This window comes from Ambystoma mexicanum, chromosome 4q (genome assembly GCF_040938575.1).
Source record: "Ambystoma mexicanum isolate Mex_15411 chromosome 4q, UKY_AmexF1_1, whole genome shotgun sequence".
In the NCBI taxonomy this organism is placed as follows: domain Eukaryota; kingdom Metazoa; phylum Chordata; class Amphibia; order Caudata; family Ambystomatidae; genus Ambystoma; species Ambystoma mexicanum.
In genome coordinates this window covers 417,462,647-418,616,079 of record NC_090928.1, presented here as the reverse complement: position 1 = coordinate 418,616,079, position 1,153,433 = coordinate 417,462,647, and the positions used below count along the sequence as shown (strand labels likewise).

The 1,153,433-nt window shown below is 47.3% G+C and overlaps 1 protein-coding gene across 1 annotated transcript; it reads left to right on the top strand.

Moving 5' to 3' along the window:
* Positions 1 to 245,590: 245,590 nt before the first annotated feature.
* Positions 245,591 to 1,097,268, top strand: CNST (consortin, connexin sorting protein). Its single transcript, XM_069608001.1, has 12 exons — positions 245,591 to 245,763; positions 352,316 to 352,423; positions 590,958 to 591,370; positions 723,965 to 724,155; positions 736,037 to 736,067; positions 803,948 to 804,034; positions 805,273 to 805,384; positions 897,170 to 897,191; positions 925,061 to 925,145; positions 952,144 to 952,982; positions 1,059,160 to 1,059,295; positions 1,094,757 to 1,097,268. Exons 3-12 carry the CDS (start codon positions 590,992 to 590,994, stop codon positions 1,094,960 to 1,094,962), a joined length of 2,088 nt encoding a protein of 695 aa, XP_069464102.1. The 5' UTR covers positions 245,591 to 245,763; positions 352,316 to 352,423; positions 590,958 to 590,991; the 3' UTR covers positions 1,094,963 to 1,097,268.
* Positions 1,097,269 to 1,153,433: the final 56,165 nt, after the last annotated feature.

The following is a 1,153,433-nucleotide window of genomic DNA, read 5'->3' as shown; positions in this document are numbered from 1 at the left end:
GCAACAAACAATGGTTAGAACAAATACACAAAACAGACGCCCTTGTGCTGTGTGGACCCTAAAGGATGATTCCAAAACAAGTGCGCTTTAAAGGATAGTCTCCTATTTTCCCAGGGCACTGTTTTGTCAGTTCTGAGATTCATGGCGTGTTTCCTCACACATGGCGTGTTTCACATATGGCATGTATCCTACACATGGCGTGTTACATCCCACACTCCCTGCTGTGTTCGTATCATAAATTGACAAGCGAAAATAAGTATACTTTAACACCGAAACATGAACACTGTTGTAGAACACTTAACTGATGGTCCGGATGCCTCACGAGGACATCCGGACCCTGAAGTTCGATGCCCAACACTTGGCCCGCGACTGCTTTTTCTCTTGTTTAGGCTGCTAATCACCATCGCGGCCCGGGGAAAGCTCCAAAAGTCCTTCGGCGTCCAAAACGTTCCCGCATGCTCTTGCTTCTTCAGCTGCCGTCGCCCGTGCTGATAATCTGTAATTACCTGCACCGAGGCACGGGCGGCGGCGAGTTTTCAACAGTTACTGCTAATGAGCAGCTGGCGTACCGCGGGAAAGAGGAACTACACGCATCCCAACGCCTGATAGGAAATGTAGTTTATCGCCTCTTGGGAAACAAGAAGCGCCGTCCTCTACCCCAAATCAGATTCCTGACAGTACCTCCTCTCTCAGGGCCCCTTCCAAGTTTTGCCTTCTCTGGATGCTGCAAATGAAACTATCGCACGAATCTAGGTGCATGAACCGCACTAGCCGGTTCCCTTGAACAATCCTCAGCGCCATATCCTACCCACTGGATGAGATACCACAATTGATTCTGTCTCCGTCCTGAGTCCAGTATCTTCTTTACTTCATATTCTGTTTGCCCATCCTTGATAATTGCTGGTGGTCTCTGCACTTGCGACATGGAACACTGGATGTATCTTTAAAGTTTGAGGCAACTTTAATTTGCATGCCACCATAGATATACATTTCACAATTTCGTAGGGTCCAATAAACTTAGGGGCAAATTTACGGGGTCCTTTCAAAGGCAAATTGTGTGTCGAAAGCCAGACCTTATCCCCCACTTTATACTGAGGAGCCTCTCTCCCATTCCTGTCTGCATATCTTTTATACTGTTCCTTAGCCTGGTCTAAATTGGCTCGTGCTTTCTGTCTGAGGTGTAGAAGTAACTTTTTTCTATCCTGAAGCATAGGAATATTCTCCATATCAGGTAAATGCTCTGGTAACATATTCTGTTTTTGACCATACAAACATACATTCGGAGACATACCCAAAGAGACATGTTCAGTGTTATTATAAGTGAACTCAGCCAACCATAAAGACTGTACCCAAGATTCACGACCATCACTTAAATAACAGCGTAAATATTGTTCAAGCATCTGATTGACTCTCTCTGTTTGTCCATCCGTTTGTGGGTGATAACTGGTGGACAAAGCACACTCCATTCCTAACATTTTACAAAAAGCACGCCAAAATTTGGAAGTAAATTGAGGACCTCTATCGGATACAATACTCTGAGGTAGACCATGTAATCTGACCACATGTTGCAAAAACAATTCTGCCAATTTCCCTGCTTCCGGAATACCTTTACAAGGTACAAAATGGGCTTGTTTAGATAGATAATCAACCACCACCCAGATTGTATCATACTGATCATCCGGAGGCAAATCAGTAATGAAATACATGGATATATGTGTCCAAACCTTCTCCGGAGTAGGTAGGGGCTGGAGTAACCCTGCTTTCTCAGTATGGTCTAACTTACTGCGTACACATGTTTCACACTCTTGAATGTATTTAATAGCATCCTGTCTTAATCCTGGCCACCAAAAATATTTCTCCAACAAACCTTGTGTCTTTTTACTTCCTGAATGTCCTGCTAAAGGTGAATTATGACACCAATGCAACGCCTTTTGTTGCAAAGCGAGCGTCGGTAAAAACAATTTCCCTGCATAGTAGGGAAGACCATTGTGGAATGTTTCTGCAGGATTCGTCTCTCCCCATTTCAATTTGACCTTTCCTTTCATTTCTTGTTTTACTTGTCTCAGTAACCTGAGTCATTACCGCTCCTACTACCTTGTCCGCAGGAATGATAGTCTTAACTTCGGTTACACTGCTTTCCAAATTTTGCTGCCTAGATAGAGCGTCAGCTTTTCCATTATTTTTTCCTGGCCTAAAAGTGACTACAAAACTAAACTCATTAAAGTACTGTGACCATCTTAACTGCCTTGGACTCAATGTATGAGCTGTCTTGAAGTATTGCAAGTTCTTATGATCAGTGACCACGGTACCCTGATATTTGGCCCCCAACAAATAATGTCGCCACTCCAAGAATGCTGCTCTAATTGCCAATAACTCTTTATCGGTAATTGAATAATTTTGTTCACAGCTAGTAAGCTTACGAGAGTAGAAAGCTACTGGATGCCACACTCCTTCCTCATCCTTCTGAGACAATACTGCTCCAACAAACACATTGGAAGCATCAGTTTCCAATTGGAAAGGTTTCTCTGGATTAGGGTGTCTCAGTACAGGAGCTGACGTAAATGTTTTCTTTAACTCTTGAAAAGCTACTTCTGCCTCAGAGTTCCAATCAAATTTAGTGGCCTTCCTTAATAATTTGGTAATGGGTGTAACGATTTGTGAAAAATTTGAAATAAAGCGCCTATAAAAATTTGCAAAACCCAAAAAGGACTGGATATCCTTGATGCATTGAGGCGCTGGCCATTCCGTGACTGCTTGCACTTTCTTCTTGTCCATCACAATACCAGAGGGAGTCAAAATAAAACCAAGGAATTCCACTTGAGTGGTATGAAAGGCACATTGTTCTAGTCTTACATACAACTGATAGTCTTGTAGTTTTTTCAACACTGCTCTCACATGACCTATATGTTGCTCTTCGAAAGATGAATAAATCAAAATGTCATCAATATATACTATGAAAAACTGATCTAGAAACTCACGCAACACCTCCTGCATAAAGTATTGAAATGCTGCAGGAGCATTGCATAAACCAAAAGGCATCACAAGATATTCAAATTAACCAAACTTAGTCCTGAAGGCTGTCTTCCACTCATCCCCTTCTTTAACACGGATCAAATGGTAAGCCCCTCTCAGATCTAATTTGGTGTAAACCACTGCTGTTTTTACTTGGTCCAATAACACTGAAATCAAAGGCAAGGGGTACCTGTTTTTCACTGTCACCTTATTCAATGCTCTATAATCAATACATGTCCTAAGAGTTCCCTCTTTCTTTGGAACAAAGAATAAAGGTGATGAAACAGGTGAGGTGGAATGTCTACTATATCCCTTATTTAGCATGTCATCCAGATATTCTCATAAATGCTGGTTTTCTGTTTCAGTCAAAGCGTAGATTCTGTAACTTAGCCCCTGGTTCCAACTCAATCACGCAATCATAGGATCTATGGGGTGGTAAACTGTCTGCTCCCCCTTTGTCAAATACTTTGGCTAAATCTTGGTGCTGATTCGGGATACTCACAGCCATTGCTCCCACCATTTGTGGTTCAGCCACCTGATCTGCCAAATATAATGCAGGTCTCACCTCCTCCTCCATGTGACCCTCACATTCCACTCCTGCAAATACCACCTCCCGCTTAATCCAATCAATTCTGGGATTGTGCTTAAGTAACCAAGGCATGCCCAAAATTAGTCCGAACTGAGGTGCCGCTATTAAATCAAATAGAATTTCCTCTATATGTCCAGACTCACACCTCATTAGAATGGGCTTAGTTTGTTGACAAATGGGCCCTGAAACCAATGGTGATCCATCCACCGATTGCACCCCCTCAACCTGAGATTTTTCCCTTAACGGTAAACACAACCTTTTCGCCAATCGAATGTCAATGAAATTACCGGTGGCGCCAGAATCCACCATTGCAGATACTAGCTGCTTAGTACAGGCAAAAAATAAAGTCACCAGAATGTACAAATGTGAATTTCTTTTCCCTGTCGTATTTGCACTCCAATTGGGGAACCTAGTTGTTTCTAGGCCTGTCGCGTGAGTTCCCACTAAGGCCGGCCCAATCCTTTTCCCGCCTCAACCTTGTTCCTATCCACACCTGCTCCTTTCTTGGGAGTATTCGGGCAGGTCCTAATAAAATGTCCTGGTTGTCCACAATAAAGGCACAACTTATTAGCCTTAAGTTGCTCCTTCTCTGCAACAGACAATGGCCCCCTTATTCCACCATTCTGCATAGGTTCACCTTCTGTATTCCTGTTTCCCTTACCCCGATCCAACCTGGCAAAGGGCAACACTTCTGGTCTTTTCTTCTCTCCCCTGCGCTCTCCAATACGATGATCCAATCTTAGTGCTAAATCAATCATGGCCGTACATGTACCAGGTTGAGGTTCTACTTGAGCGATAGCATCCTTCAATTCCTCTTTGAGCCCTTGGTAAAACAACACAGTCTGTTTATTCTCAGGCCAATCTGTTTCAATCACTAACCTGTTAAATTGGGTAACATATGAAACCAAGTTGCGTGTTCCTTGTCTTAAAGCTAACAATTCTTTGTCTTGGGCCAAGGAAACTTCCCGGCGATCAAACAATCTTCCAAACTCCACTAGAAAACCATCCCAATTATATGATAAAGGATCATCCTTTTGCACCAACGGCATTGCCCATGCTGCCGCATCTCCAGTTAAATAGGAAATAACAAATGTTGTTCTAGCCTGTACTGTCTCAAAAGCCTTAGGTTTACACAAAAAATGAAGTCGGCACTGTGTTAAAAAGGTCATATATTTCTTAGGGTCTCCTGTGAACCTTTCTGTGGAGGCTAATGGCACACTACTAGGGTACTGCACAATCACGGTAGACGTGGTTTTACCAGTTTGCCCTCCAGTAGAGGTTCCAGCCCCATCCAGCGGGGTGCCTTGTGCGACCAAACCCTGTACCTGGGCTTTCAATATACTGGATTCCTGTCTAGCCTGCACCAACTCTACTTGTATGTCTTGTAGTGCTTTTAGCACATCCACTAAAGAGGGAGGATTTGAATCCATTTGGCCTGGGTGGTTCAATTACCCTGAAATCGGGGGCAGGTAATTCTGTCAAACTTATGAAGGAATAGGGGTCTCGATACCCTCTTCCGAACCACAGAAGCCAAATAGATTGACCCCTCCCACCGTGGTTGGCACGGGCACCTGAAAATGATATCACAGGTAGCCACGTGGCAGCCAATGGGGGGAAGATGGAGTTAGGGAAAGGGGATGGAGTGACAAAGGAAAGGAAGGGAACATAAACAAGCAAGTACATACAATATACACAATACTCCTATACCTGTACCTCTACTTGCTGAACACCTAGCCTGACCTCCTATACATGTAATGCATCTGCTACACACCCGCAGTAGTGTACCTCATTAGTGGCCCTATGTGACTCCACTTTGCACACCTCAAAACATAGGATTATAAACCTGAACATAGAACTTGAACATTACATAACATGCGTCTTGGGCCGTATACTTTCTGAAAACACATAGGGTTGCCTACAAGCAACATGGTACAAACAAAAGGGCTTGTCCAGAAGATACAAGATTCATGGCCCACTGGGCCCACTGAAGCAACAAACAATGGTTAGAACAAATACACAAAACACACGCCCTTGTGCTGTGTGGACCCTAAAGGATGATTCAAAAACAAGTGCGCTTTAAAGGATAGTCTCCTATTTTCCCAGGGCACTGTTTTTTCAGTTCTGAGATTCATGGCGTGTTTCCTCACACATGGCGTGTTTCACATATGGCGTGTATCCTACTCATGGCGTGTTACATCACACACTCCCTGCTGTGTTCGTATCATAAATCGACAAGCGAAAATAAGTATACTTTAACACAGAAACATGAACACTGTTGTAGAACACTTAACTGATGGCCCGGATGCCTCACGAGGACATCTGGACCCTGAGGTTCGAGGCCCAACACTTGGGAAGGCGCCGGATTCACCGCCGTGGCCCGCGACTGCTTTTTCTCCTGTTTAGGCTGCTAATCACCGTCGCGGCCCGGGGAAAGCTCCAAAAGTCCTTCGGCGTCCAAAACGTTCCCACATGCTCTTGCTTCTTCAGCTGACATCGCCCGTGCTGATAATCTGTAATTACCTGTACCGAGGCACGGGCGGCGGCGAGTTTTCAACAGTTACTGATAATGAGCTGTTGTGAACCGCGGGAAAGAGGAACTACACGCATCCCAACGCCTGATAGGAAATGTAGTTTATCGCCTCTTGGGAAACAAGAAGCGCCGTCCTCCACCCCAAATCAGATTCCTGACATCCTTGAAGAGATTCGTATGCAAACTCAGACTTCGGAGCTTTTAAAAGGAATTTCAGAAAGGAATCAATGGAACTTGAGAGCCAAGGTAGGATATGTGTTCAAAGATACCAATCTGGTTATCCCTACTCAAAAATTACAACAAAGAATAATACATCTCTGCCATGATACTCTTCATTCCGGACATCATGGTATTTCCAACACCCTCCATCTAATACAAAGACAATTTTGGTGGCCCAAGATGAAGACCTATGTACAACTGTATATTCAGTCTTGCTCCGTCTGTAATCAGAACAAACATGATAACCAGAAACCAGCAGGTCTCTTATTACAGCCTACACCACCAACCAGACCTTGGGAGATCATTGCTACAGACTTCATTGTGGAATTGCCGCCTTCTAGAGGTTATACCACTATCATGGTCACCATTGATCTATTCACTCATATGGCTCACTTTACCCCTCTGTATAAATTACCATCCTCCTCAGAACTTGCTGGTATTTTCCTGGAACATGTCTTCCGACTGCATGGACTCCCTTCCAAGATCATATCGGACAGAGGACAACAGTATATATCTCAATTCTGGAAACACCTCTGCAGGATACTAGGGATTCAACAAGCTCTCTCTTCGGGATATCATCCCCAAACCAACGGTGTCACAGAACGGGTAAACCAAACCCTTGAACAATATCTTCGTTGTTTCTCTACTAAAGTCCAGGATGATTGGTCACTTTTAGTACCAGTAGCCGAATTCGCTTACAATAATTCAGACCATTTGGCTGTTAAGATTTCATCCTTCGGTCTTACCCTCTGTTCTTCCACACCCTACACCGGTTCCTACTGTCGATTCCTGGATCGAAACACTCATAAATGTGCAGAGAGAAGCCAAGGAACATCTCGAAAGAGCGTGAATCCAAACCAAACACTATGCAGATTCAAGGTGAAGACCAGGGCCTTCATACTCCATTGGGGATAAAGTATGGCTATCCTCGAAACTTCTACCCTGACATCTCAGACCGAATAAGTTGGCTCCCCGGTATTATGGACCCTTCTCTATAAAAGAGATCATCAATCCTGTGGCCTTTTGACTTCAACTCCCGGATTCCTGGAAGAAGATACATCCAGTTTTTCACAAATCCCTGTTGAAGCCCTTCATCCAAACTACCCGGACTACTCTTAGACCTAGTCCTGTGCTTGTCAATGACCAGCTGGAATACAAAGTTTCTCGTATTTGTGATTCCCGATATAGATGAGGCAAACTTCAATACCTGGTGGAATGGAAAGGTTATCCACCCAGCGAACGTACCTGGGAACCAGTCTCGAATTTGAACTCCCCCAGATTGCTCAGAAGGTTCCACCGAATTCATCCAGGTAAACCCGGTGGAACGAGTTTTAGAAGGGGGCATGCTGTCATAATCCGTTGATCACGCCCTTTCTGGTCTTCCTGGTCCCTGGCACATCGGGGGTTACTCGCTGCAGAACACCCAACATGGCCGTATACACGGAACGCGGTCTATCGACCTTTACCTCCTATGCAGCACGTTCTATAAATTAGCCACTCCCCTGCGGTTCCACGCGTCTCAACGCTACCGATAGCTGTGGCCTGACGTGCTCCGTAGTTCGTTCTCCTGAACTGTGTTGTTTCCCAGTTCCCGGACCTTCCTCCTTCTCCTTTCCTTCTACCTTCCTGGATCCTGTTCTTCCGCGTTCCGTGCAGACCGCCTCCGCGTGCTGCCTCCATTCCTAGTTTCCTGGAGTTTCCTAGATCCCGGACGAAGAAGCTGAACGAATCCTGGAATCCGAAGACGGCCGAGCGGGCTTGTACAAGACCCGAACTGCTCGGAAGAAAACCCCGACAAAGGACTCCGCAAAACAGAGAAAACAGGTGAGAAAAGGGGAAACCTGTGACATAAGGAAGGTCTGAACGAGGATGTCGCAGGATTGGAGCGGAGGTAAACCTTTGTTTAAGTTCCTGAAAGGCTTGTTCTGCTTCTTCGGTCCAAGCAAACTTTTTATTGTTTTTTCGTAATAGTACTGTGATTGGGTGCACAACCTGAGAGAAGTCTGGGATGAACCGGCGGTGGAGGTTCGCAAAGCCCAGCATGCTTTGTACCCCTTTCAGAGATGTCGGTGAAGGCCATTTCAGAATGGCATCTACCTTGTGCACATCCATTCTGATGCCTCCTGGAGTAGGGATAAAACCAAGAAATTCTACTTCAGTGATGTGAAAAAAGCATTTTTCAAGCTTTATAACCAAGCGATGTTGACAGAGCTTGGTGAGGACTGAACGAACGTGCCTGACATGATTTTGTTCTGAGGCTGAGTATACTAAGATGTCGTCTATGTACACTAAGACGCACACATCAATTAACTCCCTTAAGACGTCATTCATGAAATACTGGAATGCAGTAGGAGCGTTGCATAACCCGAAGGGCATGACTTGATATTCAAACAAGCCGTACTTAGTACGGAAGGCGGTTTTCCATTCATCTCCTTTTCTGACTTGGACCAGGTGGTACGCTCCTCGAAGGTCCAATTTGGTATAAATCTGGGCATCTTTAACTTGGTCTAGCATCTCAGAGATAAGTGGCTAGGGGTAGCGGTTCTTCACGGTGATCTGGTTCAATGCGCGGTAGTCAATACAGGTTCTCAAGTCTGCTTCCTTTTTCGGCATGAAGAACAAAGGACTGGCTGCGGGGTACTTCGAAGGACGTATAATTCTGTTTGCAAGGTACTGGTCTAAATAGGATTTCAAATGAAGGTTTTCTGGTTCTGTGAGAGCGTAGATCCTGCCGCAAGGGATTTGTGCACCAGGAACAAGGTCGATCTGACAGTCATAGGGCCTGTGCGGCAGCAATGTATTGGCTTGGTCCTTTCGGAAAACATCCTGGAAATCATGATATTCACTTGGCAAGGTATTAGTTGCTCCCAGGGTTGATAATATTGCTCCAGGAGTCATGGCGATACAGACGTCGGGTTTCTCCTCTTGGTAATAACAGGCAGGGGAGCAGTCACTGGGGAAGGTTAATTTTCGTGCCCGCCAGTCTATCAAAGGGTTGTGAGCAACCAACCATGGCATCCCTAGTATTAGCCTGAACTGAGGTGCCTTGATGAGATCGAATGAAATAGACTGTCGATGTCCGTCATGGCACAGCAAGGTTACCCTGGCTGTGCACTGGGTAACTGGGCCGGAAGCGATTTCTGTCCCATCCACGGTGGTTACCTTGTCCATAGTTGGCTTAGAACACAAAGGAAGCCCCATCTCTGCTGCCAGTTCTTGATCAATATAATTTCCAACTGCTCCGCTATCAATGTATGCTTCAACGGCATGCATTCTTGACGACTGTTAGTGGTTAATTAAGATCACTGTTATTGCAAAGTGCGAGGTCAGCAACTCTTTCTTCTCACTCGACAAACTGACCTCTACGTTTGTCGAGCTTGGTAGTTTTCCGATTCCTTAGCTTCATCCTTCTCTGTGGCCCAACTGTTCTTCTTGGGGGTTTTACTGGACAGTCCTTCAGGAAATGTCCTGGTTTCCCACAATACAAACAAAGCTGTTGTTGTCTTCTTTTGTCCCGTTCTTATTTTGTTAATGGAGGCTGTATCCCTCCAATCTGCATGGGTCTACAGCATTTTCAGGTGCACAGTGTTATGCATGCATGTTTTCGAAACGGTCGGCATATGTTTCTTGTAACCAACAAACACGGAAGAATCAAGAAAACAAGAGCCATTGGACTGCGGGGTAGATTATCTCGAAACTTTGCATTCCGAGGCGACTGGAGGTTGCCATGGAAGTTAGGTAATATGTTGCTAAGGAGACGCAACGTTCATACCGGATCACGCAGGTGATCATGTGATCTTAGCTACTTAACCCCGCCTCCCTGGTTGCTCGGTGCTTCTGATTAAGCACTATTCTTTCTCTGGAGCTACTCTTTTCTTGACTCTGGTTTTTTGTGGCTATTTGATAACTTCGACCCTGGAATTGGACCCGACCTTGTTTTTGGATCTTCCTTGTCTTTTCAGGTAACTTTGTGCTCTTTCTGGCTTTTCTTGAACTCCTGCTTTTGCCCGTGGATTGCTATCTTGCCTGCTGATACTGCCTTGTCTTTGTCCGTGTAAACTCCGACCCGGTTTGTTTTAAGGAATCCCTTGGATTTTGTTGAAGTCAAGTAACTTTTGGAAGTTTGTTAGTACTTTCTTTGTACTTGGGAAACAGCCTCATCTGCACCATGAAACAGCCTCCGCTGCGTTGCGGGACAGCATCCGCTGCGCCGTGGGAAAAACATCCGCTGCACCGCGAGACAGCCTCCGCTGCACCGTGGGACAGCCTCCGCTGTGCCGCGGGACAGCATCCGCTGCATCGTGGGAAGGCATCCACTGCGTCGCGCAACAGCCTCCGCTGCACCGTGGGATAGCAGCCGCCGCACCACGAGACAGCCTCCGCTGTGCCGAGGGACAGCATCCGCTGCACCGCGGGAGTTGAAACAACCATTAATGCATCGCGGAGATTCCTACTTACCTACGTTTGTTTGTTTTAGAACCAAACAGAGGTTCTGGTTTCCTTGCTTCATCTGTGTTCCTTGCAATTAGTCAATTGAACAACAACTCCTTCTTTTTTTGTATCCCGCTATATTGGAATTCCCCGGGTAAGCTTTACTCTGCATTTACGCATTTTTCTTGACAATATATTTTTGTACATAGCGAATTGTAAAACATAGGGGTTGTTTGTCTTGCAAAATATTTCTACAACGTACGGCCCTTATTCAGATCGTGGTAGACCTCCTTAGGAGCAGTTCTATCACTGGTCAGGTTAGTTTGGGAGTTGTACTAGTACATGCTTGAAGCCTAAAAGTATATTGGATACTAATTGTGCTTCTTTCTTTCTACAGTCATGTTGGTCTCGGAGGGAAGTCCAATCATCTTCCAATTAATGGATCCCTCTGCATGTGCATTTGCATCATTCAGAGGGGTACATTGGTGGGAAGAATTCTTCTTCTACACTACGGGGTCAAACCAGTGAAGAGAAATTCTGACACACGGGGTGTGTTTTCCCTTGGTTGAACATACACGGTCCGAGAGTCCGTCTTAGACCGGTCTGCCTTTCAGTCCTGCAACCGGTGCTCTAGCTGCACGACCAGATTTATTAATTCTGCACAGTCTCTGGGTGGATCAACCACCTGGGCTAAGACGTCCTTTAATTCGCCTCATAAGCCTCGATGGAATAACGTGGTTCTTTTGTTTTCTGGCCACCTAGCTTTGGCAACCAGTCTATTGAAGGTAGCAATGTACGTTAACAATTCCTGATTACCCTGTCGGAGGGACAAGAGTTCATTGTCTACTGCTTGTTCCTGGGTATGGTGAGCAAAAATGTTTTCCATTTCTATCTGGAACCCCCCAAAGTATGTAATAGAGGATCGTCATGGATTACCAATGGCACCGACCGATCTGCTGCACTACCACTCAGGTATGATAAGACAAAAGCTACCCGAGCTTGGTCGTTTGGAAATGCTCCAGGCCTACAAAGAAAATTAAGGCGGCACTAATTGATGAATGCCGTATACTTCCGTGGGTCGCCTGAGAACCTTTCTGGTGGTGCCAGAGGCACTGTTCCAGGTAACGTGATCTGTACCGGAGTGGGTGGTATGGTGGGGCTTTGCATCGTTGGATTGCTTCCAAGTAGAGGCGTCTGTTGTTACGCTCATCTGGTGTCCACGGGGGCGTCGGCCTGAACTGGGCTGTTGTTATCTCTGCCAGCGACACCCGGGGCGCAGAAATGATGGACTGGACCGGACCACCCAGCTTAGCTTGTTTTGCCCGTATGAATATTCTTCTGTAATGGAGAAAAGGGAATTAGCCACCTGCGGGGACTGGGCGCCAACCCCACCTTCCCCGACTCCTGCGATCTCTTCCCACAAATTACTTCCGAACTCTTGCTATGTTCTCACCTGATAGTTTGGAACGATGAGCTCTCCATCCTGCCTCGAGCGCAGGGGCGCGTAGATGACCAGTTACTTCACTGGTGTGGGATGTTGGAGAGTTGCAGAACGGTATTGACTCTGTAAGGAAATAGTTTGAAAAAGAGTTCAAAAACGTCTGGCCTTCACTCTCTCCAAATTCCCTAGGTTGCCTTAATAGTTCTTGAGAAGAGTTCCAAGTGGCAACCAGTAAGATGCAGGTAAGTGTTTATGGATTCTGTTCAGTTCGATAATGAGGACCTGGTCTAACCTGTGACCCTTTCCTTTTGCAGGCGCTGAATTGGTGGAGGTCCGGTGATTGCGGCCTCAGGCAGTAACCAGGTAAGTCTGTAGCGGAATTCGGTTTCCCCTACTTGCGCTTTTGTAATGCTTTTGTTTCCCCTTTGGGGCGGGGGTATGGCGGAGAAGCTGTGGAGGCCGCGCCGACCCGAGATGAGGTAAGTACCCCCTGTGGTATCATGTAAGTCCTGGGGATTGCCTTTATTGTCTGGGAATGCTCCCTTGCTCACCTTATTGTCTTTATTTCCACAGGTGTTGGAAAGCGGCCGCTGGATGCTGAAAAGCGCGATGGAATGCTGAGGATTGCTTCAAGTGAGTTCCCGCGCGGCGCTGCAGGATGCGAAGCAGCGCGCGTCTGATGATTTCTTCCTTCTAGGTCAGAGCCAAGAAGATTCAGGATTCAGGTAAGGATTGCAGGTAAAAACTCTGGTTCTAACCTTCCCTCTGCTTTCTTTCAGGTTTTCAGGAGTTCCGGCATCCAGGCGGGCGTGGCTGAAGACTGGAAGCTGCTGCAGGCATGGTGAGCGTTACGCTGCAGGTGCAGAATAACGCGAAGCATGGGTTGCTGTCAGGGCGTGGTTTAAATAGCCTTGGAAGTAGTTCCAGGTAAGTATCCTTCCGCGGCCCCACCCGAGTAAAAAAATAGTTCCTAGGGAAAAATAGTCCCTCCGAGGCCTCATTTGACTTCTGGTCACTGGCAGCATGGTCTGCCTCAGGTAAGTTAGCAGCATGGTCTGCTTCAGGTAAGTCCTTGACCATGAGCCTGGCGCCCATGGCGCCAGGACTGATTCTGAACTTATGAGCCTGGCGCCATAGGTGCCAGGACTGCACCCAAATAGCCCCTAATTGGGGTTCATGGGCTTGCATTAAATGTCATGATGCCTGCTTCCGGGGTAGCTGGGCCAAACCTGGTTTCCCAGGGGCAGGCATCGTGACAGCACTCCCCCTCAAGGCCCCTCCTAAAGTCGTTCTTCCTCTGGGCCTTGGTTTGTTAGGGAACCCCCGGTGGAATTTCTTCACCAATTGGGGTGTGTGCACATGGTCACTACTTTCCCAGGACCTTTCTTGGGGTCCGTATCCTTTCCAATCGATTAGGTAAAAGAGTTTTAACCTAACCCTCTTGGAGTCCAAGATGTCTTTAACTTCAAATTCAGGTTCCCCGTCAATGAGGATGGGATCTGGTGGTTTGGTTAATCTAGTTCCTGGCTGGACTGGTTTCAAGAGAGAGACATGGAAGACGGGATGAATTCGCATATGGGCGGGCAGGTCCAACTTGACGGCCACTGGGTTGATAATGGTCTTGATCGAGTAGGGTCCCAAATATCTAGGATTAAAGGTTTGTGTTCCCTTGAGTGGGATGTGTTTAGTAGATAGCCATACTTGGTCTCCTATCTGGTATTGTGGTGCTTCTCTCCTAAGTTGATCAGCGTTTTTCTTGTATTTATCCTTAGCTCTCTGTAAATGTTCTGTTGCTTCCTTGAAGGTTTGTGTAATGACAGTGTGGAGATGGTCTACTGCAGGCATCTCCAAACGTTGGGGCGAATCCAAGTCCGAGGTTTGAGGATGATGTCCATATATAGTATAAAAGGGGATGTGTCCAGTTCCTGAGTGTACTGAATTATTGTACGCATATTCAGCGATCCATAAGATTTCTTTCCAATTGCTTTCAGACTGATGTAGCATACAACGCAGGTACTGTTCAAGAGTCTGATTGGTCCTCTCAGTTTGACCATCGGTCTGGGGGTGGTGACTAGTTGAAAGCCTAACATCTATTTGTGCCAGTTGGCAACATTTTCTCCAGAAGTGTGAGATGAATTGACTCCCTCGGTCGGAAATTAACACGGATGGGAAGCCGTGTAGGCGAACAATGTTTTCAAGGAACTCCTTGGCCAGGGCTGCAGCTGAAGGTATCCCTTTTAATGGAATAAAGTGGGCCATTTTAGAAAAAAGATCCACAATAACTAGGATAGTGTTGAAACCATAGCACGGGGGTAAGTCCGTGATAAAGTCTAATGACAAGGTGTGCCAAGGAATTGGTGGGATGTCCATAGGTTGTAGTAGACCAGCTGGTCTTCTTTTTTGACTGTTGTTTTGGGCACAAATGCCACAAGATAGGACAAACGACTTAATGTCCTTTCGCCAGGTGGGCCACCAAAATTGTTTCTTGATTTTAGCTTCCGTTTTTGTAATACCAGGATGCCCCTCCATTAACGTATCATGGTAACGAGAGACGACTAGCTCTTGTAGTTCCTTTTGTGGCAGAAATAGACGTCCTCTGTAATATGGTAGCTCATTGGTGACGGAGAAGTCTGGGCTTTTCTTAGCCCAGTCTTGTAAGGCAAGAGGATCAAAGAGTTGTCGGATAATTACTTGAATGTCTTCCAGCGTCTGTACAGATGTTATGCCAAGAATTTGCTGTTCACGAATTATAGGTATGGGTTCCAGGGTCACTTCTGCTTCTCCCATCCCTATTCGGGATAAGGTGTCTGCTTTACCATTCTTACAACCGGGCCGATAGGTTATTACAAAATCGAATTCGGCGAAGAATAGTGCCCAACGGTGTTGGCGAGAAGACTGGGCCTTAGCTGTCTTTAGATATTGTAAATTTCGGTGATCGGTGATGACTGTAATGGTATGTCTAGCTCCGAGTAGATAATGCCGCCAAGCCTTGAAGGCGGACTTGATAGCTAACAGCTCCTTATCAGTAATGGCATAGTTTAATTCAGGAATCGAGAACTTTTTTGACCAAAAGGCCACAGGGTGAATCTGGTTAGTTTCGGGGTCCTTTTGAGAGAGGACAGCTCCCATTGCCACGCTGGATGCATCAGTCTCCACAATGTACGGGGGTTCAGGACGTGGGTGCCTTAGGACTGGTGCAGATGTGAATTTAGCCTTTAACTCTTGAAAGGCGCTTTCCGCTTCGTCTGTCCACATAAAGCGTTTGTTTTTTCGTAAGAGCGCCGTAATGGGATGAACAATACGTGAAAAGTCTGGGATAAACCTGCGGTAAAAGTTGGCAAAGCCGAGCATGCTTTGCACTCCTTTGACAGAACTTGACGAAGGCCATTTGAGAATTGCATCCACCTTTCGTGTATCCATCCTGATTCCTCTCGGGGTTAGGATAAATCCTAGGAATTCCACTTCGGTGGTGTGAAAAACGCATTTTTCCAATTTGGCATAAAGTTTGTGCTGGCGTAATTTTTCTAAAACTGCTCGGACGTGTTTGATATGATCAGATTCTGATGAAGAATATACTAGGATGTCATCAATATAAACGACAACGCAAACATCGATGAGTTCTCTAAGGACATCGTTCATGAAGAACTGGAAGGCTGCTGGTGCATTGCACAGTCCGAAAGGCATCACCTGGTACTCAAATAGTCCGTACTTAGTGCGAAAAGCTGTTTTCCATTCGTCGCCCTCTTTGACACGTACCAAATGATATGCCCCCCGTTGGTCGAGTTTAGTATAAATGCAAGCTTCTTTCACTTGGTCTAGTAATTCTGGGATCAAAGGCAACGGGTACCGATTTTTAATGGTTATCTGGTTCAGTGCGCGATAGTCTATGCATGTTCTGGGGTCACCTTCTTTTTTGGGCACGAAGAACAAAGCGGATGATGCAGGGGACTTAGACGGGCGAATAAAACCATTAGCAAGGTGCTGGTCCAGGTATCGGCGTAGGTGAAGGTTTTCGGGCTCCGTAAGGGCATAGATTCTGCTGCAAGGGGGTTGTGCGCCTGGGATGAGATCTATTTGGCAATCATCCGATCTGTGCGGAGCTAAGGTGTTTGCCTGTTCTTTTTGGAAGATATCTTGAAACTCTTGATATTCCACAGGTAATTGCATGGCAGCTGGGGTTACAGAAGCCAGGGCTGTGTTCTGAGATTTCCTGGGGTAACAGGTGTGCGCACATTCTGGAAAGGTGATTCTCTTCTCTCGCCAATCATTGCAGGGATTATGTTTTTCCAACCAAGGTATCCCTAGTATTACTTGGAACTGCGCAGCCTTGATTAAATCAAACAGTACAAAAAAGAAGGTGGGTGAGGCACGCACTCCCGGTCCTGGTCAATTGAACCTGTTGTAAAAAATAAGTAGCTGGGTCAAATCCCAAAATGGACAAAAAATCACAGGGTTAGATCCCTTCTTCTGCAATTCAGGTACTTAGTAATAACAGGGTTAGATCCCTTGCTGCAAATCAGGTACTCAGTAATAACAGGGTTAGATCCCTCGGCTGCATTTCTGTGGTCTGTAGTTGTTCTCCTCCTAGCGCTTTCTTATCTCAAATAATCAAGGGATCTAACCCTGTTAATACTGAGTACCTGATTTACAGCAGAAGGCATCTAACCCTGTGAATATTTGTCCATTTTGGGATCTGACCCAGCTACTTATTTTTTGCAACAGGTTTAATTGACCAGGACCGGGAGTGCGCGCCTCACCCACCTTCTTTTTTGTATTGAATGCTATGGGAGTCCCGGGCTCCAGAGGCAGCGCCACGGGGTGCCCGTGCCCCACTTTGGAGAATCATAAAGATGGTTCTCTCCCCTCCCCCAAATTTGGGAAGGACTTGTGCTTTGGAGGGGTGTCGGTTGCTGGTCACCTGAACTGAAAGAATCTTTTTCACTACAGCTACCAGAATCCTTTGAGTCTAATTAGACACACATGCTCAACAGCCTCCCTGATGATTATTTGAGATAAGAAAGCGCTAGGAGGAGAACAACTACAGACCACAGAACTGCAGCTGAGGGATCTAACCCTGTTATTACTGAGTACCTGATTTGCAGCAAGGGATCTAACCCTGTTAATACTGAGTACCTGATTTACAGCAGAAGGGATCTAACCCAGTGAATATTTGTCCATTTTGGGATCTGACCCAGCTACTTATTTTTTGCAACAGGTTTAATTGACCAGGACCGGGAGTGCGCGCCTCACCCACCTTCTTTTTTGTATTGAATGCTATGGGAGTCCCGGGCTCCAGAGGCAGCGCCACGGGGTGCCCGTGACCCACTTTGGAGAATCATAAAGATGGCTCTCTCCCCTCCCCCAAATTTGGGAAGGACTTGTGCTTTGGAGGGGTGTCGGTTGCTGGTCACCTGAACTGAAAGAATCTTTTTCACTACAGCTACCAGAATCCTTTGAGTCTAATTAGACACACATGCTCAACAGCCTCCCTGATGATTATTTGAGATAAGAAAGCGCTAGGAGGAGAACAACTACAGACCACAGAACTGCAGCTGAGGGATTTAACCCTGTTAATCCTGAGTACCTGATTTGCAGCAAGGGATCGAACCCTGTTAATACTGAGTACCTGATTTGCAGCAGAAGGGATCTAACCTAGTGAATATTTGTCCATTTTGGGATCTGACCCAGCTTCTTATTTTTTGCAACAGGTTTAATTGACCAGGACCGGGAGTGCGCGCCTCACCCACCTACTTTTTTGATTAAATCAAACACCAAAGCCTCTCGGTGCCCATCCTGCGCCAGCAATGTCATCTCTGTTGTGGAGTGAGTTACGGGACCAGAGGCAATTTCCGTTCCATCAACTGTGTTGATGACATCTAAGGTGTTTTTTTGGGCGAGAGGTAGGTTCATCCTGGAAGCCAATTCACGGTCCACGTAGTTTCCTATGGCTCCGCTATCAACGTATGCTTTTACCGCATGCATCTGAGATGGCTGTTCTGGATCTACGAGGACCATTGGAATGATGAAATGCGAGGTCTGAGTGTCCTTCTTTAAGCTCGGCAAGCGGACCTCTACGCTTGCCGGGCGAGATCGTTTCCCGAGTCAGAGTTTTTATCTGCTGCCCCCACGACCTTCTTAGGCAGTTTTATAGGACAGTTCTGCAGAAAATGGCCAGTATTCCCGCAATATAAGCATAGCTGCATTTGCCGTCTCCTTTCTCTCTCTTTTTGAGTCAAGGGTCCTCTCACCCCACCGATTTGCATAGGTTCTGAGGCTTCTGCTCCCTTGGAACTGACGTGGGTCTTGACCAACACTCGGTTCTCAAACTTGGCTCGATCGGCCTTCCTATTTTGAAGTCTGTGATCTAGTTGGACCACTAGGTTGATGTATTCCGCACAATCTTGAGGCGGGTTCACAATTTGGGCCAAGACATCTTTGAGTTCTCCTCGAAGCCCTCGATGGAACAATGTGATTCATTTAACTTCAGGCCATTCGGTTTCTATTATTAGTCTATTAAAGGTTGCAATGTAAGAAAGAAGATCCTGATTCCCCTGTCGTAGGGACAAAAGTTCGTTATCCAGGGCCTGACCCTGGGAGTGTCGGGCAAAAAGTCTTTCAATGCTTGTTTGAAACACCTGGAAATCCCGAAGAATTGGGTCATCCTGATTAACTAGAGGAATGGACCAATCTGCTGCACTGTCGCTGAGATAGGACAGTACAAAGGCTACCTTGGCTTGATCACTTGGGAATGCTGCAGGTCTGCATAAAAAGTGTAAGCGGCACTGATTCATGAATACGGCAAACCTTTTAGGGTCTCCGGCAAAACGGTCGGGCGGAGCCAATGGAACAGTTCCTGGCAAATTTATTTGTACTGGGTTACTTGATGGTAGAGGAGCTGGACTAACCCCGAGTCCAGGTAGGTGTGTTTACCCCACCTGGTTTTGCAATAACTGTCTGGCCAAATCATCTGTCCGTTCCTTTGAAACTATCAGTTCCCTTCTAAGGGAAATAGTTTCTTGGCGGGCGGAGTGCACTTCGGCTCTTAGCTCCCCTAATAATTGGGCTAACTGATCCGTCTCTGAGGTCTCCATAACGCCCAGGTGGCCTTTTGTGGGTAGGCTTCGCATTCTGTTACGCTCACCAACTCTTGCTATGTTCTCACCTGATAGTTTGGAAAGATTAGCTCTCCATCCTGCCTCAAGCGCAGGGGCGCGTAGATGACCAGTTACTTCACTGGTGTGGGATGTTGGAGAGTTGCAGAACGGTATTGACTCCGTAAGGAAATAGTTTGAAAAAGAGTTCAAAAACGTCTGGCCTTCACTCTGTCCAAATTCCCTAGGTTGCCTTAATAGTTCTTGAGAAGAGTTCCAAGTGGCAACCAGTAAGATGCAGGTAAGTGTTTATGGATTCTGTTCAGTTCGATAATAAGGACCTGGTCTAACCTGTGACCATTTCCTTTTGCAGGCGCTGAATCGGTGGCGGTCCGGTGATTGTGGCCTCAGGCAGTAACTAGGTAAGTCTGTAGCGGAATTCGGTTTCCCCTACTTGCGCTTTTGTGTTGCTTTTGTTTCCCCTTTGGGGCCGGGGTACGGCCGAGAAGCTGTGGAGGCCGCGCCGACCCGAGATGAGGTAAGTACCCCCTGTGGTATCAGGTAAGTCCTGGGGATTGCCTTTATTGTCTGGGAATGCTCCCTTGCTCACCTTATTGTCTTTATTTCCACAGGTGTTGGAGAGCGGCCGCTGGATGCTGAAAAGCGCGATGGAATGCGGAGGATTGCTTCAGGTGAGTTCCCGCACGGCGCTGCAGGATGCGAAGCGGCGCGCGTCTGATGATTTCTTCCTTCTAGGTCAGAGCCAAGAAGATTCAGGATTCAGGTAAGGATTGCAGGTAAAAACTCTGGTTCTAACCTTCCCTCTGCTTTCTTTCAGGTTTTCAGGAGCTCCGGCATCCAGGCGGGCGTGGCTGAAGACTGGAAGCTGCTGCAGGCACGGTGAGCGTTACGCTGCAGGTGCAGAATAACGCGAAGCATGGGTTGCTGTCAGGGCGTGGTTTAAATAGCCTTGGAAGTAGTTCCAGGTAAGTATCCTTCCGCGGCCCCACCCGAGTAAAAAAATAGTTCCTAGGGAAAAATAGTCCCTCCTAGGCCTCATTTGACTTCTGGTCACTGGCAGCATGGTCTGCCTCAGGTAAGTTAGCAGCATGGTCTGCTTCAGGTAAGTCCTTGACCATGTGCCTGGCGCCCATGGCGCCAGGACTGATTCTGAACTTATGAGCCTGGCGCCATAGGTGCCAGGACTGCACCCAAATAGCCCCTAATTGGGGTTCATGGGCTTGCATTAAATGTCATGATGCCTGCTTCCGGGGTAGCTGGGCCAAACCTGGTTTCCCGGGGGCAGGCATCGTGACATCTGTCCTGCCTGTGATTGCAAGTATTGCCTGCTAATCTCTTCAGTGCGTTCTTTGGTCACTATTAGGTCTCTCCGGAGGGCATTAGTCTCTTGTCGGGCAGAATGAACCTCAGCACGAAGCTCTCCTAGTAATTGGGTCAATTGGTCCATTTTTGATGTCTCCATGGCGCCCAGGTGGATTTGTTATGGTAGGCTTCGCGTTCTGTTACGCTCACCTGGTATCCACAGGGAGGCCACCCAGCCGGGTTACTCGCTGGTATGCTTCTCAGCTTTGCCCTGATGTGGTCTGCAGGGAAGGTTCATCCTGAAAATACAGGAGGACTGTGTTCAAGACTGACCGACTGGGCTAAGTATCCTCCCTCCACCCCCCGTATGATTTCAGTCCCTCTGGTGCCCTCTTCTCACCTTGTGGTAGAATTAGGCATGCTCTCCGTCCTGCCTTCTTTGCAGGGGCGCGTTGTCTTTCATGAGCGAGTGCGGTCCAGTTACTTCACTGACGCCGGCCGTTTGATATTGTTCAGGTAGGTCTTATTGCTATTCTTTAGTTTTGTTGCTATGCTGCATGCCTTTCTTTGTTTAAATGTCTCTTTTTTCTCCCTTAGGTATGCAGAGCTTCAGCGCGGCGAACTGGCTTGGTTGTGCCCCGCTGGTAAATGATGACACATTAAGAGCACTATGATGCGGTAAGTAAGCGCTATGCGCAGCGCTGCGAAGTCTTCCCTTTGCTAACCTGTGTTTTCCTTCCTTGTAGGTTGCGGTGTTCTTCAGCGCAAGTGGAATGTCCGGAGTGGTGCCAGCCGAGAGGCGACCAGCCAGGTAAGCCTTTTGAGCAGTTCGTAATTTGTAAATGTCTCTACTGCTTTCTTTAATGTTGCCTCTATCTTCCTCTTTCAGGTCGTTCTGTCCGGGAGGCGTGCAGATTCGAAGAAGCTGTTCTCAGTAGCTGTGAGTGTTTAAAGATGAAGACTGCAGGTAGGATGCTGCTGCTAATGATATTCCTTTTGTCTCCTTGCAGGTTCTGCTTCACCGAGGTTCGAGGGAATAGCTGGACACGGTGAGCATCACGTTGCAAGCTGCAAAGTAACGTGTAGCGTGTTGTCTTGCTCGGGTGTGGTTTAAATAGCCCCAACAAAATAGTCCACGTAAAGTAGTCCCTAGGCTACCACACCCATAACACTAGACCACATAGCTTGGTTCTTATGAACCAAGCTATGTGGATGCCTCCATGTTGGCTGACAATACAATAAAGTAGTTCCCAAGCACATTGTTTTTCATGGTGTATGAGCCTGGTGCCATAGGCGCCAGGACTAGCCCCATGAGGGCTTTTGAAGAGGATGCCAGGCTCTAGAGGCCGAGTCCTGACTCCCCCTGGCCAATGGGTTTGCCAGAGGGGGTTTTGGGCGAGGGTCGTGACAGCACCAAGGTATTAGGGTTAGAGTGGTCCGGCACTGCGTGAGTACACATTTGAAAGACTCTAACAAATGCCCCGCTCCTGAACAAGGAGGATGTGTTGAACTGAGAAAACTACAAGAACCAAGAGGCCCCAGGGGAGGCCAGCGACAGATGTCAAAGTGGTCAAACACGGGTTGAGTCAAAATCCCTTGTACAGTTGTATTGCTCGCCAAGAGTGCATGGATAGTTATTTATCACCAGTACATTTGCAGAGCAGAGCAAATACTTTGAACGCAGGTAGACGGAACAATTACTCACAACCAGACATGCAGTTAGCAAAATAATAAGCACTTATACCCCTACTTATTCATAGTTAAGCATACATAAGCGACAAGTGATAACACAGAAATAAATCACAGAAATGATAGTGAATTAAAGAGAATACATCACCATGGGCGTAACTGAATCCCTCATCTAGCCAGAACCGGCTGGAAGACCCCGGTAACAGCCAGGCCGAGAGCACAACAGCCCACAGGAAGGTCAGAACAAGACGTCCCCCCTCCGACTGAGGTCTTTGTGTTTTTTCCACCTGACCTTTCCAGAGCTCCGCATATATGCCCTCCTCAAAAAGGGGTGGCAATTTCTCAAACCTTCTGGCATTAGCGCTTGCGCATTGATAAGTGACCGTTGGTTGCCAGCCGGGCCAACCGACAGTAACCCCAAGGAGCAAAGCTTCCCTCTTCTAAAGCACCACAGAAAACAATTCCATAACTCATCTTCAACCTTGGCACGGAAATTATCTTCTTATCGGGTACCAGCTGGCACCTGTGAATCCCAGCAGCTTTCCCAGGACAGTGTCCTTGACTGAGGCCTGCATACCAGGCTCAGCAACGAATAACATTGAAAGCATGTTTTTTAGCAAAGCAAGTGCAGTTTTCACTGAGGCATGGAGTAAATATCCATTCTGGCTCTGAGTGCCCCCAGAATGCACTGCGCATCAGAGCCATGTTTTAGCTCAAGCATCACAATCCACCCTTGGATATTTACCTTCCATAGCCCAGTGGTAGAGGAGCCGGTCTCTGAAACCGACGAAACATCAGAACTAAGTTGGGAATACATTGAATACAAGAAAAACTAATTATTATTATAATAGGCAAAATAATACAGATGCAAGCAAAGGCGTAACACAGTGTACCCCCAATGTCAGGAATCCATGAAAATAACCAATCCCACCAATTCCCAGTATGATCTTGAGACACTTGGGAAATTAGGTCCCTTAAACCTCTAATTTGAGTTTCAATGGATCGTGAATGGTCACTTAGATTGAAACAACACATACCTTCAACTGCGTTACAGCCCAAATTATGTTTCAGCAAGAGATAATCAACGGCAGCCCTGTTTTACAGAGTTGCTTTTCTAATAACTTTGCTATCAAGGAGCAACTCTTCTAATGCTTGAGAAGCATGACTAAGTCCTTTCACCACTAAACATGCTAGTTTAATCAAAGATTTATAACCCCCAGCGGCTAAACCCCAAACTCTTACTAATGAAAGGGCTAATGCTAGAACCTCAGTCTCTGATAGCAAATGTACATGTGAATCACAATCTGGGGATAGACCCACAGATTCAAAAGTTGATCTTTTGCTTCAAGACATTGCTGGGTGTAAAGGGAACATCATTAGCCGTAATCGAGTTAAGGCACATGGACCTCCGGAAATGTTAGCTGGAATGTAAGTGTATGTGATGTTGCCACATGAGAAGAGCCATCCTGTTGGAAGTTTCACATGATTCAGATGACTGGCAGCTATCACTGTATGATTGCAAGACATAAATTATTCACACTGGTACATGTGCTTAGAACTCGTGAACACAACCTTTTCTCAAACGCAGTTTGATTTTCCTGTTTGGTTAAATTCAACTGCTGGCATTTGCCAATTTCTTTTACCTTGCAGGTCATAAAGTAACACACATCGCCTTGAGTTCTATTGTATGTTATAATACGTGTCAAGTTTCTCCACTTGCGATCTGTTTCCTGGCAAAACCTACAGTACTCATAGACTGAAAAGGATTGTCTGATATCGGAATCTTGAACTGCAGAATCATTGTTCATGACGCCGAAAATGTGCTTTATAACCGGAACTGCCGTCGGCACCGCTACTAAACAAGTAGTCAGCAAAGCTTCTGCATGTTGCATCTAAGTAAGGCAAAAGTGCGTAATGTTGAGTACTTGCTGTGCCACATATGTCCACATATTCTCTGTTTGGGTAATCATCGGGGAATATTTTCGCCGTCCTAAAGTTGTATAGCTGGCATCAACGTTGTTTGCGTTTGCACCTGACATGTTTGCCGCATTCCACAAATCCATTTCTTCGGTCTGGCCGGCTTTTCAGCATTGGCATAGGGCTGCTTTTGGACATCATTGATCATCATTATCGGTTTCCCATGAATAGCTGGCACAGATGTGACATCCCTCACGGACAGCAGCATGCCGTTTGACTCTCCCAGTCAATTTAGTCCCACAATTACACCAGCCAGACACAGGATCTACCAGGCAAACCCAGGAAAGAGATATCAGTGTTGAAAATCACTCTCTTAGGTAAAATTTGTCTGCGGGCAGATGCTGCAATTTATTTCTACTGGGCTCCATTACTAAAACTACCTGGTCTTTGCCTGATGCAATAACATCTGCGGGCACTGGTGGGCCACTTGGTCTTTCAACCCACACCTTCGCACCCAGTACCATACTGTCTGAAGAGCCAAAACCACGATCCCCACGGGTAGTTAACACTGTGGGAGCCACCCCCTTTTTAATCATGGACAACTTAACAGGAACAATAATCAACTGGGCCACCCGATCGCCCTTATGGATTGGTAACACTTGGTCCCCACTATTCATCAAGATGGCTTTGATCTCGCCTTGGTAATCGGCGTCAATGACCCCTCGCAGCACCTGAACTCCCTTCAACACTAGGCCAGATCTAGGGGCAATCCATCCCATATGCTCTGGAGGAATTTGTACCCCAATCCCTGTTTCAATCACAACAATCCCTCTCGGGTCTAATCTTATTTCCTCATGAGAATGCAAGTCTACCCCTGCTGACTCTGGAGTCGCCCGATAGGGAGCTAAAGAACCCGGGGTAATTTCCCAGTACAATAGGGTCTCTCTAACTGAGTTGGGTTGAATCTGTAAAGCAGGAGTCATTAGTCATAATAATGGAGTTTCATGATTATTCACAGGCCTATTGTTTAGCACTTGCACCGCATCAAACACATGATCACGCCAGCCTGCTAAACTGCCATCTCCAGATTTACGCAGCTGTTCTTTCAAAAAACCAATGATATTTTCAATTAATCCTGAAGCTGCGGGGTGATAGGGCACGTGGTAGAGCCACTCAATACTCTTTTCCTGACAATATTCCTGAATTAATTTGCCTTTGAACTGTGACCCATTGTCACTTTGAATCTGCAAAGGCACCCCGTAATGCAATGTGATCTGATCCAACAACTTAATGGTGTTCAGTTGTGTGGAATGTTTGCACGACAAAACCATCATATATCCAGAGTATGTATCCACAATGGTGCATGCATACTGACAGCCTTTACTGATTGGCAGAGTACCGATGTAATCAATCTGCCAAATTTGACCTGGTAATTTTCCTCTTCGCAACGTACCCTGGACAATCTGAGGGATAGGCCTGTGCTGTTGGTGTTGGCACACTGGACATTGCAAAATGATTGTTTTCACTACCTCTAAAGGAATACTGATTCCTCAAGCTTGTGCCCACCTGGTAGTAGCCTTTTCTCCAAGGTGCCCACATTTCTGGTGAGCCCACTTGGCCAAACCCTCCAAATCGTCTTCCTGAGCCTCCGCGTCCTCAGATGAAATGTTGGTGTGTTCATCTGCAACATAATTAAACCAATGTACTAATGTATCTGTAGCACAATGCGCATCCACATGATACACAGTAACTTCACTTTGTGATAACATTTCCGCAATATCTTGCCACAGTCCTTTTCACCACAACTCTTTTGAATGAATCTTCCACCCATTCTTTTGCCAGGTTGGCAGCCACACCGCCAATCCATTCGCCACTGACCATGAATCTGTGTACAAATAACATCGACCAGGGGTCTCTTGTTTCAATGCTTGGTAAACTGCATAAAGTTCTGCAAACTGACTGCTCTTCCCTTTCCCTGACGTTGTTAAAATATTTTTAGCCAGGGCTACCAGCGGGGGCCTTCTCTATTTGCCGAAACTCTCACCATTGTTCACTCCTGGGATTCCCCTGACTGGTGAGGTTTGTTATGTGGCTATGATGAAGCGGTTGGGTGTTACCACATGGGGAGAGTTGTTCCCCGATGGGAGGTTCGTCTCCGTTGATCAAATGAAGGAAAAGGGAGATATGTCGGTACTGGATGTGTTTCTGTACTATAGGTTGAGGGTAACGATACAGAGGCTGTTCCCTTCCTTCCCTGAACCACCAGGGGTTGCCGTGTTGCTCGATAAAGTGATTGGGGAGACATAGAGAGGCGTATACTCTCTGAATTGTATGGATTGGCTCTAAAAGGCCGGTCTAGTGCTGTGTTGTCCTCGAGGGCGGGAAATACCAGTTGATATCTGGGAATACTGTTGCATGATGATTAGGAAAGGGGTGGTGAATTCGAATTATAAGTTGATTCATTTCAAATTTCTACATCAAGGTTATTATTCCCCAGCTCAACTAAAGGGCTACTTTCCTCAGAGGTCGGGGACATGCTTCCGATGTGGCCAGGAGATGGCGAGCTTTCTACATGTGGCTTGGTAGTGCGTGGAGTTGGAGCACTTTTGGAAACGGGTGTTTGGGGTAATTGGGGATATTGTGGGGCAGCAACTCGCACCGGATCCTGTAGTAGCCCTGTTGGGATATACAAAACAGATACCTGAGGAAACTAGGAAATTGGTGGGTCTCCTCTTGATTTTAGCGAAACAGCGGGTGGCTATGGGGTGGGGTCGGAGGCAGAGCCCAACAGCTGAACAATGGTCGCGAGATATACTGTATTGTAACGATATGGAGACACGTTGGGGTGCACTGCGGGGAGAGCATCAGGGTGATAGCCAGATGTGGGATGTGTATACCATGTAACTTCTCAACCAGTCGGAAGTGAGGACCCCGCATCTCCTGTTACGCAAGGATCCCCCATGTGGCTTGGCCCCAGGGAGAGATCCCAGACAGATTTCGGAAATCAGAGATGTGGACTGGACAGCGTGAACGCTACACCTCCGTAGGTGTGGAGGTCAAATTGGAGGGGTTATATTTAGAACAACAGCTTTATGGTCCACCCAATCTTCCTGACTCTTTCGGACTAAGATATATATATCTTTTTAGTCTTGGGATTGTATGACACCGCTTTCCAGTATCGCTCGGTTCCCACATATCAGGCTGAGCCATCTGTAAACCAGGCATGCTCTGTCTGCTCTATGGTCAGATCGCCATAAGGTACTCCCCATTTCACGGGAGACTCGTGTTTCTCAGTTACTTTCGGTGGTATGTAATCTGAGGGTGGTATGTTGGCTACTTGCTCATGTAATTTTGCAACACCACCCTTCCCTGATTTAGCTCTGTCTTGAATGTACCATTTCCATTTGATTATGCTGGCTTCTTCAGCGTGTCCTACTCTGTGTTTTAGGAGAGCTCAGCACCCATTGCATAATCGGGATTTCAGGCCTTATCAACACATCATGCCCCACTGTCATTTGCTCAGTATCGACCAGGGCCCAATAACATGCCAGCAACTGCTTCTCGAACGGAGTGTATGAGTTACCAGCATCGGGCAACTTACGACTCCAGAACCCCAATGGGACACGTTTCCTGTCCTGTTTCTGCCACACACTCCAGTTAGCGTAATTGTCTTGCACAGACACATTCAATTCCACTTCGCCCTCCTTCAATGGCCATAGATCAAGCACCTGCTGCACGGTGTCTTTCGCCAAATCAAATGCTTTTTGCTGCTCCTCCCCCCACTGAAACTCATATTTCTTTCGTGTCACTTTGTAGAGCGGAGCCAGTATATGCCCTAAATGGGGAATGTGCTGTCTCCAAAACCCAAACAGCCCTATGAACTGCTGAGCTTGCTTTTTGTTCATTGGAGTGGTGAACTCAAGGATTTTCTGTCGGGCCTTCGGCACCATCTCTCGATGCCCATTATGCCACTGAATCCCTAGGAATATCACTGTCTCAGCAGGGCCTTGAATTTTGTTCGGGTTAATCTCCCACCCTTCCTTCTTCAATCCTTCCATAATGACTTCTAACTGGTTTTGCACACTGCGCTCATCCTAACCCTGAATCAAAATATCATCAATGTAGTGAGAGATCTGTATGTCAGGTTTACACGGTATCTTGTCTAAGTGCTCTGCCACCAGCCAGTGACAGATAGTCAGGCTATGTATGTACCCCATAGGTAACCTTGTGAAGGTGTACTGACGCCCGCTCCAAGAAAATGCAAACTGCTCTTGGCACTCTTCAGCAATTGTCACAGAGAAAAATGAATTGGCTAAATCTACCAGTGCATACCAGGTCCCCTCAAACTTTTGGACATCCTCAAACAGGGTAATGACATCTGGGACAACGGGCACCAAGGGAGGAGTGTGTTTAGTTAACTTGCGGTAATCTAAGGTTATCCTCCAATCACCGTCCCCTTTTTTGACAGGCCAGAGTGGGTTGTTCCACGCGGTAGTAATAGGGCGTAACACACCCGCCTCTACGTACTCTTTGATGGTGTCTGAAATTTCCATGTGCTCCCCGCACTGGCGTAACAGGGGCCCCCGCAGCCCACAGGGTGTGGGGGGCCACGCCAGCACATGTCCTGGGAGAGGGCCAAACTGGACAAAGAAAATAAAAATTCAAAAATATTTTTCTTTCTTTTTGAATTCAGTCTTCGTTCATGAAGAAATTATTTCTGTCACAGAAATAATTTCTTTATGAAGGCAGTGTGACTACAAAAAGAAAATGTCTTTTGAAGTCCGAGGGCTCCGCCCTCCCCATGGCATGGAAGACGCTAGACTTGAGGCCTCCATGTCATGGGTTGGGGGAGCCCTATGATTTCAAAAAGAAATAGGGCCTCATTACAAGGCAGGCGGAATGGGTTTAACGGCGCCGGTAAAGGTGCCGGTGCCGTTAATCCCATTCCGCCCTATTACGAGGTTCCCTCGCGGGACCCGCTCTGGACATCTGGTCAGACCAGACGTCCTTTGTGGGTCCCGCAAGGGGACCAGGGAGCTAACAACGGACCTGTTATTAACGGGCCCGTTGTTAGCTCTCTCCCCATTCCCATTGAGCCCTATGGGGGCTGTAATGGGAATGGGGACGTATTCCCTGAATGGAGAAATGCCGGGGCCTCCAAGGCTGGAATGGCCCAGTATTTCCCCATTCAGGGACCACAGACCCGGACCCGAGTTTGGAGGCAGCGGCCTCCAAACTCGTAATGAGGCCCATAGTTTATTTTTGAAGTCACTCTGCTTCACAAAGAAATTATTTCTGTTATGGTTTGGTCCATAACGGAAATCATTTCTTTATGAAGTCAGAGTGACTTCAAGAAGAAACAATAGACTTCCTTACGGGTTTGGCGGTAACCGTGCCGGTGCTACCGGCAGGTTGGCGCCGGACCCGTAATGATTTACTGGTGCCCAACTTCCCGGTAACACCAGGGGATTACAACCACGGCGGTCCGGGAAGTCAGGCGCCGGCAAATGGTAAGACCCAATTTCCATAGAGTCCTATTGGACTCTATGGGAATGGGGACCACGGAAGCACCGGCACCGTTTATAACGGTGCCGGTGCTCCCATGAAAACTGCGGGTGGGTGCCATTCTGCCCGGCAGGTCTGACCTGCTGGGTGGGACGGCAACCGCCCGCAGAGCTGTAATATGCCGGTCCAGAAACAACAGCGCTGGTAAGCTTACCGGCACCGTTGTTTCCAGACTGGCATATTTGTAATGAGGCCCAATTTCATTTTTAAGTATTAGGGCTCCCCTTAACCCCATGATGTGTGCGCGTGTGAAAGTATGGTGAACGGGTGCACACTTAAATGCACGGGTGGCTGCCTGGATGTGAATGTATGGTGAAAGGGTGCACACTTAAATGTATGGATGGCTGGGTGTGCGTGTGTCTATATGGTGATTGGTGTGTGTGCTTGCATTCAGGGGCGCAACAAAACCTACATTTCAGGGGGCTAACCTTTCAAATGTTGGGATAGGCGCTAACTTCATGGGCGGTGGGGGAGGGGCAAACCTATTTGTTTGGGGGCATCTAATTTCTTTACTCATTTTAATAAGACTATTCTAGTGCAGCTTCAATGTTAAAAGCAGTTAACTCTCTCCTTCAAGGTTGAAAGCACCCACTTGTGGACTGCTGTGAGAATGAGTGGTCTCTTGTTCCCTCTCTACCCTTCCAATCACTCCCCTGGCATTCAAGTATTAAACCCACATCACGATTTCAATTGCATAAAACGTTTGCCATTTGAAAGCAGGTACTAACAGTGAAATGCTTTATGTTAGTATTAGCTGGGCTCTTGTTAACAGCGAAACCCAGATGCCATTTAACATCTGTGCCCTGTTCTGTCTGGCAACTGCTCTAAAGGTCAGCCAGGTCGAGTCAACAAACATAGCCCAAAGTTTCAGGGGGATTGCTGAATCCCAGTCAACTCAATGGTGTTGCACCAATACTTGTGTTTAATGGGCCTCATTACGACCCTGGCAGATGGACCATGGTGCTAATAGCACCATGGTCCATGCCGGTAACTTTCCGACTCCGCCATGGCGGAATGGGGAATTACCACCCCATTCCGAGGTTGGCGGAGTGGTAATTCCCCATGCCGCCATGGCCCTTCCCCATTCCCATTTTTGCCCCATAGGGCATAATGGGAATGGGGAAGGCGCTAAGTACGGTGCCGCAAATTGCGGCACCGTACTTAGCACCAAGGTCCCTTTGCGGCATGGTTTTTAACGCCTGCAAAAAGCAGGCGTTAAAATCATCATCCCGCAAAGGGACCTTGTAATCAGGCGTTAAGGGTCTGCGCCGTTTACGGCGCCGTAAAACCCTTAACGCCTGACTCGTAATGAGGCCCAATGTCTTGATTACTCATTACTACTAGCCCTATTCTTCCTCGTCCCAGTGTGCATGAGAAAGTACTTGTGTATAAGGCACTCTGCCTCATACACAAGTACTGGGATGAGGTAGAGGTACATGGAGGTAATGCCTGACTTAGCTACCTGTACTCTTCATAACTCCTAATCCCACGCTTCCTCATCCCAGTACTTACCTATGAGGCAAAGAGCCTCATACGTAAACTCTGGGACAAGGAAGAGTGACATGGAGGTAATTCCGAGCCAAGGAGCTGATTTTGGAGGTTGGGGTAGGGGTGGTAGGGAGAGCGGATGTGTGGGGGGGAGGCAGGATTGTACAACAAATCATAATGCTGTCCATGTCCAGGTTAAGCAGGCATGATATGTGGTATTAGTGGCTAGAGGCATTTTGGTGCAGCCAGTCTAGTCAATCCTCAGTTTGGTATGACTTTTTTTTAACTGGGCATTTCTGATAAAGCAGTCCTGCTAAGTGAATTACCTGGCTAGACTGCCATTTGGGTGCTACCAGTCTAGCCGTTTCTTAATGCGGCATTGTATATTTTTCTGGGCATCTGTGATCAAATGATATGATATAAGTCATTTAAAATGCACCGGTACACAAGTATTTCTAGGCGCGACAAGACAAGGGAGGGAAGATAGAGGTAGGACAAGACAAACGATCTTACTAAGCCTTGTGTCATTCAGATTGTGCAAGTGCGAGAACGAGAAGTGCAAGGGGAAAGGGAGGGGGGAAGTGCAAGGGAGAGAGGAGGGAAAACAGGGCAGCAATGCTCTGAGTAAGTGCAGCCACAACAGCGTGGCTCTGGGTATTGCAAGGCGAACAAGGGACTGTAGGGTTACAGTTACAGCCCCTAGGTGCTTGGTAGGCCCAGAGGCAGTGCAAGGGTGACTGATCAAGAAAGAGTCTGGACTCAGTGAGACTCTGAGGGTAGCCAAGCAACCAGTCGGTACAGCGGACAGGTAGGTCAGGTAGGCCAGCAGGGGAGGGAGAGCGAGAAAGCAGAGGAGAAGAGTAAAGTTTTGAGCTGCTTCCGGAACTTCAGGTGGTCCAGCTCAAGTTTGAGAGGGCCAGGGAGGCTATTCCAGAGCGAGGCACCTGCAGAGGAGAGAGATCTACCCCCACTCTCGCCCTGGAGAAGTGTCTAACCCTTAGAGAGTTGTAGGTAGCTGAGCGAAGGGCTTGAGAAGGAAGATATTTTGGAAGAGAGTGTTGGATGTAGTGAGGGCCCCAGGCCCAGAAAGCCTTGTGGACAATGCAAAGGTTGTTGAACTTGATCCTTGCAGCAACTGGGAGCCAGTGGAGAGATTCCAGGGCTGGAGAGATAAGATCCCTGGGCTTGAGGCCAAGGATAAGTCTTACAGTCCTGTTCTGGATTAGTTGCAGAGGGTGGAGAGTAGAGGAAGGCAAATTGAGAAAGAGGCTGTTGCAGTAGTCCAGCCTAGAGAGAACCAGGGCCCTGGAGACAGTGAGCTTCTGGTGGAAAATGAGAAAGGGAAGAGTTCCTTTGAGGAGGAGCAGCTGGTAGTGGGACTTCTTGGTGACGTCCAAGATGTGAGGAGAGAAAGAGAAAGAGAGAGTGGATTCAAAGATAACACCAAGGTGGTTTGCCTCACAGGAAGGGCCGAAGGCGGGCAGCCAGAGTGAGAGAGGGAAAGCAGGGGCAGGAGTCCAAATGAGAGAGGATCGCCATCTTACTGACATTAAGGCAGACATCGTTGGAGGCACACCAATCCTGAATCGCAGATAGACAGTCAGGAATGAGCGAAGGAGTAGAGGAGTCTGAAGAGAGCCTGAAGGAAAGTGGAGTGTCAGCTGAATAACACTGAAAGTTAGAGGAGAAGGTAGAGTTCAGGTGGGCCAAAGGGGCCAAGTAGAGGTTGAAAAACCATGGTGAGAGGATGGAGTGGAGAGAAAGGACCTGATCTGTGATGCCTAGGTTCTCATGGAGTCGATTGATCAGGATTGATCAGGATGGCGTGGTTGACCATGTCGAAAGCAGAGGAAAGATCAAGGAGGAAGAGGACAGAAGGAATCCCGGAATCAAGGTTAGAGAGTAGATCTTTACAGGTGTTCAGGAGAGCAGTTTCTGTGCCTGTGGCAGCTCTGAAGCCAGACTGAAGGCCATGGAGACAACCAACAGATTCTGTGTGGAGAGTAAGCTGGGAGATGGCCAGCTTTTCCAACAGTTTGCCCACGAAAGGTGTGATAGAGATTGGGCGATAGTTTGCCGGGCAGGCAAGATAGGCAGATGGCATCTTGAGGAGTGGGTGCATAAGGGAGTGGTTAAGGGGAGAAGGGAACGTTCCAGTGGCAAAAGAGTGATTACAGAATTGGCCAAGGCTGGAGTGAGGGTGTCAATATGGTCCTTGATGGTTTTTATGGAGCAGGGGAGCACCTGTTTGGAGGACACTTTCATAGATCGGACTTGTCTAGAAACCTCGTCAGGTGTTGTCAGAGCGAAAGAGGAGAAAGGAGGAAGAGAGGTAGAGATGGCCAAAGGGGGGCTGTGAGAGGAAGAGGGAGAGGAAGAGGATATGAAGGACAGGAGTTTTAGCAGAGAAGTGAGATGACAGAGCCATACATAGGGCCTGGGAGGGAACAGGAGAGGTAAAGACCGCAACAGGGTTGATCAGTTCCTTGCAGATTTTAAAGAGTTTGGCTGTGTTGTTAGAGGCCACAGGCTTGAATATGTGTTCTCTTCTTGATGAGTGTTAATGCTTGGACTGGCATTTTGGCGCAACCAGTCTAGGTATGTCTAAATGTGGCCTGGCATGCTTTACTGTAGCAATATTATGTGTCGACACTGGTCTACATTGTGTAGCCAGTTGGACATGTTTGCATTGTGGCATGGCATTTTTAATAGCAAAGTATTAATGTTCCTGTGCACTGTCGGTGACTTGCATCAATGGGATTGGTGTTACCCTACAAAACAATTGCAAACACTTTGGCTTTTTAGGCAATTTTTCTCAGAAAGTGTGCTGTATATTGCATTAAAACACATATTTATATCTTCGCCTAGTGCAGTGTGTGGCATATCCCTTCAGCAGCACCTCCGTGCGTATTTCGCAAGCGTGATAATCTATGCCAGCCCAGAGTTCAGCTTGACCAGTGATTTGTTGCTGAGTTGGGGGGGCCTCAGCATGGCTCGCAGGGGGGCCCCCACATTTTGTGTTACGCCACTGGCTCCCCGGGAATGTAGTATTGCTTCATCTCTACCCGCTTGGTCGCCACAGGCACCTGCACGGGGGGCATGTTCAATTTACCTACGGTAATGGGTGTGCAGGTCAATACACTCACCCCAAACTGATACTTTTTACCTCCAAGTCCCAAAGTCAATCCTTCTAGAATGTCAAAGCCAATTATGTACTCAGGTATCGGGACAATCAACACTTGGTATTTCTGCCTAGTCAAATTGCCTATTTTCATATCCACTTCTGTTTGTACTGCGGAGGTCTCCTTCCCCCCAGCCCTGTAATGTTAAAGTGTCTGCCTTTGAATCGTGTTGGATTTCCATGAATCAGAGAGGCTTCCGCCCCTGTGTCTATCAATGCTCGCACCCCTTGCGTATTTCCCGGCCCCCAAAAAATTTTAACATTAAAATGGGGCTGCCGATCAACTTTTATGCGAGCGGACGCTGCCGAAGCTTGGCCGTAACCCTAGTCAAATTTTGAATTAGTGTAACCTGACTCTGCCTCTAACATCGCACTCACCACCTTCCTCAAATCAGCATATGTTGGCTGGTACGGGGAAGGTGTCCCCATAGACCCTTCTTCCTGTTCTTCCTCAGGAGGGGCGGAAGGTGAGGTGTCCCTCTGTGGCTTAGTCACCACCTGTTTCTTAACCTGTTTATAGTGCTCTTTGTCTGCAAGCCCTCTCTTTTTGTACAGTTCATACATTACCCTAGTTTCAATGCCATCAATTTCTTCTCGTGGCACACCATCCTTTAACAAAGTCAAAAACATGTCCTTTCTGGACATTCGGGAGTCTCTACTATCTTGCCTCCTGCCTTCAGTTCTTCTCTCACTACGCCCCTCTCTCTCCCGCAGCTTGTCATCACTCTTGTCCCACTCCCCTAAGTCTGCCAATTGCCGAATGGCATCCACTACTTCATCAGTGGGTTTGCCCGTCATACCTACGAGCAAAGTCATAATGACACTTTTGTATGCGGGCGCAGCAGTTCTGATCACCATATTCCTGGTCGAAACTGAGAGCGGGACGGCCCCCATGTGTCTGTTGCATCTACATGAATTGCCTCCTTCATAGCATGCTCTCTGACCTTTTGAATCGCCTCTTTCAAAGTGTAGCACTTCTTTCCTCGCTAGGCCAATCTGTGGTAATAGGATACTTACGATTACATGCCTGGGCCGCTAGGTGCAACAAAGACACCTGTGAATCTTGCCAATTTTCATCAGGGGGCGGCCCTGCCCTTAAGACCTCCTGTACATTGGTGTCAGTTGACAAAGGCAAAAAGCGCGGTGAGTCTGTGGAATCTACCAACAACCCTGCAGCGCCCCCATCTAGCAATCTCACCATTCATGTCAGTAAAGGTTCCCCTGACTTTTGCCTCAAACGAGTAATGATTTCCCCAACCTCCTGCTGGGTGTAATCTTCCAGCGTGGTTAAATCCACAACCCCGCCTGCAGGATTCTGTGGGTGGGGTCCGGCACGCCGTCTCCTAACCGGCTTCACTGCCACTGTCTTTTGCTTCAGTTCTGCATTAGAATCTGACTCATTTGCCGAGCTACTCTCTGGGCTTGTTGAGTCAAAAATGTCTCCATCCCACTTATCAGGGTCCCAATCCACACATGCAGTAGCGATTACAGTTGCCACTTTCCTTTGGTTGACCCCCTCACCTCTTTTTATACTTATTACGAGCTACCCTAACCGTGGCCCGCTCTGCCACAGCCTGATATTTATCAGCCTTGTCTTTAAAAAGTTTAATCTGAATTTCCTGCATCAAAGCTATCTGTTGCTTGGCAGCTAACTCTTTTTCTAATTGAAAAATATGCTCTTTCATTTCTACATTTTTTTAATGTATTTTCCTATAGGCATGGAGGAGGACCCACCCCCGCCTGCCCAACGCAATGCATTCCCTTCCCCTCTCTACTGAAATCTGCTGTAAACAAAGCATTACTTCTGACAGAGCAGCTTCTTCCAAACTACTGTCCCATGTTTCACTCAGACCAGCTCCGCACGCCGACACCTGGGCTAACTTATCATATGGGCTTTTAGCCCACCCTGGAATCATAACCTCGGGACATTCACCGCCAACGGGAACACCCTTTTTCCTGAACAAACTATTCATCATTACAGTAATTTGCAAAACCTCTTTTTTTTCTTGTTTCTACCCTGCAGTCACTCACGCAAGCACGCACACACACAAAAATAAAACAGATTAATACAGTCCAACACTCACTGCCAAATGAAAACAAACTTTTGCTTGCAATGTAAGCAAAGCCTATCTGCGTTCAAACAGATTCTTTAATATTTGGTGCAATTCATCACAAATATCCCATCCTCGTCGCCAAAAATGTATTGCTCGCCAAGAGTGCACAGACAAATATTTATCACCAGTACATTTGCAGAGCAGAGCAAATACTTTGAACACAGGTAGACGGGACAATAACTCACAACCAGACAGGCAGTTAGCGAAATAATGAGCACTTATACAGCTATTTATTCATAGTTAAGCATACATATGTGACAAGTGATAACACAGAAATAAATCACAGAAAAGATAGTGAATTAAAGAGAATACATCACCATGGGCGTAACTGAATCCCTCATCTCGCCAGAAACAGATGGAAGACCCCGGTAACAGCCAGGCCGAGAGCACAACAGCCCACAGGAAGGTCGGAACAAGGCGTCCCCCCTCCGACTGAGATCTTTGTGTTTTTCCACCTGACCTTTCCAGAGCTCTGCATATATGCCCTCCTCAAAAAGGGGTGGCAATTTCTCTAACCTTCTGGCATTAGCGCTTGCGCATTGATGAGTGACCGTTGGTTGCCGGCCGGGCCAACCGACAATAACCCCAAGTTGCAAAGCTTCCCTCTTCTAAAGCACCAGGTATCACATGAGTTCTCCACACCCTCCAAGTCCAGTTCTATCCCCTCCTCCTCACCTGAACCCTGAGGGGTTTCTTGAGTCTTCTTTTCCTTCTTCCTTCCGATGGCTCCTTTTTTTTGTAGCGATAAGGCCTGCTCCAAAAGGTAGCCACCGTGGTAGTTGATAGACCACAGCGTACCACTGGCTGCTCTCTCGGGACAAGCCCTCAGAAGGGGAAAAAAGCTGGAAGGCTAAAAAAAACCCTATAGAGATCCTGGGTTTTGGAGTGGATCCTGTTCTGCAGTGGACTGTAGAGAACTGAAGACTGCACTGGTAGCAGTTCTGGCAGCAGGTGTATATGTGATCAGACAGGTAGGGGGCTGAACTCCAGAAGATCAATGGAAGCACTTGGAAGACAGGACAGATCAGCAAGGAAGAGTAGACCGAGACAAGGAAGGACAGGGGGAACACGGGAAGGAAAGGGGAAAGGAGGGAGCTGCCAGGAAAAAAGAACGGGAAAAAGAGGGAAACAGAAAAGGAACTGGAGGGCGGCTAAGTAAGGATGAAGCAGCTCGGAAGGAACAAAGCAAGGGGTGGAATGGAGAAGAACACGAACGGGGCTCACAGGGCAGCGTCAAGCCAGGATACAGAAATACGCAGTTGCAACGCAACGGCCGCTGGCAACAACAGGAAGTTAATTCTCTGGCGGCCGCACGTCGCAACCACTAGACCGAGGACGAGCACTGGGCTTCCGAATGTAATGGAACGCTCAATGGCGTCTAAGCCGCCAGCGATTCCACAAGCGTTGGGAAGCCCAGCACATGACAGTATGCCCCCGTCCAAAGTCCGCTCCTCCGGGTTTAGCCGGGTGAGCTCGGTGAAACTTTCTAACTAACCTAGGGGCATGGACAAACGACTTGGGCTCCCAAGAGCCTTCCAAAGATGGGTAACCTTTCCAATGTATGAGATATTCTAAACGCCCCTTGCGGTAGCGCGAATCACATATCTGAGACACTTCATATTCCTCAGGCAAAGGATGTAGAGGACCGGGACCCTCCTGTCTAGGTAGGGAAGTTGAGCCTGGGGCCACAGATTTAAGGAGAGAGGAGTGGAATACAGGAGGAATGCGTGACAGACTTTTAGGCAGTTTTAGGCGATAGGCAACTGGGTTAATCTTGGCAAGTATTTCCAAAGGCCCCAAATACCTAGGAGAAAGTTTGGACGGAGGTACCCACCGGGGTAAGTACTTAGTTGACAGCCATACTCTAGAACCAACCTTCCACTCAGGGCATGCTCTACGGAAGCAATCCGCCTGGGCCTTGTATCGGTTGCAAGCCTCAGCTAGGGCTTTAGTAGCTATCTGATGAGCAACCGCTATGTTCTTGAGGGTGGCTTCTATCGTGGGAATGTTAGTATGGATGGGAGTGTCTAAGGGTAAAGCTCGAGGATGCAGACCATAAATACAATAGAAAGGACTAATGCCTAAGGCCAAGTGCACTGAGTTGTCATACGCGAACTCGGCTGTGGGTAGGAGTGACACCCAATTGTCTCGAAACTGATTAGAATAACAGCAAAGATACTGTTCTAGCATGGCGTTGAGGCGTTCAGTTTGCCCATTGGTTTTGGGATGAAAACATGAAGAAAGTGCCCTATCTATCCCCAGGGAATTACAGAGGGCTGTCCAAAAACGTGAGGTGTACTGACTGCCTCTGTCGGAAATAATCGTCTCGGGTAGACCGTGTAGGCGAAAAACGTCCCGAATTAATGTTTCTGCCATCTTGGAAGCAGAGGGTACCCCTGCCAAGGGGGAGTAATGTGCCAGCTTAGAGTACGAGTCCACAGTGACCATTATACAAGTACACCCCTAGGATTCTGGGAGATCAACGATGAAATCCGTGGATATCTGCGACCAGGGCTAGAGGGGGGCCGGAGCTGGATGAAGTAGGCCATAGGGTCTCTGCGTACTGTACTTGTTTCTGGCACATACTGCATAAGCCTTACAGAATCTGTCAATATCACTACCCATCTTGGGCCAATAAAAGGAGCGGGAAATTAACTTGAGTGTGTTCTTTACCCTTCAATGCCCGGCTGTCTTGCTGTCATGGCACCATAGCATTACCTTCCGTTGAAGAAGAGGAGTGGGTACGTACACCTTCCGGTCAATGAACAAAATACCATCTCTTTGTACAACCTGGTGAGAACCCCTAGGCAAAACAGTTTGTGTGGTGGCTGTTGCGGCCTTTAGGTCTTGCAGAAAAGAGGACACCAGGTAGACAATCTTGTTTCGGGGAAACATAGGGTTAGAAGGTTGTTCAGTGAGACAGTCAGAGGACTCTCTGCGAGAGAGAGCATCCGCCAACACGTTCTGGCTGTCGGGGATATAGGTCACAGTGAACTCATAGTGGCTAAAGAAATGTGCCCCTCTGACCTGCCTGGAGTTGACACACTCCAAATTCTGCAGAACCATAAGATTTTTATGGTCGGTGCGGATGAGGAAAGGGCGAACACCCCCTTGGAGGAGGTGTCTCCACTCTTCGCAAGCTGTTTTGATAGCCAATAGTTCCCTTTCGATGACTGAATAATTCCGTTGGCTAGCCATGAAAGTCCTCAACAAATAGGCTATTGGATGTTCCACCCCATTCCATTCTTGAAGAAGGACTGCCCCTGAGGCCCCGGCGGAAGCGTCCATCTCAACGATGAAGTCTTTGGATTGATCAGGTTGGCATAATATAGGAGCTGAACAAAAGAGTTCTTTGAGCTTCCGGAATGCCCGTTCAGCTTCTCCGGTCCATTGAAAGGGATGGCTTCCTTTCTTCAAGAGTCCTGTGATGGGTAACACAACTTCCGAAAACCTAACGATGAACTTCCGGTTGAAGTTGGCCAAACCTAGGAATCTCTGAATGTCCTTAACGGAAGAAGGAGTAGGCCAATCCAGAAGGGCTGCTACCTTTGCAGGATCCATCTTAATCCCTTGTTGAGTTAGAATATATCCCAGATAGGGTACCGTGGAGGCTTTGAAAACACATTTTTCTGGCTTGACTAATAATTTGTTTTCCAAAAGTCGGTGTAGTACTGCCTGCAGATGCTGGTCATGTTCTTGAGAATCTCGGGTGAAAACCAGGATATCATCCAAATACACTATGGTATTCAGGTATAAAAAAATCAGAAAACAGACGGTCCATAAAACGTTGGAAGATGGCCGGTGCATTCACAAGGCCAAAGGGCATAACTCTGTATTCACACAGGCCGTAGGGAGTACGGAAGGCCGTCTTCCATTCATCGCCGCTCCGGATCCGGAGCAGATGGTACGCACTTCTAAGATCCAGCTTGGAGAATATTGATGCTCCCTGCACGTCTTCCAGTATATCGGAAATCAGGGGCATGGGATATCGATCCCTTATGGTGACCTTATTAAGGCCCTGGTAATCTATACAAGGTCTGAGATCCGAGGAATTTTGTTTAGGAATAAAGAATAAAGAAGTACCAGCGGGTGATCTGGATGGCTGAATAAGGCCGTTCTGTAGGTGGGCATCTAAATATTCCTTGAGAGATTTTGACCTGTTCTTGATTCTCTTCCAACCCTCTTTCCTCTCCACTCTCCTCACCTGATTCAATGTCTTCGAAGCATAGGTGTCGATGGGCCAGGTGATCCTTTCCCCTTTTGTGCGTGGTATGCCTGTCTTGAGAGGAAGCCACAGTGACTGCTATTGTGGTCAGCAGTCCTGGGGCCCCTCTCCCGTGATCAGGCTGTGTAGAAGGGAAAAAGCCTTTGCAGGCGGAAAAAACCCTTCTGTCGTAGAGCAGAGTGACAGTGCCTGTTGCTGGTGTTTGTCCAAGAGCAGGAAGTAGATCGGACTCCGAAAAGTAGATGCGCCGGAAGAAGCAGGCTGGCGCTAGTAGGTGAGCATAACGAGAACTGCAGTCCACTGAATGATTGCAGGGAGTCACACTGATACAGGCGGCCACAGAGCAAGGCGGGTAGAAGCTGGAAAGTGAGCAGAATGGGAACCGCTAACCTCAAAAGAAAATCAGAGAGCCACACAGAGTAAGAGCCAGAGGCGGAAAGGCGAACTGAGGAGGAGAAAGGAACCCGCGGCGGCGGAGAGACGCCGAGCGCGGATGAAAGGGAGAGGGGAGGCACCAGAGGAAGGAGCAGCTGGCAGTAGAAAGACGAGGTGAGAATCGGAACGCAGGAGAGGCGATCCTAAAGGAAAGAAACAGGCATGAAAAGCCCAAGCAAGCAACACTAGCGTCAAAAACCCAAACAGAGCGAGAGCGCCAAGAAGGGGTTGCAACGCGACGACCACTGGTAGTGAGAAGGCTAAGTACCTCCCAGCAGTCGCCATGTTGGAAACCACTAGACCCATACCCTGCATTTGGAAAATGCGTGACAGAACTATCCGCTCCGTCTTCTGCCGAGGAGCCGCCAATGCGAAAGCAATCGCCACGCACGTTGGCGGATGACAGCTTTCTTCTCTACCAGAGATAGAGCAAACATCCGACCAAAAGGAACCAAGGCGTTGGGGACCAGGTCGATGGCGCAGTCCTCAGGATGGTGGGGAGGTAAATCGAGAATGGTCTTATTCACAAATACCTCCCGATATCTATTCATTTCTGATGGAATGCAACAGATCCCCTTGCATAGATCTTTGCAGGTTGGCAGCACTTCTGCAGTGTCCTTGGGTTTAGGAGAAAAACAATTACATTGGCAGTACAAGGAAAGGAAAGCCAGGGAGTTCTTGCTCCAATCGATAGTCGGGTTGTGCTTCCTGAGCCAAGACACCCCTAGGATAACCGTAAAATGGGCTTCTGGTATGATATCAAAGGCTAGGCTCTCACTATGTTGTCCCACTGTTATCTGCAGCGATTCTGTGGTGTGGGTAATGGGGCCAGAGATGAGGGGCGTGCCATCCACGCCTTCTACCTTTTGGTATTCATTGCGCCTAAGGCAATGCAATTTCATTTAATCCACCCAAAAAGTATCAATAAAGTTGCCAGCCACTCCACAGTCTATCAAAGCGAGGGCCTCAATTTTCCTTTCCTGAGTATGTGGTTGAAGTTTGACTACCATCAAACGGGAGTCCTCCGAGTCATTAGGAGGTACCACAGATAGGGTCACAAAGGGACTGTTAGAAAAACCTCGGTAGCCCATCCCTACTAGGTCCGAGGTCGTCCGTTTCCCGATCTCTGGGGAGGAACCTCCAGGCAGTTCTGAAGCAAAATGTTTATCTGAGCCACAGTACATACATAAACCGGCATCTCTTCTATGACTCCGCTCTTCCTGAGACAAAGGTCCCCTGGCGGCTCCTATCTGCATCGGTTCTTCTTTAGGCGTTCTGTTCAAGGTGGGAGGAGGTACATAGGGTGATGGGCCAGAAGCGGACAAGGCTCGATTCTTCTTTTTCTCCGATCTTCATTCCCCAAGCCGGTAGTCGATCTGTAACACCGTTCACAGGAAATCGGATAAAGTTGCGGGTCCAGGGATTCGGGCCAACTCATCCTTTATCTCTTCTTTAAGTCCCCTCCGGAAGATCACATACTGCGCCTGTTCCGCCCAACCGGCCTCGGATGCCAGCCTTTTAAATGTGGAGATGTAGGTAAGTAAGTCCATAGCGCCTTGATGGATGTCCAATAATTCTTCACAAGCTCCATATGATATTTCTAGACGCTCAAATGTTTGCTTAAATAGGATCAGAAACCCTCGTAGTCATGAAGTATTGGTTCTTTGGCTGTAACCAAATTAGTGGCCCAGGGTAGTGCGTTACCAGTCATATTCGACAACATATAGCCCACCCGGGCCTGTTCAGAAGCATAGGCATAGGGTCGAAAGGCAAAATGGATCGTACATGCCTCAATGAACTCCTTTAATTTCTTTGGAGACCCATCATATTTGCTAGAAGAGAGGGCCAGTGGGGGCAAATCAGTAGGGGGTGGCTCTCTGGCGGTAACCATCTGGCGGAGTACAGTGTTTTCAGACTTTAGGTTCTGAACTTCCAGAGTCAGGCCCTGAACAGCGGCTACTAACTCTTGAATCGGTTCAGCGGTAGACATTGCAATATTCTGGCGTTGCAAACTATCACGTGAGCTCTCCACACCTTACAAGTCCAGTTCTATTCCCTCCTCCTCACCTGAACCCTGAGGTGTTTCTTGAGTCTTCTTTTCCTTCTTCCTTCCGATGGCTCCTTTTTTTTGTAGAGATAAGGCCTGCTCGAAGAGGTAGCCACAGTGGTAGTTGATAGACCACAGCATACCACTGGCTGCTCTCTCAGGACATGCCCACAGAAGGGGAAAAAAGCTGGAAGGCTAAAAAAAAAACCTATAGAGATCCAGGGTTTTGGAGTGGGTCCTGTTCTGCGGTGGACTGTAGAGAACTGAAGACTGCACTGGTAGCAGTTCTGGCAGCAGGTGTATATGTGATCAGACTGGCAGGGGGCTGAACTCCAGAGGAGCAATGGAAGCACTTGGAAGCCAGGAGGGATCAGCAAGGAAGAGTAGAACGGGACAAGGAAGGACAGGGGGAATATGGGAAGGAAAGGGGAAAGGAGGGAGCTGCCAGGAAAGAAGAACGGGAAAAAGAGGGAAACAGAAAAGGAACTGGAGGGCGGCTAAGTAAGGATGAAGCAGCTCGGGAGGAACAGAGCAAGGGGCGGAATGGAGAAGCACACGAACCGGGCACACAGGGCAGCGTCAAACCAGGACACGGAAATACGCGGTTGCGACGCAACAGCTGCCGGCAACAACAGGAAGTTAAAACCTCCGGCGGCCGCACGTCACAACCACTAGACTGAGGACGAGCGCTGGGCTTCCGAACGTAATAAAGATTGCCCACGCTAATAGCTCAGGAAGTCTTCATTCTATTAAAGACAAGGAGGCGAGCATTATGCCTTTTCTTTCTTTATTTACTGCCATGTCGGCACTTTAAAACTTTCAACTTTAATACTGAACATTTCTGTTTTTCTTAGAAACAAAGTTTGGAAAACAAAATGCAGAAGTTTAAAGATCCTCTAGTCCATAGTCTTATTCGATCAATCTGCATCGGGGAACTACAAGCCCCATGAGTCTTAGGTCTGAGGTAGTCCTGACCTTTCCCCTCTGCCCCTATCCAAGGTTAGCCCTCTCCATAAGAACCCCTCTGACCAGGTCCTTTCCTCTTTCTTTATGTCTGTCGACTGAACCACTTCATTTTTGCAAACCAAAACATCCCTTATCATTGAACAGAGAGTTGTTTCTTGAAATTGGGAACTCTTGCGGCCCAACATGACCAACTTGAACAGGTTTCCATCCACTGCTAGGTAGTGTTTCATCTTTTGCTCTTCTCCTGTAAATAATGGAGAGCAAATCATGAGGGTGGGAATGAGCAAAGGAGGTATATCATAACAAATATAGCAATGCAGACAACAATCTTGTCATTCTGGGTGGGATATCATGCTCGCCTCCTTGTCTTTAATAGAATGAAGACTTCCTGAGCTATTAGCGTGGGCAATCTTTATTCTATTACAAGACAGGAGGCTCGCATTATGCTTGTTCAACGCTTTCTACCACCACATCCGTAATCTCAGAAACAGGCTTAAAATAGAGTGTCTTAAAGGTTGATTCGGCAGACCAATCTGCTGATTTCATAATGTCCTGAAGAGACACTCCTGTCGCAAAAGCCTTGGAAGCCATCGCTCCCCTAGCAAAGTGCACCCCAAAAAGTGATGAATCAATTCCAGCCCATTGCATAATCTCTCTCAACCATCTAGCAATGGTTGCAGATGCTACAGCATGATAAGGATTCCTGCGCGCTATAAGCAGCTGGGACACCCCTCGCGGCCTAAGATGCGCTGTTGCTTTTTCATAATCTTTAATACACTGTGCCACGCAAAGCTTTTTATTACTTGTGAAGTATGGGTAGTCTATTACTCTCGAATCTGTCTTAGTTCTCTTGGAAATGGTGAATGATACCCCGTCTGGATAGAATATTTTCCTATCAACTTCAAGCGCTTTGACATCAGAAACTCTCCTACAGGAAGTAAGGCAGAGCAGCATAGCTAGCTTTCCTGATAGCTGAGATCGGGATAAATTTTCGTTATCTGGCCATCTGAGGAAAAGACGAAATACGTCTCTCACATCCCATAACACTTTGTATTTGGGTTCCGGTGGCTTCTTAAGCTTCATCCCTCTCAGCAATCTCACGACCGCTGGGTGCTCTCCCACCGTGTTACCTTCCACTTTTTCGTGACCCGCTGAGATAGCGGACCTATAGACACCCACTGTTCTGAATGCGCCGCCTTCTTGAAATTTAAAAGCTAAGAAGTTGAGAACCTCTACTACAGGGGCTGAAACTGGATCCACACTGTGGTCTGAACACCAGGTACGCCACCCGTTCCAAGCCGCACCATAGCTCCGAAGGGTGGAAGGCGCCCAGGAATCTCTGAAACACTCTGCAGCGAGCTGTGAAATTCCTGGCAATTCACATCTTTTCCTGAAACTCTGCAGGCTATCAATTGCAGCGTGCCGGCTGCTATGAGTGGGTGAGCCTGCCCTGATGGGTCGAGTAGAAGGTCCAGCCGAATGGGAACTATCCTCGGAAAATCCGTAGAAAGTTCCATCGCTACCGGAAACCAGGGCTGAGCCTTCCACAAGGGTAGGACTATTACGAGCTCCGCGTGATCCCTGCGAATCTTCGCTAGCGCTCTCGTTATCCTAATGAATGGCGGGAAGGCATAATGCACTGCTCCTGTCCATGATTGCAAGAAGGCGTCTGTGCCCGCTGTATCCGGGTCTATCCTCCAGCTGAATTATACTGGCATCTGAGCATTCAGTCTGGACGCAAACATATCTATGTGGAGGGGACCCCAGAGTTCCTGCAATTGTTGGAAGACTAGGGGGTGAAGCTTCCAATCGCTGGAGTCCGCAAGATAACATAAATTCCAGTCTGCCACTTCGTTCAGAGTCCCTGGCAAATATTCCGCTGATACGGAAATTCTGTGCTGGAGACAGTAATGCCAGAAGCTCTTCGCCAATTCTGCCAGCATTTTGGATCTTGTTCCGCCCAGTTTGTTTATATACCTTACTGCGGAGATATTGTCCATTTTGAGTAGGACGCAGCACTTTACTCTCTCTTTCGTGAAGGCGCGAACTGCGAAAGAGCCTGCCAGAAGCTCGAGGCAATTTATATGGAGCCGCAACTCTTCTTCTGACCATTTGCCTCCTGTCTGCATGTGTTCGCACCTGGCTCCCCAACCTGATCTGCTCGCATCTGATTCTATTACCAGATCTGGGGAGTCGCCGAAAAAGGCGCGACCGTTCCAAGCGTCCATATTCTGTAACCACCAATGGATCTCTGTGAGGGCTTTGTGGTCTAGAGCTACTAGTTGATGGTAGCAAAGGCCTCCTTGCAGATGTTTTATTTTGAGCTGCTGTAGAGCTCGATAATGAAGTGGACCCGGAAAAATGGCTTGCAGACCAACTACTGTGGCTAGATTGCGAACCGAGATAACCCTTTTCGCTATCACAGCTCTGAGCTCCTTCTTGATCGCTCTCACTTTGTACCCTGGGAGCTCGAGAGATGCCTTCACAGAATCTATTGTGAAACCTAGGAATTCTATTCTCTGGACCGGAATCAGCTGAGATTTCTCCAGGTTCACTAAAAACCTGAGCGAAGTCAGAAGTGAGAACACCCACTGGACGCTCTTTGTCAGTGATAATTTGTCTGGGCCCAAGACGAGGATGTCGACTAGATAGATAATGATACGAATTCCTCTCTCTCTGATGGCGGCTGCTACTGGTTTAATGAGCTTGGTGAAAGCCCACGGAGCTGAGGAGAGGCCGAACGGGAGGCAGGAGAAACGCCATACTTCTCCGTTCCATAGGAAGCGTAGATACTTCCGAAATGCTGCTGCTATCGGAATCGTAAGGTATGCGTCTTTGAGATCTAGGCGGGCCAGCCAATCTCTGGTACGCAACAGATCTCGAAGCAGATGAATTCCCTCCATCTTGAAATGGTTGTATACCACCCATTCGTTTAGATCTTTCAAATTTATTACAGGCCTTATTTTGTCCCCTCTGTGAACTAGGAACATGGTGCTGAGGAAACCGGGAACCTGTTGGTACTCGCGCTCTATCGCTCCTTTGCTTTCTAATTTTGTCAGCTCGCAGTGCAGGAGAGCTGCATCCGCTTGTGTCATGTGAATGGGGCGAGGCTCTGCTGTCTGCACGGGTGTTCCTATGAACTCTAAACGTAGCCCCACTACTGCTTGTAATACCCAAGCATCGCTTGATAAGGCTTGCCATTCGTTCAGGTAGTGGAGAGTTCTCCCTCCCACATGCCAGCTTGCGGTACTCACCCGCTGACTGCCCCGGATGCCGGTGCGATCCTCTTCCTCTTCAACCTCTTGGGAATCTTGTTCTGGCAGGGAAGAAGGTATCCTGCTGTCTAGACTCCCAGTAATTTGATTGTTGACCTTGGGGTTTTCGCTGGAAGGTATAGCGACCGGACGAGCGACCCCTATGTCGCCTGGTCCCGGCAAAAACTCGCCCGGGCAAGATCTTCCTGATGGAACTCTGAGCTCTCTCTAGAGCAGTATATGTGCCCACAAATTGAGACATCTCTATAGCGAAAGTTTCGCTGAACAACATTCCCTTGGCGCCTTGACCTGCCTCGTAGCTGGCGAGATCACTCAATTTGTTATCTATTTTTAACAGTACTCCTCTTCGTCTTTCTGAAGAGATGGCAGAGTTGGCGTTGCCTAGTAGGCATACCGCTCGCTGCGCCCAGTTACCTAGGACAGTCATGTCTACTGGAATGCCGGTATCTTTTGATTTCTCCGCTAGATCCATGATCTTGGCTAGGGGCCCTGAGATGTCTAGGAGCTTGTCTTGACACCCCCTCCAGGCATGGTCTACTCCTTTCCTTATATCGCGAGCTGCTTTGGGTACAAAGGTGACCATCTTGGGGTCTAGCTCTGGAGTATCTGCAAGTTTATTCGGCAGCTCTGGTCTGGGGCACTCCGACCTCATGTGTGACCTCACTTCCCTTTCTAGGGGTTTTCTAATGTGCTGGGCCATGTATGCTGCCACTCTGGGTGACGGCTCCCAATTCGACGACTTGGATGCCGAATGGCCTCTGGATCGAACATGTCTGTTGTATCGTCGATACCGTGGGGGCCTTCAACATCTTTATCGATGTAATCTTCCTCCTCACCCCCTTCATCGTCGGGCGAATAGCCCTCGTCTTCGTCCCCTAGATTGTACACCCCTGGGGCAGGGGTGTGTCCTGACTTTCTTTCTTCTTTGCCAGGAAGGCTTCTTTAAGCCTGGCGACAGGGTCACCTTCCAATTGGGGAACAGAGTTAACCCTTTCATCGATACCCGGGGGGGTCAAAGAGTGCTTGCTCTTCCGGGCTACTTTACACCCCTTCTTTTCAACCCCTTTCTGGGGGTGTCCTGCCGACGTTCCTTCCTCAGGGCTGCTAGCCCGTCTTTTCCTGGCTGTAAGCTGTTTCTGCCATAATCATTTCTAGAGTCTCCAGAATTTTCGTAATAGGTTGCACCCCCCGTGAGACCGCTTGAATTAAGGAATCTCCCAGTACCTTCTTAAAACTTAATGATAAGTCAGAATCTTGTTGGGAAGGGTCTTCCACCCACTCTTCCTGGCTCCATTCTGGGGAAGAGGAAGGAGTATTAGTGGGGATGCCAAATGAAGCCATATCCTAGATGTTGGCAGAGCCAACTGTGAGGAAGTCAGCAGTTGGAAATGCTTCTGCACACTTCTGAACACGTGCTAGCAGCGTGTGTGTGAAAGCAGCTTCCCTTTTTTTTTTTTTTCAAAATCTGACTGGAGCTCTATCAAACCAACTTCCTTCGTTCTCTGTTCGTGCGCAATGCGCGCGGAAGCCGGATTCCCAGGGTACGCTGGGAACTGTGGAAGGTTCCAGCTCCTCTGGGTCCTAACGGCCGCCGTGTTTGCCGGCGCCGAAATACTGAGAGAGAGAGAGAGCGGGGCGCGGTAGTCTAACGCGGGCTAAATATGCACGCGACTTCGGCCCCAGCTCGCTCACATCACCCTTCTTACCCGCGATGTGCGGGAAACTCGCTGCGCTCGCGCTGCTCTAATGATACACGCCACGGTAAGAAACACGCTCGCGGTCTGAGGCGACTACAAAATCATTGTAAATGCGTTTTGCGTTCCTGCGCGAGGCATTGAAAATGAGTAATAAGCATTACTAAGTGAATCACAACAATATTCGAGCATTTAATCTCATATACAAGTGATATAAAGTTCATCTATCTCTTCTACAGAAGAAACAATAAATCATGTCACTTATCTGTTGGCAGCAGAAAGAAAGAGGAAAGGACCTGGTCAGAGGGGTTCTTATGGAGAGGGCTGCCCTCGGATAGGGGCAGAGGGGAAAGGTCAGGAATACCTCAGACCTAAGACTCATGGGGCTTGTAGTTCCCCGATTCAGATTGATCGAATAAGACTATGGACTAGAGGATCTTTAAACTTCTGCATTTTGTTTTCCAAACTTTGTTTCTAAGAAAAACAGAAATGTTCAGTATTAAAGTTGAAAGTTTTAAAGTGCTGACATGGCAGTAAATAAAGAAAGAAATAGCATAATGCGAGCCTCCTGTCTTGTCATAGAATGGAACGCTCAATGGCATCTAAGCCGCCATCGATTACACAAGCGTTGGGAAGCCCAGCGCGTGACACCACGGAAAACAATTCCATAACTCATCTTCAACCTTGGCAAGGAAATTACCTTCTTATCGGGTTCCAGCGGGCACCTGTGAATCCCAGCAGCTTTCCCAGCACAGTGTCCTTGACTGAGGCCTGCATACCAGGCTCAGCAACAAATAACATTGAAAGCATGTTTTCTAGCAATGCAAGTGCAGTTTTCACTGAGGCATTGAGTAAATATCCATTCTGGCTCTGAGTGCCCCCAGAATGCACTGAGCATCAGCGCCATGTTATAGCTCAAGCATCACAACAGTCGCAAGTCTTTGAAACGTGGTGAATTGAAAAGCTAACTGAACTGCATTGTGGTAACAACGTGAACCTGACTCAGGGATGTCCACAGTGAGTTGTTGATCTGAGCCCGATTGAGGGAGGCTGACATTGTGGAAGGGATCGGAGCCCGGCTGAAGGCGATTCTCGGTTGAAGAGTAATCACCCGATGTGAAGTTAAACAGAAGGAACTTTAATTTTTGTTTGTGATGCATCAGGCCCTCTGAAGCAAGAGACTTTGCATAAAGAGACTTGGGCGCTGTAACGCTCACCTGGTATCCACGGGGGCGTCACTCAGCCTGTTCTGACCTCTTACAACCTCGAACCCTTCCCTGGAGTCTACTCGACTGGAGACTGGGCCTGAAACACAGGATTGGCAGAGTTTAGCTCCCTATTGTCTCTGTGTGCTTGAACCCCTTCTTCCCCGGGGTCCAACCCCTACATTTGATCCACAGCTCACCTTGTTATCTTGGAAAGTGTGCTCTCCGTCCTGCTTTCAGCGCAGGGGCACGTTGATTGATGCAGGCTCGTTGCTGCCTAGTTACTTCACTGGCAAGAGTCCGACAGGTAAGTATAATGAGTCTTTTGAACAATTCTCTAACTTCGTTCCTTTCCTTCCTTAGATGATGGCCCGCGTCCGGGGATGGCGACGTGCTGCTGAGATGAGTAGCGCTGAAGGTGAGTGAGAGCGCGATGCGCGATGCGACCCTTTCGTATTTGTATTGAACTGAGTTCTTTTTCTGTGTCTTTTAGTTGCCGCGAAGTCTTCAGCGTGGATGCCGGTTATGAAAAAGAAATGCGGTGAGTAAGCGCGGTATGCGGCACCTCTAGATGTTTCCACGCTAACCTGGAGTGTCTTTTCCCTCTTGCAAATGGATGAGAAGTTCCAGAGACAGAGTTCCCCCAGAGCGGCTGGGATTCAGGTAAGCGTTTGAAGCTAATACAGTCTTTATAAAATAAGCGAAGATTTGCTGAATGCTTATTAATGCCTTTTTTCTGTTCTTTTCCCTTTTCCGTAGGAAGCGGCGTGCCAGGATGGGAATGACACCGCCGAAGATGCCCGCAGAACAGAAGATGCGATGAATGCTGGGCAGAAGCGCCGCAAGGTAAGGCTGTTCCTAACTGTGTTCTTGTTCTTGCAGGAGCTGAGCGCAGAAGAAAGATGCAGGCCTACTGGAGACCAATCCGAACACGGTGGGTGTCACGCTGCAGGTGCAGAAAACACAAAGCATGTTTCTCAGCCTGGGCGTGGCTTAAATAGTCTCTGGGTATCCCAGGTGTCTCTGGGCTGAACCACACCCAAAAGACTAGACTGCACATGCAGTTCTGGGAACCAAAATATGTGGGGGCATCCATCTTGTCCCCATCAATGCACTACAAGTCCTATCTCCAATGTTAGCCTATGAGAGTGAGTGAGTCTGGTGCCACAAGCGCCAAGTCTGACTCCAAGTGGGTCTTTGGATGGATGGAGAGGCCCTTGAGGGCCATGTAGGTGATCGTGGCCTGGCACCAGCCTGACATCTTGGAGGGCTGGGGACATGAGGGGCAGGAATCATGACAGCACTCCCCCCCAAGGCCCCTCTCAAGGTGGCTCTTCTGTCTGGTCCTGGTTTGTTTGGATGGTTTTGATGAAATCGTCTAAGCAAGCAAGGTGCATGGCTGTACTCACAATGCACCCATGTCCTGTTTTGTGGACCATACCCCTTCCAGTCTACTAGGTAGTATAATTTGGATCTGACGTACTTTGAATCCAGGATGTCCTTGACTTCGAATTCTGGCTCCCCGGCGACTACTACTGACTGCGGTGGCGTTGCTACCCGGGTCGCAGGTTGAACAGGTTTAAGGAGAGACACGTGGAACACAGGATGAATCTGCATGTTTGACGACAAAGCTAGTCTGACCGCCACAGGATTTATCACGGAGGTGACGGTGAATGGACCCAGGAATCTTGGACGGAAAGTTTGGGTTCCTTTAATGGACATGTGTTTAGACGCCAGCCAGACTTTGTCTCCCACTTGGTAGTTGGGGGCATTTGCTCGGTGTTGATCAGCAAACTTTTTTTGGCGATTCTTAGCTTGAAGTAGGTGCTCAGCTGCCCTTTTAAAGGTTTGAGAAATGGTCGTGTGCAAGGTTTTGACTGCTGGCATTTCCAGGGTTGTAGGAACGTCCAACTCAGAAGTACGTGGGTGCCTGCCATAGATGGTATAAAAGGGTGTCTGCCCAGTGCTGGTGTGTAGGGAATTATTATAAGCATATTCAGCTATCCATAATAGGTCGAACCAGCTTCCTTCAGCTTGGTGTAACATGCAACGCAAATACTGTTCAAGCGTCTGATTTGTCCTCTCATTTCGACCATCCGTTTGGGGATGGTGACTGGTGGATAGCCGGATGACGATCTGGGCCATAGAGCAGGATTTTCTCCAGAAGTTAGATACAAATTGAGTACCTCGGTCTGAGACCAAAACTGAAGGAAACCCATGGAGCTGTACGATGCCTTCAAGAAATACCTTTGCCAGAGTGGAAGCATTTGGGAGCCCCTTAAGAGGAATGAAATGTGCCATTTTTGAAAATAGGTCCACGACCAATAGAATAGTGTTAAACCCTTGACTGGGTGGTAAATCAATAATAAAAATCGAGGAACAATGTATGCCAGGGTGCTAGTGGGATTTCCAATGGTTGTAATAGCCCAGCCGGTTTCTGCTTGGATGACTTGTTTTGAGCACACACTCCACAAGATAGGATGAATTGGATAATGTCTTTACGCCACGTGGGCCACCAATAATTTTGTTTTACCTTGGCTAGGGTTTTAGTGATTCCGGGGTGGCCCTCGATCAAGGAATCATGATAACCGGACATGACTTGTTTTCGTAGTTCTTGGTTTGGTAAGAATAAACGATTCCTGAAGTAGGGCAACTGATCTTTTATCATGTAATGTTCTGCTTGTGCACTCCACGCTTGTAAATGCTCCGGACACATCAGGTTTTGGATTTCTTCATGTAATTATTTCTGAGTTATGGTTGCTGTGATTCCTAGGAGCTTGTCACTCGGGATGATTGCTATTGGGTCAGGGATCTGATACCCTTGCTCTTCCACCCCCATACGGGAAAGGCCATCTGCCTTCCCGTTTTTCACCCCTGGTCGAAATGTAATCACGTAGTCATATTCAGCAAAATAAAGAGCCCAACGTAGTTGTCGTGAGGATTGGGCCTTTGCCGTTTTTAGGTACTGGAGGTTCCGGTGGTCAGTTATTACGGTGATTGTGTGTCTGGCGCCCAAGAGGTAGTGCCACCATGCCTTAAAGGCTGACTTAATGGCCAGGAGTTCTTTGTCTGTGATAGCATAATTGAGTTCAGGGGGTGTGAATTTACGCGACCAGAAGGCAACAGGGTGTAACTGGCCCGTTTCGGGGATCTTTTGTGAGAGGACGGCTCCCATAGCCATGCTTGAGGCATCCGTTTCCACCAGGGATGGGAGATCAGGGCGAGGGTGGCGTAAGATTGGGGCAGATGTGAATCTTGCTTTGAGTTCCTGGAAAGCTTCCTCAGCTTCTGTTGTCCACTGGAACATTTTGTTGCTTTTCCTTAGCAATGACGTGATGGGATGCACGATTTGCGAAAATCCTGGGATGAACCGTCGGTAGAAGTTTGCAAAACCCAGCATACTTTGAACCCCCTTGAATGAATTTGGGGATGGCCATTTCAGGATAGCATCTAACTTGTGTACATCCATTCAGATTCCATTCGGGCTGAGAATAAAGCCCAGGAATTCCACCTCAGAGATGTGGAATGAGCACTTTTCAAGCTTGGCGTAGAGCTGGTGTTGACAGAGTTTCTCCAATACGGATCAGACCTGTTTAACGTGGTCCTGCTTTGATGCAGAATATACTAGAATATCGTCGATGTACACTAAAGCACAGACATCAATCAATTCCCGTAGGACATCGTTCATGAAGTATTGAAATGCTGCAGCCGCGTTGCAAAGGCCAAAGGGCATTAATTGATATTCATACAAGCCGTATTTGGTGCAAAAAGCGGTTTTCCATTCATCCCCCTGTTTAATGCGAACAAGGTGATATGCCCCCCTCAGGTCTTGTTTTGTGTAGATTTGGGCATCTTTGACTTGATCAAGCAATTCAGGGATCAGTGGCAGGGGGTAGCTTTTCTGTTACGGTAATCTGGTTCAGTGCACGATGGTCGATGCACATTCTCAAGTCCCCTTCCTTTTTCGGTACGAAGAATAGAGGACTGGCTGCTGGAGACTTCGAGGGACGGATGGCCACGCACTCCACTCGTCCCTCTGGGGGTCCCATTCCTCATCCCCGTGCCCCGAACACCCCTCGCCCTCTTGCCCGGTTCCGGGACTCACAGGTTCTCTCTTCGCCCCAGTTGCCACGGCGCCGATTGCTACAAAGCTTGGGTCGGCATGCTGTGTGCCCACGGAGACGTCTACCCCTTTGGCGTCTTCCGTGGCGGCTGCTAGACTGGCTTCTTCCGCGTCACATGACAGCCGCCTTCCGCTCACGTGTTTCTGGACTACACTCACGTGATGCGCTCGCGGGTCATGTGACCGGGAGGAAATAGCAGCGCCAGTATTTAAACGGCTGTGTTGCGGTGCTTCACAGCTGTTTCTTCGGATTCCTGTACGGCGCTACTTACCTTTTGTCTCACCTTTTTGGATCTTGACCTCGGGTTTGTTTCACGGACTGGCAACGGATAACCCTTGGCTTTGGTACTTGCTTTTGGATCATTGTTACGACCACGGACTGCCTCACGGACTCCTACTACGTTCCGCCCTTCTTGTGCGGATTCTGGCATCAGGTGGGCCTGGCACTTGCAACGTTGCTGGGATCACTACATACTGAAAGAACAGCCTTGCTGCATCTCGGAACCTTCCCCATAGGTACAACCGCTACTCCACAGACGCCTCTTGGTAAGACCGTTCCACTTACTTGTTGATTGGTTGTTGATTCTGTTTTGGCTTGACACTTAACCGGTGTTTCCTTTACAGTGGTTTGGGGTTCCACGAGTACTGCAGTTCCGGAAGAACATCTCCCACCTGTGGCCTCAAAGGGCTGTACAGAGAGTGACTTTGATTCTCTCTGTGCAGCACTTGTGGACAGAGGACTCTTCGGCTACACGACAGTCAAGACACAACAGATGAACCCATTGGCCAGGTATTGGTCAAGATAGGCCTTCAAGTGCTGGTTTTCTGGTTCTGTGAGTGCGTAAAATTCACCCACAAGGGATTTGTGCACCGGGTATCAGGTCGATTTGGCAATCGTATAGTCTATGCGGTGGCAGGGTATTAGCCTGTTCTTTCTGAAAGACATCATGAAAGTACTGGTATTCACTTGGTAGGGTGCCGATTGCCACAGTCGCAAGCGTGGAGTTTCTGTTGTCTATTGGTTGTTTCTCTTGGCGATAACATGTGTGGGCGCAAGTCTCGGGAAAGGCCAATTCTTTTGCTCACCAATCGATTAGAGGATTGTGAGCTACCAACCATGGCATTCCCAAAATCAACCGGAAATGTGGTGGCTTAATGAGGTTGAAAACGATAGATTCTTGGTGTCCATCCTGGCACAGAAGGGTTAAACTGCAGTGCATTGGGATAATGGACCAGAAGCTATTTCCGTGCCGTCGACAGTGGTAACAGTGTCGGTGGTTGATTTAGGGCGTAACGGAAACCCCATCTTTGCTGCAAGATCCTGGTCGATGTAATTCCCAACGGCTCCACTGTCAATGTACGCTCTTACTGCGTGCATCCGAGATGGTTGTTGATGATTGATCAAGACCACAGATAGAGCAAAATGGGAGGTCTGTAGTTCACTTTCTTCGCTCCACAAGTGGACCCCTACACTTGCCAGGTTGGGGAGTTTTCCGATTCCTTGATGGTATCTTCCTTGTCCGTCTATTTGTCATCATCGGAACTACAATCCCCAGTAGCCCTAGGGATCAGCTCTGCTCCCACCAGCACAGGAACAGAGAGGGAGGAGGCAGATTGTATGCAGGTGTGCTGATCCAGGTGCGACCAATTAGCCTGCCTCTGTGATGGGCAGGGCGGTATAAAAGCTGCTTTCTGCTGGGGCTCCGTCTCTTGCATTAAGAGTCCTTCCAGCACCTTTTTGCTTCGAGCTACGGATCTTTGTGTGCGGTTCCTCCTTACTCCTGCTTTGATTCCAGTGCCCTGCCGGGCTCTCTGCATTGCAGCCGATCACGCTCCGCTGCTATCTTCCGTCCTTGCCTTCCAGAGTCCAGCCTTGCAGCCGATCACGCTCAGCTGCTACCTTCCGCCCTTGCCTTCCAGGCTCCAGCCTAGCAGCCGATCACGCTCCGCTGCTACCTTCTGCCCTTGCCTTCCAGGCTCCTGTCTTGCAGCCGATCACGCTCCGCTGCTACCTTCCGCACTTGCCTTCCAGGCTCCTGCCTTGCAGCCGATCACGCTCCGCTGCTACGTTCCGCCCTTGCATTCCAGGCTCTTGCCTTGCAGCCGATTACGCTCCGCTGCTACCTTCCGCCCTTGCCTTCCAGGCTCCTGCCTTGCAGCCGATCACGCTCCGCTGCTACCTTCCGCCCTTGCCTTCCAGGCTCCTGCCTTGCAGCCGGTCCCGCTCCGCTGCCTTCAACCTACAGTCTTCGTCCGCTGGGCTTCCAGTCTAGCAGCCTTCTACAGTCCTCTGCAGCCTTCTACAGTCAGCGGCCCTGTTGCTCTGGGCTCACTCCTTGCTGCCTGGCCCTTCTGGGCTCCTTGCCGTGCAGCCTGCTTCACTCCGCTGCCCTAAGCCCTTTCCCTCTGGGCTTCCTTCCTTACAGCCCTGCTCCTTTTGGGCTTGCTCATTGCTTCCCTGCTTCTCTGAGCTTTCAACCTTGTACCCTACCGTCCTCTGCTATCCACAACAGTTTACCTACATTATTTACTTTCAGTTATTGCAGTCCCCCTGTTTCCTGACTGCTGCTCCCTTGCTTTCTTCCTTGTTTTCAACCCTCTGTTCTTTATCCCTATCCAATCCTGTTATACGGCTTTTCCTTCATTTCCTTCTGCTAGTTTGCTTATCGACTTCCTTTTTCCTGGATTTGTCTGTTAGTGTCTTCTCTTGTACTGTTTGTAGACCCTTATGTACAGAGCTTGTCTGTTGGTTTCCATCAGGCAATCTCTGCCCCTTCCCTTGTCTCGTTTCTGCATTACAGACACCCATAGCTGTTGTTCCAAGCCATGAGCAAACAGCGTGGGCCTCTGTTATAGCAAACTGTGCAGAAGGCTAGAGTTTTCCTAAGGTCAGTGGAATACTCTTTTCCTATATCTGCATACACCCCAAGAGGGAATCCATTCTGTACCTTATTTCCTTGCTACACTTGCCAACTCTTCATTCTCTTTTCTTTCAGCTGTGTGTGTACTTATCTGTCCACCTTACTTCGGCACAACCACCCAAACCCTTCCTGGGTGTCCTCTGCCACTCTTAACAGAGTGCCATCCGTAACAGAATGCAAGAGCAAACATTTCTTGTTCCATTGGCAGGAAAGGCACACACAGACCAAAGATGCTTTCCTTTCGGGGTAAGAAACCTTTGCAAAAATCTATAGTTTCCCTAAAGACAGCAAACAAAAACCTTAGTCTAAAAGATAGTCTTGCCTTAGTTAACAAAGATTTACAAGCACGGTACTACGCTCATTGGCTTGCTGACCCTTCTTCCATGTATAATTATTATGACATTTGCGACTATGATCCGCATTCCTTATCTGTTGAAGAGCTACAGCAAGATAATGAATTCTTACAGAGCTTGTTAGCCCAAACAGTGAAAAACACTCCTGTGTCTTCGGACAATTTTTCTAACACTGCTACAGCCAAGGATATAGCACTCATTGTGGGAGACTCTAAACCAGAGTACGCTGTTGCTAGAGTGATATGTTCAAGATCAGCTTGGCAAGCTCCCCAGAGTGCTGGAAACCCTCATTTGACAGGACACGGCATTAAGTATCCTGAGGTTAGTCCACCTAGTCCTTGGTACAAAAGACCAATACTGACCATCGTTTGTCTTAATACTTCCCCAGTATCTACTAACCATAATGACCTGAAGGTCAGTCTTCCTATTGCTACAACCAAATGTTCTACTACACCAGATTCTGAAGCTTTAGATCAGGCTAATGAAACATACCTGCTTAAAGAACAACTCCTACGCCTTAAGAGAGAGACCGAAGATCTCTATGATGACTTTGTTTATTTACATAGTAAAAATTTAATGAAGGGACACAATATTCCAGACCTTCTGACACTATGTCCTACACCCGATATTCTGTCTTTAGAGATCGACATGATAAGGCCTGGAATTGCCACGCAGAAAAGGATACAGACTTATACCAAGCAGATGGAAGACCTAAAATTAACATATGCTGTCATGATGCCTACCCCCGGGCATCAGGACCAAGGCCCTCAGCTCCGGGAGCAGGCATCCAGACATTTGTTTAAACCTCAGCAGCCCTGGCTAGGGGCTGTCTGGGTTCAGTCCTGGCGCCTTAGGCGCCAGGCTCATCATAGAAATCAGTCCTGGCGCCATGGGCGCCAGGCTCATAGACTTTACTTACCTGATGCAGACCATGCTGCAAAAGAGTCCAAGCCTACATGAGGCCTGGATGGGACTATTTTGTTACAGGGACTATTTTTTACTTGGGCGTGGCTCTAGGGAACTTCTTACCTGGAACTACTTTGGAGGCTATTTAAACAACACCCGAACAGCAGCACATGCTTCGCGTTATTCTGCATCCAGCAGCGTGACACTCACCGTGCCTGCAGCCAGCATCCAGTCTTCTGCCACGCCCGTGTGCCTGCAGCCAGCATCCAGTCTTCTGCCACGCCCGACTCGAATCCGGAGCTCCTAGAATAAAGAAGAAGAAAAGGACAAGGTTAGAAAACAAACTTATTTCATATTCCTCACCTAATTCCGGAACCATTTCATCTCCGGACTTGGAAAGTACATCAGTACTGCACGCGTCGCTTCGCCAGCTCCAGCACGGTGCTATACTCACCAGTTCTCACAGCATCTTTCGATTCGGCACTGTCTCCATCATTTCTTCGCCATAATCCAGCACCTACGGGACACAAGAAAAAACAAGGTGAGCCAAGGGAATCAACAAATACAACCTCTTACCACCATAGACTTACCTGATTTACCACCGGCGGAATTATTCCATAACTCTCCACATTTTCATATGCCGCATCTGTAAAGAGGGAGAAAAACAACACGTGCATGCAATAGTTACCAGACAGCGTTGGGTAACACAGACTATTACCTGAACGCCAGCAGCAGCTACGAGACCTTCTTCTTACAAACTCAGTTGCAACTTAAGGAAGGAAGGGGACAAGAGTGAACATCAGGCACATTGAACTCTTTGAACTTGATACTTACCAATCCTGCCAGGGACTTCAGAGTCAATACTTACCGGAACTCTCCCAACGCCTTCAAACCAGTGAAGTAACTGGTATCTACGCGCCCCTGCAAGACACGCAGGATGGAGAGCTCATCTTTTACGAACATAAGGTGAGGTTACTAAGGGGATATCGGAGGTGATTAGTGGGGGAGAGAGAGAACAGTTGGGAGGCCATCATTAAAACCCACAGGTGGTAAATCCCTGTCCCCACTTGCAGGAAAATACTTCTTCGGGTCCTGCAGACAAGACTAGGCGGGCCAGTCCAGACAGTCATCTCTGCACTACGCATCAGGTTGAAGGAGACCGCAGCTGTCCGGGTCCGATCGACACCCCTTTGGGGTCCAGGTGAGCGTAACAGAACGCGAAGCGTCTCTACATATACCCACCCGGGTGTTATGGAAACCTCGGAAACCGACCGACTGGCCCAATTATTGGGGGAACTTAGGGCTGAAGTACATGCCGCTCGCCAAGAGACTAATGCCCTCAGGAGAGAACTGATTGTCTCAAAGGAGCGCACGGATGATCTGGCTAGGCAACTACTGCAAAACCAAGCTGGGCAAACGCCCCTACCTGGATATGGGGGAAACCCAACCCCCGTTTCATCAAGCAATCCTGTGCAAGTGGTTTTACCAGGAAATATTCCGTTAGCTCCATCCGAACGCTTTGCTGGGGACCCCAAAAGGTTTGCCGTGTTTATGAACCAATGCCGCTTGCACTTTTTATGCAGACCGGGAGCCTTTCCAAATGACCAAGCCAAAGTAGCCTTTGTATTGTCATATCTTAGTGGCAGCGCAGCGGATTGGTCCATTCCATTAGTCAACCAGGATGATCCTCTTCTCCGGGATTTTCCGGGTTTCAAAGGAGCATGGAAAAACGATTCGCCAGACACTCACAGGGTCAAGCCCTGGACAACAAACTTTTATCCTTACGACAAGGTAACCAGGATCTGCTAACCTATATTGCAACCTTCAATAGGTTGGTGGTGGAAACCGGGTGGCCGGAGGAAAAACGAATTACATTGTTTCATCGTGGACTTCGGGGAGAACTCAAAGATGTCTTGGCTCAAGTTGTGAACCCACCTCAGGATTGCACAGAATTTATAGACTTAGTGGTCCAACTAGACCACCGACTTCAGAACCGAAGTTCGAGAACTGGGTATTGGTTAAACCCAACGTTGCCCCCAAAGGAACAGATGCATCTGAACCTATGCAGATCGGGGGGGGTTAAAGGACCCTTAACTCAAAAGGAAAGAGAAAGAAGACGACAGATGCAGTTGTGTCTGTACAGTGGAACCTCAGGACATTTTCTACGGGATTGCCCTACAAAACCACCCAAGAAGGTGGTAGGAGTTGCTGATAAAAGCCACATAGAGCCTGATTCGGGAAACGATCACGCTCGATAAGCGTAGAGGTCCGCTTGCCGAGCTTAAAGAAGGACACTCATACCTCGCATCTGATCATCCCAATGGTCCTACTTGATCCCAGGCAGCCATCACGTATGCACGCAGTAAGGGCATACATAGATAGCGGGGCCGTAGGAAACTATATGGAACACGAATTGGTGTCAAGGATGATTCTACCTCTTTGCAAAAAGACCACTTTGGATGTCATAACCACAGTTGATGGAACTGAGATTGCCTCCGGGCCTGTAACTCATTCCACTACAGAGATGACACTGTTGAGTCAAGATGGGCATCAAGAGACTATTGTGTTTGATCTAATCAAAGCCCCACAGTTCCAGATAATACTGGGGATGCCATGGTTGGAAACACATAATCCTTGTATAGGTTGGCGAGAGAAGAGAATAACCTTCCCGGATTGCGCACACACCTGTTACCCGGAGAAAACTTTGAACAAAGGCCTGGCTACAGTCGTTAACCCAATCGTGCAGTTACCTCAGGAATACCAAGAATTTCAGGATGTTTTTCAAAAAGAACAGGCCAATACATTACCTCCTCACACATCTTACGATTGTCAAATCGACCTCCCCCATGCAGTAGAATCTACGCCTTCACGGAACCTGAAAATCGTCACCTACGGCAATACTTGGACCAATACCTTGCTAATGGCTTTATTCGTCCTTCCAAGTCTCCTGTATCCTCAGCTTTATTCTTCGTGCCAAAAAAGGAAGGTGACCTTAGAACGTGCATAGATTACCGCGCATTAAATCAGATTACGGTAAAAAACCGATACCCATTGCCTCTGATCCCCAAATTACTAGACCAAGTAAAGGATGCTTGTATCTACACTAAGTTAGATCTCCGAGGGGCATATCATCTGGTACGTGTCAAGAAAGGCGACGAATGGAAAACTGCCTTTCGCACCAAGTACGGATTATTCGAATATCAGGTGATACCTTTCGGGTTGTGCAATGCACCAGCAGCCTTCCAGTATTTTATGAACAATGTCCTTCGTGAACTCATTGACGTCTGTGTCGTCGTACACATAGATGATATTCTAGTGTACTCCTGTCATACACTCCGGGAAGAATCCTTCCTCACTCATAGCTTTACATGCCCCTTCTGGAGATAGTGACGCCAAGACGCATAGGGACACCCAGGCACCTAGCATAGCCCAAATGCCCTCTACACAATCGCCTCCTCATTATGCCCTGTTACCTGTGGTGCATAGGAAACGTCGGCCTCCATGGTCTAGTGTTAGCCACAGGAAGCGGCTTAGTTCGTTTCCTCGTTTTCCTCGTTTTCGCTGGCAGCTGCCATGGAGAATACGAACGGGCTGGGGCAGCCAATCGCGCCCGCTTCCTGGTTTCGCGTCGGCATCCCGATCACGTGTCACAAAACCAAATCACGTGATCGGATGTCGACAGACATAAAATCTGGGCGATTCAAACGCTCCTCGCTTCACAGCTGTTTTCTACACTGTTAGGCGTTTACGTTATGGATATTCTTGTTCAAGACCTCGGCTCACGACACTCGGACTGCTTTTCTTGCTCCTCGAACTTTTCCTTGGATTTGCTCGAACTTTGATACTTGGACTTTGGCTAAACGGAAACGGACTGGTTTTGGATCTTCCCTTTCTGATTTGTTTAACCTGGATCTTGATCTTCAGAACATTTTTGCTTACTGTTTTTGGATTCCTTGAACTACATTGTGTCACAGTACTTCGAAAGACTCCAGTCTCTCAGGTGGTTCTTCCAGAGTCGGTGTTTCTTCATCTGGCTTTCAGGATCGCTGGCATTCCCTCGCACCACAGCTTTGAACACCACAGCCCTTGACTTTGAGTTTAGGTAAGCCTTATTCTAGTACTTATCATTGACTCAAGGTATTGTTATTGCTTGTGTTAACCTTGCCTTCTTTCCAACAGCTTTGGGGTTCTCGACGCTGCGGATCCTGTGAAACACCACCCACCTGTGGTTCCAAGGCTCGCACAGAGAGTTCATTCTACCTCTCTGTGGGGAACTTGGGAACGGAGGTCCATACTCTCTTCACTACGTGGCAAGTCACGACAACTCCTCCTCAGAATCAGACCATGTTAAGCACATGCGTGCAGTCCTTGAGAAACTACGCCAGCAAAAGTTATATGCAAAATTGGAAAAATGTGTTTTTCATGCTACGGAAGTTGAATTTCTTGGATTTATCCTGACTCCAAAAGGAGTCCGAATGGACTCTCGAAAGGTGGACGCAATTCTCAAGTGGCCATCACCGAGTTCAGTCAAAGGGGTACAAAGCATGCTCGGATTTGCTAATTTCTACCGCAGATTAATTCCTGACTTTTCCCATGTTGTACACCCCATCACAGCACTTTTGTGAAAAAACAAACGCTTCTTGTGGACCGAAGAGGCTGAAAAGGCCTTCCAAGAGCTGAAAGCGAAATTCACATCAGCACCTGTCTTAAAGCATCCACGCCCTGAGCTTCCATACATAGTAGAAACTGATGCATCCAGTTTAGCCATGGGAGCTGTCCTGTCCCAGAAGAATCCTGAAACCGGTCAACTTCACCCAGTAGCGTTTTGGTCCAGAAAGTTCTCAGCACCTGAGTTAAACTATGCGCTTACCGATAAAGAGCTATTAGCCATCAAATCCGCCTTTAAGGCTTGGCGGCACTATCTTCTTGGTGCCATGCATACTATTACCGTAATCACCGATCACCGGAACCTGCAGTATTTAAAAACAGCCAAAGCCCAATCATCGCAACAACTTCGATGGGCATTGTTCTTTGCCGAATTCGATTTTGTGATCACTTATCGACCAGGCTGCAAAAATGGCAAAGCAGATGCCTTATCCCGAATAGGGATGGGAGAAGCATATGCAAACCCGGAACCGGTGCCAATAATTCCCGAGCAAATAATTCTTGGCATAACTACTCTACAGACACTAGAAGATATTCATTCAAAAATCCAACAACTCTTCGATCCAGCAACCCTGCAGGACTGGGTAAAGAAAGGCCCGGACTACTCAGTCATCAGTGACCTACCTTACTATCAAGGACGACTATTTCTACCACACAAGGAAATACAAGAACTAGTCATCTCCAATTACCATGACACCCTGATGGAAGGGCACCCAGTTATCGCAAAAACTGAAGCGAAAATTAAGATACAGTTCTGGTGGCCCACTTGGCGAAAAGATGTAAAGTCATTTGTGATGTCTTGTGGCATTTGCGCCCAAAACAAAAGCCAGAAGAAAAAACCCGCTGGCCTTTTACAACCTTTGGATATTCCACCTACACCATGGCACACCTTGCCTTTAGACTTTATTACAGATCTACCTCCATGTAATGGATTTAACACCATCCTAGTTATTGCGGATCTTTTTTCCAAGATGGCCCACTTTATTCCTTTAAAGGGGTTACCTTCTGCTTCAATTCTGGCCAAGGAGTTCCTCGAAAACATTGTTCGATTACACAGATTCCCTTCCATATTGGTTTTTGACCGAGGTAGTCAATGTATCTCGCATTTTTGGAAGAAATGTTGTCAACTAGCACAAATCGACGTGAGGCTATCAACAAGTGACCATCCCCAGACCGATGGTCAGATGGAAAGGACCAACCAGACCCTTGAACAGTACCTACGCTGCATGCTACACCAGACCGAAAGCAATTGGAAAGATATTTTATGGATTTCCAAGTACACATACAATAACTCTGTACATTCAGGAACCAGACAAAGCCCTTTTTATACCATTTATGGACATCACCCTCGAACCTCAGAACTCGATTCGCCTCAGCACTTAGAAATGCCCACAGTTAGTCATTTGCACTCTACTATTACACAAGCCTTTAAGGAAGCCACAGAACATTTGAAACAAGCAAAAGAGAAATACAAGAAAAATGCTGATCAACATAGAAGTGAAACTCCACAATACCAGATTGGGGATCAAGTTTGGCTGGCTACAAAACATATACCTCTGAAGGGAACTCAGACTTTTAATCCTAGATATTTGGGACCTTACACCATTAAGGCCATTAACAACCCGGTGGCCGTCAAATTGGAATTACCCTCTAATATGCTAATTCATCCTGTCTTTCATGTTTCACTTCTAAAACCAGTTCAACCAGGGACAAGATTAACCAAACCACCTGACCCCATCTTGATAGATGGAGAACCTAAATTCGAGGTAAAAAATATCCTGGACTCCAAGATGATTAAATCAAAACTTTTTTATTTGATCGATTGCAAGGGCTACAGACCACAAGAAGGATCATGGGAGCCTAGTGACCACGTTCATGCACCTCGGTTGGTGAAAAGATTCCATCGGAACTTCCCAGACAAACCGGGGCCAGGGGGAAGAATAACTTTAGGAGGGGCCTTGGGGGTGGAGTGCTGTCATGATGCCTACCCCCGGGCATCAGGACCAAGGCCCTCAGCTCCAGGAGCAGGCATCCAGACATTTGTTTAAACCTCAGCAGCCCCGGCTAGGGGCTGTCTGGGTGCAGTCCTGGTGCCAGGCTCATCATAGAAATCAGTCCTGGCGCCATAGGCGCCAGGCTCATAGACTTTACTTACCTGATGCAGACCATGCTGCAAAAGAGTCCAAGCCTACATGAGGCCTGGATGGGTCTATTTTGTTACAGGGACTATTTTTTACTCGGGCGTGGCTCTAGGGAACTTCTTACCTGGAACTACTTTGGAGGCTATTTAAACCACACCCGAACAGCAGCACATGCTTCGCATTATTCTGCATCCAGCAGCGTGACGCTCACCGTGCCTGCAGCCAGCATCCAGTCTTCTGCCATGCCCGCGTGCCTGCAGCCAGCATCCAGTCTTCTGCCACGCCCGCCTCGAATCCGGAGCTCCTAGAATAAAGAAGAAGAAAAGGACAAGGTTAGAAAATGAATTTATTTCAAATTCCTCACCTAATTCCGGAACCATTTCATCTCCGGACCTGGAAAGTACATCTGTCCTGCACGCGTCACTTCGCCAGCTCCAGCATCGCGCCATACTCACCAGTTCTCACAGCATCTTTCGATCCGGCACTGTCTCCATCATTTCTTCGCCGTAATCCGGCACCTAGGGGACACAAGAAAAAACAAGGTGAGCCAAGGGAATCAACAAATACAACCTCTTACCACCATAGACTTACCTGATTTACCACCAGTGGTATTATTCCATAACTCTCCACATTTTCATATGAGAAAAACAACACTTTAACGCATGCAATAGTTGCCGGACAGCGTTGGGTAACACAGACTCTTACCTGAACGCCAGCAGCAGCTATGAGACCTTCTTCTCACAAACTCAGTTGCAACTTAAGGAAGGAAGGGGACAAGAGTGAACATCGGGCACATTGAACTCTTTGAACTTGATACTTACCAATCCCGCCAGGGACTTCAGAGTCAATACTTACCGGAACTCTCCCAACGCCTTCAAACCAGTGAAGTAACTGGTATCTACGCACCCCTGCAAGACACGCAGGATGGAGAGCTCATCTTTAACGAACATAAGGTGAGGTTACTAAGGGGATATCAGAGGTGATTAGTGGGGGAGAGCGAGAACAGTTGGGAGGCCATCACTAAAACCCACAGGTGGTTAATCCCTGTCTCCACTTGCAGGAAAATACTTCTTCGGGTCCTGCAGACAAGACTAGGCGGGCGAGTCCAGACAGTCATCTCTGCACTATGCATCACGTTGAAGGAGACCGCAGCTGTCTGGGTCCGATCGACACCCCTGTGGGGTCCAGGTGAGCATAACAGAGCATCCCTTCTAAAGTCTGACACAGCTCTTTCACTTTCCAGCCACAGTAACTCAGGTTGTTGTACTGACAGTAAAGAATGAACTCCTTCGGTGGGCCAAATCACTCACACTGCCATTACACCACAAGACAAGTGTAATCTTCTGATTAGAGATCCTTCTGAGTCAAAGGATTGTCCGCTCTAACCCCTGACTACTGTCCTTTATTCACACTTACAGCCTCTTCTGAAGTGATCAAATCAGAAATGTACTCTGCTTCTAAGGGTTTTTGTACACCAGACCACGATTCAAATTCTGAACAATACCCAGTACCTGTCCGGAATCCAGCCTTTTCATCAGTCAATACCCCAGACCCACCTAGCAATCCAGACTTTGAGGATCAGCCTTCAGAACGCCAACCCTATCCTGACCCCACATCTATCATACTACCTATTACTGTATCTGCTAGCCCAATCTCTGCTGCTCCTCCTGCTAATACTTCTAAATCTGCTACTGTTGCAGCATCTCACATCACTCTTTCTGCAGTAGAAGCACCACCTTCCTCTCTGCCTGCAAGGACGGAACCTGTTGCTAAGTCAGATAACAACTTTTCTTTTAGGATTACAGCTCCGGTTGTTCCTTCTGGTGCCTCTGCAGCACTAGAACTACCAGACTCTACTCTATCAGTCTCAGGTGCGTCACTGGCCGCTGGTTCTTCTATCGCACCCACACTCCCAGTTGCTACAGCATCAGAACTATCTACAGCCATTCATGATCCCCTGCTGCGGTGGCTTCTGAACTTCCTACAAATCTTGGAGAACCCGCCACTGTGACTCCTGAATTTTCTGCGGCTATCTTGACTTTGCCATTGCTGCGTCTGATGCCTTGGAAAACCTTCCTAGAGCAACCAGCTCTGCTGTACCTCTGGCTCCACCTTTCAACACCTTATTGTTGCCTTTCAAAGCAAGATTTGCCATGGAGCTTGCAGCAGACATTCACACTGTTGGGTTTTGTGCTCCAAAGACTTTGTCTTTTCTGAATTCTACCTCAAAGGTTCAGAACATTGATACTGTCTCTGTCCTTCAAGACTCCCACCTAGCAACCTTAAACAGTTTATGGTGCCTCATGATGTGCCGTTTTGTAATAAGACAGACATTCTTCTTGTTGGTCAACCTTCAGGGAGCCTGGAGAGGGGCTTGGAGAGGGGCATACTGTCATGTCTGCACCATGGGCGCATACATTGGCGATCAATATGGACCTTATTTCCCATTTGCGAGACTTTGGTGCTTTTCTATTTTTTCCAACAAACTACACTTACCACAATGCACCTGGCTATAACCATCTATTCCTGGCTATTCCTATTTGTCATCATCGGAACTACAAGGGAGCAGCAGTCAGGAAACAGGGGGACTGCAATAACTGAAAGTAAATAATGTAGGTAAACTGTTGTGGATAGCAGAGGACGGTAGGGTACAAGGTTGAAAGCTCAGAGAAGCAGGGAAGCAATGAGCAAGCCCAAAAGGAGCAGGGCTGTAAGGAAGGAAGCCTAGAGGGAAAGGGCTTAGGGCAGCGGAGTGAAACAGGCTGCGCGGCAAGGAGCCAGAAGGGCTGGTAGCAAGGAGTAAGCCCAGAGGAGCAGGGCCGCTGACTGTAGAAGGCTGCAAAGGACTGTAGAGGGCTGCTAGGCTGGAAGCCCAGCGGACGAAGACTGTAGATTGAAGGCAGCGGAGCGTGATCGGCTGCAAGGCAGGAGCCTGGAAGACAAGGGCGGAAGGTAGCAGCGGAGCGTGATCGGCTGCAAGGCAGGAGCCTGGAAGACAAGGGCGGAAGATGGCAGCTGAGCGTGATCGGCTGCAAGGCAGGAGCCCGGAAGGGCAAAGGCGGAGGCTGGAAAGCAGCAGAGTGTGATCGGCTGCAATGCAGAGAGCCCGGCAGGGCACTGGATCCAAAGCAGGAGTAAGGAGGAGCCGCACACAAAGATCCGTAGCTCGAAGCAAAAAGGTGCTGGAAAGATTCTTAATGCAAGAGACTGAGCCCCTGCAGGCAGCAGCTTTTATACCGCCCTGCCCAGCACAGAGGCAGGCTAATTGGTAGCACCTGGATCAGCACACCTGCGTACAATCCGCCTCCTCCCTCTCTGTTCCTGAGCTGGTGGAAGCAGAGCTGATCCCTAGGGCTTCTGGGGATTGTAGTTCCGATGATGACAAATAGAAATAGCCAGGAATAGATAGTTATAGCCAAGTGCATTGTGGTAAGTGTAGTTTATTGGGAAAAATAAAAAAGCACCAAAGTCTCACAAATGGGAAACAAAGTCCAAAAAGAGAACAACGGTTGATCCAAGAGTTCTCCGCAGATAAATGAATAACAATTAGTCCATATTGATTGCCAATGTATGCGCCCATGGCGCAGGCATGACAACATGTGGTAATAGTCGGAGCCTGGCTGCCGGCATCTCCAGCACCGTGTGTCTGCACCCGGATACATCTTAGCCAGTAGGGCCAGAGTGTGGTGCCAGCGGTGTATGATCTTAAGTACCTGCATCCTATACTGGAGTGAGGCTGAGGATTGTATTGTATTGTATTGTATTGTATTTAATTTTTGTATAGCGCCGGTAGCCCACGGGCATCAGGGCGCTTGTACATAAAACACTGATACTGCGAGACGGACGACAAATACGAATAGCTACTGCCTTATGAGTGCCCCTGAGAAAAGGCCATCACCCGAATTCTCATCTAAAAAGGTGTGTCTTCAGCAGCTTCTTAAACGCGGAGTGATTAACTTCCGACCTCAGGGATTCGGGGACACTGTTCCACAATTTAGGAGCCAGCACAAGAAAAGATCTGCCCAGCCCGGTTTTTAGCTTGAACTTGGGCACGATCAAGAGGCATTTTCCCCCCGAGCGTAGATTTCTACTGGGATTGTAGGGCACTACACTCGTTTTCAGGTAGGCAGGCGCTGTGCCAAAAAGGCACAAGAAAGATTGTGTGACCCTTCTACACATGGTTAGGCACAGATGGTCTGTCTTATCCCTTTGTGCGTCTTTCGCCCATCTTTCCCTGGCCACTGGGCCCTGTGGAGGGTCTACCTTCAGTAGTACCCTATACAGGCATGAAGCCCTTTTTAGCTCTATTTTATATGAGTGCTAATTCAAAATATGTGATGGCTCTATGCAAGTTGTTTCCCTATCGTGCATCATTCAGAGCTCACTTCAACTGCAAGTAGCGGAATGGAGACAGTTGGTGGACCTGCAGGAGGTTCTCCAGTTTCCCCATTGATAAGAACTCCCCCCTGTCGCACATCTGCCCCCGCTCTACTCAGACCCGCCTCTTACCATTTTTGGAGCTGCAGGGGTAACGCTATCAGGTTTCTCACAGGAGGGCCCAGATGCAACTCAGTTGGGAGGGCCATGTTGTGATCTACCTCGTGCTATTCCCTTCTTTCCAGAACACCTCTAGGATGGGGTGTTGTGGGATTCTACATGGTATGTCTCTCTGGGGCACCCATAACCATTCCCCCAGGGAGACCGGGTCGAAGATCGAGTTGACGATGGCCACCCAATGCTTTTCTGACTGCAGCTCTAGGTGGTCTATAAGATGCTTAACTGTGTCGCTTTATAATAGATCTCAAGGTCCGGGAGCCCATCCCTGCCCAAAGGAATTTCAGAAGCCTTCGTTTAACCATGTCAAAAAAGTGTGCAGAGGTTATTACTGGGAGCATCTGGAACATGAATAGAAATTTGGGGAGGACTGGCATCTTCAGACAGTTGTGCCTATTCATCCATGAGATGTTAAGCCTGGTCCAACACTCTAGGTCTGTCTTGACTTTTTCCCATAAGGGGGGATATTTTTTGTTGAACAGATATCTGAGGTCCCTCAGGATCTCCACTCCTAAATAGCGGAACCCATCTCCCCCTACATTGAAACACAGCCCCCTCATGTAGGCACTGTTCTGCTCCCTCCATGGCCCAATTGGGTGTGTCACTCATTTTCTTCAGTTTACCTTGAACCCTGATAAATGTCTGTATACTTTCAACCTTTCTAGCAATATTGGGAGGGAGGCTTGGGGTCAGGTGATATATAAGAGTGTGTCATCTGCAAAAAGGCTGAGTTTGTATTCCACCTTTCCCACCTGACCCCTCTAATGTCGCTCTGTGCCCTCACATCTGTTGTCCAGAGTTCCATCACGAAGGCATATAAGAGCAATGATAGGGGGCAGCCCTGCCTCGTTCCCCTTCATAGTATAAAAGGTTGTGACTCTTCCCCATTCGCTGCCACCCTTGCTCGGGGTTCAGAGTACAAAGCAGACACCCAACTTGCCCATCTCTTTCCCATTCCCACCTCTGCCATGACTCCCTGCAAAAATGACCAGCTAACCCGGTCGAAGGCCTTTTTGGTGTGTAGAGATAAAATTAGTACTCTCTGTTCTTTGGCCTCTGGTGAATGGAGTATGTCTAGGGTTATCTGCCCCTTGTCTGTTTCTGATGAAGACCGTCTGGTCGGAATGGATCAACCTTAGTAGCTACCATTCCAACTGTGTTGCCAGCATCCATGTGAAGAGTTTAGAGTCAACATTAAGAAGTGATATGGGTCTGTATGCTTGGCAGCATATGGGGTCCTTGCCAGGTTTTGGAATCACTACTATCTTTGCCTCCAGAAAGGAGGGGGGAACCTTGCCACTATTGCTAATAGCATTCAACACCTTTGCTAGTGGGCCAGCCAATAGCTTCTGAAACTGTTTATAAAACTCCCCTGGTGCTTTCCCGCTCTTTAGTTTCCATATGGCTGTCACTATCTCTTTTGTCGTAACTTTGGCCTCCAGGACTTCTAATGCGTCCGCGGGGAGTTTCGGGATGGCCAAGCCTTCCAACTATGTTTTAACCACGATATCCTCTGGTCCCGGTGCCTCTCTGTACAGTTCTTCATAGTACTCCACAAAACGGCTGGGGATCCCTTCCTTCGGGTCTACCAGCTCCCCATTTTGACAGTTTAATAAACACCCTTGAACTGTGATCACTTGTGTCTGTCTTGCTTTGATACCATGCCTTCCTTACATTCTCTGTTGCTGTTTGACTGTTTGCCGCCGCACTGCTCCATCTGAAGCGCATTGTATTGCTCAAGCCCCCTTTCGAAGCACCATCTTCTTCATTGCTGCTCCTGTAAGTCAATCACCCGACCCTGGTGTCCCCCAAACAGCGACCCCTGAGCCTTGGCATTGAATCGACTTGCCTGTGCATCACAGTACCAGCTGAACTGCTGTCGAACCTCAACTGCTGGCCACATTTTTTGACTAACCGATCTGCATGCCGTCGATCCTACAAGACATTTGCAAAGGTATTCTTTACTAATATCTGCCACCCTGGTCCATTTTTGGGAGACTGGATAGGCCATTTTAATCCCTTTTGCAACCCCAAGAACATATCCTTTGTGGTATTTAATTACCTCCTCCCATGTCACATTACCCAGCGTGCTGCATCTATTCTATCTTTGCATATTCTGTGTTCCTTCTTGTCAAGACTTGAATGGAAGGGTATCAATACCCACTTCCTAACCACAGAAGCCGAATGAGTTTGTGTCATGCGACCCTTTTTTGTCGGTCATTGGCACCGATGGAGGCTCTGTCGCCATGGAATGTCCCGCCACGTTTGAGACGCATTCCGAGAGCGGTCTAGTCTTTTTCCAATATGGCCGCCTCCAGCATATTGTCCTCTCTCCTGTGGTTTCTCCCTTAGTGCAGTGTCTCTTCTTTGGCATCCCGTTTTGCCTGCTGCTCCTCTGTTGTCTTCTGCCAGTACTCTTCGCCCCTCGTATCTTATACCCTCGCCAACTTCCGGGGTTTTATTACTCACCGGACATCGTAGTCTGCTGGAATCGTCTCTTGGCGAGTCCTCCAGGGGTTTTTTGTCTTTTCGGCTTTTTCCCCTCCGGATATCACGGATCCGGGGCCACTGGTTCCCGGAAACTCCGGCAACCATTGTGGCGTCGTTCCGTGGTAGACCATATCTCCTAAAAAAGAAATCCGCCGCCAGAGAAAGAAGAAGGAAGCTCTCCAAAGACATTTCCTCAGGTGAGGAGGAGGGGGAGGTGAGAGAAGTAGGGAGCGACTTGGATATATCTGATATTTGTGACAGTTTGACTCTCCCACCGTGGTTGGCACAGGTTCCTGATCGTAGAAATTACAGGTGACCACGTGGCAGCCAGTGGGGGAAGGAGGGATTAGGGAGAGATTGTGGATGGGATGGGGGAATTAGGAAAAACCAGAAAGAGGAGTACGGTAACAAATTTGAATAGGTTGAGGGAAGTTAGGGAAAAACACCTTAATGGACTTGCATACCCACCTAGCGACCTGACCTGTCCTAATAGTAACCAACCCTGCCTGGAAAATGTCCTACTGCCTCTCAAAGTCTGTACCAACATACATTCCTCAGACCCCCTTGTACCTAAGCATTAGGTACCAAAGCATTAGACATGATACATCCCCCTTAATGGTAGTTGAGGCAACAGAATGAACATGGCAACATAAAACAAACAGCACAGAGCTTGTCAGAATCCCGGTAGTTGAACTCGAAGTGTAGCCGAAGAGTTCTTCATACAAATGTACTCCTCTGAATGGAACACTGTAATGGAACAAGGAACAAGTCACTTGGATATACTGGTTTCACACAATACGGATGAAAACATAAATATTCTATGGCTAACTTGTGTATGAAAATAGATTCCTCTCTAGGTGAGTGATGTTGGCCTCTATAGATTAGGTAACAACTGTCTGCCGTGCAGTTTCAGGTACCACCTATGAGACAGAACACACTGCTATAACATGGACTAAATACGGGGAAAGCAGTATGTGAAACACAGAGAGGAAACTTACCGTATATGAAAATTGTCGACTCAAAGTCCAGAAAATGCACCCAATGTATTCCATCAAACCATACCTAACCATGACGGCACGAGGACACCTAGCACAGTTAGTGGTAAAGTCTCCCATTCCAGGTAACGACCTGTCACGACGAAACGAGGATGCCTAATGACAGCAAGCGTCAGGGGTGGAAGTCTCTAGTGGGATGCAACAAGAGGTGTAGTTCAGTGAATTCTTCGAGTTAGTGTTGAGCTGGGACTTCTGGAGGCAAGACAGGAAGAATGTGAGCAGTCCGTGGGTGTGGTCTGGGTCGAGGCCGTGCAGGTGTAGGCAAAGATCAATTGAGCAAGAATGAGCCGGGTCCATGAGCGTTCCGCGATTCATTTTCCGTGCAGGCAAAAGCAATGGCAAAATGAGCAAGAATGATACGTGTCTGTAAGCGTTCCAAGTTTCGTTTTCAGGTAATCACAAGGGTCGAGGTACAGAAGGGTTAGACAAGAGGACTAATTTGGACGTAAGCAAGGACCTGGATTCAAGGTAAGACAAGAGTAGCACAATGAGATAAACCGCGATTAGGAACCAGAAGCTTAAGTAGCGAAGCGCGTTATAGTGGGTGTGTAAAGGACGCCATAATCGCCATGGAAACCCCCAACAATAACGCCCATGTGGCAGGGCGCGTTTGGAAACAACAGATTTCGGAGACACCTTGAAAAATGGCATATGTGATGATTTGTACACATGCCTTGATACCGGAGGACATGACTTGGGAGTTGCTAATGAGTTGCTAATGAGAAAAGGTCACGCCCATTAGGTCGCTTTATGTACGTAGCTCACGACCTAATCCTGACAGTACCCTCACACAAAGATGCCCTCACCCTCCTGGTGGACCAGAAATCTGAAAGCAGAGCCCGGCATGGATATTCGTAGATGGCTCCTGCATCCTGTCCTCTGAACCATAGCTTTTCCAATCCATGAGGTACAAATGAATACCCTTACGAACCTTGGTGTACAGAATATGGCTAACCTCGTACTCATCCAATCCCTGAACAGCGACTGGAGGAGGACCGGATGGCAATCTTGTGGACGGATGGAAAGACTTGACAAGGGATACATAGAAGACAGGGTGGATCTTCCAAGAAACCGATAGAGCCAGGTGCACAGCTACACAGTTTATAACAGCAGTGACCGGATATGGACCCACAAAACGAGGTAAGAGAGTTCTGCGGCCAGGGAACCATAGGTTACGGGTGGACAATCATACTTTGGACCCTACTGAATACTGGGGAGCCAATGTTCTGTGTACAACCGCAAACTCTTTATCACGAGCCTTGGCCCTACGCAACTGGTAGGAGATTGCATCTTGTATCTTAGTCAGGTTGCATACAAACACATCGGCAGCCAGACTGGTTTGTGAAGGCACCGGATGCAAAGGGAGAGTACGGGGATGTCTGCCATACATAGCGAAGAAGAGTGAAGAACCTGTGGACATATGTATTGAGTTATTATAGGCGAATTCTACAATGACTAAGACTGACAACCAGGTATCGTGATGTTGAAGAACAAAACAACGCAGGAACTGTTTGAGAGTAGCCTTCAAACGTTCAGTTTGGCCGTCCGTTTGTGGATAATAGGCTCTCGAGAACCGCTCATCAATACCCAAGGAATGTGTGAGAGCCCTCCAGAAATGAGAAGTGAATTGGGACTCTCAATCAGAAATGATAATGTGTGGTAGACCAAAGAACCTGAAAACATGTTGTAAAAACAGATCCGCCAAGACGGGGGCAGTGTGAAGACCCTTACAAGGAACGAACAAGGCCATCTTGGAAAAGGAATCAATCACCACCCATATTGTATCATAGCCGTTGGTTTCGAGTAATTCTACTATGAAATCCACAGATAACATGACCCATGGTTGCTCAGGAATGGGTAACAGGTGTAAGAGTCCCATGGGTTTAGTAGGTGCATTCTTCCATTTGGGTGCAAATAGCACATGTTGTTATGTATTCGGGTACGTACTTGCACATGGATGGCCACCAGCACCAGCGACGAAACAAGTCAAATGTTTTCCTTCAAACTTGGAATCATGACACCACTGTATGGCGGTTCTGCGAGAGGAACTGTCAGGAAGGTAGATCAAACCATGATGATAAGGAAGGCCTTGGACAACATACAGACCATTGTCCTTGACCTCTTGTGGATGCAAACGTACCCATTTCAATAGTGAAGCACGCAAAGGAGGTTGTATGGTGCAACCCCAAACTACTTGATAAGGGAGTAGGAGAGAACTGCCACTATCGGCACGAGTAGGTGCACCATGGATGCGGGACAAAGCATCTGCTTTTGAGTGTCTTGAACCGGTCCGACAAGTGATCACAAAATGGTACATCGAAAAGAAATTGTGCCAACGAGCATGGCAGGCTTTGGTACACTTCCCTGATTGTAAGGCCAATAGATTGCGATGATCCATGTAGACATGTACAGGCAGAGCGGTTCACATGAGATAATGTCTCTACACAAGAAAGGCATCTTATACTGCAAGCAATTCTCTTTCGGTGATAGTGTAATTAGCTTCACCGGGTGTCAGTTTTCTGGATTGAAAAGCCACCTTATGTAGGTCATTAGTATCCCCACATTTGTGGGAAAGGATTGCCCCAATGTCCACATCAGAGGCATCCATCTCAACAACATAGGCTAGGGCAGGGTTCGGATGTAGCAGAACAGGGGCTTTTGTGAATGCAGCTTTGAATACATCACATGCTTCTTGGGCTGCCTGGTCCCAAATGAAAGTTTTCTTAGAACTCATAACAGAGGTCAAAGGACCGACCATATTTGAAAAAGACCTGATAAAGCGTTGATAGAAATTTGCAAAGCCGAGCAACGATTGCAATGTTTTCAAGTTAGTCAGTACCGGCCAATCTAAGATCGCCTTTACCTTGGAAGTACTCATCTGAATTCCCCTGTCAGTAATATCGTAACCCAGGAATTCTACCTTGGTGACATGAAAAATGCACTTTTCCAACTTTGCATACAGAAGGTTGTCCCGGAGATGTTGCAAGACTCGAGTCACATGAGTGATATGGGACTCGTAGGTGGGAGAATAGATAAGTATATCATCGAGGTGGGGGCGTAGCTATCTGGCCATGGAATAGGACGTGCTGCGTGAGGAGCTCCTGATGACCCGACTTTATTTTTGCTAAAGTTACCCGTTTAAACTGTAACGAGCGCCTAGAACTTTGGGGATCAGGCGTCGGAAGCTGCACGCCAAGTGGAGTTTGTTGGAGAAGTTCATGGTCTCGGGGAATCGTGAGACATGCATGTTTTTGTTGGTACGGCTGTGGGGCCGCTTCGGCACCAAGATGGTGGCTAACAAAGAAGAGGCCTCTGAGGAGCAACGAAACGGATTCCCCGGAACTGCGGGACATGGCTGCGGAAGATTGCCTGGAGGAATAGTACAATAGGGAAATATGGCAGAGTGTTCGAGCACCGTGAGAGCGCCCGGCCTGGCATACGCTAATGGAGCCTCGGCGATCTGACTGCAGGAGGAGATAACATTGGATGCTTGGGCGACAAGGCCTACGGAAGTTGAATGAGGAGTGTGAGGCCAATGCCCACCCTTAAGACAATTCGAAGTGCCATCTTGAATGTGAGTCAGGAGACCTGGGAGCCAGACTATTGTCGGACCAAGGACAGTGCAGCAGCTGCACCAAGGCGGAGTCGTACAGAAGTGGAGGGCAGCGCCATGTCGGCAAAAGGGTTGAGAGTCAAGACTAAGCAACCCTCGATGGAGGCTTTCACGAAAACGCAGCAGACCCCCTCAACATCGGTGCAGAGCATGGTCGTGATCCCCGCGGAAGACGCCCCCGAAGGGGATAAGAACCAGATCCTGGAGGCTATAACGGGACTGAGTGCTAAATGGGACTTGGCAATGGCGGACCTACGCACAGCTCTAGAGAATAAGATTGATGCTGTAGGTACGGAACTCACCCTTCTACGTCAAGATGTCAGGGCGCTTGCAGAAAGGACCAGTGGATTGGAAAGTGGGGTGAAGATTAATACCGATGTTAACACGAGCAATGCGAAGGAGATTCATGTCTTAAAACAACAGGTCGCCAACCTGGAAAATCGTGTGGAAGAGGCGGAAGGAAGGGTGAGGAGGAACAACATTTGCGTGGTTGGCCTTCCGGAGGGGGAAGAAGGCCAAGACCCCACAAACTATGTGGAAAACATGATCCTACAAGGGATCAGAGCAGGGAATCTTTCGCAAGGATTTACGGTGGAGAGGGCGCACCGCGCCCTAATGAGGAAGCCCCGGCCGGGGCCCCGCCAAGACCGATCATCGCGAGGATCCTGAATTACAGGGACAGAAAAAAGATCCTCGAATATTTTCGTAAGGGCGGCACGATAGAGAGAGCATCCACCAACATCACAGCATACCCGGACTATACGATACTGGTGCAAAGCCAGAGGTATGGTAACGTCGCCATCAAAAGAAGGCTGAGGGCGGCGGGAGTGAAATATATGCTGCTGTATCCGGCACGATTGAAGGTGCTGCATAAGAACAAAGCGCTATTTTTTGATACCCCGGAGGATGTTGTCACGTGGCTGGACATGCACGGCTTCCCGGAAAAAGAAGGGGATCGTGATCGGCAGGATCATACCGAATGAAGATTTTGTAATACGGACATTGTGAGTGTGAGTGTGAGGAGGACCCTGATTGTACAGAGAAACTGTAACTGGCTGAACTTTGAGCTAAATCTGAGCCTGGTGCTCGACTTGGACTGGAATATAGTGAGTGTAACTGTAATTGGTAACTATCCAGCATCTGGATGCGTAATGGTTCTTAAAAGGAGCAACAGAACGTGGACGACCTACCCCAATAGATTATTAGTTTCAGCGGCCATTAGGGCGGCTTTATCTACCGAGCCCTGAGTAGAAGCTTGTGCTAGGCAGGGCTAGATGTGGGGGTGCCTGAGATCCAGGAATGGAGCTGGGCAACGGTTGGGGAGGGTATTGTTAGGGGAGGGATGGGTGGGAAGAAGGTGGGGGGATGGGAAGTTGAGTCTGTGTGTGGTTATGGGGAGTTTAAGTTTTGTTTCGAACCTATTTGGAGGAATCAGCATGTTGCACTTGCGGTGCATGAGGGGACGGTATCGGCGGAAGATCGGGGGGGGGTGCTTACCAACGACCTATGGGGGACCTCAGGATAATAACGTGGAATGTGAGGGGCCTTAACAGTTATCTGAAAAGAAATAAAATCATGATGTATCTGAAAAGGCAGAAAATAGATATTGCACTACTACAGGAGATGTACTTGACGCGAGAGAAGTTGGACCTGGTTAAGAGAAAGTGGAGAGGGACTGTAGTGGGCTCGCCATACTCTGCATCGCCCGGGGTGTGTTAATCTGGGTGCCACCGCATGTCCCGTTCAAATTGATACAAGAGGTAGTTGAAACTGATGGAAGGATGGCTATATTGCGAGGGCTGGTGGAGAGCAGGGAGGTATGCATAGTAAATACGTATGCCCCCAACCAAAACACAGCAGCGTATTTCAGAGCCTTGTGTACCAACCTTAGTACGTGTATAGGGAGGGCGGTGATCTGGGGTGGGGACTTTAATTGTGTGTTGAATCTCCTCTGGTGGACAGATCTGATGGCGGGGTGGGTAAGCCTAGCCCGGCGGCGAGAGCGTTGCAGACACTGCTAGTTGATTTTGGCTTTACAGATGCGTGGAGGATAAAACATCCCACTGAGAGGCAATACTCGCACTTTTCAGCCCCGCATCAACTGCACACTAGGCTCGATTACGTCTTTGCTACAGCAGATGTGATGTCTGAGATTACTCAAATCGAATATAAGGCTAGGGTCCTCTCAGATCACTCGCCCCTGATCCTCGGAAGGCAATATTGGCCTTGGCCCTACGCAACTGGTAGGAGATTGCATCTTGTATCTTAGTCAGGTTGCATACAAACACATCGGCAGCCAGACTGGTTTGTGAAGGCACCGGATGCAAAGGGAGAGTACGGGGATGTCTGCCATACATAGCGAAGAAGAGTGAAGAACCTGTGGACATATGTATTGAGTTATTATAGGCGAATTCTACAATGACTAAGACTGACAACCAGGTATCGTGATGTTGAAGAACAAAACAACGCAGGAACTGTTTGAGAGTAGCCTTCAAACGTTCAGTTTGGCCGTCCGTTTGTGGATAATAGGCTCTCGAGAACCGCTCATCAATACCCAAGGAATGTGTGAGAGCCCTCCAGAAATGAGAAGTGAATTGGGACTCTCAATCAGAAATGATAATGTGTGGTAGACCAAAGAACCTGAAAACATGTTGTAAAAACAGATCCGCCAAGACGGGGGCAGTGTGAAGACCCTTACAAGGAACGAACAAGGCCATCTTGGAAAAGGAATCAATCACCACCCATATTGTATCATAGCCGTTGGTTTCGAGTAATTCTACTATGAAATCCACAGATAACATGACCCATGGTTGCTCAGGAATGGGTAACAGGTGTAAGAGTCCCATGGGTTTAGTAGGTGCATTCTTCCATTTGGGTGCAAATAGCACATGTTGTTATGTATTCGGGTACGTACTTGCACATGGATGGCCACCAGCACCAGCGACGAAACAAGTCAAATGTTTTCCTTCAAACTTGGAATCATGACACCACTGTATGGCGGTTCTGCGAGAGGAACTGTCAGGAAGGTAGATCAAACCATGATGATAAGGAAGGCCTTGGACAACATACAGACCATTGTCCTTGACCTCTTGTGGATGCAAACGTACCCATTTCAATAGTGAAGCACGCAAAGGAGGTTGTATGGTGCAACCCCAAACTACTTGATAAGGGAGTAGGAGAGAACTGCCACTATCGGCACGAGTAGGTGCACCATGGATGCGGGACAAAGCATCTGCTTTTGAGTGTCTTGAACCGGTCCGACAAGTGATCACAAAATGGTACATCGAAAAGAAATTGTGCCAACGAGCATGGCAGGCTTTGGTACACTTCCCTGATTGTAAGGCCAATAGATTGCGATGATCCATGTAGACATGTACAGGCAGAGCGGTTCACATGAGATAATGTCTCTACACAAGAAAGGCATCTTATACTGCAAGCAATTCTCTTTCGGTGATAGTGTAATTAGCTTCACCGGGTGTCAGTTTTCTGGATTGAAAAGCCACCTTATGTAGGTCATTAGTATCCCCACATTTGTGGGAAAGGATTGCCCCAATGTCCACATCAGAGGCATCCATCTCAACAACATAGGCTAGGGCAGGGTTCGGATGTAGCAGAACAGGGGCTTTTGTGAATGCAGCTTTGAATACATCACATGCTTCTTGGGCTGCCTGGTCCCAAATGAAAGTTTTCTTAGAACTCATAACAGAGGTCAAAGGACCGACCATATTTGAAAAAGACCTGATAAAGCGTTGATAGAAATTTGCAAAGCCGAGCAACGATTGCAATGTTTTCAAGTTAGTCAGTACCGGCCAATCTAAGATCGCCTTTACCTTGGAAGTACTCATCTGAATTCCCCTGTCAGTAATATCGTAACCCAGGAATTCTACCTTGGTGACATGAAAAATGCACTTTTCCAACTTTGCATACAGAAGGTTGTCCCGGAGATGTTGCAAGACTCGAGTCACATGAGTGATATGGGACTCGTAGGTGGGAGAATAGATAAGTATATCATCGAGGTGGGGGCGTAGCTATCTGGCCATGGAATAGGACGTGCTGCGTGAGGAGCTCCTGATGACCCGACTTTATTTTTGCTAAAGTTACCCGTTTAAACTGTAACGAGCGCCTAGAACTTTGGGGATCAGGCGTCGGAAGCTGCACGCCAAGTGGAGTTTGTTGGAGAAGTTCATGGTCTCGGGGAATCGTGAGACATGCATGTTTTTGTTGGTACGGCTGTGGGGCCGCTTCGGCACCAAGATGGTGGCTAACAAAGAAGAGGCCTCTGAGGAGCAACGAAACGGATTCCCCGGAACTGCGGGACATGGCTGCGGAAGATTGCCTGGAGGAATAGTACAATAGGGAAATATGGCAGAGTGTTCGAGCACCGTGAGAGCGCCCGGCCTGGCATACGCTAATGGAGCCTCGGCGATCTGACTGCAGGAGGAGATAACATTGGATGCTTGGGCGACAAGGCCTACGGAAGTTGAATGAGGAGTGTGAGGCCAATGCCCACCCTTAAGACAATTCGAAGTGCCATCTTGAATGTGAGTCAGGAGACCTGGGAGCCAGACTATTGTCGGACCAAGGACAGTGCAGCAGCTGCACCAAGGCGGAGTCGTACAGAAGTGGAGGGCAGCGCCATGTCGGCAAAAGGGTTGAGAGTCAAGACTAAGCAACCCTCGATGGAGGCTTTCACGAAAACGCAGCAGACCCCCTCAACATCGGTGCAGAGCATGGTCGTGATCCCCGCGGAAGACGCCCCCGAAGGGGATAAGAACCAGATCCTGGAGGCTATAACGGGACTGAGTGCTAAATGGGACTTGGCAATGGCGGACCTACGCACAGCTCTAGAGAATAAGATTGATGCTGTAGGTACGGAACTCACCCTTCTACGTCAAGATGTCAGGGCGCTTGCAGAAAGGACCAGTGGATTGGAAAGTGGGGTGAAGATTAATACCGATGTTAACACGAGCAATGCGAAGGAGATTCATGTCTTAAAACAACAGGTCGCCAACCTGGAAAATCGTGTGGAAGAGGCGGAAGGAAGGGTGAGGAGGAACAACATTTGCGTGGTTGGCCTTCCGGAGGGGGAAGAAGGCCAAGACCCCACAAACTATGTGGAAAACATGATCCTACAAGGGATCGGAGCAGGGAATCTTTCGCAAGGATTTACGGTGGAGAGGGCGCACCGCGCCCTAATGAGGAAGCCCCGGCCGGGGCCCCGCCAAGACCGATCATCGCGAGGATCCTGAATTACAGGGACAGAAAAAAGATCCTCGAATATTTTCGTAAGGGCGGCACGATAGAGAGAGCATCCACCAACATCACAGCATACCCGGACTATACGATACTGGTGCAAAGCCAGAGGTATGGTAACGTCGCCATCAAAAGAAGGCTGAGGGCGGCGGGAGTGAAATATATGCTGCTGTATCCGGCACGATTGAAGGTGCTGCATAAGAACAAAGCGCTATTTTTTGATACCCCGGAGGATGTTGTCACGTGGCTGGACATGCACGGCTTCCCGGAAAAAGAAGGGGATCGTGATCGGCAGGATCATACCGAATGAAGATTTTGTAATACGGACATTGTGAGTGTGAGTGTGAGGAGGACCCTGATTGTACAGAGAAACTGTAACTGGCTGAACTTTGAGCTAAATCTGAGCCTGGTGCTCGACTTGGACTGGAATATAGTGAGTGTAACTGTAATTGGTAACTATCCAGCATCTGGATGCGTAATGGTTCTTAAAAGGAGCAACAGAACGTGGACGACCTACCCCAATAGATTATTAGTTTCAGCGGCCATTAGGGCGGCTTTATCTACCGAGCCCTGAGTAGAAGCTTGTGCTAGGCAGGGCTAGATGTGGGGGTGCCTGAGATCCAGGAATGGAGCTGGGCAACGGTTGGGGAGGGTATTGTTAGGGGAGGGATGGGTGGGAAGAAGGTGGGGGGATGGGAAGTTGAGTCTGTGTGTGGTTATGGGGAGTTTAAGTTTTGTTTCGAACCTATTTGGAGGAATCAGCATGTTGCACTTGCGGTGCATGAGGGGACGGTATCGGCGGAAGATCGGGGGGGGTGCTTACCAACGACCTATGGGGGACCTCAGGATAATAACGTGGAATGTGAGGGGCCTTAACAGTTATCTGAAAAGAAATAAAATCATGATGTATCTGAAAAGGCAGAAAATAGATATTGCACTACTACAGGAGATGTACTTGACGCGAGAGAAGTTGGACCTGGTTAAGAGAAAGTGGAGAGGGACTGTAGTGGGCTCGCCATACTCTGCATCGCCCGGGGTGTGTTAATCTGGGTGCCACCGCATGTCCCGTTCAAATTGATACAAGAGGTAGTTGAAACTGATGGAAGGATGGCTATATTGCGAGGGCTGGTGGAGAGCAGGGAGGTATGCATAGTAAATACGTATGCCCCCAACCAAAACACAGCAGCGTATTTCAGAGCCTTGTGTACCAACCTTAGTACGTGTATAGGGAGGGCGGTGATCTGGGGTGGGGACTTTAATTGTGTGTTGAATCTCCTCTGGTGGACAGATCTGATGGCGGGGTGGGTAAGCCTAGCCCGGCGGCGAGAGCGTTGCAGACACTGCTAGTTGATTTTGGCTTTACAGATGCGTGGAGGATAAAACATCCCACTGAGAGGCAATACTCGCACTTTTCAGCCCCGCATCAACTGCACACTAGGCTCGATTACGTCTTTGCTACAGCAGATGTGATGTCTGAGATTACTCAAATCGAATATAAGGCTAGGGTCCTCTCAGATCACTCGCCCCTGATCCTCGGAAGGCAATATTGCCCCCCGAGGGCGAAGATCCCTACATGGCGCCTCTGAGCAGAGGCGCTTAAAGATCCAATCTTTAGGGAAGATATAAGGGAAGAGATAACTAACTTCTTTGAGGAGAATACTGGGAGTGTTGATTCCGCGGGCACATTATGGGAAGCCTTTAAGGTGGTGATGCGGGGGGCTGCTATTGCTCATTCAAGACGGTTACAGGGTGGGGTCTTGGTTGACCTGCAGAGGACGGAAACTGAGCTAGAAACAGAATTGAAGAGCGGTGACGTAGACACGGAGCAGGTACTCCAACTACAGCAACAATATGCAGGACATTGGGAAAGACTCTGCAATCTCAATTATAGGAAATATGTTGAGAGGCAGCACGCGGGGGGAGATAAGACAGGCCGCCTTTTGGCCTGGCTATACAAAAGTGAGACCCCTAGGCCTCCGATTAGGACCATTATTAGGGAGGACGGGGATGAGGTGGCCACGCAAGAGGGGGTTAACAAAGAATTATCGGATTATTACAGAGTGCTGTACGGAGATGATGAGATGGGTGACCAACGCAAGATAATTGAAACGATAGAAGACATAGGGCTGCCCAAGATAAGTGAAGAAGAGAGGGAGGAGTTAGATGAGCCAATCACGTTAGAGGAGTAGGAGGCAGTTGTGAAGCAGTTGCCTACCTGTAAGACCCCAGGAGCAGATGGGTTCCCCAGCGAATTCTATAAAGTATACAGAGAGGAAATCCTCCCCCCAATGCTGGACATGCTTAATGAAGCGTTTCAGATAGGACGGTTGCCTGAGTAGCGATCATAACACCGCTGCCCAAGCCAAATAAACCGGAGCATAGATGTAGTTCCTACAGGCCTTTGTCGATGCTAAATCAGGACAGCAAGATTCTAACGGCTGTCCTAGCAAATCGATTGCAGAAGGTGATTGGTAGATTCATACATCCTGATCAAACGGGTTATGTCCCGAACAGGAACATAACACACAACCATAAACGAATTCACCGGGTGGTCGAATGGGGTAGTAAGAAGGAGGGTGAGATGGCGATAGTGTCTCTAGATGCAGTTAAAGCATTTGATTCGGTCAAGTGGTCATGGCTATTGGCTGCTCTGGAAGGGTATGGAATGGGGCCGGGCTATATCAGGTGGGCGAAGATGTTGGATAGTGAGCCGCTTGCCAGGGTCCGAACTGGAGCGGTGATATCCGAGAGATGGCAACTTGGTAGAGGCACCAGACAAGGGTGCCCCTGGTCCCCGATGCTTTACATCTTAGCCCTGGAGTCTCTGGCAATATGCCTTAGGGCACAGTATGATGCGATAGGCATTGAGGTAGGAGGGGAAAGACACTTGATATCCTTGTACGCAGATGATTTGTTATTGTACTTGCAATACCCAGAAGAAAATCTCTTATACATACTTGAAGTGATGGAAAGGTATGCAGAGTTGTCGGGCATATCGGTGAACCCCCAAAAGTCTGTCATATTCCCGCTAGGTAGCTATAAGGGGACCCCTGTAGATAGACTACCGGTGCTAGAGGTACCATGGGCAACCATCTCTTTTCGTTACTTGGGCGTAGATGTATACCACACGGTGGAAGAAGAACACAGACATAATACGGAAGTAGCCGTGGAGAAAATTAGGAACAGCATGCAGTTTTGGGCAAGGCTGCCCCTGGCGATGATGGGGCGGGGGGCTATGCTCAAGATGGTAGTTCTACCCAGGCTCCTGCATTACTTTAGTAATATCCCATACATGATACCCAAGAAGTTTTTCAGTAAATTGAACAGCATGTGTAGGGACTTCCTGTGGCACGGTACCCGAAATAGAGTGGCGTTTTGGAAACTGCAGAACTTTTATGAAAACGGAGGTATCAGACTGCCTCATTTTGAGGTGTACTATTTGGCGGGACAGCTACGGTATGTGGCTAAGTGGCTTTCTGATGAAGTGACCCCTGAGCACAGAGTGCTTGGACAGGACTGCGCCCAGTTTTATTTGAAAGAAATTATTTGGCTGCCTGAAACCGAAATAAGGGGGTGTCCTGCGATGTTGAGGCTTGGATGGAAAATTTGGCGTAGAGCTTGTCGTTTGATGGAAGTCCAATGCCAGTGCCTCCCGCAGATACCTCTGGTTGCTTTGACAGGAGGGGATAATCAGCTGAGGGTGATTATTAGGACCTACTGGGAATCAGTGGAGCTGGCAACGCTAGGCGATGTTTGGCAAGAGGGGTCCATTAAGGAGTTTATTGAACTCAACGAAGAGGCGGGGCTGCACACGGGCCAATATGTCACCTACATTAGGTTGGTGCGGATGATTAAGAACACCTGGCCAGAGACAGTTTTGATAGAAGAACCAGATGCAGTTTTGGGAGCAATATATGATATATCCGAAGGAGGGCATGAGATCTCGAGACTGTATGAGATGGTGATGGCTAAGGTGGGGAAAGATTTGACACATCTGAGACTGGACTGGGAGGCAGAAGTGGGGGCCCCGATGGAGGATGGGGTGTGGGAGCGTGCCCTGGGCTGGCGTCTCGTGAGCTGTGCTCTGTCCCAGACTACAGTGCAGATTTTTTCGTGAGGGCGCTGCTTTTGCCTTTGGACCGGGTGGGGCGTTTTCACGTCTTGAATTATAAGGTAGTACCTTAGGAAACTTGACACATCCTGCCCTGAAGATGGATTCATCGGAATCCGAAACGCGTTGGCACCTTTAGGAGTGTTTTAGGACAAAACATAGAGCAGAAGGAATTACACTGCTCGTGCAAATACATATGTTATGTTGTTAAAATTGTTAAAATTATGAACTGATTGATTTGTTTAATGCCTCTATAGATTCGGAAACAATCGTCTGCCATGCAGTTCCAGGTAGCACCTATGAGAAAGAACACACTACTAAAACATGGACTAAATATGGGGAAAGCAGTATGTGAAACACAGAGAGGAAACTTACTGTATATGAAATTTGTCGACTCGAAGTCCAGAAAATGCACCCAGTGCATTCCACCAAACCATACCTAACCACAATGGCACGAGGACGTCTAGCACGGTTAGTGGTAAAGTCTCCAGATCCAGGTAACCACCTGTCACGACGAAATGAGGACGCCTAATGACAAGCGCCAGGGGTGGAAGTCTCTAGTCTGTGTGCTGGGTTTGGCAAGAAACAGTTGGGATGCAAGAAGAGATGTAGTTCAGTGAATTCTTCGAGTTAGTGTTGAGCTGGGACTTCTGGAGGCAAGACAGGAAGAATGTGAGCAGTCCGTGGGTGTAGTCTGGGTCGAGGCCTTGTGGGTGTAGGCAAATATCAATTGAGCAAGAATGACCTGGGTCCATAAGCGTTCCGAGATTCGTTTTCCGTGCAGGCAAATACAAAGACAAAATCAGCAAGAATGATACGTGTCCGTAATCGTTCCGAGCTTCGTTTTCAGGTAATCACAAGGGTCGAGGTACAGAAGGGTTAGACAAGAGGAGTAACGTGGACGTAAGGAAGGACCTGGATTCAAGGTAAGACAAGAGTAGCAGAAGTTTAAGTAGCTCTCCCGCGAACCTTCCTGATTCCGCCCCTCGCACGGGGCGTGTTGTAGTGGGTGTGTAAAGGACTGAGACACTCGAACAAGCCCGGACACAACCCAGAGCTCTTCACCTTCCCGCAGCGGACTACCACGCTTCTCTCCATAGCCCTTTTGGAGGAGTTTCTACCGCACGAATTAACAGTTCAACTTGGCATGGATTGACTTGGATCCCACGCAGCTATACAGATTCATTTCCGAAGCAGCCATACTACAGCCCATTTCCATGCTGGATCTCCAGCTCTTCCAGCGGACTTCCCGCATATACCAGACTTTATTCAGAATGCCAGATTAGGGTTGCTCACGCATACTGCGACTGGATCCCAACCAACACGTTCCAGTCTATGTTTGACTCCTACTCTTCCCTTCCCAGCCCGGACATATCAAAGGCTATCGCAATCCTATTGGCCAGAAGAAGGCTGTCCACCTTACAAGCCGAAATGTCACTGCTGCAGGCATCTACCTGCCATCAGTTGAACATCAGGGAATTTTATCTCCCGACGTAGACCAAGGATTGGCCACCACCCCACTAATGTGCAAGATCTTACCACAAACAATAGAACTTTGCCTTACTAAACAGACCAAAAGAGTTAGGCCTTGTACTCTTTAAGAACAATGCATTTGAGATGCCTTTTTTGTTTAACCATAATGCCTTATCTATAGTCACCAAACGGCATTTATAGAACAGGATGCACTGGATCTTGGTTATCATGTTTGTTTGGTATTATTGTATCATAATTCATTGTGTTAACACTGGATGTATCACAATCTAGTCATGTTTTTGTTAGAAGACTACAGCATCAGTAAAAATTGCCTATGCTCACTTTATCTTCGGTTTGAATATTAGGAACCAATTGTCTTTGAGAATGACTTCCATGAAGAAAGCAAGTTCCTGTTAAACCCAGTATTGCTTTTCATTCTTTTTTCAGAACCTATATTTTGTCTCAGATGTGGGTAAACCTGGTTCTAAATATTGTCTTCATTCCTTGATTACACACAATAACAATGATTTTTTCTTGTGTATATATGTTGTTCATTTGATTTTCACTTTGTAACACATGTAAATAAATACATGCCCCCTGAATACAGGGGTTTATAACAATTGTTAAGATCTATTCCAATATATTCTGTTACTCCTTTCAAATGTGAGTATTATCTCAAATACTTGGATGCTGGGAATGGGGTGATTATTATTAACACCACTACAGTTCCCTGGAAACTACATAACATTCTATAATTTGAGAATGGTTTAATTTTTTCGGCCGCTACCCCCCCCCCCAGTTATATATGCCTACAGCTGTTGACCCGCAGTGCCCGGGGCCGCTAGCGCTGTCGGAGAGAGAACCCACACTGCCACGTGGGAACCTTGCTTGCCGCTATGTGCCCCTAGCGGAACTGGACATTGTTGTAGCCGGCTCCCAACCGAAGGTGAAGTCTGTCGAGGAGTATCAAAAGAAGGAATCAACTGGCTGACACCCTGTTGCGGCAGGAAGAGCGGACCTTGACAGTTGCCCGGTAGCTGGTGTGGGCTCCCCGGGGCTGGTGAGCCTGGCACAATCATTGTCGCGAATGAAACTGCTCTGGCCAGATGCATGAACATTACTAGCATCCTGGCATTGCCCTAACAACAGAGCCCTGTGGGCGGTAGACTCAGGATGAAAATGGTTTCTGCAGGGACCATAGGTATGGCCTGACACTCAAGACCAGGAACCTTAAATTGCAGCAGTTACCTGCTGGCGAACCAGGCACGAATCACAGGGCATCCCCTTGGATGCACAGCAGAGTTGGAGAGGGGATCCACATGGTTACGTGGGAGGGCACAATTCATTCCTGCGATCAAGAGCTAGGCTTTGGACGCTCTTAGGGCGGCCCCCTTGAACTAGGGTGACAACAGCAGTCTGCTCCCGCTGGGACTGAAGACCACAAGTGGTGGGGCTGACCTACGACCTATAGTTGCAGCACCATGTCCAACAAACCTCCAAGACTGAAGGGCAAGCAGCCTACGCTAGATGAATACGCCAGGACGCCGCCCGGCCCGGAAGGAGCCAGGAGCAAAGACAGGGCCCCCGCTGGGAGCATGGCCGTCATGGGCATGAATCAGGAGGTCCTTGCAGCAATCGCTGACCTGAAGGTGGCTTGGGAGACCAAGCTTGAACTGGCTGTGACTGAACTGAAAACAGCGCTGGAGCTCAAGGTTGGGGCGGTGCAAGAGGATGTGAATCTTTTCCTGGCAGGATGTAAGGTCACTGGCAGAGCGCACTGAGAACCTTGAGAAAGAGGTGGGCCTGAACACGGCGGACTGTGCTTCACACAGGTCGGAACTTCAAGCTCCAGTGCAGCGCGTGGGCAACTTGGAGAACAGGGCGGAGGAGGTGGAAGGACGCGCCCGGAGGAATAATATCTGCATTGTTGGCTTGCTGGAGGGAGCAGAGGGCCATAACCCCACAGAGTTTATTGAATCTATGCTGTTGCAGGAGATACCCGGAGGAGTTTTGTCCCAGGGGTTCGCGGTGGAAAGGGCGCATAGGGCTCTAACGAGGAAGCCGCTACCGGGCAATCCACCTAGGCCGCTGATCGCCAAGATCCTTAACTACCGGGATCGAGAAAGGATCCTGGAACACTTCTGTAAAGGTGGAACAATACAAAGAGGGAAGGCAAACATAACGGCCTACCCAGATTATACCCTGATGGTGCAGCAGAGCCGAATGAACTTTGGGACTGTCAAGAGAAGATTACGAGAAGCGGGCCATAAGTACATGTTGCTTTACCCAGCAAAGTTAAACGTTTTCCACAAAAACAGAACTTTGTTTTTTGAAACCCCGGAAGATGCTATGGGGTGGCTCGACACGCAAGGCTGCACCCAGGAGTCGGACATCCAGATGGAAAACGAGAAGGAGGAGATAAGTAATGCGCAGTGGGGGCACCTGGGGGTGTCGCGGCTTAAGACTATGGGACTTGATTATAGTAACTGATGTAGCTGTCACGCCCCCTGCAGTCCCGCTCCCGGCAGCCCCGTTCAGTACCCAACACACACCTCAGGATCCCAAACAGATTGAGTCCCACGTACCCAGACAGGTCTGCTGACGGTGAGTGGATAACGACAGTTGGCATCAACGGAACCTGTGCCAACCACTGTCTCCCTTTTTGCACTGGCGAATGCCTTGGCGACTTGCCTCCAGGCTCCGGCAGCGCCAACGCCATGGGGCTTGTTGCGCAGGTCATCGTGCGACCTCTGGGGTTCATGTTCGGAACAACAAGGCACAGAGCTTACATCACGCACGAAGGACTGCACGAAAATGAACAAATCACGTGCCTTGGAGAGCGGTCACGTGACCAGAAGTGCGGTCACGTGACTAGTCACATGAGTGTTTGTAGAAATCAAGACCCGGACCAGGTTTGGGTTGCTGAAATTATACTTTATTCTTGTGACTTTAAACCAAAGAAAGTATAGTCCATGAACTCCTTGAGAGTTACTTCACTCTTAGGCAGCCTTCCAGGGACGTGACTTAACCCTCCTAAGCCTCCTTGGTGTCCGGATAGGCTCACCAGTTGTTCCTTCTCTCCTCGTCCTCTTCGTATGACTAGGAAAATCAACAACAAACGGTGGATTAGTTCCCGGGCTTTTATGTGATGTGAGTGACTTGCTTCCCCCCCAATGGAAACCTCCCCTGTCAATCTGGCTTCCCATTGGCTGGTATTGCCATGTCCCGCCTCCTTTAAAGGCTGCCGTTGCTTTCCAAAGTGCCTGATTCCGCTCCCTGCCAGAAGAGACCCGCTCCCAGGCAACTCCATCCCGTGAGTCCCCCCCCCTTTGGAAGTCTCTCCCTCCCGCCATGTGGGCTCGTGTATCCGGCCGCTCCAGAGCGGCCCGCCTCGCCGAGCAAGCCGTCTCTCCCTCCTCTCCCTTCTCGGCGGTGAGAGACGCTCGGCGGGCCGTGTGGGCCGGCTTTCCGCGATCACCGTGTTTCCTGCGGGTTCGCCGCCACCAACCCGGATCTCGGGCTGCAAGCCCCGGCGTCACCCTTGGCGGGTTCAGGTAAGGCTGGGTGGGAAGGGGCCGCGCTTTCGGTCTCGCGGCCCGTTGCCACGATCCTGTGGAGTCCCGGGGAGGACAGGTGGGAGGGGGCTGCGCTCTCCACATCGTGGCCCGCTGCTGCCGTGACACAGCGGAGTCCCGCTACCCCTCCCGGCACCCCCTCCACTCCGGGTCCCACCTCACATCTCCCCATCACAAACCCTGGCCGATTGGGCAAGGGAGCATTCCTGGACAGATAGTCAGCCACCAGCTGGAAACCCGCAGGTCTGAGTAAGGTAAGGAAATCGAACGGTTGTAGAGACAGGAACCATCTAAGCACCCGCTGGTTGGTATCCTTATGTCTTGCGAGCCACTTTAAGGGGGCATGGTCGGTATATAACGTAAAGCAGCGACCCAAGAGATAATACCTGAGGGTCTCCACTGCCCACTTGATGGCCAAACACTCCTTCTCAATAGTGGAATAGGCCTCCTCGTGAGGTACGAGCTTCCTGCTCACGAAACAGACGGGTTGAAGTTCGCCCTCCTGTTCCTGCGAAAGTACTGCACCCAGTCCCTGATTCGACACGTCCGTCTGAAGAAATAATTGGCTATGGAAGTCGGGGCACCGAAGTACTGGATTTGAAGTGATCCTCTGCTTTAGGACATCGATAGCTTCCAAAGCAGCGGTGTTGTTGGTCAAATCGGGAGACCCTTTGTTCCTCAAAGCGTCAGTTAGTGGAGCTGCCACCGAGGAGAAATCTGGGATAAATCTACGGTAGTAGCCTATGAAACCCAAAAAGGCACGGATCTGTTTCTTCGTGGATGGAGTAGGAATCTCGTGAATGGCCTTGATTTTTCGAGAATTGGGGTCGTAACGTGCCTCCGCCTACCAAGTGTCCCAGATATTTCATCTCGTGTGCCCCTATCACTGTTTTCTTCGGATTAATGTGTAGGCCTGCCTTAAACAACTCAGACACCACCTGTTCCAAGTGGTGTACATGGTCTGTCCAGGTCGTGCTATACACGACAATGTCGTCTAAGTAATCCCCAGCATAATTCTCATGGGGACGTAGTATGACATCCATCAGTCTCTGGAAGGTGGCTGGTGCACCGTGTAGCCCGAATGGCAAAACCTTGAATTGATATAGACCTTGGGGAGTTGTAAAGGCAGTCTTTTCCCGGTCCGTGGATTTCAAGGGGATCTGCCAGTAACCTTTAGTTAGGTCAAGCGTACTTAGGAAGTTGGCGGATCCTAGCCTTTCCAACAGCTCGTCCATTCGTGGCATAGGATATGCTTCGTAGTTGGAAATCGTATTTAATTGTCAGTAATCCATACAAAACCTAATTGTACCGTCGGGCTTTGGTACCAACACTATCGGGGATGACCATGGGCTGATTGATGGTTCGATTATATCCATGCGGAGCATATCTTCTACTTCGTTTCGGATAACCAGCCTTCGTGCTTCTGGAATACGATAGGGCCTTAGCCTAACAATCTGTCCGGGATCGGTTTTTGTCTCATGTTCGATTAAATCTGTCCTCCCTGGTAAGGCCGAGAACGCGTCTCCAAAGGTAGACAGTCTGGTCAAAAGTTCTGACTTCATGGAAGGAGACAAGATGGTTCCCCATTGCACATCTTCTAGCTTGCCCTGTTCACGATTCACATTTTGTTCTGATGTATCCTCACTGGTATCCATTGTGGCTACCAATACAGGCGCGGTCCATGCCTTTAGCAGGTTCACATGGTATACCTTGTCTGGTGTGGCTCGATCGGGTTGGTGGATCCGATACGTCACAGGGCTGAGTACCTCCTTAACTTCATAAGGACCTCTCCATCTGGCCAATAGTTTGTTAGTACTGGTGGGTAGTAGGATTAGTACTTGGTCTCCTATTCGGAAGGTTCTCATCCGACTTCCTTTGTTATAGTTTTTCTCCTGGGTTGTCTGTGCATGTCCCAGATTTGTCTCGGCCATCGAGCGGAGTGCTGTCAGATGTTCCTTCAACTCTTCGGTGTACTCTGTTAAAGAGATCTCATCCGAAGTCTCCCATTCTTCTTTTACAAGATCCAAGATGGTTCGGGGTTGTCTTCCGAAAAGGAGCTCAAATGGAGAAAAGCCGGTAGACGACTGTGGGGTGTCGCGTAATACCATCAAGACCAAGGGCAATATGCGGTCCCAGTTCTTCCCATCTGACCCGGTCACTCTCTGTATCATTTTCTTGATCGTCTTGTTGTACCTTTCGACAAGGCCATCAGTCTGGGGATAGTATACCGAGGTGCGTAACTGATGTATCTGCAGTCTTTCGCATACCTGCCGAAGTAAGGTGGACATAAAATTGGTCCCTTGGTCGGTGATAACTTCCGAGGGTAACCCCACTCTTGCGAAGAAGGGAATGAGCTGATCGCATAGTTGTCGGGCTGATGTTCCCTTCAAGGGAAATGCCTCCGGATACCGCGTAGCATAGTCAACAATGACTAGTAGATACTTGTATCCACGGGATGCGGGTTCTATTGGTCCAACGATGTCCATGCCTATCCGCTGAAAAGGAACATTAATAAGGGGCATCTTCTGCAAAGGGGCTTTTGCTGGTAAGACGCCACTTGTTATCTGGCAAGTGGGGCACGCTTTACAGAACTGGGCTACTTCACCGTATATGCCTGGCCAGTAGAACCGTCTCAGGATGTTCTGCTGCGTTTTCAGGGAGGCCATATGTCCGCCACAGGGGTGGTTGTGTGCCAGTTGCATTATGACCATTCTATGGGGTTTTGGTAATACCAATTGTTCCTTTACAGTCCCATCGTCCGCCTTATATTTTCGGTACAATAGTCCGTGACGGAACAGAAAGCCAGGTCCTTTTGTTACGTCTGGATCTTTCTCATTGGCCGCTCTCTCACGGGCTACCCGAAGGGTGGGATCAGTTAGGGTTTCCCCCCTCAGGGAGTCCTCATGATCCTCGGGTTTCCAGTTAATGGGTCGGGTCATGTAACTGGCTTGGCACCACTCTAGTCTGTTCCGTCTTTTATGTCCGGGAGGGTTTCTAGAGACACCTATGTTCGTGGTTCTGTTACTCTTCGCTCTTTCTTCATCTAGTGCTTTACCAAAGTGAGGCAGGTCTGTTCCCAGGACCACTGGGGTGGGTAGGGTAGGAAGGACGACAGCCTTTAACTGAGTGGTTTCATGATTCACCTCTATCTTTACCTCCCTCATCGGGTATGTTTTAATGTCCCCATGTATACACTTTATCGGTATAGAAATGTTAGGTAAATTAGGGGTATTACTCACGGTGGGATATATGGCTGTTTGTCGACTCCCGCTATCCAGCAGCGCCCGAGTCGGTCGTCCATCCACCCTTATATCCACGATGTATGGACCAGGACTACGTACTTCCGGATGTGGCTTCATGTAGCCAATTTCCATAGGCTCTGTGATCTTCCTTCTGGGACAGAATCGGGCAATGTGACCCCATTCACTGCACTCAAAGCACTGGGGTTGTCGAACTCCCGGGATTATGGGTGACTGTTTCTCCTCGTATCCAGTCTTCCTTTCTTCTGGTTTCCTGAAAACCTCCTCCGGTTGCCTCCATCTGGTGTGTGCCACTTTTGGACATTTTTGTACCTGATGTTCAATGCTTGGCGATGTCATCCTTCCTGGTACACTTGTTGAGGGGAAGCGACTATACCCGGCCTTTTGGTAAGCCGACGCAATGTCCACGGCTTCCGCTAATGTAGGCCTGTGGTGTTGCCTAACCCATCTTTGCATTGGGCCCGGCAAGGCTTCTATGAACTGTTCCAGTATTATCTTATCCAGGAGGGGTTGGTTGGCTGGTGTGGGGGACTGCATCCACTTCTCCGTCAGATCTTTAATGCGGTAATTTAACTGCCTGGGACTCTCTCCGTTTCTTAACTTGGTGTCCCTTAGCTGAAGGCGATAGGCCTCCTCATCCAGGCCTAGACGGTCCAGTACGGCTGCTTTAATTTCCCCATATGGAGTGTTACCATTGGGGTTCACGGCCTGATATGCACCCTGCATTACCCCAGATAACAGGGGAGAAACATACTGTCCCCAGCGCTCAGGCGGCCATTGCGCATTTCTTGCAATCCTCTCAAAACCTGTGAAAAAAAGGCTGGATCCTCTCCCTCCTTATACTTCTGGAGCAGGGTGGACGGCACCATGGGTTGGTTCCTCGTGCTGGCCACTGCATCTGTGAGCCTGATAATATTCTCATGTTGTTTGTCCTGGGCAGTGGTCTGTAGGTTGCCCTGTAATTGGATGGCTTTCTGGAACGCTTGGCGGTCAGCCACTGCCAGTTGCGTTTGCAGCTGTATTAATTGCTGGAACTGCTGTTGGCCATCCGTCAGGGTTTTAATTAGGGTCTCCATCGCGTTGTCGCAAATCCCACCTTCGTCGCCAATGTAGAAATCAAGACCAGGACCAGGTTTGGGTTGCTGAAATTATACTTTATTCTTGTGACTTTAAACCAAAGAAAGTATAGTCCATGAACTCCTTGAGAGTTACTTCACTTTTAGGCTGCCTTCCAGGGACGTGACTTAACCCTCCTAAGCCTCCTTGGTGTCCGGATAGGCCCACCAGTTGTTCCTTCTCTCCTCGTCCTCTTCGTATGACTAGGAAAATCAACAACAAACGGTGGATTAGTTCCCGGGCTTTTATGTGATGTGAGTGACTTGCTTCCCCCCCAATGGAAACCTCCCCTGTCAATCTGGCTTCCCATTGGCTGGTATTGCCATGTCCCGCCTCCTTTAAAGGCTGCCGTTGCTTTCCAAAGTGCCTGATTCCGCTGCCTGCCAGAAGAGAACCGCTCCCAGGCAACTCCATCCCGTGAGTCCCCCCACCTTTGGAAGTCTCTCCCTCCCGCCATGTGGGCTCGTGTATCCGGCCGCTCCAGAGCGGACCACATACAAAGGAAAGAGGGGGGATTTGTCCCATCAGCAGAAAGGGAGGGGACAAGAGACCAAACTAGCACAAAAAATCCCTTCCTACTGTGTACCAAAGTAACTGTAATTAAATTTATTCAAGAAAGTACCAAAAACTGGTATCATACACTTTAGTGGAATTCTCTGAAAACAAAGAGGGCAAGTTTGTAGAAAATTTTTGAGATATTTATTTCCCAGAGAAAAATTCCCAATAACATAAAAGTTAGCAATAACAGAAAAAAATAACAGAAAATTAAACACACAGAATTATAATTCTCAATAGAACATTAGAATTTGTTTGAAAAACAGGAAAAATCAATTATTCTTATTATAGAACAGAAAAAATCAATTATTCTTTTCATAGGATCAAGAGAGGGGAAATAGAAATAAAAATAAAAATAAATATAAAAAAGAAGGAATGGAGTACTTGTGGAGAATAGAGACACGGACGGCTCTTAAGGAAAAATTCTTCCTTTTCTACAAAGAACAGCCGTGTCCACACTAGCTTTAACTCCAGTATTCCTAGTGACAGGTCCGCGGACCGCCTCGCCGAGCAAGCCATCTCTCCCTCCTCTCCCTTCTCGGCGGTGAGAGACGCTCGGCGGGCCGTGTGGGCCGGCTTTCCGCAATCACCCGTGTTTCCTGCGGGTTCGCCGCCACCAACCCGGATCTCGGGCTGCAAGCCCCTGCGTCACCCTTGGCGAGTTCAGGTAAGGCTGGGTGGGAGAGGGCTGCGCTTTCCGTCTCGCGGCCCGTTGCCGCGATGCTGTGGAGTCCCAGGAAGGACAGGTGGGAGGGGGCTGCGCTCTCCGCATCGTGGCGCGCTGCTGCCGTGACCCCGCGGAGTCCCGCTACCCCTCCCGGCACCCCCTCCACTCCGGGTCCCACCTCACAGCGTTTTTCGTATTTAAAGAACACGCTGACCCTCTCTCAGCGCTTCACAGCTGACTCTGTTCGCACTGTCTGGCGTTTCTACGGATATTATTGCTCTTGTTTTCCCGACCACAGACTGCCCCTTGGAACTCTTCTTCGCTCTCCATTGGTACCTTTGCCTCCATTGTGTGTGCTCCTCTGTTTTGACCACGGCCATTCCTCTGGGACTGTTTTTGGATTGCCCTTTACGTTCACACAGATTCTTGGCTTTTCGACCTCGGATTGTTCATTGGATTGATTCTGGACTCCCTGCTTGTTTTGGTTCTTGACCTTGCATCTCTTGCATCAGGTGTTATCATCATACAACCCGAGTGCCATCCAGGTTACCAACTGTCGCCTACCACCGTCGACTACCGCATACCCCTGTCATTTACATCTTTCACAGGGCTCCCTGCCATCTGTATTAGGTAAGGTTCCTGTAGCTATATGATCTGATTTAGATTGGAACTGTGTGCATTGCCTAACCTGGTTGTTTGCCTTACAGTGGTCAGGGGATCCTTCTGACGTTCCTGGTTCCGGGTGACGGCACTCAACACCTGTGGCCTCAAAGATTACACAAGCAGTTATATTGCTATTTTTGCTCGTGTGGTACTTGGGGACGGAGGTTTCATCGTCTACACGGTCATCAAGTCTTGACAGACTGTGAAGCCCCCCTTGGTCGTTTGGATGATGGAGCCCTCTACCGGGGACCCCGTGGCCGCTCGAATGCAAGCCGTGGCCGCCCTTAGAACAGATATGGCAGCTGCCACAACTGCCATTCACCATCGCCTAGACTCCCTACAAAGCACCCGCCACCCGTTACCGGCAGACTCCGAATTCGGAGACCCCACACCACCAAGTCAGGGCCCCTCCACATCTCCCACACCACTGACTCCTGTGGTACTCCCTACCCTATTCCCTCTAGCAGCCCCAGAAAAGTACCAGGGTGATCCCAGGAAATACCGCACGTTCATTAATCATTGCAAGCTTCACTTTCTTTGCCGACCCCAGGTGTTCCATGATTCAACTACCAAAGCCGCCTTTTTACTTTCCCATCTGACGGGAATAGCAGCTACCTGGGCAAATCCTTTCCTGGAGAACGATCACCAGGCTCTCTATGATTTCGACATCCTGGTGAATGAAATGGCCAAAGAATTTGATACCAGGTATAAAGCTCAGTCTCGGGATCTGGAATTATTGGATTTAGCCCAAGGTAAACAAACCCTGATAGAATACATCACGCGGTTTAACCAGTTATCCGCAAACATCTTGGCCCAAGAACAAAAAAGCCGTGGTGTTCTATAGGGGTCTGTGCAGTACTATGAAGGATGCCCTCTCAGTTGTCCCTTCCCTCCCGGCCTCTTACTCCGACCTGGTAGACCTAGCACTTCAGGTAGACACCCGGAGAACTGAACGCAGGGCAGAAACAGGTCTTTCAGTCAACCAATCCCTTCCTACCCCAGATGCCAGTGAACCCATGCAAATAGGAGGGTTACAAAGCCCCATCACCCAAACCAAATGAGAGCGTAGAAGAATAGACAATGCCTGCTTCTATTGCGGCCTCAACGGGCACCTCGTCAAAGAGTGCCCTCGACGCCCAAAGAACAGGAACTCGGGTTTTCAGAAAGCTCGTCCTTGAGAACGGGGGACAAGGCGAGCTTGTTACATAACCCCCGGAAGATACCTACCTTTGGTCCTATTAGACCAGTCATAGTCCAGGCCATACTACATCCTACCAGGGACTGTTCACATTCAGTACACATTGTTATAGATTCAGGAGCTACCGGTTGTTTCATAGACATCACGATGGCCAAGTCGATGAACCTCCCATTGGTAACCAAATCGCATCCCGAACCAGTCCAGGCTGTTGATGGCTCCTCCCTCGTTTACAGTCCTATTAAACAACAAACCGCTCCGATGGAGGTGATCATCCAGGGTAACCACAAGGAGTCGTTGTCCTTCGATCTTATCTCGACCCGACAGTTCGGAATAATATTGGGCATTCCCTGGTTGAGAAAACATAATCTGCATATAGACTGGGGTACAGGACAGGTTTTTTTTCGAATCAGAGGTCTGTCAGCACTTTTGTTTGGTGGAGGAGGAAGGTGTTACCAACCCTGCGAGAGTCCTTGGGGGGTTGGATATGTTGACCATAGGGGAGGTTAACCCTTCCGAGACATCACATACGGTGTGAGCCACTTTGTCCGAGGGTGCCCTCGGTTTATCATGACTTCCAAATGGTATTTGATAAAGCATCTGCTGAGGTTTTGCCCCCTCACAGGCCGTACGACTGCCCCATTGACCTGGTTCCTGGGGCATCGATTCCCAAAGGCCGTATCTATTCACTGTCCCCATCGGAAGAATTAGCTTTGAAGGAGTATATCCAACACGCCCTGCACCTAGGCCATATCAGACCCTCCTCCTCACCCGCGGCCAGCCCCATTTTTTTTGTTCCCACGAAGGAGGGTGATCTTCGTCCCTGTGTGGACTACAGGCGGCTAAATGCAGTCACCATAAAGAACCGCTACCCCATCCCACTCATCTCGACTTTAGTAGACAAACTGACCAACGCTTCGATCTATACTAAATTGGATCTACGGGGAGTGTACAATCTGATTCGCATGCGCCCTGGGGACGAGTGCAAAACAGCTTTCTGCACTCGCCAGGCACTGTTTGAATGTACGGTAATGCCCTTCGGCTTATGCAACGCCCTGGCTACCTTCCAGCGTTTTGTAAACGATGTGTTTAGCGACATCATGGACAGGTATTTAGTGGTATACTTAGATAATATACTGGTGTTCTCCCCTACACTTGAGGAACACATTGTTCATGTCAGGGAAGTATTAACACGACTCAAAGAGAACGCCTTATATGTGAAACCTGAAAAGTGTATGTTTCACACAAAAGAGGTTGAATTCCTGGGATTTCACATCCCACTCGGGGGGTTCACGATGAACAAATCTAAAGTGCGAGCCATCACTGACTGGCCGGTCCCTGTTACACTCAAGCAACTACAATCCTTTTTAGGGTTTGCAAATTTTTATAAGCGCTTCATTGCTAACTTCTCCTCCATTGTGGCGCTGCTAACTGCCTTGACCAGCCCTCTGGTATCTTTTTGTTGGTCCCCGGAACACCAGGTGGCCTTTGAAGCTCTAAAAACCTCTTTCACCACAGCTCCGGTTCTGCAGCATTCGGATCCAGAGCTCCCTTTTATCGTGGAGGCAGATGCGTCTTCATTTGCACTGGGTGCAGTGCTGTCCCAGCCTTGTCCGACCACCAGTCTAATGCATCCGGTGGCTTACCATTCAAGGAAGTTCACGCCAACCGAAACACATTACACGGTCAGCGAAAAGGAGCTTCTTGCCATTAGAGACGCCTTCCAAGTCTGGAGACACCATCTCCTAGGAGCTAAACATCAGACAGTCGTTTACACCGACCACAAGAATCTGCAAGACCTGGCATCACTTAAATGCGTTAACAGGAGACAAGTCCGTTGGCATCTCTTCTTTGCAGCATATGATTTCATAGTCAAACACAGGCCTGGGGTAGTTCATGGTAAGGCAGACGCCTTGTCCCGTTCGCCTGGGGGGGGTTCCTCTTCCATCCTTCACTGATACACTGTTGGGCAAGGGACACGTAGTATGCGCTTGCACTCCCTCGCAACCTATGCTATCAGCTATCCGTCAATGGGTAGTACACCATCCCCAAGCATTAACTGAGTGGGATCCGGTTTTTCAGGATGGGTTGACTTTTGTTCAAGGGAAACTGTATTTGTGTCAAAAACATCATAGGGGAGAAAAGTGTCATCACTCTCCCCCGAACCTCAGAAGCCAAATGAAGTCAACCCTCCATCCGTGGTTGGCACAGATACCTGATATTCAAAACACAGGATACCACGTGGCAGCCAATGGGGGGAAGAGGGTTAGGGAGAGGTTGTGGACAGGGAAGGGGAGGTTAAGGAAAACCGGATAGAGGGTTAGGAAAAAACCTACAGTGGATAGGATAGGGGAATAAACAGGGAAAAACCCTACACTGTCTAATATGGTAAACCATGAAACATAACACACACATAGATCACCAATATGCCCCCTTAATACAGGCTGATAAGGACCTTAGATAGTGTAACCATTCTCTCTAATAGCCTCTTGATACAGGCACATGTAGTTATTACTAGGACATGGAATACATATAAGCAAGCGTGAATGAAACAAACTCAGGGGCTATGATGCCCAACATGAAGAACATGACACATGGCCCTTTTGGGCAAGCAAAAGCAACATAAACACTCATAAAACATGTAGGACCAACACCCACATAGAATGAACTCCAACACATATATATATAAGGAGGTAGCAGGCCCCTAATGATAAACTGTACGTGGTACAGCGTGACCGCTGATTGCCTCCTTAGTGTCAAACATTCAGTAATTCCCAGAACTAGTCTAATCAAGAGTTCGACTCATATGATATGCTCAAAGAAGCCCTGCAAACATTGCCCTATGTTAATTCATGAAAAGCAACAAAAGCATTGAGCACTTATCTGTGCGTCTGGGAGACTTGCAAGCCGTCCCAGACGAGAAAAGATGACGCCTTGATGGAAATGAGAGCGACCCCGCTCGCCCTGTCCGCGCCGGGAGAAGGGCGGAGCTTTAATGGAGTAGCGCGAGTCTTCTTGCTTCATGTGCTTATCCACGCGTACTTTCTAGGACCGCATAGTTCTCCATGTGCTGCCAAGATTCCTGAATCCTGCTGTAAGCGTGCGCTGAACCGAACGAACCTCCGGCATGGCTTTGCCTCGTGGAAACAATAAGCCACACCTGCCGTGCGCCGTTGGCCCTTGATAGGCTGTTGTTAATTACAGACAGCTGGTCAACGCACACGGCAAGGACTACGATATGACAAAGGGCTGCTGGGAAATGTAGTTTTTTCCAGCCCAGATACCAATACTAAACTCTTTTCAGCTTTACACACCACATTCGCCTCCACCATCCCATATTCCTGACATTACCTCCTCTCTCAGGGCCCTTCCAAGGGCTCAGTCTATCAGGATGTTGCTGATAAAATTGCCTGACCAATTATGGAGCATGTACCTCAGCTGCGGGTTCCCAAGAACAATCTTCTGGTCCATACCCTTTCCACTGAATGAGGTACCAAAATTGTTGATTCCTTTTCTTTACATCCAGAATACTCTGCACTTCGTATTCTTCTTGACCATCGTTCATGATTACTGGGTGTCGTTTCATAGTCATGCCTGGAGCTGCAGGTTTAAGTAAAGAGACATGGAACACTGGGTGGATATGTAAAGATGCAGGCAAATTCAATTTCATGGCAGCTTGTTTTGACAGAAAATCTACCACTACCCATATGGTGTCATATTGCTTATCCGGTGGCAGATCAGTAATAAAATCCATAGAAATGTGTGTCCATGGTTGCTCAGGTGTAGGTAAAGGCTGTAGCAACCCTTTTTTTAACATGCTCTGCTTTATTCCTTGCACAATTCTCACATAATTCCACATATTTCTCCATGTCTTGTTTCAGAGAAGGCCACCAAAAATATTTTTCCAACATGGTCTGCATCTTTCTCAACCCTGCATGTCCTGCTAAAGGAGAGTGATGACACCAAAATAGCACCTTGTCTTGTAACTCTTTTGTTGGTAAATACAATCTCTTCTGATGATACGGCAACCCCTCTCGTATAATGCGTGCCGGATGACTGTTCCGCCACTGTACCATCTGTCTTGATGTTAACGCTTTCTTGACTAAGTCTGTGACTTGTGTTGTAATGGGCCCAACAATTTTATCTGGTGATATAACAGTTTTGACCTCCCCTACTGGATGTTCTAAATTTTGTTGTCTAGAAAGTGCATCTGCCTTCCCATTTTTGTTACCCGGTCTAAAAGTAACCACAAAATCAAATTCATTAAAGAATTGAGACCATCGCAATTGTCTTGGACTAAGTGTGTGTGCTGTCTTGAAATATTGCAAATTTTTGTGGTCAGTTACCACCACCACCTGATGTCTAGCACCCAACAAGTAGTGTCGCCACTCAAGGAATGCTGCTCGAATCGCCAACAACTCCTTATCAGTTATAGAATAATTTTGTTCACACCCTGACAGCTTTCTGGAAAAAAATGCAACCGGGTGCCAAGTTTCTTTTTCGTCTTTTTGTGACAGAATAGCTCCTATTGCCACATTGCTTGCATCTTTCTCAACTTGAAATACTCTCCGTGTTCGGATGTTGTAACACCGGAGCAGTAGTGAAGGCTACTTTCAACTTCTGAAAGGTGTTTTCCGCTTCCTCACTCCAAGTAAATTTCACTGCCTTTTTTAACAAATGCGTGATGGGAGTGACTATGTTAGAGAAATTGCTGATAAATCGCCTATAAAAGTTGGCAAAGCCTAGAAAGGATTGAATATCTTTGATGTATGGTGGCGAAGGCCAGTCTCTCACTGCTTGCACTTTCTTAGGGTCCATCACAATACCTGTATTTGCCAAAATAAATCCCAAAAATTCCACTTGTGTCACATTAAAGGCACATTTCTCCACTTTGACACATAATTGACAATCCTGTAAGCGTTGCAATACTGTTTTTACATTTTTACATGTCGCACATGCGGCTCTGGGGACTCAGAATAAATCAAGATATCGTCTATATAAACAATAACAAAAACATCAATGAATTCCTGTAAGACTTCTTGCATAAAGAACTGAAAGGCAGCAGGGGCATTACATAAACCAAAAGGCATTACAAGGTATTCAAACAAACCAAACTTAGTTCTAAAAGCCGTCTTCCACTCATCCCCCTCCTTAACCCATTTCAAATGATAAGCTCCTCTCAAATCCAACTTAGTGTAAATCTTAGCGGACCTCATTTGGTCCAACAAAACTGAAATCAATGGCAAGGGAAATCTATTCTTGATAGTTACCTTATTTAAAGCTTGGTAGTCAATACAAGTACGTAAAGTTCCTTCTTTTTTGCGAACAAAAAATAAAGGTGAGGAGACCGGAGAGGCGGAATGCCTAATGAATCCCTTGGACAACATTTCATCTAAATATTCCCTCAAATACTGATTTTCCTTTTCTGTAAGGGCATAAATTCTGCTGCAAGGTAATTTTGCTCCTTCCTCCAACTCTATTACACAATCATACGGTCTATGCGGAGGTAATTGCTCAGCCAGTCTCTTGTCAAACACCTCACTAAACTCTCTCTATGGTGCAAGAATTTCCTCCCACACTGCTCGCACAATTTGATCTTCGGATCTTTTTTCAACTAACCATGTCACTGGTTCTGTGTCCGAAAAGATATGCTCCTGATATTGCTCCTTCTCAAACCACACTGTCCGTCTTACCCAATCTATTCTGGGGTTATGAAGTACCAACCAGGGTATTCCCAAAATTAATCCAAATTGAGGGGCTGATACCAAATCAAACGAAATGTCCTCCCTATGCCCGTGTCCACAAATCATTTCCAATGTTGCTGTCTGCTTCCTTATAAGGCCTGATACCAAAGGAGACACATCCACTGACTGTACTCCTTCTGCCTTGCTTTTGTCACACAGAGGCAATCCTAACTGTTCCGCCAAAGTAATATCCACGAAATTACCAGTAGCCCCTGAATCCACCATAGCCAGAACCTCCTGTTTTGTCAGAGCAAAACATAATGTCACCAATATATATAAGTGAGAAGTCTTACCCCCCACTGTGTTTGCAACCCATCTGGGGAACTTGATCTCCATGGGGCCTGTCACCTGTGTTCCCCTTAAGGCCGGCCCATCTCTTTTCCCGCTTCCTTGGTAATTTTCACACTGTTCCCACTTTTCTGTGGAGTATTGAGACATGTACGTATGAAATGTCCTGCTTGCCCACAATAAGGACACAGTTTATTCACCTTTTGTTGTTCTTTCTCTGCTGCTAACAAGGGTCCTCTTACACTACCAATCTGCATTGGTTCCACTTCACTTGTCCTTCCTCCTCTACTTCTGTCTAATCGCACAAAAGGGCCCATTTCCGGTTTCTTTTTATCACCTTTCCTTTCATTCATGCGATGATCCAATCTAAGAGCTAAATCAATCATAGCCGTGCAAGTGGTGGGTTGTGGTTCCAATTGAGCAATGGCATCCTTCAATTCCTCACGTAATCCCTGATAGAATAACACCGTCTGTTTTGCCACCGGCCACTCGGTCTCAATGACCAACCTGTTAAACTGGGTAACATATGTGACTAAATCCCAACCTCCGTGTCTTAATCCCAACAGTTCCTTGTCTTGAGATAATGACATCTCTCTGCGATCAAATAGCCCGCCAAATTCTCCTAGAAAACCATCCCATGTATAATAAGGGATCATCCTTCTGTACCAAAGGCATTGCCCATGCAGCCGCATCTCCTGTCAGATATGAAATTACGAATGCCATCCTAGCCTGAATAGATTTGAACGCAGTAGGTTTATGTCATGATCTCTGCTTCCAAAAGATCAGAACTTGCCCGACTCCCTTGGAAGCAGACCCATAACCCCGGTTCCGAGTGCCAGCTAGTCCCAATTGGGACCTTTTGGACCCTGTCCTGGCGCCAGTGGCACCAGGCTCATAAAGATGCCCAGTCCCAGCGCTGGAAGCGCCGGGCTCATAATGCTTGGGTGGACTTACCTGCAGCAGACCATGCTGCTTACTTACCTGTCAGTTGAACCCCTGATCCTCTTCTGTTTGGGACTACTTTTCCTGTTGGGTGGGGCAGGAGCCACTCCCTAGGTTCAGAACACTGGAACTCTTCTGGAAAGCAGGAACTCTTTTCTTACCTAGGCGTGGCTGTGGAAGGAGACACCTAAGCACTACAGGAGGCTATTTAAACCACACCCGATGGATGAATCTTGCTTTGTGTTATTCTGCATTCTCTGCAGCAGAACGCTCATCGTGTCTTCTGCTTCTGATCCTGGGCCTAAGGGAACAAAGGCTTACCATCCTGGAATCCAGTCTTCAGCAGCACCTGTAAAGACAAAGAAAGAACAGGTTAGCACTACGGTCTTCAGTGGCAGCGCATCTCTTACCTGGTCCATCGGCTGTCACCAACGCCTCGCGCTGCATTCCGGCATCTGAAAGACAAAGGCTTACCTACTCTTCGCATGCTCCGGAGGTCTTCGCATTGCATTCCGGCATCTGAAAGACAAAAGCTTACCAGCTCTTCGCACGCTCCGGAGGCCTTCGGCGCTGCATCCCGCATCTGAAAGACAAAAGAAGGTGCGTTTAAAGACATTGGGCAACTTTATTACTCACGTGCCATTACTCCTTCCCACGCCGAATCCAGTGGGTATTCCAGCACCCTTCAGCTTCTCTAAAGCTCCGAACTTGTACCTGCAAGATAAAAGGGACAGTTAGTGCGCATCGTGAAGCAGGCTACAAGCGCTTACTTACGTGCTTCCAGGCGCTTCTATTCCTCACGCGGGTTCGATCCTCAACTCTCATCAGCCCGCCATCCGCCATCGCCGGAACCCTGCAAAACAAGAGATATCATTACAAAAGACTTTTAAGACATTTGAAGTGCCCAGAACTTACCGTTCGTGCAGTTAACGACGGACAGCAGTCCTCTGAGGTCAAGAGGCCTGCACCCTTATCCAGTGAAGAAACTGGTTACGGCACCCTGCCCCGAGGCAGATGGAGAGCTCGGCGTTCACTTACCTAAGACATCTTACTCTTCGAGTCAGACATACAGTGCACAGAGGTCCAGCCCAAAGAGCCAACCGTGTGTTACACATCACCTTTGAAGATACGCATTCACCCAGACAAGACCGGCGCCTCTGCGGGAATCAGGTGAGCGTTACAGTTTACACAAAAAATGAAGACGGCATTGGGTCAGGAATGTCATATACTTTCTAGGATCACCAGCAAAATGCTCTGGTGCTGCTAACGGGACACTACTGGAGGGTTGAACAATAACCGTGGGATTCTGACTCTGGGACCCCCTAGCCACATTAGCTCCTTCCAACAATGTCCGCTGAGCTACCAAACCCTGTACCTGGGGCCTTAACGTATCAGAATCCTGTTTTGCTTGTACTAACTCTACGTGAATATCCTGAAGCGCCTTGAGCACATCTGCCAAGGCCAGAGCGGTCGCCTCCATTTGGCTCGGGAGGTTGTAAGTATCCCAATTTGGGGGTGGCTTATTATGTCAAAAACATCATAGGGGAGAAAAGTGTCAACACTCTCCCCCGAAACCCCAGAAGCCAAATAAAGTCGACCCTCCACCCGTGGTTGGCACAGATACCTGATATTCAAAACACAGGATACCACGTGGCAGCCAATGGGGGGAAGAGGGTTAGGGAGAGGTTGTGGACGGGGAAGGGGAGGTTAAGGAAAACCGAATAGAGGGTTTGGAAAAAACCTACAGTGGATAGGATAGGGGAATAAACAGGGAAAAACCCTACACTGTCTAATATGGTAAACCATGAAACATAACACACACATAGATCACCAATATGCCCCCTTAATACAGGCTGATAAGGACCTTAGATAGTGTAACCATTCTCTCTAATAGCCTCTTGATACAGGCACATGTAGTTATTACTAGGACATGGAATACATATAAGCAAGCGTGAATGAAACAAACTCAGGGGCTATGACTGCTATGACTGCCCAACATGAAGAACATGACACATGACCCTTTTGGGCAAGCAAAAGCAACATAAACACTCATAAAACATGTAGGACCAACACCCACATAGAATGAACTCCAACACATATATATATAAGGAGGTAGCAGGCTCCTAATGCTAAACTGTATGTGGTACAGCGTGACCGCTGATTGCCTCCTTAGTGTCAAACATTCAGTAATTCCCAGACTTGGTCTAATCAAGAGTTCGACTCATATGATATGCTCAAAGAAGTCCTGCAAACATTGCCCTACGTTAATTCACGAAAAGCAACAAAAGCATTGAGCACTTATCTGTGTGTCTGGGAGACTCGCAAGCCGTCCCAGACGAGAAAAGATGACTCCTTGATGGAAATGAGAGCGACCCCGCTCGCCCTGTCCGCGCCAGGAGAAGAGCGGAGCTTTAATGGAGTAGCGCAAGTCTTCTTGCTTCATGTGCTTACCCACGCGTACTTTCTAGGACCGCATAGTTCTCCATGTGCTGCCAAGATTCCTGAATCCTGCTGTAAGCGTGCGCTGGATCGCACAAACCTCCGGCATGGCTTAGCCTCGTGGAAACAATAAGCCACACCTGCCGTGCGCCATTGGCCCTTGATAAGCTGTTGTTAATTACAGACAGCTGGTCAACGCACACGGCAAGGACTACGATATGACAAAGGGCTGCTGGGAAATGTAGTTTTTTCCAGCCCAGGTACCAATACAAAGCTCTTTTCAGCTTTACACACCTCTTTTGCCTCCACCATCCCATATTCCTGACAATTTGCCCACTAGCGACACCCGCAATCAAGCTTTGGATTGGTCCCACAATGCGCTCATCAATGGCCATCCAGGGCAGCGACGCACCTTGGATCTGCTGAAACACTGGTGCTGGTGGCCTTCAATGCGGCGAGACGTAGAAGCATACGTGAACACTTGCTCGGTATGTGCACAGTGTAAGACTCGAAGGGGTCGAACACTAGGGTTATTACAACCTCTAACCATCTCTCCAAGGCCTTGGCATACGGTCTCAATGGACCTGATCACGGACTTACCTCGTCTGCAAGGCTATGATACAATATGGGTTGTGGTAGACTCTTACACCAAGATGGCCCGTTTCGTACCCTGCAAAGATGTTCCTTCTGCCCCTTCCCTGGCTCGGATGTTCTTTAGGTCCGTCTTTTGTCTATTTGGCTTACCCCAAGTCATTGTGTCAGACCGTGGTTCACAATTCACGTCCCGTTTCTGGGAGGCCCTTACCAAGCTCTTGGGCATTGATGCACACTTCTCCTCTGCCTCCCATCCGGAGAGTGACGGTCAGACTGAGAGGGTCAACCAGGCACTGGAGCAGTACTTGCGCTGTCTAACCCTTCAATTCCAATACAGCTGGCTTAACTCACTCCATCTTGCGGAATTTGCATACAACAACGCCCTTAATTCGTCCAGGGGTTTTTCCCCGTTCTACTTACTATGGCCAGCACCCACGTACATTACCATTTCCCGATTTCACTCTCACTAGTACTCCTGCTGCTAATGCATGTGCCCGGGATCTTACCTCAGTCCATGCCCAAACCCTCACCCATCTCCAAGAAGCCCAAGCCTCTATGAGAACGGCCGCTAACAGGAAGAGAACAGAGGCCCCTACCCATAAAGTAAAAGTAGGAGATCGGGTTTGGCTATCTACACGCCATTTGCACATATTTGGGTGCCGCAAGTTGCTACCCCATTTTGTTGGCCCGTATAGGGTCTCTAAGGTCTTGAATCCGGTGGCCTCTCGCCTCGCTGTTCCTACCAACTGGAGATTTCATCCGGTTTTTCATACCTCGCTGCTCAAACCATGCCCTGACCCGACCCGCATTGTCTCCCCTCCTGCTCCTGTGTCAGTGGTTTCCCAAGACGAGTACGAGATTAGCAAAGAAAAATAGAGTGGAATAACTCTATTAAGACTGGTGCTCTCAGTTTGCCCTTATAGTAGGGACCTTCCCATTCCGTGCTGTAATTACTGTGTTTACGTAAAAATTCAATTTAGACATAATCTGTCGTTTTCTCAAAAATATAATATTTATTTTGCATCTATTAATGTTCTTATCACTCCTGAATATTCATTCTCATATTCAAAGTGAATGGGCTTAAAGATACTGGCTATAATATTGTGTACGTTAGCCAATGCATTTCGGTTATTTTAACCTTCGTCAGGGCCGTACAATGATATTAACTTGCCCAATTTTTGTAGATTTACATACTTGTTGTAAACTCTTTGATTCATGTCACAGGTACTAGGTTTTCCCTTAATGCACAGAACGTTTATAACCCTACACTACTTTAACAAGCGTCTAGTAGTCATGGTGACAGTCCCGCCTCCTGTGCTAGCACAGGGGCGGGACCCAAGGCGTACGTGCATCCACGCAACGCCTTGGTATCACCATGGCAACCAATAAATACCGCCCTTGTCATTCGCGCTCGCACTCTTGCGGCAGCATCTGACATTGAAGGAGCGTTTCTGCTGAGTAACGGTAAGCGGATTCTTCGCGCTCGAAATCAGAACATATTTAAAGATTGACTGCATTCTGATACCTTTTTCACATAACCTTAACAGGTTTGATCACTCAGGCTGGACTGGTCCATAACGAACATTAGTGTCCTATGGATTATAAGGTCATTTGATTGATTACACATATTTTTATTCGCTACACTAAGGACAACTAAAACAGTCCTATTGCATATCTTTGATTATGTTTCTTGTTTCTTTTTCTTTCCACTCTGACAACCACTACTATACCGTTGGAACACGTTAACACATCTTGGAAATGGTATGTGTGGCTATATACGTTTGATTTTGAATTGATTGTGTAATGGCTGTTCCTGCATTATGTTGAATCGTTGTTTTGTAACGGCGACAGATTGGGCATGTTAATATCATTGTACGGCCCAGACGAAGGTTAAAATAACCGAAATGCATTGGCTAACATACACAATATTATAGCCAGTATCTTTAAGCCCATTCACTTTGAATATGAGAATGAATATTCACGAGTGATAAGAACATTAATAGATGCGCAATAAATATGATATTTTTGAGAAAACGACAGACTATGTCTAAATTGAATTTTTACGTAAATACAGTAATTACAGCACGGAATGGGAAGGTCCCTACCATAAGGGCAAACTGAGAGCACCAGTCTTAATAGAGTCATTCCACTCTATTTTTCTTTGTTCATATATTTTGGTCATTATGCCATAGGACCTTCATTAGTCTGGTTGCCACAGGCTAAAACTTGATCAATGAACACAAAGCGAATTACGATTGATTAAAACTACAGAAACAGGATGTGGTGCCCACCTTCAACCTCTTTGTGAATACAAGACTAGTGCCATTCTGGGTTCCCGTCTCTGTAGGGGTCGCTTACAGTATCTAGTGGACTGGCTGGGTTATGGTCCAGAAGAACGTTCTTGGGTTCCCTCTTCCGATGTTCATGCCCCACAGTTAGTGGCCCGTTTCCATAGGGACTACCCTTCCAGCCCACGTGGATGTGGGCCTTTGAGGGGGGGGGGCTCTGTCACGCCCCCAGCAGTCCCGTTCCTGGCAGCCCCGTTCAGTACCCAACACACACCTCAGGATCCCAAACGGATTGAGTCCCACGTACCCAGACAGGTTTGCCGACGGCGAGTGGATAATGACAGTTGGCATCAACGGAACCTGCACCAACCACGGTCTCCCTTTTTGCACTGGCGAATGCCTTGCCGACTTGCCTCCAGGCTCCAGCAGCGCCGACGCCGTGGGGCTTCGTTCGACCACTGGATTTCATGTTCGGAACAACAAGGCACAGAGCTTACATCACGCACTGAGGACTGCACGAAAATGAACAAATCACGTGCCTTGGAGAGCGGTCACGTGACCAGAAGTGCGGTCATGTGACTAGTCACATGAGCGTTTTTTCGTATTTAAAGAACGCGCTGACCCTCTCTCAGCGCTTCACAGCTGACTCAGTTCGCACTGTCTGGCGTTTCTACGGATATTATTGCTCTTGTTTTCCCGACCACGGACTGCCTCTTGGAACTCTTCTTCGCTCTCCATTGGTACCTTTGCCTCCATTGTGTGTGCTCCTCGGTTTTGACCACGGCCATTCCTCTGGGACTGTTTTTGGATTGCCCTTTACGTTCACACGGATTCTTGGCTTTTCAACCTCGGATTGTTCATTGGATTGATTCTGGACTCCCCTGCTTGTTTTGGTTCTTGACCTTGCATCTCCTGTTATCATCATACAACCCGAGTGCCATCCAGGTTACCAACTGTCGCCTACCACCGTCGACCACCGCATACCCCTGTCATTTACATCTTTCACAGGGTTCCCTGCCATCTGTATTAGGTAAGGTTCCTGTAGCTATATGATCTGGTTTAGATTGGAACGGTGTGCATTGCCTAACCTGGTTGTTTGCCTTACAGTGGTCAGGGGCTCCTTCCGGCGTTCCTGGTTCCGGCTGACGGCACTCAACACCTGTGGCCTCAAAGATTACACAAGCAGTTATATTGCTATTTTTGCTCGTGTGGTACTTGGGGACGGAGGTTTCATCGTCTACATGGCCATCAAGTCTTGACAGTAGCTTATGGGCTGGTATGACCAGGTTGGAAAAGAACATGATCCGTGAGCACTGTGACTATTGCTTCACTAGGGAGCCTTGCAGAGCTAATCTCTATACCCCCATCTAGACTTTAGTTAGGTCACCGATAGTGCGGTGACACCCTGCTGGGGTCTTGGCCTGGAGTACCCCAAATGCCATGTCCATTCACCAAGTTGCATGGAAATAACTTTTCATGGGAGTCAACTTAGAAGAACAAAGGCTGTGCATGCTCTCAACAATAACTCATAAGGAAATTAGACACATTTATGCAGCGTAAACTTAACTGAAGTTCGGGTGCCTCGCGAGGACACCCAGATGCCGTAGGACTCACCATAGTTTACCAGAGCCAGCATGGTCACCTCCGCGTAGCCCGGGTCCGTCCCACTGCTTCTCTGGTTCCTGCTACCTTTCTCCAGCTGGTGTCATGTCCCTCACGCCGCATCCGCCCGTGCCGTTATCCTCATTAATAATCTGCACCTGGCACGGGAGGAACAGCGGTTTTTAATCCAGCAATGCCTGCATGACTTGCGCGGAGCCACGCAAGCCCAAGGATCGCTGGGGGTTGTAGTTCACTGCCGGCAGAGCCGTGTAATCACTGCCACTTGTACCAGCCCCCAACCTTTTTCCTGAGAGTACCTCCTCTTCCAGGAGTCCTCCCCAGGCCTGGTTTTCCCTGATTTTTCATATTAAATTGTCTCACCAATCTTGGCGCATGCAATGCCTCCTCTGGTTCTCATGTTCACTCCTACAAACCAAACCCCAACCATTCCACTAAATACCACAGACGTTGCTGTCTCCTTCTGGAATCCATAATTCATCTCACTTCATATTCAGCTTGTCCCTCCTTTATGATGGCTGGTGGTCTTTTGGTAGTGACCCCTGGAGCTGCAGGTTTAAGCAAAGACACATGGAACACTTGATGTAACTTCAAATTGTCAGACAATTTTAAATGCATCGCTGTTTGCGACACACATTTCTCAATCTCATACGGACCAATAAACCAAGGTACAAACTTGCGAGGCCCCAACAGTTGTAAGTTCTGACTGGACAACCACACTCTATCCCACACCTTGTATCTGGGAGCAACTTTACGTCTCTTGTCTGCTTTACCTTGTATGCAGCCTTAGCCTTCTTTAGATTATGCCGTTCCTTTCGACTAATGTGAAGAAGCAGTTGTTTACGTTCCTGAAGGGCTGGAACCTGAGTTACTTCAGGTAAGATTTCTGGAATCATGTTTTGCTCTTGCCCGTAAAGACACTCATTGGAAACCATACCTAATGATGCATGTTCTGTGTTATTATAAGTAAACTCCGCCAGCCGGAGGCCACCAGGGGGCGCAGGCAAGATGGCTACCTGAGAGCCGAGCTCCGTCCCTGCCTTGGTATACAGAGGATATATTGTGAACTGCGGCACCCGACACCCTGCTGAAACAACTTTGCAAGCGTCAGAAATCATTGTGCTCCGGTAGTGCTGAAAAGTAAAAAGTGCTGCCCTCCCTGCAGCCAACAATTCAGGTAGACATAAACGCGGGGACGGGCTTTGGTGGGTCCACACCAGACTATCCTGACCTTTCAGCAGGCACGCACCTTGAGGTGGAGCCACTACCAGCCGAGGCTAACAAGTGTACGACCCTGGGTTCCCGGCGAGTCACCAGGCCACATCGCCATGGCCACAGCAGATTGGAGGATCACCCGCACCGCAGCCTGGGCGGGCCGGCAGCTGACGCACCACCCATTAGGCATTGACCATTTAGGTGACAGCGGAGTGCAGAGCCAAGAGGGGCTGATGCCCCTTCCTGCGTCACCCCGGGAGACCTGCACCATGTTCAAATACACTGTGGAGCGATAACTGACTATAGCGGAGGGACCACCCCCCCTGGTCACCCAATCCATGCATCCTTGATGTTGCTCCTGAGAGGGAACAGTCACCCCTGCTACTGACACGCTGAGAGAACGAGCCTGATGCACAGGGACAGAGAGTTCCTGAGGGCCTAGGGAAGACCAACCAGAACGTAGGTGCAGCAGAGACAAGGAGTGCACCACCCCCAAGACAGTAAATGGCCCCTCCCCTGTCACCCCACCTATGCTCTTTTGGAGGAGGGGGGTACCAACACACGGCCACGCGTGGCCTAGACACTGGGAGGCCCTCCTGTGAGGTGCAAGAAAGGGGAGGTGGCCTGGACCCAGGGAAGGACTCTTAAATCCAGGGCCAAGGGACGACGCAAACCACCACACAGACGGGCTGGAGGTACAACCCACCCGAGGTGGAATTGGGCCAAGGAGGGATGCCTACCTGGGGAGACTGATCCAGGACCCGGGAGATCCAGCACCTGATACACAGAGGGCTCTTGCTGTGGCCCCAGCCCACTAATGCACAGGGGCTGGGAGACCACCACCGATACTAGCTGCAAATTATCCCTGAGAAGCTTGGCACACAGGGGGGTGTGGCTAGATGGCCATGTGAGCGGGCGTGCTCGTGGAGAAGCTCCAGATGATCCTACATTAATCCGGTGAAACAGTGCAGAAGCACCAGCCCTTGCAAGACAAAAAGAAGGTGCCAGTGTACGAAGACACTGGGCACAGATGCCGATGGAGTAGAGCCTGTATACAGTGAGGAGTTGCCAGGTATGAGAGGGTAAAGTTCCTGGAGATGGAGACCCGCGGAGGCAAGATGGCGGAGGCCTCGGGAAGCTCCAATACAAAGGAACTTACGTGCGGACCCGCTATAGCACCTACTGAAGGAGCCATCGCGATGTGGGCTGTGTGATGGGAAGCAATACCAGCAGAGCGACACGGATGTGCATATCATGCTCCTGACAGCCGGATCGCGAAAGGAATAAGCATCGGAGGCGAAGGGGCGGCCGGCGCTAGGACCATGTGGGTGGCGCAGCAGGAGCCGTGGTATCTTTCGGCTGCAACGTGGCAGTGCCCCAGGCATCTCGGGGCAGGACGAGGCAAGCGCACGAACCCCAGCCTGACAGCAACTGGCCTGTGGAGCCGGCGACAGGAGCGCCGGACTGGCGGCAACGTGCGCGGCACCTGGGGGGTGCCGCGCATATGTGCACTTGGACACCGAGACTGCGCAAGAAGCTGGGCATGGGCGGCGGGTGCCCGCGGCCCGAGCGCTGAAGTGGCCCTGGCATCCTGCAACTGGGGAAGCGGAGCAGCGACCTGACCCACAGCTGATTGCTGAGAGCTACGGCGGTAGCGGCCAGCTGGAGAGCGCTCAACAGATACATTGAGATGCTGGCAGTACGGACCTCTGTGAGGTGAGCGACAGGGGGTGGACTGGTGTGCATCCCAAACCCAACATCCAGCATCCAGAGGGCAGGGTATAAAATCCTAAGCACAAACTCAATCCGTCAGTGTTCCCTTCGCTCGTGTCAGTTTGTTGGTCTGCGGACACAGAGATTCAGACATTCTCTCTCCTGGTGGTGAAACAGAGATAAATGGCCAGCTGATAAGCCGCAGGATGGAGGCAGGCCCAGAGCGTAGAAGAGCACTGGGGTGAATAAAGACACTGCAGCACAGGGGACACAAACACCCCGAACAGATCAAATCACCCTGCAGGCATTGGGAAGGAGTGGGGGCAGGGAGTGGGATACAGGAGGAGTGCGGGTGGACCTGCGACCCTGGACATAGGTTGCCTACAGCTGTTGACCCGCAGTGCCCAGGGCCGCTAGCGCTGTCGGAGAGAGGACCCACACTGCCACGTGGGAAGTTTGCTTGCCGCTATTTGCCCCTAGCGGCACTTGACATTGTTGTAGCCGGCTCCCAACTGAAGGTGAAGTCGGTCGAGGAGTATCAAAAAAAGGAATCAACTGGCTGACACCCTGTTGCAGCAGGAAGAGCGGACCTTGACAGTTGCCCGGTAGCTGGGCTCCCCGGGGTTGGTGAGCCCGGCACAATCATTTTTGCGAATGAAACTGCTCTGGCCAGATGCATGAATATTACTAGCATCCTGGCACTGCCCTAACAACAGAGCCCTGTGGGCGGTAGACTCAGGATGAAAATGGATGCTGCAGGGACCATAGGTATGACACTTGAGACCAGGAACCTTAAATTGCAGCAGTTACCCGCTGGCGATCCAGGCACGAATCACAGGACATCCCCTTGGATGCACAGCAGAGTTAGAGAGGGGATCCACACGGTTACGTGGGAGGGCACAATTCATTCCTGCGATCAAGAGCTTGGCTTTGGATGCTCTTAGGGCAGCCCCCTTGAGTGCGGGCGACAACAGCAGTCTGCTCCCGCTGGGACTAAAGCCCACAAGTTATGGGGCTGACCTACGACCTATAGCTGCAGCGCCATTTCCAACAAACCTCCAAGACTGAAGGGCAAGCGGACTACGCTAGACGAATACCCCAGGACGCCGCCCGGCCCGGAAGGAGCCAGGAGCAAGGACAGGGCCCCCGCTGGGAGCATGGCCATCATGGGCATGAACCAGGAGGTCCTTGCTGCGATCGCTGACCTGAAGGTGGCTTGCAAGCTTGAACTGGCTGTGACTGAACTGAAAACAGCGCTGGACCTCAAGGTTGGGGCGGTGCAAGAGGATGTGAATCTTCTCCGGCAGGATATCAGGTCACTGGCGAAGTGCACTGAGAACCTTGAGAAAGAGGCGGGCCCGAACACGGCGGACTATGCTTCACACAGGTCGGAACTTCACGCCCTAGTGCAGCGCGTGGTCAACTTGGATAACAGGGCGGAGGATGCGGAAGGACGCGCCCGGAGGAATAATATCCGCATTGTTGGCTTGCTGGAGGGAGCAGAGGGCCACAACCCCACAGAGTTTATTGAATCTATGCTATTGCAGGAGATACCCGGAGGAGTTTTGCCCCAGGGGTTCGCAGTGGAAAGGGCGCATAGGGCTCTAACGAGGAAGCCGCCGCCGGGCAATTCACCTAGGCCAGTGATCGCCAAGATCCTTAACTACCCGGATTATACCCTGATGGTGCAGCGGAGCCGAATGAACTTTGGGACTGTCAAGAGAAGATTACGAGAAGCGGGCCATAAGTGCGAAGTTAAAGGTTTTCCACAAAAACAGAACTTTGTTTTTTGAAACTCCGGAAGATGCTATGGGGTGGCTCGACACGCAAGGCTGCCCCCAGGAGTCGGACATCCAGATGGGAAAAGGAGAAGGCGGAAATAAGTAATGCGCAGTGGGGGCACCTGGGGTGTCACGGCTTAAGACTATGGGACTTGATTATAGTAACTAATGTAGCTTATGGGCTGGTATGACCAGGTTGGAAAAGAACATGATCCGTGAGGACTGTGACTATTGTTTTGCTAGAGAGCCTTGCAGAGCTAATCTATATACCCCCATCTAGTGTTTAGTTAGGGCACCGATAGTGCAGTGACACCCTGCTGGGGTCTTGGCCTGGGTGTTCCAGGGTAGGTCCAAACGCGGGGGAGCCTGAGATCCAGGGATGGAGCTGGGCACTTGTTGGGGTTGGGGTAAGATGGGGAGGGGTTGTGTGCAGTGGTTTGTTGGAGTTGGGGAGGGTGTACAGTTGGGGTATGAGCCTACACCCCGGGGGAAACGAGATGCACCATGGAAGACCTTATGATAGTTACTTGGAACGTCAGGGGGCTCAACAGTTATTTGAAAAGAAACAAGATTATGATGTACCTGCGCAGATAGAAAGTGGACATAGCCTTGTTCCAAGAAACTCATTTAATGCAGGAAAAACTGGAAGTGTTACGGAAGAAGTGGAAAGGAACTGTAGTAGGGGCAGCATACTCAGCATACGGAAGAGGGGTAATTACATGGGGGGCCCCACATGTCCTGTTCCAGTTGTTACATTCTGCTGCAGAGCCAGACGATAGAATGGTGGATATGAAAGGACTGGTGGAAAATAGGGAGATATGTATAGTAAATACTCATGCCCCGAATAAGGATACGGCTACATACTTCAGAACCCTGTATGGTAAACTCGGTGGGAGTGTGGGGGGGGGCTGTGCTGTGGGGGGGATTTCAATTCTGTGTTAAACCCAAACATAGATAGATCAGACACTAAGATAGACAGACCCACTTCGGCTGCAAAGGCACTGCAGTCATTATTGGCAGATTTTGGGCTGGACGATGCATGGAGGGCTCGCCATCCACAAGATAGACAATATTCACACTATGCGGCCCCTCAAGGCCTATATACTAGATTAGACTATTGACCTCATTACGACCCTGGCGCTAAGTGAAAAACGATGGCGGTAAATGATTACCGCCATCATTTTCCGCCAGGTCAGATTCTGACCCGTGACCGTTAACTACGATGCCATTAGCGGCATCGTAGTTAACGCTGCCGCTAACTGCTCCAAGGACGCGCGCACGCGACCTCCCACACCGTAATTACCGGCATGGCGGAAAGGCACGCGAATGCCGACCCAAGCGGACATGCACCTAACGCCATCACCCAGCCCGTTAAGTTCCTTACCGCCATGGTGCTAATTACGCCATCACGAACCAACCGTAAATGGCCATGTAAAGTGAATCCAGCTGCCACAGGTGCGCAGGAACAGCACAGGTGGAGGCAATACAGACTCAGGAAGTACAAAAAGAGCACACCCCACCCCTTCCCACACACAATCACACTCCACAATGATACCAATAGGACTAGCAATGTTGGGGCTGGAGGACCTGATAGCAATGCAAGTGCTACAACAACAACAACAACAACAGGCAGCACAGAGGAGACGCAGGAGGAGAAGGAGGGCAAGGCAGGGCCAGCAAGCACAGCCAGTGCCACCACGCAGGCAGCCCCCAATCCCACGCATCAGAGCCAGTCCATTCAACCTCACTGCTGAGCAGATCCACACCCTGTACCGTTTGGACCGGGACACCATCTCCGCCATAGTAGACATGACACACAACGACATCGTCAGCATGATAGAAACACCAACCGCCATCCCACCCCTACTGAAGGTAGTGTCTGTACTCCACTTCCTGGCCACAGGCACCTACCAGCACACAGTGGGGCACTTGCATGGGATTTCACAACCATTATTCTCACGTACGCTTATCCAAGTGCTCGATGCCCTCCTCAAGCACACAGACAACCACATCTCATTACCACGGACTGCCCAGGAGATTGCAAACACCAAAGTGGGTTTCCATGCACTAGCCGGCATACCTGGTTGCATTGGTGCCATCGACTGCACCCATGTTGAATTGGTGGTTCCACATGCCATGGAGGTACCGTACCGCAACCGGAAACAATTCCACTCAATCAACGTGCAAATGGTCTGTGACTCCAACAAGTTCATCACACATTGTTGTGCCCGATTCCCCGGATCAACCCATGATTCAATGGTCCTGAGGAACTCCACAATACCACGCTACATGGAGCAACATGCAGGCCCACGATCCTGGCTACTCGGTGAGTCTAATGTCATGACCATGGAAATGTGAAGTGGGTAGGTGAACGACGTACCAATGCATACTCCACCTGGCTGAAAGGGAGGGGGATGATGCATACTCCACCTGGCTGAAAGGGGGGGGGGAATGATGCATACTCCACCTGGCTGAAAGGGGGGGGAATGATGCATACTCCACCTGGCTGAAAGGGGGGGGTGATGCATACTCCACCTGGCTGAAAGGGGGGGGAATGATGCATACTCCACCTGGCTGAAAGGGGGGGTGATGCATACTCCACCTGGCTGAAAGGGGGGGGTGGTGCATACTCCACCTGGCTGAAAGGGGGGGAATGATGCATACTCCACCTGGCTGAAATGGGGGGGAATGATGCATACTCCACCTGGCTGAAAGGGGGGAGGATGATGCATACTCCACCTGGCTGAAAGGGGGGGGGGGTGATGCATACTCCACCTGGCGGAAAGAGGGGGGGATGCATACTCCACCTGGCTGAAAGGGGGGGGAATGATGCATACTCCACCTGGCTGTGAGTAGCAGAGACAACTGAGCCAGATCATACCCTAAAGCAACCCAAACTACACCCAACACCAGTAAACCCAATACCTGATGTATGCAGCCCTACCATATGAATGAGTTTGTGTCCCAACCATGACACAACCATCTGCAAGTGCATTGTACCAATTCAGACCACATTGACTTCAACGAAATGCACCTACCTGCACGTCAACAAACACCATCAACCGAAAGGCCTGTCCCCCATAACTGCGCACGAAGGAGGCACATGACGGACAGAAACATCAACACACCATTACACAGACAGCAGGGCGCCCAAAATGTCCCTATCAACATCAGTATTGCTCACTGGGGTCATGATGAGGCCGACAGCAATGTTGCAATGATGTGAGCATTGACATCACAGGACACGTGCCAGGCCACCAAAACAAACGGCATGAACGAACACAGTGGATGGGCACTCACAAGGCACTCGAGCCCTCTGCATACATTGGTTGATGGCATGCAAAACAGGCCATGAGAGCCATGAGCATATACGGGTCGCATAGTGTGAATCAATTAGTACATTTAGAAGTGGTTCAAAGTAATATTTGGATGCAAGCCATGGTGGCACATCATGTTCTGAATTAAACGTCATGACTCACACATACATTCTCGCCCACATACAGGTGATGCAGGCTATCCCCTGAAGAGGTGGCTCCTTACACCAGTCCGGAACCCACAGAACCAGCACGAGGAGGACTTCAACCGTGCACATACACGTACCCATGTGGTCATTGAGCAGGCATTCGGCCTATTGAAGGCACGGTTTCGCTGCCTCAGCAGGTCTGGTGGTGCACTCCTGTACCGCCATGAGAAGGTGGCAAAGATGGTCATGGCATGTGTCATGCTACACAATATGTGCGTCACACGAAATGTGCCCCTGCCCCCTGACGCAGAAATGCAACCACCTGACGATGAGGATGAAGAGGGTGCAGATGGGGCCGCACCTCATGGAGGAGGCGATGCACAGGAGGGGCGTGAAATGCGTCAAGATATCATCAACCAATGCTTCTAGCACACACGGCTGGTGTGTATCACATGGAGACGGCACTTGGGGCACTGTGTGTCTCTGGGACATGCACACTGTGGACTGTACACCAATAAAGTACACATACGCAATGAAAATGTCCACACATTTGATTTGGGAAAAAGGAAAATGTGTATTTCAATTGTAAATTGTTGTGCAACACCCCCTCCCCCCTCCCCCCTGAACACCCCAACACACCCCCTCCCCCCTCAACACCCCAACACACCCCCTCCCCTCTCCCCCCTTCCCTCTGAACACCCCAACACACCCCTTCCCCCCTCCCCCCTGAACACCCCAACACACACCCTGTTAGTGGCTAAAGATGCCTGTGACAGTGGGCACACGCTATTGCATGCCCCCTCTCCCGGCCCCCGGGGCACCCCTGCCTGTAGAGCGCAGGTTCCGTCCTGATCGTCGGACAGGGCTGCTCTGGGCAGAACTTGCAGCGGAGGATGTCCCTGGCTGCTCACGGGCACACATGTCCTGAAGGGTGTGGGACAGCTCTGTGAGCACACGGCGCATGGCGGCAAGTTCCCCGCAAATGTCCCTTGAGGTGGACTCCATTGCAGCCCTCAGGGTCTCCGTACTCCTCTCTATTTCGGCCCTTAGGGTCTCCGTAGATTGTTCTATGGCTGCCCTAGCCCCCCCCCACATTCCGCAGCATGCTCATTGAGCAGCGTGGACAGTTGTTGCTGACGTAAAACAATCTTCTCAAGGTAAAGTTCACTCTGCTGGGCCATGCCCATTCCAGATGGTGTCGCGAAGGGGCTGCTCACCTCCTGCAGACTTTCTGCAGGGCATGGGGTTGGAGGCCAGTCCTCTTCTCCTGGATGCCCCTGTGTGGGATCCTCATGGGGGCTGCCCCGGGACAGACAGGGGGAATGAAGCTGCTCAGTGGGGCGTCCTACATCGGGCTCATCAGTGTCAGTGTCTGAGCATGCTGCTATGGCAGCAGTTTCCCCTATGCTGCTGCTCCCTGCAGAAACGGTGCCTTCAGTGGCCAATATTGTGGGGATGTGTGGTGCTGCAGGTGCTGGCATGCTGCCTGCTGGGGTGCCTGTCGGTGGCCCGTCCTGTGTGCTGGCAGATGATTCTGCCTGCTGCGATGTCTTCCTCACTGCAGCTGAGGTGGAGGGTTTATGCATGGTGGTCCTGGCCCTCTTGGCTGCTTTTGTGGCAGGGGTGGCCTCATCCTCGTGGTTGGATTCGGAGCCTGTGGTGGGGCAAAGGAGGGATAGCGTTATTGATGGGTCTGCGGACATTGGAATGGCAATGATTCACCAGATTTTGGTTACTAGATGAAGCACATTTGAGGCAGGGGCATGCAGGTTGTCTCCTTTCTGTGTGGATGACGGATGGAGGTATGTGGGTGTCTGCAGTTAGGGTGTGCATGCTACATGTGTACAGGGTGGAGGTCGCATGTGGCTGTGGGCAGTGTCCAGCTGATGCGTTGCATTTACACTCTAGGGCAACATTGTGCTACACATTAATGGACGTCAGCGACTATAGCGTGTCTTGATTTGGGGCACCTACCTTCATCGCCTGATGTCGGCGCTCCTCTTTCCATCCCTCCTACACCTTCGATGCTTTCCATGCCTATTGTGCTGGCACATATTTCCTCCCATGGTTGGAGTTTTATTGGGGAGTCAGATCCTCCCCCGGTAGCCTGGGCCAGGTTGCGATTGGCGGAGATGATGCTTCGGACGCGGAGCCTCAGGTCATCCCACCGCTTCCTGCACTGCTGTGGGTTGCGGGGTACGGTCCCCACCGCGCTGACCCGCTGTGCCACCAGTGCCCATATGGCTTTCTTTTTTGCAATCGCCGCCCTGGTCATTTCGGTGGAGAACACCACTGCCGCATTGTCCTGGAGTGTCTCCGCCAGCATGCTTAGTTCCTCACGGGAGAAGCGTTCCTGGCGCTGCCGATCGCATGCCCTTCTTCACGACTTTGGGCATTTTTAGGTAGGTATTTGGGTGTGTGATGGGTTTGGATGGGTCTCAGGGTCAGATGTGGTATGGTTGGGGAGGATGGCAATGGATTGTGTTTTTAAAGATGGCCGCCATGCTCTTTCCCGTTCCGCCGCAATGACGCTATTTCCGCTTCCGCTTATTTCCGGGGCCCGCTAATTGCGGTCACCGCTATTTGCGGTCACCGCTAATTGCGGTCACCGCTAAAATGGGTGGCAGTAGTGCACCTTGCGCAGCGTATGATGCCGGTAGGGTCCGTTTTGGGGTCTTTTACGCCATCGCGTTCTCGTGCGCGATGGGTCGGAATGAGCCGCATTTTACGGCATCCGGCCATGGCGTAAACGTTAATTACGCCATGGCGGTAATGTTCGGTACTTACCGCCAGGGTCGTAATGAGGCCCTATGTGTTTGCCACGCATGAATTAATGCCCGAAATAACGCATGCAGAATATAAAGCAAGGGTCCTCTCGGACCACTCACCACTGATGGTAGTGTGGCAAAACCGACCCCTGCGGGGAAGGATACCCAGATGGCGCTTGCGCGCAGAGGCGTTGAAAGATAATGTATTCAGGGAGGATATGCAAGAGGAAATAATAAGTTATTTTGAGATAAACACTGGCAGTGTTAAGACAGCAGGCACACTCTGCAAGCCTTCAAGGTGGTGGTGAGGGGAATCGCCATAGCCAAGTCCAAGGGACTGCAGAATGGGATGCTGACCGAGTTGCAGGAAGCCGAAAAGGAGCTAGAAAGGGTGTCAGAAAAGGGTAGTATGACTAAGGAATGCACAGAAAAGGTACTCGACCTGCAACACAAATGTGCAGTATACTGGGAAAGATTATGCAACCTCAATTATAAAAAGTATATAGAGAGACAACATGCAGAAGGGAACAAACCAGGGAGAGTCCTGGCATGGCTATATAAAAATGAGACCTCTAGGACCCCAATTAGAACGGTAGTGAAAGAAGATGGGAGCGTAGCAGACACACAAGAGGGGGTTAATCAGGAATTTGCAGAGTATTATAGACGCCTATATGGGGATGAGGCAGGAAGCAATTGAGAAGAGATAGGAGACACATTGGAAGATATTGAACTACCCCAGATCAGTGCAGAGGAGAGGGAGGAGCTAGAAGAGGTAGTGAGGCACTTGCACCACGTGCAAAACCCCGGGAACTGATGGACTCCCAAGTGAATTCTATAAAGCATACAAAACAGAGGTATTCCCCCCGCTGCTAGAGGTGCTTAATGAAGCGTATGAAGCTGGGAAATTACCGGAATCCTTACGTGAAGCGGTTATTATACAGCTTCCCAAACCCAATAAGCTTGGTAATGACTGTGGCTCGTACAGGCCCTTGTCGATGTTAAACCTGGACAGCAAGATTCTAACAGCGGTCCTAGCAAATAGACTGAAGAAGGTCATTAATAAGTTAATACACCCCGATCAGACGGGATATGTCCCGAATAGAAACATCTCGAATAACCTTAGGCGACTCCACCGAGTCATTGAACACGCTAATGGAGATGCCGGCGAGATGGCGATAGTATCATTAGATGCTATGGTATTGGACCAGGATATCTCAAATGGGTTAAACTGTTATACAGTGCGCCACTAGCTAGAGTGAAAACAGGAGCAGTGGTTTCTGAAAGATGGCAACTCAGTAGGGGTACTAAACAAGGGTGCCCATGGTCACCCATGCTGTATATCCTAGCCTTGGAACCCCTGGTGATCTATCTAAGGCAGCAATATGATGCAATAGGTATTGTCGTGGGGGAGACACCACATTTAATTTCATTGTACGCAGATGACATGTTACTGTATTTGCGCTACCCAGAAGAGAACCTTCAATATATATTGGAAGTGATGATGAGGTTTGCAGAACTATCAGGCATAGCAGTGAACCCCAGTAAGTCCTGTATGTTCCCGCTGGGTAGATATAAAGGGCTCCCGCTAGAGCATTTGCCGATCCTACATATACCATTGGAAGTTGCCACATTCAGATATCTGGGGGTAGACATATATCACACTGTAGAAGTTGAACATAGGCATAACACGGAAAGAACAGTTAAGAAACTGGAGAGTAGCATGAAGTTTTGGGAGAAGCTCCCCTTGGCAATGATGGGACGAGGGGCGAGGCTCAAGATGGTGGCGCTACCCAGATTGTTGCATTGCTTCGCGAATATCCCATACGCAATACCCAGGAAATTCTTTACTAGGCTGGACAGCATATGCAGGGAATTCTTATGGCACGGGATGAGGAACAGAGTAGCCCTATGGAAATTACAAAATCCATACGAGAAAGGAGGCATTCAATTAGCAAACTGGGAAGTCTATTATGTAGCGGGTGAATTACAATGCGTGGCTAAATGGCTCTCAGAAGAACCTAACTTAGAACACAGGGTGTCTCAGAGGGACTGCGCCCCATATTTCCTACAATAGATGGTTGGTTGCCTAGGTCGGAGTTGGAAGGTCTCCCGGGGATGATGGGCCTTGGGTGGGAGATGTGGCAAAGAGCGTGCCGGTTAATGGGGAAGCCATCTCCATGCTCCCCACAGATCCCATTGTTCACGGTGGTGGGAAGAGAAAAACAACTGAAGTTAATGATTAGGAAGCACTGGGAATTGGTTTGGATAGTAACAATGGGGGATGTATGGCAGGAGGGGAAGATATTGGAATTTGGGAGCTGGTGGAATTAATGGGGCTGAGTGTTGGCCAATATATCACGTATCACGGGGTGGTGCAACGAATTAAAGACACCTGGTCGGAAGTGGCACTGGCAGAGGAACCGGATGCCACTATAGATACGATATATGACATAGCAGAAGGGGGACACGAAACATCTAGGTTATATGAAATGATAATGTCCCAAGTGGGCAAGGAGGTGGTGCAACTTAGACCGGACTGGGAAGAAGTAGTAGGGGCCCCGATGAGTGATGGGATGTGGGAAAGAGCACAAGGATATCATAAAAAAGTATTGAGAAATGCTAGGCTACAGCAGATACAGTTGTATATAACACACTGAGCATACCTGACGCCTCAAAAGATAGCTAAATTTAAAAACGCCGGACGTCAAGTGTGCCCTAAATGTAATGAGGAAAATGTGGGAATGGTGCATATGTTCTGGGCGTGCCCACTGATAGAGAGATACTGGGGAGAAATAGCACAGAAAATGGAAGACAAAGGGCTCCACATGAAGGTGGATACGGCGTGGGCTTGTTTGATAGGAGGGTTTCCCAGACCACGCAAGCTTAAACACGTAAGCAAATTGAAAGATCTAGCATATGCCTTGGCAAAAAGAAGGATTGCGATGGGTTGGAAGGCATGCCATAGACCCCAAGTGGAAACGTGGTGGAGGGATCTGCAGAGGTGGGCGGAGGCGGAAACAGTGGTATGGCAGGAAGCGTGTAAAGGGGAGATGGAAGAAGAAGCCGGAACCCTGCAGGGTTGTAGGCAACTGATAGCCAAATTATTTGGGCCCTCACAGGAGGGGACAGGGTCTTCTCAGATATGTTGTTCCTTTTTCTTATTGTATTCCTGGATGATATACTGATTTATTCTAAAGATCCCCAGATCCATGAAGAGCACGTTAAGGCAGTTCTGCAACAATTACGTGAAAACAAACTCCTGGCCAAGCCTGAAAAGTGATGGAGACCCAACAAGTTCTGTCGAAGAGGAATCCCCGCCTCAAGAGGTAGAGACTGGAAATGAGAGGGAGTAGGCTAGGGAGGGGGGAGGGAAGGGAAGATACAGTGGGCCGAAATACAGCAATCTGTGTTTATTTGTGATTGACATTATGTATCCACTGTAAATTTGTTGTTTTTTTTTTGTTTTTTAAATAAAATCAATAAAATTGTTTAAAAAAAAATTACAAAAAAAAAGCTTTGCACACAGCCTGGAGGCGCAGGAGTGGACACTGGAGGCCTGGCCACACCTGGAAAATTGCTCGGCAGCTACAGTTGGAGTTGGGTCCATTAACTTGCGATCATCCCCCGGGGCACTAGAGGAGACGACCCGGAGCACCTATGAGCTGGAGAGGTGCCCTAGCCCGATTTCGGTATCAAAGTCCCAGGCAGATGCAGAGGCTAAGGGAGACAGGGGACCCCTTCAACCCCACATCAGCAGAGCTCGGATCCATCAAAAACGATATACAACTGTCCTGGAGGAGATCAGAGGGATGAGGACAGATATGGGGGCTAAACTAGCAGACCTCTCGGCTAGGGTGGTCACCCTCAAGGAAATAATAGGGATGGTCCTAGGTTCCAAGGACGGAGAGATGGTCACCATAGACAGAGTGCACCGCGCTGGGAGAGGGACCCGTGGCCTGCGCTCAGTCCTGGCGCGCATGCACTACTATGGGGTTAAGATTAGGATCCTCGAAAATGCGAGACGTATGAAGGAGATTGACTACAGCAACTCAAGAGTAGCTATTTTTCAAGACCTGTCAGCGCATATATTGTCGAGGCGCAAGAAGTGTGGGGCTCTTACTAGATTGCTCCAGGAGAAGGGGGTGAAATACCGGTGGGGTTACCCCTTTGCACTTGTATTTTGAATAGGGGGAGGGCGACACCATCTGGTGGCGGAGGAAGAGATACAACATGTCACAGATGTTAATGTTTAAGGATATTTGTACCGCACACTATCACCACCGGAGTGGTCCCCTGGCGCTCTGGCGGATCTCAAACAAAGGGGTAGGTTAGGCGTGTTAGTAGGACAAAGTTTGTTAAAGAGCAAGGGAGCTGTGAAGTACTGTTAAGTTTCATCCCGATAAGTCTCATCTCTCTGTCATTATGCTAAGTTATCTATTTTCGTGTTTACATCTTTGTATTCGGTCTTCCCTTTTATCCCAGTTTGTCTTTGCTGTAACCTAGTTTTCTTGGCTTGATTTACTTGTGAGCTACACCCATACCCTATGTCCTTTCAGAGTGGGTAAGGTTGTTGGTAGTGTTGGGCATGTATGCTAATTACTGTCATCATGGGGTTGTCGCGTGTGTTCTATTCCACCTAGCGTCGTCTCTCTTGTTCTTGTAGGAGTTTCCCTTAGTCGTTTCTGGGTGTTGTCTGTGCCATTCTGTGTTCTGTTAATCTGTTCTTTGTGTTTCCTGTTTGATTGTTTTAGTTGTTTCAATTTGATTCCGAGGTGTTGAAGAACCAGGTTTTTAACAGTTTTCAAAATGTTAGGTGGTCTTTGGTGTTTCTTATTTCTTTCGGGAGGTTATTCCAGGTTTTTGCGGCTAGGTGGGAGAAAGACATATGGTTTTGGTTACAGGTGGATTTCATTGCTTAATCTGAGGAGTCTGGTGGCTTGTAGATTGTTATTTTCTTATGTAGGAATTCTGTCCGCTGATTGCCCTGTGTGTTATGCACATTGTTTTGCACGTGATACAATGTTTGATTGGGAGCCAATGCAGCATTTTTAGTGCTGGAGTGATGTAGTTTCTTCTGGATAGTTTGAGGAGGGGTCTGGCTGCTGCATTTTGGATGTGTTGTAATTTCTTCAGGAGGTATTCTGGCATCCCGAGGTAGAGACCATTTGTGTAGTCGATTCTGGACACGATGAGGGCGATGATTGTCAGTGTTTTGTGGGTGAAGGAGATGAAAGGTAGGATTCTTCTTGATGTGTGAAGGAAGGAGGAAGGAGCATTTCTTAATTATTGCGTTTACCTGTGGTTCTAAGGTTAGGGCGTTGTCCATTAGGACACCCAGGTTTTTTACTACCTTAGATGGTGTGGGTGCGTTTCCCATTTCCGTAGGCCAGGGAATGTAGGTGTTGTTCTCTTGGTTTTTGGATATAATCATGATTTCTGTCTTTCCTGGGTCGATTTTCAAGTTGTTGGCGTTCATCCAGTCAAAGATTTCTTTAAGACAGTCTATTAGGATTGAGTGATTGTCATCAGTAGCCGAATTCGACCCTTCTGGACTTCATGGTCCATGATGCACCGCGGCATAAACACTGCAATCCATCCAAGATGGCCGACAAGTCAGAACCGTTGCGGTCTAGCCTTTGCGTGCAGTCGCCAGCTTCCTAGAAAACCGGCACACCCCGCGGCTCCGCGCATCTCAACTCTACCCCTACGAGTTACTAGACTTTGTTCGAGTTTGCTCTCTACGTTGCCGTGTATTTCTATCTTCCTTCTTTGTTCCTGGAACCCTCTCCCTTCCAATCCTTACCTTCCTATACTTTCCTTCCTGGATTCATTGACATTTGTTCATGGAATTCGAACGCCACCGGCTTGGCAGCCAGCTTCCACGCTGGAACCCGAGGACTTGCGCTCCAGCCTGTCGAAGTCACGGTCGGTGAAAAAGAAAGAAGCCTCATCCCGGAAGAACACAAGCAAGGAGAAAAAGGTGAGAAAGAAAGAAGCTTTTGACAGATTGAGACAACAAGAACCTGATACGAAAACAGATATGGAAGCGGCAGTCCAAGATCTCATGCGAGGTATGCAAGAATTAACTACCGAGGTTCAAAATCTCAAAGCCGAAAATGCAGCTTTAAAACAGCTGGTCTTATCCCGTGATTCCGCAGTCAAAGAAAGCATTTTGGTAGGAGGTGTTGTGGACAAGCATGATGGATCCTCTAGGTCCCTGCGATCATTCCTAGATTCATGCTTAGTGAACTTCACTTTCAAACCCTACTATTTTTCTACACCACGAGCAAAGGTCGGATTCATGATTTCACACTTAACAGGCAATGCCTTAACCTTGGCAACTCTTTTAGTTAATTCGGGAGATCAGCTCTTGGATGACTACGAAGGATTTGTGGATGCCCTAAAGGCTATGTTCGATCGACCAGAGCTTGTCTACAGTGCACAAGAAAGACTTCTTAAATTTAAACAACGGAGTCAGGATATGGTCACTTATGTGACTCGCTTCAAGCAGCTAGCTAAGGAAGCAGATTGGTCACAAGAAGCCAGTTTCACTCTCTTCACAAGGGGGTTAAATGATGAAGTAAAGGATGAGCTAGCCAGAATAGCACGTCCAGGAACCTTCCAGGCCCTTATGGATCTTTCCTTGCAGATAGATTTTAGGATCCAGGAGAGAAAGGCTGAGAAAAGAAAGATGAAAACATTCCCAAAGACAACTACTGAATACCCAAGTACCAAAGAGAGCGCCGCTCCACGTACCCCGGATCCCGAACCCATGCAACTAGGCGCCTTCAGGGGTCCAATTTCTCCACAAGAAAGGCTCTGTAGAATCGATACGGGACTCTGCATGTACTGTGCCTCTGACAAACATCTAGTCAGAGAATGCCCTATAGCACCACCCCGGCGTTCGGAAAACGCCAGCTCCCGATCCTAAGCGGAGCAGAGCTTCGGGAGAAAGATGCCTGCTCCGCATCCATTCCTTCCTTGAATACTCTGGGACAGAATACCTTAGTGATTATACAAACTGTCCTGACATCCATCGAGAATGAATCTTTTCCCATCCTGGCTCTCGTGGACTGCGGTGCCATGGGGATTTTCATTGATCACGAATGGGCCACCACTCATAACATCCCTAAAGAGAGCTCAAAGAAGTGATACAACCAGTGGAAGGAATCGACGGTAGACCGTTGTCTTCAGGCCCCATTACTCATCAAACAAAAGAATTGCAACTATCTATAAACAACCACCAGGAAAGGATACGATTTGACATCATAAAGGCTGCCCACTATCCCATGGTGTTAGGCATGCCCTGGTTACAGAATCACAACCCATACATCAATTGGACAGCAGGTTCCTGGTTCCTTGGCTCAGAGTTTTCTATGTCTCACTGTCTATGTCAGAACATGTCCCGGATTCTTCCAGTAAACTTCCAGAACCACAAACCATCCTCCTTGAGCGTGTCCAACATTATCCATGTACCAGAATCATACCAGACATACTACGACGTATTTTCAACAGATATTGTTCAAGCTCTTCCACCCCACAGACCTGAGGACTGCACCATAGAAACGGAGTCTTCGGCCATGATTCCATTTGGGAGAATGTTCATATTATCTGAACCTGAAAAGAGGGCTCTACGTGATTACGTGGATACCAACTTGGCAAATGGAACTATCCGGCCTTCAAAGTCTCCCGCCAGTGCCTCCTTGTTTTTTGTTCCAAAGAAAAAAACAAAAGAGCTACGACCCTTTTTGGACTACCGTGGTCTTAAGCAATGTACCCTCAAGGACTGCTATCGGTTACCACTCATTTCTGATATTTTGGAAGCTGTGCGAGGAACTGTTATTTTCGCCAAGATCGACCTCAGGGGTGCTTACCATCTCATTCGAATTAAGGAGGGTGGTGAATGGAAGACTGCCTTTAGAACCCCTTTTGGCCACTTCGAATATTTGGTCATGCCCTTCGGTCTTTCCAATGCTCCCGCGGTATTTCAACGATTCATGGACAGGGTCTTCTCAGATATGTTGTTCCTTTTTGTTATCGTATACCTGGATGATATACTGATTTATTCTAAAGATCCCCAGATCCATGAAGAGCATGTTAAGGCATTTCTGCAACGATTACGTGAAAACAAACTCCTTGGCAAGCCTGAAAAGTGTCTATTTCATGCTCAGACCGTTCATTACCTTGGATTTGTGCTCAGCCCTAATGGAATAGGAATGGATCCGAGCAAGATAGATTCCATACTTTCTTGGCCTGTGCCTAACACTGTGAAACAGATACAATCCTTCCTGGGACTTGCACATTTTTACAGAAAATTAATTCCGACATTTTCTGAAATTGTACATCCCATCGTGGCACTTCTAAAGAAGGATACACCGTTTATTTGGTCAACAGAACAAGAGAAGGCTTTTCAACAACTGAAACGAAAATTCACTGAAGGTCCAATCCTGGCTCAACCCGATACAGATCGAACTTTCCTGGTAGAAACAGATGCTTCTGACTATGCCATCGGGGCAGTCTTAAAACAAGAATTTGAGGACAAGATGGAACATCCTATTGCTTACCTATCCCGCACCTTGACACCTAGTGAATGCCATTATTCAGTCCTGGAAAAGGATCTACTGGCCATCCAACAAGCATTCACTGACTGGCGTAATTTACTCCTGGGAGCTAAATATCCAGTGCAAGTATGCACAGATCATCGGACCTTGCAAGTACTACAATCCCTGGAATGCAGAAACAGTCGGCTTCTTTTTCGCTCAGTACCAGTTTCAAATTAACCACCTTCCTGGAATCAATAACATCGTTGCAGATGCCTTATCCAGACGTCCTGACTACGAATTTGTCGAGGACAGGGCATTTCCCAAGATCTTTCCTAAAACCGTGTTTGTGGCACAAGCTCAATTTCTCCTGGAAGACATCCATGCTCATATCCCTTCCTCTGATCTCTGGGAAGGTTACACCCAGAACAATCAATGGAACTTGAACACTAAGGATGGTTATCTCTTCAAGGACAAATGACTAGTCATCCCTACACAAGAACTGAGAAACAAGATCATGACTCTCTGTCATGACACCTTTCATCAGGACATTGAGGCATTACCACTACCCTTCATCTCATACAGAGGCAATTCTGGTGGCCTAAAATGATTACTGACATAAAAACCTACATCCAATCCTGTGCTGTGTGCAATCAAAACAAACATGACAATAGAAAACCTGCCGGTCTTCTGCATCAACCTACATTACCGACACGTCCTTGGGAGATCATAACCACAGATATTATTGTGGAATTACCCCCATCCCAGGGATATACGACTATTATGGTTACCATTGACTTGTTTACCCATACAGAACATTTCACACCGCTGTTTAAATTACCATCCTCACTTGATCTTGCAGGGATATCTATCGAACACATATTTAGGCTCCATGGATTACCTTCCAAGATCATCTCTGATAGAGATCCACAGTATGTTTCCCAGTTCTGGAAACAACTATGCCGAATACTAGGCCATCAGCGGGCATTATCTTCAGGTTACCATCCCCAAACCAACAGGATCACCGAAAGAGTTAACCAGACTCTTGAACAGTATCTCTGCTGTTTTGCGAGCAAGGTCCAGGATGATTGGTCACTATTGATTCCTGTGGCCGAATTAGCTTACAACAATTCAGACCTTTCGGCCATCAAGACAAGTCCATTCTTCTGCAGTCAAGGATTCCATCCTTCAGTTTTACCATCAGTTTTACCACATCCAACCCCGGTCCCTGCAGTTGATTGCTGGATTGAAACATTGGTAAACGTTCACAGGGATGCCAAGGAACATCTGTAAAAGGCCAGGATAGCTGTTAAACGATATGCAGATGCCAAGCGGAGACCTAGCACTTTTTATTCAATAGGGGATGAAGTCTGGCTATCCTCCAAACTCTTTCCTCGACATCTATGGCCCAGTAATGTGGCTCCCAATTACTACGGACCTTTCACCATCAAAGAAATCATTAACCCAGTGGCATATCGACTGCAGCTCCCAGAATCCTGGAAAATAATTCATCCGGTCTTTCACACCTCCTTATTGAAGCCATATATACAATCCAATCAGACTATTCTTAGACCTAATCCTGTGCTCATCAATGATCAGGTTGATTTCAAAGTCTCCAGGATATGTGATTCCAGATATAGACGAGGCCAACTACAATATTTGGTAGAGTGGAAAGGTTATCCCCCCAGCGAGCATACATGGGAACCAGTCTCTAATATGAATGCTCCTCGTCTACTGCAAAAGTTTCATCAAATACACCCGAGCAAACCAGGTGGGTCTCGGCTCAGGAGGAGGCATACTGTCATGAGTAGCCAAATTCGACCCTTCTGGACTTCATGGTCCATGATGCACCGCGGCATAAACACTGCAATTCATCCAAGATGGGCGACAAGTCAGAACCGTTGCGGTCTAGCCTTTGCGTGCAGTCGCCAGCTTCCTAGAAAACCGGCACACCCCCGCTGCTCCGCGCGTCTCAACTCTACCCCTACGAGTTACTAGACTTTGTTCGAGTTTGCTCTCTGCGTTGCCGTGTATTTCTATCTTCCTTCTTTGTTCCTGGAACCCTCTCCCTTCCAATCCTTACCTTCCTATACTTTCCTTCCTGGATTCATAGACATTTGTTCCTGGAATTCAAACGCTACCAGCTTGGCAGCCGGCTTCCACGCTGGAACCCAAGGACTCGCGTTGCAGACTGTACAAGTCACGGTCGGTGAAAAAGAAAGAAGCCTCATCCCAGAAGAACACAAGCAAGGAGAAAAAGGTGAGAAAGAAAGAGGCATTTGACAGTGATCGGCTTGAGTATCTTCGATTTTGTAGATGATTTGAGTGTCGTCTGCATAGTTGTAGCATGTAATGTTGTATTTTCTGAACATCCTGATTACTGGAGTCTGGTAGATGTTGAAGTATAGTGGTGATAGTGAGGATCCTTGTGGTACTCACATTCGTTAACTCGTGGAGTAGATTTGAAGGGTTTTATCCATATGGTTTCTGTTCTGTCTGCTAGGAATGATTTAATCCAGAGTAGTGACATGTCCATTATAACTATATCTTCCAATCTTTTGATTAGGGTGTCATGGCTTACTGTGTCGAAGGCTGCGGAGAGGTCGAGTAAAATCAGAGCCGAGGATGTGTTGGAGTCTCTGTTTGTTTTTAGGTCATCCCAGATGGATAATAGTGCCGATTCTGTTCCTCTTGCTGGTCTGAAGCCCACTTGTGCTTGGTCTAGCAAGTGGTGTTTTTCTACATGTTCTTGGGTTAATTTGTATATGTATATTTCTAGGAGTTTTGCCGGATAGGGATTGTTTGAGGTCTGTAGTTGGAGAGGTCTTCCACGTCGCCACTTGTGTTTTTTAAAATTGGCTTAATGTATGCCGATTTGAAGGATTGTGGTACAGATCCTGTTGTGAGCAACAGATTTAACAGGTTTCTGTAGTATTCTAAAGGCGTTCCTTGTGCTAGGATTGATTTGAAGATCTCAGGGGGGAGCAGGGATACATGGGTGATTTCTTGCTGTGCTTTACCAACTTGGCGAATGTCTCTACTGATATTTCCGGGAAGTTTTGGAGTTTGTGCTGTGGCTCCTTGTCAGGTCCGGTTGGTTGAGTGTTAGGGCTGGTTGATCTGCTTTGTATGATTTGTCGGATGTTTTTGATTTTGTTTTTTAAATGGTCTGCCAAGTCATTGCATAGTTTCTCTGAAGGGGTTGGAGTGTTGTCGCAACCAGGTGGGTTTCCCATTTCTTTTATGATGTTAAACATTTCTTTTTGTGTGTTGGTGGCATTGGTGATTCTGTCATTATAATGCTTTCTCTTTGCCTTTTGAATTTTCTTCTTATATGATCGGATTTGTTTCTGGAACTGTGTTTTCTTATCTTGGTTGTATTCTTTCCTCCATTCCAATTCCAGCTTCTTGTTCTTTTTCATTGTGCTTAGTAGTGGGTGATCCATTTTGCCATTGCTCTTTACTTTGAGGGAGTAAAAGGTTTTTCCGGGGTGATGTTTTCGATTGTATCAGTAGCTCCACTTTCCCGTTTAGGTCTGGCTTCTCCAGTTCTGCTGTTCAAGGTTTGGTTGTCTCCAGTTGTTCTATTAGGTTGCTTGCTTTGATGGTTTTCCAGTTTCTTGTTGTGGTAGTTGGGATCTTGAGGGGCTGGATGCTGACTTGAGTTGGTAGTGTGATCACAAATGGAATGATGAGATGGTTGCTCCAAAGTATTTGTATTGGTGGTGCTGTGGTGATTAGTTTTTCTTGGTGAAGATTGTGTCAAAGGTATGTCCTGCCGAGTGTGTTGCCTCTTTGACCAACTCTTGTAGTTTCATGGTTGTTAGCTGCCCAATTAGTGAGTTTGAGAGTTGGCTTGTTTTTCTTCGAACCAAATGTTGAAGTCCCCCAGGATTATTAGATGTTTGTGTTCGATGGCTATGTTGGTGATGGCTTCTATGAAGTAGTCGCCGAAGGTTGCATCGTATGTCGGTGGTCTGTAGACCAGTTTGAATTTGATGTTTGTTTTTTGGGTTTGCCGATAGGTGTATGACCATGGTTTCGCAGTTGATGATGTTAAGAGGTTCGTCTGTTTTTAGTTTCAGGTGTTCTTTGAATGCTATTGCGAGACCTCCTCCTTTTTTATTTTTCCTGTTTAATCGAAGACATTTGAAGCTAGTGGGGAGGCAGCTTTGGATGTGTGATTTCGTAGTTGTCATCCAGCCAAGTTTCTATGATGAATAGGATGTTGATGCCGTTGTCACAGAGAAGGTTGAAGATCTCAGTTGAGTGTTTTGACATGGATCTTGCATTTATTAGGTTGCAGTGGATTTTAAAGGTATAGTTTGGTTTGTGCTTTATTGACGGCATTGTTTTCTGACTGGTGTTAATGTTTCCTTCAAGGTAGATCTCTATTTGAGGTGTTGGTACAGTTGTGTCTGTGTTGTCAAAAAGCTCTTTTAGGTTCAGTCTTGGGTTTTTGTTTTCATCAGGTCCCTCTTCCTAAATTTTGTGGCTGTCTAGCGGAGGGTCCTCTTGTTTTGGTGATGTAAGGAGTTAGGGCATCGATTATGTTCTTGTTATTCCTAGCTTTGTCCGTTCTTCTTATGCATGGTTGTGTTTGGTTGTTGGTCGTTCTTGATTTGTACGGTGGGTCGGTTCATTCCTGTGAGTGGTTATTTGCAAGGTGTCGAGTTAGGTAAAGGGATTTCTCTCTTCTCTGTGCAATGGTTCTGTTGTTGTTCTTGTCTGTGGGAGTGGGTACTGGAGTTGTGAGTTTTCGGTGGTGTTCAGTTTGGTTTGTTCTTTCTGCCCTTTTGTCTTTCCTTTGTTCCAATTTGTTTGCGCAGCATTGTAACGCTCACCTGATTCCCGTAGAGTCGCCGGTCTTGACTGGGCGTATACCGTATCTGCAAAGGTGATGTGTAACACACGGCTGGCTCTGTGCACTGTATGTCTGACTTGAAGGGTAAGATGTCTTAGGTAAGTGAACGCCGTGCTCTCCATCTGCCTCGGGGCAGGGTGCTGTAACCAGTTTCTTCACTGGATAAGGGGAGCAGGCCTCTTGACTTCAGAGGACTGCTGTCCGTCGTTTACTGCACGAACGGTAAGTTTTGAGTAATTCTAATGTCTTTAAAGTCTTTAGTAATGATGTTTCTTGTTTTGCAGGGTTCCGGCGATGGCAGATGACGGGCTGAAGTGAGTTGAAGATGGAGCCCGTGTGATGAATAGAAGCGCCTGGAAGCACGTAAGTAAGCGTTTGTTGCCTGCTTCACGATGCGCTCTAACTGTCTTTTTATTTTGCAGGTACAAGTTCGGAGCGGTTGCAGGGTGCCGGAATACCCACTGGGTTAGATGTGGAAAGGAGTAATGGCACGTGAGTATTAAAGTTCCCCAATGTCTTTAAACGCACCTTGTTTTGTCTTTCAGATGCGGGATGCAGCGCCGAAGGCCTCCGGAGCGTGCAAAGAGTTGGTAAGCTTTTGTCTTTCAGATGCCGGAATGCAGCGCGAGGCGTTGGTGACAGCCAATGGACCAGGTAAGTGAAGAGCTGTCACTGAAGACCGTAATGCTAACCTGTTCTTTCTTGTCTTTATAGGTGTTGCTGAAGACTGGATTCAGGATGGTAAGCCTTTTTCCTTAGGCCCAGGATCAGATGCAGAAGACACGATGAGCGTTCTGCTGCAGAGGATGCAGAATAACGCACAGCAAGATTCATCCATCGGGTGTGGTTTAAATAGCCTCCTGTAGTGCTTAGGTGTCTCCTTCCACAGCCACGCCTAGGTAACAAAAGAGTTCCTGCTTTCCAGAAGAGTTCCAGTGTTCTGAATCTAGGGAGTGGCTCCTGCCCCAACCAACAGGAAAAGTAGTTCCAAACAGAAGAGGATCAGAGGCTCAACTGGCAGGCAAGTAAGCAGCATGGTCTGCTGCAGGTAAATCCACCCAAGCATTATGAGCCCGGCGCTTCCAGCGCTGGGACTGGGCATATTTATGAGCCTGTGTCAAGAAAGGAAGAAGGCCTTGACTATGGCAAGGGGTAAAGTGCACAGAATTGCACAGGGAACAACTTTGGATCTAACAACGTGCATAAAATACCCAAGGCTTGTGTATGTATAAACCCAGGAGTGCAAATAAAGTATTTACCAATATACGAAAAAGGAATGTAGGGTAAGCACTTAAGACCTCCTTATAACTGAAAGGAAAGTCAGCAAACTCTTTACCCACTATGCTCTTACAGATACTGACGGCGCTAAACCCACGTAGCGGGCAAGCAAGTACAGATTCTGTGAACTGACACTCTGTAAAATACTGAATAAGTAACATTCAAACAGTACTCACGAGGACCGGAAAGACCACTAGAATGTCAGTAAATTCACGAACCCTGTAGATCAAACAGGAACCCAGAAGGCTGTAAAAGCAAAGTGTTAAAGATAACAAAATACATTAACCCTAGTCAGGGGCAAGTAAGAATTGTGATATTAACTTGTGAGGAAAACAAAAGGGGATACACACTGGAACATGTTACAACAACACCCACACCTAATATGCGATGGAAAGTAAATGCTGAAGTGCAATGGAAAATATGGAATGGAATCTGAATAAAGTAGGATCAGGAGCTGGGGAAACGCTATTACAAAGAAAACCTTTCCCACCCAACCAAGGGAAAAAGGCAGTAAACTAATACTACAAAAGTAAGGTTAATGCATCAAGTCTTCAGTAACCAGAACAGCATAAAGAGACAGAACGCTCCGGCAACCTGGGCTGCATCAAATAGTAAAGCACAGAGAAAGGCTGTCTGCAGACAGAGGAAGATAGAAAGGGAAATGCAGAAAGCATAAATCAATTAAGCACATTAATCCGAAATCCAGGACAGAGGAACAAGATACAGGAGCTAAGAACTGGGCACAAAAGCTAGGAACTGGAACTAGGTACAAGGCACAGAAACCAGGAACAAGGAACAGGAGACTAGTCACAACAGGAACACTGCTACAATGACCAGCACCGGACTGAAGCAAACTGAGGCTTTTTAAAGCTGCTAAACGAGCACACCCCTCAGGCGTGCCGCCTGCTGCACCTCCAGCCACAGGTGTTGCCTATCCTCCACCCAGCCTTGTCCTGCAAGGGAGGAGATGAAGCAGTGAGCCAGGCATTCTGGGAAGCAGGAGGTGAAGCAGTGAGCCAAGGCATTCTGGGAAGCATAGTCATTTGATTTAAGTAGCATGCTGGCTGCCAAAAACCTGGAATGGATCCGGAAGGGAAGAAACTTGGAAAATAAGTTTGTAACGGTCCCAATTCATCAGAACACTGTAGCATAAGATTCGAAGGAAATGTCCAGTAGGGAATAAACCCCAAAACATGCGCCCAAGTGGCGGGAACGGGAACGAAGGGAGCGAGAACGGGAGCGAAGGGAGCGGGCCGTGACAGTATACCCCCTCCCACGGCTGACTCCAGGCGGCCGTTACTCGCACAAAACATCTTCCTACCATGATGGAAGCGTCTTGATTTTGGAGGCGGCACTGACGAAAACGATGATCCACGGGTAGTAGCAGAAGGTCTGGAATGAATAGAATCAGGCTGCAGTCTATAAGAGCCATAGGCAGGTTTTTGGCGAGGATTAGACTCATGGGTTGAAGAAAAGCATGAAGGATTTGCAGGACCCGAAGCAGAGTTGGAAGGTCCATGAAACACAGTCTCTGGGAGCGAACACTCATACATCATTGAGGAGGAAGGCTGGCTGGTGCAACATGCTTTGGCTGAGGATAGATGCTCTGGTAGCCCCCTTGCTGAAGGCTTACACACAAGAGGCGAGAAAACTGCAGGTTTCAGGAAATGTTCATGTTCAGACAAAGAAGGTGGTGGCCGAGATAGAGGTTCGGATCTTCTCTCATCATCTATCTGATTCAAGACCTGAGGTTGAGGGTGACCAAGATTAGATTGCATCTGTTCAACACCTTGGGGGCCTGGAAGTCCAATGGGTTGTACAAGGCTGGCATTCCTGGTGTTAGTCATATAGCCACCTTGTTGCACGTGGGATACAGCCGCAGGGACATTTGGCATATCGATAAGAGTGATAGACGCAGTACTTGGTACATCAAGCACACTCGCAGCAGGAGCAATAACAGGCACATCATGAACCGCAGCAGTCAAGTCCTCCCTTTGACTACTAACACCCGAATGGTGCAGCAGTTGGAGGGCCGTGCCCGTCCCTTCCCTCAGGCTCATGTGGGATCCGGCAACAAAAGAGCTGTCAAGCGGCTGATCCAAACCGGCCCCCAAATGTGAACCGTCCAGCCCGTTATCCTGGTTGGCTACTTGATCGATGTCTAGGCCATGGCGGATGGTATCCGTCTCCCTCTTGCAAAACTCCAGGCAAGACCAAGGGCCTTGCATGTAAGGCCCTCCCGAGTTGTGAACCAGCTTGATGTTTTTGGCAGAAGTCTCAGACTCAGATGTAGCATATGCGGGGGGTGCTACTTCTACAGTCAAGCAGTTGGAAGAATTAGCTTGTGTAAAAGGCAGGCCTTCTGGTGATCCTCCTGAAGCATAAGATGGGCAGATGGGACGTTCATCCGTAATAATTGGTGGAGATTTAGGAGGTAGCTCTGAAGTAGATGAATCTGCAACATGATCAAACAAAGCAGACAAGTGCTCCTCCGATATTGACAGCGAGGCTGAGCAGGATACAGGTCTTTCATGAGCTGAAGCCGTCTCGTTTGCTGAAGACAAACTTGTCGAAGTCTTTGGCTCTGACCATGTACATGGTGAAGGCTCTTGAGTAACTGGCTGGCATAGCAATTGTTCATTGATTGAAAACACGTGTGTCAACGATGAGTGTTGAGCCGTGGACTGGGACATTGAGGAGTCCAAGGTTGTAGGAGGACAGACCGGAGTTCCAGAATTTGACAGACATAATTGTGGCTCAGGAATGGAAAGCATCTTTAGGGCGGTTGACTCCATGACACCATTAACCAAAGACTGAGCAGGACCCATGCCGTACCTCTCCTTAGTGGATGACACAGAGTCATTTCGGATTTCGTCAAGTGTCCATTCCTTTGTCTTAACTTCTGAAGGCGGCTGATTTTCAATCAACAGTTCAGGAATCGCCTGCCGGGTCTTTGTTTTAGTACACTGTGGAATGAGTCCATCAAAACAAGAGTTTGATTGTTCATTGTGACCAAAAGTGGCAGAAGAAGGAGTGAACACAGAGGTAGCATCGTTCTCCACATAAGCTTGAATGTTTACTTCAGTCTCAGCAGCTAGATCAAGGGCAGAACCTAAGCCTACGGTAGTGACTGATTCTGTGTACGCCACCATTGTGGATAATGTTTGGGAATCAGAAGCATGTATGTGTTCAAACTCTGAATTATGACTGACTGCTACAGAGGAAACCTTAGGTAAAGGAGTGGCTTGTAAATCCTCAACTAACAGCAATTCCTGACAGACAGTAGAACAATTGTCAGAATCAGTGCTCTGAATAAGTGCTGTGCAAGAAAGAGGACTTTCACTCCCAATAGATGTTTCATATTGACAAGTATCATGGCCTACTAAAACCTCCTCACTCAGAGATTGAACAGTCTTCACTTCATCAACGGATAAAGTTTGAAGCGTAGTCAGAGAAAATCGTAAAGTTTTGTTCTCCTCTAGTAAACTGATGTATTCTCGTTTTAACTCCTCAAATTCAGCTCTTAACATGCCCAGGCTTACCTGTACATCCCTATCAGTAGGCACAAGGGAAGGCATGGTGGCATCAGGACTGGATCCTACCCTAGTCATCCGGACGTTTACTGATGGTACATTGTCATTTACTGCTTGCAAGTCTTGTGTTCTATACTCTCTCTTACCGACTTGATCTGTGTTACCCCTAAGTAAACTACTGACATCAGACCTCTTGACGTCAGAAACTACAGTAAGTACTTGTGCAGAGGAGTAAGCAGTTGACTGAGGGCTGAAAACAGAAGTTATGTACTGAACCCCTTCATTCTTTATGTTTGAATCATGAAACTGTTCAATCTGAGGTAAAGCACAACCGGAATCATGGGATTCAACAACAGATGTACTCGTATTTAGTAAACCTAACAGTGTTTTATTTTCCGCTGCTAAGGCTTGTGCGGACATATCTGGATCAAAATTAAAGACAGAATTAGGATCAGGCAATGTATGATGGGCCAGGCTGTGGGAAAAATATTTTGCACGTAAATACCCATTTGTGTCAAGGAGTTCGTTTAAGTCAGGATCAGTGATTTGATTATTACAGACAAACGGAATCAAAGCTTTCAGTACACATTTTTTAGTAACCTTGCTGCCTTTCTTTCTGGCCATATTCAAACGGGAATAGCGGCTGGTCATTCTGTCAAGAAAGGAAGAAGGCCTTGACTATGGCAAGGGGTAAAGTGCACAGAATTGCACAGGGAACAACTTTGGATCTAACAACGTGCATAAAATACCCAAGGCTTGTGTATGTATAAACCCAGGAGTGCAAATAAAGTATTTACCAATATACGAAAAAGGAATGTAGGGTAAGCACTTAAGACCTCCTTATAACTGAAAGGAAAGTCAGCAAACTCTTTACCCACTATGCTCTTACAGATACTGACGGCGCTAAACCCACGTAGCGGGCAAGCAAGTACAGATTCTGTGAACTGACACTCTGTAAAATACTGAATAAGTAACATTCAAACAGTACTCACGAGGACCGGAAAGACCACTAGAATGTCAGTAAATTCACGAACCCTGTAGATCAAACAGGAACCCAGAAGGCTGTAAAAGCAAAGTGTTAAAGATAACAAAATACATTAACCCTAGTCAGGGGCAAGTAAGAATTGTGATATTAACTTGTGAGGAAAACAAAAGGGGATACACACTGGAACATGTTACAACAACACCCACACCTAATATGCGATGGAAAGTAAATGCTGAAGTGCAATGGAAAATATGGAATGGAATCTGAATAAAGTAGGATCAGGAGCTGGGGAAACGCTATTACAAAGAAAACCTTTCCCACCCAACCAAGGGAAAAAGGCAGTAAACTAATACTACAAAAGTAAGGTTAATGCATCAAGTCTTCAGTAACCAGAACAGCATAAAGAGACAGAACGCTCCGGCAACCTGGGCTGCATCAAATAGTAAAGCACAGAGAAAGGCTGTCTGCAGACAGAGGAAGATAGAAAGGGAAATGCAGAAAGCATAAATCAATTAAGCACATTAATCCAAAATCCAGGACAGAGGAACAAGATACAGGAGCTAAGAACTGGGCACAAAAGCTAGGAACTGGAACTAGGTACAAGGCACAGAAACCAGGAACAAGGAACAAGGAACAGGAGACTAGTCACAACAGGAACACTGCTACAATGACCAGCGCCGGACTGAAGCAAACTGAGGCTTTTTAAAGCTGCTAAACGAGCACACCCCTCAGGCGTGCCGCCTGCTGCACCTGCAGCCACAGGTGTTGCCTATCCTCCACCCAGCCTTGTCCTGCAAGGGAGGAGATGAAGCAGTGAGCCAGGCATTCTGGGAAGCAGGAGGTGAAGCACTGAGCCAAGGCATTCTGGGAAGCATAGTCATTTGATTTAAGTAGCATGCTGGCTGCCAAAAACCTGGAATGGATCCGGAAGGGAAGAAACTTGGAAAATAAGTTTGTAACGGTCCCAATTCATCAGAACACTGTAGCATAAGATTCGAAGGAAATGTCCAGTAGGGAATAAACCCCAAAACATGCCCCCAAGTGGCGGGAACGGGAACGAAGGGAGCGAGAACGGGAGCGAAGGGAGCGGGCCGTGACAGCCTGGTGCCACTGGCGCCAGGACTGGGTCCAAAAGGTCCCAATTGGGACTGGTTGGCACTCGGAACCTGGGTTATGGATCTGCTTCCAAGGGAGTTGGGAAAACCCTGACCTTTTGGAAGCAGAGATCATGACAGTATCCCCCTCAAGGCCCCTCCCAAACCGGGCTTCTCCGGGGGTTTTGGCTTGTCAGGAAATGTTCGGTGAAATCTTTTGATTAGGCGAGGAGCATGGACATATTCAGCAGGTTCCCAGGATCACTCTTGGGGGCCGTAGCCTATCCAGTCAATTAGGTAAAATAGTTTAGATTTGGAGATCTTGGAGTCCAGAATGCTTTTGACTTCAAACTCGAGTTCTCCATCAACTAGGATAGGTTTTGGAGATTTAGTTAGTCGGGTTTGAGGTTGCACGGGTTTTAATGGAGAGACGTGGAAGACCGGATGTATCTTCATGTGCGGGGGCAAGTCCAACTTGACCGCTACTGGGTTTACTATGGTAGTGATGGAATTGGGACCAAGGTATCCTGGGTGGAATGTGCGTGGCCCTTTTAGAGGTAGATATTTGGTGGATAACCAGACTTGATCCCCTACTTGATATTGAGGGGCTTCCTTCCGATGTTGATCTGCTCCTTTCTTGTATTGTTCTTTAGCCCTTTGAAGGTGAGAAACAGCTTCCTTAAAGGCTTGGGTGATTGTAGAATGCAGGTAGTCTACTGCTGGTGTTTCAAGATCTTGGAGGGGATCCAACTCCGAGGTTCGAGGGTGACTGCCGTACAAAAGAAAAAACAGGGTTTTCCCAGTTCCCGAATGGACAGAGTTATTGTAGGCATATTCGGCTATCCAAAGGATGTCTTTCCAAGTTTTTTCAGTTTGTTGCAGCATGCAGCGTAAATACTGTTCGAGAGTTTGATTGGTCCTCTCGGTTTGTCCGTCGGTCTGAGGGTGGTGACTGGTCGATAGTCTCACATCAATTTGAGCCGACCGACAGCAACTTCGCCAAAAATGAGAAATAAATTGACTACCTCGATCCGAAATTAGAACCGAAGGAAAACCGTGCAGTCGGACGATGTTTTCGAGAAATTCTCGGGCCAGAGTTGCTGCTGTTGGCAAGCCTTTGAGCGGAATGAAATGCGCCATCTTGGAGAATAAGTCCACGATTACTAGAATCGTATTGTATCCGGAGCATGGAGGTAGATCGGTGATGAAGTCCATAGAAAGCGTATGCCAAGGGCGAGGTGGGATGTCAATAGGGCGTAAGAGGCCTGCTGGTCTTTCCTTTTGACTCTTGTTTTGGGCGCATACTCCACAGGACATTATAAAGTCTCTGATATCTTTTTTCCAAGACGGCCACCAGAAGTAGCGCTTGATCTTTTCTGAGGTCTTGGCCATACCGGGATGTCCTTCCATTAAAGAATCGTGATAACAAGAGATTACTTTTTTCTGTAAATCTGTGCTGGGTAGGTATAATCGTTCTTGGAAATACAATAAGTTGTCCTTTACTGCAAAGTCCTTTCCCTGCAGATGCCAATTCTGTATGTCTGCTGGAGTTACAAGTTGCCTGGACTTATCCTTAACTTCCTCTATGGATTCTGTGGCGATTACACCCAGAATCCTTTGTTCGGGAATGATTGGTACAGGTTTAGGGTTGATCAAGTGTTCTTCCACTCCCATCCGAGAAAGGGCATCACCTTTACCGTTCTTTGTACCAGGTCGATAGGTAATTATGAAGTCAAACTTGGCAAAGAATAATGCCCAACGGAGTTGTCTAGAGGATTGGGCTTTTGCGGTTTTCAAATATTGCAGGTTTCGGTGATCCGTAATCACAGTAACGGTGTGTCGGGCCCCCAGCAGATAATGCCACCAAGCCTTAAAGGCAGACTTGATAGCCAGAAGTTCCTTGTCAGTAATCGTGTAATTGATTTCAGGAGGCGAGAATTTGCGGGACCAAAATGCCACGGGATGCAACTGATTGGTTACCGGGTCCTTTTGTGATAGAACTGCCCCCATGGCAAGGCTTGAAGCATCAGTTTCCACGATGTAGGGGAGTTTGGGGCGAGGGTGTTTTAAGATTGGTGCAGAGATAAATTTAGTCTTCAAATCCTGGAAAGCTTGTTCCGCCTCGGTAGACCATTCAAAACGTTTGTTTTTCTTTAACAAGGCAGTGATGGGCTGGACTATTCGAGAGAATTCGGGGATAAACCTGCGGTAAAAGTTAGCGAAGCCTAACATGCTTTGCACACCTTTTACGGAGGATGGTGATGGCCATTTGAGAACTGCATCGACCTTCTTTGAATCCATACGCACTCCGCCAGGTGATAATATGAATCCCAAGAATTCAACTTCAGTCACGTTGAAAACACATTTTTCCAACTTAGCGAAAAGTTTGTGTTGACGCAATCTTTCGAGGACCATTTTCACGTGTTTCCGATGTTCAGATTCCGATGAAGAATAAACGAGGATGTTGTCAATGTAAACAACAACACACACATCTATGAGCTCTCTGAGGACATCGTTCATAAAATATTGAAAGGCGGCCGGGGCATTGCAAAGTCCGAAGGGCATGACCTGATATTCAAATAGCCCATACTTGGTGCGGAAGGCCGTCTTCCATTCATCGCCCTCTTTTACTCGTACCAAGTGGTAAGCTCCTCTAAGATCCAGCTTTGTATATATGCATGCTTTTCTGACTTGGTCCAGGAGTTCAGGGATCAAAGGTAACGGATATCTATTCTTAACAGTGATCTGGTTCAGGGAGCGATAATCTATACAAGTTCTAAGGTCTCCTTCCTTTTTTGGAACGAAGAACAAAGCTGAAGAAGCAGGGGACTTGGAAGGACGAATAAACCCATTTGCCAGGTATTGATCCAGGTATTGTCGAAGGTGAAGGTTCTCAGGCTCGGTGAGGGCATAAATTCTACTACAAGGAGGAGTAGATCCAGGTATCAGGTCTATCTGGCAGTCATAAGACCTATGAGGAGGTAGAGAGTTAGCCTGATCCTTCCGGAAAACATCTTGGTATTCTAGGTATTCGGGAGGTAACTGGGGAGTCTCTGAAGAAATTGCTGCCAGTGCAACACCAGGTGGAGGGTGACAAGTAGAGACACATTCTGGAAACTGGACCGTTCTTGCTCGCCAATCGATCAGAGGATTGTGTTTCTCTAACCAAGGTATTCCTAGAATAATCTGAAACTGAGGGGCCTTGATCACATTGAACACGATCTTCTCATGGTGTCCATCTTGACTTACTAGCGTCACCTCTTGAGTGGTATGCGTTACTGGCCCGGAGGCTATCTCCGTACCATCCACCGTAGTAATGACGTCCTTTACAGCCTTGGGACAAAGAGTTAGATTCATCCTCAAAACCATTTCATGATCCACATAATTGCCGATGGCACCGCTGTCGACGTAAGCTTCAATTGCATGTAATCGATCCGGATTATCAGGGCTAATGAGGACCATAGGTATCACGAAATGCGAGGTCACGGAACTGGTTTTCACGCTCGGCAGGAGGACCTCTATTCTTGTCGGGCGAGGTCGTTTCCCTGCTCAGAGTTTGTAACTTTGGTAACTGCAGCTCCTACTGCCTTCTTGGCAGGTTTCACCGGACAGTCTCGAAGAAAGTGCCCTGAGTTTCCGCAATAGAGGCATAATTGCAACTGTTTTCTCCTTTCCCGCTCCTTTTGTGTTAGAGGACCTTTCAGACCCCCTATTTGCATGGGTTCCCCAGAGTCTACTCCTTTGGAAGTAGTTGGCGGTTTGGAAAATACTCGAGCATCAAACTTGGAACGATCGGCCTTCCTGTTCTGCAGTCTGTGATCTATTTGAACGACTAAGTCTATATAGTCCGAACAATCTTGTGGGGGATTCACTACTTGGGCTAACACATCTTTGAGCTCTCCACGTAGACCTCTATAAAACAGTGTAATCCTTTTGTCCTCAGGCCATTGAGTTTCCACTATCAGTCTGTTGAAAGACGCAATATAAGCCAAAAGGTCTTGATTACCTTGTCGCAACGAAAGAAGCTCATTGTCCAAGGCCTGCCCCTGTGAATGTCTTGCGAACAGTTTTTCCATACTGAGCTGAAAAGCTTGAAAATCATGGAGGACCGGATCATCTTGATTTACTAGAGGGATCGACCAGTCTGCCGCATTGCAACTAAGGTACGAAAGCACGAAAGCTACTTTAGCTTGATCAGTTGGAAAGGCTGCTGGCCGGCATAAGAAATGCAACCGGCACTGATTGATAAATACTGCAAACCTCTTTGGGTCACCAGAAAATCGTTCGGGCGGAGCCAGAGGTACATTCCCAGGTAGGTTGATCTGCACTGGATTCATAGAGGATGTAGAAGGAAGATTTCCCCCAGATGCGGGTAACGGGGTCTGTCCGGCTTGTGACTGTAGCAATTGTCTAGCGAGATCATCTGTTCGCTCCTTGGAAATAATCAGTTCCCTTCTTAGAGCGTTCGTTTCCTGACGGGCTGCATGCACTTCTGCCCTTAGTTCCCCAAGTAACTGGGCTAGCTGGTCGGTATCCGAGGTTTCCATAGCGCCTGGACGGGAGTTTTGTGGTAGGCTTTGCGTTCTGTAACGCTCACCTGATTCCCGTAGAGGCGCCGGTCTTGACTGGGCGTATACCGTATCTGCAAAGGTGATGTGTAACACACGGCTGGCTCTTTGGGCTGGACCTCTGTGCACTGTATGTCTGACTTGAAGGGTAAGATGTCTTAGGTAAGTGAACGCCGTGCTCTCCATCTGCCTCGGGGCAGGGTGCTGTAACCAGTTTGTTCACTGGATAAGGGGAGCAGGCCTCTTGACTTCAGAGGACTGCTGTCCGTCGTTTACTGCACGAACGGTAAGTTTCGAGTAATTCTAATGTCTTTAAAGTCTTTAGTAATGATGTTTCTTGTTTTGCAGGGTTCCGGCGATGGCGGATGACGGGCTGAAGTGAGTTGAAGATGGAGTCCGTGTGATGAATAGAAGCGCCTGGAAGCACGTAAGTAAGCGCTTGTTGCCTGCTTCACGATGCGCTCTAACTGTCTTTTTATTTTGTAGGTACAAGTTCGGAGCGGTTGCAGGGTGCCGGAATACCCACTGGGTTAGATGTGGAAAGGAGTAATGGCACGTGAGTATTAAAGTTCCCCAATGTCTTTAAACGCACCTTGTTTTGTCTTTCAGATGCGGGATGCAGCGCCGAAGGCCTCCGGAGCGTGCAAAGAGTTGGTAAGCTTTTGTCTTTCAGATGCCGGAATGCAGCGCGAGGCGTTGGTGACAGCCGATGGACCAGGTAAGTGAAGAGCTGTCACTGAAGACCGTAATGCTAACCTGTTCTTTCTTGTCTTTATAGGTGTTGCTGAAGACTGGATTCAGGATGGTAAGCCTTTTTCCTTAGGCCCAGGATCAGATGCAGAAGACACAATGAGCGTTCTGCTGCAGAGGATGCAGAATAACGCACAGCAAGATTCATCCATCGAGTGTGGTTTAAATAGCCTCCTGTAGTGCTTAGATGTCTCCTTCCACAGCCACGCCTAGGTAAGAAAAGAGTTCCTGCTTTCCAGAAGAGTTCCAGTGTTCTGAATCTAGGGGGTGGCTCCTGCCCCACCCAACAGGAAAAGTAGTTCCAAACAGAAGAGGATCAGAGGCTCAACTGGCAGGCAAGTAAGCAGCATGGTCTGCTGCAGGTAAGTCCACCCAAGCATTATGAGCCCGGCGCTTCCAGCGCTGGGACTGGGCATATTTATGAGCCTGGTGCCACTGGCGCCAGGACTGGGTCCAAAAGGTCCCAATTGGGACTGGTTGGCACTCGGAACCTGGGTTATGGATCTGCTTCCAAGGGAGTTGGGAAAACCCTGACCTTTTGGAAGCAGAGATCATGACAGCATTTTCGTTTTGGCGCGTTTTTGGTAGGTTTTTCCCTCGGTTCGTTGTTGTAGAGTTGGTCTTTGTGCTTTTGGTCCAGCTGTCTTGTGGTGTTGGACCGGGTGTGGGGGGTTGTCCAGTACAAGCTTGGGCTCGGTCTGTAGGGGTGGTCTAGTGAGGTGATGTCACTGAGGTAGTTGAGTCGCTGTTTCTCGAGTTTTGGCTGTCTCGGTTGGGGAGGTCTACTAGGGTTATATCGCTAGGGTATTCCAGAGACTGTCTATAATGTGATTCTTTCTGGGAGAGACTTACAGTAACAAACAAATCTCTGTGGTTTGGAGCACGGTACTGATCACAGAACCGTCTCAGAGTGTCAGGGCCAATTATCGCAATTCCATCTAGGCGCAGTAGGACTAATACTTACAGCGTTGTCCCCTTGTGGCACCCTCTGGAAGTGGTTTAAAGGCTTTCTTGCCAGTTCTCTAATGGTGTGACCTAGGCCAGAATTCACAGAGCTATCCCAGTGTGGTCCAGGCTAATAGTGACGGTACTATCCCAGTGTTAATAATCACAGTATTTTCTTAGGAAGGAAAAAAACAAAAAAAAATAATCACCACATTACTATTCTGTTGCGGTGCTTTCTAGATGTGATTGAAGTCAGAATGTGGTAGACTCCAAGAGTGCAGCACAGTCTAATAGTCAAAGTACCGTCCCAAAAGGCTCAAGCTAATAGCTGCAGTACTATCCCAGAAGATAAGGCAATAATCACAGTACTATTTTATAGGGTTCCTTCTAGATATGATTCAGGTCAATAAATGTTAATCACTAAGAGTGGGGTGCAGTCTGACAATCACAGTACCATCCCAGAGGGCACAAGATAATAATCACAGTAGTATCCTAGCGGGCAAAAGCTAATAATCACAGTACTATTCTATAGTGGTGCTTTCTATATATGAATCTGGTCAATGTGTGCTAATCTAAGTGTAGTGTGCAGTCTAACAGTCTGTTACGCTCACCTTAGCTCTGCAGGAACACCTGGGACCCTTCTCTCTCGGGAATCGGTGTCGGGCCTCTGGTGTTGGGCTCTCTGGTGGAAATCTGGAGCCTCAGGTGTGATTCTAAAAGAGATGTGTAAGAACTGTGTTATGGAAAGGTGTTGGCAGGGTCCTTCCTTCCACCCCGTACCTTCCCTGGCTCCCAACCCCCCGTGGGCTGTGGTCGCCTTGTTGAAATGGAAGTGAAGCTCTCCATCCTGCTATCTCTCTAGCAGGGGCGCAGTAACGTGGAACCAGTTGCGTCACTGGTTGAAGGATCTGTACCCTGCCCAGACCTGCTGGGCGTGGATTTATGTCTTTTGAATGAAGAGTACAGTTTCGGCTCAATTGCTGCAAAGTCTATTGTGTGCGTTTCAGTAGTCCGTTGCTTTGCACCCACTGTCCTTCTCGTGCTTTGTATCTGTTTAAAGTCTATGCTGTGCAATGCTGCCTCTCTGTGCGCATTGCTATTTCAGAGGCGTTGCTTCCTTGGGACAAGTGTACTGACCGCATGTGTTGCTGTAGAATGCTGACCTTATTGCATACGTTAGGTTTGTGCTTTCCGGAATTCTTTAAGCGCTGCCTTCCCTGTGTGCGCTGATGGATCCACTTACTGAGCTTTCTTGTTTGTTTCTCCAACAGGATTGGGTAGGTTGCGGCGACGAGGGAGCCCATGCGACGACGAGGAAGTCCACAAACTGTTGCTGAACAGGATTCTCACAGGATCACAGCAAGGTTAGTGTTGCAGGGGTCATGGGTTGGGTCCTTTGTAAAAGTATTCCAAGTAATTGCTGTTTTCTTGTTTCTTCCTTGAAGGTCACAGGAGCGATGCCGGTGAGCGTTACGCTGCATGAGCAGAATAACACGAAGCAGAGATTGCCTGCCTGGGTGTGGCTTATATAGGCAGCCACACCCAGCCACACTCAGCCACACCCATAAAGCAGGACTGCAGCATGCTAATGCTGCTTAGTCTAGTCCTCCTCCATGTTGGAGGAACAGGAAGTAGCTGAGCTCCTATTAATCCAATGGGAGATGAATGTGGCGCCAGGCTCGCCAAGCTTGAACCCAACTCCGCTTCTTGCTCTTTCTTAGAGTGGCACAGGGCACCCAGTGATGTTTTAGGGATACATGTGGTCGAGGAGGCCCTGGGCTGTGTGTCCCTGTGTATGCTGCTGGATTGAAACAGGGGCATGAAGTAAGGCCAGTAGTGGTGGCCAGTAGTGGTAAGGCCAGTAGTCGTGACACAGTCACAGTACTATCCTAGAAGGTGTACGCTAATAATTACAGTACTAACCTAGAAGGTGCAAGCTAATAATTAAAGTACTAACCAAGAAGGTGCAAGTTAATAATCACAGTACTATCCTCGAAGGTACAAGCTAACAATCACAGTGCTATTCTTTAGTGGTGCTTTCTAGATGTGAATCTGGTCAATGTGTGCTAATGTCTAAGAGCAGTGTGCAGTCTAACAAACACAGTATTTGTCATGACCCACAGAACACGCCCCTTTTGGACCTCATGGTCCTTGTCACAACAGGGCTTGTACTCTTTGATACTCCCAACATGGCCATCTAACGTGCAACATCTTCCTTGTCCTTATGTCAGACGCAGCGTATTTACAAATAGGCCGCCCCCCCCCGCGGGCCGGCGTGTCTCAATGCTACTGCAAGCAGCAACTAGATGTGTGCTCCGTAGTTCGCTACACTGTTGCCCTTGTTCCTGGAACTCCTAATTCCATTCCCTTTACCCTCTTCCTTCCTCCTTGTTTCCCGGACTCGTTTGCTGTGTGCTTACCTTCTTCATTCCTGTATCCCAGAGTGTCTGAATCCTGGAGCTTTGAATGCACGCTGGAGCCAGAAGAGGCTTGCGTGGGTTTATACAAGACCAGGTCCGTGCGTAAGAAGACACCACCCAAGAAATCCTGCAAGGATCACTCCCAGGTGAGAAAGGGGGAATTCCATGACAGTTTGAGACGCCAAACGACCGAAGTCGAAGCCGACATGGAAGCGGCTGTTCAGGATCTCATGCGTGGCATGCAAGAACTAACGACCGAGGTACAAAATTTAAAGGCGGAAAACGCCGCTCTCAAACAATTAGTTCTATCCCGTGATTCTGCCACAAAGGAAAGCGTATTGCTGGGCGGCATTGTTCACAAATACGATGGGTCGGCAAAAACCCTTCGTGGATTCCTTGATTCTTGTTTGGTCCACTTTACTTTTAAGCCCTACTACTTTTCAACCCCTAGGGCTAAGGCTGGCTTCATAATTTCACACCTTTCCGGAAATGCTCTAACCTGGGCTACGCCCTTAGTCAATTCTGGTGATGCCCTCCTGGATGACTATGATGGTTTCATACACGCCATTAAAAACATGTTTGATCGCCCTGAGCAGGTCTATAGTGCCCAGGAGCGCCTGCTAGACTTTCAACAAGGATCCCAGGATATGCTTACGTATGTAACCCGATTCAAGCAATTGACCAAGGAAGCTGACTGGTCTCCTGAAGCAAGTTTTACACTTTTCAGAAGGGGACTGAATGAGGAGATCAAAGATGAGTTGGCCAGAGTGGCTCGCCCAAGCTCGTTCCAGGCCCTTCTGGACCTTGCCATGCAAATAGATTTTCGTATCCAGGAAAGAAAGGCAGAAAAAAGGAAATCCAAAGTAACCCCCCTGAAGGCATCCTTCGAGATCACCTCCAAGACTGACACAAATCCAGGGTCAGCTGCTGAACCAGAACCTATGCAGATAGGAGCCTTCCGTGGACCCATATCCCCGCAAGAAAGTATGAGAAGGATTCATACGGGGTTATGCATGTACTGTGCCTCGGATAAACACCTGGTTAGAGAATGCCCTCTAGCCCCTCCTCGGCGTTTGGGAAACGCCAGCTCCCGATCCTAGATGGAGCAAGGCTTCGGGAGAGAGATGTTTACTCCACGTCAATTCTATCCTTGAACTCTCCTGGACAAAACAGCCTAGTGATTGTACAGGCCCTTCTATCGCCATCCAAGAATAAGACCTACTTCATTTTGGCCTTGGTTGACTGCGGAGCTATGGGAGTATTCATTGATCAAGATTGGGTTACGTATCACCACATTCCATACGAGACACAAAGTACCATACAACCGGTGGAAGCGATCGATGGAAGACCCCTCCCTTCAGGGCCTATAAGCCTCCAGACTAAAGAGATCCAACTTTCAATAAACCATCACCAAGAGCTGATCAGATTTGACATCATTAAGTCTGCTCATTATCCCATGGTCCTGGGTATGCCTTGGTTACAGAAGCATAATCCTTATATCAACTGGGCAGCAGGATCCTTATTTCTTGGATCTGAGTTTTGTATGTCTCACTGTCTATTCCTGGAATCATCCGTGACACCTTCCAAAGAACAATCAATAGATCAGCAAGTTCCACTCATGGTTTCCAATATCGTATCGGTTCTAAAGGCCTATCAGAATTATGCTGATGTGTTCTTAACTGCCATAGTTCAGGCTCTACTCCCTCAAAGACCTGAAGACTGCGCCATAGACACAGAACCCTCAGCAGTGATTCCCTTTGGGAGGATGTTCATCCTATCTGAACCTGAAAAGAGAGCCCTACGAGAATACTTGGATACCAAATGTCATGCCGCGAGGTGGGTGGCGCTTGTGGAACCGCTGGCGGTGCGGGAGATGATTATCTTCCCGTCGCGCTGTGGTTGCCTGCCCGTCACGATCTTTCTATCACCGGCCTAGTTGTTGCATGTAGGCGCGGCCCGGAGTATTTATTCCACCTCTTCCGGGTTGCGGATGCGTCGCAACGCTTCCGGTTCCTCCGCTTGTTGCTATCGCTCCCTGTGTTCATTGTTTCCCGTCCAGCCCGCCCACTCTGTTTACAGTGCCTTTTCTTTGTTCCTGCTTTGTTCGGTTCTTCTTCACTTGCATTCCTTTATTGTACCTCTGTACCTTTCCTTTCTTCTTGCCTTACCTCTCTTCCTGGTTTTTCTCCCTGTCCTCTTCCTTTTTACCGCCTTTGCCCATGTTAGAATCTGCTTCCTGCTTCTCGTGGGTTTTCTTTTCTCTGTTACTGCTCACACGTGTACCAGATCCTGGCCTGCCTATTGGATTGCATTATTCTGCACGTTCTACTTGCTCGTTGCCTGTTACCCCATGTACTGGGTCATAGTTGCCTCTCTGGACTTCACCCCTCCAGGATCCTAACCGCCATCTCTTCTTGGATTGATTCACCCTGCCCTGCATTTGTCTCAAGAGTGTTCCGCTTGCGCATCCCTCCAGCTGACACCGAGGTCTCTCTATTTTTTTTGTTGTGTCTTCGGGCTTTTTCCCCCTCTTGGCGCTCCCAGGGGGTGGGGGCCCTTGGTCACCTCATCTGGTGGCACGGTGGCTTCCTTCCGTGGTCGTCCTTATCTCCACAAAAAAAAGGAGAGTACCAGAAGAAAGGAGAGGAAGGGTTCCAGGAAGGAGGACGAAGGTGAGGAGCTAGGGGAGGGAGGAGATTCAGAGTCTACTTTTTCCGACGAGGATATCACTGATTCTGGTGACACCAACCTTGAAAATGGCACCATAAAACCATCGAAATTCCCAGCTGGAGCCTCACTGTTTTTCGTTCCCAGGAAGGACACCAAGGAACTTAGACCTTGCCTCGATTATCGTGGACTAAATCAATGCACCCTCAAGGACCGCTACCCTTTACCCTTGATCTCGTATATCCTGGAAGCGGTGAGAGGAGCTGTAATCTTCACGAAACTGGATCTCAGGGGTGCCTATCATCTGATCCGTATCAGGGAAGGAGACGAATGGAAAACAGCCTTTTGAACACCCTTTGGACACTTCGAGTATCTGGTAATGCCCTTTGGACTTGCTAATGCCCCTGCCGTCTTTCAACGTTTCGTGGATAGGGTGTTCTCCGATGTGCTGTTCATATTCGTCATCGTCTACCTGGACGATATCCTGATCTATTCCAAGGACCTTCTAAGGCATGAAGAACATGTTAAGGCTGTCTTACAACGACTACATGAACATAGACTCCTAGCCAAACCCGAGAAATGCCTCTTTAATGTGACCTCAGTTCATTACCTAGGATTTGTCCTGGGTCCAGAAGGAATTGGTATGGATCAGTCAAAGGTAAAAGCCATATTATCCTGGCCAGCTCCCACTTCTGTGAAACAAGTTCAATCCTTCCTGGGGCTAGCCAATTTCTACCGGAAGTTCATACCTGCCTTTTCAGAGATTGTTCAGCCGATCATTGCACTCTTGAAGAAAGACACTCCCTTTCTCTGGTCTACACCTCAAGACAAGGCATTACAATGTTTAAAGGCAGAGTTTACTCAAGCCCCCATCCTAGCCCAACCCGACATAAATCGACCATTCATAGTGGAGACGGATGCCTCTAACTACGCCATAGGAGCAGTGCTGAAGCAAGAGTTCGAGGACAAGATGGAACACCCCATTACTTATCTTTCAAGAACTCCGACTCCCAGTGAGACACATTAATCTGTCCTGGAAAAGGAACTGTTAGCCATCCGTCAAGCCTTCACCGAATGGCGACACCTACTCCTGGGAATGAGACATCCAGTCCAGGTCCGCACGGACCATCGGAATCTTCAAATTCTACAATCCTTGGAGTGTAGGAACAGTCGTCAGGGCCGTTGGGCCTTCTTCTTTGCCCAGTACCAGTTCCACATCCATCATGTCCCCGGATCACAGAACATAATTGCTGATGCCTTATCCCGACGTCCTGACTACGAAAAAATTGAAGACCGGACCTACCCCAAGATGTTTCCCCACACGATTTTTGTAGCTGAAGCAGTCAGTCTCCTTGAAGAAATTCGGATACAAACCCAATGCTCTGAGCTCTGGAAGGATGTTTCAAGGAAGAATCAATGGAATCTAATAATCAAGGATGGATACTTGTTCAAGGATAATACTCTAGTCATCCCCACACAGAAATTACAACAAAGGATAATCAACCTCTACCACAATACCCTTCATACTGGACATTGTGGCGTCACCTACACCCTCCGTCTTCTACAAAGACAATTTTTGCGGCCTAGAATGAAGACAGACGTACAACTGTACATCCAAGCCTGTTCTATTTGTAGTCAGAACAAACACGATAACAAGAGACCAGCAGGTCTCCTACTACAACCTACTCTACCAACAAGACCATGGGAATTTATCGCTACAGACTTCATTGTGGAATTGCCACCTTCCAGGGGATACATGACTATCATGGTTACCATTGACTTGTTCACTCACATGGCTCACTTTACACCCCTGCATAAACTACCGTCCTCATCAGAGCTAGCTGGAATCTTCCTGGAGCACATTTTCCGCCTACATGGACTTCCTTCCAAGATCATATCAGACCGAGGACCTCAATACGTCTCACAATTCTGGAAACATCTCTGTCGCATTCTGGGAATCCAACACGCTCTCTCATCAGGTTATCATCCACAAACCAATGGAGCTATGGAACGTGTAAACCAGACCCTGGAACAGTACCTTCGCTGTTTCGCCACTAAGGTTCAGGACGACTGGTCGCTCCTAATACCCGTGGCTGTGTTCGCGTACAACAATTCCGATCATTCGGCAATCAACACCAGCTCCTTTTATTGTAGTCAAGGATTCCATCCATCAGTGTTACCTTCTGTTCTTCCACATCCCACACCTGTTCCTACCGTTGACTTCTGGATGGAAACACTCATCAATGTACACAAGGAAGCCAAGGAACACTTAGAGAAGGCCAGAATACAAACTAAACAAAATGCTGATTCTAAAAGAAGACAAGGGCCTTGATATGCAGTTGGTGATCAAGTCTGGTTGTCCTCGAAGCTACTACCCCGATACTTACAGCCAAACAAACGGGCCCCCCGGTACTATGGTCCATTTCCCGTCAAGGAAATCATAAATCCTGTCTCCTACCGACTCAAGCTACCCGACTCCTGGAAGAAGATACACCCAGTTTTTCACACTTCTTTATTAAAACCCTACATCCGATCTTCCCGGAAATCTTGCAGACCCCCTCCGTGGTGGTGGACGACCAAGTGGAATATGAAGTGTCCCGAATATCCGATTCCAGGTATAAACTGGGTCAGCTTCAATACCTGGTTGAATGGAAAGGATATCCTCCAAGTGAAAGAACCTGGGAACCAGCTTCTAACCTGAATACCCCTCGATTGCTGAGAAGATATCATCTCATACACCCAGGCAAACCCGGTGGAACGAGTCTTCAGAGGGGGCATGCTGTCATGACCCACAGAACACGCCGCTTTTGGACCTCATGGTCCTAGTCACAACGGGGCTTGTACTCCTTGATACTCCCAACATGGCCGTCTAACATGCAACATCTTCCTTGTCCCTATGTCAGACGCAGCGTATTTACAAATAGGCCGCGCCCCTGCGGGCCTGCGCATCTCAATGCTATTGCAAGCAGCAACTAGACGTGTGCTCCGTAGTTCGCTACGCTGTTGCCCTTGCTCCTGGACCTCCTAATTCCATTCCCATTACCCTCTTCCTTCCTCCTTGTTTCCCGGACTCGTTTGCTGTGTGCTTACCTTCTTCTTTCCTGGATCCCAGAGTGTCTGAATCCTGGAGCTTTGAACGCACGCTGAAGCCAAAAGAGGCTCGCGGGGGCTTGTACAAGACCAGGTCCGTGCATAAGAATACACCGCCCAAGAACTCCTGCAAGGATCGCTCCCAGGTGAGAAAGGGGGAATTCCCTTTCTTAGGAGTATTATCCTAAGGACTAAGCCAATAATCACAGTACTATCCTGGGAGGTGCAAGCTGATAACCACAGTACTATTTTAGGGGTCACAAGCTGATAATCACAGTACTATCCTGTAGGGCACAAGCTAATAATCACAGTATTATCCTAGAGGGCACAAGCAAATCATCACAGTACTATTCTAGATGGTGCAAGCTAATAATCAAAGTACTATCCTAGAGGGCACAAGCTAATATTCACAGTACTATCCTAGTAGGTGCAAGCTACTAATCACAGTACTATCCTGGAAGGTGCAATCTAATAATCCAAGTACTATCCTAGAAGGTGCAAGCTAATAATCACAGTACTATCCTAGAGGGCACAAGCTAATAATCACAGTACTATCTTCGAAGGTGCAAGCTAATAATCACAGTACTATCCTGGAAGGTGCAATCTAATAATCACAGTACTATCCTGGAAGGTGCAAGCTAAAATCAAAGTACTATCCTTGAAGGTGCAAGCTAATAATCACAGTGATATCCTAGAGGGCACAAGCTAATTATCAGCGTACTATCCTAGAGGGCACAGGCTAATAATAACCGTACTATCCTAGAGGGCACAGGCTACTAATCACAGTACTATCCTAAAAGATGCAAGCTAATAATCACAGTAATATCCTAGAAGGTGCAAGCTAATAATCACAGTACTATCCTAGAAGGTGCCCGCTAATAATCACAATACTAACCTAGAAGGTGCAAGCTAATAATTACAGTACTAATCTAAAAGGTGCAAGCTAATAATTACAGTACAAACCTAGAAGGTGCAAGCTAGTAATCACAGTACTAACCCAGAGGTGCGAGCTAATAAACACTGTACCATCCTAGAAGGTGCAAGCTAATAATCACATTACTATCCTAGAAGGTGCAAGCTAATAATCACAGTACTAACCTAGAAGGTGCAAGCTAATGATCACAGTACTATCCTGAAAGGTGCAATCTAATAATCACAGTACTAACCTAGAGGGTACAAGCTAATAATCACAGTACTATCCTGGAAGGTGCAAGCTAATAATCACAGTGATATCCTAGAGGGCACAAGCTAATAATCACAGTGATATCCTAGAGGGCACAAGCTAATTATCAGCGTACTATCCTAGAGGGCGCAGGCTAATAATAACCATACTATCCTAGAGGGCACAGTCTAATAATCACAGTACTATCCTAGAAGGTGCAAACTAATAATCACAGTACTATCCCAGAAGGTGCACGCTAATAATCACAATACTAACTTAGAAGGTGCAAGCTAATAATCACAGCACTAATCTAAAAGGTGCAAGCTAATAATCACAATACTAACCTAGAAGGTGCAAGCTAATAATCACAGTACTTTCCCAGAAGGTGCACGCTAATAATCACAATACTAACTTAGAAGGTGCGAGCTAATAATCACAGTACTATCCCAGAAGGTGCACGCTAATAATCACAATACTAACTTAGAAGGTGCAAGCTAATAATCACAGTACTATCCCAGAAGGTGCACGCTAATAATCACAATACTAATCTAGAAGGTGCAAGCTAGAAATCACAGTACTAACCCAGAGGTGTGAGCTAATAATCACCATACCGTCCTAGAAGGTGCAAGCTAATAATCACATTACTATCCTAGAAGGTGCAAGCTAATAATCACAGTACTAACCTAGAAGGTGCAAGCTAATAATCACAGTGCTATTCTATAGTGGTGCTCTCTAGATGTGAATCTGGTCAATTTGTGCTAATCTCTAAGGGTAGTGTGCAGTCAGATAATCACAGGACCATCACAGAAGGTACAAGATAATAATCACAGTAATATCCTAGTGGGCACAAGCTAATAATCACAGTGCTATTCTATAGTGGTACTTTCTAAATGTGAATCTGGTCAATGTGTGCTAATCTCTAAGGGCAGTGTACAGTCTAACAATCACAGTATTATCCTAAGGAGTAAGCCAATAATCACAGTACTATCCTGGGAGGCGCAAGCTCATAATCACAGTACTATTTTAGGGGTCACAAGCTGATAGTCACAGTACTATCCTGTAGGGCACAAGCTAATAATCACAGTATTATGCTAGAGGGAACAAGCTAATAACCACAGTATTATCCTAGAGGACACAAGCTAATCATCACAGTACTATCCTAGATGGTGCAAGCTAATAATCACAGTACTATCCTATAGGGCACAAGCTAATAATCACAGTACTATCCTAGAAGGTGCAAGCTAATAATCGCAGTACGATCTTCGAAGGTGCATTCTAATAATCACAGTACTATCCTATAAGGTGCGAGCTAATAATCACAGTACTATCCTAGAGGGCACAAGCTAATAATCACAGTACTAACCTAGAGGGCACAAGCTCATAAGCACAGTTCTATCCTGGAAGGTGCAAGCTAAAATCACAGTACTATTGTCAGAACACTGATCCTTTCAATACTGGTGGATTATTGAACTCGTCGTGAAGTAAGCGAGTTCTTCCCACCATTGTAACAATCAGGGGTACAAAAGGACAGACTAAGCGTTTAATTGGTTGAAAGATGGCTGGACACACCGGAACCTCGATGGCTGCAAGGAAAGCACGTGGTTAACACAAGGGTATGGAAACGGTACAAGATTTCATAAACAATAACCTTGGTAACTGACCTGATAGTAAACAAGAGTATGTATGGCATATGCAGTACAGGTCAGACAACCACTGAAGGGGATAGCAACTCTGAAGATCAGAAATAGGAAGCAGAATTAGAGAAACAAAACTACTAAGACACTAGCAGTTATTATGAAAAAAACAGTAGTCTCTTCTTAGCAGTGTATCCAGATAACTGATTCTACGACAGGAGAGCGTCTCTAGATGTGGAGTACCAGGGTCCAGGACACCCAGGCATAATGATGGAAATCCGCCTCACACAGCCGAAACGAGGAGGCCTAATGTCCCAGAAGTGCTGTAGGTAGTCTCTAGTCCAGCACAACAGGTTCCTATCCCCGCCGGCACGAGGACGCCTAACAAAGTCCTGTTTGTAGAAGCAGTACTTGATGTAGAATCTTGGGACAAGATGATGCGTAGATAACCAGGAGAAACGTGAGTGTCCATGAAGCACACAATCCGTAGACGGTCCGAGTCAGTAATCATAAGCAAGGCAGCAGAATCAAATAGCAAGGGAAGCCAGGGACAGTCCAAGGTCGTAAACAGGTAAGCAGAGCAGAAATCAAGGGCAAGGCAAACGAAGATCCGTGAAACAAGCCAGGGTAAAAAAACGAGATATCCAATGTAATCCAGACACCACTGTCGAGTTCAAAACTGCAATCGGAAGCGCTGAACAGCATTCGGGGTGGGGCTTTATCGAGGCACCCTACCAACACGGGGTACACGTGAACGGAACAACAGGGAAACACGTGACTGAAGACGCGTCATGTGCCACCGTCACCATGCCAACCCCCAACGCATCTGGTACGATATGCTGCGGCGAGAAATGCCTGAATGGATTTTACTTTGCACGGCTCCCCGTCTGCCTGATCTAGATCTACGTGAAATGGAGCCACATGAAACGGTATTTCCATTCACGATCACAGGTTTACACGACTGTGGTGTCGGTCGCCGTATTCTGACAACTATCCTTGAAGGTGCAAGCTAATAATCACAGTGATATCCTAGAGGGGACAAGCTAATTATCCGCGTACTATCCTAGAGGGTGCAAGCTAATATGAACCGTACTATCCTAGAGGGCACAGGCTAATAATCAAAGTACTATCCTAGAAGGTGCAAGCTAATAATCACAGTAATATCCTAAAAGGTGCAAGCTAATAATCACAGTACTATCCTAGAAGGTGCACGCTAATAATCGCAATACTAACCTAGAAGGTACAAACTAATAAATACAGTACTAATCTAAAAGGTGCAAGCTAATAATGACAGTACAAACCTAGAAGGTGCAAGCTAGTAATCACAGTACTAACCCAGAGGTGCGAGCTAATAATCACTGTACCATCCTAGAAGGTGCAAGCTAATAATCACAGTACTATCCCAGAAGGTGCACGCTAATAATCACAATACTAATTTAGAAGGTGCAAGCTAATAATCACAGTACTAATTTAAAGGTGCAAGCTAATAATCACAGTACAAACCTAGAAGGTGCAAGCTAGTAATCACAGTACTAACCCAGTGGTGCGAGCTAATAATCACCATACCATCCTAGAAGGTGCAAGCTAATAACCACATTACTATCCTAGAAGGTGCAAGCTAATAATCACAGTACTAACCTAGAAGGTGCAAGCTAATAATCACAGTGCTATTCTTTAGTGGTGCTCTCTAGATGTGAATCTGGTCAATTTGTGCTATTCTCTAAGGGTAGTGTGCAGTCAGACAATCACAGGACCATCACAGAGGGCACAAGATAATAATCACAGTAATATCCTAGTGGGCACAAGCTAATAATCACAGTGCTATTCTATAGTGGTACTTTCTAAATGTGAATCTGGTCAATGTGTGCTAATCTCTAAGGGCAGTGTACAGTCTAACAATCACAGTATTATGCTAGAGGGAACAAGCTAATAATCACAGTATAACCCTAGAGGGCACAAGCTAATCATCACAGTACTATCCTAGATGGTGCAGGCTAATGATCACAGTACTATCCTAGAGGGCACAAGCTAATAATCACAGTACGATCTTGGAAGGTGCAATCTAATAATCACAGTACTATCCTATAAGGTGCGAGCTAATAATCACTGTACTATCCTAGAGGGCACAAGCTAATAATCACAGTACTAGACTAGAGGACACAAGCTCATAATCACAGTACTATCCTGGAAGGTGCAAGCTAAAATAACAGTACTATTGTCAGAACACTGATCCTTTCAATACTGGTGGATTATTGAACTTGTCGAAGCGAGTTCTTCCCACCAAAGTAACACTCAGGGGTACAAAAGGACAGACTAAGCTTTCAATTTGTTGAAAGATGGCTGGACACACCGGAACCTCGATGGCTGCAAGGAAAACACGTGGTTAACACAAGTGTATGGAAACGGTACAAGATTTCATAAACAGTAACCTTGGTAACTGACCTGATAGTAAACAAGAGTATGTATGGCATATGCAGTACAGGTCAGACAACCACTGAAGGGGATAGCGACTCTGAAGATCAGAAATAGGAAGCAGAATTAGAGAAACAAAACTACTAAAACACTAGCAGTTATTATGAAAAGAACACTAGTCTCTTTTTACCAGTGTGTCCGGATAACTGATTCTACGACAGGAGAGCGTCTCTAGATGTGGAGTAGCAGGTTCCAGGACACCCAGGCGTAATGATGGAAATCCGCCTCACACAGCTGAAATGAGGACGCCTAATGTCCCAGAAGTGCTGTAGGTAGTCTCTAGTCCAGCACAACAGGTTCCTATCCCCGCCGCCACAAGGACGCCTAACAAAGTCCTGTTTGTAGAAGCCGTACTTGATGTAGAATCTTGGGACAAGATGATGCGTAGATAACCAGGAGAAATGTGAGTGTCAGTGAAGCACACAATCCGTAGACGGTCCGAGTCAGTAATCATAAGCAAGGCAACAGAATCAAAGAGCAAGGGAAGCAAGGGACAGTCCAAGGTTGTAAACAGGTAAGCAGAGCAGAAATCAAGGGCAAGGCAAATGAAGATCCGTGAAACAAGCCAGGGTAAAAAAACGAGATATCCAATGTAATCCAGACGCCACTGCCGAGTTCAAAACTGCAATCAGAAGTGCTGAACAGCATTCGGGGCGGGGCTTTATCGAGGCACCCTAGCAACGCGGGGTACACGTGAACGGAACAATGAGGAAACACGTGACTGAAGACGCGTCATGTGTCACCATCGCCATGCCAACCCCCAACGCATCTGGTACGATATGCTGCGGCGAGAAATGCCTGAATGGATTTTACTTTGCACGGCTCCCCGTCTGCCTGATCTAGATCTACGTGAAATGGAGCCCGATGAAACGGTATTTGCATTCACGATCACAGGTTTACACGACCGTGGTGTCGGCCGCCGTATTCTGACAACTATCCTTGAAGGTGCAAGCTAATAATCACAGTGATATCCTAGAGGGCACAAGCTAATTATCAGCGTACTATCCTAGAGGGTGCAGGCTCATAATAACCGTACTATCCTAGAGGGCACAGGCTAATAATCAAAGTACTATCCTAGAAGGTGCAAGCTAATAATCACAGTAATATCCTAGAAGGTGCAAGCTAATAATCACAGTACTATCCTAGAAGGTGCAAGCTAATAATCACAGTACTAACCTAGAAGGTGCAAGCTAATACTCACAGTACTAACCTATAAGGTGCAAGTTAATAATGACAGTACAAAGCTTGTAGGTGCAAGCTAGTAATCACAGTACTAACCCAGAGGTGCGAGCTAATAATCACTGTACCATCCTAGAAGATGCAAGCTAATAATCACATTAGTATCCTAGAAGGTGCACGCTAATAATCACAGTGCTGTTAGTGGTGCTCTCTAGATGTGAATCTGGTCAATGTGTGCTAATCTCTAAGGGTAGTGTGCAGTCAAACAATCACAGTACTGTCCTAGAAGGTGCAAACTAACAATCACAGTACTAACCTAGAAGGTGCAGGCTAATAATAACCGTACTATCTTAAAGGGCACAGGCTAAAAATCACAGTACTATCCTAGAAGGTGCAAGCTAATAATCACAGTAATATCCTAGAAGGTGCAAGCTAATAATTACAGTATTAACCAAGAAGGTGCAAGCTAATTGTTACAAATCGGCAGACGAAAACTACCCTGCGGCGTACGTCCCATTCACAGGCTTCTTTGTGGAGCAGGTACAGGTTGCCATGCCGCCTGTACAAGCTACGGCGGAGTGAAGGACGTACAACAAGGCACGTCCCCCTTACGGGTTTAAAACCAGCGTCTTCCAGCGGGCTTGTTGCTGCTAATTAGTGTTTCTTCCTATTTGCGGTTACGCCCGTTTTCCTTCGTGAAATCCTGTCACGAAATCTCCACTTGATCTCCTGGTTTCGACCCAAGCCTGAACTTTTGGATTGTTACCTCTTCTATTCCATTTACACTTCAAAGACCACTACGGTATCGACCCGGACTGCCCCTGGACTGCCTTCTCTACGCCCTTACCATTGTTATGATCTTCTGATATTTGACACGGAACGTTACTTGGATTATTCTTCCCTGCTCCTGCTGTCTTTGCAACACCTTCGACAGCAGTTATTCAGAACACTTCAGTTGCTCCAACTATCATTTGGGAAGTCTGTGTTTCAGGTAACCAACTATATTGATTTTCTTCTATTTCTGCCAGCGCCATCTTTGACTACTACTGCTCTGCTGGTATTCCTCACTACTGGATTTGGGACATTTATTGAACTGCAACTCTCAAAGAACTTAGGGTCAACTGCGGAGGGAGGTGGATAAGGACTAGATCCTAACCGGGGCCCCCAGGACCCGGAATCACTGTGAGGAAAGTGTGGTGCAAAAGGGGGCTGGAAGTTCCCAAAGCTTATTACCCCACAACCATGAAATTATGACACTTGGGAACGGCCTAAGGATTTCCTCGTCTCTCCTTTTTTTTTTTCGGGGGGCATACCCGGACCCTTTACGGGAAACCCATTGGTGTTGAGAGGGTTGGACTGGAGGGAAGATATGGCTGCTGGTTGCGCTGTTAGATTTCTGGTTACAGAAAATGAGTTGCGGGGTGGGTGGGTAGGGAGGAGTGGAGGGGGTACCTAGTGGTTTGAGGGCGGATCCGAGCATTGGGACAGTTGGTTCTCTGTCGGATTAAGAGGCGAGTATGGGTAATGTTCGAGCTACGGGGTGAAAGAGGGGTTGAAGGGGTTGCCTGGCATGACAACCAAGGCAGGGGTCGCATCCCTGTTGGTTGGTGGATGCTCCCAATATGGTTGGGGCACGTGATCGAACACATCCGAATGGGATACGGAGGGGAGGGAGAGGTGGAAGGGAGGGAGGATGGAAGGATGGGGGAGGGTAACAAGAAACAGATCCTCATGCAGTGGAGCTCATATGCAACAAGGGATGAGTACTGTTCAGGAAATGCAAGGCGCAACCAGCGAACAGTGAAGAAGGGTTATGGATGAGGTTAGAGTAGGCACGCTGAACGTGAAGGGACTGAACTCCCAGAACAAGAGATCCTTAACTAGCAACATGTTCCACAAGTAGAAACTGGGGATCCTCTTCCTACAGGAGACTCAGTATAGACAGGGGGCGGAATCCGCAATAAAGGGCAGGGAGATTGGCACAAACTTCTGGGCCTCTCACAGGAACTCCAAGAAAGTGGGGGTGGGGATCCTACTTGGTATGTCATTTGGACTGACGGAGATCCAGATTAAGAGGGGCTTTGGGGCCGGTTACTGGGAATAAAAGGAGTCCATGAGGGGACGCAGCTCACGCTCACCACCCTGTATGCACCCAATGTCGGGCCGTTGGAATGTCTACGTCAGGTATTAGAATGATGGATGGCTGGGCTGAGGGTACCATGATCTTGGGTGAGAATTTCATCCTGGTGGTGGACCTCGCACTGGACTGGTGGTGGGTGAAGGGGATAGGTCCCAAAGCGACGGGCAACGAAAACCTGGCTTTCCGAGACCTCCTGCACGATCGCTATTGGGCGGATGTTTGGCGTTGTCACAACCCAGCCGCAGGGGGCTATACATTTTGCTCCCCCCGCACTAGACTTATACGAGAATAGATCTCCTGCTAATCCCAAAAGAACAGGAGGGTGAGGTAAGGGCGCTCAGACCATGACCTGGTGGTGGCAAATTGGCACTATCTGCACCTCAACTGTGTTTTAGATGGAGGTGTAATGATACCTTGCTGAGGGATCGCTTGTCGCAGGATTTCCTGGGGAAGGAGATACAGGCTTATTTTCGGGATCAACGACAATGGGGAGACGCGTATGGCGATGGTATGGGAGGCAGCCAAGGCCACTTTCAGGGACCTACTTATTGCTGAGGGGTCTCGCAAGAAGAGGGAAAGGGGGCTTATCGAGGAGAGGCTTCGGGAAGAGCTGAAAACGCTATTGTCGCAGCTGACCTAGTGGGACACAGATAGGGCGGGGCTCTTAGCTGAGATGAGGACAGGAACTCCACACGGTACTGATAGGGGAGGTGGTAAAGAGGATGAGGTTCACCCGGCAGAGGTACTACGAACAGGGAGACACAATGGGGACTCACTTAGCTAATAGAGTGAGGGGCTGTAGGGTGGAGAGGAGAATAGCTTGAGTACGGGACACCACGGGTCACATCATGGAGGTGATATCTCTGCTCATTTTCCGGCTGACTATACAGAGTTATACACCAGCCCGGTGGAGCAAGAAATCGGGGAAGTGCAGAAGTACCTGGCGGAGAAGCAGCTCCCCAAGCTCAAAAGGGTAGAAGGTGAGGCCCTAGAGGGAGAGATAGCTTGGGAAGAGGTATTGGGGGCCATTGTCATGATCTCTGCTTTCAAAAGGTCAGGGTTTTCCCAACTCCCTTGGAAGCAGATCCATAACCCAGGTTCCGAGTGCCAACCAGTCCCAATTGGGACCTTTTGGACCCAGTCCTGGCGCCAGTGGCACCAGGCTCATAAATATGCCCAGTCCCAGCGCTGGAAGCGCCGGGCTCATAATGCTTGGGTGGATTTACCTGCAGCAGACCATGCTGCCTACTTGCCTGCCAGTTGAGCCTCTGATCCTCTTCTGTTTGGAACTACTTTTCCTGTTGGGTGGGGCAGGAGCCACTCCCTAGATTCAGAACACTGGAACTCTTCTGGAAAGCAGGAACTCTTTTCTTACCTAGGCGTGGCTGTGGAAGGAGACACCTAAGCACTACAGGAGGCTATTTAAACCACACCCGATGGATGAATCTTGCTTTGCGTTATTCTGCATCCTCTGCAGCAGAACGCTCATCGTGTCTTCTGCATCTGATCCTGGGCCTAAGGAAAAAGGCTTACCATCCTGAATCCAGTCTTCAGCAACACCTATAAAGACAAGAAAGAACAGGTTAGCATTACGGTCTTCAGTGACAGCTCTTCACTTACCTGGTCCATCGGCTGTCACCAACGCCTCGCGCTGCATTCCGCCATCTGAAAGACAAAGGCTTACCTACTCTTCGTGCGCTCCGGAGGTCTTCACACTGCATTCCGGCATCTGAAAGACAAAAGCTTACCAACTCTTCGCACGCTCCGGAGGCCTTCGGCGCTGCATCCCGCATCTGAAAGACAAAAAAAGGTGCGTTTAAAGACATTGGGGAACTTTAATACTCACGTGCCATTACTCCTTTCCACATCTAACCCAGTGGGTATTCCGGCACCCTGCAGCCGCTCCGAACTTGTACCTGCAAAATAAAAAGACAGTTAGAGCGCATCGTAAAGCAGGCAACAAGCGCTTACTTACGTGCTTCCAGGCGCTTCTATTCATCACACGGGCTCCATCTTCAACTCACTTCAGCCCGTCATCCGCCATCGCCGGACCCTGCAAAACAAGAAACATCATTACTAAAGACTTTAAAGACATTAGAATTACTCGAAACTTACCGTTCGTGCAGTAAACGACGGACAGCAGTCCTCTGAAGTCAAGAGGCCTGCCCCCCTTATCCAGTGAAGAAACTGGTTACAACACCCTGCCCCGAGGCAGATGGAGAGCACGGCGTTCACTTACCTAAGGTGAGAGCGTTAACCTTTGGGGTTCTACAGGAGAAGAGAAAGGGAAGAAGAGAGAGACATTCAATAACCCAGTTCCTTAATCCCATATTTTCTATCTGCAGACATCTTACCCTTCGAGTCAGACATACAGTGCACAGAGGTCCAGCCCAAAGAGCCAGCCGTGTGTTACACATCACCTTTGAAGATATGGTATACGCCCAGTCAAGACCGGTGCCTCTACGGGAATCAGGTGAGCGTTACAGAACGCACAGCCTACCACAAAACTCCCGTCCAGGCGCTATGGAAACCTCGGATACCGACCAGCTAGCCCAGTTACTTGGGGAACTAAGGGCAGAAGTGCATGCAGCCCGTCAGGAAACGAACGCTCTAAGAAGGGAACTGATTATTTCCAAGGAGCGAACAGATGATCTCGCTAGACAATTGCTACAGTCACAAGCCGGACAGACCCCGTTACCCGCATCTGGGGGAAATCTTCCTTCTACATCCTCTATGAATCCAGTGCAGATCAACCTACCTGGGAATGTACCTCTGGCTCCGCCCGAACGATTTTCTGGTGACCCAAAGAGGTTTGCAGTATTTATCAATCAGTGCCGGTTGCATTTTTTATGCCGGCCAGCAGCCTTTCCAACTGATCAAGCTAAAGTAGCTTTCGTGCTTTCGTACCTTAGTGGCAATGCGGCAGACTGGTCGATCCCTCTGGTAAATCAAGATGATCCGGTCCTCCATGATTTTCAAGCTTTTCAGCTCAGGATGGAAAAACTGTTCTCAAGACATTCACAGGGGCAGGCCTTGGACAATGAGCTTCTTTCGTTGCGACAAGGTAATCAAGACCTTTTGGCTTATATTGCGTCTTTCAACAGACTGATAGTGGAAACTCAATGGCCTGAGGACAAAAGGATTACGCTGTTTTATAGAGGTCTACGTGGAGAGCTCAAAGATGTGTTAGCCCAAGTAGTGAATCCCCCACAAGATTGTTCGGACTATATAGACTTAGTCGTTCAAATAGATCACAGACTGCAGAACAGGAAGGCCGATCGTTCCAAGTTTGATGCTCGAGTATTTTCCAAACCGCCAACTCCTTCCAAAGGAGTAGACTCCGGGGAACCCATGCAAATAGGGGGTCTGAAAGGTCCTCTAACACAAAAGGAGCGGGAAAGGAGAAAACAGTTGCAATTATGCCTCTATTGCGGAAACTCAGGGCACTTTCTTCGAGACTGTCCGGTGAAACCTGCCAAGAAGGCAGTAGGAGCTGCAGTTACCAAAGTTACAAACTCTGAGCAGGGAAACGACCTCGCCCGACAAGAATAGAGGTCCTCTTGCCGAGCGTGAAAACCAGTTCCGTGACCTCGCATTTCGTGATACCTATGGTCCTCATTAGCCCTGATAATCCGGATCGATTACATGCAATTGAAGCTTACGTCGACAGCGGTGCCATCGGCAATTATGTGGATCATGAAATGGTTTTGAGGATGAATCTAACTCTTTGTCCCAAGGCTGTAAAGGACGTCATTACTACGGTGGATGGTACGGAGATAGCCTCCGGGCCAGTAACGCATACCACTCAAGAGGTGACGCTAGTAAGTCAAGATGGACACCATGAGAAGATCGTGTTCGATGTGATCAAGGCCCCTCAGTTTCAGATTATTCTAGGAATACCTTGGTTAGAGAAACACAATCCTCTGATCGATTGGCGAGCAAGAACGGTCCAGTTTCCAGAATGTGTCTCTACTTGTCACCCTCCACCTGGTGTTGCACTGGCAGCAATTTCTTCAGAGACTCCCCAGTTACCTCCCGAATACCTAGAATACCAAGATGTTTTTCGGAAGGATCAGGCTAACTCTCTACCTCCTCATAGGTCTTATGACTGCCAGATAGACCTGATACCTGGATCTACTCCTCCTTGTAGTAGAATTTATGCCCTCACCGAGCCTGAGAACCTTCACCTTCGACAATACCTAGATCAATACCTGGCAAATGGGTTTATTCGTCCTTCCAAGTCCCCTGCTTCTTCAGCTTTGTTCTTCGTTCCAAAAAAGGAAGGAGACCTTAGAACTTGTATAGATTATCGCTCCCTGAACCAGATCACTGTTAAGAATAGATATCCGTTACCTTTGATCCCTGAACTCCTGGACCAAGTCAGAAAAGCATGCATATATACAAAGCTGGATCTTAGAGGAGCTTACCACTTGGTACGAGTAAAAGAGGGCGATGAATGGAAGACGGCCTTCCGCACCAAGTATGGGCTATTTGAATATCAGGTCATGCCCTTCGGACTTTGCAATGCCCCGGCCGCCTTTCAATATTTTATGAACGATGTCCTCAGAGAGCTCATAGATGTGTGTGTTGTTGTTTACATTGACGACATCCTCGTTTATTCTTCATCGGAATCTGAACATCGGAAACACGTGAAAATGGTCCTCGAAAGATTGCGTCAACACAAACTTTTCGCTAAGTTGGAAAAATGTGTTTTCAACGTGACTGAAGTTGAATTCTTGGGATTCATATTATCACCTGGCGGAGTGCGTATGGATTCAAAGAAGGTCGATGCAGTTCTCAAATGGCCATCACCATCCTCCGTAAAAGGTGTGTAAAGCATGTTAGGCTTCGCTAACTTTTACCGCAGGTTTATCCCCGAATTCTCTCGAATAGTCCAGCCCATCACTGCCTTGTTAAAGAAAAACAAACGTTTTGAATGGTCTACCGAGGCGGAACAAGCTTTCCAGGATTTGAAGACTAAATTTATCTCTGCACCAATCTTAAAACACCCTCGCCCCGAACTCCCCTACATCGTGGAAACTGATGCTTCAAGCCTTGCCATGGGGGCAGTTCTATCACAAAAGGACCCGGTAACCAATCAGTTGCATCCCGTGGCATTTTGGTCCCGCAAATTCTCGCCTCCTGAAATCAATTACACGATTACTGACAAGGAACTTCTGGCTATCAAGTCTGCCTTTAAGGCTTGGCGGCATTATCTGCTGGGGGCCCGACACACCGTTACTGTGATTACGGATCACCGAAACCTGCAATATTTGAAAACCGCAAAAGCCCAATCCTCTAGACAACTCCTTTGGGCATTATTCTTTGCCGAGTTTGACTTCATAATTACCTATCGACCTGGTACAAAGAACGGTAAAGCTGATGCCCTTTCTCGGATGGGAGTGGAAGAACACTTGATCAACCCTAAACCTGTACCAATCATTCCCGAACAAAGAATTCTGGGTGTAATCGCCACAGAATCCATAGAGGAAGTTAAGGATAAAGCCAGGCAACTTGTAACTCCAGCAGACATACAGAATTGGCATCTGCAGGGAAAGGACTTTGCAGTAAAGGACAACTTATTGTATTTCCAAGAACGATTATACCTTCCCAGCACAGATTTACAGAAAAAAGTAATCTCTTGTTATCACGATTCTTTAATGGAAGGACATCCCGGTATGGCTAAGACCTCAGAAAAGATCAAGCGCTACTTCTGGTGGCCGTCTTGGAAAAAAGATATCAGAGACTTTATAATGTCCTGTGGAGTATGCGCCCAAAACAAGAGTCAAAAGGAAAGACCAGCAGGCCTCTTACGCCCTATTGACATCCCACCTCGCCCTTGGCATACGCTTTCTATGGACTTCATCACCGATCTACCTCCATGCTCCGGATACAATACGATTCTAGTAATCGTGGACTTATTCTCCAAGATGGCGCATTTCATTCCGCTCAAAGGCTTGCCAACAGCAGCAACTCTGGCCCGAGAATTTCTCGAAAACATCGTCCGACTGCACGGTTTTCCTTCGGTTCTAATTTCGGATCGAGGTAGTCAATTTATTTCTCATTTTTGGCGAAGTTGCTGTCGGTCGGCTCAAATTGATGTGAGACTATCGACCAGTCACCACCCTCAGACCGACGGACAAACCGAGAGGACCAATCAAACTCTCGAACAGTATTTACGCTGCATGCTGCAACAAACTGAAAAAACTTGGAAAGACATCCTTTGGATAGCCGAATATGCCTACAATAACTCTGTCCATTCGGGAACTGGGAAAACCCCGTTTTTTCTTTTGTACGGCAGTCACCCTCGAACCTCGGAGTTGGATCCCCTCCAAGATCTTGAAACACCAGCAGTAGACTACCTGCATTCTACAATCACCCAAGCCTTTAAGGAAGCTGTTTCTCACCTTCAAAGGGCTAAAGAACAATACAAGAAAGGAGCAGATCAACATCGGAAGGAAGCCCCTCAATATCAAGTAGGGGATCAAGTCTGGTTATCCACCAAATATCTACCTCTAAAAGGGCCACGCACATTCAACCCAAGATACCTTGGTCCCTATTCCATCACTACCATAGTAAACCCAGTAGCGGTCAAGTTGGACTTGCCCCCGCACATGAAGATACATCCGGTCTTCCACGTCTCTCTATTAAAACCCGTGCAACCTCAAACCCGACTAACTAAATCTCCAAAACCTATCCTAGTTGAGGGAGAACTCGAGTTTGAAGTCAAAAGCATTCTGGACTCCAAGATCTCCAAATCTAAACTATTTTACCTAATTGACTGGAAAGGCTACGGCCCCCAAGAGAGATCCTGGGAACCTGCTGAATATGTCCACGCTCCTCGCCTAATCAAAAGATTTCACCGAACATTTCCTGACAAGCCAAAACCCCCGGAGAAGCCCGGTTTGGGAGGGGCCTTGAGGGGGGGTACTGTCATGATCTCTGCTTCCAAAAGGTAAGGGTTTTCCCAACTCCCTTGGAAGCAGATCCATAACCCAGGTTCCGAGTGCCAACCAGTCCCAATTGGGACCTTTTGGACCCAGTCCTGGCGCCAGTGGCACCAGGCTCATAAATATGCCCAGTCCCAGCGCTGGAAGCGCCGGGCTCATAATGCTTGGGTGGACTTACCTGCAGCAGACCATGCTGCCTACTTGCCTGCCAGTTGAGCCTCTGATCCTCTTCTGTTTGGACCTACTTTTCCTGTTGGGTGGGGCAGGAGCCACTCCCTAGATTCAGAACACTGGAACTCTTCTGGAAAGCAGGAACTCTTTTCTTACCTAGGCGTGGCTGTGGAAGGAGACACCTAAGCACTACAGGAGGCTATTTAAACCACACCCGATGGATGAATCTTGCTTTGCGTTATTCTGCATCCTCTGCAGCAGAACGCTCATCGTGTCTTCTGCATCTGATCCTGGGCCTAAGGAAAAAGGCTTACCATCCTGAATCCAGTCTTCAGCAACACCTATAAAGACAAGAAAGAACAGGTTAGCATTACGGTCTTCAGTGACAGCTCTTCACTTACCTGGTCCATCGGCTGTCACCAACGCCTCGCGCTGCAATCCGGCATCTGAAAGACAAAGGCTTACCTACTCTTCGTGCGCTCCGGAGGTCTTCACACTGCATTCCGGCATCTGAAAGACAAAAGCTTACCAACTCTTCGCACGCTCCGGAGGCCTTCGGCGCTGCATCCCGCATCTGAAAGACAAAACAAGGTGCGTTTAAAGACATTGGGGAACTTTAATACTCACGTGCCATTACTCCTTTCCACATCTAACCCAGTGGGTATTCCGGCACCCTGCAGCCGCTCCGAACTTGTACCTGCAAAATAAAAAGACAGTTAGAGCGCATCGTGAAGCAGGCAACAAGCGCTTACTTACGTGCTTCCAGGCGCTTCTATTCATCACACGGGCTCCATCTTCAACTCACTTCAGCCCGTCATCCGCCATCGCCGGAACCCTGCAAAACAAGAAACATTATTACTAAAGACTTTAAAGACATTAGAATTACTTGAAACTTACCGTTCGTGCAGTAAACGACAGACAGCAGTCCTCTGAAGTCAAGAGGCCTGCTCCCCTTATCCAGTGAAGAAACTGGTTACAGCACCCTGCCCCGAGGCAGATGGAGAGCACGGCGTTCACTTACCTAAGGTGAGAGCGTTAACCTTTGGGGTTCTACAGGAGAAGAGAAAGGGAAGAAGAGAGAGACATTCAATAACCCAGTTCCTTAATCCCATATTTTCTATCTGCAGACATCTTACCCTTCGAGTCAGACATACAGTGCACAGAGGTCCAGCCCAAAGAGCCAGCCGTGTGTTACACATCACCTTTGAAGATACGGTATACGCCCAGTCAAGACCGGCGCCTCTACGGGAATCAGGTGAGCGTTACAGCCATCCAGAGACGGAAAATAGGAAAAGCCCTGGGGCACGACGGCTTCACTGTTGATTTTTACAAACAATACCAAGTCCCATGCGGTACCCCTAGATAAATTGTTTAATTCTATTGTGGGGGTGGGCACGATACCGCCAACGTTTCTTCAGGCCATAATAGCAGTTATCCCAAAGCCGGGGAAGGACCCAACTGACTGTGCTTCAAATATCTCCCTCGTCAACGTTGATGCTAAGATCTTCGCCAGAATTCTCGCATCACACCTGGAATCTTGCCTCTCTCGACTGATCCACCGTGGCCAGGTGGGCTTTGTATTTAACAGGCAGGGGCAGACAACATGCGAAAGACGCTTCATGTCTTTAGTGTGCCGGCGGTGAAGAAGGAGGGGGTATTGCTGCTGGCCCTGGACGCAGAGAAGGCGTTCGATCGGGTGAGTTTGTCACGCACATAGCACACCGGGGTACCTCCACACAACATCCCACACAGCAGCAGCATAGCGGACAGGTGGCACGCTGCTGCAGTCTTCCATCAGCCAGAGAAGCTGCGTTCCTTCTATTACGGCATACATGGCAGCGTTGGCAATGGCAGTTGCCATGGAGACTGAGAAACACAATCACGGTACGGCGTCCTGCTCACGTGATGCAGACCCGCTCATGTGTTCGCCCATGTGACACAGCAACATCAGCAACGGGATAAAATAACGCCGGCTGTTCGGAGTGGCGCTTCTCAGCTGTGTCAATTCCAGCGAGTGGTGTTCCACGAATCTGACTATTGCTTCCTGGAATCTTAACTTCGTTTTTGTTTTCCGGATCTTCTTTTGCCTTGCCCCTGGTTATGACAACACAGTACGCCTAATTACGCGAACTGCTTGAATTCAGATACAGCTACACAGACTTCCTCACGCATAATGTTTTGGCCACAACGCCACTCCTGTTTGCTTTCTTGGACTTTTCGACCTCGGATTCTGTACCTGGGCTGTTTTTTGAACCCCCTCCTTTGTGTCACGCTGTGCCCCATCTGTTTACCCTTGCGACCCTTCTCCAGCTCTGAATTACGGTGGCATTCTATCAAGTGCCTGACTGGGACCTCGCTGCTGCTGGTCCTTCCCTGCCTGTTACACTGCACCGCCTTGCAGCTGCTGGTTCTACATTACAACACTGCACCATATAGGGGAGGGAGAACAAGCAAGGGTTTCTGTTTCATCTCCTCCCTACATCCTCTCCCCAGCTGGTCTACGGGTAGGTTCCCTGTTTTCTTACATATCCTACTGATGGTTCTAGTATCACACTGCATTGGGTCTAACACTCATTTGCCTGTTTTCCATTGCAGCCAACTGGGGTTCCGGTGCTCTTGTTCCTGCCACCTGTGGCCCCAATAACTGATTTTTTCTTACCTCTTTGACTGGTGCTTGGGGACGGAGATATACATAGTCTACACGGAGTTGTGTTCTTGACAGAGTTGGACCTCTTTGGGGGAGGTTTTCGCGTCCCTAGGGATGGGCCCAAGGTGGACGGGCTGGATGGTGACCTTATATTCAAAACCGACGGTCAGGGTGGTGGTCAACAGGACTGAGTCACAGGTATTCCCCCTACAACGGGGCACGCGCCAAGGATGTCGGCTCACCCCGCCGATTTGTGCATTGGTTATAGAACCGTGGGCAGCGACGGTCAGGAGTAACGAGAGGATCAGAGGTGTCATGGTGGGCAGAGTGAACTGTAAGATTAGCCTTTTTGCTGATGATGCCCTGCTTTATATCACCAAACCATCCCCAATCACTTCCCCTCTTGATGGAAACCCTGGTGAAATAAGGGAGGCTGTCAGGTTTTAAAGTTAATCTGGGAAAGTCAGTGGCCTATGCAGTGGGAGGGCTGCTGGCTTTGCAGAAGGAATACGTTGTGAGGCTACCTTTTCAGCAGCAGGAGGATGCCTTTCGATACCCGAGGATACAGGTGATGCATTGTTTCGAGGACCTCTTTCCTAGTAACTTTCTGCCTTTGTGGCTGACTATAAAGCGAGACATAGAGAGATGGTCAAGATCATGTCTGTCGTGGATGGCACGGTTAAACTGTATAAAGATGATGTTACTTCCCAACTTCATGTTCCTATTCCAGATGTTACCAGTGCAGATCCCCTTGTCGTTCTTTGCTGAGGTTAAGGTGGCTATGTTGAGATTTCTCTGGGCAGGGGCCAGGCACAGGGACGCTTACAAAACACTGATCCTGCCAAAGGAGGCGGGAGGGTGGGATTCCTGGTCCTAGCAACATATCACAGGATGGCCCAGCTTTGAGCCATTGGGGGATCACCTGAACCCATTCTCGGACAAACAATGGGTAGCGATGGACAATGCAGTACTAGCCCCGGTCACATTGGGTGAATGGTTGTGGGTCCCTAGAGCCAGCGTTCCAAAGAGGGTGCTGTGTCACCCGTCCTGGAGGTTCTGTGGTCCATATGGAGGAAGGGTGGGGACAACAGATTGCCCACAACATGGCCGTCACACCTGAGTTGTATCTGTGTCCCCCATTGAGGGACGGGATTGAGGCGCCATTGGCATTCCAGCTCTGGCACGAGGCGGGACTAAGTAGGGCGGGACAACTGTGGGAAGTGGGCGCCTTTGTCTCCTTGAGTGGGTATTAGGCTAATGCCTGCAGCCCCTAATGCAATTACATTGCCTGTGCCTGCAATGACTATGCCTATGCCTGCAGTCTCTAATGCAATTACAAGGCCTGTGCCTGCCATGACTATGCCTATGCCTGCAGCCCCTAATGCAACTACAATGCCTGTGCCTGCCATAACTATGCCTATGCCTGCAGCCCCTAATGCAATTACAATGCCTGTGCCTGCCATGACTATGCCTATGCATGAAGCCCCTAATGCAATTACAATGCCTGTGCCTGCCATGACAATGCCCATACCTGCAGCCCCTTATGCAATTACAATGGTTGTACCTGCTATGACTATGCCTATGCCTGAAGCTCCTCCTGTTCCCACCATGCCTATGCTTGCAGATGGTTTGGTCAATGCACGGTCTGTCCCAGCTTATGCCTTGGACATTCATGATCTCATCCTAAAGAATACAATGGACCTCCTCATTATTACGGAAACCTGGATCAATGAAACCTCTGGCCCAGCCCTCTCACTTGCCTTACCAGATGGATATACCATCTACAGGCAAGAACGTACCCTCTCAAGGGGCGGGGGAGTAGCCCTCATCGCTAAAGGCACCCTTGCCATTAGGAGGACAGAAGGTGACCTTGGTCACAGCTGTGACTACCTTCCACTAAAAATCAACCTTTCCCCTAACCTCACTCTCGCTCTTCACATCGTCTATCGACCCCCGGGCTCGATCTCTGAATTCCACGATTCCATCATCCACTCTCTCTCAAGCAACCTGAAAAAGACCTCCAAGGTCCTTCTCACAGGTGATTTCAATTTAGACCTCAACGATCCTAATGACGCTCACGCAGCCACCTTGAACAAAGCCCTATCCACTTTAGGGGTCTCGCAAACCATTTCCAATCCAACTCATTCCAAAGGCCGCCTACTAGACTGGGTTTCCCAACACAACTGTTCAGTGCTTATCACAGAGAATTCACCTATCCCTTGGTCGGATCATCACTACATCCAATTTGACCTAGACACCTCTAAAGGTCTACCCAAGCCCACCATCCCGCTGTCACGACCCTCGCCCAAAACCCCATCTGGCAAACCCATTGGCCAGGTGGAATCAGGACTCGCGCCTCTAGAGCCGGGCATTGTCAGACTTGCTGTGTCGTGAAGAATATTAGGGCCTCTATCCCCAAGTTCCCCACAGAGAGATACAAGAACACTCTCTGTGCGAGCCTTGAAGCCACAGGTGTTGGTGTTGTTTCACAGGAACCAGGTGCCGCCGAAGACCCCAAGGCTGTTGGAAGGAAGACAAATATTAGCACAAACAGGCACAGTAACTGAACTCGCAAGCGAAATCAAATACCAAAAAGTGCTTACCTAAACCCAATAAGTAGGGGCATAGGATCGGGAGTTGTGGTGCAAGGGGCACGCAAACAGTCCCTGAAGCCTGGCACCAGATGGTAGTACCGGCTGAAAAACACCTGGATGATTCGTGGAAGATTTGTGGCACTTGGTAAAACGTGGAGCACTTGAAAGCAACTGTAACAGTTCAGGGAAAAACCGAAGGCAGGTCCAAAAGCAGTCCAAGGGTCGATTTCGGGTAACCGTGATAAAGTTGACAAACCAGGGAGTAGTTCAGAGGCAGTCCAGAATTCGTTATCCAAAGGTCAGAAATCCGAGTATCCGTGCAGACCAAAATAACAGTACCAAGGAATGAGAGATAGCAATCCGTAGTCCGTGAGCCCGCCAGAACCGAGATGTGAACTGAGGCCCCCTGTCAGAGATGATCACAGTGGGTATCCCAAAAAGACAGAAAACAGACTTGAAGAAAAGGTTGGCTAACACAGGGGGAATGCCCGAACAGGGAACAATGCGAGCCAATTTGGAAAAAGAATCCACCACCACCCATATCGTGTCGAAGCCCTTGATCCGTGGGAGGTATGTCACGAAATCCATCGTTATCGTGTGCCAGGGCCTAGGGGGTACAGGCAATGGATGTAGGAGTCCTACAGGGCGCCCGCAGCGATGTTTGCACTGAGCACAGATCGCACATGTGTTCACATAGCATTCAACATCCTGTTTCATGGACGGCCACCAACACCATCGCTTGAGAAGTGCTAGTGTCTGTTGCGGGTTTCCGTTGTGGGTAACAGCAGTCTATTTTGGATAAATGGCAACCCATCATGAATCACCGGATCCCACTCGGAGATTTGTTCAGGGTGTTGTGATACCCATGTACGGATTGACGAGAGAAGCGGCAGTGGTGGGGTACAGAGACAGATGACATGTTGATCCAGTAAGGTTTCGGGGAAAACGGGCAAGGATACCCCCCCAGGGGAATGAGATAGTGCATCCTCTTTTCCATGGGATAAACCTGATCGATGTCTGATTTGGAAATCGTAAGCTGCAAAGAACAAATGCCACCGCACCTGACGACTATTGAGACACTTAAGTGAAGCCAAGTCCTGGAGATTCCAATGGTCTGTGAATACCGTGACTTGGTGTTTTGCCCCTAATAGGTGATGCCACCAGACTTGAAAGGCATCCTTGATAGCAAATAGTTCTTTCTCTGTCACGGTGTAATGGCTTTCAGCAGGGGAGAACTTCAGAGAATGAAACGCCACTGGATGGAGCAGTCCAGAGGAAGGCCAATGCAAACGAGGAACCCAATGAGGGCGACCACCGCCCCTGCCTCAAAACAAGGACCGTTCACGCCTCCCTCGCACCACAGGTAACCTAAGACCATGAACTGGGTGTACCTTGGAAAGCCTAGCGGTGCTACGTGTCGGGGAGTCCCCGGGAGTGGGAGTGCTGGTATCACTACCTCTATTGGCCTGAGTATTAAGCATGATGGGGTGCATGTTGGTACCCTTTCCGTGCATGACAGGCATCCTCTTCAAAAGCCCTCATGGGGCCAGTCCTGGCGCCTTTGGCGCCAGGCTCATAACCCATGAACACAAATGTGCTTGGGAACTACTTTATTGTATTGTCAGCCAACATGGAGGCATCCACATAGCTTGGTACCTAAGAACCAAGCTATGCGGTCTAGTGTTTTGGGTGTGGTAGCCTAGGGACTACTTTACCTGGACTATTTTGTTGGGGCTATTTAAACCACACCCGAGCAAGACAACACGCTTCGCGTTACTTTGCAGCTTGCAACGTGACGCTCACCGTGTCTAGCTGTTCGCTCGAACCTCGGAGAAGCAGAACCTGCAAGGAGACAAAAGGAACATCATTAGCAGCAGCATCTTACCTGCAGTCTTCATCTTTAAACACTTGCAGCTACTGAGAACAACTTCCTCGAATCTGCACGCCTCCCGGACAGAACGACCTGAAAGAGGTAGTAGAGAACACATTAAAGGAAGCAGTAGAGACATTTACAAATTACGAACTGGTCAAAAGACTTACCTGGCTGGTCGCCTCTCGACTGGCACCACTCCGGACATTCCACTCGCGCTGAAGAACACCGCGACCTACAAGGAAGGAAAACACAGGTTAGCAAAGGCAAGACTTTGCAGCGCTGCGCATAGAGCTTACTTACCGCATCATAGCGCTCTTAATGCGCCATCATTTACCAGCGGGGCTCAACCAAGCCAGTTCACAGCGCTGAAGCTCCGCATACCTAAGTGAGAAAAAAGAGACATTTTAAACAAAGAAAGGCATGCAGGATAGCAACAAAACTAAAGAACAGCAATAAGACCTACCTGAACAATATCAAACGGGCCGGCGTCAGTGAAGTAACTGGACCACACTCGCCCATGAAAGACAAAGAGCCCCTGCAAAGAAGGCAGGACGGAGAGCACGCCTAATTCTACCACAGGGTGAGGAGAGGGAGCCAGAGGCACTGAAATCATACAGGGGTGGAGGGAGGATACTTACCCTAGTCGGTCAGTCTTGAACACAGTCCTCCTGTATTTTCAGGCACAACCTTCTCCACAGACCACATCAGGGCAAAGCTGAGAAGCATATCAGCGAGTAACCCGGTTGGGTGGCGTCCCTGTGGATACCAGGTGAGCGTAACAGAACGCAAAGCCTACCATAACAAATCCACCTGAGTGCCATGGAGACATCAGAAATGGACCACTGTCAAGCTTCCACAGGTCGGGTGCAGGAGCGTTGGCACCCTTCCCCTCTGCAAACTCAGAAAGGCCCACAGGCCTGGCCATACGTGCTCCCGGGTTCCTGGCGTCCCTCCAAGGGGTGTCCAGAGAAGGCCCCGGTCTCCCACGACGAGTTTGGACAGGGTGTGAGGCCCCTGCCAGGTGACGGTGGGGCGTGTGCCCGCCCCCCGCAAAATACAACAACCCCTGTTGGAGGCTGCCCGGGGTCAGTCCGCTCCAGTGAGAAGTCCCTTAGCTTCGGCACCCCCTCCCCGGATGCCCCCCCTGGTCACCCCAGGAAGACGGACATACTCCGAGCCGAGGGGGCTCCCCTCCCCCCACCAGGGACACTGAGGTCTGGACCGCGGACCACGGGGAGGCACCTGATGAGTTGGAGGGAGTCCTTGCAGGGATATCGCTTCCAGGAGGGCGAAAGGGGTGACAAAGGTACGAGTCTGAAAAGAACCATGGCCCAGTCGGAAGACGGGGCTCCTTCCTCTTCGGCTATGGAAAGGGGCTTCGCCTCGATTTTACAGGAAATCAGGGACATGCGTTCCGACATTGCACAGAAGTTTGAAAAAATGGACCAAAGAGTGGACAAGATTGAAGACAGACTGCTTCAGGTCGAAACTAATCAATCGGCCTCGGCACCCCAATTAAACATGAGGCTAGAGGCCCTGAAAAAGAGGGAAGAGGAGAGAGCCCGCCAGATGGATGATTTCGAAAACAGGGAGAGGAGGAACAACCTCAGAATCTTTGGGGTGCCCGAAATGGAGGGGGAAACGGAGAGGGACGTCACTAGAGCGGTGCGGGACATCATTACCCTCCTGTTTGCGGAGGAGATGACTACGGAGCTCACATTAGACAGAGTGCACAGGGCGGGGGGCAGAGTGGGGGGCCCCCAGTCGATCTTGGTCCGGTTCCACTACTACTCTGAAAAGACAAAAGTGCTGGAGGAGGCCAGAAAGGCCCGAGAAATCACCTACAACAATGCCCAGGTCTCAATATACCAGGACCTCTCTGCCTACACTCTGGCCAAGCGGAGAATGTGCCGTCCCCTCACGCAGTTGCTAAAGGAAAAAGGGGTACGCTATAGATGGGGCTACCCCTTCTCCTTGACCTTTGAATACATGGGCCAACGTTCGACCCTGATCACGGAAGAGGACATACGTGGTGCGATTCAGGAGTATGTGGTGGACACGAACCCCCGGAGGGGTCCTTCGGGGCCGTAGAGGGACAGACCTGGTGGTCCCGGCCCGTCGGGAGACAGGAGAAGTTGAACCGGTACGCGGAAATTCAGGAAAATTAACACTCCATCACCAGTGAAGGAAGGCGAACGGAACGACTCCGAAGACTGAGAACGGGGTCGACCCGTCAAGACCTAAATGGCCTTATGTGGACTGGGAGGCTCTACCATTATCAGCGTTTCCACAAACAGCAAGTACACGGGGTTCAAAGATGGAACGCAGCTGTGGGGGAATATAAGGGGCTCAAGATGAACAGCTTCTAATGTGATTAGCCTGGTCGCGGAGGGCAGGCTGGTGGTTCGGCCAAAAGCCAGTGTTGGCGGAACTAATTGGCTGGACGCCGGGGGGGGGTGAACACGAACGTTGGGTTTGTTCAGTTTGGACTTCGGAAAGGGGGGAAGTTGGGGTTTTGTTTCATGCCCACCCGGGGGGTAGGGGTAGGGGGAGAAGGGGAGTACAAAGCAAAACTAAAGGAGCACGCAGGGAAGAGCAATGTGAAGGCGTTGACCGTGAGGGAGGGATACCTGGATTATGGCTGAGAGTCTGCCTGCCCTGGGTGTGGGTTCCCTCAATGTACGGGGCTTAAACTCCCCCACAAAAAGATCCCTGGTTAGTAGGGAGTTTAGAAGGGCCAATCTCGACCTTCTCTTCTTGCAGGAGACCCACTGGCCTCAGGGGAAGGAACCCAAATTGCGGGGTGGAGGGATTGGGGAGGTCTTCAGTGCTTCCCACAAGGGAAAGAAATGAGGGGTGGCTGTCTTGTTAGCGAGGAACGTTAACTTCGAAAAAGAAGCCATATTGAAGGACCCGGGGGGCCACTATTTGCTAGTTCGGGGATCCCTGCAGGGGGCCCCACTCACCCTGGCCGCCATCTACAGCCCAAATGAAGGCCAAGCTCAGTTCTGGGAGGAGATGAGGGATAAACTCAAGTTCTTTGTTCACGGCACGGTGGTGGTGGGCGGGGATTTTAATATGGTCCTGGACCCAACCCGGGACAGGAACGAGCAGGCCCCCAGACCCCCAGGGCAGCAGATGAGATCATGGCTCGGACCTTCCAAAGGGTCAACTCGGAACTGGGCCTGGTGGACACGGTCCCTACCCCCAGAACCGATGCCCCCTCCTTCACATATTACTCAGCGATCCACATGTCGTTTTCCAGAATAGACTACATCTTGGTGGACGAATCCCTGTACCCATTCATAACTGGTCACACGGTTGACCCAGTCCCCTGGTCGGACCACGATCTGGTCAGAGTTACTATAGCTAGGGAAGGGCTAAGCGACCGCAGCGGGAGATGGAAGTGTAATGACTTTCTGCTGAAGGACAAGGTCCTCGCACAGGAGGTGCTCGAAGCCATCACTGAATTCTTTGAGCTCAATGACAATGGGGAGGTGGGTTTGCACACTCTTTGGGACGCCTTCAAGGTTACCCTGCGGGGAGTCCTGATCAAAATGGGAGCCTGGGAAAAAAGGGAAAGGACTGCCCATGAAAGCTACCTGAGCGCGAAAATCGCTCAACTCCAGCCGGTGGGGCCCGTCTATGGAGCCCTTAGACCACGACCAGGTAGCCGCCCTGGACGATTATAGGCTCCGGTTGAAGGATCTCCTCCTTCACAAAACTGAGAGAAGTCTCCAACTGGTTAAGCAGAGGTATTATGAGAAGGGGGACAGGGTGGACATGATTCTGGCCTGGAAACTGAGGGAGGTACAGAGAAGTAAAATGGTGAGAGCAGTAAAGGACGAGGTGGGGGAGTTGGGCCATGACACATCCCATATAGGGGAGGCTTTCCGCTGCTACTATGAAAAATGATATTCGTCTGAATATAACGGGGACGAGGAGGAGATCGAGGGGTTCCTGGACTCTATACAGATCCCAGCCATGACCAGGGAGGTGGCGGGGGGGTTGGAGGGCCCGGTGGCCGAGGATGAGGTGGTGCGAGTGATCAGCGGAATGAAGGTGGGCACTTCCCCGGGAGAGGATGGCTACACAGTCTTCTTCTATAAAAGGTTTCGTTCTACCCTGGCTCCACATTTGGTTAAGGTGTTCAACGCGGTGTTGGAGGGGGGTCTCTCCCGGACTCCATGGTGGAGGCAATTATAGTGGTGCTCTCCAAGGACGGTAGGGAACCCTCGGAGTGTGCCTCCTACCGCCCGATATCTTTGTTGAATATTGATGTAGAGATCCTGGCTAAGGTGATTGGGAGGCGGATGGAGGGTATCCTGCCGAAACTGGTCCACGGAGACCAGGTGGGGTACATAGGGCTCGGATAACATCCGAAAAACCATACATTTGTTCCACCATGCCCATGTGTCGGAACTTGACGCGAGCGTCCTGTCCCTGGACTCGGAAAAGGCATTCTACAGGGTCGAATGGGAATTCATGGAACTCACCCTCCAGAGAATGGGCTTTGGGACACATATCCGGGACTGGGTGGCTGCGCTATACAGGGCCCTGAGGGCCAGGGTTCAAGTGAACGGCAGGCTATCCGATCCGTTCTCCCTCTCGCGGGGAACCAGGCAGGGATGTCCACTTTCCCCCCTAATTTGCGTCCTTACAATGGAACCCCTGGCCATCGCAGTCAGAGCTCATAGAGATATCAAGGGGATTAGGAGAGGTGATGTGGAATTTAAGCTATATATGTTTGCGGATGATATCCTGGCCTACCTGGTGGACCCGCAGTCCTCGCTTACCCCCCTCCTGTCACTGATGGCCACATTCGGGCGCTTCTCGGGGCTTAAGATTAACGCCTCTAAATCAGTCCTGCTCCCCATGAGAATACGTGACCCGGGCTTAGACTCCCTAGACAAGCTGGAAGGGATAACAGTGGGGAAGGTCTCTATCCGATACCTGGGTGTCCTCCTCCCCAGGGACCTGTCCAACCTCGCCCCCATGAATTACGACCCCGTTATGGCAGGGAATACAGCAGACCCAAGGAGATGGGGCTCAATGATTCTGTCCTGGTATGGCCAAATGACGGCAGTAAAGATGAACATAGTCCCGCTAGTTATTGTACCTCTTTACCTCTCTCCCCACTATCGTCCCCGACCAAACCTTCAGAGTCCTTCAAAACGCCGTCTGGGAGTTTATTTGGCAGGGTAGGACCCCGAGGACCGCAAAGGCTGTCCTGAATTTACCTAGGGAGGAGGGAGGGTTCGGGCTGCCAGACTTTCAGCTTTATTACCGCGCTGCCCAGCTGCGCGTCCTCCTGGAGCTCATGAAAGAGGGGTTGGGCACATACTGGTCATACCTGGAAGACATGGATGCCTACCCACTAAAAGTTCGGGACCTTCTATGGGCCCCACGCAAGTTCATTCCGGATAGATTAAAGTCCCACCATACACTGGGAGTTCTCTGGGCGATTTGGCGGGAGGGCCCCCAGACGGCATACTTAACGTCATGGCCGTCCCCAATGTCCTCACTATGGGGCCACCCCCTCAAACTGGGAAGTAGGTGATTCTGTTGCACACAGTCTTGGTCCGACTCGGGGATGGAGTGGGCGGGGCAGATGTTTAAGGAAGGGGAATTCCTACCATACGAAGAATTGAGGGAAGCTCTCGGACAGGGGTCACTCTCCATATTTGAATACCTCCGTTTGAAGGGTATCCTATGTGACCAGGCATGGGGCCAAGATTTGAGGAGACAGCTGACTTCCTTTGAGAAGCTACTTGACACAGCATCCTCTAGGAGGGGGGCGGTATCAGGGATGTATAAAATCCTGAACACTGTTAACTTGGGGGAGAGGAGGCGTTTCCGTTCTTTTTGGAACGATTTGGCAGGGGAAGAGATTTCGGAGGACGCATGGTCCAGGATATTCAAAATAGCTTTCCATGGGAACTTATTTACTGCGGACATGGAACACAACTTCCTTCAGGGATGGCACAGAGACCCCACAAGGTTGTCAAAAATGTTCCCGGGAGTGTCCCCCGCATGCCCAAGGGGTTGTGACCAGGCTGGATCGAGGGCACACATGTGGTGGCACTGCCCAAAAGTACAGACATATTGGGAGAAGGTAAGGGGCTGGATCGCTGAAGTCTCTGAGGAATTACTCCCCCTGAATCCTCTGACTATGTTGTCGGGCCTCCCCCCAGAGGACACGGACATACTGACGTACCCTAGAATGTGGGAAACAATGTTGCGGGCGGGGAGGGTTGCCCTGGCCCAGAAGTGGAAGAGCCCAGAGACCCCCTCGAAGGAGGACTGGTTACAGAAGGTTAAAAATATGTTTTTGATGGACAAATTAACGGCAATGGTGAACAATGACTCTGCCTCATTTCAAGCGAATTGGTACGGGGTGCAACAGACTTGGGGATGGGATGTCCACTGATCCTCTGGGTGGAGACAGGGATGGATTTGGCGCCTGCGGCCCAGGAAACGGCAGACGAAATATAGCCATACAGGAAGTCAACGCTCACTCTCATTCCCAAGCTCCGGACTAACAGAGCTTGCAACGCAACTCCCCAATAAGGGGGATCGATGGGGACTAAGATGTTGTGGGGGAGGGGTCGTATTGGGGTGGTGGGGGTTGGAGGGGCAGGGGCCATTGGGCCTGTCATCTGTACAATCATTTGAATATGCATAGTGCCCTACTGTTTGTTTAAGAAAATGTCAATAAAACCAAAGTTTAAAAAAAGAAATGGACCAATTGGCCCAATTACTAGGAGAGCTTCGTGCTGAGGTTCATTCTGCCCGACAAGAGACTAATGCCCTCCGGAGAGACCTAATAGTGACCAAAGAACGCACTGAAGAGATTAGCAGGCAATACTTGCAATCACAGGCAGGACAGACGCCTCTACCTGGAGGCAATCCAACAATGCAAAAACCCGCCACACCACCCACTCCGGTACAGATCACGTTACCTGGAACAGTGCCCCTGGCACCACCAGAAAGGTTCTCAGGCAACCCCCGGAAGTATGCGGCATTCATCAATCAGTGCCGCTTTCATTTTCTTTGTAGCCCTGGAGCATTTCCAAACGACCAAGCTCGGGTAGCTTTTGTCTTATCATACCTGAGTGGTAGTGCAGCAGATTGGTCGGTGCCGTTGGTAACCCATGACGATCCTCTATTACATGACTTTGGGGGGTTCCAGAGAGAAATGGAAAAACTTTTTGCTCGCCATACCCAGGAACAAGCAGTAGACAATGAACTCTTGTCCCTCCGACAGGGGAATCAGGACTTGTTAACGTACATTGCTACCTTCAACAGACTGGTTGCCGAAGCTAGGTGGCCAGAAAACAAAAGAACCACGTTATTCCATCGAGGCTTACGAGGCAAATTAAAGGACGTCTTAGCCCAGGTGGTTGATTCACCCAGAGACTGTGCAGAATTCATATATCTGGTCGTGCAGCTAGACCACCGGTTGCAGGACCGAAAGGCAGACCGGTCTAAGATGGACCATCAGACCGTGTATGTTTGACCAAGGGAAAACACACCCCATGTACCTGAAAATGCTGTAGAACCCATGCAGATTGGAGGGATACGGCCTCCATTAACAAAACAAGAGCGGGACAAAAGAAGACAACAACAGCTTTGTTTGTATTGTGGGAAACCAGGACATTTCCTGAAGGACTGTCCAGTAAAACCCCCAAGAAGAACAGTCGGGCCACAGAGAAGGATGAAGCTAAGGAATTGGAAAACTACCAAGCTCGACAAACGTAGAGGTCAGTTTGTCGAGTGGGAAGAAAGAGTTGCTGACCTCGCACTTTGCAATACCAGTGATCTTAATTAACCACCAACAGTCATCAAGAATGCATGCCGTTGAAGCATCAATAGCAGAGCAGTTAGAAATTATATTGATCAAGAACTGGCAACAGAGATGGGCTTTGTTTGTGTTCTAAGCCAACTATGGACAAAGTAACCACCGTGGATGGGACAGAAATCGCTTCCGGACCAGTAACCCAGTGCACAGCCAGGGTAACCTTGCTGTGCCAGGAAGGACATCGGGAGTCTATTTCATTCAATCTCATGAAAGCACCCCAGTTCAGGCTAATACTAGGGATGCCATGGTTGGTTGCTCACAACCCTTTGATACACTGCCGGGCACGAAAATTAACCTTCCCCGGTGACTGCTCCCCTGCCTGCTATTACCAAGAGGAGAAACCTGACGACTGTATCCCCATGACTCCCGGAGCGACAGTATCAACCCTGGGAGCAACTAATCCCTTGCCAAGTGAATACCATGATTTCCAGGATGTTTTCCGAAAGGACCAAGCCAATACATTGCTGCCACACAGGCCCTATGACTGCCAGATCGACCTTGTTCCTGGTGCACAAATCCCTTGCGGCAGGATCTATGCTCTCACAGAACCAGAAAACCTTCATTTGAAATCCTATTTAGACCAGTACCTTGCAAACGAATGTATCCGTCCTTTGAAGTCCCCCGCAGCCAGTCCCTTGTTCTTCGTACCGAAAAAGGAAGGAGACTTGAGAACCTGTATTGACTACCGCGCATTGAACCAGATCACCGTGAAGAAACACTATCCCTTGCCACGTATCCCTGAGATGCTAGACCAAGTTAAAGATGCCCAGATTTATACCAAATTGGACCTTCGAGGAGCGTACCACCTGGTCCAAGTCAGAAAAGGAGATGAATGGAAAACCACCTTCCGTATTAAGTACGGCTTGTTTGAATATCAAGTCATGCCCTTCGGATTATGCAACGCTCCTGCGGCATTCCAGTATTTCATGAAAGACGTCTTAAGGGAGTTAATTGATTTGTGCGCCTTAGTGTACATAGACGACATCTTAGTATACTCAGCCTCGGAACAAGATCATGTCAGGCACGTTCGTTTAGTCCTCACTAAGCTCTGTCAACATCACTTGTTTGCAAAGCTTGAAAAATGCTTTTTTCACGTCACCGAAGTAGAATTTCTTGGTTTTATCCTTACTCCAGGAGGCATCAGAATGGACGTGCACAAGGTAGATGTCATTCTCAAATGGCCTTCACCGATGTCTCTGAAAGGGGTACAAAGCATGCTGGGCTTTGCGAACTTCTACCGCCGGTTCATCCCAGACTTCTCTCAGGTTGTGCACCCAATCACAGTACTATTACGAAAAAATAATAAAAAGTTTGCTTGGACCGAAGAAACAGAAGAAGCCTTTCAGGACCTTAAACAATGGTTTACCTCCACTCCAATCCTGCGACATCCTTGTCCAGACCTCCCTTATGTCGTTGAAACTGATGCTTCCAGTCTCGCAATGGGGGCTGTCCTTTCCCAGAGAGACCAGGAAACCGGCCAGCTACATCCTGTAGCCTTCTGGTCGAAAAAGTTCTCACCTCCAGAGATTAATTATGCCATCACGGACAAGGAACTCCTGGCTATCAAATCCGCCTTTAAAGCCTGGAGGCACTACCTTCTGGGGGCCACACACACCATTACAGTCATCGCAGACCACCGAAACCTGCAATATCTCAAAACAGCCAAGGCCCAGTCCTTGCGCCAATTACGGTGGGCCCTTTTCTTCACCGAATATGATTATGTAATCACATTTCGACCAGAATTCGGAAACGGAAAGGCAGATGCCTTATCTCGCATGGGCATAGATGAAACAGTATATACAACTCCAGACCCAGTACCTAGTATACCTGAAGGCAAACTCTTGGGTATCATGACAGCCTTACCACAAGCAGAACTACAAAAAGAAATCCAACGGACAATGAATCCTGATGCCTACCTCGCATGGCAAACTCAAGGAGTACAATATACTATCAAGGACCATCTACCCTTTTTTAGGGATCGCCTCTATGTACCCAAGAAGGAATTACAACAGCATATTTTTTCAAACTATCACGATTCACTGATCGAAGGGCATCCTGGGATCACCAAAACCCTAGCTAAACTGAAAGATAACTTTTGGTGGCCTACCTGGCTTAAGGCAACATTCAGTATATTCAGTCCTGTGGTGTCTGCGCACAAAATAAAATCACAGAAACAAAAACCATCTGGTCTACAACCATTGGACATTCCTCCAGTTCCATGGCACACTCTTTCCCTTGATTTCATCACTGATCTACCTCCAAGCCAAGGGTTCAACACCATCCTTGTAGTTGTGGACTTATTGTCGAAGATGGCCCATTTTATTCCTCTGAAAGGCCTCCCAGACGTAGCCACTTTAGCAAAAGTGTTCCTAGAGGGCGTGGTTAAGCTACATGGCTTCCCTTCGGTTCTGGTCTCTGATCGAGGCAGCCAGTTTGTTTCAAACTTCTGGAAAAAATGTTGTGCAATGGCGCAGATTGACGTTTGGCTATCTACCAGTCACAATCCCCAAACGGACAGCCAAACCGAGAGAACCAATCAGACACTTGAGCAATATTTACGGTGCATGCTGCAGCACGAACAAAGGAATTGGAAAGACCTACTATGGATAGCCGAATATGCATATAACAATTCTTTGCATTCAAGCACGGGACAAACGCCCTTCTATACCCTTTATGGTAGACATGCATGTACCTCTGAACTAGACCTTCCAGCCAGCTTGGAAATGCCAGCGGTAAAGACTCTACACACAACCATTACTCAGGCTTTCAAAAGGGCAAAGGAACACCTTATTCATGCCAAAGAAAAACAAAAGAGATTCGCCGACCAACACCGGAAAAAGCCACCTGATTATCAAGTAGGAGACAAAGTTTGGTTAGCTGCTAAATTTGTACCCATCAAGGGAACCCGGACCTTTCATCCCAGATTCTTAGGACCCTATACCATTAAGGCAATTATCAACCCAGCAGCTGTGAAACTGGATTTACCACCTCATCTACACATCCACCCGGTATTCCATGTGTCCCTTCTGAAACCAATGCAACCCGGCACACGGATTGAGACACCACCTAAGCCCATACTTGTTGACGGAGAACCAGAATTCGAAGTCAAAGATATCTTGGACTCTAAATACTCTAGGACAAAGCTATATTATCTCGTTGATTGGAAAGGATTTGGACCACAAGATAGATCCTGGGAGCCCAGTGAGAATATCCACGCACCACGTCTAATCAGGAAATTCCATCGGAACTTCCCAACCAAACCTGGGCCAGACAGAAGGAACACCATGGGAGGGGCCTTAGGGGAGTGCTGTCATGACCCTCGCCCAAAACCCCCTCTGGCAAACCCATTGGCCAGGTGGAGTCAGGACTCGGGCCTCTAGAGCCTGGCATCCTCTTCAAAAGCCCTCATGGGGCCAGTCCTGGCGCCTATGGCGCCAGGCTCATACACCATGAAAAACAATGTGCTTGGGAACTACTTTATTGTATTGTCAGCCAACATGGAGGCATCCACATAGCTTGGTTCCTAAGAACCAAGCTATGCGGTCTAGTGTTTTGGGTGTGGTAGCCTAGGGACTACTTTACCTGGACTATTTTGTTGGGGCTATTTAAACCACACACAAGCAAGACAACACGCTTCGCGTTACTTTGCAGCTTGCAACGTGACGCTCACTGTGTCCAGCTGTTCCCTCGAACCTCGGAGAAGCAGAACCTGCAAGGAGACAAAAGGAACATCATTAGCAGCAGCCTCTTACCTGCAGTCTTCATCTTTTTTTTTTTTTATAACAAATTTTATTTGGTTTGTTCATACATTCAAAACATTCAATATCCAAACAAACAAAATAAAATAACTGTGCATACATATGAAAGAGCATTGTGTACAAAGGCTATGTGCGTATATATATATATGTATATACGCGAGAAGGGAGTATACATGTATGAGGCCAGCTACGGCACATTCTTGCTTTTCACGACCGGGTGTCAACAGGTAGTTATATTGTGTCCTGGAGTGATGGCGAGGGTACATGTTAAAGTACATTCGGACAGTCTCTGTATGATCATGATATTTGTTTCCATTTCCCCCATATTTTATCTGCCTTGCCTGGGCAGCCACGTGCTTGATATATTCGACGTTCCATTAGGATGATGGCATCTACGTCCGTAGTCCACTGATCATAATTTGGGGTTGTGTCTGACCCCCAGAGTTGTGCAATGTTTCTTTTGGCAATTCCTGTAGACGTTGAGAGTAGCAGTTTTTCAAAACGAGACAGATCTCCTTCCTCCTCGATCCCCACGAGGAGAAGTTTGGGGTCGGTTGGTATCGGACGGCCCATGACTCTCGAGAGTCTTTCACTGCATTGTCGCCAAAATTGCTCTATATGCGTGCGTTGCCATAGGATGTGGTAAAAGGTCCCTTCTTCCTGTTTACAGCGTAGACAGTTGGGGTCAAACGTTTTTCCCCAATTGTACCGTGCTACTCACGGGTAGTATATCCTGTGGAGGATCTTTAGTTGAATAAGCCTGATTCTGGCCGACATTGCAGTATCTCTAGGATACATTAGGGTTGAAATCCATTCTTCGGGTAGTATTGGGCCTACATCTCTTTCCCATTTCAGCTTCAGGCCTGGCAGTTCTGGCGTGGCAAACGAGGTGATGGCATTATACATGGTGGATGTGACTTTGTTGTCTACACTATCTATGACTATATTTCTTTCTATCGGTGTGCATTCCGACATGTCTGTCATTTGGTCCCTTTGTACTGAGAGTGTGTGATGCAGCTGTCCGTAATGATAGCTCTCGGCAGCCATACGTAACAGAGATCTCGGCAAATGGTATAAGCTGGTTGTTCACATATATTTGTTGTAAAGTTTGTATACCGGGTGCTGTCCAGCTAGGCCATTTGGGGAGTTGACTAAGGCCTGTGAGGTGGGCGTTAATCCAGATGGGCTGGACTGGGGTGATTCTATTATCCCAACCAATATGTTTGTGTGCTTCTTTCCAGATTTGGACAGTCTGTGCCACTATCGAGCACTCAGGAGGGTGACATTTCTTTCTGTAAAGGCTTTCGATCGGGGACATGTCGTGTCATGCAGCTATTTCCGCCTGTATGTGAGGGAATTTGGGATTGCCATGGAGTATGTCATTTACTGTCGCCATTTGGGTCGCCCAGTAGTAGACTTGGATGTTGGGGAGACCTATACCCCCCTCCCAGATTGATCGTTGGAGGGTTTTAAGCGCTATCCTCTGGTGTTTCCCTCCCCACAGCAGTTTGCGTGTCGTTTTGTCTATTTTACGAAATTCCTCCGCAGGGATGTGGAGAGGGGCGTTTTGCAGGATGTACAAGAACCGGGGTAAAGCCAACATCTTGAAGAGCGCTGCACTGCCTAGTAGTCTCAGCGGTAATGCTTCCCAGTGGATCACATCTTGTGCATATTTCTTAACTAGAGGGTATAGATTTTGCAATGTGTAAGTATCGAGTGTATTGGTGATTATGATGCCTAGATACTGGAATTGTATAAGTTCGATTTGGTATGGGGAGCCCTGTGGTGGTATGCAGTTCAGACCCTTCACTGGGAAGATGTTCTATCTTGATGGTCGTGCAGATATAAGATACCTCCGTCTCCAAGTACCGCACGGGTAAAAGTAAAAACTCACTACCCTTGCAATCTTTGAGGCCACAGGTGTAGAGTGTCACCAGCCTGGAACCGTGAACACCGGAAGGACCCCCTGAGCGCTGCAAGGCAAGAAGGTTAGGTTATACAGTGACAGAGAGAGTACTTTCTCTTGACAAGGATTAGCCCCAGGAGCTTACCTAATGAGAACAGGGAGGAGTCCTAAAGATGGAAGCAGGAGGGTAACCAGCAGCAGCAGCAGGCTGGTGAAGGTTTTGTGGCACTCTGAGAACACACCTGAGGCGAGTGGTGATCAGGATACGTGATGTGTGAGCAATCCAAAACAGTCCGAGGTCGTAACCAGAAAATCAAGCCAAGACCAGGGAGAACCAGTTCAAGATCCAGTAAACAAGCCCGAGGTCGTAGTCCATAAGATCAGGGATAATGCTGAGGTAGAGGATAATCCAAAGACAGTCCAAGAAACGTTCCGTAGTCGAGAATAACACCAGGAAGCAAGAAAAACCAGATGCCAAACAGTCCTCCAAAGGAGCAGCTGTGAAGCGTTGCTTCCGTGTCTGTTCGAGCCTTTTGAAACGCGAGGGTGTCACATGACGCGGGTCTCATGACCGTGGGCAGCGTGTCACGTGACCCGCGACGAGGAAAAGGACTGGGTATGTCCTACATGATGTTGCTGTCGTCTTCTGGTCACGTGACCGGAGGGTTTCCAAGGGGCCGTGTAGCGCCGCTTCGCGTGGAGTCGCCACGGCAACCGCCAACACGGAAATGGTCGCAGGGATCCCGGGCCAACAGTTGGGAAACCCCACCTCCGGCTGTACTGCTGCCGCTGGGTACGTGAGAAGGACTGAGGAATCGGGCTGGATGGGTGAGTGTGGAGGGACTGAGAAGTGGGGTTGGATGGGTGAGTGTGTTGGGACATGACAGAAGAGCACCACTAAAGATTTGGGCCAGTTCACCCTGAGACCACTAAAGACTCTGTACTTTATTAGGATTTCAGTAACTATGGGGCCTGAGATTGCTGGATCACCTAGATATATTAGGAGGTCATCCGCATATAGGGATATCCGATCTTCCCATTCCGAGTTCCAGCAGAAACCTGTCCATGTGGTTGCATCTCGTAGAATGACTGCCAGTGGTTCAATTATTAGGGCAAACAACATTGCCGAGAGGGGACAGCCTTGCCAGTTACCTTTCCCCAATTGAAAGGTGCACGAGAGCCAGCCATTCACTCTCACCTCTTCCAGCAGGTTGTTGTATAGAAGCTGGACCCATTTTATGAATGGTTCACCGAAGTTCATTCTTCTCATGATTGTCCATAAAGCCTCCCAATACACTGAATCAAAGGCCTTTTCAAAGTCTATGGCTAACAATGCTGCGGATTGATGTAAGGTGGGCGCTCTCTCTAGTGTCAGATGCAGTCTGCGAATTTTCATTCTTCTTCATCTTTGGGGCATAAAGCCGCACTGGTCCGGGTGGATCAGCGCCATGATGACCGTTTGGAGTCTATTCGCTAACATTTTGGCCAGTATTTTCGCTTCGCTGTTGATCAATGATATGGGCCTGTAGGAACAACATTCATCCTGTTTTTTTTTTTTTTGGGAATCACTATTATTGTGGCTTTGCAAAGATCTAGCGGGAGCTCGCCTTTTGCTAGGGAAAATTCGAATAGGTTGAGTCGGTGGGTAGGTAAGTCTAGATGGCTTAGTCTTTTCCAAATGTCGATTGGGAAACCATTAGGACCTGGGGTCTTGCCTGCTTGGAGTTGTGCAATGGCTGTTGAGATCTCTTCTTCTGTTATTTTGCAATCTAGCGCTTCAGCTTGTTCCATGGTGAGGAATGGAAGATTGGTGTTGTCCAATACGAGATCATCCACTGTGTCAATGGGAGGCGCATAGAGTTCTTCGTAGAAATCAGCAAAGCGTTCTGCTATTTCCGCATCGGTGAAGACTATTTTGGTCTCTCGTGTCTTAATATTTTTCACTGTACGCTGTCCCTCATCACGTTTTTCCAACCATGCGAGCATCTTGCCTGCTTTTTCCACGGTTTCGTATAGCCGTGTTTTCATGGCACTGTGGGCTCTTTGGCACACTCTAATGACACATTATGTAGCTTTTTCTGCGCTAACATTAAGACTCTGTGTGTCTGGGGGGTATCGCCGGAGATATGTTCCTTTTCTTTGGTCACAACTTCCTTTTCGGCTTCAGTAATCATTTCACGTTATGTCTTTCTCTTGGCAGAGGTCCATGATATGATCTCGCCTCGTAGGACTGGCTTGTATGCTTCCCATAGAATAGAGGGATCATCTGTCGAGCCTGTGTTTATCTCAAAGTAGTTGGAGGTGGCCGCTTCTATTTTCTTCTGTAGGTCCGGGAACCCCAGATAGTAGGAGTTAAGACGCCAAGTGGGCAGTGGGCGTGGTGTCTCTGTTTCCAGTTCTAGTATTAGTGGAGAGTGGTCAGATATGCCTCTTGGAAGGAAGGATGCAGTCCAGGCTTTGTGAATGCTCTTGGATGGAAGAAAGAGGTAATCTATCCTGGACATTGAGGCATGTGCTCCTGAGTGGAAGGAGTATTCACGTTCTTCTCCGTGCAGCTCTCGCCACGTGTCTCGGAGCCCCAGTGCAGATGCAAAGGCGGCAAGTCTGGTGACAGTGGTGGGGTTTCTGGACCTCAGATGCGTGCGGTCCAGGGCATTATTCATTACTTCATTGAAGTCCCCTCCTATCACACATATGTCTGCAATACTTGTTGCTAGGATGGGGGTGGAGAGTACATTGCCATAACCGTCAGGGTTTGGTTCCATAGTGTAGCCTGCAACTGAACGTAACGTCCACCACTGTCTTGCTTTATGTGGTTGATCTCAAGTGGAAGTCTCTTATGGATCAGTATCAATACTCCTCTCGCCCCCATGGAGAAACCCGCGTCTATCGCTGTGCGATAGTTGGATCTCTGGAATAATTTACATGTGGTTCCCGCCAGGTGCGTTTCTGTTAGGAGGGCTATATCCGGGGAGTGTCTGTTTATGTATTGCAGAACGAGTCTTCTTTTAATGCTGGAGCCCAGCCCATTCACATTCCATGTCAGGAGCTTTAGGCGTTTGTTATTTGGAGTCGACACAGGTGCCATCAGGTCTTTCGTTGTGAGGTACTCGGATGCATTTTGTAGGTTGTATTCGTGCTGGAGACAACACGGCAGGTTTTAGTGCAGCAATTGCCTCATATAGTAAGCTCATAGTGTCTTTGTATGCTAAACATTGAATAACTTTATTAGTCCCAACTGCCCCCTCCCCATACTTCGCCCACAACTGAAGCATCTGTCGGCCCAACGTAAACTTATAAACAGTTAAGCTTTAGCTTGCGTATGCCCGGTTTGCCGTAGCCGGGCTTTCCAATTCTGGAAACAATTTAAGACTGAGTGGTATAGTGCCTTTGTCGGCGCTATAAGTTTTGCTTCGCCTAGGGGGGATGGCAGCCGGATGGCCGCCAGCCTTTGTGTGCTTCGTGGTTGAGATATAATGCAGGATACGGGTTCCTTGGTTTGCAATTGCTGCATTACAGTTTATTTGGGTGGTATCCGGACTCATTATTCGTTTTCCTGTTGCGGGATTTCAGGTAGTGGATGCTGCTGGGGTATTTGCTCTGGTGGTCGCTCAGGGTGTGGTCTGTTGTGTTCTCTTCTCCTTCTTCCCTCGGCATTCCAGTCACCGTCTATGTGTGTCTCAGCCCAGTTCCATGCCTCTTTCGGATCAGTGAAATGTACTGTCGTACCTTTGTGGAAGATTTTGAGCTGAGCAGGGAAGATTAACCCATATTTAACTCACAGTGAGTGTAAACGTCTTTTGAGTGGGTCAAAGGACTGGCGCGCTCTCTGGACCTCTCTGGTGAAGTCAGGGAAGAAAGCGATTTTTGATCCATTGTACGTGACTGTCCCCTTTGACCTTGCTAATTGTAGCACAGTGTTCCTAAACCTGTAATTCAGTAATCTCACAATAATTGTGCGTGGTGGTTTGCCAGGTACGACTCTGCCAGTTGGTATGCGGTGCGCCCGTTCGATGGAGAAGAATCTAGAGAAGGATTCTGCATCATACGTGCTTGTCAGCCATTCTTCAAGGAACAATTCCATGCAGTCCCCCTCTGCCTTCTGGGGAAGACCAAGAATGTGAATGTTGTTCCGTCGGGATCTGGCCTCACTGTCGTCTGCTCTTGCTTCCAGGGTTTTAATACGGGCTAGCATGTTAGACATTTGACGGTTTACTCCACGCATGTTGTTCTCAGCTTCCGAGATCCGTGCCTCTGCTTCACCCGTGCGTGAGGTTAGTTTTTGCAGATCGTGTCTTAGCAGGGACACATCCGCACCAATGCTGTCTATTTTCTTTTCCATCGACGTTCGGGAGCTGGCGATGGCGTTCATTATGTCTCTGAGAGAGATATCGTCTTCAGCGTAGTCCACTTCCGTCAATGACAGCCTCTCCGGGGAGCGAGACACGGATGTTGTTACGTATTGCTCAATCCTACTTTGCGTCAATGTTTTCCTAGGTTTATCTTTCCCCATTTTGCTTGTTTGGCAAGGCGACGTTGGGGCTGGAGGTCTCGTCTGGAGGGAGGGGGGGAGGCAGCGATGGCTCAGGTAAGCAGCTGATTCTATGGCAATGGGCAGTTGCTTCTGGGCCCTCCTGTAGTATAATGTCGATCTTGTGGACCAGAAGCCTGCAGGACACCTGTGCTCCCTCTTTTCTTTGTGCGTGGAGTAGGCACCAGCCAGAGGGCTCCGTTTGGGATTGCGGCAGTCACAGGTGTGTGGTCACACTTGTTCTGATTGTGGCATTTGGATGACTCGCCTAGAGGTGTGGTGCGTTACCCAGAATGGGAGCAGGGCGCATGCGGGATAGGCTGCAGCGTGGTTGAAGTTGTTTCCTGTCCTCCGCGTTGCAGTGTGCAGCGATTCCTATTTGTCTTGTGTTTATGTTGAGGCCCCAGTGGCCCAGTTACAATGCCTCAGGGGGCCATCACCCTTTTTTTAAAAAGGAAAGTGCCACATAGTTTTCTGAAGGAGAGGTGCCTATGTGTCTATACTAGCAGAGGACCAGTGTCCCGATCTCGTCGCACCAAGGCAGGGGCTGCCGGGGGCTGTGGGTGCTCTGCAGCAGTACTGGTTTGATCAGGTGATGGACAGGGACCTGGACCCCCCGCCACCTCCGGGGGATATCGCCGCTGTGTTGAGAGGTTGGCGGGCGCTCTACGCGAAGCGGAACACCCGCTTCTTGTGTCGCGGGGGAGCAGAGGGGGCCGCACTCCCGTTCTCCGGTCCTCTCGGGCCCTGGGGGCGTAGATGTTGTTTGCGCGCTCTCGAGTACCCGGAGCGTGTCCTTTCTCTGCTGCTGTGTGGCGGTGAGGGAAAGGACCCCCTCGGTTCAGACTCTGTCCCCCGGAGCCGAGCAGCACGCGTAGGATGATCCGCCTCAGGTCCACCCCAGGGGCCGGCGGGCGCAGTCCGGCACCGTTCTCCCACGCACACCGCCCGGCCCAGCGAGGCGGAGGGGGAGGCAAATGCAGAGGCTGCTTTTCCCCGCTCACGATGGCAGCGCCGCAAGGGACAGCACTGTTTCAGCACCAGCTGACTCCCTCGTCGCGTCGCTGCAGCCCGCTCCTATGCACGGGTCTCGGCGGCCATCTTGGATGGTCCTTCCAAGGGCAGACGTCCGTAGTTTTACACGGTGTGTCTCCTAATTTATACACCGTTTGTGATCCGCAATGCTGCGCTTTGCTGGAGCAGGATGTCACGCTTCGTTGAGGCGTCTTTAGGTGTCTCCCATAGCGTTTTGGGGCAGGATGGACACAGGATCAGGCTGGTGGCCCAGGAGCGACGAGGGATCTCTTCTGCATCGCTTGTCCGTCGGCCATGCCCCCGCAGTCTTCATCTTTAAACACTCGCAGCTACTGAGAAAAGTTTCCTCGAATCTGCACGCCTCCCAGACAGAACGACCTGAAAGAGGAAGATAGAGGCAACATTAAAGAAAGCAGTAGAGACGTTGAAAAATTACGAACTGCTGAATAGGCTTACCTGGCTGGTCGCCTCTCGGCTGGCACCACTCCGGATATTCCACTTGCGCTGAAGAACACTGCAACCTACAAGGAAGGAAAACACAGGTTAGCAAAGGCAAGACTTCGCAGCGCTGCGCATAACGCTTACTTACCGCATCATAGCGCTCTTAATGTGCCATCATTTACCAGCGGGGCTCAACCAAGCCAGTTCGCCGCGCTGAAGCTCCGCATACCTAAGGGAGAAAAAGAGACATTTTAAACAAAGAAAAGCATGCAGGATAGCAACAAAACCAAAGAACAGCAAGACCTACCTGAACAATATCAAACGGGCCGGCGTCAGTGAAGTAACTGGACCGCACTCGCCCATGAAAGACAACGCGCCCCTGCAAAGAAGGCAGGACGGAGAGCACGCCTAATTCTACCACAAGGTGAGGAGAGGGCGCCAGAGGCACTGAAATCATACGGGGGTGGAGGGAGGATACTTACCCCAGTCGGTCAGTCTTGAACACAGTCCTCCTGTATTTTCAGGCAGAACCTTCCCTGCAGACCACATCAGGGCAAAGCTGAGAAGCATACCAGCGAGTAACCCGGCTGTGTGGCATCCCTGTGGATACCAGGTGAGCGTAACACCCACTCCCTCCAGCCCTCTCTAGAAGTTCATGTCAACTCACGGCCGAAAAGCTCACTCCACTCCTCAAGGTGCCTGCCTCCATGCCCCCTTCTCAAAGGACCCTGAAACTCTGGCCAGCACCTTTAAACGGGATATCACCCAAGCTGTTGACTCTATTGCGCCTCTCACCCTCAGAAAAGCCAAGAAAACTAGGGCACACGAATGCATGGTTCACTCAGGAACTGTTCCAATTATGTGCAAAAAAGCGAGCTGCCCTTGCGGCTTGGAAAAACAAACCTAATGATACAACCAAATTAGCCTTCAAGGCTATCTCCAAAGACTATAAAACGGACATAATCCAAGCTAAAGCGAACTCATTCAACACTAGGATAGCTAATACAAAATCAGGCACCAAAGAAATCTTCACCATCCTCAGGGAGCTGGAATCTCCGTCCACCCCACCACCTACACTCCTCAAGGATGAAAAAGGGTGCAATAATATCCAATCGGCCATGCTTGACAAACTAAATACTCTGCAAACCAAAATCCTAGCTCACCAAAAAGCCTTGACCCTCCAAATTGCGAATCAGAACAGTAACCAGAACAAAAAGTCTAAAATTAACTCATCCCCATTATTCAACTTCAAGGATATGACTGAGGGAGAAGTCATCTCTCTCCTAAAAACCATCAAGCCTTCTAACTGCAAGGGGGACGTCTGTCCTGCTCAGCTCATCAAAGACTGCGGCCCGACCCTTGCACCGTTTTTAACAGCCTTCATTAATGCTTCCTTCCAGTCTGGACATGTCCCATCTGACCTTAAGGAAACCTGGGTACGTCCGCTCCTCAAGAAACCCTCCCTCGACCCATTGGTACCGGGGAATTACAGGCCAATCACCACTGTTCCTTTCCTGTTGAAAATACTGATCAAAGCAGCCTACCTGCAAGTCCAAAAATTCCTTGAGGACCACCGTCTTCTGGGCCTTCGGCAGTCAGGCTTTAGACCACGACATGGGACCGAAACAGCCCTCATCGATCTAAAAAATCAAATGAATGACATTAGAGATGCCGGCAAACCTGCGCTCCTTCTACTCCTCGATTTATCGGGCGCGTTTGACCTCGTCGACCATAACACCCTATGCTATCACCTCTCCATTGCAGCCAACTTCTCCCCCAGAGCTTGTGCATAGATCACGTCATTTCTCCAGGAAAGGGCTATGAAAGTCTTTTCCGACTCAGCGTGTGCCACTCCCAGTCTCATCAAATGTGGGGTGCCTCAGGGCTCCTGCATTGCACCTACCCTCTGTAACCTCTTCACAAGGCCTCTCTTCAACCTGCTCGATACCCTGGGCATCTCATACACCAACTATGCTGATGACACCCAGGTTCTCATCCCGCTTACAGGTGACTATGAGGCAGACAGAATCACCCTTAACTCCATTTACTGCACCATCCAAGCCTGGATGGCAGAAAATTGGCTGTGCCTTAACAGTGAGAAAACCGAGCTTCTACAAATCGGCTCACCAACTATTCTGGGTAACCTGGATAAGAACTACCGCGCCTTCACCATTGATAATATATCCATCTCAGTATCCCAAGCAGTCAAGACCTTGGGAGTCTACCTCGACTCTAATCTCACAATGAACAAGCAGGTAAATGCCGTTGCCTCTTCCTCTGCCTACTACTCTAAACTGCTCAATGCAGCAAGACCTTTCCTAACCACACAGAACTGCCTTACCATTGCTAGGGCTACGATTGGTTCAAGACTGGATTACTGCAATGCTCTCCTTGGTGGGACTTCTAACAAAAACATTGCTAAACTCCAACTAGTGCAGAACAACGCCCTAAGGGCTGCCACAGGTTTCTCAAAAAAGGATCACATCTCCGACCTGAGAAGACAGGTCCGCTGGCTAGCCGTTAAGGAGAGAATCATCTTCAAAATCCTCTCCCTCACTCACAAATGCATCCATGATCTTGCACCCCCCTACTTAGCCCAGCGCATAATCATACCAACATCCTTTAGGCCGTCCAGATTGGCTTACACCAACTTGATCTCCACGCCCAAAACCCGTAGAGCGCATACACGTGGCTCCAGCTTCCCAGCCATCGCTGCCACACACTGGAACGCCCTACCCACGCACCTCAGGAGAATAGATTCTCACCTAGCCTTCCGCAAAGCCATCAAAACCAGGCTATTTGTCTGACCTGTTCAACCTTAGTACACATTGTAATTCACCTAACTGAATTGTGTAACTCAGCACCTCTCATCTCCACACTGTAACCAAATAACTACATATTGTAACCGCAATCTTCACTATGTACACTTCCTCTTTGTAACTAAATAATTTCAGCCTGTAACCGTAATCTTGACTATGCACACTTTCATGTAAAAGCGCCTCAATGCCTTTGGGCTGCAATGCGCTATACAAATGTAAAAATAAATAAAATAAATAGTAAAGGCCGCAGAGAGGTCTAGGAGCAGGAGGAGCGCCGGTTTGCCTGTGTCTCTCAGGCCATCTATTTGATTTTTTAGGTCAAGTAGAGCCGTTTCAGTGCCATGACGAGGACGAAAGACGGACTGGCGTAGTCCAAGAAGGTTGTTGTCCTCAATACATTTTTGAACTTGCAGGTAAGCTGCTTTGTCCAAAATCTTTAGCAGGAAGGGGACAGTTGTAATTGGGCTGTAGTTCCCTGGGATCAATGGGTCAAGCGACATTTTTTTAGGAGTGGTCAGACCCAGGCTTCTTTGAGGGAAGTGGGTGCATGTGACGATTGGAAGGACGAGTAGATGAAGGCAGCGATGAACGGGGCAAGGGCTGGTCCACAGTCTTTGATGATATGAGCCGAGCAAGCGTCACCCTTACAGTTGGATGGCTTAATAGACTTTATGAGGGCAATGACTTCAGACTCGCTCATGTCAGAGAATTCAAATTTTGGTACCCGGTTAGAGGTGTTAAAGGTTGGAGGTGCCACGGGACAGGCTAATAGAGATGATGGAGCTCTTTGGTGAACTAAAATTGTGGTATACAAGGAATCGAGTTTGTCTAGCATAGCTGCTTGAATTTGGTTGCACCAGGTCTCGTCCTTGATAAGCGTGGATGGGGGAGCTGAGGGTGACTCCAGTTCCCTGAAAATCGCAAAGTTTTCCTTTGTACCTGAATTGGCGTTGTTAATCCTCGTGTTGTAGGATTCAGCTTTAGCATGTGTGATGGCTGTTTTATATTCTCTAGCAATGGTCTTAAGGGCAGTTTCGTTGGATTCTGTAGGGTTTCTTTTCCATGTGGCAAGCGATACTCTCTTTTTGGTGCGAAGATCCACGTGTTCTTGAGAGAACCCAGCATTGGAGTGCTTAGTTTTCTTTGCTTTTTTGGCAGTGAGGGGGGCGATGGTATCTACTGCCGTAGTTATGACCTGGTTAAAAGTGTTAGCTAGGAGGACAGGATCATTGGGGAATGGTGGTTGCAGAGCTGGAACAAGCAGGAGAGGTAGGAGAGTATATTTCGTCAGCTTCTTGGAGCTCCTTGAGAGTGCGGCAGGGAGAAGGATGGTGGGTTTAGATGGTCCCATGGAAGTGTCGATGAATGGGGCAGTTATGTTGTGCAACCCCGTCAAGGGTCTGCCCTTTAATGTGGGTAGGCTTGGTGATGGCTTGGACAAACCTTGGTGTGGCTCACACTTTTTGTAGGGTGGAGGCATTGGCATTGTTGGTGTTGTCTAGCCCTAGATTTAGGTCACCCAATAACACTACTTTGGTGGGGTTTTTCAGGTTGTCTGAGAGGGAGTGGACGAGGACTTCTTGGAAGTCAGTGGTTGGGCTTGGTGGGGGCGATACACAAGATGGAATGCAATGGTAGAGTTGGGTGAGGTTTTGAGTTTGATGAGGAGGTATTATGAGTTGTGTCCTAGTTCACCCTGAATTCTTCTGATGTCAAGTGTGTCCTTAGCTATAATGGCCACACCTCCCCCCCTTTGGCCTACCCGATCCTACCTAAATATGGTATAGCCAGAAGGAACGGCCAGGGAGAGGGCAGGTCTAGAGGTGTTTTGCAGCTAGGTCTCACAGAGAAAGAGAAGGTCGAGCTTATCCCTAGTGATAAGATCATGCACATCAAGAGGGTGCCCTGGGATAGAGTGGGCTTTCACCAGGGCGCAGGTAAGGAGTGTAGAAGAGGGGTTGGCTGAAGAGGGTTGTGTGGGCCTTTGGTTAATGACTGTGGCGGGTGGGGCAACAGGCAGTGTAGAATCAATAGTTTCAGCAACATCATGGATTAACATAGTAACATGGGCATCATTGGCCAACATAACCTCAGGGGCATCAGTGACCAGCATAGCATCAGGGGCATCAGTGACCAAGATAGCATCAGGGGCATCAGTGCCCAACATAACATCATTGGCATCAGTGACCAACATAGCATCAAGGGCAATAGTGATTAGCATAGCATCAGGGGCATCAGTGACCAACATAACATTAGGAGCATCATTGACCAACATAACATTAGGGGCATCAGTGACCAACAACATGGCATCAGGCAGTGGGATGACATTAGTACAGATATAACTTACATGTTGTGCTGTAGTCAGTGATTCAGCACGTATATCATTGGGATTTGCGTAGCATGTAACTCCTTGGATGGCTGTTGATACGCGCAAAGGGGTAGGTAGTGGGACAGACTCATGCGGGAACGTGCACAGTAGTGACTTTTCAAGTGTCTGGAGGTCTGTGACTATGCGCTCTACGGCCTCAGGTCACGCAGTTACGTTATGGTTCGGGAGGATCGTGCTTGGCTTACAGGAGCGCTCCGATGTTGCTGTAAGTAAAGTGTTTGAGTCATCTAGACTCGTAGCATCTAAGCGTGCAAGACGATTCTGACGGGGGTGGCCCCTTTGGTTAGCAACTCTCACTCAACTTCTGGACGAGTCCAGGTTTGATATTAAAGGCCTGTGGCTCCCCTTTTTTGAGAAATATGGGAGGTGACAGGGTGGAGGTGAGGAATGTGAGGGGGAAAGATGGGGATAGGCCACTAATGGAGGAGGCCAACATCTCCTAATCTGGGGAGTTGTGCAACGGAATGGACCATGAGGGGCTGTTCCTCGATACACGGATAGACGGGCCTTTGAGGTGCCCGGTTGGCAATGAGGTACTATCCTTTGTTTGGATTTTGTGGAGACAATCAAACTTTGCTGCATGGGGGAAGGCAAGGATACGGGAGACCCAATTGAGTTGGTTATAGGTGAATGCATTTATGCTGACATGTGATGTTCTCAATATAACACAATAAAGTTCAATTTGCCACAGGGCTCGCACCCAGAATGCTATACCATCCCCTAAATAGCACCAAATGTATTGCTCCAATGTCTGATTTACTCTCTCCGTCTGCCCATCCATTTGGGGATGATAACTGGTTGACAACGCACAACTGAATCCCAACATACTGCAAAAGGCACGCCAGAACCCCCAAAGTGAACTGTGGTCCTCTGTCCGATACAATACTTATCGGCAAACCATGTAATTATACAATAATTTGCAAAAACGATTCCACCAATTGACTAGCACTAGGAATTCCTACGCAGAGAATGAAGTGAGCCTGTTTGGAAAAGTAATCTACCACCACCAGTACTGTATCATATATTCGTTATCCCTTGGAAGATCTGTAATAAAATCCATGGAGATGTGCATCCATGAATTCTTGGGAGTAGGCAAAGGTTGCAACAATCCCATTCTTTTGGAATGATCTGCCTTACTACGCATACAAGTCTCACATTCTTGAATATACTTATGAAGATCTTTCTGCATATCGGGCCACCAAAAGGGTTTCTACAACATACACTTGGTCTTTCGCTCCCCATCAGAACAGTTTTTCCTCTTGTATTGCCTTACTCAGCGAGTATAACCACCCTGAATGATATGGAAGACCCTCCCGCACTGTCCGGGCAACATGACCGGCCACCCAATTCTGCAACTCTTGTCTGCTCCTGCTCTTGCGTACTTGTCCTAGCAATTCCTCAGTTACTGCCCCAATGATCTTTTCAGGAGGAAGAATAGCCTTCTCCTCTGGAATCACTATCTCCAAATGTTGCTGCCTGGTCAAGGCATCTGCCTTCCCATTTTTCCTTCTGGGGCGGAACGTTACCACAAAATAAAATTCATTAAAGTACCGTGACCATCTCAATTGCCTTGGGGTGAGTGTTTGAGCTGTTCGAAAATACTGCAAATTCTTGTGATCTTTCACAACCGTTACTTGATGTCGGGCCCCCAGCAAATCTCAAGAAAATCTGCCCTAATTGCCAACAGTTCTTTGTCTGTGATAGAATAGTTCTGTTCACAGCCAATGAGTTTTCTAGAGTAATATGCCACCGGATGTCATACACCCCTTCATCTTTCTGGGACAGTACTGCAGCTAACACCACATTGGATGTGTCTGTCTCTACCTGAAATGGTGTCATGATCCACGGAACGCACCCCTTTTGGACTTCCTGGTCCTTGTCACAACGGGGCTTGCACTCTTTGATACTCCCAACATGGCCATCTAACGTGGTACGCCTTGCACCAGCTTCCACGTCGGACGTAGCACATTCTACAAATAGCCACGCCCCCGCGGCCCCGCGCATCTCAACGCTATCGCTGGTAGTGAGTAGACGTGTGCTCCATAGTTCGCTGAACTATTCTCCTGTCCTTGGTTCCCAGACCCTCTAATTTCCCAATTCATTCCTCCTTCATCTCTTACCTTGTTTCCCAGATTTCGTGTACACTTCCTCGCTTCCTGGACGTCCTGGGCATCTGAGTATCCTGGAACGCTGAACGCATGCTGGAGTCAGAGGAGACTTGCACGGGCTTGTACAAAACCAGATCCGTGCGCAACAAGACTTCCTTCAAGAAATCCTGCAAGGAGCGATCTCAGGTGAGAAGGGGGGAATTCCGTGACAGTTTGAGACGCCAAACGACTGAAGTTGAAACCAACATGGAAAAGGCTGTTCAGGATCTCATGCGTGGCATGCAAGAATTAACGACGGAGGTGCAGAATTTAAAGGCGGAAAACGCTGCATTGAAACAACTAGTTTTGTCCCGCGATTCTGCCACAAAGGAAAGCGTGCTACTGGGTGGCATTGTAGACAAATATGATGGGTCTGCAAAAACCCTTCATGGATTCCTTGACTCTTGTTTAGTCCACTTTACCTTTAAGCCCTACTATTTTTCAACTCCCAGGGTGAAGGTGGGCTTTATAATCTCGCACCTCTCCGGGAATGCACTGACTTGGGCTACTCCTTTAGTCAATTCTGGAGATGCCCTCCTGGATGATTACGGAGGATTCATACAGGCCCTTAAGACCATGTTTGATCACCCAGAACAGGTCTATAGTGCCCAGGAACATCTACGTGACTTTCGGCAAGGATCCCAGGACATGCTTACCTATGTCACACGATTCAAACAATTGGCCAAGGAAACGGATTGGTCTTCAGAAGCAAGCTTTACTCTTTTCCGAAGGGGGCTAAATGAAGAGATAAAAGACGAATTAGCCAGAGTGGCTTGTCCAAGTTCATTATGCCATGCAGATAGACTTTCGTATCCAGGAAAGGAAGGCAGAGAGGAAAAAGACGAAGATGCCTTTCCAGAAGGTTTCCCTTAAGACCTCATTGAAACCCGACCCTACTCCAGTCTCTGGTTGCGATCCAGAACCCATGCAAATAGGGGCCTTCCGTGGACCCATAACCCCACAAGAAAGGATGAGAAGGATCCACACGGGCTCAAGCATGTATTGTGCCTCTGATAAACACCTAGTTAGAGAATGTCCTCAAGCCCCTCCACGGCGTTCGGGAAATACCAGCTCCCGATCCTAGATGGAGCAAGGTGTCATGCGCCGCATTCTCAGCTGGCCCCTTTAGCCCCGTTGCCGTTTACGGGGTTCCTGATTCCCGTCACGCTTGACGCTGTGTTCACTAAGCGGTCTAGTCTTTCTCCGCTTGGTTGACCGTAACGTTATTTAGCCACTCCTCTCCCTTGGTTCAGCGCGTTGCAACCTTCCACGGTCAGCTGCTTTTCCTCGCTGCCGCGGTCTTGTTACACGCTGTTACCTCTTGCTCCTCCACCCTTTCCCTTCGTTTTTCCTTTCCTTTCCCGGTTTTTCTCCGGTTCCCCCCTTCAGTACTCTTCCTCCTTCCTTCGTTCTCTCCCTTGTTCCCGGCTTTCTGCTTCTCATTTGTTTACTATTCATTTCCGGTGTTGCTGGAGTTTTCGTATCCCGGTGCTTCATGTTGCTGCCTTCTTCCATCTCTCGTCTGTTTTCCACGAGCCCAGCTGCCATCAGGATACCTGCCGGTCCTAGGTTTCTTTTTGCCTATTCTGGCTTTTTTTCCCCTTTTTGTCCCTCCTGGGAGGGGGACACGGTCAGGGCGTATTTACACGCTCTCACTGTGGCTTCCTCTTGTGGGAGACACGCTCAGCCTCGAAAAAAAGAGAAGGACTACAAGGCACACCAAGCGCTCAGCCCAGTAGAGGAGGATTCCGACTCCACAGGTGAGGAGGTTGAAGAGATAAAGAGGGGAACTGAAATTGTATCAGAAGCCAGTGCTGACAGTTTGCAACGCCATCAAACTACAACCATGGCAACTCCTGAGCAAGTGCAGGAACTAATAGCTGCAGTGCAAAGCCTCTCCCTCGAAATGCAAAATATGAAAGCCGAAAACAACCTGTTAAAACAAATGGTGGCAGTGAGAGAGCCCCCTAACACAGACTTGCCTCCCATGTCATTGTCCTCGGGGAAGTACGATGGTTCCCCCAAAACCTTAAAAGAATTCCTTGACGCTTCCAGGGTGTATTTTTCCTTCAGTACCCGCACCTATGCCTCTGATCATGCCAAGGTTGGATTCTTGGTGTCCAATATGACAGGGAACACTCTTGCTTGGGCCACTCCCCTAGTCACCGGAAATGACCCAGTCCTTCAGAATTTCGATGTCTTTGTTGACTTTGTCAAACGAACCTTTGAAAGACCCAAAATTTCAATGGCAGCTGGGGAAGACTTGATGGACATTCGTCAAGGACAAGTTGATGTGCTGTCTTACATCTCCTCGTTTAAAAGATTGGCCCTGGAGACGGGTTGGTCTGAGCAATCCCATTTTATCCTGTTCCGCTGAGGCCTTAGGGAAGAACTAAAAGACGAAATGGCTCACTTCCCTCGTCCTACTTCCCTGCAGGATCTGATGACTGCTGCCCTTCAGACGGAGTTCAGGATGCAAGAAAGACGTCAAGAGAGAAGAAAGACACGCACTTCCTTTTCAAGGACCTCCTCACCTCCTTCAACAGCGCTCAAACCTCACGAAGAGCCCATGCAAATCGGCACTACTCGTCGTTCTCTAACGCCTGAAGAAAGAAAGAGGAGAAGGGAACAGGGCCTATGCGCCTATTGTGCCTCTGATCGCCACACGGTGCATAATTGTACTGAACTAACCGAGAAACCGGCGGAAAACGCAAACCCTCGAGCCTAGTTGGGACGGGTTATCGAGGGCAGTCTTCCAGTCCCTACGTGACTATGTCAATTGATTCCTCTGACCCTTCTGAGGATTCCCGCCTTATGGTTATAACTGTTAAGGTTACTGTCCATGGCAGCCCAGTAGAGACGCTGGCTCTCTTGGATTGCGGTGCCGCCGGGAACTTCGCTGACACCCTTTGGGTAGACAAGGTCTGTGCTTCACGGATAGATCGCAGACACGGCCAGAAGGTAGAAGGAGTTGACGGTACGCCTTTGAGTTCAGGACTCATCGTTCAGACGACCGAACCCCTTCCTCTCACTATTTTCCAGCATTCAGAAGTCATTATTTTTGACATCATTCGAGCAGCCCATTTTCCCCTAATCTTGGGGATCACCTGGCTGCGACAACATAATCCCCATGTCGACTGGAGATCAAATTGTTTGCATTTTAATTCCAGCTATTGCCAAACACACTGTTTCCAAGAAGCACACTACCAGGAGGTAAAGATCTCTCCCACTGTTCTCCACACGACTGTTGGGGTGCATTCCATTGACAAGGTATTGGAAGAATACCCTATGATGTTTGCGGAATCCGCCCCCACAGCATTACCACCCCACAGACCGGAGGACTGCTCCATCGAGCTGATACCTAATGCCCTGGTGCCATTCGGCAGGATGTTCGCATTATCCAAGACTGAAAAGGACGCCCTACGAAAGTATTTGGATGACAACTTATGCAACAGTCTCATCAGACCCTCTAAGTTCCCGGCGGGTGCTCCTTTGTTCTTTATCCCAAAGAGGGGTTCTAAAGACCTCAGGCCATGCATCGACTACAGGGGACTCAATAAGGTGACTCGCAAGGACAGGTACCCCATGCCCCTCATTCCTGACATCTTGGAATCGGTACAAGGCGCAACGGTTTTCTCCAAACTGGATCTGCGCAATGCATATCACTTACTCAGAGTAAGTCCCGGAGATGAATGGAAGATGGCCTTCAGGACGCCTTTTGGCTTGTACGAATACTACGTGATGCCCTTTGGACTAGTCAATGCTCCTGCTATTTTTCAAAGGTTCATAGACTGGATTTTTTCAGATTTATTGTTTATTTCAGTGGTGGTTTACCTCGACGACATACTTGTTTTTTCACAGACTATTTCGGAGCATCTGTTGCATCTTACAGAGGTCTTGGAGCGCCTTAAAAGACATCATCTATTGGCCAAACGTGAAAAGTGCGTATTTGGGGCGTCTTCGGTACCTTACTTGGGGTTTCTCCTCTCACCACAAGGAGTACAAACGGATCAAAAAAAGGTAGAGGCTATTCTCCATTGGCAGGCTCCTTCCTCAGTCAAAGAGGTGCAGAGATTCCTGGGCCTGGCTAATTTTTATAGGCGTTTTTTGCCAGGGTTTTCCAATACGGTTCTACCGATTACCAATTACTAAAGAAGACATCTGTGCCTTTCATCTGGAGCCCTCAGCCTGAAGAGAGCTTTCAACTCTTGAAGAAAAGCTTCTGCAGCGCTCCCATCCTACGCCAGCCAGACCAAAACAAGCCTTTTATCGTTGAGACAGATGCCTCTGCCGCGGCTATAGGAGCTGTTCTACTACAAGAGCATGATAACGCGGAACGCCAAATAGCCTATTTGTCAAAAACTCTCACTATGAGTCAACGGAATTATTCCGTAATTGAACGTGAACTTCTGGCCATGAAAAAAGCCTGTGAAGTCTGGAGACACCTACTGCAGGGGTGCAGTCACCCTTTTATAATCCGGACCGACCATAAGAATTTACAGGTTCTACAGTCTATTTAGTGCATCAATTCCAGACAAGCCCGATGGGCGCATTATGGATTTTATCCCTGAGCCATCATTCCCCTTTTTCCCTGCAAACCTGCACTTCCGGCAGTAGAAGAGGTACTAGTCCGAATAAGGGAAACCCAGGACAAAGCTAAGTTGAACCTCAGAGACAGCCTCCAGGCCTACAAGAAGCAAGCCGACCGGCACCGGCAGGTAGCACCTGACTGGAAGGCGGGCTCCAAAGTGTGGTTATCCACTAAATAACTTCCTAGATGGTCTCGGCCATCTAAGCTGTCCCCCAGGTTTATTGGTCCCTATCCCATTACTGCTAAAATCAATCCAGTGGCCTTCCGCCTAAAGCTGCCACATTCTCTTAGGCGGATTCACCCAGTGTTTCACGCATCACTTTTGAAGAGTGCCGAACAGTCACAAAGGGCTCGTCCTTTCCCAACTCTCTCTCACTCACCTGATACACCTGAGTATGAAGTATCCAGGTTGCTGGACTCCAGATACCGCAAAGGGCGCCTGGAATACCTGGTGCACTGGAAAGGTTCTTCCCATGCGGAGGACTCCTGGGAACCCAACGCACACATTCACGCCCCTGTCCTTCTCCGGAAGTTTCACCGATTACATCCCGGTAAACCGGGAGGTCTGGGCCTTGGCGGGGGGCATACTGTCATGCGCCGCATTCTCAGCTGGCACCTTTGGCCCCGTTGCCGTTTACGGGCTTCCTGATTCCCCTCACGCTTGACGCTGTGTTCACTAAGCGGTCTAGTCTTTCTCCGCTTGGGTGACCGTAACGTTATTTAGCCACTCCTCTCCCTTGGTTCAGCGCGTTGCAACCTTCCACGGTCAGCTGCTTTTCCTCGCTGCCGCGGTCTTGCTACACGCTGTTACCTCTTGCTCCGCGACCCTTTCCCTTCGTTTTTCCTTTCCTTTCCCGGTTTTTCTCCAGTTCTCCCCTTCTGTACTCTTCCTCCTTCCTTCGTTCTCTCCCTTGTTCCCGGCTTTCTGCTTCTCGTTTGTTTACTATTCATTTCCGGTGTTGCTGGAGTTTTCGTATCCCAGTGCTTCCTGTTGCTGCCTTCTTCCATCTCTCGTCTGTTTTCCACGAGCCCAGCTGCCATCAGGATACCTGCCGGTCCTAGGGTTTTTTTGCCTATTCTGGCTTTTTTTCCCCTTTTTGTCCCTCCTGGGAGGGGGACACGGTCAGGGCGTATTTACACGCTCTCACTGTGGCTTCCTCTTGTGGGAGACAAGCTCAGCCTCGAAAAAAAGAGAAGGACTACAAGGCACACCGAGCGCTCAGCCCAGTAGAGGAGGATTCCGACTCCACAGGTGAGGAGGTTGAAGAGATAAAGAGGGGAACTGAAATTGTATCAGAAGCCAGTGCTGACACAAGGCTTCGGGAGAGAGATGTTTGCTCCACATCTATTCCCTCCTTGAACTCTCCTGGACAGAACAATCTAGTGATTCTACAAGCCTTCCTGTCGTCATCCAAGAATGAGACCTACCCCATTTTGGCCTTTGTGGATTGTGGGGCTATCGGAATATTCATTGATCAAGATTGGGTCTTTAAACACCACATTCCATATGAAACACGAAGTATCATGCAACCTGTGGAGCCGATCGACGGAAGACCTCTCACTTCAGGTCCTATATCCTTGCAGACCAAAGAAATCCAACTCTCAATAAACCATCACCAAGTGTTGATCACATTTTACATCATCAAGTCAGCCCATTACCCCATGGTACTGGGTATGCCCTGGTTGCAGAAACACAATCCTTACATCAATTGGGCAGCAGGATCCTTGTTTCTTGGTTCTGAGCTTTGCATGTCTCACTGTCTATTCCCGGATTCCTCCTTGACAACTTCCGAAAGCACGCCAACAGACCAGCAAGGCCCACTCATGGTTTCAAATGACATACAGGTTCCTAGGGCCTATCAGGAATACGCTGATGTGTTTTCAACTGCTATAGTCCAGGCCCTACCCCTGTTACTCACCGGACGGGAAGTAAACCAATCGGTGGCCGGAAGACACAGGACTGCACTATTGATTGAAGAGCTAGGTCGGGGCCTCCAACCTAGCCTCCTCTCTGTGAGGGCACAAGACCTTTTTAACGATATGACCCTCTGCTGGGTAGGACCAGGCAGATGGACTGATCGCTCAAAAGGGCGGGGAGGACACGCCGCCATGAACCCAGCTGTAAAGGAAAAAACAAGAGGTGAGCAATTGGAACTGTAAGAAGAATCCTTTCCCTTGATACTTCTTTCTAGTAGTACCTGAGCTATGCCCTCCCCTTGTTTAAGGCAACCGGAACCACCTATAAGTAAGAAAGGAGAATGTAACCTATACTAATGATAGTGGTCGATTAGCTACGAGGTATGGAATCATAAAATTAGAAAACCCTTACCACGGCTGTGCTGTTGAGTCTGAGTTGTCCCAAAGAGTTCAAAAACGGAAGTGCAAAATAAGAAATTGGTAGGTTAGTTAAGGAACTAAACCCTGGCGGAACGAGGGCCGCGCTAGAGTCGAGTGGGTGCACTATCTGCAAGGCGTCCCTGTGCACTACTGAAGAATGTCCAACGGAAGTCTGATTGTGGAGATGATGGGAACAGCAACCATAAGAGGCACAATTGAATTGGAGAATTGTAGGTGATGGTTTCGGTGGCAGGCAAAGGCAGTCCGTGAAGGAGAAAACAGGTCTGGTACACAGGTAAGTAGTTTTCCAAAAGCGGCAGGCAAAGGCAGTCCGTGAAGGAGAAAACAGGTCTGGTACACAGGTAAGTATAGTAGGATCGAAGACGGAACTTCTAAACACCGGGATGCAACTTTAATCAGAAGCAGCGTCTTTCCCGGTTGTGAGGTTTAAATCGGGAAGGAGAAAGGCGGAACCGGACGAAACCGAGGTTCACGCATCATCGCCCATCTGCTGAGAGCGGGAGGCGGAAGGCTGGGAATCGTAGTCCAACTTGCCGCAGGGCGCTGCGGAGTGAGCCGAAGCCACTATTTTCCAGGGCAGTTGCCAGTGGGCGTAGAATGGATTTGCAATGTGACGCATGCCCTTCCGAAGGGCAATAATCCTCCTCCGTGCCTGCCGAGGCGTAACAGCATCCACCCCCAAAGGCGGCACCACCCCCCTACGGGCATGAAAGCGGCAAAGCAGGGTCGGAGCATGAATATTAGATAAAGGCTCCCAAGATCTATCCTCAGGGCCGAAACCTTTCCAGTCAACCAGGTAAAAAGGACGACCCCTCCGAAGTCGGAAATCCAGGATATCGGCCACCTCGTACTCATCATTGCCATCCACCCGCACCGGGGTTGGGCGTATCGGCAATCGCATGTTGGCCGGACAAGGCTTCAGCAAGCTGACATGAAACACAGGATGCTGTTTCCAGGATGAGGGCAGTGAAAGACGTACAGCAACTGGATTCAAAACCTCAGTGACAGGAAAGGGTCCCACGAACTTGGATAAGAGCATCCGTTTTCCAGGCATTCTCAGGTTGCGTGATGACAGCCAAACCTTCATACCTACACGGTAGTCGGGTGCCTGTGCCCGATGCTTGTCAGCGAATTTCTTAGCCTTGGCCTGAGCATGCAGCAGGTGTTGACGAACGACCTCATGAATGGACTTGAGGTCCCGAACACACGCATGAGCCGCTGGATTGTCAATTGGAAGATCAGGATCCAGGGGCAAGGACCGGAGATGGTGTCCGTATAGTGCAAAAAAGGGAGATACACCAGAAGCGGCATGCAGAGAATTGTTATAAGCGAATTCAGCAGGTGGTAACAACGCCAACCAAGATGACTGGAAACGAAGTGTGAGGCAGCGCAGGTATTGCTCGAGAGTAGCGTTGAGCCGTTCAGTCTGCCCATCAGTTTGTGGATGGAAGGCAGAGCTGAACCTGTCATCAATGCCCAGAGATGCCGTCAGAGCCCTCCAGAAACGTGATGTAAACTGCAGTCCGCGATCCGAAACCACAATAGAGGGCAGACCAAAGAAACGAAATACGTTCCTAAGGAACAATGAGGCCAAAGTCGGAGCAGAGGGCAAACCCACACAAGGAACGAAGAGCGCCATTTTTGTGAAATAATCAATCACCACCCAGATGGTATCAAAACCGTCCACCGGTGGCAGGTCCACGATGAAATCCATAGAGACCATGTACCATGGCTTGTGAGGAACCGGGAGTGACTGTAACAAACCCATAGGTTTAGACCGGGAGACCTTACATTGAGCACACACAGAACAGGAGGCCAGATAGCGAACCACGTCCTGTGACATAGATGGCCACCAGGCCCAACGCCGAAGCAAGTCCAGAGTCTTCTTTTGGCCTGGATGAGCTGCTATCAAGGAGTCATGGGATAAAGCAAGGGCTTGGAGACGTGCTTTCCCCGGGGGGACAAACAGGCGGCCCTGAATATAAGGAAGTCCTCGTACCACATCAAGGTTTAGGACTACACATTCCTCTTTATGTGTATTCACCCAGTCCGAGATTAAAGAACGGAGCAAAGGACGTGGAGTACACGCACATACGACCCTAGAAGGCAGCAGAAGAGGGCATTCGGGTTTGCTTCGCTCCGAGTGAGAGGGCAGGCGAGACAAGGCGTCGGCACAAACGTTGAGACGGGCTGGCCTATACGTGATGGTGAAATTGAACTGGGAAAAGAAGAGGTGCCAACGGGCCTGCCGGGCAGTGAGACACTTCATTGATTTGAATGCCAATAGACTCCGATGGTCAGAGAAGACAGTAACCGGATGACGGGCCCCCAATAGATGATGTCGCCATTCGGAGAAAGCGTCCTTGACTGCCAGCAATTCTCTTTCCTTGATAGGATAGTTGCGTTCGTATGGTGTCAGTTTCCTCGAAAAGAACGCCACCGGATGGATCTCACCCGAATCCTGACAGGGTTGCGACAGAATAGCCCTGATGGCCATCCCAGAAGCATCAGCTTCCACAAAAAATGGCAGGAGCGGATCGGGATGTTGCAGCACTGGCGCTGAAGAAAAAGCCGCTTTTAAGGCCTCGAAGGCGGATTGCGCTTCTGGTGTCCATCGGTATGGCTTTTTTGAGCTAGTTAAAGCCGTCAAAGGAGCTGAGATGGTAGAAAATGAAAAGATAAAGCGCCTGTAAAAGTTCGAGAACCCCAGGAATGACTGTAGGGCTTTGGTTGTAGCAGGGACAGGCCATTCCAAAACGGCCTTAACCTTGGACTGGCTCATCCGGATACCCCGGTTGGTAAGGTCATAACCTAGAAACTCAACCTCCGATGAATTGAAGATACACTTCTCGGCTTTGACGAAGAGATGGTTCTCTCTCAGCCTTTGTAAGACGAATCTCACATGTCGGGTGTGTTCACTCTTGGATGAGGAGTAAATCAGTATATCGTCTAGATAGACCACAACAAACCGGTCCAGATAATCGTGAAAGACATCATTCATGAAGGCCTGAAAGGTGGCCGGGGCGTTGCACAACCCGAAGGGCATCACTAGGTATTCAAATAACCCATACCGGGTCTTGAAGGCGGTTTTCCACTCGTCCCCTTCTCTTATGCGAACTAGGTTGTAAGCACCCCGCAGATCACGTTTGGTAAAGATCACAGAGGAACCCAGCTGATCCAAGAGTACAGAGATCAGGGGAAGAGGGTACTGGTTCTTGACTGTGATGGCGTTTAATGCCCTATAATCAATACAAGGGCGAAGGTCACCCTCTTTTTTAGGAACAAAAAACAGTAGAGACGCTGCCGGTGATCTCGATGGTCTGATGAACCCTGTAGCCAATGCCTTGTCAATATACTCTTTTAGCACTTTGTCTTCTGGCAGTGTGAGCGAATAAACCCTGCTGGCAGGTATTTTAGCCCCCGGTACAAGGTCGATAGGACAATCATACGGCCTATGTGGGGGCAACTGTTCTGCTCCACCTTTATCGAAGACGTCCCGAAAAGAAGCGTATTCCACAGGGATGCTAGGCTCAAGGGCATTGGTAATGGCACCTATCAAGGCCATTGAGGCCACCAGGGCTTGACAGGAAGTGCCGGAAATGCTACTAGTCTGAAAACAGCTTTCGTTACAGACAGAGGAAGGAAACTGTATCACCTTCCTGGCCCAGTCAATGTCAGGATTGTGATGTTGTAACCACGGAATGCCCAAAATTACACGAAGCTGGGGGGCCTTAATTAGGTCGAATGTGAGTGTTTCGGTATGCCCATCGTCCGTCTGCATACGGACGAGGGACGTACTTTGAGTAACCAGACCCGAGACCAGAGAAGAGCCGTCTACCGCATGTACGGCTTCAGGTTGTGGTTTAGAAACCACAGGAACGTTATTGCTCAGGGCATAATCATAATCCATATAATTCCCAGTAGCACCGGAATCAATTATAGCCTGAGAAGAGAAAGAACAGTCAGTTGAAGTGGTAAATACCACTGGCAGACTAACAGGTACGGTAACTGCCATATTCGAGTCCAAAGATAATACCCCCGGCATAGGGACTCCTGCTATCGCCGGGTTCTGGCGTTTCCCGCCTTCTTAACGGGTCTTTTTGGACAATCCTTGAGGTGGTGCTCATACGAACCACAGTACATGCATAAATTGTTGGATCGACGGTGTTCACGTTGTGCAGGAGACAACGGACCACGTACCGCCCCTATCTGCATAGGCTCAGAAGAAGCAGAGGAACAGAATCAAGGGGAAGGGGAACTGGAGTCATATTTTTCCGTTCTCCCTTCCGTTCAGATCTTCTAGCATCTATTTGTAGTACCAAATCAAGTAACTCCCCGAATGTAGTAGGAATCACCGGCACAGTAGCAAGGATGTCTTTTAACTCCTCAGACAATCCTTTGTAGAATACCGCAGATTTCTTTTCTTCCGGCCAATCCGTCTCGGCTGCCAACTGATTGAACCTAGTGAGGTATGTAAACAAGGAAGACGTACCCTGGCGTAAATTTAAGAATTCTAGATCCGTGGCTTGTGACTTGTACCGAGTATCGAATACCCTATTCATGGCTGTAATAAGAGCATCACAGTCATACAAAACATAGCTATTGGATTCAAGCAAGGGATTAGCCCAAGCTGCCGCCGTCCCTCCGAGGTGCGAAAGGATAAAGGCCGCCTTCGTGGTGGGATTGGGAAAGGCCGAAGGGCGGCAAAGAAAATGCAATTTGCATTGATTGATAAATGTCCGGTACTGCTTTGGGTCACCCGTAAAGCGTTCCGGAGGAGCCAATGAGAATTGGGTGGCCATCAGAACGGGGCCCGAGGTAAACCCAGAGGCGGAGGCTGAATGGGCTCCAGAACCTGAGGCAGTAGCACCGGACGGATCAATTCCCAGTGTCTGGGGTGCAGGAAAGGGCCTTATGTTGTCAATCCGTTGGTGTAAGGCATCATGTGCGGCAGACATGTCTGCCCGTAGTTCGGATACCAAATGAACTAGAGTGGCCAACGGATCCGCTTCTTCCATGGCTTCTGATTTTGTTACTCACCGGATGGGAAGTAAACCAATCGGTGGCCAGAAGACACAGGACTGCACTATTGATTGAAGAGCTAGGTCGGGGCCTCCAACCTAGCCTCCTCTCTGTGAGGGCACAAGACCTTTTTAACGATATGACCCTCTGCTGGGTAGGACCAGGCAGATGGACTGATCGCTCAAAAGGGCGGGGAGGACACGCCGCCAAGAACCCAGCTGTAAAGGAAAAAACAAGAGGTGAGCAATTGGAACTGTAAGAAGAATCCTTTCCCTTGATACTTCTTTCTAGTAGTACCTGAGCTATGCCCTCCCCTTGTTTAAGGCAACCGGAACCACCTATAAGTAAGAAAGGAGAATGTAACCTATACTAATGATAGTGGTCGATTAGCTACGAGGTATGGAATCATAAAATTAGAAAACCCTTACCACGGCTGTGCTGTTGAGTCTGAGTTGTCCCAAAGAGTTCAAAAACGGAAGTGCAAAATAAGAAATCGGTAGGTTAGTTAGGGAACTAAACCCGGGCGGAACGAGGGCCGCGCTAGAGTCGAGTGGGTGCACTATCTGCAAGGCGTCCCTGTGCACTACTGAAGAATGTCCAACGGAAGTCTGATTGTGGAGATGATGGGAACAGCAACCATAAGAGGCACAATTGAATTGGAGAATTGTAGGTGATGGTTTCGGTGGCAGGCAAAGGCAGTCCGTGAAGGAGAAAACAGGTCTGGTACACAGGTAAGTAGTTTTCCAAAAGCGGCAGGCAAAGGCAGTCCGTGAAGGAGAAAACAGGTCTGGTACACAGGTAAGTACAGTAGGATCGAAGACGGAACTTCTAAACACCGGGATGCAACTTTAATCAGAAGCAGCGTCTTTCCCGGTTGTGAGGTTTTGTCACGACTCGCTCCCTTCGCTCCCGTTCCCACCATTTGGGGGCATGATTTGGGGTTTATTCCCTACTGGACTTTTCCTCCGAACTTTATGCTACAGTGCTGTGATGATTTGGGAGCGCTAAATCCCTATTTTCCCAGCTACTTCCCTTCCGGATCCATTCCAGGTTTTTGGCAGCCAGCATGCTTCTTTAACCCAATGACTATGCTTCCCAGAATGCCTGGCCCACTGCTCCACCTCCACCCTTGCAACACAAGGTTGGGTGGAGGATAGGTAACAGCTGTGGCGGCAGGTGCAGCAATCAGCACACCCGAGGCGTGTGCTCGTTAAGCAGCTTTAAAAGCCTCAGTCTTACTTCAGTCCAGCGCTGGTCATCGTTTGCAGTGTTCCTGTTTTTGACTAGTCCCTGGTTCCTGGTTCCTTGCCTTTGTACCTACTTCCTTGTTCCTGTTTTCTTGTTTCCTCCGCCCTGAATTTCGGATTCATGCGCTAATTGATTTCTGCTCCCTTGATTTCCCTTTTTGTCTTCCTCTGTTTGCAGGCAGCAATTCTCAGTGCTTTCCCCTTTTAGATGCAGCCCAGTTTGTCTGTGTTCTATATTTCTTTGACTCTGTCCTTTGCTGCTGTTACCCATTTGCCTTAGCCTTCCTCTTAGTTTAGTTTCCTGTCTTTTCCTTGGAGGGGTAGGGAGAAGTTTGCATAGGTTATTTCGTTTTTTCCCTGCTCCTGATCCTTACTTTCTAGAGGATCCATTCCATGTTTTCCACTGCACTTCTGCATTTATTTTCCCTTTGATTATTAGGTGTGGTGTGCGGTAGTAGCTAGCTCCTGTGTGAATGCTTATGTTTTCCTCACTATTTCGTAAACACTATTCCCACTTAGGTATTTAGTTATCCTTCCATTGCTGTTCTAGCCTTTCGGGGTCCCAGTTTCTTCAACAGGATTCGTGGGCTAGCTGACATTCAAGAGGGTTATCTCGTCCTCGTGAGTACAGTTCTTAAGTTCCCTTATGTAATACCATCAAGAGTGTTAGTACACAGATCCTGTCATTGCTTGCCCTCCACGTGGGTTTAGCGCTGTCAGTACCTGTAACAGCAATTGGGGGTAAGGCACTTGCTGACTTTCCTCGCGGTCAGGTGCTTACCCCACATCCCTTTTCATATATTGGTTTTGATGTCACACTCTATTTGCACTCCTGGGTTCTAGCATACCTGAGTCGTAGTTCCTGGGTGCACATTTCCCTTGCCATATTCGCTGCCTTTGTACTCGCCTGACTAATCTTGACAGTATGACCAGCCTAAAATTCCCATTGAATATGGCAAGTTTAAGAAAGAAAGGCAGCAAGGCCTCTAACAAGTTTGTACAGAAAGCTTCCCCTACATTTACCTGTGACAATCAAATCACTAGTCCTGACTCCAATGAACTCCTTGTCACGAATGGGCATTTACGTGCAAAGTATTTTTCCCATAGGATGGCACATCCTACATGGCCTGATCCTAGTTCTATCTTTGGTTTTGATCCCGATTCTATGTCAGCACAAGCCTTAGCCGCAGAAAACAACACACTGTTAGACTTATTATACGAGAGTACCTCTGTTGTTGAACCCCATGTTTCCAGTTGTGCTTCACCTCAGATAGAACAGTTTCATGATACCAACATAAAGAATGGAGGGGTTTCTTGCATAACTTCTGTTTTCTACCCTCAGTCTAACGCATACTCCGTTGCACAGGTACATACTGTAATCCCTAATGCCAAGAGGTCTAATGTCAATAGTTTGTTTAAGGGAAACACAGACCAAGTTGGAAAGATAAACTATAAATCACAGAACCTGCAAGCAGTAGAGGACAATGTACAATCGATGCACATCCAGATTGCTAGTGCAGGATCCAGCCCTGATGCCACTATGCTTCCCCCTGTGCCTACTGATAGCGATGTACAGTTAATGCAGGGCATGCTAAGAGCTAAACTTGAGGAGTTAAGACAAGAACTCATTTCTGCACAAGAGGAAAATAAAACCTTACACTCTTTACTGAATACACCTCAGACTTTATCTGTTGATGTGGAGGAAGTGAACACTGTTCAGCCCCTGAGTGCAGAGACTTTGGTAAACCATGATATTTGTCGATATGTTAGATCTATTAGGAGTGAAGATCTTTCGTCTAGCACAGCGCTTAATCTAGGCACAGGTTCTAACAATTGTTCTGCTGTTTATCAGGGATTGCAGTTAGCTGAAGAGTTACAAGCCACTCCTTTACCAAAAATACCCTGTGTAGCAGTTTGTCATAATTCTGAGCTAGCATACATACAAGCTTCTGATTTCCAAACACAATCCACAATGGTGGCATACACAGATTCAGTCACTACCGTAGGCTTAGGGCCTGCTCTTGATACAGCTGCTGAGACTGAAGTAGATGTTAAAGCTGATGTGGAAAACAATGTTACCTCTGGGTTCACTCTTCCTTCTGCCACTTCTGATCAATACGAACAGTCAGAGACAGTACAGATTTCATGTTCTGATGGACTCATTCCACAGTATACTGAACCAAAGAACCGTCAGGCGGTTCCTGAACTGTTGATTGATAATCTGCCTCTTTCAGAAGCTAAAACAGAGGAATGGACAATAGACGAAATCCTGATTAACAGAGACTTTACTATGGTGATTCCACTGATTGATTTTGACTTCTACAAAGAAAAAGACTCTGTGTCACCCACTAAAGAAAGGGACTGCAAGGGTACAGCTCGGTCTTTGGTTACTGGTGCCAAGGAGTCTACTGCCCTAAAGGTGCCCTTCATTCCTGAGCCACCGATGGGTCTGTCAACTTCTGAGACTTCTGTCTGTCCTCCTACAACCATTGACTCTTCTACGATTCAATCCACAGCCCTGCAGTCATCTTTGGCACACCTGTCTTCAACCAATGAACCGCTGCCATGTCTGCCATTTACTCAAGAGCCAGTCCCAAAGACCTGGACATGTTTGTATCCAGCAACCGAGATTGCTCCAGCTTGCATGCCTTCAGCCTCAAGGTTTCCCCTGACCTGCCTGTCTTCAGCTACAGTGACTCATCCTGCAGATCATCCTTCAGCTTTAGAGCCACCGGTAGTCCATCAAAAGAGCATGTCTTCAGTCCCGGAGTATACTGAGTATTTGCCTTCAGTTCATGAGACACCTGTATCCTGCATAGCCTCGCTGCCAATATTAGAGGTATACCTGTCTACCCCATCAGATTCTGCTGTATTTTCTTCTGCTCCAGCGATTCCTCCTGAATCCCAACCCTTTACAGTCGATGAACGTCTAGCCTGCCTTTCTTTTGCTTCAGGAGGAGCACCAGAATGCCTGCCTTTTCCACAAGACGATTCTCCCAACTGCTTCACTTTAGCATCAGAGCCTCCTAAAGATGCAGCCTCAGAGTTTGAGACTTTTGCCAGCTCCCGCTTCAGAGTCATCAAGCTGGACCAAGTGGTGAGTCAGAACCACTCACTTGGGTGTGCACAAGGGGTGGTGCAGACCGGCGTATTACCTACAGGACTTGTGCAACAGAATTCCGCCAAGAAGCACCAGTCGGGTGCTAGTAGCCAAAGGAAGGGAATCACTGCTGCAGTTCAAGATGTGTCTGTTATTGCTCCTTCTGCGAGTCTGCCTGAAATACCAAGTACTGCATCTATCACTCCTATCAGGATGCCAAACATCCCTGCTGTGGTATCCCACGTGAAACAAAGTGGCTACACGACTGTCACCAGGAGTACAAGCCTTGTACAACCCATTGGACTTTCAGGTCTCCAAGGCGTAGAACATGTGCAGTCAAACCTTAGTCACTTTCAACCACAAGCCTTTTCCCAGATGGATGACAGAAGGAAATCTGAACCTCTACCTCAGCCACCACCTTCTCTAATGGCTGAGCATAAACCTTTCCTGAAGCCAGCATTTTCCTCACCTCCCGCATGTCCACTCTCGGCAGAAAGGCTAACAGAGCTTCTACCATTGCCTAAGGCATGTTGCACCAGCGTGCCTCCCTCCTCAAAGACTTATAAGGGTCCACTCCCAGTGACTGAGCTTCCTGGACCTTCCAACTCTGCTTCTGGTCCTGCAAGTCCTTCATGCCTTTCTTCGAACCATGAGTCTCTTCCTCACCAGAAGCCACCGTTTCCATCAGTACCACCTCCAAAGACAAAGCACTCCTATCATGGAAGTCCATCTGCCTTTGCCCACAGGCCACCATTTCCATCAGTGCCACCTCCAAAGAAAAAGCACTCCCATCATGGAAAGAAGATGCCTCGTGCGGGTGGCGGGCACCCGAAGCCGGCCGTAGGAGGGGGTATACTGTCACGACTCGCTCCCTTCGCTCCCGTTCCCACCATTTGGGGGCATGATTTGGGGTTTATTCCCTACTGGACTTTTCCTCCGAACTTTATGCTACAGTGCTGTGATGATTTGGGAGCGCTAAATCCCTATTTTTCCTGCTACTTCCCTTCCGGATCCATTCCAGGTTTTTGGCAGCCAGCATGCTTCTTTAACCCAATGACTATGCTTCCCAGAATGCCTGGCCCACTGCTCCACCTCCACCCTTGCAACACAAGGTTGGGTGGAGGATAGGTAACAGCTGTGGCGGCAGGTGCAGCAATCAGCACACCCGAGGCGTGTGCTCGTTAAGCAGCTTTAAAAGCCTCAGTCTTACTTCAGTCCAGCGCTGGTCATCGTTTGCAGTGTTCCTGTTTTTGACTAGTCCCTGGTTCCTGGTTCCTTGCCTTTGTACCTACTTCCTTGTTCCTGTTTTCTTGTTTCCTCCGCCCTGAATTTCGGATTCATGTGCTAATTGATTTCTGCTCCCTTGATTTCCCTTTTTGTCTTCCTCTGTTTGCAGGCAGCAATTCTCAGTGCTTTCCCCTTTTAGATGCAGCCCAGTTTGTCTGTGTTCTATATTTCTTTGACTCTGTCCTTTGCTGCTGTTACCCATTTGCCTTAGCCTTCCTCTTAGTTTAGTTTCCTGTCTTTTCCTTGGAGGGGTAGGGAGAAGTTTGCATAGGTTATTTCGTTTTTTCCCTACTCCTGATCCTTACTTTCTAGAGGATCCATTCCATGTTTTCCACTGCACTTCTGCATTTATTTTCCCTTTGATTATTAGGTGTGGTGTGCGGTAGTAGCTAGCTCCTGTGTGAATGCTTATGTTTTCCTCACTATTTTGTAAACACTATTCCCACTTAGGTATTTAGTTATCCTTCCATTGCTGTTCTAGCCTTTCGGGGTCCCAGTTTCTTCAACAGGATTCGTGGGCTAGCTGACATTCAAGAGGTTTATCTCGTCCTCGTGAGTACAGTTCTTAAGTTCCCTTATGTAATACCATCAAGAGTGTTAGTACACAGATCCTGTCATTGCTTGCCCTCCACGTGGGTTTAGCGCTGTCAGTACCTGTAACAGCAATTGGGGGTAAGGCGCTTGCCGACTTTCCTCGCGGTCAGGTGCTTACCCCACATCCCTTTTCATATATTGGTTTTGATGTCACACTCTATTTGCACTCCTGGGTTCTAGCATACCTGAGTCGTAGTTCCTGGGTGCACATTTCCCTTGCCATATTCGCTGCCTTTGTACTCGCCTGACTAATCTTGACAGGTTTAAATCGGGAAGGAGAAAGGCGGAACCGGACGAAACCGAGGTTCACGCATCATCGCCCATCTGCTGAGAGCGGGAGGCGGAAGGCTGGGAATCGTAGTCCAACTTGCCGCAGGGCGCTGCGGAGTGAGCCGAAGCCACTATTTTCCAGGGCAGTTGCCAGTGGGCGTAGAATGGATTTGCAATGTGACGCATGCCCTTCCGAAGGGCAATAATCCTCCTCCGTGCCTGCCGAGGCGTAACAACCCCCTCACAGACCTGAAGATTGCGCTATAGATACAGAACCTTCAGCAGTGATTCCATTTGGTAGGATGTTCATTCTATCCGAACCGGGAAAAAAGGCCCTTAGAGAATACTTGGATACCAACCTTAAAAATGGCACCATAAGACCATCTAAATCTCCAGCTGGAGCTTCGCTGTTTTTTGTTCCCAAGAAAGACACTAAAGAGCTTAGACCTTGTCTTGATTATTGTGGATTGAATCAGTGCACCCTCAAGGACCGCTATCCCTTGCCCTTAATCTCTGAAATCCTGGAAGCGGTGAGAGGAGCTGTAATGTTCATGAAGTTGGATCACACGGGTGCCTACCATCTGATCCGTATCAGGGAAGGAGACAAATGGAAAACAGCCTTTAGAACACCCTTGGTCAATTTGAGCACTTGGTCATGCCCTTCGGGCTTGCAAATGCCCCGCAGTCTTCCAATGCTTCATGGATAGGGTGTGGATAGGGTGTTTTCTGACATGTTGTTCCTCTTCGTCATCTTTTACCTGGATGATATTTTAATTTATTCCAAGGATCCTCAAAAGCATGAAGAGCATGTAAAGGCAGTTTTGCAACAGCTACGTGAACACAAACTCCTAGCTAATCCCGAGAAATGCCTTTTTCATGTCACTTCTGTTCATTATCTAGGATTTGTCCTTAGTCCATAAGGAATAGGAATGGACCATTCAAAAGTAAAAGCTATACTATCTTGGTCTGTTCCCACTTCTGTGAAACAGATTCAATCCTTCCTGGGGCTTGCCAATTTCTACCGGAAATTCATACCATCCTTTTCTGAGATAGTTCAACCGATCATTACATTATTGAAAAAAGACACCCCCTTCCGCTGGAGCCCAGGACAAGGCATTCCAACTATTAAAAACGGAGTTTACTCAAGCCCCTATCCTTGCTCAACCCAATATTAATCGACCATTCCTAGTGGAGACAGATGCCTCTAACTACGCCATAGGAGCAGTGTTAAAGCAAGAATTTGAGGATAAATTAGAGCACCCCATTGCTTACCTCTCACGAACTCTGACTTCCAGCGAGACTCATTACTCCGTCTTGGAAAAGGAACTGTTGGCCATCCGTCAAGCCTTCACCGAATGGCGGCATCTACTTCTGGGAGCTAAACATCCTGTCCAGGTCTGTACGGACCATCGAAATTTTCAAGTTCTGCAATCTAAGGAATGTAGGAATAGCCGTCAAGCCCGTTGGGCCTTCTTCTTCGCCCAGTACCAGTTCCACATCCATCATGTCCCCGGATCACAGAACATAATTGCTGACATCCTGATTACGAAACTCTTCCCTACACAATTTTTGTAGCTCAAGCAGTCACTCTCCTGGAAGACATTTTAATGCAAACCCAGTCCTCTGAAATCTTGAAAGAATTCACAGGAAAGAATCGATGGAGTCTAAAAACTAGAGATGGATATTTGTTCAAGTACAATGCTTAGTCATTCCCACACAGAGACTGCAACTACGGATTATTAACCTCTGTCATGACACTCTTCACTCCGGGCATCGTGGTGTCACCAACACCCTTCGTCTCGTACAAAGACAATTTTGGTGGCCCAAAATGAAAACTGACATTCAACGGTACATTCAAGCCTACGCAGTCTGCAATCAAAACAAACATGATAACAAGAAACCGGCAGGTCTCCTTCTTCAGCCTACACTTCCTTCAAGGCCCTGGGAGTTCATCGCTACGGACTTTATCGCGGAATTACCACCATCTAGGGGCTATACGACAATCATGGTCACCATTGATTTATTCACCCACATGGCCCATTTTACACCATTGTACAAATTGCCATCTTCCTCAGAACTCGCTGGCATTTTCCTGGAACATATATTTCGTCTTCATGGACTCCCTTCCAAGATCATATTAGATAGAGGACCTCAATACATCTCTAAATTCTGGAAACATCTATGTCGTATTCTAGGAATCCAACGTGCTCTCTCATCGGGTTATCACCCACAGACTAACGGAGCTACGGAACGTGTGAACCAGACCCTGGAACAATACCTTTGTTGTTTCGCCACTAAGGTACAGGACGACTGGTCACTCCTTATACCCGTGGCTGAATTCGCTTACAACAACTCTGACCATTCGGCAGTCAAGACCAGCCCTTTTCATTGCAGCCAAGGATTCCACCCGTCAGTTCTACCTTCCATTCTCCCACATCCGACACCTGTACCAACAGTTGACTCCTGGATTGAAACTCTCATCAATGTTCACAAGGAAGCCAAAGAACATTTAGAAAAGGCCCGGACTCACGCTAAACATTATGCGGATACCAAAAGAAGACCAGGGCATTCTTATGCCGTCGGTGATCAGGTCTGGCTGTCCTCAAAACTACTGCCTCGACATTTACGACCAAACAAACAAACCCCCGTTACTATCGACCTTTTTCCATAAAGGAAATCATAAACCCAGTCTCATTCCAGCTCAAGTTACCAGACTCCTGGAAGAAGATTCATCCAGTTTTTCACACTTCCTTATTAAAACCTTACATCCGATCCTCCCGGAAATCCTGCAGACCCAACCCCGTCGTTGTGGACAATCAGCTGGAATATGAAGTATCCAGAATATGCGACTCCAGGTATAAATGGGGTCAACTTCAATATTTGGTCAAGTGGAAAGGATATCCTTACAGTGAAAGAACCTGGGAACCACTTTCTAATCTGAATACCCCTCGATTGCTCAGAAGGTATCATCTCATACACCCGGGCAAACCTGGTGGAACAAGTTTTCTGAGGAGGCATGCTGTCATGATCCACAGAACGCGCCCCTTTTGGACTTCCTGGTCCTTGTCACAATGGGGCTTGCACTCTTTGATACTCCCAACATGGCCGTCTAATGTGGTACGCCTTGCACCAGCTTCCACGTCGGACGTAGCACATTCTACAAATAGATCATGCCCCCGCGGCCCCGCGCGTCTCAACGCTATTGCTGGTAGTGACTAGAAGTGTGCTCCATAGTTCGCTGAACTATTCTCCTGTCCTTGGTTCCCGGACCCTCTAATTTCCCAATTCATTCCTCCTTCATCTCTTACCTTGTTTCCCGGATTTCGTGTACCTCCTTCGTGTACACTTCCTCGCTTCCTGGACGTCCTGAGCATCTGAGTATCCTGGAACGCTGAACGCACGCTGGAGTCAGAGGAGACTCGCACGGGCTTGTACAAAACCCGATCCGTGCTCAAGAAGACTTCCTCCAAGAAATCCTGCAAGGGGCGATCTCAGGTGAGAAGGGGGGAATTCTGTGACAAATGGACTCTCTAACCCTGGATGTCTCAACACGGGTGCATTCGTAAATGCATGCTTTAATTCCTGAAAGGCTTTCTCCGCCCCTTCATCCCACACAAACTGTGTGGATTTCCTGACCAACCGTGTTATGGGTGTCACAATGTGAGATAAATTACTGATAAATATCCTATAAAAGTTGGCAAACCCCAAGAAGGACTGGAAATCTTTTACACACTGGGGCAAGGGCCACTCAGTTATGGCCTGACCTTCTTACTATCCATGATAATGCCTGCTGGTGTCAAGATAAATCCCAAAAACTCCACCCTTTCTGTCTGAAATACACATTTGTCCTGCTTAGCATAAAGCTGGTACGCCTGTAACTTCTGCAGTACTAATCAACAAAAATGGACCAACGGAACAGGGAACAGCCTCTCAATACATTTATCTCTTCATAAATACCAATAAATGTTCAATTGTCAATGTCTAAAAAAATGTATTTGCATATCAAAAATTCATATAAAATACTAATAAAACATTTGGACAAACAAATATCTATAAGTTCCACTCATACTGATTCACTCCTACCATTCATTCTACTTTTTACTTTTTTACCAAATCCTTGGCATATATATCTTTTGGCCTACTGCATGGACAGCCTCTAATTCTATTTATACAGTGAAAAAAGTCCTCTATCCAATCCTCTGATGGTTCCGTCTGTGTGTTCCTAATCACACCGACATACGTCTACACGTGTTTCGGTTGTCTTTTCGGGACGTCAACATTCGTCGCCCCTTAGTTCTTGCAACCTTCTTCAGGACAAATTTTAGGGAGTTTCCTTATTCCCGTAAGCATCAAGTAGGGTGAGTATCACCACCTAAAATACAATACACAATATCAAAACACACTAAAAAGACTAATATATTTTTAATCTACTAACATAGGCTATTCCCCCTGATTTTTTACCACACTTAATGTGAAGAAATGCTTCTAAACAGTAATCATTGTATCAATATCTATGAGTGATAATTCTTGCCACCCATTTTCATTGCTTGCTGGATTAATCCTGTCTGCATCTATGCATGGTGTACACCTCTATCTGCCCACCTCAAAGATGCAAACAAACATGTATAATATTATACTTACTCAAATTAATTATCTCAGTGTGCACATTTATTGCAGACCATTCAGACTCTTTCTTCAAGAGAGGTCCTTCACAACACAATTCAAGGGGAACTGTTAGTCCTGAGTAACTCCTAAAAAGAAGAAGGGGACTCCTTCGATAGGGGTTTCTTTGGATAGGGGAATCTATTTGATAGGGGAGCTGTCAAGATACTTACATCCGTCTCTGATCATATTTTACATAGAATCTTTTCTTAATTACCGCAGCGCCAATATTCAGCCGTGGAGATAATTCTTATGCTGGATCGGTAGATAGATTAGGGGACAAACTGAGACCTAGCCCTCTAAACTCGCATTGTTGTCAATGAACGTTTGCTATTAATGATACCATTCAATTGATATACACCTATACGTTCTACCATTTACAACCCTCTTGTCTGCCTGCTCTTTTCTATTCCACACGTATAATTGCTGCCGTCTCAGTATATACCCCAGCATACACATCTAATTTGTTTCAAATGCATCTTATCTGTTTACCCATCTGCAACATATTTCCCACTTATCCTTGTTTCTGAAAACACTATGTCTGATCTATTTCCTACTCGCTTCCCGTTCGATTTCAAAAGTCGTCTTCCAGACAACCATCCGTTCTTGTTGTTCAAGAACCCGCCTCAGTGCCGTCTTGCATGGTGGTCAGTCATTTTTTCGAAAAAAATGTCAAAAGACACTTTTTTCGAAAAAATAATGTTGAAAAAAAAAGTCAAATTCCTTTTTTTAAAATTATATATTTATTTTGGGGTCCGGGAATAAAAAAAAATGGGTAAAACAAAAAAAAAATTAAAAAAGGGGGGTTGAGAGGGGAACCCCCCCATTTCGAATAAAAAACGTATTAAAAAAAATGCAACTTTTTTTTTCAACATGATTTTTTCGAAAAAATGACGACATTTTTGAATTCGAAAAAATGACTATGAACTATGACGAATGCAAGACTTGTCTTCTGGCGCCGTTTCCATTAAAGCGCTGCATGTTTATTTAAGCTTGCGAGTGAGTCGAGAACGAAAGGGGACTACCCTAAGATGTTCCGGTAGTGTACACAATAAAGGGACTACTCACCTCTTTTCAACAATTCTCTCGTTCCTACGCCGCGTGTTAATTTAAACTTGCGCGTTCTATGAGAACAAAAGAGGAAAAAGGCTGCCTAAAATGTTCCGTTCGTGAACATAATAACAGGAGTACTGACCTGTATACTTACCCGGCTAGGCTAGCACAGCGTTCCTCACCGCCACCAACTTGGCCCTGAACACAGTCACAAAATTACACAAAGTACATGTGTGTACTATAAAAAATGGTCTCCAACAAAACAAATGTGTCATAGCGACCACAAATCAATAGCTGGAAAATGCTCAATCTCCCAAACTCCCACAAGGTCGGAAGATTCGATATATATATGTATTCACCATTATTCTATTTTCTGGGCATATAATGAGCACGTGGTTTGATCTCATATTCATAGATATAGAGTGAGCCTGATGCACACATATCTCTCTCTAGTGTGTAATCGGTGCTCCCCATTCTACCAAAATGTTCAAGCCATTCCTCGCCGTGTCTAGGCGATATATCCATTGCTGCTCCAATTTGTGGAACATAGTTGATATATCCCCACCTCTTTTAGGTGTTTTTATGGTTTGTAACACAAACCATCTCAGGTCGGTATCCTTATGTTGTTTAAGGCTAAAATGGTCTACCAAAGGTTTCTCAACTACTTTGTTCCGGATACAACTGCGGTGTTCCCCTATGCGCTGCCTCACCTCTCTTGTCGTTTTGCCCACATAAAGAAGATTGCAGGGACATTTAATAATATAAATAGCATTTTTGGTGCGACAATTAGTGTGTGTATTCATTTTCCATTTTATAGCCCCATGATTAAACTCCTGTCTTGTCTCTGTCAATGGACTCGACACACAGTTTCCACATTTATGGTGGCCTGTAACTGGGGGTAAACCGCATTGATTAAGTACAGTTTGTTCAAAATTCAAATCTCTATAGGTGTGCACTAAGCGTTGTCTAAGATTTTGATTCTTTTTAAAAGCAAAAATCGGTTTCTTCGAGAGGCTTCCTGGTTGTTTAATTAAATCCCAGTTCCGATTCACAATCTTTTTGATTTCATTACTTACTGGATTGAAAGTAGTGACGCACACTAATCTATCTTGTTTCTTTTTTTCTTTGGGTACAAGGCATTCATCTCTATTCCTATTCAATGCTCTTTTCAGATTATCCTTGACTAATTTGTGTGGATAACCTCTATTTAATAGCATTCCTTTCAGATCCTCTGCATGTTTTTTATATTCATCCTTTTCGGTACAGTTTCTCCGTATCCGTAAAAACTGACCATAGGGTAAATTCTGGCGAAGACCCACTGGGTGGAAACTGGAATAGTGTAATAGTGTGTTTTTGTCAGTTGTCTTACGGAAAAGGGTGGTAAGCAAATGCTGATGTGACTTCTTGATGAGCAGATCTAGAAATCTTACCTGGGTTTTATGCCATTCCATAGTGAATTTTATATTGTTGTCACATGTGTTCAACCACTGATGAAATTGCTTTAGTGTTTCACTTGTTCCCCTCCAGATCATGAACACATCGTTGATATATCTGTACCAGGCATGAAGGCCCTGGCACAGATCACCTTGTTGTTTAAGACGACTATGCTCACCCAGGATGTATTTCTCTTCATAGTCAGCCATGAACAAATTCGCCACATCTGGGGCAAATGTTGCCCCCATACTGACTCCCTTTTTCTGCTTAAAAAGGGTTTGTTTAAACAGAAAAAAATTCTCAGTCATCGCAATGCGTACACATTCTTGTATAAACTCTGTAGGTGGAGTATAAGGTTCTGGTCTTGTATTCAAAATTTTGCCCAACACCTCCAGACATTCTGTCTGGGGGATAGAAGTGAAGAGTGACGCTACATCCATTGTGACTAAGATGCCATTAGCCTCTATCACCTGGTTCTGTGTTATTCTAATCATGTCCCCTGAGTCCTTAACATACGATGGCATCTTTACCACAAATGGTTTAAGAAACAATTCTACATAAACAGAGAGAGGTTCAAGTAAAGAGTCTATCGCTGCCACTATTGGTCTACCTGGCGGGTTCGTCATCCTTTTGTGAATTTTAGGGAGAATGTAAAAAGCTGCCTTTTTGGCGTGGCTTTTTCTAAGGAAACGACCTTCTTCACTGCTGATCCACAATTCGCTTTCCGCATGGTTGGTCAAACCCTTAATTTCCTCTTCTAATCTAGATGTCGGATCTTGAGGTAGCTTTTGATAAGCGTTTTCATCACTGAGATGTGTTTTCAGAAACAAGGATAAGTGGGAAATATGTTGCAGATGGGTAAACAGATAAGATGCATTTCAAACAAATTAGATGTGTATGCTGGGGTATATGCTGAGACGGCAGCAATTATACATGTGGAATAGAAAAGAGCAGACAGAAAAGAGGGTTGTAAATGGTAGAACGTATAGGTGTATATCAATTGAATGGTATCATTAATAGCAAACGTTCATTGACAACAATGCGAGTTTAGAGGGCTAGGTCTCAGTTTGGCCCCTAATCTATCTACAGATCCAGCATAAGAATTATCTCCACGGCTGAATATTGGAGCTGCAGTAATTAAGAAAAGAGTCTATGTAAAATATGATCAGAGACAGATGTAAGTATCTTGACAGCTCCCCTATGAAATAGATTCCCCTACCTAAAGAAACCCCTATCTAAGGAGTCCCCTTCTTCTTTTTAGGAGTTACTCAGGACTAACAGTTCCCCTTGAATTGTGTTGTGAAGAACCTCTCTTGAAGAAAGAGTCTGAATGGTCTGCAATAAATTTGCACACTGAGATATTTAATTTGAGTAAGTATAATATTATACATGTTTGTTTGCATCTTTGAGGTGGGCAGAGAGAGGTGTACACTATGCATAGATGCAGACAGGATTAATCCAGCAAGCAATGAAAATGGGTGTCAAGAATTATCACTCATAGACATTGATACAATGATTACTGTTTAGAATCATTTCTTCACATTAAGTGTGGTAAAAAATCAGAGGGAATAGCCTATGTTAGTAGATTAAAAATATATTAGTCTTTTTAGTGTGTTTTGATATTGTGTATTGTATTTTAGGTGGTGATACTCTCCCTACTTGATGCTTACGGGAATAAGGAAACTCCCTAACATTTGTCCTGAAGAAGGTTGCAAGAACTAAGGGGCGACGAATGTTGACGTCCCGAAAAGACAACGAAACACGTGTAGACGTATGTCGGTGTGATTAGGAACAGACAGACGGAACCATCAGAGGATTAGATAGAGGACTTTTTTTCACGGTATAAATAGAATTAGAGGCGGTCCATGCAGGAGGCCAAAACATATATATGCCAAGGATTTGGTAAAAAAGTAAAAAGTAGAATGAATGGTAGGAGTGAATCAGTATGACTGGAACTTAGAGATATTTGTTTGTCCAAATGTTTTATTAGTATTTTATAGGAATTTTTGATATGCAAATAAAAGTTTTTAGAAATTGACAATTGAACATTTATTGGTATTTATGAAGAGATAAATCTATTGAGAGGCTATTCCCTGCTCCGTTGGTCCATTTTTGTTGATTAATATATTATGCCTGGAGGACCAGGGACTGTAATCAGGCACCCCTTTTGTTTATACTTCTGCAGTACTGCCTTCACATGACCCACAGGTTGTTCCTTGGAGTCTGAATAAATCAAAATGTTGTATATATTTACAATAACAAAGACATCAATGAACTCCCTCTAAACCTCCTGCATGAAGTGTTGAAAAGGCGCGTTACACAAACCAAACAGCATCACTAGATATTCAAAAATTCCGAACTTTGTTCTATAAGCTGTTTTCCACTCATCACCCTCCTTCACGGTAATCAAATGATAAGCCCCACGTAAATCTAATTTTGTGTAGATTACGGCTGATTTAACTTGATCTAAAAGTACTGAGATTATAGGCAAAGGAACCGATTCTTAATCGTCACCTTATTCAGGGCTCGATAGCCAATGCATGTCCTAAGTGTGCCCTCCTTCTTTTGCACAAAAAATAGTGGTGAAGATACAGGTGAGGTAGAATGCTGTATAAAACCTCTCTCTAGCATGTCGTCCATATATTACTTCAAATGTTGGTTCTCAACCTCAGTGAGAGCATACATTTAACTACACAGCAATCTAGCCCCTGGCTCCAAGTCTATGACACAATCATATGTCCGATGTGGGGGCAATTTCTCAGCCCCCCCCTTTGTCAAATACATCTGAATACATCCTATACTGAGGAGGAAGAACTGTTTCCACCGCCCCTACCATTTGTGACAACTGAGCAACCTCAGCCAAGAATGTAGCAGTTCCCATCAATTCCGGAGTATGTGATTTACACCCCAGCAAATTTAAATTCACTTCTTGTCTTGCCCAGTCAATCATGGGATTATGCGTCACTAACCAGGGCATTCCCAAAATCAGCCCGAACTGAGAGGCGTATATTAGATCAAATGTAATCTCCTCCTCATGTCCGGAGGAACACACCAACCGTAATGGTTGAGTCTGATGTGTAATAGGGCCTGATGTTAATGGAGATCCGTCAACAGATTGTACCCCCTCTTCCTGATGCTTATCCTGTAAAGGTAGACCCAACCATTCTGCTAATGCAATGTCTACAAAGTTACCCGTGGCACCTGAGTCCACAATTGCTGACACCACCTGTTTTGTTAATGCAAAGAACAATGTCACCATAATATACAGGGGGGACTTCTTCCTCTGCAAAGTATTTGTGGCCCAACTTGGGAACATTGATTTAATTTGGCCCAATACCCCCGTTCCCCCTAAGGTTTAGCCTGTCCTTTTTCCGCCGCCATCTTGTTCCAGTCAGACCATGTACTTCGCTGTGGGGTATTAGGACAAGTTTGAATAAAGTGTCCAGATTGACCACAATACAAACAAAGATTATTTGCCTTTCTCTTCTGCTTTTCGTCAGTGGACCGAGGCCCCCTTACACTCCCAATTTGCATGGGTTCAACCTCCGAGGGCCTGAATCCCAGACTCTTGCCTAAGGGACTGCATCTGGCTTCTTCCTTTTCCCTTTCCGTTCATTAACTCAATGGGCTAATCACAAGGCCAAATCAATCATGGTAGTGCAAGTAGTAGGATGAGGTTCCACTTGCGCTATTGTGTCTTTGAGTTCCTCCTGCAAACCTTGATAAAAGAGCACTGTTTGCTTGGTTTCAGGCCAAACCGTCTCAATCACTAGCCTATTAAACTGGATGACATAAGTAACCAAATCTCATGACCCTTGTCGTAATGCCAAAGGTTCCTTATCCTGGACTAATAACACTTCACGTCTATCAAACAACCTCCCAAATTCTGCCAAAAACGTGTTCCAATCATATGAGAAGGGTCATCCTTTTAAACAAGTGGCATGGCCCATGCTGCTGCATCCCCAGTCAAATATGAAATAACAAAGGCTGTGTGAGCCTGCATGCTTTCAAAAGCTGCAGGTTTACATAAGAAATGCTATCAACGCTGTGTCAAGAAGGTCATGCATTTCCGTGGATCCCCAGCAAACTTTTCCGGGGAGGCCAGCTGTACTTTTACTCTAGGTGGCCGCCCTACTGTAACAGAGTTACTTGTGCTACCAGACCCTGTACCTGGGCCTTCAAAACCGTGGTTTCCTGCCTAGCGTGCACTATTTCCACCTGAATCTCCAGCAAGGCTTTTAGTACCTCTGTTAAAAGGGGAGCGGTCACGCCGATTTGGCTTGGGTGGTACTATAACCCTGTATATGGGGGCGGATTATTGTATCAAGACTTGAAGGGAAGGGTATTGACACCCACTCCCTAACCACAGAAGCCACCTGATGAAAGATCCCCGGGTACTAGCTAGGGAGACAACTTCAAGTTAGTCACATGCCCTTCCTCCATGTGATGTAGCCACATTTGCTTCACAGGGGGACTGGGAAAGAAAATCCACGTTTCCCTTGTCTTTTCCCTTCCGGTGTTCTACTGTGAAACAATAGGGTTGTAGTTCTATAAGCCATTGCATGACCCGAGGGTTGGACTCTTTACGTTGGCTAATCCAAACTAAGGTTGAGTGGTCGGTAACCAGTTTAAACTTTTGCCCCAATAGGTAGTATCTAAGATGGATAATGGCCAACTTGATGGCTAGTGACTCTAGTTCTGCCACAGAGTAGTTATTTTCATGTGGGAATCACTTGAGACTGGTGTATAGTATGGGGTGTTCTAGTCTATTTGGGTAAAGATGGCGCCTAACCCTATAACAGAAGCATCCGTTTGAAGCACAAACTCTTTCTACAACTTTTAGGATTGGGTTTTGGCACAATGTCTGTTTAAAGACGTTACAGAATATGTCATCGTCATCGTTCCAATGGAGTTTCTGGGGTTCGGTATTTTCATGTTTATCCATTAGCCGGGCTGGTTTATCTGAATAGTTAGGGATAAACCTACGGTAACACCCTATTAGACCAAGGAAAGCTCTAGGATCTCTTTTGGTCTCGGGAGTTGGAGTATCCAAGACGGATTTACCTTTTCATGTTGGGGTTGTAAATTCCCTTTCCCTACGAGAAAGCCAAGGTATTTCATGGCTAATTGAATTAGCAGCTAGGCCAGCATTCCTGAGGACTTTCATGTTGGTATAAAGATGGAAGAGATGGTGGTCCTCCCAGGTTTTACTATAAATGACAATATCATCAATGTAGGCTCCACAGAAATCGGAGTAGGGCTGTAGGATGTTATCCATAAGGGGTTGGAACGTGGATTGTGCACCGTGTAGGTTAAAAGGGAAGACTTTAAACTGGTATAATCCCAGTGGCATTGAAAATGCTGTTTTCTCCTTATCCGGCCCATATAAGGGGACTTGCCAATACCCCTTTGTTAAATCTAGGGTGGATAAAAAGGTGTCCAAGTTTATCAATTAGATCATCAATGCATGGCATGGGATAGGCATCAAAGTCTGATATGGCATTAACTTGTCAGACGTTTATGCAGAATCTCCAGGAACGGTTGGGTTTAGTGACTAATACGATAGGAGAGGAAAATGGACTTGAGGGCTCAATGATATTAGCCTTCAACATCTTGTTGACTTCCTCGATCACTATCTGTTTTCGTGCCTTAGGTAGACGATAGGGTTTTAAATGAACTACCTTGCCTTTGGAGGTTCGAATATAATGGCTTGTACCTTTTACTCTTCCTGGTTTTTCTGAGAACACATCAGGGAATGAGACCACTACATCTTTTAGATCTGCTCATTGTTGGATAGATAACTCAGAAGGAATTAATTCAAAGTTATCTATATCTTCGGGAACCAGGCAGGCTAGTATTTTGACATGGGTGGCTGATGGGTTCACCTTCCACTCTTTTAAGAGGTTGATGTGATATAAGTGGACTTTTTGTTTTCGGTCTGGTTGGGCTATTCTATATGTGCACGTTTCCGTGCGTTCTATTACCTCGTAAGGTCCATGTCACTTGGAAACAAGTTTGTTCTTGGAGATGGGCAAAAGGACTAGTACTTTCTGCCCAATAGAGAAAGATCTTAAATGTACCTTTTTATCATAATTGGCCATTTGTTGACTCAGGGCCTTTTCAATATGAGTACAAACTAAGTCCCGAACCAACTTCATGTGTTCTCGCATTCTAGTGGCGGTTTGTGATATTCGAATAGGAGCCTCCTCTCGTTCTTCCCAGGTTTCACGGAGCATGTCCAGGACATCTCTTGGTTCTCTTCCATAGAGTAACTCAAAGGGAGAGAAACCTGTGGAAACTTGGCAGGTTTTCCTCACTGCAAATAGTTCCCACAGGATCATTCGATCCCAGTCCTTCCTGTCTCTGTCTACCAGTTTCTGTAGAATTAGATTCAAGGTCTTATTTAGACCATTGGTTTGAGGATGGTACACAGATGTTCGCAAGGTGGTAATGTGGAGTAGTTCTTTGACTTCAGCCATAAGCGTACTCATAAAATTCGAACCTTGGTCGGATAGTATTTCTTTGGGAACACCGATCCTAGAGAAATACGGTAGAAGATGTTTTAGGATCTGCTGAGTGGTATTATTTCGCATGGGGAATGCCTCAGGATATCGGGTTGCATAATCTACGATCACCAGGACATACCTGTTGCCCAATTTGGATGTTTCTAGATGTCCTATTATGTCCATACCAATTCTAGAAAAGGGGACTTCTATGATTAGCAACGGGTTCAGAGGGGTAGGTAGTGGGATGTGGGGGCTGGTCTTCAGACAAATTTCGGAGGTTTGTATGAAAGTTTTCATATCGGTGTGGATACCTGGCCAGTAAAACTTTCCACTAATATGCGCCTGGGTTTAAACGTGTCCCAAATGCCCTCCTGTGAGATGGAAATATGCTATCTCTAACACAACCTTTCAATGGCTTTTCGGTATTACCCCTGGGGTTTTTATAAAACCTTCTGGGGAGGTTTCTCCTCTGTAAAGTAACCCAGGTTTTAAGAAGAAAAAAGGACTTCCCTTCTCTATGCTACAGATATCAAACCCTATTGATTCCTTGGTGGCGATGGAAGGCTTAGAGGCTCTCTGACTAAGGTTTTGAAATTGTAGGGTCCCCCAATTTGTTTCAATTGAGTCACATCCCAATCCTGACACCATATGCGAAGAACTCATGGTGAAAACAGTAAAGACATACACAAGTGATCACAGTTCAAGGGTGTTTATTAAACTGTATGCAGGTTGGAAAAATGCCTAATCTAAACCTAAATCTAAGATGGGAGCAAGCGTCAACCATAAAATGATAAGAAGGCAGTCCTAGTGGTGTTGTGTCAAAATAAAAAGGACCTATACTAACAAACCTATTGCCAAACCTTACAACTAATACAAAAAGGGTGTGTGATGATTTTCACCTAAAGAAAGAAGTATTCTTAAATAATATGTCAGGATGCAGTTGTCATATACTACAGAAGGAGATGGTCATTGTGGCACCGTTGGTCCCAATCACGGGTGGCGGCCATTGTTTCTCCCAAGATGGTGGCGTCTTCCGATTGCAGTATTCCAGCCTTGCAAGGGATGCTTGCAACTATGGCTCCACCCCCTCAGCAAGGATCCGGTTATCTTGCAGCAGGCACAACGCTCGAGTGCGTTGCTACTCTCCCCAGTCAGCGCTTCGTAAATTCGCCCCTAGGCTTATACACTTACTTAATTTCTCATTGTATTTTGCTAATACCTTTCTCTTTTAGAAGCTTTCTTGTCGTACTCCAAGGGCAGAGACTCCGCCTCCTAACCTCTGTTTTCGAGCGCGAGAACGGCTCGGAACAGATCCTTATCATTCCACCTGTAACCGCTTCCAATCGTACCAGTCTGAACACTTTGCATACATTGATTCGATTCACTCTGTCCTTCAGTGCAAACTTACCATTCTCTAATCTTTACTTTCGTTATTTTCTTTGTGGTATTTGCATTCAGTCACCTGGAACTGTGCCAGATACTCGACCCAACCTGCGTAACAGAGAAGACGTACAACAGCTGAGGCGGTCAGGGTTTTCTTCCCCAGAGGGTTTCCCTGGGGAGTTCATTCCTTCCTGGTGCAATCAATCACGGGATAGGAAGAGATTCCCCCGGGGGGGCTTCTCATATTCAACACATTCGAGCTTCTGGATCAGGTCAGTGCGTGCATGTTTATAGGGAACCATTATTATTCCTGGAAATTCTAATGCAAGAACAGTAATATTACAGCAGTAGATTAGATCTCCCTTCCCCACGTTTTGCACACAGTTAAGATGGGAGCTTGGAGCACAGTACACACTCGAGCCTCTCTCAGCATGAGTCTACAGTTCTGTTCCAGCTTATCAGGAACCTTGTTGGCCAAGTCTCGTTTCGCATGAAAGTCTCTTGCCTTCGAGGGCCTGAGGTAAATAACAAATAAACGTTCCTTCAAAAAAAAGAAAGTTTGTTTCTTGGTTTCACTTTGGGTGAGGACTTCTCACCCCCTGAATCCCCCTCTTTTGGGCGCTGACCCTTTTTTACTTTCAGCCTCCCTTTTTTGGGTTCACTACGGCTTTTCCTTCGCTCATGAATCTTACTGTCTTTGTAAATAGTTTGCATGGATATCCCTGGGACTTTAGACTTGCCCCTCCTGTCAGCATCCCTGGTCGGGCTCACTCTTGCCAACTTCACTTCACTTATCTTTTTGGGATTTACTTCCCTCACTTTCTCTTAAACAGCGGGATTCACTTCCCTTGCTTTCACACCATTTGTAGATCAAAGTCTTTTGATTGTATGGGGATTTCACTAGACCTCCTGTATGACCACTTTGACCTCTTTTGTCGGCTGTCCTACAGCCTTTTGGTATTTGTAGTTTCGCTTAGATGGGGATCGACCAAAGTCTCTTGAGTTAGAACCCTCGTGGGGCTGGTTTCCCTCTGTAGCTGGTCTCCCCTTACCACATTTCACAGTTCATTGAACTTGCTTCAAAACCTGCCACTTTGCGATTCTCATTCAACACAGCCCGGTTCTCATCGGCTCTCCCCTCGACTCACTGGCTGTGATGAACCGCTTGGCTTTCGGCTTCACTGGAGTCAAGGCCGGTACCACTTTCACGGTCACGGGAGCTTCCCTCGCTCCTGGTTATCGGCATAGGCTTGCCCCGTGTGCCGTTGACATCTGCTGCAGGACACATTTTTTTGTGTTTTGTTTTGATTGGTTTTTGCAAAAACATAGAATAAATCATTTACATCACTTCCACATGCAGTGTATTACTATAGACTCATCAGAACACCACATAAACTACCCCCACAACAAACCTCCCTCCCCTCTTCCTACTCCTTCCCCCCCTTTTGCCTGAAATAGCACTGTGCTGACAACTCACATGATTGTAACGCCACTTATTTCTCTAGGGCAGCAGTATTCAAACTGTGGGGCGCACCCTAGCAGGGGGCCGCGGCTGCATCCCTGGGGGGACGTGAGAGCCCAGAAGGAAATGTAAAAAAATATATATATATTTTTTTTAATCATTTTTTTTTTAGATTGGAAGAAATGTGCAGGGGCGGCTCACATGGTCGGGCTGAAGCATGAAACTGTCTCAGGGACCAATGAAAAAGTGGCCAGCAGTTGTAAATGGATATTCATTCCTTTAGTTACAGACTGTTTGAATAGTTCCTAAGGGGGTATGTTGTGTTAAAATGTAAGTAAATTGTGATATTTAAAGAATATTTATTCAGCAACAATGATGGTCAAAATGACTAACTGCATAGTGAAGTAACTCATCAAACTGGCCCACATTGGCCCATTTTGACTGGCCCACATTAGCATTCTGCATTTTTGGTACAGGCATTGCGATATTGCCCTATAGGCCAGTCTGAGCCTGGCGGCTCATCCATAATGCGAGGGGGTGCCCACCCAGTGGCTCCCTCACCCATTATGGAGGAGCTAAGGAGCCAGCCCAGTGAAACAATGAGCACTCCCTCCGCTGCTTTTTCCAGCTGAGGGAGTGCTCCTGTGCTGGCTGAACTGTCAAAGGGAGAAGGAGGGTGAGACAGGCCCAGCAAGCCCCACCAGTGCAGCCAGTGGTACCACGCAGGCAGCCCCCCTATCCCTCGCATCAGAGCCAGTCCATTCAACCTAACCCCTGAGCAGATCAACACCCTGTACCGTCTGGACCGGAACACCATCACCACCATTGTGGACATGATACACGACGACATTGTCAGCCTGATTAAAATACGCACTGCCATCCCACCTCTACTGAAGGTAGTGTCTGTGCTGCACTTCCTGGTCACAGGCACCTACCAGCACACAGTGGGGCACATGCATGGCATTTCACAACCCTTATTTTCTCGCATGCTGAACCAAGTGCTGCATGCCCTCCTGAAGCACTCAAAGAACTACGTATCCCTACCACGGACTGGCCAGGAGATCTTTGACACAAAAGTTGGCTTCCATGCACTGGCATGCATGCCAAATTGTATTGGTGCACTTGCCTGCACACATGTTGATTTGGTGGTCCCGCATGCCACGGAGGTGGTGTACCGCAATCGTAAGCTATTTCACTCCATCAATGTACAGATGGTATGTGACTCCAGCAAGATAATCACACATTGTTGTGCCCGATTTCCCGGATCAACTCATGACTCAATGGTCCTGCGCAACTCCACGCTACCACGCTACATGGAGCGACATGCAGGACGACGTGCCTGGCTGCTTGGTAAGTCGCATGACAGGCACATGGCAGTGTAATGGGGGAGAGATGCACACACCACCATGGCGTCATTGTTGTGGTGACAGCACAATGTCCACATCGCAAAACAATGTGCCCCAAAGCATCCCAAACTGAACATGATAACCAATCCCCATAGCAATGATGGAAGCTGCACAACATGCCTAGTATCATAGCTCTCAACTCACACGCTTTTGGCGGGTGTCACCCACCTTGTAAAGGGCTGACTCACCTGCCAAGCCTCCTGCACGCCCATTCATTCCGATGGGCGTCTCAGCCGCCAAAAACAAAATTGTGTGATATCGCCCACCTTTGCGACACAAATGGTTGAGAGCTATGCTAGTATTGCCTCCATGCCGGTAAAAACTGTTTTTTACCGCAAATCTCGTAATGATCCCAAAGAAAACAAAAACAGCTGGGAAGTGAATCAGGCGTCATTTCAGAACAGGAACTGTTACCAACTAATACTAAGCTAGTGCCCTAGCCAAAGAAGAAGACTGCTGTAGTACCCCAGCCATTCTGTTCTCAACAGCAACGTGTCAGGGTGTATAGATTTTTAAACAGTGATGGTGTACCTTTTAAATGTAAAAATCCATTACATGTGTTGTCGCATGATATTAACAGGGACGCGGATTTATGGGTGAGACGTTGACGTCATGGACAAAGTCTATTTACACTGAAAGGTAACTGACCCAGTTCCAAGATGTCCGCCTCAGCTGTCTTCAGGGGCGGGCATCTGTTTTCCTGGTAAACGGCAATCACCGCTCTGCGCCACGCCCCCTTCTAACAGCAAGATTGCGTCACATGAGGGACTGGAGGCGCCAGCACAGCTCTGGTTATCTGCAGCTGCCATGTTCCAGCGGGTGCAGTATAGGTTCCGCTGCCTACAAACCCCTTGATATCCCGAGAGAGAAGCATCCATAAAACTGTAAATCCACCTTCAGCATCGAGGTGAGGCGCGGGTCAGGCGAGGTGGACCGATCAAGAGAGGAAGCTAGTGATAGCCAGGTGAGCAAAGAGGACGGGACGGTGCAGTGGATTTAAAACCACTTTCCATCTACTGTTCTATGATTGCTGTGCCTTTCTATCCATGCTCGGGTACACTGATCCGATGTTTTCCAACACAGACCTGCTCCACCACACACTTGTACAGTATATGGTGCTGTTCCACCACCACACACATGTATTTTGCAGCTGCTCCCCCACATACTGGGCAATGATACCGCTCCACATACGTACATGCTACTCCACCAACACGCCCTGCCATATTATGGTGTCCCCACACTCTAACATGATCTACCACACACCCACTGACAACAATGTGCCCTCCCGGGCTGCCATAATGCAAACAAACCCCTCTTTGCCCTTCCTTACGTACCTTTTCGTTCTGACTGACAGGTACAGCTGATCGAATTGACATCGTTTAGCACCTTTTGCTTGACAGTTACATTATTTAAGGATATACGAAATGCTAAATGTGCAGAAAAATAGTTTATAAATCTCTCGATCAGTACAGTTATTTTCAGTCGAAACCAGGCTTAAGCAATAAGATGCTTAGACTTGTTTTTTCTTCAGAGGTAAGGGCCAGTTTTAATGGTGTCCCTATTGTCAATGTTTGTTTTTCAGTCCTTATTAGAAATCAGATTTGTAAAACCCATCCTCACTTCGTTTTCGTGTGGCTAATTACAATGAGGCGCATATCTGTATGCAAAGTACATCAAAATGTACTTGTAACCATATCCTTAAGTTCCTCACAGTGCCTAGCTGCCTCTGGGCTTTGTGCGCTTTATAAATGAATACATAAATAAATGGGAAAAATGGCTCTTAACCCACCCCTTACCGATCTGCAACCTCCCCACTGGTTCAGAGATCACCTTGGTGTGATGCACTGGAAAAAGGGTAGTTCAGGAAGGTAAGGTGGTTACCAGGGTAAACCAAAATTCCTATGATATGATTGGTTATTTATAATGCGCATAATACCCAGAGGTTTCTAAGCGCGGACCCGGGGATCGAATCTGTTTAGCTCTGTTTCCTTTTGCTTCCAAGGCGAGCACGTTGCCCCTGAGCGATCCTCCCGAGATGGGAAGAAATACTTGGTTACAATATGTTCAAGTTGACACAAGGATAGACAGATTGCTATAATGTACGAGAGAACAGTGCGCTGTGGCAAATTGATGGAATTCTTCCCTTTTCCCCCCAAGGGGCTGCCCCAGTGAGGCTAAGGGGGGGTAAGCCTGCTCTGCAACACCCTCCCTGGGGGTCGAGGAAAGTGGGACCTCAGAGATCAAGAGAGAGAGAGAGAGACTCCCTGTTGGGGACAAGGACTCCCATTCCCGTATGGAGCTCCCCTATAATAACTCAGAAGTTTATCACTCTCATGAAGATAACCTGAATCTATATGGTCAAGAAGTTGAGGATGTCCCTTTTTAAATGGGTCTCCAATGGAGTGTACCGAGGAGGCTGAAAAGGGATTAGGAATCAAAGACAGGCCCACAACCCAAGAGAGAACCGAAGGATGAGAGAAGCAATGGGAATACCCCGTGCATAGTGGAATGGAAGAAGGCAGGACTGTTGCCAAAATCAGAGCCCGCATAAACCAGATCAGCTCTGACGCAGAGCAGAAATGCTGGGAGGCCGGCGTGTGAAACCAGAGGACATTTTGACCCAGTGGAATAGAGGTCTGTGATGGCGTGACTCTGAAGGCGACTTGGGCAAATCGCTCACGAAACTACGCTGATCGCACCGGCACGAGTAAGCAACTCCAGACTCTAGTCATGGCATCAGTGACCTCAACCGAGAGAGCGATAAGGACATAGAGTCCAAAGTGTAGCATGTACTGATGACGTTACCCCTGAAGAGTTAAGGTAATACGGGGAATGGAAATATATAAACATCTGCAGAGACTCATTATAAGTTAAATGAAACTCGTCCCAGTATTAATGAGAAAAGAATTGGAGACAATTTGTTGAACCAGAGTTGTATGGAGGAGATAACGAGAAATAAGCAAAGCACAGAGTGGGAGAGAAACAAAATTGAAAGTTTGTCATCCAGGGAAAATTAGAAAGTCACCACATATCCAGGGGATAAAAAGGGACTATACCAGAGAAATAAGTTTGGGGAGTATCAATCTGCGAGTGCTGGAAGAGGAGACTTGTTAATGAAACAGTACGCTGGGAGTCGGTGAATTGTAATTGGAAGCTAAGCAACCAAGACCTCCTTGAGGAGAGTGATATAATAGAGGGTTTGAAACCCAGCAGGAGAGAAAGAAGGAACCTAAGCAAAACTAAAATAATCCCCAAAGAAAAGACAAGGGGAAGCTATCAGCCCCCCTAGAAGAATTACAGAACTTGATCTAGCGGATCACCAAAGATTATCTGCGCGTAGCTTATTGAGTGGACTGTAATAATCGAGAGAATCCCTCTGACAACAATCAGGAGAAGGGAGTCATTCTCCTAGCCTTAGTTATACTAGTGGTTGGGTCAGATAAGTTAGATTTGGGCAGCAGACAGACTTGTTTTTGTCCATTAACATGGACTGATGAGCATCGTAGTTAGAAAATAGGCAGGGAACACCACATAATTAAAGGGACATATGGGTTTTATTTTCTGTTAAGTAAACGATTAGTCAAAATGTCTATACAGCATCCATTGCCCCATGTCCCTCTTCCTCGTCACAGTACTTGTGAGTAATCCGACTCTTTGACAGGAACCCTATTATGCTTTTTGTAACCTTTTGTTTGTTTTTTACCAGTTGCTAGTTTCCTCACTTGTGACAGGAGATCTAGGTATGCTGATAGGCAGAATGTGCTACGATAATCCTATTGCTGCTGGGCATCTGAGGAGAAATGTTTGCTGTTCCTGGTTGAGGAACTGGTTTTGTTGGGCAGCTGGTTGTCTGCTTCCAGGTTGAGATGGTACCCGGGCCTGCCTGCTGGGTGAAGAGATAGTATTGCCATTAATTTTACCATTGAAACCGGCAGAGGGTAACAACATGTAAAATCTTGCTGTAAAGCGAAGCTGAAGTTAAGCATCGCCTTCCCTAAGTGGAAATGAGGAGGATCGAGTGCAGTGGGCCGTGGCAATACTGAGGTCTATTTTGCTGCTTTAATGTTAAAGAGACTTCGTGAGATATCATGCTTCTTTAATTGTGGTTCCTCCATGGATGTATGGCAGCATGGAGTATTGATTGCAGGCGGTAAATGAAAAGCGCACTGTAATGCATGCGAAAATATTGCAAGTGGAATGGGACACAGTAACCCGTATGGCAGTGGCCATTTTGCTTTGGGGAAAAGGGTGCAGGCAAGAAAGCATGTGCTACGGGTGTGTGTGTTTGAACCAACCTTTGCTAAAGACCTACACTAGGTGGACCTTTACCCAGGCTTTAGGTTGGGATCTTTTGTTTGATAGAGTACATTCTGCATCTTATAAAGAAAAGCAATAATGCTCATGCCCCTGGCCTGGGCGGGTTGTTAACTCGATCCTTAAAAAATGTGCGGAGCTTTGGACTGACTTTCTATATACTACATTCAAGCACGTGGTGAAAGATAAGGGTGCCAAAGTAAGACTCTGACACATTGTTGTCCTTCTGTTTTGCATAAACCTTTATCAAAAATGGAAAAATAAAACCCTATCTTGCCCTAGCTCTAAAAGGGGTTTCCACACCTCAACCAAAATGACTAATGCTACAGTCGGGATGTCCAAAAGCAAGAGGCCAGTCCTATCTCAGATTCCTAGCTTTGTCCCTCACACCCTATGTTAAACTAAATAAAAAGGATATTCTTAGTCCTGAGGAGTGTCTCCCTTCCCCTGGATAAAAAGGCAGTTCTTAGTTTGCAAGTTTTCTCAAGTGTTGGGGGGGCATGTCTCCCTTCCTCAGCTTTCTTCAGACTGCTGGTACAGTTCATCAACTGCTAGGGGGATGTCTACCTTCCTTATGTTTTTAACACAGTTCAACAATTTGTGGGGAAATGGCTCCCTTCCGCAACCAGCCCTTCCCAGGCTTCTTCTGTCTCTGGTGTCCCAGACCCTGGTTGGCAGACCAGGTTTCCTTTTCTATCGGGTCTCTTAGTCCCAAACACAAACCTGGTTTACTCGCCTGCCAAGTACTGCATTTGTATGTCTTATTCTTTGGCACTCCTCTAAAATGGTTCTCATCTTTCTCTCGAATCATACTCTTAACTGTCTCGGTACCCCCTTTCCTGTCTTCTCCTGTTGCTTTGGACTCGTGGAGTTCTGCAGAGATCGGCTCTTTCGCCTCTTTTGTTCAATTTATATATGTTGGCTCTAGCAAAATTGATCGACCGTCACAGCATCGATTTCTTTTCATATGCTGATGACACCCACATTTTGTTTCGTTTTAACGCCTCCTCATAAGCTTAAGAATTGTTTTCTGGCAGTTTCTGAATGGATGTCAACCAACTGGCTTAAGCTTAATGGCGACAAGACCGAGGTATTATGGGTTGGCTCTTCCTGTGCCATGAAACCTATTACGACATTCAAAAGTCTGGGCATAGAAATCATGTCCTCTGGAATCTAGATCTGCCCAAGTTTCGACTATCTGTCAAACCGGGTTTGCCAAACTTAAAAACATTGAAAAAGGTTCTCCTCTTTCTCCCACTTGAATCAAGATTCAAAATTGTCATATCCTACATTATGGGGTCTATTGACTACTGAAAATGGGATCTATCTTGGCCAGCCCGAATATCTGATTGAGCGTCTACAGACTCTACAGAATTCAGCAGCTCGTCTGGCCTCGATGGCGCCTAAACTGGCTCATTCTCAGGCGCTCCTGTGTCAACTTCATTGGCTTCCTGAACGCAGCCGCATTAAATTTAAGGTTCTATGCCTTGTTTATCGAGCAACTCGCAAAGGGGGCGGAATTTCTACAATCCAAATTGATTCCTTATCAACCCTGTAGAGCTCTTTGGTCGGCTAACCTTCTCTGCTCTGTATTCCACGAGTTTGTTGAGCCCGGACTGGGGCACGCTCTTTCTTCGCTTGCATCGACCTTATGGAATGCCCTTCTGGTGGAGATCAGATCTGTCCCGCAATTTCTCTCTTTCCGCAAGCAGTTGAACACTTTTTTGTCCCGAGTACTATGTATAGGCTCTATCCTCTTGCTTCTCCCTCAGCGCCTTGATGCCCTCACCGGTCTTGCCTGTGCTTTATCAAATTTCCTTACATTACTTTACATTTTCTCAGTTTTCTTCACAATCTCGTGACAACCCTGGGTTGCCTTCCCTCCAAGTACTGTCTCGAAGAAGATTAGGTGTTCTTGTTACTAGATATGACCTTCTCTTGTAAATGTCCCAGACACTATTCCCCTCATAACAGTGTAAACGGTGTAGTGATAATGTTTCTCTTAGTGTCCCATATGGGGTTTCCTCTTTACCCCACTTTCATACACTGTTGGTTGTAGGGTTTCCTGTACCCCCAACCATAGGTCCAGCTACCCAAATGCATCTAGGGCCTTGGCTGCAGCCCTGCCATCAGTTGCAGGCTTCCCTGTGCCTTTCTCTGCCTTGCTGGCACTCTGGTGCTCTTCTTGGCTTGCTGCAGGGGCTCTGCAACCTCTGACCCTGTTCGGTGTGTCTCTCCCAGCTGACCTGGGATGTGCATTTGGTTTAGAATTGTTTCCTTATGTATTAGTCACGGGGTATGGGCATATACAGAATTTGTTATTTATTAGCTAGATGGGGTCAGCAGTACAGGAGTAGGACTGCATTTATTAATTGGATTGACCTAGAGCTTCAGCTTCCGTGTATGTGCAAAATACCTCACTGTCACCTACCCATAACATATGGGATTTGTTCTCTGACATTCTGCTGACAAATATGCATAAATGTGTATGCTTGCAATTTGGCTTTAACGTGGAATGTTAGGTCTGGGGTATAGTTTACAAATGTGAATTTATGGCTTTTGATTAATTTTACAGCTATACCATTGTTGTATCTGTATAATTAAAAACAGATCAAATATATGTTTTATGGTCTATGTTGTAGGACTGATGGCCTACTAAATACATTTATTTTGTATATATAATGGTGTGCAGTCTTTTAGACTAAATTTGAAGTCTATCTACTGTGGCCAGGCCGTAGCGAGGGCCAGGCCTTCGAATCATCCATGTAAGTGGTTCATTTAGCGGGCTCCCCTGTGTGTGTTAATCTCCTAGCTGGACTTCGTGGCCCTGTAGTGCTGCGCTGCTTTTCCCCAGCCAGCCCCTTGGTTCTCTCAGCGTGTCCGGTGGAGATCGCCACTTCAGCCTCTTCACGCCTGGGTCTGCTCCTGCTGCTTTCCTCGCCGAGCATTGGTCCTTCTCGCATTTCCTCTCCACGACATTCGGGTGTGTTTTGTCGTCGGTTTTCATATCTGTATTCAGTAAAGCGTGTAGTTGAAGACTAGACCATTCATGCAAGTTCATCTGCGTGATCCCTGTTGTTTCTTGGCTTGGATCTTCATGATGGCCACCTCTATTCTTTCTCGTGTCAGTCTGCCTTTTCTACTTCTGCAATCTTAAAGAAGTACATGGTATAGTAGAGTAGGGGTGAAGGAAAGGTGATGGTGTTGGATGGATACTGAATTCTCCTACAATAGTTATCACTGGTCCCTTAGGGAGCTACCCCTTCCATGAGATCCACCCGTTGTAGCAGCCTCACCTCCCTGGCCTCATGGGAAGGGGCTCCTCCTACAGAAGCAGTGACGACATCCTGAGATTTGTCACAGTATCTGCCTCCTGGAAATCAGCAATTATGGTTCCAATACTTATAAAGGGAGATCGGGCTAATCCTAAAATCCAACTATCGGCTGATTGCGCTACTTATTGCGCATGGAATTATTTGCCTCCTTAGTTCTTTCTCAACTGAATGATTGATTGGTCTAGAAAGATTTCCAAATTTGATATTCACCAGGCAGGATTTGTTAAAGGCTTAGGTACAACTCTTAATGACTTTATTTTAAACCTTAAGAAAAGAGCCCTGTTAGACGGCCCAGTGGTCTTTATAGACTTCGCTCTTGCGTTTGATAGCTTCTGTGGAACAAACTGGGGTTGTCCAGCCGATTTGGTAGAAATCCTGATCGAACTTTTATAGTTCGACATCTGTGGGTCAGATTAAACCAAAACGGTAATTTATCCAAGTAATTCCAACGTTTAGAGGATTAAAACAAGGTTGTATCCTTGCTGCTCCTTTGTTTAATACTTTTTATAATCGATCGTAGTGAGACATTATGTGAGGGGAGATCCTTCACCTCTGCATATAAATGGACATCTTATTAATTGTATATTATGTTACTCGACCAAACTCGAATAGTCTTTCAGCAGCAATTTCACATGTTACAGCTTTATGCTACTCAAAACGATCTGTCTGTTAATGTAGCAGCAAAGTCCAATGTGATTGTGCTGCGGTCTGTAAACAGAATGTTGTTTGTAACTGGCACCAATGTACCTTTTTTTTTTTATAATTTATTTATTTATTTTTTTATTAGTTGAATTTAATGAACCATTAAAACAAGCAATAAGCAACATTTCAAAATCACAAGAATTAGACATATATCACCATTTGCATAGTTTTCTTACATGAAAATAATTTACATAATTACAATAAAAATAAGAATGATAAAATAAATCCCTAATACTAATATTATTTCACTTTCAGTCATCTAAGCTATCAACATGATTATCTAATATGGTTGCTAATTGTTACCATCATTCAGTTTCTCACTACTAAAAGTTTCTATTCGTAGGTTTTTCAATAAATGTACTGTTGCTATTTGAAAGGGCAAATATGAACAGTCTAAAATCAATGCCCAGCTTTGATGCCAGTCTAGGCTACCAAGAAATTTACAATGCCTAGCATAGTGTATTTGTCTACATGCCCTTAATTCACTACATTGAGTAATCAAATGTTCCAAAGTTTCTCTTTCTCCTACGTTATTACAAAAGCAACAGATGTTATCGTGTGGCAGCAATAATTTACGTTTTACCTGCACATCTTTAGTTAGCCAGATATTAAAACGCAAGCGCAATATTGCACTGCGATACATGGGAGAAGGAGCTTTAACCAGATAAACAGGCAATGATAGCAATTTTTTGGGTGGAAATCTGACATGGTCCCCATCAACATACTGTAAGCACAATTCCTGAGTCTGAATACAGTCAGCATTATATATTTTCCCTTTTGCTTGTCTGGATTCATGATCAACATCTCGATAGATATATCTGTGTTTTACTAAATATTTGATACAAGTTATTTAGCCAACCAACCATGAAATGATGCTGAGTTGTAAACATGTATTCAGATAGTGTTCTTAATGTCATTCAAATTGGAAGACAATAAGCGTTTCCTAAATATGGCACATAATCGCCAACTAAACAATGTGCGGAGTGAAACCAGACCCAGCTCATACCTGAGCCATGAACAAGGGATGCATTTGGGAAGATGAAGAATTTGTCAAATTGGAAATTGGATGTATTTGCTAGGGTTTCCAGGCCGTATATTATACATGGTAGTGCTTTTTGTCTCCAAAAAAACCATGCTGGTTTAATAGAACATTTCCCATATTTATAGATAATCAATTTCGTTTGGGATATCACTGTATCTAGTTTCTTCTCCACGCGTTCCAGTTGAGCCTTGGCATACATCTCCCCTTCAAAAATCATGCCTAAGTACATATATTGTGGTACTATTTTTAGCGGGATCTGGTTAAGATTCCACAAAAATCGTTTATGGCCTGTTTTGTTAGGGGAATATACCACAATCTGGGTTTTGTTGGTGTTTACGTTCAGAGTAATCTTGAAAAGCTGCTAAAAGATTTTGTAGGCCTAACTGAGTTTTGGCAATTAGTACAAGATCATCTGCATACATTAACATTTTTATTTGCTGGCTCTGAAATTTGGGTGAATCAGAATTTACATGCTCAAATGTTTTTCTGATATTGTGTATGAAATAGTTGAAAACTGCAGAAGCTAATAAACAAACTTGCTTTAGGCCACATGCTGTTTTAATAGGTTTGGATAGCAAGCCATCCAAGGATAATCGAACGCGTTCAGCTGTTCCAGAATGCAGTGCGTAGATGATGTCATAAAGCGTTGATGGACATTGATCTCTAATTTCTCAAATAGTATTACACGAGAAATGGAATCGAACGCAGTGTGTAAGTCGACAAAGGCAAAATACACCGCTTGTTTTGTCATCTGGCATTGGGCCTTGATTGCATTTAAACACATTTAAATTAATGTGAGTGCCCATGCCAGGGACAAATCCTGTTTGTCGAGGATCTCGAAAAGCATTACCCAATGTCCACTTGTTTTCTCGAAGAACTATTTTCGTGAAAATGTTGCCAGGTGAATCCAACAACGCAATGGGCCATTAGTTGTGGGGGAGTGATCGATCCCCTTTTTTGTAAATTGGATTGACTACTGAGGTCTTCCATGATGGGGGGACCGATCGCCTCCTCACCACCAATTGAAGTATGTTATTTAATTACGGGGCCCATTCTGTTATGTTAGTCTTCAACATGGCATTGCTGATGCCAGCTGGCCCTGCGGCTCTGGATGAACTCGCAGTTTTTATTAGGTCTTTAATCATCCTAGATTAAAAATCTAAAGACCACATTCCTGATATTGGCTGGGTGTTTTGTAATTTATCAAATCGCGTATCAGAATACAATTTATAGTTGGAGTAGTGATCAACCCATTGTTGTTCATTTACAGCACCTAGTTGTGAATTCGCTTGTAATTTCAGTGACTGATAAGTGAGTAAATGCCACATCTCGGCCGAGTTTTTTATTAGCCATGGCTCTGCCCATTTCCTCACTGTCGTGCTGATATATAATTAATTTTCTACTCTTCAGGCAATTTTTATATTGGCATTTTAGCTTTTTCCGATCTTGCCAGCAACCGGCAGCACCTGTTCTTAGTGTATGTCTTCTCATTCGTCTGTACTCTGCTCGTCTAATTAGAATATCTCAGTCAAAGACATGTTTGTGTTTTATTTGACTATGATGTGGAATGGTGATCGTTTTAACAAAAGGGGCCAATAAATCTGTATATGGGACTGGTGTACATGTTCTCCCATTATTTTCAGCAGGTTGTCTAAAGGCCACAAGGTTCGCATCGGCCCATTTTAGTCTATTCTTTGCAGAGTTGATCATCAATCCTTGGGCACTAATCTGATGCCTGTGTTGAAAGGAAACCCCTGAAATAGACAATGATAGTAGCTTGTGGTTGCTATAGGCTTGTTCAAAGATTTCTAGTTTTTAGACACGCTGCAATAGACTCATTTCAAGATACATGTAATTAAGAATGCTTGCGCTAGTGTTACGGAACCAAGTTGTTTTAGCTGGAATATCTCCTGATACGGCACCGTTAACCATATAGAAGTGTCTTTCTGCCATCAATGAGGTCCATATGTGGGTTTCATTACTTATATTGGACAGAGTAAAACAGTCTGAATTCAAATCACCCACTATGATGACTTGGGTGATGTGCGATGTGGTATTGACTAGATCTAAGATTCTGACCATGCCCAAATAGAAGTCAGAATCAAACCATCCCGCTGGATTTCGGTATAGATTCACCAGAGCTATTGTTAGGTCAGTTATGGTGATTTTGACCAGTTGTATGTAGGCATTTTCAGAGTCGCATGCTGAAATAGAGGCCCATTTTTAAATTAACAGCAACTAATAGCCCTGAAGAGGGTCTACCTCCACTCGGTCGGGCTGGTAATAAAGTTATATCGTATCCATCCAACGCTGGCTTAGTCATTAGCCATGTTTCCTGTAGGGCTAAAATATGATAGGTTTTTTGAAGATTTTTAATTGAAAATTGGAGATGCGAATGTGCCCTCGTAGTCCAACTAGCAATATTAAAAATGGATGGGAACTTCACATTTGATGGTTATTTCTGCACTAAGGTAACAGGCCTTTCACTCCTTATAGATTTTATCATGGAACTTTGATAAATAGTTGGTGTGGAAATGATCGTGTGACTGCTCTGGCATTTGTTCGGGATCTTGGGCCAGAAGAAATCCCATATCAAATAATGTCATTTTTGTTCGCCAAATGAGGTTTGCTACTAAGCCAGATGGTAGCCGTAGTCTAAATATCGCATGTGAATGATCTGATATAAATTCTTCTTGTTCTATATCTCGCGAGGAAATATCTTGAAGTTCCTCCACATCGCTAAAGATGTTCAACACACGTCTTCTATTCAGTACATATGTTGGAAAATGTCCCTCTCTACATTTCAGAATCAGGGAATAGTAGGGCATTTTCCAAGAATGTCTTTGTTTCACAAGTGAGGATGAATTGTGTGCTTTATTGGAACTATTGAGGAGTGTTTTTTGTTCACTCGGTTTGTCATTATGGTACACTTCACTTTCCTTAAAGAGACCGGATTGTCCTTGTGGGATAATTCATGGCAGAATTTCATTGTTCCCTTGATGGATTGGTAAGTTTTGAATGTCACATTTAGAGGCATGATTGGCGTCTTTTGTCAAGAGTGGTAGGCGTTCCACAAGGTAGGCATCCACCACTTTGATCGCGACAGCCTCTTGTGACTGATCTCTACGAGTGAATAATGGCATGGTTTGCACATCTTGGAAGGATACTCCTTTCCTCCCTGTTGACTCGAGAGTCATGCTAGGTCTAACAGGGTCTGTTGTGTCATTACATTGCACAAGTTTATTCAATGGTGAATAAGAAAGTGGAGATTGCTGCACACTAGCAATCTCTTCATTAGTATGCACCATGGTGGAACGATTTCAGGGTTGACACATATTCAAATCCTGGACACATTGCTGTCTTAAATTTGGGTTAGACTGTGCTGTGACTAATGGCACTGTGCCGCCAATAGCTTGGAAAAAGGCTTTCAAAGGGTTTTTCGCCCCTCTATTTTGGATTTTCTTGCTCCCAGCCGAATACCCTTCAATTGATACTGCGGGCCTTTAATCTTGTTTGGATTGCAACCCGTCTGGGGGATCTGATGAGATGCTATATCAGCTAGGACACAGTCTCCAGTCGGCACCCGAGGGGTTGGAAGGATGAAAGAGGGTAGTGTGGAGGAATCTTGTGGGGTGGAGGAGTAGAATACTTCAGGGGATTGACCAGTTGTTATAATTTCCTCAAAAATAGAGACCGGTGATTCGCACTGGCTAGCATAGATTGATATACCAGAGCTATCTCTATTATGAACTGGAAATGCAATTGGTGATACTACCAACGATAAGCCCAAATCATGTTGTTCTCTTCTTGTTTTGACCGAGTTTAAGATGGTCAGGTCAGATACAGTGCATAGATTGGTATGAGTAGCTACTGGTATGAGTAGCTACTGGTGATGCTTCATTAATCCGACTGACACTCAGGAACAAAAAAACGGGAGGGCATGTTAGTGCAAGGCGTATGAAAAGTGCTTGCACTGCTTAATGATTTTAAGGAGTTACACACCTTATGAGGTGAAGTAAGCAGCGCAGCACAGGGAGGAACACTTGATGTTATTTCACAAATAGTTTCAATGTTCTGTTGTTTGCAGCAAAACAAAATCAATCAACAACATACAATGGTACCTGTGAATTAGTTACTTAGACTGATATGCAAATGGATATTTCCCATCTGTGAAAGGCACAGTGAGTAAAAGCAGTGGCTGCGAACTCTCAAGTGGTTAATAACCACTGAACAGGTTATCAGGCTTTGTTCTGTCGAGAGAGGGGCGCCTGCTACCTAACTAAATTTCAAGGAACCTGGGATTGGTAACCCTAGGTCTCCTGGGGGCAACCAGACGTGGTCTCCCTCTCACTGTGCTTAGAGAGGCATCAGCTTCACCTCACTGATGATCCCCAACAAGGTGCCCCTGGGCAGGACAAAGACTGATATGCAAATAGATATTTCCCATCTGTGAAAGGCACAGTGAGTAAAAGCAGTGGCTGCGAACTCTCAAGTGGTTAATAACCACTGAACAGGTTATCAGGCTTTGTTCTGTCGAGAGAGGGGCGCCCGCTACCTTTGCAAACCGTACCTGTGAATTAGTTGAAGCAGTTCTAGCCACTCGCTACGCCACAGCGGCAAAGTAGTACTTGCGAGTACTTGCTTGTGTGCGCGCGCGCGATAGATAGCAAACAGACCTGGGGGCCAATCCCCAGCAATCCAAGGCGAAAAAAAATTGTCAATCAATGTTCATTCACTATGGCAAAGAAAGCACAAATGGGCGTCGGAAAAAAGTGTCAGCAGCGACAGCTGAAGATCACAGTATCAGAAGCAGCTTCCAATAGGGCGACCACAGTGCAGTGCATAAGCCAAGTCACCTTGTAAATACTGGAAATCGGGAACGGAGCTTCACGAACACAACACGTTGCGGCAACGCAGTACTTGCTGCTGTGCGCGTGCGTGCACAATATATAGGAAACAGACCTGGGAGCCAATCCCCAGCAATCCAAGGCGGAACAAACAAGTGTCAAATCAGTGTTCACTTGTAAACACTGGAAATCGGGACAGAGCACCACGAATACAACACATTGCGGCAAAGCGGTACTTGCTTGTACCTTTTTAGTTAGGGTGGACTCCTTCCTATATTTAGGCATTTGAGCGGAAGTGCACATGATGTACCTTATCTTAACATGCTCAACCATAAGGTCGCGTTTTTGGCTGCCCAAAGGATTGTTTAATTGGGCATTTCGGGCAATTTTCTCTTTATTTAACAGGCCACTGATTCCACCCGCTATTAATGTTGCTGCACTCAGTAACACGTTGGGACTAGTTATTCCTGGCTGCACGCAAAGGTTTAGCTGCAGTCGGTCAGAACCACAGATCTAATCTAGCTTTTTTTTACATTTATTTTTTAATCTTTATTTATAATTCGGTGCATCAACACGTAATAAGCTAATACATTTTTTTTTTAACTTCTTTTTATTGATTTTACAACAAGAGGTAAAGTGCATTCCCAACTCCCCCCACTCCCCTCCCTCCCCTTGAAGGCAATTGCTTATGTCCGTGGTCCATTATCGCCATGGGCCACTCGCCAAAGGTTATTAAGTTCATAACAGAGAAACCATCGTCCCGGCCACCCCCTCTCTCCCCTGGGAGTGGCCTCTCCTTGTCCGTGAACACATGTGTTGGCACCTTGGAGTTGTGTCTATATTGTCCATTGTTTGCTCCGGCCCCGGCCAGGCCGCCTCCTCCCCACTCACTGTGTTCCCTCTGGTCTATGTTCCGCCCCCGGGCATAGGCGGGCCAGCCTGTCCTCCTTCCGAGTCGTCTGAGTCACTCCTGTTGTTTTCCACCCCGTCTCCGAACAGGTCCTGCACCAGGGTGTTCCACGCCAGTGTTCTGGCTCCGCTATTGCCTTCTCCCCTCTGTGTGGCTCTCGTAAAGACAGTCGTTTCAGCTATCGCCCATTTTTGTAGATCTGCCCACCAGCCCTCTGCCAAGGGTCCTTCACTCGTGGTCCATGCCATTGCTATGCGGCGCTTCGCCAGTATTGTCATCAGGTCTTTCATTTTTGCCACGTGTGCCATCTGCCTGTCCCCCCTCGGGAACAGGCCCAGTATATAAGACCTAGGTGACCAGGCTTGCATATGGATTCCTGCCGTCCTCGCTTTATCCTTCACCATATTCCAGAACTCTGTTATTTTGGGGCACGACCAGAACATGTGCACCATGTCTGCTTGTTCTTCCCGACAGCGTGGGCAGCTGGGAGTTTGTCCTTTTCTCATCTTCGTTATTCTTTTGGGAGTTAGGTATGCTCTATGGACTATGTAGATTTGCAGCTGTCTGAACCTGGCATTCCTAGAAACTTTTTTCGTGTATTGGAGGGTTCTATTCCATTCTCCATCCTGGAAGGGCTGCTGGAGCTCCTCTTCCCACTTTGCCCGCACGTTCAGTGTCTTCCTATTAGTGGAACCCAGTAGTTGCTCGTAGAGCCTGGACACGGTGTGTCCTCCTTCAGAAATGTCATACCAGGTATCCAGCGCACCCCCAGTATCCTCTGCCTCCGCCTCTGGCAGGGTTTCCCACCTCTTCTTTATTGCTTGTACTAAGCTGTTATACAGGATGAACTGGCACTTGTGCACCTCCTGCTCCTCCACCAGGGACTGGAATCCAACCCACTGTCCTTCTTGCCACAGGTCCCCTATTTGGGCTACCCCCTTGTCCTCCCATTGTGCCCTGTACGTGGCCAGGCTTGTTATGCGGTTATCTACCAGACCCGCCAAGGGGATATGTCTCGAGCAGGGGTCCTGCATGCCTTGCGTCTTCCAGGCTCTTTCCCATAGCGTTCGGCCCAGCTGGGCCATGTTAGGAAGAGCCCTAGCCTGGGCAGCTGGCATCCACAGGAGTTCCCTCAGGTAATATTGCCTGAGTGCTGGTCGGAGAAGAATTGCGTCAATGGAAATATCCTCCCCCAGCCATCTCACCAAAAATTGGAGTTGTGCCGCTAGGAAGTAATGCAAAAAGTCTGGGAGTTTGATGCCCCCCCACTCGTGGCTCCTCTGTAATGTAGTCAGTGCTACCCTGTTTCTCCCCCCCTCCCCACAGGAAGGTCCTCACCAAGGTGTGCAAGCGTTTAAAGAAAGCTCCCGGAATGTTGTAAGGGATATTGGTAAAATAATATAGGAGCCGGGGCAGGACAGTCATCTTCAGTAAGGCCGCTCGACCTATCATCCCCAGTGGTAGGGTCTTCCAGAACTGCATGGCGTGCTCAATTTTGTTCAGGGCCGCCTGCATGTTGGCTATGTGTGTGTCCGTGGTATCATGGTAAATGTCCACCCCCAGGTATCTTAAGGTGGTCGGGGTCCATGTGAGGCCCAGGTGCGGCAGTTGATCTGGTGGCACTTTTCGCAGGCCCGCCAGGGGGAACAGTGAGGATTTCTCCCTGTTAACAGTGATTCCCGATAGTCTACCGAATGCCCCTAGTGCCTCGAGTAAATCTCGCAGATGGGTGCGTGGGTTCTGGACGTAGAGCAGTATGTCGTCTGCGTAGATCGATATCTGGTGTGTCACCCCGTCAATCGCTATGCCCGTATCCATATAATCCATTCTTAGGAAAACTGCAAATGGCTCCAAAGCTAGAATATATAACATTGGTGACAGCGGGCACCCTTGTTTCGTACTTCGCCCTATGCTCCATTCCCCGGAGACAAGCCTACCCGTCTTGACCCTTGCTCTCGGGTCTTTGTAGAGCAACTTTATCCATCGAAGGAACCCCTGCCCTATCCCAAAGTGGGCGAGTGCTCCCAAAACCCAGTCCCAGCTCACCGAATCAAATGCTTTTATCGCATCTAGTGAAGCTACTGCGCACTCCCCCTCTACTTGGTTAGTCCTATCAATGACGTAATGGAGTCTCCGGAGATTCCATGTCGTGTTCCGTTCAGGTACATACCCTGTCTGGTCAGTGTGGATCAGGGTGGGTATCACTCTCTTGAGCCGGTTAGCTAATGCCGCTGTCGGGATCTTGGAGTCCTGGTTTATCAGGGAAATTGGTCTATAAGACCCGCACTCGAGGGGTGGTTTCCCTGGTTTAAGTATTGGCACTATAATGGATTCCGACATGCTATTCGGGAGCCTCCCCGTTTCATATGCCTCCTCCAATGTTTCCAGCAATCTAGGGGCTAAACTGTCTCTGTACTTCTTATAGAATTCCCCCGGTAGCCCATCCGGCCCCGGGGTCTTCCCTGTCGGCAGTTGAGTGATTACTTCCGCCAGTTCCTCCACTGTGAGGGGAGCATCCAGCATTTGGGCCTGCTCCTCGGTGAGTTGCGGGAGCCTGATTTCCGCGAAGGCATCCTCCAGGTCCCCCTCCTCCCACTCTTGGACTTTTGTGTACAGCTTTAATTGCGAGAACACCGCGTTTATACCCTCCTGGGACCTTACCACCTCCCCTTGACTATTCTGTATTGCATTAATTGGTTCTCGCTTGGCCTCCTTTTTGGTTAGCCAGGCCAGGAGCCTGCCGTGCTTATCCCCCTCTGCGTGCAGCCTCTGTATGTACTTCCCATAATCTAGGCGCCCTAGTCTTTCCCAAGTCACCATGCACTGTTGCCGCAGGGTGGTAAGATCATCCTGCTCTCCTCCGTTCTCCCCCGCCCGTTTCTCGGCCCTCTCAATCTTCCTTTCTAACGCATCCAGTTGTGTTAGGGTTTCCCTCCTGAGTCCTCCCGTCTTCCCCATTGCCGCACCTCTGACCACCACCTTAAGGGCCTCCCAGATCGTCACCGTGCTGTCCACGCTACCCGAGTTATACTCAAAGTAGTCTTCTATCGTGCTTTGGATATGTTCCTGGAATTCCTCGTCCAGCAGTGCTTCTGCCCTTAGTTTCCAAGTGGGCGTGGGGGCCCCCCTGTGTGTATGTGCCCATGTGACTCTCGGGGGCGTGATCAGACAGGGTTCGTGCATGTATATGTGCCCCAGTGAATTTGCCTAGTGTTTCCCTTCCCGTGAAAAGGTAATCAATCCACGTGAATGTCCCATGCGGAGCACTGTAATGTGTGTATCCCCTTTCCCCCTCATGTACCTTCCTCCAGATGTCTTCCAGTTCCAGCTGATCCAGTATCTTCTGTAACCTCCGTGCTGGTGGCGCTGGTCATCTATGCTTGTCGTCCGACCTGTCTAGTCGGGGCTCCAGTGTGCAATTGTGGTCTCCAGCCCAGATGATCGTAGCATTCCTGTACGGGGCCAGCCGGGGCGTGAGTGACTCAAAGAAGGCTGTGCGTCATGATTGGGGGGCATAGGTGTTCACCAGGCACACCTCCCGGTTTTCCAGCATTCCGTGGACGATCAGGACCCTACCCTCAGTGTCTTTTTCCTGGTTGATGAGCTGGAATGGGGTGCTCGGAGCGATCCAAGTTATCACCCCCCTTGCGTAGTTAGAGTACGTTGAGCTGTACATCTGACCTCCCCATTTCTTGGCCACCTTGGTTTGTTTTCCGGCCGTCAGGTGCGTCTCTTGCAGCATTGCAATGTGGGCTCTCGTTTTATTTAACCAGGTGTAGACCCTCAGCCTCTTGACGTATGCATTTAGCCCTCTAACATTCCATGTGACGATGTTTAGGTCATCTCGGTTCTTGTGGGGCAGGCGTTAGTGGCCCCCTCCGTCCCATGGGCCCGTATACTTTCATGTCCTCTTGGCGTGCCTCTTCTGGGGGTCCTCGTCCCGCATCTCTCCTGTGATACTTTGTGTCTTTCACACGTCCTCCTTCCCCTGCGTTTCCCCGGGGTTTAGCTGTTCTTGCGGTTCTCAGATTCGTTTTTTTATTGGTGTTTTCCTTCAGTGCGCTTCGCTGACCCCTGGCGCCTGGGGTCTGACCCGCGTGTCCACCTTCCGTGCCTTCGCCGTGGTTTCTTTGTCTGCCATGTCCTTTTTTCCTCATGCCTTCACCCCGCAAACTTAGCCTCCTAACAACTGTAACTAGAAACAACAACAACAAACGCCCAGCCTCCCTCCCCCTGCTCGGGCCCCACCGCTCTCCAGGTGCCGCCTTCTTTCCCTCAGGCGCACTTGTCACGGCGTAGTGCCTTAGAACTGGCACTATAAACATTGTCTCTGCTTGGGGTTCCTACTGTGGGTCTTGGCGGTCCAGTTCCAGAAGTCTTGTACTCCCAGTATAATTCTTTGGTTTAGGCCTTGAACTCGTGAGCTGTTGGTTATCCTGCTCTTTCACTTTTCCACAGGGAGTATCCCTGTCTTCATTCCCGTTTTGTCTTTAAATTAGTTGCAGTGAGGTGGTGTAGCAACCTGCGGCTCGCTGCAGTGTTCCTCAGATTTTGTCTCGCCCAGTTTTGCCGGGCGCCTGGGTCTTGCGTTCCATCTTCAATCTCCTTCTCTGCCACGTCGGGGCGCCTCTTTGTTCCGTCTGTTCCCCCCTTCCGGCTGCGGGAACCCTTGTTGGTCCATCCACAGTTGGGCGTCCGCTGTGGTCTCAAAGATCTGTGTCCTTCCGTTATGTAGCACTTTGAGCTTAGCCGGGTATAGTAGCATGACCTTCACGCCCGCAGCCCGAAGGCGGTCTTTGGTCGGCCAGAACTGAGCTCTCTGCCTTTGCACGAGCGCCGTGTAGTCTGGGTAGATGGTTATCCTGGCTCCATTCCGGGTTATGACTCCACCATCTCTCGAACGCCAGGATTTTTTCCCTGTCTTTAAAGTTCATGATCTTTGCGATCATAGGCCTCGGTGGTGCCCCCGGGCGTGGTTTCTTAGTTAATGCTCTATGTGCCCTTTCCACAACGAAACCCTGGGACAGGGTCCCGGCTCCCACCGCTTGGATCAGTAAGTTCTTGATGTAGTTCGTGGGATCTCTGCCTTCCTCCCCCTCCGGCAGCCCCACTATGCGTACATTGTAGCGTCTAGCCCTGCTTTCCGCGTCTTCGGCTCTGCGTTCTAGCGTACTGATGCGTTCCAGTGCCTCTGACATTTGTGATTGGGAGATGGTCATATCCGCTGTATTACTCTGTACCTGTTGTTCTACCGTTGTCACTCTCTCCGCCAGGTTTCTCGTGTCTTGCCGAAGCAGCCCCACGTCTACGATTACTGCATCCAGCTTGCCTTCTATCGAAGTCTTCAGTGCTTCTATGGCCTACAGGATACTTCCTTCCACCTGTTTGATCTCTCCGTGCGCCACTTGTGACGTTGCCGTGTCCATTTCAGCTGCCTCGGGCTGCTGATCTTCATTCCTGCGGGCAAATGACTCCATGACCGTCTGCCTCCCCCTGCCACCTCTTGGTTTATCTGGCATGTTGGTTTCGGTTGCTGTATGCCAGTATGCGGATCCTGCTCCTGCAGTTTCGTAGTGGTAGCCTATCGTTGTTGCGTTGTGCCGGGGTCTTTACTGTGGTCTTCCTCTTGTGCGGATAGCCTCACCCTGTCTTCCGTGGGGTGGTGTGCCCCATGCCATTTCTTCCGTGCAGGTTTGTGTGGGAGTAGGCCCGCCAGTTGTGTGGTTCGTGGCACTTCCAGGGTCTCTGTCAAGACTGTTTAAGTGGGCTGTGTCCTCCCACGTATGTCCTATGATCCCCAGGGCGGGCCCGGGGTCGGGCGTTCGACCAACCTCTCTGGTGTGGCCCTGCTGTCTGTCGCCGTCCCAGTGTGTGTGTTGGCGGAAACTGGCCTCTGTGTGTTGGCGGAAACTGGCCTCCCGCGGGGGCCTGTCAGACGTATCACTATCCGTTGCGTCCGCTGTCAGCCCAGGCACCTCTTCAAGGGAGTGTCCAACGGTCCCCAGGTCGGGGCCAGACGCTCCGTTCACCCCCTTCGTCCTCTGGCCTTGGGGTCTCTTTTCTTTTCCCCGGCTGTGGCTCCCGGTGCCCCGACTACCAGCCTCTGCTCGGGCTCTGCCACCCGTGCCTATTGTCGGGGGGGCCGTGGGCACTCGCGCCCCTGTCTGCCTACCCTGGCACGGCGCTGCAGCACGTCTTCGGGGCTCCTTTCTTCTGCAGTGACTGTTCCGTCTCCCGCGGCGGCCAGTCCTCCAAGGGGTTCCCGGCTGGAGCCCTCGGCGTCCTCACCTCCAGCCCCCCTTGCTGACTGTCAGGGGGGGCGCACCCTCCAGGCCTCCGCCGCCGCCGCTGCCCGCCTGGTCTCTTCCCGCTCTGCCGCGGCCTGTGCTACGGTCTGTGGGCGTTCGCGCCTCCTCCGTCTATCTCGGCACAGCGCTGCGGCGCGTATCTCGGTCTTCTTCCTTCTCCCGGGCGGCTCAGTGGTCTTCACTGGGCTGGTTGTCCGCCGGCGGCGCCCCCGGGTCCTGTCTTCCTTCCTCCTGCACCCGCCTTCTCCGTGGCGAGCGGCCTTTTCAGCGAGGCGCGCCCGCCATTTTGCGTGGTGTTACCGCGTATCTCGCGCTCTCCGTTTCAGCCTTCTCAGTCACCGATTTTCCTCGAACTTTCTTCTGCGTGTTCTCTGGGCTTTCCGATGCCTTCCCCAACTTTTTCTCTATCGTTTTCCTTCTGTTTATGGCCTTTTTCAGGATCTGTCTCCGGATCGAGTGGGAGCTCTCCAAGACTAGCTCACGCTCGCATGGCCGCCAAGCCACGCCCCCCGTAATAAGCTAATACATGTTCATTCACTAGTTTACATAAATCAGAAAAGCAAATTCTTCAGGAATGTCCTTCTATGGTGCACAGAATACTTTTGTTTTATTAATATTGAATAAACCGTGAAACCAACAAATGTCTCAACAATTATTAACAACATAAGGAAGTAACTATCCCTCCTTCCATCCCCTCTTCCCCCTTTGACATGACAAGCAAATAAGTTTGGCTCAGGACACTTTTGGACACTTTTCCTGTCTGATAGTCACATGCTTCAATGTTTATGGTATGTAGGGCACCTGCTCTGTCATTTCAAAGCACATTTATGTTCTTAAGCGGTTGTGGTTTATGAAAACGGTGCTCTTTATCCCTGGCGTACTCGTGAAAGGGAAGCCAGATCTTTAGGAATTTCTGATATGTCCCAGCTTTAAGAGCACACAGTTTCTCCATTGCTAACACGCCCCAGATCTTAACCCACCAACATGCAACAATAGGGCCATCTGGTGTTTTCCAATTCTGAGCCAGGGTCATGCGGGCTGCGGTTAGTGGGTGTGTAATGAGTGCTGCATTCGCCCCAGTTGCTGCATAGATCCCTTCCACCTCCTCCCCCAGGAGTATCACTGCTGGCAATTTCGGTAAGTGTGCCCCTGTAATCTTTTTTTTAATATGGGCTAGGATTTCTTTCCAAAATATTTTGACCTTAGGGCATGTCCACCAGACGTGACCCAGAGTTCCTATTTCCCCACATTGCCTCCAACACAGGGTCTTTGTTTACCGCATTCAACCTCTGTGGGGTCAGATACCATCTGTGACAGATTTTATATGGCAATACCTTTATTGCTGTGCATTTAGACGATTTATGAGCCTTCCTCCAGATCTGTCCCATTTCTCTTCTGTGATAGTGACCCCCAGGTCTTTACCCCATTTGGTCATATATGGCAGGTTGTCTGTGTATTGCGTTCCATCTAGTAACCTATACATTCTCGAGATCCCCTTTGTGGTTATCCCTTCGCGCATACTTAGCTCCAGTCAGTGTTCGTGTACCCACTCTCTTTACTTCCATCCGAGAAATCCAATGTCTGATCTGAATATATTTATATCGCTCTCCCTCCCCTATGTGGAATTTGCGCTTGCATTCCTCGAAGTGCAGAGGGTTGCCATCCTGAAGTCTTCGAGCTTCAATTTATCGCTTCCCTCCCATCTTTCTTCTTTTTTCCAGTTTCCTTTTGATGGACCCAATCATTCCCGTAATATCGTCCAGCTTACTCTGAATAGCAGAGAAACCCTCCTGCATACAGGTCATCATTCGTTGCAGTTCAGTGGGTTCATTCGATTCAGAGGTGTCACTCACAGGAACGGTGTTACTCGAAGCGAGCGCCGGCTTAGAGGCAGCTTTGGCAAACAGATTAATGGAGCTTTCTTTCCTTCCTTCCAGCCCCTTTAGTCATTTCAGCTTCCAATGCTGAAATGACTAAGGTGGTCCCCAAAATGGAGTGGCAGAGACTGGGAGTCCATGAGGGATGGCACCCCGAGGGAACAAAGATGGAAGCTCTATCTCCAAAAAAGAGCAGCGTAAGGCAGGATTCCAATGGCAGTGTAAATGGGTGCTGCCTTACTGTCCACAAAACGCCAGCCACGGACCACTAGGTGTACCGGGGGAAGGCCACAGTCTCTTCGGTGCTACAGCCTATGCTTATCAGTCGGCAGCCCTGCATACACAGCGCTCAGTAGTGGTTTAGGAAGAGCGGGCCGTGTACTCGGACCAGCTGCGCCCTTAAGGCATAGTGTGTTGGGGTCCACTCTAGAGAGCCACTGGGGTGGAGGGCCCCCACCTTCTTATTATTTAGCCGAGCGGGGTAGCGGTAATCTCTGGCACCCTTGCACACTAGTAACAGATTAAGCAATATATGGCTTCTTAATGCCCCGTTGAGGGAGAGCTATTATATGCCAGCCAGCCCTATGCACACTCTGCTCTTCCTGCAGTAGCCAAAAGAGCCAATCCAGAGTGGGTGTAAATGTTGCTTCCAACTCACCAACTCACAGCTCAGGCATCAATCTCGGGCGTCTCCTCAGTGCTGTATTCTTTTATAGTGGAAGACGAGGCAGCCCTGAAGATCTGCGCAGCTTATCAATGCACGTCGGCCCGCCAGAGCCTCGATTAGCTGGCTCTCCAACGCCCGCTCTTCCATCCTGGCATCTATCATGTGGCAGGGCGCTGACCTGTAAGCGATGTATGTATAGCTACGCTGTAGGTCTCTGGTAGCTCACCCCACAGTGTTCTGAAGCATAGCTCAGGGGGCCACCAGGCCACCGCCATGGCAGGGGGACCCACCTAACTGCATGGCACCGTCGTGTCCGCCATTTTCTTGCGGGCTGGGCCATCAAGCTTCAAGGCTTTGAATGTATGACAAAAAAATGCTCCCCACCTACGGAGGACTTAAAGTCTTTGTGCTTAGCTACTTGAAACATCACCCCGGCGTACAGAAACGGTTGAACTAGCTCTGGGTTACTGGAGCACACAGACTATGCAACCATCTTGCTTTGTGTGCAACGGAGCCCCCCCACCTTTTAAAGATGGCAACAAATATCAGTTGCTACATTGAAGTCTTGGGATGGGAACCCTGAGACCTGAGGGACTACAAACGCTGTCTTGAGGACAGAGCCTTTTCTTTTGAACTGTGCTGCTTGGAACCTGGGGAAGGGAACCCGAGGATTGTGCAGAACTCTTTTTCCTTTTACTTGAGAAAGGTCCTCTTGAGACTTTTGTGGAACTTTCTTGAACTTTGGGAAGGGGAGCTGAAGAGGAAGCTAAGAGCTAGAAGAAGCTCAGACTGTGTGTTGAGCACCATTTCTTTGATTATTGACACCCCTCCATACTTTAGTTGTGAGGGCAAGGATAGGTTTTGGATACAGACAGACTTTTAAGTTGAGCTCTTTGACTCAGACTTTCCTTAGTTTTGTTCAAGTAGGGAAATCCCACCTTAGTATAGGGCACGTTAGGTCTTCCATCATCCTGACTTTTGCTTTAATAAACCATTTTGTTTTGAACTTTGAATCTATTGTCTGTGTCTTGCTTCATGATGCCTCCACAGTCCCCATATAATATAATCAACTTCTTTTCTTTTGTCTTTCTCTGCTTCTTTCTAGTTCTCGTCTTTCTTTGCCCCCCTCTTCCTCCTTTTTGCTTTTTTTTTGTCTGCATTTCTTTCACTCTGTCTTTCTTCTCTTCTCCCGTTCTCTGTCTGCCTCTGGCTTCTTTTCTCTATCTCTTTCTTCTTCAGGCCTACTTTATTTCTGTACTCTTTCCCATTGTGTTTTCTTTTTCTTTCTCCTGCCTTTCCGACTTCCCTTTTCTTTAAAATCATCCATGCCTTTTCCTTCTAATTTAAGCATTATCTGTCCTCCTACCGATTCATTCCGCACATACCACAACAACAAACTAACACATAAACCGCACCAACAGCACACGAGGTCTCGCATTGGTCTGATATTCACACCAAAGCTCAGCGCACTGTAAAAACCGAACTGAACGTGTCAACAGCACACCACTTCCTCACTTTCCTACTCCCTCTTCACCCGACTAACCCCTCTTGTGTGCAGATCTGCCTGAGCGCCTGGGGACCAATTCCGTTGGTGACGGTGCGCATTACAAAAATACCTTTTAACATGCTGTCTCGTCCATATTGCCCTGCCTTCCTCTCTGTGGGCCTCCTCCTCGGCTTCTTGTAGATCATGGCGCTGTTATATTACACATGTGTGGGCGCTGTCATATTACACATGTGTGGACACTGATCTTTGCTTGTTTATTTTTTCACCACTTATAATTTCTTCACTACTGTATGCGGGTGGTGCACACGTGGGATTTGTGTACCCTGCTGCTGCTGCTGCTGCTGGTAATGCTCGTAACGGATATAATCCCTGTGCTTTGGGAGTCGAATCACTGCTCTGGAGAGGAAGAGGGGGAGCCATGGGTGCTTTGCTCCGTCATGCTGATTAAGTATCCATTCTTTCACGGGTGGCTCCTCTATCTGTTCATACATTTTCCACAGTTCCAGAATGGCTAGTCGATTCTATAACTGTTTTCCTTTTATATGTGGCATGTAAATATGTGCACATGTGTTGCAGTACTGACTTTGAATGAGTGTCCTCCTGCGGCCAGAGCATAAACATTTTGCCCCGTGTCCTGCACCCACTGAGCGTGGTACTTAAGGATTTTGTCCTTGTACCGGGCTAATGCTTTGCATAGTGAATGATCGGAGTGTACAGTTCAGCTCACCAATACTTAACACATATTATTTCAATTCTCACTCACTCTTTTACCTCCCTTTCGCCAACAATTCTTCTCTTGCACCTAATACTTTTGCATCTCCCTTCCAAGACCACGCCTCCTGTGTAACCCAAGGTTTCAGCGGATTCCAACAGCCACACTGTGCTGCTCCCACACCAGACCGCACACCTCGGTCCACACCACAATTTTACGTCCTTTGCTCTATACGGCAATATACCCAAAAAGTTTAATTTTTTTTTTTTCATAACATTTTATTGATCTTACAAGATAAGAGTATTTCATACAACAATGCAATATATGTCACTTTGAACATTAATCAGTGCCTTTATAGTCTCTTGTGAGTTGGAGGGTGAAGGAGATGGTGGGCGGTTCATGGTTGTAGCGGTTAGGCGGGAAAGTTCTGGGTGAATGTTCCGGTGTGTTCGGGGTCCAGACGAGGGTTAATAAAGGGGGCTACATTGGAGCCATCTTGTGAGTGGAGGCCTCCTGGTGAGAGTTGGGTATCTGGCCGCATAGTCTAAGAATGGGTCCCAAATATTCAGGCTTCTATTCAGAGAGTCTGAGCGAATTGCTGTGATTTTTTTTTCTGATACAGCGATCTCCCAGCATTTGGCCCACCATAGGGCGATCGAGGGGCCGTTTTTGTCTTTCCATAATCGAGCCATTGCAATCTTCGCGGCTAGTAGTAGGTGGTTGCATATACGGGAGATATGGCCTGAAATCAGGAATGCTCCATCGCCGGTTTCGCCCAGAAGGTCAATTCCTGGGTCCCATGGGATTGAGAGGCCAGAGATTTCTTTAATGTGTTTCAGCACTTCTTTCCAATATATCTCTGCTTTTGGGCAGGTCCATACTAAGTGAAAAAGGGATCCGGGGGCTTGGCAGCCTCGCCAACATGTGGCGGGAAAGTCCGGGTTGGCTTTATGGATTTGGGTGGGGGTGATGTAGTATCTGTAGCACAGTTTATAGCCTCCTTCCTTATTCGTGCGCATTGTGAGCTTTTATGTAATCTGGACCATACTTGCTCCCAGTTTTCTACTGGTATTTCCCGACCAATATCCTTTTCCAATTCCGTCATATATCTTTCTTTCTTTGCTGGGTCCGATCTGTCCAGGAGCTGGTATATGGTGGATATTCTGCCTTTGTTGGTCGGGGATGTTAAAGTGAGCTCCAGGGCTGTTGGATCTCTCGAGCATTTGTCCCAAGTCCTTCTGTGTGACATCCAGTGCCTAATTTGCGAGTATCGGAATCTTTCCTGTTACCCCACTCTGAATTTTGTTTTGCATCTCTCGAAGGTGATGGGAGAGCATTCTTCCATGAAATCGCCAGTTTTCGCCAGGCCCCCTGCTATCCAGGCGTGGAAGTCTCGTGGTGGGTTTCCACGTGTGAATTCCGGGTTGTTCCAGATGGGAGACATGGATCCCAGGGAGCCGCGGATTCCCCATTTCCGCGCTGCGGTTTTCCAGCATTGGGTTGTGATAGTTGTAGCAGATAGTGGCCCGGAGTTGGCTTGTGGTTTAAGTAGTGGCAGGTGTGGGAGGTCATGTAGTGGGACCGGACACCAGGACTCTTCGATTTGACGCCATAACGGGGGGGGGTCTACTTCCTGCACCCAGGCAAATGCATGAGATAGTTGAGCCTCTAGCGAGTATCCGGCTAGGTCAGGGACACCCATTCCTTCTAGTGGTTTTCCTTTCATCATGATTCGTTTGTTGATCCTAGGCCTCTTCCCTCCCCAGACAAATTCCATTACTTTCTTCTGCAGTGCTCGTATGGCCGGGGATGGGATTTGTAGTGGCAGAGAAGCACATTCGTATAGCCATCTGGGTATCGGGTTCATTTTCACGGCTGAAATTCGTCCGAACCATGAGATTTCTTGTTGTTTCCATCTCGAGGTCATTCTGCAGAGCACTGAGTAATTGTGGGATGTTATGTGGGTAGAGGCGCGTTGGATTTCTGGTGATCTGGACTCCGAGGTACTCTATGGCCTCTTTGGCCCAGGGAATTGGTGCGAGCGCGTCCTGGTCCAGGTGGGATAGATTGATGGGTAATGCTGAAGATTTGGTTAAGTTAACTTTGAATCCCAATAGGGCACCGAACGCCTCGATCTCCTTCCATAGTATCCCCAGGGAGGATGGAAGGTTCGTCATGGTTAACATCACGTCATCGGCATAGAGTGCGATTTTGTACTCGTGGTTTCCCACCTGAATTCCTTTTATGGCTTCACTTCGTCTGAATCTGGCGGCGAAGGGCTCCATGGACAGAGCAAAGACCAGGGGCGAGAGTGGGCAGCCCTGTCTAGTGCCTCTTGTGATATGGATGTGTTCAGACCTCGTACAATTAACTCGGAGTTGTGTAGTGGGGATTTGATAGTTGGCCATGACCCATGTCGTGAAGTTGGGGCCGAAGCCAAAGCGTTGGAGGACCTCGCAGGTGTATCCACAGTCCACCCGATCAAAGGTTTTGTGGGCATCTAATGAGATTACTGCCATTTCTGTTATTGATTTGTGAGCGCATTCAATTAGGTTTAGTACTCGCCGAATGTTGTTGTGGGTCCCTCTGCCAGGGATAAATCCTGTCTGGTCACGGTCGATTAGGCTTGGAAGAGTCGGGCCCAGTCTTCTGGCTAACACTTTGGCAAAGATCTTCCCGTCATTGTTCAGGAGCGATATGGGCCGGTAGGAATCTGGCAGTTTGGGGTCCTTTCCGGATTTGTGAAGCATGATGGTGATTGATTCGCCCATGGACGGCTCTCGTGGATAGGAAAGAGTTGAATAAGGCGGATAGTTGTGGGGCAAGCACTCTGGCGAATCTTTTGTAGAAGATTGCGGTTAGGCCATCTGGGCCTGGAGCGGAGGGTTTGAGGTCTTTGATGGCTTCGATAATTTCTTCCTCTCTAATGGGAACCTCCAGATGTTCCAGTTGGGCGGGGTTGCGGGGCGGCAGTGCGCTCAAGTATTCTGGTAGATCTTCTAGCTTTAACGGATCGCTGGACATTATAGATGTGTGGTGTCTCAATAGTTAGTTTATTTTCTCCGACTGGGAGAAGAGCAGTTTTCCATTTCCCCCTCGCAGTTTGAGTCTGTTGTTCCGACTACGGAGCGTTCTCAGCTTCTGTACTAATATCCTGTTTGCTTTGTTTCCTTTGGCATAGTAAAACTGCTTTGTATACGCTAAGGACTTGGCTGTCTGGTCGGCGCAGTGCATTTCCAGGGCTGTTTTTGCCTTTCTCAGGGCCCATTCGGTTTTCTTTGAATATTGAGTTATTAGCTGTGATTCATGGAGGGATACTTCTTTTTCTAATTTGGAAGTGGCTATGTTTGAGATCCTCTGCTGTTCCGCCCCGGCCCCTATTAGCACACCCCTAACCACTGCTTTCATTGCGTCCCAGATTATACTTATGGGGGATGTTTGTGTGGTGTTCTCTTTGAAGTAGTTGATCAATGAGTCCTCCACTTCGGCCCTTATACTAATGTCTAGAAGGAGTGAATCATTCAATTTCCAGTACCTTTGAGGGGGGGGGGATTTCTGGCCTGAGATGGCTAGGTTCACAGAGATCGGAGAGTGGTCGGAGATCATGCATGTGGATTGCAGTGTTATTGACACAAGGGTAAAGGATGCCGGGGATTAAAATTAAGTCAATTCTTGAGTATCCCTTATGGACGTTGGAGAAATGTGTGTAGTCTCTTGAGGTGCCATTTTGTATTCTCCATGCATCTACTGTCTCCTTTTCTCTGAACAGCTTGAGTAAGGCAAGTGCCTGCGCATGATCATTATTCGTGGTGGGAAGAGTTTTGTCTAGCAGTGGGTTAGGGATGGCTTTGAAATCTCCGCCAATGAATAGGTGGCCTTCCCGGAATGATAGAATAGTTGGTAGGATGTCATTTAGGAACTTGCTTTGGGAGGTATTGGGGCTGTAAATTGATACCAATGTGATGGAAAGTTCTTCGAAGATGCCTTTGAGAAGCAGGAAGCGGCCCTCTGGGTCTCTCCTTATTGTGATGTTGAGTAGTGGAATTTTGTCGCTGAGAAGAATTGCCACCCCTCTTTTCTTTGAGCCAGAAGTGGCGAAGAAGGACTGTTTGTATCTCTTGAATTTTATGCGATGTTCGTCCTCTGCGAGTAGATGCGTTTCTTGTAGTAGGACGATGTCTCTGGAAAGATGACCCAGGCGGTGTTCTACCGATCTGCGTTTTCTTGGTGAGTTCATCCCCTGTATATTCTAGGAGAGGAATCTTAATTCGGTTGTATTAGCCATCTCTGGTGGTGTGGTGACGAGGTTGTCTCATGGGATTTATCCCTGGGCTGATCTGTGGGTTTTGCATAAGGTCTGTTGAATGTAATGAGTTGAGGGTTTGATTTCGGATGCTGTTGCATGTTGTGCTGAAGAGTCCTTGGATGACTCTAGTGACGGTGAGTGACCGTGATGGATAAGGCATTCTTGTAAGTTTCAAATTTCTCTCTGTATCCTTCCTCCTTTCCCAACGTTGAACTGGTAGAGGGAACGTCTACCTACTGCCACTGGGGAACTTGTGGCACCAATGCGCTCGGTGTGGCCAACTGGGCCGTCGAGATGAACCGTGTGGGAGCTCGCCGGAAGTCGCGCTTCTGCGCAGTTGCATAGGGGTTGCTTGCGATATTTCCAGAAGGGCTTCATTTGGGCTTGGGTGGACCCTGTGTGTGTGTGGTCAGCTGGGTCTGGGATCATGGAACTGTAGCTGCGTGCTCAAACCCCGCCGCCATCTTTTTTCGGGGGGCCCCTGAGTCTGCGTCGTCTGTTGGGTTTGGACCACGACCCTCCTGGGGAGTCGTCCCGGTGAGGGCGAGCTGATTCTTCAGGTTCGGTGCTGGGGTCAGTATCAGCTATGCCCATGAGTTTCTCCGCCTCTTTCAATGAATGTATTTGCCTCTGAGATCCCTCCCATTTGAATTTTACTGATGTGGGAAAGCCCCAGTGGTATGGGATTTTCTTGTCTTGTAGCGAGGCTGTCAAGGGTCGCATTTCTTTTCGCTTCAGGAGAGTTGCATTCGCTAGGTCTTGATAAAGTGAGAACGAGGAGCCTCGAAATGTAATCTGTCGCATTTGTCTTGCTTCTCGCATAATGGAGGTCGGATATGTGAGCTTTCAGGTCCGATTCCGGGATAGAGGTTGGAATGCCTCGGATTCTGATGTTGTTTCTCCTAGATCGGTTTTCCAGGTCCTCCTGCTTGATCTCCAGGGTGTTGGATCTTGCTTCCAGGGCGGATATCCTGTCCTTGTCCTGTTCATTTTCAAATCGCTGGTCACAGACTTCAGACTCTAATTCAGCGGTTCGGTGCTCCACTTCCCCCATTCTTTTGTCTAGGGAGGTTATTTTCTTAGTATTTACCTCAGAGCTTTTCTGGATTTCCCTGGTCAGGGCCACTAGTAGATCCTGGAGATCAGCTATGGTTGCGGCTTGTGTCATGATGGAATCTGATTCTGTGCGTGCCGGGACATTATTCTTGGTGTAGTCCTCCGGAGAACCGCCCTTCTTGGCCCTGTCAACGGCCGCAGAGTTCATTAGGGCGACAATATCACCTTGTTTAGGTGTCTTCCCGCTTTTGGACATTGTAGTGGGTGCCCGGAGGTGTGTGACGGCAACTTGGGGTGGACGAGGCAAAGGAAGTTCTGTGCTGTCAGGGAGTTACTGGTTCTGGGACACTGAGTCCGGTGGCGGGTATCGCTTGCGCTAGATAGTGGAGGCTGAGGCTTTGGGGGAGTTCCGAAGGTGTGGGGACTTTGATTGGGGTGGTGGTTAAGATGGCACCCCAGGAAGTTCCAGTGGGGACAGATGAAATGGGCTCAGGGGCGTGTGCCACTGAGACTGTTGGTGGCCCCCCACCGATGCGCGCCCGGGGCTAGTAGGATGCCCTCCCAGCTCGCCCGAATCCTTACCTCCCGGCGCCGATGTAGGCGCGTTGTTGTGTTGCTGTGCTGGTTTCGGGGTCAACCCGCGATCCTAGGGCAGCCCGGATTGTGGAGCGGTAGAAGGGTCGGTAGGTGGGCTAAAGATGTGGTGAGGCGGCTTGAGGCAGGCAGTCGAGGACCGGGTGCTGGTTCGCAAGATGGCCGACTGGACTGGACCCAGAATATGCAGGGGCTGAGGCGAGAGTTTTTGGGGGTGTTGAAGTTCTAGAGTAGTCTGGGCAGGCAGCGGCTGGGAGTGTATACCGATCCAATGGAATACTTGGGCCGGTGCCTCTGAGGATATTGCGCAGACCCTGTCCGCACCTCTGGTTGGACTGGCACTCGGATGTTGTTGAAGCCTCTGCTCCCGGGCGGCGTTGTCTGGTGGTCAATGGGCCCCTGTCGTGGGCCGTGTGTCAGAAGATGTGTTGGGAGTGCATGGGGGCGGTGGTGCCCCGCCTTATCACGGAGCACTGTGGGGCAGCCCCAGATTAGCGGCAGCGTCCCGGGAGGGAGGGAGAGGCGGAGATCCGGTGAGTCCTTCGCTCACTGCGAAGCGGATGGCTGCTTTTGGTGGAATCAGGAGACTTTGGCCGACTGGCCACCCGAGGTCGAGCGGCGTTGTTAGCTCTCCGTCAGTTGTTTGTAGTCGGATGGGCCCAGGAATTATGTTCGTGGGCTCGAGAGGCCGTCCTCGGGGCTCGGCGGAGCAGGGGCGGGCCAGCGGCCGCGTACTGGGAGGCAGGTAGAGGCGGAGAGCCGGGGGTCTCACCACCCCGGGCGCAGCTCTGCTCCGGGCGTCGCCAGCGAAAGGAGCCGGTCGCTGGGTACAAAGGCATTGTGGCACATCAGCGGGTGGCGAGCAGGAAAACATGGTCCACTTTACACGGCTTCAGATCGGCAGGCTGTTGTAACTGTTCTGCCCCCTCCTGGGCGGTCTCTGGGAGTCGGAGCTGTGGCGGCCATTTCTCTGCCGAGTGGGTCCCTGGGTCCCTGGGCGATAGAGGTGTCGGTCAATCCTGGGGTAAAACCGTGACCCACTCGGACGGAGGGTGCAGGGGGGGTTCCCCCACCGATGGGTTCAATCCCGGGCTCAAACAGAGGAGGAATATGGGTTTTATTTAAATGGGCGCATTGGGCCGAGCGGGAGCTCTCTGGAAAGCATTCCAGACGAGTCGGCTCCAGGCCACGCCCCCCCCCAAAAGTTTACTTTTAACAAATCTTAAGCTGCCTTACAACACGAGGCTTCCGTCAGCAACTACTACACAAATTAATACACTACGACAGTCTTCTCAACTCCTGGTGAGGTTATCCTTCTCTTATTATTGCTCCATAACGAGGTGTACCATGTGATCATTCCCAACCCGCGTCAGAAGATATCTCTCATCTTTGTCTTCACAATCTCCCAATGTACAAAACGAGCCCCTCCCATGTTTTGGTCACCTATGTAGTCTTCGGGCCACGGCACGGATCCCTCGACAATCCAAGGACTCTAGCGACATCACCTCTGCTACCATCTGTTAAGACGGCCTGGGAAACCCCAGTTCACGCAGAGGTTTTGGAGCTAGATTAAATCAAACTCAATAACGGGAATAGACAAAATGAACCTACCTTTATTAACATCCAAATAAAGTAGGAACAGCATATAAGCATAACAAGAACGTGCTTTTAATACAGATGTCATTAACAACGTCATAACATAATATCAGTTTACAACACCGGGATAAAAGTATTGACTACTGTGGAGGAATTATTTATTTATAGTGCGTCAAAAGTCTGCAGGCATCACGGAACATGAAGTAAGACACAAGCAACAGATTCAACTTTCTAAGTAAAAGCTTTATTTTACGTAAACGTCAGGATGGAGTAAGGCCTAACTTGCCCTATGCCAAGGTGGGATTTCCCTACCTAAAGGAAACTAAGGATAGTCTGTGTCAGTAAATTCAAATCAAGTTTGTCTGTGTCCAAAGTCTATACTTGCCCTCACAACTAATTATTTACAATGTGTAGTGATGTCGGCAGTAAAATAAATAGTGTTCTGACCTTTGGCTTATACTCTGCTTCTCCTTCCTCAAGTTCAGAATAGTTCCACAAGGTCTTGGGTGTCCCTTCCCCAAGAATTCAGTTCTTCCAGCTTTCAAAACCAGTTCAAATCTTCTATCTTTCAAAACCGTACCAGTTCAAATCCTTGGTCATCCAGGCTTTTCAATAATTCACATAGATTGCTCTGTTTCTGCATTTACCATTCACTTCAGCAACTGCATACAAGCTTCTTTATGTTTACTTTCCTTGGCTCTTTCCAAGAGGGGTCACTGGGTCTAGGCCCAGTTGTTGGACCACACAGTCCACCCATTAGTGGTCACACAACCGAAAACCCTATGCATTTTGTTAAGCTTCTGTATTCTTCAGGTTTTGGCAGGCACATGTTTTCTCTCTTAACCTGTAGTTCCTTGAGCTCCTGTATCTTTGGCCAATGCTTATTTTGGCTTTGCCACAACTTGTATCTCACACAACTCACTCAGAGATGTTCACCCCTTTGCATCACCTTGCTTACTCTTCATTCGTAAATGTTCATGATTTGCTTTTTGTCTTGTGCTGTATTCAAATATGCCCATCATATCTTTTAGTTAAATCGGTATTCAGTAATGCTTGTTGCAATTTTCAAAAGTACTTGAAATATCTTGCAGCTTGTTCGGTATTCAGAACCGCTTAGTTTGAGTTTATTCGGCATTCAGACATGCTTGTTCCCAGCCCCCGGAGTGCCCCGGTAATATTGTTTCCTTCTTTGCACTCACCGGTGTACAGTCGCCCATTCGGGCTTCCCGCTTATGCTTCCCGTCTTCTGTTTGCTCTGACTTTGCAAGAGTTACAGTGAGCAGTGCTCACCGTCCTCTGCAGCGCGTAGCTCCGCTCTTCCCCAGTGGGAGCTACTGAGAGCACCTCTCGCTCTCTGAGAGCTGCAGTGATCGAGAGGCTTCATCATCCAACAGCTACTGCTGCGGACACTGGTCAGGGAGGATTTGTTTACCTTCTCATGGCCAGCTTTGGCCCCAGCGTCTCCCTCATAATCCTGCTCAGCGCGGTTTCCCTCAAGCCGGTTCCTACCCAGCCCGCCCTGCTTCTACGAGCTGCTTCCTTCTCTCCAGGCCGTCTCTCTCGATCTGCTAGGCGGTCACCATTCTTATACACCGGGGACTTGCTAAATGACTGAAGGAGCGAGACCTTCACTTTAATTGCCTGACCATGGTGAAACCTATTAGCTGGATATTACAATGGAACTCCTACAAAGCCCTCTTCCTCGTCTCAGTACCAGTGGTTTGAATGAATGGAAGTGTGCATAACTCCTGGTTGATTCCTCCTCCCAGCCTTGAGGTGAAATGGCTGGGGGCAGTTTGGGCGGAAGAAAGCAACAAAGACTGATAATAGCCTACAAAGGTAGGGAAAAAAAGGATTCACTTTGAAAAGGGAAAGGGGGATACCATGTCTCACCCAAAGAAGCCCTCTGCCTACTCCCCAAGTTCCCTCCACCCAGGTCATCCTCCCTCGCATATCCACTCTCAGGGTCTGGATCCAAAAGCGATGGCCACCTGAGCAGAGGATGCCGGGGGAAAAGAAGTGAGGACGCCCTCAGATTCCTCACACTACGTATATATTCTTTAGTGGTTATACCTCTAATTGGGTAACAGTCTGATGGTTCCTTCTGAGACCACCTGTAAATTGATAATAATAAAAAGACATTTCTACAATAGATTATTGGTTGGCATAATACGTACTTGGTGGCCTAACATTGGGGGTTTTGATTAGTTGGCTTTCTACTGACCATCCTTGGGCAACTGACGTCGTCATGAAATGAGACAGACAGGAGTAGGGGGTGAGAGGTCCATGGACTGTTTTCCCCTTTCAATTTAAGAAAATACCATCCCTTATTCCTAGGTCATGAGCCAGAATAATTTGTATTCGCCCTTGTGTGGCACGTGTCTGGGAATATGCGTGAGGAGTGAAGCAGGTGTCATATCTGTTTTTGTTGCTAATTAATACTGTGTTCTTCAATTATGGGTCACGTGTGATGTGAACGCATTTGGAATTATTTCATCCTGCGTTTATTGAGATTTTAGCTAATATTGGTACGAGTGTTATGGTACCTTTACCACTGGGGACACTCTTGGGTTATTCTTCATGGAGTCTTTGGCTTATTATTGTCCTGCACCTGGCTTACAAAGAATGGTTTTTCTTTTAATTAATCTAAGAATATATGGCTTGTGTCTTGGGAGTCGTTATCCGATGCTTTCACTGTAACGTTCGCACCCTTGAAGTTCTCAGTAACCTTGTCGTTGGGTTGCTAGGTACCATCTGAGGTCTACATGGATCTGTAATTTGTTATTTCAGCATTTTCAGTCCACGTGAAGTCTTGATGCCTTTTATTTACCTAGAAGCGTGCTGCGGCTTCCATTTTGGAAAAGATGGCCGCCCATTACGCTCACGTTTCTATGTCAGTGAGCTATATTTGTGTATTGTTAATGCTGCATTCAGATTATGCATTGCTTAGATTAGTGTTCTTCATGTCTTATGGATGCCATGTTAATATTCATGTATAAAGGCATATTATCTAGTGTTTACATTCTTCATGTTGAATGCACATTTGCTTCGTGTCTAATGCATTGTCGATTTTGTTTATTTTCGCCATGTTTAGCTTAGATCGTGTCCATTTCCTGCTTTACCTTCCTTAGATAGGGGCGGTACAGTAGCCTTACTGAGTAACACTTACCACCTATGCGGTATTGGGTCAGGGGAGGGAACGTGTCTATGTGTAATGTAACCATCTGCCTCCCAACAAGATGAATGTGGGGCCAATGCCATGCCAAACGAGCGATTGAAAAATGAATTGCCAAGAAACGCGGTCAAAAGCTTTTTTAGCATCTAACAGCAGAATCGCTGGCTGTATGTGATTTGTAGTCTGGTGAATAATATGGCATAGTAATCGAGAATTGGAACCATCTTGTCTGTTTTTGTTTACTCCAACTTTGTCACAGTGTTTTAAAAATGCTATAAGGTTCATAGACGATGGGCTTCAAATTGATTTGGTACGTTGAGTTCTAGGTATGCTGCTAATAATGTACCTGATTTATTTTATCTGTGGTATCATTTGGATTTAATCCTTAGCTGTGTGTTACTAGAATGTTTAGTAATATGTTTATTATATTCAATTATTTTATTAATTGGATGGAACAACGTTGCTTTATTCGAATAGTTCATATAGGAATTTTCTGATTGCTTAATTTCCGATAATAGATTATTAGCAAAATGTGTTCTCCTTTTTGTAGCAGATGTGACAAATCTGAACTAATTGCCCCTTTTCCCTAGAGGGGAGCCACCCCCTTTGAGGGTAGGGCGGTGAGCCCGCTCAGCAATACCCTCAGTAGGGGTCCAGGGACCCAGGCAAGTGGGACCTCACTGGGTCCCACTTTGGTGGGGGTAGGAATGACTCCCATTCCACTAAGGAACTCTTAGTCCAGAACACGCTATCCACCTACATGGTCATCGGAAAGACTGTTGTTAACTGTTTTGGATTCGCTGAATAGTGGCAGTTCTTCAATCTCTTTGGCTTCAGGTGATGCTGGATACCCCCAGAACACCACAGTCAAAGAAGCAAGACACCCCTTTGGTTTGTGATGACATACATAAAACCACAAGGAATCTTGAATGGAGGAGAGCGAGTCCTACTCGGAGGAGCGCCTCTGCCGGTAAGACGTCTTGGCGGGGCAGAGACATGTTAGACTGCAGAGCCAGTGGTAGCGTGGAGTGCGAACAACGTGTTCGCAAGACGCCAGAAAACTGGTGTCCTGACAGGAAAAGAGACCTGGGTCAAGGAGATGGGCAGGGTAAAGCAACCGTCTCGCCTGGTGGCACCATCACACTGAAGTCGTGTTGGGCCTGGGACTTAACTGATGCTGAGACCAAACTGCATGGGAGAGACGAGCTGCCTGATATCTGCACAGGAAGTGCATTAACTGCCGAGCAGCAGAAGGGAGGTGAACAATTGCAAAGAGGTAACGCGGTTGAGAAGGGTGAACAGTGATAATCGAAGCTGGGAGTGCCACAACGATTACGAGAATCAGATAAACCTGAATAGAGATAAAGTAAGCCTATCTGAAGGCCAGAGGGCTTTGGAGAGCCATGAGAATGAGACACAGTAATATTCAAGTCTGGGAAAGACACCAGGTTTACGGGGGCCAAGAAAAAGAGAACCTGGAAGGTTCCAGTCATCAAGTACCAGACTGAGTATTGTAAAGCACCAACTAAAGAAATTGTGATATCTTATTAAGAAAACCTTTTATTCCTGGAAAGAGGGAACTGTGTGAAATTAAGATTTGTCACGCAACACCTAAAGGGAGGTTACGAACTGTATTGAACTGGGTGGTGAAAAATGTATGAACGTTTAAAAACTAACTGGAAAAAGAGATCCAAGTGATTGAGCCCGGCAAGAAGCCCAAAGACAGAGGCTATTGTTCCGGTCTCCTTTTTGATACGAACACGCTAGTATCTTAGTTTGTCCCTCATGTCAGTAGGGTTAGCTTGGCTTTTTCTTTTAACAAACATCCTTAACCTGCCACTTTGAGGCGAACAAGAAATAGAACTCAAAATATTGAATACTATAACCACTGTGACGAGTCCCATGATATCGTCACTGCTTCTGATGGGGGAGCCCCTTCCCATGAGGGGGCGGGAGGTGAGGTCTCTACCGGATAGTCCCCGTGGGGGTGGTACTCGGCGGGTGGATTTCATGGGTGGGGAAACCCTGTGAAGGAGCAGTGACTAATTTGGGCGAACGCGCTATCCCTAGAATATCCCCACCTCTCCTTTTTAAAACCATCCTTTCCACCCCTACCCTCTGATCTCCTGTTTTTCTGCAGTCCCACAGAAACCGGAACATCTGGTATGAAGGAGATCCCTAAGGAGTTGAGCCATCTTGGCTAGATAACTACAGGGGACGAGGAGGAGGCCACGAGTAATGAAGATCACCTTTAAGAAACACAAGGAACGGTCTAGTGGTTGCTGGCTCACAATTGGTCTATCTACAGTAGAAATAGAGGAAAATCGGGAAATGTTGTCAGGCTCTCCCTAGAGGAGCAAGAAGAAGGGAGCTAATGTTGAAGGAGACAAGGCTGTGGACGATGGAATCTGCCAGGAAGAAGGGGAACCCTGGCATGCTGGTAAAGTGCTAAGGATAGCGAGAGGCCCTGGGGAACCCCTTTCCAAAGGGCTTGAAGGCTCTAGTCCTCCCTGGAGAAGTCTGCCCATAAGTGCCCAGCCCTGTAGGAAAACGGATGCAAGACTTTGTTCTTGGTCCGGTGTAGACCACAAGAGGCTTCAGGTACGCAGAGCCCGGCCAAAGGGAGAAGAACATTGCAATGAACTCATTTTCAAGATCTTTACTATTACTACAGTTGCACTTGGCTCATCCTATTTCTCCTTTAGAGATATTTCTATTCCCGCGCAATTTGTGTCCGCTGCGTGTATGTAGAACTTAACTTCAGTATCTTTCCTGTAGGTTTTGGTAACTATATGATTATTGACGATCCTTTTAGCTCATATGTTACCATAACACAACACGTTGTGAAAAAGAGGCAAATGCCTCCTGGACCCTTTCTGCTGTCCCCTCCCTCTCTCCGAGACCCATCTCTCTGCCCGTTTTCCCCTTCACCTTGCAGCAAAAAGGGTGTCTGACCTTACCACCCTTTTCATAAAATTTCTGCTTCAGGAACTCAGCAGCCTCAATTTCTCTCTCAAGCCCCTAGCCTCCATAATATGTTCCTCCCTCCCACTAGTGGACACCTGAGCAAGTGTTTCCCAAGCAATTTATTTTTATATGGGCCCCGTCTCTAATCAACCTGCCCCTCCAAGTGGCCTTATCAGTATCCCATAAAATTTCCTTTGACACCTCCTGTGTGTTATTCGTGAGGAAAAATTCTTTGATTCCATTTTCCATTTCCTCCTTAAACACAAGGTCTTTCTATGGGGACTCATTACACCTCCACTTAGAGTTCTGAGAGCATAGACCACTCCATCCAATGTCTACTGACACCATGTCATGATCGACCAGCTTACTGGGTGAATTCCGACCCTTAAGCCAAGTCGCACAAGTCCCTTGAGACGTATAGATAGTCAATTCCCGTTGAGGTGCCATGAGCGGTGAAATAGAAGGTAAAAACCCCTTTCTTGTGGGAGGAAGTCTCGCCATATGTCTCTCAGCCCATAAAGATCTAAAGCTGAGCTGACCTCCATACCTTCATGCTTCTGGGATTCCTGTTCCCCCTGAGTACTTGGCCTGTCTGTCCAAACCGACGTCCATCCACTCATTGAGATCTCCCAAGAGTATAAGCTGGCCCTGCCCCTCAGTCATTATGTTCTCTAGGGTTCTCTGAAGGAATCTCCCTTGACCCTGATTCAGGGCATAAATTGCAACAAATGTGAACCTTATTTTTCAGATTCAACTTGAGATCAGTAGAGCCGTTCCCTCTGAGACTGACCACTCCTTAATAACTTACATCCTTAGTTCTTTCTGGACCAGAATCCCGTCTCCTACCTTTTCTCGTTACCCCTGATCCCCAAATTGCCTTTCCCAATCAGGCCCCAGGGAATCCTACGTTCCTCACCTCTACGATACTTGGTCTCCTGAAGAAATAAGACATCAATCCCGGACCTCCTAAATTCCCTAGCGATCAACGCCCTCTTTGTTGGGGTGTTGAGCCCCTTCACATTCACTGTACACATCCTCACCTGTCTTCCCTTGCCCCCTCGCCTAAGTCAGCCATAATGCATTTTTTCACCCAATTCGTTTGATTCTCTGGGCCCAAGTCAAATCCCAACCACAGTGTGTCCCACTGGGTCCTCGAGTGAATGTTGCAAGAGCCATGTCAAAACTTCGAAAACCCTTTGTCCTTCCCCACCTGGCATCCGGTCGCTCCGAGTTACCATCACTAGGCGAGTGCCGAAACACCAGACAGACCCGAAACCCAAGTCCCAGCTCCTTTCACCTCAATATCCGGTGCCCCACACCACCCCCTCGACTCCTGGCAATGTAAACCAACCAAATAATCACAAACTGCTTTTGAACCTCTTAGAACTACATGCCTCGGCCAACCTAAACAGTTTCATTGTGTTAGAGACTTTCACCTATAACTTCTCCCATTTCAGACCTGAGAGAAAACTCAAACCCATTGCGAACCACCACTGTACCATTCAGGGTCCTAAATGAAAGCCTGTTTAGGACGTGCTGGCCGTGGAAGTATTCAGCTTCCTGAATTTCCTCGAGGCGGGGATTCTTCTCCTATGGGGCCCCTCGATGTGCCAAATCTCCGTCCTTGTCACCTTGTGAGCCAGAGGCCAATTCCTCTTCCCCCAAGCAGCTCTCCCGAGACACAACCGGTACTCATGTCCTTCCAGTTGAAAAGATAACGAGAACGGGAATCCCCATCTATATTGGACTCCTTTTTACATTGAGCCATGTCGGGGGCGAACACAGTCTCCTCTTTGCGAGCGTAAGGGATGACAAATCCTGAAAGCCAGTGATTCTTGCTGTGCCCAACTGACCCAGCACTATCAAAGTTCATCCGCCCACCGCTCGGGCCGGTGTTCTCCTAAGGCCTGTGTTGCGGCAAAAGTACTTTAATTTCTCGCGGTGGCATCGGCTCTCCAGATCTCCTTTTTTCTTTTCTCAATTCTTCCTGTATTTCAGTCCAGTCCACGTTTATCACTGTTTGCTCATCCGTCCCTTAATCAGAGTGATTCCAGTCACAGGGCGGAGTGAGTGGTGGGCTCATTCACTTTTCTAGGTCTGGGTGATGGAGGAGCATGTTCAGGCTACCTCCATCTGCCCGCCCCCTGGTGGCCGTCTCTGGGTTCGTTTCTAATTGTGAACTGCTCTTGCAGTGGTTGCAGGGTTTGCAGAGATGAGTTTAACTCATGCGAGCACTAGATGCCTGCTTATCGGTCTCAGATGCACCAACATATTGACCGCTGTGATGACACTAGCAGCATTGAGGAGGGAGGTGCCTCTGATGGCTGCACTGAATATGCCTGTTCTGATTGAATGGAAATGTGGGTAAATTGAAGTGCAGATGATGTTTTGTAGGAGATGAGGGCAACTATAACATTTTTCTACAAGCAATAGGTAGGCTGGGTTGTGCCTAAACCTGATTACCCAGGGAGTGCAGTGGAACTCTGCAGAATTCCCCATGCACCACCACAGAGTAGCTCGTAACATAACCGGTGAGCATTCATGGTCCCCAGAAACTCTCTTGTTCCCATAGTAGGATTGCCCATGCTATCTGACGTCACAACGGATCTGTAAATGTATAAGTACATTGATTGTAGTGGGGATTGATTCAGGAGACTGGGGTTGAAATGTGCTTGTTTAGTGTCAGGCCCCTTTTACAAGTATCAGTTGGATTTTCAGAGCCAACTCGAATACCGGCATCTGAGGAGTTCAGTGTACAAGGATATTGGCAAAAGAAGGGGCTTCTGGCCGAGAAAAGTTATTTCTGTCTGGAGTTGAGCAGAAGGCAGCACAATTTCACAGCATAACCCTGCGGAACAAACTAGCTGTGCTCCCTTTTGTAACCTGGGGTTATTTTTGGGAGGTTTTGGATTTAGAAAATCTGCTTCAGTTTAATTGATGGATTTGTTGGTAAGGCATGCTGTTTTAAATTGTAGTCTCTTGTTGACTTTTAATCCTTGGTGGGAAGATTAGACTGAATTGTCAATCTGCATCGGGAGCTCTGCTGCTTTACTTGGAGTAAAGGGAAGACCTTGTTGATTATGTAACGTTGTAGATGGGCCTCGAAATACCACGTATGCAGTTGTATTAGTGGCCTGGGAGTAAAGGGTAACCGGGAACCATTTTGCACACTTTCTGTTGCGACATGAGGGATGCGTCTAAAAAGGAAATGCCAAGGGTTGCTTTTGAGGATTTCTGCTAGCTGCGCAACCACCAGACCAGAAAACGTGTTGTCTGCAAGAGCTCTCGAAACCCTGATATCTCTGAAGTAGGTAACTGGCTCGTTATTTTTTATTTTTATGTTTTATTATGGATCAGCCAAGTCTGCACTTGCCTCTATGGAACTTACCTATGCATATGACGTGGCATGACATTCAACTGTTGCACGATCCCAAATAAAATCTGACATATAATGCCCAATCATATTGGAAATTCATTCACCACACTAGCTAGATTCAAGTTCCTTGAACACATTGCTCTTTTGTTCCGTTAGCAGGGACAAGGATCTTGTTCAGAGCAGACAGTGGTTGAGGACTAAGGGACCAAGAAATCTTCCAGTCACATCAAACCGTGTTTCCCAAATGCTTTCATTCTTGAAACAACATTTCAGGTAGAGCCAACGCAGTAGACCAAACGTTTTACAAAATGTGGAATAAAGTTTTTGATCTCGGTTTTAGAAAGGTTAGATGGTGATTTATAACTCCAGTGCCCCTCCTTAAGATGCCTCAAATACATATGAAGGGGTCACTGTAAGTGCTGAACAGCCTGCTGTAGATTGAAGGTGACAAATAACAGAATAATATCAAGTGAAACTCCAGGACTTCAGAATTCTTGCCTGATGAAATAATCATGCAAGGCCTTTCTTGTGCTGAAATGATCTTGGACTTTAACTTGCCAGCTACTCTGGTGCACAGCGCACCAAGAAGCAAATCTCACTTGCCGATGGTTTGAACCATGTGGAACATTTAAGTCCAGCACAATGTTTCCTTCTGGAGTGTCTTGTTTCATTGTGTTTTGCTAGTGACATTATATTTTATAAAGTATTGTAGTTCAGTCGATGTGACTTGCATTTCGAACAGAGAATAGTTGGTGTTCAGAATCTATGAAATACTCCAGGAGTAAAACCATGTCGAAATATTCAAGGTCAGGAAGCCAATTACGTTAAGGTTAAGAGTCCTCTACGTTTGCCCAACCACCTGGCCTGCTCCAGAACCTTGTCAAACTGTCCTGTGGGGCTGTTGAAAGAAGTAAACGGAATAGAAAAATATGAATTGCGGAGCGTGGGGTTAGGGGTGCGGTTCTGGCCCTGCCTTAAATTGGCTTGGATAAAGTTGAGTGGCATCATGGGGTATGCCAGGCAGGGCAGGCATGTCCTTCCTTGGTGTTTGTAGAGAAGGGAGAGTATGCCAGGCATAGGTTGGGAGGGTGGGAATGGGAGTTTTTGTTGTTAAACTGTGAGGATTGCAGCCTTTTGAAGAGGTTGTCGGTTCTCAGTAAGTAAATGGACGTTTTAGTATTTAGAGGAACCCTGAAAATGAGGATTTTTTTAATTTATTTTTTTAATGGTTGTGAAGAGTTTTTCACTGGAATATCTGGAATATTGTTAACCACTTTGTGTAGTTAAGCAGCTATGGCTGTAATCGGAACTGGAGAAGGTTGTTATAATTCTGAGACTTGTTCGTTCTGACGCTTGTGTGTGTATTCTGCCATCGGGAGCTAGTGTGATGACTAATTGTAATGTCCCGGTGTGTGTGTGTGATGGACCTACTCAATGGTGTGCGTTACAAAGCAAAACATTCCAGTGATGCTTCATATTTCTTGGGTGTGATTGTTAACCAAGATTTTTATTTTATTTGTGTCCCTTCGTTTCCATAGTAATGTGCAATCTTTGTGAAGTGTCTGCTGAAACACGCATGTATTAGTTCCTTGGATACCCTTTCTGTGCTCTGAAGCAGTCCGCTGCAATATGGTGCTTTACAAGCAGTTTCGTTTGTACTAAAAACGCGCTCGTTAAACGGTGTACAGACCTCGTTGGGCAAATGTGATGGTGGCTGCAGTGAGCTGTGTACAAATGGCAGTGATGATTGGATTCCATAAAGCAATGCTGTTCAATTGTACACCCTCTTTCTGTTTATAATGCCTAAAGGCACCAGAGGACATGATGACTTATTGAGCGTCTTTCACTAATAACCATTTTCTATTCGTTCCTTTCTAACAGGTAATGGGGTCCTGGTAATTTGGGAAGTCTTGAACTGACCAGTGGGTTGTTCCTTTAGTGCATCAGGGGAGCATCCACCTCCTATTTATTTATTTATTAGCTTTCACTGTGTGCATTTCCGTTCAGTGCCCTATGATTACAAACGCAGAATAAAGAAATCCTGGTTGAGTTTGTTAATGAAAAAATTGCTCCCCATCTAGGAGCAACATTTTTTGCCTTCCATGCTGAATATGGTGCTAAATCAACACCTGAGAACGTGCCTTGCAATTTCACATGCGTTTCTTATAGAACATAGATACTCGGATGAAACCGATGTGCTTACGTTTTGTTAGCCGTTAATGGGTGTCTTGCAGCCTTGACCTCTCCTACCTTAAATCGTACCCACCTCTCCCACCTTAAATCTTACCCACCTCATCAGTGCTTTTTTTGTTGGATGTAAGAGCCGATTGGGTTAAGAAGCATAGTTTTAAATAGATCCAAAAAGATGTTTGTGTTAATGATTGAAAACAGTCATCTGAGACAACGAAGATCAAAATGAACATTGGATAAGCAGCAGCTAAACCAGTTCCCGGGTATCCAGCATTAACCACTGACCAGGAGCTACCACTGGGAAGCGAGGAGCTACCAAATAGTGTTCCACAATTCTACATCCCACATTATTTGGGACCCCTTATGCGTTTAATGTCATTGAGCTGTGTCCTAATATTTATTTATAGATTGTCATGAATGCACGGACTTAAATTCATATAGGTGTATTTGTTTATCATTAGTTCGCATGGGGAGCCAAAAGTAGCACCTAGTTGGTGTCAAGCTAACCAGGCTCTTCTTGGTGAGAAGCAGGAGCTAAATAGCTCCCAGCTACCCTCATCCTCACCTCTTACTCCTGCTCTTCCTTACCCTCTCCATCCTCTCTACCCCCTTCTGCTCCACCTCTGCCCCACATCTAGTCTTACTCTTTCCTCTATTCTTCCTCACACCGTCTTGCCTTCCCTTTTACTTCTGCTCTTACCTCACTAATACCTACCATTTCCTCGCACACCTCTGTCCCTCTCTACTCCCTCCTCACATCAGCAATATTGTAAATTGTTCATTATACTGAGTTGTGATTCAATTGCCATCTTATGCTTGTTGTATTTTTGCTTGTTCTTATGTAAAGCACTTTGGATTAAAGGGCTATATAAATTCAATAAAATAGAAAAATACAAATGCATGGCTCTACTCTGCATTCTACAGAAAGCCCTGCCTGTTGAAAGCCATATTTTCAAAATCTACTGCGGTTGCCCTCAATGCATATGTTCAAAGTCACCCCACCCACCAAAAAAGCTGGAAAACATCTTCTGCAAATTTTGGGGAGTTTCTAGGAAGGTGTGGAATTACAATGCCTTCATGCCACATATCTTGCATATTCAATGTCTCTGGTCTGTTTTGTGTATGTCAGTCTCTTTATGCTTTTCACAACGTGTTGAATGGCCCTAGCATATTTTGATTTGTTTAGAGAGCAGTTGTTACAAAATAAAGTGCTTGCACCATTTTAATTCTGCAGTTTAAGGACCAGCCTTGTGCTCTTCGCAATGCTCGCTTTTGAAGCACAGATCAATCTTTCCATTTCTATGTTAGTTTTCATATTGGTATTTTTTAGATTAATATTCAAATGGAACCGGAATCGGAATGTTCACTTGCACTTTTCTCACACATTAAAACTTTGAGATACCACAAAAGCTACCTTTTTTTTTTTTTAAGTACGCTTGGTTCCCAGTGCCCTTTGGGTCCCCTCACCCACTATTAATTTTAACAAAACCATGTCTTAGGCAGGGTTGGGTCATAAAACGCTGCCGAAATTGGGGGGGGCAGGGGCCTACATAAAAAGCATGTATTTTACTTAAAGGGAACATAGCTTATACTAAAATATAACGCAGTTCCTTTCGCTTGACATGTTATCTTTTGCCAATACCCTGGCAGATACCTTTCCCATCTATCTATTTTTTGAAACCTTTTTATACACGTTTTTCTTACTTGGATTGTCCTCCGTTTTGTGAAGGGCCTGAAATCTCTGAAATGGAAGTGACATGAAGTTTACAGATTTATTCTAGCAGCTGTAGCTGATGGATCAGACCATGCAACACCAAAGATACATTTGACCTCCTACATTTGTCTAACAAAAGGTACATGGTGGTTTAATGCTTTGACTAGGGTTAAATCTGAAACGGAACAAGAATACCCTTACTGGGTCTGGTCTTCAGGGTGGGATAAACTATATGCTGGTCGGGTTTTCCTTATGGTGGTGTTTTATTTATGGTGGGGATGCTGGACTTCTCCAGTTTATCTGCAAGGCTTAAAATAAGCGGTGTCGTGTAGCAATTTGCTATTGAATTCTGTAGCTGTTCTAATTAAATTGACACTTAAGTAACACAGCTGGGGATTTAAATTACCCAGTTCAATCAAAGCACAACTCACACTGCCCTCCAGGTTCTTCCCACCTTTTTTTCCATTTACAGCAAGTTCAAAGTGGCTAATAGAGAGGGAGTGTTCAGCATCATCTCCTCGACTCTTACAAATGCCAAAGGCCTTTGTGTAAGTGTTAGCCAAGAACAGTTCTTTCTATTTCAAATTCCTAACCAGATGTATTCAAGATGATACTTTAATTCATCCCACTATATTCTGTTTAGCAACAACCAGTACGTGTTAATTTTATTTTGTTTTAAAAGACAGTCCTGAAGTCCCATTCCTAAAAATGTAATTTACATCAGGATGCAAAAGGTGTACTTGCTACTAGCTATTGGCTAGTGATATTTGACTCTTGGCAAGTAAGAAATGGTGCACTGTGCATATGTGTAGAATTGAGGTGGTGAGTGAGTTTCATGACTGGCTAGTAATATCGGGAAGGATCACTCTGGCCTTGTAAACAATCCTACATTGAGCAACAAGGAGTATCCAGTCCTGGTACTCTGCTTAGAGGCTGCAGTTTGAATGAAGCGCAATATAAAAAACCAATAACATTTCTTTTTTTTTTTTGGTAGCTTTCAACTTGAATTTTTGCCTCTCGAGTTACAGAATTCATAATTACAGTATTTATACTGTAATACGCTGCATTGCCTTTTATATTTTTCAGTAAAGCTTGGGTTGGTGTACCAAGCTCTCATAGTGGTGTCAAGGCATCATGAAGCAAGATACATACAACCGATTCAAAGTTCAAACAGAAATAATGCATTCACTCAAATGTCAGGATGGTTGAAGGCCTAACATGCGCTATGCTAAGATGGTATTTCACTACCTGGTATGAGTCAAGAGTTCATTACATGTACATAACAATAACGGTTATCCGAAAACACAAATATAACTCATGTAAATGTGAAAAACCCTTCTCAATGCCTTAGGGTCGTATGAAATTATAGCGGCCCTATAGGTTGGTCAATTGAGCAGGGTTAAAATTGGACCCTGCTATTTCATAAAGTTGTCAACACTACCCTGTTCTATCCTGCAGAGCAATTGAGGGGCGCCCTTATTTTAAATTACTTTTTATTCAAGTTCTCCTCAACAATAAGTTGAGAATAACAGCATTACTACCGCCCTAACCCACCCCAAAACAGGTGCTGGATACATATGCAAATATTCTACAAATTCAAGCAGAATACAGAAGAGAAGCTAGAACATGTATGGTTGTGTTAGTAGGGCATCATTTGCTATACATGTCACTGGGAGGAATCACTTCAGAGGGGTAGTTTTACAATGAAAGTACTAGTACTTCCGGTTTACCTTCTGATTGCCCAAGCATGCCTGGTCATCCAGACTGAGTCAAGGTGAGAAGGGATCTTCTTTCTTAAGGATATATGACTGAAAAGGAACACAGTAGTCAACTGGGATAACTCCGGGAGGAAGGGAGGACAGATACTATGATTCGCAGGATTTACAGATATTTAACATGTGGATCCACTCCTTCACCACAGGTGGTCTTGTCCTTTTCCATGTTTTAGCTAATAAAGCCCTGGCAATTACAGAGGCCATGGCCAGGAGTTTCCTTTCGATTTTAATGGGGATATCAAAAAATGCAAGTAACCAAGCCACCAGGGAATCACATGGACAGTCTGGGACCATTTTGCCCATGGGTCCGTACACTTCCTCCTAGAAGGACTGTAAATTACAGCAATTCCAAATCATATGCATGTAATCAGCCGGGTCAACATTACATTGTAGACAGGTAGCCGCTCTCTCAGGGTAGTATTTATGAAGTTGTGCAGGGCAATCGTAGGGGAATGGTAGGACTAATGTAGGTATTTGAACTGTATAAGGCGGAACCTGGAATTCAGGGTTATCTTCCGGATCATTCTACAAATCACCTGCCATTGGGTCTCAGGCAGAGGTGTGTCCAATGCCCCATCCCACCTTGCCCTAAATTAGACTTGGGTGACTGGACAAAGAGATTTGATAAGTTTGTATAGTGCCAAAACCACGCCACTGAGTTTAGGGGGGTTGGTCACAAACTGGGTTAAGGAAGTGGAGCCCGCGGGAACTTGTCCCACACCTCCCCCCCAAAGAGTTTCTCGTAGCCTGAAAAATAGTATGGAAACTGCATTCCAGGGGCCTCATCTCTTAAGGAAGTCCCATTGAAGAAACCGTCCTGTACCATATCACCCAGGGAGTGGACATCCAATTTCTCGAATTGTGTTCTAAATACCCCTTCATGAGTGAGAAGAATTCCAAAAACCGACTACAGTGCAAAGTCTGCATGATAGTTACTTCTCGTGCCAGCTCCAGAGCTGGCCTGATCCCACGGCCACCAGCGTGTTACACCGATAGGCTGCATCTCCCCCCTGGGAATACGTTTGGGTGTTCCCCACAACATGCCTTTCAGGTCGTCTGGTCGAGCGGTTGCTCTTTCGAGTTTGATGTGTGGCAGGTCCTCGGAAGGGTGCACCCACCAAATAGCATACTGGATATGAGAGGTGAGAAAATATGCATATATGTCGGAGTAGTCCAGACCTCCAGCACCATATGGGAGTGCCAGGGTGTCCAGTGCGATCCTTGCTTGTCCCCCCACTCATATCACTCATACCAATCTAGACAGCAATGACTGGGTACGCTTCCAGTACCAAGAAGGCGGGATCAGTGGAACATTGTTGTAAAGCATCTTAGGAACCACAACCATATTGGCCAAGGGGAGTCGTGTGGCCTGGGATAGAGGAAGGCGGAGCCAGATAGTTTGCCTGCAAAAAGCTGAGATGGGGAGGTGGAAACCACTTTATCTAGATATCTCATTCCCCCAGGACACCAACGGAAACCTGTGCCAACATCCGATGGGAGTAGCATCAAGGTTGGAGGTAGAATTTCTGATCTAGACCAGTTGATAGAATCCGCCAAATAATGATATTTCCTGTACCAATGGTTGTAGGTTGTTTTGGGGTTCTTGACGTACAATAGCATAACATCGGCATAGATGGAGATGGTTGAAATAAATATGTGAGTAGTTCTTAACCCCCCTATATGAGTGAAATGCCCTTGTAGTGCATGCAGGGGGAGTGCAGGGATCTGTCCCCGTGCTGTCGAGGCTGCGCAAAGCGTATGCCCCAGGGATTGCCAGACAGCGTATTCAGATGCAGTGCGGGGGATAGGCACAGGGCCTGAGGCAGCAACAAAGTCTGGGTTGAGGGATGAAGCCTTATGCTTAAGGATGCCAGACTCTGCAGTCCCACAGAGCACAGCCGAGCTCCGAGCAGGGTCTGCAGCAGCAGCAGCAGAGCTCTAATTGAGGGAAGGTAAGGAGGCTGCGGTACGCCTCGGAGCTCAACTCCCCACCTCCCCCTGCAGCCCCACTGGGCACAGTCCAACCGGAAGCGGGGCGCAGGGTAGCCATCGACAGGCGGCCTGGGGGGGCAACAGCAAAACTTGCCAACGGTACTGGCTGGGTGCCGCCTGATTGTACTCACACGGTCCGGAGGTTGACTGCCAGATCTCATTCCACAGGAGTGTGCTCCAAGTCAGAGCTCCTGGGGCTGATGGTAGAGTTCAAAGCACGTCCCGTGTCCACCCAGGCTGGAGCTTTCGTCGCTAATGGTGCGCCGGCCCAGATGAAAGCCACAGGGCACAAATATCACTGGATGCTGATCAGACAAGCAGCAAGGGGAAGGGGTTCAGGCGGTGCATCACGATATTGCCAACCCAATGCCGGTTTCTACACTTCTCAAAAGCCACGGTAGAGAAGGATGATACAGGATGTTTAGTGTTGCTGGATGCAAGCTCTCTCAGGCAGCAGCCTTCTTGCAGCCGCGCAACAGCGTCCCCCAGGGGCGCTCTTATGTCAACGGCCTTCATGAGGACAAACAAAGATTTCCATATCCCATTCAAAGAGGATTCCTGTGGTGACGGAGCTAAAACGTAAGAACTGTGTAAATCTAAGTTAGAAGAGGGGTGGGCAATGGGTTTATCCGGTAGCATTTAAGACAAGCGTTGATGCCTAATTATTTCTTAAAATTCCCACAATGGGACACTTACCATGCACAGAGGTTTCATGCACGCCAGGGGAGTAAATTAGAATGGTTCTCCATGGTTCTGTCTGTAAGATTGACACAAAGATTAAGGTTATGCACCCAATAGTGAGTGAGGGGGGCATGTGGGATGAGAACATAAATTTACCTTATCGATGGAGAGTCCAGTTATATTAAAGAAATCTTGCAATTGCTAGTCCGTTACGGGGGGGGGGTCAAGGATGGCTGAATTGAGGCTCCTCGTCCCAATGGTGGATGAGCCATATCTCATATCGAACATGCACACTCAGTGTGTCTTAGGCCACCATGTGAAATATGCAACACGGCCCCCTGGGCTGCATGCAAGGTGCGCCTCTCAAAAGGCAAGCATGAAAGACGGAAATGGTGCAGTGTCTCAGTTCGAGACACTGTACCAATGTACCAATCTTGTTAAGTCATGCTAAGTAGCTGTGGATGAGGGTGCAATGGTACCTGCCTGAGTAACTGTAAGGCAGAGCCAAATTCCGTGGGGTGGAAACGCAGGATTTATCAGTCCCTGAGGAACGGAATCGGATATGGTGCTAGTTAGGAGCAGTACACGGAGTGGATCTGAACGACATGTTTAATGATCCCGGCGATATGGGCGACCCTGAGTTTATAAATATTGCTGAATGGTTCTTTTGAAATAAACACTCCTCTGAAAACCATAAAGGGCAAATGTGTCTAAAACCTATCCTTGCCCTCACAACACAGCTAAACCACGTGCAGGGATGTCCATCAAAGAAATGCTGTTCAACAGAAAGTCTGAGCTTCTTCCAGCTTCTAGCTTCCTTTTCAGCTCACCTTTCCCAAGTTCAAGAAAGTTTAATAAAAGTGTCAAGATTGCCTTTCCCAAGTTCAAGGCAATCTAGTTCCACACAATTCTCAGGGTTCTCTTCTTCCAAGTTCAATGCAACACAGTTCAAACGAAAGGGTCTTGAGGCTCCATTCTCAAGACATTTGCAGTTCCTCAAGTCTTGTGGTTCCCTTCCCCAAGACTTTAATTCAGCCACTTTTACTTGTTTTAGTCTTTTCAAAAGGATCCACACAACTCTAGGTCAACCTGACCCTTCTTCTTGATTGCATCATCAGTTAGCTCACAGTGCTTCCCCTTGGCATGTTTCACAATGTCTTTGGTTTTCATAATTTAGGGCTCACTGGTCTAGGCACAGTTATCAGACCACATGGTCCACCCATCACAGGTCGGGCATCCAGGATCCCTAGGCTATTCAGCCCACACAGGTTCTTCTGTACTTGCCAGAGTCACATTTACTTAGCTGCTCTTTGTCAGCCCCTTGGTTCTATATGCAGTTTTACACTCTTCTGGCTTTTCCTAGTTAGCCTCTTGTCTTTGCTGCAACGTGTCACACACCTCTTGCCAGTCTTTGACCTTGCTGCACTGCATCTGTTCTATAAAGTTCACTTTCTGGTGGTCTTATTTATGCCCCCCTTTCTATGGCACTCTTTCAAACTTGCGCTCTTTTCCTTTTGGCTGTCATCTGCTATTTGCTTTGCCCACAAAGTTATAATCAATTTAGTATTCAATATGCTTAATTTCAAGTTTTCATTCAGTTCGGCATTCAATATGCATAATTCTACTTTAAGTGTTCATTCAATACGATACTTTGTTTCCCATCCGCAGCCCTCTAGGAGCACCCCGGCTTTGAGTGGCTTACCCCGACACTCGTCGGTTCTCGGCGTTCCTCCCCGGCGGCTCCTGTTGCTCCCTTCTGCTTCTCCAGTCAGTAGGCTGGCCTCTGCGTGCCCTGCTCACACGCCGGATGCAGACTTGCACACTCCGGCAACTCCACTGACTATGCAGGGAGGCGGATGGCAAACCTCTCCTCTGTCCTGCTTCTTCGCAGCTCCAGCTGCTTGTTCTCGCACACTGAGGGTCCCACCTATGACAGCCTAACGGCCACCCTCCATTTGGACTGCACAGTTCCTCTCGGATGTCGGCCAGCATCCTGACTCATTCTCTGGTCCCACCAGGGCTTCCTCCTTCCTGGTCTCCTCCACACCGGCCTCCCAGTTGCTCTCTGGTTCTCCATTTTTATACACCTGCAACCACTTGACAGGTTGCAGGTGTGGGTTCTCAATTGGGCTTGCCTGACTATAATTAAAGGGACATGCCTGACCCTCACAGTACTCTGTCGCCTCTTCCTCGTCCCAGTACTGTCAGATGTAAAATATGGGAAAATGAGGGGAGCTGGCTTACAGTAGTCTATAAAGGCTGGGGTAGGGTTAGGTTGATCTTCAATAGGGAAAGGGGAATACCATGTCTCTCCTGTGGGTACCGCATTCCCAATCCCCAAGGACCCTCCACCCAGGTGATCCTCCCTTGCTTCTCCACCCCCAGGATCAGGATCCAAATGCGATGGCCTTTTCTTGGCCACTTAAGAGGACCCAGGGGGGTAGGAGTGAGGATACCCTCAGGGTTCTCACAGTGGTTACTACATTTCATTTTGTAGTTGAAGGTGCATTGCATTCATCAGTGAGTTTTGAAAATGTACATGAATACACAACCTAATGCTTGTCATCGAAATCCTAATTCTGTTACCTGCTGCTTGCATACATGTGCAACTAGTACTCTATGCATGAACGCAATTTTATTTTTACTTTCTACTTCATCAACCTGTTGCTTTACCTATCTACCCTGAATGACAGATGTAATCAAACTACAATATTCCTCCTAATTCGCCCAGCTCTTTGACTTCTAAGCCACCCACTCAAGCCTATCTCTTTTCTCTTACATAATGAATACAAAAAGCGCACTAGATGCTTACACAAAGTATAGATAAATGGTTCCATCAACTCTATACATCTACAGACCTACTGCAATACCATAAACTGTAATTAGTCTTCACAGCTCCCTTTGCCCTACAATTATGATTGCATTGTATATTAGCACCTTGGGGAGATCAATGGTCAATCAGTAGGCCAAGGACGTAAGCAGAGTTTGCATGTAGCTGCAGGAATTTCATGCCGGCCTACTGCTTCTCTGCCTGGCCTCCGCCTTGTCCTCTTGTGGTGGTTTGCCAGACCAAGTCTACACTGTAGTTCCTCACCTAGGCCCTCTTGTCCCACCAGAGTCCACCAGCCAGCCCCCCTGTCCACTCGGGATTGCACCGCCTGGCTCACGTCCAGGAAATAACAATTTCCAATCGTGGATACGCGAGTAATTTCTTTTAAATGGAAGCATGAATTGCGCAAAGCCTGGTTCCCTTAAAAGCCAACAAAAATAGGTACCAGCATTCCAGATGTCGTCTAAGAGTGCCAGTATCGATAAATACCCTGTTTGTGGGTGCTTGGGCTGGAATGCTGTGCTTGGGCCATTACCAACCCTGCGATTCCCTGAAAATGGTATTTAATGATATATTGAAAAGAGTTTATATCTGTGACCTCAAAGGCCATCTTGTTGACCTGAAGTTCACGTTTATTTTTCTATACAGGGAAGAACAATGCTCTAAAATAAAAAAAAAAAAACAATGCTCTTTTGATCACAAAGGAACTTCCAATAGATAAGAAATCCAATTTGACGGGAAGCAGTGAGCTTCTTACAATGGAGTGGGTTTGAGTGACATTCGGACCAAGTTGTGGGGGGCGCATGGGGTAAATGGGACAGCCATCTGGGTCAATCCATGGGTGGACACATACAGATTAAGTATACAACCAACATGAGACATTTTTAAGTGTAGGTAGGCGGTACGGCCGACTGTGTTGGATGTGACCATGTTGGATGAAATCCTACCATGGAGGCAGTAGAAAGTGAGGGACAGATGCAGGGTGGAGGCGAGGGGAAAAATGTTAGCTACAAGGCAGATGAGGTGTAGGTTAAGAGGGTAACTAGAAGGCGAGGAGGTAGGCTTTTATCTGGTTTTTAACAGATCGGTGTGGACTGTTTCTCGGATGTCCGGGGGAAGAGATTTCCATGCAAGTGGAGCAAGAAGAGAATGAGCGGAACCCAGAGGAAGCACAGTGATGGGTAGTCCAGGGTAGTCAAGGAGGCAGAGCAGAGATTACACAGAATGACCCTGCCTGCTGCAACACCATACTAGGTACTTGGTCTCCAGGCATGAGTTGCCTTTAACATTGGGAACCTTTTGATTTCTGAAACTTCTGAACATCTCCTCACACAGCAAATGATGGGGCAAGCATAGAGTGCATAGGACACTGCCATGTGTAATACTGACTTCACCCAGCTGCACAGAGCGTTGCACTGAAAACTGTTTTCAGAGCCTTTTTTATCATATCTATTTATTTGTGTTCATTCGTTCAGCTAAACTTTACATCTTACAGACCCTCATTTCACTAATGTCTTACTACAGAGGTAGGCACAAATGCTGTATTGTTGCTCATTATGTCTTGGGTACAAATTACTTATGGTGACATCAATTTTGTACTGATATTTTTTATTAAATCAGTTTGTTTGCTAACCAATCAAATTGTAATTGGCAAACTCTACTAATCAATTTCTGAAAACTAATTTTGTTTACATTTAATCGAGGCATACGTTTCAAACCTCCCCATACTCGCCAGTAAGGTCGTGTACAATGCAAATGGTACTAGCCTTATATAAAAATCTTCCTGCCAGTGCGAGTGGGCTAGTAGATTTTGTGAGCCCTAATAAAGAGTGTCCCCTTTAAAGGCTGCACTGATAGTATAGTGTGTGTTAAGGATTTACAAGGCGCTAGTGTGATGCTATGTTCAATTTGCCAGGGTTGCAGTGTTCAGTAAACTTCCTAACAAAGGCATGCTTTCATCATAGTTCTAGTGGCGAGACAAGGCTGCAAGGCCCTCAGACCTGCTGCTGCCGAAAAGGGAGACATGGCTGCACCGGCCCAGATTGAAATAAGGCTATACAAATTTGATAATCGTACATGTTGGATTGCTAATCAAAATATCTTTTGGGTGCAAAATTGATTAGTTGAGATTGCTAAACTGATTTATAACTTGCAGGTCTTATTTACAGGGATGCATCTCCCGGCTTGATTGTAATCCACACTAGATAGATGGAATCAATACACTGCTTCCTGATTCAGGTTTTTACGGCTGCAGTTCAATGTGATTGTCAGGGTTTTCTTCCTTCTTTATAAATGTAACGCTCTGTCTCTCATTCGCACTTGGTCTCTTAAGAGATTTAGTGTCCGTTCCACAACACAGGATGCCTCTCGTCCTAGTTCTAAGGCTTGGTGTTCTAAATCGTGACGGGTAAGGTGTCCTTCGCACATGTGCAGAGTCATGCTTCTGTATTATAGGGAGACCTAGTTATTGTGGTCTTTTCTCCAGGCTCAGCCCTGTTGAGGATGCAGTCTCTTGCAGATGCACCCCATGCTCTTCCAATGTGTCACACGTTTCTAGGCTTATTGTCTGGTGCTAATTGTGAAATAGCCAATCTCCTGATCTTATCAATACGGGGTGGTGGTGGGCCCGAATCATACCCCTTCCCTCCATGCTGGTATGAACAGAGGCTGTACCTTCCCATTCCCAACCTTAATTTGTGTCAGTAGTGGTGGGCTCCGCGACGATGCCTGTAACCAGTGGGGACACGGACGAGCTGATGCAGGAGCAGGGCCATCCGAGCGAGGCACCACAGAAGCGAACCGGCTCAACGGAAGGCGGGCACAGCCAGGCCGTGAGAAGGACCACCTGCCGCTCCCAAGTAGGAGCTGGCTATTGAGGAAGCCAGACAGCACCCCACAGCGCTGCCAGTCTGGCAGATCTGTGCCCATGATCACGGGCGGGGCACTTTTAACCCACCTGAGACATGTAGTAATAAAAAAAGGAGACTGCAACCAGGTAAGTCTATCCCCACAGACTGCTCTTGCCCAGACTGATCACCGCGATCCCATGTCGAAAGTAAAGGGTGGGGCTTAAGGCCCTTGTGAAATTGTCCTTGCCCTCCCCACACACCCCTGTGGAAATAGATGAGGATGATTGGCCAGGGGGAGGCAGAAAAGAGATTTTAAGGAGGAACATTAAAGGGTTTAGTGTGGGTTAGAATGGTGAGGTCAGAGGTGGCGGGAGGAGAACCAAGCTAGAAAGCAGGAGGGTAGGAAGGAGTGCCGAGGCTGTTATGAAAGAGAGGGTAGTGCGATGTGGAAGTGAGGCACGGGAGGTAGGAATGAGATATTAGCAGTAGAGTAGTAGTAATACCAGTAGAGGAGTGGTAGTACTAGAGAGGCGGTAGTTTTAAGAGACGTGGAAAGTTGATACTAGCGGTAGTAGGAGAGGTGTAATGGCAGTAAGAGAAAACGGAGGAGAAATGGTAGTAGGTGGAAAAGAAAATAACATTTGAGGGTGGCGGTCGGAAGGCAGAGGGAAAGGCTGGAAGACGGAACGGGGAGAAGGGAAGAGAACAAGGAAGAGTAGAAGGATACACCAAGCTTCCTGCTAGTGGGCATGATCCTGCGCTGCTTGCATGCAAGGAGCTTTTGGGGATTTCTTTTTTTTTTTTTTACATCTCTCTCAAATGTAGACTTGCCAATATCTGAGAGCTTCTAACTTTCGGGCTGTTCGGGCCCCTTGATTCCCACAATGGCTGCACGCCTGTTAAAATGCAGTTGTCACAGGCCCGAGTCGGTAGGTCTGTGCTTGGACCTCCTTTTTTCCCCTTTCATCTCAGCAATAATGGAATGCCCAGCTATTAAACGGGTAATATGCTTCTCCGCTGTAGAGCGGATATCACACAAATCGGGCACATACCCTTTGATGGAGAAGTTGGGGCCTCTGCAGCATTTCCTATATCTCACCTTCAAGGAGGCTCGGAGGTTCTGGGTCCTGATAAGCTAGCTATCCCTGTCTGGCCCGGTGCCGAAGGTGATGCTTAGACTTTGCCATTCTGTCTGGATCTGTCTACCTCAGATGTTTCTATCTATCGTGTCTATTCCTCTGATCATCACTTGCTCCTTTTCTCTAACCCGCCTGTCCCTGATACTTTGCTGTCTTCCTTCTGTTGCTACCCCTTCTTTTTTCCGTTTTGATCTTCATACTTTTAATACACTTCCTTTTGTATCTTCTTGTATTACCACTCTTGCAGCTCATCCTACTTTTCTATCCCTTTAAATGGATGAAGATATCCTCAGCACTCTCCACTTCACTTTTTACTTCTCTTGATACTCTATATCCTCTCTGAATGTTTTCCCTCTCGTAAACCCTCCCAGCCATGGCTTACTCCTCACCTTCGCTCTGTGCGAAGGGTACTTTGTTGTTGGGAGAATAGCTGGCATAAATCTCAGTCTGTGTCCGATGGTGTGTCATTCTGTTTTTATCATACTTTATATGATAACGGACTTCTCTCTTCTAAATGTCTCTACTATTCTGATCTCTTACACTCTCAATTATACCATCCCCGGCACCTCTTCCAATCGCTCTCGCTTTAACGGACTCCCCTTCATCTGAACATTCTCTTTTGTCGACGCTTACGGAGTCTGACTTTGCTAACTTTTTCACTTCTAAAGTGGATTCTTTGTTCTGCCATTTCTCATATTTCTCCATCTTCCTCTCACTCTACTTCCCTACCTTCCTCTACAAGGGTTCTTTCTTCCTTCTCACTTATTTCTAATTCAGATACCTCATTGCTCATCTCACAGGCTCATCCTACTGCTTCTCCCAAAGATCTGTCCCTTCTATTCTTATTCCTCTCTAAATTTCTATTTTACTAGTCTTTTTAATATATTTCTACTTTACCTCTTTTATTTAAACATGCCATTATTCTTCCTATTTTGAGAAAACCCTTCTGGGACCAAGCTATTCGTTCTAATTTTCATCCTATGTCTCTCCTTTCCCACCTTTCCAATTGTTGGAATTCTAACTTTGTCACCCTTAATTCTATTTTACCTCATTTTCAATCTGGTTTACGACCTCTCCACTCCACTGAAACTGTTCTTCATATTGTCTTGACTCTGTCCGCTTTGCTAAACACTCCTCTATTTTATACTTTTGGATCTATCCGCTGCCTTCGACACAGTGGATCACTTACTAATTCTCCAATCTCTTTCCTATTTTGGGCTTTTTGATTCTGTACTTGCATGGTTTCAATCCTATCCATCTAACCGCACCTAGTCGGTGTCTTGGGCTGGTGCTTGTTCTGATCCCCTTCCTCTTTTGCACAGTGCTCCACAAGGGTCCATTCTTGGCCCATTTCCATTTCTCTTTTCTCTTTATACTTCTCCATTGGCTAATATCTCTTCTTTTGGGTTGTCTCATTTTTATGCTGATGACACTCAACTATTTCTATCTTTTCTTTCACACCTAGTATTCACATCAATCTCTCTGCCGGCCTCTCTGCTATCGAAACCTGAATGTCTGAACACTTTCTTGTCCTCGATCCCTCAAAAACTGAAGTTCTCTTTTCTCAGCTAATACGATCCCTCTGCCTGTTCCTCCTCCCTTTGTCTTATTCTCCTTCCCATCTGCCCATTTCTCTTATTGCCCGCAATCTCTGCCTTCATCTTGACACTAATCTCTCGTTTGCTTATCACATTTCCATCCCATCCCTCTCCTGTCATTTCCCTCTTTTTAACATTCGGAAAGTTAGACCTCACCTAACATTTAATGCCGCTAAGCTTTTAATCTCCTCCTTAATTTTCTTACGGCTATTCTACTGCTCTGTACTTCTCTTTGGTCTTGCCTAGCTCCTCTAAAGTCTGTTTTTAATTCCTCTGTTCATCTGTAGAATTCTCTGCCTATTCATGACTCCATTTCTACCTCTGAGCTCTCTTCGATGGCTAGCTTTTCATTCTCAACTGAAATTCAATTTTCTCTGTATTGTATTCAAGTCCCTCTATGCACTTGCAACTATTTATCTTACATCTCGTTTCCTTTTATGTTCCCTCTCATGCTCTTTGCTCTCAATCCCACTTAATTCTAACTGTACCCCATCCTCCATGTGCATCTTCACGGTTCTGCTCTTTTCTTTGATGGCTCCTCTACTGGAAGGCTCTTCCGCTCTCTTACGGTCTATTCACTCTTATCCTACTTTCTGTGCTGCCCTGAAACATTCTTACTTCAATCTTAATTGTATTTTAGTCTCATTGTAGTTTTTAATTCTTATCCATTGTAATATTATCTTCACTTGTACTGTAATAAAAATCTTTTTCGTTTACTTAGTTTGTAATTCTGTCTCAATAATAATAATAGCACCAGTGATGGAAGAACAATGATAAATTGTACTACTGCTATATCTAGGACTATCCATGGCCCTCCTTTTCCACAATGGTTGCATGCCTGTTGTAATGGGGGTCGTGTTACAGACTAATGAGTACTAGTACCGGTAGGACCATCGTAGTAGTAGTGATGGTAGTGCTATAACTGACAGTATTATTGGTTGTGCTAATAGTACTACTGCTAATACTAGAATTAGTCACAATAGTAGTACTCTTAGCACCACTCCCATAATCAGTGGTGACACATCAATAATGGGTGATGGACCTTCACTTTTGGGGAGGTGATAACTGCTGTCATGCAGTTTTCTCAGTCTGTAGGTAGGCTTTATTTGAATGCTTTTGTGGATTCCTATGAACCGAGCAGAGGCCAGAGTCTGAGAGGGAGGTATTTGTTGCTCCCCACAAGGGTTCGAAATTAAGATTCAACGAACAGGATCTAAAACCTGCTCCTGGTTATCTGGCATCAACAATTGGGCAGGAGCTACTGCTATGGAACCAAGAGCAGGTACACAGCACACCTCAAATCTAACTTCCACTTGAAAGGCAAACTAATGAACCATTATTATTTAAATGTGTACTAGAGGTATCTTAACTCTTCTTTAACTGTAAGGTACCAGATGTAAGCAGACCGACAGAAGGTTGTTTGTTTCACAATAATGGTTTTACTTGGAGAATATAAGGATTGGGGAAAAAGGCCTTACTATCCCTAACTCTGAGTGGTTTTCCTACCTCAAGAAAACAAACTATTGGGCCAGTTGTTGTCAGGATGTCCAACCAAAATAATGTCCACTGTCCTGTTTCCAAAACCTTTTCTGACCCTCACACTTAAACGCTGCAAAAATCTACTACCGGGAAAAATATGTCTCTTGGTTGCTCCTTTGCAGCCTTCTAAAGTTCCAAAATAGACAAACTAAAACACAAAAATGTTCCCAACCTAAAGCTCCAAGTAGGTTCTTCCTACTTATGCTAGCACCCACTATTTGAGAAGTGATTTCTTCCAAGTGGATTTGATATGCCATGGGGGTACAATTCGCATCCCTTGGTCTTTCCTCAGATTCCTTACAAGCAATATTGTCTCGTGTAGATTTGGTTTATTTTACTGCCCATTTTATGTCCCCATCTTCTGAGTCGGGGAAGAGTAGGTAAACCATAGGAGAGTTTTCTTGATTGGGCTTTTTCTCCCAAGGACAATTTACATGTCACAATGATTACTTTCACTTTATAGTTTGCCCACTACGCCTTCTCATTCACAGCCCTATTTTACCCGAGACAAGTACCTGCTCTGTTGTCTTGTCTCATCTCTCTGGCTTGCTTCAGGAGTCCGTAGTCTGTCTGACTCAATCATACTCTTCTGGCTTGCTAGCTACTCCAGAGAAGGCAGTGTGGCTCTCCTGCCTTCTTCAGCTTTTCTCCTGCTTGATCCTGCTGTCACACACAGAACATCTGATTGGCCATGTTTCTTTCAAGCACTCGCGTCTGTTACTCCTCCAGGTTTGCTGACTCAAATGGATTGCTTGCTTTATCTCTGAGAGGCTCCACTGTCAACATGCCCGTAGCACTCTGCGCTCCCACTTCATATTGGCAGTGTCTTTGTTTAGGGTATTCCCTCCTAGGAGCTGGCTCCGGTTTCCTCAATGGTCCCTGCAGGGATAGTCCGGTGATTGATCTTTTTACACTCTTTTTCCACTCGCACCTGTTTCCTGCTCTGTGATCTGCCACTGGTGCTTTCAGGGTTTTCTATTAGATTCTTCAGGTATTGTAGTGATGACAACACCAGTCATTCCAGGAGCCTTATCGGTAAGCGTTCATATCTCGTCTCCAGCTCTGTTTCTACCCCACCACGCAGGATACTTTTAACTTCCTCCCATCAGTACTGGCACCATTTATCAAAGTTCATTTGTCGGCTTCCTTTTCTTCTAGACTCTGTTTTGACAACGGCTTTATCTGACTCCACCTGCAGGAGTCTAAGACTGTTCTTTCTGTCGGATCTGGACATTGTGCCTCTTTTTGCCAGTGCCTCGAGGTGAGGCCAGCTCCCTGCAAACTTATTTCCCCCACTTCTCAGAAAACTGCATCGCCACGGGACTCTGAATTTAGTTGGCAGTCCCCTGCTTTGCACCTCGCTCTTCTGTTCCTGCTGCCACTTAAGGAAACGCCACCCATGGCATTCAGCTCCTGGGCTCCGAGGATAGGTAGCATCTGCGTGCCAAGTTGCAACTTTTTCACAGCGGGGTCTACAATTCATGCCTTTCCCAATTTCCACGCAATTTAGAACTCCTGTAGCCACGGCTACTGCCTCTGTCACCACAAGTTCTGCTACTACTACTACAATGTCTTGGTATTTGGCCGCCTCTGTTTTTATGCCCAAGTCGGCTTCCCTTATATGGAAACAACTAGCACGCTGCCAGCAGTTCAGACCATCCTTCAGTGGCCTCCTCGTCCCAGTACTACTGGTTTTTAACATTGAATTCATTTTATTCAAACTTATCGCCTGATGTTGCAAATTAGTCTTCAGAGTAGGGAAAGTGTTTGAACATCAAGGGACGTGATCCTTGGGTTCATCACATAACATTCTCAAATGCTCAATGTTAATGTCACTTATGTATGTTTGTAAGGCACCAGTTTGTCTGGGGAGCTAAAAGCAGCTTCTGGTAGCTGTTTATTTCAAGCTAACATGACACTCCTACGCTTAGAAGCAGTAGCTAAGTAGCTCCCAGCAATTTCGAACCCGGCACTCCCTACTCGCAGGGTATCGGCTGGACAGTATGGAAGCACAAGCCACATGGTGTACAAAGGTACGTTTTTAAAGAAGAAATATGTGTGTATGTGTGAGCACGCATGTGTGGAGAGGAAATGCTGTTGTGGGGCAGTGAGCGTGACATGGGGCAGTGAGGGTGACATGAGGCAGACTTTTCACAGGGAGAGCGAAAAACCTAAACTCTGGGAACCACATTGGGGCAGAAAATTATCAGAGCCACGTTGGGCCAGAACATGCAGACAGACCCACATTTGGGCATAACTGTGGCAGTATGTGTGGCATGTGGTAGAACTCCTGTAGGGAGCATCACATGGAGGGGGACTGAGGCAGGGAGCATCAGGAGCTACCTAGAGGAGTGAGGTTCACTTGTAGCAGAACGGGGCCAGGGAGAGTTTTCTTTGGATAAACTGGGGTGAGCAAAGGCATGTCTTATTAGAGCACTACTGGCATACGCTGCTTAGACAATCCTCATGTTTTTCTCAGCACAATCCACATGAAAGGGTGCGAAAATGTGTTCAGAGATGCTCCTGTGTACTGTTGGGGAAATTGGCTTCTGTTGAAGTGTTCTATGTTTTTCCCTGTAGAACAGATTATGCATTCTATTGAATTGTACCCATTATTTCTGGGATTTGTGCTGGCAAATGAACCTTTATTTTAAAATGTCTCTGCCCACAAACTGCAAGAGTTGGTTTGGGTTCTCTTCTTGGCTGACTTGGCCAATTCGGTAATACCTTTCGTGTCCATCACATGGAGTATTGCAGAGGTCACTAGTTTTTGCTTTTGCAGTTGTTCCTTGCATTAATGGGCGTAAACTTGTGTTGGCCCCATAAGGGACGGTCCAAATCAAAGAGCATGCAATCTGAATGGCCAGCCATCATGTGACTGTTATTACATGAGCGGCTAGCCTCTTTTGGCAGCTTTAATACTGCTGTTAACGTTTTTAATAGGCAGCTGATGCATAAAGCCTTCAGCTTGCACAGCCAATCCTGGGCTGCCATGTGCTGAACACTGAAATAAACTGGGTGAACGCTACATGTCTGGTGCTTCTTAGCTGTTGCTGAATTGCCGCTTGTTTCTTTTGCTCCTGCTTCCTTGGATATCTCCTAGGCTGAAATTGTGTTTTTGAACTGCTTCTTGTATTCCCTTGGACTTGGTGATCTGGAACTTGGTGGATTTTCCATTGTTGATCTGGAACTGTGTTTTGGATTGTCTTTGATTTGGTTGGGATTATCCTTTTGGGTTTTGCATCTGTTGCTCTGTATTTGACCTTTGGACCCCACCTGCTGCTGCCCTGGTCCTTTCGGCCTTTTTAGGATGATGGTGGGCTTATGCTTCCCGATTACAAATGATATGTTTTGTCTGTGCAACTGCATTTGTGGTCGGTTACAGGAAGGCATGAATGGGAAGCTGTTTGGGGAATCTTGGGGAAGGTGTGAGAAACCTGAAGGTACTCTAACAACCACTCCCCATGGATCTACTGCCCATGTGGCGAGTGAAGGGCCATCGCCTTTGAATCCCGACACTGCGGGCAAACAAGCGAGGGTCTCAATCCCCGGCGTGGAAGTTTCTTGGGCATTGAGGAGAGTGTGCCGGAATGGTGAGACATGCATCCCCCCGCTTCCCTCATACTGACTTGCCTCCCTTCCCTCAACCTTCAAGGGCTAGTTCCATTCGGATCGCTACGACCCCCAGACTTCGGACGGGCGAAAATGCGACTTTAATAAAAAAATTAAAACATTTTTTTTAACCCCTTTACACCACATACATATGCACGTGTAGACCCCCCCCCCCACCTCCTGCAGCCCCTCATACTATTATATCCCATCCCCCCCCACCCCCCACATATATATGTGGTGTCGGAAAAAAAAGTCTGAATTTCCAGAGTCTGAATTCTGAGGGTGACATTTTGGGCCATTAACTTTCCATTCATGCCCCATTTTTACCTGTGAGCACCCAATAAAGTACTGAGAAGAGGAAGAAGCAACTAGGAATAATGCACACTTCCTATTACAAACACCACTCTAGTACTGGGATGAAGAAGAGGGGTATGCAGGCATCCACTACTGAAGGTCAGGCATGTCCCACTAATTGGGTTAATTATGGTCAGGCAAGGCAATCCAACAACTCACACCCGAAGTCCCTTAATAGGGCTCAGGTGTGTAAAGGGAGGAGACCCAAACCAGCAAAAAGGAGAAAATCGCTTTGGTGGAATGAGATCGGGAGGTCTGAAGGCTGGCAATGATCCCGGAGGACCTGCAGGACCCGGCCCATGCTAGCGAGCCACGTGGTGGTGTCAGGACCGGGAGCCTTCATATCAGAAGTCCGTCAGCTGGAGCTGCCGACCAGCTGAGAAGCAGAAGGGACGCGATCCGCATCATTCAAGATGCCGGCGTGTGCAGTGAAGTGAGCGGGAGCAGCAGGAACCGCTGTTGTGGAGACGCAAAGAGCCGGTGAGTGTTAGAAGACACAAGCAGAATGGAGCACTTCAAGGGGACCGCAGGCAAGTAACAGTCGACGAACTCAACGCATATGGACTGTATTGAATCCCGTAATGAAGGGAATGTGCGGTTTGAACAAAACCACCCTATATTGAACTGAAAGGAAAGTGTTGTTTGAACAAAACCAAGGCATATGGAATACCGAACGAACATTGGAAGTTAAACCGACATAATGAATGTCAGGCTGCATGCAAGCAGAATTGTGAGCAGAAAAAAAGCACATTGAAAATTGAACAGTCACTTGGAAATGTTAACAAAGCAATGTGAGAAAGAACTAGAAGTCTATGGAAAAGCAAAACACTGATGCACAAAAGTGTTACACTGACCAGAGAGAATATGTCTGTGAAAAGTCAGAAGCCTGAAGGAGACGAGGCTGTGAAGGAATTAAATAAGGCCAAGGGGAATCTATGGTTGCGGACCATGTAGCCTGACAACTGCGCCTAGACCAGGGAGCCCTAAATAGTGTCGAGCCAAAGTCATTGTGAATAAACCACAGAGAACTGTGAATTGAATACTAAAACAAGCCTGAAGATGGGTCATGTGGACTGATTGGTCTTCTTGTATTGAACATTTGGAATTGGTACAAGTGCTACAGTGAAATCTTGGGGAAGGGAATCCTGAGCACTGAGAAACACCGTCTTGGGGAAGGGAACCTGAAGACCTGCCTTTTGTGTTAACTGCGCTAGATTGAACTTGGGGAGGTGAACCTCAAGACTTGGCGGATCATTGGTAAGGTAAGCACCTATTGGCACTGTATTGAACTTGTGCTGAGAACTGAGACTTTATTTTTTAACTCTCTTTTTTTTGCCTAAGAAGAACCCCACACCATGTTTATTTCTAGATGTGGGCGCAAGCATAGGTTTTGACACAGACTTTTGAGTTGAACTAACAGACACAGACTTCCCTTAGTTTTCTTTAGGTAGGGAAACTCCCACCATAGTTATCCGGCAAGTTGGGCATTACACCATCTTGATCCTTAATAAAGACTTTATTGTTGAATTGAAATAATTTGTATGTGCCATCTCTTCATACCATGCCTGTCTCACAAAGGGCAGGTACTACTTTCGGAGCCGGGAGTGCAGCTTCCTGTATTGTAACGTTAGTCAAACAAGTATGGAGGCGTATGTGCATCTGACTTCTATTATGTATGGTGTATATCCCTGACATCCTAAAGACATGGGGGGGGAGGGGGTTCGGGAGTTGACATTGTTGTGTGACCTGTCGAAGGCGGTCATTTTATGGCCTTTGCTGACGGAGTCGGAAATATGTAATGCCACAAGGACAGTTCCCGAAGTATGCTAGGCTTTTTTGCGATACTAGCATCCAAGTGGGAATCGATCCCTGAAGAGCCTCTGATCTCACAGCTATTTCAGTTGTTACTGAACATGGGTGCCGGGGCGTGAACGGGCATGAAGTTTCTCGCTTGTAACAGAGTTTGCAAAATGTTGTCGAGATGCAGCGGTTTAAAGTGAAAGATCCGTGGGAGACAGATATTGGTGAATCATTAGCGAAGACAGAGAGTGGCTTAAAGCATTTAGGTTAGGACGATTTCGCAAAACGCTAGGCATATGTTACTCAGGTTCAACGTGTAAATGACCCCAAAAAGGAGGCACTTGTGATATGATATAATAAGGCATTTATAACGCACCTATACACAAGTGTTTCAAGGCGCGACGAGGCAAGGGAGGGGAACAGAGGGAAGACGGAACGATTTTACTAGGCCAGGCGACATTGAGATCGTGCAAGTGCAGGGCGGGGGAGGGGGCAGTGCAGTGCATAGGATCAACAGTAATAATTAAGTAGAATAGATACAACAATGGGTAAAAGGTGCAGACATCAAGTGTCAGGAGCTGGTGGGGATACAGAAATCGCCTCCAAGTGCAGGGGTTGCCCGGGAGGCAGTGCAGGTGTGCAGCTGGTGGGGGAGGGGACATGGGCCCAAGAACAGAGGGTAGCCAGGTGACCAGTGCAGTTTCAGTCAGGAGTTCAGCAGGGGAGAGGAGGAGAGCAAGCAGAAGCAAAGAGGAAGGTCTTGAGGTGCTGCTGGAACCGGAGCTGGTTGTCCTCATTTTCTGGGAGGCTGTTCCAGAGTGAGGCCCCACCCGAAGAAAGAGATCTACCACCAACTTGTTGCTTGGCAAAGCGACTGACCCCGAGGGAGTTGGAGGTGGATGAGCGAAGAGCTTGAGAGGGAAGATATTTAGGAAGAGAGAGTTGGAGGTAATGAAGCCCCAGAAGGCCTCAATCAAGGAGTCTCTCAGAAGTGCCCAAGCTTTCAAAAGGACAGTGGAGATTTTCAGCATATGTTGTGGGACTAACTGGTAATGTGCAATTGGCAAAGGGTAATGGAGAGAGTGAATGCTTTAGTGCAGGTGAGCTTCGACTGTGTTCCTAAGGTGTACCTGGTAGGTGTATTGCTTGGGGGGACGGGGGAAGAAGCCTATGCAGATAATCAATGGGTTCCTATTGCTAGACTAGCTATCTCATTAAGTCAAGTGAGAGAGGAGAACAAGGGAGCATGATCATGTACTGGGGATACTCCTGAATGAATTTCATCCTCCCTGGATGATAAAACACTGTGAATTAGAATCCCCCAATGCCATGCCCCCACTCCCTCGAGTCGGAGGGGGAATGTGGAGAATTTTTTTTTAAACAATTTTTATGGGTTTTTACAACAATCAACTTTCAACAAAACCAGCAGTACTTATGTAATACTGTGAGTTGAGGCTTCTAGGAATGGAACCTGCCTGTGCTGAGCTTCAATTGCATTTTGATTGTGAGTTTGGCAAGATCACAGGAGCGTTTTTTTGGGGTTTAGCCTGAGCCCCAGTTTGGTAGATAAGAAAAAGAGGTTTTTTGCTCCCGGATATCTTATTTATAAGATCCGAAAAAGATATTCTTAACTCTGGTTAGTACGAAATGATTCGTTTATTTACGATAATTTTCTTGAGTGGTTCATTCCATAGATATTTTTTGTGTTTTGAGAAACACTGTTAGAAACTTGGTGTGCAAGTTTGGTCAGCCGACACGTGTTTCGACCCATAGGGTCTCAAGGCTGAACAATATTCAATGGTACCAGGTGTTATGTGACTTGTGACAATTGTGTGACAAGTTAAATTACATTCAATTTTGGTGTTAAGGTGATGTGCAGTATAATGACCAATAATGACATGACATCAAAAAACATTGATGTGTTAAATTATATAATTGATGGATCAATGGAGGGAAAAGAAAGGGGGGAGGAAGAATAGAAAGAGGTTAGCAAGTGGTTAGTTGAAAAGAACTGGGTAATGTGTGATGAGGTGGATTCCTCTTACCAAGTAATCAGTGGGGTTCTGTTGTATTTGGGACTGTCCTTGCGGCAGTCCTGGCTTCTATTGGGCCGTGTGAGGAAGAAAACCAATGAGGATGAATGAAATTGCACTGTGGTACAATGTACCGGATTGGTGTGCTGGCTGGGGCCATTTGGGCATGTGCGCTGTGGTTCTTGTGTGTTCCCAGCAAGTAAGTGTTGCTAGCGGCATCGAAATCACATCACGTGCATTGGTCAGAGCTCGTGTGTGTTTCTTAGCCGTGTGGGTCGTTCCTAGTGGGATTCTAGGGTTCAGTTGTGGAGCCCCAGGCAGTTGCCGTGAGCTAGTGTGGAATTGTCATCAAGGGCTCTTGGAATCGAGCTCTTGTGTGTTTCCAGCCACGTGAACCTACTGGTGTTGATCTGGGTCGCTCGAGTGGGGAGCTAGTGAGTTAAAAAAAACCCTGATGATTAGATAATCATGCTATCCATTTGGGCGGGCGGGGAGGCTTACCTGTGTGCTCTATCTGCGTCCCTGGGCATTGATCTGCTACTCTCCTCACCGCGCTGGGGGCCGCCATTAAAAGCGCTAGTCATCTTGCTGAATCACGTTGTGTGATGAGTGTGCATGCTCAAAAGTGTAGCGTCATGGCGCTTGTCCCAGCGCATGCGCGTATTAGGTTGCGTCTGCGCATACGTTGTGGATCAACGCATAGCACTATAGTGTTAAAAAATGTGAAAAGATGATATGAAAGTGTGGGGGCCAAATGGCCCAACCCTAATTGGCTGTATGGATGGAAAGGGGCGGTGGAATTGGCGTTGGAAGAGGCAAGGGTGATAAATCTATTGTATGAAGAGCCTGTGGAAAACCTGAGGCCTGGTTGGGAATTAAGTCCCAGAGTGTGTGAGCAGAGTACAGTGTTGGCCCCTGGGCCATACAATGAGTGTATTAGTCAAAGATGGTCAGGAATAATGTAGGGAAGAATTTGGGTCACCATTAAGGTAAGTGTGGCATGGGCGTGAGCTGGGCAGAAAGTTGCCCCAAAATAGGAGAGATGGGAGAGAAGATGAGAGGTTTACAAGAAGACATTCAGATCATGATTTCCATTCAGGCCATTTTTAACGCATCTGAAGTGACAAATTAGCCGTGCTTCTGCTAGTCTCAGTCTCCTCCTCTTGGGCCCAGCCCGACCGTCTTGAGTCCGATGAACCTAATGTCACTCTTGTTGTCCATTTGGTGATTCTTCTGCCAGTGGTTTGCCAATGGTAATTTAGGATCTTGTGAATGCATACTATTAATGTGCTCTCTAATCCTGAAACGTGTCTCACTGATCGAGCTGCCTATATATATTTTATTGCAAACACAGATTATTGCATATATCACATATTTGCTTTTGCAGTTGATGTGCTCAGTGATATTGAAGATTGGGCAGCCTGAAAATTTGGCACATTTGGTCTGGGTTGCATACTTGCACATTGCGCATGTCCCACATTTCGTAAAACCAATTGGTGTGAGTTTGCTGAGCCAATCCTGTGCTGTAATGTTTTTGTCTGACAGGAAGGAGGGGCTCAGTAAGGTCCTTAGAGTTGGTGCTCTGCTGTATGACATACTGGGATATGTTTCCAGTTGCGGCTTGATGTGTTCATCCATGCGGAGTAATCCCCTCTTGACTGCTTCATGCAATGTTGCTGTTTCGGCTTCGGTCCATTTCTGGAGATCACTCCACCAAATTTCTACCTTCGGTCTGTTGCATGCTTTCCACCCCACGGCAATTCTGCGCTTGGCAAGTATATATGCCAAGTCCTTAAGCTTGCTCACATGTTTAAGTTGGCGCGGCCTAGGGAACCCCCCCACCACACATGCCCACACTGATTCAACGTTTAGCTTAATCACTTTCTCGTTTAATAGGTGGCCTACTTCTCCCCAGAACTTCCCAATTTCTGGACATGCCCAAAACATGTGTCATCCCTGCGTTTTCTTGCCCGCATTTGGGGCACGTTTGTCGTTCAGCATTCTTAAACCGAGCTATCCTCTGGTGGGGGGAGGGGGTCATGTAGTCATGTATGACCTGTGGGTTCCATTTAGCAGAATTTGTTGTACCCTCGCGTTCCTAGACACTTTTTTATGCTACCCTTGAGCCCGTTCCCATAGCCCGTCACTCATGAGTTCCCCGGCTTCCTCTTCCCAGTCTTGTCTTAATTGGGCCACTTCCTTTCCCACCCTGGACATCAGCAGCTTATAGATTCAAGAAACCTTGTGCCCTCCCTCTGCTATGTCATATATCGTTTCTATGGCCGTATCAGGTTGATAGTCCAGTATTATTTCAAACCACGTCTCTCTGATCCGCCGTACCATTCTAGTATTGGTAATATACTGCCCTACATTTAAACCGGTTTCCTCTGCCAGCACTCCGAAATCCTTTACTTCCCCCTCCTGCCATATGTCTCCCATTGTTGCGATCCCCACCGGTTCCTAGTGCTTAGGAATCGTCTTCCTTAGTTGCACATCTCCTCCGGTCAATGCCACTAGCGGCACTTGCGGAGAACACAGGGTCGGGTTCTCCATGACCTGCCAAGCCTTACGCCATATCTTCCATCCCAGTTCCAACATCCACGGGTGCCCTTTTAGCTCAGGTTTGGGCAGCCATATCACTTCTTTAAAAAAATGGGGTACACTCAGATCTCAACAGTCTCGACTATAGATCTAATAGATCTCAAAATTAGGCAGTTTTATACCCCCTTTATCATGCATATTTTGTAATTTCCATAGGGCAAAATGTGGAGAAGGATTTCTTCTTCCCTTGATCTACTGTCAATACCACATGGGAAGTGCTAGGTTGGAAGGTTGAGCATAGATGGGAAATGCTGGATGTTTGCCCCACATCAACTTTAAGCAATGGGAGTCCCGTTCGCATGTTGTTGTGCTGAGTTTGACACACCTGGTGCTATAACCGAGCTTAGTGGTTCATTTGACCAATCTCACTTTGATGGGTGGGTGGGACGGAAAATGCATTTGTTTGAATGTTAAATATATGATGTGACGCAATAAAAACATGTAATTGAGAATATCTGATTGGATTAAGGCCATATTCCCATGTCTTAGTGAATATCATATGAGCAGTATTCCTGCCGTACCTCCGGGCAATTGAAGCAGCTGCCCTACTGAATTTCTTAACTATGTTTTACACTTCATACAGAGCTTAACGTCCATGTATATCTCAAAACACTACAAACAAGTGAGGACCCCATTTGCCAAATGTACAATAACCACACACAGATCCATGTGCAGTCTTGGTGGTTGGTTGTTTCAGCACAGAGCAAAATAATTCTCATCGATATCACATGTTATGTTTCAGCATTAGCACCCTTGAAATCTCAATCTATCATTTAATTTTGTCTTCCCCTTCTCCTGTGTCATTTCCACTACTAGAACCACACCCTACAGTGAGAAGAAAAAGAGAAAGGGGGAGATGCACAATGGGACAAATGAAGGAAGAGAAGTTTAATGGAGTAATATTGGGGTGGCGGGGTGCTGTGATTGGCACACAGACTGATTAGACCGAAGAAGACAGACTGGAATAAAGAAGACTGATGGTCAATGGTGAAGGACTTGGACAAAGGAGAAGTATAAGAGCTAGGATGAAGGACTATAACTCAGGGCTATGATGAAGGAGAAGGATTGGAATAAAAGACTATAATGGATGGTGTGAGGAGTCAGGAATGGGACACAAGTGAGTCATGTTGGATAAAGACTTACATTGGAAAAAAGGGGTGGGAAATGCCTCTGTCCCTGCTCCAGAGGCGCTTCCCTGCTTAAAAGCAAAACTAAGGATTTGTCGATTGTCGGAATGTCCAAAGTTCTATTCGGACTCTTGCATTCCAAAACATTAAACCCAAAGTGAAAAGAGGTTATGTCTTTGTCCTTGAGCTGTGCATAAGTGTTCAAAAGAAAATATCTAACTCCAGAGCAAAAGTTCCATAAAGTGAGAGTTCCGGGTTTTCAGAGGGTGGCTCCCTTCCGCTGGATTTCTCTGTACCCCGCTTTATGCTCAAGGATATCAGTTCCTTAGGTTTATCGTGTACAATAATACAACTAGTATAAACAATGCTTTGTCTGCTGCTCTTTGACTTGTCAGGATACCTGGTGTACTCTCCCACCAGGTTTTGTTTCTCTCACAATATAGTTGCACAGACTTTTGCTAATCCTGATGTATATGCTTCTCAGGACTTCCTTGGCTGCCTTGTACACACTGTCTAAAAGAACACTGCTTGGTATGCTTTCCTGCCAGGGCTTTCTGGTAAGAAAAACCTTGCAATTTGCATTCACCTGGTATACTCTTGCCAGGGGTTTTCTCGAGTGTACTTCTGTCTCTCAATACTCTCCTGCTGGGACTTTTCCAATGTGTGCTCTGTGCACACCCGCAACGTCAGTTTTTTATACTGGTCTGTTACCTAACTTGCCTGGTGCACTATCCTGTCGGGGTTTCTCACACAAATGTAATTCATACATTCACAAACTTGGTAGCTTCTTTTGAATACTTTGGTATACTTTCTCAGGGGTCCCTTGCTCGTCCTTTCTCATTTGCTTTAATTATGTTGGTTGCACTTTGACAGGCATTCTGACACACCACGTGGTCGCTGTGTTCCTTGGGTGGACTCACTGGCTTTGGTTGGCGTGTGTCTTTGCCTTCTCTCGCTGCCTCTGCACTACAGCTTCTCACGGCTCCTGCCATTCAGTTCCATGTTTTCCAGGCTTCGGTTTAGTGAAGGTTGCTTTGCAGTACCGGCATACACCCTACACCCAGAAGTGCTTTATCTGCTTTTGGCGTCCCTGCTGCTTACTACAATCTGCTTTCCTTCCACTTTTTGGAAAGCCTCTTCGCTCCAAGGACACCGCCCCAGCCCTGCTGTCTCTTGCTCCGTATCGAGAGAGTTCACGTTCTCCAGCCAGCGCGGTTGACTGCGTCTCAGCAGTTTTGCTGGTTTAAATCTCATGGCTTCGGGTTGACTTACCAAAACACTAGAGCACAGTGTGTGCTTTGGGCTCTCAGTAATCCGCATTTCTTTATATTTTACATTTGTAGAGCGCACTTAGCCCTCTAGGCGTTTGAATTAAGGTTACGGTTATAGAATTAGGTGAGGTTGCTTAGTTACAATTCCAGCTACACTTGAGGTTGCGGTTACAAAATTGCTCTAGTTGCATAGAAAAAAGCGAATAGGCGTACGATTATAGCAGCATGTAGAGAAAGCATTATCAGACAGGCCACATCTTGTGTAGTAAAGGGCTACATCTGGTAAGCATACGTACAAAAGTTAGATCAGGTATGTGCATTAGGAGGAGCCACGCTGTCACGATCCATGCCCCTGACCTCCTCGGGTATAACTGCCCCCTGGCAGCAGTGGGGCTAAAGCCCTTCACACTAGCCCCAAGGGCCTTAAAACTCCATCAGAAACAAACGTGGAGTCCGTCCTGGCGCCTTTGCCGCCAGGCTCATTATCAGGAGTAAAGCAGTTCTGGACCTTAATCCAACATGGAGGCCCATTACACAGCTCAGTTTTTCAGAACTAAGCCATGCGGTCTATTGTTTTGGGCGTGGTTGGACCTGGAACTACTTGGCCTGGAACTACTTTACCAGGGCTATTTAAACCACACCCGCACAGCAAAACGCGCTTCGTGTTATTCTGCACTCCTGCAGCGGAACGCTCACTGTGTCCAGCTCCTGCTCATCTGCTTCTCCGGCGGTCCGACCCTGAAGCCCTAGATCCGGATTCCATTAATAAACTGGAAGAACAAGAAAAGCATTAGCAAGCAAGAAGACTTACCTGTGAAGTAACCGGTCTTGAATCCATCCTGCGCTTCGCTTACCTCGCCCATCTCCGGAGTTCGCCGCAACCTGCAAAGGTAAAGAAACAAGGACAGCATTAATAGCAATTCTTACCTGGGCAAGCAGCGAGTCCTGGCAGCACCTTGCACTTCTCTTGCCTCGGCCAGCCATCTCCGGGTTTCGCCGCAACCTGCAAGGGAGAAGGAACAAGGTCAGCATTAAAAAGCACTTACCTGGGCAAGCAGCGCTTCGATCGCTCATCACTCCGGAACATCACTGCAATCTGTACAAAGAAGAGAACACAGGTTAGCAATTAACACCAATAAACAGCGCACCGCTCCTCGCATCATAAATCACTGTGTTCTTCGCCATCGGCGCGGTAACACCGAGATCGCAACCATCCCTGTGAAAACAAAAAAGAGACATTGTTAGAGAACAGCGTAGTGGAGCAAGCTGCTGAGAAGACAGAGAAAACGGAGGGAAAGAAAGAGACAGAATAAAGATGGAAAAGACATAACTCACCTGGAAGACAGTAAGCAGAGTTGGAGTCACAGCCGGTCTGGACCCGACATAAGGGCACACGGACCAGTGAAGCAACTAGGTCCATGGAACGCCCGCACCAACCACGCGCCCCTGCACAGAGACACAGGACAGAGAGTTCAGTGCACAAAAACCTAAGGTGAGCAATAACCCCAAGGGAGGGGATTTGGCCCAGAGGGAGGTGGGAGTCCACCCATCACAGAACCAGTATCTTAACCCTCCATTCTCCTGTTATAGGCGCTACCCAATGTCTGGCACATAACCAAGCGGAGAGGGGTGCGGGATATCGCTTAGACCTCCATCCAGTATCGTGTGGCGCCCCCGTGGATACCAGGTGAGCGTAACGCACGCCTCATGTTGCGGGGGGTTGACTCCGGAATGCAAGTGTGTAAGCGTCAGATTATTTATTTATTTATTTTTTTTTTATTTAAAATGTAAACTTTTAAGTGTTTGGTGAGTCCCAAGAGTGTGGTCCTGGGGTTGGGCTCTTTGGGTACGCTTATGATTGTGGCTGTCTTTTCGAGTATTGTTTTCCAGAAGTGTTGGATGGTTGGACAGAACCAGGCGAGGTGGACAAAGTCCGCCGACTGGGCGCCGCAGCGACCGCATGACGGGGGAGTTGAGGGGTGGTAGTGATGGATTCTGGCGGGGGTATGGTACGCTTGTTGGATGAATTTTAGGTGTATTAGTTTATATCTTGTGTTTAGTGATACCTTTTGGGTTCGTGCTAGGATGTAGTCCCATTCTTCATCTGGAAATACCACCTGGAGGGTCCTTTCCCATCTCACCTTAAGTGTTATCGTGTTCGGGGGTGTTTCTGTTAGCAGTGTTTTGTACAGTATCGACACTAGTTTACCTTCCCCCTGTGACTGGATAACTCTGTGTAGTAGTTGCCAAGTAGCAGGTTGTTGTGGGAACAAGGTAGCTCGGAGGGCACCTCTGAGGCAGAAATAGATAAATGTGTTGAGGGCGGTGGTAGCTCTGCAGGTTTTGGCCTGTTGGGGAGTGAGAAAGATCCCTTAGATGAAAAGGTTGCCCATGGTTTTTTGTTTTTGTTTGTTGACCCAGTTTAAATACACTTTCTCTGTAGTAAGGGGAATTCCAGGAATTAATTTTATCGGCAGGAGAGAAGAGAACCTAGTCTGTCACATTTTTGCGCAATTTGTTTCCATATTGCTATGGTGGAGAGGACTATGTTTAGAATGTTGTGCGGAAGATAACTGCCCTGAGTAGGAAAGGAGATGCGAGAGCCCGCTCTAGCTGGACGTGGGGCCGTACGAAATGTGTGGCGTACCAATGGCCCAAAAATTGGCCTTGGGCTGCCCACTAATAACGTTCAAAGTCGGGGAGTGCCATGCCGCCCTTCTTTACTGGTTGGATTAGTGATTTGTATGCGATTCTGGCTGGTTTGCCTGCCCATAGAAGTTCTAAGACTAGGCTCCGCAAGCGTTGGAGATGTTCCTGGGGTACTAGTAGGGGAGTTTTGGAGGATCACCATCTTCACTAACGACACTCGTCCCCAGAGGGTGAGTGGTAGTGATTTCCATCTGTCTATTTTCCCCTGGAGTTATTGGATTACTCTAACCATAGTTGTCTTGAAAAAGGGTTTGGTGGTCCCTGGCCATTTGGATGCCGAAGTAACAGACGTTTGTGTGTTCCCATTTTAAGCCGTAGTCATCGGGGAATTCTTGGGGGTTAGGGGTTAGGGGGAATATAATTGACTTGCTATGGTTGATTTTTAGGCCGGAGAAGTTGCAGAATTTGATTGTAACGCGTATTACTGGGTTCAGGTTTGTTGCCGGGTCTCGAATGTAGAGAACAATGTCGTCGGCATACAGGGAAATTATTAGTTTCTGGGGGCCGAAGGTGAACCTCTGTGTATGTGTGTCATGATTCCTGCCCCTCATGTCCCCAACCCTCCAAGATGTCAGGCTGGAGCCAGGCCACGATCACCTACATGGCCCTCAAGGGCCTCTCCATCCCTTCGAAGGCCCACTTGGAGTCAGACTTGGCGCTTGTGGCACCAGACTCACTCACTCCCATAGGATAACATTGGGGATTGGACTTGATGAGGACAAGATGGATGCCCCCACATATTTTGGTTCCCAGAACTGCATGTGCGGTCTAGTCTTTTGGGTGTGGTTCAGCCCAGAGACAACTGGGATACCCAGAGATTATTTAAGCCACACCCAGGCTGAGAAACATGCTTTGCGTTTTCTGCACCTGCAGCGTGACACTCAGTGTTCGGATCGGTCTCCAGTAGGCCTGCATCTTTCTTTTGCGCTCAGCTCCTGCAAGAACAAGAACACTGTTACGAACAGCCTTACCTGGCGGCGCTTCTGCCCATTAGTCATCGCTCCTTCTGTTCTGCGGGCATCTTCGGCGGTGTCATTCCCATCCTGGCACGCCGCCTCCTAAGGAAAAGGGAAAAGAACAGAAAAAAGGCATTAGTAAGCATTCTGCAAATCTTCGCTTATTTTTAACTACTGTACAAGCTTCAAACGCTTACCTGAATCCCAGCCGCTCTGGGGGAACTCCCTCTCCAGTACTTCCCATCCATCTGCAAGAGGGAAAAGACACTCCAGGTTAGCATGGAAATATCTAGAGGCGCTGCATACCGCGCTTACCCACCGCATTTGTTCTTCATAACTGGCATCCACGCCGAAAACGTTGCGGCACCTAAAAGACACAGAAAAAGAACTCTGTCCAATGCCAATACAAAAGGGGTGCATTGCGCATCGTGCTCTCACTCGCCTTCAGCGCTACTCATCTCAGCAGCATGCCGCCATCCCCGGACGCTGGCCATCATCTAAGGAAGGAAAGGAACGAAGTTAGAGAACTGTTCAAAAGACTCATTATACTTACCTGTCAGACTCTTGCCAGTGAAGTAACTAGGCAGCAACGAGCCTGCATCAATCAACGCGCCCCTGCGCTGAAAGCAGGACGGAGAGCACACTATCCAAGAAAACAAGGTGAGCTGTGGATCAAAGGGAAGGGGGATGGACCCCGGGGAAGAAGGGGTTCAAGCACACAGAGACAACAGGGAGTTAAACTCTACCAATCCTGTGTTTCAGGCCCAGTCTCCAGGCGCATAGCCTCCAGGGAAGGGTTGGAGGTCAGAAGAGGTCGGAACAGGCTGAGTGACGTCCCCGTGGATACCAGGTGAGCGTTACAATGTGTCTGGCTCGAAGTTCTGAGGCGAGGGGCTCCATTACTAGCGCGAAGAGAACGGCAGATAGAGGGCACCCTTGCCTGGTTCCTCGCTGAATGTCAATTGCTGTCGATCTGTTTTTTTCCTGGAGTTATGTAAAATTTGGGTTGGTTATACAGGAGGGCAGTCGACTGGATGAATCGTTTGCCTAGACCCATTCGTTGGAGGACCTCAAAGAGAAAGGGCCATTCAATGGAGTCAAATGCCTTTTCAGCGTCTAGGAGGACCGCTGCTGCTTGTTGCGAGGAATCTAGTGGTTCCATGACTCCAAACATACGTCGGATGCCGAATGTTCTATTGCGGCCTGGTACAAATCCGGCTTGGTCTGCGAGTACCAGCGCGAGCATCAGGGGAATAAGCCTGGGTGCCAGGATCTTAGCTAGTATTTTATTGTCGAGGTTGATCAATGAGATTGGTCTGTAGGAGCCGCACTCTTGGGGGGGGTTTGTTAGCTTTGTGGAGTAGGATCAAATTCACTTTGCGGTGGGTCGGGGGTAGTGAACCAATCTCAGTTGCCTCCTCGAAGACCTGCAGCAGCAGCAGTGGTGTGAGGATTGGTGCAAATGATTTATAGAACTCGCCCGTTAGCTTGTGGGGCCAGGTGCTTTGGTGCTTGGTAGGTCTTTGATGGTCTGGAGGATTTCTTCTTGTGTGATGGGTAGGTTTAGGGTTCTCTCAGCGTTGCGTCTACCCAGTACAGTTCTATGTCTGCCAGATATTTCTGTAGTTCCTCTTAAGTGGCAGTGAAGTTGGTCTTGTGTAAGTTTTGATGGAAGGCGCGGAATGTTTCAGCTATTTCCATGTCTGTATGCACTAGGGTGCCCTGAGGGTTTCGGATTTGCTCCATCTGTGTTGGTTTACGATCCGCTGCTATCAATCTCGCGAGGAGGGCACCTGGTTTCTGCCCGCCCTTCTCTGTATTGGCGGATGCAGTGACGATGTTATAGAAATTTTAGTTCACGGTCCGCAGTCGCTCTGAAGTTGTCGAGCTCTTTCTTCAGTGATGCCAACACGTGTGGTTCTGGTGCTGTGGTCTGTTTCAAACTCCTTTAGTCTGGCCTCGCTTGATGCCAGTTCGCTATTTATGAGTTTGAGAATGCCCTGTTCTGTGCAGATCCCTCTGACGTAGCATTTCAAGGATTCCAACAGGGTTCCGGCCAATGCCACCGAGCCTTGGTTGAGTTCGAGGAAGGAGATAATCTCAGAGCGGAGTTCATCGGCGAATACCTGGTTGTAAGGATCCGGGTTTGAATCTCCAGTATCTTCTCCCCTCTGGGTCTGGCGGGGTACATTCGACTGTGACTGCCGAGTGGTCGGGTATTGCTCTAGGCCAGGGGTGCACAACTAATTTTGACAGAGGGACAAAAGTACCTTACGTGAGGGCTATAGTGGGCCGAAAGGTAAATGTGGGTGGGGTGGAAGGCGGGGTGTGGCAGGAGGCTTTTTCAACCCCCAATTTGTATTAAACACATGGAAAAAGAATATGTTTTCGGCATCAAGCCTTACTGGCCACGCCAGCCGAAGTGCTGGCCCTCCATTGGTGCAGCACACATGCACTGCGTGGCTCGTAGGCGCGACGTGGTGCATGTGTGCTGAGCCAATGACGACCAGTGTTTTGTCCGGCCCAGAAGACAACAAAGACTTTCCTAATGGAGGGCGGCCGATGCTGCTTGCGTGCCTCCCTCCATTAGGAAAGTGTTTGTGCCTCGCGGGCCGGACAAAACAGCATTGCGGGCCGCATCTGGCCCGCGGGCCGTATGTTGTGCACCCATGCTCTAGGCAGTATTTGGCTGTCTGACCATTGGACTTGGCTGTGTGCAGAGACCAGTATGTTGTCAAGGCGGGAACTTGTCTTGTGGTCCCAGGAGTGGAAGGAGTAGTCTTGGGTCTCACCGTGTTGGCGTCTCCATATGTCTACTAAGTCGTATGCTTACTGATTTCAGTCGCCTGGAGGGCAGCTTTAGGGACGGTTGTGGACGAGTGGGACCTGTCCCAGTGAGGGTCTAGTGTGGTGTTCATGTTGCCTGCCCATATGATTGTTTCGGACCTCGCTTCTCCAAGGTGCGTCATTACCCAGTCGAAGTTGTTGGCTCCGTCCGTGTTTGGCCTGTAGGAGTTTATGATGATGAATTCTGTGTTTTCCAGGGTCGCATGTACCAGGAGCGTCCTTCCTTCGTCATTTTTGACTGAGATTAGTTTGAATTTTAGGGATCTTTGTATGAGGATTGCCACCACTCTAGCGTACGAAGAATACGAGGCAAAGTAACTATGACGGCCCCAGGCCCAGTGGTTCTCTGTGCCGGGAAGAAGGTGGGTTTCCTGAATCGGAGCAAATATCTACTTTGTGTCTCCGGAGGTACTGTGACATCTTTCTCATCTTGGTTGGATTATTGCCCCCTTTAATGTTTCAGGTAGCCAACTTGAATGTTATTGATGATGGACTGTTTGGTCGTCTTTGGAACAAAGAGGCAGTTGATTGTATCAGGCCAGGTTGCTGCGGTGTTGTGCCCAGGTTTCTGCCCTCTTTTTGGAGAGTCAATTTCAGTGCATCCGCTAGGTGATCTTGGGTGTAAACGGGGGTGGGCAAGCACACTTCCATAACATTGAACATAATCCCTCCCGGTCACAAGCAACCCCCAACTTGCCCATCAAATTTCCCCACCCAATTTCCCAACATAACTGAGCTGCACCTAGGGTGCTAGGGAACTTCCAAGGTCGGGCGCACCTTAAAATTCAACGTGGTTGTAGAGTCCAGGGGTTCTTTTGAGTGGCGAAAGGCGGCCTAGGTATGGGCGAGAAAGGGCATCACGGCGGGTCTCTGTCAACTGTCTCTTCTTTGGGGTCTCGGATTGCTACTGGTTTGTTTGCACCCCAGCTTGTCGAGGAATAGATTCGCCTCTTTGGGTGTGTTTAAAGAACTGTGATTTGCCATTGCGTTGAATTCGTAACTTGGCTGGATATAGCATGGAATAGAGCAGTTTGTTGTCCTGTAGCCGACGCTTCACTCCGGTAAATGTTCTGCGTTGCGCTTGGACTGACAGGGAGAAGTCGGGGAAGAATTGAATGTCGTCTCCGTCGTGTTGTAGCTTCCCCTTCTCCCTTGAAAGGCAGAGGATCGTGTCCTGGTCCTTGAAGTTGAGTAGTTTAGCTATTATTGGGCGAGGAGCGGACCCTGGGATAGACCTACTGGTCGGGACCCTGTGGGCTCTTTCCACTACGAATATGTTGGAAAGCGTGGGGCTGCCAAATACCTCTTTGCGTAAGGTCAACACAAAATCTTCTATTTTCTTTGTGTTTTGCTGTTCTCTCATCCCTAGGATCCTAATGTTGTTCCGGCGGGAGCACCCTTCGAGGTCCTCGTTTTTAGCCAAGACGGCTTTCATTTGGGTTTCTAGTGTTGTTTCCTTGGTGGATATGGAGGCCACGTTATCTTCGGCAGCGGAGATTCGTTGTTCTGCGGTGTCCAGCCTATCTCCATGCTTATCCAGACGATGTTGTAGCTGGTCAACTTTTGTAGATGGGGAATCCAGTTTGCTGTCGATATTTCCGATGTCGGCCTTTAATTCAAGAAGGATCTCTCTGTCTGTAGTCTGAGCGGGGTCTTCATCTTGAGACATGAACCCCTCGGGGCTCCCTAGTCGATGGTTTGCTTTTGGAGTTTTGACTATGGCTCCTGCCTTGAATGTCAACTTCCTTTGTGATTTGTCAGACTTCCCCATCTTGGCGGCTTTGTTGTTCCCAGGTTATGTGTGGTGCACTGTCCGTGGGTTTCCCCCCTTGTCACTTTTGCCTCAGGAAGGTGCCTGGCAGTAGTTGCGGTTTGTGGGTTCGCCAGGGGTTCTTTAGCCATATGGGATATCTCTGGGATGGGCGGCTATAGTGGGGGGGGGGGCCCGCCGTTGGTCTGCGAGTACTCGCCTCTTTGTTATCTTGCGATTGGGGGGGTGGGGGATGGAGTCTTGATTGGGGGGGGCGGGAGTCCCGCCATTAGCCGTCTTTTTCCTCCCTCAGGTAGGGGTTTGCTAGTTGTTGCTTGCCTGGCACTGGGCCGGGACCCCTGGGCCGGCCAGTCTGCTGGTGTTCAGTTGGGGCTTAGGCTGCCCCCATTAACTACCCCCGCTTGAATGTTGGGCAGGATACCGCCTCAGGCAATGGTGACTTTGCCCAGCAGCTTGTTGAGCTCCTCATCATTGCGGATGGCAAGCTGCAGGTGTCTGGGGATGATGGGGACCTTCTTGTTGTCCCAGACGGCGTTACCAGCCAGGTACCCGAGCACGGCAGCCAGGTAGACTGGGGCCCCGGCTCCCACCCGCCCACCGCAGCTCCCCCTTCACAGCAGCCCGTGCACACGGCCTACTGGGAACTGCAAGCCTGCCCAGGAGGAGCGAGTCCTTGCCTTAGCACGGGCCTTCCTTCCCTGCTTTCCTCGTGGGGGCTGTATGATTGGGGTGGGGTAACCCCCTCCCCTGGCGGTGGCCCATGCTGTCCCCGTGCCCGGAGCTCTATATGTCTGCTTTTCGGTTTGCTGGGGGGATAGCCAGCTCACCTGATGTGTCAGTTGCTAACGCCGCCACTCCGCAACGGTGTCCGGGCCTCCGGGCAGCGGGGCGAACCGGGAAGCCGCCAGCTCGGTAGATGGCCTCAGGGTAGGCCACGGTCCATGCGCCTTGGGGTCCACTTATCAGGTGCGTCTGCCGCAGCCTCAATGTCCTGACTGCCCCGCTGGGTTGATGCGGGCTGCCGCAGGGGACGCGGGTCGCTGGGTCCGTCCCTGGACCTGCGTGTGGTTCTTCCGGGTGGCCGCCGTGGCTCCTGCGGGGGCGGGGGGGCCCAAGGATGTCACAGGTCCTCGTAACCAGGATCTTGGGTGCTCTTTGCCGCACGGGCAGCACCAGCGCTCCACCCCGCGCCACTGCCATGCCCTGGATGTTGCCGCGGGAGCCGCTCTGGTTTGCCCCACTCCACACAGGCCCCAAGCCCACCAGATGGCCACGGGAAACTCTGCTGCTGCCGATGGACCACGGGCCAGCATGTCTCGCCAAGGGACATCAGCCTTGTCTTTGGGGGGGGTCGGATGGCCCCTGGAAACGTTATTTTATAAGAATTGATTTGGTGCGCCACCGGAGCTCGCACAAGAGCCGCCATCTTGGTCGTGCTCTAGCGTCCTCTATGGTAAGCATCAGATCAGGTAAGTACATAGTAAGGCGGAACCATGCCTCATGTTGTGGGGGGCTGCATCCAGCATGCATCAAGTTGAGTCAGGTGAGTACATAGATAGGAAGAGCCACACCTTGTGTTGCAGGGCCTACATCCGGAGTCAAATAAGGTAGGTACAGAGTTAGGAGCCACTCCTCATGTTGCGGGGGGGCCTGCAACCGATGGGCACCAATGCTAGAGTCTGGACAGGTAGGTATAAAAATTAGGAGTTTTGCTTCGTGTTGCGGGGTGCTACATCCGGGATACATAGAAGCAGGAGCCAAATCCGGTTGGAAGATAGATGGGACAAGCCACGCCTCAAATAACACGGGGCTGCATCCGGGATGCATGGAAGCAGGCGACAAATCAGTTATCAGCATAGATTACAGGAGCGACACCTCTTGTTGAGGGGGCTGCAAATGGTATACCCAAGTACAAAAGTCAAATCGGGTAGATCTTGATACTGGAAGCCAGGTGCACCTGCTTTGGCACGCAGATAAATAGTCTCATATCTTTATGCTTGTCAATATTCGCTATTCATGTGAGCAGAGCCTATGATCTTCTGGTCAGATAAAGCTCACCGGTATTCTCGCCATTATGCTAGTGTCTGAACGCAGCTAGAAGGATCCAGGTTCCAGTGGAGGAGGCGCCAAGATGCTGTTGACTGTTTTAGTACAGCCCTTCAGCCGTCCTGCTTTGCCACGCTCTGCTTCAAGGTTAACCCCTCTTTTCATGAAGTAGGCAGCCATACGAGGATGATTTCCTCTGAGAAACAAAGGATTGCAATGTGTAAAATTCCTCTATGTGCAATTATGCCCTTCTGCCCATGCATGAGATGGGAGTCATCGTCATCTCATGTCCATGTTATGTAAATTATCTTCCTCCCAGCCTCTTGGAGATGATGGTATAGACTAGCTGAGGGTGGTGGTGAAAGATGATATAACCGGCAGGATGCTTCTCATCCCAGATATGTAGTAAATGGGGAGTGAAGCTGTTTAGTAAGCAGTTCAATGGGTTTCCCCTGTGTAGGGGGTGGGGAGAAAGTCAGGCTGTACAAAGGCCTTGAAGCTGTCCGGGCAGGGCCTGCTGATGCTGGAGGAGAATAGATTATCGCACAATAACAGCCCGGCCTCTGCATCTTTCTCTTCCCAGTATTCTTGGGTTTATGGCACTGGTAGTTTGGTTATGACAGTTTGGACTCAAAGTCTGATAGTGTTTCTAATGGTGGGGAAAAAGGTCCATCCACATATGCTGAATGTCAAAGAATGTTCTCAGTGTCTTTCCTAGGTGGGCGAGGGGAGATAAGACGACATGCCATCAATGCATGGGGTATTCTCAGAAGAGACGGGGGGGGGAGGGGATACCATCCCGGATCACCTCAAACCCTATCATACCCAACCCCAGAAAAAAACCCTATTTGTACTATTACATGTGGAGCCCTGATTAACGCCAGATCCATAGTGGCCCACGCTATAGAAATAGCTGACATCTTACTGACTAACAACCTTGACTTTCTAGCTGTCACGCAGTCCTGGCTGCACGAAGCGGCAGGCCCAGCGCTTTCACTTGCCATACCTAATAATAATTACCAACTAATCAGAGCGGACAGACCTAGCGGCAGAGGAGGTGGGCTAGCCATTATAGCTAAAGCTAACCTTGCTCTAGGACCTACAATCGTATCCCCTCTAAAATCCTGCAAACTACTCACTGCCAAATTGCCTATTTTTAACTGTTGCATCCTATCCATATACCTAATATACAGGCTACCAGGCCCCATTGCTACCTTTTTAGGAGGACCTATCCAGCCTGTTAGTTAACACAAAAGACTCATCCCAACTACTTATACTAGGTGACTTCAACCTAGGTCTTAATGATCCAGAGGACAAACGTGCCCAAACCATAGCAACTATGCTTGAGGAACATGGCCTAACGCAAAATGTCCTCACCCCAACACACACCAAAGGACTGACCCTAGATTGGGTCGCCAGTTTGAATTGCCCTACCAAAATCGCCAATAACACCCCCCCAACTATGGACGGGCCACCACTTAATCAACTTTTCCTTAACCTTAGAAAAACCAGTATCTGAAGACAGTTATGGCACCCCCTCTCCCTACCAGAGCCAAAAACAACATCACACCTGATAGTCTTTTACCACTCCTCCTTCCTACCCTCAATGCTCTTCCGAATAACACCAACCCAGATTTCCTGGTGGAGATCTACAATAAAACTATGACCAATGCTCTGGACTCCATTGCCCCTCTTAATCTACGCAAGAGCAAATACACACCAACGCCTGGTTCACCCCTCACCTTAAGAAATAAGATTACAAAAAACGAAACTGGAATCCCTTTGGCGACACTCCCCATCCGACAAAAACAAAATGCAAGTCAAACAATTTGCCAACAACTATAAAAAAGAAATCGTACGTACAAAAAAAAATCTATACATCGAAAGAATATCTAATGCCAGTTCTAATACCAAGGAACTGTTTACTATCCTTAGGGAATTGGAATCCTCGATACCTCCCCCAGACAACATCCCCAAAGACAAACAATGGTGTACTAGTATTCAGAATGCCCTAGCTAACAAAATAACACTTCCCCAACTTAAAATTGCCACCTAGCCTCCTAGTGAGACACCACCTATCAGCCCAACTGAATACACGCCTCGCCCTGCTGCTTTTAAATTTACCAAAGTATCCGTCCAGGAAACGGAAAAAACTATTGCATCCCTAAAGCCATCCAACTGCAAGGGAGACAGTTGCCCAGCCCAACTTATTAAAGACGTTGCAAGGGACTTATCTCCCTTCATTACAGAACTAATCAACGCGTCCTGCTCTACTAATACTGTACCTAGTACGCTAAAAGAGTCATGGGTTCTGCCTCTCCTTAAGAAACAAACCCTTGACCCTTCTATCCCCACCAACTACAGGCCTATCACTACGGTACCCTTCCTCCTCAAGATAGCCTATTCACAAATCCAGCATTATATTGAAACTAATCATCTCCTAGGCTCCCGGCAATCTGGTTGTATCCTACAACACGGTACAGAGACGGCCTTAATAGATCTTAAAACACAAATCGATGAGCTTAACGACAAGGGAAATACTGCCATGTTGCTCCTCCTTGACTTCGGCAGCCTTCGACCTGGTAGACCATGCAGTCCTGTGCGAAAACCTGGTATCGGCAGCCAACTTCTCAAAGGAGGCCACAGCTTGGGTCCAGTCATTTCTAGACAATAGAACAGAGTTTTCTCCACTTCAGCAGCAGCGGATCCCATTATAACAGCTTGCGGTGTGCCCTAGGGTTCTTGCGTCTCGCCAATCATGTATAATATCTTTACTAAGCCCCTATTTGACAAATCGGACAGACTGGGTGTCACCTACACTAACTATGCAGATGACACTCTGATCCTCATTCCCCTTTCGGGCAATTCTGCTTCAGATACAGCCTTGGTAAACAAAATATACCTTATCATTCAGGCATGGATGGCAACCCATGGCCTATGCCTGAATGATAAGAAAACAAAGATCTTGCTCCTCGGATCCGCCGCTAACCTAAAAAAAACTCAACCCGGGCTACTCTGCCTTTTTAACATTGACGGCAGCACAATTACAGTAGCGAAAGAAGAAAAGACGCTAGGCTTTTACCTTGACTCCACTCTAACATTGAAGAAACAGGTAAACGCTCTAGCGTCATCAACCGCTTACACATGCAAACTTATTAGAGCATGTAGAGCTTTCCTAACTCAAGCTAGTTGCATTATCCTTGTTAATGCCCTTATACTTTCCAGATTAGATTATTGCAATTCCCTTTAGGAGCTAATAAATATATCACTGATAAAATTCAGATACTACAGAATAACGCCCCGCGAACGACCTTGAACCTTCCCATTAGAGACCATATATCTGATATGAGAAAAGAATATCACTGGCTAAAAATTAGTGATAGAATTGCACTCAAAACAGCCTCTTACCTTCAAGTGCCTTAATAATGCAGCCCCACTTTATCTGATGGAAAGTATAGTTAGAAGAATATCAACTCGTCCTACCAGATCTGCCAACTCTTACTGCCTCCTAATACCTAGATTTAGACTAAAACAATCGGGTGGAAGGAGCTTCCCGGTCAAGGCTGCCCAGTACTGGAACACACTCCCACTTGACCTCAGAAAAGATCAATCGTACTACAACTTCAGACGTAACATCCTCATTTGGCTACGCTCTAACGACTGCTTTGTCTGACAATACATATTGTACATGCAATCTTTGATTCCTGCTCCCTTCTGAACCCTACGTATATTTATGTACCCTTTTGTATATCCATTAGCTAGACTCGTTGACTATGTATTTTCTCCATATTTGTATATATCCTCACTCTGTAACCAAACTTAAGTAACCTTGTATGCTGTGGCGCCCAGTTACCTAAGGGTCCGGCGCGCCTGATAAATAAGCAAACAAACAAACAAACCATGTATCATCCGATTAAGTCATGACTCCCTCCCGAGCAGTGCTACAGATAAGATTCTGAAGTGAAAGTATTTACTCCCTAAGGTGCGAGTAAAATGTTTTTTGAGGGAGTAAAAATGGAAATTAATTTCCCAATGAGAATATTTTGTGAGCAGTTTTAAAATGTTTTAACTGCAAAATGTTTTTGTAATAATTATTCCTTTGCACCTAGTAATTCATATACGTTAAAAAGATGTTTACTGCTTCCAATCCGGCAGTAATAATAGAAGTTTCTTCCTGTGGTACAATGTTCACTATTGGTCCAAACAGATCCATGGAGCTGTGTGGTTGAAAGCAGCAGCACACAGTCCTATGTCTGTTTCCCATTTTTTTGGGGGGAGTATTTTTACTCCCTATTTTTATTTTTGGGGAGTATTTGTTTATTTCTAGGGAGTAAAAGTGGCCGATACTCACCTTATCTGTAGGGCTGCTCTTGAGGACTGAAACCCCTAGCCCCCCCCCCCCAACATGATCCTCGCTCATATAGCCACCGCCAGGGTCAGGATCAGGTAGCGGCTGCTGTCCCCATGCCACTGGGGAGAGGTTAACACTGGGAGAGAAGTGATGACCCCATCAGATGCATCACAAGGCAAGGGGCGCGGGTGTTGCTCTGCCGCTCCTGCATCTCCTGATTTATGGCCCAGGAGGGCTGCCATGCCGGGATCACCTTGGACCATGCCCCCAACTCCTTCTTCTGCTTCAACCCGGGCCTGCCAGGGTGGAGCCTGTGGGATAAGGGCGTGGGTGTTGCGTTCCCACTGGTTGTTCCATGCCAGATGGGTGGGAGGTGCTCACAACTACTGAGGCGCATAAGTCCTGGTGCACTGGAGAAGTTCAGAAAAACAACACAGGAAGGTCATAACCAGGTGAGAGGACAAGGCTGAGCATGGGGGGGGGGGCATTGACCTGTGACTGCAACTGTACGGTTGTTGTCCATGTGCCCTGAAGTCAGCTCAATCAAAAACCAAGCCCTCTTCCAACATATCCTAATACCTCTCAACACCTTGTATATCCATCAATCCTCACTTCCCACCATGCAAGACTGCATGGAGACCAGACGCAAAATATTGACTGTGTGATGGGGGTGAGAGGGGTCCCGTCCCAAAGAATCATGCAGAGTTTTGACGAAAAGTCCAAGGGTGTTTATTACAATACAAAATTGTCATAATGGTTTGTGATCTCAAGTTCATTGGACTTTCCAGGTCCTTTGGGGTTGGCGCTATGGCAGGCCCTTTCCTCTCTCGCCTTCCCTGGGCCTGGCTCCTGCCTACCAACCCCAGATGTCCCTACCAGGCTGTTAGTAGTGTGAGAAACCTGAGGGCGTCTTCACATCTACTTCCCTTAGATCCTCTGCGCAGGTGTCCAGGGAAGGACCATCGCTATTGGATCCGGACCATGGGGGTGGAGAAGTGAGGGAGGATCACCTGGGTGGAGGTTTCTTGGGGAAGAGGAATGACATATCCTCAGGTGAGCTCTATACCAAAGGGGTTTTCCTGCAACACAATCCCTGGTCCTTCAGGAAAAATACATAGAAAAAAACAGGGCCTGGACCAGTCGATCAGGATGACACAACTCACTATCTCAATTAGTACACATTTTGTTATATAATTCACAGATAAACAAACATCTGTTTGTATCCTTTAAAAAACATTTTCATTTTTACAAATCAGTCACAACTCGATACTCTCCATCCCTCAGTCATACATACGTACATAAAACCATAACTGCCTATTATACATAGTGTAACAATACCCAAATATTACACACGTGTTTGTTACGCTCACCTGGTCTCTGCGGGGATGTTGGGGCACGGTTGCAGCCCTCCCTGGAAGTGGATCACCCCTGTCAGGCTTCTTCCCCTGCACATATGCTGTGGGCTGCGACAATTGGTGACACTGCTCCTGCGTGGATATGAGAGATTGTGAGAATGCTGCTATGTGACTGTTGTCTCTCTCGAACCCTTCTTCCCAAAGTGTGGTGAGTATGCGCCGACCCATATAGGCGCACCTGTTGATTAATGATGATGAGCGCTCTGTCCTGCTTCTCACTGCAGGGGCGCTTCTTGATGGACCGAGTTCCTTCACTTGTCCATTGTACGTGGCAGCCCAGACCAGCTGTGGCTTAGCCACTCCTGATGGTAAGTGTCTTATGGCTTTAAAATATTGTGATGGTAGTTCCTGATTATTGTTTGTGTCTTTTAATGATGTCGCTCTTCTGCTTTCTTCCAACAGGTGAAATTGCGGCCCTGCGGTAGTTGCGGTGATTGAAGCGAGGCCAAAATGGAAGAGAAAGGAGCCCACAATGCTCTGACAGCAGGTGAGTGTTGGTTTAATGTTGAGCGCAAAGATTTGTCAAAAGCGCGACCTTAAACTTAATGTCTTTGTAATTTCTAACGTTGTCTTTATCTTTTTCTCTTGCAGGTGCCGTCTTCGGATGACCTGCTCGCCGTGATGTCGGGATTGAAGTGCGGCTTTCCGGAGGTCTGGAGATGGATTATGAATGCCATAGTCAGCGGTGATGAGTGCCGGCTGGTAGCTGGAATCAAAGGTAAGATGCGCTCAGGTTGCGGTGAGTGTTACGCTGCCGTAAGTGCAGAATAACGCGAAGCGCTTGCATGAAGGCTGGGCTAGACTTATATAGTATTGCTCTGGGCACGCCCATTAGCCTTGGCTTACCGGCCCCACCCTGCCACTCCTAGTGGATGCTGCACGTGCAATCCAGTTTTCCCCACCAGCCACGCCCGAATAAATGCATGTGGAAGTTCCTGCAAGTGAAATAAAGTACTTTTTCACCAAATAAAGTGTGTCCGCTTACATTTGTTCATGAGCCTGGCGCCAAAGGCCCCAGGACTGAGTCCAGCTGGGCCCTATATGCTTTATTGTCCCAAAGGGACAATTAAAAGTGGTTACCCCTTACCCTTGTCCCCTGATGGTGCGAGGGTCTGTGTTTTCGGGCCAGTGGCCATGACAGTGTTATCTTTTCAACATCTACTTTCTCTGACGCTGTCCTTATTACTGATGTCATATACAGTTTGTTAATAATTTCCAAACCATTTGTGTGGTCGTCGACACATGTTTCGGTCTAGTGGACAACAATGCTGTCCTTTCTTCTTAAGACCTTCCTCAGGATGTGAGGCAAAATCTAATGGTCCTGCCTCTCATGGACTGGAGTAAGCCATTTAAAATCCCCATAACACAACTCCGGAGATACAGATAGATGTGGTGGAGTAAATCCTTCACTGGTCCCTGGTATCCTGTTTAACTGGGTCAAATACAGACTCACAGCCAAGTGGTCTCTGGATCGGTGTCTTTTAATCACCTCCAATAACAGACATGCAACCTCTGTCTCTGTCTTCCCCCAAGCGAATCCCAGCCGGGTAGGTAGTACTTCTAGTGTGTGACTTCCTTCAGTCACTATATATCATCAATGCCATTAATTGTTTGCCTTCTTATAACTTGTTCTGCATTCTTGAACCTTAGTACTCCCAAGGCGTTTCCTCTTTCCTCAGACACTCTAACCTCCGAAAGGTTTCGTATCGCGTCTCCATCCAACTCCAAAGCCAAGAGCTGAGGACAGACGCAACGCCTTGGGAGTACTAAGGATCAAGAATGCAGAAGAAGGTAAAGAATTAGTGACTTAAGGAAGTCGCACACTAGAAGTACTAACTAGGAGGAAGAAGAGGCAACTAAGTGCAATGAAGACTTGGCTCTTTTACCACTGTAGTACTGGGACGAGGAAGATGCCTGCTAAAAGCAGTTAAGGTCAGGCATGTCCCTTTAATTGTGGTCAGGCAAGGCTGCACCATCATTCTCACCTGCAGCCTGTTAAAGGACTGCTGGTGTATAAATGGAGCCCAATCCAGTGATTAAGGTGGGAACAACAGAAGCACCAGGAGGCCGGTGCAAGAAGCAGAGTACCCTCCAACCTTGTGCTTGTTCCTAAGTGGTGGAGAGCCACCCCAGGAGTGTCTGAGGGGCGGGAACTGGAGCCTTGACACTAAAGAGAGGATCTGTGTGATCCGCAATGCAGAATCAACTTTCAAAGTCACCAGTGTGTTTCTGCAAATGGAGAATCCCGCTGCGTGGGTAAACTTGAACGATTCTTGAAATACTTTGTATCGGAGTAGTCGAGTTTGGCGAGATGCACGTTTTCGAACATCGAATGGCTCATTAAAGGTAAACTAATAACTATACTTGTTAATTATTTAACAGAAGGAAATTGTTTGTATCGGAGTGGTTCCGTGTTGCAAAGCCCACGTTTTCAAAAGTCTCTGAATGCTGAACAAATCATTAGAGTGAAAGGGACACTTATATATTTGAACTATTAAATAAAGTGGAATATTTTGCATTGGAGTGATTGCGTGTGGCAAACACGTTTTCAAAGATCTCCAAACATTGAACTATTTAGTTAAAGTGAAACGAACAATTATTAAATCGCAAAATGAAGGGAAAAGGAACCCTAAGCTTAAGATTTCATTATTGAATACCGAATTAAACTTCACAACTAATCAGATGAACGCCAATAAGAGAGAATGTTTAAATCCATACAAACCATCATACATTAAAGTGCTAAAATGAACATAATTGTAAAACAGCCACAGTATGCTGAAGTATAATGTGATTTGTAAAGAACAGACAGCCAAAAGATATTGAAACCTTCTATACAGTGACATTTTTTCAACACGTGTGGAAGCTACAAAATCATCCAAACTGTGTATTTGACAACAACGTTTAACTAAACTGTGGAAGACATTTTCTGTTTCTTTTTGAAGTGTGGCACTTAGAGCCTGGGCATGGGAACTCTGAGTTCTTCTGAAAGGAAGCTTTTCACTTAAATTCTGTTTGAATTATATGACTTGGAACTTGGGGAAGGGCACCCCGAGCCTTAGCTTGGGGTAGTAGACGCAGAGATCTGAAAAGACTCATTGCTTTCTAACTTTAAGAAATGGGATTTTGAGACTTTGCTTTGTTGAAATGTTTTATACTTGGTGAAGGGAGCTATAGGAAGCTACGAGCTGGAAGAAGCTCAGGACTTTGTTAAATACTGTTTTTGTCTTGTTTTCATTGATGACATCCCTACACATTGTATGGTTTACAGTTGTGAGGGCAAGCATAGTTTTGGGACACAGACAGATTCCTAAATTGAACTCTTTGTCTCTGACTTTTCTTAGTTTTATTTAGGTAGGGAAATCCCACCTTAGTATAGTGCACGTTAGGCCTTTCTCCATGCTGACTTTTAAGCTAATAAAGTTGATTATTTTGATTATAGAATCTGTTGTCTGTGTCCTCCTTCATGATGCCTTCACAGTAGCTGAACGATCGGCAACCCCCATCTGTCTTTCACTTCTCTACACACCAGGTGTTTACCTTAAGACGTTGGCTACCTGACTCCCTAGGGAACCTCTAGCTTTCCCTCTCCTGGCCCTGCTTGGTAGTCTTAGGAAAGGAGGAATGGTGCCTTCTTTCACCGAGCGTCACTCTCACACCTGACTTTTCGCTATACTGGTCCCTTACGCTGTTCTCCTTCCACCCCATCACTGTCCCTTCAAACTCTCACTCTGCCTTTCTGCCTCCACCCTTCAATCCTACTTCCTTTCTCATTCCTATTACTACTTGTTTCCGCAACTGTTGTATACCTCTGTCACTCCTTCTCCCTCCTTCTCTCTCTTACTCTCCTTACTCTGCTACTACCACCACCTCTTAACTACTACTGTCCTCCTCAAGGGATATGGTGCCCTGCTTGCTCCTCTTTTACCGACTACCACTCTACGAGTTCTGTCCTTCTCTTACCACTCTCGCCACCTTGTATCTTTACTCCCAACTACTACACTAACTCTGCCACTGCTGCACGCCACTACCCCTACTCCTACTCTTACTCCCACTCTTCTCTCTCACACACAAACACTCCACAGACCCCCTCTCGCCAATAGTTTCTGCACTGCTTTCTACTTTCACCTCCACTGGTCTCTTGGACGTGCTTCTCCACCGCTGGTCCTCACCCAACTAACCCACACTTACACACTCATACACACTTCCTTAAATACCCCACACCTCCCAGGATTGGCTACTCGCCCTGTACAATCACTTGGCTCGCTCAAGGTGGTGCAGAAGGGGGCGTGCTTAAGGAGGCTTCAAAAAGGGCTTGTACGCCCGCCCCCTTTTCTGTTTGCATCTCTGGCAAAGAAAGTGAGAGTTTCTGAGGAACTGGACTTCTTGTTTTGTAAGGCTTTCTGATGGGTCTTTCAATCTTAATGTCTCTGTTAAGCTGGTCGGAGCCTCATTGATAAAGCTTCCTTCTCTGAATGGCGTGGAGATCCCTGAAAACTTCCCTTTCTCACGTGGCCCTTTCTCAATGCTTTTTACTTGCTTTCACTGTATTCGAAAATGCACATCATTAATCTCACTTGTGCGGTACTTTCATGTACTTTGCATACCTTTTCCTTAGTTCGGTATGCAAGCATTATTCAATGCGTATAGCCTCACAGGGCTTTGTACAAAAACAAGGACAGCATAAAACACATGAATTAGTACATCAACATCAAAAGAGAAGAGAAATTATAAAACTTAGCTACAACTGAAACATTTTCTGGCAACATCTGTTATCTTTCACCTATAGTTAATCGGATTGTATAAAAATATTATGCAGATTTTTAAAATACTAGAAGTCAGAGCACTTATGTCAAATCCTACAACTTCCCCTTTCTCTGTGCCCAAATCCTCCTCACCTGAGTCTCCGGTGGAGCTAGTAGAAGTTGCCCAATCCTGTCTTCTTCTGTACTTCCCTGGTTCCTTTTTTTTTGGTTCTCCTTTGGCGTAAATAACGACGTGGCTCCTCGGAGGCCACCGTGACCGGATGGGAACCAAATCCAGTGATCTCCCAGGAGCCAGTCCCAAAGCTCCAGGGGAAAAAAAGCCGTTGTCTAAAAAAAAAACCTGTGTGGTAGATGTTTTTGAGAGTACTGCCGGAATGGATAGTAACAATAGGAACGTTCCAAGCATGAAGTCCAATCTGTTAACTGTGGTTCCCGCTTGTGGTGAAAAGAGGGCTTGGAGTAGTAGATCTGCTGAAGTAAGTTATGCGATCAGATGACAAGAATCGACTTTGGAGTAGGGAAGGAACTGCAGGTTCCAGCATGCACCGCAGAAGGTAGATGTTGTCGAAGGAAACTGCAATCCAGCTAGTACCGCAGGCGGTATGTTGGACCAGCGGCTCCGTAGGAAACCGGCGGCACCAAGAACCTCGGTACCGAGATAAATGGTAAACGGGAAATGTGAACGCTGGTAGGAGAACTGGAAGCAAACAGAGCCTATGAAACACGGAAGACAGAACACGAAAGGAATAAGAAAAGGCTAAGTAGAAATGGCAGAATCGGGAAGTAGGAAAAGGATAGAAGGGTGTAGAATGGAAAAAACTAGTAATACACAAGTAGAAACGAAAGAAGATGGGATAGGAACCGAAGGAGAGATAGAAGGAAACTCCTGTGATCTTACCAGAAAATACCGCTGAACAAGAAATACACCTGGAAGAGATGACACTGCGGGTGATTGCAGAAAGGGAAAAAGGCCGAAGGCAAGGAAGCAGTAAGGTTATCTGTTAAACAGAGTAATACGAGCAAAGGGGCAACAAACAAAGTTAATTGTTAACAATGATACAACGCACCGTTGTTACTGTGCGTGATGCGTATATACGCTCCGGCCGCCATCTTGGTGGAAGACTAGACTGTAACCGGACGTTGAAGGCATCTAGGTTAGGTGTATCTCCACCTATACCATAACTTCCATGGCTGGTGCATAACAGTATGCCCCCTTCTATGCCGGAACCCTCCTGGTTTACTGGGATATAGTCTGTGAAACTTCTCTATTAGTTCCGAGGCATGTATATGCGACCTAGGTTCCCAAGTTCTTTCGGAAACGGGGTAACCCTTCCAATGAACTAGGTGTTGCAATGTTCCTTATTTGTAACGTGAATCGGTCAACCTGGCTACTTCATACTCCTCTGGAATTGGGGACGTACGTCTTGATGTCTTTCTTTCTGGTTCTTCTGTGGAATGGATCCTCGATATGTTCGATCAACAAGGAGATATGGAATACTGGGTGTATTCTACTGAAACAAGCCGGTAGCTTTAATTTGTATGCCACAGGATTGATCTTAGCCTCTATACGAAAGGGACCAATATATCTCGGGGTGAATTTGCCTAACCTCGCCCACCTGGGTAAGTACCTGCTGGAAAGCCAGACTAGTGATCCTGGACCCCATTGAGGTACTAGTCTTCTCTTGGTGTCAGCGTATCTCTTGGAATTCATCCTGCTTTCTTCCAAGGTATGTAGAGCGGAGGCATGTATCTGTTGGATTTCAGCCAATGTTTTATCCATAGACAGTGCTTTGGTATCGCTAAAGCCAATCTTGGGAAAGAAGTGAGGGTGATAGCCGTAAGTACACAGAAATGGGCTCATACCAATAGATGTGTGGCAAGTATTGTTGTATACAAACTCTGCCATGGGGATCAAGGAATCCCAATTGTCTTGTTCCTTATTACAGAAACAACGGAGGTACTCTTCAAGAGTGGCGTTGAGTCTCTCCGTCTGTCCATATGACTGCGGGTGATAACCTGATGACATTGCTCTATGGATTCCTAGCTCCTTACAAAGTATGGAACAGAACTTTGAAGTGAACTGAACGCCCCTGTCAGAAATGATCACTCGGGGTAGTCCGTGTAGCCTTACTATGTCTCTAAGAAACACTGAGGCTGTTTCTGCTGCCGAGGGTACTCCCTTTAGAGAAGAGAAATGGGCTTGTTTGGAAAACGAGTCAACCGTTACCATTATTGCTGTCTTTCCCTGAGAGGAAGGAAGGTCCACAATAAAATCCATGGAGATGTTTTCCCAAGGGCGAGTGGGCAGATCAGGTTGCTGTAATAGACCGATAGGTTTCTGCCTAGACACCTTAGCACTGGCACAAACATGACGTGAGTTATGACATTCCATCTGCTGGAGGACCCTTAGGTTTCTATGGTCGGTTCTTATGAGGAATGGATTGGTTGCTCCTTGTAAGAGGTGTCTCCGCTCTTCACAAGCCATTCTCATGGCCAGCAATTCTCGCTCAAGTACAGAATAATTCCGCTCGCTGATGGTGAGGGTTCGTGAGCAATAAGCGATAGGGTGTTCCTGACCTTCTCTGTCCGCCTGTAAAAGCACAGCTCCCAGAGCGCCGCCGGAGGCGTCAGTCTCAACTATGAAAGGTTTTGACTGGTCTGGTTGTATAAGAACAGGAGCTGTGGTGAATAGTTCCTTTAGTGTGGCAAATGCTTTCTGGGCAGCTGGATTCCAGGAAAAAAGAACTCCCTTCTTAAGGAGTGAGGTTAGAGGTAACACTATCTCAGAAAAATGCAGAATGAAGCGGCGGTAGAAATTCGCCAATCCGAGAAAGCGTTGGACCTCCTTGACCGATGAGAGTTCAGGCCATCTGAGAATGGCCTTAACCTTATCTGGATCCATCTGTATGCCTGTAGAAGAGATTATGAATCCAAGATAGGGTATCTCTGAAACTTCAAATGAACACTTCTCAGGCTTGGCAAACAGATTGTTCTCCCTTAGCCTACGAAGAACCTCCTTAACCTGAATACGGTGTTCCTGTAGTGAGCTGGAGAATACCAGGATATCATCCAGATATACTACAACAGATATGTTGAGCATGTCCGAAAACACCCGGTCCATGAATCTCTGGAACACCGCTGGGGCATTAACTAGACCGAAAGGCATTACGCAGTACTCCAACAACCCCAGCGGTGTTCGGAAGGCGGTCTTCCATTCATCGCCATGACGTATCCTTAGCAAATGATAGGCACCTCGTAAATCAATCTTAGTGAAGAATTGTGAGTCCTTAACAGCTTCTAGGATATCCCTGATGAGGGGCATGGGGTATCTGTCCCGAACAGTAATACTGTTCAATCCACGGTAATCGATACAAGGACAGAGTTCTTTGGTACCCTTCTTTGCTACAAAAAACAAAGACGCACCGCCTGAGGACTTCGAACTTCTGATCAGCCCATTGCTGAGATTGGAATCGAGATTCCTTAAGCGCAGTCCGTTCCAGTTGGGATAATGGATACATCCTTCCGAAGGGCAAGGGTACGTCCTCCTTGAGCTCGATGCTGCAGTCCTCAGGGCGAGGAGGTGGAAGGAGTTTGGGCAGAACATCTTCAAATACGTCCTCGTATTCCTTGTATTGCACTGGAATAGCAGAATTGTCAACTGTGGTTGGGCTACCTGGTAGGCGGATTGTACCTCAGGTTGTGGTACCTTGATACAGTTATTACCGCAGTATTCGGAATCAAAACTCAATCGATTGGCACTCCAGTTGATGCACGGGTTGTGAAGTCTCAACCATCGTATTCCCAATATGAGAGGGAAGTGTGCTGCTCTAATCGCATCAAAAACGACCTTTTCGTGATGGTTACCCATTGATATCTGCATGGGTAGTGTTTCCATGGTGATGGGTCCAGAGGATAAAGGACGGCCGTCTACTCCCTCTACTGGTATTACCTTCTTCTTGGGTTGGAGAATGATCATGTTGTACTTAGCCCAGGAGATATCTATAAAGTTGCCTGCTGCTCCGCAGTCCAACATGGCTAGAACCGGAATACATCTTCCTGTTGTTGTGGTTAATGATACTTGAAAAATCATTAAACTGTTCTCCTCTGCTCCTTCTCCTGATCCTGTGGGGTTGCAAGGAATTGAGCTACTCTCCCCGTTGCCTCCCTTGCAGAGGGACAAGGTTGAGCGTTTCACGAACGCCGGAAGGGAATCTCAGTACAGTCTTTTAGTTGATGTTTGGAGGACCCGCAGTACATGCATAAGTTTAGCTTGCGCCTGCGTCTTCTTTCTTCTGAGGTCAGAGGTCCACGAGTAGCTCCGATCTGCATCGGTTCCTCAGTGGAGGATCTATCCTTTGGCAATGGAGGAGGGTTGTAGTTCGGCTGACCTCCTCGGACTCTCTTCCTCTCATGGCGTCTCTCGTTTATTCTGAATTCGATCCGTAGAACCAAGGTTACTAGCTCAGCAAAAGTGTCAGGCCTGGCTACTTGAGCTAATTCGTCCTTTATCTCCTCTTGGAGTCCTCTACGGAATATGGTCTGCTGAGCGGTATCCGGCCATCCAGCCAAGGTAGCCAACCCTTGAAATTGAGATATGTAGGATTGCACATTTTTGGTTTCCCTGTCTAACGTCCAACAGTGCCTCATATGTTGAGTACTGAACTTCTGGCCTCTCAAACCCTATCTGTAAATTGCGAATAAACAAGGCATAGTCGTTCACGGATGGATCCTCAGCCGTCACCAAAGGTGTTGCCCATCTCAAGGCATTACCTGTCGGGTTGGATACCAAGAACCCTACTCAGGCTCTTCCAGACTCGAAGGCCCTCTTTCTGAAGGAAAAGTATACTGAACATGCATAAAGAAAATCCTTTATACCCTTTGGATTTCCATTGTACTTGGGCATGGAGAAAGGCATTGCCGGTAATTCACCTCTTCTTCTCTGGTTGCGGCTCGGTTCCGCAATGCTTGGTTTTCAGCCTGGAGTGCTTGCATGTCGACTTGCAGGCCTTGAATGGCATTGCACATCTCCTGTATCTGTTCTGACGTAGCCATTGGAGTCTTCTCTGGGCGTTGTATACTGTCAAATCCTACAACTTCCCCTTTCTCTGTGCCCAAATCCTCCTCATCTGAGTCTCCGGTGGAGCTAGTAGAAGTTGCCCAATCCTGTCTTCTTCTGTACTTCCCTGGTTCCTTTTTTTTTTTTTGGTTCTCCTTTGGCGTAAATAACGACGTGGCTCCTCGGAGGCCACCGTGACCGGATGGGAACCAAATCCACTGATCTCCCAGGAGCCAGTCCCAAAGATCCAGGGGAAAAAAAAAGCTGTTGTCTAAAAAAAACCTGTGTGGTAGATGTTTTTGAGAGTACTGCCGGAATGGATAGTAACAATAGGAACGTTCCAAGGATGAAGTCCAATCTGTTAACTGTGGTTCCCGCTTGTGGTGAAAAGAGGGCTTGGAGTAGTAGATCTGCTGAAGTAAGTTATGCGATCAGATGACAAGAATCGACTTTGGAGTAGGGAAGGAACTGCAGGTTCCAGCATGCACCGCAGAAGGTAGATGTTGTCGAAGGAAACTGCAATCCAGCTAGTACCGCAGGAGGCAGGCGGTATGTTGGACCAGCGGCTCCTTAGGCAACGGCTCCGTAGGAAACCGGCGGCACCAAGAACCTCGGTAACGAGATAAATGGTAAACAGGAAATGTGAACGCTGGTAGGAGAACTGGAAGCAAACAGAGCCTATGAAACACGGAAGACAGAACACGAAAGGAATAAGAAAAGGGTAAGTAGAAATGGCAGAATAGGGAAGTAAGAAAAGGGTAGAAGGGTGTAGAACGGAAAAAACTAGTAATACACAAGTAGAAACGAAAGAAGATGGGATAGGAACCGAAGGAGGGATAGAAGGAAACTCCTGTGATCTTACCAGAAAATACCTCTGAACAAGAAATGCACCTGGAAGAGATGACACCGCGGGTGATTGCAGAAAGGGAAAAAGGCCAAAGGCAAGGAAGCAGTAAGGTTATCTGTTAAACAGAGTAATACGATCAAAGGGGCAACGAACAAAGTTAATTTTTAACGATGATACAACGCACCGTTGTTACTGTGCGTGATGCGTATATACTCTCCAGCCGCCATCTTGGTGCAAGACTAGACCGTAACCGGACGTTGAAGGCATCCACGTTAGGTGCATCTCCACCTATACCATAACTTCCATGGCTGGTGCATAACGACTTATTTGAATATGCTCGCAATGTGAAAATTCTTACTGTGCTCAAACTTTGGCATCTGCACAAAATATGTTCAATTGATTCTTTTTCATTGTTACCACATAGTCAACAGTACGTTCTTCTCGATTTCTATATGTAATTACACACCCATTATTTACATCACTTCAGCTCGATTTGCACAACAAATAATTTTGCATGCTTTCACTGTTGATGTAGGCATTAAGGTAAGTACCTTGATCTGATCTTTCTAGCCAGTGGGAAATGAAAGGTGCACTATTTACCATAGATGCTAAATTCACCATATCTCGTTCTCGGTAATGGTATTCAATAATGCATGTAACACTTTGCAGCTCATTTGGTATTCTCAAATCTTTCCTTTGGTCTCCCGACCCTTTTATCATAAGGTTTCATCTGATTGCATCACCTTGTGCCCAAACCCAGCCCCTGGAGCGCCTCGGCGTGACTGTACCTTCTACGTCACTCACTGGTAAACCGCAGCTCTCCTTTCACTCTCCAGGAGCTCTGATGAGCAGCGCTTGTCTCTTTGGAACCTTCCTGCTGCATTTGATGGCTCACTGGAGTCTTCACACACAGCACTGGATTCTGCAGGGCTCCTGACGTTCTCACAGCCCGTTCAGACTGCTGCATCTTTCTCGATCTCCTGCAATGCACATTGTCCTTTTCACCGGCCCCTCTCCAGCCTGCTCCATACTGGGTTGCGTCTTTCTCCCCAAGCGGGTTTCTCCCTCCAGGCGACTCTCTCCTTAGTTCTTGCTTGTTTCTCCTTAAATACACCTATAACCTTTCAACTGGCTGCAGGTGTTGGTCCTTTGCCTGACCCCAATTTGTGGGACGTGCCTGACCATGGTAGTGGTGTTTCACAGTCGTCATCTTCGTCTCAGTATCAGAGTGGTGTGCACAAATGGAAGTGTGCATTACTACTCATTGCCTCTTCTTTGCTTTTCACAGTCTTAAAGGCACATGAGTGTGTGCGGACTGATAACCTACAAAGGTAGGGGGATGGCAGGGTGTATTCTGAAACGCAAAGGGGGGGTACCATGTCTCTTCTAAAGACATCCTCTCCCCACTCCCCAAGGTCCCTCTACCCATGTGATCAACCCTTGCATATCCACCCCCAGGGCCAGGATCAACAAGCAATGGCCTTTCCGTCGCCACTTGAGAAGTGGATCCAAGGGGAGTAATTGGAAGGATCCCCTCGGGTTCCTCGCACTGTCTGCTGCGGCAAAGTGTGAACTGCTGCTACGTGGTGGCTTCCCTCTGCTGCTTCCCTCTGTGGCTTTCCCCCGTCAGGGTTCACCATCATCATAAGTAAGGTGGGGTGGCGGGAAGGGGTATCTGTACACACTTGCGTGAGCACCAGGGAATGTTTGGGGTGGACTCCCTTCCATGACACAGCCTGTAAGCAGGCCTTGTCACAACTTGGAGACAGAAACTGGCAATGTGACCCCTCCCACATAGCGCTGATATTGATACTGCTTTAAAGAAAAAAGTCCACACTCCCATCAAGTTCACTGCAGATAAAGGAAAATCCACCAGTTCCTCTGGACCTACCAGGATGACTGGGTGGGAAGAGGGGGTGCCAACTAGTAACTTAAGAGAAAAGGAACACGCCAACTGTGATAGCAGAGTGGCCACTTGTAGTCCGGGGCATTTAGACAGACATTCTAGCAGAAACCTCAACTGCCAATAAACCACCCAACCAACCAATGTATGTGGATCTGCACAGCACTTCAGGCAGACACAACTGCTGTAATGTGGGTTGTGGAGCCGTAATGGAACTTCTTGGACCACTCCGGCCTTTGAGGTCTTGTCATCAGATAAGCCCGCAGCCATGTGCCGTGCTTCAACCAGTGGGGATGTTCCTCCAATTTCACCGGACCTGAATAGACACAAAGTGGAGCTAGGGGCCTGTGCTAGTGGTGGGAAACAAAGGTCCAACCCTCACTACTAGTCAACCTTCAACTTGGATACTGGGTTGGGAAGAGTTAACCAAGAAAAGTCCAATGAGCAATTGCAAGGACTGTGAGATCCCGAACCTACTGGGTCTCAATTCAGAAGCTGAGAACCTGGCATTGCCTGTGGAGACTAATGGACTCTGCAATCTATGGAATGGACGGAACTTGAGGCTGTGGATGTGGCCCCTGAAAATATGCCCCCTCTCACTGGCATTGTAAGGAACAAGAATGTGTCGTATACGTGCCCTGGGAGCAGCCCCCTGCCTAACCTTACTCTCCTGAGTGCCCCTGGTCCACCTAGCCTATGCACTCTGCTCATCGCTGAGCTTGCCTTCAAGGAAGCACCAATGGATCATGGATGTAAAAGCAAGCAAGCAAGTACTGTCCGAACTCGTAGATATAAAGAGGTTGCTTTTGGTCTTGATGGAAACCAAGGAAGAGGGCGAGGGAGAGACGCAGGAGGGTGGGGAGGTTACCCTCTGACCTTGTAAATGCTATGGGGTACTACAAACTACCAGAGGAGTCAGAAAAACATACCGCCAAAGACCCCCTAACTACAATGAGTACCAGCATGATGGGGTGGTGGTTTATATGTGAGCCTGAAGAAAACATTGGTCCCTACAGTGCCAAGATCAACAAAGTGCTTCAGGTCCCTATCCACTGCGATGTAGGCGTGCCAATGGTAAGGACACGGAACTGAGACTAGCAATCTAACCAGCAGCCCATACTCAAGCAAGCCGTTAAACAGCCAGCACAAGTACAACTAATGCAATATTGGATGGCAAAGTTGCTAATACAGTAGGAAACCATGTCCCCAAAGCTGCCCACCCTGGGGTCTGCAGACCACACACCAGGGAGGGCACGACTAACAGCAAGGCGAATGGGGGCTCTAAGAGGGGCACGGTATTCCGGCATAAGGTCCCCAAACTATCTCCCAACGAGAACCGAGGGATGCGCTAATCAATCCATAAATGCATGCATTGGCTCTGCACTGGTAGGGGCTGTCTTTTATTTATTTTTTTATCCCGGGAGGCAGAGGGTGAAAGTACATATGATTTTATGCAGATGGAATTTAGGCACCAGAGAGTGGTCAGCGGTATTCTGTGTACTAACACGAACCACAGTAGAACATCAAATAGTTCGATTTGTATTCAGCCCCTATCTTGACCACAGCATCGTTCACCCCCCCCCGTCCTATTCCCCCCCTCCCCCTAAACTAACCCTCATTACTCTGTGCTATCTGGTGCCAACATTATGCCGTTGGGGAAATGGACTATGGGCAACTGCAGCGGAGCAGTGGCTGATGGTCCCTTAATAGACCAGTGAATAAGGTGACTGAGCCTCGGTCTCGGTTGTTAACTAGTGGGACTCGTAGCAAACGTCACTCTCCTTTATGGAAGGCTGTATTGTTATTGTAAATTAATTGATTTTGGTAATGTTGGGATGCACTTTGATTGACCGATGGCCGAATAAAGTTATTTGGTGATGAGGGCTAAGACGAGATATAAGATAAAGAATTGTGATGATGAAAGAGTACCGGGATAAAGCGAAGGACTTTGATTAAGGACTTTAATAGAGGAAAACCAAGCAGATTAATGCATAAGAAGGACTTTAATGATGATTAAAGCCTAGAAGAAAGCAGTATTTGACACAGCCAATACATGCTAGTAGACATGCCTGCTCCAATATTCATCTTCTCAAAACTGTTTCTCGCTTCTCTCTACTGTCTTTAGCAAGGTTTTGGACCCACGATGGGACTAAAACTCCACCATATGTGTCGAAACCAAAAATGATTTTGCTGCCACTGACTTCTGCTACTGGACATCTTTCTGCTCTACTGCCATTATTAGTCCTATAGTAATACTACCAGTGATACTGGCAGAAGCAGTGCTACTTCTGCTATTGCAAAATAAGACTGCGATTGGCAGAACAAGTTAACTAAATATGTAAAGTTCTTACTGGAAGTATAAGAAAAGGCAATCTTCTTACTGTGCTTCTTGGCTACTATAAGGGTTCTACAGACTGCTCTTCCTCAATGTTGCTTCCTGTTAAATGAATAAAAGGACGCAATCCAGTAGTGTGCTTGCAGAGGAAGGGACAACGTTTGTATGCTCTCTAAGTGGACTGTGCGATGTATTTCGTTCCAATTTTGTGTGCATCAATTTTTATTTTGCACTTGACGACCACTTCGCCCCATTAATGGCGTTCCTGATTCCCCTCCCCACCCACTGCCTTCAGCATTCCATTAGACTCTTTCATTATACATGAACAGCACCTATTTTCTAATCATTCTGAGAAAGACCGAAGAGGTGACTTTTAGAGAGTCTGAAGTTTCCGATCGAAGGTCATTCGGCATGCTTAACTTTCTTTTTTGATGTTTCAGAAGATTTTGGTGAAGTGCACACTGTAGTAAATGTTGGTTGATAATGAGGGGGAAAAATCCACTTTCGCCCAGAGGTTCTGTACACTCAAGTGGCCGCAATAGAGCGAGGAGAGGGATTTCTATGTGTATTAAACATTTCACATATCCTTTCAATAAAATTAGAAAGGCGCGCATTCCGGTTTGTTTTTTTTCAGATGGCGCAGTCCTATCATCTGTCGTCCACCCCCCCCTCCACCCCCACCACCCCATAACATTATCTACAACACCAATGGGACTGCGTTCTGCCCTCTCCATGTTTGCAGAGGAGTGCAGTAAATTGAGCCTGGAGAATAATACCATTAAAAACTGAGGCCATGTTTTTTCTGCAAAAAGGACTGGGATAAAACCCCTGAACCTAGAGGTGGGTGGTCAAATCCTTGAGCAGGTGGCCTGGTATGATTACATGGGAATACGGTTTACAAGTTCAAAGCTAATAAAACGTTACAGAAAAACAGTGGGGCATTAAAGGCATACCACACAAGACATGGTAGGCGTGAAATGGGACCGGTTCTTAAGCTGCATCAGGCACAGGCTAAGGCGACAGTGATGTGTACGGGGCTGAGATGTGGGGTTATACTGATGCAACATCCCTAACAGTCTCTGAAAAGAAATGTTTGAAAGTTGTTCTGCTGCTTCCGCAAAGTACCCCAAACATTACCCCCCGCGCCCCCCCATATGAAGTGTGATCTCTGCCCTATTGGTGAAGAAATAGGGATTTGACCAGTATACTATTGGGTTTGGGTATGGGCAGCCAGGAGCTGAAGAAATATTGTGAGGCCTGGAGCATGTAATGTCGCTGGGGGGTTGGCATAGGATTCACTGGCTAGCTCATGTAAAAAAGTGGCTTGCTCTATTGGGTCTGCCCACCTGCTGGTATAATCCACGAACCATGGAGGGTAATATGAAGGATAGGGTGAAGGTTGCCTTCCAGAGTTATAAGCGGACTCTGGTAATGGTAACGTCAGTAAACCTAACCTCTGGGCCTAGCTATGTAGATGTTAAGCAGATGCAGGGATTTGAAAATGACCTGAATGTGATTGAGCCAGCGTATGTTAGGGGCCCTGTTTGAGGTTGCGCTTAGGTTGTTTACCAGTCTGAGAAAACGCAATCGGGATGGGACAGGGAGCTCTGTTTGCCCACTGTTTGCCCACTGTGTGGCCATGGTGCAGAAACCATTGCCCATGTTGCAGTTTTGTGAAATGACTGCGGACTTGAAAGGGGTCTATTTTTGTTTCGGAGTACCTCCACAAGGTATGGCTGAAGAGAACAAATGTATTGAATCAGAGTGGGACGTACATTGCTCTAAGGAACATGTATAATCCTTAACATTTGTACCTGCGAGCACTATTAAGTAACGCGATAGAAAGAGATTCTTGAGTGTTCTCGCCTAGAGATATGTTTGGTTAATTGTACTGTGGGTTTGTGAATTTTTTTGTTTGTTTTGTGTTTCTTTTTTTTACTGTAATACGTGTTTGTAAGCGACTGAAGCGAATTTTAACCGTTTTTATTCAATCACTTGTAATGGGGTTTTATGGTTTTATTAATTGTTCTAAGTGTATTTACCTGTATCCTGTTTGATGTACCTAAAAGGAGTATGCCGAATAAAGATTTGCAAAAACTAATGGGTTGTTTTATTTTACAGGTGGAACCACGTGTTGCCAGATTGTGACCTTCAGACCAGAGATGTTAAGTACATCGCTCATACATCTGTTTACAACATGGCAGTTGTACAGTGAAATGTGATGAGATGGTGAGTGATCTGTGTTCTCAAGCAGCATGTGTTTGTTTTGTGTTAAGTCATTACTTGCCTTGTATGGATAACGAGGCCCTCGTAAAATTGTCAAAAAAAAAAAAATATATATATATATTGAGCAGGGGGGGAGGGGTTTGGGGTATACATGTGTCTGTAGTATGTCATTCTGAAATAATAGGCTAACCTATTTGCAGTAATAGTCCATATGTACTTGAAATTAGAAGTAGGGTCAGACGAGTAGGATTCAGAATGTGTGGTTCTGCATGTTCTAATAAGACATTTCTATAATACTTCATGCTGGATGCCTATCGCTTCTAAGTGCTGTAATCATGAGGCCCTTCACTTGGGCTGCGGACCATTACCGATAGGGTGTGCCTGTCGTCCTGCTTATAATCTCAGTAGCAGTGCAAAGCTGTTTTTTTTTTGTTATATGACCAAACAAGGAAAACTTGAGTATGGCGTTCGGTTCTGCTGAAGTCTGTATGTTTATTTTACTTTTTGTTCTTTGAATGAGATAGGAGCCTTCACCGCCTATATCTTTGGATTGCAGGCGTTAAAGCTATTTGGGTGGATGCTGAGGTGTTATTTGGGGAGCTCTGTAATGGTGGCAAGATACAGGGATGTGCTGAGCTCCCACTACTGAGAATGTAGGCCTGTAGCGGTGAATGCAGCCAGTGTTTAGATGGACCTGGTTCGCTGTGCACCCTGTCCAGTGTGTTCATGGCTGTTCTTACCCATTGCAATGGTACTCCATTTAACGTCATTGGAAGGATGAAAGGCTGAATTGTCCATGCTGGGTTCCGAACTTTAGAAGTGAACACTGGGCACATGGCAGAGGCTATGGCCAAACTTGTGAGCGCACAATCCAGAAACATTAGATTACGTAATTAAATCGAATATCCATGGGTGCTTTGGAGATGTAGCCCCTCCTTGTGGAGAGGCTCTATCGTTTAAATTGAAAGGCAATCTGTTGCCCCTATATAGACTTCTAAAGTTTCACAATTCCAGGCCTACCTAGGTTATCCAGCCCCGTTATTTTTTTTCAAAACTTTGTTGTCATTCTGGATCTTTCAGTTTGGTTTTCCCCGTTTTAAAATGCAGGATGTCGAGTCCAAGAATGTAAAGAAACCAATCTGACTGAATGAACTACTCACGCATGGAATGGAGAGGCGTTAATTCTGCCCGCAGTGCTCCCATTTCTGCTAATCATGGACCCATTCGGACATTGCAATATCTCTGTAACACGGCTGCCTTGGAGCACTGTTTCTAGGAAGCAATTTTGTTTTACTTGTCTTAGAAAGTTGTGTTCGAGTGCCTTTGCGTATTTAAAGTATAACATGAGTTTCATCTGCTTAAAAGATGGTTAAGCCAGGCCTAGTGGAGTCGCCTTCACCCATTTCAAATTGGAAGAAGGAACTGTAGAAGTCTTCCATTTCTCGAGAATGTTTAACCATAGGACTATAGTTCTAGAGAAAATGATGGAATCCCGGTTTATGGAAAGAAAAATCAACTCAATAAAAAAAAGAATGGGTGTGCAGAGCCTGCAGCAACATGGTTTCCGAAGGCAAAAGTCATGGCATAAGGCCAGGGTTCAAGTCACAGTAGTTAAATATATATATATTCAGTTCGCAGCAAGTATTAATAAAAAGGTTAAGTGCCTCGTTCGTCCTCTGTCCTCACCTTTGCACCTCAGCAAATTATTTTCCTCCAAGCTTGGTTGCAGTTGGTTGGGCATCCCCTTTTCTTTATTAATAGTAACCAGTGCTTAAAGTGGGCCGAGGCCAGCCGGGACCGGGCCCCGGCAGTCTCCAGAAATGACTTCCGAGTCGGTGCCCTGCCAGGGCCCACCCTGACTAGCCCCAGCCGGCCTACACCTCAGGCAGCTCGTGTATAGGCTGCACTGTTATACGAGCTGCCTGCGGGTGTCAGCACCTCGGTTTAGAAAAAGAAAAGGCATCACCTTTTAGTTTTTTTCTCAACCGAAGTGCTGACACCTGCAAGTAGCAGGCGTAGCCATGCAGTGTGGGCTGCCTCCAAACAGGAGGAGGTCTGGACTGTCCAGCTTCCCTTTTGTTTCGAGTAGCTAACTAGTCAGCACCCATCATGATGCTGAGTGATGACTAGTTAATCGAAAACAAAAGGAGAGACTGAGCCCTCCCCCTGTTTGAAGTACAGACTTTTCATTCAAGGAGCAAGTGGTTAAAGCTGGCTCCTTGAAGGAAAGGGCTGCATGCGAGCTGGGCCACACTGGTGTCACACCTTTTGGTGCGCCCAGCCCTTCTTTTGTTTAAAAGGAGGGGCTGGGCGCAACAAAGGTAACCCCCCCCCCTTTAATCGGGGGGAGGGGGCTCTCGTTGGGGGGCGTGGCCTTGGGCCACACCCCCATACACCCGCCCTCCCCCCACCCCACCCCCATTTCCAATCCCACTTACAGCACTGTTAGTAACCATGTGCAACTTTGTGGTGTGGGCAGGACGGACAGATCAGGAATCTCTTTGCAGACGTGATCGATTAGCAATCTGTAATGTAAATGAGTTTACTGTAGAGGGCGTCTTGCTTAATAATCGGGACTTTCGGGGCACAGGCTGACTAGGTGACAAAAATAGAAGTAATGTTGAGTTGAGGCACGGTACCGGCAGCAACATGGGTTACTCTGAGAAGGCACCAAGGGCTGGCCCACTACACCCATTCTAGAGAAGTCGAGCAAGCCAACCCATTGAAAACAAGAAGCACTCTCTCGGCTCCATCAAGCTACTGAAGAGGCCCTGCTGGGCTGACTTTGTTACTGTAGGCCTCCAGTACTCCAATTGTTCATTAGCAATTGGCCACACAAGGCCAAGTTTGTTTTGCTTCCCTGGCTTTGCACGACCCACTAGGCTTGCATGCTGGGGGTCCTGCAGGCTCAAATGTGAATAGGGAGTACTCTTATTCCTTTTCGGAAGTGTAGAGATGTGTTTTTGGGAGACTTTAGAGTTTGATTTTAGCGACAGCATGCCTACGAAAATTAATAACACTAACCTCTATTTCTTTCTTTGTTTATCAGAGGGTGGGGCAGGTCGAGGGACCCGTTTATCCCCTTTCCTACCAACTTTCAGAGGTGCTCTGCTCAGTGTGGCTTGCTGGGGCTTTCTCCTCAGGGAAACAAATGCTGGTTGGCCCTAATATCTCGACAATAGTGTGTCACATGATCTGGGTAGCGGACAGAATCCTTGGCTGGTTATCCTAGAAGTCAATCACAGTATATCAATTGGGCCTCAAGACCCCCTCACATGACACACGCTGGTCAAAAAGAGTTTCCACTCGCTTGATGTTGAGGCTAGCCTGTAACCTTGGTTTCAGAATGTTGCTGATACCCTGCGGGGCCTTCTTCATGGGGAGGTTGATGAGATGAGGCACAGCAAAGATAATGGGGAGGAGTGGGGACTACTTGCTGTGTCATGCCATAGGGTGCATTGGCTCTTGGCCTAACGGCGGTGTCCCTGCTTCAGTAGGAAGGGGTGCATGCCGACAATTAAATGAAGGGCAGAGGGGGTGGCATGTGTGCATGGCTGTCTGTGAACATTTGGCCATATTGGTTATAAAGCTTAACGTTGTTATTCTTCGATCAAAGACTTGCACATTGTCACCTTTGTCATCTCGAACATTTTGGTATATATTTCTCCTTTCTAAAAGCTCTTGACCTTTTTTTTAAAAAATATATTACTGTCCCTTCCCTCCTCCTTTTACAGGCAACTGTTAGACCGTTCTAGTTTTCTGCATTTACTTGAACCTTGCTCTGTTACATTGAACTTATTGAAAAGGATACCACTGTATTAAATTGAGATGGGGGTTTGCGGGGTCAGTAATGCGAGGCAGACAGCTGCTTGTAGATTTCTCAAAATATGCCATTTTATTAAAGAAAATATAATAAGAAAATAACTTGCTTGGCCTAGTCAACAGAGGAATTTCTTACCTAGCCCAAAGGCTAAGGGAACATTCTCTAGCATTGGAAAACCGACCCTCACACTAAACAGGAAATTATATAACAACACTATCTAATAAACAATATTAACACAATGTCTGAATGGCCTTCTCCTGTCCTGGGTAAGGTGCCTCTGACTACCACAAAAACGTGCTTCTGCCCATTACTCTCTTCTAGCTTCAGCATTCTTTTGCACCACAAGTTGTATTTTACTTCAAAGATCTCTTCACAAGCATTGGATTCCCCTTCCCCAACTTTGCTCCCACCTTTCTGCCAGTTATCCGCCAAGTAATTACCCAGAAGCTTATGTGCCACTCTTTCAGCTTCAGGTAACAATGGTGTACTTGCTTCTTATACCACTTGACTGTAACAACTTCACAGTGTATTTAGAATGCTCTTAAACTCTTGGCAAGACTGGTTTCACTATGAAAAGGATGGGCCTATTGTCTTGGGTAATGCTAATCTATATGATCTTCAGTGCTTCAAATTCTCTATACTTCTTTGAAATAGAAGAAATGTCACTTCTAGATTCAGTATAAAGTTCAGTCTTTCAAATGAAAACACAATAGGGCACACACGACCTCTCAAGTAGATTTTAAAGTTGAATAAAACTTGTATTCCCTTGTAACGGTAAAGGATGAAGTTCTGACTTACTTTGGGAATGACAATTGGTTACATGCGATCTCCTTTGATGTAGTTTTCACTCTCTAACTTGTAACTTGTATATAGATATTGTTAGGTATTTAGTAATGGTTTAAGGAACGTTCCCTTGTGTTAATTAGGGACACGCAACCACTACATTATACAGCCACAGTCTTAACATGCTTCAACAATGGTTTTCAAGCACTCCAACTTCTTACATGAGTATGGATTTCTAACGTTCTACGCAAGTGCTACAATTCCATTGTTAGTAAGACTTCTGAGATTATGAACAGCTTTTTCTCGCATTTAACAATATGCGAGTCAGTTAGGAGCTGGCTACAGTTACCAGCAAGGCTTGTGCAGTGTATTTGAACAGTGGGCTTCACTCACCAGCTTCATAGATACTGTTTATCGTGGGTTGCACTGCATTCCCGGCTTCCTCCGCTTCTTCTACTACTTCTGGCTCGCTGGGGTCCCACACCCTTCTCCAGCATGGGTATCTTCGGTCCGGCCACTTGATTTGGGAGTTCAAATTTCTCCTCGGTTTGCCTTCTGCTTCTGGCCTTAGTCTGCTGCACTTTCACGTCCCTGCAATCATAGCAACAAGGTTCACATGGGGACAACTGAGCCTCATGCAAGTCTTCTGTTGCGCAGCATCTGCATTTAAGAGTTTGGAGGAAAAGGACTCTCTCAGAGCTTGCAGATGAAATCTGCTGTCTCCCAGCTCTGGCGTCCCTTCTGTTCTTCCACTTTCTTGTGATTTGCCAGCCTTGTGCTTCTCTGCTACTACTGCTACAGCCAGCATTCCAGTTCTCCTTCTAGCTCTTTCAACTCTGCCTTTCCTGCTGGGGCATTGTTTGCCTTAATGATCGACTTCAAGTGTAGGCTATTAGCCTTAATTGCCTGACTACTACAATGGCTACTAGGCTTTATTGCCTGATTACTACATCTGTATGCCTCTTCACCCCCCTTCCTCATCTCAGTACCTCTAGGATTCTGGGACTTCTAGTTTATGCCACTAAAGTTAGGTTTTTCAACTTCTACATTATTTAGAAGGGTCGATTGAATTCCCTTAAGGCTTTTAACAGAGGGGCTATGAAATGTAGCTATTACAGAGGAAGATGTGAAGACATTTCCATAATCCTTTACATTGGGTTTGAGAAAGGTGTTTAGCCTGGGATTCCAAGAATGATTTTTCTTTCTGTATAGTTTATTCTGATTTTATATCCTTGGGGTTCACAAACTTTCATCTCGTATAAGATTGAGAGACAATAAAATGACAAAGCCATAACCTCTTTAGGTACAGAGGAAGAATGCTGTGTCTCATCCCACTGAGTCTCCTCACCACCCTGGGCCCGGTCTCCTCCCAGGCGATCCTCCCTCAGTACACCACCACCAGGATTGGGGATCAGGAAGCATCTGTCTTGCCCTGGCCACTTGGGAGGAGACTTAAGCCACGGGTTCAGTGAGGGATTCGTTGGGTTCTTCACAGGTGCCTTGAAAGAATTGAAACTTAAATTGTAAGCACATTTATCATCCACGGTGTCCATGAGTTCAACATGGGAGTACATTGCTGTGTGATCTATTCAGTGAGAATATTGCTGTTCTTCTCGTGTATATCGGCAGATGTATGAGAACCATGTTGCTGTCAGTTAAAAGAAAAGCTGGATTTGCAGCCCTCTGCCTCTTAGGACATTAGAATGAATTGAATGCATATTCACGAATGCGGAATGGGGAACACATTACAGCTATAGTTTACCACAGTGTACAAGCAAACACCAGTTGGAGGAAGAAACTGGCTCATGGACTGATTTCAACCCAGATGTTGTTCATGCACCCAGAATCAACATAAGCCTTTCTTAATTAAGTGAGTTTCAGGACCTCACTCTGTGCAGGGTCTTTGATGAAAACATTTTAGTAATTGCTCGCAGGCGAGACTGTCACTTGAATTCCACAGATGGCTGTTTGAAAGCAGGTAAAAGGTGACAAGGGCATTACCTAGTGCATTGACCTCTGAAAAGGTGGGTATGAGAATTGGGCCCTTTGAACATTAATTTGATGCAAATAACTGTCATGGCTGCTTCACTTGATGTTGTGAAGTAACCTCCTTTGCAACTTCCCTAGTTTTGGAATGCGTAGAGTTACAATTCTAGAATCGACCAATTTGTAGTTTTAGCCCTTTGCTGGTATTTGCACCATCAAAAAGGTAACTAAGGGTGTATTTCCAGCATTTGTGGAGAAGTAATGTGCCTTAGTTTACAAAAATAATATCCGTCTTAATAGAGATTCTATGTTTCACAACACCTAGCCATGTAGGGGAGAGATCTAGGGCGCCATGCCCCTCTTACGCCATAATGATTTATACAGCAAGTGTTAATGCTTTCCCTAAACCATGCAAAATTTCAAAATACTTGATGCATATCAAAAACAGATTTATTAGTTCATGGGACAAAGAAACCGCTAAAGACATATTAGGAAACCAAGCATGTGTTTACAAAGATTATACAGTACATATGAAGAGTAAACCTTGAACAAACTGCAAAAGTGCTCTCATACAGAAAAAACTTCTAAAGTGTCAGTGCTTGTATCCAGCATAGATACAAAAACCAACAACCTCTAAACATTGGCACAATTTATGGTCGGAAACAATGTTTTCCCAAAGCAATTTAACATGAATCATGCATAGCCCCTAATTAGGTTCTGAATTCCCTAGACAGGTGGCATAATTGGTCTAAATCACATTGACGTTGCTTCTTTTTGTCAGCCTTTTTCAGGACCCATCAAAACCTCTTGTATGTGTTCACTCATACAACGGATGCCTAAATTAGGGGAGACCTTTCGATCATTAGTCCCTCGCACCTATAATTTATATTTTTTTTAAAATGTGTATGACTCCGGCTGCCCAACCAAAAAAATAAAAAATATGAGGGGGAAGACCAGTCCTGTCGCAATGCTGGAGAGGTACCACGCACAACACTGGTATGTGCTATCTAGACAAATCCCCCCCTAGATGAGCATTTCTGTGTAGAGAACAGAAAACATCCAAAAGTCAGGCATGTGTGGAAATCGTGTCTCTCTTTTTATGGGAACGAGTACATTTGACAATATATCTTGGGGTTAGTGTAAAACATGTGCAATGGGTCCCTCTCTTGTTTGTAGTGCTGTCCCAACAAAAGAGAATGGGTATTCTTTCATACCAGGAACGGCCTCAGGTGAGAACAGTGATGCAGACCCCCTGGCTCAACATTGCAGTTTTGAAGTTCAGATGTATTGGAACCTCACAGAAATGAAGCTTCAAGGTTGGCACCTGCAATTTATATATTTGTAAGTGGTTCCCTTTTGAGGTTTAAGTTCTGTGAAATAAACAACAACTCTGGAAGTGTATTTCATAATAATTAGGAATGGATTGCATTTGAGCATCAGGTGTTCACTTAACAGGAGTTCTTTACATTTATCTTTGTTTTGTTAGTGCTTCCATGTTAGGTGAGCAATTGTTGCACTAAAATGCCCATACCAGGAACAGCTTCAGAGGAGAACCTCCCTTCTCCCTTCCCTCCCTCCTTTACTTTTTTCTATGCACTTACTCTTATCAGAATCGTCCCTGGACCTAGTATGATAGCAATACATGTTTGTCTCCTCCCCTCTACCCTCCCTTTACTGGTCCCCCCTCCACCCTCCCAGCACTATCTGAAATGCTGTCAGGCCTAGTACGATAGTTGCTTGTTTTGTTCTCTTCCCCCCCTTTCTCCTCCGCCCTCCCTCACCTCTTGTTAATTTCAGGCTCTACCACAAATGCCGTCGGGCATTGTACGGTAGTCGCCTGTCTGTTTCCCATTTCCTTCCCATCTGTGTTTTAGCTCTTGCACTATCTGAAATGTCGTAGGCTGAGTACGATGGTTAATTTCACATTCTTGTTGTTCATGGCCTGTAAGAATGTAATATTTTCCCTTGTTCCCTCCCTTGCCTTGAAGCGCTTTAAAACACATTATGCGCTACATAAATAAACTATCATATCATATGCCCCTCCTTTAAGGAAAACAATATTTCGGATGGATTGTGTTCTCCCACGTATTCCTCATCTTTATATAGATAGACATCCTTCCAGCTTCATCAGAATTTTTTTTTTTAGGCAGAGGACTCTGCGTCTGTGCGGTCGACTAGATGTCTCTCAAGGGTTTCCATCCCAGGATCGACGTCATCGTCGGTGTATATATAGAACGCGAAGGGCTCGTTGGCTTCAGTTCTGTTTTTCCACGAGAGTGAACACTTCCAGAAATTCTGTGCGCTTTGGCTCTTGTCAGAACTGCGATCGAGTTTAATGACTTTGTCTCAAATTCCACCAACCGCGAAGACCGGGTTAAAAAAATGTCTAAAGAGCGACTACAGTGCCAAGATGTCCCTCACGGATCTTCACTGGGTGTGTCTGTGGTGCCATGGCGTCCAGCATAGGATGGCGGACTGGGATGCCTACCAGTCCATGACCGGTAAGGCTCTGAAAGAGTGTACAGGGAAATTAGCGGTGGGTAGGCCCCCAACTAAATCCCCCTCGATGACTCCATCGAAGAAACGATCATCCAGTGAGTTGAGAGATGTCTCTCTGCGAAGAAAAAGATAGAAGAAAAGTTAACATTACAGGAGCGGGTCGCACCATTCTTCATCCTCATCAAGGAAATTGAAGAAAAGGTGCTATAGATGGCCTCCTCCTTCGACTTCTGAATCTTCTCCCGAGAGAAGTATAACCTGTCTGGGGTGAAGGTGTTAAAGGGAAGGGGATGCCGTGTCACACCATCCGGTGTCCCACTCCCGGAAGACCCCTCATCCAGGTGAACCTCACGCATGGGTCCACCGCCAGGGTCTGGATCCAAAGGTGATGGCCGCGCCCTGGCCACCTGAGGGAGAGATCCACAGGGACTGGCTGGTTCTGGCTTCTCCCACTCCCAGGCTGAGGGGCTCAGGGGCCCTACCAGGCTGGCCTCGGAAGGGCAAGCAAGTTCGTCCTCTTCTTCTACCCCAGGGGGTAAGGGATCGAGTCCACCTCCAAGGCTCTGCCCTCGGCATGATCCAACATGGCTACGAGCACAGGTGCCGAGGGCGTCCAGCGTACTGGAGCTTGTTCCGAGGTCGTGAGTCAGGGCTTTGCAACTACTGAAGACCCAAGCTGCATCCTCCCTAGTCTGAGACATCTCTTGGCACAGGGCCTCCACGCACTCCCATCCCAAGGTGTGGCGCAAGGCTTCAAAATGGCAGGGAGGCATGTGGCGGAGTCTGCCGGGCCGGTGGCCATCTTGGATCTAGTGCAGGGCCCACCAGGGCTTTGCAAGATGATCCCAGCCCCCTGCAGCAGATCCAATGGTGCAGGCTTCTGGTCTCCTCTGGGATACATCCAATCCACACATCACAGCCTTAAGGCTACACGCACCAGGCGCCTCGGTGCAGGAGCGGAGGCCCAGTGCCTCGGAAGGCCGGGCCCCTAGGGACCTGGTGGCTAGTGAGGACCACTCCTTCGAGTGCTTCCTCTTCCGCATGCGTTCTCCCTCAGATGAAGGGGCTCCTGAAGGACATTGTGAAGGTCATCCCACAGGTGGCGCTGCCCTGGCCCCCTCCTGTGTTCTCCCCCCCCCCCCCCCATTCCTACAGCACTAGCGGTTCCAGTGCCAGTCCCTTCTTGGGTCCAGGCCCTACTCGCTGACCCCTTCACCTCCTCCTGTACCACCAACTCCTCCCCCTCAACAGCCGTTGGCCCTTTCGGCAGCTCCTAACCTGGGGGTGGGGCACCCCGCTGGCACCTGTGTCCCAGGCCCTGGATTCCCCTCGGTCTGTGAAAAAGGGAGGGGTGGACGATTACTATGAAGAGAACGATGAACCCTCTGTCACGGCTCGGGGAGCCTGGAAGCTCTGGAATAGGTGGAAGCGGCGTACGGGTGTTCCGATCACGCTTCCTCTACCCAGTGCAGCGGTCTAGTCTTTTCTGCAACGTATCCCGACACAGGATATAGCCCGCCCCTTCCTGTGTTCGGGTGCGTTGCAACGCTCCAGTTTTGGCTGCTGCGTGTTTTCTCCGTGCTAGTGTCCCTGCTACCGTATTGTTTGTTACAGTTACCTTCCGGAGCTCGCTCCGATTCTGGTTTCCTCCCTCTCCCCCTTTCCTCGCTCCCGTTCTCCATTCCCTTCCCGTCCTACCACCTTTACTACGTCCTCCTATTGCTTCTTTCCCGTGTTCCTTACCTCCCCTTCCGCCCGCCTTTGTTTACTATTATTGCCTTTTCCGCCTTGTCTACCCTTCCACCTTTCTTACTTACCTTCCTCCACTCGCCCTCTCTTGTTATCGGCTCCTTCTGTGTACAGCCCCCAGGAATACACTACGGGTTTGCCTTGCCTAGCCCGCTTACCTTGTTGCTGACACTTTGGACTTCCGAATTCCTACCGGTCTCAGCGTTTCCTCCTTGGAGACCTGTTTGTCAAATTTTGGAAAGGAGTGTGCCTTCTCCAGCAGTTTACTCAGCCCTGCAAGTGTCAAGTGCTTCCTACTACCGACGCATCTTCTACAGACCTCTGGGGTTTTTTCAGCCTCTGGCTTTTTCCCCTCACTCCGCGGCCGCGGAGGGTCACCACCGATCACCCTTGGGGTGTCACGGTGGCGGCCTCCTTCGGCCGTTCTCATCTACAAAAAAAAGGGAAGGCCAAGCCTAAGGAAAACCGGACCCTGAATCTACGCCGGGGAATACGAGGTGAGGAGGAAAGGGAAGTAAGGGAGGCCGAGATCCTACAGGATCAAGAGGAGATTCACGATACCCTTGACAGTTTGCAACGCCACGATACCGCCATGGCCTCTCCTCAACAGATCCAAGAACTGATAGCAGCAGTTCAAAACCTCAACCTAGAGGTGCAAAATCTAAAAGGGGCCAATGCTACTCTCCAACAACGGATCGCAGAACGGGATCTTCCGTCCACCGACCTGCCTCCCTTACCTCTTGTGTCGGGAAAGTTTGATGGAACCCCCAAGAAACTCCAGGAATTTTTGGATGCATGTCATCTGCATTTTACATTCCGTACACATACTTTCGCCTCTGGCCATGCTAAGGTGGGGTTCATGATTACCCATATGTGCAGTAACGCCTTGGCCTGGGCCACTCCTCTAGTGAACAGATCTGATCCCGTCCTCCTAGATTACGAGGCCTTCAAGACTTTGATGAAACAGACGTTTCTACGTACCGAGAGTACCTACTTGGCATCCGAAGATCTGCTAGACATCAGACAAGGAAACAATGATGTTATGTCATATATCACCTCCTTTAGGCAAATCGCTGCAGAAGCAGGATGGCAAGAACAAGCACAGTATGCCATCTTTAGAAGGGGACTGCGTGAGGAGTTGAAGGATGAACTAGCCAGGATAGAACGTCCCCTTACCTTTGCTGACCTGATCTCGGCTACTCTCCGGATAGATTTCCGACTGGCAGAACGTCGAGCAGAACGCCGCAAGACTAAGAGCAGTACATCAATACCCCCTGGCCCTTCTCTTTCCTTCCCCCCTACCGCCACTCGTCTCACAAGAGAAGAGCCTATGCAGATCGGAAGCACACGTTCCCCTCTCACCGCAGAGGAACGTAGAAGAAGACGAGAAGGGAACCTGTGCATGTATTGCGGATCGCCGCTTCACCTACTCAGAGATTGCCCCGACGTTCCACCCAGGCGTTCGGGAAACGAACACCCTCGGTAAAGCTGGGGACGCACTACCGAGGGAGCGAAGCTAGTCCCTTTGTCACCCTTTCTGTTACTTCTCCAGAGTGCACCGAAGACCACCGTCTTATGGTTATGGCGGTCACCTTGATCATCAACAAGACTACCATTCAGACACAAGCCCTGTTGGACTGCGGAGCCGCAGGCAACTTCATGGACATTCTCTGGGCCGAAAGGCAAGGCATTTCCCGTATTGCCAAGGCCGAAGATCAAAAGGTAGAAGGTGTTGACGGAAGGCCTTTGAGCTCTGGTCTCATTACGCACACTACCGAAGCCCTTGTCTTACACATCATGCAACACTCTGAACGTTTGTCTTTCGACTTGATCAGGGCTGCGCACTTCCCATTAATCCTCGGGATTGGGTGGTTAAGAAGACACAATCCTACCATTCTCTGGTCCGAGAACGTTCTGAGTTTCCAATCCTCCTTTTGCAAGACCAATTGTCTACCCCAAACAGAATTCTCTACAGTACACACCTTTTGTGGTGAAGATCCCAAAACAATCCATTGTTTGCCTGCTTATCTCGCTGAGTACACCGATGTAGTTACCGAGAAGATCCCCCTGGATCTTCCTCCGCATAGGCCAGAAGACTGTGCCATTGACCTTCATCCAGGGTCCTTGGTTCCGTTCGGTCGCCTGTACCCGCTAACCCTCCAGGAAAGACATCATTTGAAGGAATACCTGGACAAGAACTTAGCCAACGAACTCATTAGACCTTCTAAATCCCCTGCCGGTGCATCATTGTTTTTCATCCCCAAGAAGGACACCAAAGAACTACGTCCTTGTATTGACTACAGGGGTCTTAACAAGGTCACCATCAAAGATCGCTATCCTATGCCCCTCATTTCCGAGATCATTCAGGCCGTACATTCTGCCACCGTCTTTACTAAACTGGACCTGCGCAATGCGTATCACTTGCTCAGGGTACAAACAGGAGACGAGTGGAAAACGGCTTTTCGGACACCTTTTGGGTTGTACGAGTACCAGGTGATGCCGTTTGGGTTAGTCAACGCTCCATCTATCTTCCAGCGCTTTATGGATAGACTCTTCTCGGATCTCCTAGGCAACTCGGTCATCGTCTATCTCGATGATATATTGGTTTACTCTCGCACCCAAGAAGAACACTGTCTACACGTAGTGGAAGTTTTTCACAGACTACAGGACCATCAACTCTCAGTTAAGCTGGAGAAATGTGTTTTCTCAGCATCAACTATACCCTATTTGGGTTACATTCTTTCTTCGGCAGGGATAGCCGTTGATCCTCGCAAAGTCAGTTCTATTTTGGAGTGGCCATCTCCTGCTTCTGTGAAGGACATTCAGAGATTCTTAGGACTCTCGAACTTTTATCGGAAGTTCGTTCCGAACTTCTCCCAATTGGTGCTTCCGATGACCTCTCTCCTCAAAAAGACCTCTTCGCCATTCCGGTGGACTACCGAAGCAGAAAAGAACTTCCAGCTGCTAAAACGATCCTTCTGTGTGACTCCTATATTACGTCAACCCAATCAAAGCCTTCCCTTTGTGGTGGAAACTGATGCCTCTTCAGCCGCTGTAGGAGCCGTCCTACTTCAGGAGTACCAAGGAAAGGAACACCCGGTATCATACTATTCCAAGACTTTGAATCCCAGTCAACGTAACTACTCTGTTATTGAGAAAGAACTGCTGGCAATGAAACTGGCCTGTGTAGAGTGGCGTCATCTACTCCAAGGGGGAATGCATCCGTTCACACTCCGAACGGACCATAAGAATCTCCAGGTGTTACGCCAGTTTGAATGCTACAACACCAGACAAGCAAGATGGGCGCACTTCTTCGCGCAGTTTGACTTTAACATCACATACATTCCGGGCAACCAGAATGTAGTAGCCGATGCCCTATCACGACGGAGTGATTATTTTATGGAACTGGAGACCAAGCCTGAGCTAATGTTTCCTGAGTCCCGTACCATAGGAACGTTGTCCGCGTTCCTACAACAAGTCAAGGAAGACTCTACCGGAAGGTTTGAGGCCGAGACCGGTCTAAAGAAGAAAATGGATTATGTTATCCAAGACGGTCTATACATTGTGGACAAGAGATTGTATCTACCAACCCCTTCTCTCCGGGAAAAGGCTCTATCCTGGTGCCACGACGCCAAGGTGGCAGGTCATCGTGGCATCTATAACACTCAGGAACTCCTATTACGCTATTTCTTCTGGCCTCGAATAAGGGAAGAAGCCAGGTTATACGTCCAGTCATGTATTACCTGCCTCCGCAATAAAGCCTCCACTCAAAGACCTTTAGGTCTGCTTGAACCGGATTCTATCCCTACCGGTCCATGGACCACTGTCTCTACCGATTTCATCGTAGAGTTACCTGAATCCAGTGGTTGTACCTGTATCATGGTTGTCGTTGACTCATTCACCAAAATGGCCCATTTTTCCCCCTTACCAGGCATACCAACCGCGTCAAGTATGGCCGAGGTGTTCCTAAGAGACATCTTCAAACTGCACGGGATTCCTACTAAGATCATCTCTGATCGTGGCAGCCAGTATACTTCCCGATTTTGGTCCTCTCTCTGCGAAAGACTAGGCATCGAGAGGGCTTTAACATCCGGGTACCATCCCCAATCGAACGGCCAGACTGAACGTCTAAATGGTACACTTGAGCAATACCTAAGGTGTTTCGTCAATCAACGCCAAGATAACTGGGTTCAACTGTTGCCGACGGCCGAATTCTCGTACAACAACTCTTGTCATTCAGCCCTCGGTATGAGTCCCTTTTACTGCACCTACGGTTACCATCCCCGTGCCTTATATCCTTTGACCGGCATTGAATCCACAGTCCCTTCTGTAGAATCTATTGCGGAAAGCCTCCAAGAAGCTCATCGTAAGGCCAAACTAGGGCTCCAAGAAGCTCAAAACAGACACCGTTACCAGGCGAACAAACATCGGAGATCAGTTCCTGAATGGAACGTGGATTCCAAGGTCCTGCTATCGACCAAGTATTTACCAAGGTGGGTGCGCCCTTCCAAGTTGTCTCCCAGATACATAGGGCCCTATAAGATAACCCAGAAAATTAATCCAGTGGCCTTCCGCTTGCAATTACCCTCTCAATTACAACGTATACATCCCGTTTTTCACTCTTCTCAGCTTAAAGACTTTCATGAGGACAAATGGTCTCGTAGGAAGACTGCCGCTCCTGTGCCAAAAGGTCCAAAGACCGACATCTTCGAAGTCTCTCAGATATGCGATTCACGTTACCATAAGGGTCGTCTAGAGTATCTGGTCCACTGGAAAGGATACCCACGATCAGAAGACTCCTGGGAACCTAAAGGACATCTGGACTCGCCCCTCTTGCTACGCAAATACCATCGTAGTCACCCTGGCAAGCCAGGAGGGGTGGACCTTAGGAGGGGGCATACTGTCACGGCTCGGGGAGCCTGGAAGCTCTGGAATAGGTGGAAGCGGCGTACGGGTGTTCCGATCACGCTTCCTCTACCCAGTGCAGCGGTCTAGTCTTTTCTGCAACGTATCCCGACACAGGATATAGCCCGCCCCTTCCTGTGTTCGGGTGCGTTGCAACGCTCCAGTTTTGGCTGCTGCTTGTTTTCTCCGTGCTAGTGTCCCTGCTACCGTATTGTTTGTTACAGTTACCTTCCGGAGCTCGCTCCGATTCTGGTTTCCTCCCTCTCCCCCTTTCCTCGCTCCCGTTCTCCATTCCCTTCCCGTCCTACCACCTTTACTACGTCCTCCTATTGCTTCTTTCCCGTGTTCCTTACCTCCCCTTCCGCCCGCCTTTGTTTACTATTATTGCCTTTTCCGCCTTGTCTACCCTTCCACCTTTCTTACTTACCTTCCTCCACTCGCCCTCTCTTGTTATCGGCTCCTTCTGTGTACAGCCCCCAGGAATACACTACGGGTTTGCCTTGCCTAGCCCGCTTACCTTGTTGCTGACACTTTGGACTTCCGAATTCCTACCGGTCTCAGCGTTTCCTCCTTGGAGACCTGTTTGTCAAATTTTGGAAAGGAGTGTGCCTTCTCCAGCAGTTTACTCAGCCCTGCAAGTGTCAAGTGCTTCCTACTACCGACGCATCTTCTACAGACCTCTGGGGTTTTTTCAGCCTCTGGCTTTTTCCCCTCACTCCGCGGCCGCGGAGGGTCACCACCGATCACCCTTGGGGTGTCACGGTGGCGGCCTCCTTCGGCCGTTCTCATCTACAAAAAAAAGGGAAGGCCAAGCCTAAGGAAAACCGGACCCTGAATCTACGCCGGGGAATACGAGGTGAGGAGGAAAGGGAAGTAAGGGAGGCCGAGATCCTACAGGATCAAGAGGAGATTCACGATACCCTTGACACCCTCGTCATCCGTTGAGGCCTTTCACAACTGCTTTCAGAGCCTGGTGGAGTTTTTGGGGGTCGTTCTGCCTGAGGAAGCCCCCCCCCCCCCCCCAGTAGTTGGGAGTGCTAGCAGGGGTCTTGGGAAAGCTCACCACGATCCAGTCTGGCATCCCTCTCTAGAGGGATGTTCTGCAGGTTGCCTGTAAGGTGTCTGGGAGAAGCCATGGGCCACTCCCAGATGAACAAGAAGTTGGACAGCAGGTTTAGGCTGACGGATGGGGAGCCAATTCTCATCGCCTCCCACCTGCAGCTGCATTCCTCAGTGGTGACTGCGCCCTCCTTTAATTCTAAACCATCGTCTTCCTCCACCTTCAGTTGCCTCTCCAAGGAGGACAAGGTCCTCGAGTCTTTGGGAAAGCGCTGTTATTCAATCTCAGGACTGCATCTGCCCTCTTGGCTGCGGTTAACCATAAGCTGTGGTGCTCGCTTGGGGATTTTCTGCCCAACCTCCCTTCGGGCAAGCAAGTGTCCTTCGAGGCCATGCTGGAAGATGCCCAGGCCATTGTGCAGGACCTCCATGGAGTCTTCGGTCTCCCATATCGACACAGCCAGAAGATGGCTGTGCCTTTGTGTCAAGATGAGGAGGACGGTGTGGATGCACACCACTAAGTTTTCATCTGACGTGTAGGAGCGGATCCCGGATCTGCCCTTCGAGGACGTAGACCTTTTTCATTCGTAAACTGATGATGAGTTGACAAAGAAGAAAACCTACACACCAACCCCTTGGCCATCATGACAAAATGAGGTCTGAAATCCATCCCTCTGTCCCAGGGTAGGACCGAGTTTAAGCCCCGCGACTTCTCCAGCTTCAAGAAGTTCGGAACCGGTGTACCTGGAGGCCTGACGGGTCACCCAGTGACAGCAGGAGGAAGCAGCAGAGGACGTTGCACTTGTTTTCTGCACCCCCTCCTCTGCCCCCGCCTCTAGAGCCAAGAAGCAGTGACTTCACGGTTGGGGAACACAGTTTGCCTATTGTGGGCTGTTTGGCTCTGTTCCAGGACACCTGGAAGCGTCTTTTCAGTGACCTGTGGATCCTATCCGTAGTCTCCACAGGCTTCAGTCTTCCTCTGCCTCTACCATCCTCTTCTCCTTTAATCAGATTGGGTCCCCGGCTCTTTTATAGGAGGTCCTTTCACTCTTGGAGATGCAGGCGATGGAACCGGTTCCTCTTGTAGACAGGGGCTCCGGGTACTATTCCAGGAATTTTGCGCTACCCAAGAACAACCAGGCTGGCCTGAGGGTTGTCTTGGACGGGTCCTTTCTAAATCTGTGTTTACCGCTGGAACGCTTCAAGGTGATTACTTCCGTGCACATAACCGAGTCTCTGTGTGCAGGGGACTGAATGTGTTCCCTGGAACTCGAGGATGCGTACCTGCATGTTCCCATCTATCAACCGCATCAGAAGTTTCTGTGGTTCACGATTGTCATACCACTTTCAATGCACAAAGGTGCTGCCCTTTGGCCTGAACTCGGCTCCTCATGTCTTCACAAAGTTGATGAATGCAGTGGCGGTCCTTCTCCGCTTGGAGGGCCATCATCTGTACCCTTATTTGGATGACTGGCTGGTGAGGACGGGGTCACCTGCAGGGGTGATGTGGGATACATCGACCGCCCAGCAGAACTAACTCCCCTACATCACCAAACCACATCTCAGCAGTCACCGGCAGAATGGCTGCGCTGGCGCTGTTGAGCACTATCGCCTTGCCTTAAAAACTGCATTTTGCAGTCACCAAGATAATGGCTGTGTTGTCTGACCCCAGCCACACATGGGGCGAGATAAAACGCCAAATACCCCGAGAATTGCTGCCAATATTTTCTTCAGTGGCACCAGAGAAAAGTTAATTTGCACCAAAAAGAAAAGAATTCAAAGGCAGCGCTGCTAGGCTGTCAGCCCAAAACTTCTCTGAAAAATAAATTATTTTGCCTTTTTAAAATGACTGCGCTCTGATGCTCTTTCATCTGTTCAACAGTACACAGTTATAATCCAGTCAGACCCAGCTATGTCCACCAATATTCAGGTTGTGCTCCAGCAAAAGGGGGCATTTCCCACTGAATGACAGGCTGTGTCAGGCAAGATCTGTGAAATCACAAAGCACTTCATTCCAAGCCATATGGAAAAACGCTTTACTTTGCAACAAAATATCATAGCTAAATTCTTTATAAAAAAAACCCTCTTCCCTCTCCTAGCTCATGTCAGTTTCAAGGGATCTTTATTTGGACAGATGCCTGTGCATTAGAAACATGACTGGGGCTTTGGAAAATTAATGTGAGAAGGCTGCATTGTCCAGTGACGGCCAAGGAAAATTTACCATGTGTCAAATGGTGCTTTTACAAACGAGAAACGCTTAAAAGTGAAATATTGTATTAAGGCCCAGTCATTGCATAGAATGTGATGGGGTTTTATTAGAAAACATATATAGGATGTTTTATTCCAACAGACTTGCTTCTGGTTCAGAAAAAGAATAAATAAATACATTAATGCATTTACTGTGAAACCAGCAGGACAGGTTTTTCCAGGCCCTGGCTTCAAAGGACATGTGCTTCCTGGGAACAGGACCTGCCTCCCCCGAAGGGGACCAGCATCTGGAAACTTTGAACGGGCCAAGGGGGAGACCTTGCGCCCCATTCAGACTATGTGGCTGTGCTCCAGCCTAGCACAATAGATTTCTGGGACACATAGATGTCTTTTTAGCAGCACCTCCCCACTCCAACTGGAGAGCTTCAAAGACAAACTCCATGGCAACACTGGGCTGAACTGACATTTGACTGTTGCCTGGAAAGGAATGACCATATTTGGAAGACAAAAGCCGGCCCACCTGGTTCGAAAGACTATTTTATTAAATAAACGTAAGACTTTTATTTCTGCAACCGGACCACGCAAGAATGCGAAAGTTTAACAGTTTTGATGTTATCTTTGTGTCATTAAAACAAGACCTAGCAGTTGTCCCTATTATGTAGGGAACGCAAATGGCAGGAAAATGTAAATTATGGGAAAAGTATACATGGTAGAACGTTGAAAATGAATGCAAACATGCTCTGTGATGAAAGGTACACATATAAAATTGTAGGATTTTAGGTGAAGTATTTCCTACTGAAAATCACGAAAGACGATTAGGAGGTCTAAATGACACAGTACAAACCGGTTAGTTGGACTGCCATGCTCTTTATGAAATATGTCATTTATCTGTGTGATTTACAAAAGTGCCACAACAGTAAAAATTTGCAATTTATGTCATAACTGATTGTTGGCAAAAATAACAGTGGGAGGCATGGGCTTTGTAAGCACACCCCATAAAACTGATGTCATGTCGCTGAAGTCCGACCAGATGACAGGAAGGCGGTAACAGTAACTCCTGACCAATCCAGTTGCTAAAGGCATGTCGAGCCAATGGTCTGCCCCCATCGTAAATCCTGTGATGTCACCCATCTTATAAAAGGTAGAGGCTCATAGAAACCGGACACGCTCTCTTCTGAATTTTCCAGCTCCTTCGTATCCAGATATTACATATTCATCCTAAGATTCCAGATTCCACTGCCAGGCCAGAGCAAAGCTGGCCCTACCTAGGCAGGACCATTGACCCAGCAAAACCCCAGTAAAGAATCCCAATAACTCGGGGAGAAAAAGGAAGAAGCTGTGGTTCCCTCTTTGAGAGTATCCTGTGGCCAGACTGGCTTTTTGCCCACTACCTGCATGCCAGCTGTACCCTCGCTATCCATTGACCAGACAGGCCCAGCTGTTTCTTCTAGGTGAGCCCCGCTGCGGTAACCAGTGACCAGATATTGCCTTGGTGTTCATAATCCTGGTCCGCTGTCCAAAATACCCCATTCAAGTGCTTGTTGTGAGTATCTCCCTCCCCCAACAACCACAAACTGCACCCTTTGCTCTGTTACCTTGTATGAGGTCCAATCCCATAGAAATCCCATAAGTGCCTTAGTAGAAATCCTTAACACTGTCAGAATCTCTGTGCATCCTGTCCTTGATCTCTAAGTGTTGGCGCCATTCTTCGATTCATTTCTGTCCTTGTTTAAGTCCTTAGTGCTATTTTGATTAAATAAATTAATTCTCCCTAAAAAGAGGAACAATCCGTGAAGGGTTACAACTGCAGTGTAACCTTTCTATTCACGGTTGGCGTTTTGCTTTTCTAGCCACTAAAATCTAGTTTAAGTGAAACCTGCCTTTTTCTTTCCAAACAGATTTTCTCTATCAACTGCTTTTATTTAAACCGAATTTCCTTTCCCATTGAGAATCTCATCCGGTGTTAGGCAGAAACCTGTGCAGTTCCCTTAGGGACCACTGCAAAAGATTTAGGACTACAGGTGGTTGGCAGTAAACCCAATTGGTAGCAGTCTGTACCACCCATATTTACCTGGTAGCTGTGGGTGAGCAGTCAGACTTCTCTCAAGATGAGTTAGGCAGTATATAGAGTATACACAATAGATACAGAGATACAGTAGCACAAGCAAACACTGACCAGAGCTTTGGTGTAAAAGTATATAATTATTTATTTAAAGACACACTTGTAAATTACACTAGCACAAAGAGAGGTAAATAAATCCAACACACAGTCACTATTATATATATACACAACCCTAAGTACTTATTAGACAAGTCTTAATGAGAAACGCCACTTATTTTCAGACAGAGGTGAGCGCTTAACATAAGATGGCACTCTAATAAGGTATTAAAAAGGGAGGGGAAAAAGACAGAGCTATGAAAGCACACAAATTTCAATACTTTTCAAAGAACTACAGTGAGGCAGGTTGGGCAAAGTCTACTGGAGAGCAAGGAAGTTCAAATGCCAGGCCCACTCTTAGAGAGAGCAAGCTAAATGTGTCCAGGATCCCACAGTGGGGATATGCCCAAAAAGTCTTTGTAAATAGTTCGCAAAAAGGTTGAGATCAAGTCAGGAAAAGTTAGTTAACAGGTCCCAGGCTAACCCAGGATAAAAAGTCGAGGATTTACTGTCGCCGCGAACGATCTGTCGCAAGGGAAGCCAGGCGGGACACAGTACCTGAAAGTGGGAAGAACGCTCCAGCGGGGGCAGTTGTTCCTGGCAGCGGGTGCAAGTTGGTGTTTCGTCCAGAGGAAGAGGAGGTCTCGACGTGGAGGAAAGCTGAAGGTCGTTGCGCTGCCAGGGAAGAAACCAGCCGCGGAGTTTCCCCATTACAAGGTACCACCCTTTTATTCGCGGTAGTGGTAAACTGTGGCACAGGCAAGGCAGCCACGAGATGGTCCAGGAAGGCGAAAAGATGGACAAACTGGTTATCCCCACCAGTCAAAGGAAGAAGACTCTCCGGACTGGAGATCTCTGTGTCGTCGGGAAAAGTGATGAGACGGTTCAGTAGGGCTCCACCGGTGGTGTCGTCGTTGCAGGTCGGCTCGGCTTCTCCCTCCTTGGATTCTTTAGGTCCTGTGGCGACTTCTGAAGTTCCAGTCCCCAAAGCCCTGCTTTTATGCAGAAAACCCCCATTCATTCAGCCTAGCTGTCACTCAAACATGCTAAGTGGTGAGCCGGGCGGCTCACCACTTGGGCCAATCACACAAGAGTATGACTTGAGTTACCGAGGCAACTCAGTCCAGGGTGCCTAAACCCCCTCCCACACCCCTTGTGGTACCCAGACAGAGTGGCACCACTTTTGGAGGCTTCTGTGGAGAAGCCCGCCAAAAAGTGGAGCAAAGGGCTTGACTTGGGTTGGAGTCACAGAAGCGAACACAAACGCCATTTTGGAACCAAGTTTCGGCAAAAAAATACCAACCAGTGAATTTATATTAATTTAATAAACCGGCGGTATGTTCGAGGCTATTTTTAAAAAGTGGTAGCCTCGAACAATGGGAAAATCCCATAGGAATATATTCGCGGTCGAATATAAAAAGTAGTATCCACTGCCACCAGCCAAAACTCGGTCGGGGGGGGACTGGACAGTGCCCCCTCGAACAACAGACCCCGGGGCAATCGAATTGCCCCGACCAGTACATCCACAATAGGATGGTTTGTACTGGTTCTGTTCACAATTTGAGACTAGTAAAGCCAATGGTGACTTTGCATGCCCTGGGAGACAGTAGTCAGTCCCAGGGTATGGAGTCTATGTTTGGGTTTGCTACGACACCCCTGGGTTACGGGACTGAGGGTGCTGTGTAACCCCTACACCAAAAACACATGAAGCCCTATGGGGTAAAGGACCCCATAGCCCATAAAACACATACAAAGTCAAAGGAACACCTCAAATCATGTCTAAGAGTGGGAGGAAAAGAGTCTCACTCTTAGCAGGAGAAAAAATAAACCCCAAAAATGCAGCAAAGCTGCTGGGGGACTCACTAGGTTTGGGAAATGAGGCTTTACAGAGAATTCTCCCTAACATCTGATTATTAATTTACTCACTCTTTCCCTTGCATATTATCCCTGTGATGTGCATCTGTCATTCAGCATAAAAACCACATTCCGATTCTGTCTATTTCACCCGTTTTTCAAACCGTTTTTGACATTTAAACCTTTGTAAATTAGCAAATGCAATTTCTATGCGTGTGATTTGGCTGCACTGTGTTGTCACTTCAAAGTTGATTTTTGAACTGTATGCCCCTTGTTGATACCTTGCCTTGTAGTTGCTAGTGTTCTTACATCCCTGATACTGTTATAACTCATATTTACCTCATTCATTCAACCGCACATTTAAATTAAAGGGATAGCCCAGTAAAAAAATGCTGGGGGAGCACCGGAGACCCAAAGTGATCGCACAGCAGGCATAAACACAACGCGGTTGTGTTTGAAAACGCTGCGGTTTTTCTTTCCGAGTTTCTCAGGCTCCTCTGAGCCGGGAAAACATAGAAAAAAAAAACCGCAGCTAGTGCTTATTTTTTAAAAAAAAATAAATAACACTTAACGAGATTCCGCTGCAGCTTTCCTGCTCTGGTCTCCGGTCCGCGTCCTCCTAGGCCCGGCACCAATGAAGGAAAAGCCACCCAGCGGTAGCTTTTGTTTACTACAGCTGGCTGGCTTTTCCTTCATTGGTGCCGCAAAAGCAAAAGCCAGCACAGGCGGGCATCCATTCCACAAAATGGATGCGCCCATGTGCTTGCTTTCGCGAATTTTGAGCTTGAATAGCTCAAAATTTCCCATAGGAAGTTTAAAAAAAAATAGTGCTAGTATTATTTTTTTTTATATTGCCTATCTATTTTGTAAAAAATTTTTTTTACTGGACTATCCCTTTAAATGTTTAGTAACTCCGAGTGCTATTTTATGCAATTGCAAAGGTTTATTTTAATTCTGTTTGCTGCTTAGTATACCTAACTCCTTGCCGCTCCTTTCTATCCACTCAAAATTCGATTAATGGGGGTTTGAGGGAGCATTGCAGGGGGAAATCTTAACTCGGGTGCTATCTACCCGAACAGTAAAATTGCTCCCAGTCATTTGTGCTTTGGATATGTTATAGTCGAAGGTCAGACTAAGTGTATTTCATCAATGTACCTTGTAATTATCACCCCATTGGTAATTGCTGCCCAATATTAAATTTGTTTGATTTTCTTTGAATTAAAAATAAATAAATATTGTATTACCACCCACTGGCCTGGTTCATGGTCCATTGTGACCTGGGGTATTTGTGAAAGGGGGTGTGAGGCAGGTTGGGTGCCAGGTCAATCCGAATTCTAGGAAATTAAGTGTTTTAATTGTGTGCTGCATCCTAGGCTAGTGGCAAGAATCCTGGTCTGGTGTGTGACGCCCGATTAGAATCTGTAACAGTGGTGCACTCCTGCCAGAAATTGGCGTATAGCCTTCCTCAGCTGGGGGTCTCCTTCAACCTGAGAAAGTCTGTTGTGCCCATCTCAGTAACTGGTCTTCCTAGGGGTGGGTTGGAACACTACCGTTCAGCTGGTGTTTCCTACGCCCGAGAGGCTTCTGGCCCTCCGCAAGGCGGTGGGGCACTCTCAGAAACTGATGAACTTCTCACTTGATCAATGCCCTCAATTGCCCCCCCCCCTCCCCCCCACCCCCCTCCTCCTCACCTGTTCTGGTTTCTTCAGTGGAACTCTCCGTGGATATTGTTCTTCTTTCCCTCCAGGTGGTGTCCTGTCTTTTTTTTTGTGTGTGAGTTTAGGACGAGCTCCACTGGAGGCCACCTTGCCAACTAGCTAACTGCCAGGCAAAGGGACCCTCGGGGAGCCTGCCCCCAAAACCAGGGAAAAGCATAGCTAAAAAACCCTGAGGACTGGGAAGTTGACAGTACTGTAGATGTCTTGGAAGGAAGGCGTGAAGGTGTTGCCTGCAGAGAGAACTCCAGCTCCCAGAATGCACTTCAGGAATCCAAAGGTTGTAGTACCAAAGAGGACGTAAGGATGCAGGGCAGATGGAGGCCCCCGGAGCCAGGGACAACAAGGAAAAGGAATCTGAGGAAGGGGTGCAGACAGAGGATCGGGCGCTGCTAAGCAGAAGGCGGGCGGAACCCTGGACAACAGGAAGGTAGGCATGGAATGGAGGCTCCCGTGCCGAGCCGAAAGAAACGAGGCTCGTAACACACGGGAAACACAAAGACAACGGGCGGGTGGAGGGTAGGCAAACAGAGGGTAAAAAAAAAGGAAAACCGAAGCGGATAGGAAACGCTCAATTCGGGGAAACCGAAGGAGGGTGTATCACAGCGTGTTAACCCGTAGAGGAAGCAGGGTTGCAACGCACCGGCACTACTGATTGACACTTACTTGTACGCGTCTCTCCGTGCGCGCGTAGAAAGACCAGACCTCTGCCTGCGGAACCAAGTCAGCCCTTCTTCCATTGCCTCCACAGTTTCCATGGTGTGCGCGTCATGACAGGCACTTTCTAGCCAGCACAACCACCTCGGCATGGTGTTTCTAGCACATTCTGGGCCTGATGGCCTCCTGCACACTCACTGTGCAGTACACTTGCTTCAAGATGGGGGGCCTCCAGCTCCACTGGGCGGCCAATTGGGATCAGCCCGCTCTTCGCTGGTGGCTAATGGATAGCAATGTTTCAGTGGGAGCCCCCTTCACCCGACTGTACCCCACCGTGGTGGTGACGGAGGACTCTTCTCTTTCGGGCTTGGGAGGCTATTGCGATTCATGGAGCATGGCCCAGGACAGACGCTTGTGTGCATATCAATCTGCTCAAGCTCAGGGCAGTGGGCCTGGCCTCAAGGCATATTTGCCTCTGAAGTAGTATGTAGGAGAGTAGTGATCACGATCTATAAAGACTGATATGGAATGATCTGTATGAGAAAGACGTAAACAAATTGCCTGTAAGGATGGAGGTGTAGAGCCAAATAAGATCAGGCTGCTTATAAACCGGGAAGCGGATACAATTAACAGATAGTTTTAAAGAAAGGGTGTAGGCACATAAGAGCACCACTGATTACCTACCGTTGTTGGCAACCTTAAAGGATAATAAGGGGAGATCTAAGAATAGTAGTTATAGGTTCACGCATGCATATGATAGTGAGATGGGTAAACGGACAACTGCTAAGGAAGGATCTGAGGGAAATTAAAAAGTTGCCGGCTGTAATAAAACACAAGTGCTGTCAACACGTAAACAAAAAATACAAAAACCAGCTCATCTCCCATAAAGTATAATGATGCAAGCTGATGCTGAGTTGATCTTGAGAGTAATTTGTAATACTAGAGAATTGTGGAAGTTGTTAAACAAAGGTGATCAAAAGCAGCAGATTATCAAAATGTATCCGGTGTCGGAAACTAGGTGGGTTGAATACTTCACAGAAATATTCAAAAACATGAAAGGTGAGGTAACAAACTAGACACCAGTGATTGAATTTTCGAAAAGGAAAAATTGCTTGAGTTGATTAGAAAGGCCAGTAGCTCTCGTGCTTGGGGCCTAGGCGGATTAGCAAATGCTGTGCTTAAATCAGCACCAGAGCAGTGGGCTAATTTTGCAATGACGCTCTTTACACAGGTGGTTAGAACTAAGACGATCACCTCAATCTTGGAAAAAGGCAGTGGTGGTGCGTATTTTTAAAAAGGGCAATGGAGAAGAGGCGCGACACATTATCGGCCGATAGCATTGTTGGATGTGTTGGGAAAACTCTTTGTGGCTGTATTGTTACGAAGATTACTGGAGTGGCTAACCAAAGTGGGACAAATAGATGAACGACGGGCAGGATTCTGCAAAGGTGTGGGGGATGTTTTAACCCACTAGTCCAGGCCCTGCAACATTCCTGTGCTTTGCTTGCATCAGGAACATCAGAATGGCCGCTGGAAAGCATTATGCACGTTAAAATCACACAGAAATGCGCAGGAAAAACCTGAAAAATAGGCTGCCAATCCACTTTTGCCAAACCTGCATGACCCTTTAGATGCACCTCCCTTGACTCCCACCCTTTGCTCCTGGAGCTTACTCACTATGTGATTGAAGTTCAGAGCGCATCTCATCACTGTGACACTTGAGCCACTTGACCTGATATGACACACTGTATATTATAACCCTATGACTATGTAGGTAACATGCACCCTATTACCTCTTTGTTCCTTGACCCTGCCTTGTACATACCTGCCTACTGTAACATCGTTGATGTCTGTATTTTCCCACCTATCGTGTACTTGTAACTAAGTTGAGCATATTCTTGTCTGTTTGCGCCCTGATGCCCCAGGGCATGGTGCGCTATATAAATAATAAACTAAACTATGTCAGTGGTAACACAGGAGACCACTGCCAAAACCCACCATAGGGCTTCCCACAGAGTAGCCTGAAACTACTTGAAAAAGGAAGGCTGATTGCAAAAGAAACACAGAGCTGTTTGGAAATCCGTTTTTCGTGGTTGTCAAATTTGCAAAAATCATGGTTCACAAACCACACAAAAGATCCAACCTCCTTGTTGGATGTTAAACATCATTGTACCTCAAGGATCCACATAAATATAATGTCAGCAGAAGTACATATATCAGAAGAAAATCCACATTTAAAGATGCTTGCTTGGGAAAAATATGTTTTAAATGGGCGCAATACCGCTACTCGCCTCTGTCAGAAGCTGGCGATCTCTAAACCTGTCATGTCAAACTTGTGCCTCAAAATCTAAGTGTAAATACTAATGGGGAAAGAAGAGACTTCCAACAAAGGCAATATAGTGTGCCACTATTGATTTTCATTTTGAAAAAGACTGAAATTGAAGATATGTTTGCGTATTTTAAAATTGTAACTTTAATTTTCACAAGGAACAATGTCACAATTTACTGTAAGGTAACCTGATTCAGCTAAAACTTCAGAGGTTTTCCCCCACTGAGAACACACCACCCTTTTCCTTCCCACCAAAAGGAGAGGATATCTCCTTTGCATGCTAATGAGAAGAGGAGGAGACTTGCTCTGCTGCTCTGGTAAAGAGACAATGGGCTTCTTGAACTGAAAGAAAATGCTAATTCGGGTGTGAACAGAAACCAACTGACCAGGAAGACAAGCCCATGTGACTCTCTGGCCCAGCCAAGACCTTGGAGGCGGAGACAAACCGTTTGTGGATTCAGAAAGCACAGAAAATATGTTTGAGAAAAAGACTTGTAGCAAATTGTACTGAACTGATAAAAATATGGAATTTATAGGTTAGTAAAATGAAAAATTCACTCACAGTTTAAAACTAATCTGGAATCTGTGCGATATTCAGAGACAACTATATTCTAGCTATTGTGATTATGTTAGGAATATGAACATTTACAGGGATATGCCCAGATGGTGTGTGCATGTATGGAAAACAATTGGTACAGAACTGACACTGAGTATCCGTCTAAAAGCGCGAAAAACTCATTTGTGAACCAAAACCCATAGGAAGATGAGGCTTTGACAGAAATGTACCTTAGTTCATCTGTAATGTAAATATATATTATTAACAAGTTGGGCATATTGGAAATATGTTTTGTAGGAAAAATAGATCTTCTGGGTAGAAACAAAGGGGGGTGGTTTCTCTGGACCATAAACACAGCGTCACTCTGACACATGACATATCATGACACATCATGACACACTGTTCCCTTCTCAAATCAGGGGAGAGGGAATTCCCTGACCTATCAGATTCTTAGAGGGTTGGGCATAGTATAATCAGCCTCCCCACCCACTTGGAAACTATATAAATGGGGACTGCTGAGGTAAGACACACGCACATTCACCCATCATGATCTACCGGCGAAGCGCTCTTCAAGAAGAACACATATCCAGACTCCAGAACACATATCCAGACTCCAGAACCCTGAAGCAAGGGCCCAATCCAAAAAGCTGAACCCTTCTCAGCGGGCCTTTAAAATCTTGCAACCTGATTTTAACCCCTAAACTTCCACGGGGCCTAACCAATTCAACAGCCTGGTTGTGCTGTTTTGGCTGCTTCTGGCCAAGAACCCTTGCTAGAACCCCGAGAGCCAGATCAGTAGAGCAGAGCTGTACCTAGAACCCAACTGTCAGATCCAGTCCAAGAGGTCGTGCAGACCAGAGTGCCTTGCTGAGAGCAGAACCAAGCGCCTGAGACCTGTCTGTTGGCGAGCGAATTCTAGCCAAACCTTTGACCAGATCTCTGATGGGCCCATTCCAAACCATAGTTGTGAGTATTTGGCGTAGAACTGTCCATAACCAACCTCTTAGTTTAAGTAATCCAATCCAACCCATTCCAACATATCCATAACTGTAGAATCTCTTGTGTCTATCCTGAATCCTTCTCTCATCCATATAATCCTGTGATAATTGTAGTGATAATCATCTGTACGCTGATATTTTTCAGAAGAAAGTCAAGTGTCCTGGCGGACAAAAGTCAGAGCGGAGGCACCGCTGCTCTTGTGACTGGCTGTTGGGTATCTGGCATCTTCATAGCCCCTTAGTATAAGCCCATCCTTGTTGGTAAATCTTCAAAAGCGCAATCTCATTTGTAAAATCTTGACCCTTTTTGAGAAAAATCAACCTTTACCAAAACCTCTAACTTCTGAACCGTACATGCTAGGAACGAAATTTAAATGTCATTTTGAAGCCAACATCCCCAGCTTTCAAACTCCTTATAGTTTTCCTATAATCGCGTTTTTCGTACGCTGAAAAGTTTGCAGCGATTTCGCATTTGGCTCAATTTCACCACATGTAACAATAGCTATTTCTTGCTTTCAACTTCTGAATTTCGTTTTCAATCTGATGATCATTCAACAATCATTGCTAGTGTTTACCTGAACCTATCCAAAACAACTCTCACTAGTTCTGAATCAATTTAGCAAATTAAAGTCATTTTTTGCATTTTTCCCATTCATTTAAAACCACATTTAAAAGCATTTGACCTGTTTAAAAATCATTCCTGTTCTCTCTAAGCTTGCTGCGGGGAATCGGGATTGAAACTGCAAATGTTGATTGTTATTCCTGACACCTGTGTGCCCTCATTCCATCTCTTCATATTGCACATTGGGGGGGGGGTGAGTAGTATCAGGGGGAAAGAGTGATTACATTGTCTTTGATTGAATTCATATCGAGTTTATTCTGCGCTGTATTAATTTCATCTCATTGCATTTCATTGAACCCACACAGTTATATTCTGCTACCTTATTCTTCCTATTCCTACTCCTAATTGATTAAAGAGATTGTTGATTATTGTAATACTACCCATTGCTGATCATTGGATAAGTAGTAATAAGTGTGACATCTAGATATTATTCAGATTCATAAAAGTGTGACATATATATATTGTTCAATTCATCAAATACATTTTTTTACTTGCAAAACAAACCTACTCCTTGGTTCAGTGAGACCGGGGGGATTCAAAGAGAAGGGCATTATATAAGGGTACATCATCCAGAGTTAAAAGAACTTTTGACATAAAAATATATAAATAAGGGTTCCAGCTGGGCATCTCACGCTAGGCATTGACTTGGGTGGAGTGCTGGGTTGAAACCTCTTACAGGTGTGGGTTGTTCGCTTAATTTATTTTTGATTAATCTATTAAAAGCAAAGGCACTGCGGGAGGGGAAAACATGTAACCTTGCTTTTATTGACATGGAGCAGGTCTTTGATAGAATAGATCGAGAACTACTTTGGAGTAAGTTAACATCGTGAGGTTGCCTAATAGTCTATATTCAAACACATCGGTTCAGGTTAGGCTAAGCCAGTCAGGGCTAATGATCAAAGATATCGGCACTGCAAGAGGCCTAAAACAGGGATGCCGTCTTGCACCGGCTCTATTCAGTTTATTATTTTTCTCTGATATAAAAGAGGCTATGGAACAATCTAAGATCTTTCCACCTGGAATAGCAGGGACGCCTTTGGATGGCTGCTATACGCAGGTGATTTTGTTATAGTGGGCCAGACCAAAATCTTGTTACAGCAGAAATTAGGAATTTTGCAGAAGTATATAGATCTAAATGGTCTAAAAATAAATGCAGTAAAGACAGAGAACTTAGTCTTTCAAACGGCTGGGGTAAAGAAGAATGGAGCATTGAGATGGACCCTGGGAGAGGCTATAGTTAGACTATTAGAATCTATAAAGTACCTGGGAATGAATATTAATAGCTATGGAAATGAATGGACTAGAATTAGGGAGCTTAAAACTAAAACAAAGTTTAGCAGCCCAAGTCAGGAAAATTCATTGGAAATTTGGTAGTTTCTCCATGACACCATTCATATGCAGGCAGAAAGCTCCTCCAATAATTCTTTATGGTGCAGAGGCATCGTTGGGTGTTCCTTGGGAGACGTGGGAAACACGATAGGGAATATTTTGGAGGAGAGCCTGAAGACTTCCAAATCGTTAGCTGATAGCTGTTATTAGATACGAGCTAGGGCTGGTGTCTATGTATGCGAGAAGGAACCTTATCACTGTTCACGAAAATGATCTGTGAGGACAGCAAAATTCAATTTGATGTTTTGAAGGCGGGTAGGGAAACTGATGGAACATTAAGACTATGGTGTAATGCATGCAAGAAGATGTTAACAAAACTGGGAGTGTCGGAAGATTAATTAAAAACAAATCCAGATTCAGTGAAAAGAGTTTTGTGGGCAGAAGATTGGAGAGAAACATGCGATAAAAAGAATAAGTATAGATGTTCACTTTGCGTGAGAAATAGAATTTCACGATTTATGCTAGGTCTCCTGTCTTTACAGATAAACCCATGCTATCCTGCTGTATTTTTGTGAGTTGTTTGGACGGGATAGGAATTGGTAGATATAAATTTAAATGTAGGAGTCTTTGCATTTATATTCCTTTTTACACCCATTGTTCTTCCTATGCAGGAGATAATCGTAGGCTTGCATGATCCGAATTTCTCCTTCATGGTGCTAAAAAGAGGGAGTAAAGGTTTTCTATTTTTCTAGTTGTGAACACTCGCAGATGGTTTCTTTTTGTGGGTGCTATTTTCCAGAGGGACCTCAAAGCTATTTCTTAAAAACTCAGAAATTCAATGTCAAATTCATTATCTCGGATTTATCGAAATTGACTTTTTTGATATTTATAAAGTATGCATATTAAAATTGGAATAGAGTTCCCTCCATAATGAACGCCCCTTAAGTATTTTTCATCCCATAATAGCCAGCGCGGGCACCTTCTCTACCAGTGCAAAGAGTGGGGTTACTGGCGACATCCCTGCCTAATGCCCAGAGTTAGAGGGAAGTTCTCTTATCTTAATCAGTTAACCCTTGCCTTTGCTGTATGATTACTATAAATCGGGGTGCAAAATGTGCAATCGCCCCTAGCAAGTGATAATTGAATCTTGGCGAGGAAGAAATGGTGTGCTGTGTATATGTATCAAATTAAGGTGCGAATGACTATTTATGGCCAGCTAATAGTTTGCTACTTGACATTTGCACCCCTTTTATAAATGGTTGTTACTGCTCTTATGATTTTCCAATCCCGCCGGCCTTCTCCTGGACCTTAGTTAGAAATGGCCATTCCACTCTATCAAAGTCATTTTTTTACTTTTAATGATGTAAGAGCTGCTGGGATTTTACAACGATATGCTACATCTGTAAGATCAATCATATTTTGAAAATCGGCTCCTTGCCTCCCATGAATCCCATGAATCCACGTTGATCCTCCCTAATTGGCGATGGTAGGAACCTCTCCAATCTATTTGTGAGCACCTGTACATACATTTTCCCTTTACATTTAACATGGCTAGGGCAATGGGGCTGTACGAACTGCATAGGGGATGAGACCAGACTGTCATGAACCATCGGACACGCCCTTTCTGGACCTCCTGGTCCTTTACACGGCGGGGCTTACAATCTGTTGTACTTCCAACATGGCTGTAAGCACAGAATGCTGTCCGATGCAGCATGTTCTATAAATTAGCCACGCCCCCGCGGCCCTGCGCGTCTCACAGCTACTTTTAGCTGTGGCTAGACATGTGCTACGTAGTTCGCCTACACAGAACTCTGGTGTTTCCTGATTCCCGGATCCTTTGCTTTCCCCTACTATCCTTTCTCCTTCTTATTCAGCCTTCTTCCCGGATTCCGTGCACCCGCCTCCGTGTGCACCTTCTCTTTATCCTGGATTTCCTGGAGTTTCCTATTGATCCCAGACATCGAAGCTGAACGAACACTGGAAGCCGAAGACGGCCGAGCGGGCTTGTACAAGACCCGTACCGTACGGAAGAAAACTCCTCCTAAAGAGTCCAGCAAGCAGCGAAAACAGGTGAGAAAGGCGGAAACCTGTGACACGGACCTCGTTTAGGAAGTATTCTAATCACTGCTTGCCCCATTGACATTGTTACTGCTTGTGATGAATCCTATGGACTCCTCGCTAAATCCCTGCCTAAAGTCTATCCGCCCAGGTGGCCAAGGAAAGGAAAACGTTTCCTGGTCCTGACCTTGGGGGTCGTGTTCTCCAGGAAGATCACCTGGGAGGAGAAAGGGCCAAGGGGAATGAGAGGACTCCGTGAGGTGAGACACAGTATTTATCTAAGGACGCCATTTACTTCATACCAAAATCTGTAATGGCTTGCAGTTGTAACAATTTATTTGCTCCACAAACAAAACCTCTAAATGTGAGTAAAACCAATCATAAATCCCTATGCATTGGAAGAAATAAAACCCCTTCCAAAACCTTGAATACCTATAGAGCTAAAAACTCCTCTGCCTCTAAAAGTTAGTGAAAGGAAATCTACAAATAATGAGTTAAATTCCAAAGAACGTTATTCCTCTTTACAATTAAATCTAGTGAATGATCCTTATATTTCTTTAAAGAATATTATGAGGTACAGAAATGGGTTTAAGAATGAAAAACAAGCCAGAAAAACTAACTTTGCCATTAGGGACTTCAAATCCCATAATACCCTATGTACTCCGATGACGAAGAGGGCTAAAGAACAATGCTGCAGGAGTGGTGGGAAGATGAATTCAAATGACCCACACCTCAGGGAGACTGGAAGGCTTAAAAGGCCCTCTCGGGTGCAGGCCATGAGAGTGCAGAACGAGCAGGAAGAGCAGTGCGAGCCATGAATGCAGCCGATGCAGAATCTGGAGGAGCGAGCAGACGCCGGGACCACTTTTGGGCAGAAAACGGTAGCCAGTCCTGGAAGCGTCTGTCTTCCATTAAGCCTGAAGTGTAGATGTCATGCTGCGGGAAACTTGCAGGAGGGTAGCTTGGCCTTGGGGGACCTATTTTGCAGAGGCTGCGCGGCGAGAAGCAAAAGCGAGGGAAACCTTCCTTCCCAAGAGGCTGTCTCTGGTGGCTGGGGTGCACCAGAGATCCTCTGAAGCAAGGGCAGCTCCTTTTCCAAGTGCTGCGGGCGACGGCGGAGCAGGAGAAGCAGTCTGCCGGCTCGCTAGGAGCCACAGAAGCAGAACACCTGCGAGCAGCGTGGGGATCAGACGAGCACACCTTACCTGGTGAGTTCACAAGGTGATAGTGATCCCGGAGCACTCCGAACCTGCTTGCATGCTCACGGCAAGCGTTTTGTCTACTGACAAACACTCGTATGAGTGGAAGTGATTTTGCAAGTGACTTTGAACACCAAACTATCATAAAGCAGCTAAAGCAATATTTGCTAACACCAAATCACTGTAAATTTAAGCGTTTGAGTATGTTGAGAACCCAGCAACCCGATGGGGCAAGATTATTAAAAGCCGCTGCATACAACCATTGCCCAAGCCAAGAGAAACCAAAACCCAGGCAATTCAAAGCCAACAGATACTGCCCAAAGCAGAAGGGCACTAATGGAAGGTCCAAAGGTTGTGAAGCTTGTTGCCCATTTTTTAAAAAAAAATGTATTTGTTTATTTATAACTCAGCACATTGGAGAACATGTACATTAACATATCTTAACTTTTGAATAGGACCCCTTAAAATGCACCCCAGGATGACCCTCCTCTGGTCCCACCCCCTTTGTCCGTGTCCCCGGCTGGGTCTTGTCTTTCAGTCCCATTGAGTCGAGCCCGACTCTGCACCTTCACCGGATGAGTGAAGGGCTCTCGCGATCAGGTGTGGCTTGTGGGTCAGGGCAGGATAGTTCTGGTCATAGTCTAGCAGCGGTGTCCAGATGTTCATAAAGCGGTGGAGTAAACCTGCTTTGGCCGCAGTGACCTTTTCAGCTATGAGAATGTCCCAGATTTTGATCCACCACAGGGTCGTCAGGGGGTCCGCCTCAGTTTTCCAGGTGCGTACTATCCTGATTTTGGCCGCTAGCAGTAGTTGAGTGATCAGTGCTGCCCTCTGACCTGTTCTTGGGTAGGCGTCTGGGATTGGGATCCCCAGTAGGACCTGTTCGGGGGCCAATGGTATTACTGTTTGTATTTGTATTTATTGATTTATTAAGCGCCTTACGCCACGGCGCTGTACAATTGAACAACATAATACATAAACAACATAACAGCTGAAGCAAATACATAGTGAATCATTCAACAAAAACAGGGAAAAGAGCAATTAATTGAGGGGGATAGGTAGGGAAGGGGAGAGGGAGAGGATGGGAGTAGAGTGGTGATGAATGGTAGGAGGAGGGAAGGGGGAAGGGTGAGAGGGGGAGGTAGGAGTGGGGGGGTGAGGGGAAGGAATGAAGAGGGGGGAATCAGTAGGGGGGAGGAGCTTCAAGGAGGGGAATGGAGGAGGAGAGATTTAAGGGAAGTGTGGAATGAGGTGAGGGTGGGGGAAGAGCGGATAACAAGAGGGAGGGAGTTCCAGTGTAGAGGTGCTAGGAGTTGGAAGGAGCGGAAACTGGAGGAGGCACAAGGGGAGGGAGGTACAGTGAGAAGGAAACGGTCAGCAGACCGAAGGGGACGGGAGGGAGAGTAGAAGGGAGGAGGGAGAAGGGGGAGCGAGACCATGGAGAGTTTTGAAGACAAGGCAGAGAAATAGAAATTTAAGCTGGGAGTGAAAAGGAAGCCAACCAAGAGAAGAGAGAGAGGTAGAGATGGAGTCACGAGTGGTAAGAAGACAAAGTGTACGGACAGCAGAGTTGTAGATAGATTTAAGAGGGGCAAGATGAGACGTAGGAAGTCTAAAGAGTAGGGAGGAGCAATAGAAGAGGCGGGAGAAGATAAGGGAGGAGATTAGGAGTTTAGTAGCGTGGAAAGTGAGAGAAGGGCGGATTTTGCGAATATTGAAGAGGTGGTAGCGGGAAGTGAGGGAAATATGTTGGGAGAATGAGAGGAGTCCAGGAGAACTCCTAAATTACGAGCCTGAGGAGAGATAGGAAGATTGGAGGGAGGAAAGTGAATGAATGGGGGAGGAGAGGAAGGGGGAATAGAGTTAGAGGGAAAGAATATAACTTCAGTTTTGTCAGTGTTGAGAGGGAGAAATCGGGAGGACATCCAGTTCTTAATGGCAGTAAGGCAGGAGGAGAGTTTTTGGTGAAGGTCAGATGAGAAGGAGGAGAAACAGAGTAAGAGTTGAGTGTCCTCGGCATAGAAGTGGTGGGAGATGCCAAACGAGGAGATTACAGGGGCAATGAGGGAGGTGTAAAGAGAGAAGATGAAAGGACCAAGTACCGACCCTTGGGGTACGGCGTATTCAAGAGGATAGGTAGGAGAGGACCGGCCACCCCAGGAGACCGTAAAGGAGCGGGAAGAGGGGTAAGAGGATAGCCAGTTGAGGACAGAGCCTTTGAAGCCAAAGGAAGAAAGAGTGTGAATGAGGAGGGGATGATCGACCGTGTCAAAGGCTGCAGAGAGGTCGAGGAGAATAAGGATAGAGGATTGTTTGGCGTGGCGAGCAGAGAGAAGGGAGTTGAGAATAGAGGTGAGAGCAGTTTCTGTGCAATGTTTGGGACGGAAGCCTGTTTGGTAGGGTGGTGTTCTTTATTGTAGCGAGGCATTGGAACCAGAACTCTTTTATCTTGGGGCAAGTCCACCACATATGGAAGTAAGTTCCTGGCTGGCCGCAACAGTGCCAGCATAATGGGTCAAACGCCTGTTGAAAGTGGTGAAGGCAGAGAGGAGGGAAGTACCAGCGCAGAAGCAGTTTGTGGGCACATACCCGATTAGTGACGCACGGGGATGCCGTGCGCGTCCTGGACCAGATGACCATCCAGGTATGGTCCTCCATGTCGTGACCCAGGTCTGCCTCCCATTGTGCCATATACGAGGGCCTGGCGCGGAGGGGGTCATCCTGTAGTAGTCTGTAGAGAGCCGTGATCTTCCCTCTGGCTGGCAGGTCGTTTGTCAATTCCAGCGGGGCAGGGGTTCGGGTAGCTGCCTCTCGGGTTAGCGGATGGGAGCACGAGTGCCTCAGCTGGGCATAGGTGAACCTGTCTGTTTCTGCCAATTGGAAGGTTTGTTAGCATTGTTCGAAGGTGAGGGGGAGGCCTCCCTCAAATAGCTGTCCCAATGACTCAAGGCCGCCCGCCACCCAGTTTCGAAAGTTTCTTGGATGAATGCCCAGGGAGAAGGCTGGGTTAAGAAAGACTGGGGGGAAAGTGGACTCCGGTTCCCTGGAATATTTTTTGGGCCTGCGGGCCCAATCCCAGGCCTTGATAGAATGTTTGGTGGAGGACAGCAGATCTGGCCAAGCCTGGCGTAGGGCGGGGGGGATGAATGGTAGAAAGCGGAGGGGAAGAGGAGGCGGGATTGTTTTTTTTCTACCCACTTTGGGCACCCCTGGGCAATTCCCCACACCTGAAGGTGGGCCAGCTGTGCTGCGATTTGGTATTTGCAAAGGTCCAGCACACCTAGACCGCCCAGTTTCACACTGCCCATCATTGTCCTTCGCGGGATGCATGCTTTCCTGCTCTTCCAAACAAAGTCAGTTATCTTCCGTTGCAGCCGCTGTAGTGGGGCGAGCGGGATCGAGACCGGAAGAGCTGAGCATGCATAGAGGAATCTTGGGAGAAGGTTCATCTTGCATGCAGTGATGCGGCCCACGAGAGAGATTTCCTGCGCCTGCCAGCGGTTGAGGTCCTTTTCCATTTCTACAAAGGGGGTTGGGGGGAAGGAGTTCGTATGGAACGTTTTTGCTGGGTGGGCGGGGATCTGAACCCCCAGATATGGGATAGATTCTGTATTCCATTGGAGTGGGCTTCATTGCTCTACGGTCTCCCTCTGCTTTGGGCTCAGTCCCACCCCCAGAGCCACCGATTTCCCCAAAGTTAATCCCGAACCCTGCCACTCTCGCAAAGTTCTGGATCTCAATGAGGGCCATCTGCATGGAAGCTGCGATATCCGTGACCATCAGTAGCACAACATCTGCGTAAAGCGCAATTTTATGTTGGTTGGGGCCCACCTGTAGGCCTCTAATCTGGGGGCTTCGGCGGATCTGCTGGGCCATGGGCTCCATGGCTAAAGCAAAGAGCAGAGGAGACGGGGGGTGGGGGGGCAGCCTTGTCTTGTTCCACGTGTCAGCGGGATCGGGTCTGATAGGGGGCCATTGACTCTAAGCCAGGTCCTAGGTGTTTGGTAATTTGCTAGAACCATTCTGCGGAAGGTTGGGCCAAAGCCAAAGGCTTCAAGGGTGAGGCGTAGGTAACTGCAGTCCACCTTGTCAAAGGCCTTAGTTGCATCTAGAGCCAGCAGGGCGAGTGGTTGGTTTCTTGGTTGGCAATCTCTATCAAGTCCAAGGCCCTCTGGATGTTGTCTTTTGTCGCTCTGTGCAATATAAATCCTGTTTGGTCTGGGTCTATGATGTTAGGGAGGATAGGCGCTAGGCGGTTGGCCAGGACCTTGGAGTATATATTAGCGTCCAGATTTAATAAAGCGATGGGTCTATATGAGCTAGTGTCCTCAGGATCTTTCCCTGGTTTGAGAATGAGGACTGGACTCCTGCATGGTCGGAGTGATGGTCCTGCTTGTGGCAAATGATTGAAATAGTTGTGTTAATGGCGCCACCAATTGTGGTCGAAATAGCTTGTAAAAGCGGGTGGAAAATCCATCTGGGCCCGGGGCCCTGGGTTTCAGGCATTTGATGGCTTTGTCGACTTCTTCGCCTGTGATGGGGACTTCAAGTCCTTCGCTTGTCGTGGGTGCGAGGAGTGGGAGAGCTGCCCCTTTGATGTAGGCCTGTTGTTCGCCTAAATCCCTTGAGGTCGCCGTCATTATTTCCCATTGGTGGGCGACTGCCAGGTGCAATTTCTCGCGTTCCGCGAATTGGGTCACCCCTTGCAAGTCGCGGCGGCCCAAGATGGCCTTTCGTCTCTTGACTTTGGCCAGTTTGCTAACCAACAGCTTGTTGGTATTGTTGTTCATTTAGTGCCATTGTGTTGTCCTGGTCAATAAGTTTGCAGTGGCGTCGGCATAGTGCGCTTCCTCCAATCTTTTCCTTGCCACCTGTAGGGCCCTGTATATTCTGGGGGACCAGCCCTTTCGTTTGTGGGTGGCTTCTGCCTCCTGAACCTCTGCCTCCAGAGTCGCACGGGTCACCTGGTTTCGTCTATGGAAGGCCGCGCCTTGAGCGATCAATTCCCCTCAATCGATTTGGCAATGGAGTCTCTCACTGCCATATCTATCAGGATGGGGTCGTAAAGGTTCCATTGGCGGCGGGAAGGGGGGTCCGGATTATGGGCTTGCATACTCAGTGAGACTGGGGCGTGGTCTGAGGATCCGGGAGCCGATGGCGACCTTGTCCGTAAAGGTTAGACGCTGGGGGGAAGCCAGTAGTAAGTCAATCCGAGAGAAAGTGCGGTGCACATATGAATAGAAGGAGAAACCCTCCAGGTGTAGACAATGTTTAGCGTCCGAAATAGATGAAGCAATCCGATTGCTAGTGTTAAGTCCCGGTGAGGGGGGGCTGTTATCTATCTTTGAGGGTCTGGTACTCCGTTAAAGTCTCCCCCAATGACGATCTGTCCCTCGATGAATGGAAGGAGGGCCTCCTCTAAATCCTGATAAAATCCTTCCTGATGGTTGTTCGGAGCATAGGTTGAGATGAGAGTGTAAAGTTGGACAAAAATTATGCACTTGATTGCAACAAAACGACCCTCCTGACATCGTAGCTTGTCTAGGATCTGCGGATTCAGGTCCTTGGCAAAGAGAATGGCTGTACCACCCTTCTTGGTGCCATTTGACGCTAGTAATTGTAAAGGGAAGAGTCTGCTGCGTAGGTGGGTGAAGTCTGCTGGTATCAGGTGGGTCTCTTGCAAGAACGCCACGGAGGAACCCTCGTCCTGCAACATTTGTAGGATAATTTCCTCTTTGTGGGGGAATTAAGGCCTCTGACATTTAGAGTGGTACACTTCCAACTTCCAATGTGGAGGTAGGTTCCCTATGCTGTCCATCCGTGAGAGGTGGCTCGGGGGTTTGGGGGGGGGGCTCATCAGACATGATCATGGGGGGGTGTGGTGCGTTGGGTTCTCCTGAGGCTGAGGGTTTTTGCCTCCCAACGGCAGGAGCAAACTACTAACTCAGGCCCCCAACGAGGGGCCAACATTGTGGCGTGAGGGACCGATTTTGAACGATCAGTGAGGCTTCACGGCATCAGGCTAATGATAGCCAATCCAGTTGGCATTCTCTCCAAGGGTAACATGATGACTTCCACTTTGGAGGAGGATGTGGACCGCATGGGGTCCGCTGCAAGCTTCAGCAAGCGTCAATGATTCCGTCACCATACAGGTTTCAAAGGCAGCATTTTAGGGGGTCATTTTGGTTTGCGGTTTCTCTGCACTCTCGTATAAGGGGCGCGTTTCGGCTTGGGGGAAATTGCACCAGGGTCGGAATTTGCTCTGCCAGGGGGGGACGACCCCGCGGCCCCAGGGGAGCCTGGGTGCAAAATTGATGCTGCATCGTCCAGGTGGCTGATGGTGCGTGGGGTGCCTTTATGCGAGAATTGTAGCGCTGTGGGAAATAGCCACCGATAGCAGAGTTGCTGGTCTCGGAGGAAGAGTGTGAGTGGGTGCAGCCTTCTGAGTTTCTGCAAGGTTAGAGGGGAGAGATCCTGAAAAATTTGAAGTGGGGAGCCCTGAAAGGATAATTAGTTGCGTGAGCAACCAATCTCCGAGATAGCTTCCTTGGTGGTGTAAAAATTGACTCTTGTGATTACGTCTGGTGGGGAGTCAGTCGGTCCCTCGACAGGGGCGAAGCCTATGAGTGCGAACCAGCAGAAGCTGGGAGTCGTCCAGATTCGGCAACAATGATTGGAAGAAGTTGCCCACATACTCGGGGAGCTCCTTGTGTGAGATTGATGTGGGCACCCCTTGGATGCGTAGGTTATTGTGCCGGGAGCGATTTTTCCATATCCTTCTGTTTAAATTCTAAGATCTCGGTTCTGTCATTAGAGTCTGGATGGTGCATTGGATCTCCGCTAAGGAGTGGAGTGCTCTAGGGTCACTTCATCGGACTCCCCCATCCTGTGCTCGATGTTGCGAACTCTTGGCTCCGTCTGCTCTAGTTTCGCGGTGAGTTCCCTCATGCAGGATCTAAATTCCGACTTGATGTCGGACATGAAAGCCAGAAGATCATCTTTGGTTGCGAGGGACCCTCTGTCTTCTATAGCCTTCTGTGGTGTGAGTTTGGGGGATTCTGGTTTCTTTCCCTTTTCCGTTGCCTGCAACATGGTGGAGATATCCGTGGATTTTGACGGTTTCAGCGCTTTGGCCATGGTTCCAGGTTGGGGGGGGCGGCTTGCAATGACTGAGCCCAAGGTTGACATATAGGTTGACGGATGAGGTGCTGGTTGATCTGCTGGTAACCTCTGGGAGTCCGTGAGGCCAGCAGCTTCAAGGGGAGCGGCAGCCGATGGGGGACACAGTGGGACGGGGCGCCCCCGGGACAAGCAGGCAATGTGGACTTCCCAGCCACAGAGGGATAGTGGCAACACCAATAGGATGGGGTGAGAGGCGGACACAAGGCTCGCAATGGTGCGATGATGGTATGCTTTCAACTCACCGCCTGCCGCAAGAGTCCAGGTGGAAGATGGGGGGAGTTTGGGTATCCCCGACAGCTGTAAGAAGCAGGGGCGCCCCAGGAAGCCGAGGGAGGCGTCGGTGCAGGCCGAAAGCAAACCTCAGCGGATGGGCCGTGTGGTCTGGGACCCCTGGAGGGTCTGTTGGAGTTCAGGTAGGTGAGGAGCCGTTGTTGTGGGCTCCAAGGATGCCGCTGCACCCCTCTCAACCGGTGCGTCGGTAGGGCAGCAGATGGTAATTGGGATGCAGTCACCGAGGCATATCCAAGGCTTAAAGTGGAGAGGTGGTAGGCCTTCGACTCCCCCCACCCCCTGCCGCCGGAGTCCGAGTAGAAGATGGAGGGGTTTGGGTCCCCCCAACAGCTATGGACCGGAGGTGGGCAGGGGCGCCCCAGGAAGCCAAAGGAGGCGTCAGTGCAGGATGGCAGTAAGCAGTGGTGGAGGGTCCGGGAGGACCGTGGCCCCCAGCGGGGCCACTGGAAATCGGGTAGGTGAGGGGGCGCCGCCACCCAGGCAACCCCGATATGGGTCCAGTAGAGGGTGTCGGAGCCGATGGGGCCCGGAGGTTGGCCTTATGCGTCCTCAGTGATGGACGACGGCGTCTGAGGACTCACCCCAGCATCGTTGTTCTCCCCAGCCGGTGGTTGGGGGACCCCCTCCAGGAGGATACCCCGCGATCGTGGGAATGCTGCATCCGCTCCCCACGGAGTACACGATGGTACTGTGCCGGCGGAGAGCGGGCGGAAGCAGGTACGGGCTCCGCTCCAGGTCCCCGGAGCCCCCATCATCCAGAGTCCTGGCAAAGAGGAGCCGGAGCGCTCCAGCGCTGGCGAGGGGCGACTCGCAGAGGCAAGTCCGGTGGGCGGGGCTAGCTGGGGATAACAGTGCCGGAGCGCTGTCTCAGGGGGACCCCCGCACCCGGCCACAGTACAGGCGGGGCCCCTGGGGCGCCCCCACCCGTGTATCCGCCACTGCCGGCAGGCAATGACGATCAGACTCCGTGAGCAGGCCCCGGGGGCACCCCGCCTCCCGAAGCATCACAGAAGCTGGTAGGGGCCGCCCGCTGTCAGCTGAAAGAGGGCCGTGGAGATGCGGCCGCCATTTTAGGCCGAAGCTACGGACTCGGGTGGGAGCCTTCCTCACTGCGTCTTGGCTGTTCGCGAGAGCGTTAAGCTCTCAAAATACTGTCCTCCGTGCCCCATGTACTCCGGAGACGATACCCCGCCGATATATCTGAGGAACCTGACTGGAATCGGAGATATCAGGTCTTAGCCGCAGGCCCATGTGGAGGCCATCAAAGGAGCTGCCTCATCGCCGGCGCTCCAGGCCACGCTTGTTGTCCATGTTTTAAAAAGCATATAACGGCTGGTATAAACTTGCATTGCCAAGGAGGAAGTAGAATAAGATCCTTACCTTGTCAGTATTTGGTTACTTATGCAGTAGAGAAACAAGAGTGGCAAGATGGCTGTTATGTTAGTTATGTAGGGAGGTATCTTGGCACTAGAGAGCAGGCATACAGCCATAACCAGAAAACCACTCCGCCTAAAACAGGAATGTCTTTGCAGCTTTTCTAAAAGCCAGATGGTTGGGTAGTTTTTTTTTTTATGGGCAGCGGAAGCTCATTCCATAGTATAGCTGCTGCTATGGAAAAAGCACAACCTGCAAACCGCATACACCTGCAGGATGGTACAACAAGCAGGTCAGCAGATGCGGAACGCAATCAGCGATTGGGATGGTAGCGGATAAACTCTGCTCTGAGGAATTCTACACCTTGGTAGTGCAGTGCCCGATGGACGATGCATAGAGCCTTGAACCTAATGCGTTGAATCACCGGGGGCCAGTGAAGGGCCCGTAGTACTGGGCAGATGTGGACTCCATAGGGCGTACCTGTTGCCACACGAGCTGCTAAATTTTGTAGACGTTGCAGTCGCTGAATCAGCCCCTTAGGCTGCGCCAGATAGAGAGAATTACAGTAGTCCCCCGGGATAGTACCATGGCTGCCACCATCGTCGGACGAAGAGGAGCAGACCTCATGGGGAGCACTTTCCTGAGTACTTTGAGCTGAAAGTGACCGGCTTGGCAAACAGCTGTTTCTTGGCTGTCCAAGGATAGAGAAGCCGACAGGACTACACCCAAGTTTTTCACCTTCCCTGCCGGGGCAGGAAGGGGACCAAGAGAAGAAGGCCAGAAAGAGGATACCTTAAGTGAGCGATCAGGAGGGCAGCCCACCACCAACACCTCCATCTTGTCTCTGTTCCGTTGAAGCACGTTGTGGTTCATCCAATCCCCCACGGCTGCCAGGCACCCCCGTAGGCACATCTCAGTCTGATCAGGATCTGAGTGTCGTCGGCATAAGAGTAGAACCTGATGCCGAAGGAGCGGATGACAAGTTCCCAGATGTAAATATTAAATGGAATCGGAGGAACCCTGCAGCACGCCACAACTGAGATGACAAGGGGCAGAAAGAAAGGGGGGCATAGAGAGAGTCTGAGTACAGTCCGCCAGGAACGAAGTGAACCAGGCCAGTACCTGCCCAGGTATACCCATCTGGGCAAGACGAGACAACCGGATGGGGTGGTCGATGGCGTCGAACGCCGCTGACAGATCTAATAAAATCAGGGCACCCACACCACCTGCGTCCACCAGCCTGGCCATGTCCTGGACAGGGACCAGAACACGCTGTGCCTCTGCCAGGTCTAAAGCCAGACTGAGCAGGGTCCAGGAGAAGAGAAGATTCAAGAAATGTAGAAAGTAAGGGTGACAGGATTCAAGAAGCTTTGTGAGGAAAGGGAGCAGGTAAATAGGGCGAAGATTAGCCAGAACAGCGGGGTCCAGTGATGGCTTCTTCAAAAGAGGGATAACCCTGACAGCTTTTAACTCTTGCAGGACCAGCCCTGACTGACAAGAATTGTTGATAGCAACAGTGATCTCCGCAAGGAGATCTGGAGAGAGCTTTTTCATGACGGCCAAAGGGGCATCATCAGAGGGGGAGCAAGACTTGATCTTTTGAATGGCAGCCAGTACCGTTTTTTCAGAGAATCTCAGAAAAGACGACCACCTCGTTGGACCAACAGGGTCCACGGTTTGAAGTGAGTTATTTTCACACTGGAGGAAGTGTTTGCTGCATTCGAAATATTCCGGTAAATATTCATGCTCTCCGTAATAAAATATTAAGATAAAGCGTCACACAGTTCCTGGGTAGGTCTAACATTAGGGGTCAGTTTAGCTGATAAAGTGAGGGATTTGACTACCGAATGAAGAGCCGATAAAGTGAGGGATTTGACTACCGAATGAAGAGCCTTTGGTTGGCATAAGGACGACTCAGTTTTCTCGGTTAGATACAGTATTTTGACCTTGTATAATACTCTAAGAGTAGGATCATAGGATTTGCGCCATTTACGCCCTGCCTGTCTCAATTTATGCCGTGCAGCCTTAAGAAGATCTGAAAACCAAGGCTCGGAAGGCAGTCTGCAAGGTTGAATAGGTCGCAGCAGGGCTACCATATCTGCTGCCTCGTGCAATGCTTGAGAGAGTAGAGAAAGGGAGGCAACCAGAGCCGTCTTACATGCAAGTCTTTTCCTTCTGGAAAAGGTTATTCAGAAGGAGAGAAGCATCATTTTCAGATGGGGCGAGATTATTATTTGATATCAAATATCTTCCCTTCTTATCCCCTCATCTGTGAGATTCTTCTTCTTGAGAGCAGTTTTCCCACCCAGTTTATTTTTGCGGCACCAGATGCATAGCATTGTATGGCATTTGTTGATATTCTTTTCAAGTCTTTATTTAGCAGATGCGTTTCTTGAACACAGGGTATGCCAAGTACGCGCATCCTTTTAAAAGGGGCATTTAGTTCCCTCACATAAAGGGACGTCACCTTGAGCAGAGGATTCATAACCGCTTAGATGAGTCGGTTTCTTTTTTATTTTCCCCCTCCTGCTAAGAGATTTTGGTGCCAGGTATCTCTCACAAGCTCCCCACCCCATTACCATACATCAGGCTACCCCAGAACCGATGTTTTCCGTTCGGAATCAGACATCCTGGTCTTTTGATGATGGCGATATTATTCTATTTTTCCATTTTCCTTGAATTTCATCGCTGTACTTTAATTGTTCCTTTAAATTCCTTATCTTTGTTAATTTAGCAAGCCATAGGTGTGCATTAGTTCTTTCGACCAATCGGGCGCTATCCTTTGCTTCTCTCCAACTTGTAACCTGTATTCTTTGTTTTTCCACATGAAGGCTAATCGAAATAGAAAGTTCCATACTAAAACATATACCTCATTTCTGAGTTTCTCTGTGGCGCAGCGTGAAATGTCAGTCTGGTTTGTAAAGAGATGGCAGCTAAATCCTGAAGATCATGGTATTCCCTTGCAATGTTATTTTGTTGATTTCTAAGATTTATTTTATATAGTTATTTTTTAAAGTATCTGTCCCTTCAAAGTATAAGAATGAAACTTCATGACTGTCTCTTTTCCCCCAGTCTTTTTTTTTTTCTTCTTCAAAGCAGTCTGACTCGTATTGGGTCCAGCACTATCTTTGTAGTGTCTATCTACAGTAGGGACGACATGTATAGGCAGTGCTTTGGCCCATTCCTCTAGATCTGATCCCTCTGCTCCTTCGTCTAGACATTTCACCCGTAAGGTTTCTCTTCTTTGTCTGTTCATGTCTTCGAGCTTGTATAAGGTCTATTCTAGCCTTGCTTAGTTTTCTTTTCTACTTTTCTCTGTTTGCCAAACAAAACTTTGATATATTTTTCGCTCTCATTAACCCTGTGAACAATATCTGGCTCCTGATCTGTTATGCAGTTGTATTTTGACCTGACCTGCTTTCTGAATTTCCTCAGTGAACTTGTTTCCTATATCTTATTTGAGGTTCCGACATAAGGAGGTCTTCTGTAAGCAGTGTTTTACCTCATGAGTCCTGCATGTTTGTTTCATCTTCTTATGCTCTCTCTGTCCCTTGTCTGTTGCCCATAGACCCTTCCTCAGGGGTTTTTGTTTGTTCTAATGGCTTGTTCCACAGTCGTGCTATGGAGTCATTCGGTACTACAGGATGAAACACAGGATCTGGCCCCTATCGTTTGTGCCTGCAAGCAAGTGTCTTATTTTGGGGGGGTATATTTATCCTTGAAGCTATCTTTAACTCTCTTGAGGGTTGCGCTGAGGCAGGGCAGCTTTCTTGTTTCTCTGAGTGGAGTTTTGTTTGGCCGATCAGGCGGGTAGGTTGACCCCTCTTGAAATGTTCGTGTTATATGTAGCTCTAGCTAGTTATGAACAGCAGAGAATCCCCGTCTTGTGTCCCTGCAATAAATCCCAAGGCCGCTGTAGGTGATCTGTTCTTGATTGGGTCCTCGTAAAGGGTGGCAGGTGAGTAAAAAAAGGCCTCTGCGGACGCGTCCTCAGTCATGGGATTCTTCAGGATTCAGAGGCTGCACGCCCATCGAGTACCTCCACTCAGTTGTCCTGAATGACTGTGGGGCCGCCCCCGTCCCCCGATGCCATCAGCGCCTGCTCCATGTCCTCCAAGCCAATTAGTTATTGAGCAGGTTCTTGGACTCCCAACTCGTTGGGGGATGGGTGACCTCTCCCTGCACATCCTTAGCCAGGCCAGCTCTGTGTGGGGCGGTGGGTGGACCGACAAGGCTTCAAAGGCTATGTCTCCACTGAGGAATATCCCAGAGCCACGGAAGAACCACAGCCCAGCTATGGCCCATCTTCCTCCCACTCGTATCAGCTTGACTATTCAGGATGGCCGGCACACCCACCTCTCTTGAATCCTCTTGCTTAGCTCTACACACTTCGTCCTCATTACTCTGACCTCTGGTCTGATTTATAATCTTTCCACATGCGTTTCTTTACTCCACCACCTTCTCGGGTTAGCAGGATAGGTTAATTTACATAGCTTTAGTTTCCAGGGAGAGATTGGGCCAGCAGCGCTCCAGGGCTATACTGCCTTAATAATCTGCATTAGCCAGGCCACCCCTTTTTAAAATAATTAAAAAAAAGAATCATAGTGCAGCATTCTGTGCACCATGCAGCCGATAAAATTGTTCAGTAGGTAGACCAGCATACAATACATGTCATAGTTCATCTTCAAATTAGAGTACCAACTATCTCCAGATCATCGTCTTTAGGAATAAGCTGCAGGATCTACTTTAACAATGTAATTCTGCAAAACCACATTTTCAATAGAGAATTCATTTGTAGGGTCATTTTGCCAAATAAAACCTAGATACTTAATTTAGTCTTTATGATATCTAGGCAAACCGAACATTAATGGAGGACTAGGAATTCACACACTATTTAAGTATGCCTGGGACCCGGAATAGTTATCAAGTCTTTGCTGAATTCAGTTGGAGTCCAATTACCATCATCCAGTTTCTCTCATCGCCATGCAAGTAGTACGTTCTCTCATGTTAATGGCCGAATGTGTTACTTTAAACTTCAGCATAGGAGTGATTACTTAGATGACATTTTCTGAATATGAACATTTAAAAAGCAAATGGAACAGAGACCGCTAGGGGGCGCGGGACAGGATGGCCACATAAGCATGCAGCTCTGGCTTCCTCCAGCATGAAGAGATGAGAATGTGAACCTCCACCCAGAGATTATAAAGATACAGACGGATGATAGTTAGAGGTGGTGTACGGAAGGTGAACAACAGCAACAGGAAGAGTGACAGCGAGTTACGGAGTGGATTAGTGTCGATAGGTGACTGCGGGGCAGAAGGAGAGCCGGAGCTGCAACCGAGTGCGAGACGGAAAGGAGAAGGTGAGAGCGGCCCCAACCTGTGATGGGGGGGCCCCTCCCAGGGAAGAGTGCAGAGAGCTAGGGAGGCTCGGGAGCCTTCTCTAAGGGGGGGGGGAGACCAGCGGGAGCGGGGACAACCACCACCCGCAGCCAGTGGCAGGCCTGGCTCCCACGCCACGAATCCGCCCCACCTCCAACCAACGACACAAGAGCGGAGGGGACGATAGAGGAGTGGGACGGCAGCCACGAGGAATTGAGGTGGTGGGACCCCCACTGGAGTCACAAACCCCCCCAAAGTCACGTAGAACACTGAGGAGAGGCTGGGGCTCCCGTGGGGGTGCCGTAACACCCCATTAGACAATCGAGGAGACCAGCCGAGAGTGGGATAACCACCAGGCGCAGCCCACGGCGGGCCCGACCCCCAACGCCGCTGATCCGCCCCATCTCCAACCAACAACATATGAACGGAGGGGTTGACAGAGGTGCGGGACGGCAGCCACGAAGAATTGAGGTGGTGGGACACCCACCGGGGGGTCACAAAACCCTTGCAAATACCCCAAAGCCACATGGACCACCGACAGGCTGGGGCTCCCCTGCAGGTTCCGCAGCACCCCGTTGGACAATTGGGGTGCTCAATGTTTTGTCTTGTAAGGCTTTCTCCACAACAGCCCAGGGAGGGAGAACGGAGAGGGTGTGACAGAGGCCCTGCAGAGAGTGAAGAGGCGGACAGAGGAATGGCGGGACAAGGAGGGATCACGGCGGCTGGGCTCCAAAGTGTCCAGGTAGGCGGGAAAGGAGCCCCTGAAGGGGGGGAAAGCTTGGCGAGGATCCCCCGGTTGCTCCCCCCCCCCACCCCATACCCTCAGGAGGCGCACAAGGCTACGACAGAAGCAGGCCACAGGGGAAGAGAGGAGGAGGCTCAAGGAAGAGAGGAAGAAGGATCACCAGAAAAGAGCGGAGAGAGCCCCTGGAACAGAACAGAAAAGGGATTAAGATGGACACTGCAATGCCACAACAGGAAAACAGGAGGGACAATCAAGAAGGCACTGGGGATGAAAAAGATGGCAGAGATAGACCTGTCCCAATTCTCGACCAAGGAGGACTCGGGTCATGCGGAAATGAAGGCCATGAGATATACAGGCCTCACTGACTGACCTAACTAGCAGAATGACAATAGTGGGGAGCTTTGAGCATAACTAATTGAATGTAGATATAGTTGAAATGATGCTTGACGCCAGACTGACAGAGCTGGAGCTCTGGGAAGAGGAAGTGATGTTGAAAATGGATGACTTAGAAAACAGAGAAAGACGGAAAAACATAAGGATACTGGGCCTGAAAGAAACTGCAAGAGAAACCCTGAGGCAAGTGGCGGAGAAGGTGCAGGCTCTGGTGCACCACCTGAGACAGATGGGGGGGGGGGGGGGGGGGAAAGCGGAACAGGTGCAACTTGAAAGGGCACACAGAGGAGGTGAACCATACAGGAGTGGTCTGCGCTCCATAGTAGCAAATTTCTTGAGCTACAAGGACAAAACGGGGGTGCTGATTAGGGCAAAGCAACAAAGGGAATTGGACTTTGAAGGCTCCAATGTGATGATTTACCAGAACTTGTCCAACCTTACACTCTCAAGACAAAGGGACGGTAGGCTCCTCACAAAATGGCTCCAAGAGAAAGGCATCAGATACACCTCTGCGTAAGAGGCAGAGCAATCCCTAGGTCACCTCATAGGAGAAGCAGAGATGGAATTAAGGGGCCCCGAAGGACTGAATACGAGTAAGGAAAGACCAGGCTCGGCGTCGGGCCCACAGAGGAAGAGGAGAGGACAAACGGGAGAAAATACATGCGGCTGAATGGACCATCGCCACACAAGACACCTAGAATGCCGGAGCAGCCGCAGGAGTATAATTCAAGAGAAAAGACAGTGTGAAAGAAGACGCAGGGATTACAGTTCCGGGTGGAAGGTACAAGTGTGAAAATTGATTGCTGGAGGGAGGTGCATATCTCTGGTCCAAGGTGGCCCTCTGTGGGAGAGAGGGTGTCTCTATGACCTTTAAAGTTACAGTTGCAAATAGTTATGAAGCTGTTGGGGGTTGATTGTAATTGGTATGGCTCCGGGGGCCAAAATAACGGCCGCAATGAAAATAGCCTCCAAGACAAGGGGTAGAGTAACTGGTAGAGTCGCAGGCTAGATTAAAGAGGGATGGGTGGGCAAGGTGGTGCGTTCGCAATGGGGAGAGGTGAAGCCAACAGGGGTCTGGTCATTGGTACGCTGTTTGTAAAAGGTCTAAACTCCCTGACAAAGAGGTCTTTGGTTGCCAGAGAATTTCGTAAAGCCTCCCTAGATGTGATTTTTCTGCAAGAAACTTGCTTAATACAAGGGGAAGAGAGGGCATTAAGAGGAGCTGGGATAGGACCGGTCCACTGGGCATCAGGAAAGTCCAATAGGGGTGGGGTTGGTATTGTACTGCACAAACAATGTAAACTATGGGATTGTGTGGCCAACAACCTGCTCGGGTGGTTACTGATACTGCGAGGCACCATTGAAGGGGCAAGAGTGTAACTGGCAGTGGTGTACGCGCCCAACCAAGGGCAAGCGCAATTTATAACGAGTGCACTCAATGCGATACTGGGGCTGGAGGCCGACATATACATCATAGGGAGGACTTTAACTCCTGGGCAAATGAATCCGGGGACAGAAAGGCTGGGGGACAGGAAGTTCCGGGGTGAGGAGAGGATAGACTGGGGTACTTAGAGCGGGCAATTGAGACACGTGGCCTTGTTGATGTGTGGAGAGAGCAGCACCCGCAGGAGAAAGGGTACACCTTTTTCTCAGCCCCACACAAAACGTACACCAGGATCGACCTTGTGCTCCTAAACCGGGACCAGGGGACAAGGTTGATGGGTTGTGAAATCAGACCGGTGGGCTGGACCGACCACGACATGGTACCTGTGACTCCAGACATAAGAGTACATGCCGGATAGCAGCTGGCGCAGTAACTAGACGCTCTGGAAGGACCCCCTTTTTGCGGACCAACTCACCAAAGCAATTGCTGAATATTTTGAGCTAAACGACACTGGGGAAGTTCACACAGAGGTGGTCTGGTATGCTCTGGAGGCAATCTGGAGGGAACTGCTGATCAAAGCAGGGGCGAGGAGAAAAAGGGGAAAAAAAGCTGAGGGAGGAGAGATTGAGGAAGGAGAGAGTGGAAGGGGAGGAAAGGATGCACGCTACAGAGGGGAACATAGATGAGATTAGGGTGGCGATGCTCGCCAAGAGAGCAGAGCTGAAAGCGCTGGGGATGGGGGAGACCATGCGGAAATTGAGGTATCTCAAACAGAAATATTATGAAAAAGGGGACCAGGCAGATGCACTCCTGGCCGCGAGGCTCAGGGCGCAGAGAGCAGAAAGGTGGGTATCCAGTCTCGGAGAATCCATAGGAGACGCTCGGGTTGCACCAAAAGAAATAGCAGAAGGTTTCACCCAGTATTAAGAGAAGCTGTATAAATCTGAAGCTCCCAGTGAGCAAACCGTTGTGGGAGAATATCTAAGGGAGGTGGACATGAATAAGTTCACAAGCTTGGAGGCGGAGCAATTGGAGAGCCCAATAACACTTGATATTGCACCTCCCAAATGGAAAGGCGCCGGGGGAGGACGGGTATGCTATCTGGTACTATAAGGTATGCTGGGTCCTAAATCAACACATGGTAAAGTTGTATAAACTCATCCTAGAAACGGGGGTGGCTGCACCCATGTTAAGCAAGGCATTATATCCGTAATCCGAAGGAAGGGAGCGACCCGACCCAATGTTCTTCCTACCGCCCCATCTTGCTCCTGAATGTGGACGACATCATATTCACCTGAATCGTGCCAACGCGTTTCAAAGAGAAACTGCCCTGAATCATCCATCCACATCATATGGGATTTACAGCAGGTAGGCAGGGCCCGGATGCAATTAGAAAGACACTAGACCATATGCAACATGTCGTGGGGGCGGGGGTGGGACTCAGGGACCACGCTCTACTGAGGTTAGACGCAAACAAAGCCTTTGACCGAGTGAAATGTTTTTTTTTATTTGCAGTGCTAAGAAAAATAGGAGTGGGGGAGAGAATGCGCAGAGCCATCAGGAGAATTTACTCAGGACCCACAGCGAGGATGATCGGAAATGGGACAAAGTCAAGGGAATTTGGACTCAGCAGGGGTACTAGACGGGGGTGTGCACTGTCGCCACTCTTCCCCCCTGACGACGGAGCCACTATGGGAGAAAATGCACAGGGATTACCAGATTAGAGGCATTAGGGTAGGGGACGATGCCCATAAAATAAGTATGTACGTGGACAATGTCCTGCTGTATCTCACAGTGGTGGTGGTGGTGGGGGGGGAACAGCGCCGAGGGTGCTCCGAATACTGGAAGATATGGAAGTGTACTGGGGTTTTAAATAAGTCTGTGCTCCTCCCACTAAGAGGGGTCAGCGAGGAAGATAGAGCAGAATGGGGAGCACTGGGGATACCAGTGGAAGAAGACAGTATAAAGTACCCGGGCCTGAGAATACCCAGAGAACTGGGCAACCTATATGAGAAGAACTTTCCCCCACTATTGAATGTGCTCTTTGGGGAATTGGGTGCCTGGATGAAACTCACCATTTTGTGGTTAGGACGGCTGAATGCGCTAAAGATGGTGCTTCTGCCCAGGGTGCTATATCTATACCAGGCACTGCCAATAGAATTACATGACCTACATTTTATGGAACTAAAAAGAATAGTGTGATTTCTGTGGCAGGGGAAGAAGCAAAGGGTAGCCTACAGAGTACTAGTACAGCCCAAAGAGAAGTGAAGGGAAGGGTGAGTCTGCCCGAAATGCGCACCTACTACAGAGCAGCCCAATTCAGAGCCCTGGTTCCTCACATGCGGGGAGATAAATAAGAGCAGTGGGTGGGCATCGAGAATTACATGTGCAGACCAGTCACGCTAGAGGAGTGGCTCTGTGCGCTGCAGGAAGCTGCCCAGAGAAGGGTAAAGGAACATAAGATCCTGGGTCCGCTTTGGAGACTATGGAGGGTTTACAGGGAAATGACGGGTGACAACATGGCCCTCGCATCTGAGCCATAGTTGGGTCCCACCTATTAGAGCTTGTATCCCAGAACACAAGGGGTTCCAAGATTGTTTTGAGGCCAGAGTGGAAAGAGTGGGTCAAATCTTAAAGAAGGATGTGTTTATAGACTTGGGGGAGCTGGAAGGGATACTGGGTGAGGGTAGAGTCTCTGTGTTCAAATACCTGCAGCTTAAATGGGTGTTGATGTCGGTGATTGGATGGAGGTGCTACAGAGGGAACTGACTGGTATGGAGAGGTTGCTGGACACTGGACTAAAGATGAGAGGCCTAATATCCAAACTGTATCAAGCCCTACTAGAGGCGCAGGGAGGGGAGATCGGATTACATGAACAGAAATGGGAGAAGGACATGGGGGATGGAAATGGAGATGGAACAGTGGCAAAGGTTGTGCATAAATGCACACCGCACATCAGTGGCAGGTCAATATAAACTGCATGGGATTAAACTTCTATATAGGTGGCAGTGGGATCCAACAAGGTTATCAAAGATGTATCCTGGAGCTGATCCCCACTGTTGGAGGAGGTGTGGGCTGAGGGCAGACTATTGGCACATGTGGTGGGCGTGCAAGAAAGTACAGAAATACTGGAAGGAAATCCTGGAGTGGATAAGTAGCCTAGACGGAGTAGATAGATGTTTGGACTCCCTTCTTGTATTGTTTGGGATGGAAGAAATTGAGGGACTGGGTCAAACTCTCACACATGCCACACTATCTGCTGCTTGCTGCTAGGGCTTGTTTAGCAATTGGTTGAAAGAGAGAGGAACTTCCCAGTGACAGACAATGGGCCTCTAAAGCTTTGGACATATATACAATGTAACAACTCGCTAGACAGTTGCATGACCAAACTCCAGGGCTCTGGAGTGGGCAGCCTTCCTTGAGTAGTACGACCCGGAGAGGCCTAAACTAGAAGCAAGATATGGGAACACGGAGTCCACAGAGGGCCCCGGGGTGGGTTGGGGGTCGAGTGACCTGACTCAGGAGGCAAGAGCAGAAAGGGGAAGGAGAGGTGAAATTGGCTATGGCAGGTGTATGGGGGAAGGGAAAAGAGCCAAAGTGGCGGACCTTAACCTAGACCCCACAGAGATGATGTTGAAAACATTAGCGAAAGCGGAAGAAGGACTTGAATTTAAGAGTGGGGCGAACAATGGCTGGAGCTTGCCGAAAGCAGGCTCAAACTAAACAGCCGCTGCGATAACCTGGGGGCCAAGTAACGATGGAAGGGGGGGGGGTGGTTTGGGAGTTGAAGTAGGGGGGGGTTGGGATAGAAGTTGAATGTTGGAAGGGGGGGATTTTAAAAAACTCTGTACAGTGAACCTCGTAATATGTATATGAGACTATGTGCTATTTAAGTTCTGCCTCTGACAATTCACTAATAAAGCTCATTTGAAAAAGAAATAATGGAACAGGGGACCTTTGCAGGACTCTGCTATATCCAAGTACAGAGTTGGAGAAAAACAAACCCTGCTTTACTCATTGCCATCTATTTGAGAGAGAACAGAGTGCAACCATCATAGGCAACATCCGATAGACCAACCAGTGTTTTAAGGCGAGATATAAAATCTTGGAGTAGACCATGTCAAAGTTTTGGCAGAACTCCTTTTTCTAATATTTTAGCTATCCAATGTAAGCCAGCAATTGGATGATAGTTTAACAAAACTGCTGGATCCAGTGAAAGTTTCTTTGACAGTGCAGTCACAATAGACTGTTTGTTTGACTCAGAAGGAACAGTGCCCTGGAGAAGTGATAGAGGGATTAGGTCAGAAATGGGCAGTGGTATGCAGTAGGCATGATGGCATGCAACAAAAGCAGGCACAATACATTCCTCTTTACACATGGGCTTTAGCATCCACATAAAGGAGTCCATTTCCTCCACAGATGTAGTCTAAAACTGTAACAACTTATTTGGAGGGTTAACTAAATCCTCTGAAAAGTGTGGGTGTAGGATGGTAGTATTATCCAATTCGCTACACCTTCTTGGATATCCCTAATCTTAGATGTAAAGCAGTTGTTGAAATCATTTGCTGTCTTTACTGAAGGTTCGATGTGTGTTTGCAAACAATGAGGGTTTGTGCTTGGAAGTAACTGCTCTAAAGAGTTAATTTGGTCGATTGCTGGCTGAATTTATTTTCTCATGAATGAAGGCAGCCTTTGTATTGAAAATCCTAGGTTTATAACACTGAAGTACTTGTTTGTATAGCACAAGCTGGTCTTGGGAGTCCAGACACTCTTGGTAGCTCTGTCTGTTTCAGGTTAACAAGTCCTTTCTAGGAGGCTGCAGCTAAATAGATTCCAGCAAATTTGAACTGCTTTTCATTACGTTCTCCCCAATACCTCCCCTGGGTCTAGGAATGGGGAAATCCAAAGTCTCCCTCTTGAGTTTTCTCAAATGCAGCTGTATGTTTTGGGGTTCATGCTGGTTGCTTCAGAAGATTAGGGCTCATAGAAAAAGGTGTAGTTCTGCTTGTGCAGCATTTACCTGCCAGGGACAAGGAGGCTGGATGTCAGGTGGCAGCAGTTGTGTGGGGGAGAAAGTCAACACGCGCTGCAGTGCCACATGTCAGTCCCATTGCTGCAGACACAGAGAAGGTATTAGCACATCACAAGGACACCCTGTTGGGGAAACCACCCATGCTAAGCACCTCAGGCACAAGACAGAGTACAGAAAGAAAATGGGGCCCGCTTATTACAAAGAACCAGTTATACCCAGCAGAATCCCTTTGATCCTTCTGCATGTATGTTGATAATACAACATTACTATTGTTATGTGTATGATGCAGCCCTTCTGCGGTGGGAGTCTGTCAGTGTGCTATTACAAGTCCCAACTGGTGAACTCCAGAGTCCAGAACACATCCTGTGTGCTGACCTAGTCTTTGAGAATTGAAAAGACTGGTCAACTCTAAAAAGACGGACTGGGAAAACACAGCGACAATTGAGATGTTAACAGCCCCTCTGCTGTGAAAATTAAAGTTGAAAGCTTGTGTGAATACTCTTTACCAATGTGCCCCTCTACCGAGGGAAAGGAAACAAACACGGACACAGTTTTTAAATATATGAAGCATTGTTCTTTCCCTGACCAGTGTTGGGAGAGATGTAAGGTTACCATTTTCATATCCCAAAGACTTGGTAGAATAGAAGACACAAACATATATGACACTTCCCAAGGCTTACCAGAGGGCTTCTTCAGACGAAAAGCACATGCTGGGCTCACAAAGGCACTTGGAGCTGCAAGCGACTTGGAAGAGTTTTCCATGGGAAGTGGATAAAGGCTCTATGCAGCAGAGACCAGTATGAAATACAAAATGCTCCCGACTCTTATATAGCTTTAGGCCAGTTCCCCAAAGGCTGCCCAACTCAAGTTAGATGGGCCAATGCGAGAATAGCACAACCCACAATTCAGTGGTGCAGTTTATCACCCTGGAGTCCACCAAAGGTGCAGAGCATTCACCAGATGAAGAACTGTCTTTCAGTCCCAGGAAGAGCATTTTGGAATAAGGCAGATCATGAGAGAGCCCAAGCAGGAGGCCTTTTCAAGAAGAGGAAGACCGACCTAATGAGAGCTGGCAAGATGGGAGCAGCAGTTCTTGGGAAACCTGGAGCATCGAGGATCCCAAGAAGAGAATGCAATGGGAAGTGTGTGCGGGAAGGACGCCTTGGTGTGTGACAAGTTAGAAGAAGCAAGGAGCAGTATAGATAGCGGGTCCGTTAGAAGTAAGGTGTGAGATCGACATACCACACCGATTCGATATTATTGAGAAGGTATTTTGTTGGAAAGGCTATTTGCTAGACGTTCTTGCTTCACCCCTTCATCTTCTGCATATCCTCTTCTTGTACTCCCTTTTGAGGTAAGGTATTTCTTCAGCGCTTTTCCTCTTCTTCTTATAGGCCCACCACCGGCCTGCTCCTTCCTCTGGGTTCTGGACTCCCTGGATGCATAAAAACAAGTCAACATTAAGTTTCTACCGTCTTCTTTTATAGGTGTCTGCTGCACTCCCATCCAAACCCAGGATATGTTCTAAATGGGTCTGCCTGTCCCTTTAATTGTTTTAGCCATGCCCACGTACCACCGACAACCGTGGCCCCCTTGATCATGCTGCCACAGTCCCAGCACTACACAAGACCGACGTCTGCTTCTTGGCCCCTCTCTCCTTCCGTGCTGCATTACAAGGGTGTTCCGCATCCACTCGCCAGGCAAGTCCTGGTTTCTTCCACCCGCCGTCGCTACCGGCAGTGACAGCACTGGGGTGCCGAGCTGCGGCTGCTCCCCCTCGCCATCTCGCAACACCGGGGCTGGCTGCCCGGCCTCCACCCGTCAAAGCAGGGTGAGTGTGTCCGTAAGGAAGTGAACTTCTGAACCAAGAACAGGACCTACAGACTGGGTCGGGTTGGTTGCTCCCTCCCCCCGTCTGCCTGGCTTCTATGGGACCTTGCCGCACAGAAGGGTACAGAGTAAAGAGGGGATCAGCTTGGTGAGGGAAACCAGGGTGCCATTTGGGAAATTATGGGAATGTGGAACAGAGCTATAGAAAGAAGGAGATCGTCTTGGAAGAGAGAGTGAAAGGATACCACCTTGGAGAAGGAAGCAAGAGGCACCAGCTCGGAATTAGTAGGACGGGAGCGTGGGGTTACACCACATAGAGATTGTTGGAAAGGTGACCGTGGAGAATAATGTGAAGCTGAAGGGGAAAGTGGCTGACTGGGGAGAAGACCTCGGGAAAACGAGAATGGCTGGAAAGAGGAGACTGACTGAGACTGTTAAGGGAGAGAGTATTTGGGACAGAAAGGAGGATGGATATCGGCGGAGAAGTGAGGTGGAAACCAATGAGCAGTGGAGAGTGATGGAGTATTCAGCTCCAAGAGTTAAAGGGGAAGAGAATACCAGAAGTAATAAAAGGGAGCCAGATCGACATATCTGTAAATCCAGTATACAGAGGCTAACACATTATATAGGGACTTGAATCGTACCATGTCTATTAACTCCTTCAAGGGCTGGATGCATGATGCGCTAATCTTAATTGGGATCTCGGAAGAGGAGTTAATATATGGACCAGGTGTCGCAAAAAGAAGACTGTTTCAATGAGTTTGATTGGGTGGAGACGGTGGACAGCATCGGCAAATATTCCTCATATACTGAATATGCATATTTGATTCATAAAAAAGACCCTGTCCTCCAGTATCCACGATGTTCACTTTGTGGAATGGTCTGGGCTACATATCTACGCTTCCGGTTAAACCAATTCCACTATACGGAAAGGGGAAAATGCTGGAATAATTCTCATGCACCTAGCACTTCAGCCCATTGTAGATTTTGCAATAGCGTGGATATGATAGAAAGTTTGAAGTATTGGGTTATTGATTGCATGTCTTTTAACAAAATTAAGATGAGTTGTTTTAAGGATAAAGGCTGTGGTGACTCAGAATTTGCAAAGAATTTGTTTTGGTGTAGACTAATGTGAGGAGAAAATGTCACTGATTTTAGCATTGAATAAGGGTTTAGTATATGTATTGTACCAATTAACAGGAACTTTTTGAATGTGTACTTTTCCCTTTTTACTATGTATATATAATGACTGATCTCATATCTTTTCTATTTGTGATGTTGAGATTTAAATGTCTGTGTTTGTCATTGTGTAAGGATTTTCTATTTTAAAACCGTAATCTCAATAAAAAATGTTTTTTAAAAAAAAGGAAGCCAGAAGGTTTAATAGGAAGAGCCAGGAAAAGAAAGGAAGGCCCAGAAGAAAAGAAGTGAGCATTTTGTAGCACTGTCTAGGGCCGGGTGCCATACTCGCTTCTTTACGTTGTCTGTGTGTGCTGTGCAGGTCCAGATCAGTAAGGTTGGAGTTAAGGGTCTACACAAACATACATGCCGGCACAGCGGAATGGGTTAAAAATTGGGTCCCCAGCGGATGCCTTCTCCTCAGGGACAGGGCTGTCTCTGGATTGTTTTGTTACAGGCCTTCCCCTCTTGTCAGGGCCAGTTTTAAATTTTACCCTGTCTTCTGAGGCATTCCTCTGCAGTCATTTTTAAGTCTGTTTTGTACTTGTTCCAATTTGTCAGGTCCATTGCTGGACAATGACTCTGTCTAACCTCTTGTGGCATAATGACCCTCATGACCTGATTTATATCAGCCTATGCAGGATTGTTACATTGGATGACAGTCTGGAGCTCTTCAACTGATCTCTGGAATTCCTTGGTTTGGAAATTCCTTGTCCAAGTTACTTATGTCTAGAGTCCATGGAACATGTACCAACACCAGTTCGTTTCCACCCCCTCTGTGCCTTGTCATTCCATTTATCAGGTACTTGTATCAGAGGCGCTTGAAATGTCAGAGGGTCTTTTCCATGATTCATACCGCCTCTCAACAGATGCTGTAAACTGGGATGGGATGTGATGTGTATCCCTAAGAACCTTTGGGCAGCCAACTCCCAAGGAGTTGGTGTTGGGGGCATAGGCTGGCGCTAAACCCCTACCTCCCCCTTGCTATGAGTGTTTGGAATGTCATGGAGCCTTGGAGGTAATTGCTGAGAGGCTGATTGGTCTTTGGTAAGAAATTGAATAATTCTTTGGTTGAACATGGACTGGCAGACAGTCCCTCAGACTGCTTATGTCCTACTATCTGAAGGTGTGGGAGTTGTAGTAACGATCTTCCACATGCCCTGTTGAACAGTGTTAGTACACTGGTGAAAACGTCTGTTGTATCCTAGGCAGTGTCCTCATCCATCTTATCTGTTACCAAATGAGGGTAAAAGAAGAATCCGTGCCAGCCCTATACGCCCTTTATTCGCTATGTTTTTAACTTGGTCCCTTAGCATTTCGGTTGAGTTTTTTAGTCCCCTATTTTTTTATGCATTTTGTAGTTTGGATGCTGCCCCCCCCTCTTACCCTCTTCCCTCCATATTCTCGTTCCCTTCCTTGAGTCTAATGTGCACTTTAGATTAGTTACCTGGTCTAACTGAAGGACGTCTTCGAACGAGAACTGGTTATGATAATTCTCCTGTGTCTCCATAGTTGCACGTTCCATCCACTATTTATGAACCTAAAATGAGCCTCTGTTGCCTTAATTGGTATGGGAATTTGCTTCGACTGTTGACGTATTTATCCAAGATTTTAGTTCCTTAAACACAGTTCTTAGATTGCTCATGGTGCAAGCACACAGTGACTCTATTTGTGCGGCCCTGAAAGTGAGTGGTTTTGGTCACCTGAGACACTGCTTAGTGGTCCTGAGAGTGATAAATACACCTGCACTACCATAGTTCACACCCCAGATAAGAACTCGCTGCCTGGTGCAATTTTAACAGAATGGGCCCATTCACAGTTCTGATTACTTGCACAAATAAATTTGATGGTTTCTTTAAAAATATTAATTTTTGGAACATAATATAAACCAGCCACAGACTAGTCTACAACTTTTTTTGAAAGCACATATATATCACAATAGTAAAAGGTGGGGGGAGGCAGAAACAAATAAAGGATATAGACACTAGTTTCCAAATACAAATGAATTGCATTGAATTTTAACAACCAAACTAATTTGTTGCAAAAACAGCTTCTCCTCACTAGATAAACTTTCGAAAACAAAATCAATGTGTTGCTGATTAAATACTGATTAAATACTCAACATGTTTCGGTTCTTAACCCTTGTCAATCGAACCTTCCCCAGGAGAAACAACTTTTAACCAAAGCAAAAACGTTCTCAGTGACATGCACTTCCACACCAAGTTATACTAAAATATATAAAGGACAATCTCATTCTTTTTTTGTTTAACAGTTCTTCAGATCGCTCTATTCTTCGTATCAGACCTGTGAGTAATATAAAAACAGAAACCTAGGTGTTAGGGAGAATTCACTTTTAAGGTTAATTTCCCAAACCTAGTGAGTCCCCAAGCAGCTTTGCTGGATTTTTGAGGTTTATTTTTTTCTCCTGCTAAGAGTGAGACTCTTTTTCTCCCACTCTTAGACATGATTTGAGATATCCTTTGACTTTGAATGTGTTTTATTGTTATTGTTATTTTGCATTTATATAGCGCCTCATATACCATTGGTATGGTCTGAAGGCGCTGGTAGGTTGAACGCCCTTGGGAACAGAAGTTCGGGTCAGTAGAGAGAGTCCAAAAAGTTCGTGTGCGCACCAGGTATGTGTGCAGCTGGTGCGGAATTAAAGTGGTAGCTGCTTCTTAGCGGTAGGCGTGGTGGTTGACAGATCAGGAGTATGTGTTCGCTCTGGCCGGCTTTATCCAGATCGAGTGTGGCTGCGTTAGGCCTGAGGAGAACGCCTGGCTGGGGGGTGCGAAACCAGCAATGTTTACTTAGAGTGATGGGGAGTGAGCGGGAGATGTTGATGAACAGTTATACCAAATGGTGTCATAGTATCTCTGTGTTCTAGTTGAGTGGTGGTGTAAGGTGGTGAACAGGTCCGTTCTATTCATTTTTGTTCATTTTAGGCGTTCAAGATTGTCCTACACATTCATGTCTGCTCGACATATTCAAGCACTCTGGTTCACCCTGCGTGTTCTAGTCTATTCTTCATTCTCCAGTGTGCCTCACGCATGCTCTCATGTGTTCCATACGTATGCACTCCTGTCCTTCTTGCGCATGCACTCCAGTCTACCCCGCGCACGTACTTCTGTCTGCCTACACACTCATCCGCTCTGTATACTCATCCGCTCTGTATACTCATCAGCTCTGTATACCCATCCGTTCAGTACTCTCATCTGGTCTACACACTCATCTGGTCTACACACTCATCCGCTCAACATACTATTCATCAACTCTACGGACTCATCCATTCAGCATACTGCTCCGTTCAGCATACTCATCTGCTCTATAAATCCATCCGCTCCATGCGTTCATCCGCTCCACACCTTCATCTGCTCCGTACACTCATCTGCTTCAGAAACACTCATCAGCACCACAATACATTCATCCGCTCCATATACACTCATTCACTCCACATACACCCATTCGTTCCATACACACTCGTCCGTTCCACACACTCCACATACACTTGTCCGCTCCGCACACCACTCGTCCGCTCCGCACACCACTCGTCCGCTCCGCACACCACTCGTCCGCTCCGCACACCACTCGTCGGCACAACATACTACTCGGGCTATGGGGTCTTTTACTCCAAAGGGCTTCATGTGTTTTGGTATGTGTGTTACACAGCACCCTCCGTGCCGTAACACAGGGGTGTCATAGTGACCCCCAAACATAGACTCCATACCCTGGGACGGACTACGGTCTCCCAGGGCATGTAAAGTCACCATTGGCTTTACTAGTCCTAAATTGTGAACAGAACCAGTACAAACCATCATACTGTGGGCGTACTGGTAGGGGCAATTCGATTGCCCCTGGGTCTGTTGTTCGAGGGGGCACTGTCCAGTCCCCTCTGAGCGAGTTTTGGCTGGTGGCAGTGAATACTACTTTATATTCAACTGCGAATATATTCCTATGGGATTTTCCCATTGTTTGAGGCAAATACTTTTTAACATAGCCTCAAACACACCGCCGGTTTATTTATTTAATATTAATTCACCGGTTGGTATTTTTTGCCAGAACTCAGTTCCAAAATGGCGTTTGTGTTCGCTTCTGTGACTCCAACCCAAGTCGAGCCCTTTGTTCCACGTTTTGGCAGGCTTCTCCACAGAAGCCTCCAAAAGTGGTGCCACTCTGTCTGGGTACCACAGGATGTGTGGGAGGGGGAATAGGCACCCTGGACTGAGTTGCCTCGGTAACTCAAGTCGCACTCTTGTGTGATTGGCCCAGTGGTGAGCCGCCCGGCTCACCACTTAGCATGTTTGAGTGACAGCTAGGACTGATGAATGGGGGTTTTCTGCATAAAAGCAGGGTTTTGGGGACTGGGACTTCAGACGTCGCCACAGGACCAAAGAATCCGAAGAGGGAGAAGCTGAGCCGACCTGCAACGACGACACCACCGGTGGAGCCCTGCTGAACCGACTCACCACTTCTTCCAACGACAGAGGAGATCTTAATCCCGAAGAGTCTTCTTCCTTTGACTGGTGGGGATAACCAGTTTGCCTGTTTTTTTGCCTTCCCGTATCATCTTGTGGCCGCCTTGCCTGTGCCAAGCACCCTGGCAACCGGGATACCACGTTTTTCCACTATCGCAAATAAAGGGTAGTACCTTTTTACCGGAGCACTCCGCGGCTGGTTTCTTCCCTGGCAATGCAACAACCTTCAGCTTTCCTCCATGTCGAGATCATCTCTTCCTCTGGACGACGCCGCGACTTGCACCCGCTACCAGGAACAACTGCCCCCGCTGGAGGATCCTCTCCACTTTAAAGGTACTGTGTCCGCCTGGCCTCCCTCGCAACGGTCTGTGTGGGGTGACTCTTAAAGCCTCAATTTACCACTTGGGTTGGCCCTAGGCTGGCTAACTGAACTTTTCTAAACTGAACTAATTCCTCTCTGAACTCTCTGCAAGACTCTCCAAGCCTTTTAAACTGTGTGATCTTGGGCGCATTGGTGTTCTACTCTCTCCAAGAGGGAGCCTGGCCTCTGAACTTTTTGCTCACAAGTAGACTTTGACTTTCCTGCCTTGCTGAGTGCTTCTAAAGGATTGTGTTGTGTGCTGTTCCTAATTTCTGCCTTTTCCCTCCCTTTTTCTTAAACTTATTGGAGTGCCATCTTTAGTTAAGCGCTCACCTCTGTCTGAAATAAGTGGTGTTAACTAAGACTTGTCTAATAAGGAATAAGGGATGTATATATAATAATAGTGACTGTGTTTTTGAACTTACTTATAATATTCGTGCTAGAGTGTTTCTAAGTGGGTCTTTAAATAAATAATTATATACTTGATACCAAAGCTCTGGTCAGTGTTTGCTTGTGCTACTGTATTTTGGTACCTATCTTGTATACTCTATATACTGTCTAACTCTTCTTGAGAGAAGTCTGGCTGCTCAGCCACAGCTACCGGGTAAATCTGGGTGGTACAGGCTGCTACCAATTGGCTTTACTGCCAACACCTGTAGTCTTAAGCGTTTTGCAGTGGTCCCTAAGGGAACTGCACAGGTTTCTGCCTAACACTAGTTATCAGTATATACCTAGTGTCTAAACCACTCAAGACAGATGTGGCGTTATTGAATATTATACTATACCTTTTCTTGTCATTATACAAGGCTTGTACTGGATACAAGTCTTCTTAGTGCACCAAATCAAAGGACAAAAAATCTGCAAAGAAATCCAGTTATGGTCCAATCAACGCTAAACGGGCACTACCTGGAGGGGCAAAACCGAATCACCCATGCTACCATCACCCACTGAAATGGCAAAACACGTACCTTCACTCAAATCTGTTTTTATTCACACAATCGTGAGTAATCTGTCAAAAACAAATTCATTTTGGAAAATTCACGTTCGATATAGTCGCTAGTGTGCTAGGACAGAGCCTACTGCTTCTCCGATTATAAATGACAAAGCATCGAAGTGGTTTTATGTGAGCAAACATTGCTTACTTGTCTTGTGAACTTCTAGTACTCGTTCCATTCGGGGGCAGTTTTATTTAACGTGTGCTGTATAGTTAAGTTTCACTGAGGGCCTGCAGAGAAAGGATTTAGCATATTTTAGTCCCTTATTTGGTATTGTTGTAAGGCAATCTCTGTTAACTAATAGCAGCGATGCTTGGGCCTAAAGCACCAGGGTGCTCACGTAAACAGAAAAAACGTACTTGTTTTTTGAGATTCACAGAGCACAAGGTAGTGCACATTCAAAGCACGGCTTGTTTGCGCATTCTATTTTTCCTTCAGACGCTCTCAACTGACACATTCTTTGTGCAAAGGTAAAACCGTGAGCCATCCGCAGAATTATATAACTCTGCCTTGTAATCTATGCATAGACGCTATATATATATATATATATATATATCTTCTGCTGCGTGTGGAAACGTTCGAGCCTCTTTGACAGTGGTGCCATTGAGAGCCGATCTAGAATTGCTGGTATATATAGAGAAGGAAAGCCGATGTTCCATGCGAAATGTGTTTCTTATCCATTACACACTATAGCCTGTAAATATTTTCACTCCAATGTGCGGATGCACCAAAGAAAGCTGCTCTGCCTTGATGTAAGTGCATATCTTGATTTAGTATTTTACACATTTTGAGCAGACATTCAAGCAATGGTGCATGGTGTCTCCTCTAAATGAGTATCATCTTAAGGACAGGCTGCTAGACTACAGATGCAGCTGGCTTGTTCAGGCATTTTACAATTGGTGTAAATAAGAATGTTGGTAAACAATGTATTTCTGTATTTTATATCCCTACCCTGATGAGGATTTCCCTCCCTAAAATAAACTAAGAACATTCCAGCAAAAGGGTTCTACCTCTTACACTTAAACATATACCAATTTAACAAGGTAATATATGGCTTTTCAACAGTAACCAATGTAATAGTTAAATTCACATCATAATCCGTGTTCCTCCTTCTGATATGGGTGAATTCCCCTTGCTCGAGATTCAAGCAGGATTTTGTTCAATAGTTCCAAACAAAAGTTCAGGAAATCTTGTCTCGTAACAAACTTCCAGTTCAGTTATTTTTGTTCCACCCTGATAACAAAAGTTCCAAGATTGTATTCAACAAAGTTTCCTCTTTCTACTTGTGACAAAGATCTTGAAACAACTTCTCTTCAGCACAGAATCATTTTATGCTTAAGTGGTTTCAGCAGAAAGGTTTTTGTGTGGATATTTCTGCAATAGTTCATAAAACCCCTTGGTTGACAATATTAAAAACTTGCAGCCGTTCAGACAACCCTTGCTTTAAAGATTTTACTTTTGTCAGGATGATTTTACATCGACCCACAAAACATTTGAGTGGTTCTCAACTTCTTTAAGATTATTAATCGCACCATAGCATTTTTAACCTCCGGAAATACTTTGGTGACTTCTTCAACTTCAAGATTGGTAACCACAGCACAGCACAGTACTTTGAATGACTTCCACTTGGTCCACTCACCTGTCAGGCATAATACAATAAGGTTCCCTGCACTGGTGTACTCTCCTGCCAGCACAGTTCAAAAAGCTACAACTTTCTCTGACCTGGTGTACTCTACTGCCAGGCCAAATTAACCTACTACTTGTAATGACTTCAGTGGGGTAGGTCACACAGGTTAGCAATGTCCTTTGCTACACAACATCAACTATCAGAGACGCTTTAAGGAAATTAATACAGTTTGTTACATCTGTGTGTTTGCTACAATCCCTGCAGGTTATGCTCCTCTCTGCCTCTCTGTCACTCTTGTTTCTCTCCTTTCCCATCAACCAACTGCTGATAGGAATTCTGCTTTACTTTCACACTTCATTAGGCTTTGGCAATGTGGGTTTAAACCATTTTCTTTTCGGACCTCTTTTCCATAAGGGCAACAGTCTTTATTATTGCTCAAGTTCTTAACTGCCTTCTTTTCTCGTGGGCAATGCTTGTTCTTTCGTAATTGCCTAGGCGTATTTTTCTTTTGGCTTTGGCAATGGCAGTGCAGATATTCTTTAGGCCCAAATGTCGAACTGGGCCTAAAGAATATCAGCACTGCCTGTTTCCTTCCCTTCTAGGTTGTCGATATAGTTCATGCATTTAACCCTTTAGACCCCAATGGTCTTGTATATACATTGTATTGATAGAGATGTGTTGGTTTACTTAGTGTTACTGTGATTCTTTTGCTATGGTCTATGTTACAAAGGCCTTGTAATAAATGTCTATATTTTTGATCTAACACCTGTCTGGAGTAACTTGTAAGTGTCCTTGCTTTGTGTGCTCATTGAGGTCCTTCAGTCACCTTCACCCCTCCTGAGACTTAGTCTTGACCGCCTGCCATAGCTACCCTGATTGGTCTGGCTTGTCCAGAGTTTACCCTGTTCCAAGAAACTAGGCTGGCCTTCTGAACCTCTGCCTCTCCAGGTCAGAGTTCAGAAATCCATCTTAACAATCTTCAAGGAGGAGACCGATTTCAGAGGAGGGTTTAACAGCAGAGTGAGAATTGAGGGTAGCTAAGTGAAGCTGGTGGCCCCCTATAACGGTTTTCCAGTGGGGGGGGAGCATACAGGAGTGAGGGAGAAGGAGAGGGGATGGAAGACGGTGTAGCAGCAGTACTAGAGAGGCAGTTGGAAACAGGCGGTGAACGCCTGTCAAGGAGGAGGAGGTTGGACTGAGCGCCCATTGCCATGCTAGTGCTATTACGATAGACCTTGATGATGCCTATGGATAAGTGTGCAAAGAGCACTTCACATCTGGGACCACCATGAATGGGTGAGGAAGAGAAAGGGGAGAGAAAAAAACCATATGGGGAGTCCATAGGTCGGGGGACAGAACAACGAAGAGAATGTCAGTGATAGTCTGCCTGGAGGAAGCATTGACCTAGATTTTGGCTATGGGCAGACCAGGGTTGGAGACCAGGAGAGCCGCCTTAAATGTTTTCCTTCAGGTTTCGAGAGCGAGGGGTGGGGATAGGTGATGGAGAAGCAGTTAGAATAGATGGGTGTGAGAAACCAAAGGGTGTATCACCTACTAGTGCCCGGGGGATCGATCTTTCTCAGGTGGCCAGGGCTCGGCAATCGCCTTTTGGATCCAGGCCCTGGGGGTGGACCAGTGCGGGAAAGATCACCTGGGTGAGGGTTCTTCGGAGAGTGGGGATGAGGCGACCGATGGTAAGACTCAGTATTCCCCCCCCAGCCCCCTTTTCCTGTACCCATGACTTCTCCTATTTCATAGGATTGTCCAATGTCCAACTCCCCCCACCCCCTTTTTCTACGCAAACACTGGGCCGAGGTAGAGGGTGACTGAGAGTAACCAGGCTAACCCTTACATATTTCTTTGGACATGTCCCACTAATCTGGTCAGGCAAAGTCAGGCACCTGGCTTTAATCACATACATCTGATACCCATTGGCTCTCCCTACACGGATAAAAGGTGGAACATAGAGACACACTGAGCAAGGTGGAATATGAAAAGCAGCAGAACCTCCGGGGCGAAGGTGAACCTATTGGAGCAGAGTGACGGATAGAGGGACGAGAATCAAGGGTAAAGAAACCCTGGAGTTCCCTGTCTCCAGAGAATCGTAAGAGATTCATGGAGAAGGCTGAATCCCATAAAGGAAGACTGCATTGTGTTTCCAAGGTGCCGTGACCCTCCCGGGTGAACGACGGAGTGGGGGAGGTGAGGCCAAGCCTGTGGTATTTACCTTAACTCGTGAATTAAAATGGCAAAAACAAGGAAGGAATGCACACAGTAAGTGAGTTGGCGAGCAACATGAAAGACTGGTGTGTGTTAAAGAAAAGATTGAAGTGACAACAATATATCTTACAATTGAAGGCTGCAACCGTGTGGATGAGATGCGAAGAAAGGCAGAACTGTGGCGAACTTTAAATTACAGATAACTGTGAACCCAGTGATGCAGAGTAACGGAGTTGTCCGGCGAATGGAAGTAGCCCACTCAAGTCTCTGCGAAAGGTGAAATGTTTTGGTTATAAAGCAACAAAGTGAATTAACTTTAAAAAGCGTGATGATCAAGATTGACCCCCGCAAAAGGGGAAGGGGAAGTGGAAAGTGAATATTGAACTCTCATGCTTATAATATTGAACTGCATAGACCAAGAAACCCTTGGGTAAATAACACAAGTGCGAGCTGAAGGGAAAGTCGAAATGGTCCTGCGGAGGTCTATAGTTAAAGCTGCACACATTCGAAAGTCTTTCATCAGGAAAAGGTCCGAGCCCGACTGAGGGAGATCGGAAGTGTAATAAGTTGGGGGAAGGGAACCCATAACGAATGTGAATAAAGCTTAGGGGAAGGAAACTCCTACAAGTGTTGTGATTGAGAGCTCTGAGCCCGATCGAAGGAGACCTGCATGAAACTTTGGTTTAACTGTGAACCCTTTTGTTGAACTGTGAAAGAGCTTTTGGAACACTGGAAAGGTGACTTTAATGTGGCCAGGTGGGCCTCGACCCACGTTTTGAACTGCTTTGTTTTGACAACCTGAGACAGTGTGTCATCCTGTCTCCATTCCCATGGTCCAGCGAGAGGGCAGGAGCCCGTCTCCCTCATAGTTTACATCAGCTGATTTCAGCTGCACAACCTGACTTCCTCCACGACTGCTTTGTGGCATCGTAGCTGAGCCCCCATTTGCTCTTTCTCATCTAAATGCTGAATTATATCTACAGCATCCTTCCAGGCTTATGAAGTAAGTCTTTGCTGACCAACCTTTGTAATAGCTGCATTTACATCATCCGAAAAGGCATACATCCACCCCGACGAGTGCTGCCTTGCCCAAAATGGCGGGCGCATCGCGACACGAAAGCGAGGCTGCCTTTGGTTGCTAAGCAACCAGCCCGCTTTTTGCCCAATCCGCTGCACCCGCAGGTGGAAACCAGCAGCAGGAGAAGGTCAGGGAAAAGGCTGTGTTTGCTTCCTGTTCGCCTATGCTGTGAGCCGCCACCCACTCTAACGGGGTAAGTGCTCTGGCAAGTAATATCTCCATATCCCCATATTTCCTCGTTCTAGCGTTCCTTGTCCTGCCACACGTGCTCTACCACCTCTAAGAACCAGACTTTGACTTTGTCCTTATATATCCGTCACACTCGCTAGACGCTGCATCCCCCTGTACCTGCTACTTTCAAGCCTCGACTTCACCTGCCATATTTAAATGCTCACTGATGCATGCTCCACCCACGGGCCGCTGTACCGCCGAACCGGACCACTGTATTCTGCTTGTGCCTCCACAATGTGCAGAAACCTGCATTTGGCGAGTGCGCATGCACAGATCTAGTCCATGGTAATCGCAGTAACTTTACCCTTGTTTTATCCCTTGTTAGCATGCCCAATGCTTAAAAAAAAATACACACTACGCATGTCCTAATCTGGCCTTTGATCTCAAACCAAACTAGCCTACTGCATTGCAAGTGATCTAGCCTACTGCATTGCAAGTGACCTAGCCTACTGCATTGCAAGTGAACTAGCCTACTGCATTACAGGTGAACTAGTCTACTGTACGCCCAGAGAGCTAGCGCCTGCAGTTTGATCCTAGACCCATCCTACGACTTATGTGCGAGACTATCCCTCTCCTCTTCCACAGTGCATTCATTTCCCTACACCAATCTGCCCCACTGTCGAACTAGCATTCTGAGTCACCGCCGCCTATATGGCGGGCCTTTACAGTGTCATCCAAACTATGGCAATTGTTCTCCCGCTCCTCAATGCGTTCTTACCACCTGACGTCCTCCCTCCTCTGCAACCATATTCCTTGCGACAACCACCACATACCCATGGAGAGTCATCAATTCACAACAACTGCAAAACAGACTACCTACCCAACTCCACCCTCAGCCCGATTAATGGATCCATCGCTTTGCATCACTACCTATACCTTGGACCACCTGTCCGGTGAAGGCAAGGAACCTAAGGCTATGCTCTCGGATCACACAACGCAATACCCCTCATAAGAGTCCACCAACTCTGCCCACCTAAATCTACACTCACCTGTCCAACTCCATGCCCACCCATCACGCTTAAAGCAACTGAAATAACTAGCCCAGCTAAACATCCTATCATTAGATGTGCACTTATTAATGCCCGATCTCTGGTCGCCCATTGTCAAGACCGGAGGGGGGTCTGTACTTGCGCTCTCTATTTGGTAGAGGAGAGGCGCAGAGACCCCTACCAAGATTCTCTATTGTGGTAGCAATGGACGAACAATCAAGGCCTAGCTTCTCAGGAGGTGATGCGAGCTGGTTCTTAAGTACAGTGTAGTCCCCAAGCACCCACAAAGGTATGTCCACACACTGTATCGATCAAAATACAGTCTTTATATAATTAATATTCAAAGGTATGTACACTATCGCTATAACTCATTTTGTACGCAGAAATCAATGGCAAATATGTACAGTTCTAAAGTGGTACCACTAACGTTATCCGATCTCATTAATGTGCATACGGTCAGAATGACACACAGATCAAAATAAAGAGGAAACGGGCAGTAGAGAGAGGAAGGAAAGCAAGATGGTCGAACAATTGGCAGAATACTGGTAACTACCATTAAACACAGCTCTGTGTGGAGATCCCCCCCCCCCCCCAACCTGGGCAACCTGTAGAAGAAAGATACAAGCCCAGTCCATATATTGTTCACACTAGACTTTCCAATAGTTCTGCAACCCCAAAGTACCTTGGCGTTGTGGCGTTCCGCGTCGGGGAATCGACGGCCCTTCTCGAGTGTCCTCCCTTTCAGGCAGGAGTCACGGGTCGTCGAACGTCCGGTGGAGAACAGGTTGAGCTACGACGGTGAAGTGGCCGCATCGTTCCTAGCGGTGCTCGTTGACAGGGAAGCGTAAATGTCCTGCCAGGAAGAGGTGTATGGGGCACCTCGATGTCAATAGTTCTGGACCGCAAAGAGTTGAAGAACTGTGGCCCAGCAAGGGCGTCGAGTCGTCGGCGTCTCTGTGGTCTTTGGGTTGCGGGAAACCCACCGGTGGATGCTCCTCGGCGTGTCAACGGTCTGGCCTTCACCAGCAGGATACAGCGGTGACGATGCGGACGAGAGCGTCCTTGGATCAATGAAGTTATTCGGCAACGGAAGCACGGCGGCTCCAGTCGGCGACGGCGGTCGTCGACAGTGGCGGACAACAGTCCGGGCGCTTCTCCTTGGAGTTCCGCAGCAGTTCCCGTATCGGGTCGGCAGCCTGTAGAAGGTCTGTCTACCAGGGAGCTTAGGCAAAGATCAGCTGTGCACGATGGTCCCTCGTAGCTCGGGAAGAGGGCGCCTTACCAGGTCCTCTCTGGGTCAGTCCTTGAGGCACAACAGCCTTCAGATTGCTAAGGAGAGCAACAGCAATTCTTCTCATCCAGCAGAGCTCAAGGTTAAGCTTCAGTTACTTGTCGTAGTGGACTTAAGCTTCCGAACACGATTCCTAGCAGTGACTGGTCCCCAGATATACTGTTGATCTCCCATTCAGTCCGTTGGGTCACACTCAAGCATCCAATCACGACTAAGGGCATTCATGCAGGCAGCCAATCGGGCACACAGTGCATTCAGGACATTCACTTCTCTCCAGACACTCACAATAAGTTATGTGTATCGGGACAAGTACCGAGCCATTCAACACTCCAAGCTGCATTCATACCGGTTTCGGGCAGGGCTGTCTCAACCATTGTGTCAACCACCAGATACTAGACAGCCACAACATAGAATACATATTCGTCACACACTCCATTCACCCAGGTCCCACCCACAGGCGTACCCACAACATACGGTTGTTGAGAAGGCTCCAGCCAGTCTCGTCGGCACTTCCCCCACACTACCATATACGGAACTTCCACCCAACAGCCAGTCGGGGGGAAGGGACAGTGGCAGGGCTTCCCGGGACTTCAGGAAGATCAAGGTAACAGGTGATGGAAGGCCACGGGGGCCATTTTGTCTCCATCCGGAATCTACCGATTCCAATGACAGGGCCTGGGCATCCCAAAATGGAGGACGCTCAGGGCACCAGTCATTTCAACACGGAGCTGCCACCAACCCGTACCCTGCTCTGGGGGGGTCAAACACAGGTGCCCAAAAACATACACTAGGGGCACAGGGTTGTACTCCTACCCATGGGTGCCATAAGGGAATCTCACGGGTCTGTTCACCAAACCAAAAGAGAGAGCTGCACCGCCAGGAGTCCCACCTGAACTCCTGTGCGGAAAACACGACAGAACGCACAATAAAAAGCAGTAAAGGACATGGATACGGAGGCCCTGTCCCTCCGATGCATTTCCAGCATCACACCCATGTGCTTGACATTGCTGATTTAATTTCTAGCAATGACCTCCACTTCCTGCCAATTACCGACACCTGTCTGCATCAGGCAGGATGCCCACCATTATCACTAGCCATCCCAGATGGCTACTCAATAATAAGGAAAGATAGAGAGGGTAGCAAAGTAGGCAGAGTAGCTTTCATTGCTAAAACATCCCTTGGCCTCAGAGCCACCACTCCTGCTGCCAGCCCTACCTCAGCAGAGCTACGTTCAGTCAAGATCCCCCTATCAGCAACCCAAACTATCCTCATGCACCTCATCTACTGCCCCCCAGGTCACATCTCCTCCTTCGAGGAAGATATCTCTGATCTACTGACCAATAACACTAAACCAGGATCACAAATAATCCTTCTTGGCAACTTTAACTTGGGTCTCTGTGATCCCAATGACTTCCATGCCTCACCCCTGGAAAACGCTATTTCCCAGCTCAGCTTTAACAACCGTGTCACGACCCCGACGCACAATAAAGGAAAAACACTGGATTGGATGGCAGACCTCAACTGCTCTACCACCATCCTCTAAAATGCTCCCACTGCTTGGTCTGACTTTCATTTCCTTCTCCATCCAGGGGAATGCACCGACCATACCTACCCCCACATTGCCCCGCAAGTCCTCGCCAGAAACAACTGAAACGTAACGCTCCAAAGCCTACGCCCTTTGATCCAGAACATCCTAGACCCGGCCAACTTCAAGGACTTGGACTGAAACAAGCTAGTTAACCTATACAATAACACACTGGAGGTTGCTGTGAATAAATTGACCAAAGCCAAACCAATTGCCCACCTTAACAAATGGTTTACGCCCAAACTAAAAATCCTCTGGAATGTCAAGAGCAGCAGAATCCATTTGGAGAAAATCGCCTAACCCCACGCACAAGGCACTATTCACCTCAGCCACCGCGTCTTACAAATCTGCTATCCTCCACGCAAAAAAGGAAACCTATGATAACCGTATTCCCAATGCCAAATCCAAGACTAAAGAGCTTTTCAGTATAACTTGGTGAACTTGAGTCCCCAGCACCACCATCGTAAACATAAAATATACAGAAAGCACTTGCAGACAAAATTGCTATGCTCCAATCTAAAATAGAGCAAAAAAGAACATCTTGGCCAAGAATGCTAACCTCACCTCCGTCAGAAGCTCCCTTCTTTCTCACCTTTTTATCCTTGTTGGCGTACTTCCGGGACGTGGCTTCTTTCTTTTTCACCGACCGTGACTTCTATAAGCTGGAACGCGAGTCCTCGGGTTCCAGAGTGGAAGCCGGCTGCCAAGCCTGTAGCGTTGGAATATCCAGGAACTAGTCAATTAGTCCAGGAAGGAAAATAACGAAAGCTAAGGAATAGAAAGGGGGGGGGGGTTCCAGGAGTGAAGGAAAGTAGAATGCACGATACAGCAAACTTGAACACGTCTAGTAACTCGTAGGGGTAGAGTTGAGCCGCGGGGGCGTGCCGGTTTTCTAGGAAGCTGGCGAGGGCACGCAAAGGCTAGACCGCCAAAGTTCTGTGTTGGCGGCCATTTTGGATGGGTTGTATGGTTAATGCCGCGGTGCATTAAGGACCACGAAGTCCAGAAGGGTCAAACCCGGCCATTAATGACAACCTACCCTCTGCATATCAGTACCCTCCTAGTGCCTGACTGCCCACCCTTCTCCTTCTCACTGGTCTCGGCCAATGAAGTGGAAAAGATCATCAAAAGCCTCAAACCTTCCAGATGCCAAGGAGATCTTTCCCTAGCGGCAATCATTCAGGAAGGGGCTAAGGATTTGGCCCCCTTCATCTCGGCATTAATTCCTCCTTCGAGACTAGCACGGTACCCAACAACCTTAAGGAGGCTTGGGTCATACCCCTCTTAACAAAACCCAACCTAGATCCTAATATCCTGACCAATTACAGGCCCATCACCACCATTCCCTACATCCTAAAGATCCTAGACAGTGGCCTACCTTCAATTAAAGAAACACCTGGAGGATTCCAATCTAATGGGTCTTAGACAATTGGGCTTCAGGCCAAGACATGGAATGGAAACAGCCCTCCTGGACCTTAAAATCCAAATGGATGAGGCTAAGGACAATGGTAAGCTTGCCATGCTCCTGCTGTTAGACTTATTGGCAGCATTCGATCTCGTCGATCATCAGATCCTCACTGATCACTTGTCTCCAGCAGCTGCCTTTTCCAGCAACGCCTCTGCCTGGATACAATAATTCCTGTCCAATCGCACCACAAGGGTCTTCGCTCCATCTGCCTCAGCTGACCCAATTCCCATCCACTGCGGCGTACCGCAAGGCTCGTGCGTCTCGCCAATGCTCTACAACGTCTTTATTAAGCTCCTCTTTGACAGTCTTGATAATCCAGGTGTCACATACACAAACTACGCTGACAACACCCAGGTTCTCATCACACTCTCAGGGCGCTATGAAGATGATTGTAAAAGGATTAACAAGATTTACCTGGAAATCCAGGCGTGGATGGCAGATCACTGCCTCTGTTTCAACTACGAAAAAACAGGGCTCTTGATCGTCTGCTCCCAAACCCGCCTGAACAAATTAGAAACTTGCTATGCCTCCATGAACATCGATGGAAACCCAAAGTGGCCAAAGAAATCAAAACCCTGGGAGTATACCTAGGCTCCACACTTTCCCTCAGGAGGTAAGTGAATGCTACAGCCTCCTACAAGGCCTACACTAACAGACTAATTAACGCTTGCAAGTCATTCCTTTCGCCTAGTAGTTGCATTACCTTAGCCAGGGCACTAGTGTTATCCAAGATTGACTATTGTAACACCCTCTATTTAGGCACTTCCGAAAGGGACCTCAACAAACTCCAGGTCCTTCAAAACAATGCCTGAAGAGCAGCTTTAAGCATACTGAGACCCACTTGCATCACTAGTTGCAGGGGGGACGCCCATTGGCTTCCGGTGCGAGATAGAATTGCCCTTCGCACGCTCTTCATCACCCACAAACGCCTCTCAAATATCGCCCCCAAATACCTGGCTCATAGTCAACAAATGTCAACTAACTAGACCAACTAGAGCCGTGCACTCACACTGCCTGACCGTTACTAGATTTCTTCTGAAAAGAGCAGGGGGAGCAAGGTTCCCGGTGTTAGCTGCCAACCAGTGGAATACCCTAACACTTAGCCTTAGGTCGGAACCCTCATTCTGGACCTTTAGAGCCAAAGTAGAGGGTTGGCTCTTCGATAAGTAACAGGAGTGATCAGCTACCTCACCCTGTCTACACTGTGCCCGATTATTTTCTTCTTTACCTCTTGCAACACTAACTGCTTGACATTGTAACTGATTCTCTCATCTCTCGACCCCCATGTAACCTTGGTCGACCTGCACTTATTTCTGCTGATTGTTTTTCTTTTTGTTGTTGTCTAAAATGTCTGGAACTTTTTGTATAAGCTTAAGCGCCCAGTTACCTCAGGGTTTGGTGCGCGGAATAAATAAACTAAACTAAACTGTCTATGGGGACCGCCTTACTCCGTGCTGTCCAATGCGGGGAGGAGAGCTGACTCAGCCACTTTGATTCTTTATATTCTAACATTCTAACACTGATTTTCCTTTGCATACCGATTCCCCATTGCACACTTTTTGTATAAGAGATAGGGAAGGCATTAGGTTTTGTTAGTATAGGCCATTTTGATTTGACGGACACTGACTAGGACTGTTTTGTTTATTATTTGATGGTAGAGACTACTCTCATTTTAGCTATAGGGAAAAGTACTTTTTCCAAACCCAGAGAATTGAATAAAGGTATTACAAATTGTACCTTTTTTGTCTGTCATACTTTTGATACCATGCCTCCCTTACATAGGGGAGAAGGAGAGTACCATAGAGATGGGGGGAGAGAAAGTGTCACAGTGCGTGACAGAACTCTCCAGGCAGCCTAGCAGTCAAACAGGAACAGATGAAACAGGTACTTTAAACAAGGTTTCTGTGAGGGCAGCAGAGTTAAAAGTAAAATAATGGAAGGTTCAAACATACACGAGGAATGCCAGGGCAGGGCAACACATTTTACATACCCAAATAAGGAATCCCAAGAGAAGCAGGGAAAGGAAACAGCCCTACGGTGCAGACAACTGGTAAAGCGGTGCATAGATTAGAGTGACAAAACGGTCACTGACACCCTGAGCACAGTGATGTGCCCAGATTAAAAAATCATGATACACAGTAATATGCCCACAGTCGGAGAACACAGTTAAGATTTATTTTTTTATTTGTATTTGTAAAGCGCACTAGCAGTCCAAGGCGATCGAGGCGCTGTTGCATGAGATTGTCTTAGTTTCAAGAAATTGTCTTAGTTACATAGTGATACTTGGCTCTTATAGCCATAAATGATGAGGTACAAGAGTCAGGGAGACACAGTAGGTTAGCAAAAGGTTTAGATTGCAGCCGTACAGTAGAAGGGTAGACTTCAGAAGGGATTACAGCCTATAGTCGGGGTGGCTGGGCAGGAGGAAGCCTCAAGCACAAGGCTCTACTATCTATACCTAGTAGACCTACTGAAAGGGTTCATTTTCACCAAAGCATGTGCAGTGACATGAGGACACTCTGATGTATGCGGAAAAAAACAGTACCTGTGAAGTTAACTTCTATTGTGTTCCAGTCAGTTTCAGGTATAGTGAAGATTTATCAAAGTCTCAAGCACAAGGAGGAAGCGGCAGCGTTGCCGGTGATAACAGAGCGGAAACGGGGCCATAAAGGCAACTGGAGTCAACGATCACCTTATGACGAATGACCCAGAGGGCCACGTGTGGTGGCAACAAATGAAGCAGCAAGCGGGAAACCGCATGCTGTGGTCTGGCGGTCTGGGCCAGACAGGAGCCTTGTCTGGGTCTTGGGGTGTGGCCCGGCTCGCCTGCCAGCTCCCCAATGGCTGAGGAGATGGTGTTGGCGTCAGTTGCATGGAGGCGCAAGCTGCCTCACAAGTGCGGCTTCAGTAGAGGCCACACAAAGGCGGCGGCCATCTTAAGAATGAGTATAGATTAATGAAGGATGAGAAGAGCCCAAGTGGGCCTACCTGTAGTCATCTGAGGGCTCTGGTGCGGGCCGATAGAAAAGCTTCCTCCATGGTCTTCTGATGTCACAATCCCACTCCTGATATAATCATCAAGTTCTTAATTTGCTCTCTGCGCCGTCTTAAATCCGCTTAGTTCACATTAGAAGTAAGAATCTGCTTTACATTTGTTCGATATTCAAAAGGAGGTTTCTTCCGCTTTAACGCTACTTTGGTAATCTCAATTGTGAGATTCAATTGCCTGAACTTGCCCAGCGGCAGTTACAGAGTGCTCTGGGGTCACAATGTAACAGTGAATTCAGTGGGTTTGGCATGCGCGTCTTTTCGCCTCGCTGCCTCCAGGTCTTCTGCTTTGGTTTCCCTGCGCGGCCCGGCAACTTGCTCTGCTTTACGCAGCCCACGTCTGTCAGTTTCCCAGCTCTCCTGGCTCCCGCAGCAACTCTGAGCTCCTTTGCCCCTGCTGCTTGTCTGACAGTGGGAAAAGCTGCAAAATGGTAGGCCTTCTGCTGCGCGACCTTTGCAGCTGCAAACTCAAGCCTGCAAGACTCTCTCTGGACCGGCATCACAATCGTGCACCTGTGTGGTTCCGGCGTCTCTGCTCACGTCTTTCTTCTGCTTGTGCTGCCATGTGGAGGTTGAAAAACGTATCCCTCTACTACTGCTCTATCCTATGACCTGCACCTGAGGGGGCTTGTTATGCCTCCCAGTCCTGCTCAGGTGTAGGTTACTCCTCGTAATATACTGCAATCTGCAGTCCTGCGACTCTACAGTCCTCTTCCTCGTGCCAGTACTCTGGGGATTATGGGACTTGATGTTCCCAAGGTCAAATACAGTTTTCACAGTGAAATTATCATCACTAAGTTTATTACTGTCCTCATACATATTCTGCAAGGGAGTCCCATAATGATTCCTTGAAGTGTGTGGCTTTACAAAAGAATGAGATTTCTCAGGGTTTAGATTGGTGACAATTAGATTCCTCTTCCTTATTTCTCTGGGACTCATAAAACTCACATTTCTATACACCTTATAAGGTTTTTCTTATTCATAACACCCGACTGGTTATCATGGTCTTCACCCTCAGTCTGACAGTCAGATTGACAAAATAAAGGTTCTTGCTGACAACAAGACATTTACATATTCCGTTATTAAGGGCATTCCCTTCCTTAAGGAAGACAAATAACATGTCTCATCCCACAACGTCGTCCTGTTCCTCATGGGCCCTTCTCCTCCCAGATGATCCACATGGATAATACCGCCCCCAGGGCCAGGATCAGGAAGTGTCTGTCTTTCCCTGGCCACCTGGGTGGAGACTTTAGGCAGGGTTTTGTGAGGACTCTGCAGGATTTATCACATTTATTTGTCTTTCAAGACAAAAGACCAGATCAATCTTCACAGCATTGGAACAGACCACAACAACCTGGCCTGCCCTCCACACCCTCAATCTAGGCCTACACTGCAGGAAGACGGCCCACTACCACATCAGGTTAGTTAGAAACCTCTCTCCAACAGCCTGTAGTCAATCCAGGTGACCATTGGACATATCACATGACCAGTTCCTCTATATGCTCCAGCCGAAGGGGCTTACCAGCCTTGCCTCTCATGACCCATTCTTGTATTCAGTCACTTAGTCCCTTTGTGCCATCTGGTTCTTGCCAGTTGCTTGAGTCACATGCTAACCAATGTCCTTGGCCCAGAAAAGTGCTAGGCAGCACTTTTTGAGTTCTACTCCGTACAGGGCAAATTTAGCAAGATCAAAATGAGCAAGCATTGTCTAAGCCAAATTCTTAGATGGCACTGAATGCAAATGAATGAATGAGTCCACAAGGAAAGGAGGCTTTTAGTAAGAGAGAGACATATTGCAATGTTGTGATATTTCATTCTGTTCTAAAGTAAGACATATATGCAAACCATCGGCACCCACGCTATTTTTTTTTGTTTTCCTGCATTGTAGCTCATTTTAGTTATGACCTTCTTTTAAGGGCCAGATGCTTTATTAGGGTCAAAGTGGCATGTCCCAGACCCATGAACCAGATGTTTTAGGTGGTGACCATAGGATCCTCCCCATGCTAACCCCAGATCCTACCTCAAGTAGTGGGTGGCAGCCCCAGCCACCATGGTCAAGACCACACATACAACAGGGATCCGGCAAGAGACTTCATGCAAGTCATGCTTGTCAGCTCTAGAGCCGAGTGCCACATTTAAGGACATTGGGAGGGTCTTCTCTGCAGATATCATCTGCTCTCTTTGTAAAGGCTGTCCCTGCATTCCACCACTTATGATTTTTCTTTAGGATGTGCCCGGGAGCTGAAGAAATTCTGTCTGGCTTTTTTTTTCCTTTCACACATCCTGCGCACTGCGAATATTAGCACCAAAAATCTCTAAGAAATGTGTTGGGTCAGACAGTCAACAGCTCTCCACTCTTAGTATATTCACTGCTCCCGCTCTTACTGGGGACTGCTCGAGAGATCCTTCAAACCTAGACTTGTTTGTGCCATGTGTGCCTCGCACACATGGACAAGGTAAGACTCCAGAGCTGGTTTAATTTCTTTTTTTTTTTTTAGATGAAATGCTCCCTTGTGACAATTGTACATGGGCCATTTCTGCTGACAGGCCAAGTTGCGGACCTTGTTATGTAACAGTTCTCTGTAAATACCTGTTTCCACTATCTCTGCCTCCCTCACAAGGCTCTAACCCTGTATGCTGTGACGAATCAAGGGGATGCAGGGCGGAGCCTTTCCAAAGTGAGGCTAGGGAGGTGCGTCTGCTACGTAATACCCTCTCTAGAGGTAGAGGCAAGTGGGACCTCGCTGTCTTACTATGTTTTATGTCTGGTGCAGTGACAAAGAAAACCATTGGAGTCTTAATGAATATGAGTGTGGCACAGAAGGACTTGCACGAGACACTGGGGAAGCCCTAGAGACTAAGTCCGAGGGAAACCCGGGAGTTTCACACCAGTTGCGTGAGGGACGTCTGTGGACACTTGGAAACTCTGCTTCCTAAGCTGGGGAAGAGCTACAGAAAACCAGTGCCCAAGTAGCTCTGTTCGAGGGGCAGGCTAGGGAGAGCCTACCAGGTTGTTTCTAGTCGCAGGAGGGACACATTAGGAAGACGTAGTGGCCGAGACAGGGAGAGAAAGAAAACCCCAACCGGAGCAGATACCGCTTACCGAGAAGCACGCCGGAAAGTGTGGAAGGAAGAAAATAAACCGAGAGTGAGAGCCGTCCTACCAATAACAGCGCACAGACGAATAAAGACGCCAACTCGTTGACGCAGCCCCCTTACAAGGCAAGTAACAGGGAGAGCAGGAGACCCATGCAGAGAGACAGTCATAAGTGGCATAGTCATATTCGTACAAGAGAGAGAAACTAATGGAATGATTGGGGCACTCACACTCGTTCAAGTGAAACAGATGAAAGGAACAAGTCCATACCTATATTCGCATAAATAGCAAAGACTAATGTAACTTTTTGCACACTCGTACCCGTACCAGTGTGGGAATGTGTGACCAAGAGAATGAGAATCATTACTGGGCTCCTCATACTCGTCCTAGTAAAAGAACGAGTGACCAAGAGTGTGACGATTCACAGGATCTTGTCACTTCTCCCCAGAGGGGTGCTCTTCCCTATGGGAGTAGGGAGGTCAGACTGCTACCGAATTGTTCCCCTAGGGGTGGTAAAAAGCAGGAGGACCTCCTAGGGAGAGACTCCCCTCATGGGGATAAGGACTCCCATCCCGTGAAAGACATTCCTAAACCCTTGTTCCCAGAAGCTATGGCCCTGTTGACTCCTTCTCCCTCCCAACCTGAAACTACTACTGTGTGTTATTGTGAAGTTGCATCAGTTGCATCTGCAAGACCAGATAGGACTAAGAGGAAGAAGAACCAAAGAAACATACAGAATAGTAGAAGGGATTACCCAAGAAATGTGGCGAGGTGTCCTCTAGGATGCATGAAGATGACTTCAAAAGCCTTGACAATAAACATTGACGAAACACTGGGGCTGGCCGAGCAGTATAAAGTAAAGACTGAGGAATGAGACTGGGTGTTTCGGGAGCAGAAAGCGCAGCGAGGTAAGATGGTGTCCGTCTTGCAGGGTCCAGGCAATTCAAACCTACGCTGCCCAAAGCATCGAGAGACAGTCTGTCTTTGAAGAAGAGGTTGAAAGGAGTTGTGTGTCAGGAGGGAACTCAACTTGCTGCAGAAGCAGGAAGAATCCAGCGGTGGTGTGGCCCCTCTGAGGTGGGCCATGATGTCCATAAAACCTGCTGAGACCCCGGCAGCAAAAGCTCTGCGCAGATGCACTGGCAAGGCAGGTGGAGAGCAAGAAGACGCACGGAGCGCGTGCTGAACCAACCACGACCTGAGACCCTGGAGAGAACCAATAGCACTCTCCAGTGAAGATGCAGGTAACAAGAGTTGCGTGAAAGCTGGATCTGGACCAGGGAGCCCAAATAATCAAATATTCCTCGGGAGTGAACTCCCTAGTCGCAGTGGGAAACCCTACATATGTGGAAAATATCAAAAGGACCAAAAACTGTCAGTGTAATCACCCCAATAGACAAGATATAAAAGTGTTGACAAAGCTCCAGCAATAAGAAGAGTTTATAAAGTCTTAACGCTGTTGTCCACAAACTAAAGAGACTTCTAAAGACTTTTTGAAAGGGCTATCAAGGAGAACGGTCTCCATAAGGAGCCATTCCCCTGGTCTAGGCATATTTGATTAATCAGACCCTATTGCAAGAGACTGTTAACACAACTTAAGACTGGATTGTTTCACAAGGAGAAGGGAACCATTTTCCTATTGGCTTGGATCAGAAGTTCACTGAACCCTTTTCTTCTTGGTTTATTTGTTCGTGATAGGGATGGAGTAGTTGGTTTGGACGAAGGACGGTTTATTGGTTTCTTTTGACTTGCATCCTGATGTGCACCCTAGTTATTCTATGTTGAGTTAGGGAAAACCCCTCTAGAAATGGGGGAGAGACAGGTTCTTCTCTTTATTTGAATAAAGGTCTATAGCCAAAATGATGCCATCATGTCAGCCTCCTTACTCCATCACGCCACAAGAGTGGGAACCATTGCTGGACTCATCGTACTCGTCCCAGTAAGAGAGCAAGTGGCCAAGAATGTGAGAATCATTACTCTGATAATCATACTCACCTCAGACTGACTATAGGCAACCAGAAGAATGGAATTTATTTCTGGAACCTTCATAATCTCCCCTGTGGCAAACAAAGTTTATAGGAACTGTGGTAATAAGATTAGTTAAGATTCTCAAGAGATAAGTTGGATATTGGAGAAAGAAAGCCTTTTAAATCTAGCTGAGGAAGGTTAAGTGAGAGAAACTGAAAGACAAGAGACGCTGGGAAAGAGGATCTGGCAAACTCAAGAGAAGGGGAATCAAGCAAGTTATAAAAGTCCCCAAAGTGAACTGCACAAATTAATGCAACCGATGGCCACGAATGGTCTGGATTATATTGGATTATAGGTGCAAGAAAGCCACACCAGGAGAAGAAAGTTATTCTCCTGGACTTTAGGTGTTTTGGTAAGAGTGGTGGTGTCAGCGCAGCTAAGCTTTTGGACAGAGGACAGACTTTACTTTGGACTTCACTACTGATAACGAGCACCCTAGTTAGTTGCGTTAGGTAGGGAAATGTAAAGCTCAGGACGAGCAAGGCATTTTCTTTATAATAAAAATATTGTTGAGAATGACATGTCTCCTCCTAACCCTTTACAATGCCCGCTGTAGACCTTCTGGGCAAGCCACTAAGGCAATTGCATAGGGTGTGAGGAGGATCAGTCGCTTCCTTTCCCCTGGATGGCTCCAGGATTTTTTCCTGCCCAGCACAGTGGAGCTGCAACATGAATCTAAAATAAAAGCTGCCATTGTGGGCCCTGTTTGGCTTAGCCCGTCTTGAGTTTGATATGTGGTTGTTTCTGGACCCCTGGGGTCTCCCTTATACAAGATGAAGAGGATGTCTTCAGTGACTAGGATCCTGACTGTCCTGGTGCTGCTACATGCTCTGAAGCCAGATTGACAGTGATGCAGCAGATCATGCTTGTTGAGCCTGTCCTGTGGTAGTATGGTAATGGTGGAAGCAATTATTTTTTCCTATGTCAAGAAAATGGGTGTTAGGTTTATAGTTTGAGAGGTCATCCGGTTTGAATGTGAGTTGTTTGATTAGAGGGGAAGATCTGTCCTGTTGGATTCGTATAGGAAGATTCTTCAGGTGAGTGGGGCGTTGAGGTTAAGTATAGGTAATTGGGATTTGGCAGGAAGTAATTTTATGAGTGATAACTAGAGGAGCTCATCTTCATAGGGGGTAGCTTTGAGGGTGTCCAGAATTGTTGGTCCATGAAGCTGATATTACAAGTTGTCCATCTGAGGGTGTCGCGGGGCACAATCTGTGGAGTGATGATTGTTTTCTGGGTCTTGCCGAGGGGAGTCTGTTTGTAACCATTTGGAACTGGTTGATGTTGTGTTAGACTGTGGAGGGTGGGCATGGTGGGTTCTGATAGTGGATTGATGCAATGCTTGACATCTTTGAAGAGTACTCACCCCTTTTTGCTGTATTCTAAAACTGTATATTAATAGGTGGATTGATAGCAGGTGGATTTGTCTGGTGATGGTGAGGATTTTGCATATTCACCATAGGGTTTTCAATGTTGGGGTCTACTGATGGTTCTCTTTTGTTGGTGGCGCATGATGTATTTGCTGTGTGTAAGATCTTGCGTGTGCCCGACTTGGAGGGTTTTCGTTTGTTGGTTATTTTTCTTCTTAGCAGAGTATGGTGGGTTGTTGATGTTGGTTGGTGTTTAGTACAGAGAGTCCTTAAGTTTGTTAACACTTTAAAGCACCTTTAATTGAAACGACCATGTGGAAATGCATTTGAAATCAGAAGTATGGTAAAATGAGGCCCAACTAATTATGAATGAGGAGTGAAACTAGACATGCCACTTCTGAATCTGCTTAGAATATTGCAGAAGATCGAAGGGGGACGTCGACATGAGCGTAACTGTAACACTATTCCCAACGTGACGTATAGTATACCCCAAATCCCTCCCGCATCGAGGTCCCTCAGATTGTTTTTGTTCTGCCCAACTAGTTGGTCGCCTTATGAGGAGCTTGCAAAAGTTAATATTGCTCAATATTGTTTCATTGTCCCACGACCAATGGTTGTCTAGTCCTTAGACTACTTCTCTCCAACTACTTTGTGGACCCCTGGCGACGAAGACATCCACTACTGCTCGGTGACTGGTGTATTGATCGACGTCTGTCGACCGCATGGCCACGGCCCTCCGGCCAGGTCCTCACAGTAGGGTGAGTGGGGCCCAGGGTTTATTCTTTTTCAAGAATGCATATAATTTTCCCTTCTTTCCCGGTTTGGTCTGGCTGTCATCTCCCTCTGCTATGGAGAGGATGCCCTTTAAATTTTGTCTGTCGTGTATCGTCAAATTCCTGTGGAAGGACACCCATCAACATTGCAATAGGTGTCTGTTTCGAGACCACCGCAAGCATTCTTGCAAGTCCTGCAAGCTCTTTCGTCCAAAGATGTTGAAGGACAGGTAGACAAAGCGGTGGACGGCTTACGCGATGCAGGCCGAGAGTCATTCCCCCGTTGGTGCCATCGCTTTGGATGACGAGGATTCCAGAGGCAACCATGGCTGCGACATGGAAGCCATACACCTTTTGGCGGAACCCTTTGATTCCCTGATGCCGTCCCTGGCAGACAGACCACCGGCTGTGTTATGCAGAGTTCACACTCTGGCGACAAGGGCACACACGCACCACCTAAACCAAAACCCACAACCCCTAGGGCCTCCTCGACGGACACGTAGAAGAAGCGCCAAAAACCAACCGCCTGCCAAAAACGTCAGTGTCTGCCAAACCTCACAGTCCGGCGCCTTCCCTGCAACCCTCTTCTCGGCATGCGACTCTGCTTTCCTCTCATAAGGGTGTTCCCACAAAAAAAGCACATGGTTACTGACACGTCGTCCAAGGGCGCGCAAGCACCTGTGTCGATACCCAGCATTCAGCCGTAGAAATTACCCACGACTGTTGCGGCTATTATTTGGGCAGCAGAAGAAAACTGGGGCACCGCCTGTCATCGAGAGGAGTATTCTGAAGCCTCCAGCCTCTCTCGGTTTTTGTCAGGAAAATCTCCCCCTTCTGAACAGCCTTTTCCTCCTCCAGACCCCTCTGCTTCATCCCAGTGGACTAGGCAGTGATTTGAGAATTATATGGACAAGATCGCCCAATTCATAGACTTCGCTGATAAATATTACTCCCAAGAGACCTAGGGAGGAAGACTCCTGCCCCATTCCACCAAAGCTGAAGAAGCTTCCCATTCCGTCACAAATCCATCAAGAAGAGGTATTATTCAGAACAAGAAGAAACATACGAGGACAATCCTTTTGATCAGGACACAGCTGACCAGGACCTGGATTGGGATCAAGATCAGCCAGCAGATCAGGGGCCTTGGCTATCACCCACTCATACCCAAGACCTAGACATTATTTGTCTAGACCCACCTTAAACACCTCAACAGAGGCAGTCATCACCAATAGATGACCAAATGTTATTTAATGCCATCCAAAAGAGAGCCGCAAATCATTTTCAGATTGCTACACAGGAGGCTGGCCAGGACTCTGACTTCGTTGAGGACATCCACATAGAAAAATCTCCCACTAGTCCAGCTATTCCACCACTCAACTCGAACACCTAGCTCCTTCTTTGTCTCCATCCCCCACAAGGGCAGTCAACCCTGTATATTCAAGGTGATGCCACACCGTCTCTCTGGTTGTTACAACTACTGTTACAACTACCAGAAAGAGGGCAGGGGTGTCACTTTCCACGGCAGAGGCACCCCCCGGATAACGATTGCAAAAAACTCTATGCCCTCTGGAAATGTATTACCACATCTGCAGCCTATATAACCAGGAACGCAATTAATACAACCCTTCTCGCTAGTTATAGCGACGTACAATGGGACCTGCTCCAAGAAGGCACCCAAGAGGTCCCAGAGCGCACGCGATCACGCCTGCTGGCAGTCGTGACTGAGGGCAGACAGGTGACCCATAATATATTAAAGAACACTCTAGACGCTGCTGAAACTGTGGCACGCACTCTAGCAAACCAGAGACTCAGGCCTCCCTGACAAATAAACCAGTTGTAGAGTCCCATTTATTTGGTAAGGCTGTCGATGACGCCTTGGTGATAGCTAGAAAAGAACATGAGACGCTGAAATCGTTCAGCCAGATTACGGGCAATCCCTTCCAACAGCGAGGAGGCTCAAACTCTTGTCGTTCCTTTCGAGGTTAATCATGCTCCCGGTCTCACCATGGTCAATATGGCGTGGAGGTACCCCATGGTCGTCCAGGCAAGGCTCATCTGGCAACAGCCAGTATCGGCAAAGAGGGCAGCGCAAGAAAAGAAATTCATCCACGGTTATTGCATCGAGTTCCACCGGCAACCTCGATACCTCCCACCAAAGAGCAGATGCCCATCACCAGCATACCTGCAAATCCTGCTGGAAGAGGTGCAAATCCTCCTGGAAAAGGGCGCTGTAGAAGTCGTCCCCATTCACCAGATGAAATAGGGCATTTATTCAGTGTACTTCCTTGTACCGAAAAAGGATCTCGCCATGAGCCTTGTGTTAGACCTGCGCCCAGCGAACGCATATGTCAAGCAGCAAAAATGCTGAATGGCAAAATTGCAGGAGGTAATCCCACTTCTGGTGCAGGGGATTACATGGCCACATTGGATACGAAAGATGTATACTTTCATATTTCAAGGTTGCCAGCACACAGAGAGAACCTAAGGTTCATGATAGAGGGGACACACTAGCAGTTCAAGGTTCTTCCCTTCGGAATCGCCTCCGCTCCAGAGGTGTTCACGAAGGTACTGGCGGTAGTAGCTGCTCACCTGCGCAGGCAGTCCATTCCAGTCTATCCTTACCTCGACTACGGCCTCATAACAGGGGATTTGTACGGAACATGCCCATCAAATACCTAGAAGATGGTAGATCTCCTCTTCAGCCTAGGCCTCTGGATAAACGAGAAAAAGTCCAGTTTAGACCCCAACCAAGTAAAACAGTTTTTGGTGGCTCTAATTCGGACCAAAGACTGCCTCGTCTTTGCCTCAGAGAGGGTTCAAAACATGCGGTTCCAGATCCCTCACTATGTAGCCAGTCACAAGGTGACCGTACGCAAGGCCATGCAACTGTTAGGAATTATGGCCTTCTGCATTTACCTAGTTCCACACGCTCGCTTGCGCATGCGTTCATGCAAGAGTTGCTCTCGAGCCAATTGTCAGACCAGCGTACAGTGGGATGATCTAGTGGTTGTCTCGACAGCCCTCGTTCAGTCTCTGCAGTGGTGATCAAGGGAAAACTTTCTGCAGGGGAAAACATTCACCACCCCCGTAGTAGAAGCCACTCTTACCACAGACTCATCTCTGACGGGGTGGGGGGCTCACCTCCTTCAACAGACGGTGCACGGCGTGTGGTACCCAGCTGTAGCATCCAATCACATAAACTTGTTGGAATTGATAGCAGTGTTCAAGGCCCTAAGGGCTTTCCAAACACACCTCCAGGGGAAAACAGTTCTAGTCCTCACGGACAGTACTACGGCCAAGTATTGCACAAATATGGCAGCAGTCTCTCTAGGGCTGTCCAAACTGTCCCAGAACATATGGAAATGGGCACTCAAACACAAGATGTTCCTTGTGTCGCAACACGTTCCAGGGGAACTCGATCTTCTGGCGGAAGTATTGAGCAGAGAATTCCCCCTTCCTGTAGAGTACGATTGGCAACTACACGAGGACATTGTACTCAACGCCTTCGCAGGCTGGGGCTTCCTAGAAAGCGGCTTATATTTGCAACTCTGGAGAACACACAATGCCCCGATTACGCCTCCAGGTACCCTCAGAACCGAACCAAGGGGACCGATCTCTGGATAACATATCTACGCTCCCACCCCACCCCCCTGATTCCCCTGCTCAACAGAATAGTGCACATGATGCACCAAGAGCCAGTCAGGATTATTCTGGTGGCCCTGATGTGGGCCTGCCAACCTTGGTTCTCCCATCTCATGGCAATGTCAGTCTCCCCTCCAAGGAAGCTACCATGCCCTTACAACATGCTATCTCAAGACAAGGGAGAGACACTACATCCATGCCCTCAAACTCTCAATTTAGCAACCTGGCTCCTGAGGTCATAGTTCGGGCACCTCCAACTCCCTCAAAGATGTATGGACATACTCGGGGAAGCAAGGAAACCTAATACCAGACATTGCTACTCCAGCAAATGGAAACGCTTTGTCATCTGGTGTAATGGCAAGGCCATCAATCCTGTTGATTGCATTCCAAAACATATTGTCCTTTACCTAACTTACCTGTTGGAATTGGGTCTGGTTTTCAATTCCCTAAACGCTTTCATTGTACACCACGTCTCAAAACGAGGTTTTGTGGTGGAAAATTCCAGTAATTAAAGCATTTGTGGAAGGGGTAAAGGGGATCCATCCCCCTATTTCAAATCCAACTCCCGGGTGGGACCTATGGGGCCTCCCTTTCAACCAATGCACAAGGCTAGCCTTAAAGCATTCACCCACAAGACCGCCTTCCTGGTGGCGATCACCTCAATAAGGAGAGTTGGTGAACTGCAGGCCCTTTTCAGTTCAGGACCCATTCATCATGATTCACAAAGATAAGGTAGTCCTCGGCACTCACCCACGAATTTGCGCCTATATTTATATCAAAGTTCCATGTAAACCAGTCCATAGAACTACCTACCTTTTTCCAAACCCCCCCCTAACGTGGCAGAAAGAAACCTCCACACACTAGATTTGAAGAGAGCGGTTATCTATTATCTGGAAAAGATAAAGCCACTAAGAAAAAAACAAGCCAGTTCTTAATTTCAGTGGCAGCTGGTAGAGAAGGGGACCCTGTCTCTAAATGAGCTATCTCAAAGTGGATCGGGAACTGCATCACACTGTGTTGCAATCTTGCCAAGAGAGATCTGCCCTTCACGCCTAGAGTACTCTACTTGGGGCACAGGGGCTACCATAGCATTCACTGCAAATGTTCCTCTTGGGTCCATTTGTAAAGCAGCAACCTGGAGTTCTGTACACACCTTTACACAACACCACTGCTTAGATACACACTCTAGGTCTGATTCTCAGGTGGGACAAGAAGTGGTAAGACATCTCTTTGCTACTGTTCCTTCACACATATCCAACCACCATTTCTGGGTTCTGCTCGCCAGTCTATGCAGAGCATGTGATTCTAAGCATATTCACAAGCATCAGAAGACATGCATTACTTACCATAATAGCATTTCTGATGATTGCATCTGCTTAGATTCACATGCGCCCACCCTTCCTCCTTTTGTGGAGTAGGAGGAACATGAACCTCTTACACCTACTCTCTTCTGTACTCGCTCACGCTGACTATAAGGCTCCCTTACTGCAGAAAAAACACAACCAGAGGGACCTCGACGTGTGAGGGATTTTGGGTACACTACATATCATGTTAGGGATAGCGTTAGTCACGCCTATGTCGACATCCCCTTTCGATCTTCGAAAGAAAGTTGCAATACTCTGCGATTACTACTAGATGACTGACTATATGCACAGCATGTGAATCTAAGCAGATACACTCATTAGAAATGCTATTATGCTAAGTAATGCATGTCATATGGAACCAATAAATAAGAATGTATTTGTATTCTTGGGTTCTATTAAATGGGCGGAACATAAGTGTGTACAGCGTGTTTTGGAGAAAATATTTATAAAATTCACATGAAATTCCTGTGCGATTTTAAAATTATATTAAAGCCCTTGACCTTGTGCGGCTGGAAGCAAGTGCTTGAGAGCTCTTTAAAACAGAAATAAAGAAGGAAAGGGAAAAAAGCGACAGTGAAGGATAGTTCAATTGAAAGACCTTATGTCGAATTTAATAGGACAGATGTAGCAAAAATTATTTTTTTAAGGTACTGCTTTGCCTAAAAGTTACAGAAAGCATTCCAATAAGGCTTTGTATGGGAAGGAACACCCTAGGTCATATACGGACTATTGACAGGGAAGTAATATGTTTGCGGCTTCTTACTCGCCAACGGTATCAAAATTGTGCGCTAGTGCAAATTTGAATCAAGCCAGTGCACTTCTAGCAAACAAAGGTAAAAGCCAAAAAATGGTGTTTGCTCAACCCTGCGCACTACTTGAATTGTTTGCTCGTGTGAGGGAGTATGAACACAACAGAAACCCAGCCAGGTAAGCTTTTAGAGAAGGAACAGGCAGTTTGATTGTCTTGCAAGAAAACCAACATCCCATCCTAACCATGTGTACCCTGCTAACCAGCTCTGCTCCCCCAAGTCTCTTGCCCTTGTACCGCTCAAGATGCTTGACCCATATCTTCATAGGCCTTCCGTCACAATATTTCCGCCTTACTGAAACAATAGGCAACCTTTTATCCGTCCCAAAGTGTGTCAACTATCTTTGCAGCCCTCATGCGTCACGTGATGTAATCGTTTGTGGTTCAGGTAGGCTCGCTTGTCAACTGTCCTTCTCAGGCAAGGGGGGTAGGCTTGTCAGCTGTCCTTCTCAGGCGAGGGGGGGGGGGGTAAGCCCCTGCCCTATGACGTATGTCCAGTTCCAATCACAGTTCTATTGTTACAGCCGGTAAAACAGATATTCCAAACATAACTTATCTCAAACATCCTGGAACTGTTATGCTCCATAACTTTATGGTGCATGGCCAGCTTACGGTCATTCTCAAGCAATGAGGCAACCCTCAACCAAAGAAGGAAAATAATTGATAGGGGGGGCAAGTGACATATAAGCGTGGCAAAGGCATTCATTGAGGGGCAGTACCGTGTATAAATTTACAAACCCTACCATCATCGTAATTTGCCACCCAGCACTGATGATTATTAGAAGTTTTAAAAGAAAACTTTAAAGGGAATATTTTTGTTGTTGTACATTGTGACGTGTGTTTAAAAATAAAAACCTGCTACCTTTCAAAGCTTATATAGATTGAAAATTGTTTTATTTCTGCAGGTTTAGTTCTTGCGTTATTTAAACTGGGTGAAGCCGAATTGATGCAAGTTTAGGTGTTGTGTAGCGTTTTTTTTGTTATTGCGGGGTTCCGTGAGAAGAAAGAGCGTGGGTGTTGATCGTGTAGTGGCTCTAAGCGAGTATTTGTAACCTCGCGTATAGGACACACTTACAGTGGGTGCAGGAAGTGGCCCAAGAAGCCGTGTGTGAATGAAACTCTTATTTGTATGTGTATAATCTGAATGGATTGATCAGCTAGGCTTGGGCATGACTAACTAAGCGGTGCTGGGCCGTCTCCACTTGGAGCTTTGTCTGTCCAGATGATGTATGTGTAGCTGCATTTTTGGGAGTGCAAAATAAATTCCAACACCTTTTCTCAATCCTCGCAGTATTTTATTTCTATTTTTAATGATGTACACTTCTCTTAGAACGGGCTGTGAATTGGTTTATAAATGGCTTTTTGTGAGCTACTGTACTGGACCGTATCGGTATTAGAACTACTGTATCGGCCTTTTAAATGAATGCTCACCAGGTGGGGTCTGGGCGGGGGTCAAGGGGAAGATTTTAGATCTGTCGAAGCCCAGGAATGCCAGCCAAGTCGTGACATTGCGGAGTTTATTTAGGAAAGCTCTCAAAACGTATTAAATAACAATGTCTGCTATTTTATTATTCCCAGGACATTGTAGAGCTGCATGCAGTGTTGTACTGGTCTGTTCATTAAAATATCGCGTGGGTTTCATACGGTCAGGCCTGTGTTGACCTCTCCCTCTCATATTAGTGTTGATGTCCAGGGGTGCTCCCTCATGTATGTGTGCTGCTTTTGCTTCATACGATCGCCCAGGGCGCGGGACTCCGTGCACCTTAGCTGGAACAGGGTTTATGCGCTTTGAGACTAGTACGCTGGTGATCTGGCTCCGCGTAAAACAGCCAATCATAATAAACCTTGCGTGTATTGGCAAAGCACAGTTCCAGGCGTTGGCTTTGGAAAACCACGAACATCGCAATTGAATCTTCGTTGTATTTTCAATAGCATAACAGCCTACCCACCAGTAACCTCGGTTCACACCCAGCCTTGCACGCTCGGCGTGCTGCTGACGGTGGTTTCCTAGCAAAGCCCTTTTCCCCAGGGGAGAACGCTGTAGTGTTATTTTAGTCCCATGTAGATGTCGAAGGCTACACCTTGTTGAGTGTTTCATAAGATGGTTGCAATGTTTATAGTGCTACAGCTTTGTTTTTTGTTTATCCGTTTTCAAAAATAGATGACTCAATTTCTCGAAATGTAAGAAACTGCAGTGATGGTGAGCATGAAACCCAATATATACTGCACTAAAAAATGAAATGCATCCAGTGGGACATTTGCTGCGTCTTACAACGTGTCATTATAAGCCACATTAAACTATTTATATACATCTATTCCAAAATAATGTCCCAGGTATTTCGTTGGTGATGATGCAGTTATTGCATTAGGTACATATTGTTTTAGTGCCTTCTCCGTTTCTGGGATGGAGTAAAGGCAGTCTGTTTAAAGAAAAAGCCCTGATTCATGGAATTCTCTGCGCGTAAAACGCAGATTTGCGCGCCATTCTGCCCGAAAATCCCCATACCCCAAACAGGGATTTTCGGGCAGAATGGCGCGCAAATCTGCGTTTTACGTGCAAATAATTACATGAATCAGGCTGAAAAGATCAAATTAAGGGCTTTTTTACATGTATGTTCTGACATGAACAATAGCTTTTGCACACGGGAAATTGAAACTTGGAGACCAAACCGACTGAGAAAGTTTTTTTTGTTTGTTTGCTTCTCAAGGCAATTTTTTTTTCTTTTCCTGCACAATTTGCTTCATGAAAATATTTGAATGTTAGATGACTACCTGATATTCTACAAAGGTGCTTGCTCACTACAAGGCGCTCCATGTACGCATGCAATTATCACAATATTCCCATGCCCTAACCACTGTCTAAAAGGTGGTGGGTGGACCTGAATACAGTTGTCAATGTTTTATTTATCTAGCTCCCATTCCAAGATGGGACATGATCGCCTTCTGTACTCCTCTAACAATTCTGTCTCTACCAACATTCTTTGGCCACGGACTCGAGCAGCAGTGGATGGTATTTAAATTTTCCTGCGAGACCCCTCTAGACCCTCGCCCTCATGCCTGCTCAAAAGCTCTTGTAACTCACTTCGCAGGTGTAACTCCCCATTAGTTCTCTCTCCTCCTATCCACTTACCATAACGATGCAGTCTAGACCTGGGGCCCAACCGGAAATGGTTTCTTCTTTTTGCGTTCAAAACTTTAAACATTGTCATGGCACCAGTGGCTCACCAGTGGCCTTTGTTCATTCTTGCACGTGCTGTCTTCAGGGTATCATCCCAGAAATAGTGCTTCCGTAGGATAAAACAGCGTTTCTGAAAAGTACCTGTTGTGTTTCTTCCCTATTCAGCTTTTAGCGATTTAATAGTAGCAATGTAACCGATGCAGTGACATTGTTGGAGCAGTGCACAGACCTACGTATTACAACTGAAATCCCTCTAGCACACATATACTGTGAAATTTTAGATTTGTGTTTCTTTGTATGAGGATTGTAGTCTTGTGTTGTGATTTTATTATTCTTTCATGCCTTTGGGACCAAGTTGTAGGAGGGAGTTTTACACTACATTGAGCAGTGAGCAAGTTGTAGGAGGGAGTTTTACACTACATTGAGCAGTGAGATGTGGTGGTTGTGAAGGAGGCTAGAAAGAGGTTTTATTTCTCGATAATGCCTGACCTGATAGTTCAAAGCACCGGGTGGGGGGGTTGAGGGTGGCGGGTAGTACACCGGCAAGGGCTTAACATTTAAAGACCTAGGCTGTACATCAGTGGCAGCTGGCAATTATTATTTATTGGCGCAGCGTAATGTCCCGTAAATTGATGGGAGCAGCCGAATATAGCTGAGGTACCTTGAACGCTAACATGTGAGTGGGAGCTTCTCTCCCTATCCGCCCCATACAACATTTTCTAAATCTTGAGTTAAAATGGTGGATTTTCATAGCACACTGGCAGAAGTACCCGTTCTCCGACCCGGTTCTATAGACAGACATAACACTAATCCTGTAGGTTGCTGTCCCGATACACTTATCACTTGATGTGCTTTTCACCCTGAAGTAAACTGAGAATGGGTGTATGTGGCTGGCTGGCATACCCCGGAGCAGACATTGGGGGGGGGGGGTGAGAGTTGGTGTGCTGCTGCATACTCGGACCTTCTGTGTTCTCTCCCTACCTGTCGCCTCATTCTGACGTGATGCAGTTCGTTGGGGTGCATTGCAGTGCAAATATCTTGGGGCACCGTGCATCCTAGGGCCTGGACCTCAAATTGTGTTCCTCATGTCGGGACCGGTCCTTTTACGACCACATTGATGTTTCACCGATTTTAGGCAACCTTCTAATGTGTGAAGGTTCTGAAATCCAGGGAAAGGTGTTAGGCAGAATCCTGTGCAGTTCCCTTGGGGAACACTGCAAAAAGATTAAGACTACAGGAGTAAGCAGTAAACCCAATTGGTAGCAGTCTGCACCACCCAGATTTACCTGGTAGCTGTGGCTGAGCAGTCAGACCTCTCTCAAGAAGAGTAGGGCAGTATATAGGGTATACACAATAGGGCCAAAAACACAGTAGAGCAAACAAGCACTGACCAGAGCTTTGTATAAAAAGTATATTATTATTTATTTAAAACACACTTTAGGTATAATACTAGCACTCTAAATCAAAAGCAAGTTAAAACACAGTCAGGTAAAGTATACACACCTCCCTTAATAACTATTAGACAAGTCAGAATTAAAACCCCACGATTTGTTAAACGGAGGTGAGCGCATAACCTGATGGCACTCCAATAGTTCAGTTAAAGGGAGAGAAAAAGGCCGAGCATAGAAATAAAACAGGTCCTAACACTTTTAGGAGTTCTCAGCAAGGGAATAAAGGCAGTACAGACTGTAGAGCCAAAGTTCATAGGCCAGGCCCACTTAAAAGGGAGCAAAGCGAAATGTGCCCAGGATCACAGTTTAAAAATGCACTAAAAGTCTTTGCAGAATGTTCAAAAGAGGTTGGGGCGATTCAAGAAGGTAAAGTTAGGAGGTCTGGGGTCAACCCAGTTGGCAAGCCAAGGATTTAAGGGTCACCTTGGGCAAACTGAAGAAAGGGAGGCCAGGCAGGACACAGTACCTTAAATGGAGAGGAGACTCCAGTGGTGGCAGTTGTTCCTGGCAGTGGTTGCAGTTCATTGTTTTGACCAGGGGAAGAGAGGATCTCGTTGAGGAGGAAACGTGGAGTCGTTGCACTGCACAGGGATGAAATCAGCCGCGGAGTTCGTCGGTTAAAAGGTGCATTCCTTTTATTCGCGGTCAAAGTGGTGAAGCTTGGCTATCTGGCCGCCGGGGTGCTTGGCACAGGCGATTCGACCAAGAGACGTCTTTGGAAGGCAAAAGGGTGAACTGGTTGGTCCCACCAGCTCAGAAGAAGACTCGTCCAGCAGAAGATCATCTTCTCTTTTCGTTGGGAAAGTGGTGAGGTAGTTGCAGCAGGGCTTCTCCGGTGGCGTCGTTGTTGCAGATGGCTCAGCTTCTTCCCTCTTCTGATTCTTAGGTCCTGTGGCGACTTCTGAAGTTCCAGTCCAAAAGGCCCTGCTTTTATGCATTCGTCAGCCTAGCTGTCAATCGCACATGCAAAGTGGTGACCCGGGCGGCTCACCTCTGGGCCAATCAGAGTAGAGTGCGACTTGGGTTGCCGAGGCAACGCAGTCCAGGGTGCCAATTCCCCCCCCTCCACCCCTCCTGTGGAACCCAGGCAGAGTGGCACCATTTGGAGGGCTTCTGTGGAGAAGCCCGCCAAAATAGTGCAACAAAGGGCTCGACCTTGGTCAGAGTTACAGAGACGGACACAAACGCCATTTTAGAAAAGAGTTCTGGCAAAAAGACCCAACCAGGGATTTAATATTAAATAAATAAACCAGCGGTATCTTTAACATTGCACCAAAAAGTGATGCGTTTAAAATCAATGGGAAAATCCCATAGAGAATATTCCGGTGGAATATTTCGTGTGGTAACCACTGTCACCAGCCAGAAACTCGGCAAGGGGGGACTGGACAGTGCCCCCTTGAAAACAGACGTAGGGGCAATATAATTAACCCCTTCCAGTACTTCCACAATATGATGGTTTGTACTGGTTCTATTCACAATTTAGGACTAGTAAAGTCAATGGTGACTTTACATGCCCTGGGAGACAGTAGTCAGTCCCAGGGTATGGAGTCTATGTTTGGGGGTCACAATGACACCCCTGTGTTACTGCACTGAGGGTGCTGTGTAACACACGCATAAAAAATAGATGATACCCTATGGAGTAGACAGAAAACCCCATAGCCCATAAGCACACAAGGAGTCAAAGACACTCAAATCATGTCTAAGAGTGGGAGGACAAGAGTCTCACTCTTAGCAGGAGAAAAAAACCAACCCCAAAAATCCAGCAAAGCTGCTGGGGGACTCGCTAGGTTTGGGAAATTAGCCTTATAAGAGAATTCTCCCTAACAAACGGGTTGGTGGTGTCCAAATGTCATGTAGCCAGTAATGCCTGGAGGGTCCTAACAGGCAACTATGTAACATTTGGTACAGATTGGTGAAACGGTGTGGAATGGTATAGGGAATATATGCGAAGCCGCAAACCCACAACCACATTTTCACTTTTGCTGACATCGGGGAAAAGGGGTGGGGTGTCCAGAGATCATGTAGCTAGTAATGTCTGAAGGGTTCCAAGAAGTGACTGTGCACAATTTGGTGCAGATTGGTGAAACGGTGTGGAATTGGAAAGCAAAGTCACAAACCCGCAAAATTTCGCACATATATATATTTCTGATGCTTGTTAATCTGCTTAGAATCACATGCTGTGCATATGGTCTGACATCCAGTGGTAACTGCGGAGTATTGCCTCTTGTCTTTCGGGGGACCGAAAGGGGACGTCGGCATAGGCGTGTCTGAAACACTATCCCTATCATGACGTGTGTAGTACCCAAAATCCCTCACGCGCCGAGGTCCCTCAGATTTATTTTTCCACCCAGATAACTGGTCGCCCTATAGCGGAGCTCTTCATGAGACATTGTTTATCTTACCGAATTGTCGGTTTATTCCCCGTTAAGTCACTTCGTCTATCAAGAACATCTTCGACAAAGACTACGGGGGAACCGTCTACGGCTGTGGATTCCGGCGTTCGGACCTCCATGTGGTCGGGCCTTCTGGCCGGCCTACACAGTAGGGAGAGTGGGCTCGGGGTTTGCCATACTGCTATGATGTCTTTCCTCTTTTCCACTGCGTTCCTTTTTGGTCTGGTCACCCTTCCCTTCTGCTATGGAAAGGACTCCAATTAGATTCTGCCCTCTGTGAAGGGTCAGAAATCTGTGGAAAGACGAGCACACTAGAGCACTAAAGCGGTGTTCGCCGTATAAACTCCTAAACCTAATCCCTTAAGGAGTGCCGGTTGAAGCGGTGGGCCGCATACGGTATGTCACGCGTGGAGCCTCCCTCCCCTGCCGCGACACCAGCCGAGAGTGACGGGGGTACATCGGATGACCAAACGTCCAACGCGGACATTGTAGACCTTGAGGCGGACGATTCTAGAGCCGCCACGCCGTCCCCGACCCTTCCAGGCTCGACTCCGGTCTTGCTACAGGGACCACACCCAGTTGCAGGGGCGTACAATCGCACCACACAAAACACACAACCCAAGCGCACTCCTCGACGACGTCGAAGAAGGCGCAAGCTCCATCGGATCGATCTGATCCGAAGCCTTCCCCGCATCCGCAGCAGCGCCTGACGACTGGGCATAATAAACTTAACAAAGGCGCTACTCCCCAAACTACACAGGCCGAAGTTTCTGAACAAGAAACTTCGACGACTTTCAAGGTTTCCAAGGCCCGTGCTGGCCCGAAAAGTACGAGTAGGCCTCTAACTAGGCCTCTACCCGGGAAGCCATCATCGGAGGCGTTGTCCCCCGAAGATTCGGTAACTATCAGTAAGAGCATCAACAGGATTGCTACGCCGGTGGGCCTAGTACCGGTTTCGGCCACAGTTATGGGCCAATCTGCAGAAAGGCTTTCCACTGTTTTGGAAGAAGATCCTGAGGACTCTTAAGAAGAGAGCCAGGTACCCCTCTCAAGCACCCTGAGGAGATCCTCTGAACGCCTTAGGGCGGAGGACCCGGTTCCTGCTCAGATGGGTCCATTTGAGTCATCCAAGTGGACCACGGAGCAATTTGAGGGGTATATGGATCGGCTGCAGCAGGTTTTCAGTGCTTCTGATCAACCTCCGCCGAAAAAAGCTCGGGTAGACCCTAACCCTCATACACAAGTTGCCCAACACCTAGATGTTCAACACTATGTTGATTATCAAGAAGATTTCCAGAAGGGCATGTATAGAGACATCTATACAGAAGAAGAGGAGACTTCTTTTCTGGACAATTATGGGGAAGATCAAGGCGCAACAGACAACTGGGAGGACACCCAGCAGGACGATCACAATTCTGATATAGTTTGCCTCGACTCTCCCCCATCCACACTGGTTAGGCAGGCTCCCTCGGTGGATGATCAAATGGCTTTCAACAACACGTTGAAAAAAGCAGCAGAATTCTTTAAAATTGCCACGATTGAGGCATTGCCTGAACAGGATTTCGCGGAAAACATTATTAATGACAAGCCTCCGGCTAGCCAGTCTATCCCTCTCTTGAGCTCTGTAAAGAGACGGCTGGCCCCTTCTTTACTCACACCCGCTCAGACGAGGGCTGTGAACCCAAGGGTCGAAAAACTCTTCCGGCCCTCCCCCACCGACCCACTTTACATCAAAGGGCACGCAATCCCAGACTCTCTGGTGGTGACCAACACTCGCAAGAGAGCAGGGGTTCCCCTTGCCACGGGAGAGTCACCCCCGGACAAGGAGTCCAAAAGGCTGTATGCCTTAGGCAAACGGGTCACGTCGGCGGCTGCTTATATCGGATTGCCAATAACGCAACCTTACTGGCAAGCTACGTCGACGCCCAATTGAACCTACTCCAGGAAGGTCTCCAGGAGGTTCCGGAACCAACCAGAGCCAAGCTTCTCGCCATTGTCTCGGAGGGTAAACTTGCCAATCAAAATGTTGTAAAGAATACCCTGGACTCCGCAGAGACAGCAGGCAGGTCTCTCGCACAGGGTACTCTCCTAAAGAGACACGTGTGGCTGCGCACGTCGGGTTTCAGGCCTGAGACCCAGGCATCCATCATCAATAAACCCATAGAAGAGGCCAACCTCTTCGGGAAGGCGGTAGATGATGCGTTGGAGACAGCCAAGAGGGAGCATGAGACTATTAAGTCGCTGCACCAAATTTCCCAAAAACCCTCTTCACAGAGGGGCAGCAATTCTCGGTGGTTCTTTGGAGGACAAGCCCGCGCAGCTCAAAATAATTTCGGCACGGGCAACTTCAACGCAAGTCAACCGGCTGCAAGCCCCACTTACTACCCCCAGAGGGGTCAGAAGCGCGGAAAGACTAGAGGCAGAGGCTCCAATTCCAGAGGTCCGTTAACCTCGGGTCAGAAATGACCACCAAGTTCAGGTCCCCTCCCATGTCTCCCCGGTCGGGGGGGCGATTAACATCTTTCCTCAAGGCATGGGAGGGGATATCTTCAGACCAGTGGGTATTAAAGACGGTCGCCCACGGTTATTGCGCGGAATTCGCCCGACCTCCATAGTTCGACGCCTTTCACCGGAACATTTGCAGATCCTGGTCTAAGAGGTGGAGGCGCTGAAGCCGTCCCGATTCTTCAGGTAAACGAGGGTATTTATTCAATGTACTTCCTTGTACCCAAAAAGGATCTCACCATGCGTCCTGTTCTAGACCTGCGCCCAGCGAACAAGTTCATAAAGCCCCAGAAGTTTCGCATGGTAACACTTCAAGAGGTGATCCCATTGCTAAAACAAGGGGACTTCATGACAACATTGGATATGAAAGATGCATACTTTCATATTTCAATGCTGCCAGCGCACAGAAAATTCCTAAGGTTCGTGATGCAGGACAAACGCTACCAGTTCAAGGTACTCCCCTTCGGCATAGCCTCGGCGCCATGGGTGTTTACCAAGGTCCTGGCAGTGGCAGCAGCACACCTGCGCAGACTTTCAGTTCCAGTTTACCCTTACCTCGACGATTGGCTCATCACGGGGGACTCGTTCGACAGTAGACCTACTGTTCAGCCTAGGATTTTCTATCTACGAAAAGAAATCCAGCTTAGTCCCCAGCCAAGTAAAACAGTTCCCGTGGGCTCTAATTCGCACGGAAGACAGTCTAGTCTTCCCTTCCAGCGAGAGGGTTCAGAACATGCTCTCTCAAGTTCCTCAGTATGTAGCCAGTCGGAAGGTGACGGCTATGCGTTTGCTAGGGATGATGGCGTCATGCATATACTTGGTCCCCCACGCGCGGCTGGAGTGCAGGAGTGGCTGAACAGCCAGTGGTGTCAGGCCAGCGGACAATGGGAAGATCTGTTAGTTGTCTCGCTAGCCCTCGTTCTCTCTCTGCAGTGGTGGTCGAGGGAGAACCTCTTGAAGGGGAAAACCCTCACCACCCCTGCAGTGCAGTGGAAGCCGCTCTCACGACAGACTCATCTCTCACAGGGTGGGGGGCTCACCTGCTTCAGCAGACAGCGCACGGAGTGTGGTCCCCTCAGGTAGCGTCCAACCATATAAACCTACTGGAGCTACTAGCAGTGTTCAAAGCATTGAAGGCCTTTCAGGAGCAACTGGAAGGGAAGACGGTGCTGGTCCTAACCGACAGCACAACAACAATGTATTATCTGAACAAGCAGGGGGGCACTCACTCTCCAGGGCTATCCAAGCTGTCTCAAAACATCAAACACAAGATGTTCCTGATATCCCAATATGTTCCAGGGGAACTCTATCTTCTGGCAGGCGTAATCAGCAGAGATTTTCCTCTGCCAGAAGAATACGAATGGCATCTGCACGAAGACATTGTATCCAACGTCTTTGCAGAATGGGGGTTTTCAGAGGTCGACTTGTTTGCTACTCAGGAGAACGCCCAATGCCCAGATTACGCCTCCAGGTACCCCCAGAACCGATCCAAGGGGAACGGTCTCTGGAAACCCTGACTCCCCTTCTGAACAAGATAGTGCACAAGATGCACCAGGAACCAGTCATCATGATTCTGGTGGCTCCCATGTGGGCCCGCCAACCCTGGTTCGCGCACCTGATGGAAATGTCCCTCTCAACACCAGTCAAGCTGCCCTGCCCGTACAACATGTTGTCTCAGGACAGGGGGGAGACTCTGCACCCATGCCCACAAACTCTGAATTTAGCAGCCTGGCTCCTGAAGTCATAGAGTTTGGACATCTGCAACTCCCTCAAAGATGCCTGGACATACTGAGGGAGGCAAGAAAGCCTAACACACGTTATTGCTATGCCAGCTAATGGAAACGTTTTGTCATTTGGTGCAGTTCCAAAGGCGTCAATCCCACCGATTGTTCACCTTCACACATTGTGTTCTATCTAACCCATCTGTTGGACTCTGGGTTAGTCTTCAATTCCTTAAAGGTTCACCTAGCGGCGGCGTCAGCCTACACCACCTCACAGCAGGTAGTGTTGTGGTGGAAAATACCTGTTATTAAAGCCTTTATGGAAGGGGTGGGGTTAAAAGAATGTATCCCCCCCATCACTCACCCAGCCCCTGGGTGGGATCTAAATGCGGTTTTATCTAGGTTCATGGGACCCCCTTTTGAGCCTATGCATAAAGCTAGTCTGAAAGACCTGATTTACAAGACAGCCTTTCTAGTAGCTATCACTTCTATCAGAAGAGTTAGCGAACTACAGGCCCTCTCGGTCTTGGACCCCTTTGTTACAGTCCACAAAGATAAAGTAGTTCTGAGCACTCATCCCAGATTTGCGCCGAAATTTATTTGGAAGTTCCATGTGCACCAGTCAATCGAACTACCCACGTTCTTCCAGAGACCTACTAACCTACGCGAAAGAAGCCTTCACACACTAGATGTGCGCAGGGCAGTCATGTTCTACTTGGATAGTACTAAACCACTGAGGAAAACTAAACAATTTTTTGTTTCAGTGGCAGCTGGTAGAGAAGGGGATCCTGTCTCTAAATCAGCAATATCAAGGTGGATTGTCAAATGCATCACACTATGTTACACTCTTGCAAAGAGAGAACTGCCCTTCAAGCCTAGAGCACATTCTACTCGAGGCACGGGGGCATCCATAGCATTCATTGCAAATGTTCCCCTAGAGTCCTCTCACCTCTCTCTCTCTCTCTCTCTCTCTCTCTCTCTCTCTCTCTCTCTCTCTCTCTCTCTCTCTCTCTCTCTCTCTCTCTCTCTCTCTCTCTCTCTCTCTCTCTCTCTCTCTCTCTCTCTCTCTCTCTCTCTCTCTCTCTCTCTCTCTCTCTCTCTCTCTCTCTCTCTCTCTCTCTCTCTCTCTCTCTCTCTCTCTCTCTCTCTCTCTCTCTCTCTCTCTCTCTCTCTCTCTCTCTCTCTCTCTCTCTCTCTCTCTCTCTCTCTCTCTCTCTCTCTCTCTCTCTCTCTCTCTCTCTCTCTCTCTCTCTCTCTCTCTCTCTCTCTCTCTCTCTCTCTCTCTCTCTCTCTCTCTCTCTCTCTCTCTCTCTCTCTCTCTCTTTCCCCCCCCCCCCTCCCCTCAGCACCCTACATATGCAACAGCACCGTGCATTTGGTGCCCCCAGCAGTGAAGAGGACAGCCTTCTGCTACTGAGGAGGCTCGGAACACAGGATTTGCCATGAGGGGAAAGCCCCCTGTTTCAAGCTTCCTGACTGGCTTAGGGGTCCTCAACTATAAGGCCCTGTGACTGTGCCCGTCGCAGCAGAAAAAGAGGAGAAAGAGAGAAATGGGGATGAAACATTACTTTTGTCATGTCAGTCACATTCCTTTATGCAGGCAACAAACCAGGTGTTCCCTAGGCTAGTGAAGGTCAGAGAATCTGTAGTACAGGATCAAGGTGGATGGTTATGTGGTCTTTTAGGAAGTACCCTTTCCTTCTTGCCTGTAGCTTCCGTCACCCCTGGGCACCAGGTCTTTCGAACCGGTTCTAAAAATGTCTATAGATTCTAAGGGATGATAAAACAGAAAGTAGGAAAATTCTTAGCAAACTGTGTTAGGATACAGGAGTAACTCTTAAGTCAGTGAAAAGAGATCCGAAGCTAACGGTTCCCAGTCCAATTGATCTGTACTCTAAACCTCACATTTCCGGGCATTCCTGCTCCCAAGAAATTGTCCTCCAATTCACTCTGTCTGTATGATTGTAAGTCCTCTTGTAGGGCGGCTTTGGCCATTTTATTTACAGAGCCTGCTATTGGCTCCCATTATAGGCTCGTTTTCACATGTCAATACTACTCTGGTGGCTTTGCAGCAGATCATTGGCACCTGGAATAGTGCACCCAGCAAGTGTTTCTCCTACTCCCTTCTCAGAGTTGAGCTCTCTCCCAGGGTGGCTTACTTAGCTTGGTTATCTTCAATTCCTCAGCTCTACCACTGGCTGCCTCTGGGATTGGTCACCTGCACTGCTTTGGCGCCAGGTTTGCTTTGGGATCAAGGTCCACAGCAGTCTCTTTGTTGTATGCTTCGTTGTAATGTGTAGCCCAGCCACGGTGTGGCTTCTCTGGTCTAGCCACCCCCGATTTCTTAGCTTTCTCAACATATGGCATATCTGGTTTGGCAACTCCTTCTGCTTCTCCTGTTCCTTTTTGCTCCTTTTCCACCAGCTCTCAAATGCAAAGTGGTGGTTTCTGCCTTTGCTTTTATAAGTTTGGACAGTATTTGTTTAAATGATATTGCACATTTGTGTATCATTTTCATTGTTGCATTAATAATAATCTGGGAATAAACATTTCAACTTGCAAGCTAATAACCCAGCATAAAAAGCACTTGCAGCATCAGTTCTCCACATGCATATAGCATACCACTTCTTACATCCCAAGATTCACTTAACACTTGCTAACTGCTAGTGGTGAATGCACATTTTGAGACCTGGTTATGTGATTGGTTCATATCTAATGGTTCCATCTCCGCCCATACATAGGTGCTGTTCTCCCCCTGTATGCTGGTGTGTTTTGATTGTTCTAATGATGAAATGTTGCCAATAGCCAGCCCATACATCTCCAGGAGGTTTGAATACTGACAGACATCTCCACCTCTCCAAAGTCCTCGTCCTTTCTTTTTCTGGCATTGGAGATGTGGGAATGGACAGTTGAGTCAGGGAATTTCTGTCCAAGCTCTCCACCTTCTGGACATATCGAATGAGGATGCAGACTCCTTGTGCAGCCTTACAACAATGAATCGTGTAGGACAATGCCACCACAAAATCATGGGTGTTCCTAGTAGGCCTGCACCTTGTGTCAACAATATCCCTCTGTGCCGCCAAAAGGTGGATGCTGACTAAGCTTGCTGGGGATGCTTGGAGATCTAGTGAGTGGGGATGACTACTTATGCCTCCTCACACCCTCTTATTCACTGGACAGCCCAAAAATGTCAGCTCACACAGCGTTGCTCTATTATCCTCCTAGTTCTTGGTTGCTGGCCAGTTTCTGGTTTTCAGTCTACTGTCCCAGTCAGTTTGTCGTCCAGTTCACATTTCCTTGACTAGGAACCTCCTGACCTGTGGAGGGTGAAGGAAATTCTCTATTCCTCCCCTATGATGATGTCCTTGGCGGCCTGGTCCCTGGGCATCACATCTTGGACCTCCAGGGATTGCTAGCGGAAAACCTTCAAAGCATTGACGCAGCTAGAAAAGACCCCATTTGTGATAAATAGAAAAAATTATAAGGTACTCACCGTAGTGACTAACGTACTCTTAGTCCATAGTGCCCTTTCCTCCATACTGCATGGGCGTCCCTCGCGAGGGACGGGAGACGGAACCCTTTACACCAGAAAAATCTTCTTCCCCTCTAAATCTAGAGGCCCAGCCCTGGGAGCATGCGTTGCCCTGACTCTGCCCTCCGGCGCCATACCTCAGTCCCCAAAGACACATCGACAATAGATTTACCATTGCCTAATAACACCAGATTATTAGTGGGGAGGATGGTGGGATTTATGGAGGAAAGGGGACTATGGACTAAGAGTATGTTAGTCACTACAGTGAGTAACTTATAATTACTCTTACGTCCCGTCCCCTTTCCTCCATACTGCATGGAAGATTACAACTGAAAGTAGCCCCAGGGTGGAGAGGAGACCCTCCTTAAGCAAACTGGTTCCGGAGAACTGCCTGTCCGAAAGCCGCATCTGACCTGGAGCCGGCATCCAAACAGTAATACTTGCAGAAAGCCGATGGAGTGGGTTATGTGGCCGCCCTGCATATGACCTGCCAGGGGACATGGCGTTGAAAAGCGATGGCCGTTGCCTTGGCCCTGACCCCGTGGGCATACATGTTCGCCTGAAGGGGTCTATGCTGGCCCTCGTACGTTTCCGTGATGGCAGAGACCATCCAGCGGGAAATGGAGGCTTTTGAGGCCTGATAGCCTGGCGCCTCCAAAAGTGATGAATAGGGCATCTGACTTGCAGAAGCCCTTGGTCCTGTCCAGGTAGAATTTCATTTCACGCCCGACATCTAGGCAGTGCAGAACTCTCTGAGGCTCGTCCTTCGGGTCCGCAAAGAATGTGGGAAGGACAATCTCCTTGTTTAGGTGAAAGGCTGATGGCACTTGTGGTAGAAATGCCGGATGGGTCCGGACCACCTTATCCTTGTGAAAGGTAGTGTATGGCTCTGAGGCCACAAAGGCCTGGATCTCGCTGACCCTGCGTGCCGAAGTCAGGTAGACTAGTGGGGCCGTTTTGATGGTGACAAGCCTGATGTCCGCGGACGACATAGGCTCAAGCGGCTTGTGCACGAGGGCGTCCAAGACTAGGTTCAGATCCCACACAGGGTGTGGCTTCCTGATGGGCGGGTGGAGTCTAGCGAGTCCGGCCAGGTGTCTTCTGACAATCGGTTTGAAGGAGGAGAAGACCCCTTCCTCTGAATTCCTGTAGGCCCCAATGGCTGAGAGAATGACAGTACATCGTCCAGCGAACAAGCCAGCGGGTCGATATCCTTGGAGTGTGCCCAGTGGCAGAATCTGGTCCATTTACTTTTATACTTGGCTCTGGTAGCCTTGCTCCTAGCCCCTTGTATGATTTCAAGATTGGCCTGTGAGAGGTTGAGGTGACTGAGCGTCACCTGCTCAGGTACCACGCTGTGAGGGCCAGATTTAGAAGGGAAGAAGATTTTTCTAGTGAAAAAGGTTCTGTCTCCTGTCCCTCGCGAGGGACGCTCATGCAGTATGGAGGAAAGGGGACGGGATGTAAGAGTACAAATGGGCCATGTTCTGCTATTGGTTTCTTGAGAGCGGGGTGGGCAGGAATCCAGTTTGTTTTTTGGATGATGTGTTGTCTTCTATTTCTCCGTTGTCTTAATCTGATCCATCAACCTTTTCGTTCTTCCATTGTAACTAGTTGCTATTCTGACCCCCCCCCCATCCCCTTCTGTTTCAAGTGGCATTTCGAAGGCCTTCTTTATATATTCTTCTGCAAGAGTGGTAATGACTACATCCTTTCACCACTTTAGTACTGGGACGAGGAAGATGCCTGCCTGCAGAGAGCTGTGATGGTCAGGCATGTACCTTTTAATCATGGTGAGGCAGGGCTAGTCAAGCATCCACATCTGCAGCCTGTCAAGGGGCTACAGTTGTCTAAAGGGAGACCAGCCAAGCAGAGAAGAGAGCAACAGGGATACCTGTGGGGGTAGGACCAGCAGGACGACCTTGAGAGGAGGCAGCTGTGGTGGGACCAGCGAAAGAACAAGCATGCCGGCAATCATCCCAGAGTACTTGTTGGACCCAAAACGAGGGGGCTGTGTATTTGCCACAGGTCTGGGAGCCTCCATAACGCAGAACAGTCTGTAGGAGCTGCTAATGAGCCCAGAGTGCAGACGCCACCCACGTCTGGGAAGAAGCCTGGCAAGTGCTGCCGCATAGAGCGAAACGCACGGAAGGCTTGTGTGGCTCTCACCAGGAGTTTCCCGCCTTCATCGGCGGGAGGAGTAACTGGATCCACCGGGAAGAGACACTGAAGGCTGGCAAGTGTCGATAGGGCGCTCAAGCACCGGGCCGCTCTGTAAGGGACTCATGGTGACAACAGTAAAGACAGACACAAGTGATCACAGTTCAAGGGTGTTTATTAAACTGTATGCAGGTTGAAAAAAATGCCTAATCTAAACCTAAATCTAAGATGGGAGCATGCATTGACCATCAAATGAAAATAAGGCAGTCCTTGTGACATCTTGTCAAAATAAATGGCCTATACTAAGAAAAACATATTGCCAAATCCTTACAACTAAATATGAAAGACTGTGGGATAGGGTTTTCAAAAGAAAGTGTTCACAAATAAGATGTCAGGATGTGATTGCCAGGGGTCTCCCTTCCCCAAGTTTTGCGCATGGGACAAGGTGACTCTCCTCAGCACAGCACACGCTCAAGCTTTCCCCAGCACGAGGCGACAGTTCGGTATAAGCTATCGGGTTCTTCGATGGGGAAGTCCCTTTCTCTAAAGGTCCCTTTCCTTCTGGGCACGATGTACTCAACAAAGTTCTGTTCCACATATACATTGGGTGATGGCTTCACCCCTGTGCCCCCCCCTTTTCAGGCGTTGACCCCTCAAACTGTTCTAATCAATATCGGAACCTTCAATTCCACTTCTACTGCATGCCATCAACACACTCAACCTCTGACGTGGCCCTGCCAGATCTGGTACCCAGAGCTGCTCTGCCTGTCGGCTCCAGCCATCCGTCTGCCTCCTCTTCCCAACCTACTCTCCAGAGAAGGGGTGTCCATTTTGCATCACGACCCGGCATCATTGAACCTGAAGGCTTGGCTCCTGCAGCCCTAGATTTTGGCCACTATGATCTTCTTATGGAATGTAAGACAGTTCTTGCTAAGGCTAGGGCATCATATACACTATCCTGGTATGGGCACAAGTGGAAGCGATTCACGGTGTGGTGCAGGTTCCAGAAGATCACGCCTCTGCGCATTACAGCCCCACAGCTCCCCACAGCCGTACCTACTGTCGTTAGCCAAGGCTGGATAGGCACACGCCTCCATCAAGGTGCAACTGGCAGCTATATCATCATGGTACACCCGCTTGCCGGTAAAACCATCCTTGTGGTCCCACAGGCTCCTCAAGGAATTCATGAAGGGGCCTCTTTAGATCCTTTCCTCCAGTGAAGGCCTCTACCCCAGTGTGGGAGCTCAATGTCGTCCTCACCAGGCTCATGAGGTACACCATTCGAGCAGTTGCATCAGGCCACCCTGAAGTTTCTTTCTTGGAAAACTGAGTTCCTGGTAGCAATCGCCTCAGCTAGGCGGGTTGGGGAGATTCAAGCTCTCTCCTGCAAACGCCCATACCTGTCGTTTCATGCTGCAAGGGTGGTGCTTCGGACCCACCCTTCCTTTATGCCTACGGTTCTGTCTACATTCCACATTCATGAACCCTTGGTGCTTCCAGTCTTCTTACTGAATCCTGCTTCGGGTGCTGAACGGTCACTGCATACTTTATACGTTGCTTGGGCCTTGAAGTTTTATGTAGCTCACATAAAGGATTTTCGAAAGACTTCTCAACTGTTTGTGGTCCTTGGTCCTGTGAATCAGGGAAATGCCCTGTCAAAGGCTTTCATATCGAGCTGGCTCTCCGAATGCATCATGCACAGTCATTGTCTGGCCAACAGACCACTCCCGGGCCGGCCTAGAGCTCATTCCACCAGAGCCCTCACTGCAACGATGGCGTTTCTCTCTGGGGTTCCCCTGCTGGACATCTGCGGCACTGCTGCGTGTGCTACGCACACCTCCTCAAGGTTCTACTGTGTCGACCGGGATTTCGGGGAGGACTGTTCTTCGGTATGGGTCTGGCATGGATTCACATGCATACCCTCCCTCCTTCCCTGTTGTGCTCTTCTGGGTTCATACTCGCACCTCCTATGCTTTGAATCTGAAGATGGCCGCTGGGCGGCGGGACTCTGGGAGATGGTCGTTATTGGATGGGTGCAGTATGACCCAGTCTCCAGTGATTGAATAACGGGAGAAAGGTCGTTTTCAATCTTTTAAAGCAAGACTGCTTTCTTTTCTTACTGAGAATTCCCAGCCTGACGGCAGGGAATATTCCTGAGCATGTGAATCCATGCCAGAGCCACACTGAAGAACAACAGTTACAGGTAAGTAACGTGTTCTTCTAGAACAGGTGCTCCTCCTATTGTCAGACTATTCCTGAAAATATTTTTGGTTGACCATTTAACGGACATCCCTTCCCCCCCCCCTCAACTGGTTGCATTGCTTGGGAAGTTTACATACATATGGAAGAAACTGAACAGGAGGTTGGAGTAAGAAAGGGTTACTTACTGTACAGACTCCAGTGCTCCAAGTCCATAGTCTTCTTTCCATCATACACTCTTCTTCTTTTCCTTTTAAAATGTTTCCAGCCACCTAGGTCATGTCTAACTGATGGTTAAGGACTGAGGTATAAAGCCTGCTATTGGGCTTGAGAAGGTGGGTAGAGGCCTCGCATTTGCCAGACTTCTCTGTTCTTTACCCCATAGGACAGGGGGTAATACTGTACAAATCCCCATGGGGAGTTACTTCTCTTTTTTTTTTTTTCTTATTTCTAGCACCTGTGCTCACAATGCTGCAGTTGAAAGCAAACATATTTCTACTAAGGGGAATTTCTCCAGATATTTCTATTAATGTTTTTTTTTTATATTTGCTGCAAGTTTCCATATAGAAATGTCCCACGCTACATATATATTGTTTTTTAACTTCGTGTTCGGTAAATAAGATTAACATTGTGGAATCTGCCTGCGTTCCATGTTTGATTTATAGCGTGAAATTTGCCTATACTAGGAATAGAAAATATGTGCCCCAATATGTAGACTCCAGCAGGGGAGGGAATGTGAGAAACCTGAGGCGTTTCTCCCATGCTATTCCCGGGGAATCCCTTACTCAGGTGGCCAGGGCACGTCCATCGCTCTTGGAGCCCAACCTTGGACAGACGAGCGAGGGAGGATAACCTGGGAAAGGGACCCTTGGAAACTGTGGGAGGAATGCCCTCGGGTGAGACATGGTATCCCCCCGTTCCAATACATCCCTATCCGACATCCCCATAGTCATTATGGGATATTATCCCCCAAAACACATTCACCCACAACAATATATCTGCCCCCTTCACCATGACAAAAACTTAGTTTATCCCTCATCCCTAAGAAAAACTACAACTCCCACAATCCCTTCATCGACTATTAAAACCATCAAGCCCAATCCACCTTTAGAAAATATGGGCAGTGACATTCCATGTCCCCCTCCAAATATTCGAACAGTACTAGGAAGAAGAGGCAACCTGGAGGGATGAAGATTACCAGTGAAAAGCCCACTAAAACACAGAGGACAGACTACAACACTGTCCCCGTAACGAGGACAGGCAAGGTCAGGCAGACCCAACCCTGACCACACACACCTGCAGACAACATTACACAGGTGCATAAAAGGGAACTGCAGAGGGAGAGAAGTGTCATGATGCCTACCCCCGGAGCACCAGGCCAGGCCCAGCACCCCCGGAAGCAGGCATCATGCCCTCGGGTAAAAGCCCAGCGGCCCCTTATAGGGGCTCTTTGGACTCGGTCCTGGCGCCTTTGGTGCCAGGCTCATAAAGGGAGGTGTTTTGTGCACTTACCTGATGCAGACCATGCTGCATGCTTCAGGCCTCCCTGAGACCTGAAAGGGACTATTTTTTCATAGGGACTATTTTTTCACTCGAGCGTGGCCAGGGAAGGATACATAGCTAGTTGGGGGAAGGATACATACCTGGGACTTCTTTGGAGGCTATTTAAGCCACGCCCAGACAGCAGCTCATGCTTCGCGTTGTTCTGCTTCCTGCAGCTTAACGCTCACCGTGTCTGCTCCTGCTCCTGGACTCCAGCCACGCCCGCCTCAAACCTGGAAGACCTGCAAGGAAGGAGGAGAAGAGAAAGGTGAAAACCAAGGACTATTTCAAACTTCTTACCTGCATCCAGAATCTTCTCGCCAGCATCCCTGAAGAAAGACTTCAATTTAAAAGCATTGCGTTGCTCGCTGCAGCACCACGCTTTACTCACCTGTCCTCGAGACATCTCCCGGCTCCTTCGCGGCTGTCAGCATCGGACGCCACATCTCTGCACCTAGGGGAGAGAGGAAGAAACAAAAGGTGAGCAGAAGGAACACAGAAGGAAAGCCTGATTAACAGCCATAATACTTACCAGCTTTTCTTCCACATTTCGGGTCGGCGCCGCCCCGTTGGCAGGTACCGTACCCCGGCCCCTATGGGGAAAGGACAAGAGACATTTCTGGGGAATAAGGACATTTAGAGGGATCGCCCTCATCACTACTTACCTCGGCAGTTTAACCCTTTGACGCATCGCCTTCATTCTGCACCTGAAATAAAGGACAGATCACAGGTTAGAAAGACAACATAAAGGGGGCCTCACTTGAACTTTGAACTTTCATACTTACGGCGCATCGCTCAGGAAAGTCAAGTGGATTTTGCCAGCGCCATTCTGAAAACCAGTGAAGTAACTGGACGAACGCGCGCCCCTGCACCAGAAGCAGGATGGAGAGTTCATCCTTCCAAACCATAAGGTGAGCTTAAACCGGGGTTTGGAGGAAGTTAGAGAGGAACGAAGAGGGAAAGGGGGGAGCTAGCACACTATTCTGCAGACTGTTGATCCCCTTTCTCATCTGCAGAAGGATATTCCTACGGGCCAGGCAAGCACGATTTGGAGGTCCTGTCCAATCGGTGTTCCGGGTCCTGCGCATCACGCTAGAAGAGGCCACAGCAATCCAGACTAGACCAGCGCCCCCGTGGGAACCAGGTGAGCGTTACAGAACGCGAAGCCTTCCTACAAATTCCCACCCAGGCGCTATGGAAACTTCAGAAACTGACCAGTTGGCCCAATTACTGGGGGAATTACGGGCCGAAGTACACGCCGGTCGTCAAGAGACTAGTGCCCTCAGTAGGGAAGTGATTGTAATAAAGGATAGAGCTGATGACCTGGCTAGACAGCTTTTGCAAGGTCAAGCTGGACAAACTCCTTTACCCGGTTCCGGGGGGAACCCCGCTCCTGTGGTTTCCAGTAAACCGGTGCAGATTAATCTACCTGGAAACATGCCGCTGGCCCCACCTGAACGCTTTGCTGGGGACCCCAAACGATTCGCCGTATTCATGAATCAGTGTCGTTTGCACTTCCTATGCACACCTGGGCCTTTCCTAATTATCAGACCAAGGTAGCCTTTGTGTTGTCATATCTCAGCGGCTGTGCTGCCGATTGGTCAGTCCCACTGGTAACTCAAGATGACCCGATTCTTCGTGATTTTCAAGGATTTCAAACAAGCATGGAAAGGTTATTTGCTCGACACTCCCAGGGACAGGCTCTGGATGACGAACTTCTATCTCTGCGACAGGGCAATCAAGACCTGCTATCCTACATTGCAACCTTCAATAGACTAATTGTGGAAACTGGTTGGCCAGAGGATAAAAGAATCACGTTTTTCTATCGAGGTCTACGCGGAGAACTGAAAGATGTCCTGGCACAAGTTGTAAATCCGCCCCAAGAATGCACTCAATATATAGACTTAGTGGTCCAATTGGATCACAGGCTGCAAAACAGAAAAGCAGATCGGTCCAAGTTTGAAACCCAGGTGTTGGCCAAGACCCACGCTAACCCCAAGGGGGCTGTTACCTCGGAGCCTATGCAAATCGGAGGGGTTAAAGGACCCCTAACTCAAAAAGAACGGGAAAGAAGACGACAGATGCAATAATGTCTTTATTGTGGGTCCTCTGGACACTTTCTACGAGATTGCCCGGTTAAGCCGCCCAAGAATGTGGTAGGAGCCGCTGATAAAATCCATGGAAACTCTGTATCGGGAAACGACCACGCCCGGCAAGCGTAGGGGTCCGCTTGCCGAGCTTGAAAACTAACTCTCAGACCTCGCATTTCATTGTGCCAATGGTCCTCGTAGATCCGGAACAGCCTAAACGGTTGCATGCTATAAAGGCATACATCGATAGCGGGGCTATAGGAAACTATGTGGATCGAGAATTGGTCTCTAGGATAAACCTCCCTCTGCGTCCTAAAACCAACAAAGATGTCATCACCACAGTAGATGGAACCGAAATTGCCTCTGGACCGGTAACACATTCCACAGCTGAGGTGACACTTGTAGGTCCGGATGGCCATCGGGAGGCAGTTGTGTTTGATGTAATCAAGGCTCCACAGTTTCAGCTTATTCTCGGAATCGCTTGGTTAGAGACACATAATCCTCGAATTGATTGGCGAGCGAAGAGAATAACCTTCCCGGATTGTGCACAAACCTGCTACCCAGAAAATCCAAAGATTAATCTAGCATCAGTTACCTCTGTCCCCGTGCAACTACCTCCAGAGTACCAAGACTTTCAGGACGTCTTCCAAAAGGAACAGGCCAACACGTTACCTCCCCACAGATCGTACGATTGCCAAATCGATCTGGTGCCCGGTGCACAACCCCCTTGTAGCAGGATTTACGCCCTTACTGAACCAGAGAATCTGCATTTGAGACAATATTTAGATCAATACCTCGCCAGTGGTTTCATTCGCCCGTCAAAGTCCCCGGCATCCTCAGCTTTGTTCTTCGTGCCTAAAAAAGAAGGCAACCTTAGAACTTGTATCGATTACCGCGCATTGAACCAGATAACTGTTAAAAATCGTTACCCTCTGCCTCTGATCCCTGAACTCCTTGACCAGGTGAAGGACGCTTGCATATACACCAAGTTAGATCTCCGGGAGGCTTATCATCTGGTACGAGTAAAAGAAGGCGACGAATGGAAAACGGCCTTCCGTACAAAATATGGACTATTCGAATACCAGGTGATGCCTTTCGGGTTGTGCAACGAGCCTGCAGCCTTCCAATTCTTCATGAACGATGTCCTTCGGGAACTCATCGATGTCTGTGTTGTCGTGTATATCAATGATATTCTTGTGTGCTCCTCTTCGGAATCTGATCACAGAAAGCATGTCAGGGCCGTCCTAGAGAAACTGCACCAGCACAAACTGTTTGCCAAGCTGGAAAAATGTGTTTTCCATACCACCGAGGTTGAGTTTCTCGGATTCATCCTGACACCTAAAGGGGTCCGAATGGATTCACGGAAAGTGGATGCCATCCTCAAATGGCCATCACCTAGTTCGGTGAAAGGTGTCCAAAGCATGCTTGGTTTTGCCAACTTTTATCGCAGGTTTATCCCGGAGTTTTCACGTGTGGTGCAACCCATCACTGCACTCTTGCGAAAAAATAAACGTTTTGAATGGACCGAGGAAGCCGAACAGGCCTTTCAGGAGTTGAAAGCTAAGTTCACGTCCGCACCTATTTTGAAGCACCCGCGTCCCGATCTCCCATATATAGTCGAAACCGACGCATCCAGCTTAGCCATGGGGGCTGTCCTGTCTCAGAGAGACCCTGAAACCAAGCAACTGCACCCCGTAGCATTTTGGTCCAGAAAGTTCTCGCCGCCGGAGATAAATTATGCGATCACCGATAAGGAACTATTAGCCATTAAGTCCGCCTTTAAGGCTTGGCGGCATTATCTCCTCGGCGCCCGGCCTACCATCACCGTGATCACTGATCACCGAAATTTACAATATTTAAAAATTGCCAAGGCTCAATCGTCTCGACAGTTCTTTGCTGAGTTCGATTTTGTAATCACCTACCGCCCCGGCTATAAGAATGGTAAGGCGGACGCTCTATCACGAATTGGAATGGAAGAAATAGACACAAACTCAGAACCTGTGCCGATAATTCCCAAACAAAGAATTTTGGGGATAACCACTTTACAAACCCTTGAAGACATTCAAGTACGAGTGAAACAATTCCTGTACTCTTCAGCCTTGCAGGATTGGATCAAAAGGGGGTCTAACTTTTCAGTCAAGGATGGCTTACCTTACTTCCAAGGACGCTTATTTTTGCCAGAAAAGGAATTGCAAGAACTGGTTATTTCCCGTCATCATGATACCCTGATGGAAGGACATCCTGGCATTGCCAAAACAGAGGAAAAGGTTAAACGACAATTCTGGTGGCCTTCCTGGCGAAAGGATATTAAATCTTTCGTGATGTCCTGTGGAGTTTGTGCCCAAAACAAAGGTCAAAAGACAAGACCCGTCAGTCTTCTTCAGCCCTTAGACATTCCACCAGCACCTTGGCACACCCTGTCACTAGATTTTATCGCAGAACTGCCCTCTTGTAATGGTTACAATACTATTCTGGTCGTGGTGGATTTATTTTCCAAAATGGCCCACTTTATTCCGTTGAAAGGATTACCTTCAGCCTTTGTTCTTGCCAAGGAATTCCTCGAAAATATCATCCGTTTGCATGGATTCCCGTCCACACTAGTCTCCAATCGGGGAAGCCAGTTTATTTCTCATTTTTGGAAAAAGTGTTGTCAACTTGCACAAATCGACGTAAGACTCTCGACCAGCCACCACCCACAGACCGATGGTCAGACGGAGAGAACGAACCAGACCCTTGAACAATATCTACGATGTATGTTGCACCAATCGGAGGGTAATTGGAAGGATGTTTTATGGGTGGCTGAATATGCATACAATAACTTGATACACTCTGGAACTGGTCAGAGCCCCTTTTATACCCTATATGGACATCACCCGCGTACTTCAGACTTGGACTCACCTCTGAGCCTTGAAATGCCCGCAGTGGACCATTTGCATTCTACGATTACTCAAGCCTTCAAGGATGCAACTGCACATTTGCAACATGCGAAAGGGAAATACAAAAAGAATGCGGATCTGCATCGAAGAGAGGCGCCTCCATACCAAATAGGGGATCAAGTATGGTTGGCTACCAAACGCCTATCACTCAAGGGGCCTCGAACTTTTAATCCAAGGTATTTAGGCCCTTACTCGATCAAAGCTATAATCAACCCAGTGGCAGTCAAGCTCGATCTACCAGCTAACATGCGGATTCACCCCGTTTTTCATGTGTCACTTTTGAAACCAGTGCACCCAGGAACCAGATTAACAAAGCCACCAGAACCGATTCAGATAGATGGGGAGCCTGAATTCGAGGTGAAGAACATTTTGGATTCTAAGATCTCAAAATGAAAACTTTTTTCTATCTAATTGATTGGAAAGGGTACGGGCCTCAGGAAAGGTCTTGGGAACCCAGTGATCACGTACATGCACCTCGGCTGGTAAAAAGGTTCCATCGGAATTTCCCAAACAAACCGAAACCTCCAGAAGGAACGACCTTGGGAGGGGCCTTGGGGGGGGGGGGGGGAGTACTGTCATGATGCTTACCCCGGAGCACCAGGCCAGGCCCAGCACCCCCGGAAGCAGGCATCATGCCCTCGGGTAAAAGCCCAGCGGCCCCTTATAGGGGCTCTTTGGACTCAGTCCTGGCACCTTTGGTGCCAGGCTCATAAAGGGAGGTGTTTTGTGCACTTACCTGATGCAGACCATGCTGCACGCTTCAGGCCTCCCTGAGACCTGAAAGGGACTATTTTTTCATAGGGACTATTTTTTCACTCGGGCGTGGCCAGGGAAAGATACATACCTAGTTGGGGAAGGATACATACCTGGGACTTCTTTGGAGGCTATTTAAGCCACGCCCAGACAGCAGCTCATGCTTCGCGTTGTTCTGCTTCCTGCAGCTTAACGCTCACCGTGTCTGCTCCTGCTCTTGGACTCCAGCCACGCCCGCCTCGAACCTGGAAGACCTGCAAGGAAGGGAAGAGAAGAGAAAGGTGAAAACCAAGGACTATTTCAAACTTCTTACCTGCATCCGGAATATTCTCGCCAGCATCCCTGAAGAAAGACTTCCATTTAAAAGCATCGCGTTGCTCGCTGCAGCACCACGCTTTACTCACCTGTCCTCGAGACATCTCCCAGCTCCATCGCGGCTGTCAGCATCGGACGCCACATCTCTGCACCTAGGGGAGAGAGGAAGAAACAAAAGGTGAGCAGAAGGAACACAGAAGGAAAGCCTGATTAACAGCCATAATACTTACCAGCTTTTCTTCCACATTTCGGGTCGGCGCCGCCCCGTTGGCAGGTACCGTACCCCGGCCCCTATGGGGAAAGGACAAGAGACATTTCTGGGGAATGATGAGGACATTTAGAGGGATCGCCCTCATCACTACTCACCTCGGCAGTTTAACCCCTCGACGCATCGCCTTCATTCTGCACCTGAAATAAAGGACAGATCACAGGTTAGAAAGACAACATAAAGGGGGCCTCACTTGAACTTTGAACTTTCATACTTACGGTGCATCGCTCAGGAAAGTCAAGTGGATTTTGCCAGCGCCATTCTGAAAACCATTGAAGTAACTGGACGAACGCGCGCCCCTGCACCAGAAGCAGGATGGAGAGTTCATCCTTCCAAACCATAAGGTGAGCTTAAACCGGGGTTTGGAGGAAGTTGGAGAGCTAGCACACTATTCTGCAGACTGTTAATCCCCTTTCTCATCTGCAGACGGATATTCCTACGGGCCAGGCAAGCACGATTTGGAGGTCCTGTCCAATCGGTGTTCCGGGTCCTGTGCATCACGCTAGAAGAGGCCACAGCAATCCAGACTAGACCAGCGCCCCCGTGGGAACCAGGTGAGCGTTACAAGAAGTCAGTTGCTCTTGGCGAGCCAGGATGGAGGCTGCAAGGCTGAGTCCAGCAGATGATCCCAACCTAAGTCCCAAGCACTCTAGCGAGCTGGGGATGCTTTCCAGACCGGAGGAGCCCAGAAGTAGAAGGAAGCTGTAGCTACAGGCAAGAGGAGAGTGGCTGGCAGATATGCTGGGCCAGTGCGTGTTAAGGGCTGCAGCGTGGTGAGGGAGCCATGTCTCCAGGAAGCCGGAATTGTGCAGTTTACCTTCTGTTGGCCAGGTTCGGGACATTGCTCGTTGTCTTGGGGCCAGTGTCGATCCCCAATGGTGCCTGAGGGGCAGGTGATGAGATCCTGACCTCAGGAAAAATCCCATTTAAAGCCTGCAGCTCCAAAACCGACCGGAATGCTGTTTTAGGGGAGCTGGCACAGTTGGAGTGAAATGAGAACGCTGCATTGTGGGACCTGAAGTCCACAGACATCTTTTTATTGTGCGAACAGCTAAGTGGGGCTGGAGGTACAAAGAGGTTGTCTTTTCTCCTCCTGGGTGAAAATCAGAGTTGGAGAGTGTAAGTATCAAAGTAAGACATACACAAACGATCACAGTTTAAGGGTGTATATTAAACTGTAAAATGGGTGAGATAAACGCCTGATCTATACCTAAATCTAAGATGGGAACAAGTTACGACCATCAAATAATACAGCCCAGTCAAATAAAAAAGGGCATATACTAAAAAAAACTATTGCCAATCCTTACAGCTATGCTACAAAATGTGTGGGATAATGTTCACAAGAAAAGAAAGAAGTGTTCACAAAATGATAAGTCAGGCTGTTATGGCCCGGGTCTCCATTCCCCACGTTTTTTAGCATGGGATAAGGCAGGACTCTTGAGCACAGCACACTCCTGGGCTTCTCTGGCATGAGCTTGCAGTAACTTTTCACTATATGGGGGCCTTCTGTGCTCAAGTCTCTTCTCATGCAAAGCCTCTTGCTTCAGAGGGCCTGATATGCCAAAAACAACATGTTCCTTCTTCTAATCTCCACGTCTGGAGATTACCCTTCACCCTTGGATCCCCTCAACTGGTCTCCGATCCTTCTCTGTCGTCAAACTCCCTCAGTCGGGCTCAGACCAACCACTCACTGTGGACATCCCTCAGTCGGGTTCACACTTGTCATCACAAAGTAGTTCACTTAGCTTCTTCACAATGTGGGATTCACTTACCTTAGCTTTTCTCTTGACGTCCCTCAGTCGGGCTCACTATCGCCTTTCAATCACAATCTCCTCAGTTGTAATGTTCGAAAGTCTCAATGTCTTTTTATACAACCAACTGGTGTCAGTTAGGTTTCCCTCATCCAGGCTCAGACCTCTCAAAGCACTTGCCAATTTTAGACAGACCTCCGAATGGCTATCATGTTCCGCCGGATCACTCTGTTAGCCTAGGGCAATTACGGGCTTCACAAAATTAGTTTGCACAGCGTTCCCCTCAGCCAGCCTCAAAGGTTTGTTTCACAATTTCCTCCGTCGGGTTCACAATCATCAAAACATGTGCAATATGTCAAAGACTAGATTGTGCAGGGGGTTTGGCTTGACCCTTATATGACCACCATGACACCTTACGCCGGCCTTCCTTATGGCCTCTTGGTCTTGTAGTTTCAATACTTTTGTAATTCCACATTTTCTTTGTTCAGGAGAGGGGAACCAGCTAGAGACCTTCGAATGAGCACCCAGGTGGTGCCAGGCCACTCCATCTATGGTACCAAGTTAGTTCACAAATGGACCTCTGTCTATTAGTCTTCTTAATGTTGCCAGTGCAACCTTGAGCCTGACACAGTCCGGTCCACTATCAGGTTTTTCGACTCACCGGCTGCACTAACCTCATTGGCGTTTCTTTTGCCGCTGGAGTCCAGGACGGTACTACGATGGCAACTGCGTCTCCCCGCCCTGGCTATCAGTGTGGGAGGGTTCCATGTACCACTGACATCCATGACACCTTTAGCCAGCTGTGATTCTCAGTCTTATGCTTCCTTTGTAGGAGGCTTCACGGATCTGGGTTGAAAAAGGTCAAGGGCAACTCCTTCCTTGACGTCCTTTCATGTCTTGCTGCCTTTCTCCTCAGTTTGAACTGCCGCCCTGGAATAGCTGCTTTCTCGTGCGTTCGGCCTTGCTAATGCTTTGCCTTTTATCCCTATGGGGAAAGGGAAAGGACAGTCTGGTGTGTGTGTAGTCAGAAATTTTTTGACTCTGCCTGACCCTTGTGTTGGGACATGTCAGGTAAACGGTTCTGGTATTAGTCTGTTGGCGCTCACGGTGTGAGAAAGGGTTCGTGTTGGAAAGGGGGGGTAGAGTTTCTAAGTATCCTACTGGGGGGGGATTGGGGAAAAGGTGTCATAAGTAAGGGTACACTGCACCTCGCCCCTCAGTGTCCCACCTCCACTCCCCGAAGACCCCTCATCCAGGTGATCCTCCCGCACTGGTCCACCTCCAGAAACTGGATCCAACAGCAATGGCTGTGACCTGGCCACCTGAATGACAGATCCCTGGGGACTAGTGAGTGAGACATCTTCAGGTTTCTCTCAGGAAGCACAGAGGAGTCTTTGAAGGCCTTAACATCAGAGTACAAGGCAAAGGAACCGTGAGCGAGAGATTAATACAACCGGTGAGTGAAAGAAAGCAAAAGTCTGGTTTGTGTTAAATGATCAAAGTTCAAAGTAAGACTATCACAGTAGCAGAGTGGTCCGGCAAAAGGAAATGGCCTACTTGAAAGTCTCTGCAAAATGTTTTCTTGTTATAACGTGAATAAACATTTGAAATGCTCAAAGGCCAAGATGAACGACGACAAAAGGGGAAGTGAAAATGTGAATGCTTTAAGAGAAATAATTCTTTGAACTTTTGTGCTTGTGGTACGGAACTACCAAGACCAAGAGGCTCTGGTGCAAATAACACAAAGGGAGAGCTGAAGTGAAAGTCTAAGTGGTCTTGCAGAGGTCTGTAGTAAAAGCCTCGCACATTCGAAAGTCTTCGACATCTGTGCAACATCCGAGCCTGACTGAGGGGGACTTGGAATATGAAATAAGTTAAGGGAAGGGAACCCTTGACGAATGTGAATGAAGCTTGGGGACGGGAACCTCTTTAAGTGCTGAGATTGCGAGGTCCGAGCCTGGCTGAGGGAGACCTATGTGAACTTTTGTTTAACTGTGAAAGAACGTTTGAAACTGGAATAAGTGACTTTAACGTGGCAAGCCAAGCGGTCCTCGTCCCATGTTTTGAACTGCATTTTATTTTGATAACCTGACCCAGAGTATGTCATCATGCCTAGGGGGGGGGCCGCCTTACTCCATGCTGTCGAACGTAGGGAGGATCCCCCCTTATCTTTTATTTTATAACTCTGACTTTCCTTTGCATACACATTCCCCTTTGCACACTTTGTATAAGATATAGTGCAGGCATTAGGTGGTGTTAGTAATGGCCATTTCGAATGGATTGTGTCCTCCCATATATTCCTCATCTCATGATAATATAATAATGTATCTCTCCAGCTTCGCTGCTTCTGAATTGTATTTTCAACAGAGGGCGCTGTATGCAGTGTCGATGTCCCTCGAGGACCTTTGTCGACGTCATCATCAGCATAAATAGCGCATGCATCGCCTGTTGAATTCAGTTCTGTTTTTCTGAGCTTACCCTTCGAGTACTTGTGGCACGCTTCAGTGAGAATTTTGTGAGAAAATGTCTTCATCTACTCATTCGACGCCCAAGTTGAATTTTAAAAAATGCCACGAGTGCGGGTCGAAAATGTCGACTACGGATCCTCACTGCGTCTGCCTGTGGTGTCTGGGCTCGGGCACCGTACCGACGACTGCGGGACCTGTCAGGCCATGACCGAGAAAGCTCTCAGGGAGCGAAGAGGTAAAGTGGCAGTGGGGATGTTAGCATCAAAGTCATCTTCAAAGCGGGAGAAAGACTGGTGGGTTGAGACTCTTCCCGGCGCAAAAAAGTCCAAAAGGTCCCAATCGAGGGTTCTGTCGTAGCAATCTTCGTCTTCCTCTAAGAAGTCAAAGAAGAGACGCCATAGGTCTCCTTCAACCTGAAGTGATTCCTCCACAGAAGTAATCAGATACCCTATAAAGTCCAATTTCCCTGGCAAAGTGGGACGCATTTCATAAAGAGATGTTGCAAATTTTCGAGAATGCAGCCTTTGACCCACCTTCGAAAGAAACGCAAAAGAGCCATCCCATGGTCGCTCCGAGGGATGACAAAGTTAAGTCAAAGGCTACAACTTCGAAGCCGGGCTCAAAGCTGCCGTTGCATCGAGAAAGTACTCGATCCGACGAGAAGTTGTCAGAGTGTCGACGATTTGAGAGCCAAGTCCTACTTTGGTTCCAACGAAAAAGCACAAAGTGTTGAAGGCCTCAACGACTTTGCTGACTCTGTCAGAGGCAGAGCTGTCGACACTGAAGTCGACCTCTAGTAAACCGGTGCCATTTTCGAAGCTGTTTTTGACGACTACTTAGACATTGTCGAAGCCATTGGTTCAAGACAAGGTTTATAAACCTGTACCTAAAAAAGACTACTTTAAGTCTGTCTGCAGTTTAGGATGAGGACCAACCCTCTGATGAAAGTTCACCACCTTTTGGTCTGCAGTTTATCACCCTCAATGTGCCAGAAGAACTTATTTCAGACAAATCAAGACTGAGAGATTTGTATGACAATCTCCAGTCAGTCAGTTTCTTGGATACGTCGCCAGAACCAGAGTTTGGCAGGCCTGACCCCTCTGAACACGCAGACTCCTCCTACAGAAAGCTGATGGGAAAGGCCATTGAGTTTATGGGATGGAGTAGGCCTACTCCCATTATACGAGCAAGATGACATGATGTATATCTTGGACCAGGGTCCTCAGAAAGCCCCGATTTTTACCATTCCACGTGGCCCTGCAGAAAAAGTCTCTGCTATTTGAGAGACCCTGGAAGCTGCGGCTGCAGTTAACAAAAACTTTGCAAGGAAGTACAGGTCTTTCAGCAGTGACCCAGAATACCTTACCTAGCATCCCACTCCTGAAAGCTTGGTAGTTCAGACAGCTACGTCAACCAGACAATCAGCTTATCCTTCCATGAAAAGAGGGTAGATGTCTGGGCACGTAAAGTTTTCACTGTAGGCAGTATGGCCTTAAAATCCATTAATGCGACTTGCACACTGTCTAGATTCACGTTTACCCTGTAGGACTGTGTTGCTATGGCGGCTGAACACATCCCGGAAGGCGAAGAAAGAGACTGCTTCTTGGCGATCATTAAAGATAATAGAGAGGCAATGAGTGAAAGTCTCCAGTCAGGTTTGGATACTGCAGACAGCATCAGCATATCCATGGCTGCTAGCACAGTATTACTCAGATTTGCATGGTTGAGGAAGTCGGGGTTTGCACCAGATGTGCAGGCAATACTGCTCGACATGCTCTTTGACGGCTCGGGGTTGTTTGGCAGCAAGGCGGATGAAAGTTTGGAGAAGCTGCAGACCTCAAAGCTGGCGGCAAAATCCCTTAGCGCTGCCATTAGACAACCTCAACAACCCTATTTGGGCTCATCTTCCCGGAGGGCTAAGTCCTTTCGTTTCTACTCCCCAATTGGAAGAGGAAGGGTACAAGCCGGACAGAGGGGCCAGAGAAGATTCCCTCATGGTGGATGAGGAAGGGGTGCTAAATCAGCCCCAGCAGCGGCATTCTTAACCTCAGCCACCACTGCTGCAGCTGCCTCTAAGCCACAAGACCCCAGTGGGAGGCACACTTACTCAGTATCTGAACGAATGGCTGGATATTAGTTCAGATGCATGGGCACTGGAAACGATAACCCAAGGTTAGTGCCTTTCTTTTCAAAAAAGACCTCGGGATCATACACCGGGATACAACTCTGTCAAAATTCCAGATCCTCTTCTTGTGCAGGAAATTCTGACCCTGCTAGAGAAAGGTGCAATAGAACATGCACCTGTAGCTGAGAGGAACAAGGGTTGGTACTCCCCGTATTTTCTAATCCCCAAAAAGGACGGAGGATTGACACCCATCTTGGACTTGAGAATATGTTACAAGTTCCTCAGGAAGGTCCAGTTCAAGATGGTTACCCTTTATCAGATCCCTGAGGCTCTCCAACTCCAAGACTGGTTGGTATCACTGGACCTTCAGGATGCTTACTTTCATGTGTCAGTCCATCTCAAGTACAAAGTACCTGAGGTTCGCGGTTGGCGATTCTCATGATCAGTTTTGAGTTCTGCTATTCGGGCTGATCTCGGCCCAAGGGTTTTCACCAAGTTGATGGTGGTGGTGGCAGCGAGTCTCAGGAGAGGGGGGATTCACATCGACTCTTACCTGGACGATTGGCTGATCAGGCCGTGTTCACCCGAGCAAGCCTGTGAAGTTCTCAGCATAACCTGCCGCTCGCTCTACAGACTGCGCTTCTGCCTCAATTACAAGAAGTCCCATACTATACCATCCCAAGGACTCCAATTTATTGGAGCAGTCCTGGATACTTCCTCAGGAAAAGCCTCGCCACCCGAGGTGAGAGCTCAACACATTCTGCAGATGGTAACAAAATTCCAGAATAGCATCTTCCGGCCTTCGATTTTGGTCTCATGGCATCCTGCATTTTCCTGGTGCCAGTGGCACGCTTGGGAATGAGATCCCTTCAATGGGCTTTCAGGACTCAATAGTCCCAATTCTCAGGAAAGATGTCGGAACTGCAAGTTCCGAGCAGAGTTGCTCAGAATCTTCTGTGGTGGGCTTGCAGAGACAATCTCCTCGAGGGAGAATCTTTTTGGCAACCATGGCTGGGGAAATCACAGTAGTGACGGACGCCACACTCATGGTGTGGGGGAGCCCACACCAACGATCTGACAATTAGTGGTCGTTTGTCTCCATCGGAGTCCAAACTACATATCAACCTTTTGGAGCTGAGGGCAATCGGACTAGCGCTGAAGGACTTCCTGCCGTCTGTACGGGGGGAAGATTGTCCTGATGATGACAGTACATGGCTACTGTGTTGTCCATCTCAAAAAGAGAGGAGGTGTAGGGTCACTACCATTGTGCAGCAAGGCAATGCTGCTCTGGTTCTGGGCAATTCAAGAAGGAATCTTTCTGTCAGCAGTTCACCTAGCCGGAGAGCAGAACACAGCGTCGGACACTCTGAGCAGGCAGAGCACCTTCTCCCACGCGAGGGAACTAGCTCAGGAAGTCCTTCAAGAGAACTTCACCCTTTGAGGAACCCCTCAAGTGGATCTGTTGGCGACAGGTGTTAACCCGGAAGTGCAAATAGTATTGCTCCAGGGAATTTCCCCCAAGAGGAGCTTTAGGAGACATGTTTGTGGTGGACTGGGAGTTTCCACTCCTGTATGCGTTTCCTCCAGTCCCGGATCATTCCTCATGTGATAAGGAGGTTGAGAAAGTTCAGGAAATCCATGATCCCTAATTGCTCCAAATTGGGCCAGAAGGACGTGTTACCCGGACCTTCTGAACTTGTCCATCTGCCCTCCAATACGTCTTCCACAGAGGGAGGATCTTCTCTCGCAAGAGGAAGGTTGGGTTCTCCATTCATAGGTCAAAACCCTCAGCCTTCACGCATGGTTTCTGAAAGGCTGAAATACAATGATTGGTACCTCCTGGATGCCGTAATGGATATCTTGCTTTCGGCCAGAAGGCCAACAACTAAATCTTTGTACTTTTGTTGTTGGAATTAGTTCAGCAACTGGTGCAAGCGTAAGAATGTGTATCCATTTCTATGTGACCGACCTATGGGGCTCTCCTTTCTGTTACATTTAGCCAATCTGGGGCTCCAGATTGGAACCATTAAGGGCTACCTAGAAGTGATTTCCATTTTCAAGCACTTATCGGAGGAGGATTCGTATTTTATGATCCCTGTCTTTGTCCAATTTTTGAAGGGCCTTACTAATGTATACCCACCAGTTCCATTTAATGTACCTGTTTGGGACCTCAATCTTGTATTAATGTTTTTGACATGTATTCCATTTGAGCCTTTACATTCATGCCCTTTAAGGCTCTTGACATTAAAAACTGATTTGCTTATCGCAATAACCTCAGCCCGCAGGGTAAGCGAGTTGCAGGCTCTTTCTTGCAAACCTCCTCATACCATTTTCTATAAAGACAAAGTCACTCTCAGGGTAAAACCTTCTTTCTCCAGCATGGGGTCTGGCATGGATTCACATGCTCATGAATATTCCCCGTCAGGCTGGGAATCCTCGGTAAAGAAAAAACCAGTATCCGTTTCGTTTCTGATCTGTCTTTCGTAGTAATAACCAATCACTGATCTCTGCGTCATACTGACCACAGCCAATGACTGCCCTCTACCTAAGCCCCGCCTCTGGCAGCCATCTTCAGATTTTTACCGCACGTTCATGTGTTGGGATCCTCGTGCTATTGCTCTCGAGCGTTAGTGCTATTTTTTTCACGTTTTTTTCTCAAAAACTTTGTTTTTTCGGTCAAAAGAGCCTCAAGCTCCACCGACTCTCCATCCGATCAACGGGGACCCGTGTCGGATTCGTCTGCGCCCCTCAAGGGTGAAGATTTCGTCGAGCTACGCTTTTGGAGGACTCCAGAAGTTTCTCAGGCCTGGTCATGGCCCAGGAGAAGGGAAGCTCGACGCCCGGAAAGCTGTTCAGGGCCTGCCCTGGATGCCAGCTGCAGAACGTCTTCAAGGAGGACGAACACTCTTTTTGTCTTTACTGCCTACATGAGGACAAGACGCACGTGGAGAAGGACTGTGCGTTTTGCGGCAACATGTCGGAGCGGACCATGAAGGACCGCCATCAACGTCTCGCCAACTGGCTAGAAGGGAAGAGCCCGTCCGGCGAGAAGAAGAGGAAGAAATCCGAGCAGTCTTCTAAGACCTTTGAGGACGCCCCGGCGACAGGGGTCCAACATAAGGCCAAGCACCGCGAGTCCGCTGGCACCGGGAGCGCCGAACGGTCGGGCTCTACGGGCGCCAGGCAGGGCGCACCCTCCCCGGCACCATCAACCACGAGCCAACGCTCTGGTTCGGGTAAGAGGAAGGCCGAGCACCCGGCGAAGCTCCTGGAGAGGCCCCGGTCGAGCTCGAAGGCGGAGGGGGAGCGAGGCAGTGTCCCCCCCTTCAAGGATAAGGCGGTGAGCGCACCTAAGGTGGTGAAGGCCTTAATCCATCCGGCCAAGCCCTCTATCGAAACTGTTGCGGCTGCCCTGGCTCAGCCTGTGGAGGTTACACCAGTGGTGGCGACCTCGGGGCTCAGAGTCTCCCTGCCACCTCGGAGGGAGTCCTCTTTTGTGCCCATCGATAGGACCCCCGTGAAATCCCCCGAGGGGAAGAAAAAGGAGGGGCAGGGCGTCGTCGTAGATTCGGCTTCAACCTCGGAGGAGGAGCTGGTCGAGGTCTTAAGCCACGGCCTCGGCGTGGAAGAAGACCGGCCCGTCGGGATGGATCCCGACGCAGGTGACAACGACATCGTCGAGGGTACCGACGGGGCCCCTGATCGCCCGTCGGATTCCCCTCTGCCAGCGCCGCAAGACAACTCGGCGGCCATTTTGTTGGCTATACAGTCCTTATGCTCAGAGATAAGGACGAGACTACCGTTGCCGACGGAGGAACCTCTCCCGTCGGGGGACCCAGAACCGGGACCTTCTGGTGTTCCCCCTACCAAGAAAAGAAGGATCCACCCTCCACCTCCTTTTCAGCCGTCGCGCCCCGTCCAGCCCTCCTCCCCGTCCACCTGAGGGGATGATACGGGGACTGACACGGCAGCGACGGGTACGGACGACGAGGTATACGACGAGGATGTACCGTCGTCACCTCCCACCAGGGCTTCTCCGCCCGATGAGATTGGATCGTTCCACTCCATGATCACCAGGGCATCCGAGCTTTTCCAACTCTGCCCTGAGGAGAAGAAGAAGGAAGGTTTACTTTATCAGCGGCGCGAGGCCAAGAGGAAGACGGTCCTCGCAGTGCCTCTATTGGACGACATTTGGGATGAGGGCCTCACCCTCCTCAAGAACCCTTCCACGACGCCAGCTAGAAGAGACCGGTACGAGAAGAAGTACCGGGTCCCGGACACGGCCCCCCTGTGCCTCCGGGCGCAGCCTACCCCGGACTCCGTCGTCTCCGCGGTGGCCAGGAAGAAAGCGGGGGGGGTGCGGCCTCCACATCGACTTCCCCACCGGACGGCGAGGGAAAGAAATTGGACGCTATGGGACGCAGAGTCATCTCGTCTGCAGCGACGACGATTAAAGCGGCCAACGCCTTGGCTATCGTGGCCCGCTACGACAGGGAGCTCTGGTACAAACTGGCTCCCCTGCTGGACTTCCTGCCGGACGACAAGAGGGCAGAGGCCCTGGAGATCCTGCAGGAAGGTGAGGTGGCTTCGGACCACGCCATTACCGTTGCGACGGACATCGCCGACACTGGGTTCCGCCATTTGAGCAACGGCGTTTGCCTTAGGCGGCGTGGATGGCTCAAGGCTACGGACTTCCGTCAAGACGTTCAGACCAGAGTCCTGGACATGCCCTTCGATGGGAACAACCTGTTTGGGAAAACAGTGGACGATTCCCTTCAGGCCATTAAAGCGGACACTGAGACGGCCCGGGCCCTTGGAGTTCTGCAACAACGACGGACGCCCTTTCGGAGCAGCGGAGGCAAGGGCGCCTCCAAAGGTTCCGGCGGCGGTTTCTCCACCTACCGTCAAGCGGCCCGCTCGTCGTCTCAGGAGGCCTACAGAGGACGAGGCAAGTCTGGCGGACCCCGCCGTCGTCGCCAAGGAGGTCAAGGCAGCAAAGCCTCGTCGAAGCAGGATTGAACCGGCCGTGGGGTCGGGCCCCCACCGAAGCACCCCGGTGGGAGGCCGGCTGGCGAGCTTCGTCAGCGTGTGGGAGTCCAACTCCACCGACCGTTGGGTGCTGGATGCCTTGGCCCGGGGCCACGCGCTCTTGTTTCAAAGAAGGTGTCTGCGCGTCCCCCCCGTGGCCAGGAAAGATCTTCACGTCCCTCAACTTCTCCTGGAGGTAAAGGCGATGCTCAGGAAGGGCGCCATCGAACTCGTCCCAAAGAGGCTTCGGGGCTCCGGAGTTTACTCGAGATACTTCCTCGTGAAGAAGAAGACGGGGGGATGGCGCCCCATCCTGGACCTGCGACGTCTGAACAAGTTCATCAAGGCGCAGAAGTTCCGGATGGTCACCCTCCAGCACGTCCTGGGTCAGCTGGAGGAAGGAGACTTCCTGTCGTCGTTGGATTTGGAGGATGCCTACTTCCATATTCCCATCCTAAAGGGGCACCGAAAATTCCTCAGGTTTGTGGTCCAAGGGCGTCATTACCAGTTCAAAGCCCTCCCCTTCGGACTACGGTCGGCACCCAGGGTATTCACCAAGTGCCTCGCACCGGTGGCGGCGCAGCTGCGCCGCGAGGGGGTCCACGTCTACCCCTACCTGGACGACTGGCTCATCCGAGCCAAGACGAGGGAGCTCGCCGTGGTTCACACGGCAAGGACCGTCCAACTTCTCACGGACCTGGGATTCTCCGTGAACTACGCCAAATCCCACCTGGTACCCGCGCAAGACGCTCTGTTTCTGGGAGCGAGGCTCAACACAGTGTCCCTTCTGGCCTCCCCGTCGGAGGAGAGGACCAGGACCATCCTGGGCAAGGTGCAGCGGATGTTGGTGGCCGACGCGGCCAAGGTGAGGTCCATCAAGTCCCTCCTCGGAATGATGTCTTCCTGCATCTACCTCATTCCCATGTGCAGGCTCCGGATGCGCCCGTTGCAGGAGTTCCTGGACGTGCGCTGGATCCAAACGACGGGCAGCTTCGAGGAAAGGATCACACTCGACGAGAGTTTCCGACGAGCGATCCGGTGGTGGGGCACCCGCGCGCATCTGACGGCGGGCATGGACTTCCAGACCCCAGCCCACCAGGAGACAGTGACCACGGATGCCTCCCTGGAAGGGTGGGGAGCGCACACCGAAAATCTGCACGCAAGAGGCCTTTGGCTCCCGACGGAGAAATCCCTACATATCAACGTCCTGGAGCTCCGTGCAGTGTTTTGGGCCCTCAGGTCCTTCCTTCCGTCCCTCAAGGGCAAGGTGGTGAGGATCTTCACCGACAACACCACCACCATGTTTTACATCAGGAAACAGGGCGGAACCAGGTCCCCAGCACTGTCCAAGGAGGCGCAGGACCTGTGGCATTGGGCCGTCGCCCAAAGGATATTTCTGGTGCCGTTTCATATGGCAGGGATAAAAAAACACCATCGCCGACTCACTCAGCAGGGAGCTGCGCTCGTGCCACGAGTGGGAGCTACGGCAGGATCTAGTGGATCGCCTCTTCCAATGGTGGGGCACACCCCAGATCGACCTGTTCGCGACGGCGACGAACTCCAAGTGCCGGAGGTTCGCCAGCAGGTTTCCCCAGGCGAAGAGCATGGGCGATGCTTTCTCGTTCCCCTGGGAGGGCCTGTTCCTCTACGCGTTCCCTCCTTTGCCACTGCTAATCCGGCTCGTCAACCAGCTCAAGAGGTCACGGTGCAGGATGATCCTCGTCGCACCTGCGTGGCCGAGGCAGATATGGTTCCCGGACCTTCTGGACTTGTCAGCATCCCCGCCAATCAAGCTGCCGGTGGACGCGGATCTACTCTCCAGGGAAGGAGGCGCCATCCTCCACCACGACCCGAAATCTCTGAACTTGCAGGCCTGGCTCCTGCAGCGCTAGAGTTTGAAGGATACGACATACCGGCCGACTGCAGAGAGGTTCTTGCAAAGGCCAGGGCGTCCTCGACTCTTAAATGCTACGGACACAAATGGAAGAGGTTCTCTGTCTGGTGCCAAGCACAGAAGATTAACCCTCTACGGATTACGGCTCCCCAAGTACTGCCGTACCTGCTGACGCTGGCCAAAGCTGGACTGGCACACGCGTCCATCAAGATTCATCTTGCTGCGATCTCCCGATACACCAGAACCACGGGGCGGACGTCCTTGTGGTCTCATCGTCTGGTGAAAGAGTTCATGAAGGGACTGTTCAGATCGTTCCCGCCGGTGAAGGCTCCGGCCCCGGCCCCGGCGTGGGAGCTCAACGTGGTGCTGACCAAGCTCATGGGACCTCCGTTCGAGCCTCTGCACTCGGCTCCGTTGAAATTTCTGTCGTGGAAAACAGCGTTTCTTGTGGCCATCACCTCTGCACGACGAGTGGGAGAGATCCAGGCCCTTTCCTGCAAGGCCCCGTACTTGACTTTTCACGACACGAGGGTAGTGCTCAGGACGCACCCCTCCTTCATGCCCAAGGTACCGTCGGACTTCCATCTCAACGAACCCTTGGTGTTGCCTGTGTTCTTCCCGTCGCCTTCGTCGCCGGCTGAGAGGACTTTGCACTCGCTGGATGTGGCTAGAGCGCTGAAGTTCTACGTAGACCGCACGAAGTGTTTTCGGAAGACGTCACAACTCTTTGTGAACTTTGGACCTGTCAATCAGGGGAAGGCTCTCTCGAAGGCTTCCATTTCCAGATGGCTCTCCGGCTCTATCATGTACTGTCACCGGTTGGCAAACCGACCGCTGCCTGGCCGTCCGAGAGCCCATTCCACCAGAGCGATCGCAGCTACCACGGCGTTCCTATCTGGTGTGCCCCTGCTGGTCATAAGCAGGGCTGCTACGTGGAGGTCGACGCACACCTTCACGAAATTCTACTGCGTCGACCGGGATTCCAGGGAGGAGTCCAGGGTCGGCCAAGCAGTGCTGCGCAACCTGTTCGCCTGAGGTGAGCCTGGTGAGGAGGTAAGATGCTTAATGTTGAGTTTGATGTAATGCTTAATGTTGAGCCTTTGCCACCTCCCGTGGTTGTGCATGTGTGTACTGCTATGTATTCTTTATTCATGAGCATGTGAATCCATGCCAGACCCCATGCTGGAGAAGGAACAAGTTACTTACCTGTAACTGTTGTTCTCCAGCATGGGTCTGGCATGGATTCACATGCGAATCCTCCCGCCTACCCCTCTGCGGCTCTTCACTTGGTCATACTGCCACTTCACGTGCTTCCAAATCTGAAGATGGCTGCCAGAGGCGGGGCTTAGGTAGAGGGCAGTCATTGGCTGTGGTCAGTATGACGCAGAGATCAGTGATTGGTTATTACTACGAAAGACAGATCAGAAACGAAACTGATACTGGTTTTTTCTTTACCGAGGATTCCCAGCCTGACGACGGGGAATATTCATGAGCATGTGAATCCATGCCAGACCCATGCTGGAGAACAACAGTTACAGGTAAGTAACTTGTTCCTTTTTACTGAAGGTAGTCTTCGACTTCCACTTGTCATAGAAAATTACCTTGCCAACATTCTTTTTTTAAATTTTTATGTTTTTATTAAATCATTGGTTGAAACAAACCAACCTTTAATTCATAATCAAAGAAAATAACACCAATTCACTTCATACATAAACCTTTAAAATTATAAGAACAGTAAAAAGTCATAATTTTTCTTTGAATAAAAAGGAAGAACAAAAGATACTGTAAAATCTCAAATACACAAAGTATCTAAATTCAATGCATCAATAAAACCTGAGATCGCTATCATAGAAGAGGTGATACGCCCCGCAAGTAGAAGCAACCATATAAGAGTATTTCCATCGGCACAAATCATTTAATGGAATTCATAAGATTTGTTAAAATATTTGACACTTGCATGACCGAGGGCGCTACAATCAAGGACCCAATGTCGTAATGTCTCCATATCGTTTGTGCAAAATATACAACTTGCTTTATCCAACGAGATCAAACCAAATCGAACAAGAAGACTTAGTCCGTATAATATTCCCCCGAAAACGCAGGAAGCACAGCGGAGTACCTCTATCCGGGTAAATACTAAATTGTGCTAATATACCCAGATCTTTATGTTCACCATGCAGTTGTTGAAGCAAACTATATATGTTCATAGGGATTCCAGTGTTTTAATCCAATCCCAGCGGAACAGTCTATATTTAGTTTTCATGGGATTATTACAGAATTCCTCGGTTGTGCTTCCTATGTCCTCCAAAATACCCCCACACAGAGTGTGATTTCCTTCGAATGTACCACTCCCTGATTTATACAGATCTCGTTTAGATCCACAAAAAGGGAGTTCCCCGGGGGAACCTAAAAGCTTTCTTGCTACCGAAAGAATATTCCAGTATGCTCACGTCTTAAGGGAAACAATCTCCAGCTCATACCTTTTTAGTGGCAGTGGAATGGACTTTGGCGTTTGCAATATACTTTTCCATACTTTCCCTTCTAAAATAGGAAAAAGCTCCAAAATCCTCGTTTGGTACACCTCAACTCAATATAACAATTTCGGGACTACTTTTGCTTCGTAATAACTAACTGCTGGTTTAAGAGAACATTTCCTGAATTTAGCATCCACTCTAGTCAATTGGTTCGCCAAGGCAGAAGCTCTGGATTTAAACCAGGCGGATATACTAGAGATATTGGGACCAGCGTTCACCATGAATCCCAGATGTTAGTGAGTTGACATACTGGATTTCTGTTTTTTCAATGAATCATCAATGCTTAAATCGTTTCGATGACTTTGTCAGATGGATGATTTTGGTCTTTTCAGGGTTAACTATTGGTGACAGATCCTTCACGTATTTAACAAATGCATCAATTAGTCTCTGTAAACCAAATGCGGTCACATCGAACAATAGAAAATCGTCCGCTTAGGTCAGCCATTTTAATTCTACGCCCTAATAATTTGGGAGAGACTAAGCCTGCAGATGATATATAAGATTGCTGTGCCCTGCGTATCCCTTCTACCTTATCCAAATTAGAAATCAAAGATGTTTTTTATAATATCTAATTGTTTTCCTCATTCATTTATTGCAGGCCACTACATCTTCACTGTACACATGAAAACAATGGATGTCTGTCTTCCCGATATCCACTCTTCAAATGTCTACCCTCTGTTAGCATTAGGGTTACACATTTACCAAAGTTTGCTGGTCTAAGGACATGATAGCTCCATTCTTCTGAATTCATGTTCAGATAGCTGGATAATAAATGGTTAAACCTCATCACAGAACCCCCATTCCAAGAGATCCTATTCCCACTGTTATTAACAAGCTCATTAGAAACTGCTAACCTGGGCTGCACTTGCCCCTGCATAAACTCAATCTGAAAGACCCTTTCCACCATAGCGTGTTCAGTATGGGTGGTAAAATGAGTTTCAAAACATATGCATCTGAGAGACAGCCAATCATCTGTAAAAACATAATCCAAAACTGACAAAGAGAGACCATTGGTCCATGTAGGAGTGGTGGTTGGTCCCCAATCATTTAGAGATAAACAACATTCTACCCACCTCCTTATCCAGGAAAGGAGGAGGAGAGGCTACTTAGACTAGACCCAAAAAGCGCTCTGTTTTTATATATCCAGGATGGCTATATTTTGCCAGGTTGATCAACCTTTTATTGGATATACTGGTCCTAAATTGGGTCTTCCAGTCACCAAACAATATCCAGATGGATTATCCTGGCCAATTTGCAAATGCTACAGACTAGTGGGAAATGACCCGCCGGAGGCCCTAAGGGCTCATTCCACAAGGGGCATGGCAACCTCTGCGGCTCTTCAAAGGGGTGGCCGACTAAATATTTGTTCAGCAGCCACTTGGTCATCTATTCATACTTTTGTGAAACACTACCTGTCTAGATTCTTCCTCTAGTCAGGGAGGACTTTTTACAAAAGCCGTCCTCCATTCGGTCCATGATTAGATCTAGTTAGTTGGTACTCCCACCTACAAATCATTACTGCTTTGGGAACCTTATCATAAGGTGAGGAATAGGTGGGAGGACACAATCCATTCAAAGAACAAGTTACATACCTCTGGTAACGTTCTTTCGGTTGGATATTCCTCCCACCTATTTCTCATTGCTCCTCCCAGCCTACCCTGCCGTACAATTTACGTGTTATTACACTCTACGCTTTCTGAGAGCCTACGGTCTTGGGTTCGCCTGGTAATTCCTTGTCAGGTCCAGCCCCTGAGTTCCTGCAGGAGTGACGATATCCCACCAGACCCCCCCCTAGCCTGCCAATCCAACAGTCCTTGAATAAAAAAACGACCAAATGGCAAACGCAAAGGGGAAAGGGGAAGTGGAGTAAATAACAAACACAGGTTTCTTCAAGGTCTAGACTTCCGAACCTGATCACCTCTGGACTGGATAGTTGGGATGAAGCCTAGAAAACAATTACACACACATTACTTTAGTCTTGTACTTCCCTTTCCTCCTGTGACTAACTCTACTCCCAAACCCCTACTCCATACCTGCTGCCTATGCTGCTTTAGCTGATTAGCCTCTTATGTTTGAAGATTTGAAAGGATGTCCGCGAGTAAAACCTTATGTTCCTGCTTGGTTCTTGAGCTGAGTCTCTTCCAGCCTTCAAACGGAATTATCTTGTCTTTTCCAAAAGCCACTGAAATATTTGTCTTTTAAATATTTTCTATTTTTTCTACTCTTGGTATATAAACAATGCTCCCAGTCTTGATTCAGATTCATTCAAGAGACACCCTAAGAATAACATCCTGTCTGCTGATTACTTGTTACTGGAGTCCTTGCTCTTCGAGAGTTGGTCTCAACCATATGCGCTGCACTGAACGGTGGAATGGAGGTCTGCCCTTTATTGTTACAGTTCGTTGGGTTAGTTCTCTCACATGCGGATAAATGAGCTGCTGCAAAAGACGAACGTTCAGCACACACCATGACACGGATCACAACGCTAACACGCAGATGGTTGTCCCGTTTGTCTTTTTGTTTACTCTTCAGAAGGCAAACGCTATTGTCGCTGCCCGCGCTCCGATGGTGTAACTGACACGGAGCACGGCGCTCTGTGCCTGCACGCACAGCAATTCAATGGGTTCTTTCCTCTAAAGGCCCGACGGGAACTCCTCGCGTAAAACGCAATGAAAACAAATGCTATTAAATTACTTTTGACACGTAAGCGCCGCAAGATTCAAAGTTAGTATATTAGTTTAGAATTAGCAACGCCTTCACTTTACCCACACTCAAATATTAGTATTTACATCAGCGAGCTGCTTAAATCAGTTTTCTTGTAAAAGGCTCTTCAACTATGTACAAGCTTACGCGCTAACACTGCAACCTAATCTTTTGGCTTCTAGTTCAAATAGTTTAAATTCTTATGAAAACGTTTCTTCCGTACTGGGAATAGAGAAGTGGAGTTCACTTGGCTTTCTTCTTCTGTGATTGTCTCTCTTGACTTCTTCCACTCATCTGTTCTTAAATTAATTACTCTAAAGACCCACTAGCTTCACAGGAAAAATGTCCAAGGGTCTCTTCAGATGCAAGGGTTCTTCTCTCAAAACTCTGGATTTAAGTCTTTGGTTACAAGAACTACTAAAGCTGCGACCTGCTCAGATGGACACTAGGATGAAAGGCAGTTCAGTACTTTTTCAAGAATTCCAAACTACCTCACTCCCTGCCTCAGCCAATCAATGCTTTAGTTCAGAGCCTCCATCTTGCCCTGGGCAGACAAAGGCTTCCTGAGAATAACATTAAGGAAAGATCACAATCACTGACCCAACCCAGCTGTGCCCCCAATCACTCCCTTTAGTTATCAGCCTAATAGCTATACAACCCACCCCTCCAGGAAGAGTGTCTGAAGCGTGAATGTCTTAAGCGTGAATAATATGGGACTGAATAGTATGGGACCCTGACATTCCTCTTCGGAGGGGAAAAGAAAAACAGAATTGAAGCCAAAGGGTGCTGCAAGCTCTATATATGCTGATGACGTCGATGGAGGGCCTCGAGGAACATCGACTGGGTGACCCTGCATACAGCGCCCTCTGTCAAACAATATTCCGAAGCAGCAAAGCTGGAGAAATAAATTATATTATCGTAAGATGAGGACTACGTGGGAGGAACATCCAATTGAAAGAATGTTAGCAGGGGTAAGTAACTTGTTCTTTGATTTGACACAGACTGACTAGAACTGTTTACTTTATTATTTGATCGTAGAGACTACTCCCATCATAGCTATAGGGCAAAGTAGGAGTTTTTCCAAACCCAAGAATTGAAAAAGGGTTTTTAAACTTGTAGCTCTTGTCAGTGTCATACTTGTGATACCATACATCCCTTACACGAAGCATGTACTTTCTGTAACCCTTCCAGTCCCCACTTGACATCTTTTTTCTATGTCTAGCGTCTGATAGTAAAGGTCCTAGGCAGACTTTAATTCCAATCTCCAAATGTAGTTGTAGGTTCTGGAAACTGCCAGTCAACCAATATTCTGAGTGTCGTCCTTCTGTGGCGTGCACATAATGGCCCTGCAACAACTAAAGAGTGTCAGTTTGGGGTACGGGAGCTTGGTGGAATGTGGTCATCTTGATGGAGGCTTACTCAGGCTCTTGGCTTGCCGACAGAGTGCTGACTTGTAAGGCATTCATTGTTTTTCTAACTTGGGTTAGACTGGACAATTGAGGTATAGGAAGAGCATGGTCGAGCTATTGGTGTAATCACTGACTGTTGCTAGCAAGATATTCTCTCTGCCTTCCTCAGCCTCTTCCCTCTGCTCCCCAGCTCCCTCCACCGTGCCGCACCACCTTCATCATGCGCATTGCTGCGGGTAAGGAAAGAAACAATTTGCGAGAGATTTCTTCACTTTTGCGAGCGACTGTGTTTGTGGTCGGAAATTGCACTGTTTGATCGTGCTTGTACTTGTTTGGGCTGGTGTGGCCAGCATGGTGCGTTCTCTGCATTACCCACAGAGCTTTTATGAATGTAATGTTAAACTCTGTTGTGCCTCCATGCCTGTAATGCCCCGTACTCCCCACGCCCACCCCACGTTAGTCACGTGTTCCACCCCTCTACCTCCACCCCAGTGAGTGTCTGTAGCTGCCCTTTGTTGCCTGTTGATTGGAAACCTATGTACTAGTATGCACTTGCCACCGTCCAGTACAGTACTGGCCCCGTGCTATTTCTATGTGCTATTTCAACACCTTTTCCATGCACACATTTGTCTCGGGTATCTGGATATTTTGAATATATTGTTGAAGCATTCCGGGTGTATGTCTGGTACCCAGACACATGCTGGGGGAGACATTTTCCTACCAACACGAATAATAGTAGACCCAGCTCAGATGATTCTACAGTTCATCTGCCCCTGTAGTTTTCTAGTCGCTTGAGAGAAGGTGTGGTTAGCTTTTCCTGATTGAATTTTGGTAACATGTTTTGATACACTTGAACGAAATGTAGTGCCCAACCTGAAGCTAGTCTAGTTTCTGAAATACACATGATATTTGATGCTTTTTCATAACTATATAATGTATGCATTTTGAACCGTCTGAAGTATCGAAGCAAGGTAGGTCAGCAGACTTAAGTATGGATCATTGTATTCGTTCAAGTGCGACAGGATCAAAAAAAAATCATGATCACTGTTATTTGTGTATATTCCAAAGGCAGCCTGACACAGTGCGGTGTTCGTGGAAAATGATGATCTTAACTGCTTTGTAGATTTGAGGATCCAAGGAAATGTTAATGTCCATGACCATGGCAAGTTTCTGGACAACATTGACTGGGAACAGATGGAAACCTAGACAAGAGAAGGTGTGCGATCTACAGAGCTCTCATGTTTCCCATGGCCATGCGTGAGAAGGCCATCCAGTCCTGTGTTTTGCTTGGAATTCTGAGAATCGTAGTTTTCCCTAAATTTTGAATGTTGAAGAAAAAACAAACCCCACGATCTAAAGCGGAAAAATAATTCAAGACTGGATGGCCTTCTCACACATGGCCACGGCAAACTGGAGAGCTCTGGATATGCAGTGTATATTTCAACAGAAGACAATGTCTGTGTTGTCAGAGTTTAGTTTGAGATGGTGCCTGGTCGTTAGATAATATGTTTTGTTGAGGTAGCGTAATAAATTAGGCGTGTCAGTGCCTGGGCAGATATTGATGATTTGAAGAGGAGTTGGTGCCATCAAAGTATTTGAAGCAGATTAGTCAAAGGGAATAGATGATTAAAACAATGGTGTCATGTGCACTTTAAAGTTCTTTGAGGTCAATCCAGAGGAGCACCCGCACATGGTGGTTCTTGCTGGGAAGTGATTTGCATTTTCGTTTCCTAGAATTCTTTAGTGCAGCCAACCTCAAGGCTACCAGCAAGATGAAAACAGCCTTGTTGTAGGCCTCCTGTCACATTCCCTTGTGCCCCTGAGACGTGTCCTACACGCAGACGTACGCCTCATCAGGGGTCTATGCAGATATGAACACTTCACCCCAGCCCTCATAGACCTTCACTGGCTCCTGCTGCATGCTCAAATCACCTTCAAGTCTTGCTGCATCATCTAAAAGGCAGTCACCCTCTAGTCACTCAGCTACCTCGCGGAGAAGCTCTGCATCTCCGGTGGACAGTACACTACCAGAAGCCAGGACACGTGCAAACTTGAAATCTGGCACTACAAAGAAAGCCTTCTCTGCCTATGTCCAAGGACTATGAACCTCGTCCCCATCAGCATCAGACTCTCTCCCCCACGCTCCTACAATTCAGAAAATAACCCAACACCCACCTCTTTAAGGAGTTTCTCCTCCTCAACGCCTAGGCCATCATATCCCCCCACCCCCTCGTGCCACCTGAATGGCTAGAAGCCGTCTGCTTCTCTCCTCCTCGCCAGCCTATACCGCTGTATCCTTCCTCTGTGCCCCTCTGTATCCTCCCCCGCTGTATGTCTGTTCTGTTACCTCTGAAAAGTGCTCTGTTACACATCTGTACTGGTGAAGTGCTCCGTTGTGTATTTGTATTGTTGTATGCCTCTGTTGCTTCTCAAAGCTAGCTAGGTCCATGCTCAATGAATACCATAATAATAATAACTTTTGAGACACAGTATGTATGTTCATTTTGCACCCACAAGGGCTGAGTTTAATCGAGGGCAAAATTCAATTAAGTTTAGAAGCTGTTAATTTACAAAGTAATACAGAACGGTTTGTCTATTGGATGTTGGAAATTAGACATGAAAATGATGGGAAGCTCTGGGTTGTATTTAAAAAAAAAAGTGTCTAGTCTCACATAAATAGTTTTGAACTTTTCTTGGAATTTTAGATGTTGACTGTGCTAGAATGCGTTTCCTGCAATCTTTTTGAATGCGGCCTGTGTGCAGGAGTCAAGGTGCAAGATTGTCCTGCAGCTAGGCTTGTTCAATTGATTAGGTGCTGTTCATAAAAAGGTGGTTGTGATTTGCTGATGGTAGGATCAGAAGGCTTAAAGTGGGTACTATTAACCCCTTAACTGCCATGGGTATTTCCCCCCCAGTGCCAAGGCGTGTTTTGGTAATTTCGGTATGTCGCCATTCAATGCCTTGTAACTTTTTTGTTACATGAGATATCTCGGCCAAATTTGCCCCCTTTTTTTCTCATCTGTAGGAATCATAGTTTGCTGTAGGGGGTCAGAGAAAATAACCACAAGGGGAGAACATTTTGGGTTTTTTCAAAAAATGCCAATAAAATGATGTACAAAGAAGCCTGTGGTTTTTTCCTTGTCAGATCTAGGAACAAATGGTTTTCTGTGCTGAATTCCCCATTTTCCTAGCTTTCAAGAACAGTGTGAGTGGAAACGAAAATAACTTATTTTGATATGGTTATCAACCGTTTTGTGAGAGGTAGGCGATTTTGGCCTCTTTTTCCAGTAGGACAGGCGTGGACTGAATGGAAGAAAAGGGTAGGAAAGCTGAATGGGAGGACAGAAAGGCATGCAGTTCTGAAAAATAGACAATATTCCAAGTATAGGAAGGGGTGATTTGCGCAAGACAGGCAACAACTATGTAGGGAAAAATTCCATAGTTTGGGAAAAATCAGGAAAATGACAGTGGACATGGTTAGCCCGGTACAGCAATGGCTTCTGTGAATTTTGAGAAAAACAATGCTCCGCTACATACCCCCGACTCTTCCAGATAGGAAACCACACATTTTTAATAACGTTTCACAAAACAAGCAATACCATAAGCCAAAAATGGAGTCATGGTACACAGGAGTTTTATGCTTATGGCCTAAACAGACGTACGTAGCATGTGTAAATATGGAAAACAAATGTGGTGAGGAAGGGCAAGCATCTGTATTTTGAAAGAGCACAGGCAGACCTTTTGAAGGGCAGGTGACTTGTGTAGGTTACAAAAGTGTATAGTGCCTAAAGTAGTGACTAAATGTAGTCACATTTGGGAAATGAAAGGGGTTGTGTGACAAAGGTAGAAGCAAATGGGTCGAAACGTTATGAAAACCACACAAATATTGGGGATTGTGGGTAATAAATTCTGGGGCGATTAGTGCAAGTCAGACCTCTGTGGATTTCCACAGGTGTCTTCTTTTCGGAAATGCATAGGGTTCCCTGTTTTCCTTGGTGGCTTTCAAACCCTAGGTCCAAATCTGTAAGTTGCCCACATGAGCAAAAACCCTGAAAATCTGCTGTGCCGAAAGACTTGGGGTTACCCGTGTTTTAGCCTTTTCCCTTTGTGCCCAGGTACCGTTTTCATCGGGACACCTGTGGGAACGCGGGACGGTAGTATATGTGGTGTTGGCGGTGTGGTTCGGTGGGTGGCCAGAGTGAAATGTCTGACAATTGTGGGTTTTTTCGCCACATTTTGGACTTTGCCGGGGATTGTGTGTAATACATTCTGCAGCGATTCGTGCAAGTCAGACCTCTGTGGATTACCACGGGTGTCTTCTTTTCGGAAATGCATGGGGTTCCCTGTTTTCCTTGGTGACTTCCACACCCTAGGCCCAAATCTGTAGGTTGTCCACATGAGCAAAATCTGCTCTGCCGAAAGGCTTGGGGTTACTAATGGGTTAGCCTTTTCCTTTTGCGCCCAGGAAGGTGCACCCACACATGTGAGGTACTGTTTTCGTCGGGACATCTGTGGGAACGCAGGAAGGTAAGCCATGTGTTGTTGGCGGCTTGTTTCGGTGGGTGGGCGGAGGGGAATGTCTCTGAAATTTGGTGAAAAGAAGCACAGTTGTCAGACATTTCACTCTGGCCACCCATCGAACTACGCCGCCAACAACACATGGCCTACCTTCCCGCGTTTCCACAGGTGTCCCAATGAGAGGCAGACCTCGTATGCATGGGTGTCGGACCTGAGTGAGAATGGGTAAATCATTCGTACAGTGCTCTCAGTAATGAGTAAAGTGCCGTCAGTAAACCCATTCACATGCCCTTTTGCTCACATTTAATACATAAAGGTCACATTGCAGTGGGACAAACAAGGTGGATTTTAGCACAAGGAAGAACCGCTTTGTTTAGTACAAGGAGTAACCTCGTTGTGAGCAGTGATGCCACAACAAGGCACCCACCCTATCACTGGCCATTCATACACCTTTCTTGTCTGCAGTCAATAGGAATTGTGTGAACCGTAAGGCTCCATTAGTCACCACACAGCCGTGTGATACGATTCCATGAGGAATTGTAGGACCCAAATGGAACATCTGCGCTTAAGACATTAGACTGTGGACAATCGGGTTACCAATGAGAGTGGTTTAGGCCCTGAGGAAGGAGCTAGACTTCGAAATGCATAGGCACAACAACCACTACCTCACGCAGTTTAATTAGATGGTTCTAAGAATGTATGGGTTTACTCGTAATGCACACGAGTAAACGCACGGAAGAATACCGAATATATATATATATTTCTGAGGCTTGTGGAATCTGCTTAGATCACATGCTGTGCATAGGCCGACATCTAGTGGAAGCTGCAGAGTATTAGTTTGTTTTTCGAAACTCGAAAATGGGCGTCGACACAGGCATGCCAGTAATACTATCCCTAGTGTGACGTCCACTGTACCCAAGATACCTCACGCGTCTAGGATCCTCAGATTGTTTTTTTCCGCCATATTGGTCGGAAGCATCTTGCGGAGTCCCCTGGCCTTAGCCATACTTTTGCTAATTATTGAAGTTTAAAATTATTTATTGACATCCTTCACCACCCCAACGTCGACACTCGACGACGGCTGGAGAAGACATCGACCGTCGGCTGATGCACGACGGATCTGGGCCTAGTAGGCCGCTGGCCTCGGCCCTGCAAGTAGGGAGAGTGGGGGGTGGTACATACTCTTCACTCTTTGTATATAGGTACACCTTATATATTCCTACACTTACCAGCCCGCTGCCTCAAGGTGCGTATGAAGGGTACCCCTTTCCAATTCTGCCCCAAGTGCAACCGCAAATACCCTTGGGTCGACAGGCACGCCACGTGCAATCTCTGCTTGCCGAGGGACCACCCCGAAGCGAACTGCAGAGCATGTAGCAGGTTTAAGCCTAAAACACTTAAGGACCGTTCGACAAAGCGTTGGGCCCACCACGCCAGGCAGGCGGCCATGGCAGCGGAGGGCGCCTTCAGCGATGGCAGCGACGCCGTACTTTCGGACGGCGAGGGCATTACGGCGTCGAAAGACTGCCGAGCGCAGGTCCCCGACCTCGGAAGGTTGTCCGGCAGGGCGGCTATGGGGAAGACCCCCGGCGACGCAAGCGCTACACACCCGACACACACTAAGCACACTAAATCCACACAGATTGAACGGTCCGACTCGGTGTCCTCTGGGCGCTCTCGATCGAGATCGCCTCATGACGCAAGGCAATCATCCACTCTTGCCAAGAGTGCCTCGCTCCCTAGATTAACGGAAGTTCGATCGTCGGAAGACGAAGACGACTTCCACCCCCAGGCCGCGCTCCAGGAGACCGAGGCCGCAGTTAACACCAGCGAGGCCCCACGCTCGAAGCACACTAATACCTCTCCCGACCCTCGACGCCAGGCGTCGAAAGTCTCTGGGTCCTCCAAGGGGCAGGGAAAACCTTTTTCCACGCACGGGGAGGGGGGGAAACAGCGGAAAGCACAGCCTTCCACTCTTGTAAGACCATCCTTCCACCCTAAGCAGACAGACAAACACAAATCTACTGGGACATCAACATCCAGCAAGAGTACCCTTGATAAGTCCTCTAAGTTGCCTACTAAAGTCATACCCTGTTCCAAAGAATGGTCCAGTGAAGACATAGACAGGGTCATGTCAAGGATGTCTTCCTTAGCTGATTTTTATGACAAAAACCCAGAACATTTCCTTTCGTATGACCCTCAAGGGGCCACACCCTCAGGCTCCTCTGATCCTATCCCCCTAAGTAAAAAGGCCCGGTTCGAAAGACCTGAACCCTTCGAGGTGCAGCCTTACTCTACTCCATACTGTACTCCACACCCCAGATACCAAGGACAGCCTTTCCCTGAAGGGGACCAGGAGTTTGAAATTATGGAGGAACAAACCGGGACTGAATACTTTGCGGATGATGAGGACCTGGAGGAGGTAGAAGATGAGCAGGAAATTTACAGAGTAGATTCCCCGGTAGAGAGCGAAGCCCCAGTTACCGACTCGCCAGTTGATAACCAGCCCCTCCTTAATGAAGTTCTCGCTCGCGCAGCAGAACATTTTCACATCGACACCCACGGTGTACAAGAGGAAAGGGACTTCGCAGAAGAGTTGGTGGGAGAGAGGAGGCCGGTCGCTCAGACCATCCCTATCCTTAAATCCATCCAACGTAGAATAGATCCATCCCTGGTGAATCCTAACCTCACCAGAGCCGTCAACCCCAGAGTCGAAAAAAATTTTCGGGCAGCCCAGTCTGACCCTCTTTATATAAGAGGACATCTTAAACCAGACTCCCTAGTGGTTACCAACACTCTGAAGAGGGCTGGAACACCCTTATCGTCGTCAGAAGCTCCTCCCGACAAGGAGAGCAAAAAACTGTACGGGTTTGGCAGGAAGGTAGCCTCAACGTCCGCCTACCAAGCAAGGATTGCAAACTCCACCACCCTGTTGGCAAGTTACAACTGCCATCAATGGGAAGAGGTCGCGGCGCTCATAGCCTCTGCTCCTGAACCGTTAAAGGGCCAGTTAGCTCGGATCTCGGCAGAAGGGAGAGCCGTGCCTGGTTGCATATTAAAAGCAACTTTCGACGCCGCGGACAACGCAGGAAGATTGATAGCAGAAGGTACTGTTATCAAGAGACATGCGTGGTTACGGCAGTCGGGGTTCAAAACTGAAACCCAGGCTTCTTTAATAGACAAGCCGTGGAACCCGATCTATTGTTCGGGAAAGCGGTTGAAGACGCACTTAAGAATGCCAAGGACGAATACGAGACTCTCAAATCCCTTGGCCAGCTTACCAACAAACCCCCTAACCAGAGGGGGAACAGTAATTTTCGTCGCCCACGCGGCCAAAATTCACAAAGAGGCAACTATGCCCAAGGACAGGGTACACAATGGAACAACAACCAGCAGTCTACCCAAAGTTACGGCAGGGGTAACAAGAGAGGTCGTGGAAGAGGCAGAGGCAGCCCCAACAAGGGAGGTGGCACGCCTCCACCAAAGCAGTGACGCTCAGTTCAGGGTCCCTTCTCACGCAACCCCAGTAGGGGGACGCATTTCCAACTTCACCCAGGCTTGGGAAGGGATCACCTCAGACAGATGGGTGCTGTCAACAGTGTCCACAGGATATTGTATAGAATTAATGCAGCGTCCCCGGAACCACCCTCCACGACAAAGAATACACTCCTTAGAACATCAGAAGATCCTTCTCGAGGAGATCGCCATTCTGCTACAAAAGGACGCGATAGAACTCGTCCCAGGACACCAGGTAAACAAGGGTATCTATTCAACTTACTTCTTGTGCCAAAGAAAGATTTGACAATGCGCCCAGTATTGGACTTACGACCTGCCAATAAGTATGTCAAGCCCCAAAAATTCCGTATGACCACGCTACAAGAGGTAATCCCCCTCCTAAAAAAGGGCGATTACATGGCAACCTTGGATATGAAAGATGCCTATTTTCATATTTCCATGCTCCCAGCGCACAGGAAATACTTGCGCTTCAAGGTGGACAGTCGCCACTACCAATTCAAGGTACTACCCTTTGGGATAGCTTCAGCACCAAGGGTATTCACCAAGGTACTGGCGGTGGCAGCTGCACACCTACGCAGGGAGGCAATCCCAGTGTACCCTTATCTGGACGACTGGCTCATAACGGGGGAAACCCCAGGAATTTGCAGGTCAAACATTCAGAGGACTATCGACCTCCTCCACGATTTAGGCTTCTCTATCAACGAGAAGAAGTCAAGTCTGGTGCCAAGCACCTCAAAACAGTTCCTAGGAGCAATCCTAGATACTCAGAAAGGGTTGACCTTCCCTTCAGAAGAGAGAATTCGGAATTTACTACTGCAAATTCAACATTATCAGTCAGGTCAACAAATAACGGTACGCAAAGCAATGCGGTTACTGGGCATGATGGCGTCATGCATTTACCTGGTCCCCCACGCGCGTCTGCGCATGCGTCCCATGCAGGAATGGTTGGCGATACAGTGGTCTCAGGCAAGTGGTCAGTGGGACGATCTAGTGGTCGTTTCGCCAACACTCGTACAGAACTTACACTGGTGGACGAGAGAGAATCTCGCAAGGGGAAAACCCTTTTACGATCCCGAAGTACAGGCAGTGGTGACTACAGATGCATGCCTGACTGGGTGGGGAGCTCACCATCTCCACCACACAGCTCAGGGTCTCTGGTCTCACTCAGTAGCCAAGAACCACATCAACCTGCTAGAGCTTCTGGCAGTATTCCGAGCGCTTCGGGCGTTCGAGCCCCATCTGCTAAACTTGTCGGTGCAGATCCGGACGAACAGCACGACAGCCATGTTCTATCTGAACAAACAAGGAGGGACTCGTTCGCCAAATCTGTCCAAGCTTGCCCAGAAAATCTGGATATGGGCACTCAAACGGAACATCTTCCTGTCATCACAACATGTTCCAGGGGAGCTCAATTCCCTAGCGGATGCCCTAAGCAGAGACTCCCTCCCAGAAGAACACGAATGGGTCCTTCACAGAGATATCGTAGAAGATCTCTTCTCTCAGTGGGGTTTCCCCACTATAGACCTATTCGCCACAAGCGAAAACAAACAATGCCCAGGATTTGCATCCAGGTTTCCCCAGCCAAACTCCCAAGGGAACGCCCTGTGGATGAACTGGTCAGGGATGTTTGCGTACGCTTTTCCACCAACTCCTCTCATCAGGAAGGTGGTGTACAAGATGAACAAGGAATCGATTACGCTCATCCTAGTTGCTCCCATGTGGGCGAGACAACCATGGTTTCCACATCTACGCAGGATGGCGGTGTGCGACAACCTACTGTCCCAGCAACAAGGTCAAACAGTGCACCAGGAACCCAACTCAATGAACCTGGCAGCATGGCTCCTGAGGTCATAGAGTTTGGCCATCTCAATTTACCACAGAGGTGTATGGACATCCTAAAAGAATCCAGGAAACCAAACACAAGGCACTGTTACTTTGACAAGTGGAAAAGATTCGTTAATTGGTGCCAGAATAAACAAATCAACCCAATTGATTGCACTCCTTCCAACGTTGTAACATACATGCTCCACCTGCTAGACGCAGGTTTGGTTTTTAACTCTCTTAAGGTACACCTGGCAGCCCTATCGGCTTACACCACATCCCATAACAAAGTATCGTGGTGGAAAGTACCAGTAGTTAAAGCCTTCATGGAAGGAGTAAAGAGACTTCACCCTCCTATTTCGAACCCACCGCCAGGATGGGACCTCAATGTGGCGCTAACTAAGCTCATGGGCCCCCCTTTCGAACCCATGCATAAAAGTAGTCTCAAACACCTGACTTATAAAACGGCCTTCTTAGTAGCCATTACCTCTATAAGAAGGGTCAGTGAAATTCAGGCTCTGTCAGTGCAGGATCCTTTCTTTACTATCCACAAGGACAAACTGGTTTTACGCACACACCCTAGGTTTTCACCTAAATTTATATCTAAGTTCCATGTAAACCAGTCCATCGAGCTTCCGGCTTTCTTCCAAAACCCGCAAAGCTCGGCTGAGGTGAAACTACACACCCTTGATGTGCGTAGGGCGATCCTCTACTATGTAAATAAAACCAGACCGCTAAGGAAAACAGATCAACTGTTTGTCTCCGTAGCTACAGGCAGAGAGGGGGATCGCGTCTCTAAAGGCGCGATCTCGAAGTGGATCATCAACTGTATACAGCTCTGTTACTCTCTTTCTAAAAAGACTCTGCCTTTTACGCCAAGGGCCCATTCTACTAGAGGCATTGGGGCCACTCTGGCTTTCATTGCAAATGTTCCCCTCGACACCATTTGCAAAGCAGCTACTTGGAGCTCTATTCACACTTTTACTCAGCATTACTGCATTGACACTCATTCCAAGGCAGATACACAAGTGGGACAAGCGGTTCTAAGACACCTGTTTGCTCATGACCCTTCTCACATCCCACCTCCTTCTTCTGGTACTGCTCGCTAATCTATGCACAGCATGTGATCTAAGCAGATTCCACAAGCCTCAGAAGGGATACATTACTCACCGTAATCGTATTTCTGATGCTTGTATCTGCTTGGATTCACATGCGACCCACCCTTCCTCCCCTCCGAGAGAAGGCGCATGATTGCTTGTAGTCTTACCTTTCTGTCTATCTGCTTGGATTATCTGTACTCACGCTACTCCTCATGCTTCCTCATGTCAGAAAAAATACAATCTGAGGATCCTAGACGCGTGAGGGATCTTGGGTACAGTGGACGTCACACTAGGGATAGTATTACTGGCACGCCTGTGTCGACGCCCATTTTCGAGTTTCGAAAAACAAACTAATACTCCGCAGCTTCCACTAGATGTCGGCCTATGCACAGCATGTGAATCTAAGCAGATACAAGCATCAGAAATACGATTACGGTGAGTAATGTATTATATATATATATATATATATATATATATATGTATATATATATATATATAATAAATTGTGAATTAACAATCTACAAGAGGTCTGAAGAATGATTATTTAAACAAATGATGATGAACAACAACTAACATTGGAAAGATTGAAAGCTCAGGTTCTTGAGCAATAGTGAGAGCATCGGTTTTAGCTGGGTTGCTTACCCAGCTTTTTTCTTTTTGACTAGGCAGTTTCAGGTCCTGGTGTCACAAGGACCTTTTAAAGCAGCTCCACAAAACGTTAATGCAACACAACCCTAAAGGTACATTGTTAACTTCAGTAGTGCCCACCTTTCTCCGACTTCTTGCAGTCAGTAAGCATCCATGTCAGCAGTCACACCTCTAACAAATCACTTGCGCCAGAGCAAGCGTATCTACAGTCTTTTATAGCATATGGACATCTGCTCACAATGCAACAATGTCTCTAGCAATATCTTGCACATCATTTTCCAGCACTTGCATATCAACTGTGTCTGCATTCAAATGTCATGTGTCTGCAATCACATCTGCACACTGATAGCAAGTGCACATTGGCTCACTTGGCTACCTGGCCTACAGGCGCTGTCTTTCACACCAACTTCGAGTATCCGCATAGCAAGTATGTTGAAACATTAATATATGCAACCTTACCCACACTAAACACACACCCTCTAACATGCTAATCTTTTCTGCAGTGCTGCATGTTCTACGTATCTTAACCTCACTCACACACCAATCGTATCCAAGTAATTCCTAGAGAAGACATTTCAGTTACACCACATTAGTTGAGGCAAAACAATAAAGAAGGCAGGGTGGTACGAGGTACGCAAGACACCGTCGCCATACACATGGTGTCCAAGTACCACTTTCATGACAAAATGGCATGTACTATTTTCAAAAGACACAGCTTGAGTGGAGGGAACCTCAATGGTGTTCCCGTCTTCTCCATTGCACCCGTCGAGTAGAGGGAGCGGGACTGGCGTTTCTTTGCATGGCAAGCCATAGATGGAAGGAGCCGCAATCCCGTTTCTTTCCAATGTACGCCTGAAATAGAGGGAGCTTCACTGACATTTCTTTCTAAAGCAGGCCAGCAGTAAAGGGACCAGGAGTGGCATTCCTTTCCAAGATGTGCCTGAAGTGGAAGGAACCTGAATTGCGTTGCTTTGCAAGTCGCACCTCACGCAGAGAGAGCTAGACTGACTTTTCCTTCTGAGGCAGGCCTGATATGAAAGGTACCGGAGTGGTGTCCCTTTCCAAGGCAGGCCTCAAGTGGAGGGAGTAGGATTAGCATTGCTTTCCAAAGTGCAGTTAACCACAATGGAGTTCCTTTCTTGTGCATGGCACGCCTCGAGTGGAGGGATCCGTAATTAATTTTCTTTCGCAGGCACGCCTCAAATGTAAGGAGCCTTCCTTTGCAAGTCACGCCTTGAGCTGAGGGAGCTAGACTGATGTTTTTTTCGAAGGCAGGCCTCAAGGGAAAGATACGGCAGTGGTGTACCTTTCCAAGGCAGGCCTCAAGTGGAGGGAGCAGGACTAGCAATGCTCGTGAAGGCAAAAGGAAACAAGGCTGTAGGCAGAGGGCTGGCTTGGAAGGGCATTGGGGACAGAACACCCGAGTATCTTTCCTCGTTCCTTGTTTGTACACACCTTATATTTTCTTTAAGGTTGTGTCTTCACGGCTGTGGCAGGAACATAATCAGCAAAGTGTCGATCTTCCAATTTGGCCACATCTTCTACCTCTGGAAAGGAGGGAATTTGTACATGGACCATAGTCAGAGATTGAAGAACTTATTTTTCAAAGTTCAGGAAGGAGAGGTTGTTTTGTGGAGAAGTTGCATGGTATACCACATAAGCATTGTATGTTGCTACATGCATGTGTGTGGCCATTTTATTGTACCACATGCACGACTTGCGTTCAGCATGGTATGGCTCAAGCACTTGGCCTGCTTTATCTACTCCACTCATGTACATTCTGTAGTCCAGAATGCAGTGTGGGCTTCCACACTTGCAGAGTCTGCCCGCACGGAGTGACTGCTGAAGCACTTTCATCATGAATAGTACTTGGCATGTACACATCCCTTTTGTCGCAGAATTTTACTGCCAACAGTTCATCCCGCTGCAATGCGATACATGAACTTCTTAAATTGTCTGGGGAAGCCTTTGCGGTTACTGCGGATTGTACCGCATGCCAGTGTGGCCTCATTGTACAATTCCTTGAAAAGTGGAATTCCTGTGTAGAAATTGTCCACATACAAATGGTGACCCTTCTGGTGCAATGGTGTGAGAAGATCCCAAACAATCTTCTCACTTGTCCCTAGATGGGCTGGGCAGCCCAGAGGGTTTAGGGTAGAGTCTTTTCCAGTGTAGACTCTCATGCTGTAGGCATACCCAGTGGTACTTTCACACAACTTGTACAACTTGATCCTGTATCATGCTCCCTTGCTAGGAATCAATTGCCTGAACACTAGCCGACCTTTAAACAACACCAATGATTCATTAATGGAAATGTTCTGGCTAGGAACATACACCTCCTCAAATCGCTGAGTGAAGTGCTTCAGAAATGGCTAAAGTTTGAAGAACCTCTCAACATTTGGGTCAGTTCTGGGTAATGCTGTCCGAGTTGTCATTGAAATGCAACATACGTTGCAGTGCTTGAAAGAGATTTCTACTCATTGTTTCTGGAAAAGGAGGGCTGCAAATACCGCTTCAGTACATTGAGATAGACTGCTTCGGCGATATTCCCATGAGCAAAATGAGACCCCCAAATGTTCTCATCTCAACATTGGTTGTTGGAACCCATGAATGTGCTCTGGAGTGGGGTTTGAGAGTGGGACCCCGTGACCTCAAGAACTGTGTAGTGTACACATTAGTTTGCTGCGATGAAACCATCATCAACAAAAAGATTAAAGTCAATAGGCTGAAACCCATCTGTATTCACTGTGCACCCTGATATACCAGTGAAAGGGGGCACAGCAGGCTGAGCCATTGCTGGAGGCACCCACTGCGACTCAGCAGCCATGTCAGGAACTGGCACATTCCTTGCCGGTCCTGCATGTCCCCTCACCCTTACAGGTCCCCTGCATGTGGGAAGAGTGGGAAACATGCATGCATGTCCTCTTTCATCCTCTTCGTCATCAGATGATGATGATGAGGAGGAGAAGGAGGAGCTAGCATCCATCAAAGTCACTTCCCCATTCACCTTCCTGCGCATCCTCAGAAGCAGTATACGTTTCAGATTGCACATCCGGCTCTATGCCTTGCTCCGAGCTGGACTCATCAACGCAGCGAAAGCCTCTGCACCAGACATTATTTGATGAGAAGCCATCACTACTGTCGCTATGAAACCCTTCACTGCCCAAAAACAGATAAAGACTGAAACAATACATATGTCTGCTTCTCAAATTATGGAACCTAGTAGAGTAAGTGGTATTCAATGCCACAGGCCTACACCGCACAAGTATGCAAACATGTCAAGACTCTGCTCATAAACTGCAGCAGCCCTCTGCAATATGATGTACTCTCAGCACGCTGCAAAAAACGGAGTACTATTTTGCAAACACTCACGTGAAATGCTAAGGACCAGCTCACTGCTTTATTAAAAGTGGGTAGACGGCTACAACACATCTGCACCTACAACAAAGGCAACAGAAAATCTAAGTAAGATGTCCTCTTCCGCTATACCTTACAAAAATACAAGTGTGAGGATGAGGATTGAACCCACAGTACCAATTCAGAGACCGCCAATGTGCGTTGCACCCTCCCCTCCTACATAGGGTGCTGGTGGATGGGAAATCGAGCAGAGAAGCAACCACATAACGTACTAGTATTTGGGTGAGTTGAAAAGGCAGAGTTGATTAAGACACAGTCAGTGAAGATGAGGAAAGTACATGGCAGGCCCTTCCAGACAATTGCTGGCACACTTTCGACAACCCCCTCCCCTGCTCATTCACATAGGGTTCTGTGTTGGAAGGGGGAAGGTCACCAGGACGAAACTACTGCAAGGGCCAGCAAGTGGAATTAGGCTGCCGACAGCGGTGATGGTTTGCAAACAAATGAGCAGCACAGATAGTGAATACATTGACATGCCATGAACACTATCCAATTGCTAGTAAGTCAGTCTCACTGTCAACATTTTTACTCACAATGTTATTACCATGACACAATGCAGTAAGTCCATCTGTTACTGCCCCCCGCCAACCCTCCCGCAGCATAGCGTTTGGACAAACGTCATAATGTCGGCAATTAACATATCTTGTTGAAACACCAGACCACCTTTGATGAACCCATGGTGAATTGTCCGAATCCTATCATTGCCCATTGTTATTCTTGCCAGCTCCCCATTCAGTTTCCTCACCGAGGCGTTGATGGCCCTTTCCTTCCTTGTAGTTCTCCAATCCCTCCTGGGAATCATCTGGGACCAGGCCACCACAGTATTTGGAACGCTCTGTGATATCCATTCCAGTTCCACCATCAACCGCTCCCGTACCCCTTTCTGTCCCATAGACGCCAAATCATTTCCTCCCAGGTGCACCACTATAAGGTCAGGGGGTGGGGCATCTTCTTTTGCCTGGGCAGCGCTGATGACTCCTCTGAGCTGCTGAAGGCGCATACCCTCGACCCCAAACCAGTGCACTGAGAGAGCATCCCTTCGAGACCCAGATGTGACTGGCCCTCTGAAATGTCCTGCAGCCCTCAGGATGAAAGAGTGGCCGATAATCCACACAACCCTCATCCTCACTAAGAAATGGATACAGGAAAACCCCCATGATTATGGCCCGTCATACAGTTTATCAATTAGCACAACTACTCCTTCAACACATGTCTTGCAACAATCCTAGAGGCGCACTTCCCCAATCACTCATGCATGTGAGCGAACAGTAGATCACTACGTAAATGCTACATACTTTTTTGGGAAAGAGGTGAAGGACACACTGTTACCTTGTGCCACTGGCACAGTTGTGCTGGCACAATTGTAATCAGTTAAGGTTTCTGTTCCTGTAGCCCACCCATTGTACTGCACAGTGGTAAGGTGACTTGCACATACTGCACCGTTATACTTTGGCACAGTGACTATTATGACAGAGGAAATGGCCTCCACAGCAAATGTGCATTGTATGCTCTCTGAATATAGGCACGCTGACCGAATGTGCGCCAATCATCACAAATGGATACATTTTTGGACAGTTTCCTTGTGAGAGCTTTGGCCAAAGCTCCAGGACCACTGGTGAACTTGGGGGCAGTCGACCAACAAGGCAGAGAGGCAGTCAAGGTCACACACATCCACCCCGACCATCCTAGATCTTTGGCTGCCCAGCGCAACAGCGTTCCCCTCCATAGCACTGACACTACAGCCACAGTCCCTCCCACCACAGTAACCATCCTCCCCCACATTACAGTGCATACTAACAAAATTACATTTTTTACTACTTGCATAAGTCAGCGGAAGCTTTCGAATAGCCACAACTGCAAAGGAAACAAAAAATAATTACAATCTGTACTCCGCCCACCATTACTACATGCAAACTTTGAGACTGCTATCTGCAAACTGTTTGATTCCTTCCACCAGATACATGGCACATCCCAGTCATCTACCACCACGGAAGGCTGAACTGCACACTGATGGGAAATGGGAATAAGAACAATGGGCGTATGAAAGTAAACCTTGTACAGATGGCTTAGTGGCAAATTGCCCTCCCAGGGGAACAGCACTGTTCAGCTGGTCTGGGGGCAGGGGGGGGAATCGTGGCCTACACCCATATTGAATGTTGAAATAACCCAAATTCCATACTTGCATAGCAAAGGAAAAGCGTGAACTGCACAAGACCTGTAAAGGGAAAAAAAACACTTATATTGTCTGTGTCAGCCCAGCCAAAAACCAACCCACACTGCCAGACTCCCATCATCGTCTGCTACTGAGCACCGGGGCATATTCACAACATTCATTCTCTCAAAACGCTCAATGCCCACTTACTATGGTGCTCACTTCCCCTGTCCGAATACCGTGCACAGGAAATAAGCACCAGACCAGTGTGCTGTGCCTTTGCAAGGCGCACATCCAGCGATCCACACCAAGCACTGCACTTGCTTTGATTGCAAAGCAGCCAGCCCCCTTGCATGCATCATAATCCCCGGTGTCTAGTGCGCCCCCCCAAATCACCAACTGAAACAACAAGAATTTTCTTCTTTTTGTTTGTGCCTTTGCCATGGGGCAGATGGGCACACTGATGTGCCCATCTGCCCCAGGGTGCCCAAAACCCACTGTCCATCCATTGGGGGGCCTGTCCCATGTTTAGGAGCAGATATCTGACCCCAGGGAGGCTGCATGAGATGGCTCCCACTCCATTTTGGGTGGGGGGCACCCCCCTATATTTTCCCAAAATTACCTGGCGGTCCAGCGGACCACCCACACCCCCCCCCCCCCATTTCATCTTATTTTTCCCTTGGGGCAGATGGGAACCCATCTGCCCCCAGGGGGTCCCAAACCTACAGCCCCATGCTTTGGGGGCTAAGGGGTGCGGGGGAGCACTTCCCTCTTAAGCAACCCCTCCTCCCCCCACATCACAAACAGATCCTGATGGTCTAGTGGCATTGCTGGCTGTAGATTGAGCGCTCTGCGCCCGATCCCCGATCAGAAATGCTTTCACAAAAGGTGTTGTTGGAAAGGGGAGGCTCTCCCCTTGCCAACGACACCACCCTCGATATCTGGCTTTCAGTAAAGCCGGAGATCAAGGGAGAAGGGCTCTTACCTTCTCTATTACCTTCTCTCTTCACTGCGGCAGTGGAAAATGGCTGCCGCAGCGAATTTACTTTCATTACGCACGCTGACGTGAAATTTAAGGTAATCCAACCCCCGGGCCGTGAAGAAGGACCTCCCACTCACATGGGGTTAGATTGTGATCGCACAAAACAGAGTGCCTCAAAGGACGAATTATCTCGTCCATGGCAACCTGTAGGTAATGACGGACATAACACCATTAAATGGCTGAGATAAAGACCACTGACTCATATATTGACCTGCCTCGTCTGACTCATGATATCTCCCCTTTGATCTAATTGTACATAGATATTGTATAGCTCTGTATGTGTTGAATGCTAACCGTGTGAATCTTGTAATATATTTAGTAATTTTATACTTCACCCTACTTTGTATGTACTTCGCTGGTACATTATCTTTATTGCATTTCAACTGTAAACCTCTGTACATATCCTCTGTAACCTGTGTAACTATAAGCTGAAAGTATTCATGTCTCTTCTTGTTCCTCTGCGCCCTGATACCCTTGGGACTAGCACGCATTACAAATAAACAAACAATGTCATGGACGAGATAGCTCATCCTTGGCACTTAAGTGGTTAATAATTTCAATTTTCAAAATAGCCCATAGAATAAAAAAAAAAATTAAAAAAGTGGTAAACATGAAGAGGTTAAGCCAATTTTAAATTAAGCAGTGTAATCAGTCATATACAAATAAAGCCAAAATATCGAAACTGATCCCAATATAAACTTCATTTTTAAAAATATGATTCTGTTGAAAACTGTTTTAAAAGGGAAAATATTGTTTGTAAACTGATGTTAAAAATGGGGAACACGTGTACGCCCATCAGCATAAGCTGAGTTTTAAACAATATGCTGGTACTAATACTGATGTTCATCCTTGTATTCTACCAGTACGTTTTCAACAACTAAGCACTGCCTCTCTTTTGTCGCTTTTTTAAAGTTGCACTGGGTGCTGTGGCGGGTCAGAAGGACACAAACTATGAAAATACATTTCACTGAGATGTTTATGCAAATACAAGGATAAAGGCCTTCCTTTTTCTTTACTATCCGGCTTCCCAAACTAACAAAGCTAAGTAAGGTGCTAGCCCGTCATCAGTGAATGCCATAACAGAATCTGTCCACTGTCCAAACAAACCCTTTCTGACCCTACCACTAACTTAACAACTAAACAACATAACAACTAAAAATGGAGACTGTCTCCCTTCTGATGATTTCTCACAGTTAAGTTCAATAAACTATCTTCAAGTAGTCTCTGGTGACTGTTTTTATCAATTTGTATGGTTCATTCAGTGTATCATTATATCTTTATTCCTTCTCTCTTTGGTAACGTACTTCAGTTTCTTTTTTGTTCTCTTTTTGAGCAATTTTATAAACAATAGTTTTCTCTTTTCCCAAGGTAAAGTTATCCAATACTTATTTGTTCCTTCTACTTTCTTTTCGTTGTGGTACAGTTGAGTCTTTGGTCTCGCTGAAGTGGTCTGTAAACTTATTCTCTGCTTTAACCTTGTATTCCGGGTTTTCTTTTCTGTTATTTTTACTCTTGTTAAGTAGACTTTCTTCCGTTCTAATATCAGTACGAAGATTCCAACAGTGAATCTCATTCACTCTTCTATATTAAAAAATGCGAGTCTCTACTTTATTGGGACGAGTAGGAGCATTATAATAATAATGATTCTCATTAAATCTTTTATTGGTCAGTACTTTGTCTTGACTGGGACGAGTCTCAATATCCCAATAATGGTGCTCCGTCTCCCTCCTGGGTCTCCAGTTTACTCCTACGCCCTGTCCCCTTTCCTCCATACTTATGGGACATCTCTCCGTCCTGTGGGACGGGACCAGAGCACTTTGTAAAAAGCATCAACATTTTTTTCAAAAATGTGTCCCTCTCTTTCCTGCGCGGGGCCCGGCACGCGGCCGTAACCCCGCCCACCTTGGCTCCGCCCCACGCATCGCCCATCAGTCCTTTTCTCTGCACAATCGGGGCCGGACGCACTTGCATCCTCTGAAGATTTTCTTCCCATTTTTCCCCTCTCTGGCTCTCGCTAGTGTTCGTTTACTAGTCTGTCTGTCTTTTAAACTAGATTTTCCAGACTGTTCATCATGTCACCGTCGCTTCGCGAGGGCGGATCCCCATCCTCTTTGTTTAGAGTGTTTGGGTCCGGAACAGCGTTGGGACTCCTGTTTTTACTGTGACTCCTTTTCGGTCCGGGCTCTTCAACGTCGGTTGGAGCGGTGGGAGGAGGTGTTCGGACGGACTCCTCCTTCGCATTTTCAGGTGTTCATCGACGAGAAGAAAAAACGCCTGGTAAGTTCTTTGATTTTCAGAGCACCCCGGCCGGGGGATACCTTCCCGGGTTCCTCTCGAGCCGGAGGGGCGTTGATCTCTCTGTTACCGGGGTTCGCCCTGAGGTGCCTGTCGGGCCTAATAATTCTACCGGAGTTTTCTCCGAGGGTCTCCGTAAGGGGCCTGTGATCACCGGAGTACACTCCGAGGCCCCTCCTGTGGGGGCTGTGTGTAGACCCCTCAAAAACAAAACTGGGGTACGCCCCGAGGTCTTGGCTGGGCTTGAGGTTACCGAGCGCATGTTCGAGGCCCATGCCGATAAGGCTTCTACCGGGCCTAGGTCCGAGGTCCCTCGTACAGAAGCGAAGGCTACCAACAGTTCTGAGGGGCCAGGCAAGGCCCTGTCGGTGACCGCCCACCGTTCCCGCTCTTGTGGTGACACCAGATCTGTTGAGGGGGCAAAGAAGAAAGTTTCTTCTTTTACCGGCAGTGCCGAGGCTCTTCCTTCGAAGGCTCAGTTGGCGGTTTGTATGTCACAGAAACATTCCAGGCCTCATAGTACCGGCTCTGCCGTGGTTCCTTACGTGAAGGCTAAAATTAAGACCCCTGATCCATCGACGGGGGCCCCTGCCTCACTTCCTCACGTGGTGCAGTTCCCCTCAGATGAGGACAAAATGGCGCCCGTTCCCGCGACCACAGCCATTTTAAGTACTACCCAACAACTACGCCATCGGCACCTGGCGTAGGGTTCGGTCCTTCGGGTGAACCTAAGGTCCCTTGTGCGTATCCTTACCGGCCGGTTTATGATTGGAACGCCCGGATGCCTCTTCCGCACAATGTTTCGTTGCCCGCGGGGGGGGGCTCCCTTGATTTATGTGGATACGTCGGCGGAGGGGCCTGTGTGGCACCCTTCCCCGTTGCGTCCCTGGATTTGTCCACCTCATGAGAGGCCTCCTCAGGTTCTGAAACAATCTCCTGGGGACGCTTTTTTCGGTAAATTTTAAGCGCTTATGCGCACCGACCCCATGAGGGAATATTTCAAGGGGTTTTTCAAGGAGATATGTCCATCCGCGCCTCCGGCTCCACCCGTCCCGTCGGTGGTTCCGCCGGCGCCTCCCTTGCCCGTGGTGCCTTCCCCTGCGCTTCCCCCTGTGCCACCATTGTTCCCAGTGGACAAGGCAGTGCCTGACTCGGCTCAGCAAGAGCCCGACCTGTCAGATGACCCTCAAGGCGTTCAGGACAACGAGGACCTGCCCCACTCTACCAGAGCTTTCCATGACCGGGTACTGGACATGATGAGCTTCTTAGATGTTCCGGTGCCCGAGGCACCTGCCCCGCATGAGGGTGTGCTTTCTGGGGCGTTCACCTTGTCCCCTTTGGAGCATACCTGCCTGTTTTTGCAGAAGGACGTTCTGGCCGAGGTCCGAAGAGTTTGGGAAAAGCCACACTCGGGACTTTTTGTAAATAAAAAGATTGATGCGAGGTACAGGCTACATTCCTCGGAAGAAGTGGCCTTGTCGTCTTGTCCGCCTCCCTCCTCCACATTGGTGGTTGCGGCCACGTTGCAATCCAGACCTGCAGCTTCCTCCTCTGCGACTGTGACTCAGGTCTTGGGAAAGGAGGACAAGCTTCTGGACTCCCTAGGGAGGAAAATCTTTGCCAATTCGGCCTTGCAGCTCAGGCAGGCCAATGCAGAATTGATTTTGGCGGGAGCTAACATGCGGATGTGGAGAGGTCTGTCGGAGTTTGAGGAGCATATTCCGGTCGAGAAGCTGGAGGATTTCAGAGGAGGCCTTTCCGATGCCAGGGTCATGGCCCAGGATCTCCTGGAGGCTGCGGCTCATCACGTAGACACCTCCTCGGGGACTGATGCTAGGGGTTGATACCTCGCGGCAAGCATGGCTGCATGCCACGAAGTTCTCGAAGGAGGTGCAAGACAAGGTTCTGGACCTTCCATTTGATGGTAAGGAGCTTTTTCACTCTTCTACCGATGTAGAGCTCACCAAACCAAAGACAGCACTTAGACGGCCAAATCATTGTCTGTTCTGGTTAAGCCTCCCTTCAAGACTCAAAGGCCGTTGTCGTAAGGTCGACCTTCCTCTGGTTTTAGGGGCTTCCTCGACTGCAAAAATCGCAGAGTGGATACTCCTGCGGGGAATAACCGCCGTAGACAACAGCGTACGCAGTATTTCTCCCGCTCCTCAGCCTCCTCATCAGGTTCAGGTGGCACCACCACCGATAAACCTGCCAAATGAGGGTTTTCCGCGCTCGCACGAGACCCCGGTGGGAGGATGCATTGCGTCTCATTGGGAGGCGTGGCAGACCATCACAGAAGACCGATGGATCTTGTCAGTCGCTCGAGCGGGCTTCCGCTTACCTTTACCCCATACCCCACCCCTCAACCCTCCTTTTCAGCTGTCGGGCTCACCCTCCCTCAAGGCCGAGGTTCAGAAACTTCTGCTCCTCAGAGCTGTGGAACCCGTTCCCCTTGGGGAGCGAGGGGAGGGCTTCTATTCCCGGCTGTTTACGGTGCCCAAACCCAACCAGGCTGGCCTGCACACCATCATAGACTTTTCCCAGTTCAATCTTTCCTTACCCCAAGAGAAATTCAAGATGATCAATCCCAGCCAGTTTCGCTCCTCGTTGCAGGCGGGCGATTGGCTCAGCGTGGTGGACATTCAGGATGTGTACATGCATATCCTGATTTGGAACCCACACAGGAGGTAACTCCGTTTCTCTTTGGGAGAGGTGCACTTCCAGTTTCGGGTGCTTCCTTTTGGCCTCAGTTCGGCGCCGCGTGTCTTCACGAAGATGTCGGTGATCGCGGCCCATCTTCGTCTCCAGGGTATCCATGTGTATCCCTATTTGGACAACTGGCTCTTATGCCAGGGTGCGCCCCGAGGCCTTGGTGGGGCTTGGTGCTACCGAACAGATATTCGAGGCCCACGCGAGTAAGGCTGTTACCGGACCTGGGTCCGAGGTCCCTCGTACAGAGGCTAAAGCTACCAACATTTCTGTGGGTCTGGCAAGGCCTTATCAGTGAAGGTTGTTTCTCACCGTTCCTGCTCTTGCGGCGACACCAGATCTGTTGAGGGGGGAAAAGAAGGGAAATTCTTCTTTTACCGGCAGCGCCGAGGTCCTTCCTGAGAAGGCTAATTTGGCGGTTGGTATATCGCAGAAACATTCCAGGCCTCATAGTACTGGCTCTGCCAAGGTTCCTTATGTTGAGGCTAAAGTTGAGACCCCTGATCCATCGACGGGGACCCCTGCCTAACTTCCTCACATGCCGCAGTTCTCCTCAGGTAATGACAAAATGGTGCCCGTTCCCGCCATGACCGCGGCGGCCATTTTGAACGCTACCCCTACAGCTGCGCCATCGGCCTCAGGTGTAGGGCTGGTTTCTCAGCCTTGTGCGCATCCTTATCGGTCAGTTTATGACCGGAATGCTTGGATACCCCTTCCGCACAATTGTTTGTTGCTTGCGGGGTGGGCACCTTTAATTGATCTGTCCATCCAGATATAGGAATGGGCCATGCTTCATGGCGTCTGGCTGCTTACGGTGCACATCCCGGGCCAGCTGAATGTCACAGCGGATGCCCTCAGCCGGCGGACAGTGGTCAGCTACGAGTGGGAGTTGAAGGCGGAGATCCTCTCATGGATTTTCTTGCATTGGGGCACACCGGAGGTGGACCTCTTCGCTACGGTGGTAAACAAAAAGCTTCCTCAGTATGCCCCCAGTGGGGGGCTGAGAGTCTCCTCTCTGGGGGATGCTCTCGAGATTCCATGGCACAACATGAGAACTTACGCCTTCCCGCCCCTGCCTCTAGTTCATCGAGCAATTGGGAAGTTGAAGAACTCTGTGAACTGTTCCCTTCTGCTCATGGCCCCGTGGTGGCCGGCCAGTTTTTGGTTCTCAGAACTTCAACACCTGTTGGTGTTTCTGCTGATCAGGTTACCAGTAACCACAGATCTTCTTCATCAAGGGGAACAGCAGATGTGGCACCCCTCCCCACAATCACTCAGCTTGCCGGCATGGTGCCTGAGTTCAAGTCTTACAGCGTTTTAACTTGTCTACGGATAACATGCGTATTATCCAGGCCGCCAGGGAACCCTCGACCAGATCCCAATACAGGAGTAAATGGCTCAGGTTCTGTCGTTGGTGTTTGGAAAAGCAGTTGGATCCAAGGGTGGCTACGATTGACAAGGTGCTGTCCTACCTGTCCTCCCTAGCAGAGTCGGGTGTTTACGTTCTGTCATGCAGAACTTACCTTTCAGCGGTTTCTGCTTATCTTGCTATAGACCAATGCTCTTCTTCTCTGAGTAACCCAGTGGTTAAGAGGCATTTTGCAGGTTTGACACTCCTCTACCCTCCGGTTCGTAGTCCGCACCTGCCTTGGGACCTAAATGTAGTCCTGACGGCGCTGTGCCACAAACCCTTTGAGCCAATGGCTACGGTTGACCTCAAGAACGTGTCCTGGGAGTGTCCTTTCTGGTAGCCGTTACGTCAGCGAGGAGAGTGAGTGAGCTCCTGGCATTGTCGGTGGAACACCCTTTCTTGGTCTTTCACAAGGACAAGGTAGTCCTTCGGACGAACGCAGCTTTCCTACCAAAGGTAGTGACCGAATTCCATCTGAATCAGTTGATTTCCATTCCGGTCTTTTTTCCGAACCCTGCCTCGGAGGCGGAAAGGGTTCTACACTGCCGGGATGTCCGAAGAGCCCTTAGGTTCTACCTGGACAGGACTTCCGAGCTTCGGAGCTCTTCCCAACTGTTTGTGACCTTCGGTAAGCCTCAGGGCAGGCCGGCGTCTAAGGCATCTATTTCCAGATGGATTACCGCCTGTATCACGGAATCTTTCACCGTCCAAAAGCTGAAACCTCCTAAAGGTATCCATGCACACCAGGTGCGAGGCAAGGCAGCCACGGTTGCTTTTCAGAAGTATGTTCCCTGGGAGTCCATCGCTAAAGCGGCTACTTGGGCATCCCCATCTGCTTTCTGTAAGCATTACTGCCTCGATATGAGCTCTAGAGCTGACGCTCAGTTCGGCCAGGCTGTGCTGAAGAACCTGTTTCAGTAAGGGGTATTTCCATCCACCCATAGTTTCTGTAAGGAGTGCTTGGGAATCTCCCATAAGTATGGAAGAAAGGGGACGGGACATAGGAGTATTACCAGGTTACTCACCGTAGTGACCACCTTACTCCTAGTCCATAGTCCCCTTTCGTCCATACGCCCGCCCGCTGTCCCCTCTAATAAGGTTCCTCTGTTATTGCTAATGGGTCTTTGACCCTGCGATAGAAAAGGAGGAACACATTTTTGAAAAAAAATTGGATGCTTTTTACAAAGTGCTCTGGTCCCGTCCCACAGGACGGAGAGATGTCCCAAAAGTATGGAGGAAAGGGGACTATGGACTAGGAGTAAGGTGGTCACTACGGTGAGTAACCTGGTAATTCCCTTTTACCTTTAGTTATGAGGGATAACGTCAATGGGTTTATCTGTTTGTGTTCTTCTCTCTGTCATCAGGTTGACCTTGTGTTCCTTCAATTGCTTTTTTTTCATGCTGTCTCATCAGCTGGTTCCTCGGTATTGCATTTGCCGACTGGTTTCACGTTTGCCTTTGTAGCGTGGTATCAGCAGTGTTCTCGGGACCCCAGGTCCACCACGAATTTGCTGTGGTCACGTCGCCACTCTTTTGTTCTTTCTCTCTCGGTATTGGGATGCCATGCTTCCCTCTCTTTCATGCCTCCTAGAAACTGTACATCTACTTTGGCTTCTTGCCTCCTCACAGTAACCGGAAGCAGCACATCCAGCCTCTCCTCTATATTAGCGAGGGAGCCGATTCATAACTAGCAGGTTTATTCTCTCTGGCTCTAATCCCCCCCCCTCTCATATATCACATAGCCGTGGGACTATCTGCTGTAAGGCTGTATTCCTTCATTGTTGTTTTTCGTGGCTTCACTTCTCCTCCGCAGGCCATCCTCCTCGTCCCAGTAAAAGGTGATCTTTCATTTAAAGGACCAGTCATAATTTCTTGTTTACAAAAATAAATATTCTTACATTCCACATATACGTCTTTACTGGATGGATTTAAAGAGGTATTGTTGGAATGTCCTCTAGGGAGTTCCTAAAAAGGAACCAGAGTCCTTGTCCCCAAAGGGGAAGTCTCTCCCTGTGAGGTCCCTCTTGCCTCTACCCGTAGACCGGGCATTACGGACTGGGCTCACCTGCCTAGCCTCAAGGTGTGGGGGGATGGCCCGTTAGGGAGAAGGGACGAATTCCCGCGGTTCGTCACAGTGCACTCATTTTAAAGTGATCACTTGCTCCAACAACAGGTTAAACAAAACAGATGCATTTACCCTCTTGCCTGCCTGCGGTTTATGTTCCTTCCACTTTACAAATCTGAGATTATAAATGCTGTGAATTATGACTCTGGATGTTGGCATTTTCACTTCATTATGGTGGCGTTCTTTTTGGAAAATAACACCATGTGTAGAGCTATATTCTCTGTGTCTTCAGTTGAAATGAATGTTCTATTTTTTTTTTTTACAAAATGTGTTAGGGAAAGAAAGTGAACAGTTGCATTGCAAGAACAAAACATTAACGATCAGGCTACTAGTAATTACAAAACCAATTAAGGGAGAGCATTAGGTTACGGCTCCTCTCAGTCATTTCGAACTAGACACAAAATGTATTTGGAAACTGCACAGTGGGCATCACACAAAACACAAGGGTGGGAGAGAAGTTGGGAAAGGGAAGGAGAACCAGTTTGTATCACCAGACATTAATGTCTACTTGCGTAGGTCAGGGGAACATCCGTCAAACCTCTGAGCCATGTGTGTGGTTGTCTTTTCCTTTCTGTAAATGGCAGCCAGATTCAATCGTGTCCATCCCGGTTATCACTTATATTTGATCTTCTGTAATTTTCTTTCTCAGTCCTCTTTAGTATCACTTTTTCAGAAGCGAAGTACCTCAGTTTTGGCACCTATCACAACCTTGATGAACCAAATAAACCCTACCATACCTATCCAAATCAGCCAAATGCTTGAATTTGTTTTGTTACTGCAAGGTATTTTTCATGCATTAGTAATTTTTTGTACTGTTCAGTTTTGTCATATATGCATGTCTGCTGTGATAAATCTAGTGCAGTCGTCGCTACTTCACTGGCGGAAGTCTTCGCTCGTGTGACCAGGGAAAGACAGAAGCTATCGAATTCTGACCCTGGGGTGGTTATCTGTGGGAGGACCACATGAGGGAAGACAACCCTCTGGGAGGTGGAGTGAACGTGCAAGGCTAAAACATTTCCCAATTTCTTTTGCCTCTGGTAACACCCACTTGTCCCCGCATCCCTCTGCCCCCAATACCTGTAAGGCATATTTTAGTGTAGGTGCCGAACCTCCAGTCATGACCGATCAACAACCATATTTACATTCCCCTTTACTTAATAACACTCATACGAGGAAGAGAACTGGAGTAATGAAGATCACTGGAAGCAGAAAGCAATCGCTGTGTTCTAGTTGGTGGAAAAGGTTAACAGGTGCCGGGACTTTTAAATGCACCATACCTGGAGAGAAGGGGAGACTCACTTCTCCTGACGTCGGTTTGGACACCGAAGCAGAGCAGACTGCCGTGTTGAGTGGAGAAGCTGCAGGAAGTGCCGGCCAGGGAAGTCTGACATTGGAAGGTGTGCTGCGCTTGTGCCATGAACAGCAGGAGCTGACAAGTGAGGAAGGAGGCAAAGTGGAAACAGGAGAGCTGACAAGATGCTCTCTGATGACAAACAAGCAGCAGTGAGAACGCTGAGAGGCGAGGAACGCTGAAGCTGCAGAATTAGACCAGTAAACCCAGAGAGAGATTGGGATGCCAGGGTGCTTCCTGGCAGATGCTGCATACCATGTATGTACCTGGTAAGCCCAAACAAGGGAGCTGGGATACCGAGACAATTGAGCAAAGAGATTAAGACTAGTGAAAAGGGTTTTCTGACCCAATACATAAAAAGTATAATTAAGGAATCTTACAACTGTATAAAAGAGAAGGAGATTGCTAATGAGAAGTTTGAGTCTGGGACTTGCACCCAAATACTGAGCCAAATAACTGAGATCGAAATTAAGATTGAATAATGAGGAGCTAAAAGCAGCTCCTCGGTATCCAGTATTAACGAGGCACCAGGAGCTACCACTGGGAAACAAGGAGCTAGTAAATAGTGTTTCCACAAATCTAACTTTCACATAAGATGCAAAAATAATTTTGTGCATTATTTATGATCCCGTATGCTTTGAATGTCAGATGTGTCCCAATGTGTATTTATAAATTGTTCCAAACGCAGAGAGTTACATTTATATAGGTGGGATTTTTCAGCATCAGTTGGCCCGAGGAGCCAAAAGTAGTTCCTGGTAACTTTTGGTGTCATCTAACCAGGATCTTATCGGCCACACAAGCAGGAGCTAAATGGCTCCCAGCTCCCCTCGATCGAGCTCTGAATAAGAAAGTCCTGGCAGGAGAGTAAACCAGAAATACAGCGAGTCTGGAACCTGCACCCTATCAAGATTGTTGAACTTGAGTACAGGGGAAACAACATCCCAAATGTGTGGAATCTAGGGGAATGGAGTAGCCCGCCCCACCCACCTCCCCTTGTCATTGTGGCACTGTGACTGAGCCTGTGAATTGTGGAATTGTGAAAACCTTGAAGAGAAGGGTCATACCCCTTCAGATTGTGGAATATTATAACCTGGGGTTGATAAACTATGTAAACCTTAAGGAAACTCGGGGAAGAATTTGTCCCTTGAGAGTCTGGAGTATATTAATGTGACATTGAAATCCCAGAGAAATCCAGGGGAAGGAAAGGCCCTCTCTTTTCTGGGCTAATGTTGTGTTCTTTTACACTTTAGAACTTTGTGTTTGGAACTTTGCTAATATGCTCCAGGTCTTCAGCTTAGAGATATCCCCTAATTCACATTATATTATGTTTAGTGTGTGAGGGTTCGTTTAGGATTTTGGACACAGGACAGAGCACTCTTTGTTTTGTACATTCTGACAGACGTTCCTTAGTTTTGTTGAGGGAGAGAAACCCTTCCTATAGTTAGGGATAGGTAGGATTTCACCAAACCCCTCTTTTCTTTTATCAATGAAGTCTTTAACCAACACCAAAGATGACACTGTGTCTAAGCCCTAGTCTTGATCCTTTATACTGTGTTAGAAGTGGTAGAGTTTAGGGAAGAAAATGTCAGGCTGTAACATCGGGTCTGTTGACAGTTCTATTTTGTCGAAGTACTTTTCATCGTGGGACTTTTCATCGCCACTTTTTCATCCCCTCCCCCACAGAACCCCCCCCATACTTATATAATCATACCCCAACCCCAAAAAAACACCCCCCCCGAAAAATATTTTTTAATGAGTTTTGGCCGATGAAAAAGTGGCGATGAAAAGTCCCACGATGAAAAGTACTTCAATGAAATGCGTGTATACTGTTGACAGTATGGTGGTGTTGGATTTCCAACCTTGCTGATTGTTTGCAATTGTTCTTTTTTTTTTTTAAACTTTATTTATTAATTGTTGGTGGTACACGTCGCCTCTTCAACATAACATTCCATAACATTCAACAATTCGGTAATCAAATATCGAAACACAATCACAGCATGTAGAGTCTACACAGTCGGTACATTTCTGGGTCCAGCCGGACTACTTCCAGCTGACCCCGATTCACACAAGTATACTCTGAACGGAGCCCATATGTCTTTAGGTTTGCATGACCTCGGTAGCGACATTACCTACTGTTACTCACATTCATTGACATAAGCCATTTCTTTAAGAAAGTGATTTGCATTTGGTGTGTATGTACTCTTCCATTGTGCAATATTCATTTTTTAGCCACTATGCATGCTACATTAAATAATCATCTGGTCACCTCCGAGGTCTTCCCAATATCTCCGAATAAGTATTTTGGGGGCGTTAGGTCTGCCGTGATCTGTGTAATGTCTACTAGAATGGACGCTACGTCACCCCAGAACCTGTGTATGGGTGGGCAGCTCCAATTTCAGGCAACTGGCAGAACCATCTTGTGTAAATTTAGCTACCTTCTCGGATGTGTAGTGCAACTTGTTTAGTACCTTAAATTGGACCTGGTGTAGACCTGCATTAATGGACACCCTTTTGGTTAAATCACAGTATTTTTCCCATGCCTTGTCTGAAATGGTGATTCCTAGATCAGCTTCCCATGATATTTTGATCTTATTTGTCGAAGGCGTGCTCGCCTGCATGACTGCGTAGAGCCCTGAGACACTAACCCCCGCTTGGGTAGACAACGCAGCGAGACATGGGTGAGTGGGTGGTTCGTCAGGGAATAGAGGCCATCTGGCTTTAAAAGCCATCCACATCCGATGATATTGTAGTATTTTCAGTTGATCCCTCCCCATTCCAACTTTAAATTCCTCTAATGTTATGAATTTGCCATTAGGGTAGATATCTTTGAGTTTGAATTCCTCCTCTGGATCCCAATTCGTTCGGACATCTGGGTCGTACGATGGTGCTATGCCAGGGAAGTTCCAGAAGGGTGCTTCCGAGAAATAAGGAGTCTCTAATTCAAGCCTACGGAAGAGTCTAAACCATGCATGCACTGTTGTGCTAACCGGATGGAATGGGCAATCATCTTTATGTTTCTTATTAAAGATTATAGAGCGTAGGTCGGTTGGCCGTGCAGCGTGCTTTTCAATACCAACGTGAGGGGAGGTGTTCAGTTCATCATACCAGTATCTGAAATATTGGGCTTGTGCCACTGTGATGCTGGAAATGCATCGGAGGGACAGGGCCTCCGTATCCTTGTCTTTTTTATCGTGTGTTCTGTCGTGTTTTCCGCGCAGGAGTTCCTGTGGGACTCTTGGCGGTGCAGCTCTCTTTCTTTTGGTTTGGTGAACGGACCTGTGGGATACCCTTATGGCACCTATGGGTGGGGGTACAACCCTGTTCCCCTAGTGTATGTTTTTGGGCACCTGTGGGTGGCCCGCAGAGAAGGGTATGGGCTGGTGGCAGCTCCATGCTGAATTTGACAGGTGCGCGGAGTATCCTCCATTTTGGGATACCCCGGCCCTGCCATGGGGATCAGTTGATTCCTGATGGAAAACAAGATGGCCCCCGTGGCCTCTTGCTTTCTATCACCCATTACCTTGTTTTCCCAAAGTCCTGGGAAGCCCTGACTCTGTCCCTTCCCCCTGACTGGCTGTGGGTGGAAATGCCATATATGGTGTTGTTGTGAAGGCCCGGCCAGACTAGCTGGAGCCTTCCCGGTGATGTATGTTGTGGGTACCTCCTGTGGGTGGGACCCAGGTGAATAGAGTGTGTGACGAATATGCATTCTGTGTTGTGGGTGTCTAGTATCTGGTGGTTGACACAATGACTGAGACAACCCTGCCCGAAACCGGTATGAATGCAGCTTGGAGTGTTGAATGGCTCGGTACTTGTCCCAATACACTTAACTTGTTGTGGGTGTCTGGAGAGAAGTGAATGGCCTGAATACCTCGTGTGCCTGATTGGCTGCCTGCCTGCATGAATGCCCGTAGTCGTGATTGGATGCTTGAGTGTGACCCAGCGGAATGAATGGGAGATCAACAGTATATCTGGGGACCTCTCACTGCTAGGAATCGTGTTCAGAAGCCACGACGACGAGTAACTGGAGTAACTGACGCTTGACCTTGAAGCCCTGCTGGACGAGAAGAATTGCTGTTGCTCTCCTTCGCAATCTGAAAGCTGCTGTGTTTCCAAGGACTGACCCAGAGAGGACCTGGTAAGGCGCCCTCTTCCCGATTTACGAGGCACCATCGTGTACAGCTAATCTTTATCAACCCTCTCTGGTAGACAGACCATCGACAGGCTGCCGACCCGATACGGGGACTGCTGCGGAACTCCAAGGAGAAGCACTCGGACTGTTGTCCGCCACCGTCGACGACCGCCGTCGGTGACCGGAGCCGCTGTGTTCCAGTTTGCCTAAGAACTTCCATTGATCATCGGACGCTCTTGCCTGCATCGGTATCCGCTTGTCTCCCGCTGGAGAAGGCCCGACCGTCGACGCGCCGAGGAGCATCCACCGGTGGGTTTCCCGCCACCTAAAGACCACAGACGCCGACGACTCGACGCCCTTGCTGGGCCACAGTTCTTCATCATCTCTTTGCGGTCCAGAACTATCGTCACCGAGGAGCCCCGCACGCCTCTTCCTTGCAGGACGCCAACGCTCTGTCGTCAACGAGCACCGCTAGGAACGAAGCTGCCACTTCCCTGCCGTAGTTCACCCTGTTCATCGTCGGACGTTCGACGACCCGTGACTCCTGCCTTAAAGGGAGGGCACTCAAGAAAGGCCGTCGATTCCCCGACACCGAACGCCGAGTTCCTCGACACCTCTCGACGACCCAGGTACATTGGGGGGGGGGTAAAACCTTAATTGGAAGAAGTGAGACTATTGAACATATGGACTGGGCTTGTGCTATATCTTTATTTACAGGTTGCCCAGGTGGGGGGGGGGGGATCTCCACACGGAACTGTGACTAGTGGTAGGGGTCAGCATTCTGCCTATTGTTTCAACCATCTTACGTTCCTGCCTATCTCTATTGCTGGTTTCCTCGTTCTTAATCTGTGTAACATTTTAACCATACAGTTGATGCACTTTAATGAGATTCGATTAGATTAGTGGTACCACTTTAGAATTGTATATATTTATCATTCTTGACTTCTGAGTACAAAGTGCGTTATTGTGATCGTGTACATACCTTTGAATATTAATTATATAAAGACTGTGTTTCGGTAATACAGTGTGTGGACATTCCTTTGTGTGGGTTCGGGGGCTACACTGTACTTAAGAACCAGCCCGCATCACCTCCTGAGAAGCTAGGCCTTGATTGCTCGTCCATTGCTACCTTAATAGAGAATCTTGGCTGGGATCTTCTGTGCGTCTCCTCTACCATATAGAGAGCAGAAGTACAGACACCCCCTACCAGTCTTTACAGCCACCAGGTAGTATAGCTCAAAGTCTGGGGCCGCTATGCCCCCTTTGCTGTAGGGTTCCACCATTTTTTCCCACTTCATTCTGGCTGCACCCGCTCCCCATACAAACTCCACCGCCAAGGGTCGGAGGGCTGTGAAAAACTGTGCACCTGGCCACAACGGAATGTTAGTAAATATATGTAATAATTTCGGTAGCATTACCATTTTCAATATGGCCACTCGACCAATAAGTGAGATAGGGAGTTTTGTCTATAAACAAAGTTTGGTGGATATACTACTCAATAAGTGTTCATGATTGTCAGCATAGAGGGAGGCTTTTTCACCAGAAACGATAATTCCCAGATATCTTTTTTTGGTGGGGGACCATTGCAGACCATATGTGTTGGTCGGGCATCTCGTGGCGGGGGTCAGGGGGAATATCTCAGATTTGGACCTGTTAGTTTTATAGCCTGAGTATTCGGCCAACTCCTGTATAGTCTCGATCGCCGGGCCCAAGTGTACATCCGGTTCTCGGATATATAGCAATGTATCGTCTGCGTATAGGGATATTGATTGGGTTAGGCCGGCCATCGTGATGCCCTTCTGCCCCTGGTGTTGCCTGATTGCTGCCGCAACTGGTTCCATTGTGAGGGCGAACAGTATAGGGGAAAATGGGCATCCCTGTCGTCTACCCCTACCCAGCCCAAACCAGTCGGACATCATGCGATTGGTCAGCACCCTGGCTCCGGGGTCAGAGTACAACAGACCGACGCATCTCAAAAAGTATGGGCCTATACCAAATTTGTCTAGCACTTTAAACAAGTACAACCATGATACTGAATAAAACGCTTTTTCAGCGTCTAGTGATGCAGCTACCGCCTGGGCTTCTGGTTTTTATCTGGGCCATGATTCCAAACAGTCTCCTAAGGTTGAGGGACGTTGACCTGGTGGGGATAAAGCCGCACTGATCTGGATGGACCAATGTGGACATGTGTGGTAGGAGTCTTGTGGCCAGGATTTTGGCAAATATTTTAGCCTCGCAGTTTATTAGGGACAAGGGTCGGTAGGAGGACATCTCGTTGGGTGGTCGTCTGGGTTTCAGCAATACTGTTATTATGGCCTCTCTCATTGATGATGGCAGGGTACCCAGTTCTTTAGCTTCCTCCCACACCGACAATAGCACCGGGGTCAGTTCCCTGTTTTAACTCCTTATACAATTCTGCTCCTAGCCCGTCTGAGCCCGGGGCTTTGCCGCTGGCCAATGATTTGATCGCCTCTGCGACTTCCTCAGTGGTCAGAGGTTGGTCTAATGCAAGCTTGTATTCCATGGGCAGTGTTGGGAGAGTGATGTTGTCGAGGTACGTTTTCACGTCACTGGCTGATTTCGAATCCTGGTTAAAGTAAAGGTCTGAGTAAAAACGGGTGAATTCCCTATTTATCCCTTCTTCACTAGTGACCACTGAGCCGTCTCCCATTAGTATACTGGAGATCGGCGAGTGCTGGCTAAGGTGCGCCCTGCTCTGTTGCCCTCACCATATCTACGCGCTCTGAGGGGTTGACACATAAAGCAGTTCCCTGGTAGCTAGCTTATTGAATTCCGAGGCTACGGTTGATGTCTGAGAGGGTTTCATTATCATGTTTACCCGTGTATTTCACTTCCAGGTTTCCCAGGCGTTTTTCCACCTCCTCAAGCTCTATCCTAACCGCCTTCAACATGCCTGTGGACTTAGAAAGCAGTATTCCTCTCACCCATACCTTGAAGGCCTCCCAGAGGGTATGATGGCTATCTACTGAACCCCTGTTGATTTCGAGGAAGATATCTGGTGGCATCCTCCATCTCCTAGTTGAGGGTTTTGTGTTTCCCAATGTCATTTCCACTGAAACAGGAGAGTGGTCTGAGAGGGTGCGGGGGAGTATCTCAATTATTTATCTGAGGCTTGTGGATGGCCAGCCAGTGATCTATTCTGGACTCGGTGTCATGCACCGATGAGTAAAATGTGTATTATCTCTTATATGGGTGTAGCGTTCTCCATGAGTTGACCATTGTCAACTGCGACAGGATTTGTAGCAGCAACACTGCCGCCTTGGAGGGGGCTTGATGTTTTGTATTGGAACGGTCCAGTGTGACATCCAGGATTGTGTTAAAATTCCCCCCCCCCAGGATCTGTTCAAACCCTGTATACCCTATTTCATGTACCACTTATATATAGAACTCAGGGTCGTCTAAGTTCGGGCCATAGGTATTTACCAACACCACCCCATTCCCGCAACGCTACCCCATACTATGACGTAGCGTCCATCAGTGTCCACTTTGCTTTTACCAAATCGAAAACCAACAGAGGGGTGTATAAGAGTGAGAACACCTCTTGCCTGTGTGGAGTAGTCTGTATAGTATCTATTTTGTCCCCAGTTCTTCAAAAAGTCTGTTTACCTTTCGGAGTGCATGGGTCTCTTGCAGCATGATCACCTGCGGATGATGCCTAGTGACGTAGGCTCCCACCTTTCTTGACTTAGATCGATTGTTCAATCCTCGGACATTCCATGTAAGGAGCTTTAACTTCAGTCCCTTATCCCTCGCTCCGGTGTATGCCATGACTGTGTGTTAATATTGTTTTTCTTGTTCCGGTTTTTCCCGGGAGAATGTCGTGTGCAGCAACGCGACCACCAATTTTAACTTGTAAAACCCTTCCAACTGGGTTCCCAAAGCACCTCCCCCATCTTGAATCCCATATAACTCAACAAAATGAAATCTATCATAACAAATTGACCCCCCCACCCACATCATATCCCCCAACATGATGATGTTGCCCAATAACGCTCGGAACTTTCCCGACGGGCATTCCCCCAAAAAACTTTTCAACTTTCCTGAGGGTAGCCTGCTGCAGCCATCCGGCCACCTTTCCAGGGGCTCACGGCTCGAAGCTACATTAAATCTCTGTCCAGGCCGCTCTCTGCAATTGTTCCTAGCTTCCTGTGGCGGGGATTAAAGCAATTGTTCTTTTTTGAGTCGGGTGTGGAAGCAAGCCAGTGTAACATACTTGCTTGGCGTAGTATAGCTTTATTGTAGCTAATTTGGCATTGCTAGCCCTGCTTATTCAGTTTGGGGTATCGGGAATGCTTTTTCCGATACAGGGTAACACTCGTCCTCTTGCGTTGGTAGTGTTGGAATCCATATTGCAAGAAACCCTATTTGGCAGTATCTTTAAGGGTCATGTGGAGCAAGTGGAATGAAAGGAGTAGGTTGGGCGTTCAGATTATTTTGAAATCCCTTTAAATGGTTTCTAGGCCTTTGAGTCAAGTGGTTGAGGGTCAAGACCTTTGAAGTTGGTGCTTTTCAAGTGTGGATACTTGTGGTCTTGTTTAGTTTGTAAGAGTGGGCTAATTATTGCGTGGTTAAATGTGAGAAGGGGATTACCCTGTGATTTGCACAGTGTTGGGATAAAGGGCACCATTTAGTTGCTTTTCAGTGCTGAAGTTGGCGTGCCCCATAACAAGTTGTTTCCGGTGTTGAATGTCAATGGTTGCGATCATTACATTTTGGGCTAGCTTGAGAGTTGGAAATGGATGTTAGTCTCCAAGAATTGTTGTTGTTCTGCAGTACACATTAACTACTGATAGATCCTCTTCGAACTGTGAGCCATTTTATTATGCTTTGTTGTGGCTTTGGGCTCCCTGACTTGTCTTGCTGATTATTCCTCTGCCATATTGGTTCTAAAATGTGATCGACTGTTGACTCTGTGTGAAGTGTTAGATTGATGATGGTGTTCCGAATTCTGTGTGTGATTCACGTGTGTGTAGAATAGTTGTATGGTATGTAAACTGGAGGGATCGTCAATCGGGTTCAGTGTATTTTGGATTTGTTGATTTTTGGATAGTGGGGGGTAGATCCCTCCCCTCGGCTGGTTCCTCTCGCTGGAACAGCCCTCCGTCAGACTTGAGCCCAGATCTTCTTAAGTTCTGGAAACTTCTCAAGACTTCTCGTCACTTCCTTCCCTCTCCCATGCAAATGTTCCCCCTGCGACTGGGGCCTGGTCCCTTCAGAATCATACAGGGGCCAGTGCACTCCCCTACCAGTCGCCCTAGCATCCGTGCCAGCAATTTCCCTCGGGCTCCCTTCCCCGGACTAGCCCTAACCTGGTCCACCCTGTTCTCTGCACTTACCCTCCCCTCCTCCTTTTCCCCTGACACTTGTCTTCTTGGCCTTCCCAGCCCTTGCCCTGCTCCGCTCCCTTTGAGCACCAAACTCCTGCACTTATCCCTCTACCCCCCCACCCCCTGCAGTTACCACCTTGTTGTTGCACTTGCATGTTAGGATTGTCACAAGGCCAATATAATCGTTTTTTGTTCTACTTTCTTTACTATGTTCCCCTCCCCCAACTTGTTTTATGACGCCTTGCAAAACGTGTGTAAGTGCCATACAAAAGTCCAATTAAAATAAAATGTCGGACTACTCAGTAATCTGTATTGGATACGCACATGCCCGGTGAAGGAGAGTGCTTTTGCAGTGTCTAGCTTGATGGATGTTTGGTGTTCAGTGTTTGGATGGTGTTGCATAGGTTATGTGGCAGGCAAGGGATTGTGAAGGAGCAGTGATATGCATGTGTGTGATCCATGGGAGGGGTAGATGCGACCATGCATGTGGGGTATTGAGAGTTCCCTTGCTTGTGGGCAGCCTTACATATTAGTGGCCAAACACCAAGTTTACTCCCTAAAACTAGGCAAATGATCTCAGTTAAAGACAATAGGGAGTACATAAAGCACTCCAACACAATATAGTAAACAAGGACAAGTAGATTCCTGCACCCCGGCTCCCACCCACTCAGCTCTACAGATAAGTTTAGATCAGTAGTAACAGCAGAGAAGGGCCACAGAAGGAACTCTTATACTGCTTGTTCTGAAGAGAAACCTGCAGTTTAAAATGCATCTTTCAATTTGAATGAATTATTAGGTGCCGGGAAGTATGCATTACAAAAGTCCATGTTTTGTAGTTTAAATGTTTTGTAGTTAAAATAATAGTTTATAGTCTAAAAGGCACTCCTTTGGGGGAATTGGTATGACCTCTTTAGCTCCCTGCAACTCTTTTCACTTCCAAATGAAAAAAATAGAGTAAAATACTAATTTCAAAATCAGGGTGTCTGCTGGATCTGTTGTATTTGGGATTCGCTCAGGTAGGGTAAAACGTTGATGTGTCATGCAGCTTTCTGTAATGGGTGCCTGCCCTCGAGTATATGTGTATGCCCTACTTTTAGAGGGCACCAGTTCACTGCCCCCGTCTACTTTACTGGTGCTTTACATTAAGGTTGCATCTGCTCAGTCGATGCAAAATTAGGTGGTTGGAGGTGATGATTTTGTGCCTCTGCATTATTTGCTGATCTCCATTACCAGAAGGGCAGTCCCCCAAATCATAGTTTTAACCTACAAACACTTTACCAGCGATACTCAGCCACTAGGTAGTCTTCTGCACCTTGTGAGGACTGCCAAGCCTAGGTGTTCGATTCTCCCATGTTATCTTACATCATGGTCCTTACCTAGTTCGTAGTTCCTCCTGGAATAGTTCGCTTCATTTTCTCCCTCCGCCCCCTTCCCCCCACTCTTTTGTCATGAACGCCAGGCTCTAGGTTACTACGTTTTCTATTTACCACCTGTTCGCGCTTCCAGCTCAAGACCATCAGTATGTCTGTATTTTCTTTTTTGTTCAAAACTGGATTTAGTTGGGAACTCCATCCCACTCCGCTAAGTCCCTTTTTTTTTTCCTTTTACTATACCACCTCCCATGTTTTCGTTGTATATTTTGTGTTCCCTGCAGAAAGAAAATACATTACGGCTGCGCAGATAACCTTGGTTGGCACCAAAGCTAGGACATACGAGAATCTTAGCATTGATGCAATGGTATGTCAGTCTTTATAGCAGCACGTGGTTTCAACGTTTTATAGTGGTTATTAACTGTAATAGATGGTTTTGGATTCTGGATTATTGTTTAGCAGTGACGCCAAAGTCTGTGTACTTTAATGGATCAATTGTGTAAGACGTCTAACCTGAGTGGAAGCAAGCTGCTAATAAACGTACATTTGTTACTGATATTTGTTGTCGAAGTAGAAATGAAAAACAGAGTGCTTTTATGCTGCACTCTTGAACACGGTCAGCTGCTGCCTTGTCTTTCCTGGCCCCATCTCAAATGTGATAGTGCCTGTAATAAATTTAGTACTTCATAAAATATTCAGACGGATTGGCTAGATTAGGAGACAGACAATCTTGTGGTGAGTGGCAACAGCTTTGTCTAACAATGCAGGCTCACTGCAGACAATAATACTCTAAGTGCGTGTCGATTCTGGGAGATGTACTGTTTTTCCCAAGTGCAGTTTGCGATTTTGATTGTGCCCTCCTAAAATATCTACTGATGTATCATGAAGTTGAATTTGTTTTAATCCAAATGGTTTTGAACCAGTGAATGTAATTTAGTGCAGTTAATGTTTACATTTCTTAAGCCGCAACATGCTGGGACTTCCATTTGTATCTGTATTTAGGGAGCGAAAGGATGTTGCTTAAGTCGGAAATACTGCATAAGAAGGATAACCATAAGTGGAGCAATTCCTACTCGTGGGTCATTACAAAAGGTCAAGGTCTACCAGTTGATGGGTGTCCTCTCCAACCTTTTCCTTTATGCCTCAATCTTAGATTAAGCTGTCTGCTTTTAACACTCGTTGTAGTCATTGCATGCAGACTAGACATATCTCCTTTCATGTCATTGTATTCTATGAAGCTCCCGGTCAGCTGTCCAGAAAGCCCCTCTGATTTCATCTCCACTATTGTCACTCTACCTTCCAATTGGTTCACCTTAAGCGACAGGTCCCCCATCGTTGGTAGTTTAATCCCTCAGACCTGGATGTGGTATATAGGTTGGGAAGAATGAATGGGAAAAAGCCAAGCCAAATAATCAGAACTCTGTCCAGGATGAGCATCAGAGAGAGACTTCTACAATTTTCAAAGGAAAAGGGCCAGCTATTATACAAGTATGCGCATGTGGCTATCTTTCTGCACTTTCTCAAGGTGGTGGTGGAAAGAAGGAAGGCGTTCTGGGGAGTGAAAGCATTGGCAAAGGACCTACATGTGGAAGTACAGCTTAACAGTCCTGAGAGACTTAAAGTATTTTTGCCAAAAGGGATCAAATTCCCAGAAGAGCCTGGAGAGGCCATGTTATCTCTGAAACCTCTTTTGTCAGGATTGTGCCACTTTCTTTCATTCATTCAAGTTGGTCACAAGGGCTAAAGCAGGTGAATACAGTTATTCTTCAACGCTCATTTTCGTTATCACATTAAGATACTCACTACAATCAGTACAATAGATATTTATTTATATGATACATTATATTAAAGATTAAGAATAATCATTAACATGACTGTTAGGTTTTCATTAAATGAAGCACTAAAAGCTATGTTTTTTTTCAAAAGTCCCCTCACGAGATTGTAAAGTTCTTTATTACCTTTTGTGTTTGATGTAGACAGCCCTGATTCTATGTCTGTAGGCCATGCACAAATGTTTGCAACCGTGATTGCAGCACAAAACATTGCAATCCCACTGGTACGACCTTTTGTGCACTGCCCTCTCACCTTCTTTTTTGGGTTGGACGGTTGGAGGGGGTCATCCCCCGGCCGCAAGTGTGACACCATTGGTTCCTTCCCCCAGCCCATCCCCACTTACCTCCTCGGAGCCTCCTGCCTCAAGCTGCTGAGTTCTAGGTTCCTTGGGCGGTCTGCAGAGCATGTACGCGGAAGCCCTGGGCACAGCACAGCATGCTTTTGTGACACCTTTTGTGACCCAGGCTTCCGCGTACGCGGTCTGCAGAATGCGAGTGGACAGCCCAGTCATGTACAGCTTTCGTCTACCTTCCTGTTTAGTGAATACAGGACATTCCTGGTGCATCCTTGGGTCCTTTAATCTTTCGGGGGTCGAGAGTGCCATCTGTGTTGAATTTGGTGTTTCGCCTTTTTGGTGTGGTTCCGGGGTCGGCGAGTGGGTTTTGCTTTTGGTTGCAACTTTGTTGTTGCCACCTGCCACGCAGCGTTGCCACTCGTGTTCCTCTTCCCTGTTCCTTCTCTTGGTGTTTGGTTGTCTGGGTTGCCTTGTTGGGCTGGGTTGTGTGTCTCCATTGTACGTGCATACATGTGTGGTGGGTGGTGGTGTCTGGCTGGGGACGAGGGTCCCCTGCTGGCTTTGGAGTCGCAGCAGTGTTGAGGGGTGGGCCATTGGGGCTGGCATGGGTTAAAGCTCCCGGGATGTGGGGAGTGGCTGGGGATGCGTGAGAACACCGTTCACAAGGCAGTGACATCAAGAACAACTATTACAGGAAAGGAACATGTATAAATGTTTAAAGATTGCACTTTAAGGTAATGCATGTTAATGCAAACAGTGTGTCATATAATATCAGAAAATACTACTGAATATATTATATCACATAATTGGTGTTATTTTAAAAGGAGAACCATGCATGTCTAGATATCCCAGCAAGTGGTTTGTCCATTCCAGTATTGCCTCCATGTCGCTCTTCCTAGGCCCAGTACTTGTCTATTTATATATCTGTTGTGTCTTGACTGTCGTGTAGGCAGAAGAGAACTCTGTCCGCAAGTGGCGCGCAGAGAGAGTCCAAATCACTCTCTGTACAACCTTTGAGGCCACATGTGGGAGATGTTCTTCCGGAGCCGTGGACTTCTGGGAACCCCTGGACCACTGCAATAAAATCACCGGTTAAGTATCAAGCCAAAACAACATCCACAAACCAAACAACAAAGAAGTGGAACTGTCTTACCAATGGGTGACAGCAGAGATTGGTCAACCTATGGAAGGGGTTCCGGGACCCACCAGTGTCTCGTTCCCGGAACAGGACAGTGAGCTCATGAGGATAGGTGGAGATGCGTGTGCCGGGCCCACCTGCAGTTAGAATCCAGGCAAGGAAATCCAAAAACGTGGTATGTAGCAAGTAGATGTCCAAAAAGCAGTCCGTGATCCATAACAAGAGTTCCAAATATCCAAAAGCCAGAAGTCCGGGAAATCCAATAACAGTCCGTAATGCAATCCGAGGTCAGTTTCCACACGATCCAAACATGAACGAACGAAGCGCCAAACAGTGTCCAAGAAAAAACGCTGTGAAGCACTGATGTGCTATGATGCGGGTGTTTAAATACTGGCGCTACGAATATCTTCCGGTCACGTGACCCGCATCACGTGATCGTGCTTTAGTAACACTTGAGCGGGAGGCGTTGGTTACGTGACGCAAAAGCGGGAAGTGAAGCGAATCTCGCAACCGTCACGGAATACGCCAATGGAGTGGGCGTCTTCGTGAGTGGGCGGCCTGCTGACACACCCGCCCTGGCACACGGGGAGTCGAGGAGAGCACTCGTGGGTCCCGGATCCGGGCAAGAGGACGGGGAGGAGTGAAGGTATGGGGACTGGAGGTTTGGGGAGGGACTTTGGGATACTGGGAGCCCTGAGGGACGTGACAATATACGTGATAATTGGTTAATATAATGTCCAGAATTGTTGATTTATGAGAAATAGTTAATTAGTAGAAAGGGAGAGCGAAATGGGGAGAGAGAGTGAATGAGGTGAATGGCAAGAGAAAGAGATTTCCAAAGGCAGGAGTAGTTTGTTCTACTTTGATACGTTGAGTCCCAGGGGCCTTGTGAAGGGTTTCTGTGTCCATCGCCAGTGTCAACTGGGTTTCACTTGTGGGGCTGTTAGGAAATTGTAGGGCAGGCAGAGTTGGAGGCGGTTGTCGGACTTTTTTAGAAGGAATATAGTGAGCTTTTAGTCCAATTAACGTTTGTTATTGGTTTGACTGAGTTGAGAAGGATGAGTCGCTCACTGTTGAACATTTAATTTGTGAGGCATGTGAACGATTGAGTTATGTAACTGTATGTGCTAGATACAGAAGTGGCCCATGATATTTTGAGTTTGGAAGAAGGTAGTTGATATTCAGATTACTGTCTGGTTTCATTTTAGGTGCAATCTGTGAGATTCATAGGAGTGCGGTTGTTGGTGTCTTGGGGTTTCTATGCATACTATGTGTGAAAAACCAGAGGGGGTTTCACAACCTAGTCTCTGGGATCCCCTACTCGGGTGGCTAGGAAAAGGCTATCACTTTTTGATCCCGACTGTGTGGTGGACAAGTGAGGATCAATCACCTGGGTAGGGTGACACATGGTATTGTCATTTTTCCACAACCCATCTAGCCCCTATCGCTGCTTACTTTATGGGAAACAGAGACTCCCATAATTACTCCCCACGTTACATTGACAACACTACTGAGCCGAGGAGGATGGGAAATGAGGGTTACCAGACATTTGGTCGAAAAAAATTGGTCGACCAGACAAATGGTCGAACCAATTTGGTCGAAAACCAAATGGTCGAATTTTTTTTTTTTTTATTTTCACTTTTTTTTTGTTTTTTTTGGGGGGGGCCCCTAACCCCCTTTTTTTTTTTCTAAAAACCCATTTTTGTAAAAAACGAAAAATAAATATATAATTAAAAAAAAACTTCGCCTAATTGGTTTTCGACCAAATTGCGTCGACCAAATGTCATTCGACCAGTTTTAGGTCGACCAAATGTCTGGTCACCGAAATGAGGCCAGAAAGAGTACCTCTACTAACTTGCAATGGCTCTGTCCCTGTAATGAGGCCAGGCAGAGTCAGGAACATAATCCTAACTCTACACAATTACCCCTTGTGAACACTCACTGTCAGGCGGATAAAAGGTGGCGTGCACAGGCACACTCTGAACGATGCTGGTTACGAGAAGGAACCGCTCTTTCAAGGCTGATGAGAACCACGCGATGTGAGCTGGAATGTTAAGGGGCTGATCAGCAGTTGCGAAGATTCAGAGAGAGCCAGGCGAGGATTCCACACTTTTGAGAAGCTGTAAGCATTCAAAGACTGAAACCAAGTGAGCGGAAGAAAGAAACCTTGAAGGTGCTTGAAAGTGGCCCGCGACCCTCCTGGGTGAATGGCAGAGTTAGGGAGAAGCAGAGGAGGCGCTGTTAACGGGCTTGATTTCTGCATGAAGAGCATTGATGAAAGAAGATCAATTAACACGGTCAGCGAGTTATCGAAGGCAACAAAAGCCTGGCTTGTGTTAAAAACAAAAGTAACTGTAACTTCAAAGTTGAATGTAGCGTGTGTGCCGATTAAAACGCGTAATGGAAAAGACAATTGGTGAATTGTAAAAGGAATGGATACAAAGTAACAGAGTGTTCCTGCAAGGCGAAATCGCACATTCGAAAGTCTCTGTGAAACGTTCAAAGTTGAACAGGAATCAAAGGCAAGATAGTAACTGTGATCCCGAAAGACAGTTGAATGAATGAAAAGCAAAGTATGTGAACTCTGAATATGCCAAAAAGTCAAAGGGCAAAGTGTATGAACTTTGAAAGCAACCAAGATGGCAAGGCAATGAGAAATAAATCCCAAGTGGGCAAAGTGGAGAGAAAGAAATACCAAGAAGTATTGGTGTTACATATGAACTTTGAAAGAGGCCAAGAAGGCAAGCTAAAAAGAATAAGAAACTACAAGTACCAAGAGGCTTTGTTGTTGCAAGATGAAGATTGTGGATTGTATAATTGTTGAAAGAGAGGTTGAAGTGGTCATGCAGAGCTCTACATAAAATCCTTGCAGTTTCGAAAATCTTCGACAACGAAAAGACACCAAGACAAAACGTGGGGAAGGGAACCCCCTCGAAGTGAAAGACAGGCTGAAGCCCGGCAGAGGTAAGCCTGTGCAGAACTGTCAGAAACTGGGAAAGTGAATGTGAAGACGGGTAGTCTCGAGCCCGGCAGAGGGAAGCCTGTGTTGAATTGTGGGAAAGTTAAAGCTCAAAGTGGAACTGTGTATTTATGACAAGGCGGACAGAGCCTAAGGAAGTGATTGAACTAACAGAAGCTTGAATCCCAAGCCGGAACTGTTGTACCAGTAAGCCAAAGTGTTCAAGACTGATAGAACTGTGCCATCGACCTATACTTTTTAGGAAACTCTCTAGACCCTGTAATGCTGAACGTGGGGAAGGAGTTGTTATTTAAGCCATTCTGACATTTCTTTTAGACACTATTTTCCTTTTGTATTCCCTTAACACATTTGTTATTTTGAGTTTTAGTATATGCCTTTTTATTTTGACTAGACTGATTTGGACTTGTTTGTTACTTATTTAACGGTCGGGATTACTCCCATTTTAGAGTTGGTGCCAGTTAGGAATTCTACCAACCCAACCAAATTTCCAAATAAAGGTTTTCAAAACAAGTATCCATTGTGTCTGTGTCCAGTACGTGATACCATGCCTTCCTTACATATTGCTTGCTTGCATGCTTTAGTTCAACATAATCAGTTTGGTTGTTCATTACATAGGGGAGGGAGTTTAATGTATTTCTTGTTTGATTGGGTTAGAGTTAGTCTCACTTTAGGTTTTCACTTGGTTGAGAGGTTAGAGGTACAGGTCAGTTATTGATGTAGTGTTACTATGATGTCACAGGGTGTAATTCCTCTGGTAGTTGCTGGAGGTTCCTGCAATCCTTCGGTGAAGGTCAAGTGCACACGGTTCCTAGTGATTGCATCGACAGCCAAACCATCAACAACCATACCATTGACAAAAAAGCATCTAAAAGAAAAACCATTGAATGCATTTTTTTTAAAGTTTCCCCCAGCCCGCCTTTTTAAACCATTAAAAAACTTTTTTACAAAACTAAACCCTTTACCATAGAAGAAAATGCATTCAATGTTTTTTTCGATGCATTTTTTTCAATGGTATGGTTTGTCGATGCTTTGTATTCGATGCAATGACGGGATACCGTGCACACAACACTAATTTGTTACATGGAATGTAAAAGGACTAAACAATATCAAGAGGAAAACTTGTTTACTTACTTAAAACTGATTGGTCGCTGATGTGGCCATTTTGCAAGAGACACACCTGAATATGGAAGATTCAGGGAAGCTGTGTGGGAGGTTGGTAAAGTGTTTTCATAATTTTTTAACACTCATTCGAAAGGGGTGGTAATTTGAATCCATAAAAATATTCCACTACAAGTGATCTCGGAGAGGAAAGATAAAGAGGGCAGGATAACCATAACTTGTCTCCAAATACAAAATGCGGTGGTTTCTGTGTGAAATATGTATGTGCCTCAAGTAACTGTCAGGTATTTTTTAATGGGCTTGCATAATTTTTAGCCTCTGATGCCAGTGCCAACTGTGAGTTGTCCGAAATGTGAGGCGACCACTTTGTCGTTTTTCATGGAATGCCCTTTTATTAGCTTAAAAGGGTTTGATAAACGCCTCACTATCGCTATCCTGAAGAGAATTCCCCTGCCTCTCAAAATAACTACTGGAAACACTCTAACAAAAGGAATTTGTCCCCCACTTTTTATATATACAATAAACATATGCAGGAAATGTATGGCAATTCAAAGTATAACAAAACCACAGTTCTATCAAACATATACTTAATAACTGTTTCTCCTTGTGACCTGGGTTATGTTCCCTTCCCCCAATTCAAAGCAGGAATTTTGTATCCACAGTTCAAAATAGGAAAGTTCTGTTTTATAACACAGGTTCTGTAAAACAATGTTCTTGCTCCAACAAGTCTCTCAGTGGGTCGTCCCAACACTTTTAACAGAAGTAACAGATATGTGATTTCCACTGATGATAAGTTCAACATAACTTTTTTTTCAGAACCAAAATACTTCAACAGTTCCTTAATGGCAATAGAAAATGTTTGTCAGAATGATTCAACAATTATTCACAATATATGGTAGTGGCTTTGCCATGTTTTCACCACAGTCTTTACTTTAATATCTTCAACCTGGTCCACTCACCTGCCAGATCTAACACTACAAGGTCCCTTGCCCTGGTACTCGCCTGCCGGGACTATAAACTTCTAATTCTGCTGCAAGTACTTCTGTGGTAAAGTTCAGCTGACAACAGCTTAGCTAAGTCTTTGGACTTTCAGCAACTTCAGTATCAACAACTTTGTAAAGTATTTTTGCTGTCACCAACTTCCGAGATAAACACTTTTATATAAACATGAACCACTTTGGTGCTGAGCACAGTGAGCAGGGAGTCCACGTCTGGTTGCCCCCAGGTAACTCAGGGTGACCAACCCCAAGTTCCTTGCAAATATTTTAAAAAAGGTAGCAGGCGCTCCTCTCCAGAAAGAACATGGCATGGTAACCTGTTCTGAGATGAGAGTTTGCAGCACACGTGGACTCCCTGTTCACTGTGCTCAGAGAGGTACAGCTTCACCTCACTGATGAGGCCCAACAAGGCTGAAACGCGTGTTTGGGGTTGCTGTCGGTACTCTTGTTCAGAGAGGAATTGCCATAGCATTTCAGTTCTGGACTGCCCATGTGGGCGGGACAAAGACTGATATGCAAATGGATATGTCCCATCTGTGAAAGGTACAGTGAGCAAAAGGCGTGTGCTGCAAACTCTCATCTCAGAACAGGTTATCATGCCATGTTCTTCCTGGAGAGGAGCACCTGCTACCTTTTTTTGAAATATCCACAAGACCTATCTTAATACATGTGGGAGAGTGGCTCTTTTAGATTGGATTAAACAATTTCAGTTTTCAGACATTTGGAGAATAGAGCATTCTATGGGTAGGGATTACAGCTTTATTTGAGTGCCCTCGACACATATTCCAGATTAGATTTTATGATGACTACGGGGTGGGGGCGGTTGGGGGTTGAAACAGGGTTGTCTACATAATGAGATTGGAAACCTCCACATTCTGATCATGCACCGGTTAATATGGATGTTATTCTGGAATTTCCTCTTAAGAAATCTTCCAGCTGAAAAAGGAATACAACCTTACTGGAGAAAGGAGTTCAGAGAAAATAATTATTGCAGAAGCGTCTCTTTATTGGACAGTCTGGGAGGCATTAAAGTGCACCATGCGAGGCCCTCTCATTGTTGTATCTAGTAAGGCTAAAAAAGACCGATCTTGAAAGGATGATCAAAGTGCCTAGAAAAGGACTATTTACAATGCAAAAGTGAAATAACAAGACAAGAAATTGTAACGAAAAAGTAAGATTTCAATAAGTTTGCGAGTTTGAAGGCAGACTTTGTTCAGTTTCGGACAAGATGCAATTATTATGAAGACAGAGATAAATGCAGTTGTTTATTTGCAACTCACCTGAGGGTTCTGGAGGGAAAATGAACAATTTGTGCCATTAGAACAGAAGACGGCCAGCTGGCACATAGGCCGGATGACATCAAAGACGAATTAGTGGAGTTTTTGAAAAGTTGTACAGAAGTAAATTGCATCTGGATTCGGGTAAATTATCTACATTTTTAAAGGAGTTGCGTTTACTCAGCTTGGCATCTGAAGAGAAGGGGCACTCTGGATCAATAACTTTCTACCCAATAGCTGTTTACTGCTGCAGTTAGCTTTAATACGAGTAAATGTCTTGGCACAGTTGGGCTGCCTGCTGAATTCTTCCGTATAATGCCACTGACTGTCTTTGATGCAGTGCATGCGATGTGCAGTTCAGCTCTTAAGGAGAATTCTTTCCATTGTCTGAGGCATGTGTATCACTCTTCACCTCAAAAAAGATAGGCAGAAAATCTCTGAATGGCTATAGACCAATAAGTTTAAAGAACACAGATTGCAACATAATGGCAAAAGCATTAGCAAATTGTTAATCACAACCAGGCTGGATTTGGGAATGGTCGTCATTCTGCAGAAAACATGCGTAAGTTGGTCTTTACTATGAACAAGAACACAAATCTTAAAATGGATGTGGCGGCTTTGTTGCTTGACGCTGAAAAGGCATTGGCTTGCATTGAGTGGTCTTTAGTGTTCAGTACTTTAAAAGTAATTCACTTTGGGAATTGGAATCTGCAATGGATGAGGCTCTTGTTCATGGGCCCGGCTGTTTCGGTGATAACTAGCGGTTTATGTTCTTGGCCCTTTCCTATGAGTAAAGGTGCCAGGCAAAAATGTCCTCTCTCCCCTCCTTTTTGTTATAGCCATGGAACAACTGGCAATGTGGATTAAGGAGGATGAAAGAATGGGGGTTTTGCAAAATGTTTGTCTCCATGCAGATGGCTTGCTCTTAGTTGTCCAAAATGTAAGACAATTTGCCTGTTCTGATGGAGAAGGTTAATGACTTCGGGATGCTGTTTGAGTACAAAGTAAATTGTTAGAAATCTGAGACTTTGCCTCTAACAGGATTTTGCCAAAAAGAGGATGTGAGCAGCTTTGGATTCTGCTGGTGTGTTACCAGGATTAAATATCTAGGAATCTGGCTTACATATGATCTTAAGGATCTGATGAAGGCCTACATAGCCTTGGCCACATCACGATTGAAGTTAGACCTAGAGCGCTGGTCCGTTAAAAAAAAATGTCCCTTTGGGGCAAGGGAAATGCTATCAAAATGACTGCTGCACCATGAATAAACTGTTTTATCGATGATCCCTCTCTTTCCAACACGAGGAATGCACAAGGAGATTGACAGGCTGCTTCAAAATTTCTTGTGGGACGGCAGGCCGAGATTGGCATTGTGGAAACGTATGTGGGTGGAATGAATATACCCAACTTTGAAGCTTATCACCTGGCCTTGTATTCGCTTCACATTATACTTTTTCTCAAGGATTCGATGAGAGTCATGGGTCGTGGTGGAGGCTATCAAACAAGGCCTCACTTGCTCCACAGGCTCTATTTTTGACAATCGCGAGAAAGAAATATCCTCTTTGGAGCCCTATGGAATTTTTGAGGTGGTGTTGGGCTGAAATGTCTGGAAGACTCGGATTAGATCCTCATTTGTCTGGAAGGCTTCTTTATGGCTTAACCCCAAAATTACTCAGAACAAGAAAAAGCTATATTGGTTGGCTTGGCATTTGTCTGGAATACAATGGGTTGATGATCTGATATCCAACAGCCAATGGATTCAATTTGCATCCCTGCAACGGGAGAGTGTGCATGCGAACTGGACCTACAGAGACAAGAAGATCCTGAAAAAGAGTGTATAAGTAAGGCTGAAAATGTTGATGAAATTAGATGTGAGTCCAATTATTTGGAGGAGAAGTTGATATACTTTGGGAACCAAGGTCATCTGGCATCAGCTTTATTCTCCTTGCTTCAGAATTCCAATGAAGAAAATAAGTATTTACAAATTAAATGCTCTGATGCTATTGGTCTTGAGATCCCTGTGGAGGAATGGAGAGAATACAATGAGAATGTGGCTCTGTCATCATTAACTTGGTGTGATGGAGCAAGACAAAGTTACTCAACAGAGTGTTTTGGACACCTGCACCTAATGGCGGAAAGAGGAATGTGTGACTCAGATCTTTGTTGGGGTTGTGGTCATGGAAAGGGGACACTGGAGCATATGCTTTAGGAATGCTGTCGAGTGAGTAGTCTCTAGAGGGAAATTGCAAAATTGATGAATAAAATCATGCAATCGGACATCGACTTTGGTTTTGAAACTCTGATTCTTGGGAACACTCACAGATTGAAGATCTGTTATTCTCACTGAAATGTTTGTTATCCAGCGCAGCGATGTCAGGAAAGATGCTGATGCTATGGGAATGGGAGACGACAAGGCCGGCACTGAAGTCTGAATGGATTCAAGAAATGCGTATGATTTCCGTTATGGAAAGTGCTTTGGAAGAGAAGGGAGAAGTTACATTTTTTTGAGGAAGTTTGGTCACACTTCTTGGAGGTTTGGTTGTGAAAACCCAGAGTGGGATTATACTCTGTATGAGCGTCAGTTATATGCTTATTTTGAAGGTTTATATCTGGACTTTAGATTTTTGTGTGTTTTTTGTTTTTCTGTTGTATTAATACCCTGTACACATATAATAAAAAAAAAAACCTTGGTGATGGTCCTCTTAAAACCAGTAGTGGTCCAGGTGGTGCAAACTGGACGACTTTTTGCCAATGGACAGGTGCACTAGTAAGTATGTGCCTTCCATCTGTGGTGTATTATACGTTCATATAAATGTGCAGTGTGCGACACAGAAAATAATTGAACTCTTGCATAAGGATGCCTCACTGTGTGGGTAGACCTGTACTTAAAGTACAAAATAAGAAGCTGAGCTGGAAAACCTGAATGAAGGCTGGCGTCTCACAAGATCTGTTTTACTGCTTTCCTTTAAAGCTTTAAAATTGAAGTTTAATCTAAATAACTGAGTCCTGCAGATTAAGCAAACTACCAGAGCTTTTTTGTTTTGCTCCAAGTGTTGACTATGAAGCTTTGACTTACTCCTGTTTTATTCTTTTGTAGCTCTGCTTACATGCTATTGGCCTGCATTATATACAGACTACTTGGTAACTTGGGGCTTATGCGCCAGTCAGCTAGCTTTAAGGCTGACTCTGAGGGAGAACTTGGTACACAGCTTGGTGAGAGACCAACGCTTGTTTGAATATAAAGCTGAGTAAAATAGATTTGAAGAAGAGATTGCCTCAGCAAAAGGTTACCCAATGTATTTACTCACCTAGGATGAGTACCTATGAACTGCTCCCCTCGGATGTGGGGTGAGGTACTACCCTTAACATGTTTTGGTTTTGTGAGTGAATTCTGGAGATCACTTCTCTGTTGTGTTAAATTGGTTGTTGCCACGTGATCCCTACAGAACTTGCTTTAGTGATTGATAAATTCTGTTCTCCCATCTTCACTAAATCTCCTTTGAGGTAAATGGTGGTTATATTTGGTTTAGTTCTAGAAACTGAAATGCCTAGAAGTATTCAAGGAAGCCCTTTTGCAATAGGTGAATGTAATACCTGATTCCCCCTCCCCCCTCTTCACTACTACTGCAACTACATTTTGCCCTATTGGGCCTTGTCCCTAGCACCCTGTCCCCCTCCTCCAACCTACCCCGCCCAAAGTTATCTTAGTTCTTCTGTATTCCCAAATGTCTTCTTTTTTACTTGGAAGGACTTTATTGGTGTTATGATGCTATGACTTTTTTATTGCTGGCAAGCAGTATTCATGTAGGGTATTAGGTTTTCTTACTGCTTTCCAGCTCTGGCTATTTTATTAAGGTTATTGGTAAATAGATTTGATTCTGCTCACATAGTGTTAAGCAAAATAAAATGTATTTTTAATTGATGGATGGGGGTTATTGAGTGGGGTCTGTCAGTAAGCATGATTACTTCAGCAAATGAGAAGAAAGTTGAATTCAACACCTTTATTTTCACATAGTACGTTGGGAGAACAATTGGAGAGCCTCGGCGTTGCAACAAAACCTTGAAATAGATAACCGTTCTAAAAGTGTCAGGACGGATAACTAAGTGTTTTGGGGGTAACTTAACTAAAAGATGAAGACTCTACCCTGTTTCTCTGCGGTAGCAACACAAACTATTTCTAAAAGGTCCAGGATGGATAACTAAAAAAGGAAGTAAAGGCTTATGTAATAACAATTGGTCCCTTCAAAGATCTCTGGTGTAATTGATATTCTTTGGGACAAAGCCCATGTTTGTTTCTTGGCTAAAGTTCTGCCTTAGGGTTACAGCACACCGCTCCCTCATTGGCACTCGTAGTGATACGGCACCCTGCTTGCTTGTTTTAAATACTTTGGTTATAGTGCCCAGCTAGTTGGCCGACAATGCTAGGGATATGCTGCCAAGCTTGCTTTTTGGTTTACTGCTGAAAGGAAGTATTTCCTTCCCCCTGGCTTGGGTTTTTGTCAGGCTGTGATATTCATACCCACCTGCCACAGGTCAACGGTTCCAGCACTTAACGGGTTTAAGACTTTACTCCTTCATCTCTGGCTAATGCTAGGGCTGGAGAGGATGCCCACTTCAGGCTTTCAGATCTCCTGCTTCCTTTTGGTTTTGGTTTCTGTCTGTGTCGATAGTACTCAGGCTTACAGCGCTCTACTTCCAATTTCCTGCTCCTCGTGCCTCCAGGTCCTTGGTCTTGACTGTCACTGTGGTTCTCTGGGTCTTTTTATAGGACTACTGGCTGTCACGATAATCCCTAAGACTCCTATTTGGTGTATATCTTGCCCTGTTGCATAGTTATCTCCTAGTTGGCCCTGCTCCAGTTCTCCATTGGCTTCCCCAGGTGTTTCTCACCTTCAATTATTGCCCTTCTTGACGTTACTGAGGGTTCAAAATGGCAGAAGTGCCTGATCCGTGGTTGGACTCTGCTGTGCAGTGCTTTTCCTGTTATGACATTTCCTATAGTGAAGCCACTGAACCCAGTGTGTGCTAGCTAGGGGGAGTCAAAAAGCATGTTGTCTCTACATGAGCAGTTACTGCCACCTTCCCCCTCTCCTGATTGGTGCACTTATTGGGTGTGGTGAATGGCATGGGTTCCATGTTTGGAAAGTAGTTCTCCTCGGTATCCCTCTGCCTATGAGGAAACAGAGCTTGGGGACTTGGATTTTCTTGCGACTGCATCTATATAGTACACAAAGCACATGCCTCCTTTCTTGCCTATCATGTCTGGGAGTGAAAGGGTGCATGGTGTAGACTTTTGATCTCCTAAAATACACTGGTTTGGTGATTATGGAAGAACTGAGGAATCACCCATGTACCACCTCTGGGTAGCACTTCAAATAGCTTGTGGGCATCTCTGGCCCCCGCAGTTGCTTGTCCTCCCTCTGGCAACCCAGCTAATGTGACTTTGGAATATTGGGTCAGGTCAAGGAACTTTTTCAGAACCCCTAAGCTTACCAACTCCATAAATGTGGATTTCAGGGTTCGGAATTGAGGCGAGCTGTGAGCTATTTAGCTCCTGCTTATAGCCTAGGAGAGCCTTGTTAGCTTGAGAACAAGAATTACCAGGAGCTACTTTTGGCTCCCCAGGCCAATTGATTCCTTACAAACATGTGTTTGACATTATCTTTGAGTATTTGTGAAAGCTACTAAAGAAGCACTAGGACACATCTAGTACACATCGTACTATATAATAAAAGGCCAGGTGTATGTTTGTCTGAAGTGGTCTACCTGCTTTGCCTATTATCACCACTAGAGGGAGCTGTTGACTGACTTACACATACATAGGATTTCAAGTTCATCTTCCAGGCGAACAAAATGTGTAAAACAATGGTAACCTACAATTTGCTGCAGAAAAGGACCAGGACAGGGACACCAACAGACATCATACTTCAAGTTGCCTATCCTAAGAAAATATAAACATATAAACAGTTTACCTGGTGTTCCCCCAAGTGAATGGGTTCAGAGAGAGAATGTTAGTGTGCATGGAATGTTTGGGTATGAGTGAAGGTTCTCTTGGTGTCAATTAAAGCCAGCCTGCCTCAGTGGTGGGTGCCAGTGAGGTTCTCCCCTGGGGAATTGACCCCTTTGGGGCCTAGCCCCTCAGCAATGTCATCTTGATAAAGAACAACTTGGATGAACCTTCAAGCTGCCTCCAGTCCAACCTTCATTATAACGTTCATTTTATTAAGCGCTATTTCTCCAACAAAATAAAAAGAAAATGTCCCCATACAGAGGCCTTTCTGTAAATATAATTATTTTCAGAACAGCATACTTCAAGTTGTATGAAGGGAATCATGCTGCACGTGAATTGTATTACTCTTGATATCTCAACATGAGTCCAAAACCCGTAAGTGGAATCAAAGAAAATGAGGAGCAGATACGATTGGCCGTATGTACTATGTTGAACTTTCAATGATTTCTGAGAGATTTTGTTTACGGTTACTACTCCTCGTGAAAGGAGCAAGATCCTTTACAAAATGTTTTTTTCTATTAATATAAATTACGTTAAAATACAGCACATAATATATTTACACTCAGAAAAAGTCTTCCTTTACGCACATTAGCCTGTGTACACTGGCTTTTCCACTAGTTTAAACATAATGAACCATACATAATGCACAAAAAGGTAAAGTGTGCATCTCATGTGAAAGTTAGATTTGCCTTGCACTGGGTACTCGCTCCTGGTTGCCTGGTAGTAGCTCCTACCTACTACTGGGTGATGCCTGACACCCAGGAGTTGGTTTATTCTCCTGCTCATCGAACCTCACTTTCCAACCCTGAGATTGTTTGCAACCCTAGATAAAAATGTAGCATGCTTTGGATGACAAGTGCTGTGCACAATTAGCTGTTGTCCTCGCGCTTGTTTTGTACATCTAATTGGAGCCTGTGAGACCAACACGTGCAGCAATTTCTTTTTGTCCGAACTAAGAATTTCTTCTGGGATCGTGCTGGTGTGGGATGAGCACTGATAGCTCTGTTTATTCTATTTAGTTTGAATTGAAAACCATGTATAGAAATTGCTTCTGCTCTTCCCCTCCCCCATTGTATGTGCTAGCTGTGCGATTGGCATCACTAACAATGCATCATTGTGTGTATATGTAGACTTTCTGAAACGGCATTTTCTTTTTTTTTGTTGTTGCTGGCAGTAAAATAGTGGTGCATGTTACTATCAAATTCACATTCAAGACAACGGAGGTGGTTGTCACTTATCAAGTTGCTTAGTTAGTTAAATATGCCATACCCCTTAGTATGAAAAAAACTCTGCTTCCTTTGGGTCTGCTTCCTATTTCCTGTGCCCAGTCCCACTTTCTTTCTCTGCCCACCCCCTTGGTTCATTTATTGCTGGCCGTAAATTCACCCCAAAACTATTAAACCGTCGTATCCACGAGCAATTGTTGGATGTTAATGATCTTAACTATTGAAAACTGTCTTTTATTGCCTACTCACCTTTGGGCACGTTGCCCTGACTTGCTGATAGGCATTTATGCATATGTAGCCGTCAAGCGGTCTACATGCCTTCTACGTAGAACACGGATAACCTGAGGATGTGCGACTTGTATAAATAAAGGAAGCGGATACTATGCGTTCCTTCACGGGGGAAGAAGACGTGAAGTAAATGTGGGTGGGTCTGATTGAACAATTAAGCTTGAGTAAGCACAGTGTATGAATATGTAAAATGGAAGTACCTTGTTCGGGCCCTTACAAAGTAAAAAGGGTGATATGGTTTCTTTGAGTATCTCCATCATTATCCTTTCCCTGGCTTGGCTAGCTGTGATTCCCACAGTGCAAGACACCTCTCATGAAATACATCTACATAATATAAAATGTATTGCGTCCTCTACTATGAATTGTAAATATATGAAGTCACCAAGGGGTCTTAGGTTGTGTATAGCATAAAGCTACATGCTGATTGCTTTATAGGTGTACAGAACTCCAATTGTATTTTTCAAATCCTTATAATGTACTTGATGGAGTTACATTACTGTTCTTTGCCTGACTTTTAAAAGAAAAAGCGGGCATGGTTCCTTTCCATATGCGTATCAGTTCAATGCAAGGATAAGTGAAACAGAAGGTGTGCCCGATACAGCTTGGTTTTTGGATTAACTGGCAGTGCTCCTGTATATTTTGGGTGAGTGCCCCACGTATTGATGTTTCAGTTGCCGTCCTGGGACTGCAATGGCCCGCGGGATAACTGGCGCTGGCCAAGGTGGACAGGGCAGTTTCTAGCCAACTTGGTGCCCAGGGCGAAACACTAAAATGCCCCCCCCCCCAAACTCCCCTCACCCCCATCCTCCACCCGACTGGCACACGTCACTCCGAAACTACTCCTCTGTGTCACGCGACAAAACCCCTCCTCAATATCAATAAATCATTGCTATACAAATAAAGCTGGTATCATTACATTGTAATTCAAGTACTTTTACAGAGGAAATCTAATGTGAACGCACAGCTCTTGCTTCCCAAGGGGTCACTCGCTCTTAGGGAAGGCCTCCTTCACTGAAAGCAATTTCAAACTGTCTGCACTGGCACACTGCGGTGTGACCAGCCTGCCATGGTCTGAGGGCCCACTGGCCTTTTGTTGCAGGCATTCTGTTTCGCAAGGGGCAATACCAGACTAACCTGAATTCTTTTCTGATAGGTTATCATTCCAAGATGGACAGTCGGTTACAGCGCTCCTATTGTACTTATTCAAAATACTTCTGAGTGGGAAGGGGGACAAGTAGCACCAATGAGTGTTCCTATCTGCTTTGCATTAAATCACAGAGCATTTCAGGAATATATCGGTGATCAGAGATCTCTATATTTGATAAATAATTCTGTGATAAAAGGGTTGAATGTGTGAATCTCTAAAGACGTAACAGACACATGGCTTGGTGCTCTCATCACTGTTCACAACACTCACCGTAACATTGAAATGTTTGTAACCATGAATCATACATACTAATTTGGACAACTTAAGTTTTTGGATCGGAGTATAAAATGGCTGCAACATCAGCCACTCAAATGGCGTACCAAGGGCTCTTTTGCTTGTTGTTTCTGGAGAATTTTACATGAGGACGGGCTGGGTCTCACTGTGAGCGTGCCCTGCCCCAATACACGTCTTTGGGGAATTATATCTATAGACGGGAAAGGATATCCTACAAGATGCATCCAATAAACTATGCACAGAAAGGATTGTACATCTTACAAACATTATATTGACCAGTAATACACCGAGGAAGCGTTTTAAACAAAACCGGCTTCTAATGCATGGTAAAGGGTCCACAGTTACTCAGCCACTACTTCTAACCATTACACAGGCCTCGGGAGTATTTCTTCAAAAAAGAGCAGGCCCATGATTTTTATAACGGAGATGGCATTAGCATTTCTTACTGCTGGCCTGAAGTTAGGGAAAACCATGGTGTGACAGTGTAAAAAGCGCTTTTGGCTTAGTGGATGCACAATTTTAGGCAACTTCTTTAATTTAAGTGTGGGCACAGTATGGCATACTTCTCAGAGACACATACATATAACGTTCCAGTGTGCTATTGTATGGGCCTGGGACACATCAGACAAAAACAGGCAATTCTGCTGTTACATATAGGAGAACCACATAGACTCTGTTAACCAACAGGGTGGTGACTTGTGCAGCGCACAAACAATTGCTGCACTCTTATCACTGCATTGATTTGCCATGGACTACTGTTTGTATGGTGACACACAATGAACTTTGCTTTCCTAATCAAGGTGCAAAGTCACATTGTGGAGCCACTTGCTGTGCTAGGCAGTTGTTAGCTTGTTAATAAAATGAAAAGCCCTTTGATGCTGAGCCGATGCATTTAGCTCATAAAGAAGCCACTAGAATTCTTAAGCAAGGAAATGACAGTTAATCTTCCCAGGCATGCGCCAAATTTAACAAAAAAATAATATACAAAAATAATGTTTTTGTGTGTCCAATAAAAGGATATGAAGATAAAGAACAAAGTTTGCAATGTTTTCTGTATGGCACGTTAATTGTGTTGAAGAATTCGTAGATTTGGTCAGCTAATTGAGGCTTTGTGTGGTCTTTCAGAATAAAAATTCCCCATGTTTAGTTCTTAATGTTAAGATACTGTGTAAAAACGGTTCCATGTGTTAATGTTATGTTACTTTGCACTTATATAGCGCCTTATGTACCATTGGTATGGTCTGAAGGCGCTGGTAGGTTGAACGCCCTTGGGAACCGAAGTTCAAGTCAGTAGAGCGAGTAGAGGGAGTCAAAGGTGCGGGTGGGCACCGGATATGTGTGCAGCTGGTGTGGCATTCGTGTAAAAGCTGCTTCTTAGCGGTAGGTGTGGTGGTTGAGAGATCAAGACTATGTGTTCGTCCTGGCAGGATTTATCCAGGCCGACTGTGCCTGCGTTAGGCCTGAGGAGAACGCCTGGCTGGGGGATGTGTAACAAGCAGTGTTTAATTAGAGTGATGGGGAGTATGAGGCGGATGTTGGTATGAGAACAGCTATACCGAATGGTGTCATAGTATCTCTGTGTTCTAGTTGAGTGGTGGTGTGAAGAAGAGAGTAAGCGTGGTGATGTGATATGATGGTTTACATGCTCTTTCAAGTGCTCCATGCATTCCAGACCATTCCATGTAAGTCACACTATTCCATGCACTCCGGTCCGCTCTGTGTACTTCAATCTGCTCCATGCACTCCCGTCTGTTCCATGCACTCCCGTCTGTTCCATGCACTCCCGTCTGTTCCATGCACTCCCGTCTGTTCCATGCACTCCCGTCTGTTCCATGCACTCCCGTCTGTTCCATGCACTCCCGTCTGTTCCATGCACTCCCGTCTGTTCCATGCACTCCCGTCTGTTCCATGCACTCCCGTCTGTTCCATGCACTCCCGCCCTCTTCTTTGTGCACTCCCGACCTCTTCTTTGTGCACTCCCGCCCTCTTCTTTGTGCACTCCCGACCTCTTCTTTGTGCACTCCCGACCTCTTCTTTGTGCACTCCCGACCTCTTCTTTGTGCACTCCCGACCTCTTCTTTGTGCACTCCCGACCTCTTCTTTGTGCACTCGATACCTCTTCTTTGTGCACTCGATACTTCTTCTTTGTGCACTCGATACCTCTTCTTTGTGCACTCGATACCTCTTCTTTGTGCACTCCCGACCTCTTCTTTGTGCACTCCCGACCTCTTCTTTGTGCACTCCCGACCTCTTCTTTGTGCACTCCCGACCTCTTCTTTGTGCACTCGATACCTCTTCTTTGTGCACTCGATACCTCTTCTTTGTGCACTCGATACCTCTTCTTTGTGCACTCGAGACCTCTTCTTTGTGCACTCGAGACCTCTTCTTTGTGCACTCGAGACCTCTTCTTTGTGCACTCGAGACCTCTTCTTTGTGCACTCGAGACCTCTTCTTTGTGCACTCGAGACCTCTTCTTTGTGCACTCGAGACCTCTTCTTTGTGCACTCGAGACCTCTTCTTTGTGCACTCCAGACCTCCTGTAATGCATCGATCTTGGAAGGTTTGGAACCGATGGAAGTACACCTAACATGGATGCTGGATGGATGCTGCAAACTTCGTGTAGGGGTCTATGCATTATCCAAGATGGCCGTCGGCAGGTATTTACGCACAACGCACCAGTGCTCCGATGCGTTATCTTAGTACTTTTGTACCTTACCAGAGCTGTGTTGCTGAATATTTCGCTACCTGTTATTGCTTCCTGTTGCTTATCCTCTCTCATCATTCACTATCTTACACAGAGGTAAACAAACTATTTTTGGGTAGCTTTTTTCTCTAAACGGTTTGATCCCTGTTAATCACGCTTTGAGGTTGTTCTCAACTCCTCAGCCCCTGTACTTTTCCTTCCTGCTATTACCTTGTTTTTACTTTCTTTCTGACTACCGCTTCTTTTCTACTCACTCCTTTTCTTTTGCCTGACGTTTCTTCTCTTGTTAAAGGCTTTCTAGTCTACTATTCATCAGTTCGTGGTATCGCTGCCTTGGCGTTCTCCTACCTTTCGACCAGTTTCCTGTTCTTCTATTACCGGCTACTCGTTCATCTACACCGAAGAAGGAACTGGACTCGCTTCTACTCTTCTATCCAACCCGAAGAAGACCATTCACACAGGGTTTTTTCAGCCTATGGCTTTTTCCCTGGAACAGCGGGTTGGCTCCTGGGAGGCTCCTGGGATTTGGTTCCTATCCGGTCACGGTGGCCTCCGGGGAGTCACGCCCGTACTTGCATCAAAGAAAGAGTAAAGAAATCAAAAAGACACGAAAGAAAGAGAAGACGGAACTCCGAGAAGAATTCGACGGAGATTCAGGTGAGGAGGAGTTGGAAAAGGGAACCAGGTTTGCAAGTTTTGACACCTCCTCTTTGTGCACTCCAGACCTCCTCTTTGTGCACTCCAGACCTCCTCTTTGTGCACTCCAGACCTCCTCTTTGTGCACTCCAGACCTCCTCTTTGTGCACTCCAGACCTCCTCTCTGCAGACTCCGGACCTCTCTGCGCACTCCGGACCTCTCTGCGCACTCCAATCCGTTCCATCCACATATGTCGCCTATTCTATCCACGTACTTCACCCGTTCCGTCTGCTCTAGGTGCTCATCCGCTTTAGGCGCTCATCTGCTCTACGCAGTGTGCACTCACCCGCTTCTACGCACTAATTCACGCTTACGCACTCGTCTGCTCCATACACTCGTCTGATCTACCCACTAGTCTGTTTTACCCATTCATCCACGCTCTGCGCACCCATCACGCTCTGCGCACCCATCACGCTCCACACCCTCATCCGCTCCACGCACCCATTCGCTCCCATCTGTTCTATGCACTCCAGTCGGCGCCCAGCACTCCAGTCGGCGCCCAGCACTCCAGTCGGCGCCCAGCACTCCATTCCGTTTCACGCACTCCATTCCGTTTCACGCACTCCATCCGTCCCATCCACATACGTTATCCGTTCCATCCACATACGCAACCCATTATTCCACATCCGTCATTCGTTCTATCCATGTACTTCACCCGTTCCGTCCGCTCTAGGCGCTCACCCGCTCTAGGCGCTCACCCGCTCTAGGCGCTCACCCGCTCTAGGCGCTCACCCGCTCTAGGCGCTCACCCGCTCTACGCACTGCGCACTCACCCGCTTCTACGCATTCACTCGCTTCTACGCACTGCGCACTCACCCGCTCTATGCACTGCGCACTCACCCGTCCTGCACCCGCTCTGCGCACTGTGCACTCACCCGCTCTGCGCACTGCGCACTCACCCGCTCTGCGCACTCACCCGCTCCATACACTCATCCGATCTACCCACTAGTCTGTTTTACCCATTCATCCATGCTCTGCGCACCCATCCCGCTCTGCGCACCCATCCCGCTCTGCGCACCCATCCGCTCTGCGCACTCGTTCTGTATATGTACTCATCTGCTCTACACAGACGTTCACTCCTACACACTCCTCCGCTCTGTACACTCCTCCGCTCTGTACACTCCTCCGCTATGCACATTCATCTGTTCTATGTACTTCTGTGTTCTACACATTCCACCGCTCTACACACTTGTCTGTTCTACACACTTGTCTGTTCTACACACTCATCTGCTCTACATTCATCCCCTCTGCACATTAATCTGCTTTGTGCTCCCTGCGTTCTACATAGTTCTCCACGGTTACGCAATCATCCGCTGTACATACAAGAATGGCGCCGTATATTTGTAATGATATTAATCCATTGAACCTGCAGGGGACACCCCCGCAACCCCATATTATTTTAAAAGGAGCGGGGGACACCCCGGCAATCCCTGCTCCCATTTACCCCAAAAATGATCCCCACTAATATTGCCTGTGGCTGTTCCCGACGACCATATATATGGCGATATTATTGGTGGGGCTAATATTACCTGATCCTGTAAAAACAATGGTTTGTTAAATGAAATGGCTTGTTAAATGAGCCATCACTTATACATTACCCCCACTTTAAAGGCTGTCAACACAGAGCGAATGGCACAGGGTATTTCCAGAGCAGTGCAGAATATTCATTCCTTTGTTTGTAACAAAATGAATGCTTAACTTTTTTCTGGAGGGGAGCTCAGAGGCAGCTGATTGGTTGTGCCCCCTCCTGCACCCCACACTCCCTCTGACCTCCTTAGCCCCACTTCTCGGACAGCCGCCTGCTTCACGCACCCCCCAGGAAACGAGTCTGATGGGGGAGTTATGTGCATGCTGCGTTGTGTAAGGGCTGCTACAGCAGGGGTGTAGGGTCGGACTTGAACATAAAATCAGCCCAGGCACCAATGAAAAAGTAGCCCACTATCGCACATTACAATTCATTTTGGTCCTGAACATACTATTTGAGTACTACCCAAGACAGTGCCTTGGGTTAAATATGTTTCAAATAATGCTTTTGAAAGCATATCGGCTTAGCAACATTGGTTACAACCAGTGTAGTAATGTATGAAGCTGTATAGTTGGAAAAACTACCCAAATCAGTTAGCTATGTATCCTCAGGTAGGGAGTGTAAAAGAAGGAAACTATGCCTTAATACACTGTAGACTATAATATAATAAAACCCTTGTATATAAAAATATCAAATACTTTTTATTCAAAAATTAATTTATACACAAATAGACAAAATATGTACAATTAAAATGTACACATCAGATACCACAAATAAAAAGTGCAATTACAATACTCTTGCTGGTATCGCCACATAGTTGTACTTGAGTTGATCAAGGAGAAAGGCATTAACAAAGTTCTTGGTCTCACACATTTCTGTGTGCTTGTTAGGGGTGTATCAAATAGTAGATTTAATTATTCAGCCGAATACTGAATAGTTGGACAAGTATTCAGCCAGAGCCAATTACTGAGCTGAATAGTTGCCTTTTTAATAAATAAAGTTATGTAGACAAACACACTTTATGTACATCCATTCTTTATTGCATTTCCACTTTTTTGTTTTCTACAGAAGATGTTTGTGTAAACCATGAAAGGATACATTATCAGAAAATAACCTGTTCAATAACAGCACAGTTTGTATTTTTCTGCATTCATGGGTGTTGCTTGTTGGACAGGACCCAAGTAACTAAAACTAGCCCAAAAGTATAGCATGCATGTATGCAATCACTATGAGGAGAGACTGGATTGTGTCTACTTGTACTTTCAAATGTCACTTTGGGCCTTCCCTGTCTTCAGCCTTCTGGCTCTAGAAAGGCAGTGAAACACAAAAGGAGTCCTCACAACTACAATTACTTAAACATTTACGCATTAGAATAGGCTCTTTGGGCCATAGCTGAATACATGTTAAAATGATTCCCATGCATTTCGGTTAGTGCTCCATGGTGTAACTCATTTTAACAATGAAGTGCTGCCTGGTGCTACAACATGAAACCCAAATCTTAAAATTCCATGTACTGCTATCTTCACGCTTAATTTCTCAGTTTCACACACTCTGGGACGGCTGTAAAACAGTCTTTTGGGAATTTCACACTGAGCTGACAATTACACAACCAGCTCCTGTGACACAGGAGGGGAGGCATGAGGCAAGAAGGTTTCCCACATCACCGAGAACGACACTCGCTGCTTAGGGAAGCGGGCGTTACATGATCAAAAGAGAAAGGGAACTGGTCTGTTCCCCCTTACCCTTGTAAACACCAGATCTCCTTGCAGCCACACGGCTTAAAATGTAGCACCCAGCTGCTGAGTACCCATCGGGACACATCAGAGCAATGGTGATGCCTTGCTGCCTTCCATTTCCTCTGGCGGTTAGGCGATCATCGCTCTATAAGAGCGGGTATTAGCATGCATTAATGCAGCCTGCCTTGGCTCTGCTGATATGTATTTCGGGCTCAGAGGGGAGCGACACTGGTCGCTTCACCACCCCCACCATCAAAATAACCTCACACTTGCCCAAATAATTCGATATCAAAGCGGTAACTACTAGCTGGAAGTTGGAGGACCTGATGATATGGGGTTCATTTGGTATCTGGTAGGTTGCTGTTCTTGTAATGGATCAGGAATCTAGGCCGTTTGGTTTCGGTTCCAGGTTTGACATTTGTACGAGTCCTGGGTGACAGTTTGTCAGGCATTGGGTTTCTTCGGTAGGATGCTGGCTTGCGTTAACTCGCATTGTATAGCGGAAAAGAGCAGCGCTGCCAAGATGCATATGTACTTGTCTCCCCTATACTTCTCACCATGAGCCTCAATTTTAGACTTGGGGGTTTCCCCTTATTGCTATCATATACAGCCGCCTCACTTTCCTTCGATGGCTCCTTTTCAGATGGGCTCCCTCCTCAAACTGCCTGTATTAACTCCCTGTGCCTGGACCCGTGAGACTTTCACAGAGGATCCTGGTACTAACAGAAGCTCCAGCCTCCCCTTGCGAGTGTCAAAGCTCAACTGTAGCCTCACCCTGTGGTTCTACACACCGAGGGTGGAGTTTCCCATGAGCGGGAGTGATATTGTGAGTAAACTCTGGAGCTGCTTCGTTGCGGATGGGGCAGTGCGTCTTCCCCCCTGCCAGGTCTCTCACCTGCTTCTGATAAGATGCTCCTCACTGGGTAGCTGCTGTTGGGGACAATCATTCCTGGAGCGGTGTGTCCTCAGCTCCCAGGAAGTGGGTGGGAGCAGCGCAGCCAAGTGCTCCCGAGTAGGGACAAACGTCCAGCCTGCTAACTTTGTATGGATCTGGAGGGGGCTCTGGGGCACAGACACTGTGGTCTGCGGGAGCAGACAGGCAGCAAAGGAAGTGAGTCTGATCAGAGTGCTGCCTCGGCCATGAAACCCACTTCATTGATCTGCACTGACTTCCCCACAGCCCATCCCACCTAGAGTGTGCCGCACCATGCTACCCCCAGGTGGGAGGTGCTAAACTATCAGCCCAGCCCAGCCTGTCCTTCCCTCTTGCCAAGCATACACCCAGCTCTGCAGCACAGACTACCAGGGAATGAACTGCTGTCCAATGGTTCCTCTAGGATGCTTTTGTCATGTGAAAGGATGTCCTGTAGAGCGACTGGTCCCCCTGCTAAGGAAAATAGTATTACCTGTTAGGCATACCAGACATTCTTAGGGCTGCCCAGAGAAGTCGGAAGAGCTGAGACCGGCTTGCAGGGTGTGGAGAACTGTGCTGAGCCTCCCCTGACTTGCTCTACAGCCTCTTTTACTGTACACAACTAACCCGGGGTGTAACTTCGGCTTCGAGTACTGATTCAAGTAAGTATTCAGACGAATGCCGAATAGCTGGTTTTCACCCGGATACTTACCCGAAGCAGAAGTTTGGTACACCCCTAGTTCTTGTTATAAATGATCTTGAACCCTATGATATGATGATATGATAGGTTATTTATAACAAGCTTTATACCCAGAGGTTTCTAAGCACTGACCCCGGGATCGAACCTGTGTTGCTCCGTGTTGTCTTGTTTCCTCCTTGTGGATGTGGAGATTTTCTTCAGGGGCCAGAGTCTGTAGGGTGGTGAAATTGACCTATGGTCAGTGAATAAGTGTGCCTGTGAAGCAACCGACCACACTAGTAATGTGACGTGCCCAGCTTGTCACTCCCTGATTATTTGCAACAGGCACCATATTCTGAGGGGAATCCCCAGCGACCGCTCCAGAAATTGGATCTCTGTGGAGCTGTAGAGCCCAATTTAAAATTAGTATTTTGAGACCTGATGATTAAGGAAACGTGCGGCTGCCGCCAACCATACATGTAGCATAATTTATGAAGCTGACCTACTCTGGCCTAAAAAGTGGTCCATTCTGGTAAATAAAAAACAAGCCCATACTAGAATCATGGACTGGCACTTTGGGCATTGCCCCATAGGCTAGTCTGAACCTGCAGAGGTGCAACAATGTTCCCTGAGGGCCTGACCTTTCTCCCCCTCACAGTACAAACCCCTCCCCTTCATCCTGCCTTTTCTCCACTCAATACCCCCCACCCTCCTTATTTTTACAACTGTACAACAAAGACTGAAAGATAGGCATCTTCAAGAAGTACCATTACATTCAGTCATTAGCCCCCACAGCATGCAGCTTGATATATGTATATACACCACCCCCTTTCTAATCATCCGCCACTCTCGCCTCTTAAGGGACATGCCATAGATTAAAACAACTCCTCCAACCCACGGATTACCTGCACACACAGCTGTACTTGCACCAATGTACGTTAATCTGCAATTTAAATGCAGAAGACAGACGCTGATCACTTCAGGGCAGGGCTGTGAGGGGCCTTGGCAACGGGCTTTATGTAATGCACTGTAAGCCAGCGATTGCAGGATAGCCCAACAGAATGCGACATTCGAGGAAATCCAGCAGCACTGAGGTTCGAATCCCCAGTAAAGGGACAGCCAAAAAGCAAACCACCTGGAACTGTTCTCAGCACAGTAAGGACTCGGTGGCTTATTTTATTAAAAAGTAGAGTAACAATGTACCCTTTTACTTGCTGCCCACTCAGACCTCTGTGTTGCTCAAATGTGCCAAGGTTCTGCACGTCTTTCCTTAGGCCTTTCAGTTATTGGGTGCATGTTTTCGTTCTAGACCCTGTACATACTTTTTCAGTGATTAGGGTGACCTTTTTCCTGAAAGGAGTTTGAATATATTCAAAGTGGCTTGGGATGGGGGGTGGGGGGGGGGAAGCTGCTCCCGCCCAAGAACGTCCTTGCAAGGGCCACAAACCCCAACCCCTCTCCCCCTGCTGGCTACTGGCAAACTCTTTGGGGCAAAGAGTTGGCGTGAACGTGAATTTGGCCCTGAAGTCCATGCTGGTTGACATTTATGCTACAGTCAAGCAGCAGGGGTGTCAGGGCCAATTCACTTTAACACGAACTCGGGCTCTGTCAAGGGAGAGGAAACCGTTGGAGGGGCCTTGATGATGACTGGGAGACTTTGACCCCTTGGAAAAGGGCATGGCTGCTCCCCTGCAAACTCCGACGTTGAGCTTCGTTCCACAGATCATACACAACTCAAGTTTGGCAAGGTTAACCAATGAAACTCACTTGGGGAGATCCTGATTCTGCTCATCGCCCCTCGGAGGGCGTTGTTTTTTTAATTGGGGAAGCTGGTGTGCAGGGCACAAGTATCTTTAAAGTAGCAAGTTAGGCTGCATGATCGGATAATCGCACAATACGTGCGGAAAAATTGCGTCAAAACGGATTCCACGTTTTGTAAGTTTTGCTAAACGTTAACGACTAAATGCTAGTTTTCTTATTAGAGAGTTAGAGAAATGCATAACAGCTCGAACATGCTGCCTACAATTAAGAGGGCGAGGTGCCAAAGAAATAGTTACGTGCGGTTGCATCAGGAATTTGTGCAAAGTGATTATTCCATTGCACCGATCAGAGACACGAGCAGAAGGGGCGTTAGAAATTGCTTGCCGTCGTGCGGCGTGGTAATGCAAAATTGATTCAGCAGTGACTTGCAAACCCCTCGGGGTTATTTAATCTTCTGTGCGTGCCATCTGTTAGTGTGCTCTGACTTGGAAAACGAGGTTTCATTAAACCGAGCTTCTGCATGCATCCTCCCAGTCCACTGCTGCTTTGCCTGGTTCTAGAGGAACTGCACTTGGGGGTAAAATTGTTTCTCCCACAGACTGCATGGTAGAGCCAGATGGCTTCTTTACTGACTTGCCTTAACTCAAGTGTACACCACCTTTTCTCTGGACCCTTTACAGTAAATGGTTTGCTGGTTGCAGCTTCACTCTCTCTAGGATTTTGGCGATTTGACCGTTGTAGGTCCTGGGGCTCACTGGGAGATAATCAAACGATGGGGACCTGAAAATGATGTACCATTTATCAGTGTCACACTTTTAGAGCCGGAACAGCAGGCCCCTGCCCCAAGTCTGGTCTGACCTGCTTCAGTGATACTGGTGACACTTGAGAGACATAGAAGCGGCTAAAGACTGGACCCTTTTGTTTAATGCAGCCTTACCCTCTGATCTTGACTCACATGGTCGACCATGAGGTCCATGCAAGAGAGGCTTGGGGCACAGATAGGTCCATAAGAGCGTGCTTTTGTGGCTCATCTATAGGAAAATTAGAAGGGATGCGATGCAGCTTTTGAAGGGGGGGGGGGGGGGGGAGAGTTTTTTTTCCACTTTGTGGTAAGTTTGATAGCAAAATTTTACTGGATGTAAATACAGCAAGGGTATTTAAAAGCCAGTGCATAGGATGCTATACGTAGAAATGAAACGGGTGCAATAGACCCTTGGTTACTCAATTCAACCCTTTCCTGCTCCTCCCAATAACTTAGTCTTCCAATTAGAATTTTCCTAATGTCCTTCGGTGGCAGTTCTATCATCTCGAATTTTTCCTGCTCTGCTCCTCATTCTCCCTTTGAGACTTTGCTCTGTTCTCTCCCATGCTACCCACTCAGACCTTGATACACTTGTTGGTGTGCACTGTATCCCTAGTTTTCCTTCTGCTTCCTGCTGTGCTCGCTACTTCCTTCACACCTCGCAATTCCTTTAGGTACTCCCCAAATTGCTGCACAGTTTCACCCCATACTTTCCAATTTGACACTGTTCTTCCTTTGTGCCGCTCTCAAATTGTCCCGTTTCCTGATTTAGTTTCTCCCCAATCTGTCCCTTACTCTGTTTCCATTCATTCCCCTGCTCTGTCTGTTGCTCCGTGCTCTGTCTTAATGGTGTGTGCCATTGGTTGTAGGCGTGAGACCAGTTGTGTTGCCCCCACCTTAGTAGCCACACCCTTAACACACTCGTGGACAAACCTTGATAATGTCGGACTGTAATGGGGCAGGTGCTAATCTGTATTTCACTTCACATCCAGAGTTCGATTGTGTCCGTCTGTTTTATGGCTGATTTGGTGGTTTACTTTATCACAAGGGATTATCTTTTCAATGCTTGCAGTAAAAGGCATGCGCATGAGCACCCCACCACCACCACCTGTGATAAAGTCCCATTCTGGAGGCCAAGGGATGGAGCTGGCAGGATGCCTGACCTGGAGCAGTTCCACTGAGGATTCTCCAGGCTTCCCAGTTCACCCATAGTTATGTTTTGGGGCCCCACAATATACTGCCCCTAGACACCCAGAACAGAGAGACCGTTTTTCTCTATGCGGGCGATGAAACTGAAGAGTAGGTAAAAAGCAGGCAGTCCAAAGACTCGCTACCATGGACGTCCAGGGAACATATCCAACCCAGGAAGATAGTTATTTTATCCAGAAACTCATGCCTGTGTGCGCTGTTTGCAGGGATGTTAGTGCGCCCCACCTGCCGGTCTTCACAGGGGCAGTTAGTGTCCGAAATCCAAAGTCCTACACGTTTTCATGACAAACCTGTTCTGCCAGGTAGTGCGTACCACCACAGCCTGAAACCCAGAGGGCGGGCAAGCCTGAAATAACCTCTGCTGGCGTACCTCCACTGCATTAATATTGGCTGTTAAGTTTGTGATCTCAATGTTGTGCAACCAAACCAAATCTACATGCTGATCACACTTGAAGCTACTCAGGCCATTTTACCATCTCCACCCCATAAAGCTGGGAAATGAAAGCGAGCGAGTACCGTAAAAAACGTGTGGAGCTTCAGATTGCAGAGAAGGACATTTCAGTGTGGCTGTGTAGTAGGCGGAGGGAGGAGAGGGGGAATTGGGGAGAAGAGCAGCACCAAGAGGAACAGAGGTCGAATAGAGCACAAGGTGAAGGGAGGCGAGGAGAAGCAGATGCCAGAAATACAAGTGAAACGGCAGAAAGTGCGGAAGGTGGACGTATGAGAAACCAGTTGTGAAGGCAAACTAAGATATGGAAAAGGAAGGTAATGGTGCAAAGAGATGAGGTGGAGGAACAAGCTATGTGCCACATGACAAGGGGGGGCAGTCAAAAGGAAATGTGAAGAAATAGGATAGAAAGAGGAGGAAATTAATATGAATGGAAGTGAGGTGGAGGCGAAAGCGTGTGAGGGGAGGAGGAAATAAAAAGGTCCCCAGAGCTCTGAACCGAGCGCCAAATCATATAGTGCAGGAAAAGAGCTTGGCTGATGGCTTGGAAGGACCCAGCTGAGCCAGGCCCGGACCTCAGCCAGGGGGAAAGGTGAAGCCTTCCAACCAATCCCAAGGTCCAACTTTTGCCTAAGAATATGATGCCCAGCCCCTGTAGATATGACTCTAGCAACCTGGGGTGGTGGTGCCAGGTTTTTGTACCAGTCCAGAAGAATAACACAACATTCTTACCATTAAAGAACACGTGACAAACTGCTCTGCAAAGCTGCTAAGAAAGAACGGTGGGGACGCTTACTGTGAGTAAATGTTTACACCTATAAAGGCGGAGTTACCCCCAAGAAGGTGGAGTTTCCAAAGGAGGGACTGAAGACCACAGCCCTAAAACTGTTTGATTATCTCTATTCCCACAGCATGTCCTCCAATTTAAGCTAACGCCCCCTTTTTGTTGTAATGAACTTTGTTTTGGGGGTTCTCTGTTGATCCTACAGCTGTGACACACCCCAAACTACATTACCCTACATCACCCACCCTCCGTCCCTCCCCACAAACACTGATCAGTTTCTTTGAATACTCTGTGGTGTCTCATTGGTTTACTTTCGTTTCTTTTTAGATTTGTTTTTCACTTTGCTTTTACTACCCTCACTTAATTCCTCCACCAAATAAATGGTCTGGGGGAGAGAAAGTCTCCCACAGTGCAGCCAAAAACTGGTATAGAAAGTCTTAGCTTCTGGCAAATGTTTTATGTGACTAAGGACAAACAGAGCACACACACACACAAAAGGGGTATGTGATTCAAGCTAAGATTCTTTTTTTTTTTTTTTTTTTTTTTTTTTTTTTAACTGTGCCAGGATAATTTAGGATCAGGTCTTTGCACAACAAAACAGCATATTCTTCACTGTGGAAAACGCTTGGCAAAGTCATGTCAAGTTAACAAATAGAAATCCTGACATTTCTAGTTTATCAGTCCCCCAGTATCTTGCGTCCAGAGCGTCCAGCAATCCTCGTCCAGCAAACCTCATGTTATTAGTATAATCTATAAGGTCTAGCCGGAATCACACTCTGGCATAAAATGTTACTTGCCCCTCATTTCTCTCCCCTCCATCGTCATTTATCACTAGCCAGTGATGAGGGCAAATTGTGAGGCCTGCCTTACTTCTTGGGCAACACTGCCTGTTAAAATCCCTGGTGACTTGTCCATGCTACTTCCAGAACCCCTACAACAACTCTGGTGGAGCTAAACCCAGATGGAAGTCTGCATCAAAGAACCAAAGTTATTGCCTCTTCTCCACCTAACTTTGGCCCATGTGCTATCCAGGCTTCAATAGCTGCTGCCTCCATGTCTCCCCCCTTCAGGTTTTCATATTTTCTCTTCCCTTAATCGTACCTCCCATGAATTAACCTTGCTGGTCGGGAGACCCCTGACCCATTCTCACTGGTCTTGCTGGTCTATTTGTATTTGGATCCTCATTCCCCAGCATTCCTTGCTTCTGACTGTTAATCACCTTGTCTTGGAGGCAAAGCTTATAAAACCCCATGCTGCCATCTTTAATTACATTGCCATTTCTATCTGGAGCGGTTTCGTTAGAAGTCTATGTGATGAAATTAGAGACGCTTTGCAGGAGTTAGAGGGATGAGTAGTGAATACAACTCCTGCTCAGACCACTAGAAAAGTATACCTCCTTTGTCTCGTGTAATAACATGGGCCAAGGGCAGGCCATGTTCTTCAGGAGGAATGTTGGTTAGAAATGAAGTAGCCCAAATCATAGTAGTGGGGATACCAAAATAAAAGAAATGTTATGTCTAAACAAGGTTCCATAATAACAGGATACTTTTAACTAAAAATACAAACCCTCTAATCAAAAATACTATAACTCACCTATGTAAGATAAAAGAAGACATAGTATATTCGTATATGCAGACTATGTATGTAATTATAGCGGACATTCTGGTTCGGAAGAGGAGTGCACAGGCAATAATTTTGGCAGCAAATTTCACTTCAATGAAGATTTTCTTTAAAAGGTAATGTGGGCGTCTTAAAAAGTTACTAGAGCATAAGGGCAGGCCAAGTGTGGCAAACATTTCACATACTGTTCATGGGTCTCAACCTCATTAATACAGACTTCTAGGCGTGTGAGTTGACACTTTTCAAGTTGGATGTCCCAGTGTATCGTGTCTATCCAGTTTGTCAAGTCTGCTCGAGATGATTCAGCAATGCAATGTGGTTCTGTAGTGGTGATCGTCTCGAATCAGGAAAAAGCAGGCAAGTGATGGTTGAGTCAGCGGCTCGAAATCGTATTGAAAAAAACAGTACGTGTTAAAGGCAGTTGTGTGTGTTTACTGCTGCTCAAATGATCTCATAGCAGTCTGATCAAAGTGGGCAAACCATGCCCAGAGATGGTTCTTGAGTTCTGATCGATGGGGACACCGTCCAGGATCTCCAAAGGCAAGGTGGATTCCGGTTCTGCACTTTGCAGCCAGGAAGTATGCCAGAGAGCTCTTGGACCTTTAGTGATCATGTTTCTGGGTACCAGTCATCTCCGCTTAGAGCAGGTCATGTCCAGACAGTAGATCACTCCAAATGTTCCTCTGGGATGGGTCTTGGAAGACATTTTATTTTATTTAAAAAACACTTTGTTTATTAACACACATAAAATGTAAACAATATGCCCAAAAAAATAAAAACACAACCGCCTCAAATACTTACGCAAAGCACTCGGAAACCAGTAATAGATTGCATCCAAAACACATTACAAACCAAACCGCCCCACCCAACTGTGCCCCTACTGCCATCCTGAGCCCCGCCAGCAAGCCCATCCTGCCCATACACCCCAGAACACACCTCCAAACCCCACCACCCCCATCAATGCCCTGTAATCGCACCCGACACATGCAATGTATTCAACACGCTCTGGATGTTCATCCACCGAATCAAACAACGCCTGTACCAGTGCGTTCCACTGCCCAACATCCACGCAACCCGCTCTTAACCCCCTGTACACAGCTCTATGTCGCATCTCAGTCTCTGCCATTGCCCATCTCCGAATATCCGCTCACCATGCTTCCACATTGGGGCCTACAGCAGATTTCCAGGCCATTGCATGCAATCCTGCGCTTAGCAAGCACACAAATGAAATCATCTTACTCAAATGTGTGGCGTCTTGCTTACGTGGATATAGCCCCAACTGACAGGCCTGTGGGGGCCATTTCTGAATATCTATGCCGCCCCTAGACACCCTCACCACAACTCATGTATGCCGGGCAGGACCAAAACATATGCATGATGTGTGCTTCCAGATGGGTGCACTTGGGACAGCCCTGCGCTGCCCCACCCGGGACCCTGTATGGCGTCAAGTATGCCCTATGCAAAAGATAAAGTTAAGTTTGTTTAAACCATGCGTTCCTAGAAACCCTTTTTGCATAACAAAGCGTGCATACCCACTCAGTATCTGTAAATCCCTTGCCGAGGTCTGCCTCACACTTCGCTCTCACTCCGAAGTCCACCCGAAAGTGGGCGCTGAAGAGAAACTCATAAAGCCTAGATATCACATGGCCACCTTTCGACAAGTCGTACATGACTGATAGAGTTGGATTGCCCTCGGCGCTGCATTGGGGACCAGGCTATCTGTTATCTATGATCCACGTCAACCATATATATCAGAAACTGGCCCTTAAAAATGCCAAACCGTTCCACCAGTGCCTCAAACCCAGCATGTCTGCCACCAAGGAACAGGTCACCCATGGTAGCCACCGTATTCACCTCCCAGTGTTGCTGAATACATGTCAACCCCTCCCTCATCCCCCGTGGTCAGACAACACCGCCACCAGAGGTTTATGTGGGGAGAATGGATCTGCAACGCCTACCAGCTCCCAAGTCTGGTCCCACAGCGTCTTCGCCAACTTAAATAAATGCAGACCAAGCCGGGCACCTGGCACGCACAGCACCTCTTTTAGAAAGTACTTTGGAACAGAGGGCTGCATGAGCGCTGTATCCAATGTTGGGTCATCAGCTAGCCACCCCATTTCAAAATTCAGCTGCCCCGCAAGACATTATAATTCAAAGTGGGTATCCTAATCTCCCCCCCCAAACCTCATAAGGCCTCTGCAGTGTGCCCACAGCTATCTTGTTCCTACGACTGCCCCACAGAATTCAACCCGATTAAACTTCTTGGAATTTACAAAAGGAACATTCACAGTGGTACAGGAGGCAGCGAAGGACCACCATCTTAAAGAGGGCAGCGCTACCAGTCATTGACAATGGGAGCCAGGCCCATACGGCAATGGACTCCACTATCTGATCAAGGGCTGCCTGTGTGTTATAATTATGAGAACTACTATGATCATGCCTGACATTAACCCCCAAATATCTGAAAGCGTCTGTCAACCATTGTAACGCCAGACTAGGGAGCTGCTTGCGGCGCCACCGCCACAGGCCAGAAAGAGGGAACAAGCTGGATTTGTCTAAACTTGATACCGGCGAGCACAGCGAAGCGGTCCAGCTCATCCAATACATATTGTAAATTAACCTCCGGGTGCTGTACATACAGCAACATATTAGCATACTGGGGAGGATAGTTCAGGGACCACATGCTCGCCTTGGAAGCAAGACTACATGGAACAACACAGGTTTGTTCCCCGGGTCCGAGTCACTACATCTATGGAGATACCAGCATCGGCCTATTGCGTCCTCAGAAATACCCCAATCGGCTTGGGAGCAAGAATTAATAACATGGGGAACGGGCACCCTTGTTTCATGCCCTTCTGCAATTCCCAGCTCCGAGAAGTAGATCAGCCAGTTCTAACTCTGGCCATTGGCTTAGCATAGACCAGCTCCACCCATTTATGGAAGCCCGGCCCAATGCTGAATCGCTGTACTGTAGCATGCAACCAGTCCCACCTAACTGAATCAAACGCCTTCATTGCGCCTAGCGATGCCACTGCCAGAGACTCACCAGAGGACCCAGTTTTATCTATGTGATGCAGTCCCCGCAGATTCCAGGCAGTGCTACTTCCCGGGACGTACCCAGTCTGGTCTGGGTGTATCAAACCTCTGATCACAGCCGATTCACAAGTAGGGCTGCAATAATTTTACAGTCCTGGTTGATCATTGACAATGGCCTATATGAGCCGCAGTCATGTCCTGGTTTATTATGCTTAAGCACTGGCACAATAACGGATTCTCTGATGCTAGGGGGGAGCAATTGCAGCCAGGACCCTACCATCCCCCTGCTACTCCACAGGGAGGGGATGCCACAGTGGCCAATTGTTCACTAGGAAAGGGGTCATTTTTATCAGCGTTCCTGCGTGCATAGGCCTCCATCGTGGTCTGCTTGGGGTGCCCCCTATTATGCTTCCCTGGCATGAATGCAAGCCAATGCCAAGACTAGTCTCAATATCCCAGGGCAAAAAGCAAGCGCAACCTCCCAGAGCAAGCAGCCCCACGCAGCAGAAACACATCCCAGGTTCAGTGCCTTGGGAAGTAGTAGCCACCCCTACGTGCTGGCAGTCTCACAAGTTATCCCTCACATCCGGTCATCCAGCAGGCTTGGCCTTCTGTCCCATTTTTAATGTCGTGTGTCTCCCAATTGTCCATTTAATATTTTTCCTTTAATTTCTTTTTTCTCCCCCCCCCTTCCGCCCCCCCCCCCCGACCGATTATTTTTATTTTTGTTGCTTTCCAACATTCAACAAGCACACTCCTCCATAATGGCCACTTCTCCTTACCCAGGTAGAGGGCGGGCAGAGCACCCTAACCCCCCTTGGCCGCCAAGCCTCAGCTGCCCAACAATTCCCTTCAAATGTGCCGCATAGCCTGCATAACATCCCCAGAAGGTCAGGAGCTGCGCAGGAAAGCATCTTCAGCGGGTCCCCACCCGGGCAGTTCTCAATGGAAACCAGGAGGGAGTGCAACCAGCGCGGCCCCTGTGTCAGGAACAGCCTTGGGGGAAGACCCTGGTAGATGGAGCACCTCCAGAGCACTGACCTGTGCTCCCAGTGATCACTGGCCTGCTCCCGCCACAGGCCCTATGCCGGCTCCTAGCACGGCACTCGGAGGATCACTAGGCTGCGCACCGTGGCAGTGCCCAGCTCCCACTCGCACAGGCCCAGGCTCACTGGCAGCCCATGTTCGGATTCAGACTTCCATTAGGGCTGTAGGCCCGCGCCTTCAGCTCTGGGCCTACCAACCGGTCCGGCAGAGTCCCTCAGCCAGCAAGGGACGCCATCTTGAAGGCAAATTTCGGAGCCTTCCAAGTCGCTGTATGTCTCTGCATCGTTTCCAGGGGCATCTGTTGCGTGACAGAGATGTTCCGAAAGTGTTCCAACATCTGGATCAGACCTCCAAGTCGGCATACAGTAGCAAAAAAGCTCATAAATGATCGGATCCAGCAGGAGCTCAAAAATGTACTACCTCACTGCATGGCAGTGAGCGATGCCCACATCTCTCCACCTCTACAGAAGAGGACTTTGGGGAAGACTGTATCCCCAATAAAGTTCCATGTGAAATCATTCTTCTGTTGCCCAAGATTTAACAGACTGGGTAGTGGGAGAGGGTGACTCACCCGGTTACATAGGCAATCTGTCTCAGTGGATTAGTCCCCTTCTATCTATTCATCCTGGCAACGTTTAGTCTAACGCACATGATGTGTTTATTTTGACCAAACCTGTGCACATTTATTAATAACACACTTGTTAACTCAATTACCTGGTCTGGCTTGTTTGCCAATCAATGTCTGCTCTATGGCATGAATTATGAGTTTTGAGGTTTCCAATTTGCTCTTGCTGATAATACAGGGAGATTGAATGATTAGTGGGTAACTGTCTGATATTTTTTCCTTTTTAAATATATACATTTTCACTTCCTCACATTGTAGTATTTTGTGATTAATGTTCCTCAGGTCTCCCATATTTACTACAAAAGGACACTTTAATATGCATCCCTTTTTTTGTTCTAGCTGAAGAGGCACTTGGGTCTGTGGAACAGAGAGAACAGTTGATGGAAGCAATATTGCAAACATCGGATCCTACTCTCTTGAATGGCCAGCTGCTAATCAAGTAGCCAAGCACTCCAGTAGAATTATTTACTAAGCAATGTTGCATTCACAACAGAGTGACTGATCTCTTCCAGGAATCGGACCCCTTACATTTTAATCAAAGCAGTAGCGTGGCTTTTTACAGAGCTCACTTGTCTGAGTATACGTAATTGCTTTTCAACAACCTTTCCCTATACAACCAGAGTTCACATAAATACATAAAAGAACAAAAATGGGTAAAGGTCCAACGTGACAACAACAATGCTTGAAGTATATACATTTTAGGACATTATTTGTATAAACAAATAAATGAGGTTATGGAAGTTTTAGCACAATAGTAAACCTTTTAGACAAAGCTACCTACATATGTAGTTTTCGATAACACTAAAACACACAAAGCTGTGCTATACAAGAAGCTAGGACGTGTTTGCAGCCTCCAATATTAACCGCTTTTCATAATCCTTCAGTCTTTAAATTTTTTGACGAATTGTTGTGTTTCACTGTACCCTCACAACTAGCTGGGGACCAAGGGACATAGAATACGACGGGTGACCATGCTTCGAGGTGCATTGCAGACAGCAGCTGCTGGAAAGGTGAACAAGATCAAGGAATTGCTCCTTTGGCACCTTCAAGAGCCAATTTGAGTAGAAATAGCATCAAAATTGAACTGCTTTGCAAAGCTCGATAGTGGTAGGACATTGCGTGGATTTTTAAGCTAGGGAGGAGAGACTGAAATTGTAGATCATTAATTGCAGAGGAAAAGCTGAGACTTTAGCAACTTTGCCCTAAAGTCAGTATTTGAAATGAGAACAAGCCAAATATACAAAGTAACATGTAACGACTATTTTGAATCTCCTGTGTCCACAGATTGAATAGGTCCGCCGTTGATAAGTGAAAGTGTATTTAGGACTATTAGTACCCGGTGAGGGACAATGAGATTGTAACATGCAATCTCATTGGCCCTCACCGGGGCGTTAACCGATCGGGAATCCCTCTCCCCACAACGTTCCTTCCTTCCCCGGCAGGGTACGGGGGTTTGGCAGCCATTCGGCTAATGAGGAGGCTCGAAACGGGGTAATACCTGCTCCGAGCCACCACAGAGCTGGAAGCTGCCATCATCCCCCGGCCTTGATCGAGGTAAATGTTGTTCCCCTCACCCCCCCCCCCCCAATCCAAATAATACCCTCCCAACCCTACTTACCTTCTTTTCTGTCCATTTCGGGAGCAGATGCGCTGGGAACACTTCTGTTCCAAGTGCGTCCACTCCCGATCCGTGACAGGCCGTCATGGAAAGGAAGAAGGAACTACACATAGTCCCTTCTCTCCTTTTCCATGGCAGCCATTTTTTCTTTACTTTTTCCTGTATTTTTTGAATGGCCGCCATGGAAAAGAAGGGAGGACTACTTGTAGTGTAGTCCCTTATTCCCTTCCATGGCGGCCATTTTGTTGGTTTACTTTTTGACATTCCTTTTCAATGGCCACCATGGAAAGGGAAAACAGACTTTACTTTCCCTTCCCCGGCGGGCATTTTATAAAAGAAAAACATTTTTTTTTTTCGAAACGCCCAGCGTTTTGAAACTGGAAAAAAAAATGCTCTTAGTACCCTGCTCTTACGGGCTGGGGTATTAATAGCAATTGGCCCCAAGCAGGGAGGCATTACCACTTCAAGTAATGCTACAGGGCTTTCGTTAAGGCCCTCTTTTCGCTCAGGCTTGTAACTATGGGCCCCCGGGGCATTACCTGAAGTGGTGATGCCACCCGCCACCCCGCTTGGGCCTATTGCTTAAGTAGTTCAATGAAAAGGGACATGAAACTTCAAGGCAATGTGTGGGCTAATATGGGAAAATGTGTCAATTAGCAGTAGGTGCAGTTGAGTCATTTTTGGTATTGGAGATTGATAGACAATGGACTTAAAGGACAGCTTGCTTGCAGTGGGTGATAGTCCTGAAGGTCAACATGCCTCTTGCACTGCTTTTTTTCAGCAAGCCAGCTATGTGGGCAGCTGTTAGAGACCCACACAGTATTGCTTTGAAAGCTTCCCACTGTGAACTAGGGGAGAAATGGGTCACCATTGTCGATAAAACAAATCTTTAATTTCTGTGTTTATTTTGCTCCGAAGTACTACCATCGGATCTCTCAAAAGCAAGGGTTTGGTTTGATATGATATGATTCATTTATAACGCGCATGTACACAAGTGTTTCTAGGCGTTTCCAGTTGCTATGTAAATATTGGATATTAGGACTATTCAAGGAGCTTACCATTGGAGCGTGGCCAGATAACCCCATATTTCAGAGCTTTACCACCTGGAGCAAGCGCAACACTGTGTTGTAAATCATAGTTCATATGGTGAGCATGTAAAAAAAAAAAAGTGTAGTCTTTATCTCTTAGATGTAGAGGTGCCTCCAAGAGTCAACCTGACCAATATTCCTCAAACTGGCCACTGTAGCATGTGAAATCTGGTTGTGGCTCCGGCTGTTGCCCCCCCAAAAAATCTCAGTTTAAATGGAACATTATACAAATGCCCAGTTAATATTATAGCCTTTTGCAAAGTCAATTCGTTCTTGTAAAACAGAACCCATAAAGTGATTTTGCCTCTCGGTTGCTGCATAAATGGTAGCCATAAGGACATTTATCTTTTAATTTGCCAGAGACAAAAAGTAAATATCCACTCTTCTCTTTCTTGGTGTCATGGGTTACGAATTGTACATTGCGTCCAAAGATGATTCCCACACCGCTCTTGTTGACCAAAGCAAATTTTTATGCAGCGAAATATCCACTCTGAATGTCGAAGTATCAGTTGAAAGGAGTTGAGTCTCCTGGAGGCACACTACATACGCTAACGAGACTCTATAGGAATGCAATCTTATTCTCTCTTGTTGGGGCGGTTCAGGCTGGTTATGTTATACGAGCAAAAAGTACCAGTACTTTGCACGGATTCTGTAGACATACGTGATAACACATCACTCGTTGTTATCACTTGTTCACAATCGGTGATCCTGTAGGTCCCTGTTGTGAGTTGCTTATGAAAGTCAATGTTCCTGCTGGTCGGCGTTCCCTTTCGCTTATCGTTAACGGGTAACTATGCAAAAGTTGGTGTAGATTGGTGGAACAATGTGAAATTGTATGAGGAACAAAAACAGATTTTCAGTTTTTTATATATAATATAAAACAATAGTTTGTATGTTATACTAACAAATTCCTGTTGACAGTGGCCTAGGCCCTTATGGTGAAGTGCACTTGAATTTGATCAACATAGACCAAAAGAGATGTAGATATCCTCCCCTTCCCAGAGCCCATAAAATTGCTTTGCTTATGAAAAATAGCCTCAAGATATAATTGCCATAGAACTTAATTGACCAGAACTTCCACTGTAGAAAATGGGAACACACACAACCTAGAAAGGCTCCCCTGGTGGCATCCACCACCCTGTGTAACCATTTGCTTAATGTTTAAACAAACTAAAATCATAAATGATTCTCAATGCTTATTTTTCCATGAAAATACCAAGCTAAAGGGGATGGTCTGTCTGTATTTAATGTTCTCAGTTTATCCATTGTTTGGTGCTTTTGTAATGTCAAGAAGGCAATATCTTGAAAGATTAACAACACTTTGCCTTGCTATATGGTGCCGATTCCGATGTATGCTCGGAAGATCTCCCGGTTTGTGTAGTGAGCAAGTAATTTAATTATCACATCACAAGGAGAGGATCTAGGGCCTATAAGAATGGGGATGACTGTGAACTCTGTCTAGAATAATGCACGATTTGACAACATCCAGGAAGACCGCCTCGAACATCTTCAGAATCCAATTCTTCAAATCTGCACCTTCGTTCCCCTGAGGCAGACATCACTCTTTGTCTATTTTCAATATCCTCAATGATAGTAACCAGCATATCAATGTTTTGTTTACCCCCGTACAGCTCACCTTGCAAATGTATAATGCCCTGATTAGCTTGGATCACATTCTCTGCTTAATCTAGTAAGTGCTGGTACGTTCAACATCTTGTGAAGAAGCTGTCGGAGACTGCCTTATGTCAGATGTCGTTTGGCGCTCATTGTTGAGCAGTTGCATTAGCTCATCTTTTGGGGGGGGGGGACTGGCATTCCACTAAGCCATATTTAGTGAAGGGAGAGCATAGGTGGATTCATCTTCAGAAGCTTTTTTTCCTTAAATGATTTTTATTATTTTACAACAAAACTTAACCCCCCATTCCTCCTCCTCCATCATCCCCCCTTGGGCTTGTGTTTTTTTAGTCCTGTAGGGGGCCAAGGAATTATTTAATTAGCTTAAATCCAGCATTTCAGGCACTGGGGGCACTGTTGGGCAGAATTATATGCAGTACCCTTTGGGAACACCACACACAATTAAGACTAAAAGTGACAGTACAAATTCACCTTTGGTACAAGCCTGTACTACACAGTAAAAGTGGTAGTGATGGCTGAGCAACCAACTTATCTGAAGAGTAAGTGAGCAGTATCTAATAGTTACACAAAATAGGACAGCAATTACTATGATTCAAACAAACACTGACTCAAGGTTTCTGAGTAAAAGAGTATCCATTTATTTACACATCAGTTGTTTAACATTTCACTAAAGTAAAACAGTTTCAAAATCACACTCTACCTCACACCACTCCCAATAAGTTCAAGACAAGTTAAGCTCACAAAATTAAGTGGGAGCAAAATGGCACTTCAGCAATTTAAAAGGGAGGGAAAGACAAAGTTAATAGAAATTGAGCCACACCAACAGGTAAGTACTCGGGGCAATTGAGCAAGAGGAACTACGGTGATAGAATCAGGTAAAAAAAGGCTTAGGGCCAAAGTCACTAGGACAAAATTCTTTTGCTCGAGATCACACGGTTCAGGGTAGTTCGCGGTAAAGTTTGTGCGGCGAGTTCCGGACGAAGTTGGTTGGCAGAAAAGTTAGTTCAAAGAGAAGAGAAGGACAAGCCCTCGGATTGGAGAAAGATTTCACACACCTTCACCGTGGCTGAACGAAACGAACAACCGGATTTGCACAGTATCTTTAAAACGGAGAGGGAGCTGTAGCTGAGACGGACGTTCCTGGTAGTTCCTGCAGGCTCTCGGACTGACAAGAAGTAGGAAGACTGGCGTGTCCTGCACTACCCAGGGAAGAAACCAGCAGCAGAGCAAAACAACGAATAAAAGATGCGCTCCTTAAAACCCAAGCTGGGTCCGACCTTCCTGGCTATCGGGTCCACTGTAGCTATGTACAGCGAATTCGACCAGAGGGGTCCTGGCTTGAGGTTTGGGCGAACTGGTTGGTCCCACCAGCTCAAGGGAAGAAGATTCCTGGAGGATCCTCTCTATCATCTGATTCTGAAGATTCGGACCTACACCAGGGCTTCACCAGGCAGTTCAGTCGTGGTAGGTGTCCTCTTCTGTCAGCTCTCACAGTCATCCAGCCAATCAAACAGGAGTGCGACTCAGGTTACCAAGGGAACCCATGGCAGGGGTCCTAAGACCCCTCCTTCACATCCTACCTACCCAGATTTTCAGGCGCCTTAAGGAGGCCTTCTGTGCAGAAGCCTGCAAAAAGACGACAAACAAAGGAACCAAACCTGGTTTGGTGCGCAGAGTAAAACACGAGAAGGATATTTTCAAAAAGAAATGGCGAATAAACCCAGCCGGAACCGAAATAAAATATATTTGGTCAAGCAGATTTATGTTTGAGGCTAACAAAATAGCCTAAACCAATACCATGGTTATTTAAGATAAGCGCGGTATGAATAATAGGGTAGTTACCACTGCCACCAGCCAAGTATTGATGAAAAGGGAGCGAAACAATGCTCCAAGAGAAGCAGACAAAAAGGGATTAATATTAACCCTTTGCAATACTCCATGTAAGATGGGGTGTAGAGACTAAATAAAGTAAATGCAACTTTATCTTTTCTGGAGGACAGTAGTCAGCCCCAGAAAATGGAGTCAGAGGTGGAAAGTCTAAAAGACAACCCTGTGCTACTGCACTGAAGGTGCTGTGTAACACACAGTAGAAAGATGATGCCTGAGGAGTAGGTGAGGCTCCTCAGCCCAAGATCACACACATTGTAAAAACGCACTCAGCAAAACACATGTAAGAGTGGGGAAAAAGGCTCACACTCTTACCAGGCAAAAAAAATAAATCCTAGAAATCCATCAAAGCCGCTGAGGGACTCAGTAGGTAAGGGAAATTAGCCATTCTGGAGAATTCTCCCTAGCAGGCACCAATGCACCCTGTAGTCTTCTTTCAGGAAGGTCAAAACCTCCACCCAATCTCTAGCGAAATGTGGCAGGGTATTGTTCATAGCATATGTTGCCCATTCTGGCGCTACAAAGTCCCACACTTTCCGTAGTCAGTCCTGCAACTTGGAACCTTTGTCCAATTAGCAACATCGCGGCCTGGGTTAGCATAGTCCTCGTCTTCCTGCGGCCCCAACTAAGGATTCATTGTAAATCCTGCAATGATCCAGGAACCAAAAACACCTCAGTTGTCTTCCCTCTTTGTTATTCTAAAGGTTTACATTAACATACTATAGTGAACCAAGCAGCAGTCCACAGCTGCCAAAAGTACACACCAGAGTGAGCCCCCTTCAACAATGGAGGAAGATTTCCGTGTTGTGAGCCAGCTTCCCAGAAAAGCAGCACGTCTTCATCCTCTGGCAGACTGGCAGTACACAGCCAGCAAAAAGCACAGCAGAAACCGGCAGCACTCTGAAGACAATCGGGAGTCTGTAACGGATTTGCCATGAAAATATCTGCAGTGCAGGAAAAGAGCCCACTTTATAGAAGGATGAATGCGGCCGCCTCACCTCCAGAAATCCTGGACACCTTCCTTTTGTCTCAGTGACCCCTCCCAGGCGGAGCAATGGCGGAGCAGTGGAACAGTGCCAAAATCCACAGCCGATCAAGCACACTGGGGATTGAGAATTCTGAGACGGGGCTTGGCCCCCCAGAGAGAGAGTGTGGCAGGTGATCTGCCATCTTGATGTGGGTTAAGGTTTAGCACATGCTCTCGTCAGTGCACCAGAGTCGTCCTTGTTGCTGCAGAAGCAGTCTGTAGCATTCCGGTTCAGTAGGCATATAGGCCTACATTGGACACCCGATGTACCCTCTTGCCCCAGAGTGGAAACCTAAAGTGCACCGGGGCTGCTCATTTGTGACGATCTCGACTCAGTTGGCCGCACCCGCACTATTCATATTCTCTACGTTGAGAGGGCGAAAGTCTGAGTCAGTTGGCCAGGGATCCAACCTGTCTTCCAGACTGAAAACCGATGTGTGTGAAAGCACTGAACTTTCTGAGCTACCAAGCCAGAAAAATATAATCACATTGAAATGGTGTATGCAGCTCATTATGCGCAGGGCATGCATCTTTTTATACTTTGGACCTCAACTCTCACTAAACCTTTAGATTCAAAGGCTCCTTAAAAATAGTTTCTACCACTTTTTCAAAAGTATGTACCCTAAGCACCACCCTTATCACTTAGTGTAATGCAAATCCCTTTCTTCCGTGGCACGTGGTCTACCAACAGCTTGTAACAGCTTGTGATCAGATGACCCATAAACTCTCATTGCATGTTTAATGTTATCTGTCACTTGTCGGATCTAAACTAAAAACTAGAAGCCAAAACACAAAAACAAGGCTTCTGCTGAGACTCGAAAGTTGGAAATGTATTAGCCTGGGACTTCAGCCTTTCATTTTCTCCCCATCAAGCACATGATCGAAATCAAAACCTTCTTAATTTCCCACCGATATCCTTCCATGGCAGTGCCTTATTAGCCACCACAAAGAAGTCACCCCCGGCCCTATATTCCATGAAAGACTTCGGTGGAGCAAATCTGCTTTAGTTATTTCCCCCACACTACAAAACATTCTAGAGGGTCCTTCTTCGCAGTCAAAGCCACCAACCGGTGGCATTCCATACCCAGGTGACTCGGCACGCTCAATGGCTACCTGACGTTGTGAATTCTATAAAATGTGTTTGTCACCTGACTGCCTGAAGGAAAATGGCACTGACATGGTCCCACCCACCACTCACTCCAGATAAAGTGGGACCAGCAACAAGAAGATGCTCCCTACCACCAATCTCACCCTAACAGCCGAACAGAATCCAATAACAGCCAGTACCTTCTGTCCTGGCAAGCAGCCAAAGTTATGTGCTAGTCTCTTGCTCACCACCATAGTTATCCTTCTACATTCCACTTCACCCTACACACAGCTGCCAGCAAAAAACACCCTGAGGTGGAATGCTTGCTTGTACACTCCCTGTAGACTCTTAACACATACTCTGTCTGAACTGTACACCTCACCTGCCATTTCACAAAAATCCAGGAGTCTTCTCTGGCACCCCTAACCTATCTGCTTTCGTGGCAGACCTGTTTGGAAAAGCAAACGGCAGGATCCCAACACCTGGGTCTCTAGCCTGACAACACAATTGACATATGCTCCATCACAACTCGCCTAGAAGCATATTCGCACGCAGAAAATGAGTACTTACGATCTGCACGCCTTTCACACTCTTCTCTCTAACCCCCACTCTCTTCTCTCTTGCCAGACCTAGCCTACTGCTGCTCAAATTGCAGAACACTTTGTATGCAAGATCCAAATCCTCATTACAAAATAGTACTTACCGATGGTATGATATCACCTCAGTACCAGCATTTCCCTGTAATGAGTTCAAACTGCACAATATTTAAGGTGGGTATTAGCACAGGGACTTCAATTGGAGGGTAGGGACCTTGTTGTGAGTTTGGTAGTATTTTGGTAGTAAATCTGCCAAAATATCGCCAAAATGATTTATTGTTGGCGTCATTTGCTCCTGCCGATTTACTGTGGGATTCCATGTGGTGGAAGTGTTGTGCAAGTCCCCATTTGTGGAATCTATAGGACCCCATGGGGATTTTGGCAGAATTACTGCCTGCAGTAATTCCGCCAATAGTAATTCTGCCGATTTTGGCTGTAAGGTGGCGGATTGACCAACATCATTTTGCTGCTGGATTTTCCGCCACTGTTGTGCAGTAACGCGGTGGGAATGGAATTACCCCTGCATTACTGCATTTTTTCCCACAACGCTGTATTCTTAATGAGGCCCATGGTGATTACTGCCGCACAAAATGGTCATGGTTAGTGCGTATTTAGCCCTGCAAATACCAGCCACTCTTAATCCTTAAAAAATGCAAATGCTCCTTTGACGAAATGACTATTGCTCAGCAAGAGTACTGGGATGGGTAATAGATAAAACTCCTACTCGCCCCAAACTACTAAAGCTGCAGTGATCCCAATCATAAAGGTGTATATACCTCCTTCACCTCTTTAAGATACATGATCAGGGGGAAGGCCCTGCTCTTCAGTAGAAATGTGAGCTGAAAGAGAAGAACACCAAATAATAATGTGGTACGAAAATAGAAGAATGCCCAGCAAGGTTTCTTATAAAAATAGTATACTTGAATTAAACTAAATATACACACACGTTAATCAAAAACACTATATCAATCCTTGTAAGAGGAGATGAAGAAAATGCAGACTTTGTGAAGAAGGAAGGCATTCCGGGTCTGACGATGGAGTGCACAGGCAATAACTTAAGCAGCAATGTTAAGTTCACTGAAGAGGACTTGTTTTTTTTAAATAAATGTAGAGAGTGGCGTCCCACTAGTCACTTGGGCTCTTTATGGAGGGCAAGGGGGCAGCCCCACATCACATACCCTTAGTGCTTGTTCTCCAGGGTTCACTTTCAGTCTACTGCTGGTCTGGGTTAAACTTACTGGGGCAATTCATTGGTTCTTTATGATGGGGCTCTTATCCATGACCTAGGAGGTCAGAGTATGGGGTATGTCAATGTAGACCCTCGAATACAGAGCATATGTGTGTTCATGGGTTATTTCAAGTTAAAGCTCAGAGTTTGTTGATTAGGAGCTATTGTCAATTGCTCTTTTTTTCTATAACTATTCAGATCGATTACAATTCTAAGGCCTCGCTTTCAAACGAAATATAGGTGGAGCGTGATCAGAGCGGTGAGCTCTATCGTTTGGAAGTTATTGAGCTGATTGGTCCATGGCTGTTTAACTTCAATATCAAGAACTGAGAAGGTCACTCTTTTGGAATTCTGAACATTACAAATAAACCGTAGTTCTGATTACTATTTAATTACTACTGATCTGGTACCTCTACTCTATTTCAGAGGATAGTTAAAGGTATTTTTAATAACAAGATATGTACAGTGGATTCATTGACCCATAAGGCCAGGCGGGTGCACAAGGTCACCTATTTCACACCCTTTTTTAAGCACTTGGGATGGACACTGTAACATGACTGCTAGATGTCACATGGACCTCTTTGCTGCATCAGCAGAAGCATCGTTCCTAAGACTGGAACTGTGGCCAATGCTTTTCTGGAGGGATTCTCAAGCTTATGAGTGCCAGACTTGATACATATCCTTGAGTATATCAACAGATTTATATCAGCCTGTCCTATACTTGTCTTCTTCAACCTCCAACCCTTTCACCTTTCAGTCTATTCTTGACCAGGCCACATCTGGTCTTCATGCTTGGCACTTACTGGATTTACTATTCCGAGTTTTGCCTTTTGTGAAAAATATAATGGGTTGAAAAGCCTCAACAGCTTTGGACTGGGAGGCTGGAGCATATCTCGTCCCAATCGTGCACACCCAACAATGGTTTGTTATTGGTTATTGATGTCCAGCTGCTCTTTAAACCTGCCTCAGATAGATCAGTCTTTCACATTAGAATATATACTCTTCTCTCAATTTCGTTATATTGTCAAGTTAGTTGGCACGCCCCCTCAACAGACCCGCCACGCACCTTTTTCTCTCTTCCACATCACCCATTCCAATGCCTTTGGCATCTGCATTTATCAAACATCCTTATTTCTTTTCCTATGTGTACTGAGGTCTGGCTACCACATTGTGGAGGCAAGATGTGACGATGTTTTAACAATGCGGGTGCCCTGAGACATTACATTGCTGATTTAGCACAGTATAAAAATATTGTAACAGTGTAGACTACCATGTCCGCCTCCTGTTGCAATGCAAATTACCCCTTTTAATAGTAGAGCAGGGTGCAAAATTAAACGTTGCAAGCTACTAGCCAGCCATAACAAAAAAAATCACTTGCCACCTCAATTCTACACATACACACACCACACCATGTTTTACTGCCCAAGAGTCAATTAACTCTAGCCAATGACTAAAGGAGCATCACACTTTGCAGCCCCATCATCACCGGACCAGCACCCAGCAAATTCTACACCTTGTCCACCACTGTACAACACACACCCTACCCCATCCATCTTGCAATTCTGAACTAATTAAAAAGCAAACTAGCAGGATTTCAACAACTGGCGTTCCCCTTTGATGACAGACTCTGCTCTAACCCATATCACTTCCAATATTACTAGCACACTTCGAACCGGTGCTTCATCTCTGTATGCATTACCACAACATGTTGATCATCTTGTCTCGCCCTCTTCTCCCTAATAGCTTCAACTCGTTCCTATCTCTTACAGAACATAGTGCCAATAAGTCGCCATGGCAGAAGTCGGAATCGTTATAAAAATGAGTTCCACTTCTTGCTATCGGACAAAGCGCAATCCATTCAAAATTCAAATGTTTTGGTAAACGTTGCCTGTTTAATGTTGTCTTAACACCCTTTTTAGTTTTTTCTGAAAGGCGTCATACACAATTCTGTAGTGAGGGCTTTTGAAATGTATTTCCGCTGGACTCGTCATTTCCTTCTTCAAATCTGCAGCTGTCCTACCTCTTTTAAAGTAAATCTGTTGACCCCGCTCTCCTGGCGAACTTCTCATGGTTTCGCTCTTACCAATTATGCAAAGATCCTTGAGTGGGTGGTCTTTAACTGGATCACGAAGTTCCTCCACCGAGACTGCACTCATGGATGTCTCCAACTTTATCTTGGATGCTCACCACTGAAACATTTGGGACCTTGCTGCTGCTTTTGACACGGTTGTCCACTTTCACTCTCCAGTTTGGGTTTTGCAAATCTGCTCTATCCTGGATTGCATCCTGCCAGGCAGGTTGCTCATTTAAAATCTCCTGGAACCTGCACGCCTTTGAACCCTACCCCTCTCCCTCTCTGTGTCCCCCAAAGTTCAGTCCTTAGACCTCTGCTCTTCACCTGCCCTATGTAAATTTAGATCATCCTTTGCCTTTCACCAGCACTCTTTGCTGAAGGCACTCGTATTTTGCTCCTTTCCCCTCCACCCTAGAACGGATTACCAACTGTCTCACTGGAATCAGTCCCTGGATGGCTCTCCGCTTCCTAATGCTGCACTCTTGAAAATGAAAGTACTCTTTCACCCTGCTTCACCCTGCTTCCAACACCATCCTCCCCACTTATCTGCACTCAATTCTTGCAACCTTCTGGTGCTCTCTTATAGCGACCTCCAACTGCAATAATTCACTACTACCACCTCTGCTACTCGTATTAACCTTCTCAGCATTAAAAAATGTTGCCCATTTCTTACTCGGCACTATGAAAACTCTTAACGTCCACCCTCATGATCAGCATACCAGACTACATCTTGTGCTTACCCCTTGGCCTTCCTTTCTACTCCATCCCAGTCCTCTTCTGTTTTTCTCCCTTCATTAGATGAAGTCTTCCGCTTCTTTACTCTAATTATCTGCAATTTACTCCGATTCCCAGCACCCCCATTTCTGCCTATTGACACCATGCTGGTTGGCTTTCAATGTATAACAGTTCGCTTTTCAAAGCCATCAATGGTCTTGCTCCTCAGTACCTAGCTGACTGTATCTTTGTCTACTCACTATCTCATTCATCTACACCCAACCTCAATGTCCCCCCTTGCCTCCTCTCGTATCTGCTCTTTTACCCAATTTGCTTCATTGGATCCTGTTTGCCCATCATAATCGAAACCAGCCTGACTCTGGATCTCTTCAAAGCTCATCATAAACTTGACCCGCTGCCCCAACGTTGGAGCATCTCCCACCTTTTCCCCCCCATCCTGGCCCTGCCACTAACTCCAGTGCTGTGTAATAAAGTCATGTTAGACATTTTACAGTACTGCTCTTTAATTGGCTCACAGAACCACTTCCCTCGGTTAATGTTACCTTTTTTTAAGTCGCCTGTGTTTATTTTGGTTTTGTCTCTGGCTTATATCCCCCTATGTTAGCACCCTCCTAAACTGGCTCACCACTTGTTCTCCTCTTTGTACTATTTAATAGGGACTCTTTCAGGGAAAGCCTGTGCCAGCTGTGAGGCTGTGCGACCGTTTCTCAACTTGAGAAAAAAAAGCAAATAAAAATGGCCACCATGGATGGGGAGAAGGGACTAGATCTAGTTGCTTCTCACTTTCCCTGGCGGCCATTCGTTGAAAGAACTCCGGGACGCAGCAGTGCTCAGCGCCTTCTCGGGCAGGTAAGGCCTGGGTGAGGGCCGATGAGCTTGCTTTTTACAAGCTCATTGACCCTCCCGAGCTCATTGACCCTTGCGGGGTACTAATGTAACTTCTTTCTGATCGAAATTGACATCCCTGTTCTTCAAATAAATGCAAATATAAATCAGTTTGGTTTGCAATTTTCAGCCTGTTGAGCGTTCATGCAGTCCATAACGTGCTTTTAGAACATCAGCAAGCTAAACTGGGGATAGGCAACCAATAGCATTACGGGTGTTCAATCTAATAAGTGTGATCATATTTATTGATTTGTTCCTTGTATATAGCCATACAGTCCTTTTTTTAAACTGTTGATCTTTTTTAGGTAAAAAGTAGTTATTTATGTATAAATGCAAGACACGTTAAAGGTTTTGTTTCAATGTGAGACTGAATCGCCAACCTTTTTCAAGTGGTGCTGTGAGCAGTGCTCTTTCTCGGACTTGCAGAGTCGTCCTTTATCCCTCTCCATCTGCTCCGTGCTCCCTTCTCCTCCCCTCCCTACGTCGTTGTCTTTCTCTTTCTTATAGTGCGTTGGTGTATGTAGGACTCTTGTATATAAATATATTTCACTAAGTTACTCCATTTTTGTGACGACCAGATCTTTTAAGACAATATTTGAAAATGTGTTGTAGCGCATTTTCGTGGCATTGACGATGTTTACCATATTTTATTTTTGCTTAAGTGTATTAAATGCTATCCCAAAGATTACCAATTTCCAGAGGCAATATTTATTGCGGCAGTCAAATATCTTATTTCGCCAAGGTCACGCCATTGTTGTCTTACAACTAGGGGGTACCCACTTGTTCGAAATTTGCCATCACTGCATTTTAGTGTGCGTTTTGATTTTAGACCAATTTAAAGTGAACAAACACTAGAACTCCCAGCATGCAGCAGGTTGCCAACTGAAATGCCTCGACTGTTTTTGCTTCTTAGTTATACTTGCAATAACTGTTCATTTTATTTGCACCCCTGCACAACAGAGCCCTTCCCCTCTGCTCATAGTATTGCAAATGATTGGGCGACATTTATTTAGATGTGCATGCCAGCACCACACAGCCTCCCGGCTGGTGCCTTTCTTGTATGTGTGACGATGGTTTTACAGCAGGTATGGCATTTGGCAACTGATGAATGCCGCTCATACTTGTGTGCCCCAGAGGGCAAGCAGAAAGAGAAGTGACCCAAGAATGCCACGAAAGGAAGTGCCAGTAGAAGCTCAAAGGGCATTCTTGCGCACTTGGCTCCCAGTGCCTATACACTTTGGATGCACAAAGGACAGGCTGATGTATACAAATGTTTGGGCTTTGGGACTCACTGCTTGTACTTAGCATGGGATAAGAACTCGGGAGAGGGCCCCAACGAGTCAAAAACACATTTGCGGCTGGAGCCTAAAAAGTGTCTGGCACGGCCTATGAGTAGTAGGTATCTGAGGATCCTTTAAAAGACATGTTGCTTAAAGGACACGGTCATGCTTTCTTACCTTACATGAAAGGGAGCAACATTTCATTGAACACACGTTATTAATAATCAGAAGTCAGAAAATCGAATAAAATCAATTATAAAAAACAATCAAAATGGGTCAACGTAGGTTCTAATCCGTTTCTTCTTTCTTGGGCATTATTTGATTGAAGCCTTGTCATTAGAATGACTGAATACAATGGGATAATCTTTTGCTGGTATATTTTCCCTTTGGAATATTACAAAATAAATCTAACTCCAAACTTCTGGTTTGATTCTGAACATGGGATTAAAGTCAAATCTACTGGTCAAGAACAGTTACGCACCATCTTTTTATTCACTATTGAGTAGGGAAATCACGTTGGGGATGGGCTTTTGTAGCAATTTTGAGACCCTTCCCGTCTGAGCACTGGCACACTTAAATCCCTTCTCACTGGTGAGCCTGTGACTATTTGTTTGACCGGACCTATAGACATACCTTTTCTGAGACCGTCTGTGGTTGGTTTGAGGCCTACTCTGTGTGGGCGTTGCATACATGGACATTCTTCCTCTCCACCCCCTTTTCTGTGTCCCAGTTTTTGGTTTTTGATTTGCGTCCTGTACATTACATTCATTCAGCCATCCAGCTAACTAATTGTAGTGTACTGGCCACTGAACGCTGGTGTCTGGGTTATCCCTAGCCCTAAAATAGCAGTCCTATGAATTCAGGTGTGGTTCAAATACGTAAGGGAAGGCCTCAAAAATTAGATCTGTCAAACAACCGTGACAACCAACCCCTCTATCAGAAACCGCATTGAAGAGTGGGTTGTCTAGTAATGAAAGGCCTGCATGAGAAAGGCAGAGTTACTAAGTGGCCATATGTCCTGTGCAATACCTGCAGCCAGTTCACTTTGTTTTTTTAAACCGACTACTCTTTGCATGTGTATAGGTCCACATCGTTTGAAATTGCGGTTCCATGAGCAGGAGCTAAAACCAGTTCCTGGGTGTCAGGCATCGCCAAGTAAACAGAAGCTACTGCTGGGGAGCCAGGGTTGAGTACACCGTGCGCTACAAATCCAACGTCCACATGAGGTGCTGTAAGGAAGACATGGTATCAACCGTAAGACCGACACAAGTGACCACAGTTCAAGGGTGTTTGTTGAACTTCAAAAGGATTTGAAAAACGCCTATGTAATCCTAAATCTACAGATGGGAGCAAGCTACGACCATCAAATAACGCAGTCCTAGTGGTGCCTTGTCAAAATAAAAGGACCTATTCTGATAAACATATTGCCAATTCTTACCTCTAAATACAAATAGTGCGGGAAACAGTGTTACGAAAAGAAAGAAGTGTTCACAAAATGATATGCCAGGATGTTCAGGCCGTTGGCCTCCCTTCCCCACGGTTTCAGCACCGGACAAGGCGGTGGACTCGAGTTTAGCACAGTCTCTGGCTTCTCTAGCACGAGGATGCAGTGCAATCATTAGCATCAGGGCCTTCCGTGTCCAAGTCTCTTTACCTCTCAGTCTCTTCCTTCAGAGGGCCTGATGCGACAAACAAACAGTACTTTATTTTCCTCTTAGGATTTCACAAGTGCTCAATTTCTGAGGCGATTCACTATTCAGCTTGGATCCCCCTCAGCCGGGCTCAGGTCCTCTTTAACACAATGTTCAATTAGTTTCCATCTGCCTGGTTTGGACCAACTTCATCTTCTTTGTCATCAACTGTCTTTACGCTATTAACATCGAAGACTTTCGATCGTGTACAGGATTTTTCTCGACACTTTGCAGGACCACTTTGATTCACAATTCTTTGTCACTCTTTCCATTGGATACCTTACAGAGACTTTCGATTGAGCACGCATGCAGTGCCGTACCACTCTAACTCTAAGGTATTGTATATTGACTTCAAAGTTCAATCACTCATCGGTTGTTGAATTTTACTTGCACTGTTTATCACATACGCTTCATACAATGTTCGATTGAGCGTTCACTATACAATGTTGCGCTTCAACACAAACCGGTCTAGTATCGGTCTCCCCAACTCACCATCTGGGCTGACTTCACTGGCGCTGCTTAGTTGTAGGAGCCAAGGACAGTGCCACAGCGGCAAGCATTTCTCCCCGCCTTCACTATTGATGCAGGGGAACCCCAGGTAACTCCGACACACACAATGCAGGATTCTTCAGCCTTGTTTCTTGGTCTCAAGTATTCTATTCTCGAAGGTTCCTGAAAGTAACGGTTCCTCGTCGAAAAGGTCAAGAGCACTTCGCTCTTTGCGATCCCCTTCAGGTTCGCTGTCTTTCGCCCTGTATTAAACTGCCATCTTGGAACTGCTGCTCCCTCGTGTTCTTTGTCTCGCTCAGTGTGTGCTCTCTTGCTCCGCCTTTTATCCGTTTGGGGGGGAAGTGTAATGGAAGTCAGGTGTGTGTAATGGTCAGTAATTTCCTGACCCTGCCTGACCATTGTATTGGGACATGTCATGTATATGACTCTGGTGTTATCATAGTGAGCTGTTTTTGAGAAAGTGTTTGTGTTGGGAAAGTGGGTGGGGGGGTTGAGTTCCTAAGTACCCTACCCGGTAGGATGTAGTAAAGGTATTTCAGGGAAGGGGATACCGCGTCTCGCTGTCCGGTGTCCCGCTTCCACTCCCCGAAGACCCCTCACCCAGGTGACCCTTCCGCACTCATCCACCCCCAGGAACTGGATCCAAAAGCGATGGCCGTGTCCTGGCCACCTGGATGACAGATCCCCGGGGGCAAGCGGGTGAGACACCTGGTTTCTCACAGTGCACACTTTCATTTTTTGGCCATTATGTATGATCCGTTCTGTTTAAATGTGCCCCAATTCTTCATTATCAACATGCTCAAACACTCATTGTTAATGTCACATATGCATGCTTGTAAAGTACCAGTTGGCCTGGGGAACCAAAAGTAAATCCTCGTAGCTGTTGAGTTCAAGCTAACCAGGCTCTCCTATGGTAGAAGCAGGAGCTTAAATAGCTTCCAACAATTTGGAACCCTGGGTCAATACTTGCAATGGGAAAACAAAACTACAAGTCCCAAAATGCCAACTGCCGTTGGTTGAAAACCCAGGGCTGGTTGCAACTGTCACAGACGACATGGAGTCACTTGGTATCTGTAGAAAGTATTGATCAGAGACAGTGTCAGCCACTGGCTCATGAGCTTGAGCCCTCCTGCATTGAGGAGGCTGCAGGCAGAAAGCAGCACTCTGCTGTGATGTTCAGCCCTCTGCTTTGATGGAAAATGGGTGTTACCACAAGGGCCTGTCAAATCCCTCACCTGGGAGACCAGAGTATTTTATGTTTAAACCAGGGCACAAAATGTCCACTTGCAAATGGCGAGTGAAAATTGGACTGGGGCCAGTAAAATGTGAGGGCGCAAAGAGCCTCTCTATTTATTTTTGCATTTATAAAGCACCATAATCCCCAGGCATCAAGGCGCTGTTACAAACCTGTTACTCGCAGAGCTTATCGCTAGACAGGAAACATCCACAGCACAGGGCTGGAATAGTAAATTCAAGTGAGTTGCAGGCATGTTATACACAGCCCAGGCTGGAATAGTCAATTCATGTGAGTTACAGGCATAAATTATGCATAGCATAAGGCTGGAGTAGACGATTCAGGTGAGTTGCAGGCATAAATTATACACAGCGCAAGGCTGGAGTCGTTTGAGCATATGGCTTGTGGTTGCGCTTTCCATGTGCATCTTTATTGCGCAATACTGTAGCGTGCTGGGGGGCTTCGCAAAGGCGAGAAATGTGATGATATGGGAACATGATGATCCATCCATCCAAGCCTGCTGAGCAAGGCTGGGTGTGGTTCACGCCTGTGCATTGTGGGGGGCACAGGCAATTGAAAATGCACGTGCCTACTGTGCTGCTCCATGCGCAGGTTTGGCTCGAGTCGCATACCAGTACTCTGGCGACGTGACGGGCAGGCGAGCTCTGCCGCCTCCTGCCTGCATCAGCATCGACATTCAGCACTGGCACAGCAGAGTAACCCTTCCAGTTACACAGAAAGGTAAGGTAAGGCAAGGTAAGGTAAGGCAAGTTATTGAGTACGATAGTACCAACTTAAGTTTGGCGCTGGCGCCGTGGCGCAGCCAGCATGTGTGAGCGTGAGTGGCGCAGCACTTAATGAGGTTATGAGAAGTCCTTCCTTAGTGTCCGACTGACCGTGACTGTCTTTGAAATTGCCACAAGTGCGACAGTCTCGGTAGGATTAGTGCGGCAAGTGTGCCCATGGCCTGCATTAAGGCAGGGCGGGCTGGGCGAACGCCCGGGGCACCATGCCCCCCAGGGCGCCATTAGCCCCCTGCCACACCAGCTCAGGGAGTCTTTCAAGGGCTCCCTGTGCTGACATAGTGAGACAAGGCGTGGCAGGCGTCCTTTTGATATTAAATGTACCCACGGGAGGGACGCATTTAATAACAGAAAGCATCAGCACCCTATTCCCATGATTACCGCCTGGCTCAGACACGGGAGCGAGGCGAGTTGCATTGGAATAGAACGCTCATGATGCATGACCGTCCTATGCTAATGATTAGCTCTCTGTGAGGCGCGGAGCTAGGAGGTTAAAAAATTATGTGGCGCATGCTGCCCCCATCCCCTGCCTCTCCCCCACCCCACCCACTGTTGACCAGGGGCGCGCGGGAGGGGGTGCCCATTCGCCCAGGACGCTGCTGCCACTAAGGCCGGCCCTTACAATTCCCAATGATGCCTTAGTTGAGGTTAAAAATGTAAGTGCATTGTGTGAAACTGAGGTTTAATCATTTAACTCGGACATCACACACATGCATCTTCTGAAAAGGGGTTTTCTTCAGAAGTACAGCAATGATCTTCAAAAAGGCTGCGCATGGTAATTGTTTCCCGCTTTCCCCTTGTAATTATCGGCGAGATTAAGGGAACTTCGTATTGGGCACTGCACATCGTCTTGCACCAGCGCTATCACAAGAAAGTTGTTGAAGCAGAAAAAAGGGGAACATTCGTGCAGAGACTTCTTATAAAAAATATAAAGACTTCCGTATTTATTTGTCACAGCTTGCCATTCGCTTACTCTTGCACCTGGTCTGCAACAGGCAAGATGAGATGGGCGGCAACCAACTGTTGCACACCAGAGCACATCGCTTCATGAATCGGGGGTATTCTTTTGGATGAAGCAGTTGCTCCTGAAGCGAGTCCCTATACCGCATATTATGCTAATTGTAATACCCTTTGGTACACAGGCATTTGGTCACCCAAATTCTACACTGTGAATCACGCCAATGGCACAATGCGCCATTTGTCTGCGCTTGCATATGCCACGGGCGCACTCAATTGAGAAAAACAGATGTGTGCAGTTCTCAGGGTAACTTGCTAAACATTGGCGTTCACCACACTTCTTTCAGAAATTGGGGCGAGTGACTTTTGCCTGTGGCTAGTAGCCTACAGCTTGACATTTTGCACTCCGATTGAAACAAACATTCTAGTGGCAGCAGCAAGCATACAGAGGCAAAGGAGAAAAGCCTTCCCAGGCCTCCCCTCTGATGAAGCCAACGACTTAAACTACTACGCTCAGCTTTTAGACGGCCCACGCCCCCAACTATTGGCGTCTCTTTGATTAACTGTTTATCTCCCACATGCATATTTCACCCTATTTCAATGAGCCAAAGGAAGGTATAGTATCTATTCAGCCTCCTTGACGAACAGCAAGGGGTAGAGTCGACAGCCTAATCGGTTAATGACTAGCTTTCAAAATGGTCTTCCAGATCGCCTCCCCCAAATATTGAGGCTGCCTCCACCCCTGAGGTTGATTGTAGACGGTAAAATATACTGAGTGTGTAGGTCCTTTTAGGCACTTAGTCAACGTATAACACCCGTAGTTATGCGTTTTCCTTACCGAACGGCCAGCTTGCAGCAATATCTTTCAAGCATCGTAGAACACAATTTTATCCATACTATCTAATTAATGAAAAATAAAAGCAGCTACCCTCGTGTCCTCATAAGTGCTAAAAAGCCTGGTTAGACATGCTCTACCTTAAATCAGTCCTCGCACTGCTTTGTTAACTGGGCTTAATGGATTCTGGCACTGCTCTGCCAACTATGCATGCAGAGCCTTAACAATTGTGATTTGGGCAGTGGATGGTAATGGTCCAAATACAAATGGGTTTGTATTGCATAGCGGGCAATCCCCCACTGTGCCCCCCTTACATCATGATGAAAGCATGGGGACCAGGGTGAATTCAATCCTCATAATAAACACAAACAGTTGTTAAGTTTGGAAACACAAAGATCAGTTTATTGGAGCAAACAAATTGGGGCGGTCCCAGCCTCCTATGCCAAAACAAGATTCTGCTCCAAGGATGACCCGTGTCACCCACTCACAGTTTGCCATTTGAAAAGTAGCGCCTATCTGCTTCTGGTTATGAACTGCCAGTCAGTGTATATCGGGACCGCTGACTTCAGATGACGGGAGTCTCAAATGTCCCTATGTGGGAGTCGGTGCCCGTCAACCAGCTTAGGCTCGAGTGTGGCCATTCCGGAGCCGCTCACGGCAGAAACCACAGCGTCAAAGTTCTCCTCTCTGGCTAGGAGCGCCCCGACACTCTATCTGCGACAGAAAAAGATAGCAAATGCTTATATAATCCCATAACCATACGCTCCAAAAATGTCTACTGGACCTGAAACAGAAATCTTTATGCACACTCTACATTGTACACCATCCTAATCCCTCAAATTCCAATTGGCAACTATGAACTCAACTTAACCCTCTCCAGGTGCTACTAAAGTGTGAGGGAGGGTGCGACTTACAGCAGGGGCTGTGGAAAAGTGAAAGAGCCACCGCAGCCCCACCTTACGAGCGCTCCCTGGAGCGGGGATGCCCCTTCCACCTACGAGGGGGAGGAGGAGGCGAGGTGTTGGCTATTCCCGGGAGGGGTGTCCAGAGGGCCAGTCCGCTATGTAGGCTGCTCCACTAGCGGTAGTTATGCGTTTTCCTTACCGAACGGCCAGCTAGCAACAGCATCTTGCAGGCATCGTAGAACACAATTTGACCAAATACGACCTAATTAATGAACAATAAAAGCAGCCACCCTCATGTCACCATAGGTGCTATGGCCAGCCTCTAAACCTGCCAATGATCAGAGTACACCAAATCTTGGTAAGACCTTCTTTAAATCCTCTAAGTACCAGGGATTGTCATGGCATTACCCGATACCACAGCACTACCACCCATATGATGCCAATACCTAAGAGATCCTGGTACTGCCATGGGCTTGTGATGGTAATAGTGGGTCACTGGTGTAAGTACCTTGGGGGTTTTGTGCTAATGATTATACTATGCATATACATCATATAAACTACTGGCTTTGTCTATGCTTATTACAAGTCTTTCTATATATCTCTCACCATAGATATTCTGTTTACTTGTTTTTCTAGACGTGAGGACGTCTGTGGCAACTTTCTGCAACAGATGAAAGGCAACTCTGCTGCAATGGAAATGAACCCCGGCGAGATGCCGACGGATGGGCTGGTTGCGGGTGACGACACGCAGAGCGCAGAGTCCCTGTTGCCGCTCCACTCCGATGAGAATGAGAACCTACTCGCGAGCAGCCCGGGCGAGGCTGCCACCGAGGTGGATGAGGGGACGGGGCTAGAGGAGCAGGTGGCGGAGGACAGCATTAATAACAACGAACGCTGCAACCATAGCGATGGCTCACAGAGCCACGAGGGCAGCTGCAGGGAAGACAAGCGGGAGATGCGCCCTGCTGCCGAGCACCCAGGCGCGGAAGGCAAGCCAGCGAGAAGGAGAAGTCCCAGGAACACCAAGGGCTTCAATGGACACCCTTCAGGTAATGTCTCTGCTGCCCATTACATTTATTCAAAATAACGATTCGGGACCGTCGTTTACCTCGTGTGCTTCATTTATAAACCTGCACCTTTTCATTAATTGATGCAAAATTGTGTGTGATTCAGGGAAATTATAATAAAGAGGGTTTCATGATTTCTGTGTTTTCCCTGAGCTGTCACTGTTTTTCCGTTTGTCCCTCACAAAAATTGCTAACAAGTGCTTATTTGATAAAAAAAAGGTTATTGCTTAATCTATAACATACATTTATTTTTCTTTCATATACCGTTCTATTTGCTGAAGAAATATTAAAGGATAGATTGTTAGTGAGTAAGGCGGGGCTGGAGTGAGGGCATGATGTCTTGCAAGGCAGGGAGTGCACAGAAAAATTGAAAGAGTTGGGTAGAATGCGTCAGACGCTGAAGGGGACGGGGTCGCACATGGAGGGACTGGGTGGGAGGCCGTGGCAGCTCAGGGGCACAGATGGAGAGGAGAGTGCAGGAGATTGGATGACACGGGAAGAGGGCAGCGAGGGGGAGGGAGGTAAAGAGACACGTTGAGAGAGATAACAGTCAGGGTGGGGAGATTGAGGGGAACCGGTTGCGGGCGCTGCAGGAATAGGATCTCGAGGTGGTTCAGCATCACACACACCAGGTTTCCAATCTTTTTATTTACTTTTAAAAATCACCTTCATCAGGAGTGTCGATTTCATTGGTCAGCTGATTCAAGTGAACCAAGACTACCACTCCCGGAATTCACGTTAAACCAAAAGGAAAGCCTAGTTTAGAAAGAATGCTTCAGACCCACGAAATTGTACATTGTGAAGGCAGCAGGGGACGAGGAGAGGGTGCATGAATCTCTGGTACTCGTTTTAAGGACAACGGAAAGATGTAAAGCAGAGTCTCTCTCCTACCAGATTTACAAAAGTATGTATATGCAGGTCGTTGCTGATCACTCGAGAGCTAAATCAAGAACCTGCCTCATGGGCTAAAATAGTAAATAGTTCGCTTTGTTCCCATAATACTAATTTGTATGTAAAGAAACTGCAGAGTATGTCAATTTTGGAGGTTGTTATATCTATTCATATGGAAAAACTGCTGCTGAATTTATTTCTCCTATAGTACGTATGCAGACATTGATTTCTTAAATGATGTGCAAGGCCTTTCTTTTTGTAATTCCTGATGTTTTGCATTTCTGTACTTAATTGCTATTATCTGAGTGAAAAGTAATTCAGTTAGGAAGCCAGGAATAAAATCCTTTTGTGCCAGACAGGGCAATCGGATCTCTTTACCCCTATAATTTCAGTGCCGGAAGACCCGCAATACAATTGACAGAACGGCTATAGTTTGGGCTTTTAGGTGGCTCTTGAGCACCACCTCTAACCCCAAATTATCATACTGGGTGCAGGTTGGAGGAAGATGACATGTGAGGAGGCGCACACAGTGTGTGGGAGTTTGGTTATAGGAGTGCTCATCCCTATGGCCCTTCCCACACCAAACGCATCCCATTGGTATCTCTTGAGCGCTTTCTATCAAGCAGTAACATCAAACTTTGCCTGCTGAGAGTTCATTACATAACTACTGGTGTAAATCAAAGTCCTCCCTCACCCCTCCGAGTGGGCCTTCTGCCACTCGAATCACTTCCATGCACTGAAGTCCTAATAACAAGCAAGGACAAAGCCAACAGTTTTGTCTTGACGTATCAGATACGCATTTGGTAGGTACTGACCTCCTATGCCTTTGTAGTCACTACATTTTCCAGCTCTTGTCATCTTATGGCTAAGTAGTACTTTTACATCACCAGTCCGTAGCAAATGCCTATCCCATACCAAATTGTTGGCTTTGCCAATGCATGTTTTTTGGAATGCAGCTTGGTGTGAAGTAGATGTGTGTGGCTTTTGGCGTTCACGTGGAAAGGTAGCAAGCAACCGCACTAGAAGGATTTATCGCATGTCACTCGGTTTTTAGGACAGTCCTTTGTTACAAAGTAGCAGTCATTTTCTGTGCACTTGGTCAGACCAAAGAAGTGTTAACAAGTACACCTGGCCCTGATTTCTCCTTAACTTCAAGAATGTCGACTGGGAAATACTACTTAAAAAAATAAGAATGTAAATAGTTTTCTTAAGAGAAGAGCAGTAAAACGTGTGCTCCTATCAAAACATTTAAATTAGGTGATGTTATCACTAATTTTCTATTTTACCAAAAACCAGATTGCATAATATAAAGCATTCATCATTAGACAAAAGAGCACCCTGGCACTCCGTTTTAACAATAAGACATTTATGTTTTCTTTTCTTGGCTTTCTTTTTTTATTACGTATGATCTACTGCTGGCTTTTCCAATAGCTCACTTCAAATGCAAGACCCGACACAGTGCGCAAGGGCGAATAGATATGTCAGAAAGAGTTTGGTTTTGTGGAGCATGGAAATGATCTTATTCATGGTGTTTTGCCTTAGTTCTAGGGTGGTTGATATTTTTAGCCTGTCTGGTGGAATGAGTATCCAAGTGGTAAGAGGCGAGCGGATCTAAATGGCCCAAGAAACCAGATGCTTCGTTGGCATGGTCATTTCCGGCCAGCTCTTCAGTTCTGCAGCCTAAACAAATGAGGTAACAGCAGAGGCTGTGTGCTGGGCCCTTCTCTCCCGCGAAGGGGACTCTTCCACTCCTCTAGAGTTGTGCTCTCATTTCCTGTGATTATACACCCTGAATTGGCCAGTAACCAAATCATGACCTAGCTCAGGCTGGTCTTAATTTGAGCTATATATTTCTGAGCTCACCATTTTTGTAATGCAAACACCTAGGGTGGGTATCAACTGGCCTGAAATGTAACCATGCTTATTGCCTGGTGGTGGTATTCCAAAGCCTGGCGTTCGCTTTGATGCCACCCCAAGTAGGGTAATGCTTGTTTCCATAATATGGCTCATTAATTGTTTTCCTTATGCAAAAATTACTTGGCAGATTTTTCTTAGCATTTTGTTTCCCCAAGTTTTGAAAAAGGAGCGTTTGTCCCATTTCCATCATGTTTGCATATGGGCTACTATTGTATATACATTTTTGTGATACGTAATTTACGGTTGAGATTGTTTATATTGTGACATAATTATGTAATAGGGTATTTATTGAGCGCTGAACTAGCTACGGGAAGCAATGGGGGAAGAACATGGTGAGGGAAGCAGAGCAACCAGGCACCGTGGAGCTAACCGGGCAGAGGGAGGACGGGAAGTTTGGTAGCAAGGGGTCTACAGGCAATCATGGGAGGAAACAGCGAGGAGCAGATCACTGAGTCTCAGGTTGGGCTGTGTGTGGTGTGTGGTGTGGGTGTGTGGGTGTCTCTGTCTCTGTGTGTTGGGGAGAAGCCAGTGCTTGAAGAGGAGGGTCTTGAACACCTTCCAGAACTGTAAAAGTGAGGGGATGAATTGTGGAAATCGGACCAGTTAACTTTAGGCCTAGAGTTGGGATTCCCTAACTCGCTTCGTACCATCACCTGCTCATTACACCAAGTTGACTATTTAAACAATTCTTTCAATATGGGGCTACCCCCCCCTCATTCATCTCTTGGCCACCATTCGTTTTTCTACAAATTGTTGTCCATTTATTTATGGAGCCTTGCTTGCCGAATATGCATAATTGCAAGCACTTGCGCTCTGTGTGGTCATTAATTGTTAACACATTGGCCCACACATCTATAGAGAAGCCCCTCAACGTTCACACCAGAAAAAATACACCCCAATAGTGTAAAATGCCCAGCACACCTCTTGCAAGAAGAACACGTTTTTATTCTCATAAAAAACAAGGACGCAATACCAAAGAACTCTGGTGCTACGGAACGCTCTAACGAAACTATCATGGACGGCAGTTTATGAGTGCAAAAAGCGTCATAACTGATGTACATCACATAGGGTACAAATCCACATATCTGGTTGTTGTGACCCTATACATAGGTGGCCTGCTCCATATGGGATGCCAGTTCATTGCTCCCAGCTTCTCCTGTCCATCTTCTTTCACGTGGTGCTCTTCTTCTGCGTCATCAGGTGCCAGACTCGATAATTAGGGCATGCTACGAGTTGCACTTATCAGTGGCCTAATTTGGACCTGGGACTGCAGACCTCAGCACAGAGGCTCAATTCAAGGTCACGTTATCTTTCAAACCCCAACTCTATCCCGGACACGTCAGCGCTGCTCCAGGTCTTCCCACCCTAAGCGTTAAATGTGTTACTTTCTCTTCCTGGAACCTCGCATTACAAGTCACAGGGGCCTTCAATGTTCTGTTGTGATCTTTATAACAAATGGGTGTTCGAACAGTTTTATGGTCGGGGGTCTTGGGCTGGCTGGATTGTTAGGATCTTGGGATCGGGGCACCTGGTCACTATGACTTAAGGTTTGGGTCAGACTGGGTCTGAGGCTCATGCCCTCTTTCTCGTTAGATATTATATAACTGCTTGCAGGAAGCTCTCAGCCCCCTCATGGGATTGCCGGGCGCATTCTGTATCGGGTTCACGTGCTAACAATATGAGACAATGAAAGGTTTACGACTTTGGCCTTCCCCACCATCGCCCAGGCTGCAGCCCTTGCCCACATTCACACACGTATCTTTATGGCCTATGCATGGGTCTACCATCATTGCTGCAGCGCAAAGCCAGGCCTCATTTTAAAGATGGCTGCTATTTTCCAAGATGGCATTCTATGTCTAGTAAACTCTGCACACAGTTTCACTGTAATCTACCCCCTAATGCAGCTTCTATTGGCACCGCCTTTCCCCTATGCCCTGCACAGGCATCTATAAAACAGACGTGGGCCTTTGCCGCATTCGAATCCTCTTGGGGGGCCTCGGATTATCGCCCCCGCTTCCTAACACATCAAAGAAGGCAGTAAACCAGGGCATTCCCATGCTCTAAGAAGAAAGCCTGCACCATCTTTTCCATACCTGGGACAACTATCAACGGAGTTGTGGCAAATGTCAGTCTTCATGAGTCTTCAGTAAATTTGCATAGGATATTTGTATTCGAGAAGCTTTAATCTGTAATTTAGGGATAGCGTTTTGGTCTTTCACAACATCTGTGACTATACCTCATTAGACCTATTGTGTCTTAACTACTTTTCCCATCACGTTTCTGTGGTGCATCTAGTCATCTTAGTAACATGGCTAATCTTTAAAGTGCAGAAAATGGTCCCTCATATCTGTCAGATAACTATTAGTAGCGGCGACAGTCTTTCAGAGGTTTCACTGCAGCGGTGGTAAAATAGACCTGAGCTACATCATGCAGCCTCCAATCAATTGATTTGCATCAGTGCTGCTTTCTATTTTCATGCATCACTTAGGGAAATGAATTGCCCAGCCAGTAATACATTTTCAAGTCTGACCAAAACCATTTCTGTCACACCTCACAGTTCTGGGTTCAAAGGTCAGTAGTAGCCCCTCCTATTTTATCTAGTAACATTTTGAGCATGAAATAACGATATCGGGCAAAATATGACATTACTTTCAAATGCTTGGAAACCTAAGACCAGTGCTTTGTGTGAATAATAGTCCATTTAATTCTCAAGCTATAATGTTTTGCCTGCCACTATTCTTAGGGAATTGTGGTAGCAGAGAAGTTGGGTCACAGGTTCAGACAGACGCTACACGAATCTCCAAGTCCAAGATCTAATATGTGGCGAGATCAAGGCTTTCCGACTGCATGTTTACTTACGAGATAGAAGCTGGATCAAACACTTGAGAGATGCTTTGCAAATTCGCGCTTGATGTAGTCCTGTGGGTTTGTGGATTTCTGATTGCAGACTTTTCCTCATAAGATACAAACTTACCAGTTTGTCTGCCTGTCGAGTGTTTCGTTATCGAGGGAAAATCTGGAACCTGAATCCAACCCAGGCTGCCACAGAGTAGATGGTGAGAGTAGGAAACAAGATGGGGGAGGGTGAGGAGGGGAATAGGTCAAACGAAGCTTGGTTCAGCCTCCTGTGCCAAAAGTGAGCCAGCTTCTTTTGGATGCAGCAACTAATCCTACTCCTCGCCCAACTACAGGACACGTGTGCATCCAATTTCCCAGAACAAACGCATGGGGACGAGGAGGGCACTATTAAAAACATACCCTAGTCAATTGGCTAGGGTTGCTTGATAAGGAGCTTGGAGGCAATTGGTGAATAGTGGTAATTGTAGAGAGCAGAGATTGGAGATTCGTAGGACACTGTAGAATTGTAGGAGTAGATTGGAAGAGAAGGTGAGTAAGTAAGCGTTTGAGGGGTGAACATGGCTCAGGTAAGGAAGTGACGGTGGTACTGGGAAGGTGATACATAGGAGATACTTCATGTGGTGGAGCGGTGACCCCATGGGGTGGGTGAGAGCTAGAGGAAGTGGTCGTAACATTGAGAGGTAGAGATAGTACTGAGATGAGGGAGGTAACATCAAGATGGAAGCAAAATACTTCAATTATCAAGGATGGTGTGAGAGGGAAGGAGGTTCAAAGGAAGGATTACAACACTGGAAAGAGGTGACACCATAAAAGCTGGTTGGTGACTGGGACTAGGGAGAATGAGGAGGCTGAGTACCAAGAACCGAGGAAGCAGAGGGGCTGAAGAGGGGAACCCACAGGGTCTATATCCAGTGGTGAAAGCCGACCAGCTTGTGCAGATACTGGCAGATCAGGTCAGCCAAAAGGTAGGACTGGAAGTTGGATGACGGAACAAGAACTGGGCAGGAAAGTTATCGTTGGAGTAGAGGGGTGACTGGAGAGTAGTTGAAGGATTACACAGCCTGACAGTCCAGGCAGTCAGTCTCTCATTCTCCTCTGTCTGCTCCGTTAATAATTGGGGTTCAGGTCCCTGTATGCCTGCACCAAGCTAGCTACCAGAAGAATGGATTGGGAACCCTAATGCCTGCAATGCTCTCAAACAGGCTAGGGGTCACAACCCCTCACAGCCACTTTTGGCACTCGTAAGAAGTGTACACCAACTACCCGTTGCCCACACCAACATAAAGCTTTATATTTGACTTTCCCGATATTTATTACTTCTGAAAACCCTGTTTACTTCACATTAGCCCAGCCTGTGCCATTTTTCCTAAATACACGTGATCAAATTGCAAGCTTTTGTCTCTGCATATTTCTTTGTCCTAAGTCTATTGTGACAAATTATATCAATGCCTTATTATAAATGTCCAACCGCTTATTGCTGTTCATGTTTATTTTTATTTTTTATTGTGTTTTTGGTTTACAGAAAACCTTCCACAAAATACAAAACATACAGAGGATAGGCATACAATCAGAAACATAAAAAACTGATCTTAATTTGTTCGAAAATAGTTAGAATAAAAACACAAATGACATAACAGACTTCATTTTCACAATCCATGCAAGAACAGATTGTTACAATTAGCAATTAAAATCTATACCATTCAGAAAGCGTACAAGTGCAATGATCAATGAGATAATTGTTCCCTACATCGGTCTACACCAAAACAGTTCTCTGGAGTACTCTGATGAAAAACTCTCCTGTTCCTTGACAAAAGCAGTCAGTCTAATTATACTGAGTGCTTCGCAATCCAATCTTCAATGACATCTTGACATTTACAAAAGCGACAATTTAGTGGGGTCCCCATACCATAAGTGGGTGTAGACCAGTGCCTAGTTCTCTGTCTAGAGTGGAATTGATTAAGTTTAAAATGTAGAAAAACCTGCCAGGTCTTTTGACAAGGAAAACACGTCGGATATATTGTTAAATCCCCCCTTTTTCTGGGGAACTTAGCATATTCTCTGTAATGTAAATAATTGGATAAAGCCTCAATGGTCAATCTCCAGTCATCCTAGAATAGTTTGAATTTTACTTTATCTGGATTCAAATTGAGTTCCATGTCTGAGCCAATTTCTTCCAATAATTCCCTCATACAAGTCCTAAACTCATTAATTGAGGGAACTTTACCACATTCTGCCATTTACTGGCAATCCACAAATGAGTTAGCTGGAGGTCTCAAGAACTTGGATTATACCAAGAGTTTTTCCATTGATATCGAGCATGGAGTAAAATAAGATTTATTTTGTGTCGAATTACTGCGTTGGGGATCGATGATGCTAGGCCCAATACATTCTTCAACATTAATCCTTGCAGGGTATCTAGAACAGGCCGCACATCTACACATGCCATGTCAAGTCCATACAGCAGGACCGGTTCTACCTTTCCCAGATAGTATTTGACTGCCGGTTGAATTGAGAACTCGCAAACTCTCCTAAACATGCGTTTCATTTAGGACCTTAAGGGATTCAATTTGGCATTTAATGACTTTCCTTTCCACATCTTCACTGAGGATATATAGGTCAGATTATACCCCAAAAAGCGGATAGACGCCACCCTCTACACTTGACCAGCGCTTGACTACAGACTTCTTACCACTAGAAAACACAATCACCTTGGACTTATTGCCATTTACCACCAGATTGTTATACTGGGCGTAATCATAAAAAATACTGAGCTTGCGTTGAAGGCATTGTGCCGCTTTGTCAAAAATGACAAGATCATCAGCAAAAGCCAACCAATGAATGTCAATATGGCTCACTCAGCCTGGCAGGAGTCAAACCCTGAGCACGCCAAATCTCTTCAATATCACTAAGATATGCATTGAAGAGGGTTGGAGCCAGTGTACAACCCTGCTCAAGTCCCACCTTAACCAATATATGTCTAGTGACTGCACCATTCTTACTCGGGCAAACTCGAACACGATGGAGCGAGGTAATTAGCTGAATAATTTTCATGGGAACTTTGTATCTGAGTAATTTAGCCCACAAACATTCACATACTATGCAGTCAAAATCTGCAGACAAGTCCATGGAGGCCATGTATAGTTCCACACCCTGTGTAGCTTTTGTTTTCAGAAGTAGATGTTTCAATAGTGTAGCATTGAGGGATGTACCAATTTCTTGTTGAAAACCCACCTGAAAGTGTGAAAGAGTGTTGTTTTGGTTCAGGGACATGTTAAGATCCCTTAAATGTATCATGTAAACATTTTACTGGGGGAGTCAGTAAGAGCTTTGGGCCTATAGTTTCCAAGGTCCATGACATTACCTTTTTTAAATATGGGATTACAATAGACGAAATCCAAGACGGGACAAATTGCTGTGCATTTCCAGTAGGCTACTGGACAGTGGCTCCACCTCAGACAGTGGACAGAATGGCCTGATATCTGATTCTCATATTATCTATGCAATTCTGTTTTAAGTCCTGTGGCCCTGTCAGAACTTGGTCACAAATTGTATCTTCGATCTCATTCATTGCAATGGGTCGACTTAGCCTGGAACTCATCATGCAAGTCTTCCATACACGCTAGCATTATATCAAAATATCCGTGTATGTATTCCTGACCTCCCCTGAGGTGTGATGAGCACAGTTGTTTTAGCATAATGCATCATTTGATTCGCCTTTAAGAGTGCAGCCCACAGACTTGGACTAACGCTCATCCATACTTAATTATGGGATTAAGTGCAAACTAAACTGGGGAGCAACAGAGTGCTGTATATGGGGACACACCCGAGGGTTCCAAGTAATGGTGCAGTGGGAGAAGAGCTGAGGTTGATAGGCAAAGCAGTGGAGGTCCATAGGGGTAGAATTGGTGTTGAGTGGCGTGATTGGCAAGATTTTCTTTCAACAGTAGGGTCTTCTCGTCTTTCCTGTAGTGTAGGATGGAGAGGGCCATTCCTATCCACATTACTAACTTGTTCCAGGGAGAGGCTGCATAGCAGGACAAGGGCAGTTTCCTGTATTTATTTCCCTCTTGCAGTTGTTCCCAGCCTGTGTATGTTGTGGCTTTTGATGTTGCACTGGCCTATGAAAATTCAGAATTTCTTAGTGAGGTAGGTTTATGGTCTTTCCATCTAATGTCATTGCATCCAATGCCGTTCCATCAAATTTTTCCCATCTAATAACTTTGCATCTAATGCTTTTTATTTTTATTATTTTATTTTTTATTTTGGGAGGTGAGGGGGTTTTACCCTTTATAATGCAACTAAACAATAATTAACTCTTTACCCCCCAAAAAATGCATTAAATGCAAAGTTTTCAGATGGAAAAAATTCGATGGAATGGCATTAGGTGCAATGGCATTAGATGGAAAGACCAGATACCGTGAGGTAGAGGGGTGTTTTGGTTGCAACAACTTTGCAGATGATGCAGATTGTTTTTAAAGGGGTAACCAGTGCAACCACTTGAAGATGGGGGTGATGTGTTCAAATGTTAGTCTTGTGATGAAGTGGGTTTGACGGCTTTTAGAGGGCCAAGGTGGGTTCAGCAACTCCCGTGAATAGTGTATTGCCACATCACAGATGGGGGGGGGGGGCGGCTCAGGGGCATTGGGGGGGGGGGGTACTAGGGCCTGAAACTTTAGGCAGGGATGAAAGGTTTAACGTTGATTGAAGCAGAGCACCAGCTGGTACCGTGTGGATTATGTCATCTTGGCAATGTGCGTTTTGAGTTAGAGGTCTCAGGTGATTGGTAAAGCTGAGAGATTTTGCACTGACCGAGAGTTGAGGTGTGAACCAGTGGAGCTTCATGTCGGACAATTCTTGATTTGTGCATGTCTGGTGAGGTTTCTTAGTATAGCTAATTTGGGCTTTCTGATATATTCTTGACATCCAGGCTTGGATGAGGGACGGACAAGATTGAGTCAAAGAATGTTATTGATTCAGTTGATCTCCATTTAAAGTTATGCATCTTCTGCCTACTGGTGTATATTGATGTTGGTGTTTGCATGGAGTCCTGATATAATACAGATGCCGGACTGTTTGTCTTTCGTCCCTGAAGCAATTCCTTTTACGCTTCCTATTCTGTTGGCCCTGTTTTATTTGTTCATCTTAGTTCATAAGTATTTGCATTCTACTTCTTTGTCTTGTGGTTTCTAACCGAGTATCCAGGGACTCTGTGGCATAAGACGTGTACGCAACCCTTGAAGGATTCGACAATTTCCAAATCTCTTTTCTTCTTATTAGTTAATGGTATATTTGGGTACCGCGGTACGTTCTGTCCAACAAACTATCATAGGACATAACATCTTACTTCCGTTATTCATATGTTTGCCATTGTGCTTCTGTTTATTTTGCCAGCTGTTTGCTGCAAAATTCCGTACTCTACTACTCACAAGACTTCTGTTTTATGAAAAATGCATCCCTTTCTGAATATTTTATTGGCGAATGTGACCCGTGAGGTCAGGTGGAGATTAGCCCTGTTGCCCCAGATTTGCATGATGTCTCTAGATTCCTCAGCGAAACAGTAACGAGAGGATTAATCAGAAGCACATTGTAATAACAAACGTACAATCGCAAAATACAAAATAAGCTTTTCAGTTCTTATTGGACACTTTGCATTTCTTTTAGGTACTCCATGCGTACAAGTTCCATGTGGTGAATACATTAGTGGCTTATAGTCTCTATTATTATTCTTGTGGAAAATGACCTGCCCCACTGCCCTAACGCACAGTGTTCTTCTCAAACCCAATTCACATCCTCATTAAGGCAAAAGGTTCAAGACGCTTTATGCTTTAGTGCTTTAGGTGTGGCAATTAGGGTCACATTACTACCTCTAGAGAATGTCCACTATATCAGAAGTGCAATACAAGGGGTCCCTTTGCCAGAGTATGCACAGTTGTACCAGAGGACATGAAAAGGAAAACCATAGATGCAATAGAAGGTCAGAGACAACAGCCAGGTGCTACTCTGCTTGCTGCAGCAGGGCAATACAGAGCGCCTTGGGCAGAAGGTAAAGTAAATGGGTAAGGTACTGAAAGTGATTGTCGACTCAGGCTCACCATGTACAATCATTCCCATTAGCGACCTTTTTAGAATGGTTTGGAAAACAAACACCAAGGTTAATGAATACAGATATTGTACTGTCAGCCTGGTGTACTTGACATTGCTTTCAGGGATAGTGCGACTACAGGGAAGATGCATCTAACAAACCAAAGGTGATGCCTGCTGGGATGGCACTATGCAGGGGCTTTGAAAAGGCAGTTAAAACCAGGAGCTGTGGTACAGATACAAGCAAAAAGTGGAGAAAAGAGAGAACCTCGAGAAGCAGTGTACAGGTTCCCTTTAGTTTTCACAGTGTGTATATGAGAGGGATTTGGGCACAAAATCATACTAAAATCATACTAAAGTAAGGGGTAAAGCCAATGATACACAAGGTGCAGCCAGTACCTGGCTATCGAGGAGAATAAAAAGGGATGGAGCCTATCGTGCCCAGCAAAATGTTCTCTCCCATGTAGTTGCGATGAGGCCAGACAAAAGAATACGAATGTGTGTATGTTTGCAAAGCGTTAAGGGGTGACAGACACCCACTTCCAAACATAAATGAAATCTTGATGAGAAGCTTGCTGGTTCTTCCCCATATTACCAGTTAATGCTGTATCCTGAATCAAGGCCACTGACTTCCTTCGTAAACCCATTGGGAGCTTACCAGTTTATGCAAATGGCATTAGAGTTAGCATCAGCCTATGCAGTAGTAGACTGGTTGAAAACCTGTTTGGCGGGTAAAGGTAAAAGATGTTTATAAGACAACATTCTCATACATGCAATTTGAATGAGGGACATGACACGTTGTTTTGCATGGTAATAGAAAGGCTGGCCAAGTTGGTATGACACTCTGATTCAAAGAATTTCACAAAGTGCATCAAGTATGTCATCTGGAGCACTGACAGAATCAGGACTAACCCAGAATTGGAGAAGGCAGTGGTGGAAGCTGGACAACCGGAAACCAAAGAACAGCTATGGCCATTCTTGGTGCTAATAGAATTTTTATTCCAAGTCTATAAGAAACTTTGAAGAGAAAACAAATGGTGGATGGAATTGTTGAAGAATGTTGAAGAATGGGATAAAGTATGTGAAGTTTGTATGGCCAAATGAGTGTGCTTATCGTTTCAAGGTACTAAAAAGAAGTGTTGCATGCTGCCACATTTAATAGATTTCAAATGGGCACAAGATTGTGCATTACTGTGCATGCTTTAGGGTATGGTGTGGTAGCAGTGCTGAAACAGAGACAGAATGGCATAGAAGCACCCACGTGTATGCGTGTAGATTACTCAGTGACACAGCAAGAAGGTATGCAGTCAAAGAGCTGGAGGCCTTGGCTCGTCACCCGGTTTGCCGCAACTTCATTTTTGGGTTACCGCTCACATACTGATCCGATCACAAGCCGCTAGTGCAGTTGCTCACAACAAAATGATCTGTTATAGTATCACCACGCATTGCCAGGTTGCTCAATTGTGATTAAGGACGAGTTAGCAGGAAGCGAGTTGAGAAGTAATAGAATAGTTCCTACAATGGGTATTGGGTCTAAGTTAATTATGGTCATCCACGAAAGGCATCTAGGGAGACGCATAATGAAAGCTCACCTTAGAGTAACCTAGCGGTGTCCGGCCGTGAGTGCTGAATTAGAGCCGATGGTTAAGAAATTTAAGGACTCTTGCATGAGAAGTGACAAGAGTTTGGTTAAGAGCAGAGAAATAGTTTCCTGTACCCCTGTAAGCGTGGTCTGTGAGACAGGCATGGTATCAAGAGACTGACACAGACAACAAGGAATAAAGTTTCAAAACCTTTATTAAAAGAGTCAGGGTGGATTAATGTCTAACTAACCCTATGCTATCGCAGGATTTCTCTGCCTAAGGAAAGTCTCTGCCTCAAGTTCAATACAGTTTCAATGTAATCTTGTGGCAATACGGACTAATCAAGTTCTGAGGTTACCTTCTGCAGATTCACAAATAGCACAGTTAACATCACTTGCTGGTCTCTGGTTTGCCTTTCCTAAATTCCAAAGGTGACAAAGTTCACACAACACTAGGTTTGGGATTGCCTTCCCCAGATGAATATTCTCCAGGTTTTGTTCCCAAGGTTCCCTTCCCCAAGATTTACTTTAAACAGTTTTATTTGTTTCTACAGTTTACCAGTTCACACAAGATCATGGAATCAATTTGATCCTTCCTTTGGTTAGTTTCACCAATGATTCACCTTTTTGCTGCTTTCCAACGTTTAGTGGTTTTTTGTCTAGGCGCAGTTGTCCGACCACACGGTCCACCCATCACAGGTCACGCAACTAGCAACCACATGTGTTTTGAGGTATACAGTCTTTATAACGAAACAAAAATAATGAAAAAATAACTAAAATGTATATGGGGTGGGGTAAAGGGTTACATCTTGTGGGGATGCGGTTGGGGTGGGTTTTTAGCCAGGGGAAACGGGTTTGGAGGATAACATTGTTTTTTTTGTTATTTTAGTTTCGTTATATTTTCATTTGTTATTAATTAATTCGTTATTAGGACATGTAACTTGTTTTGAGTCTTGATGTTGGAAATATTTGTATTAGGAAACGTTCTGGTCTAGGCGCAGTTGTTAGACCGCACAGTCCACCCATCACGGGTCACACAACCATACGTTTCCCAAATCTGATGTTCAATAGTTCACAAGACAAGGTTTTCATTTCTTTGTATGACTTGCATATGCCTTCCAAAGTGTTTTCTAACCATCGGATATTTTATTTCCCCAGACTGTTCTTGTAGTTAACACTTTTTAGTCTTGTCTGAATAGCAACTTCTTTGCCATTTAATATTTTCAGCATTGTAGCACTCACTTGGTTTCACACTAACCATGCTTTCCTGTTATTCAATATTCATGATATATAGCTTTAAGTTGTGTGAGCTCAAATAATGTCTCTCAAACAATTCGGTATTCTTTAGATGAAGGTTTTACTTGTACGTGCTCAACAGCCCCTTTCATCAAATTCGTCATTCAGTATTCACTTGCTTTACTAATGCGGGCTCAACAGCCCCTTTCATCAAATTCGGCATTCAGTATTCACTTGGTGTACTTATGCAGGCTCAACAGTCCCTCAGAGCGCCCCAGAGTTCCCAGTCTCTTTGAGAGCCTTACATGGCCCGCTCGACCGCTTCACTCCCACACGGGAGAAGCAACTTGCTGGTTTGCCGGCTGCTTCTTTCCAGGTACGCCGGCCTTCGGGTTGGGCTCCGTCTCCACGCCTCAACAGCTTCTGCTCTCTGCCTTCCTCCACAAGAGTTCCCGGTCCTGCTCGGGCCGCACAGCAAGACACCCGGGATTTTTAGCAGGTGCCTGGGTGTCTCTGCTTCCTGCCTCTCAGCATGGCAAAAATGTGCTTCTCTTCTCGTTCTGCTCATGCACCTCTCGTACCTCTTGCACCTCTCACATTTATGCTCTCCTTCATTAGTAATGGGCTGCAGGTGAAATAAGGTAATCCCAATTGCCTGACCTTGTTTGAGTCCATTATTGTGACATGTCTGACCTCTCTTCGTCACAGTACCTGAGTGGTGTTGGCAATAGGAAATCTGCACTGCTCCTAGTTGCCTCTTGTTCTGCTCAGTACGTAAAGGAAATTTACAGGGAATGAAAGAATGAGATTGACAATAGCCCATAAAGGCTATGGGAGGGGAGGGTAGGTCAGTATTAGGAAAGGGGGGATACCATGTCTCACCGTCCTGCACCCTCTCCCCAATTCCGAAGGACCCTCCACCCAGGTGGTCCTCCCTTTCTTTTCCGCCCCCGGGGTCGGGATCCAAAAGCGAAGATCCCATGGGAGTAAATATGAGGACACCCTCAGGTTTCTCACATGTCCAAAAAAAGCTGGATGTTATATGGGACCTATGGTCATTTTTGGGTTCGGACAGCATGCTTGTAATTGTTTTGGTAGACTATGCGTCAAAGTGGTTTGAAGTGGAGTTTTTACCACAAGTCACCACGAACTAAATGAGTTCCTGCAGGTAATATTCAATCACAATGGAGTACCGTGTACAATTGTTAGTGATACCTGAGTTCAGCTCACCTCCAGCATGATGCAAATGTTTCTTGCAGAGTATGGTGTAAGTGATCAGAGCATTGTAAAATCCTAAGAGTAACGTTAGAAATGATCAGCCGTCTCCTAAAGAATAATCTGCCATTGTAACTAGCAAGCCAGTTGGATTGGCGATTTCGGCTGGATTTGGTGATTTGAGCTGGATTGCATATTAGCATACTATTGTATAGGCACACACTGCATGTGGCAACGGGAAAAGCATGGTTTGTCCCAATATTTCAACATGAACAGTGTCTGGCATGGTTGGTGGAAATCACTGATACGGAACAGTACTCATACGTCCCGTCCCCTTTCCTCCACACTTGTGGGCGTCGCCCAACATGGGGACGGTACTGGAAACGTTTGGCAGCGAAAAATTGAGCTTCCCCTTTAAATTTGGTGCAGCGCATGGGGCGCGGCCTTGGTTGTGGGAACGCCCTCAAGGCCCTGGTACAGAGACTTTTTAACTTTCCGCTTGCTCCCTGTTTTGTTTTCAATCTTCTTCACCGCCCTTTAGTGCCTCGCCTCCCCCTGCGCATGTCGATTGCAGGAGGAGGATTCATGAGATGTGAGTCCTGTGAGCTCTCGTTCCTGACCTCGGTCCCCCATGCACTCTCCATTCGAGGGAGGCTTACAGCGTTCTGTCATAGGGCATTGAAGAATCTTTAGTCGCGTTGGAGGGAGATATTCCTCGCTTCTCCTCCAGCTTACCTCAAATGCTTTGTCTCCAGGACCTCCCGTCAAGACAAGGAAGGCCCTTTCTTTAGTACAGCTCCTCAGCACAGAGTCTCCTTCCCAGTCCCCCCACCAGAAACCCTCTCGCCAACTCTCCCTGTATGCGCTGGACCAACGCTTCTGCCTTGCCAGGGAGTCCCCCAGTGTCTTCCGAACCACTTCAATCGAGGAAATATACAACCCCCTCAGGGTCACCTTGAATGCCTTCCCACTGTGTCCTCACATCCTCAACTGAACCCTTGTTCACCTAAAAAAACAAAACAAAACAAAAACAAAAAAAAGCATTTTCCTCTTATAATTTAGTGCTATAGGCCACATCCTCCAAAGCCCCTGCCCGAAATCTCCACAATGAAATCACTGGTCTCTGGAGCGGCTTCTCAAGCACGGGGGAAGGATCCGACAGACCTCTCCCTACATAGGTAACATTCGCAAACAAGTGAAAATACTCCCACCCTATAAAGAGATGGTCCAAACGAGAATATGAATCATGTGCTTTTAGAATAGCAGGAGTAACCCCTTTCCTGCTGTGCGTTTCCCTGCCGAGTTCGACCAAATCCAGATCGCTTGAAACCTGATGCAACAAAGCTGAGGCCTGGGGTTTTGCCGGGCCCGCCCCTGTCTGCCCAGATCATGGTCCAAAAAGCAGTTGAAATCCTGCATCCACAACAAAAACCAGGTTTGTACTGCCCCACCAATCGCCTCTCCGAGAGAAAAAGAATCTTTGTTTTCTGCGTTGGGGGCATATGAGTTGTCAATACAGAAAGCCACCTCTTCCATAGTGCCCAATAGTGCCATCGTCCTACCTTCAGGATCCCCAACAGTACCCGTTACCTCCATCGGGACACCTGGAACCACCTAAATTAAGACCCCCAAGCAAAGGCGGAATACGAAGACCCAAACCCTCTTGCCTCCCCACCACTTTAATAATCTCTGCAAATCTACCCCCTGCAAATGCGTCGCCTGGAGTAGTGCCAGTTGCACCTTCAACGCTTTAAAAACTGTCGAACCAGAGCCCTTTTTACACCCTTTTGCAAACCACGCACATTCCGGGTGCATACTCTTATCACATGATCACCCTTTGGGCACATCCCAAAAATGTCCACCTCAACATCCCTATGCCAGGCCTGATCATTCTGTCCATGTCCGACTGGATATGGAAATAATCAGAAAACTAACATCCCATCCCCCTGCGGATCCCCCGCCCTCTGCCCCCCTGCAACAACCTTCCCCAACCCCCTGAACTTCCCACTCGCCCTCCCCAATCTCTTCCCCCCTGGACAACCCTCCGCTCCCTGTGTAATTGCATCCCCCCAAAACACTGGACCTGCTGGCCCTCCCTCCGTTTTTACCTTACTTCATCCGGACATCGGACCTCGGTCATTAGGAAGGAAGCCACTCTGCGCTCCCACAGCCTAACCCTTCAGTCCACCAGTACACCTCCCACCATCCCCCACCAAAGACAAAACTTCCTTATAGAAGCTGAGTCCATAGTTGATCCATCTTCCTTCCATCCGGGGTCCGCAACCCCTGTCCCAGCGGTTACATCAAACTACTGCCTTCCTCACCTCCGGGTGAGTCAACCGCATTTCCAACCAGTTTCCTGCTTTCAGAGTTGTCAAAAAGAAATGGACTTCTCGTCATCCAACACTTTAGTTTCGCTGGGAGAATCTTCATATATTTCAGATTCGCCTCTCGCAAGCAGCGACGTATCCCATCAAATTGACCTCCTCTGCTTTTGTACCTAGTGTGTGAAGTCGTGAAAAATTGATTTTCTTGCGTTACCCACTTAAAAATGTCCCACTCTGTGTAACTCCTGCAGGATTACATCCGGATCTCGAAAATTGAGCAATTTAGCTACCATCGCTCTTTGATAGCCACTGGGTGTGGAGGCCGCCCAGCACCCTGTGTGCCGCTCTATCGTGAACAGTTTGGAGGGGCCTCTAACCTTCAACGTCTCCAAGATCAGTTTCTCCACTTAAAATTCTGCACTCAGGCCCTCCTCAGGCCGACCAGATGAATGTTACATCTGCAGGAGCATCCCTCCGCATCTTCTGCCCTCGATTCTAGTTCCTCGTCGCTCCCACCAATCCCCTCACCTGGTTCGGCACTGTTGCCAAATCGTGCTCCACTTCCGTCGCCCTCTCGCAGACTTTTCGTAGGGCTGCCCTCACCAGGGAGACATTCACCCCCACCTGCTTAATCTTCCTTTCAATTGACGACCTAGAGTCCTGTATGGCTACCAAAAGGCTTTCCATAGTCACACCTCACGTGTCCTGGGAGGTGGCCCCTTCGGTCTCCGCCGACATCCCCACCGAATGCTGATTCACTTTTGGCCCCACATAGTGCTCCATTTTCTGTTGCCCCTTAACCAAGACTACTCATCATGTGGGAGTGAGACCAGATGGTAAAGCAGAGATAGTTGGCTGAAATCCAGCCGGGTGCTGCAACGTCCCCAAGTAGTGTAGTTCAATTACAATATCAGGAGAGCGTCTTCCCCTGTGGCGCTGTGTGGAACTCCCACTCCTCTAGCTCTGACCTGCCATAGAGGGGCTGGGAGTACACAACCACACCACCCCCCCCTCCAGAGATTAGCAATTCCTTGGGGGTCTTCACTCCTCCATATATCTAATGCGCCACTACTCGGGTCTTCCAGTGGGGTCTGCTGCACCTTCAACTTGTCTATCTTCAAAGGCTGCTTTGCAGGGGGTCACACTTGTCCAATATAACCTGACTCTGTTAACATTCAACCCCTGCACAGGGGCTCTCCCCGCCGCCGGCGTCCTCCGTCTGCTCACTCCAATCTGTGCACCGATTCACTCCCAGGACATGTCGGGGAGACGGCACCTCTGCCAGCGGCGTCCCGCTCTGGCATTCTACCCGCCACATGGAGATCCACACTCCGGCTGCCTCTGATGTATGACTGGAGGAGAGGCACGGCCTCCGCCTCTACCCGATGGAAGGCTTGCTCCTCACCTCCTCTACCGGAGCGACCCCGATCGGGCTGCTCCACGTTTTTCCCATGGCAAGATGGCACTGCCAAACCCCTCAGCAGTGAGACTTTGCAGGTTACACTGATACTGTCCCTCGCGCTCCTCCTGAACGGTGCCTCGGGAACCTCAGCAGGAATTACATTGATCCCATCTACCTCTTCAGCTAAGAGGCTGGCCATCAATACAGAGGTAGTTTCAACCAAGTCTTCTCTCCACTCTTTTAAAAGATTGACATGGTAAATTGGAGTTTTGGCCCTTCCATCTGGCTGTGAGACACGATAGTTACAGGGACCCACCTGTTCAACAATCTAATAGGGACCTTGCCAACGGGAGATCATTTTAGCACGAACACCTTCTGCCTAATAGAGAAGTAATGTGTGACAGTGTTTAGGTCATCATTTGCTTTTTGATGTTCTTTAGTTTTGCTGAGATGGGAATGTACTATAGATCTAACTGCTGCCATGTGTTCCTTTAGGAGTTGGGTGTTCTGAGACAGGTGCAATATGGCTTCTTCTCACTCTTCCCATGTTTTTCAGCATATCAAGAACATCTCTAGGCTCCTGTCCATAGAGCAGTTCAAATGGCGAGGGGCCTAGGAAGGCCTATGTAGTTTTCCGAACAGCAAATAAGTACTAGTGTATCATTGTGTCCCAGTTCCTCCGAATAGCTTCAACTAGCTTTTTAAGGACAGTCTTTGAGGTCTTATCAAATCGTTCTGCTAACGGGTCAGTTTGTGGGTGTGTGTGATAAAAGGTTCTGAGGACTTTAATTTGTAGAACTTGTTTTACTTCGCCCATAAGCATGCTCATGAATGTGGTTCTCTGAACTGTTAGGATTTCATTAGAAAGACCTACCTGGGAGGAGAAAGGAAGAAGACGTTGAGTATCTGTTGTGTAGTGTTGGATCTTATAGGGAAAGCCTCTGGATATCTTGTGGCATAATCAAGTATCACTAAGATATATATCGGTCTCCCGATTTGGAAGGTTCCAGAGGGCCAACAATGTCCATTCCAGTTCTTGAAAAAGGAACTGCAATAACAGGCAGTGGTTGCAAAGGAGCTGGCTGGGGAACATGGGTCGAGGTTTTCTGACAGAGTGGACATGTCAGAACAAAGGTACCCCTGGCCACCTGAATCGGTTTAAGATTTGTCCTTGGGTCTTAGCTGTTCCTAAATGTCCAGCTAAAACGTGTGTGTGCAATTTCTAGAACCATTCTCTTATGACTGTGTGGTACTACAATTTTCAGAGCGGGGAGTTATTTCGGGCATAAGACCACTCCAATATAACAAACCATATTTTTTCATTCTTTTAAATATCATTTTGATTTATTTTGAAACGCAAACAAATCAACAATCCATCCCACCCCACCCACTCGGTCCCAGCCCATTCTCTGCATACTTGGCCAAGCATTCCCACCCCCAGCCGCCGCTCTCCCATCAGCTTGGAAGGCTGGTCGCCTCTACCAGTTTCTACTCCTCACAGTGTCTAAAACTCTTCAGTAAAGCTCTGCTGTTCCTCACGGAGGGAGATCATCCGCAGAGGTCTGTAAATCATGTAAAGGTATGTTCCAGGCCAGTCCCTTGCCCTCAGTTCCCGTTTTCCTCCCCAGTGCCTGTACCACTCCCTGCGCGGCTGCCACCCACTTCTGCGAATCCGCTGCCCACTGCGCCAGGAGCGTGCCTCCTGCTTTCTGCGGGAGGCTCATTATTCCCCCATTGTTCCCTCTTGAGCGGCCCTCTGCACAGGCTTCCAGAGCCTTCGTGTCCTGCATAAGTGCGGCCACCTGCCTCTAGATCTGCACCTCCCACTCCTTTTCCACGACCTGTCCATGCGCCGCCTTCTGCCTCTATGCTGACTTTTGCATATCTGCCCTGATGAAATTCATCTCCGCCCTCAGTGTGCTAATTTGGAACTCCAGCGCCGTCCTGGAGCTCTGCACTGCCTGCAGGACCTCCATTATTTTGTTCTCCAGGCTTCATGCTTGGGTGTCCTGTGGTACTGAAGGGGGGCGGCTGCTGCAGAACCGGCATCGTGAACTTGTCCATCTTGGGTTGCTTGCCCTTGCCACCCATCATCTGGCCTGACTACTGCTTGCCTTGTCCTTTTTCACTCTAGGCGGAGTACAGAGGCCCACCCTGCCACTGCTGGTGGCAACCCACACCATGGGTCACAGTCCCGTGATGCCTGCCCCTTCCCCACCCCCACCCCCACCTCCACAACCACTCCTGCGTGTCTGAAAGCCCTCTACCTTGTTTAGGGCCGGCTAGGATGCACCACAGTCCGGGCCCTTCTGCGCTTGTCCCAGGGGCCTGCAACTCTCCAGCCTCTTCAGGCCCCCTGATGCCTGTGAGCAATGTTCTCACACTGGTCGCAGATAGCTGTGCACTCCCTGGCTGTCGCTGTCCTCCCTGGGTCACTGCCTGCAATTGCCCCACCCCCCCCACCCTCAATGCGCTGGGGTTTCCACTGCCAACTCTCCCAGGATCACTGTGGCCTTCGCCGTTGCAGGAGCCTCCTCGCTGCTTGTGGCGGTGTGGTGTCTCGCTTCCCGTTGCTTCCAATGTCATCCTAAGCGCTGAGCGTTCACTGCAGTCTTAATGTGTCCTGTGTCTCCCGATGGCGGTCTCGGGAGGGGGGGGAAGGGGCCAGATCACAGGAGCGTTATTATGCTGGGCTCTGTTGCTGTTGAGGAGCGCGACTGCCCACCCCCACGTCGCTGTCTCCCACTGTGGGGCTGCCGATGCTCTCGCCTCCCTTGCAGGATTCACCTCGATGCCATCCGCTGCGCCTTGCCTCTTGGGGGAGCCCTTGTCATAGGAACCCTACTGCTTGCGGTTCACGACCAGCTCTTCTGCTTGCTGGTACTGCTGTCAATGGCACGAGGTGGCAGGCTCCACCCCCCCCACCCCCCTGGAACCACTGCTCCCCCTGTCCCCTGCACCACTTTGCTGCTGCAGGCACCTCTCCCCATGTCACTGTGGGCTTGCTTACCTGCAGATCAATGAGTGGCGACCATTTTTGAAAGCGCGACCAGCCTTTCCACGCCTGTTAGTCGCTCTGGAGTTACCCAGGAAATTCAGCCTATTTCTTCGGCTCTATGGCTGCCCCACATGTTACTGTGCACGGATCACCATCTGGATCTATCCACGTCAGTCATCAGGAATTTGAAGGATAAAGTTGGGCGGCTGGCGGGAACTCCACAGAGCCTGTGCTTACATTGGATCATTGCTTTGTGCAAAGGCCAAGTAGGGAATGATTTCGGTCTTGTCTTCACTAGTGCAGTTCTTTATTACTGCAGGAGATGTTATTGGCTCTAGGTCTGCCTCCCCAAAGCCTTTAGTCCGTGTCTGTTTGTTCATGCTCAGTTCATTCTATTATTTTGGGGAATAGGGCTTTCTCTAAAATACCTTGAGCTACTTTATCTCCAGGTTTAGCATGTTGGGTCTCTTTGCTATTATTTTGTACCAGTATTTTAACATCCCCTCTAAAGTCTGGGTGTATAACCCCTGCCATTACGTCAGTGCCATATCTCCATAGGTTCCAGAGGGGGGGGGAATTAACACTACGTCTGTGGGTATTGTCTTTTGACAGGTTTGAGGATTACGTCCCTAAGTAATTAAATCCCATTGCTTCTTTAGTGGCTACTGGTGGATTACTAGCACACACTCTAAGTTTGGTAAAGGTACCTCAGTTTGTGTAGGTCTGATCCCACGCTGACACCATATGTAGGGGTGCAGAAAGAAGGCTCGGACACAAAAGTGGTATATTTATGACTGTACACTTTTATTTATCAATAAAAGGTTTAGAAAAATGCCTCTCTCCCATAATACTACGAGGGGATTCCGTGTCTCAAAGGAAACTAAGGAATACGTCAGGATGTCAAAACAAAATGTATTTTACCGTTGTGTCCCAAAAAGACTACTTGTGTCCCCAACACTAATAAGCTAAATCAACTGTATTGGGTTGGTTTCTTCCAAAGTAAAGTGTTCATGATAGCTCTTGCTAACAGACAAGTTCCCAGTAGCTTAGGTGTTCCATAAGACAAAAGAAATGTTCTACCAGGTAAAAGTCACAGGTTTCTAGGTGTTTGGGCCTTTCCCCTGAATTCCTTCTGGTTCTACTTTCCTTTTTCTTTGGGTCCTAAAAATCCTGTATCTTCTGAGGTAAATATACTCAAAAGGTGTGATTCCCAGACTTGCAGTTCTTTCTAATACCGGCTTGGTGTATTTTCCTACCAAGCATGGGTTTTTCCTCCAAAAACAGTTTCTCTTAACTTCATGGTCCTTGACCCTCTTGTTCTCAAACTCTCTTTTGGGTGCGAGTCCCAGAGTCCCAGAGTCGAAGGTTGAACATAATAGCTTGGTTTACTCTCCTGACAAGTATGTGCTCCTTTATTTAGTGTATCTACTTTATTCAGGGTCCCAGATCCCCCTTTTCTCTTATTCTTATATGGGTGCGGTTCCCAGACTCGCAGTGTGCTGTTGCAATAGCTTGGTTTACTCCCCTGCCAATCATATGCTCCCTTCTGCACTTGCCCTGTCTTCTCTCAGGGTCCCAAATTGTACTTTTAACACAAAACAGTATTCACAATTCATCACATGAATAAAAGACAACATGGGTACCACCTATTTTATGCACCCCCTTCTTCAAGAGTCTATCCTTAGATCGACTACCCAAGACCTCCCGTATTGATGAGGAGAAGCCTTTGTGGGAACATAAATGCACCAATCTCTCGTCGACAGGCTGGCAATGACCTCTTCAAAGGCTCTTGCCAATTTGTGTGCCCATCTCTCCTCACAATTTCGAGAATTTATTTCTACTAAAAGGTGCATGTCATTCTCCCCTTTTTAAAGGGAAGACTAATCTTATACACCAATAAAGCATGGTCACTCAGGTCCAGAGGATTTAGTACCAGGGAATCCCCCCGCCCCCCTCAATGCCAAATCAGAAGAGACAAACAAATAATCTAAAGTTGTTTTCCAGGGTGCGTTGCCGGAGACAAGTCCTCTTCCCAGCGCACGTTTTGCGCACTATAAGGAAATAAACCCATTTATGGCCATCAAAAGGAACCTGGCAGTATTCAACAATGGCATTAACGACCTTTCATGCACAAACAGCTGATGCCAAACTGTGCCAACACCGCAGAGGTTAACTCAAGTTACCTTTGAGAGGAGGTTTGAGTATAACAAGCCCAGACAGCGAGACAATCGCAGTTCATTCAGGAAAGAATCCTAGTCACACAAATACAAGATGTGGACATATCTGTGTGTGTACTAAAAGGGGAAGAAGATTGATCAACCACAAAGCAATTGGTGTCCTGAAGATGGCCCTATACTTATTCTAGTGACCACTGCTGACAAAAGTGGTATATTATAATGGGCCGAAACATATGTCGACTGTTTAAGGAAAATCCAATGTTTTTTCCCATGTCAAAAATGCATACTTGGACTGAAATGTTATGCCAACAAAGATTTATATTCACTTTAGGACTCCCCTGTTAGATGAGATGAATGTAGAATGAATGATATGATTGAGAATCAATTTAGAAATGTTTTTTAAGATGTTTTATAATCATTAAAGAGATAGAACTTTTGTTACAAGTTGCAGCGTTCAGTGCAATTTTTCTCCACCGGCGACTTCCTAACCAATGACGCAGTTAGGTGGCCTTTAACTCTCACTTAAGATCCATACAAGACTAAAAGAGAGGGGTAGTCAATCTGTTTTTCATTTTTCTCCAGGGTACAGTCTGCCATGAAATATTAGGAGGGCTATCACCGTGAGCATTCCCGTTCACAATTGCTAGATCTCAGGCGGTCAATGCTTGGACAACTCTTTTGCCCCTAGAGCATGATCCCTTTGCAGCACCTCTTCTATTCAGTGCCAAATACCAGTGATTGTCCAGGCATTACGCATTAAAATTGCCTAGGACTATCAAAGAGGCACCTTCTTCCTGGAATACCCCCAATAATGTGAAGGGAAGTGCCGTCACGGCCTCCTCCTAGTTGTTCTTTCACTGGGCTGAAATAAACATTTACCAAGAGGCATTTACTGTATAAACCATCCGCCACCTCTTGCCAAGCCAACAGTGCCACCCACATATCAGACCTGTCCACTTCGATTTTTTGGATGGGAACCCCATGGGAGCGTTTAGTAGCTGTCAGAAGGCCACCAAAAGGCTTTCCCTTATCACCCCGTAAGAACTTACTTGACTTCAAATCCCTCAATAATAGCAGTATCCTGGAGCACTGTGTCTTGCAAACATACTATATCAAATGACACAAACAGATCTTTGTTATTTGATATTCCTGAAGCCTCTAGAGTTCCAGGAAACCACTGTCCAATTAGACCATCATGTATAGTGTGTTTCCCTACCTTCTTGTACCTATCTAATACTACCACCTTGAGCCCAAGCTCCATTAACCACTGTATAGGTCGGGTCCTGTGTATATCCCCTTGAACTATAAATATCTGAATATTGGGCACTAGTCGAATCTCGTACCATACTACCCATATCTGGGTTAATTGGGGCCAATCTCGAGATTGAGGGCCCTGCATCAGCAACTTCATATCCCAATGCTATAAAACGCTCATTTTCTGCAATGATAACCACTTTAGTCATAAACAACCTCAAATTAAGTTTTACTTTGTCCCGACAATCCTCCATATACAAATTCCATGCATCAGGGAAAGCGTATAGTGCCTAATAAGAGGATATCTATTAGAACTCTCGAAGAGCCGACTTAAGTAAATACACAACTGGTCGTTTACCGACATATCTTTTTTTAAGTTTATGTTGTTGCGGTTCCCTAGCATTGAATCTCGCCTCAGAAGGTCCCTGTCTAGAATCATAGACCGTCTCAAGTCTCAAATGCTGACTCTTTGGTTGACCCGATCCTGTTACTTCCACTATTTTGGGAAGTGGTACAATCTCTCCAGCGGCATGCTCCCCTACTGGGTTCTTCGCTTTAACTGGTTTCGAAAATATAGCGTAATCTTTTTCCTTGGGGGATTGCCCTTTTGCCCCCATAGTCATAGGGACCTTGCCTATTAAATTAAATGTTGCTGGCCCCACCAGAGGTACCATGCCCCCATCCCTTAATAGAGAACATTTCCCTACCCCTTGGCCCATAAGGTTATCTGTACTTGAAAGCTCCGCATAGCCTTCCAGACGCAGACCAGCCTGTACCTTTTTCAACTGGATAAACCGTTATATTACTCAGGTCAAACGAAGGGCTATCCTCCTCATGATCTTTTAACAAGGATGCTACCCCCACAAAGGGGGGCTTGAATCTCTTACCTTACCTTTATTAGATTTTTTTTTAATCTCGTTTTTTTTGTTCCAAGGTACTCCTATCAGCTTGTACTTGCTTATCCACCTCTAATCTTAACTTTCTCAAGAATTTCCTTGTGCCTTTATTATTTTGTTTAGGGGGTAATTTAAATTTTTTTGGTTTTTTCCCTAGGTGGGAGCACTTTATTCTTTTTTATAGGGATACAGTGATCACTATTAACCTGTTGGTTCTGCTTGGGGCTACTACTTGTTACAATATGCCCATGTTCCTGCGACGTACTTGGCAACGATACTGATGGTAAGGGGCCCACGGCCACCTCTACATTTAGAATGGAGTGAACAGGTTCCACCGGTACCAGGCATGCGGTAGACCATACCCCTGTTTGCAGCCCCCCTCCCTGTTCACCGGGGATTGCCTCGGTTGGTATAGTGTCCCTTTTACTGGGTAAGGTATTATAAATCGAAACTTCCATTATATAGCTCTCCAAAAGGTGGACCTTATTCAACAGTTCCTTAACTGATTGTCTTAGGTCCCGGATTTCATAATTGTTTCATAGCCTCTGTCCATTGAATCTAAAATTCAGGCCAGAATAGGAAAACAACTGGGACTTGGGCCTCTTGCCCACCAGCACTAGTTCTCTCACCCATCATAGACTCCCTAGGTACACCTTCCCTGGCCACATCACCCTTGGCACTCTCACCCCTCCAGTCATATCCATGTAGGATAGACCTAAAAGGAGATTGTACCAATCGTCCACCGTCATGTACTAAAGTCTTCTCCGGGTGTTGGTGCAGCATTATTTCATTAATGCCTGCCTCCTGGGCAAGAGACTCAGGGCAACACCATTCATTTTTAAAATCCATTGATAGCCGTACTCGCTTTGCCAACTCGTGGGAAAATGCTGGGGCCGAAATCGAGACCCCTGAAACTAAATCACCCTCCTCATGCATGGCCCCGGAAACCATTGTATTAAGATTCTCCTCAATGTTTGACAAAGTCTGGTTTATATTGTCCAACACCCTGGTCACTGTCTTCTCTTGTTTGTCTAACCCAAGGGAGGCGTGATCCAGAACCTCCTTGTCTGACAAGGAAGTCCTGGTAGTAACCTTGGGGATGACCGGTAACAATCTTTCTTCTGGAAGTAAGAGGGAGGTAGCCGGGATGGGTATCAGGCTTTTTGACTGTGCCAACGTCCCACCTCTTGCTCGAGCACAAGGACTCAGTACACCCCCATTTCCCTGTTGGGGCTGAGTTGCTTCTAAGAGGCAGCCCTTACTTCTTAGTGTAACTCACATTATATCAAAGTCAAACCCTAAGAAGATCATGTAAAATCAGCCACAAGAGAATTCTAAATGGTATACCAGGCTAGTACTGCAAATCCTTCTGTCTCAAACCTTGGGCCGAATCTCATAGGTGTACTACTACTCAATTTCCCAGTCCACAACTAGAGAAAAAAAACATGAAGCACAAGTTTCTACAATATGCATAAACCTTCTAAAGAAGCAACCTTAGATCATGCTGTGTAATCCACTCGAGCAATTAAAGTTACTAAAATGCTAGTGCAGTGGTAAAATCTAAGTTATGAACACCAAAACATAGGAACCGTGAACTATACGGTAAACACTAAAAGCCCCACCAAAGGGTGCCCTAACTCTCTAAATTAAGAAATTATGTGTGTGATCACTGGTATGTGTGAACTTTTGTAAAGCACTGGACTCCCAGGGCCTTGCAGCCTCCTGAGTTACTAGTTTCCCAAGAGGAAAGGACCCCCAGAAGGGCAGCATCAAAGAGTTAACCAGTAAATTAGCAGTTTACTCAATAGTTAACTTCCGTGTTGGGCCACAAAGAATAGTCATATAAAACCAGCTTGGCCCAGTTTGCACGCCCAGGTGGTCACAGGAAGCTCAAAGGCCAAAGCCCACAGCCACTCCCCGCAAGGAGGCACCAAGATTCCTGAAGCTGGCTGCAAGCGCACAGTACTATAAAGCAGTCCAAGAACCAAAGGACGCAGCTTTCACAGCTGTATGGGTCTGGGATTGCAGGAGAGCGCCAAGGCGAAGCCCGCAGTCACTCCCCAGCGCCAATCACCAAGACCCTTAAATCTGGGTTACTAGCGCACAGTGCCACAAGCAAGCCAGAAACCAATCGGCGGCCTTCGCACCAATGTAATTCTGATATTGCAGGGTGCTCCAAGGCCCAGACCCGCAGTTCCTTCCCAACACTAAGTCCCCTAATTCAACTGTGACACAGACCGTATTGTAAGGCAGAGCAAAGGGCAAAAGACAGTCGTCCCCTGCACCATAGATCCAAGTAAATTATTTACTAGACAGCAAATTAACCCAAGTTTCAGTTGCACATACTTTATGATTACAGATACTCAGCAATCTTACTTCAGCCGATAAACTAGCCAGTCGTAAACGACGCTGGCAGCAGGCAGCGGGCACCAGACACACTTGCTTCACACATCGCCCGCGCTCTGCGCCAGTGTTTTGATTTTATTGGACTTCCACTGCGTGTCCGCCTCCCAATCAATGGAAATAAAAACAGGACAAGTCCAAATGCTGGATCACTCACTGGGTCACTTGCCGTAATAGAAGATGGGAGATACAATTGTAGCTAGTTTCAAAGTCACATCGTTTAAGCAGAACAGGAGAGAGTCTTCCACCAGCTTCATCAGACACACTGCTTCACACACCACGCCGTTGGGCGAATGCCATGATACAGGTCGCAAAATGTGCACTCACCATTTGTGCATGCTAATGGATTCTTGGCAAGTAACTGGTGTGCTGTGTTAACCAGATAACTTGTGGGGTGAGGGACTTCACATGTCTGGCTAGTCGCTTGCAACTTGAAATGTTGACCCTGTTATTGCTCTCTGCATCGTGGCCGCCTTCTACAATTGTGTGGGACCAATTGACCATGTGTGCTGCAGATTCTCTGGTACAACTGTAGTGTTCCATGATGTGTATCTTGACCAACCTATAGGCTGTCCAATATGTCTTTTACCGTGTAAACATTCAATTACAACCATACTTATATTGCAAGTTGTATGTGTCTTTTATTTCCAGGTTGACAGGCCAGTATGCCAACGCAGTGCTGGGTAAGCCCGCAGAATGATCAATTCCCACAGGAATAGTGTTCATATACTTGGGGTAGTCCCCACATCTCAGTTAGGGTTTATCCTTTTCTCTCTGTAATCGTTGGCATCTGAACTCACAAGTGGGGAAATAGGATTCTGCTTTTGTTAATTGAACAAAGGCGGTTTTAGATTGTTTGGGTCCTCTTCGAAAAGGTGCCAATGTTTTACACAGTCCTTTAAATCTTAAAGGATAATAATGTTTTCGGTTACATATGCAAGTTGACCTTTGACCCGTTTCAGATCTCATTCCTCTAGTAACACTTAATTGTGGTTGGATGCACCTTTCTCTTCTTTTCTGATGGGCTGTGCACGCTTATGTTAAAGCATCTATAACGAGCAGCTTCCAGTCTCAATTAGGTGGCACAGTTTGCATGTTGTGAATAGGACAGTCGGACTACTCAAGACTCAACTACCATAAGGATAACTTTCGCATACAAATTAAAATAGCTCCCTCTGCCTCATGCTGCCTGTTGAGGAAATGTTCTGTTAATGCAAATCATGGTTTTCTGAAGCAACTACAAACCTCAAGTGAGCTACACAATGTGTTTATTTAAAGAGACAAGTGAGGAGTTATTAGTCAGAGATCGACTTCAGGACAGAAGTTCAGTCTGCTGTGTTACATTAAATAATGTATGACAAAAACCCTCCCCTTTCTTTGGTGTTGTGAATTTTGTGTAATGCATCATTGCCTGCTTTGAATGGTGAACTATTTTTATAGATAGTCCTTCATCCTTAACTACTGACACATTTCCATATCAGTTTTTCAATTTTCTTGGATCCATTTCCCCTATATGAAAAGCATTCACTAGCACCATTTGTCTCCTATAGCATAGACAATTATCACTCCATTCCCCTATCATGGAGCACGGTCCTAGTACACATGATAATTTCGAATGGATTGTGTCCTCCCACGTATTCCTCATCCTAGACACTTGTTCAGCTTCAGCTGCTTCATAAAAGAAAAAAACATTCAGCAGAGGGTGCTGTGTGTCGATGGCATTGACTCGATGTGCCATGAAGGCCTTCGTCGAGGATGTCATCAAAGGCATATATATCATGCGCAGTGCACGTTGGCTACTGTTTTTTTCTGCGATAGCTTTGACGAAATTCAGCACGCCTCACATCTTGTGACGTCTTTGTTAAATTCTATGTCTTCATCATTGACACCGATGACTCCGAAGTCCGGTTTTAAGAAGTGTCAGGATTGCGGATTGAAAATGTCCCTCACTGATCCACAACATATCCGTTTGTGGTGGCTCGGAGCGGACCACGACTACTCCAACTGTTGTGCCAGTCCATGACTGGAAAGGCCTTGAGAGAACGGAAGGGGAAGCTGAAGGTAGGCATAATCCCCCAAAAAATCTCCTACCCGATCCGTGAAACCTTCAACTGACGAGTCAAAAAGCGACTCTCCTCGGAGGAAGAAGACCAAGCGGTCCAGCAGGTCGAGGAGTGGCTCACAAGGCATTGTAGGTCCCCTTCGTCGACTTCATCGCCGGACGCTTCCCCCAAAAGAGTTGCTTGCCCCACTAAGAAATTCACTCCGGCCGAGTGGGAAGCCTTCAGGGCAAAAATGCTTAAGATATTTTTGAGAAAAAAAGAGCCATGCTCCTACCGAGCCTTCGAAAGTTGCTGGAAAGGAAAGGTCTTGTCCTAAATCTTGCGCGCCCCCGAGCCTGGGAAAAAGATCCACATCGTAAGCCTTCTAGTTCTCGATCGGATGGCTCATAGATGGATCATTCGAGACATAAGGAGAAGTCGCGGTTGTCGACACCGTCAACGCCATTGATGCCAGCGGCTCCTTTGTCCGCCCAACCATTGACATCAACGCCTTCGACTCTAGCTACGCCACCCTTACCAGCTGTTCCGTTGATGCCGAGCGCCCCTCCTAAATCTATGGCGCTGGTCAAGAAAATGTAGACTACTTCTACGGCGTCTAAGCCAATTATGCTAAAACCAATAATTCCAGACAAAATCTATGCTCCACTGCCTGATAAAGATTTTTTAAAGTCTTACTTCAGTTTTTGAAGAAGAGGAGCGGTCTGATGAAGCAGCCCCATTTGGCCTACAATATGGTACACCCAATGTAACAGTTTCATTTCAGAAGAGTCCATAATGAAGGACCTTAATGAGAATTTGCAGACTGCAAGTGGTGTAAATACCTCGCCCGAACTTGAATTTGGGAAGCCAGAGGCTGGGGAGCATGCGGATGCATTCTACAGCCTGCTTATGTCAAAGATGGGTTAGAGACCACCTCCATTACCATATGAACAGGACAACCTTACTGACATTCTTGACAAAGGTCCACAGTCAGATCGCGTCTTACCTTTCGATAAAGCATTGCAGAAAAGGGTGGCTAGGAACTGGGAGACTGGAGACCAATCCGGCAGTTGATAAGAACTTAACTAAGAAGTACCGCCCTTCGAGTAATTACCCTGACCACCTGGCAAAACACCCCACTCCATAGAGCCGGGTGGTGCTGGCAGCTCCTGCAACGTCAAAACAAGTGGCGTACCCTACAATCCCTCCTGATAGGGATAACAAACGCGTAGATGGATGGGCAAGGAAGGTATTCTCTGCAGACAGCATGGCACTAAAATCTGCATGCTCACTTGTGCCCTCGCCAAGTTCACGTTTACTCTATGGGATTGCATTTCCATGGCGGCAGAGCACATTCCAGAAGGGGATGAAAGAGACGGCTTCTTAGCTATTGTTGGAGACGGAAAAGAGGCCATGTGCGAGTCTCTTCAATCAGGTTTGTATTCTGCGGATCGTATCCGCAGAACAATGGCTACCAGCACCTTTGTGCGCAGATTTGCGTGGTCGAGAAAGTTGGGGTTTTCACCTGATGTGCAATCTCGACTCCTCAAAATGCCTTTTGACGGATCTCACCTTTTTGGCAACAAGGCTGACGAGAGCCTTGAGAAGTTGCAGACCTCCAAGGCGGCAGCCAAATCTTTAGGTGCTGCTGTTAGGCAACCTGAGCCTTTTCGTCCTAGTGAGCAACCTTGGAGGGGTAGATTTTCTTCGCTACTACTCCTCAGTTGAAATGGCGAGAGGAATGGCCAGTCATTCAAAGAGGCCGGAGAAAAACAGAGGTCCTGGTGGTTGGGACAACCAGCCCCAAACTACTGGACCCCCGACTTCTGGCCTACCACTCTCAGCCCGTTCCCTTTACATTCCCCTACAGTGAGAAACCTGGGGGGTCAAGTTCTCTTCTTCGCTGACGATGACTTAGCAGGTTGGTGCACTTTGCAAAGCCGGCCCCTTCAACTGCGGACTCTGAGGAAAGTTCTTCCCTTCATTCCTGGTCATCTCCATGCCCCTGTGGTAAGAGCACTGGTTCTTAGAACAGTAGATTACTGTAACTCGCTGTACTTCGGCCAACAACGCTATTTGCTTAATCTCATTCAGATGCTTCAAAACGCAGCAGTTTGAGCAATACTGTGTCCGCCGGCACGCACTCCTATGGCTCCACGCCTGAAACAGCTGCACTGGCTTCTGATCAAACGGATTTTGTTTAAATCCATGTGCCTGGTACACCAAGCCTTCTATAAGGTGGGAGCGGAGTATCTTCAGGAGAAATTTGTTCACAATGTCCCTGCTCGTTCCCTTCGCTCACAGGGCGCTCTACTACTTTCGGTTCCTTGCTTTAAACGAGCCCGATCTGGTGGTCGTGCCTTTTCTGTAGCAGTCGATAAAGCATGGAACCAACTGCCTTTGGCCCTTTGTGCGACTGCCAACCATCTGGCCTTCAGGCGTGCCCTTAAGACTCTTCTTTTCTAATTTGATCTGCCTCACCTCTACCTCCTAGCGCCAAGATGCCCTTGGGCATATGTTGCGCTTTATAAGTCCATATAACATGACATAACAGAGATGATTTCCTTGTGGTGGACGAGTTAGAGGTGCAAAGCCAACTCAAGCAGCAGCCTCCTTACCATCGGCCACTGCATCAGCCACCACTTTGAGGTCTTGAGTCAGACCAAGAGATTACTTCGGATACTTGGGCTTTAGATACCATCGCCCACGGTAACTGCCCTCCTTTCATAAGCAAAGCTTAAAACAATCCCCCGGGGAACTACTCCTAGTATTCCGGATCCGCTCCTCGTGCAGGAAATTTTAACCCTACTAGAGAAAGGTTCTATAGAACCAGTGCCTGTAGCGGAGAGGAACAAGGGATGGTACTGCCCTTATTTTCTAATACCCAAGAAGGACGAAGGACGGAGGACTGAGACTCTTCTTGGATTTAACATACTTGAACAAGTTCCTCAGGAAGGACAAGTTCAAGATGGTCACACTTTCTCAGATCCTTCAGGCCCTCCAACTCCAGGGTTGGTTGGTGTCATTCCGCCTTCAGGGTGCTTATTTTCATGTGCCAATTCATCTCAAGAACAGAAAATTCCTGAGGTTCGCAGTTGGCAGTTCTCATGATCAATTTCGGGTTCTGCCATTGGGGCTAACCTCCACCCCAAGGCTTTTCACCAAACTGATGGTGGTGGTGGCAGCAAGTCTCGGGAGAGGGGGGGGGATTTAAGTCTACCCCTACCTGGACAATTGGCTGATCAGGGTGCGTTCTCCCGAACAAGCCCGGGATCATCTCAACGTCACCTGCCACTCTCTTCACAGACTGGGCTTCTCCCTCAATTACAAGAAGTCCCATATGACACCTTTTCAAAAGCTCTAGTACATCAGAGCTGTGCTAGATACATCCTTGGAAAAGAGCTTGCCACCCGAGGTGAGGGCTCAAGACATTCTTCAGATAGTTAACAAATTTCAGAATGGCTACAGTTTACCGGCCTTGGATTGTTATTTTTTTTTTTTCTTTTTGAGGTTGCTCGGCCTCATGGCATCCTGCTTTTTTCTGGTGCCAGAGGCCCGCCTGAGAATGGGCTCTAAGAACTCAGTGGTCCCAGTTCTCAGGAAGTATGTCAGACCTACTTCAGATTCCAACCAGGGTCTCACAGGATCTTCTGTGGTGGGCCTGCGAGAACAATATTTTGAAGGGAGAACCTTTTTGGCAACCATGGCCGCAGATAACAGTAACAGACTCCTCACTCTGACAGAGTGGTCGTTGGTCTCCATCGGAGTCCAAACTACATATTAATCTATTGGAGCGAAGGGCAATCAGACTAGCGCTGAAGACCTTTCTGCCCTCTGTACGTGGAAAGAATGTCCTGATGACAGACAACACAGTGGCCATGTCCTACATCAACGAAAGAGGAGGTGTAGGGTCACTACCACTGTGGAGAGAGGTAATGCAGTTCTGGTACTGGGCAATTCAAGAAGGAATCTCCCTATCAGCAGTTCACCTGGCCAGAGAGGAGAACACGGCGGTGGATGCTCTGAGTAGGCAGAGCAGTCTCCCACGAGTGGGAACTAGCTCGAGAAGTTCTTCAAGTGATATTCACCCTTTGGCGAACCCCTCAAGTAGATTTGTTCGCGACCGAGGTCAACCGGAAGTGCGAACAATATTGCTCCAGGGAATTTCCCAACAAGAGGAGCGTTCGTAGTGTACTGGGAGGTTCCACTCCTGTACGCGTTTGGTCCAGTCCCTGTCCTTCTTCATGTAATCAGGAGGTTGAGAAGGTTCAGGAAACACATGATCCTAATTGCCCCAGATTGGGCCAGGAGGACGTGGTACTCGGACCTTCTGGACATGTCTTTCTGTCCTTTGATGCGTCTTCCATAAAGAGAGGACCTTCTCTCATGAGAGGAGGGTCGGTTCTCCATCCAGAGGTCAAGACACTCAACCTTCACGCTTGGTTTCTGAAAGGCTGATATATAAGGATTGGGATCTCCCGGATGACGTAATGGAGGTTTTGCTTTCAGCCACAAGGCCAGCAACAAAGTCTATGTACCTTTGGCGTTGGAATAATTTCTACAACTGGTGCAAGGAAAAAAATGTAGATAGTTTCATATGTAAAACACTGAATGTTTTATCCTTTGTTCTATCCTTAGCTAATCTGGGGCTCCAGATTGGTACTATTAAAGGCTACTTGGCGGTGCTGTCCATCTTTAAGGGCTCGTCAGAGGAATGTTCCCATTTCAAAATTTCACTGGTGACATAATTTCTAAAGGAGCTCACCATTGCCCCCCCCCCCCCACTTAAACCCTCCATCTCCTTTCCAGGTTCCAGTTTGGGACCTTAGTCTGGTTCTAAAATTCCTAATGTGTGCACCCTTTGAATCTCTACACACATACACACATGTCCTTTATGGTTGTTAACCGTTAAAACAATTTTATTGGTAGCTCTAACATCAGCCCGTAGAGTGAGCGAGTTTGCAGGCACTTTCGTCCAAGCCACCCTTTACTATCTTCGACAAGGATAGGGTTGTTCTAAGGGTCAAACCTTCTTTTTTGCACAATCATTTCTGATTTTCATATAGGTCAGAAAATTGTTCTACCTTCTTTCTATCCACCGCCTCATCCTGGCAAGGAGGAGGAAAGACTACATAGGTTAGACCCCCGGAGAGCGTTAAGCTTTTATATTTCAAGAATGTCTAAATTACGTATTGATGACCAACTCTTCCTTGGATATACAGGACATAAGCTGTGTCAGGCTGTTACTAAACAGACCTTATCCAGATGGATAATTCTGGCAATCTCAGAATGTTACAAGCCGGCAGTAAAAGACGCCCCTGAAGGTTTAAGAGCCCATTCCACCAGGGGCATGGCTACCTCTACAGCCCTGCAAAGGGACGTACCAATTAGAGACGTTTGTGAAGCGGCAACGTGGTCTTCCATCCACACATTAACAGTGCATTATTGCCTGGAATCTTTCCTTGGTCAGGTTGGTACTTTTGGCAAGGCAGTCCTTCAATCTGTCCATGAAAATATATGAATTCTAATTCTGCTCCCTCCTCCAAACCAGATACTGCTTTGGGAGTCTGTCTAAGATGAAGAATACGTGGGAGGGCACTAATCCATTCGAAGAACAAGTTACTCTTGGTAACATTCTTTTGACTGGATGTTCCTCTGACGTATTCCTCATCGCCCTCCCAGTCTACCCCTCAGTAGAATTTCCTGTGCTATTACAGCTTCCGTTCCATCAAGGCTGAGTACCATCACTCTTGTGTTTTGCGGGTATCTCTGCTGCTAAAGGGGGGGAAACAGAACTGAGGCCAACGAGCGCTACTTGTGCTATATATGCCTTTGATCACATCATTCTCGACAGAGGCCTTCGAGGGACATTGACTCAACGCCATCGGTTCAACCACGCACACTGGCAACAAAAAAAAGTTCTGAAGCTGGACAACAAGTGTCTAAGATGAGTAATACGTAGGAGGAACATTCAGTCGAAAGAACGTTACCAGGGTTAAGTAACTTGGTCATCTGTGTCTTCAGTGTATACAAATGCTCCATCCAATATAAAATGAAAGGGGACCTTAACAATCACTATATCAAAGTATGTGTGACCTAGTGTGACGAAACAACTGCTCTGCAGGAGTACAGGGATGTGTAGTGGCTAAACCTCCTGCTCAACTTCACAATATTAAACCAGCAGTGGCCCCAATCATAAAGGTGGAACAGTTACAGCCTGACAGATATACCTCCTTCGCCTCCTTTAGGTAACGTGGGCAGGCTATATATTCAGGAGTAGTGTCAGCTGATATAGTTGCAATACAAACAACTATAGTATGGCAGTACCAACAAAAAATAATTGTCTAATCAAGGCTCTATAAAAAAATAAGGACTTTCATAAAAATATTCAGTGCATCCAACTAAATAAAATCGGAAGTACCCACCCATGTAAGAGAAACATAGAGAATGAGGCCTTGATGAGAAAGGGCACTCTGGGTTGATGAGCAGGGATGTTCAGGCAAAAGACTTTTTCATGTTCAAGGATATGTTCTCAAAAAGGAAAACAGAGGGGGGGCTTAAGTCATTCTGATCCCTTTTAGAGGACCAGAGGGAGAGGGCATGGTCAGCATACCTCTAGTTCTTGTGTTGGGTGCTCAACAGTGAAAAAGGCTTCCAGCGTCTTTTTGTGTTTCAGTTCATGTCTGGTTAGTCATAAAGTCCCACTGACGAGTTGGTGAGCTGGTTTGATGTGCAGGCTCACATTGGGTTGTGCCTACGGTCGAGGTAGACAAGTCAATCGCTTCCAGTGGTTCCAGGTGGAGGTTGAATTGGTGGTGAAAAGATATTTCTGCTGGGTCGAGTCACTGCTCAAGACTGGAGAGTTGATGGCTTCCAGTAGATGGTCTGTATTCAAATTTGTTGATTCAATGAAATCGATTTGGCGATTGGGTCAAGACAATGCAGTTTGCTTCAATGGTTCGAGATTGCGTCTGAATGACTTAAAAGGCAGGTAGCAGTACACAGATGAGTAGAGCGCAAACGCAGCACTGTGGGTCCTGTAGAAGCATTGAGTGTGGTCAATCCGTCACAAAGGTGTCTCAAGGTGATGAAACATGGTTGCAGCTGCCTTTGAGTTGCTAGGAGGCCCAAACCAGGGTCTCCAAGGACAAGGCGAGTGCGAAGTTCCGCACTTTGACTCCAAGAAGTTGTCTGGCACCTGCAGGGGGTGGGGATATTCACCTCCAATGAGCAGGATAGCAGGATCCTGGACAGTGCACAGAAACTAGCGACCTCTGTCCACAGCAGTGAACTCTTATTCCCAAGAGCCCTTTAAGATGAGGTAGCAATACTCACAGGTGGATGGGGATGTAGAGGTTACTCAAACATCAATTATCAAAACAACTCACAAAGTATCTAAAAACAGGGAGTACAAAGGGCATCATCCAACACCGCACAGCTCGATCTCAAAGCATTTAACAAAAAACAGGTCTTTTATAACAAAAATGTGTCACTATTGACGTCATATTACGTGGAAAACTACATAGCCTATGGGCACCCGTGGTTGGCTCTCCGTGAACATCCAGGTATACGTTCTATATAGCCACTGGTTATGATTGGGTACTTAAGTCAGGTGGGCATCAGAACCCACCCCCAATAACTGGTCACTATTGTCATCACTAAATATACAACGATTCATTGGGTCTTGATACTGTACGGCTCTTCATTATACAGCCCACTATGATTGATTTTGCACCCTTGTACCCCTCTGGAATATTCCTCATGCTAGCAGAACGCAGGCTACCATCCCAGGTGCATGGAAGCTCGGCGTGATCATGCCTCCGCTCCAATTAACCCACTCTCTGTCAACACTCCTTCAGTTTGTCAGAAAATTAGCTTTTGAACTTGGCCTTGTAGCTGTGGACTTTGTCTGGGAAATAAAGGGAGGATAGCTTCACTGTCTCTTTTAGTTTCGATACAGCCGACCCAAGCTATTCTGATTTCACCCATGCGACTTGAAGACAACTCTTTTTGAGCCTTTTGCAGTATTTAATCCTTTTAAATGATGACCTGCAGAAACCTTTACTGTTTTTTCATACTACTTCAAACAAGAACCTGTTCCTTTCTCACATTCGTTGTAGCTTTGTTGACAGGCATCAGTTACACTGTGGTCTTTTCCCTTGGTTTTGAGCCAGCCCCATCTTCTATCAAACTTGCCATGCCATCGGTAATTTCCAACTGCGCCACTCATTTGAAAGTCTTTTTCTTGTTCATGAATTTTCAGGCCTGCTAAAGTGCGTGTGGACCATCCATGTTATATACATTCCTATGTATATACATTGGCGCATCACCGCAATCGAATTCACTATGTAGCCAGACTTGAGAATACTTTTCTCTACTTGCGTTTCCAGCAACTGTACACTGATTTACATATTCCTCAGTGTTTCTGTAGACTGAGCATCTTCATCTCGAGCCCGAAATGTTGTTCATCTGTACCGTCTATTCTTTAAGTCTTTAGAGAATACTTGTTATGATTCTTCTCTCCATCTAGCTTTCAGATAAGTCAACTCCCTTTCATCGGGCTCCTTTCTGTGTTCAAATACACATTTCTTCTGGCACTTCATCCAAAAAGAGTGCTGTCTCCGGCCATTTAGATAGGGTTTCCTTAATGTATATCTTGTCCTGAAGGTTCTCTGCGGTATTGGTACACTGACTAGAACTGCACATGTCCTGGTTCCCAACATACAGGCAACATAGGGGCGGAGCTTGGAGCGAGGATGTCTGACTGTACCTCTACACTCCCCAACCCCCCCCTCCCCCCCCGCTCCCCCCACACCCGCCGCCCCCCCTCTGGGCGATTCATTGACCACTTCTTTATCAATCTTTACATCAAGACATCCCTGTCTGAAAAACTGTTTATTTGGGACCCAAATCTTCACGACTCTTTTCAAACCTCCTGTTGTTTTCACATGCTCATCAATGCTCCATGTCATAAGGGTGCAGTGTCAAGTAGGGCTACAGTAGATCCATCTTCCCATGTACTTCTTCCGATGTCTGGGATACAGGAACTTTGTACCTTCAGGTGCGTGTATGCTGGCTTTCACGTAGTCTCTGATCTCTTCATCTGTCAATTCTTTAGTCATCCATCCTGATTCAACATCAATCATGATCTTCATTCCTACAGCTTTCTTCGCATCCTTCTTGCATTGACATTATTATCCTAATGACACAGAATCCAAGCATGATCATCACCAACAGCGCTCCAAGAATCTTGAACGTATCTGCCATCCACTGTGGAACCCATGAGAAAACTGCACCAAACCGTCATTAGCAATGTCTTCTACTTCATCAATCATCTGGACCTGTAGGTCTGTCAACATGGATATAGCTTCTGTCAAGGTGCCATTCTCATTTTTGTGAAAAGGTGTAAATGTGCAACATGATTCTCAAATTTTGGCACAAACACCTCCATCCATAGCTGTAATCGTATCCAAGACATATCGATTCTGAAGAGTCATCTGTTTTATGGCTCTCAGATCCTCCTTTTTTTTTATTATTAAATGTTTTTGTTTTATTTTAAAATCAAACAAACACACTACAATTGTTTCAAAACATTGAAAGCGTCATATTCCAACACATTTTCATCAAAACTCCCCAACTCCCCCCTCCCCCCTTAAACTAGAGCCGGTTCTCACATGTCGTTTACGGGAGCATCATTGGGTAGCACAATACTTAGGCAGTCATCATCCGGGTCCTCTGTTTTGTTGTCACCCTGGTGAGGGTTTGCCAACGAGGCTACCAATTGCCGCCAGTCCAGCAAGGGCCCTACTTCCTCCTCGCCCCCCCTAGTGACCGCTTCAAACCAGACTACAGATTCAGCTTCCGCCCACCTCAAGAGGTCCATCCACCATAACTCCACCCTAGGTCTATGAGCCGCCTTCCAACCCATAGCAATCCTACTTTTGGCCAAAACATAAGCCAAGTCCTTCATCTTGCTTATGTGTTTCAAATGCCGGGGTCTAAGGAAAAGCCCAAGCATGCATGACCAGGCCGATTCCACATCCAGCACCACCCTCCCACCAGCCAGTTTCGTCTTGACCTCGTCCCAAAATCTATGCACCTCCGGGCAAGCCCAAAAGATGTGTAGCAGTCCCGCATTCACCTCCCCACACCTGGGGCATTGCTGCGTAGCTGTCCCCCAAAATTTGCAATCTTCTCGGGGGTTAAATAAGCCCTGTGGGTAACGTACAATTGAAGCTATTGGAATCTCGCGTTTCGGGACACCTTTTTGTGGTACCTCTGGGCCCGTTCCCACTGCCCATCCATCATGGGTCCTCCCACCTCCTCCTCCCAATCTTGTCTCAATTGGAGCAACTCCTTCCCTTACTCGCAGGAGCTCATATATCCTCGATATTTCGTGCCCGCCCTCTGATACATCATACATGGTTTCCAGGGAGGCGTCTGGGTCTTCAGCTAGCACTGTCTCAGGCCATCTTTCTCTAGTCTTTTTCACAAGCCTAGTGTAGGTTATATATTGGCCACCATGCACTCCCGTCTCTTCCTGCAACCTCTGAAAGTCCACTGCCTCCCCTTCCTGCCATATGTCCCCGAGGGTGGCTAAGCCTACCTGTTCCCAGTATCTGCGGACCGATTCCAGTAGTTGAGAGTCGCTCCAGCACAGCGCTGCCAAAGGGGCCTGCTGGGAGTACGGCTCCGAGTCCCCCCCAATCTTTCATGTCCTGTGCCAGATCTCCCAGCCTCAGTAGCCGCCCCTTGCCCACCAGTTTGTCTCTGCACAACCACACCACTTCCATCAGAAAATATGGGGCTGTATCTCCACGCAGGAGCCTGGCTTCCGCCGAGTCTTCAGCCCAGAGCCACCTGGCCATGTACTGCAGCTGTTCCGTCAGGTAATAGAGTTCAAAATTAGGCAGGCCTATCCCCCCCCTGTCACGTGGGTTCTGGAGCTTCCACAGAGCAACCCTATTCCTAGAGCTGCCCCACACGAAACCCCTACACACGCTATGAAGTTTCACGAATAGGCTCCTAGGTATCAGAAACGGGACGTTTACGAAGAAGTGCAAAAGTCTAGGCAGGACCACCATCTTGAGCAAGGCCGCTCTCCCCATCATGGTCGGGGGCAATCTGGACCAAAATACCATGCTGTTCTTGATCCCCTCTATCGCCTTTTCCGTGTTGTGCTTGTGTTCTGCCTCGACCTTGTGGTAAATATTTTTTCCCAAATACCTGAATGTCACGGGCTGCCATGGTATTGCACCGGGACATTCCTATATCTGCCCAAAGGGAACAGACTGGACTTTCCAGGGTTCACCGATATACCCGAGAGGATGGCGTACCGTTCTATTACCTCTAGCACGTACTGTAGGTTGTCCTCTGGGTAACGCAAATAAAGGAGCATATCATCTGCATATAATGATATCAGATGCTCTGCACTGGCAGTGCTTATACCCACCTCCCCATATTGTTGTCGCAGGCATATTGCCAGCGGCTCTAATGCCAGTATATATAGCATGGGTGACCAGGGGCATCCCTGTCTGGTCCCCCTGCAAAGTTGCCAAGAATCTGAGACTGTGGACCCTCTCTTGACCCTCGCCATCGGGGTGCTATAAAACAACTGGACCCATCTGAGGTATCCGCTCTCAGATCCTCCTTAATTGCATTAAATCCTTTTATGGTAGTGTTGATCGTCTGCAGGAGCTCCCATCCGGTTATCTGCAACGATTTAGTATTTGCATCTGCCTGGCATGAAGATTATTGTAAATATCGACAAGGTCTTGCTGAACAGTCTGTGTTCATATGGAATTGAATCAAAAGCCTCCATTGATTTTGCTGAGAAATAGTTCACCCTCTTCAGTTGGCTCAAATGTTCTGCAGACCTCTTCTTCCTTAGATGTGCATCTGCTTTCAGGAATTCACCAATGTTCAGATCACTTTTTGGAATCACCAATGCTGGAACATTGATATTCACTATAGAACACATTCCTCCCCAATCTTTGGGCCGCTTCATATAAGCTTTGGATCCCCGAGCCCACTAGTGATCCATTAGCACTGCTATCCCAACGCTCATTCCTGGCTCATCAAAGATTCGTCCACCGTTCTGATTTTCTCCCATTTTTCTTGTGCCATTATTTCTAAAGCGCAGCTTTGCTCTTTCCAGGGCCACTATCTGCAAAGGTCCTTCTTTGTCTTCAACCCAGGTCAGTAGTTTAGCAAGTCTTGGCCATAAAAGTTTGCATCCATTCTGTACAACGTCAATGGTTGGTTTGTAACGACCAATAACTACCCATGCTCTACAGATAACTACGCCTTCTTCCCAGCCATCTGAAGAGAGTATTGATCCCCAGATCTGCGTTTGACCCCTTTCCTTCCATCTTCGAATTTCTTTATTTTTTCCAGGGCTTTCCAATCTTCTGTTCACTTCCCATCGGTTTCCAGCTCCTTTCACTCCAGGCTGTTCATATCTTATCGTGTGATTCTGAGTGTGGGCTCTTGCTCTGGTCTTTGTGTCTTGCACAGTCATCTTCATCTGGATCTGTCCATTCAGATGCCCATGCTAAGTAAGCTGTTCAGCCCATAAACTGGCCTCTTGCCTTAGAGTGCTATGTGAGACAGGCAGTGTGCTGTTTGGGCATCTATTTTGATGGCTATGAAGACCTTGGATTTCCCCATACTATAAGGCAAGAGTGCACAAACATAGCAGTCATCCTCTGATGTTCTCTTTCCGACCTCTTGTTTCCCAAGTGTGGTGTGCTGTCTAGATAATTATTCAATTCATAATCCTCCTCTGGTCCATACCTCTTAGGCTTCCTCCTTGCCACATGTGGCTCAATGAATAGATCATGCATTATATCAGCATAACTCTTTCTTTCTGCCTAGATCATAGGAACATTAGTCTGTACAACTGGTGTCTTTACATATGCTACTGGTTTTGGAACAGTTGCATAAAATCTCTTTTTTGCACTATAAGCAGTCCTCCATAAGTCCATCACAATTTGCGTAAATGTAATTCCCTTTTTAGAGAGCCCAGACCCATTCATCATAAGACCAGGTGCTTTCTCATGCACCACTGGTGTGGGGTTAGTTATAAAAGACCTCTTCCTTTGCCTTTGCCTTTCCCTAAGGATTTGTGAATAGGGATGTTTAGTAACATTTACCATAGAGCCCGGTCCCCCCACATAAGCTCTTGGAGTAGGAACAATCGCATAAGGCCTAGGATCTTTTGCAATTTGGACTTCTCCCTGCTCTTTAGGAGTAGGGTTATTTTCCAATGGGCACTTTCCCGTTTGACTTAACAGCTTTGACTGCGAAGGTTCACTAAACTCGGTATTCAATGTGCATCATTTAGCTTTGCTATGAATTTCCATTCAGTTTGATTTTCAATAAGCTTCTTTTATAATGAGCGTTTCTGTCGTTCCCTTCAATTCGCTAAATAACACTTTGTTAGGCAGAATCCTGTGCAGTTCCCTTGGGGAGCACTGCAAAAAGATTAAGACTACAGGAGTGAGCAGTAAACCCAATTGGTAGCAGTCTGCACCACTCAGATTTACCTGGTAGCTGTGGCTGAGCAGTCAGACCTCTCTCAAGAAGAGTAGGGCATTATATAGAGTATACACAATAGGGCCAAAAACACAGTAGACCAAACAAACACTGACCAGAGCTTTGTATCAAAAGTATATAATTATTTATTTAAAACACACTTTAGGCAATACACTAGCACTCTAAATCAAAAGCAAGTTAAAACACAGTCGGGTAAAGTATAAACACCTCCCTTGATAACTATTAGACACGTCTGAGTTAAAACGCCACTATTTGTTAAAACAGATGTGAGCGCGTAACCTAGATGGCACTCCAATAGTTAAGTTAAAGGGAGAGAAAAAGGCAGGGCATAAAAATAAAACAGTTCCCAACACTTTTAGAAGTTCAAAGCAAGGGAGTAAAGGCAGTATACACTGTAGAGCCAACGTTCATAGGCCAGGCCCACTTTAAACGGAGCAAAGCGAAATGTGCCCAAGATCACAGAGTTTAAAATGCACTAAAGGTCTTTGCAGAATGTTCAAAAGAGGTTGCAGTGACTCAAGAAGTAAATTTAGAAGGTCTGGGGCCAACCCAGTTGGAAAGCCAAGGATTTAAGGGTCACCATTAGCAATCCGTGGAAAGGGAGGCCAGGCAGAACACAGTACCTTAAAGAGAGAGGAAGCTCCAGCAGTGGCAGTTGTTCCTGGCAGTGGTTGCAGTTCGTTGTTTCGACCAGGGGAAGAGAGGATCTCGTCGAGGAGGAAACTTGGAGTAGTTGCACTGCCCAGGGATGAAACCAGCCGCGGAGTTCGTCGGTTAAAAGGTGCGTTCCTTTTATTCGCGGTCAAAGTGGTGAAGTTTGGCTATCCGGCCGCCGGGGATGCTAGGCACAGGCGATTCAACCAAGAGACGTCTTTGGAAGGCGAAAGGGGCAAACTGGTTGATCCCACCAGCTCGAAGGAAGAAGACTCGTCCAGCAGAAGATCTTCTCTTGTCGTTGGGAAAGTGGTGAGTTTGTTGCAGCAGGGCTCCACCGGTGGTGTCGTCGTTGCAGATGGCTCAGCTTCTTCCCTCTTCGGATTCTTAGGTCCTGTGGCGACTTCTGAAGTTCCAGTCCCAAAAGCCCTGCTTTTATGCAGAAAAACCCCCATTCAACAGCCTAGCTGTCACTCGCACATGCTAAGTGGTGAGCTGGGCGGCTCACCACTGGGCCAATCAGAATAGAGTGCGACTTGGGTTGCTAAGGCAACGCAGTCCAGGATGCCAATTCCCCTCCCCACACATCCTGTGGAATCCAGACAGAGTAGCACCATTTGGAGGGCTTCTGTGGAGAAGCCCGCCAAAAAGTGGAACAAAGGGGCCCGACCTTGGTTGGAGTTACAGAGATGGACGCAAACGCCATTTTAGAAAAGAGTTCTGGCAAAAAGAACCAACCGTTGATTTAATATTAAATAAATAAAGCAGCGGTATCTTTAACATTGCACCAAAAAAGTGGTCTGTTTAAAATCAATGGGAAAATCCCATAGGAAATATTCCGGTGGAATATTTTGCGTGGTAACCACTGCCACCAGCCAGAAACTCGATAAGGGGGGGACTGGACAGTGCCCCCTTGGAAACAGACCGAGGGGCAATCAAATTAACCCCTTCCAGTACTTCCACAATATGATGGTCTGAATTGGTTCTGTTCACAATTTTGGACTAGTAAATTCAATGGTATGATATGATATGATTGTTTATTTATATAGCGCCGATACACAAAAGTGTTTCAAAGCGCTTAAAGGAGGGAGGGAACATAGGAAAATACAGTACATTCAGTTAAAGTCCTTGAAGCAATACAGAATGTGAAAAAAATTAACTATCGTAATAGGCCTGTCGACATTTCTGATAGTGCAAATGCAAAAAACAAGTAAGGAAGGAGGTAATGGAAGAGGAGAACAAAGCAAGCAGTAACATTACTATGTCTGACGACAATTTACGCAGTGCAGGAGGAATACAAGAGGAGGGTTGGGAGGGAGGGCAGGAGGGATAGAGGGGAGAGGAAGAACAGGACACACTGCTGAGCAAATTTGATCAGAGATACATTTAAAAGCAGGGGAGGGGGAATGGAGAACAAAAGGGTAGGAGGGGAGACAGACAAGCTACTATCAACGGTCGAGGAACAGATGATAGGAGTAAGTGCAAGGAGGGGAAAGACCACGAGGGAGTATCTAGGTCCTCAGAGGAGGGGGGAGATGCAGGCAAGAGAGAGTAGGAAGTAGAAGTAGAGTGGGAAGTAGAAGAGGGTGGGCCTGAGGTACCCAGCACATAGAACAGGGGAAGCACCTCAGGGTAAGCACCTCAAGAAGCATGAGTAGGGTCAGCGCGGAGCAGGGGGCGGAGGGTCACGTAAGGTGTGGTGGCAGGGGCAGACGTGGAAATGTAATTGGTATTGCCAGGCAGTAGCGGGACCAAGTCACGGCAGAGGCAGGCACGCTTACAAACTTAAAGGATTGAGATGAGAAGAAGGGTGGCAGACGACCAGAGGGGAGAGGGAAAGAGGCAAAAGGGCAAGAAGGGGGTGGGGGGAAAGAGGTAGATGGATCAGAACAGGTGTACAGGCACAAGTTATATAGAGGTAGCAATTCAAGGTAAGTTAAATACAGTGAATGCAAACAGTGGAAACATGCATAGATAATGGACCAAACATTTGTAGTGCGTTCGATTAGAGGAAGGGTGAAACATGCATGAGGTACAGGTAAATCCCCCAATGTCATGGAGGGCAGGAGTGCGGTATAGAATGATAAAGTGCATAGACAATTTCAAACAATATTTAACAATGATGAGTTACAAGATTCCACTGAGGTGGAATTAGAGACTGTAGATGATCGGTTCACAGAAAGATGAAACGCGTGCAAGAACATGTGCCAAAGTCGAGAATGTTTGTTGTGGCACTGAGGGTAGGGTCCAACGGCAGGTGGACAGGCTGAAAGCAAGAGTCAACTGGGGGTGGAGGGCGGTGAAAAAGAGTCAACGATTGTGCAGCAAGTGATGCTGCATAGTCAAGTTCACTTGGGTGCTGGGTTTTACTGTAGAATCAAGTGGTCGATGGAGGTGGGGGAGAAGACAAGGATGAAGCGGAGGTACGTGCACTCCTTACCTTTGCGCCGTGACCCTGCATTAGGTGTAGAAGAACGCTGGGTGACCAGGAGGGTAGGCTGCAGGCAAGTCCATGGAAAGGACAGGGAAAAGACAGGAGGGAGCCCTTAAGCGCTGCCCTTAAATGCGCGGACCCGGCTTCGCCTCACGGCTAGGCCAGGTCTCTGCATTTGATGAGGGCAGGGGCCAATCAGGAGGCAGGAAACGGGGACGTGCCTCCAAGCACCAAGGACGGTGCAAACAAAGAAGAAAGCTCGGCGGCCCTCTTGGCATGGCCTCGTCCGATGCTGCAGTGGTTGAAGAAGCAGCATTCCGGGTCCCACGGTGGACGAGGGGGGCCATCCTTCTGGGTGGAGGTCACAGGGAAAAGACAGGGACTTTACATGCCCTGGGAGACAGTAGTCAGTCCCAGGGTATGGAGTCTATGTTGGGGGGTCACTATGACACCCCTGTGTTACTGCACTGAGGGTGATGTGTAACACATACACTAAAACAGATGATACCCTATAGAGTAAAAGACCCTATAGCCCATAAGCACACACAAAGTCAAAGACATACCTCAAATCATGCCTAAGAGTGGGAGGAAAAGAGTCTCACTCTTAGCAGGCGAAAAAAACAAACCCCAAAAAATCCAGCAAAGCTGCTGGGGGACTCACTAGGTTTGGGAAATTAGCCTTATAGGAGAATTCTCCCTAATGCATTTTCATTGACCAGGGATACAAAGACTCGGTTTCCCATTTCTGGAAATCCTCACACGCAACTTGCGTTTTTAATTGCTGTGTGAAGTAAAGGTTTGGGCAATGCTCTGCTACTTAGTTTCAGATCGTGTGTTGGTTCAGACAATGGGAATCGCTTTAACCATACTGTAGCATTACTTTTCAGCGTGTGTGTGCATATCGGTCTGGAATTTTAGGGCTCAGAGAAACTTGCCGGCCTCTTTGAAGTGGCTGGGTTGCACAGCGAACCTTGAAGGCAAACTGCTGCTGCTTCTGGCTTCCCACTGGGGCTACAAACTGCTCCTTTGACCCTTTGTACGTTGTGTCGGTCTCGACAAGCACTTTTCATCACAGTTTCACACTTCAGTGCTTCTGCTGCAGGACCTCTCCCACACGTAGTACAAGCTTCTTCACCACTCACAGGGTATGATTCAAACCTACAAAGATCCTCATTCCCGGTGTGCTCTGCTGCAGACGGCTTACTCAGTCTGCCACAGCCCTCATTGTTATCGCGCCTCCTCTGCTTCTGATTGCTCACACCTGCCAATGAAACACATGACCGCTTCTTCTTTTCTTCTTTCCAGCCCATTCGCGGCCTTCTCACAGCCCTCACACATGCCTCCTAGTTGCTTTGTTGCTCCTTTGGTCTCCTTTTATACACCTGCAACCACTTAACAGGTTGCAGTGTAAGCTCCCAATTGATTGAACTTGCCTGACCATAGATAAAGGCACATGCCTGACCTTCGCAGCACTTTGCAGGCACATTCCTCTTCCCAGTGATGGAGTGGTGAAAGCAACTAGTGTTCATTATTCCTAGTTGCCTCTTCTTCGTCCCAGTACGGTCATAGGTAAAGTGTGGGGAGATGTTGTACAATAGCCTATAACGGCTGGGGGAGGATTAGGTTGGTTTTCAATAGGGAAAGGGGATACCATGTCTCGCCTGTGAGTTCCCCACTTCCATTCCCCAAGGATACCCCATCCAGATGATCCTCCCTCGCTTCTCAATCCTCAGGGTCATGATCCAAAAGCAATGGCCTTTCCCTGGCCAGCTGAGAAGAGGGTCCCAGGGGAATAGGAGTGAGGATACCCTCAGGTTTTTCCACAAACCCTAGATCAGATCAGGAAGAAGTGAACTAGGTGCTAGCCTCCTTTTGTGGATTACAAATGAGTTGGGGGCTATACTGCTATGTAGAAAGACCTGTGGCAAAAAGGAAGCTGTGTGCTACCTACCTGAGACTGTGAGCTGTGGCAAAGTGGTGTCTGGGCTCTGTGTTGTGCTTTAGAGAACCTGGAGTAGACCAATATCACCATGATGGGAACTACCCTGACACTTTTTGTTGCAGCCTGCTACTCTTGAGATAGACCAGTCCAAAGAAAGGTATCATTGTTTTGCAAGACACTTGCACCATCCGTTTATCCCTAACATTTCCTACGTGCACATAACTGAGTTGAACACACCTACTTGAGTCTCGCTTTTGTCAATAGAGAGAGAGAATTAAGTCTTTTTAAAAGGTTCTATGTCACTTTTCCGCTTTTTGAAGGCCGCACATAAAAAAGACAGATTTATTTTGGTCGATTTTGTGCGGCTCTCAAAAAGTGGGAAACGCACATGGCAGAGGGCATTTTTGTTTTTAAATATTCGGGGGTTCTACCCCACGAACCCCCCACCCCTCCTTGCGGTCGCAGACCGGTCTTTCTAAATCAGTCATTTTTTTTTTTCGACGGTTTTTGTAAAACCATTTATTTTACCCAATACCTTTTTAAAATGGAAGGAGTTTCCGTTCTCCACCTTGACTGAAAGTCACTTGCCCTGGTTACAAACCTGTTATTAAGGGATTTAAGTTTTATAAAATTAGTGGTGGACAGCATTTTGAATTGGTATTGTTTTACTCCCTATTCCTGGACGATGGGGGTTAAAGAAAGCCTTTTTGAAACATAGTTTCCAATTTTAAATATAGCCACTGTTGTAAGTAATGTACTTTTCATCTAGTAATCCATGCAAACATCTATGTATGTATGTTTGTATACATTAAAGGCCTCCTTTTGGTATGGCAGCAAAAATAGTGCATCATCTCCTTATAAGGAGCTCGTGGTGTGAGGGATCCAAACATAATTGTGGATCAGTGCTGGTGGAATCAAAGGGCAGACTCCTGCACACCAGTGAACCAATGTTTTTTTTGAAAAATCAGTTTAATTTCATTGACTAAACCGACCTAGTTCTCCTCTTATCTGGATGTTTGTGGAAGCGTATAATATTTGCGTTTTCTAACCATGTACCCTGGTATGTCTTGCATAAGCATGGTATTTCATGTTAAATCTGATTGTAGCAATGGGACCAAGCTTCACCCTCTTGCCCTGCCGTCAGCCCTGTTCTGCTTGTATGTCAAAACACACATATTAAGCCATTCTGGGCTATCTATTTGTCTGCCACTGTCCGGATGAAATTCTATAGACTTCAATGAGCTTTCTCCGTCAGGCAGGTGCAAGTCTGTTTCTTAAAAGACTGGAGAGTGTACATTATATTCTCCAGTAAGTTCCTCTTTTGCATCAGAGCATTGAAGAATCTTGTAGGAACCTTAATGTTTGTTTTTCAGGGTCCTAGTAAGGAAGACCCTGCCTGTGCTTGTTTCTTGAGCACCTAGACCTGACCTAGTGCTCAAGAAACAAGCACAGGCAGGGTCTTTCTTACTAGGACCCTGAAAAACAAACATTAAGGGCCCTACAAGATTCTTCAATGCTCTGATGCAAAAGAGGAACTTACTGGAGAATATAATGTACACTCTCCAGTCTTTTAAGAAACAGACTTGCACCTTCCTGACGGAGAAAGCTCATTGAAGTCTATAGAATTTCATCCGGACAGTGGCAGACACAGATGGCCCAGAATGGCTTAATATGTGTGTTTTTAGCACGACAGAGTGCACCAACTTACAATTGTAAGTCCAGTAAAAGATATGTACCCATCCTAACCCACCCTAACAAAGAAACTGTGTTCCAGAGTTCGATCATAGTATTGGGCAAACCACAGTAGGAATACCCACAACAGTCCCTTATGTTTTACACTGCCTGTATGCCAGCCTGAAGCTGGGATGGGGAGCAGGCTATCCCTTGTTGTAGAGTTACCAGCATACATGGCAAAATGAGTGGCACCTAGGTTTGTGATGCATCCTAATGAGATGTTCCGTATAACGCAGATTGAACACAATATCTTACAAAAAGTAGTTAATAAATAAGCTTGACTCATTTCTGCAGAGCATGTTAGATCTGGTATTTTCCTACAGACAGTGACTCCTCTGCAGCCATCCGGGGAGGCGGGGTGGGGGAAAACTTTCATGGCCAGTGGCGAAGCGTGTGGGCTACCACAGACTTCTTCCCTGTGCACTTGGGACAGTCCACATGACTTTCCTGGGAACAGTGTCTTTTGACCCGTTCATATCGGTCAAGCCACATGGTCTTGTGTGACTTGGGGTTGCGCTAGCCACTTTTTGGAAAAACCCAATAGATTGCTCCACTCAAACCTACTTCTTCCCCATTTAGAGCCCACCCATCACCCTCACTCCTATCGAATCCAGGTCCTCTGCTACTCCATGCATCCTAACTGTAGCATCCTACGTTTTCTATGTAGAAATCACATTGATACATAGATGGCACAAATGGTTGTACTTGTAATCAAACACTGCATTCTGTTCATTATGATCATAGTAACTAGCCTACTCTCTTTTTTTTTTTTAACAGTGCCTAAATATGATAGTTTGTTTGTTAAAGGAAGACTTCAGCTAAATCCCCTCTAGCTTTGCATACAGTGTGCTATTACTTTCTGTCGCCCTCCACAATGCTTGAAATGTTTGTTAAATTTAAAAAAAAATAACACTGGCTCCATAACGCGGCTACAATAAGCCAACTGCATATTGATCTCATTCATCAGATCTACAAACTCCTGCTGCTGTTCTGCACACACTGGGATTATTGATGGTAAAGAGCAAATGGACATTTTTAAAGCGTTGGGGAAGATAAAACTCCAATCATTTCTTTTCCAGAAATAAGTTTAATTGGTGCAGTGTAGCCATTACTTTAGAATATTTTGGATTGTAATATTACACACTTATTTGTAGATTGCATGTTGTGTGCCATGCTCTTAAAATGTACCGAGTGGGCTTTTGGCAGAAAGGTAATCTGGAAGAGGGCTTGGCTCTCCGAGCCATGATCTATTTATGTGTTAATGGATTTATTGAAAGTGAACCTACCTGGGACATGTAACAGAACAAGGTACATGAAACATTGATGGGTATAGCAGATGGACGAGAACTGTAGACTGTGGTAACGGATTAAAACATAACAAGTGAGGTGGTGGGGGTTGGGAGGGAGGGGCTCCGTCTGATTCAGTGACTAGGACTAGAGTCTTGCACAAATGCGTTCAGAGGACGGACGAAGGAGAGGGAACCTGGGAATAGTGTTGTTTTCAGGAAGGGACTTCAATTGGCTTGACTTAAAGTGCACCTGGGCACCTCATTTTAGACAAGGAAACACTTGAATGTATCGTAGCCAGCCGAAAGAGCTGATGGCTTACTGGGGAAGGAAAACCTTCCTCCAATATCGGGTTCCCCTCCTGGATTACTGGCTGCAGTGTGGGTTATGGTTTAGCATTCAATTGATGGGGTGATTTGAGCTCTTTCACAAACCTATGGTGACTTCAGAAGAGTTCCGTAGTAAAACGGACTGCTATTGCAAACTAGGGATGGTTAAAACTAAGCCCATACTAGACGGCTATCTTGTCCCCTAAGCGCAGCAAAAGGTCACTGATCACAAAGTACAATTCTTGCACCCCACCTGTTATAAAACATGTTTGCTCTGCTAAGTGCTCGTTTACCTTTGTGTGTTGGAAGCAAATGTACTCTTGGAAAACTCCAAGTGTTTTTATTTTCGAAGTGAATCTAAGTTACTGGAAACGCTAAATACTTTTGACACTGCGTCTAGAGTCGATCCATTTCGTGCTGGGCAATACACTGGTTAATCCTATTTCACTCCATGAATTTTGTCACAACCCCTTCAATATTGCTCATGACCCAATTTAACCTGTGACGGCTGTGGCTGTTTTTTATAATTGGCCCACGGCAGGAAGTGCATAATTGCATCCCAATGTGTATTGAACACCATTGAATCATAGCCCATAGCTTAACCTTGACACACTCGACCCCGCGCTAAACTTGTCATCGCTATTCATTGGTGTGCCACGGCGTCGCTGTATAAACGTGCGCCTGCCTTTGTTGTGAGTGAGCACAGATGATCCTCCCGCGCTAGGTCACAAGGAAGAGTCTAGCAACGGCGTAAACACACGAAGGGCGGGTGCGGTTAGACGCACCAGTGATGTGGCAAACCTATTTTTGAAATGTGGACTTGTAGAGACATAGCACGGGAAATTGCATCGAGCTGTGTGCATACCTGTCCATAGCCACCTGAAAGAATTAGCTTTTATTACCACGGACGTTGTCTGTCTGTTGACCGACTACAAGGCGTGTAATGTTTGAAGAGGAAAGCTTTTACAAAACGACCCCCCTACTTTTTCACTTTTAAATCTTCGTGCGTCTTCCAATACGTTCCATAAATATTCCTGACGAAACTTCGAAGAGGCGTTTACCACACCAAGTGTTGCAGCTGCGGATGAAATGGATATATTGTTTATTTTCTTAGAAGATGAGTCTTCAAGCTATAAATCATATCACTTTTTTAATCATCGTTTATCAAGGTGTTACGTGGCATGACTCACACTACCACATATTTCAATATTTCAGAAATGTAAGAAGTTGCAAAGTTTTTGTACTACACAAGTTCCACATTTTAACAGAAGCGTTTGGAAATGTACTAGTTATACACGTTTTTCATATTGAGCATTGCTTAAATTCATATTGACATTGCTTAAATGTGGCAACAATAAAGATGCACAAGGTATGCGTTTTCGTGACAATGTTAAAAGGTGGACCATTCTAAACTGTGGGATCCTACTCCTCTAAATGGATTATCCATTATGTGGTGCTAGGTGGAAAAGATTCTCCTTGAAAATTCAGTGGAACTAAGGTTCATTAATATCAATAAATACTCCTTGAAACCCTTTAGTTTTTGATCCATATAGCACAGCCTCAATCAATATTTGAGGAGGAAGATGAGGGTGACGACGTTGTACCCTTCGGGTACAAACATTTTGGCACTGTGAGAAACCTAACAGTGTTCTCCTTCCTACTCCCCGGGGTTCTCTAGTGAGGTGGCCAGGGAAGGGCCATCGCTTTTGGATCCCGACCGTGGGGGTGGACAAGCGAGGGAGGATCACCCGAGTGGATGGTCATGGGGGATTGGGAGGGTAACATCTAAGGGCGAGACATGGTATTCCTCCTTTTCCCATTCCGCCTTAAAACCCTTTCCCTTGCTTTCAAGGGGCGTTTTCAAACCTATACCATCACCCCCTCCCCATTTCCAACAAATACTGGGACAAGGAAGAGCCAATCAGGAGTAGTGAAGATTTCCCATAGGAATAACATGGGGAATGTTAAGGAAACGGGCCGTAGAAAAAACATAAGTTTTCCCATTGATAGGCATTCATCACACACCTGACTCCACTTGACTGCTTTTCCAATTATAAAAGGTTTGGTTGTGCACAGCTGAACAAGCAAGCTGGGGGATGTTGTTCGGACCAGAGAATTCACAGGAGCAGAGAGCAGCAAGATCGACAGCTCAGGGGAGAACGGCGTGCTAAGATGCTGGCCTGGTGTTTCTGAGGGGCTGCAGCGTGGCTAGGAAGCAGTGTCTCCATAGAGCCGGAGCAAAGCATCTTGCTGGTTGCTGTTAGCGGGTAAAATCTTTCTTGTTCACTTGAGACCTGTGCCGGCCCCAAGGGCATCTGAGGGGCAGATGGTGAGACCCTGACCTCACGCCCGCACTACCAGGAGGGACTGCTTGTCACTGCGCCGCTGCCCGGGTGAGTCTTGTGGAGAGAGAGGGAGAGGGAGAGATGGAGAGAGACTCTGCAGCATGCGACTGGCTGAAGCAGAGCAGGCAGAAGAAAATATATGAAGCATCACGGAGCGGAAAAGAGGAAAGGAAACTAGTAAAGAACACAGATTGAGAGATAAGTAACAAGATTGACAGAAAGTCGGAAAGCAGAGGGCGCAAGGGACGCAAAGGAAAAGGACTATATTAAAGAGGGTGCGAGCGACCCGATAGAGTGGAAAAAGTGCCAGTGGGCATAAAGAGGTAAAAGTGCAGGTGTGCACAGGAAAGCAAGAAGGAAGGGGCCAGTGGGCACAAAGAGGTAAAGAAAGTGCAAGTGTGCTTGGGAAAGCAAGGAGAAAGGTGCTAGTGGGCATGAAGAGGTTAAGAAGGCACAAGTGTGCAAGAGGAGGAAAGAAAGGTGCCAGTGGGCACAAAGAGGAGAGTGCAAGTGTGCAGGCGAAGGAAAGAAAGGTGCCAGTGGGCACAAGAAGGAAAGCTGAGAAACCCGAGCTAAACAAGAGGTGTAGAAAGCCCCTGAAAGAAAAGCAAAGCACAGACAAATCAAAGGGAGAGATTAAGGCTCAGGGTGGTTGCGCTTAGGAGGAGAAAATCACCTGGCGTTTTCTAAAGCCTCTGATGCTAACCCTTTGAGAGAACGTATATGAAAAACCAGGCCCATAATGACAAACTTGAACTCTGTTTTCTTTTAAGCTCAAGAGGGGCCTACGCTTGGGTGAAGCGAACCCTGAGAGGCCTAATAGCTTAACTTGTGTTTGGATTTGAAGGGGGCCTGAGCTGAGCTTGGGGAAGGGAACCCAGAGGGGCCCAAGAAGTGTACTTGTGTTTGAACTCGAAAGATTCCTAAACTTGAGGAATGGGCCCATAAGATCCCTATCAAAGTGGAATCTTGTCTATTTGTGTTACTGTAGGAACTGAAGCTTGGGGAAGGGAACATCAAGGCATTAAAGACATTGATATTGTTTGGACTGTAGAGAAGGTCCTATGAACAGTCCCTTTTGATTGAACTCCTCCTTTTGAAGCTGTCCAACCTACCATTGGTGAGAAGACCACCTGAAGGCAATCCTGGTTTCCTATTTCTGTTGAACCTCCACCTTTTTGCTTTTGAAAGACTTCCTAACACGTTTTTGTCAAAGGCAAAAGCATAGGTTTAGACACAGACAGATTTTTATTTTGGACTTCTAGACTTCAATGCCCGTTCGAAACATCAGTTAAGGGAACCATCCCTTTAATTTTAGGGCCAGTTAGGCATTACACCAACTCAGAAACTCTTAGAAATAGGTTTTGAAAACGTATTGTTGAGTATGTGTCTCTCTTGATACCATTCCTGTCTCACATAACACTCAATGTCCCTGAGGAACCTATTCCTGAGAAATCTCGTTCAGAGGACTTGGCTATTTTCTTTAAAGAAGCCAGTGGGTTAGATACTTCTCAGGAAGTGGAATTTCCTTCACTGCAATCATTTGCTCATCCAAGTGCTGTATACAGCACAGTGATGAACAGAGGCAATTAGTATTTGGGTTGGGGATGTCCTGCAGAGGATATAGTACAGAATGACCTTACAGATATGCTAGATAAGGGACCCCCCCCCCCGAAGAACGTGTGCTGCCTTTCCATTCTGCACTTAAAAACATCATCTTGTAAAATTGGCAGAAGTCTGATACCACTCCTGCAGTCAACAAGGAGTTGGTAAGAAAATATAAGCCATCGGCTATTGATCCAGGTTTTCTCTCCAGGCACCCTACTCCTGAGAGCTTGGTGCTACAAGTGGTTACTCCTTCGCTAAAAGCAGCTTCTTATCCATCCATCTCACCTGATAGGAATGATAAAACATATGACAAGGGTGTTCTCTGCTGGTAGCATGGCTTTTTAGGCCATTTAATGCGTTTCGCACATTAGCCAAATATACATTCACCTTGTGGAATGTAGTCTCCCAAGCAGCTGATAATAATCCAGAGGGAGAGATGAGGGATGGCTTCTACATCATTAATGATGGTAAGGAAGCTGCATGCAAATCTCTCCAATTAGGATTGGATGCATCAGACTGAGCTGGTCGCTCTATGGGATCGGGTGCTATCATAAGGATATTTGTATGGCTACATAAATCTGGATTTGCTCTGATGTCCAGTCTAGACTTCTTGACATTCCCTTCGATGGGTTAAATGTTTTTGGGGCGAAGGCTGACGACAGCTTAGAGAAGCTTCAAGCTTCTAAAGCAGCTTCAAAATCCTTGGCGCGTGTTTGCGAAGCACAGTGCGAAGTTCTCTGCAGAGGTCTGTGCAGTTTGCAGTGGAGTCCCCCCTGGTGGAAGTAGCTTATTACTGGAAAGATCGTCTGGGTGTACCCCTGCCCCCTTTACCCAGCAGCCCTCTAATACTTGTCACTGCGCGTGTTTGCGAAGCACAGTTCTGTGCAGTTTGCTGCTTTGCGCTTAGCTGGAGCGGGTGTAATTCAGATCATTTGGTTGTGCGTTTCTCTTCTGTCCTAGATTGTATCCTAGTAGATGCAGTCCAGGTAACATTCCTGTTTTAGTATAAAGCTGCACTGATTATCGTGTACCATTGTTCGGTGTTCTACATATCTGAAGACTGGAGTAGCGAAATAGTAAACATCATGTAGCCCAGCTTCAGATTTATAAGTAAATATTCTGGCTGTGTTGTTTGTCTCGAACCCCTCTAATAAGGGCTAGGGTCGATGTGATTGATTCTTGTGAAGTGTTTGTGGTTGCAAGGAACCTTTTAGCGTTCAGTGCCCCTCCCTGCCGTTTGTTTACTCCGTGCTGAAAACCGGGTTACTAAACTCAGTGCTTCATTTTGTTGGTTTGCTTCATTCACTTGACTTTACAATCCTGCCGCTTCTTTAACCTAATTTACTTAGTCATTTCGTTGTTGATTCCTTGAAGTTATAGGTTAGCGGTACGGAGTACACAAGAATTATTCCAAGAACTTTAGTTTTATGACACAGCTAAATTGAGAATTCATCTGTAAATATAATTAATGCTGTAGCTGCCATTAGAATTATCTTTGTTATACACACAGTTATTCTTCTTCCGGAATTTTGTCAACATTACCGTAGCGTATACTTGAACTAATGGTTACATTTCAAGCTATGAGTAATTTTCCCAATGTAGAAGTGGAACAACTGAATATTCCTCTGGCGGTGCGGCGATGCCGCAGAATGTGTACACTTTAGATTACCAAAACGGACACTTTGTTAAAATCTAAGACATTAACGTTGTTTTTTCCTGAGTCGTCACATCTTGAGACAGTAGATGAGGAGACAGCTGCTAGATAAATAGTGAAATAACTGAGTGAGTCTTTCAGCTGTTTAGGTCCAGAGCTAATTGATGGTGATAACTCAACCCCTGTTACTATCCAAAGAAGAAAAGATGATTCTAGCTTCGCCAAAGGTGCCGGTTTTCCAAGATGAAATTATAGAATATACTGTATAAGCTACCCAAGTAGTACCTGCAAGGTCAATTTGTAATAGGGAGATTTGGCAGATAAATCATGGTGGCTCTTCCCTCTATACCTATGCGTTGGTTCATAAAACCCTGCAGATGCTGGATTTGATTGAGAAGAATGCCTCCAACAATCTGGATCTCGGAATAGATAGATCTGATGTTGCGTACATTGGAGATGAGCAAGTTAGTACATACACACCCACACCAGGAGCCATGAATATAGAACCTGATATTTTCTTTTCTTCAAGTCAAAATCTAGCAATATCTTGCCCTAAATCCCCGAAAACCACCACCTTTGACATTTCAAGTTGCAAAGGTATAAAAACATCAAATGTTATCAATGGTATGGATGTGACCATGAATAAACCTGCTGACAATGTGTCTGAGACGAGCATGGCTAGTAAGACATCAAATGACATGTTCTGGGCTCTGGGCAAACTTTTAACTGTTAGTGGGCAAATGTGAAAGTCTTGAAAAGAAAATCTGTGTTCAGTCGGTATTATTAATGAAAAGCATTAATCATACTTGTAAAACACTAAAGGATGTTGGCACTGAAACTGAATTATGTGATGCAAATGCATCCATGTCTATTGCTGTTGATGCTGTTACCAATCATGAGAGTGTAAAGATGCCAAATATTTTCAAGGCGTGAAGCGTTATATCAAGAAGGGAAAAAAGATGAAAGCTAAAGTAATGTCACAGGCTTACATGTATGCTTAGAAGTTGCCAGCACATAAATTGCTGTATGGTCAAAGTAAACAAAATCAGCGCTATACTGAAGTGAAAATAGCTCCAATCCTGGAAAATGTATATGCACCACTGACCGTGGGTCCGTCCTCCCCTACTAAGTCATCTACAATTAAATCTATTGTTGATGGGACAATTATGACTGATGCTGTCCTGCCCAATATGCAATCACTTGGAGTTCTTGAAACTCAACCTTGTCCGGAGTCCATGGCTGATGGAAATCCCACGTTAGTAGAGGTAAAAAAACACACCCTCAAATGTAAACATGGGTAGTGTTCCACTGACAAGTAATCACAATCCTACCCAGTATGGGGCTTCTAAACAGAATAACTTAATTGATATGTGGACTCTTAAAAAAGCTAATCCACCTAACCCTATTTTAAACTTGGGAGATAAAGTAGAGCAGCCAACCATTATGTATAAAGCGCTACAGCTGAAATAGGTGTCTAGTAATTCTGACGCCACTCCTCTGAATCGTGCAGCTGTATTGCAGTTATTTAACTTGATTGTTCCCTTAAGAGCGATAAGTACGGATGATATATGGATGGTGGACCAGATGGAGCACACCTCTGAATATATATTGAATATCTGGTTTACACTACCCTCTACACTAGTCTGTCTTAAACTTTGAAGCTGACCTTTTTAGATTGGGTTATCTAACGGCACTCGTCATGGTGCCACAAGTGAAGATTAGGGCTATAGTGCCGGCTCTAAGAGTGAATCTCTATCCTACTAACACTGTGAATGTTCAGAGTACCCTACCTACCACGAAAGGTGCTGAAAACGCATCTAATAAGCTGACTACTAACAAAACTAGGATTATACCTCCAACAGGTGTAAGTAGTGAACAGAATAGTGGAAGAAGTAGGAATGCTGGTTTGGATAAAGATGACAGCCACACATTAGCAACATGTGTAGCAAATGACGTAATGCTAGACGTATATATTGGCAATGGCTGCCAGCTGCCTTCAAAGCTCATTTTACATCGCAGCCTCGATGTTGAGAATCTGTTACTTTCCTGGAACTCCCATGGGTTCTCCCACATATTTGTAGAAGATGGGTTAGCAGCAGATGTGGAGTTTTTCATCATGGTAGCCATACAAGAGACATGGCTTGTGAATGAAATTGAATTTGATGGGCGAGTGACTTTACAACAGGTTGCCACTAAGGGATTGCGTGGTCGCCCAAAGGGTGGATTACTACTTTCCCCAAAACATTCTTGGAAATTAGTAGGCCTTAAAGAAAGTACATCTAACATAGACACAGCCTTTCTAACCCAAGGCAAGTGGAAGCTACTAGTGATAAACATCTATGACCTACCCAATTGTGTAGATACTAAAACTAATATCCTATTGTTAAAACAATTGCTAAAGAGTTATTCGCATATTAGTCCAATGTGGCTTATGGGTGATTTTAACGCCAAAATAAAGATAAACAAATTTTGCTCTGATGAAAATAGTGCTTCTGCTCCATTAACTAAAATGTTGAATAATCTTCTGAGTAAACTTTGGACACATTTTTTGGAAGACTGTGAATTTACCATGCTCAACAGTTTTTGTCCAGGAGATGCTAAAATGGGCATCACACGCACTGCAGGAACAAGCACATAACAATTGATTATTTTTTGTCAATTAAGCAGGTTTAGCATTGATCATGGACATTGGCATTGTTTCACTGGAAGAGAGTGCTCATTATCCTTTCTGTGTACTCAATAAACCATTGTTTCCTGTGACTCAGCCAGCTATTTACGATAAGAATGGTGATCTCTCTCTGAACATGGCCCATAATCGTATTGTGTGGAATAGCAACACTGTGGAAAAGGCCAAGACTATCGCCCAAGAATTGCTGTCTGCATATAATATACAGTTCCAAGAGCCAAAACCTGTGATTCATGATGAGACTGTTATGGCATTCTCTGGTATGGTGGCACAAATTATTGAGGCTTGTCGTTCTAAGCGCAAGCATAAAAATCATGTGTAACGTTCCAATCTCGAATTGACTAAAAGAGCGAACTATGATAAAAATATTGCCACTGCAACAAAAAAAATGGGCGGGGACATAGCTTTGATATTATATCCCGCTATAGGTTTTGAAATTGATGCCACCAATCAACAAATAAAAACAATTAAGTTAACTTATCGCTGATGGCTAACTGCATACAAAAGGTTGTGTGAGGTCGAGCTATGGAAAAAAATAGCGATACTAGCTAGCCAAAAATACTCCACAGAAATTTGGCAGGTTATATGGCGCTCAAAGATTAGGGACCTTCCAATTAATTGTGTGACTGAACTGGAGTTTTAAATATATATCCAGGCCACTCTGGGTACCCTAGAAATATCTGAAGAAAGGGTATCATTACCAGAGTGTCCATGGGTGTGTTTGGCAACAGTGAATAATGTACACAAAATTATCATTCGCTTAAATAACTCTCGAGCAGCGGGTCCGGTGGAGTATGTAATTGATAAAAGCTTCACCGGAGGGCTGGGCCCGAGCCTTGATTATTCTATTTAATGAAATTGGTCGGAGAAGGACTATTTCGAAGGGATTGTGTCCTCCGACGTATTCCTTATCTTAGATAGAAATCCTTCAGCTTTGCTGGCCTCGGAAAATTTTTTCGCCAGAGGGCGCTGCGCGTCGATGATCGCCGAGTCGATGACCCTCGACGGCCTCCGTGCCGACGTCGACGTCATCCTGCCTATAAAGGCCGCGCGCAGCGTCCGTTGCTCAGTTCCGTTTTTCCGCGCTTCGTTGTGCCTCGGAACACCGTTGCTCAGTTCTCGTCAAGATAACGTATATAATAACTACTATTTACCTCGATATCGATGGCATCCTCCTCCGACCCGACGACCCCTCGGTCCGGTTTCAAAAAGTGCCGAGACTGCGGGAAGAAAATGTCGTTGACGGACCCTCACAGGGTCTGTTTGTGGTGTCTGGGAATCACGCACCAGAGTTCGGAGTGTGAGGAATGCCTTTCCATGACGGCGAAAGCCTTGAAGGAGCGTAGGGGGAAGCTCGAGAGAGGTAGGTCAACTTTAACTTCCTCGAAAGCTTCTTCGGTAGAGTCGAGACGTTCGTCTCCTCACCATAAAAAACACTCTCGATCTAGATCACGAAGTGGCTCCCACCACTCGTCGACATCGAGACACTCGAAGAAGAGACGTAGGAGATCCCCTTCGTCATCTTCGTCGAGTTCTCCTGAGAGAGTTCATTGCCCCACAAAACGCAGCTCGCAAGCTGAGTGGGAGGAATTCAGGAAAAAGATGCTAAGCGTCTTCGAGAAAGCGGCCTCGTCCCCCTCGAAGACAGCTGAGGGTGATACCCCGGGTAAAAAACCCAAAAAATCTAAACGCCGCGAGTCGCAGTACCCGGCGGAAAAGTCAACCCGAAAGCGCCTCGAGCCATCGGGAGATAAAGCATCATCGACGCCATCGTCGAAAACTCCTTCGAAACAGAGGTCGGCGCCATCGACGCCGTTGTCGAAGGATTCATCGGCGCATCAGTCGATCGAGTCGACGCCGACGTCGACGCCGATATCGACGCCGGTGAAGGAAAGAACCACGGCTACTCCACAGCCAACGGTTAGACAAAAGACCTCCGACTCGACGCCGAGAACGTCGACGTCGTTCTCGAGCAAGACTCCGATCCTTTCGAGTTCTTCGAGGCCTAGTACACATTTCTCGACGCTTTTCACGGCGCCTTCGAGTACTTTCACGTCGGTGTCGACGACATCGACGTTTTCAAGGCCTGTGATGATGGCTCCTTCTGCATTGGAAATGGGGTTTATACCATTCCAAAAACCAATGTATCCCCCTTTAACCTCGATTTTTGAGGAAAGGGAGGATTCAGACCAAGATATTGATTTACAGAGGACCACATCACCAGAGCCAGAGACTTTCGCCTCTGAGGAAGGAAGATTAAAAAATCTTCAGGATGCACTTCAGGAAGCTAGTGGCTTGGACACTTCTCCTGAAGCAGAATTTATCAAACCAGACCCAGGAGAACATGCGGAGACTCCATATAGAGCTCTGATGTCTAGAATCATAGAATTTATGGGTTGGTCTGCACCTTCTCCTGCCTTTCAGCAGGATGACCTCACTGACATACTGGACAAGGGCCCACAGGAGGATCCTGTGGTTCCATTTCACTCTGCTCTACAGAGAAGGATTTTGACAAACTGGGAAACGCCAGAAATTATCCCGGCAGTAAATAAAAAACTGTCAACAAAATACAGGGTGGCTAGTTCTGACCCTGAATATTTGTCAAAACACCCTACTCCTGAGAGCTTGGTTGTACAGGCTGCAACCTCATCAGGCAGCACATCTGCATACCCCACTGCTCCGCAGGATAGGGATGACAAAAAGTATGATGCCATGGCTAAGAAGGTTTTTTCTGCCTGTAGCATGGCGTTAAAGTCTATTAACGCGACCTGTACGCTCGCTAGGTTCAGCCACACCCTTTGGGAGTGCGCTTCATCAGCGGCTGACTGCCTCCAAGAAGGAGAGGAAAGGGACGCATTTTTAAACATCATCAGGGATGGTAAAGATGCGATGTGCGAGACCCTACAAACTGGCCTAGATTCTGCTGACAGTATCAGCAGGGCCATGGCGGCAAGTACCACAATCCGCAGGCATGCGTGGTTGAGGAAGTCTGGTTTTGCCTCTGACGTGCAGACCAGGCTTTTGAATATGCCCTTTGACGGTTCTACCCTCTTTGGAAAGAAGGCGGATGACAGTTTGGAGAAACTGCAAACGTCCAAGGCAGCAGCCAAGTCATTGGGAGCTGCTATCCGTCAGAATACCTTTCGTCCTTCGGGATCATCGTGGAGAGGACGGTCCTTTCGTTACTATTCCTCATATGGAAGGGGCAGGGGACGACCGGCTCAAAGAGGCCAAGGAAGATTTACCCGTGGTGGACGGGGTAGGGGAAAGAAAGCCGCACCCGCAGGAGCAGGAGCCACTTTACCTTCGGCAACTGCATCAGCCGCTTCAAAACCACTCTGAGGTCTCCCCTCACAGAACACCAGTAGGGGGCAGGTTAACTCACCATCTGACGGAATGGCAGGCTATTACGTCAGATGCTTGGGCTCTGGAGACAGTGGCCCAAGGTTACTGCCTGCCCTTCCTACATATCCCTCAGAGTCATCCACCGGGGAACAACCCTTTGAAGCTTCCAGATCCGCTCCTCTTGCAGGAGGTTTTAGACCTGCTAGAGAAAGGTGCCATAGAACTGGTACCTGTAGCGGAAAGGAACAAGGGTTGGTACTCCCCCTACTTCATAATACCGAAGAAGGACGGAGGACTGAGACCCATCTTAGACTTACGGGAATTGAACAAATTCCTCCGAAAGGACAAGTTCAAGATGGTGACTCTCTCTCAGATCCTTCAGGCCCTCCAGCTTCAGGACTGGTTGGTATCTCTAGACCTCCAGGACGCTTATTTCCATGTGCCGATCCATCCCAGGCACAGGAGATACCTGAGGTTCGCAATTGGCAGCTCTCATTATCAATTTCGAGTTCTGCCATTTGGGCTAACCTCCGCCCCGAGGGTCTTTACCAAGCTAATGTCGGTTGTGGCTGCAAGTCTAAGGAGGGAAGGGATTCATGTCTACCCTTACCTAGACGATTGGTTGATCAGAGCTGTATCTTCGGAACAGGCTCAGAGACAACTAGATTATGTTTGCCACTTCCTTCACAAGCTGGGCTTCTCCCTCAATTTAAAGAAGTCACAGATGATACCATCACAGAGACTCCAATTCATTGGAGCAGTCCTGGACACTTCCCTGGGAAAAGCCTTGCCACCAGAGGTGAGGGCTCGAGATATTCTGCAGATGGTCATCAGATTTCAGAATGCCCAATATCTCCCAGCCTACGACTTTCTGAGGTTGCTAGGCCTCATGGCATCCTGCATATTCCTCGTGCCGGAGGCTCGCCTGAGAATGAGATCCCTCCAGTGGGCACTGAGAACTCAGTGGTCACAGTTCTCAGGAAGGATGACAGATCTCCTTCGGATCCCGGTCAAAGTAGCCCGAGACCTTCAGTGGTGGGCCTGTCGGGAGAACATCCTGAAAGGAGAAATGTTTTGGCAACCATGGCCGGAGATAACAGTAGTCACGGATGCCTCACTCACGGGGTGGGGAGCTCACGCCAACGACTTGACCATCAGCGGTCGTTGGTCTCCATCGGAGTCCAGACTACATATCAACCTGTTGGAGCTGAGAGCCATCAGACTAGCGCTGAAGGCTTTTCTGCCGTCTGTACGGGGAAGAAACGTCTTAATAATGACGGACAATACAGTGGCCATGCACTACCTCAACAAAAGAGGAGGCGTAGGCTCACTACCACTGTGCAGAGAGGCGATGCAGCTCTGGTTTTGGGCAATTCAGGAAGGAATCTCTCTATCGGCAATTCACCTAGCCGGAGAGAAGAACTTGACAGCGGACGCTCTGAGCAGGCAGAGCACAGTCTCTCACGAGTGGGAGATAGCTCAGGAAGTCCTTCAAGAGATCTTCGCCCTTTGGGGAACCCCTCAAGTGGATCTGTTCGCCACCAGTATCAACAGGAAGTGCGACAGATTTTGCTCAAGGGAATTTCCCCCGAGAGGAGCTCTAGGAGATGCGTTCGTAGTGGACTGGGAGTTCCCACTTCTGTACGCGTTCCCTCCGGTCCCTGTCATTCCTCAAATGATCAGGAGGTTGAGAAGGTTTCGGAAGACCATGATCCTAATTGCCCCGGATTGGGCCAGGAGAACGTGGTACCCGGACCTTCTAGACATGTCCATCTGCCCTCCAATTCGACTGCCATACAGAGAGGATCTTCTCTCGCAGAAGGAAGGTCAGGTTCTCCATCCAGCCATCAAGACCCTCAACCTTCACGCTTGGTGTCTGAAAGGTTGAGGTACAAGGATTGGGACCTTCCGGATGATGTTATGGAGGTGTTGCTTTCGGCCAGAAGGCCGGCAACTAAAACTCTATACCGCTGCCGTTGGAACAAATTTTGCAGCTGGTGCAGAGAAAAGAATATTGAACCCTTTTCTTGTGGTACACCTATGGTGTTATCATTCTTACTTTACCTGGCTAATTCAGGCCTACAGATTGGCACAATTAAGGGCTATCTCGCAGCGCTATCAATCTTTAAGCGCACTGCAGAGGAGCCTTCATACTTCAAAATTCCATTGGTAATACAATACCTAAAAGGATTAACTAATGTTTATCCCCCAAAACCTTTTCAAGTTCCCTTATGGGATTTAAACCTAATTTTAAACTTCCTAAAGGGTGCCCCTTTTGAACCACTACACTCTTGTTCATTGAAGCTTCTCACCCTCAAAACTGTTTTGCTAATAGCATTGACATCTGCTAGAAGGGTTAGCGAGTTGCAAGCCTTATCGTGTAAACCTCCACATACAATCTTTTACAAGGACAAAGTTGTTCTTCAGGTGAAGCCTAACTTCCTCCCGAAGGTAGTCTCGGAGTTTCACATCACTCAGAAGATTATATTACCTTCTTTCTACCCTCCTCCTCATCCGGGGAAGGAGGAAGAGAGACTGCACAGGCTGGACCCTAAGCGAGCCTTGAGCTTCTATATCAGCAGATTGGCTAAGATCAGACAAGCAGACCAACTCTTTGTAGGTTATGCAGGACATAAGTTGGGCCTTCCAATAACAAAACAAACCATCTCCAGATGGATTATTTTAGCCATTCTGGAGTGCTACAAATTGGCAGGAAAGGAGCCTCCTCAAAATCTAAGGGCTCATTCTACCAGGGGTATCGCAACATCCTCAGCCCTTCAAAGAGGGGTGCCAATTCGAGATATATGTGCGGCTGCCACATGGTCGTCCGCACATACATTTACCAAATTCTATAGCCTGGATTCCTCCTCTAGTCAAGAAACTAGATTCGGCAAGGCTGTGTTACACTCTGTCCATTCTGGAAGGGTAACATAACTTTTATTACTCCCGCCTCCAGTCACAATACCACTGCTATGGGAGTCTATCTAAGATAAGGAATACGTCGGAGGACACAATCCCTTCGAAGAACTAGTTACTCTTACCTTGTAACGTTCTTTCGATGGGATGTTCCTCCGACGTATTCCTTATCGACCCTCCCATCCATCCCCGCAGTATGACTTCCTGTGGGTTTGCAGCCTATGCTCCTTCAAGGTGATTAGTCTAATCCAAAAACATTACTGGGGACTACAAAACGGAACTGAGCAACGGACGCTGCGCGCGGCCTTTATAGGCAGGATGACGTCGACGTCGGCACGGAGGCCGTCGAGGGTCATCGACTCGGCGATCATCGACGCGCAGCGCCCTCTGGCGAAAAAATTTTCCGAGGCCAGCAAAGCTGAAGGATTTCTATCTAAGATAAGGAATACGTCGGAGGAACATCCCATCGAAAGAACGTTACAAGGTAAGAGTAACTAGTTCTTCTGCTACGTGGAAGAAAAGTAACATCTTGCCTGTTTATAAAAAGGGGCGTGGAATACTCCAGCAAACTATCGTCTCTTGGCGATGCTGGATCTACCCACTAAAATATTTGCAAATGTTCTTTTAGCTGAACTTAATAACTGGATTTGCATTAATAAGCTTCTCCCACCAAATCAGACAGGATTTATACAAACATCTAATACCCATGACAATATAATGATCTTAACTACTACAGTAGAATACTCTTGGAAGCATCATCAGTCCAATATGTACTGCGCATATATAGACTTTAGTGCAGCCTTTGACTCGGTTAAAGAAATAAACTCTGGACCAAACTTAGTAATTGGCACCTATCACCTGACCTGCTAAAAATGTTCGTTATTATATTCGGAAACTACTGTACAAATTTGCTTAGATGCCAAAGGAAAACTCTCAATCTTTTTCCACATGTCTTGGGGTCAAAAAGGGCTGCATAGTTGCCGCAACATTATTTAATCTCCATGTCAAGTCCCTTATGCTGCCCAGCAAATGTAGGAGCATTTAGCTTCAATTGGTTGGCTTACGCAGACGATCTGCTTCTACTCGATCACACTCCACATGGTTTGCATATATTGTTGAATGCGCTCGGAGAATTTGCCAAAAACAAGAACCTGAAGGTAAACCATGATAAAGGCAAAATCATGGTGTTTGCAAAAAACCGCTCTCGGCAGAAAAAACATCCTTGAACAAGTAGATATCTATAAATATTTTCGGCTGCTTGTGGATGCCAGATTGAATTGGAAATCACATCGGTCTGATCTTAAATGTAAATGTTTAAAGATAACTAGAGCCATTAGTCGCTTCATTGGTAAAAGTATGGGTTTTTCTATTGAGACAATATTACTCTTATAGAATGCAAGAGTCAAATCTATAATACTCTATCGGGTGGAAATCTGGGGCTATAAATATCTCCCCCAAATGCAAAGATTAGAAGCACTGATACTGCAGAAATTGTTGCATCTTCCACAATATGTTTCAATAGAATATATCCTTCTTGAATTTGATCAAAAGAGCATCACTGCAGATGTTAATAACCGAATAACGATGAGTTATGAGAACATTTTCGTACTAGACAACAACACAGTTGGAGTTCCCTTTTTAGCCACGTCTAAGGGTATTGACAGTTACATGAAGATAGGATGTCTGGGGAAGATGATGGGCGCCCATATAATATGGAGGAACAAATATGCCAATATTACTTCCAGGCATGCTCAAGGAAGCTTTAAAACATAGTTAAATAAGACTAAGGAAGGCAGTTATGAAGCAAATATTGTAAATCTGGCAACTCTTAAGTACAGTGGTGTCTATTTAGAGTATTGATTGAATCGAAAATCCCCACCCTTGTATATTAAAGCCTACCCAGCTCCTAAAGTAATACATCAGTATTTGTTAATGAAGTTTAATTGTAGTGCAACCTGTGAGCTGAGGGGTGCCTTTCATGGAGTACCGAGAGCTATCAGGTGGGGTCTACTCTGTGGAAACCGGGTACTGAAAACACAAACACTTATTAGTTGAGTGTGAAAGCCTGCATGGTCTTAGAATATTGTACCTAAAATCGTATGATAACCAGTTCAATTGTGCCAATACTTCACATTGTTGGGATCTATTTATGTAAGGGCAGGATACGAATTTCATATATTTTCTCACCCTGTTTTATTGGAAATGTGTTGATATTTTAAATCAATTATCTGAAGGTGTGCTGTAAATAGAAGTAGAGTGAACCAGATTCTTTGATGGTATTGACGGTATAGCTATCTTGGATGTGCATTACTGCAGCTCACTTGTTTTATGGTGTCATTTATTTTGCTGTTTTTAGTACATTCTTGCTATTATTTTTGGAAATTATTATATACATTTTTAATGTGAAATGTTTTTATTCTATTATTAAATGTTTTGTTATTGGATATACAAAACCAATTGGTTACATGTATATTAATTAAAATAAAAAAAACAAAGAAATAAAAAAATCCTTGGGTGCAGCCATCTGTCAACCCCAACAGCAACATTCGCCTTCCCAGGATTGGAGAGGGTTTTCTTTTTACTCCTTTGGATAAAGAGGCAGAGGCCAGCCTGCCCAAAGAGGGCAAAGGAGATTTCTACATGGCGCCAGAGGCTGTCGAGGAAGAACAGCTTAAGCAGTCACTTGCTCGCTACCCTCTGCCACAGCCAGCGCTTCACTTACAGGACTCTGGTGGGAAGCAGGCTGACTCAGCATCTAGAAGAATGGCGGTACAATACTTCAGATGCTTGGGTGCTGCAGACAGTAGTTAAAGTGTACTGTCTCCCATTTCTGAAAAGGCCCCCCGATTGTCCCCTGAGCAAACAATTTGTTTGTGAACCAGACTTGCCCCTTCTGCAGGAAATTCTCTCCTTGCTGGAGAAAGGTCCTATGGAAAGGATACATGTGGCTGAGCAATACCAGGGTTGGTACTCCACTTATTGTCTGGTTCTCAAGTAAGACTATGACTGCAACCAATCTTGGACCGGAGAAGCTTCAACAAGTTCCTCGGGAAGGAAAGATTCAAGATGGTTGCTCTTTTGCAGATTCTCCAGGCCCTTCCGCTCCAGGACTGGATGGTGTCACTCGATCTTCAGGATGCTTGCTTTCATGTGCCTATTGTGAATAGTTAGGAATGAAAGATGACACAAGTGTGCCATGTTTTTGATTAAAGACTTTTATTGAAAATAAAGGGGTTGCCAAAAGGCCTCTCTCACCCTGCTCCTAGAGGAATTTCCCTACCTAAACAAAAAAATGATCTCTGTCAGTATGTCAAAACCAAACCTGCCCAAAGTTCTATTCTGACCGTCACACTACAAACTTAACTCTAAGGTAATCAGGGGAATTGTCTTTAACCCCAAATGGTTTGAAAAGGTGTTCATAAATGAAAATGACAGTTTCTTCAAGGATATTCTTGGTTCCAGCGGGTAGTTCCCTTCCCCTAGATTCTTCTTTACTCCTTGAGGTTTTTAATAGACTGTTCTCTGTATTTCTCAAAGTAAAAGGTCATAGTTTCCAGAGGGTGATTCCCTTCCTCTGAATTCTTCCTTACTCCTTGCGTGTTTGTTCATAACAGTTCTTTGGGTCCTTCTTGGCCAAGTGCAACACTTGTACACCAAACCCGTTTAACATAATCCTTTTCAGCTGCCTGGTATACTCCCCTTCCAGGACTTTAAACACTTGAGATTGCCTGGTGTACTCTCCTGCCAGGACTTCTTGTACTCTACTTTCAATATTTTGGTTATCCTTTCGCACCAGGAGGGCATCCTCACATCTACTGCCCTTGGATTCCCTTCTCAGGTGGCCAGTGAAGGACCATCGGATTTGGATCACACCCCTGCGGGTGTAGCAGCTAGGGAAGATCCCTGGGGGAGGGTCTTTGGGGACTGGGCAGAGGGCGATCCTGAAAGAGATATAAGATATTTACCCTTTCCATGCCACAATGAACCGGTCATCCCAGAAACCTTTGTAGGCTATTGTTGCCCCATTTCTCTTGGTCATAATGGCATTGGGAAAAATGCAATTTCACCACTCTAGTACTGGGACGAAGATTCCTGACATGTGTTGTGAAGGTCAGGAATGTCCCCTTAATCATGGCCAGGCAAGTCTAATTGAGAATGCACACCTCCAACCTGTTAGAGGGTTGGTTACAGGTGTATAAAATGAGAAGGAGAGAGCACCACTGAGAGAATCAGAAGGGAGGACTGTGATCAGCGGCGAATCTTGTTGGAGTAGAGACGAGCCGGTGGAGGGAACTGCTGTGAGATGGTCTGCTGTGTGCAGCAGCCGAAACTGAGGACTGTAAAAGAGAAGTGGTCTTAGGAGGCGTGGTGTGGGAACTGGGGCTCTGTGGAGCGGACTGACAGCAGAGAAGGGAGCCAAGAATCCGTTTGGAGATGCTACCCTTTTCCCTTTCATCCAAAGTGCTTGTTCCCCTGCGTCAAGAAGCCGACGTAGTAGTGCCCAAGGGGCTGGAGTTGGACCTCAGACAGCAGAAGCTGCAGTTTGTCTGCTCCGCGCTGTGGAGAAAGCTACTAAAGAGACCAGTGAGTTTCTATAAAATGAAAAACCTGATGCGTGAATGACTGAACATTTCCATTGTTGTGAAGTACTTTGTATCAGAGTGGTCGAGTGTCTCCGAAGAGAACATTTTCCAAGTCTCTTGTCTCGGATCATTTCCATTGTTGAATGTTAAAGCGCAAGAATACTTTGTATCGGAATGGTTGCGTTTCTTAAAGAACGTTTTCCAATGTATCTGAGTACTGGGAAGTTCCCTTAAAGTAAAACACATGAATATTAAATATTGGGCTGAATGAAAACTAAACTTTAAGCCACACCAATGCCCACTGAATACCAAACTGAATAAAAACGTAACAAATAAAGGTACCGCCTGTTGAACTCAGAACTGAATGTAACTTTATAATTAAGTAAAGCTATCAAACGTTGAATTCAGAAGTGAATGGATTCACATAATTATGCCAAGCCAAGCCACTGCATGTTAAATTCAGAATTAACTGATAGCTATCAACGGTATAAATATACAGGGGAAAGGAGAATCGAATGAAATCTTGAAGTTAAACCATTTATATGAAAAAAGAAAATAAAACTTTATGGGTCAAGGGAAGAAAGAGAACAGTCAAGAGGCTCACCTGTTTGTGATATGAAATACATGTCCTGGGGAAGGGAACTCTGAGACTTGAGAAACTACCCTTGTTGTCTTGAGTATGGAGACTCAAGACCCTTTTTGTGTTTTGAAATGTGTTGCTTGGAACCTGGGGAAGGGAGCCCCGAGGATTGTTTATAACTGGCCTTGAGACTTTTTGTGGAACTGTTTTGCACTTGGGGAAAGGAGTTGAAAGAAAGCTGCGAGCTGGAAGAAAGTCAGAACTTTATTTGGAACACTGTTTCTTTGGTTACTCACATCCCAACACATTGTATTGATTTTGTTATGCGCGCAAGTATAGGTTTTGCACACAGACAGATTTTTAAATTGAACTATTTGACTCACTTTCCATAGTTTCATTCTGGTAGGGTAATCCCACTTTATAGGGTAAATTAGGCCTTCAACGATCCTGACATTTAAGTTAATAATTCTCTTTTGTTTGAACTTTAAGTCTGTTGTCTGTATCGTGCTTCATGATGCCTTCACAGTATTTACAAAGTACAAGACTGTGGGTCTCAGAATGGCCTATTCCCTGGTTCTTCCTTTTGCCTGAGTTTCTTTTAACCTTTCACTTTTCAGGGTTCCCGACCTGTCTCTCAAATGTTTCTCTATTTAGGTTTAATAACCTTGTGTTTCAATCTTATTCAGATTGTCCTGATTGCATACAATTATCTTTATTTACATGCATCTCTGTCTCATCAAAGGATCAGGGTTTTTTCAATTTCTCCATCCCATGCCTTGGTGGGCCGTCCCTTTTCCCATGGGCTCACCGGTTGTGATGTGTGGCTTCGGTTTCCCCTGCTTTCTTCAGTATGTTTCTCTCTTCCTTGCTGCTCTGTTTTAGTGGTTCCAGCCTCCACTGTCAGCCCGCGGTGCGTGGTTGGTGTTCCTCCCTTAGCCAGCTTTGGGTAAGTTGCTTTCCTTATTCCGCATGGATATTGGTTACCCCGGGCTGCACTGGACTTGCCTCCCTTCGATGTACCATCTGCTTCCTTTTCACTGGTGAGGAAGTGTTCCTCCGCCGTGCTCTTCTTGGTTGAATTCTACTTCTTTCCTCTATGCAGCGTTGCAGGGTGCAGGCAGCACCTTCCAACAGTCATATGGTGTTCCACTGGCGCCCAGCTTTGTACAGCAGTGAAAAATCCCCGCTCAGCATTTTCAGTTCGCAGCCAGAGCTTCAGGCTTTTCTGCGACGTATTCTTGGTCTGGACAACGTATCACTTCTTACCGCCTCTTCTGCCTTGCTCTTGTCGCAAGCACGTACACTCCCCATTTGTTCTAGGAGAAAGACTCTCTCAACTGTTGTTTGCCCGCCACATATCAGCTGTAGCCACTTTAAGTGTCCTGGTACCACATCATCTTTCTGAACAACTAGAACGGTACGTTGGATTCCAGGCTCTCATGATCTTCATTATTCTTGTCTTCTTCCTTGTCTCAGTACTTTTGTATTTATGAGAGTTGTAATCCATTTCTGATAACTGATATAACAATCCGGGGTGACATTTCTTAATGGCTTTAGGTGGCAAGTCAGTCTTGGAAGATCAATATGTGGAATCTGAGAAGGGATTTTCAGTAATCTTGCTAGCGATATTGGATTGTAAAGATTGGCCAATGAGGTTTGGCGAAAGAGAATGAATATCCCTACCAAGGGAAGGGTTGGTATGTACCTTCTTCCAACAATGCAGTCTCCCTCCGTTAGGCGATCCTCTGTCATATATGATATGATCTGGCATTTATAATGTGCCTATACACAAGTGTTTCAAGGCGCGACAATGCAAGGGAGCGGAAACAGAGGGAGGACAAGAACAAAGATCTTACTATACCTACTGACATTGAGATCGCACAAATGCAGGGGAGCCGGGAGGGGAGAAGTGCCAGGGGAGGGGATGTGGGAGGATGGACAAGTGCAGGACAAGGAATCGGAGCACAAGAAGTGCAGCCAACAGGTGGCAAGTGTTGGAAGTGCAGGCAACAAGTGTCTAATAAGTGCAGGAAACAGGACTGTAGGGTTACAGATACAGACCACACATGCAGGGGTTGCTAGGAGGCAGTGCAGGCATGCAGCTGGACAGGCAGGGACCTGGGCCCGAATTCAGAGGGTTGCCAGGTGTCCAGTGCATGTATCAAACAAGAGGTCAGCAGGGGAGAGGAAGAGAGAAGGCAGAAGCAAAGAGGAAGGTCTTGAGGTGCTTCCAGAACTGGAGATGGTTCTGCTCAAGTTTCAGAGGGGCAGGGAGTCTGTTCCAGAGGGAGGCACCAGCCGAAGAAGAGATCTGCTCCCAATTTGTTGCTTGGAGAAGCGACTGACCATCAAAGAGATGAAGCAGCGAAGAGCTTGGGTAGGAAGATATTTCCATAGAGAGAGGACACGTCTCACAGTCCTGTTCTGGATGAGTTGTAGAGGACGGAGACTAGAGTCGGGTAGAGAGGAAAATCTAGAACTGAAGTAACAGGAGCTGTGTATGCTATATGTACTGTCAGTAACAATGCTCAAGAGCAGATGGAGACCGGCGAGGGACACCAAGTCGACTAAGCATAGCAACCTCTAGAAAAAATTATTTTTCCGGGGCTGCTGACGCTGGAAGGAGATTATCAAAGATCAGGAATATGTGGGAGGAACATCCAGTCGAAAGAACAGTACCAGGGATAAGTCATTTGTTCTTCTGTTTACTTCCAGCCAATAGGTGTAGTTTCATGCTGTATGTATGCCTTTAATCTTCATTAACAATATCATTGATCATTTAAGTTATAGCACAGCTCTTTTGCAAAAGCACTTTACAAATGCAAATGAATAAGTGCTGTGACTAATCTGGACAATTTGTCCCTTCTCCCCTTAGGGGAGCCACCCCCTTTGGGGCTAGGGTGGTGAGCCCACCATGCAAGACCCTTGCTAGGGGTTTGGGTAAGTGGGGCCTCAGTGGATGTGACACCCCTTTTTGGGACAAGGGCTCCCCTTCCAGAGCCAAACTCTGTTTTATGCATATATGGATGTGGAAAAGACTTTGATATCTCATTCCGCGACTATATTTTACAGAGATGCTTTTTTACATGTGTGTTGGCTACAGGCAGTGCTGAGCACAACCTAAATGCCATGATCCGTGAATAAGGACACTGTTATGTTTATTTATGTGGCGTGTATAAGAGAGGCAACTCCAACTGAAAAAGAAGAACCGCTATGCCGAGGCGAGCCTGCACATTGTTGAAGTCCTGGAGGGGTGGAGTAAGGAGGGCACATTTGTGGTAGCAAGGAGGGCGAGCAAGCAAGGAGGGCGAGCAAGCAGCGAGCCGAACACCTGAGAGTTGGCATTCTCCCTGACCAAGGTACAAAGGTTGGAGAGGGAGCCGAGACAGGAATCCCCACGTCTCATCTGGTGGCGCGCATCAAGCAGTGGTTGGCTGAGAGGAGGCAGATACCATAATGTATGAGGCACCAGGAGTCCCTGCGCTTCACACACGTTGGGTCGTAGCTACAGAGCTAATTAGCAGCTGGGAAATCCGACACGCTTATTGTATACCGCTACAAGATTTGAACATTGTGAGTAACTGCTTTGAAAGCTATCCAGGTTACGGGAGCCTGAGAAACCAGAATATAAAAATACCATTCAAGATTGATTGAGGGATGGGGCGTGGCTAGCATGCGAGCTGTGAGGATGTGAGTCCGTGGGAGCTCCCGCGGCCCCCGACAACATTTTGACATAATGCCATGATTGATTCTGTGGTGGAATATAAGAAGAAAATACACCTACTGAGAGGTGAAGGGTCACAGAACAGCTGGGCAAAATAGGAGTTACGGTCTCCCACTCCTGACAGAGATAACTGAGACAGACCGAAGTGCCTCCTCGGCACGAATATTTCATCAAAATATATTTCATCAAAATGACTGCCAACGACTGCCTGGGCCCAGGAGAAGCACAGCCTCTGATGGGACGTTGACTGGTGCTGGGATCACGGCCCCAGAACCCAACAAACTGTGCGCCGAGGTGAAGGTGCTAGGACCCGTACACAACACTTGCCGAACCTCCGGTGGGCGGACTCGACCTGCCTGGACGAACGCACTTGACTGGAGGCGCACGGCCAAGTGCCACTACGCGGGAGAACATGGAGGTGGCTGCTGAACACAACATCATAACCTCAGCAGTAAGTGAGGGCAGCAACCGACAACCCTACCCCCGACCTGCGGACCAGGAAGAAGGGACGTGGTTGCCGGCTCTGAGTGCCTTGGGTGTGTCTGGAGGGGACGAGCACCCGAAGGAGGCCAATACCGGAGGGGATGTGCACCCTGCTAATTGCGTGCAGTGATATCCCGCAGTGCTTTCCAATACCCTCCAGAACCCTGGGGTGGTTTCTAAATGACGGCGGACTGTGCACCGCACTAGGGAGCCACAGCTGGAGGAACAAATTGGGACATGGAGCCGATGATGCAATGGCAGCATCCAGCCCGCGACACTACGGAACTGCGTTAAGCAAATATGTGAAGAAATATACTACCCGCCTGGGCGCAGTAGCGAGACTCAGACAGAGGAGAGCGGCGGTGACCCACTAGGGCCTGCAGTGAAGAGCTCACTCCCTGATAATATACTGGACTAACGTTCACATCAAAGGACTACACCGAAACAGACGACGCACAGACCCCGTGCGTCGTAGCCCAGCACACTGCCCTTGCCCATGGAGTCGGCCCGCCTCGCCGCCGTCTGAAGACAACACTGCAAATTGGCACATACAGATGTTTACTTAGCCCACAACAACAGACGTGCGATTTCATGATATGGTTCCACTATTAAGAACTACAAAACATAGACTGGTCTAATTCGGAACCGCCCAGCCATCCTACTGCAACTGCAACAGCGTAAAATGTACTGCAGGCACTAGGCGGTAAGTCCTTCGTCAGTGTGCTCTGTGTTGCGGGGTTGACCACACATCAGAACATATCAAGCACTCAGGTACGCACTGCTGGACCATAATAACCGTGCGTGCACTGCCCACTCACCAGCCCCTGGCGACAGCCGTACAGAGTTGAGAAAGAACACGTGACCAGGGCCCCCAGTGCAAATACTTACTTCAAAACCAACTGTTGGTACACAGCCACATGAACAGCTTTGTATCAGCAACATTGACAGCAACACAACCGCAGGCTGGACAATTGTACCTTCGATACGACTGCATAAATTGCACAGGATATAAAACCCAAGACAGGCAGACACTGGGACCGTGCCCACCTGTCCTGATACCCCCCTTGGCCCACTGTTCAAAGAACTGAACAGACAAGTATCGACTCGGCGGCTTGGGCTGCTTGGGCTGCGACCTGGGGAATTGGCCAAACTGCCACACCTTTCACCAGACACCACCTGAGGCGCCTAGCAAGACGAAACCTCTCCCTACCTCGAACCCACGAAGTGGCTAGACTCCCGGACCAGGCCCACTCAATCGCAAGGGTAACCCCTGTGTAACTTAGCACGCTTATAATCAGACCGAGGGAGCAATCTGGGCCGAACTACCCCAACTCCGCGCATGGCCATGTAGACCTGCTGGGTGGACATAAGGACTATGCAAGATTGTCATGATGCCTACCCCCGGGGACCCAGACCAAGTCTAGCAAACCCAGAAGCAGGCATCAAGTTATCCTAAGCAAGCCCAACAACCCCTGCTAGGGGCTATTTGGGTCCAGTCCTGGCGCCTATGGCGCCAGGCTCATATGGAGAGTCAGTCCTGGCACCATAGGCGCCAGGCTCGTAGATTAAAACTTACCTGATACAGACCATGCTGCAAGAGCTCCAAGCCAAAAGAGGCTTGGAAGGGACTACTTTACATATGGACTATTTTTTTACTCGGGCGGGGAGGAATACTTACCTGGGACTACTTTGGAGGCTATTTAAACGACACCCAAAGAGCAGCTCACGCTTCGTGTTATTCTGCATCCAGCAGCGCAACGCTCACCGTGCCTGCAAGTCTGCATCCAGCCTTCTGCCACGCCCGCCTCGAGTTTGGAGCTCCTAGAAAAAGGGAGAAAGAAGGAGAAAAGGTTAGAACAAGAGCAATACCTTTGATCCTTACCTGAATTCCTGATCCATCGCGCCTTCGAGCTGGAAGAAAAGTTATTTTATGTGTGTTGCCTCGCCTGCTGCAGCGCCGCGCTGAACTCGCCGGCCTTCGCAGCATCTTCACATTCCACCGCATCCTCCTGCATGTTCCTGCCGCACAACGGCACCTAAGGAGAAGACACGAACAGCAAGGTGAGCCAAGGGAATACACAGAGGAATATTAGTTACCCCCACATAGACTTACCTGATTTTACCACCGGGGGGTACTATTCCTCTACACGGGTCGGCGCAGCTTCCACTGCATCTTCGCCGAACCCCGGCCCCTAAGGGAAAACAAAAGGACAGCAAGGTGAAACAAAGTGACTAACAAGGGGAACCCTCCTCACCACAATAGACTTACCTGATTTTACCGCCGGAGGTATTATTCCCCGAAACTTCATACTTTCTCTCAGCGCCTAAATAAGGGAGAAGGCAACAGGTTACATATTGACATTATTTTATCGAACTGTGTTGGAAAATACAAATCCTTACCAGAATACTACCGGGTGCCACGAGGTACTCTTCATTAGGGTCAAGCTGCAACCTGCAAGGAATTGGACAAGAGTGAAAGTCAGGCATTTGAACTCTTACGAATCTCGGAATCAATATTGTTCTGGAACTCCCCAATTCCTTCGAGCCAGTGAAGCAACTGGTTATCAACGCGCCCCTGCGCTCAATGCAGGATGGAGAGCTCATTTTTTCAAACCATCAGGTGAGACTATAAGAGGGACATCAAAGGTGATCTGTGGGGAGAACAGCGGGGGTGGGGGGGATTTACGCTCAACTCCACGGGTGGTTAATTACCTTTCTCCATTTGCAGAAGAATATTTCTACGGGCCAAGCAAACAAAGTTAGGTGGGCCAGTCCAATCCGTCATCTCGGCCCTACGCATCACATTGGTGGAGACCGGAGCTGTCCAGTTCCGATCGACGCCTCTGTGGGAGCCAGGTGAGCGTAACAAAGATCTACAATTATAGGAAGCTGCTGAGTGGCAGACCCACAAGACACTGGCCGGCCTATATCTCTATCTGAACATACTTGAGGCTCCATCGGCCGGTGGGGTGCCGGGTGGGCAGATGAGGGCGTGACCTGCCCAAGACGACACCAACAAGCTGCACAGCGCATCGGTACTCGTTGCTTAGTATCAGCCGGGAGAGGCAAAAGTGATCTGTTGGGTCGTGGTTGCTGCCCACGCGTGACACCTGGGGCAGAAACTGCGACATACTGTAGAAGCTACTCTTGATGCTACTGCCCGAGGCCTGCTGCCCCCTTTACTGCTAGCGTAGCAACTGCACACCGGGGCTTTAACCTGGGAAGAGAAACATCTCCTGCTGCCCTGGAGCACTGGGTTCACCCGTGACGACGCTGCTAAAGACACTCTGGACCGTTCCCCCCTCCCCCACCCCTGTGAGTGGTCACTAACAGAACCCACGGACATCAAAGATTCCTTGATCCTCAGTGAACACCGGATCAAGGCATGGGTAAAGATGAAGCAAAAAAGGCGTCTACACAGAGTACCATGGACCAATACGAGAAACAGTGCCTCCATGACAACGACGGACTCTGTACCGCAGACGACCTCCCCTTCCACAGTCAACCTTTATCTTTGAAAGACGTGATGGCTGCCATTGCCAATTCTCGCTCCTCCATGGAGAAAAAGATGGACGGCATCCCAGCTGAAGTATCTTTTCTCCATCATGACCTCCAGAAATTATCCTCCCGTACTGGAGAGGTGGAACACTGCATCTCTGGAGTGGAAGATGACCTCGATGGAGTGCGCCAACAACTCTCACAAACAATGCCACACCTGAAGAACCTGGAGGCGCGGGTCGACGAGGGTGAAGGTAGAACACGCCACAATAATATTCGTAACCTAGGTCTTCCAGAGAACACAGAAGGGCCCAGTATGGAACTCTTTTTGGAACAATGGTTGGCGGATCTCTTTGCACCGAAATCTTTTCCAAATTGTTCTCAGTTGAAAGAGCCCATCGGATGTCAGCTGGAAAGCCTATCCCAGGCACCTCTCCAAGAACAGTTATTAGCAAACTTTTAAACTATTGAGATAGAGATGCAACTCTAGGGACGATCACACACAACGGCTCCAGAATCGCCTTCTTTCCGGACTATACCCGGGAGGTGCAAAAGCCCAGGCAATCCTTCGAACACCTGAAGAGGAAACGCCACTCCATGAACGTGAAATATAGACTGCTCTTCCCGGCCCAGCTAAACATTTACCACAACGGCACCACTGTGCACTTTACTGATCCACGGGAGGCCTGGAAGTAGGTGGAAAACCATATTGAAGGAAACTGGGGAGCGCACAGCCCGGACTCTGGAGGTGTGGGGGGAGACCCCGAGCATGGTCGAACAGAGGTCGCCTGTACGACAACCCCTACTGCCGGAACAGAACAACCCGGAACAAGGAGCAGACTCCAGAGGTCAGCGATCTGAATGTGATGGACACAGGAATAGGGAAGATGCAGAGACAGACGAGAGCTGGTGCATCGACCAGGGTGCTAAATAGACTTTCACCTAATTGTCGCCAAAATGCTACCATAGCTGCGGCAGCGGCCACCATGGTCACCACCCTGGACTTCAAGTCTTCATCAGGTGTCGTAAGTTTACTGGTTAAGGCTTGGCGCTGGTTCTAGTTGTGTCCTGCCTAATGTTCGGGCGACAGATTCTGCGAGTTGGGGCGGAGTATGGGGAGGTGGGAGAGGGGGGGGGCGATGTTTACCTCTGTTCATTGGTTGAGATTGTTAGACGAATGTGGGAACACCACAATACATACTTACCCGAACCAAATCATACCCATAAAAAACATTATCCACCTGTGACGGCATATCTGTGACTACCCATGGCACACACCCAGAACTTGTTAGGGACCAGTGGCCCGGATAGGTCCCTTCGGCTTCTCGCCTGGAATGTTAATGGTCTAGGGTCTGGGATAAAGAGACGCCTTGTCACCCAGTTCCTCAATGGCCACTCCCCCGACATTGCCTTTATTACTGAATCACATCTGGCAGTCACGACCTGCACAATACTGCACTGCGCTGCACGCGGGTTTCAGCATTGGCTGGTTTTAATACACAAGCGCCTCCCACTTACTTTAATCTCTGTGGAACAGGACCATAGTGGCAGATTTGTCCTGATGCAAGGCACGTTGTGGAACAACACCATAGGCATCCTGGCCATATAAGCCCAACCCACGATTACAGGAGGGCTTTTGGCAGATATTGGGAATAAAATGGCGGAGTACCACCCGGACCTATGGATCCTTGGGCCTGATTTCAATGATGTTATGAGTACCACGCGAAATCGCACTCCTATCAGAGGGAGGAACCTGACACTCCTAGTAGACTCAGGGGCTGTCAAGATTAGTTAACGTTTTCCTCCTGACTCGGGACGCCTACAGGGTCACCTCAGCGTCACTGCTACACCGGGGCATATCGGACCACTCACCCTTGGTGATGGAGATAGCCGTCAATACCCTCTAGACCCCTAAATCATGGCGGCTGAACAGCTATTACCTCAGCTTCCCCGAATTTGTGGACCATAGCCACGAGGAAACCGTGGAGTACTTCGGGATAAACTCCTCCTCGGTCGATAATTCAGTAGTGGTTTGGGAGGCCTATAAAACTGTACTCCAAGGTGAAGTGATCTCCTGGACGTCCGCAAGGAAAAGGAGAACATACACGCAAGGTGGCAGAGAAAGAGGCCGGAGAGTGGGAGGCCAAGTATATACAGGACGGTACTCCTGAGATACACCGATCCCTTCTACGGGCCAAAGAGTGCCTCTGGAATATTGCACTTGATGATGCGAAATATGCTCACTGGGTAACACGGGCGCACATTTATGAGCACAGGGACAGAGCAGGCAAACTGCTAGCTTGGTTGCAGAAGAGAGAGGAAGGACACGGGTATGTCAGAGAAATTACAAATGGCCAAAATTAGCTGGTACACCAGGACTTTGCCATAGTGGAGACGTTTGCAGAGTACTACGCCACACTTTATCAGGGCCCAATTGTCTCGGTAGATCTCTCCATACTAGATAACATTTCGCTCCCCCAGCTGACGGACTCACAACATGCGCAGTTGGATATAGAACTCACTGAAAACGAAATAGCAGAGGCCATTGCCCTGCTGAACTCTGGGAAAGAACCAGGTCCTAACGGCTTCCCGGTGGAGACTTGGAAAAACTAGGCGGGGAGGCAATGGTGACTCCGTTGCACAAGTTTTCTCCATTGCTGAGACCAAGGTATGCTCCCTCTAGACCTGCGCAGGGCTAGCATAGTAGTCATCCCCAAGCCAGGAAAACCCCTAGAACTATGACCGTTATCCTCTTATTGATCCACCCGACCAATGTGGCTTCATGCCGAACAAATCGACGTGCATGAACTTCCATTTGCTCCTAGAACAGACTTTGATCCTTAATATTCCTCTCGCCCTGTTAGCAATCGTTTCTGAGAAGGCGTTTGACACAGTGATATATGAAAGCCTCTGGGAGACCCTGCATTGGATAGCCTTTGGTGAAACATTCCTGGGATGGGTGAGGCTGCTGTACGAGTCCCCACAAGCAGAGGTCAGGGTCAATGGCTGGTCCTCCAAGCCCTTTCCACTGGGCATGGGCACTCGACAAAAATGCCCCGTCACCCCTATTATTCGCATTGGCTATCGAACCCCTAGCCCTATGGCTTTGTCTAACTAATACATGGAGGGGCTTCAGTTGGCCGGAGAGTGGGCAGGACAAACTCTATATGCAGACGACCTTTCTGATATATCTGGGTGACCCGGCTCACTCTTGTCCTTGGTCATACAAATACTGGCAGGCTTTGGTGCATTTAGCGGACTAGGAGTCAATTGGGGAAAATTAGTCCTCTTTCCGGTCAAGGGTGGAGAGCATGCTATACCACCTGACTGCTCATATCAGATTAAATGTGAATGTTTTCTCTACTTGGGCATTCAGATCTCAGGGAATCTCATACAGTATGTTCCTTTAAACCTACATCCGGTCATCGACTGGTTCGCTGGCGATGTCCGGCATTGGATGCACCTCCCCCTGACGTTGCTGGGCAGGGCAGCCATGTTCAAAATACTAGTGCTGCCCCGATTTCTATACGCTTTCCAGAACGCTCTGCTCTGGATTCCTGACCCAGAGTTCCACCGGATAGACTGCCTTCTCAGGAAACTCACATGGGGTGGGGGACACCCACGTAGTGCTCTCAGTACACCCCAACAATCAATCATAGGCCTACCACACCTTCAAACTTATTACTGGGTGAGCCAAATGTCCGTAATCCACTACATGCTTCATGGTAATCGGGAATTACCCCACACCAGAGCCGAAACACAGGGTCGACAGAATACCTCGCTCATAGCGTTGCTTAATCAGCCCCTCACTAAACCCCCCCAAACCCCTGCAAACGACAGAACACAATGGCTGGGATCACAGGCTGACCCATATGCAGCCTCTGTGGAATAACATTTACCTAGCTGAGATGAACAAATTACTGATATGGCCGCGATGGGCCGAGGCCAAGATGATGATGATGATGGTCGGCGATCTGCCGGAGCGAAGCAAATGAGACGAGAAGTATGGACTCCTACAGACAGAACATTACCACTACACACAAACCACCAATGCACTGCGCAGGAACATACCCTCATTCACTAATATACTGCAATGTACTCCCATAGAACTTAATCTTTTGATAGAATATGTGCACGTCAAGGTCATGTCCACTCTGTACAATGCCATAACGGCCTTTGCCACACTGGAACTGGTCACCTTAAAACAGAAATGGGAAGTAGATGTGGGCACCATTGACCCGGAGGATTGGATCCTAGCGCTGATGCCCCCAAGGGAAATGGCGATCGGTTCTAGAATTCGCCTGGTACAGCTTAAGATATTGCATAGAGTGTACTATCCTAGGGTGGCGTTGTACAGTTGGGACCGGGCTTCCAGTCCAAATTGTCTGAGGTGCCGGGAGGGAGAGGGAACCTTCATACATATCCTATTGGAATGTCCTCAAATCCAAAGGTACTGGCAACAATGCTGCAATAAATTGGCAGAAATACTGGGGAGAGAGGTGCCAATGGACCCTAATCTATTACTGTTGGGTATACCCGACAAACACGTCACTAACAAATGGAAAAAACTTTTTCACGGCAGCTGGACTGATTAAGCTAATCATCGCCCGTCTGTGGGGCTCATCGGAGAAGCCGGTATTGGCCCAATAGATGGCAGATATGGACCTATATGCTGCAGTGGAACATCACTTTTACACAGCACGTGGATGCCCAGTGAAGGCCACAAGAATATGGGGCAAAGGTGAAAGGGCAAGAGCAAGCGGCAGAGCTGTAAGGAAGACAAATAGGTACAACACAATCAGTACCCCTTTTTAGCCAATCAAGTACTACCCATGCCACCCTCTGACAACCCTACTCTTACCTGTTGTAAGTCTAAGGTCGTCGGGAAGAGGGGCAAGAGTGAGGCAGTCAAAGCACACATTAGCCGAGGTCAAGGGATGCCAGGTAATGCTATAGAGGGAACCAAGCACCAGACACAGTTCAGGGCAGCAGCAGTATTCACTGAACAGAAACGTAGATGCAAGTTCGGGGGTACTGGCAAATCAGTCCAAAGAAAACCATCGCTGGGAGCAATTGAGGGACAAAAACAAAAGCAGATACGAGTAGCCAGCCAGGAAGGTCGAGAAAATGCAGAAATTAGGATCACCGGGACAAGAAGTACATGGAGCAACCTTGCAGAGTCAACACAACGGTTTAGGAGTGTCGCCCGGCAGACCGTGAATGTTTAAATGCTGTTACTCCCGGGTAATGCACGAGTGCCGAGATGCGAAGCACCAGGTGACATTCGGGTGCTAGGGTTCATTGGGAGTTGAAGTCGGTTGCGGGCGTCGGGGCTTTCGATGTATTGGGCGCCACGGCAAATGCCACTGCCTCATGTTCTTTATATTCCAGGGATGACAAGCCCCTGGAGGCAGGCGGTACGCGACGGATATGAACATTGTGACTGACAGCTATAAAATCTATACTGGTTACAGGAGCCTGGGAAACAGACATACAAATACCTGATTCAAGAGAGATTGAGAGAGACACAGCCACTGTGAATAACGGCTGTGAGAGCCATCAAGGTTACGGGAGCCTGAGAAACCAGAGTGCATGGATAGCCTATGTAAGAAAGGGGTATGAACACTTTGAATTAGAGCAGAGAAACCCATGCAATAAATAGAAGTCTGGCAAACCGGGATGGACAGCTTCCCTATGTGAAATAACTTGGTGAAAGAAAAACAACTTACTTGAGGACTTCAGGACTTTATGAGAGTGCCAACGCCTCAAAGGTGAAAGTGTTTATTTCCAACCATTTCTGGACAGATGGAAATGTTTGCACCAAGAGCTGGTTTTCTTTATTAAAAGGAGAGGCTGAAAGTCCTAATTTGATACAAAGACTGGGACGAATATCCTGCAGTGGAAAAGGAACTTTGAAGACTGAAAACAAGTCTAACAGAGCCTGGGCCTGGGAGAAGCCCTATCAAGGCTAGTTTGCAAGCCTTACCTTTTTCTTTTTAGTAAATTGTTTTCTAAAGTAGTAGGGCCCGTTGGTTGTTTAGTATGTGGATTGAAGCCCTTTTACTTTGGACTTGACAAGCCCTCTTTCCTTTTGTATTGCTAGGCAGGGAAACTCCCATCTAACTACAGGGCAAGGTAGGAATTTTTCCATTTTATTTAAATAAAACTTTGCTAACATGATCCAATGTAGTCTGAGTCCTACTCACCATTCGCGTGAAAATGATTCTGAGAAACTCTTTGGGTTTTAGGGAGGTTGAAGGTGGAGAGCGGACTCTATTTTTCTTTCCTCATGTGGGTTCTGTGGAAAGTGTTTACCAGAAACTGCGTATGCATTATTGACAAGAGATTATGCTGATGGTGAGCCGGGTCTTGCCCCGCCTGCTACACGCCATCCAGCAGCAATGTGCAGTAATTCCCTGTAAACAAAGTACCCTCCTTCTCGCTCATATGCATCAGCAACTACCCGCTAATGGCAGCCTGTGCCTTAAAAGCCTGTCTATATCCTGCAAAGAGAAATGGTTACAATTTATTTATGATCTCCCCTCTTACACGGAAACCCCGCTGTTATACGTTTGTTTATAAGAGAGCTTGCTGAGTGAATTGATTGGTTCAGTCGTTTTCTCTGCCTCATCGGGATTCTCAGGATTTGGGCTGGCTTCTTAGCTTCCATTTAGGTCAGTGTATTGTGCTCTTGTCTATATGATGTTTTTCTTTGCCGCCTGTTTCATTGTTACAGATGGTTCTTTGTTTATAGTACTAATATTGTATTCAGTTATTTCACACCGAGAATTCATGAGTGCACTGGGTTGGGAGTATGGGTTTGGATTGTGAGATTCTTTTGTGAGCCTGCAAAGGACGTTTAGGAGAACAATGTACATGTTCTGTTAAGTCACTTTAATTAAGGGGCTATGTCAAAGAAAAAAGAACACCCTTCAAAACATTGTCCACACTTAATAAAATGAAGCCTGCTCACAAAAGTCTGATTTCGGTGTTTTCCAAGATCTTTCACTGTTGGTAAATATTAACTCTGTAAGGTTTGGAGTGGCACAGTGGCCAGAGTAAGTTATTTGGCCTACCTCCCCAAATGTACATACTATCCATGGGTTTTGTGACAAATTTAGGCAATTCGTCACTTCTGCCTTGGCAGTAGCCACCCCCTTTGATGCTAGGGAGGTTAGCCTGCTCAGTAAAACCCTCCCTGGGGGTTTGGGTAAGCGGGGCTTCACTGGGAGTGATTTCCCTTGAGGGGACAAGGACTCCCATTCCTATCAGGAACCTCTGTACCAAATACCTTGTCAGTTTATATGGAAGTCGGAGACTGACGGTATATACGTTTATCGGAACCCAAAACCTATTAACATTGCCCGTGTACCTTTGGCTCAAGGTAATGCTGGAATTCCCATGAACCCAACAGCTGGTGAGGAACAGTGGCAAAATAAAGAGACAACAAACCTTGAATGGTGAATGTGAAATCCTTTGCAGAGGTGTACCTCTGACTTGAAACCTCTTGTAGGAACAGAGCTACGTAATACTGCAGAGCTAGCGGTGGCGCAGAGAGATTGAGGCGCGGAAAAGACATGCTTCCAAAGCGGCATAGAGAAGTGAAGCGGCGAAGACGGCAGAAAAGAAGTCTCATCTGGTGGTGCGCCTCGCTACAGACGTGGTGGGCCCGGGAAGAAGCAGAGCCCTAGAAACCCGAATATTGTACAGTGTCAACTTCGAGAGCTAAGAAAGCCACAAGGCCAGGAGGGTATGGTTAACCCTAGAGACCCTGAGAGAGAGAATATCAGAGGCTCCAATCCACCAAACCATTCAGAGAGCACGAAGCGAGAAACAGAAGCAAGTGATCTAAACTCACACATGAGTCAACGAGATCCAGAGAGAGGGACTATCAAAGAGGGTTACAGGAGATCCAGAAACCGGAGTATTATACATTGGCAGACGCCAAAGAGACAATCCTCGGATCGAAAGAAGCCACAGGGCGAGAGGTGTCTGAAGAGTCCTATCGAGACGAAGGAAACTTTGCAACCTATAACTAGAGGGGGTCTGGAGGGTCCAATCAGTAAAAACAAGAACGGAGACGAGGGGAGCCTCAGACATCCTTTTGTATACAATTAGTAGAAAGAGAGCGATCCACCTGGTGGAGACGGATTAGGGAAGCATCCCTCCACTTATGGAAATTGAGACATTTTATTTCTTTAAAGACTTGATTTTTTTCCTTTGAGCAGCCTGAAGAAAGACTTTGGGAACTTTTTTTGATAAACTGCCAAGAGCAAGCATTGGAAATGTGATTGAGCCTAGTGGCTACCATGCGCAATAAGCCTCAGAAAGGCCTCCACCAACCTCTGCAGCGGCAGCTGCGTCACATGGGCCCATTCCACAGTCTTCACAAGCAGCATGTGAATACATTGTTTTTGAAAGGTTTATGCTGCTTATGAGGTCCCAGAAAATGACTGGCATTCTGAAGAATCTAATTGGGGAAGTCATGCCCCAGGTTCAACCGCAGAGGCCTCCACCAGAGCCGCAGTTGCTGCCTTCAATGCCTCTGCCTCCAACACATCGTCTTCCTCCTCCTGCCCCATCCTCTCCTGTGCAGGTGGATGTGCCACCAACACAGACACCTCCTATTTTTGATAGGTTCCGCCAGCTCCTGCCATGCCACTTGAGTCAACTCTCCAGAATGTGACTTTGGGGTCAGGTGCCCAAGTGGGAACGTCTGCACAGAGAGACACTGATGATGATGAGGAAATGTCATATTCTGCAAAGGCTTTTCACAACCGTATAGAAGGCCTGTCTGAATTCCTGGAAGTACCAATACCACATCTGGAACAGCCGTAATGAGTATAATCTGAGATTCCATCGTTAAGATAGACTAGCCGCTCTGGCATACCGTTACAGAAGGATGTATTGGCGGTTGAAAAAAAGCTGTGGCTCAAGTCTTACTTGATTGTCGACCAATGCCTGGATGCCAGGTTCAGGCAACTGAAGTGTGCATCTGTGCTGTTGGCCTCGCATCCTCAGCCGCATTCATCAGTGGTAGCTGCTGCCTCTTTATATTCAAAGCCTGCTTCAGGGTCGGCTTTGTCAGCTGCGTCAACATCTTCCTGTTTATCCAGAGAAGACAAACTTCTGGAATCCTTTGGCAAAAAGCTGTACCTAAATGCAGGCTTACACCTCAGACATGCAAATGTGGATGCATTACTGGTGGCGGCTAACCAGAAGCTGTGCAGAAAGATAGGTGATTTTCTACCAAATCCTCCTATTGAACGGCAGGTAGCTTTTAACATATCGCACATTGGTACAGCCAGCAGGGCCATGTGTGTTGACACAGACATGAGCGATTCGACATGGATGCACACCACTAAATTTACAGCGGACGGCCAGGAGAGCATATTGGACCTTCCTTTTGAGGAAACCGACCCCTTTCATTCCTCTACAGAGAAGGAATTAACAGAGAAAAAGGTAAGCACCCAGACGGCTAAATCCCTTGCGATCTTCTCTAAACCTGCCCCAAAGCATTTTTCAAGTAAGCATCCGTGATCCGACCAAAGGGCACAATCCTTCAGTGGCTTTAGAGGATTTTGGGACAGGAGGGCCAGTCAACCTGACTTTCTGCCCAGTACATACTGCAGCAACCGCATACAGCACCCAAGGGGGTTTTCTCGTCTCCCTCATCAAATGCCTCAGATCCTAAAAAAAGTAGAGGCCGCCTTCCAGGTCCATGATACCCCGGTTGGAGGAAGATTAGTGTGACATGTGCCAGTATGGCGTCCCCTCTTTGAGGACCTGTGGCTCATATGAGTCACTTCCACTGGTTTTCAGGGTCTCACTTTCAACCCTTCCCCCACATAGCCCGCTCCATCACCTCCTCCTCTTCTGCAAATATGTTTGCCAGCTCTTCTCAGAGAGGTTATTAAGTTGGCTCAATATCAGGCAGCGGAAAAAGTCCCTCAAGTAGAGGAGGGTCTAAGCTTGTACTTCAAGAATCTTCACAATTCACGAGAAGAAACATGTGGGCCTGTGAGTAGTTCTGGATCTACCATACATCAACCTTTCCCTTTCTGTAGAAAACTTCAAGATGGGGATGCCAGCGCACATAGCCAAGGTTCCCTGCAGGGGAGTGGATGTTGTGAGTGGTCAGAGATGCGAGACGTTTCTTCCCACTTATTTTCAAGAAAATTGTGGGTCGGCAGATAGTATGGTAGTGTGGGACTCCTTTAAGGCTTCTGTTAGGGAAGAACTAATGAATTGGACTGCTAGGGTCCGAAGGGTTGAAGAAACTAAATTAAAGGAACTGGAAGAGGAACTTGTAAAACTTCAGAGATGCTATGCGTTAACAAATGATGTGAAAATTAGGACTAAAATGGCGGTAGTCAAGGAAAAGTTAAAATGTGAGTTGAATTTGCAGGCAGAAAAAGGTTTGTATTATGTAAAGCAAATATATTGGGAAGGGGGGGATCGTGGGGGAAACATTTTGGCTAAAAAATCTGAAGAGTTATTCTGAGAGGATGTATATTCAGAACATTGTGAATGATCGTGGTGATGTCCTGGTCAAAAAGGGTGACATTGGTGAATGCTTTCGTTTATTTTATGCAGGCTTGTTGTAACGCTCACCTGACTCCCACGGAGGCACTGGCCTGGTTTGGATTGCTGTGGCCTCTTCTAGGGTGATGCGCAGGACTCGGAAGATGGAATGGACCGGACCCCCAAATCTGGCTTCTCTGGCTCATAGAAATATCCTTCTGTGTGTGAAAAGGGAGTATTAACAATCTGCGGGATAATGCGTAGGCCTCCCACTCCCCTTCTCACCCTCCACGAAACCCTTCTGCGATTTCCCTGTGAAGTCTCACCTTAGGGACTGAAAGGACGAGCTGTCCATCCTGCTTCTGATGCAGGGGCGCGTTGTTATCCAGTTACTTCACTGGATCTCGGATTGGTGAGAGTTCAAGTTCTCTTGACTTTTCCGGTAAGGTACCGTAAGATTTCTGTTGCAAGTTCAAGCTTTAAATAACCATTGTCTGTTTTCTCTATTTCAGGTGCTGAATGAAGATTCTGAGTTAGGGAATGGAACCGTCGAAGGAAACTTCTGGTGAGTTTTTGATGAGTGGTTCCTCTAGTGTTCTTCCATTAATGCACTAATGCTTGTGTCTTTTTCCCCTTAGGGGCCGGGGTTCGGAAATGCCGAAGATACGGCGCCGACCCGAAGTGAGAAGAGATGTCCCAATAAATATCAGGTAAGTCTTTGATGAGCGTTCCGCTAATGTCCTTGCATTTGCTCACTAATGCTAATGTCTTTTTCCCCTTAGGGGCCGGGGTTCGGAAATGCCGAAGAAACGGCGCCGACCCAAAGTGAGAAGAGATGTCCCAATAAATATCAGGTAAGTCTTTGATGAGCGTTCCGCTAATGTCCTTGCATTTGCTCACTAATGCTAATGTCTTTTTCCCCTTAGGGGCCGGGGTTCGGAAATGCCGAAGAAACGGCGCCGACCCGAAGTGAAGAGGGATTGACCCAACAGGTAAGTCTTATGGTGGAAATGAAGCCTTTCTTATTCTCTTCCCTAGCTCACCTTTGTTCTTGTCTTTTTCTCCTTTAGGCGCTGAAATGCGGCGGAAGATCCAGATGGTCGCTGATGGGCAAGAAGGCGCCTAGTAAAGGTGAGTGGAATGCTGCGCTGCAGCGAGCTATGCGATGTGCTTTTAAAAATGAATGTCTTCCCTTTAGGATCGTCGAAGAGATGACTCTGGAATGCGGATCAAGCAGGTAATGTCTCTTCTTTCTCCTGTTCTCCCCTCTTCTCCCTTTACAGGTGTTCCAGGATGCTGTCAGGCGTGACTGGAGTCAGGATGCAGGAGCAGACACGGTGAGCGTCCAGCTGGTAGGTGCAGAACAACGCGAAGCGTGAGTTGCTGCTTGGGCGTGGCTTAAATAGCCTTCAAAGTAGTTCCAGGTATGTATTCTTCCTCTAAGGTATGTATTCTTCCTCCGGCCACACCCGTGTGGTAAAGTAGTCCCATAGGTAAAATAGTCCCATTCAGGCTTCTAGGTGGCCTGGATGTTGCAGCACGGTCTGCATCAGGTAAGTTCACACCAAGCACTTCTTAACACAAAGTCATCCTTTATGAGCCTGACGCCTATGGCGCCTGGACTGTTGTCCAACATGAGCCTGGCGCCAAAGGCGCCAGGACTGAGTCCAAAGGGCCCCTACCTGGGGCCGCTGGGACTTCCCTCGGGAACATGATGTCTGCCTCAGGGGTTGCTGGGCCCGGTCTGGCTCCTTAGGGGTAGGCATCATGACACTTGTATAGGGAGGATGTGGTTCCACAGATGGAAGAGTTGGATAATTTTTTGGAGAAAATTGGTCTTCCTGTTGTCTCTGAGAAAGGCAAGAATTTTCTGGACAGTCCAGTTAATACTATGGAGGTTTCATTGACGATTGGAGAACTCACAAAAGGAAAGTCACCGGGGGTAGATGGTTTGACTGTAGAATTTTATCAGGAATTTGAGGAGGTATTGGTGCCCATTTTGTGTGACTTGTATAATTGTATTCTAAAGGAAGGGAGGTTGTGTGTAACAATGAGGGAGGCTATAATTAGTGATTCCGAAGCCAGGGAAAGATGCAACTAAATGCTGTAATTATAGACCCATTTCATTGCTTAATGTTGATATGATGATTTTCACTGGAATTCTGACCGCTCGACTTAATAATTATGTGGGAGAATTGATTAAACAATCTCAGACAGGATTTTTGAAGCAGCGATATGGGTATGACAATATCGGAACGTTGTTGGATGTTCTGGATTTGCCAGAGTCTGAGATCAAAGATGTTCTACTTATTTTTTTAGTTGCTGAAAAAGCATTTGATAGGATGAACTGGAGATTCTTAAATTACACATTGTCGAAATTGGGGTTTGGGTCTTTGTTTATTAGGGGGGTTCAGTCTTTGCAGACTGGTATAACGGCTAAGGTATGGGTGAATGATGGTTTTTCGGAATCGTTGCAGTTGTTTAGGGGCACGCGGCAAGGTTGTCCTTTGTCCCCCTGCCTTTACTGACATATATTCGATAGCATAGGGGGATACAATGTTTATGTGTGGGGGGGATGGAGAAGTTAAGGTGTTGGCTTATGCTGACGATGTTGTAGTTGTATTGAGTAATCCTGCTGAGGGGGATTTTTTTGTTGAAGAGTATTTTTGAAGAAGTAGGTAAATTGTCAGGTTACCGGATTAATTGGGGGACGACTGAGGTGTTTCCTGTAAGGAACTCACCACTGCAGGAACAGCTATTAGGCTGGGATTGCAGAGAATGTGAGTGTAAAATACTTAGCTATACACATTTTTCGTGATATAAGTAAATTGGTCATTTATAATGTAGACAATATTATAGCGACTCTTCGTAGAGATATTAGGAGATGGGAACGATTCACATTGACCGTTTGGGCTAAAGTTAATGCAATCAAAATGATTTTATTGCCGAAGGTCCTGTATGTTATCCAATCATTGCCCTTACTTTCACAAAGAAGGTGTTGCAGCGGTTGGATAGATTATTTCAGGATTTTCTTTGGGGGGTGGGGAAAAGGGCCAAAATTCCACGTTATATTATGATTCGCAGTGTCAAGGATGGGGTTTTGGTTACCCGATCCTAAAAAATTACTGTAATGGTTTCCTTTTGAAGAAGGCATCTAGCCATTTTGTTGGTGATCTGCACCAGGCGCCTTGGTGGGTACAGATTGAAAAACAAAAAAATCTTGCCATACGACATTAAATGTTTGTATTCGTTTGGGAAGTTGCCTGGGAAATTGAGGTAATTGAAAACAATTTTGGCGACGAAAGAGGCATTGACCTCACTAATAGTGGGAAATGACCAGGGGTTATTTATCTACACGGAGGTGTCCCTTTGGCACAACCCAAGTCTGCAGATTAATAATAGACCTTTGAATTGGAGAAGTTGGATTGGTAGGGGTATTTTGAAGGTCGATGATATTTGGGGAGAGGATGGAATAGTCTCCTTTGAAAGGCTGGTGGAAAAATGTGGAGTTAAGGAGGTATAGTGATTTGGTGGATTTGATATCTGAAAGGATTCGAATGATGGAAGCTCCGATATTGCGGGAACCTGAGGTTCTCAATCTATTGGTCTGTGGATCACATAGTATCTGACGTTTTGAAAGCCATGCAATTGGATGTGCAGTGGACTGATTCATGGGATAAATTGAGGTTAGCATGGACAGAGGAACTGGGTAGAGAATTGACACAAGTTGAATGGGAAAGGATCTGTAGCGTCTCAATTAGGGCTAAAGTGGATTTGCAACTGCGCTATATTCATCAGAGGATTTTGGGTAAAATCTATTGGACTCCAGTTCGTATGTGTGCCTTGGGTATGATTGATTGTGATAGTTGTTGGGGGTGTGGAAAAGAAAGGGGTACTTTGATTCACATGTTGTGGAGCTGTGAGAGAGTTAAGAACTTTTGGTGTGATTTTATTGATAGGATTGATCGGGTTTGGGACATTACCTATCCAAGGAACTCATCTACAATTATTCTGCAATTACTGAGCAATGGTTATAAAAATCGATTGGGTGACATTGTGTTGGATTACTAAGGTTTTGTTGGTAGCTCTGGAAGAAACCTTTAGTGGAGGACTGGATTTTTGATGTGCAAGTTCTTTCTACTTATGAAAAGACTATGTTTTGTAAATTGCACAAAGAAACATGTTGTGATGAACAATGGGGGAATTTCAATGATCTTTATGGGTAAATATTGTTTAATTCAATGAAATTTATAAGGATTGTATCTAGTCTAAGAAATATGTTGTGGGGGGTGGGGGTTTTTGTTTTGTTCTATGTGGTCTTTTGCGGATGTGAATGTTGGGTCGTTAATTGCAATTATTTTGTGGACTATATTGATTTGTGTTGGGGTTAAGAGACTTTAATAGACATGTGATTGTTTTTCTTTGATCGAAGCTTCTTATAAGAGACACTTGATGGTATATTAGCGACTTAGTTGTTATTTATTTATATGTACTATGTTCTTTATTGCTGAAAATGAAAATAAAGACAAAAAGAAAAGAAATGCGAGACGTACAACTTGATAGGTTTTTCACAACTAGCCATTTTATTAAATAAGGGTGTAACAAATGCCTGGCTTTCACCAATATAACAAGGATTTCCCTGCCTGTAAAACTAAGGCTAAAGGAACACACTCTAACATCAAAAGGTATCTGTACCTTGCACTTATACATACAGCAAAATCATACAGGTATTTAAATGGCTGTTCAAGCTCAACAAAAATAAGTTCTACTTCAACACAAACTTCATAATCAAGTATCCTTGTGACCAGGGACTGATCCCCTTCCCCAGGATTAATGCAGGGTTTTCCAAATAAAAGTTCCATTTAGTAAAGTTCTTTTCAGTAGTCAAGTTCTGCTTCAAGGGCAACACAAAGTTCCTTTCAATAGCCAAGTTCTGCTTACAACAAAAACTTCCTTCCCCCGTTCAGGGTTTCACTTGGATTGTTTTAAGATTAAACGAGGTTCATCATTCTTCAGAATAAAGTAAGTTCTTGTTTCTCAAACAAAAAGTTGTTGTATACACACTTCCAGTGAATATTTCAATATAACTACTCTTTGGAGAAGATAATTACTTAGATTTCCTCTCCATCAACACCAATGTTTTCATCAGGATGTTTTTACCACAGTTCATCAAACACATAAGCGGCCTTGCCACTTTCTTTCCATCACAACCTTTCACCACAATTCAGTACTTGAATATCTTCTTCCTGGTCCACTAACCTGCCATACTACCACTAACTATCCCCTTTCTAGTGTACTCGCCTGCCAGGATAAAACTCCTATCATTACTACAAATACTCTGTAGTGATGCTTCCTTCAAACATTAGGAAAGTCTTTGACTTTCAACAACTTTGGGTTTCACAACTTCTTGAGGATGTTTCTTCCATTGATTTGTTTGCCACAATGCAATGAAGGTTATGTTCCTCTCCCACTTAGTACCTTCCACAAGGAGGGCTTCTCTCCTGCCACCTTTGGGTTCCTGCTACCACACCAGGTAATTGCTGGTAATGTCTCATATTTAAATCTCTCTTTCAGAAAGTGGTTTCCCCTTGTAATGGCCCTTCTTTGACTTAGGTAATGCGTGTTGTTATCCGCCTTAGATTTTGCCTCCTCTTTACTTTGGCTGCGATGGTTGCAAACTTTCTTCTAGTTTGCTTTCAATATGAGTATTGTGCCAAAAATACTTTCTTTCATTAGTTTGCTATTCAAAACGTTTGCAAGCAGCCAGCGGTTTATTTACAGAGCACCCCGGTGGCACCAATAAAAGGCCAACTCACCGGTCTCTTCCTGTGCGTCCGCTCCCCCTGCTGCAACTTTTACTTCAGTCGTCTGGGCTGGAGCTTCTGACCGCTCCAGTCGTATTCCTGTGGCCTGCACTTTTCACAACAGGAGCCTATGTTGCTCCTTTTGTTCGTCCGGTGCTCACCAGCCACCGGTGTTGGGCGCAAGATACAGAGAACTTCTTTCTCCCACCCGGCAGCCTGTCTCAGCACTTCTTTTTGCTGTGCGACCTCTGCAGTCCTGGCTTCTAACTCCTACGACTCCCTCGGCACTATAACCCGCTACACACACGGCAGTGGTTCCGATGTCTTTGTTTCTCTGCCTCAGCTGCACACATGGCTGCTGACTAATTCTTCTACTGCTTCTGATGGCCTGTACCTGAAGGGGCATTAAATAATCAAAAGTCCTGCTAAGGTGTGGGACATCAGAAACACTAGACTGCATACTGCCATTCTGTGCCTCTGAGCCCCTCTTCCTCGTCCCTGTACCCTACGGCTCTATTGGATTTGAAGTCCCTAATGTTCCATTTCTTATCAAAGGCTTCAATTCTAACCTCATAACTCACTGGGCGTATAGAATATACCTCTAGTAAAGGGCTTTAGAGGAATTAATGGTTGGTTTTTTATTTCATAGCTCAAACCCAAGGGGGCAAACACACTTGTCAGAAGCAATGGTCTTGATGTTCTGATCCTTATATTTTCCATTCCTATGCTGACCATAAAGGTTTCTACTAACACTTTGGATTCTTTGCAAAGGGTAGCCTTGGTCTGACAGCATGCCATTAGGTATTCCGGCATTATGGAAACTTGACCCACTATCTCTCCTAACAGTCACCCTATTCCCTGGGTGGCTTTCTCCTCCCAGGTGATCCACCCAGCTTATACCACCCCGAGGGTTCGGATCCGGTAGCGGCTGCCTTCCCCTGGCCACCTGGGAGGAGAATTCAGGCAGGGGTGATGACTCTGCAGGATTCATCAGCGTGTGCTCCGTGGACCTGGAGATTGCATACCCGATTGTCCCCATTTGGCAACCACACAGGTAAATGCTTAGCATTACAGTGATGGGGGGGGGGGGTCGACACTTTCAATACAAAGTGCTTCCATTTGGCCTGAACTCTGCCCCATGAGTTTTCACAAAAATAATGAACGCTATTGCTGCAATTCTCAGAATTGGAGTGACGCCCCAAATATCCATATTTTGACTACTGGATGATTCGAGCCAGTTTGCCATATTATCGGATTGTCTCCAGTCACAGGCTAATATGAATACTCTTCGACCTGGACTTTTCAGTCAACCGCAAGAAGTCTGTTGGTACTGTCACAGAACTTAGTGTTTCTGGGGATAAGGTGGGGTAACTGATCAGAAAAAATGTTCCCTACCTAAGAGATTACAGGATATTGTTGCATCGGTCATCCACGTCCACGTGAGAGACTCTACATCAGTGTGGTGGTACCAGCACATATTAGGGCTCCTAGCTTCTTGCATCCTGACAGTATCGCTGCCGAGACTCCAGATGAGAGCAATCCAGATAGAGTTCTTGGGATCAGGAAGTATGGAATCATTCGGACAGAATTTCGATCCCTTCCTCTTTGGAACAAGACCTCATATGGTGGAAACAAGATTCCAATGTGATGAGAGGGGCTTCCTTACACCAAGCCCCCCATGCAGTGAAGATGACTACAGATTCTTCCATGGGAGGTTGCGGTGCCACCTTGTGTGAGCTCACTATTGATGGAAAATTGAGTCCATTTGAAAAGGTTTTGGAGCCGTTGGCTATTGCTCAAGTGTTGAAATCATTAAAGTTTATCATAAAAAAACAATACTGTCCTCATCCAAACAGACAGTTCCAATGCAATGTGTGGTGGGTCGGAAGGAGGAGTCGGACACTTTGAGGACATTTGTGTGTTCTTTTTTATTAAACTTAAAGAATAAAGCCGGTCTCTCCCTATGGCTAAATAAGATACCCTGTCTGTCTAAAGAAACTAAAGGTACTCATCTTGCCAGGAAGTCCAAAGTAACTCGGTCTTCTGTTCAACTAACCCTCTCTGACCCTACCACTAAATATAACTAAAGAAAATTAGACAAAGCTACTGTCTCTTCTTCCCTTTGTCTTCTCTTTAGCCAAGTTTCTTGTTTCACTATACATTTCTTAGTATAGTCCATTGGTGTTTTAGTTCTTCGAGGCAACTTTAGTTCTTGACCGTTCTATGGACCGCTCTCTGTAGTAGATTTCCCTACAATAGTTTATCCTTTTCTTGTCACTTACACGTTCTTCACAATATTTTTTTAAAAATGCATTTGTAAAGTATCTTTACAGCTATGTCCTTTTAGTCTTTCTTTGTCATGTGTACTCTCTCTGGGACTTAGGGTTCTTTTATCCTCTTCAATGGGTGAGACTTAACTTTCTTGTCACGTTATGTGTTCTAGGCTTTTCCTTGTCACGTACTTCAACTTTGGACAAATGGGGTTCTTGCCCTTCTTCTCAGGGTTTCTGTTCCCAGACTTAGTTCCCCACATGGGTTGTTTAAATGTCTCTCTTAACACTTGCTATTTACTTCGCTTCTTATCTGGGCTCTTCCTCAATATTTTGATCTCAGTACTGGAACAAGTTTCTCTTTTCATATACCTGCGGTCTTACTTTACCGGATTATTTATGTGTTCCCTTTGATTTTCACAAGTCCAACCATTCAGCTTTCTGGTTATGGTTTCTTCCTCAAGACTGGGACTAGTTGCTACTCATAAATAACAATTCCCAGGCGGCATTCTGCTGATCCCTATTCCCCCGATACGACTGGTGATGTGGGGAAGGGTTGCAGGGCTCAGGCTCTCGCTCGGGTACTGCTTCTCGCTCTCTTCGTTGTTCTTTGGTCTCCCGTTCTTGGCTCTGCATCTGACGTCCACCTTCTACATATGATAGTGCTCGGATGGCGTTCAACCTTCCCGTCAAGGTACTCTCTGCACGGTTCTTCGCACGTCCTGCCCACCGCTCTGCATGTGTGGGCGTGCCACTACAAAGTACCTTCTTGTCTTCGGGTTCATACCACTTTCGTTGTCTTGCAATCATCTGCGCTCTTGTGAACCTCGTGAGCTTTGCAATGTTCCCTGACTCAGCCTCCACCAGGCGTGTTGAGGTCCGAGGTTTCCCCTGTATCAGGTCTCCTCTCCTCCTCCTGCTCTGACTCGTCGCAGTTAAATACACATCTTGAGTTGAAGGGATGTTTTCCTCATTCCTCATTCCAAAGGGGGAGTATCTCCTAGTGAGGTCCCACTTGCCTCGACCCCTAGGGAGGGTCTTGTGGAGCGGACTCGCCTCTCTAGCCTCAGAGGGATTCTCCCCCTAGGGGAAAAGGGACGAATACCTGCAATTCATCACATAGGTAAACAATCAGGGTGTGGACAAGGTCTCCAGCTCTATGCAGATTAGCTATGGAAACATGGAAATGGGCTAGGAATCGGGGCATTAAGCTCAATGCTTTTCACTTACCTGGCGCAAAGAACATGTATGCGGACAGGCTCAGCAGACTAGGAACCACCTTGTACGAATGGGAACTGAACCATAGCGCTTTCAGCAAAGTGATCAGTTCTTGGGGACATCCAAATGTGGACCTTTTTGCCACAAAGGAGAACACCAAATGTCCTCTATATGCCTCTTGGACAGGTCACACCAAGAAATCGCTGGGGGATGCTTTCTAGAGCCTTTAGGACGGGCTTTGGTGTTATGCATCCCCCCCCACACCCTTAATTCGGAGGGTCATTAACAAACTCAAGGACTCATTGAACCGCACAATGATATTAATAGCCCCATAATAGCACACAAGAGTGTGGTACTCCGATCTCCTGCATCTGGCTCGGGGAAAAATCCAGTTCAGTTGCAGACATCGCACCTTCACTTTTTAACTCAACAGGGAGGAGCAGGGCTACACCCGGCCCAGGACAAGTTAGCACTCTGGGCCTGGTTCCTGAAGAGTTAATCGTGGCACACCTAGGGCTTTTGCAACAGAATTGAAAGATAATACAAAAAGCTTGAAAAGAATGAACCAGGTTCCAGTATAAAAGTAAGTGGTTGCGCTTCTGGGCTAAGGGCAAAAATGTCAACCCATTGCTGTGTTCTCTGGACGTTGTCCTTTCTTTCGCGTCACCTCTCGCCCAGTGTGAGGAAATTGAGACTGGTTATGTATCATGTGCTTTGAGGGATAAAAAGACTGTGAAATGCGGGCTGTGGGGCCCAAAGGACTTCAACTCCCATGACAACATGAGGGTTTGTTGTGCGTGCGTGCATGCGCACAGTTTGTTCTATAAAGGTTCCTCCCCGGCCTGTGCTGCTTAGACGCAGTATGGAAGGAAAGGCAGCTGGTGAATTACATTTTGCTTTCCGTGCTGCAGGAGCAAGGAACGCTGCTGAGACCCTGCGTATCGCAAGTTCAACTTCACCTTGGGTGGTTCCACTGAGCCCTCCCCAGGCCTCAGTTAAGTAGAATATGTGGCATGAGTGAGGTTGGGGAGAACTCGAGAGCGGAAGGAGAAAGTTAACATTATTGGCAGCGCATGAACTAGAAAAGAAACATGGCGAAAGCATATTAACACTGTGTGAGGACACGTGGAGAGATGCAAGCCATATTTTTTGTTCGCTGCTTTCTGCGTGCACTCTGCTGAACCAAGAGGAGTTTGCAACTGTGCCAATCACTCTTTGGCCGTCACTTATGGAATTGAGGGACGGGGGGGGGGGCGAATATGCCTACTATCCATGTGATCATGTTGGTCCTGTTGTACTCTTTTCTAAATCCAGGTTACTGGGTACTATGTGCTTATGTTGGTACTGTTGGAAACTATGCTTAAACTGGGTTACTGGATTCTATGTGCTTATGTTAGAGCCGTGTGCTCAGTCCAGGTCACTTGTTGCTATGTGCTTATGTTAGCCGCTTACATGGAATGTAAGATACATTGAATATGAGGATATCATGGGAGCCTAATCCTAATGAAGGAGTGTGTTAAAAAGGAACAAGAGAGTGCTACCGGGTATTAAGAATTCAAGTGCTGAAGAGGTTATCACTGCAATCTCATGATTATGTTATGTTTATTTTTTTCCCTTTTAAACCCTCTACCTATCCATTACACTAAACCTAACCCTCTATCCGAGGTTACCTGTTATCATGAACCTGGAACCCGTCCCAACCAAGGTGGGAGCGGTCAACTACATTTGGCTTCTGTGGTCATGGCGGAGTTGTGAGATACTCCAGGGGTGTGACACTCAGGCAAGGGTACAGGTGGATACATATCGTACCTATTTTGCTGCCTTTGGCACATAGAAATTCTGGCAAACTATTGCTATCAGCTAACCCTCAGTGGCCAACGGACATTTTCAAAGACTAACAGATGTATCCGCCTGTCTCCCGTCCCCATCCTGTGTGGGACTTCAGTATAATTCTGCCTTTTTGAGCCAATGGCATCCTCTGACATGAAGCTAGTCGCATGGAAAACTACAATTGTGGTAGTGTTGATGTCTGCTCGCAGAGTTAGTGAAACTCAGGCGTTGGCGGCAAATGAGCCAGACAGTGTTGAATAAGGACAAGGTGGTTCAGTGGCCTTCCACCTCAACCAGGAGATGGTGCTTGCCACTTTTTCCCCCAAATCTCACATCTGAGGCTGACAAGTTGTGCGTTTCCTATAAGTGTAAAGAGCACCACATTTCTATTTCGACAGGACCAAAGACATCAGAAAGTCAGAAGCCTTGTTTGTCACGTTTGGTGGTTCCTCGCCAGGCTCACAAGCATCCATAGCCAGATGGATGGTAGCTTCTTTTTCAGAATCATATAAATTACACAGTAAACGACCACAGACAGGAATGCATGGACATGCTGTCAGGTGTGGCGAACCACAAGTAGCCGTACTAAATACTGCCATGTTTCAGGGGTATTAAAAGTAAAAAGAAAACGCCTATCTAGCTCTACAGTTATGAGGGAAGTTCCCCGCCTACCAAAGTAAAACTACTGGTGCTCAAAAGAAAACTGTCCTTAGTCCAAAACGTAACCAACTCACTGGACCTTCCAGTTTAAGAAAATCAAACAAAAAGGAGGATGCTGGGAAACTGCCTCAGTCTTGGACTTTTGCCTGGCCCAAACCTTGGATTCATTTTGTTCAGGATGCAGGTTTTTAAAAGTTTGTCATAGTTCATCAAAGTTCTGACAAACTTCAACAGTTCTTATAATACAGTTCTCGGGCCTCTCTGTAGGCTCTGTATGCAAACTTTTTGTAGACTCCATAAGGTTTCCTTTTTCTTAGGAAAAGCAAGGTTTCTTTAACACAGCTAAACCATTTCCCCCTTGGCGCTCGACAGTGTCCTAGTGTTGCTTTTAAATGTTCAGACCCTCCAGGTTAGTTCCCCTCCCCATTCTGCTCTTTGGAGTTCAGGTTTCTTCGACTCCCTAAAGCCCTCTGGCTCTCGGTCAGGCTTACTTTAGCGGGGCCTCGGTAGGGTGTCTATCTGGGTTTTCTGGGCTCCCGTAACCCTTGTGGCTTCTTCAGCCTTGATTGTCAATGTCTTTGGGTTTCCCAGGGCTTCTCACAGGCTACTGATAGGCTTACCTTATCTCACTCTTGGTGGGGCGTCTGCCTGTATAATATCCTTCAGGTTTTTCTGGCTCCTGTAACCTTGTTGGCTATCCGAGCCTCTACTGTCAATTTCTCTTGAATCTCTGGGGCTCCCCAAAGTCCTTTGGCTCTCAGCTAGACTTGCTTCAACTTGACTTGGGTAGGGGGGCCTGCCCACTCGGGTTTATGAGCCTCATGCACGCTTTGTGGTTCTCCCAGCTTCAAATGTCTCTTTGCCCCTCAACAGCGGTACCGCTTTGGGACCATTCACTTCCCTTCCACTACTCGGCTCGTTGGCTACTGCATGTCTTGTGTGGAGCTCGGGATTCCGGGCTCTCTGCTGCGGTCGGGTCTCGGCATCGGTTAACTGGCCCCAGGTCCACCATTGCTTCAGTGTGGTCACGGCACCAGGCGTGACAGTTGCTTTACCATGCCCTTCTTGACCCAGGCTTCTTAGCTGGTCAGGAAGCCAGCTTTCTGGCATCTTGTGAGCATCTCGCTCACTCTCCACGCTACCACTGGTTCTGCGGTATATCATGGCTCTGCGATCTAGCGTGCCTCTGGCCATCCAGGATGTCTCTCGGTCAGAGCCTTGCCTCTGCGTAGGATTTTTCCTTCTCGAGTCAAAGTTCTTTGTGGTTTTATGTACATCATCCGAAACAAAAGGAGTGCGTCTTTCCTCTTTAACTCTGGAGTTCAGGATGAGCTCCAGCCTTACCTGAAGCAAGAGACTGAAGAAATGTCAGTATTTAGTAAAACCAAAACGGGTTTCACAACAGTCTTTCCAGTTCCCATGTAGGCGAATAATGTACTCTGGACCGGGAGTTCCTTATTGGAAAAGGGAGTCCTTGTCCCCAAGAGTGTCTTGCTTGGTGGGTTCACCTTCCTAGCCTCAAAGAGGGTGGCTTCCCTCTGGCTAGAAGCGACGAATAATCTAGATTCATCACACAGGGCTAAGGCCACAGCAATCGCTTTCCAATGACAAGTGCTGTGGCACTTCATAATTAAGGCAGTCAAATGGGCATCACATTCGGCTGTAAACATTACCACCTCAACACTAGTGCAAGGTCAGATGCGGCTTTCGGACAGGCAGTACTTCAGAACCTGTTCTCCAATAGTTCATAACAAATGTGTCCACCTCTCTGGTTGGAATCGCCCATAAAGTGTGGAGGAAAGGGGACCAGACGTAGGAGTAATAAAATATTACTCCTAGTAGTTACTGAAGTACTCCTAGTCCATACTCCCCTTTCCTCCATACGACCCACCAACCATCCTCCTAACTAAAAGATATAGCAGACTCCCAAGTGCTGGAAGTGTGCCACATTCCCGTGGGATGGGCTCTCCCTTTATGCCTTCCCTCTGATTCTGCTTTTGCTTCGCGTGATCAACACACTCAGATGTTGCCATTGCAGGATGATTCTCATTGCGCCAGCATGGCAGCAGCAGATCTTGTCAAGAATACACAAGGGAAGAGTATTGACACTCTCCCCTGAACCAGACGTCGAATGGATTCGACCCTCCCACCATGGTTGGCACAGGCACCTGATTTGTCAAAACACAGGTAGCACGTGGCAGCCAACGGGGGGAAAGACGGATTAGGGAGAGGTTGTGGATGGGATGGGATGGGGAAAATTAGGAAAACCGGAAAGAGGAGTGGGGAAAATCTGTTGGATAGGTAGGGGGAAGCACCAGGGAAGAAATGCACAGATGTACCAAATACCTAATACACTCCTGTAATCCTAACCCTTCCCAAGGCTCTCTCTCTCTCTCCTATACCATGAACTCCTACCCTCTCCTGTTCCTATTTCCCTATGACCTGTATCGACTTTGATCAATGTACACATATAACTGATGAGCATGAAAGCATAAGCAACACTTAGCAAGCGGAATGAGACATACTGGGAGGTTTTCCCACAGTGATTGTGCAGACACATGGCCCCAGGGGCACGCTAAAGCAAAGCATGACCAGCTCTAAATGTAGCTTTACAACATTAACATAAGCGTGTGCGCCTGGCATTGCTACAGCTTAACACGTGTTATAAGGCACACGCGTCTGAGCAGGAACACAATTGCCCTTTTCCCTTTCAACCTGACCAACCCACTGTAGTCCGTACTCCTTTCTTCTCAGGAGCGTTATATTGGTCATTCTCCCCACTTTTGTGCAAATCAAGAATTCGCCCGTACCTCCTCAGAACGTATAAAGGTCCCCAATCGGGTCCTAGCCTTTCATAACGATGCGTGCAAACAGAGAAAAGAAAGTAACAAACACTGCCCTCCGTTCTGGACGTTATAGTGAAGCAGATTTAAACAGCCAGTAGCCAGACTGTAACGAAGTCAGCACATATACCACAAATACACAGGACTTAGCTTTTTGTTAGGGTGCCCACATGGGACTACCCGGACCAGAAGATCAGCAGCATGGAAGCAGGCACCCTGGAGTTTTCACCACTGCACAGCCCAGAGTGCCCCTGTGCCTTCTCAATCCCTCTGCGTGCCGCTCCAGAAGATCCTCTGCATTCTCGCTCTAAGCGCCTGTGCAAATAGAATAATCCGCACCAGGCACGGGCAGTTGACGGCTAATTAAGCCGTTGCTAATCGGAGTCTGCTACAAAAAAGCCCAAGTGCTGCTGGGAAATGCAGCCCCAAGGCTGCTGCAGCTAGTCAGCCTTTCCTTGGTGAACTGCTATCTGCCATGTTGCATAATCCTAGGTCTTCCCCAGCCCCTAATCCTGACAGATCTGGTACTGGACCTTCTCCATCTAGCAGTGGCTCTGTCCATCTGTCTACCTCCGCTTCCGGACCTTCTCTCCAGAGAAAGCTGAACAATACTGCACTACGACCCAGCACCACTCAGCCTCACGGCCTGGCTCCTGCAGCCATAGAGTTTGGGCATTATTCCCTGCCGCTGGAGTGGAGGATGTTCCTGGCCAAGGCCAGAGCTTCCTCTACACTGCCCTGTTATGGCCACAAATGGAAGTGCTTCACAGTGTGGTGCAGGACTCAGATGATTATCCCTCTGCGGGTAAAAGCTCTGCAGGTCCTCCAATACCTGCTTTCACAAGACAAGCTCGCCAGGCACACGCCGCCATCAAAGTGCATCTAACTGCCATATCCTGCTACACACAGGTTGCGGGCAAGCCCTCCATGTAGTCACACAGGCTCGTCCAGGGGTTCCTCAAAGACCTCTTCATGACTTTTCCACCAGTGAAGACTCCTGGCCCAGCTTGGGAGCTCAACATGGTTTTGACTAAACTCATGGGGCTTCCATTTGAGCCGATGCATTAGGCCTTTCTGAAATGTCTTTCTTGGAAGACTGCTTTCCTGGTGGCCATCACCTCGGCCAGGCGGATCAGGGAGATCCAGGCCCTCTACTGCAGGCAGCCATACTTGACCTTCCACACTACAAAGGTGGTGCTGCAGACCCATCCCACCTTTATGCCGAAGGTTCCTTCGGAGTTCCATCTCAACAAGCCTTTGGTCTTGCCAGTTTTCTTTCCAAACCCTTTCACGCCTGCCAAAAGGGCGTTGCATTCACTGGACGCTGCTCATACCTTGAAGTTTTGATGTGGCATGCACAAAGGATTTTCGGAAGACATCTCAACTGTTCATCAGTTTTGGACCAGTGGGACACGGGAAGGCCCTGTCTAGGGCTTCCATATCCAGGTGGTTCTCTGGCTGTGTCATGCGCTGTCATTGGCTGGCCAACAGATCTCTTCCAGGCCGGCCGAGAGCCCACTCCACCAGAGCCATCGCAGCAATTATGGTGTTTCAGGTATTTCCCTGCTCGACATCTGCAGGGCTGCTACGTGGAGGTCCACCCACACCTTCAGGAGATTCTTCTGCGTCGACCGATTCTGGGGAGTCCCGAGTCGGCCAAGCAGTGATGGGCAACCTGTTTGATTGAGGTGAGTCTGTTCCAGGGGTAAGTGTAATTGCTTCTGTTGAGCCTTGCCACCTCCCGTGGTTGTGTTTATTGTGAGAAACCTAAAGGTGTCTCCCTAGCTAATCCCCGGGGATCTGGCATCAAGGTTGCCAGGACACGGCCATCACTATTGGATCCAGTTCCTGGGGGTGGACCAGTGAGGGAGGAGCACCTGGCTGGGGGCTTCTCAGGGATGGGACACCGACGGGTGAGCCGCAGTATCCCCCCCTTCCTTTAACATCTTTTCCCCATCCTATCACGTAGGACATTCCAAACCACTGCCCCTCTCCCCCCCCTCCCCTTTTTCTGACACAAACGCTTTCACACAACACAAAGGAGAACGGACTAACCCTACAGCCGTTTACCTGACATGTCCCAATACAAGGGTCAGGGAATTGACGAGAATCACACACACCTGACAGCCCTTTCCCTTCCCCAAAGGGATAAAAGGTGGAGCCAGAGAGCACAGTATGAGCAAGGCGAGCATGGCAGACAGCTATGCAGGCGTGGCAGTTCAAGAGAAGGAGAAAGGCGGCAGGAAATGCGAGGGTGAAGAGGAGAAACCTGCAGAACCTTTGTGGAAGAGAGCCTAAGACCGCAAACAATAGCACAAGTGTCTTGCAGCAGATATCAACGGTACACTGGGCAAGCTTATGCCGATAAGCAGGACCAAGGGAAGCTCCTGCGCCCGTGGTAGCAGCCGTGACTCTAGGAAAGCCAAAAGCTAAGCGGTTCATCACAGCCGGTGAGTCGAGGGGAGAATCGATAAGAACCGGGCTGTGTTGAATGAGAAGTGCAAAGTGGCAAGTTTAAATCAAGTTTAATGAACTGTGTAAAGAACTGTAAAAAGTATTAAGGGGAGACCAGCTGCCGAGGGAATCTGGCACCCTGTGAGTGCTAATTCAAGGGACTCTGGTCGAGCACCATATGAGAGAAACTACAGATACAAGAATGCCATAGGAGAGCCAGCAGAAAGAGGTCAAAGTGGTCATACAGATTGTCTAGTAAAATCCCTGTACAAATGAAAGACATTGATCTATACCAGTGTGAAAGCAAGGGAAACTAATCCTGCCATATGAGAAAACAAGGGAAGCGAATCGCGAGAGGGGCAAAGTCTCAAGTTCCAAGAAAGTGTGTTTTGGAACTGTTTAAAAAGACATTTGTGGAAAACGATACTTGAAGGGTCAGCACCTGTAAGAGGGGGGACCCAGGGGTGAAGCCATCACCCAACGACCAGTGGAAACAAACTTTCATTTGTTAAAGGAACCTTTGTTTTGTTAGTTGAAGAAATCAGGTGTTCGAAGGCAAGAGACTTTCAAGTGAAATTCCCGAGAACTGTCGTTTGACCTGCCGTCTCGTGCTGGAGAAGCCAGATCCTTTACTGTACTCCAAGCTCCCATCTTACCCCGTGCTAAAACGTGGGGAATGGAGACCCAACCTATTGCAGCCTGACATATTATTTGAGAACACTTCTTTCTTTTCTTGAGAACTATCCCCCACAACTTTTTTGTATTAGTTGTAAGGATTAGCAATAGGTTTTTTTTAGTATAGGCCCTTTTATTTGACACTACGCCACTAGGACTGCCTTATTTTACATTTGATGGTCGGCGCTTGCTCCCATCTTAGATTTAGGTTTAGAATAGGCGTTTTCCCAGCCTGCATCCAGCATTCATTGTTCAATAAACACCCTTGAACTGTGATGAATGTGTCTGTTTTACTAGTTGCAACTATGAGTTCCTCACAATATGTACTGCTGTGTCATCCTATTCATGAGCATGTAAATCCATGGTGCAGAAGGAAGTTACTTAACTGTAGCTCCTGTTCTCCAGCATGGGTCTTGTATGGATTCACATGCAAACCCTTCCTCCTTCCACTCTGTGGCTCTTGCTCTACCAAATCTGAAGATGGCTACTAGGGGTGGAGCTTTGGAGGACGAGTGTCTTGGCTAGGGGCAGTATAACCCAGAGGACAGTGATTGGTTTAAGAAACGACAAGCAATTTTAAGTCTAAATCAAAACTGCTTTCTTGGTATTGAGGATGCCCAGCCTGACAACGGGAATATTCATGAGCATTTGAATCCATGCAAGACCTATGCTAGAGAACAGGAGGTACAGGTAAGTAACCTGTTCCATTTATTTACCATTTCGGACATAATCCTGTCTGAAGTCATTTTGTAGAAAGGCTGGCACCTGGCACCAATCCTGCCAGAATATTTCTTGGTCTCATTGAATGGAGTAGGTGACCCATTCTAAAGCTACACAATTCCACACCTTTTAATAACCATTCACGGTCCACTGGGGGTTGTTTTTGTTTCCATTTCTGTGCCACCACTGGAAGCGCTGCTATGTATGCCGTGATTTGGTGTTTGGCCTATATTTTGAATCCCATAACCCCAGCAGGCATGCCTTCATCCCAATTTTCATCTGGGTACCGTATATTTCTTCCAGTCATAGGGTCACTGATTCCCAGAAAGATGTACTCCCTGTGCACCTCCACCAAATATGAGCCCCAGTCCCCTCTATCATTGCATCCTTTCCAACATTGCGAAGAAATCAATGGCTACTGTGATGGGCCAGAAATGAGAGGTGGACACAAAGTGGTAATATTCAAAACATTAGCCATATTTTTAACAGAAAGGGGTTTGGATACAGGCCTAACTTTCTCCATCATAACATGAATGTTCCTTACTATGAAACTAAAACTTAAAACTAAAGCAGGCTGACATTGTGGCCCAACTAAATCTGACCATCACACTAGCATACGCAAGCAAAAGGTGCAAGGCAAATGTTTCAAAGTTCAACTTAACAGAAATGTGTAAAGACTCAAGCATATAACTTCATCCAAAACAATCCTTGTGTCCAGGGTTGATTCCCTTCCTCTGCATTATTTCAGGCAAACTGCTCAGTCTCTTAAAGGCAGTGAAAATGTCTCCTTTATGTAATACTCTCCTCAGGATGCCAAAACAAATGTTCCTTCCACAATGTGGGTTTGAATATAACAGATTACGTCTCTCCTAGTCTTTCAGAATGGCAAAACAAAATGTCTTTTCCACAGCACTGGCTGGAATATGGCATAGGAAAGTTGTTCCTCTTTTCAGGATGGCTAAACAAATGTCTTTTCTCCAATAGTGATTCAAGTATGGCAAACGGCAAGTCTTTTAAAAGTTTCTGGTTGACACAATGTTTAATTGAAACACCAAGAATATGACCAAGTCTCTCTTCAACACACCAGTTCAAAGTGAGTTTACCGGTACACTCCACTGCCAGGAAACCACTCAACTGAAAACTCTTCATATGCTGGTTTACTTCTGCCAGGAATAGCCCCCTCTTGACTCACACAGATCCCCTGGTGTACTCTGCCAGGTATCTCTTTTGAAAAAGGTTCACTATCTGATAATCAATTGTACTTTAATAGCACAACTTTGTTCACTTTGGTTGTTACTTGTGAGAGTTTCCCCCATAATGACATTCCATAAACAAGGGTTTGTTCAGGCTCCATCTGTCCACCTTTCTTTCAATCTCTCTTGGCAATGCGTGTTCCAGGTTCCCCCCAATTGACATCTCGTGTCGGGAGTATTGTACCAGGTTTGCCTTCTCTTTTCAGTTCTATTTGGTTGGTATTTAAAAATGCTCTCCCAACACTCTTTAACATGTTTGCACGTCCTGGGCCCTTTATGCATGTAGGTTGACTCACTGGTTCCCTGTGCGGCCGCTGCTGCAAGGGGCTTGCGCGGGGACAGCTTCCTCTTCTCTGCAGAGTCTTGTTTGTTTCCTGTGTTAGCTTCAAAGTCCTTCGTTGCCAGAACCAATGCAGCTCAGCAGGACTGTCTCTCCATGGGCCCCACTGCACCCTGTTCACTTCAGCTTCGCTGCAGATCCTCCTCTCCGGTCCCAAATACTGCCAATCCGCTGCTGGCAGATGTATACTCTTCTCCCCATGACTCCTCTCTGCGGGATTGCCTCTGCCACCGCTCTTTCTGCTGTGCCTACTCAGCAGTTTTTCTCCTCTCTCCTTCTTTGTTCCTCTTGCTGCAGGTGATCCATGGGTTTAAATGTCTCGTGCAGCTGATTAGGTTTGTAACACCTCGACTGCACATTACTCTTAGCGTCACATTTCCTCCACATGAACTCCTTACTCTTCCTCGTCCCAGTACCTGAGGCTTTCTGGGACTTGGAGTCCAAGGAAGTTTCAACTGATTTTGAGTCACATTGTTGAACAGTTGCATTTAAAATCCAATCACCTAAAACATGAGATGTTTAATATGCTCTAGGTTTACCATGTACACATGGAGAATGAATAGGGTTTTGTTTGTACAAAGTGGCTTTCAGAGTTTTACAATTAAATGGTTCTGAATAATGACAGCAGGCAAGGAAAAACTCCAGAATTAAGGGATCTTCCTCACAAGAAAGAGAAGTATAACGCTTCTCTCCTGTTGGCATCACCACTCTACCATGAAAGCCATCTCCCCCCATGTGATCCACCCTCAGAATACAACCCCCAGGGTCAGGATCACGTAGCGGCTGCCTTCCCCTGGCCACATGGGAGGAGACTTTAGGCTAGGGAATCGGTGATGACTCTGCAGGATTCATTGGCGTACATCTTGTGAAGCATATCAGGGGTGTTGTCATTGAACCATCACCTTGCACCACATCTCCATGAGTTCTATAGCTCTGGTTAGCTTTGGTATATTTCTGCACAGCAAGTCCCAGGACTCTTGAGGGATTATATGCCCCATAGTTCCTTTCCATTTCTTCATGTTAAGACCATTGGACCCGTGAGGCGTTTTCTGTGAATATTTTATGCAATGAAGAAATTAATCTATTTTGACCTGTTTGAGAGACTATGGGCCTCATTATGAGTGTGCCGGTCTGGTAACAATGGTGCCGGTAAGCTTATCGGCACCGTTGTTACCGGACCAGCACCCCCCCCCCCCCCCCGAGTCAGCATGTGGCTGCCATTCCTCCCTCAGGTCTGACTTGGTGGGCGGGACCGCACCCGCACGCAGACATTCTGATAAGCACCGGCACCTTTAAGAACAGTACTTGTGCTTCCCTCATCCCCATTCCCATTGAGTCCCTATGGGACTAAAATGACAATGGGGATTTACATTTTTCTGGCGACTGGCTTTCCAGGAACACCGGGTTTTACCGGCACGGCTACCGCCGGAGTTGTAATGAGGCCCAATGTATTTTTCACTGGGGTCAATGGTCTGCTAGCTACCACTTCTTTCCTTGGATTTGATATCCAATGTAATAGCTGGCACTTTGTTCCTTGAATTCGATATTCAATGTTGCAGCTGGTAGTATTGAAGTCACTCTCCTTCTCCCACCCCAAATGCCTCTTGGCTTTGCTCGAAGGTTTTTACCTCCTGACCTTGCATCATATCCCTCATCTTTTAACAACCTGCCACATTCCAATGTTTGAAGGCCCCAAATTCCCTCCCTGGCCCGAATGGTGGGTTATGAAATAGAGGGTCAAAGGGGATGGAAAAGAGCAGATGCCTTTTCTATTTATTAATGTAACCCAGGTGTCCTTCACTAAAGCCGTAATCTGACTCATGTAGATTTTGGTGTCTTTCTGCCTTCCATAACCAGAGAACTTCTGAGAGTAGCACCCCTGCCACTGCCCGATCCATTCTGTGCCAAATGTTCCTGGAGTTCTCTGTGAACCATTTTCAGATTACCCTGATTTGTGCCGTTTCATAATTTGTAACATTACGGGAGGGCAAGACCTTCCTTGTTCCTTGCTGCCATTAAAGGTTGAAGCGCCACCTGTGATGCTTTTTTTCCATATGAATGGTGAATCCATTTTTTGAATTTTTGTAAATAAAAATGGGAGGGGGTGGGGCTTGGGGGGGTGAGAGCTCTTGGTAATGCTTGAAAAAAATATATAGCACTCTATGCAGAGTTACCATTTTTATGGTGGCGATTCTCCCCAGCCACGATATTGAAAGGGGGCCCCCCATTTATTCAGTGGTCCCTTATGTCCTGGAGTGGCCTGTAGTTAATCCCATAAAATAGCTGTAACGATTTTGATCTAGTAACCTCTAGATATAATATGCCCTCGTTGGACCATCTGAAGTAGGAGCGTTGCCTGGTCTGTTCCATGAGATTCCCATCTATGAATAGGTTAAGAATTTTGGATGTGTTCATATTTATTTTAAGACCTGCTACGGTACCAAATTCCTCCAATTCGTGGACCGCCGCTGGTAAATAACTGTTTGGGTCTGTTAGTGCGAGCAGCATATCATCAACGAATGCTATAATTTTGTGTTCTCCCCACCATGGTATTCCCTTAATTTGATCTGTTGTCCTCATCAGATTTATAAGCAGCTCTTAAATGTAAAGCGAATAAAAGGCGGGGTATTGGACACCCCTGTTTGGTTCCCCTCTTAATGACTATTCTTTGAGATAACTGTTTATTGAGCTTGTTATCACTGAACTATAATTGGCTTGTTCCATCTGTAGGAACCTTTAGCCGAATCCCGTTTGTTCCATAGTTTGGAACAAGAACAGCCATTCTACGCGGTCGAACGCCTTCTCAGCATCAAGTGAAAGGAGAAGCGATGCAATTCCTGTCTTGGAGATCTTTTCCACTAAATGACACACCCTTGTAGTATTGTCGAATGTTTGTCTTTTCTTTTTAAACCCTGATTGATCAGGGTTGATGAACTTTGGGAGTATCCCTTAGTCTATCCATCAATATTTTAGTATATATATGTGCATCAATATTAATCGGTGCTACAGAGCGGTATGATCCACATAGTTAGGTCCTTGTTAGGCTGAGGGAATAGACCCACATTTGCTTCATCCATAGTTGGTGTTATTGCCCTGGTGAACTTGAAGGTGTTCTATAATGCGGTCAACCTGGGTGCCAGCTTCGTGTGGAAGGTTTTGTAGAAAAGTGCCAGAAAGCCACCTGGTCCCGGTGCTTTATTTTTTAATTGATGCTAGTACTTCCTCTACTGTTATGTCCGCCTCCAAATGTTCCCTCTCAAAGGGTGAAATCCCCTGGAGAGGAATTGATTTCAGATTGATTGTTCAGACTCGTTTGGCAAGCCCGAAGCATATAGGGGAGAAGTTGTGTGTTTTCCTAGGGATGTGGATTGAAAAGAGATTGTGTTAGTTTCCCTTCTTCAACACCTTCTCTGGGCCTCCTCAGACCCAACCTGTTTTTAGTAACTGTGATTGTCTTGAGATTACGCTGCTGCTATGTGACAGTGCAATACTGCAGAGCAGCACTGTGCAGTCTTGGAGCCTGCCCAGTGTGTTCAGAGCGCTCATTTGGTAATGGGTGGGATCTTTTAACTTGAAGGGGCGAGTCTCGGGCTGTTTTTTGTCCAGTCGTGAAATTGTTGCATTGCTATTTTTGTGACGAGTGTGTAGTACGGTGGTGGGATGAAAGAGGGTACTGGATGGAGGAAGGAGTAAGGTGGGTGTCGTGCTGGGATGTTCATGGAATCCCCAAGAGAATAAGGAGTAAGCGGTGAGTCGAAGAGGTGATTCTGGGTACTAGGGTACGAGCTGCGTAGTGGGAAGAGTAAAAGTGTGTAGAAGTTTAGGGTGCAGGGTGAGAAATGTTAAGGTTAAATACGATGAGGGTGGGTGAAAGAGAAGCAGATTTCGGTGGGTCAAAAGTGAGGTGACATGAGTGTGATGGAAACAGTAGGAGAAATAGTAAAATGTAGACTAATAGTGACTGGATTGCAGTGAGAGGCAGTTCCTTATCAGTGATGTTGGTAACGAGAAGCATTAAACGGTTGTTTATCAGTGGCAGTCCACGAATTGGTTGTATAGTTTATAATGTAATGAGGGACAGTATAAAGGAATCAAGAATGGGGAACCGTTTTGGCATAATATCAGTACTGATGCTTTGTGGGGAGTTATCAGTACACAGATGCATCTGTCCTTCAGAGGGTTTCTGAACATTCCCTTGCTTAGTTACCAGAATATTTCAGTCACTTTCTGTGAGTCAAATTAGAGGTTCGGGATTAGCAGGTTTTAGGGCTATGGGCTGTACCTAGGGTTAACCTGACCAAACATAATTCATATTAGACTAAGGCGGCCTTTACTGCTGATGCCGGGCAAAAGACTTAAAAGAGAATGACGTGGATGCTGAGCCAATCTATTTTCTACTCGCCAGTTTCTAAGATCGCCACAGATTTCAGTTTTGCCACTGGATGTTCCACGCTGTACAGGAAGGGATGGTCATGGCACCGACTGTGAGGCTTCGGCGCAGGTGGCATTGGAGGCACCTTTTGGATATGGGAGTACTGTGGCCAATCGATCTCCGGCTCTCCCGATTCCAAGATGGCTTGAGAGTTAGCCTTGATTTGATAAGGGTGTCCTGGCGTGAACCCTGGTTATCTGTCTTCTGTTGCAACAATTAGTGTTCGATAACTACTTTATGTTCAGTAAGCTTTGGTTATTAAAATATATTTTTTTAAATAAGGAAAGTGTCTCAGGTATAGTTTCTTAATATATAGAGTAACAAGCTAAACCTAAGTGTTTATATCTATTCTTCAAATGGACTGTTTCCTCCCACATATTCCTTATTTTATGATATTTCCAATATCGTGCTTAGCTGCTTCGGAAAAAGAATATCAGCAGAGGGCGCTGCACATCGATGCCTGTCGACTCAATGTCCCTCAGAGGCCTCCGTTTCAATGTCTACGTCATCGAAAGTATATATAGCGCACTCAGCGTCCTTTGGCTTCAGTTCCGTTTTTATGCACCAACGCTTCGCATACGGTACACTTTGTTCCTTTATGAAAAGAAGTCTTGGACAAATCTTGGACAAATCTTCGAAAGATGACTTTGTGATCGGCGTCTTCTTTTTTTAAAATTTTTTTAAATTAAAATGCATTTGGTTTATTTCTTAAACCTTACATTTATACATGTTTACATTACATTGCAATCTTTTGATTTCGTTTTATGAGGGGCTTTTCACAAAGTCTTCAGAGGCGATTTCATTCCAAAAATGAACAATCGTGGTCACCATTTTCCTATTGTTGCCCATTAGGATATCAGTCCAGCGTTCTTCAGTTTAGAGTACATTTGGGGCAGACGCATATCTTTTGCTGTATGTTAAACGGTGCTGATTAAGTGCTTCACATTCCATCATTATGTGGCGGATGGTTTCAATCTGTCCATTAGTTTTACAGAATCGACAGTCAGTACTCTTATTTTCATTTTTTTTTCCATTTTTCTGTTATTTGGCGGGTGGGAAGAATGTTCAATCTGAGTCTGAGGAATGTATCTCTGATTTGACGATCCAGACATAAATTCAGATAGTGGGGCAATTGGTTTAATGCTCTTGATTCACCGTCGCATTTCAGATTTAGCTTGTATACATCTTTTATATTTTGGGTTTCAATCCAGTCCATTCTTGCTAATTGCTTTTTTGCATGTTGTTGTCTTTTTGTCAACATGTCAAGCGGAATGTCCTTTTGCAGGCATATATTCTCTACTGGCTTTCTCCATTTTGTCAGAGTCTTGTTGTTGGACTTCATTTCCGAGGTTCTTAAAATGTCCATTGCCGGTATGTTGTCTTCGTTGTGCAATTTCCGGTAGATGTCTAGTGTTTTCAACATGACTATTGAATGTAAGGACTGTAGGCCACGCTCATAACGTATACGTGGCATAGGTGTTGATTGCGGGAGAGCGAGTGTTTTTGGGCAGAAGATGCCCTCTAGCTGTATCCATATTGCTTGGTCGATATTGATCATAGTTTTGTCTCCATATGATAGTATCGCTGTCGCTTTTCTTTTGTAAAACTCTACAACTGGCTTCAGCGAGAATTTACCAAACTTGCAATGAATAATTAGTGCTTGTCCGGCCATGGTTCTGGCCTTTCATTTCAGATGGAGAGCCCACTGAAGTTCATTCATTGACTGATTGATCCAGATTCCAAGATATTTATAGGTGACAACTTGTTCCAGTCTTTGTTTAGAGTATAGAAAACTGGAAGTGGCTTTTTCTTTGAAGTTTTCTTGATTAATGTCATTATTTTTGTTTTGGTTATGTTTATTGACGGTTCATTGTGATCCATATACTCTAGTGTGTTGTTTAGAGCAATTTTCAATCCTTGTTTTTTTTTTGTTGCAAGGAGTATAATGTTGTCAGCATAGATTAAACATGGTACCGGTCTAGCATTACGTTTAGGCGGATTTATGGTGGATGTGTGGATGCTTTCCTCATAGTCGGATGTAAACAAGTTAAATAATGCAGCAGCAAGAGGGCATCCCTGCTTTAGACCGTGCCACGTGTTGATTTCGTTGGTTACTATGCCATCGGTCGACATTCTCACCTGGATTTTCGTGTTTGAATAGAGGAGCTTTATCGGCTCGAGTATATCAATCAGACAACCCCACTTCTCCAATTTCTCCCAAAGTAGATCTCTGTTTATTTTGTCGAATGCCAGGCTTAAATCTGCATAGGCAACATAGGTTTGGGTTTGTGAGTGGTCAGGTTCGTGCTTCAGTAAATTCATGATTAGCAGGTTATTACTCGGGCCCACATTTTGGACGAATCTGGTTTGACGCACAGCCTGGTGGGTTGTCTGCTTCGACCAGGCATTTAGCTTTGTTAGAAGAAGGTTGGAAAATATTTTCCCCAATGGGTCAAGAAGGGCCAGGTGTTACGCTCACCTGGCTCCCACAGGGGCGTCGGTCGGACCCGGACAGCTGCGGTCTCCACCCACGTGATGCGTAGTGCAGCGATGACTGACTGGATCTGCCCTCCTAATCTTGTCTGCATAACCCGTAGAAATATTCTCCTGCAAGTGGAGAGATGGATTTAGCCACTTGTCGATTCAAGTGATGGCACCCCCACAGTCCTCCCCAACAAATCACCTCCGAAATGCCCTCACAGCACTCTCACCTTATATTCTTGAAAGATGAGCTCTCCATCCTGCGTGGATTTGCAGGGGCGTGTCGATTCCAGTTACTTCACTGGTTTGAAGGCTCGGGAGAGTTCCGGAGAGTATTGACTCTGAGGTTCCTGGTGAGGACCAGTAAGTATTAAGTTCATAGAGTTCAATATGTCTGATGTTCACTCTTGTTCCCCCCTTCCTTTCTTTTCTTGCAGCTGGCTCGTGAAAAGATGCTCTTGTGGCAGCTGGTGGTGCTCAGGTAAGAGTCTGTATTACCCGGCGCTGTCCGGTAAATGTTGCACGAGGAAAACGTGTTGTTTTGTCTCTCTTTACAGATGCGGCACGTGAAAATATGGAGAGTCACAAAAGGAAGCCTCCGGTGGTAAATCAGGTAAGTCTATGGTGGTAAGAATTATATTTGTTGGTTCCCTCGGCTCACCTTGTGGTTTTCTTTTGTCACCTAGGTGCTGAAGTTCGGCGAAGAAAAGATGGAGGCAGCGCCAACCCGAAGGATGCTGTGAAGACTGGTGAGTATGGCGCAGCGCTGCAGCTGGAGGTGAGGCCCGTGCAGAAATGATGTTCTTTACAGGTCCGGAGACCAGATGGATCCAGAATCAGGTGTGGAATAGAAATACGTTTGTTTTCTAACCTTGTCCCTTTCTTTCCTCTTTGTTTTAGGAGCTCCGGATTCGAGACGGGCGTGGCAGAAGACTGGATGCAGGCTGCAGGCACGGTGAGTGTTACGCTGCTGGATGCAGAATAACGCGAAGCGTGTGTTGCTGGTCGGGTGTGGTTTAAATAGCCTCAAAAGTAGTCCCAGATAAGAAGTCCCTAGAACCACATCCGAGTAAAAAATAGTCCCTGTAGAAAAATAGTCCCTTTCAGGCTTCATGTTGGATTGGAGTCATTTGCAGCATGGTCTGCCTGAGGTAAGTAATGACTGTGAGCCTGGCGCCTAAGGCGCCAGGACTGATTCCTACTATGTGCCTGGTGCCAGGACTGAACCCAGATAGCCCCTAGCCGGGGCTGCTGAGGTTTTACTAAATGTCTAGATGCCTGCTCCCGGGGCTGATGGACTTGGTCCGGATGCCTGGGGGTAGGCATCATGACACCAGGGGACGATAATTTGCAGGATCTTTTGTTGAGCCCTGTTTAAATATGGGGATTATCGTTGCCAATTGCCATGTTGCAGGTATTCTTTTAGTGCAATTAAAGAGATCGATGATTGCTCCACAGAATGCAGCCCAGGTTTTTGGGTTCTTTTTTAGTATCACATTTGAGAGCCCGTCGGGGCCCGGGGCTCTTGATGGATTGAGTTTCTGTATCGAGTTTTCAAGATCGTTGGTCTCATATCTTATTTTCCAATTCATTTCATTTAGGAGAGATCTTTTTTGTCTATATTCGAGTGTTGATGTTCTTTCTTTATAAAGCTCTGTAAAATAGGCAGTCCAGGCAGTTTCCGGAACATCTACTATCATGGAGTCCTTTGAACTCGGATTGGGATTTAACAATTCCCACAAGCGTCGGTTGTTATTGTTTTTGAGGACATCCATCATACTCTGCTTTATCTTGTTCTTGTATAATTTTTGCATTTTTAACCAATTTTTGAGTTTTTGTTTCGCTAATTGGATTTATTTTTTTTGATTGATGGGGGTTCGTATTGGGCTCTCTACGCTGCAATTTTCTTTTCATCTACTCTGAAGTCGGGTTTTAAAAGATGTGGTCACTGCGATTCAAAGATGTCCGTTATGTACCCCCACAGAATATGCTTGTGGTGTCTGGGATCCCCTCCTTCTTCATCGGAGTGTGAGGACTGTCTGTCCATGAAGTTGAAAGCCCTGAGAGAGCACAGAGGGAAACTTGCGGCAGGTAGTTCCCATAAATCCCCGTAGACTCTGTTGAAAAGACAAACCTTGGATGAGTGTATAACTGTTTCTCATCGCCGCAAGAAAAATAAACGACCCGAAGTGATTCCCACCATTCGTCATCGTCTAGACATTCGAAGAAACTGCGCCATAGGGCGCCATCTTCAATGTCTTTGAGTTCCTCTCCGGAACAGGTTGTACGCCCAACTAAAACTGCCTCACCAGCTGAGTGGGAAGAGTTTAGGCTTAAAATGATGGTGTTTGAGAATGCAGCCTTGACCTCCTTGAGTACAACCAAAGCCATGCTCCGGTCGAAAGAGCTCCTCTATGTTACAGGCGTCGAAGTCGTTGACACAGCCATCGAAGACGTCAACAGTTTTGGCACCTTTGTCAATAAATATGACCCCATCGGGTACTATGGCGAAAACATATACCCCTTTGCCTAGGGCTGACTATTTAAAGTCTCTTTCCTCCATTTATGAGGACGCAGAGCCATCATTAGATGAGTCTAGACCTTTTGGCATCCAATATGGTACGCCATCAGTCCTTGAGGCCCTAGTTTCGGAAGAATCTAGAATAAAGGATCTTCAAGAGTGCCTGCATGATGCCAGTGGTGTGGACACCTCACCAGAGGTAGAGTTTTACCGATCAGATCCATCTGATCATGCAGTGGTTACCTACAGGCAGTTGATGTAAAGGGTAGTTGAATACATGGGGTGGGCTAGACCAAGTCCAGTTTTTTTAACAGGATGACATAAGAGACATTCTGGACAGGGGACCTAAGCAAGACCCATTGTTCTGTTCCATTTGCAAAAGTGTGTACCTACCAATTGGGAGGCGCCTGCACTCAATCCGGCTGTCAACAAGAATCTGACCTCTAAATACAGGGTGTCAAGCAGTGATCCCTATTATTTATCTAAACACCGAACTCCGGATAGAGTCTGGTGGTGCAAGCTGCAACCTCAACCACTAGACAAAATGCCTACCCTACTACCCCTCCTGATAGGGATGATAAGCGTTAAGACGCTCTATCCCCAAAGGTTTTTTTGGCTGGATGTATGGCCCTGAAGTCAGCAAATGCCACGTGCACGTTGGCTAGGTTCACTCACACCCTTTCGTAGTGTATATCATTGGCGGCTGACCATATCCCAGAAGGGGAAGAACGAGACCGGTTTTTAAACATAGTCAAGGATGGTAAGGAAGCTGTGTGAATCCCTCCAGACTGGTCTCGACTCCGCTGACCGTATCAGCAGAGCAATGGCGGATAGTACAGTTATGTGCAGGTTTGCCTAGTTGAGAAATTCAGGATTTGCTCCAGACGTGCAATGCAAACTGCTCAATATGCCCTTTGATAGCACTCATTAGTTCGGTAGCAAGGCTGATGAAAGTCTGGAGAAACTTCAAAGGCAGCAGCCAAATCCCTTGGTGCTGCAAATCGCCCCACCGGTACGCCTTGGAGGGGTATGTCCTTTTGTCACTACTCCACATTTGGAAGAGGCAGAGGACAGTCGGTTCTAAGAGGCCAAAGAAAATTCCCCCCGGTGGACGGGGAAAGAGGTACTAAGACCGCCTCAGCAGCAGCTACATTCCCATCAGTCACTGCAGCAGCCACCACAAAACCTCTTTGAGGATTTAGTTCACAAGACTGCAGTGGGAGACAGACTGTCACGGCATCTGACAGAGTGGCAAGCTATTGCTTCAGATGCATGGGCATTGGAAACAGTTGCCCTGGCTTACTGCCTTCCTTTTCTGAAAAAGCCTGAGTCATCCACCAGGAACAGCTCTTTCAATGTTCCAGATCCGCTCCTTAAGCAGGAAATATTAACCCTCCTATAGAAATGTGCTATGGAACTAGTACCTGTAGCGGAGAGGAACAAGGGTTGGTACTCCCCGTATTTCCTAATCCCAAAAAAGGACAGAGGATTGAGACTCATCTTGGACTTCAGAAACGTGAACAAGTTTCTCAGGAAGGGCAAGTTCAAGATGGTTACCCTTTCTCAGATCATTCAGGCCCTCCAGCTTCAGGACTGGATGGTATCCTTGGGCCATCAGGATGCTTGCTTTCATGTGCCAATCCATCACAAGCACAGAAGTACCCGAGGATCACCATCGGTGGTTCTCATCAATTTCGGGTTCTGCCATTTGGGCTGACCTCCGCCTCAAGGGGTTTCAACAAATTAATGGCGGTGGTTGCAGCGAGTCTCATGAGAGGGGGTGGATGCATGTCTACCCTACCTGGATGATCGGGGGAACAGGGCCAGTTCCCCCGAACAGGCCCTGGAACATCTCAGCTCCACCTGCCACTCCCTTCACAGACTGGGCTTCTCCCTCAACTTCAAGAAGTCTCACATGATACCATCTCAAAGGCTCCAATTCATTGGAGAAGTCATGGATGCATCCCTGGGAAAAGCTACGCCACCAGAGGTGTGGGCTCAAGACATTCTGCAGATGATCACCAAATTCCAGAGTGTCCAGCTTCTCGGCCTTCGACTTTCTATGGTTGCTCAGCCTCATGGAATCCTGCATTTTTCTGGTGCCAGAGGCTCGCCTGAGAATGAGATCCCTCCAATGGGCTCTCAGGACTCTGTGGTCCCAATTCTCAGGAAGGATGTCAAACTTCCTACAGATTCCGAGCAGAGTCTCACAGGACCTTCGGTGGTGCGCCTGCCAGGAGAACATTCTGCAAGAAGAACCTTTTTGGCAACCATGCCTGGAGATAACAGTAGTGACAGACTTTTTTTCCTCCCAGTGTCCTTCTCTCCTGCTCCAGTTTGGCGGTCGCATAGTAGTCAGTCTATGCCGGTTCATTTAGAATTTCCTTCTTGTTCTTCTTGCGAACGACTCTTTGCTAGGGCGGTTCCCCATCCTCTTTGTTTAGTGTTTGGGTTCGGATCATCGTTGGGACTCGTGCTTTTACTGCGATTCCCTCTCAGTCCGGGCACTTCAGTGTCATCTGCAGCGGTGGGAGGAGGTGTCTCAGCGCGTTCCTCCTCTGCGTTTTCAGAGTTTCATTCATGAAAAGAAGAGACGCCTGGTAAGTTCTTTCGTTTTTAGGGCACCCCGGCCGGGTTACTCCTTCCGGGGGTCTTCCCGGTCCGGGAGGACCTTCATAAGCTCTATTACCGGAGTTCCCCCTGAGGTGCTTTCCAGGCCTAAAAAAGGTACCAGAGTTTTCTCCGATAGCTTCCGTAAGGGGCCTGCCAACACCGGATTACAATCCGAGGCCCACCTGTGGGTGCTAATTGACGGCCCAGTTCTACTGAGGCAGTGGGTACGGGAGCTTGCTTCGAGGTCTCCTTGTCTGGAGCTTCCCATACAGACACCGGGGCTTGCCCTGAGGCCTCCGTAGAGGCTTTCTGTACCGAACCAAGGTTCGAGGCCCCTCTTGAGGGAGTTGTTACCGACTCTGTTCCGAGGTTCCTCTTTCTGAGGCTAAGGTGACCGACAGAACTGAGAGACCTGTCAAGGTCTTGTCTGTGAGGTGGATTCCTCAACGTTCCCGCCTTAGCGGTGATACCGGTTCTGTAGAGGGTGCACAGAGTGAGGTCGCTGACCATAATTCCTCTGTTACCGGCTCTGCCGAGGTTCCCCTTCTTGAGGCTAATTTGGCTAATGGTATGTCTCAGAAACATCCTAGGCCACACAGTACCGGCTCTGCAGAGGTTCCTTGTGTCAAGGCTAAAGTCCAGGTCCTTGACGTGGGAACTCCTGCCTCACTCACACATGTGACGCAGTTCTCCTCAGACGCTGACAAAATGGCGTCCGTTCCCACGTGAACTACGGTGGCCATTTTGGATTCCTCCCTTAGACCTATGCCATCGGCGTCGGGTGCTGGGAGCGTGGTTTCAGGTGAACATAGACTTCCTGGTGCGAATCCGTTTTGTCCAGTTTATGACTGGAATGCTCGGATGCCATTACCGCACACAGTCTCGCTGCCTGCTACATCTGCTCCTTTGATCTATGTTGATCCGGCTGGGGGAGGCCCTTCTTGGCAGCCGTCTCCCTTACGGCCTGGGAGTTACCCCTCTCATGAGTGGCCTCTCCCCACTCCAATGCCTAAGTCTTCAGCGGAGGATGCCTTTTTCTGGAAGTTTCAGTGGCTCGTGCACTCTGACCTCATGAAGGAATATTTCAGAGGTCTTTTTAGGGAAATCTGCCCTCCAGCTCCTACTCCTGTGCCGACGGTTCCAGCCGTAGCGCTGGTGGTTCCGGCAGCTGTTCCACCTCTACCGATTGGCCCACCTCCAGCCCTTCCGCCCCTGCCTCCCTTGTCTCCAATAGACAAGTCTTCGGGAGAGCCAGATGTGATGCAGGTCGATCCGGACGCGTCGGAAGACACGCAGGGGGATCAGGATAGCGAGGACCAGACCCGATCTGTTAGAGCGTTCCATGACCGGGTTCTGGACATCTCTTCTGGATGTACCAGTACCTGAGGCACCCGCTCCCCAAGAGGCGTTCACCCTGTCTGCTCAGGAGAGTACCGGCTTGTTCCTTCAGAGGGACGTTTTGGCCGAGGTCCACAAGGTCTGGGATAAGCCACACTCTGGACTTCTCATTCACGAGAGGATTAACGCTCGTTAAAGGCTTCTCACTTCGGAAGAGGTAGCCTTAGCATCTTGCCGGCTCCCTTCCTCCACAGTGGTGGCAGCTGTCATGCTACAATCCAGACCGGCTTCAGCATCTTTTACAGCGGCAGACCAGGTTCTGGCCAAGGAGGACAAGTTGCTTGACTCCTTGGGGAGAAAGATCTTCGCTAATTCGGCCCTGCAGTTGCACCAGGCGAACGCAGAGCTCATTTTAGCGGCAGCAAATATGAAAATGTGGAAAGGTCTATCTGAATTTGAGGAGTTTATTCCCGCAGATAAGCTGGATGATTTTAAGGGTGGCTTGTCGGATGCCAGGGTTCTGGCGCAGGATATGCTCTAGGCCGCGGCTCATCATGTTGACACCTTCTGCTCGGGGTCTCATGTTTGGTGTTGACACCTCCTGTCAGGCTTGGCTTCATGCCACAAGGTTTTCTAAGGAGGTCCAGGATAAGGTTCTGGATCTGCTTTTGACGGCAAAGAATTGTTCCATTCTTCAACAGATGTGGAGTTGACGACGCCTAAAGACAACACTCAAAAAGCCAAGTCCCTGTCTGTGTTGGTGAAGCCGCCGTTAAAAGCTCTAAGAATGTCATCTCAGCCTCGTTCTTCCTCTGGTTTTTGAGGTTTCTGGATCGGAGGACACGCAGGGTCGATCCTCCATCTGGGAACTCTCGTTGGAAACAGCAGCGAGGCTTATTTTTCTCTCGGTCCTCAGCCTCCTCTTCGGGATCAAGCGCTCTCTCTGCCAAGAAGTCAGCTAAATTAGATTTTTCGGCGCTCCGACGAGACCCCGGTGGGAGGGCGCATTGCGTCTCACTGGGAGGCGTGGCAGACCATCACCGAGGATCAGTGGGTCTTGCCCATTGCTCTGGCTGGTTTCCACTTCCCCTTGCCCCTACCCCACCCATCAATCCTCCCTTCCAGCAGTCGGGGCGCCCTCCCTCAGAGCCGAAGTCCAGAAGCTTCTGGATCTCAAGGCGGTTGAACCCGTTCCCCTGGGGGAGCGAGGGGAGGGCTTCTACTCCCATCTGTTTACGGTGCCCAAACCCAACCAGGCTGGCCTGTGCACCATCCTAGACCTTTCCCAGTTCAAATTTTCTTTCCCCCAAGAGAAATTCAAGATGAGCACGCCCGGTCAGATAAAGTCCTCTTTACAGAAGGGCAATTGGCTCAGCGCGGTGGACCTTCAGGATGCGTATATGCATATCCTCATTTGGAGTCTGCATCGGAAATACCTGCGGTTTGTCATGGGGGAGGAGCATTTCCAGTTTTCATGTGCTCCCGTTTGGTCTCAGCTCGGCACCGCATGTCTTTACGAAGATGTCGGTCATCGCAGCTTTTCTTCGGCTACATGGTATCCATGTGTAGCCGTATTTGGACGACTGGCTGCTGCGCAGTCCTTGTCCACTGAAAGCCTCGAGCAACCTTCAGTCTCTCCTCCAGCTCATGTTCCACCTTGGGCTGTCGGTGAACTGGCAGAAATCCTCCACGACGGTCTCTCAGGACTTGATTTTCCTGGGTTTTTGTTGGAACACGATCAATTACAGAGTGTACCTGACTTGGGACAGAATGGCGGATCTGTTGGCCATGTGTATGCAGTCGGAGAGCATGTCGGCCTGGTGGCTCCAGAGGCTTCTGGGCCTAATGGGTTTGTGCGTGCTGGCTCTTCCTCTTGCTCGTCTCAAGATGAGGCGGACGCAGATGGCTCTTTGGAGCTCCTGGCTTCAAGCACTGGATCCAGATTCCAAAATGATACTGGTTCCACCTTTCATGAGGATGAACCTCTTGTGGTGGTCGTCTCTCAGCAATCAGTCGGTGGGCGCTCCTTTCCAGGACCCTTGCCCACTATTGACTGTCACAGCGGATTCCTCCCTTCTGGGTTGGGCTTTGACATTGGATCATCTTCAGGTTTTCGATCTTTAGTCGCCACAGGACAGACAGCTTCATATAAATTATCTGGAGCTCCTGGTGATATTCCTGGTGCTGAAAGTGTTCAAACCAGGCATTGTCAACAAGGTGGTCCGTGTTTGCATGGACAATGCAGTGTCCATGTTATCTATATCAATAAACGGGGGGGCGGGAGGGGTACCAGGTCTCCTCCTCTTGTGGATCTTGCCATTGAGATTTGGGAATGGGCCATTCAGCATGGTATCTGGCTGGTAGCAATACACATCCCGGGCAAGCTGAATGTCACTGAAGATGCCCTCAGCCGACGAGCTTTGGTCAGCTACGAGTGGGAACTGAACGTGGAGATCCTCTTGGATATTTTTCGCTGTTGGGCCACTCCAGAAGTGGACCTCTTTGCGACATTGACAAACGGGAAGCTTCCTCTGTATGCCTCCAGGAACGGGCTCAGAGCCTCCTCTCTGGGAGATGCTCTCAAAATTCCATGGCAGGACCAACATGAGGGCCTACGCTTTTCCGCACCTTCCTGTGATCCATCGGGCGCTTTGCAAGTTAAGGAACACGGTGAATTGCTCCCTCCTGTTCAAAGCCCCTTGGTGGCCAGCCAGGTTTTGGTTTTCAGAGCTTCAGCATCAATCGGTGTGTCCACCGTTCAAGCTTCGGCTGGTTCCCGATCTGCTTCACCAGCGCGATGAGCAGTTGTGGCACCCCTCCCCACAATCGTTCAGCTTGGCGGCCTGGTGCCGGAGTTTAGATCTTTAGAGCGTTTCAATTTATCCACGGATAACATGCGCATTATTCAGGCAGCCAGGAAACCTTCGACAAGATCTCAGTATAGACGTAAATGGCTACGGTTCTGCCACTGGTGTTTAGCTAGGCAACTGGACCCCAGGGATGTTACTATCGACATGGTCCTGTCTTTTGTCTCACATCTGGCAGAATAGGGCATTCATGTCTTGTCTTGCAGGACTTATTTGTCAGCTGTCGCCGCTTACCTATCCACTGAAATGTGCTCTTTTTCACTGACGAGTCTGGTCATTAAAAGACACTTTGTGGGCCTATTTCATCTTTACCCTCCTGTTCGCAGCCTGCATCCAAGGTGGGATCTGAATGTGGTCCTTACGGCCTTGTCATAAGCCTTTTGAGCCCATGGCTACTGTTGTTTTTAAGTATCTTTTGTGGAAAGTGTCCTTTTTGATTGCTGTGACTTCAGCAAAGCGTGTAAGTGAGCTCCAGGCCTTGTCGGTAGAGCATCCATTCCTTACTTTTCATAAAGATAAGGTTGTCCTGCGGATGAATCCCTCCTTTCTTCTGAAGTTGGTCTCTGATTTTCATTTGAATCAGTTAATTTCATTGCCTGTCTTCTTTCCAGACCCAACCTCAGAGGCCTAACGGGTTCTGCACTTCCTGGACGTTAGAAAAGCCCTTAAATTCTATCTGGACAGAACATCTGAGCTTAGGAACTCTTCACAGCTTTTTGTGACCTTCGGAAATCCACAGGGAAAGCCGGCCTCGAAAGCAATCATCTCCTGATGGATTGCTGCCTGTATTTCTGAGGCGTATACCATTCAGGGTCTTCAGGCGCCAAAGGGAATTCATGCTCATCTTGTGCGTGGCAAGGCGGCTGCTGTTGCCTTCCAAAAATAAGTTCCCTGGTAGACAAACGCGAAAGCGGCTACGTGGGCCTTCCCATCTGCTTTTTGTAAGCATTACTGTCTGGACCTGAGCTCCAGGGCTGATGCTCAGTTCGTTCAAGCTGTGCTTAGGAACCTGTTTCAATAAGGAGTTTCCATCCACCCGTAATTCCTGTGAGGAGTGCTTGGTAATCTCCCATTAGTATGGAGGAAAGGGGATGGGACATAGGAGTATAATAAAGTTACTCACTGTAGTGACTACCTTACTCCTAGTCCATAGTCCCCTTTCCTCCATACGCCCACCCGCCTTCCCCTCTAATAAGTTTCCTCTGTTATTGCTTAAAGGTCTCAGACCTGGCGATAGAAAAGGACTGATGGGCGATGCGCTGGGCGGGGCTAAGGAGGGCAGCGTTACGGCCACGTGCGGTAGCCCGTGTAAAAAGAGAAGGACACATTTTTTGAAAAAATGTGATGCTTTTTACAAAAGTTCTCCGGTCCCGTCCCACAGGACAGAATGTCCCATAAGTATGGAGGAAAGGGGACTATGGACTAGGAATAAGGTAGTCACTACGGTGAGTAACTGAGGGACCTACACGTGTGAGGGATCATGGGTACAGGGGACTTCATACTAGGGATAGTATTAATGGCACACCCTATTTCGATGTCCATTTTCGAGTTTCGAAAACAACTGTAACAGCTAGATGTCGGCCTATGCATAGCATGTGAATCTAAGCAGATACAAGCACCAGAAATACGATCACAGGGAGTAATGTATTCCATTCTGCCCTCTGTACGGGGAAGGAATGTCCTGATAATGACGGACAACACAGTGGCCATGTACTACATCAACAAAAGAGGAGGTTTAGGTTCACTACCACTGTGCAGAGAGGCAATGCAGCTGTGGTACTGGGCAATCCATGAAGGGATCTCTCCATTGGCGGTTCAATTAGCCGGAGTGGAGAACACGGTGGCGGACACCCATAGCAGGTAGAGCAAAGTTGCCCACGAGTGGTTACGAGCGCAGGTGTCCTTCAAGAGATCTTCACCCTTTGGGGAACCCCTCAAGTGGATCTGTTTGCGACTATTGTCAACCGGAAGTGCAAACTGTTCTGCTCCAGGGAATTTCCCCCAAGAGGAGCTCTAGGAGATGCGTTTGTGATGGACTTGGAATTTCCACTCCTGTACACGTTTCATCCAGTTCCCGTCATTCCTCAAGTCATAAGGAGGTTAAGACGGTTTGGGAAATCCATGATCCTAATTGCTCCGATTGGGCAAGGAGGACGTGGTACCTGGACCTTCTGGACTTGTCAATCTGCCCTCCAATATTTCTTTCGCAAAGAGAGGCCCTTCTCGTGAGAGGAGGGTCGGGGTTCTCCCACCAGAGATCAAGACACACAGCCTTCACGCGTGTGTTCTGAGAGGCTGAGATACAAGGATTGTGACCTCCTGGGTGATGTGAAGGAGATTTTGCTTTCGGCCAGAAGGCCAGCAACTAAGTCTTTGTACCGCTGCCGTTGGAACAAATTCTGCAGCTGGTGTAGAGATAAGAATGTTCAATCATTTACATGTAATACACCTATGGTGTTATCCTTTTTGTTACACCTTGCTAATCTGGGGCTCTAAACTGGTACTATTGAAGGATATCTTGCGGCGCTTTCTATATTTAAGCGCACTTCAGAGGAAGTGTCTTACTTTTAAATCCCTCAAATAATACAGTTCCTAAAGAGAATGACAAATCTTTTCCCTCTGATCCCTTTTCAAGTCCCGGTTTGGGATCTCAACTTGGTGTTCAAATTCATGATGTGTGCTCCTTTCAAGCCTTTACGCTCCTGTCCTTTGAGGCTGCTAACCCTAAAATACATCTTCTTAGTAGCCATTACATCTGCCCGAAGGGAGTGAGCTTCAGGATTTCTCGGTACACTACATTACAGTTGTATTGTGTAAAGGCTATAGGAGTCAGCATTTCTGCTATAGGTGCCTTTTCAATGCTTGCGTTTATATTTTGAGCATACTCATATATGTTCTTAGTCTGATGTTCTACCTTAAGACAACAGGGAAACGGTGGCGGCGAGAATTCAAATGGCATTTTGCTGCTCACGGTATCTCCACTGCATACTGACTAGGGAGTGTCTTTGTTTGTACATATCTCTATTTTATCTCTGCTCACTCCTCCTGGCTAGTTCTTTCTGATTCTTTACTCTTGCCTACACAGATAACAGAGCAATCGGCTGATCTTACATTTGTAATGTGTGTTTGATTAAATACATGTGAACCCTTTTGACGATTGTCGGCACCTTGCCAACGCCTGCGAAAGGTGTAAACTAACTCTGTGTCCAGTTTTTCTTTGTTGCACATTTGTTTAGCTCCGTCAGACCGTGGTACAGGGGGAAAAAAGGAAAATATCGTAGTCACCAGGGGGTAGTTGGTGGTAGCTATGGATACCCTCCTATATTGCTGCTTACAGCGTCTGTGGACTGCTTTTCAAGTTATGATTGAACGATTCTTCCCGCTGATCTCCTAAACCCATGCCTTTAGCGCTCGCTAGTTTTAATTGCTCACTGTTTAGTAGTTTCGTTTGCTACACGTTTTTACACGTTTTTACAGAGATGCATCGCTATAAAAATGTAGTTATAGGGGTTAAATATCTCGTCCTGCAATGTTATTTAAAAGTCAAGGGTTGTGCTATATCACTTCCACCGCCACTAGGATTTTCAAAAAATGACTACTGGAGGGGAGAACTCAGTGACGTACAATGTTAAAGTAGTTATCCGCGTTACTGTAGTATTATTTTATAGAGTAATGCCGCTTGTGCCTACAGTAGTTGTAGGTGTACTTTTTTCAATGTAGCTTCGCTTTCCCCATGGCTAACGTTACAGTAACTTGCTCGTGCTAAAGGCAGTGATGCTGAAAGTGGCACCCAAAAGACAGGGACCATGAAAGGCGTGCTTTTTTTTTTTTTTAATGAGAACTCGAACAATTTTGCGATGCCAGTGCCAGAAAATAAAGTTACTTGCTTCGCTAGTTTTCGTTGGTATGTGTAAATAAATTAAAAGAAACCACAGTTTGTTCTAGTTAATTTCATTGCTGCCTCGGTGATTTCATGAACGTGTGGTTTCTTTGTACAAGTTCTAACGGGCTACTTCTACCAGGAAATTCCAATTAAGCATGTTTTTCCCCTCACGTTTTTTTAAATATGCTATGCACGATGCTGCTTTTTCATCTGCAATGCTTACAGAAGAGGAACGGTTTTACAGCCTTTTCATTTTGGCAGGAATTGTAGTCCTTTTTTGTTTGTTTTGCAACGGGTAAGGGCTCAAAGGCATGGCTTCGTCTGGCTAATGATCTTGGCCAACATCTCAGGGATTACCAAGTACACACCCAAAAAAACACAAGCAAGAATGTGGACAGATGTGTTCTTAGTCTTTATTTCAAAGTTATTTTCGGGAGGATATTTGGTCTAGTGTGTGCGTTGCTAACCTTTGAACCTGGAGACCAATCGCAGCTACAACTATTGAATAAATTAATAATCGTGGGACTATGCCTTATACCTCAAATTGCAAATATGTGTAATATGATGTAATGTCCCTCTGGTCACATCCCGAATTGTATAATCTGTCTCATGCGGCCCCCACATATAATAGTTTTGCTCTTAAAAGAAAAACATAATAATATTTTTGCTCTTTTAAGCACTACACTGCTCCTTTGTGCTGGGACAGTGCTAAATTAAGGGTATAACAAATAGAGGCATAAACTGTGGTTGAAGAATTTAGCTCACCACTTCACCAACACCTGGGAGTGTGAGTACCAGCAAAATAAATACCACTTGCCAGGTGGCGACAAAATGGTGATGCGGTAAGAGCAATCCAGCAAATATTAAGTTGCATGTTCTATAGTGGTTTAACCCTAGCCATGATTTATAAAAACACATGTGTATAAGACTACCCTTTAAAACCCAAGTTTTATAAAGTGTTGCCCATATTTGATGAGTGGAATCCACTTTTAGCAGACATTATTTGTCTCTCCTTTTTTTCCCCTTTCTCCTGTTCTTAGCTCAGTTGATCGTATATGGCGTAGCTTTTCACAGTCTTGACTTGCTGTTAACTTCACATGTTGCTTTGTCGTTTTAGTTCTATTTTACAAGTTTCAAGAGAATTCTTATTGTGACTATTGTGAACTTCCTAATAACGACATTATTTTAATAATGGTTGTCTATTTTTAAAGGTGTTACATCCGGCCAAAGTGTGCCTGTTCCAGAGGACATGCCTTCAGACCTGGTGCAGGAAATCGTACTGGAGGCAAATGTGAACCATCAACTAAGTGAACGAAAGCGCCGTTTGCAGTCTCTATTCTCCCTCATTAGAGAAGAATTTGAGACGCATGATGTTGCGAGTCTGCCACAGTACCTTCACCAGGTACTGTCATGAGCTTACATTTCGCATTAACTAAGAAATTCGATTAGCAGCACATGCTGTCTATATGTTAAAGCTCCCCAAAAATGGTGAAAGTGTGACGTAATGTTATCTTCGAGTGTTTCATAACCTGAGCTTTTTGTATATCTGCTGTGTAAAATGATGCTGATTTTCTCTCCGAGAAAGTGAGCTCTGCTAAACAGGACGCACTTTCCAATGCTCCATGTTAACAAAGTATAGTGCAAATGTGTACTCTTGCTGGATGCCGTGTACTGACACAACAGCGACTGAAGTGTGATTTGGCAACATAGCAGCTACAGAGTAACATGTGCATTTGTGAAACCGCCTGCTGGAATCAAATGTATACCAACAGCCATGGGCTCCCTTTTAATAGTGGGCACCAATGATTCGAAATATATGCGTTTCCCCATGGCCTGGTTGCAGGACTTTGAGTAAAAATGAATATAAAGCTATATGTGGTTTGATGGCGCCCTTTGAGGAAATGCAGTTATAAATGCCAAAAGTGATCTTATGTAATTGTTCTTGTCAGATGGTTTCCTGTGACTCCTGCAGCTGCCAGAGCCCTTAGTATATTGCTTTCTGGGGGTTCGGCCGCAAAGGATGTTGGGCCCTGCCCTGTACGCACCTTTATTCTTTCCCAAGAGGACAGGACATAACCCCAGCGGGTGGGGTGAGAGCTAGATACTTCAGAAGGAACACAAGGAGATAATTACTAGAGTCTTTTTGTTCTAAGGCAGCCAGGTGAGGGGGTGGAAGAGTAGTGTAGCCAGGGAGAGGATCGGTCCCCAGGTGAGGCTCCTACCATCTTAGAAAATATCTAGGCTATTTTACCAACCTCGGACCCACTCCGAACTACTGCATGCAAGGCAGTCTGGTAGCTGACACAAGGCAAAACCCTTGTTAAAGCAGCAAGGGTTGGCCTGTTACAGAAGTCATGAAATGGACCTGTCCGCTGTGGGAAATGTATTATATAAGGGGGTCAGCCCCCTCCCGCTTAATTGAATCCTCTTTAAATCATCTTCATAGAACCATCGTCTTGAGATTTCTTGCAAGGTTTCCACTGGACACTTGCTGGGTAGAGACTGCTCAAAGTCCCCAGCCATTGGGGCGAAGACTATTTCCAAGTATGGTACAGACCGAGTGATCTGCTGTTGGAAAGCCTGACTGCTGCTGTAAAACCGGTACCCAGATCTCTGCCTGCTGAAGTGTGAAACCTGCAAGTGTCCTTGTCAACCGTCCTGGCTGGGAAGGGCAGAAGACTGACTCCACTTTCCTCATACCCCATGCAGGATCTCCCAGGACCAAAGGAATCTGCCTCTGCCTGCATCACTGTACCTTTGCTAGCCACTACTTGTCCTTTTAAGACTTTTGGAGTGACTGCGAGGATCCACCTTAGCTGCTTTTGGCACTCTACACTTGGAACTGCTTCGAGCACCTTCAAACCTGCAGACTCAACATTGCTGCCTGTTTCCCAGCTTCTTGAGCCGTTACTGAACCTCAATACTGTGCTAAATCCAGTCAAGCCATGTTGCTGCTGAAGTTGAATCGCTGCTCCGAGCCACTGAGCCTTCTAATGCTGGAGGTGCACATCGCTGCTAGTCCCAAGCTTCCTCATGTCTTTGCCACTTGTTTAATTGCACTTCCCTGCTGAATCCCACTGACACAGCTCGACTAACTCAAACCTTACTTGATTAACCGGAAAGCACCCAACAAGTCCAGCCCAATGCTGTCGAGCTCCTGAAAGAAGACCTTAAGGTAGCACCCGTGGTTCTGGCCCCCTGAACTTGTTCTTTGAGCAGTAGTGACATTTAAGGACCCACTCGTCAGCTTAAAAGACATACCTATTTTCTTGAACTTGCTCCAAGACCTCTTTGCCTGCATACCACTGTTTTTCACCCCCCAGATTCCCTTTTCACCAACTTTCTGCATTAGCTGTGTATTACCTTATAGGGGTGGGTTACTGATGTATTTGCTAGTTTTTGTCCTTTTCATTGTCATTTAAGTCTTATTTTATATAGAATTTCGATTGGACATTTATTTTGGTACAGTATTATATTGGCTTCTTCTTTGCTGGCTCACATCCCTTTAAATAGCATGGGCAGATGGCAGACTATACTACCTTAGAGACAAAGGAGGTATACCATTCACGTTTTGCCTGTTTTACCATTGTGGTTGAGATCACTGCTGGTTTAGTAGTATTTTTGGGGCTTAGTAGTCGTTTTGGGGCTTAGTCATAGTTTGGCGATTTTAGAAACCACTACTCGTCACTGTCCTTTTGTCACATTCATATAGTTTTTGTACGCTGGCTGTAGTATTATCTAGCCCTTCTTTTGTGAGTTATTAATATGTGAGCAGACTGTTTTCATTTAATGCCATTTTGTCAATTTCTTTTCCCTAGTTTAAAATGGGTCTTCCTCAAAACATGGTGTATGACCATCCAAAATGCAAGATAATTTAAGATAATTTGTTTTATTACCTTTACATTTCTGATGCATGTAAGATCCTTTGGAATTGCTGAAGTCCTAATTAAGTTATGTATCCCACGGTTAGATGAAGCTAAAATGTTTTGACACCAGGTTTTATAGCCTTTTGGGGAGCGAATATGAAAAAATATATATTTTTCAAATGGATTATGTCATCCCACATATTCCTCATCTTTGACATATTCGTAGGTCTGCTTGCAGCTTTGGATTTTTTTCTTCATATTATCGGGCATCAAGTCGCGGCCCTCAACGGCTGCCATCCTGTCCTCGGGTGTGACGTGGACGCTGGTATAGGAAGCGCGCGCGGCGGCCATTGTTGCTGTTCAGCTTTTCCACATGCTCGGTATGCTTCGGATGGTTCATCGCCTCAGCGATTTTCTCACTGCATATTTCAGTGTTCATGGCTACACCGAATCCGGTTTCAAATGGTGCTCAAATTGTGGCGCATACATGTTCATTACAGACCCACGTTGGACCTGCCTTTGGTGCTTGGGTGTGGACCATATTCTACAACCGTTGTTCCCGTCAGTTGATGACAGTAAAGGCCATGAGGGAAAAGAAGGGGAAACTCGCCGAAGGTAGACCCTTTCTATATCTCCTTCAACTACCCCTTCAACAAGCAGGTCGGCGGACGAGTCCAGGGAGGTTCCCCTGTGAAAGAGTGCTCTAAACATTCGAAATGCTCAAGATCCAAGTCTTGCCAATTTGTAGTCCAACAAAAAGTCAAAAAAACAACGCGATTGTTCGATGTAATCTTAATTGGACTCCTTTCCTGACGGACTGGTAAGCTTTCCCAGCAAGTCTAAATCTTCAGCTGACTGGGAGAAATGTCTGTCGTCTCCAGATGCTGGATGTGTTCCAGAAGGCGGCTCCAGTCGCCCCTTCGAAAAAGCCTAAGAAGTCTTCAGACCCCACCGCGTCTGGTAAGACCAACAGGGTGTCTTGTTATGAGTACTCGCATGCCGAAGAGCTCATGTAAAGGAGCATGTAACTGGTCTTTCGAAGCCAATTTTGCCTTCAAAGCCGTTGAAACCATCAACGACTTCACCACCCGCTTTACCTAAGGCTAACTTCTTTAAAACCATGGAGTTGATTTTTGAGACAAAAGGAAGAGAATGTGCCTTTTGGCTTGGAGTTTGGGCACCTAATGTTCCTGATTAGGTTATCTGAGAGGAGTCCAAAATGCAAAGTCTTGTGGATGCTTTGAAGGACGCTAGTGGCTTAGAAACCTCACCAGAGATTTTGCCACTCCAGATTCTGCTAGTCATGCAGACAGTTCATATAGGTCAGTGATGGGCAAAGTCACTGAATATCTAGCTTGGGGAAAGCCAGTGGAAATCCTAGAATAGAATTGATTTATTTGTATAGCGCCTATAAACAATTTGTTTCAAAGCGCTTCAAGGAGGGGAGGGAACATGGGAAAAAATACAGTGAACATTCTTTCAATCGAATCAGTCAGAATGTGAAAACAACAAAGATCAACTATCATCAGCCTGATGACATTTCAGATAGTGCAGGTGCTAAGGGGATGGGGAGGGAGTGACGGAGGGAGAGTGAAACAGACAAGCGGGTACATCACTATGCCTGACTGCAATTGAGGTAGTGCCGGAAAGTAAACGGGAGGAGGGTGGGGCGGGGGCTTGGAAAAAAGGAGGAGAGGAACGGAACGAGTGACAAATTTACTATGTATGACGACAATTCAGATTGTGCTGGAGGGGGGAACATAAAGGGAGGGGAGAACAAACAAGCTGCAACCGATAGGTCTGGCGGACATAACTAAGGAGTAAGAGCAAAATAAACAGTGATAGGGAGGAGGGGTGGGCCGGTCGAGTGACAGACAAGCAGCTACATTACTATGCCTGACGGCAATTGAAGTAGTGCCGGAAGATTAACAGGAGGGGATTGGGGGGCAGGGGGGTTGGAAAGTGGGAGGAGAACAGAACGAAGCGATTATTTTTACTAGGTCTGCTGACTATTCAGATAGTGCTGGTGGGGATGGGGAGAAGGAACAAGGGGGGAGAGGAAGACAGAACAAGTGGCTTTCAAAATAGGACAGAAAATGCCATATTTTGAAAAACATAAGTGCTAAGGGGGGAAGGGAGCGAAGAGCGGGGTAAAGAGGAAAAACAGGGGGGATGGACAAAGGAAAATAAAAGGGGGGGGACAGGGACAAGCAGCAGGAATCGCCACAAGGGACGACAAAAGGGGAGGGGGGAAAACAGAAAAACACAGGACAAGGGAGAGGGGTGACGGGGTAGCAGGGGAAAAAAAGGTAAGTGCAAAGGATAACGGAGGAGGAGGAGGGGGAGGCAAGGGAGAGCCATAAGGGTCAATGGAGGAGGAGGGGGGATGCCCACACAACGCAGGTCAAAGGGGAGGGTTGGGGGGGACACAGGGAACATCACAGGTCATGTGGGGGGGTGGTGGGAGGGCATCTAAAAGCACTGCGGGTCATGGGGGGGTGGGGGTAACACCTAAGAACATTGCGGGTTAAAGGGGGGCTCACCTCACGAACCTTCAACGAATAGGAAACAAACAGGGCCTTAGTCTCGGCCCTTGGAGGCGGGCAGGCATTCGCCTGCCGGCTTGCCCGATTGGCTCAGATGAAGAGACAGTCAGCCAATCAGGGCAGGCAGGGCTCCAACTAACAAAGAAGAGGATGGCCGTCTTGGAGGGCCTGATCAAAGAAGCCCAGCATGTACAATACAAACGAAAATGCTTTTCAGACAGACGCTGTACTAAACAACATGATGGCAATGTCAAAGTTAGTAAAATACAAATGTTGAAGTTCGATGATTATTTTTTTGTTTGTTTCCGAGGTAGCAGTCAGTGCACAACGTGCAGTCCACAAAAGCCCAAGGGCTTACCTTCAATTGATAGTGAAGGGACCCATGGCCTCCAGAAAAGGATGATCTTACAGACATCCTGGATAGAGGGCCCACAAGGGAGCCTATTTTACCCTTCCACACAGCATTTAGAACCAGGGTGTTGCTGAACTGGTTAAAACCAGATACGACACCAGCAGTTAAAAAGGATCTGCCCAAAAATTACAGACCAGCCACAATAGATCCATGTTTCCGGTCTAAACACCCAACTCCTGAAAACTTAGTTGTTCAGGTAGCCACCTTGACTTCTAAGACTGTAGCCTACCCTACTATCCTCCTGGATAGGAACAATTAAAGGTTGGAAGCCTTGGGGAAGAGGGTGTTTTCCGCAGGCAGCATGGCCTTGATGGACATTAAGGCAACTTGTTCTCCGGCCAAGTACATGCACACCTTGTGGGACGTAATAGCTTTGGCAGTGGAGCAAATCCCTGGACTAGACTGCAGATTCTGTAAGCAGGGCAATGGCGGTGAGTACTGTCGCCAGTAGGTTTGCATGGCTGAGGAATTCTGGTTTTGCACCAGAAGTCCAATTAAGACTCTTGGACATGCCTTTTGATGGCTCAAGGCCGATGAAAGCCTGGAAAAATTACATGCAACCAAGGCGGCAGCTAAGTCGCTGGGAGCAACGATACGCTAGCCTCAACAAACACAAGGGTCTTTCCACAGTTGGAAGGGTTGGCCTTTTCGTTTCTATTCCTCAATTGCAAGAGGAAGAGGCCAGTTTGCACAGAGGGGTCAAAGAAGGACTCTCTGGTTCACGAGGACGAGGAGGAAAACTCCTCTCTCAGCTTCTGCTTCTTTGCCCCTCTACTTCAGCAACAACCCAAAAACCCTTTTGAGTCCTTGGTACACAAGTCTGTGGAGGGTGGGGTAGGGGGGTGCTAGGCTGACTCAGCATTTGGAGAGTTGGCAAAGCATAAACTCTGATTCTTGGTCACCACAGCAGGGGAGTTGCTAGGTCTGGAAAAGACCTGGGGCTAAGCTGATGTCGGAACTGTTGGGACTGGGGGCTAGCTAGACTTTTGGCTGTAGCTCCTGAGATTCTATCCGGGGCTACAACCAAAAGATCAGGGGCTACAGCCCCCTCAGCCCCCCCCTAGCAACGCCCCTGCACCACAGTGAGTTGCTCACGGTTACTGCCTCGCTTTCTTAAGAAGACCCCCGGATTGTCCTACAGGAGGCCAATCCTTGAAAGATCCGGATCTGCTCCTCCTACAGGACATAGTCTATCCATACCTGTAGTGGAGAGGACTCAAGGTTGGTACTCTCCTTATTTCCTAATCCCCAAGAAGGACTGGGAGACTGCGACCCATCTTGGACTTGAGACGCTTTAACAAGTCCTCAGGAATGACAAGCTCAAGATGGTTACTCTTTTGCAGATCGTTCAGGCCCTTCGACTTCAGAATTGGTTGGTGTAATTGGACCTTCAGGATGCTTACCTTCTTGTGCCAATTCTTCCCAAAAACAGAAATTACCTGAGGTTCGCCGTTGGCGGTTCTCATTATCTGTTTCGGGATGTGCAATTCAGGCTCACTTCTGCCCTGAGGGTTTACACCAAGCTAATGGCGGTGGTCGCAGCAAGTCTAAAGAGGGAAGGGATTCACATCTACATGGACCTGGATGATTAGATGATCAGAGCAGGCTCAGAATCATCTCTCATACTTTCCACGTCCGCCACAGGCTGGGCTTCTCCCTGAATTTCATGAAGTCTCACTTGTCACCATCTCAGAAGCTTCATTTTATTTGAGTGGTTCTGGATTGGTCCTCTGGGTAAGCATCAATCACCTGCCCTCCCCCCCATCCCTGTCCCCCAATTGAGGATGGTGCAAAAATGCCCTCAATTTTCAGAGGCTGTTCAGCCTCATCGCATCCTGCATTTTCCTAGTGGCAGAAGCCTGTTCCCTTCAATGGGCCCTCAGATCCCAGTGGTCAGTTCTCCAGCAGAATGACAGACCACCTCCAGGTCCTGAACATGGTCGCACAGGATTTCCTGTGGTGGGTCTGTCGGGAGAATGTGATGAAAGGAGAACCTTTTTTGGCAACCATGGCCAGAGATGACCGTTATGATGGATGCCTCCCTCACAGGTTAGGATGCTCACATGAACAACCGGTCAATCAGTGGTCGCTGGTCCCTGTCAGAGTCAAAACTTTAGACATCCTTTAGAGCTGAGAACAATTAGACTAGTGCTGATGGCTTTTCTGCCTTCTGTACGGTGGGAAAAATGTCCTGGTAACAACGGACAATACAGTGGCCAGGTTTTACCTCAACAAAAGAGGGGGCGTAGGGTCACTGCCACTGTGCAGAGAGGCAATGCAGCTCTAGTTTTGGGCACTACAAGAAGGAATCTTTCTGCTGGCAGTTCACCTAGCCGTAGAAGAAAACATAGCAGCGGATGCTCTGAGCAGGCAGAGCACTGTCTCCCATGAGTGGGAGTTGGTGCTTGGTCATTCTTGAGATCTTTGCCCTTTGGGGAACCTCTCAGCTGGATCTGTTTACGTCCAGTCTCAACAGGAAGTGCGCCCTCTTCTGCTGCAGGGAATTTCCTTAGAGAGGAGCTTGGGGGACGCTCTGGTAGTGGACAGGGGATTTCCACTTCTGTACGCGTTTTTACCAGTCCCCATCATTCCGCATGTCACCAGGAGGTTGAAGACGTTTGGGAAATCATGATCTTGATTGCTTCAGATTGTGCCAGGACAACGCGGACCCAGACCTTCTAGAGATGGCCATCTGCCCTCCAATTGGTCGTCCCTAAAGAGAGGACTTGCTCTTGCAAGAGGGAGGTCTCCTCCTTTATCCAGAAATCAGTACTCTGAACCTTCACTCCTGGTATCTTGGCAGGTAAGATACAAAGATTGGGTCCTTCCGGAAGATGTAATGGAGGTGTTACTTTCGGGCAGAAGGCCTGCAACAAAATCTCTGTACCGCTGCCATTGGAATAAGTTCTGCAGCTGGTGCAAGAATAAGAGTATTACTCCTTTTACATACAAAACTCCTTCTGTACTTTTTCTTACATTTGTCCCATCGGGGGCCTCAGGTTTCTGTGGTAAAGGGTTATCTAGTAGCGCTTTCTATTTTAAAGCGTTTGCCGGATCTAGGTTCCTATTTCAAAGTCCCTATAGTAGTTCAGTTCCTAAAAAGATTAACACATATTTTTCCCCCAGTGCCATTTATTGTACCAGTATGGAATTTGGTGTTAAGGTATCTAATGAGAGCACCTTTTGAACCATTACAGTCTTGTCCACTCAGAATGTTAACCCTTAAGACTGTCTTTCTAACAGCGATTACGTCAGCCTGCAGAGTCAGTGGGTTTCAACCGCTTTATTCTAAACCACCCTTTACTACCTTTTTTAGGGATAAGGTGGTTCTGAGGGTACGTCCTTCTTTCTTGCAAAAAGTAGTATTTTTACCCACCTCCTCATCCCTCGAAGGAGGAGGAGAGATTGCATTGATTTGACGCAAAGAGGGCCTTAAGCTTCTATATTACTAGAATGCCCAAAATCGGGCAAGATGACCAGCTCCCTGTGGGCTATTCGGGTCACAAATTGTGACAAGTCCTCGCCTGCCCAAGTCCTCGCCAAGCAAACCATCTCTCGCTGGATAATTTTGTACATTTCTGAATGCGATATCTTGGCTGGCAAAGATCTGCCCGATGGTTTAATGTCACGCTCCTCTGATTCCCACGGAGGCGCAGGTCTTGCTTCGAGTGCTGATGCTTCTTCTATGGTGAAGCGCAGGACTCTGAAGATGGACTCACTGGCTCGCAGGAATATTCCCCTGTGCATGAAAAGGGAGTATTACCTACTGACGGAATAATGCTCAAGCCCCTCTCCCTTTCAACCCTCCACAATACCCTTCCTTGATTCCCTGTGAAGTCTCACCTTAGGGTCTGGAAGGATGAGTTCTCCATCCTGCTTCTGATGCAGGGGCGCGTTGAAACCCAGTTACTTCACTGGATTGAGGTTTGATGGGAGTTCAAATAAGCTTGACTATTCAGGTAAGGCGCTGTAAGAGTTCTGTAGCAAGTTCAAAAGTTCAAGCTTAAATAATAATGTTCATTGTCTTATTGCAGCAAGCGCTAACGCTTACGTCTTTTTTCCCCTTAGGGGCCGGGGTTCAGAATGCCGGAGATAAGGCGCCAACCTGAAGTGAAACGTGCAGTTCCAGTAAATGACAGGTAAGTTCTGGATGAGCGTTCGGGTAATGTCTTTGCATTCGCTCATTCAATGTCTTTGTCTTTTTTCCCCATAGGGGCCGGGGTCCGGAATGCCAGGAAGTGGCAGGACCCGAAATGAAATGGGAATGACCCAACAGGTAAGTCTTAGAAGGAAACTGAGCTTTTCCTATTCCCTTCCTTCTCTCACCTTGTGTTCTTCTCTTTTTCTCTCTAGGCTCTGGGAAGTGGCTGCGGATCCGGATGATCGCTGCTGAAGATGGAGGTGCCCAGGAAAGGTGAGTGAAATGCAGTGATCGTAGCGAAATGCTTTTAAAATGATGTCTTCCCTTTCAGGATCGTCGGTGTGAAGTCTCCGTGATGCAGCTTTAGCAGGTAAGGTCTTCTTTCTCTCCAATTCTCTCTTAGCAGGTGACCCAGGATGCTGACAGGCGTGGCTGAAGTCCAGATGCAGGAGCTGACACGGTGAGCGTCCAGCTGCGAGGAGCAGAACGCGAAGCGTGAGTTGCTGATCGGGCGTGGTTTAAATAGCTTTGGAAGAAGTTCCAGGTATGTATCCTTCCACCGATCAGGTATGTATCCTTCCCCGACCACACCCAGGGGAAAGTAGTTCCACAGGTAAAGTAGTTCCATTCAGGCCTCAAGAGGGCCTGGATGTAGCAGCATGGTCTGCATCAGGTAAGTGCACCTTAAAACACTTGAACACATGTCTAGCTTTATGAGCCTGGCGCCTAAGGCGCCAGGACAGGGGTCCAACATGAGCCTGGCGCCTAAGGCGTCAGGACTGTGTCCAAAGGGCCTCAGCTTGGGCCCGCTGGCACTTCCCTGGGGAAAACGATGCCTGCCTCTGGGGTTGCTGGGTCGGACCTGGCTCCTTAGAGGGAGGCATCATGATATTTAAGGGCGCATTCCACCCGAGGAGTGGCTACTTCTTAGGCTCTTTAGAGAGAGGTGACCATACAGGACATTTTTCTATGCTGCAACTTGGTCATCTTTGCACACTTTTAGCAAATATTATTGCCTAGATTCTATTCTGTCAGGTCAGGAGGCACGATTTGGCATTAAGTCGGAGGACACAATCCATTTGAAGAAGAAATTACTTACCCCTGGTAATGTTCTTTCGACTGGATGTTCTTCCCACATATTCCTCATCGCCCTCCCATCCTAACCCACTGTGTTGGGGAGAATTCTGGTGTTTTGCACCTTCCTTTCTTTCAATGTCTGGGTCATATCTTTTTAAGATGGCTGAGCATAGGGAGGAAAAATCTAAAACTTAGGCAACAGGTGACACGCAAGCTTCTTATACCAGCGTTGATGTCCCAGCCGATGACAGGATGGAGGCTTTCGAGGGCCACGACTCCACGACGCACGGCACCCGATATTATGAAAAAGTTTCCGAAGCTGCAAGCAGACTTGGAAATATATCAAAGATGAGGAATATGTGGGAGGAACATCCAGTCGAAAGAAAATTACCAGGGCTAAGTAATTTGTTCTTCTGCCTTTTATTTGTAAATTAGATACTTAGCAGATCATTAACTATCTGTTTTGAAGAAGGTATACATTGATACTTTTAATTGAGTTTATTGCTTTCCTAAATGCACTCCAATCAGTATAATTGTAATTGTATTGAGTTAAAACATTGCCTATATTTTGAAGGGACATCAAGAGTTCATCAATCGAAAAGTAAAACGCTACTGTAGGGATGCATTTCATCTTGGCTAGTGGAGAACTTTAAGCCTCTCTTGCCTTCGCCCATCTACACCCATGCAAACATTTTCTGAAAGCTTTTATGCAGATTAGGTGTTTCATTTAAATACTTTTCAATCATACCTTGGGTGAGACAGGTCACACCAGGAGTAGGATTATCTCTTGCAACCCATTTACTAATGGTATATGCTGTGACACTTCAGGAACGTTCCTGTCTTTTTTTAAATTTATTTGTTTAGGTTACACAGAAGGTACAAGTTCTATCAAAGCTAAAATGGCAAGTGTCTATGCTTGAAAGGATATTAATCTACCAAAGGGAGCACTTCAGTCCAATTACTTTTTCATTACTGCGTGTTAGTATGGTAGATCTGAACTGTTGCTAATCAATCCTCACAGAACATCCTCTGTTGGGCTCTGAAAATGTCAACTTTAAATGCACAACTGCTGCTGTTATTGTGATGTGGCTGCCTTATGAGGTGGAGAACTAACTGGTGCACCATCAGACGCTACATAACCTTAATATGCTGGTGAATGATCCATGAATTGACCATGCTACAATGGACAAACAAATCAACCTACTGTTTCCCAATGTTGACAGAGCTCTTTCTCTTTACAGATAGCCGACAACTATTTTCAGGAGGAAGACTGTATCCTTTTGTGTGTAGTGGTTGCTGTCAATTTAGCAAGTGTGTGTATTATCGGTTTGAATGATAGTCTTAATTTCATTTTACAAACCGTTCCAATATTTTGTTCATGCTTCCTTCAACAGTTACTTCACTTTAGGGCATTCTGTAGGTCAAAGGATGTCCTAACTTTGATCCACCAACTAAGTTAAAGGGGCTGCAAGTTGTGGGCCTAGGTATGGGGTGATGGTTCCTGTGGCTACAGAAACCCAGAGTGTCTTTCATTGTTGGTGGGAAGGTTACCAACTATCTTCCAGGACCTTCAGCCAACCATTGAGGAATACCAGTCCCGGGCACCCACTAAAGCAGTGCCTAATGCATGCATAGTTCCTGATTCTGAGACCTGGAAACCCTGCAAATGCCAGTACTAGTCGAACCTGATGGGTTCAGAAAGGTACCATGGAGCGGCACCCAAGGTCTGACGATGAGCGGTTTCTACACAGGCATCCTTCAGTCAATCTGGTGGCCTGGGCTGACAGGTACTAAACCTTGTACATCGATGGTGCCTAACGCTTAATAAAGCTTTAAAATGGACTGACATTGTGAGCAAGTTTCTGCTCGTATGTGTAAGGTTAAGAACTAGAGTTGTCTTGTACCTAGATGCCTTCTTTTGAGTTCCATAGAAGACACAAGGCACAATGAAAAGGAGAAGACTAGCTCAAAGCACATCTATGGGAACTGATGGCAGGGGATCAATAAACCTTCAAAACTAACTTGGCGTTCTAACGAGCCAAGCTACAAAACGGCACTACTTGTTTGTAATCCAAAACCTAACATCACCAAAACGGTATTGGTAATATTGTCCCCACAAAAAATGTCGCCTTACATATTGTCGCTGGGAAACGGCATACGAGACATTATTTATGTGGACAATATCTGGGGTAAATGGTAGCAGGGGTTGCAGGCATGTCCTCCGCAGGTTCCATATGTCACCACAAAAAAACGGCGCCATTCTTGCATGCCGACATTTTTGCGGGGACATTATGACATATAAATCACAAAAATTAAGTAAAACTCTAGTCCTCCGTCCCCCGCACCTCCCTTTTCTAGTTCTAGGCCATCATTCTCTGAAGTTCACGAAGTCACACAGTCTCGAGTATTTTTAAGTGGCCTTAGTGCTTCTTACCTGGTTCGGGGCTTTATTGGCTTGTGTAGGTCATCTCAGGATGTTGTATTGATCATTTGTGCCCAGGTACCACCACCTACTACCCTGAATTGTCCGACAGGTGTCTGGCGTCTCACATCAGGAACTGTTGAAGCCTAAGGAATTTCAACCTTCCCCTCTGCTGCATGTTTTAATTGAGGCTATTCCACTTAGACTATGCTAGAGGTCACCTTCCCTGGCCTCTTGTCATATGCCTCGTATCGCCTCTTTTTTATTTTTCCTTCACCTTGTTCGCCAACTTGGAGCCCCTTTCTGTACCAGCTCTCCCCCTTCCCTTTTTCCTCTAGTGGCTTTCTGTCCCTTTCTATCGCTCTCTCTCTCTGCAGAAGTTCTTTTCCGGTTTCTGAATCTCCTTCTCGGTCTCCCTCTCCCTCTTTAGAAGTTCTTGCACAGGCTCTGTATCACCCTCTCCCTCTCCGTAAGTTCTTATGCACCCTCTGCCTTGTCCTCAAACTGTAGTTTCTCCTTGTTTTCTTCTTCCGTTTTTCTACCTCCTCTCTCTCTCTCTGCCACCATTTTCCATATCTTCCCCCATGCTACTGGGCAGGGTCAAAGGTAGTAGTGTCAGCATGCTTTGGTGGAACATCGTGAGAGCCTGCCGAGAGTCATTGAAGAGTAAGGCATCATCTGCGTATAATGAGATAATCTCTATCACCTGTCAGTCAGATGGACACCAATCTACACCGGTCTGCTACGGATTGCGTCTGCAAACGGTTCCATTACTGTAGCGAATATTAGAGGGGACTAGGTGCAGCCTTGCCGGGTGCCACTAATTAGGTCGATGGGGGGGGTGGGGGGAGGAGGGCGAGAGAACTACATTGACCTTAACTCTTGAAGTGGGCAAAGTGTACAGCAGACGGATGCATGATCTAAATCCTGGTCCAAAGTTGCACCTCTCCAGCAATGCCCACATACATTGCCAAGAAACAGAATTAAAGGCCTTTTGTATGTCTAAGGCTGGGGCCACAGCCTGAGCCCCGGGGTGGATTTGTGGCAGGATATTAAAAAGGCGTCTCAGGTTTAATGCTGTGGAGCGGCTAGGAACAAACCCAGATTGATCCGGGTGGACGATGTGTTCCATGTATGGAGCTAAGAGCAGTGCCAGCGCCTTGGCAAATATTTTAACATCAGAAATTATTAGTGAGAGGAGGCGGTAAGAGACGCATTGTTCTGGGGGCATATACGTTTTAAGCAAAACGGTAATTACTGCTTCTCAAAGCGTGGGTGGGGGAATCCCTACGGTGCATGCTGCTTCCCATAATACGACCAACCTGGGAGCCAGGGAGGATTTAAAGTGTTTGTAGAACTGCATCGTAAGGCAGTCGGGCCAGGAGCCCTGCTGAGTCGGAGCGTGTCAGTTGCTCTGGAAATTTCATCGGGATTAATGGGGTGGTGGAAGTTTGTTTTGGCGTCCTCTGACAATATCGACAGTGGGAGGCTATCTAGGAATGCCTCTATCAGGGTGGGTAGCTTGTCTGAGTTGGCATACAGCCCATTGTAGAAGGAGTGAAACACTTGGTTCACGAGACATATTGTTGACCTTCTGGCCTGACGTGTCCTGGACTGATGGGATATGTTGAATGCCTTGTGCTTGTTTGACCATCCCAACTAGCAACTTACAGGGCGTTCTCCTTCACCATATTTTCTGGCCAGGCCAGGGCTGTCAAGGAACTTCAATTCCCTACCTGCATGCGCTCCAAATTTGTCTAGCTCGGCTTTAATATCACCCAGTGCTGCACTATCCGGCCTAGTTGTAAATATCTGTTCCAGGTGGCGTAAATTGGTTTCACTGTCGTGCATACCCCTACGTATCCTTTTGAGTATGCCCGATTCCTTTGCAAGAGCAACATCGCATATATAAGCCTTGAAAGTTTCCCACAGGGCTCTGTAACTGTCCACGGAACCGGTGTTAATCTCAAACTATTCGTGAACCTGTTCGTCCATTTCGGCCATGAAGACCGGGTCCAGTAGTGATTGTGGCTTAAGTCTCCACTGTCTGTTTCTTGTTAGCAACTCCCAGTGCGACAGGGTCAGTGTGTAATGGCGGTGTGGTCCGAAAATGTCCTGGGTAAAATGTCAGCTTCTGCAAGGAAGCCAATTAAAGGAATGGTTCGGTCAGAAATATTATTGTCCCTATGGTTTGGCCATGTGTTTTTAACCATAAGTCGATCGATCGTGCAAACATTTCCTATGCACCTTACCAGAGTTTTCGTCTCTTGAACACAAGCGAAATCAGGCAGCAGGGTGTGGCCATCTTGTGATAATCTTATCACTTGCTGCATCGCCCTGGGAAACCTGCCTTTGCGGCACTAAATCATATCCCGCGCCCCATAGCCTGTGATCACCAAATCATTGATATTCTCCACCTCTCTCTCCGCCTCTCAAACGCACCCAGTCGTCGCCTACGCGACTTGACGCAGAAACCGGAAAACAAGACACATTGTCTCACAGCACAGCGCATCACTATTAGGAATATGAAACTGTACTTCAAAAGGCAACAGCAAGACTGTACAATTGGTAAAGTACATTTATTCCACATTAATGATAATGTGACATATTCAATCAAAATGGAATTTTTTTTCTTTGCTCTCGATCCGCAAATGTTTATTGTGAGTCACGCGGTGTTCCTTTTTGGTACACAGGGTGTTCGTTTTGGCAAAATGAAGTACTTCGGTCGCACAGTGAATTGCAAGGCTGGTGCATCAACTTGGCACTAGACCACCGTAAAGGTTGTTATGTTGCTCCTAATCGCTGGTACCCCGTGGGGGCATATTGGCCCTTGTCTATCGTCCCAAAGAATGGTCAAATAAATCCAGTGATTGACATGTAGCTGCAGCTGGCGATTGAAGAATCCATCGGTTGGGGTCTGGAATAGATGACAATCGCTGAATGGCACGATGTACCTGTTTGCAAAACATAAAAATAGAAATGTCTCAGTAGCCGATCTTTATTACAATTAATCATTTTCTTTATTAGCACAGAGGTGACACAATGTGAACCGAGAGAATACAACGTGGAATATCAAAGTACTCCGCTATTTGCTTCCGAGGATATCAAAGTACTCTGCTATTTGCTGCCTAGGATAGTGCAATGGAGTATATTGAGCTCTAAATGTAATGCTTAAACTGAGGCAACAATTCGAGGTGCACACACAATGTAATGATTTATTAGCGTAGAACCAGGGGGAAACCAGAGGTGGTCTACATGCGTGTCGATGCTGGACTGCCCATGTGCCCGGTAGATAGCCCAGCACACAAAGGTTGTATTAGCACTTCATCATTGCAATATGCCACACAGAACGAACAAGTACAATGTAACCCAGCATTAACAGTCAGCTATTCATATTTCGACTAGTTCTGGTATAAAATCGTCTAAAGAGAAACTTGCATTATATTCGGCATTTCCATTCTCTTGGCGTAATGCAGACCGTAATGTAGACTCCTCCGTTCGTGTCAACGATTTTTCATAAACTGAACTTGCATGTAACTAGGTCCAGTTTCGGAATGGACAATCTTATCATATCATACGTTATTACACCCCACCACCCCCTTCAATTCAATCCCTTTCGGAATGGTCCCTGTCTCTCACGGTCAAAAAACAATTGAACCTTATACTGTGTGCAGAACGCGTGGGCCTCTCAGCTCCCAAGCAAAAATTCAAAGCTGGTGACCTTCACTCACAATGAACATACATTCTTACTTTGCAACATCCCGTGTCAACGCATCCATGAGAACATGAATTTTGAAGCATGTGCCCTGGAGGGAAAATATTGGGGGCTGTCACTGCTCATTGTTCGTGGCGCTGCTGAGGGGTAGGGGAAACTTGCCAATGACAGAATGCCCCCTACTCCAAAATTATAGTTGATGTAACACAAAAACTGAGTCAAATTGTGTCTAGTAATAGGCCCACCTCTGCTTATCTCATGGCCTCCTACCCCATGGCATGTTTTCACAGTCAGTACTTCTTGCTTGCCTAGTATGTTATGTAGCATACGTCTAATCCCTTTTGTGTGACGAGCAGATATTCAGGTGTTTGGGGAACTTTATGGCAAGGCAACTGCCAAAACCCAAAGATTCTTGCATACTGTTATCCATTGGTCATTAACACGAAAAATAAAGGTCCCACAGTAGCTCGACTAAACTGTGAAAGCAAAAACGGACTAAGAGGATAGATTTCAAAAGACCAATTGCATATTTTATTTGGACACTTTATAAAAACATTTTTGGCAAAAATAAAAACAGATGGTAATCATTTGTACTGGGATTTGAACTGTTCAACAAGCTCTGCTTTGGGTGGACATGGCACGTTGGCAATGTTTTGTGGCAATATATGTGTGCTCTGAACAGATTTGCGTGCAATTCCATGAGTATGCATCTCTGACATTAATAATAAGATCTTTCACAGAATCGAATTCCATTTCCTCATATACTGGTTTGACCACCCATTTTTTGCTTCTTTTCGTAAAGGCCATAGTGTAGCGAAGCATCCCTAAGTTTCCTACAGTCCTAGATTGTTCACGGCCTACATTCTCGTTATGCGCTTATATCGCTAGTAATGTCCTAGATTTCATCCCTCGGATGCCGAAATGCAATTTCTTTGGCCTGTACTTTAGGCACATATTGTGGAACACCTCCAAATCTCCTGTGTGACAGAATTTTGTGAGTCCCTTCAGATCTCTTGATAGTTTTATCAAACACAATCTTCTCAAGGGCTTTGTGTGGAGGTGAAGATGGGATCAACCACTTCTTCTTCCGTGCCTGCTCTGGGGACAAAGGGCCATGTTCACATTGCTGGAAATGTTGGTTTTCTGTCCAGTGGTGAATGTTGGAACAGTGGTGCATTAGTGACCGCCATTTTTCCAGTAGAATTTCCATAGACCATCACATGTTTTGGAGCTCCACCAAAGATGGTTGCTGAAAGACTGGGACCATTGTGAAATACTTTCCAAACCTTTTTTTTTTCCCAGCAGCAGAGATTTTTTATTGATTGATTTGGCAACATGCCATACATCAAATTGATGTTTAATATTTGGATACTGCTCTCTCATTGTCTTGGCTATTGAAACGTGTCTGTCCGTGGCTATGAGGTCGATTTTGCATTCCCCTCGATAGTATATATTCCAGTGATTTTATAAAACCAAGTTTCTCCATGGCTACTGAGGATTTACATTGGGACACCTGCACGACCACCGAACTCACAATTTTCTTACTTTCCATGTCCTGAAAATGGTATGTGCAGTACTTAGCAGAAAATCCGGGGCTCTCACACTGTCCATCGCCGGCTAGCCTGAACCGTTTGTCGGAGAATGTACTTTGAAAAGCCAATTGTTCAATTTTCCAAGCTTCACTAATGGCAGGGAATAGATAATCATGTTGGTATTTGTAGTATTGCGTTTTAGAAATGAAATGGAGTCCCACAAACTGAAAGAAACTGGATAACTTTGTGAATCTAGAGCCACTGAAAAGTAAAGCTGCTGCACACAGTAGATTGCCAGCTGGCAGTTTCCCCAGCATCATTTGAGCGGACCATGAAAATGTTTTATGTAACTTTTCACAGGTGGCATGTATTTTGAGGTTACTGCCTTGTGTTAGACGAGTCACATTCACCAATTGCTTCCCACATACTTCCCCTCCCACTAAATGCACACATTTCAGCACCTTTATAATCTCCATCAAGCTGCTGTCGAATACTATGTATTTGGCCTCTTTTATTAGACTGTCATCCATCAACACTGTTTCGGACTGAACCGTTGTGGACATATCAGCCAAACTGGACATACTATAGTTCATATCTTTGTCTAGTTCGTCGGTCAATAGTGTTGATGCTTCAGTCTGTCATTTCAACATCTGTTAATTGACCATGGATAGGATAAAACATCAATGTCGACTGTTTTTTGGGGGACATTTTTTTGGCGGGTATCGATTGTGTCAAGTGCTCTGCGAGTAATGTAAAACTATCTTCTATAAATTCAATTTCATCTTTATCTGGCGGAGCAGTCGCATTGTAGCAATGGTCCAAAAACACTTAGCTGGATTCACCGGTCACATTAAATTTATTTTCTGGACATTGGACAAAGGCATCTCGAGTGTGAACATGCCGCGCCTCAATTAATAGTTCCTCCATGGTGAAAACAGTTTGGCAAGTTGCATCTCTCATTTGTATCGCTGTCTGTGTCTGCATAGTCCGTACTCCATCGGGCAACTACAGGACAGATAGGAAAAAGGATGTTCTTTTTAAATCCAACATACAGTATTGTACAATTTACATTAAAAAAAGCATATAATAGAAGGCCTCAGCACAAAATAATTGCCAAAAATATAAACTGTTTATAACTAACCTTATTTTTCTTTCTTTTCTTTGAAACCTTCTTTACTCTAACATCACCAAGCTGGCGCACCGACTCAGATATACAGGTCTTGTATACATCCCTACAAAAAAAAGAGTATCCATTTAAAATAAGTCATTTGCATTACACATAAAATTAGACCGACTTTCTTTTATTAGAGGGTACTGGGCCTCATTACGACCCTGGCGGTAAGGGGTTAACGCCAGCGTTAGCTGCGCCGACCCCTTACCGCCAATTACGAGGTCCCTTAGCGCCATGGCGCTTTTAACACCTGCTTTTAGCAGGTGTTAAAATCCATGGCGCTAAGGGACCATGGAGTTAATTACGCCACCGTAATTTACGGTGGCGTAATTAACGCCTTCCCCACTCCCATTATGCCCTATGGGGCAAAAATGGGAATGGGGAAGGGTAAATGGGGATTGGGGATTTACCGCCCCGCCGACCTCGGAATGGGGCGGTAAGTCCGCCAACCACCATGGCGTAAACATAGTTTACGCCATGGTGGTAAAGTCACGGCCCAGGCGGTAACTTACCGCCTGGGTCGTAATGAGGCCCACTGTCAGTACGCATACCTCTTGCTCCGGATCAACTAGAAGGTCTGGCTCCGGATCAACTACAAGGGATAATGTAATTGTGGAGGACGCTCCAGTATCTCCCCGAAACACAGTACTTGAATTAGTATGGATTAAAATATTGGAAACTGGACACACACTTTGGAAAGACGACAAAGGTACATATCAATAGCAAAGTACGAATGAAACATTGTGTAAAACAATTACACAATATGAAAACATGATCAGATTATCTTGTTCGATGGAACTGTCGAGACCCATACCTCTGGCTCTGGATCTACTACGAGGGATGTCGTAGCTGTAGTGGATGCTTCAGCATCTCTCTGAAACACAGTACTTGCATTAGTAAGGATGAAAATATTGGAAATTGAACACACACATTGGGACACGGACAAAGGTACATATCCATATCAAACCATGAAAAACATTCTGTAAAGCAAGGATACGTTGCGAAAATATGATCACACTATCTCAAATTCCATGCATAAAACAAGTCTGGAACAGAATAGCTAAGTAAGATTACCTGATACGCGCTCGAAGTGGTTGATGACTCCAGGCAAGACATGGATGTTGAATCTTGTTGCTTCATATTCGGTGGATAGTCATGGAGTTGTAAAGGGAAAGTATTATTCGATTTAGAAATGCCAACATTAAAAAGTGGCATTTAAGGAGACTGAATACGAGAAAATTATGCTCATGTAAATGCATAATATAGCATAGTTATCTGTGCCCATAAATCAATTTTCGAAGGGATTGTGTCCTCCGACGTATTCCTCATCTTAGATATCTCCTTCCAGCTCTGCTGGCCTCGGAAATATTTTTCTCTCTAGAGGGTGCTGTGCGTCAACGTCCTTCGAATCGATGTCCCTCGACAGCCGCCGTATCGACGCCGACGTCATCCTGGCTATAAAGGCCGCGCGCAGCGCCCGTTGCTCAGTTCCGTTTTTCCGCGCGTACTAAGTGCCTCGGAATACCGTTGCTCAGTTTTGTCAGGTTAAACCTATTTACCTCGAGTTATTCGATCCGTACTCGATGGCTTCTTCGTCGGAACCGACAACTCCTCGGTCCGGCTTCAAAAAATGCCGAGATTGTGGGAAAAAGATGTCGCTGACTGACCCTCACAGAGTTTGTCTGTGGTGTTTGGGAGCTGAACACCATTGTTCGGAGTGCGAGGACTGTATGTCCATGACGGCTAAGGCCCTGAAGGAGCGTAGGGGGAAGCTGGAGAAAGGTAAGACTTTTAAAGCTTCTTCGTCGACGAAGTCGAGACATTCGTCTCCTCGTCACCATTCGCGTTCCAGATCTTGGAGTGGGTCTCCTCGAGATCGAAGCACTCGAAGAGGAGACGTCGAAGATCCCCTTCTCCGTCTTCCTCTTCCTCTGTTTCGCCAAAGAGAATCCCGTGCCCCACGAAACATAGTTCCCGGGCTGAATGGGAGGAATTCCGCAAAAATATGATGAGCGTCTTCGAGAAAGCGGCCTCGACCCCCTCGAAGACTGCCGAGAGCGATGCTCTGGTCGAAAGACCCAAAGGTCAAAAACGCCGCGAGTCGCAGTACCCGGCGAAGGAAACCTCTCGAGCGCGTCACGAACCCTCGAGCAGGACTATGACCTCCAAACCTTCCTCGAAGGTTCCGTCGACGAAAGTTCCATCGACGTCGAGGTCGATGTCTTCGACGCCGTTGTCGAAGGGACCTTCGACACACGAGTCTGTCGACTCGACGCCAGCTTCGACACCGGTGTCGACGCCAAGAAAAGTCACGGTTACGACACACCCAGTGTCTATCCCCAGGTCCTCGACGTTGATGGCTTCGAGACTGTCGAGTAGAATCCCAATTCTGTCGAGGTCTTCGAGGCCTCCGCCTTTGTTTTCGACGCCACGCTCGAAGCCTTCGGCGTCGACGACATCGACGTTTTCGAGGCCGATTATGACAAGTTCGGCACCCTCTGCCTTGGAAATGGGGTTTACACCCTTTATGAGTTCAGAACAATTGAGAACTATGTCCTCAATATTGGAAGAGGGTGAATTGTCTGAACAGGAAGACACATATGAGTTGCAGGGACCTGTAACCCCAATTAGAGAGGAATTTTCCTCTGAAGAACGCAGGTTAAAGGATCTTCATGATTCCTTACATAAGGCAAGTGGGTTAGACACCTCCCTTGAGGTGGAGTTTGCTAGGCCAGACCCGGGGGAACATGCTGAAACCCCCTATAGAGCCTTAATGGCCAGGATCACAGAGTTTATGGGGTGGTCTGCACCTTCACAATCTTTCCAACAAGATGACCTCACGGATATTCTTGACAAAGGCCCACAGGAGGATCCTGTGGTGCCTTTTCATAAAGCTCTTCAGAGGAAGATCATGACAAACTGGGAAACCCCAGATGTCGTACCAGCAGTAAATAAAAAACTGTCTACAAAGTACAGGGTATCCTCTACAGACCCAGAGTTTTTGTCTAAACACCCATCCCCAGAAAGTGTGGTGGTACAGGCAGCATCCTCTACCGATGTCAAGACGGCTTATCCTACCGTCCCACAGGACAGGGACGATAAAAAATATGATGCTATGGCAAAGAAAGTCTTTTCGGCATGTAGCATGGCGTTAAAATCTGTTAATGCTACTTGCACCCTTGCTAGATTCAGCCATACACTTTGGGAGTGTGCTTCTACAGCGGCTGACTGCATCCCGGAGGGAGAAGAAAGGGATGCGTTCCTGAATATTCTACAGGACGGTAAAGACGCTGTGTGCGAATCCCTTCAGACGGGCATTGATTCGGCTGACAGTATCAGCAGAGCAATGGCGGCAAGTACAACAACCAGGAGATTCGCTTGGTTGAGAGTCTGGTTTTGCCCCAGATGTGCAAGCCAGGCTCTTGAACATGCCATTCGATGGCTCTTCTTTGTTCGAGAAAAAAGCGGATGACAGTTTAGAGAAACTGCAAACTTCAAAAGCAGCAGCAAAATCCCTAGGAGCTGCAATCCGTCAGACACCTTTTCGTCCCACAGGAACCTCTGCGAGGGGCAAGTCCTTTTGCTTCTACTCCGCATTCGGAAGAGGTAGAGGACAACCGGCTCAAAGGGGACAAAGAAGAACTACCCGGGGTGGACGAGGTAGATATTCAAAAGCCGCAGCAACAGCAGGTGCCTCTTTACCATCGGCATCTGCATCAGCCGCCCCAAAACCACTCTGAGGGCTTCCCTCACAGGACTCCTGTAGTAGGCAGGTTGACTCAACATCTGGCGGTATGGCAGGCTATCACGTCAGATGCTTGGGCATTGGAAACAGTTTCCCAAGGTTACTGCCTACCTTTCCTACGTATATCTCAGAGTCATCCGCCGGGGATCAGCTCTCAGAAAGCTCCAGATCCGCTCCTCTTGCAGGAAATTTTAGACCTGCTAGAGAAAGGTGCCATAGAACCGGTACCTGTAGCGGAGAGGAACAAGGGCTGGTACTCCCCTTACTTTCTCATTCCGAAGAAAGACGGAGGACTGAGACCCATCTTGGACTTGCGAGAATTGAACAAATTCCTCAGGAAAGACCAATTCAAGACGGTCACTCTTTCTCAGATCCTCTAGGCCCTTCAGTTCCAGGACTGGTTGATATCTCTGGACCTTCAGGACGTTTATTTCCATGTGCCTATCCATCTCAAACACAGGAAATACCTGAGGTTCGCAATTGGCAACTCTCACTATCAATTTCGAGTGCTGCCATTTGGGCTGACCTCCGCCCGAGGGTCTTCACCAAGTTAATGTCGGTAGTGGCGGCAAGTCTAAGGAGGGAAGGGATTCACGTCTACCCCTACCTGGACGATTGGTTGATCAGGGCTGTTTCTTCGGAACAAGCTCAGATCCAGCTAAATCACGTGTGCCACTCCCTTCACAGACTGGGCTTCTCCCTCAATTTAAAGAAGTCACAAATGATACCATCACAGAGACTCCAGTTCATAGGAGCGATCCTGGACACTTCCCTGGGAAAAGCCTCGCCACCAGAGGTGAGGGCTCAAGATATTCTACAGATGGTTACCAAGTTCCAACATGCCCAACGTCTCCCAGCCTTCGACTTTTTGAGGTTGCTAGGTCTCATGGCATCCTGCATTTTCTTAGTGCCAGAGGCTCGCCTGAGAATGAGATCCCTCCAGTGGGCACTGAGGACTCAGTGGTCACAATTCTCAGGGAGAATGACAGATCTTCTTCAGGTTCCCGACAGAGTAGCTCGAGACCTTCAGTGGTGGGCCTGTCAGGAGAACATTCTGAAAGGAGAACAGTTTTGGCAACCCTGGCCGGAGATAACAGTAGTCACGGATGCCTCACTCACGGGGTGGGGAGCCCACGCCAACGACTTGACCATCAGCGGTCGTTGGTCTCCATCGGAGTCCAGACTACATATCAACCTGTTAGAGCTGAGCCATCAGACTTGCGCTGAAGGGGTTCCTGCCAGCTGTACAAAGGAAAAACGTCCTGATAATGACGGACAACACGGTGGCCATGTATTACCTCAACAAAAGAGGAGGCGTAGGATCACTACCCCTGTGCAGAGAGGCGATGCAGCTTTGGTTTTGGGCAATCCAAGAAGGAATCTCTCTATCGGCAGTTCACCTAGCTGGAGAGAAGAACTTGACGGCGGACGCTCTGAGCAGCCAGAGCACAGTCTCCCACGAGTGGGAGCTAGCTCAGGAAGTCCTTCAAGAGATCTTCGCCCTTTGGGAAACCCCTCAGGTAGATCTGTTCGCCACCAGCCTCAACAGGAAATGCGATCTGTTCTGCTCAAGGGAATTTCCCCCGAGAGGAGCTCTGGGAGACGCGTTTATAGTGGACTGGGAGTTTCCGCTTCTGTACGCGTTCCCACCGGTCCCTGTCATTCCTCAAATGATCAGGAGGTTGAGAAGATTCCGGAGAACCATGATCCTAATTGCCCCGGATTGGGCCAGGAGAACGTGGTACCCGGACCTTCTAGACTTGTCCATCTGCCCTCCAATTCGACTTCCACTCAGAGAGAACCTACTCTCACAGAAGGGAGGTCGGGTTCTCCATCCAGACATCAAAACCCTCAACCTTCACGCTTGGCTTCTGAAAGGCTGAGGTACAAGGATTGGGACCTCCCTGATGATGTTATGGAGGTGTTGCTTTCGGCAAGGAGGCCAGCAACAAAGTCTTTATACCGCTGCCGTTGGAACAGATATTGCAGCTGGTGTAGAGAACAGAATATCGACCCTTTTTCATGTGGTACACCTATGGTTTTGTCCTTCCTACTATATTTGGCAAATTAAGGCCTTCAAGTTGGCACCATTAAGGGCTATCTCGCAGTCCTATCCATCTTTAAGCGCACTGCGGAAGAACCATCCTATTTCAAGTTACCCTTGGTAATACAATTTCTTAAGGGGTTAACCAATGTTTATCCCCCAAGACCATTCCAAGTTCCCCTATGGGATTTAAACTTAGTCCTAACTTTCCTGATGGGCACACCTTTCGAACCACTCCATTCTTGTTCGTTAAGATTCCTTACCCTTAAAACTGTTTTATTAATAGCACTTACATCTGCTAGAAGGGTGAGCGCATTACAAGCTCTTTCTTGTAAACCCCCTCACACTATCTTTCACAAAGACAAAGTTGTCCTGCAAGTGAAGCCTAATTTCCTCCCAAAGGTGGTTTCTGAATTCCATATCACTCAGAAGATTACCCTACCATCTTTCTAGCCTCCTCCTCACCCGGGGAAAGAGGAAGAGAGGTTACAGAGGCTAGACCCTAGAAGGGCTTTAAGTTTTTACATCAGTAGACTAGCCAGGATAAGACGGGCAGACCAGCTGTTTGTAGGTTACACAGGTCACAAGCTGGGGTTACCAATAACTAAGCAGACCATTTCCAGATGGATCATTCTAGCCATTCTGGAATGTTATAAATTGGCAGGAAAAGAGCCCCCTCAAAACCTTAGGGCTCATTCGACCAGAGGTATTGCAGCTTCATCGGCCCTCAAAAGAGGTGTGCCGGTTAAAGACATCTGTGCGGCCGCTACATGGTCGTCTGTCCATACCTTTACACGATTTTACAATTTGGATTCCTCCTCCAGTCAAGAGACTAGGTTTGGAAGGGCTGTACTGCATTCTATTCATCAATAGAAGACAGCATGAAGTCAGTACTCCCTCCTCCAATAATAGAATACTGCTATGGGAGCATATCTAAGATGAGGAATACGTCGGAGGACACAATCCCTTCGAAGAACAAGTTACTTCTTACCTTGTAACGTTCTTTCAACGGGATGTTCCTCCGACGTATTCCTCATCGACCCTCCCATCCATCCCCGCAGTTCTACTACCCTTGTTGTTGCAGCTTACGCTCCTTCAGGGTGATTAGTTTAGTCCAGAAAGCATTATTGTGGGCTACAAAACGGAACTGAGCAACGGGCGCTGCGCGCGGCCTTTATAGCCAGGATGACGTCGGCGTCGATACGGCGGCTGTCGAGGGACATCGACTCGAAGGACGTCGACGCGCAGCGCCCTCTAGAGAGAACAGTTTTTCCGAGGCCAGCAGAGCTGGAAGGAGATATCTAAGATGAGGAATACGTCGGAGGAACATCCCGTCGAAAGAACGTTACAAGGTAAGAAGTAACTTGTTCTTCTATGAGGGTTCTAAAAACAAGGACTGATGTTTAGCAAAATGGTCATTATTTAAAAATCTATTCAATCATATAAATATCGAAAGTATTATAAGTGACATTTACACCGAAAATACAGGCCTAAAGCTAAATCTGAAAGCGTGACTCACCTGTGGCGGCATGTGCACGAATAAAGTCAGAATAGCGTTTGTGAGCAATTTTCGAGTTGTTCTCAGTTGATTCTTCTTTGTGTACAAGGATGTGTCGTACATATTCAGGGTAAAGTGCAGGCTGCAGATGCGGTATCGATCACCCCTCTTGTCCTCCAAGATTTTTTTAACTCTACTTTCAAGCTCTTCCGGTGGATATCCGCAATATCTGACCCATTCTCTTATTCGATCCACAGTCTTAGGGAATACATGCATTGTAATGCCTTCAGATTTGTCATGGGTCTTCGAAGGGCAACCGAAAATAGAACATGCAGGCATTGTTATAAATACTGCAAAATAAAGGTCAACATTATTCGGAAATTATTTTGAATATAAATGTGAGAAAGAAGGAATTGGACCATACATTGTTCAATGCACGCTTTCTTTCGTGCACCACAGCAAAACCAATGCAGTGTGGGCGGCTGTATTATAGGATAACTTTCACAAACAATTAATTGATGTGTTGAATCAGAACATGTTACTCGTCCCTTGAATCTACTATCGTGCATGAAAAGGAAACGTGCTTCTATTATAGACACGGTCCGCGAAGGATGCAATTCGATGCCAATTGACACTGATAAAAATTGATATATTGATAATATAACAAAAGAAACTCAAGTCAATAGCAATGAGACAAATGAACATAGCACTACTGAGTACGTTACTTCGAAACAGATATAAATTTACAAATGAAGGAGATATGATTAGGATACATGCCCTTACCTTGACCAACAGTTAGATTCAGCAAGCAGAGTAGTTAGTGGCAGGAGAAAAGGGAGATGTTCACAGGTAGCACACTGACGAGTTCACTCAAAGCGGTCACAGAAGTTCACAGATAACACGACGAAGAGCAGATTAGCATCGGTCACCGGGCTTCTCAAGTAGCACGTTCACGAGTTGACTTGCAGTGCTCAAAGATGTTCTCATGATAAATATCAAGTGGTTTATAAAGAATTACAAAAAGGGGTGTGTTTGTGAATGAATGAAGTGTATGTCGCGGCCTGCTTGAAGGTGAGCCTGCCTGGAGACACGGGGTCTGAGGAGGCCTTGTGAACAATGACCCCTATGCGAAAGATAGCTTTGAAGTGTACATGGTGTTTGGCACCTTGGCCGTTCGTGCCCCTGACAGCACCCCTTGGCAGCGCACATCTACTGGTGTGAACTGCCTTTGATAGTGGAGGGGGGGTGGATGGGCCTGGGGCGTGCAGACAAGGCACCGGAACACTGCTGAATGGTAACACACTTCATTCACTTAAAAACTGAAACAACCATTGATAAAAAATGTTGTGTTTTATTTTGTTTCTTATTTTGATGGCACAAAACTACTACACATTGTAAAGGTCTGGTTGCAGCACAGCGAGGGGGAAATCCCCTGTACTGACCGCTGTCACTGGGGAAAGTTTCTCTAATGGCACCAACGACACAGGCGGGTATTACTCGTCCAATGCGGTGTCCAAGCCTCCCATGAAGCCACCATGTAAACGAACGATAGGCCACCAGCCTGTACCACCTGTGAAAAAGAAAGATAGAAACTGTTTTTAAATGACCAATATAAGTGTATTAAACCTTAGTTGTCAATGACAATTCTTGTATCCAATGGCATTTTTGCCAGGACAAATGCTAACTAGACACTGCACAATATTGAACGACTTTTATGCGACTATTACTAGAGAACTGCAAGACTAAACTGATATGACAATGATATATTGAAGTTACGAGAATATAGGAGACAACCATGAAATAGTAGTGGCCTAACTGACATCACAACCAGAGTATACTTACTCGTTACTTGGATTACAAGGGCGATCTGTTGTGCGAAGTTCGTGCATAAACACCATCAAACTCCTCAACACGGACTGTGTGAGGCAGGCTGCCCTGAAGTCTGGCAGCTCGGTAACGCATTGCGGCCGTGGCTCCCCTTGCGATATGTAGGACAAGCATCCAGAGTTTTCTCGGCAGCAGCAATTCTCCTCCTCGGTTGGCATTAGCGCGCACTTATTGCAGGTACACCAGGTGGAAACACCGTCCATGCGACTAGGCCCAGGCTCTTCATCTGTTGAATCGTCCTCCCAACTGTTGTCCGAAGCCCCATCGTTTCCGCATCTTTCTCTTTCCAGTAATTCCTCTTCGGAATACTCGGGCTCATACAGGTAGGGCATTATTGTTGCCATTGTGTGGTAAACAAACGAAAATAATTTATAGCGGTGGTACTGGTATCTGTTCACACAGGCTACAAGCAACGAAGGTAGCTGACCAGAGCACAGAAACGAGTCACAGAATACTCAAAGAAATACAGTGAAATACAGTGAAAGGCATGGAATAGAAAATCTTCTGTTCTGTGTTGTGAAACGGTCTGTTTATACTTATTGAGGAAAGAGGCGTCCTGCCATTTCCATGGTGACACGTCATTAGCTGAGGCGCAGAGAATGTTGACACGAGACGTGCTTTGGCGTTGTGAAATGGGCAGTACGTGTCTAGTGATGTTAGGCTCAGGGGCGGGGGATATGATTTAGTGCCGCAAAGGCAGGTTACCCAGGGCGATGCGGCAAGTGATAAGATTATCACAAGATGGCCACGCCCTGCTGCCTGATTTCGCTTGTGTTCAAGAGACGAAAACTCTGCTAAGGTGCATAGGAAATGTTTGTACGATCGATGGATTTATGGTTAAAAACCACATGGCCGAACCATAGGGACAATAATATTTCTGACCGAACCATTCCTTTAATGTATCAGTCACCCACCAAAAGTTTATTCGTGAATATGAGTCATGGACAGTGGAATTGAAGGAGTATTTGTGCAGTGTAGTAGGATTAAGTGCCCTCCAAGCGTCAACCATCCCCCTTTCACTCAGGGCTTGCTTCAACACCAGGGCAGACTTTGTCAGCTGTCAGGGTTTGGATCCAGATCTGTTGAGATCAATATCCTTTATAGTATTGAAATCACCACCACACAATATGGGTACTAAGCGGTAGAGTGCTATTAGTTCCACTAAAGCTATTATTGGGCGAGGTGGGGCTCTGGGCTTATGCTTAGGAGTGAACATACAATGGGCATGCTCCATTGCAAAGTGTGGTGAGAGCTTAGGGTTGTCAAGTAATGATAGTAAGGTGCGCTCCACGTATGCTTCCATCGGCTCTGATATGTTATCTTCGGGCACACCATGATTCGTAAGTTGTTGCGCCGGGATCTGGATTTTAGATCTTTGTTCTTTTTTACCAATGGACAAAACCTGCTTCGAGAGCGAGGCGACATCCGCTCTTAAGGCATTAACCTAGTCTTCTGTACTTCCACTCTGGTCTCCACCTCAGCAATACGAATATCGGATTTATCCAGACAAGCTTTTATTGAACTAATTGTTCTGTTAATGTTGTCCAGTTTAGCGTGAAGGGCAGTGAACCCCTTGCGCATATACTCCATCATGCGGTGCAGATAGTTGGATTCATGCTGCACGGACGTGCCGCCTGATGCCTCGTTGGACTCAGTGTTGTCCTCTGGGGTCTTGGGTGCGGATTTAGCGAACATGTTGATCGAACTGTTTTTTTTTTTTCCCAGCACCTATTGTCATGGTGCCGTCCACTGCGAATGTGTGGTGCGGTAAATAGTGCTGAAGGGGATCTGCAGTAGTACCCCGGGTAGGCAAGCCTAGCGACAGGCGGATAGCTTGGCAGTGCTGTTGCATGTCAGTGTTAGGATGGGTATGAACTCTGGTGTTTATTAATGTGGTCTTTAGTTGCTTGCTGCAAGTTAAGGCCCTGTGTATTGTGATCGGTTGCACTGTCATCCGCAGGCCGCATCTGACCTAGGCAAGGGGATATGTAGAGGTGGTACTGTTCAGCCCTCTGAAGTAGATTAGCAAAGGCGGTGTAGGAGCACTGCGGGCACTGGTTCTGGCCGGGGTGCACAGGATGCCAGCGTTAAAGTGAAGACGGATTCTGTTGCCTACCTCTGCGCCACACATATATCAAGTTTGCAGTATTGACACCCGCTAAGACCAGTAGGTATAAGCTGCGTGAGGCAGAAGGGATGGGTGCCTCACCCAGTTATGGTGAATGCCTCACCAAAGCAAGCACATGTGGGAGTAGAGTTCAAATCGTGTAATTGAATAGCAGCAGTGCCTGGGGGACGAGGCAGTACGCGACCCTTCCAGTAGCCTTGTCAGGTATGTAATCAGCACGAGCTGACCACCGCATGACAGTACAGCAAGGTGGGGCACAGAATCCTTAACTGCATCTCCGACTACGCGCAGCAGTGAGATGGGGGGCTGTCAGTGACCGATGCGCACGGATGGCCGCAGCACAGGGGGGGACCAGTACAAGCAGTCTGTGGGGCAGGCCAGTGAGGAGTGGAGCGGGGTCCCTTCAGAAACCTCTGTCAGCAGCCACAGCAGGGCCACCACGTGTGAAAGCTCCCCCAGAGGAACCGTGCTAGTTGTCTGGTCCCGCTCACCCTCAGCACAAGCAGCAGAACCTACCTAGCATAATATAATATGCCCCCAAACGGTGTGAGGTACAGACACCAGTATTGAAGCGGTGTCACAGTGGACGTGTTTATCCCAGGCAGGAGTGGACTACTCCCCAAGGCCGCCTACCAGAGGGGGCAGGTTAGCCGACCTAGGCAGCCCACACAAGAGGATGGCCCTAAGGCGGAGGGAGCATGGCGTCGGAACGAGGGCAGTGGTAGCAGGAGGCAATGCAGAGGGAAGCTGAGGTGACACTGGAAGAATTCCGCCTCAATGCGTTTCCGCCCAGGAAGGCCCAGCCCAGCCACACAAGCAGCCAACCGGTCCGAGGGTATTGCAGCAGCAGGGGGAGTACTCACCAGCAAGTCCAACTGTGAAGGGAGGCACCGTCACGGCTTCGCCGCATCAGCACGCCACCGTAGGGGTGCCAGGTCCCACAGGGAGCGCACAGGGTATTGTGTGTCGCAGGAGGTAGATCTGGGGGATGCCCTCCAGTTGGGCGAAGCAAAGCCGGGGCAATCAGTCTTAGATGCCACCCGCCGAGGGAGCCAGGCCATACGGGGAGTAACCTGGGTCCTCAGAGCAGCGTCCCCCAGTCAGCAGTAGGCTCCAGGTCATGGTGGGGCGCGGGCCTCGTCGCTCCCTGCCCGAAGACTCAGAGCAATGAGCCGCAGCCGCTTCTCGGAAAAAGGGCACCGGGGGGCCAGTCCCATCAATTTGTATCTGGGGTGCCTCCAAGGGTAGATGGCTGGCCTGCAACGTAGTTGGCACCCTAGGTGTAAGGATCTAAACAGGTAAGTGATGCCAGCCTGCGGAGCTCCTATTTTAGGCAGCCATCTTCTTCAAGCACAACAGCGCCCCTATGAGTGACACCATTTCTAAAGGGGCTCACTAATGTGTTCCCTCCATCTCCTTTCCAGGTTCCAGTTTGGGACCTTGATCTCAATACATAATGCATAAGGCAAGTCTCAAAGATCTTACCTATAAGACAGCCTTTTTAGTGGCTATCACTTCTATAAGGAGAGTTATTGAACTACAGGCCCTTTCAGTTCTAGACCTTTTCGTAACAGTTCAGAGATAAGGTGGTTCTGTGCACTCACCCTCGATTTGCGCCTACATTTATTTCAAAGTTCCATGTGAACCAATCAATAGAACTGCCCACTTTCTTCCAGAATCCCACTAACATGGCCGAAAGAAGCCTACACACATTAGATGTGCGCAGGGCAGTCATGTTTTACCTGGAAAGAACTAAACCACTGAGAAAAACGAACCAATTTTTTGTTTCAGTGGCAGGTGGTAGAGAAGGGGATCCTGTCTCTAAATCTGCCATCTCAAGGTGGATTACTCTGTTTCACTCTTGCCAAGAGAGAACTGTCCTTCAAGCCTAGAGCACATTCTACTCGAGGCACTGGGGCTTCCATAGCTTTCATTGCAAATGTTCCCCTAGAGTCCATTTGCAAAGCGGCAACCTGGAGTTCTGTACACACCTTTACAAAACACTATTGCCTAGACACTCACTCTAGATCTGATTCTCAGGTGGGACAAGCAGTATTAAGACATCTTTTTACTGCTGTTCCTTCTCACAACCCAGCTCCAACTCCGGGTACTGCTCGCTAGTCTATGCATGTGATTCTAAGCAGATTAACAAGCATCAGAAGACATGCATTACTCACCTTAATAGCATTTCTGATGATTGTATCTGCTTAGATTCACATGCGCCCACCCTTCCTCCCCACTCGGGTGGAAGGAACATAGACGTTTTACTGCTTTCTCTCTTTTATGTGCTCACTCATGGTAGTCATTGGGCTCCCTCATGGCAGAAAAAATAAAATCGGAGGGACCTCGACACGTGAGGGATTTTGGGTACACTACACGTCACGTAAGGGATAGTGTTAAAGGCACACCCAGGTCGACGTCCCCTTTCGATCTCGAAAGACAAGATGCAATACTCTGCGGTTATCACTCGATGTCAGACTATATGCACAGCATGTGAATCTAAGCAGATACAATCATCAGAAATGCTATTACAGCGAGTAATGCATTTCTTATTCAGATTCCCCAGGAGAGAGTACGACCTCAGCTCAAAATGGAGCAAGCTACCATCGCCACCATCTTCATCCCCATAAAACATATATATATTTTTTTATTACTTGTGTTTTATCGACTGATTTTCACTAGTTTGCCTTCATATAAATTTAAGTTTGTAGACAGTATTTAGACAAGTTACACCCCCATACGGCCGGTTTGGGCCTTGCACCGTATTGATGAGTACTATCCGTCATGGACCTCCCGCTCATGTTTCTCTCTCGACCTCAGCTGTGTTTTGTGTATTGATGGTTTTCAGTGCTAAGTCAACCATTTTTACCATCGCCAAGGCCCATCTGGTAGATTCTCCTAAGATTAAACTGTTCCAGAACAAGTCTTTGACGATGGTTGCTTCTCCTGTGAGTAGCGGCCAGAGGTATGCTGCTCTGTATTGGCTCATTTTTGGGCATGACATTACCAAGTGTCTTAGTGTTTCCGGGTGCTCCAAGTTCTTACAAAGACGGCATTCATTTGAGGCTGTTGTTGATCTTATGGTTAAGATTTCGTGCGTCATTAGCAGATTGAGTCTTGCTTTCATGAATGTTTTTCGTAGCTGCTTGGATGGGAATTTGATGCAATAGTTTAAAGGACATTTAACTTTGTTGAATGTGGGAGGGAGATGTTTTAAGAGGTTTTTTCTCCCTTGTTTTGTCAATGGTGTCAATCCAATCTTTACAGTCCATTTTTGTTTTCACCCTTTGCGGTTTGGACTTCAGGTCATCTTCTGTGCAAGCGACGTCACTCAATTTTGTTTTTTGATGTTCCACCCAATTATTGAGCGTTTTAGATTTTTTGCCTTTACTTTCGTCAGCAATCAGTTTGTAGATCGTTTGTGAGTCTGGTAGCAGTATTTTCCTGTAGAGTTGCATCGCACTCTGGGCTACGGACCCCTCCAATGATACGAGGCCCAATTTGCGTCTAATAGCAGCCATAGACGTCGATTTGGGCAGACCCAACACTGATTTCCAGATTATTCCTTCAAGCTTGGACCATATAGACGTGGGCATGGTAAGGGTTGCATCCATTCCGTAAATTAGTGCTTTTGCTTTATAGAATTGGATTGCTGGTAGGAGTGAAAATCTTCCGAATTAGTTATCAGTAGATCTTATTTGGGCGGCTAGCCGCTTTGCTTTAGTCCATAGCATTTCCTGCATCGTTGACTCTCGATGGTTACTCCCAGATATTTGTAGTGGGAGACTATTTCCAGTTTCACTTCGTCCAAGAACCATTTTCTGTTTCTTGGAATTTGCACTTTTGGTACAAACTTATTGTTTTGTTTTTGTTAATTTCCAAGTTGTTGTCGTCAATATAGCATGCCAGGTTGATCAATTTGCGTTGTAGACCAATTTTGGTCTGGTCTATAAGAATCAGATCATCAGCGTATAATATTCCCGAGATGTCTGTTTTTCCAATTTTCGGTGGAAATGCTCTGATTTTGGCTTCAGAATATTGATAATCCCCCAAGAAAGCAATGAACAGAGCCGGAGCTAAAGGGCATCCTGGTTTCACGCCTCTGTGTGGGGATTTCCTCAGATAGGGTCCCGTGGCGATTCAGTCAAACACAAATCTTTGTGTTTGAGTGGGCAATCACTGGTGCGAGAATTGACTTCGGACAATCCCAGGCAGCCAGTTTGTGCCACAGCTTTTTTCTGTCGACTTTGTCGAAGGCCTTGGATAAATCGACAAACGCCAGGTACATTTTAGGCGACCTTGCCTTTACTTTTGATTTTAAGATATTCAACAGGAGGATGTTCACTGATGTTACTCCGTTTTTCTTGAAGCCCATAAAACATTTTATTTTAATTTATTTTTTATTTATTGTTGTTTTTGATGAAACATCCTTACACCATAAAATTTATAATAAAAACAGAAAATACACATTTCAACATATACATGAAACAAAAGATTTTTACAGTGTTTTGCAAAAGTTGTGCTAAGATTTAGAATATTCTTTCTACAAACTTAATCAGAGCATGGACTAAAAGATCCAATCTCTTCAGATCTTGGGAATGAACTTTGAACTGAGGACGCAATCTTGTCAGTGAGCTCAATTCCACTTATTCAACAATTTTGCAGAAGTTAAACTTTTCTCTAACTCTTTACCTCAATGCTATAGCTAGATCAAGTTTGTTGTCAATGATTTGTATAAATTTAACCAATGCAAGTATAAGTGATATCCTGTTTCCCCACATACATTGAACCCATAGCGTTTCTAGGGCAACGCCCATTGTACCGGATAAATGTTTTCCCATATATGTCTGTCTTCCTCAAAAGATACACAGTATAGTAACTGATGTTTCAGGGATTCATTTACACTAGTCACACAAAATCTACAATTCATATTGTACTGCTCATTGTTCATTTTCCAGAATTTCATGCGGTCTTTGGTTGACAATAGATTAAATTTTAATTGCATGTAAGTTACTTTTACCAGATTACTGGGTACCTGCCTAATGCATAAAAGCAATGGTTTTTGGTTGTGTCTAAATTTCGAGTATTCTTTAAACGTTTTGTATTGCCCAATTAAATCAGATGTGTTAGCCCAATCATATATATATAATTTTTTTTTTACAATTTGTGGCAAGGTAATCAGGTCTGTTGTACTCTGCGCAATGAAATCTAAAGCGTGTTGTATCTCCTTGTAAGACTTCTGTAGACATATTGGTTTACCCCTCATAATCATGGCTGCCAGGTCCTCATATAGCGAGTTTTCCATAGGCTGGAGAATTTTTGCAAAGTTTGCTAGCCTACGCCATAACATTTTTGATGCAAGAGATGCGAGTCCCAATTCATGAATTATTATAGGATTTGGCATAGAATTAGGTAGATGTAGTACTTCTTTCCAAATCATTCCCTGCAAGGAGTTTAAAATGTGGCCAATCGCTAGAGTACATAAATCTAATTCATACAATATGATTGCCTCTACCTTAAGCAGGTAAAACTCTATTAATGGTATAAGGGAAAATCTGCAAAGCTTTCGGTGGATGATTTTCATTTGTGCGATTAATGGCAATCCTTTAATTGATATTGCCATTTGCCATTTTGCCTCCGAATTAGTGAGATTATATCCCAAATAAATCAACCCCATTGAGCGAGGAATCATATTTCCATTAATTTGCCATTGAAATGAAACTGTTTTCCTTTTGTTAGAAAAAATAATTGTTTGATTTGCCAGGGTTGACTGCCAGATTATGTTTTTCACAATAGCCAGTGAACAGATCTATTTTGTTTTGTAGTCCAAAAGGCGTCCGGTCCAATAAGATGACGTCATCGGCAAATGCCAACCAGTTTATACATAAATCTCCCAGTTTTACAGCAAAGGTGTTGGAGTGTTCCCACAGCTTATCTATACTGGCCAAATACAAATTAAAGAGTAGCCGCCAGGTTGCACCCTTGTTTCACACCAATGAAGGTACTTATTGGATCTGTCAACCGACCAGTACGATCGATTCTTACGCTGTAACTGGTATTGGTATGGAGCATGGCAATCATTGTTATTATGTGCACTGGCATCTTTGCCCACAAGATTTCTCTAATCACAAAGTCAAACGCTGAGGAAAGGTCCACAAATGCCATGTATATTGAATCATTTAGAACTTGAACTCTTTAATAAGTGAGCAAGAATGGTTGCATTCAGTTGTGTACCCATGCACTTTCTGAAACCCGTTTGAAAGCGTGAGAAAATGCGTAACACCGATATAGATACATTCACTTCTCTAAGAATTAGACCAGCGAAAACCTTTGCAGGAGTATCTATCAAAACAATTGGTCTAAAATTTGATGATCGGCTGTTCCTCCCTTTTTGTGCAGGGGGATAACTAAGGCAGAAGACCAGGAAATTGGTATTTTTTTTGTTTTAAAGATGGTGTCAATGTAGCGCATTAAGTGAGCTGCCCAAAATTTTGGATCATCCTTCAGCAAACACGGAGGAATTCCATCTGGACCAGCAGCTTTTGAGAACTTTAAATTCATAATCACTGACTCAATTGTTTCCACATCCCATGGACAACTATCAGGTAATTCTGCTACCTTTGCAACATACTTGATTGACCTAAACTTTTCAGGCAATGCGTATTTGTTACGGTAAAACTCAGTCCACGCTTTGCCACTCACTGCGGAGCATTTCTCGGCCTGTATTCTTTCCATTGGATCTCTTAATATTTCCCAGATTTCACGTGTTTTCTTGCCTATCAAAAGATTGATCATTTTTTGGTTTTTTTTCAAATAGGCGTTGAATTTAATAATCCTAATATTTTTGTATTTAGTCAAAATTGATTTTTTCTTATGCATTACTTGGTCAGTAGAGTAGGAGTAATCCCTTACCAATGCCCTAATTTCGACATTTTTCTCTTTTTTTCTTCTCGCTATCTCATAGTTAAATCCACCAACTAAGTGAATAGGTAATTCCTGCTTGTTCACACTAGCTATTTGAGTGAGGTGGTTACAGATCATATTCTCATTCATATGGTCTAAGGATCTACACTCTGCCATTGACAACAGATTGGGGTTGAATTTTAACATATCACGACTAACTAAACCATTCAGTAGCCTACATGTTTTCAAATTCCATCTTATGGATAGCATCGGTCTGTCGATTTCAGGTAACGCCAATGGTTTATACACAGGATAGACACCAAATTTACACCTCAAAGTACATTCCAAACTAGCGTGGTCACTCAGGGCAGATTTTTCTATTATAAAAGGCGATGCTGTCATAGCTAGTGTTTTTGAAATGACAATATAATCAATGATGGATTTATATGGCCCTCTACTCCAAGTTACTTTTGGCCCATTGCTTGCAAAAGGAATAACTTGCATTTCCCATTCCTCAAAGAATTCTACCCATAGCTGTCCCCTCTCACACGACAAATTTGCATACTGATCAATCTGAGCTTCATCTTGTAAATATTTTTGCATAAGTGTAGAGTTGAAGTCCCCACCCACAATTATTGCAACATTAGGCATTTCATCCACTACCTCCACCAATAAAGCATTCACTTTTTCGAGAGTACCATCAATATATAAGCCATTTGAGTTCCAATATAAAGCTATTATCAACAACGGAGCATTCTGGACACTGCTTGACATTAAGACAATTGCCAATATCTCCTCGGTAGAATATAACTTCCTTATTTCGACATCATACACCAAGGAGACATAAATGGCAAGGCCACCCTTTGGTTGCCCTAGTTGGCCCTTTTGGGCATGACTAAAGAAACATGCAAATCCCTCCATAAGAATGACCGAGATGGCTATGGTTTCTTGTAGCATAATAATTGCCGGTCTTTTCTGACAATCTAACATCCTAAACCAAGCCTTTAAATTCTTGAACCTGCAACAATTCCATGATTTTCCTATAAAATAATTATTTTATAATTTTTCATCCCCTGGGCTCTCTGAGGATGGATTTCATCAATGTTTCTAGCCATGTTAAGCTTTTTATAATTTGTTCAACAGACTCTGCTTGTGAATTTACCTTTGCATGCAACATTATGAATTGGCTATCGTTGTACTCATTTTTTGTATTTTTCTGTGTTTCTATTTCTTGATGGTCAATAAAATTGGTTGCATCCTCCATTGAGTGAAAGTCGAATAACTTGTAACCCAGAAACTCCAAATCCCTGTAATGAGTCCATATCAAAGAAGCAATTATGGGGGATTGAAGCTTACAAATCATTCGATGGTTGCATGAGAACAGTAATTTTATCCAGTCGTTATCATTTGATACCAAGTTGCGAAGGGCCGGAATTTGACGGAAGATCTTCATTACTGCAGCTTGATTTAAGCTGGTATTATCAATCACCGCTTTATCTACCCACCATCCCTTCACTGATTTCATTTCTAAAGGGATATCTTTTAGAGGCGTATCACTTTCCAACTTTTCTGTCTCATTGCCTCTTTTCTCGTTTATTGCCGGTGGTATATGGAGTATCTCTAGAGGCCCTCTCATAGGTAGAACATCTTTCTCCAAAATCGGCATGGATCTGCCGTCCTGATTTGTTTCTTGGGCACACCTCTCATTAGTATTTATGTTGTCCACCGCCTTCTCTACTGTACCCTTTGATTCATTAGGAACATGGACAAACGTAGAAGTAATTTTCCTGTCCATTTTCTCAAAGAATCTTTGCAGTTGGGTTTGTATTAGCAGAGGAGAGTTGTCATGCAACCCACCCATGTCAGACCCTTTTGGACCAGGTCTTACATCATGCGACTTTTCGGGTGCCTGAGTCAGAGGAGGTGTTTTATCATCAGCCTAAATTTTATTCACTTCCAAATATAACTGTCTTTCTTTGCTCAATTCTTTTACCTCGATGCCCATGTCATCTAATTGCCTTTGACCAAGACAAATATTAGAGGAAATAGGGCTGCATGTTTTTATGTTTTTTGTTTTTTTAGATTTCTTTTTTGTTTGGTTGCCTATGGGCATTATTGGGGTAGTAGCCATTCCCTTTCTTTTCTGAGCTCTTACAAAAGCCTTTTTTGCCTTCCTGGACATAATCAACGTGGATTGTTGTGAGTCACATTGTTCCACGTTGATGAATGTCTGATCCCCCGTTGGTGCTTGATTCACCATGCTGAGATCAATCAAATATGTCAATACAGACGGACTATCAGGTCGTTCCTCTACTATTATCTGTGGGATTCCACCAACCTTTTTCAGTAACTCTGGAGGTACTAGTTTTGCTGCGACTATGATGTTTTCTAGTACCAATATGCGATAGTGTTGGAGTTTAGCGATCTCAAGATACTCTGGAACAGCAAATTGACTTTGTGTAGCACTAGATGGTTGTTGCATCCTTACACAGTTAACATTTAGATCAGTTATCATTTCCGTTTGAGATGATTGATCACAATGGGTAGAAAGAATTGTCCTAGCTTCCTTATACCCCAACTGCTTTACAGTCAACAATTGAGATGCCCAGAAGTTGTTACATTTCTCCTGAGACATCATGAACACTTCAATTCTACATAGGGCATTCATGATTTCAGCATTAGCTGTACTCAACGCGTGTATTGCTCCATGAGTAAACTCATGGCCTTTATCAAGTAATTTTAGAATTCTCGCTAAAACTGGAAAATTCTGTAGCTCTTGATTGTTTAAATCAACCAGAGTATCCTCAAGTGGATACAATGGGAGAGATGAATCCGGAGGACATGTTGTTTCATCTCCTCCCTTTTGGTGATTTAGCTCCCTACCCAATACAGGCGATTGGGCATAGCTAAGTTCATCGTGATTGTTTCCAGACTCGTAAGCGGGGGAGCTAGCCTTGTACATTGTGTTTTTTTTATGAATTCTCATCCTTTTTCATGCTATCTTTAAGCGCTTTCAAATTTGCTGCAATTGCAGCATAAAAGTGGACTTGGTCCCTAAAGCCATGAGAAGTCGCTGCGGGTGTAGACGGCCCATTAGACAATCTCGTACGGCTATGTAATTCTGCCAGTACTACAGGAGCTTCCAGCGATGTATCTAATGCGGGCAATATTGAAACGTCGCCAACCGCACCCAGAAGCGAGTTGTCTTTGATTGGTATGTTACAAATCAAGTTCTTTGGATAGGAGATGTCATCTAAGAGCTCAGGACATTTAATCTTTGAAGTAGACGCTGTTACCCTTGAGTCATCTGTCTTTGTCATGCCACTTTGTGTTTTGGGAACAACTAAATCAATACCAACTTGTGAGTTCACATGCGCAGGTGGTATGATATCAGCAGTGGTACTACCCATATTACGACCTTTTTTTTTTAAATTTGATTTACAGGCTCCTCATAGTACTCATCTTCTAATGCATTTCCTTCGCTTGTGGTACCTGGTGAACTATTCAAACACTGTTTCCCACTACGTAAGATTTTTTACCATAGTTAAGTATGACTCCAAATGGTACCACAATATTGATTTTACTTTACGTGCGTTGTAATACCCTCCTATGTGAGGAGCGAATATCTAGAGGTACCTGTATGTGGTTACGCAAGTCTGAAGAAAAATCAGTAGAAAAAGGAGAAATAGAGCACTCAACCAGAGCTTTTAAATTTTTACCAGACTTATCCCTGTTTCTGTTTCTATGACAGTATAGTATTTGAACATATGAAAAAGAGAAATATTATGCTTACAAGCTCACACTCCCGCACATCCCAACAGCCACTTGGAAAGCCCACTTCGAATGCGCGTGCGTCCACTAGATATTGGAAGTGAGGCTTGGCTGGGCGGAGAGAGCAACGGGCAGAAGGCGGGGACAAAACAAGCCTGAAGGACTGTAGGAAGAGAAAGAGAGAAGGGGTGGATAATTAGGACAACTAAACGGTGGCGAAGCCGCGGTTCTTTCAAATAGAAAACAAACTGCAGATAAAGTCCTGTTGCTTAATTACTTGTGTTGCAAAGTCCGCAGTATCCAATGTCAATATCCACGTTGCGGCACGCCTGTGATTCCCCTTACAGACGGCACAGGTAACACGGGCGATCTTTCCAGTCTTCAGTCGGCAGCCCAACGACAGCCCAACAGCCACTTGGAAAGCCCACTTCGAATGCGCACAAAAAACATTTGTCTGGCCTCAAGAAGTGCCAAGAAACCCGGTTTTGGTGATTTGTTGTGGGTTGACAGATGGACACAGAGTCACGAGCGCATGGAAGGGAAGTCCACTTTATTGTCATCAACACATCTCTGTCTTGGCAGTTGGTAAGTTGGCATAATGGGAAACGGGGACCACTACCCAGGCTATCCTTAGTTAGTTGCTTTTCTCCTCTGACTCTGCTGGAACCTAGGCACACAAACCACCACTAACATTCCACAGCAGACCCTTTGTGACCTGTAATGAATCCTATGGAGTCCTCACAAAAACCCTACCTAAAGTCTACTCTCGGGCAGCCAAGGAAAGGCAGACGCTTCCTGACCCTGGGGGCGGTATTAGCCTGTAGGATCATCTGGGAGGAGAAGGATCCCAGGGAAACAGGAGGACTCCATGGGATCAGACACAGTATTTGTCTACCTCCAGAAAAGGGTTCTCTTTTATGCCAGTATGTGTAATGTTATGTTGCCAAAGAGACAGGTGTTCCTTAAACTAAATTATAGCAATGTGAGTGAAGACCCTTGTGACCACTCTGGTATTAAGGGTAAGAAAGGCTCTTCTCAAGATTGTAACAACCCTAGCAATAGGAAAACGTACGAGTCTCAGGAAAAGCTTGCAGAGGGACTTTTAAAAATACAAATTTGAAACTGGAACAAGCTCATTTCTCAGTGAAACCTTTTAATCCGGTTTCACACACCCCACGAAATAGTAGAGGACATCATGAAAGAACTAGGACTCTGGGACAAAAGTGGCAAGAGAAGCTGATGCCGGTCCTGAGAAAGGCGTGTGGTTGGAAGAGTTCAGCTGCAGAGGATGCGCACCCGAAAGCTCACTGGTTTATTTTAGGCAGGGAAATCATTGGTGGGGTACGGTTAGTGAGGTGTTCATCCAACCTTTTTGATTTAATGACAATGCCATTTGTTGAAAAACATTCAGGAAGTTGTCTGCCTCACATGTCTGACCCCTCACAGCCCTTGCACATCTGGCAGGTGCCCACTGTCCACCTACCCCCTTAATATCCCAAAAACTATGCGAAGAGGAAGATGCAAAATGCCTCTAAATAGATACTAGCTGGACAAGTATTAACTTCACCAAATACTGTACCGAATACACATGCACATAACTGAATGTCTTGTTCCCAACTAAACCGCAAAACACATGCAGACTTGATAATTCGAAAATGTGGTGAAATTAAACTTGTAGATTTTATATAGCATGCAACACTTTAAATATGTGAGTACACATCCTCTCCCCTTTGCTCAAAAAATAATTTGAGAATTGGACATTCCTCCCCGATTAACTACAGAAGCCATGACAAAGTCAAGTCCATGCCCCCGTCGCTTGCTATTGCAAGAACAAAATGCCAAATGGCATAGACAAAACTTTCCCAGATAAAACTTAAACAGATTAAACAGTTTTCTTCTTTTAAAACCAGCACAGATACATTGGCACAGTTAAAAACATGTTCTCCAGCATGGGGTCTGGCATGGATTCACATGCTCGTGAATATTCCCCATTGTCAGGCTGGGAATGCTTGGTAAAGAAAAAGAAACCGTTTCTGTTTTGTTTCTGAACTGTCTTTCTACTAATAACCAATCACTGGTCTCTGGGTCATACTGCCCCCAGCCAATGACTGCCCTCTACCTAAGCCCCTCCTCTGGCAGTCATCTTCAGATTTTTACCGCACGTTCAAGTGTTGGGAGTCCTCGCGCTGTAGCTCTCGAGCTTTTACTGCGTATTGCGTTTTTCGAAGAGTTTACTTATTTTTTCGGTCAATTCGTGCCTCAAGCTCCACAGATTATTCTTCCGATCAATGGGAACCCGTTTCGGAATTTTCTTCGCCCCTCAAGGGTGGATTTTCGTCGAATTACACTTCTGGGAGGATTCGGGCAGAACTTTGAGGCCTACCCTGTCGGACATGGCCCAGGACAAAGGCGATTCGACGCCTACTGGATACAAACTGTTCAGGAATTGCCCAGGATGTGGACTGCAGAACGTCTTTAAGGAGGACAAACACTCTCGTGCCTCTACTGCCTACACGCCGACAAGTCGCACGTGGAGGACGACTGTGCGTTTTGCAAGAACATGCGTGTCCGGACCATGAAGGACCGTCGTAAACGACTCGCTGACTGGCTGGAGGCGAGGAGCCCAGCAACAGGTGAGAAGAAGTCGTCTGAGCAGTCTTCTACGACCTTCGAGGGTGGTCCGGCTACGGGGGTCCAACAAAAGGCAAAGCACTGCGTTGGTTCGGGCTCCTCGGCTGCCAGGCAGGGCGTGATGTCACTGAGGGCATCATTCACGAGCCAACGCTCTGGCTCTGGGAAAAAGAAGTCTGAGAACCTGGGTAAGCTTCGGGAGAAGCCCCTGTCGATCCCGACGGAGAAAGCCAAGGGGGGGCGAGGCAGTGACCCTCCCCCTAAGGTGAAGGCCTCGGGTGCGCCTAAGGTTGTCAAGGCCCTGATTCACCCGGTGAAGGCCTCGATTGAAGGAGTCGTGGAGGCCCTGGCAAAGCCTGTGGAGGCTACCCCAGCAGAGGGAATCATCTTTCCAGCCTATCGAGAAGACCCCCATGAAACCCCAGGACGAGAAACTGGGGAGCATGGTAGCCCTAACGGACACAGATACCACCTCCGAGGTTGAGCTGGCTGGCGTCAAAGCGATCCTGGACAAGAAGTTCGAGGCCTACGGGAGGCATCCCGAGGAGGCGGACGTAGAGAGCAACAGTGGAGCCGACGAGGAACAGTGGGCTGTGGAGGAAACTGAGGACCCCGTGCCCCAGCCTTCGCTCCCGTCGCAAACCGATGCCTACGCCACAGGACAATTCAGGAGCAATCTTGATGGCTTTGCAGACCCTGTGTACGGAGATAAGGGCAAGGTTGCCCTTACCCCAGAAGATGATCCAGCAGAGCCTGGACCGTCGGGGAGCCCACCGAACAGGCAGAGGCGAATCCATCCTCCCCCCTCCCTTCCATCTTTCACCTCCAACCCCTCCACCGAGGGATGAGACGGGAACGGAGACGGCGTCGACGGGGACAGACGACGACAGTGGTGACGACGGGACGGATCTCCCATCACCCCGTGCCCTCCCGACGAAATTGGCTCGTTTCACGCCATGATCGCCAGGGCATCTGAGCTTTTCCAGCTATGCCCCGAAGAGCATAAGAAGGAAGGTTTGCTCTACCAATGACGGAGGCCAAGAGGAAGACCGTTCTCTCAGGCCCGTTACTGGACAATATCTGGGATGAAGGACTCTTCCTGCTGAAGAACCCGTCCACGCTCTGCGAAGAGGGACCGGTACGAGAAGTAGTACCGGGTCCCATACGGTGGTCTCCGGATTCGGTGGTCTCCGCGGCGGCCAAGAAGAAATCGGCAGGGGTGACGGCATCAACTTCCACACCCTCCCCTGACGGCGAGGGGAAGCAGCTGGATGCCATGGGACGACGGGTCATCTCGTCGGCAGCAACAACTATCAAGGCGGGCAACGCCCTCGCGATCGTGACGCGCTACGACAGGGAGCAGTGGTTCAAGATTGCTCCCCTCCTCGACTTCCTCCCAGACAAGAGGGCGGAAGCCCTTGAAATCCTGCAGGAAGGCGAGGTGGCTTCAGGCCACGCCATAACGGTGGCCACGGACATCGCCTACACTGGCTTTTGCCAGATGGGCAACAGCATTTATCTTCGCCGACGCGGTTGGCTCAGGGCCACCGATTTCCGTCAGGACATGCAGACCAAGGTACTGGACGTGCCCTTCGACGGGGAACAACCTGTTCGGCAAGGCAGTGATTGAGTCACTGCAAGCCATCAAGGCAGACAACGAGACAGCCCGGGCCTTGGGTTCTCTCCATCAACGACGGCCGTCTTTTCCGACCTCCGGAGGCAAGTCTCAAGGTGCCTCCAAAGGATTCGGCGGCAGTTCCTCCTCGTACCGTCAGGCGGCCCGCTCCTCATCGCAGGAAGCCTACAGAGGCCGCAACAAGACCAGAGGACATTGTCATCATTGTCAAGGTGGCAAGGCCTCGGCGAAACAAGATTGAACCGGCCGTGACGTCGGCACCCCGGTGGGAGGCCAGCTGGCGAATTGCGTCAGCGTGTGGGTGTCCATCTCCACAGACCATTCGGTGCTAGATGCCCTGGCCCACGGGCACACGCTGGAGTTCCAAAGAAAGTGTCCCCGTTTACCACCTGTGGCCAGGAAGGAAAACCACATGCCACAGCTGCTTCTGGAGGTACGAGCAATGCTAAAAAAGGGCACGATAGAACTCGTCCCGAAGAGGCTCTGAGGCTCTGGAGTATACTCACGGTACTTCCTCGTCCTAATGAAGACCAGCGGCTGGCGGCCCATCCTAGACCTTCGCCGCCTCAACAAATACATTAAGTCCCAGAAGTTCCGGGTGGTCACTCTTCAGCACGTGCTGGGACAACTGGAGGAGGGCGACTTCTGTCGTCGCTGGACTTGGAGGATGCCTACTCCCACATCCCCATACACAAAGGGCATCGAAAGTTCCTACGATTCGTGGTTCAAGGGCGGCACTACCAGTTCAAGGTCCTACCCTTCGGGTTGAAGTCGGTGCCAAGGGTCTTAACCAAGTGCCTGCCACTGGTGGTGGCGCGGCTGCGCCTGCAGGGGATCCACGTATACCCCTAACTGGACGATTGGCTCATCGGAGCAAAGTCAAGAGAACTCGCCGTCGATCACACAGTGAAGACCTTCCGCCTGCTCACAGATCAGGGATTTTCAATCAACTTTGAAAAGTCCCACTTGGTACCGTCGCACAGTGGCACGGTTGGCTTCACCGTCGGAGGAGAGGACGAAGGCCATCCTGGGCAAGGTACAACGGCTGTTGACCATGGAAGTGGCCAGGGTGAGGTCCATCAAGTCCCTGCTCGGCATGATGTCATCGTGCATCTACCTTGTGCGTCTATACAGGTTGCGAATGCGGCCACTGCAGGAGTTACTTGACGCCCATTGGATGCAAGCAGCGGGCTGCTTCGAAGACAAGATCTCCCTCAACAAGACTTTCCGTCAAGCGATCCGGTGGTGGAGCACCCGCGCACACCTCGCAGCGGGCATGGACTTCCAGACCCCAGCGCATCAGGAAACGGCGACGACGGATGCCTCCCTGGAGGGATGAGGAGCGCACTCTGGAGATCTCCACGCAAGAGGCCTTTGGCTCCCGGAGGAGAGGTCCCTGCACATCAACGTCCTGAAGCGCTGGGTCGTGTTCTGGGCCTTCGGGTCTTTCCTTCTGTCCCTCGAGGGCAAAGTGATGAGGGTCTTCACCGACAACACCAGCACAATGTTCTACATCCGGAAGTAGGGGGGCACCAGATCCCCAGCCCTATCCAAGGAAGTGCAAGATCTGTGGCACAGGGCCATTGCCCAAGGTACCCTTCCATCTGGCAGGAATAAAGAACACCATCGCCAACTCCCTCAGCAGGGAGCTGCACTCTTGCCATGAGTGGAAGCTTCGGCAGGATCAGGTGGATCTCCTATTCTGACAATGGGGCAATCCCCAGATTGACCTATTCCCGATGGCGACGAACACCAAGTGCCCAAGGTTCGCCAGCAGGTTTCCCCAGCCGGGGAGCATGGGTGATGCATTCTCATTCCCCTGCGACGGCCTGTTCCTGTATGCCTTCCCACCATTGCCGTTGCTGCTGCGACTCATCATTCACCTCAGACGGTCCCGGTGCAGGTTGATCCTCGTCGCACCGGCATGGCCGATGCAGATTTGGTTCCCGGACCTTCTGGACATGTCAGCGTCCCACCCAGTCAAACTGCCGATGGACGCGGATCTTCTCACCAGAGAAGGAGGTGCCATCCTACATCACGACCCAGGATCGCTGAACCTGCAGGCCTGGCTCCTGCAGCACTAGAGTTCGGAGGGTACAATACCCAAGCGGACTGCAAGGAGGTGCTTGCAAAGGCCAGGGCGTCCTCGACTCTTAAGTGCTATGGACATAAATGAAAGAGGTTCTCTGTGTGGTGCTGTGCACAGAAGATCAACCCTCTGCGGATCACGGCCCCTCAAGTGCTGCCGTACTTGCTGTCGCTGGCCAAGGCGGGGCTGGCTCAGGACGTCATCAAGGCCCCTGCCCCGGTGTGGCAGCTCAACGTGGTGCTGACCAGGCTCATGGGTCCACCATTCGAGCCGCTGCATTCGGCACCGTTGAAGTTCCTATCATGGAAGACAGCGTTTCCGGTGGCCATCACCTACGCAAGACGAGTGGGAGAGATCCAGGCCCTCTCATGTAAACCGCTATATCTGACATTCCACGAGCCGAGGGTAGTGCTGAGGACGCACCCCTCTTTAGCGCCCAAGGTGCCGTCGGACTTCCATCTCAACGAGCCCTTAGTATTACCTGTTTTCTTCCTGTCGCCTTCGTCTCCGGCTGAGAGGACTTTGCACTCGCTGGATGTGGCTAGAGTGCTGAAATTCTACGTGGACCGCACAGAGTTTTCGGAAGACATCACAACTGTTTGTAAACTTTGGCCCTGTGAACCAAGGGAAGGCCCTCTCGAAGGCTTCCATTTCCAGATGGCTCTCAAGCTGTATCATGCACGGTCACCGGTTGGCAACCAGACCGTTGCCTTGCCGTCCGAGAGCCCATTCAACCAGAGCGATCGCTGCTACTGCGGTGTTCCTGTCTGGTGTGCCCCTGCTGGACATCTGCAGGGCTGCTACGTGGAGGTCGACACACACCTTCACGAGATTCTACTGCGTCGACCGGGATTCCAAGGAGTAGTCCAGAGTCGGTCAGGCAGTGCTGCTCAACCTGTTCGCTTGAAGGTGAGCCTGGTGAGGAGGTAAGAGATGCCTAATGTTGAGCCTTGCAACCTCCCATGGTTGTGCATGTGTGTACTGCTATGTATTCTTGTATTCATGAGCATGTGAATCCATGCCAGACCCCATGCTGGAGAAGGAACACGTTGCTTACCTGTAACTGTTGTCCTCCAGCATGTGTCCGGCATGGATTCAAATGCCAACCCTCCCGCCAACCCCTCTGCAGCTCTTCTCTTGGTCCTATTGCCACTTTATGTGCTACCAAATCTGAAGATGGCTGCCAGAGGAGGGGCTTAGGTAGAGGGCAGTCATTGGCTGGGGGCAGTATGACCCAGAGACCAGTGATTGGTTATAAGTAGAAAGACCGTTATCGAGGATTCCCAGCCTGATGATGGGGAACATTCATGAGCATGTGGATCCATGCCAGACCCATGCTGGAGAACAACAGTTACAGGTAAGTAACTTGTTCCTTCACTTTGCTGAAAAGATACGGGGTAATGCATTACTATGTTTATTATGGACTTTTTTCCATTAACATCACACCCATCCATCGATGCACTCGAGCACGACACACTAAACTGTCACCTATATGAACAGGACATAAATAATCAAGCAGACTGAAAAGAAATGTGCATAGGTAACGTGTGCTAAATTATTTTGCCAAATAATGTTGGCAAAAACATCACCACTAGCTGCCAGACCGACAGCTCAAAGATGTTCTAATGCAGCGTAACACGATATGCTCTCCAGCATTCCGGTTCATTTTCTTCTTCAATGGCGTAATGAAGTGTAGATTCACTTTCCCATTTTACACCTCGATGGAAGTCCGACTGCATCATACAGTCAACGTTCATTGCAACGCTTGTCCTCTTCAAGTTAACGTGACCCTTTGTCGCGTCAAAGTTCCCCAACTTGCGCAGCCATTGGTGCTTGGGACTCAACGTCATCATTGCCTCTCCAGCTCTCCCAGAGATCGGAGCTCTTGAGTCCAATCCTTCAACTCACAGGGCTCACCCTGATTGCTGCCCAAGGATGAATCCACTAAGGGACCAGTACACGGCCAACGTCGCAGGATGAACCAGGGCACTTCACGGCCCTGCCGGGTCTAGCTGACGCACAGCAAGGCTGACGCACAGCAAGGCTCTCTCACACGGCCTGCACAGGAACACAGATAACAGCCCCTGTCTAGTTTAGTGCCCGTCTCGTGAATTAACAATCAAACCGATGCTTAGCAGGGTTGGTCTTCTCACTACTGCTACTACCAAATACCACTGTCACTTGGAGCCAGCACACACTTTGCTTCCCCACATGCACCATAGAGAGCAGGCACAGGAGCTGACTGTGCTTCTGTTGGGTGGAAGCTGATGGAAAAACACCTGTTCCTTTTAGTCCTGGGTGGCAATTTTTTAGTGAGGGCAGTCGACAAGCCTCTTCACTTACCGCAGCAGCCACAACACACAGGTTCTTGCGCCACTCATTGCCAATGTTGTGGGTTGCCAGTACATGGAAGGCAAGTCCACTTTATTGTCTTCAATACATCTCTGCGTTGGCAATTGGTAAATTGGCATAATAGTTAATTGGCGGCACCACCCAGTCCATCCTTACTCAGTCGCTGTCTGCCTCTAACTGAGACTTCTGGAACCCAGGCACACAAACCGCCACTAACATTCCACAGCTGACCCTTTGTGACCTCACACATCTGGCAGGTGCCCTCTACATCATTTCTCACAAAGGAGAGCCCACGCTCATTTGAAGAGTGGTGTAGTTCCACCTAGCCTTTCTGCCTTTAAAACCTGATGATTCATGGTAGAGGGAGAGGGTAGACAGGAATTTCATTTACTTTCTCTTGTTCTGTTTCAACAAATCCACACTAATATTGACACCTTGTCACTGGGATAGAGCTTGAAGCCTGACATCCCCCGAGCCAAGCACTTATATTTCTCTAGAGCATCAGGGATGTATCACAGCTGCTTCCCCATGGGCAAAACTTCCTACGGGGCAAATCCCCAGGTGAAACAAACCCTCACCTCTGTGGCAGCCATCAGCTTAAAGTGGCCATGAAAATGGCACACTTGTACTTAACATGAAATACGTGGAATGGACCTATTGTCCCAAAAAGAAATAGTTTGGTTTTGTGCTGCTTTAGGCACAATTCATTGGAGACACCTCTTGTGATGTCATTCTGCCCTCTTGGCAGAATGCTGCCCTCACTGCCATGTCATAAACCAGAAACGTTTGTGATCTCATACTCTGTCTGTTTCTTGCAGTGTTTGACTAATATATGGTGTTGCTCTAGCTCTCCCCTTCCGCCCGTTTATTCGAAAACGTCCATTCCTGACAGAAATGTTTTTCATAATGTTTTACTGGACTTGTTGCTCTTGGATAGTGACCAGGAAATGTGACCCTCTGTGGTCTGTTTTATGCGATGGTTTGGGCCAAGATGCATGTCTGCCTGTTTTCACAGTCCTTCCAGAAATCGACTTTAAATGTATTTACTGTACAGTGCTAACACTGCCTGTTGACTACTTCTGAGCTCTTGAAAGCCAGGGGGGCCTCATCCATTTTTGTGTCAACCGAAGTTTGTGAATGTATTTACAGTTTTTTTTAAACTTTAAATTGGTCAGCAGTGTTGTGAAGGCATCATGAAGCAAGGCATAGACGACAGATTCAAGGTTCAAACAAAATACCTTTTATTATCGGAAATGTCAGGGTGGTGTAAGGCATATGCTAAGGTGTGATTTCACTACCTACAGAAACTAATAATAGTCTGAGTCAGTAAGTTCAACTTAAGTCTTTGTGTGTGTAAAACCTATACTTGTCCTCACAACTAAAGCTAAACAAGGGATGTAAGCAACAAAGAAATAGTGTTCCAAATAAAGTTCTGAACTTCTTCCAGCTGGCTTACTTTCCAGCTCCCATTGCCCAAGATCAAAATGGTTCCAAATAAGCCTTCGGGGTTCCCTTCCCTAAGGCAACAACATAGTTCACAATGTCTCGGGTTTCCCTTCTCCAAGACGTCAGCTCTTCCAGCTTGCCAACTCACGATCAGTTCAAGTCTCTTAATTCTCAGACCCAGTGCCAGGTTGACTTTGCAATCCTTCAGGTACTTCAATAGTTTACATAGATTGCTATCTTTTGCATTCACTTCGGCAATCTAATTCACAAGTGGAGATGCTTTATCTTTACTCTCCTTGACTTTTCCAGACAGGGTAATCTCGTTCTTGGCGCAGTTGTCGGACCACACGGTACATCCATTACAGGTCACGCAACTGATAACCCTAGGCTTTATGGTTTCTTCTGGCCAGTCTCTTGTCTATGCCACAATGTGCTCTTCCACACAACTCCATCCGTGGTGCTCCCTTTCTTCCACCACCCTGCTTTCACAATCTTCATTAAGTGTTTTTTACACATGCTTTCTTTTCATTCATAGGCTTATAAAAGCTTTTCTTTAGGGGCGTGGCTTGACGCCGAGGCAAGATGGCAGCCTAAGACAGCGGCTCCACCTCACACATTATATAAAACAGCATTAGGTTAACTTAAACATAGTTTCACTTACCTTTTTTCTCCTTCTTGAGCTCCGCCGACACTCCGCTCCCACCTGTTCGTCTTCTTTCGCTGCGCCGGCATGTAGAACGGCTTCTCATGCGACAGGCTCCACTCTCCACCTTCCGCATCGGACGCATACAGGAAGCAATCCGCCTCACGTGAGGAGAGACACGGCGTCGTTTCATCAGCTGACTCCCCGGTCTGGGCCCTAAACTACTACGCTTCATCACGAGTGCGCCATCTGCTGGACTCAGAGAAAACCAGTAAACAAATGAAAGTAAGGGTTAATAATTTTAGAAGCGTACAGTTCACATTACAACAATTTATATTGAAGGAAAAAAAAAAGATATATTTAAAGGATAAAAAAAAATAAAAAAATAAAAAATAACAAGAAGAGAGAATAAGTTAGATTAACAAGAGAGGATATTTTAGTCTTACACCTCAAAAAGGAGTCTGCAAGAACAGTGAACGGACTTTTAAGCCACATTTCATAAATTATCCTTTAAAACCATCATCCTGTACAAGCTATTAAGTCTCCCTTTTGCAAATATTGAGTGCTGCTTTTAAATTTTACACCACTGCCATGCCTCATTGCTGCAACCTTCCAATACCGTATTATTTGACTGGTTTATAATCATCCAACTGCTGAACTCTACAGCCCCACGGGCGTAACCTCTATATGTGGATAACAGCTCTACACAACATATCATATTTAATCTTTAGTAGTATATGCCTTATTATTCTGGGTAGTTCCACTTTTTGGTCCCTCTAATACAGAGTAAAGCCTAAGAATAATATGGATGTAATAATTATATACTACTAGTCAGCATAAAGATCCTCTACAAAGAATTAGACACCATAACAATTTATATTTATCAACTTCGGCACAAATATGGCAACCAGCAAAACCGACCAAAAAAATAGCTCCTCTATCAAAGACGCTGCCGCCTCCTCAACTACTCTGAAAAGACCCAAAAGTGACTCTCCTCCTCCAAGTGGAATCTCAGGCCCAGCTATTGAAACCATTCTTGCTGAAATCAGGGCACTTAAACCCTTTATGGAAACCACAAATATTAAGTTACAGCAACTTGATGAAAGGTGGATGGGAGTTAACAACAGAGTAGAAGAGGCAGAGAAAAGAATCTGCGTGCTGGAAGATATATTGCCTAAGGTAGCACAAATGGAAAAATCCATTGAAGTACTTCAAAAGCATAATGAAGATTTGAAAAATCGAAGTAGGCCCAATAACCTACGTATCTCTGGCCTTCCTGAAGGAGCTGAGGGTACAGACCCTATTGTCTTCCTACAAAAATTCTTACCGGCCATACTACATTTGCCTTTGGAAACTACTTTTAACATACAACGAGCCCATAGGATTGGCCAACCCTCAGCATCTCCCTCATCTCGTCAGCCACCAAGAACGCTAATATTTTACCTTTTGGAATACTCTCAACTGCAACGTATCATCTCCACAGTTAAAGAACGTAAATCCCTAATCTGGCATGGCAGCAAGTTATATATCTCACAGGATGTGGCAAGAAGCACAGCACAAAGAAGAAAGGTCTTTCTGGCATTCCGGCCTGCTCTTAAACAACTTAATGTCCGATATGGTTTATTCCATCCTTGCTCCTTTAAAGTCACATACGAAGGACGCTCTGCAGTCTTTGATGATCCCGCTAACTTAAAGCTCTTCATACAATCCATCAAAAATGAAAATATGGACACCTCTTCTCCAGCGGCGGCCTCCACTTCATCTACTACTTGAAAATGGATCTCCATCACTCGACTTCTATACTCATAAGTATCTAATTACCTAATGCTATGATTTTACTTTGATAATTACTATGTGGGGTGGGCGCTCTTTTGGGTCCATCTTCCACAAGTAGTCGCTTTTTCCTACTTAGCGACCCGGTAGGCGTTTCCTATCCCCTATATAGATCTCCCCTCAACTCCTTATCCCATGTCCTGTTTGATCTCTAAATTCATTCATTCGTCATGGTATACTACCTGTCAAGTTGTGATCAAACCCCTCTCTCCCCTCCCTGACCCCCAATGTTCCTTCCTTCAACACAAATATTGGTGTAAACATTATTTCAATCGAATGACAATGGTATATGCGTATTTTTGTACGATAGCTATAAGATGTCTGAATATCAAATTTCCGCCAGCTAGATGATATTTAAATGCATAACATGGAATATTAAGGGTTGCAAGAATCCAATGAAAAGATGTAAAGTACTATCTCACTTAAATAAATTTAAACCAACAATAGCTTGTCTACAAGAGACACACTTATCCCTCAAAGAATCAATGAAACTCAAGTCTCTTTGGGTGAAGGAAGTTGTTGCTAGCCCAGCTTTATCCAAGAAAAAGGGTGTCGCTATACTTATTAGTAAAAAACAACCCTACAAAATCCTTGCCCAAGATGCAGATACAAATGGTAGATGGGTTTGGGTTAAACTGCAAATTGACACGACACAAGTATCAGTTCTCAATATTTACGGACCTACACTACCAGATCCCTCCTTTTGGAATAATATCAAACAAATGATTTTGAAAAATGACTTCATCAACCTGATAATGTATGGCGATGTCAATCAGGTTCTTGACCCCTTTTTGGATCGAAAATCCAGTTGCATATTTAAACCCAACAAAACTCACAAATCCTTTATAAATTGTCTAGGAGAAACAGGACTAATTGATTCATGGAGGATATCTCATCCTTCACATTTGGATTATACCTTCCATTCTCCCCCACACAACACATTGTCACGTATTGATTATATTTTCGCTACAAAGACTCTTTCTGGATCCATTATAGACTCCAAGATTGCCAATATCATTATTTCCGACCACGCTCCTGTCATCACTTCCTTCTCCCTTACAGATATGAACAAAGGTTCTCCCAGATGGAAACTTAACAATTTTCTTTTAATTGATCCTAAATCTATTCAATCCATCAATGCTTTCATTCAACAATACTTTAACGAAAACCAAGATCAAGATACCTCCACTGTCAATAATTGGGATGCTTTCAAAGCGGCCCTTCGTGGTCACATTATGGCCCTATCAGGCAAGAATAAAAAAAATCAGGAAAAAACATCTCGATGATCTTTACACTAAACTCACTATTGCAGAACAACATTATTACACTGACACTAACTTAGCTAATCTACGACAAGTCATTGAGATACGCTTTGAAATCAATAAAGAAATTACTGAGTTGGCGGCAGGAACCATTCTTAAATATAAAACTAAGATCTATCAAACTTCTAATAAAGCAGGTCAAATGCTAGCCTCTTATCTAAAAACCAAAAAAGAAAAAGTTCAAGTCTCTCACATTCAAGATAAGCTGGGCAAGATGCATCATAGGCCTGATGAAATATTGGAATGCTTTAGAAGATTTTATCCGGATCTATATACTCCAGAATGCGCTATTCCTAGAGAAAACATTGATTCCTTTTTGAATAATATCAGTAGAACCACCTACCCTGAAATTGATCTATCTCATCTAGAAAAAGACATCACTTCTATTGAGATTACCAAAGCCATCTATGGCCTCGGAAAAGGAAAAGCACCAGGCCCTGATGGACTATCTACAGAATTCTACGACACATTCTCTCAATCCTTAACACCTAAGCTCAAAAAACTTTTTTCATATTTTATCTCACAAAAATGTTCCTCGGGATCTTTTTCTGAAGCTTTGCTTATCATTTTTCCAAAACCCGACAAGGACCCTACTCTTCCTAGCAACTATCGACCCATTTCCCTTATCAATATTGAAAGCAAAATTTTTGCCAAAATACTTGCCAATAGAATCGAATCCTCACTCCCAAGTCTAGTTAAACCAGACCAAACAGGATATGTTAAAGGACGTAATATATCCTCTAATGCAAGACTCCTATTAAACGCCATCAACCTTGCAGCCAATGACAAAAAAGACACACAAGGCTATGCGGCCATTGCATTAGATGCGGAAAAAGCTTTCGATCGTGTCGACTGGAATTTTATGTTTCAAACTCTACGCTGGCATGGTTGTGGTGAAAAATTCATTTCACTGGTCAAACTGCTTTATTCTGCCCCCAATTCGGCTATTTACTTAAATGGTCAAACTTCCTCCTCCTTTCCCTTACTAAGAGGAACGCGTCAAGGTTGCCCCTTCTCACCATTACTATATATCCTCTCTCTTGAACTACTTCTAGAATCAATAAGATCTAACAAAAACATCCCGGGAATTCAAGTCGGTGCTTCAATAAATAAAATAGCTGCATATGCGGATGATATTCTTATATTAATTAAAAACCCCAAACTTCACATTCCCAACCTCTTGAGTGTTTTATCACAATTTGGTCAGGTTTCAGGATATAAATTAAATGCACAGAAATCAGAAATTATGCCCCTAAATACATACTGCCTTAAACATGATATTGTCACTTTTGGCCTCAAATGGTGCAGTAGCTCAGTCAATTACTTAGGTCTTCGCTTTGCCCCAAATATCCTTAATACGATCAAACTCAATACTGAAACACTACTGGGCACCGTTAAGGATCTAACATCCAAATGGTCTCCACTATACCTCTCCTGGTGGGGGCGCTTAGATACTATCAAGATGATGCTTACTCCCATAATACTATACTATTTGCAACTTCTCTCCGTCCCATTATCCCTTTCCTTTTTCAAATCCATTTACTCTATACTACTTAATTTTCTATGGGGAAAAGGAAAAAGTAAGAGAATTGCTCTGACGAAACTGAAAGCCCCCTATGATATGGGGGGAGTTGGATTCCCTGACTTTAAATCATATCATCATGCATTTCTTATAAAACAATCTCGTCAATGGTTCATGGATCCTATATCCGCTGATATCCCAACCTGGTGTACATTAGAAAAACAAGTAGTTTTACCACACGACATCACGGACTACATATACATTTTCAAACATTCGGCTAAAAAGATTTTAGACCCTATTAAAGCTTCACTATCTGCTCTACAAACCTTTCTTTTTCCTCACACTATAACCCCTAGTAAACATCTTTCCCCACTATTATGGCATAATAAGAACATAGTAATTAATAACAAGATCCTTGACCGCAAAACATGGATTCAAAAAGGTATCAGATTCATCCAACACATTATGGATGACCCGTATGTCCTTTCCTTCCAGCAATTCTCCACCACTTTTAACATTCCTAAGAAGGACTTTCAATTTTATAACAACTTAATTAATTCCTGCCTTGATGCACTTGCCCAATTTTCCAATGAAATTATTACTCCAGATGCCCTTAGACTAATGCACCTTACCATAGTTGGTGAAGTTCGAGCCTCAAAAATTTACAATATGCTCACCTCAACTTTTAAGATTTGCCCTATACGTCTGAAATGGGAACTTGATTTGGGCTTCATGTTTGAAGATGACATATGGCATCGTCTGTTTGCTAAAATCAAACAAATATCGGTATCAGCAAATATATCACAACACTATTATTTCTTCATGCACAGAGCATTTATTACTCCGGCCAAATTGGCTAAGTCTAATCCGAATTATAATGCTAAATGTTGGTCATGTGGCATATCTCCCGCCACGTATATGCATGTTTTTTTAATGTTCATTTACTCTTAGATTTTGGAAGGAAATCTGGAAGCTTCTTAAATGTATCTTCTGTGTTGATGTGCCCTTTTCCTTTGTTAACATATTTTTAGGAAGTATAGCCATTACAACTTATATCCCATCTGACTCTGCAAGACTTTATGATTTATTCATCTGTATAGCTTTAAAATGCATTACGGCTAACTGGAAAGACTCTAGTTTGCTTTCTACCAAAATCTGGTGGAACACCATTTGTAACACTCATAAACTGGAGATGTGCATGGCCAATAATCACAACACAATTCCTATATATAATGCAAAATGGTATTATTTCACCAGGTATCTTAACTGTTTTAATGCAACTGCTCATGGTACATAAATCTACACCCTTATATTTACATCATTATTCATATTTCCGTACTCATTTAGAAATTCTAGAACTTGATAATGTTTGAAATGGTAAGATTATTTTGATGAAATAATCCAATATACCCATTCTTCCCCCTTATCCTCTTCCCTCCTTATCCTTATATGTCTCTAGTCTGTCTCCCTGTACGTCTCCCCCCAAATCTCTATTTTCACTACATATAAGTCACTTTTTGCAGACCTGTGCTATTATTATTTTATACTACTTGTTATATTAATGCGGTTTATATCTACTATAGTTCATATTATAATCGCAAGTGAATTTAACAAATGACTCAGCCTTATAGAAATACTATTACAAGAGACCAAAATCATTTACTATGTCATTTCTTTGTGGTTCTTGTTTTATTCAAAGTCTGTAACCTGTAGATATCTGTATCAAAATCAATATTTTAACAATAAAAATCATTAAAATAAAAAGCTTTCCTTTAGTTCAGTATTCAATAATGCTTGCTTTATATTCAAGTTCCTTTACTTATTGTTCATCGTTGGCTCGTTTAGTTCTAAAGACCCTCACTTTGGTTCACCGTCAATTGCCTGCCTATTTTAGTTCATCTGGCATCACAGTATGCCCAGTGGTAGCCCCAGGAGTGCCCCGCTACGAGTTTTCCCTCTGATTCACTCAACGGTCCTCGACGGCTCCTCTGGGCATCCTCTTTGTTTTCAGTTCTGCGCACACTTGTCGGAAGCTCTGCGATCAGTGCTCGTCTTCTACTAAACAGGCTATTGGTTGCGATTAGCTCTGCTCTTCACTCGCGGATGCTACAGTTGGCCTACAGCACTGGGAAGTCTTCTGTGCCCCACAGCTCCGGCTGTGGGCACCATGCAGAGGCAGTTTTGACCCTCTCGCTGGTCGCTCTGGCCCCAGCCTCGCAGTCTCTCCTTGGCAGTAGCCAGCATCCTGGCCTCCAGGGAGGACCTTCCTCGGGAGCCCCCTTCTGGGCAGGAATTCTCCCCACTCAGACCCATCCCTCCCAGCCCGGCTTCTCTCCTGCTGGTTTCCCCCTCCTTGCTGACGGCGCCACCTTTTATGCACCTGTGACCTGTTAAAAGGTTGTTCAGGTGCGAGCCCTTGAGTCCAATTGCCTGACCACAATTAAGTCCTTGAACATGACTGACCCTTGCAATAGTTTCCAGGCCTCTTCCTCATCTCAGTACCATAGTGGTGTAACTGAATGTTAGTGTGTACAACTCCTAGTCACCTCTCCTTCGTCCCAATACTAGTGTGGTGTGACTGAGGGGCAATGAGGAAATGACTGGCAACAACCTATGAAGGTAGGGGAGGCTACGGTTTATTATTACAAGGGAAAGCGGGATACCATGCCTCACCTAAAACATCCTCTCCCCACTACCCAAGGACCCTCCACCCAGGTGATCCTCTCTTGCATCTCCACCCCCAGGGTCAGGATCCAAAAGTAATGGCATTTCCCTGGCCGCCTGAGAAGAGGATCAAAGGGTGGAGGTGTGAAGATGCTGTAGGTTTTTCAGTGTGCACCAAAACATTGATTGCTGCCTTAGTCATTTGGGTATTGTGACACAAAACATGTGACAACAAAGTGATCTGTTATGAATGGACTCATCACGTTTTGCACAGGAGCCAATTTTAAGGTGGTCCAGACCCCCAAGCAGGACTGCATTTCTCCAGAACCGAGAAGCAAAGTCTACCCAAGTGCTAGAACTGGCAACGGGAGCAGCCCAGGAACTAGTGGGGAGGCAAATGAAATGAGGCAAAGCTAATTGATGTACCCAGGCAGAATGGAGCATGATGGGGTGATTTGAAAACCCAGATTGCGTGGGGCAGTAAAGACAAGAGAAAACCATTCGGTATTGGCCATATGTGATTGATTAAATGCTTCACTTTCCAGGACCGGGGAAGCCCCTATATACCAATACCTATTTTGGAATTTGGTTCCGGCAGGCGACACCATTTACTGGAGAGTGGAGTAAGCTTCCAGCTGTCTGGCTCTTCTGCTCTTAAATGACATTTGCCTACAATGGCAGATCCACAAGAAGGGAGAATAGAAAAACCGAAAGGTCTACCTTTGGCTTGTTTGGAAGTAGGCCCACAAAGAAAGAACAGGTCATCTGGTTTGTGCTTGCACACAACAGTCACACAGGTACCTGAACTGCAGAGGCTTCAGTGCCAGACAAGTGCCGACATATGTTATCCAACTATAAGAGCTGTGGACCACTAGTAAGTCAGACCAACAGAAAAGAGAGAAAGTTATGTGCGACTGTATGCCAGAAGCAGCCACTAATAAAATGTGAAGCAGGGAAGGTGTGAGAATCCAGGTTGATGGCTGCTGCATATGCTATGAAGGCCTGCCAGCAAGGTTTAGGCCAGTCGGAAAATGGCAGCTGTGTATACCAAGACTGGCTGCCAATAGAAGGGAAACTGGTGATGGCAGAAAAGAGAAAATGGTGACAGGATATGCAAGGAACATTTGCCGGAGTTAGGATGAGCAGTGTAATCAGCAGCAAAGCGAAGGCACTCGACTGGAGTGAGCGCCTTGCAAGGCATACTTGCTTGCTCCTATTGCCTCTAAATTAGGGCACATCGCGTGTGTCAGTGTCTCTGTGGCCGAGGAGCCACATGCTGGACAATCATCAGGATTGGAATAAATTGTCCACTAGACGTTGGTGTTTCCTGTAAACTAACAGGTGTTTCACTTGCCTTAATATTATTATTGTGAAGGGAAGTAGTGAAACTAATAATGCTAGGAAGGTAGCCCTCCTCCTAGGGATCGGCACCCTGTTAACTTTCTGATCACTTTCCGGGCGAAGGTGCCCATCATGCACTCCTAAGTCACAGGGTTATACCCTCAGGACACTACGCGCTTTCTTTCTCAGTCGCAGAATATAGTGCCCAGCTTGCTATGCACCCAACCATCACGTGATTATGTGTTGAACCAGAAGGAGGAGTCGGACTAAACATTGACCCGTTTCAAGGGTGTTTATTCAAAGTAAAGGAAAACGCTATTTGGCCCTACCGCTATGAGGGAAGTTCCCTGACTATCAAACTAAAACTAATGGTGCTTTTCAAAGGTCTCAAAAGAAAACAGTCCTTAGTCTGAATCCTAACCAACTAAACTGGCCCTACCACTTTAAGAAAACCAAACAAAATGGAGGACGGGACAACATGGGCTCCTGCCCATCCCAATTCCTTTTCCTCAGGAAGTAGTTTTTTTTAAAGTTAAACAAAGTTCGAGCAAAGTTCATCAAAGTTCTTGCAAAGTGCAATACCGTTCTCCGCCTCTCTGTAAGTTTTGTATGCCAACTTGTCAAGTCTTTTCATAGACTCCATAAGGTTTCCTTTTTCTCAGGAAAGACAAAGTTTCTATAGCACAATCCCACCATTTCCTGCTAATAAGTGTCCTTGCTTTTTTAAAAATATTCGAACCCTCCAGGTTCGCTCTCCTCCCAATTCGGCACATTATATTCCTGGTTTCTTGGACTCCTCTGGCCCTTTGTCAGGCTTGCTTTAATAGGACCTCGGTACAGCGTCTGCCTGTTGGGGGTTTCCAGGCTCCGGTAACCCTTGTGGCTTCTCCAGCCTGGAGTGTCAATGCCTTTCAGTTTCCCAGGGCTCCCTAAAGCCCTCTGCTTTCTCTCTATTCAGGTTTATGTGGCTGCTGTAACCCTTATGGCTTTCCGAGCCTTGAATTACACCGTTCATCCCTCTCCATATTTACCTGTTCAGGAGAGCTTGCTTCCCTTCTGCTGCTCAGCTCAGAAGTTAATTTTATTTTGAAATCTGTTTGTCATATATGCAGTACTACAGTACAAGAGAAATAGCAAGTGATCGTAGTACCAAGGTACAGGTTGAACTGCAACAAAATCTTACAGCCAAACAAACAGGGCATCTTACTGCCAAATACAATATTACATTGGCGTTTAGGGAGCAAGCCAAAGGGTCCAAGAAGTCCCCTCCCCCTACCCCTGATCCCCAGTGGGTGCAGAAGTACTAAGCCAGAAACCCAGAGGCATCAAAATCAGCTAGTACCCGGGAACATCATTCTTAAAAGGGGAGCAACCACACCACCCTCGGCACACAATAAGGCAATTCAGGAGGAGTACAACACTCAGAGGCTTGTCATCTGAAGGAACAAACATGGCCATGAGTAGTGCATTTTAGGCCTCTATATTGGTGGTACACTCCATTAGTCCCGCATGCATAGATCTATTTCACACTACAGTTTCAGCAGTGCTCCACCGCTGCATGTCCTTAAGCCACAGTGCATGGCTCGGGCCACTCGCCAGCCTCCAAGCAAACACAATACTTCTTTTTGCAAGAACACAAGCCAGATCCCTATGTTTAATTACATGTCTCATTTTGTGTGATCGGTCTACTGTAAATTCCCAACAGGCATTCAGCCAGGGTCCACTCAAATATAGAAACGCCAGCACCTTCAAGCATCAGTTGAACATAGCCCCAGAACACCCGCACCTTCAAACAGCTCCAGAGCATATGTAACAGGTCTACTGGAGCGTTCCTCACCACGGACAATCAGGCAACACTCTACTATTAAATCTGGCAACTCCAAGAGGAGGGGGGGTGGGGGGGTGGGGCGGGTGGGGTGGGGTGGGGTGGTGTGGGGGGGGGGTGGGGGTGGGGGGGGGGCGGGGGTGTGTGTGTGTGTGTGTGTGTGTGTGTGTGTACACACATTGAGCTGTATCAGCTGGAACTGCGCATTTCTAGACACCAGCTTACCAAAAAGTAAAACCGTTTCCCACTGTTTATCTGTAACGCTCACCTGGTTCCCACGGAGGCGCGGCGCAGGACTCTGAAGATGGACAGGAAGGGCCCCTCTATTCTGACTTCCCTGGCTCGTTGGATACCCTCCTGTGCTTGAAAAGGGAGTATTACCAACTGTGGAACAATGCTCAAGTCTTCCAACCCTCCACGATACCTCCTCCACGATTCCCCGTGAAGCCTCACCTTAGTGTTTGGAAGGATGAGCCGAAGTGAAACAGTTCTGGATGAGCGCTCAGGTAATGTCTTTGTCTTTTTTCCCCATAGGGGCCGGGGTCCGGAGATGCCAGGAAGCGGCAGGACCCGAAATGCAGTGGGAATAATCCAACAGGTAAGACTTAAAAGGAAACTGAGCTTTCCTTATTCCTTTTCTCTCTCTCACCTTTGTTCTTGTCTTTTTTCCTCAATGTCTTTGTCTTTTTTCCCCATAGGGGCCGGGGTCCGGAGATGCCAGGAAGCGGCAGGACCCGAAATGCAGTGGGAATAATCCAACAGGTAAGACTTAAAAGGAAACTGAGCTTTCCTTATTCCTTTTCTCCCTCTCACCTTTGTTCTTGTCTTTTTTCCTCTAGGCGCCGGGGCGTAGCTGAATCTGGAAGATCGCTGCTGAAGATGGAAGTGCCTTGCAAAGGTGAGTAAAATGCAGCGCTGCAGCGATCGAAACGAAATGCCTTTAAAATGATGTCTTCCTTTTCAGGGCCGTTGGAGAAATGACTCCGGGATGCAGATTTAGCAGGTAAGGGCTTTTCTTCTCCTATTCTCTTCCTTTCTCCCCTTGCAGGTGTTCCAGGGTGCTGGCAGGCGTGGCTGAAGTCAGGATGCAGGAGCTGACACGGTGAGCGTCCAGCTGCTAGGTGCAGAACAACGCGAAGCATGTGTGGCTGTTCGGGTGGGGTTTAAATAGCCTTGGAAGAAGTTCCTGGTATGTATCCTTCCACCAATCAGGTATGTATCCTTCCCCGACCACACCCGGGTGGTGAAGTAGTCCTACAGGTTAAGTAGTCCCATTCAGGCCTCAAGAGGGCCTGGATGAAGCAGCAAGGTCTGCATCAGGTAAGTGTGCACCCAAGCACTTAAACACATATCCTCTTCTATGAGCCTGGCGCCTAAGGCGCCAGGACTGAGTCCAAAGGGCCCGCTGAGACTTCCCTGGGGAAAATGATGTCTGCCTCTGGGGTTGCTGGGCCCGGCCTGGCTCCTTAGAGGTAGGCATCATGACATTATCCTCCAGTTCTAACCGCAAGTCCAGCTCCTAAGCTGCTTAATCGCTGCCACTGCTTGCCATGGACAGGAGGCCGCTGTATAGCTGTGTCGACGGTTTCCAGGCATCCTCCACTTCAGACATTAGTGACAATATCTTGTAGGGCTCTGGCTCTGCCGGCCAGCCAGGCCATTTCCTTTTGGCCAGTTTCGTAGCCCTTAAATATCGCAGGAATTGACCCTCATGCACCCCAAAACTAGTAACCATATCCTCAAAGCCCTTGAAGACTTCACCCTCATACATATCCCTTCCCACAGAAACACCAGCCTCCTTCCATCGCTTTGCAACCAAAAGGTTGCTCCTGTCCTGGCAGATATTAGCAGCCAAGGGCAAATGAGGAGAATAAGCTTTATCGAGCTTAAGCAGAAGGACTGTCTTGGCCCAAATCAGTCTACCCAACCGTAGCATGTAAGGCATGGTGCTGATGCAGGTTTAGTCAATGCACAATACTTCCTTCAGCATAGCCTGTCCTCTATCAGGAGTCTAGCCTCACACAGGGGTTCATCTGCCAGCCAACCCGCAAAAAGTTGTTTGCACCACTAAATAGTAAAGTCTGAGCCAGGGGAGCCTCACACCACCGTCCTCCTGACTCCGATAAAGTGTGGATATCGCAATTCTATGGTGGCCAGCCCCCCCGCCCCCTGGGGGAAATTTCTAAGGATAGCCTCAGCCCTCCTGAAAAAACCAACAGGGATAAGGAAGTGCACTTTACCAAAGTGAGAAAGTAGGTGGGGCAATATAATCATTTTGATGATAGCAACCCATCCCAACATGGATAGTGAGAAACCAGAAGGTGTCTCACCTGCTAGTCCCTTGGGGGTTGGGGGAGTGGGGGGTCTCTCTTTCAGGTGGCCAGGGTACAGCCATCACCTTTGGATCCAGACCCTGGGGGTGGACCAGTGCGGGAGGATTACTTGGGCGACGGGTCTTTAGTGTCACAATACCAAAACGTGTTTCCCCTTCTGCTACCAAGAACACACCGGCTGCGCCGCGTACTGTTGCTTTCCAGTTTTCAATATACGGCGCGCCATCTGTTCAGGGCTTGGAAGGGGTCCTTGCGGTTGCCATGGTAACGGTGCGCTTCTTAGCACAGCTTGTCTTCCTTGCGAGTTGTTAAAGCTCACGGTCACGTGATGGCGGTTTCCAGATTACGGTGCAAACCCACCATTCCATTGGGCCTGCGGCGCAAACGCACCATTCCATTGGGCCAATAAAAGAAACACTGACTTCCGTGTTGGCGCTTCCGATTATTTTCCAGATTCTCTGAGCCTTGTTATATTATCCTTGTAGCATGCCGTTGGCTGCCTTCCTTTTGAACTTCACGTTTCTGAACCTGCATCGGACTATGCCTCTGCCTACCATTTTGGATTTACCTTCGCTACTTGTTGCTGACCATTGCCTGGATTGCCTCCTGATTACGTTCTGTTCTGACTCTGAACGCACGGCTACTGGACTCGGCGTGCTACCTGGAGTGTCTCCGGTCTCTCGTTTTATCACTGTTTTGGCCTGATTGTGTACCGACCCGTACTGCTTTGGATTTAGAGGTTGGTTTCTCGCACACTACCATCCTCATTCTCTTGCTATCCCCTGTGCATTGCCCATACCTCAAGAGCTATACCTTCTGCCTGTACACATACCCAGTTTTCTGCTTGACCTCCTGCCTTCTCCCTCCCTGGACCCCTACTCCTCTCCTACCGCGAGATTACTGGTACAAGGACTCTGCCCTTTGTAAACTGTGCTACAACCCGACTCAAGTGCGTCCCTCGTGCCGCCTGGGGTAGCCCCCTTACTAACTTCCTTTCCTTTGTTTTCTCCTCCCTTCCTTTTTGGATTTGGACTTCCTTGGCTTCACAATACATCACTATCCGGTAAGTGCAACTCACTCCCTCTTGTAGTCCTTGTCTTTGCTCTAGTCCTTACTTTGTGGGTGTTCTTTTTGGCTAATCTTGGGTATTGTGCTTTTCTCCAGCGGCAGATCGTTTGGAACTACACCTGGGTGCTACTGGGATCATAGCTCTTTTCCCTCAGGTTAGTACCTTACCTTCCCGCTACTTCTTGTGCTGCCTCAGAGTTATTCTAGTGTACTCTCCTAATCTGGATTTCCGCTTGATTCCTCAGCTTGCTGTGGGAACGTGTGGAATCGGGGTGTCCCTTTCAAGTAATAGACCCATCTGACGTGGTTGATTGTTAGGGCAGTAGGGTATATAGCTGGGAAGGTCTCCCTCGTGTAGAGTTTGCCTGGACCGTCGTGGGTGAACAAGTTATTACAGAATAGGATTCTGGCTAAACGTCTGTAAGGGTTTTGTCAGGAATAGGGTTTGGGGCCAGCCAAGGAGACAATATGTGAAGAAAGGAGTATGAAACTACACTTCCCAGCATTCTTAAGGGCGGGTTGTAGTTCAGAGATTCGTGCTATGAACCAGCTGTAGGTCTTTAGGATGGTATTTAACTGTTGACCGCCCGTGCACAGGTGCTGGTAATTGTTGATTGTGCAGCATGGGTGGTCATGACGGTTTGTCTGGAACTCTTGAAGAAGCTGGAGGCGAGGATATGGTTAACATGCGGGCCATGGCGGTGAGCTGGTGAATTTCACTCGCAGTTCTGCTCTCCCTGGGCCGCGGCTGTTACTTTCAGGGGCCAGGTGATTTTGCGCTCGCAGTTTGGAGTGCATTTCCTTCCCAGGCTGCGGCGGTGAGCTCGGAAAATCCATGTGCTGCGCGCCCGCAGCTGAAGAGAGTGTGGGCAGTACGCGGCGGTGGCCACAAGAGACCACAACATTTCGAAAGCGGCATACTATGAGGTCCGGGTGAGCTCTCGAGTCACACGGATACTAAGATAAGTGCACAACATTTTTGTTTAAGGAATTGTGCAATATGTTTTGACTTGTCTGTTCAACTAATGAACTACAGGCTTCCTTTCTTACGGAACGCACAAAGCCATATCCAAGCACTGAAAGGGTATCTGTAGTATGATGTGAAACCCAGAGTATGATGCAATGCTTGCAATGAAGAAGGGTATCTTTACTGAGGGTGCAGGGTACGAGGTGTGGAAGGGCAGAGTCTTCCATGCACAGAGAAAATCCTGCTTTATGTTGACTGTCAGCCCAATGGGCCATGTGTCATGTTATTTCATTCTAAGGAAAGCTCCATTGTTTGTGCCATACAGTTTGTGGTCTGTTTCATGTTTGCAATGTGGTGTCATGATCTTGTTTGCTCTATGTTGACACGTTATCTGGTATGGCAAATACCAATCAAGGGGTATTATGCTGCTTATGTATTTAGTTAATCAGGAGTCGGGTAGGTAAGTTGGTAATAAGTATGGAGAGCAGGATTAGGAGTACAGTCTCAGTATTAAGTATATATGCTAGATGTGTCGATATGCATGTTGTTTCTTCCCCACCTTCCTTTTATCAGTCCACACCCTTTCCCTAACTCCGTCCCCCCCCCCCCATTGGCTGCCACGTGGTTATCTGTATTAACATTCAGACACCAATGCCAACCATGGTGTGAGAGTCGATCTATTTGGCTTCTGTGGTGCGATACCCTTTCATCCCTTAGTAGACTTGACAGGTTTCCTGGTGAGTATTCTATGGTCTCCTGGTGAGTATTCTTATATACTGTTACCATCACGTGTTGCCTGGTTGGCTCAAAACCTGATATTCAGGGAGTGGGACACCTGATGGCGAGAAGCGGTATCCCCCTCCCTGTAACACCTTTCCCACATCCTACCCGATAAGATATTTAGAAACTCTACCCCCCCTCCATTCCCCCCCACCCTTTACAAACACTTTCACACGGACAGCCGCGCTGCGAGAAAACAGACTCGCACCCAAGCATTGTACCCGACATGTCCCACTACTATGGTCCGGTAGTTACTAGTAATCACTCACACCTGACTTCCATTAAACTTCCCCACACAGATAAAAGGCAGAGCACGAGAGCACACTCTGAGCGAGGCAAAGAACATGAAGGAACAGTACTTTCCCGACAGCAACAGAACAAGGGAAGAAAGATGGCAAACCAAGAAGGGTACTCAAGGAGGGAGATACCCTTGACCCTTTTGGTGAGAAACCGTTACTTTCCAGAACCCTTCAGATTAGAAAGCGTAAGGCCAGAAAACCAGACTGAAGAATCCTGTATTGTGTGTCGGAGATATCCAGGGGTCTCCTGCGTGGCTGACTGAGTCGGGGAGGAACAGCAGCCGCTGTGGTACCGTCCTTGGCTCAAGATCAAAGCAGCGCCAGAGAGATCAACACAGCCAGTGAGTTGGGCAGACTGATGCAAGACCAGTCTGTGTTGAAGTCAAGGTTGCAAGTGGCAACATTGTATAAAGAGCGCAAGAACAAAGATTGAAACGTGTGTGATGAGACGCGAGGAAAGCTTAATTGCTGATGGATGTCTGAACATTTATGGAGAAAGATACAATACCAGTGACAGAGTGTTCTGGCGCCATGAGGGTGCTCAATCGAAGGTCTTTGTAAGGTATCCAGACAAGAAGTGGCAGAAACGAAAGTAGAAGATTGGAAAGAACATTCTGTGAAGTGAATTAAATTGATTCTGCAACAGTTTAAGCAAAAAACAATGCACATTCGAAAGTATTCGTTCTTTGATATCAAGAGGAAAACGTAGCAAGTGAGATTACATGGTCCGAGCGGAACGAGGGAAACCAATTGTGAACATTGTGCTAAAGGGTTCCGAGGCCGAAGGAGGGAGATCCATGGTCCGAGCCTGAACGAGGAAGCCCAATTGTGAACATTGTGGTAAAAAGGGGTCCGAGCCTGAAGGAGGGAGACCCATAATGAACACTGGAAGTGAGAACTTGTGGATGTGAAAATCCTGATAAGAAAGGAACTTTGGTGCTTGTTTGTTATGACAGGCCCTCTACAGTAAGAGGCTGTTATTGGGAAGAGGCTTTTGACAGAAGGCCCTGATACCTATGATAACTGTATCCTCGTGGCAGAGAAGCCAGAGTGTGTGCGAAGATCGAACGTGCTGCCTTGTCCCATGCTGAAAACGTGGGGAAGGGAAGCAAACTGCTCAACTATCCTGACATTATTTCTTGAACACTTTTCCTTTTGTATACACTATTGTCCCACACCATGTTGTATTTAGAAGTAAGGATTGGCAATAGGTTTATTAATATAGGCCATTTTTATTTTGACAGAGACTCTACTAGGACTGCTATTATTTGCTGGTCGTAGCTTGCTCACATTCTTGGATTTAGGTTTATATAGGCATTCAAACAATCCATTGAAGTTCAATAAACACCCTTGAACTGTGATCACTTGTGTCTGTCTTCACTGTTTAATACCATGCCTTTCTTACAAGAGTCAGGCGACACCAAAAGCCCATGGATCGCACCACTCCATGAAGAGGTTACGCAAGTACTTCTCTTCTGCCGAGTGCAGGATTAGAATCCCCCCCCAATAGCGACTCCCGAGTCTCCCACCGAAGGACCAGGTCTCGAAGGTCCAGATGATCTAGCCTCTATATGTTGGCCAGGGGAAACATATAGGATTTGTCCTTCGAGAACCTAATGCCACAGATGTCTCCCGAAACTCCAAGACCAACGGCAAGTTGTGTTCTGGTTCACACAAGTAAAAAATGTGTAATCAGCATAGAGCGAGGCCAGGTGTCTGGTGTTCCCAGCCAACACACTTGCTTCACACAACTCTGCAAGGGGCTCCAGCACCAGGAAGTATAGCATCGGAGACAGTGGGCAGCCCAGCCTGGTACCCCATAGAATCTCCCAGGCAGATGAGATGCGTCTACCAGTGCAGACCCTGGCCAGCGGTCTGGTATATAGCAACCGCAACCAATTTATAAATCCCTGGTCAAAACCAAATCTATGCAGCAGTGCGTAGATCCTTTCCCAGTACACTGAGTCGAATGCTTTGATAGCATCGAGCAATATCAAGGCACAATTTGCCTCCTGATGGGACATCCCGTCGATAATGTACTGCAGTCTGCAGAGTTTCATGGATTTACTTCTCCCAGGGACAAATCCCGTTTGGTCCTTGTGGATCAGGAACCTATAACCCGGCTGAGGCAGATAGCCAGTAGTGCCTCAAGTATCTTAAAGTCTTGGGCTAACATGGACAGGGGCCTATACGAGTCAGAAAAGCTTGGGGTCCTTTCCAGGTTTCAGCACTGGGCTCAACCTTGATTCCTGCATGCTGCACTGGCAGCTGGCCTCGGTCAAACACTTCCTCAAACACCTTAAGCAGCAGCAGAGTCACAGTGTCCCCCTTCTCCTTATAAAACTCAGAAGGGAGACCATCTCCCCAGGGAGTGTATAACACCCAAGAGCTCCTCAACAGTTATGAGCTCATCCAGCGCACCAGCCTGTTCGGCGGTAAGCCTATGGAGCGAAATCTGTGACCACGTGTACTCACCATGTCTATGTCAGACATCTCGCCCCATCCGTACAATGCACGGTAAAATGCACTGAAGTTGTTGATGTCCGCCTGCGAGTGCCACGCCACAATCCTACACGACCGCCATGATAGTGTGCCGAGGGGTTTCAGTATCTCACGGCCATGCTAACAGGTGTCCTGTTTTATCCCCCTTCGCATGCAATCTGGAGGTGTAAGTACCATAGTGAAATTTGCTAGGCCTCTCCCTGGCTGAGGTGCACTGAAGACACACGCCTAACAATTCCTCGTCCGACTCCGCTTGCTTCCAGAAAGCCACCGTTTTCAAGCACATGAATGCGTCCATCCAGGCTCTCGAGCTCCTCCCCCAGGGATTTTCTAATGCCCCCGCCTTGGCAATTGTTTCTCCTTGGACCACCACTTTGAGCGTCTCCACACAGTCTCCTACTGGGCCACACTGCCCATATTTCTCTCCAGCTGTTCCATATGGGTGCCGTCTATATATTCTATGAACACAGACCCAGTGAATGGTCAGATATCGTACAGCCATAATATGTGGCATCTGCAAACTCAGTGAAATGCTCCTGCCCAACAAAAATATAGGCCATTCTGGTGTATAGTATAGTATAGTATTTGCAGTGCAGAGTAATATGAGTAGCAGCAATCTTCTCTGTGGAGGCCCCTCCAGACGTCTATTAGTGACGGGTCCTCCAACACAGCTTTGAGGACCGTCGAGGCAGGCAGTGGTCCAGGGCGTAAGGTTGTAGATCTATCCCTATTGTGGTCTAGTATACAATTAAAGTCCCCTCCCCACATAATACAGCGGTCCTCATACCAGCCAACTTCCCACCCAGTGAGCATAGGAACGTTGCTGTTGAATGATTAGGTGATTAGGAATTCACTATATGCACCTCCCTATGTTCTATAAAACCATGCACCAAGATGAGTCTACCTCATCATCCTTTTCTGTGTCTATTAGCTGGAAGGGAGTAGGAGCCGCTATCCACACCAAGACCCTGCTGGAGTACCTTGAGTAAGTGTACCCATAGCCAGTACCAACCCTTCTGGACACAACCTTGTCTTGCTCGGATGGTACCAGATGAATCTCCTGGAGCAGTGCTATAGAAATGTTTCTTCTGCATAAATACAATTTAATTCTTTTTCATCTCATATAAGTGTTCAGCCCCTGACATTAGACGTCAGCACCTTAATCAGGGCCATCGCAGTCATGCGTGCCCTTACCCCCTCACCTCCACCACGCTAGCCCCCATCTCCCGTTGCAAATGGCCAACCTTGACATCCAGCCCCCGACATACGCGAACCCAAAAACATCCAGCATCAGAAGCTTCTCTCAATAAGATGCCCATGAATAAAAAAAACTATGAAGAAACACAATTGAACCAGCATAAAATGCACACATCAGGAACATCCTGACAACATATAGGTCCAACAACCCTCCGATGTCTCTGCAAGGGAGGCAGGCGGCAGGCACCAAATATGTGGGAACCGCTTAAGAGTAATAACGTGTCGGGTTGGTGACCAGTCGCTCTCTGCAAAGGCATGTGGTGGTGGTTTGGTGTAGGCAATAGGCCAGTCTCCTGTTCGGCCGCTCAGCAGTGCCACCATCCCTGCCGTCCATCATCTCACTATGGTTCATCCAGTAGTTGGCCTCGTCGAGGGTATCAAAGAAGAGCATCTTCCCCTTATATATCACTTCCTGTTTTTCTGGGTAGATTAGCATATACTTTATGCCATGCAGCCTGATCCTCTTTCGTTGGTACGAACATGTTTCGCTTCTCCTGCACTAGCAGAGTGTAATCTGGGAACAGGGCAAACTTTGGGTTACCCCGAAAGATGGTACCACCATCTCTGAAATATTGCAATATGACTTCTCTAGCTCAGAAGTTGAGGACTTGCGCAATGACGGGCCTCGGATTAGCCCCATGCGGAGGTCTCTGCTGCAGCGAATGGTGCGCCCTTTCAATTGTGAATCCCCAGGATAATTTCCCAGGCCCAATCTCTTGCAGGAGAAGGTTTTCGATGATCATGGTCAGACAGTGCCTTTTGCCCCTTCATGGAGGCCCAGCACAGGGATGTTGTTGCACCTGCACCTCCCTTCTGCATCTTCACTGCTTCTCTAGGTCCTGCACAGCGGCCTCCAGGTTCATGGTGGTGGTCACATTGTCAGCCAAAGTGGTTTCTGTGGCCGTCACCCTTTCTGATAGTGAGCGCTCATCTTGGTGCAGCAAGGACGTGCTGACTCTGATCTCATCGATTCTGCCCTATAGTGATCCCTGCAGCGCTGTAATAGCAGACAAAACGTTATCCTCATGGTCAGAATCTTGGGTTGTCGTAGTGAGACCCCAGACCCTTCCGTGACTGATGCATGGGTCTTCAGTGAGGTTTTCACCGCAAATGAATCGAGAATAGTGCCCCTGGGGCCTGCTTTGTTCTCATCACTAATGGGATCCGTTCCTCAAGATCACCCCACTGAAGTGTGTGCAGTGTCACATAGGCCTGTCGCAGTCAGTGTAGCCTAGGTATACGCACAAGCCTCTAGGCACCACATGGGAGCCCCAACGCTTCAGACCTCTGGGTCATTCAATAGCGCCCCCCTTCGGATTCACTAAAATTGCCCGTCAGCAGCTCCAGTGTCTTCGGCAGCCAGGGCAGCACAACACCTGCAGCACCACCACCAGAAGTCCCAAAGGGTACATGTTTGTTCACAATCAGGAAGTCGGGCAGAAATGAGCACACAGGACCAATCCAGCTGCAGTTACTGCCCAGATGGGTCCAGCAGTCAGTGCAAGCCCCCAACAATCCAGAGTTGCCACGAAAAGCAGCAACCCCTCTCCCCAAAGAGGATGGGGCAGGGTGCGCCCAAGCAAGGCCTCGGGCAGCGCAGTGTGAGCAATTTCCTCTGCATGACAGAGTTGGCATGTGTCCTAAGGCCACACTCGCTCGGCAGCGAGATGAAGGGCGGGTATGGGGAAGGTGAAGAAAGGCACAGCGTGTCCGAGTCTCTTGAGCATGCAGGCATCACAAAACCACAGACCTGCTTTTCAATGCCTTTTCAATGCCTGCTCCAGCTAATGCGTCCCCCAGCAAGACAGCAGCCTATCTCCAGGTGCGCCCCGCTCCAATGACCCCATTGGTGCAGGCCTCACATCTCGGCGGGATCCCCAGGAGCAGGACGTCACTGCTGGCAGTCTCGCCAGCAAAGCAGCGGGGAGCGCGTCACTTCCAGTCGACAGCCACAGCAACTTCATTGTTACCGAACCCCCAGCGCTGTCACTCCTCAGTGGCCATCTTGCTGGTTACCTCTGAGGGCATACGTTTCAGGTGGCACCCACAAAAAGCGGCACTGGTGCGTACCCCAACGCCCCCAGTATAAGGTAGCATCGATCAGGGGGTCAGTTTAGGATCTCGCACACAGTTTGAAGGATGTATTGCAGGATCGCTGCAGGAACTCATGCCGTGTGCGACCTCACATCGTGTTGCTCGGCCACGCCCCCTAGCTCAGCAGTTAATACACTTCTTGTGCGGGGCTCAGGGATTCCAGGCTCTCGCTTCAGTCCGGTTTCGGGGTCTATTAACTGGCATTAGGCCTACCACGGCTTCCGTGCGGTCGCAGCACCAGTCAAGATGGTTGCTCTACCATTTGTCTCCTTCTTGACCCAGGCTTCTCTGCCGGTCAGGGCGCCAGCCGTCCGGCTTCTTGCGCGTGACTTGTTCTCTCTCCACGCTACTGCCGGCTCCGTGGTATATCGTGGCTCTGCCCCTCCAGGACGGCTTCCCGTCAGAGGGTCGCTTTCGTGTAGGATTCTCTCCTTCCCATTCAGAGTTCCTTGTGGTTTTATGTACGTCATGACAAACCAAAGAGGTGTGTCATCCTTCTTTGACTGTGGCATTCAGGCGGAATCCAGCATTACTTGAAGCCAAAGAGATTGAAGAAATGTCACTATTTGGTAAATCCAAAACTGGGTTAAGTCTTTCCAATTCCCATGCAGGCGGATAGCTTGTTCCAGACACAGAGTTCCTTATCGAAATGGTAGTCCTTGTCCCAGAGAGGGGAGTCCCTCCCAGTCAGGTCTCACTTGCCCAGACCCCTAGGGTCTTGCTTAGCAGGCTCACCCCCTCTATCCTCCAGCGGGGATGGCTCCATTGGGGAGAGAAGGGACACATTGTCTAGATTTGTCACAAAACGTATCACCCAGCACACTGTGCCTATGGATATTGCTCCTACCCTCCTCTGCAAATTGTACTGTGCCTTCCAGGGATATATGCCCAGCACCCAATTCAGTTTGCATTGTGCCTGCTAGGATTATAGGGCCCAATTTGCATTTCAGGAATATAGCACCCAGCTCACACTGCAGCTTGCACTTTGACTTGATTTGTTTTGGGTATTTGTCGACTGCAGGTGGGAGCAGTTCCAATTGCCACTGGGAAGGATGATGATCAATGCCGGCCAACTGAAAATATGCTAAAGGGGCAACAGTGTCCATCCCAAAGTCGTTTAAATAGAGGACTAGCATACTCCAAAGTAAGCGGATGCTCTGTGGCAAGGGCATTGCAGATCCTAGGATCCTTATGTGAAAAGATTCTATTATCACAAGTGTTGTTTTAAGTAAGGATTACGAGGAGCGCACATTTTCTGAGAGCGAAGTTTTGTTTTCTGGGTAAGATATGACGGGGCCATATTGTGATTGTGCAAGCATTCAAAAATGATACGGAATTCTCCTCTGAACTGTGAGGCAGTGGAGCTGTCGTCATAGTACAGAAATTGAGTTAGTTTTCTGCAGTCTAAGGATCGATGGGAAAGCTTGTGTCTTGAATTGCTTCAAATGCTGTGGGAAAGCTTGTGTCTTGAATTGCTTCAAATGCTGGGTCCGGTGTTCAGGGATCCCTACATAAATAGTTGACTTAGTGAAATGTAACCTATATAACCTATGATTTTAGAGGAGCAAAGTTGGAATTCTCTCATTCACTTGCTGACCTGGCTGAGGCCAGTGGAACAGGCAGACATTTTTTGGATTCGGCCTGTTTTCAAGCAACAATATTTGCGTGACCCCCACATAAGCATGGTAATGGAGGTCCAAATTAGTAGTTTGAGTGGAGGTACCAAATAGATGTTGAAGAGTACATGGCAAACAAGAGCCCCTTGGAAGCCCTAATTCACTTGGACAAAAGGGGAACAGTAAGGTCCTAGATGGGCTCATTGCTCCCGTTGCTTAGAAAAGACCAGAACCAGTCCAATGAAGTCCCCTGCACAGGAGCTACGTCCATAACAATGCCAGATGAAGTTCATGGCATCGAATGACACTGATCGATCTAGCAGAATAAGAAGTGAGTGGCTGTCATCCCGGAGAAGAGTTTTTCCATGATACAGATGCCAGCTTGCTATGCAACTTGCTAACTACCTACGAAGGATATACATATTATAGTGTGGCAGTTTCGCCCCATAGGAAACCAGAAAAATGAATTGTTAATAACTTTTGACTTGTACGACGAATTTGGCTGAAATGTTGCAGACAAATCGCTTAATGGAATTGGACCAAGTACGAAACAACTGGGGCATGAAGCGTTGACTCAATTTCTGGGGGCGGAGGGGTCTGGTGTTAGTGTCTAGTAGTTCTTAAAATATTTGACGGAGAAGGGGGGTGCCCCCTTTTCCAAAAATTATAGTGATATCTCCCATGGTGCTTTGCAGCAGAGAGGCTTTTCAGAAATGAAAGTCTGCCATTTTTTTTTTGTTCGATGCGAGAGATACCCTAAAATGAAAAAGACAGAAAAATGCCATTTGGAGGAGGAAAAACAATGCAATGACATTAGGCTCAGGTTGGGGGAGGGGGAGGAGGAGAGTGAGTGGGGTGGAAGTGGACACCATTTGAAATTGGGGAATTGGAAGGAGAGCTAGGTTCCAAGTGAAGAGCTTGAATTATTTTCTCGTAATCGCGGGTTACTTGGAATAACCGAAGCTATGGAAGAGAATGGGAATGAAAGTGCGTCACATGGAATGAGGGTTGGGGGTGGCATGGGAGAGGACTAGTGAAGGAAGCATGAGTTTAAGGGACTGGGTGGGGCATGCCACGAGAGGGGCACCTGTTGATTGACTGGGAGGGCAGAGAAAGTTTTGACTTTCTGCCGTTTTTTCCTGATAACCGTGGCTATCTGTAGTACATTGCTATTATAACCGCAATTATGGGGAACATTTTAGTTTTAAAAAGAGCATTACGAAAATAAGTATTTGGACAGCTACAGGGAGGTGGGGGTGGAAAGTGGGTACATTGATGGGCCATGGCTAGTGTTGTAAAATATTCAGTGGGCATGGCTGCTAGTGGGCCCAAAAGAGAAGGAACATGTGTCGTGGCCACGGCTGAAGGCCACGGCTAGAGGCGGTAGTATTTTAAAATATAGAGTGGGCACTGCCAAAGGCTGTGCTCACTTGACAGAGCCAAAGGTCATGGTTAGTGGGGTAGAATGACATGGAAAGTTGGCCACAAAGTGGGTGTAAAAGAAATATATTGAGGGAACCATATACAGCGGACACGGCCAAAGGACGTGGCTAGTGGCACATAAAAAAACGGTGATATAACAAAAGCCTTGAAATTCACTAAAGAAACTTTCGTTAAAGTTTAGTTAAGCAATGGTGTAGGAGCACCTCTAGTGGGAACGAACATGGGCAAAACGCCCTGTTCTATGGAACCCAGCCCACAGCACCGCCACAGCCCCAATGGTTGAAGACCGACTGCTTACTTCATACTATTTAGTTCTCTTGTGGTAATTGCAAAGATGTAGTGTTCTTTTCCTTTTGAATATTACTGTCTTGACACCAACTTTAGGGCCAGAGGCTGGTTTGGAAGTGTGATGTTGCAGAACCTCCTTGCTCAATGAGTACTTTACACGTCATCATTTTCCGTCGATTATTGCTTTGTTCTACGAGTGTGAATCCGTGAAAAATGCATCTTAACAATTTCAACAGAGGTTTGCCCTTTAAATTGGATATTTATCAATTTAATTGCTTGTGGTTTACATTAAACCTTTGCAATTTACACATGATAGCAATACATTTAATCAAAAACAATGCCAATAAAAACATCAATATTCCATCCAACATAGTCAAGTAGAATCATACCATAACCCCCTCACACCAAATCCAAAATGTACAAATCTGTATCCCTAGAATTCCAATACATGCCCATTCATTTCAAATCTCCATGATAATAAAATATAAGTCTCCCTATTTCAATACATAAGATCCAATTCAAACACTTTTAAAAACATTGCAAACCTTTTAAAAATCTCAATAGAGCCAACGAAAGTGCAGTTGAATTACCTCCCAACATATTCTCCCATTATAGCTCAGTTTCAACCCGTACTAAACTTTGTACACATTTAGAAAAGTACTGAATCCGTAATTGGAACAAAGCAGGACATTAAAGTAAAAGATGAAGCACATTTTCCCTTACCTATGTCGTTTCAGTATCTGCAGTGCGCAAAATCACAAGGGATGCCTGATCGCAAGCATACAATCTCAGTCAACAAAACATTTTAGACAAAACCTCATAAAATTATTCCTTACTTGACTATCTGCAAAAGTCTTACAACATGGTTCTAAACACCAATCCTTTTATGGCCCTTGCCCAGATGACTGCATAGAGAAAATGCTGCAGTGGTTTCCTGAGTATTTAACCAATCGGACAATTGGACCATAGTTTTTCACTTTTACTGGGTCTTCAATGAAAGTCTCCACAGTAATGTTCAATTCCAATAAAAAGTCCAAGCAGTGTTCTCTAAAAGCATTCAGCGGCGATCCAGAACCTGCCAGTTCTAAAATGGCCAAATCTGCATACTGCATGGATGGTGGTGACGTTACAAAACAGGACTAAATTCTTCCAACGAATAAGCCTGCAAAGAGATTGTAGACCTAATTCATGTTTTATCACCACAACCGGAACAAATGTTGGCAAACAGTGTAACACATCCACACAAATTGCTTGGTATTGGTCTTTCTCGACTTAAATCCCAAATGGTAATAACTCCGGCCCAAACAACAACTTTGGAACTACTTTGCCCAAATAAAACCTTATCACAGGAATCATGGTGAAACTGCCATACTTTGTATTCACCGTTGCCATTTGTGCATCCAAAGCTCTGGCTGTCCTCTATAACCTGTACCTGTGAAAGGACCTCTTTGGGCAAACCGTTGCATAAAAACCCAAATACTTCGAATGATCTGTTATAGACCATCTAGCCTCATTCACAAACCAAGCTAAATTGTATTTCTTATTTTTATGACAGATTTTCCTAACGTGGGATTTCATATATTTTATGTTAATCTGTATGTCCATCCTACTAGTCTAAATTGTAATGAGTGAACCTGAGTAGCCGCTATTTTCGCTGTACCCAGTAGTGTTGCAAGAGGTTATGTACATGACCGTTTTTGGATTATACCCGTTTACAATAGTCTCTGGTTCTGATACTAAAGAGCAGTTGATTCATAGAGTTGGATGCATATTAAAATAGGAAAGTGGAGAGCTATCTAAACTCACTAATTTACTCAACAAAGTGACAATAGGGTTCTCCTAATCTGTAATTTTAAAAATCGCTAGTATGCATGCACCTATTTTCAGACTCACCAACAAAATACATTTCTGTCCCCCAGCTGAATGTATTTAATTGTGGCTGTAGCAGAGGCAAATCTTTACGTGTAAGGACTGGGGCACAAAAGGTGTTCCTGCTCACTAATGTGTGGTGAGATACAATATTTTAGCGGATTCCCTAGGCTGTAGCCCTTCTTGTGTTGTCCAAGATTACCATTGATTTAGTAATCTAAAGCCATTTGTCGATTGAGAAAATATATTTGATCACATTGACTAAACTGTATCCCATTGATGCTTGATAAACTATAGAGTGTGATGAGTGTTACTACTATTTGCATTTCTTCCTGCCATCTGTATGGGTGTTTTGCAGTCTTTGAACTTTTTATTCCAAAGCCCTGGACATTTTCCAGATGCTCGGTTTATGTATTTTCTTTGGCGAATGTGGTTTTACTTTCTCACCCCTTCTATAATTTTGTTTTCCATTAATTTTCTGGGATCATCCAGTTTTTGTCCTTAACCATAAACCAGATGAGAAGGCGATGCAGTTTATTCAGCTTGAAAGGTTATATCACGAACAGTTGCTGGCAAACCTCTCTGCTATTCAGGAACACTGGGGTGAGTACAGTTTGTCCTGAGAACCTGTTGCTTTGGCATTACATTAGGACACCTTTCTCTATCCTTTCTTAATGAAAGGTGCACACTGTAAAATGGTGGGGCTCTTTAAGAGCAGGCTGTTTAAATGTTCCTCCAGTAAATGTTGCCTTCCAGACCATGCCTGATTGTTTTCTGTGGTCACTACTTGTATCGGGGGTAGGTAGCACAAGCACAGCAGGGTGCAGTGGTATCTAAAGGTACAAAGGAATACATTAATCTAAATGTGATGCATACAATATATTCCACTTAATTCGTACACACAATCTTGCAGGTGTTAATGCTTGAAGTTAGTGGTTGTGCAAGGCTGACAAAGGGTTAAAGAAACCAGAATGAACATTGAAATCTTGCAAGCATATCAGTTTCGTTCGTATCAGTCAGATTATTTTCTACTGGGAACTGCTTGGCTATAGATGCTAGACATTGGGTGTGGATTCAGTGAAACATGTTACATGCTATTTACAGCTGACTCCCAAATAGTCCATCTAATATAAGTGGGACAGCTTTCATTGGGATGCCCTATGGTGCGTCATGAGGTTTCAATCAACTGTATGTGTAGAATACTTTGAAATTGTTTAGCAGTCTTTGCATCATCTCCCTTTTATGAATAATGGTATCGATAGAGGAATGTACTTGGTTATAAATGTTTCGTACTTTGTTTTACCAATATGAAACAATGTATATTTATTTAATAGAAAGAAAAGTGGTTTGATCAAAAACAATGAACATGATAAAAACAGTAAGCAGAGAAAGGTCTTTAAGGTCCTTTTACAGTGGTGAATGAAGATTAGTGAGCAGGAAATGTTTTAGGTGAAGGAGGGGGGAAGATACACGAGGAAATATGGGTAGTGAACTGCAAACTGACAAGCTATTTACAATTTCATTACATTCCATGGATTCAGGGTGTGGTTTCGGACCGTGGGAGGTGGTGGATTCAGGGAGACCATGCCACCGTAGGTGTTTGGTGCACTGTCCCTAGAAAAGGAGGTACATTTTGAGAACATCCCTGAAGGATCTTTATGCCCGAGGCATGGGTGGAGGAGGGGGGAAAGAACTCCAGTGATAAGGGAGCAAGAAGAGTGACTAAAACTATATATGTGTAATCGCTTTACAGATGTACAGATATTGCTTTCATTTTAACTTCAGTGCAAAACCCACTGATGTTTCTTCCACGGTGACTGAAGTTGTCTGATTTCATTTAGAGACGAAACGGAAAAAGATGGTGCCCGAGAAAAGGGCCTCGGAATTTTCAGAAAAAGGGCTGAACAGTGAGGAATTGGAGAGGCTTGCTCAACTATGTGCCTCACATCAGGAGTAAGTATCCTGGCCTTTCATGACATTATGAGCACATGTAATTTGCTGTTTGTATGTAGGTGTGTCATGTGCAACGTGGTGTAAAAGGTCACAGTTTGTGATTCCTTCATTTAAGATATTGGCAGGATATTAGTTTTTGGTATTTGTATTTTTCTGAATACTGAATATGCACGAATCGCCATATTAAAAAAAGTATTGTGTAGCCAGCCGACTGTTCCCAACCACTACAATAGTCCTCTTTTCAAAATCAAGATGTAACGGTGTGGGAAAATGCAGAGAAATTAGTTTATTGTCCTCACATTTGGCTATTTAATCTTATGACCATATATTGAGAAACATATCGAATACAATGTTTCTATGCTGTTACAAAGACTTTCTTTTGAAAGTCTGCAGTTTTGCCAGATTATCTGCAGTTCCAATGTAACATGTATACATTGTAGAAGTCAAGGGAGCATCTGTATCAACGCACTGCCACATTTAATACTTCTTCAGATTCCAAAGCAGAGCTTCAAATTCAGCCTTGGGGCAGACCTTTTACAAAGACACACAGATCACCTTTCTGTTTCTTCTGCGTTCAGGCTCGGATTTTGAATTATTCTGATGAACAAAGCCAGAAGAGTACATCCAAATTTGGACAGACCTTTCTAACCGTTTGAATATTTCTGCTTCTGTTAAGAATCAGACATGATACTTTTTATGAAGTCGGCAGTAGTTAAGTGGTGAAATTAGTCTGTGCATCCTGTCATTGCTTCCTGCCAGGACAATTTCAGCCCTATCTCATGGCTCGCATAGCAGTCTAAAACCAATAGTCCTCTTTAAGGACATATTCTTTTATGTACAGTTGATCACTGAGGGACACTTTCCAGATTCTAGTAGAAAGGCAAAAAATGGCCAGGTCTCTGGAGATGCATTTTTTTTTTTAAAAAGGTAAAAAGTAATCTGATGAGTTATATTAATTTACTGAAACTGCAACAAAAAATGTCGAATCAAATGGAAATGCGTGTACGTTTTAAAACAATGAAAGCCACCAGTAATTGTATTAATCCGCCTGCAACCATGCTGTCATCTCAAAGTATGTGAGATTTTCAAGGGGTGACCATGACAAATTATAAATTGTTTCAGTGATAAGGGCTATGGAATCCAAGGTTTCTTCAGTGTGATGCATAGGGATACACAGGGCCGATACAGCCAAATGCCTCAATCTTAAAGTGTGTCTTCAAATAATTAAATGAAGATGCTTTCCTTGGAACAATGCTGGTTCATACACTACTGAATGTTTACTACGTTTTCTGCACATTGAGAGTCTTTCTAGAAGCATCTTAATCAAAGCCATTGTGTTTGTCTTAATGAAGACACAAGTCGTACAGACAAAACTGAATAATTGGGGCTGAAATGTGCCATTTTGTTATTTTAATCTACTTTTAATGTACATTTTCGTTTTCTCTGAAGTGCCTTTTTTCTCCTACGTTGTACTCCCCAACCCTTGACTCTATTGACCCTATAGGGCAACCTCTTCGACATCACCCTTCAGGCCTGTAATCGCCATTCTGTTGTTGCTTTTTCTTCTTCTAAATGTAGACCCCACAACAATGCAACATATTTCTGCATGGGACTCTTGTGATCTTATTGTCTTCTGTTTTTCCACTTTTGTACCACCATTTTGTTTTTTTAATTTTACTTCTATATGCTTTTACTCAGTGATTTTTATTTTCAGCATGCTACTTGCCCCCCACACTCCCACCCTCCCAACACCCCTTCACAGCTGCAGGCATTTGTGACTATTGCTAAGCGCATTTAATCCTAAATGTTTGCTAAATGAGTAATAACTGTAGTCTACCGCTATCACTACCATTGCCTGCTAATGTATTACTTCTTCCTATTTTATTGTAGCAAACGCTGTGATGCCCTCGGGTCTGGGCGTTACAAAAATTTGAAAAATTAATAAATCCATTAAGAATGTGTATATACGGTTTAGTACATAGACTCAGAAGTTGAGGGGATAACAATAGTCCTACCATTTCCTTTCTATTCAATGTATATAACTATTTCTATGCCCTCTCCTTTATAATGCAATAGATGTTTTTAATTAAGGCACACTGAGTAGTCTTCCACTGTCTTGGAAGCGTAAAACTCATTTCAAAGCTGGTCTGGCTTTTTTCTTGTAAATCCTATGTGGTTCTGTTTTTGGTTTTTTTGGGGTTGTTTCATCTTAGCCTCCTTTCCAGAATCTATGTCAAAATGCTAGGGACCCTAATGCAACATTGTTCTGGCAGCATTATTCTGCTCTTAACCTGATCGGCAGTGGGTCTCTCTGCCGCTGGCATCTTCTGGCATGCTTCCATTCCTTTTGGAAGGTGGGGGTACACCCTCAAAACTTTAATTTCTTCCTCTCCCACCCATATGTCCTAGCTCCTCTGAGCTGTTGTCCACCCTAATTTCTTCCCCGTCTCCCAAGAAACCACTTACCTGTGGTGCATGCTCATTATCCAACGGCTGCGTCTTGCATTCTAGTTCAACTATGCACACTACACAGTGTTTCATACATGGTTGCATGCTAGGGCGTCCTCCATCCAGAATACAGCCCATATACGGTTCTCCTTACTCCCAAGTCAATGGAGATTGTTTGAAGTTGAACCTAGCAATGGGCATAGTGCATTCCCTGCTAATTTATTTCACAGATGGCCTCAAGAACATACCAACTCCCAATGATAGTTCAAGGATTTTCATTTTGCATGAGCGGAGCTTTAAGGTACATCCCTCGTTATTTAACCTTTTGGAAGGGCAGTCTCACCTCCTCCCCCCAAGCCCCTCAGCACCTCCACCCAAAGCCCAGGTATCCCTCAACCCCATGCTGGTCACTTGTGGTTGGTAACCCCTGCTATCTAAAAATTGCTTAGCCAAAGGTGAAGGCCTAAAGGCAAACACCTTATCTCTATAATCTCCCTAGGAACAATCTAGAGGCTCCTACCCTAATGCCCCCAAGATGACTTGGGTTGTGAATTTGGTGTCTTTCAGACACTCGGCCACACTTGGACTTACCCTTACACACCCAACGAGTCCTTTCCCTAGATCTAGCTATCACTCTCCCTTGTCCCCTCCTGCTCTCCTCCCTCCGACTCCACCCACTGTCTTTTTCTTTCTCCCTGCCACTCTTCTGTCCCCCCCGATGATGTTCTCTCTGTGGTCTACCACCACCTTCTGATTTTACTACTTGATAATCTCTTCCCTCCTGCACACTAGTGCCCCTTCCGTCCTCCACACTAGTGCCCCTCCCTCTGCCACACGAGTGCCGCTCCCTCTGCCACACGAGTGCCGCTCCCTCTGCCACACGAGTGCCGCTCCCTCTGCCACACGAGTGCCGCTCCCTCTGCCACACGAGTGCCGCTCCCTCTGCCACACGAGTGCCGCTCCCTCTGCCACACGAGTGCCGCTCCCTCTGCCACACGAGTGCCGCTCCCTCTGCCACACGAGTGCCGCTCCCTCATCTCCACCTAGACCTTCTTCCCCACTCTGTCTCCTTTCACTTCCTACTGTCGCCCTCTCATTCACTCCCTACGATCCCTTACCACTCCACTCATACGCATGCTCATTCAAACCCAAGTACCACTTTCCCTCCAAACAATAGCTCACCTTTCACACTGCCTGAATAATCCGCTTCCACGCTTCTCTGCACCATCCCTCGTCCACCTGGTCCCTTGGTCCGCCTATGCCTCCTTTGACATCACCTGAACAACAGTTTCTTGCTTTCCCTTTGATCACCCCCTTTCTCTTCACATTGGTTCTCACCTTACTCTGGTTCCCTGGGGCAACTGCTGTCTTTCCCTTCCCCCATGGGCTGGGATATAATGATCGGATCTAAGAGGGGATCTAAGACCCGCCCTCTATTCATACACAGAGGCCCCCCACACTGCTAAACGTCTCTGTTGGTTTTAGTTCCCTGCATTATGTTTGATGGCTCGAAATTAGAGTCTTGTCCAAGTCTGCCATGTTGGGCGCTCTACACAAAACAGACAGCTGTGGATGCTTCACTCTGGCTCCTTGCTCGCTGCAGTGGTGTTTTGCTTCTGCTTACTTTCTGCTTGCTGGTTCCAAGTACCCTGTGAAAGAAACTGGCCAGAATCTTGGATGATAAATATTGGGCAAGGAGAGATGATACTCTACAAATTCATGCAGGCACAAAGTGAAGGGTCAGGCACTGGGGCTCTCCCAAATGCCACCTTCCCACTCTCTGGTAGGACTGGCTCTGGCTTCCACCCTGGTAGGCCTCCCAGCATAGGGGTCTCCATCCCCTCTTGACAGAGTCTGACTAGTGAACCCGCCAAAGGTAATAATTGGATTTAAACTGCTACTACTCCAGTCCAGGTTTTTAAAGTCGAGACAGAAATCATTGTATTTCTTGACAAAGCTGGAGAGGGTATTGGATTACAATGCCATAGAAGTTGTGACACCTCTAAAACCTGCTCGAACATTGAGGTCCTATGGCCCAGACAAAAGTTAGATGCGGTAGTCCATTGTATAAAAAACACTGGATGTAGGGTTTCTGGTATGGTGTTATGGGGTGTAACTGATATAGTGTAGTGCTTCACAGCATCAAGCTGCTCAATTAGATGGATCGGCCGTTAAGATGACCTGTGTATTAACACCTTTAAGACTGCCGCCTACCAGTTTGACAATGTGTACCCAATAGGTTTCTCATTTTGTGAAATCAATCGCTTTGCTAGCTTTAGACCATGCACTGTAAGCGCTTCTGCTTAAGGTCTTGTTAAAACGATGCTTGTAACAAGATTGGCATTAGGTACTGCACCTTCCTCTATAAAGCCACTAACTAAGCGTTTAAATGGGGGCAGTTGAAAGGAAGTTGACTCTGATGGCCAGCTTAAAAAGCAAATGAGTCCCTTTTAAAAAAACATGCGTATTTGAAGCCTGATTAGTGACATGGATTGTGTGCAGTGTATGCGTGTGCCTATCTCTGTGTCTGTGCTTTCATGACACAGAAATGAAAAGCATTGTAAAATCTGTGAGCATGTTAATTTGCAGCAGTGTGGGTGGGCATTAACCCAGGTAGCTGTTGACAGTAAAGTGTTTAACTGTGGGCTTGCTATTCCGTAAAAGGTTTTGTGTGTGCTACAAAAGCGCCTGCGGCTGTGCATCCTAACTTGCCAAAAAGGGAGCTTTGTAAGCATCACGCTATATATCCACTCCCCAGGAAATCTTTGCTCATGTTTCAGTTAATTAACAATGATTCCATCTATTTACAGAAGCTACAGAGGCACATGGGGATGAAAGATGTATTGGTTTGCAAAGTGCCACAAATCCAAGCCTGTGTTATGACCTCACCCTGTTTCTCTTCTCCCAGTGAGAGGTTGGGCAACTGTTGGGTGGGCCAGTCAGAACAATAACACCCCCACACCTCAACACCTATCCCCCCCTAGAGGTAATGGGCAGCATGATACCGCATGAGCAGGATTTAGTGACTAATAACATTTGTAAGAGAATCACCAAAGGAGTATAGAAAAGGTTAACTTCCCTATCCTATGACGTTATGAATGTCCTGTTGCCCATTAAGCATGCATCAAAGATCCATGATCTTTGACCAATATTATCACAGTCTTGGTTGAATTTATTGCTCTTTTAAAAATGCCATGCTAACACCACTCCTTAAAGAAGCATATCCTGACAATTTAGAACCAGGTCTAAACATTGTTATATCAAATCAGCACTTATTAATGAAGGTGCTTGAATCCAAAGTAACAAGTCCATTTCAGCTACATCCAAAAGCTGGCTTTCCTTAAGATCAAGGAGCAGTTCTTCTCTGTGCTGATGCGATGCCATTTGGCACTGACCTTATTGGATCACTCTGATACGTTTGATACCATAGAACATGGTGCCTTTACCTAATACCCAAGGGCCAGGTAGGATCACTGAGGTACTTTGTCACAGCCAACTCCTGTGCAGTTTTACAGAGGTGAACAGTGCAACAAGGGGGATGAAAATCTATGCGGCTACCTGAACACCTGCAGCGTGTATTTGGGATTCGACCAGTCGCGCTGTTTTTTCCAGTTAGATCCATCACATGGGGAAATTAACTTATTTCCATCTGCATATACTTTGTAATGTTTGCTACCTCGCAAAAGGTGGTTCATCTGGGATTTTTTCTAAAATGTGCATACTCTAATGAATCCAGAATGTATCTTTCAAGGTGGGCGCTTGTTTGAAGAGAGACTGTTATAGAAGCATAAGACCCCAGAATGATTGATCACTGTCAAATCTATTTTAAAATGGTTTCCTCATTCCCCTTGGCGTCGTTTGAGTAGCAGTATTTAATAATGGGAGACCTGGGAATGTGGATTCTTGTGAATTTCAACATTGCTCTTTTTGGCTTACAATGTATGTCATTACAGCTCTACGTTGATGTTGTACAAACGAATTGTGCAGTAGGAATGCAACATTAATGTGCCTGTGAAATGGAAGTATGTCAGGAAAACGAATGGAGAAACGGCACAAAAACAGTTGATCATGCATTAATTATTGTACATTTGTAACCGAGTGACATGGAACGTGGTTGATTGCAGCGCAATTAAATCTGACACAAATGGGCCAGTTTGTGCGTAATGCCAAACGATCATTAGCATAGCCAATGTCGTACAAGTTAATTTACATTGACCCATCCCTAGAGTTATGTATGAAATGTTCAATGAAAGTGTTATTGAATTGAGACACTGGATCAAGAGGTTTACGTAAACAAATGACATTATTGCATGGATGGATTCCTCTTCCCCAAGGCTGCATGATGCACTGTCCACGGATTGTCTCACAGGGATTAAAGGTTTGATTTAAAGAATTCCTGGAATTAAAACTCAATGCTGAACCACTAAACCACACTCTGCTTTTATCAAAGCTTTGTCAGTACTACCCCTTTTCTTATTCGTATAAGGCTCACCATGTGAAGGATCATCAGAGAAACAGACTGCACCATGAAAAACAGGGATATTTTCTTCACTAGAGAAACTCTCACCTTTAACAGAAAAGAGCATTGGCAAATTTCCAATACCATATAAAATGCTATTAGACCAAGGCCAGTGGAAATATTGCATTTTGTAGTCAAATATAGGGATAAAATCTTGATCTGAATGCAAAGAGGATAATCAGTTATCAAAATCGAATGTTGAAAAGGCAGTATTAATAGTTTTGACCCTTTTTTGGTAATCATTCAATTGAAGTTGTAAGTGATGAGGAAAAAGGATCACTCCAGACTCTGCTGGATTGGTGAACAGTTTTATCCGTGGAAAGCAGCAACAGCACAAACCTGTTAGGCAGAAACCTGTGCATTTCCCCTCTGGGACTACTGCAAAAGATTTAAGACTACAGGTGGTTGGCAGTAAACCCAATTGGTAGCAGTCTGTACCACCCAGATTTACCTGGTAGCTGTGGCTAAGCAGTCAGACTTCTCTCAAGAGTTAGGCAGTATACAGAGTATTCACAATAGGTCAAAAGAACACAGTAGAACAAGCAACCACTGACCAGAGCTTGGTGTAAAAGAGATATAATTATTAATTTAAAAACACATCTAGTTAAACACACTGGCACTAATATTAAGCAGTTCAAAAACACGGTCACTAAAAGATATACACTCCCTTCAACGATTATTACACAAGTCTTAAGTAAAGCAACACTTATTTTCAGACAGCGGTGAGCGCTTAACGAAGATGCCACTCTAATCAATCGGTTTAAAAGGGAGAGAAAGGCAGAGCAAAGATGGAAACAGATCCCAATACTTTCAGAAGAACACAGATAGGAGATGAAGGCAGATTAAAACCGTAAAGTCAAAGTCCAAAAGGCCGGACCCACTTTAAGAGGCTCCGGACGAAATGTGTTCAAGGTCACACGGTTGAAAGGGCCCAAAAGTCTCGCAAAAGTTTCAGAAAGAGTTGGACCAAAAAGAAAGGGACCAGTTAGTTGGTCAAGGAGGCCAGCCCAGTCCAGAATGTTAAGGTGTTAGTCCAGAAGGTTAAGGGGTTATTGTTACCTTGTAGCAATCTTTAGAAAGGGAGGCCTGGCGGACACAGTACCTTAAAATGGTGAGAACGCTCCAGTGGGGGCAGATGTTCCTGGCAGCGGGTGCAAGTCGGTGCTTCGTCCGGACGAAAGAGGATCTCGTCGTGGAGGAAAACAGGAGTCCGTTACACTGCCAGGGAAGAAACCAGCCACGGAGTTCCCAATTAAAAGGAGCGGTCCTTTTATTCGCGGTCCAGTGGTAAGTGGCTATCCGGTTGCCGGGGTGCTTGGCACGGGCAATTCGACCACGAGACGTCCTGGGATGCGAGCAAAGAAGGTAAACTGGTTGTGCCCACCAGTCAAGGGAAGAAGACTCTCCAGCTGGGAGATCTCCTCTGTCGTTGGGAAGTGGTGAGTCGGTTCAGCAGGGCTCCACCTGTGGTGTCGTCGTAGCAGGTTGGCTCAGCTTCTCCCTCGTCGGATTTTCAGGTCCTGTGGCGACTTTTGAAGTTCCAGTCCCAAAAGCTCTGCTTTTATGCAAGAAACCCCCATTCATTCAGCCTAGCTGTCAATCAAACGTGCTAAGTGGTGAGCGGGGTGGCTCACCACTTGGGCCAATCACGCAAGAGTGCGACCTGAATTGGCAAGGCAACTTAGTCCAAGGTGCCTAAACCCCTCCCACACCCCCTGTGGTACCCAGACAGAGTGGCACCACTTTGGAGGACTTCTGTGTAGAAGCCCGCCAAAAGTGGAACAAAGGGCTCGACCTTTGGTTTGGAGTTACAGATGCGAACACAAACGCCATTTTAAAACCGAGTTCTGGCAGAAAATACCAACTGGTGAATTAATATTAAATAAATAAACCAGCGGTATGTTAGAGGCTATGTTAAAAAAGTGTTAGCCTCGAGCAATGGGAAAATCCCATAGAGATATATTCACGGTTGAATATAAATAGTAGTATCCACTGCCATCAGCCAAAACTCGACGAGGGGGGACGGGACAGTGCCGCCTCGAACAGCAGACCTAGGGGCAATCGAATTGCCCCTACCAGTACGTCCACAATATGATGGTTTGTACTGGTTCTGTTAATAATTTGGCACTAGTAAAGCCAATGGTGACTTTACATGTCCTGGGAGACAGTAGTCAGTCCCAGGGTATGGAGTCTATGGTGGGGGGGTCACTATGACACCCCGGTGTTACTGCACAGAGGGTGCTGTGTAACACACCTAGAAAAAAACATACAAGACCCTATGGAGTAAAAGACCCCATAGCCCATGAAACACATTAACATTCAAAGGAACACCACAAATCATGTCCAAGAGTGGGAGAAAGAGTCTCACTCTTGGCAGGAGAAAAAAACAAACTCCAGAAATCCAGCAAAGCTGCTGGGGGACTCACTAGGTTAGGAAATTCAGCCTAAACAGAGAATTCTTCCTAACAGAACCCAACAGCAACACAAGGCACAACGTTCCAAGCGGCCCCTTCCCTCCGAATCCCCCAACCTTTATACCCAGCAGGGCTCCTACTTTCCAATGTAAAAGGGTTGTCACAACAGGTCAAGGTTGCAGACTAAATTAATCCTGCTAACAAAGAACAAAGCCTCATTATATCAGCCTTTGACACCAGCTGCACTCTTCCATCTAAGCCAGTGAGGCCACCCTGTGGTAGCTCAGTTAGTCATGGTGCTCACACTCCTTAAATATTCCGATACGCTTCGAGGCAAGCAAGAGCGTTAACAATATGATGACTTCTGATCTCCTGTGCCACATTTCTTAAGAAAGCGGACCTTGGAATCCTGCTTGCAAATACCAAAAAGGGAAACATGTCACATCCGACATATGACAAAGCAAGCATTCCAACAAGCTGGGCTAGCGGCATTCATTGCAGAGACATGCACAGTACATCCTACAGTGCCCGCCTCGCATAAGTAAGAAACGCTGTTTATTCATGGCAGGTTACAGGGCCTAGTCTCTATAATACTGCAGTGCCAGGCACGGGGGGCAGGGGTAGAGGGGGGGGGGAACATAACATTCCTCATGTTTTCTCCACATAAGCAAACTGTAATACAAGTAAAACTCATATAATGGATTTTATTTTGTAATGCAACTGCCTGCTTAAAATCATATTCCTTTTCAGATGCATTTATTTAGAGGGCAACAGTTTGATCCAAGGTAAATTCAGTGAGTGCGAAATTCTTCTTAGAGCAACTCTGAGACAATTAACTTTAGTGTAATTGTTATCTGTAGAGCCCATCGACGTCTCAATGAACATCTTCCCGAATATCATAAACCAATTTGCAAAACAATTCAAAGGTTTTTTTCCTTGTTTGTCAGGCATTTAAAGTCCTCGCTGAAATGCAATTTTCATGTAGTTGTGTTATTGGTGCTTGTATTTTGTTAACTTGTTCCCACAACTCGATTAACCATTGCCATAAACTATCTGCATAACAAGTGTGCATTTAGTGGTGAATTGCGAGAATATTATAATCCAGTGGGAGTGTGGGGGGGGGAGGGGATGTGTGTGTGTGTGAGATTTGCAACAAAACCCATGAAAGTCAGTGGGTGAGGAAAGTGACAATCATCTTAACTCTGCATAATGTTTTGATTATCGCGGAATGGAAAAACGCTCAGCAATTTGTCTTCCTTCTCCCCACTGCAACTCTCAACTTGCACACCTTCTCCCTACTAGCACACCTGCCATGTAAATCTTCTTTCATCCTCCTATTACCCCCTTTCACCTTCAGGTTAGTGGAAGCAATTTTGTTTTCCGAGAGTGTCTTGCAACATTTCTGCGCGAATCCCATGAAGCCATTAATTTTCTGAATAAAGGAAACATTTCTGGCACAAACGGGCACTCTAGCCAACCCATAACTCTACAACTGCACATATGGTCTTCCTTTCCCCTCCCCATCTCTACCCTGATGAAAAACCACCCCTTTCCATCCTCATATATAATTCTGAGCACTTTTCCTTTTTAGCTTCCCTTGGGATTGCCTTGGGAATTGTTGCATGGAGGAAAACAATGGTGGCTTTTCATTTCTGAAAAGTCTCACTGACGTAATACACCAAGAGATATATGCACACGTTTTTTGTGACGGGGGGGGGGGTCACCAACTTCTCAATCAAATTATTTTAAAATCACTACACATATTTGCACCAAACGTCTTTCTTATTTGGTGCAAATCCATCCAGCAGTTTTCACTCTATGGGTGTTCAAATAGAAGCACAACTTTCTCAGGTTTTTAGTTTTCTTAATACATTTTGAACAGTTTCAATGCACAAAATGTGCGGCTTCGAGGGGCCTGTAGGAAGGCAGGGTTTTCTGAAAATGTCAACCAAATCCATCCAGCGAGTCAAAAATTATTAGCAGTAGAATTTTGGGAAAAGTAAACGCAATTATTTTTTTTCTTAACTCGTACTATAAAAAAATGTCTATAATGCAAAAATGGTAACACCCCTCAACTGAAAACAAACATGGCCAAATAACCTGTTCTGCTGAGGAGGGTCGAATATCCCTTTTAGCTCACTGTACCTTTCTCTGAGAAGAAATAGCCAGATGCATATCAGTTTGGTCCTACCTACAAGAACAGTCCAGCACGGAAATGTTAGGCAGTTCCCACTGAGCCAGAGTGCCAACAGCAATCCCAGACGCATAGTTCAGCCTTGTTTGGCATCATCAGGAGGTGAAACTGTACCTCTGCAACTAAATAGTGACAAATTGTATATAGTGATCAGTATCTGATGCTAGGCTTGCTTACAAAATTCTTGATAATTTAATACCTTTTTGTGTTTCTGCAATCCTAATCTGCTTGCTTTAATTCTTGGCTCTGTTGTCCTCTGCAGAACAAAATTTAGCAAAACTGAGAATGCTGGCCTAAGACCTTTGATATGACCACTATGTTAGTGGAATGTATTGCAAAAATCTATACAGTAAGAAAGTCAAATTTTGCAAAGTAATTCCTAGACAGGGCAATAACCTGCAGCTCTTGGTAATAACTCATAAATAGCACACCTACATATGCTTGTGAGTGATTCATCTGAATAAACAGACAAGAAATTGGTTTGAGAAAAATAAAAACAATAAAAAAAGATCAATATCCAAATGAAGCGTAACTAATCCACACCAAATACTCACTTTTATGTTTGTATTTTTGCCTTGGTTATGTAGGAAGGAACAAACTATGGAGGCTTGAGAATTCCAGCATGGCAACGTGAAGTTTTTCTTTTTGCAATGCAGAAATAATTTGGGTGTTTCCTTCATACGTTTTTCCCTGGGGCACCTGACTAATTGAATATAGGGCATGCGCAAAGTCAAAGGAGCTAAAAATAGAAATGTGCTCCTAGATCCAACTGCATGCTGAGTTTTGTGAGAAAAGGAGATTAGAAACCTTTTTGCTTTTTAAACAAAAAAATAAATATTAATTACTAGGGGAATGTACAGCACTTTTTTATAGTTCTGATAAAGATGACACTATCATATATCTGCTCTTCTAGGCAGGCTCAATGGCATTTATGTTGGTGAAAATTAGTAAGTATTGCTGTTATCCCAGTTGCATTACACAGAAGGAAATGACCCCAAAGCTTATCACTCACGGACTACAAAGAATATGAACTGCTTGGAAACACAAGGTTGGGAGGTTTGAATGTGATGAGTGTTCTCAGATGAAAAATCAGTACCACCGAATGAATTTCTTAATTATAGATTAGATGTTGTTCCTCTAGGCACATTTATGCGTGTTCAGTTGTGTTCTGGCCCCCTTTAGACATGTGCGCTATTGTGTTCACTGGGTTGAAGTGAGGGATCCCATAAGAGTATGACATTCATTTGTCACCATTGAGTTTAGTCAGTTTAAATGTGTTTGCCTTTTACCATCCTATTCCAACTTCAGATAGCAACAAATATATGCTTACACAAGAGCTCTTTAAGGAAATGTATGGCTTTGGATACAGGGCTCTTTTAGGCACAAAACGGAGTACGTTATTGATAAACATCTACACAAAATAAAATTCACATGGCTGCAGGCTATGGCTTTCATTCTTGTTCAAATGAAGGACGGAATATCATTTGCTGATTGCCATTACTTCTAATAGTGTTTAATGTGTTCCTAAGGTGCTGCTTCTATTAGAAGGCCGACACAGGTGAGTGGATCAGCTGCTTTATTCATCTCTAAACAGGTATGGCTAACCTCAAGAAAGAGCCCCCACCTTGCCATAATTTGCCTCTCCTCAAACTGTGTTTATCTGTCGAAAAACATGTGAAAGCATGCAAGAGGCAAAATCCTAAATTGCTCAGTAAATATACTTTTCAGGAAAATACAGTATGCAACGAAGTTCCCTGCCTGACCTTTGGGACTGACAAGTGGGGTGGTTAAAAGGGCTGGCTCCCCAGAGCATGTCAACCAAGACCCCCCCCCCCCCCCCATTAAAGCGGGGGCAGTCACAGGAGTGGCTGTATCCCCCTACTCCTCCAACAGAAATCCATGCCCACCTTAGAAGAAGTTAAGTAGGCCTTTGTTCTCATTTCACCAGTACAAATATGAGACTACTCAGGGGTAAAATGAAGGGGTCTCTTAACCTCAGCAACCCTACTTCTTCCAGGGAACGCTTTAAGGTACAAACTATGCCCAAATCCCTTAACGGTATCTCTCTCATGAGGCTGACACACTATGAGAGCTATTTAACCCCCAAGCCAGACCCATACATGCAGTGTAGTCATTGAAGCCACTCCCTTTAAGGGAATAATGTTGCAGGATTTCAAAAGACCAGATGAGCAGGGAACTACGTTTCTAACCTTGGCGCTGAGGCCAAAGCGAACATTGTCCATTGTAATCCAAACTTGCATAGTGCACAGATCTCCTGCAGTATCAAAGTTTCATCCATATAATAAAGAATTGCTTTTCACACTTGCGAACAACCAAGTAAACAAACCCCCATCCTCCTGGTTTCACCAACATTGTGGGGATCGCAAAGTTACACATCACCTGCGACAGAGACATTGTAAAGGTTATCGGCAGCAGTCCCTACTTGCCAGAGGACTTGTTTACTCCATATCCACCTGTGCAGAGAGCAGGCACACCCAGGTTGACACAGGCAATGTCAGCAGGGACCCTGGCTGGAGGTGAGGAGACCCACACCTTTACATGACTTTATTCAAAGCCAAGATGTGAAAAGCCTTTATTAAACTTTAGGCCAGCTCCATGGCCTGGCCATGGCGATACGACCCAAGAAAAGGCTCAACCCGAACTGTCATGAGAATCGCGAGATGACCATCCCCAACAGAAGGGTGACTCAATGCAACGATGACCTCTCTTGACGTAGTCGAATGGGATGTGTTGCTTTGACACATAAAAATTAATGCCTGTCGTTTTAAGTCAATGCTGGAATTATTGTGTACTCGCATACATGTGCTAATTGGGGGGGAGGGGGTGCTGGGAATGCTCCGTCAAGCTGTTTGTTGGGGATTGCCAAAAGTGTGGGAGGGACGCGCTGGGGGAATGGGTTATTGAGGATAATTGCTATTTGTGTCCTTTTAGCTACCGGACTTGATGGTCGTATTGTCTATCATATGATTTGAAAACACTTGATAAAAAGATTTAAAAATAAATAAATAATACCAACTTTGGGCTAGCTCCATCCCGACCACTTCACCACTAACCCATGTCCCAATCACAAAATAAAATAATCATTACACGGGTGTCCTCAATGACTTGAGCACCACGCAAAGGGGGAGGTAACCTTTGAATGAAAGGCAGTCATTTCAGTTTGGCATGGTGGGATGCTCGAAGGTGCTGGAGGATGGAGTTTGTTAGAGAGTGGCAATAGTGCATAGTACTCGGGAGAGAACTGGAGGTTGGAGGAAGAGCAAGTTATCATAAGAGGTGTTGGGAAGTGGTGAAGGTGCACCATCACAGAAATTGTGAGGTGGCTGGAGGAGAATTGATTCCATCCAAAGGGGGTGCTTGGCATAGAATTACCATCAGGAGACCACCAGTCCAGTGGGGGAAGGAAGGTAACAACCCTTAACATTAGTGGCAAAGAGAGAAAGGTTAGAGGGGCAGATAAAGCTATTATAACTGAGGAGGATAACAGGTACCCCTTCTAGAGAGAGAGCAGTTTGGTACCATGGACCAGGTCAGTTCAGGGCAAGAACTGGAGGAAGGTGGGTGGAGCTATGAGATGGTGCATTCTCATCAGAGTTTGGGGGGCTCATCATAGATGTGAGCAGAGAGGGGTTGTCCCAGGGACCATGACTCACAGTGAAGTCATTAGCAGAGAGTTAACTCCAAGATGCTGACAGAAAGTGAACTACTGAAAAAGAGGTACAGACATCTCCTCTTCCTCAAGGCGTTGTTCAGACCTTTTCCAAACCTGTGTTTTGTTGGCCACACAATCCTTGACCATCATACTCATTCGAAAATTGTTTGAGAACCCTGCACGTCCCAAAGACAGGCGAGGGTCATCGTTCAGACACCCAAACAGGACTAGACTAGAACTTTTTAGAGATTTTTTTTAAACTTCCCCTGGGAGACTGTATTGGGGAAGCCAAATGATCTATCCGTAACCCATTTCAAGACCCCTCTTGATGAAACGGGTCTTCTATAATCAAAGGTGTGGGATTTTAACACCTTTTAGTGGTGCCTCCTGAAGCTGGCTGTTTTTTAATGTTGCTTTATCACCACTACTTTTCACTCTGAGTTATCCCATACACTTGCTGTCGTGCTATTACCTGTACCACCAATAAAATCTGGTTCTGTGATATTGCTGAAAATAACATTAAGGGTGACTCGATATTTTTTTGAAAGGTACTAAACACCCTCCCAACATATTTTAGGATTGGTGCAATTATATAAACAAACTCCAGTCCTAGAATATTTGGGGAAATTGATATATAGTGCCTTTAAAATATCAAGTCACCATTGATTTCCAGCGATTAGATCACTGGATATCATAAAATCCTTAGTTTAGCACCAATACTGGCCTTTTTTTATGTCCTCCACTCAACACTATTTGGTAAGTGTTCCTGGACTTCTATCTGTTGAGATTTTCTTTACATGAAACTGCAAACCTATATAGAGAAAAGACAATATGTGACTTAAACCGTTGAGGTCTTCTGCCCGTTACAAAGACAAACACATGAGAGGGACAATGTTGCAAATGCTAAAGTCAAGGAAAGGTAAAAAAAAGAAAAATGTTTTTTGAGCAGGAATTTGACAGGATAATTTTCCCAGGCTCTGATTCTGAATGTAGTTTTAATTATTCAGAGGAAGACATTGTAAAATATGATCAAACAATGCAAGGCCTTTAGGTAACCAGGTCCCGACTATTTGTCAACTCCGTCATCAAGATGAATCCTCAGTGCTGGGCCCCTATTCTGTGCAGGATATTTCAAAGTATTTTAGCGATGGTGCAAATCCATACACCCTGGAAACAACCCTATATATTGCCTGTTTACAAAAAGGGCTTTAGGTCTGAGCTTGATCATTTTAGGTTTTTGGCCATGTTTGTTGTGCCTAGTAAGATCTGTGCCAACTTTCTAGTAAGAGCTCACAGACTAGTAAAATGAAAAGCAGCTATTATATACTTTCCAAACCGATTTTAGGCCAGTATTGGGAACACTGCATGTCTTCCTTATACTTCAACCACTGATCGAGATAGCAAATAATTGCCCTGGGCATGTGTTGTATTTTTTCCCTTTGACACCGTTAACAGAAGCTTGCTTTGGAGGAAATTGTGGGAAGGGGGTCTTCTTAACGGTCTTTTATTTAAAAGAACAATTGTAAACTGGCACCTCTGTCCAAGTCCGACTAGACAACGATAGTACTCTTCTCTAAACCTTTAAGCACCAATGTGGGATTAAAATAGGGTTGTATGCTGGCTCCTTTCTATTTTATGTATACAGCGGATCTACAAGATGCACTAATGAAGGCACACAATTTCCCACTCAAATTAGGAGAAAGGCATGTCCTATTGGTAGGTTATGCTGATGATATCGTGATTATGGATCATAGAATTGTCAGACTACAAAATGTTAAATGTTCTATCTGCCTATTCTAAAGCCAATGGCCTCATAATTAAAAAATAAGCCAAAATAATGACATTTAGGAATCCCGTGTAAAAAGTAAATATATGGGGTACTTGGATAGCCAGAAGATTAAGTTGAAGTCTTTTAATACATAGGGGCCATATACCCATACTAGAAACTCAGCAAATCATGTACAAGCGGCGGTATGCACAAGGGCAAAGAGCAAATTCATGGCAGCTAAAAAATGTATGCGCTCTTCAGGTGTGTCCTCCATACCAGGTCTAAATAAATTGTATAATACTAGCATAGTATCTGTAATACCATATAGCTCAGAGACCTATATGAAATTGAACATTTTGGAGGACATCGTATGGAGACCCACTTTATGACTAAGGTCATGCCTTCCAATACAGGACATTACGTTGGAATTGGGTCTTACTTCAATTAATATGGTCAAAGACATCAAGAAGAGCGTATTATATCTTAAAATGCTCCTGCGTGTGGATGACCCTATTATGAATTTTTGGATACCTCCTTAGGCAGAATTCTAGCAAATGTAAGTTGGTTCATGATTTTGCTCCGGCGTGTGTACACTTTTACCCTTGGATAGATTGGCAGTGTGATTTGAGTCTTGGGCTTACTCTGTTCAGTAAGGAATTAAAGAAAACGACTTTAATATGGGATTGACTTAACAGTAGTATCTTGCTGCCAAAGTTGTCTTAGCAGAGTATGCCACTCAAGGCTTTAAAGCCTCCTGTTCAATGATACTTAAGCATTGTACCTTATAGCAGACTATGCAGATTTATAATATTACTACGGTTTAATTAGTCGCCTTCACTCATGGTTTGTGACCTGAGTCTAAATCTAAACGTTTATGTAGAATATGTGGTTCGCAAAATGACGTAGTCTACCAGACATCTAACGCAAAGCCCGTCTTTGTGTGCTGCAGATTATAGTTCTTTGAGTTAATTTGTACATCATAACGTGGGAAACAATGCATTTTGGGCATATTGTGAATCCCAAAGTTTTATGGTTTTATCTAATGCTTTATGTGGTTTATGGCTGTATGTGCTAGGAATTACTGGAGGACAGTAAAGTATATCATCCTAGACCTTGTGATGGTAAAGGTTGTGCACATATGTAAGTAGATGTATTTTTGAATTTTAGTCATGGAATGAACTTATCATGTTTGTATTCATAATTAACATTTTAAATGATTTCCTTTTTACGCTGGTAATGTGAAGACTACGAAGGATACTTAAGGTGGAAGCGTAAGTCACTTTCACTTGTTTTTAGATAGAACTAGCTTAAGTACTCTGCTTTGCCTGGGATGTCCATTCTCAGATTTTTTTTTCTTCTTCATATTCCACTGAAAAAGATGAATAAATATTGTTGTTTGCCACAAAGGAAAACCATGATATATGTTAATTTCACTAATTAATTGAACACCAAATTTTCATTCATCTCCAATTTAAATTCTCACATGAATATTATATTTGTATGCTTACTCTGATTGTTTGGAGTGTTAGAAGTGGTGGACATTTTCACTGCTAAACACACACTGCAAATAATCAGAGTAAGCATACAAATATGATGTTCACGTGAGAATTTAAATCGGGTAAATAAAAATGTGGTCAATTAATTAGTGAAATTAACATGTATCGAGTTTTTTACAAAACAAATAAATGAAAAGGAAGACACTAACTCTCGTCTAAAATAATTTGAAAACAAAATGAAAGACCAGTTTAGCAGACAGTGCGATGATGAGCGTTTTCTACAAATGACCTGTAGATGGCATGCGGAACACCACAAATGCTGAAAAACCCCAAAATTAATTATCTCGGGAAGGAGATGACCTATCGAGCTATAAATATTTTTTTTAAAAATGTTTTTATTTTATTTTAAAATCAAACAAACACACTACAACTGTTTCAAAACATAGAAAGCATCATAGTCCAACACATTTTCATTAGAACTCCCCAACCCCCCCCTCCCCCTTTAAACTAGAGCCGGTTCTCACATGTCATTTACGGGAGCATCATTGGGTAGCACAGTACTTAAGCAGTCATCCTCCGGGTCCTCTGTTCCGTTGTCACCCTGGTGAGGGTTTGCCATAGAGGCGACCAATGGCCGCCAGGCCAGCAAGGGCCCTACTTCCTCCTCGCCCCCCCTGGTGACCGCTTCAAACCAGCCTACAGATTCAGCTTCCGCCCACCTCAAGAGGTCCGTCCACCACAGCTCCACCCTATGTCTGTGGGCCGCCTTCCAGCCCATGGCAATCCTACGTTTGGCCAAAACATAAGCCAGGTCCTTCATCTTGCTTATGTGTTGAGTGCCGGGGTCTAGGGAAAAGCCCAAGCATGCATGACCAGGCCGATTCCACATCCAGCACCACCCCTCCACCAGCCAGTTTCGTCTTGACCTCGTCCCAAAATCTGTGCACCTCCGGGCAAGCCCAAAACATGTGTAGCAGTCCCGCATTCACCTCCCCACACCTGGGGCATTGCTGCGTAGCTGGTCCCCCAAACTTTGCAAACTTCCCGGGGGTTAAATAAGCCCTGTGGGTAACGTACTATTGAAGCTGTTGGAATCTCGCGTTTTGGGACACCTTTTTGTGATACCTCTGGGCCCGTTACCATTGCCCGTCGGTCATGGGTCCTCCCACCTCCTCCTCCCAATCTTGTCTCAATTGGAGCAACTCCTTCCCTGCCCTTACTCGCAGGAGCTCGTATATCCTCGATTTCGTGCCCGCCCTCCGATACATCATACATGGTTTCCAGGGAGGCGTCAGGGTCTTCCGCTAGCACTGTCTCAGGCCATCTTTCGATAGTCTTTTTCACAAGCCTAGTGTAGGTTATATATTGGCCACCATGTACTCCCGTCTCTTCCTGCAACCTCAAAGTCCACTGCCTCCCCTTCCTGCCATGTGTCCCCGAGGGTGGCCAAGCCTACCTGTTCCCAGTATCTACGGACCGATTCAAGTAGTTGAGAGTCTCTCCCGCACAGCGCCGCCAACGGGGCCTGCTGAGAGTACTGCTCCGAGTCCCCCCCAATGTTCCATGTCCTGTGCCAGATCTCCCAGCCCAGCCTCAGTAGCCGCCCCTTGCCCACCAGTTTGTCTCTGCACAACCACACCACTTCCATCAGAAAGTATGGGGCTGTATCTCCACGCAGGAGCCTAGCTTCCGCCGAGTCTTCAGCCGAAAGCCACCTGGCCACGTACTGCAGCTGCCCCGCCAGGTAATAGAGTTCAAAATTAGGCAGGCCTATCCCCCCCCTGTCACATGGGTTCTGGAGCTTCCACAGAGCAACCCTATTCCTAGAGCTGCCCCACACGAAGCCCCTACACACGCTATGAAGTTTCGCGAATAGGCTCCTAGGTATTAGAAACAGGACGTTTACAAAAAAGTGCAAGAGTCCAGTCAGGATCACCACCTTGAGCAAGGCCGCCCTCCCCATCAAGGTCAGGGGCAATCTAGACCAAAATACCATGCTGTTCTTGATCCCCTCTATCGCCTTTTCCGTGTTATGCTTGTGTTCTGCCTCGACCTTGTGGTAAATATTTATTCCCAAATACCTAAATGTCACGGGCTGCCATGGTATTGGCAGGACAGGCAGCCTCTGTACCGGGACATTCCTGTATCTGCCCAAAGGGAACAGACTAGACTTTCCAGGGTTCACCGATATGCCCGAGAGGATGGCGTACCGTTCTATTACCTCTAGCACGTACTGCAGGTTTTCCTCTGGATAACGCAAATAAAGGAGCATATCATCCGCATATAATGATATCAGTTGCTCTCCACTGGCGGTGCTTATGCCCACCTCCCCATATTGTTGTCGTAGGCATATTGCCAGCGGCTCTAATGCCAGTATATATAGCATGGGTGACCAGGGGCATCCCTGTCTGGTCCCCCTGCAAAGCTGCCAAGAATCTGAGACTGTGGACCCTGTCTTGACCCTCGCCATCGGGGTGCTATAAAACAACTGGACCCAACTGAGGTATCTAGGTCCCATTCCGTACCCCTTCAGGACCGCTTTCAGCCAGGGCCATCGTACCGAGTCAAAGGCCTTGACCGCGTCTAACGACACTATAGCCAACTCGCCCGCGTCTTCCTCAGTTTGGTCTATGACATGGTGTAGCCTCCTGTGGTTATCGGTGATGTTCCTACCTGGGACATATCCCGTCTGATCTGGGTGTATCAGTTTCTTAATCACCTTCTTCAGTCTATTAGCCAGCACCGCCGTGAGTATTTTGCTGTCCTGGTTAAGCACGGACAACGGTCTGTAAGACCCGCATTCCACGGCCGGCTTGCCTGGTTTCAAGAGTGGGATGATTACAGCCTTACGGAGGGACAATGGGAGTTCCCCCCGCTCATAGGCCTCGTTGAAAGTGGCAATAAGGGGCTGAAGCAGCTCTTGCTTGTATGTTTTGTAGAACTCGCTGGGCAGCCCATCCGAACCCGGCGCCTTGCAAGTGGGCAAGTTCTGAATCACTACCTCCAGCTCCTCCGAGGTGACGGGTGCGTCTAACTCGGTGCGTTCTAGATCATCCAAGGTGGGCAGCTCTATGTCCTCCAATGTGTCCAGTATGTCTTGACACATATCCTCCCCCGTGTCCTCATACAAGTGTCTGTAAAACTTAAGGAATTCCTCATTTACCTCTTTCTGGGTGTTGCATATGCAACCCCTCTCGTCCTGAATCTCACTAATCACCGAGCGGGGGGGGGGTCTCACTCTTATACAGCCAGGCCAGCAGTCTGCCTGGCTTGTCGCCCCCTGCGTGTATCCTCTCCGTATATTTCCTGTAGTTGAGTCTGCATAGTCTATCCCAGAGTGCGCTGCAGGACAACTGTAGCTCCTTTACTTTGGTTCTGTTATCATGAGCGGTGCTCTCGCAACGCGTGAGATCTTCTAGCTCCCTTTCCACCTCCTGGAGTTCCCTTTCGACCCCCCCCCCACTGTAGCCCCTTAGCTTGGGAAATGGCTACCCCGCGCACCACCACCTTAAACGCTTCCCACAGTGTGCCCACAGAGCTTACGCTTCCCGTATTTATATCAAAGTATTCTTCGATGGCATCCCTCGGGCCCTCCCGAAACCCCTCGTCTTGCAGAGCCTCGGTCCTGAGTCTCCATGTAGCGGTCTTGGGGGCTGGTGTCTCCAGTCTACCACCAAGGGCGAGTGGTCACATAGTACTTGGGCCTTGTATTCTGCTCCTTTTATGTCTCTCACTATCTCGGCTGTTACAAACATGTAATCTAACCTTGTGTGCAAATCATGTGGCGCTGCGTAGTGTGAATACTGCCTATCCGTGGGATGCAGCCTTCTCCACGCATTCTCTAGGCCCAGGTCTTTCAGTAAGGTACCCAGCGCTTTAGCCGCCGGTGCCGTTTTCCCTGCCCTGTCCTTGGACCTGTCCATTCTGGGATCTACGGTACAGTTAAAGTCCCCCCCCCCACACTACCGTACCCCCTGCCAGGGGGCCAAGTTTACCGTAGAGGGTCCTAAAGTAAGCCACTGTATCGTTATTGGGGGCGTACAAATTTATGATGTGCACTTCTCTGTTTTCCAGGAGACCCGTTACCACCACCATTCTACCCTCCGGGTCCACCGTAGAATCAAGCACCCGAAACGGCACATGAGGCACCACCCAAGTAATGACCCCTCTAGTATATGCCGAGTACGCGGCCCCCACATCATTGCCCTTCCATTACCTCCTGACCACCTCCAGCCTTTCCCTAGTGAGGTGGGTCTCTTGCAGCAGGTCTATGTCTATGCGCATCCTCTTTAAATACAACATCACTTTGTTACGTTTCAGGTAGCTGTTGAGGCCCCGTACATTCCAGGTCACAATTCTGAGATTACCCGATGCCATCCGGTCGGTCTATCTCCATCCCATCCCTTCCCATAATGCTCCCCTTGTAGGGTCGTTGCCTGGCTCTCTCCCTTCTATTCACGAACAATGCCCCCCTCCCCCCTTCCCCAACTTCACACAACTGCACACAACTCAACCCCCCCGCCCACCACTCCCCGCCAACCCCCAACAATAGCCCAGCTCCATCCCTGGATCTCAGGCCTACCCACGTCTGGACCCGTCTCGTGTCCGAGGACGAGGACCCTGCGGGGTGTCACCAATCTAACAGTGACCTAACTAAGTATACTACTATTGGGTGCAGAGGGTGCTCCCCAGGAGCTCCCAGTCATCTATTTAGGAGAAGTGCATTCAACGGGACCCGCCGGCAGATACCATGTCTTCCTCCCCACAAGCACAATATCATACTATATTCCAGTCCCAATGTCATAACTGTGGCCTCACGGGTGCCTCTGCAACGTGCTACTTATCTCCAGCCGCTTCTGTCTGGGCATCCGATTCCTGAGGTCGACCTTGCATATCCAACCACTCCATTGCTTCGGTCGGCGTCTCAAAGAAGAGGGGTCTGTTCTTATAAAACACCTTTAACCTGGCGGGGTAGAGCAACATGTAGCGGTGGCCTGCTTCTCTAAGCCTCCTCTTCACCGTTCCAAAGTTCATTCGACTTTGTTGTACGAGCAGCGTATAATCCGGATACACTGTTATATTCGCTGACCCCCTTTCTATCGTGCCTCCTTTCCGGAAAAATTCGAGAATCTTTTCGCAGTCACGATAGTTCAAGATCTTCGCGATCAACGGCCACTGGGGGGCTCCTGGGGCCGGTCTCCTGGTCAGGGCCCTATGTGCCCTTTCGACCGCGAACCCCTGGGTCAGCTCCCTGCCCGTAATCTCCTGCAAGATCATGTTTTCAATGATATCCGTGGGGTTCGATCATTCCATTCCCTCCGGAACGCCCACTAAGCGAATGTTGTTGCGCCTGGCGCACCCCTCTGCCTGCTCTGCTCTGTCCTCCAAATTGCCCACTCGTTGCACGAGGGCATGAAGCTCCTTAGCGTGTGTATTGCACGCCTCCGTGGTCGGGGCCAACTCCTTCTACAGTTCCCCAGTGCACTCCGCGATCGTTCGCACGTCCTGGCGCAACAGGTTCACCTCTTCTCGGACCGCTCCGATCTTAAGGTCTACGCCCTCCTGCAGCTCTTTCATGGCCAGGCCCAACTTTGTCTCCCAAGCCACCTTCAAGTCGGCAATTGCTGCCAGCACCTCCTGGATAGTACCCGGTGGGTCCGTCGCCGCCGCGGGGGCTTCTTTGCTCTTGCCTCCCTTCCGCGCCCGAGGGCGACCTAGCGTAGGCCTCCATCGTGGGCTGTTTGATCCAGAGTCGCACCACCTTGGAGGACATCCTGCTGCGTCGGTTGGGCCCATGCGCCCAGCTGTATCTTCGGCGCTGCGGAGTGCCTCGCGGGGTTCGCTCGCCGGCCCCTTCACAGCGAGGTTCCGCTGAACTCGGGTTCACTCTGCTAGCCCGCCACGATCCAGGGCCTCCTCAGTGGGGGCTCGCACTTATGTTCTTGCCTCCAGCCAGAGGCGCATGCGACGCGTCTATCTGGTTGGGCTCGCCCACACTCCGACCAACTTTGTCTTCCTCAGCTCCACGGACCATTTATGGCCCTTTGTCCACAGGCGGCCATCTTGGGTGCTGCCATTCCATTGCGCAACTGCCACCTTCTTCGAAGTCTAGTTCCGTGGATATGCAGTCTCGCTGGTGGGGAGGGCACTCACCATGTGCCCCCCACTTTCATGCGCCCTTGGATGCACCGTGGGCTCGAAAGTCCGCCGAAAACCATCACTTCTTCCCAGGATCAAGATCGGATCGTCCGAGCTATAAATAGTTACATTAATTTGTCAATGAAATCAAGAATATTCCACGCAAAAGTCATGATGCCAGACCTCACCGTTCATGAGGAGTTACGTCTCCAAGATCAGCGCCATATACAAACCCAACTATGCTTCATATATATATATATATATAGCTCGAAATGTATGTATCTGTTTTGATGTTGCACACAATAACAATAAAAATAAGAATTTTCTAGTAACTTCCAGATAAGAACGTCTAGAAAAACCAACACAAGGAAGGGTGCTCTTTTTCGGTGACGCCTTGGGACCTCTCACTGTGCTGACTGTGACGAATTTAAGGATGTCTGCCCTTCTCCCTTAGCGGGAGATCTTTCCCATGGGGCCATGGTGGTGTATCCACAGTACAATAGTCCCCCTGGCGGTGGTGCACCAGGGGAGGATCACATGGGAGAGGAAGCCCCTCATAGGATTTGGGACAGCTATTCCCAGACAACGCTGTATTCCTCCTTCCCCAAGCCAAACTCTCCTTCATTGTTCCCAATCAATGCCAATACATTGTATTGTAAGGTCAACCAGCCTGCTAGGTTAAACCTACCTGGCAGCCCTGAGAATACCAACTGTCTCCCATATGACGCCAATTCAAGTACTGTGATGAAGATGATGATCACTCAGGAGAACCAGAGTAAACAGTCTAGTCTTATTACCACATTTGATTGGTCAATGGAAATACAAATCTGCAGAGGGAAACCAACATGGAGAAAGCCATCCTCCAAAGAGGAAACCCGGGAGACGCCGAACCGGCGAACAGGGGATTGCAGCAGGTACACCATGCGCAGAGGCGAACAGGAGTGCAGAAGTAGTCCAAGCAACAAGAGCTACTTTACATGCGGCCCGAGCAAACCTCAGGCGCCCTACAATCCAGCAAGCCGCTGGAAAGCAAAGCCCCATCCCGAGAAGGGAGATGAGACTTGTGAAGTGACGGCCACCAACAAGAGAAACCCGAACGCAAGGTGACCCGCAAGGATGCCGACGGCCGCACAGAACGCCTGTATGCTACCGGAGCCTCAGAGGTAAGCACTGCTGCTCTGAGGACGCGAACCACAGCAAAAGGTACGCAGGCAGACAGAGGTGCTGGAGGAATCTGGGAATGGCTGCAGAATGCCAGATAAGAGGGCCTGGGACTCACACCTATATGATAGCGAGGGAACAAGCGAGTCTGGGACCCTGATAGAAGCAGAAACAGTATAGAAGGGAGCATATGCTTGGCACGAGAGCTAACCAAGCCATTGCAACTGAGCACTGCGAATCTGGGACCTGAACCCATATGAGAGCCAAAGAATAAGGCGGTCTGGCACCCTGAGATAAACAGGCTGTCTACAAGAAGGCATATGCTTGGCAGGGGAGTAATCCAAGCTATTGCTACCACACATTGCGAGTCTGGGACCCGCACCCACATGAGAATTTGAGAATAAGAGGATCTGGTACCCTGAGAGCAAGAAAGATCGATCAGAAAAAAGCCTTTGCTTGGCAGGAGAGTACACCAAACTGGTATAATACAGAACTGCAAGCCTGGGACTCCCACAGGAAATTACTGAGCACAGTGAAGTGCATCCAAGAAGTAACAGAGTCTGGGAACCAAGGAGATAAAGAATGGAACTGTAGAACCAGAAGGAATCTCAGGGAAAGGAGCAAACCACTTAATCCTTGGAGGTGAACATTGTGGAACACTCCTTTTGTTGTCTCGATCACCAGAGACACTGAACTTTTCTGTTGGCAAGCACTGTCATTACCACTTTACTTTGGAAGAGAACACCCTTGCACATTTAATTTAGGTTATTAGTTTTTTGGTCAGAAGTAGGTCTTTGCGACACAACAGTGACAGACATTTTTTAATTGTATTTGACATCCTGGCACTTTTAATAGTTTTCTTTGAGGCAGCTAAACCCCTCTTAGCTTTAGGTACATAGGCTGTTTTTCCTAACACTTTTTTGGTTAACAAATGTTTAAAGCCAAAACTATGCCACCTTTGTGTTCAAGCCTTACTTATGTACTATTACATGACGCACTGTGACTCCTTGAACTGCGACTCCCTCTGCTTGATCTTCCTGCTAAAATCATCTTGCCTTCCTCCTCTATTCCAGACGGCAGTGCATGGTAATCTAGTTGTGGCCATACTCCGATTGCCTCAGTTTAGGATGTTTGTCATGCTGAAATAGAGTTTGGGGGTTAAACCCAGACATTCATGGCAACAGAGGGAAGAAACTAGACTGAGTTTTATTAGAAATGTTGCACACTAAAATGATGAGATGTGCGAATATTAAACTTTATGGTAAACATCCTGGAAATCATACTACATATATTCAATTGACGACTCTATTCTAGAGATTATTTTAGGACCTACTTGTGATTTCTAGAATTGCAGGCAATCAATAACCGCTGGCATTCTCTCTCAATTTGCCAGTGCACCCTGAAATTCATGTTGATGAAAAATGTTGAGAGATGCAAGTGAATGTACAGTAAGAGCTAGTGAGAATAGTAATGTTATGTTAAAGGATATTTATACTGTGCACCATCACCACGGAGTGGTCCCCTGGCGTTCTGGTGGTTCTGAAAAGCAAGAGGGTAGGGTAAGTTAGTAGGACTTAGCGGGAAAAGGCGCAAGGGAGCTGTGATGTGCTGTCGGCAGCTTCAGTTCAGTTTAGACCCTTTGCTGAGTGTGGGTGTGGACTATTTTTATTTTTTAATTTTTTTTCCAGTCGGTAACTGTCATGTGCATTGTGCGAGGCTGTGTTATTTTCTCGCTTGTTGTGGTTTAGTGAAGTGTTTGCAGTTTGTTGTGCACTATAGGTATGGTTGTGTTATGTTGAGAATTTTAGGTGTGCGCAGAGGGAGGAGATTTTTTGTGTTTGGTTCGTGGTGACACTCCATCGTACCGCCTACTCTATGGCCACTGTGAGACAGACATGGTATCAAAAGTTAGACACAAACACTAGAGATCCAGGTGGAAAACCTTTATTTAAAATTTAAGGATGGGAGTTTTGCCTAACTTGCCCTAACACTAAGAGGGGACTTCCCTCAAGTGATGTATCCAAGGCGAGTATGTGTCTAAAAGTCCAAATTAAAATGCTGTCTGTGTCACAACCTATACGTTCCCTTACTTCTAATACTAAAAATGTGCTTGAATGTTCAAACTAAATAAGTGTTCCAAAATCATATGACCGTGTTTTTCAGGAGCTTCTCACACAGCTCCCTTCCCCAGGTTTCAGACACTCAGGCAGGTGTGGGGGTAGGGGAGTAAAGTTCCATAAGCTTTCAGGATTTAGTTCCAAGTAAATGTCACAGTATTTTAATGGCTCCCAGTTCTTGTCAGGTAAGGTGTCCAATCTGCCTGTAGGCCTTCTCTAATAGTTCCTTTCAGGAGCTTCCTACCCAGCGGTCTTCCCGCAGGTTTTGGCGACACTTGGGGATTTAAAGCTCCACAGGTCTTCCAGGTTGTACTTCCCAAAAAATTATCAAAGTAACTTATTAATTCACAGTTCTGTTTATACTTTATTGTAAGTCGTAGTACATTATTAGCTCCTTGTTCTTGGTTACACCTGACACCGGTCTTATGCTCTGCTTCAGAAACTTTGTGTTTGGTTTCTTCAGATGCCCAAACAACAAATGTCCAGCTAGTTTCTTAGGCTTATCTTGCCTGAACTCAGAAAGCAGCACTTTCTCTTCCCTTAATGTCAACAGTACCTTTTAGACTCTAGGTCCCCTTACCCAAGTCTCAGCTTTTTAGGTCTAGCTGTTGTAGTTATTTACAAACACTTCTGGGGTTCCCTTCCCCACCTCTGTGTTCCACTTTCAGGCTCCCCCTGATCTGGGCGCAGTTGTCGGACGGCACGTCCACCCATTACGGGTCAAGCAACCCGGGGCCTGGGAAATCTAGCTCTGACCACTCCTCATTTAGTTTACTAGGCTTGGCTGGGCTTTATTTGCTGTGGCCTTTTAACTCCTTAACTGCTAAGGGTTTTCCCTCCCAGTGCTGAGCCCTTTTTTGGAGATTTTGGTATGTCGCCATTCAATCCCTTGTAACGTTTTCTTAGATGAGATATCTCGGGCACATTTGGCCCCTTTTCTTACCACATGTAGGTGGTCATAACACCACCAAGGAATCCTAGTTTGCGTTGTGGGGGGAGAGAAAATAACAAAAAAGAGAGCACGTTTTGGGGTTTTTCAGAAAATGCCAATAAAATGATGTACAAAAAAGCCTGTTTTTTTTCCTTGTAAGAGCTAGGAACAAATGGTTGGTTGTTACGGTTGTTAGGAATTCGACATTTTCTAGGCTTTCAGGAACAGGTTGAGTGGAAACAAAAAAACATTTTTATAAGGTTAACATCAGTTTTGTGAGTGGTAGGCGATTTTACCCTTTTTTCTCAATAGGACATGCGTGGACGGAATGGAAGAGGGATGGTAGGAAAGCTGAATGGGAAGACAGAAAGGCAAGAAAGATTGTTGTTGAGTGGCCACTGCTGTAGTCTTTGCTCTCTTTGCTTGTTCAATTTTGTAAAGTTAGAATTTTTCTCACATATGAGTGGGTGCAAACCCAATGTTGAGTACCTCTGTGTCGGGCACAAGAATAATTAGAAGAGAGAGAACCTATGCTTGTCAGCCTTTGGTGTTGGCTGCACACCCTAGAATCAACTTAGTGGTTATCATTTGTTTTTTCATGTCGCATTTAACATTTAAATAAATGTTTCAATTCGAAGTAAGTTGAGGTAAAGTAAATGTTTAATTCACTGGTCGCAATGATCCTCCAGAGAGACAATCGTTTAGTTTTTAATTATAGGCCGATGCATTTGTGGCCAATGCATTTCGGACTAAGTTCTTCTTCAGGGCCTATATTAATCAACTTGGGCTAAACAAATGTAACAACATGGGTCATCCAAAGCAGTGGATATGTATCAAAAAAACAAAATTCCTGAAATTCAGTAATACTTAAATCATCAGTGCATTACAACAATTTGGTCATGGTACCATGTGCATCAGGCCACAAGACATTTAGCAAGTACACAACACATAAACAACATATAAGAAAAGAGAAGGAAAATAATGCGTATGGTATAACGTTAATCATAAGGCATCATTACTCTTGGTAATGTGCTTGTGAAAGCAGTCACCCATTCCTAATATTGTAATGTGACAGTAATCTCCTATTGCTAATGTTATAATTATAGACTATACAGTGCTGTGCAATTGGGAGTGTATTAGCCATTAATTTTAGTTGGGTTATACAGTGTTCCGCTGTATTCTGTGAGGAACAGCCTTTAATTCTTTTTAGTGATCCACACTATTAAGATCTGTCATGAATCTGACCTGCCAGCGTTCTTATCTCATAAATTCGTCATAATTGAGACTCTAAATTTGGGAATAAATAAGATGCCTAGTATTCCCTTGCTGTAGGACCTTTTGTTACAAAGCCGCCCAACATGTGGTTCATATCGCTACATATCGAGTGAAGCTTACCATTGCGGTTGCTGACCATGTCTTCACTGTTGTCCATCCTCCAACTGCGTGCCTGTGTGTGGATTACCTATTTAAAGTAATCATGGCGTTACTTTTGTAACGGTGGAGGTCTAAACATGCTTGCCATGCTACGAAGGCGGCTATCTTGGAATGGCTGATTCATAGTGGATACCGTGTTCTTTATGCTCTATTAGTTAGGAATTGTGATAACCTAATAACAGCGAACTAACTCTCATTAAGATGAAATGCTGCATATATTCCCAAATGACTATAATCCCCTGTGCGGGTGATGATGCAGAGTAATTGATAGACTCGAATTAAGGTGTAACATTCCAAATTTAAGCGAAGTTCAGCTATGAAATCTTTACTATTCATTTTTATTTCCAGGGGGCGATATCGACTCATTATTCGCTATTCCACTTTCTTGCGCTCCTGAGAGTACAATATAGTTATGGGCATTTTAAAACGAGCACTTTTCGGATCAACACTAATGGAAAAATAAAAAGTAATAATGAAAAATGTTGCAGGTAGCCATAGTTTTGCTGGCACTAAATGGTGTGCCGTCTTTTGTCCCCCCCACACCCCTCCCCCCCACACCCCAAACAGGTCATTTGTCAGCTGCGAAAAGACAGAATGGCTTACATGTATGAAAAGTAGACAAAATTTCAAGTTTAGGAAGGGGTTATTTGCACAAGCCAGGCAACAACTATGCAGGTAAAATTCCCATAGTTTGGGAAAAAATTGGAAAAATGACAGAGTAGAAAGGTATGTGCTGGACATGTTTGGACCAGTAAGGTAATGGGCTTCTGTGAATATTGAGAAAAGCAATGCACCACTACCTTCCCCCAACTCTTCTCGTTCCGAAATCTGATTTTTCGTAATGTTACACAAAACGAGCACTACCACAAGCCAAAAAAGGGACCATGCTACACAGGATTTCTATGCTGATGGGCTAATCAGATGTATTTAGCATTTGAAAATAAGGGAAAAAAACGTAGTAAGGAATGGCAAGCATACATTTTTTGAAAGAGCACAGGCAGACCTTTTGAAGGAAAGCTGACTTGTGCAGGTTACAAAAGCATACAGTGCCTAAAGCAGCGACTAAATGTAGGTTACATTTAGGAAATGAAAGGGATGAGTAACATAGTGCGGTAGCAAATGTATGAATACGTTATAAAAACCAAGTTAAAAAAACAAGTGTCCTACCTTCCCACATTCCTGAAGGTGTCCCGACGAAAACTATACCTCACATGTGTGGGTGCGCCTACCTGGGCACAAATGGAGAAGGCTAAACCACTAGTAGATCAAACGCCCTGGAGATGACTGGATTTGGCTTTGTGGACAACCCACAGATTTGGGCTTGGGGTGTCAGTCACCAAGGAAAACTGGAACCCCATGCATTTCTGCGAACAAGACACCGGTGGGAATCCACAGAGGTTGACTTGCGCGAATCGCCCTAGAATTTATTACCCACAATGAACGGCCAAAGTTCAAAATGTCGGGAAAAAACAATTTGCAGACATTTGCCACCAGGAAACCACCGAAACATGCCGGCAACAACACATGTCCTACCATCCCACATTCTCACAGGTGACCCGATGAAAATGGTACCTCATGTGTGGGTGCCCTACCTGGGCGCAAAGGCAAAAGGCTAAACCACTGGTATCCCAAAGGGTTTGGGGAGAGGAAATTGATAGGATTTTGGTCTTGTGGACAACCTACAGATTTGGGCCTGGGGTGTCGCAGCCAACAAGGAAAACACCGAACCCCATGCATTTCTAAAAAGAAGACAACCGTGGGAATCCAGAGGTCTGACTAATGCAAATCGCCCTAGTATTTATTACCCACAAGGCTCAGCAAAGTCCAAAATGTAGGGAAGAAAACACAATTTTTTTACATTTGCCACCAGGAAACCACCAAAACACGTCGGCAACAACACATGTCCTTCCTGCCCACATTGCCACAATGAAAACGGTAACTCACATGTGTGTATACCTACCTGGGCCGAAAATAAAAAGTGTAGACCGTTCACAATTCCAGCGGCAGTCCCACGGAGCACCAGAAGGGTTCCCGTCCGTTCCCGGAGACGGAAGCTGTAACATAGGCCAGCCATAGCTCTAAGATAGTCGGGGGTGATGTCCCTGGCCTTGGGCACCCGTCTCCCATGTGGGTTGACAACCCCCAACTGCAGCGGCAGCACGGGCACGGTCCCCATCACTTCACGCAGGAAATTCTGTAACACAGCCCATCCCTTCCTGCAGGTAAATTCTGTAATGCAGACCAGCCAGTGCTCCAGGATGGTCGGGGTGATGTCCGTGGCCTTGAGTGGCTGTCTCCCATTTGGGTTGACCATTCTCAAGCCCAGCAGCGGTTCCAGTGAGCCCTGGCAGGGTCCCCATCCTTTCCCATAGGGAAAGGCTGTAACGCAGCCCAGCCAGAGCTCATGGCTGGGCTTGGGGATGCTTGCCCCATATGGCAGACAGCTGCCAAAGGCCAGGGACATCACCTCGACTATCCTGGTGCTCTGCATGGCCTGCTTTACAGCTGCTTCCTCCGGTTAAGGACAGAGACCCTGCCGGGGCACCCTGTGACTGGCGCTGTGCTCGGGGAAGGTACACCCATATGGGAGACGGATGCCCAAGGCCGGGGACATCACCCCCAACTATCCTGAAGCCTACAGCTTTTCCCTCCAGGAAGGCATTGGCGCACACTGTCAGGGCTCACTGGTGTTAAAAACTGTAACACAGGTCAGCTCAAGCTCCAGAATGGTCGGGGATGATGTCCCCGGCCTTGGGTGGCTGTCTTCCATGTGGGTCGACCATCCGAAAGCACACTGGCAGGGCCAAGGAGCCCTAGCAGGGTCCCCGTCCTTTCTCAGAGTGAGAAGCTGTAACGCAGGCCAGCCAGAGCTCAAGGATGGTGGGGTGATGTCTCTGGCCTTAGGCATCAGTCTCCAATGTGGGTCAACCGTCCCAAAGTCCAGCAGCAGTTCCGGGGAGCCCTGACAGGGTCCACATTCTTCCCTGGAGGGAAAAGCTGTAAGGTAGACCAGGCTGGGTTTGGGGATGGTCGACCCACAGGGGAGACGGGTGCGCAAGGCCAGGGACATCACCCCAACCATCCTGGAGCTCTGGCTGGGCTGCGTTACAGAAGTTCCCTCCGAGAAGGGATGGGGACCTTGCCAAAGCTCCCTGGAACCGCTGCTGTGCTTCTGGGCGGTCAACCCAAACGAGGGTCAGCTGCCTAAGGCCAGGGACATGAACCCCAACCATCCTAGAACTCTGGCTAGGCTGCATTACAGAATTATCCTCTGGGAAGGGATGGAGACCATGCCGGGGCTCCCTGGGACTGCTGCTGTGCTTGGAGACTGCAGCCCTACATGGGAGACTGATGCCCAAGGGCGGGGGCATCACCTCCAGCCGTCCTGGATTTCTGGCTGGGCTGTGTTGCAGCTTTTCCCTCCGGGGAGGTATTGGCGCACTGCCGGGGCTCCTGGGGAAAAGCTGTACAACAGGCCAGCCAGAGCTCCAGGATGGTTGGGGGTGCTATCCTTGGCCTTGGGTGCCTATCTACCACGTGGGTTGACCCTTCACAAATCTTGGTGTGGTCCCAGGCCGCCCAGGCAGGGTCCCCATCCCTCCCTGCAGGGAAAAGCTGTAACGCAGCCCAGCCAGAGCTCCAGGGTGGCTGGGGGAGTACTGCCCCCGGCCTTGGGTGCCTGTCCCCAATGTGGATCGACCGTCCCCAAAGTCCAGCGGCATTCCCAGGGAGTCCTGGCAGGGTCACCATCCATCCCTGGAGGGAAAAGCTGTAACGTCACGGCAAGAGCTCCAGGATGGTGGGGGGTTCTGCCCCTGGCATTGGGTGCCTGTCTACCACCTGTATCAACCCTCAACAAGTCTAGCCCTGGTCGCAGGGAGCCCAGGCAGGGTCCCCATCCCTCCCTGGAGGGAAAAGCTGTAAAACAGCCCAGCCAGAGCTCCAGGATGGCTGGCGGTGCTGCCCCCAGCCTTGGGCACCTGCCCCCAATGTGGGTTGACCGTCCACAAGTCCAGCAGCGTTCCCAGGGAACCCTGGCAGGGTCCCCATCCCTCCTCGGAGGGAAAAACTGTAACGCAGCCCAGCCAGAGGTAAAGGACGGTCAGGGTGATGTTCCTGGCCGTGGGCATATTTTTCATAAATGGTAGAAGGCGCCCCTCTCCTGAAAGAACATGGCATGATAACCTGTTCAGTGTTTTTTTTTCCCCCACTATGAGAGTTCGCAGACATCTGCTTTTTGCTCACTGTAACTTTCACAGATGGGAAATGTCCATTTGCATATCAGTCTTTGTCCCACCCACATGGGCAGTCCAGCACCGAAATGCTATGGTAATTCCTTTCTGAACAAGAGTGCCAACAGCAACCCCATACACGTGTTTCAGCCTTGTTGGGCCTCATCAGTGAGGTGGAGCTGTGCCTTTTTTGTATTTTTGGAAGGAACTTGGGGTTGGTCACTCTAAGTTACCTGGGGGCAACCAGATGTGGATGCCCAGAGAGGCACAGCTCCACCTCACTGATGAGGCCCAACAAGGCTTAAAAACAGCACCCATCTTCCCTCAAAGAGGGCCAAACATACTGGCATTGTTTTTTTTGTTGATGGGTGTGAGGGGCTGTTTGGCCTGTTGGGGGTGCCACTTACCCCCAACATCAATTCCCTGGTGGTCCAGTGGGATTTCTGGTCGAGGATTGAACGATCCTCAGCCAGCAATCTGCTTGTGGGAGGGCTTGTTGGAAAGGGGAAGAGTCTCCCCCTTCAAACGTGCCCTCCCCCATGCAAATTGGGCAGAAAATGCCTGTGCAGCATGAAAAACTGTATCTGCTATATTTGCAAGCTGAAGCCTAATGGCTGCAGCATGCAAATATCATTTCCTGATGACGTTGGTGCAAAGTAGCGTGCGCTGACGTCTTCATGGCTGCTGACCGCAGGCACGGAGGGGGAAGTCTTCCCCTGCACTGCCTGGGGGTCGGGGAGATGAGAGCTGCAACGGGGGGCGAACTTCCCCCCCAAAGGTAAGTGCTAAAAAGGATGAGGTATCTCGTCCTCAGCACTGTACACGTAGTGCTGAGGACCAGAAACCTCGTCCTTAGCACTTAAGGGGTTAAGTGTTCCTTTCTCGTGTACAGCCTTCTGCCGGCTCTCACTGTGTTTCTTGATTGCCAGCAGCACTTTGCTCGCACATCTCCCCTCAGGAAGTCAATGTCCTTCTTTCATTCCACCATGACTTTTGACAACGTAATCTTTCTTATGCGACCACTTGGTAACTTTGTATCACACAAGGTTGTATTTGTTTGTCATGCCGCATACACTACTTTCACTCTTCATGCCTTGACAAAGGTTTTCCCTTCCTGCGCCTTCATTCAGATACTCTTGTTTCTTCTTTCCCAGTCTGCATTATCCGATTTTCTCACAATCGTGAAGGACTGCTATAATGGATTTCCTTTCATTCCGGTAACACTCGCTACATAGTATTTAGCCGCGCGCATCACATCGCTAGTCTCCCGTTGCTTCAGACTCACCTGCAGTGATGTTGCTTGTGCTTCCAGGCTATCTGCTTCAAGAACACTGCAGCTGAGGTCAGGGTCTCGCTACCCTCACACTCCTGGCCATGGCAGGAGAACAAGCATGCCAGTCTTACATAAGGCAAGGTCTGCCCGGTCTACGGTCTTTCCTCTTTAACCACACTGGGTCTCTGGAGACATGGCTCCCTCGCCTCTTCACCCCAGAGCCTCTGCTCTGCCACAGGATAGTGTGCTGGTGCGTCAGTATCCACCAGCTGGTTTTCTCTCTGCCTCGTTGGTGCTCGACTCCAGGGTGGCAGTTCCTAGCAAGTTAGGGATCCCTTGCTGGACTCTGAGACAAAGCAGCTGGGAGGCTGTGTGGCCAACTGCTGCTCTCTGCACTGCTGAATGCCCAACCTTTTATACACCTGCAGCAGATTAACAGGTTGCAGGTGTGTGGTCAGTGTAGAGCCTGCCTGATCTTCCATTACCCAATTATCTGGACATGCCTGTCCTTTAGCTCTGAGTGAGTGGGATCTTAAAGGGGCAGTGTGTCTTTTCTTATTCCTTTTTAATGGCTTGCAGGGGAAGTGTAGGTTTTTGCATGGGGCTAGGGTCACAATAGCGCACAAAGGCAGAGGGTAGTGTAAGGGTGATCGATGTTGGGGGGGGGGGGAGAAGCGGGCTACCATGATGTGCTTTTAGATCTTTGGCTTTTGGAATTGAGAGAAAAGAACAGGTTATGGTTTAGGAAAGACCATAGGTGTTTTCCACAGTAGTTCGGTTTCCTTTCCCTTATTCCTAGATTGGTGGTTCTCACAGAAAGGAAGGTTCATTTTATCTTTAAGGTCTCGAATGCCCATACCGTGTTTGACTAAGAAGGGGCTGTTGGGACAGGGTTGGCAGTATCCCACCCCAGAGCAAAGGAGCCGGGGTAGTAAATGTGAGGTCGCCCTCCGGTTTCTCACACCACCTGTGATAGGCATCACTGCCAATGTCGTGTATTGTGGTGCTCTAGGGAGACGGAGGGTCTCCCTGCTTTCTTCTGTTAAGGTTGTGGGTTGTCTGCAGGGCTATTTAAATGTGATTCCCTCTTCCTCTCCCTCCCCCCTCCACCCCGTGTCCTGGATAATTTATTTCTGCACCAGTTTGGCCCTTTGGCCTTGAGATTCTTGTTAATGATGGCATTAAGGTTCTTTGGTTCTACGCCATTTTTAAACTATGACAGTTATATTGTGGAACAGTTTTCATATTATAATGCAGTTGTGAAAGCTTAATTGTCAGTTTTGAAATAAAAAATTAAAGAAGGGGCTTAGAAAAAAGTGATAGTGTGTGCAGACTAACCTTTTGGAGTTGAAACAAATGTAAGAAGTACAAATAAAGAAGCTCATTTAATATTGATTAAGAATCTGAAGGCAACTAAACACCGTGGAGAGTGTAATAGGATCACAAAAATACGATTGTATAAAAGACAGTATGGGATTGCTAACTGGTAAAGACTAAATTACGCTCCACTTACTGAATAAAATAGATTCTTGACAATCATTGGTGCAGTGGCGAATGGCGATTATTTCTGGAGGCACGTAAATAATTTCCACAAATGTGCCAGAGCAACCAATGGTAGTGAGGGAGCCATACCAGCCAAAAGTATTTGTGGGGTTAGGGGGGATGTATGTGGCCAGCCCTCCTCACCCCCATCCCCCCAATGTTTTCAATAATGGGTTAAAATGGTGTGTTATACTGCACACTTTCTGTGAAAAATAGGGTAAAAAGCAAGGCAGTTTGCAATTGATTTTGTATGGTAAATCAAATCCAAATAATCCATTAGATGCAAGTCGCCAACGGTGCATAGGCACGTTAGGCATTGTATTTTCATGATGCATTTGACCACAATATATGCCAGTATAAAAACATTTTCATACTGACTGTACCCACGCATTTCCATGCTGGCTGCACGAACATATGCCAGAATTTGTATAGAAGAACATTTTACTGTTTGCTTTGCGCATAATGTCATTAATGATACTATAGGAAAAAATGTCCATGCTAGCTCTGCCAATATAAGGCAGTATCTACTCATAAAAAATGTTTAAAGGCATGTTGGCCCAGGCCTTTAAAAATGCCATGCCACAATAAGAAAACATGTCCAAACTGGCTGCCCAATGTAGGAATGTAGGGCAGTCTAGAAATGTTTGGTGCCCAGTAAAAAATGCCATGCCACAGTAAGAAATGGATAGACTGGCTGAACCAAAATGCCAGTTTAGCCACTTAATAAATAACACTGTTCTTTTGTTTGTTTTGTTTGTTTTATCAACCTATTTTCCTGGGCATCTATAATAGATGCCCTATAAAAAAATTATTTTGTTACTTCACCCGCCCCCTGCCAAAATCAGCCTCTCTGGCACAGCACACTCACTCACAGGCAGGCACACATTCACTCAATAATCACTTGCTCACTTACCCCATAAGCCGACCAACATTCTTACCTGCATGCAGCCCCGGTCCGCACTCTGCTCTGCTCCAATGCCTCCACAAATGCCCTCCAGCTCCATGCAGCACGAACGGGAAGTAAAGGGCCCTTCCTGGTTCCTGCACATGCATGCAAGAACCAGAGTGCTTCTGAAGAACCACCCAATCGGTTTGTATGTGCAGGGAGGCGCTGGAGACCCTTCGTTCACATACAAACATGCAGTTCCCCAGCCTACATCCCCAATTGCCTATTCAAGGTTGGGGAAGCAAAACGTCTGTCCCCCTCACCAAACCCATGTTTCCCTTTGAAAGATTAAACCAGACGATGAACGCTCCCTCAGGTGCTTGTTGGAGCTGAGGGAGCGTTCAGTGTTTCCACTGGACTCGCATGGCTCATCCATGATGGGTGAGGGTTCTGGTGGGTGGGCGCCCCTTACCAGTTATGGTCAAGCCACCCCTTCTTTGGTGAAGCTCTGGGAAATTCCACTCTAGTTGCCCAACTCTACATTTCGGAAATTAGAGTCAATGGGGCATGTAGAACACACATGGGACCAACAGTAACCCACAATACTTAGTCTTTCAGAATCTTGCAATGTTTTTCAGGGGGGGTTTAATGTTGCTAAGGTCATTAGGGTATTTGATCATTCTAGGGCAAACAGATGGCAGGATAAGCACTGCTTTGTGTCCCCCTGTCTTGTGCACAGCTATTCTTAATTTACTCTGTTAAAATTACTATTCTGTGCAATACTATTCCAGATGCTTGGTGTTGCAGTATGTTGGTTCCCATTTATTAAAGCATTTAACTAAAGGCTGATTACATCCTTAAATTGAGAGGGGGGAGAATTTGATTTCCAAAAGTAATATTGAACAAACTAATAAACTATGCTTAAATAATGAAATGCATTGCTTTGGCCCCAGTCATGGGTGTGTTAACCATGAACGGCTAATATATGTGAAGAAACTGTTAATTATCGTCAAAACCTATGTAGAAAGCACAAAAGGGAGTCAGAGTGTTCACAAGCAATTAGTGATACGTTTATCACAACCAAGATTGCTGGGGGGATAACCAAATCTCAAGTTTCACACCGTGGGTGTGAGAATGTCTCACTTCACAGTGGCATTGAGCATTTCCCAGCGGTTCATGAACTTTCTTCCGAACTTATTCCTCAAAGGAGCAAAGCCTCCACATCAAGAATAAAGTCTCTTTTTAACTAGTTATACATATCACTTGAGTATTGCTGTTGGGGTGAGGAGGGTCTTGGGGTCATATCTGCCACTGGCTGGTAATTCACTCTCCTTCAATTTGGGATTCCCCCCCTCTCTCTCCCCTGTCCCACCTAATTCCCCTTCCCCCCTGTCCCCCTTACTCCCTTTCCCCAGTTCCCTCTCCCCCTCCCTCTCTCCCCCCTCTACCCGTCTCCCTCTCCCCACCGCCCCCTCTCCACCCCGCTACCCTTCTCCCCTCTCCCCTTTTCTCCCTCCCCTTCTCCTCTCCTCGTCTCCGCTTTGATTGGGCCATCCTGGCTTCCTGATGCCTTTTTTTGTCTGCTTACAAGGTGCTATACAGTCTCTCAATAGGAAAAGGGTTGTCCAAATATTACCCTGCAGAGTCTGCTCAGGGGTATGGGCAAGGGCTTTTCTCCTAAAATTCGGCTGGTGGGGAGTTCGGAATGCCAGGACCAGCCGATGTTGGCCAAAGCGTATTTCTCCTGTCAAGTGATTGGGACCAAGGTGGGGGTGATCAGGGATCCTCTCCAGACTACCTCCACACCCAATATCCCCTGGCCTGGGGTCACAACCAGCACCATGATTCACCACCCTGGTGGTGCCCAGAAACAGATATGGGCCTTCATCACAATATGTATACTGCTGCTTTGTCAATTCTTCAACCGCATAAAGTTTGGCATAAGTTGTTTAATTGGTGTATCCAAATAATTGCTTGGATTGCTTTAGCTTTTTACTCAAACTTGGGTCAAAATAAGGATGGCTAGAAATGGTGTATACTTTTGCAGCATATGTACAGGTTTAAAGAAGGGGTATATACTTACTCCTCCCCTTATTTAAACTACATACTCCTACGTCCCGTCCCCTTTCCTCCATACTTATGGGACATCTCTCCGTCCTGTGGGACGGGACCGGAGCACTTTGTAAAACGCATCACAATTTTTTTCCAAAAATGTGTCCTTCCTCTCTTTCTTGCGCGGGGCCCGGCACGCGGCCGTAACCCCGCCCACCTTGGCTCCGCCCTGCGCATCGCCCATCAGTCTTTTTCTCCGCTCGTTCGGGACTGGACGCACTTGCATCCTCGGAAGAGTGTCTTCCCTTTTTTCCTCTCTGGCTCTCGCTAGCGATCGTGTGCTGGTCTTTCTATGTCGTTCAAGATTTTCCAGATTGTTCATCGTGTCACCCTGGTTTCGCGAGGGCGGATCCCCATCCTCTTTATTTAGAGTGCTTGGGTCCGGATCACCGTTGGGACTCCTGTTTTTACTGCGACTCCCTTTCGGTCCGGGCACTTCAACGTCGGTTGAAGCGGTGGGAGGAGGTGTTCAGACGAACACCTCCTTCGGATTTTCAGGCGTTCATCGATGAGAAGAAACAACGCCCGGTAAGTTCTTTACTTTTCAGAGCACCCCGGCCGGGGGATACCTTTCCGGGTTCCTCTCGGGGCGGGAGGGGCGTTGATCGCTCTGCCAGCGGGGTTCGCCCTGAGGTGCCCGTTGGGCCTAATAATTGTACCAGAGTTTTCTCCGAGGGTCTCCGTAAGGGGCCTGTAGATACCGGAGTGTGCTCCGAGGCCCCTCCTGTGGGAGCTGTTTGTAGGCCCAGTTCTACTGAGTCGTGGGGTACCAGAGCTCGATCTGAGGCCGTTCTGTCGGCTTCCCTCAAAAATAAGACCGGGGTGCGCCCCGAGGCCTTGGGTGGGCTTGCTGTTACCGAACGGATGTTCGAGGCCCGTGCAGATAAGGCTGTTACCGGACCTGGGTCCGAGGTCCCTCGTTCAGAGGCTAAAGCTACCAACAGTTCTGAGAGGCCTGACAAGGCCTTGTCGGTGAAAGCTGTTTCTCACCGTTCCCGCTCTTGCAGTGACACCAGACCTGTTGAGGGGCAAAGAAGCAAAGTTCTTCTTTTACCGGCAGTGCTGAGGTCCTTCCTTCGAAGGCTAATTTGGCCGTTGATATGTCACAAAAACATTCCAGGCCTCACAGTACCGGCTCTGCCGAGGTCCCTTATGTTAAGGCTAAAGTTAAGACCCCTGATCCATCGACGGGGACCCCTGCCTCATTTCCTCAAGTGCCGCAGTTCCCCTCAGATGAAGAAATAATTTTGCCCGTTCCCGCCATGGCCGCGGCGGCCATTTTGGGTGCTACCCCTACAACTACGCCATCGGCCTCAGGTGTAGGGCTTGTCCCCTTGGGTGAACATAGAGTCCCTTGTGCGCATCCTTATCGTCCAGTTTATGACTGGAACGCTCGGATGCCTCTTCCGCACAATGTTTCGCTGCCTGCAGGGTCGGCACCGTTGATTTAGGTGGATACGTCGGTGGGGCCTGTGTGGCACCCGTCCCCGTTACGTCCCTGGATTTGTCCACCTCATGAAAGGCCTCCTCAGGTTCCGAAGCAGTCCCCGGAGGAAGCATTTCTTGGTAAATTTCAAACGCTTATGCGTACCGACCCCATGAGGGAGTATTTCAAAGGGCTATTTCGGGAGATATGCCCTCCCGCCCCTCCAGCTCCACCTGCTCCTCCAATGGTTCTGCCGGCGCCTCCCTTGCTTACGTGGCCTCCCCTGACTCTTCCGCCTTTGCCCCCATTCTCCCCTGTGGACAAGGCAGCGCCCGACACGGTTCAGCAGGACCCTGCTCTGTCGGATGACGCACAAGGCGATCAGGACAGCGAGGACCTTTCCCGCTCTATCAGAGCTTTTCATGACCGGGTACTGGACATGATGAACTTCTTAGATGTTCCAGTGGCCGAGGCACCCGCTCCGCAGGAAGGTGTGCTTTCTGGGGCGTTCACCCTGTCTCCCTTGGAGCGTACCGGCCTGTTCTTGCTGAAGGACGTTCTGGCCGAGGTCCGCAGAGTCTGGGAAAAGCCACACTCTGGACTTTGTCAGTAAGAAAATTGAAGCTAGATAGAGGCTGCATTCTTCGGAAGAGGTGGCCCTGTCATCTTGTCCGCCCCCCTCCTCCACAGTGGTGGCTGTGGCCACTTTGCTGTCCAGGCCTGCAGCATTCTCTTCCACGACGGCTATTCTGGGTAAGGAGGACAAGCTCCTCGACTCCCTCGGGAGGAAAATCTTCGCCAACTCGGCCTTGCAGCTCAGGCAGGCCAACGCTGAATTGATATTAGCGGGAGCTAACATGCGGATGTGGAAAGGTCTGTCGGAGTTTGAGGAGTTTATCCCGTCGAGAAGCTGAAAGACTTTAAAGGAGGCCTTTCCGACACCAAGGTCTTGGCCCAGGATCTCCTGGAGGCTGTGGCTCATCACGTAGACACCTCGGCTTGGGGCCTTATGCTGGGGGTTGATACCTCACGGCAGGCATGGCTGCATGCAGCAATATTTTCGAAAGAAGTGCAGGACAAGGTGCCGGACCTTCCGTTCGATGGGAAGGAGCTCTTTCATGCTACAACAGATGTAGAGCTAACCAAAACGAAGGATAGCACTCCGACAGCTAAATCCTTGTCTGTCCTGATTAAGGCTTCTTTCAAAACCCAGAGACCGTTGTCGCAGAGTCGACCTTCCTCTGGCTTTAGGGGCTTCATCGACCGCAAGTCTCGCAGAGTGGATACCCCTGTGGGGAATAACCGCTGTAGGCAACAACGGACGCGGTTTTTCTCCCTTTCCTCAGCCTCCTCCTCAGGTTCAAGTGGCATCTCCACTGATAAACCTGCTAAATGAGGGTTTTCCGCACTCGCACGAGGCCCTAGTGGGAGGACGCATTGCGTCTCATTGGGAGGCGTGGCAGGCCATCACAGAAGACAGATGGGTCTTGTCAGTCGCTCGAGCGGGCTTCCGCTTACCTCTACCCCCTACCCCACCTCTCAACCCTCCTTTTCAGCTGTCGGGCTTGCCCTCCCTCGAAGCAGAGGTTCAGAAACTTCTGGACCTCAGAGCTGTGGAACCCGTTCCCCTTGGGGAGCGAGGGGAGGGCTTTTACTCCCGGCTGTTTACGGTGCCCAAACCCAACCAGGCTGGCCAGCGCACCATTCAAATTCAAGATGATCATGCCCGGCCAGTTACGGTGGTCCTTGCAGATGGGTGATTGGCTCAGCGTTGTGGATCTTCAGGATGCGTACATGCATATCCTGATTTGGAACCCACACAGGAGATATCTCCGCTTCTCTTTGGGAGAGGAGCACTTCCAGTTTCAAGTGCTTCCTTTTGGCCTCAGCTCGGCGCCGTGTGTCTTCACGAAGATGATGTCGGTGATTGCGCCCTATCTTTGTCTCCAGGGTATCCATGTGTATCCATATTTGGATGACTGGCTCTTACGCTGCCCTTGTCCGCTGACAGCAGCGGGCAATCTCCAGTCTCCTTCAGCTCCTGTTCCATCTTGGGCTATCGGTAAACTGGTGGAAATCTTCCATGACGGTCTCGAAGTACCTGATTTTCCTGGGTTTTCGCTGGAACACGATTGACTGTAGAGTGTACCTGACCGGGGACAGAATGGCGGATCTGTTAGCCACATGTCAGATGTTTGCGCAGTCGGAGGAGCATGTCTGCCTGGTGGTTCCAGAGGCTTCTGGGCCTCATGGCCTTGTGCGTGCTGGCTCTTCCTCTTGCTTGTCTCAAGATGAGACAGACCCAGATGGCTCTTCAGTGTTCCTGGCGTCAGGCTGTGGACCCGGACTCCAAGCTGATAATGATTCCGGACTCCATGAGAGTGGACCTCATGTGAGGTTTCAGGACCCAGCCCCCACGGTGACGATCACGACAGACTCCTCCCTTCTGGGGTGGGGTGCGACGTTAGATCTTCTTCAGGTCTCGGACCTCTGTTCGCCTCAGGACAAGCTTCTGCACATAAATCATTTTGCGCTTCTAGCGATCTTCCTAGCGCTCAGGGCTTTCAGACCGCTCATTGCCAACAAGGTGGTCCGCATACGCACAGATAATGTGGTGTCAATATATTACATCAACAAGCAAGGGGGAACGAAGCCCCCCACCCCCCTCGTGGACCTGTCCATCCAGATATGGGAGTGGGCCGTGCTTCATGGTGTCTGGCTGCTTGCAGTACACATCCCGGGCCAGCTGAATGTCACAGCGGATGCCCTCAGCCGGCGGGCAGTGGTCAGCTACGAGAGGGAGTTGAAGGCGGAGGTCCTCTCATGGATTTTCCTGCGCTGGGGCACACCGGAGGTGGACCTCTTCGCTACGGCGGTAAACAAGAAGCTTCCTCAGTATGCCTCCAGAGGGGGGCTGGGAGCCTCCTCTCTGGGGGATGCTCTTGAGATTCCATGGCACAACATGAGAACTTATGCCTTCCCGCCTCTGCCTCTAGTTCATCGAGCAATTTGGAAGCTGAAGAACTCGGTAAACTGTTCCCTTCTACTCATTGCCCCGTGGTGGCCGGCCAGGTTTTGGTTCTCAGAACTTCAACACCTGTCGATGTATCCGCCGATCAGGTTACCAGTGACCCCCGATCTTCTCCACCAAGGGGTACAGCAGCTGTGGCACCCTTCCCCACAATTGCTCAGCTTGGCTGCATGGTGCCAGAGTTCAAGTCTTTAGAGCATCTTAACTTGTCTTCGGATAACATGCGTATTATCCAGGCAGCCGGGAAACCCTCGACCAGATCCCAATGCAGGAGTAAATGGCTCAGGTTCTGTCATTGGTGTTTAGAAAAGCAGTTGGATCCAAGGGTGACTACGATTGACACGGTGCTGTCTTTCGTGTCCCCTCTAGCAGAGTCGGGTGTTCACGTTCTGTCATGCAGAACTTACCTTTCAGCGGTTTCCGCTTATCTATCTATGGAACAATGCTCTTATTCTCTGAGTAACCCAGTGGTTAAGAGGCATTTTGCAGGCTTGACACACCCCTATCCTCCGGTTCGTAGTCCGCACCTGTCGTGGGACCTAAATGTAGTCCTGACGGCGCTGTGTCATAAACCTTTTGAACCAATGGCCACGGTGGACCTCAAGTACCTATCATGGAAAGTGTCCTTTCTGGTCGCCGTTACGTCAGCTAGGAGAGTGAGTGAGCTCCAGGCCTTGTCAGTGGAGCATCCAGTCTTGGTCTTTCACAAGGACAAGGTAGTCCTACGTACAAACCCGGCCTTCCTACCGAAGGTGGTAACTGAATACCATTTGAATCAGTCGATCTCCCTACCGGTCTTTTTTCCGAACCCTGCCTCAGAGGCTGAAAGGGTTCTGCACTGTCTTGATGTCAGAAGGGCTCTTAAGTTCTACCTTGACAGGACTTCCGAGCTTAGGAGTTCTTAACTTTTTGTGACCTTCGGTAACCCTCAGGGTAAGCAGGCGTCTAAGGCGACTATTTCCCAGTGGATCGCTGCCTGCATCACGGAGTCTTTCACTGTCCAAGGGCATATTTCACGTGCCCCCATGCACAACTGGTTCAGGGCAAGGCAGCCGCGGTTGCTTGTCAGAAGTATGTCCCCTGGGAGTCCATCGCTAGGGTAGCTACTTGGGCCTCCCAATCTGCATTTTGTAAGCATTATTGTCTTGACATGAGCTCAAGAGCTGATGCTCAGTTTGGTCAGGCTGTGCTGAAGAACCTTTTTCAGTAAGGGGTATTTCCATCCACCCGTAATTCCTGTTAGGAGTGCTTGGGAATCTCCCATAAGTATGGAGGAAAGGGGACGGGGCGTAGGAGTATAACCAGGTTACTCACTGTAGTGACCACCTTACTCCTAGTCCATAGTCCCTCCATACGCCCGCCCGCCGTCCCCTCTAGTAAGGTTCCTCTTATTGTTAATAGGTCTCTGACCTAGCGATAGAAAAGGACTGATGGTCGATGGGCGGGGCCAAGGTGGGCGGGGTTACGGCCGCGTGCTGGGCCCCGCGCAAGAAAGAGAGGAAGGACACATTTTTGGAAACATTTCTGGATGCTTTTTACAAAGTGCTCCGGTTGTCCCACAGGACGGAGAGATGTCCCATAAGTATGGAGGAAAGGGGACTATGGACTATGAATAAGGTGGTCACTACGGTGAGTAACCTGGTTATATTGTATATCTTCTATTTAACAAATCTTGGGGATTTGTTGGAAGTACTTCCATTTACCACTCACTCACAGAGAAAGTGAACATTTCTTTGAAGCACATGATGACAATATAGCATCGCAAGCAGAGCACCTGTGCAAACAAATAGAGAAGTCAGCTAGGGAGGAGGCATAGTATGAGGAGGAAGACATGTGCAGAACATTCAAAGTACCTGGCAGCAATAACGATGCCAAGCTGAGACATTGAGCGTCTTGAACACTTGAGGTGGCAAGAGATGAATAGATGGTTGACCTGCTGTTGAGAAGCAGACTGTCAGACCTGCCCATTCCTCAAGCGACTCTGAAGACTTTGACCAGGTTAGAGAGGCAACTACAAGCTTGCAGACAAGGTTACGGTGAAAGACTGTCGAAAGCTGGGGAAAAATGAGAGAAGCAGTTTCCAGAGCCCCTCTGATACCGAAGTAGTGGCAGAGAACCTCAGAAAGTTGAAAGATCTGGGAATGGGAATAGGAGGAGGTATTGAGAAGCAAATTCGAGACTAGAATGACTTGGAGATGGCAGTATTCTACTTTTAGAAATCATTCTATAAGAGCTGTCACAGCACATCAAACCTTTTAATTCCTTTGCTAACTCAGTGAAACTGCATGAAAAAGTCGCACATTTACTGTGGGCCTTTTGCTTTCTGATTCAAGCCCAGGAAGTTAAATATGTATTTTACCTGAAGAGTGAAATGACACCTCCCCCACTCCCCAAGGATTCAATTGCTAAGAGCTTGAATATTTCAAGTACACAATGGGCATGGCTTCACTTACATTTTTGTTGTTTAACTGTTGTGGGCATGAATGATCTGCACTGTCTTACGACCCGTTGGACTGGTGCTGTTTTCTGGATGGTAAGGCAGTAGACTTCTAGGTCATCTGGTTCTCCTCAGCCCTTTGCGACAATGTAACAAGGTGTCCCCCAGCTCTAGGGTCCCCTTCTGGCTCAATTTGAAAAATCCCTTTGTGTCCTGTAACATAGCCCTTCTGCAATTTTATTTCAGTTGCCTCGGTCAAATTGTGTGTCAACAGGTATCGAGTGAATAATGAAAGCTACCTTTTTTCTACCATACTTATACCTTTCTATACTGCCCTTGGTTACGCCTCCCTGAGCATCATATCACACTCTAGTAATGATTGGAAGGGTTCTGTGATTGGTTTCTTTTATTCTCAAGGATGGTGTCTGGCATTGATTCACATGCTCATGAATATTCCCCGTCAGGCTGGGAATCCTCAGTAAGAAAAGAAAAGCAGTATTACTTTAAAAGCTTGAAATACTGCCTTTCACCTATTAACCAATCGGTGAAGACCAGGTCATACTGCACCCATCCAATGACGGTGGTCTCCTTAAGTCCCGCCCCCGGCGCCATCTTCAGGTTATTACCGCACGTTACGGGGAGTCCTCGAGTTTTGCTTTTGGAGTTTTTTTTTCGATAGAATTACATCTTTTCTACAAACAATTATGTTTTTTAAATGAAATTTCAAAGACTGCTGACGACTAGTCTGCTCCACTAGCGAGGCTCTGTTGCCGGTTAAGTTTAGAAGATCTACACAATGTGTCAAGTGGAAAGGCCTACTTTGTGCTTTGCCATGTTGGAGGAAGGAAGGAGAAGTCTTTTAAGGCTCTGCTCCTGGTGTGGCTTGCGTAACATCTATGTGGAGGCCAAGCTCACTAGATGTTTCTACTGTCTGCATCCCGACCATAAAGAGGACTGATGCAATCTCTCCTCCTGAAATTTCTATGGCCAAAACGAAGAGAGACCGCTACCGACGGTTGATGGCTTAGTTGAATGAGGACGGGGGCCCACATCAGCCACACCCCAGAGTGCTCACCACCTGGTAAGAGATCCAGATCAGCTGAAGAGGTACCTCTCTGGAGTGCTCCAGTAAAGTCAAGCACCAGGCAGCTTGTTCGGCTAGAGACTCTGCTGATGTGGGTCCTAATACAAGGCACACTCTCTCCGTCACTTTGCCCGTCTACGATGAGCTTGCCGGTACAAAGTCCTCGCAGCATCATAGTTTGTCACGGGAGAAACCGAAGAAGCACCCCCAAAAATCAACCGTCTTCAAAGCCTTCGGTGATGCTGACTTCTACGGCTTGGTCAACAACTACAAGACTGTCTACAGCCACGACTAGGTTGACCATACCGTCGTCGATCGTTACTTCATCATCGGCTGCAGTGGGCTCATCTTTGTCAAAGGCGTCAACAGCCACCTTGTCATCGGCGGCTGCTTCGTTGACGGCAACCTAGTCGGCGGCTGCTTCATTGACGGCAACCTAGTCGGCGGCTGCTTCTTTGACGGCAACCTAGTCGGCGGCTGCTTCGTTGACGGCCACCTCATAGATGAGTAAGGCAAAACCTGCAGCAATGGTTTTGCTGCCTCCAAGACCCATGACTAATGCTTAATTTACTGCCACTACCTAGTCAGTCAAGGCATTGGACATGTCTATAGCCCTGAGGGAAGTGGCTAGACCAGTATGCACAGAGAGCGCAGTTGGTCCTATGGCCATTTATAATAGCTCTGACGACGATCACACACAGCATGAGCACTTGGATGCAGGTGTCTACAGCCCTACAGGCGTGGATTGGCCAAGGCATACAAGCCCATTGAGGCTCACCAGCATTCCTCCGGCAGGCCCAGGGTCCCTTCACAAGTTTCAAGGGACATGTACCAGGACATCCTCACAGTGCTCAGTTCTCTGGTCTCAGAGATAACGCAGCGGCTACCACCCATAGCGGGCCCTTCAGGGAACTACCCTATGTACAGCCATTCAAGACCTCCCCCACAGGCATCGCTCGGCTACCCTGAGGCGGCTACCATCACCACCACCTGTTCCAACACTGCCAGGCGATGTGCCGCACACTGATACAAACACGGATGCTGCCAGAACATGATATAGATTAATTTGATTACTTTGTCGCAGTTGATGGGGAGTCAGCAGGTCCGAGTGATACCCCCAGAGCTTCACATCCAGATGAAGTCGGGTCATTCCATTCCATGATGGCAAGGGCATCTGCTCTTTTTAATCTGGTGCCAGAGGAGAAGAGGAAGGAGGGTTTCCTCTACCAAAGACGTACCTCAACCAGGAAGATGCTATCTGTCCCGTTACTGGATGAGATGTGGGAAGAGGGCCTGGCCTTAATGAATTCCCAGAGCTCTGCACCGGCGAAGCAGGACCGGCTAGAGAAAAAATGCAGGATGCGGGACTCAGCCCCCAAATCTCTCTGTTCACAACCATCCACAGATACAGTGGTTCGGCCACAGCAAGCAAACAGTCTGCAAATCCATCCTCTAAATCTATGGTCCCGCTGGACCAGGAGGGGAAGAAGCTGGATGCTTCAGGAAAGCGCACCATATATACTGCAGCGTCGACCATCAAACCTGCCAATGCTTTAGCCATCCTGGCCCTGTATCACAGGGGCAACACGCTGGTTTTGGAAGCAAGACCACGCAGAGCAACCAAGTTTCGAATCCCGGATCCATGCTTAGAAACCGAACTCTGTTATGGTATTAGGCGCGTTGTAAAAAACAATTAAAATAAATTAAATGATTGGTTTCGTGGTTTAAACTGGGCCCAATCCTAGAATTCTTGCCTGGCGACAAGAGAACAGAAAGAAGCATTGGCACTATTTTAGGAGGGGTAGGTGGGCTCCGATCATGCCATCACTGTGGCTATTGTCACGATGAGCAGACCAGATCACCCCAGCCCAGCAGCAGTGGAAACATTGGGGCACGTTAAGGGCCCTGACTGGATCAAGCCTCAAAGGAGGGCACCTGTACCCAGTCCTGGCACCAGGCTCACGGAGCTAACCTCAAGGAAAACACAGATATAGTTGGTCTGCCACTGAGTGATTGACTTCTGTGCTAATTGCAGTTAAGGGCGTGGCTCTAAGCCATTATTTGTATTTATTTTATTTATAGTGCGCACCTTGCCCCGGGTCATCTTGGCATTAGCTTGTGCATTAGTCTGCAAACATGGGTGTGGCAAAGAGCTTCTAGAATGAATTGCACTATGGGAGTGGCAGGGCGTGGTTGGCTATATAAGCCCCACCTAAGCCCTAAGGCATGCTTTGCGTTATTCTGCAGTTAGCGGAACGCCCTCCGAGGAATTCCAGCCAGCAATCTTCTACAAACCTGCAAAGAAAAGCCGGAACCATCGGCCCTCGCATACTCACCTGCTCTGACTTACCTGTGCCTCCAGCAACGACCCAGTTGTTCGTCAAGGACTCCAGCTTTCATCGAGGACTCCAGCTTTCATCGGTCGCCGGCACCTGCAGAAGCAAGAGAAGGAAAACGAGGTTAACCGCTGAGCTCATTCATCGCGCCCTGTCACCGCCGCGCATTACTCACCGCTTCCGTCACCATCAACCAGATCCATTCATCACACCGGCTCACAGGTACCTTGAAAAGAGAAAGAAAGAACAGGTTAGATCACGCAAACTGCACCTGAGCTCACATTGGGCCCTAGACACAAGGCCGACCACCCTGACCCACTGGCTCAGCCGCTCACACGTGTTGAACCAAACCAACGCACACCGAGGAGGGCTTAGTGACACAACAGCGACACGAGTCACAACAGTGAAACAAGCACGGACTGCGGCACGCAGCAAAGGACAACACAGATAACTGGACACGAACAACATACAATACAACGGATTACACAGACAATAACAAGCAGAGCAACACAAGCAACACGAGTTGCGGCCACAGCAGTACTGGGTTGCCACTCGACTTCAAGGGTCAGTGAAGTAACTGGCTCCTACGGGACATTGCGCCCCTGCTGAGACTAAGCAGGAAGGAGAGCCCACCAACCAAATACACAAGGTGAAGGCACCCTGGAGTGGGGAACACGTGTGGAAGGAGCAGGGTGGGTGGGGTCACAGGTGGCAGGCACTTAGTCTCACTCGCCACCCTTTCCCCTGTCGTAGGAGCTGACCCAAGGCCTGCCCAGGGAACAAAACCACGGAAGCAGACACTCCACGCATCAGCGCCCAACGTCCCCGCAGAGACAATGTGAGCGTAACAGCTATGGATGTCGTGGATTCTGGCTTATGCCAAATGGGAAATGGCGTAGCGCTCAGGCATCAATGTTGGCTGAAGGCTACCAATTTTATGCCAGATGTTCAGGCCAAAGTAGTGCAAATGCCTTTCGACAGTGATAATCACTTTGGAAAGGTGGTGGACGAAACACTGCAGGCCATCAAAACCGACAGACGGCGAGGTCCCTAGGAACCCTGCAGCAGTGCCGCTTTTTTTCCTTTCGGTCCTCCAGGAGTACGTTTGGAAAATCCTCAAAGGGATACGCCACCACTTCCTACCATCAGCCTTCCCACTCCATGGAGCACAAATCGTACAGAGGTCGTTCCCAGGCTTTCGGTGGAGGCTCGCAGCGCCGTCGGCACCCACAGGGAAAGCTGCACACATCCAAGCAGGCCTGATTTGGCCAAGGACCCGGGCCCCCACTTCCGCACCCCATTGGGAGGCCGTCTGTCATATTTCATCAATTACTGGAGAAACATCACCACAGACGAATGGGTGCTGAACATTCTGCAGAATGGTCACACACTGGAATTAGAACGCAAGTGCCCTCATAGATATGGCATTTACAACGCACCTATACACAAGTGTTTCAAGGCGCAACAAGGCAAGGGAGGGGGAACAGAGGGAAGACGGACAGCGTTCTTACTAGGCCAGGTGACATTGACATTGCGCAAGTGCAGGGAGGAGGGGGGAAGTGCGGGGGAATGGACAGGGGGCAGTACAATAGATAGGATCAACAGTAAGCATAAATAAAATAAAAATAGGCAAAGGTTTCGGCCAACTAGTGGCAAGGGCAGGGGTAAGTGCAGATGTCAAGTGCTTGGGGGACTGTAGGGATACAGAAATAGCCCCCAAGTGCAGGGGTTGCCCGGCGGGCAGTGCAGGTGTGCAGCTGGCGGGACCTGGGCCCGGGATCAGAGGGTAGACAGGTGACCAGTGCAGTTTCATTCAGGAGTTAAGCAGGGGAGAGGAGGAGAGAAAGCTGAAGCAAAGAGGAAGGTCTTGAGGTGCTTCCGGAATCGGAGATGGTTCTCCTCAAGTTTCAGGTAAGCATGGAGTCTGTTCCAGAGGGAGGCCCGAGCAGAAGAAAGGGATCTACCACCAACTTGTTGCTTGGAGAAGCGACTGACCCTGAGGGAGTTGGAGGCGGATGAGCGAAGAGCTCGAGAAGGAAGATATTTAGGAAGAGAGAGTTGGCGGTATTGCGGCCCCAGGCCCCAGAAGGCCTTGTGCACAATACAGAGGGTTTTGAACTTAATCCTTGCAAAAACTGGGAGCCAGTAAACCGATTTCAGTCCTGGAGAGATACAATCTCTGGGTTTGAGGCCAAGGACAAGTCTTGCAGTCCTGTTCTGGATGAGTTGTAGAGGGCGGAGAGTAGAAGCAGGCAGTCGGAGATGATAGAAGAAGAGGTGGCGGAAGGGAGCCTGAAAATGAGCTGAGTGTCTGCATAGCACCGAAAGTTGGGGCAGAGAGCGGCATAGCGGTGGGCAAGAAGTGCCAAGTATTGGTTGAACAGCCAGGGAGAGAGGTTAGACCCCTCGGGAACATCACGGGTAGAGATAGAGGAGAGGAAGGACCCAAGCTGAACCTGGGAGGGTCGATCGGAGAGGAAAGAGGTCACCAAGCCAGGGCCTGATCTGTGATACCCAGGTTATCATGGAGACGGTTGAGAAGGATGGCATGGTTGACAGTGTCAAAGGCAGAAGAGAGATCAAGTAAGATCAGTACACATGGGGTATTGGAGTCAAGGTTGGAGAGCAGGCCTTCACAGATGTTCAGGAGAGCAGTTTCTGTGCTTCTGGCTGCTCTGAAGCCAGACTGATGGTCATGGAGACAACCAACCAATTCAGTGTGAAGATTAAGCTGGGAGATGGCCAGCTTTTCCAGGAATTTGCCCAGGAAAGGAGTGATGGAGATTGGACGGTAGTTAGCTGGGCAGGAGGGGTTGGCAGAGGGTTTCTTAACAAGAGGGTGCACAAGGGAGTGCTTCAGGGGGCAAGGGAGGACTTCAGTGGCGAAGGAGTGGTTGTAGAAGTTAGCCAAAGCAGGTGCCAGAGTGTCAATGTGGTCCTTGATGGTTTTAGAGGAACAGGGAACAACCTGTTTTGCCAAGACTTTCATAGATCGGGCTTGTCTAGAAACCTTGTCTGGGGAGAACAGGGGAAAGGCAGAGAAGGGGGAAGGAGAGGTGGCCACAGACGGGCCAGAGGAAGAGAGGGGGGACAGGAAGTCCCGAGTTTTAGAGCTGAAATGAGAAGCCAGGGCCATGCAGAGGGCCTGGGAGGGGACAGGAGAGGTAGAGACTGCAGCAGAATTGGCCAGCTTTTTGCAGATTTTAAAGAGTTTGGCCAAGTTGTTGGATGCCGCAGAGACGCATGTTTGGATGAGGGCTCTGTCATGACCACTGCTTCCAAGGAGTCAGGAGCAGCCCAACGCCCTTGGAAGCAGGCTCACAACATTCATTGCAGACGCCAGCAAGTCCCTTTAGGGACCTTTTGGGCCTTGTCCTGGCACCGGTGGTGCCAGGCTCATTGTGGGGACTGGTCCCGGCACAAGAAGCGCCGGGCTCATAGCAAATACAGAAGTGCTTGGGTGGACCTACCTGCAGCAGACCATGCTGCTTCCTTACCGACAAGATGATATCTTCATCCTCTTCTGGCAGGAACTACTTTTCCTCTGGGTGGGGCTGGCACCACTCCCTAGGACTGGAACTCTTCTAGAAACTGGAACTCTTTTTCTTACCTGGGCGAGGCTGTGGAAGAAGACGCCTAAGCACTCCTGTGCACTATTTAAACCACACCCGATTGGTGCAACATGCTTCGCGTTATTCTGCATCAGCAGCAGGACGCTCACCGTGTCAGCTCCAGGGAATCTTCCATTCCGGCTCCTGTGAACGCGAAATCTCCGGATTTACCTGATGAGAATCCAATCTTCAGTCTTCAGCAGCATCTGCAAAACAACAAAAACACAGATTAGCAAAGTCAAGGTCAGCGCTTCAACTTACCCGATCCACCAGAGTGTTTAAGGTATTTGCCGCATTCTTTCTCCGCCATCGAGCCCTGCAAAGACAAAAGGACATTGGTTAGTAACGTTCTGTTTCTGAACGGCTTACCTGTGCGACGTACGCTCCAAAGTCAGCTCGCACCGCACTCCGCCACCTACAACGCAAAAGAGAGACATTAAGGTGCGTTTAAAGGCCTAGAACAGACTTTCTACTTACGTGCCTTCATATGCTCCATCATCTTGTTCACTCTTCGGCACAAACCTGGGCATCATCTCCGGCGCCTTCATCATTCTCCATCTGAAAGGAAAAGACATTAAGGTGCGCATTAAAGTACTGTGGCATTCATCCTACTTACGTGCCTCCACGAACTTTGGCATTCTTTCGCCATCATTTCTTCTCAGTGAACCCTGCAGAAAAGGGACGTTAAAAGAGACATTAAGGACTTTGATATATGCAAAATACGCTCGTGCAATTAACGGCGGCATCGCTCTCTACTTACCCTCTGCAACCAAGAGGCTCATCCCAAATCCAGTGAAGTAACTGGACCCAGAGCCCCTGCACAAGACTCCGGATGGAGAGCCCGGCATTCACCTATTTAAGGTGAGCACAGTTAGCAACCGAGTACCACGGGAGGAGAGAGTGTGGGGGTAGAGACTTCATCCAACCTTCCAGCTACTAATCCCCTGATTTTTCCACTTGTAGACCTCTCACCCTCCAAGTCAAGCTTTCGGTGAGAAGGGGGCCAAACCAGGGAGCCAAACGAACCCTATGCCTAACATTGAAGACGGTTTCACCGCCCAGCCAAGACCCGCACCTCCGAGGGAACCAGATGAGCATTACAGGCTCTCTTCTTGGTGCAGACAGAGAGCCTTTATTGCCTTTGGAGCAGGCGGCAGGCCAGTTTGTCAGAGGATGTACAGGAAGCATGCCATTTCCTCTCAGCCACCCTGCACTTGGTTCAAGGGTGACGAGGTCTGAGTGGTACCAGGAGCTGTCCTTCGCTTTGGACTTCAGGCGGAACCTCATGACAGGGGCAAGAATATCAAGAGCATCAGATATAGCAGAGTGGAGCATAGAAAGGGCTGTGTCAGGGTGTGAGTCAGTCGAAGGAGGAGGGGGGAGTGAGAAAGGGGCAGCGAATGCCTCAACTGACACACGCTTCATGGGTCGGATAACCGTGAAGGTAGGTGGCAGTGCTGTAGTTGGCTTAGCCTGAAGGGTGGAGAGAGTGAGCTGGGAGGAAAGGAGAAGGGGATCACTCCAGGAGAGAGAAGAGTGGTGAGGGGGATAAAAAGGGGAAGGTCTTTAGAGATCAGAACATCCAGAGTGCCCTGCAGAGTGAGTCGGACCAGAGGGGAGAATAGAGAGTGAGAGTGAGTCGCGGAGGTCGCAAAAGAGTCCAGAAGAAGGACAGGAAGCATCCAGGTGGATGTTAGTCTCCAAGAAGGAGGTATTCCAACTGTAACGAGGAAGTAACTACACAATGCCCAGATGCTGCTGGAGGTACGATCCATGCTAGCAAAGGGCGCAATAGAAGCCGTCCCACTGCAACTCCGGGGCTCCGGAGCATAGTCCAGATACTTTCTAGTCCGAAAGAAGTCGGGGTGGCGCACAATGCTGGACCTATGATGCCTCAACAAATATCTAAGGTCCCTAAAGTTCAGGATGGTCACGTTACAACAATTGCTTGGCCAACTGGAGGAAGGGGCTACATGACAACTCTCGATCTGGAAGATGCCAACTTTCATGTCCCCGTTCATCCAAAACATCAAAAGTTCCTTTGCTACGTGGTTCTGGGGAACCAGTTCAAGGCGCTGCCTTTCGGCCTGAATTCGGCACCAAGGGTGTTCACAAAGTGTTTGGCCCTGGTGGCAGCGCATCTACGTTTCAAGGGCATACACATCTACCCGTACCTAGACGACTGGCTCATCCGGTCCCGTTCTCAGAGCCTGACAGTGCAACACACACAGGAGACCATACACCTGCTAACGTATCTTGGATTCTCTATCAGTTATCTGAAATCCTGCATAACGCCATGGGGGGGGGGGGAAGTTCTGTTTCTGGGGGCACGTCTAAACACAGTGGCGTCCCTAGCTTTCCCTTCGGAAGAGCGGGTGCTGGCCATCCTTGGGAAGGTGCATCGTCTGTCTGCCATCAAATCAGCAACCATTCTGGTCATCAAGTCGCTGCTTTGCATGATTTCCTCCTGCATACATCTGATCCTGTTCTGCAGGCCTTTGGCTGCTGGAGGAGAAAGGTCTGTCCATGAATGTACGGGAGCTTCAGGCCTTGTTCTGGGCCCTCAAGTCGTTCTTGCCGCTGCTGAAAGGTCCAGTGGTGAGGGTTATCACCGACAACACCACCACAATGTTCTACATCAGGAAGCAGGGCGGGACCCGATCCCCTGCTCTGTCGTTGGAGGCACAAACCTTATGGCACTAGGCGATCCTTCAGAACATGTTCCTGGTGCCCTTTCACCTAGCCAGGTATAAAGAACACCATAGCGGATGCCCTCAGCAGGAAGCTTTGGTCCGATCCGCGAGTTACAGCAGGGCCGAGTAACCAATCTGTTCCACCAACAGGGTTGTCCGGAGATGGACCCATTTGCTACGGCAGCGAACTCCAAATGCAAGCAGTTCGCCAGCAGGTTGCCTCAACCGGGGACCTTTGGTGACACCTTCTTGCTCACATGGGAGTGTCAATCCCTATACGCTTTTCCTCTGTACCCCTTCCTGCTACACGTCATCAACACTTTGAAGAGGTGCCGCTGCAAGATAATCATCGCCATAGCGTGGCCCCACCAGATATGGTACCTGGACCTGCTCTGCCTACCAGCGGCACCGGACTTCAGACTGCCTCCTCTTCCTGATCTGCTCTCCAGAGAAACCAACATCCCGATTCAGCATCGATGAAACTCACGGCCTGACTCCTGCAGCCTTAGAGTTTGGCCACTACGACCTATCGATGGAATGTAAAGCTGCTCTTGCCAAGGCCAGAGACCCCGCTACGCTATCGTGCTACGGTTACAAATGGAAACGCTTCAGTGTGGTGTAGGATGCAGGGCATCACACAGCTGCGTGTCTTTGCTCTGCAGCTATTGCCGTACCTACTCTCTCTGGCCAAGTCTGGTTTGGCCCACGCCTCCATCAAGGTGCATCTGGCAGCCATCTCACGATACACCCATTCACCTACAAAGCCATCGTTATCTCACAGGCTGGTCAAGGAATTCATGAAAGGTCTCTCTAGCTCTTTCCCTCTAGTGAAAGCTCTGGCTTGGGAGCTCAACGTTGTCCTTACAAAGCTCATGGGACCTCCATTTGATCCTTTACATTGTGCTCCTCTAAGTTTCTCTTATGGAAGGCTGCGTTCCTGGTAGCAAGCACTTCGGGCGGATCGGGGAAATTTAGACTCTTTCCTGCAAAGCCCCCTACTAATTGTACATTGGGTGATGCTCTTTCACCCCTCATTTCTTCCGGGCTCAGATTCTTCTCAAATATCAGCCTCCCTCCGTCGGGTACACTACGGCTTCTCAAAACCATCTCTTCCATTCCAATCACTGCGACTTTGGGGGTGTACAAAATACTGACTCCCATTACTGCACCCAAGCAGAGCTCTCCATGGGGGCAGTAATCGACATTGGGGTTGGCGGGGTGTCCCCTGCTTACCATTGTGGTAAGCGAGGACAAGGATGTTTTTTTAAAAAGCAACCTGCTGCGTCAGCTCTGTCCCACGCAAGTCGGAGGAACTGACGCTGCATGGATAGCGGGGAGTAAAGGTAAGTAGGGTGGGGGTGGTCAAATAGGGGTATGCAGGCTGGGGGGACGTGGGTGAAGTGATAATTTGATCACTGCGCCGTAATTGGCGTCACCATTTTTGTCGTCGCAGTTACGGGCTGCACAGTGATCACATAGATTCCTTGTTAACACACTTCATTGGGCTTTAGGCTTTGCCCTCTTCATCGGCATCTCTCCATCAGGTTCACTCTTGCGAACTTTGCCAATCACACAATTCATTGAACAGTTCTTACGATACAGGATTCACTTCCCTTAGCTTCACAATCATCTGCCGGTCAAAGACTTTTGACTGTACATAGGATTTTACTAGACTTCTGTATGACCACTTTGACCCCTTTCTCACGTTTCCCAAGGCCTTCTGGTAACGGTAGTTTCAACAATAGGGTAATCGCCCAGAGTTTCCAGAGTGTACACCCATGTGGTGCCTGACTCCTGTGTAGCTGGTTTTCTTTAATGAGCCATTTGCTACATTTGTTCAACACAGTTCCGTTTCTTATCGGATCTCCCCTCGGCTCACTGGCTGTGATGAACCGCTTGGTTTTTCTTGTCTCTGGAGTCGAGGCCGGTATGACGGTAGCAAGCATCTCTCCTCGGAATGGTTATCAGCACAGGGCTCTGCTGCAACACACGCTGGCTATTGTTCACGGTCTTAGGATTCCTTCCGTATGTTTTCCTGGCTCGGAAATGGCAAGCTCGCCTCTCTCCTTGTCACCCTCTCGGTTCGCGCCGTCTTTATCCTCCTCTTGAACTGCCGTGCTGAGTTAGCTCTCTCGTCGTGCGGTCTGCCTTGCTCGTATTGTGCTCTCCCTCTGGGGAATGTAAAGGGCCGTCAGGTGTGTGTGATTCTGGTCAATTGCCTGACTTTGCCTGACCCTTGTGTTGGTACTTGCAATGTAAACGGCTCTGGTGTTTGTCCGTTGTCTTTCGTGGCGTGCAAAAGTGTTTGTGTCGGAAAAGGGAGTGGTGGGTAGAATGTTTGAGTATCCTGCGTGGTAGGATGGGGAAAAGGTGTTATGAGAAGGGGGAAACAGCGTCTCACCCGTCGTTGTCTCACTTCCATTCCCCGAGGACCCCCCATCCAGGTGATCCTCCCTCACTGGTCCACCCCCAGGAACTGGATCCAATAGCGATGGCTGTGTCCAGGCCACCTGGATGACAGATCCCCGGGGACTAGTCAGACACCTTCAGGTTTCTCACAGTGGCCATGTACTACCTCAACAACTAAGAGACAAAACAGCTCTGGTTCTGGGCAATACAAGAAGAAATCTTCCTATCAGCAGTTCACCTAGATGGAGAGGAGAACACTGCGGCGGACGCTCTGAGCAGGCAGAGCACAGTCTCCTACGAGTGGGATCTAGCTCAGGAAGTCCTCCAAGAGATCTTCACCCTTTGGGGAACCCCTCAAGTGGATCTGTTCACGACCAGTGCCAACTGGAAGTGCGAACAGTTCTGCTCGAGAGAATTTTCCCCAGGAGAAACTTCGGGAAGCGTTCGTAATAGACTGGGAGTTTCCACTTCTGTACGCGTTTCCTCCAGTCAGTCATTCCTCACGTGATCAGGAGGTTGTGAACGTTCAGGAAATCCATGATCCTAATTGCCTCTGAGTGGGCCAGGATGTACCCGGACCTCCTGAACATATCCATCTGCCCTCCAATAAGTCTTCCACAAAGAGAGGACCTTCTCTCGCAAGAGGAGGGTTGGGTTCTCCATCCAGAGGTCAAGACACTCATCCTTCACGCATGGTTTCTGAGAGGCTGAGGTATAAGTATTGGGAACAACCGGATGACGTAATGGAAATTTTGCTTTCGGCCAGAATGCAAGTAACAAATTCTTTGTACCGCTGCCATTGGAACAAATTCTGCAGCTGGTGCATGGACAGGAATGTGGGCCCTTTGCTATGCAAAACACTGGAGGAGCTATCATTTCTACTATACTTAGCCAATCTGGGGCGCCAGGTTGGGACCATTAAAGGTTATTTGGCATCGCTATCCATCTTCAAGTGCTAGTCTGCGGAAACTTCATATTTTAAGATACCTTTTTGTGATGCAATTTCTGAAAGGGACTCACTAATGTGTTCCCTCCATCTCGTTTTCAGGTTCCCGTTTGGGACCTTAATCTGGTGTTACACATTTCTTATGCATGCACCATTTGAACTGCTCCATTCCTGTCCCTTAAGACCTTCTTGTTGGTAGCACTAATTTTAGCCCGTAGAGTGAGTGGGTTGCAGGGACTATCCTCTAAACCACCATTTACCGTGTTTCACAAGGACAAGGTTGTCCTCGCGGTTAAGCCTTCATTTCAGACTTTAATTTAGGACAAAAGATTGTGTTGCCCACTTTCTATCCTCCAGCTCATCCTGGCAAGGAGGGTGGAGAGGTTGCACAGGCTCGATCCACATAGGGCTCTGAGCTTCTACATTTCAAGGTTGTCAAAACTTCATCTGTATGACAAACTATTCATAGGTTATACGGGTCACAGACTGGGTCAGGCTGTAACGAACCATACCTTATCTGGATGGATTATTCTAGATATTTCAGAATGCTACAGGCTGGCGGGCAAGGATCCTCCAGAAGGCTTGAGGGCCCATTACACTAGGGGCATGGCCGCTACTTCTGCCCTGCTAAGAGTGGTTCCTATAAAAAACATTTGTGAGGCAGTTACATGGTCTACAGTACACACATTACTGCCTTGATTCTACCCTAAGTCGGGATGGAAGCTTTGGAAAAGCTGTCCTCCCATTCTGTTCATTGAAACCATTGATGGCAAAGGTCTTACTCCCACCACCAAAATAAACACTGCTTTGGGAGTCTATCAAAGATGAGGAATACGTGGGAGGACACAATCCATTCGAAGAACAAGTTACTTACCACTGGTCTCTCCCACGTATTCATCACTCTCCCAACCTACCCCTCAGTAGAATTTCCCATGCTATTACAGCTTTCGCTTCCTCAGGGCCTAGTACGGTCAAACCCGTTTTGATGTGGGTAGTTCTACTTGAGAATGACACGAAAAAATAGAACTTAAGCCAACAGCCGATGCGTGTACTATATATGCCTTCGATCACATCATCCTCGAGAAGGAGTCAACTGCATCAACGCACAGAGCCCCCTGACGAAAATATATTTCCGGAGCAGCTAAAGCTGGATATTGGAGATATCAAAGATGAGGAATACGTGGGAGGAACATCCAATCGAAAGAACGTTACCAATGGTAGGTAACTTGTTCTTCTGTGTTCATTTATTAGTAGTAGGACGGAGAAAGGTTAGTTGAGATGCAACAGAGGACTGAGTTTATTTTGTGAAGACCTCCTGAAGAGCATCCTTTTTTTATTTTCTAGCACAGGAAATTCATCATAGTAGTAGGGTTTAGAGTAGGTTTTCTTTTAAGTTTCTAATAAATTACTGTTTTCAAATGGTTCTTCTTGTCTGTCTCCCATGTCTGATTCACCACAAGTGTCATCAGTCCATGACACATTATGCCATATTGGTAGTGACTTTAAAAATGTTCATGTGTAAGCCAAGAGGCAAATGACTGGGTGGTGTGCAATATATGAATGGTCACTGATATCATACACCTACCAGCATTTAGCCTACTATGTTTGGTTAACTTTATCCGGCATGTAGCCTAACTGTGTAAACTAGCCACATTCAACACTGTATGTGTAGGTTAGCCACATTCTACGTCTGGCATAATGATATAGCTAAGCCTTATACTCCCAGCTGTGCTGTGTGATAGGCACAATGTAACATCTGTAGGATGCAGGTTTCGGTTCCCCTGGACGGATTGTTGGTGTGGGAAATGCATTGAACTTCGATAAACTATTGGGGGCAGGAAACGTATATTGCACCTAAATGGATTGTTTAGAGATGGGCAGTGTGTTGCACTGGAATGGATTGCGCGGTTGGGAGATTCGTGGGATGGGAAGTGCGCCATACTTGGATGAAGTTTTAGGAGAGGGGGCATGTCAAAATAGGATTGACGGTTAGGAGCGGGGGCTGTATCACATTTGTATGAACTGCCGAGGGTGAGAAATGCATTGCACTTAGACTGATTGTTGGGGGGCAGAAACTGTGCTGCACTTGGATGGAATGTTGGGGACAGGGAATGTGTCTCACTTGGATGGATTGCTGTGGGTGTGAAAGGCATCGCAATTGTATGTAGCATTGGGGTTGGGAAATGAATTGAATTTGGAGGGATTTTTGGGTGGAAATGTATTGTCACTAACCAACAGTACTAAACGCTCACCTTTCGGCATACTGTGAGGAACCAGGAAGAGACACGGACACAGAGGGCTCATAGTGATTGTTATGAAACTTTTATTTAAATAATAAGGTGTTGGAAAATACCTCATTGTACCTAATGTTGGAGGTATTTCCCTCCTCAACCAAAAACGAAGTGCCTGTCCTGTTTCAAGATGTCCAAAGCAAAAATGTCCTTTGTCCGAAAATCCGAGCCTAGCCCTCTCGTTCTAAAAGTAACCCTAAGGTGTTATGGGTTTGTCTTTGTCTTGAAAAGTACACTACTGTTCAAGTTCAACAAAAAGTTATAAATCCAACAAAAGTTCCAAATGGCTAATGGTCACAATTCCAGTGAATGGCTCCCTTCCCCAGGTTTCTCTCCACCAAGGCAAAAAGTACAAAAGAAATAACCACATTCTTTGTAGCCCAAAATGCTAACCCCCTTCATCTTAGTGTTGCAATTCACTCCAGGGGAAATTACTCCCTTCCCCAGGTCTTCTCCACATTCAATGCAATTCAAAATCCTACAGGCATGAATCTTCCATGGAATTCAAAACATCTCCTGCCAGGTTCTCTCATGTAGTTCCTTGATACCATTTGGGTGCGGGTCCCAGAGTCGCAAAACAACTGGTATACTCTCCTGCCAGTTTTTTCCCCATGTTCATTCACTTTCAAAATCTCAGGGCATATGATTTTCCCCAGGTTCCTCTCATCACTGGTGTATTTGTATCTCCCCCAAATTCAGGGTCTATGAAACTCATTTCATGATGTAAGCCTTGTGGAATTTGCCTCCTGTTCCAGTTAGGGACCTGGTATGCCTTTTCCAGCTCCCTCTGTGGGCCCTGACCTACCACTCTGGGCTCACCAGATTTAGGATGGCTTCCTTGGCTTCTCTGTCCTAGCTCAGGTCCTTTGCAGCTTCCGGTCTCTCTTTGAAGCTCCGGTGGTGCGTCTCTGCGGCTGGTGGTTGTCTGCATATCGCTCCGGCTTTCCTTGCTGGCGCGAAGTTCCTCTGCCTCACAGCCTGCTTCGGCATCTTTCTTGCCTGCGTGAATGAGTCTTCGGTCCAGAGGCTGCCTCCCCCTTTCTTCATGCTGCTTCTCTGCTTCGCATTTCATCGCTCATTGGTCTGCCTGACAGCTTGGCTTCCCCAGCAGTCACTAGCCGGCGGGATCTCTGTTTCTCTCCACGGCTCCATTTTTGAACTCCCATGTTACTGAAGGGAGCCGTTTGGAGCAAATTGGATTCCTCCAACATCTAGACCGCTCATTATGGTCCAGCTGAGCAGTCTTCATTCTGGTTGCGGTCTTCCTTGTGTCCGTCTTTGTTACTCAGCCTGACTACTTCTTGAGGAGAGGTGAGAAGGGGCTTCCAATAATCTGAATATACGGCACCATTATAAGGCATTGCTTTGGCACAATCCCAGGCTTCAGATTGCAAACAAAACATATTGGCGTAGCTGGATCTCAAGGTGGATTGGGGGGGTGCTGAAGATAGATGTTATGGGAGGGGCAGATGCTTGCCTTTGCAGATATTCGGAATAGGTGTGGTTTGGGAAAGAGAGAAGTGGGTAGATACAGGGAACTGGAGTCACTCTTGTTGCAGAGATTTGGTATGTTGTCTGTTCCTTTGGGAACCAAGCCGGGTGCATGTTATATTTGCGATATCGGCCTCATATTGTGTCCACGTTTCTTAATATGATGCTTATGGATCATTTACATGTTGAATCCTGGGAAACGTTACGATAGACTCGGGAGGGTGAATTGGGTTGTGACACTTCGAATATGGAATGGGGCTGGGTGCAGAAGGCTGGTTTTAGGAGTAAACTGGACCTGAACTTGACTTACCCAACAGAAGATCTTAGGTCGTCTGTATTGGACCCTGGTGCGCATGCACAGTTTGAGTTTGATGGATAATGAAGTGTCCGGGGGCTGTGCAGTGAGGTACTTTGTTACATATGTTGCGGGGTTGCTCTAGGGTACTAGAATTTTTTGGGTCGGGTTGTTGATTAGAATGGACACAGTTTTATCTAAGCTTTCAAAGGATGCCTTTGCAAATACTTTTGTCTGGAAGAGACAGATGCAGGGTTGCTAGACAGTACACGCAGCGGATAGACAAAGCATTGGTGGTGGTGGCGGCGAAGCAAGTTCTGAAGGTTTGGAAAACCAGGAAACAAATCACAGGTGTAGAGTTGGTTGAATGATTTAAAGGTTTTTCCGTTTTTGAGTGAATTTTGTTCCATATGCAAGATCCAGAGGATCTATATTTGGAACTTTGGACACCCTTTAATAATTTGTATGCTACTCCTACGTCCCGTCCCCTTTCCTCCATACTATATGGGCGTCCCTCGCTAGGGACGGAACCTTTTTCACCAGAAAAAATCCTCTTCAAAATTTAGAGGCATGCGCTCCCCTGACTCCGCCCACCGGCGCCACTCCCCAGTCCTCTTTTCCGCATCGACGGGAGCAGACTGCTTTCACCAGGGCTCCGGGGTTTGGCTTTGGTCTTGTAATTCCACACACACTTCTCTGGATACTGTCTTTTGTCTTTTGGTCTTTAATCAGGTACTCAGTTCACTGGCGCCATGCTCCTCCCCGGCGCATGTCGACATCATCGGGCTTCAGCAGGTGTCCATCCTGCGAGGCACTCTTCCCTACATCCGACCCCCACGCTCTTTGCCTGCGCTCCCTTGGTGCTGATCACGGCTGGGAGGGTTCTACCGCATGTGACGCGCTTATACTGTGCGCTCTGAAGAACAGGTTAGCTTGGTGGAGAGAGATCTTCGAACGATCGCTGGCAGAGAACTTGAAGAACTTCGTCAAGCACAAATCAAAGCCCAAGGTAGGGCACTTTTTTCATCCGCACCCCACAAGGGCGATTCCCAACTCGCAGGAAACGTCTGAGCGGGAGGGACCGTTCAGGTTCTAACACCAGCACAGGTACCGAGGCTGCTTCAGCTACTGGTCGAGGGGTCGCTAGATTCTGCCGGTGAAGTTGCTAAGGGACTGCAAGGTTCTTTTACCGGGTGTCCACCTGAGGGGCTACGCCCTACTACCGCACAAGAGTCTGAGGGGGTGCCTGTACGCAGCACTACCGGCAACACAGCCCAGGGCACAACGCCTACCAGGCCCTGTCCTGTGATGCAGGGTAGGCTTCAAGCTCCACCGCCAAGAGTCCACGAGCTTCCCTTGCTCCCTGTGCGCCTTTGCCACGCTTGTTACCGCTTGTTGCACAGTATTCAGCATCTATACTGGGTAACAGTGTAGCATCTGGTGGGGATGTTATAAAGGGAGCAAAGAACTATAGCTATGTGAGGCTCAATCAGACTCTAGAGCAATTGGTGTGCTGTGCTGATAAGTGGGGTGGCAGGAGCGGTGAGCCATCCTCTTCCGCCCATACCTTCAGGCCCCTGCAATGAGTGCAAGTCGGACCCTGCAGTTGGTGGTGGAGGCCCATCCTAGCTCACCCCAGCATCCATGCTCTGCACAGCCTGTTATAGCTTGTTTGTTTGGTAGTGGTATGGCATCCAGACGGTGCTGAAAACTGTGGTACGCACCCCTGTATTTTTGTAATATGCAGGTAAGAGTGCTTATACGTTTTGAGGGCTAGCCCTCTGTGTTGGTCCCGGTCGAGAGGGTGCCCAGAGAGGGTCAGTCTCTATAATGTCTAAGCTTAAGCCAAAGCTGAAGAAGAAATCAAAAAGAACTGAGTCAGGAGGGCGAGCGAAAACATCCCTCCTCTCGAGTGAAGTGTCCTAGGGATCCCTCACAGCCATCGATCAGGTGGGCTCTGCACAGCCAGAAGTAGTGCACCCTGAAGTGCCCCCTATCGGGATATTCTAGATTGTAAAGCGCTGAGGTAGGCAAAAGCCTTTCTGCCACTGGTAAAACATCTGTACTGTGCCATCCCGAGTCTTTAACAGGTGTCGAGGTGTTAGAGACTGGCGACACCAATGTTTAGCTCTTGGCTTCTCTTCACAGTGATCAGACGTTAACCGGATATCCAGTGAGGAGGGTTGGGAGGGGCGAGAGAGCCTGACTGAGGAGGCAGGGAGATCTTGCCCCCCACCAGACAAGAAGTAGATTATAGTTGTGCCTGAGCCGTCTTCGGATTTGATACATAATCCATCTCTTATATCGCAGTCATAACATCTGTGGGTCACCGTGCACCCTCTAGGGGTACCTTATATATCAGATGGGTCAATTGTAAGGGCTCTTGAGAAGTCGATTGATGGGCTCTATGGAGAAAACTGTTTTAGCTTGGAGCGGAAGGAGGCCACAGATAAATTGGACACATTGAATCCGGTGAGCCTGGTGGAGATGGGCGCCCTGCTTTGGGATCCCCAAGGATTGGGGCTAAGAAATACTCTAGAGTCCATCTCTTTATGTTTTTTTAGACCCTTGGAGTAATGCAAGAGCTTCAAGTTGAGATATTAAGAGTATGGTACATTCAAGCAGCCTATGCATGGCCAATAACAATACAAATACGATAGTCCACTAGGAGCTAAGTAACCTGGGAGGACCCTATGAGGTACATGGTGAGGTTCCAGCCCTGTTTGATAGACCAAGAGGACGAGGTGATGGCGGTCTCGACTTTAGTCATCATGCCAGCAGTCCCCCTACAACAACTCATTCAATTTCGAGAGAGCCATGAAGGACAAATTATGGCAATATGTGCAGAGGATGGAAACTACCCTCGGGGAGCTGAAAGAAAAGAAGCACTTGTGGATAGGCAGTGTCTGCTTAAGTCATTACAACTGTTGGTTGAATGGATGCCGAGAAATGTGCAGACAGGTAAATGCAACGGAAATACCAATATTGCCTAGTGTCAGCGCAAACGAGAGACTGTCAGTTGGCCTCAGGAAATGTTGGCTATTTAAAGATGTTGACAGTCCACTTCTGCAAAGGTCCAAGATAACTCCTGGAGATTAGAGTTTTTTGTGCCCCCAGTTAGAAGTAAGAGCCCAATTCCACCATCATATGTGTGGCCCTACCCACTATGGGACTGGAGGAAACAGAACTTAAATGTGACCTTCAATGGCTGCAGTCTCGGGAATAAAAACTCCTATAAATGGGCTTTGCTAGCGGCGATCCAACAGACATTGGGACGAACTGATATCTTTTTAAAATATTTTACCCATGTTCGTTTTTTGTCTGATTGTATGGGGTCCAACATCCGTTTTGGTTTTGACAATGCACATTTTCGAGCTTGTCTAATTCAGTGCAGAGATGTCTTGACAGAGAAAGGAATTGATATTTCTCTTTATCTAAAGGCCAAGTGCTGTTCTATGCATGAGTCCTGGTTTAACCAGATAATTGTGGCTCAATTACCCACCTCCAAGAGTGGCCGTGAGTGCCACAATAGACTACTAGGGGTTGCTGCATTCTCGGATGTGCATGGGACGGGTGTTAATGATTTGATTAACCTAGTTAGATTTGAAAAACTAGAGCACACAGTGCGGCTAAGTGTGCTAATTCCCTCTACCTTGGAGCCCTCCAGCTCTTTTGCTAAACTTTGGGACTTTGAACTTTTTAATTCTGGTATGTTATATTATGTTCCTTTGCATTTATATAGCGCCTTATGTACCATTGGTATGGTCTCAAGGCGCTGGTGGGTTGAACGCCCTCAGGAACCGAAGTTGTGGTCAGTAGTGAGAATAGAGAGAATCAAAAAGGTGCATGTGTGCACCGGATATGTGTACAGCTGGTGTGGCATTTGTGTGATAGCTGCTTCTTAGCGGTAGGTGTGGAGGTTGAGAGATCAGGAGTATGTGTTTGTTCTGGCAGGTTGTTATCCAGACCGATTATGGCTGCGTTAGGCCTGAGGAGAAACGCCTAGGCTGGGAGGGTGTGTAGCCAGCAGTGATTAGAGTGATGTGGAGTATGTGGCAAATGATGATATGAGAACAGCTATACTGAATGGTGTCATAGTATTGCTGCATTCTATTTGAATGGTGGTGTAAAGAAGAGAGTAAGCATGGAGATGTGAATATGGTGGTTTACATTAGGTGATTCGTTCCGATAGTTCTATGTACTCCATCCGTTCCAAGTACTCCGCCGGTTCCAAGCACTCCAAACCGTTCCCTTCAAAGCTCTTTCAAACGTTCCAAACCATTCCATGTAAGTCACGCCATTCCGTGCACTCCAGTCTGTTTCATGCACTCGCGTCCGATGCATGCACTCGCGTCCGATGCATGCACTCGCGTCCGATGCATGCACTCGCGTCCGATGCATGCACTCGCGTCCGATGCATGCACTCGCGTCCGATGCATGCACTCGCGTCCGATGCATGCATGCACTCCAGTCCGTTCCATGCACTCGGATCAATTTATGCACTGGTCCTTTCATCCGTTCTAGCCACGTTATCCTTTCTTCATGCATCATTCATCCACATATGTCCTCTTCACACGTTCCATCCACTTAACTGGTTGCGCCCATTTCACAAGTTCCATCTATTTCACCCGTTTACATTTTTGAAACGCTATCTACTTTCATTCGTTCTAGCCACGTTATCCTTTCTTCATGCATCATTCATCCAACGTACGTCATCTTCACACGGTCCATCCACTTAACTGGTTCTGCCCATTTCACAAGTTGTATCTACTTCACCCGTTTCACCCACTTCATTGGTGGGTGAAAACTTTGGCCGTTTCCGAACACATCACCCGTTGATCCATCTAATTCACCCGTTCTACCATTTCACCGGTTCCACCTGCTTCACCCATTCTACATCATTCTGATCGTCTACAGGCGAGGCCTGGCGTGCCGGGGTGGTTGGAGGAGAATCCAGGTATAGAACATCAGTGTCCTGATCTTGCGTGGGGGGAGTCCATGGCTCCATTTCCACTTGCTGGGTTTCCTCCCAGTTGTCCATAGCATCTGTCTGGTCCTCAGGGTAGTCCTGCAGGAAGGAAGGGTCTTCTTTGCTGTAGATTTACTGTTCGTTTGTTGTGTTTATTTCTTTGAGTTATGGAGTTTTAGACCACTCCATAGGCATCATGTTTTTGTGTGTGTCACAGCACCCTCAGTGCAGTGACGCAGGGAAGCTTTTTAGGCTGTCCCAAGGTTTAAATACCTTCTCTGGGATAAACTACTGTTTCCCAGAGAATGTAAAGTTAAATTGACTTTACTAGTCTTTTTAAATTCCTAGACCCAGCACCCACTATCTTACAATAGAGTGCTGGAGGGGTACCTAGTATCCCCTATGTCTAGAAATTCATGTAGTAGTCAAATGCTACCCTTTCCTATCGAAATGGCTGGTGGCAGTGGTTTTACAACGAACTACCATGATTTTTCCCGACCGCGAAAACCGGTAGCTAAAAATCACGGGAGTTTTCAACATGGTGTCTGAGCCCCCTTTGTTTAAACAGATCCTGGTCTTTTTTCACCATTTCTTTTTGGAAAGGTCCTTCTAGAGTTTCTCGGCGCGCCAAACTAGGTTTGGTCCCTTTGTTCCTTCCCCTTTGGCGGCCATCAGGATTGAAGACCGCCTCTGGCGCCCGAGTGTCTGGGATGGGCAGGAAGTGAGGGAGGTGCCCGAAAATTCCTGTGCTTAGTCTCCTTGGAGACCCAAATGCACTCTGGCGTGATTGGCTGGCTGACTGTCAGGCAAGGACAGCCACCCTGCTGGATGAGTGGCAGCTAGCCTGGAATGAATGAGAGAAAACTGTTTAAAAGGCGAGTCTCTTGGACTGGAAAGCAGAGTCGACCACTGGAATGAAAGAACCGAAGACGAGCTGGAAGAGGACGGCTGCTGCAACTACTGGACCATTGGTTTGCCTGGTGGAGCCCTGCTACAGGTCGGAATCGCCAAGTTCACCTCGACCGAGAAGCCCTACGGTGAGTTGGTAGGACCAATGAACTCGTAAGCCACCTGGATACCATTCTCAGAGCTGGTTAGGATTAACCAGGGGGTAGGACACCAGCTTGTGTGCTTGAAGAACAGCAACCGGAATAGAAGATTTGCCAATTTGCCAGCTTTTGTGACCAGTCCCGTGCAGTGCAGGAGACCCCCAACGGCCTCCATCTGGTCCCCTCGACTGAGGCTCAGGAACAGTGAGATCTGCAGAAACTGCCAGGAACAGAGTATTCAGCTGCATCTTTTTCTTCAATATAAAGTACTGTGCAAACCTGACCGAGCAAACTTACCTCTCACTGTGAAGGTGCGTACAACTTTGGCAACTTGCAGGCCTAGTCCGCTTGTGATCCGACATACAAACCTTTCTTCCGTGAACTACTTCTAAGAACCGTGGCAAAGACTTATCCGTTTTAAATACCAGAACCGTTTCTACTTATACAGGAGCCTAGCCCTTTGACTTTGGCCTACCTATTGCATTGAATCAACTACTCTGGTGAACTCAAACTATTTGCACTGTTTTACAGTAACTGTAATATTCGTTTTATTAACTTATGCCTTTTTTCTCCTACTTGCATGCTATTTTGCTCCTACTTCAAGGGAGCTCAACTGCTTAGTAATCGGTACTGTAGTATAATTTTTGTGTGATATTGGTTGCCTCATTTAGTGAATGCTTTATAAATGATTGTGTAATAAATGAATGTGTTTTACCAAGAATCCTTGAGTATAAGTGTCTATCTGAATAATTGTCATTTTAGACCTTTGTATAACACCCTTACAAGCTCACATTCCCTCTTGAGATAAGCCTGGCTGCTCAGCTTGCTACCAAAAACTGTGTGGTACAGACCTATACCAAAGGTTGGTTTTGCTTAAACCTGTAGTCCTAGTTGTGTGTAGTGGTCCCGGAGGGTACTGCATACAAACTTTGCCTAATAGAGTGGAGAGTGAGGCGTGTCGACTCATGTTGGATGCTGTTCGTTGGCTCTCCCTGTGGCTCATTGTCTGCTGAACGGACATCTGTGGCCTCTGACCGTCTGGCAAGAGTTGCGCGCTGGATGAGAAGCTCGCACTGATAGGCACGGCTGGCACAGGTGAGAGGTGGAGTTGGGTTTTGACAGAGGGACAGTGTGGTGTGGCATGGTGTGGCATGGTGTGGCATGATGAAGAACTGAAGGGCAGGGAACCCCACTCTGAATTGAGGAGTTACGTTTATTTCCATAGACAATCCAGAGGAGACAATTTACAAAAATAGAAACATTATTTCTTTAATATAAAACTGTAGAATAAATCAAGAACCACTCAATGAAACATAATTCAAATGCAGGAAAATGAAAAACCATTTTCCAGGCATTTAAACTAGACCGACCGGTTTTGACGTACTGGAACAATTAAACCACATCTTCATCAGGGAACATACAGTATTCCTAAAAAGATTACCCATACAAGCAATCATTAACCTACCTAAAACATATATTTCAAAAACATTTACAACACGTTTTAGCTGGATGTTTTTCCTCTCGCTCTACTGTACTTTTCATCTTGCCTCTCCTGTCCTACATTTTCCTTGCAGCCTCTCTTTTAGGGGGTAGCTGCTGGTGGCAAAGATGGCGAAGAGGTCTTTTCTTTTTTGTGTTTGGGAGACTGCTTTGTTAGCCTGGTTCGCTCTTTGAAGTGTACATGCCTGCAACCAGAGTTCATCTTAAAAATATTACATCTAAGCGTGCAGTTGAAGTTTCTTACACCTCTTTCAATCTAAACACAATGGTCAAGGAACACGCCATGCGTCTCCATGAGAAATAACTAACTCTGGCCCGTTGTCTTTTGCTCCTTTGGAGTACAGCATTTTACCTACCACTCGTAGGTCTAAGGGGAGTAGCCTCTCTCACATCTTGGCACTGAGTGCCAGTAGGAGGCTGTGTCTCCAGAACCTCAGAGCTGTTTTTACTGATGATGTTGGTCACAGTATGACTACGTCTAAGCCTTGGACGGACTTGAAAACGATGGACGCGTCTATTCCCATGTCTTTAGAAGCCCTAATGAACATAGCCGATATGTCTACCTCTGAATGTTTTTCAACATCGCTTCAGGCCAAGTGAAGACCGATGACACGCAACTTAGTCCCCAGCAGTGGCATTACTTGAAAGAAAACATTATATGATATCTTCATTTATGTACTCATTTCACTGATTTAAGTGATGATTTTGTCATGGACAGAAGACATTTAGTGATCACTGTATTGCTCGCCAAGAGTGCACAGACAATTATTTATCACCAGTACATTTGCAGAGCAAAGAAAATACTTTGAACTCAGGTAGACGGAGCAATAACTCACAACCAGATACGGAGTTAGCAAAATAATTAGCACTTATACGGCTATTTATTCATAGCTAAGAAGCAACAAGTGATAAAACAGAAATAAATCACAGAAAAGATAGAGAATTCAAAAGAAAATACATCACCATGGGTGTAACTGAATCCCTCGTCTCGCCAGAAGCGGCTGGAAGACCCCGGTAACAGCCAGGCAGAGAGCACAACAGCCCACAGGAAGGTCGGAACAAGGCGTCCCCCCTCTAACTGAGGTCTTTGTGTTTTTTCCACCTGACCTTTCCAGAGCTTCCCATACATGCCCTCCTCAAAAGGGGGTGTCAATTTCCCGAACCTTCTGGCATTAGCGCTTGCGCATTGCTGAGTGACCGTTGGTTGCCGGCCGGGTCAACCGACGGTAACCCCCAAGGAGCAAAGCTTCCCTCTTCTAAAGCACCACGGAAAACAATTCCATAACTCATACTGAGCAAGACGTAACAAAACAGACTTTTCCAGCACAATGTCCGTGACTGAGGCCTGCATACCAGGCTCAGCAACAAATAACATTGAAAGCATGTCTTTTAGCAAAGCAAGTGCAGTTTTCACTGAGGATTGGAATAAATATCTCTTATAGCTCTGAGTGCCCCCAGAATGCACTGCGCATCAGCGCCATGTTTTAGCTCAAGCATAACAATCACACATGTTGAAAAAATTCAAAGTATGAATCGAAGGAAGCCCTTAAAAATAAAGTGCTGGTCTGCTTACGATCAGAAACTAAGCCGGCTGTTATAAGAACCTCAGATTTTAAGATTCTGCGCAGGGTCTGGAAATAGTGAACTGGTGTTCTCATAGCAGTAGGAGCTGTGTCCTGGTGGGATGTGGTGGTAATAATCTGCTTCACTTTTTGAGCTTACTTTAAAGACCCAACTGTTCGTCCAATCTGAGACTTGTACTTGATCTGGCCTAATAATTGTATCATTTTCTTTTTTAATTCTGTTGTATTTCTTTTTCAGTGAATTAGTGATTTTGTGCTCTTTTTGACAGCGCCTGTGTACCTAAGGTCTTAAGGCGCTATACAAGTGTATGTTTGAATAAATAAAATAGATGTAAGAAAACGCAAGCTCAGACCTAAATTGGTCCTGTGTAAACGCATGACTGATGGGGTTTATGATGGTACTATGATGCAAAGACCAGCCCACCTCGAACTAGTCAGCCTCCCGTCCGGCCTTGAGGGTACACATTTCCCAAAAGCAATGGGGTAGCAGGGGTTGTCACATGGAACAATAGCTGGGGTGGCCAACAAACAATATGATACAGACTGGGTGGATGATTTAATATCATTTGACATCAACTGTCTACAGGAAACCTGGCTGCATTGAAGGCTGAGAGAAGTGAGAGGCCGAAACAAGGTAGGTCTAACTACCCTGGTGCGTGTGCAGAAAGAGTTGTGTATAAGCAGGTGTGCTATTCCAAATTACGATCTATGGTTGTAGTACTCCTTGAGTTTGGTTTGAAGCCGGCTTCCACGCTATTTGTGGTAAACCTGTATTTACCACCAAAACAAGATGTTAGTATGTTGAGGGAACCGAGAGATTTCTTCAACCAGGTCTCGGCTGAGTGAGTTACTTGTAGTTTACTTATTATAGGAAATTTGAATATGAAACTTGGCCCCCTGCACATGAGACATAATGACGCACGTTTTGTGAAAGATTCATGTGGTATTCCTGGGAGAAGCGTTGTTTTCGATATGCTAACCGGGGGATAGGCAGCTGGCCGATCTGATGGCAGAGTTTCTTTTGGTGGAACTGAATGGGCAATTAATGGGACCATACCACACCCAAGTTTAGGTTTAGAAGAGGCACCTATTACTCAATTTTAAATTACATTTTGGTTGATTATTTTCTTTTTAAACCGGTTAGATATTTTAGGGTAGATGACAGGCTGAAAAGTGATTATCGCCCACTAATCCTATTTGTTCTTTTTAGTGATCAGCCTCCGATTAATGGAACGGAGGATAGGGAGAGTAGCCAATATATTGGCCACCCGAGTAGCATGCAAGTGGGAAAGTGTCTAGTTTCAGATGACATCTCCGCTATCCGGAATGTAATGCTCTCTAACGAGGTTAAGGGAGAGGAGTTGGTAGTAAAATTCTCCTGTTTGGCTTAGAGGATACGTGGTAAACTATGTGGAAGACATAAGGGGAATTTAAAGAATCTTTCCTCTTCGAATGGATTGTGTCCTCCCACGTATTCTTCATCTTTGATATTCAATTTCCAGCATCAGCCATTTCAGATTTTTTTTCCGGCAGAGAGCGCTGTGCCTCAATACAATCGACTTGATGATCCTTGAGGGCCTTGTCTCGAGGATATCATCATTGAAGATACATAAAGCACGCGCAGCGGCCGTTGGCTTCATTTCTGTTTTTCAGAGTAAGCTTAAGCTTCAAGAACTACGGCGCACTTCATTAGTTTTGTTCGCGAAAATTTCTTCATCTTCGACACAGACTACCACAAAGACTGGGTTTAAAAAGTGTCAGGACTGCAGTTCCAAGATGTCAATAATCGATCTGCATCGAGTATGCTTGTGGTGTCTCGGTGTGGAGCACAAGACCTCGTCTGGCTCGAAAATGCCAATCTATGAGCGGATAAGATCTGAAGAAGCGAAAGGGGAAATTGGCGGTCAGTAGCAACACCAAGAAATCCCCATCAACTTCCCCATTGAAGAAACCTTCGGACGCTGCGAGAGGCGACTCTCCTCGAAGGAAGAAATTGAAACTCCTCATAGTGGTCGAAGAAGAGGCACCATAAGTAGCTGGCTTCGACTTCATCTGACTCCTTTCCTGAGAGAGCTATATCTTGTCCCACAAAGGCTTCCACTCCTGAATGGGAAGCATTCAGGTTAGAAATGCTAAATATGTTTAAAAAACAAAAACCCTCGACAAGCCATGCTCTACTGCACCTTCTAAAGCTGGTAAGGAAAGGACTCAAGCTAAATCTTGCGCGCCCTCGAGCCCGGGACGCAGGTCAGATCCACATCGAGAGCCGTCGAAGCCTCGATGCGATGAGGAATCATCGAAGGATCCTTCGAGCCGCAAGTCAAAAAATAAATTGAGGACGATGTTGTCTACACCATCAACGCCAGCTGCGCCATCAACGCCAGCTGCACTATCAACACAAATGGTGCCTTCAACGCCATCGAAGTTGAAAATGACTTCATTGAAAATATAGATTCCACGAGCGTCGGGTTCAAAACCTTTGAAACCTTCGACGCCCTTACAGATAAAGCGTAAACTCCTTTACCTAGAAAGGATTATTTTAAGTCACTAACCTTGATTCATGAGGACAATGAGCCATTGGATAACGATGCGCCTTTTGGGGTACAGTATGGTACACCAAATGTCCCTGATAGCTTTATATCAGAGGAGTCGAGGCTAAAAAACCTTTATGAAAACTTAAAGCCAGTGGAGTGGACACTTCACCAGAGTTAGAAGTTTGTAAACCTGAATCTGATGAACAAGCAGATTCATTATATAGGCAGTTGATGTCTAAGGTTGTAGATTAGTTGGGATGGAGTAGGCCTACACTCCCCTTCGAGCAGGATGATCTAACATACATCCTTGATAAGGGTTCACAAAAGGATTCCATTTCACCTTTCTACATTGCACTCCAAAAAAGGGCGTCTGCCTTTTGAGAGACGCCGGAGCAAGATCGCCAGTAAACAAGAACTTGACAAGAAAATACTGCCCATCCAGTAGTGACCCCAACTACTTTATCAAAACACCTCACCCCAGAATGTTTGGTGGTGCAGGCAGCTACTGCAACCTCAAAACCGGTAGCTTATCCAACCATCACACCGAATAGGGATGACAAAAGGGTAGATGCATAGGCAAGGAAAGTATTTTCTGCTGCGAGCATGGCCCTTAAGTCGGCCAACTCCACATATGCCTTAGCAAAGTTTTCATTTACTTTATTTCCATGGCGGCTGAGCATTTTTCCAAAGGTGAGGAAAGAGACGGTTTCTTGGCTATTGTTAGAGACGGCAAAGAAGCCATGTTCGAGTCTCTTCAGTTGGGTCTGGATCCGGCTGACCGCATCAGCAGGGCCATGACGGCAAGCACCATAATTCAGATTTGCATGGTTGAGGAAGTCTGGATTTGCACCGGATGTGCAATCTAGACTCCTTAGCATGCCTTTTGACGGGGTCTCACCTTTTTGGCATCAAGGCTAACGAAAGCCTTGAGAAGCTGCATAACTCTAAGGCGGCAGCCAAATCTTTAGGTGCTGCTATTGGGCAGCCTCAGCCCTTTCGCCCCAGTGGCCCTTCCTGGAGGGGTAAATCATTTCGCTACTACTCCTCAGTTGAAAGAGCTAGAGGAATGACTGGTCAAAGAGGCCAACTAAGATTCCCTCGTGGTGGACGAGGCAGAGGTGCAAATCCCACTCAAGCAGGGGCATCTTTACCAACAGCCATTGCTTAAGCTGCCTCAAAACCGCTCCGAGGTCTTGAGTCACGAAACCCCATTGGGAGGCAGACTGTCTCAGCATCTGAAAGAATGGCAAAACCTTACTTCGGATGCTTGGGCGTTAGAAACCATAGCCCAAGGTTACTGCCTTCCCTTCATTCAGAGACCTCAGAACCATCCACCGGGGAACCATTCTTTGAGGGTTCCATATCTGCTCCTTGTGCAGGAAATTCTGACCCCGCTAGAGTAAGGTGCTATAGCTGGTACCTGTAGCAGAGAGGAACAAAGGATGGTACTCTCCATATTTCCTAATACCCAAGAAGGGCGGAGGACTGAAACCCATCTTGGACTTGAGATACTTGAACAAGTTCCTCACAAAGGACAAGTTCAAGATGGTCATACTTTCTCAGATCCTTCAGGCCCTCAAACTCCAGGATTGGATAGTATCATTGGACCTTCAGGATGCTTATTTTCATGTGCCAATCCATCTCAAGCACAGGAAGTACCTGAGGTTCGCCGTTGGCGGTTCTCATCAGTTTTGAGTTCTGCCTTTCGGGGTGACCTCCGCCCCAAGGGTTTTCACCAAACTGATGGCGGTGGTGGCACCGAGTCTCAGGAGGGGATTGGGGGGAATTTCTGTCTACTCCTACCTGGACAATTTACTGATCAGAACAAGCCCTGGATCAACTCAATGTCGCCTGCCACTCTCTTCACAGACTGGGCTTCTGCCTCCATTACAAGAAGTCCCATATGACACCATCTCAAAAGCTCCAATTCATCGGGGCTGCACTGGTGTCATGCCTGCCAGGTCCTCCCATGCCCATGCCCATGCTCAGCACCCTACACGTACAGCCCAGAGATCAGCCAGGCCATTTTATACTCGGTGGCAACTCTGGGGGAAGCTTCTGGCAAATGCATTCCCGCTAATTCCTTGTCAGACTTCCTTATCTTCTGCCTTTTGCGAACGGGCGGACATTCCTTATCAAGCATACCGCGCATACCATTTACCAATACCAGTTGTATTCCACAGGTATGCGCGAGTATCACATGACTGGACGTCATCGCACTACTCGCACGCTCTCAGCAGCTGACTCGCGCTACTCACGCATTCTCATCAGCTGCCTCGTATTTAAACGGAAGATTCCCGCTAATCGGCGCTTCTGATCGTTGTTCTTTGATCTTCGTTCCGGAGCTCGGTTTTCTACCTTGCTTCTAAGCAGTTTCCAAACTGCTTTTTCCTTTTGCTACCAGCCGGACCCGCGCTGCTATTTTTTGGCAGTCTCCCGAACTGCTCTTTCCTTACTGCCAGCCGGATCCGCGTTGCAAGAACTCCAGCTATCCTGATGCCACGGTCCTCTGGCTCCTCGCAGCAACACCCTGCGGTTCATACCGCTATCTTCAGCTGGTTATTCTATTCTCCACGTCTGGATTTCGGATCCATCTCAAACCTCCTTTAAAGGGCTCTGCCAGTCCCAGCCTATCCTGGAACTTCCTGTTCTAGGATTACCTTTTTCTTGCTACAAGGATAGTGCACTGAACTTTATGGACGCTATCCGGTGTGCACCAACCCGTCACTAGTGCGGCCCTCGTTCCGTTCGGGTTAGTTATCTTACTAACTTCCCTTTTCCCTTCGTTGGTTTTTATTTTCGGATTTGTATTCCTGGAACTCAGTCTTCAGTCCACACAAACTGCAGGTTAGTGTATCCTTAACCTAACCCATACATAGTGATTAGATCATGTGACTAGTGACTAAAACTCATTATTCTTTATCCAGCAGACTGGTGGTATCCATCCCATATATGGCCCTTTCCACTAATTACTCTCTCAGGCTGTTTTTTGTTTATCAATAGTCTGAGAGTGACATTGGTTGGAAGGGTTTCAATCATCAAACTCATCTCTTTAGAAGTCACCCGGAATAGCCGATTGTGAGAAGCCCTCCGGGAACTCAACTTGTATCCTTTTTTGTACACCTGAGTATCCTTTTTGGTGTTGTGCTAGCATTTTAAATCTGTGATTGTAACAACTGGATACATCCTTGGGAAAGAACTCGCCCCCAGAGGTGAGGGCTCAAGACATTCTGCAGATTGTCTCCAAGTTTCAGAGTGCCCAGCATCTCCTGGCCTTTGACTTTTTGAGGTTGCTCGGCCTCATGGCATCCTGCATTCCTCTGGGGCCAGAGGCTCGCCTGAGAGTGAGATCCCTTCAGTGGGCCCTTAGGACACAATGGTCTCAATTCTCGGGCAGCATGTCAGACCTACTTAAGGTTCCAAACAGGGTTGCACAGAATCTTCTATGGTGGGCCTGGAAGGACAACCTTCTGAAGGGAGAAACCTTTTGGCAACCATGGCCGGAGATAATAGTGGCGCATGACTCACTCACGGGGTGGGGAGCCCATGCCAACAATCTGACAATCGGCGGTCATTGGTCTCCATCGGAGATCCAAACTACACATCAATCTTTTGGAGCTTAGGGCAATCCGACTTGCGCTGAAGGCTTTTCTGCCCTCTGTTCAGGGAAAGAATGTCCTGATAATGACAGACAACGTAGTGGCCATGTACTACCTCAACAAGAGAGTAGGTGTAGGGTCACTACCACTGTGCAGAGAGGCAGTGCAGCTCTGGTTCTGGGCAATACAAGAAGGAATCTCTCTATCTGCATTTCACCTAGCCAGACAGGAGTACACAGCAGCGGATGTGCTGAGCAGGCAGAGCACAGTTTCCCACGAGTTGGAACTAGCTCAGGAAGTCTTTCGAGAGAACTTCACCCTTTGGGGAACCCCTCAAGTGGATCTGTTTGTGACCAGTGTCAACCGGAAATGCAAACTGTACTGCTCATGGTAATTTCCTCCAAGAGGAGCTCAAGGAGATGCGTTCATGGTGGACTGGGAGTATCCACTCCTGTATGTGTTTCCTCCAGCCTCTGTTCTTTATGTGATCAGGAGGTTGAGAAGGTTAGGGAAACACATAATCCTGATTGCCCCGGATTGGACCAGGAGGACGTGGTACCTGAACCTTCTGGACATGTCCATCTGCCCTCCAATAAGTCTTCCACAAGGAGAGGAACTTCTCTCGCGAGAGGAGGGTCATGTTCTCCATACAGAGGTCAAGACACTCGGCCTTCATGCATGGTTTCGGAGAGGCCGAGATACAAGGACTGGGACCTCCCGAATCAGGTAATGGAGTTTTTGCTTTCGGCCAGAAGGCCAGCAACGAAATCCTTGTACCGCTGCCGTTGGAACACATTCTGCAGCTGGTGCAGGGACAAGAATGTAGACACTTTATTATGCAAGACACCAGCTGTGTTATCCTTTGTACTATACCTAGCCAATCGGGGGCTCCAGGTTGGAACAATTAAAGGCTATTTGGCGGCCCTATCCATCTTTAAGCGCTCGTCTGAAGAAACACCATATTTTAAGATACCACTGGTGATACAATCTCTGAAGGGACTCATCAATGTGTCCCCTCCATATCCTTTTCCGGTTTCCATTTGGGACCTTAATTTGGGTTTAAAATGTCTGATGTGTACACCTCTTGAACCTCTACATTCATGTCCTTCAAGGTTACTAACATGCAAGATCATTTTGTTGGTAGCACTAACTTCAGCCCGTAGAGTGAGTGAGTTGCAGGCACTATCGTCTAGACCACCCTTTATGGTATTCCAGAAGGACAAGGTCATCCTGAGAGTTAAGCCTTCATTTTTGACTAAGATCATTTCAGATTTTCATGTAGGACAAAGGATTGTGTTACCCACTTTCTATCCTCTATCTCATCGTGGCAAGGAGGAAGAGAGGTTGCGCAGATTAGATCCACGTGGAGCTGTAAGCTTCTAAATTTTTAGGTCGTCCAAACTTGGCCTGGATGATCAACATTTGATAGGTTACATTGGTCACAAACTGGGTCAGGCGTTAACAAAGCAGACCATGTCAAGATGGATCATTCTCGCAATTTCAGAATGCCTACAGTCTGGCGGGCAAAGATCCTCCAGAAGGATTGAGGGCACATTCCACCAGGGGCGTGGCTATCTCTTCGGCTCTGCAAAGAGGTGTTCCTGTTGAAAACATTTGTGAGGCAGCTACGTGGCCTTGAATAGACACGTTCACGAAGCATTACTGCCTTGATTCTTCCCTCCGTCAGGATGGAAGCTTTGGAAAAGCTGTCCTCCATTCGGCTCATGGAAACCATTGATACACTTCTTATTCCCTCCACCAAAATAAACACTGCTTTAGGAGTCTATCAAAGATGAGTAATACGTGGGAGGACACAATACATTCGAAGAACAATTTACTTACACCTGGTAACGTTCTTTTCGACTGGATGTTACTCCCACGTATTCCTCATCGCCCACCCAGCCTACCCCACAGTAGGATTCCCCATGCTATTACAGCTTTCGCACCTTCAAAGCTTAGTACGGTCAAACCCATATTTATGCGGGTAGTTCTACTGAAAGAAAACACCGAACTGAAGACAACGGGTGCTGCACGTGCTATATATACCTTCGATGACGTCCTCAAGACAGAGGCCCTCGAGGGACATTGAGTCAACTGCATCAATGCACAGCGCCCTCTGCTGAAATTTGTGCGGAAGCTGAATATTTTTTTTATTTTTTTTATTTACTATATAATCAAAGGACAAATGATTTTTACAAGATGGAAAATCAGAGCAAATGAAATGAAATTTATTTTTAATGTAAATGCATAGGATCATCCGAGCAGTTTCAGTGAGTTCAAAAATGTTTGCGTAGAGTTTGTTATACAGTTGAAGATTCCCAGAGGATTGAAAGTGCACTAATCGCTAGATGGAATCTTTAGCATTTATTTTTGTAAAAGCTGCTTCCATTAGTTTGCATGAAGCTAATGCCCAGCGTGTTTTCCCCGCAGAAATAAGTCAGCACCACCATGTGTCTTCTTCCACCAGGACGGAGTTTACCCATAGAGGGGCCAAAAATGCTGAGCTTTCTGGGTTAAGAGTGGGACAGTTTAGCAGAAGATGGTGAACTGTTTCTTTCGAGTCCTCGATTAGGCACAGTCTACATGTAGTGACACTGGCCTGGCTTCTTATCCCCAGGATCTCTCTGGTGTGTAACAGATTCAGTCACGCTCTTAAGAAAATGCTTCAGAGCTTTCTGTCAGGATATTTTGTACAATAAGCCAGAGGAAATTTAAGCTTGTTGTATGTTGACGGCAGGTGTTTCAGAAATTTGATCGCGGTTTGCTCGCCTGTGGTGATCCAGTCTTGGTTTTTCAGTTTTTGGATCACTTTGTGGGTTACAGATCAGATCCTCTGTGGTACATGCCACCTCTTCCAATTTATTTTCTTGGCGGGTGATCCACTTCTGAATCTCCTCACATTTTGTTGACGCCAGCTCTTTGCCGATGGTGTTGAAAATTGACAGACCATCTTGCAGCAGCGTATTTCTAAAGATAGCCAGAGAGGACAGACTGACCGTAGCACCCAGCGACAGTAGGCCCAGCTCTCTTCTGACAGCCGCAATCGGGATCGAATTTGTTAAACCCAGAATCGTCTTCCAGATATACCCCTCCTATTTCGGCCAGAGTGAACTGAGCATGTTAATCGTAGCGTCCATGCCATTTGATAGTGCAGGGACTACTTTGCCTTTATAGAAATTGATTGCTGGGATCCATGAGAATTTGCCGAACTTACGGTCAATCATCTTCATTTGTGAGGTGAGATTTTTAGCTTTATCCCAGAGATGTAGTTGCATTTTTGTCTCCTGTGGTGTCCCATCAATGATAACTCCCAGATATTTGAAGTGAGGGACAACTTCGATACGGCAATTATTCACTGACCAGGTATGAGCTGAATTCTTAGGTTGCCGATTTTTGGCAAAGATCATGATTTTTGTCTTGGTGTTATTTATGGTGAGGTTGGTAGTGGCCATGTATTCTGCCAGATTATCTAGCTGACGTTGAAGACCTATCTGGGTCTGATCTAAGAGGATCATGTCGTCTGCATAGAGAATACGAGACACCACGGTATTACCAAGCTTCGGTGGAAAGCTCCGAACAGTGGCTTCAGAGTCTTGAAAATCTCCCAGGAAGGCTACAAAAAGGGTCGGAGCCAGCGGGCAGCCTTGTTTCACTCCTGTTTCTGCGTGAATTTCTTTGGTGAGAGATCCTTGCTTATTCAGGCGGACACATACGGTGGTGTACGAATGGAGAGCTATAATCAGCTGTAGGATTTCTTCTGGGCAGCTCCACCCTTTTAGCTTTTTCCATAGGAGCATTCGGTCGACTCTGTCAAAAGCCTGCGACAGGTCTATAAAAGCAGCATAGACTGTTGGAGCTCCCTGCTTTATCTTTGCCTTTAGAATACTGAGTATGAAAATATTCACTGCTGTACCGCCGTTCTTCTTGAAGTTCCGCTGGAATGGGTCTTCGCACGGAGCAGATTTAGTCCAGCGACGGAAGTGCTGGAGAAGAAGGGTGGCAAACAGTTTGCCCATGATGTCCAATAGGGCTATTGGCCGATAGTTTGCCGGGTCTTCTCTGCTTCCCTTTTTAAAGATTGGAATGACAGTCGCTTTTGTCCATGATGCTGGGATCTGTCTGCTGGCTCTGCAGTGGCCGAACAGGAGGCTGATGAAGTCTGTCCATTCAGTGATGTATTTTTTTAGGTCAGGGTTCGTAAGGCCGTGAGGTCCCGGTGCTCTAGATGTTTTTAGCTTTTGTATGGCCACAGCAATGTCTGTTTTTGCGGACAGATCAACCCAAGGAGTCTGATTGAATTCCAGACCGAGGGTCACATATGTTGTCGGAGTAGCAAAAAGATCTGTGAAGAAATCTACCCAGGCAGCTTCTGGAACTGAGTTGATCATGTTTGTCCTTGTATGTCCTTGCAAGATGTTAATCAGGGCCCAGACATCAGCTGATTTTTTGGTCGATAGCGTTCTCATCATGGCTTCGGCGTCCTTTTGGTAAAGAGCTGCCCTTTGTAGTCTGATCCAAGATTTATAGCTTTTGTATTCTTTTGCCCAAAGTTCCCATCCCAGATTGGAATTTTCATCTTTTGCATTGCGTTTCATTTTTCTCACCACCTTTTTTTCTGCTATTATTTTATCATATGTGTGGTTAAAGATGATGGGAATAGTCTTTTCCTCTTTCTGAGTAGACTTGTACTTGATCAAGAGTGGGATGTAGTTGGGTCTCAGAGGTATCTCAGAAGTCGTTATTACATCCCCAGCTGTGGCGTATTGTTGGATCATAGCTCTGACACTGGCGGCTGTCCAGCGTAGTCGAGTTTGTTGGAGATTGGACTCGAGCAAAGCTGTTTAACTACTGGTTTCTTGGGAAACAGAAGACCATCCAAGGGTGAGCATGTTGTGAGCGCTCTGGTGAGTTTTAATCACCTTGATGCTTTCAATTTCTGAGCACATGGCGTTTGAGATAAAGATGTAGTCCAGAGTGGCCATCGGGGAACCTCTTTCCCAGGTTGGAATTTGGGGTTGCCAATCTTTGATCCATGCAGCGTTGTGTATGTTTCTTGCCGCCATCAAGTTCTTCCAAGCTTGGCCTCTTGATTCCGTTAATGTCGCGGCAGCTGATTGCAAAGGTGCTTCTTTGGGGTGGAGACATTTGGCATTTAAATCTCTGCATATTATAACATGTGTGGGGTTCCACTCAACTGCGATAGCATCGATAGTTTCGGCCATAGATTGGCAAAAGGCCGTAATCGACGTTCTTTGTGGATTCCAGTAGGTGGTAATGGCTGCGAGAGAGGTCGCTGACCATCGCCTTGTTGTTTCCGAGAAATTAGTCCATTCAATGAGTATTGCCAGGATCCCATAGGATCTCACAATTGTTTTGACAATTTTCAGATTTTGGCCTGTCCTCACGACGATAAGTAGGCCCGCGGAGGGCCGGCCTAACAGGCCCCTGACCGCCGGGGAGATCTCGATTTCAAAGCCATCCATGGATGGTTTGTCTAGAAGCCAAGTCTCTTGGAGGCAGAGGATATCAAAGCGACCCAAGTCCACACTGTTGGGGTCAGTTAAGTGAGCATGACCTCTGGTGTTCCATGAGGCTAATGTCAGCATCTGAGGGTGGGTAGATTCTTTCACTTGATTGGGTAATTGCTATCTGCTTCGGTTCGAGGTGAGCGCTCCTTTTAGCCAATTCCACGGTCCACCTGAAGTCGAATCTGTCTTTGTCTTGGCCAATGTATCAGGAAGCCTGTTGTTAGGCGACTGATGCCTGCGGTTTCTGTAGCTGTTCAATTTTCTTTGTTGAGGGGAGTAGTCTCTTAGCCTTTCTCTTCTTTGGTATCCATGCTGTCTTACAAATGAGGATTGAGGCGGGCTGTGCCTACTTCTGTCACGTAGATCTCGAGTTGAAAAGACCTCTGATGCATCGGTCGAATATTTGCAGTAATGTTTCTCTGCGGGTCTCCCCGTAAGTGCCTTCAGGTCTGTTGTTCGAGATGTGTTGCGTTCTTCTCCACGAAGCTCCTTTTCCCTGTCAGTTCAGCTCTTCGGGTGGTATGATGGTCTGGTGAATTAGGTTTGTCTTTTCTCTTATTAGCTGCCGGCTCTTCCTGGTTTCCTTTTTTGGACGGTGTACCTGGGCTTTTTATTTCGGATAGGTGGAAACCGGCTAATTTTAATTTGTTTCCAGTGTCCCGGCTCAGATGTTGAATTGAAGCTGATTTGATGTGGAGATGGGCTTTAGCCTTATTGTCTCTGTGATATGGCTCAATTAGTTTGAAGTCTTCCGTTTTCAGAGTCTTTAGATCAGAAATGGACGCTGTAATTTTTAGCACGGATCTGCGGTTTAAGACCATGTATTTGTCTCGATTTGAAATCTGCTCGATTTTAAATAGCCAAATAGATTTGTCAATATTTGCAGTTGTCTTTGTTTTTTCTGGTGATCGGTGTGGCATCAGCGGCTGTGTCAGCAGGCTTTTGTGTAGAGATTTGTTTGAAGTGTCAGCAGACCGTGCGTGCGATGCTGTTCTTGTAGGTAAGGGAAGGCATTCGTCCTGCCTTGGTTGGTGTAGCAAAGGACCGTCCCTTGTTGAGCCTTTGGAAGGAGACGGGTCTGCAGTCTTCTTAGCAGGGTTAATACTCTTTTGTATTTTCTTATGGCCACTATCGGCCTTGTGGTGGTGCCTGGAGTTAGTGGGGAGGTCTCGTTCAATATGATGAGACAGGTTGGTTAAGATGCTGGAATCTAAGAATTCGTTGGTAGATTTAGGTGAGTTGGTTAGGTCTATCGAGGAGACAGCCGTTGTTTGTACTGGGTCCAGGATGGAAAAATATTTAGTTCGCACGGTTTCCAGTGTAGACACAGCAGGTTCCGTGTGTGTTCGAAGACGGGCTGGAGGATCTGTTTGATCCTTCTCTGCCAGTTTGAGAGCTTTTTTCTCATGCCCCTGCCTTTGTGGTTGTCCAGCATTCTGAGTAAGCACGGAATTAGTCGTCAGATGTGGTCTACTCACAGTTGTTACTGCTTTGGATTTGTTATGAAATATTGGAGCAATTTCGTCATTTCCTTTTGTCTGAGGAATCTGTGTTGATTTTGGTTCTAGCCGCCCCAACGGGGCGTCTTTTTGACTAGTAGCCACCGTGACATTTTCGGACTCTGGCTCAATTATGTCTCTTTTCCTTTGTGAGATATCATATTTCAAGTCAATGGCCGTTATAAAGCCTTCCAAAAAGGACAGCTTTGATTGTATAATTGCTAAAGTAGCTGTATCATTTCTCGAGGCGTCGCCTAGTGTTTGGTAGAGTTTGCAAAATGGGGCCATAGCGATTGTTGTTGCTGACATGATCGTGGTCATATCTCTCTTATTAATTGGTGAATCTTTTTGCGTGGATGTTTGAGAGTCAGTTAGCCTTCCATTTTTTGGGGAGGTTTCTCAGCAGTCTGTTATTGGAACGCTCGTGACGGAGTGTCGGCGTATAGCTGAAAGACCGCCGGCCTCCGGTAGATTGGCTAACCTTGGCGAAGAGTTCCATGGACCAGTCCCCGTGCACCGTTGGAACAGTGGGTCTGTTAAGTGATCTTGTGAGTTCATCCAAGCGTTTGGTGTTGATAGATGAGCTTTTGTCCACGGTTGTGGGCTCATTACTCTATGGGATGGATATGCTTTTGGCTGAAGTAGGCCCAGTATATCCAGCATTCCATGCTGGTGCGTTCGGGCTTCTATTGGAGGTGGTTCTCTTATTTTGCCCATTATGGTCAGCTCAGGGTGAGTAGGGTTGCATGTCTGTACCTCTGTGGCTTGCCTTTGTTTCGTAGAGTAAGGTTGCCCTGCCTGGACCTCTGTAGATTGTTTTTGTTTCGACTGATCCGGTCTCAACAGTTCCAATTGGGAAAGGGCTGGAGTAGCTGGGATAGTTGCATCTCCTCTCGTTTCCCTTGAATCTGGTTGGGTGCAGGGCACTATAGTTGCAGTGTTATCATCAATAGGTGGGACAAGAGAGGGTTCTATAGTCAGCACATGATTTTCGTCTTGGGTAGATAATGTTTTTCTGCATTTAGCTAGCGGCCGAGTCTCGTCCAGCGCTTCTAGAATTTTCGCATCCGAGAGTTCACTCATTGGATGATTTTCGCTTTCCTTGTGTTTTTAAAAAATTCAGGAGGGCATTAGAGATCAGCAGGATTGGTAAAGAGCATTTCCCAAACCCCCGAATTTTGGGAGGGGGTTGTGTAGCCAAGCTTTTAGTTGATTTGATTTCTTTTGCGTTGGCTTCTTCCTTTCTTTTTTGTAGAACTGTTTTGTCAATGGTTCCTTGCGACAGAGGAGGTTTAGGTTTAGGCTTCCCTCTTTTTTTGTATTGTATTCTTGTTTGTTGGAGAGTTCAGTTTAGAGTTAGAGATGGCAGAAGCCTTGGGCAGATGATCAGCGTCTGACTTAGTTAAGTGTAGATATGGCACTGTGATTGTGGATGCCCACGGCTGACTCGAGGCCCGCGGTCTCCTCTGGCACTGGATCAAGAGACTTCTTCAATGATTCATCAGTCTGGTGAGGTAAAGATTTATGGATTGCCTCGGTGAGCATAGGTGGAACAATGAGTGGAGGTGATGCTATTGCTATGTCAGTTTGTTCAGGCAATTCCTCCTGCGGCAGTTGGTGGACCATGGCCAAGATGGTCAATTGTGGGGGGATTTCCTTATAACCTTGGTGAAGATCCCGGGAGGTGGCTTGTGTGTTACACTTCCCCGGGCTCAGGGCCACTGCATCTGTTTCGGCTTCTGAATCGGCCTCTGGGCTAGTTTGCTTAGAGATCATTGTGACCGTGGCTGTTTGTATGTAGAGAGTCTCTGTAGAGAGTCTCTGTAGTGAGACCCATGGGTGGCTCCTGAAGCTCTTGAAGTGGCGCTTGGTCATTTCCTCCCGCCTTAGCCACCACCCTCAGACCTGCCGCGAGAGATCCTCCGATCCACTCGCTGGTTAGGCCACCTGCTGAAGCGGTACAGGGGTGGATGACGCTGGCGGGAGGAGCCGACCGCACAAGCTCTGTTGATGTAGAGGCTCCTCCGCCATATCCGTCATGCTAGGCGGTGAAGCCGGCATTGAGTCCGCGTGCAGCGAAGGAGCTCGGAAGCCACCTAAAGCCGGTAGGTGGCCTTTGTTGTTTTTTTGCACGCTCTGACCATGTGGGGGTAAGGCCAGTATTTGTCCCGGGCTGCCAATTATGGGCGAGGGGAGACGGGAGCCCGTGAATGCAGTGGGATCATAGGAGTCACGTGCGGATTCAATTGTACTTCCCGTCCTGAGCGTGGGGTGGAATTATTTAAAGTTGGGGATTGAGAAATGATCATGGAGTTTTTTTTCACGTGGCTCCTAAGGATTCGTGAGTCCAAGTCTTCCTCCATGTCTGCGTATAGAAAAAATGCAGAGAAACAGGGGACTAGTCTCGTGCGTATCGGGAGTGACAAATCAATTGTTCATCAGAGAATCAAAGTTCAAAAGTTCAAAATTTCAGTCGGTGAGGTCGCCGCCTACCTCACCATAGGATCAATGTCAGGATCGATGTCAGCGCCGGGATAACTACTGGTGGTCCGCAGAGCCTTGCGGACGGCCCCCGCGTCCCGCTGCAGACTGGTGCAGACTGGTACTCTGCACGGTACTCCACGCTGTTGAGGGGTTTTTAAAGTCTGTAGGGCTTGTATTTCTTAAAGCAGCACTCCACGCAGAAAAAAGCAGCAGCCGAGCAGGAAAACACAGAAGCATGTCCTCTCCCTCTGGTGCAGACTGGTACTCTGCACGGTAAGCTGAATATTGAATATCAAAGATGAGGAATACGTGGGACGAACATTCATTCGAAAGAACGTTACCAGGGGTAAGTAACTTGTTGTTCTCTCACACATTCTCCATGGTGTGACACTGATTGCGTTGTTCGGGATACCCTTCTGTTTCCTGCAATCAGGTGTGGGTAACTTCTGGCAGGCCAAATCCAGCTGAATCGAGTATATAAGAAATGTAATAAAAACAAAAGGCAAGATTATACAGATACTCAGTGGTATCTCTTGGCAACAGCGGTCTCTAATAATGACCATAAATTAAATGATTCTTGAAACTTGTGGCGAAAGGTAGTGATATGGGTCAGAAACCCCATGCAGGGGCAATCACCAAAGATACTTGAATGTCGCACATTCAAAGGATTTATTTTTACAAGTTTCAAAGTAACCCCCTGGGTAGAGTGGATGACCTTAATGGTGATACAAAGTTTACGAATTTAGAAATCCTAGAGGCCATCGGCCAAATGAAACGCAGCAAAGTCGCAGGCCCAGATGGGCTGACTACGGGCATTTTTGTAGGTTTTCCAGAACTAGTTCTTGCTCAGAGCTCCCTTAAATTGGGTCTAGTATATGTCAACACATTCTTTGAGATAAACGGACTAAAATTAAATAAAAATAAACAATTATGATTTTTGGTAAGCAGCCTAAACCCTGTTGTTGGAATATTAAATTGGGAACAATTGGAAGAAGTAGATACAGATTTTTATTTCGGCCTATTGTTCTTTAGATCTGGCGGTAGCCACATAAAATATCAAGTCGAAAGAGATTCCCTTATGTAAAGTGTCTATTGCGATTCTACCACTTGTATGGGGCTCAGAAACTGGATAGGTGTCTCGATGTCTATAAGTTGAAGGTTGCTTCCTTCATGTAATATGGAAGCGAAGTCTGGGGGCCACCAAGACTTCAAACCTCTGAAGGGTCTTCAGAAATGTTTTCTGAGAAAAATGCTCAGTCTGCTGCCTCAATGTCTAAGTGGGGCTTGAGGGTAGTGCTGGGATTACAGAATGTACATTTGTTAGCACAATCCAGACTCCTGTAATACTGGGCAAGGCGTAAACTAGGCTTAGTTTATTTCTAGAGTTTACGGCCTCAGTGAGTGTGGTGAAACATGAGTGGTTTAGAACTGGGCACAGCCTCTGGCAGGAGTTTGCCAGGATCTGGGGAAAACCCTGAGCCGGGTAGTTTAAAGCATGCCTAAGGCAAGCATTCTTTCCTGGTCAAAGGGAAAGGCTCTTCATTCAGAGGTGGCAAATTCCAAATACTTATCCTTGCTGGCGTGGTACTCTGATTTGAAAACCTTTATGTTGGGCCCAGGCCTTATTACTAAAATAAATTCACCAGAAGGCAGTTGATTTTGGCATGTTTAAATGTATTGCCTCTGTCTTAAAGGTTGAGCTGTATGCTGGTAAACGTGTGTTTAAGACATGGTTTGATGAGGATTTGATCCTATTTGCATGTGTGCACACCATCATGATTTGAGGAAGGAATTACTAAAACCACGTTTTAGGAGTATTCAGATAAGGGTTATTTAAACTCTGAGGATACTCCTTTTTTGTACGATTTGATTGAATTTTTAAAAAGAGCGTTAAACTTGTGACTGCATATTTTGCACAATACCGGCAAATAGATCTACGTTTAAACCCGCCACGAAGTACATCAGACTGTCTCTTTTAACTTTGATTCTTGGAGCTGGAAGACTTCAAATTGGGTTTTAGGATGTTGTTTTTAATGTTAATGGAGAAATCTGAAATAAATCTTTGATGTAAAATCTATAACTAAGAGCTGCAACAGTACCTTGTTTCCTTCAGTTCATTTTGTTTGTTTTTGTCAGAGGTGCACATGTCATCCTGCGTACATTTCTTTTCCTAAGTTGAGCCCATAAGATGTGATTCAGCACTGAGCATCCCACTGCAGTACTCCGAGCTCCTTGCTAGCCGATGTTCAGCAACCTGGATACATTTTCGTTCAGGATTTCCTAATGACAACCGTGCACCCAGTTTATCAGTAACCTCATGTTTGCAATTTTCTTTTTTGTTCTTGGAGAAACAAGTTGTGCAGGTTTTCTAAGCCAAAACAATTTTCCATCTGAACTCATCCTGCCTTTTCCATAATATGCCTCATCGTCTGCTGAGATTATAGATTTTCTAAATGATGTTGGCACGTGGTACACACATGCGCTTTAAGCTGTGCCAGCCCTGTGATAAGGTTTCAGTGCTGGAAATGTTCTGTGCTAATATTAGAGCTCCACTGCAGATAGTCCAACGCTTGTGTGGTAGTATTTACGTTTGTTGTAGGAATAATGCTAGCTAAATTGACAGTTTGCTTTTCTTTTTTTTTCCGGCTACAGACCTGGTCTATCTAAACATAAGGTAAGACACCATATTTGTTTTGGAAATCCTTTTTTTGTTTGCATAAAGTTAAATGGTGGGTATTATGAGGCTTTTATTGAAAAAAAAGGTACCTCACAAATGCTCTGATCCCTGCTTTACCTCAAGCCCCATTGCATTCTTGGGAAACCTGAGTTATTGAGATTTGTGTTCGGAATAGCGAGCTGCATATATTTCAACATTATCTTTGTAAAAGTGTTCATTGCATCTGACTGGCCGTTTTCTGTGTCAGGTTTCCGTTTGGTCACCAGAGCAAATGAAAAAAATGTTGCTGATACTGTGTTAGTCTTCACTAAGCCTGTTGAGCTGTTCTACAAATAATTTCTTTTGACACTTCCGAAGTGATCTTAAAAAACCTTTTTTAAGTATACTTCACCAATTAACTTTTATAAAATACTAGTTGATATACCCAGCGTTTCCCGGGCTTTCATTCCCTCAGAGGTACAGGTAACGGCAAAATTTGGTGCAGATTGGTGAAACAATGTGGAATTGTATAAGTTACAACGCTTAGCCAAGCCACAAACACATTTTGACTTTTTCTGAAATTTGGGGTCTCCAAAAGTCAAGTAGCCAGTAATGTCCGGAGGGTCCAAACAGGTGACTGTGCAAACTTTGTTGCAGATTGGTGAAACAGCGTGTGGAATTGTATAGGGAACATACGCAAAGCCACAAACCCACACCCACGGATTCTAGAATGGCTGGCAGTGGAGTAGCAGCTTAACTCAACTGCTCTGGACCTCTCCCTGAAGCTATTTATATTGAAATTATAATGAGTTCCAAGAAGAAGATTGTGGAAGCAAAAAACCCAGCCTCAAAGAAATCTAAGCAGGTTCCTGAGATGGAAGAAACCCCTAGCCTTGGAGATGTCTACAAAACCATTCTTCAGGTGGCCCAGGATGTCAGTGATATTAAACTGACAATGGCTGAACTCAATCTGAAGACCGGTCAGCTGGATGGCAGAGTCACAGAACTGGAAAAATCCTCTTCTATGAGCTCTGAGATTGCGGGGAGCTTCCAGGCTTATAAGAACCTACAATCTGACTTGAAGACTGAAAGGGAACAACGCTTGGATTTGGAGATGAGAATCAGGGCTAGAAACATCAGGAGGAGGAGTGGAGGAGTCAAATGGAGATGAGGAAGACTTGCCTTCCCTGGTATTACAAGTTTTTAAAGATAGTTTCCAGTGCTCTATAATCAGGATTGAGGACATTGATAATATATTCCGGATTGGTAAACATCAAGGGAATCGGGCTCGGCATATTTTGGTCACCTTTGTACATATAAGATCAAAAGAGCGTGTGATGAGAGCAGCCAGACAGGTTGGGAATGCCCTATTTAAAGGTAGATCTGTCTATATCTACCCTGACTATCCTAAGGAGATCCTGCATAGAAGAAGATCTTTCTGGAGTGCTAAAGAACTGGCTAGTCAGCTCACTTTAAAAGCCTTTCTTAGCAGGAATAACGTCCTAACTATTGTGTTTCCTGATGGGGACAGAAACACAGCTGATCCTGCACTAGCTTTGGACTGGCTAGAAACATACAAAAGGGGCCTGCCAGCACCACCTATGAACAGTGAGTGACATTATTATTAGTCTCCCCCCCACCACCGTGCCTGTTCTTTTTACGTTTTTTTTTTTTTTTTCTCTTTTTTCTCTTTTTTTCCTTTTTTCGGTTCTTAAAATGGCGCCGCCGGATTCGGCAGTTTGCGTTTTTTGAAATTACTTAGAACCCCCACCGTCATGTTCATTTGATGGAACTGTGTGTTTCTGGATATTCGCCGGTCGAGATCAGCGAGAGAAAGGGACCTCGCACTCTGACGCACGAGACGTGTGCGTGAATGCGTCATCACGTTGTCGCCGATCACGTTGCTGACGGGAACCGAACGGAGGGGAAGCTCCGTTTCACACGACTTCAGTTCGCAGATATTGAACTGCCGGACGAACTTCGGAGGTATGTGTAGCCGGCGCGTGCGCTGCGGATACTCAGTAGTAGACAAAGGAACGTGATACATCCACATGTGCTCCCCCCTCCTACTCCGCCTGCCCTGCTTCCTGTTTTGAGCGGTGGGGCCATGTTTAGACTCGGCCACTGGGACATTTCACTCCGGATGACTTCCTGGACCATGGCAGCGGTGTTACATCGGGGAGGAGCTGTCCGAGAGGCGGTTCTTCCCTTTTGGCGCCGCTATCACAACTTCGCGGCTGGTGCCTTGAGTGTGACTCTGGGGGTTGTTCAGGATCGAAGACTTAAACAGATGTGAGGTTGCCAGTCACTGCTGGACTTGGGCGTGCAATCATAGCTATGGCTTGCAGAACTAGCAGAAAACGCTGCCCTCTTAGCTTTAGATGCACTGGGCGGTTGTTTGGCCAATATTGCATTCCTGTTCTTCAAGCAGCTGTAAGGTTTGTGAATTTTTAAGACTGTTACATGCACAGACCAGAGCCTGCATAAGAAGTAGTAGTGTAATGTATTGAACTTTCTTCTCATGTAATTTATGTATTACCGATGTGACTATGGTAGCCTCAGTTTTTTTTTTTTCAGCGCCTGTTTTTCCTGTCTCACTCAATAACTCTTTCCAGTAGATATGTGAGACATTTGTGTTTTTGATGCGCCTGTCACACACAGTGTAGGGAGCAGATGTGAACTGTTATATGTGGATGTTCAATCTTCCTTGCTGGTTCTCTTCTGTCTTATACACCGTTAGTTTATTGAAATCGCTCCATTATGGTGGGGTATTTTGGTGAGCCGTGGTTCCTTGTATTGTCACTACTAATTGAGGCTTCATGACATTGTCTGGACAACAGTAAACTCTATGGCCACCGTGCTCTACAGAGTATATATAGGCCTTCTATGGCCTTCTTATATTTTTTTTTCCTGATTTTTCAATTTTGGGGGTGGGTACTGGATTTGGTTCCATATCTTCTGTGCTGGAATTGGTTGCGTCCGGAGGTGGGGTTAGAATTTTCACGGTGGTGATGTTTAGGGGTACCTATTCTGTGAATCTGTGATTTGCCTTTCAAGATTTCATGTTGGTGGGGTTTTTGGGGATTGATTGGGGGTGTTGGGTTTTTCTTTTATTTACTAATATTGCTATCTTTTCTTGAAACGGTTTTTCTGATGAATATATGGATGGTTTTATTGTATCATTGGGAGGGGTCCTGGGGATGGTTCTCAATGTTGTTCAGATTTCCTTTTTGGCTGAATAGACTTCACTGTCTTGTTCGTTCTTTTTATTTTTTGCATATTTGTTTAAGTTTTCTTTGTGTTTTTTTTACATTTGATGTCTTAGATATTCAGAGTGTGATGATGACTTCCCGCTCAGGTGGGGCTTCTGATGACTTACGTATTATCTCCTGGAATGTGAATGGGATCAATAACCTGTTCAAGAAAAAGAAAGTGTTTCAAATGTTGCAAGACTTGTATGCAGACATATGTTTCTTACAGGAGACTCACATATTGGAGGATGAAATTTCTAGGTTGGAGAGGGAGTGGGTTGGTGTTGCTGTTGGCTCTTCCTTTTCATCCAGATCGAGGGGGGCGGTCATTTTGTTTAGAAAGAAATTGCCTATGAAAGTTATACGCAAAATTGCAGACAAAGAAGGTCGCATGATTGCGTTATTGATTGAGATTCAGGGGGAATTGTTAACTCTCTGCAATGTGTATGCTCCTACGGTGGATGATGGATCCTTTTTCAGAATGGTGGCACAGACTCTTTTGGAGTTGAATAATACTAATGTTCTGCTTGGTGGTGATTTTAATACAGTGATTGATCCGAAAATGGATAAAAGTCAGAACTGCCGTGTACTTCGTTGCGATTTTCATCACCGGGCACTCAGGTCACTCTTAGAGCAACATAATTTGAATGACATATGGCGTCTAAAGAATCCGGACAAGAGGCAATACAGTTTTTATTCCAGTGCACATGCGGTGTTTTCTAGACTGGACATGTTTTTCACTGGTGGGTTTGTATCAGATAGTCAGGTCTCTACCGATATAGGTAACATCGTATTGAGTGATCATGCCCCTGTTGTGATGCAATTGAGACTTAAATTTCAGTGTAAAAGAAGCTTCTCATGGAAAATGAATACCTCTATTCTATTGGATGATGATATTTTGGACCGGATCGTTACTGAAGCTGATTATTTCGTAAGGGAGAATCACTCAGAAGAGATCAGTGTGGCAAATATTTGGGAGGCCTTTAAATGCTGTATGCGTGGTGTGAGTTTAGGGCTGTCTAGTGGTAAACAGAAGAGAGAAGAGGGTAAGAGGCGTGAGCTTGACTTACGTATTGGTGAAATTTCTCGGGATCTGATGCTCGATCCAACAGACTCCGTGAAACTTGCTGAGTTGAAAAAATTCAAAAAAGAAATGGAAGATTTTTTGTCGCTGAGGTCCGAACGTAGTTTGTTCTATTCTAGGTGTACATATTTTGAGAAAGGGGAGCGTTGCGACAGATGGCTGGCATACCGGCTGCAAAAGAGGATCTCAGAGTCGGCGATAGCTTCTATGATTGACAAGGAGGGTAGAATCACTTTTGATCCGGTCAAAATTAACTCAATTTTCCGCGATTTTTATGAGAATCTGTATGGCGATGAGGCTGGTATTACAGGTAGGGGTGAGAGGTTTTTTGGTAATTTAAATTTGCCTAGGATCCACGATGCTGAGCGTGACCTTCTTGGTGAAATGATAACAATTGATGAGATTAAAGGTGCAATTTCTGGGCTGAATGTGGGTAAATCTCCGGGGCCTGATGGCCTTCCATGTGAGTTTTACAGGGTCCTCCCGAACTCTGCTTTGGAACTCATGAGAGATATGTTTGTGACGAGCAGAAAGGTTGGGTCGTTACCTAAGAGTACTAACCATGCGTCGATTTCGGTCTTTTTAAAAAAGATAAGGATTGCAATCAGCCAGCTAGTTATCGTCCGATCAGCCTTATCAATACAGATAACAAGATCTTAGCCAAGGTTCTTGCTATACGCTTAGGACAGTTCATGGCGGTTTTGATTGGGGAGGAACAATCTGGTTTCATGAGGGGTCGGCGTACGTCCAGTAATATCAGGAAATTGTTGGTAACTATGGAAATGGCGGACAGATTGGTCGGTGATGCAGCCATCCTGTCCTTGGATGCTGAAAAAGCTTTTGACAGAGTTAATTGGAATTATTTATATTCGGTATTGAGGGAGATGAATCTGGGGGAGGATTTTATTTCCTGGGTAGCTCTTTTATATGCCAGTCCAACGGCTGACGTTAAGACTAATGGAGTGGTGTCTGAACCTTTGCGTTTGAAGCGGGGCACGAGACAGGGTTGTCCTTTTTCTCCTCTGTTATTCATTTTAGCGATTGAACCTCTCGCTATCTGCATAAAGAATGAACCAAATTTACAGGGCATTGACTGTTGGGGTGTGGTGCAAAAGGCATGGCTTTATGCTGATGACCTCTTGTTGGTGTTGCAGAATTTGGACGTGTCACTGCCATGCCTGACGAGGATATTGTCGAATTTTCATGATTGTTCGGGATACAAGGTTAACCACCTGAAGTCAGAAGTGTTGCCTCTGTCCAGCAGATGTGATAAATCCCTGGTTGAGGGGCTGGGGTTTACTTGGTGTGATAGGTGCTTACGCTACTTAGGAGTATGGTTGACAGTTCCAGTCTCCCGTATGGTTGATGAAAACATGAGTGTGGTGGTACGAGATTGCAAATTGGTTTTGGAAAGGTGGTTTTTGCTTAATCTTTCACTATGGGGTAAAGTCAATGCCCTGAAAATTAATTTGGCTCCCAGGATAAACTTTATAACTAGTATGCTTCCTCTAAGAATAAAGTGTAGTTATTGGAAAGATCTAGACCGCCTTGTTCAAGAATTTTTATGGGACAGGAAACCGCCCAGACTTAGTCTATGGAAATTGCAGCGTCCGATTTATTTGGGTGGTCTAGGAGTTCTGAATTTTAAGGCCTACCATTTAGCATTTTCTGCTCACTCTTTTGTTCCGTTTTTGGATGGTAAGCTGGACAGATGGGCGGTGGCAGAGTCGAATGCATATGTGCCACTGGGCCCGGAGGCACTGTTGACCACTAACACAAAGATTCCGGGTGGTAGTTTGTTAACCACGTCCTTTTTGGGCAACTCTTGGATTGAGGTCTTGACATTGCTAGGTAGGGACGCTTTTAAGTATAAGAATGCCTCTATCTGGCTGAATCCTAGGATTAGAGATAACTCCAGGACAATTTTTTGGCCCGAATGGTTCCTAATGAATGTTAAAAAGGTCTCTGACTTGGGGAATGATGTTCGGTGGCTGACTGCAGCTGACCTGAGAGAGAGATGGAGTTTTGAGGACTTGTCGGACTCGGCTTATAGACGACTCAAGAGGTCTGTTGGTGAGGTCGACTGGACTGACTCCTTTGACATAACTATTTTTCTGACGGATTCTAATGGGCAGGGAGGTGGTTTAGCCAGTAGGTTGTACAAACTTTTTGTGTCGTATTTTCGGAGCAATGACAATTTACGGGTAGTGTGGAGCGAGAGAATCGGGTCTGATATTGATCTTGAGGCCTGGCAGAATATATGCGGAAATGTCTCATTATGTTCGCTGAATCTCGGCGAAAGGTCTAGACAAATTAAGATCCTGAACCGTGTGTATTGGTGTCCGGAAACGTTACATAAAAGGGGCATGACTGACAATGCGGATTGTTGGGGTTGTGCTCAGGAAGTGGGATCATTGGAACACATGCTGTGGAGCTGCGTGCGAGTCTGGGCTTTCTGGAGTGATATTTGTGATGTGTGTGTCAGAATTTTGGGTGAAGGGTGTGTCCTGGACTTTAAGACAATGATCCTAGGGGAAGATTCTGAGCTGGCTGAAGTCAGCGCTCCCCTCAAGAAATGGCTTTTCAGAGCAACCATTGTTGCTAAAAGGTTGATCCTTCGAGGATGGAAAGGCCGGACCCGTCCGTCATTTGAGGAATGGGTTCAAGAAATGCATAGCCTGTCTAGAACAGGAAAAATGATCTACAAATTGAAATGTAAGTTGTCTTCATATGAAAAGATTTGGAACATGTTCAATGATTTTATGTAATCCGTTTTTTTTCCATTCCTTGTTGTTCCTCTGTACTATGATGTGGTTTTTGTATATACTTGTAAATAAATTAAAAAAAAAAAAAAATTGTATAGGGAACATACGTGAAGCCACAAACCCACACCCACATTTGCACTTCTGCTGAAATCCAGGGAAAGGGGTGGGGTTTCCAGATGTCATGAGTGTCCTTACAGGTGACTGTGCAGAATGTGGTGCAGGTTGGTGAAACGGTGTGGATTTGTAAATGGAACATACGCTGTAAGTGACTTCAATCCAGCAATCCAATTAAGTCAATGCTTAGGATGGGATGCCCAATGGAAGCCCTTATTTATATATTTTTATGTCAAAGTTCTTTAAATCTGGATGATGAACCCTTATATAACGCCCCTCTCTTTGCATCCCCCTGACCTCACTGAGCCAAGAAGTTGGTTTGTTTTGCAAATTAAAAGATTTATTTGAAGTATTAAACAATATATATCACACTTTTATGAATAAAATATTTGAATAGCACACTTATGAATATGGACGGTAGTCCACAATGGGTAATATTACAAAATTGACACTCTCTTTAATCACTTAGGAGTATGAATATGAAGGATACTGTAGCAGAGAATTCTGTATATGATTCAAAGAAATGCAATGATGGGAAAGAATGCAACCCAGAAATAAACTTGATATGATTTCAACAATAGACAATATGATCACTTTTTCCCCTGTGACTACTCACTCCTCCCCCCCCCCCAATGCAATATGAAGAGATAGAAATGAGGGCACACAGGTTTCAGAAATGCAATCAAGAATGCAATTCAATCCCAGTTCCCCCAGCAAGCTTAGAGAAAACAGGTAGGATTTTAAAACGCAGGCAAAAATACTTTTGAATGGGATAGCAATGAATGGGAAAATATGCCAAATTGATTTTAATTCACTAAATGGGATTCAGCACCAGTGAGAATTTCTTAAGATTTGTACAGGTCAACACTAGCAAAGACTCATGAATGATTATCAAATAGAAAACGAATTTCAGCAATTGAGAACAAGGAGCAGCTATTTTGACAGAAAATGAAATTGAGCCAAATTGCAACTCGCTGCAATTTTTCAGCGCACGTAAATCGCGATTACGGAAAAACTATAATGTTGCAGGGCTTGGATGAGGGGTTTAAGACATCCCACAATGTGAAGCCACAAACCAACAAATGTTCACTTTTTATATATATATATATATATCTCATTTTTTGTGCATACTGGTATTTAGTTAATAAAATGGTTAAGAAAATATGTCAGTCTGGTAGGCTATATATTGCTAAATGCAGGATAAAAGTTTGGAAGGAGGTCTCGACTCTGGGATGTGGGATCTAGGGCTTGAAGTTGATATTTTCAGTTTGTGTTATAAGTTTGGAATGGGGCTTCTGTCTGGAATGTGGGATCTCAATTCTATTTAGTATGCTAACTTTGGTATGTAAATTGGGATTGTGGCTTTTATTGCAGTGGTATAGCCTGTAGCGGGCTCTGCTGTGGGTCCGATAGCCACCAGCCAGGTTAGTGATCATGGGACATACACAATGGCTCCTGCTGCTTAAGGCTATAAATCTATTATCACATGTCCATAGCAGAAAGAGTCTGTTGTGTTTTTTTGGGTTTTTTAAAATGTTTTTATTTGATTTTCTGCAAGTCTTAAACAAATGAATACATGAACACATAAATGTAAAGAACTGTAACCCCTTCCTACCTCCCCTCCCACCGATCCTTGAGTCATTAGTTCATTTGACTTAAACCTATTTCCAGGATTCTGAGAGCATGCAGGCAATACCCTTTTCTGTAGTCTTCATGCAGGAAGTCCATCACCTCTTCCCAGTCTACTGCAAATTTAAATTGGATACCCTGAAGTGTGTATGTCGTCCATTCTATCACAATGAAATGCCATACCTTCGTCAGCCAGTCTTGTGCAACTGGAGGGTCTTGAGCTTTCCACTTCTGCGTGATGACCAGGACAGCTACCAACTAGAGGATTGCGTAGGCCTTCCTGTTGGTTTCACCCATTGTCTCATGCCCTGTCCATTAAGGCACAGTAGTCCTTCCTTAGGCCCCATGGGTGCTCCCATCCCAAAGATTGTATGCATGTGTTTGTCAATTAGTTTCCAATATCCTTCCAATTTTGGACACCCTCTCCAAATGTGTAGCCAGTCTTCCATCCCGCTGCATCCCCGCCAGCACTCCCCCTTCGTATTGGGATACATCTTTTTCAGCCTAGTGGGGGTATAGTACCATTGTGTCATAAGCTTGTATCAGATTCCTGGATTGCTTGGTTATTTTCGGAATGTCTTGCCATAGCCCCCTCACCCCCCAGTCTTCCAGGGGGATGGGTTCCCCAGCCGTAACCTCCCATGCCCTCATGATTTTTGTGGTGGTAGACTGTTCCGTGTCCAGCCCTATCCTATATATGTTAGAAATCAATAGCTTATCCCCTGGGTCCGGAGGCAAGACATTTTTCGAATGGGGTGAGGGGGTCTAGTGGCTGCTTACTGCTGTTGGGGGTCCATTAGCCAGTGACGTAGCTAAAGATATTGCATTTTATTAGCTTCCGAGAGCCCGATGTTGACCTTGCACCGGGGGAATGATTTTATATCTTGTCCATGGAACATGTCTCCAACCTTCGTGCATCCCACTTCTTTCCATTTCTTGAATGCGCCGGCCGCATTGCCCGGGGTGAACTGGGGGTTGCCGAAGATCAGGGTGCAAGGGGAGGGGAAAGTAGTGAATTCCTTTTTATGTACCAACGAGTCCCATATTTTCTCTACCAATCTTGTGATATCCGATCTGTGCATGTTGGTTGGGCGGTATTCTTTATGGAGCCATAGCACTACCACCAGCGGGGCACCGACCACGGCTTGGTCCATCTGACGCCAAATCTTTCCTGAGTCCGGAGCTAGCCAGTCTTTTATGATTCTGATTTGGGCGGCCTTGTAGCACAAGCAAAGGTCTGGGAGACCCAACCCCCCCCTCTTTTTTGGTCGGAGTCTGGAGCAGTTTCAGCACCACCCGAGTGGGACTTTGATTCCAGACGTATGTATTTATAATTGTGTATGTTGCTCGGAAGAATGATTCTGGCACAACAATTGGGAGGGCTTGAAAGAAATATAATAGTCTGGGAAGGTCAGTCTTTTTTTTATCATGTTTATTCCACCTAACCGGTAGGTTGAGAGGGGGCCCCAATTACCTAGTTGTTTCTTAAGTTGTTCTATCAGTGGGGGGTAGTTTGCCCCATACAGACCCTGTAGAGTTGGAGTTATTTTCACGGCCAGGATTTTAACGCTTGTGTGAACCCATCTGAATTGGGATGATTGTTGTATTTGGAGTAGTCTGTCCCCGGTCAGTGTTAAGTTTAGGATTTCTGGTTTTGCCAGGTTCACTTTTAACCCGGACACCCTCCCAAATCTCTGAATCTCTCCAGTCACTGCTTGCAGGGATTGCTCTCGTTCCGTGAGTGTCAGGCGCATATCGTCCATGTATGCCGTAACCTTATGCTCACCCCTTCCAAACTGAATACCCTCGATGTCCCGGTTCTTGCAGATTGTGGCCAGGAATGGCTCTAGGTATATTGCGAATAAGAGTGTAGGCTGCTTGGTTTAATCAGGCTTGATAGTTGCCATTCACAAGAGGTCATGCAGCCGGGTCCCTATAATTCGCTCTTACCATGGTAGTACATTTTGGCCCTATGACCAGTCTCCCCAGTGTGTTAAACAGAAAGGCCCACTCCACCCTGTCAAACGCTTTTTCTGCATCTAGGAAGAGGACTGCCGGCTCTCCTTTCTTTTGCGTTTTTTCTTGGATATGGCAGACCCTGCGAATATTATCATGTGTTTCTCTGTGGGTGATACATCCTGATTGATCTGGGTGGATAAGATGTGGGAGATGGTACTCTAGTCTACTAGCCAAGATACTGGTGTAGATTTTTGCATCAATATTGATCAATGTAATGGCTCTATACAAGCTACATTGCATGGGGTCTTTGTCCGGTTTGGGGAATAGCAGTATTTTGGCCTCTTCCATCGTGGGGGTGATGATTCCTGATGAGGTAAATGCGTTGGAGTGTGTTGTGTAACGCTCACCTGACTCCCACGGAGGCGCTGGCCTGGTTCGTGCTGCTGTGACCTCTTCTAAGGTGATGCGCAGGGTTCGGAAGACGGACTGGACCAGGCCCCCCAAATCTGGCTTGTCTGGCTCGCAGAAGTGTCCTTCTGTAGGCGAAAATAGGGTATTAACTGTCTGTGGGGTAATGCAATCGGCCTCCCACTTTCCCCTCTCACCCTCCTCGAAACCCTTCTGTGATTCCTCGTAGCGTCTCACCTTAGGGTCTGGAAGGACGAGCTCTCCATCCTGCTTCTGATGCAGGGGCGCGTTGGTATCCAGTTACTTCACTGGATTTTCGGATTGATGAGAACCAAACTTGCTTGGCTTCCAGGTAAGTTTTTTTTTGATAAGAGGTTCCCCTTGTGTCCATTCATTAATGTACTAATGCTAGTGTCTTTTTCCCCATAGGGGCCGGGGTACGGAATGCAGGGGAACAGGCACCGACCCGAGATGAGAGGTGAAATCCTTGTAGAAATCAGGTAAGTCTTTAATGAGCGTTTTTTGGTAATGTCTTTTCATTAACGCTGTCTCTTTTTCCCCTTAGGGGCCGGGGTCCGGAAATGCCAGGATGCGGCGCGGACCCGAAATGAAGAGGGAATGAATCAACAGGTAAGTCTTAACATGGAGATTTAGCTTTCCTTATTCCCTTCTCTCTCTCACCTTTTGTTCTGGTCTTTTTCTCCCTAGGCGCTGGGGCGTGACTGCGAATCCGGATGATCGCTGCTGAACATGGAGGCGCCCTGTAAAGGTGAGTGGAATGCGGCGCTGCAGCGATCGACGCGATGAGCTTTTAAATAAGTCTTCCTTTTCAGGATTGTCGGCGAGATGTCTCCGGGATGCGGATTTAGCAGGTAAGGACTTTTCCTTCTTCTGTTCTCTTCTTCTCTTCCTTTGCAGCTGATCCAGGATGCTGGCAGGCGTGGCAGAAGTCAGGATGCAGGAGCAGACACGGTGAGCGTCCAGCTGCTAGATGCAGAACAACGCGAAGCACATGTGGCTGTTCGGGTGGGGTTTAAATAGCCTTGGAAGAAGTTCCAGGTATGTATCCTTCCTCCAATCACGTATGTATCCTTCCCCGACCACGCCCGGATGGTAAATTAGTCCCACAGGTAAAGTAGTTCCTTTCAGGCCTCAAGGAGGCCGGGATCCTGCAGCATGGTCTGCATCAGGTAAGTGCACCCAAGCACTCCCATAATGAGCCTGGCGCCTATGGCGCCAGGACTGATGTCTTTTATGAGCCTGGCGCCATAGGCGCCAGGACACTGTCCAAAGGGCCCCTATATGGGGTTGCTGGGTCCTTCCTTGGGGACTGGATGTCCGCTTTCGGGGACGCAGGGCTTGAACCGACTCCCCGGAATCGGGCACCATGACATGTTGTTAGCCTGGGGGCCAGGATGTGTTGATATGCTTTGTAGAACCCGGGAGTGAACCCGTCCGGGTCCCGGGGCTTTGCCTGAGGGGAGGCGTTTTATCACCTGAAGTACCTCCTCTTGTGTTAGGTCTGCTTCTAGTGCGTTATGTTCTGCCAAGGTTATCTTCGGGAGTGTGAGTGGCCTAAGAAAGTCTTGCTGGAGTGTCTCATCTGGCTTGTCCGATCTGTACAGATCTGTGTAGAAAGTGACGAACTGGGCTGCAATGTCGGGGTTAGAGTGAACCCTTTCCCCTTGTGGGGTGGAAATCCCCTTTGTTTGGGCTGCCACTTTCTGCTTGAGCTGTCTCGCCAAAAGTGTATCCGCCTTATTGGCATGGATGTAGTATTTGTGCTTTACCGCTAGTAGGCCCCATTCAGCTTTTTTCGTTTGAAGGAGATTATGTTGCCCCCCGATAGGCTGCTGTTCTTAACAAAGTTTTCTAGAAGGATTATGCTGCATTCTCCCCATTACATCCTGTTGGGTTTCCATGGCTCGCTGTTGCTTTTGCCAGCGTGCCCGGAGGGCGATTCGTTCTTGCCTTAAAGTGGCCTTGAAGGCATCCCAGATCATAGGTTCGGGGACTCCCAATCCCCCATTAAGTTCGAAATAGTCTTACTTTGGATTCCACCTCCCTATGTAGGGAGGTATCTGTCAATGCTTCAAACTTAGTGTCACTACAATTGATGCGTGGTATGCAAATGTTATCGGGAGTATGTCTATGGATTGCATTCTACCCATCAGTGTGGGTGACCCCCAAATGTAATCAATGCGATAGAATGTGTGATGTACATGGGAATAAAAGGTGAATTCTGTTCCCTTTAGTGTTACCCACACATCTTGCAGCGCCACATGCTCCATCTTATTTAGCAGGGCTGGTGATGGTGGGACTTGAGGGCGTTGTGTGGAGTATTTCTATCCCTGTTGGGGTTCCCCGCTAAATTGCGATCCCCCATCAGAACCAAAGAATCACCTCCCCTTGTGCAAACCCCTCCAGGTCTGTGAGTACCACTCACAGGAACCCATCCTGCCCCTGTGTTGGGCGCATAGACCGTGGCAAGCGTCATAATGCTCTGCCTATTTCCATCGCTGCAAATGGGTATCTACCTTCCCCATCAGCTTTTGTGGCTAGGATTTGAACAGCCAGCCCTGCATCAACCGTGATCAGCACCACCCCTCGAGCTTGGTCTTGGCATTCGCTTGCATGACTGAATGAAATCGTCTCAGCTTTACGCAGTGGGAGTCTGTTTTTTTTTTGTGTTTCCTGCATTGCAATAACATCTGATGTGTGATGCGCTAATAACCTTTCAAGTTTTCTCAGTTTCACCAGGGATTTAGTCCCTGTATATTCATGGATTCATGGAGAGTATTTTAAGCATAGGGTGTTCCAGTCTTCGTATCTGTCCATGCTCCTGGATCCGCTTATCCTGAGGGCTCTACCCCAAGTTGAGCCCTTCCCACCCCCACCCAACAACCCTCTATCACTTTTGTGCCCCGTACTCGCCCCCCTCCCCCACCTGTACCCTTGCCCTGTAGTGGGTCTCGCCACCTATGTTTCCCCCCTCTTCTTGAGCAGGGGTTGGACCAGCCTTATTTCCCAGGGCATACTTGTGGGGTATCCTAAAAAACCACATTCGGATTCCAATAGAGCAGCCTTGCACGCTCCCTGTCCCCCAATGTGGTAATATGAAGTGTTGATAATTATATGCGTTTTCGTAGAGCTGGGTCGAGCTCCGAGACAGTTATGAGTGTTCTTTAGTTCCCGGATCATTCTTCTGAAGAGTCTAGTGCGGGGGGCCCTGTGGTGGGGGACGTTTGCGGCCATTCCCAGGGTTTTGAGCGGCGGGAGTGGCGTGGCGATCTCCTTGGACCAGTGGCATCCTCCTTGTCTAGGCGGAGAATTTGAAATCCCTCTTGTGTAGGGTCGTGCCCCTGTGTTGTTTGCTTTCCCAATGAAACAGAGTCCGAAGGGGAACGTCCACCTGGATCTAATCTGCTTGTCTTGCAGGAATCTCAGGATAGATCCCATTTCTTTTAAGGATGGTGGCATGGGCTAGATCTTGGAAAAGGCGGACTTCCTCCCCGTTGTACCGAATGGGTTCCGCCGATCGGGCTGCTCGGAGGATTGCTTTCTTCTCCAGATATCTAGCCAGTGCTGCCACCACATCTCTCGGTCTAGAGCCTGGGTCTTGTCTCTTCGTGTCTGTTATGTGTACCCTGCTAGTTCTTCAAGAGCTATGTCCATGGAGCAGGTGTCCACCACCACCACCTCCTCTACGGCCCATTCTGTCGTATCCGTCTGTTTTCCCAGCTCTGTGATATGCCTCCTAATTTCCGCTGTAGACTGCTTCATTTCCCCCATAAATGACACAAATTGTGCTTGGAATGCTCGGTTCATCTTATTTTGGAATTCCTGAAAACAGGTCTCCATGTGCGCTTTTGTAGCTTCCATTTTAGGGATCGTAGTGCTAGGGCTCCCTGTCAGCGAGGTCAGTTCTTCCAATGTTGTGTGTTGGGGGTCCCTGTCCTCGGTCTATCTTGACCAGCAGCGTTGGATGGTGCCATCCCCGGTGGAGGTTGGAGGTTGTGGTCTAGAGGGGGCGGGGTTGGTAGTGGCCATCCGATCAGATAAATACTTTTAAAAAAAGAAAGAAAAATAAGTGCCCACAACAGTAACATTGCCTTTTACCGCCGGCCAGGGCTTTTAGTGGGACGGGGCCTGGCGGGGCCCTGTGGGCCACTCACTACACGAAAGGATTTTTTTCTGAAGCCTGAAGCTCTCGCTCGTGTGCGAAAGCTTCAGGCTCCAGAAAAAAATGCCTTTCAGCCGTAATGGTGGCGCCGCACCTGCGAGGCATCCCTTTAAGCAGGAGTAGCCTGTGGGCCAGCAACGCCATTGTGGAGAAAACGCGAGGCCGCTGGAAGCTGAGGCCGTTTTCCTGAAGGCTGAAACTCGTGGAGTTTGTTTTCAGGAAAACGGCCTCAGCTTCCAGTGGCCTTACCCTTTCACCCTTAATGGTGACGCTGCCCCTACCCAGCTGGCAAGGGGCAGGGCCACCATTAGGGCTGAATAGGCGAGACCCTCTCCCCTGCCAGGCAAGCCTATAGAATATAAATACAGAGATCAACACCCTCCCCCCAATGGGGAGAGGTTGTTGATCACTACAAAGGGTTGCCTGGCAGGGGTGCCAGTAGCCCATTGAGCCGGGGCTCGTCAGGGAGGCGTGGCATAACGGACCCGCAGGACCACTGCAGTTAGGCCAGACCCCCTTGATGAGCCCTGGCTAATTTTGTTGTGCGAAAAAAAGAAAAAGAAAAAAAAAACGCCCGCGAGGGCAGCATTGCCTTTTACGCGGCTCTGGCACTGTTGTGTAAAGCACAATGCTCGCTACATGTACAACTGATTCCTTTCAGTTGTACATGTAGTGAGCATTATTAATTACACATCAGTGCCAAAGACGCAGTAAACGGCAAATGCGGCCGTCGCGGACGCTTTCTTTTTCTTTTTTGCAACGCGGTTCATGGGCTTGGGCGGCTGACTCTGGCCGGATCCCGAGATGCGGCTACACATCTGGTGCCGGATCTCGGATCCGCCGAGAGCCGGCCCAATGACCAGCACTGCCCCTATGGCGGGTAAAGTGTCTGCCTCTGACTGTGTTTGTGTCCCTCCTCATAGGCGGCAGCTGCCGCCCCCCCTTCACGGCCGTCTGTGTAGCTCCTCGTGGGTCATGGAGGACTCTGCAGCACCTTGTTCCAGGTAGCCAGGGGGTGGCTCTGGATCCCACGCCGCATTGGCAGCTGCTTGGCTGGCTCGGCACCAGCCTCAGTGTCCGTCTGCCTGCGGGACCGCTTTTATTGTCTCCCTGATCAGGGGCTGCTGTAAAGAGCTGTGCCCTGCTCTGCTTGTGGGACGCTGGTTTCCTCCCTCCAGGCGCCGGCCCTCTTCCCCGCTTTATTGCATCTCCGCCCGGTATCTGGAATGGTATGCGGCCCCTTGAGGTGCGGGGCTCTGCTGCCGCATCGCCCCTGCAATGCCTTTTGTCGGCTCGAGGAGTGAGTCGGCCCGTTTCAGTTTCCGGCTCCAAGGTGTTTCGGATAGGAGCCGTCACTACTGCTGGGCCCTGCCGAGTCGGTGTGCGCCTCCTTTGCCACTGGGTGTTTTAGCCCTGGGGAGTCCTGTGCTCCCTGCACCTTTTGTGGGGTGCCTGCTTTTCTGCGTTGGTGCTTCGGGTCTGCACGGCCCTCTGCTGAAATTGGGGCTCAGCTACGTGGGCGGGATGTACTTGCTTCAGTATAGTGCTGCAGATGGGGGACGGAGAGTGCTTGCACACATCCTCCTTAGTAAGCCGCCATCATGGAATCAGCATCTGTTGTGTTTTTAACCGCTTCCATATATTATTCTGTGGCGTATGCTGACGTGTGGAGGGTGTTTGGTCTATGAGATGGACTGGAGGTGCATTTGTAGTGAAACTAACAATACCAGCATGCCATCTGCGGGCCAGTGGGAGGATGCAGATGTCTCGGTAGAAGTGAGTGTTGTGTACAAGAAAAAAAGAAAATTACTGCAGGTGCCCTATGTCGGACATTATAAAGACATGCTGTGGTGGGCTGAGAATGAGCAGGAATGGGAAGCAGAGTCCTGTCCCACGGGCATACAAAGGAAATGAGGGAGACGGCCTGCATAGTGGCAAGAAAACTGAATGGGCTGGGCTAACATGTATGTGTCAGGTTGGTGTGAAAGCACAAAGGGAAGCTCTGATAGTAGGCTTTTAAAGATGATTAGTGCCACCATTCCAAGCTCTGATTGTTTTCAGAGCAGGTAACCTGCTTTAGTTTGTGCCTTCTAAATTTGAACCTCGTTTCCAGTTTAGATCGTGCATAGAACATTTGGAACCGCAACCTGAAAAATAAATGCAGGCTTTAAAACGGCAACTTGAGTTTTAATTTGTAGCTGATTTGGTAGAATTCTAAGATTAATCACACCAACCTATATTGCATGAGGTTCGGTCAGAGAGGAAGGAAGTCGGCCACAACAGGGCCTGACCGGCGATACACAAGTTATCACAGAGACAATTCAGCAGGATGGCATGGTTGACGGTGTCAAAGGCAGAAAGATCAAGCAAGATGAGGACACAGGGGGTGTTGGAGTCAAGGTTGGAGAGCAGGTCTTCACGGATCACCGACTCCTCATTGGAGGGCTGCGGGCAACTCTAGACATCTTTTCAGTCCACGACCGGTGGTCTCACCAGCAACAGTAGGAACACATCAACGTGTTGGAATTGACAGCTATTCAATTGGCCTTGCAGGCTTTCCTAACTTAAAAAGACATGCTAGTGCTAATCAGGACAGACCATACCACCTCAATGTTTTATCTCAACAAGTCGGGAGGTACGAGGTCTCCCGCTCTGTGCAACCTGACTGTTCATATCTGGGAATGGGCCTGCTGGGTGAGAACAACCCAGAGACCGACAGGCTCAGCAGGCTCTAGACGGACGACTATGCATGGGAATTTGGGCCCAGAGTCGCCCTGTTTCAGGGCTGTAGTCACCAGGATGTCAACCTTTTCGCTTCAAAGAGCAATGCCAACGCGGACAATTTGCTTCTTGGATGGGGAAGGGCAGGGCGTCACTAGTGGATGTTCTCCAATTCTCCTGGAGCAATTTGTGGGGTTACACTTTCCCTCCAACACCTTTGATTCAGAGGGTGCTGAGAAAGTTTCAGGATGCGTTTGTGTCGCATGATTCTGGTGGTTCCGGACTGGTCAGCAAGAATCTGGTGCTTGGACCTGGTGAGGTTGGCAGCACAGTGTCCAGTCCCTTTGCACTCGATGGGCCCCGGTGCAACTCTATCAGCAGGGGGAGCAGTCGTCCACCCTCAGCCCGAGTCCTTAGCCCTCTCAGCCTAATTCCTGAGCATCTAAAATGGCACAGCCTGGGACTTTCACAGTCCAACATGGATATTATTCAAATGGCAAGGAAGGAGTCTACTAGACTGCGAGCCAAAAGTCCGCAACCTCACCCAAAGCAGTATATTAAAAAGTGATAGCGTGACCTTTGACACAATAGCATTACAGGCAATGATGCGCCATGCAGTCCCAAAGATAGCTTTTGGTGTCAGGGGCAGTGAGTATCTAAGGGAGCCCCCCATCAAATGATCTGAGGTCAGTTGCTTGTGATTTCTTTCATGTGTATGTGTTAATATTTTCCTGAAATAGTGGGGGGCGACCGAGCATAGCGAGAGAGCTATAAGGATCTAGGGAGGGTTTGGGGGACGTTCCCCCTACAAGAATATTTTTTCAAATATGGGGTCGAAATGGTGCATTTTACAGCAGAAAAGGTGACCAAAAAGCCATAAGTTTACAATCAGTTCTAAAGGGGAACATGAATATTCCATGTCACCAACAGCAAACAAGAACATTTTACAACACAACACATTTTAATGATCTATGTGTCCACAGTGTAAAACAGCACTGCCACTGATGTAACACATGGGGGTCATTCCCAGTATGGAGGTAACCATGCCGCTATTAGCGGCATGGCTACCCCCATACCGGATTCCGGGTTCCCTGAAAGGGGAAATACCAGGCCATTCCGACCTTGGAGGGCCCGGTATTTCCCCATTCAGGGAACCCAGACCCTGGGCATCCCCATTCCCATTCAAGCCCCCATAGGGCTCAATGGGAATGGGGAGGGTGCTAACAACGGGCCCGTTAACGACCGTTAACAACGGGCCCGTTGTTAGCACCCTGGTCTGCTCGCGGGACCCGCTAAGGACGCCTGGTTTCCTTAGCGGGTCCCGCGAGCAGAACGCGTAATGATGCGGTAAGGGATTGACGGCTCCTGCACCTTTACCGGCGCCGTTAACCCCTTACCACCAGGGTCGGAATGACCCACATTGTCATGCTGGTTGTGCTCAAAATATGCCTCTGTAGCTAGGCCAGCATTGTCCTGTAAAAAGCATGCTGCTTTTGAGCCTCCGATACTGCTGGCCAGATACTTGTGTTTCGGTGTATCTGGCCAGCAGTATCTCGGAGGCTCAAAAGCACTGCATGCTGCAAACATACGTCGGAAAATATAGCAGGCAGTACTTCTCACTGCTGGAGGCAAGGAGACCCAGGCCTCGGTGTGCACCGCACGTGGCACTGTGAACCTGGGCTGGGCTGAGCTGCTGGCTCACGCAGGCTCTGCCCTGGGCTCGGCAACGCAGATGTGTGAAGGTGGCGCTGTGTGCCCGTCACACCACCCACACACATTACTTGATTATGATTTCCATTGGCTGAGAAACAGCCAATGTAAATAGTGTTACTGTGCAAGGCATGTATTTATTGTATTTATTTCCACTACTACGACCTGACTTGCATGGTAACAGTATTTCCATTGTCTGTTTCTCAGCCAATGGAAATCCTAATGTGTGTGGACTAAGGTTTCTACCCTGAAACTGCAGCCACAACACTCACTGTGTATAAAATAAATGCAAAACTTACAAAGGTAACCCATATGCTTTGTCTGTGCTCTTGGGCTTGGAGGGCCGCATAAAATGGCTTGGAGGGCCGCATGTTGGACAACCCTGGGCTAGACGCATTAGCAAGATATAGGCCCTGGTTTGTTCAGAGCCCTATACTGTCTTCAACAAAGACAAAATGGTCATGAGAACTCACGCAAAATTTTTACCGAAAGTAGTCTTGTCATTTCACATCAATGAGGAGATTGTCCTCCAAACCTTCTTTCCAGTCGGAGGCGGAGAAAGCGTTGCACTGCCTAGATGTCAGGAGAACTCTTAAGTTCTACATAGACGGGACAAAACAGTTCAGGAAGTTGTATGCCCTCCTAATCACTTTCGGTTGTTCGGCTCTCGGAGGACACGCCTCTAAGACATCAATAGCGCAATGGATAGTGGAGGCCATCACCTAGTCCTATAAATTGAAGAAAAAATCATGCCCTCAAAATATGCATGCTCCTGGCTTTGCCATCAGCGTTTTGTAAGCACTACTGTCTGGATGTAAGTGCCAGAGCAGATGCCCAGTTTGGTCAAACTGTCCTCAAAAATGTGTTTGCTAAGTGATCAACGTCACTCCTCCCTTAGGGTGTTATCGGCTGTATTCGCCATACAATATGGAGGAAAGGGGGTGGGACATAGGAGTAATTAAATATTACTCTCCATAGTGACTTAGCGTGCACCTAATGCATAGTCCTCTTTTCTCCATACGACCCTCCGTCCTGCTCCCAGTAAAAATAGGTCAGGCTACTTTAGCCGTCCGGCATGTACCTGGGGACTGAGGGCAGACGCAGGAGGGCGGGGCTACGGCGGCATGGTCACGCCTGGAGCGGCGCCTACGCGCGCTTGTAACTTTTAAAGGGGAAATGCTCTTTTTTTGGAAGAAAAATGGTTCCGGTCCTATCCCTGGGGAGGGATCTCCATACAGTATGGAGGAAAGTAAGTTAGTCGCTATGGTGAGTAACTTTTAATATATACAGACCTCTGGTGCACCCTGTTTATGCTCCTGCTTTTTAAGCCCAAATACAAAAAATAGGGCTGCCGAGATGAAGACTGAAACTGGGAAAGGAGCATGAAAAAAGAGGAGTAGAAAAGGTAGTAGTAAAGCAGGAATAGCTGGTGTCCATACAATCTCATTTAAAAAATAAATATCGAGGGCACTAGAGACCCGATCAAGATGGCCGCTCCCATGTGAGCTCCTGCGTGGCCTATTAAAATCCTTATTAATCCTGTTTATTCAGACAGTATAACTCCCTAAAACAACCACCAACGCTCCAGTCAGTGCACAGGGAAGAAAATCAGCCGTGCAGAAGTCGGATCCGAAGACCCTGGCCGCCTAGACCCTGCTTTGCGGCGTTCCCGGGTGACTGGGGTGTCTCGAGAGCTGCAGGAGAGTTTTCTGCGGCTGTCGCACGGCTCAGCCGAGCCTGCGGTGAAAGCGAAGGAACAGAGTGATCCGTCACCCGGGACGCTGGCGCTACGGGTTCCCCGCTGGCTCTACCTCCCAGCAACAACAGCAGCCAGGCCCGCGCGGGTCAGGCGGGCCCCGTGGGGGGCCTGTCCCGCGGGCCCCCTCCAGCATAGAAGGTACTGTCGACCTCCGGAGATCAGGGCACGGGCCGCGCCGGGCAGAAGGGGGGGCCCCCACGCCGACGGTGGGCAGACCGTGCACCCGCCTGGCTTCACCATCCCAGGGGCCGAGAGGCCACATCCCAGCAGAACCTTGCAGCTCCACGGACTCCCGGGCAGCTACATCCGGACGGTGCCACGAGGGAGCAGAACACGGGCTAGGCCCCACCAGGTACGGCGCACGCTGGAGGGGAGGCGGCTCGTGCGAGGCGCACTCAATGTAAGGAGCCACACTGTTGCAGCTCGCGACCACCCTCGGGGGGGAATGACTGTGCCCCTTCGGCCTGCGCCCAACAATCCACTCGGCGCTATCTAGCAAGAGGCCCCACTTTGGCAGCACAGTGATACTACCACAGCCAGTCTTCAGGGACCATAGGACTTCGAACTGAATCAACTATCCTGGGACCTGACCTGTCTTGACCGGCCAATAATCCACCGTCTCCGGCACCAACTAGAACACATATGGCAGGCTGAGCGTCCGGCATGGGCGAATGCTACAGTCGGGCAAAACATCTCGCAAAACCCCCCACAGGGGCACAAGAAACCCCTGCCTTGGCCGCCATACAAACCCTACAATTAGGCGACCAACGATGCTGCCCATCCGTACCCACAATGGGGAAAACCGACAAACAGCGTAAACTGAACTTCGAAGCTGGAACCTCGGCAAAAACCCTGAGACACAGCAGCGAACCAGAGTCCCCGCCACGTATGCTAAACCAAGAGAATGACGATCCCCAGTCCCTTGACATCATAGCACTGCTCCTGGAACTGAAATCCGGCATCAGTAACTTAGATACTAAGCTGGACGGCCTCTCACCCAAAGTCGATCAAGTCCAACATCGGCTAGACACCCACAATGAGCGTCTCGATGAAGCAGAGCAACGGATCTCAACTTTAGACAATGGGGTATCATCTTTAAATACCAAGGTGTCGTCCCTCGAGGCCCAGCTGAAAATAATCAATGCAAAAAATGAAGATCTCGAAGGGCGATCCAGAAGGAACAACATCCGGATAGTAGGAGTAAGAGAGAAACAACAACAAGGCAAAATGCGAGACCATGTTGAAGAAATGTGCAAATCCCTCTTCGGTCCAGAAACTCTCTCGCCCCTATTTGTCATCGAAAGAGCCCACAGAATACCGACGCTAAGACCCGCTTCCGGAGCCCCCTCTCGTCCAATAATTGCAAAATTACTCAATTACAAGGACAGAGATGTGATACTCCGAATGGCCAGAGAGAAAGGCGAGCTGCAGCACGACTGCAATACCGTCCACTTTTATCTGGACTTCTCCCCAGCCGTCCAGGCACAAAGGAGGTCTTTCACAAACATTAAACAGAGACTCCGCACGAACCAGATCCCATACTCGATGCTGTTCCCAGCCCGACTGAGAATACAACACCATGGAAGGACCCAGTTTTTCCAAACACCCGAAGAGGCAAATGTATACCTGGACCGGGCGGGCTGTCGACCACCAGAGAATAACCAAGCACGAGCTCAAAGAGAAACGGCCCAGAGAAATCCACCATAGATGGACTGAGGCAAAAGAACTTGGTGCACTGTGACAATCAACGCTGCCGGAACACGAAATAGAGGGTAAAACACCCTCAAGGCTGCGCGACTTGGGAAGATCCAAGCGCCCCTAGCACAGCAATGTTCAAGTTTTCAAGTTACAGGTTAAAAGAAGGCGGATCCACGATAAGCCAGTTGGGGGTTGCTCACGAGAAATGGGAGGGAAAATCACACAAGTTGGGAGTTAACAAGTTTTACAGCACCCAGGACACCCCATATGCTCCACTCAGGAAAAGAGCACACCACAAACAAAATCAACACGACAAAGCCCACCACCCCCGCCCATTAGTAGCCAAGCGCCATGATCCGCACGAACAAAGAATTAAAAACATGGCGCTTTCACCGTGGCTTCATGGAACATTAAAGGTGGGAATCAACCAGCGAAAGTGAGGAAAATGACTCAATACCTACGCCGGCACAAAATCGACATAGCGTTCATCCAAGAAACACATCTATGTCCGAACATCCCTGGGCCAAAGACTGGGGCTGTCACCGTTACTTCGCCTCCTTCTCGTCCTACGCCAGTGGAGTGCCCATAATAATCAACAAGGCAATCAATTTCAAACTAATCGCTCAAAAAAAGAACACAGAAGGCAGGTCGCTCATGATACAAGGAACGATTGCAGAGAAGAAATCACCTTAGTGAATTCATATGGCCCGAACACCGACGGTCCCAATAACTTTGACTGGGTAATGACCCAACTGAGCACGGTCAGTCAGTCAGTCCACGATCATATGGGGTGGCAACCTCAATACAACCCTGAACCCAGCTAAAGATAAATCGCATAACCTAACCGTGTTCCCATCCAAGGCGTCCCTACAAATCACTGAAATCTGCAAAGCCTACGACCTCATTGATATTTGGAGACACCAGAACCCAAACACCAGCGACTTCACCTTTCACTCCTGGGTTCACAGAACCAGTTTGAGAATAGACTATCGGCTTGTGTCCTGCCATAGCCGCCTACAATGGGACGATTGCCGCATCCTACTGAGAACCCTGTCAGACCACTCCATGGTGTCTCTAGCTTGCAACACCACACAAGCAACCAAACCTCTACCTCAATGGAGATTCAAGCCACGAGCGCTGCAAGACATGGTTTTTGCGGAAGAACTCCGAAGTGAACTAGAACATTTCCTCGACTCCAACCTAGGAACAGTGCCCTCAGCCGGGACTCTGTGGGAGACTCTAAAATGTTTTACCAGAGGGGTCTGCATGACGAAAGAATGCAGAATGTTAAAACTACTGCAAAGGGAGTTGAACACCAGCGAAACAAAACTCGAGGACCTTGAAGGCGCTCTCCTGACAAACAACACTCCACAATCGCTAGCAGCAATTAAGAAAGAATTGGAAGTGTTCCGAGACGCAGCTGATAGAGAAATAAAATTTCTAGGCAGACATCGTAAAATTCGGCAATACGGTGAGGGGCAGCAACTCGGAGCTCTCCTCGCGAGGCTCATAGCTGCCGATAGAAAACCCACAGCGATTGATTCAGTGAGAGACCCAACAGGCAACACCGTCCATTCGACAATCGGCATCGTCGAAAAGTTCCGCATATTCTACCAGGACCTGTACGACTCAAACTACTCCGCCGACCAAACAGAGCTGACACGATACCTAGATGAAATAGAACTATACTGGGTCGACCCAGAGCTCAGAGAACCATTGAACGCCCCATTACCATTGAGGAGATCCTCGAGGTCATCAAGGATCTACCCAACTCTAAAGCACCAGGACCGGATGGCCTGTCTGGCGAATTCTATAAACACTTCGCAGACCTCCTTGCCCCGCTACTCCTCCAGGTCTAGGACAAGGCCCTGACCAATGACCAGCTACCGCCAACACTATACAGGGCCAACATAATCCTCTTGCACAAGCTCGGCAAAGATCCAACGGAATGCAGCTCATACAGGCCTATCTCGCTAATAAATTTGGACAACAAAATCTTTGCAAAAGTCCTAACCAGGAGGTTGTTGCCCCTCATGCCCGCCATGGTGCTGGCTGACCAGGCGGGCTTCGTCCCTGGGAGGAACACATCATACGGGATGAGAAGGATGTTTGGAGCAGTGGAAGCCTTAGAACCAGACTGTCAGTCCGTGGCAGTACTATTGGATGCCGAGAAGGCTTTTGACTCGGTCGAATGGCCCTTTTTGTTCACAGTTCTGGAAAGGATGGGGCTGGGTAAGCATTTTTTGCAAATTATCTCCCTACGCTACAAAAAACTAATCTCCAACATCATGTTAGGCGGCCACTGCTCTGCCGTTATCCACTTGAGAAGAGGAACAAGACAGGGCTGTCCACTCTCGGCACTTCTGTTCGCTTTAGTAATGGAGCCCCTAGCTTCCGACATGCGTATGCGACACATTCATAGAGGCCTCTCTTTCAGCCCACACAAGATGGTCATCTCACTTTATGCAGACGACATAGCTCTGTTTCTACAGAACGCGGATGAGAACCTAAACCCAGCAATGAGAGCAGTAATACAGTTTGGTCGCTTCTCAGGGCTGAAAATCAATAACAGCAAATCTGTCATCTTCCCACTCACCGCCGCCACCACTGAATTTGCTGACGACTTCGGCTTCCAGTGGCAACACACACATGTAAGGTATCTCGGCATCTACATGTCCCGTCGGAGAGAGGAGATCATTCATGACAATTACGAAACCACCATAGACATCCTCCAAGCCAAGATCGAGAGGTGGAAGTCCCTATCTCTCAACCTCTGGGTCAGGGTATCAATTGAAAAGATGATCATCTTACCAAAAGTGCTGTACCTCTTCTCAAACATTCCTTTGCTCCTCACACAGAAACTTCTCCAACGCATAAAGAGAATGGTCCTTGACCTCGTCTGGGCCGGCAAGGTAGCGAGGGTCGCCTACTCCACACTAACCCTACCGACACGGCAGGGTAGACTGGACCTCCCAGACCTGGAGCGCTACTGTTGGGCGGCCCAGGCCCAATACCTCAGCCAATGGTACGCAACGCAGTTCATAATACCGCATGTCCAGATAGAGGGAGCACTGGAGACGCCGCACCTCCTCCGATCCATAATCTTTGGGCAATTCCCAGTCACTCAACCCGGAATGAATCCAGTCGCCACCACATATTCAATCTGGAGGAAAATTGCCAAGGAAAACGACATCTCGGCCAGATACTCCCCTCTTCTGCCAGTTAAGCACATTCCTGGAATTCCCATCACAACCAAAAAAGTCTTCCTGCTCTGGACAGAAAAGCTACAGGTGCACTCCATGGATGACCTCTTTCCAGCAGGTACCTTCATGACGGCACAACAAGCCCAAGAAAGAGAAGGCAACAATGCCCTCGACACGTTCATATACTACAGACTACGACACTCGCTTCAGGCAGTAATCCCGAGTTTCCCACACCAACCACCAATCTGGCCACTGCTCCACTAGCAATCCAAGCCAAGGGAGAAGGGCGCCTGGTAACTAACATCTACAAAGGCCGATTCGATGAAGCAAACCCACCCGGGGCAAGAGCCAAAAGGAGATGGGAAAAAAACACTAGACAGCACGATTTCGGATGAAGAATGGGCCTAGATCCTAAAACTCACGATCAACGCAAGGTTGAAACTGATCCACTTTAACTTTCTCCACCAAACATACCACACACTGGCGAAACTTCATTCCCAAAGGGACTCTATCTCAGCAGAATGCAACCGATGTGGGCACCCACAGCTGACTTCCTTCACCTGGCATGGTCCTGTGCTCCAGTAGCCACCTTCTGGAGAGCAGTACTCGAAAGAATCTCAGCAATAATCGATACAGAGCTTGCCCCCGAGCCAAAAACAGTGCTACTAGGCCTGACTCAATCGCTACCGAGTTCAGTTAGAAGGCTAACAGATCTACTGCTGATCCTGGCGCGAAGAAGAATGGCCTACACATGGGGTAGAGGACCCCCTCCAAACTTACAGCACTGGCTGAAAGACGTAACTTTTTGTCAAGATGTAGAAACGGACTTCATCAAGACTATGCCATTACATGCACGCCCTCCGGACATATGGGGGCCGTACATCACATACCTGCTTTCAACGACTGACACTGCTGACTCACAACAACCGGAACCAAGGCATGACTCAAATACTAGCCCGACATACAACGCCGAAGCCCCAGTAGCGGTGCCACCTAGATGACAACCTTTGGCACAATGACTCTTCAACACAATGGGCTGGGGGGGAGGAGAGGGTGGGAAGGGTGCAGTTTTCACAGTACGACCGGTGCTTGGTCTCATGGTTTGTTTTGTTGGAAAAAACCAATAAAGTTAAAAAAAAAAATCAAATGTTTCTCTGATAAAACACATTTTGGCCATTAGAGAGAACATTGCCACATATTCCATAGAACCAGGACATGCAACACCTTCCCTCAACTATTTCTGTCAGCATTTCTCTAGGTAATTACGTTGTGACATAGGTGATGAAGCATAAACAGCTTCCCTTCCAACCAACCATTGCATCCCAGAATAACAGGACACTGCCTTTATACTGTGAAAATGAGTTAACCACGGGAACTTGACATATGTATATTTATTTTTCCAGGTCCTAATTCCTGAGAGGCTTCTTATAGGTGGTACTACTGAGTTTGAAGAGCTGAGAGAAAAGGTTGTTGCCACTTGCCAATTTGGTAAGTGTTTTTGAATATTTGTAATTTTCTAGCCACATATTTTGCCTTGATGTAAAATTCGATGTTTACTCTGTGTGGGAGAGTTTCCCAATATGTAACAAAGACACAAGACTGGACCAGAGGCATGATTACAAGTCAGAAACTAACAACCGGTGCATGTTTTCTTCAGGAATTATATTTCTCTTGCAAATATGTTATCAAGGAAATTATTCAGGATAAATCTTTGTTTTTAAGTTAGTTTTGGCTGCCGCATTAACATGGTTCAAAAATTGCTGTGTGCTAGTAGGCTACTGCTCCTAGCCCAGCGGAGCCTGGTTATCTTAAAACCAACAAATACTAATATCTACTTTTGGCTCCAGAGGAAAACTGGTGCCATGCAAAAATACTTTCTTGGTATTAACTTTCTAGATGTGGGAATGTGTATAAATAAGTATTAGAGCCACCTAGAAGACATTTACAGCATGATGAAATGTGTATATAATGGACAAAAGTTTAAGTTGGGATCTCACGTAAAAGTTAGATTGATGGCACGCTATGTAGTATTAGCTCCTTTTTCTCTAGTGGTAGCTCCTGCATCCTAGTTAATGGCCGATACCCGGGGGATAGTTTTAGCTCCTGCTCATAAAGTCTTAATTTCGACCCCTGCCTTAATCTGCAACTATTCCTATTTAACTTGACAATTGTATGCAATAACCCCTTTTCAATACCATGGCCATCTAGCGAGTTGCTACAATAATTGCAATTTTTAGCATGTTGTGTGTACCTGCAAGTGCATGGCAGGCACCAATCCCTGATGTAAATTTGATTTGCGAGATTTTCATAGGCTCACCCCTTGCATTTTCTGGAGATTAAAGCTACTGATAAATGAGAAGTTTGGGAACATTCATTTAATTCCAATTTGCTCTTTTGGAAGGGATCCTAGAAGTGAGAAAATTCCCCCAGATCTTTCTTGTAACTTTCAGAAAAGGTATAATGGAGTATCAAATGTTTCCTAAGGTACACTGATGCTGGCTGCCCTTTTTCTTGCAGTCCGGTAACTAAGGTTTGTGGGACAAGTTAAGGCCATAGATCTTACTCACTTTTGTGTCAACTAAACGACTAAACATGATGTTGTATTGCTCCGTAGGAAGAGAACTGTTGCGTCTACTGTTTTTCAAGTTGGAGAAGCCTGACTGGCCTGCTAGAATTGCATCCTCACTTCGCCTCCCTTTTCGTCCTTAGTCATAATTCTCATTAGCACCCCGGTAGGCGCCATCCACCAATAAGAATGCTAGGAACGTGGGCTGTATTCACCAAGGAAAGCCTGTGTTCCGAGCATTCTCGTTAGTATCGGGATCTTCCTTTCCTGCTTCCCCTTTTACCATTTAGCACCTGTTTAGTTTCCCTACATGGGTGCTAATGTTGTCCTTTTTTCCAAAAGGAAAATAAAAATAAAACATACCTGTGTGGTGCGTCTCGACTCCAGCAGTGCTGCTCTCAGGAAATCCGTTCTCCATGTTCATATCAGTCATCAACATGGAAAATGCACTTCCCTGACAGCACTGCCGGAGCTGATCTGCAACATAAAGGTGTTTACTTTTTATTTTTATAAAACCCCATTATCACACGTGTAGGGAAACTACACAGGTGCTAATGGCGAAATTAACTGAGGCTGTGGGCCAACCCTGTCGGTAACGGCACTGCCGCCCTCGTTAAGGGACCAGACTCTTCCGGCTTTCAAATTCTTAAGGTTGCTCAGCCTCATGGTATCCTGCATGTTTCTGGTGCCAGAGGCCAGGCTGAGAATGATATCCCTGCAATGGGTCCTCAAGATGCAGTGGTCGCAGTTCTCAGGCAAGATATCGGATCCCGTTCAGATTCCACTCTCGGTCTCCCAGGATCTTCTGTGGTGGGCCAACAAAGGGAACCTAATGATGGGGGTGACGTTTTGGCAACCGGGGTCAGAGGTTACTGTAGTGACGGATACTTCTGTCACAGGATGGGGTGCTCATGCCAACGACTTGACTGCCAGCGGTCATTGGTCTCTGTCGGAGTCCAAACTCCACATTAATCTGTTAGAGCTGCGGGCCATCAGGCTGGCCCAGAAGGCTTTTCTGCCGTCTTTGTGGGGGAAGAGTGTCCTGATCATGACGGACAGCACAGTGGCCATGTATTACCTCAACAAAAATGGGTGGGTAGGGTCACTCCTGTTGTGCAGAGAGGAAATGCAGCCTGGTTCTGGGTCATACAGCAGGGAATTTCAATCGCAGTAGTTCATCTGGCCGGAGACGAAAAATGCAGCGGCGGACGCTCTGTGCAGGCAGAGCATGGTCTCGCACGAGTGGGAGTTGGCTCAGGAAGTCCTTCAGGCGATCTTCGCCCTTTGGGGAAGCCCACAAGTGGATCTCTTCGCCACCAGTGCCAACCGGAAATGCGAGAGATTCTGCTCCAGGGAATTTCCTCCGAGAGGAGCCTTGGGATTGGTTCCTTCCTTCCTTCCTTCCTTCCTTCCTTCCTTCCTTCCTTCCTTCCTTCCTTCCTTCCTTCCTTCCTTCCTTCCTTCCTTCCTTCCTTCCTTCCTTCCTTCCTTCCTTCCGCAAGAAACTATCCAAAGTTAGCCAGCGGCTGAACCAGCTGAACTAGTTCTTTCTCCTAAATTGTTTAATCAGAAAAAGGCACTCTAGATGGGTTTACTACTTTTCTTAATCCTGCAGTGGGAGGAGGAGCGGGCGGCCAAGTGCGTGCCATTTGACCTTACTTAAGAATGGAAATGACTTTGAAGTGATTCATTCGGATAACATTGGCCCATACATCCAGCAAACTGTACAGGTCACCCGAATCACTTGGAAAAATCTCGTAGGAAACAACTAACCATAATTAACAAATATTGGAACCCTTTGTCACTAGGGGTAGGTGACATGATTGAGAAGATCTCAGACGTGATTGATGATGCTTATAAGTTGGATGATTCTTCAATAATTCTATGCAGTGACCTTAATTTGTCTTGTCTTAACAGGCGTGGGAAACTCAACAGAGAAGACTTAAGTGCATCGAATTCCTCTAAGCAGACGGGATTAGTATGGATCGACTTAATGGACAGCAGAGACCTCCACATTTTAAATGGGCACTTTGAAGGCGACAAACCTTGTCGCCCCACTTGGGTAGTGTAGGCAAAGCTCCGAAATTGACTATATATTTGTCTCTAGAGATCTGATTGGGATATAGATTCCTTTGTAATCCTTTCGACCAAAGTTATTGAGTTGAAAGGCCTTCTGCCATAATGACTATATATCTGGAGACTGTTAACAACGGTTGATGTTTAAAAATGATAAAAAGAGACGTGGAACAATTGGTGTCCTAATACGCTAGGAAAAAACTTATGGGACACACATCAATACTGCATGCCGTATTAGACTACACCCCAATCCTGCAAACTGTCTTGATTAGGAGTGAGTCTGGGCACATGAATTTAGCAAGGCACCAACACGTCTACGACAAACAAGCAGTTGACAAAAAGTGGGAACTGAGGAGAGCTATTAGACATGTTAAACTTAGCCCAACACCGAATATGGATACAGCCATCAAGAGACTGAGAAATCAACACACGAATTGGCTTAATTGGCACAAGTTTTCTATGATTCAGCAATATGCAGAAAAAAAGTTGAGTGCCATGAGCAAAAAGAAATCGAGTGAAGGCTGGATCTCAATAATCCCTGCAAATAAACGGCATGTCTGAGGCCGATTGGATAACACATATATATTCTGATCCCTACCCATGTCAAGTAATTGTATTCAAACCACTGGTTGTGTGGTCCATAGCTTTTAACCACGAAGATATAGTCAACTTAATAAAACAGGTAAGCACTTCCCGCGCCTCAGGATGGTTTATCAAACGCTGTCCTAAAACAAAATCCTGAGCTATGGGCCACATTGATCTGCTTAATATTAGAAAACCTAGTGTGCTCCCGGAACATACATGCAACATGGAGGCGTGTGATTGCTGTGCCAATATTCAAGAGTGGTAATAGGGACAACCCAAACAACATAGCCCCATTGCACTCTTAGATGTTATGGGTAAACTATACACTGAACTTCTTCTAAAGAAACTGAACAACTGGTCCCAAAGAGAAGGCTGCCTAGATCCGTTTCAGACAGGATTTGTTTGTTTATTCACTTATTACGCGCTCCCGACCCGGAGGTAATAGGGCGCGAAAGTATGAGAATGCAAGGCTTACATAGTTATACAATATACAGATATAATAAAGGCTTCTATAGTTACAAAGCACAATTCGTTGTACGAATATGGCAGCTATATGGTTACAGTAATATATAATGTACAAATATACAAATTACAGAGTACTTCGCTCCGTGGAGCAGTTGGACTCGCAGGTAGAGAAGTTTACATATAAGTTTTAACAATATACAATGTTCAAATATACAAATTACCGAATTGTACATTCCGTAGAATACTTGGACTCGCGAGTAGAATAGATTCCACATGAGTTTCAAGTGGTAACATAAAGTAAGTGGCGCTGATGGGTAAGAGGGAATAAGTGACTCCACACAGCCAGAAGCGGTAGGAGGCTATAGGTCAGACGAGATTATGTGTTTTATGGCATTTTTCCTAAAGAGTAGGTAGCGTTGGTCAGTTGGCAAGTCTTGTGGAAGTGAGTTCCATGATTTCGCCCAAATCTAGGTATGGCCAGGCAATTAATATTACCAGTGCTAGTTAGTCTGGGAGAGATTCTCCTCTGAAATGTATCTGTAAGGTAGATGGGGGCAGCGTTGTTGAGAGCTTTGAGTCAGAGACAGTGTCTTAAGCTGTATTTTATTGCCCGTAGACAGCCATTTATGTTGGCGTCTAAGGGAGAAAATATGAGTTCTTTTATTTATGCCTAGGGCTGCTCTTAAGGCGTTATTTTGTAATATCTGGAGCTTCCGGATAGTAGTTGGTTTAAAAAAAAAATATTTTAGCTGAAATTAATCAACTTTTTCATAGTAGTTTTATTGGCACCGCTATATAGGGCATTACAATAGTCAATTCTAGAGAGTATTAAGGCTCTGGCCTGGATCAAGCAGCTATCATCAGAGAGGAATGGTTTGCCTGCTCTTAGCAACTTGCAGGTGTAAGCCGTGGATGAAGTTAGGGATTTTATCTGTTTGTCAAAAGACAGTGTGGAATCCAAGTAGAAACCAAGGGATTTTACCTCCTTGGAGACTTTAATGGTATTCCCATCGATATTAAATGAGGAAAACTCCTTTCCTAGTTTTCTGATGTTGGCCTGTGATCCCAAAATTAACAACCCAGTCTTATCGTCCAAGCATAGGCCATGAGTGGCCATCCATTCTTGGATGATAAGCTATACCTTATTCACCAACTCCGTGTCCTTATTATGATCCCCAGAAAGCGGGAAGTGAATCTGGGTGTCATCTGCATAGTTCGTGTAACACCCAGATGGTCCAGATCATCGAACAGGGGCTTGGTGAATATATTGTAGAGCGTTGGCGAGACACAAGAGCCCTGAGAAACCCCGCACAAAATAGGGGTCGGGTCAGCGGCTGCCGAGGGGGAGAAGACTCTCATAGTTCTCTCACTCAGGAAGGATTCAATCCATCTGATAGCCTCCTTGGAGAAATGGGCGGCAGAGTTAAGGTGTCTACAGAGGACCTTATGGTCAACCAGATCAAATGCGGCTGAGAGATCAAGTAGGAGCAGAAGTACTGGTCTCCCTTTGTCTCTCAGCTTGTCTATTTGGGATTTTAGGTCGATTAAGGCTGTTTCCGTTCCGTGTAATGGGCGGAAGCCAGATTGTCTATTGCCTAGAAGTTTATGCAATTCAAGGTGTTTTTGAATTTGAGTGTAGGCGGCTTTGTCCAATATTTTGAGTAAAAATGGAACCGTGGTAATGGGGCGGTAATTTGTGGGGATGAAAGGATCTAATGTCTGTTTCTTGAGGAGAGGGAGCATCCCAGATTGTTTGATTGTCAGGGGTAGTGCCTGAAGCAAAGGAAGCGTTAATCAGTTTAGTAATGAATGGAGATAATTCTCTAGCAGCATCTTTTATTAATTGTGCTGGGCAAATGTCACCTTTGCAGTTAGAAGGCTTAAGTGACACGATTATTTTTTCAACGTCCAAAATAGACATTTTGGAAAAGTGGAATATATTGTTGTGACATTGATGATACACTGGGCAGAAGGTTTTTAGGCGAGTACTGTAGATTCAGTGCATCTTTTTTTTTTGCTGAATTTTGTTTTGGAGCATGTTAATTTTGTTAGCTAGCGCATATTGGATGTCTGCAGACCAGGATTTGTCTTTGGTACAGATATCAGGTATAGCTATTGGAGACTCTAGTTCTTTAAGTATAGAGAAGAGTTATTTCATACTAGAGTTAGATTTGCCAATGCGCTCATCATAGGAGTTACGTTTGGCCCGGCAAACGTCTTTCTTATAATGCGAGGAAAGTGAGGTTAATTTGGCTTTGTTCTCATTAGAAGGGCAAAGTCTCCACTTAGTTTCACTTTTTCTTTTCTAAATGTGAAGGTCTTTAAGTTGTGGCGTAAACCATTTTTTTAAGTGGGCTATTGGTTTACTGGATCTTAATTTGAGAGGGGCGATTTTGTCCAGTGTGGTGAGCATAATATTATTATTCATGCACTAGGATCGAGATTTTCAGGCAGTGCGTTAAGAGTGGGGAGGATAGCAGGGATTACTTTCTCAACTGTAATGTTTTTTTTTATTTCTGGTGAGGCAGGGTGGCGCTAATGGGGGAGCTAGTGGAGTAGGTCTTGTGGTGGATAGTTAGGACACCAGTGAGTGGTCTGTCCATGAAAGAGGCAGGATGGATGAGATGGTAACTGTACAGTTATAGTACGCTATCCAATCCAGTATTCTCCCTTTTAGGTGGGTAGGTTTATTAACTTTTCGAGTCAGTCCTAGTGAACTGATTATGTTAACTATATCAGTGGCGCTTTTGTCCATTTGGTCATTGAAACCTATGTTAAAGTCCCCTAATAGGAGTAATTGTGAGGACGGTTTAAGGTTGTTCATAAGTAAGTTGTACAAATCCTCCTCGAAGGTGCCAAGAGGACCAGGCGGTCTATATATTAAGTGGATAGTGAGAGTTTGTGAGTTATTTATCTGGAATTTAGCAGAAAGAATTTCACATGATTGTGAAGGTGGGTAGGGGCTAGTCTTAAGGAGAGACATGTTTTAGAAATGATGGCAATGCCACCACCTCAGGCACCGTCTCGGTCTTGTCTAACTATTGTGTACCCATCCGGGATAGCTAGCATGAGTGAAGGTCCTGCTGCATTGTGAAGCCATGTTTCCGTAATTGCAAGGAAATCAAAGTTGCCTTCTGTAATAGACGAGCGATCTTACATTGCGAAGCGTTCCTTTGTGTGGGAGGGTCTCACTAGCTTCTTTGACTAGGATATGTTTAACTGTATTATTATCATCACGTAACTTGTACTTGTGATTGTTAGTCTGGGGGACATTTGTATTAGAGATGGCCAAAGGCGGAGATCGCTTAAAATGGCTAGGTTTCAGACTGGGCTTGTAGTTGGTTTTCAGGTTGGTAGGCGGTAGGGGTCTTCTCAAAGGTTCATATAGTTTGGTTAATCTGGCACAGAGCCTAATGGTCTATTGGCCGTGGCACAAGGTAGAGCGGCATAAGTTACTGTCTCTAAGGCACTAGGGGCATTATTTGTTACTGTATTTGTCAATGTCGGCAGACTAGGGTCTGAGAAAGGTACTAGCGGGAGCTGAGCGAAATATACTTGGCTTCTGGTGCCGATGTGTATAGTAGCAGTCATGGTGCAGAACAGTATTACTAAAGTTAGCATCTTTTCCAGTTAGAGTATCAAGGATATGACATTACTCGGGGAGGTACCTGGGCAAGGTCACACTGGGTATCACAAAAAAAGCTTCACTAAACAGCATAAGAATAGGAATACCTATCAGTCAACTAGTCGCTAAAGCCTAAGCATAGTTGAGCAGGGAAAGTAGGCATCTAGACAATAGTACAATTATCATTGGCCACTTAGACAACATTACTACGATAGAGCAAGTCAAGCAGTTGGGCACCTGAGCAGTAGTAGCGCAATGACCTGCATGGCACTGGTAACAGAATAGGTCAGTACAATAGGGCATCTAGGCTAATCATCATAAGGAAGCAATGTTAGGCAAGAGAAGGCAGAGCAAGATAGTGCAGAAGCCTGTTATAACTGGGTATAAAGGACTTCTGTGTGAGATTAGGGTTAGCAAGTTAACAATTAGCCGCGGTACAACGGTGTAGAAGGCACTTTAGAAGTTTAGGCCAGATCACAATTATGCAGCCATGGAGGACATGTTAAGTCTATGGTAAGTCAATACTGGTAAAGTAGGTGAGGTGATTGGGGACAACTCCGACTATTTTCCTCCTTTCATTACTGAAAGACAAAGCTCTGACAAAGAACTATAAAATGTATTTGGCTTTTATTGATTTAGCCAAAGCTTTTGACAACATTAATAGGGGGATCCGTGGTCCAAATTGTCAACTTGGAAATGCCCTGAAGACTTGGTTGATCAGTTGAAAGCCCTTCACATGGAAACCTCCTTGAGAGTCTGACTGAATGTCGGGAGTCTACTGATAGATTAAATACCTGCAAGTCGGGGTGTCAAACAAGGATGCTCTTCAGCCCCCTGCCCTTTTTAACCTTTATCCAATCTAGGTCCCTTCATGGAGGAAACCAGATGCTTTCCACCGAAAATTGGAGTAGATATTGTGGCCCGTCTCTTATATGCCGATGACCTAGCACTATTAGATCGTACTTCAATAGGCTTCAGACGCAGTTGAAAAGATTGGATGAATACGCCTCAGAAAATGACCTGCAAATTAATAACGCAATAATAAAGATCTTGACTTTGGAATAATCCCAATGAAGGAAAAAAAGATTGATATATGATATGGCATTCATAACGAGCCTATACACAGGTGTTTCAAGGCGCGACGAGGCAAGGGGGGGCGCAAAGGGAAGACCGACAACGATCCTACTAGGCCAGGTGTCATTCAGATCGCGCAAGTGCATGGGAAGGGGGGGAAAGAGGAAAAATTCGGGGGAGAGGTGAAAGTGCAGTACATGGGGAAAGTGGAATAAATAAGATAAATAAAACGGCCATCTGGTGGCAAGTACAAGGTAGTGCAGACATAAGTGCTGGTAGGGGGACTGTAGGGATACAGAAAAACGGTCCCCAGGTGAAAGGGTTGCCAGGGAGGCAGTGCAGGTGGGCAATTGACTGTGCCTGGGCCAGAGATCAGAAAGGGTGGCCAGGTAACCAGTGCAGTTTCAGTCAGGAATTCAGCAGGGGAGAGGGGGAGAGAAAGCAGAAGCAAAGAGGAAGGTTTTGAGGTGCTTCCGGAACCAGAGATGGTTCTCCTCAAGTTTCAGGGAGGCAGGAAGGCTGTTCCAGAGAGAGAGAGAGGCCCCTGCCGAAGAGTGATCTGCCACCAACTTGTTGCTTGGAGAAACGACTGACCCTGAGGAAGTTGGAGGTGGATGAGCGAAGAGCTCGAGAAGGAAGATATTTAGGAAGAGAGAGTTGAAGGTATTGCGGCCCCAGACCCCAGAAGGCCTTGTGTACAATGCAGAGGGTTTTGAACTTAATCCTTGCAGCCACTGGGTGCCAGTGCAGGGATTTCAGTCCTGGAGAGAACCGATCCCTGGGCTTGAGGCCAAGGACAAGTCTCGCAGTCCTGTTCTGGATAAGTTGCAGAGGGCGGAGAGTAGAGGCAGGCAGATTTAGATAGAGGCTGTTACAATAGTCCAGCCTAGAGAGGACCAGGGCTCTGGAGACAGTGAGCTTCTGGGGGAAGGAGAGGAAAGGAAAAATACCTCTAAGGAGGTGCAGCTTTTAGTCTGACTTCTTAGAGACGTCAGAGATGTGAGGGGAGAAGGTGAGTGCAGAGTCGAAGATGACCCAGAGGTTTTTAGCTTTGCAGGTAGGAGTAGGAAGAGGGCCAAGAGAGGCCGGCCAGAGAGCTGCAGGGAAGGAGGAAGTGGGTGTGCCAATGAGTAGAATCTCAGTCTTAATGGTGCTTAGGCAGAGGTCGTTGGCGGCACACCACTCCTCGATGGCAGACAGACAGTCGGAGATGAGAGAAGGAGAGGAGGCGGCCGAGGGTAGCCTGAAAATGAGCTGGGTATCATCCGCATAGCACTGAAAGTTGGGACAGAGAGCGGCGATGCGGTGGGAAAGGAGTGCCAGGTATCGGTTGAACAGCCAGGGAGAGAGGTTAGATCCCTGGGGGACACCAAAGGTAGAGATGTCGGAGACAAAAGATGTCGGAGAGGAAGGATCCAAGTTGGACCTGGGAGGGTCGGTTGGAGAGGAAAGAAGTCAGCCACGCCAGAGCCTTATTTAAATGGTACTGGGAACATCAGCAATAGGGCAGGTAGAGACTTTCAAGTATTTGGGGATATGCATCAGCAAGAGCATGGTTGAAGCTCATAACGCTTCCACTTTAAAAGGAAAAGCGGTAATGCTAGCAAACCAAACGCTAATATTAGAAAGAAAATTCTGCCGATATTCGATGCTCCCAATGCTTGAATTTTACAGATTGAAGGTGTTGGCCTCTTTGACATAAGACTGGGACGCTCTGTTTTTCTTTCCTAAGCAGCACTGGCCGATCATAGAAGTGACCCTCTTGGAGAAGGTTTTGTGCCTTCTGAGATTTACTCCTATCCAGGTCATCAGAATGGAGCTAGGGCTTAACCTCATTGAAAGCAATGGCCGATTGGAAACACTTGGTTATCTTTAGGAAATTTGTTCAAGAGACTCCTGCCCCAATCTTTGCTTTAATAAAACAAGAGGTGGAAGATGGAAACAGAAATCTAGTAGCTGTGGGGTTCTACTTGTAGAGACCTGTTGGACTAGCTCAGTGTCTCGTTTGACGATCTGTGAAAGAAGTGAAGTCAAGTGAAATTCCTTAACTATTGCACATGTCAATGTTTTTAAATAATGTACTGGACAAGAGCGATCAATTGTGAAAGGCTGCTGCTTAGGTTATTTTTTTAATGTGTAGATAATTGTCTGTCGGATTATCTACTGGAATGGTTTTTGCAGTTTGTAATTAACTATAATGCAATAATTTAAAAAAAGAAATAAACTAAGGCAACAGGTTACTAAACAGCTGCTTGGAAGCTGACCAAGACAACCAGGAGGAGATGGCAGTTGTTGAACTGTGGAACCAGGAAAAGGGAGTCATTCTCTTGGTATTCTCTACATGTGTGGAACTTTAACTATTATCAGAGACTAATAGAAATACACCCTTAGGGCTGCTCCCATTGCACCAGGAGAAGGGAGTCATTCCCCAGGAGCCGTTTATGTTAATGTCTGTTAGTGGTAGGGCTTGAGTAGGTTAGTTTGGAAAGAGGATGGACATTTTGAGTTTGACAACCACCCTGATGACAAGCACCCAAGTTCTTCTTTAGTTAGGTAGGGAAAACCCTTTAGAGATAGGGGAAGATAGGCCTTGTTTCATTATTATTTAATTAAAAATTTTTGTAAACATGCCACCCCTTTATCCGACTCCTTACTGTAGCACGCCACAGTTTCCTGACAGTTACTCCTCAGGGGGACTTTCCCTCCTTGGTTGTAGTCTCCACCTACTTGTATTCTGCCTCAGTATAGGGCACCTTCTCTATCCCCCGAATCAGCGCCTCCACTTTCTCCCTCCAGGTGCTTCCCCTTTCTTTGTCTTCATGGCCTCTGCCTTTTCCTGCTCAGTCTTCCTCTCCTTGTTCAGAGCCTTTTTCTTTTTCAGCCCTTTTCTTGACTAGGGTTGAGGCATTTTCTCTATTCTCTTCCCTTTTGGTAAGGGTTTCAGTCTCCTCCTTTTTAGTAAAAAAAAAACCTCTGGTCACTACCTCCACATTTTTTCTCTGTCTTATAATCAGTCTGCCTCTCTTCTCCAAGACTCACAGCCAGCCTAGCAATCTTCCTCTCTGCTCCAGCAATCTTCATCCTCTTTAACTTCACAACTCACATTTTCTGTACCACCAAACTCCCTTCCAATCCTTCAAAAAAGGTATGAGGCACCCTTCTCTATTAAAAACATAAAATAGCCACCGCTTTTTGCTTACTGTACTTTTCACAGAAGGAATATCCATTTGCATATCCGTCTTTGTCCCGCACCAAAATCCAGGCTAACCTCCTTTGAACAAGAGTACCGACATGTTTTTCAGCTTTGTTCGGCCTGATCAGTGAGGTGGAGCTGTGCCTCTCTGAGCACAGTAAGAAAGGGGTCCACGTCTGGGTTCCCCCAGGTAACATAGGGTGACCAACCGCAAGTTCCTTCCAGTCCTGTTGTGGGAGCTGGCCCTTATCTAGTGCATGTACTGAATAGCTTCCCTCTGATTGGCCAGAGGAGTCACAAGCCCACTACGCATGCTCCACGACAGGGATGCTTTGTAGTCTTGAATTCATTGAGGAAGTCTTTAAATGCAGAAGCTTGCATCTTTGATTCCACTTTAGTCTGTGTGTTTTACTGAGACTGAAGCTTGAGAGTTCTAGAGATGTATTGAGCATTCCTCCTGAGGGATGGGGTTTTAAAAACCATTTTATTTTGTTTGTTTCAGTGTTTGTATCCTCCCATTTGCTTTTAATTGCTGCATGTTATTATCTCCCTTAGGCTGGCAATTGTGTGTCGAAGAGAGAGGAGTTCTCTTCTCCCCAGTGTTCTTAGTAGTATGTGTCACTGTCTGTGTGTTGTGATGTATCAAGGGACTTCGTCCCTACTCCCCAACGAGGGGACTTCCAAACCCCCTGTGATGATTGTGAGTAAGCCTGCTCTGCATCTCCCTCCCTAGTGGTCAAGGCAAGTGGGGCCTCACCAGGAGAGACAAGGGCTCTCGTTCCTGTGAGGAACTTCCTAAGCCATTTTCCATGGTGGCATATATGAGACTATCAGATATGCAGAACACTGTCGAAACCAGAGATTGGGCAAGAGACAAATCTGAAATAAACATCTGTAAACAAGAAAGATCTGTCTGTTTAAGGAGCGACCTCCTTCTAACTGAGACGAGTACAATGAGGATGATGATGAACAAGGAATAGGAACAACATTCGCCGAAACGTGGCGAAGTCCAGAGAGGGAGCAGCAGAGCGTAAGCAGGGGAAGCCTCCTGACGCTGCGAGAGGTGAAGCCGAGGCGCCAGCGACTTCCAGAAGTTGATTGAATACGATAGCAAGATGCTGAATGCCCAGCATCTACATGCAGTGAGGAAAGTGGAAGACTGGAATTTGCATCCTGCGGGTGGCATGATCACAAAGACTCTGTGGTGGGCAATGCGCCCATTGATACCAGTACGCCGAGGAGGCAGGGAGACGCCCGCTTACCCACAGCTGTACCTGGTCCCACGGAGAGAGAGGACCGAGAGTCGGACGCCGACCGAGTTGACAATGACAAGACGGAGAACCGGAGCGAACAAAGCAAATTGAACAACTGCAGGTGCCGGCGACGTTCCACTGGAGAGTGAGATGCAACTGGATGAATGGGAGAACCGGGAGGCTGCCAGGGAATCATTATATTGCAGGAGAAACTCAACCCAGAGACCTTGGATTTGAAGTGAAAGTCGATGAAGTAGAACTGTATTAATGTGAGAAAGAGGTTTACAAATAAACCTGAAAGAGGGAGCACTACGACAGGGGAACAAATATCCAGGGAAGAGGGAAGAATACCCCATAACCCAAGAAATAAAGAGTGGAGAGCATCGGAGGGATGAGAAACAATGGGGGCGAGACCCTCTTTTTTTTTTTGTGAGGGGGCCTGACTCTAGAGGGTTAGACAGGAATAGCAGAGGAGAGTTGGAGTCAAAGGCTACCCTAGTCATGGACGTGATTGGGGAGGTCACCTATGTGGTAGCAGTGGAGCTAGATGTTTGCTAGCTCAAATTGAGATCACTGGGGGCTAAAGAATATAATTCAATTTGTCATAAGAAAAAAGTTTAATTCAACATAACACGAGATACATAATTACATAAATATGCATGTGCCTTTAGGTACCACGTTTGGTATGCATAGGGAAATACATTGTGGTATGCATACAAGTGGGTTAGTAGCATAAGTGACAATTATTTCCTGTATAGCTAAAAACAAATCATGTAGCAATACGCTAACATTGTCGACACACTGATTGGTGGTGTTTCTGGTTCGTGCGCAGTAGAAAAGAGAAGTGGCTGTTTAGATTGAGCAGCGCTGCTATGGGGCACCGAACTGTATTCAGGACATTGCTTGTGGTCAAGATGCTGTTACATGGGGTGGATGTGCACCTAAGGGTTAAGAAGCTGGAATTAATTTTCTTGGTGATCTAGTGGTGCCAGCCAATGGAACAACATTGCACAAAGGGTGACCTACCAGGGTTATTCTGTAAACGCCATGGGAAAAGACTTAGTATAGGCCAGCTGCGGGTAGTTTGTGCGGCCGGAGGGCGGTCTGCAACGTCAGACAGCAGAATCTAATTAGAGAAAAAATTTCCATTGGATATGCAACATTTTCTGATATACAGTAGTAATACCTGGTTGTTGGTGACTGGTGGAGTTAAATTCTGGGTAATAGGGGATGAGTGACCAATAGCGGGTGGTGGAGATCATCACTGTAAACTAATAAAAGTTTAATGCAATTGGATTGGCCCTAAATTTTGTGTATAATGCGTTATGGGGGCCAAAGATCCCCGACCACATGTGCAGTGGGTAAAGAAATGAGTGCTTCGCTGTCTGCGGTAACTTGGGAGAGGTGAGCAAGTACTGTGAGCCGTGTGCTGTAAAAGGCAGCGATACCAATGCGAGTACGGAGCAAAGTCCCTAAGAATTGACTTAGAGGACATGCACGATACCGTTTACGTGCAGCGTGACTAGACATCCGATGGTTCCTGCCATTCGTCCTCCTCGTCTCAGCATTCCAGGAAATGCCGTCACTAGTAGCTTTCCCCGTCCTCCTTGGAGGATGGCGCCGCAAGGAAAGTGGCTTGTCCCACTAAGTCCTCGACTCCGGAGGAATGGGCAGCCTTCAGGGAGCAGATGCTGGCGATTTTTCAATCCCAGGGCACAGTTACGTTCGCGCCTTTGGAAGAAGCCGGCAGGGAACAGTCTCGGTCCATGGCTCGTGCGCCTTCAGGCTCTGGTCGTCAGCGCAATACTCATCGGGAACCTTCAAGGTCCCGTTGGGACAAGGTTCAGATTGATCGCCAGAGACGTGCTGCATCCAGGGGTTCTCCATCCAGAGGTCAAGACTCTCAACCTTCAAGCTTGGTATCTGAAAGGTTGAGATATAAGGATTTGGACCTCCCGGATGACGTGATGGAGGTGTTGCTTTTGGCCAGGCGGCCAGCAACCAAATCCCTGTACCGTTGGCGTAAGTTTTGCAACTGGTGCAGTGGACACAATGTTGATCCTTTTCAGTGTTCCATTCCCATGGTTCTGTCTTTCTCGCTTTCTTTGGCCCACACGGACCTTCAAGTGGGTACCATTAAAGGTTACCTGGCGGCGCTGTCTATCTTCAAGCGCTCGTCTGAAGAATGTTCTTATTTTAAGATTTCTTTGATTTCCCAATTTCTAAAAAGGCTCACTAATGTGTTCCCGCTGTTTCAGGTGCCGGATTGGGATCTGAATTTAGTCTTGATGGGTGCTCCATTTGAACCTTTGCACTCTTGTCCTTTGAGACTGTTGTCTTTCAAGATGGTTTTCTTGGTACCGGATACAACCGCTCGCAGAGTGAGTGAATTGCAGGCACTTTCATCTAAGCCACCCTTTACTGTGTTCCACAAGGATAGGGTTGTACTGAAGGTACATCCTTCCTTACTACCTAAGGTAGTGTCTGAGTTTCATTTAAGCCAGAAGGTGGCACTTCCTGCTTTCTATCCTCCTCCCCATCCTGATGAGGAAGAGGAACAACTCCATAGGTTGGACCCTAGGAGAGCTCTGAGCTGTTATATTTCTAGGATGTCCAGGGTCTGAGTGGACGATCAACTCTTTGTGGGGTACACTGGACACCGATTGGGCCGGGCTGTTACCAAACAGACCTTTTCCAGATGGATTTTCCTGGCTGTTACCATACAGACCTTTTCCAGATGGATTATCCTCACCATTACTGAATGTTACAGATTGGCGGGCAAGGACCCTCCTGAAGGGTTGCAAGCTCATTCCACTAGGGGAGTGGCTACTTCCACAGCCCTACTGCAGAGAATTCCTATTAGGAATATTTGTGACGCAGCGACATGGGCTTCTATCCACACCTTTGTCAAACATTACTCCCTGGATACGCTCCATGGTCAAGATATGGCCTTTGGTAAAGTGGTTCTTTATTCTGCCATCTGATTGGGTATTCTAAATTCTTTTCCCTCCTCCATTTTCTGGTACTGCTTTGGGAGTCTGTCAAATATGTGAAATACGTTGGAGGACACAATCCATTCGAAGAGCAAGTTACTTACCAACTGGTAACGTTCTTTCGACTCGATGTTCCTCCAACTATTCCACATTGCCCTCTCAGCCTGCTCCTCTGGAGAATTGCCTATGCTCTTGCAGCTTAAGTTCTCTCAAGGCTATGTGCAGTCAAGCAGGCATTGTGTACGAGCATGGCACACGTTCTGGGTGGGGGGGGAAACATGAACTGAGGCTACATTCACCGTGCGTCCTATTTATAACATCCAGTGACGTCGCCCTCGACGGAGGCCTTCGAGGGACATCGACCCGGTGCCATCGACACAGGACGCCCTCTGCCGAAAAATGTCCTAAGTAACACAGCTGTGGACCTTACTTGTCAAAGATGTGGAATATGTTGGAGGAACATTTTTTGTTCATCTTTAGTAATCGCCATAATTGGTGGCAATGCCAGTAGAAAGAAGTGTTTTGCCTGTAATTAGGCATCTATTCCTGTGTTGCTGCTGCCCGTTGCAGTTGCCTAAGAACAGAAAAGTATGAACTCCTTTGTTTTAGGTTTTTATAGCAATAATCGTACATGTTTGTTACTAGTGTCATACTCAGTCCTGGAAGTGTATTTTGGCATACCAAGCAGTAGCAAAGGAGGACAGCTCATTGATTTTCTTCCATCATTCCTACAAGATCATCTTCACTGTATCATCACTTGAAAATCTGGCAAACAGTCAAACACACCTATGCCTGTGATCAACCGGGACACTTGAAGCTTCTAGCATCATTTAACATCCCCAGTAATCGAGCGAGGCATGACGTGGGTAGCGCAGGAGCAGCAGCCACCATTGGCACTCTCGTAGGGAAGAAGGACACCTGAGCTGACACAGGCCCAATCATGAAGAATCTCTCCCCAGGCCCGACCTCCAAGTGGTAGTTATTCATTACTCTGCTGCAATGGGAACAAGACAGTGGGGTGCACCACCTCAGATCAGCTGCTTTTTCTCTGCAGCAAACTCTGCAGATGTGCTATCCAACAGCATGTTCTGCCACACAGGGCCATCATCGACCACGCAGGCATTACAGTGCAGTGTATCTAGCGCAGCAAGTCCTGTCCAGCAGTTCTGCATTGTTTGCAAACAGCAGGACACAATGCACCATGACTGGTTCCACTGGTGCAGCTATTTCAACACATCTGCCCCACTATACCACTGAAGGTTTCTGTGGTGACTGCTAGTGACTCGTAACATCTTAAAGGCTAAGTGTACATGCTTTGCTCTTCATTTGCAGTAGATGGAGGATATTAAATCAGGTTTGGCACAGTCCCAAAGAGCGATAGGCCTATGTGTTCCTCATGAATCTAGTCCTGTGAGGTTTTCAGCAAGTCAAGCTCTTTGAACAGTCACATGAGAATTGTAATGGGTGTAGTAAAAGTCATCGTTTTATGAAAATGGACACCTTGAGCCTTCACCAGGTTTTTAAATGCACTTTACTGATACATGTCTACAAGAGGATGTGCAGTTTGACATTCAGAAATGAGTTTATAGTTTAATTGTCTTCATTAACTGTGTTTTTGTCTATGGCAAAGGCACATGGTAACTGGGCCTCTCTTTCTTCATTTTGCAAGTATGTTTGACTGTTTTGAGATAATGTTGTAATTTTCACTGACTCTCTCTGCCTCCTTAATGAGACTGCCTGTTGTAACAAGTCACCATACTTCGTGGCACATCCCCAAAAAAAAGGAAGCCCACATCCCAATTATGTTCATATCTGGGTTGAGTTGCAGGTAACAAAAGCAAACTTCACAGAATGTATTAACAATGAACAAGGTTCTTTACTGTGGCTGCATTGTAAAGTTAATATTGCCTGTCTGATCATCAGATGTGTTTTCATCAGTGTCTTTCTAGTTTTTACACTTTTGGTTACATCTCCTATGGAGAGCATTGCAATTGAGAACAATTTATTCTCCGTTTCCTTTGTCTCACTTAGCTTTGCCCCGCTGTGAACAACCCAAAGGTGTCTCCCTGGCTAAACCCCAGGGAACTTTCATCCAGGTGGCCAAGACATGGCCATTGCTATTGGATCCAGTTCCTGGGGGTGGACCAGTGAGGGAGGATCACCTCGGGGAGTGGGACACCGACTGGTAAGACGTGGTATTCCCCCATCCTCTTCCGTAGGACATTCAAAAACACTACCCCACCACTTTCCCAACATGAACACTTTCGCTAAACATGAATGACAACGGACTAACACCAGAGCCGTTTAACTGGCATGTCCCAATACTAAGGTCAGGCAAATGAAATGAAATGATTTTATTTATATCGCGCTCGTACACAAGTGATTCAGAATCATTCACACCTGAAGGCCCTTTCTCTTCCCCACAGGGATAAAAGGTGGAGCAAGAGAGCACAGTACGAGCAAGACAGACTGCACAACGAGACGACTATCCGGCTGTTCAAGAGAGGAGAAAGGGGGTGAGAATTGAGGGGGTGCCAAGGAGAGAAGGGACCTTGCCCTTTCCGCCGGAACCTGCAAAAACTTCAAGGAAGAATACATAAGCCCAAGGACAATCGCTGTACAGTCTTGCAGCAGATGTCAACGGTACACAGGGCATTCCTACGCTGATGAGCTGGCGGGAGGGAACCTCCTGCTACCGTGGTACCAGCCTTGACTCCAGATACAAAGAAAGCCAAGTGGTTCATAACAGCCGGTGAGTCGAGGGGAGAACCGATAAGAACCGGGCTGTGTCGAATGAAAGTCGCAAAGTGGCATATTGAGAGAAACTCAAAGTACTGTACAATTGTAAAGGGGAGACCAGCTGCAGTAGGGGACCCGCACCACGTCGGTGCTGCTCTGAGAAACTCTGGTCGATCCCCTTTTAAGTGAAACTACAGATACCAGAAGGCTGTAGGAGAGCCGCCAAGATAGGTCAGTGATCATACAGGAGGTCAAGCAAATTCCCCGTAAAGTTGAAAGCCTTTGACCTAATAACTGAAAGGGAAGCTAATCCCACTCCGTGAGAAAGCAAGGGAGATGAATCCTGCATACATAGAAAGCAAATGTGACTGAAGTTGGCAAGAGTGAACCTGGAAGAGGGATGCTGACGAAGAGGGGCAAAGTCTAAACTCCCAAGAAACAGTGCGTTGATAAGGGGGATCCTGGCGGAGGGATGTCCACTGGAGCTGTTTGAAAGGACATTAAGATTTGTGAATGAAGTAAAAAGAAAGCCAGAGAGAACCCGGCGGTGGGCGGCTGAGATTCAAGAGGGGTTGGCACCTGGAAGAGGGGAAAACCGAGGTGAAGAGCAATAACCTCAAGTGCAATCCGAAGGGAAATTTTGTTTGTTGTTTTTTGTAAACCGATCAGGCCCTCGGATCAGAAGATACGCCACACGAAGGCCATGATACTGATAGGAACTGTTTTGGGGATCCAAACCCGGAAGAGGAAGATCCAAGGCGTGACAAAGGTGATCACCCATCAAAACTAGGAACAAGGGTCAATGCCCAGAAGAGGGGCATCCAAAGGTGAGCCATTATCACCTGAATTGAGAGCCATAGTGAACCCGGTGGAGGGAGGCTGAGATTCGAGAAGGGTCTGTGCCCAGAAGAGGGAGACCCAGGGGTGAAAGTATCGCCCAACATGCATTTGAACTGAACTAATGTTTGTTAGTTTTTGTCCTTCAAAGCCAAGACACTTTCTATGAGAAAGAGACTTGGCCATCGAGGCTCCGGGTAAGCTGAGACAGAACTGTTGTCTCGTGCTGAGAGAGCGTGAGAGTGTGCTGTAGGAAATGCCTATCCATATCTTAGTACAGACTACGCTGGTCCAGGACACTGGAATGACCCGACCTATCGCAATAATGGCCAATTGAGCTATAAGAAAAGGGCTACCTTTTCACACAGCTCCTCTGATGGGAGCGGATCTTTTCCAAACTAAAACTCTCGTGGCTATAGAGGCCAACAATGGAACAGAGTGCAGAATAGAGGAAGAAGAGGATGTCAAAATTGGCATTACCAACAATATGGGCAAATGCCTCAGGGACCGTACCCGTCCTTTTTAGCACCTAATCTTCCTTTTCCGCCCAAAGATGTAGGGCCTCCTCCAATAGAAAATGTCGGCGATGAAAATTCCATCAGCTGTATATAACATCTCTAATAGAATATTAGCTCAAGAAGAAACAGCCATCTTAGAGAAGGGTTTCTCATTTATTCATTGAGAAACCCTAGTAAAATGGACTTGGAAATGGAACTCCGGAATTGTTTTCAAGAAGGTCCGTCTTAGAGATTACTTTGGGACCACTACTACTGACTTAGATAAAGACAGTAATACACCCTTTAGACCAAAGTCGTCATTTACACCTACCACCCAAATGATTTCGAATGAAACCATTACATTTGAGCAGGCTGTTCTAAGAGATTTCCATTCTATCTTCATCACCGGTGGGTGCTAAACATAACGGGTCATACAATTTCTCCAAGAAGGAGTGGGAGTACCTTCAAAATCTTAAGGGAGACAACTATATAATCATTAAACAAGCTGACAAAGGTGGAGGTGTAGTCTGTGATTCAACTTATTACGATACTGAGGTGATGAGACAGCTAGACAACTCTTCCTTTTATCTTCGACTCCGAGGTAACCCTACGGATAGCATTAGGAATGAGATCCTAGCCCTCGCTACCCAGGCACGTGATATTGGTATATTGAGTGAGAAGGAATTCCAGTTCCTTACCATCAAAGGGACTAGGACCCCAATCATATACATCATTCCCAAGGTACATAAAAACAGCCTCAATCCTCCTGGAAGACCTATTGTTTCACGGTGTGGCTCTGTATTGGAACCTTTAGGTAAATATTTAGATTTCTTTTTCAAACCATTGACGGCCGACACAGCCACTTATTTGGCTGACAGCACAGATGCCATTTTACATTTAGAAGGTTTACCATTCAATCCTTCCAGTAATCTTTTTATCACATTGGATGTGGAGCCTCTGTATTCTAACATTCCACAGTTAGATTCTTTGCCCATAATCGAGACCTTTTTGGATTCGAGAAGGGGTCCTCAATTGGTCCCCAGTGAGATTCTCATCGAACTCCTGGATGTGATATACGCCGTGACTTGTCCATGTAATATGACATGTATAGGGAAATTATCTAGACTAGTAAAACTTAGAATTACCGAGCACAAGTCCAGGATCAGAACTAAAAACCTCACACCTCCTTTAGTTTCCCATTTCGTTGAAAATAATCATAGTTGCGAGGAACTTCAATGGTGGGCTTTAGAACTTGTTAGAGGCGTAGATATGTACTCCAAAGCTAATACGCTCTCCACTCGAGAGCATTGGTGGATATACAATACACAGTTACTCGGTTGGCCTAAATCTTCAAGAAGAATGGTCACTGGGCCTCTAATTGCCTTTGAAACGAACTCTGCAGAATGACATGATTGATCCTTGGTGCATGGGCTCAATTATTTTTTCGTGCAATGAGCTATTTGACTGTCTCGGTTTAGTTTACAATTCAAAGATGGTCGCTGCTTATACATTGGCCACGCTGCGGCACAGGCCATCCCTTTGATATTCGGAAACGGTATTGTTATAAGCAGGATGGCACTACTTTATACTTTCAACCCTGTTCCCAAATTCTGAGGGTTGCGAGATTTCTATACTAGTGCTTTTCCAGCATATTATTGTATTCATACTTAAGGGTACAATTATTGCACTTGTTCTGCATCTACCTTGCACTTGCCACCAGCTGGCCTTATTTATTATTTTTTACGCTACTTACCTTGTACTGCACTCCCCCCCACCCCCCCTTCCCCTTGCACTTTTCCCTTCCCCCCACCCCTGCACGATCTGAATGACACCTGGCCTAGTAGGATCGTTGTCTGTCTTCCCCTTGTCCCCCCCCCCCTGCCTCGTCGCGCCTTGAAACACTTGTGTATAGGCGCGTTCCAAATGCCATATCATATCATATATCATATCATCATATTTGCTGACTCATTCTTATTTTGTATGTAAGTGGACTATATATAGAATACTACGGGCCAATATAGGTATATTATACCTTGGTTTATTTATGACCTACAATCTAATCTCAGGGATGAATCTACTTACAATTGATGACAAGAGTGCCATCATTATTCGTAACATTCCAGTTCAAGGCTGACTGCTCACGCAACACGTCATACACTGCGCATATACAATTGAACCGCGCTCACGCGCATGCTCAGACCAGACATGGCTGGAGGACACCCTGATGCGAAAATAACCAAAGGACATCCGGACGCGAGGTAGGTGAAGCGGAAGCCTTTTTTCCTCTATAATTTTACATTGGGAGGATAAGCGTCCCTTTAGGTTAGCAGGAGTGATTATTATATATACTTTTTAAACTATTGTATTTGGTCGCAGCAGCCTTGCCACGCGCCCCTCTCGTGATTTTTTGTGAATGAATAATAGTATACTCTGGAGCCAATAGGAAATCGGGCACATACACAACAGCGAGTTGCCGTGCCATGTTCGTATTGTGGCATCGCTGGTCGGGGGGGATGTAAGGGACAACACGACTTCACTAAACACTGTTTAGACATTTGCTGTTAGCCCACACACTGAAACATTTTAGCTTTTGGGCACACTGTATAGAGTTGCAGATGTCCCTGGCTAGTGCAGTACTGACAAATTGGCACTGGCATTTCAACACTAGATATAAACGAGGCAGTATCATTGCCACAAGCCTCACATGCTTCTCGGAATCAGAGGTTGTTTATAACAAGTGGCCTATTTATACATATACAATAACTTTAGTTTTTTTCGCTTGCCTCCGTGTGTCAGGCGCTTGATTTTCATGCAACATGATGGTACTGGACGAGGAATATAACGAATAGAAAGACTCTTTTGCTTCAACGATCCATCAATTGGAACTACTTATGCCAAAGTCCATTCAAGGCTATCCACTTTAGCCACTTTAAATAGGTGAGTTGTAGATTGCAATTCACGTTTAGGAAGAAGCTGGTACCGCACCCCCGAGAATCAGCAGTCGTTTTGTTTCACAATTGGGAATTAGGGAATTATTTTCCCAGTTTCATTAGATGTTCTTGTGTTTTGTCTCTACAGACTTATCAATTGGGGTCTGTCCATTGTATGGTTGACACATCATTAGAATTAAACATATGATGCTGGTCCCAGTTTGCCTGGTCGAGAAAATGGTATTTATTAGTTCTCCCGGTTTTGTTTCGAGGTTTTTCTGAACTTCATCCATGGATTATGTTCCCAGTATGGTTTCACTCAGATCATTTTGTAACCTGTTGTATGGTCTTTTCCCCTTTTGTTTTGATCTCCTTTTAGGTTTGATAATACCCATTCTGGGTTTGTTTGCTCATTGTTGGTTTTAGAATCATGTAAACTTCAATACATCCACATTTCCTGGCGTTCAACAACAAGGGAGTGCGCCGTCCTGAAGAAGTCGGGCATCAACTGAAGAACAGCTAGATGCTCTACCCCGTCGAAACTACTAATGCGATGAAAAAAATCTTTTGTTAGGTTGAATCAAAATTATCTTCCAGTCCCTATGACCGTGTAGTTGACGAATGACACCCCACTTTAATTGTGTAATTTCTCTATTTAGGACAATACTATTATTGATTGAATGTATGTCACATATATTTGTGTACATATTTCCGCAGATACACTTGTGAACAGCGCCTACCCGCCCCCAACCCCCTCGTGGGATCCCCTTCATCCGATTGGGGTCTCTGGTTCTTCACTTGTCCATGCGCGGGGTGGACCTCCTATGTGGTCCGCACAAGGGTGTTATTAGCACTTTAATTGTGATGCACTTTATTCTTATTGTGAAGACCCAATATGCATTATGGGTCAATGTAGATTTAATATGCAATTTTACTTATTTGTGAATAATAACATTTTAAAAAATGTTAGACATTTTTGGGTGTTTTGATCTGTTTGTGCCTTTCTGGGTCCTGTTTCATTGAAGTCTGTTGGCACTGCTGGATCTGATCTGCAGACAGAAATGTTGAGCATTCTGGACAGAGGTAAAACAAGATTGTTAATCCTCTTGGACCTATCGGCTGCTTTCGATTTGTTAGATCATGGAAAGCTCCGAGAGGCCCTAAGTGCAGTTGGTAACTGCTCCCAAGACGCAAAAGATTGGCTATCATCATTCCTAGAAGACAGGAATTCAAAAATTAATTGGGGTGGTCATTCCTCCTCACCCAAAACTGTAGATTGTGGCGTCCCTCAGGGAGCCAACTTTTCTCCCTTGCTCTTCAACTTGTATATCCGTTGTCTCTGTACTCTTCTATCACAGCTTGGTATTTTTTTCACCAACTTCGCTGACGACACACAGCTCATTCTGGAGTTGAGTGGAAACCATTCCATAGACAACGACAAGTTATCGGTTATCTATAACACCATTGAAAACTGGATGATAACACACTGGATGTGTCTTAATAGTTCCAAAATGGAACTCATGACCTTTGGAAACGCAAAAGCCTTAAACAACCTTGTCTCGGACTACTCCGCATTCTCTATAAAAGACTCCACCATCATGGTATCAAACAAGGTCAAAACCCTAGGTATTTACTTACAATCTTCCCTAGGTGCAGAAGCCCAAACCGCCTATTTGAAGCGAAATTGTCAATACTACCAAAGGCTCCTCTGCCGAATTAGACCACTTCTAAACATCAAGAATAGTGCCACGATAGAGAGAGCCACCATTTTGTCTCGCTTAGATTATGGCAACGCATTAATGCTTGGCGCCAGTAACAACTGCCTGAAACAATGCCAGATTATTCACAATAATGCTGTCAGGTCGATCGCAAGCAAATCTAAACGGGAACACATCACTAAGGACAAAAATGACATTCACTGGTTGGCAGTGAAGGAACAGATCTGGTTTAAATCACTGACCCTAACCCACCGATGTCTTTATGGCACAGCGCCAGCATACCTAAGAATAAAATTCAGCTGGTATGAGCTGAGCCTTTGTTTGAGATCCGCTAAACAAGGTTTGATCAATTCCAGCTTCCCAGGTAAAGCCACTGGCCTCGGTCAAGCTTTTCCGAGTCTGGCGATTTCCCACTGGAATAAACTGCCTTGCAGCCTCAGACTGGAAAGCAACATCCAACTCTTCAGGAAGCAATTGAAGACCTTTCTCTTCAAATAATTAGGCAACTATCACATCGTATCAGGTTGCCCTCTTTCTGCTTCTCCTCTCTTCTCTCTATTTGTGTTGTCCTGTGAATCTCTGTCCTTGTGTTTTTATTCGCGCCCTGATGCTTGCGAGCTTCGGCGCGTAATAAATAAATAAATAAAATAAATAAATAAATACTCATGTATTAATTTGAATCTAGTTCCGCTTGACATGACCACTGTTTGACAATTGTTAGTTTCCCCTCTGTCAGCGATGAAGGGGACACCCATCTTTTGTTTTAGTGCTCCAAGATCCCACCTTCCACCATGCTCAAAACGCGGGGAAGGAAGACCCAGGCTACCACATCCTGACATATTTCTGAACACTTCTTTCTTCTCTTAACTATCCCACACCCTTTTTGTATTAGTTGTAAGGTTTGGAAATAGGTCCTTAGTATAGGACCTTTTTATTTGACACAACACCACTAGGACTGCCTTATTTTCATTTGATGGTTGACGCTTGCTCCCATATTAGATTTAGGTTTAGCATATGGCTTTTCCCGACCTGCAAACAGTTCAATAAACACCCTTGAACTGTGACCACTTGTGTCTTTCTTTACTGTTGCCACCATGAGTTACTGACACCGCCTACAAACCCTATTTTAGCACACCAGCTATCTATTTAATATCCTTGATATAAAAATCTGTGACAGCTGCATTTTCTCACACAGAGAGATATTTTGCGCTTCTTTTGACAGTTAGCTTGTGTGATGGTGTCCTAAAGGTTTTAGTATGGATTTACACCAAGTCACTTAACGGAATTAATATAATTTTTGTTGTCTGCAGCTCAGAATCTTTCTTCTGCCATCTCTAGTAAAGTTTATTTTACGGGTTAACACATGAGATAAAAGTTAACAAAGAAAAGTAGGGATTGCCAAAGTGTTAAATAATTTTGAGTAGAACAATATTTACTGAATATCTGAGCTTTGTGACGAAAACACAATAACTCTGCAGTAGATATGACCAATACATTCAAAACTGTAGGATAATATCTAAGTAAAAAGCGCACTTGTTTGTAATTCATGCTCAAATGCATCAGAGAAAGTGTTTGTTTTCTGTCATGGTGAATGAACAAAGCATCTTTTTATTGCTTTCCTGTTGACTCCTTTGCAGAGTTCTCGTATGCCAGAGTTTTGTGTAGAAAATCTTAATTTGATAAAAAATACATAATAAATATAAAATGTCTTACATTTGTTTAAAACTATAGTAGAAATTACTTTGGTGCATTAGCTTTCATTCAGCCTCATTAATTTCATTGCTGTTGGATTACATCAATTTCTTTTGCTGTTTGCTTATTGAAATCCTATGTGAGAATTGTATGACACACTCACCGCCTGAGCTTTATTCCTTCTGCTCTGCTGGTGTACAAATTCATTTATAAATACGTAACCATTTTCCTGTTAATGTTTAGACCGTGAATCTTGGACTGGTGCTGACCCAAGAAGAGGGAGCCAAGAGGGAGCAATGGAGAGGAGTGTGCGCACTCTTCCTGAGAGCACTGCAGACTGCCTCAGTGAGGACGGCAGCCTTCAGGCAGCACAGAGACAGGGGCACATGGAGGATTCTTACGGTAATGATGAATCAACACTCGAAGCTCATATCCAGTCCCAAGAGCCGGTGGGCAGGCCTCGCTCAGACTGCTTGTCTTCTGGGGATGCCAGAAATGATATCAGCTGCATACGGCTACATAGACCGCAGCCCCAAAAAGATAAATCAGAGAAAGACAATGTCTCTGGTGATCCTGAGGAAGGGCTTCCAATGGTAGAGTCTTCGGTTTTACATGCACAGTTGGATTCAGAACCCACAGATGGGTTTTTAAAAACTGGAGCAAATTTCCTGCGATTGAAACATTGTAATGATAGCATTCAGACTAATGCAGGTCAGCCAGGCAATAATATACCAGGCTTGCACCTTCCTGGTCCAGAAGGTGAGGGAAGTGGACGATCCCTTCAGGACAGAATTGACCTTTCTGAGAAGGTATGCAACAATAAAACATTTGGACATAGAAATGCGTCACTACCAGGAGTAGTGGGGATGAAAGCAGGAGAGCAGATAACCCATGAGTCAACTGATAGCATGTTGGATTGGGACAGAAGAGATACGGAAGAATACGAGGGGAGCTTGGACTGCTCTTTAGATAACTCTGAAAGTCTTCCAGATGAAGAAGTCTCTTACAGCCCGGGGGAGGCTGTATTAGAAGACAACAACATCTCACTTGATGAACTTGCAAAAAGAATAGAGGTGGAAGAGGTAAGGAATCTTATTCAAATTTCATTGTAATGCCTCTGTGATTTTATCCCTCTTAATGTTATTTTCATTAGGGTGTCCTGTAATGAAAAACTCAGCATTATTGGTTTTAGTTCTGTGCATTTAAATTATGACTTCTAGACCCGAAACTACTAATAAACACCAGGTGGTAGTTTTCATTGGGAGGGCCACAAAGCAGGCCATATCTCAGCCTCGGCTAAACCAACAGAAAATACATGCCATTTCAGAAAGGGTTGAGTGTTTCATTTGTGTAATGCCCAATGTGTCTGTTTCTGACATTGCAACATGGCAGGATTGCAGTCCCTGGTCCAGTCCACACAGCACCACCTTGAATTGTAGACTGCTGATGGGGTCCCCAATGCACAGGTCTTGGCCTCTTTGAGCAGCCTGTATAGCTGAGGCCAACAGTGTCATGCGCACATTGGATTAGGGCTCAAAGCATGAAGCTGTATGCCCAAAGGGAGTGAAACCAGTTTATCCTTCTACCGTTTTATTGCACATTCCACAGGTGACCTATTTGCAGTTTCTTTCCTGAACAAGCTTTGTTTGTGAGAAATAGCCACCCATGGTAATGGTGTGGGTCTATTTGACCTAAAACATTTGACCTAATCACATTTGATCGAATTTATTTGAACTTTTTCAGGGTCTAAAATGCGGTCTAAAATCCATTTCCCCTCAACCTGATCTATACACTTACCCGCCGATAGATATATATATATATTTTTTTTTTTAAATTTGACCGAAAAAAAAGTCCACAAAATTCTATCAAATGTTTTAGGTAAAATGTTTTTATGTCAATTATGCTAATACCATGGTAATTCAATGAAGGGGACTTTCTTTGGGCCTGCATGAGTTTACGCCCCCAATAATTAACTTGGAGTAGCATCTATTCCGTCTGCCAAATGAAGTGGCATGACTTTCCTGGGGTCTACCTGTAAAAATGGCTGTCAATTTACCACTGTCTTACTGTGCCAAAAAAGGGTGGGATGTGCTGTGTGGGGATGCAGTCTGGAATCTTCTGGTATTCATTGCCTGTCGGGTGAATTGAGTCAGTGGGCTTTTATGGAGGGCTATATATTTTCGAAAACTCGTAGGACCTGGTGTGTTGACACAATGAATAGCAGTCTGCTCATTAAATGCACATTTCTGTCCCATATGTGTATTTAAGATGGTGGGCAACCTATTTTGGTGAACAGGGAGACGCTGAGATCTAACCAAACCCGAGTAAGGTAGCAGAGCGGCAATGCTTAGTGTCAGGAGGGCTGAGAGTGGTCTAGGTCTACATTGAGTCCACACATACCACCAATAATTATGGTTAGACAGTACAGAAATGTAAAGTTATTTTTTTAGGTCTTTAAATTGCACACTATGTAAGTAAAACCTCTACTCAAATATTAACACACACTTAACTATAAAACAGATATATACATTCACCCATAGGAGAACAAAGGAAGCATATGATTCAATAACTAGCGTAATACAGGTAAGTAGCCAGATGCAGTAAAGACACTTAAGAATAATGTGAGGGGGCAGAAATGAGAGGCTGGCACAAAGTTGCAATGTTTTCAACATCGGCATCTTTAATAAATGAAAGGGGTTGGATAAAGGCCTCTTTCCCTATCCTTTTCCCTTCCTAGGAAACTAAAACTAAAGATCTGTCTGTGTCTCCTCAAAATTATGCAAACTGCCCTTGTGTGCAAAACCTAGCTGACCCTCACACTAGAAATGAAAAACTAAAGGTATAAGGTAAGTGTCTCTGATTTTTTTTTCAGCAAACAAGTGTGTAAAAACCAAATATGCAAATTCAACAAACAATCCTTGAATCCAGGGGGCGATTCCCTTCCCCTTGACTATTTCAGATGAGATAGCAAAAGTGTCCTTTTCAAACAATGATTCCTTAAAAGTAGTAGAAATGTCTCTTTTACATAATGTCTTAGAATGATGATCTGGTATACTCCCCTGCCAAGAATCCTTCTGTAGATTCTTTAGATCCCCCTGTGTACTCTGCTTCCAGGTTTCATTTCTCAAAGCTTTTTGTCTTTCATACACTTTACATGGATTACCTGGTGCACTCTCCTGCCAGGAATCCCCCTCTGGGCTATGTAGATCCTCTGGTACACTCTTGCCAGGTTCTTTCTGCCTGATGTGGTTCTTTTACCAGGACATCTTACAATGTTCTCTTTCAATATAGCACAGGTGTACCCATTCACTGTTTATACTTCATTGACTTTAGGTACTATTTGTTCCAACTTCCCCCATATTGACATCTCATATATGGGCACTTGTACAGATTTAGCCTTTCAACTTCTTCCTTAATGTTGATCAGCTTATGATAATATTTACTCCCCCTTTTCCCATTTTCACTTCTCTTATACAGTGATTTGTGTAAATTCTGTCTTTCTAATTTACTTGGTCGGAATTCAAAATAAGTTTTCAATTGTTCATATCCCTGTCAGCACGCTCCGGGTTCCACAACAGCTATGGGCAGACTCACTGGTGTCTGATGGCATTACCAACCCATTGTATGTTGCTGCGGCAACATTTTCACTCTGGGAAGGCATCTCCTGCTATGCAGACCCACATTCAGTTCTCCTGCCTTCTCGGCATTAGTATGATGGTGGAACTGCTCCTGTTCGGCATGATGGTGTGCCCAACAGCTTTGCTGCTGCTGCTGGCTTTTCAGCGGTCTTTCCAAGGCATCCCCTGTATTTCTCCCGGACTTGCGCCTCTCTGGTAAATTGCGCTCACAAGTGGTTGCTTGGAAGCACTTGCCTCCCTCAGCACGGTCCGCTTCTGCCTTCGATTCTGCTTCCCGCTTTGCCCGCTCTGCATCTCTCTTCTCCACCTTCCAATTGAAGGTGGTCACCATGCTTAGATGTCCCACGCAAAAGTGCATGAGTAAAAAGTATAAAACGCAGTCAAAAAATATCTGCTGCCACCTGCTCATCCTAGGAACATTGTAATTCTAACCAAAAGCCAATACAGAAATGAAATGTATAAGGGTACAAAGTATCCTAACTGCACTTAATTTTAGCGTTGTGACAGGCCTGTTTCAGAAGTTTGATGAAGAGCTGGGTGTCATCTACATAACACTGGAAGTGGGGGGAGAAAGTAGAAATAAGGTGGGCAAGTAGGGCGAGATAGACGTTAGAGCCAGGGTGAGAGGTTGGAGCCCTGTGGGACGCCACAGGTAGAGATAGAGGTGGGAGGGGCGGTCGGTGAGGGAGGAGGTCTGCCATTCCAGTGGCCTCTCCGAGATACCAAGGGTAACGTGGAGTCTTTTTATGAGGATGGAGTGGTTCACCGTGTGAAATGCAGAGGAGAGATCGAGTAAAATGAGAACAGCAGGGAGGGTTGGAGTCCGGAGATGCAACGGGTGTTCAGGAGAGCAGTTTCCATGTCTCTGGATGCTTGAAATCCAGATTGATGGTCGTGCAGGCAACGAGAATGGGGTGATAGAGATCGGGCAATAGCTGGCCAGTCATTGAAGGGTCTGCAGAAGGCTTTTTTAGTAGGGGGCGCACAAGAGGGTGGTTCAGGGAAGACAGGAAGGTCCCAGTTGCAAGACCGTGATTGCAGAAATCAGTAAATGCAGGGGCAAGGGAGCTGATGTTTTCCTTAGTTCTGGAAGAACAGGGTGGGACCAGGTTGGAAGAGACCCTCATAGAGCGGACAACCCTAGAGTCCTCATCCGATGTGATGGGGGAGAAGGAGAGGAAGGCAGAGGGGTGATGGGAGGCCAAGGATGACTGGGGATCTGAAAGGGTGGGGGAAAGGGTGTAGGAGAGAGTGCTTAGGATGTCCAGAGTTTAAGCAGTGAAGTGGGGGGAGGGTAAGTGTGGTGCAGAGGGCCCGAGAGGGAAGAGGGTGGGGGGGGTGGCTCATTTCTTGCCGATATGAAAGATTTCAGGCGTGTTGTACGAGGCACCAGAGATGAGAGCCTGGATGTTGGCTCTCTTCTTCAAGCAAATATAGACAATATTGCCTTTGGAGAATTGTCAAGGTGGATGTTGAAATCACCAAGTAGGAGGAGTTTGGAGGTAGATGACAGGAAAGAGGAAGATAAATCTGCCCATTCAGAAAGGAAAAAGATGGAGCCAAGTGGCCGATAGATGGTGGCAACGGTCAAGGACGAGGTAGGAAAGATGACCAGCTTGCAGACCAGGCTCTCGAAAGAGGAGTATGGCTGGGTGGCTATGAGGGAAGAAGGGACCCATTCAGGGAAGATCAGGGCAACCCCACCACCATCTCGGTTGGGGCGAGGCTTAGAGAGGATCTTGTAGCCATCGGGGAGAAGGGAGTCAAAAACGGTGACTGAGCTGGCCATGAACCATGTCTCGGTGAGGATGTCGAGGTCCAGGTCTTCAAGGAGGAGGCAGATGTCAGCCGAGTGTTTGATTGCCGAGTGGGCATTTAGCGTAGCCAGGTGAAGCAGGTCACTGCCTTTCAAGGTTTTCCGGTGAGGGGTACAGGGGCATGATACCCCACATGGAGGGGGAGGAAGGACAGGGGGAGAGGAAGGAGTAGCAGGTGCAGGAAGGAAGTTGATGAGAGATGGCAGGCGTTGGTCAAAGAAGAAGAGGTTGGGTAAATGACCCTGGGCCATGATAATGCCATTGCGATAGACATTAATGATGCATCTGGATGATGAGAAGCCGGTCAAGTGTACTTCGCATCTGGTGCCACCATTAATGGGAGAGGATGCGATAGGAGAGAGAGTAGAGATAATGTGCGTAGTCCAGAGATCTGAGGAGGGGACAGAAAAGAGGATGTCAGTGACAGTATGTCCGGAAGTTGCACTGATGTAGGTGTCGGCGATGGGTAGACCAGGGTTAGTTGTCAAATGTTTTTTAAACTTTTTCCTTCCCGGCTTTGTGAGAGAAGGCGGATAAGTGATAGTATAGTAGTTAGCATAGATAGGGGAGATGGTGAGTGCCATAGAAGTGGCAGAGAAATGCAGGTTGGAGGATACATCAGGAGGCTGCTCTGCACCGGCTGAAACTCCACCAGGCGGCCTAGTAACCAAGGGGGAGGAAACAAGATAATGGGAGCACTTATGCACAGAAGTGTAGACTTTGAGAAAGAACACACCAGGATTTGAAATATCCACAATGGCACACAATGCAATGCAAAATGAGGGGGTGGAGATTGGAAACACAACTAGATTTGAAATATTCACAAAGGCACACAATGGAGACAGGATATAGTAAGCAAAGAAAGGCAAAATGGCATAGTCACACCAAGTGCAACAGCTGTGCGAGTTAGTGAAAAGGCATAGCAATTTTCAGACATGACTCGCAGTTAATCTTGGTGGAAGAGCTGAGTTGCAGAGGCACAAGTTTGTGGGGTGACAGTCTGCATGCTGACTAGCTGGTCCATGGGGCGGGGAGGTGGTGGTGGTGCGTAAGGTGCTGTGGGAGGCCAAGATTGGGTGGGGGGTGGCACTCAAGAGCCTGAGCAAGATGGCGGTGAGGTGATGTTGCTCGTTGAAGGCGGGTGAAAGCTAAATATATTTCTGATGTTTGTTAATCTGCTTAGAATCACATGCTGTGCCTAGGTCCGACATCCAGTGGTCACTGCGGAGTATTGCATTTTGTTTTTTGTAGTCGAAAAAGGGGACGTCGACAAGGCGTGTCTGTAACACTATCCCTATAGTGACGTGCGTTGTACCCACAATCCCTCACGCGTCGAGGTCCCTCAGATTGTTTTTTTCCGCCCAGCTTCTGGTCGCCTTACGCGGAGCTCCTAGAGAGACATTGCAAATACTTACTACGGACCTCGGTCCTTAATTATACTTATTATATTGTTAAAGATCCCTCCCCTCGACATTAGCTGTGAAGCTGTTTCTCCGCCGAGCAAGTTTTCGACGGAGGGGAAGAGACGGAGGAGATCCTTCAGCGCTGCCGAACACGTGGCCTGGCCTCGCCGGCCAACATACAGTAGGGAGAGTGGGGGTTCGAACTTTTATCTTCTCTTTGAGAATGTCTTTCTTTCTCCCCTATCTTTCCCTTGGGGTTGTTATCACCAGTTATTATTGCCTCAGCTATGGAGAGGACACCTTTTAAGTTTTGCCCACGCTGTAGGGGCAAATACACTTGGAAGGACAAACACAAGCTCTGTAATCGTTGCTTGCCCCTCGATCATAAGGACAGCTGCGCGGCCTGTAAGCTCTTGAAACCAAGAACTCTTAAAGAACGAAAAGGTAAGAGGTGGGCGGACTACGCTATGTCGAAGTCAGTTTCCTCACCCGCCGCCGCTGTTACAGAAGGTGACGAGGAGGGTGATAACTCGACGTCCGTTACGGAAGTCATTAACCCCCAGAAGGAGCGCTCGCGCTCCTCGACGTCCGTCCCCGGCCCCGACGGGCTCAGCTCACGCCCTGCTTATGGGGATGAACACCCCGGCGACAAGGACGCACATAGACCCCATAGGCCTAAGCACACAACCGACGGCTCTTCTTCGTTGAAGACGAAGGATCCATCAGCGCCGAAGGGGACGCAGGGCACTCCGGCGTCTACCTCAGACCGTAAGGTCTCAAGCCCCACCCGCAAACGCAGCCGCGACCAGCGATTGGGCTTTCATCAAACACGGGCGCTACCTCAAAATCATCCGACGTAACGCTCCATAGAGCGGCCGTCGAGGAACAACGCGTAACGCAGGCAACGTCGACACCAGAGCCCTCTACTGACAAACTCGTTGTCGAGAGCCTGGCGAGAATTGTTTCCGAAGACAAACGTAAGCGGACGACGAAACAAACGTCGAATACCGCACAAAAAGCTATGGAAACGCCGAAAAAGCGCAAGAGTAGCCAGGAACTGCCCCCTTCATCTAAGGGCACTTCTGAACTACCGGAGGGATTTTCAGAGGGCGACGGAAACCTTTCTTCGACGTTGTGGGAGCGTTCTAAGCGTTTTGAAGGTGAAGACACTGATTTCCCCCCTCTAGACTATTCAGGGGTCCCCCATGAGACCCTTGAAAGACTCCATTCTTGTATGGAGAAAATGGAAAGGTTTTTGGGAAGCCAAAACCCACCCACACCCAAAAGACCAAGAGAATGGCCCCAGGATGACCCTAGGGTCAAGATTCCTAGGCTGTTTCCCCCTTCTACAGACGTATATGACCTCACTGAAGTTTAGTTTAGTTTATTATTTGTATAGCGCCGCCTGGCCCTAGGGCATCCAGGCGCTTACGATGAATACAACAAGAATAATGAATACAACAAGAATAATGCAGCAGAAATGTACAAATCGATTACATATTTACAAATTTACAGTCTTGGTGCATGCTAGTGAGGTAGGGCTAGGCAGTTTCTTTGGATAGAAGCCAAGTTTTGGTGTTGTGTCTAAATCTGTGAAAGGACGGTTCTGATCTCAGCTCGAGTGGAAGTGAATTCCAAAGTTTAGAGGCAAGCACGGGGAAGCTGGAGCCACCTGCTTTTTGGAGCTTAAATCTTGGGATGTTTAAGCAGTGTGTTTGAGCTGATCTGGTAGGGCGCGCTGGGGTGTGGTGCTTGAGGTTGTCAGATAGGTATCTGGGTGCTTGGTTAGCTAGGCATTTGTGTGTGAGTGAGATGGTTTTATATTCAATTCTTTGTGGTATGGATAGCCAATGGCAGGTGCGTCTGGCGTCCGAGATGTGTTCATGTTTGGGTATGTTCAGGGCTGCTCGCAAGGCGTTGTTTTGTATGACTTGTAGTTTGTTGATGTTTTTCTGACTGGTTCCCAAGTATAGCGCATTGCAGTAGTCAACTTTGGAAAGGACTAGCGCTCTGGCTAAGGTGATGCAGTTGGATGGTGAGAGGTAAGGTCTGCTGGCATTGATGAGTTTACAAGTGTAAGCAGTGGCTGATGAGATGGAATTGATCTGTCTTGTCAGTGTGAGGGAGGAGTCGAGGTAGATTCCTAGGGTTTTGACGCTGTTAGAGACGATGATGTTATTGCCGTCTATAGTGAATGCTTGATAGAGTTTGTCGAGTTTATTAAGTCTGGGTTGGGAACCTAGGAGAAGAAGCTCGGTCTTGTCGTCATTAAGGCATAGGCCATGCTTGGCCATCCATTCTTGGATAATGGAATAAATGTTGTTGAGAGCAGTGAGGTCGGTGGAGTAGTCGCCTGTTAAAGGGATCAGTATTTGGGTGTCATCTGCGTAGTTGGTGTAGATGACACCCAAGCGGTCCAGTATGTCAAAGAGGGGTTTCGTGAATACATTGTATAGAGTGGGGGAGACGCAGGAGCCCTGGGGGACACCGCAAGTGACTGGGGCTGGGATGGCAGAGGCTGTGGGTGCGAAGACTCTCATGGATCTGTTGTTAAGGAAGGAATGGATCCATGCGTTGGCGTTATCTGAAAATTTGGCTGCTGAGGATAGATGTTTGCAGAGGATGTTGTGGTTGACCAGGTCGAAGGCGGCCAATAAGTCAAGGAGGAGAAGGAGAGCTAGTTTACCATTGTCTTTAATGTTGTCCATCTGTGTCTTAAGGTCAATCAGGGCGGTCTCAGTGCCGTGTTTGGGGCGGGATCCTGATTGTCTGAGTCCTAGTAAGTTATTTTTCTCAAGGTGGTTCTGTATCTGGAGATAGGCAGCTCTGTCGAGGATTTTTAGTAGGAAGGGTACAGTCGTTATGGGTCTGTAGTTGGTGGGGACATTAGGGTCAAGGGTGGGCTTCTTAAGTAAAGGAAGAACCCAGGAGTCCTTGAGGTTGTTGGGCACTATGTTGGAGGTGAAAGATGCGTTGATGAGGGAGGTGATGAAGGGAGCAAGTTGTTTGGCTGCATCTTTAATGATAGGGGCTGGGCAAGTGTCGCCTTGGCATTTGGACGGTTTAAGAGAGTAGATTATTTTTTCAACCTCTTTAATGGTTATGGTGGAAAACTCAAAGAGGTTATTGTCATCATTTTGGGGGGTGGTGTGGGTGTGTGTAGAGGGGGTGATGTTATCGGAGAGGGTGAGGCTTTCTTTCTTTGTCAGGATTTTGGCTTGTAGCGTGGCAATTTTGCCTAGGAGTGCTTCCTGGATGTTCGTGCACCAGTGGATGTCTTTGTTGCAAGTGTCTGGAATGGGGGAGGGTGATTCGAGTTCTCTCAGGATATTGAAGAGCTCTTTGGTATTAGATTTGGCGTTGCTGATTCTTTCATTGTACATGTTTTTTTTAGACTGGATGATGGCTGATTTATAGATGTTCGATAGTGCGTAGGATGTCTTATTAATAGTGGATGGTGACTGTTTCCATGCTAATTCAGCTTGTCTTTTGGATTTGCGGAGTGTTTTTAGTTTGGGGGTGAACCAGGAATTGAGGTGTGCTCGTGGTTTGGCTTTCCGAAGCTTGAGTGGTGCTATGGTGTTTATGGCCTTAAGGATAGTTGTGTTGTATAACTCTACTAATTCAGTAGGGTTGGTCATGGTGGGTGAGAAGTCGATGATGGGTTGGAGTAGCGGGAGGAGTTTCTCTAGTGTGATATTTTTGTTGTTTCTTGTGAGTGTGGGTGGGGCATTGGAGGAGGGCACTGGTGTTTGAGTGCCTTTGTTGATGGTGAAGGTAATAAGGTGGTGATCGGTCCAGGCGCATGGAGTGTTGGAGAGGATGGAAGTGTTGCAATTGAGGTCAGCTATCCAGTCAAGGATGCGGCCTTTGTTGTGTGTGGGTTGTGCGATATGGTGGGTGAGTCCTAATTCTGAAATAGTGTTGGCGATAGTGTGAGCTTTGTCATCTTTCTCATCATTGAGACCTAGATTAAAGTCTCCTAGGATGAGTAGTCGAGAGTTAGGTTTGATATTGTTAGAGAGTAGAAGGGCTATGTCGTCATTAAAGGATAGTATGGGGCCTGGCGGTCTGTAAATGAGGTGGATGGTGATAGTGCTTGTGTGCGTTGTGGATAGTTTGAGGGTGAGTAATTCCGCTGATGTCAGTGATTGGTTTTGTATGTGTCTAATGTTGATGGAACTTTTTGCAATAACGGCTACTCCACCACCTTTAGCTGTTTGTCTGTCTGCACGGTAGATGGTATAGTCATTGGGTATGGCAAGTGATAGAGAGGGGCCAGATGCTGGGTGGAGCCAGGTCTCTGTAATAGCTATGAAGTCGAGATCATTGACGGTAATAATGTCGGCAATGTCTAAGGCATGGGCGACTACAGATCTCGCATTGATGAGTGCACCTTTAATGGTTTCGGTGGTGATGCATGATTTTTTGGTGTGGGTGCGGGGGGAGGGTGCGATCAGGCCGTGTGATATCTGGTCTGTCGGAAGTGTAGGGCGTGTGCAGTGAGGGGCAGATTTGGTTAAGGTTATGTTTTGTTTGTTGCCTAGATTGGGGAAGGATGCGGGTGTGTGTGTTCTGGATCTGAGTCGGGTGAATCTCGATAATCCTGAGCAGGGATAGGATCTGCTGGTAGTGAGGTTCGTGATAGTGGGTTGGCCGATGGGAGTAGTTTGTGATGCTTCTTGGGGGCTGGGGGTGTCTGCTATGCGATGAGAGTCAATGGAGGAGGTAGGCTGGAAGGGGTTGATGTTGGGTAGGAAGGGGGTGGGGCAGGGTATGGGATAATGTCTGGGGCAGGCTAGTCTGCTGAGGCCGTTGGGGTGTAAGCGAAAGTGTGACCCTGTACAAGGGGTGTCATGGGGGACCAGGCAGAATGGGAACATAATGAGGAAGGTCCAGGTTATCATGTCTGAATTTAGAGGGAACTGACGCACAAAATCGTCAGAGAGAAGCTAGTGCGCAATGTTAGTACACAATGGTGCTGCAGTGAGGGTACTAACGCAGAGAATCGGAGAAATGCTAGTGCACAGTGCTGATACCCAGTGCTAATACACAGTGTACTCTAAGCGACCATAAGGCACTACACAATGTCACAGTAGTCTCTAAGCGACCATAAGGCACTACACAATGTCACAGTAGTCTCTAAGCGACCATAAGGCACTACACAATGTCACAGTAGTCTCTAAGCGACCATAAGGCACTACACAATGTTACAGTGGTCTCTAAGCGACCATAAGGCACTACACAATGTCACAGTAGTCTCTAAGCGACCATAAGGCACAACACAAGTGGTCACAGTGGTCTCTAAGCGACCATAAGGCACTACACACGAGGCAAGCGACCGCTTCGTTCCCTCTTTGCACAGCTGATCGGACGAAGAACAGCTGTTTCACGAACATTCACGAAGCGCAGGCCAATCCAAAATGGCCGGCGCGACTCGGGCCTACAACGAGGCTCGACCCGGTTGCTAAGCAACCAACCCGCTTTTTACCCAGCAAGCACCGCCGGTAGGCGGAAGCCGTCGGAGGAAGGCCAGGAGAAAGGCCCTGTTTGCCTCCTTCAGCCGCAGCCACAGTTATCTCCAGCATCCGTCAGGAGGAGTGGGCTGGAGCCCCTCTCCCTTCGTCAGGAGACTCATCCTCAGGTGACTCTTCTGGCTGCCAAGGACACTCACCCCCTAGGTGCTCTATCTCCGCACCATCAGATGTTCCACGAGGCAAGCGACCGCTTCGTTCCCTCTTTGCACAGCTGATCGGACGAAGAACAGCTGTTTCACGAACATTCACGAAGCGCAGGCCAATCCAAAATGGCCGGCGCGACTCGGGCCTACAACGAGGCTCGACCCGGTTGCTAAGCAACCAACCCGCTTTTTACCCAGCAAGCACCGCCGGTAGGCGGAAGCCGTCGGAGGAAGGCCGGGAGAAAGGCCCTGTTTGCCTCCTTCAGCCGCAGCCACAGTTATCTCCAGCATCCGTCAGGAGGAGTGGGCTGGAGCCCCTCTCCCTTCGTCAGGAGACTCATCCTCAGGTGACTCTTCTGGCTGCCAAGGACACTCACCCCCTAGGTGCTCTATCTCCGCACCATCAGATGTTCCACGAGGCAAGCGACCGCTTCGTTCCCTCTTTGCACAGCTGATCGGACGAAGAACAGCTGTTTCACGAACATTCACGAAGCGCAGGCCAATCCAAAATGGCCGGCGCGACTCGGGCCTACAACGAGGCTCGACCCGGTTGCTAAGCAACCAACCCGCTTTTTACCCAGCAAGCACCGCCGGTAGGCGGAAGCCGTCGGAGGAAGGCCAGGAGAAAGGCCCTGTTTGCCTCCTGTTCGCCGATGGGCGCTGCAAGCTGCTGATTTCTACACACCCATACTCAAGGCCGCATAATGAGAGCTAAATGAGCTTGGCCCCTAGATTTACCTTCGGACGCGGACCTCTGGTGCTCACCACCGGCGCCAGGAGTCTTGTTGGGGTAAGTTCCCTACCACGCCTAGCTGATCCCGCTATCCGCGCACCATGTGCTGTTGACACTTCTAAACCTGCACGCGCTTTGCAAATGACTTACCCGGCCGTACTTACTGCAATCTTTATATTCATCCACGCTAATCTTGTTGTACTGTCCATGTGCTGCATTTACCGCTAACAAAATTTAATATTCCTCCATGGTCATCTAGTATGTATTGCGAGGCATCCACTATGTATTGCTAGATATTCATTGCCATTATGCCATACTCGATTGTTTGAATAGTCATCACCGATCACTCTAGCATCTGTATGTACCTAATAGGCATTTTTAGACACTGTGCCTCCTTTGTTGCTGGGCTTTAAGGTTCTTGGTAACCACCTGACACTCGCTGCCACGATTTGCCCAAATCACCATAAACCCAACACAAAGTTACACCCAGGACCTACTGCCTGCACTATTACGCCTTGCTGTCAGCCGCCCACTGCGTCACCCTCTACCCACTAGCTCCCCACATCACATTGTGCGACAATTTTATTAACTATGTATTGCACATGGATTATCTACCTACTGTACTCTTTACCTAACCTCATCACCCCTAAGCACGCCCATCTGCACTCGCATCACCTCATTACATTGTTTACCTTCCTGGCCTCAATCTCACTACAACCTGTATCCACTATGGCCTCGCACCCTAGTCCAGCTACCACAACTATTTCAACACTATCGTGCTCACCTCCATCCTGCAACACAATATCGCACAATCCATACCTAAATGAACCAACCTTGTGGTTACAACACTTCACTACCAAACCCACCCCGAACCAACCATGCCCTACGCGCATCAGGAATGCCAGGCTTTGCTCTCGCTTATATTACTACTCAAACACACATCTCACATCACGGAACGGCATCTCTCCTCACGATTATACTTCATCCTTGTCTAACACTGCCAGGTCCAAAATCACCACAGATGAACCCTCACCACTACGCTTACTCAGTTGCAGCAAACCGTGTGCCACTCCAGTCCGGAACCAAAGATTAGCAACCAGATGCCACCACTGGTCCTACCACCTGAACACAGACATCAGGGACAATTCGGCCAACTTAACCCACACCCCAGATACCTCACTATCGGGTGAAGCCTCCCCAGCCAACACTCCCAAGACCCAAGCTAAACTCAAAGGGGCTCTCATTAACGCCCGCTCTGTTTCCGCTCACGCGCTTGACATCGCTGACTTCATTGTGACTGAAAACCTTGACTTTCTGGCTGTTACAGAAACCTGGCTACATGCGGCATCTGGCCCTGCCCTGACCCTCGCCATTCCCAATAACTACTCCATCATTAGATGTGATAGGGACACCAATCAAACTAAGGGGGGGGGGATTAGCGTTTATATTCAAGAGCTCTCTTAACTTAAGAGTCGCTAACAGTCATCAGCTACCCTCTGCTGAACTACTCTCAATCAAACTCCCTATCTCTCCCAATCATACTGCCTTAGTACACCTCATCTATCGGCCACCTGGTCCTACGTCCACTTTCGTAGAAGATATCTCTTCTATCCTAGCATCCAGCACCAAGCCTAAATCCCAAATTATCTTACTTGGTGACCTTAATCTAGGCTATTTGGACACGAATGACACTAAAGCCGGTGACCTAGCCAATGTCCTATCTGACTTTGGCTTCACTCAGCATGTCAACGTACCTACCCATATCAAAGGACGTACACTGGATTGGGTTTCTGACATGAATTGTGCACTAAACTTAATCTCGGTGCTACCATGTGCATGGTCCGACCATCACAAAATAACATTTTCTATCAAATCTTGCCCATCTATGGATAAACCTTGTACGGCGCCACCCACACTTACTCGTAACAAGAAGGATATCACAACTGAGAAACTACTCCCACTCATCCTACCACTATTAAATTCGGTCTCCACAACCTGTGCTGACCCTACCGTTCTGGTGGACACCTACAATCGAGCTATGTTAAAAGCCTTAGATTCCATTGCCCCACTTAAACAGCGCAAAGAAAAATCACGCAACCATCTCAACTCCTGGTTCTCCCCACTTCTACGAGAACTTCGCAAAGATAAACGCAAAGCTGAGTCTCTCTGGAGAAACTCACCTACGCCAGAAAATAAAATTAACCTTCTTTCCATCACCCTCTCTTACAAAGAAGCCATACTAGCGGCAAAAAAAGAAGTCTACAACAACAGGATCACACAAGCTCAATCCAATACTAAGGAACACTTTAGAATTCTGAAGGAATTAGAGTCCCCAGCCGCCCCCATTGACACCTGTACCCCTGACACAGAATGGTGCGCCAACATACAAAAAGCATTACTCAACAAAATCACGACACTCCAAGCTAAAATTAACACAAAAAAAACCCATCTCCGCGACTCAGCAGGGAACCCCCAACCCTCCAACATCTCATCCCCCATTCATCCATTCAAACCTTTTAGCTTCTCACCGCTTACTACTAGGGAAGTGGAAAATATCATCAAGAAGCTAAAACCTTCTAACTGTCAAGGCGACGCCTGCCCAGCACCAATCATAAAGGAAGCAGCACCTGAGCTCGCTCCCTTTATAACATCCTTCATCAACTCTTCTTTTAAATCTGGCATAGTACCTAACAACCTCAAGGATGCTTGGGTAATCCCCTTAATCAAAAAACCTAACTTAGACCCTAATAATCCCACCAACTATAGGCCCATCACCACGGTACCTTACCTCCTAAAAATCCTGGACCGTGCTGCATATCTCCAAATTCAAGATTATCTTGACAAAAATAACCTATTAGGACTCAGGCAATCTGGTTTCCGACCGAGACACGGCACTGAGACAGCTCTATTAGATCTAAAAACACAAATTGAGGATCTAATAGACAAGGGCACACAAGCGCTCCTACTCCTCTTAGATCTATCCGCCGCCTTCGATCTGGTGGACCACCAAATCCTTTGCCAGCATCTCAAAACGACCGCCCACTTCTCCGATGCAGCCACCTCTTGGATAAGCTCATTCCTTGCCAACAGATCCATGAGAGTCTTCTCACCTCTGGCCGCGGCTGACCCAGCGCATGTCCCTTGCGGAGTCCCACAAGGCTCATGCGTATCACCTACGCTCTACAATGTATTTACTAAACCACTCTTTGATATTCTTGACCATCTGGGTGTCACCTACACAAATTATGCGGATGACACCCAGATACTCATCCCTATCACTGGTGACTATGTAACTGACGTCAAAGCTCTTAATGCAGTCTACTCCGTCATCCAGGCGTGGATGGCCCACCACGGTCTCTGCCTAAATGATGAGAAAACTGAGCTACTCATCCTCGGTTCTCAATCCAAACTTGCAAAACTTGACAGCAAATATGATGCCTTCATCATTGATGGTAACATTATCAAGGTCACTAAGGTCACTAAAACACTCGGTATTTATCTAGACTCTACCCTCTCTCTCACTAGACAAACCAACTCAGTAGTTTCAGCATCCGCGCACACGTGCAAACTAATCACTGCTTGCCGCCCCTTCTTATCTACGGACAATTGCTTGATCCTTGCCAGAACTCTCATCTTATCCAAAATTGATTACTGCAATGCCCTTTACTTGGGAACCAGTCAAAAAAACATTGACAAACTTCAGGTAACCCAGAATAACGCCATCAGGGCTGCTCTTAATATACCTAGGCGCACACACATCTCCTCCACTAGACGCAACTTACGATGGCTCACCATCTCACGGCGCATTGCCCTCAAAACACTGGTTCTTAGTTACAAAGCACAGAACAACGCTGCACCAGCCTACCTGTCAGAGCGTTTCACACAACACACAGCCCACAGACCCCTAAGATCTGCACAAGCTAATACACTCATCATTCCTAGCTTCAAGCTCCAGACTGCCAGAGGCTCGAGCTTCCCAGTCCTGGCAGCCAAGCTCTGGAACTCACTTCCCAATGATCTCAGGAATGTCCCCTCCCTTCAATCCTTCAAAAATAGAGCAAAACAATGGCTTTATGAGCAAGACGAAGCTTCAGCCTCCTTCTTGTAAACACTCACTGCACGCTGTACCAATCCTATCACCTCTGTATATTTTGGGTCGACTAACTTCTTTGTAAATATATGTATATTTCTTTGCCTTATGTATATTTATACTTTGTAATATGTAACTGCCTTCCTGTAACTATCTTTCTGTAACTTCTCATTGTAACCCTTCCAAACATGCGCCCTGATGCCCTTGGGCAGGCTGCGCAATATAAATAAACAAAATACAAATACAAATACACAATGTTACAGTGGTCTCTAAGCGACCATAAGGCACTACACAATGTCACAGTAGTCTCTAGGCGACCATAAGGCACAACACAAGTGGTCACAGTGGTCTCTAAGCGACCATAAGGCACAACACAATGTGAGCAGTAGTCTGTGTTATACCGTACTGCGAGAACAGGGTTCAGTGAAGGCTTGAAACAGTTCAGGTTGCTGGCTGGAACAGTTGAAAAAAGGTTGCTGTAAGGGGCGGTATGTTTACCCCAGAGGAGATGGGCAGGGGATCTAGCCCTATGCTCGGTGGCGTATACAGGCTAGAGATAGGCACAGTGCACAGTGCCTTCGAGGTGGGCCGGTTCGGAACCTGCTGGCTTGTGGTTGGCTTCCAATAGAGGAGAGGGGCCAATCACGATGTTTGCAGGGTTGCGGGGCCGGATGGAGGGCTAAAGATGCGGCGGACAGCCATCTTTAAATGGTGTGGACCTCGGGGCTTCGATTGGTGGCTGGATGCACTTTGAGTGCATTAATGGGGCAGATCCTGGCAGGAAAGGCCGCACTGGGCAACGCTGGAGCGGTGCGGATATTACTAAATAAATTGCCGCGTGTTGCCTTCAAGACGCACGCTCGTGCTGTAGCTAGGGACTCGTGACATACCTGGTGTCAGCAGCTCCAGCAGTAGATGGAAGGAGCTCCTGCTCATGGTGGCTCTGGATTGGTAAGGGCAGAGTTTCTGGCCCTTGGCTCCTGTGGCTCCGAACAGGCACCCAACAGGCCTTAGAATGGCCTTCGAGCTGGCCGCCGGCGTAATCCGCCTGCCGGCGGTTCCAGCTGATGAAATTGAGGCTCAGCCTCGGTTTCACGCCGCGCTGCGCCCGGCATGGGCGAGTCAGGCGCCGTGTGGGGACAGGGTCGGGCAGGCCTTGTCCGCGTTCCCCGCTCGGCGCGTGGTTCCTCTGCTGGGCTGGGGGTGCTGGGGGGGCTCCTGCCCTCGCCCCACGATGAGGAAGGGTGGAGTGGGGGGTTAGCAGGCACCCAACAGGCCTTAGAATGGCCTTCGAGCTGGCCGCCGGCGGTTCCAGCTGATGAAATTGAGGCTCAGCCTCGGTTTCACGCCGCGCTGCGCCCGGCATGGGCGAGTCAGGCGCCGTGTGGGGACAGGGTCGGGCAGGCCTTGTCCGCGTTCCCCGCTCGGCGCGTGGTTCCTCTGCTGGGTTGGGGGTGCTGGGGGGGCTCCTGCCCTCGCCCCACGATGAGGAAGGGTGGAGTGGGGGGTTAGCAGGCACCCAACAGGCCTTAGAATGGCCTTCGAGCTGGCCGCCGGCGTAATCCGCCTGCCGGCGGTTCCAGCTGATGAAATTGAGGCTCAGCCTCGGTTTCACGCCGCGCTGCGCCCGGCATGGGCGAGTCAGGCGCCGTGTGGGGACAGGGTAAGGCAGGCCTTGTCCGCGTTCCCCGCTCGGCGCGTGGTTCCTCTGCTGGGCTGGGGGTGCTGGGGGGGCTCCTGCCCTCGCCCCACGATGAGGAAGGGTGGAGTGGGGGGTTAGCAGGCACCCAACAGGCCTTAGAATGGCCTTCGAGCTGGCCGCCGGCGTAATCCGCCTGCCGGCGGTTCCAGCTGATGAAATTGAGGCTCAGCCTCGGTTTCACGCCGCGCTGCGCCCGGCATGGGCGAGTCAGGCGCCGTGTGGGGACAGGGTCAGGCAGGCTTTGTCCGCGTTCCCCGCTCGGCGCGTGGTTCCTCTGCTGGGCTGGGGGTGCTGGGGGGGCTCCTGCCCTCGCCCCACGATGAGGAAGGGTGGAGTGAAGTGAAGAGGAGCAATACCTCCAGGAAGATGAGTGTTTGGGTGGAGAGGAAGAACATGAGGAAGAGGGGTTTGAAGAAGATCCTTACACTAGTGCAGGAGCTTTTGAAGAAGATACAGCTACCTCGCAGCCCTGGCAATCCCCATCAGTGCACTCAGACCCTGATGTCTTTCACCCTTCTCCTCCCAAGGATTCACCTATTGGAAACACCTCTCCCATAGATGACCAACCTTCACTTAATGCACTATTGCGCAAGGCAGCAGCGCATTTTGAAATAGACACAGGGGAGGCTCTTCCTGACATAGACTTTGTAGAGAAAGTTATTAAAGAAAAAGCCCCTGTTGGTCAGTCTATTCCGCTCCTGGCTTCTATAAAGAGAAGAATAACTCCTTCCCTTTCCAATCCTGCCTTAGTCAGAGGGGTCAACCCTCGGATAGAAAAGCTCTTCAGCCCTTCGTCCTCTGACCCTTTGTACATCAGAGGACATTCTATTCCGGACTCCCTCGTAGTTACTAATACAAGAAAAAGAGCGGGGGTACCACTATCCACTAGTGAGGCACCACCTGACAAAGAGGGCAAGAAGCTCTATGCACTTGGGAAGAGAATCACGACCTCCGCCGCCTTCTCAACTAGGATTGCAAATAACAATTCCCTACTAGCTAGCTACGCAGATGCACAGTGGAGCAAGCTGCGCAGCGAAGCAGAGGACGCACCAGAACCCCTCCGTTCACGCCTGTTAGCTATAATCTCAGAGGGAACTCTTGTAAACCAGGGCATCGTAAAGAACTCCTTAGATGCCGCAGAGACGGCTGGTCGTTCCCTGGTTCAGGGAATACTTCTCAAACGCCATGTCTGGCTGCGCAATTCTGGATTTAAGCCGGAAACCCAGGCTTCCCTGATAAGTAAGCCCATAGAACAAACACATCTGTTTGGGAAAGCAGTTGATGAGGCCCTAGAACATGCAAATAAAGAGTTTATTACCATGAAGACTCTTGACCAAATTTCTAGGCACCCTAACAGACGCAGCTATGGCAATAGACGCTCCTTTCGTGGCCAACGCCAGCAGCAAAACCAAGAGCAATTTTACTCTGCTACCACCTGGCCCTCTAACCAGGGTAACACCCAGTTCAGTCAAAGAGGCCAACGCCGTGGCAAAGGAAGAGGTCGCGGCTCCAGCCCCAAAGGTTCCACGCCCAATACCAACAAATGACCTGAAGATTCGGGTCCCCTCACATGCATCACCGGTCGGGGGCCGGCTAACATCGTTCCTTTCAGCATGGGAGGGAATATCGTCAGACCGCTGGGTATTATCCACCATAGCCCACGGATACTGCATCGAATTCAACGGTTCCCCGAAGTACAAACCCCCACGGAACCGACGCATGACACCGGAACACCTCACCATTCTTCTTCAAGAAGTAGAAGAGCTACTGAAAAAAGAGGCTATAGAGGCAGTCCCCCTATCTCAGGTAACAGAAGGTATTTATTCAGTGTACTTCCTTGTACCCAAAAAGGACTTAACCATGCGCCCTGTATTAGATCTGCGCCCAGCGAACAAGTTTGTCAAACCCCAAAAGTTTCGTATGGTGACCTTGCAGGAAGTAATCCCACTGTTATCACAAGGGGATTACATGACAACACTAGACATGAAAGATGCATACTTTCATATTTTAATGTTGCCAGCGCACAGAAAATACCTCAGGTTCAAGATAGAGAACAAACACTACCAGTTCAGAATACTACCCTTCGGGATAGCATCTGCACCAAGGGTATTCACGAAAGTACTGGCAGTGGCAGCGGCCCACCTGCGCAGGTTATCCATCCCGGTATACCCTTACCTCGACGACTGGGTCATAACAGGGGATTCTTACGAAACATGCTTCTCCAATACCCAAAAGACCGTAGACCTTTTGTCCCAACTGGGCTTCTCCATCAACGAAAAGAAGTCCAGCTTAGACCCCAGCCAAATCAAACAATTCCTAGGGGCTCTAATTCGAACAAAGGACGGACTCGTCTTCCTCTCCAACGAGAGGGTCCAAAACATGCTGTTTCAGATCCCCCATTATGTGGCAGGTCGAGAGGTGACGGTACGCAAAGCAATGCGCTTGCTAGGGATGATGGCGTCATGTATTTATTTGGTACCTCACGCGCGCCTGCGCATGCGCCCAATGCAAGAGTGGCTCTACAGCCAGTGGTGTCAGGCCAGCGGACAAAGGGACGATCTAGTGGTGGTCTCGCAGGCCTTGGTTCTCTCGCTACGGTGGTGGACAAAAGAAAATCTGTTATTAGGGAAAACTTTTGCCACACCCGCAGTGGAAGCCACTCTAACCACAGACGCATCCCTTACAGGATGGGGGGCTCACCTATCCCATCAGACTGCTCACAGAGCATGGACTCCGAGCTTAGCATCCAAGCATATAAACCTGCTGGAACTACTAGCGGTGTTCAAAGCACTGAAAGCCTTTCAGGAACACCTACAAGGAAAGACAGTGATGGTCCTCACAGACAGCACCACAGCCATGTACTACCTCAACAAGCAAGGGGGCACTCACTCTCCAGGACTGTCCAAGCTGTCCCAGAATATATGGAAGTGGGCTCTCAAACACAACATGTTCCTACTATCACAACATGTACCAGGGGAACTCAATCTGCTAGCAGACAAACTCAGCAGAGACTTCCCCCTGCCCGAAGAGTACGAATGGCAATTGCACGAAGACATCGGGCCTCATTACATGGAAGGCGGTAATGGTTAACGGCCACCGTTAATGGTAACGGTGACCGTTAACCATTACCGCCTTACTACGAGGTCCCTTAGCGGGTTGGTGCTTTAACACCTGCTTTTTGCAGGCGTTAAAAACCAACCCGCTAAGGGACCTCGGAGCTAATTACGGCACCGCAAAATTGCGGTGCCGTAATTAGCGCCTTCCCCATTCCCATAGAGCCCTATGGGGCAGAAATGGGAATGGGGAAGGGCAATGGCGGAAGGGGGATTTACCGCCCCTCCAACCTTGGAATGGGGCGGTAAATCCCCTTTCCGCCAAGGCGGTGCCGGTATTTTACCGGCATGAGCCATGGCGCTAATAGCGCCATGGCTCACCGCCTTCTGTGTAATGAGGCCCATCGTCTTAGACGTCTTCACGCAATGGGGGGTCCCGGAAATAGACCTGTTCGCAACTCTGGAGAACTCACAATGCCAAAGTTACGCCTCCAGGTACCCCCAGAATCAGTCCAAGGGGAACGGTCTGTCGATTCAATGGTCAGGGAAATTTGTTTGCGCCTTTCCCCCAACTCCCCTTCTCAACAAAGTGGTGCACAAGATGCACCAGGAGCAGGTTACCATGATACTAGTGGCCCCAATGTGGGCCCGGCAGCCATGGTTCGCTCACTTGATGGAGATGTCCCTATCTCCCCCAGTGAAACTTCCCTGCCCGTACAACATGCTGTCACAGGACAAGGGCAGGACACTGCATCCATGCCCTCAGACCATGAATTTAGCAGCCTGGCTCCTGAGATCATAGAATTTGGACATTTACAACTCCCGCAGAGATGTATGGACATCCTCAGGGAAGCCAGAAAACCTAATACTCGCCACTGCTATTCTAGCAAGTGGAAAAGATTTGTCATCTGGTGTAGAGGTAAGAGCATCAACCCGGTTGACTGCTCTCCCACTAACATTGTTCTGTACTTGACCCATTTACTGGATTCAGGTCTAGTCTTCAATTCATTAAAGTCCACCTAGCGGCACTTTCTGCATACACCACTTCCCAACTTAAAGTGTCGTGGTGGAAGATACCAGTTATCAAGGCCTTCATGGAGGGGGTAAAGAGAATACACCCTCCGATAGCTAACCCAGCTCCCGGATGGGACTTAAATGTGGTACTTTCTAGACTCATGGGCCCTCCTTTCGAACCCATGCACACGGCAACTCTTAAAGACCTCACTCTTAAGACTGCTTTCCTAATAGCGATCACCTCCATTAGGAGAGTAAGTGAACTACAGGCTCTTTCTGTACTAGACCCCTTCGTAACAGTTCACAAGGATAAGGTGGTTCTACGCACACACCCAAGGTTTGCACCAAAATTCATCTCGAAATTTCATGTAAACCAGTCAATAGAACTACCAACGTTCTTTCAAAACCCTTCCAGCTTGGGAGAAAAAAGTCTGCATACACTAGATGTACGCAGAGCTGTCATGTTCTACATGGAAAGAACCAGACCACTGAGAAAGACTAATCAGTTCTTTGTCTCTGTGGCAGCAGGAAGAGAAGGAGATGCAGTTTCAAAGTCCACTATATCTAGATGGATTGTTCAATGCATCACTCTCTGTTACACTCTTGCTAAGAGAGAACTACCCTTCAAGCCAAGAGCACATTCCACTCGAGGCACTGGGGCTTCCATAGCGTTCATTGCAAATGTTCCCCTTGAGTCCATCTGCAAAGCGGCTACCTGGAGTTCTGTGCACACCTTTACAAAACACTACTGTCTAGATGCACACTCTAGATCTGACTCCCAGGTGGGACAGGAAGTATTAAGACATCTTTTCTCTACTGTTCCTTCTCATAACCCACCGCCAACTCCGGGTACTGCTCGCTAGTCTATGCACAGCATGTGATTCTAAGCAGATTAACAAACATCAGAAGACAATGCATTACTTACCGTAAAAGCATTTCTGATGGTTGTATCTGCTTAGATTCACATGCGCCCACCCTTCCTCCCCCGGATGGAAGGAACATAGACATCCTTTTCTATATTTCTTTCTTTTCTGTACTCACTCACGTCTAGAAGGCTCCCTCAGGGCAGAAAAATACAAACAGAGGGACCTCAACGCGTGAGGGATTGTGGGTACAACGCACGTCACTATAGGGATAGTGTTACAGACACGCCTTGTCGACGTCCCCTTTTTCGACTACGAAAAACAAAATGCAATACTCCGCAGTGACCACTGGATGTCGGACCTATGCACAGTATGTGAATCCAAGCAGATACAACCATCAGAAATGCTTTTACGCCTAGCGCAGTTTACAACCAGAGAATGAACTACAGCACGAGCAAGATGAGGTGCACAGACCGGCGCTACCCTCAAGCGCGCCGCTGGTCGGGACGCCCAAAATGTTTATATGGCGTGTGGAAGGCCGCTACATACCTCATGAGTAACGGTGCTCCTAGCACGAGCAACTAGGGAGGATCTATTGCAAGAGCCGACCGACCGCATACTAAGCAACAGCTGGTCTCCCCGGCTATGCGTTTGAACTGTGAACGGACCGACTACACCTGCAGGCAAAAGACTGAAGAGGAGCCAACAGGCGAAACCTCCCTGACAACGCATTTAAATAAATCTGCGCCTCCTGCACCATGCGAATAAGCGTAGCATGGACAGTACTTCACCAGCGTATCTGCTACCTGGCTCCTGTGACCCCCCCCCCCCAGCTTGGCGGATGCAGAGACGGACACATCGAGTATCAAAGAGGCCGTAAGCCGACCCTTCCCCACAACAATAATCGACTTACTTGTAAGTAGCTAATCCCTTAAAGAAACAAAGCTCATAATTGAGGGACAGTGAAGGTACGCAGCATCCAATGTTAACGAACCACACGAGCTGGAGCCATATGGGACTGGGAGATTACCCCTTTAGCATGCATCCTCCACCGGGACATCTACAGTTGGGCCAGGCACAGAGCAGCACTGGGTCACTATCCGGACAGCATTTGAAAACGCAGTGAGGCATTACCGGCCTCATTTAACGTGGAGCCAGACAGCGTGGCGCACTGTCATCTATAGAGCCCACAGAGGCCCCTCTGGCCATTTGAGTCTGAATTTTCACGTGACTTTTGTGCCTCTCATAATGATCGCCCACTACTTTGCATTTCAACAGCAATAGCTGGAGACCCCTCTATCACTGCGACCACAGAGTGCTTGCAGCTCTGCCCATGCATGTTGAAAGTACTTGGTCGTGATAACTACCGCTTTGTATCCTCAACTAACACTTGTGGCGTCCACGACCACTACTTATCCTACAGCATATAAGTGATAAAGACCACCCACAACAAAACATCACAGATATCTGGAAACATTGCTAAGGCACCCCACACCACAGCCACTGGGCTGCATAGCAGGAGGGACCCGCCTAAATACACCCGTGTGGCGATGATAATAATGCCACCCAGGATCTTTGCCAAGGAAGCAGGCGCACTAACACCAGCATGTCTTTATGCATGTGAGATCATCCTGAACCCTACCACTACCCCTGCATGCGCTAATGTAGCAGGCACTGTGGTGGTATGCACCTTGGTACTGCAACCCTCCACGCTGTACCTCGCACTCAACCAGCCGGCTACCGGCCAGCCACTGGGGCATGGCAAAAAACATAGCTAGAAGTGATTTCAGCAAAGATAAGGACTCAAATCTTACAGACAAGCCCTTACGTCGTTCTGCACGCCAAAACATCAAGATGGATGTACAAATCAACTTCAGGCACTTCTTACAAAAATGCAGACAATAGGTCACATTACCCAAGAGACAAACGTCACAGTTCTAGAGATCAAGCGCGACATCTAAGACATGCAGACTCGCTTGAATGCCCAGGCAGAACACACTACTGACAATGAGCAAAGGATAAACGCACTCTAGGATAACAGCGCTGTTGCTGCCACTAATCTGGACGGTCTCATAAAAGAAGTACAACGTCTGAGTGAAAGTAGAGGACCAGGAAAATCACTCGCGGCGCAATAACCTCTGTCTTGTCAGCCTCCCCGAACAGGCGGAGGGATCGGACCTCGAGGCTTATGTCCATCGCCTATTTCAAGACCACCTCCACATCCAAGACCAAATGTAATTGAAAGGATACACAGGACCCCCGTTCCATTGCCCACGGCATGAGAACCCCCACGGCCCATCACAATGCGGCTCCTTAACTTCCAGCATAAGGTAGTCCTTCTACGTGCCTATAGATCAACCGCCTCAATTCATACCAAAGAATCTGAAGTTTGCATATTTAACGATTATTCCATTGAAGTATCTCGACGAAGGAAGAGATTTGCTCTCCTATTTACAAGGCACAAACCACAAATTCGAGGGGATTGTGTCCTCTGACGTATTCAACATCTATGACCGGTAATGACCACAGCTGTGCTGCTTCGGAATATTTTCGGCAGAGAGCATCCTGCGCCGATGACGTCGATACGTTGTTCCTCGAGGGCCACCGTCGAGGGTTGACGTCACCAGATGTTATATATAGGACACACAGCACCTGTAGCCTCAGTTCTGTTTTTTCTGCAAACATGTTTGCTTCAGAATCTCGGCACGCTCCATTCTTCTCTTCGATAGCGATGTCTCCTTCTTCTACTACCCCCGAAGTCTGCTTTAAAAAATTTCGGAACTGCGGTTCAAAAATGTCCGTCACGGACCCGCATGACATCTGCCTCTGGTGCCTCGGCGAAAGCCACGCCACTGACGACTGCGATGATTGCTGGTCCCTGACGTCTAAAGCCTTGTGGGAACGTAAGAAGAAATTAAAGGTAGGTAGGGTGTCTAAGCCCCATAAATCGAAGGCCGCTGGGATTTCGACCGATTACTTGAGGGGCGGCTCGCCACGTCCGCGAAAATACAGGGGGTCTCGGTCTCAGAGTGGTTACCGCCATTCCTCTGCCTCTTCGAGGCATTCTAGGAAGTGCCGTCACCGGTCGCCTTCCCCGTCCTCGTCGGAGGACTCCGCCAGACGGTTGACTTGTCCCACCAAGTCTTCGTCGCGGGCAGAATGGGATGCATTCCGCCAGCAGATGATGGCGATTTTCGAATCGCAAGGCACACTTCTGGCTGTGCCTTTGAAAGAAGCCGGCAGGGAACGGGCTTGGTTCACCACTCGCACGCCTTCGGGCTCGGGCGGTCGGCGTGATCATCGGGAGGCATCGAGGTCCCGATCGGACAAGGAAGATCGCCGTGCCAGATCCAGGTCCCGGTCCTCGACGCCATCAAGATGGTTGGAACCTGTGAAGCCTTTGAGAAAGGCGCCAACGCTATCGGCGCTGTGTCCATCGAAGGACGCTCTCGTGGCTCCGCTCTCGAAGAAGATGTTGACGCCATTAGCGCCTCGGTCCACGTCGACGCCGATTCCCTCGGCGCCTTCGACGCCCTTTGTGGAGGATTTGCCGGAGGTGCCTCAGAGGGCTGTGGAAACACTGAGGAAGGCTCTCAGTAAGTCTGTGAGGCCTGTTTTTGAGCCCTACTCTGTTCCTCCTCCCAGATTGGATTTGTTCCAACCTTTGGATTATATTTCGGAGGTGGAGGAAGGGTCTGATGAGGAGATGGTTGTGCCTCCTGATGTCCCTGATGACCTTTTGTCTGGGCACAGTCAGATGGAGGAGCTCCGTCAGTCCTTGCATGACGCCAGTGGTCTTGACACCTCTCCGGAGGTGGAGTTTGGCAGGCCTGAGTATGGGTCGCATGCCGAATCCTCTTATAGGCGTCTCATATTAAGGGTGACTGAATACTTGGGGTGGTCTGCTCCACCTGTTGATTTTGATCAGGATGATCTGACGGACATCCTAGACCAAGGTCCACCCACTGACCCGGTGTTGTCATTTCACATGGCTTTGCAAAGAAGGGTGGAGGCGGCTTGGACTGCTCTGGAGAGTCTCCCGGCAGTGAATAAGTCGCTTCTGAAAAAATACCGCCCAGCAGGTAGTGACCACTGCTACTTGTCGACGCACCTTACTCCAGAGAGATTGGTGGTGCAGGCAGCTACGGCCCCCGCTAAGCAGGCTGCATACCCTACCATCCCTCCTGATGGGGACAATAAGCACTTTGATGGTTGGGCAAAGAAGGTATTTTCTTCTGGAGGTATGGCTTTGAAGGCAGCCAACTCTGTTTGTGCCTTGGCGAGATTCACTCACACTCTGTGGAATTGTCCATCTTTGGTGGCTGAGCATATTCCCGAAAGGGAAGAATGGGATGGTTTTCTAGCCCTCGTACAAGACAGCAAGGATGCCATGTGTGAATCCGTTCAGTTGGGTTTGGACACAGCAGACTGTATCAGCCGGTCCATGGCTGCAAGCACCGTGATACGCAGGTTTACGTAGTTGCGGAAGTCGGGGTTTGCTCCTGATGTGCAATACCGGCTTCTCAACATGCCCTTTGATGGTGTCCACCTGTTTGGCAGCAAGGCTGACAAGAACCTTGAGAGGTTGCAGACATCCAAAGCTGCAGCAAAGACTTTGACCGCTGAAGTACGTCAACCTCTGCCTTTTTGTCCTAGGGGACAGCAATGGAGGGGAGGTTCTTTTCGGTACTAATCTTCCTTTTGTAGATCGAGAGGAGTTGCCAGTCAAAGGGGCCACCGTAGGAGTACCAGAGGTGGAAAGCAAGGTACTCGAGGTGCCAAAACCGCTCGGGCAGTTGCCTCTCTGCCCTCAGGCACTGCCGCAGCCGCGTCCGCTCAGTCATGAGGCCATGTCCCATGGTTTTCCGGTTGGGGGCAGACTTGTGCAGCATCTTGGAGAATGGCGAGCCATTACTTCAGATGTGCGGGTTCTAGAGATCCATATCCCACGGCTACTGTCTTCCCTTCTGGCAGAGGCCTCACGACAATCCACCGGGGAAGCTCTCTTTGAAGCGTCCGGATCTGCTCCTTGCACAGGAAATCCTATCCCTGCTGGAGAAAGGCGCCATAAAACTGGTGCCTGTAGCGGAGAGGAACAAGGGATGGTATTCCCCTTATTTTTGGATCCCGAAAAAAGACGGGGGATTGAGACCCATCATGGACTTGCGTTGGCTGAACAAGCTCCTCAGGAAGGACAAGTTCAAGATGGTAACTCCTCAAGTCCTCCGGGCCCTTCAACTTCAGGATTGGTTGGTGTCTCTCTCTACCTCAAGGATACTTACTTTCATGTGCCGATTCATCCCAAGCACAGGAAGTATCTGAGGTTCGCGGTTGGCGACTCGCATTTGCAGTTTCCGGTCCTGCCGTTTGGATTGACCCCCCCCCCCATGGGTCTTCACCAAGCTGATGGTGGTGGTGGCAGCGTATCTCATGAAAGGGGGGATTCACGTCTACCCCTACCTGGACGATTGGTTGATCAGGGCGCGCTCTCCCGAGCAAGCCCTGGATCATCTGTCAGTCACCTGCCACTCCCTTCACAAGCTGGGCTTCTCCCTCAACTTAAAGAAGTCCCATTTGACACCTACCCAGCGGCTCCAGTACATCGGAGTAGTGCTCTTCACACCCCTGGGGCAGTGTTCGCCTCCCCAGGTGAGGGCTCATCACATTCTGCAGATGGTGGACAAATTTCAACGTGCCCTGAGTCTCCCGGCTTTCGAGTTCTTAAGGTTGCTCGGCCTCATGGCATCCTGCATTTTCCTGGTGCCAGAGGCCAGGCTACGGATGAGATCTCTGCAGTGGGCTCTCAAGATGCAGTGGTCGCGGTTCTCCGGCAGGATGTCAGATCCCGTTCAGATTCCGCCTTCGGTCGCCCTGGATCTTCTGTGGTGGGCCGTCGAAGGCAGTCTGATAAAGGGTGCTCCATTTTGGCAACCGTGCCGGAGGTGACGATCTTGACGGACGCGTCCCTCACAGGTTGGGGAGCTCATGCCAACGAGTTCACAGCCAGCGGTCGTTGGTCTCCATCGGAGTCCAGACTTCACATCAATTTGTTAGAGCTGAGGGGCGTCGGGCTAGCCCTGAAGGCTTTTCTGCCGTCTGTGCGGGGGAAGAATGTCCTGATTATGACGGACAATACAGTGGCCATGCACTAACTCAACAAAAAAGGGGGGGGGGCAGGGTCACTCCCATTGTGCAGGGAGGCGATGCAGCTCTGGTTCTGGGCCATCCAGCAGGAAATTTCGATCTCGGCAGTTCATCTGGCCGGAGAAGAAAACACGGCGGCGGACGCTCTGAGCAGGCAGAGCACGGTCTCTCACGAGTGGGAGCTGGCTCAGGAGGTTCTGTTGGAGATCTTCTTTCTTTGGGGAACCCCACAAGTGGATCTCTTCGCCACCAGTGTCAACCGGAAGTGCGAAAGATTCTGCTCGCGGGAATTTCCTCTAAGAGGAGCCTTAGGGGATGTGTTTGTAGTGGAGTGGTCCTTCCCACTGTTGTACGCATTTCCTCCAGTCCCTGTCATTACACAAGTGTTGCGGAGTTTACGGAGGTTCGGTTCCCGGATGATCCTCATTGCTGCGGCATGGGCCAGGAGAGCATGGTACCCGGCCCTTCTAGATATGTCCATCTGCCCTCCACGCTTTCTTCCCTACCGAGACGATCTGCTCTCACAGGAGGGGGGGGGTCGGGTTCTCCATCCAGAGGTCAAGTCTCTCAGCCTTCATGCTTGGTATCTTATTGGTCCATGCGAGGGGAGGGGGTCCTTTGACGCCCACTCCTTCCGCATAGGAGCTGCCACCAAAGCAGCATGTGTGGGTCTGCCCCCGCAAGCACTGCAGTGTATTGGGAGATGGAAGTCTGAATGTTTTCAACTCTGTGCAGCTGACTTTTAGGCCAATGGTACAGAATTAAAGGAGCCCTCCTCTAAATCAGCAATTTTTTTTGCAGGTGTGAGGCCTGTGCCTAAGGTGGCTTGGGTATACGGTCATTAATTTGTATCGAGATAGGTTGCGAGGCTGAGAAATCCGGTGTGGTGTGACAAACCAGTGTATGAGAGATTTGCGTGTTACTGGTTGGGAGCTATGGGATTGCGCTTTAGACAGCTCTGGGAATTGTTTTTGGAAGCGTTAGAGCAGGGCCATTTTCCACTTCCCTAGGTTTTGATACTTCATGTTGGAGGGAATGACATGTCCAGGTGGGGCAAGCAGCGGGTGAGGGAATTTATTGTTAATGAGTTGGCTTTTCTAGCAAACCATTTTGGGGATACAGTCATAGTATGGTCGGAAATGATCCGGAGGGGTGATTGGGGAAGAGGGGTGAGCCCTGCAACCATGAACTCACCAGTAAGGAAGTTGACCATGGACTTGGCGAAGTTCACGTGCATGGCCCCGGCTCCACAGTTTTAGGCATGGTTTATTAAGGCTTTCCTCCCCGAAATGTTTTCATAAAGCTGGTGTTCATCTCTCCCATGAAGGCGTGCATGCTTTCATTCACTATTTACTATGGGGTATACACCAGTGTCTGTACCCGAGCATTGGGGGGCGAGCTGTCGGACAGTAGCCTGATCAACCCTGTGGCGCTGTGGGCAGGAACCTACACAATGGATTATATAAAATGTTAGGACCATGACCAAAAATGTTGCATTAACAAGAACCATGAATTTGCTACCGGGGTTGTGGGTTGCACTTCGGTCCAATAGGCCAAATGGGCGAGGACAGCGAGGGTGGCCCCTTGGGTTGCCCATTGGGTGGATTTTTAGCCCAGACTTGGGCGTTTGGACCTTCCGGCTGGACATTGGATTTTCTACAAGTAACCAGTAGGCCAAATAGGCATCTGGCGGGTCGACAGAGCTGCTGGGGGGTCAAGGTCATGGTAACAGATAATGCAAGATGTAAAAGAACTATTGGGTCCCCGTCATAAGTGCTTTGAAAAATTCTGTAATACAATGCAGCATGTTTACTTCCAAAAGTGGTGTGTTAAACTTTGTAAAAGTACTGTGTATATGATGTTGTTCAGAAGCCATGGGCATACTAAGAGTGCTCCCCTATATGGATTTTCTTTGGCAAAGACTGCATTTTGCAACAATATGTTAATATTTGTGTGGGAGGTGTTGTGGTATATAAAAGCCTCAGATTTGGGAGGGAGCTGGCCTCGCACCTTTTTTATTTTGTTTGAAAATCATATTTTATTGGCATTTTAGGTTATCACATCATGCATTATATTTCAACATTATTCTCCTTGAGACCATTATAACAATAACCTTTACCCAAACCCGCCCCCCACCCCCAGTCATAGATCGAGTACTGGTGTCTAGTTCATCCAGCGAGCTTGCGGAAGACATTTCAAGGCACAGTCAATCAGTTCCTTTCACACTGGAGTCTTGAGCTCAGCTTTTTGAGGCCCCTGTGAGGTATTTTTTGTATAGCGCCTCATGCATGTAGAATGACATTCCTGGTGGCCATTCATGTCTGGGTTGGTCCCCAAGTGTGATGTTGCCACTTCAGGCCAGGCGCCCGTACTTATCAAAGAAGGGGAGCCACAGTTCTTCAATGTTCGATCTAGATTCATCAATGAGGTGTGTTAGGAACTCCATGTCATAAATGGCCGAGACTTTATTGACCCAGTCTTTTTCTCCTGGTATGTGTGGACTTTTCCACTTCTGGGCCAGACAGCACCTAGCCGCCACCAACATAACCTGTAACATGTGACCTTGGGTTTCTTCATGGTCATCCCCCACGTCGATTCCAAAGAGGAGGAGCCAAGGGCACAGGGACCTCCCCACTCCATCGACCCCAGGATAGAACATCTCGCCAGTATGTCTGGACCACAGGGCATTTCCACCACATGTGTATGTAGTCACCTTTTACTTTCTGACATTTCCAACAGTGCGGGTCGTATCCCGCCCTCATCCTAGCGATCTTCTGGGGGGGGGATAGTGCCACCTATGCAGTATCTTCAGAGCCTGGTGTCGATATTGGAGCAAGGCCGTTGATCGGTTGCCTCGGATGCACATTTTGGACCATCTTTTGTCATCAATTGCCCCTCCCGCCAGGTCCCTTTCCCATTGTGTTCGGGCTGACGGGGGCTCCCCTGGAGCCGAGAGCAGGAGGAGTTTGTAAAGACGGGATATCACCCCCTTGGAGCACCGGGTGGAGATTTAGCAATCTCTCAAAGTCTGTCAGTTCTCTCCTAAGAGTGTCCCCCCATGAAGGTTCAGTAAGAACTGCCTTGAGTTGGAGATAGCGGAACAATGATAGGCTGCCTAACCCCAGGGCCTCCTCCAGATCTTTTAGGGGTATGAAGGATCCCTCCACCCATAGCTGGCCCGCCCTGCTAAAACCGGCCTCATACCATTGTCTGAATGCGGCTGTTCGGCTACCTTGTTTATGAACTGGGGGGCCCAAATTCAGCTCAACAGAGAGGGCCAGGTTGTGAGCCATCTCTAATAACCCCCTTCCCTACAGACCGACCACAAGACCCCCAGCACCGGGTGGTACAGGACCCCTCTAGGGATGCGTGATTTGGGGACCCATAGCCATTCATCTAACGTGACCGGGGCAAGTACCTTGTTGTCCATCGCTACCCACTGCTTTTCCGTCCCAGGGGTGAAATGATCTGTCAACACCCTCAACTGGGAAGCCTTATAATATGTATCCAGATCCGGGAACCCCACACATCCGTCTTCCTTGGGCCTAGTTAGTACCTCGTAGGAAATCCTGTGCTTCTTGCCCGCCCAGAGAAATCTCAAAAGGACTAGTTTTATTTCCGTTAGGAATGTCTTGGTACCTGGACGGGGAGCATTTGGAACAGGAATAGGAATTTAGGGAGGATCACCATTTGCACCAGGTTGAGACGTGCAATCCATGAGAGCCCTGATCTTGTCCATCTTTCTATGTCCCTCTTCACTTCTGACAGGAGCGGGAAAAAGTTATCAGGGAAGAGGTCTATAGGGTCGTTTGTGACTTGAACACCCAAATACCGGAACCCGTCCCTCTGAAGTCAGAAGGGGAGCTCTCCCACGTTCTCTGCCTCTGAATATGATAGATTTCCCCCTACGAACGCCACCGATTTCCCCAAGTTAACCTTGAATCCAGAGAGTTCTCCATAGCGCGCTAGGCCCTGCAGTACGCGGGGGACTGTCTGGGATGGTTTAGTGATGTCGAGCAGCGCGTCATCGGCAAAGAGGCTAATCTTGCAATGCGAGTCTCCAATCCGTACTCCATTGATTGCCTCATACTTTTGGATCGAGAACGTCCATGGCTCCATAACCAACGCGTATATTCGGGGGGATAGCGGACAACCTTGTCTCGTGCCTCTTCCCAGGGGAAATGCCTTCAATTCTGTCCCATTTGCAACCCCTTGGCTGAGGGAGTGGAATACAGTGCTGACATCCAGCCCAACCACCTCAGTCCCATCCCCATCGCAGAGAAAACCTCCCCCATGAATCCCCAGCTAACCCTGTTGAAGGCCTTCTATGCATCGAGGACCAGCAGAAGGGCCCCATCATCAGGGACCACCCTTGAATTTAGCACATGGAGGGTCTTTCGCATATTGTCAGATCCTTGTCTGTTCAGGATGAAACCCACCTGATCTGGGTGGATCAAGCGGGGGAGGCATCTCTCTAATCGAGTTGCTAGAATTCTGGCGAAGATCTTAGCATCTAGGTTCAGAAGGGAGATAGGCCTGTATGAACCACAATCTGCCAGATCCCTGCCCGGTTTGGGAAGTACAGCGATGAGGGCCTGTAGGAACGTCAGTGGGATTGAGTCTTGGTTTCTAATTTGATTAAACAATTTAGCCAGAGGCTTTGCCAGGATGGTTTGGCACGGTTTATAGAAATCCACTGTGTACCTGTCTCCCCAACCCAGGGCTTTTCCCGCTTTTAACCTCTTAATGGCACCTTTCACCTCCTCCTCTGATATGTCCCCCTTTAGGGCCTCCAGCTCCGGCTCGGTCAGTCGAGGCAGAGGGTGTTCTGCCAAGTACGCCCGGATCGCCTCCGTCGACTCACCCCCTTGCTTTGTGTAAAGTTCCCTGTAGAAGTCAGCAAAGCATTCTACTATTTACTCCTTCTTGTTGCACTCATTGCCCCCTCTCTCTACAGTGGGGTCCCACCCTCCTTTCCATTCTACATCCCCTAGCCCTGTGCGCCAGGAGAGTCCCCACTCTATCCCCCCTTTCATAGTATTTTGTCGCATGCATCTCAATTTCTTGATCACTTCCCCTATGAGGACCTCTTCTCTTGCATCTCCACCAGGAGGGCTTCCGGTCTTCCCCATTGAGACTGAGCCTAGCACGCAGGGCCTTCAGCTCTTCTCGGATCTTGTTCTCAATAAGACCTCTTTCCCGCTTACGCCTGGAACCCTCGGCTATCAGGAGCCCCCGGAAGGTGGCTTTCGCAGCCTCCCAGACCATCAGCATGTCGGATTCCCCATTGTCATTTGTTTCGAAATAGGCTTCCATTTCCTTCCTTAGGAAGTCTCTCAAGACCGGGTCTCTTAGGAGCGTGTCATTACAGCGCCATCGAGAAGATCTCAGGGACACGGGCAGCGACCAGTTTGCCACTAATAACTCATGATCGGACCATGTTATCGCTTCCACCCTAGGAAGCGTGGCTACCCCTCCCCCTTCCTCTGAGGTTAACAGTAGGTCAATTATTGTGTAGGTGTAGTGTGGGGGGGAGAAGAAAGTGTATTCCCCCGGACCTGGCCACGCCTTGCGCCATAGGTCTACCCAGTAGTGTTCCCTTAAGAGTCTGTAGGGCTAGATTGTCTTTGGTAGCTCCCCTTGACCACGCACCCCTTGCCGTCCACCAGTCCAGTTGGGGGTCCATTATGAGGTTGAAATCACCACCAAGTATCATGGCCCCCTCTGCCCATTAGTCCATTACCCTGAAGATCTGGGTCAGAAACCGTATCTGACCTGAGTTGGGCGCATATAGGGTGGCCAGTGTGATGCGTTCACCCTCGCAGGTGCCCTTAACCCCCAGGAATCGCCCCCCAAAGCCCTCTTGGTTTCTATGCCTGTGAGGTGGAGTGTTTTGCTCAAAAGAATGCCTACCCCTTCCTTCTTCGTACTTCTGTGAGAGGCCCAGAAATTGCTTCCAATTTCCTTTCCCTTAATCATCGATTCTTTCCCCTGTTTGTAGTGGGTTTCTTGTAGGAAGAGAACCATTAACTGTTGTTTGCGGAACATGTTGCTAGTCAACAATCTTTTGTTTTGAGAGTGAGTTTGTTTATTTGTAATGCGCGACATACCCCAAGGAACCAGGGCGCAGCAGATACAAGAATATGCGAAGCTTAGTTACACAAAATTAATATTTACATACAAATATTATACACATAAAGGTATATACAGGAGGATCATGTTTATACAAAAGAACATATAAGGAAGGTGGTACAGTAGTAAAAATACAGAAGCTTACAACTTACTTTCACTAACAGAATATACAGGTAAAGTGGTAATAAGGTAAGTATATAAAGGTATACTGAGAGTGAAGGGAGGTTAAGTCTCCTTGTGGGAGGTCCTGAATGCTAGTTGCATTTGGGTGAGCGTTTGCTTTCAACCGCTTCTATATTTGATGGGCTTTCCCTTTCAGATCTCAGTGTGGGAGGTAGGGAATTCCACAATTTAGCTGCTTTCACAGGGAAACTGTTGCCGCCAATGGTGCAGCGGTTGAAATTAGGGATAGAAAGGCAATCTTTATAGGCTGTTCTGGAGGGTCTCAAGGAGATCTGTCTGTGGAATCTGTTGACCAGGTAGGAAGGCGCAGCATCATTAAGGGATTTGTAGGTGAGTGAGAGTTTTTTGGTGGATTTTATCCATAGTTGGGAACCAGTTATTCTGTCGGCTACTCTGAGATGTGGTCTCTTCTTGAGAGGCCCAGTGCCGCTGTAAGGGCATTATTTTGTAGGGTTTGGATTTTTCTAATGGTAGCTTTAGTTGTCCCAAGATAAAGGGCGTTGCAATAATCAAGGCGGGACAGGATAAGAGCTCTAGCCAAGGTCGTGCAGCTGGCGTCAGATAAAAATGGTTTAGCTGTGCGGATAAGTTTACATGTGTAAGCCAAGGAGGATGCTAGGGAGTTAACCTGTTTGGCAAATGAGAGTTTAGAGTCTAGGTAAAAGCCCAACGTTTTCACCTCATGTCCTACTTTGATGATATTGCCGTCAATTGAGAATGAAGAGTAATCTGGACCAAGTTTATTTAGGCTATGGGTAGTGCCCAGGATGATAAGTTCGGTTTTATCATCATTCAGGCATAGCCCATGTGTGGCCATCCATGCCTGGATGATGATGTACACTCTATTCACCAAGGCCATATCCTCTTCGTAATCCCCAGAAAGCGGGAGGAGGATCTGGGTATCATCTGCATATTTGGTGTAGGTGATACCGAGATGATCCAGATCATCGAAGAGGGGCTTGGTAAAAATGTTGTACAGCGTGGGCGAGACACAGGAGCCCTGGGGGACACCACAAGTAATGGGTATGGGGTCGGCGGCTGCGATAGGCGAGAAAACCCTCATGGTTCTACCATTTAGGAAGGATCTAATCCAAGTAATTGCCTTATCAGAAAAGTGTGCCACTGAGTTGAGATAGTTGCATAGGATGGTGTGATCGACCAGGTCGAATGCGGCCGAGAGGTCTAGGAGGAGGAGTAAGGCAGCTTTGCCGTTATCTCTGCACTCGTCAACTTGGGTCATAAGGTCGATAAGTGCTGTCTCTGTTCCGTGTTGGAGACGGAAGCCAGATTGTCTGGCTCCTAGTAAGTGGTGAGCTTCCAGGTGTTTTTGGATTTGTACATAGGCAACCTTATCTAGAATTTTTAGGAGGAAGGGTACAGTCGTGATTGGCCTGTAGTTAGTCGGAATGGAGGGGTCAAGGGTAGGTTTTTTGAGTAGTGGAAGTACCCAAGATTGTTTCAGATTAATAGGGATGGTGCCTGTAGAGAAGGACACGTTGACAAGCTTCGTAATGAAGGGGGAGAGGTCTCGGACTGCATCTTTAATAAGCTGTGCCAGACAGAGGTCGCCCTGACAGTTAGATGGTTTCAGTGACAGGATGATTCTTTCCACTTCCAGAGTAGAGACTTTAGAAAAGTTGAATTGGGTAGATTCATTAGCAGTCATGTTCTCATTTATTTTAGAAGGGGGAGATTTGTTTAAGGAAGCTTTTTTACTAGAAATCTTATGTTGTAAGGTAGCTATTTTATTGGCTAATGCGTTTTGGATCTCTGAGCACCATTTTTTGTCTTTGATGCAGGTGTCAAGAGATTCTATAGGTGTCTCTATCTCTTTAAGGATAGAGAAGAGTTCCTTTGTATTGGATTTGGCCTGGGATATGCGTTTGTCAAAGGAGATTCGTTTGGCTAGGCATAATTCTTTTTTATAGAGGGATGAGAGTTTAGTAAGTTTGAATTTGTTAGCTACTGAGCGTAGTTTTTTTCCAGCCGGCCTCACAATTTCTTTTTTGTTGTCTTAAATTTTTCAAGAAGGGCGTACATTTGTTCACATTTGTTGAGTTTTGGACTTACTTGGTCTGAGTTTGGAAGGGGCAATCCGGTCCAAGGAAGCAGTCATAATTTTATTATATTCTTCAACCAGAATCTCTGGATCAGTGTTTTCTGGGAGCGTGTTGAGCGTAGGAAGTAAAGCCGGGATGTCTGTCCACGGTAATACTCTTTTTATTTCTGGTTAATGTAGGTGGAGCCCTAATAGCTGGTAAACGTGGGGGTCTATTGGTAGAAAGCAGGAATATACACAAGGTGGTGGTCCGTCCACGCTAGAGTTGATATGGAAAGGAGATTAGCTGGGCAGTTGTAGTCTGCCACCCAATCAAGTATTCTACCTTTATTATGGGTAGGTGCGTTACTTCTTTGGGAGAAGCCTAATTCGGAGAGAGTGTTAAGTGTAGTTAAGGCAAGTTGGTCTGAAGGCTCATTGAAGCCCATGTTAAGGTCCCCAAGTACGAGTACTTGTGTGGAGCTTTTTTTAGGTTACTAGACAAAATGGTGTTGGATGTCGTCCTTGAAAGTTCCGGGAGGGCCTGGGGGGGCGGTAGATCAAGTGGATGTTGAGGGTTTGGGCGTTAGAGAGTGGAACTTTAACAGATAGCAGTTAGCAGCAAGAAAGGACATCAATTGGAGTGGCTAGTCTCATACCAAGGCTGAATTTGTAGATAATGGCAATGCCACCTCCTCTAGATTTTGATCTGTCATGTCTTAAAATGGAATAACCATCCAGGACTGGAAGCATAAGCATGAGGCCTGCTGCAGGGTGTAACCATGTCTTGGTAATGGCGAGGAAGTCTAAGTCCTCGTTTAGGATAAGGTCGGCAATTTCTGTAACATGTGCTACTAAAGATCTAGAATTGATTAAGGCTCCCTTAATCTGAGGGATTGGAATGGTAGTGATTGTCGAGTGGTGGACTAGTGGCATTTAAATGTTGTTGTGCTTGGTTAGATTATTTATAGGTGCAGGGTTGTCAATCAGGGCTGAGTTTACATTTGTTAGTTTTGCAGGGACGGGATGACGTGCATCTTATTCCTGTTGTGTTGGGAATGGATCTGATGGGAGGCTCGTAGATTTTGGCTAGTCTATCTCTGAGCCTTTGACATTCCGTGTGCCTATCCTGCCTTCAACCATTGTCACCCTTGGTCTCATTTTCTTTGTACTCCTCTATTTGTTTCTGATGTAGAGCCCATTGTGAAGCATAGGGCCATGGCTCGATCTGGCTGTCCCCCTTCCCCTTAACCCCCGCAGATGTCGCCCCTTCCCCCCACCCTTTTGCCTTTTCCCACCCCCACCCCATCCCCTGTTCCCTCCCCCCTTTCCCACTTTTCGAAGCGTTAGTCTTCATCCCCCAACATGTCGGAGCCATTTCCCTTCTAGATTTGTCAGTGGAGCCCCCAATCAAGATTTCTCAATTCTCTTTCCCCCTCCGCCCGCATAATTGAAATTTCTCAACCGGGCCATGGGCCCATCAACACCTCGGCTACCGTTAACGATCATCAACTGGCTCCTCAACCTCAGGAGCGAACATGATGTCAATGTGGCATTTGAACGTAGTGCCTAGGGGCCTCAGCCCTCAGCCTCTCCAATGCCCTCATGTAGGGCCACCAAAGTAATTTTTAGTGTCCCTCGGCGGCCGAGGAGGAGTGTCTGGTTTTTTGGAACTTGCGGGCCCCTTTCACCTTTGCTTTACCCCTGTAAGTGTCTGGGCCACTGGGGCCGCGAACGGGGTGCAGCGCGTCTCCATCACGGCCGCCTGAGGAGCCAGCCCGGTCACTCAGTAAGTCTTCCGTGACCCTTTGAATGTCTTCCTCAGATACAAGGTGATGTTCCTCCCCATTCCATTCGAATGCCAGGTAGAAGGGATGACCCCAGCGGTACCTGACCCCCCTCTCTTGGAGCCATCTGGTGAGATTGACCAATTTTTTCCTCATCAGTAAGGAGAGGTCCTGAAAGATGGCCACCTTAGAGTCTCCATATTGTACGTTCCCAAGGGTCCTGGCCTTTCTAGGATCTTAGGCTTGTCCCTGTAGTAGTGTAGTCGTGCCAGCACCGAGCGAGGGCCCTTGCCTCCCCCTCCAGCGTGGTGAACTCTGTCCATTTTGATTTCCTCACTGGCATCTGACCCCAGAACAATCCGTATGATGTCGTGCACCTTGCCCTCGGGGCCAAGCGGGCTCTCACCCTCCGATTCCGCCAGGCCAAAGATGCGTAGGTTGTTTCTCCTTTCCCTATTTTCCATGTCGTCGACTTTGAATCGTAGTTCCTCTTTGCGACGTTGGACCTCTATGAACCTTGCCTCCATTTGAGTCTCTAGGAGTGCTGTGGAGAGTTGGTTGTTTTCGACCCCCTCCATGCGGTCTTCCAGGGTTGTTAGTTTCTTTGTGAGATCTGCCAGCTTAGCTCCCATGTCTGTTCTTTTCCCCTGAATTTCCTCTAGGATCATCTGGATGTTGTTCTGGATCGCGCCCAGATCTGGGGCTGGGGTGGAGAGGCCTCCGGAAGCCATCTCGCCTTCGCCGGCACGGAATTGGAATTTGGAGAGGGCTTCCTTCCAACTCATAGAAGTCGTGCCGAGGTCGGACGTGGTGTCTACCCCTTGTCTAGTATGTGATAAGGGCACCGCCAGCGGACTCCTGTTTATGCCCTTAGTGGTGTTCTAGTGGCTCTGGTGGTTAGGTTGCCCTAGCCGTGGGCGTTTGCTCCGGGGAGGAGTTGGATTCTGGATGGGCTGCTGGTTGCCCACCAGACGCCTGTCTTTGGGTCTCCGTCCGAGGGTCCCTGGCTCCTGGGTCTGATGTGGCGACCAGCGGGGGGCAGGGCTGCCTGGAGTCGGGCGGATGCCTGGGTCCGAGTGCATGGGCCCTGTCTGAGGTGGGAGGGGGCACCGTTCAGAGTGAGCTTTGGGGCAAGGCTGTCTTCGGATCGAGTAGTACTCCCCGTCGTGGCCCAGCTTTGGAGAGATAACTTGTTGGGTGGCCACCTGCCGGGGCCTCTCCAGTGTTTTCCCAGCCAGCAGTGGAAAGGGCGCGCTCCCGCGATGGCCCAGGCTGGGGGGGGGGTCTTGCTAGGGGTATGGTATCAGTTGCCAGTGTTGCTGGGCCCGTGTGGGTGCCCCGCTGGTAGTTAAAGGCGGGTGTTGCGGGCCCCCGTGGCTAACGTGCGTGGGCTTATGGGTTCTTGCACTCCTCACTTTTTCCTGGGCATGTGGCTTATCCCTCAGAGGGTGGCAGCTCAGCCGCGGTCCGTTAGACCGCCACGTGTGGGCTGTGGGGGTCACTGGTGTCTGCTCAGGGCCCTCTCCCAGCCGCCTCCTCACCTTGTCTCTTGGCTCACTGTAAGGCCGCTCCTGTCACAGGCCGCGGTATGGGTGCACTCCCGCGTTCGCCCAGGAGACACCGTCTGCGTCAGCGTTCACCCGGCCACTATGGATGGGCCCCCGGGAGTCTCCCTCAGCACGGGAGAGCAGTGGTGCTGCCTCCGCTGCAGTGTCCTCCGCGCCGCTGCTCCGGCTCCTCGTAGCTTCTCCCTCTTCGACCGCAAGGCTTCTTCACCCCTCACCCCTCACGGCTCGCGAAGCACGCGTCCAAGGAGGGGGGGCTCCCCTCCTAATCCTGGCCACTCCACAAAGTACGCTGAGCCCTTCTGCACTCCAGCTGCTCGTCTTCTGTTGCGCGCCCCGTGGCGTGGCTCACGTGGCCTGGGACTTTTCCCCATCTCCGTCCGCAGTGTCTCCCTCTGCGGCGCAGCGTGCGGTCCTGGGGGGAGGGGGTACCCAAGCTCCTGGCTGTGTTGCTAAGGATAGGGGGCACCTCAGAGCTTTGGAGTTGTATCGTTCGGTAGGTCGCTGGTTCCGACGGCCTTATCTCGCCACCATCAATGAGTTGGGGCTCTTTTTATCTTGTTTCTCCGCAGGTTTCCGGGGTCTGGGTTTAGAGCTCATGGCTCAGGTGGCATCTTGCCTGTGCCCCCTGGTGGCCTCTCCTCACACCTTTTTTTGAATTGGTTTTTATGTTAAGTTAAATATGTAACACACACACACCCGCCCCCCAGGTAACGTAAAGGCACTGACTGGTTGGGTAAGCGATCGACATCCTGTTGGGTGAACAATTAAGACTTGAGTTTGTCTGGAGAACAAGTAGCCTGGGACTGAGCGTTTGCAGAGCTCTAAGTGGGAGGAAAGAGATGTCTATTAGAGAGAAAGGTCATGCATGTATTTAGAAAGGGGTCGCTAAGCAATGCGCAAGGAACTAAACACAACACTTAACTATGAGCAGTACCTCGTGGATGACCGGGCAAGTGTGATCCTGGTCATGGGTGCGAGTGTGAGCTGCTACCTTTTGGAGGAATTGACGGCAGTAAGTAGTGTTTCTCACTGGACGCAGCCCATCAAAGCCCTCTCTGTAAACATCAATTTACAGAGCGAATGTTGTGTAAATCATAGCTGTCGCTGCCGGGCAATATACAATGGAGAAAAGCGAGGCAGAAAATGAAAATCAAAGGAGCGTTTATGATAAACAATTGGGTGAGGTAAAAGAAATACAAAATCTAGTACTGTTAATTGTGGTCATATTTTGTTTAAAATAAAATGTAAATCGAAAATCTCTGGTCAACATTGTAAATTAAACCTCAGTCTTCCAACCCAAGAAACTAAACCGGAATTACTGTTACCTGGGTAAAACTGTAGGAGGAGTCTAGTGAAGCGATAATTGAAAGGGCAATTTAAATGTTACTTCTCGAACTCGCTGGTTGGCAGCAATGTAGTGTGGCTGGCCTAAAAGGCAGCTGCCATTTTTTTCTTATACATCTAACAAGCCTCGCTCTTCAGGGGTTCCGCCATGTAATACAAGCTTACATAATGTAATTACCAATATTGAAAATTGCTATTTGAAAATGGAGAACGAAGACCTAGAGATAAATTAAAATCGGGCCTTTTTTGGTAAAAATGCCCTAACATTTCACCATAATAAATGTACCTTCGCTAGTTCTTGTTAGCTTCAAATGTACCGTTTATTCCGAGTATTAACTCTTCACAGCATTCATATGTATACTGTGCGGGCGCAGCAAGTGCAGGAGTTTAGATAATGGCATACACTGTCTGCGTTAAACGCTTTACCCAATTTACATCGTCTTACATTGAGCGGCAATATAAAAGAGATTGACGTTTTGGAATGTTTTTACATGGATGAACTACTCTGAAACAGTAGTTACCACGTTGGATTCAGAAGACCTTGCATGGGACTCTAGGCCCGTGGCAGATGCTTTAAGAAGACACTAGTTTTAGGATCTTGTCTTTCTGTTGCACCGTCCTCACTCAGCTTTTTGCCATTCGTACGCGGGTCGCTATTGTACATTTCTCTAGCATGGGGTCTGGCATGGATTCACATGCTCATGAATATTCCCCGTCGTCAGGCTGGGAATCCTCGGTAAAGAAAAATCAGTATCAGTTTCGTTTCTGATCTGTCTTTCTTAGTAGTAACCAATCACTGATCTCTGGGTCATACTGCCCCCAGCCAATGACTGCCCTCTCCCTAAGCCCCTCCTCTGGCAGCCATCCTCAGATTTTTACCGCACGTTCAAGTGTTGGGAGTCCTCGTGCTTTAGCTCTCGAGCTTTTACTGCGTTTTCGCGCTTTTTCAGGAGATTTTCTCATTGTTTCGGTTTAATCGAGCCTCAAGCTCCACCGTTTCCACTTCTGATAACGAGGACCCATTTCGGAATTCTTCTACGCCCCTCAAGGGTGAAGCTTTCGTTGAGTTACGCTTCTTGGAGGTTCCAGAAGATCTGAGGGCTACCTCAACGGACATGGCCCAGGACAAGGGAAGCTCGATTCCCGGATCCAAGCTGTTCAGGAGCTGCCCGGGATGCGGATTGCAAAATGTTTTCAAGGAGGACAAGCATTCGAGATGTCTCTACTGCCTTCATGAGGACAAGACGCACGTGGAAAAGGACTGTGCGTTCTGCAAGAACCTGTCGGAACGGACCAAGCAAGATCGTCGTTCCCGCCTCGCCGCCTGGCTGGAGAAGGGCACAGCAGGTGAGAAGGCGAAGAAAAAGTCTGAGCGGTCTTCTAAGTCCTGTGAGGGCACCGGGAGCGCCGTAAGGTCGGGCTCTTCGGCTGCCAAGCAGGGGGCGACTTCCCCGGCACGATCAACTGCGAGCCAGCGCTCTGGTTCAGGGAAGAGGAAGTCCGAGAACTCGGGTAAATTCCGGAGAGGCCCCGGTCGATCTCGAAAGGAGCCGAGGGGGAGCAAGGCGATGACCCTCTCCCCAAAGCGAAGGCCCAGGACGCACCTAAGGTGGTGAGGGCCTTGATCCACCTGGCAAAGGCCTCTATCGAGGTTGTCGCAGCGGCCCTGGCGAAGCCGGCAGTGACTACGCCAGTGGATGCGGCCTTGGGGCCCAGAGTTTCCCTGCCACTGCAGAGGGAATCCTCTTTCCAGCCCATCGTTAAGACCCCGGTGGAAAAAGAGGGGGGGAGGTGGCCATTACAGACTCGGATTCAGCCTCCGAGGAGGATCTGGTGGAAACCGTGAAAGGCCTCAACGAGAGGTTCGAGAAGGTTCGATCCCAGGGGAAGGATCCTGCTGATGTGATCGAAGCTAGCGACGATGGCGACGACGAGGGCCCAGTGGAGCAGCCATTCTGCCCGTCGCAGCCATTGCCTGAGCCCCAGGATAGCTCGGCGGCCATTTTGTTGGTGATCCAATCCTTATGTACTGAGATAAGGACGAGGTTACCACGGACCCCGACAGAGGATCCAGAACCTGGACCGTCGGGAAGCCCTCCGAACAAGCGGAGGAGAGTCCACCCCACACCGCCCTTCGTGCCCACAAGGCCTGTGGACTCCTCATCCCCCTCGACGGACCCTCAGGATGATACGGCGACGGATACAGCGACGGGGACGGACGACGATGGTGGTGATGATACAACGGACATTCCTTCATCACCCCACCCCCCCCCTCGGGCCTCTCTGCCCGACGAAATTGCCTCTTTCCACGAACAGAAAAAGGAAGGCTTTCTTTACCAACGACGGGAGGCCAAGAGAAAGACGGTCCTTGCGGTACCGTTGCTCGACGACATCTGGGATGAAGGGCTGGCTGTACTGAAGAACCCTTCCACGACACCCGCCAAAAGGGACAGGTACGAGAAGAAGTACCGGGTCCCGCCGCCCCCTTGTGCCTCAGGGCCCAGCCTACGCCGGATTCGGTCGTCTCGGAAGCGGCCAAGAAGAAAGCGGCAGGTGCGGGGGCTTCAACTTCCACTTCCCCACCGAACAGAGAGGGCAAGAAATTGGACTCCATGGGACGACGAGTCATCTCGTCGGCGGCGACGACGATTAAGGCGGCCAATGCCTTAGCGATTGTGGCCCGTTACAACAGGGAGCTCTGGTTCAAGATGGCTCCCCTGCTCGACTTCCTACCGGACGACAAGAGGGCGGAGGCCCTACAGATTCTGCAGGAAGGTGAGGTGGCGTCGGATCACGCCATAACGGTGGCAACGGACATTGCCGATACCGGATTTCGCCAGCTGGGCAACAGGGTTTGCCTTCGACGACGATGGCTCAGGGCTACGGACTTTCGCCAGGACGTCCAGACCAGAGTGTTGGATATGCCGTTCGACAGCAACAACCTGTTTGGGAAGACGGTGGATGAGTCCCTCCAGGCCATCAAGACCGACACAGAGACAGCCCGAGCCCTAGGAGTCCTTCAGCAACGGCGGCCCTTTTGGAGCACCGGAGGCAGACAGGGAGCCTCCAAGGGATCCAGCGGTGGCTCTTCTACGTACCGCCAAGCGGCAAGGTCAAGAGAACTCGCCGTCGAACACACAGCGAGGACCGTCCGCCTGCTCACGGAACTGGGATTCACCAACAACTACCCCCAATCCCACCTGGTTCCATCGCAGGTGGCACTGTTTCTGGGAGCGAAGCTCGATACAGTGGAGCGATTCGCATCTCTGTCGGAAGAAAGGACGAAGGCCATTTTGGGCAAGGTGCAGCGCCTGTTAGCCACAGATGTGGCCAGGGTGAGGTCCATCAAGTCCCTCTTCGGGATGATGTCCTCATGCATATACCTTGTGCCCCTTTGCAGACTTCGGATGCGTCCGCTACAAGAGTTCCTCGACGCCTGCTGGATTCAAGCGGCAGTCAGCTTCGAAGACAGGATCCCGCTCGACGAGGAGTTCCGTCGGGCAATTCTATGGTGGGGTACCCGTGCGCACCTCACGGCAAGCACAGACTTTCAGACCCCGGCGTATCAGACTGTGACGACACACCTCCCTGGACGGATGGGGGGCCCACACCGGAGATCTCCACGCAAGAGGCCTCTGGCTCCCAGAGGAGAGGTCTATCCACATCAACATCCTGGAGCTACGAGCTGTGTTCTGGGCGCTCAAATCGTTCCTTCCGTTCCTCAAGGACAAAGTGGTGAGGATCTTCACCGACAGCACCACCACGATGTTGTACATTTGGAAGCAGGGAGGCACCAGATCCCCAGCCCTATCCAAGGAGGCCCAGGATCTGTAGCACTGGGCCGTCGCCCAGGGGATGTTTCTGGTTCCCTTCCACTTGGCAGGAATAAAAAACACCATCGCCAACTCACTCAGCAGGGAGCTGCGCTCGTGCCACGAGTGGGAACTACGCCAGGACCAGGTGGATCAGCTCTTTCAACGATGGGGCAAACCCCAGATCGACATGTTCACGACGGCGATGAACTCCAAGTGCCAGAGGTTCGCCAGCAGGTTCACACAGCCGAGGAGCTTGGGCGATGCTTTCTCGTTCCTTTGGGACGGCCTGTTCCTGTACGTGTTCCCTCTGTTGCCGTTGCTGCTCCGTCTCATCAACCAGCTCAAGAGGTCCAGCTGCAGGATGATGTGGCCGAGACAGATTTGGTTCCCGGACCTTCTGGACTTGTCAACGTCCCCATCTATCAAGCTGGCGACGGACGCGGATCTTCTCTCCAGGAAAGGAGGCGCCATTCTTCATCATGACCCGGAGTCGCTGAACTTGCAGGCTTGGCTGCTGCAGCACTAGAGTTTGGAGGTTACGATATCCCGGCTGACTGTAGAGAGGTTCTTGCAAAAGCCAGGGCGTCCTTAACTCTCAAGTGCTATGGACATAAGTGGAAGAGGTTCTTTGTCTGGTGCCGTGCACAGAAGATTAACCCTCTGTGGATTACGGCCCCTCAAGTATTGCCGTACCTACTCTCGCTGGCCAACGCTGGACTGGTTCACGCCTCCATCAAAATACATCTGGCTGCCATCTCCCGATACACCAGAACTACAGGACGGGCGTCCTTGTGGTCTCATCGCCTGGTGAAGGAATTTATGAAGGGATTATTCCGATCGTTCCCGCCGGTGAAGGCCACTGCCCCGGCGTGGGAGTTCAACGAGGTGCTGGCCAGGCTCATGGGGGCCCCATTTGAGCCTATGCATTCGGCGCTGTTGAAGTTCCTGTCGTGGAAGACAGCATTTCTCGTGGCCATCACCTCCGCACGACGAGTGGGAGAGATCCAGGCCCTATCTTGTAAGCCTCCATACTTGACTTTTCACGACACGAGGATGGTGCTGAGGATGCATCCCTCCTTTTTGCCCAAGGTGCCGTTGGACTTCCACCTCAACGAGCCCTTGGTACTACCAGTTTTCTTCCCGTCACCTTCGTCGCAGGCCGAGAGGACTCTGCACTCGCTGGACGTAGCTAGAGTGCTGAAGTTCTACGTGGACCGTACGAAGAGTTTTCGGAAGACATCACAGCTGTTTGTGAACTTTGGACCTGTGAATCAAGGGAAGGCTCTCTCAAAGGTTTCCATTTCCAGATGGCTCTCCGGCTGCATCATGCACTGTCATCGGTTGGCAAACCGACCGCTGCCCGGCCGTCCGAGAGCCCATTCGACCAGAGCGATCGCTGCTACCACGGCATTCCTGTCTGGTGTGCCCCTGCTGGACATCTGCAGGGCTGCTACGTGGAGGTCGACGCACACCTTCAGAAGATTCTACTGCGTCGATCAGGACTCCAGGGAGCAGTCCAGGGTCGGCCAAGCAGTGCTGCGCAACCTGTTCACTTAAGGTGAGATGCTTAATGTTGAGTTGTTGTATTGCTTAATGTTGAGCCTGATGCCACCTCCCGTGGTTGTGCATGTGTATACTGCTATGTATTCTTATATTCATGAGCATGTGAATCCATGCCAGACCCCATGCTGGAGAAGGAACAACTTCTTACCTGTAACTGTTGTTCTCCAGCATGGGTCTGGCATGGATTCACATGCGAACCCTCCCTCCTGCCCCTCTGCGGCTCTTCACTTGGTCATACTGCCACTTTACGTACTACCAAATCTGAGGATGGCTGCCAGGGGAGGGGCTTAGGGAGAGGGCAGTCATTGGCTGGGGGCAGTATGACCCAGAGATCAGTGATTAGTTACTACTAAGAAAGACAGATCAGAAACAAAACTGATACTGATCTTTTCTTTACCGAGGATTCCCAGCCTGACGACGGGGAATATTCATGAGCATGTGAATCCATGCCAGACCCATGCTGGAGAACAACAGTTACAGGTAAGTATCTTGTTCCTTAGACCAAAAGGAGAAGAGATATTCTATTTAATTTGTGGAAATGGAAGACAGTATTTTATAGGCTGTTCTATTCACAGTGTCCAATCTATACATAATTGGTATGATACCTTCTAGGCATTCCAAGAACGTTTTGGTGCTGAAAGCATTAGTCGTGGGTTGGGTGGAAGACGTACAAGACCGATCTCAATGGGAAAAGGAGGGTTTGAGAATCGGGAGGAATGGTGTTCTTTAAAAAATGTGGACAGTGTACATGTTGCATAATACAGTACATATGCACATGTGTGCATTTGGTACTTGCATAGCTTGGTAAAATGTTTTTCTACTCACTTTTCTCCCAAGATAAAAGTGAAGAAAAGGAAAACGACTTCACCCTATTAAGCAATCACTATCTGCTATTTAAAACATTGTGGTGCCACATTTGATATTTCATTTCGCCATTACCTTAATACATGGTATGAGGATCTGGCTTTCAGCAGTGCTTGAATTATGCCGAGCTCCCCTCGAGATGATTCAGTTTGCAGATTGTGCCTTGTTCCGATCCAAAGTACATGAGTGTTTTTAGTGCACAATCCAGGCAATAAAACATGAATCACCGTTTGGGGTGGGGGTGGCGATTCTAAGATAAAGGGGTGGTAAGCAAGAAGGGCTACTGTTTCTCATCCCACTCACAGACCTTCTGAGAAGCGAGCCCCCACTTTCGAGGATTGTCTATAGCCTCTTGTCATCCAGCTCTTACCAGCACAATCGAGCCCAGATGTCACCTTGCAATCATTGTAACATCCATTTCCCTCCCTCCTTGGAAGTTCCTTAGAATATCTTTTAGCAGATTGGTGTTCCTTGCTGTGGCTCTCAGTGCATTCTTGGAAGGCACGATTTCTTGGGTAGACTTTCCCTCCTAGGTTATTATAGTTCAGCTTCCTTTGGTCCACTTGACTTTGTATATGCTTTGATTAGTTTCTCTAATCTGTCTCATAATGTTCTCTCTTTGATATTCTTTTCTTCTTGCACAGAATATCGGAAACGTCAGAAAATAAGAATGAATGGGTGATTTGGCAGAGTTTTCACCTGGTTCCCACGGAGGCGCGGCGTCGAAGGCGCAGAACTCTGAAGATGGACAGGAAGGGCCCCTCTATTCTGGCTTCCCTGGCTCGTGGGATACCCTCCTGTGCGTGAAAAGGGAGTATTACCAACTGTGGAACAATGCTCAAGCCTCCCACTCCCTTCCAACCCTCCACAATACCTCCTCCACGATTCCCCGTGAAGCCTCACCTTAGGGTTTGGAAGGATGAGCTCTCCATCCTGCTTCTGATGCAGGGGCGCGTTGAAACCCAGTTACTTCACTGGATTGAGGATTGATGGGAGTTCAGGTAAGCTTGACTGTTCAGGTAAGGCGCTGTAAAAGTTCTGTTCAAAAGTTCAAGCTTAATAATAATGTTCGTTATCTAATTGCAGCAAGGGCTAATGCTTATGTCTTTTTCCCCTTAGGGGCCGGGGTTCGGAGTGCCGGAGATATGGCGCCGACCCATAGTGAAACAGTTCTGGATGAGCGCTCAGGTAATGTCTTTGCATTCGCTCATTCAATGTCTTTGTCTTTTTTCCCCATAGGGGCCGGGGTCCGGAGATGCCAGGAAGCGGCAGGACCCGAAATGCAGTGGGAATAATCCAACAGGTAAGACTTAAAAGGAAACTGAGCTTTCCTTATTCCTTTTCTCCCTCTCACCTTTGTTCTTGTCTTTTTTCCTCTAGGCGCCGGGGCGTAGCTGAATCCGGAAGATCGCTGCTGAAGATGGAAGCGCCTTGCAAAGGTGAGTAAAATGCAGCGCTGCCGCGATCGAAAAGAAATGCCTTTAAAATGATGTCTTCCTTTTCAGGGCCGTTGGAGAAATGACTCCGGGATGCAGATTTAGCAGGTAAGGGCTTTTCTTCTCCTATTCTCTTCCTTTCTCCCCTTGCAGGTGTTCCAGGGTGCTGGCAGGCGTGGCTGAAGTCAGGATGCAGGAGCTGACAGGGTGAGCGTCCAGCTGCTAGGTGCAGAACAACGCAAAGCATGTGTGGCTGTTCGGGTGGGGTTTAAATAGCCTTGGAAGAAGTTCCTGGTATGCATCCTTCCACCAATCGGGTATGTATCCTTCCCCGACCACACCCGGGTGGTGAAGTAGTCCTACAGGTTAAGTAGTCCCATTCAGGCCTCAAGAGGGCCTGGATGAAGCAGCAAGGTCTGCATCAGGTAAGTGTGCACCCAAGCACTTAAACACATATCCTCTTCTATGAGCCTGGCGCCTAAGGCGCCAGGACTGGGGTCCGCTATGAGCCTGGCGCCTAAGGCGCCAGGACTGAGTCCAAAGGGCCCCGACTTGGGCCCGCTGAGACTTCCCTGGGGAAAATGATGTCTGCCTCTGGGGTTGCTGGGCCGGCCTGGCTCCTTAGGGGTAGGCATCATGACAGTACCCCCCCTCAAGGCCCCTCCCAAGGTCTTTTCCTCCGGGGGTTTTGGTTTGTGCGGGAATCTTCGATGGAATCTTTGAATTAATCGTGGTGCGTGAACATAGTTACTGGGTTCCCAAGATCTTTCCTGAGGTCCATATCCTTTCCAATCAACAAGATCGAAGAGTTTCGACTTAACTATCTTGGAATCTAAAATGTCTTTCACTTCGAATTCTAATTCTCCATCAATTTGGACAGGGCCTGGGGGCTCAGACAGTCTGGTTCCAGATTGTACTGGTTTTAGAAGAGATGCGTGAAAAACGGGATGAATCCGCATGTTGGATGGTAAATCGAGTTTAAAGGCCACTGGGTTGATAATAGCTTTGATGGGGTAAGGCCCAATGAATCTGGGATTAAAAGTTCGCTGACCCTTGAGGGGTAGATGTTTAGTTGCTAGCCATACCTGATCTCCTACTTGGTAAGGAGGAGTTTTACTTCGGTGCAAATCAGCGTTTTCTTTATACTTTTTCTTGGCTTGCTGTAAGTGGGTTGTAGCTTCTTTGAAGGCTTGGGTTATTGTGGAATGTAGGTGATTTACTGCGGCATCTCCAGGGTCAGAGGTGGATCTAGGTCAGAGGTCCGAGGATGGTGACCTACAGGGTATAAAAAGGAGTCTGTCCGGTTCCAGAATGCACTGAATTGTTGTATGCATATTCTGCAATCCAAAGGATGTCCTTCCAATTCAACTCGGATTGGTGTAACATGCACTGCAGATATTGCTCGAGAGTCTGATTGGTTCTCTCGGTTTGTCTGTCGGTCTGGGGGTGGTGGCTGGTGGATAACCGCACGTCTATTTGTGCTAGTTGGCAACATTTCTTCCAAAAGTGGGAGATAAATTGACTTCCACGGTCTGAGACTAATATGGAAGGGAAACCATGTAACCGCACTATATTTCCCATAAATTCCTTGGCCAAGGTGGAAGCTGACGGCAATCCTTTTAAAGGGATAAAATGGGCCATTTTGGAGAATAGATCCACTATTACGAGAATCGTGTTGTAACCACCACAAGGAGGCAGGTCAGTTATAAAGTCCATTGACAAGGTGTGCCAAGGTGCTGGTGGAATGTCCAAAGGTTGAAGTAGGCCGGCTGGCCTTTTCTTTTGACTCTTATTTTGGGCACAGATTCCGCAAGACAACACAAATGACTTTGTCTTTTCTCCAAGAAGGCCACCAGAAGTGGCGTTTGATCTTTTCTTCTGTTTTCGCGATACCGGGGTGTCCTTCCATTAATGATTCATGATGACGGGTAATGACAAGTTCCTGCAATTCTTTACTTGGCAGAAATAACCGCTCTTGGAAGTAGGGTAAATCATCCTTAACGGTGTAGTGAGGACCCTTTTGACTCCATTCCAGTAAGGCAGAAGAGTCAAAAAGCTGTTTTACTTGAGCTTGGATGTCCTCAATGGTTTGCAATGAAGTCAAGCCCAGAATTCTTTGTTCCGGTATGATTGGCACAGGTTCTAAACTCGAATTGGGTTCTTCCATGCCAATCCGGGATAAGGCATCTGCCTTACCATTCTTGCAGCCAGGGCGATAGGTAATTACAAAATCAAATTCCGCAAAGAATAAAGCCCATCGGAGTGGTCGCGAAGATTGAGCTTTGGCCGTCTTTAAATACTGCAAATTTCTGTGGTCCGTAATTACGGTGATGGTGTGTCTTGCACCGAGAAGATAGTGACGCCAAGCCTTGAAAGCTGATTTAATAGCCAGTAGTTCTTTGTCGGTAATTGCGTAATTGAGTTCAGGTGGAGAGAATTTTCTGGACCAAAAGGCTACAGGGTGTAGTTGGTTAGTTTCTGGGTCTCTTTGCGACAGGACAGCTTCCATGGCCGAACTGGATGCATCGGTTTCCACGATGTAAGGGAGATCTGGGCGCGGGTGCTTCAATACAGGTGCAGAGGTGAATTTGGTTTTCAGGTCCTGAAAGGCTTGTTCAGCCTCAAGAGTCCATTCAAAGCGTTTATTTTTCTTTAGGAGAGCTGTGATGGGTTGAACAGTTCGAGAAAATTCCGGGATGAACCTTCGATAGAAATTGGCAAAGCCAAGCATGCTTTGCACTCCCTTCACAGAGCTAGGAGATGGCCATTTGAGAATGGCGTCCACTTTCCGCGAGTCCATTCGGATTCCTTGAGGTGTCAGGATGAATCCGAGAAACTCCACTTCTGTGGTATGAAAAACGCATTTTTCGAGCTTGGCAAATAATTTGTGCTGGCGCAATTTCTCAAGAACTGCCCTAACATGGTTTCTGTGATCAGATTCTGAGGAGGAATACACCAGGATGTCGTCAATATAAACGATGACACAAACATCGATAAGTTCCCGAAGAACATCATTCATGAAGTACTGAAAGGCGGCAGGTGCGTTACACAAACCGAAGGGCATTACTTGATATTCGAAGAGCCCAAATTTGGTGCGGAATGCAGTCTTCCACTCGTCGCCCTCTTTTATACGTACCAGGTGGTAAGCTCCTCGGAGATCTAGCTTGGTGTACACACGAGCATCTTTTACTTGGTCGATAAGCTCAGGTATCAGGGGCAAAGGGTAATGATTCTTAATGGTTATCTGATTTAGGGCGCGGTAGTCAATACAGGCCCTAAGGTCTCCTTCCTTTTTAGGTACGAAGAACAAAGCGGAAGAGACTGGTGACTTTGATGGGCGAATGAAACCATTGGCCAGGTATTGATCCAAATACTGTCGCAAATGCAGGTTCTCAGGTTCAGTAAGAGCATAAATCCTACTACAAGGTAGTTGTGCATTGGGTACCAAGTCGATTTGGCAATCGTAAGATCGATGGGGAGGAAAGGTGTTAGCCTGCTCTTTCTGAAAAACGTCTTGGAATTCTTGGTATTCAGATGGTAGCTGTACAGGGGTGGAAGTTACAGAGGCTAGACCCATAGCTGGATTCCTTGGATAACAGGTTGGTTCACAATCAGGAAAAGTTATCTTCTTTGCTCGCCAGTCTATTCTCGGATTATGTGTTTCTAACCAAGGGATTCCAAGAAGTACTTGAAATTGTGGGGCCTTGATCACATCAAACACGATTGCTTCCCGATGTCCGTCCTGACCCACCAGAGTGATTTCAACTGTGGAATGCGTTACAGGCCCTGAGGCTATTTCGGTTCCATCAACTGTAGTAATTACATCTTGGGTTACTTTCGGGCGGAGAGGAAGCTTAATCCTGGAAGCCAATTCACGGTCTATGTAATTTCCAATAGCTCCACTGTCTATGTATGCTTTTATAGCATGCAACTGCTGAGGCTGTTTTGGGTTCACAAGCACCATTGGCATGACAAAATGCGAGGTCAAAGAGTTTGTTTTCAAGCTCGGCAAGCGGACCCCTACCCTTGTCCGGCTAGGTCGTTTCCCGAACCAGGTGTCAATAACTCGTTATCAGTGGCTCCAACCACCTTCTTGGGTGGTTTAACTGGACAACTTTGAAGAAAGTGACCGGAAGTTCCGCAATACAGACAAAGTTGCATTTGTCGCCTTCTCTCTCGTTCCTTTTGCGTTAATGGTCCTTTAACACTGCCAATTTGCATAGGTTCAGAAACGTCAGTATTCTTGGAGTTAACGTGGGTCTTGATAGGTACTCTGGTTTCATACTTGAGCCGATCTGCTTTTCTATTTTGAAGTCTGTGATCAAGTTGAACCACTAAGTCTATGTAGTCTGCGCAGGCCTCGGGTGGATCTACTATCTGAGCTATAACATCTTTAAGCTCTCCGCGCAGGCCTCGATGAAACAATCTGATCCTTTTATTTTCAGGCCATCCGGTTTCCACAACTAGTCTATTAAAGGTGGCGATATAGGACAAAAGATCCCGATTACCTTGTCGTAAGGATAGCAGTTCGTTGTCAAGGGCCTGTCCCTGCGAGTGTCGAGCGAACAATCTTTCCATGCTGGCCTGGAAGCCCTGGAAATCCCGGAGAATGGGATCATCCTGATTTACCAATGGAATAGACCAATCGGCAGCACAGCCACTGAGGTAAGATAGTACAAAGGCTACTTTGGTCTGGTCGTTGGGGAAGGCCCCGGGCCTGCATAAAAAGTGTAAACAGCATTGGTTCATAAAAACGGCATATTTCTTGGGATCCCCCGCAAAACGTTCCGGCGGGGCCAAAGGCATGTGTCCAGGTAGATTGATTTGTACCGGGTTATTCGAACCCATTGTTGTAGAAATATCTCCGGAAACAGGTAAAGGAGTGTGCTCTGCCTGGCCCTGCAATAACTTTTTGGCCAGATCATCAGTTCTTTCCTTGGATAGGATTAGCTCCCTTCTGAGAGCATTAGTCTCCTGGCGGGCTGAGTGCACTTCTGCCCGTAATTCCCCTAAAAGATGGGCCAGCTGATCTGTCTCGGAAGTCTCCATAGCGCCCAGGTGGGAAATTGTGGTAAGGCTTCGCATTCTGTAACGCTCACCTGGTTCCCACGGAGGCGCGGCGTCGAAGGCGCAGAACTCTGAAGATGGACAGGAAGGGCCCCTCTATTCTGGCTTCCCTGGCTCGTTGGATACCCTCCTGTGCGTGAAAAGGGAGTATTACCAACTGTGGAACAATGCTCAAGCCTCCCACTCCGTTCCAACCCTCCACGATACCTCCTCCACGATTCCCCGTGAAGCCTCACCTTAGGGTTTGGAAGGATGAGCTCTCCATCCTGCTTCTGATGCAGGGGCGCGTTGAAACCCAGTTACTTCACTGGATTGAGGATTGATGGGAGTTCAGGTAAGCTTGACTGTTCAGGTAAGGCGCTGTAAAAGTTCTGTTCAAAAGTTCAAGCTTAATAATAATGTTCGTTGTCTAATTGCAGCAAGGGCTAATGCTTATGTCTTTTTCCCCATAGGGGCCGGGGTCCGGAGATGCCAGGAAGCGGCATCTCGAAATGCAGTGGGAATAATCCAACAGGTAAGACTTAAAAGGAAACTGAGCTTTCCTTATTCCTTTTCTCCCTCTCACCTTTGTTCTTGTCTTTTTTCCTCTAGGCGCCGGGGCGTAGCTGAATCCGGAAGATCGCTGCTGAAGACGGAAGCGCCTTGCAAAGGTGAGTAAAATGCAGCGCTGCCGCGATCGAAACGAAATGCCTTTAAAATGATGTCTTCCTTTTCAGGGCCGTTGGAGAAATGACTCCGGGATGCAGATTTAGCAGGTAAGGGCTTTTCTTCTCCTATTCTCTTCCTTTCTCCCCTTGCAGGTGTTCCAGGGTGCTGGCAGGCATGGCTGAAGTCAGGATGCAGGAGCTGACACGGTGAGCGTCCAGCTGCTAGGTGCAGAACAACGCGAAGCATGTGTGGCTGTTCGGGTGGGGTTTAAATAGCCTTGGAAGAAGTTCCTGGTATGTATCCTTCCACCAATCAGGTATGAATCCTTCCCCGACCACACCCGGGTGGTGAAGTAGTCCTACAGGTTAAGTAGTCCCATTCAGGCCTCAAGAGGGCCTGGATGAAGCAGCAAGGTCTGCATCAGGTAAGTGTGCACCCAAGCACTTAAACACATATCCTCTTCTATGAGCCTGGCGCCTAAGGCGCCAGGACTGGGGTCCGCTATGAGCCTGGTGCCTAAGGCGCCAGGACTGAGTCCAAAGGGCCCCGACTTGGGCCCGCTGAGACTTCCCTGGGGAAAATGATGTCTGCCTCTGGGGTTGCTGGGTCCGGCCTGGCTCCTTAGAGGTAGGCATCATGACAGTTTTGGCCGTTGAAAAATTCTGAACGGCCAAAAAGTTTGACCAAATCCCCCATTCTGTGGCAAGGGCTGCGGGCGTGTCCCCCTCACCCTTGTTCACTATACTGGGTGTCCCCTGCAGCCGGTCCGTAAAAACGTTATTAAAAATAAAGAAATGAAAAGAGCCTGCGCGCCGGTTCCCGATCACGGAAGTGAAAGCGAACAGGCGTTGCATGGACACAGTGAGTCAGCGGCACACAGCGGAGTGTGCCGCCGCAAGGTTAGTATGGGGGTGGGGGCAAGGGCAAAGGCTGAAATGTTCAGGAGAGAGAAGAGCGAAAGTTATTTTCAGAAAAATGACTTTCAGTCTTTCCTCCCTCAAATATTTCAACCGTGGGCTCCCAATCTCAGAATATCTACTTGCTTTCCCCTTTTCCCAGGGTATTGTTCTCCACTGTTGACTCTCTTTTTAGATTTTCAATAATCTTTCTTTTGTATAACAACATTTAAAGTTAATTTGGTTCAAGGTTAACTGTGTTCATAACATTTACTGAGACAAGTTGTTTGTATGGTATAATGATTCCCTCTGATCCTCCATGACTCCCGTTCTCTGTTACCTTCGACCTTGGACGACTGTCGCCGCCTTCTTGTTGGCGTTTCACTCCTCGTGGTCTCATCTCTTTGTAGTGTGCTAGTGCTCCGATGAGTAACCGGACACCCTATGGCAGTGGTATCGGCAATGATTTATGGACTAGCTGTCCACCACGTATCCTCCTTCATGGTTTCGCCACTTTGTCCTCTGGGCTCCTACCCTGTCTGATTCTCACACTTTGGGTTTGCCGTAGCACTGGCATCCCTTTCCTCAAGTGAATCTGAAACTCGCAGGCATCCTTGTTTCTGCCTCCTCAAGGTGTTACGCAGCTCGGGACCTTCCAAGCTCTGCATAGTCGTTCTGCTCTCTCCTCTCTCTCTCACTGTAGCTCCTCAAGTGTACGTTGTTCAACGTACTCGTCCCGGTGGATTGGATATTTTGATTTAAAGGCACATCATCTTTTTTGTAAGGTGAGGGCCTCTATTAGGACTTTCATTGACCCAGTCCTGGTATTTAAAGGTTTCTGTTACTTCAGAGCATCCCATGTAGGCTATAGTGTGCACAGCTTTACGGAGTTCCTCACTGGAACTGGAGTCCTTGTCCCCTAAGGGGAGTCTCTCCCTGTGAGGTTCCACTTGCCTCGTCCCCTAGGGATGATGTTGCAGAGCGGGTTCACCTCCTTAGCCTCACATGGGGGGCTCCCCGTTGGGGAGAAGTGACGTATCCCCTCGATTCGTCACAGTAAACACTACACCCATAGCCATCTGCTACAAAGTACCTAAAAATAAAGTTTTCCCCCCTGTTTGGTAAATAATTTTACCCCTGAAAGAATAGACCTACTGATGCAGAGGATTTTACACATGCTGACAGATTAACTGTAGGTGTGGCAATGCAAATGAGTTTCCTTTTTCTAAAATGGCCTCCGGGTGGCCTTTTTCTAAGCCCTTCTTCATATAGTTCTTCACCCAAAGAACTATTGCCAGAAATTAATGCATCTCATAACAGAGAGATTTAAAAGCAAAGAATAACCCACCTACATTTCTAAGCAAATACTTTAAAAACAGTATAAAGGTGTGCAAATTACCCATATATATTCAATAGCCATTTGGCACATCTCTGCTATGCTATACCAGCTCACACTCCAACTGTAAACTAGTAACCACATTTGGAATGGCATAAAAACTCACTTAAACAAGTTTGTTTGTAGCGCCTTCAAGTACCAACAAAGGACTCTTCCACAGTTTTCTTCACTATCAACGAATTTGATAAAAATCCCATCTCGGTTGACATTTGTTCTTTTCCTGTGCCTTTCACAACATTCTTGTATTGTTTATTATAAGTCTGTTCATCGCACACATTTAATGGGGCTTGAGGGAAGCTTTCCTCATGCATCCATTTTCACCAAAAACAATGAATCACATTGATCTGAGCCGTTGGGTTAATAGTGATACAATAGCTCTTGCTTTGGGCCCACACCTGCTGACTGCAACAGTGGGACATTGAGAGCCTTTCTTACCTAAAACAATGAGAATGCTGAAGTCCAAAAAGAAACCTTGTCACACTTAGGACTCCTATGCTCACTTCAGCTAAAGATTTCATACAATAACCCACAATAACTTAAATGGCCTTTTAAGATCATACACAGGTCAAATAGCACCACTGTGAAGGGCCATTGATTACTGTCTAGCGTAAACCATCCAAATTCTCAACAAACGAATACCCAAATTCGAATTTGAGAGTGATCCAAATCTGTAAGTGTCAGCAGCCATGTCACCTTCAACTCTTCTGCTGGCAAGTCTTAACATGTGTTTTCATGTACACTGTCTGACGACTTACCCTCTTATTAGATTTCCTCTATTAACTGGTATAGGTTTCTATATGTTCGATCTACTAAATCTCTTGTGTCATCCTCACACGAATCAAATGGCAGTTGAGCGTTTGCCGCCTCCCATTATGACCTGAACATCTTGCATTATGACCTGAGCATTTGAACACCACATCCTCCATTTTGTGATGACCCTTACCAAATCTGTCAGATATTTCAGATGGTCGATATTAAGTATAGAGGGATATACATATTCACTATAATCAGTCCAGTCAATGCACCGCCGGAAACCGAGAGCAAGCTAACAAACAGTCAAACCATATGATAAGGGTTAGATAATGACCTAAATTCTGGCCAGTGGGAGTTGCAAACTAAAATCCTCACGTCACTGCTGGGTTCATGTAGTAAAACTGGGTTGTCATAGGGTTCGAAATTGAGATTCAATGAACAGGAACTAAAACCAATTCCTGGGTATGTGGCTTCACCAAGTAGGCAGGCACTGCCGCTGGGGAAACAGGAGTTGAGTACACAGTGCTCCCCAAATCAAACTTCCACATGAGAGGCAAATTTTCACTTTTTGTCCATTATGTATGATGTATTAAGTTTAAATGTGTACTAGATTTCGCCTAATTATTGTTTATTAACGTTCTCAAATACTCAGCTAATGTCACAGATGTAGGTTTGTTAGGAACAGGTTGGCCTGTGGAGCTAAAGGTAGATCCTGGTAGCTGTTGGTTTGAAGCTAACCAGACGATCATGGCCTAGAAGCAGGAGCTGATAAATAGCTCGCAGCAACTTCAAACCCTGTTGTCATAAAGTTATTTAGTTCTGTGTCAAACCGCGGAAAAGGCTGTTGTAGCAGGAACATTTAATATATTTCTGGATCTGGGGGGCGCTGTTGTGCGCCGAGCAGGATGGCCGCCTGATGCGTGAGCTCCGTGGCGAGCGGAACTCATAACCCTGTTTTTTGGTGCTTTTTCTGACTGCTGCCGTGTACGGGGCACACGACTTTATTGCCACTGCTTCAGGGATCCTGTGGACCCGGTCCTGCTGCGAACCGGAGCCGGGAGGGGCTTTCCCCGACTCCGTAGTACCCATCCCCCCGCCTGCGGTGCTCCTGCGCGCCTAAAACCCAGCCCCGGCGGAGAGTGGACGTTCCCGCCCGGGGCCCTGCCACGCTACTTCCCACATCTGCCGGGCATCGGTGGGGGCCGGCGTGCCTCATCCTTCCCGGCGGCGGGGTCGACGGGGGCCTGAGACTGTGACCCGCCGGCCGAGCTGTTGCTTCTGCTGGGACGGTGCGGCCTGGGGCGTGCTGCCCCCGTGTCCCTGGAGGGGCGCCGGGCCTGTGGCGCGGCCGCCCCGCTCTCTCTCCCCTGCTGCATACTTCACCTCGGGGCCTCCTTGCCCTCTCCGGGGGTCTCCGCGGCCTGTGGGGAGGTCGCTGGAGCCTCTCCCCCGACAGCACACGCTGCGCTGCTGGAGCGGCGCGGCTTCCAGGTACGTGCTGCGGGGGGGTCTCACTGCCTCCGGGGGCGACCTTGCGGCCGCTGCCTCGGGGCTCCTGCGGCCCCGGCCCTGACGTGGATCGGGGGCCGGGGGAGCTCCCTCATGCTCCGCTGGGCCGCCCCCCCCTCATGGGGTGATCTTGTGGGCCGCGGCCAGCCCCGGCGGAGGGTGGACGAATCCGCCTGGGGCCTCGCTGAACTCCTTCCTACATCTGCGATCTGCTGGAGGGGGCCGGGCTTCCGTTCCCCCTGGTGCCGGGTGGCCTGGGGCGCGCTGCCCCCGCCATTCCTGGCGAATCGCCTGGACTGCTCCTTCTTCCCGGCTTGGGAGTCGCCGTGGGGTCTCCTTTCCTTCTTCGAGGAGGCCCAGCAGGGGGGTCGTGGGGACCTTCCCCCCCCTGCTTGCACACTCTGCGCTGCTGGAGTGACGTGGCCTCCAGGTACGTGCTGGGGAGGCTCCATTGACTTTTCGCGCCTGAACTACTGCCTCACTACCTCGGGACTCTGGGGTCGCCCCTCTTTGGCGGGCCTTCCCCTCTGCGGTGAGGGGTGTCGGAGGCCCACAAGCAACGACTACCGGCTCCGCCTGGTGAGCCCCGACCTTCCTGGCTCTCCTGCTTTGAGGCCCAGCTCTTGCCCTCCCCCCCTTGGGGGGCTACTCGGCCTTCACCAACTTCACATTGCTTCTACCTTGGCTGGAATCCCTCGTCCTGTGTGGCCCTATCGTTCACTGGGGGCTGGCCTCTCCCCGCTTCATTGCTTTGGAGGCTGCTGCCACTCCACCCGGAGTGATACTCTGCAGAGGGGTGCCGTCAATACCGCTGGTCCCCACTCTTCCATCTCTGGGATCTCCCACCTTCAAGGCCCCCCACTGTTGTCTTCCACACCTTCCCGATCGGGCTGGAGCCCTGCGGTCTACACTTCTCCGGCATAGTCTTGTGGCCACGACATTCCCTGCTTCCCTCTCTTGTTACGCACCCTACCTGGATTATTGGCTTGCACGGCCTGGGATCCCCCCGTCTCCCTCTCGGGGCTGCTGGTGGTTCTCCTTTACCCCACTCAACCATCACCCTTGTCAAAATGACCAAAGGGGGCGCGAGGAAACAGAGCCCCATCAACATGTTTGCGAAGGCAGCTGCGAAATCCCCGGAGGACTCCATTGAGCAGGCCCCTGTTGCGTCATCGTCCGCAGTGGCACCTGAATCCCAAAACATGATGGACTTTATCAGGGAGGGTTTCACTGCCCTACACTCAAAACTGGATGATATGAACGGCACAATATCCTCGATCAAGGCCCACTTCGAGAGGACCGATAGTCGCGTGTCTGAGGTCGAGACACGGGTCGGCTCTGCCGAGGATGCACTGGGTGCACTGCGCTCCGAGGTTGTCGCTCTCTCGGGCCGAGTCCTCGAGGTGGAGAAGAAGAACAAGGACTTGGAATCCCGCTCAAGGCGCAATAACTTTCGTATTATTGGGGTCCCTGAGAACGAAGTACACGAGCCAATGGAGGACTTTGTTGAGCACACATTAATGTCACTTCTGGATTCGCCCAAGCTCTCCCCTCACTTCGCTATTGAGCGGGCGCACCGTGCCCTTTCCGCTAAACCCAAACCCGGGGCTCCGCCTCGTCCCATCATCGCCCGGGTCCTGAACTACCGGGATCGTGATACTCTACTCAGAGCCGCAAGGATCAAGGGCGAGCTGTTATTGGGGGGTGCGAGGATTCATCTTTACCCCGACTTCTCGACTGCCGTCCAACGTGAACGCAAGACTTTCCAAGCTGTGAAGCGGAGGCTGCGAGATCACTCCATTAAATATGCCATGCTCTACCCCGCCAAACTGCGCATAGAACATGCTAATCAGGTGTTCTTCTTCACGATCCCGGAGGAGGCCTCCAAGTTTATGGACGAACACTTCCCAGGTTGACTTCCTTCTTCTGTCCACAGCTCTGCAGCTTCCCCCTTGGGCCCTGCGGGGGGCGGCCGGGTCCGGCCCTTCCCCGTCACCAGTGCCGCATTGATCCTCTCTCCCGGATTCGGCTTGTTCAAGTTTCTCCTTTCATTTCAATGATGTGCCATACTGCTAAGTGCATGACACCCTAACGTCTAAGTTACATACAATGTTTGTAGTTGCACCTTAAGCTCTACTGGTCCTGCTGCGACCCGGAGCGCTGCGGCCAGCCCGGCCTACAAGCCCCCAGGCGCTGATGCCTCTAGTTTGGTTTTGGTTGAAGGGGTTTGGGATTGTCATTCCTCTGTTTGGGAGGGGGATGTGGGTGGGGGCGGGACATGTTTGGGGTTTTATTATCAGAAAATTGGCGCTGGCAGCGAAGGCGGACCGTGGTGCAGCACTCACCCATTGGTCTTGGACACCTTTTTTGACTCTACTACTATCAGATCTATGGCTGAGGGGGACTTAACCTTTATGAGTTGGAACGTTCGGGGGTTGGGGAACTATAGAAAGATGAGGCAGCTCCAGCTGCAGGCTGAGCGCCACGGGTCCAAGATTCTCTTTTTGCAGGAGACACATGCTCGCATGGAACAATGCGTGCGTTTCGCCAAAACCTGGGGCCCTCATAGATTCTTTACCGACTTCTCTACTCAAAGTCGTGGGGTCATGACCCTTATTCACAAGAGTCTCCGGTTCACCCTCATCTCTTCACATATTGACCCCCTGGGCAGGTATGTTCTGTTACACGCCACGCTTCAAGGGAAAGAAGTGGTTTTGCTGAACATTTATGGCCCCAACTTCGATGACCCTGAGTTCTACAGACAGGTCACGTCCCTTCTAGATGGCTTCCCCCTTGTTCCAATTCTCTGGGGGGGTGACTTTAATACTATCTTCGATGTAGCCCTTGATAGATCTGGGTCCAAGCCCCGTCATCTCTCCAGGGCAGCCTATGCTGCATTATCATCCCTACCCCGTTTGGCCATGGTGGACGCATGGAGGTTCTTTTACCCCGATTCCCGCATTTATTCATTCTACTCTTCAGTCCACGACTCATACTCCCGAATTGACCGCTGGGTGATCTCCAATGTCTTGGTTAAAGACGTGAAACAGTTAATGATTTTACCCAGAACCTTGTCCGACCACTCTCCAGTGACCATCACCATGAGTTGGGCCCCTGATCCTGGCCGGTCCCGCTGTTGGAGACTGAAACCCCTCGCCCTACTCGATCCACAGTTTCATTCCGAGCTCGAGGACTCTATTGAAGAGTTCTTTGACTTAAGCGCAGGCTCGGTACCATCACTAGCCACACTATGGGAGTCTTTCAAGGCCTATATTAGAGGGATTGCACTTTCCAAGGAAAACGGAGTCCTCAAATCGATTCGGAGAGATCTAGCCGAGAGTGAATCCAGGTTGTCGACCCTGGAGGCTGCGTGTTCACTTCACTCTTCTCCGGGTAACCTAGCGGCCATTGGGGTGGAATTGGATACGTTTCGCTCCCTGGCTGACCGTGAACAGAGGTTTCTGGACAACCCAGGCATCGCGCGGAAATACGGGGAGGGCGAGCGCCCTGGTCGCTTCCTTGCGAGGTTGATCCGACATGAGACAAGTTCCCCACACATTCTCGGGATTGAGAGACTGGACGGCTCTTTGGCTGTCTCCTCCCGGGACGTCAACACGGAATTCTTTAATTTTTACGAGTCCCTATACTCCAATTCGGACGAAGTATCAGTGGAAGAAATCGACTCCTTTCTCAATTCCCTTCCCTTGTCAACTTTATCCCCTGAGGCCGCGGGCTCTCTTGACTCCCCACTTACACTGGAGGAGCTCTCCGACGCTATTGATTCCCTATCCTCGGGGAGAGCCCCCGGCTCGGATGGTATCCCAGTCGAATTTTACAAGTCCTATCCTTCCCCACTTGTTGGCTGTGTGGGAGGAGTCGGTCGAGACAGGTGTGTTCCCCCCTTCACTACGTGAGGCCACGATTACAGTATTGCTAAAGGCTGGCAAACCCCCCTCGCATTGTGGATCGTATCGTCCGCTTTCCCTTATAAATTGCGACGCCAAAATATACGCAAAGGCCCTGGCTCTCAGGTTGGCCCCCATCCTACCATCCATCATTCATTCCGATCAAGCGGGCTTTGTCCCGGGGCGGTCCACCTCCCTGAACTTAAGGCGTATATTTAATATAATTGACAGGATTAGCCCAGAGACTCAGGCTGTAGCGGCCACGCTGGACATGCAAAAGGCCTTTGATTCGGTATCATGGCAATTCCTTTGGCAGGTTCTCGAGAGCTGTAAATTTGGTTCCTCCTTTCTCTCTTGGGTCAAGCTACTTTATTCGTCCCCCGTGGCTAGGATCCGTACAAGTGACCACTGCTCTCCTTCCTTTGGGATCGCCAGGGGGACGAGGCAGGGGTGCCCATTCTCTCCCTTGGTTTTTGCAATTGCCATAGAGCCCTTCGTGGACATGCTTCGTCACCGCCATGCCCACAGAGGCCTCCGTACTGCCGGGAGGGCGGACATAGTTTCCCTATATGCGGATGACGCGTTGTTGTTCATTCGCTCTCCATCCCTCAACTTGCCTCCAGTGCTGGAGGATATCATTTATTTTGGCCGGGTCTCGGGCCTTAGGGTGAATTGCTCGAAATCCACCCTTTTCCCACTTACGGAATGCACTCTTCCCCCCCCTGATACTCTGGGATTCACATGGGCTCAATCCACATTCACTTACCTGGGAATAGCAGTAACGCGCCAACGAGCACTAACCTTCGAAGAGAACTTTCGGAAGTACCTTACACATCTGTCCGTTAAGGTTTTAGCCTGGGGCAAGCTCCCGATTTCTCTCGCGGGCAGAATGGGTCTATTGAAAATGGTGGTGTTACCTCAGCTGCTTTACAAGTTTGCCAACGTACCCTTGTGGCCAGGCGCGGACTTTTTTCGCGACTTGACTCGTACAATTAACTCCTTCCTTTGGCACTCAGGAGCGGTCCGGCTTAAGTATGAGACCTTGTCCTTTGGTGCCCCTGATTTTCTTAAATATTGGCTAGTATCCCAGATCCAATATATCTCCCATTGGTTTAACACAACTGACCCCCCTCCCCCCCCCCCTCATGTCCGGCTCGAGAAACTTGCGGTCTGTGACCGCAAAATCCGCTCTTTGGTTATACAACCCGCTCCTCTGGTACTGGATTCAGAGTCCGGTCGCCTGCACATCCCTTGCATTAGCCAAAACATGGAAGCTGCTTGGAATAGCCCGCGCCTTCCACGGCAACCTTCCCCTCTGGAACTTCCTCCCAGGGGTCCCCCAGGTCGCACCACTTACTGTTCGTCGCTGGGCCGAAGCAGGCTATGAGCTGTTGCGGGACGTGTTTGACCAGGGCATATTCATTGAGTGGACTGATCTTCCCCTACCCTTGAGGAGTGACCGGAGTGTCTGGCTTCAATACGCGTCTCTCCGTAAGACCCTTAAGCGTAATTATCCAACATTCCCTGCGTTACCACCAGACGACCCGGCCATTGGGGAACTCACTTCCCCCTCACCCATGAAAGGTAAAATCTCCAGGTTATACTCCATGCTGCAGTCCAGATCCTTCCCAGAATTTTCTAAACTCAGGGGGTCTTGGGAGAAGGACCTGGGGGTGGAAATGTCAGACGACCGCTGGGCACATTTATGCGACCGCACTCACCGGGTGTCCTTTAATTCCCGATTTAAACTCATCCAGTTAAAAGTGCTGCATAGGTTCCACTATACTCCGGTCAGATTGCATCGCATGTCCAGTGAGCATCCATCTAGTTGCCCTCGATGCGGGCATGAGGACGCGGACTACATCCACATGATCTGGTCCTGCCCCCGCCTCTCACAGTTCTGGGGAGCGGTTTGCTCGACGGTATCTGCTATGCTTGATCACCCCATTGATCCTTCCCCAGCATTGTGTCTCTTCCACGGCCTCCCTGGCCTCCCTCGAAACTCCAAAAAACTGGCCTCTGCATGCTCTTAGCGGTTCGGTCCATCCTGCTCTGCTGGCTTCGCCCCTTTCCCCCCACACATGCCCAATGGTTAAAAGCGGTTACTTGGGCCTCTGATTCCGAGGAAACTTGGTCTCACATGCAACCTACCCACTCCAGGCCTAGGGACATCTGGCTTAGGTTCCGCTCCTACTTGTCCGACCTTGACATGACTCCGGTTGCTTCCCCTCCACCTGCTCTTTCTCACTAGTGTGAGAGCTCCTTCCATATTATTTTGCTCAGCCACCCCTCCTCGCATGTCGTTTGTAATTCTGTTTTTGAATCATTTTGTGTGCAATCTCCGTATGACTGTACCATGAACTGTATTGTCAGTCTGTACCTGCTGGGCGCTGTTCGCCTGTTGTTTTGCTGCCACGCTGCCTAATAAAAAAAGAATTTTAAAAAAATATATATTTCTGGATCTGTTTCTGCCTATCCTCTTGCAATAGTGCAAGCAAACTAATGGAAACATCTTTATCAGGGTTCATTAGGCACAGGGTGCTAATGAAGCTTGGGGAGTTCTAAATAATGAGGCCAATTTTCCTGTAGTATCACCCATTGGAAGGAAATTAATTCCCGCAGTTTGCCCCATTTGACAATGTCATTACTCTGACTTTGTCAAGAGGGGATAGGAAACCCTTTTTGTCACGGTTTGGGAGACCTAGAAGGGACAGTGGCAGTCGGTAGGACCCCTATTCCTGGCGCAGCCCCATGCGCCAGTTTTAATGCATTACCCATTTGCAATATTCCATGCCAAACACTACAAATGATGGCCATGGATTTTCTTTGCTTTTCAAAAATTCTGCAAACAATGCACAAAAGCACCTGCAAGCAAGAGAAATATCAGAATCCCATGCCAAGGCATTGTTATAACCTGTTGTAGAGAGAGTCATTGGGGAAAGAATCAGAGGCCCAGCGCACTGTCTTGTAGCCCTGCACGAGGGGCTTACCCATGCATCTTGAGGTACGCGAACCACAGGAAGGAATTGTGGAGGCAAGGTTTGGGGCAAGTCGGGTTTTGGTTAGTGAGTACAAGTTATACTGCATTGTGAGGGTGTGTGAAAGAGTAGCAAGTGTGTTTAGGAGAGGGAATTATGGTGTTTTCAGTAGATGGTGGGGGATGGAGTAGTAGTAGTGTGAAGGAGGGTAGAGTAGTGAAGGAAGGAGTTGCATCAAAAGGAAAAGCAGGATTGTAAGACATCAGAGGGACTCAGGAGGAGGATACCAGTTATGAAGGTGGGTGGTTTTAAAGGGAGCAAAGTAGAGAATGTCAGCGAGTGAGAGGAGTACTTGGGCCTGAAAGAATGAAGATCAAACTGTCTGAAAGGCACAAGCCAATAAGTTGGAACCTAGACAGTAGGGCTTAGTCGGCATATACTAACCTGGGAAGTAGGAACATGTGGGCTAGGTAGGATTGGTGCTTTCTAGACGAGATGGCGAGGGACGGCCGCAGGACCCTAAAAAATCAAATAAAAATCTCCTTGAACTGTCTGAGACTGAGTATTTATAAAGCCATCTGTGACACCTGTTATATTTTTTCATTGAGTATAGTCACCCAAGCACTCATCTGCTTTTGTTCAATCTTCCTCCTTAACTAACGTGAAGGACCCATATTCTGCCTAACAAGTTCTAGCTATACCTTAAGTTATTTCAATAAGTCCATAACGTTTATTCTTCAAGCACCAAGGTTATGAAGAATGTTAGGATAACATTTGAGCGAGTCGCCATGCTCAGTCAGGTAAGAGAGGTCGAATAAAGCTCTCTCTCGAGTACTTTACAGATGGAGTCTCTATAGGCAGAGAAGATAACTGAAGCAACATCTAGTTGAAGGTGTGGCAGGAATCTTGTGAGGATGGTAAAGGACGGAGCACCACCTCTAGTTCTAGGTGCCTTGGTGTGTATGAGGGGGAAATTAAATGGGAGGTAGTAAGTGAAAATAAAAAGGAATACAAAGAAGTGACTATAAGGGTTAATGCGTTCCAGGTGCACAAAGCGAATAGCCAGAGTCTGAATTGTAAGGCTTAGACCATTTGTGTGTTGAAGCAATTGTGGGATAATTTATTCTGGTATGGCCATGTGGATAGATGTAATATGGGGTGCTGAAAAATACCAAGAGAGTAGAACAACTACTATATTCCAGTGCGTTTATAGCGTGGCCTAAGACATGTTCATGCTGGGCAGATTAAGGGCACATCCTCGCCCCAGCATGCTTAAACATGTGTCCTTTCTAGAGTTCCATTGCAAGATCTGTCCTCAGAAAATGTAGGTTATAGAATGTGACCATGTGCAGCAGTGTTTGGTGCTGCCACTGCACATGTGTAAATACTGATAGTTTACTATACTAGGTAAGTGGAAGCTGACTAGAGGACTGAGGCAAAGCAAAGCGGAAGCAGTTGGTGGAGCGGCAGTCCTGTGACAGAATTTCGTTTCGTAAAAGCACCTTTGGAACTTTGTATGTCCAATAAAACACTTTCTTGCTAATTGTGTTGGGCGTTGTCCGTTCTGGACTATGACAAAATTCAGGCTAGCTGGTCTTACACCAGACTACTCCTCGACACCTCTGACATCAGGATGCAGTGCAGTCTTCTGACAAATGTGGGCATGCTGAACACATAGCGAGGCTCTAGCACTCGCACCATCTCCTGCTCTCAGCACCCATCCACCTGCCTGACTGCATGGGTTGCTCTCTACCGGAGCCTTACTCCATCACCTCCAACACTCTGGACTTCAGTCCACCAAGGGCGTTCCCACTAGCAGCGCTTTGAGACTATAATAATGGTGAAAGGCGCTATATAAATGACAAGTGCAATAGAATATCATACAATCATCACTACACTTCTTCGTGGAGATTGAGCACTTGCTGGCCTGTGACTGGTTCAAGTATTAAACCCGATCCATTCAATACTCTGCTTGCTCTGGCATCAGCAGTGCTGTGATGGGTATTTAATGATCCAACTTTGATAAATGAACTGTACACATTCGCGCGCATGGTTATGCTCCATGGGCTGTTACTCCCCATCCCCAACACAATATTGAACTGCCATTAAAACATTTGACACTAGTGTGACATTTCTAAAATTGCTCACTCAGTTAAACTATTGAACAAGGGTTGTTGAAATGTCGCCTAACTGTGATTCCTCGCATTCCTACCCACATTTCATCCAGAAATGTTTTTTCTTGCTGTGCTGCACTTTCAAAAATAATGCGTACATACCATGGATAATGTGACTCTAGTTTAAATAGTATTTAGCCATCCAAAACCCTCCAGCAATAGAGATGCAATGTTTTCTACTTGGATCACTCGGCAGTAAGGAGGTCAAATGATGTGTGTCATTGATTTGGAATGAGTATGCATGTGCGAGGAGTGTTTACTGAGTTGGGGCATCCAGTTGGTCATGCATACAGCCGCACCTGTTCTCTGTTCTTGCTCTGCATGTTTTAGAGGATCTAGGACCTCCTGCCAAGACGACTCGCCCTATTCCAAAATTCCTTGCAGCCATTTAATTGCGCGTCAACTCCTTGAAATGGCTTTTCTTGGCCATTTCAGCCCATGCAATCTTATAGAAAATGTGGGATTTGCTTTTCTTTTTTCCCTCCATTTCTATGCAATTGTTTCTCTCTAAACACAGGAAACCGATGTCCTCCCTCCCCCCGTTCCCCACCTTCCACCCTTACTTATCTCTACCTTTCCTTTCCTTCCCTTCAGCTTTTCCTCTTACTGGTTATTACGTTTTTCAATTTGTTAAAACCTTTTTGATGTTGTTTTCCCCTCCTTTTCTATTTCTTTGACCTTTCCTTTGAAGCCAGTGGGTGTATTTTCCGTGGGTTGACCTTGCACAGAGTTTGAGATTTCTTTCAGATGGATTTTGTTGAACTGACTCATGGAGTTGCCCTAGGTGAAAGGGATGGGATCCCGTTTTGCAAGTGGGTCGGTTGGTCCAAACTGATGCTGTTTCCATGGGCTGTCCAAGATTAATCTAAGGCGTGGTTGAGTTTATCTGTAGGTTGTCCACACGTGGGGTAGACTAGCCTTTTTCTTTTCAAATGCATTTTTTTTTAAATCTACAGATATTCAAAAAGGTATATTTATATATAGAAGTGTTTTTCGTTTCCTTGTAAGTTTGCTTTTAAGGATATGTCTACTCTGAAATAAAGGTTTTTCATAAATGAATGAAAACATTTTTTTAATTATTCTGCACTAGCCAACTTGACTTTTAGCACATTAACCAACAGAATATATACAAGTAAAAAGGTAAGAATATACACAATCCAATCACATTTGCAAATAGTCAATCGTAACACTCAAATAAAAAAAGAGATAGAAATAAAACATAAATCACCAAATGAAGAAAGGCAAGGAGAAGGAAAAAGAGTACAGAGAAATAAAATAGAAAAAAAAGAAAAAAGACATAATACATTACAAAACATTTTGTGGTTTGCACTTTCTTCCCCCTTTCCCGATAAAAGCGGGAGGATAGCTCAACGGCAACGTGCTCTCTTTGGAAAAAAGGCGTCACGGAGCACATGTTCGATCCCCGGGTCCGCGCTTAGAAAGCTACCTATTAAGCGCGTTATAAATAACCTATCATATCATTTACTCTGCAGAGCTTGGTTGGTCCCCTTTCAACTAAAGAAGTGCCATTACTTCTAAGTAAGGTTATGCAGATCAATCCTTTCACAGTAGGTCTGCAGTTAGAGAGTAAATTGAACAAAAAGGGAACCTGTTATTAAAAAATATATGCTAAATCACTAGGTGCCCATCCTTGGAACGTTGCATCTACAATGCCGGGATTGCCCCCGGAAATATGAGAAAATATGGGGCAAATGGATGGACGAACAATGAACCCTCCCCCCAGTCTACCTGACAAGCCCCTACGCCCCGAGGTAATGCCCCTCACTGCTGATAAGCTTGATACACCATTTGACCCCGCTGCCTCTCATTCACTCATTTACTTACTAAGTTGTATACCTTCTGAATATGTGTAAAACTCAATAAACATTTTTTTAAAAATATATATATATGCTAATCCAGCCAATGTTGTTCATTAGTTTTTCCATTTTGAGGCATCCTTTAAAAGCTATTTTTTTCTGGGGCTTGTGAAGCGGATTCACAAGCTTGTCATAGGCTGCCATCTAGTGGCTGACTCGAGGTATTACATATTTTTTCAAATTCAATAAACAGAGGGTCTTTATGTCAAAACTATCCCTATCCTGCGTGTACTGGGACCCATGATCCTTAACACAGCGACATCCTCCGTTTTTTTCCACTGCCATCGGTCGGCAGAGAGGATGATTTTTGACGCAACGCAACGTTTTTTAAATTGACATTGAGAAGAAGCTACCATGAACGTCGTGGGGGGCCTCATTTATAACACTTCTTAAGGCTTAGAGAATACTTGTTCACCCTTCCCTGTTCTAGATTGAAGCGGCATCTAACCCCAGAGGCCATTTTAAAGTCTACACGGCAAATAATCAGAGAAATTGCAAATAAATCTTCAGATTCCACCATTGTAATTCTTTATTGTGATTCAGTGGTCACAAGTTCTTACATTTGTATCGGTGCATCGAATCTGGCACCCCGTTGTAACTTCTTCCATACACTGGGCAGGGGTTGGCCTAGCAGTGCCGCAATCTGCAGCTGATATTCACGTTTATAGGTTACCAATTACGATTGAGCCGCAGCGCCCATCTCACCTGGTATACCCCCATTTACATACCTAGCTGTTCTAGATTGAAGCTGCAGCCAACCCAAGAGGACCTTGTAAAGTCTACCTGCTGTGTAATTCCAAATGTTCCTTGTGGGACACACACAAGGTGTGCAACAGCTACCTCCCCGAAGGACCACGGCAAGGATCGCTGCTGGGCCTGGCAAAAATGTAAGCCAAAAACACTGAAGTACCATCGGAAGCGTTAAGCAGCATACCCCATGCATACAGAATCTGTACAGGCCAGGTCCAGCCTACACACGTCGGAACTCTAATTGAGGGATTAAGACACCGGGGTCTGGGCTGACCCCCAACAGCCTATTAAAGAGGCACCAGCCGGCGTGGCCTCGCTGCCGATTCCCAGCTCTGACGGCTTGTCGACCAAATGAGTTATGTAAAAGTCCACGGATGATCGGAGCCTGCAGAAATACCAGCACAACGGAAGTTGAGACTAAAGGGTAGAGGCATCGGGATCGACACATAAGTGCAAAGACACAACCACGTCCCAGCACGGTAGCCCTCGACACCGGGAAAAACAAACGGATCACAGTCAACATAAAAACATCATTGTTCATTTAAGGGGGTTTCAAAACACATTTGCTCTTCCATTTGCACCTCAACCCTCACATTTAAAAGCTATTGAGAAGGATTTCATGGAGGGAGGTATAATATTCGCTCAGCAGAAGACCCTAGTGGATATCTCGATCTCCAAATTTAGTGTGAAGAAAGGGGTGATACAGGAGTCAAGGTTTTTGAATCTCTGAAACCCGTAATTCAAATATCTACATCATCGGTGGATGCTCTGCAACGCCACAAAAAGTGGTCCCTGAACACTTTAAGGTTAACCATGTCCATTATGGCCTCTTTCATGGAATAGCATGAAAGGACTGGGAAAAGACACTCCGACTTGTCACAAGAGGACCCATTGAGAAATAAAGCACGTTTAGGTGCGCAGCTGGACATACGAGCTGACCCATATTCACACCACGATTATCCCTATGATGCAGGGGGCACCGACTCCCATCAGGGATGCCAGAGACCAGTAGAACCAGACGATTGTCGTCGTGTCACCAGATGAGGAAAATACTGACATTTTATCTTCCCTGACTGAGGATAATTTCCAGTGCAGACCTTCTAGGCAGGGCTACAGAACTCTTCGATGGACATACTCATCTGGGTCCTGAATTAGGATATTTTATTGAGGACTTCTTGGAAGACGAAAAACTGATCTCATCCTCTTTTCCCATGTTAGCCTCAATAAGAGGATCACCACCTCCTTAACTGAACCAGTCACTATGATAGAAGTAAACCCCAGGTTGGAAAAGAAATATAAACCTTCCTCAATATACCTAATATACATTAGGGGTCAATTGGCACCTGTCTCTTTACTAGTAACCACTGCTCAAAAAAAGAGCAAATCGACACATGACAGTTACAGAACATGCCCATGATGGAGTAGACGCAGCTACGCTTTTGGTAGGAAAGCTGAAAATCCAGCAGCTTATAGTGTCAGGATAGCCAATGTCATGGCACTAATGTCCAGATATAGGACGTCTCTGTAGGACGGTATGTATGAATTGGGCAAATACCAACAGAGCCTCAGCAGACGGTCCATAAAATAATTTAGGGGAGAAAACAAACGGCTTATTGCCTTATTAAAAATGCATTCAATGCTTCTGGGACAGCCCGGCTCTAGGTGGCAGGGGACATGTGTCATCAAACGGCATGCCTGACAGGAGGGCAGGCTTCAAGGCAGACACACAAGCTATCTTGCTATACCAGCCAATAGAAGAGTCACAGTTCTTTGGGACGGCAGTAGACGAGTCACTAGGAAGAGCAAAGACAGACCATGATACTCTCGACATTGGTTCAAATATCGGCCGTAGCGGCCAACTAAGAGGTTCCTGTGCAAGCCGGCAGTCCTTTCGACTTACACCATATGCACAATCGTCTTCCTAACCTACCTAGAGACAGCTGTGACAGGTTTGGTATTCAGACTCCCAGTAAAAACAATGCTCATAGTCTGCACCCTCCTGACATCCATGCAGAGGAAACACAAAAGGAAAAGCACAAAACACACGAGGAGCGTCGTCCTCAAAATGATGACTGAAGATACTGGTCCACACCCATCCCACTCCAGTAGGGAGGACGTATTACATAATTCAGCCACACATGGTAGGAAATAACATCAAATCCGTGAATAATAGAGTAGTCAAAGGTTACTGCATCGAATTGTTGCAAAAACTATGCTACCGACCTCTGATCGAAAGAAAAATGCCACACAAACTCTGGGAGCTCCTAGAGAAAGAAGTCTAGGCCCTGCTTCTATTCTATATTTCTCAATCTGCCTTCCTCTACTCTCTGCAACTAATCCAGAACAGGACTGCAAGACTTATCCTTGGCCTCAAGCCCAGGGACTGTATCTCTCCAGCCATGAAATCTCTCCACTGGTTCCCAGTGGCTGCAAGGATCAAGTTCAAGACCCTTTGCATTGTCCACAAGGCTTTCTGGGGCCGGGGCCTGCACTACATCCAACGCTCTCTTCCAAAATACCTTCCTTCTCGAGCCCTTCGCTCATCTTCCTCCAACTCTCGAAGGGTTAGACGCTTCTCCAGACAGAGAGTGGGGGGTAGATCTCTCTCCTCTGCAGGAGCCTCCCTCTGGAATGGCCTCCCTGCCCCTCTGACTTAAGCCGGACCACCTGAAGTTCCAGAAGCAGCTCAAAACATTACTATTCTCTTCTGCTTTCTCTCGCTCTCCCTCCCCTTCTGACCTACCTGTCTGCTGCACCGATTGGTTTCTTGGCTACTCTGAGTCTCACTGGGTACCAGGCTCTTTCTTGATCAGTCACCCTTGCACTGCCTCCGGGCCTACCACCCACTTAGGGGGTTGAAACTGTAACCCTCAGTCCCTTGTTCTCCTTTCACTACCTAGAGCTGCGCTGTCCTGGCTGCACTTGCTCAGAGCATTGCTGCCCTGTTTTCCCCTCCCCTCGTACTGCCCCCCCTCCCTTTCCCCTTGCACTTCTCGTTCTTGCACTTGCACAGTGTGAATGACACAAGGCCTAGTAAGATCATTTGTCTTGTCCTCCATCTGTCTTCCCTCCCTTGGCTTGTCGTGCCTAGAAATACTTGTGTACAGGCACATTATAAATGACTTCTGTAGAATGCTACCCCATTACCAGGTAAACATGGGCATGTATTCGCTTTGCTTTCTTGTAACCAATAAAGACAAAACTAAAAGGCTAGCCTTAGCCCAGCAAATAAGTATGCTAAGCCACATAAAATCAGGATTATCACCATACAGGAGGACCCCCACTTCTCAACAGAGGAGTCTATACGACCACGCTAGGCATGAAATCCAGGTCACAATATGGTGCAACCAACTAGATAAGCAATGGCACTCCTTTGAGGACCCCGAGACAGCATGGCGCTTCTTGCAACAACGAAACCTGGTGACAACAGACTTTGAACAGTCAGCTACAGGCACCAAATGAATGAACCGACCCTCCTCACCCCTCCCAGGTCGACAGCGAACGAGGGGAAAATGGCAAAAAGCAGGCAGAGGGCCCATGGCTTGGACCCCTAATGGGGGGAAAAAACAACTGGATGAATACAGACAGCCTAGGCTTGTGAACTACATGTGCAAGCAATCCATATCACCAAGGGAAAGCTGCTATTTCAGCTGAAACTCTATACACCCGTGAGAGGCACTATGGGAAAACCTAGCAAACATTCCACTGACGGGAGTCTGAAGACTGTATACAGAACGCTGGATATTGAATGCCAAATACCGCAGATCTGTGTTCTGGACATGTACTGCACTTCATGCGCTCCTTATAGTGACAAGTGAAGGATACCATATCATTGCAATTCTCATCAGCTGTGGCCGCAGTTGCCATGGCAGTTGAACCCCTTCATGGATGAACCCATGAAACTACCACAATATGTGGGGGAGGGCAGTGACCTTCTGGTCTGCACCTGCAAACCCCACATATGGGCTCTTTGGCGAAGTATTGGGAAAGCGCTGTATGGTTGGCCTTCCCTATGTTTATGTTCATATTTTGGTTTGGATTTCGATTTGAATGTTAGATGTTTGTGGATTCTGATTACTGACATGCTCAATCACTACAAACCCAACAATGACACTGCACTGTGTGTACCCTTCACGGCTCCGCAATAGGACTTTTCGCTTTGATTTAAGATGGCTCAGATCACCCTGATAACCCTTAACATTCAGGGGTTGTGACACCTAATAAAGTGTGGACTAATGCTGAACTATGTAAGGGATCATCAAGGGGACATTATATTCCTGCAAGAAACCCACCTAAACAAAACAATTGAAAACATGAGAACACGGATGGTTGGGAATAGCAAGCCACTCACCATGCCAAGGAAAGAAGGGGGTCTCTATTCTGATCAATAAACAAATCCTATTTCATATACAGAACATCTGCAGCGATGGGGTGGAAAGATATGTTGGGTAAGGTATATCTTCACCCTATCACATTAATGAATAGATACACCCCTACGACCGACACTCAGTCCTTTTTTACACATACATGTGCACAATATATGGGGAACCTATCCATTGTGGGTGGAGACTTAAATGTTGCTCTCGACCCCGCAAAAGATCGCCAGAGCACCGACTTAGGCAATCCCACCAATCCAGAAAACACTGATGAACGATTTAAGACTAAAAGACATATGGTGAGATATGCATGCAAGCTACCTGGACTAAACATTTTACTCTCATCAACGCCATAGTTACTCTCGAATAGACTATTGGATTACCCCTGCCAACATGCAACACATGGCCACGGACTGTGCAATCCTCCCAACCACCCTTTCAGACCATGCTCCTGTACTCCAGCGCATAGTGCTTCCAGACACGATACACAGAACCCTCACCTGGTGCCTCAATCTATGCATCCTCAAATGCCCATATCTCATTGCACACCTACAGGAAGATGTGGAAGTCTTCTGGGAATCAAATCTCACTCCGGGATATTCTCCTTATAAGTGTTGGGATGCTTTCAAAGCCTTTCTTAGAGGCCAATGCATATCACGGTGGTCGTATAACCTTAAGGCTTGGGGAAAGAAAGAAGCTCAACTGACAGAAGAACTTTGAAAAGTTGAAAGATGACACAAACAGACCCAAGACAGATAACTCCAACCCCAGCTCAGTCGATTGAAAGTAGAGATTAAACAACTCTCCGCCGCAAGGGCACAGAAATCCTTCATGAGCTGGTCACAGGCATACTATCTGGAGAGTGATCGACCATTGCATATGATGGGGCTGGCATTAAAACAGAGACTGGATATGCAAATGATTGCCTCCATTAGGGATGCCTCTGGCCATCGATTGGTCCGAGACGACCATATCAATGCCCGATTCGCAGAATACTATCAAAAACTATATAAAGCCTCTGGCTCCTGCTCAATTCAGAACATGACAGAATTCCTTGACTCCATGACCCAAGCCCAGATACCGATTGCTCAGATGGACAACCTTGACGCCCCCATTACAGCCCCAGAAATAAAGCGTGCAATCGCTTTGCTCTCCCCAGGCAAGGCGTCGGGACGGGATCCCCATCGAGTTTTATAAAACTATGAGCGACGCGATAGTACCCAAACTTGAGGCAGTATTTGAGGAGGCAAAGGACCAAGGCCATTTACCACGAGCAATGTCGTCAGCGAATGTAGTTGTCTTCCATAAAGGAGACCGAGACCCAGATGTTTGCAGGTCGTATCGACCAATATCGCTGATCAACTCCGACGCCAAGATACTAGCGAAATGCCTGGCGCAGCGGATAGAAATGTCCCTCCCATTTCCGATCCTTAAAGACCAAACTGGCTTTATTCGCAATAGGCATTACAGCGACAATATACGTTGACTATTACATGTATTAGCGGGGAATAGAGACCCGGAGGACGTGATTCTCACTGTAGATGCTGAGAAAGCTTTCGATAAAGTACAATGGGAATTCATATTTCTCGCTCTATCCCGATATGGCTTCCCCCGCATCCCGTACGGATGATCAAAATGCTGCATACCGGCCCCTCGGCCTCAGTAGTCACCAATGGTATTGCCTACCCCCATTCATTCTTCAGTCTGGAGTGTGCCAGAGATGTCCACGATTGCCCCTTTTGTATGCGCTTTCCATAGAACCAATCGATATCAAACTACGTACTGATCCCGGATGGACGGGCATTTACCAGGGTACGAAAGAACACTGTCGCCCTGTACGCGGAATATCTGCTCTTGTATGTAAGCAATGGCCCTGCATCCCTCCCATACATACGGACCCTACTACCAGAATTCGACCCAGTTGCGGGCTATAAGATGAACTGGAGTAAATCCAAGGTCCTACCTCTAAGGTAAGATATATTCCATGGGATCCCGTCAGGGTTGTCCCTTTCACACTCCTAATGCATCGTATCAAATACTTGGGGATTAACATAAGCGCTTTGCTCCGCAAGCTCTGGGATTTGAACTGCCCACAGGTTCTAGACAAGATCAGCTCAGATCAGAAGATGGGATACCTTAGCTCTCTCCTTGGCAGGTAGGATCAATGCTCTGACAATGAACTTGCTACCTAAACTGGTATACATCGCCATGATGCTGGCCATCAGCCCCTCGCCCAAAATGTTCAAGGAACTGGATAAGGATATCAAAAAAATTTATAAGGAGAGGGGAAAAAAGCACGGGTTTGCCTCAGTGTACTGCAGGTGGCTAAAACGGATGGCAGTTTGGCATTACCATCATTGAAAGCCTACTACCAGGCAGCTCAGGTCTGCTGGGTAAAATGCTGGCTGGATACAAGCGATAATACTGGCTGAAGGGCCATGGAACTGGCCCTGATGACCCCACTGTCCCCTATAGAAATTATGACCATCCCTCTGACCAAACTCCCATCACAACTCAAGCTAAACCCGATTTTGGGACTGACAATCAGGCAATGGCACCAGCTAGGATCCACACAAGGGGTACCATTATAGAAGGTGCCATCGTGGACAAGCGTCCGGGCGGTGCTGTCCATATGGTCTTAAGCAAAAAATACACCCCAGACAAGATGCAGAATGGGCGAATAGGAGGATTATGGGCATCAGCTAGGGGGTGACTCTTATTTCAAGCAGCACGCCACATACTGGGTCTAGAGTGGGGTGACTGGCTCCGCTATCGCACAATACAGACCATAATCCTCAAACACACATCGGAGGAAACTCGCCAAATCCCCCCTGCCCCATGCAAACCTGAAATGGAGCAACTCATAACTGCCTTCCCACACCTCTCCACATTTTATAATATGTCGACTCCCAACAATGCAAGTAGGAACCATGTCTTGGCGACAGCATGAACAGCAGATTTTGGTATATTGATTGACACAGCGGATATACATAACTACTTTACTGCTATCCTGACAGTTTCCCTGAACCCCAAAAACAGGGAAATCCAATTCAAAATACAATGCATATATTACACCCCGACCAAGCTCCCTAGAATGGGCCTGTCCCCCACATCATCATGCTGGAGAGGCTGTGAAAGAATATGCACTATGGGTCATATGATGTGGTCGTGCCCTGCTCTCACCCCATTCTGGCGCATGGTACACCAGATCTCAGACGTAGATGGGATGATATTACATGTACTCCCAACACTATGCTATTTGGTGTAGATGAGAATAAATGGCAAATAGACGCACTGATGCTTTTCACAGACATCACTGGAAGATGATTTCCCCACCCACCACTGCAGAGTGGGCTGCACTCCTCTCGAAAACATGTCTTTTGGAATGCGCCGCATTCAAATGGAAACCAATGATGGACGCTGAAAAGGGGCAACGGTACTGGGAACTATTGGAACCATATACATGAGAGACCCCTCTTGCCCTCTTCTTCCTTCTTCTCTCTTCTGGCATTAGCTGACGGAGGGGAATTACCCAGACGGCGGGCGGGACCGAGGAGAGATGCTCTGCTATTGGAGGGACATTGGCGCATGGTACTGCATAAGGGGGCGGGGGGAGTGGGCGCATGGGAGCGTGGGGTTTTGATGTGTGAGCAGATTTTTGTGTCTGGTAATATACATGTCCCACAATACACACGAATATGTGAATGTGGTCAAAAAGAACTATTGGAACCATTGCTACCTTTTGGAACAGTGCTTGCAAAAGTGGCAGCTCACCTCCACCAAGACATTCCCGTCTATCCTTATGTGAACTATTGGCTCATAAAAGGAGAAACACCAGAGAGTTGCTTTTACAATACACAAAACACAAATCTTTCACACAAGCTGGGTTTCAGAGTCAACTAGATAAAGACAAACCTGTTATCAAAGTAAAAGACACAGTTTGTGGGAGCTATGCTAGAAACAGAATTAGCAGTATCATATCATCTCAAGAAAGAGTACAAGCAATCCTAGCGCAAATTCCTTGTTACCAGATCAGTGCCCAGATAACGGTGAGAAGGGAAATTAAACTCATGGATATCATGGTGTCTCGCATTCATGTTTTAATTTGAAGGATTTATAACACGCTATACCAGGCAGACTCAACTGCATTTGGGCGCAGATTGACCGAAATAAAATCCAACTACTCTCCTGCATTGAGGTCGGTGATACCTTAAGCAAACGGAAAGAAAGGATTTTGACCTTTTTTACAAAATTGGAAGATTTCTGGAAAGGAGCGGAGTTCCAAAGATGAAGGCGGTACACTGTGAAACACCGGTCCCCCCCTGAGGCATAGCGGAACAGGGGAATCTTTAGGAGAAACCTTCCTGCAGACCTGAGTGACTGAGATGAATGATACCAGTTAAGCTTCAGGGATAAATGAGGGAGCAAGCCCATGACTACATTTAAAAACCATCCAGAGATTTTTTTTAATTAATTCTTTCCGTCACTGGCAACCAGGGAAGGGACCTACAGAGAGGTGAAATGTGTAGATCTAGGGGCTTTGAAAATAAGCCTCACTGCCGTGTTATGGGCTTTCTGCAGCCTAATCATTGCCATAATCCAGGATGGAATTAAAGAAAGCTCCCGCTACCAAGCATGGTCATTAGGGGAAATGTAAAGCAGGGCAAGACATAGTTAGAGAGAATAAAAAAAACACTGAATTAAGGCACCAACCTGGATATCACTACGCAGGTTAGCTTGACAAATGCACACCACGTTTTTTAATTATTTTTATTTGGGGTCGCATAGTTACATTTTGACCCCAAAATTCAGGCGAGGGGTGGGGGACTGTTCAACGTTTTTACTAGAAATGTTTAGGCCAGAATAAGGCCACCTGTTTTATCAGTGTTTAACTGTAAGCGATTATGGGACATCCAGCAGGCCATTTTTTCTCGATACAGGTGGCTCTCTGTATGGAATCCTTGAGGTTGCTAATCTCGAGGAAAATCTGTGTGGCATCTGCATAGGATGGAAAGTTCACCTCAAAACGCTTAAAGGGATGGTCTAGTAAAAATGTTTATTTAAAAAATAGATAGGCCACATAAAAAAAAATACTAGCATCCTCCGTTTTAAAACTTCCTATGTAAAATTTTGAGCTATTCAAGCTCAAAATTCGAAAAAGCAAGCACAGGGGCGCAGCCATTTTGTGAAATGGAGGCCCTCCTGTGCTGGCTTTTGCTTTTGCGGCACTAATGAAGGAAAAGCCAGCCAGCTGTAGTAAACAAAGGCTACCGCTGGGTGGCTTTCCCTTCATTAGTGCCGGGACTCGGAGGACGCGGACCGGAGACCAGAGCAGGAAAGCTGCAGCTGAATCTCGGTAAATGCTATTTATTTTTTTTACAAAAAATAAGCACTAGCTGCGGTTTTTTTCTAAGTTTTCCGGGCTGGAGGAGCTCCCCCTGAGGGAGCACCGGAGACCCAAAGTGATAGCCATAGCAGGCAGAAACACATGCGGTTGTGTTGGAAAACGCTGCGGTTTTTCTTTCCAAGTTTCTCAGGCTCCTCTGAGCCGGAGGAGCCTGAGAAACTTGGAAAGAAAAACCGCAGCGTTTTCCAACACCAATAACGTTGTATTTATGTTTGCGGTCGCTTCAAAAGCGACCGCAAACATAAATACAACGTTTTTAAAGCTGCGGTTTTATTTCTAAGTTTTCCGGGCTCCTCCAGCCCGGAAAACTTAGAAAAAAAACCACAGCTTGTGCTTATTTTTTGTAAAAAAAAATAAATAGCACTTACCGAGATTCAGCTGCAGCTTTCCTGCTCTGGTCTCCGGTCCGCGTCCTCCGAGTTCCGGCACTAATGAAGGGGAAAGCCACCCAGCGGTAGACTTTGTTTACTACAGCTGGCTGGCTTTTCCTTCATTAGTGCCGCAAAAGCAAAAGCCAGCACAGGAGGGCCTCCATTTCACAAAATGGCTGCGCCACTGTGCTTGCTTTTTCGAATTTTGAGCTTGAATAGCTCAAAATTTTACATAGGAAGTTTTAAAACGGAGGATGCTAGTATTTTGTTTTTATGTGGCCTATCTATTTTTTAAATAAAATTTTTTACTAGACCATCCCTTTAAAGATGTTCGTCAATGGCTTTATATAACTGTTGAAAAAAAGCAGTGAGAGAGAAGATCCCCGAGGGACTCCACAACCAACGGCAAGAGTATTAGACAAAAACCTGCCATAAATTACCTGTTGATGACGATTGGACAGGAAAGAATTGAACCATGAAAGGGCAGTGTTTGAAACTCTGCAGACTTGCTTTAGGCGGTCAAACAGGATGTTGTGGTCGACCATATCGAATGTGACAGACCAGTCCAGCATCACGAGAGTAAGCTCGCCATTGTCTGTCCAAGCCAGAATATCGCTCCAAACTGAAATGAATGCCTTTGCTAGTTCCAGATGGATGTCTAAACATATGCACCATTCCACAGTGACTCAGAGAAATGGTCACAGATGTCTGGCGGAACAAAGAATCTAAAGAGGTAGTATGTGCGCTCTGCACTGGTGGATACAAATAAACCCTTTAAAGGGCAGACCATTAAGACATCACCAGTACAAGCAGCAGTGACAACAGATGCCTCACTACTCGGATGGGGAGCACATTTTCAAGATGCTGATGCACAAGGAAACTGGACACAAAAGGAGACAACCAAAAACATTAAACATGTTAGAACTCCTAAACTCCTAGCAAGAAAAAATGGCCCTGCTGCCTTTTCAAACTAAACTATACAACCACAGTGTATTTATCAATGCAGACAACACCACTGCTCTGTGTAACATAGACGAGCAATGCAGGACACACTGAATAACATTTCCATTACTAGCACAGGACATATGGCACGGTTGTGTCAAGAGGAAATTACATCCAAACACATGTCTCTGCAGATGGCAACTACCTAGAAGACAATCTAAGCAGGGTGATTAAAGTACAAAATCGACACAGAACTGTTTGCAACAACCCAGAAAGCCAAATGCCAAAAATATGCATCCAGGTACCCTGGAAAAGCGGGCATTGGGGAATGCTGTAGGGATGAATTGGTCTGGGCATACTCACCTCATGAGGATGGCAGGTCTACCACCCATAAAACTAAATCCACTGCACCACTTACTAACACAACAACATGAACAGTTAACACAACAGGCCCGCAGATATGGAACTTGGCAACGTAGCTCCTGAGGTCAGAGTTTTAGCATTTGCAACTATTGACAAGATGCATGAAAATATTAAGGGAGGCAAGGAAACCAGGTTCTAGCACTGTAATGTGAACAAGTGTAAACATTTTATCATATGGTATCCAACTTATTGACTGGTCACCCACAGATATTGTTATGTCAGCACATTTATAAAGCGCTCATTCATCAAAGGCATCTTTGCGTCGGAAACCAACAGGAACCAAAAACGTTTTAGAGAGTGCCTAAAAAGATGATTTTCAGTGGCTCTAACTGATCAGGGCAGAGAATTCCACAATTTAGTGGCAGGCCCCGAAAAAGCACAGCCCCCATTCTAGCCAACTTGTAGCATGGAGCCACAAGAAGGCAGCCATCCTGCTAGCGGAGTGTATGGGTCGGAAGATACGGCTGAAATTTAGCCTGCAGCTACTCTGTACCTTGTCCATAAAAGGCTTGCTGCATGATACAGAGTGATTTAAACTGAATATGATGATATGACATGGCATTTATAATGCCCCTATACACAAGTGTTTCATGCGCGACGAGGCAAGAGAGGGGGAACAGAGGGAAGACGGACAACGATCTTAGTAGGCCAGGTGACATTGAGATCGCACAAGTGCAGGGGACGGGGGGAAAGGGAAAGTGCGAGGAATAGGCCAGTGCAGTACATAGGATCAACAGTAATAGTAAATTAAATGATAGGTAAAAAGTGCGGCTACCTTGTGGCAAGTGCAGGAGTAAGTGCAGACATCAAGTACCAAGAGCTGGTGGGGGCTGCAGGGGTATAGAAATGTCTCCTAAGTGCAGGGGTTTCACGGGAGGCAGTGAAGGTGTGCAGCTGGTGGGGGAGGGGACCTGGGCACGCGAACAGATGGTAGCCAGGTGACCAGTGCAGTTTCAGGCAGGAGTTCAGCAGGGGAGAGGAGGAGAGAAAGCAGAAGCGAAGAGGAAGGTCTTGAGGTGCTTCCAGAACCAGAGATGGTTCTCCTCAAGTTTCAGGGAGGCAGGGAGGCTGTTCCAGAGGGAGGCCCCAGCCGAAGAAGATCTACCACCAACTTGTTGCTTGGAGGAGCGACTGACCCTGAGGGAGTTGGAGGCGGATGAGCGAAGAGCTCGAGAGGGAAGATATTTAGGAAGAGAGAGTTGAAGGTTTTGAGGCCCCAGAAGGCTTTGTGGACAATGCAGAGGGTTTTGAACTTAATCCTCGCAGCCACTGGGAGCCAGTGCAGAGATTTCCGTCCTGGAGAGATACAATCCCTGGGCTTGAGGTCCAAGAACGAGTCTTGCAGTCCTGTTCTGGATGAGTTGCAGAAGGTGGAGAGTAGAAGCAGGCATATTTAAAAAGAGGCCGTTGCAGTAATCCAGCCTAGAGGGAACTAGAGCTCTGGAGACCGTGAGCTTCTGGGGGAAGGAGAGGAAAGGAAGAATACCTCTCAAGGGGTGCAGCTGGTAATGTGACTTCTTAGAGACATCCGAGATATGAGGCAAGAAGGAGAGTGGGGAGTCGAATATAACCCCAAGGTTTTTAGCCTCACAGGTGGGAGAAGGAAGAGGGCCAAGGGAGGCTGGCTAGAGAGCGATAGGAAAGGAGGGAGCAGGTGTGCCGATGAGGAGAATCTGTTTTACTGGCATTAAGGCAGAGGTCATTGGCTGCACACCACTCCTGGATAGCGGACAGTCAGAGATGAGAGAAAAAGAGGTGGCAGAAGGGAGCCTGAAAATGAGCTGTGTGTCGTCTGCATAGCACTGAAGGTTGGGGCAGAGAGCGGCAATGCAGTGGGCAAGAAGTGCCAGGTATTGGTTGAACAGCCAGGGAGAGAGTTTAGACCCCTGAGTAACACCACAGGTAGAGATTGAAATAGAGGAGAGGAAGGACCCAAGTTAAACCTGAGAGGGTCGATCGGAGAGGAAAGAGGTCAGCCAAGCACAGGCCTGATCGGTGATACCCAGGTTATCACGGAGACGGTTGAGCAGGATGGCATGGTTGGCAATGTCAAAGGCAGAAGAGAGATCAAGTAAGATGAGGACACGGGGTATTGGAGTCAAGGTTTGAGAGCAGGTCTTCACAGATGTTCAGGAGAGCAGTTTCTGTGCTTCTGGTAGCTCTGAAACCAGACTAATGGTCATGGAGACAACCAACCAATTCAGTGTGAAGATTAAGCTGGGAGATGGCCAGCTTTTCCAGGAGTTTGCCCAGGAAAGGAGTGATGGAGATTGGGCGGTAGTTAGCAGGGCAGGGAGGGGTCGACTGAGGGTTTCTTAAGAAGATGGTGCACAAGGGGGTGCTTATGGGGGGGGAAGGGAAGACTCCAGTGGCAAAGGAGTGGTTGCAGAAGTCAGCCAACGCAGGAGCCAGACTGTCAATGTGGTCCTTTATGGTTTTAGAGGAACAGGGGAGAACCTGTTTTGACGAGACCTTCATAGATCGGACTTGTCTAAGCAGCAGATGTGATACAGAGGCTGTGCCAGGTAAAGAGAATTACAATAATGATTGTGATACACCTACTGTATCTCTTGGACTCTGGCTTGGTTTTCAAGTCCCTTAAAGCACATCTGGTAAGCTAACCAACTTTACTACATCCCAACAGATAATATCCTGGTGGAAAGTTCCTGTAGTGAAGGCTTTCATGGAGGAAGTCAAACAAATGCATCCTCCAGTTGCTCATACCCATCCTGGGTGCAACCTCAACACAGTTCTGCATGGGCTGACGAGCCTTATATAGCAGGTGATAAAGTAGCCCAACAATTTGCCTCTGCTTTGAGCAATTTGAATTAAAATTGATTCAAGGGATTAACCCGTAGAGATTATGCTGTGAATGACCTCTAATTTCCAACAGTATTCCACTTCCGTGGTCAGATCAGCAACTTCTTCTCTGCGATTGGCTCAAACATGGTTGGGACTTGACCGTTAAACACCTGTTTGCAGCTTATCCAACATCAACCTTCGGATTTCCAACAAAAGGTCATCTGCAAAAATTTAGCAGAACATCCTATTGACGATTTGGATTTCATATTGCAAGATTGTTCTGTAAATTAGCCCATATGTCTTAATGGCGACAAGATTATTTTTGTTTGACAGGGCCATCCTTTGCTTCACTGTAAACTGATAGTGATAAATCATTTTTACAAGTTCCCTGGTGAATACCTGCTGCGTACTTAAGGTCAGTGCCATCAGATCTTTGGGCCTGCAGTGTTTGATGATGTTTGAACATTGTCTTTGATGCGAACTAAATATAGATTGCATCACTGTCAGAGTTGATGCGTATTTTGTTAAATGTCTGGCCCATAATATCTGCCCATAATATTTTGCTGCTTACCTATATGGGTTTTAAGTTTTGCACATTACCATGAAATCACCCACACTTGAACAGTAATTGCTTTGTAGACGAACTTGGTTTATGTGCTAAATTGAGATGAATTTTCGTTTTTTTAATGATTGTGTTTGTAAGGAATACAAAAGTTTTTGCTAGACTTTGCTTATATTAGTCGTTCGCATCTTCGTAGTTCAGCAGTAAAAAGAATTTCCAGTTCCAAATGGGAGTGTTTTTCAGGCAAATAAACATATGTGAATTCGGTTACTGGTATCTTTTTGTAATCCAGACCTCTATGTGCCTAGCAATTTGTTATTCAATTTCAGAGATGTATTTTTACTTTCGAGAAGGTCTTCACATCAAGTAGTAATATTAGAACTCCTTTCTGTGATTAGTTCTGCAAGTACTGTTAGGCAGAAACCTGTGCAGTTCCCTTAGGGACCACTGCAAAAGGCTTAGGACTACAGGTGTTGGTAGTGAACCCAATTGGTAGCAGTCTGTACCACCCAGATTTACCTGGTAGCTGTGGCTGAGCAGAGAAGAGTTAAACAGTATATAGAGTATACAAGATAGGTACCAAAATACAGTAGCACAAGCAAACACTGACCAGAGCTTTGGTATCAAAGTATATAATTATTTATTTAAAGACACACTTAGAAACACTCCAGCACTATTATTGTAAGCAAGTTCAAAACACAGTCACTATTAATATATATACATCCCTTATTCCTTATTAGACAAGTTTTAGTTAACACCATTTATTTTCAGACGGAGGTGAGCGCTTAACTAAAGATGGCACTCCAATAAGTTATCAAAAAAGGGAGGGAAAAGGCAGAAATTAGAAAAGCACACCACATAATACTTTAGAAGCACCCAGCAAGGCAGGAAAGTCAAAGTCTACTTGTGAGCAAAAAGTTCAGAGGCCAGGCTCCCTCTTAGAGAGAGTAGAATACCAATGCGCCCAAGATCACACAGCTTAAAAGGCTTAAAGTCTTGCAGAGAGTTCAAAAAGGAATTAGTTCAGCTCAGAAAAGTTCAGTTAGCCAGCCTAGGGCCAACCCAAGTGGTAAATTGAGGATTTAAGAGACACCCACACAAACCGTTGCGAGGGAGGCCAGGCGGACACAGTACCTTGAAAGTGGAGAGAATCCTCCAGCGGGGGCAGTTGTTCCTGGCAGCGGGTGCAAGTCGCGGCGTCCAGAGGAAGAGAAGATCTCGACGTGGAGGAGAGCTGAAGGTCGTTGCACTGCCAGGGAAGAAACCAGCCGCAGAGTTCTCCGGTTAAAAGGTACTACCCTTTTATTCACGGTAGTGGTAAAACGTGGTATCCCGGTTGCCGGGGTGCTTGGCACAGGCAAGGCGGCCACGAGATGATCTGGGAAGGTGAAAAGGTGGGCGAACTGGTTATCCCCACCAGTCAAAGGAAAAAGACTCTTCGGGATGAAGATCTCCCCTGTCGTTGGAAGAAGTGGTGAGGCGATTCAGCAGGGCTCCACCGCTCGTGTCGTCGTTGCAGGTCGGCTCAGCTTCTCCCTCTTCGGATTCTTTGGTCCTGTGGCGACGTCTGAAGTTCCAGTCCCCAAAGCCCTGCTTTTATGCAGAAAACCCCCATTCATCAATCCTAGCTGTCACTCAAACATGCTAAGTGGTGATCCGGGCGGCTCACCACTGGGCCAATCACACAAGAGTGCCACTTGAGTTGCCGAGGCAACTCAGTCCAGGGTGCCTAAAATCCCCTCCCACACATCCTGTAGACCCAGACAGAGTGGCACCACTTTTGGAGGCTTCTACACCAAAAAGTGGAACAAAGGGCTCGACTTGGGTTGGAGTTACAGAGGCGAACACAAACGCCATTTTAAAACCGAGTCCTGGCAAAAAGACCCAACCGGGGAATAAATATTAAATAAATAACCCGGCAGTATCTTTAACATTGCACCAAAAAGTGGTGCGTTTAAAATGAATGGGAAAATCCCATAGTAAATATTCTTAAGGAATATTTCGCGTGGTAACCACTGCCACCAGCCAGAAACTCGATGAGGGGGGACTGCACAGTGCCCCCTTGAAAAACAGAACCAGGGGCAATCTAATTACCCCTACCAGTACTTCCACAATATGATGGTTTGTACTGGTTCTGTTCCCAATTTAAGACTAGTAAAGTCAATGGTGACTTTACATGCCCTGGGAGACAGTAGTCAGTCCCAGGGTATGGAGTCTATGTTTGGGGGTCACTATGACACCCCTGTGTTACTGCACTGAGGGTGCTGTGTAACACACTTACCAAAAACCACATGAAACCCTATGGAGTAAAAGACCCCATAACCCATAAAACACATTACAAAGTCAAGGGATATCTCAAATTATGTCTAAGAGTGGGAGAAACAGTCTCACTATTAGCAGGAGAAAGAAATAAACCCCAAAAATCCAGCAAAGCTGCTGGGGGGCTCACTAGGTTTAGGAAATTAGCCTTAACAGAGAATTCTCCCTAGCAAGTACCACTGATCCGAGCATATATCTGTGGGGGTGTGTTGGTGTAAGCAGGGGTCAGCATCCTTTGTGTCCGTTGTTTACAATTTGTTGTTGGGAGTATTTTTACTCACTCTTTATACTACTTTGGTAGTATTTTCCTGCTTTAGGAAGTACAAGTGGCTGGTACGCCGCCGCTGCTCCTCTGTTGTGCTGGCACTACACTGTGCTGTTTTTTTATTTTGCATCACTCTGCTAGACACCACTTCACTGTATTTGTAATTCTAGCATTAGATATACATAACTGAAATAATGTGTATGTGCTACGGACAATGTCTAGAAGCTCCACAACTATTTATTGAACATTTGTATGGCACCTACACAGCAAAAAGTGTTTCCAGGCCCCACAAGACTAAAGGGAGGGGTGGTGGGGGGAGGGGCGAACAGAGGAGGATAAACCTCACCTCCCCCATCTCTGCGAACCTTGTTCTCATACATTTGCCCGATGAAACGAGTATCAGCTGCTGCCTTTGCATCTACCTTCATCCCTCCCTCTCCTCCCACTGCAGACTCTACCGCTGACGTTGCTCTTAGCAACCTCCATTTCGCCATTACAAACACTCTCGATATCCTTGCCCCAGTCATGAGGATTCGCCTGAAATATGCCACCAAGCATAACACTAGGTACGACTCTGATCTAGAAGCCCTTAAACTCAAGTGCATAGCTGCAGACCAGAAGTGGCAGAACTCGACCTCATCCTCTGATGAACAGGCCTGTCGCCTTTTTCAAATGCAATATCGTCTCTCCATTCGCTCCAAAAAGAGGGCCCACATCCAGGCTTGCATCTCTGGTGCATTCAAAAACACGGCTGATCTCTTTAAAATCTACAAGGAACTAACCAATCCCTCTGCAGTCTCCACCAAGCCTCTTCTCTCTCGGGACCTCTGAACTGCATTGGCCACCCACTTCACTGCAAAAACCCAGGACATATTGAGCACTCTCTCCTCTACCTATCCCCCGTCCCATCCACCTACAACCCCTGGCATCCCGGTTTTGTACGATCGGACCGAAAAAAAAGGTCCACTGTACCAAACGACCGAAAAATGCTACCACCGAAGGTTCGAACACCAAAAGTTCGAACCTTTGGTGGTAGCATTGCAGGTAAGTGAAAAAAAAGACATAGTAAGCGGGGTGTTGCGGGGGACCCCACTGCAGCCCCCGTAGTATATAAGTGTGTTTGCATGAGAAAGGTGCGAACTTTTGGTAGTTCGCACCTTTCTCATGTGAACATTCCGGCCGCAGCAATATCGGCCGCGGTCGGATCACTTAGAATCGGCGTCCCATCCTCCCCCAGCGATCCTCTCCTCCTTCTCTCCTATCATATCAGATGAGGTCTCTAGGATTGTCTGCTATATGAAGGTCTCCTCCATACAGGTCCCCCCGTTCTTCCAGAACTATTAAGGACAACATTGGCTCCATTGCCCCTGCACTTGCTGATTTCTGCAATCACTCTCTTGATACTGGTTCTTTTCCCTGTTCTCTGAAGCACCCACTTGTACGCCCCCCTCCTACAAAACACTTGTGCTGATCCCTCATTTCTGACTAGCGCCCCATCAGTATCACCCCCTTCCTTGGGAAACTTCTGGAGAAATTGGTCTTCCCACAAATGACTTGGCATACTGAGCTAGTTGGTTGCCTGCACGACCATCAGTCTGGATTCTGAGCATCCAGAGGCATGGAAACTACTCCCCTGAACACCCATGAAGAAATGCTTGCATCTCTGCACCCTGACTCTTCCACTGTTCTCATTCTACTCGATCTCTCTTCTGCATTTGATATGGTCAACAGCTCCATCCTCATAAAACAGCTCCATGATACCCTTTCTCAGAGCGGGCACTTGACTGGCTGACCTCCTTCCTTGTCGACCGTCTTACTCTCCCACGATATTTCAGGCAAATCTTGGGCTCTTTCTCCTCACCCACCTCTATCTCTACCTGTGGCTTCCACCAGGACTCCAACCTCTCACCCTGGCTCTTTAACGTCGATCTCTCTCCACTTGCTCACCTTATTTCTACTTTCTCCCCCCACTTCCAGTGTTATGCAGATGACAACCAACTCATCTTCAAACTTCTCTCTGACCCTCTTGCTAGTTCCTCTACCATTCCTGACCGTCTTTCTGCTATCCAGTCCTGGTGTGCCTCGAACGATCTCTGCCTCAATGCCAGCAAGACTGAGATCCTTCCTATCTGGATTCCTGCCCCCAATTTACTCCCTTTTCTCTGCCCACCCTCTATGCCCCCCCTCATCTGAAGCTAGAAACCTCAGAGTCTTCTTTGATTCATCTTTCTTTCCTCCCTCACATCATGACCTTGCCAAGAAGGCCCACTTCCTACTCCACCTCCTCAGAGGCATTCGTGCTTTCCTCACCTTTCCCAGAAGCTCTATGTCTCTGGAACTGTGATACTCTAGGCTGGACTACTGCAACAGCCTCTTTCTAAATCTACCCTCTTCCTCTCTCTGCCCCCCTCCAGCTTATCCAGAATAGGGCTGCGAGGCTTATCCTTGGCCTCAAGCCCAGGGACCGTATCTCTCCAGCCCTAAAATCTCTCCACTGGCTCCCGGTTGCAGTAAGGATCAAATTAAAATCCTTCTGCATCATCCATAAGGGTGTCTGGGACCAGGGACCACGCTATCTACAACTTGCTCTCACCAAATACTCTCCCTCCAGTTCTTCACGTTCCTCCGGCTCCAACTCTCTGCGTGTCAAGCACTTCTCTAAGCAGCGAGCTAGAGGCCAATCTCTTTCCTTGGTTGGCTCCCTTCTCTGGAACAGCCTCCCTCTCTGTCTTGAGCTGGATCTCCTCAAATCTCAGAAAGTCTCAAGACTTTCCTTTTCACCTCCTCCTTCCCCCTCACCCTCACGTGTTAACCCCTCTGTTGCTTAGATTGGTGGCTTTATCACTTAGGTCTCTGGGGTCCTGGCCTTCCTTCCAATCGCCTTCAGCCCCTCCCGCTCCCAGCCCTTGCCCTTGGGCACTCACTGGCCTGTGTTCTCTCAAAAGATTGCACTTATTGTATCAGCAGATGACAATGCTTTACTATGTGACGTCTGCCACGCACTTACTGATTCCCGGCAACTTACTCCCTGGCACTTCCCCGTCTGGGGAAATTCCTAGCACTGCCCCTCCCCCGCACCCTTTCCCCTGTCCCTTCTCTCTCTCTCTCTGCACTTGCATGATGTGAATGCTCACTAGGCCTAGTAGGGCCACCTCTATCCTGTTCATTATTGTATTCTATGCCCTTTGTCCCATGTTCCTCCCCTACCTGCGTCGCTTTGAAACACAATTTCTTCCTGTATAAGCGCCTTTCAAATGCACAATAAATAAACAACAATAAACGGTCCTACTAGGCCTTGTGACATTTGGATCGTGCACGTGCATCAAACAAAGTCTGGGTGGTGGCCTTTCACCAGTGGTGGCTCACCTGCAGCAGAAAGGGGTCCACTTCTACCCATACTTCGAGGACTGGCTAATAAGAGCCCCCTCCTGCTCGCTGGAGTCCAACACCATCATCATGATCCAATGTCTTCAGCAACTGGGATTCTCCATCAACTTCCCGAAGTCGCAGCTAACCCCTTCTCAGACGGCACTGTACCCCAGAGCACGGCTAGAGACTATGTCTTGCAGAGCCAGGCCTTTGGACAAGAGAATAACGGGCGTCCTGCAGAAGGAAGATTGCCTCAGCAAAACCCAGTCGACCTCAGTCCACAGTTGCAAGTCTCTGCTGGGGATACTGTCTTCTTCCCACTGCTCACCAACTGCAGATTACGCTTGAGGCCAGTGCAAGAATTCCTGGATGCCAGATGGGTCCAAGCTTCAATCTCCTGGGAGGACCGCATCACGCTGACGCCAGCATTCAGGAAGGGCCTGCGCTGGTGGTCAGTGAAAGAGCACATCCTGCAAGGTGCCCCTTTCATGCTTCCGGACCATCAGATCACCGTAACTATGGACGCTTCCCTGGAAGGCTGGGGAGCCCACTGCCAGGGCAAGCACACCAGAGGTTTGTGGTCAGTCGGAAAAATACCAGCACGTCATCCTGCTGGAGCTACGAGTGATATTCTGGGCATTGACATCTTTACTCCCCCTCCTCGGATGGGAGGTGGTTTGGATCTTCCAGGGCAACACAACGCCCATGTTTTACATCTGCAAGCAAGGGGGGACCAGATCACTGTAGCTTTCCAGGGAGGCCCAATCGCTTTGGCATTGGGCGCTACAACAGAACATATTCCTGATTCCGCTCCTTCTACTGGGGCTCCACAACACTCTGGCAGACTCCCTCAGCAGGGAGTTGCGCTCTTGTCACGAATGGGAGTTACACAAGGACCAACTACACCTGTTCCAGGAGTGGGACACCTCAGAGACACGCGACAATAGCCACTGCAAGGCTTTGCCAGCTGGTTTCTTTATCCAGACAGCTTGGTGAGCGCCTTTGCGTTCCCTTAGGAGGGAAATTCCTGTATGCTTTTCCCCCCCAATTCCTCTGGTGCCACGAGTCCCACACACTTTCAAATCATATTGGTGCAAACTGGTATTAGTGGCCCCTGCGTGGCCGAGACAGTATTGGCACTGGAAACTCCTGGCTCTTTTGGCTACAGCTCAGACCAGGCTACCCCCGCACCAGTCGCTCTTGTCCAAGAAACAAGGGAACAGTTCTGCACCACGATGCAAGCTCTCTCAATCTGACGGCCTGGCTCTTGTGTTCCTAGAATTTGGGTACTTTCCCTCCCACAGACTTGCCAAGAAGTACTGGCTAAAGCATGGGCCCCTGCCTCTCTGAAATGCTACAAAAGCAAGTGGAAGCGTTTCCAGGTGTGGTGCAGAAAGCATAACCTGTGTCCCCAGACCATCAAACCAGAGCAACTACTACTGAATCTCTCGTCGCTGGTTGAGTCAGGGTTGACACACTCCTTCATTAAAGTGCACCTGGCCGCAATCACCAGATACTGCTGGTCCTACGCCAAGTCTTCCCTTTGGTTCGTTCATTTCCTCCAGTCCGTCGCCCCACACCAGCCTGGGAACTCAAAGGCATGCTCACAAGGCTAATGAGATGCCCTTTTGAGCCCATGCACCAGGCATCCATCAAGCACCTGTCATGGAAAGGGGCTTTTTTGGTGGCAATTACTTCAGCAAGGCGAGTGGGATGGGGATGCAGCTGTTTTCTTGGAAACTGCCTTATTTGACGTTCCACAAGGACAAGGCTGTATTGCGAACTAATCCAAGGATCATACCCAAGGTACATGCAACCTTTCATCTTAACCATCAGGTGGCGTTACCCATGTTTTTCGACTCTCCTGCATCTCTGGCAGAGTACACCCTGCACATAGCGGATGTAATATGTGGCCCACACAAAGTCACTCCGTTTAATGGATCAACTTTTTTTCGCTTTCAGACCGACAGGGCCCGGCAAGGCTGTCTCCAAGTCTTCTTTTGCCAGATGGATTGCATCCTGCATCTCTTTCTACGACCAGCAGATGGGTAGACCCTGAGCGCATTCCACCAAAGGAATGGTCGCGACCACTGCTTTTATCTCCGGAATCCCTCTACCGGACAACTGCGGCACAGCCACCTGGAGATCCGTGCACACATTCACCAGATTCTACTGCGTCGACAGGGATACCACTGAGGAGTTTAGAGTCGGCCAGGCAGTTCTTCGAAAAAACCTGTTCGCATAAGGTTGGTCGCAGGCTTGCCTGGAAGTACTGGCTAAAGCAAGGGCCCCTGCCTCACTGAAATGGTAAGTCATACTCCTCCACCCTTGTGTATTGGTTGTTTTTACTGCTTTGTAATCTATTCACAGCATGTGAATCTATGAAAGATGCAATGCTGGAGAAGGAATAAGTTACTTACTTTGTAACTCCTGTTCTCCAGCATTGGTATCTTTCATAGATTCACATGCGACCCTCCCTCCTACCCCTCATGGCTCATCATTTGGCTCTTACTGCCACTTAAGGTGCTCTTGACAAATCTGAAGATGGCCGGCAGGGTCGGAGTTAAGGGAGTGTTCCCTATTGGCTGTGGGCAGTATGACCCAAAACGACAACAATAGAGCACTAAAGTTTCAGTTTAATTGAAACTACTCTATTTTACCGAGGATTCCCAGCCTGACGACAGGGAATATTCACAGCATGTGAATCTATAAAAGATACCGCTTGTGGGATGTTTCAACCCACTGGTCCAGGCCCTGCAACATTACTGTGCATTGCTGGCAGCAGAAACCTCAGAAATGGCCACTGGAAAGCATGCTGCTCGCTAAATATCACCCAAAATTGCGCAGTAAAAATCTGAAAAATAGGGAGCCATTCACTTTTGTCTATCTCAGTGAACACAGGAGACCACTGCCAAAACCCGCTATTGGGCTACCCACAAGTAGCCTGAAACCACTTGAAAAAGCAATGCTGATTGCCAAAAGAAACACAGAGCTGTTTGGAGATCCGTTTTCTTGGTTGTCAAATTTATAAAAATCATCGCTCACAAACCACCTAAAAGATCCAACCTCCTTGTTGGGTGTTCCACATTATTCTACTGCAAGAATCCACATAAATACAATGTCAGCAGGAATCCTATGTCATCAGAATAAAATCCACTTTTAAAGATACTTGATGGAAAGAAATCTGTCAAAAATGGGTGCAGTACCGTTACTCGCCTTCGACAGGCGCTGGTGATCTCTCAATCTGACAGGAGAAACTTGTGTCAGAAGCTGAAGATGTCAAAGAATCGATTTCCATCAAATGCATATAAAGTGCCACACATTGATTTTCATGTTGAAAAAGACTGGAATTAAAGATATGTTTGCTTATTTTAAGTTTATAAATGTAATGTTTTCACAAGGAACTATGTTACAATTGACCCTAAGGTAACCTGATTTAGCTGAAACTTTCAAGAGGCTTTCTTTCCCTGAGAACCTCCCACCTTGTTCATTCCCACCAAAAGGAGCAGATTTTGCATTGGCATGTTAATCAGAAGGGGAGGAGATTTCCTCTGCTGCCCTGAGCAAGAAACAATGGGTTCCTTGAACTGAATAGACAATGCTAATTCGGGTGTGACTGACAACAACTGTTCTGGCAGGAAGACAAGCCATGTGACCCTCTGACTCAGCCCAGCTTTGGAGGCGGGCCAGACTGGAAATGTAGATTGAAGTTGGAGTAAATGTATGTTTTAGAAAAATGCTTATAGCAAATTGTACTGAACTGACAGAAATATGAAACTTATAGGTTGTTAAAATGAAAAATTCGCCCACAGTTTAAAACTAATCTGGAATCTGTGCGATGTTCTGAGACTGAACCCCGGAAAGTATTCATATTCCAGCCATTGTGTTTATGTTAGGAACATGAAAAATTATAGGAATATGCCCAGATGGGATGTGTATGCATGTATAAAAATTGGTGCAGAACTAACATTTAGAAACCCACCAAAAGTGCTACAAAGTTGTCATTTATGATCTAAAGCTCGCAGGAAGATGACGGTTGGACAGCAATGTACCTCAAGGAGTCTATCATGTAATTATGTATTATTAACAAGTTGTGCATCTTGGAAATATGTTTTTTGGGGAAAATAGATTTCCTAAGTAAAAGCAAAGGGGAGGGATTTCCTTTGGACCAAAAACACAGTGTCACTCTGACACATATGACACACTGATCCTGTCTCAAATCAGGAGAGGGGAAATTCTCTGACCTATCAGATCATTAGAGGGTTCGGCATAGATTATTAGCCTCCCCACCCACTTTGAAAATGGATAAATAGGGACTGCTAAGGACAGACGAGACACACACTTTTCACTCATCAACTGATTCCTTGGCGAAGCACCCTGCAGGAAGATCCAGACTCTAGAACCAGACCCAGAATCCAGACTCTAGAACTTTGAAGCAGAGAGGCCTAACCCAAAAAGCTGAACTCTTTTCAGCTGGCATTCAGAATCTTTTGCAACCTGATTCTAACCCCTAAACTTCCAAGGGGCACCACAAAATCCAACCGCCTGGCTGAGCTGTTTTGCTGTTCTAGCCAAGAACCTGTGCTAGAACCCAAGATCCCAACCAGTCCAACAGAGCTGTAACCCAGAACCCGTCAGCTCCAGTCCAAGAGGCCGCGCAGACCAGAGTGCCGTGCTGGGAGCAGAGTCCAGGTGCCCTGATCCTCTCCGGTGGTGAGTGAAGTCCAAACCTTTGACCATATCTTTGACGGGCCCATTCCATTTCAAAGCCATAGGAGTGAGTATTTAGTATAGAACTGTTCATAGTCATCTATTAGTTTAAAGTAATCCTATTCAATCCATTTCAACCTATCCAGAACTGCATTATAGAATCTTGTGTCCATCCTGAATTCTTCTCATTATATAGCCTGTGTTAATTGTATCGATAATCATCTGTGTGCTGATATTTTCTGAAGAAAGTCAAGTGTCCTGGCGCACAACAATCAGTGTGGAAGGTGCCCTGTTCTGGTGTTTGTCCCGTTGGGTATCTTGTACTTTCATAGCCCTTTAGTATAAGTCCATATTGATTCTTAATCTTTAAAGCACATCTTTCATTTTGAATCTTGACTCTGTTTCTGAAAAATCTACCTGCACAAAAACCTCTAACTTTTGAATCGTATGTCCTAAAAGCGGAATTTAAAGGTCATTTTGAAGCTCAGCTTTCAAAGAACCCAAAACATTCCAACGACGCGGAAAAGGTGCCGCGATTACGCATTTGGCTCGATTTCACCACATGTAAAAATAGCTATTTCTTGATTTCAACTTCTGAATTTCGTTTTCCATCTGCTAATCATTCTATAATCATTGCTAGTGTTGACCTGAGCCAATCCAAAGCAACTCTCACTAGTTCTGAATCTCATTTAGTGAATTAAAATAATTTTTAGCATTTTTCCCATTCATTGCCAATCACATTCAAAAGCATTTTGACCTGTTTACAATCATACCTGTTCTCTCTAAGCTTGCTGGGGGAGTTGGGATTGAACTGCGTTATTGATTGTTATTTCTGATACCTGTGTGCCCTCATTCCATATCTTCATATTGCATGTTGGGGGGAGTGAGTAGTAACAGAGGAAAGAGTGATCATATTGTCTTTTGATTGAAGTCATATCAAGTTTATTTCTGTGTTGCAATCTTCCTATCATTGCAATCTCTTGAACCCATACAAAGTATTCTCTGCTAGATTATTCTTCCTATTCCTACTAATTGATTAAAGAGATTGTTGATATTGTAATATTAACCATTGCTGATCATTGTTCATATTCATAAGTGTGATATTCAGATAGTATTCATATTCATAAAAGTATAATCTATAAATTGTTCAATTCTTCAAATAAATCTTTTAATTTGCAAAATAAACCTATTTCTTGATTCAGTGAGACCGGGGGAATTCAAAGAGAGGGGCGTTATATAAGGGTACATCATCCAGAACTAAAAGAACTTTGACATAAAAATATATAAATAAGGGTTTCCATTGGGCATCCCATACTCGGCATTCACTTAGAGTGCCGGATTGAAATCACTTACACAATGCAGGAGTTACAGGTAAGTAAAGTATTAATTCTAGACCTCTTTGTTCCTCTGGCACCAACTCCCTGCGTGTAAAGCCTTTCGCTAAACGTAGAGCAGGAGGTTATTCGCTTTCCTCAGCTGGATCCCTCCTATAGAACAGCCTCCGCGTCTTGAGCAGGACCTTAAGTTCCGAAAGCACCCAAAGACTTTAATCTTTTCCTCCTCCTTCCCGTCTTCCCTCCTCTGCTTATCTCACAGTTGCTGTGATTGGTGTCTTGGAACCCTTATGCATCGTTGGGCCCCTGACCAAACGCATCCAATCTCTCCAGCTTATGTTATACCTTCAGCTCTTGCCTCAGCACAACCTCCGCACTGGAGACTCGCACTTTTCCACCCAACGCGGCTAATGGCTGCATAGCACTTACCATTCCTTGCATCTGTGGCTCTCCTTCAAGCACAGACACCCCAGCACCTACCCTACTGCTCTCCTCCTTGCTGCAATAGCATGTTTTGAATACTCACAAGACATAGTAGGTCTGGCCGTCCCCACCCCCACTGTATTTTTTGTATATCAGTTGGTCTTCAATCCCATGTTCCCTCCCTCTTGCCCTATGTTGGCGCTTTGAAACAGAATGTATTTGCTGTATAAGTGCCTAACAAGCGAACAATAAACTAAACTAGCTCCTTCACCATGTTTAGTATCTTCACAAGGGGTATGAGCTGATAACCGTAGTAACCCAAACAGTGTTGGTATATTGTTTCCAAATCGATTTTCTAGCAAAATAGTGAAATACTCAATGCAAACTAACTAAAAACACTTAAGACCGACCCGTCTAAGAGAAACGCTGAGAATACAGCCTTTTAATGAAGGGGCACTCTGGGTTGATATGGGGGGGTGTTCAGGCATAAGGATTTCAGCAACAATGTCCGTGTTCAAGAATGTCTTTGCAAGGTAATAAGGGGGGCTTAATGGTCAGTACATTCCCTAAAGGTGGACTGGGGACGGGGCCTCTTCAAAATACCTTTAGTTCTTGTCTTGGGTGCTCAACAGCACTGATTCAGACTTTTAGGTGTTTTTACTACAAACAAGTTGGTGTCAAGTCGTTAGTTGTATAGATCCACTGCCGAGAAGGTCCAATGTATGAGCTCCCATTGGGTTGAGTCAGCGTTCAATATTGTTCAGTCGATGGTGGTCACTGGTTTGAGGCAGTGGTGGAATCAGTGGCAAAACTATACTACTTCTGGGTCGAGTCTACGTTTAAGATGGGTGAGTTGATGGCTTCCACCAGGCTGAATTAGCAGCCGTCTGGTTGGTTCCATGTAGTCTATTGCACTGGGTCGTAACGGTATGCGGATCGTTCCAAAGGCAGAAAAGCAGTTCAAAGATGTGTTAATTGCCAAAGCAGCACCACATTTTCTGTATTGGTTCAAAGTATGCTGAGCGTGGTTGCACTGGCTCCACAGTGTCTTGAGTGATGAAATTGGCATGCTATGATGCCCAATCAAGGGTCTCCTGGGACAAGGTGAATCCTTAGTTTCGCACTTGTATTCCAGGAAGTTGTCTGGCTTCTACAGTGGTTCCTTCACCTCCAATGTGCAGAATTGGGATGCCTTGGTTGCCTGTGGATGGTTAGAGAGCCTAACTTAACTCTGCCTTTGCCTTCTATATTCACCTCTAGGCCAAAATACTTTGGAATAGACTGTATTCCCAACAGAGGTCGAGGGAATCCTCTTTCTTGTAAGAGCCCAAATAATCCACTATTGCAGGGAATAAAGGCAACATGTCACAGGGGATTGTTCCAAAACATAAGGCCTTCTAGCATTCTACATAGAGTGCTTTGTCTGTAGGAAATGGGGTGGGCAGGAAGTTGTGGAGAGCCCAAGCAGAAACCAAGATGGTGAAATCCCTCTCTGTCTACCTCTCCCCTCATGCTACTATTACTCGGCCCAGATCCCAGGCTTGCTGAGTTTAAAAGAACACCAGTGATCAGCACCCTAGTTTGAGTTTGTGTTGCCTATAAGGCACTAGGTCCCAGTTACAGTGCCCTGTGAGGAAGGTGTTAGCCTTCTTTGGGAGATCAGTGGTAGCCTCCTGGCTGTTGTCACTCATGGCTGTAGTGGAGACAGCCATGCCAGATGGCTAATAAAATAGCCTGTCAGAGCTGGGCCCTGTTTGCCATGCAAACGCTGGTATGATCTCAAATTGGTGTGGTTGGATAACGTGACAGAGTAGCCATCTGCCCTAACCAGAAATTGCTTATTTTTAAAGTTGAACATGCATCCAGGCTAACCAGGGCACTCAATGTTTTTAATCATCAGAGATGCAGGAGATTAAAAGGCATCTCTGCCAGTTGGAAACGGGCATGCATGTGGCATTTAAAAGTGGCTTGCTGCCACTGCAGAGAAATTGCTTATGTCTGGAGACTAATACAGCAAAGGCACATGAATGCACAAGCATTTGGCACAGATCTGAACAGAGGATAGCACAGTGGCAACACGCTGGTCTTGGAAGCAAGACCATGCAGAACAACAGAGGTTTGAATCCGGATCCGTGCTTAGATACCATATATATAGTATTAGGCGCATTATAAACAAATCTATTAAATAAATGAAAGCAAAGGGGCCAGTGTCTGTATTATAGCCCTCCCTTGCAGAAGCAGAATTACCCCATCATTTTATTTAATAAAAGTCAAAAACGATTGGGCTATCTCATCTCACTAGAAGACATTCTGTCGCAGGTATGTTTTTATATACAGGATGACAGTGCTCATTTGATCACAAAACAACGTACACTATATAAGAAATCAGATTTGACAGAAAGGTGTGAGCTTCTTATGATGAGAAGAATGGAGTGGCACTCTGACTAGGTTGTGGAGAGGAGTAAATGAAAGTCACCGGGTACAATACAGGGGTGGACATACATAGATTAAGGACAACCAACATTAGACATTTTTAAGCTCAGGTAGGCGGCACAGCAGCTGTGTTAGGGATGGGACGATGATAGATGAACTGCTAGAGTGTAGACCTAGAAGGTGAGGGAGAGAGGCAGGTTAGAGTCGAAGGAAAAAGGTTAGCTAGAAGACAAATGAGCGGTAGGTTAAGAGGGTAACTGAAGTGGGGAGCAAGGCTTTTAGTTTGGTTTTTAACAAATCTGTGTATTCCATGCCTGAGAAAGGAGCCATTCCTGTAAACCTAAGTTTTGGTTTTTGGAGACCTGGGATTCATTAATGGTGGCTATAACAACCAAAGATTCCTGGACATTTTAGGTGCAGTCTGTGGTGGAGGGCTATATTCCTGAGCTAAATTGCTTTGAACACTTTAAGTAGGATAATGAAATCAGGGATTTTGGTGATCAAGGTGGTGTTGGGTTGGTGCAGGGCCCTCACAAACGAGACCAGTCCACCTTAACCTTCACGGAGGAGGAAGTAAAATGTGCTCCAATATGCCAAAAAGCAGGAAAAGCACCCAGCCCGGACAAAGTCCCTATTGATTTTTTTTTTTTAATCTAATGGAACCCGTAATCTGGGTGCCATATCTCACTAAACTCTTTAAAGCTACATTAAGATCTAATCAGGTTCCCCCATCTTAGACTATGGTGGAGAATGCCCCCATTATTATATAAAGGGTAGTAGGGACCATCCTAGCAGTTACCGTCCAATCTCCTTGTTGGACGAAGGGGGAAAGGTTTTTGTGAGAACTTGGGCACCTGGAGTCCTGGATCATTACCCATCACCTTCAAACAGCAGGCTGCCAAGGCTGTAGCAGTACATTAGATCAAAGTCTACGGCGGAGACTTTTGCTGGACAAATATGTAACTCTGAGAAAGATGTATGTCTACTCAGTTTTTATAGATCTACGTACAGCATTTGGTAGTCACAAGGTCCAGGCTATGCAGTACACTAATGAGCCTTGGAATTCCATCAGCACTCCTACGGGCAATCCAGATGACTTCTATTAAGAAGGAGAGGTATGCCAGGGCTGCGTGCTAGCCCCAAACCTATTCTGTCTTTTCACCAGTGGTGGTGTTTGCGAGGCTTTTCTTCTGATGCTCCCACCTTGGCTAGTGACGAATTTCAATAATGATATTTGCAAATGATGCAGTCCTTGAACCTTACACACTGGTGGGGCTTAGATGGCAGTTCAATGTCTTTGAAAAGATTTGTGTGGTTAGTGGCTTGTCAATTAATGTATCAAAAACAAAGGTTCTGGTGGTTAGCGGGTCTAGGGTGAAAAGAAAACCAGATGTGTGTCTTGTACTGAATGGCCAATCAGTCGAGCAGGTGGGCACCTATGATTATCCTGGGCTAAGAACTACTGAAGACAGTAAATGGAATGTACAATTTGCAAGATTGGTTGCAACACTAGGCAGATACAGCCTGGCACTGGCTAGATTTACCTGTACATTTGGCAGTGGGGGGCTTGGTGTTACGATTGAAGCATACAAGCTTCAGGCAAGGCAGGTTGCCTTGTACGGAGCCAAACTAAGGGAATAAATAACTGTAACACGTTTATTGTGTTATACAATGAGTTCTTTGAAAGCATCCCGGGATTCCAACTAGCTCACCCAACTTGCCATCTTACCTACAAACGAATTTACCAAGATTAGATTCCTTGTGTAAATCTAAGCCAGTGTTATACCAGATATAGAGAAGCCCTGGTGGATATCCTGGCCCAAAAAGGTGGTACCTCACTGCCGTGGTTTTTACATATAAAAAAGAAGCTCCTCAGGCACAGTGAATATTGGGACATGGATGGATACTAACTCCAAGCAGCGTTTTAAAAACGCCTATTATGCCAAAATGCAGACTGAGGTTTTGAGGACAATTAGACAATCAACCCAGCTCAGTAATTATTGGAATGTGAAGCAAGAGTTTGGCTATGAGGGTTATCTGGATAACATACGCCTCAAGCCCATGAGGACTCTATATATTAAGCTTTGTCTGGGCATTCTTCTGGTGACATACTTGTGCCATAAATGCAAAAGTAATGCGATGGATGTCTGCCCAGCCTGCATGATCCAGATTGAAAGTGGATGTCCTTAGTACTTCGATCTTGGAAAACGTTACTTAAAATCCCTGTTTGAAGTTGGGTGTAACAGAACACCTGTACACTCATCGACTTTATGCCACGCTTTGAAAGATCTCCTGGCAGTGCACTCCGTGGCCAGTTATTTGCACAGGGAGTGGAGAAGACCGGGGCCGGGTGCAAGCTTGTTTAATATCTGAAATGAAAGCCTTGTGCTGGTTCGATTTACTCTAGAGGGATACTTTATGGAAATCGATCCACTTGTGTACCTATTTATGGATTGCATTGGCACATATTTTGAAACATGTAGGAACTTGCGTGAATGCACTTTATATATGTTTAATGATGCTGTACTCTATGCTGCTATTTTATGATATTGTATAACTATCTTGTGAACCTCTTTGGGTTGGATGTTTTGTGTCACCGTTCTGGCGATATTAATGTTTGTAATGTGTATTGGTAATGACGTTTTAGCAGTCCCAGTTTTTAGTGATCGTGTATGTTGCAATTACATGTTTTAAGTGTGATGTATTTTTCTTGTGCTTTTATGGATTTTGCCGAAATAATGCTTATAAAGTAAAGATATTGATCTGCATAGGTGTGTTCTAATGCTCCTTGAGGTAGATTGTCAAGCACAGAGTTGGTGTCGCATAGATCTGTTAATATTGCACCAGATGATCTGAGTAACTGATTATAGCTCTTGGCAGCAGTTGGTGTCCAGGTAAAACAATCGCATCTGAGTTACAATCAGAAACTAAAGAGCTCACAGCGTCTGCCAATTTAATTGCTTCTCCTGCTTTGAAAATGTAACCTTATGTTTGCTTCTGTTGATGTAGTCACCTGGTGATCTCATTAAGAGACTGCACAACTCCGCTCAATGCACAGAGAATTATCTCAACCTTGAAATTACATCACAGGCACTGCCTCTAGCCATAATCATTCTGAGCTTTTGGGCCATAACCTTACGCCTCATCTAAATACTGTGTTTTTGTAGAGAATATCCAAGAGACCTTGCGCTATTTACCAAACCTACAATGGGCGCCCCATAGAAGGGATACATGGCTTAGTTGGCGCCCGTTTAATGTTTGTACGCCCACATCAACCCAAAGCGATCATTGCATGGCCATTTGTGGGGAAAATGGTCATCATGGTGCCTTGGCCTGTCTGGTTTAGATGCACAGCAACTTTTCAAGTATCGATCTATGATTTATGGTCAATAGCACTGCGATGCAGCCTAGCTAGTCGCATGCCAAGCCACTACACATACTGTTCTGGAGTTCTGCCTGCACTAACTGACCATTTACTGGTTTCGGTATGTCCACAACTGGAAGTCTCTCAGCCATTCCATAAACATGCTAGCACTTGTCAGACAAATATCTATGTTGCAGAGTTTAAGAAAACGTATGATTATCATAACAGCTGTTTGACAACCTGACCCTGACTAAATTGAGAACAAGCCAAGGGTGCATCAACATTGTTCTCAAATCGACCACAGGATTGGAAGGCTGTTTAATCAAAGTAACACAAATGTAACCTCACTCCTTGCTGCCCAAATGTAGGTTTAATCTGCTGCCTATGAATAATGGAGACAATAAATGGAGAAGTTGTGTTGTAAATGGGACTCTAGTATCCTGGAAAACTTACTGCATTTTATAGCGTTTTGCTCACTGCTGGATAATCGTTTACGCTGTTGAAACATTATTCTTATATTAAGAAAAATGCACTTTACCAAGTGCCGCTCTGCTTTGCTATTTTTAATGATGTGTAGTGATGTTTTTTTTTTGCTATGCTGTGAAACTGTTGCTGTTAGGAGTGGGGCTCGTTCTTACCAGTAGTGTATATTTAAAGTAGATATAATGGATTTTAATAAACGTTTATAATTTTTGCAACGTGGTTGCCAAATGACTTTGATAGTCATGGGTTTTTGCTCTATGGAAACATGTGCTTTCCGAAATAAAGCATAATTTGATTTGACAACAAATATTAAAGTGAAGAGGGCAATGGAACCTGAATTTATATGGCCCGTTGTATCTTGGTTAGTCACTTTGGTGTAGTGTAAGATTGAGAACCTTTAGGTTTTCAAAACGAATTGTTCATCACATAGTAAATGTGATATTCACCATTGGACATTTCGCAGTGTATCCAAAATATATTTCATATCAGTCGTTTACACTTCTCATACATTTGAAGAACACTAGGTAGAGAAGTCTTAACTGAACAGCGTGTTTGTTTAATTACATCCCCTGTACAAGCTTCCCTGTTGCTTCTTGATATTCACAGTTCTTGGTGTTATACGTGACTATGGGAAATGGGACTGAAAATCTGCTTTTCAGTTTAGGGAGTATTGGTGTTTAAGGAAAGTGTCCATGTATTCTCCTATATAGCACTTTCCCCCTCGTATGTGCTCTGCGCAAAACAGCAGCAACGTCCAATAGTGTCTCTACAAATCTCGTTTGTCTTCATGTGCGTAGCTTGATTTTGGTAATTGCTTTTTGCATTTCATTTCTGATTGACAAAATTGTCCCAACAGTTTTCACCTGCTGAGGGACTGGTGTCCATTTTGAAGAAACAAAACGAGAGTGAAGGTCAAAAGCTTTCCCAGATCCAACAGAAGCAGGCAAAAAGGAGAGTGAGATTCCAAGAAATGGATGATGCCTTGGATCAAGGTTGGTGCAAAGATCATCCTCATTGAGATTTTTCTTTTAATCCCCATTACATGTGTGTTCTTCCCTTGAATTTTCCCCATGCTAGTCTTTGTTCAAATTAACTTGACTTGTTTGTTCATAACTATTTGAGTACTCTGAAGCCTGCAATAAAATTGGTAGATTACCACTTCGTCACTTGGAAGATGTCATGGCAGCCGACATCAGGTGGCAGATAGGTTTAATCTGCTTACTGTGTTGTCATCTCAGGCATTTTACACATTTTCATTTTAAACGTGTAGTTTGCACAGCAGCTGTTTTCGTCGTTTTGTTAACTACTGTAAGGCTGCAGAAGGAAGAGACTGACACACAGGTGGCATGCTTGGTGTCATAAACTTTTATTAGTAATTATGAATGGAAGGACAACCTAATTTTCCCTAACTGTAACAGGGGTTTCCCTACCTCAACTAAAATACTAAGTATATGGACAGAGTGTCAGTGTAAACCAATAGTCCACTGTCCTGTGTCAAAAAGCCTACTTCAATGTATATCCTTGGTCCAGAAGAATGACTCCTTTCTTCTGGACAGCCGATCACAGTTCTGATTGCTAGGTGGGATCTTTACCTGACGAAATGACTCACCATGACTCACCCAGGTCTCAGTCCCTTTCCAAGGTACAAAACAAAGTTCCAGGTTGTAATGTCAATAGCAGTAAAGTTCTCAGTTCAACTCAAGGCGTAGAGTTCCAGTGCAAACATCAACATTCCTTATTGCCCATAGGTGCTTCGTCACTATGGGGTTTCTGGAGGATCCCTCTCTTCTCCAGTGGTCGTGTAGGCTCAACTACCAGAAGAAAATGCCTTGGTGTTTTCCCTCACACGCACCACCAGGGAGATTTACTGCCTCCGTCTGAACTTTTTCAGACTTCTTATGCACTTCACAACAGTTAGGTGGAATGTCTCCTTTCCCCTGGCCTTTCTCAGGTTTTAGTTTTGGCAGACCTGGTTCACTCTCCTGCCAGGTACTGCCACGAAGATGATGACTTTGGTTGAATCTCTTTTCTTCTTGTTTGGGTGCGGATCCCAGACCCATATTTTTCTGTCTTCATAGCTTGGAAGGCTTGGTTCCCTCCTCTGCCAAGTACTGCCACGAGGAATAGCATGTTGGACTTCTAATTTCTCACTATTTCGGCCCGGGTCCTCAACCCTTGTATCCTGTCTCTTTTGGGGCAAACTTGGTTCCTACTCTCGCAAAAGTACTGTGACGAAGAGGAGGGTATTTTAAAAACTTATACCCATACAGGGTTTCTGCCTCCCCTGTTCCTCTCCCACTACGGGTCCCAGCGCCTCGCTGGTTACCTTCGGCACTTGTAGGATGACGGCAGGTTCTTCCCGGTGTCTGGCTTCTCTTTAGTTTGTGGCGTGGCATTCCCTGTGTCCCAGTGCTTGTTTCTCCTCGGTTTCAGGCTCTATCTTCCGGACAATGTAGGTGCCATCCTCACTTGGTGCGCCATCCTTCAGCCTCCCTTCTCCTGGACTCAGTCCGCGCCACTGGGTATAGGAGCTCCGGTAGCCCTGTGATGTCGGGAGCGGCGTGTCAGGCTGGCGTCTCCTTTGCGCTTCCTGGGCTTCATGGTTGCACATCCTGGTTGGCTGTTGCTGTCTTGTGATCCTTCTTTAGTTTTTATGATGGTTGGGAAGCCACGTCTCCGTCTAAGTGTATCCCGCTCTGGTTCTCTCTGGGCTTCATTAGTAATGTTTCCAATATTCTTCCTCATCTCAGCACTGGTGTTAACTGGGATCTTTTCACTCTTCTTAGTCCCAGAAGTTGTTATAAGTGTAACCTCCTCTGCCTCACAAGAGTACATGGTTTTAGTCAAAAAGATCTTAGATGGAAAAGGGGCTAGTATATGTGAGGGTTCTATCGGGCCATTCCCTAGATGGTCGTCATTGTCCCCAGAGGGGGATTCTCTCACCATGAGATCCTCCGCTGAGTACCACCCCCAGGGGGACTATAGGGTAGCAGCTTCACCTCCCTGGCCTCATGGAAAGGGGTCCCCCCTCAGGAAGAAGTGGCGACATCCAAGGATTTGTCACACTACATGTGTGTTTATTTGGGGTAGGGAATTGCAGGGTGGTGGATGGCAGGGAGGGTTGGTGGGGTGGGTTAAATGGTGGGGGGGTGATGACAATTCACTGAAGCACTTTCCTGTGAGGCTAGGGAGGTGAGCCTGCTATGCAACATTCCCCTTGAGGGTGGCGGAAAGCGGGACCTCACAGGAAGCGACTCCCCTCTTGGGTATAGGGACTCCCGTGCAGTAGATGATTAGGAGAACCATAAAGAATAATCAAGGGTTGGCAGCCAACTGCACTGAGACGAAGGAGATAGAACGAGACATAATGAATACACCCTGGAAAGATACAAAGGACTGTGTGCCTATGCTGGGGAGGGCCCAATGCTTCCTCATAACAACCCAGAAAGGACCAATGAAAGATGTGCTAGTCTTCGGAGCCCGGGAGATTCTCTCTGGGGTGGTGAAGGCAGTAGGATAACGCTGAGCGGTCTGTTGGACCAACGCTCGTGACCTGGAGAAGAAAAACACAACGAGGAGACAGGAGCTCGACTTCGGTGCTAGAAGACGACCTGGAGGCGGTGGTATGACCCAGAGAGGGTGGACCCTGTGGTCCTCTAACGATGCAGAGACCGTACCAGGACTGCCTTCGCAGAGCCGCAAGCTGCAAGAGGAAGTAACAGAAGCCCACACAGGTTGTTTTAGTCCGTCAAATCTGACCCTGCGAAAAGAACCAGGGATGCCAGCCCAGTACAAGAGAGGTAACTGGAGTGGTGGGAGACCCAGGTGGGGAAAGCGGCAAGAAGCTAATGAAGAGTACTAAGGGACCAATCATACTCGTCCCAGTGTAAGTGAATGTTGGAAAGCCAATGAAGAGCACCAAAGGACCAATCGTGCTCATTCCAGTATAAGTGAATGTTGGAAAGCTAGTGATGATTACCAACAAACCCCTCACACTACTCCCAGTATAAGGCAAGATTGGAAAGCGAGGGGAAAACACCAAGAAGACAGTTGTACTTGGTTAAAGCTAAAAGAAAGTTGGAGCGAAAGAAAGGAGTGGAAAGGGGCCAATCGTCCCTGTATACCAGAAGGACTATTTGTGAAACTAAACGGACAGGCCAGAGGAGGAGCCCGGGCATACAAGAAGTTGGGAAACAACTTGGAGACCATGCTAGACTTGGAGGAAAGGAAAGCCCAGAGTCTTTGCTCATCGAAACAAGGAACTGTACCAATAGTAGAAAAGGGGACGCCCCGGAGGGACAAGAGCCCCCTTTTGAAGAACTAAAGGAACTTATTCAGAATATCGCCAGAAGCCATCCGAAGAGAGACTTGTTGAGGCTATAAAAGCCTGTCCAGGAGAAGGGAGTCATTCTTCTGGGCCCTTTTTTCTTTTGAGCCTTTTTGAATAGTGGTAGGAACAAAATAGGGTAGTATGGGATGGAGGACAGACTATTACTTTGGACAATCTCGAGGCACTAGTTATAGTCTCTTTCCCATGGGGCCCCCTGGTCATAGATCAATATACCCCGTCACCCCGTGCTGCTAATTCAGACCTCATTGGAGCCAGCGTGTTAGAGGGGGCCTTCTGGTGAGGCATGAGTATTTTTCGGCATAGTCCATCAATGGCGCCCAGGTGTTCAAAAAATAGTTCAGGTTTCCTGTCCGAATAGCCGTTACCTTTTCGGCCACCACAGTTTCCCAACACTTTGACCACCATAAAGGGACAGAGGGGCCATCCACGTTTTTCCATTGCAACTTTCGTGGCTAGTAGATGTGTGCTGAGCAACGATATCTGCCCCGATAATGGATATTCCCCCTCCCTCTGTGTCCCCCAGGAGCACAATTCCGGGATCCTTTGGGATTGCCAGCCCGGTGATTGCCTTTGTGGTCTGTCACCTCCCTCCAGTACGACTCAGATTTCGAGCAAGACCATACCAGGTGGAATAAGGAGCCATTAGCTGCACACCCTCCAACGCTTGGGGGAATTTCGGGATTGGCTTTGTTTAGCTGAGCTGGGGTAACGTAATATCTATAACAGAATGTGTAGCCCCTTCCCTGTTTGAGATGCATTGTGTGCTCTTGTGTAGTCTGGTCCAGATCTTAACACATTCCTCTATCTCGATCTCTCGGCCTAGGTCTCTCTCCCAGTCTAGAATGTACTTTTCCTTTTTTTTTCAGGGTTTGTTCTATCCAGCCGACGGTAAAGTGTTGAGACCCTGCCCTTGGGGGCAGTGAATAGTAAAGAACTCTCGTGTTGTTAATTATCTGGCCCCATTCTTCCTGACCATTCTGTGGAAGACCCAGTGTCGAAGTTGGGCATAGTGGAACCCTCGTTCTCCCCTACCCCAAACTTTTCTTTACACCGTTCGAATGAGATGGGGGAGCCACCCTCTAACATATATGACAGCTTTCCTAGCCCTCTCTCCTTCCATGCTGCACAGCCGTGCAGGGGATTACCCGGGGAGAAATCAGGGTTGTTCCGAACAGGGGTGAGTGGCCCCCTGGGGCCCTTGCCACCCCATTTTCATGCTGCTGTCTTCCAACTGTGAGCGGTTACGATTGTTGCCGAGAGGGGGCCCTGTTTTGCGTGCGCTTTTATCGTAGGTAGGTGAGGGAGCTCTGACTGGGGAACAGGGCACCAGACTTCTTCCAACTGTTTCCACAGAGGCTGGTCAACGGGCTGGGACCATGTGTATGCATGGGAGAGTTGGGCTGCGTGTGCGTATATATAGTCACATCCGGGACTCCCATTCCTCCTAACACCCTCCCCCAGAGCATAATCCTTTTTTGCTTTTCTGGCCCCGTCCCCCCTCCCCTCCCAGATACATTTTTGAATGTTTCTCTGTAAGGTGATCACTTTGCTTGCTGGTACATTTACCGGGAGCGGCGCACGTTGGTATAATAATTTGGGAACCAGATTCATTTTTACCTCTGCAATACATCTGAACCACAGAGATTTCTTGGGTCTCCCAGAAAACTACATATTTAAAATGACAACATGTAATAAAATGCCTGAATAAAAACATGTGGAGCAGTTTAATTACTTGAGGCATGCAGAGAGGAAGGGGAATTAAAGAATAAGAAACTTGCAAAGACAACAGCTTGTAGCTTCCGAAGCCAGAAAGGGGGTATGGTGTTTTCCAGAATTTGCTGAATTACTGTAGTCTATTGTCGCGGAGGGCGCAGAGGAGGGGACAACGCACAAAACAATTTGATTGGAATAATGCAAATGTTTTATTAGATAACGAAAGAATAATGTGGTTCAGATAGAAAAATAACTGATAACTGATTAATGGGAGAGGGAGACTGTGCAGGTAAATGTAATCTTGAGTTCAGCAGAGTGTTTTTTAGGGTGTTCACAACTTCAGACCCAGACGGACAAAACAGTCCACTCAGGAGGTGTTGAAATGAAAAAGTAATAGCAAAGAAAATGTTTCTCGCAGCATGGAGAAGGTAGTCCTTCCCGCTGGTTTTTGGCTGGAAGAAGAAAACCCTCGTTTAATTTGTGACTTTTTGGAATCACATACCAGGAGAGGGGAGTCATTCTCCTGGGAATGGAACTTTGAGTTGTTAAGACTTTAGTTTGAAGTGTAGGGCAACTCCCCAGCAATCCAACTGAGAAAATACAACCCACTGGGGAAAAAGGCTAGGTACACCTTTTTTCGAGAGGGACAAGATCTTTGATTTGGTATACAAAAGGAAAAGGTGACAGGGTATTATGAATCCACTGTCATAGAGCTCTCTGCCATTCCTCACACAAGATTCAGGTTATAAACACAAAAATCATCACCGATGACACACTCAATATATAGTGTTAGTCCCCCACCCTCTTTGGCTGCCAACTATATACATGCTAATGGTTACATATAGCCCATTCTCTAATTGGTTCCGCTGTCTTCTCTTCCATCTTCACCACACGTGGGCAACGTTCTCATCCAGCCTGGAATGCTGCAATGTAATTGGTGAAATTCAACTGGCCCCACCCTACCTTTGATCCTAACCACGTGAGGTGCACCTGGTTATCAACATGAACCCAGCAGACAATTTCAAGGTCAGCTTGGTCCTTGGGAACAAAGCAGCTCTCTTCTCATCCCAAGTACATTGGCTTCCCCATCATGCCCTCACCACTGGCAATGGTGCTGTGGGAGCCCCCTTCACCCGACTGGAGCATACCCTGGTGGTGACGACGGACTCCTCTTTCAGGCTGGGGGCCACTCTGGAAGGCTGTGATCCATGGAGCATGGGCTGAGGCGGAAGCCCACCTACAGATCAGCCTACTCGAGATCCGGGCAGTGGACCTGGCCCTCAAGGCATTTTTGTCCCTACTCGGGGATAAGTCGCTACTGGTTAGGACAGACAATTTTACTACAATGTTTTACATGAACAAGCAGGGTGGCACCCATTCCCTGGAATGGGCCCTTACGGATGGGATCTGGATTTCAGCAGTCCACCTCCCGGGGGACAGCAATGCAGAAGCAGATCAGTTGACCTGCTTGGGTTTCAACACCTACGAGTGGGAGTTGCACAACTACTCCTTGTTGCCCCTGTTTCAGCATTTCGTGTTTGCAGACCTGGATTTGTTGGCATTCCCCCAGAATGTCAAGTGCCCCTAGTTTGCTTCATGGGCAGGTCAGGGTCGGGGGTCACTGGGAGACTGCTTTCAGATCGGTATATTTCAGCTGCAGGTGATGTGTTCTTGCCCACTCCTCGGCTCCAACAGACTGCGCAATTTCCGGGCCTCCTTGGGCTGCAGTCTCATCCTGGTTGCTCTGCACTTGCCTTTGAGACCCTGGTTTTCAGATCTGCTGCAGTTGTGCTCCCAGGGTCCCGTCCATTGTCTGATCTTCAGCAGGGGCTTCCTGACGCAGCAGAGCGGGGCACTGGAACATACAGACACAGCCAAACTGTCCCGGCCGGCTTGGTTGCTGATCAGCGGAGGCTTCAGCACACTCAATTTTCGGTTTACAACTGGGACATTATTCAGGAGGCCGTTGACCAGGTCCCAGTATAAGAGCAAGTGGGCTAGGTTCTGCCCTTGGGCTAGCGACAAAGGCCTGGACCCTGTCAGCTGGACAACATACTGGCCTTTCAGCACACCTGGCTCATTCTGTAGTCGAGGTGGTTACTTGCTGCACGTATTTGGTTGCAATTGGGGCTTACAAGAATTCCCCATAGCATTTTATTTGGCAGCCAACCCGGTGGTTAAGTCCCACCTCGAGGGGTTGTCTACGATTTTTCCTCCTGTGCATAGACATCTGGTCTGGGACCTCAATGTCGTTCTTGCGGCTTTGCAACGCAAGCCTTTCAAGCCAATGGCTTCCTGGGACATCCGCTTGGTGACACTGAAGACTGTTTTATTGTTGGCTCTCACCTCCGCGCTCAGGGTTAGGAGCTGCAGGCTCCGTCTTCGTGTGAGCCCTTGACCACGTTTCACAACGACATGGTCATCTTGCGCACTCACCCAAACTTCTTGCCCAAGGTGGTCTCTCTGTTTCATCTTAATCAAAAGATCTGCCTGCTGGTGTTTTTCCTGAACCCATAGTTGGAGGCAGAGAGGGCTCTGCATTCCTTGGACCTTAAGAGGGTCCACTAGTTTTCTCTCTCTCTGAAAAAATCCTTCAGTCCAAGGCACTGTTTGTGACTTTTGGGGGCTCTTCCCCCGGCTCTCAGGCCTTTAAGACTTCCATCGCCCGTTGGATGGTTCAGGCCATTTCGAAGGCCATTGACAAACCTGTTCCTGAGGGGATTCATGCGCATGCGCTCAAAGCCAAGGCCACAGCCATCGCATTTCAGAGACCCGCTTCTCGGGAAGTCATCAGCAAGGTGGCTACTTTGGCCACTCTGTCTGGCTTCTGCAAGCACTATTCATTGGACACCAGCTTCAGACGTGATGCAGAGTTTGGTCTGGCGGTTCTGAATAACATTTTTGCTTCGTCCTAGAAATGAGGCAGGTTATCACAGCTCCACCCTATGTTTCTTGTTTGGTGGAATCACCAACAAGGATGGGGGAAAGGGGACAAGGATGTATGAGCATTTAAAGTTACTCACCGTAGTGACTAGAGTACTCGTAGTCCTTAGTCCGCTTTCCTCCATACGTCCCATGCCCCTTGCCCCTCTAGTATGCGAAGGACTAATAGGTGAAAGTGTAGCCAGGTATCTAATCGTCCGATGTGTTCAAAGGAGACTGAGGCGATGCGCCGGAGGCCGAAGCCCTGGCTAGGCGGTCCCACAACTAAGGCCGCGCCACCGCGCACTATACTAAATTTAAAGTGGAAGCTCAATTTTCTGCTGCCAACGGTTCCGGTACCTTCCCCATGTTGGGTAACGCCCAAAAGGATGGAGGAAAGGGGACTAAGGACTATGAGTACTCTAATCACTACGTTGAGTAACATTTCATTTTTCTACAAATCTTGATCCGCCCACACTGGGACGATGAATCTGTTCATGGAGTCCTTCTCGACTCTCTAGCTGCGCACTGTTGTGGAACTGGCCTGTGAACTGTATCGCAAAATGGTTTGCGGCTTTCACTATTTCTTTATGGCTTACAGCCCCCTCCTGGAATTGTACGTATGCGTTTTCCGGTTACCTCGGGTTGCGGGTCCACACTTCTTAATTAAACTTCTTCCTTTAGTACTCCTCCACGTTTCGCCTCTCTCCACCTAGAGTTATTGTGGACCACCTCTGCGTAGCTGTTGGACCCCTTCGTCCTGCCGTGACAGGTTACACCTCCTCCACGGTCTCTCACCTGATAGTCACCTACGTGGCTCTGCTGTAGGGTACGGTAGGCGGTCTCGGCCCCGTTGTCGGACCGCACGGTCCACCCACTGCAGGGTGTGTCACCACTTCGCAGTCTCTGCAAGCTTATCATGCCGGTTACCTACTGACTCGCAAGACAGTCAGGCGTCCCGCTATTCCTCTTCTCGACCTTATAAACAAGCCTCTCTGCAGTCTTCTGAAGCCCTGCGTCTGCTTTCCAGGCTTCAATGCAGCCTTCTCGGTCACCTGGTTCTCCCTCTGGTTGCATCACAGCTTGCTAGAACCGCACGGGCCATTGATGAAGAACGGAGTCAGTCTTTGCTGTTCAGTTTGAATAGCGCGGACGGTCCCAGCGTAACGACTTCCAATTGACAGCAGCTGTTCTAGCTTTCGACGTACTCAAATGTGGCTTTTTACTTTTGTCATCAGATGGGTTCGATATTTTACAATAACGCACAGTTTCAGAGGTGATCTGTTCTTGATAAGATTTAGGCGTTATCCTCAGCCTACGTTGTGGGATTTCACAGGGGTGGTGCCTCCCAATTGCATTTTATCCATAGGATAGGAGTCCCTCCCCATGATATAAGTCATTTATAACGTGCCTGTACACAAGTGTTTCTAGGCGTGACAAGACAAGGGACAGAAGGGAGGACAAAACAAAGAATCTTACTAGTCCTTGTGTCATTCAGATTGTGCATGTGCGATACTCATAAGTGCAGGGAGGGGTAAGCGCTGGTGGGAGGGGGAAAGTGCAGTCAGGGCAGCGTGGATCTGGGTAAGTGCAAGGAGGCAGGGGACTGTAGGGTTTCAGATATAGCCCCAAGTGCACGGTCAGCCCGGAGGCAGTGCAGGGGCTACTGGTCGTTGGGGGGAGGGAACTGGGGTGGCAAGGGGCTCAAGAAGGAAAGTGTTTAGGAAAAGAGAGTTGAATGTAGTGCGGGCCCAGCCCTAGAAAGCCATGTGGATGATGCAGAGAGTCTTGAACTTGGTGTTCTGTTCTTGATTGTCGTGCAGAGTATGGAACCTCCGTCCCCAAGCACCACAGAGGAAGAGTAAAAGCACTCCCTCTGCGGTTATTGGGGCCACAGGTGGGTTTCCCTCGCCGGTCTGATACCACGAAACTGCTGACCCCAGACAGCTGTAGAAAAAGGTCTGATTAGTTACCAAGCGAGCACAATAATACACACTGATGAAAACAGAAGGCAGAGTCTTACCTATGTGGAGAGTTGGTATGCCGTATACCTATGCTGGGGTACTTCGTGGAGAGGGGGGGGGGGTGATCAAGTGAGCTGGCCTCCCAGTAGTATCAAGACCAATGTCGTGCGAGGGTCCACCCAACCAACCTGCAGAGATATATGTGCAAGCTGGAATGGCGAGAAGCCAGATCCGAGACACAAAATCCGTAAGGGGCAATCCAAAGGCAATTCCGAATAACGTTCCAAAGCAAACAAGTAGTCAGGAGGGGCAGAAGAGCAGAGCAAGGTCCAGAGTCGAAATCCGTGTCAAAAGCCGTGAATCCAAGAAGCAGAATAGCTGAACAGAGTCCTCCGGTGCGAACAGCTGTGAAGCGCTGTTTCGCGGGAGTCCAGCGTTTAAATCCTGTGTGTCCCTGTGTCAGCTGATCCGCGAGCGGGACCGGTGAGCGTGTCACGTGACCCGGGACCAGGAAGTGCACGCTGGAACTGTGTTGACGAATGCCGAGGCGTTTGTCTGTAGTTGCTGTCCCGTAAGCGCCATGGAAGCCGCCAGTGGAGGTATGGAAAGCTCCTATTGTACCTGGTTGTTTGGTGCTTCCGACCCCAGAGATGAGCCTGCTCACGTGACACCCCCCGGACATGAGAGCGTGTGTGAGAGCTGTGTGAGGATGAGGGGTGTATGACTGGCGTACTTGAACGGAGCCGTGAGTGCGTGACAGAGCCCCCCCAAAGGCCCACGACCCCGTGGGCACAACGGATTATCCCTATGGAAACGGGAGACTAAACGAGGGGCAGAGACATCCCCAGCAGGGATCCAAGACCGCTCCTCGGGACCATAACCGACCCAGTCCACGAAGTACTGAAGACCCCCCCGAAAAAGACGGGAACCTAGAATGGCAGACACCTCAAAAATGTCCGGAGAGGACGGAGAAACCGGGGCAGCGGGGAAGCGAAGACGAGTAGGGCTAGGACATGGCCTGAGGAGAGAAACGTGAAAGACAGGATGCAGCCGCCAAGAGGAAGGGACCCGAAGGCGATAAGCCACCGGATTGATGACCCGAGAGACCAGATAAGGGCCCACAAAACGGGGTAACAACTTGCGACAACCCCGCAAATGCAAGTGACGGGACGAGAGCCACACTCGATCCCCAACAGAAAAGGAAGGAGCGTCGGAGCGCTTCAGATCCGCAGAGGCTTTCATCGAGGCCTGAGCCTCTCTGAGATGCACCAGGGTCTGCGAGTGGACAGCAGAGAGATCACGGATGCATGAAGAGGCGGTCGGATTGCCAGATAGCGAATAGTCGGGAATGGGCAGGATCTTAGGGTGCTGGCCATACAAGGCGTAGAATGGGGTGAACCCTGTGGATGAATGAGTTGCATTGTTATAGGCAAATTCGGCTAAATGCAGGATGCGCAACCAGGACCGTTGGTGTTGGAGGGTCAGACAGCGTAAGTATTGTTCCATAGTCTGGTTGACCCTTTCGGTCTGGCCGTCCGTCTCGGGATGATATGCCGAAGAGTAGCGGGAGTCGATCCCAACTAACGTGGTCAAGGCTCGCCAAAAGCGGGAGGTGAACTGGGAACCCCTGTCAGATACCAAGACAGACGGCAAACCGAAGAGACAGACGACGGAACGAAAAAACAACCCTGCCAACGCCGGGGCCGAGGGGATACCAGTGCACGGGATGAACCGTGCCATCTTGGTGAAGGAGTCAACCACTACCCAGATAGTATCGTAACCCTGGATCCTGGGGAGGTCTGTTACGAAATCCATCGACAAAGTGTGCCAAGGCCGAGGAGGGACGGGCAGGGGTTGAAGCAAGCCTAACGGACGGCCTCTCCGGTGCTTGCATTGGGCACAGACAGAACAGGTGCTGACGTAACACTCCACGTCTCTCCTCGTAGAGGGCCACCAGCACCACCGCTGTAACAAAGAGAGTCCGACGCTGACCAGGATGTGCGTGAACAGGAAGGTCATGTGACCATTCGAGGGCCAGGTTCCGGGCATCAGAAGTGGGCAGAAATAGCTTGTCATGGAAAAAGGGCAGGCCGTCCCGCACCGTCAAGTCCCAGTCAGGAAGCAGGGAAGGATGGGCGGTAGTCCAGGAACGGATGCCGTCTAATAGAGGCAAAGAAGGGGTACAGAGGCATATGATGTTTTTTTTGTCAAGCAAGGTTTCGGGATAGGTAGGCAACGAGACACCACCAGGAGAACGGGACACTGCATCTGCCTTGCCATTGGATGAACCAGGACGGTGTGTGATAGTGAAATCATAGGCGGCGAAGAATAAGTGCCACCTGACTTGCCTGCCGTTCAGACACTTCATGGACGCCAAGTCACGTAGGTTTTGATGGTCCGAGAATACCGTGACCCGGTGCTTTGCACCCAACAAGTGATGACGCCAGACCTGGAAAGCCTCCTTGACCGCCAGAAGCTCTTTTTCTGTCACGGTGTAGTGACATTCCGACGGCGTAAACTTGCGTGAGTGAAACGCGACTGGGTGCAGTCGTTTAGTAGTGGGACACTCCTGGGACAATATTGCCCCTAGGGCGAAAGAGGATGCATCTGCCTCCACTACGAAAGGCAATTCAGGATCGGGGTGCTGAAGGACAGGGGCCGTGGTAAAAGCGGATTTGAGAGTGTCGAACAAAAACTGTTGCTCAGAGGACCATTTGAATGGGACGAGGGGACTGGTGAGAAGTGTAAGTGGAGCTGTTATGGAAGAAAACCCAGAGATGAATCTCCTATAGTAATTTGCGAAACCAAGGAACGATTGCAGAGCTTTCCGTGAAGTAGGGACCGGCCAATCCAGAACCGCCTTGACTTTTGCATGGTTCATAGTGAGGCCTTGAGGGGAGATGTGGAAACCCAGGAACTCGATGTTGTCAGTGTGGAAGTGGCATTTCTCGGCTTTGGCAAACAGGGAGAAGGTGCGCAGGCGCTTCAATACCTCCCGCACATGTACCACATGTTCCTCCAGTGACCATGAAAATACCAGTATGTCGTCCAAATAGACGACCATGAAAACGTCCAAAATGTCACTGAACACCTCATTCATGAAGCGCTGGAAAGTGGCGGGGGCATTACAGAGGCCAAAGGGCATAACCAGATATTCATAAAGCCCATAACGAGTGCAGAAAGCCGTTTTCCACTCGTCCCCCATCCTCACACGTACGAGATTGTACGCGCCCCTAAGATCGAGCTTGGTGTATATGGATGCGTGTGTGAGGCGGTCCAATAGGGGTGTGATCAGTGGTATAGGGTACCGACCCTTCCTGGTAATGGCGTTCAAGCACCGATAGTCAACACACGGACGGAGGTCACCCTCCTTTTTGGGCACAAAGAAAATGGGGCTGGCAGCAGGAGACGAGGAGGGACGTATGTGACCCTTACGTAAGGACTCCTGAATGTATGTCTTGAGAGTCCGCTCCTCCCCCGGGGACAGGGAATAGATACGACCCGTAGGGACTACAGAACCAGGTAGCAAATCGATGGGACAATCGTACTCCCGATGAGGAGGGAGTAGTTCCGAGGACCCTTTATCAAAAACATCGCCATAGTCACGGTAAGCCTCGGGAATTACATCAGAAACCAGACCCACTGTGTGTGCATCGAGCCCAGAGGTGGAAGGTACCTCCATGGAGAGATGCGCGATGGAGCTAAGGACCTGGGCAGGGGAATCCTCACCAGGGGGAGTCGATAGGCAAAACTCCTGACAAATATCCGACTCAAAGTGTACCGTACCCGCTTTCCAATCAATCAGTGGATTGTGTAGCCGTAGCCATGGAATACCCAAGATGACCCCGTATTGTGGCATGGTAATCAAATCAAAACTAATGGTTTCCTTGTGTATGCTTTGTACGATCAACATAAGGGGGGCTGTCTGGTGTTTAACAGGCCCAGAGACCAACGTGCTGCCATCAGTGGAGTGTACCTGCTCTGGTCGGGTTTTGTTGATAAGCGGCAAGTTGTAAGAGAGGGCCAAAGAAATGTCCATATAGTTGCCAGTGGCACCTGAGTCTATGATGATGGTGACTGGGTGTTGGTTGTTTGTACTAGGTTGTAACAAAGCCTGCACCGCAAGGGGTCGGATGGTACCAAAGGCAGGCGAGGGGTTCGGGGAAGGACGTACAGTGCTCGATCCTGCCCCCGATTCTAGGGTCGAGCCTCCCGAAAACCCTGCGTCCTGGGCTTGGGACGACGAGGACAGTTTTTTACGAAATGTCCCAGTAACCCACAGTAATAACAGGCGTTGTCCTGTCTCCTGCGCTCCCTTTCGGAGGAAGTTAACAGACTACGGAGCCCTCCGATTTGCATGGGCTCCGCAGTTGTCTCGGAGGAAGGAGAGACAGTGGTGGAGGCGTGACCAGAGAACCGGGCTTCGGATCGGCGTTCAAGACGTCTGGCATCGATCTGAAGAGCCAGGTCCACTAGATCAGGGAACAAAGTGGGCAGGGAAGGCACTGCGGTAAGCGCGTCTTTCATGGAATTGTTCAAGCCCTTATAATAGACGACGGCTTTCTTACCCTCTGGCCAGGAAGTCTCTGCGGACAACTGGTTAAACCGCGTAAGATACTCAATGAGTGTTCCCTTGCCCTGGTGGAGATCCAAGAATTCCAAATCCCGGGATTGTACCTTGTGGCGAGTTTTAAAGATGCGTGACATTTCGACTACAAGAAGATCAAAGTCGTATAACATAGGGCTATTGCTTTCGAGTAGGGGGTTAGCCCAGGCTGCCGCAGTACCAGTCAGATGTGATAACAAAAAGGCAGCTTTTGAGGTGGCGTCGGGGAAGGAAGTGGGACGACAAAGGAAGTGTAGCTTGCACTGATTGATAAACGTGCGGTACTTGTCAGGGTCCCCTTGAAACCTTTCGGGTGCAGCCAGGGGGAAAGGAGTAGGGAGAACCAGGGGAGAGGGCGAAGTCGAGCCTCGGGGCGTGGATAATGGTGGTACCGTCTCTCCGAACTCCGTATCAACGGGCAGAGGGTGGCGTGTGCTTTGGAGGGTGTCTAGCCGCTGATGAAGGGCTGTGGTTGCTGCGGCCATGTCAGCTCTGAGTATTGTGATCGCTTGCACTAAGGCCGCCATGGGGTCATTCGCGGAACCCTCCATACTCCGCACGACAAGAGGCTTCACAGTCTGAACTGTTCTGGATTGTCGTGCAGAGTATGGATCCTCCGTCCCCAAGCACCACAGAGGAAGAGTAAAAGCACTCCCTCTGCGGTTATTGGGGCCACAGGTGGGTTTCCCTCGCCGGTCTGATACCACGAAACTGCTGACCCCAGACAGCTGTAGAAAAAGGTCTGATTAGTTACCAAGCGAGCACAATAATACACACTGATGAAAACAGAAGGCAGAGTCTTACCTATTTGGAGAGTTGGTATGCTGTATACCTATGCTCGGGTACTTCGTGGAGAGGGGGGGGGTGATCAAGTGAGCTGGCCTCCCAGTAGTATCAAGACCAATGTCGTGCGAGGGTCCACCCAACCAACCTGCAGAGATATATGTGCAAGCTGGAATGGCGAGAAGCCAGATCCGAGACACAAAATCCGTAAGGGGCAATCCAAAGGCAATTCCGAATAACGTTCCAAAGCAAACAAGTAGTCAGGAGGGGCAGAAGAGCAGAGCAAGGTCCAGAGTCGAAATCCGTGTCAAAAGCCGTGAATCCAAGAAGCAGAATAGCTGAACAGAGTCCTCCGGTGCGAACAGCTGTGAAGCGCTGTTTCGCGGGAGTCCAGCGTTTAAATCCTGTGTGTCCCTGTGTCAGCTGATCCGCGAGCGGGACAGGTGAGCGTGTCACGTTACCCGGGACCAGGAAGTGCACGCTGGAACTGTGTTGACGAATGCCGAGGTGTTTGTCTGTAGTTGCTGTCCCGTAAGCACCATGGAAGCCGCCAGTGGAGGTATGGAAAGCTCCTATTGTACCTGGTTGTTTGGTGCTTCCGACCCCAGAGATGAGCCTGCTCACGTGACACCCCCCGGACATGAGAGCGTGTGTGAGAGCTGTGTGAGGATGAGGGGTGTATGACTGGCGTACTTGAACGGAGCCGTGAGTGCGTGACACTTGGTCCTTGCAGCCACCAGGAGCCAGTGGAGAGATGTCAGGGCTGAAGAGATACGGTCCCTGGGCTTAAGGCCAAGGACAAGTCTCACAGTCCTGTTTTGGATCAGTTGCAAAGGGTGGAGAGTACAGAAAGGCAGATTGAGAAAGAGGCTGTTGCAGTAGTCCAGCCTAGTTAGAACCAGGACTTGCCTAGAAACATTGTCAGGAGTCGTCAGAGAGAAAGAGGGGAAAGAGGGGAAAGAAGGAGGAGAAGTAGAAGTGGCTAGAGTGTGCAAGAGAAGTAGAAGAGGAGGAAGGCAAGAGAGAGGACCGGAGTTTTACTGGTGAAATGAGAGGCCAGAGCTGTGCAGAGGCACTGGGAGGAAACGAGCGGTGGAGACTGCAGAAGGATTGGCCAGTTCCGTACAGATTTTAAAGAGTTTGGCCATGTTAGAGGCCGCAGGGATGCAGGAATGGATGTGGGGGCTCTTTTTGGACAGGACAGAGTCTGTATTGCCTTTGGGGCAGGCGGCAGGCCAGTTAGTCAGAGGATAAGCCCGATGTCCTCCAATTCCTCTCAGCCACCCTGCACTTGCGTTTCGGAGTGGCGAGATCGGAGTCATACCAAGAGTTGCACTTGAAGGTAGGCTTCAGGCGGATTCTCATGGCAGGGGCAAGGACATCCAGAGTGTTGGAGATAGAAAGATGCAGGTTAGACGGGGCTGTGTCAGAGTGTAAGTCAACCGCAGGTGTAGGAGGAGCAGAGAAAGTATCGGCAAAGGCCTCCCCTGACCCATGCTTCATGGGCCGGATGACCAAGAAGGTAGGTGGCAGTGCTGGGGTCGGCTTTGTCTGGGGAAAAGAGCTTCAGGTGAGAGGAAAGCAAAAAGTGGTGAGAGGATTAGAGAGGGGGGATGTCTGTGGAAATTAGAACATTGAAGGTGTACCTGACAGAGTGCGTCATACCAGAGAGTCGAATGGAAAGGGAGAGAGTGTTGCAGAGGTTGCGCAAGAGCCCTGAGGAGGGAATTAGAAGCGTCCAGATGATGTTGAGGTCTCCAAGGAGTAGGAGTTGAGAGGTAGTGGCAAGGAGAGAAGAGGAGAAGTCAGCCCACTCTGAGAGGAAGAGGGCGACCTGGCCAGGTGACCTGTAGATGAGGGCCACAGTCAGAGAGCGGCCAGGAGAGATGGAGAGCCTGCAGACCAGGCATTCAAAGGAGGAGTGGGCCTGCGTAGGAATGACAGAGGCAGGGACCCACTCTAGAAAGATCAGAGCTACTTCAACTCCGGGATGCTTGGTTCTGGGTTCGGAGAGGATCTTGTAGCCATCATTGAGGAGAGTGTCATAGCTGGCTGTGACCCATGTCTCGGTGAAAGCGAGGTCATCCAGGTCAAGTTCTTCAAGGAGGTGTCAGATGTCGGAGGTAATGATATGGCATTTATAACATGCCTGTACAGAAATGTTTCTAGGTGAGGAGTGTTTGACAGCAGAGCGAGAGTTGAGAGTAGTGACAGCAAGCAGGTTGCCACATTTGAAAGACTTCAGTACAGGCTTGAGGTACGCCCTGCCGAGGTGGTGAAGGGGCCCAAGGGTGGGCAGAGGAGATGGGAGATCACAAGGTAGCTGGATTGGATGAAGAGGGTGCCAGAGAGGTGGAGGCAGAAAGTGGCGGAGGAGCCAGAGAGTTGCTGGTAGGAATAGCAGGAGAAGGAAGGAAGCTGATACGACGCGGGAAGCGCCTATCAAAAAGGAGGAGATTGGGCTGAGGGCCCTAGATCCAGACGGTGCCCTTCAGATAAACATTAATGATGGTCTTGGCGAAGTGGAAGGAGGCTAAGAGGACCTCCCACCGAGTGCCACCATTAATGGGAGAGAAGGAAAAATGAGAGAGAACAGAGACCATATGAGGGGTCCATGGGTCTGGAGAGGGAACGACAAAGGATGTTGGTAAGAGTCTGTCTGGAGGAAGCACTGATATAGGGATCAGCGGTAGGGAGGCCTGGGTCGGAGACCAGGATGTCCCTCTTGAACTTCTTCCTTCCTGATAAGAGATAGAGTAGCAGTTATAGAAGAAAAGGGAGACAGAGAGCACAATAGAGGGTGTGAGGAGGAGGAGGAGGAGGAGGAGGAGGAGGAGGAGGAGGAGGAGGGAGGGGAAAGAGGGAAGAGGGAGCAAAGGGGAGAGAGGAAGAGATGCACAGCCAGTGCCGTGCAACTCAGGATGCACAGAGGGGAGGGGCGAGGGGGGTTACACTGAAGGGGCAGACACGTGCACTCAATAGAGCAGACTGTACCCCCAGCGAGGTGGGGGTTCTAGAGAGTGGAAGAGAGCCTAAAAGACACAGATCACAGTAACCACAGTTGGGGGCGGGGAGGTGGCACAAGAACGCAATACAATAGCAATCGCAAAGGGGACCTAGAGAAAAAGACAAAACACAAAGAAACCACAGTTGGGGGGGGGGGGGTGGAGTGGGGATCCTAGAGAGTGCGAGAGGGCCTAAAAGGACACAAGATCACAATACAATAGCGATCATAAAGAGGGACCTAGAGAAAAGACAGAGAACCCAAAGTATGACTAAAGCCTAGGATTTCAGAGGGCGCTAGAGAGCCATCCAAGATGGCCGACCTGGTCTAAGGCTCCCGCTTCGCCCCGTATTAATCCTGCGGAATCCTCTAGTTTCCGGTGAATCTGTGTGCCAGCCCGCAGCTCCTTGTCTTTCTGGGGCCCCCAGCGACACATCTGTGAAATTTGGAGCCGAATCCGTGCCCTTGAGCCAAGTCCCGGTCCACGCAGCTCTGCCTCCGTGCCCCGCGTAGCTGGCTTGCGGGACGACAGCCACCCTGAGCCCGGCCCCCTCCTCGGAGGTAATCTGATCCTCCCCCCCCCTGAGGAAGAGCTGCGACAGGGGCTCCTCGCAGGCCGAAGACAAATCAGCACCGGCAGCAACCGCAGGCAGACAGCGTCTCGGCGAGGGTTTGGGCCCCCTCCCCCATCGGTCGCCAGCGCTCGAGTGGAGATCGTGGCCACGAGGTACCCAGGCAGCCGTCGCCGGACCCGAGGAGACGGTGCTCCGAGGAAGGATCAGCTGCTCCCTCACTTCGCCTCTGCCCGTTTCCATCACGCCGGCTCCGGCATCCAGCCCCAGGGCTGCGGGCCATTGAGCGGGAAGCACAGCGGTGGTGGGGGGCAATCCACATCTCCCTCCCCTGCTCAGCGCCGACTTTCAAGTGGAGAGCCTATACGGCCCGGCGGACAGACGGCCCGGCGGACAGACGGCCGACTCCATCGACGGCACCAAGGCCACCTCCCCCCGGTTTCACCCACAATCGTCCGAGCCCGCAGTAGTCTCCGTCGGCCCAGCTGGAAGCCCCCGCCAAGTCTCATAAGCACCCTGGGCGACTCAGGCCTCGAAGAAGGAAAGGCCGAGCGCGGAGGTAAGGAGTTGGGGGGGAGGGGGGAAGCCTACATCTCTCTCCGCATACGGCTTCCCCCCCCCCCCCCCCTCCGGCCTCCCACAAGCAAGCCAGGTTTAACAGTGGGCTGAGTGACGGGGGAGGCCCTCCTCCACAAAGACGGCGCTGATGCTCCGAGAAAGTCCAATTTGACCCTGCTCTATCTGTGACTTGGGCCTTGCGCCAAACATGCCACAGTGCACACTGGGACCCACCTCACTGGGGTGGGCGGCCTCATCCTGGTTCAGGAGAGCCAACAACGCCGGAAGGAGTACCTCACCTCCATTGAAGACCACAGAATCCACCCCCACTATCCACAAATTCTGGTTTGAGAACCCTCTCCCCTTTTAAACCAGCAAGACCGCCATCCACATTAAGCAGCGTTCAGTCCAGTCCAGTGAAAGGCCTTCGAGGTGCCCTAGTTATAGTCACAAGCGGCCGACAACAGTCACTCCCATTCCCGCTGGCACGATGGGGAAGGCCGACAAGTCTCAGAGGAAATTAAACTTTGAAAGCGGCTCAACCCCCAGGGCACCCCTCTCTCAAGAAGACCTAGCTTCAGTGTCTCAACAAGATGATTCTATTGGCAACTCCTCTGAAATCAAAGAAATCCTCCTTGACTTGAAGGCTGGCATTGGTAATCTGAGCAACAAAATGGATGGTCTGGCGCCTAAAGTCGACCTCCTGCAACATCGTATGGACTCTCATGCGGAACGAATGAACGATATGGAGCAGAGAGTGTCCAATCTCGATGACAGTTCAACAATTCTAACCAACAAAGTCTCTCAACTGGACTCTCAAATTAAAACAACCATTGCCAAATGTGAGGATTTAGAAGGCCGCTCAAGAAGGAATAACCTACGGATAGTGGGAGTGAGCGAACATCAATCACAGGAGAAAATGGAAAACTTCGTTGAGTCCCTTTGCATCAACCTATTCGGACGCGATGCCCTGTCCCACCTTTTCATAATTGAGAGGGCTCACAGAGTTCCCGCGTCGAGACCAGCACCGGGCTCCCCGCCCAGGCCTATAATAGCAAGGCTATTGAATTACAGAGATCGGGACTCCATACTTCGGCTTGCCAGAGAAAAAGGCGATCTAAGTCACGAAGGGGACAAAATACACTTTTTTCCCGACTTTTCCCCCTCAGTGCAGACACAACGGAAAACATTTGCCAGCGTCAAGCAGAGACTCCGTAACAGTCAACTGACGTACTCAATGCTTTATCCAGCGCGCCTTAGAGTTCAGCACGAGGGAAAGGTCCAGTTCTTTCAAACCCCGGATGAAGCACATCTATTCCTAGACCGATTGGGATGCCCAGATCAGAACCAGGCTCGCCCCAGACCTCAGAGGGATAGAAACCACAGGGCTCCTCCATAAATGGTAATTCAGGACAGAGGCTCTGAATCTATCTTGCTACACAGAGTATGCCGGAACGTACACACCTAGCGAAAGACGGGGCTGGGACACTTGGGAGGCCTCGTGCGCCCCTAGCACAGCTTCTGTTAAGTTGTTTCTTCCCCCTTTTTTTCTCTTCCTAAGTTCAGTTTTTCCTGCCGAGGTGGAGGTTCATTCCTCGGGATGGTAACTCCATGGATCATTTGGGTTGTCCGTTGGTTATTGAGGGACCTCTCGGTGGGCCAGTTGGGGGTTGCCCACCCTATGGTGAGTAACGTCTTGGGCTTGTTGGGGTTAGCCCGTAGACCGAGCCCTCAGTGTTCATTGGGAATATTTAGCGCCGCTAGTCCCCGTCCTTCCGGCTGCCCGCCTGCGTCCTGCCCACTGCCGGCGCCGTCGCCCCAGCCAAGCTCCCCTCCTCTGTGCACTGACCCCGGAACTAGTCCAAATACAACCAGTCCATCGCTGTCCACTGGAACAGTAAAGTGGTCCCATATAAAAGCTAACGCGCTCCATTCAATGTCTTAACGTGGAATATAAGAGGCGGCAATATCCCAGCGAAAACCAGGAAAATGTTGCATTACCTCAGACGCCACGAAGTGGACGTGGCCTTGATAAAAGAGACTCACCTCACCCCAGGGAATGACCACCAGTGGGCCAAGAGCTGGGGATGCCACAGATACTTCTCTTCCTACTCTACATACTCGAGAGGAGTCGCCATTCTCATACATAGGAGGCTCAGCTTCCGTCTACTACATACGGCAAAGGACACCGAAGGGAGGGCGATCTTGGTGTGCGGCATCATCGCAGGTCAGAAAATGACTTTCGTTAATTCATATGCGCCGAATGTAGATGGCCCCGACAATTTCGGTTGGGTGTTATCTCCGCTCTCCACCCACGACCCTGCAACAATTATTTGGGGCGGGGACATGAACACAATTCTGGACCCTATAAGAGACAAATCAAAGGCCACACGGCAGCCGCCCTCTAAGGCTAGTCTTCAAATAAAGGAAATTTGCAAAGCGTTTGATCTTCAAGACGTTTGGAGAGTATCTAATGGGGAGCTGCGAGATTTCACCTTTCATTCTGCAGTCCACAACACAAGTTCCCGGATCGACTATTTCTTCATCTCAACAAACGGCCCCCTGTTGTGTGGCCGGTGCTGTATTCATCCGAGAACTCTCTCAGACCACTCAGCTCTTTTTCTTAATCTTAAGCCATCCAACCCCACACCGCCATTACAGCGCTGGCGCTTCAAAATGGGCGCGCTACACGATGAAGTCTTCGCTGCTGAACTAAGGGAGGAGATAGACGTGTTCCTTGAGGCCAACTGGGGCTCGGTCCCCTCAGCGGGCACAATCTGGGAGTCTTTGAAATGTTTCATTAGAGGAGTTTGCCACGCTGAAGAAAATGGTATCCTTAAGCTCATTAGGAGCGAGCTTAAAACCAGCGAAGACAAATTAAAGCCTCTTGAGACCCAGATCACGAACACAGCCGACCCAGAGTCAGCTGCAGCTCTGAAAATGGAACTGCAAAAATTCAACGCCGCGGCTGAGCGGGAGGTCAAATTCTTAAGCCGCACCAGCCAAGTCCGTCAATACGGCGAGGGCCAAAAACCAGGGCCCTTTTGGCGCACCTAATCAGAGCCGACAACAAACAGTCCCAAATCGAGAGGATTCGAACCAAGCAAGGCGAGGTGGTCCACACCGACGAAAAGATTGCAGAGGAATTCAGCCTATTCTACCAAGATCTTTACAGTACTAAACTCCCAAAAGATTCAAACGTCCCACTGGAATATCTAGAAGACACAGAGCTCTACTGGGTTGAACAACATCTGCGTGAACCTCTGAATGAGATGATCTCACAGGATGAGATTAGAGCTGCCATAAAGACCCTATCCTCTTCCAAGGCGCCAGGCCCTGACGGCCTAACGGGAGAATTCTATAAAGCCTTTGCTGACACCCTGGCTCCTCTCCTGGCAGCTGTGTACGAAGAAGCGCTAGAAGTGGGGTATCTCCCTCATTCCTCCTGTGAAGCCAATGTCATCCTTTTGCACAAACCAGGCAAACCACCAGAAGAATGTGCTTCGTACCGCTCTATCTCCCTGCTCAACCTAGACAACAAAATACTCGCCAAGGTTCTAGCCAAAAGGTTGATGCCCTTGATGCCTGCTCTTGTACTAGCAGACCAAGCCGGTTTTATACCAGGTCGCAATACGACCTTCGGCATACGGAGAATGTTCGGAATCATCGAGGCACTAGACCCCACAAATCAGGCAATCGCGGTCCTCCTAGACGCCGAAAAAGCGTTTGACTCGGTGGAGTGGGCGTTCATGTTCATGGTTCTCAACAGGATGGGACTGGGTGCTCGGTTCATCAAGCTGGTCTCCCTCCTGTACACCAAGCCACAAGCTAGCATCATTGTAGGCACCGCAAAATCAGCTTCAATAAACCTGCAGCGAGGCACGAGACAAGGCTGCCCGCTTTCAGCTTTAATCTTCGCCCTGGTGATGGAGCCATTAGCCTCCAACCTTCGGGAACTCCGACAACAGAGGGGACTCATCGGCCCACACAGGCTCATCGTCTCGCTATACGCCGACGACGTGGCTCTGTTCATACGCAACCCTGAAGTTAACCTGAACCCGGTCATGAGGGAAGTCCTCAAATTCGGAGCGGCTTTTGGATTGAAAATCAATCATTCTAAATCCGTCGTCTTTCCACTGACTCGAGCCACAAAGCAGTTTTCAGACAAATTCAAACTCACATGGAAAACCACCAGGGTTTGGTACCTGGGGATACAGCTATCGCTGGACCAGCACGAGGTGTTTCGAGATAATTACGAGGAAGTGGTCAAGTCCCTACAAGACAAGGTTTCACGCTGGAAGACGCTTCCACTAACGCTCTGGGGTAGGGCCTCCCTAGTCAAGATGGTGGTCCTGCCTAAATTACTGTACCTCTTCAACAATATTCCTCTGCTACTACCGCAATCCTTCCTGAAAAGGCTGAAAAGCTTGGTTCTTGAGTTGCTTTGGGCGGGCAAACCAGCCAGAGTGGCGCATTCTATATTGACGCTTCCCGTGTCCAAAGGGGGGCTAGCCCTCCCTGACTTGGAGAAATACTTCTGGGCAGCTCAGGCTCAATATCTCAGCCATTGGTATGCGACGCAAACAATCCGCCCCCATGTACAAGTGGAACGAGCCCTGGCAACGCCCAACTTTCTGACTGCAGTGGTCTTTGGCCAGATCCCCGTGCCCTGCCCCACAATGAATGTGATGCTCATGACGTACAAGGTCTGGAAGACTTTAGCCCATAAGCTCGGGGTGCAAACAAGGTACTCTCCTCTCTTGCCAGTCAAGTTTATTCCTGGAATCCCCCTAACTTCAGAGAAAGTCTTCCACCAATGGGTAGACAAGCTTCATATACAAACTCTGGGGGACCTTTTTACGGAGGAAGGCTTTCTAACCCCAGATCAAGCAAAAATGAAAGGGGGCAGCACTGCTCTGGACGTGTTCCTCTACTTCCGGACTCGTTACACCCTACAGTCCCTTCTGCCAGAGTTCCCGGGTCAACCACCTACCTGGCAACTGCTGCACGACGTTATTCAGGCACGGGGTGACGGCAGGTTGGTGTCGCAAATATATAAAGCATTAATCTCTAACACGACCCCCGTCAACACAGGCGCAAAGACCAGATGGGAGAGAGCACTAAAGACAGCAATTTCAGATGAGGATTGGGGCTACATCCTGAATCAGACTCAGAAAATCGCACTTAATTCACGTCTTAAACTTATACACTTCAACTTCCTCCACCAAACCTACTACACACCTGAAAAAGTCAACAAACATCACCCAGACACGCAGGCGGAGTGCAAAAGGTGCGGAATCTTATCTGCAAACTTTGTCCATCTGTCCTGGGAGTGTCCTGAAATAGCCCCTTTCTGGAACCGTGTGCTGGACACGACGACGGCGATTGTAGCGGAAGCAATACACCCAAGGCACACAGCAGCGCTGCTAGGTATGACGAGGCTGATTTCCACTCCATCAAGGAAGTTGACTGGCGTTCTGCTGACACTGGCTCGTAGGAGGGTTGCCATGGCATGGGGCCGGGGCCCCCCTCCTTCTTATGCAGCTTGGCGTAAAGACTTACTCTACTACCAGAATATAGAATCAGACTTTATAAAACTTTTACCTCTACACGCCCGCCCGCCGGACATATGGGGCCCGTTGATGATAATCTTGATGAGTGAGGCGGAAGCCTCCGCATCTAGTGCTTCGGAGACGGACAGCACATCTTGATGTAATCTCAGTCCAGTTTGACTTTTCCTCGAGTCAAGGATCGGGAGGAGTGGGTTGATTTCCAACGGTGGCGCCGCTTGGGCGGGACCAGGGGGGGGAGTGTGGAGGGGAGGGTTGTTGGGAGAGTTCAAGTTGACGGCGCAAAGTTAATGGCCACCCTAATGTGGGTGTGTATTTGTATGGTGTGTTAAATACCAAAAAGAAAGGTTTTATAACATTTTTTTTAAAAAAAGCCTAGGATTTCGCAGGGAATATAGTAAGTTTGTCAGACGGTGAGGTGGAAGGGCGTGCAAAGGCTGGGAACTTCAGTATAGAGCCCCCTAACATCACCTTTCTCACCTTTCTACAGTTGCACCACCGCACAATCGCACTTGGCCCTTTGCCGCCGAAAACCTGCGTCGCACAACACCATGGCCTTGTCCTAAGTTCTTAAAGGTTTGACGTCCTGGTTTTCCCGGTCCAGTCCCGTGAAATTGCCCTCCGTCCTGTCCCGGGATTGGATGGGTGTGTGGCTATGGTGCCGGTTTTTGCCGGGAACAGTTTCCGAAATCGGGCCTGACGCAACTCTTCCTACATGCGAATACTCATTCACGTGCCCCATTTCCTCCCTCATCCCTTCCCTGACCACTCTCCTCCAAGGTGAGGAGGGTGCCTGTGAGCACACCCCCTGCAACGAGCCAGCGACAGAGGTAGAACTACAGTTTTATTGGAGTCCGGTTTGTGTTTACTGTAGTCCTACGCCTGTCTATGGCCTGGCCCCTTTGTTTTTTTTTTGTTTTTTTTTTTTTAATCTGGTCACCCTACCTTTAAAGGAAAACTAGAATCAGGCCTTCAGTGTTAGGTACCCAAATCAATATTGGCTGGTTTACCACTGTAGTTTAGATCTTTGTCCCTGTGATGTAGAGGTTTTCTTGCGAGCTGTCTATCCAGGCCAGTTATTGTCTGGGAAAGGGAGGGGCCAGGCAGCTCATCTACACCAGCGCTACGTGACGCTTAGTGGCAAGCACACACTGACAGAATCCCAATGCTCTGGGTGACTGGCGCACGACCTAAGGTGCGAGCAGGAAAACGACTCTCCGAGACTGATGTTCATCAGATCCGAAATAGATCAATGCCTATTTGAGTGTTCGAAGAATGTGTGTCTGTTGATGCAGAGTCTGTGACTGGGGCTCTGCCTAACAGTAAGGGGTACCAGTGCTGCAATGAAGCACAGGAGGCCAGGAGAAACTGAATCCTCGAATGAGACTCGAGCTCCTCTCCATTCAGTCTCTTGGGAGAGGAGGCCTTTAAAGAGTACATAGTGAGCAAAACCCTCACATGAGTAGCCAAACCCTTTCCCAGACAGTTCTCTCCTGCTCAATTAGTAAACTCCACCAAGACCCAAATGGTCTCCTGACACCAGGGAAAAATACATCCTTTCCCTTATCTGTACGAGGCAACTCATTTTGAGTTTCCCAACGTGGCGATACGATCTCTATAACTCGATCGCCACATAATTTTAAAGGGTTATAACGCTTAGACATTTATGTCTATGAATATATTTCACATTAGTCCCTCTTTTATTACTATCCCCACAAATTGATTATCAATCCACTGCTGAACAGTAAAGCAGGTTCTATTCAATTACTTAATAAATGGTGCTTCCTGGAATGTACCACCCCCCCCGCGGTTACCCGGCAAGGCAGTACTCCCATCATGGGTTACTTATATAATTGGAACAATTGTTATAACAAGGGATGTCTGCCATCAGCAGGCATTGCTTCCTTTCTGGTGTAGCATTACATACATTTTCCTGCACATATAACCAGCGAGGTTGAGGCAATTGAAATGTTTGCACATTAAGTTGATGGCTCTTGAGAGATTCCAGGCGATTTTTACATTTCTCTGGTAAACTCCTTCCATCATGTGCCTCGTTTCCAGCATGTAGCAAGTCCATGACACACGGTGGTATGTCCTTTGAGAGTTTCCTTCCTCCTGTCCGAAACAACGAGGAGAGGCCAGATATGGAACTGTGATTCAATTGGTCGAAGGTAGTTTGGCTATAAAACAAATAGCCGTTTCCCCTGCATGAATGAAACTTTCCAGGGCTGTAATCACTTGGTCAGGATGATATCTGCGCCTGGGTGGCTCCCCAGTGGTAGGTAGGTGGCAGAGAATTAGAAAATGAGCGAATGAGCGCTACCTAATTTGACTATGCTAAATTTTATTTATAGAGCGCACAGTCGCCACCAAAAGCATTATGGCACTTTATAGCATCTGGAGATGCTGAGCTTCTCAGCGGGTTAGCTTGGAGACTTGAGGGCAACAGACTTGTAGATTATGCAGCAGGATTTGAGACATTAAGCACAGGCTTGAGGAATGGGCTCGGCCAGTAATAGCACGCTAACTTCAGCCATTGTGTGCCCAAGCAGAATGAGGTCCCCCGTGAGGGCGCAGGCCCATTACCTGCCAAACCTGCACCCCTCCTGGTGCTTAATGCTATTTAGTTCAGTGCTCATTTGTTTTTGTTTTTTTACAGGGGAATTAGGTGTGTGCCGAAAGTGCAAGCCTGATTTCCCATTTTTTAAACATGGTCGTCAGACCACGTAGAAAGGGGTGGAGTATAAGCAGTGCTGGCCACTGGGCCCGATTCTTCCAGATCTGAGACCTGGCAAAATGCGTCTCCTGGGATTTCGGAACCGCCCTGTATAAGTCCAGAGCACGCAGCAGTTTTCATGTGTGGGGCAGGTAGGGAAAGTGCTCTTCTGGCCCGGGAGTAAGTCTCATAGAGCAAGTGCTCTTCTGGCCAGAAGCAAGTGATCTTCTGCAGGGCTTTAAGTGGGCTGCGTCTAGCAGGGTCCAAGCCCCGGCAGTCTCCAAAAAGGGCTCCCGAGCCGGGGCCCGCTCCCGGCTAGCTCCAGGCACACCAACACCTCCTTCGGGCAGCTTGCGTAGTCGAAGCACTGCAGTTACGCAGACTGTCTGCAGGTGTCAGCACTTCAGAAGTATTGACACCTACAAACAGCCTATGTAATCGTGTAGCGCTTCGCCTACAGAGGCTCCTTGATGTCTCTGTACTCAGAATCAAAAGGAGGGCTGGACTGCCCAGCTCTCTTTTTGTTTCCGAGTAAATGGCCATCACGATGACTGATGACTTAACTCTGAAACAAAAGGAGAGCTGGGCAGTCCAGCTCGCCTTCTGTTTGAGTACAGAGACATCAGCAGCAGGGTGACCTTTAATTCAAGGAGCCAGTGGTTAGAGTTGCCCACCACTGGCTCCTTGGATGAAAGGACTGCCTGCTGTGTGTGAGCTGGGGGACACTGGTGTCACACCTTTGGTGCACCCAGCCTTTTTTTTGTTTAAAAGGAGGGGCTGGGCTCATCAAAGGTAATAATGCCTTTGTGCGCCAGATCTAATTCCATTACCAGCACCCCCGCCCCTCCCAACCTTAATCGAGGGGCTCTCCTTAGGGGGCGCGTGGCCTCCTCAGTCCATGCCCCCTAAGGAGAGCTCCCCCTCGATTTCTAATCCACTTATTGCACTGCTCTTCTGACCGGGTGCACTCTATTCCAGTGCCTGCAACCTGCTCTGAGGAGCAGAGCTCTGCCAGACCAGTTTTTCGCCAACAACGGTTCATTTTTTCCCCCCACAGTCCCGCTCCAACTCTTCCCCACCACACCACTGTGCAGCGTGCCGTGTGTTCTTGCGCGGTAGGGCAGAGTCCTCTGCCGGCCCAGAGTCCCTGGCTGTCCCTCCACGTGAAAGTAAGGGCTTGTCTCGGTGATCTAATTTGCACGCTCTAATGAATCCTGCAAAGTAGCCTCACCCTCACACCTGAGGAACAAAGACTCTTATCACAGACGTGGTGTGCTGTACTGTGAGAGAGGACATGCATTAATCGTTCACAGTGCTTAGATCGTTGTGCTCTGCCCATCAGCTTCACTGAAGGACACTTTGATTACGAAAAGGGATGAAATAATTTGCCTTGAAGAGCACAGAAAGTGGCCCAGGCAGGAACTGAGACCAGTACCAGTCTCTGACTCGAGCACATCGTTACCAGGTGGGAGAAATGTGATCGTTCACCCGATCTGACGATGGAATGCATTGCAGAACAAGGTGACTGTTCTGATACAAGTTAACTATCATTTTACGATGGGTATTTTTTTGTTGGTGTCTTTTGGTGTATATATTTGCCCATGTTGTCCAAACTGGCAGTATGCTTTTTATTCAGATGCTGTAGACCAGGATTATTTTGAATCAAAAAGAAATTAATCTTTCAGCAATGCTTTCTTTATTTTTAAAACATGCAGTGAATTACACACCAAAGAATGGCTCCTGCTGTGACTGCAGTTCCAAGGGTGTCACAGCAGGGATTGGGCAGGGAAGTTCTGAGGCAGTGAGAGTGAGCATTTTTGCATAGCAGTGTCAGCCCCCATTCCCCCCCTGTTGTGTGAGAATGACATACCCTGGGTACCTAAACCTGAGCAGTCAGTGAATAATAGTCTGACAACAGTTTACATTTTTTGGAAGCACAGATCAGTTTATTGGAGCATACAATACATAGGGGGCAGGCCCAGCCCTAAAGCACCATGGATCCTAACCATCTATACCACAAAACGCCTACCCCCCAAAAAGTGGGGCAAAAGTGACTGTTCGGGTGTCCCCTTGCCACCTCCATGCATGTCGCAAGGTACCGGAAATTTGCGCCAGATTGGTGCACATAGTGCTTCTCCCTCGGGCCACTGCACATGAAGGTGAGGAGTCTCCAGTGTCCATAGGGATCCAATGCCCGTCGTCCGACTTTGGCTCGAGTACGGCCATTGGGAAACCGCCCACGGTTGCAGCCATGGCGTCCTCGCTGGCTAGGACTGTCCCTAACTCCACCTGTGACAAAAAGGAACAATTAGTACAAAATAAAGCCAGGAATGTAGCACAATTCCCTTCACCCATTTACACCTCGAACTCCGCTGAAAACGTAAAAATGTATACAAATTGAAGCATGCAAGCAATGTTAAACCTTTTTCCTGACGCACCCTCCCCCCCCCGCTCTATGCTAAGAATGGGGAACGATTATACACCATACAACAGGCACCTTAAAAACTGTCCTTTGCACCCACTTACACCTTGATGTCTGCTGAAAACGAAAATTGAATAGAAATTGAACTCTGCCACTTTTTAAAACGTTTCCCCTATTCCCAGCCTACCCTCTGTTGAAGAATTAAAATTTTCCCCGACACACACCCAAGTCAATGCTTAAAAATTGGAACAACTATACCCCCTGCCACAAGAACCTTAAAACACTGCCTTTGCACCCACGTACATCTCAATGTCCGCTGAAAATTGAATACGAATTGAAGTCTGCATGTCTTTTTAAACCTTTTCGCTATTCACACCCTACACTCTTCTGAAGGTTTGAAATTTGTACCGTGTGCAGCAAAAAATGTAACCCACTTTCGTTTGAACTTCACTTTCACCTCGCTGTATTCCGAAATTGTAATAAACCATGTGAAGTAAGACATCATTTGAAACCATTTTCCTTTACCCACATAGACTCTCGCTGTCTGGTTCAAAAATTGGTCAACTAATACCCCACATAGAAAGCCAACCCTTGAAGCTGATTCCCACACCGCCATTTACACCTTGGTCCTCCGTCCCACCTAATACCTACCTCCCTGTCCTTACCTACCTAGATCCCCATACCTCGGTTCCATCCAATTGTGCTCCCTAACCTGCCATTGGGTGCGCGTGGGTGGGTAATTCGACGGAGGAGAACTGCAAAAGAGGCCGTTCTTGCAGTCCTCCGTATTTGTAGGCTGACCCCAGGGCTGGTCGGAATGCCCGCCCTGGGGATGCCCGCCCCCACTCGTGGTAGAGCGGAAGGGGTAGGAACCTCCCTAGCGGGGACGGCGGGGGCTGCCAGAGGGGCGCCCATGCTATGTGGGACGTCCCTCGAGCGTCCCCTGTAGGGCCTGGAACATCCCCTTAGCGGTGTCAGCCCCCATTGGTGCCCCCCCCCCCCATCGTGTGAGGATGACATACCCTGGGAACCAAGACCTGAGCAGTCAGTGAATAATAGGCCGACAACAGTTTACATTTTTGGGAAACACAGATCAGTTTATTGGAGCATACAATACATAGGGAGCAGTCCTAGCCCTAAAGCACCATGGTTCCTGACCATCTATACCACAAAATGCCTAGCCCCCAAAAAAGTGGAACAAAACTGACTGCTCCGGTGTCCCCTTGCCGCCTCCATGAATGTCGCAAGGAACAGGAATTTGCACCAGATTGGTACACAGAGTGCTTCTCCCTCGGGCCACTGCACCTCAAGGTGAGGAGTCTCCAGTGTCCATAGGGATCCAATGCCCGTCGTCGCACTTTGGCTCGAGTATGGCCATCGGGAAACCGCCCACGTTCCAGCTGCGGCGTCCTCCCTGGCTAGGACTGTCCCTAACTCCGCCACGCTTTGGGGTGGCCCCTCTGCTGCCCCCAATGCCCCCATGCTCCAACCACTTACCATCCTGCTCCGTTGGTGATGTAGTGGCCACACAGTATTCCTCACCATCCCTCCACAAGGGGCCCTTAAGTCATCCTAAATGCATGAGAGAACCCTCCCCACAGTAATGGCCTATCCCCAGCATTCGGGAGTTCCTGCGGAAATTCAAGGGGCATCCCTCTACCCACCGGGTGTGACCCCATCGACCAAGCCCCCTCATTGCCCTCCTGCCGCCCTGAGTCCCCCCTCAGTTTTGGAGCAGGAAATGGCTGGATGGCTGCCTCCACATCTAAAACATTGATGAGAAAAATGGCACTTGCTCCCCCAGGTGCAGGACCCTTTATTGAATGGTCTACATTTTTTCCCCTCCCTTAATTGCCGGGTGGCTTGTTCTCTCCCGTCTGGTCTCTGATTTCCTTCCATTTATAACCTGTTGGCCTGTCCCCCCTCCCCCTCCCTGTCTTGGAGGGGGTGGCTGAAATGGCTGCCACTCTTTCTTTTGGTCCTTCTTATTAATACCTGGCCCCCATGCTCCCTTGCTCCCCACATCATTAGGCCAGCTGGTCCTATCTTTACCGCCCATAAACTTCGTCCATGCATCCTCATCCCTGTCATTCAACCTCATGCCTGGTACCCGAGCCATCTTCCTTCTAAAGGTTCTTTCATAGTCTGTCCAACCTGTCATCCCGTATGTTTCGTACTCCGTCGTAATTCTCCTCTTATATGTCATTAAAGCCTGACCATCTTTTGGCCATTTCTCCACCCAAACTTTTGCCAACCGATCAAACGCCAATACCCAATTCTGTATGTTCTCCTCTGGTCTTACCCACTCAACCCTCTTTCTGTCCTCGCCCCTGCTAATTTTAAGATCTGGTCCTGCGCTTTTGTTCTCGCAACTGCACCTTGTGTCACATTGCTCTCTTTCCCCGATTCCTCCTTTAAATTCCTCGGGCTATTTGCCGTGCTGCAGGACAGTAAACCCAATGGTGTTTGTAGAGTGCTCCACACGGTCTGTGCCGCCCTACCTTTCCCCAACCGCCTGTTGCTTTTGGTTGGTGTACTTTGGACCCCCAACCCTGATCCCACCAGCGCACTTACTGGCGGCAAAAACTTCTCACCCTGCTCGGTCATGTATGCCCCCTTAGGAGTTGGGGCATTCACTGCACGCTCTTGTGCTACCACAGCATGCTGATTGGGTAGCAGCCCATTTCCTTCGCTCAGCATTTTTTCTGCCCAGTCCTTTCCTCTGGCCCGCATTTGTTCCTGGAATCGTGCAAACAACCAGGCTTCCTCCTCCAAATCATTGGCCAATGTGTCCAAAACTATGTCTACCCCTGAAAACAGGTCCGGTGACCCTATCTGAGACATTGTTGCGCAAACCTAGAGCTGGATGAAAAATGAAGACAAATTAATTACCATACATTTCCCTCCTCACTTCCAGCATATTAACTTGATTATTTCCTGCCCCTTACTGCTTTAAGCACTACCCAACCTGGGATAAAGTTATTAATTGCAACTTAACCTCCCACCTCCTTGGTTCTGACCCCCTGCTTCCCCTCTCGAAACACCTGCACCTGATCCTTTAAGCAAACCTTTTGTGCTGCTGTTTATAGCTGCATGTATTTCGAAAAAAAAAAACCACCTTACCGATGCGTGAGCGCTGTCCACTGTACCTCCTCCACCTTAAAAATTGGTCTTTTGCAGCTGGCCTATAAACCTGTTTTTGGTACAAAATTGAAATTTGTTATTCCGATATGTTGCAAAAACACTTTGTCCAAGTATAAACCACATTGCATCAGGCCCTTACAACCTCTGTAAATGGAGGTGTGCCACATTAAACCCCGAGATAAAATGCAACGCCAGAAAAATAAATTAAGCTCAATAAATTTTGCTTGCAAATTACGCCGAACTGTATCTCAAAAACACTTTGATCGTTGTGCCCTGCCTATCAGCTTCACTGAAGGACACTTCGATTACGAAAAGGGACGAAATAATTTGCCTTGAAGAGCACAGAAAGTGGCCCAGGCAGGAACTGAGACCAGTACCAGTCTCTGACTCGAGCACATCGTTCACCCGATCTGACGATGGAATGCATTGCAGAACAAGGTGATTGTTCTGATACAAGTTAACTATCATTTTTAAACAGTTTTACGAAGGGTTTTATTTTGTTGGTGTCTTTTGGTGTATATATTTGCCCATGTTGTCCAAGGTGGCAGTATGCTTTTTATTCAGATGCTGTAGACCAGGATTATTTTGAATAAAAAAAAAAAAATCATCTTTCAGCAATGCTTTCATTATTTTTAAAACATGCCGTGAATTACACACCAAAGAATGGCTCCTGCTGTGACTGCAGTTCCAAAGTGCCACAGCAGGGATTTGGCAGGGAAGTTCTGAGGCAGTGAAATTGAGCATTTTTGCAGGTCTTCAGAATGATTACAGGGCTCAAGTCCGAACGATATGTGGGGGCTTGTTAATATACGCATAGGATCTGAACATATCCTGCATGTAAAATGTATTAATTTGGCCTTTCCCAGTACAAGAGTGCCAAATTCAAACAAGAGCATTTGCCTTTAAAAACAAGAATGCATTCCCCAAAAATAACCTGTTAGGGGAGATTTTCATAAAGATGTGCTGGGACTAAAATGTTCACACATTTTATATTCTGCCAGCAATCTATATTGAAATACTCACTGCAAAACAAAAGCCCATTATGGGACGTGTGCTTTGACACTTTGAAGTGGTCTTGTGGGGTGTCTGCCCAGGGAACATGACGACCTGAGTCCAAGTCCTGTTTTCCGAACACTTGCGCAAACAAACTGTTTTAAAACACCTGGAAGGGGGCTGGGTGGGTGGGGTCCAACCACTGAAACATTTGGCCAGATGCTGTCCAATGTGTACCCTCAAAAATGTACTTTATGTACAAGCGCCTTACAAATGCACGATGAATAGAATATGAGCAAAGGGCCAGGAGAAGGGAAAACACTCTCTCCAGTCAACCCTTTATTTTTTTTTGTTTAATTTAATGTACATTTTATTGTACTTTCCAACAATTTCATTTGAAACATAACCAAAAGGAAACAATATACAACATCTACATTTACAATCATTGAACTATATACATTTATACAACCCTCCCCAAGGAGTCACATCAACATCTAATTTTAATACAGTAAGAGAAGTGTACCCCAGATCTTCTCTCGAATAACGCAATTTCCCTTTCCCTCCGATAAAACACTCTTTCCATCTCTGCCAGTATGTGCATTTAAGCAATCCACATCTCAATAGTAACCGAGTCAGATGATTTCCAATGTCTCAATCAGTTTCTTCCCTACCATTGCACCCCGAAAGATCCATTTTTTTTTATAGATGTAGTCAAATCCATGTCGTCACTACCAAGCACAATGGTCTTGAAATCCATAAAAATCTTCATCAAGAAAACTTTCACAAATTTTGTCAAATTCAAACCACAAGCCCCTCACTCTCGAGCAATCCCACAACATGTGCTCCAAGGTGCCAACAACATGTACACATGCCCAGCAGTCTGAGCTGTCACGCAATCCCCTTTTCACCAGTCTCTCAGGTGTCCAATGTACTCTGTTAATACTTAGTGTCTAATGTGCTGTCTTCCTATCAGTGGGATTGCAGTGTGCCTCTCCGCAGGGTGCTAATAGCCAATAATTCATATTGCCAGCCTGTTGTCATGTTGCCCTTTCTACGAGTATAATTCTCAAGTTTATGTGATTCAAATAGTGTTTGTGACCAAATAAAATATGTTTATACTATACCTTCTTTGCAGACGAACTTGGTGGCGGCTCCTGCTTCGTGCTGATACTGCTGTGTGCAGCCACCGTTTTCCTTAGCATAGGAGGAACTGCACTGTACTGCGCCTTTGGCTATGTGGAGTCGCCTGTATGCACAGACTTTGCGGACAACATGGACTTTTACTATACACGACTACTGCAAGGAATGGAAGAGCTGAAACACTGGGTTTACTTTTCATAGCGGTTTCAATGAAAGCTATAAGGTGTCTGGGTCTGCTGCTACTGCAGGATTTAGTGACAGTGGCTTCACAGTAAACCACCTTGCGCTAGTTCTCCACTGACAGCTGAAAACGAACTTCCGAGAAAAAAGAAAATCTTAATTCCAAGACCCACAAGCAAAATATGGTCTTGAATGGCAAGAATTGGATGGTCTTGAACGCTGCTGCAGATCTACTGTGAAGGCAGAGTATGCCTTCCTCAACTGGATACGGATCAAGTCTGCAAACATGATTTTATGTACCTCTGAACAATGTATTTCAGTAACAGTACAGGCGTGGCAAGTTAATGAAACAAGCAGATGCCAGTTGCAGCTAGGCAAAGACACAGTGCACTATCATGCAATAAGTCTGCTTTGTGAAAACTTTGTATATGTTTCTTTCATGTCTTAACTGTGCTTTTCACTTTTAATTGCTCTTCAATTGCTGCAGTTTCAAATTTTACACAGATGTACACTTTTAAACAAACAGCCAGTGAAGTTTGGCAGCTAGCGGGAGAAAATGGTGGTGGGATTATGAAAAAAAAAAAAGCTGCTGTGCTTGAAAGATAATGTTTACTAGCTTTAGAAAAGTGTGTGTGCAGCGGCAAGACAGTCCACTCTGGCTAGGATTTGTCCAGACCACATGTAAAGGGTGCACTGCAGAAACACCACTCCAAAAAAGTAATTACACCTCACACCTCTTATATTGTACAGAGGTCCCTTATTTAGCACTTTATACCTAAGGGGATTGAGGCAAATCGGTTTTGCATCTTTGAATCGCCTGATCGTTTAGACCTGTTCTCTCCATTGTAAGTCTGCAAAAGTCATTTTGTGTTCCATTTCCTAAAGGAGGGTTCTTGTGCCTTTTAAGATTGTCACGTTTCTTCTTGCTGTCTTTAGTCTGTGTTTCTGAACTATTTTTATTACACCTTTTTAACAATAGCATTGCACAAACTAAAACCTCAGCCCCGTAAAATTCTAAGCCACCCCATGTTACCCCCATAATCTCATGGCCGTTTGTGTTCCTGAGCTGCTGCGGAAGCCCTTTTGGACAGTCCGTTAAGCATTCAGCTTGGTGGCAGACATTTTATTTTCGTTGATTCTGCATTGTAAAAATTGGTTTCAAGATAAAAATTCGAAGACGCTGAGTTTCATCTCTACTTTTCGAAAGCTGGCAGAGTCTCAATGGTACGCTGGGTTAAACTCCCGCAGCTTTGCAATATGGGGGATATGGAAGAGGAGAGTTGGCAGTGAGCACACTTCATTATGGTAGTGCCCCTGCAGAGCTCAGTAGACTTACCCTGGATGAAAGCCATTGCAGTTGGCTAAATCGAGGTGGAAAAAACGTAACCATTGCCGATTTTTACTAACGCGCCTCAAATCTTTCCATATTCAGAGAGTCATTATGGGATGAGGGCAGCCAATTTTGCAGGTCAATGGCAGTATCATTCCACAGAAAGGAGTGCATGGTGTTTTCTATACACAACCAAAATAACTGGCCTAGTTCTCTGATGGCGAAGGTGGCTGGATACATCAATCCAAGCTCCGAAGAAAGCCCTTTGTAAATGAAAATTCATTCACGAAGGGCTGGGGCTCCTCTGTAATCAAGCACAGCTCCTTACACTGCCATGACTCTTAATCAGTTTTCTTGATTACATGATAATAACCATTTTCTCAATCATGACCTTACCTCAAATTTCAGTGGTTGAAAGTGAGCATGACATACAAGAAGTTTGTTATCCTGGAGTGATTGCTGTAGTTCCAATGTAACAAGATGTTGTCTTAACTCCATTTTAGGGAAAGCGTTGAACTCCAAAAGGTTTGTATCTATATTATTGAATTTTCAGAGAAGGCATATGCTGGTTTTATGCTAATATGGCACCAGAGACTACGAATGCAAAAAACTCTGTTTTGTTACTGGCTGGTTCAGTACTTTGTTTTAGCTTATTTATTTAAGTTGCATTAATTTGAAACTGACAACTTATTTCTTTTATTTGTAAATCGGTGGTGTGTTTCAGAGCATGGATCGTGGGTTTTAAAAGAGCTGTATTTATAATTGCGGTGTAGTTGTTCCTTTTTACTAGCTTTGAGTTCAATGTCACCAAAAGAAAAATAATTCCTCTAATTCCAACGTTTGACTCTTTAGCCGGAATAATATCTGCACATATTTATTCAAAGATGTAACAAATGTTGATATCAAGGATCCTTGTAATTTTAAGTAAAAAAAATATTTTAAAGATGCTATTCTGTACATTTCAAGAAACTGATAAACAAAGCAATTTTAACGAAAACCTGGTGTGAAAAGTTTTTTTTCTGTTCTGCACATCATTTGGATCATTTTAAATAATTTCATAGCAGTTTTTATTTGTTATACTCATTTTGTACGCATTAATTTAGATTTACATTGCTTGGCTGTAAGGACGTATTATCAATTACATTAAACACACAGACATAGTTTCCACCAACAAAGCCAATTAAGAATCTAACACCAGAAAAGACACTCAACACCATCCTCCACAATCTTAACTCCACTCCGGATTCCCCAGGTGGGTAATTAAACTTCTACCAACAAGCATTCCCTGCCCCCGAATGACCTGTGCGCAAACGAAGGTTAATCCTCCTCTTTAAAAGTGTTAACGGGATCTTGAAAACTGGGTCTAGATGAAGACCAGCTCAAAAATAAAAGGCCGAAACGCAATGAGAATCCATTGGTGAATAAAAGTAATTTGCATAAATACCTGTCTGGACTACCCAGTATTTGTCAATGTATGTATACATGAGAGTTTAAGGTGGTAAGTGTTACTATGTTCTAGAGAAATGCAGTCTTTTCACAGTTGGGTTTTGGCATTTCACATCAATTCAATAACACCGGTGTGAGACAAAAAATAATTGAATAAGGTAGACAGAAAATGCTTTTTCAGAGTAAGCACGGGCACATATCAAAAAAGAAAAAAGGGCCAAGCATACAATTTGTTTGGCGCTTGTTATAGGTCATTAAGAGTTTGACTACAGTGGTAAAACATGCACAGTTTCACAATACCGGATGTTTTATCGCCTTGCATAATTCAGACATGACCTCCGGATGCATAAATACCAGAGAGGAACAAGCAAAAGGACTGTATGCAGAAATCAGTTGATATTGCATCCATAAAACATCAGACGTCCACAAACAAATGCAACGCATCTGGTAAATACTGCCTGGCTCAGACTTACGAGACGGGCATAAAATAATACCAAATACACTGACATTTACATCCTTCAAAAACCATGCAGTAATGAGAGCCATATGCCCTCAGAGTATATAAAATACCCACCCAAAGCGCATAGCACACATGAACCACCAGGCAGCAAGGCCCTGTCACGCTGCTTTGGATAGTTGTCCATCATATTTGGAGGCAGAAGACATGATGCCATGCATCAACAGAGGGCAAAGCAGGCACTGGCAAGAAGCGAAGGCCACACATCTCCAGAGTAAGTCCCCCCCCCCGGCCCCTCAGACGAATATTGACTATTTACAGGCTGCATAGGTGCACACAAATGGAAGTACTGTGCTCATTGAGGGGGAGCTGGAAAGCCACAACAGCATACCCAAGCCCATACCCCAACTGCTGAAATTAGCATCATTGTGGAATGTGCCTGTTGCAAAGAAAAATAGCAGTCAGTGGGCATGTTTCGCACGTTACATCCCACGTTTTCAAGACTGCTCACCCAAGTATCATATGCAGTGGTAAACCAGACTCTGAAGACGGACAGGAGGTCATTGTTACAGTGTGACTTTTATTTAAATCAAATGGGACTATTCTATCCCTATCCCGAATGTGTGCCTTGGCCCTATTTAACGTCCACCAAGTGAGTTGCTCTCACTGCTACCCCTAGAAACTCAAAGCCCTCTACACTTCGGGTCCATCTGTTCCAGGAAAGTGGTACATTCAAACTCTAACTCGCAGCGTGGGTAACTCCTCTGACACCCCACCAGACAGGGGTGGGGAGAGGCCTCACCACCTCATGACCACAGACCGCTAGACAGAGAGGAAAGCCACCACCATGCGCAGAACCTTGCAAATGAACCGCTACAAACCCCCAGCACACAGCATGGGCAGAGACATTGAGAACAGAAGTCTGAACCAATGAGGTAAGAAAATCCCCACTAACCCAACCCTAAAACCTCAAGTTCCACATACACCTCTTAAACACTAAACAAACACAACAACTTCTCTGCACAGCAATCTGCATCCACTTCACTACACTGAAACAAAAACCAAACCACACACAGTCCCGCCCAACAGCACATGGGAGTCTACCAAGCTGTAAGTCGCACCGAAGCTCCGCGATCGGTGCAAACCGAACTGAAGCTGTCAACAGGACATCACAACTCTTGCTCTACCTCTTCCTGCTATGCCCTACTAACCGACCCTACACTCTTTCCTTTCAGATCCTCCCAAGCACCAAGGGACCACTCCGGTGGTCATAGTGCGCTTTATAAATGATCTTTTAACATTAACATCTAACCAAAGAAGAGTTGAATAAATGGTGCTCATCAGTCTCGTAGCTGTTGGGATAAGACGTCTAACTGACATGGATCCAAATCGTTTATCTGGTTGTTCACATCCCACTTTTGTCACCAATTGCGTTAAGCCGAACTCAGGACGTAGACAAGAGGTCATTGTTATAACATGACTTTTATTTAAATGAGATTAGACTATTCTATCCCCAACTCGAAGGTGTATCTTGGCCCCATCTAACAAAAGAAAATACAAATACGTTTTGCTTGTGAGCCTTACAAACCTAGGGTAATGTAACCTGAGCGCTGACCCTACCACTAATAAAACAAACTAACATAAAGTCCACCAGAACATGTCTCAAACACCTTTCTTCCTCAAGGCTGGACCAGTGATTGGCTTTTGACCCAACACCATTGTCCATCTATGTTTCCAAGTCATGTGTCTCTTGTTTTCTAATACAACAGTTTGTCTTTCACCCTGCCAAAGGCTTTCTAGTTGCTCACCCCTCTCTGTGGTATGTTATCTCTCACCCCTTCATGGAGTCAGTTTGCCTTCAACCGGGCAAGAATTCTTGGGTTGCTCACACCATCGTGGGGGTGTGGTATCTCTCACCCCTTCATGGGGTTTTGGTGCCTTTTACCCTGATTAGGGTCTTCTGATTGCTTAGTCCACTGTGGGGATGTTGCCAGGTATTTCCGCCCTTTTTCCCTGGAAGAACTGCGTACCTTCTGTGTCCTAGTGGCGTTCCTTGGAGGATACGGTCTCTTCGGCTGTCGAGGGACTGCAGGGCGGCCTAGTTATTCACTCCCTGCATCAGTACCTCGCATCAGGCTCCTCGTCGGCCCTTGCCTCACTGCTTGAGTAGGGTGGTATTCTGCGGGCACCAGTTGCCTACCTCTTCTTTGGGCGTTGCTTCTCTTTTTGCTGGGTCGATCCCGACTGGTCCAGAATGGTTTAAAGCTATCAGCGTTCCGCTGGCTCTTCGGTTCCTCCCACCCAATGCCTTCTGTGTTGGTGTGCTGCTTGACTCTGCCCTTCAGTAGGACATCGCCTCTCGCAGCTCACCCCACAGTACTTCCTTTTCCCGATCCTTCTGTCTGATGTTGCTCTTGTGTCGTCTTTAAAGTTCAAGCTGAAATGAGATTGGAAGTTCCATTGACTGTGATTCTCAGAATGATTGTCTGATACAGGGAATAAGAACCACACCAGCCATACTCATACGTCTTGTCCCCTTTCCTCCATCCTTGTGGGCATCCCCCAGCATGGGTACGGTACCGGCACCCCTGGCAGCGGAAAATTGTGCTTGCCCTTTAAATTTAGTCTAGCGTGCGGGAGAGAACGCAGAGACTTTTTCTTTAGCTTTTTGCTTGCTCCCTGTATTTTTTTGTTAAATTCTATTTCACGTCCCTCAGATGCCTCGCCTCCCCGGGTGTATGTCTGCCACAAGAGGATTCACTAGATGTGCCTCGTGCAACTGCTTGTTCCCGGCCTCGGACCCCCATGCACTCTGTCTCGAGTGTTTGGAGTCCGTCCACCGCTGGGACTCATGTTCGGCCTGCAGCACTCTTGGTCACAGGGCATTGAAGAATCGTTTTTCGCAGTGGAGGGAGATATTCCACACTTCTCCTCTGCCCCACCTTAAGGACTTTTTCTCCAGGACGTCTGTAGTGTAAAGCATAGATGCATTGTCATAGGTGCATTGACCCACTAAGCTAACTATATTGCATATTAGGCCTATAGCTTGCTGTTTTAACAGTTAAGACTAATAGTTTATTCAGAGTGTACTAAGTGCTGATAGTCTTAGCTTTATAGATGGCTTAGTAGTGCTTTAGCAGCGCCTAGATATCAAGCATAGTGAGCTATATTAAACATGAGCCCTCCTGAAGTTGCTTACAGGGGGTTAACTGCAAGCCTGGTATTTCAGCATTTAGCTTCTACTTTCGCAAGAAGCATCGCAGTACACAAACACTCGTTGCACGAGAAAGGCGCGACCTTGGCTGGTGGAGGTGCAGATAAGAACCACATTCCTAGGAAGGCTTCCCAGCTATAGATGCTGGAGGGGGGGAAGAGTGCAGAGCAGAAATTGATTTTCCCTTCAAAAACTTGATTTGGTTTCATTACGAAGGTTCTAGCAAATTGCGGCACGCTAATTGATAGAACTGCCCAATAAGAATGCATACCCACTTTGATTGTTCCGAGCGTGTACAGGTGCCCAGGCTTTCATCTGCCCCTAGGCGGCATTCCTTGCTTGCCACATTCTCACTTAAGGACTGACCAGAGCAGCAGGAAGTGCAGTGTCTGACCAGAGGGGTTCCATCCTGAGATGAGAAACCGGTCGTTAAGGTAAGCGGGGTCCTAAACGTTGGCTAGAAGGAATGTAAAATGACTCTGTTCTAAATATCTGTTATTTATAACTTTTATTTTATTCTTCCCATTTAACTAAAATTGCTGTCTGTTTATTGTTAAATAAATGCTGAGTTTTTATGCTTGACTTATCTCTCTGGCATGAGTTCATGGCTGTAGAGCAAAGTGCGAATCTTTGAGCGGGAGTGTGGGGTGTTTTATGGTAAGTGGGCTGGTTCCAGAAATGTGCATAAACACCCTTCCCAAGACATTTGGCTTAGTCGTTGCAGATTTGTGGAAAGCCATACAATTCTGGAGAAATAAGTGTAAAGGAGAGCACAGTGCAGATGGTGGGGTATTCTGTCATATTCCATTTATTCTTCACTGCAGCTCTAGGGCAACAATGGCAGAATTTATCGGTTCGTCGCGCCGATAGCTTGGGCACTAAAGGTTTCCCCTAAGGTACTCTGTAAATGTTTCACTGACTTACTGCTTGGGAAGGAGGCCAGGGAGCAGAAGGCTGCAAAGAGCAGGGAATGGCTCTGTTGGCGAGCTCTCTGAGGAATGTGCGAAAAAGGATTTATTGCACAGATTAGGAAAGTAATTCATGTGATTTCCCGTCTAAAAGGTTTATATTAGGATGACAAAGTTAAACAAGTTTTAGCCCTATTTGGCATAGGGGCAGAAACAGTCACAAAAGCATTTGAAATGAAAATTCTGAACGGTAATCCAAACAAGTTATCTGACCCCCGTGTGCCAGTGAATGAGTATGGGGGGAGCTGAAATGTTGACTGGCGATGGTTCGCCTGTTAATACTGCTGATGTTTTAATTATTGACATTCCCAAATTCATCTTGGGAATGGTCAGGTTGCTAGGAAAAAGAGAAAAGAGTAACATCTGCGTTGAGAGAATGTTTTTGGCAACCGCAAAATCCATGTCTGAGTGGCAAATTCTGTTTTGGTTGGACATGCTAAATGGGCTTCATGCATTTAGCTGTGGCTGTGCCAGATATGGTTACATTGGTTCAGAAACTCACTAAAGAAGTGGGTGAATGGCATATGGTTATTGATTTGTACATTGATTTGGAACCAAAGGATCCGTTTGCATTAAATTGGGGGGACAAACAATTTAAATGGACTAAATTGCCCCAGGGAGGTATTTGAGCAGTCCCACTCTGTCGTGGATTGGTTGCTAAAGAGTTGTAAATGTTGCAATTGAGTAACGTATGCATTGAACATTGCATTGTTGCTATCATGTTAACTGGGAAAAACCGATAGCCCATATGCAGAACAGAGGGTGGGCAATGAATCCATAGAAAGTGCAGGAATCTGCACAAAAGGTCAAATGTTTGGGTGTAATAGGGTTTGGCTCAGTAAAGAAAATGCCTGAGGCTGTGATTGAAATGGTACAACCGATGACACAACCTGTGTATAGTAAGGAAGCGCAAAGATTCATTGGGTTGAGGGGGGTCTTTGGAGAGATCACATACTACATCGGAGTCTGATTTTAAGGCCAAACTACAAGGTTACCAGGAAGAAATATGCTTTTGAATGGGGCATTGATCAGCAGACTGCTTTTCAACAGGTTAAAGACGCTTTGCAGAATTACGTTGAGTTGAATCTGTTGACAAAATGTGCCTCTTCTGGAAGTTCTTGTCTACAAAGATTTTGCTTCATGGAGTTTTTGGCTTGAGAAGCAAATTGATGCACTGTATTGGGCTTTGGTAGAAAGTGAACACATTACAGGAGAACAGCCAGTGACAATTTACACACAAATACCTATCATGGGCTGGGTGCGCGGAGCTGCCGAACTGGAAGCTTTACATTTGGAAGAAATCCCTGAATCGAGCGTTCCTGCAGCCCTCCCAGAATCTCCCTTTAAAGTTGCACCTGCTTATGATTCATTATCAGAAGAAGCAAAGAAACATGCTTGCTTCATGGACGACACTGGTGAAGTATGAGAAAGAACAGACACTGGCAAGCAGTGGCTTTCCAACCCCATCGAGAGACATTGCAAATCAGAGTTAGGGGTTCAAGCAAGTATGCTGAGCTGCCATCGGTGGCCGCCGTGATTGAACAGGTGAAAGATACAGAGACTGCATACGTATACACAGACAGTTGCGCTACATATCAAGGCCTGACTCATTGGGCGCTGGCATGGCGGCAAGCCGAGTGGAAGATCAAGAACACTCTAATATGGGAAGAAATGTGGCGCAATAGTGAAAAGATCTACATTGGGCATGTAGATGCACACATGCCTTCTGACACCTCACTTGCTGCAATGTTTAATAATGAAGCTGATCTATTCGCGTAGATTTGCCCAGTGACAACTCAAAGAAAAGGAAGTGCTACAAGCAATGGCAGACTGGGTTCATCAACCATCAGGACATCTGGGGAAACTGGGAATCTATGAATGGGCTAAGACGAGACAAATGCCCATCACAATGAATAATGCCAAGCAAGCTGCATCCCAACGCCCCATATGCTGTGAAGTGAAGCGCTATCCACAAAAAAAGAAAACCTCATGGCGCTCTGAAGAGCGGTAAAAAGGCAGCCAGCATTTGGCAAGTTGATTATATTGGATCTTTCCCGCTTGAAAATGGAAAAACATTGTGTTGACAATGGTAGACACATATTCAGGATTGCTGTTGCCCATCCAGCCACCCGTGCAGATCAACGGGCTACCTTACAAGGGATAGAATATCTTATAGGACATTATGGCTTTCCAGATGAAATGTAATCTGACCAAGGTAGCCAATTTGCAGGATACAATGTGCAAAACTGGGCTTTGAAGCAAAGCATAAAGTGTAAACGGCACATCCGCTATTGCCCGGAAGCCTCAAGGCGTATTGAAAGAATGAATGGTTTAGTGAAGCAAATAGATAAACAGAATCAGACTCGTACTCTGAGTGGTCCAAGCATCTAGCACAAACCTTGTTTGAACTGAATAATGGTCCGAGAAACAAGCAGACACCCCTTGTGAAACTGAAAAGTGAAAAGCAAGAGACTTTAAAGACACCAGTTGTATGGAAGACTGAAAAAGGTGCAAAGCTGACTGTGAAAGCAACAGCAGGCAGTATTGCATTAAACTTCTTTACCTTTGAAAATGAGGTAATGCAGGAAGGTCAAACCAAATCCATATCACTAGGCATTGGAATCAATTTGCCAGTTGGCACCTATGGACGCATTGCTGCACAATCCAGTCTGGTGAGGAAAGGCATTGATATATTGGGAGGTGTGATCGACCCATATTACCAGGGAAATATTGGTGTGCTCTTGTGCAACACCGGTTCATCTGAGGTACCATTGACCAAAATATGATTGCATTGCACAAATGATTTGTGAACAGGAAGTTACACCCCAGATGATTGAAAGCAAGCAAGCGCCTGATACCACACAGAAGGTTGAAGGTAGTTTTGGTAACAATGAAACAGTGTGTGTGGTCACCTGATAAGAAATCTGAAGCGGGAAGTGTTGAGAAAAGGGGTGGGAAGTACTAATGTTGTGCTTTTGCATACTTTTGCTACTAGGCTGACACCAAGAACGTAACGTCCCATGATTGGGGGTAAGCGTGATCATTTTTCGGGTGCTTTTGACCAGTCAAGCAGACACATTCTCAGGAAGGCGGGTTATTGCAGGATGCCATGTGAACATTGAACATTGCCTGCACCGCACCCAATGCTACTAATTTACGCGATGACAATTGTACTACAAGCTGCAAGAAGTGCCCAACAGATCAATACCCATACGGAACTGCCACAGTGCTGACTTGGCATATTGTTACATTCCCAAATGTTTCCGTTAATGGTTCTAATAATCTGTTGTGTTGTCTTTTTGTCTAAAGGACTGTGGAGAATACAACCACAAAGGCTTTGGACTGTAACATAACTAAATGTGACAAAAATAACTGCGAATTGCAGAAATGCAATACATGCTTTTATAATTAGTGAAATGCAATAAGAGATAGATTTATCAAAAAGCAATGTTTTGCTCTTCCAGGATAGCAGCTTCAAACAAAGGTATCTTTTGTAGCCTATGATCAAGTTACGCGTAACCAGGAGAATTGATTTAGGAATTGCTGTGCCAGAAGGGGTGGGGAGGAGAGCGTTAAATGCTTTGAGATGGAGAGAGTGCGTAAACAAGTTATCTGAGCTTATATTGAGTTTTGCTTTGGGAAAAATGCTGCCAAAATTATAAGCTCTAATTGGTGGTAGAATTTTAGCTATGAGGATATTTTTGCAGCCTCAGGACAGGTAAATGAAACTATAATGGACACTAAATGCATTTTATGGCATAATTTGTTGATCCAGCAAGTTGTGTTTTGGCTGGGTACGGCTGTCTCAACACACTGGCACACAGAGTTGTATTTACCTGCAAACACATGGATTAAACCGCTTGCTTTTTTTTTTTCTTCAAAATTTGTTTTATTAAGTGTTTTCATGTCATGTGATTTCGAAATACAACAACAAAACATTCACAGTAGAGCTTCTACAAGAAGTTGTCACGTGTAAACTTACTGGTTAAACTTTAAGTCTCCTCCCCCACCCCTCCAGGTAAAGGCAGATTGTGGAAGATGGTTTTCAGTCCATTTTAGTTGTCAGTCTACTGGTTACTGCACTTCAGGTCATTCATAGGCCTCAAGTAAGGGTGTCCCCATTCCATCTCTCTACTCGGGAATATGCCATGTATGACCCCTGTGATGTTTTCCATTTCGTAGAGCTCTCTCGCTTTCCGGGCACCAGGTCCGTTCCGTTGGGATGGACTGATTTTTCCAATTTATGGTGATACAGACCCTGGGCGCTAGTAGAAGAAAGTGTGTCATGTGCATGACTCTTTTCCAACGGCCTTAATGTTCTTGAGTCCAAAAAGCCGTAGCTTGCGGTCACTTTCCCTAGTTATCACTTCAATTTTCTTGATCCAAGTCGGTACCTCTTTCCAATATGTTTGAGATTTGGGACTTGACCTCCACATGTGCCAATAGTAGGCTGGGGCGCTGCATCCTCTCCAGCACTGAGGACTGGCTTGATCGAACATTTTAGAGAGCCTTACGGGGTCATACTGTCATCTGTGTAACAATTTAATTCCATGCAGTTTGTATTGTGCCGATATGGAAGTTTTTTGCGCTGACCTGCACATTTGCGGCCATTGCTGGCCTGACATCAAGGGGCCAAGGTCCTTCTCCCATCTGTTTTCGATTCCGTTAACTAATTTCCCTATCAGGGATCTGTATAATTGGGAGGTCAGGCCTTTCTTTGAGTTGACTTCGTTTAGTACTTTTTCGAAGGCTAGAAGGTCCTTTTGTTGCTTCCCTTTCCATTTTGGCATCGTGAGTACCCCCATTAGCTGCAGGAACATAAACATCCCCAGTGACCCCATTTGCAAATCCTGCTTCCAATTCTTGTATCGGTATGCTCCCATTAGGCTTTAAGACTTGCAACAATCTTTTCAGGCCCGCCTTGTACCATAATTGATAGCGACTTGGTTCTTGGATTTCATCTCTGACGGGAGGGGCCCAGACACAACTCATAGGGGAGGGCCATGCTGTGAGGCCTCTTATTTCTATTTTACTCCACCACAGTTTCAGGAGAGATCCCAGTGCGAAGTGGTTGATGACAGAGTTGGGAAACGATTTATTTGGCGCCCACAGCCACTCACCTAGTGTCACTGGCATCAATAAGTGGTTTTCAATGGTCTCCAATTGCTTCTGCGAGTCTCTTCTCAGATGCAGCACCAGGGTGCGAAATTGAGCTGCCCGATGGTACGTGTTGGGGTCCGGGAGTCCTGTTCCTCCCTCCTCTTTCGGTTGAATTAGGGTGCTATGGGCGATGCGTTGTCTCTTCCCTTGCCACAGGAATTTCATAAACATGGCTTTCAACTCCGCAAAGTGGGCTTGAAGGATAGCGTTTGGGAGCATTTGATAGTAGTAAAGAATTTTGGGCATCACTACCATCTTTAAGGCAAAGTACTTTAGTTTCCGGTGGGTGGCAGGTATTCCTACTGTGGTTCCCTCTCTCCCTCCTGGGTCATTTGAAGCCTTGTATGGGAAAAGTGATGACTTTTCCGCGTTGACTTTGTCCTGCCCACCTTCCATATTCTTTGACCATCCATAACACTATTGGTACGGTTGAGTTGGGGTCTGCCAGATAAAGCATGATATCATCGGCAAACATGGCCAGTTTGTATTCTTTGTCACCAACTGCTATTCCTTTTATTCTGGGGTCTTTCCTGATTACATCACCAAGGGGCTCAATTGAGAGTGCTGTCATGGCCACTGGTCAAGGGCCACTACCTTTATCATCCAAAGGATCCAAATGGACCCATAAGAAAGTGTGCTCTGCACGCTTGGTTTCTAGGGCACGTGCACCCAGGCCGGGCGTGGCCATAAGGAATCATTGGAGGGCATGTGCAGAAGTCTCTGGGAGTAGCAAGGTGGAGCCACAAGGCAGGGCTAATGGGGAAGTGGCTGGGGCCAGCCTATTTGAGCCAGCCCCACCCGCATGCAAGCGCTTCGCGTTAGTCTGCTTTCTGCAGCGTAGAGCTTACCGCCGCCTGAAGCGCTCTTACCTGTTTCCAGCTCGTCATCTCGGCACGCATTTCATCAGGTTCCAGAACATCATCTTCAATGCGCACCTACCTGACTCCAGCTGCACCATTGCTTGCAGCGCTGCTTACCTGATTCCAACACTGTATCTTCAGCGTGCATCTTAGCTGCCTTCAGCAACATCATCGCTCGACACGCAGCTTACCCAACTCCAGCAACTCCATTGCCGACACACATCTCACCTCTCTCTGCAATCTCATCTCCTGCAGCGCATCGCCTCTTACCTGATTCCCATTGTCATCGGAGTCAGGCCGAATCCTCGCCTGTTCCGGACGTCTAGCAATGCAGGAGCCTTCTTCTAGCCCAGCATCCTCACGGATCCATCCATCCAGTGATCACCGGCAGGTCTTCGGATAAGCTGCTCTCTATCTGACGCCGCCAGGCCATCCCTGCAAGAGAAAAGGAACACACAAGGTTAGAGACTGAATTAAATATTTTACTCTTGGTCACGCAACACATAAGCCTTGCGTACAACCTTGACATTCCAATTACCTACTAAGTGGGAACCTCGCAATCCCCTCTGGCACCATTAGGACTCGCCTTCAACACTGTGACTCTGCGTGGCCATCATCACACCTATTGGGGAGAGAAAAGACAATACAAGGGTTACGGACAATAATCATTGGAAAAGACATTACAAGGGTTACGGACAATAATCATTGGAAAAAGACATTGCGAAAGGATATGGACAATAATCATTGTTACAAACACTTACCTTCAAAGTGGTTCGGTCACAGCCGGTCTGGGCCGCCGCGCACACGAACCAGTGAAGCAAATAGGTCCATCAACGGCGCCCCTGCCGATGATAAGCAGGACGGAGTCCTCATCCTTACAAGAAAACAGGTGAGATTATATGGGTAAACTCATGCTCACCTCTTTCTGGAACCAAGGGTTAGAGGGGAATCACAATCCAGCCACAGCATTCTCACTGCCTCTCGTATTCTCTGAGGGGCAGCGCCAGCAACCAGAGCAGTCCACACTACAGCAGCTGGGGAAAAAGGCTGATCCAGGGGAGCCAAGTCCAGGGAGGGCTCCAACCGTGCCCCAACACCCCCGCAGAGACCAGGTGACTGTAACAAACGCATAGAGGAGCGGTGACAGGGGGCACCCTTGTCTGGTTCCCCTGGTCATGTCAAATTTTTCGGAGAGTCTCCCGTTCACCACCACCCTGCCTTTTGGGTTCTTGTAGATTGCCTGTACCCCTTTATAAATCTGAGAAGTGCATGATCCCCTTCTATTCCCTTAGAGTATCCCATAATGTCCAGTAATTTTCTCATAGCGTCCGCCCCCTGCCTCTCTTTTATGAAGCCCACCTTTTCCGGGTGCATCAGGTAGGACATCAGGTCTTCCATACATGTGGCTAGGATTCTCGTGTAGATTTGGGCGTCCGTATTCAGAAGGGAGATTGGACATTATGATTTGAAGGACGTGGGATCTTTTTCTGCCTTGGGAATTACCACTATGTGTGCCATTGAGAAGGAGGGGGGGGGGGGCTTGGCCGAAGTCACAAATGTGATTGAAGAGCTTGGTGAGATGTGTGGAGAGGGTCTTGGCAAAGTGTTTATAAAAGCACATGGTATACCATCCTCTCCTGGAGCTCCTCCTTGAGGGAGGCATCGTATTGCTGCTTTCACTTCATCAGAGGTTAATGGGCCGCCTAGGAAGGATTGTTCTGGACTAGTTAAATGGGTTAATCCTGCCCTTTCAATGTAGTCTCCCATTTCACTTTGTGTTGCCACCCTCGGTTGTGTATAGTTCTGTATAGTATTTGGTAAATTGGTTAGCTATTTCCTCTGGGGATTGAGTCCAGCCACCCTCCTGCTTTTACTCCTTCCCACCCATCTCTCTGCCCTTTGGGTTCTCAGTCTATTAGCTAACATTCTATCGGCCTTATGGCCCTTTTCATAAAAGTTCTGCTTTAACAGGGTTAGCTTCCTCAGCACGTCCGCCCTTCCTAATGTTTTCAGTTCCTCCCTCTTCTGTTTGAGTGTCTCGAGATGCTCCCCCTTATGAGCCTATGGCGTGCAACCTTTCCTCCAGCTTTGAGATTTCTTTTCTCCAACTTTGCCTCCTGCAGCCTCCTCTCCCTTTTCCGCATGGCTCCTTGCCTCATCAGGTGACCCCTCCAAACTGCTTTTCCCGCTTCCCATAGCGTTATGATTACCACCTCCCCATTGTCATTAATCTGGAAGTATTCTTGTATCGCCTTATCTAGCTCTCGGGAATATATTTTATCTTTCCATAAGAACTAATTTCAGCGCCATTTTGGATCCGGGCAACTTGGCCCTTTCACCTCCAGTGTCGCTGTGACCATGTCATGGTCCGACCAAGCAATCAGCGTATATCACTGTGCATAATTCCGGGGGCGGTTCCTCTATCGACTAGCAGGTAGTCAATTCTGGTGAACATTTCGTGGACAGTAGATCTAAACATATGTCCCCTTCTAGTCGGGTTAGCCGCCCTCCAGACATCCACCAGGTCCATTTCAGTGAGATTATTCTGAAATTTACTACGTTCATCTCTAGGTGGCTCTCTGGCTAGCCTCCCTGTCGCTTGCCTGTCCCTCTGGGGATCTACCCACGTATTGAAGTCCCCCCCCCCCCATTACTGTGAGTCCTCTGGTACTTTGTATTATCGTGGGGAGGGCCTTTTCATTGAATTCTCCTTGGCCGTGATTTGGCGTATATACCCCTTCTAAGGTGATAGGTGTGCTTTCCCATTCACCCCGAACCACCAGAAGCCTGCCTTCCATTAGCTGCTGCACCGCTGGGTTTTCAATTCTGATTCTTTTATGGAGTATCAGGCCAGCGCCCCCTCTGATTATCTGATGAGGCCCAGAACATCTGACCCACTCCTTTTCTCTTCAGCGGCTTCTGTTCCCCCGTTTAGAGTCTGGTTTCTTGGAGAAATAGCATGTCCAGGTCAGCTCTATGGAACTCCCTTGCCACCATGGATCTTTTGGTGGGGGAGTTTAGCCCCTTGACATTGACCGAGCCCACCCTCAGGGATGCTTTCCCTGCCCCGTTTTATTTAAGGTAACCATCTTTAGGTTGGGTCCCACCTTTCTATTCCTTCCTTCCCCGCCAGTCCCTATGTGTTGTGTGATGTCCTGTCCCAAGGATCTTTTGTGTGCCTTCATCTGTCTGTATGTCTCGCCCACCCCCATCCCCTTTTGACTATGAACCAAACTGAACCCAATAACTGGACCGCGGCCATTATGTATGTCCCAAGTCCTTGAAGTTGAGACGCTGTCTTGGCTTTGAGGGCCACTAGGTTTACAACTCATTACTCTCCGGGGAACTGCCTTCATGAATCCCGTCCATATCATTTGTGTGTGGTGCTGTTGTTTGTGTTGCCCAGGAATCGGTTCGCCCTTTCAATGTGGTTTTGTAGGGAATTCCGGGTTTGGCTTGGAGTAGTTTCTGCCCCAATTGATTTTTTTGTTCTTTTTCCACCATTGGGGTATCCCCGCTTTCTTTTGTGCCTCTGATGTGTGGGGCTCCGTCGGTCCTGACTGAGATCTCTCTTTGTCTAGTTCTGTCAGTCGGCACGGCTTTCTCTGGCTTGACCACTCAGTAATCTTCTCCCTTGTACTCAATGGTGAGGTCAAAGGGATACCTTTGTACCTATCTGTAGCTTATGGCTTTCTTTGCCAGCCATTCCGTGAGTGGGCTGCATGCTCTCCTTCTTCCCAATGTAAAGTTTGACAGGTCCTAAAATATCTTAATTTTGGTGCCTAGGAACTGGAGTTCTTGCACTTGCTTGACTTTGAGGAGGATTTCCGCTTTCTCCCTGTAGCTGTGGAATTAGACTACTATTGAGCCTGACCCTCCTCTGAATGCTTGTCCTCCCCTATGGGCCCTCTCAATGCTCACCTTTCTACCTCGTTCTGCCATAAATAGCTGGTTGTCAGAAAGCACCAAAGTATTAACTGAAAAGGATACGGTACTCAAAAGGATACAGGTGGTAGGGTCTTCCGGATCCCTGTTCACGCGTTTTGATAGTTGTGAAGTCAAGTTAAGACCTTCCAAATGATACAACTCTCTGACTGGTAAAACAGGCAGAGCGATGGATCACTGGAAAGGGCGTGGGTAAGGTATAAGAAGTCAGCCTAGAACAAAATAAAGTATCATGAATAACTGTCCCAACCTGGGTATGATGGAATAGGAAATGTTATGGATGCACACACTGACCTTGAGTCTAGGGCAGATGAATCCAGCAGAGTCTCTTGCGGAATCCAAGGTAGAACAAACGACAAGGAAGGGAAGGTTAGTAAGGGAGACTTATCCCGAACGGAACGAGGCTCACGCTAGATACCGGGTTGATGCACCACAGGATAGCGTCCAAAGTACTGTTCACTGTCACCTTCCACTTATCCTTGAAAGTTTCCTTCCCACGTAGTGTAAAGTATAGAAGTGAATCAATCCCCCTGTTAATAACACAGGTGCAGGAGTTGGAAATAGCGCTCTTTTTAGGGTATAAACAAAGTACACGCGGTTCTGGACAGCCGCGGCGAAAAGAGCGTGTGCGTGTGGATTTACACGCGATTAGGATTCAGGCAGTCCAGGCCAGCAGCGCTTGAAGACAACATATGCGTGTGGAGTTACACGCGAGCAGGATCCACGCAGTCCAGGCCAGCAGTGCTTGAAGATAGCATACGCGTGTGGATTTACACGCGAGCAGGATTCACGCAGTCCAGGCCAGTCGTACTTGAAGATAGCGTGCGCGTGTGGATTTACACGCGAGCAGGATTCACGCAGTCCAGGCCAGCAGCGCTTGAAGATAGCGTGCGCGTGTGGATTTACACGCGAGCAGGATTCACGCAGTCCAGGCCAGCAGCGCTTGAAGATAGCGTGCGCGTGTGGATTTACACGCGATTAGGATTCACGCAGTCCAGGCCAGCAGCACTTGAAGATAGCGTGCGCGTGTGGATTTACACGCGAACAGGATTCACGCAGCCCAGGCCAGCCGCGTTTGAAGATAGCGTGCGCGTGCGGAATTACACGTGAACAGGATTCACGCAGCCCAGGCCACCCGCGTTTGAAGATAGCGTGCGGATTTACACGCAACCAAACAGCTCCAGGAATCAGCGTGTGGCGGAAAACACGCTATAGAAGGCCAAAAGGTAGCTGTAGTAATCAGCAAGGATGCAGACCAGAGGTTCAGCTACACAACGCCAAATGATTCAATCAGAAGCAGCGAGTGAAGTTTCCACGCTGCTTAAATACGCAATGCCGTAGTTCACGTGACAAAGCAGAATACACGTGAGTTAGCGACGTGAAAAGTGCAAACGTCGGTTTCCCGGCAACGTGTCGAACAACCGCCATTTGGAATAGAACGGTCTAGCTGTTCTACGAGCGTAGGAGGTAGGACCACGTCCAGCATGCATGACACTGGTTTATTTCTTTAACCATTCTTTCTACTTGGGTCAGGGTATCTCCTTCCTTTTCTTCTAGGCCCAAAATCCTTAGGTTGGATCTTCTCTCTCTGTTCTCAAGATCATCCATTTTGAGTGCAAGCTCCTCATCTCTCAGTTCTACGTCTGTTATCCTTGAATTCAGCTTCATTTCCATTAGGTCAGTGTTAATCTGATTGTGCTCCAGGTTCTCCACTTTCCCCTCGATGCGCTCAACCTTCCCTCTTATTTCTGAGATGGATGTTTGTATATCGGATCTTAGAGTACGAATTTCCGCTAGATTCCTGCAATATCATCTTTTGTGGCACCGTTACTCATTTTGATGGCCTTTGTTTCTGTGGTCACCTCTCTTCTGTACTTTTGCAGTCTATCCATGCTTCCTCCGTCCGATGGTAATGGTGTACTCTTATCCCCTTTCAGATGTCCCATGTTGCTTTTACATGCAGGGCTCCCTGCTATTTCCGTCCTGCTTTCCATGGCTGCAAAGTTCCTTTGTAGAGTCGTTCGGTTGGTCCACCCAGAGGAATTCTTGTGGTGCACTCTTGTTGGTTGGCTCGAGGGACCCGATCTCTGTGTAACACCCTGAGTGTCTGGCGTTGAAGAGCGCGCCCTGTGGTGCCCCTTGCCTGACTGCGCAGCTATTCTTAATGCGGTCTCCTCCAGGGGACCGCTTCCTTTTATGGTTGCTCCTCGCTATCTTCACTTTCAGCCCCTCGGGTTAGGTGGGGAAGCTCGCTACTTCTACCCGCTTGCTTACTGTTTCATAGTGCGGTTATCTTGGTCCCCCACCACCTCTCCCCGCATCGCTCCTTTATTCTGCTCAATTTGGGAGCTGTCTTACGCCAGGAGGTTTGCGTGCGCTATTCTAATTCCCCTCTGGTCAGTGTCTTTTCGGCCCTTCAGATTATGCGAGGTTGGTGGGGTGGTGGGTGCGCGCGCACCTCTCATCTTTAGTTAGTTTGTTGCTGTGTCCCCACGGGGCTCCTCTACTCCTGGCTCTCTCCAGGCGTCCGGAAGACAGAATTCCCGGCAATCTTCTGGGGTGCAGCTCTTCTGGTGCCGCTGCTGACAGCCGGTGCAGGTTGGTTCTCTGTGGGTCTTTTGCGTTTCGCTCGTGGGGTGTATTCCTGGTATCACGAACCCCCCGCGTGGCTCGATTTCCTCTTCCGGCGGTCCCTTCACGGCGGTCTCTGTTAGCCTCGAGGGGGAGGGCCGTCTATGTGACTCTGGGCCTCCGACGTCACTCCGCTGCTGGAAGGTCCCTCCACCCCTGGTCCAGAATACTGCTCTTCGGGTGCTTCTCCCCTGCTTTACCTCCAGACGTCGCTATCCCTGCGGTTGGCAGGCGCAGAGTGCAATCTCGGAGGGCGCTGTTAAATTCATTGCGCCATCTCGTCCACTTCCCCTGCTCCAAACATCTCCCCATCGTTTGCGGTTTCTTTTCTTATGGGGGCACCCATTCTCTGCTGGGTCCTCTCGTTTTGTTCTCACCTTCTAGCCGCAGTTTGGCTTCCCTCGAGAGCCGGGAGAGTCCAGCCACAGGGTTGGCGTGGTGAGCCCACAGCAAAATCTCTCCTGCATTCGCCTCCCGCCTCGGCAACCGCTCCACAAGGCCCCCTTTCCACTCACTCTTCACAGGCGCTCTAGCTGAGATTTAGTTGCGGGTCACAAGGCTGCTGGCCCTTCATGAATGATTTGCTTCCATCCGGAGCGAGTCCTCTAGGTGGCTCATGACCGTTATGGGTCCCGGACAACGTTTTGGCGCCAAATTGCAGTGGGCCTCGATGTTCGGAGCATTGCGGGGAGGGGCTCGTCCCTCTGCTCTCTTCTGGTTCTCGACTAATTCTCCCCCTATTCGGGCTTTCGATGGGGCACTGGGCGCTCCTGCTGTTCTTCACTCTGATTTTGGCATATTTTCTCAAATGGAGAGTCGGGGTACGCTCTTTATCTTCTCTTTAGACCCCATTGAGGCGGGAGCTGAGGTTTAGGCGGCCATAGCCATCTGCGCCCCCTAGTGGTCTCCAAATCACTTGCTTTTGATTGCCTGAACAATAGCTGCCAAGCTTTGATTTAAGTTAGTAGAACTGCTTATGCTTTAGAAATATGGTGTCCTTTAATCATTTTGCCCATGAAAAGAAACGGTTCCTGGTGGGTTCCACAAATACGAGGGGAGTGACTGGATAGTAGGAATTACACAACCCATAGTCACATCTGTGCCCTGGGATCAGGGGTGGGTGTTCCCCCAGACTGGAAGGATTCCGGACCCATGCATGCATTCCATAGCGGGTGAGTGCACCTATATGCAATACCACATCAACAGAACTGACATTTTTGAAAATGTATCAGCATCAGGCCTGCATAGTTACTAATCATACATTACTAAATTACAGGGTAATCCTCAGGTAATCTGTGTAGATCAGGTTGTGACTATCGTAGATATCACTACCCACACTTTATACTCTTTGACCCTGTGGTGTCATACCACCTTGCATGCAGAGCTCACTCATATGTTTTAACTGGACTCTACCTTATGGGATAATTACCTCACGGCTTCAAGCTACAAGAAAGTTTGCTCAAACCTGTTGGAAAGTGTTTAGGGCTTTAGCTACCTTAGGTATCACTGCAGAGTGTAAAATGACAATAGACAAAAACTAGCTAATTAAGACAGCTGAACATTGGTGGGACGTATTTACCAGCTGGTCTCTCACTTCCACAAAGCTTCTAAACATAATGCTGCATCCCTTGCTGTGGCTGATTGTAGCCCTAATATTAATTGCTATAATATTCAAGGGGTTTTTGCGCAGGATGACTCACCTTTACGATAAAATGGCTGAACTGGAGCAGCGGTTGATAGGCCTACAACATACCATATATGTTTCCAAGTCGTGGAATGAGGCCAGCATTTTCACCCCCACTTCATAAAGGGGTGGAAGGTAGCAGAAAGCGTAAATGCATTGGCATAGGTGCATTGACCCAATGAGCTAACTATATTGCATATTAGGCCTATAGCTTGCTGTATTAACAGCTAAGACTAATAGCTTATTTGAAGAGTGTACTAAATGCTGATAATCAGAGCTTTTATAGAAGGCTTAGTGCTTTAGCAGTGCCTAAATATCAAGCATAGTGAGCTATATTAAACGTGAGCCCTCCTGAAGTTGCTTACATAGGGATAACTGCAAGCCTGGTATTTCAGCATTTAGCTTCTACTTTTGCAAGAAGCATCGCAGTACACAGACACTGGGTTGCACGAGGAAGGCGCAACCTTGGCTGATGCAGGTGCAGATAAGAACCACATTCCTAAGGAAGGCTACCCAGCTATAGATGCAGGAGGGGGGAAGAGCGCAGAGTAGAAATTGATTTTTCCATGTTATGTTACTTTACATTTATATAGCGCCTTATGCACCATTGGTATAGTCTCAAGGCGCTGGTAGGTTGAATGCCCTCGGGAACCGAAGTTCAAGTCAGTAGAGAGAGTCAAAGGTGCGTGTGAGCACCGTATATGTGTGCAGTTGGTGTGGCATTCGTGTAATAGCTGCTTCTTAACGTTAGGTGTGGTGGTTGAGAAATCAGCAGTATGTGTTCGTTCTGGCAGGTTTTATCCAGACCGATTCTGGCTGCGTTAGGCCTGAGGAGAACGCCTGGCTGGAGGGGGTGTAACGAGCAGTGTTTAGTTAGAGTGATGGGGAGTATGAGGCGGATGTTATGAGAACAGCTATACCGAATGGTGTCATAGTATCTCTGTGTTCTAGTTGGATGGCGGTATAAAGAAGAGAGTAAGCATGGTGATGTGATATGATGGTTTACTTGCTCTTTCATGTATGTCGCGTAATTCTATGCGCTCCAATTTGTTCCATGCACCCCACATCGAGCCCTTTATTCATCCGCACTACACGCTCATCTGCTCTACGCACTCATTCCGCTCTATGCGCTCATCCGCTCTATGCGCTCATCCGCTCTACGCGCTCATCCGCTCTACGCGCTCATCCGCTCTACGCGCTCATCCGCTCTACGCGCTCATCCGCTCTACGCGCTCATCCGCTCTACGTGCTCATCCGCTCTACGCGCTCATCCGCTCTTCATACTCGACCGCATTTCGCACTCAACCGCTCTAGGCACTCAACCGCTCTAGGAACTCATCCGCTCGCTCTAGGCCTGCTCTACCCGCTCTACGCGCTCATCCGCTCTACGCGCTCATCCGCTCTACGCGCTCATCCGCTCTACGCGCTCATCCGCTCTACGCGCTCATCCGCTCTTCATACTCGACCGCATTTCGCACTCAACCGCTCACGCACTCAACCGCTCTAGGCACTCAACCGCTCTAGGCACTCAACCGCTCTAGGAACTCATCCGCTCGCTCTAGGCCTGCTCTACCCAAATGTCTGCTCTACGCACTCATCCGCTCGAGGCACTCATCCGCTCGAGGCACTCATCCGCTCTACACACTCATCGGCTCTACACACTCATCCATTCAATGCACTCATCCGCTCCTTCACTTCGTTAATTAATCCTACATTATCGGTTCAGCCCGTGTCACTTGTCGTACGAATTCAATTTCGTGCTCTCGACAGTCCTATGCACTACACCCGTCTCATCTACTCGAATCATCTATTTTCTACTTTCCATTCATACCATGCACTCATACAATCCAAAGCAGGTGAACAGCAACAACAGAAGAAGACCCAAGCGGCCGGAGAAGACGGTAGACGACACAGACAGGAGCAGGGTGAGGAACAATCTGAACCCCAGAAGGGGCAGGATAACAAAAGGAACCCGAGAAACAACGTTGATTGTATCCATTATCACAGCCATAGAGGACCCTGCACTAACAAAGATATAGAGAGTGAAGCGCCAAGATTTGCCAATTGAAGCTAACATACTTCAACAATAACCCGGGACTACCCCAACTATAATTCAACCTGTGGGCCAAGAACACAGAGACCTAAGATACACCATACAGAAGAGAAATCAAGGAAGTGGTGGCATAAGGGAGGGACACAGCAGAATCATTTAAATAATCGGCTGAAAAGAAATACACCTGAGACAAATAAGATCAGTAGGGGTGTGCCCCAGTGGTCGAACAGAGGTGGCGAAGACCAGTTCACCAACACATAAATCTGGAGGTGTGGGCACAACAATAGACGGGTCGTAGCCAGAAGTAACAGAAACGAGGTGATCGTTACAAAGTTATCCGTTTGGTGGTTGGACCGGAAGAACTGATTAATAGGATGTCATTTGAAGCCAATCCCCTGAAATAATCTGAAAGGAGACAAACACAATAGTACATTTCAAATGAATGTGGTACAATAAACCCCTGAAGAATTTCCTAGCTATAAGTGTGAAAGTATGAAAGGAATGAAACATGTTGGGTATGGTATGAATGTGGTATGAAAGAAAGAATGGGTGATATGAACACAGTCAAATGCTGTATGGACTGGGATGTGCTTCTCTGAGAGAGGAGAGCAAATAACAGATCCTTATGGAGAAACTACTTTTATACATTGTTAATTGATTGGAGTACTACATAATATTGAATGTGCACAGTCTAATTGAATACTATTGTGAAATGTCTGTTTTTTTAGAAATTGTGTAAAAACTCTTTAATATTGTAGATGTGAAAAAAGTTACTAAAGATTTGTTAGAAAAACTAAATATTTTTATATATAAATTTGAGTGGTATATGAGAATTTAATGAGTACTAATAATATACATAAGGGAAAACCTGAATGGTCCTGGGGAAACAAGTGACCCTGTGACAATATTATATTGTCAAACAAATGTTTTTGTAGAGGGCTGTCCACAAGAGGTCAATGTAAACATTACCTCTGGTCTCTCAGGAGTGTGTTGTGAGCTCATACAATCCATGCCATCTGTCTGTGCACTTGATCCCTCTCCTGAATTCATCATTCGATCCTCTTCATTTTATTCTCTTTGTTCATTTTGTTTCTTTCGTCCATTGCAATCATTTCATTCATTTCATTAATGTCACCCGCTTTACTGCTTACCTACAGATTGTTTTTTTTTTTAATCTGTTTCACTGCTTTGATCTGGTTTATTCATTCCATTCTGTTTGTCTTTTTTAGATTACATTTGAGGTTATTAGTTTTCGATTTTCCCTTGGTTCATGATGCTGTATTGCTTTTTGTTTTAATGTTAATTAATATCTAGGTGTTTTGTTTAGTTGACAAGTTGTTATTCACTTTATTCCTCACGTCCACATTGATCCTTTTGTCCATTACATTTATTTGTCTATTTCATTCATTTCAGCCGCATTTCTGTCTTCATACAACTTATTCTTTTTATTTACTTCACCGGTTTGATCGTTTTTACTCAATCTATTTTGTTTGTCCTTTTTAGCTGATCCGTAGAGGTTATTAGTTTATGATTTCATGCCTGGATCATGATACTGCATTGATATTTATGATCTAGTATTTTGGGAGCGTCTTTGAGATGCTGTTATCCAGTTTAAGTCAGATTGAGTTTGGGCTCGGTTTTAGGGGAAATGCCAAGTTTTCAGCAATTTGCGGAAAGACATGAGCTTGTCAGTGAGTCGGATGTGGGGTGGGAGTGCGTTCCACAGCGTGGGGACCAAGGCTGAGAATGCAGATCCGCCTAATCTGACTGTTTGTTTTTGGTATGACTAGGAGGCCTGCTGAGCTAGATCTTAGAGTACGTGCAGGGTGATAGGGTTTCAGTTTGTCTTGAAGATATTATGGTCCGGTTTTGTGCAGTGCTCGGTGAGAAATGCATAAGGTTTTGAAAGTCATCCTTCAGGCGACCGGAAGCCAGTGCAGAGTTTTGAGGGCTGGGGAAATGTGGTCTCTCGAGCCAAGCGCTAGTAGGAGTTTGGCTGCAGCGTTTTGTGCTTTTTGTAGTTTAGTCAGTTGCTATGCATGGACTCCGAGGTAGAGGGGGTTAGCGTAGTCCAGTCTTGATATAACAATCGATTGGACAGCAGAGAGTCTGTTTGGAAAGGAGAGGTACGGAAAAATGAGCTTAAGAGTTTTAAGGTGGTAGTGGCAGGATTTTGAGATGTTGTTGACTTGGCGCGAGAGTGTTAAGTCAGAATCTAGGATGCATCCAAGGTTTTTTACTGTTTAGAGGGGGTCGGTGAGTTGCCCATGGCAGATGGCCAGGGTAGTGGGTGTGGAAGAAGTTCAGTGTTGCCTCATACCATGATTTCGGTTTTGGATGGGTTTAGCAAGAGGTGGTTTGTGGTTATCTAGAGCTCTATGTCGAGGAGGCAGGAAGCAAGGTCAGGTCGGCAGTTGGGTTTTGAGTTCAGGAGTTTCAGAATTAGCTGAGTGTCATCAGCGTAGTTGTAGCACAGGATGTTATGCATGCAAATTATTTGTGGGAGGGTGGCCATGTAGAGATTGAACAGGAGGGCTGATAGGCATGCTCCGTGTGGAACTCTGTTATGTCGACTGGTCGGGCTTGGGAGTAATAGGCTGAGAGTAGGGTTATTTGATTCCTGTTTTTGAGGAAGGATGCTATCCATTTGAGAGCGGTTCCACAAATTCCTAGGGCGTGGAGGCGGTCAAGAAGGATTGAGTGATTGACTGTGTCTAAAGCGGCAGATAGGTCAAGGAGGATTAATGTGACGCAACCCGCAGAGTCTGCTGTGTTTTTAAGGTCATCCCAGATTGAGGTTAGGGTGGTTTCAGTTCTATGTCGGGCTCTGAAGCCTGATTGAGTGGGGTCTAGGAGATTATTGGCTTCGACAAATGCATTTAGTTGGGAGTAAGCGGTTTGGTCGATGAGTTTGGCAAGGAACCTGGTGTTAGAGATGGGGCGGTAGTTTTTGGGCTCGATCGGGTCGAGGGAAGTTTTTTTTATTAGAGGTTTGACATGAACTGTTTTGAATGCGTCGGGAAAAATTCCCGAGGAAAGGGAGTCATTTATAATGGTTCTCGCGTGTTGTCCTGCGCAGGTCAAAGCGAACATTTCTTTGAGGGAAAAGGCCGGGCAAGGGTCTAGCAGAGAGCCAGAAGGTTTTCGGGCAGAGAGAAGTTTTAGAAATTGGTCGGCAGATATTGGACTAAAGGAGTCGAACGTTGGTTGAGTAGTGGTCACAGGTGGTGGGTTGGCCGGTAAGGAGGGTGGGTTGCCTGGTGGGTGTAAGCGAGCTAGTTTGTTGGTTAGAGCGTTTGCTCTTTCAAGAGTTGTAGTGTAAAAGTGGAGAGAGAGTGAGTCGCACAGTGATTGTGAGGCGGTCACGGCGGTGGTGATGCATGATGGTTGGGTGAATTCGGTGATGATTTTGTGAAGTTCTTTGCTGGGGTTTGTACAGTTTAGGATGTGGGAGTTATAATGGGCTTTTTTTGCTTTTCGGATTTCGGCCTTGTACTGATGAAGGTGCTGGGCTAAGGTGGATCTGCTCAGGGGAGTTTTTTCCTTCCGCCATTTGCGTTCTAGGTATTTATATAGTTGTTTACTGGTCTTCAACTCAGGTGTGAACCATCTAGGAAAGAGGCCACGGTAAGATGATGGTTTGCAAGAGGGTGTGAGTCACATTAGTGCCATGTTGAACCATGAGTCAAAGGCGTTGGCGGTTAATTGATTATTGAGTAGGCAGGTAGGCGGGGGAGACTGGAGGAGTGTGTCGGCTAGATCTGGAAGGATTATTAGTTTCTTCCAGCATTTGCGCACATTCGGAGGATCCGGTTCGGGTACGGGAAGAGGGTTTGGGAGAGCGAATGGCAAAAGAAACAATGAAGTGATCGGACCAGATGATAAGGGTGGGGGGGGGTTAGCTGTATCAGGTTGTGGGAGCTGAAGATGGCATCAAGAGTGTGTCCTTTGTAGTGAGTCGGGCCGTTTGTGTGGGGTTGGAGGTTAATTGCGTCTAGGCCGTCAACCAGAGAGTGTGTCATAGGGTTGGTGGGAATGTCCAGCCATATGTTGAAATCACCCAGAAGGGTGAGGTTGGGATGGTTTAGTTGGATGCTGGCAATAGAGTCAGAGAGGTTGTTTTAGAATTGTCTATCGTATCCAGGGGGTCTGTAGATTATTAGGAAGCTGTGGGAGAACGAGGGGGAAAGGGATAGTTTAATGAGGAGTGATTCGCAGGAAGGAATGGAAGGTTGGTTGTCGATGATTGAGGCGTGGAAGTGAGATTTGAAGGTGAAAGCTATTCCTCCTCCTCTAGAGGGACGGTTCAATGGGATGACGGAGTAGTTGCGGTTGGTGGGAAGGCTTATTTGGCGATAGGGGCGAAGTCGTCAGAGAACCAGGTTTCCGTGATGAAGACCAGGTCTGCTTTGTCAGAGGCGAGTAGGTCAAAGATACTGTGTCTGTTTTTTTGCTACAGATCGAGCATTAAATAGGATGCAATTCACTTTGGTAGAAGAGGTTGATGTCGGAGCTGCAGAGATGGGGGTGGGGTGGGAGAGGGTGGAGACTGGAGAGCGAGAGGGGAGGGGTGGTTGATGGCTGATGGGAAGAGTGGGCGAGCAGTGGAGTTGGTGGATTTAGGGTGGGAGTGGTTGGACACGTGTGTTGGGATGATTGGGTTTGGCATGGGGGTTTGGAGGTGGATTGTGCGGGGTTAGTTTCAGTTGTGGTCAGTGAGAAGTCGAGGGCGAGGGGTTTTAGGTAAGGTGAGGCATGGGGGGAGGCTGGAGAGTGGGGGGATGAGGAGGTGGGACGAGACAGAGGAGGCGATGAGTGCTGAGGGATTGAGGGGGACCTGGTACGTTTTCTTTTTAGTGTCTGTTACGATTGGTGTGTGTGAGAGGGTAAGGGAGTTAGAGGGGGTGAGAGATGAGGCTTCTGTTCTTGCTAGGGCTCTGCCTGCAGTTTTTAGGGAGGGGAAGGAGTGTGGTCGGTGTGGGATGATGGTGGGGGTTGATGGGGGAAAAGCATGGCGTGCATGAGTGCTGGGCAGGAGGGGGTGCCTGCGAGGCTAGTGAGGGGAGCAGGTGTGCTCATAGCCGGCTGCTCGGTGGAGAGGTTCAGGGCACCTCTGGCTTGGTGTTTGGAAAGGGGCAGGGTGGGGGATGTGGTGGAGGCAGGGAGGATTTGGGGGGGCTGGGACGGGCGGTAGGGTTGGCAGGAGGGGGGGCAGTGCACGGCAGTCGTTTCCGCTAGTCCTCTGTGGATTGGGTGCACTCATGGTAAGTAACTGTGATATTATTTAAGGTTTCAGGGTTCAACTAGCTAGGAACACTTCTAAGGTCAACCAGGGCATGCTATTAGGCACACTTCTAAATTCAACTTTGCACAGAGAGGATATTAGGCACACTTCTAAGTTTGGTTTTGCACAGGGAGGATATTAGGCACAAATCTAAATTCAACTTTGTACAGGGAGGATAATTAAGCACACTTCTAAATTCAACCAGGGCAGGCTATTAGGCACACTTCTGAGTTTAACTTTGCACAGAGAGGATATTAGACACACTTCTAGGTTCAGGTTTGCATGGGGAGGATATTAGGCACACTTCAGAATTCAGCTTTCTACAGGGAGGGTATTAGGCACACTTCAAAATCCAACTTTCCACAGTTGGATTTATATGCTATGCAGTTCTAAAGTCAACCAGGCCAGGCTAATTAGGTACACCTCTATGTTCAACTTTTCACATGGAGGATATTAGGCACACTTCTCAATTCAACTTTGCACTGAGAGGGTATTAGGCACACTTCTAAATTCAACTTAGCACTGAGAGGGTATTAGGCATACTTCTAAATAAACCTTTGCACAGGGTGGATATTAGGCACACTTCTAGGTTCAACTTTGCACAGAGAGGATATTAGGCACACTTCTAGGTTCAACTTTGCACAGAGAGGATATTGGGCACACTTCTAGGTTCAACTTTGCACAGAGAGGATATTAGGCACACTTCAAAATTCAACTTTCTACAGGGAGGGTATTAGGCACATTTCTAAATCCAACTTTCCACAGGGAGAGTATTAGGTAACCCATTAACCAAATTTAACCTTGCAAGGGAGGATATTAGGCACACTTTTCAATTCGACCTTTCACAGAGAGGGTATAGGCACACATCAAAAGTCCACCAGTCCAGGCTATTAGGTGCACTTCTAAATTCACCTTTGCACACTTCTAAATCCAACTTTCCACAGTGAGGGTATTAGGCACACTTCTAAATTCAACTTTGCACAGTGAGTATATTAGGCACACTTCTAAATTCAACTTTGCACAGGGAGGGTATTAGGCACACTAATAAATTCAACTTTTCACATGGAGGATACTAGGCACACTTCTAAATTAAACTTTTCACAGAGAGGGTATAGGCACACGTCTAAAGTCCGCCAGCCCAGGCTATTGGGCACACTTCTAAATTCAACTTTCTACAGGAAGGGTATAAGGCACACTTCTAAAATTCAACTTTCCACAGGGAGGGTATTAGGCACACTTCTAAATCCAACTTTTCACAGCGACGGTATAGGCACATGTCTAAAGTCCACCAGCACAGGCTATTGGGCACACTTCTAAATTCAACTTTGCACAGTGAGGATATTAGGCACACTTCTAAAGTCAACCTTTCACACAGAGGATATTGGGCACACTTCTAAATCCAACCTTTCACAGGGAGGGTATTAGGCATACTTCTAAATTCAACCTTTCACAGAGAGGATATTAGGCACACTTCTAAATCCAACCTTTCACAGGGAGGGTATTAGGCACACTTCCAAATTCAATCGTTCACAGAGAGGATATTATGCACACTGCTAAATCCAACTTTCCACAGGGAGGGTATTAGGCACATTTCTAAAATTCAACTTTCCACAGGGGGAGGATATTAGGCACATTTCTAAAATTCAACTTTCCACAGGTGGAGGATATTAGGCACACTTCTAAATCCAACTTTTCACAGCGAGGGTGTAGACATACGTCTAAAGTCCACCAGCCCAGGCTATTGGGCACACTTCTAAATTCAACTTTGCACAGTGAGGATATTAGGCACACTTCTAAAGTCAACCTTTCACAGAGAGAATATTAGGCACACTTCTAAATCCAACCTTTCACAGGGAGGGTATTAGGCATACTTCTAAATTCAATCTTTCACAGAGAGGATATTAGGCACACTTCTAAATCCAACTTTCCACAGGGAGGGTATTAGGCACACTTCTAAATTCAACTTTTCACAGTGAGGATATTAGGCACACTTCTAAATCCAACCTTTCACAGGGAGGGTATTAGGCACACTTCTAAATTCAATCGTTCACAGAGAGGATATTAGGCACACTGCTAAATCCAACTTTCCACAGGGAGGGTATTAGGCACACTTCTAAAATTCAACTTTCCACAGGGGGAGGGTATTGGGCACACTTCTAAATACAACTTTTCACAGAGAGGGAATAGGCACATGTCTAAAGTCCATCAGCCCAGGCTATTGGGCACACTTCTAAATTCAACTTTGCACAGGGAGGGTATTAGGCACACTAATACATTCAACTTTTCACATGGAGGATACTAGGCACACTTCTAAATTCAACTTTTCACAGAGAGGGTATAGGCACACGTCTAAAGTCCGCCAGCCTAGGCTATTGGGCACACTTCTAAATTCAACTTTTCACAGAGTGGATATTAGGCACTTCTTGGTTCAACTTTGCACAGAGAGGATATTAGGCACACTTCTAGAACCAACTTTCCACAGGGAGATTATTAGGCACACTTCTGAAGTCAACAATGAATTCCCGCTTTATAAGTGCAACTATACCACAGACATGCTGTAAAGGAGAACTCAATAATGCAATGATATCATAGTATGGAGATGTTTACAATAGTTAAGCATCTAGGGTTGAGTGGTAGGGTAGTATGGCTTGAATTAATTGCTTCTGTCCCTGCCCTTGCCAAACTTAATTATTTTCGTCTTCTTGCTTCTCCTGCGGATACCTGCAGGAAACATGCAAACATGTTTTGGTTTCACTACGAAGGGTCTAGCAAATTGCGTCACACTGATTGACAGAACTGCCCAATAGGAACGCATATCCACATTAATTAGCAGGGACTCTCCCGTGGGCTTGTACTAAGCGTGTGCAGGTGCCCGGGCTTTCATCTGCCCCTAAGCAGCATTCCTTGCTTGCCACGTTCTCACAAAAGGGCTGACCAGAGCAGAAGGGTGCAGGGAGTGCAGTGTCTGACCAGAGGGGTGCCATCCTGAGATGAGAAGCCAGTCGTTTAGCTGAGTGGGGTCCTAAACGTTGGCTAAAAGGAACGTGAGATGAGACTGTGTTCTAAATATCTGTGATTTATAACTTGCATTGTATTCTTCCCCTTTTAATAATATTGCTGTCTGTTTATTTAGTCTGCTTATTGTTAAATAATTGCTAAGTTTTTATGCTGGTCTTATCCCTCTGGCATGAGTTCATGGCTGTAGCGCAAAGTGCAAACCTGGGAGCGGGAGCGTGGGGTGTTTTATGGTAAGTGGACTTGTCCCAGAAGTGGGCCTACACCCTTCCCAAGACAACCTCTCACCAAAACAAGGTAGGCCCTCTGTTCAGCATGGCTCTACAGCACAGCGACTCCTTCCCTGGGGTTGCCACGGATTAGGGTTCCTCGGATTAAGATTCTGGCAGGCTGAAGGCCTTTAAGGCTACCGGCTCCCAAGCTAAGGGGCTCAAGGGCCCTACCAGGCTGTCCTCAGAAGGACGATCAGGCTCGTCCTCTTATTCTACCCCAGGGGGTAAGGGCATCGTCGAGTGCCACCTCCAAGAGTCTTTCCCCAGCTAGCTCTACCACGGCTACCAGCACAGGTGCCGAGGGCTCACTGCCTTACGAGAGCTCGCTCCGAGACCAGGAACCAAGGCTTTACGATTACTGGCTGAGGACTAAGTGCCTACCAGAGGCATCTCTACATCTACCTCTCACAGCTGTAAAGCTACATGCACCAGGTGCTTCCACACTTTGACCAGGAGCAGAAGCCCACCGCTTTGGAGGGCAGGGCCCATTGGGACCGGCAGTTAGTGAGGACCGCTTCTTTGAGTGCTTCCTCCTCATGCGTTCCCCTCAGATGAAGGGGCTCCTGAAGGACATTGTGAAAGAGGTCATCCCACAGGTTGTGCCACCCCAGCCCCCTCATGGGTACTCCTCCTGAGCTCCCGATGCCGGTCCCTCACCCGGTTCAGACCCTACCGGTCATACTGACCCCTCCACCACCTCCTGTACCACCAAAGCCTCCCCCTCAACAGCCGTTGGACCTGTCTGCGGTTCGAGATCTGGGGGGGTACCCTTTCAGCACCTGTGTTCCCCTTGGCCTGTGAAAAAGGTGGGTGGGCGACGACATTGACGCCCAGGATGATGAGCCATCTGCATCCATTAAGGCCTTTCATAACCGCCTCCAGGGCCTGGTGGAGTTCTTGGGTGTCCCTCTTCCTGAGGAAGCACCCCCGGGAGTCGGATGTGCTAGCAGAGGTCTTGGGGAATGCACCATGATCCGGTCTGGCATCCCCTCCAGAAGAATGTCCTGCGGGTGGCGCGAAGAGTCTGGGAGAAGCCCAGGGCCAACGCCCAGATAAATAAGAAGTTGGACAACAGGTTTAGGCTGACGGACGGGGAGCCAATCCTCCTTGGCTCCCGCCCGCAGTCCCATTCCTTTATGGTGGCCGCAGCCTTGTCTCTCTCCATATGCTTCAGTCTTCCTCTTCCTATGCCTCTTCCATCCACTCTTCCTCTCCGTCAGATCGGGTCCCGGCTCTTTTTTATGGGAGGTCCTTTCACTCTTGGAGATGCAGGCGATCGAAATGGTTCCTCTTGTAGACAGGGGCTTCGGTTACTATTCCAGGATTTTTGCAGTACCGAAGAACACCCAGGCTGCCCTGAGGGTAGTCCTGGACCTGTCATTTCTAAATCTGTCTTTAGTGCTGGAATGCTTCAAGATAATTACTCCCAAGCACATAGCCGAGTCTCTGTGTGCAGGGGACTGGATGGGTTCTGTGGACCGCAAGGATGCGTACCTGCATGTACCCATATATAAACCACATCAGAGGTTTCTGCAGTTCACAATTATGTCACACCACTTTCAGTACAAGGTACTGCCCTTTGGCCTGAACTATGCACCTGTCTTCACAAAGTTGATAAACGCAGTGGCAGGGTTTCTCCGCTTGGAGGGCCATCATCCATACCCTTACTTGGACGACTGGCCGGTGAGGCTGGGGTCTCCCAAAGGGGTGGTACACTCCTCCCAGAAACTCTCAGATATTCTTCATCAGCTGGGGGTTTCACTCAACTGGAGGAAGTCACAGTTGTGCCCATTTTAGGAATTGGTCTTCCTAGGGGTGCGTTGGAACACTACCATTCAGCGGGTGTTTCCTACACGCAAGAGGCTTCTGGGCCTCCGCAAGGCAGTGGGGCACTTTCTGGCCAACATGACCACCTTGGCATGGTGGTTCCAGCACATTCGGGGCCTGATGTCATTCAGCTCCACCTAGCGGTCAATTGGGATCAGGAGACTGTGTCTCAGCCAGACAGGATCCCCATTATGCCTACCTTTTGCCCGATCTTTGCTGGTGGCTGATGGATGGTAATGTTTCATTGGGAGCCCATTCGCCCGACTGGAGCCTACACTGGTGGTGACAACAGATTCCTCTTTTTCGGGCTGGGGGGGCTACTCTTGAGTGCTATGCGAGCCGCAGAGCATGGTCCAGGACGGAAGCCCTCCTACATATCAATCACCTCGAGCTCAGGGCAGTGGGCCTGGGCCTCAAGCAATTTTTGCCCCTCATCAGGGACAGTCGGTTCTGGTCAGGACAGACAATTCTACTACAATGTTTTACCTGAACAAGCAGGGTGGCACCCGTTCGCCCCTCCTCTGCATGGAGGCAGTTTTTATCTGGGAATGGGCCCTGATGGAGGGAATTTAGATTTCGGCAGTCCACCTGCCGGGGGACAGCAATGCAGAAGCAGACCAGCTGAGTCGCCTGGGGTTCAGCACCTATGAGTGGGAGTTGCACAACGACTCCTTGTTTCCCCTGTTCCAGTGTTGGGGGTTTGCGAACCTGGATTTGTTCACATCTCCCCTGAATGCCAAGTGCCTCCAGTTTGCCTCATGGGCAGGTTGGGCTCAGGGGTCACTGGGAGACGCCTTCCAGATCTGTTGGCACGGCCACAGGTGTAATGCTTTCCTGCCCACTCCTCTGCTCCAACAGACCCTCCACAAGTTCTGTGCCTCTGTGGGCTGCAGTCTCATCCTGGTTGCCACTCATTGGCCTTCGAGACCCTGGTTTTTGGATCTGCTGCAGTTGTGCTCCCGGGATCCTGAACATCTTCTGATCCCCAGCAGGAGTTTCCTGACACAGCAGGGCGGACAGTGGCTCATCCGGACCCGGCCAAACTGGCCCTGACGGCCTGGTACCTGATCAGCTGAGGCTTCAGCATGCTCAATTTTAAGATGACAACTGGGACATCATTCAGGAGGCCCTCGACTCGGTCCTAGTATAAGAGCAAAGGCGCTAGGTTCTGCCATTGGGCTTGCAACAAAAGTCTGGACCCTGTCACTTGTCCTCTGGATGGCGTACTGGCCTTTTTAGCACACCTGGCTCGCTCTGGAGTTCAGATGGATACTTGCCACTCGTATTTGCCTGTCATTGGGGCTTAAAAGAATTCCCCTGAGCATGTGTTTTCGGTGGCCAACCCAGTGGTTAAGGCCCACCTTAAGGGGTTGTCTGGGCTTTTTCCTCCGGTGCATAGGCCGCATCCGGTCTGGGACCTCAAAGTGGTTCTTGCAGCTTTGCAACGCAAGCCTTTTGAGCCGATGGAATCTGTAGACATCTGCTTTGTCAATCGGCAATTTTTTTTATAGTTGGCATGAGCTAATCCATTCATGAATTAATGTAAAATCTGTTTCGCAATATAGTTTGTTCGGAGCTATCATGGATCAACATGCAGAAAGATATCATGTAGATATACCTGTTATTTTATAAAGTGCACATTCTGTTTTTCTAAGTGCTAATTGAGGTCTGTTTTTGTCCATTATGAATCAGACTTTGCATTGTGAAGGTAGCAAAGGTATTGCACGTAGAAGAGCATTGAGAGTAGCCAATATACTAGCCACCCCTGCTCCTCTGCTGGATACCTCCAAAGTACCACACACAATGCCCTATGGGCCAGCCAAACTACACACAAAGCTCACACCCAACCCAACAAAACATTTGCAAACAATCCCTGGTGCTGGGCCTTTCCACTCTAGATACAACAAGCCAGTGCACACTATTAAAACCCACTTAGAAAATGTATTGTCATATTGTATTGCCCTCAAATGGAGTCAAACAAACACTGTGCTTTAATTGCACGGCATACCTGTAACTTACTAACACAAACCTCACAGGTTACTTTCTATGTGGCCTTTATCTTAGTTTATGCTGTTTTAATAAACTGGACATCGTATTTTATACAGAACTAAATACTCTTTCTTTTTTTACTTGGAGCGCTTGCATGGGGATGTACCCACCTTTTACCCTTACATTTGCATGCAATGGTCGCACAAGGTTGAGTGCCATCCATCCCTTCAATCTGCAGCACTAAGTACCTGCACAAATATTATTCGTTAATAAGCAACTACCCTCGATAGGATCAGCGCGGCTATACAGTCTGTCAACCAATCGCATTGCTCACACAAACCCCACTTAGAAAACTGTTTTGCATGGATGCCACTTTCTCCTGGTTCCACAAGCATCAACAGAATTGCACAACTTCTATCCTATCCCTCTTTGTTCACTAACCCACCCTGCCCTCTTTCATACAGAACCACACGAGTGCCTGGAGACTATGCCAATGGTAATGGTGCGCGGGATAAGACAACTTCACATAACGTCAGATCTTGTGAAACCGGGTGCACACAAAGTACTTGCATCTCTTGGCTGTATGTGTACTCGCCTTTAGCATACTGAGTGCCTTTCCTGGCCTCTGAATCACTCTGGCTACATCCACCATGCTCTCTACCTTCAGAAGAAGATGCATTTTATTCAGAAATCTTAATCCATTAACATACAATAAAAACACCAACATTTACATAGTAAAACCGACAATGCATGGCAGTAATAAAAACACATTGCGTTGCTGAATCAAAGACACTAATCGCAAAAAATCCAACATAATTATATAACATTCCTTCTACTAATTTCGTTAAAAGCATCAATAATATTTGCTGCATCAGATAACAATTGTATTTCATTATTATACATAAAAAAGCCATAGCCCCCTCACATGGCATTTTATTATTCCTAATATGTTGAGGCCTGAGCCACTGTTTCCTTAGGTTGGTTAAAAACGTACAGACAGTAAATCTTCCACACATTCCAAGCCAAAAGGACAGCTCTGCCCCAGACCCAGCCAAGGTGCCCTGTCTCTAAGTGGTAAGATATTTAGTTGTATTCAAAAAGTATGAGCAAAGGTGTTTCCTCTTTTTATTTATTTATTTATTTATTTATTTATTTTTAAATAAAGGGGGCTGTGGTGGGTGAGGAAGGGCATACATGAAAAGTTCCACCACTAGTTACCCTACTTCCCAACAACCAGGTTGTAGATAATGGAGTGCCCAAGTGTCTTCAAGAGGCTATGTACAAATCATATCTATAGCCAAAAACCAGATATAGTCAAACAGCATATTTTAAGAAGTATACATATTCTTATTAAAAAAATTGTTTTTCAAAATAAAACCGTGTACAAAAGCCATTTATGTTTGCGTTTTGAAGAAAAAAAAACAGTGTATCCACGTATATCGCACATATACTATAATGCAACTGTTCATTCAGCCTAGTGTGATGTTAGTAACACAAGTGACTGTTTTAATCCATGAATAGATTGCTATGGTGACAAGTAAGTCAGGCACAAGTGATCACAGTTCAAGGGTGTTTATTGAACAATGAAATGCTGTATGAAGATTGGGAAAATGCCTATTCTAAATCTAAGATGGGAGCAAGCGTCAACCATCAAATGAAAATAAGACAGTCCTAGTAGTGTTGTGTGAAAACAAAAAGGGCCTATACTAAGAAACCTATTGCCAAACATCACAACTAATACAAAAAGAGATACTAATACAGAGATTGCTGACAGTGTCATGGATAATAATTTTGATCTTCTTGTCCTAACCGAGACATGGCTCCATGACACGGCTCTGCATGCCATTGCTTTTGCTACCCCAGCAGGTTATAAATGCCTACATGCTGACCGCAAGTCCGGACGTGGAGGGGCTGTTGCAATTATTTTTAAATCCTCTCTCGACTTTTATAGCTCCGCCTCCCCCCAACTAGATTCATGCGAAGCAATCCAACTTAAACTTAATACGGATACAACCCACTCTCTGAGTCTAATAATTATCTACAGACCCCCAAAAGAAACCCCCCTTTTTGAAGAGCAATTGCTAGCTCTCATAGGAGGCATTTGTAAAACGAATACAGCTATTGCTATCCTAGGAGATTTTAACCTATGGGCAAATAACCTTCAGGACCTGGAAGTCCAATACTTTCTTCAAACACTCTCTTCTATCAGGTTTGTACAATCAGTGGATAAACCAACTCACAAAGCTGGAAACACACTCGATTGGATTCTCACTAAGAATATTACACCCAGTGTAACCAACATAGACCCATGCCCATGGTCCGACCACTTATTGGTGCACTTTGCACTAGCATTAAAATGCAATTATATCCCTATGAAAACCAATAGTATAATTGAATCACGCAATGTCAAAAATATTACAGCTGATACATTTAAATCTACTATTCAACATCTGCTACCCCCTCTAGGAGGTAATTTATCTTTGGAAGATTTTACTATTGCTTTTAGAAATGCCACCAATAAAGCCTTTGATAACCTTGCCCCTCTCCGGCAGGAGAAAAGCAAGAAGAGGAAAGGCTTTAAACTTCAGTTCTCACCCGATATAATCTCTGCCAGAAAAAACAAACGGAAATGCGAATGCCAGTGGCGTAACCACCCATCTCCTTCCACCCTACTGACCTATCAAATCGCAGCCAAGGAATACAAACATCTTGTGCTGGAGGCCAAGCAACTGTCTCTTAACGGCAGAATCGATAGAGCTGCAATAAAATCCAAAGACCTTTTTACAGTCCTTAATGAACTCAAAAATCCCAACATTGAACATAGGCTTACTATAAACAACGAATGGTGTCAAAATATACTCGATAGCTTTTGTCACAAAACTGAACTTCACCAAGAACGCATTAGGGAAAAAATGGAGTCTCAATGTCTAACTGATACATCACTACCCCCTCCTCCAGAACCATCGCATCAAGGTATAAAACCCTTTTCTTTCACTAGCATGACAGAGTTAGAGGTCCTAGCGATTATTGAAGGCCTTAAACCTACATCATGCAAAGGAGATATTTTTCCTACCACACTTTTTAAGGAATTCGCTAACACCCTTACTCCGTGGCTAACAGAACTTGTTAACTGCTCTTTTGAGGAGGCTGTTGTTCCCATCAGCATAAAGGAGGCATGGATTACCCCTCTACTAAAGGAGGACAACCTTGATCCTCTGATACCTGAGAATTACCGTCCTATCACAAATGTTCCCTTTATACTTAAAATATTGGACAAGATAGAGGGGGCGCTGTTGAGCTGCCGACAAGATGGCCGCCTAGCTACGGAGCTCCGAGACCCACAGATCACTATCGACAAACAACGGCGGAATCCGCACATCTCTGACCCCAACAACTGCACCAGCTTATTCCCCTAGTTGTGGGGCACACACCGTCGAAATCCCGCCGGCCAGGATCCAGCGGCGGCCAAGATACGACCGACGGCGCCGGCCGGCCGGCCCTGTGCAACAGTTGGGCCGCCTCCTGGTGCCCTGAGGAGTGGAGTGCTTGCCCATCCGGGGGCGCCCCCACCGGGCCGAGAAGTCTGTGCTGCGGAGAGTCCTCCTGCCGAGCCGCCACCTTGGGACGCCGGCGCGAACCCCGGCGATATTGCCGCCGCTGGACCCATGGACCGTGGGCAGAGAAGGTGAGTGCCCGGGGACGGTCGAGCGCGCCGCCAACCATCCGCTGCCTCGCCGGGGCTCCCTCAAGCCCGGCATCATCCCCGAGGCAGCTGCGGCTCGCTCCCGTCTATCCCCCTCACCTCGGCTGTCTTCCCTTCCAAGTGCGGCGGCGTCCTCCAGCACCCCGTGTCCGCCCCCGGGCCCTGCTGGCTGCGGCCCTCTGAGGCCTCGTCACCCCAATCCTGACGCTGGAACTGGGCCCCCCCTCACTCATCCACGGGCTGGGAGCGGCACGGGAACGGAGCCGCGGTGGGAGCGGCTGACGCCCGCTGGCTGCATACGCGCCCTGGAGCGCCCGGGAGCGCCCTGGAGAGCCCTCGGTCCACATTGGGGACAGACACAACCAGGGAGCTGCAACGACAATACAAACCCCAAGAAGGGAGAGCACCCTCCACTGGTAATTCCTACAAAACGATCCCTTGCCCAGAGGGCCTCAAATACCGCCAGGTACAGCACTAGCCTCCCTGGAGACCATCAAATCCATCCAACTACACCCTATGGGCCCCCCCCTGGCCAACCCCTCTCTGCAAAGCACACACTGCGCTGTCCGTAGTCCACGGATTGGGGCAATTGCTGTAATATTAGGCGTTCCATCTATTCGCCAAACCACTGGCCGGCTACCACCCCTGTCACTGTGCTCCTGAACCAGATTTCGCTACTAAACCGCCCACCTGAGATAGTGATGTCGAACAGAGCACGGGGAGCAAACAAGACGGGCGCTATGGACAAGTTCACCAAGGCGGCGGCCAGGCCAGACCAGGCATCCTCCTCCACCATACAAGAAGACAGCGATGCCCTGCCAGATCCACCTCAGCCTGACCTGACTGTAATGATGGAGTCTATCGCCAAAAACTTTGCAGCGTTCCACGAAAAACTGGACGATATTAACGCCAATGTGGCCTCCCTGAGAGCCAAACTGGACCAACATAGTGCAAAAATCAGAGGCGGAACAAAGAATAGGGACCAATGAGGACAATGTCCATGCATTACAGGACACAGTCGCAGGACTCGTCCGGGATATGAAACAAGTCAAAGCCAAGTGCGATGACCTCGAATCGAGGTCGCGAAGAAACAATATTCGCATTGTGGGGGTTCCCGAAACTGCTCTAAAGGGTCGTATGGAGCCAGCGCTCGAACAGCTACTTAAAGACCTACTCGGCAACCCTGAGCTATCACCATTCTTCACGGTGGAGAGGGCACATCGCTCACTGGCACCACGACCCAAGCCCGGAGACTTTCCTAGACCAATAATCGCAAAACTCCTCAGTTACAAAGACAGAGACCATATACTCCGCCTGGCCAGGGAGAAGGGGGAACTAAGGCTGGACTCCCAAACAATTAGAATCTTCCCTGACTTCTCTGTGGGAGTACAAATGGAACGTCGCCAATTTGGAGGAGTCAAAAAGATGTTGAGAGACAGAAAAATTGAATATGCCATGCTCTTCCCGGCTCGCCTAAAATTTACTCATCGTAACAAAATATACTTCTTCACCGTTCCGGACGAAGCAGTCAAATTTATCGAGGCGCAAATCCCGCCAGTGGACCAACGGGGGAACCAGTGAACGATGTCTGAAACACGAGTTTGCATGACCCTGCTACAGACCTTACCAGCTAGACCTCTCCCAAAAGCAGCCCCCCCCCTCGGGGGGTGAATTGATTGATTCCCCCCCCCCACCCGCTCATTGGGGCCTAACTAGTCCCGATGGCTCCATTCGCACGATATGTAGAAGAAAGGTGTGTCACTGCGATTTGAGACCAGGGTGGCACCCCCTGGTCCTGGACCTTGTCATCCCAGCCTATCAACTAGGCACCAAACCACTCCAACAACGGCGTGGACCTTGGGACCTAAGTACATGCTTGCTTTTCTTGTAACCCTCTGTTTCAACAGCCGTGTAAAATATCAATGATGTACCATCATGACATATGTTAACAAATGTGGGTCGTCCGCAGCGGTAGCCCCCACTGCAGCTGCAATACCTTTTGAGGCGAAGAGTTCATGGTTTAGCCCCTGTTGGGCCGTGGGTGAAGCGTTGCCTAATTTGGAATGGCACGCGGTTAGTTGTACCGGGTGTGGGTTTTGTTACACTGCTGGCTCTGCCTGGGCGGTGAGGGAGGGGGGCGGCGAAGTTGTGGGAAGTTATGAGAAAATTGGCAGGAAAGCGATGACTGGGCTTGAACTGATGCGCGACAACGCCACAGATGCACATCTCTTGGTAAACAGACACAGATCCCCTAGCTCTTACAGTTGGGATGTCCCATAAAATGTCAACATGGCTCTTAAAATAATGACATGGAACATTCGGGGACTGACAAACTTTACAAAGTCCCGTAGGATCACAGCGTACGCACAGACATGGAATTAAAGTACTCCTGCTGCAGGAGACACACGCCCAGAAACTCCTATCATCCAATCTTGCACCGTCCTGGGGCCCCAACAGATTTTATACCCAATTCTCCACCCAATCCAGAGGAGTCCTAACACTCATTCACAAATCTTTAAAATTTAGACTCCATGCATCCCACATCGATACGGAAGGCAGGTATGTGATCCTTCATTGCACCCTAGCGGGTGAGGAATGCCTACTTGTGAATTCGTATGGCCCCAACACCGACTCCCCCGAATTTATAGATGCTGTGACGGCCATTATCATGAAATACGTGGCAGTGCCCATTATATGGGGTGGGGATATGAACCTCATACTCGATAACGACATGGACAAGACAACCTCGACTCGCAGCCGCCAGACGGCTCCTTACACATATGGACTCCCTGAACCTATATGATGTGTGGAGAACGCTCCATCCCCTGGACAGAGATTACACCTTCTACTCCACGGTGCATGACAGCTCCTCTCGAATAGACATGTTCTTGCTGTCGGGATGTCGGGTGGGCAGGGTGCGGGATGTCATGATACTCCCCCGCACACTCTCTGATCACTCCCCCGTGCTGTTGCAGATCCAACTGGGTAACACTGTGGCCGCCCGGCCAGCCTGGCGCTTTAAATCGGAGGCCTTGGCTGATATTGTCTTCAAAGCCGAGATATTGTCAGACATAAATACTTTTTTTGAAAACAACAGCACGCAGGCTACAACTGAGGGGACCCGTTGGGAAGCATTTAAGGTTTACATCAGAGGGATGTGTATCTCGAGGGAGGCCGGGGTTCTCAAAGCTATAAGGCAAGCCCTACACTGCTCCGAAACAAAGCTCAAAACGCTAGAACAACAACACGCTTCCACCCCGACTCCGGCTACCCTCGCAAAAATTAGAAAGGAATTAGAAACGTTCGAATCTCATGCCCAGGGCGAATTGCGGTATTTAGCCCGACCCGTGGCCACCTGCCGTTACGGCAAGGGTGACAGACCTGGCAGGACCCTGGCTAAGCTGGTACGAGTGGAGGGTGGCAGATCCCGAATAGATAGCATCCTGGACGAGCATAACGAGCGGCAATGGTCTGACCAGGCCATATCTGACATCTTCTCTGGCTTCTACGCCAAGCTCTATGGCCCCCAGCCGGAACACAACACTCAGGACCTAGACGACATGTTGGAATGCATCCCTATGACCATCATTTCCCAGAGTACCAAGGAACAGCTTGACATTCCGTTCACCCTGGATGAGATAGTCCAGGTGATCTCCGACCTCCCGAAAAACAAGGCCCCGGGTCCCGACGGGCTCACATCTGAATTCTACCGTGAACACGTCGCCATCCTAGCCCCCATATTGCACGGTGTCTGGACGGAATCCCTTCGAATGGCATCTCTCCCTCCCTCCTTAAGGGAAGCCCTAATCATTGTCCTCCCCAAACCAGGGAAACCCCCAGATGAATGCGGATCCTACAGGCCCCTATCGCTTATCAATACGGACATGAACATTTTTGCCAAAATAATTGCGAATAGATTTCTCCCATTCATGCCCCATATGATCCATGCAGACCAAAGTGGATTTGTTCTGAGCCGCTCCACTGCACTTAACATCAGCCGATTATTCAATATAATGTCCAGAATTGACCCAAAGGCAGACGCAGTGGCAGTCACGCTGGATGCCCAGAAGGCATTCGACATGGTTTCCTGGAAGTACCTGTGGGCGGTGCTGGAAAAAATGGGGATAGGTCCGAACATGCTTTCCTTTATTAAACTTTTGTATGCTGACCCACGGGCCAAGGTGCTGGTTAACTCCATTGTTTCCCCTCCCTTTGTGCTACATAGGGGCACCCGACAGGGTTGCCCGTTCTCCCCCATCCTTTTTGCGCTCGCCATCGAGCCCATGGCCGATCACATCAGGAACAGACATACTCGCAAGGGTATCCACCTACAAGGCACACCGGAAATCATTTCATTATATGCCGATGATGTTCTCCTATACGTCAGAGACCCCTCTACACATCTCGACCCAATTATCCGAAACATAACAAAAATAGGAACGTACTCAGGCTTCACCATCAACTATTTAAAATCCGAGATATTTCCCCTCACTACGGCAACCCGGCAGCCAACATGTGAATTCCCCCTGCGTTGGTCCCCGGGAGGCATCAAGTACTTAGGGGTACAAGTTTCATTGACCAAGGCCTCCTTATTGGCGGATAATTATAAGGCAACGGCAGAGCACATTGAATCCAAGATGCTCAAATGGCGCAACCTCCCTCTGTCCCTCGCAGGCAGACTGTCACTAGTCAAGATGATTGTGGTCCCTAAGCTCCTCTACATCTTTGCTAATGTTCCAGTTTGGCCCGGGAAGCAATACTTTAAGAGACTCCACGCTGCGTGTGCCCAATTCCTCTGGCATTCCGGGGCAGTCCGAAAAAAGTGGCTGCACATGACCCCCCCCCTACGAGAAAGGGGGTTTTGCAGCCCCAGACCTAACCATGTACTGGATTGCGGCACAGGCCCAACACGCCACGCACTGGTATGCATACCTGAACCCACCCCCACACGTCAAATTAGAGGAATTTGCGGGGGAGGGCACTAACATTATGACCCTGTTGCTGCACCATGTGTTCCAAACTGACGCCCCTGCAGACCCGGTGGCCACTACGATCAGAGCATGGAATATGATTTTGAACCCAGCAAATGGGCACCGCCCATACTACAAATGGCTACCCCTGCGACAATTCCCAGGTCTCTCCCCCACGCATGACCACCATTTCATCCAACACTGGGAAGCCCTGGGATACCGTGCACTCAGACCTATATCCAGGGGGCAAATTCATTACCCCCCAAACATGGAAACCCGGGCACTCTAACTCAGCTCTGGAGCTACTACAATACTTTAGGCTACGGGCGGCGGTCCAGGCAATGTGGCCATCGTATCCAAACGAGCCCCCTGACGCACCCGAACTCCAATTCATAGCAAACTCCATGGGTGGCAAGGGTATAGTCTCCTCCCTGTATAAAATGCAGCTGGCAAAGCGGGAGAACACGTCCCTAAAACCACAGGAAGCCTGGGCCAGGGAGCTGGAAACAGAAATCACTGACGATATGTGGAACAACATGTGTGCGCACACACGCAAAGTCTCCCTAAGCGCAAGATTCCGCTGCATACAATATAAACTACTCAACAGACTTTATTACACACCACTTAGAGTAGCGAACTTCACACGCTCTTCTACCCACAGATGCCCGAAATGTAACTCCGAAGAGGCAGATCATGTGCACATGTTTTGGTCCTGTGCCGCGCTGAGTGCGTTCTGGCTGGGGGTAACGAGAGCGCTCACAGAAATAATTGGGTCCCCCGTAGACCTCGTCCCGCAGGCCCTGTTGTTTGGAATATGGACCGGGGAAAACGTTAAAAAAACGTCTAAATTCTTGAACGTGGGTGCTATGGTTGCTAAAAGATGCATCTTGCAATGTTGGAAATGCCGCTCTCCCCCCACCTTTGAAATGTGGTTGAAGGCCCTCACCTGGGTACAAACCTGTGAGGAGGAATATATCGGATCTCTGCCCGCACCGTCTCGCCCAGGGAATGTGTGGACGGAGTTTTGCACTTATTTGAACAATAAGGATGAGATTGGGGGCCCGGTGCCCCCGACCGATCCTCCGGACACGTTACCATAAAGACTGAGCGCCTTGCCCCCCCTCCTTGAACCATTCCAAAATGTATGCTGTAATACCCGACTGTACTAATGTGAATGTGTGTATTTCTGTGCAAATTATGCTATTCCTGTCTCGACTTTCCTTTTGCCAATAAACAAAAGTTTAAAAAAAAAAAAAAAATATTGGACAAGATAGCTTATATACAGCTAGAGAAATTTGTCGAAAATAATAACATTGTGGCCAGGGAACAGTCCGGTTTCAGAGCCAATCATGGAACGGAGACGGCATTATTAGATCTTAAGGCCAATATAACAGAAATACTTTAGGAAGGCAATTCTGCTCTCTTGTTTCTACTGGATCTTTCCTCTGCGTTCGACTTGGTCGACCACGAATTACTAGCTGAAAGACTTCAAAAAATTAGTTTATGCTCTCCTGAAGCAGCACTCTGGCTTAAATCATTTTTGGGCCCCAGAAATGCCTGTGTTGCGAAGGGATCTTTTAAGTCTTTGAAAATTCCCGTTTCATGTGGTGTCCCTCAGGGATCCTGCTTATCCCCACTACTTTTTGACATTTACATAAAATGCGTATGTGATCTGTTAAAATCAATGGGCATACAATTAGCTAATTACGCCGACGACACACAGATAGTGATCTAACTATCTGGGGTCTATAAGGACGATCTGGCTACCATAAATGAAATCTATGATACTATTCAAAAACGGATGCCTCTCAACTCTTGCCTTAAATGACAAAAAAACAGAGTTGCTGGTCATCAGTACAAAAAAAACATGGATACAGATTACAAAGCCTTTGTAATTGGTGGTAATAACATTCCCGTATCTGAATATGTAAAGACTTTGGGAATTTACTTTGATACCCATCTGACATTTCAGAAACATGTATCCTATCTTAAGTCATCATGCAGCTTCTTCACTCATCTTCTATGGCAAATACGACCGTACCTGTCCAAAGCTAATAGAGAATGCATTGCAGCAGCCATAGTTAATACCAAGTTAGACTACTGCAATAGTCTCCTGATAGGCACCTATAAGGGGAATATCAGGAGTCTCCAAACTATACAGAATGGAGCAGTCCGAGCTGTATGCGGCTTAAGTCGTCAAACTCATATCACAGAGCATCAAAAAAGTTACACTGGCTCTCTATTGAGCAGCGGCTTAAATTCAAAGGCGTAGTAATAGTCTTTAAATGCCTTTCAGGCAAAGCCCCGGAATATTTAAAATTCAGGCTTCATATAGCGGTACCTAAGCGTTCGCTACGTTCAAATAGTCTTTTGCTACTGGTACAACCACGCACCCTTTTGAAGAAATTAGGTGAAGCAAGTTTTGCTGCCTGGGGCCCGAAAAGCTGGAATATGATCCCACTCCATCTCAAACAGTCCACCACACTGCAACAATTCAGAAAACGCCTTAAGACTTTTCTTTTTGATGTCTAATCGTCATACACTAGTATAGGACAAATGGCTCAGGACTTTGCTAGTCGCCATGATCCATGGCGTCTATCTCCTTTGCTCCAAGCGCCCTGAAAAGGAAGGATCGGAAAGCTGTGTTGCAGCAAACATGAAGACAAGTGCATGGAAAGTCCTGGAAGAGCTGTCTGGCCTGGTGTCAAAGGATGGAGCGGCCAATAACTGGTTATCTATCCTTAAAGAACGGTGCACGTGAGAAGCTGAATCATTCCTTGTTAAGGTACAAAGAAAGAACACCACAAGTGCCAAGTTTATTAATTCAAGACAGTTAATTGCTGCAAAACAGGCCGAAATACGGTCTCCTGTCATGTGGGGTATGGATGGAAATAGAAATTGAGCATGCAGCACCAGACTTGAGATAAGCACATGCTTACGCTCCCATATAATCTCAGGACAAGGATACTTTGCAAGGCCAAGTTCAAAGACGATCTGAATGGCAGAAGGCATGAGCGATGAGAGATGTTGGGCTAATTGGGTGGGGAGACAGTCAAGTCCACCCACTGACACCTGAGATACCAGCCTATGCGTTAATGATGTGCAACGTCCCTTGATGTCTGTTGTAATCTCCCAGTTTTAGACAATTGATAAAACAGTCGTATCGTACAAGACTTCAGCCAACTTCCTGAGCCGGTTTTATCATTTGGTATAAGAGTTATTCTGCATCCCATTCATGCATGACGTGTTACTGATTTAAGGACCCCTGGGTTCACTTGGTAGCAATGTCGGGTGGTTGATAAAGACCCATCGACCTGTTGACTCCAGAGCTTCGGACAATCGGATATCCTCCACCAACTAGCTGGAAGAGCGCAGGGTTTCCTGTGGAGAGCGGCCGAATAGAAATCTTGCAAGAAAATTGAGACGGTGGACAGGGTCCCTCTTTGACAAAATCCCTACCTGGTTTCCTCAGGTGCTTTACAGATGGCACGTGAAAGTGGTGGATTGGAGGAGGATACGATACCGAAGACTTTGAGCTAAATGAACGAACGGTGAGTAGACTGAGGGGAATAGCAGACTAAGAAGGGGACGGGTTATGGTAATTTAAAAAGTAACGAAAGTAACAGGAAATATGGTATAAAGAGAGAGCAATATAATGCCCAAAAGTCCTAACCCAATGGTGTTTTCGAAGAGGTTGTCTCGCACTGCAATCAGAGTAAACTAGGCTATGAGCAGGACAGGTCTCCATAAAGTGACAGCCTAAACTCTGTAACTATGGGCAAGAGGACAAGGGTATTCACTGAGGTTTTAATGTGAAGAGCCGACTAGTTTGTTTATGTATTTGTGTTGAATTAAGGTGTCCAGGAGCGACACAAACAGTTGAGTGTGAATTGAGAAAAAGTCAAGAAGTCATACTATCTATCTAGGAAAGTGGTTGGTACCAATCCAGAGGTAGACGGAGAAAAATTGGAGAAATTGAGGTTTTGAGGTGGCGATTGTTGGGGGGATCCTTGTCAAGAGCGATATTGCAACAACTGACCACATATTTGCACGCTGTGTACACGGGAAAGATGTTAGAGAAAAAGTTCACTATTTTAGAGCTCTGAAAAATGTACCAGGAAGAGAGGAAAGATCCGCCCGCCGAAGAGTGGATTCTTAACCAGTGTAAGGAAGAAGGTGTTGAGCCTTCAGCTCCCCTTAACTCTCCGGAAGTAAAAGGCGATAGTACGGAAGAAATAGAATTGTATCCTTTAAAGGAACTGAAAGCGGCGGCAGGGTATAGTAATCCGATATACAGACTGCCTGCTTATAGCAGTGACGATAGTCCAGAGGAGAGTAAGAGAAAAGAGGAGATCTTTAAGATCTTGCTGGACAAGAAGGACAAAAGTGAGTGATCGAATCTATCGACAGCGATAAAATGTGAGATTGAGATGGAAATGAGAGAAGGATAAAGCTGATGAGTTAACGCTCGTACAAAACAAATGGATGGGAGGACAGATATTACTCAAGCTAGATGGGAAAAGCATTGAGGGAATAAGGCAAAGAGAAGATCAGGACGAACAGGATAGAAAAGACGGGGAACGACAAAACAGAATAAAGGAAGATGAGCATAAAAGGAAGAGCAGATAGCGGAGAGAACAGATGTATCCGGAGGAGCAACAAAAGAAAGAAGAAAGGGACATGAGTGCAATTATGATATGATTTGATTGGTTATTTATAACACGCTTAATACCCAGAGATTTCTAAGCGCAGACCCGGGGATCGAACCTGTGGTGCTCTGTGCCGTCTTGTTTCCAAGGTGAACACGTTGCCCCTGAGCTATCCTCCCAACACGTACAACACTTACCATGAAAGAAGATTAAGACCCTTGCTTATATTCAGGATATTCAAGAGCATTGGACTCTTGAAATGTAGGAACTGTGGGAAAACATGGTGGCAATATTTTACCACATTTTATGTCGGGGGTTGCCTGAGCAAGTACAGAGGCAGATAAAAAAACAAGTGGGAATGGAAGCAAAGCCATGGGCTGAAATACAGTTGACAATAGTGCACCACTGTCGGCTGTTGTAGGAGAAATATAAAAAGAGAGACGAAGCTAGGAAACGTGAGGAAGCTAAATTAGTTGAGAAAAAATTGTTCAAATATGCCATAGATGGGGCGTTATTGACAAGCAGAGAAGGGCTAGGAATACAGCAAACCGAGGGTACATCGCAGGCAAATAATCAGCGTTCGATGAACCAAGGAGGGAATGAGTTCATGCCATGAGGTAGAGGCATGGGCTACAGAGGAAGGGGTGGATTCCAAAACAATCAAGGTGGGTTTCAGAACATACAGAATGAGAATCAGAATGTGCAAGGAGTGTTCAACCTCAAAGGACTAGTTAGACGGGCTCCTCCTGCATGTTGGACTTGTGGGATGACGGCACATGGCGCATGTATGCGGGAGCCAAGGGAATGTACAGAATGGCCAATTCTCAAGGGGGGGAAGCTCATGCTCCAGCATATAGTTCACAAGCTAGGGAAGGGTTTGCCCAAGATCAGACAGTGTATCAAACACTGGTGCTGCAAACGCAACAGGCACAGCAAGCACGAATAAATCCGCCACAAGGGCAGTTGCAGCACGCCCCCATGCAGACACAGCAGTATGCAAACACTGGACAATTGTTGACACCAAGAATAGGAGGTGCCACTGTATTGAGAGGGAGAAGACTTGGAGAAGGTGGCAAGTGTTTTGTGGACTACAGGCACTTATGACATAGGACTGTTAAAGGGAATAGGGGAAGTCAAGATAAAGCTGAAACCAGGAGGGATTTTACCTCGAGCAAGACAGTACCCAATGTCTCGAGAGGCAGATGAGGGTGTTTTGAAGACTATCTCAGCACTGATGGAACAAGGTATTCTCGTACCGTCGGAATCATTGTGTGACACCGATGTGTATCCTGTGCAGAAATCAATCGGAGGGCCGTGGAGATTTATACAAGATATGAGACTGATTAACCAGATTGTAGCTACAGAGTTTCCTTTAGTTCCTAACACAGCAACGTTACAGTGTAGTATCCCAGTAGAAGCTCTATATTTCATAGTGATTGGTTTGAAAAATGCCTTTTTCTGAATCCCGTTGCTCAAGAAATCACAAGACTTGACTTAATTTAGGTTTTGCCAGACTTGTCTTAAACACACTTGTTTGCCCCAAAGGTAGTGGGAGTCCATCGATTTTTAATGGAGTCCTACAAATGGACTTCGGCAATATTGAGTTCAAGATTGCTGTGATACAGTACGTAGATGATATTTTAATTTGTAGCACCAAAGGAGATGAGTGCAGGCAGGACTCAATTCAGTTGATGACTATCCTTTCAGACAAGGGAAACGAGGTAGACAAGGAAAATTTGCAGTACTGTTAAGAAGAGGTGTTGTACATGTGTCAGAAACTCACGGCCTGCATTACGCCCACATGGTAAGAATAAAGGCAGGGTGGTTGCAGGGATTGTGGGTGGAACGTTTGAGTCGCTGCCACCTTTGTCCCCATTGCAGATGTACTTGGTGTAGGGGTACAAGGTGTGCAGGACTCAGAAAACCAGGAAGACTATGCTTCCCAGCAGCCCCGGGCCTGAAACTGCAGTTCCAGCAGCCCAGGAAACGCCCAGGACAACGCCCGACACAACGCGCATGCGCGAAGAAGCTACCGCGCATGCGCGATCCCAGAAAGCTTGTCCGTGCTCGACTCAGCTGCCGAGAGGACGCATCTCACGGAGCTCCAGCGAAGCTTCTCGCGGGGCCGCCCTCGCCACTGGACACACCCTCAGGCCCCGCGATGTCAAAGAAAAGTACCCTGCCTGCTTTTTAAAGTTAACCAGAGGGAAGTGTGCACTGGAAAGAGACTCCGCTTACCAGTGACTTTTGAGGAAACTTACTCTGCGGGGGAGATACGCGAAAGTTTGCGAACTAACTAACCCACTAAACTTGCATGTGACATGCATTCGCCAGTTGCGGGTGCAAAACGTAGCAGTATACTCGCCTGTTGCGGGTCATTCTATGCTGTATTCGCAGTAGCGAGCACTTGTGAAAAGCCACAAGGCGTGAAAGGGCAAAGCTACTTTTCTCCCTTTTTGTCAGGAGTGAGCCGCTATCGACAACGACCAGATCGTTTCGCAACGCACAGTCTGCGGAGCCGGCGGGTGGAAGAAGCGCACTGGAACACTCAGAACACTAGAGCTAAGTGCATTATGTGTCAGAATATATGTTTTACTTGTGGAGTTCCGTAACAAGGGGCAGACGTTATTTGCATATTGAAGCCCGATAGACTATTGTGTTTACAGAAAATCCCAAAACTGGGGCAAACTTGTGAATGTGGTGAACAAGTGCTGGGTTCCAGTTTGAGGGTAAAGCATGCATGTGGTAAGAATGCATGACTGAATGAATGCCCAAGGAGTTACAAAGGCAACTACCAAGGAGAAGGTAGTCCAGGCTCAGAAGGTCAGAGTCTGGGAACAACCCAACCCTAAAAAAAACCCTCCCTATCCATAACAGCTCCCTAACCCTCAATCCGGTTATCCTACCATCCCGAAACCCATCCAATCCGTGGACCCTAACCCTCTTTCCCCGTGGGGGTCGCGGTGACCTGTGCTTCAGCTAATCCAGGCGCCAAGACCGTCAAGGGGAGGTAGGAGTTCTTGCTACTTCCGCGTTGGGACGGACTTCGCCTTGACAACATGGGACAGTTCATTTGACGTGAGGGAAAGAAGGTGACACCTGAGAGAGCTGAGGCGATCGTGAAAACGGCAAAACCGCATACTTACCATATGTGTTTTGCAGTTTTCATGATCATGATGAGTTTTCATAAAGCAGATGCAACCGTTTTTGGGACTATGTAACTATGTTAGAGCCTGGGTGTTCGACTACAGTTCGTACACAAGACCTGTTTTGCAGGCTTTAAAGAAAGCAAAGGGAAACAAGGAGACAATAGCAATGAGTGACGAAATGGAGGAAGGATTTGAAGAGTTGAAGAAAGCAATTTGTACAGCTCCTGTTTTAGGAATTCCCAATCATGCGAAGGAGTTTTTCTTATTTTCTTACAAAAATGGGACAGTCATGACTGCAGTGCTTACACAGAGGACCACATTGGGGTACAAGCCTCTAGCGTGTAATAGTGGGATTCTAGACCCAGTTATGAAGGGGCGCTTTCCTTGTGAACAGTCATTGGCAGCCGCCGCGTCCGCAATTGAGAAGTTTACAAGCATTGTAATGGGTTGTTCTATGACTCTTTTTGTGTGGCAGGCTTTGTTGCCATTTTAGAGAAACTGAAAGCTACATTGACATCCCGAAAAGCTTCTGCTTATGAAGTGATTATTTCCAACCCAGCGATTAAAATTGTCAGATGTAAAACAGTGAAACCTGCCACATTTATAGCTGAGCCAGTGATAGAAAGTGACCATGTGCATGATTATGCAAACTACGTAGAATCCTATGATGGTATACTTTGTATTGCCAGGAGGGGAAATTCTCTTTATTGATGGCTCTTCAAAAATGTATCACATTAGTTGAAAAGGCATTCTGACGCCTTCATTTTCTTTGTTTGCTTAAGTTTGGATACCATGGTCACGAAGCTGCGGTGTTCCAATTTCTCTTGCCGCAGAGTAAGGAAACCAGCGCCCTAAGTACTTGAAAAGAAAGAAGGGTTCAACCACGAGCACAATCTCTCGCAGGGCAAGCCTAAAACATGGCAAGGAGGCCCGTCTCTCTATTGCGACACAGTAAAGATGCAGTTATTACTGCTATAAGGCCCGCACACTGGCCCCTGTATTAGGCAGTACCACTAGCCCCCCCCTTAGCCTAATGCTTATTTGCGGCGTTTCCATGTTCCACCTTGTTCACACTGAAGTAGATTGTGCCTAGGCAGACCGTGATTGTAGGTGGAGGAATGATTTGTTGGTTGCTGCCTGGGCAGCTGGATGTTTAGGTGAGCAAAGAAGACTGCAGCGAGTGTGCGCAAGTGCACCAGTCACCTCACCTTGCCGTCCGCACTGCATCAGGGGCCTCTGGGATGGAACGGGGAGATGGTGTAGCACAATATTTTGACCCCCCGTGTAAGTCAAGCTGATTGGCTTCCTCCACCTGAAGCTCCTTAACAAAGCGCAGGGCACGCTACGCTCCGGGTCGACCCCGACCCACCACATGTGCGCATTGTCCATGACGATTATGCCGCTGCAGGGGGACGCACTACTCCAGGTAAAAGATTTAAATATGTTTTTTAATCAAAGACTAAATGTTTCACCCAGTGTAGAAAAAAGGGGGCGGTGCCTTGTCCCCAAATATATCAGCCACCAGTGGTGGCTGGCGAGTTGTTTTATTGGAAGGTGTCAATATTTGCCACAGGTATCCCATTGCGACCAACAAAAATGGGTTTGGGAGGGGCTCAGAGGGTATTCTCCACCTTCCCCTGAGAAAATGTTTTGAATACCGCGTAGAAATGGTGCATTATGCAGGACACTTTCTGTGAAAAATTGGGCAAAAGGCCCGACAGTTTGCAATTGGTTTTGTATGGTAATTCATGATAAAATACAATAGATGCAAGCCAACAAAAGTGCATAGGTGCATTTTAATGCCTTTCCCTGCAATATATGCCAGTGTCATTTTCATGCTGGCTTTGCCCATACATTTCCATGCTGGCTCCACCAACATATGGCAGTTTACCCATATAAGAACATACTCCTCTTTGCTTTGACACACACAGACCTCGCTTCAGACACACACACACCTCGACACACGTCTCTACACACACACCTCTACACACACGTCTCCACACACACACACCTCTGCAGACACATCCCCTTATACCCACCAGTCACTCACCCATACATCTTCTCTCATATTAATTCATACTGCATTCTCTGCACAGGCACACACACATTATGTCATTTATACAAACTCACTCACCACTTGCTGACCCAAACCACATACATGCATCTGACACGTATCTCACACATGCAAAATACACATACACATTTACATTTTTTTAAAGCCTTCTTACCTGTTTTCCCACTTGAGCTTTGGTCCGTCACTCCGGGCCCCCGCTGCTCCATGCTGCTCATAGACAGGAACCAGGAACCTAGCGGAGCTTCCGGGTTCCTGTATATGACGGCGTGAGGAAGCCGGAGGAGAAGGGGTAGGAGCTGAACGTGGCATGTGACGCGAGCCACATGTCATGTTCAGCTCCGACCCTTACTGAGCCCCTCCTTCTTGTGCTGCAAAACCCTGGCCCACCCTTCACCCTGATGGGTGAGGACTGGGCTGTGCCCCCGTCCCCAGACCTATTGTTGCCGGGCCCCCCGCTAGGCCAGTGCTGTGCAGCATTTATACACTCTCAAGGTGTCTGGTAGACCTTGATCATGCAGGCTATAATTTGCATCAGCAACAAAACATGATCAAGTCTTCCATGTCACACATTCTCCACTCAGTATTACTTAGTCACTCAATTTTAGCAAAAATATAAATTATTTTATTCATGTATCAAAAGTTTAAAACTTTGCAAAACCTAGCATACATATTTGAACCAACACATTTCATGGACAATTCGATATATTACATAAATCAGCATATACTCAATTCATCTGACACAAAAACCCTTATATTGAAAATAAAACTCAGACAAACTGGAAAAAAAGCATATATGTGTAAAGTGCATAAGCCTTTTAAATATTTAGGGACCCCTAAAATCTTATTAGTTCTTTTTCTTGACCTGCCCCTTATATGCAGTGTCTTGATTGCTTCTTAAAAGTCGACATGGTGTATTTCGGCCATCTAAAGAGCATCGGGTGGGGCTCCAGCCCTTCGCTGCCTTCATCAGGACATAACCAATGTTTTCACGACAACCCAATGTGTTCCTGTGTCTTTGCTATATCTTCTGGTAGTAGCCAGTCAAATAGTGGACTCTAAAACGGCTCATTTACTCTGCCTGTGCTTTTCAGTAGTCACCTAATCCTGCATTTTTCAAGAAGCTGTCTCGTATTCACTGAGAATCGCAATATTTCCAGGAATGGTAAATGTTTGGCAGTAATTCTGCATATGTACCAGTGTGTTATCGACAAACTCGTAATGAGGCCTCCTGTCTTTATGCTGCGTTAAGCCTCACAAGGTGAACTGGGGTGAGGGGAAGCAGAGCGAGGAAACATGAATCTGGAATGATACAGTACAGGATTATGGTTGGTGGACCGAGCATAGCAGTGGAAGGAGACAGCCTGAGGTTTGGACAGGAATTTATGTACTATGTATAGGGTTTCGTTTGGACACATGTTTTCTAGATACCCTTAGTTAGTAGATCTGAATTAAAGGTGAATCAGGAGTGTAACAAACACCCCTACAGTACATCCCTTCCCCCATTATACATATTTTGCTGCTGGGAATCTCCTGGACCTCCTCACCACTTTTTGCAGGTGAACTAGTTCCTTTTTTGTTAATCTGCTGGGACATGGGTGTGATTATTTGTGTCTCTGGCAGAGGGGCCATGGTGTGCTCTGTTGCACTGGGGAAACGCGGAGCGTTGGTGCAGCCTAATAATTTTCCTAGAAGGAGTAAGAGCTATTGCTTTAGTCCAAGGTGTACAGAAAGTGTGTCACTTGCTTGCAGCTAAGTCGCTATAGGAGTAAGATTGCCCAAACAGTGTTGGAGATGCTGTGAAACGCGTACAGAGACAGCTCACTGTAAAATAACACAAATCATAATGATATAATGGTAGCACAGGTTAGGTTTCCATGCACAGGAAAAGAGTGAGGTGCAATGTTGTTTCTTCCATAATAGAAAGGTGTCGTTTGAAAAGAACAGTTCACTGTACGTCCTAAGCCACTGTTGAAAGTGATCAATGCGTACTGGCGCTATATTTGATGGTGGATTTGACCCCAGGTGTTCCAATATCTACCTGGCATGCCCAAAGTACCAGCCTAGGATTCTGCATGGGCCAGTATTTTTTCACAGAATGTAGCACATTTTTGGCTACAGTGCATGGGCGTAATTATAGGGGGGGACAGAGGGTTTTGTCCCCAACTTCTGTGGTATGCCTTTTTGTCCCCCCACCCCATCTTTTGGAGAAAGGGCAGGGGGGCTGCAATCATCAATTATGTAATTGGACAGCGCGAGCCCGGTTGGGGTGCTCAGCAAGGCTTGCGCTGTCTCATTACATAATGCAGAGATGCCTGGCAGCCGCGCTGCAACACATTCAGCCAGGGTGCTGAACTGTGTGTTGCAGGTCCTGGCGCCTGCGCTGTCAAGCGAACAGCAGCACTTCCGGGGGCCAGCGGCACAGAGCATCGCTTTTCGGCTTTGTGTTCGTGCGACACATAGACAGGAACTAGGAAGCTCATTCAGCGTGAGTGCGAAGAGGTTAGGTCGGTGAAACATGAGATGTGGCCAGGGCAGCATTTGAAAGCAGAGCAGAGGTGTTTTAATTGTGTTTGTGTATGTTTGTTGGGGAGCTCTGTCCAAGCCCTCTGAGGCAAAATACATGCAAACTTCCTAATTAGCATATGGATTGCACCAACAGTAGTGACTTCACAGAAAAGAACATTGGAAGGTGCATCATCAGTCCTTGATACTTGGAGGCACCATGGAAGTGACTTTGAAATAAGTTGCCAAGTGACGAATAACTTTGTGGTTCAAAATACATAAATTGCACTCTTGTTATATGTGGAGCACCTCTATAGTCATTAGCCTTTTCCAATATAATAGCATGATACATTAACATAAGCCTTGAAGTGAATCAGAATCACTTACAGAGCTGCAGATAAGGCACAATGTGATTAAATGATTTGCTCAGGATCACACACTTGGTTAAATGGTGAAACTGGGACGTGGACAATTTAAGGGACGATGCACATCTTTCCAGGCTTATTTGATATAGATATTTATTATGTGCTTATTATTTATATAATACATAATTATGTATAGCAATGCATTGGAAGCAAACCACATTACATAATAAACTAGCCTTTCATAGTAAACTAACCATACAATATATACATTGTCATAGAAATATGTTGAGCAATGGGAGTATGGCTTTAGTTCATTCTCCCCATTCTGCATAAGTCACAATAGCATCATGCAGATTAATGTGAGCCTAACACATCCTCCTTGGGTTTTAAAGCCATAGTCATTATTTCATAAAGCATGCAACATTATGCACCCTTCACACTTCTGATCACTTCCTCCCATTCACATTTCTAAAGGGACAAAAGTCCCTGCTAATCGTACCCCCCTCCGTCCCGTCAGTACCTAATGGCTCACTTTGTAATACTCTGTTGATACAGAGCAGCCCTCAGCTGCCCAGTGCTCCTTGGGACATTGACCTGGCAGCGGGACACCTCTAACATTTGGAACAGGTAAGGTGTCCTCCTGCCAGGACAATAAACGTGCTGAGCAGGAATTGCTCAGCACACATTGTCCTGTCAGCGGGACACTTTTGCCGTTGGGCACCCTCTTTGAGGTGCCGAATGGGAGAGGTGTCCCAATGGCAAATGTCCTGGTCTGGCTCTTAAAAGAGCTACGGGGGGGGCAGCTTGACCACCCCCTTGCAACTCTCCCACTCGGTACTCCACTGCTTGGAGCCATTTGAACACAGGTAAACATAACTTAATTTGAATCAGTCTGAATCTTGTAGAAAAAATCTATCAGCACGTAGACATATAAGGTGCTGTGCA

Coding starts and splice junctions, on each gene's coding strand:
- CNST (XM_069608001.1), top strand. CDS start 590,992: ATGAAAGGCAACTCTGCTGCAATGGAAATGAACCCCGGCGAGATGCCG. Junction 952,983..1,059,159: donor AAAGAATAGAGGTGGAAGAG/GTAAGGAATCTT, acceptor TTGTCCCAACAG/TTTTCACCTGCTGAGGGACT. Junction 1,059,296..1,094,756: donor GGATGATGCCTTGGATCAAG/GTTGGTGCAAAG, acceptor CCTTCTTTGCAG/ACGAACTTGGTGGCGGCTCC.